Source organism: Ochotona curzoniae, unplaced genomic scaffold (assembly GCF_017591425.1).
Source record: "Ochotona curzoniae isolate NIBS_2020 unplaced genomic scaffold, NIBS_Ocur_1.0 contig_21, whole genome shotgun sequence".
In the NCBI taxonomy this organism is placed as follows: Eukaryota; Metazoa; Chordata; class Mammalia; order Lagomorpha; family Ochotonidae; genus Ochotona; species Ochotona curzoniae.
Window position 1 is genome coordinate 2,187,655 of NW_024465322.1, and position 1,146,254 is coordinate 3,333,908.

The 1,146,254-nt window shown below is 41.8% G+C and overlaps 5 protein-coding genes, 2 long non-coding RNA genes and 1 pseudogene across 12 annotated transcripts; 3 read left to right on the forward strand and 5 right to left on the reverse strand.

The window, feature by feature from the left end:
* Nucleotides 1–77,496: 77,496 nt before the first annotated feature.
* MAGI2 (membrane associated guanylate kinase, WW and PDZ domain containing 2) lies at nucleotides 77,497–861,278 on the forward strand. Its single transcript, XM_040971367.1, has 22 exons — nucleotides 77,497–77,797; nucleotides 269,241–269,357; nucleotides 506,875–506,994; nucleotides 565,187–565,402; nucleotides 574,205–574,415; nucleotides 583,018–583,097; nucleotides 662,482–662,539; nucleotides 678,249–678,370; nucleotides 680,546–680,728; nucleotides 720,895–721,536; nucleotides 744,672–744,703; nucleotides 749,845–750,034; nucleotides 759,508–759,549; nucleotides 765,875–765,966; nucleotides 772,094–772,286; nucleotides 779,303–779,551; nucleotides 793,372–793,557; nucleotides 795,432–795,606; nucleotides 800,873–801,044; nucleotides 802,225–802,368; nucleotides 825,469–825,607; nucleotides 860,629–861,278. The coding sequence occupies exons 1-22, from the start codon at nucleotides 77,497–77,499 to the stop codon at nucleotides 861,276–861,278; spliced, it is 4,314 nt and encodes a 1,437-aa protein (XP_040827301.1).
* LOC121150487 lies at nucleotides 151,549–151,714 on the reverse strand (annotated as a pseudogene).
* A 20,111-nt stretch (nucleotides 861,279–881,389) lies between the features above and the next one.
* Nucleotides 881,390–964,393, reverse strand: PHTF2 (putative homeodomain transcription factor 2). Of its 2 annotated transcripts, XM_040971153.1 has the most exons (19): nucleotides 964,229–964,393; nucleotides 939,612–939,691; nucleotides 917,393–917,449; nucleotides 917,108–917,119; nucleotides 913,542–913,611; nucleotides 912,860–913,018; nucleotides 910,399–910,564; nucleotides 908,599–908,763; nucleotides 906,175–906,361; nucleotides 904,755–904,910; nucleotides 899,628–899,846; nucleotides 892,618–892,746; nucleotides 891,723–891,995; nucleotides 891,369–891,500; nucleotides 890,033–890,119; nucleotides 887,421–887,576; nucleotides 886,691–886,786; nucleotides 884,408–884,533; nucleotides 881,390–883,795 (listed from the first exon to the last, which is right to left on the reverse strand). In XM_040971153.1, the coding sequence occupies exons 2-19, from the start codon at nucleotides 939,654–939,656 to the stop codon at nucleotides 883,775–883,777; spliced, it is 2,256 nt and encodes a 751-aa protein (XP_040827087.1). In that variant the 5' UTR covers nucleotides 939,657–939,691; nucleotides 964,229–964,393; the 3' UTR covers nucleotides 881,390–883,774. The 2 variants fall into 2 exon arrangements, with proteins under 2 accessions (XP_040827087.1, XP_040827095.1); XM_040971161.1 differs by lacking the exons at nucleotides 899,628–899,846; nucleotides 917,108–917,119 and having other exon boundaries at nucleotides 964,229–964,390.
* A 387-nt stretch (nucleotides 964,394–964,780) lies between these two features.
* On the forward strand, nucleotides 964,781–968,071 carry TMEM60 (transmembrane protein 60). Its single transcript, XM_040971170.1, has 2 exons — nucleotides 964,781–964,970; nucleotides 967,372–968,071. The coding sequence occupies exon 2, from the start codon at nucleotides 967,424–967,426 to the stop codon at nucleotides 967,823–967,825; it is 402 nt and encodes a 133-aa protein (XP_040827104.1). The 5' UTR covers nucleotides 964,781–964,970; nucleotides 967,372–967,423; the 3' UTR covers nucleotides 967,826–968,071.
* Nucleotides 968,072–971,207: 3,136 nt separating this feature from the next.
* On the reverse strand, nucleotides 971,208–1,007,482 carry RSBN1L (round spermatid basic protein 1 like). Its single transcript, XM_040971185.1, has 8 exons — nucleotides 1,006,917–1,007,482; nucleotides 993,559–993,663; nucleotides 988,516–989,156; nucleotides 980,713–980,850; nucleotides 978,660–978,802; nucleotides 976,008–976,175; nucleotides 975,017–975,125; nucleotides 971,208–974,932 (listed from the first exon to the last, which is right to left on the reverse strand). Exons 1-8 carry the CDS (start codon nucleotides 1,007,461–1,007,463, stop codon nucleotides 974,288–974,290), a joined length of 2,496 nt encoding a protein of 831 aa, XP_040827119.1. The 5' UTR covers nucleotides 1,007,464–1,007,482; the 3' UTR covers nucleotides 971,208–974,287.
* An 18,114-nt stretch (nucleotides 1,007,483–1,025,596) lies between these two features.
* PTPN12 (protein tyrosine phosphatase non-receptor type 12) lies at nucleotides 1,025,597–1,078,361 on the reverse strand. Of its 5 annotated transcripts, none has more exons than XM_040971211.1 (18): nucleotides 1,078,196–1,078,361; nucleotides 1,058,345–1,058,453; nucleotides 1,052,086–1,052,162; nucleotides 1,050,335–1,050,430; nucleotides 1,048,746–1,048,784; nucleotides 1,047,346–1,047,417; nucleotides 1,046,921–1,046,980; nucleotides 1,044,615–1,044,757; nucleotides 1,042,884–1,042,950; nucleotides 1,042,392–1,042,469; nucleotides 1,042,176–1,042,274; nucleotides 1,039,592–1,039,677; nucleotides 1,034,929–1,035,911; nucleotides 1,030,936–1,031,013; nucleotides 1,029,466–1,029,533; nucleotides 1,028,065–1,028,095; nucleotides 1,026,640–1,026,747; nucleotides 1,025,597–1,026,165 (listed from the first exon to the last, which is right to left on the reverse strand). In XM_040971211.1, exons 1-18 carry the CDS (start codon nucleotides 1,078,292–1,078,294, stop codon nucleotides 1,026,104–1,026,106), a joined length of 2,355 nt encoding a protein of 784 aa, XP_040827145.1. In that variant the 5' UTR covers nucleotides 1,078,295–1,078,361; the 3' UTR covers nucleotides 1,025,597–1,026,103. The 5 variants fall into 5 exon arrangements, with proteins under 5 accessions (XP_040827145.1, XP_040827132.1, XP_040827142.1 ...); XM_040971198.1 differs by having other exon boundaries at nucleotides 1,030,945–1,031,013; nucleotides 1,078,196–1,078,352; XM_040971208.1 differs by lacking the exons at nucleotides 1,058,345–1,058,453; nucleotides 1,078,196–1,078,361 and adding exons at nucleotides 1,056,322–1,056,323; nucleotides 1,057,384–1,057,389.
* Nucleotides 1,074,991–1,076,401, reverse strand: LOC121150368. Its single transcript, XR_005882959.1, has 2 exons — nucleotides 1,076,216–1,076,401; nucleotides 1,074,991–1,075,732 (listed from the first exon to the last, which is right to left on the reverse strand). It is a non-coding gene; the product is annotated as an uncharacterized LOC121150368 (long non-coding RNA).
* Nucleotides 1,078,362–1,079,014: 653 nt separating the features above from the next.
* LOC121150369 lies at nucleotides 1,079,015–1,094,177 on the forward strand. Its single transcript, XR_005882960.1, has 3 exons — nucleotides 1,079,015–1,079,192; nucleotides 1,080,685–1,080,787; nucleotides 1,094,139–1,094,177. It is a non-coding gene; the product is annotated as an uncharacterized LOC121150369 (long non-coding RNA).
* The last annotated feature ends 52,077 nt before the right edge of the window (nucleotides 1,094,178–1,146,254 follow it).

The following is a 1,146,254-nucleotide window of genomic DNA, read 5'->3' on the forward strand; positions in this document are numbered from 1 at the left end:
ATGGGAATCCTTGTATCTTGATTTTACCTCTGCATCTGTCTCTAATTTGTTTCTTAGAATTCTGTTATTAAGATCATGCCTTGATATCAAGTGACATTCGTCATGTCAAAAATTGCCCTTGCAATAGCCATCAGTTGTGGAAAAACACTCCTTAACAATGGCATGATCATCACCTGTTCATCACAAAAGAAATCACGAAGGGTAAGTTGGTGCAAAGCCCTTGATCGTATTATTAAAACAGATTTGAAAGTCAAGCAAATAACTGTAGTCATGATGGAAATCACCTTATTACATGAAATCTGGATTCGTTAGGAATAAAACATCTATTGCCGCACCCAGCGCAGCAAAAGTCCTCACCTTGAACGCACCTGGATGCCATATGACTGCCAGTTCTAATCCCGGCAGCCCTGCTTCCTATCCGGCTCCCGTTTGTGGCCTCGGAAAGCAGTCAAGAATGGCCCAAAGCCTTGGGATCCTGCACCAGTGTGGGAGACCCGGAAGAAGCTGCTGGCTCCTGACTTTGGATCAGCACAGCTGCAGCCGTTGCTGTCACTTGGGGAGTGAGTCATCGGATGGAAGATTTTCCTGTCTCTCCTCCTCTTTATATGTATATTGAATTTGTACTAAAAATAAATAAATCTTTAAAAAAATCTATTGCTGCTCCAAAGCTATGATGCATAACCATATTCACGTACATATCATATACCTATGATGCATAAAACAAGTTACAGGATGTCGTGTACAGGTTTTCCATGGATCCCACTGCACCCCTGTGCTTTCCAAGAGCTGATCATTTGTGGTGATTTGTCTGAAATCCATGGTCACACACCCTTGGGATGCTGCCCAGCTTCTGCAGGGAATGTCAGTTTGACAAAATCAAAAGGAAAATATCTGACAGAAGATTCACACCACAGAGTACCTGATGTGGATCATGTTTAACTAGCAAAAGCTACAGGATTCTGTGCGGGTACCTTGCAAGGAATTCACTGTGTACCCAACGCAGGGAATGGCCATTCACATCCCTTTCTTCAAAGATTAACACAAACCTGAAGTCATCAGCTTGGCTTGAGTTATGAACCTGGATTTAATGCCAGTTGGTTTGCAATATCCGGCATCAATTTGTTTGAATTTTCCTAGAACTGACGGAATTCCAAGACTGTTCTTGACTGGTTGAATTGAGGAAGAGGGAAATATTACCATTAAATGAGACTTTTGTAAGGTTTGAAGTTATCAATTTGCAATAATCGCATCTCGAATAAACCTCATTGGCTACGATACGGCAACTGTGCAAAGCTTGGAGTTTTCAATGAGGAAATATTCTTATATCCTGTAATAGGTAAACATGATTTTTTTTATATTTAGGAATATGTGAGATGTACATTTCAAATGCATGCCGTATATTTGTAATAAATGCATAGTATGGTATAGACAATGACTATAATGTAACAAGAGGTCCTGCATGTGCAAACAGGTTCGTCCACTCTGTTTTACCCCACCCCAGTATGTGGCCCAGTATGCTGGAGTTTGCCATGCACACTCACTCCCAGGTGCTGAATACACCTGCTACACTTAAGCAAAGGCCTCTTACAGGTGCACCCCTGTTAGCATTTGTTAATTATAGGGAAGGGGCAGATTTCACTGAAACGTTTCAGTGTGCTTACGTAAGTGAAGTATGTGAAAGCCCTGACTCCTGCTCCCCAAGAGCTTCTGAGATGAAAGGAAAAGAGAAGTTTATGAACCCTTAATTATACAGCCAGGACTTTGTTCAATATGAGGCTTTTAGAGGGCATTAATCCAATTTGAAAGGAAAGCGCAAACCCTGGATACTTTCCAAAAAACTAAAAATATTCTCTCCCTCACTTATCCACTTTCTCCTTATTATACACTTTATTTTTGTACTGTTAGCATCATATCTTATAGAGGCGTGCTTCAGAAAGTTCGTGGGAAACAGCATTAAGAGATAAGTTTATTTTTGTGCAAAACAAACTTGAAATCCATGCATGCATAATCGCTGATCACACACACGCAGTGTAAAAGTTGTGGTTGGTTATAGAGCGATTGTGGCAGGTGCCCAGCTCCTAATCTCTGTACAACCCACAAACATGACTCTCTCTCTCTCAACAGAAGAGACTGTAAAATTGATGAAATAATAACCTTGAGATGGACAAATTTTCCTAGATTGTTCGGATGAGCCTCTAACACGCACAAGTGTCCTGCTGAAAGATTCGGATGTTTGCAACAGAACTGGGAGATTCGCGTGAGAACAGAAGTGGGTGGAAAATTAAAGCTACCAGGCCTTACCAAAAGCTTTGAAGAAAAGACATATCATCAAAAACTACACTTGAAAAAAAATTGAAAATTTTTCATGCTGAAACAGGCTTCCATTAGAATCATTTTTTTTTTTCCTTGAACTTCCCCAAGTCTTCTCATGGCACATCACTAGCTTCAAAGGTGCAGAAAGGAGCCACAAGCCAAGGAATGCAATGACTATAGCTATAGAAAATAGACATAGCTGGGAAACATATTCTCAATGAAAACCTCCTTCTTCCAATACCAGTATGTCTAGGGTAGAGGGCATCATTTCCTGGCATTTAAAGCTATACTACTGTAAGATGTGTTAAGAACGCCCTCAATTCTAACTGACTCTATGCTATGATGACTACAAGGAAGTGGTAGATACATCTTTCTAATGTCCCAAACCTAACACAAATTATTGGACCAGAAACAGAGCCACGGGACAAGTGCAGCCAATCTTTAATTGGCCAACGACCCAAAGCCTTGGCATGGGAATTGAGAAGAAATAATAGCATATCTCGGGGAACTGAGAAAAGTGATACTGTTATAAGCATAGTAGAGAAAGACAAACTATGTAATGAGATATGCATAGTAGATGTAACCTGTTAAGGCCATGAATTACGGAGGAATGACAGAAGTCCATGAGCAGAGGGAAATACAGCATATGCATGAATATTTAAGTACAAATGTAAAGTGAAACCGTGTTGACCAGGGGAAAGACAGACAGCCTATATAACTCAGACGCTGTCGGTGGTGGGAGGGTGTCTCAGGCAGGTCCCTGAGAATCTCGGCATCTAATGACAAAGATAGCCCTGGCTACAGTAACATAAACAGCGTGAATATTTCTCAAAAGAGCCTTTGAATGCTCTACCTTTCATTCTCTTGCTTTCTTTTATTTATTTTTTTTAAAGGACATAATTAGAGCCTTGCTGTGCTGAACCGACTTTGAAGTAATGGCTGCATTCTTACATTATTATCCTTTAATATCTACACAGATCTCAGGAAGCCTGGACTCTAAAGTCAGACCCACTCAGTTTAATCTCAACTTTGACACCGGGCACGTGGGGGACTTTATATGTCACTGTAAGCCTCCACTCATGACATTTTTTAGAATAATCCTATTGATCCACAGAAAATATATCATGGAGTGCTGGTAATATAGTAAGTGTGCAACGACAATGAGTTATTCATTTTCTCACTCTTACATTAGAAGAGAGGTTGGCTGGCCAGTAACATTTGAAAATGTAGAGGAGAGTGCTGGAAGAGATAAAACATTTTCATGTCATTGAATAGATTCTAATATTCATTTTTCCATCACCATGACAATCCAGACTACACAGCAGCTCATTCAATAGCAGGAAAGGACACACTCACTCACTTTCCCTATTAGAATCCCACTCTGCAGATCCTGCAGAGTATTTCCTGCAGATTGTTTAATCAGGCTTCCATATCTATTGGTTTTGATTGGGATCAGTCAATAGGAATTCCTCAGAGGGACCTGGAGTGTGGGGAGCTGGGGGTAGATGCCAACACCAGGGCTTAAGTGCTACATTCAAGGAGTGGACTCAAGAACTGCTAGGTTGACTATGTTCCCTCTTGACGTATGTGCCCAGTATTTTGCATAAACACACTAAAGTAGAATATAAATTAGAATCATAAAACCACGGAATTCAAATGTGCAATCTCTTCATTTTAATCAGGAGGAGCTTGTTGTAAGTTAATATTGGGATTCTTTATCCACTTATTTTGTCTGTACACTTATGGAGTTCTTTTTTTTTTAAGATGAATTTATTTTTATTGGAAAGTCAGATATACAGAGAGGAGGAGAGACAGAGAGGAAGATCTTCCTCCCATTGGTTCACTCCTCAAGCAGCCACAATGGCCAGAGCTGAGCCGATCTGAAGCCAGGAGCCCGGAGCCTCTTCCAGGTCTCCCATGCGGGCCTAAGATCCCAAGACTTTGGGCTGTCCTCGACTGCTTTCTCAGGCCACAGGCAGGGAACTAGATGGGAAGCAGGGCAGCCTGGATTAGAACCTGTGCCCATATGGGATCCCAGTATGTACAAGTTGAGGACTTTTGCTTCTAGGCAATTGCACCAGGCCCAATTTTATGTTGTTTCAATTTTCTTTAAAAGTTGACCATACTGTATATGATTTGGGGTAATGGCTGAGTCCCAACATTCTAAATCATATTGGGCCTACTTCCATTTATTGAATTCTGTGCAAAGATGTTACAGCTCTTATGGTACACGACATATTTGAATTACTTTTCTAATAAAAACTTGCCCTAACCCTTTCATTTTTATCTTAAGAGAGGAACAGATCACAAACATTCCAACAGTATAAAAAGTAGGAACTGTATTTCTCTTATGAGTAACTGAAATACATTATAAATCTAAAATGAATTAAGTGATAATTAACAGTCAAGTCACAGACTAGAGGCAATATTTACAAACTCTCTCATAAAGGATCATATGCAATATACATAGAGGAAGTATGAAGTCTCAGCGAGAAGAAGACTAGTAACTGATCTAAAAATTAGTCGAATATCTATACAGACATGTCCCCCCCAAAATAAATCAGTGATAAATAATCAAGCGAAAATATGCTTAATGTCATTTGTATGTAGAAAAATACAAATGAAACAGTTATGTAATACCACTTCTTGCCTATTGAAACGGTTTTAATCCAAAAAAATCTCAGAATATAATCTTATTTTAAGGGTACGCATTCATTTAAAAAGCCATTAGTTAAGAAACAGTTCAGAAATAACTCATCAGCTCATGAAACTCATCAGTTGGTAAAGAGAATAGGAAACAATATATCCATATTGGCAGAGAGTAAGACAATTTCTTTCAAAGTTCAATAAGATCTTAATATAAAATCTAGTAATCAATTCTAAGACATTTACTCAACCAGTTTGAACACTTATTGCCACTCATGAATCTGTGTATTATGGCTTATGACAACATTTTTCACAACCATCTAAGCCTGGGGCAGTTCAGACGGCAACCCAATGGAGCTTTTAGGCAAACGGTGGCACATGCGTACAGCAGAATGCTGTTCGGTGATGAAATGGGTGGGTGTTAAAAGCACATTGTGAAACAACAGTGGCAAGCAGTCATTTTTAAAAAGACAACAAACTATGTCATTCCAACTAAAGACAAAGATATCGAAAATACTAGCAGTTAGTGCTGATTCTGGCATACAGGCGAAGCTGCTGCCTGCGGAGCCAGCATCCCATATGGGCACTGATATGAGTTCTGACTGCTGCACTTCCAATCCAACTCCCTGAATTGCAACTGGGAAAACAGCAGAGGCCCTATTGCTTGGGGCTATGCAGCCATATGGGAGATTTGGAAGAAGCTCCTGGCTCCTGGCTTCTGTCTGGCCCTGCTCTGGACATTGAGGCCATTTGATGGTGAACTAGCACCAGATGGACGAGGTGTGTGTGTGTGTGTGTGCGTGTGTGTGTGTATAACTCTGTCTTTCAACTAAATAAATGTGTTTTTTTTTAAATACTAGTGGTTATTAGAGATATGGGTATAGATTTTAAGGGCCATTGGTTGTATTCGGGGAAATATTTAGAATAGTGAAACTGCTCTCTATGATACCTTAATGGGTATAATTTTAGGCAATGATAGCAATAGATGGCATTACACATTTGTCAAAATCCAGATAATTTTGAACACCACAAAAAGTTCATTTTAATGTAAACAATTATAAGTATCATTAAGGGCTTGGTGAGAGAACCCAGGATGGGTGTGAAATATGACCTATAAGTAAATGAAAGATAAGTGAATGATTGATGGTGCTATTTTGCCATCAAGAATTGTAAAACAACTCCCAATCCCTTAAGTTGGGATGCAGAGCATGAATTTTTGCCAAAGAGACTGTATGGAAAAGTGGTAATAATAATAATAATAATAATAATAATAATAATAAAGATTCATTTTACAGTGAAGAAACTCCACAAAGTATATCTAGGCTATTCAGTAGCAAGAATAATTTGCATTGACAACACAATGCCTTATAGGACATGACTTTAGGATCCACTATCCCAACCTCTTCACTCGTCTATGCCCAAGCAAAACACCAGATTCTAGTTGACAGTCTACAACATAACTGATCAATCTCACTCATTTCTAAGGTCATCAACAAGGAAAGTCTGAGAAACTGTATGCCAACATGAGCCCTGGAGACACAATTACCTAGGAAGTTCTAGGGCTGGCGGAAGCCAGGTGCTGGGCACTCGCTCTGGGTTACGCAGGTGGCAGGAGAGGACCCAAGCTGAGCTATCAACTGCACATCCCCAGGAAGCTAGAATTGGGAACAGAGACTTGAACGCCGGTCTGTTATAGTGTCTGAGTTCACAAAGGGCATCTGACCGATGGGCCAGCACTGTACAGGTGCCTCACAGTTCTCATTAGCGCTGTTCTCACTGGTAACGAGTAGATGACCTGTTCTGGCCAGCATTTTATTTATTCAGCACTGCACATTCACAATCACTGTTCACCCATGGTATTTTCTGAACTACTGACTGTTTATTACCGCCTATGATATTTTGTTAACTACTGAGCTTTTGTTACCTTTTTTTGTAATGAAAACTCTATCCTAGATCCTTGTCCTCTGCATGTCCACTGACAATGAAAAATAATTTCTTAGAGTGTGTGGTTTTCCTTTTAACTTGCTTTGTGATACACGCCTACCTCGTATAATCAATCGGCAGGTGGAACATCTCTCTCCATCTCTGTCTTCCTCACAAGTAAAAATACATAAACATTTTTCAAAGAACTACGAAGACCATCAGAAGTCAGATATTTGTAGGTGAGACTACAGAGCAAAGCATTTCATCCACACTGCTGGGGGGATTTAATTAGCCCCACCTCTCCGAAGAGGAAATTGGAAACACCAATTACCCTGAGGATGCCTATACCCTGCTTCTCCGGAATTCAATTTCTGGCTACATATTTTATAAAATACTTTTTAAAAAAACATTGCACACAACACAGCAAAAGTTAGTATTTCAATCTCACAAACTCATTTTTTTTTTTGAGGAAAAAAGTTACATGAAATTGTATCCTTAAAATGCATGATACATTCACTCATTTTTTCCCATTTTCTCTCTTCTTTCATTCTATTTTCCAACCCATTCCCTTCCATTACTGTCATTTTCAATTTTTGAAGATGGAGAACAAATGTGCATGCGAATTGCTGAATGTTTGAAACAATGGGAAAATGTAAAATCTGCCTTTCAGGAGAATAAAGAAGATATAGGAACCTTAACACTGAGAAAAGTCATATTAGCAGAAAAAAATCTCAGTGCGGACATTAAAGTCTAAGTTGATCTTCCTGGCAAATGTGAAAGGATACAGAAAGCAATTATACTGGTTGAGGTATAAACAAGTTTAATAAAAACACAAAATATACATAGAAAATATAAACTCAAAATTTTGATTACTTCTAGAGAAGAAAGAAATGAGGAGAAAACAGTAAAGTAGTAAGACAGAGGCTTTAATTACTTTTATATTTTTATAAAATTATATTTTTAATCAAGAAGATGGGCATAGCAGAGCCCACTAGTAGTATTCTATTTTTAGTCTGATTTTAATACATCTCATTATAACCAAAAAAGAACTCTTTCTCTCTCTCTCTAAATATTCTTCCAACACACACACACACATACATATATAAACATATGTTTTAAGGCTGTGGTAATATGTATATCTATATAAACTAACATAATTAATTCAAACTTTGGCTTCCACAGTGCCAATGAAAGAATTCATCATAGTACTCTCTGGATGTAAATGTTCAATAAGCTACCATAAACTACCCAGCTTTCTCTGTCCCAGGAATTCACCCAAATTCTGTGGCTTTTTCAGACCAAGCCCTCTCCTGCCTGCAGATACCATTCAAAATCAAGCTGCTTAAATATTAAGGTTATCCCGGGCAAAAAAAAAAAAAAAAAAAAAAGTTTCTTCTTTCAGAATTTGAACTAAAACTGAACTGTCTTTGCAATGAATCCCAGGAATTGATAGAGCAGCTTGCAGTGACCCATTAGGAAGAATAGCATTTCCAGACAGCTTTGTAATGTTCCACTTGTATGGAATTTAATGCATTCGTCCCTGCTTCAGTTTTGCAACCTTACAGGCAGATCTGGCTTATTTAAATCAGTGCTTAGCTTCCGAGGCATTTATATAAAATTATAAATCACACCAGTGACAAGCAGTATCACTGCCCTTGCAGTCCATCCGATGTCCACTTGCAGGAGGCTGATGTTAGGAGAGAAGAGGCTGTTTGGTGTAATGAAGACGGATGGTTTCTGCCTTTCAGAGCGAAACGCATTTGCTATCAGTTTAAGTGCCACCGGTTCACTTCAGGCAGAACCAAACAAAAAAAAAAAAGAAAGAAAAAGGAGATAGTACAAGGAAAGGATTTGCACTTGCAAAAACCTCTGACTATATTAAACAGTCAGTGAGTTTTGGTTGTTGTTTAAATATGTGTGAGTGGAGTTGAGCAAAAAGAAAACATGTAAAGAAGTATCGTTTCCATGATATTGCTACTACAGGAGTGCTTTTTAAATTCTAAGGCTTTCTGTTTTTGTGGATAAAGTGTGAAAAACATAGCAAAGTGGGGTGCCCCATCCGGTATCAGAAATGGTGCGTTCGTCCTTGACTGTCATTGTAAGTATTGCTCCTTAGCGCCCCCTATGGTCTACCCTCAAAACTATACTAAAAGCAATTTTACTTTGCGGCCTTTTCTGTACCTGAAAATAATATCACCCTATTTTGTGGCTTCAGACTTTTCCTTTTTGATCCTTTATTAATTGAAAAGAGGCTGTCTTTCCGCTTCTGCTTAGCATATGACTGAACAAGCATGCTGTTCCCTTCCACATCTTGCTGACCAGAAACTAGTACCATGATCACATCCTATAAGGGTGCCCAGGAAAGTAATCTTCAGCTTGGTCTGTTTGTGTGACTTAAAAAAATATCTATCACTGGGGATGGCAGGAAGAATTTATCTATAGAAAATCATAGTGGCTGGTTCCCTGGCCCTTTGAAAAATAAATAAATAAAAAGGTTTCTTTCCATGAAAGACAGACTGAGAGAGCTAGGGCACAAGTGAGAGAGGACAAGAGAGAAATCTTTCTTCTGGTGGTTCACTCAACAAACAGCCAAGGCTGGGTCTTAGCCAGCAGCCCAGAATTCTAGACAGAGTCCCTATATAAAGACAAAGGACCTGAGCACCTGGGCCATGTTGCACAGCCTTCCCGGTCTATTAGCGGGAAGCTGGATTGGAAGCAGAGTAGCTGGAATTTGAGTTTGCACTCCAGTAGCGGATGAGGGAAGCCCCAGGCCGCAAGTTCAATGTGTTGAGTCTCAACAGTGACCCCAGTAACTACTACGGGTAATGCACTCAGCAATGACTCAAATGAAAAGTACTTCCAAAACTTCATTTCCAAATGGCACTGAAAGAGAATGCAAATCACACATAACCTTTGCGAAACTTTCTCGTGAGTTCCCTTGCAATCCTCGATAGCTGCTTAGCTGAAGATGATAGAATAATTTAGAGAGATGTGCATACATGCGCGCACACACACTCATACACAGAGAGAAAGAGAACTCCCATGCACTCCCCAGATGCTCTCAAAGACCCGGTCTGCACTGGAATGGTAGGATTGGGAAACTCTGCCCAAGTCTCCCATGTGGGTGGTACTAACCACTTCCCTGAACCATCACTGTGTAGCTCTTGGAATTGCCTTGGTGGAGAGCCACAGCCACAAGCTGGAGCCAGAAATTACCCCATGCGGGATAGAGGCATCTTAACCGCTAGGCTAAGACTTTCAGAGCACTAAAAATGACATCTCTTAATGCAATAATAAAATTCTTATTAGTTTCAAGTTTCCTACTCCAACAAACAGTTAACCTAAAAACACAGAATAGCAGTGAACTTCCATTATGCAGAATATTTGGCAAAAATAAAAAGTAATACAACATTAACACGGCTGATCAGCTGAGTTTGAACTTGCTGTAAAATCCACTCTTCATCAACTATTCGCCTGTATCAGAAAGCTGAGTATTCAAATTGGAAATGTTTTCTGATTTAAATCCTAGAATGGAATGCTGTAATTATAGTTGAGTTTTGCACAGTTTCACATATTAAACATTAATTAAAGATCATTTTATATAGTATCTAATGAAAGACCCATTTAATGGAATGGGCTATGTGTATGTAAACCACTGTTTCTTGAAAATCTAAATGTAAGTGAAGTTAAATCAGAGCTGTATTGATAGGTTTAACAAATTATAATTTCATGTAAATTCCTAATCATTGAGAGATCTCTATTAATTCAGCTTTTCATGTCTTGGAGCTGTTACACAAAAGCAAAAATCAGATTTGCAGCTTATAATGTAATTTCTTAAGAAGTGGAAGATTAGATGGCTCTTCATGATAATTGGCAAGGTTACTCAATTCTCCATCCTTAGAACAAAAACCTGCATTTGATACTCCTGAGTTCATGATTTATAATGTGGCTGGTATCACGACAAACACAACAAGGTCAGGCTTGACATCGTTATTTATTAAAAGAATGGGCACTTTATTAATAGAGATAGATGGAACATTGAGTTACTTCCTGAAAATGTTCGTTCTGCATAGGTTGTTCATCAGTGATAGGACGTAGGATGAAAACTCTAGAATAGGAATTTTCAAAGGAAATACAAGTTATTTAAAATAAAAGGTCCTCGGGATATTCCTCCAAGTGATATACAGCCATACATATAGTCCACTTGATATTTCACTTGTGAAATAGTTCATTACATCTGCCAATTACATCTTTACTATTACACCATTGAGTTTATCTCCAGCTTAGCTGCCTTCTCTCCTCACCTCCTCACAAACTCAGAGACTTCCCCTTCCACACTAACCATGTCACTCCCCCGCCACTGTTGTCCACTATATTATTAAAATTTCCTAGTCCTTCAACAGCAATCACAAGTCCATCGTCCTGCTATGTAGGTGTATTATGACACTGTAGCTCTCCATGGTTGCAGTGTGCAAGGTGCATTCAAAAATCCCATGACTTCTGTGTCCTAAAGCACAGGCTTGTTAGATATGAAAATGCTCCAGGAAGAAGCACGGACACAGTAAGTGGAGCCAAGAGCTAAATCCAGTGTTTGTACACTCACGGTGCAAGTTGCCTTGGGCTTCAGGGTGTGCCAGGGGTTAGGACGTGTGGCAACATCGCTCCCAAAGTAGCTCAACAACAGTTGTTTCCTGGTAGGGAGAGATGTGTGCAGCCAGTTCTGCAGTCCTGGGCTCCTTGTGTAGAGTGCCTGCTGGCTGCCTTACTGGTGGGGAAGATGTTGGTAGCATCTGGGGAGCAGTCAACTGAGGACGATCGTGGTTCACAAGGAGTGCCTCTTACTAGATGTCTCTGTGTTTCCTTGTGCTGAACCATCTCCTAGCCTATTAAGCAAGCAGGTCTCCCAGGAATCTTTGCTGTGGATTTTCTCCTGATTTTATTTTGCTCCACTGTGATGCTGAAGTTTCTTTATTGTACCCTTGTGCCTTTGGTTAGCTACCTCATATTTGCTTATTTGTGGGATCATTAAGGCTGCTCTGTCATCTCACTCTGCCATTTGGGTAAAATCCCTGCTAAGTCCTTTATATTCTTATTTTTATCTTACAATACTCCAGAGGGGTAAGAACTGAGGTATGGAAACACAGTCGTCATGTGGTCAGTGAGAAAACTGAGGGTCTGCACGTACATAATGCCAACTAGAATTTGAAGTCTTATTCTCTGCTGTTTACTAACCCCCCAAACACTTTTGTACTGATGCTGAAGTGCAATAATGTGTCAGAGTTTGAGTGAAACTATTGACAGAGTCGACTGAGTGAAAATGAACAGTCTCATGAACGTTCTATTTTCATATTCCCATTCTTTGATTCTTGTGGTTATTAATACTGAGCGAAAGAGAAGGGCTTACATCTAGGTGTAATCAGAAGTACAAGACCCAGCCATCGTTGCCACAACCTGCGTATTCAGTAGCTTACAAAGTCGCAACGGAACATTCTTTATTATTGCTTTAATGTCATAATATATCCAAACAGCCATTTTCAGAGAGTAATGTTACCACAGAGTACCACATTCAGTTACAAACGGCACTTAAGGAAATGTATGTCAATCGAAAAGATAATTTAGAGGCCAGACTCTCTCAAAATCCTTTCTGTTCTTTTGCCAAGAAAAAAAAATGATTTTTTTTTGCATAAATACTGTCAACTTTCCAAATTTGTTTGGCTATTCTACCTTCAAACAATTACTTTCATGAACATAACTGAAGACTAAAACGTGTTCTTGAAAACTAATACAAATTAACTGCTGAGCGACGTAGTCCATTTAGAGAACTGGTGGACTTGTCACTAAATCGTGAAGATGGAAGGGCTCTGAATGGCCAAGGTCGTAAGTCTGGGAATGAAACGTAGACTCGAAGGTCCAATGCAGCTGTCAGTGGAGCTAGTCACGCATTCCTTCAAACAACACAAAACTTAGAGGAGAATTTGCAGCAAAAGCTCATTTCACAAGATGACAACTTGTTCTATATTTACCATTGCTATATTTTTATAGAGTAATATGAAGTGAAATCTCACCCACCTGTCAAATGGATGGCAGAACACTGTCTTCATGCCTCATCTTCTCACCTCACTCTCTGAAACTCTACTCTCCCTAAAAGTCTTCTGCGTTTTTGGCTTGGCAACACCAGACATATCACGAAAAGCAACACATTTCACCTTAACACTTAGGCATCAGGCTGAGCCTCCCGGTTACCAGTCCCATTCAAGCGTTACTAAGTAATTCTTATAAAATGATAGTTGGGGCTCAGCTTCTGTGCAGCAACCAAGAAGCAAAGAAATCAGGCAGTGACCACAAATAACGGTTGATGGAGCAATTAACATGGTGAGGCGTTCTGTGTGCCCCTGCCTTAGGAATTTTAGCTTTTTCAAATGTGAAGTGTGCTCTGTAAAAGTCTGAGAGCATGATGTGAATGAAAAAGGGGCAAAGGAAGTCTTTGTTCTGACCTGGAAAAGCTCCCTTGGCCGTGGGGTTGCGAGGATCAGATGGGAAGAGAATCCCTTTAAAGGAGGCCTTGAGTCGCTCTCCTCCCGCTTGAACCATTTCCCTGTGTGTCTTTGCTGACACTCTCCCTTGATGTGATCCTCACACATTCAAACTTCCAAAATCTCTTCTGTTTGCAATCACTGCTAATCCCAACAAACTCATGATATGCCTGAAACAGTCTTATTCTTCAATAGTCCAGAGTGAGTAATCTAACCATTTAGACAGATGGCTGATCCATTGGAATTGGCACATTGGGAAGAAGGTGGCGGAAGATGGAGGGAACAGTGATATGAATGAACACACACAACTTTCCCACACAGAATTTCATTTCAAATTAAAGTCAATTTTCTATCCTTTTGGGATTATTTTATCTCAGGATACTTCATTAGAAGTACTTCAAATTTCTCTTCATTCAGTGTTGGGAAATATATCACCCCACTCATAACCACACAATACTTCCAGGTAATTGTTTTAAGGAGTTACTCATTTTCTGCTTGAACCGAATTTTTACCTTTTTCATACTTAAAGATATTTTTCTTTTATTGCACCACTATCTACAATTTTATGATAGATCCATAAACATTATAATTTAAAAACAGAACATTTATTAGTTTTCAAACAGTGGCTTTTAACAGGTAGAATGTGGAAGTCATTCAGCATTTTCCTTTAAATTCATTCTTAAGAGCCGCATGTGTGCGTTTGCTTCAGGACAACACCATGCCTTAGATTAATCACATTGTAGGGCCTGGTGGCGTGGCCTAGCGGCTAAAGTCCTCGCCTTGAACGCACCAGGATCCCATATGGGCGCCGGTTCTAATCCCGCAGCTCCACTTCCCATCCAGCTCCCTGCTTGTGGCCTGAGAAAGCAGTTGAGGACAGCACAAAGTTTTGGGACCTTGCACCCATGCGGGAGATCCATGCGGGAGACCCAGAAGAGGTTTCTGGTTCCTGCCTTGCGGTCACTTGAGGAGTGAATCATTGGACGGAAGATCTTCCTCTCTGTCTCTCCTCCTCTGTGTATATCTGACTTTGTAATAAAAATAAGTAAATCTTTTAAAAAAGAAAAAGCAAAAGAAAAAATTCACGTTGAAACATGGTTTTTCTAATTCAGGGTCCAGAAATTTGGATATTGAGACATTTGGGGAGAGAGAGACATCATATGTCTATCACATAAACTCCAAGGTAAACTTAAAAATCTACTTACTTAGTATAGAAAGACAGCCTAACAGAGCAAGCTTCCATCTGCTGGTTTGCTCTTTAGATGGCCAGAACAGGGAGAAGGCACAGAAGGCAGGATGCTGGGACTCAATCTGCGACTCCCATGTGTGGTGGTAGGGTCCCAAATACTCCAGTCACCACCTGCTGCCTGGAATGGGAGACAGTAGGACTCCAACTGACACGTGGGATGCTGGTACCCTAACTAGGAGCTCCACCTACTGCACCACAGCAACCCACTCCTCAGGAAACCTTTCATTTTCCAAACACAGGGATGGACGGTTCACCAAACCCATAGGAATATTGATCATGTTCTTCTAAGAGCCATCTGGACCTCAGACTTTCAAGGCAGCATAAAGATCTGGGGAGACCTCTCCATACACGTTTAGCACACGCTGCTCATTCATTACAAACAAAGGGAAGGAGGCTGTTCAGCACTGCCGTGATGGCCAAAAAGTCGGTGGAAGACATTTCCCTTCTAGATGCTTCCTTCACCATTCCATGCCATGTAGCCTGCACTTGAGTTCAAGCCAAAGGTCACACCTCCTGCGTGCAGTCCCCTGGTAAACCTTCTGGGGCTTTAGTCAAGATCCCAGAAAGGAGAAGAGATGTGAGTTCATTTTCCCTATGCATATAAATGAAAATTTAAGTATGTGAAAAACTTTTCTTACAATCTTCAAGAATAAAGTCTTTCTCTTCCCCAGCACAGTATTATTATAATAATTACTCATCAAAGTCAAATTGTATTAAGTTACTTACCACCAAATAATCTTTTTGAAAAATTGACTATTTAATGTTTATTTTTAAATAATTACAGTTAAAATAATTAGTATGATCATCATAATATCTTGTTATATCTATTCAAATATACCAAATTTGGGAGGATATCCAAAATCTGAATATATCAAAATAATATTAAAACTGAATGTTATATTGAATTAAGCATTTTAAAGTTTTGAGTATTTGTGTTGTCACCAACAATAGAATAACTGTGCTTTGGTTGGGACAGGACTAAAAATTATCCACTGTGGAGAGATAACACATTTACTATAACCACTCATTCCTTGATTAGCTCTTAGACCCATCCTGGAATTCAGCCATTTGGAGAGTGAGCCAGCAGGTGTAAGAACTCTCTCTCTTATTCTCTGTAAATACTCTGAAAAATCTATATTAACTATAATTTATTGACCTACAATAAAATGACAATGAACTAGGGTACAAGTTGAGGTTTCCTATTTAGAAGACATGTATTCCAAAATGGTTTAAAACACCAACACAAAGACAAAAATTCCACACTTGATCCCTTGCTCATGGTCAAATACAGACACACTAAAAATATTGTCTCGAATTTTCTTCAGCTGTATGTTTCTGGCACATAGGAAGTATAAATGGATTTTTTTTGTTGTTTAGACTTGGATTCTCTCACCATGATGTCACATTATAGCTATTCGAATATTCCAAATTTTGGAAAAGTACAAAATCTAAAACCATTTCTTAGTCAAACATTTCAAATGAGGGATATTCAACATGTACTGAGAGCAATTTGAAAAGATAATATGGTTTTGTCAGATTTTGCAGATGTCTGTTAAATTCAAGTTGACATCTTTTATAAAACAAAAATATGAGTATCCCACTTTTCTGAAGCTTCAGGACTTTTCAAAACATATGTCTTTGGGTTTCCTCCTTTCTGCCCACCTACCATCTGTGTTGCTGAAACTTTAGCCTGGACTGGCTTTCCTTCCTTGGGCCAAGTTTCTTTGTATTCTCATTGACGGAGCTGTAAGTTGCTGAGTCTCAACTGGGCATGCTTTAAAAGTCTATCAAGAAAAACAACATTAAAGCTTCTTAACAATCCAAAACAAAATGATTGTTTAAGTTACTCTTTTATGTATTTTTTTACAACATTTATCTGTTTCTACTGAGAAGGCAGATTGACACAGAGAAGGAGAGACAGAAAGATCTCTGTTCACCACTGGTTCACTACTTAAATGGCTACAACAGCCAGAGTTGAGCTGATCCAAAGCCAGGAGCTTCTTCCGGGTCTCCCACATGGGTGCAGGGTCCCAAGGCTTTGGGCCATCCTCCACTGCTTTCCCAGGCTACAAGCAGAGAGCTGAATAGAAAATGAGCAGCCGGACACAAACCAGCATCCATATGGGATCCCAGAGCATACCAGGCGAGGTCTCTAGCCACTAGGCACCATGCTGGGCTCCAATATTTTTCTATTTTTCAATGTCGAAATATTTTTATTTGAAAGACAGAGTCACGAAGAGAGAGGGTGAGAAGAGAGAGTGTGTGTTCTATCACTAGCTGGTTCACCCTCCAAGTGCTTGCAACAGTGCGGCTGCACCACATGCTCCTTGCAGCTCATCCATGTGAGTAACAGGAACTCAAGCATACAGCCCATCACCTGTTGCCTTCCTAGGGGCAGTGGCTGCAAGCCAGATCTGAAGCAGAGACTTGGGACTCACACAGGCACTCTCCTGATTTGGAGCGTGGGCAGCACTCAACACTTAACTGTATAACAACACCTGTCCCAATTATTACCTAGAAACGAAATAACCACTTGTATTACTTTCCATAGATCTGAATTGATGTTTGTGTATCAGTTCCTCTTCATGAAAACCAGACGATACATGATGAAAATGCTGAGTGATAAATATGGACAGTCCAACTTGTTCCAGTCTACAGAAGGAAATCGTAATTTAGCCTTCTTTGTTCTTAAAATGTCTGAACGACTGCTACCCTGAGGATCTGGCCCTGAAGCTTTCCTGTCCTGGGCTCGCAGCCAATCCCCACCATGCAGGCACTGTCTAGCCCAGGGCTCTCATCCCCTCTGAAGTCAGTTTCTGCTACTGTACACTCACCACCCCCTTTGCTGGTACTGTCTGACAAATAATATTTTTTTTTATTTCAAAACAATTAATTTGCCATCTGTCATTTTTGTACAGACTTGATCATGTCCCAGAAAGGGTAGTTCCACAAAGAACTCAATCACTAAGTTGTTTTATGAAAAGGTTGTGTTTCCTTAGCTTTGGAAATGATTCCACTTTGAGCCAGTGAGGAAATATTGTGTGTTTGTGTGTACCTGTGTATCTGTCTAAATCACATGTAGTTTACAGAGCTCACTCAAATAATAAAGCTGCATGTAAAATGCTCAGATTCCCAAATGGAACTAAATGGAGTAAGATAGCTTCCATTCCTGGAACCAGTTTCTGGTGATATGATTTTGCATTTTGTCACTCCAAACTTTGGACAAGAATCTTACCCCTTAATTTCTATCTAAAGTGAACAGCAGAATTCTCTGCCTTAGTTTCTATAGGAAATGTGGAAGGCTGGAGTCGCTTCGGGGTGTGAATCCCTTTGTGAGCAACTCCTGTGTCCAGTATGGACTGGATACTCCATTCAGGTCTTGGATAATGAGGCTGATTCTGGCTGGAAAGGAACAAGTAGGCTCATGACGACTAAAATCAGATGGAGTGAATTTCTTGCAGGAAATAGGAGCCTGCCTCCCAAAGGACAGGAAGGATGCTGGGTTGTCCCAGTCAACCTGCTGGAACCATACTACCAGCATTAGAAATGGAAAGAAAGGACTCACTGAAGAACATTCCAGCATATAAAACCAATCTCAGAAATTAAAATCAATCATACTTTCACGGTCCTGGAAAATCATGAAGAGTGAACAGTGCAGGACTCAGCTCAGTAGCCTAGTGGCTAAAGTCCTCCCTCGCCTTGCATGCACTGGGATCCCATATGGGTGCTGGTTCATATCCTGGCTGCGCCACTTCCCATCCAGCTCCCTGTTTGTGGCCTGGGAAAACAGTCAAAGATGGCCCAAAGCTTTGGAATCCTTCTATTCAAACTGACTTCTGTGGAAACCAAGAAAGGTTTACCACCTGTAGGTGATTTCCTGGTTTCCCAGTTTATACCTAGCAGCCCAGGCATCCCCATTCTTTCTACCTTCTATAATTTCTAAAGAAAATTCTGTGACTATTTCACTGAGATGTTTCTCCCTGGGCCAGTTCCCCATGGCTAGAGAGAAGGCACAAATGAAGATTACTGAAGCTGCTTTGTTCAGATTTATGGATGGGAAAAAAGAAAGAGACATAAATAAGAAAAGATTCTGGGACTGTGTGTCCAAAGAGTGTCCATGCTTAGGACTGTTTTCTGAAAAAAAAAAAAACTATATTATTGTAATAAAATAGGGGAAGTCAGTGGGGGGAAGGGGAGAAATGGAAAAGTCCCAGTGACTTTGGAACTGTATCATTAAGTAAAATTTTTAAAAAGAAAAGTGTCCATTATTCTGGAAAGCTAGACTATTACTTCTGCGGTGTATGCTCCAATAGAAAATCAGTATATTTAGAAGACAGAGAAATGGAGGAAAGCTCAGATTTTGTTTAGCAGTAAATGATGACCTGCTGTTTAAGGTACCTCTCCACTAACTTTGCAAGCGGTAAAATCGCATCACCCAGTGTTCTAACTTGTGATCCTCACAGCATCTCTCGTTTCATTCCAGTGAAATTATAAAACTATGCTTGGAGAGAAATTTGAAATTATTTTCTTGAGCTGGGCCTCTCAAGCTTTAATGTGTGTCTGATCAGCTGGGGAAGTCTTGCTAAAAAATGCTGAGTCGGGTTTTGATTGGTTTTTTTTTTCTAGTATAGAAATTCTGCATTTCTGCAGGCTTCAGAGTGTTGCTGCTAATGCTACTGCAGAGACCACACTGGGAATGGCAAGTTTTACAGACAAATATGCTGCTCTATGCCTTAAATCATAAAGAATATTCACCATGCAATGAAGACTGGATGGATAAATCAAGGGAGAAGAGGCTGGAACATAATCAGAATTTTTTAAAGCCTAAATGTCAAGTATCTTAAAGAAACTGAATAATTGTGGACGATGCTACACACATAATACTATATATATATACATATATACATATATATATATATCACAGGGGAGCCACTGTAAATAATTTTTTAGTATCATGAAGTTTTTTAACATCTGATTCATCACTGTTGGAGCCTTGCAATTATCTTTTATGCCCTCTAGTCATCTACTACGGAAAAACACAGGATTATCTGGCATTTATACAAATAATACATGTACAGAATCTCCCTTCCACTGCTTGGCTGGGCATTTAAGGACAATTTGGTAGGATAAATAAATGTGCATACATTTTATATGTGATGTGTTATGTACATATAGTCCATACAGTATTTAGTCCATATGTTGTATTGTATATATATACACATTTGTATATGAAATATGGTTGTACATACAAATTGCATATACTTGTGCATACATAGAGATATCTAGATTCAAATGTCCATGTTAGCAGGTTTGGAAATAAGATCATATCTTCTCTTCATACACTATAAATTTTTCTTTATTAATTTAAATAGGGCTAGCAGTAGACTAATAGTATTACTAAAATTGCGTCAAACTAGTATGTCAAAACTAATTTATAATTTGTAATAGTGTAGCAGATTTGTTCCCCAGGAAATACAATTCTAATTTACAATCAGGACAGAACTTTTTTTTTCCTTGAAGAATACTCCCAGGAAGAAAGAATACTTCCAGAAGAAAACTCACAGGTGAGAAAAGGCAGAGGATTGGACAAAGAAGTTAAACTGCACTGCAGGTGCAAAGCATAGTGGTAGCTCTGCACTGGCTCCCTCAGCAATGTCCTAAATAAAAGCCCAGAGGGCGCTCTGGTTTCCCTGCTCATTGTGTAAGGGAAGGACGTGGCTGTGACCTCCCTACCTCCAGCACCGCCCCCCTCACCTCTCCCGAGGTTGTGCCAATGAGCCCCTGGGTTCTGGAAGATGATCTGAGCCACACACTGCTCATCCTCCACAGATTATTCCTCAGACTCGTCCTCTCTCCTCTTCCTTCCAGGATGTACCTGTCAATGAGCACCTCACAGCCAGGAACTCAGGGAGGAATCCCTGAGAGTTCTAAACCCTTGCACCTCTGTCATCTCAGACTGTGACTGCCGTGTTCACCAATGACCACCTGCATTGGCCAGGCTCATACCAAGGGGCTGTCTGACAGGTCACCTGCTTGCTAGGAAAATTTCTTCTTGTTTCGATTTTAGGATGGGAACCTTACCTGGATTATTTTTACCTAAACAGAATAGGACTCCATTTGCAGCCTGCTGGTTTCTTGATGACCAGGAGCCAATCAGAGTTGAAAAAAACCCACTCTGTGATTTTGGGATGATATTTTGCATCCTGCAGTTGTGGTATGGGAGATGCACCTGTGCTCCTTACGGCTCACCGTGGATCTCTGTACTCCCAGCTGCACCCCTTAAGTCCTGAATACAGACACACAACAGCTATGGGGTAGACCATACACTCAAAGCATATCCATAGTAACATAGGGAGTACCCTGTGATCTGCAAATATCACTACATCCTCAGGTGGTATCATTTGCAAGAATTCTAGCTGAATCGGTTAAGGACATTCCCTCACTGCACCCCCTGTGTTGGAACATACGCCAGGATGACGGAGGTCAACGCCTGCTTGTCCATATTTGCTTTCCCATACAGCCAGTCTCTCACTGGATGTAACGTTAGATAGGATCTCATACTGATGAATGAATCCATCTCAAAGAGTGGTTTGGCTCAGGCCTTATGGGCAGGAAAGATGAGTCCCAAGTGGTAATATGTGTTGAATCAAGCCATGCCAAACCGCTGCCCCTTTGATGCAATTCAATCGATTCGCCACAAAGTGGCTTCTTAGTCTCCTTGTAAGATAGCGCTGAGTTATGGTCTTTGTTGCAGTCAGGTTGGAATTTGGGTAGCAAATGTAATGAAATCAAATGTGGTGAGTGGGAACCCAATAAGCCAGATCATTTCTTTACAATTGCAGCTGCTCTTTTTTACAGACCTTTGTGGCATAATCTGATGACAGAGGCAGGCCGGGGTCTATTAAATAGCCTTTCTGTCTTTGTGACTGCTCAGTTCCTTCTCATACAGAATGTAATCCGGCAGGCTCTCACCTGTGGTGCAAAGAGCTGTGCTCAATGCCGTTTGTCCATTTATCATCCAAGCTTTGCCTATATTCTAACTCTCACTGCTGCCAGGACCACAAACATCCAATCAGGCCATTTTCCAGTTCTCGTGATAGGTTTCAACATAGGCTACTTTTCTGTCCATACAAATTACAACCAGTGCATCTTACAATCACTTCTCATTAGAGTTTTCCCTCGCCACTGTCATTCTGTACCAATGCTGAAAGAGACTATTGAACAATTACAGTCTGTTCATGACTTGAGTTCACAGACCAGACTGACCCATCCACAACCCAGTTTCCCTCTTCCATCAGCTGGTAAGAGCAGATATAAGACCACAGGAATAAAAGATGTAAGGGTACACACGTGAGATTGACCAGGCCACAGGCGGGAGAGATATAATGCCACAAGTACAAAAGTCATTGGGGTAGCAGTGTGGATGACAAAGAAGTAATTTTCTTGTGTCCAACTCCCCAACGAACAATGCATACACTAAAGTAGTTTAACTTGTATATTAAGAAGTATTCCAGTCTACAGTTCACACCGTATACATATCCAAAGATAGCTGATCATGGATGAGTTAACTGCACTGTGTCCTTTTAATGAACAGGGCTTTGTTATTGCGGATGGACTCTAAGTTACAGATACAACGTGTCCAGTCCAGAGGCTGTCTTGCGTCTCCTTTTAAAATGATTTCTAAAAACTATAAAACGGGTGTAACACCAGCAAATGTTTAAAGCATGACTTCCAACGGTATGAATTTTTTGCAAGTTCTTCTCGCTGGAATTTGATTTTAGGGGAAATGGAAGATTTCAAATAGCACCATCTGGTCATCTATTAGAAGGCGGCACGCAATAGAGCAGTTTCAAAATGGGAAAAGAAATGAAGCAATGTGAAGAAAAAAGTAACAGAAAGTGGCTCCAACTTCCCAAGACTTCTAAATGGATAGAAGACTGATTTAGCCTCTCTACAACTGGGGGCAGCACATTCTAAACCAGAACTACATTAACCCCCGAAGATGTGTGTTTCAAGTAGCAGAAACAAAAGGTGTATGATGCAGTCATTTTCAGTGCCTGAGACACTGGTTTCAGTGCCAACAGCCACAGTCGGATGGTCCACAGAACTCCTGTCACACTACTAAAAGTGCTTTTCTCTTTTTACTTGAAGGTATGTTAGAATGAGAATTGATTAATCGCTAAACTATTTGTAAGGATCGAGTTTGGGTGGCGTTTGTGAGGGCAACGATGCTTCTAACGTCTTTTTACGTATCTATCTGTGACGTCACAAGAAAATGAAGCCACGTAACTTGGCTGAATGTCACACCCTCTAAGATCAGTAATAAAATCCCGTGAACCAGGTCAGCTTGCTGCAGCATAAATGGATCGGTAATTGCTCCCGGCTATAGAATGAAGTCTCGTCATAACGATAACTCACACCTTTCCGAGTGGAATCGTTTCACAGATGTGCTTATAGAAAGTGTAACAAGAGATCAGCTCTCTGGCTTGGTCTACACCCAACACTCTTCCCCACACTAATTTCAAAACAAGGACTCTTCTAGTCCCATACCCTTTATTCCTCCATGTGGTTATCACAAGTGTTATCGATATTCATTTTTCAACCATCGTACTTAGACATAAGGGTCCTGTTTATAAGGCACAAGCGTATCCTGGGATGTCCAGCTTACTATCCTAATCACTTTATGTGTTTTGTATGTAAGTGTACAAATATCAAAAAGGCCTCTTAAGTATATATTTAGTAAACTGTACCATCTAACTGTGTGTTAAGTACACTGATGTGCACCTGCTTTATGTCACTGGTAAACCACGGGAACCAGCTGGTATCAACACTCTATACCAATGAAGGAACTGAGATACCCATCCATTCCATGCTGTACGAACACAACATTTATGTCAAGAAAGGCCTTGGTCAAAAACCTAGCCTGCAAAACAGACGTTCCTTCTGTTTCTATCGAAGCGGAATTTCTACTTGAATACTTGGGGAAGCGTAACTTCTCTGGTCAGAGACCACGCATGAAAGAATCTCATCATCCTATGGCACTAGCCAGGTTAAAATAAACAACACTGCATTTTACTGTAAACTGTTGTTTACTAGTGTAACTGCTGTTCATATATATATATGATTATAATTTTCTTTCTCCACTTGCAAGCAAAAGGCAAAACGTGCAGTGACCCTAACTGTAAGAATTGTCTGTAGGCTACCTGCTCAGAGGACAGCTGCAGGTTGACCTTTCCGAGCCCAGGCCACTCTGCTGAAGAATCAGTAGAGTGTGTAAGAAGCTCTAGACTGCAGAGAGCGGGAGACACTAAAACAAACTGCTATATACTATCTATTTTCCTGAAACCAGCTGATAATCAGTGGCTCATTCCAAGGGTAATCACTCCCCAATAAGCCCATTTTTCATAATTTTGGTGGAGTCTTCCGTGAAAGGTCACTAACTGTTGCCTCCAGGAAAGGATTCCCAGAGCCTAACACTTTTCTCCCTGAAGTAAGATTGTTCTCCCCATTAACCTTTGGAATACAATTACATGAGTTTATTAATGAGGAAAAAAATCTATTTGTTAATACGCAAGAGGACTTTTTGATCGATGACTTGTCATTTTTAGACATATTAATCTCACTCTTCCCAGAACACAATCAACCCTAAATCATTTTAAGCATTTCATCTCAGGCACCACAGCAGGTACAAAAATAAAGGTTTATTATTATCACATAATAATTTTAATGATTTTTTTAATGTCAATCAACTCCCATTGAATCAGCTGCTGTTTTTTTTTCTAATTCTGTTTATTTCAATTAGCAAAGGTAATAACATTTTTAATATTGCCCTGACAAATGCAAGGATCATTTAGTTAACTCAAGCTCAATCATTGTTTAATGTTTCCCTGCAGTTGTTTTAATCAGTCGAACACTTTAAAACACCTGAAAATTTATACAAATTAAAGTTTTAGTGGAAGCATTACATTGATAATTGGCTTTCAGTGATACAAGTTCACATGGCTTGTTTTGACATGGAGTAACATAAAATTGCCATTTTGCAAAAATTCAAGTTTTTATCCTTTCAAAGAAATAATGATCAAATTCTCAATTAGATTCAATCTTACATATTCAGTTTCATTTCATATAAGTAATTTGTTTCCAGTTCTCTAAGCCACAATATCAACTTCTCAAAATGATTTTTGCTTTTCCTAATCTCTTTGATACAAGCTGCACTAATGAAACAATTGCTTTGTATTCCTAAAATAGTTCCCTCAGTTAAGCAGCATCTCATCTAGCTGGTAGGATCTTAGATAATCCTCTGAGATACTTTCAATGCGGAAGTCCTATGTCTCCACAGCAAATTACTACAAATAAGGTAAGGATGCTCATATGCATAGACAAAGTGAAGTCATCCCCTTATGTGTAAATGTGTCCACTGGAAAATTTACCAGTGATCTGATTGCTGGACCCCAAATAAAGCTCGTCAGAGGTGACCCTAGACCTGACTCCAGGGTTTGCCAACCAGTGCAGGGTCCAGGTCAGTCACCCACATCGACCTACAGACACATTGGTGGTTGCATTCACCGGATCAACTCTGTCCACAGCCCCATCTCAAATGCAAACCAATGGATGCTGCAGCACTGCCAACCACACACTCAGGCACACCAGCCTGGGTAACACCTTAGTTCCCTGATGAGCTTACTCCCAGCTGCAGATCTTGCACAAACCAGTGGTTGCTCTGACCCAGCCCGGCATAACTCAGGCCACAAGCAGGGAGCTGGATGGAAAGTGGAACAGCCAGGGCATGCACTGATGCCTGTATGGGATCCCTGGTGCATTCAAGTCAAGCATTTAGCCAGTAGGATACTGTGCCAGATCCCTACATTCCAATGGTTTATGCAGCTCAGTTCTGAAAGTAATGGCTTCCTTAAGTCTACTTATTTAAAAAGTATTTGGGTGATCACATTATGTCAGTAATCAAACCTGCTGCATATTGTGTCATGATATTAAGAGATGCTGTTTCAACCAGACATTTTTGTGCATTCTTGGTGTCCTTGACAGGAATTCAATACTCATAGTGTGACGAGTCAGATGGGCTAAGAGGCAGTTAGCGTCTTGGGTCCCCTGGTGAAGTCACCTTTGTAAAATATAGAATCTTGCTTTTCCACATTGCTTAGGATTTCAAGGGTAATCCCTAACTTCATCTCCCGCCGCCTTGAAGAAGAAAAGTCCAGATCAACATATCAGTTCTTATGTCTCAGAGTGCTTGCTGTGATAAAAGCAAGGAGAGGGCCCAGCACAGTGGCCTAGTGGTTAAGGTCCTCGCCTTGACGCACCAGGATCCCATATGGGCATCGGTTCTAATCCCAGCAGCCCTGCTTCCCACCCAGCTCCCTGCTTGTGGCCTGGGAAAGCAGTTGACGATGGCCCTGAGCCTTGGGATCCTGCACCCACGTGGGAGACCCGGAAAAAAGTTCCTGGTTCCTGGCTTCGGATTGGCTCAGCTCCAGCCTTTGCGGCAACTTGGGGAGTGAGTCTTTAGACAGAGGATCTTCCTCTCTGTCTCTCCTCCTCTCTTGTATATCTGCCAATAAAAACGAATAAATCTTAGAAACAAAAATGCAAGGAGACAACCCCATCTCTGAATTACTGTCGGGGAGAAGCTGCTTAAGATTTCAGTGTATCAGGATCGGGGCAGGAAGACACCAGTCACATTCTATGCTAAGCAAAGTGCCAGCCATTGTTGCCCAAGGGGAGTGCGTCCCTGCCACCACCACCCTTCTTCTCTCTCCCGTTTCCTGCCCTCCCTGAGACGGTGCGTTAAAGACCCCACTTTCAGCATCTCCCTTGGGTCTTTCCTTGCTTGGCACCCCCTCCTCTCCCCGTGCCAGGAGACCACTCTCTTTCTCTCTTAAATAAATCTTGGCTTTGCACACTAAGATTGTCCGCATGAAAATTCTTCTTTCCTGTGAGACAAGCAATGAGGTTGCCATCATCTTTTGTGTTGAATTCCCTGCAACAATAGCTCTAAATTCTTTGATTTTTTCCAGTCAGGTCTCTGGAAATGTCAAAAGATTGATTTCTCATTTCATAGAGACATCAACTGATTAGGCAGTTTGGATTTTGAAAGACACTGTCAAGATGTGAAGTTGTATAAAATTCTAAGTTATAATAATAGAAAACACTATTGAGACAAATGTCAAAGTTACTTTAACAAAGAAGGACAAGTGACCTAGGGGGCACAAGTGTCTATAGAATCCTATCTGTACTTTGTGAAATATTGTGTTGACTAAATGAGTTTATCATTCTGGTGGTAGCTTTTGGATTCTCATCATTCACAGCTTTGTATTTCCTAAACGCACTTAGATTTATAAACCATCAGAGGAAAAAATACGATAAGCTCAAGTTGCTAAGAGAAGGAGGTAATTCTAATCAATTGGTTATAAAAGTAAAAGCATTTAAAATTTTCAAGAAATTTGCTGAAGTCGGTTTATTCTTCCGTCCTGTATTATATTTTGTGTAATTTATGTATGTGCTGTCTGCATAAAAATTTATTAATAGTTCTGTTTTAATAGGTTTATGGATAAAAGGATGCTTGCAAGATGGTTAAATTTACACAAAATATCGTTTTAGTTTATGTGACTTTGTGAGGAATCAGATGGGATAATAGTCACTTTGGGTCTCTGGTCCCAGGTGAAGTTATCTTTGTAAAAAGCCTCGCTTTTCCACATTGTTAGTTTTCAGACATGATTAAGCTCTTTTATGCAGCTAATTCCCGCAGCCAAGACCTCTTCTTGCAATTAATTTACCGCAAGCCGAAATACCAGATGCAAGGAGGTTTTTTTTTTTAAAGATTTATTTATTTTTATTGGAAAGGAAGACATACAGCGAACAGACAGAGAGGAAGATTTCCCATCTGTTGATTCACTCCCCAAGTGGCCACAACGGATGGAGCTGTGCTGATTCAAACCAAGGAGCAGGAGATTCTTCCAGGTCTCCCAGGGTGTAGCTGTTTGGGGAATGAATCAGCTAAGAAATATCGCTGTGTTTCTTTCACTCTGTCTTTCAAATAAACAACAACAACAACAAAGGAAACCTTGGGCCTGGCATGGTAGCCTAGCAGCTAAAGTCCTCGCCTTGAATGTGCTGGGATCCCAACTGGGCACCGGCTCATGTTCTGGCTGCCCCACTTCCCATCCAGCTCCCTGCTTGTGGTCTGAGAAAGCAGAGGAGGATGGCCCAAAGCCTTGGGACCCTGCACCCGCGTGGGAGACCTGGAGGAGACTCCGGGCTCCTGGCTTCAGTTTGGCTCAGCTCTGGCCATTGTGGCCGCTTGGGAAGTAAATCGATGGATGAAAGATCTTCCTCTCTCTCTTCCTCTTTGCATATCTGCCTTTGCAATAAAAGTAAATAAATCCTTTTAAAAAAAAAAAAGATATCTTAATCAGGTAAAGTCAACCTGAAAATGAAAAGCAGTCATGACATTTCATTGTAATATGGCATCTACCATTAGAAATCTGAAATCTATCATTGTGGAAAATAATACGAGTTTTCTTACCATTACATTCATTCATAAACACTATATCTTGTCTAAGAAGTCACGACACTAAGCTATGATGCTCAGATATGACAACAAGACTTCAAAAAGCACTGTTAGATCTCTCTATCCCCAATTTTGGAAAAATAATTGCAGTACGCACCTAAGTAAGTTAGTCTAAGTAAGGCTTGTTTTATGAAGGCGCATTCATCATCTAGATATTATAATGATATCCATATTTATTCATGAATAGCTGACATGTAGTTTTCTGTGACAAAAGTGACAGTTTTTCAATAAGATATTTATTAGATATGCAGCATCTCGCAGCAACATGAAATAATTGACGGGAATGGGACTCAATCAATACTATAAGAGCAAAGGGAGCCTGGGTAATTTACGACTAACCTCAAATGATTTCAGCCACATCTGTGGGAAATAACAGGGAGTAACGGCTACTGAGCTAGGGGACCTGCTGTCCCCTCTCAGTAATAGGATTCCAGTTTATGGCTTAGTTCTGCCTCACTATTTCACTCCTTTGCTAGCCATTAAATAAAGTAGCCCCATTCTCATTAGAAGGTTCTAGCATCCGAAAAAACAAAACAAAAGAAAATGAGTGACCATGTGAGACAAATGGAGACTCAAATCCAGTTCCTATTTGTTGAGTGAGACAAGCAATCTAATGAGATTAGTGATGGTGATTAAAAAAGAACCGAAGTGCAGTTAATTTGATTACAATGGTATATGCCTAAGAATCCGCAATATTTAAGAAACAAGACATTTGCAAAATTCATTTACATTTGTTTGTATACCATTTGTTAACATATCCTAAAAATTCAATATGCTCATAAATCAAGAAGAAATTAAACTCAATGAATTACAAATATGACATTTGTGTAAGCAGAATGCTTACTTTGGTTTCTCAAGCCAGAAGGTAAATTCTTTAGGAACTCCCTTGTAGCTGTCATACACGTTGAAACACACCTGTAATTCGGGGCTTGTAAATGTCAGAAAAGTAAACGTATGTTCATACAGGAGGACAGTGAGAGTCGGTGACCTGGATAAGCTACAGGTAGTACAACTGTCCCAGGACACAGATGGGGGTTCTGCTGAATCTCTAACTTGTTAAATATGTTGCATCGTTCAAAGGAGCGGAAATGAGTGGGAGAAGTAACACTATAATTTTATTTCAAGGAAGTGCTCATTTAAAAAACAAAATGGCCTCAGAGAAATTCATTAAACTAAGGGCAGGGAGGATGGATAAAACAGAAATATGAGCAACTTAGAGCCAACACCTCAGGATTCAAGATTAATTAGAGATTGCATCCCTAAAAGGACTTTCCCATGGATATCATCAAAAACAATGTGACTGATTTCAGGGAGCACTGAGCTGAGAAGCAGTGTAGGTTCTTTCCAAGAGCCAAAAAATATTCAAGACCAGCAGAAACTCGGAGCAAGGACGGACACGTTGGGTGCATGAACAGTGGGTCACTATAACAGGAAGGAAGAGGAAGGCAGAGGAAGAGGGCCTGGGTGAAGCAAGAAACCAGAGAGAGAACAGCCTTGCTACCACACGACCTCCAACCAGGACCCATCCCTGCAAGTTTCCAACACGGGAACATTTGAAAACCATATTTAATCCATATGCAAATCAAGGCAGTGATGATGAAATCATAACACGAATGGAGATGGACAAAGATGCCTTGCAGCCTGAACCTGGCTTGTGTTACTCTGTGGAATACATCAAGTCACCTTGAGCCCTATCTGGGCGTGAGACAGGCTTCACGTAACAAAGGCAGTGAATCCAGAGAGTGTTGAATATTTGTGTCCAATAAGGAATCAGATCACAGCTAACGTTATTCAAAAAAAATTTTTTTTGTCAACTGCACACATATGCAAATTTAAGTTACCTCAATGATAACTGGAAGGGTTACGTGAATCCCATATAAAATGAATGGATATGAGTAAACTGAATAGTTGCTAACTTGTTCTATATAGTAATATATCCTTAACACCCCTGTGTCCACGATACAGTTAACAAAGGATGTACTCGTGTGTGTATTTTGCCAGGGGTGGCTCTGTTCCCTGTAGCTTTCTTCATTTTTCTGAGACCAGCAGGACAGCCCCTGCAAATATTTATGGTAATGGCCCTGGTCTATTTTCGATTATTTTAGCAAAATACCCAAGGCTGAGTAATGTAAAAGCAATGAGTACAATACTGCAGAAAAAAAAAAGTCTTATATATTTATTATTATCTTGCAGTTGTATCTCCAATGCAATCAAAATTGCATTCCCACTGGAAGTTGAATGTTTTGTTGGCTACTTTTCCTCTTTATCAAAAGCAAACTAATTTTCAACACTGCAAGTTAACAAATGATGTGGAATACTAACGTGCATGGGATATCCATTTAAAATATAAAAAGAATGGCAAAAATCTCAACCGAGTCATCCTTTTCAACACTCGCTACCTGATATCTGCAAAATTGCAAGTAAAAATTGTACACACGTCATACTAAACACATATTCATCGCATTAGGGAACAGATAATGGCAACAGCAGCCATCCAGAAAATAGGATAGTTGCACATGAACTGTCTGACTGCCAGGCAGTCGTTACCCTGTGGAGTAAATGCAGATCTGAAAATGTGCGCGCAGCTCCCAGAGTCAGAGCAAACCTGGCCTGATCTCTGTGTAACAGTCCTGTAGTCCAAGTTGCATAGGTAAATGAGACCAAGCGTAAGCAGTCCGAAGACAGCGGCTACAAGCAGGCTCAAGTCATTGGCATAAAGGCTTCTGGGTGTTCACAGATTCACTTAGACTGAACTCAGCATTGCCATTTGCATACTTTTTTTAAAAAAAAGCTTTAGATGATATTGACTTAGTTGATCAGGGTTAGAAGGCTCCAGGGTTAGGGAAAAGTGGATGGGATTGTTGTTTCCAAGTTTTCTATCTCTTCTTCCTGTTTGTGCTGTGAGGGAAGATACAGGGAGACGCCACGCCCAACCTCCCAACCATCCCAGCACCTGGGAACTGCCACCCGATGTCCACCCAGGGTCCCTCTGTTTTGTACACTCCGAGGGTTCTGCCCAGGTCCGAAATGTCAATCTCATTGATCCACAGATGAGGAAACCCTTCCAATGTCCACTGGCTGACACAGTCCATCTTAGAGTCTCCATTTGCCCAGATGTTTGCCATCACTGTTGGGCTGGGGCAGTTGTTCAATTTGTCCTGCCCTCCTTCCTCTGCTATGGTACCAGATGTCCTCTGCAGGACCCACTTGTCTGCCATATCCTCCATGTGCATCAGGGCATGCTGTCAACTGCTAGGTGTGTGTATACAGATGTAACAACAGAAGCCCTCTTATAGAGCAATGAAAGTCATACAAATAAAGTTCAAATTTGCTGAATCACGTGGGGAGGTCTTCCACTTGGGATCCTCTGTGGATTAGCACGCAACGACAGGACAGACTCCATTCTCTAGCCTGAAGAATGAACATTTCTCTACAATTCTGCATTGTGAAACAAAAAGCAACTGTGTCCAAAGACCACAGAGTTTCCTGATTTGGGCTGTTGCTATTGAAAAGGGGCTGTTCTAGAGCTCTAAGAAGATTCCATTGGTGGAATTCTCAAGTCAGAAAAGAAAAATTGAATTACTATGCACTTTTTCTTCTCAGCATGAATATAAGCAATCTTTTCATGGTAGAATATCATTTCACAGTGGTAAGTAGAATGGGGGGAATGGTTAAACCAAAAGTTGGTCACTTAGATCCCTGCTAGTAGTTCCATTCCCTTCCCTTAGATGGCGCTCCTTCTAAGACATTCAGGCAAACGCATTACAACTAGACTATTGCTTTTCTGTCTTAGATGTATCTGTAAATGTTAAATTTCAGGGATTTTAGATGAGCGACAGACTATCATGAATAAATATTTCAAGCAATATAGCTTGCAGATTTAAAAGCCTCGGTTTAAACCCAAGATTCAATATTTACTTCATGCGGTATCTGTTGTTGCGTGACGAATCATTCTAAAACATTATCAGCTTAAAGTAACAATCATCATTTGTTATCTCTTCTGGTTTGTGTAAGGCAGGAAACCTCAAATGGGATCTCAGATGGGATTGTAATCAGATGCCTTTCCAGGGCCACACTGGGTTGCATGTTGCGTTTCAAAGGGAATTCCCTCAACAGGCCAGCAGCCTCTTGTGTTTTACTGACCAATATCTCCACTCCTCGCTCGTCTCTCTTCACGGAACTCTACAATGATATCCCAACATGATTCCTCGGAGGGATGATCGGAGAATCGAAGGTTTAACAGCAGTACTTTTCTGGTTACCTCATTCTCTTTGTCACATTCTATTGGTCATAGAACATCTGACTTGATTTTCATAGTGAGTTATCTTTGGTCTGTAATCAAATTACCATCTCATGGGAAGTGGTTCTGCATTTTACATGGGACTTAACTAAGATATCAGTTTGCATATTAGAAATATCGAGTTTTCTGAGATGTTGATCTTTAATGAGTCAGAGCAGATAAATAATAGAATTCTGTAGCTCACTGCCTATCACATACTTCAATCAAACAGGGCCTGAGTTGTCCACCGTAAACAGAGCATCTAAAGCAAGTCTCGCTGACACGACAGGAGCTAATCAATATCCACAAGTGAACTGAGAAATGAATTATTCTACAAGAACGTTCCATGAAATAGGGCTACACGTGCAATTCATTTATTTAGTTTTTTCCTGTTGTGAGAGGAGGGACCTGAATCAGAATCTATGCTTAAAGATTGTATTGAAATTGTATTAGACAATTTATTTGACTTCTAGATTCATACTTTGCTTACCGACTAAATGGGACCGACAATAATGTGCCTGTTTACCTTGTCATTGGTTATAAGGATCAAAGAGAAAGACTCACTACAAAAAGTCTTTGTAGATCAAGTAAAATTCTGCAGCTCCGTCTTTAAGATCAATCCTATTGAAATCTAAAGGCCTTTTTCTTAACAAACTAGGAGTCTTGAACATTTGTCACAGCTCTTCCAATAGCTACATGTAACTGTGTAATCTAATTAATTGCTACTTTCTAGAAAGCATGCTCTATTTATTTCCTTTATACCTAGGCACTATGACAACAAACAAGTTGATGTATATTATACTTAAAATACTATTCAGGAACACCTTTTTTTTTTCAATCACCAAAAATGTTGCTTGCTGGGTAGGCAGTTACCTAATGGTTCAGATGCCAATGAAGATGCCAATGGGTGTCACAGCAGAGTGCCCGGTTTCTTTTCCTGGCTCTGGCTCCAGACCCCAATTTCCTACCAGTGCAGACTATGGAAGGTCGCAGTTGATGATTCAACCATCTAGGAGAAAACAGCTTATGTTCCTGGCTCTGGACTGGACCCAGTGCCAGATATGACAGGCCTCTTGAGAGTAAACCAGCAGATGGAAGCTCTCGCTCTCTCCGTTTCTCTGTCTCTGTCTCTCTCTCCTTCTCAAAGAAATACAAAAGAGTTGCTTCATAACAGTTGCGTAAGACAGAAATTAAAGTAGTCTAAATCAATCAAAATACCATCCATAACTGAAAAACCAAGACAGCACAAGGCCAACTCTTCGAGTTTCTTTAATATTCTAAATTGAATAGAATAGGCTGTGTATAACCACGCAAGCTGGTTTTTCCTCAGAAGTTCCTTAATTTTTTTTTTGTTTTCTCAAGCACTCAGATAGTTCTGGAATCTTTGAGAGATTAGCAACAAGTTGCTTAAGGGCAGGTTGGTCAGGTTAAGATATCTGCATCCGATACCAGAAAATTTTTATTTCAGACCCACTTTCACTCTTAATGCTGGCTTCCTGCTGTTGCACATCTGGGATGAATGGCTGGTCCACATTGTTGCACCTGTCAACCACGTGAGAGATGCAGACTCACTTCTCGGGTTCCAGTTCCAATTGTGATCCAATCCCGGATGCTGTGGGCGTCAGGGAAACGAACCTGAGTGGATGGGGATTCCCTTCTCTCTCTGGACTTCTACCTTTCAAATAAAGAAATAAATACATGTTTTTAAAAGGATCATTTGCTCAAACATAATCAGTTGGGAGGTATGTGAATGAAGTTTGTCACTGAAGTTACTTAATCATTTGTTATAGACACAGAATCTGGTGTTTCAGGCAAGATTTTTTGAGAAACTAAGATACAACCTACTGTTTAATTCTCTACTCTTTCTTCTTAAATCCTCTGAAAATATTGAAGCAATATACTTCATGACAACACGTAATATTCACTAGAATTAGTTCTTTAAATCTAAAACGGTAAAGAATTTTAGTCAAGATTTCTTATGGTGTCCATAGTTGAAAATTAGATTTTAATCACTGGATCAATACCCCTGCTCAAAATAATATACAGCATAAATGTTGTCTAAAACGTGCTTGGAGCACTAAAGACTAATTTTAAAAAATAAGAAACTACTGTTTTAATATTTTGTTTCTTATGTTTTCCTTTATAGCTTTTGCTTTGGAAGTTTAGAAGAGCCAATAAAAACTGAACAATAAAAAAAAAAAAAACCCAAGCTTTTTCATTTCAGAAATTGCCACATTTTAGAATTCAGAGAAGTTACCTCATAAAGAAGATTGATTTTTATATTTTCTATCTTAAGCCATTACATCCTCGGATCTTGTCTAATTTGTCTTTATGGCTTCACAGAAAGTCATAAGAAACTGTACAGTTTTTTTTTCCTGTTGGTTTCTTGATTACATCCTCATATGTATGTGTGTGTGTATATATACATATATATATTATATACTGTGATTTCATTATTTCATTTTAACAATACTGTAGGTGTAGAGGGCTCTTTCCTTTCTCCATGAATGACAACGGTTACTCACGAGAGAAGGAGACAACAGAGACATCTTCTTAGCCAAGTATCCTGTAATAACTGAAGAGACGTAACCACCACTATCTAAAATCCATGAATAATAAGATTGAAGACAATGTAGATGCTGTGATTATATGCTATGTTTTGCACTTCCATAACATCAATTTGGGATAGACTCAAAGTAGTCTACATTTAAAACGTACTTTATCCAAAATGAACTAAGATTCAATATTTCCCTTGTCCATGAACTCTTTGCTTTCAGAGAATAGAAATATACTTTCATTCACACAGATAAGTGGAGAGTTCCAGGTTAATTTTTTTTTTCAAGAGTAGAACAAGAGAGAGTATTTTGGTTTGTTTGCTTGCTTGCTTGCTTGCTTGTTTGTTTGTTGAAAAGCAGATCTACTGAGAGAAGCAGAGACAAAGATCTTTCAACCGTTGGTTCACTCCCCAAGTGATCAGAATGGCCAGAGCTGAGTCCATCTAAAGCCAGAAGCCAGGAGCTTCTTTTGGGTCTCCCAAGCAAATGTAGAATCCCAAGGCATTGGGCCAGCCTCTAATGATTTCCCAGACCATAAGCAGGGAGCTGGCTGGGAAGTGCAGCAGCCGGGACACAAACTGGTGCCCAGATGAATCCGGTGCATGCAAAGGTGAAGATTTAGCCACTAGACTATCATGCTGGCTGCAGTTTCAGGTTAACGTTCGAGAACTCTTGCAGGAGATATGTGTAGGTGTTACATGAACTAGGAATTCGCCAGATAATAGTAGTTATTTGTTTATTCGCATTTTGTTTGAAACACACAGAGGCAGTCAGAGAAAAGACAGGGCGAGATCTTCTGTCCTGTGGTTCACTCCCAAGTGCCTGCAATGGATAGGATTGAGTTCATGGCAAAGCCAGTAGCCTGGAACTCAATCTTGATTTCCCACGTGGTTGCCAGGAACACCTTGAGCTGTCACCTACTTCGGCCCAGCCTGTGCAGTCACAGGAAGCTATAATTAGGTGTGTACTCAGAACTCACACCAGGCACTTTTAGATGGGTTTAAATCACTTCCCCAAGTAACTGTTTGCTCTTTTTCCTTTTAAGATTTTGTCTTAATTTTATTGGAGAGTCAGATGTACAGAGGAGGAAGATCTTCTATCCAATGATTGACTCCCCAAGCGGCAGCAATGACTGGAGCTGAGCCGATCTGAAGCCAGGGGCCAGGTCTCCCACGGGGGTGCAGGATCTCAAGGCTTTGGGCCATCCTTGACTGCTTTCCCAGGACACAAGCAGGAAGTTGGATGGGAAGCGGGGCTGCTGGGTCATGAACCAGAGCCCATATGGGATTTTTGTGCATGTAAGGTGAGGACTTTAACCTCTAGGCCATCATGTTGGGCCAGCTCCATTTTTTTTTTTAAAAAGTATCTTTCTTTTCCCGTTTCTCCTTTTCTTTTTGTAGTACATTAAATTTTTACTCTCAATGCTTTATCATCTCTGTATTACAGCAAGATTTCTTTGTTACATATTTTGTAGCACTTTCTTTTCGTCTGGGCTAATAAATCTTTTTCAAGTCGATAATGTTGAGGTTTGCCATATGTCTTGCTTTAACCAATTAAATATTACAAAACAGTCATGATTTTCAGCTTGAATAACTCATGTCTTTGTTTGACCTCTTGTGTTGCCTTAATTTGCCATGAGATAAAAACGTCTCAGCCACTACTCGATTTGTGTGGACTCCAGATTAAAGGCTCATGGACATATACATGCAATGCATCAGCCATTCTCCAAAAGACAAATAAACATGACAGTTACTGTAAGCCATCAAATGAACTGAGGAGTGCTATGTGTTTATATATCTTTGCTATTCTGTCATTCCCGGAAGACTTGCCATATCTTTTTACATTGCATGTATGTTGGTTATCAACTGATTAAAAACATTTGAAAGACCAAGCCTTACATGGCCTCACTGCTGTGCTCTGCATCTTGGTACTTCCTGACTTTTGAAACATAATCTGATTGTTAGCCAGAAAATAGATGAACTAGAAATAAATCACTTGTCAACTAGAATAATGGCATAATCTTGACTTCCTATTCTGGGCTGTGAGCAGAAAAAGTTATCATGAAATTCTCATTAAAATGGGTGTGAACAGGAGATACATAAAGGATTTTCCTAACATAGCATTTAAAGTAAGAATGTGTATTTTGAGCTCTTGGCATGTAGGTTGATCGTCTACCACTACACGCTCCTCACTCTGTCCATATGTCCATTCCCATCACATAGAAATGCATTTGCAGCGTAAAGAAATACACACGCTCACACACACAAAGTATTAGATCTCACAGCCATCACACAGCCAAACCCTGGGCAACATTTGTACTAATTAAGTGCCACCAGCAAGTTGACTTTAAATCAAAGTCAATATAGTCACCTTAGTAAGATGCCAGAATACTATGCCTCACATGTTATTCTTCCTCAGAGAAAGTCAAGAACAGATTCTTTGAAAAGTTGCTTTATTTCATTTCAATTATATAAACTCTCTCAACTCAGTACATCTCGCAATTGGAAGCATGCCCAAATCTCAGCTTCTCCCTTGCTAGGGAAGAGAGGTAGAAGAACATAGGTTTTACTGTTCCGATTTTTTATGAGTTGACTAATAGACTGATTTCTGTTGTACATGACTAACAACTTTGATGAGACAAGCGTATCTTGGATGCCTGTGGGGTACAGGGAGAAAGGACAGTGCAGTGGCTGTGCTAATGAAGAAGAAGCAAGAGTATTACAGACAGACATCAGAGGAAGTGGCAAATGACAACTTCCTAGGAAATTAGACAAGCTCATAGAAGACACGTCTCCCAGAGTTGAATAAAGCACCAAATGTCTGGTAGAACAGATCGGTATAGGTATTCTCAGTTAACACAGAATATTAAAAAATGTACTCGACTGTTTTCCCAGGCCACAAGCAGGGAGCTGGATGGGAAGCGGGGCTTGCCAGGATTAGAACTGGAGGCCACATGGGATCCTGGCATGTGCAAGGAGAGAACTTTAGCCGCTAGGTGACCGTGCTGGGCCCTCCTTTCTGTGTTAAAATGATCTCCATTGAATATCCAGTCATTGCCTTTATCCATCTGCATCCCACATTGTCCTCTAAGTAACTGGGGAGAGACTGCATGTGTGTAGGCATCAGCTTGGCAGACCATCAGAGCTTACCCTTTCTCCTTATTATTCTCCTTATTATTCTCAAAAGATTTTCTCATTTTTATTCAAGTCACCTCTTTTTTTTTTCCCCAAAGGTGGTCTCTCCCAGGACTGCCACCTTCAATATTCCACATTTTCACACACTGTCCTTCAGATTTCCCAGTAGTCTTGCTGCTGGTTTTCCTGATGGCAGACTGCTTGCTGTACAGGACAATATCTTGTTTTGGGTTTTTTCTTTATTTTTTTTTTTTTTGGAAGGGGGTGAGGGGGAGGTGATGTCTTCTGGATTCTGACTCTGATCAAGCCCAGCTGTTCTGTTCTCCCTTCACACAGTTGCTGTCAGCATGTTCTTGAGAATCTAGAATGCCCTGCCAGTGCTTCTGCACACACGTACGAAGTTTATGTAGACCCTGCTTCCTGACTGTATTTTGATAGCGTCGGCATGGATGGCAGATATTTGGTTTGCTATCCTTACTGACCTGAATGACGTTTGAAAGCTGTGTGTAGAAATGTAGATTGCCATCCAACAGAAAATCACAGGTCTGAATTGTCGGATGTTGAGCCAGGCGCTTATAAACACTGACATTAAAGCTATTCCTATTGATGTCCGTGGTAACGAACATGAAAGGAAGACAAGAGCCTCACGGACACCTTAGTCTGCTGTGATTCCTTCTTGAAAAGCATGGAATTAAGGGGATGGATGGGGAACTCTTCAAATAGTCAGTTATCCACACTTCTGGCAGTAAATTCCAGCATTCCATAACCAGCTGTTAGATTTTGATACTCGCCCATAACCCATCTGTGGTTATCCAGTCACACCGTCCCCCTAGGTCTATTGGAGATGATTCTGCTGTGCAGTGCTTGTCTAAACGACCGCTTTCATCTCTTCGTGCCACTCCATTAGGACTAACGATTCAGCGGACAGCAGATCAGTGTCGTTAGAGTCTGACAGAGCTGACTGTCGACAAACAACGAACAAGCCTTCCTTTCAGAGGAGATGTATAATTTCTGAAGATTCAGGACCCAAATAGAAGGGCAAGAAGTCTAAGGTACCAAACGAAATGCAGCTCTTAAAGAACAACTTAAGAGGAAATTCTTCCTAAGTGAATAAATAGTAAGAATTGATCAAAAGTAGGAAATAATGAAATCCTTGACTACACGGCACCAGGAAGGAAGGAATTGTTCTGTTGAGCATAAAATTGTTCTAGGGAGCACAAAAAAGGCATCTGTAGTTATTGGTTCTGACCGGTAATAAATAGGAGACGGAGGTCTGGGTGCACGTGTCGACGATACATTCAATCCTTCTGGACATCTTCAGGAGCGTGGCTTTTGATGATGTTATGGTGACCTGTGTGAGGAAGCCCCTCTCATACATGAGCGTGGGAGACGGCATTCATCATAGCCTGTTTCTTAGGTAGAGTTCGGGATGCTGCGAGTGTCCCGGATGGAGAAGTGGCGTGAGGCGGCCCAGGAGCATTCCCTGCAGAGCAAGGTGAGACAGTGGTTTAGTGGTGGACTAGTACTTTGCCTCTGCATCGGTACCAAGTTTAAGACTGAAATCCATAAGTGACTGAATACTCATTATACGTTTAGGATTTGTACTACTGGTTTTGGTATTAAATGTTTTCTTAAACTTTTATCTTTTATGGATACGGTTCTTCACACATACCAGAGGTTCGTTAGAATTTGTCCAAGTTCGTGTATGTGCTTTGAGTTTTCTTTTCCAAGAGGGGCTTATAGTTGTATATATCTGATTGTCATGCTTGAATATGTCATCCCATAACTAACACAGACATGGAAGCACAGTAGAAATGAAATGATCGTTTTTGCTATTAAATTCTCCAAAGGATCATTTTTTGCCTAATACATCACAATAATAATGTTGAGGTTTGGTTGGTTGGTTGGTTGGTTTTTACCACTCGGATATTAAACTCTGCATGAAAACACATGTCAAAATGGAAAGTGAAGCTTGTTAAGAACATGCTTCATGGAGCAAGTGTTGTGGTGAAGCAGAACAAGCCGCCTCTTGGCGGCCCGCATCCCAAATCAGAGCAGTGCTCTGAGGCCTGGTGCTTGGTTTCCGATCCAGCTCCCTGCTCATGCATGGGAAGACAGAGACGAATGACTCAAGAACCCGGACCACTGCTACCCACACGGGAGACTTAATTCAGGGCTTCTGGCTTTCCCATTGACTTTTCATGAGCATTCTAGATGTGAGGCGGTATGTGAAAGAAGTTTCTTTTTCTCCGCTTTTCTCTGTCACTCCTTGAAATAAATCAATAAACACTTCTTAAGAAATAATGACACTATTCAATTTTAGTTCGTTGTTTTGCATAATCCAGCCACATTTTAAAAAGATAACTGAAACGTCAGCATTACTAGAGGCAAAGGCTCTTATACTTAAAATTACATTTTCAAGGACATCAGAAGGCACTTTCAAAATATGGCAAAGTTAGACAATGATGAGTATAAGGTAGAAAATATATGATATTATGTTGGGATATTTAAAAATTCGTATATTGATATGTTTCATTTTAACTAACATCAGTGTAAAGAAAGAACAGAGCAAGAAATGAAGTATTAGTTTCATTTTGATTCAAAATGAGTCTGAAATTTAATATCCAAATAATGCTTTAGCTACCCATGACCTCAATTTCAATAGTCAGCAGGTAGAGAGAGAATTCAATTGAACCATGCAGATCTCACTCAATCAAGGGAACAATGAAACAAAAGTACCATTCAGCAAACTTCACATTTCTTATTCACCAGCAGCTCAGACTACAATGCAGTGAATAGCATTTTAGACCTGTGCAGCCATTTTAAAGAAGAAAAAGAAGAATTTTAACAGATGGAAAGTATATTGAGTGGTTAATTCATTGAAAAAAGAAAAACATGCTTTCAGGGAAAATAGGCTTACATATTCTAAATAAACCTGATAGATCAAATGATCTGTTCCATTATTTTGCATTAAAGCAATTATCACTAGGACTAAAACTCAAGATTTTAGGGTCCAGTGTCCTGGCACAGTGGGTTAAGCTACTTTCTGCAATGGTGGCATCCCATTCAAGTGCTGGCTCATGTTTTAACTGCCCCATTTTCAATCCAGTCCACCCACATGAGAGACCCAGAAACTTTTTGTTCCTGACTTTTACCTGAATCAGATCTGATTGTTGCAACTATATCGGATGGAAGTTTCTCTCTCTCTCTTTTTCTCTCTCTAGTGCTACCTTTCAATAAACATATCTTAAACATTAGCATTTTCACATGTATGGGTAAATACATGAGTTTTTTTCTCCAAAATTTAGGATGGCATTAATTTATAACACCTCCAAAAAATAAAATGGAGCATTTGTTTGTTCGTAGAGTCAAGTATATCATTCCCTTTTCACAGATGGCAAAACTGAGTTTCAGAGAAGTAACATAAGCTATCTAACGTCCTCGCTGAGTGAGATAAGTCAAAATGACAGACTAGAGCTTTGTATACAAATGATTCTTTCATTTTTACAGGCTTTGGAAGTTTCTTCACATTCTCTTATATTCAAACTGTCTATATTTATGGGAGGCTGTGTGTTGTTTTGCTATACACACACACTGTGTAATAGACAGTCCAGAGGATGCTTTCCTGTCAGAGTCTAGAAACAAAACCAGCAAAAATTGAGCAGAGTTCCTCACCCGAGTAGAGTCATTTCCTGCCTTGGAAAAGCGTCTGATTATCAAGCTACCCACGAACGTTCTGAATGCTAACACCCTGGTAAAGAACTGGAGTTGAGATGATGCAGGGTATGTTCCCTGGCTTCCACATGGAAACAGAATCATGACACAATGTATGCATTGAGAGGAGCGCAGGAGACAGCATAATCACTCCTTTTTCTTTTATTTTCACATCCGTTTAGTGGCCGTGCCTTTGTTCCTTTGGTTCCCCCCAGAAGTCTTGGTCTTCATTCTCTGCACCTGTTCTTTTTCCTCACCTCCTATGTCCACCCTCTTCTTCTCCCTCTGCTTCTCCTCCCCTCACTTCTCACTTCCATCTCTGCTAACCCTCGGATTCCGTCTCCCTGCTCATCACTCTGTCCACACCCTGTCAAACTTTTTCCCAGGTTTTCTACCCAGAAGTCTTTCTTCGTTCATACCCATACTCTCAGAAGGATTGTCTGCCTAAAGATCAGTTTGGAAAATACCATTTAAATTTTTATCCACTGGAAACCACCATTGAAATAACAAAAGCTTAAAACAGCTACAGTTTACGACTTTGAAAGTCCCAAACCAAACTTTTCAAGTCTGGTGTCTAGCCAGACGTTGCCCACTCTCCCAGCCACCTGAACTGCCTACTCTGTTTCCAGAGTGTGCCTCACAAACCCTTGGCCTGATGTTTGCCAATGTGGGTTCCTGGGAAGGGAAGGGAAGGGAAGGGAAGGGAAGGGAAGGGAAGGGAAGGGAAGGGAAGGGAAGGGAAGGGAAGGGAAGGGAAGGGAAGGGGAAGGGAAGGGAAGGGAAGGGAAGGGAAGGGAAGGGAAGGGAAGGGAAGGGAAGGGAAGGGAAGGGAAGGGAAGGGAAGGGAAGGGAAGGGAAGGGAAGGGAAGGGAAGGGAAGGGAAGGGAAGGGAAGGGAAGGGAAGGGAAGGGAAGGGAAGGGAAGGGAAGGGAAGGGAAGGGAAGGGGAAGGGAAGGGAAGGGAAGGGAAGGGGAAGGGAAGGGAAGGGAAGGGAAGGGAAGGGAAGGGAAGGGAAGGGAAGGGAAGGGAAGGGAAGGGAAGAAGGAAGGGAAGGGAAGGGAAGGGAAGAAGGAAGGGAAGGGAAGGGAAGAAGGAAGGGAAGGGGGAAAGTCCAGGAAGAAAAGTCTAGGCACAGAGTTACATCACTTTAGCCCATGCATGTACCATGTCCCAATCATTGTCTACTGGCAATATAAATATAACGGAGCTTATTAGAGAAAAGAAGTATTTAAACTGCTCTATCAGTTCGGAGAGGGTCTTTCTACAAGAGATGGCACTGTGTAGCTCACACGTGTGTGCGAGTCTGTGAGTGAGAGAAAGCAGGAGCAAGTTTCCAGGCTGAGTTCAGCTCAGGGAGACCTTGTACCAGGGCAGTCCGACCTGGCAACTGAGCCTGCACAGCACACAGGCTCAGCACTTGGAATTTTATATCAGAAACAGTGAGAAGGCAGAGAAGGATTTAAGCATGAGGAATGATTATTTTTCTATTTAAGAAATATTACTCTGACTGCCCTGAGGGAATTTATCTCTTTACCAAATATCTGCAAAAGTTGAGATGCTAAATAACAATGACACATTGCTTAAGCTTTGCATTTATAAATACATCATGTATAATGTGTCCAAAGCCTGAAGAATAGATTTAAAATCGCTTCAAAACTGTTTTACACATATTTACCCAGATATATAAGCTTGAGACAAAAGGATTTATTGGAGAATAGCATAGAGAGGCAATAAAAATGAATGTGTTTTGTCCTACTAATGATCTACACAATTTATTAAATGACGTAGTAACAGAAAGTTAAAGATACTATAAAATTGATAAGAATTACAAACATGTTAGAAATCTTCCCAAAATAGTACCAAAAGCATTATGTGTGCTTTTGAATAGAAAATAATTTGTTACTTGGAATGCTATCCGCAAATGTCACCTTTTGATGCATTTATGTGGAGTGTTTTTAATCGAAAGAGAAAATTAGAGTCAATTGTTATCTAATTGAAGTACGGGATATCCCTGCACTGTGTTCAAGGTGGTCATCAGTCGTGAGCTGTTCTCACACACACAGGCATCTCATTTCCTCAGGATTAATGAGTCCAATTGATCATGGCAGACTGTTGGCATGTTCTAATAATAAAGTTCTCTGTCTCTTCCCATTGCAGTCATGCCAGCAGTTTGAGAAGAACAAAAATAATGGAAGCTTTCTTCATCTGTTCGGTTTTCTTCATAACCTTCTTCACTAAGCTCAAAGGCAGATCCAGGTTGGTAAAACTCTTTAGGAAATAGAACACAAAGTTAGGGACTCAATATTGGGTGTAAAAGCTTACATCTAGAGCTTGGGATAGTAGCCTAGCAGCTAAAGTCCTCACCTTGCACGTGCCAGGATCCCATAGGGGCGCCGGTCCTAATCCCAGCGGCCCCACTTCCCATCCAGCTCCCTGCTTGTGGCCTGGGAAAGCAGTCGAGAACAGCACAAAGCCTTGGGACCCTGCACCCACCTACGTGGTAGACCCAGAGGAAGAGACTCCTGACTTTGGATAGGCTCAGCTCTGGCCCTTGTGGTCACTTGGGGAGTGAATCAACAGATGGAAGATCTTTCCTTCTGTCTCTCCTCCTTTCTGTATATCTGACTTTCCAATAAAAATAAACAAATCTTTAATAAATAAATAAATAAGTAAATCTTTAAAAAAATAGCTCAGATCTACAGCAAGTGAGGAATGTACAGATATACCAAAAATTATCTGAAATATGATGTAAAGTATAAACATTACACATCTAGGACAAAAAATCTTAATTTGATCAGCGCTTCATGATGCATTGATCTATTATTTTTTCATGATAAGAGAAAAATAATTTTTTCTGCTTTTAACTGTCACTAAAAAAAATTATTGATAGTTGGGGTTTGTAAAATACAGGTAATTTACATGAAGATATTTCTGACAGTTTGGGGCTCTGGAAACTCTCTTAAATTATAGCTTGTGACACTTCCAACATAAAAGAAAAATGATGCGATACTTTTTTAACTTTACATTCTGCGCTGTTAAATATTCCTTGAAGGAATTTTCATCTTGAGAAGGCACTGAAGAGATCTATTTCCCTGCTCAAAAAATTTGACATGCCTGAATATTTAAAGAATTTTCCATAGATTGGCATCTGGTTCTGTATTTTTAACTATGTTACTTTTTTTTTTTTATTTATTTAATTTTGAGAATCCTTACAAATTTAATTGGGGTAAAAAAGGTTCAAGGCCTAAAGGGGGATATAGAGGGAGAAGCCCCACCCAGTTTCCCACCCACCCTAAGTCCCGGATGTGGGGCATGCTCTGAGATACTCGATCAAGTGGTTCCAATAGTTCACCATTCATGGGTCGCTGCCAGTCTTGCCACTCCAAGCACGATGTGGTCATTGAAGAGTCCATTGATTGACACAGTCCCTTCTAGAGTCTCCATTTGCCCAGTTTTTTGCTGCCAACAGATAGCTGAGGTTGTTGCTTGACTTGTCCTGTCTTTCCTTAGTTAGGACTCTGAGTCCGGTGTCTCGAATGGGGAGATCCTTGAAGAAATTTTGAGGTATTCCCACTCCAGATTCCTGCATGTTCTAGTAGCATAGGGCCCGGCACAGTCCATTGCCCCGATCAGCTGGTGGTTGCAGTTGCTGGGTCGGTTCTGTCTCCACCCGTGTCCTCTTGCAGTCAACTATGTTACTTTCTTTTCTACTACTCCAATACTTCCACTGCTTGGCAGTATAGGATACGCTGACATAATAGACCTGCAGACTTCAATCTTTGTGTTACGAAGCCAAGACAAGGCATAAAGAAGGTGGTACATTGTTCCTATCAATATACATGAATGAGTGAAATATGATTAGAAACTCTATAGCCCAAATCAACCCAAATATTTCAAATTATCATGAGTGGGTAAAAAGAAAAATGCCACCTGTTACCCAACACACAATAGGGAAATCAGAGTGGCGATCAGAGTTGGTTCAGTTTCCGGATGTCATAACAGCACTGAGTTCTGTTACCAGTATAATATGAAAGCGAAGCAACCCTCCAGTTGGTGCCTTGGACAAAACACAGAAGCAAGTGCCAGAGGATACGCAGAGTCAGCAAAATCAGGCAGAACTTGAGGTCAAGACTTGGAGGGGTGACTGACATGAACATTCATGGCTTCCAGCTCCTCTTTTGCTGCTGGCAGAAACATCAAAGACAGTTTCTTGGGAGGTAGCACCACCTGCTTCATTCAGGAGGAGAGGCAAGACTGGAACAGACTGCGGTCAGGGAGATGCGAACTGAGAAACTGAGGCTGGGCAGCTGTGTTCCTGATGACAAGATGGAGGTGATGGTGAGACACCTGGTGTTCTGGAACACAACAGGTCGGAGTAGGCTGAGAGACCAGGCCTGGGAACAGGGGCCGTCCTCAGGATCATTGCTGCCTAGATGCCAACTCCATTGCTGCAGTGGGGCACAAGCACTCCACGAGCGCCAGAAGCAATGACTTTCAGCTCAAGGAACCTGGTTCTCACCTGCACACACCGCCTCAACTTATCGCATGAATTTATAATAGCGGAGTCAACGCAGACCACGACTTTGAACCACCTCCCTGTTGCAGCCTCCCTGACATTTTGGTTACATTTGTTATTTGTCTGTCTGTCTCTCTCTCTCTCTCTCTCTCTCTCTCTCGTAGCTTTAAAAGGAAAACTCCCATTGTATGACACCCCCTGCTTTTGTTCTGAACTGTGCTTTCCTAACATTTGTCTCTGGAGCTGGATGCCGCACAGTAACGCCTTGGATCCTAGACAAGATTCTGCTCCTGCGTTTTCCTCTTTCTCTGTGATTCGGGAAGAGCCTTGCTTGATGGATGCTTGCACTTACACCAGGCCTGAGGCAAGAGAGCAGAATCTGAGCGCTCATTCCCACTTCCCACCATGCCTTTCACAGTTCTGTTCTCCCCAGGAGCTGTGTCCCTGAATTCTCATATAGTGCCTGCCCCAGGCAGAAATATTTTTATAATTCTAAGCACAAGGACCACCTGCTCTGCTCCCTGGGTGGCACTCCCTAACTCCCTAGCTCCCTGGGTTGCAGGAATTCAACTTTTGGTCTATAGTAACAAAGAAATGAGGAACATGCCCCTGTGCTTTCCGCTAATGAGGATCTGATGCCTTTAAAATCTCCTTTGCTCTGAACTGCTGCATACAAGGGCACAATATTAAAGAAATGCATGAGACCACGAATGACCAATAGGCTAAAACACCACGGAAGAGCCAGAGTCCTGTGCTCAAAACGAATAGACATAAGAAAGTCACAGGAAGTAGTGTTAAAATTCAAAGTGCTGTGTGTTATCTACGTCTGTGTAGGCACTTTAAGAAATAATTATCAAAAGGCACAGACAATATAGAAAATAAATCAGACTTGTATATTTAACAAAGCACCCCGTAAAAGCACTGAAATTGCACAAAATAACTAGAAAACATGGTATACAATAATCGGCACGCTGGCTTGCAGCTATGCACACAAATGCATCTCAGTAAAGGAAATGGTGGCGACCATTCCTATTTTTCAATAACTATCTAAATTTAAAATGAGGATTTAAACTCCCGAAACATCGTTCTTTAAATAAAAGATGCATTTCTTTTTATTTGAAAGGCAGATTTACAGAGCAAAGGAGAGACAGACTGTGACAGTCCAGACAATAGAAAATGGGGCCATTAAGGCTAGGTTTCCTGAAATACTTCTTTTTTTTTTCCTTTTATTATTTTTATAGGAAAGCCAGAAAGAGAGGAAGAGAGACAGAGAGAAAGATCTTCTGTCCTCTGACTCACTCCCCAAGTGGCCACAATAGCTGGAGATGAGCCAATCCGAAGTCAGGAGCCTTCGTTGGGTCTCCCATGTGGGTGTAGGGTCCCAAGGCCCTGGGCATCCTCGACTGCTTTCTCAGGCCAAAAGCCCAGGGACTATTTCAGGTCTCCCCTGTGGGTGCAGAGTCCCAAGCGCTTGGGCCATCTTCCACTGATTTCTCAAGTGCATAATTAGGGAGCCGAATCAGTAGTGACAATAGGGGATGCCGGTGCCAGAGTGGCTGTTCAACTCACTATGCCACAACACCGATCCCTTGCTTAATTCTTCTATTACATTCATAATCTTCTCCTGAGTTCTTTACGTGATCCAATATTCTTTCATTTGCTCACAAATGCTAACTTTTCTTCATAACTGCAATCGAACGACTAGAGATATAGGTGTAAACTTGGTTCGAACAGAATGCATATTTTATTTTGGAAAAGTGTATGAGATAATGAGGGGGAAGTACCAAAAGTTTAAAGAAATAAAATCGAAGAAATCAACAGTGGTTGTGTAGGGTTTTTTTAAAAATTCATTTGGATGGTTTAGGAAGACTTAAGAGAACAGTGGCTTGGGACGATGGAGTCCTGGGGTCCACCACGTTCAAGGGTCAAAGACGACTTGGGGATGGCAAGGAAAGCACAAGGGCAGCTGGAGCAGAACTACATAGTAACTCAAAGGGAGTTTAGCTGAAAAATCTCCAGAGACTATGATATTCTCGAAGTGGTGATTTCAAACACACATGCTATGCCTCCTTCCGATTCTACAAATCCCTCTTCTCTTTTGCTCTCGTATGTCACTTATAAAGACACACAATAGTTGGATAAAGGCTTCACAAGAACTACAACAAATGGAACATTAAATATATATGAATCGTGTTTCTGGCTTATTCTTTTCAAGTTGTGTTTCTGTGTGGGCTTGCTTCCTCCCTTATTCTTATTTCATAGTAACCATTGCAAAATGCAAATACTTTGTTGAAAACTAGAACATTCCTTTTTGGGTGAAAATGTATGTAATTCTCTAAAACTATCCAATAAACCTAAATTTGAGAGGTACTTTTTTTTTTTCAATCTGTCAACCTTCTGTGAATTGAACAATAACCCTGAAGGGACTGCCATATGAAATTTTTAGAGTTGTTAGCACTTCTTTCAAAATCAGACAGATCACTTAACCCCTTAGTGCATGTGTGTGGAACATCTGGCTAATGGGCCATAGACGACTTTGGAAAGAATTTGCTCTGAATTACCAAGGCAACCATGAGCAGGACTCAAAAGTCAGCAAATATATAACAGGTTATTTTGAAGAGGATAATTTTGTGTAGGTGACTAACGAAGTTGTCAATATTCATATGGCCCTTCTTTCACCATCCCTGCTAGTCACTGAGGAGGTGTTGTATTGGCAACTTCTTCCCATTACAGCATTAACCATACAAAAGCTCCTGATACACTTAGGTCAAGTTCTGCTCCCTTCTAAGGATTTACCAATTTATTGGAAAACAATTACACACAGAGATATAGCAAGAGGGAAGAGAGAGTCTTCCACTTGCTGGTTCACTCTTTAAATCATTAGAACAACCAGGTCTGGGCAAGGTTGAAGCCAGATGGCAGGAAATGCATCGGAATCTCCCACGTGAGTGGCACAACCCCATCATCTGCTGCTTCCGCAGGAACATTAGCAGGGAGCTGTCTCAGCAGCTGAGTACCCAGGACTCAAATGAACTTTCCAGCATTAAATGCCAATATCGCAATTTTTGGCCTAATCCTCTCCGCACACAATGCTGGCCCCAGGTCAACTCTCTAACCTTTTCTGTTGCATAATTTATTTGATTTTTCTGTTTGCATTGTAAAATTCCCAGAGGAAAGTCCGAGCATCTTCGGTTAGAGATGGAAATTCTAAAGTCTTGTATTAAATCATTAAATGATGCATATACCACTGAACAAGAAGATAGAATGATGTTCCATTTTATCATCCTCCTACACAGCGAAAGCCCCAACTCCTCTGACTGGATCCTCTTGTTCTTTTATTATTTATTAATACATTTATCTTAGCATACAAAATTAAAACATTCCAACAAATAAAAATGGCGCAGAGAGACAAAGGCCACACAAGCTTTTAAAGATACAGATCAAAAGATACTTTGAAAGCAGGAAAGTGCAATGTTTCACATTTTGTGTACATTTCTGCAAGTTTACGTCGTCTTACTGCACTGTTCAACTGAAGTTAGCTCTCCAGGGGATTTCAAATCAGTCCAAAGTTATATGTTAACGAGAAAGAGAAAAAAGAAATGGGTGAATTCCTTCAGTTCCATTTCACTGTTCAGCATTTCAAAGATATCATCTAGTCTCTGGGTTAAAACTCTGGCCTCATCTGGCTATGGACTTGTCTGGAGCCAGAAATGTGTCCAAACTCACAGCACGTGTTTATGTCTTCAAAGGGAAATCAAGCAACTTAGCTGGGAAATCGCCTTTGAGAATGAGCTCCAACGCCATTCAAATTTAGTCATAATTTATCTACAATTAATCACTGCTTGTCACTTGGATGAAAAGAGTCAACTCCAGGCTGAGATTTGTGGATCTAATAGGTAGTTCTCATTCAAGCCTTTTATTTAATCAGGTATTTGATATTCAATAACCTTTCTCCCCGCCCCCTGCCCTGGGAATCACAGACCTGGCAACTCCCTACGTATTTTCAGAAGAAAAGAAAAAACAGAGTAGGCTAGGTGCCTATGCTGGCACACTCATATGGTTAACATAGATTTGGCATTAACCAGGCCCAGCATGCCCACCCACCAGCTATTAGCTGCTTTTTTCTCCTAGCAGTGTGACACCTGCCTGGATACACACAACTTAGACCACTGCCCAAAGCCAGGGACTTGTGTACTATATTTAAAATCTAATTCTGAAGTCTTTGTGAAGGTTCGGATGAGATGGTAAAAGGCGGTCAAAATGTGTTCTTTTAGGTGATGGATTTAAAAAATGGATGCATTTTCTTTGAATGTGATTGAATAATAACAGAAAATATCCAAGAAATTATATTAAAAATGGACATAATAAAACTGATGATCTCCAAGAAAAAAATCACTCTGTATGATACCTCTTCCAGTAACTAAATGAAGGCAGGACATGCAATGAGGATTGAAATGATGCAATGATTCATGGGTTGAAAGGAAAAGAGAATGACTCATCAATGAAACACATTTTAAGAGCGCAGGGTGAATTGAATTTAGGAGCTATGATTTAATGGTTGTCATTTCGGAAGCTTACAGAAAATTTGATCATAACAATAAGAACTGTAAAAACGGTTGTTGATCTTTAGCAGGTATGAGCTGAAATGTTTTTAATTAAACAGAGATTCAGAGAGAATGTTCGGGGTTACTCACAGTGAGAGGGTGGGAAAGAAAGGCACAGAGACAGACAACAATCTTATGAAAATTAATTTTGGAAAAGAGTTCTCCTTGTACCTTCTTCCAAAGAGATCAAATTTGAAATTCATCTGTAATCCGTGAAATAGGGTGACAACACAATTCTATTTGCTTATGAACTTTGTGCCCAAACTCTGTTTACAGTTGTGCTGTTAAAAAGTGAAAAGGAAGTTGACTACAGCTGTCAAAGAATATGGGACCAGTGGCTATTATCTAAACTGCTTAAACTCTGTTTTCAAAGGCAAGGCATGTCATATTTATAATTAAACTGAAGTCCTTGGTAATAGATGGCTTGCAACTCTAGTAACATTTTTCATATCTTTTCTCCAAGACAAATTTAACATTATCAATCAGTATTTTGCTGAATAAAAGATTTGAAGCTTCAGCATAATTATTTAGCAGCTAAAACACTCAGCGGCTTAATATGTACATTTGCCACAAATGAAATTGCCGGAGCAGAATTAATGCTCTTTCTCCCTTTTATGCATCTGACATAGCTAACCTGCATTTTAAGACGTTGCTTTAAACAAAGACAATTAAAAATGAAAAGAGAGGATGCTTAGCTTCACCATTGAGATGCCCATGGCCCTGTGCTCACTGACTCATTTTGGTTCTTCATTCCGGTGTCTTTTCCATGCGAACCCATGAAGGCAGCAACAATGGCTCAATTATTTGATTTCCTGCTATCCAACAGTTGCTGGCTTCAGCATAACCCACACATGGCCACTGCAAGTATTTGGGGAGTCACCAGTAAGGGGGGAATTCTCTCTGTGTTTCTCCCTCTCTCTCTCTGTCTCTCTCTTACACACACACCACTTAGGAAATTAAAATACACAATATACAGAAAACAGGAGAACGTAAAGCTTAGAGGGTGAGTGATCAATGGATTGCAAATTTTCCATTCCTTGTGCTCTTGCTAACGGCTTGCCTGACGCTCTAATTCTGTTGCAAGGAATTTGACATGAAACACTGCAGCAACCTCATTTCTTTGTCCAACGCGATGGAGAATTTTCACGCCAACAACTCTAGCAACTCTAGCTGCTGTAAGTGTTGCAAAAAGATATCTAAAGCTTTATTTATCTAGAAATAAATTCAGTATAGACATACTGAGAGAGTTTTCTAGAAAGATGAAAAGTGAAACACAGCTGAGTATCCCTAGGCTAAAAGCTTAAAATTCATAAAATCCCTTCAAGGGACAGCAAACAGTACTAAATGAAAAACCTTTAAAATAACACGTCGGAAAAAGAATGGCACGTGAGTGAATTTTACTTGCTTTCAAGTAAATACACTGTTACCCTTTTCTGATGCTTCAATATCAATTTTCAACACAATATCTATCATGTTCTCGATGGGCCTGCAGGCCAAGCAGTTCTTCTTCACTCTTCGTGTTTTGTTTTTATAAGGATGTAAGGGATAGAATTCATCATCACACGATTTTGCAAAGGGGATCTGAGGTAGACATTGCGATGAAGGAAAGATTGCTGCAAACATTCATCTTTTGAAACATAATTTACACCGGTTTGCTGCTTTTAGGAGGTTATTCCTGGTTTCCCTCTTGTTGCTCCATGACAGGATTTCATTTCCCTGCCTCTTGTTAAGGCAGATGTTGTCTTGCGACTTGCTCCAGGTGGTAAAATATGTGTGGAATTATTGTGGGTCGTGCCCAAGGATAGAGATTTTAAATGTCAGCCGTGTGATCTACCATTTTGTTCTTCCCTTTGCCTTAGAACTAGGAACATTCCAGATGGTTGATTTTCCGTCATCGTGAATTCCTGGGAAAGGATAACATGAAGCAGAGCTCGCAGCTGACTCTCCACAGGCATGTATAATGTGACAAGAACAAATCTTTGTATATCAAGCCTTTGATATGTGGAGGTTGTTTGATTGCATAGTCTAACCTATCTTGAGAAATAAAAAAAATACAGTATGCAATTTTAGCTTCACATTTAGCTCTCTGACAGGAAGAACGCTGTTCGGGTGTGGTGCTCGTCAAATCCTTCCCGTTGAACATAGGGGAGTGGAACGCTGCAAAGCGCACGCTTGCCTTACATCTGGGTGATAGGAGCATTCAGGTATGAAGGTTCCAAAGAGGGGGTTTTGTTGTTGGCTTGAGCAAGACAGACAAGAAGACTCAATGGGCTCTTTTTTTCAGGAAGTTGGGGAGAATGGCTTGTGATGCTAGGAACAAGCAAAGCTACTGGGGGCTTAGAGCTTGAAGAATGAGGTTATAAAAGCAATCCAGACTGTTTGTGGTGTATAAAAACAGAGGGAACACAAGACATGACCGATAATTCCAACAAGCCAAAGAGGTAGTTTTGGCAAGGCCGTAAGAAGTAAGTGTTGAGGTGGAGTTGAACTACCAGAGTTTATAGAGTTCTGATGGAGAGATTATGACCCTGAGAGAGGAGTCTTACTCCTGTCTTGCAGGCCTCTGTTCTCCAAACTTCTAGAAATGGTGGCCTTTAAGGGGTGGAATCCACTGTAAGAATATCTGCCCCCTCACTCTTGCTAGGGAAACCATTTTTACCATTGTCTTGTGGACAATCCTTCACCACGCGCGTGGGTCCCTTCTTGGCGACTGCTAATAGTGCCTTTGTGTTATTGACATTTATGAACAAGTTTCATCCTCCTATTGGAAAACAGGATTCTGGTAGGAATATCAAAGTTTGGTTAGCTTTTAAAGTTTTCCTTATACAGTGTCTGACATGTGTTAGAACATTCATTCTTTCATTTCACCAGTATTAAACACCTATTCTGTTTTAGGTTTTGTGGTAAACATGGAGAACGCAAAAATTAACACCCATGACTGATCACAGCATATTGAAGTTAGAGAAGAAAAAAAAAAAAGATGCTAAAGTGTTTTTTCTACCACAATGAGAAAGTGGATGAAGAGGAAACAATGGGAGTACGTTTAGCATATAGATTTCTACCTGGTGTTTCAGGAAAGACTTAGAAGTGATATTAAAGTGTTGGTGAAATGAGAAGCTAACTGCTCAAGTGTGTATGGTGTGTGTGTGTTAGTGATACTAGTAGTATCAACAAAAATAGCATTAGTGGTGACACAAGAGTAGTACTAACAATACTAATGGTGGTAGAGAAAGATTAGACACAATTATTAATTCTTTTAATTCAGAAGAATGGAGTGGTAGCATTATTTGCAAAGGTTCAGAAATAGAAGAAGGCACAGAGTTTTTGAGACCTGCATAAAAATTGAAACTGGAAAAAAACATAAAAGTGCTATTATTATAAACATCATCAAGTATTAACCTAGGAAAGTGGGAACATTTCTAGAGATACACTGCAGAATATTAAGAGAGAGAGGATCACACTGCAGTTAAGGACACCGTTGGATTAGGTCGGTGGACTGAACTGGAAAACCCTCAGGACAACAGAATCTATGGGTGATGTTGATCCAACCGTTATTCAGAGTGGATTCCAGTTTCCAGAGATGTCAGTTTATTGAGATTCCTCCAGGTTATATTTGTCAACTAGAAGGCACATCTCCACCCCCCAGGACTATTTTTTTTTTCTATTTAAAGTTTGTTGAAGTTTGATTTCATGTGTGCCAATACTGTCTATGTCATACTTCACAATAAGCATATAAACACTGAAAGTAGATATGGAACACACCCAGGGAGTGTGGCTTGAACTCTAACATAATCGTGCTTACGTGTTTGGGCCGACGACTCCCTCACTGGACCTCAGCATTCCAGCTCTGAACTTCACGTGCCTTATTCCTCACTCCCTCTTGGTTCATTTCCTCATTGTTTCTGAATGAGTTTCTCTCCCACCGAACTTTAATATGTTTTTGGAGCTGTCTTTATGTTCCCGAGCCACAACTATGAGGGCATTTCCACAAGCTTATGAAAAACTGGAATTTTTTTTTTAAATAATATGCAGCTGGCATGAACTGCTTGAAAAATGTTATATGTGAAAATAGGGGGTCCTAAATAAACGTTGCAGGAACATACTTAAGAAACAAAGCAACACATTGTTAGCTTCTAGAACATTTTCTTAATGGGTCAAACTCAGAGCTATTTTTAATTTATTCAGACTGCTGTAAAAAAAATATCTCCTACTGGATAATTTATAAACAAGAAAAATTTGTTTCTCACTATTGTGGAGGCTGAAAAAAGCCAGTATTGGGGAGTTGGCATATTTTGTGTATGGTCTGCTCTTCTAGAGTTTCATGGCATGCAGCCTTAACTGTTGCATCCTTACACAGTGGCAGGGATCCACAAAGTCTTCTGGCCTTTCTGTATCAGTAACCTCACTAAGTCGCGGGGAGCCCTCCAGCACTACTCAACTTGTACAAGATCCACCTCCCCACACCATGACCTTTACCATTCAAGGTAAGAATCTGGAGATGGAACAGGCAAAAGCCCTTCAGACCTCAGTAAAAGGTGATTAAGAGTCATTCCGAGTACTGCTACACTGCGATCCTTACAAAAGGAAAAGCTCACCAGTTATTACATGGTAGGTTGCTTCAACTAAAAAGAGAACTAGCTGGAAATTGATTTTTAACAGCATTTGGATAGTGGTGCATCCCTGTGTGATAAAGAAAAATCGTTTTGTGATGAATTTCTCTTAAATAAATGCTTACTGAAATCTGTCTGAAAATGGTGTTTATTTAGGTAAATGCCCTCGATAATTGTGCTAATTTGAAGTGGTACCTCCGAATCTGAAATACTACTTTAAGACTTTGATAAACTGAAATTGGCTTATGCAAACTCATTTGTGATTTAAACGAATACCTGTTTTGCATTTGAATAGATATGACTTCTTTAAATGAAAGGTGGGACGTCTGAGTGGTAGTGAATGAAGTCACAACCCCTTCCTTCCAAAACCATAATTTTGAGCTAAGATGCTCTCATTGAATTATAAAGAAAAAATACTGTCACAGAAACTTAACACTATTGAAATGAATAAATTTCAATAACATTTTAATAAAAATTAATAGATACAGTCAAATAAACAAAATAATGATTACACTTCCACAAGCAGAAGTAAAAATAAAATTATGTAGGAATGCTTCAGGGATACAATGCTTGTGATAAAAAGCTCCTAAAATCAACATAATAATTGCTTACGAGCAGAGCTTTCTTGTTAGCCTTCATTCAAGGAAGGTTTTCCTTGTCAAGTCTACCTCTGCAGGTGCCGTTCAGCCTGTTGAAATGCGATGCTGCATGATTCTTGCTCTAAGAAGATGCCAAATTTCACAGCATTCACACAGGAAATGTTCACTTGAGTTCCCAGATCCACACACACAAACACACACATTGGGCTGCATTCATACAAATGGTTCAGATGGGGGAGAAACCAAATCTCGCCAGCCTCATTTCAAACTCAGGATCATTACACTTGGGGGTTCCTGGTGGTGCACATGGTGGGTGAGAGCTGGCGATGGCTCATGTGGTCTCTGAACCCCATGCGTGATCTGAACTGAGTTAACAACTCCTTATTAACTCCGAGTTTCAGGTTAATCCAGTCCTAGTTGTTGCAAGCATTTGAGCATTGAGCTCAGGAAGAGCTCTCCATCTCTCTCTGCTCTTTAAACCAACGAACAAATACACTTAATAGATCCACTTTTATATCTTTAGACCTTCCAGATTTATCCAAGGCACCACGTATCCACCTGAGTATTTGAAATATATATCTTTTGGTAAGCTTTATTTTTGCTTTTGTGACATGTTGATCTATTTTTTTTTGTTTGTTTTACATACTTAACACAGCATGTCATTTCTCGCTCTAAACCATATGATGAGTTCCTAAGTCCATCAACGTAAAAAAACAGAAGCTTCCTAATTGTAGGATCTTTCCTTCACACAGGAAAGAATCCAAAACGTATGCATTTAGAAGAAAATTCTAGAAGTGCTAAAGCTAATGAAAATGTTACACAAAAGGCACAACCGTGGCATACACATCTAGTGTTATTCCGCGGTATGAAACTTTTGAAAATTGGTGTTTTTTGTTTGTTCGTTTCCATGAAAAAATCACCCTTTTGTCAGAACAGTGTGATACCTTTAGAAAATTGGAGAAACATCTTGTGCAGTGCAGAGAGCCCCCAGCAGTAGGGAACGCTCTACTGTGCCACAACAGAGACACTGAACCTCTTTGACAATCTACCAAAGATAACAGGAGAAAGAGGATTTGACAAACACACCGAGTTTCCAGCTATTTTATAGACATTCAAAAAATATGTAAGTCATACAAACTGGCAAAGAAACAATTGAGAAACAAACTGTAATTGCTAGTGGAACTCGGCAATTTTCCAAAGGAACTGCCAACTCAATAGCATTGGCTCATTATATTACACTGCATATTTTCACCCTTATTGACACCTGATTTTTGCTAAAATGGAATGACTTACATTTATTTCACAAGAGTGAACCAATGTCCCAGGGTGTAATACCTAGTAGGGTGAGATTAACCTGACCTGTATTAGATTAAAAAGAATATTAAGTGTTAGGAACAACCTTTGGGTAGGTCATTTTCCTTTACCTGCAACTGGGTGCACCACCAACAGCTGCAGGAAGATTGAAAGAAAAGAATGAATGGAGCAGAGAAACTATCTAGACAGCTGTCTCTTTCTGAAAAGGAGACTGAAACTTTACAGATGTCATCAAATGCAAAGAGAACGTGAATTTCATTTCAGATACAAGAGAGGATTTAAAATATCCACCTGTGGAATTGACAGAGGAAATTCCATTTTTAGATCATTTCTTCCTTGCAACATTGTTTAGAAGACACCAGAGAAGAGAGTGGGAAGAGAAACCAACCCAGAACTGATGTTTTAGGATGAGAGAGAAACAGCCCAAACCTGTATTCACACCAGCAGTTCTGTGCTAGTGGAGAAACAAAGCCAGGGTTAGTTTGAAATCTACACAGCTTAGAAGCTGATTGGCTTTAGAAAGCAAAAGTCATTCAGAGATTAAAGCCTGAGAGAATATTCATTTGCTGACCTCAATTTGTGAATCTAAGAGAGGAAGGTGGAACTAAATATATATTGCATCATTATTATACAGTGGATAGTGAGTTAAAATAGTTTTAAATTTTTAGGCTTACAATGCTTTTTAATTATAACACAACAAAATTGTTTCTCTTATGTTTGCAGCTTGCAATGAAATCAACATCGGTATAAAGTTTAAGGAATCAGATCTGTGATTTTTTTTTCTTTTGGGTGGTAAGAAAAAAATCTGATTAGAGAAAAGTGAAAACGAAATAGTTTCAACACAGCTCATTAAAGCAATGCCATTCTGGATCTCTAGTCACACATAAAGCTAATTATGGACGACGTAATTTTGAAATCTACAAATCACAAATGAATAAAAGTTATATACGGAGGCAGAGAAAAATCAAACTTCTTACAGTTTTAACTGCAATAGCTTGAATTGTGCTCTGTAAATTGATGTTACCCAACTCTTCCAGTTTGCCTGATAAATTCTAATGAAATTCTATGGAGAAACCGAATGAAAGATCTTGCCCATGTTCAAGCAGCATGGTTGCCATAGACATCAGAATTCCTATCAGCCTAGAGTAAAATAACCCATGTCCATTTATCACTGGCATTTCAGGATCATATTTTTGCTACTGTAAATGAGTCCCCCATTATATATTAAAGCTGGCATACATATATTATGAAAGCTAAGAATATAGATTTTAGTACCTAAATTTAAATATGTAAACGTAAGATGCACATATGTAAGTAGAGTCATTATTCAAATCTATTTCTGTGATTTTGAATAAGATTCTTTCTTTTTAAAAACTTACTTTTATTTCTTATCTGCAGTAGCTGGACCTGATTCCCCTTAAAGCCAGGAGCCTCAAACTCATTCTCAATCTCCCATGTGGATGACAAAGGCCCAAACACCTGAAAAATCACAGCTGTTTCTCATGGTGTGGAAGCTCAGGAAATTGACCATGACCATGTCAATACTGGGGGGCTAACCAGGGACTCAAACTCAGGAATTCTGACATACCATATAGGTGCCCCAAGCAACATCTTGGCTACTGCACTGAATGCCAGCCCAAGACTATTTCCTTAAACATTTAAAGCCATCAAAAATAGGAGACTATCACCACAGTAAATGGCCTTCTACTAAAATAAAGAAAACCTTCTCTCTTTCAGAGATTTCTTTATCACATACAGCTCCAAATTCAGTGGGACATGGAAACACATTTCAAAAAGAGAAAGAAGAACATTAAAAGGTGAAGTCAAGTTCATATCAACAGCATAAATGGCAAAAAAAAAGAAAAAAAAAGCTATATGCTAAGGCTTATGAAAGGAATCAAGGACATTGAAATCTTTCAGAAGCATAAGCCCACTGACGTAGTAACTTCTCAGCCTGGTTCTGAAATCAGAACAGCAAGGAAAATATATCCGATTGATTGATTTGCTCCTGTTGGACCACCCTTGCATGCTAGAGATAAATGTTTGATTCTCTTGGCTAGGATATTGCTGCGGGGTTTTGCATCTATGTTCATCAGGACTATTGGTCTGTGGTTCTCTGTCTCTGCTGTGTCTCTTTGGCTGTGATAGCAAGGTGATGCTGGCTTCATAGAAACAGTTCAGAAGGACTGCTTCCCTTACTTTTGAATAGCTTGTCTAAAATTGGTGTAACTTCTTCTTCTTAAAAGTACAACCTCCTTTAAAAGAGCACATAGGAATCTTAAGGTTTGGGACACCATACCTATACGAGAGCTCTAGCAAAAATCTCTTGACTTCTGCTTCCAGATTGGCTCAGCTCCTGCCATTGCAGCCACATGGGGAGTTAACCAGCAGACAGATCTTTCTCCCTGTATCTCCTCTGTAAATCTGCATTTCCAATAAATAAATCTTTGAAAAATACCTTGGAATTAACCTAACCAGAGACATAGAAAACCTCTATTGTCTTGTCTCTGTGAAATATATTATCTATATAACATGATGCATGTACAGGCACATAGATATGTGTTGTGGGTATCATAGGTAGGCACATATATACAAATACATCATATATATATATATATAGTGTGTGTGTGATAAATAAAGATTCCAATAGATTCCAATAAAACTTAAAGTACAGTTTTGTAATTGGCTTTAGGCAAGCTGTAATGGCTCATTGATCGCTATCATAAGCAAGTAATGGAGTTGTCACACTACAAAGAAAGCAGTCTAGTGAGATCTGATTCAACCTCTTCCAAATTTCAATCCAAATATACATAAAATGCTTATACAGAAAGCAACCTAGAATCAATGTGGACCAAAAGTACCAACGGTTCATGCCCCAAATTTATAGTGAATAATAAAAAAGTGAGTAATAAAAACTCAGATAGCCTCTCCCTATACCATCCCATGGCAATGGACATAAAGCAGATTCCTCATTCACTCCATTCCTTCTCTTTGTGAATGTTGACTCCAACCATCTGTAGCTACTCCTTTTGACATTCAAGTGGCCGTGTCCACACCGACGACAGTGGGGACCCAGGTGCAGGACGTGTTGTATTTCGCTGCAAGATGGATTGTGGTGCCAGGAAAGGCACTCACTGAAATACAGGGAAATGGGAAGTGTGTTAGGAGAATTTACAGTTTATCTGGTATTTTTGGAAAGATCTTGTCAAGATAGAACCAAGTACATTTACATACAATAAAGATAGCACTTGGAGAAACCAGTGGGTTGTCAAGACAGATTGTGAAAACACTTAAGTAATTATCAGGGGCGGGGGAAGCAACAAAGGAATGGAGGGAAGGTGGCAAGGACAGGCGAGGCAACTGGGCACAATTTATGTTTTATACTAAATTAAAGCCAAGATGATTTAAATATTATATATAAAACAAAGGAAATTTAAAAATAAAGAATAGGCAGGGAACCAGTATTAATGTATACTATTGCTCGAACTTTAACTAAGTGATATGCTAAATCATTTAAATATATTCTTCATTCGTTACAAGTATTAAAAAATGCATTAATGCAATCATAAATTATGACCTTATGAGAGATTACTTAAGAAATAGAGGACAAGCTTAAAATTAGGAAATATTTTAACATTATACATCCTCTTAGTAAGCCTTAGGGAGAAAATTCACATATTAATTCTTACAGATGCTAAAAGTGTAAAACTTGGCAAAACTGAATATATTCAGTAAAATGTGAATACTGGAGTGTCTCTATTTCAGTGCCAAATCCAGCATTATGCTTAATGGAAAAACATGAGAAGGAACTCCAGTAAATTCCAAAAATGAGACACAAGGGTGACCTTTAGCACCATCAAAATATTTCATTGATTAAACATAAAAAGGCTTTCACACCAACACTGGTTTCCTCCTTTGCTATTTTGGATAGAGGATGAGCCTGTATTAATGGGGCTTAGGATGTGTGGAGGATTCCAATGATGGTTTATAAATACCTTGCCTTCCTCCTTGGGATAGGATTATGCTTCCTGAACCTGCTGATATCAATCTCCATCAACATGCTTGACTTTGGACAATCAATTCTGATTGGAAGCAACTGAGTTGTTGACAGAAGGGTTATGCATCAAGGAATGTTGAATTTAAATGTCGTTTTGGGCCCAGCCCAGTGGCCAAGGGGCTAAAGCCCTCACCTTGTACATGCTGGGATCTCATATATGCACTGGTTCTAAGCCTGGCAACCCTGCTTCCCATCCGGCTCTCTGCTTGTGGCTTGGGAAAGCAGTTGAAGATGGCTCAAATCCTTGGGACCCTGCACCCACATGAGAGACCTGGCAGAAGTTCCTAGCTCCTGGCTTTGGACCAGCACAGCACTGCCCATTGTGGTCACTTGGGGAGTGAATTATTGGACGGAAGAGCCTCCTCTCTATCTCTGCTCCTCTCTGTATATCTAACTTTCCAATAAAAATTTTAAAAGGTCTATGAGCAAAAGCCTTAGGACCCTGCTCCCACGTGGGAGACCTGGAAGAACTCCTGGCTCCTGGCTTTGAATCGGCTCAGCTCTAGCCATTGTGGACACTTAGGGAGTGAATCACCAGTGGAGGATCTTCCTCTTTGTCTCTCCTTCTCTCTGTATCTGACTTTACAATAAAAATAAATAAATCTTTTAAAAAAAACTTTTCAAACATGAGATCAACTCATCGCTGTCATAACGGTTGTTATCCAAAAAGCAAAGAGCAACAATTTTGGCAAAGAAATGTAGAAAGGAAAAATGTTATACCTGTTGGTGGAAAACTGTGGACATTTCTTTAAAAAGTAGAAACAGAGCTGTCATGTGATCCATCCTCCATAATATTAATGTAAGAAATGATTTGGAACAGGCACAGTGGTATATAAGTATCCCTCACCTTTAGTGCTGGCATCCCATACGGTCACTGGTTCTAGTCCCGGCTGCTCCATTTCTGACCCAGCTTCCTGATTCTAACCAGAGACAGCAGCAGCGGAGGACCCACATTCTTGGTCCTCTGCATCCATGTGGGAGATCCAAAAGGAAGTTCCTGGATTTGGATCTGCTGAGAGCCGGCCACTGCGAACATTTGGGCAGTGAAAAATGGTGGATGCAAGTCCTTTCCCTCTGTCTTTCCCTCTTCCTCTGTAACAGATACGTTTCAAATAAAAATAATCTTTTTTTTTTTTGAAACGCATTTCGTCAGAGAGGTATTTTCTACCATGTTGATAGGTACAAGGTTGAAAACAGCCAAGGTAGAAAGTCAATCTGGATGTCTGTTGCTGGACGAATGGATGAAGATAACAGTGGAATACAAATAAGATGCAATTTCATTTCACTGGCAAAAAAAAATAATGAAGTTCCATCATGTGTATCGTATGCATGGAAACAGAGGATATAATGGCAAATCAAAAGTGAAAGACAAATACTGTGTGTTCTCCCTGATTGGTTAGATTTAAAATTAACAACAAAATAATGCCTAAATCTATCAATGCTGTTGCAAACACACTGTTGTGTCAAATGTCATTTTAAATAATTTCCAATAAAGTTATATGAATTACATATTACTGGATAGGATTGGTTGCATAATTCTTTTAAAGCCTTCTCCATACCAGCAAACCTGAACTTTTCTACTTTGAATATTATTTCTTATTCTTTCTTCCTTATTTTCCTGGTAGACCACGTATGGTCTTTTTATTTTCATTTGTTGACTGGCAGAAACACTAAGCAGTTGAGTATAATTTCAAATTAAAACACTTAATCTCAAATAATGAAATACAGAATATAAATATAAATAAGCTTCTTCAAGCAAAAAACTTTTTTTTTCCTTTTCAGTCGAGATGCTTAATAATATTCATTGAATACACACCCTCACTAAGATTTTCCTGAGAAATAAATTTCTTCCTATTATCAAGTAAGCATCCTTCTTATAAATTAAATATGGAAACTTCAGTGTGTGCCTAACGTACTGTGTGTTAGAAAGCAGAAAATCTGCATTCAATTAATTGAAAACTCTCACAGAGCAGGTACGTTATGCAATTAGCCTTTCTCATCTCAAATTTTTCAATTTAAATGAAGTAATTCGCAAATGTTTCCTCTTACAAATAAACCTGCATTATAATGTCTTGTAAATGCATCCTTTTGATTCAAAAAGGAAAATAAGACTTTTGGAAAATGATGGATGTTATCATTTTAAGTTGATGGTTATCAATGATTTATTATATTATTCCTTCGCCCTTAAGGTGACTGAAATTTCATGCTAATTTATTTATAAATGTTCAGGGACATTCTATTAGAATATTGCTATACTGATACCTTCACCTATTTTTTATTTTACTTATTTCTAATTTTTTTTTATCATTTTAATGACTTAGTACAACCTTAACGTATGTTTTGAACAATGGTGGTGATGGTGAAGCCTTTTTGTTTGAAAAAGAATGATGTAAACAGTTTATATGAAATAAATGCTTGCTTTAGAGACATAGTAAACAGCCCTCTCTCCTTTACTTATAAAATAAGTATTTTTCTTTTCCTCATTTTGCTAAAGACTTTTTAGCTAACTGTATGGTACATTGTGTGGCATGCTTTTTCACTATGTGTTGAAAAATCATAATTTTGCGTTGTGGTCTTCTAATGCAGTGATTATCAATTACATTGAACGATTGGCCCTGTGAAATGGATTTGCTAAATTGGTGTGCGTAAAAGTATTTGACAAATTCATTAACAAACAGATTTCCGAGCTTAGTGACTTTTGCATTCCATGAATCAACACTACTTAACTGTAGACATCTTAATGCACTGTTGGATTTAAATAATATACAAGAAAGTTTGTTTTTACACTCGTGAGTGAAACTGACCAATCCTATAGCAATCCGGCACTCTTGTGATCAAGTATGCGTGTCTAGATTATACTGCTTTTGTTAACGAATATTACAAATATTTCCAGCTTTTTTGATGGGAAGTTTCTAAGGGAAACATTGTTCCTTGAAACCTTACAAAACACATATCTAAAAACATCTCGCCTTTGTTTTCTCATTTTGATTGTGCAGAAATGACTATTCAAAAGATGTAATGCTTGTAAGCTTATATAAAGGGAGTAAATTTCACAGACACAGTTTGAAGACTATAATGGCACTGCCCTGCCTTCCTCAGACCCTGCTCCTTTTTTTTTTGAATTTTAAACAATTTTCACCGGGTCCATTTACTTCAGAACCAAATGACTGTTCCTTAAGAGTATAGATAAGAATATAGAAAAAAAAATCGAATTTCCAAATGCCTGGTTCATTCACACACACACATCACATTTTGTACTCTTTAAGTATTAGGTGTTACAGATCAAGGAAAATATATGGTATTTTTCTTTGGAGGACTGACTTATTTCACTAAGCCTACTGGTCAACAGTTGCGTTCATTTTGTCGTGAAAACAGAATCTACTTCGTTTTCATGGCTGAGTATTAGTTCATCACTTATCCAGTCATCGGCTGATGGGCATCTGAGTTGAATCCACATTATAGAGGCTGTGATCTGTTTCTTTCTTTGGATGATGTTCCAGAAGTGAACTGACTGGATCGGAAGGTAAGATCTTCAGATTTCTAAGGGATTTCAAAAAAAGTCTTCCACAATGGATATACTAGACTACTAACTTCCATCCCCCCCTTTTTTAAACCTCACATGCTCCCCAGCATTTGTTATTTTTGGATTTTTGCATGATAGTGACTCTAGCTGGGTGAGGTGGAAGCATGGTGTGGTTTTCATTTGCATTTCAATGATGGTTAGTGGTTCCTGTTTGGGTAAGCATCAACAAATACACCCTATCACTGTGTAGGCCCCACTCTTAAGTTTTTTCTTCGACCTTAGCTGACTATTAGGAACATCAGTGAAGTCAAAGATGTAAGTTATGATAAAAGTGTTGCTAACCAGAAGTAAGGGACGTAAAAGGTTTGGGCCAAATATTTATCTGATCCACTAACATATTCTCTATACGCTCAGCCTAAATCTACATGCCATGTCTGTTTCGGCCCAGGTCATGAAATGATGCAGTTCAGGAAAAGAAAAAACTATGCTTAGGCTATGAGTTTCGGATAGGACTCAATGTCACGGAGAAACGCAGGTTCAATTCTTATGTTTTGTGGCTTATCAGATGATTCAGATGTATGTAGGATCTTGTGTGATAGAAACAGAATGACTAGCACAACCCTAGAATAGATAGTAAATGTGTACCGCTATTCTTATCATGTGAATAAAAACTGAACTTCTCTCTCCTTATTGGAAAGAACTGGTTTCCAAAAAGAAAAAGGAAATAGATCAGCCAGATTAGCAGTCCCCTAACAAGTGCCAAAGCTTGGATTAATCCTCTGTCACCTACCCAAGTGGTAGCCTCAATAGCAGCCACTGAAGCTACTGACAGATGGTGCAAGATAGCAGCTGTGAAGCCAGGATTGGGACTGCAACTTGTATCACTTTCCAGTCAAATGATTGTATCTTCCAACCTCCATTTCATTTTTTTTTTTTTTTTTTGCAGGGAACATGCAGACGAGCTAGAAGGAAATCTGATGTGGCCCATCAGGATGCATTGGCCATCATGGGTGAGGTCAGCCAGATGGCAAGTATTTTCCTTCAGTTAAGCACATGGGAGCCAAGGAAACAAGCATAGGTTAGGTCCAAGTATACTTGGATGTTCTGTGAAAAGGATTTGCACCAAGCTCTGGCTGGTCTGCCTAAGCCCCTGTTAACCACAGGGCCGTGACAATGTGTCAGATGCCAAGACAGGGATGTCTGCTCAGACCTTCCTAAAGAAGCCACCCTTGAAAGGTCTCTTTTCCTGTTCTCCACTGTTTGGTTATCTTAGAAGTTTCTGGAGAATGAGTGAATACACACATGTATTATAAATAATTGAGCTGGCATTTCAGGCCATTTATTTACTTACTTATTTATTTATTTAAAGATTTATTTACTTTTATTGGAAAGGCAGATATACAACACTTCTTAAAATGAGGGCCAGTGCATGTGACAGTGGCATGGCATCCCCTAGGGGTGTCAGTTTGCATCCTGGCTGGTTCACTTCTATCCAGTTTTTTGTTTATGGCCTGGGAAGGCAGGGGAGCATGGTTCAAGTCCTTGAGACCTTGTCCCCATGTGGGAGACCCGGAAGAAGCTCCTGGCTCCTGACTTCAGACTGGCTCTGCTCTGGCCGTAAGGGCCATTTGGGCAGTGAACCAGCAGATGGAAGACCTCTCTCTGTTTCTCTTTTGTAGAATCTTTCATTTCAGATAAACTAAGAAAACTTTTTTTTTTAACATCTTAAAATTTATGCATAGTGTATTCAGTTCATTTCCATGAGATTTCTTAAAAATTTTTAAAGGAAAATCTGTAGATTTTACCATATACAAGTATATGGTAAAAGTATATACAAGTATATGGCTTTACAAGTATTTGCTCATAGCTAAAGCATTTAAGGGGAAAGAATATATACAAATGGAATCAAGAGTTTTATCAAGCAGATTTAAAAAGCAAGAAAATTTTGCAAAAGATAATGTGTTCCATGTGATAAATTCACATATTTCGATATGTGTGATATATGGAAATAGAAATATATATTATCTTGAGGAAGTAGAATTGGAAAACTGAAATCCTTGAGAAAATCTTCTCCCTTCTAATCCCCTTTGAAATCTACTCAGTTAAGTATTTTTTCAGCTTATTCATGAGTAAGTCCTGATGGGACCTCAAAGATATTTTTAAAGATTTGTTTTATTCGTTTGAAAGAGTAAGGGAGGGAAGGAGAGAAGGAGAGATTGATGATCTACTGATCCACCCCCCCAGATGGCCACAACAGCCAAGGAGCCAGAAGCTTCTCCTGCTTCCCCATGCGGCTGCTGGGCCCACCTTCGCGCCTCTCCCTGGAGCATTACCAGGCAGCAGGTTTGGAAGTGAGGTCATGGAACTCTAATTGGTGTCCACAGGGAACACTGGCACAGCAGGCAGTGGCTTAACCCACAATGCCAGCCCTGCAGGTATGTTAAAGAATAAAAATCCTCCTGTATGAGCCTCGTACACTATGTCAGTTTAGAAACGAACAGGTGTGGTCAAAGCAGTAACAGAAACTCTAAGCTTCACTCAGAATTACAGCTTGCACACTCACGCCTGCAGTCACGCTAGGGAAATTAGCCCTAGCTAACAGATGCTCTGTTCTTTTCTCAATTTTCCTTTCTTTCTCTTTAAAGCTGTTCCCTTACCCTGATTCTGATTACAGCAGGGACTGACATGGTAGATTTCAATCTGTTCCCTAGGATAGTAATCTTCAACGTATGAAGTTACAGGAATAAGAAGCCTAATATTAAAACCCAACGTATTTCTTCTTCTGTTTAGTTCATGCAGAAAAAGCATGTCATGAAATGTGCCATAAACCTTGTTCTTGTCTACAGAAAAGCCTAGAACAAACCTCAGCACTGTTCTCCATTTGCTCTCTCTTCCCAGTTCTCCTGCAGTATCTCCTGTCATTTTGCTTCCGAACTCCTAGCCAAGCTCTTCTATTTGTACCACTCTCTTAGGAGTCAGGTCCTCAGGTTTTAAGTAAGAACTTATGCTCCAATAAATACTAGGAGCTTTCAAAAAGATAAAAGGAAGTGCACATTACAATAGAAAAGAAAAAACAAAACTGTGCATGCAGTTCAAGATTTTTTTTGCACCAAAATAATGCTTTAATTTCATTTCCCATAAACTTTTTGAAGTACCCTATTATGGAATGAATGTGTCAAACATAACTTCACTACTGTATTTGAAGAAGGAACATTGGGAAACCACATAAAACAAGCTAGTAAAGCATGATTTCATGAACAGGCTCCAAATACCAACTTACTTCAAGAGTAATTTGAAACTTTATTGTGAAAGTATGCTAACCAGAAGTGTTGAATTGAAAATCGTATGTCAGAAATAACTATTTTTGCAAAATATTTTCATGAGTTTAGACTCTACTAAATATGAATGATCACAATTGTTTCTTCACAGCAAAATGAGAAACATTTTAACGGATGTTGGAGTTTTGTCTTTAGTTATTTATTCATTTTTACTGGAAAGGCAGATTTACAGAGAGAGACAAACAGAAAGATATTCCACTTGCTGGTTCACTCCTTAAATGGGCACAACGGCCACAGCTGAGCAGATCCATAACCAGGAGCCAGGAGCTTCCTCCAGGTCTCCCATGTGGGTGCAGAGTCCCAAGGCTTTGGGCCTTCTTCCACTGCTTTCCCAGACTACAAGCAGGGAGCTGGATGGGAGGTGAGACGCATAGGACACATGGGACATTAAATGGTGCCTGTATGGGAGGCTGGTGTTTGCAAGGCGAGCATTTAGCCACTGAGCCATAACGCAGGGCCTGGATGTTGGCTTTTAACTAGAACAAACATCTCATAGGATGTTTTATGAATATAAATGGTATACCAGTTAAATCACAAAAAGATACTGTATTCATTTAGTTACAGACAGTGATATCTTGAGTAACTGATGTGGTATTAGTGCTGTGTACTGCTTAGCAAATAGTAGGAATATGTTGTACTTCTGTTACTCTAGATCGTGCGAGCACAATGATGAATTAAGTCTCTATCCCACAGAATACCTTTTTCCCCCCAGCATGTGAAGTATTGGCCTTAGATTTCTGCACAGCCGGGAAACTGTTTAACATCCAACTTTTGATGTGAAAATCACCCTGTGGCAGTAGCTTTCCTTTGTGTGAAGAACTGCAGTCATGTCAGCCCAGCACACCCACCTGTCACCCTTCCAATTCCATTTGCTGCCTAAAATTTTCAACGGAGTGCCTGGCACAGTATCCTAGTGGCTAAAGTCCTCACCTTGTATATGCTGGGATCCCTGTACGTGCTGGGTTCCCTGAACGTGCTGGGATCCCATAGAGTGCCAGTTCCAGGCCTCGCCGCCCTGCTTCCCATCTAGCTCCCTGCTTGTGGCCTGGGAAAGCAGTGGAGGGCAGCCCAAAGCCTTGGGATCCTGCACTGGCGTGGGAGACCTGGAGGAGGTTCCTGGCTCCTGGTTTCAGATTGGCTCAGCTCCGGCCATTGCAGTCACTTGGGGAGTGAATCATTGAATGGACGACCTTCCTCTCTGTCTTTCTTCCTCTCTGTATATCTGACCTTCTAATAAAAATAAAATACCTAAAATTTAAAAAAAATCTTTATAACAGGATCTCATAGAAAGAAGCTGGAATATAAAAAGTCCACAAGAGAATAATATTACTTCCAGTTATCCAACGGTCCAATTTTAACATTTTCTCTAATGACATCTTTATGGTCTTATAATTTTCTTCTCTCTGATTAAAAAAAAGAGAGAGACACTCAAAACGGATTCAGCTTCCCGGATGATAATATTGTTGATCTTCTGGATCTTTTAAGATGCTTTTTAACATTTTGAGTCTCTTTTCCTTATGCTAGTTGAATGCATGCTTCATGTAATAGGCACATGTGCTCCTTTAATATTCATGAATATCAACATATATTACTATATATTATATGCACTCTGTAATATGTTCTATATATTCTATGTATAATTACATATTTCACCTATCCAAGCAAATACATGGGACTCAATGGGGCTATAAATTACATTAAAATTACACACAGTAGTTGGTAGATATAATACATATATAATATATACACTTATAGGTAACACTGTGTGTGTGTGTGTGTGTGTGTGATAGATGTGGTAGGAAGAACAGTGAAAGACAGCTAGTCTTGATCACACAATAAAACATATCTGTGCCACTTGGAATTGTTCAAAGAAAACCATCATCCACAGAATAATGTTTGGAGAGTATTTATTTTTAAAAAAAAACAACAACCAATATTACAGAATTATATTTTCATTGCTTCCAATGATAGGCATTATTTTTTTATTCTCAATAATCTGGCGAGGGAAGCAGGGTGAACCTGTCTTTGAATTAGTCAAAATAATGATTTTTCTAAAACTTGGGAAACACATTGGGACACAAACTTCCTTCTGACTCCCCAGCCTTTTCACTGTTGATAAAGATTAAGCTCATGTTTAGATAATTTTGTTTCTTCTTTTACTGTCTTAGAATGGGATTGGCTGTTATTTTAAATCACGAATAATATAAGATAGGAAGGATTAGACGTGGAACATATTAAAACAACTATAGAATGTTTTAAAGTTTTTATTTTATCGCAGGAATTGGGGAGCAGGCAAAAGCATACACTGAAAAAATCTTACCAAAAAAATAGGATAAAGGAAGGCTGACATTTAATGGAACACAGAGGTAATAATGAGAGAAAATATAAAAGCAGTTAGAAACAGCCAAAGAGAAGCTTGAAGCACATGAAGATTCACAACCATTTTCTGAAAGTACGGATGCATGAAAATCAGGCACTAAAGATGATTTTAACCGATGGTTCTAAAAGACTTAGAATTCGCCAAGTAGAAAGTTACAGAACTCGAACTGTTCATTTAAGCAGAAAAAGAAGGGAGAGATGCAGCTACTTGACAGCAAGAAATCAAAGTTTCTGAGTTTTTAAAGAGTTTTTTTTTTTTTTTTGAACCATCTAGGGAGGCTTTCCTAAAAGCAGAAAAGGTGTAAGAATGTCTTTTTGAGTTGAGTGCAATGTGAACTTGATGAGGAAGGGCTGCCAGGCACCGAATAAGCAAAAGAATAAAGAGAAAGACAAATTGAGCTATTGATATTCACGCAGCATGACTGCATAAAACCTCATGCAAAGGAATACATTCACAGGTCCAAAAAAATATCATTCTGTTGTGTTTTAGACATGGTGAATAAAACAGCATAAAATGTCCGTATTAAAGTGCTCATTCTCATTTATATGAAATATCAGAATGACTTTAAAGTCACAGAACAGTACCTACTTATTTTTTTTTTATCCCTATTTGCTTTTCCTGAGATGGGCAGTTTTCTACACTTTGTGGATTCTATAGTTAAGACGCAATCATCATTTAAATTTGTTTCTAATTGCAGTTTTCTTGTTTCACTCTGGATACGTTACATGTGCTTTTTATTTTTCACCAAGCAGTACTTTCCCCAAACCAAAGTCTCCTTGCTTGGGCTTCCTGGCAACCACAAGGATCTAACACTGTCATAAATGTCACATTTCACCTCTTCCTCCCTTCCAGCTCCATATCCTTACACAGTTACCAAGGCTTAATTCCTTCGTAACACTAAGAGAAATACTGACATGCTTCAAAGAAAGACATCATCACAATCAATGAGCATTCATTATGAGCCAGAAGGAAACAGTCTGGCTCTTATGTGAAAATTTAATTGATATAAAACTTAATGTTTCCAACACCAATGCATTTAAGGCAAAGGATGCTAATCAGTTCATTTCATAACTGGGGAGATTATTCTGAATAACCGAATGGGCCTCATGGGAAAACCACGACCCTGACAAGTAAGAGGGTGGGAGAGAGGAGACCACGTGTGTGTGTGTGTGTGTGTGTGTGTGTGTGTGTGTTTCTTGACTAGCTACTTTCAATAGGCTTGAGGCTATGAAGCCACAAGCTGCAGAATACAGGCAGCTCCTAAGAAACAGGAAAAGGATTCTCTTTGCAGAGCTCTCAGAGGAACAAAGACACATTCTGAAATCACTTACCAGAACCTAGAAAACAAATGTGCCGCTTTAAGATGTCATGTTCGTGGTGCTTTGTGATACAACTGATCAGAAACGAGGATCAGTACCCAAAAGAACCCTTGACTGAAAAACACGGTGCGTACTTACACACGCCTGCACACTTCCCATAAAGGATTTTCTAGATACTCCATTCTTTGGTCATACTGTCCATGGTTCTTTACTTTGGATTCTTAAAACACAGATTTCTTGACGTAGGCATTGCTTTTGTTTTAGCAAGAGCAGGTCAGTTGATCAAGTGCTATGTTCTGGGACCTCTATTGTTTGTTAATTTTAAACTACACTTAGCATTAGGCCTTTAAATGTAGCAGTGCCTTAATAGGATGAGCAGGAGTCAATCAGATGCGGATCCCATCAAAACTGTACACTTTAATGGAATGTGAGTTTAGACTATTTAAAATTCTTGGGCCTCAGTTGAGACATCTGAGAAAAAGCAAAAATCAGCAATATTGTCTTAAATCAAACTTCCACTTGGAATTGACAATTTGGTGTGAATGACACTGTGAAAATGGTTCCCCCCAAGATCTCAGAAGTTACTAGAGTAAGACAGATCAGAAGGGAGGTGAAATCACAAACCTCTTAGTAGCAGCCTGCAGGGGAGTCCTGGGAAGTCCACCTTGGCAAGACCCAAAGTCCTGGGGAGAAGTTCCCAAGTGATTCTTCCTGGTTCTCACATTAAGTAAATCCAGCAGCCTCAGGGCAGTTCTCCAAAAGGATTCCCAGAGCCAGTCCGGGAGGAGAAGCAGGCAGAGAAGCAGGAGTGAGGGGAGGGGCCCTCTGATGGAAAGGCTCCAGTCTGGGAAGAGCTGAGTGGTTCCGGCACCTGCACCTACCAGACAGAACCCTTCTAGGCACCCACTGATTTCTCTCTTTGCTGGAATTCTAGAACTGGTTTTCTTTCTAAATGGCATACAATACCTGGTGTTGCAGTCTGTATATAGCGGGCTCAGCAATGAAACACACAAGCATTGAACCCCAAAAAACGGTAAAGAAGAGGAAGGAAAAATAAAGCAAATTTTTGAGGAATATCAAAACAAAAGTAACAGAATCAGTCTGAACCTGGCATTTAAAAATGGTGGGTTGTTTCACGCAGCTGGAAATCTTAACACACTGCAGACCCAGAGGTTTCTTTAAAAAGTTAGCTAACGACAACCAGTAACATGTTTATTTGATGATAATAAGTATAACAGAAAATTCTGCTTTCCCATTTCAGGAAACAACTTAACAGGTCTCTAGAATTCATGGCTTTTTTTTTTTTTCTTAAGAAAACATTCTTACCATTTTTCGATGCTATCTTTAATTTACATACTGACTCCTGACACCTGAATGAGGCATCTCCTACTTGTGGGCCTGCTCCCCAAATGCTGGGGCTGGGCCAGACTGAAGCCAGCAGCTGAAACCTCCTGGAACCCAACGACTTGAGCTGTCACCTGCTGCTTCCCGGGGTCCACAACAGCAGGAAGCAGATTTGGGAATGGAGCCGGGACTCCAACCCAGCCCCTCTGCTGTGAGGTCTAGCCATCCCCAGCGGTGTCTCAATTGCCAGTACATCAAATTCATGTCCTCTCACAGCCTTTTAAAAGATCCCGTGGAACTAGTTCAGAGGCGAGTGATTGAGTCACAGTGTACAGCTAACAGCAAATCTGATTCGTTTCTATTATCGCTGTTTTAAAATTACTTTGAGAGAAGCCAGCTCGTGCTTCCCTCGGCTGGATCATTGCCCAGATGCCTGCAGTGGCCAAGACTGGGCCAGGAAAGCCACCCAGGTCCTGCACGTGGTGACCCTAGTGACCACAGCCATCACCGGGACTTCCCAAGGCCGGTTGGGAACTGCACTGACCAGCTGGAAGCTTAAGTCAGGTCCAGCTACTGGGCTGTGGAGCTAGACACGACCAGTGCAAGCCTTCTGCTCTCTGTGGCAGTCCTAACTTGGGGTTTCCAACAGGTCTCCATAGGGTTCCTCTTCAGGTCTCTAGTCAAAAGTTCATTCAAGAGACCAAAGTCATGACACAACTGCAGGAGAGAAAATTTGTTACTAAGAATGAGTGCTTAAGAGAAGAATCGGCAACTAAGAAAAGCAGCACCCTTGAAAACCATGTTGAAATAGAGGCTAGGAAAAAGAGCGCTTAGCTCTGGGGCAGGTAACTTAGCAGGGTATAACTTAGAATTTCCACCACTTCCTCCCCTATTTGCCCAGGCCGGAATGTCAGACTTGACTGGCAAGGTGACCCACTTAAGGTCCAGAAATTGGTTGAAGTGTCACATTCTGGGTTGCCGAACAAAGCGCCAGTTGCATTGCTGGTAAAATACGCTAGAGAAGCTGCAGAAATTACTCAGGAGGAAACCACACCCTGGGGAGACTGCTCAATTTCTTGGACATTAGGAAACACTGGCCAGAAAGCCACACTGACCAGCCACCACCACAGGACAACCAAGAACACACAAGGACCAGAAGAGGACTTCCTGAGGCCAGTGTGGTGGTATAGCCATCTAAGCTTCAGCCTTCAGTGCCGGCATCCCATAAGGGTGACAATATGAGTTTTGGAGGGTCCACTCTCGATCCAGCTCTGGCTCTAATGGCCTGGGAAGGTAGCAGACGAAGGCCCCAAGCCTTGGGCCTCTGTGTCCACATGGAGACCTGAAGAGCCTGGCTCCTGGCTTCAGCCCAGCCCAGCTCCAGACGTTTCGGCCCTTTGGGGAGTGAACCAACAGATGAAAGATTTCACTGCCTATCCTAGCTTCATAACTGCTTTTCAAATAAAAATAAGTTTTTTTTTTTAAATAGTGCCCATTAAGAAACCTAACACTTGGCTGATGGCAAAGAAATGTTCACAGATATCAGCTCTAATATCACAATTCAGGAAAAAAAGAAAAGAAAGAAAAAGGACTTGGAGCACAGGGGCAGGTGTCAGTATCTTTCCTGGATTCCAGACAGCACACTTTTAGGCCAGATTTCTGCTCCAATATCCCCCCTCTTTTTCACCCAAATGCCACAGAATTCAAAGAGTAGGCCAATCCTTTGGTCCCAGGAGCGCTGAACTGGTAAACTTGATAAAAACGCACAGGGTTCAATGTGGTGGGTCTGAATGAGCATTCATTTTATCATAAACTCACCCAAGTTCCCCTGGGTAAACCTGAACTTTCTTGTCTTTGAAAAGGATCGCAGTACCTATTTGCTTGTTAAATTATTAATACAAATAAATAGGTATAAAACTATGAGAACATATGGCAAGGTTTGAACCTGATAAGTCGGTCATTTCTCACGTATGCAATACCTTGTAACCCTTGCTAAATAAACACATTTTCAAATATGCGCGGCTTGGGACCATGCCTGAGCATGCCAAACTCAACTGCCCTGGTGCCAGCAAGTTTTAAACCCGATTTAAGCAACAAAATAAACACGGTCAGAAATCAATTCGTTCAGTCAAGGGCAAGCACATTCTGTAGGTAAGCAGAGCTGAAATTCAAAACTTTCGTCCTGGCGTTTGGGTCCACAGATTTTTTTTTTTTTAAACTGAATTGTCTGCCTCCCACACGCCTCCTTTTCAGACATCAAGCACCCGCACTGCTTAATGCTTTTCCGTCTCTACTTTAGACGCGAGTGGGTGCGCGACTTCTGTGTGCGTTTGAAACGTACCATTAGAAAGTTAAGCACATGCGATCCACTTACCAGTTACATACATGAAACACAAAAGAAACCACGCTTGGCATCTTGCGCGACGTGAGCGCGCACGGAAACACAAGCACCTTCGTGGCCCTGGCTTCACCTAACTTTCCAGCTGCCTGTTTGGGAGAAGAGGCAGCCAGATGCGTTCCCGCCGCGACAGGACCACCACTGCCCCCTTGGCACCGCTGGCTCTCCCTTCTCTGTAGCAAAAGACCAGGTCATCTTAAGCTTTGTGCCCAAGTCCCAACCCAGATGGCCGGCTTCCCCGGGCAAAGATACATCTTTATCTGCCACGCGTCGTAGTTTCCGGGGTTCAAGTTTTCACTCTTTGCAGCGTAACAGCCCCGCAGCCTCTCCAGAGCCCCCCACCCGCAAGTGGAACACGGAAAAGTCTCAGTGCGCGCAAAGTACCGCGCGGGCTACCCGCACCACTTCACCTCCGGCCCGCAAAGAGTTTGCCCTGCTCGCGTTCGAGCGCCCCAAACAACAACTCCGCGCTGACGACTCCGTGACCCAGGCCCTCCGCGCGCGCGCCCCGACCACGGCACACACCGCCGAGTCCCCGCACTCCCTCTCGGGCCGGGGGAGGCTCTCGGTGCGCGCCACTCCGGGACGTGTCCTCCGCGCCCGCCGCGCGGGGCGACCCCCGCTCTCTTCTCCGCAGCGACCCCAGGGTGAGAGGCCGACCTCTCAGCCAGCCGGACGCCATCTCCATCTCCCGCCGCTCGGCTTTTGCGCTCGGCCTCCTCCCGGGGCTGCCGAGCCGGGCCGAGCCGGCCTCTCGGTTCCCGCCTCTCCCGGTCTCTCGCCTCTCTCCGCCTTCACTACCGGGTCAAGCTGCGGGAGGGAGGGAGGGAAAGAGGGAAGGACGGAGGGCGGAGAAAGTGCGTCTCCTCCCGCGTCCGTCGCCGCCCCCTCCCCATCGCCATCCGCCAGCCTGGTACGGTACAACTCGTCCACACACCCGCACGCACACACACACACACACACACACACACACACACGCACACGCACACATGCGCGCACGCGCGGGCCGCCCCGCCGCCGCTGCGGCTGCCATGGATATCCGCTAAAACAACACAGCCCGGCGGCGCGCGCGCCCCGCGCCACCACGCAGGAGTGGCCCCCGGCGCCCCGACCCTCCTGCCCCACCCCCACGCGCCCGGCTCGCCCGGCTCGCCACCGTCGCCAAACGCCGCCAAACGCCGCCACAAGCTTCCTCCGCTGCGGGGGCCACAGCCTCGAGTGTCATTCCAGGGACAGCACCACCTCAGCCACGCTCTCCTACCTCTCTGTCCAGCCGTGTCGTCCACCCCCCCAACCCCTCGTTCATCCTCTCCCTGCCTCGTCCACGCTCCATCCCGCGGAGAGAGAGAGAGAGTGGGGGGAAAGCGCCGAACAGAGCGCGCAGAGGAAAGGCGAAAGTCTGCTCTCCTCACCCCCTCGCCTTCCTCCTCCTCCTCCTCCTCGTCCTCCTCTCCACTCGGTGTCTCCATCCTCATTGAAGCGCCCCTCTCTCCTCAGCCTCACAGGATTGCCCTCCACCGCCACCCCCGGCCCCGGGAACTGAGGCCACCTCAGTCCACTGCCATGTCCAAAAGCTTGAAAAAGAAAAGCCACTGGACTAGCAAAGTCCATGAGAGTGTCATTGGCAGGAACCCGGAGGGCCAGCTGGGCTTCGAACTGAAGGGGGGCGCCGAGAACGGACAGTTCCCCTACCTGGGCGAGGTGAAGCCGGGCAAGGTGGCCTATGAGAGCGGCAGCAAGCTGGTGTCGGAGGAGCTGCTGCTGGAGGTGAACGAGACCCCCGTGGCGGGACTCACCATCAGGGACGTGCTGGCCGTCATCAAGCATTGCAAGGACCCGCTTCGGCTCAAGTGTGTCAAGCAAGGTGAGCGCCGTGGCCGGCTGGTGCCGCGCCGCTGGCGGGACGCCGGGGGGCGCAGGGCGCAGGGCAGGGTGGGCGCGCCGGTCAAGGTGAGGGGCTGTGTGGCGCGCCGCAGGGGGAGGGGTCCTGTCGGGGTCTCCCGGAGCCAGACCCTCCCCAAGGAGTGGGGTTCAGTGGGGGATTGCCAAGAGGCGGAGGGCGGTGTGCGGTGTGCAAGTGCAACTTTGGGTAACTGAGACCCTCCGCTGTGGAAGGTGTCTGGCCTGGTCTGACCTCCGCCGAGCTCCTCGCGGCCAAATGAATGTGCGTCAGTGGCAGCGCCAGCAGTGGATGGAGAGATTTTGGGCAGGAAGAAAAGGAAGGGTGGGGGGAAGAGGAGGAGGAAGGGGATCGGGAGGGCGCAGGGGCATCCCCAGCCGGACGGTGAGGGGCTCTGGGTGATGCAGATGCCCAGGGTTTCCCCTCCTCCCCACCGTACCCCGGGGGATTCCCGCGCCACTGACAGGCGAGGAAGGGAAGGGACGCCAGGCTTGGGGCGCTTTGACGGATCTTCTGTAACTTTTTCCCTGCCTCCCCCCCCCTCTGGACCCCCTCCCCCGCCCCGGTGGTGTCATGTGGGCATCGCGCGTCACGTGCGCACTGACTAACCCAGCCGCTCGGCCGGGGAGCAGGCTCCGGAAGAGCGGGCGCCACTCGGGGCTGCTTCCCCTGGGTGACCCTGCTGGACACTGCCCTCGTGGGCTCGGGAGTCCTCCGCCACGGGTGGCCCCCTGGCTCGGGATTTGGGGGAGCCACGGGATACAGTTGCCGGCTGACTGCAGCTTAGGCGCTCTCAGCTCCTGGCTCACTCGCGAGTGGGCTTCCGCACAAGGTTGTGTTGTGTGCGGGCTCGGAAGGAAAATTCTGGTCCTGGGATGGAAGTTTGGCTAGAGGGCAACTTTAGCTAACATAAAGCCTATCTGTTTTCCTCACCGCGGAGTGGACACCTTTTGCTAGCCCCAGGAGCCTTTCGCGTGTGGCATGGATATATGTGCGTGGGGGTGGGTGTGTGGGCGCGCGCGCACCACGCTCTCGTGTCAATTGAAGGGTGTTTGTCAACCTGACATTGTCTAAGGTGGAATTTGAGCCTGCTTGTGCCTGCTCCCTCCACGACCAGTAAAGCCCATTGCATGATCAGCTAGCTACCAAGAAATGCTCGCAAGGGAGGTGCTTCTGGTTATAAGTTTTCTCCGAAACACTAGACAAACAGGAGAAAAAGAGAAGCTTGATGCGAAGTTTTTGAAGTATAAATTACCATACAAGACAGTGTCGTTGGGGGTTGTTGAGTACTTGAGAGACGCTGTTGCAAGCACTCATTTGTAAAACAGCTGCGTACTGTATGGCACTAAAGAATGTACAAAAATGATAATCATTGGGTGTTGTGCATATCGTCTGTGAAGGTCAGGAAACAGGAGGTCACGAACGTTATAATTCAATGTGGAAAAGATACCAAATTAAAAAAAAAAAAAAGTCTGGTTAACCTGGGCTGTTTCAGAGGGCAAAACCAAGACAAGCATAGGCAAACTTTTAAACATGGACTACCTTCATCTTTACTTTTATTTTTTTTTAAATGAGTTTTCTAATAGAGCATTCCAGAAATCTTAGTTGCAGCGCCGGTTGAGCCCCCCCCCCATCATTGTGGTTCCTCAGTTTTAGAGGCCAACATGGCCATTTAGGGGGACATGGACTAGGTGGCACCCGAGTCCTGTTGTGATCCCAGCTGAGGTTGGAGTTCTGTACTTTATTCGGAATGCAGTTTCTTTTAGATCTCGGGAAATGCATACACAGAGAGCGAAATGTGTAGGTGCAACTGTGCATTCTCACAGTTCCAGGTACCGCAAGCTCCATTAGTGACTTGTTGAATCACTGTTGACCCTCGCCACCCACCGCTTGTGGCTGCTTTTTCCCTCTGGAGTGGAATATACGATCCTCTCTCTATACATTCTTTTTTAAAAGATTTATTTTATTTTCATTGGAAAGGCAGATATACAGAGAGAAGGAGAGACAGAGAGGAAGATCTTCAGGCCACTGTTTCACTCCCCAAGTGACTGCAGTGGCCGCAGCTGAGCTGATCCAAAGCCAGCAGGCAGGAGCCTCTTTCAGGCCTTCCACGTGGGGTGCAGGGTCCCAAGGCTTTGGGCCGTCCTCTACTGCCTTCCCAGGCCACAAGCAGGGAGCTGGATCGGAAGTGGGGTGGCTGGAATTAGAACCCTGTACCCTTATGGGATCATGTGCAAGGCGAGGACTTTAGCTGCTAGGCTACCACGCTGGGCCCTGTGTATTTTCTTTACATAGGTGCCGTGTATGCATGATTCCTCTAAGCCATTCCTTTGTTGAAATCACTCTTTGTCGAATAATAGTTTTATTTTACTAATCATTGTAAACAAAACGACACTTTAAGAAAGTACCTGAAATCTTGTGCCTCAATGTACCCATTTTACTTGCTGGGAAGTCATTTAGAAATGCTTCGTTCAGTGGCAACATTTGTGGAAAGTCGAAAAGCCAGCATTGTTACAAAATTGAAATATGGCTTGCTTAGCAGTTGTATTTTAAAATATAATGAGATTGATTTTTGAATATTCATTCAGCCTTTGGATATTATACTGAAGCAGGAGCTTAATTAGTTAAACTAAGGCAAATTTCATTATTTAGGTTTTGTTTGCTTGAGTCGTTTTGCAGAAAGGTCTTCGTAATGACACATTATCACACCTTTAAAAGGAGATGAGCTGCTAGGATTTACAAGACGCACCATACAAAATAAACGTGTTGTGGGTTTTCCAAACTTGAATGCTTCTGAAAGAAGGTTTGAGAGCTGTTGAATGAAACAGGGTGTTTCTTTTAGATTTATGCTGTTTTTAACTCACATATATGAAAGCGATATTGTATTGTCATAGCAAATTATTTTAAACAAATGATATAGCTTTTCTTTTATAATAATCAACTTTTCTGATAAAGTTATGTTCCAATATTTTAGCCTTTTTTTTTTTTTTGGCTTTAGCAGTGCTTCTGACACAGCTGAAGGAAGTTTCCTAAATAATGTGGAAATTTAGTGGATGCTGCGTATCATTGTGTTGTGTCTGGAAAAGCTGTAAAGTCAGCAAGGGTCCTAAGAGGTTTTGCTACGAAATGAAGAATGGAACACCTTGAATTATGTTAGCGCTTTATATTTAAAATCGCTTTCCTTTTGTTGTATTAATTCACTGTGGTGTAATATTATGCACACATTTAGCAAGAATCCTGACACCACACAGAATTTGTTATGTGTTTGATAACCCAAACAATACATGAAAGTTACGCGCTGATTTTAGGAAAATGCCTCCTTGTGTTTTCATTCCGAGACTTCCCCTTAAAATTACTTGGCAACATTTCAGTGTGAGGTGTGAAGGGTATCGTGTTTTGCTTTCTCCCTGGGCAGGCTCACCCTTCTGACTAAGGAGATGCTCAGCTGTAGTTGAATAGCAACTCAGGCAGCACGTGGCAAGCCACAGTTATTAAAGAATAACTACAATCCATGCCTTTGCCTCCTACTCACTTCCTCTCTGTCAGAGTGCCAATTTTGCCCAAGCGCCGCATGTTGATAATCTGACAGGTGCTCCATACCAGGTTAGTCCCAGCCTACAGGGATGAACCTGGACCAGTCTAAACCGAATGAGGTAATTCCGCTCCACTAACAATGAATAGTTTGCGAAGCAACTTTAACTGACTTGTAGTAATGGAAAGTGAAATCCTTGGCGGGGGGAACTATTTGAAAAGATCCAAAAAAGAATGTTTCACCTTTCTGTCTGTGCCAGTTGCTGCCCATGGAGGTAAGGCAGGAAGTACCTGCATGTATCTCGTGATCGTGACGAGAACTAACCAAACGCTGGAGCAAGGTAGACTAGAATTACAGAGGTCTACTCCTTGGTCAGTGGCTGAAACCGGAAATCCAAATGCAGTCTTCTGTCTTGACTTGTGATTGAGATGATAAGGCACTGGACATTTTGGTGTTCTGGTTCTGTTCTGGGCTACTTACAGCAAAAGTTATTCTGATTTCTGTATCTGCAGAGTGTGATGAAAACCGATGTTTCATTCCTGTTGTATTGTTTTAGAGAACAGAAATGAGTATCATGGAAAAAGGGAGGTACATTGGGAAAAGTCAAATCAAGACGTGCTGTCATCTCACACAAGTTCTAGATTTCTAGGTACTTCTCTGTTGCGTCATTTCATTTTTCTCTGGTAGGGTTTCTGTTTTAAACGCCACCAAATTTTTTTTTTTTTTTTTTTGGTATAGGAACGAGAAAAGGTTTTTGGATGAGTTCTGAAGTAAAATATGCAGGAACATAAATTTATTTTGGCATTATCCAAGAAATGACATAATCCAAGAAAGCAAATCAGCTATAAAAATATACCAACAATGCATGCCAGAACCAATGTGACGTTTTTAAACACACACACACACATACACACCGTGTGCACTCCATAATCAATGTTCCAACTTCATTTTTCCAGGGCCAAAAATTACTGTTAAGTTACACTTTGGCATTCCCTGAGCTAGGCATTGGTGATGAAAAGACAGTTAATGCATCGTTAAAACGATTAAGGCATCATTGCGTTAAAGATTGAGCCCCTTGCCTTCCTGCATGAATATCCCATGCATTCTTCCAAGGACCCATCATCTCTTTAGCTGTAGGAATATCCTTCAGGGTCATGGGAAAACCTTTCCAATTCTTCTGATTACTCTTTAATACTTCACTTATGGGGATCAGTTTCGGACAACTCATCTTGCTTCAAGAACTGGACAAGTAGGCTCAGTGGTTAAGATGTCACGTGGGATACCCGTATCCCACAGCAGAGCGCCGCCCACATGGGCACCTAGATTGAGGGTTCATCTTTTCATGTTGAGCCTGGTTCAATGCCAGCTGTTGCAGGCATTTGCGGAAGGAACCAGTTTTATAGAAAATCTGTTTCTTACTGTCTCTGTCTTTCAAACAAACAGTAAGCAAAACTTACTAAAAAAAATTAGACAAGCAGATTATGTGCTTGGGAGCGATTGCTTCCTTGTGTTTGACGTGCCACTCCACAGTGACAGAGCGGGAAAAGTGACACTTGGTTTTCTATTGAGACTCCCTGCAGGACATCCTTTTTTATAGAATGCTTTACGTATTTAGCATTCTAATTTGGGATACCGAGGGTGATAATCCTTGGGCTGTTTTTTTATCGTGGATATGATTATTAACGTGCTCATTTTGCGTTATCCTCGGTTTTGAAGGCTTAGCTCCATTCCAGGATTACAGGAAAACTCCCACTTCACATTTGATTACATTCATTGAAGGCTAACATTGACTCTACGGGGAAAGCCTTTTTCAGCATCCCAGTCAAACCAGAAGAAACCCAAGCACCGTTTCCTAACCTTGCCTGGGTTCACACAGATTGCCCAGCATCACTCAACGGCCACCTGGCTCAAAAGTCCACACTCTTCACTTTGCTGAATTATGAAATGGAGTTAGGACAGAGCAAAGAGGAAGAAGAAATGCATGCCCTAGTCAGGTGCTTCACCCTGCAGAGTAGCCGGCGACAGGACTCAAACAACTTGCTTTTTTTGGTTCAGATTCACTTTCTGAAACCTCACAATGACTGATAACATTGGCATTCCTTCCTTCCTTCTGTTATTTTCCAAATCGGCATTATTCAGATGCTTAAAGATCAATTACTAATTAGCGCTGAAATCGTAAGCATTAAAAGGATTATATTTTGTATCCCTCTATCTCAATATTTCGGAGTATTTACTAACTTCAGGCATAAAAAGAGTGCAGTAGCACTGTGTTAAAAGGCAAGAATCAGATACTACAAATCACAAAACAATTTGAAATTCCCCTTAACAGTATTTCCGTGCCTTCTGAATTTTTAAAACAAATGCTATTTTGAGAGTGTAAAAAACCTTATTACATTATCGCTACATATATATATGAGTGTTGTTCACATAAATCAAACGTTTTTTGTTTATTTCCTTTCTTTCCCCTAGGAAACTGTTACTTTTTCTGCTATGGTTGACATAAAATTGGGATTTGTTTACACTCAGTGGCATGCAGATACATTATAAATATTGCGTTTCTAAAGTGTGTCTACTGGTGACATGCAAACCTGAGGCTCTAGCTCCAAAGACCCATAATACCCCAGGTGTTACATTTTAAAATGTGCATCACTTATTATATTTAGCAGCACTTAAGTTACAGACTGATTTATTCTTGCCTAGTAGCACCCGCTCTTGCCTTCTGCTGGTACCAGTTATTACGATTCTTTCCAGCCTGAACAAAGTTTGGCAAAAGCAAATGCAGAGACAGAAATGGGGGGAAAAACATACTATTCCCTCCATCAAATGTTCAGGCTTATCAGTCTTTATTTAATTGCAGAAACCATGTATTGTTATACAGAGTTAGCAATCTGATATTAACATTTTCTTTGGCATTACAGACATTCAAGTATATGCAGGCATGGCTTCACAACATGATGTAGGTTGGCTTTCTGTTGGCTCCAACAGGTTAGGCCATTCGTTGTTCTGTGTTTCAGAGGAGCGGATGGGAAGATGGGCTTGGATTTGATGAGCTGAGTATTTTGCATGTGTGACGTAGGAAATGGCAGCTGGTATCAGTACATATGTGTCATTACTTAGAATGTAAACTATAGTTTTAGTTAGGTACTCATGTCATCATGGAGACTTCTGCATAGCTTTGCTTATCATGTATGCTGGGGAATGTCAGACAGCTGAGTATGTGCAGCTTGTAAAACCAGCGATTGAGTGAGTCAAGAAACCCATACGCATAGGTTATATTTCTTTTACGGTTTTGTTTGTTCGGTGCTTTTACAAAAGAAAGCTTATCTTGTATCAGATACTGAAACAATTTGATGGGATAGCTACAAGTTGGCTTTCCCCTATAATGGTTTCCTTGCTTGACCCATCTCACAAATGATTATCAAAGTATTCTTCCTGCAACGGCATGCAGCATGATTGCTGTTTTCCCCGTTGAATAACTGCTAAAGGCCTGACATTTAGATGGTCTCACAGTACGACCCAGCTTATCTTTGTTTGCATATATTTGATAAGATTTATGTATGCGTGCATTGAATCACAGCCATGCTAGAAAGGTTACATTTTATCCTACCTTTTCTCCTGCCCTTAAGCAGAAATATTGTCTATTGGTTTTTCTTTCTAATTTTCTTTTGCTTAGCTTTAAAGCAACTACCTTCTTTTATCACTCCTTGATTGGTCATTAGAGGTGAAACTTCCATGCTGTTCTTTGCTGAGTTTTATTAGTACCTTATACCAAGCCACAATGAAACATGGCTTACATACATACATAGCAGCTTCCTGTTTCATAAAATCCTCTTCTGGGGCATTCAACCTCATATATGTTCCTAACCTCTTCCCTTGCTGTCCTCTTAAGTAGATAATAAATATTTATTGGTTGATCCGGTTATCTGTTTTATCCTTACACTGACTGTTCAGAGAATGGAATCTATGTAATGCACTTATATCTGACCCAGACCATAATGATGTTTTTAAATATTTGGGTAATAAGACTCTTTTCTTTTTTTTTTCTGGAAGATAGTGAAGTTGGTGAAAGTAAAGAATTCTTTGGAAGTACTAAAGTTAACTGCAGAACTATTCTGGTATGCAGGTTGAAGTGACCTAATTTTCAGAAGTTATTCAAGAATGCACTTATATCATCTGGCTCCAGGAGACAGTGGGAAGGCAGCTCTGATCGAGCTAAAAGAGAACAAATGTCTTGCATTTATACCTTGAGGTAGTATTCGCTTACACTGGCATTTTGCCAGATGTTTGGATCTGTGATTCAGAAGTAGTCTCTGTCGAATGGTAAGCTCCGAAGGGAACTGGCTTCAAAGCTCATGTGCCAGATACTTAGGCATTCCTGGTTAGCTTGCCAGAAATTACAGAGATAACATGTAAATGACCAATTTTCTTAGTCAACTCTACTTATCTATGTAGGCATTTCTATAATACAGTATGCCTAAGCAGCTAGATAACCCACATATTCCATTTAATTCCTCGGGACAGAAGATATTTAGATGCAGTAAGAAAAGGAGAACAATGCTAATTTTTAAATTTTCTATCCAGGAAGTAGATGGACGTGCATTGGCCTAAGGATATACATTGTAATTTTCTTTTATACATTTTTATGCCAGTTTTAGCAGTTGTGCAATGAAGATGACAAGACAGAGAATGAATAGAAGAATAAAAAGCAGTAAAAGAGGATTTAGGAAGGAGAGCTTGATTTATTTCAGCACATGAGTTTTCAATCTAACGGTCCATACATTTGGCTTTGGAAAGTGTTCAATTAACCAAATTGTCTGAGTGCTGATTTTTGTCTATTAATTACCATACTGAAGTGGAGAGATTGTAGCAAAGCTGTTGGCACCAATCCCACCGGCTCCTTTTCCCAAACTCAACCATTGCATCTTAAGAGTGCGTGAGTCCACTCTCAGTTTGGGCGGAAGAAGACAAAGAGACACGACGTGTTTGAAGAACACCCAAGTTGGATTCTGTTGAGCACAGCACATGGAACCATGGTTGTGTTTCTTTGAAAAGATTCTCTCTGTGACATGATACAATGCTTTCATTCAGCTTCAAACAATGGCTCTTCCTGGTACAGCCTTGGTTTTTGCTCAGTGATTCTCACAATGCTTCCTAGTATAAAGAGAGGCAAATGGTTGTCGTAAACTTTGCTCTTCGCGATGATGGTTACCCTCCCACTCTCCCTTTTATCCACTCTCTCCTGATCCCTCTTCTTTGTGGTGACCTCTGTGCCTTATCAATATACTCCCAAGTAGATATCCCAGAAACAAAAAAAGTTATCAGATTGATTTCTGTTCGTATTACCGAGAACAGAAAATCATTCAGAAAATGTTACTTTTGTAGCCAAATGTATGTTTATTTATAAGTAGACTTTGAATTAGTCATGAAAATGGAATTAAAAATGGCCATTTACTTTTTGCTGTAAAATTTGAAACCCATGCAGTTTCTTCCACTATACCTTTTTCTTGAACAATCTATTGTTCTTGTACAGTTCTCGTACTCTCTATAGGCTCAGTGCAGCTAAGCTGACGTGCATGTCAGCTTTGGTATGTTTGTGCTCTTTCTGCATGGGAGGACCAGGAACAGTCCTCCTCTAGCTCTATGGCTTGCTGGAAGTGAAGTCATTATCTAAAAGTCAGGCTATATCCAACGTTGTTCCTTCTTCTCCAAATAGGGACTTTGATCCTAATAACCTAGTCACTGTGTGCACGTTTGAACTTGATGCAAGGCTGAAAAAAAGAGAGAAGACGCTATACTTTTGGTGAAAGGCTCTATACAGTGACCATGGGACTTTTCTGTCTAGCATTATTAACCTCCATGGCACATATGGCCTTATTTGGGGAAGCTTAAATATCTTGAATTTTAAGAGGCATAAATCAAAATAAATATAATATTGTTACTTTAGTTTTACTGTGGTTTTCCTGAAACCAACTCAAATATTGCATATTCTTTCTTCAGTTTCCCTCCCGTTGATTTTTAGACTATGTGAATCTATCATGCTATTTCTGTTTTAGATGAGAATGCTAGTTTCTATTGCACATTGCTACTACCAGCTATGTGGTCTCAGATTTCTCTTAAAAAAATCATTAGAGGACTACTCACAGCCTGTCATATATTTTGTCTTTATTTGTTTTTTATTGGAAAGACAGATATACGGAGATAAGGAGATAGAGAAAGATCTTTGTCTGCTGGTTCACTTCCCAAGTGGTTGAAATGGCCATGGCTGAGCCAATCTGAAGCCAGGAACCAGGAATCTCTTCTGTGTCTCCCACGTGGGTGCAGGGTCCCAAGGCCTTGGGCCGTCCTCTGCTGCTTTCCCAGGCCACAAGCAGGGAGCTGGATGGGCAGTGGAGCAACCGGGATAGGAACCAGTGCCCAAATGGAATCCCAGCACATGCAAGATGAGGATTTAGTCACTAGGACATATGGGATGTTGGTGCTTGGAGGTGGAGTACTAACTAGTTGAGCCAATGTGTCAGCTCCTAGAATGATGGTTTTATTAGAATTCAGAAAAAATGTTTATATATGGATATACCTGGTGAAAATTACCCGAACCAAATAGAAAAATAGATTACTCTCCTTACTCTTTCTAGATTTTGCTGATTACTCTGCCTCTGTATAAAAATATGTGTTAATTACCATATTCCTTGTCTCATTTTACTAAAAATTAAAAGCAACAGCATAAATTATAAGGATATTTGGGATTCCTCATAATAGAACATTTAAAGACAGGCCAGACTCCTGGATTGTTTTATTGAATGTCTAAAAACGTATCTTCTTTCTCTCGTCTCTCTTCATTGGATATCACATATCCTTCAAGTGGATGTGGGAAGAAATGATATAAACCATATACCATGCTTACACACTAGCTAAATCATTACAAATATTTAAAACTCATTTTTGAATTATTTATTAAAAAACTCACTTCCCCAGGAAAACCGTTCCTAGATTCTATCACGCTTGACATATTCCCAACTTTCAGTACACAGCAGTATTCTTCTGAGTATGTAGTATATTGCTTTGTGAAAATATTATTAAAGTGTAATTTTAATTTTTAAAGTTTGTATTATTAAGTGAATACAGAATGTTGACATTTCCCCGACATCTGTACCTCTATGTAAAACACGAATGCCTGCCTCGTGACTGTGTCCGCTGTGTTGTGATGAAATATGGCGATCCGGTCACAAAGGTCGAATGTAGTTTTGCTTTTTGAAATTCATATGTATAAAAGTTTCAAAGCAGTACTAAAGTCAGTTACGAAAAAGTACAAGGAGCCGAGCTTTATCTTCATATTGTGTTCATACGTTGTTTCCGTAATGTACCTTGGTGCTATAATGTTTGCAGACATCACAGTTATTACCAAATGATTTAGTTTGTTAATGATGTAAGCCAGTCTGTGAATCTGTTTGCTTGTATTCAGTTTCCTTCTTTTTTTCCCCCATTTTTATTTCCTGTATTGAAGGTTACGCATTATAGTCATTCAAATTGGAAAGCTTCAGTGATGTACTATACGCTGGCTGTGACATGAGAGAACATCATCTTGGGTGCCAAGAATTCCTCTTTGTTTCAGCATTGCGCAGGCTTCTCCATCTACCTTTTCATTCTATGTTTATTGCCACGGGATAGTTCCAAGCTTTGTTTCTGATGGAGCCTTCCAGAGTCAGGCAATATTTTTGCACACTGGGAACCTGGCTTCGTTCCCTAGAGCAAAATCCGTATTGGGAAAACCTCCCTAAATAAGATCAAGCCAGTGAAAAACAAAACACCCACCACCAGAAATAAAAATGCAAACTGTGGATTCAGCCCTCACTGTCTGACATTGTGCAAAGCTGTGGAACTCTCCGAGCTGTATTTTGTGTCTTTTGTGAGGTGCGTAGAATAGGATAGGCTTAGTTTATGAATAATGTTTATTCTGAATGACATGATACTCATTTTTATCATTTTTTCATGTGTGTTTACTAGCTCTTGTTTGATTTAGTGAAGAATTATGTAAAATACCCAACTTTTTAAAAAAACAAGCACCCCCTTGACTACGGTCTATTTTTTTTAAGGATTTATTTATTTATTTGGAAATCAGAGTTACAGAGAGAGGGGGAGAGAGATCTTTGATTCTAATGGCTCACTCTACAGATAGCCTCTTAGACAAGAGCTGGGCTGATCCAACATTAGGAGCCAAGAGCTTCTTCCAGCTTTTTCATACAGTTACAGAGGTTGAAATACTTGAGCCATCTTCCACCGCTTTCCCAAGTCCATTAACAGCGATCTGAATTATAAGTGGAATAGCCAGGACTTGAACTGGCCATCCATGTGCAATGCCACTGCTACAGGAGATGGTATTACCCACGCCACTGCTCTGCTGGCCCCCAAATGTATGAATTTTTAAAGAAAATGAAATTAACTTTTTGGTCAAATATGTTATCTGCTACATGTGATGTATACCCAAGTATAGCTCATTATTTGGGTTTACATCAAGACCTCCACAATAAAACCAAAAAAATCCTGCCCTGACAAAAGCCATAGAAGAAATCATTTAGGTAAAGTCAATTTGAGTAAGAGTTGAGCTAGAAGCGTCCAATCTGGGTTTAAATAATTTCACTCTATTGACTAAAGGTTCATGTAATATTCATTAGTGTATCACAACCAAATAATATTCCAGTAGTGTTACTTGCATTGCCAAATGTTATTTCCTTTACTATGACTTTCTTCCAGTCTGCATTCTTTGTTTCAGTGGCCTTCTTTTGATGTTGCGCTTGGGCACAGCTGGTTGGCGTATTGTAATGGAAATAAATGGGACAAGCCTTAGAACAATGAAACAGCCCCAATTTGTTTAAATTGTAGTGAAAGCTCCTTGAGTTCAGGTAAAAAGAAATGCAAGAATATGAGGGTACTTGAGTATAGAAACCAGAATTTAGAAACCAGCATGTTGAAAACACATAAATGTCTTAGCCTTACTGACAAGACGTGACAATGTGTTTCTTAATCTTGTGGTACTGAAGTGTAGAACCATTAAAACAATGTAAATGTTAAAACTCAGTCAACCTGTCAGTGTTTTCAAGGACATGCCCTGCAGAATTTTGACTATAATTTCCATTTTATATCAGTATTTCTGAGATGAAGGCCCACCATGTTAGATAGAACAACTAGATAGCCACAGAGTTGAGCCATTTATACAAGTAGATAATATGACTTTGGTGATCTCAATTCCTTACGCTTTTAATTTTCGTCATTGTTAATCAGAAATGTTTAAAAGCAAAATAATTGTCATGCTAGTACTGATTTATCCAATTTATTTTTTTAACTAATTTGTATTTAACCTGTTAAGTGGTAATTCTCTCTATTTTACAATTTTATAGACCTGGAAGGCAAATTTGCCCAATCATAAATATCTGTTACTTGTGATTCATTAAAAATAAAGCTATAGCAAAAATTATCTAATGCAATATTGCTAGATCTAGCTTAAAATGACATATTACTAGAACCCCAAATCCCTCAACAAAAATAAAGTATGTCATTTCAAAATCCAGATTAAACACATTTATCTTTGATTCACAGTGTTATCAGTGCATGATAGAATTGCAGTAGTTATCTGGATAAATAAAAATGTCATACAGGTTTTTGGAATCAATCTATTACAAATAAACTAATTTTAATAACTTATGCTGAAGTGGTTTTTTTTTTTTGCTTTAGTTTTTAGTACACTTCTTAAAAACATAAATATTGTATCAACTGAGTGTGGTAGAAATCTGAACGAAGCCGTTCGTCAATGGTTTGACTTGAGAGCCAGTCGGTCTACACTGTGCAGTGTCCCATTTCAGAAAAGCAACGTGTTGGTGAGCAGTGCACACAGGGAAGCACAAATCCATGGTACACTTTGAAAAAATAGCTCACTGTACTATAGTGCAGTCTCATCCTCACACAAGCCCCTGTGTGTGTGCTGCACTGGTGGGAGTGTGAACAATTTAAAGAATACTTAAGTAGGTAGGTTTATTGGATTATATTTTCCGAAATGGCCTGTGACTTGACACAGTCAGGATTATTGCATAAAGATTTGTTACGCTTAAAACATAAACAGTATTTTTACTTGACGTCATGAAACTTCCGTTACAAGTATAAAAATGCATGTGTTATGATTTATAAAGCTTCATTTGTGTGAAGCAATATCACAGGCAAGAATATGGGTGAGGGATTAATATGCTTGCCGTGATTTAAAAGCAGTCCTTTTCCCCATTATACATGAAGTGTGATTGTATGTGGATATGTGTCTATTTGTGTTTGTGTAGTTTCGTCTCTCACTAAATATACAGTCATTTTAAGAATTTTCGTTGACTAATTTTCTAATGAGCTGCTGTGCTTCTGTTACGGTAACCCAACATTCTGCCTTCTTATTACTGTAATTTCCCATCTTAGCTACCTTAGTTACTTCTAACTTACTCCAATAACTTTTTAGTTGATATCCTTAGCATTGACTTTTCACGCATAGTACACCTGCTATGCCATTGGTCTTCCTAAAAATGCTACTTCTATCAGATTACTTCCCAACTCGAAAGTTTTCCTTGCCTCCCAATTCCCTAGAATACCATATCCCAGCTCCTCCATCAAACATTCATAGCTTTCAACAGTCTGTTTCCCAGCTATTTTCCCCAACACCCATCTATGTGAGCCGATCAGCACATTTGTTGCCAAGTTTTCTTTGGCCTACGATTGCATTTTCTTTGATCTCAGGCAACACTTTCTGCTCATATGCACTTGCAGGCCAAGGTACGACTGAATCAGAAAGCCATTCTTCAGTGTTTTAGTCATGGCTGTGCTGCAACACTTCGTCAGGACTCAAGCAACAACGAAAGCTGTGATTTGAAATATTCGTGGTGCCACAAAAGTGATTATGCCAGCCATGCCACGATTCTGTTTTATACTTATCAACCTTCAGGCAACCGAGGTTGTTGGCTCCAATTCATGCACAACTTTTATTTCTCATACGACTTTAATATTCTTTAATTTATACCTTCTCCACTACTCTGCCATGGTTTATTACCTCTGCATGCCTTTGTTTTGGAAATGTGTTCCTCCTAAATTATTTCTGCTTACTTTAGCTGACCTCCAGGTGCTCTGGCCCGTGTCCTGCCCATATCTTCTGGACATTTGATCCTTACTGGGTCGTAGGGCAGATTAACTTTTCGTTGTCCCAGCACTCTCTCTGTTGACTTCCGTAGTGGTTGTACTAGCCTACAGTCCCACCAACAGTGAAGTAAAGCGTGCCAAAAGGTGCTCTGTAGAGTTCTGAATGTAGGCAAATCGCAATTCCGTTTATGTTTTTGAAGTAACATCCATTTGGTATCAATAGCAGTTTAAACTTAATTACTGCGCAAACCACAGTAACACAGACCCATGTTTGTGTTCGAATGTCCACCTCTGTATTATCTAGAAATGCAGCTGTTTTAGGGTCACTGATGTATATTTTGTTCTGCTTTCGAGGACAATAGGATCAGAGCACGGTTTGACAAAGCTTCTCGCGGAAGGAACCAGGTTATCTAAAATTAGGTTAGACAGTCTGCTACCAAGAAATCAAAGCTGCCTTATATTTAGTTCCGGTGGAATATCCCGCTGTGCTTTGATGTGACCATAATATATCCAGTTGGACCAATATGAGCCACTCAGTAACTCCCTGCCATACATTTTCAAGTATAGGCGGGTTGATGTTTGGTTTGAACATGGAACTCTAAGTTATTTCCCATGTTACCAGAAGCTACCAGGATTCATTTGGATCTTTTGCTTGGCCCTGTCTTGCATTTGCTCTTCCAGCAGTAAGGCAACTATTTAAAAAGTTTAGGAAAATTTTATGTAACAAAGCATGTTAGCCTGACCGGTTTTTAGGGAGGTAAGTGGTTCGTGCAGTCTTTCTGTCTTGTTGATGATTTAATGTTTCCTTATAGAGAGGAATCACCAAAGGATGCTTAGATGGAAGCCCGAGATTAATTCCTGTGCGTGCTAGAGAGATTTCTGTTGTCATTTAAATTAAAATAGCCACTTTAGGGTTTGGAGAAGACTAGAGCTTACAAATTCTGCATTCTATCTCAACTTAGACAGTTTCAAGAAATAAAAGAAAAGCTTAAATTCTGTTTCCCTTTCGTCTTCATTCTTATATTTAGTCATAATAACCTTTCACCTTATGATTAATATGTATTTCTTGACTTTTAAAGTAGTGTGGCTAATGGGCCAGGAGCAGGAGCCTAGCGGCTAAAGTCCTCGCCTTGCACATGCTTGGGATCCCATGTGGGTGCTGGACCGTGTCCCGGCAGCCCCGCTTCCCATCCAGCTCCCTGCTTGTGGCCTGGGAAAGCAGTTAAGGGCAGCCCAAAGCCTTGGGACCCTGCACCTGCGTGGGAGACCCAGAAGAAGCTCCTGGCTCCTGGCTTTGGATCTGCTCAGTACCAGCCATTGAGATTGCTTGGGAGTCAATCATTAGACAGAGGATCTTCCTCTCTGTCTCTCCTCCTCTCTGTATATCTAATTTTCCAACAAAAATAAATAACAAATCTTATAAATTTTTTTTGAAGTAGTGTGGTTGAGCAGATTTATTACAATGGTGAACTTTGTCAAAATCTGATATTCTAGTTTGCTCAGGGCTCACTTTTCCCTGTAAAGGAGAGAAATTCTCCAAAAACACATAAGAAGGAGTGAGAGCTCATTTAGTTAAAAAAAAAAAATGTGAAGATTGTCATTGATTTTATTTTTCATTTACCTTTTAAAGAAAATTCAAAAGACACATAAAATTATATATATATGTATGTATGTATGTATTGTATGTCATGTTTTTTTCCCCTGTTAATTTAAATGACAAGTGAGACCTATGGAGAGAGCTTTCCCTTCACTGACTTTCTCCTCAAATGCCTACAGCAGCCAGAGTTGATTCAGTGTAAGACAGGATACTGGAATTCCGCCGGAATCTCTCACTCAGGTGCCAGGCACCCCTTACTGCACCCCCAAGATGTGCAGCAGTAGAAATCTGAACTGGAAACGGGGTTGCCAGGACAGTCCGTGGGTCATGGGCTGTGGCCATCCCGAATGTTGATTCACTGGTTTTGCATGTGCCCAACCCACATTTGTGATGTTTGATTCATATAAACATTTTGGCAGGTGCAATGAACATGTAAGATATCCTTGAATGTTCAGTATTTAAGGGAGAAAACTTACAAAATCCTACCTGATGGTGTTTTCTTTCCCTTGTAGAGAACAAATATGTAGTGCGTGGTCTATGGCCACTCTACTGTACAGTGGGACACCTGACATTTTCCTGTCATCCTGTAACGTAGTATCTACTGGTCAACCTTCTCCCATTCTCAGCTTCCGAGTGTCACTTCTATATTATGAAGTTTTATGCGATCACCCTTTTCCCCCTGTAGTTCATGTGTGAATGAGATCATAGGATATTTGGCTTTTTGTGCTTGATGCATTGCAGGTAACATAACAGCCTCCAGCCCCATCCATATTGTTGCAAATCGCCAAATTCTATCCCCATTGATGACTGGTACTGTAATTTTGTCCTGCATGTCTACCCTATTTTCTCTATCAGTTCATCAGTCGATGGGCCTGAGGTTGTTTCCCCCTTTTTTTTTGGCTCTTGAAAGTAGTGCTGCAGTACATGGTTTTCTATCTCAAAATAGTAATTTCTGGTTTCATGGCAGTCCCGTTCTTGCTTCTACATTTGTAGTCTTCCTTGTTTGGTGATTTTTTTTTTCTCAAATCATTTTCTTTGATTTCTTCATTGCTGTTTTTGCTGACTCTTTCATAGATTATTTTTCCCTTTTTGAATACCATAAGACAAAAATCTTTTGATTGTGACACACTGTGTGATGTCTGCTGTAAACTTCAGTTTTGTTAGTTTCTTGTTCCTAACTCTTTCTGTGGGCCAAGTGTTAACTTACACATTTATGTAAATTCCTTCATAGGTCTAATGTGTGTATGACCCTGTGACGTATTGTTGTTGTTTTTGTTGAACTCATTTCCCTTTCATTATTCATTTTATCCCCTCCATCATAGGATCAGCCTGCTCAAGTTTTTTCGCTTCTATTTCTGTCATTTCTAACCGTGAAATTATTATCTGTGATCGAGAAGCTTCGAAAGAGATCCAGTCTGGACAGTGTAGTCCTGTTTTGAATGATTTCTGTGCAACATTTTGTTCACTGTGTCTTAGAGATCCAGGTTGATATGCACCACATCACGAAGTATATTTTATTAGGCAGTATATAAAACAGAGTCCGTCATAAAATGACTATCATGTAGAGCTACTGTAAACATAGCTGTATTTTCTTAGGATATGTGCTGTGGAGGAAATAAGGATTAAGCATTGAAATCGTATTATTGCTCTCATTCTAACAGTAGGCAAAAACATTTGGTAGTAATAAAATGGAATTGTATAGTAAAACAAGGTTTCCAGGCTAAATTGTGTCTATTTATAGAACTTAAACCAGGGCATGATATTAGCTATGTCACAGAAGCCATGCCAAGGTGAACAGGCTAGGTGGGGGGAGAAAGCTGAGCTGTGACGGTTTTCAAATGCTACATGCTATAGAAGTATATTTTTATCTATACTCTTTGGGGTGATACACATGAATTTAAAACATTATTATAAAAGCATCAAATCAAATACACGCATTTGTCTTCATTTCATATGCTATGCGGAAAGGGAAACCCACTGTTGTGATTATTTTCTTGTAAATGTCTTCAAAAATAAATCCGAATATATTGTTCTTACAAGTGGAATGTTTTAATTTTAGATGCATTTGAAATTTCTGGTTTTTTTTTTTTAAAAAGAAAAGATTTGTTTTATCTTTATTGGAAAATCAGGTATACAGAGAGGAAGAGAGATAGAGAGAGGAAGATCTTCCATCCACAGATTCACTCCCGAAGTGGTCACAACAGCATGAGCTAAGCCCATACAAAACCAGGAGCCAGGAGCCTCTTCCAGGTCTCCCACATGGGCACAGGGTCCCAATGCCATCCTCAACTGTTTTCTCAGGCCACAAGCAGGGAGCTGGATGGGAAGCAAGGCTGCCGGGATTAGAACCAGCATCCATATGGGATCCAGGCACATGCAAAGTGAGGACTTTAGCCGCTAGGCTACTGTGCTGGGCCCTAGATATGTTTACATTTCTATGTTAGGACATACTTATGGTTACATTTTTTAGTTCTTAACAGAATTTGCTTTTCCTAAAAAGAGATTGTGTTTGATTGGAGAAGACATGATCCTTACAACTGACTATAACTTCATAAATTAGTCCATTGCAGTGATTATCAAACTCTCCTTTGGAACTGTTAAGAAATGTGAAGTCGTTTTCCCGCATTCTCAACAGCACAAAAGTTAGAACAAACAGGCCTAAGTGATCCTGCTCACCTTTACTCAACAGGGAATCTTACGTTTATATCAGATCCTCTGCTGGATTCTGTGAGATCGAAAAATTCTTATTGAGGCCTAGCTACTTCCAGGTAGGAAGCTGAGATTCGGGAGTTTGCAAATCAGGCAGATCTTGTAGAAAGTCTCTCGAATGATTTTATTTCTTCACTAGCCAGATATCCATTCTGCATAGAAATGAGTATTAATATGGGGTCGAGATTTCACAAATGTCAACTTATCATAGTGATCCTAAAGTAATTTTGTCTTCCACTATTATTGCATTTTACAAAACACCCAGGAAAATTCTTTGTCTTTTAAAGAAAATGTATGTTGGCCTTCTTTTTGTTGCTAGTCTATTTTTTTTTTTCTAAACCAGCTATTAAAACTATCTGAAAATCATTGTTATCACTGTGCCCTGAGTGAGGAACGTCTGGTCAGTCGAAGGTCATTTTGGAGGGTATTTTTAAAAGCCCAACATAATCATTTGGTGTCTGTTTTCCTCTGCGTGTGTCATAAATCCTTCCTTGCAAAAGTCCTTCGTTTTAAGAGGCGCTTGGAGCAAACTGTATTAGCTACTGACCTGAACTTTCTTTTCGGCTTTGTTTTCTAGCACTTCCATGGAAAGGGGCAAGGAATACTCAGTTCTCTTTTCTTCCCAATGCTAACCAGATAGCTGGAAAATATATATCCGATGAAGGCAACAGATAAATGAGTCCAGCAAATTTACAAAGTAATTATGTGACTCAAAAGCCGAAAATTCAGGTGCGGGAAAGATAGAGACTTGATGAAATGTCTTGGCAGAGGAATTCATTTGCAAGACATCACATACCTGTTTCTGGACAGAAACTCTTTGAGTCTCTGTTCAGCTTCCCAATCTGTGAATAAATTGTCTTCTAAACTGGTGGGCAGTTTGCAATGCAGCCATGTTTCCATTCTTTCTCTAATGGACAATAACTCATCGGTCAGGAAGCTCTAATACCATTTTACCTCACTTGAATTTTTAACATTTTTTTAAAAGATTTTATTTATTTCTGTTGGAAAGTCAGTATACAGAGAGGAGGAAGACAGGAAGATCTTCCATCAGTTCTCAGTTGATAAATATGCTTAAAGAGGCACACTTTATCCTCTATTCTTTCTTTTTTTTCTTTTTAAGAATTATTTTATTTTTATTGGAAAGGCAGTTGTACAGAGAGGAAGATCTTCCATCTGATGTTTCACTCCCCAAGTGGCCGCAACTGCTGGAGCTGAGCCAATGTGAAGCCAGGAGCTAGGAGCCTCTTCCAGGTCTCCCAGGGAAGTGTGGGGTCCCAGAGCTTTGGGACATCTTCAGCTGCTTTCCCAGGCCAAGGCAGGGAGTTGAATGGGAAGCAGGGCTGCCGGGATGACAGCCAGTACCCATATGGGACCCTGACACGTTCAAGGCGAGGACTTTAACCACTAGGCTGTCACGTTGTGCCCTATCCTCTATTCTAATTGAATATTTTGGTTGGAGTCATTCTGACCTTAACACTTTCCCCACATTATAAACTTTCAAAATAGTTAGAGTCCCTTTGAAGTGTTTTCTTGATCATGTATCATCCTAACAGTAATGTACTGTTATGTTTTAATATGTTACAACTTGTGTTCTTTTGTTTGTATCCTGACTTCATGTAAGCCCATCAATAGCTAGATATGGATTTCTACTGCAAATAAACTCTATTGCCATACTGAAAATGTCCTTAAAATATACTGTTTCATAGATGTGCATAGGAAATATGAATTATTAGGACTTCAGGTTTTTTTTTTTTTTTATTCAAGTGACCTTGAATGATGCACATGTTATAAGCACAGAGCTTGGGGGAAATTTCTTATCCTAAATTAACATGACTTGGTGACTTGCATTATTCTGAACTTGTCATAAACTGCTAAAGTGCTTCATTTTCCCACTGTGGTTACAAGGTTATTCTTGTTTCTGAGTAGAGCCCCCCAGAGGGTAACGTATCTCTTAGAGGCTTGAAGGGTATTTTGGACTCCGAAATACTAGATCAGTCGATCATCAAGGAAGGAAAAGATATTTTCTCTGACCCAGTTTATTTAATGATTAAAACGGAACTTAAAAGTTTAGTGTCTAAAATTACTCTTGATATTGAGTCTTTATTCAGGTCCCACAGAACACATTTAAGTTCAGTACTTCTGTCGACTTGAAGGTCTAGGTAAAATGGCAATCTGCTTAATAAGAATAAACGCCACATCTTGACACACAGAATAAAAAATTCAAGGGGATGTATATTAACTGTGTAATGGAGACTGTCATATCTAGCAGCATGCTATTTAACTTCACGACATTGTAAATTTCTATTATTCTCCCTGTTGTTGATTTTGTGTTGCAGCTTTTCATTAAAGGGGATGTACAGTAACTGTGAAATGGAGACTAACATATCCAGACGAGATCGGGCGCGTTCAGGGTGGTATGGCCATAGACAAGACTAACATATCCAGATGTGAGGATACAATGCAGTATGCATCTCTACTTCCAGACAAAGATGGGCTCCCAATGAAACTGTTTACTGTATCTTGACAATAGGATGCTGGACTCTCTGTCATTGTCCATGCCCGCAATGATGGACATATGACTGTGTATGGGGGCACTGTACTATAGTAATGATATAGGGGAACTCAGTGAAGGGGGAGGGAATTGGGGAGGGGATAAGGGAAATCCCAGGGCCTATGGAACTGTATCATAAAAAGATAATAAAAAAGTAAAAATATTTAAAAAAAAGAATAAAAAAATGTGACATGAATTCTACAACAGCAAAGTTAGGGTTGCATTTGAACTTTTGTTTCCTAATACGATGCCTCTCGCTTCAGCGTTAATGTTTATGGCTATTTTTTTTCCTTTTAATTTGCAAACTGTAGAATTTGGTCTGCGCAGCTCTCTAAACAGTCTGTCGCTGTGTTCTTATTCACCTAAAACATAAGAGAAAAAGTCTAATTTGGACTCTTGGAGAAGGGAGAGCAGGTTTCCACTGGCCTCCTTCCTTCCAGCTAAGTCCTCATGTTTGCATGTTCTGGAGCAAAAGTACAAATGGAAACAGTAGTTTAAATGACTTTAGGATAGAAGTCAAAGTAAAATTATAGAATTGAACAGACACATACCTGTTTTTTGTTTGCTTTACAATGCCTGAAAGGAGCAGATTCAGGTGTACTATTTTGTGATAGTTTACAGGAGTTAGACTGTAATTCCTGGTCATTGGGCTTCTGTTCTCGTCCTGCTTTGGCTCTGTCCAGTATGATAAGATTCATGTGTGTGCTGGCCACCTTGGACTCTATGGCCACACTGTAAAACTCCATGAACCCAGAGCTGTGAGCACCCGTTTCCCTCTCCTGGGCAGCAGTGTTGAGAATGGTACTTAGAAATGTTGTGTCCTGGTCCGATGTCCCTTTCTGGCTGTTGAGTCGTTGCACAAGACTGAGAGAATTAGAGTGTGCAAGTGGCTACCGATGCTTCTTTAGGTCAACCTTAACATTGTCATCCCTAAAAAATTAGGAGAGTCAAGGAGACCCTTCTTCCGTTTTCTTATTGGCCCTTGAAACTTCCTCTGTCTTCTTGTGGCTAGATTGAAGCAGATGTTGAAATGCTACAGTTTTCCACAATGAAAAGTGCGTTTTCATTTGTAGAACATCACGGCATATATTGGTTTGTGTCACTGCAGCTGCTCGGGTTTTGCATAATATAGGGAGAGCTGACAGATTTCGTGTTAGACTCATTTGATTTCCGTTTGACTCAGTTTATATTCTGAAGATACTTTCCTCCGTAGTGTTAGCAGTCACCCTTGAAATGGCCAGCTTGAATATCAGAAGGCTTCTGCGTGTGCTTGGAAGTAAAATATGGATGTAGATTTTGAAATTTTCATTTCTGGCAAGCACAGTGCAGGATGTGGCCTAGTTTCAACATTGTCTGTTTGAAACAGAAATTCGGGCAGAATTGAAACCTGTGCTTTCTGGAAAGGGTTCATAAAATTTTGATTCTGGTTATTTTTGCAGCTAAAACCGGTATTCCTATAACTCTACCTGAATTTTAAAAATATATTTTTATACTATCGACATGTGTACATTTTTGGTCTATAGCTTCCGTGTTGTGCATGAAGATATTCATGTGCTCAGAAAACTGACAGCTGATCTATCACTTTTTTAAATACTAAGATGTGTTCTACATTTCTCCTTTTTGCATCCTGTTGATAAACCTGACAAATAGGCAATCACCAGGAAACAACACTTGTAAGAAGCCGTGAGAGCACACTTTGGGGCTGTTCCTCATCTTTTTAAAAAGTAGAAAAACACTGTTGAAGGATATCCTAATTTGTAATCACACATTGAGTAGGCACAGCAAGCAAAGCAATAACCAGTTGTCTAATGTGTTATAAGTGTATGCAAGTGTGTGTGTTAGTCATTATTCACAGTTCCATAAATTTAATCATACTCTGCCTTGATAGAAACCCAAATAAAGTAGGTGGCCTTTGTTAGATAGAATTTATAGAGAAGACAGTCAAGGCACAGATTGCCTGAATGATTTGGCCACAGTTAATACTCTAGAACGCCTAAGTGGTAGAACTGAAATTTCAATCATTTATTCTAATTTATTCCGTACATAATATTCCCATTGGAATGTTATGCCATACACAAGGAGCAGTAACTCAGTAGATACTGAAAATATGTTTAAAGAAAGAACATAGTGGAAAGAATATCAGTAGTTCATTTTTCTGTGAAATTCTGAATGTGGATAAGCGCACCAACTTAGAGAAAGGGGTTCTGAACTTGGCTTTGCCCCTGAGCCACTCAGCTGCTATGTACCATCCAAATAATGTAGCGTGAGTTTCTTCGTATTCAGAAGATCTAGAGTGGTGCTACCTCTGTAAATTGACATGAGGATTAATCCAGTATTGTCTAATTTTTTTTTTAAGTTTAATAGCTTTTAAAAGAGCTGTATAGGAAGTGATTTCCTGCCTTCTCCCTGTGTTTAACGTCTTGGATGCTGGGTTTTAGTTTCTCAATAAAAAATGGAAAGATTCGACGAGATTACTCTATCAAGTTTTCATGTTGTCGCTGTAATCTTGCGGTTACCCTAAACATGACGGTTTTAGGATAACCCATTAACTCCTTAAAGCTAATTTCGTCTCAGTAATTTCATTAAAGCATAACCTTGGATGTTCAAGACTGTTTATACAGTTAATTGTGCAGAATTATGAAACTTTAAATATGATCTACTTATTCCAAGCGTAAAAGACATTTTAAAGTTAATCATTTTCAGAATTCTGAAAAAAATTGTTTTGCATAACTGATCCTCATGTTCACAGCATTTGAAATGACAAACATTATTTTATTTAAAATAAAGCTAAGACACAGCTTCCCTGAATTTTGCTGACTTTAATTTTGCCTTTTTGGTTCAGTTCTGGTTCTGGCTGCTCTACTTCTGATCTGGCTCCCAGCTGGTGTGCTTGGAGGATGGGCCAGGTGCTTGGGCCTCTATATGCATGAGGGAAACTGGGAAGAGTTTCCTGACTCCTGGCCTCTGAGAACTCAACTCTGGCCATTACATCAACCATTTATAGCATCAGGAGCATCTCTCTCTCTCTCAGACTCTGCTTTTGTAGAAATAAATATCTTAAAATCAAACCTTTGCGTTGTCATACTCAGAAGAAGTATTTCCTGTTCTATTTGAAAAATGTCGTCTTAGGGACTATCTAACCCTGTGTGAAGGCACCCTCTGAACAGTGAACTTACCGCAATAAGCTTGCTGTATTGTTTCTGCATAGGACTCATTTACAAAAGAAAACTAAGCGTGTTTCAACCAGAACTCCAAGAGGATAATAATCCGTGTATTTAGTCATAACTCAGCATTTTAGAAATCCGGGTCGTTATTTGTGCTTTGTCACTGTTTGGAACCTAATCCCTAAAGCTAGCCTGGCATTTAATCGACATCAGAAGATCGGGGGCACGTGTCTTTCTCCCAACCTAATTGAAAGTCAACACATCACAGGCAGGGAATATGGCATAGTTAGGGTACGTTGGCAAATTACAGCTGAGAGCAAGGGCGCACTGTTGGTCTCTCCCTTGTTTCGGCCATCCTTTGCTCTTGCCTGAAAGGCGGTGTTAGCAGAATTGGATTGGATATGTAAGTGTTAAAAATATATTTTATGGGCCCAGCCTGGTAGCCTAGCAGCTTAAGTCCTTGCCTTGAATGCTCCTGAGATCCCATATGGGCGCTGGTTATAATCCTGGCAGCTCTACTTCCCATCCAGTTCCATGCTTGTGGCCTGGGAAAGCAGTCGAGGGTGGCCCAAAACCTTGGGTCCATGAACCCACATGGGAGCCTTGGAAGAGCTCCTGGCTCCTGGCTTTGGATCGTTGCAGCTCTGGTCGTTGTGGCCACTTGGAGAGTGAATCATCAGATGGAATATCTTCCTCTCTGCCTCTCCTTCTCTCTGTATATCTTCCTTTGCAATTAAAGATAAAAACATCTATTAATGTATATATATAAAGGTTAAAGATTTTTATATAATATATTTAAATATACATGATTAAAGACTTATATATAATCTTTAATATATAAATCTTTACATATAATCTTTAATCTTTTTATATATAAATCTTTATGTATAAATCTTTAAAATCTATAAAATTTATAATCTTATATAATTATATATATGCATATATATCACTTACTATACCATAGAACAAGCATAAATTGAAAGTTCAAATATTACGGCACATTAAAGCATTAAGGATTTTTAAAATTAGATCATAATCTACCATTTAGCCAAAGGACACATGGGGAGAGCCCCAGCAGGTGTGTCCAAAATCATGCATCTTCAGCTTCTCTGATGGTTTTGTAGGTTGTCCGTTTCCAAGTGCAGTCTCTCTACCCAGTCCTGACCCAAGACAAGGCCGTTGGCACTGCACTTCTGGATCTGAACCTGTAACCTTTAGGAAATAGGCCAGAAAACTAATCATTCCTAGGTAAGATAATATGACGGATCTAGGTGAGGGAAGGGAAATCCCTGATTCAGTGACCAGAAAAAGCGTAAGAATAACAACTATTTCCTGAGTTCTGGTAAGAAAATGAGTGTCTGAAAACATGGACTATTTTGTCTCATTTGGGATTCTTAGAAAAATTTGATCTGAGTTTTAAGGCAAAAAAAAAAGTGCTATAATTCATAAAGTGTTGTGTCTACTTGTGTGTCTACTAATAGATCAATTCTTTTTAACTTGTAAGTCCCTTGATGACATTTGGTCTTATGACAGGGAAAATAGATAGATCAGGAAAAAAATTTAGACAGCCTCAATCTTTTGCATGAAAAGTTTGTCTAAATGAGCTCACAGAAACCATATGTGTAAATTCGACTACCATTTGAAGGCAGATAATGACCATGAATTTCCCACGGGTAGGATTTCAGTGGTGCTCAAAAGTATTTAACTGGTATGGAAAGAATTGTTTTAACTTTAGGGAAAACAGCTTCCTGTCCACATGAATTAATGACTGATGAAAGGCAGTACCGCAGAGTGGTTACCCAAGCTGAGACTGTTCAATTATACAGGGCTGCTTTTCATCGGGGGAATCAGAGGACGTAGTGACATTGACAGATTGGGGTTTAGTTTCGGGACGTGCCCCTCACAAACATCAGGAGCCCAATGAATGAGAGATTATAGCCTTCTCTCCAGCCTGCAAAATTGGAGAGCAAAATCTGGGCCTTGAGACAAAGAATATAAGAAAGAAACGAAGGGGAGTGCGAGGCAGAGTAAGTCAGCACTGCACGGTGATGCAGTAAATGATAAGGAAAAGGTCTTGGTGTAAAATCTGACCTCTCTTACGGCTGGTAGGATTGGAGTCATTCCAGTTTAACGTGATGAAACAGTGACTTGGAATATATAGGCTTGTTTCTGATGAATATTTTAAAATCAAATGTGCTCGCTTACATCTTCACGCCAGAGGTGTTTTGCTATTTTGTTAGAGAAAATGTGAGAAGGGAGATGGCCCCGGTAGTCTAGTCTCATTGCGTTGAGTCCCACTTGCCACCAGGTCTGATTAGTTTGTTGGTCAGTGGTGCTTAACTCTTAGAAAGCAGAGAGGCTGGAAAAGTACAGTTGATTAGAAACTCCCTTTCCTGAAGAGTTCAGCTCATTTCTTACACCAAAATATACATACTGTATGACACGTGACATGAGATACACACATAATATGTATGTACTATATAACTTACATAGAGCATATATACCATATCACATATTATGCACATAACCGGTAATATGCAACATACATATAATATCTGTATACAATATAATACATATTATACATATGTACACATGTATTCCGCATAATACAGCTTGCATTCTGTAATATGCATATATGTGTAATACATATGCATGTGTACACATGTATACACTTGAGCCAGACACTTGGGCACAGAGCAAGTAGGGCTGTGTTTTCTGGTTATTGCAATGCTCTCCTCGTGCGTGGTCTATGTTGTGTCTTTCTGAAATGATTTGTGAAAAATGGGAATATGATCATTATCGTCATATCTCAACAAGGTAAGTAGAGGTTAAATCTGTTCTCTGCATTAACCACACTCTTTAGTGGCCAGTGGTCCCTTATCTTTGGAGAACTGCTCAGTGTGGTCCTCATCCCTGCCTTGGCCGGTTACTGCATATACTAAGGGTTAAAAAAAAATAGTTATGTTTGAATTTAAATAATTGTAATGGAGCCTTGCTTATGTGTGTTTCAAAATAGAAATTAGTAGAAGCTGAATACATGGAATTACTTTTTTGATTGATTTTATTCCCCACAGACATTTTTTTTTGCCCAAAATTTTACACCAAGGGTAAGTTACCATAAGTAATGTTAGAATCTGAAGTCAAAATAGAAACACTTTATAAATACACACACGTGATTTTTGTTCGAGTTATTGTAAAACTTCTATAAATCATATTGAGCTATTTTCTTATATTACTAAATCTATACATGTGAAATGCATCAATTATTTTATCAAACAGGCATTCCCTTTTTTCTGATGGTACAGGAAAGAGCTTATTTTCCTAGCTATCAATCTGCCAAGGTTGCTATATTTTGGTTCATTTTTTTAAGATTTATTTATTTTTATTGGAAAGGCAAATATACAGAGAAGAGGAGACGTAGACAGAAAGATCTTCCTTCCACTTGTTTACTCCCCAAGGGGCCACAATGGCTGGAGCTGAGCCAATCTGAAGCCAGGAGCCAGGAGCTTCTTCCGAGTTTCCCATGTGAATGCAGGGTTCCAAGGCTTTGGGCCATCCTTGACTGCTTTCCCGGGCCACAAGCAGGGAGCTGGATGGGAACTGGAACAGCCGGGACATACACTGTGATCATAAGAGATCCTGGTGCATGCAAGGTGAGGATTTAGCCACTAGGCAATCGCACTGGGCCTGAGTTCATTCTTTTTCATTAATTTGCTCAGAAATTGATCTTAGACATTCCAGTGGCAGGCTGCCTTGAGTTCTTAGCAAGTTTACCCAGTGGGGATGGGAAGGGGGTGGGTAGGAAATGACAGGGAGGAGCAGAAACCGTGTCAAGACAGGAGTTGTTCGTAGATGGTAATTTTCGTGGTTACAGTTCACGTGCTGAGTAGAATGTCTGGCCGATGTCGGATACAGGGAGTTGGAAGCTTCGTCCTGGACCTCGAGCTTCTGCACAGGGGAGGGCTACAGCTTTGGAAGAGAACAGGTTCCACGCGCAGTGTGGTGCAGCTTAAGCCAATCCAAGCTGGAGCCGTTGGAAGGAGGCAACCCTCCCTTGGAAAGGCATGCTTTCTGTGGAATGTTCCACTTGCCAACCTTCTTTGCGTTTTTAACCAAGACTTCCTTGGCACGAACTGTCACTTGAGTTCCTAAGACTCGTCCTCGACAGTACGCAGAGAGGGAACTGCACTGTTCTCTCCTTGGGACCAGAATATTCACAGATGGTGTTTCTGATGTAGCATAGCTACTCGTCCTCCTCGCAGATCGGCGGTTTCTGCAGTGCATCTCAAAACTGTCACCTCTGCCTTCTCTGGACAGTCTCTTGCCATCATTTCAAAGAAAACAAGATTGTCTTGACACAATTAGTGTAGGCACTTCATTATTGACTTCTGCAGAAAGGGGGTTAATACTATATTTCTATGGTTATTTCATTTGTGGTAATATTTTATTCTGTTAAGTGTTTTTAAACTTGACTGTTTTAGAGCATTTTATCTGCCAAACGCTACATTGCTATTTAAACACCATACTTGGGTTCATTAGATAATGTGGGGTTGTCCTATCTTTATAGGAAAAGAAAAAAAAACCTTTATAAAAATTTTGATTTCTTTTTTTTAGAAGATTTATTTATTTTTATTGCAAAGTCATATATATACAGAGAGGAGGAGAGACAGAGAGGAAGATCTTCCATCTGATGATTCACTCCCCAAGTGACCGCAACAGCTGGAGCTGCGCCAACCCGAAGCCAGGATCCAGGAACTTCTTCTAGGTCTCCCACATGGATGCAGGGTCCCAAGGCTTTGGGCCATCCTTGAGTGCTTTCCTAGGTCACAAGCAGGGAGCTGGACAGGAAGCTGAGCTGCCGGAATTAGAACCAGGGCCCCTATGGAATCCCGGCATGTTCAAGGCGAGGACTTTAGTTGCCATGCTATCGCACCGGGCCTGGAAATGCATCCTTTAAAGATAGACAATTTGCAAATTTCTAAAGATCAAGGATTCCATCTTTTGGTCAGAGTCTAATCCATTCATTAAATATGTGTTGTCTGAACAGAAAGGAATACATTCCAACTTACGATTATCATATATTTAATATTAATTTACTATAATATCCACTAATATTTACACAGCACCGAGTGTGTGCCGAGTACCTGTCCCTTACAGTATGTATATTAACTGGTTTATCCTGTAGATCTGTCCAGGGAAGTGCTTGAATACTGTACCCCTTAGGCAGCTAGGACAACGAGACAGGTGTATGCTACAGCATTTGCTTAGGTGCCTCCTGGCAGTTTGAGCTAGAACTGTTATTCGGAATGTCTGGCTCTTGATCAAGACATTAACCCTGCCTTGGTCCTCTATTCCTGTAGAGGACCAAAAACCATAAACTCTAAACCAGCATGCCACAGTGCAATGAGAATTATATTAATGAGAAGCAAATTATAGGAATTAATTATATTTTCCGCGTAGCAATCACGAGGAATCTTTTTTGACCAGTTCCTCTTGATAATGAATGTGAGAGCTACAATAAAATTTCCACTGGATAATAATTCAGAGATTCCATCTTTTTTAAAAGTAAGCATTTATCATAAAATGAAGACTGCGAAATCCTTGTCTAGATAAGTAACTTTCAGCTGAGCTTATAAAGAAAGTAAGAGGTAGATTTAACTTTTAAAGAGGAATGTGGAATTATTTCTTCCTCAGCTTGACCAAAGTTCCAGGGGTCACAGACAGAAAGCTCATGTGCATTTGTCTCTGTCCCTCCTTCCACGTCTCCACCTTTCAAATAAATGGATCAATAAAATGTTGATAAATTTTCTGTCACAGTTTTAAATTGTGCCTTGTTACAAAAAAAAAAAAGAGATTGCACTTGCATTTACAAAATAGTTATTGTAGTTGCAAGAGAGAGATTTGAACTGAAAATAGAGGCTGTAGTCATGTTGTGCTTTTGTTGTATACCTTGAATGAACCAACTTCCTATTTAGAGTCAACAAGCATGATACAATTACAGTGGGCTTTAAAAGATAAATAAGAAAAATTAAAAATTTGAGTAAAAGTCGAAACAATAACTAAGCAATAACTTACAAGATTTTAAACTAATGTTAAGTATAAATCCAGGATCGTAACAATTGAACACATAGGCTTCAAATCTGGCTCTTGCTTATCATCGCTGGCATGGAAGCAATGCATTTCCTACCCTCAGCTGTCCATGGAACAACCGTGTGGCAATGATATATGCTGCTGAACACTCCAGAACTAATAGACAGGAGCCAAGTGAAGTGTTTCTGGGATGTGGCTGGTCTGTTTTGATGACCAGAAAGAAAGGTCCTTTTCAGCTACAAGTAGTTATAAATAGCAAAAAGCTTAGCACTGTTGCTAGAGAACAGAACAAAAGCATTGGGCATCGGATCACGAGAAGGCAGACATTCTTTGAAAAGGAGAACCAAAAGGAGAAAGGACTCCTGCACCAGCAAGGGAGTGTTCAGTCCTCGGTGGTCAGTCCTGGATGCCCAGCAGGTGTCTCGGAGCCCACTGTGCTGCATCCATGGTCCACTGAGGAGATGGGGCGCAGCCGCCCCGACAGGGCTGCTTAACTCTGTCAAAACACTGCGCATTGCAGACTGGAGTCATCATTCCTCACTCATGTTCACAATGCTGTGTTGATTAAAATAAGAAAATTCTCAACAGGACTTCCAGACTTTGCTCTAATTCATTGAGGCATGCGTGTTTCATGGTTGAAGAAGTTGATTTCCAATTGCAGGCAGCTCTTGTTCTTGGAAGAGAACAAGAGGCTACAAATCACAGCATTTTTCTATGTTATTCCATACTGTTCATATTTTTTCATGTGATAATATAATCGCTTAAGAAATGAGTATTAGATTAATTTGCTAAATACATAAAGAGTAAACATTACGGTCAACTACGTAAAGACTTTGATGCTTCTCTATTTTGATGGAAGCACGAATTTAATGGTGAGAGAATGTGCAGGCAATCTCTGGTCTGTATGTTTCTCCTTGACAGTTATTCCTTGGGAGCCTTATAGATGTTTATTAAGTTATTCTTCCATTAAAAAAAATCCTTACCAGGGAATGAAATCAGATATGATTTAATTTTCTTCCTTTAGGTATACAGGAGCTCTTTATATCTAAAACATAGCCAGATATTAGTTATATGACTTTGGTTAAGTCTGTTGCCCTACCAGTATCTCAGTGCACACATCTGGAAAAACAAACTTTCTTCATCCTCAAAGAAATTTCATGAGGCTTAAGTGAGTTAATATTTGGAAACCCTTGGACAAAGTGACTGCCACATAGTACCGATTACAAAAATGTTTGCTATGATTAAAATGTGATTTGATTTCCAAATGGCTTTTTCCCATTATCTTCCTTAGGCAGTCACATATATTAAAGTTCAGTTTCCTTGGCTCAGCTTTTATAATAACCTGAGCAGTATCCACCAAATAAGATGGCTTTTCATCTAGACACATCCCACCCGATTCAAACAGAAGTCAGGCACCCCCGGAATTTAGGCATGTCGAAAGAACAGCACATGTCTTGTCCATCTGTTTTCCTGGGATTCCTTCATTATCTATGAAAGCATCCATAGCTGGAATCACTCACAACTTCAGCTTAATGAGCCATAGTTTTGTAATATACCTTGGAGCCTGGTATAGCCATTACGGTCACGGCCATCTCCTAATGGCATCTTTCAGGAGGGGGCGATCACCTGTGTCTGAGTTACACTTGTTATCGTTTCAATGAAGATGACCAAAACTATTCTTCCTGTGGCTTTCTGTAGGTGCAACTGTCATGTCCTGGTGTTTTTCCCTTTAAGGCATTTTTCCCCCCAATCAAGTCACTGTCAATAATTGTTCCCGCTGGTGCTCACTGTGGTTGTTCCAAATCAATTGATGTTGATGTAACAGTGGTTCAGATTATAGTTTAGCTTGCCCTTGAAGCGTGTTTTTCGGGGCTGTCCATCTTGGCTTCGATTATAGCACTCACCTCATCAAGGAACAGCTGTTTTGGCATATTTTTCCTTTAATTCTTTCATTTGCTTTAGTCACTGAAATGTAAGAACTGTGTCTTCACTGCCAACATTTTAATCATGTTCTGAGGGATTGTTATTGATTTTGATATTGATGGAGCATGATAATGGCTAGCAATAAAGTTTTCCCTCTAGCTGAAAATGCTTTTGAAAAGTCCCGTGCCACTGGAGTTCCTTGGAAAGCTGTCATTTCACAAGCCTACCGTGTAGTTTGAGACTGGTGGTTTCCTGTGCTACGGCTTTTCAGGTTTCCTAGTGTGGTGCTGAAATTGTCTATGTTTTTTTTTTTTAAGATTTTTTTTTTCCTTTGGAAAGTCAGATCTACAGAGAGAAGAAGAGACAAAGAGAAAGACCTTCCATCCATTGGTTCACTGACCAAGTAGCTGCAGTGCCCAGAGATGAGCTGATCCGAAGCCAGAAGCCTGGAGCCTCCTCCAACTCTCCCACGCAGGTGCAGGTCCCACGGCTTCCAGTAGGTCATCTGGTCTCTCTTTCACCTTATTAAGAACCGTTGCCTCTTGCACGTTCCACACTAGTGAACCCGCTCTAAATGAGCTCCCCAATTAATCAGTCATCTTCTGTTTTTGTTCCTTAAGTTCTAACCGTTGTCATCTTCCCTCTAGAAAATCTCAGAAATGAAAAGGCAGGAGCAGACTCCATTTGAACAGGGCTGTGGATCCTGCTGTGGCCTGTTGTCATCCTTACGCTAAGAAGGAAGCACTATGGGGGGCTAAGTAGAGAGGTGTGAGACTCTGCCCCTGCTTACCTATGAAAAGCCATCCTGCCCTGGAGTTGTTCTGTATGGGGTATTATGTGATGCCATGTCCCTGGAAGATGCAGTTTCAGGTCCAAGGTAATGTTTGGCCTGGAGTCATCCAGATCAGAATGTTCCATGCTTTACTAAAAGAGGTTTTTGACTTCTGCTTGCTCAATCATGCTTTCTTGTACCAGGAACTAAAAAGGCACTCAACAGATTAAATAATTCTTATGGACACTTGAAAACTTCCCAGAAGCACTAAAATCTACTTATTATGCCTTATTTCCCTTTATGCAGTTCTTTGAGAATAATTTAAGATAAGCTAGAATATATCAGTGTGTTAATTCATTTAATATAAAAAATGTTTGTGTACTAACGCGACTTTTATTCATTTACAATTCTAAGATGTGGGCTTGGTGCCGTAGCCTAGCAGCTAAAGTCCTCGCCTTGCACGCACTAGGATTCCATATGGGCACCTATTTGTATCCCGGCAACCCTGCATCCCATCCATCTCCATGCCTGTGGCCTGGGAAAGCAGTCGAGGGCGGCCCAAAGCCTTGGGACCCTGCACCAACATGGGAGAGACCCAGAAGAAACTCCTGGCTCCTGGCTTCAGATCAGCTCAGCTGTGGCCATGGCAGCCGCCTGGTGAGTGATACAGTGGACAGAAGATTTTCCTCTCTATCTCTCCCCCCTTTCTGTATAACTGACTTTCCAATAAAATAAATCTTAAAAGAAAAGGTTCTAAAATGTTAGTCATTTGTTCTTTTATTTTGAAGACTTACTATGGAAATTAATAACAAAGGTATTAAATAGTAAGTATTGGCGAAACACACAAAATAATGTATAATAATAAAATGAAGAAAATTATTCTCTGATGTAACCAAAGAAGGTTTCATGGAATAATTGGAATATTGTAAAATTTGATGAAAAGTTGATAAAAGCATATGCTCATGATTTTTTTTTATTTCTCACTGCATTATTTACTCCTTGGATTGAACACAAAATAGTCACAGTTTCTGGAAGCCATCAAATTTTTGGTAAAATTGCTACAAGAATGAGGAAAGAAGATTGTGATTAAGCAGCATAGCTTTATGCTGACGTTGAAGATAACTCTTTAAAAGAGGAAGATAAGAAAGTCTGAGAGTAGTGCTGTCCTCACGTGATGGAATTTTCCACCGTAAACTTGGGAAGGCGACTTCATACCTTTCGGTGTGATGTGGCATTGGGTTGACAGTCAGTCTTTCCTGTCGTGCGCACGCGTTGAAGAGCTAATTACTCCGCAATGAGTAATTTACTTCTTTTTGAAACTTAGAACGCAAGCCACTGCTTCCAGTCATGCCAGAAGGACTTTTTCTTTCCTGTTTTAATTTGATTCCTTCCTTTTTCATCATGCCACTTACTTGGATTCAAAATGAGTAAGACGAGCATCGTTTCTTCTGTTTAGTGGTACAAGTTTCAATCGCTGAGGAATCAGGATTGTTCCAGAACTCCATCTTTGATATTACAGCTGCCCGGAGTTGACGCGTGCAATGGCCAAGAGTGCTTCGTGACATTTGTGACTAATGGAATTTAAACACCCTTCTTTGCGTGTTTAAAAAAGAAGTTTTTGAAGTTTAGCTCCTGGTTTTTTCATAATATGCATTTTCCAGGAATTTTTGAATTCCCTCGGGTAATGCTTTATTGATCCATACATGTCATCCAAATGTGTAACGTGTGGAGGACTCTGCTGTGTACAGAAACCAGGCCAGGAGATGGGAGATAACTCCAGCCAAAAGATATTTTTCTTACTGTGATTTGTGTGAACATATATTAGCCGCTGGAGGAAAGGGGATAGCTTAAGAATATGAAGACACCATTCTTCTACATGGCTCCAAAATATGTTTGCAGCAAAGTAGATTTGACTCCACTTTCACAAATTTTGTGAAGGACCCTTAAAAATATAACAAAGATGCTAGGGGTTCTCACGAAAGCATAAAAGCTAAAACGTAGAGTGTAAATCCCTGAAATGGACATGCAGGTTACCCAGCTGCCATGGCATCTGTCTAATTCTATCAAAATGACCATTGCAAAAAAAAAATGCTTTGTATCTTTGTATCAAATCACAATATTTAATCAAATGAAAGCCTAACCCAAGCTGCAGGGTTATAGGCATAATGTTTACATATGAAAAATAGTACAAATGTTCCTTGGTGTGACAGAGTCAACTTACTTTAAGACTAGCCTGCTGGAAGAACTTCTTAAGACATGTGCAGAAAAGGTCGCCCTTGTTACCAGAAGGACCCTGGGTTGCACCTTGGGCTAGCACATTGCTACTTTCTAGTACATTCATTTGACCTATGAGTGCCTGCCTCTGTTTTATCACCAGTGATGTGAAACATGTTACCTCCCGGAGGAAGATCCCTCCGCTTGGGTCGCACAGACGATGCTGAGTAGATGAATGGAGAGCATCAACTAGTGTGTGAATTAGGTTCTGATGGTCTGAAAAAAATTGGCATTTTCTAAACCCAGGATCCAGACAACAATTAAGGAAATAGCCAAAAAAGATGGAATAAAAGAGTAAAAAAATAAGTATATGAAAACAGAGGTAATGTAGTATTGAATAAAGTAGAAAATATAGCAGTTAGAATAAAAAAAAAAGGATGTAAATAATCAGGTTAAAATAGGTTTGTTTTTCTTCAAAACCTCTTAATATATGTAACAATTCATTGTCTTGGAGGAAAGCCAGAAAATTTAAATACAAATAACGGTGCACAAATTCAATTAGTAATTAAATTACGTAGACAATAAACTCAATGAGCATTTGAATACCAGAATGTAGAAGAGCAATGAAAAATTTCTTTTTAAAGAAACTACCATTGTTTATAAGAAGGATATAAACTTCACATGTACAGTTGTGAGAGCGTAATGATATGTACCGCCCTACCCTCCATCCCTGTCATTCCCAACCAACCACCTTGTGACATCACAAACTCAACCCTCCACTGAACAATGAATCCAGCAAAGATCTACTTGGGACTTAGTTAACTCATTAAACATAATGATCTCCAGCTGAGTTCCTTTTGCTGCAAAAGGTGGGATTCCGTTCATTTTTGATGTTGACAGAGCAGCATTCCATCGTGTATATATGCCAAACTTTCATTTTCCAGTCTGGGTTGACTTCACATCTTAGCTATTATTGAATTGGCTGCTAAAAACGTTAAGGGTACAAATAACTGTTTTATATGGTGATTTCATTTTGTTGAGTTAAATTCCTAGGAGTGGAATGGTGGGGTCATTCTGTAGATCCAGTTCAGGATATTTGAGGACTTTGCACGCTGTCCTTCTTAATGGTTCCATGACTTTATTTTGCCACCTGCGTACACTCTTGGTAGCAACTGTTATCTATTATTTTGTTATTTTTGGATGATAGCCTTTCTAACTGGTGTGAAGCAAATACTCATTGTGATAATAATTTGCATTTCTCTGATGGATACATCAATGAAATCTTCCCTCCATGGAGCTAAAAAAAGCCAAGAAAAAGAAAAACCATAATAACATAAAAAACTGCAACCTTGACGAAGCATATCTTCAATGGTATATCTCCGTGGACTACCTTCTCTGTTTGCAAACAAATATTTCAAAATCATCACTTTTATTACACAAGTATATGAATAATATTTTTAAATAGTATATATGTAATATATGTATATACCTGTATTTGAGAGACTGAAGAACAGACAGGCAGTGGAAGGTAATAATAGACTCCAAAGAGTTCATGAGTAGGGTGTGTCTGAAGTTTTCACAATTTTCCGTTTATATTTGAGGTTTGCATTTCCTGGGTGGAACTGTAAGAGACTATTTTGTCTTCCTTCTGTGTTCATCTTTATGCACAGCTTTGGAACCTCAACAGTTAAGTGTTATGCAAATGAATTCCAGGCTCCCTTTTCTAAGCTTCTGCCTCCAACACCTGTGCTTGGGTTAGCCTGTGAAGTCCTTGGCCTCCATGCCATCTTGAGTCCTTTCAGGACTGCTTTCCAGGTGCCCGCAAGTTCAAAGGAAACTCTCCTGTGAAGAACAAACTTGGCTCACAGTGCCGTGACCAGTACCCTCGTAGACCTGGGACTCTGCTCAACGCTTGTTGTCAGAAGTGGCTCTAAATTCTGATGAGGATTGCCAGATCCGTGGTATATTCCACAGCTTTAATGAAGACCTTAACAAGGAAAAAAAAAAAGAAAAGAAACATTTTAAATCTATCTAATGTGATTTCAACTTACAGAATTTTTGAAAGGTAATGAGAGTTATTAATTTTAAAAAACCCACTCTAAAATCCTACCTACAAAAATGGTAAGACTCTTCCTAAAATTAGCTGCTCATCTGTATGAGATGGCAGGGGATAGAGACAGGGAAAGAGAGCAGGTGGAGAAAGAGAACTCTCTCGTGACATTTCAGTTTGCGAAGGACAAAGTGGAGTGTAAGGAACTCAGTCCAGATGCCCCACGTGATGGGCAGGAGAGTGATGGTTTGAGCCATGACTGTTGCTTCTTACCGTCTGCATTGGCAGGCAGGTGGAGTGAGGACCTACAGCTGGGTATCAAATTCGGGCATTATGATATGTGGATAGAAGTGTAATATGTGCTATGCAAAGAGCCTAACTGCTCAACAGCTGCTCCCAGAATCTGCTATTGAGTATGATTGTAGTGCCTGGTACTGTGCCAAGCACATACAAGGATCCCATTTATTGTTCACTCTGACCCTGTAAGAGTATTCCTATTAGAATAGCCGTTTTACAGACCAGTAAACAGATTTTGATCAACTGAGTTCACCAGCATCACACTGATCATCACTAGCGATAAATTTCAGCTTTAAGCCTGTGTCTTTCTCTTGCCAAAATTCCTTTGTGCTTTTAATTGTCTGCCACCTTTCATACACGATTCTATGGCTGCCATTCCCCAAGACACTCAGTCTTTTAGGATTGTATGATTGTAAGAGACAATGAAAAGAAGCGTAAGCAACATTACCATTTCATTACCATTCTCTCTAATAAGACTCCCCAGCAAATAATTCCGTTCTAGTAGTATAGTCCTGTAGAAGAAATCTAAGCATCAAATAGTTCAGCGGCGTATAGCGTAACATTTTAATGTATTCATTTCTGCCTGTTCACAGTTCTTCTGTGCTTTGCTGTAGCAGTTTCTGAAATTCTTAATCATTTATCTTTTACAGAGTAGAAGTAGGAAGGATTAGTTACATAACTTTTTTAAAAAAAAAGATTATTTTCATTGCAAAGTCAGATATACAGAAAGGAGGAGAGACAGAGAGGAAGATCTTCTGTCTGATGGTTCACTCCCCAAGTGACCGCAAAGGCTGGAGCTGAGACGATCTGAAGCCAGGAGCCAGGAACTTCCTCCAGGTCTTCCTTGCAGGTGCAGGGTCCCAAGGCTTTGGGCCATTCTCTGCTGCTTTTCTGAGCCACAGGGAGGGAGCTGGATGGGAAGTGAAGTTGTGACAGGAACCAGCTCCCTGTAGGTGCTGGCACTTGCAGGTGGAGGATTAGCTAAATGAGCCATTATACAAACCCCAGAACCTCTACTTCTTTAAGTCAGATATTCAGAGAGGAGGAAAGACATAGAGGAAGATCTTCTGTCTGCTGATTCACTCCCCAACTGGCTGCAGTGGTGAATGCTGAGCCGACCCAAAGCTGAGCCAATCAGAAGCCAGGAGCCCGGAACTTATTCTGGGTTTCCCATGTGGGTGCAGAGTCCCAAGGCTTTGGACCATCCTCCACTGCTTTCCCTGGCCGCAAGCAGGGAACTGCATGGGAAACGGGGCGTCCAGGATTAGAACTGGAGCCCAGATAGGATCCTGGCACGTGCAAGGCGAAGATTTTAACCACTAGGCTACCATGCTGGGCCCCCAGAATTTCTACTTTTTACTCAGTTCCCTTTACTTAATTTTTAGATATTTTTGTGTTTTACAAGGGACATATATGATATTATTTGTTTTTTAATCTACTATGATGTAAGTATCTCACCAGAGAAGAAGCTGTATTGCCACCCCTTCGTCCATTCCTAAATTTCTGTTGTTCCAGGTTCCATTCCTTTATCCATATCCTTTGTTTTTCTGTTGAGAAAACTGTCTGAGGCATACTTTAAGGGGAAGGGTACTAACGACAAATTCTTTTAGTTCTCTTTCCTCTGGGAGTGTTTTATTTCCCTTTTTCCTTTCTGAAAACTAGTTTAATTTCACATAAAGCTGTGGTTTGGATGGTTTCCCTTTTTTTTTTTTTCTTGTAGCGCTTGAAAAATATTGTGTCACTTCATTTTGATTTCCATGGCTACCAACGCGAAATCCACAGTCATTTTAATTGGCTTCTCTTGGGAGAGTGTGTTCGTTCTTTCTCTGGCTGTTGGAGTATTTTTCTCTTTGTCTTTAGTTTTCAAAAGGTTAATGATCATTCCTTGGCATTGAACCCCTTTGGGTTTATTCTACTTGGAGTTTACTCAGTCTGCTTCTTTATCTGTAAGGTTTTTGTCCGTCATCACAATATTTTGGAACATAGAGTGTTTTGAAGAATTTTAAGCTGTATTTCTTTAAGTACTGAATCAGCCTTGACCCCCTCCTTCTCCTCTCCTTGGCATCACCTCTTTGGTGACATTGGATTTCTTCATTTGTTTCAAGGTAATTCACGGTTGACACTGGATACTCTGTATACCTGACTTTGCAATAAAAATAAAGAAAGAAATCTTTAAGATTTCTTTATTTTTATTGCAAAGGCCAATTTACAGAGAAGAAGATACAGAAAGATCCTCCATCCACTGGTTCACTCCCTGGTGGCCAAAACTTCTGTCATCTCAAACCAGGAGCCAGGAGCTTCTTCTGGGTCTCCCACGCGGGTGCAGGGTCCCAAGGCTTTGAGCCATGCTGGACTGCTTTCCCAGGCCACAGGCAGGGAGATGGATGGGGAGTGGAGCTGCTGGGACAAAAACGGGGGCCCATATGGGATCCTGGTGTGTCCAAGGTGAGGATTTAGCCACCGAGCCTATGAGCCTGGCTCTGAATCTTTTTTCTTTATCATCTGATAATTTTATTTTTTAAAGGTAATATGAGATGAATACAAAGAGGTCAGTATGACTCCAAGAATGTGATAGTATTCCCTCCGCATTCGTCTCTCTCCTTTATTTCCTTCGTTAGTTTTTGAGATAACATATTTTGAATTTGTGGTCAAGTCTTAGCAGTTAGACTCTAATTTAGTGAGAACGTAAACGAGGGTATAGACATTAACCAAATGCAGAGATTAACAGCTCATCCTCACACAGTAAATTTTGAAAAAGGTATTGATTTATTTTATTATTCAGTGATACAGGTCCACAGCCCACACAGTACACGTTAAAGTAATTTTAAAGTAAATTGTCTAGTCATTTAAACAGTAGCAGCATAATGTTTTTGCTGTTGGTTTGACAAGGATAAAAACATGGACAGAACCGAAGCAAAAATCAGCATCAAGGTAAAATTGATATTAAAACACTGAGGTTGATTTGGATAAAAATTAGAGTTCAAGAGAGAAAAGCCATTTGCTTGTAATTACATAGCACTAAAGCATGTCGTGTTTAATCACATATATTTGCTTTTTCAAACTTGTGTGTGTGTGTGTGTGTGTGTTAAAAAGAAAGATTAGTGTTATGCAGATAAAAGAGAAAATCTCAAGAATTATAGTAAGAGGGAAACTTTGGCTCTGAAGTTTTACATGCGGTGACCCTGTGATCCATTTTAATGCTGTTTATTTTAAATATTAATATTAATGTGTGTGTTTCAGACCCCACATTATATTTTCCAGCCTGCTTTGTTGTCGTACAAAGCAGGTCTTGAGTGAATCGGCATGAGGAGAATTTGGAATATTGAAATAAGCAACAGAGAGAAAGATCTTGTATCTGCTGATCTACTCCCCAAGTAGCCACCACTGCCGGAGATGAGTTGTTCTCATCTCCAGCCAGGTGCCTGGAGCATCTTGGATCTGCCATGTGGGTGTAGGCTCCCAAGGCTTTGGGCGGGCATCCACTGCTTTCCCTGGCCACGCAGGGAGCTGGATAGGAAGCGGGGTGGCCAGGATTCGAACCAGGGCCCATTTAGGATCCCAGGTGCACGCAAGGTGGGGACTTTAGCCACTAGGCTACTGTGCTGGGTCCCCTGCTGTAGTTCTAAGCCATTGAAACAATGGTAGTGATGCGTATTTACTTTTCATTTTAGGTTTGCTCAAAGTAATAGGATTCCATTTCCTGGATAACCTGTTCCCTTTTTGGATAATCACACAAAAATATGACTTGATGAGTGCTGCCCAGAATCACTTACGTCTTAATAGTTTCTGTTTTTAACTTTTCCCAAATAGCTCTCTGAAATTCTAGGAAAAAAAAAAAAAAGCAGGGGCAGTCCCAGGAGAACATTGAAGTGGTGGTGTTTCTATTCTGTTTGCTCATGAAAAACAGTTTCTTTGATAGGCCGTTCGTTTTCTGAGGGTCAGCGTAATTGCAGTCAGCATTTAAATGCTTTTTTCTGAGCTGGCAGCTCAGTCACGCCTGGAACAGTGAGCAGAGCTCGCATGGTGTCCCTGTGAAGATAAAGCCGGGCCAGCCAGGGCACCTTGTCAACATCAAGCCCCATGAGACATCCTGTTGGTGCCTGGATGCTGCGCCTGTAACTGGCGCTCAAGTCCTTTGCAATAACGTGTAGAAGTCACAGCTTCTGGCTCTTCTGAGCTGTTTGAATGGTTAAACAAGCTTATCTTCAGAGTTGCAACGCTTCAAAAAAAAGAAAGAAAGAAAGAAAGAAACTACAAATGAGTGAGATGATCTTGAGTTGTTTTTAAGGCCACAGTGACCTAAAATGTATAGCTAGGTGTGTACGTTGAAACCTGGGTATGGTTTTGTTGACTTGGTGGTTTTTGTTTTGTTTTTCGCTTTGCCAGTAGGCAAAAATGTAATTGCCTGACTTTGCTCCCCTTAATGTTGGAGTCAGGGCGTGTTGCCTATTCATTGAGAGAACAGTCTGCATAATAGAGTAGGATCTAGGATGAAACCCCTCCATGTAGTGTTTTATATTGGTCCTGCACTCCTTTGGGTTCCAACTTGCAGCATTTTTTATTATTATTATTATTATTATTCAGATTTATTTCATTTTTATTTGAAAGGCACAACTACAGAGAGGAAGAACTCTTCCATCCTCCGGTCACTCCCTCAAATGGCCACAAGCACCAGATCTGAGCTGATGGGAAGCCAGGAGCTGAGAGCTTTTTCCAGGTCTCCTACACGGAGTCAGGCATGCTTGAGGCTGCCCTTCCTAGGCTATTGCTAGGACCTGAAGCAGTTCTTCTATGGGGTGCTGGCACCGTGCATGGAAGCTTAGGCTACTATGCTACAGCACTTGCCACTTGACACTGTTTTCTTCAGCACGATGGCACCCTATTTTCATTTCATTCTTGAAGTAAGAATGTACCTTAATGTTTTTTTTTTTTCCTTGCTCTTCTTTCTAGTTGAATCCAACAGTATAGTTTGAGTTTTCTAGTTTTCATAAATTATTCGAAGTGCTGTCACTTACCCTTAAAAGCTGTTTAATTTCTTTTTTCTTTAAAAAAAAGTTTTTTATTGGAAAGACAGATAAAACAAAAAGAACGAGATAGAGAAAAAAAAATCTTTCCTCTGCTAGTTTACACCCCAAGTGCATGGGATGGCCCAAACTGCACTGATTTGAAGCCAGGGACCATGAGCTTCTTCCAGGTCTGCCACATGGGTGCAAGGCAAGGAGCTTAACCACCAGGCTACCACGCTAGGCCCCCGCATGCTTTTTTGTGACTGAGCAGTGATGGGTGCTGTGGCTATGGGAGAAGGGCCGAGTTTGCCTTAGACCCAGCACAGCATCCACGCCTCAGGCTGGATCCAGAAGGGGCGGTAGAAACCCCGCACATCCTCTGGGCGGCAAAGCCCTGATGGGAATGGGTACACCTGTCGACCGATGCAAGCCTCCCGTAATAAGGACCAGAGCAGGATCCACTGGGGCCTCTGTGTTAGGAGGGGTTTCAGAAGTTCCTGTGTGCCATCTTCGAGCCATTTTCCCCCTGCAGCTCCACTTAGTGTTTCCCCCTTGCGTGCGAGAAAAGCCCGGGCTGGAGCTCCCCAACTAAAGGCATTTTTGCATTCTTGTTCTCCACCGGGCTGCTGTGTTTCTTCACTGGAGGATCATGAACCTAACGAGTAGTATCTCACGGAGTCTCTATCCATTCCTCGCTCAGGGGCATCGAGTCTTTTCCACATCTTTGGTGCTGTGCAACACACTGCTTATGCGTATAGAGCTACAAGGCGCTTTCTCATTTGCAGATTTCACCTCCTCGGGATGCTCTCCCAGAGGTGGGGTAGCTGGGTCCTAGGTAGACCAGCTGTCAGCTTTCTGCACACTCTCTGCTTTGACTTCCACTGTCTTCACTAGCGCCCTAGCCCACCACGCGCGGAGTGAGCAGCGTTATTACTGGAAAGTTCTCAGGATGCCTTTGACAAATGATTCCGTTCGGATCTCTGTTTTCCTATAAGCATAGTTATATGTTGTGTGTTGCATATATTATGTATATATGAACACACATACTGAGAGAGGGACAACTTGGCCATTGCACTTTTTTCCAGAGCGAACTAGAAAATAGAATCTCTCTCTCCCTCGGTGTAACTCTGCCTTTCAGATACATCCATGAAATCTCTCAAAAGAGGTAATTACGTAGATTTTTTTTTGTCATTTTAATCTGGTTTAGGGAACATGAAAATAGTCATGACAGAGAAGGAGCTTTGTGCTGTGAGCTCCCGCCCCAGTTATCCGTGACGGAGTTGTGCAGCTCAGTCACTAGAGCTGTGTGGTCTTTTGGTTCCTGAGCCTGGTCTGCTGCCCGGGCATTCGAGTACAGAATTCTGGTTTCCCAGCTACAGGCTTGCTCTATTCCCTTCCCGGGTTTTGACTGGGAGGTCAACATCAGTATGCTAATTTCTGTAAATATACAAGTGATTTAAAAATGACACCTTCAAAAAAAAAAATAAAAGTAGGAAAAGGCTTTTGACTCTACCTCGTCCCTGTAATTCTGCCTTGCACATAAATAAAATAGACCGTTAACGAATCAAATAAAATGGCATCTTGAACTTCTGTTAAGTTTTTTTTCAACTTAAAAATGAAGGTATTTTTAGAATCTACCTCACCAGGTGGGATGGAGAATGGAATAAACGAAAGTATGTGAAAGTGCCCAGCATGCTAAGTACTAATTCTATCGTGCTGGAACGGCTTAGCGGAATTACTTGGCATTGCTATGCAGTTTGCAAGACTCAGTTCCCAACTCTAGAATTCTCAACATTCTAAAACTAAGCTATTGCAAATGGCTGCTCTTGGAACTTTTTACATGGCAAGCTGAATTCTCTACATTGGATTTTCCTTGAATCTAAAGATTTTAGTTGAATGCTGATACAACCCCCCCCCCCCAAAAAATTATGGAAAATGAAATTAAAGAGTAAGCTTATTTGGTTGCATTTTGAAAAGATTTATTTGTTTTTAAGTCAAATTTATGGAGAGTGCGGAGAAAAAGAGAAAAAAGGCACACTGTTCCATCCATTGGTTCACATCCCAATGGCGGCTGTGGCCGGAGCTGAGCTCATCCGAAGCCAGGAGCCCGGAGCTTCTTCCTAGTCTTCCAGCGTGAGCGCAGGGGCTGAAGGACTTCTATCATCCTCCGACACCTCTGCTACCATAAGCAGAGAGCAGGATAGGAATCAAGCAGCTTCGTCATTGCGAATGAGGTTTCCTGAAACTTGACCATACATTAGCAAGTGTCTAGTTGACCCCTCAAGCCCTGTGGCTTCAGAGGTTCTGGAATGAACAGGATCTGGGCTACTAGGGTTCAACCTCCACTTCCCATCCTCACGCCTCCTCTGTTGGCTTTCGTACAATCTTGGCATGTGCTTATTGGAGAGATTTCTGGGCTCCCCAGACTCCTGGGTTAGATGCCCTCTTAGGGATATCCTAAAATTGTATCTTGTGTTTTCCAGAAATCCAGACTGAGTTTGGGAGTCCACCACCAGTAGAGGGAATGTTTCCAAAATGATTTCTGCTTGACTGCCCACCATTTCCAAAATTACTACTCAATTAAAATTTCCCCAAATGAACCCAAACTGTTTGTGCTTCAAAAATCCCATGCCCAGCCTGGCGTAACTGATTTTCTTGGCTTTGTGAGGAGCTTGTAAAAATCTGAACATTTGTTTTTTTTTGTAGTCTTAAAAAAAGTGAGAGTTTGCTAACTGCGTTTTTCATTAGCAAGATCATGATGCTTCATCAATTCTTTGGCAGCGAGCGCTTTCTTCCAACCTTGAATTTTATATATGGTTTTCTCTGATGGCCTGTGCTGCAGTAGAAGTTGGCAGTCTGCCTGAAAAAGGAAGAGAAAGAGAGAGAGAGAGAGAGAGAGAGAGAGAGGATCTTGCCTTTACTAAAAACAAAATGAAGTGGTTGCTTTGATTTTGCTTGAATAAATGAAAACTTTTGATCAACCCCCATATACTATATGACCATTCAAGTTTGAATCACTGAGATCAGTAAAATAGTGACATTTTTAAGCACTTCCCAGAATGCCCGGCACATTAAAATAGTGAAGCCACACAGGGATGATACACATGTCAGTCCTTAAGTGTGTTGGCTTTGTTGAGTTGTGAATAGTACCTGCTGATCTGCGTTCCTTAGCAGGTGTCCATCCTTCACAGTAAGGGGCTTTTAAAGTTTGGAACTAGGCCATGAATTGTAACCGTTTTTCACTTGCGCTATGCCAGACCAAAATCTGATATTTTAATCACTTTAACTTTTTTCAAAAAGAAATCTATTTGAGTCTAAACTGATACATCTGACTTATTGCTATAATTCATCTCCAACACTTCATGGTGTTATACTTAGTGTAGCCTGTTCCATTTATACTGTTCATCACGCATGAATAAAAGAGCAGGTGAATAAATCCATTTTTTGGTCCAGCGTTGTCTTCGTCGACAAAGCCCCTACTTGTTAGTAGAAGGCAATCTTGAAAACATTGGGTGAAGGCATTTCTGCCACATCATTTGTCATCTCTAACAGTAGTTAGTTCAGCTGTTTGAACAGGTAAGTTTTATTTTTATTGTAACAGATGTGTAACAAAGCAGCCGTTACTTTGGGGCACTCTGCATTCTAATTAGTGTGACTTCTTCAACTCCAAAGTATCTTAAAATATTAAGTACATACAGCATGTTGGATAATTTCTAAGTCTTACAACCACTGAGTTCATCTTTTTTCTTTCTATTGGTATGTATTATTTCTGTCATCTGTATAGCTTTTCTTGGCTTTGGGATCAAACTGACTGTTTAATTTTGATCTGTGACTCTTAACATAGAAAGGACTGATCTGTAGTGAAAGTTACATAACAATGTCATGCTTCATCAAATCAATCATATTCTATAACATTGCCCAATGAATGTTTTACCCTAGTTTGCACGTGTGTTCTGCTCTGACAGCTGTTGTTAAAGGGGTACATATTTTTTTTTTCCTTTCCAAGAATTCATTCTGATAAACTTTTAAAACACTGAAATACAGATTTAGAAAATCAGTAATTTCTTAGGGACAGACCTTGCAAGTTCGAACTCGATAAGAAAACAAAGAACTGCAGTTCTTATCTAAATTCAACATTTAAGAAGGAATAATGACTCTGTTTAATCCCCGCCTTGAATCTTCTGCTCAACTAATCCTAATGTCCATTTGCTTTCCTCTCAGTCCATCTTCTGAAATATTTAAGCCTTTGTCACTCAAAAGTTGAAAGGAAGAGATGTGCCCAGAATTCTTTTTTTTAAAAAATTTTATTCTGTACATCTGTAATTAAAGTAGAGCTGTAATATCGGAGGGGGAATTATGTTGATTAACTGGAATAGTATGCAAGTTGGCAAGGTTTTAAGGCTTGTCTTCTGTCAGTAAGGTTGTTCTTTATGAGAACACATGTTTTCAACTAAACATCCTCCTGTATCGTTTGGAGGGCAGTAGAGAATTCGATGCTTGCTTAAGCATCCTGATAAAAGTTGGATTGCATGAGGGTATGGATGCAAAGCTGAAATTCTAACAGTTTGTCGTTGTCAATCTTACATGTATGTCCCTGGGATTCATGTAGAGACAGAACTAAATAAATTCCCAGGAGCCCCAGCCTTTAAGATTTTTTTTTTAACACCTGCGAGGCAATATGGGAATCTCTAGGTGTTCTTTTAAATATTATTTCATAGCTCCACATACTTCTGTATTAATTGCATGGCGAGTCTCATTTGAGCTAAAGGTACCAAAGCCTGTGCAATTGTACCATAAAATTAAAAATACAGTAGGAGGGACTAGGGAAGCAATGCCATTTGAGTGGCAATTTTAAATTCTATTAACTTGTCTTAAAAAAAAGAAAAAAGTGAATACCAACTATATGAGATTTGATAATTTTCACATAAAAGTTTTTGACTGAATTAAAAAAATGAATAAATCAAGTTCTGACCTCAGTATCAGCTTTGGTAACTCAAATCTAAGAGAAGGAAACAAGCTTGACTTGACTGTCTCTTGTAGAAGAGGGCCTAACCGAATCCAGTTTAAGCCCTGCAATAGCAGTTCTTCGAGACAGCTGTGTAGTCTCATTTCTGAGACTTCGAGCTTGAGTACCTCAGCTGAGGGCTTGTGGCTAAGAAAATCCTGCAGTCAGGACAAAAAAAAAAAAAGGTCAAGATTGGCTCTAAGGCCCAGAGGATTTCCCTGAACACCAAGGCTTTGAATGGGTGCCAGAAGCAGAAACGCATGACATTCTTCGTTCACCAAACGAATTGGCAGGACATCGTAAATATAGGCGCAAAAAGCAGATGATGCCTGGCTTCAGAATGGAGCCACGTCCCTCTTTAAGCAGAATGACCTGGAACGAATGGTTCAACTGCTCTGTGTCCTTCTGTGTAGAATAAGGATGACAGCAGTAGCTAACACATAAGATGTCAATGTGGATTCAGTCATCAGGTCTTGAAACACAGTGATGTCGCACTCTTGACTTGGAGGCGAAAATGGATTTGAGGATGAATAAATTTAATAGAGGAATGGGATTTCATTATTATTATTATTATTATTGAAGATTTATTTATTTTTATTGAAAAGCCACATCAGAGACAGAGAAAAACAAAAAAGTCTTTTACAAAATTTAAGGATGGCTCATATTGGTCACAAAGAAACTATTACATATGAAATTGTGAATGAAAAATGATGGTAAAATAATTTTACTTGTCTGTGAGAGGCTTGTTTAGCTAGAAGTTATATATATATATATAATTTTTTTTTTTTACTAGTTGTCTAAACTCCTTATGTGGAAAAGCGTCCTTGCTGTCTTGTTGTCTCCACTGCAGTACCTTCCCAGGCTCGGTGTGCTTTGTTCTAAAAGAGAAGACTGCACGGTTACAAATGCACACATACTCTATGTTGTTAAAGTTTCAAAACCGATAAAACTTTTTACAACAGATTAGAAGTATTTTGTTGGTTTTGGAAAAAAATGTAATGAGCTAGATATAACATACTACACATTTTTGTCTGATGCCAAGAAAAAAAAGCCAGAAACAAATTTCTCTCTCTGTCTCTCTCTCTAAGCTTTGTTTATTTTCTTGAATGACAGATTTATCAAGAGAAAGGGAGAGAGAGAGAAATCTTTCAGCTACTAGTTCACTCAGACTGTAGTTGGGCTGATCTGCAACCAGGCGCCAGAACTTCCTTTGCGTCTGCAGGATGGGCTCTTGGGGCACAGGCACTGGACCAGGCTCCGCTGCTCTCCCAGGTACTGAGTGAGCAGGGAGCTGGACTGGAATTGCAACTGGGACCTGAGCCAGTGCCCATCTGGAATGCTGGCCTTGTCTTTTGACTTGACATGTGTCAGAAAAAATTGTTTCTGGATTTCTCTTGAAACTAATATTCAACACATAAATTAGAATTTTTTTAAATGCAAGTCTTTCTTTTTTTCCCAAATGCAAGTCTTTACACTTTTGTTAGAGAAACAGATAAAAACATGCTTAGACTATCAAACACCCTGAAACAATTAGTTATATATTGTTCCAGAAACATGTTCTAATATATTACTTAGTTACTAATACATACAGGGTTAGATAATACGGTGAAACACTTTTCCCTGACAGGCACAATACAGTTGAGACAATGTCCCAGCTCTTGTTACATTAAATTACATTGAATAGTATCAGAGGTACACTTGTCTTTCATTTTCAAAGGCGTTGTAATTTCTTTTCCTGGAATAATTAAATTAAAAGAGCTGTGACACATTGCAGCAGCACTGATATAAGATTATTTAAATGACAACATTTTGCTTTGGGGCAAACAAAACATTCTGAGCAAATGTTAGTAGTCTCTTAATTAGGCATCATTCAAGGATTGTGAAAACGCTTACTTATTTCTTTAATAGGAATATGTCATAGTTGACTCCTTATTTTTGTGAAAGATGTCATATTTTCTTTTAAACTGCTATGCACAAGTTGTACATATTTATATGGTATCAAATTATGTTACATTCTGTGATAAACACACCTGTGCTTTCAAACATCATCATTTCTTCATGATGAAAACACGGGAAAATTTCTTTCTCCTAGTTTTAAAAACTAATATACAATATTATTGTTATCATGGCTACCTAATATTCAAAGCACACTGAAACATCTTTATCTAACTCTAACGGAACATCTTAATATTCTTGACATTACGTTTTGATAGTAGTGTAAAACTTATCAACTAGTATCTATTATTATTATTGTTATTATTATTGGAAAGGCAGATATACAGAGAGGGAGAGAGACAGAGAGGAAGATCTTTTGTCCAATGCTTCACTCCCCAAGTGAGTGCAATTGCTGGAGCTGAGCTGTTCTGAAGCCAAGAGCCAGGAACTTCTTCTGGGTCTCCCACGTATGTGCAGGGTCCCAAAGTTTTGAGCTGTCCTCGATTGCTTTCCCAGGCCACAAGCATGGAGCTGGACAGGAAGCGGGCCCTGCCGAGATTAGAACCAGCGCCCATATGGGATCAAGGCACAGTCAAGGCAAGGACTGTCTCACTGGGCCCCAACTAGTATCTTTATTAACCATATTTTACCATATAAGTTTTTTCCCAGTAATTTTGACACTAATTTAATATCCTTTGAAGATAATATAAATATATGTTGGTATTAAATCCTCTAAATGATACAACAATAGTATTTTTACAAAAGGTTTTGTGCAGACTTACTTATTCAGGAGGAAGCCGGAATTACAGAGATGAAGGCATAGGGATCCGCACCGTCATCCCCCTCATGGTGTTAATGGCAAGGACTGGGCCAGACCGAAGTCAGGAACCTGGAGCTCCAGCTGAGTCTCCAGGTTAGGGTGCAGGGGCTCGAACCTTTGGGTGATCCTCTTCCTGTTTTCCCAGGCCCATTTGCAGGGAGATGGATCCGAAATGAAGCAGCTGGGACTTGAAATGTTATTAGCATGGAATGCTGTGTTGCAGGCAGTGGCTTAATGCACTGCACCACAATACGAGCCCCTTAACATTTTTTGAAAATAGACTTCTGATATTGTCTTCATAGTATGCGTCCATACCCACGAAGGCATTTGTGAAATATTTGCCAAGAAAGACATCCAAATTTAATCCATGCTGTTTTATGTTTCACGTTTGTCAGACATGTCAGATGAAATGTAGCAAAGGAATGAACGGGATACATCTCTAAGGAGCCCTGTGAGTTATCAGATGTTACATTGAACAGGAGCAAGTGCAGGAATGAAGCTCAAGGACATGTGGTAGAAGAGCGTGATGGAGTTAACCACGTGCAATGTGGACTTATTGGAGAAGCCGAGGGTGGGGTCGGTGTGGTGGTAGAGCAGGCTTGTACAAGACTGCCTGTGTGCCTGATCCGACGCAGTCCATGTGGGAGGTCAGGGTGAAGTTGGTGGCTCCTGGTTCCTGCATGGCCCAGGATTCCTGCGTGCTGCCTCCATTCCAGGCATGCACTGGTAGACAGAGCTCATCCTATCTCCTTGCTCACTCACTTCCTCTCTCTTCCTTTCTTTCTCCCCTTCTTCACAAATACGTAAATCTGTTTTAAAAAGCAGGCTTAGATCGCCGTTGTTTTGTTGTTTAACCATACAGTTTATTCTTCTGCAAGATGCTTATTTGGTAGGAGGATAGTCAGTGTTTGCTACTAAAACCTGCATTTCATTAGGAAATGAAAGGTTCTTGGTGAAAGGAAGCATGGTCCATGCCTTTACAGGATGAAAGAAAATGTGAAGAACAAAGATGAAGGAGCTTTCCAAGCAACGTAAGAAAGGTGAGGATTGCTGTGGTCCAGGGCGTCAAGGAAATGAGATGGAGGTCACACATAAACAAACCATGCTATTTATAGGGAACGTGAGAATCAGTAGCTCGTGATGCTGAACCGAGAACCCAGGCTTACGGAAGTTCGATTCTCACAGTGTGTGTGTGTGTGTGTGTGTGTGTGTGTGTGTGTGTGTGTGTGTGTGAGACTCCCACAGAGGTGAGGATTCAGCATCCATAGTACAGGAAGCATCCTTACCCTGAAGGAAGAATTGGAAAACTCACTCCTACACAATGTTCTTGCAAGCCGGTGCGTATTGGTACGAATCAATAGCTCTCAGAATACAGAGGCAAGATAATTTCTGCCTAGGGAGACCAAGTCAAGTCTGAAGAAATACTTAAGAGGAGAAACTCGCCTTAGGAACGGGAAGATCTCCAATAGTAATTAACTGGATGAGGAGCAAATGCCCAGGAGTGTAGAGGGCTTAGCAACCCATAAGTTAAATATATCGCCAAAGGCTTTGGCTTTATTTAAAGGATTCATGGATAAGAAAATGGAAGAAATACTCCAGAGCACATTGCACAGGGCCTCGGTGCCTGAAAAAGGGTTGATGTGTTATCAGACAGCTGGTAAGAAAAAAAAAATGAGCAGCAAAAAGCAAAAGCAAAGCCAATTAGCAAAATTTCTGTCAGTTTCTTCTAAAAGAGAGAAAGGAAATGAAACTCTGGGTCAAGTATTATTTTCTTTAATTTCATGCTCTGAAAATAAAATCCCAAAAGCACACTGATTGTTTTCCTGAGAGGTGAAACGGTTATGGACAAATGTGAAGACATAATGCTAATATCTTAATAAATAATATCCTAAGGAGTATAGAAATACATGTTGGAAGTTCATGGACAGAAGGGCTCTTTATCAGCAAAGGAGTGAAAGTTTGTTTTTGCCAACTAGGGAAAAATAGCAACTTAAGAAGAATCACAGTGGTGCATATAACTGTTTCATGAAAGATTTGGAATGTTTTGGTGTATCCCTCCAATTTAGACTCTTCCTTTGAACTAAGTGTAAGAGGAATTATTTTAACAAAGAAATGTAGACATGGGTCTATCTCTGAGTTCTTAAGGATACTGTTAAATTTAGTGGAAATATCCTCAATTTTTCCACCATCCCTTCACATTTGGCAAGTTCCAATGCATTACTGCAAATCCAGGATAAAGGGCAATTTTCTTGATTTGGAACTAGCCAATGCAAAATGAATGAAAATCTTGAGCTCAACCCTGCTTAAGATGTTAGTCGTGGCTACAGATAAATTAAAGCTAAAACTGCCACGTGGCATCCTTAGAACTAAGATGTGTTAGGCCTCAAAGATTCATTTACATTTCTTGACTGCTTTTTTTTTTTTAACTCTTACATTTTGTAGGATATATCTAAGGACTTTACATCATCACAATTTTTGAGGCTGTCATAAACAAGCGCCATACATCATGTCGTTTTAATTTATAAGTGTCTGTGAAGTCCCATGATAGATTTATTAGTGTCCTTTCGTTTCATAACTTTTAAAGTATATCCTAATGGTGCTTACCTCAGCATCATGTAACTAAAATTGGAATGATCCAAAAAAGATTAATATAGCCCCACCCATCCAGGTCTCTCAAATGGGTGCAGCATCCCAAAGTTTAGGGCCATCCTTCGCTGCTTTCCCAGGCCACAAACAATGAGTTGGAATGGAAGTCAAACAGCCGGGACACAAGCCCGCATCCAGATAGGGTACCAGCACTGCGAGGGAGAAGACCAAGCAATTGAACCATTGTGCCAGCCCCAATTTGGGGGGACTTAACGACACAGCCTTATCCCCCGGCCCCTCACTCTCCCTTCCTTCTTCCTATTTTTAGGTTTTGCTGAAGATTCAGGCACTATCCCTTTGACAGTGAGGTAGAGATGGGATTCCTGGGGGCACCTGCTCCTTGCTTTTGTTATGACAACAACTCTAGCAGATGATACGTTTATTTATTGTGTCTCTGTGTTCTCCTTGAAGGGGGGGAATGAGCTCCTGGAAGGGTACGAAATGGGGAGAAGCAGGATTTTACAATATAAAACCAGCTTTACCAAGGATCAGAGAGACCCTAACGGCCTATTATCCCATTTGACTCCTCATAATAGTACTACTTATTACACAATGTGTACATGCAGGTTAGGAAATACTATATGAAATGGCATAAGGCAATAGTTCTCACATACAAAGTGCTCAGAATGTTCGGTTCCTTATTCCGGGAAGGCCAGGTTCCGAAGAAAACTCTGTAGAAATGGTGCTTTTATCAGACAGGAGAGGAACAAGACAACTGCAAGTTCAATTCCAAATTATGAGCCTTTACTAAAACTTTAGGAGGCCAATGATCATACTTCTGTTTCCGTGAATGCGCTGACATCATACTTATCAATGCTTTCATGCAAATAGATCTTCAATACACTAATCTGTTAATGTGTAGGAAGCATTCTATAAAAAGTAACTTAATACACATAGTTCCAGTGAAACTATCTATTCCCAAATGGTTACATTGGTATTTTGGAAAATTTCATATGTATGAGATCTGTTCTTTTTATTTTAGCTCAAATTCATAAATATTACTTGTATCCAAGATTGTCAATTTTCCTGAATACCACATAGAATATGTAACACAGATAAGATAGAGACTATTTGTATCATTGCTGAAATTTTGCAATAATAGCTTTGTAGAGCATAACTGGCTTTAGCTGGATTGCAAAAATATGGATTCCAATTTTCTTCTGAAAGGCTGATAAAAAATGTATAGTTAAGTTTTAAATCTGTGAAATCATCCTTTAATTTGAAGTGCACCCCTTACATGTACACACAAGCACCTTCAGTCTCTGTGAGTGGCAGCTTTAGGCTGTAAAATAGGTATTTTCTGGACTAATAATTGAAAAGGAGGGCCTGGTGCAATAGCCTGGTGGAATGTCCCAGTGACCCCGCTTTCCGTTCAGCTCCCTGCTTGTGGCCTGGGAAAACAGGAGAGGACGGCCCAAAGTCTTGGGACCCTGCACCCACATGGGAGGCTCGGAGGAGGAAGCTCCTGGCTCCTGGCTTCGAATCGGCTCATCTCTGGCCATTGCATCCCCTTGTGGAATGAATCAGTGGGCTGGATATCTTCCCCTCTGTCTCTCCTCCTCTCTGTATAGCTGACTTTTGAATAAAAATAAGTAAATATTTAAAAAAAATAATTTAAAAAGGAATTAAAGAATGAATTAATTTCATAGTTCTGTTTGCTTCAGAGTACAGTGGAACCCAGTGATGCGTAAGAGATCGCTAAATTAAAATGAAGATAATGAAGAAATAAGATGAAGAAATTTTAAAAGGGTCTCTTTATGGTTTATTTGAATTACAAATATACTTGACAGCTGTCATTATTGCTTATTTGTGCAGTAACAGATAATTTGCTAAAGTTCCTATGTTTTGTAATTTATATCATCCTAAATTATCTATACTTTAGCGCAACAATGTTATAATGATAATATATTTCCTATTTCACCTGAGAAAACTGAGATTAGAAGAAATGAAACAATACAGAGAGGCGAGGCACATGGCCAAAGCCCTCACCCCATGCCTGCATCTCCACAGTATTGCCATGTTACAGCTTGGTTTCCTAAAGCCACACAGGTATAATATTAATTAGGGGTACAATTCTCAGTGTAAAATTAGCTCTCATTTTTATTATTTAAAATAATATGTTTAAAAAAATTTTTTAAAAGTTTTACTTACTTGGGAAGACAGGCAGTAAGCTCCCATAGTGTGATTATGGGAGCAAATACTGTTAGTGGCTGCAGCTTTATGTCTTTGCCATTAATTTCATATTTTGAAAAGAGAATCATCTGTCTGTAGCTTGATTGGGTGGGATTTTAGAACTATCAAATACTGAGAAATTGCTAGATGGCTCAGATTAGAACATGATGCGTTGCTATTAACTAAGGTGTAAAATGCCTATCAATGTATGAAAGCTATTCATATTTCACACGGCATGCTTCATTTTAACAGTCTTCGCAATTATTTGCAGAGTGAAAATAATGCTTTGTACTTTATGTGGTACACGTCTCCATGGAGCCCGGAATCTTCCGTTGACAGGATCTAAAAATGGCTTTGTCAGGGAGAACAGGAAACTAATATCCTAATTATTTTGCAGGTGTTGAAACTGACACTGAGTCTATGTGTAGCTACTAACGGGCCACCAAAACTGTATGGTTGGCTTCCTCCAGCCGTCTGCACGATCAGTAAATGGACCATGATAACCAATCATACCATTTAGACCTCAGGTTGCTTTTCTCTGGGAAGACAGACCGAGTGACAAAACAATATTTTGAGGACTCAATGTGATACTCTTTATTGGACTTCCGTCATAATAGTTTGCATTCTTTCTTTGCATATTGGCAATAGGTCCATGACATAAACATACCCTTTCTTTGATTTCGCAGCTCCCATGACAAGCCTGGCGACAGGGTGTTGTAACTCTAACCATGTTCTAAGACAAGAAGACCCGTGATTAGGTTCTGTGCGATACTTTTCTTTGAAATCTACAGAACAGTTGTTTTATAATGTCGAAAAGCAGGTGCTACTGTGCTGTGAACTGATATCTTCTAAATTGTGCTTTTAGGGTTTTAGGCTTCTTCTTGAGAATGCAAACGTAACTTTTGCTATGGTCTCAAGTGGGTATAAATCTCGTGGGCTCTAGGAATTAAGACCCTCCCACCCCCCGCCGACCTCTCAACTTCATCAAACATAACCCAGGACTGGGGACATGAGAGTCCCTGTGCCGATTGGAAACATCTGTCACAGCTGCTGCAATTCCTTAATGTGTTGTGACATCAAGGGAGTTTGTTTTTAAAAGTGGTTCTGCACTTTACACTAATTAAAGGAAACAGGATGTGTAATAAGTGGAAAAGTTAAGCTTTCTGTTGTCAATGCTGTTAGCGGATGACTTGCAAGGCATGTTATCACTGCAACATAATTCATGATTAGGGGAGTACATTTTCCAACATAGCAATTATGAACTGTTAACATAAGGTTCATTTGCTTATTTTCATAAAAGATTTTCAACCTTGGGTGGGGTTAGCTTAGAAAAATATGGTAAAAGTGTAACTTGAGCTAAGTTAAAGTTCTTTTTTAATCATGCATTTTTCACTCTTTTCATAGGAGACTGGTTTCATGATTATAAGAACAATTATCGTGATAATTTGGGTCCTCTTGAGCTTATCATGCATATTCATTAAAAATATAGAAATCTCACTTTATTAATCTAAGATCCATAGTCCTTTGTTCCTTTGGTGTATACTTTGTTCACTGCCTTTGAAGAAAGGGCACAAATTGGTTATATATTGTCAAACATCTCCACTGGTTTGAAAATTCATAACCTCATCCCATTATACTCTGATTGAAGAATTAGACTCTAATAAGGCTGCCAGGTGGCCCAGGTAAATGACCACCTTGGAGCCACCTAAGAGATTGGCAACTCCACCGTCATGTTCAGAGTAGCGTGTTATTCCCAATAACTTGCACAGCAAATGTAGGTCATTGCCTAGTCTGTTGGCTAGTATGTAGTGGTCTTTCAGCAGATATTGACTTTCTGTTTTATTCTTACTGATTTTGCTTTTTTTCTGTGAGTTCTCAGTTGTACCACTTTTCCCCATCTCTAATAACTCATCAAAAAAAAAAAGGAAAGCTAATAAGCACAGCTAATTTGGTACATGTTCCTATTATATAATCACCATGGTACCCAGGCTGTTCACAAAAGCAAACAAATTTATATGAAGAAAAATGTTCCCTCTCATTTAAGGTATGTTGCAATGAAATCACTGCCTTTTTGTCCAATTTTGCTCTCCATCGATAGACTTGTTTTCCAGTGTCTTCACTGGAAATGTGACTGTGGCTTTCTATATGTTGATGGAATGAGTGAATTTTTATTAAATAGTAGATAACCCCATCTTTTACTTTTAAGAAATATCCACACTTAACCGTGTCTAGATTGAATGTTAGATGATATTAAGACATAAAAAGTTAATAAATTCACATGTCACTTTTCTTTCTTGCCATTTTCCTTTTAATGACCAATGCCCTAGTGATCACATACTAAAAATCAGATTGCTGCTATCAAATGAAATATAAGTGAAATTGAAATGTATTCCAATATAAACCCATTTGCATTTGTTAATAGTATTAAGTGTTTAATGTAGAACAGCTCACTCATTGCAACTCAGTGAATGGTTCCAGCAATGCAAATGTAAACGGAACCACAGTACTGCATATCATTAGCCAAAGTATGTTCATTTCATGATAAACTTGGAGGAATGACACTCAGAAAATGCATCCACAGCAGTTGTCTGTCTGCCACCATAACACCATTCTAAAGCGGCGATGTGTGGGGTTTTAGTCCTTCTCCAAGCATGTTTCACAGAAGCCTTTCTTGTTAGAACTTTGAAAGTATGTTTCAGTGTTTCTTCTTCAGTTTTGAAGAGTTGAGTCTGTAGCTACTCATTACCTGCGTCCACTAGTAACTACCACTTTGATGGACACAGCTCCCAATTTTCTCTCTTTGTGAGGAGTCAGCAGTATATTTTGGCTCAATATTTGCCCTGTACAATTTTTTTTTAAATTATATAGATTAAATAAAGCAACTTATCCAAGTCTGTTTTCAAAATGCCTTTGCAAAATAGTGCTACAGTGTTGTGGTTGGCATGACACAGTGGGTTGAGCCATTACCTACATGCTAACACCCCATACTGGAGTTCAACTCCTTGCTAACGTAACATACATGGGAAAGCAACAGGAAATGGCCCAAATGCTTGGTTTCATGTCACCTATGTGGGAGATCTGGATGAAGTTCCCAGCCACTATTTTGCATGCGATGGATGCATTTCTATAAAAGATGTTTCATATGGTGTGTGTGTGTGTGTGTGTGTGTGTGTGTATGTGGGTATTCTTGCAATTTACTTAATTAGAAAAATAGAATGCAGCCCAGTTGGCCAACAACACCTACACTTGCTTTTAAGGGAAAAATTACCCCTTCAACCCGCAGATACTCATCGGTGAGCGGGGTACATGTGATCATCCATAAATGATCCTTTAATGGGTGCCAAAATGAACTTCTGGCAGCTGAATGTAGGAGCTTAATGTCATGATGAAGGCCTGAAAGATGAGTTTTCCATGTCTCCAGCATCTTGTAGCTTTGCAGTCCTCGAACATGGAATGCAGAAGGAAGGCAACTGTACACTGAGATTTTTGTGCCGAGAGGGGAAAACACCCAAGGGGAAACAAAATGATGAGCTCTGGATAGAAACAGAGCAATATAATGTGAATTCACAGAAATCCAGAGACAGGAATAGAGGGGTACTGCAGAGAAATGAGAATGGGTCCAAGATGCTGCAGACTGGTCAAGCAAAGCAAGAACTTAACAGATTGAGAAACTGGTGGATGATGCAGAAACCAGAAATTCTAAGTACACTGGAATGTTGGTGCCCGCCATCAGGTTCATTCTAGCAGTGAACAACTCTCTGACGAGCCTGCCTGTCAAGAAACAGAAGGCCGAGTGAGGCCCACCGAAAAGGCTGTGCAAAATATGTCCGTGTGGCTGTTGAGTATTTGACATGGGAAGCAACTACAGAAAGTTCCTGCATAAAAAAAGTTTCTGTCTCATGCTTCTGTGTACGCCGGATCCTTAACTAAGTTCTGATAGCAGGGAAGCAAAGCGAGTCACTCTACAAATTTTAGCTTTAAATCAAAACTCTAAACACAGTTTGTGTATTTTAATGTGCCATGCCATCATGGAGAATTTAAGGAAGATACAGCTAAAGCAAAGACTAAATAAAGCCCTAGCTTCTTTCTTCCATACAAATCTTAAATGACTTGTCCGCAAGTATTTAATTCTTTTCTCTTACAGTGTTACAGTCTTTAGAATCATGACATTACGTTGCGTATCTTGAGATGGTGAGAGTAGGGAAGACACCCACTGGAATTCCATTAAGCAGGAGCAGAGACAGGGCGATATTGACCAAACTGGTGATTCTGAGAATCAGATGGTGTGACAAGTGTTTTGATATTTATTTGGGGTCATAACTTGCACAATGCAGAAGCATGAAAGAATGAATGTAGGGGGCCAGAATGGAATAGCTCTAACTGAAGCCTTGCTTTGCATTGTCAGTGTAAAATTTTGTCTTCAAACCAGGGTAAAAAAAAAAAAAGTGCTCAAGTTTGAATTCATTCTTAGGTTATTAGTATTCTGAGCAGTTCTCCTAGCTAATTTTGCCATTACTACAATTTTCTAATTTTAATAGAATTTTAATATAACCCTTATTTTCCTAAAAAAAAAAAAGCAGATTATTATTTTTCTGCCAGATTGCTTAGGCTCTTAATGCCATACTCCTTAAAATTAGTGAAGGCCCAGCAGAAATGAAATCAGCTAGAATTGATTCACAATGCCCTTATTTACATTTGTAAAGTCATATTCTTGCTTGTATTATTATTCCTAAAATATATTGCCAAGCTACATTCAACAATTAGTGGTTTCCAGCTCGACTGTCCCAGTTGCTATCTCCCAGCTCTTTTATTTGTTTGTGGACATGAATCCCCTTTTACCGTTGAAGTGGGAGTCGAGATTACAGCACCAGCAGGCAATTTCTTGGACAAATTACTGCTCAGGCCCTAATGCGAAGGAAAGGGTGAGTGTTTATTGCACGGTTGACTGACTCACTCTTTCGTAGCCAAAGATTGCACCTGAGGCCACGATGCTGGGCGACAGTCCAGCAGAAGCCATCTACCTTCTGTTTCGGGCGACTTGTCTGTGTGCTGAGAACACACGTTGATGTTCAGAGACAAAGCTCCCTGTCCGTTTTGTAACAGCAATGGGAGAATTCGGCTACACGTGCTGGCAGCTTGAACATTTCCATGACAATGTCTGTGTCAAATGTAATATTTCTTTTACTTCTTTTAAAACCCTTTCAATTCTATTTGTAATGGTAAGCATTGGTTTCCATATGCAGGTTTAGAATTAGCTCTTATTTCACATGCCATTTAGAATTTTTTTAATGTATTCTTTTTTTAATTTAAAAGAAAAAGCAAAGTATAGATCTTGTACCCCCTGGTTCATTCCCTCAAATGACCAAAATATCCAAGGTGATATTTTAATTACTGCACTAAAGGAATAACTCTGAAGTGCCACTTTTACAGCACACAAGTTATATTTTAATATTTTCCTTCAAAGCCAGTCTCCCATCTTAATTCCGCAAAGGCAATGTGGTCATTTAAAAACTACTTAGAAATAGCCATGTGAGTCAAAAAGAGAAAGATGGAGCTAGCACTCCAACCATTGGCACTGAGTTAGAGTAAGGTCGTGTTAGGTCTTCAGCTTAAACGTAGAGCTATTCCACACTTGCTTCGAGGGGACCATAGTGTAGCAAGTTGCCTTAACCCACAGTGGATGGTGCAACGACAGTATTCCAGTCGGAGTGCTGCTTGCAGTCCTGGCTGCTCTGTCTCCAATCCACCTCTCTCCTGATGTGCCTGGAGTGTTCAAGAACGGCCAAAGTACCTGGGTCAGTTCTCCAGGGTGGAAGACCTGAATGGGACTCTTGTGCCCTTGGCTTCAGCATGACTCAGTTCTGCCCCTAGTGGCCATGTAGGGAATGAACCAGCGATAGGGCCTTACAAACTGTGGTCCTATGACCCTGAGCATCAGCATGCATATCACCTGCTTACAGGTGGATAGGACCAGAAGGACCATAAATAAACCAATCCCGCCCACCTTTGCCTTAGATTAAGGTAATTGCAGAGGAAAAGATTGTGTTTCCGCGGATAGATGGTGCAGGTTGTAATGGAGGAAAATTGGAGCTTGCAGGAAACAAACTCCCTCCCAGCCTTGCAAAATCTGCATTTCCAGAAAGCACTCGATGTGAAGTCCGACGCTGAACCCAGATTCCCCAGGACTTCCCCTTCAGTGGCACGTGCCACAGCGTCAGGGGGCAACTTGCCGAGCTGGTCAGCATTAAGCTACCCAGATGCTCCTCCTGGACTCTTTTTCAGCATGGGCCTTGAAATTGTGTCTGTCTGGGCTCGATGGTTGTAATATGATTTTGCAATGCTGTTTTGAGGGTAGTGTCTGATAAAAACATCTTTAAAAACTGATTTGAGGGGCCTGGTGCGGTAGCCTAGTGGCTAAAGCCCTTACCTTGCACACACTGGATTCCCACATGGATGCTGGTTCTAATCCTGGCACTGCTGCTCAGCTTCCCATCCAGCTCCCTGCTTGTGTCCTGGGAAAACAGGAGAGGATGGCCCAAAGTCTTGGGACCCTGCACCCGCGTGGGAGAGCCGGAAGAAGCTCCTGGCTCCTGGCTTTGGATCGACTCAGCTTCCGGCCATTGCAGTCACTTGGGGAGTGAATCGACAGATAAAAGATCTTCTTCTCTGTCTCTCCACCTCTTTGTAGATCTGTCTTTCCAGTAACAAATAAATAAATCTTCTGCGAGGTATCCTTACAAGGATTTTTCAGAAATGAATCCATCCTGTCGCCTTCAAAATTCTAACATGGGATGGGCAACTCAAAACACGTCCACACAGATCCAAGTGTTCAAATGTGATGAATTGATTGGATCCTCATCCAGATGATCAAACTCCCTAACCTCTCGGAGTAGATATGCAAGAATTCTCAGAAAGTTCCTGGCGCGTTAGCTGTACTGTCACTATTTGTATTCCAACTGAATATTCCAAGTTGAAACTCAATGCCGCTGTAGGAGGTTTATGTGAAAGAGAAAAAAAAAATGTGTCTCTTCAAGGTCAATCTTAAGAAGGAAATTCAGGTTGGGACATTTAAGGTCAAGTGGTCATCTATGCAAATATTCTACGAAGAATTTGGGAATGTAAATACAAATCAGTATTTTCATGTCAGATAAAAAGTCACACGATACCACATAGCGTTTACTGTAATCTCTAAAGCCCTTAATATCAAAGATGGAAGAATTAAAATCTGATCATCTTAGTTGTGAGATCAGCATGAAAGCTGGAAATGCCTTATGAATTCCTCCGAATTCTCCTACTGGAATCCTCATGAGTCAAATGCCAACTCAAGTGACATTGCCTTGTAGTGGTCCCCATCTGATGGGATTAGAGATATGGCTGGATCCAGACAAGAGGAGATTCTGTAAGGGGAGCTGTCGTGAAGAAAACAAGCAGAGCCACACACAGAATGGATATGTCCGAGTTGCTGAGTCCATATTCTGAAAAACCGTAGATTTGCGTATGCATTCTAGAATACTATATTTACATATGCTTACGTATGCTAACTCAATCTCCAGAGTCCGTAAGAACTGGTGGCCCTTAACCAATGGGTCAAGAACGAATAGCGTAAGATGCTGTCACCTGTGCTTCTTCGCGTCTGCGTTTCCCTGTGTTGACGTCATCTCTGCCTCAGTTTCCCCCCCTAGTGATCTGCGTCATCCTGCCGCAGTGGGAAGCCGCTCTCCGCTTACAGGCTGGTCATGCAGAGGACTTCACTCACACAGCAGGACCGTTCCCGGATGACAGAACATGGCACACAGGTGCGGAGGGAGTGTGGTACTCTAAACGTTGATCCTCAGCGTCCTGTGGAATTCGGAGATTGTGGCGGGCCTCACCTCGGCACCTTGGTGTCGACCCTTCGTGTTTTTGCTGTGACTTCTTTCTAGCAGGATGCTCATGACTCAATCACAACACCTTGAGGTATCAATCCAGCGATTAAACCCAGAAAGGAAGCCAGGCTGAGATAAGACCAGGGAGTTTTCATCTCTCTGTACCAACGCTGTCCGTGGTTTAGAACTCCATGACGAAGTAAAAAGAGCAGAATCTGATCTCCTCCTGGAGGCTCTCTGAGGATGCAGCTAGCATCTTTCCTGCCAATTTGAGTTCAGTAGCTTTCAACCTTCCTTCTCCCCACTCCCAACTGCCTGAGGAATAAGGCTCTGTAACGTAACAGTGCTCAGGACCAATTCTCTACGCTTTCAAATCCCCTGTTTACACGTGACTTAGATAGCTTCTCGCACTTTTGGCTAAGGTCAAGTGTATATGCGATTTAGTTATTGAATATCCTGTGTTCAGTGCAAAATCTCGCCGGTAACTGAGTCTACACTCACAGCCCTCCTGGAAACTGAAGTTCAAGAAATTCACCAGCCAGCCAATCACTGACAGATTTTAAACATTTCTATCTTTGTCAGAAATATTGTTGCGTGTGAGTGAAAGTCCTATCCTTCTCCAGCTCTTTGTTTACTAAAAAGGGGGAAGTGCGCGCTTGATTCTGTTGGCTGTCAAATCCATATGACGCAGCTTATACGCAGGCGTGCGGTAGCTACCCTCTCCTTCCCTAAGCCTGAGGGAGACAAGATGCAGTAATACATACAGGCTATCCTTCAGAGCTGTTTAAGGGGAACGCAGGCCAGACTGGCCTTAATTGTCATGTCTAATCCTATTAGCGTATGAACAGCGGAAGGCTCTGTTTTGGAGCGATCAATCCGTATGACTTATTAGTTGCTCTCGGTAAATGTTTACTCGGAAGATCAGTCGACATGCCAGACACTGACCGAGTTCGGTCATGGATCTTATACTTGTTTAAGGAATCGGATCACAGAGCCCTCGAATGGATTAAAATCAGCCCTGCAATCTGAACATCACCACTAAATCTGGGGTAGAAGGCATATCTTTTTTTAAAGATTTACTTATTTATTGGAAAGTCAGATATACAGAGAGGAGGAGAGACAGAGAGGAAGATCTTCCATCCAATGGTTCACTCCCCAAGTGAGCGCAACGGTTGACTGCTTTCCCAGGCCACAAGCTGGGAGCTGGATGGGAAGTGGAGCTGCCGGGATTAGAACCAGCGCCCATATGGGATCCCGGGGCGTGCAAGGTGAGGACTTCAGCCGCTAGGGCACGTCACCGGGCACAGAAGGCATATCTTTTTAATGTGTTTTATCCACATAGGTTTTGTTTAATGAAAGCAGTCTGGAACAAGGTGTTGTTTTCTAAAAAAAACAAACCTCTTACAGTCTAAATTATCTGGCATCATGGTCATCCCTGCTAATTTGTTCCATTTTATTTCCAACGTATCAAACTGTTTAAAGATTGCACTTTAGCATTATCAAATGCATGTTTTTTTTTTTTTTAATAACAAACTCCATTAAAGGAAGCTTTAGGAGGTACTTGATACTTAGGACTGTGAATTTTGAATCATTAGAACAAGTAATTGGGGATTTGTTTGGCCTGGCAGTGAAGTCACTGGTTGGCATGTTCACATCTCATGTTGCAATGTCTCGGGTCTGGGACTGGATCCTGCCTGTCCTTTGGATTGCACCTCCCTCTTATTGAGCACCTGCTGGTTCAAGCCAACTTGCCACTTTTAGCTCGACCCTGATTCAGTCGCTGGAGCCCAAGGCATTTTGGGACATAAATAAGATGGGACCTGTCTGTGTCTCCATAAAAACCGAAACTATTTCATTCAAAATATTTTTATATTTTTATAAATATTTTTATAAATATTTTTATTTTATATTTTTATAAATATATTTTATATTTTTTATTTTATAAAAATATTTCATACGTGAATGTTCTTGACTCTTTCAAGTTTGATGTTGAATGGTTTCTGAAGGAATACTTGAAATACCCTTCTGTTAGCTAATTAATATCTCAATTGGTATCCATGATTAGTTAATATGTTATTTAGTGGCTACCAGTATATGCTACAATGTCTTTATCCAGTAAGGACTATAATAAAGATTACAATATATACATATATAATATAGACACATATACATGAATAAATACATGTATTAGATACACTATAATAGGCTTGTTTTGTCAAGGAAACTGATTGTCATACTTCAGGTGCCATGTGGCTACAGTTTTCTCATAAAGTCATGAGGTTTCCACATCCTGTTGAGAAGGTGTTCAGCCAGCTGTCTTCTGTTGGCTAGGATTCTCTTTGCAAAACTCCTATCTAACAATTATGGTTCTTCAATGGTTCATTAGCAATGGCTGTGCAGAAAAAGTCCTGGAAAGGGATGCATCGACCGCATTTCTCTGTTACCTTCAGAATGCAGCTGAAAAATTATTTATTCATCATATCAATTTCCCCCACATAAAATACACCGCAAAATACACATTTAATGCCAGTGATAACCTTGCTTACCATTATAAAATGATGAGTTCAGAAACGGAACTTTTTCTTACGTCTTCCTCTTTGTGTCAAGGCTCCAGGAAGATTGAAATTAAATTCTGGTGCTGTACACTGGTCCTTTCAGTTCCGTGTTTTATTGCTCCATCCTTTTTCTTCTCCTGTTTAGCCAACCTATTTTAACCTGTTCATACATCTTTGGCTGTGAGCCATCTTAAATCCTTTCAAGAAAGGGATGGTTTGAACAATCTACGTGAGATTGTGTCTTTTAATAATTTTCTTTTTAAAATATTTATTTATTTTTATTGCATAGTCAGATGTATAGAGAGGAGGAGAGACAGGAAGATCTTCTGTCTGATGATTCACCCCATTCTTTGCATGCCATACAAGCAAGTATTGCTTTGTCATGAAAAGGTATAATTTTCACTATCTACAGTGTAATGTTTAGAAACATGTTTTCTCCTAATGTACACAACACTAGTATATATTTTGTGAGTTACCCAAGTGCTGCAACGTTGGTTTTCACCAGCCTGTAGTTATAATACTTAGTTCCCAGGAATTTTCCTGGCAGTTCTGTTACACTGCCACCTAGTGATAGCTCAATGGAACTGACGCCACATGTTTTTGTCCAGGTTGAAGCGTTTGCATGAAGATTTAAGAATGGTGAATACCTCTTTAAAATTCTCACACACACACACACACACACACACACACACACGCATGTTTCTGGCATTAGAGCATTTAAAAATAAAGTGCCGCTACCAAAAGGAAAATCAGCTCAAAGCCTGATGACACGATTGACGGATAATTGCATATTGCAAACATTTTAAAAGTGAGACTGCGTTCATAGCTCTGTGATAAAATGCTGACATGCTAGGAAAAAAAACAGTATTTGCATTTATCCGTAATTTTGACCACACCCCTCTCATGAGTCCATCCTGGGAGATACTTTGTATAGATTTTATTACTTTGTCTAAATGTGCAATCCACTTGCAATTATCTCTCGAAGTTGCATAAGTGTCTGATGTGTTGTTGAGTTGATTTCATGGTCTCAGCCAGAAGAGGTCCATGTTAAGTCCCATGACGTTGCCTCTAATGTGCAAGCAGAATTATAGCACCTGTTCCTCTGAGACTCATTCTTCTACTATAACCACTTTGCGACATCCGCAGGGCATCAGCCGTGCTAAGAAACTCCTGCCCTCCGGTGAATTCGTAGTGGCGGTTTAATTTCATATGTAGTAGTTAGGATGGAATGAGGCTAAGAGTGGAGCAGGCTTAGTAAGAAGTCTGTGGCGTATGGGGTAGGAGTGTCGGGATGCTGACGGGTCCGGATGCTGACGGGTCCGTGTCGAGATCATGTGTAGGATGGTGAGCCGTGCTTCCGAGGCACAGACGGCTGTGAGAGCTCGTGGACCTGGATGCTAAGAATCAGTGCGCCAGATACCGAAAGTGACAAATGTGCTGTGTGTGATCTGCCAGCCGTTTGGGAACTTGCTTGCAGTTTCGTTTGGCTCCAACAGCTACGGCTTTGCAACGTGCTAAAGGGCTCTGTCGCAGAGAGAAGTGCGAGTCGAGCAGCTCACGTGGCGTGAGAACTGTTGACAACTTAAGGGAAACACCAAAGGAGCGTGTCAAAACCTTTCCCTCCATGCTGCTTTTCATGCCCGACTAAAGCCCAAAGTGGAGCCAGCGTTTTAACGTAGCTAACGCTGCTGTCAGCTTTCTGCCTTGTTTTTATGGGTGAACATGTTCCTCCGAGGAGCCTCGAACCCTCAACTTCCCAAGGTGTCTGGGAGATCTAAAATCAAGTCTGTGGTCTTCACAGTGGGCATTATCCACCCTTGGTTTTAGTAAAACAGTAATCAGTAATGTTTACTGTCACATTCGAGTTCTAGGTTTGGATCCTAGGGGAATACTGAAGGATATTTGCAGAAATCCTGGTGTAAAGGGATTATTTATTGTGGCAGACGCAGGCTAAAATTTAGCCTTTTTCTTCCCCCAACAAACTCAAGATGTGCAGTAGCTAGCTACACCTATGGAAACTCTGTAGAATGTGTTGTGACATAGTAATAGATAGCTAATCATCAAAATATATAATTATCTGGAAATGTTTATATGCCAAGTACTATTCTGCTTTATATAGGCTATCTCACCCGTTCCTCTCGCACCCTGAATGGGAAATCTTATTATCATCCCCCCCATTTTTTTTTTGGATGAAAAAGGTGATGCGTCCTGAAGCCAGGAGCTTTAGCAAAGATGGCACAACCTCTTGTCCATTTGGCTCTGATGTTTGTGCTTTCGGCGAAAGACCAAACTGCTTGTTTGCATGAACATAGCAAGTTGGCACACAGTGTATGCGGCATAATACTGCCTTTGCATATATCAGCATGCAGATGCAATTTTAAGTATGGGTGAGCTAAAACTCTAAAATGTGAATGGTTCTTATCTCTCGGAGGTGGGAATAAAAGTGATGCTTGCTGTAATCCTTGTAGTTGTTGCAGTTTTCAAAAACACTCGACACACCGTATTTCTGCGAGACGAAAGGCAATGAAAAACCTGTGGCTTATTTTCTGCTTGCACTGACATCTTAGCCTGTGATTAAGACTAGTAACAAGTTAGTCATAGAGGTGAATTTTTTGATAATGTGTCAGTTACTTTGTATGGTATCCGGGAAGTATATATTTCCTTTTCTATGTACCCTATGCCGGCTAAAATAATTGAGGTTGAAACCACTACTTCTTCTGCGCTCCTTTGCTGTGGTGTCTCGGCGCTCACAGCACTCAAGCAAAGATCTCAACAGCAATTTCTTCTGTGGGGCCAGAGCTGCACAGCTACTCAAAGGGGAAGCTGATCTTCACATTCAAATGGATCCAGACCAAAACCTGGCACCCCAATTCTTCAGCGTCTCCAAAATTAACTCTCAGCGTTAATTGGCTTCATTCCCCATTGCCTCGTGCTGCCAAATGTGTGAGGCTGTTAGGAGCAGAACCTCCAGGGTGAAGTGTATTTGAGCAACATTGCTTTCTGTGCCCTTTGAAAACGTTCAACGCCTGCAAATAGAGTGATTTTGATAGAGGTGTCTAGAATCCCTGGAGAAGAAAAACTCAGTGTGTTAGCATAGAACGGCTTAACTGTCCTAAACCAGTGCTTCCCCAACTTTGAAGATGTTCACAGTACTGCGAGGGTATTGTCGCGTCAGTGGGTCAGCGGATTTGTTGTCTCTGTGGGTCAGCAGTGGGACCTGAGGGGCTGTAGTTTGGTGCACTTCCAGATACGGCTGCAGCTGCACCTGCTGGGATGGGTTCCACAGACTGCCGAGTGCTCTGCCGTTTCCTGGTTGTACTTCTAGGAATGAATCCTGTAAATCCTGGCTAAGGACATGCATTCAAGGGGCCCTACGTCCAACCTTCCTGAGGAACCTCGAGCTCGTTGTCCGTGGCCTTCAGGGGTTGTTGGATTAAAGGAATGGTATAACTAAAAAGCTGATGGAGGGTGGAGGAACCATCAGGAGAGGGTCCCTGCACTGATCTGCATTATTGCTGATGTCCTAGGACGGAAGGTTGTGTGTGTGTGTGTGTGTGTGTGTGTATGTGTTTTGGTCCTCAGACTTGCAGATAAAACAAATAATCAATTAAGGAAAATAAGCAAGCGTGTAAGCCTTTAGAAACAGCCACAATCACATGCTACAACTTGGAAAAAAGCGAGTAATAAATTTCCTTATTTCAACCAGCTAGTTAAAGGTTATGGTCTTAATTTATATCGCCAATGGATTCTCCCCCGCATCTTCCCTTCTCCCCTGCTTGCGTTTCGCATAGCGAGAGCTGAATGTAGGTGATGCAGAGAGGAAAGACCTTGGGGTGTGATTTACTTGAGCTAAGCAGCTGGATCTGCCACGGGACCTCTGATGACGTCAGGCCCATCAGATGACGTCAGACCCTTCGTCAGGTCTCTGAGCCTGGGCCTCCTGTTCCATTAAACGTCGTAACTGTCCAACTCACTGAGGATTGGCTGTGAGCCTTAAGGGAGCCAGTGAAAGTAACTCCAGGCACCTGCTAATTTACATGTTTTGTCTCGCTTTCCTTTTAATCCTCACGCAGAACGCTGCCTCCCTTTGCTTCTTCTGGAAGCCTCAGAGCTCCTGTCTCATCCGACTCAAGCCAGCTGTTCCCAACACGTGCTCCAGATCATTTGCATAGTTTTTTTTTTTGTGTGTGTGTGTGTGTAATTGCACCGGGTCCCGGAAGGTCAGGAGATCCTGTCTTGTTTATGAATTCCCGCTGCCTGGCGGAGCAGGTGTTTGTTGATTGCACGCATGAACGCAGCTCCCTCCCGTGGTTCTCCGTGTAACTGCTGTGGTAGCACAGCCTCAGTTAGGAACGCAAGGAATCCTCCCACGAGGATGTAGCGTTTTTGAGCATCATTGTTCACTCTTTCATTGTGCTGTTATTTTTTTTTTCCCCTATCTCAGAAAAGCCTTCTGCAGGAGCCCATTTGTGAGTGGACCCCTTTATGGTCAGTAGAATTCAGTAATATCAAGGGTTAAGATTTAGTGTGCTACTTGTCTGAAAATAAGAAAAAGAGCAGGTACTGCTTTTGATAGCAAACACTTTTCTCCGGTAGCCCTGTGGCGGCATTGTTAGAAACTTGTTGCCTAAAGCAATACACTGGCAGATTCTGTCAAGGTGTTTGAAGACAGTTTAAAATCAGAGGTAAACATCACACTGTGAACTGAGTATCTTTTTTTCCCAGCACACCAGGGTCTTCATAGAAATAATCCTATGGGCCTGGTGCAGTAGCCTAGTAGCTAAAGTCCTCCTCGCCTTACACGCGCTGGGATCCCATATGGACGCCTGTTTTTTATCCCGGCAGCCCCACTTCCCATCCAGCTCTACCCACCAGGTCTGGAAAAGCAGTCGAGGATGGCCCAAAGCCTTGGGACCCTCCACCTGCATGGGAGACCCAGAAGAGGCTCCGGGCTCCTGGCTTTGGTTCAGCTCAGCTCTGGCCATTGCAACCACTTGGGAAGTGAATCAGCAGACGGAAGATCTTCCTCTGTGTCTCTCCTTCTCTTTGTAAGTCTGACCTTCCAATAAAAATAAATAAATCTTTTTAAAAGGTGGAGCTATTAATAAAAAAAGATGGCCCATGTATTTGGGTCCCTGCCACCCACATTAGTGATAGTGTTAGTCCTTAAATGGGGTGGAATAACAATGGAGAATGGAACAATGACTGTTGCATTGCCTGTAAAAGTGGCAGCATACCAGGCTGCAGCTTACTTGCCACGCTGCCATGTTGGCCCCCCGATGACATATTTTTAATCGTAATAAAGTACAACTTCATACATTTAACCAAAAGGAAGTGACTTTTTATTCGTCTGCTCTTGGTTTGCACATGTTGTTGGATTTAATTACCGGTACGTCTTACAGTGTGCTGGAAAAGCTTTATCATGGAGATGGTAAGGATTCCTGGCAGTATATTATTTCTTTCCCGTTTGCTGCTTTTCCGTTCCAATACCTGACTAGATGCTGTATGATGGTTTTAAATGTATTTGATCTGTAAGTACAGGCTTATACAAAGTCCAGTGACAGATAAATTTGTATGTACATAAAAAACTCCTAAGAGTGTTTAGGTTCTAAGAAAGGTTTTACTGTGGCTAACAAATGGGACTTTTTTTTTTTAAGCAAGGATGACTACGGCACATTTAACACAAGGTGCAAAGCTAGTGGATAATTCAAGCTATCACTTATTACCTGAAAGAATGCCATAGAATACAAGCGAGCACTACTCCAACTATTGATCAAGTCTTACATTAGAGCTACAGCCCAAGTGATGAAATGAAATCTTCTAATCCTTCTAAGAGGAGTGATGCTTCCATAATTACTTAATGCTTTCATTGCGTTTATCATCATTTTTGTATTAAGAAAAAAAGAAGTCATAGGTAGGAGGGTAAGAAGTTGGAAAAGGTCGGAGAATGGAACATTCAGTGAAATCAACCAACTCCGAAAGGACACATGTCACATGTTCTTTCTGGTATAAGACAGCACTCATGCAAAAAAACACCCCAAATAATTATATAGGTAAACATACATGTATATACATTGTCACAGATAAACTGTATAATGGAGACTAGCATACTGGGAAGAGAAGTTACGTGGAAGTATCTTCGCTCCTGATTAAAAGTAGAATTGCCAATGAAATTGTTACATATACCTTGGCAACAAGATATCAGATTTTCTGCATTGCCCGTATCTATAATGTCATGATACACTTAAACAGAAGAACGTTGACCTTGTAACTATTGCTGAGGGACTATGCTACTGTAATGAAATGGGGGGGGGGGTGAAATGGTGGGAAGGAGAGGAGTGGGAGGGAAGGAGGGGAGGAGGATGGGGGAATCTCTATACCTACAATAATGTATCATGGAAAATAATAATAATAATTTAGGAAATGTAGATACAAAGTCAGTGAGCTAGTGTTGCGCCCAGGGCCATGCTGGATTGTTTAGCATCCCACAGAGGATGCTACACAAAGGGGCCAAGGTCGTTTCTGACATCTGCATGCACATGTCCAATCAGGGGTTGCAGAGTGAATGCTGTATTTGGCTCTGAAGGGAAGGCTTGCCATGGAAAAGGCTGGCGGAGACTAAACCGCCTTGTTTTAACTTGCCAAAGCATGTTAAGTTTAGAGACAGTTGACTTCACTGCAGGTAACAGAAAAGACAACTACAAAAAAAAAAAATGACCTAAACAATGAAGACATTTGTTAACACTCAATACAAAATCTGGATTAGATGACCCATCGGTCGGAGGAGGATGCTTTGTACAACGGCTGAGATGCCCCTTGGATAGTCGTATCCGCCATCAGAGCCGGTCTTAAATCCTGATCATTTGTCCTTTCCTGTCTCCTGAAGCTGAAGCACATCTTGGGACATACCAGTGGAGGCGTTAGTGCTCAGGTCCTTGCCTTCCCCTGAGAGGCCCAGGTTAAGTTCCTAGCCCTTGGAATTGATCTGGCCCGTTCCTGGCTATTGCATGCATCTAGGAAGGGATGCAGATGATGATAAATAAATGCATGCATTCATGCAACTCCATGTGTATCTTTCTTTCAAATCAGTGACGAATTAAAAAAATTAGAATAACTGAAATTCTTTATTAATGTATCCTAGTTCCCCTCTAAGAGCAGTTTTGACAGCTGTGGTTTTAGTCGCTTCTCATCAATCCCGATGATAGTAAGTGAAAATTCCAGAAAGTTTCAAACCGCCTGCCACCGTGAATAACGGGATAAACCCTCGTGCAGGCCCACTCCATGCCTCCAGGACGTAAGCCGTTACCTGTATATTCACCATGTGTATGCTGCCCGTCCAGTACCGGTCTTGGTTTCAAGATCACCAGGCTTTTGTTCAAATAATGCCTATTTTACATATTAATGACACCACAAGAGACAACAGATCATAAAACAAAGGTCGCTGCGGAGATAGAAGGGAGAAAGCGTGATTTGTGTAGTGGTCAATAATATATGCATCTTTAGCCACTCACAGGAGGTGTTGTCCAGGTCCAGTCTGTCCAGGGTAGAGAGAACTGCCTTAGGACTTGATTGAATATAAACTTTGGCAGTGCCTAACCAAATTCCTCTCCAGCACGAACCGTTCATGAAGCCTACACTCAGGCACCAGCTAAAACAATGAATGCATCACGAGTGGAATGGACCAGCTGTGACTGATGCTGAGCCTAATACTCTCTCAAGAACAAAACCTATCAAAGGGCAATTAAAAAAAAAAAGAAACCTCAAAGTCTTACATTTCATTAAAAAATACACTTGATCTTAGCCAAAAGGCCGAGAAGCGATGTAACGGAGTCGGTCTTTCCAAAGCCACTGCGATCCTTGCACGTCCGCGTTGTGTTTCTTATGTTTCCCATCCGGAGGCTGTAGATGGCACAGTCCTCTAAATTGCCGAGTCTCACTTCGAAGCTTCCACCACCAGAGGGAGCTGGTGTTACAAGATTGTATGGTACCCAGCAAGTGCTCTAAATTCCTAGTCAAGGGAAGGTTGCCGAATGACGTGATGTCTTAAGCCCAGACATTATGGCATAAAATCTTCTGAGGAGCTAATTGTAATAAAAACAGATATAGCGGTTGCTACTCCAACCCGTGGGTTTTGATATTGTTTTTATTTCCATTTCTTCAAAATAGCTTCTTTTCTCCTATTAAATTCTTCACCGACTCATAGTTCACACAGTAGCATCATTTATGTTTTGTGTTTTGCTTTTCGTTTCTTCATCATCACATTGGTTATTCAGTGGCATCTTACTGAACTCCACGGTGCTGTAAATTTTTGTTTTGTCTAAGTCGATGTTGTTTCCTGGCGTCTCATTTGAGGGAATGCGTAGTAACGGCATAATACAGATTACCATATCCAGATGTGAAGATGCAATGCAATATGCATCTCCACTCCCAAATCAAAGATGGGCTCCCGCTGAAACTGTTGGACATATATCTAGACAGTGGGATGCTGGACTCTGCCATTGTCTGTACCGGCAACGTCAGGACACACTTAAATAACAGAATGATGGACTTAAGACTGCTTGCAAAGGACTGTATTATTGTAATAATATGGGGGAAATCAGTTGAGGGGAAGGAATACAGGGCTGGAGTAGAGGAAATCCCAGAGCCTATAGAATTGTACCATAAAATTAAAACTAAAATAGAAAAAAATGTATTGTGAAGAGTTACTTTTGACGATCCTTGTTTTTCATATAAAAACCCTAAATTCTTCTGGGGCTAAAGATTATGCACCAAAAAGGCTTACAGAGGAAATAATGAAAAGAAGTCATGAAAAAAAATTGAACCTTACAAGAATGATAAAATTATATATAGAGAGACCATTACAGAATAATTAATTTAAATAGGAAGCATTAATTTTTAAATAGTGTTTGGTCTTTAAAAGGACAACTGTGTCGGGCCTGGCGCAGTAGCCTGTTGGCTAAAATCTTCACTTTGCACACGCTGGGATCCCATGTGGGTGCCGGTTCTGATCCCTGCAGCCCCGCTTCCCATCCAGCTCCCTGCTTGTGTCCTGGGAAAGCAGTTGAGGACGGCCCAAATCCTTGGAACCCTGCATCCACCTGGGAGACCCAGAAGAAGCTCCTGGCTACTGGCTTCGGATCAGCGCAGCACTGGCCGTTGCGGCCACCTGGGGAGTGAACCAGTGGATGGAAGATCTTCCTCTCTGTCTCTCTCGCATCCAATAAAAATAGATCTTTAAAAAAAGAGAAAGAGAGAAGCCATTTAAAAAGATATAATCGCGTTTCATATTATAAACAACTACGCAGTATCTAAAATTTGACAAGCCTGTACTAACACAACAGTTCCCTAGATCTAATGAAAATGTCTATATTCGAAGCACATAAAATGTTCTAATTCTGAGCACCGATAAGGGCAAATTTGCTTAATCCAGCATACTTTTGAAAGATCTCTATGGGAAATGGCAGACTTCATCTGAAATGACTCAGGTCTTTCTTTATGTCTCTCCCCAAGCTTCCGTAGTGAGGACTCTCACGGTGTTTTAAAGCATCACACAGCTTTTGTTTTGGCTTGTTCATATGTGAAAGCATCAAGCCCCCTGCGAGGAGGATATGATAACTTCTCAGACAGCTGACCGTCTTGAAAGTTGCACATCACAGCAAGCTGTTTCCTTGTTTCTGCCAGTCTGCCTCCGTGTGTTTCCCGGTGTGATCTCAGAAGCACTCGAAACTTCATCAGGGGTTCAGAATGGAATTTCTTATGTCAATCGTAGGTTGATTGAAGTTGCTTCGTGACCATCAAGTGGTACTCACGCACACCCAAGTTAGACACCCGTATTCCAGAACACACATACTAAACTATTACCCATCCCTAGCTTTTGGCTGTCAGCCTTTTCTTGGTGAGCACTTATTGGTTTGTTTTTATTTGTAGACACATACTCACCTATGGGAAACATCATTTAGTGCTTCTTCTCTTGGAAATTTTTTGTGCCTCCAACCCTCCTTGTTTTTCATTATATTTTCTTGAATTATTTATCTGCTGGCACGAATAATTATGTTTACAGATGAGTCATTGCATTTGCTTCGCAATAATTTCCCCCTTCCTTTGCCTTCTTAAGTTCAATGCATCCCATATGGAAAACCATCTCAGTTAATTCCTTTTTCTGTGTTATTTCCCTTTAAAGGGTCTTTTTAAAGCCTGTTGAAATGAGAGTCCAGTAGAATCTTTCTGTCTTCTAGACTCTTTCATCCATAAACATCCATCCTATGAGCTGGTTTTCAAAGTTTGCTTCCAACCAGTGGACCTCATTTGTCCTGCTACAAACCCTGTTTGGCTCTCTTACTTTGCTTGATCTAGTTGCTCTCTAATCTTACCTTCACAAAGCCTAGGTAGAATCCATAATGCTCTCAGGAAGTCTTTGCCAAGCCAACTCTCCCAGGCGACTGCTTAAATGATTGTTTCTCTGTGTGTGTATCTTCCCAGCTTGGCTCTGGCTGCCAAATGAAGGTTTATCTATTTGAGCGTCTTAGTTATCATAGCCATGCCCCAGTTGCTCATCACTGATATGGATCAGTTTTGATGGTAATTAAAAAAATTCATGACCTCTTCCATCTTTTCTTATTATTCCAAATTATAGATGGGAATATACTTATTCAATGTGGGGGTTTTTTGGTTATGATATCATTAGCATTTATTTGATACTGTTGCTCTCGTCTGGCACTCTTCAGTAAAGCTTAAATCACTTCCTCCTAAGATCGTCTCATTAAAATTCATTGTTGAGACTAATTAAGTCCCAAACATGGTCAATTTTGTGTTATAGAAAATGCCAGTGCCACGTAATTGAAACGGAAGTGCTTGAATCAAGTGCACTCTTTGGCTTCAGTGACTGTTGATTTACTAAGGGAGCAGGTGCCGCAGGGGAGCACGGTAGTGTACCGGAATATTCTGTTTTCGATGTACAATTATGTCCTCTCCAAGGATCAGTAGCTTGGTTTGCATTGATTCATAGCAGCCCCCAAATTCCCTGTGCTCTTCTGCCCAGCGTTTCACCAAGCTCCTTTCGCTCAGTAATGGCAGTCTGATGACTGTTGGTGCCGTGGATAGATGTTAAGAAGGCACAGAATCTGTTCCCTCAGAAGGCAGTGGCTCAGTGGAGGAAATTAACCAGTCCAGACAGTAACACGTGAGCAAGACATTCAAAACACGATGTGGCTGGTTACCAAGAATCTACAAAATAAATGAGGGACAATTCTTGCCAGGAGACAACTGTGTGGATACTCCAGAGAAGCCGAAGAACTAGAAAATGATTCCAAGAGGAATTGGCAGTTGAGGACGGCATTTTCCCTTCAGTGTTAGTGGAAGTGCACCAAAACGAGCAGTGAAGAATTCAGCAAGAAGCATGAAGGGCTGGAGGTCTTTGTTGTTTCCCTGCGGGCTTGGTTCAGCTCCTGTCTGAGAACCTGCTCTCTTATTTTTATTGACTTAAAATATATATTGACTTAAAATATATATTATTTTTTGTCTCAATGCTTAATTTGCACCTACAATTTTTCTGTATTTGTGGGGCAGGATGCAGTGTGCCTCATATCTGTATGCATCATGTAACTGAAATTAAAATGAACTATTTCCTCAAACACTTGTCATTTCATAAGTTTTGTTCTAAGAAAGCCAGAGAATCAGCCAGGAAGCCTGTCTTGGATTTCGTCTTCCATGGAGTCAGTCTGGATCAGAACCTAGTGAAAAACAGTTCGGTATTAGACCGTGAATCACCCAGCCATGTTAAGTCGAACTCTTCCTTTCATCACTGTAACACATAGCTGTTTACATGCACGTTCCTACATTTTATTATTTATTTATTTATTTAAAAGCCAGAGTTGCAGAGAAAGGGAGAGACAGAGAAAGAACTTCTTTCTGCTGGTTCACTCCTTCCTGCACAGCCAGAGCTGGGGCCCAGCTGAAGCCGCAGGATGCATTGGTTGAAGGGGCTCAAACACTTTGGTCCTCCGATGTTGCATTTCCCAGGCCATTAGCAGGGAACCAGATTGGAAGTGCAGCACCCTGGACTTGAACTGCTACCCTGTGCAATGTCACTGTGGTAGGCGGTCGCTTTAATCCTCCTCCATGACGCTGTCTCCTCTTTACACAGTTGAGGTGTTTAACAGATTCATTTGAATACGTACATCACCAACGCTGTCCAGTTTTCCTTTATTATTTTTCTCCTGTGCGTTAATGGATTGCAGGTCAACGAGATGGAAGTAGGGAGAGTGAGCTAAAGTTTATTAAAGGGCATTCCAAGAGAGCCACGGAGCTGCAGGATCCTTTTCTTCCTGGTTTGGCATTTTATCCCCCACGATGCATTTGTGATGCATTATGTGGGGGTTGGGAGTGGGCAAAACCACAAGGCAAATTACAGTGCTCTTACAATGAAACGGGGCCATTCCAACGGCAAACTGTATATCACTGTGAATGTGCCATTAGCTACTAGATTTTTGTGGTTTGGCTCAGTTCCCATTTCATTAGAATGCTTTAACCGCAAGGGAAACCGCAAACTGGGTGGCCTTGGCTGAGCTCTGGTCCCTCCTCTCCAGGAAGCTTTTGTGGCCCCTGCCTTAAGGTGCTCAAAGCTCAATTTCTGCATGACAGATAAACACAGGAAAGAATCTGAAAGTACTCTAGTGTCTTCCTAGTTTCATTGCGTGCCAACAGTTCTTGGTGACGTATATTATCCCTACATTAAATAAGGGACCCCTGCTTGTAACTATGCCAGCTTGCTTTTAGCTGCCCTGTGAAATTGTGTGTGTGTGTATACCTGTGCCGATTCTTCTTGGAAAACCAAGTGTTTAAATTGCTTACTGTGAGAGAGGGATGGTATTCCATGTTAAGATGAACATTCCCCATTTTTTTCATGTAACATAAATTCAGAAAGAAAATATGCTTTATATACCCTATGGAATACTACTCGGCCATAAAAATGATTGAAATCTTAAAAAAAAAAAGTACTGAAATCTTTTGTCTTTTGCAGCAAAGTGGATTTAAGTAGAAACCATGGTCAGTAGCATAAGCCAATCCCCACCAGACAATTATCATGTTTTCCTTGATAGGTAATGGTTCATGTAATATATAGACAATATACGGGAACGAAGCGGACATCTTCTGATGTCCTTTTTAAATATTTCTGTGCAGCTCTGATTCTGCTACATTTTACTGAATGTACATGCTGAAAATTAGGGGTGAAATCAGCTTGTGATTATAGATTGGACTAAAATCATGTCTTTACAAAAATTAAAAGAAGACAGAGTGGCACTGACAAGGAGGGAAGTGGTGGGAGTTATGCATGGTAATCTTTTTAGAATTGTACTTAGAAAAATGAATGACATCTTTTGCCTTTTTGGTATAACTAGAAAAAAAGAATCCACTGCTTTACCACAGGTCTCCGCTCCTAAGTAATATAGTTTGGGAAATCTGTAAGTCAAGACCTCCCACATGGAGAAACTATGACATAATTTCCATTGAGGCTTACACATTTTGTCGAGCATTCATCATCATTATATTATCGTTGATAGAATTGTTTTTGTCTTGCTTCAATGGCGAGATCAATGCTTCTAAGTAGATAACTCCGGTTACGAGGTCTTATGCAGCAAGACCTAGGAATCCAGCTGGTGTCTGTATCCTAAGCTTACGCTTTTAAACATCGCACACTGACACCAACTGACAGCATCACCTGCTAGTCGGCTCACAAGTTCTCTGGCCACACCGAACTGAATGCGAGATGCCAGGCAGCACCTGTGATGTGTCTTAACAAGGCCTTCCAACACGGTTGTCAGGTTAAATAGAGGATGCTAAGTTAAATTTGATTGCTAGACCAATGTCCTTTTAAATAAATGTATGTCTCAAATATTTTTATTTATGGGCCGGGCACAGTAGTCTAGTGGCTGAATTCCTCACCTCGCACACATTGGGATCCCGTTTGGATGTCTGTTTGTGTCCCAGAAGCTTTGCTTCCCATCCAGCTTCCTGCTTGTGGCCCGGGAAAGCAGTAGAGGATGGCCCAGAGCCTTGGGACCCTGCACCCGTGTGTGAGACCTGGAAGTGGCTCCTGGCTCCTGGCTCCTGGCTTCAGCTCAGCTCAACTCTGGCACAGTGGCCACTTGGGGAGTGAATCAGCAGATAGAAGTTCTTCTTCTCTGTCTCTCCTCCTCTCTGTATATCTGACTTTCCACTAAAAAATAATCAAATCTTTAAAAAAAGTTGTTTACATTACATTCAAATCTGGGTATATCCTTTTATTATTATTATTATTTTAGGCTGAATCTGGCAGCCCTTTTCCCATGGGGGTCTCACCTGCCCTCGGGGTGAGAGCCTTATGACTTTTGTTGAACTTTGTTGAACTTACATTTACTTATCTGTTCCATAAGCCTAAGATGGGAGAGTTTTGTTTTGTTCTGTTTTAGATAAACTTTTTTTTTCCTGGTATCAGCTTTAACATCTGACAGTTGTAACAATGAAAAAGCAAAGACAGAACGCATTCTCTAAGAGAATCACGTTTGCCAATGCGCCTGGAACATGGCATAGAACACTGGGGCATGTTTGATTACAGAGCGGCAAAGAGAATGGAAATCTGGGGGCAGGACGTTAAAGTGGATCTTTTTTCCTCCTTAATGTGGTGGGGAAAAGTCCACCATATATATTGCACTTATTCCAAAAGGAGAAACATTTTTAAGAGCAACTTTGACAAGCTAGTTGCTACAGTTTAAGTTAATAAATGAAAATCCACTTTAACTTGATTCTTGTTTTACTGCCACTTCATTTTTAATGCTTATTGAAATAAATTTCACAAGACCTCCCACGGGCAACATAAATATTACACATCTTTGTATTTCTTCTATTTTTTTTTTTTAAGAAGGAAAGACAAACTTGTCTCTGGGTTAAGAACATTATCCGAATTCGGGCAACCTCATGATGAAATGATGAAGCCAGCTTCAAAGTCTGAGTTAAAGATTGAATGATAGTTTTCTGTGACTAATTGCTGAGAGAAGTGTCTCCCGAGTAGGTATTTCAGGAATCAAAACCTTGTTTTACTATGTCATCTGTGGGCCAGTTTTAGAAACGAAATAGCAACAGACAGGCACATCTCTGTATAGGACTGTTACCTTGGCATGGCTGTAATCTCTCCTTGGCAATGAGAAGCCTGAACTGATTCCAGGCAATCAAGAAAACAAACATCTTTGCTGAATTGTCTAGCCAGAGCTAGGTACCACAGGAAAAGCTACTTTACCTGACATGTTGTTAAGCATAAAAAAAAAAAAATCACGGAAGTTTGGGGGGGGGTGTGGGGGAAATTAATGAATGAAAACTATCCTATGGTTTGTAAGATAGAAACAAAACTTGGTAAGAGTTTTTGCTACTTAGTATCCATGTGGAGCGGTCAGGAGACTCCCATGCATGGATCCGTTCTGGGGTCTGTTGTCTTTAGTCTTATCTTCGGAGAAAGTATTTGGCAGAGGGACAAAAGTCTGAATTACCTCTGAGTTAGCCATAGCATTCATCTCAATTAAAATTAATTTTTTTTAGTGATGTGTCATGTGTTTTAGAATAGTATACATCTTTCTTATGGTTTATAGAAATTCTAAACATAATTCGTGGGCGTGGAGTGTATTGTAATTTAACATTAAAATGAGCTCTCAGAAGGGATAACAATTTGTTATTGTTAAAGGGTATTCAGTAGAGTACCTTGTCGCTGCTTGCAAAACAATATTTTCATTAATAAAATCCAGGTCACTGATCCTAAGTGGATACAAGTTTGGTGAACTGATTCGGGTTTAAAGCAGAAAATCTTTACTGTGGCGTTAAATCAATCCATAGTTTCAGAATTCATTATGCTAAACGTTCTGGTAATTAAAGAGCATTTAAATGAAACACATACAGATAAATTAAAACTGAATTTCATCAGTTGCAGCTTTTAATGGTGTCTTAATAGAGATATACATAAAATATATTCCGTTAAAAGATGTATGATTTAGTTGCCACGTAGATTTATTCAAGAATTACTACTGCCACCTGTTGGTGCAAGTGTAGAATTCTAAAAGGAATTTGATGAAAATTGTCGGACACGTCACTAGACTTAATGGATCCCATAAGTGACTGTATGAGAGCTTTCCTTGGAGAGGAAATACTTTTTAGTTTTACATATGTACATATGTTGCTATATATAACTCTATATAACTTAATACATACATTTATATTAAAATATATCAGGTGATTTATAAAATAACCTTGAAGTTATTTAAGTCTGTCATTCGTGGCAGTGAATTGTCAAAAGTATTTATTTATTTACTTATATTGGAAAGACAGATTTACAGACAAAAGGGGAGAGAGAGAGAGAAAGATCTTCTGCCTGCTGATTCACTCCCCAAGTGGCTGCCTTGGGCAGAGCTGAGCTGAGCCGAAACCAGGAGCCAGGAACTTCCTCTGGGTCTCCTGCACGGGTGCAGGGTCCCAAGGCTTTGGGCCATCCTTGACTACTTTCCCGGGCCACAAGCAGGGAGCTCGATGGGAAGCAAAGCTGCTGGAATTAGAACTGGCTGCCATATGGGATGCATATAAAGGTGCATCCACTAGGCTACCACACTGGGCCCATGGCAGTGAATTTTGCATCCACAGTTTAAAAACCCAATTTACTTAGCATTTTTGTGTATATTGCCATATGGCAATGCTAGGTATTTCCATTCAGTATGACTGTCCTCAACAAGTCCTGCAGAGTTCTAAAAAAAAGTTTAATTTATGAATTTTGTGGTAAGGGAATGATTAAAATTGATGAGTGCTGACCATCCGTCTCTCTTGTAGATACCCTAGATAATCCCAATATGCATCCGGGATGGATGGTCATTTTTTGAAACTAATGAAGTCTGGTTATCAACAACTAAAACAGGAAAATAGGGGTAGGAACAGGACAAGGCAACCTTATTTAAAATCACTCTTGACCATGCCTCAAAAAACGTTACTGAAAAATTACTCACAGCATAGTTCCCATCATACAAATGTTTATTTTTCTTTTATGATCTCTGGCGTAAAACATAGCCTCTATTTTACAAAGCTGTTTCAGTGACAAACATATTAAAATTGTTTTCAGAAAGTAATGTGAACTACACTGACACCAATTTTGTCTTTGGAATAATGCCACCAAAAGGCTTTATTGAGATAGAATGTGGGGCAGACTGGTTCCAGTTATTTCCTGTGTGTCACAGGTACCAGATTTACAGCTTTGGAGTCTAAAACCCATTACCCACCCAACGATTTGCCAATGGAGTTCTGTGTCGTTTCATTGGCCAAGCGTTAGACATAAAATGGTGATAGAAACATGGTTTCTATACTCAAGAAACCAACAGTCCAGGAGGGGAGATGATCTTGAGAATATAATATTGCACAGGCTTTCGTGTAGCTGAATTTGCAGCGTGCATAATCAGCCATGTGTGCTGTCTGCAGTGCAAGTGGCAATTGTTGGGGGCTGGCTTAATGAGGGGGCTTCGGTGGAAAGGTAGAAGCCATGAGCGCTGAGGTCAGGGTGAGACTGACAGCTGAATGGTGGGTTCTGTGAAGACATGGAGCGAATGCATGACGGAATCAGGAATTATTAGAAGGATGGGACAGAAGACGATCAATACCAAGTCTGAGTCGTATTACGTAGAGGAAGGGCATTTGGAGAAAGAAGTATGTGCACCACGGGCGTCAATAGAGATCACATATATAGACTGTGTGTGTGTGTTTGTTTCTTACACTACTCGCAGTCATTCCTCCAGTGCCTTTCTCTGTGGAGTTCTACTCCTTTTTCCATCTTTCTTGGTGCACCAAAGAGGAATCTACAATCAATATGTAGTAGCATATTAAATGATGAAGGAAATTCATAATCCTAAGTGGCAGTTGTACATGGCTTCCATCCCTGGTGGTACTACTGTTCTGCAGAATGTCTTCTTCCAGGTGATCGATCGAGCAAATGAAGTATGCATTACGATTGGTATGCCCAAAACCAAATGCTTTTTCATGTGCTATTATTTTGCATCCCAAAATAATTTTTCATTCTGAAAAGAGAAAAAAATATATATTTTGCATTTTTTCCCCCCAAACAAGGAGCACTTACTGTATTTTAGTGTACCTAAGGCTTGGATCACAGACAAGCAGAAGCCAAGAATTTTCCCTGTGGAATTCTTTAGCCTGGCAGCAGAGACAAACCTTTGAATCGTCTACCCTTCAATTCTGAGCAGTTCATATTTCATCAAAATGTTGGAAATAAGCAGCTCTATGAGAATCCAATTCTGTCACCCACTCATAATAATTCTTAGATACTGCTCTTTTATTTTAAAAAGTTAGTTCTGCCAAGAATTGAGTTGCTCCATTAGATTCCTTTACAATGTGATTTGTTAAGTGATCATTTCTATTGTGGTAGGCCTTCAGTCAAGCGATTCTGAAAAAGCCAAGGGAATTGCTAACTGTAGCACACTTTGGTTTATCTATCTTCTGCTTCCTTGTACTGTAAATTCAGCTCCCAGCTGGAATCAGCCTCCCATAAGGTGTTGTTGAAATTTACAATTCCTCCCCTTTCTCATCAGCGTGAACATTTCCCTCGATTACAGGAACGATGTGTGGCAGCCACGAGTGTCTTGAAAACAATGTGAACCGTGTCGAAGTGCTCTTTAAACAAGCCACTGTTTTCATCCGTGGTCGAAATTCCCTGGAAGCGGACAAAATGACGAACTTCTACCCTCCTCTTCCACCTCTGCTCCAGTTCATAGGGTTGGGCTGAGAGCAGAGCAGTGATCCCTATCCGATTAATTGATAGATTGTTTCTTCTCTATATGAAGGTGTTGATAAAAATCTCCTACCAGAACTATTCTTAGGCATACACCATGTAGAAATACAGAGGCCACACAGAGCCTTGTAATACTGAGCTGAACCACTGAGGTTAAAAACAAAAACAACATACATTTCAAGAAGCTAATCTCTCCTTACTCTAATTCTAGGGTTTCAGTTTGATAGTGAAAAAAAAAATCTCCATATTACAAATATTTTGGATGTCATTTTGTTGATAATGATGGGAGCAGTTACGGCAATCTGACTTTGAAGACTGGATTATTTTGAAAGATATCAATAAGTAACATTTCTGGTACTGGGAAAACCTTTTTGTTAAGCATAGCTAAGAAAAGGTGTGAGGATTCCTAGTGCCGGTAATCTTGGTTCTGTAAAAAGTTGTGAACTAATAATGCCCTGTGTTGTGTTTACAATATCGGTCAGTATACGCTTCTGAGCTATGAGTGCCCTTTGCTTTACTGGCCTTCACTTCATTTCCAGATGTAGTGAGTTCTAATGATCTGTGTAGATGAGAATGTATTTCCTGAGCTTGGGTAATAAAAGTGCATTGCACACGCTTAGGAAATGGGCAAGCACTGTTATGAACTTCCATGGCTAACCAGCAGAGTGATGCAGAGCCAGGACCCGGCGACTCCCACTTCCTCTTCCAGCCTTAGCAGGCCAGCCTGCTTGAGCTTTGTGGCTAGGTGTATTTTCTTTGTGTTTTCCTCACAAAGCCATCCCGGGATGGGTCAGAGGCTATGACTAATACATATCAAGAGCCTGTTTCTAATTTGCCTGAAGACCTTCCAGAAGCTCTTAACAACCCTGGTCATAGACCCCTTGATCAAGTATTTATAGAATGTTCCCAACATGGAGTAATTGAATTTTTGAAAAGAGGCCATGAAGATCATAAGGAAAAGTACTTCAGTATCATTTAGAAGGCTTCTGTAATGAAGGAGGGCAGTAAGGACAGAGAGGACAATCTTTGCAGTCATCTCATATTACTCCAGTGTCGCCTGGGCATCCACTATGTTAGCAATTGAAGCTTAACCTTCCCTACCCTCCTTAGAGGAGAAATTAGCTGTAGAGAAAGAAAGTCCTCTCATTTAACTGTTCAGTAATCAGATAATCTCCTGTGCACAATCAGAAGTTGGTTATAAAGTCATCTGGGGACAAATGACACTCTTAGTGATGTGGAGAGTCAAAGTTTCTTTAACGCCTGCCATAATTAAGACTATGGGAGACCAAGGTGAAAAAGTTACAAGAGCGTAGGTATGCATCTGTACACTTCCTATAGGCATGAATAGAGAGATTGAGTTATCAGTTCTGGCGCTGGGATCAGGTGAGAGACCAGGGCGTGAATCCAGACATCGGTTCTTGGACATGAATACCTTTAAACCCTGATTTATCTGTGGTTTGAGTCTCATAGAACTTCAGAGACATCCAGCCTTAGCCATGTAGAGAAATACAATATACCTGATCCAGTTGTTCTGTAGCAGTCATCATAGATCTGTTTAATTTAGAAGAAAGAGTGTAAGTGTGTGACTATAGTATGATGATTAAAACAAGAATTGTCTCTCCTGCTAGACTGTCCTTGTTTAAAAGTGCTCCTTGACTGCAAGAACAGTTGCTTCAGATGTTGCCATTGCAATTTCCTTTTTTGGTCAACTAGGGGTTTAAAAGTAGAATAACATGTTAAAAAGTATTCTTCTTTATACTTTCCTCTGGCACTTAAAAGGTAAAATTAAAATAACAAAATAAAAACAAAATGAGCGCTTTTGAAAGGTATTATGAGATAAGTAGAGACAAGTCTTATTAAAACAATTGTTTTTTCTAGCTTAAAACAATCTTTCAGTAAGTTAGTTGAAAGTGAAGAGGAAAACTCTCCCTTAGGAAGGATAAGCAAGTGAACAAAGTGGAACTAGTGGTGTGGGACATGTTCTGAGTAAAGAAAGATGGTGTATTTGTTTTAAAATTTTGGAAGAAATACTATAAGCTAACTATGAAGTTCAGTTTCTTTGCCCATTTGTGACTGATTATCGCAGAAGTGCTAAGCATTGTATTTTTTTTTCCGAACTCTATTCCTGATTCTTCGAAGGAATTCTCTCACATTCCGTGTGTCTCTAGATCACAATTATCACACCAGTCATAATGATTGACTCTGTGTTAGCTCTAGAGGCAATTCACTTTAAATGACATTTAAAACAAGTTATGGTACTTACGGAGTTTGTTTGTTTTCAAAATGCAATAGGTCTGAATTAACCTGAAATTCTATCATCAGGGAGCATATCATGAACATTGATACTCTCAAGTTTCAGAGAAACATGTTGTCTAGCACAGATTTTTGTACTGGCTGAAAGGCTTGTGCATACAACAAAAAAGGAACACATCGGTAAACCAACACCTCTCAGGCCACCTCTCTGACTGTCCAGGAAACAGCACGCCACTGTCTGGCAAACGGTCATTGAAAAGAAAAGTACTGGAATTGTGTTTATTGCATATCATCGGCATGTCTTACAAAATCATCTCTGATGTACTGTGAAGATATCCACTTCATTCAAGCAGCTATTCCATGAATTTAGTGTGTCTAGATTCAATAGACAATCCGAAATAGAATTTAAAAGAATTCTGTTTATATGTGGTCAACCATTAGACATCACTTTGGACGTTGTCCACCCTTGAATTATTTTTTCAAAGTAGTAATACACATATCTGTAAGGTAATTTGTTTGAACGGAAGTAATTCTTAAGTAAGCTTTATTTTTATTCCCTAATTTCTATTTCAAAGAGAAATCCGCAATATGCACTTAAGAGTAATTTTGTGTTGAATTGCTGCTCTTTCTAATTTGGACTCTGGAAGATTGTATATGTGAATCTATTGAACACACGGATTTTAGTTTAACAGGTCTCACAAAAGAAAACTTTACCTTTTAATGTACATTTTAAAGACATTTTTAAATTCACCACGCTCTGTGTAATCTTTGCACCTAATTTTAAAGCTAGAGGTGGAATTTCAGCTCCTAAAAGCTCGCCACTGGCGAGTTCCTTACCGTTGGAAACATTCATTCACATTGTGAAAGAGCTATACTCTATGGCTTTCCTGTAAATTGCTTATGCAGTTCCTTCGTCAGAGTGGAAATTAGGTTTCTGAAATAAATATTCGTATGAACACTTTCACATACAAGCCATGCTGAAAGGAAGATGAGCTCTATGACATCACTGATCGAATGTACCGATCTGAGAGCCATCTCGGTTTAATTCTGTAAGAGTAATACACACGGCAGATGGAGTTGTCAGTTATCTTTGGGTGCAACTTGTCCATTCAAATCACTCTTTCTAGTTCGTAACCTGCATAACCCTGGTCGATAGTGTGCTGTTGTACACTGTGTTTTCTAGATAAGAAGTGATGTATCTTGAAGGTTTGTTTATTTGTTTCAAAGGCAAAGTTACACACACACAGACAAAGAGAGCGAGAGAAACGCAAGGGGTGGGGAGAGAGAGAGAGAGAGAGAGAGAGAGAGAGATGTGATTCCACCTCCTGGTTCATTCTCTAAATGGCCACAATGACTAGGAATATTCCAGGCTCATCCGGGAGCCTGGAGCTCCATCCTGTGTCTCCTGTGTGTGTGTGTGAGAGGTGCACAAGCACCTGTGCCCTCCTATGCTGTTTTCTCTGGCGCATTAGCAGGGAGTTACACCAGAAGTGGAGCAGCCAGGGCGACAGGTTAGGACTCGTGTGCTCACGTGGAGTATTAGCATCCCAAGGAGCTCTGATCACACATTCCATGTTAAGGGGATGCTTTTAGTATTTCATTCCTTTCTATCATTATTGTTGTGTGAATAATCTTACCCAGTTGGAAATACCAAGATGCTTTATTTCAACACAGTGATTTGGACAACTTAACACAGTTACTGTTCATTAATTAGGGATGTCGTGGTGATAAATGACACAGTTGTCTAGATTTGCAGCTTTCACAATCAGTCTAAGAGTATTAATGGGCTTAGCTAGTTCCATTCTATAAAACAGCCACAGGCAATGACTTGCTGTATTTTAATATCCTTCCATTTTCACACCTGCCTTTGTTTTTCATGCAGAGCCCTTGAGTTACTTCAATTTAATCTAATGTACAGTTTTCTGATTCTTAAGTTGGCCTTCTCTTTCTCATTGTGAGGAAGGCAGCGTTTTTGTCTCTGAAGCATTGTGGGTATTACCCTCATATTTTTCCTATCTTTTTTTTTTTTTAAACTTAACCAGTTTCTGAATTTTCAACTCTAATGCAAATAAGAGCTGTGTCCTGCTTAGACGCCTAGCGTGCTTGCAGTGCCTTATGTTTGGTGCCAGCCATAGATCTCATTAACGTGTTGATGACTGCCTCTGGCAGACAGCTGCCTAGTTAGTCAGCGGAAACTTTACTGTTTACTTGTGCATTGCTTTGGGAAATGTTTTCAGCTCCAGAACAATTTCATTCAGAGTCTAATGAGCGATAGAAGTCGACCATGACAAAGATTGCTGCAAGACAGAATCACCTATTATTCAAGTGATATAGGTATTACTAGACAAGCCTAATAATGAAAATTTCACGAGGTTTTAGATAATCTCATGTAATCTTTTAGATAACAATACAAATTCATATTATAAAAATGACTTTCTGCAGTTTGTGTGTTTCCTGTATCATGCTCAAACTCTAGAAAGACTATATAATATAAAACAAGATTCATAACTTATATTCTTTTGTTCAAAGATTTCTTTTTTTATTTAGTTGAAAAAAAAAAAAACAGAGATGGAGATATATTCTATTTGCTGGTTCACCCCTCCCCCCATAGTTTTTCCCAATCCCAGGTGTGGGCCAGGTCAAAGCCAGGAGCCAAGAACTCCCCCTGGTCTCCCATGCCGATAGTTCCACTGCTTTCCCGAATGTGCTAAGCAGAAATCGAACCATACGTGAAGTACCAAGAATTGACCCGATGCTATGATATGAAATGTTGGGATCAGCAAGCAGTGCCCAAGCCCTTTGAGTCAAAGTTGCGGCGTTAGTATCTCACATTCTATCATGAAGAAATCAGTGCATTTTTAAATGAATTTATGTGCACACAAAGGGTTTTGGTAAGCTGGTTATGTAAACAGCGGCATGCTCAACAGTATCATTTACACAAACCCGGAGCTCGGTAGAAAGTAGGTTTCTGGTTAATATACTCTTTCCAAGCCAGTGGCAGACACTGCTCTAAAATCTGCAACTGTATTTTTGACTTGAATGTTGCTTGGTTTTTAGAAAGGTTCTAATTTATAGGCCTCTTGAAAGCAACCTGCTTTTTGGTATCAAGTATTCAGAGGCTATATGTTATACTGACATTTTTACACAGAGCAAAACATCTTTCTTCCTGAAACTGTTTTTGCTTGTAAAAGTTTTTTTTTTTTTTAAATTTAGGAATGTATATACAGGTGATCACAACAGTTTTAGAAGCTAATGTTCTAAGTTAGGAACCTTGAAGTCATAAATGAACGAATATGACTGCTTTTTCAAAACTAGCGGTAGTAAGTCAAGAATCATTTTCTAAACCTCATCCAGAATAAGCCCAAACTGAATAAATGGCAGTCCGTTCTCTCTAATTTAACATTAATTTTCTAGGATTCTAAAGGTTTAAAGGCTAGTTTGCCTGGAGATTGTGCTTCTGTCCCACTAACTCTTGAGTTAATTCTCTGTAATTTAACCAACTCAAGACCACTTTTTTTTTTTTCAAAACCGCTGGACATGCTTGACTTTTAATACCAACATACCCATATATTTACATTTGATGTGATCCCAGCATACATGACTTTTGAGTACGTACGTAGAGCACCTAACACAGATTAGGAAGTTAAAATTTATTTATTCGTCGTTATTTGAAAGAGATTTTTACAGAGAGTGAATGGGAGAGAGAGAGAGAGAAGAAGGGATATATTTGCTGGTTTGCTCCCCAAATGGCTACAATGGCACAAGAAAATCCCTTTAAGAAATCTATGGAAATTCAGAGTTTTGAATGATGTTTTTAAGGAAAATAGTAAAGTGGCATGTCATTTTGTTGTCCATGTTGAGAGTGTTATCAGTTGATAATTTGCATGTGTTTGTGAGTTGATCATGTAGTTTTTCTCAGAATGTTCTGTTAATTTTGTCTTTGTCTTTTTATATAAAACCTAACAAAGACACAGCTTTTTTATTAGAGCCTTACTGCTAAGGAACATGATGGAGAATGTGTTTCCACTCCAAAAATCCAGTATAATGTAAAATATTATTCTCAAGTCTTAAAATATTATTCTCATGCCATTTTTTTCTGAATGGAATGATTTTAAAAATGGAAATAGTTAGAACTTTAAATAAAGTTTATTTAAATAAAGTAAATGCATCTGACGATGCACTTGTGAAAGCACACCCTCATGAGTCGTGGTTGCTTCGTTCACGCAGCTGATGGGATTAATTCGTTTGTTCGGTTAACATAAGTTAATACAGTGAATGGGAAATGGTAGCCACTATAAAATATACCCAAGGGGATTACTGTTCATGTTCCAGTTTGAACAGTTTATAATCAGAGACCATAACTCACAGTTGAGTATTACAGGAGGCTAACATGGTCTCAGTGTAGTATGTGAAGAATTTGCCAAACTGGAAAGATGATGTAATATTGTCATTACACCGTAGTGCTTGATAGACTGCCTTTCTTCAAACCTCAGCTTATCCACTAATTGACATTTTCCTCAGAAGATTAGTGTATACCTGACAAATACTAAAGACCGTGTAACTGTTAGGTATTTTTTACTTCAGTTGCATGGCAACTTCTTAAAGCTGCTCTTTCTATTTCATTTAATTAATTAAATACATTTTTGAAAAGCAGAAGAAGAGAGAGAAAAGATTCTCCCAATTACAGGTTCACTTTCCAAATGCTCACAAGTTACAAATAGAAGCTGGACACTCAGTTATGGGCTCCCAAGTGGTTGGAAAATACTGATTCACTTAAGGCAGTGGTAACCAGGGCCTGGCACGATGGCCTAGTGGCTAAAGCCCTTGCCTCACAAGTGTCAGGATCCCATATGGTTCTAATCCTGGTGGCCCCACTTCCCATCCAGCTCCCTGCTTGTGGCCTAGGAAAGCAGTTGAGGGCGGCCCGAAGCTTTTCTTCCTCTCTGTCTCTCCTCCTCTCTGAATATCTGACTATGTAGTAAAAAATAAAAAATTCTTAAATAAAAAGACAGTGGTAACCAACGGTGTGCATGTATAGGACACTGAATTGGGATCGCAACCAGAACTTAGACATAACTCAGCACTTCAGTATGGGACAAAGCAGGCGGCATCTTCATTGGCTGCACCAAGTGCCTGCTCCATCTATGACAATTTAAATGAAGTTGGTTTTGTTTTAAGCCAGTAAAATTGGATTAATAGATAACAACTTTATTTATGTCTTGAAGTGTGACCTTACATGGAGAGAGGATAGCAATGAGGAGAGAGATGCTGATGGTGGAGAGCAATGAGCCTGTTTTTGTTCCTAAGGCCTATGGTTGCGTAGGGTTGATGTCATTAGTGGTCTGTTATGATTTGTTGATACACCATTGTTTTATTTAATTGATTTCCAAGGCAGCTAGCTGTTGGTTCCATAGTTGTGGAAACAGACTGTATGTCCTTGGGGGAAATAACCCACACAGTCCTTGGACCTTCATATCCTTGTGCTCTACATTTATATATCAAGCCCACATATGAGATTCAAAATTCATTTATAACATCTCATCGAATTATTTGTATTTATACATTCCCAAACATCTAAAAATTATGTCACATATTGAAACCTTTCCAGGCTTCTATTTCAGCTGCCTCCTAATACATTTTAGCAAATGACTCTTGTATCCACCCAGTCAAGTTCCATGTCAGCATGTCCTCCTTGAAACTGGAAATCTTCTCTATATATTTTATGAGTACGTTTCCTTAGAGAATAGAAGAAGCTAAATAGGAGGTGATATAAGTCCTCTGATGTTTGCTTTCATCTCTGTTTTCTAATTGCAAAATTATACTACCTCTTGTGTGCCCTTCACTTCAAACAAACCCGGCCATCACTTTGCTGTCCACTAGTCCTCTAGTCCTTTGCAAATTCTGCTTCTCTGACTATAAGGCAGTTCCTTGTCACATTTCACCATACCTTACTTTTCCTTCAGCCCTTAACTGTCCCTGGAATCAGGAATACACCTGCCACTGAACAGGATGGCTTTCTTACTCATTGCAATAGGACACTGCTAGCTAGCTCCACCTCTCTGTATAACTCTGCCACTCAAATAGACAAGTGTATCTTTACATTTATGCTATAATCTAGAGAAAGGAAATAGCGTTTTGTCACAGGACCTAGATTATTAGGAGGAGAAAGAACACAGGAAAAGAAGGAAGTGAGGCATCAAGAGGAAAATGAATTTCTGGGCAATAGAGTCCTGAATTGAAAACAAAACACCTTAAAAAAACAGACCTTTAATATTGTTTTTATAAAAAATAAGAGGTAAAGATTGCTCTTGTATTTTTTGTTTTTATCATGAAGCTATTAATTGAGAATTACATTTGATTCATTATATACTGTTCATTATAATAAAAAATAAAAAAAATATATGCAACAGAGGGAAAATGAACACTGTCTAATGTTTATATTTTTTAAATCTGTGGAACAGAAACATTATGTGTAAAAACGAAGACTGTATGGAGATTGGGAAAATAAAGAGTATTCTGGGAAATATTTTTGGCATTGCTAACTGTATAGAAAATTGCCTAGCTTTGCTTAGTGTATGATGTAATTTATTCACATTGAGTATTTGGCAGAAATAATTAAATGTTTGCATTTTTATTACACCATTAACTGTCCCTGTCATTAAGTAGATTGAGACCAGGACAACACACTGCATGGAGAGAAGTCACATTATGGTAGATATATTATGCTTCACCCTCAAATGAGTCATGCAAAACTGACTTCTCTCATGCACTCATTTTTAAGTTTATGAACAATTGGGGTTTTTTTCGGAGGCTTTATCCACAAGTGCTTAGCGATAATAGGCAGTAATTTATGGTTGGATGAAGGAACACTCATACTATTTATTATAAATTTTTTGGTAGCAGCCAGCTTGCATTTGAACCCTGAAATTAGATACTTAACCTACTGATTAAATATTGACTATTTAAGTGCAAAAAATATATAAATAAACGCTTCTGGAAATGTTTACTGAAATAGAATTTTATTTCCTCATAGATACATTAAAAGCTGAAAAAATATTCTCAATATTGGTTCTAAGAGTTTGATAAACAAAATATCCATTCCAGAGGAATTAGCCAACGGTCATTTGTAAGTTAAATATTTACTGCTCAAGTAAATCAGCTTTTAAAAGATTGTTTTTTTTTTTTTTGTATTTGCAAAGCAGAGCATTGGGGAAGCAGATGAAGAGAAAGGGAAAGGGTAGGGGAGGGAGGGAAGTCAAGGGAGAGCCAGAAGAGAGGGAGGCAAAGGATGGAGAGGAAGAACATAGGAGAGAGGGAAGGAAGAAGGACAGAGGACAGGGAAGGTAAGAGAAGGAGGGAGGGAGAGAGAAGGAAGGAAGGGGGAGGGAGGGAAGTTAGGAGAGGGAGGGAGGGAGGAAGGAAGGGGAGAGGGAGGAAGGAAGGAAGGAAGGAAGGAAGGAAGGAAGGAAGGAAGGAAGGAAGAAAGGAAGGAAGGAAGAGGGAGGGAAGATAGGAAGGAAGGAAGGAAAATGGATGGATGCTCTGCCTACTGGTTCATGCCCCACTACAGTAGGTCAGGGTTAGGTCAGGTTTCAGTCAGGATGAAGCCAGGAGCTGGAAAGTGCATCTAGTTCTCCCACATGTGTGGCAATGGCCTAAGCACTTGGAGCCATCTTGAGTGACAATAGGAAAGGCTGTGGATCGGAGTCATAACTCTGCTAGAGGTAAAATAGTGGAAATTTCATAGGTAGCATTCTGTACAAAGGGCAGACTTACGTCTCAGTTCTGTTGAAATATACTAAGGCACCAGGGATGGCAGCAGAGGATGATGCAGATCATTGGGTCCCTATGACCTTTATTGAAAACCTGAATGAAATTCTTGGTTCCTGTCTTTGACCTGGCCTGGTGTTGCCTGCTGTGGATATTTGCATAGTGCAACAGCAAATGGAATATTCTCTCTCCCCCTAATCTCTCTCTCCCACTTTATATCACTCTACATTTCAAATAAGTGAATAGATATTTTATATATTAAAAAGGAGTTGCCTCATAGTAAGCATTTCCCAATCGTACTGCATCATAATCAGCCATAAAAATGCTTTCATAGCTGTGTTAAGAAAGAAGATGGAATAAGCAATTGGGAATATTAACAAGGCAGGCTCAAGTGAATATGCATGAGTTATCTCCATTCTTTAAATGTCCCTTTGACCCAGTGAGAGTTCTTAATTGTCTTAATCCTTAGAGCCTCATCATTTCATAGGTACATATTTGCATAATTCAAGATTAGAAAGTTGTTCAAACTATAACAAAGACTAAAGAACTATTTGAACACAAGTTTCTGCAATTAGCATACTTGAAACCTTGAAAATGTTTTATTCTACTGTATCTAGCAGGTAAATGAGTTCCAGCTAAAGTCCTGATTGTTCCACCTCCTTTATTTCTCTTAAGATTTTATTTGATTATTTGTTTCAAAGAGAAAAATAGACACACACACACACACACACACCCCTTTCATCTGCAAATGGAACCTCCAAATAGCTGTAACACTCAGGGTTGGGCCAGGTCAAAGCAAGAATCTTCGTCCAAGTCGGCCACATGGATACAGGGAACCAAGTGCGTGGTCCATGCTCCGTTTCCGATACAGCAGAATTTCCGTGCACCTGTCCCATAGGGTACTGTATTAAGGGAAATAGCAGGTTTGTCTAGTGACGGCTTCTTCATCAATTTCTGCCTTCAGCCATAGTTGTGATGAATGGAAGAGCTGTGCTCATGGTCCTGCTCTCACCTTCCACCGCGTCGCTGCCATGGAGTTAATGAGACTTGAAAAGACACAAATGGACAACAGGATAGGAAAGCACACGAATGTGGGTCCCAATTGGGTGATGTGAAGATGCTTTTGGGTTTACTATCTAATCAAAAAAGCAACGCCACACTTCCCTTCTTACAGTTAGCTTTGGGAAACCCATGGACAGGATAATTTAGAATATTGTGTATTACTTTTGATAATACAAGCACTGACAGCTGCTTTTTAAATTTCAACCACTTTTAAGAGTTGTCAATATAAAAAGAAAGTAACAGTAATAATAGTAATGACTGTATGTATTTTTTCTTTACTGCGTATCTCCAATAATCTCATAAATCTTGTATAGAAGTAGATACAAATTTTAAAAATATAAATTTAGGGGCCAATTGTTTTTTGAGTCAGTCAAAAATTTTAAGACTTCTACCCTCTGAATAGCATATTCGTGGCTATATTGAAATTTTCAAATATTGAGCATGGAAGAAACAACTAAAATATCTGGGATTAAGATTTGCAAATGTGAAGACACTGAAACACAAAACATTCTAGAAATGAACAGAAACAGCTTTCATTGTCAGTTTTATCTCTGAGCTATCTTAAAAGGTATAGACACATGTCTTTTTAGAAGCAAATTCAAATTTGTAGCAAAGGAGGAATAATGACAAGATACTAGATGCAGTCAACCAAGGGTTGTATACAAGTGACTGTGTAATCAGCCTAGGTATTAAAAGCAATTTTATTATCTATTTCAAATCTCAATTCTTTGAAGTAGAGAAAAAAAATAAAATGGTAAACATAATGTTTTCTGAGGCACCCTGGGTCATTTAAATGAACTCTTGGCAAAGCTGGTAGCTGTTCCATTAAATAATTATATTGTTTTACTTTTTTTTTTCCACTTGCTTCCTATTTGACAAAGCCTGCTGTTATTTGTATTTTTTTTTGTCTATGATTTGTATTACAATGTGAAAAATTGTAATCTGTGAGTAAACAGTATTAGCCACTTATGGTTTTTAGCTGGAATCATTGTTTTTTTTTGGCAGGAATTAGTGATAAATATTACATATAGTACATCTGGCACTGCTCTAGGTGTTATACAAATATTAACCCATTTAATACAACATTTGCTATCTCGTGCTATAGTTAGTGTTTCAAAAAAAAATGTTGGTTGATAATATTCGCTTTTGTCAAAGAAACTGGCAAAACCCCTAGGATTCTTTGGTTGCGGTTCTCCATGAACACAGACATCGTCATCCTTTACCAGTGATGTTTGGAAAACGCCAAGATGGGGAAGATGTTGGCCTAGCACTTAGAGGCCTGTGAGGATACCCTTACAACCTCAGAATGCACGGATTCAATTCCTTGCTCTAACCCTGATTTTAGCTTCCCACTAACGCAAACCCTTGAGTTGGCACACACAGTTAGTTCCCACCACCCACAGAGGACACCCTGGCTGGAATCCTGGCTGCAGCTTTGGCCACTTGGCATTGCAGCCATTTGGGGAATGAATCAGTTGATGGTAGACACTTTCTTGCCTCGCGAGTAAATATATAATAATAGGATATTAAGAAATTCACACACACAAAAACTGTTTTTGTGTTGCTCCTACACATCGTACAGGTCTTAAACGTGATCACATTGGTGGAGGCCTTTGTCCATTGTGAATATTCAGACGCTTGAAATGAAACCTCATCAATTTATACACACTCAGATTTTGTATAAACGATATATTAATACTTCTAGATGAATAAGCATCATTTAAGAAAGGTTAGTCTGTGAACTGGATATTTTGAATCCAAATCTTCTGTAAGCATCTTGCAACAGAGAGGAGATCAAGTACAGACACATTTTTATGTCACATGTGGTTATCATAATTGAGAATGGAGTTAAGGGGTTAAAGGAATGTGGGGAACACTCCCTGTCTGTGGAATGTGCTGCCATTGCATGAAAGTCACAGTTGTTAAATCCCAGGGGGGAAAAAACAAATTCTCTAGAGAGTGTCTTTTTAACGTTAAGAAACAGCCTTCTATTACATAACTGATGCAGGCAACATAGCTGGAGTGTGCAGGAGTTAGGATCCAAATGGACGGTCGTGAAAGCCTGCAGGCCATAGGTCAATCTGGTGTGGCGTACGCGGCCATCCAGGGTCCGGTCAGCGTCATCTCTGTGGCCAAGTCCTCTCTGTCTGGCGCTAGGAATAAGGTCATTAATTAGAGATACCACACAGGGATTTTTATAGCACAGGGTGTCAAACATTGTAAGGTCACATTGTGTAAAATCTCACGGAATCCCAGAGAAATGACTGGCCCCAGGTGTGCATTGGAAGCTGTGCAGGAGCCTCAGGGAAGTTTTCTACAGTAGCTGCCCTCCTGCCCCTGGGGTGTCAGGACAACTTTCTTTTCTCACTTTGGTAAAGAACAATTCGAGACCTTGTCCAAAATAGTGAGCCTTTTCATTGTCATATCGAAACAAAAGGAGCAAACCAAAAGCCTGATTTGAACCACCGTGTTTGTTGTAGAGCTCCTGAAAACCATAATTACGCTGTCATCTTCACAGATTAAAATTTATCATAATTAATAGACAAGATAATCACAGTAATAAATAATGACTACAGTGTATTGACTGTCTCTGATGTTTTAAATACACTCTTTTGCCACTTTACTCTCTCAATTTAATTCTCTGTTTAGCCCGTGAACCGAGCACATCCACTTTAAAAAGGAGATTGATAGAGAAAGGGACAGTTGGTCAAAGTTGGCCTGGTTTGTTAAGATGTAAGCATGATTTAGACGTCTGGAAATGTTTCCATATTCAGTAATTAAGAATTTAGGGTCTGGAACCACGTTGTGCTTTCTTTTCAGGTCTTTGGTTTTTAACTATGGATGCAACATGCTTCTCTGTTCCTCAGTTGCCCCTTTGGTAAAATAAGCTGTGTCGTTCTAATCTAACCCTGGCTTAGCATCCTCAGACCAGAAGCTTAAATGCCCCCCAAGCTGGAAGCATTTCTGTATGCCATCTCACGAAAAGGAACATTTCACACCATCATACTGTCTCTTGATCAAAACTGGAAAGATTTCAGAAAATTACCTCCCAATTATAAGTATGTGTATGTAAAAGAAATTTTGTATTTAGACTTTGATCCTCTACATGCAACAAGCATATCTTATCTCATGTATGTATGTATGTATATATATTTACATATGTATTTAAACATGTATGTTTAGATGCATATCAAACCTGAAATACTTTTATTCTTTTCTCTCCAGGAATTCGGGTAGGGGATATTAAGACTAAGGGCTGTTCATCCTGTAAGACCTTTATGCAGAATTTGTTATATAAAGCAATTTCATAGAAAATTCTTAGAACAACAATTATAGTTGCTACTTTTATTATCACTCCTCTAGAAGAAAAAAAAGAGATGAATACACCAAACTACTAATGCATAATATTTAAAGCATTTTTCTTTTGTTACCATTAGCACATTAGCAGAAGTGGTTACTTCCAGGGAGGCTGGCAAAAATTTTAAGAAAAGCAGTTTATCACAGATTGAAAATTAAATTTAGAGGGTACTTGGCTTTTTTTCCTATCCGTTGTCAGATTTTATCTTTTTTGAAATCAGAGACTCTGGTTTTTACTCTTTTGATCATATCTAGAACATCAGATGCCAAAACAGAGATGTGAACCCCACAGATTTGCTCAAAGGAGCAAATTAGTTCCAGCACCTATCCTAGCTTCCACAGCGTTTGTGCACACGTTGTAGAACTGTCTAGTAAAAGCTGGTGTCACATATTTTAGTTTGTTAATTACAAGTGCTATTTCTAACAGTTTGGCATGAGCTGATACATTCCCATATAATAATTAAAGATTAATGACTAAATGTGTATTTAAGACTGTCCTGTATTCCTGTGGTCGTTTATTTGTTAGTATGTATAGGATGCAAATAATTTGTCTTTCTAATTTTTTTTCTCGCATCTGAGTACAGCAAGTTTCTTCTAGGAAAAAAAAAGTTTATTTCCTTGGAAGCAGGGGGAAATTATTACTGTGAATGAGTATACACACACCTATATGCATGAGAGTCAGAGAGAGGAGTATAAGGCAGAGATGTCATGTCCTGGTTTAAGTGCTACAGCGATGAAATAAAACTTTCAAAAATGACAATGACTGCCCATCAAAGTCTTGTCCATGTCATGCATTAGATGGAGGAAGTATTGAACCAAAAACAAATTGTTAGAAGCAAAAGAAAATGGAGTTTGGGATAACTTCCTGACATGAAATGCTTTGTAGATGTCCACCCCAGAGAAATGTGTTTCAAGTATATGAAAATTCTTCATAAAACATTTAGATACTACTTTGGCATTTAGAACTGTAAGAATAGCTTTAATTGTACTGTTTTACTTGCAAAAACCCAATGTCCTTATAACATTTAGTTTAAATTCCCATGTTTCCTCTTATCATCTTAGTGTACCATGTGACTTTTATTGCCCTTATTAATTTTCTGTGATAGTCCTTGTCAGAGCAAGAAAAATGTTCTTGAAGAAGCTGGATAAAATGCAGAGAAATATTACTGGATATTCTCGAGGGGATGAACTCCAGAGAGAAATTAACATACGTGACACAGACAATAGTCTCCCACGAACATTTGGTTGCTGATAAAACATAAAAGACCCGGGCAGTGACGGTTGAGTGTGATATCAGTTTTATGATCGGAGCCGGCCCTGATTCAGAAAGTCACCAGAGACGTGATGTTTCACGAATAGGATAAATGCATTTTGACACATACAATCATTTTTTTTTTAAAAAGTGGAGAACATTATGCTAAGAAACTTCTAGGGTGATAATTGGAGAAGAGATGTGTAATTAAATTCCTGTCTGCCAAGTAACAAAACTAACCAAAAATTAAATTTTGTTTTAAAATTGCTGAAAGGAAACCCTCAACGAGAAGGCTAAAGGAAGAGAAAAACCTGAAGTCATCATGTTTGAATAATGATGTCCAAGGAGTGCGTGGAGTTTACTGCTGTCCACCATCCACCTGCCTTCCCATCCCCAGCTCCCTCCTCCGTTAAATGTACACTGGGGACATGGCAGATGCAATCCTTGTATAGTGTAGGTGCAGCCACCTCCTACCCGTTCTTTGAAATCTACTTTGAAAGGAAATGAGAAGAGATGGAACATGGTTGAAAATGTTGTCCTATAATCTCACCATTTACCAAAACCTACATCAACCACCTTCCAGGACAAGTCTTGATTTTATTCGTTTGGAATAAAATTTTATTCCTTTTCTGTGTGGTGAAGACGTGAAATAGTTCTTATGGATTGTTTCAGAATTCTTAACTCAAATCTGTACAGTGAAATTCAGTGAAGAGCCGACTTGTTTCATATGTCCAATGAAATGCACTACAGCCGTTAACAATAGTAAGAGAGCTTCAGGATTTGATGTGAAGAGATCTCTAAGCCATATTAATGACCTTAACAAAGTGCAGAATATATTGTGTGTTATGATAAGCAAGATTTTTCAAGGTATTCAAGCGCATGGGTTTTTTTTTTAATTTTTCTGGAATAATTTTCAGGAAAATATAACTACCTTTGGGAAGAAGTCCTGGAGCTTGGAACTAGGGTAGAGGGAGAACTTTTGCTTATCACTCTTTGTATTTTTTCTCCTCAGAATTTTAACACACGTGTATCATTTGTTTCCAAGTGCTCACTGAACTTGGCCAAGTGGATAAAAGGTGGTTGGCTCAAACTCATTGTGCTCAAGAGTACCCATTTATTAAGGGAAACCCAACTATTTTCCTTGCATTAAAATGTGTTAACTCTTCCGCAGATTTCCTGTGGACCTAGTCTTAAAACGTGAATCATTTGTTTCAAAATCAATTACCTGCTCTTCAAACGCAAGAGAAACTTTATAACTTGAGCAATATTAGTAAAAAAAACTAGCATGAAGGAAGTAAGAAAGCTTAAAAGTATCTCAAATCTACTATCTAGAAAATTTAGTTAAAATTTACATACGTCTTAATACAGTAAACTAAGATGGAGAGACTTATCACATGCCTAGATTTGTGTCTTCAAGCTTATTAGTTTTTGAAAGAGTCAATGTTGTTTATATTTATAGTTCTAAGAATGTGCTGCACACTTTCCTTGTCCCTCCTCCTCTCCTTGTCTCTTTTTTTTTTCCTCCCACCTGTCCGCCCTCTCTCTCTCTGTTTTTCTTTTTCTGTCTTCTTTATAATAACACATGTTTAATTAATGTTGCAGTCAGTGGCTTCATTCTCCACTGAATGTTCAACAGGTAAAAAGATCCTAGTTTAGTGGGAAGATAGACAAGGGTGTAGGGTTATAAACAATAGTGAAATGGAAAGATGACCATTAAGAGGCAATAAAGTAATCATAAGTGGTTAAAGCAATGATTAACCATTAGTCTGACAAGGCATAAAGAAAAGTTTGACTCCCCAGAGGTGTGCAGTGGCTGGGGCTGAGCCGATCCTGAACCAGGAGCCAGGAGCCTGCTCTGTGTCCCACGTGGATTTGGGAGACCAAGGGCCTGGGTCATCCGCTGCTGCTGCTTTCCCAGGCCATAAGCAGTGAACTCGATTAAAAGTGAAGTGGCTAGAACTAGGACTGGCACCTGTATTGGAAGCCCATGCCACAAGGTGGAAGGTTAACCTGTTAAACTACCTATTCCAGCCTGAATATTGTTCTGATTCTATAAAAATGTTCCTGGCATTTTGACAGAGGTTGCGTTGAATTTATGGATTGTTTTCGATAATATTTGTATTTTAATGATTTTGATTCTTTCAATCCATAAGAGTGAATGTTTTTCCACTTTTAAAAATATTGAGTGTTCTCATATATTGTAAATTAGTAAGTATCTCATATATAGTATCTAGTAGTTAGAACCTCACGTATGAATCTGTCCTAAAATATTTTATATTGATTGATTAGCTCAGACTTACCTGTTACTTTTTAAAAAGATTTGATTATATTTCCTGGAGAGTCAGATACACAGAGAGGAGGAGAGATAGAGAGGAAGATCTTCCATCTGGATACATTTCCCACATGGCCACCAAGGCCAGAGCCGAGCTGATTCAAAGCCAGTAGCTTCTTCTGGGTCTCCCACGTGGGTGCAGGGTCCCAAGGCTTTGGGCCATCCTCCACCTCTTTCCCAGCCCACAAAGCAGGAAGCTGGATGGGAAGCAAGGCCACTGGGACATAAATCGGTACCTACATGGGATCCCAGTGAATTCAAGGTGAGAACTTTAGTCTAGGCTACCGCACCAGACTTACCTATTGCTTTTGGTAGGCATTTACTTAGTGAGGGCAGACGTTCTGTGCCAATAGGAAAAATCAACATGTTCCTAACAAAGTATGAAATCAAAATAATTTTTTACATAGTAACATATGGTGGAGTTCCTTAGTAAAATTTATAAACGGACTAGGAGTAAGGATGAGGCTAACAAAAAATACCATAAATGGTAGCAATCTTTAAGTTACAGATTGGTCTTAGTAATGTTTTTATTCTGGTTGGTGCTATCATAAAAATAAAAATCATTGGGCCCGGTGCGGTAGCCTAGTGGCTGAAGTCCTCACTTTGCATGCACGAGGATGCAATATAGGTGCTGGTCTGTGTCCTGGCTGCTCTACTTCCCATCCAGCTCCCTGCTTGTGACCTGGGAAAGCAGTTGAGGACAGTCCAAAACCTTGGGGTCCTGCACCTGCTTGGGAGACAAGGAAGAAGCTTCTGGCTCCTAGCTATGGATTGGCTCAGCTCTGGCCATCACAGCTACCTGTGGAGTGAACCAGTGGTTGAAAGATCTTCCTCTCTGTCTCTCCTTCTGTCTCTACATCTGATTTTCTAATAAAAATAAATAAAATTTTTAAAAATCTAAATAAAGAACTCATTAATAGGCTCGTTTTTGAAGAATCACACAAATCTTATGACTGTTTTTTTGATGTAAAATCTAGTTAAGTTTGCATTTTAGAGTTTCAACAATACTATTGCCTACATTAAAATTTCATAACATTTGTTATGGACATTTTCAAGTTATTGTAATGTATTATAATAACGTATTATTCATCATGCTGGAAATCAAAGAGGACAGTTCAAATCAGCTCGGCCAAAAGACCTCCTTCACATGACCCATGTCCCTCTCTCATTGTTACCAATTCCCTTCAAATAGCTGCTTAGAATTTGTCCTCAACACCTACATTTTATTCTAATTACAATAGCTTCCAAATTAGCATTTGTCTTGGGAGAGATTACAGGTTCCTTGAAGCAAATATAGTCTCAACTCGTTTCAATAATGGCAGTAATGTCCCTAAGTGCATTGTATTTCAGAAAATTTAGGAGTGAAGTACGATATAAATTGAATATGTAGATGGTTTCTTAAATCGCATTCGGGTTGACATTTAAGGGATTCTGGCATCACATATTCATATTTTTTTATTCCCGTGGCAATGTTGAGGGTTCGTCCACGTGGTCCCAAATAAACAGCAGTGGCCTCTAACTCTTTTGGGAAATGACTGGCCAAAAAATGATGTAATCTTATAAATATGCCTTTGATGCTCTATTTATAATGCACATACGTAAAGGTGTGCATGTGTCCCAAGCTTCTTAGTTAACGCTGGTTTGTAAGACACACTTAGGTCAGCTGAGACCTGTTGCTTCCATGAAAAGGCATTTATTCAGTTCATTCAAGAGCGTTGTGGTAAGGTTACAGACTTGATGCCTCACCCTGAGTTGTTGCTGTTGAACAAAGTCTGATCATTTTAATTCCCTCACCGGTGAGCTTCCATGAGTATTTCTCATCCCCTAAAAGCTCAGTAAAGCTTCCATCAGCAGGATTCTCTTCCTCATTTACGAAGAATCCATAACATTAGCCTGAATGATCTTTTAAATGCCTGTCCTAGAGCATGTTTCAATGAGATGTTATTCTTGGCGTAATTTGCCTACTATCATGCTCATGGTAATAATATTTATCTTTTGTTAAAGCAAAATTTCTGAGAAATGGAATGAATGAACTTCACTGAGATTGGTTCATTTAGCAAGTATCATTGAATGCCTGCTATGTGATAGGCATGTCATTGGCTACAAAATGATTCTGATTTGCTAACCATCGCCTGCAAGATCGAAACATAAATAAAAATGAAATAGGTTAACAGTCTAGATAGAACAATTTTGCTTGCCTTCTCCACAGATTATTGAATGATGAAAACATTGCCAACCGAAGATGCATTATAATTTCTACAAATTTGAAATTGTCCATAAAAATAGGAATTTTTGTCACTGTTCATTATATCCAATTTGGAATATGTGTACCATATAAATATGAGTCTGAGCATGTAGACTTTGTGTTTCTGCACCTGGTTTATTTTATTTACTGTAGTTTGATCCAGATTCATCCTTGTTGATGCAAATGATAGAATTCTATTCTTTTCAAAGGCCGAATAATAGTATATCAGGCCCACAGACCACATTTCATTGATCCACTCATTCCTTGGTACTCCTAGGTACTCCTCTCTCTCGGTACACCTCTCTCTCACCTTGCAACACACACTTGCTTCCACTTCAGGAACCTGGCACTGTTCATGTCGCCCTGGAACACCCCGGTCCCGGATAGTCACAAGGCACGCTCCCTTGTGAGACATCCCATTGTGAACTACAACATTACACACATGCACACTCTCACTCCTAGTGCCTTTTCCTGATTGACTCTTCTTGCTAGAACATTCTAGCTATTTGCTTGCCTATTTTCTGTTCCACGATGTCATGATAAAATGTCATGGAGTACCACAACAGAGGTAACTTCTATATTGTCTGCAGATGTAACCTCAGTTTCTATAATGAAACTGGAACATAACAACCTTAGATAAAGTTATTTCATTCATTAATGATTTACTAAATAGACAGACAGCTCTTCCAAAACAAACATTGCTTTCGTACTATATAAATACTGTGGATTAGCCACGTAGGAAAAAAGTTGATGCTTAGTCTTGTGACAAATGTAATTTACGCCTAACTTGGGCTATCTTCTTTTGAATATTATCTGCAGAAATAGACAGTTATATCAGTGTGTCTAACTTGCCAAATATTATGAAAATTTTGATGTATTTAGGTGCCCCAAACTGCCTATAAAGTGACTCAGTATTCGCGCAACCCTCTCAATCGATTTTCCACTTTTCTTCTAGACATAATCACTTTTGAATATTCATCATACTGATGGGATATTTCATTTCGTTACTCTTTGCAGGTGCCAATTAATCTGTGCTAGAAAGTGTCTGGTGTTTTTACTAACATAATGATTCTCTTATTATTATGTGCAGTAGTCTGAGTCTAATTTCAGCCCATAATGATTAAGTTGAGAAAGTTTCCTTACTACTAGGCCAAGGTTGAGAAGACCAAGCATGAGAGAAGTTTTAATCAAAAGAGTGATAGCCAAAAAAAAAAAAAGTGTAGGATTTCGGATTTGTTTTCATAAAGATACAACTACCGTTTAATTAAAAAAAAATGATGCAAGACTGGCTGGTATGTAGAGCAGGTAGATTTACAATCAGCAGTTGATTCTCTCTGGGGAAGGATGCTTAAACACCCTGCCTAAAAGACGGGCTGTCACAGATAATCCTAAACTATGAAAGAATGCACATAGGAGTAAAGTCACATCGTCACTGTGGAATAGCAGACATTACCAGATCCAGCTGGCCTCCTTGTGACTTGAGAAAGGCAGCGTGGGGTGAGAGAGAGGTGACGCTGGCACGCGAGCTAATGCTGCTCTGAACGGGGCTGCAGGGACCTTGGCGTGTGCAGAGAGACCAACTGGCACTGCAGTGTCTTGCAGAGTAAGTGGTCAGCAGTTGGCTGTCACTATTGTTATAATTTTGATATCTGCCCCCCCCCCCCCACACACACACGGCACCTAGACTCTTACTAAATTCATAAAAAATACTCAAGAAAGAATTTTAGGTTGAATTCAGATAAACTAAGTTTGAATAGTGAATCTTACATTACGAAAGAAAACACACACACACCAAAAGGGAATTGTGAGCTACGAGGATCATGCCAACAGCAAGACAAATGACTGTGAAAATCAGATGTAGCTTATGTTTTCACCAGTGCAAATGTAGAGCATAATCTGATTATTCATTTTTTAAATTGCTATGGATCTGTACGTGTTGATGTAGCACACGGAGACACTCTGATACATGTATGCATCGTGTGTACTAAGCATGTCAGGATAATTAGCTTGTCAATCACCTTAGGCAATACTCTGTGTTGGGGACCTTAAAAAACCCTTTTTTTTTAGGTATTTGGAAATGCACACTAGGTTGTTGTTAAATGTAGTGACTCTATCATTCTGTAGAACACAAACCCTACCGCCTCGTTGTAGCTGGTTTTTATACCTGACGACCAATTCCTCTTGATCTCGTCCTTCTGAATCCTGCCCAGCCTGTGGTGGTAGCCATGTGCCACTCTGTACCTGAATGAGTTTAGTTAGCTTCTGAAATGAGCGGGAACCTTCTTCATTTTTTCCATGTATTTCTGGCTGATTTTCTGAACGCAGTGTGCATCAGGCTCCTTTAGTTCTATTTGCGTTATGGCTAAATGACATTCCTTTGTAGACAAACGCCATGTTTTCTCTACCTTTTCATGTGTCAGTGGTCACCTAGGCCAGGGCTGTGTCCTGACCTGTAACAGATACTGGTTTTCTCTCTTTGCTTGTGCCATAGGTGGATTTTTTTAATTACCAGGACAGTTGAATCATATGACAACTCTACTTTGAGATGTTTAGTGATGTTTGCAGTAATTTACATTCTCGCCAGCAGTGTTTGAGTCTCTCTGTATCCTTACCAGCATTTTTTTTTTGGGGGGGGGTTGTCTTTTTTGATAATCGCCGTGGTATCTTATTGCGGTTCTGATTTTCATTTCATTGAGACTCAGGTACAGCAAGCATCTTGTCATACACTTGGTGGCCATTTCTGTTTTATCTTTTAGGAAATGCCTATACATTATTTACCTGGTTTTAAATTTCTTTGGCTTTTTTGTTTGTTTGTTTGTATTGGTTTTCAGGTAGGCCTTGATAAACTCTGGACCCGAATCCATTGTGAGTTGAAGAGTTACCAGATGTTTCTTTCTCCTTCTAAAGGTGGCCCCCTTCACTCTTCTGTGTGTAAGACTGATTTTATTCTGTGTAGAAGTTTGATGTAACCCTCTCAATTATTCTTTTCATGTTATTATTGAAAAGTACCCAGATTAGTGTCTTGAAAGTATTTTTAAATATTTTTTAAAGATTCATTGTATTTATCTGAAGAGATTACAGGTTGAGACAGAAAAAAAATGAGAGAGAAAAAGAGACAGAGGGAAGGAGATAGAGAGAGATCTTCCATTCACGGATTCACTTCCCTAGCCATAATGGCTGCAAAGGCAGGCCGCAGTGGTTGGCTTTTAAATGTGGCTGATATCTGTAATAAGAAATAATAATAAAGAAATATCGGTAATTTGTCCTATATGAATATGTGCGCTGTGCATCCCCCTCTCTCTGTGTGGAGTATGTCAGATTTTCTTTCTGTCTTACCATACTGTTTTCAGACATAATTTTAATTACTTGGGGGTACTGGTTATTTCAAAAAAAAAAAAAGGACGAAGAACCTGTTAAGTTTACATAACAAAAAACATAATACCTCCAAATGCTCACTGATTCTCAGCAGGCCTCGGTCACCTCCAGCTGTCCACAGAGGGCAGCAAAGAGCTTCAGTTCCTGAACAAACTTGGGTGTACATGTTTTTTTCTCAGATTCCACATCGCTTGAAGCATGAACGAACGTGCCAAAGACGAGATGGGGTTAGTTAAACTTACATGTGGCTGCTGCTTGGCGCAGGTGGAGACAGCAGGGGGAAGGCAGGGGTCAGACTCAGGTGTCAGAAAGCAATTAAGTGACAGTAGCCAATCAGTCTGTTCTATAGCCCGTTATTTCATTAAACTGCTTAAATGCTTGCTACTAAAAAAAAAAAAAAGTGATTTAAAAATATCTTATGGATTCATTGTAAAATCGCATGTTATTATCACAAGTACAGATTATGGGGTTTTACAAAATTACAAATTGATTGCTTCAATCCTTGTTTAAGAGACCTAGAAACAGGCTAAAATGGAGAGAGAAGGGGGCTCATTCTGATTGGCTGGCTCGCTCTCCAAATGCCCACAGTGATGTGCAAGTCGATCTGAATCTAGAATCTGGAAGCCAAATCCAGACCTCACATGTTGGTGTGGTGAGGTAGGCAGCTGTTCAGGGTCAGGAACTTGGAAGTCACTTGCTCGCCACCTAGTGTTCCCTCCTGCCCTCCTGTGACTCTCAGCTGTCACCTGAGAGGGGCTGTGTTGCATTGTTGTATAACCACTCTCCTATCAAGCCTCTATAAAGGCCCATGACAGGGACATGCTCTCCATCATGATTCTGTGTCTCCATCACTCCAGCACTCTGACTCTTGGCCTCTCCAGTACCTGCTTGTTCTCTGACTTTTTGTGGACAGACTCCAAGGACAGGTGGCCCCTGAGCATGGCCCCTGTGTGTCACTATTGCTCACCCTCTGCTCACTGCTTGGGTGGGACAGTGAAGATAGCAATGCTAAGATGCTTTGCATATCTAATGTGTGTACTATTGGGAGTTCCAGCAGAAGCGAGGCCTAGCAGTAATGGAATGTGGACAGAGAAGCCAGGGAAAGGTGAATGTCTGCAGCTTTGGAAGTGTGTCCAGGTTATTCATTGCATGTCTCTTAGGATGACTTACATTGTTGTGGAAGCTGGGACATAGATTTTCAGTTTGAGGGATGGACTTCAGGAAAATGGCCATTTGTTCCTGTTGGGGTTTCGATGGACTGGCTTGCCGTATGGACTTGTGATTTGCTATATCTAGTGGGTCCCGTTATCAGCAAGCTTGGTTAATAAAGACTCCTTAATAACCTTAGACAAGTCTGGCGTGATCTAGCTCGCTCCCCACAACAGTTCGTATCACTTGAGCCATCCATCTCCTACTTACTGCCAGGATCTATATTAGTAGAAAGCTGAACCTGAAAGATGGAACTGGGAATTGAACCCAGGTACTCTGATGGGGATGCAAATGTCTTAATGTACATCTGACCCCCATTCCAATACTGTCCCTTATAAGTATAACTATTGACTCGTAGTGAACCCATGAGCCCCGGCAATTCACACAATTTGATGTGGAGCTTCAGACAAATGCCTTCCCTTTCACAGCCATGCATCTAATTCTACACTTTTTGTCCATCAATTGTTATAATAAAACCCAAAATATAGCACAGAGGCTACCTAGCCTGCCTATTTCCCAGATAGAAATTCATTGTGCTGGACGGAGTTCTGAGTCCGAGGTAGACTTCTCTTTGTAGGGAGTCTGTTAAGTTTTGCTCCTGGAGCCAACGCTTGTGGAATGACAGAATAAAAGACAGGACACAGAGAATGGTCATGCTGTGGGAGACATCTAGCCCATGGACCCCATAAGGCTCACAAAATCATTTGATCTTGTTCCTGCCAAGGCAATTGCAAGTGGAATTCAAAAGTCAGTAACCTATGGCAGGCGGATTTTTTTTTTCAGCTGATCATTTTGCATGCTCTGAAAATCAAGTTATAAATATCCACATGGCAGAAACCTGGTCTTCCCAGTTACCACTGCAAGTGCAGAACTAACCCCACAAAATGCTCTGGACTGTGGGGAAAAAATCTCCTGCAGAATCTTCCCACGTCAGACAGAGACTCGGTTAAGGTCTTCATCCTCCCACCTGTGTCACTCAGGGACTGCAAGTTGCCCTAGGAAGTGGCATGGCCTTGAGCCAAGTCTTGCAGGTAGTCTCCATTGAGGCAGCAGTTTCTTCCTCAAAGGGCTAGGTTAGGACACCATCATACTCCTGTACAATAGGATCAAAATACCCCCACGCTAACCTGCAAGAGATGATATTTCCATTGATGAGCAGGTGCTGTGAACTGGTTAACAGGTGCTGTTTGTGGTATCATTGACATTTCCTAAGAAGCCGTACTGTTCTATTGACAAGTTGGCGTCAGCTCCTTCCAGTTCTGATTGTTCACAGGTAAGAGACGAAATGCTGAATGCAAAACTACATACCAAGTTTATACTAAGAAACGAAGGCACACACACACACACACACACGCACACACACACACTAAATGAATAAAGAAAACAGTGAAAGTTGACAAAGCGGCTTGGGGATCGTTTAATTGCACTTAAAAGAACAGTTACAACACCTTCAGGCCTCTCTAATTCAAAGAACTAATTTAGATAAGGACAACTGATGTGTTAATTTGAAACCATTCTAATCTCCTTATTTAGGGAAATCCACTGAGACCCAGTGGTAAAGCAGGAGCCAAGGCAGGCAGCACCGGGGGAGGTAGGTTTTCTTTTTAAAATCAGCAGAGTTGATCTTAGCGCTATAGGAAAAATTATCTACTTATTGACAGAATATGGACAGTGCAATACAAAAAGAAAATTAAAATCACCAATCACTTCCATGAGCACTCAAGTGAGAAATTCGGATTCATAATGTTTTACTTTTCCTGTCAATTAGCTTTGCTCTGTAGGGAGGTAGGCAGCTAGTTCAGGGTCACAAACTTGGAAGCCAGTTCCCCCATCACCTAGTGTTCCCTCCTGCCCACCTGTGAGTCCCCTGTCCTCACCTGGAACCTCAGAGGAGGCAGTGTTGTATTGTTTTGTAACCTGTCCCCTCTCACATGATAGGGAGGGGCTCTCCATCATAATTCTGTGTCTCCATCACATCAGCACTTCAGGGTAATGACCATTTGTTCCTGTTGGAATTTCGATGGACTGGATTGCCATATGGACTTGTGATGTGCTTTATCTAGTGGGCCCCGTTATCAGCAAGCTTGGTTAATAAAGACTCCTTAATAAACCTTAGGTAAGTCTGGCATAATCTCGCTTGCACCCCACAACACTTCTACAAAAGTTGTTTTGATTCAGACTTTCTTGTTCATATAACAAGTTCTTTTTATACTCTATTCCGTTAAAAACATTCATAGGAAAAGGCGTGGGTTGGAGGTTACTCCTCGTATGTGGCGTGCACGCTGTTATCTCCCTGAGAAGTCATGATAGGAATTCTGAACTGTGCTGCATAGCTAAGGTTCTTTCTTTGAGAAGAAGTCCACAAAATGGGATTAGTTGACTCAAGAATAATTATATTTTAGGTTCCCAATAAATGACTAAATTCAAGTCCAAAACATTATGCATCAATTTTCTTCGCCTCAGATAATATATACATCATGTTCACCATGATATAAATCAGATAGGATTTATAGATTTATATTCTAAAATATAAGGAAGAGGATATTCTTTCATTGCAATCTAATTTCTTATTCATGATTAAGTAAAATTACATCTCTGTCCCACAAATTATCACGTATGATATAATAAGTGATTTTTTTTTACACATTGATTTCTAAGTCTTCATGCATTAGCATATTTTAATGTATATGTTCAAGGAAGATTTTTTTTTGTCTAAAGGATGTATTTTCTTTTAGTTATTAAGGACATTCAGATATAATTATTTTTCCTAATCTGTCATGTCTTTTCACTTCCGTGATTACATTTTGGAGGATGGTATTTGTGTGAATGAATGAATTTAAGCACGCTGGGGCTTATGTTGTGGTAGGGCAGGGTAAGCTTCCATGTGGAGCACGAGCATCCTCCTGTTCATATCCTGGCTGCTGCACTTCTTATCCGCCTCCCTGCTAATTCTCCTGGAAAAGCAGTGGAAGACGGCCCAAGGACCATGGGCCACTGTCACACTCTGAGAAACTCAGATGGAGTTCCAGGTTCCTGACTCCCTCCATCCCTCCCTCTGTCGTTTTCTGTTACTGTATCTTCCACTTAAAACCTTTGAAGATGAATTCAGACACATAATTCTTGCTCGCACCTGCGGTATAAATACAATTTATAGTGTGTCACACAAAATGAATTTGGCTTGGTGGCATCTTTGCTCAGAAGATATCTATTGAAATTATCTTCACAATATTTCCATTATGGGGATTTTGTTTTGTTATCTAAGGATCTCAATTTTTCTAATTACTCTTTTGAATAATTTTTCAGAAAAGCATTTAAACTTTTTGGACTTTTTGGTCATGATATTTGGTAAAAAAAATAATAATTGAACATGCTTTTCTCACCACAATCCAGCATACACAGGCTTCACTTGTATTGTTATACACGCTCTTCTCACTTAAATGAAAAGGTCAAGACCCAATGTTTCATGTGTGTGATGAATCTCATATTTTCTGGTCTATCTAATTTGGTCCATTCCGAGTCATTTAATTTTGTTCCATTCCATTTCATTCAATAAAATTGATTTAGAAATGGATAATTACAGATGAGGGTGGATTCTTTATTTGCTATTTTTTCTTCCTAAATCAAAGTGTCTCAAAGCAGTGTTAACTGTAGACATACGATATTCTATATGTTTCTAACATTCACTTGTATATTCCATTTAATTTAGGGGACTTCGAAGTGACCACATCGACACTGAGAAAATGACAATAATGCTTTCATAGTGTTTAAACTGAGTCCCATGACATTCAGGTATTGACATGCTAATCTGTAGCATCATACATATAGCGTGTAGTCTTTGGAAATAAGGTCACTGCAGAGGCGCTAATCAGATGAGGTCACCTGGACTGGCTCCTCATTGGACAGGATGGATGTTGTAATAATGGAATGACTTGGGCGCAGACACCTGCTCATGAAGGATGTCCCGTGAAGCCTGGATGTATGATGCTACCAGGCAAGGAATACCCATCATTCCCTAGTGCCTCCTGAGAAACCAAGCACAGCTGTCACTTTGCTTTCAGATCTCTGCCCTCTTGAACTGCAAGACAAATACATACATTCCTGTTTTCCCAAGCCACCCGATGAGGTGGTTTGTTGCTCCAACCCTTGGAATCCAGTAAGTTGATTGGTTTTACTTGAAACGCAGACATGAAATTTACAATGGTTTATGATTTAGAGTGTGTCGCATAAAATGAATTTCAAGTATTTTTGTAATCACAGCACAATATAAATGTTAGGCTACTAGCAACACTGGCTAATGGAATGAGTACACTCTATATTATTTTCATTTTAAGTTATACTCATTTTCTCTCGTGGAGTTTTATAGTAATTAAGGATCCAATTGTTCAAAACATTCCCTGCAAACCCTTTATCCCAGCTGATCTGCTGATGAATTTGAATATTCTAAGTGATACAATTTTTAAAATCTCAATGGTATTTTTTACATTTATGATTATTCTTTTTAGACAAGGGTTATTGAATTAAGTGAGCTATGAAATAGTTAGCTATAATTGTATGCATTTATAACAGTGAACATTAAATCCCCACTTATTCAAAAGTTTAAAAAGCAGTATTTTGTAGATAATCAAATATTTTGGATTACAATGCCTAAAGCATTAGAAAACATTTCATCGCAATACCATACAATATATTTTAATACATTTGATTTTAGAATACACATGGGAGCATATAATATCTGAAAGTCAACATTTGAAGGAGTAATTATTAGATAATTTGGACGGCAGTTAGGGTAGCCAATCTATTTAACCCCTTTCGTCTAAAGGTGGTGCAAGTTCCAGTCCTATCTTGGTTATTACTGTATCTGACAAAACAGACATGCGTAATTTACACAGCGGAGATGACTGACAAGTCTTCAGAGGGTGATTGGAAGGGTTAGAATCAGGAAGGACCCCTTCTCCCTCCCACCCAAAAGGAGCAGTCCCTCTTCCTGGCAGCACTTTCGTTCAACCGCAGCAACTCTTTTTATCTCTTGTGACTGGTTCTTTGACTATGAATTGTGAGAGTCATTAAAACTGAGATCATTAATCTCATAAGCATACTATGATACTTTGATTCACCCAGCTATTGATGTTTTGGTCAGATGGAGATAAGAAAAGATAAAATGTGTGTGAGCAGGGGTCTCTGAGCAGGCATCAGAAGTATGGAAAGGCAGAAAAGGCTTCTCTGGGTGCTGTGGGTGTGAGCCAGAAGAGAGAGGCTACCCGCCACCCAGGCACACTGCGTCTTCTCTGTCTTCCGAACAGAAATTAAATGCTGTCTCTATGCTGTTCTAAACAATGCTTAAACATCTATATGGTTAGGTATTTAGAGCTATAATATCACACATCACTAACACTGTGGTTGGTGATTTGGGGAGACCGGTTGCCCTGGATACCCGAATTAGCTTTAAAGAGACACAAGGAAAACTGCTGCCTCTAATTCCCTTTATTAACATGCACATTTCAAATTTTTCTTTCTTGAGAAATGAGAATCCACACTTACTGGGTGAAAATGGCCCCACTCACAGGAAGAGCCCTGAGAGGTACCAGCTTTAGCCAGGCAGAGACACACAGGCACTCACCAAGGGAAGCCGAGAAGCAGCTCTTGTACCAGGGACACACAAGGAAACAGCCTTTTTCAGGAAGAAGAGCAGAATCTGCAAGGGAGGTGAAATAGCGTGTTAGGCAAGGGCTTAACAATGCATGCTAATACCACTTGACAACATATTATTTCATATTTCAGGGAGGCATTGCCCTCATGTGTCTACTAATTGCAAAGGGGAAGAGGTTTGATATATATCTTTGTTTAGGGGAAAAAAAAAACCAGCAGACTCCATTGTCAGTAAATGATCAAACTTGACATCACTAATAGTTAGGGTCATCCCACATTAGGGATCTCCTGCCAGGATTGTAACACAGAGCAATCAGGAACTGTAACTAACCACAAGGAAATCTCTGCAAACCGTACTTCATTATGCTGATAGCTGTAACCTCTGGGTTAGAGCCCAGGTAGAGAGTTCAAGGATTCCGTAAGAAGACGCAATTGAAACGATCAGATAACACCCAGATTGCGTGCTCTTGCGAAGACGACTGACCCACTTTCTTCGAAAGGTTAATGCCCTGCCAAAAAGTGGGAACATTTGTTCAGCGTTAAAAGTGTTTGAAGAACATGGCTGTCAGATACGCGGCATGATACCCGAAGCAGAGTTTGTGTAAAAAGTAGAGCAGCTGAAAGACTTGTTAAGCACAGTTGTGAAATATGAATGCGTTGTGTCGTGTGACAGGTACCAGCAAATCGTTGTCGACTTCCTTCTTTATGCTTAAGGTACAGCTTATCTTTAAAAAATGGCATTCTTTTTAGAAAGGGAAAACAAGAAGTATTTGAAGGTGCTGGCATGACATGATCTCCACAGCTTACCTAGCACTGTTTAGCAAAGCACACACACACACACTCCCCGACACAGCAAGAGGGCAACGTGTCAGACCACTAGAGAGTGTGAGCAGAGGGCGCAAGTGCAGTGATTATCCACCTTAAACTTTCCCCCATGTTTTCAAAAGATTCCTGAAAAAAAAAAACAAAGTGTAGGAGAATGTGTCAAAGTCTTCTGAAATACACAATGTAAGTGCATATTTAGCAGCTCATAGATTGTTTCTGTTGTGGATGGTTTTTTAGCCATTTGACAATTGATTGAGGTGGTCAACCAGCGGTGAGAAAATGGAAATAGTAGGTTTAGACAAGGCTTCTTCTTTCTAAGAAGGTAATAGCTAACGAAGGATAACGAATGGAGCCAAAAAGTGCATAGACATATGAGAGAGATTTCATTTCCATAGTTTGGTAGTTTGTTTTTCTTTATGTTTCTCTGGTGGCGCTGTTTTGGCTCATTCTGGTTTTTCAGAGGGAGAGTGGATTGGGTCAGCATGCAGGAAGAGGCAGGCTAAAGAGGAAGAGATTGGGCGGGAAGCAGAGAAAGTGGAGAAAGGTCGGGGAAACTCTTTCAAGAATTTTGGGTTTGTTTCTACTCCCGAGGAATAGTAGCACTTATTTTTAATTTTTTTCCTCTTTTACTTTCTACTTGTTACGTGTTGATATCTTAATGCCAGGGTGTTAAATATGTGATTGAAAAGTGAAATGAAAGTATGCCATTATGAAAATAAGGAAGGAAAACAAAAGAAGAACTGGGGGGGAGTAGGAAAGGTGGAGAATATGGAATGAGGGGAGTGTTGGGAAGTATCCCTATATTTCCTAAATCTGTCTTATTCACTATGTGGAATTTGCCCACTATAATAAGTAGATAGATGATAGATAAAATTTAAAATGATGAATGTAAATCAGGAAGAAAATAAGGCTGATGGGAATTTTCTCAGGATCCCTGGGATCTTGCTTCAAGTGCCTCACTGCGTGGTCCTTCTCAAGGTTCTATAACCCACTTGTATTCTTTATTATTGGAAAAGATTCTGGAATTTCAAGGCCAGGGAATCATCAGGAAAGCTGGGCCAAACACAACAGTCCCCACAGGGTTGTACCCACATGCCAAAGATACAGAAACCAAGGGTGAGGTTCATTTGATTCCCAGGAGCACGGGCTGATGGAGTTATGTATGGGTAATGGGGTCATGTATGGGGACATGCTTATCATGTACCATGACTGTGGGGGACATTCCTCTGTGTCCTTCATGTTTTACACATAGTCTTTGTCTCTGTCATTGGTATTATCAGAAACTATTTTTTTTAAAGACTTATTTATCTTTACTGGAAAGGCGGATATACAGAGGAGGAGAGACAGAGAGGAAGATCTTCCGTCTGGTGGTTCACCCCACAAGTGACTACAACGGCCAGAGCTGAGCTGTAGATATTCATGGTGCTGTTCGTTGGAAGACTGAACATCTTATCCCCTGAACTTGGGTCTTATCAGACTTGCCAAGGATCTGATTAAAAAAAAAGAAAGAAGGAAGGAAATCTGTTGTTATTAGAATGCATTTGTTTATAGTCCCAAATGTCTTTTTTTTCTCATCAGTTATGAAGCATTTCTTTGAAACACGGAAATGCAGGTTGACTCAGAATCCTCCCCTTTGCAGTTCAAAACTGCATGGCTTAGCAGATTTTCCTAGATGGTTGTTGGAAAGCTAAGTGGTGTGAGCTAGATTGTTAAAGTTCATCTGGGGCTTTGCACCTGGGACGTAAGCCTTCAGAAGTCAGAGGGTCTCTGTTCGTACAGGATGCATTAAAAACCTGCGCTTTTGTCTTTGGTGATTAAAAGGTGTTAATCTGCTTCAGTACTCAGAGCAGATATGTCCATCAGTTCAGCTTAAATGCACTGAGACTTTCAAAGAGGAAAAAGGAAAACCTTCAGGAAATCACTTCTAATGCTTTGTAAAATCTGTAAGATGCTGTTGAATATATGCATACTCATGGCAACTACGATTAAAAAATGAGTCTATACCTGACTTTTTAAGCCTTTAATTTCTAGAAACAGAAAAGCTCGTTGTTGTTTTTTTCCCATCATGTGGCAAATCTAGTGGTTAATATTTGCAAAACAGAAAAGTTTAATAACATACTTAGGTGGGCGATGTCACACTAATGTCGTGGTCTGGGTTGGAAAGATTTTCGGCAAGAACAGAAACAACGTTCCGTTTCTTATTCTGCATGGATGATGACAAGGTTCGTAGTTCCTCCGGTGTGCATGTTGCAACCAAAGTGATCTTCTCAAACCATCACTTCGCTGCTTCTTCACACATCTTTCCACTTGTGTTCACTTGTGTTTTTTTTTAATGCGTTTTAGGGGAGTAAAAATTCAACTTTCAACAAGACCTCTGGGCCATAGATACTTAGCTCTGTCCCTCACCCAGTGTAGAGATGATCTGACACCATTGTCTCGCTTACTGCTGATGTTTGTAACATTGGCAATGGCTTTCTTTTAGTTCCCTGAAGGAGATGCGTGTATGATCTTTACACAGCCTTGACGTTAATCCAGAATAGAAGCCTTTCTGGTGTTTCCTCATTTATTTATTTTTTTTCCATAAGCTTTCACCGTATTTGTACTCTCCTCTCATTATAGTAAACAGTATCAGAACCCTTGCCTTATGCATTCACCATTTGCTCTCTAGGGGTTAATACAGCGTTCATGTAAAAGGTCCTGAACAAATAGAGGAAGACTTCAAAAACTGTGGAAGACTGGAATCTTAAAGATGCTTAATTTGTTGCAAATATTTTCAAAATGCACACATAGGCTTTTCAAGACACACGTCCCATCACACATACACATACTTGGTAAATGACTACAGAATGAATGAATAAATGAGTGAGTAAGTGAAAGAAATGTAAATTTTGGGACTGCGGTCATGGCTCAATGGTTAAATCCTCCACCTTACAAGACCTGGGATCCCATATTGGCACCGGTTCATGTCCTATCTGCTCCACTTCCCATCCATCTCCCTGCTTATGATCTGGGAAAGCAGTGGAGGACGGAGCAAGACCTGCACCCATGGAAGGGACCAGGATAAGCTCCTGGCTTTATATTGACCATTTGGGGAGTGAACCAGCAGATAGAAGAACTTTCTATCTCTCTTTCTCTCTGTAAACTTGATCTGCCTTTCCAATAAGAATAAATAAATCTTTTTTTTTTTTTTTTGCAAATGTGATGATCTAGCATTTGAAAGAAACACCTGTAAAGAAGCAAAAGTAGAACATTGGGAGCAATCCCTCTGCCTCTTATCAGCAAGTCAGCCTCATGGACCGACGTGTGCAAACCAGCTGTCGTCATCACGGTCGCTGTCATGTCATGGAATGTGCCTTACAGAAATCCCAGTCAACTCGTGGTAACAAAGTCAGGTGACGACAGGCACACTTCACTGAGCAGCAGCACTGTCCCCATCATTTCCACATACATTACAGACATGAGGAAGAGAGGAATGTAGCCTATCCATTCTGCCTGAGAATGTTGTAAAACTGACAGGTCTCAGGGTCTCCTGGATATCATGTTAATTATGTCTGGGGTGGGGCTTGAAGTCTGTGTGAACACCCATTCCTCGTGGCTGGAGCATCTGATACCCAATCATGATTGGTGACCAGCAAAAGAGAGTGCTGCAGTCAGACAGAATTCTATGCTCTGCACTGGCAATGAGTTTATGCAAATAGCACGTCTTTGCCTGACTTGTTTCCTGCAGGCAAGAGTACTTTAATTTGCACCAACTATATCTTAAAATTGAAGTTTGTGCTTTCTAACACCATGTATTCAAACCTTGATTTAGTTTTCCTGTATGAATCTTTCCTACCAACAAGTACAAGGTGCTTTACAAACATTAACCGCAGAAGAAACATGAATCTTGACAAAAAAAAAAAAAACGCTGTCAACTAGATAAATGTTTTTCGTAGATTGAAAAAAAAAAAACACCATAATTCTGACTTTCAAATTGAAATCCAGGTGCGTTTTCTGGTGCTAACGATGTGTAAATCTGCCTGTGGCTTGGCTAGTTCTGAGTATTTCGCATGAATTTAGATACACACACCTGCACTTGAATACTCTCTTCTCTCTCTCGTTGGTTTCTCCTTTTCCCATAAGAATGAAATCACACACTGTATTTCCAGAGCGTAAATGAAAGGAGCTTAAATGAAGCATCATCTCACCATCTTCACCCTCTCTTCCACTATGAGATCTTAAATAAGTTTTCATTTATTATTAAAATTATTGTTTGTTGATTATCTCCAGTCATCATATGGTGGCTTGCTTGGATTTCCAAGGTAGGCAAGGGTTCGGGCCCTTTCATCCATGTAGCAGGGACTCAAGGACTTGGGTCATTTTCTCTTGGTTTCCTAGTTCATTATCAGGGAAACTGGATCACAAGGAGCACATTTCAGATATAAGCTGGTGCCACGTATGACATCCTGGCATTTGCAGGTGTGGCTTTATCCGCTCTGCCACAGTGCTGGATTCAAGTTCACACATTCCTACCTTTGGCATTCCTTGCTCTTGAAACCATTTTTCTGCGCAGGTTCTCTAGGGAAACCACACTTTAGACTTGCGTCTTACTGTGTTTTACTTCTATTTTTCCATCAAGTTCATCTGCCATTTGTTACATTCTATTGCTGTTCATAATTTATGCTTCCTTGTAGAATAATTTTGGGAAATACATTTATTTAAGCATAAGCAGTTTAAAAATTATTCAGCATCCAGAAGGCTTCGCATTTTACACCCACAGCCATGCTCTATGTGATATAAGGATTTAATTTTAATAATAGAAGTTCAAGCTTTCAGTTTTTTCTTTGTGCTCTCAGGGTCTCTGAGAATACTTGGTGTGAATTTGATGAAATTAACAATGAGCATCACTTATAATAAAACTCAGCAGCAAATAAATCATTCTTGTTTTTGTAGTACACGGACCTCAATTAGGTGAGTGGAGCCCTGCCATGAAATGTGCCGAATGTTAGATTGTTCATGTGTAGGTATAATTAGGTCCTAGTCGTTTTTAAAAGCACGTTTGCTATATCACAAAAACAAAGAAATCAAGTCGTCTTCAAAGAAACAGAAAAAACATTGACTGAAGCCCTGGAAATTCAGTGTATCAAAAATTAGCAGTATTTCTGCAATGAGCAACTCGGGGGAAATATCTAAGGAAATGCAGTCTCCTTTGCAACAAAATCCTAATACCTGGCTATTTCCGCAAAGAGAAATGGTTCCAAGGAGGCTAAGGTTTTACAAAACATCTGATCGTTTCAGACAAGAGAAGGCTGTGAACCTAGTTTAAGTGGGTGACATTTGATTCATGGAGAACACTCTTCATTGAACTATCTTGAGTATCCTGAGCTAGATCACTTATTTTAAAACGCTTACTTACTCAACCTTCGAATTTAGAATCCAGCTTTTAATGCAAAAATATGGAGTTCCTCAAATTTCTGGTAGAATTTGGTTGTTATTGGTTCTGTACTCTTCTCCCATAGGATCTGCGCGATCCCACAGGTTTATTCATATTTGGCCTCCTGAAATACTTGAGTTGATGAAAAATAATAAAGGATTGAGTTATGACTCCTTGATATGAAATATCGTGTAAACATTTGTGGAAGTAATATTGCAAAAGATGATTTATTCTACAAAGTTCTGTAAAAATATCAAGAGAAAGAAAAACAATATTTCCAGAATGTTATTTATGTGATTAAGTATTTTGATCAAGTTCTCTTTTATAGAGACAAATGAGTCATTCAACCAATACAAATTTTTTCCAAGGGTTTTTTTTTTTTTGTCTAATTGCATGCTTATATTTTTTGGGGGAAATATCTTGGAAAACATGTTTAATTCATCATCTGACAAAGAATCTACAAAAAGATTTATGGGGAAAAAGTTATTTATTGAAGCTATCACTGTTTTTCCTAAGAAATCTGAAAGAAGCATAAACAGTGTTGAACAGTTTGCAATGGTAGAGTTAGCAGAGATTTAAGTTTATTTACCATTTTCTTATTTCAAAGTTTTTTTTTTTAACTTTCCACATTCTATTTAGGAAAAGAAAATGTGTGCAGGTAGCAGGGTGCTTCCAACAGTCATGGGAAATGGAAATAAAATGTTTATTTTGGTGCAAAACATTTTGAAAGCTTTTGGACCAGGCATACTTTCTATGAACTTTGTTAAGACCTCGTGTGGTTTTCCCGTCTCCTTGGGTCTGTCCTCCCTGTGGCTGACCCGCTCACCCCCAGCCCACCATGCCGTGCACCCCACGCCTCCCCCCTGCCCTGATCAAACTCTTGCTTCTCTCAGGCTTCTCCTTCCTTCCCCTGGGCTGACTTTAAAGCTCCTTCTGTGTCCCAGACACATCATTCCAATGGACTGTTCCCCCCCACCCCCATGAAACATGAACACTCGCACGCTCACTGATTGCTTTAGAATTATCATAATAAAATAAGGCTCAATATTATACGGGGAGAGGTTTTCAAGAAGCAAGGGGTTCTTACGCAGTTCAGAAACACTAGCTTCCAATATTCGTTTTCTGCCTAGCATTCTGTCTGACCTGCTCCTTTGCTGCAGAGGTGGACACCCTGAGCTCTCAGTCACAACACTCCTGTATGGTCGACGTGAGTGAGCTGCAAATGAAGATTAGAAAAAATAATAATGAGGCCCAGGATTTGCAGAGCAGTAAAAAAAACCAAAAAAACAGTTAGAAGCTTCCAAGTCTTGTGAACTTAGAATAATCCCAAAGAAGAATATAGATGAAGGTTGTCGTACAGAACACACTGAAGCAGAAGTGGCGGAAGTGTGTAGCGTGGCTAGATGTTAACAGAGACCACCACCTAGTTTTGCCTTGAGTGGGAATGTTTGGACAGTCCACTGGTGGGGTGCAATGGTGATGGTGGTGGTGGAGTTGGGTGTATATTTTCCAGTCAACCTGGGAGCTGACTATCCAGTGGGCATATTTGATCAATGAACTCAATGTATTTTAATGAGGGTCCGTGATGGGCTAAGAGGTAGGATGTTATCCCACACACTTTCTCTACCACTTCCACCCCTCACTGTCTTCCTTACCCAGAATCTCAAGAATGTGTCCTGACAATTCTTAGGTGCTTAAAGTACGAGTGACCTGGGCTTTCCTGGACCCCTAATGGATAGCCTCCTGGGAAGGGTCTTATTTTTCTGAAACCTGAGGAAGCCAAAACTGTACTGTTTTGTTTTTCCCTGGGTCAACCAAAGCGACAGGCCCCAGCATCCTGCACCTACACCCACCAGAGAGGGACTTGGACTTGTGCTTTGTGTCTTCTGTCATTGCACCTGATGCTCAGTGGCCGACTTTGATGCTTTGAGATCCCAGAAGCTGTGAGCTTGGGTTGGACATGGCCACAGCCACACCCGTATTCCTGCATCTTCTGGCTTTTGATAATATACGTGTTAGTTAAAATAGGAAATTGCAGTGGACATTCATGTGTGTAAGCATGAGCCAATCAGGGGATCCCAATAACAGATGAGCGAGGTGGAGCCTGAGTAAGGAAATGCTTTGAAATTTATGTATGAAAGGTAATTTCTATTTAAATTTTAATCATGTGTGTTGATGCAATTTAAATCCGGGACATGTGAAACCTAGTAAAGTAGAAACTCTAGGAAACAGTTGTGCAAGTGTCTTTCTCTGTTGTGCCTGATCAACAAGCAGGAAACTTAAGACTGTGGATCCTGGCATTCTGGTTATACAAACGAAATGAGTATTAACATCTGGCTGTGCGAAAGTATCCTATTATGCATTGAGAGCCATCAATTATATATTCAGAACACAGGCACCCTAAGAAGCCAGAAAATGCTAGATATTATAACTCCCGACTCACTCGAGAAGATACTGAAATTCATAGAAATTCATAGAAATGTACCATGTGAGCAAAACCCTAGTGGAAGTCGATTTGGAGATTGTGGATAAAGTGATAGCAAGGAGCTAGCAAGGCTGTAGTTGAAGTCTCTTTTAGGTTGTTGTTAAAGCAACTTTATGCGGACATCTGTCTTTATTATTGATGTGCAATATGGTAAATTACAATCCCCAACATCTTGATATGGAAACTTAGACTTTCATAAGATAACTGCATCTTTGATAAAATGTAATGACTATCTTATCTGCCCCATGACACTATTTCTATTGGTTTTGAAAGGGATACATTCACGTTTTGGAAAATAACATATATGATTTGTCTTGTAATTTGCTAGCTTTTATTGTTACTCTGTTTAAAAAATATCGGTCTAATTTCATGATCGCTGTTGACCTATACTTCTCTTCGTTGCAATAGACTTTGTGGGTTTTCGTTTGAAGCTTATCCCTTATATTGAGTTCAATTATGAATCAGGGTGTTTATCCCTCTGTCACTGCTTACCTAAAGAATTTGTATGAGACTATCAATTGCCCCTGTGTATCTCCAGAAATTGTCATTTGTCCATCTATTCCTGGAATTTTCTTAGTGGAATATATTGAGTTTAAGTATTTACTTTTATTAGCAGGTAATCACTCAGATTGTCTCTTCTAAGTATGAAAAAAGTACGTTCCAAGATGTGTTGCCATTTTATGTAGATTTTTAAGACAATCATAATCATGCAAAATGGAAACATGAAATTTGTACCTTAATTATTGTGCTTGAGCAACAGAAACATGAACATACGTTTGGTGGAAAATTAGCATAAAAACTCCATGCATTGTTGTTTTAAAAAGTCAGGGTGGGTGGTGAGAGTCCATGATATAAGACTCGTTAAATGTTTCAGCTAAGAAATATTTAAACCAACTGTAACGTGAACAGCTTACAGATCATGGAAGACAGCCTGGGAGGATTTGGGAATTTTCTGCGTATTTCAAACGAGAAGCTTCCTGAAAGAAGAGCTGGGTATTCTTTCTCCATGTATTTTCTGAGCCAGCAATGTACTAAAGAAATCAGTATAGTTAGAGCTAGTCAATGTAATGCAAGCAAAAGGGGACGAGTTGAAATATGATTTGAAGTTTCCTGAGACCCCCCCCCCCACACTCCCCTCCATATCAAGGGCAGCTGCTGGGATGCTGGGAACACCTGCCTGGCAGAAAGGTGCCCTGAGAGGGATTGTAGACTCAGCCATGGTGCTGAACCATCCAAGTTAGAGTTAAAAATATTGGCAGAGTTAGGAAGCTTGGCAATTGATTTCTGACACACAAATTAAAACCCTGTGAAACAACCTTAATATTGATGCCATAACTAAAGCTAAGGACTTCGTGGTCTTAGTAATATTGCTATTGCCACATACTATAATGAAAACCACTTTTAGGATAATCTCACCCTTTTATCTGTTATTATTAAAACATCATGTCATTTCTTTAATGTTTAGATCAAAGCTATATTAAAACTACTGGGAAAATATATCCAAGAATTTTGAACTGACCTTCAATAGTATTGATTATGGTTCATAGTCGAGGTTTGCATCAGATATTCTGAGAAAAACATCAATACTAATGCTCCTGGGATATCTTAATACGCAAAGCATTAATTATGAGGTCAAAATGACCCTGTCTCGGACCTGGCGTGGTAGCCTAGAGGCTAAAGCCCTTGCCTTGCACGCACCAGGATCCTATATGGGTGCCAGATGTATCTTGGGTTTGAATTGCAGCCCCGTTGCGTTGTGTATATTCTGAATCCAAGCTTAAGCCCTCCGAATCTCAACTGTTGCTGAGCATAGAAAATATTGGAGTTGTTGCAAGAATTATAAGAGAACATGTCCACAAGATACTCAAGAAGCTAGCAGAGTAGCAACCGCTTAACAAGTGGTTAACTGGTAGTAAGTAAAATCCCAACTATGAAGAGTAACCCTTTTACGTATGTAGAGATAGCACAAAGCAGGGTTAGGAATGTGCTTGAGTCTTCTGGAGATGTCATAATAAAACGTGACAGATTAGGTGTGTTTAGACAATTGATGTCTATTTTCCTGTATTTCTGGAAGCTGCAGGAGCCAGCAGGGTTTCTTGTTCTTGGAAGCACCTCTCCTTAGCACACAGACGGCTGTGTGTGCACTTGTTTGGTTTTTGTTCTGTACACGCACATTGCTTTTCTTTTGAGCACATTGACATGGGATCAGGGACTCATCATTATGGCTTCATATAAACAAAGTTTACCATTTTTGAAGATCATATATCCGATCACAGTTGCATTGGAAGTCAGAGCCCAATTCAGTCCATAACAGAGTGGGACTGCTCGTTGGTTTAGCAAGAATGTGGGATGTGGGTTGGAATGGGGAATGGGGGTTCTCCAGAGAAGTGCGTGCTGCCTTCCTGAAACACTCCTGCATTCATATGCCAGGAACTCTTCGAAAAGAACTGTCTCGATTTCCCCTAGAATGGACTTAGGAACTGGGACGAATCGGTAGTTCAATTTCACTGGACAGGAGGGGGAAGTAGAATTCCAAAGAGGTTCTCAAATGCTGCATGTCAACAGTCACTATGCAGCCCATGTTATATATATATATATATGCCAAACATTGCACATGCTGTGACCTGGGGCCTAGCATTGGGGTGCAATGAGTTCAGCTGCTGTGCCTCCAGGCTCACAGTTGGTGCACCCCGGAAGGAAGATAATGACGCTCTAAGTGTTTCAATGATTGCCTTCCATGGGAAGCACCTGGATGGAGCTCTTCCCTTTTGGCTTCCACATGGCTCTGGCGGCCATCTGGGGAGTGAGCCAGAGGGTGGAAGAGATCTTTTTCTGTTGCTTCCTCTCCTCTCTCTCAATCTGTCTTTCAAATAAATAAAATTGACAGATTTATGATTTCACATTTTTTTTTTTGTGGATTAAAAGTCTGAACTCTATCTTGGAGACTAAAATCAAGATGCCACCAGGCTAGAAACCACCTACATCCCTCCACCTGTGGTGGCTTGCTGCTTCCAGTCTGAGCATCTATTGCCACTTCTCCTGTGGCTTATCTCTTGTCAGGACCCTGGTGTTTCCATTGGGCCACGCATATAATTTGTGTTTGCCTTTCTGTTTCAAGAGAGTATAATCATAACTTTAATACCCCCTTGCTGTGTAAGAAAATGTATTCACAGTTTGAAACTAGTGCACAAACCTACCTGGAAAGCAACTCCACTGTTTACCACAGAGGTTCAAAGTTAGGAAACTTAGATAACTTATAGCTTCTTTCCATCTATGTATCATTCCTTATGAATGTCACAAAAATGAAACTCTTAAAAAATTGATTATTTCCATCAAAAATGTAAGAGTAAAATAAGTAACAGCAATGTGTGAGTTTGACATTCGGTGGGACATCATATATTAATGTGACCAGAACTCCTAAAGCTACTCAGTCAAATCATTTTCATAAATCCAAAATAAGAGCTCAGCCTTTTGGAGGGTATCCTAGAAAAAGTAATATTTGCCATCAGTGGGTTTGAACAGGTGGTAGGATTTATTTAGAAGAATTCTTCCCTGGGCTTAAGCAAAACACTGAGCCACATCTGAGAAGAGGCAAATGGGGGGGGGGATTATTTCAGCAAATGCTGAGAGGTGCAAATAGCCTGAGCATATGGGCGAGAGAGTGCCACTTCTTGAATGTTCTCTGCAAGTTTCTGTGCCTCCATTAATGCCTGCACTCCCCTTCACAAGCAAAACAAAATGCTGGCAGGTGAGGCTCACGGACATAAGCTTCTGCTGTGTCAGGAAGAGTTGAGGTTAGAATTGGGTTTCTTCTCAGGTGAGTGGACGCCAGGCTGAAATCATTTTTAGTATGTACGTGGAGCTGAAAAGAAACAGGAAAAAAAAGACATGAGATAACCAGATTCCAGTTGCTATCTCCATATGACTCCAGTAATTATGAATATGAGAAATAAGACCGTGTGTGAAATCTTTTAGATGACAGCAGTTTCCAGATGACAAGCAAATGAAGAGTTAGATGGCAAGTATTGAGCAGTAGGCAGTGTGGAAGCTCAAGAAGGCTCCTGGGTTTGCTTCAGTCTTTTGTCCAACAAAAAATTTCCTGCTTTCCTATAAATCGCGTGATCCTTTGGCATGTATGTGTTATATGGCCTCAGTGCGAGATTTTGTGTGGATCGCTGATGCATCTGTACCTGTACAGTCAGTGTCGGAGTCTCTAAGAGTCTGCTCCAAGAAGCAGGGAGCAAACAAAACAACAAAGCAAACCCTCCATTTCCACTTGTAACACCTTCTGCTGTATTCTAAGCAATCCACACAGGAGTATTTTGCACCAAAGTGATACCGTGTCTTCTCAGTCGCTTGGCCCATTTCCCTGTGTTGTTTTCTTTCTACGGTTTTCCCTGTCAGCATGCTGCTCACACTCAGTCTCAGCCCTGCTCCCTCGAGCCACTTGGACGAACACATCACACTGATAGTCTCAATCACGACCGTGGCCTTAGGGATGCTGGGCTCGGCAATGCTGTGCAAATTCTATCTCCAAACACAGGACTCGGAGTCACGATTTGAGAAAATCAGGCCCCTCTCGGTATAAGGATGTATACAGCCCTACCCACCACACTGCCAGGATCATCCAACTCCAATATTTATGTTGCCTGATTTATTTTCCCTTCAGCATCTCCGCACCCACCTAACCGTCTGTTTAATAGAGGAACAGGGCGTTGTATTTGTTCTCTGAGAACCAAGATCTTCTATTGAAAATGACTGTCATTTTATGCTATTAGCAACATTTTGTATGCAAATATTTCTTCATACTTAGCATCTAATTACACTCAGCTTCAGATAACTTATTACTTTTCACATGTTTGCTTGATTTAAATCTCAACGTGGATGACTTATACGCACTTTGAAAACATGGGGAGATGCAACATGTTGGTTGTTTTCAATTTTATCGCCATAAGTGGATTTTACAATAACTGGAAGGAAAGGAAAGCCTGTTTCCTCTCCCTGAAGTCTGTGTGACATAGAGGTGCTTGAGAAATTCCTTGAATCTTTTGTATACATTTGCACCTAAACTGATGACCTCTGTGGTTTTCATCTGAGACGAGTTTTACCTGAAACACATCTAAGTTAAAATTGAAGACAGCAACAAGCAAAAAACAGCCTATCTCTAGGTTCCCAAATGGAGGTGACCAGAGTAGCAGGGAAATGGATTCATTATTACTGCAGAGGGTTTGATGAGAAATTTATAGGTAAGAATTTAAAAATGTTTATCCTTTTATTTTGATTATTTGATCAACTAACTGATCATTGCACTATACTTTTAGTTCATCTTCTAGATTTAGATTCATGATCGTTTTGCTGCTGGGGAGACTCGTGAAAGTTAGTATTTTGTTTTTAATGTATCTAGGATATCTACCAGTTGGATGAACATTTTGCAGTGCAGAGTGACAGTGTAAAAATGACAGAAGTAATCCATTATTTCCCCAGTATCAACTACTTTCATCTTTTATAACAACACTTTTTTTATTTTCCCAATGATAATTTGGAATTCAAAGACTTCTTCATATACTTAACGGTTCCATTTTTATTGAGTCATCTGAGATTTTGCTTTATCTTATGAATATCCCATGCTAGAGAAGAATCTTTCACTACTTTGTTACAGGCTAGTATAAAAACAGTGAAGACTAGCCGAGCGGGAAGGGAAACCTATTAGACGGTGTCATAAAACAATAACAATAAAAAAAACAGTGAAGGCATGAAATATGTGCCACAGAATTGTTGCGGTGGAAGAGTAGCTGGCATTGTTAGACTCCAAATAAGGTTGTTTTCCGAGTTCATAAGCCAAGTGGCAGACACTTTAGTTATTACAAGGGTTTGTTTTAGGCCTTCTAGCAGAAGAATTGCTTACGTAGAGAGGAAAGCTGTGTCCATTTACCCCGGAGACTGTTGCTCATCCTCCTTAGGTTCACAAGGCAGGTGCGCTGCTCAGCGCAGCCCCAAGGAGTCAGAAGAAGCAACAACATGGGCTGTAGTGATCAGGGAACAAGAGGAAGGATTCGCCACTTTGAGAAGATTCCCCACAAGGAACTTCTCTCTGCATTATCTCCCCTCTGATGTTTTTACCTTCCCCTTGCTGTGGTAGCTGAGTTCTTTCCAGGAGAGCCACGTAGTCATCGTCTCCCCTGAAAACCAGCTTACTAAACGCTCTGTAAGCCTCATCCCTGGCCTTCAGTGAATCTAGGATGTGTCCCTGTCACCTTTTAGCTTCGTTGGCTTCTGTGAACCCGTTTTCCTTACATGAGAATCCACCAATATGAGCTTCCTCTGGTTTCTTTGTCCCCCAGGTGTTCCATAGGAGTTGCTTACCAATGTCCTCGACAGCAGCCTGATTAATAGCATAAACCTAGGTGCCAGAACAACCTACATTCACATCCTGTTCCACCTTATCTGGCACTGTGACTTTGAATAAAATAATTAGCTTTTTTTTTTTAATCCTCTGTTTTCTCATCTATAAATTAAAGGGTAATTTTATCTTGAGGACATGAGAAATGAATTAAAAGTCTAAGTAAAACATAATTCAGGTCCATAATATCTATTCAGTAGTTGGTAGGCATTTTCATTATTAACCTGCATTATTTATTCAAGTCAAGTCCTTCCAAAGCACTAACCAAATATCATGTTTAGAAATAGACTTATGAACAGGCCTCATGGGAAACCTTAGTTCTTCTATATTTTGGCTGAAAGAATATTTACACACTTGTTTTCCTTTCATAAGAGAGATATCTTATCTCAATTTTAGAAATTTCAGTGTTCACGTGCAAATATTTTATCATAGGCAAATACTGTCATGCTAACAAAATACTATTAAACCACAAGATTAAATGCCACATCAGTTGCTTCTGCGTTTTCAAGAATTAGGCGGGGGGAAGAAAACTGATGATTCTGTAAGATAATCAGTGACGAAAAAGAGACTCAGCAAAAGAAGTTTAATGAGTGGACATCAGATATAGGACAGACTAAACATCCAATGAAATCATGATCATTCAATAAAGAGTTCTCACTTTGTGCATGATGAGATAAACACTTCATCTGCATTATCTCTTAATCCCGACAGCAAACTACAAGGATTGGTATTCTCACCCGTATTTTACAGATGAGAAAAGTGAGACACAGAGAAGAAAAGTGATTTTATCAAGGTCGCACTGATATTAAATCACAGAGCCAAGACTCAAACCCAGGTCTACTTACTCATACCTTAAATTTTACTTTACTGTATCTCTCTTTCCCATAAAAAAGGAGACAGAGAAGCTATGTATGAATGTGAAATTTCAAAACTTGTAATTCTACCTGCCAGGATCTATGAAGGACTTTCTGTGTTTGTACAATGAACTTTGTTATTAAAGTGGGGAAGGGTGGATGTTTGAAACCGCTTGGATGCTATATTCCATGTCAAGATGACCTGGGTTCCAGCTCAGACTCAAATCCCAATTCTGGCTTCCAACTTATGTATGCTATGCATGGCAGCAGTGAGGCTGGGCTTGAGTCCTTAGCTCTGGACCTTAGCCTTGCCCAGCCCCTCATTTATGGTGAGCAAACCAGTGAGTGGGAGGTACCCAACTCTTTCTCTCTCTTCACCCTCCAAATAAATTTTGAAAAATCAAAGAGCTTAATTTCTTTAACACTTACTTGCAGTGCTTATTTTTATTATAGCAGAAGATGGCAGTTTGCAGTAGCATTCCAGAAATTCTTTAAGAGCAAATAGGGAATATTTTTGTTGGTTAAGGTTTGTTCCCTTTACTTGGTTTCTGTTCACGAACGTCAAAGCTGAAGATGAAGGCAAACAATGAAAAAGGAATTTGGAACATTCTGTTACAAGCCATGTTGTTCTATTCTCTATAACTCTTTTAGAAGAGTAATCTCCACAAGAAATGAAATACATTAGCATATCTAATAACTAAGTCTCTCGGTTTATTAGGAACCGAAGCTGTGTCCATTCCAAATGGAATAGAAATACTTACAGCAGTTGGTTTATTTGCATGTAAAAGATAATGTGGTGCCCTCTGTGTGCCCATTTAGAGGAGTCTTGAAAAATGACTTGTTCTCCATTTGTAGATAATTATAGTCCTGTACATCTGCATGCTGTGATTTTTAACAAAAGTCTGACAAAGTTCCCATGATGTTTTGCGCTGCACAGCCGCGGCTCTGAGAACCTAGTTGGTTGGAGAAACTTTGAGAGTGTACTGGTGAGTGACACCTGGAAAGAGGTCTGTGGAGGTGTGGCTGAGAGCTTGTTCTTGGCTCTGAGCGATTGCCACTTTAGCCTTTATGAAGACATAGCAGGTGTGTTTGCCACATGCACGAATGATAAGCCAGGGGCACATGAATGATGCCACAGGATTCAGTGCAACCCTGACAGGTTGCAGCAGTGGAACTTCTGACAAGGCATAAAGCAATAGGCTATATTTTGAAATCTTTGTGTATATTTAGTAAGCAGTTACATAGCAATCCAAGTTTCTTAAATTATCCCCAAAATACAAAGTGACCTAAAAATTGAATATTAGCTTTTGACAGAAGATTTTAAAAATTCAGTTTGCATCATGTTATCAGAATTTAAAGATTTGCTGACAGACGTCGATTGGGAAGCATCTGAAATTTCTATAGGATCAATATATAGGATTGATTATGTATAGGATTGATTCGCGTAAAGAGAAACCAGTATAAAAGGGTTTCTAATGAAGACTTGGGAAGTTGTGGTGACTGTGACAGCTAAAGGAAAAGACAGCCATTCATTTTTCTTAAAACAAATGAAATTAGTGAATGTTGAAAAGGTTGTTAGACACTGTTTCAAGATTTTTTAGCAACAACACGAAGTGGCATCAAGAGATTGGAGAATGTTGGAGAAAGTAGGTAATTTTGAGGGCAAAATGGGTTGATGTGTTTTTCTACACAATGACAGATGATCATCACGTTGGGATTTGCCATTGGGGAATTCATAGAGCAGAAACATGATTGTGGAGATTATTCTTAAATACTGCTTGCTTGTGAGTGAAGAAAATGATCAGAATGCATCCTAAGAATAAAGGAAGAAGAAAATGTGAAGAAAGAATGGGAAGAAGGAAGCAAAGAAGGAGAAAGGAAGAGAGGAGAAAAAAAAAGAAGAGCAAGAAGTTAGGGAAGGGATGAAAGGGAAGGCAAGGAGAGGAGAAAGAGGCAGAGGAGGCATATTGAAGATATCACCTCCTATTGGCTGGCAGAAAAGGAGGCAGACAGAAGCCAGTGTCTGCCAAAGCTGGCCAGGGAATTCATCAGCCGGCTGAGGTCTAACACGCTCATGGGATGGGTTCCTTCGGAAGTCATTTTTAAGGTAGCTTCTCCTCATAACTGGAATCTGTATTTCATTTTAATTTCACTGGCAACCTGTCTAGGTCGTATTCTGAAGGTAAATTAGATTACTAACTAATATTTAATGCACAGTTTTCTCAGTCTTTTACTCTTTTCTAGCGTCTATTTCTTATTTCACTAATTGATATGAAAAGCTCATGCTGTAAAGGAATGTGAGGAAATAGCCTAGTGTTTATCCTGATTAATATGTTTCTGATGTTCTTGGCAGAAACACAAAGCGTCAGCTACAACGGACATATTTCAGTGTCCTGACATTTGTCTCGCAGCCTTAAACTCATGTGTTCGTAAGCAATTAATTTAGCAAATGCTAGTAGCATCTTTTACTTAGCTGTGTAAAATCCAAGCAAATATCCTTGTAGTTATATAACAGAAACATTCCAGTACCTTATATAGAATCTTAGTAAAACTTTGTGACATTAGTACCGATTCCAAAAAGAGTAATTCACAGAAACATGAGGTACGATTCAGTGTGGGTCTTCTCATTTTGCGAGATTATTCAGGCATCCGATAAATTAACTATGTGTCTCTAGGTAGATTAGAACCAAGTTTACAAGATGTCAAAGGATTTGTAGGGTCTTATTTAAGATTTAGTATTCCCCAGTCAGACAATATAGTTGTAATACAATGTCTAGGTTATGTGTATATTTGAAAGTATGTTTTTTTAGTTGATTTAGGAATATTCCTATTATGCAAATATATAGTAATAACAGCAAACCGTGACGTAGTATCGTGGAGGTCCTCTTCGCGACTTCAGTATTTCAATCTTGAAAATTATTCCCACTGAACATTATTTTTAAGGTTTCCAGTAAATCCTCTTCAGATGTATATTCTGTGCAACAGATGCAATGCTGTCCCAGGAAGATGGCAATTATTAATTTCCCATACAAGACTTAACTTGAATGCATTACATACATGAGTTTTATACTGAAAGATCATAATTCATTTGGAAATGAAGAGAAAAGGCAATCAGACTTTCTGCAAGGAGTGCAAGTGAAATATCCTATCCGGATGTTACTAAAGTGTGACTTGATTTCATTCCGTTTTCTCTTCTGTGCACCTGTTGGCACAGATTATGTAAGATCGACTCAAAAGGAGTGGGGTCACTATATATAGTGACACACCAACTTGCTCTCCGTTCATGTCTAATTGGAAATCATGTGAATTTAAACACATAAATCAGAAAAGATGACTCAGGGCAGCACTGCCTTATCGCTAATGCTCCTCATTAGAGTCTTTCTTTCGGTGTCTAAGTATAGCAGCTGCAGGTTTTATTTATTTATTTATTTGCGGTGACTCCAGCTTCTAAAGGAAAGCAAAGACTTGCCCTTTGTCCCTTCATTCCCTGAAATATCATAAGTAACACACTGCAGGTAGGGGATCCGGTTTCTGAACCTGAACCCCACACCCCCCCCCCCCCTTTTCTCTTCTTCTAGAATAAAAGCGATGTTTAGGCTTCCAACTAACATTTCATCTTGAGAATGTGTTTTATTCTTTGGTAAAAAGGCAGATGTGTTCAATGCTGTTGGATTCATATTGAGCAGACTCACACTCTCTGCCACACAGATTACCATCAAATGATATTCTTTCTCTTTTCTCAAGAACAGAACTGGTGGTACATAACTGTGTATTCAGTTTGTCTTCTGTGTGCATACTATGTTTGAAAATAATTGACTCATGTTGTTGCTTGCAACATGTCCTAGAGAACAATTACAAGTCCAAATCCTCTATAGATCATGAATTTAGGTCACGTGCTATAACTTGCTTATGAAAAGGAAGAGATCATTAACTACTGGACAGATATGCAGGTTATTACATGAAGTAAACATTATATTGAAAGTACTTTGTTGATCCCTACCCAAATCAGTCTTTTATTCAGTTAAATTTATATACAGTGAACCTTTGGACTTATATATTTTGTTTGTGAAATAAGGCAACTGGAACAGCTTAGAGATGAAAGCCTGTGATCCTTGAAAATGACGCAGCGGCATTAAGAATGCATCATTTCAACTTCCGTTTTACAACTTCTTTCACTGCAGCTACCTGTTGTAACGCATGAGACAGTTCAGAGTGAGTGACAGTCCTTGAGGCAAAATGAGACACTGTCGTCAGGACTGAAGTCCCTGTCTCGATTCGTACATGCTGGGAAACAGCAGGATCTGAGACCAATGTGGAAGCCACTTGCTGGAGGACTAATGAAACAGCAAGGTTGTGGAGGCACGGGAATACACCATCAAATGCACATACTATAAGGAAATGCCTGAGTTTTCTGAAGCAGAACTAATGATGACAATCTTAATTTTAAAAAGCATAATTTACAATATAGGCAAATGCCTGCAATTTTTCACCAGATTTTTTTTTCTTTAAAAAAACTGATTAATAAATCATTTATTCCTGGATCTGGCATGATGTAAGGTTAGTGACTAAATCCTTGCCTTGTACATGCTGGCATCCCGTATGTGTGTTGGTTCTTGTTCCCACTGCTCCACTTCCCATCTGGCTCCCTGCCTGTGCCTGGGAAAGCAGAGAAAGATAATCCCAAATTCTGGAATCCTTGACACCGGTGTGCGAAAAGGCAGCATAAGTGTGTTTCAGAAACTTTGGTTTTATTGAAAGGCAGAAAGAGGGAGAAAGATGTACCAGAGGATCTTCGATTGCTTTGTCCACGCCTCAGATGATGTGCAACAGCTGGGAGGCACGCCCAGGCCAAATCTGGGAGCTGTGAGCGCCATCTAGGTCAGCTGTGTGAATAGCAAGGCCCTACATACTTGGACCACCATCTCTTACCTTCCATGGCGCGTTACCAGAGAGCTGGATCAGAAGCGGTGATGCCAAGGCCCAGGGGGTTTCCAGGTTGCAGAACAGCCTGTTGCGTTGCCAGAATACTTCTCCCAAAGGAACGTTCAGTCAGGTTAGGGTGCAAATAAGGTCTAGGTTTCTACATAGTGCAAAATCTTCCAACTGTGCTGATTCATATTCCTGTGAATATGAAGCAATTCGGCTGTGAAATTAGGCAGAAATACATACTCGATAGAAATGGTAAAGTGTATATACCTTTCTTTATATTTCATATCCCTTCGAGTGGAATGTTCCATTTGCAAGCGTTAGTTTACCTTAAGACGTGCACTGAAGTGAATACCATGATTCAGTTTCAAAGGAGTTCTATTAAAATTACACAAGAGCAAGAGGTCCAGAAAGCGAAACTGCTATGGGGTAGTCTTGGGAGGGGAAGCACAGAGGAATCATTTTAACACAGTAGCGGGTAGTCATGTCTGTGTTGTTTCTTCTGTTTGTCTTTGTGATGAAGTGGACTTGAGGGTAACCAGGTCCCTACTCCTCCCATTCGGCACTAGCAGTTTCAAGTTAAGAGACGATAGCTACCCTGAGGACACAATAACCCATTTCTCCCAGCTGTAGTTGGAGTTGACTATGCCAGGAGCCCTTTCTGACTCTGGAAACAGTGGTTACGGTTCATGTGTAGGGATTTGTTCATTGCTATGTCTTACAGTCAAGGGGCTGCACCCCACTGACCATTCTCTGTACACCGTGGAATAGTTGTGAAATGCTTCAGCCCAGGAGGAAAAGGTATCAGACCTTCTACTGCTCTCTGTTCATGAAAGCTGAACCATTTGTCACTGCTTTTCCAACTGCCTAGCTAACACGGTAGAGGCCATTTGAAAGAAGGAATTAGGGGAGAAGTACCGTGTAGCAACAATAATAAGTTGTATGTGTAAATAAAAGTTGAAGTTTGTTTTCTGGGAAACAGGTTATTGCTAGCAACTAGAAAGAAATATAATGACATTAAAAAGTATGCAACCTCCAGAAGAGTTTGTATCGCTGATGAAATAAATACCAAACTGAGATAAGACACTGGTAAGCTGTTTAGGATTACAGACTGTTTAGAATTGCAGTGGTCTGTAATTAAAAATAGATTCTTGATGTTGATCACACAGCCATACTTTTACCTATGAATTAACACAAATATTATCATTTAATGAAAACTGAATTTTATCCAGGCACTGCTGAGAATTAAATGTTTTATTTAAATGTATTGGCCTTACTCTAATCTTCTTTAACGGCATATTAAAATATGCAGCCAAACAGTTGAGTTTCATGATTTCCTTAATGGCCTTCTACTCTGCAGAATTTAAAAACTGTCTATTAACTGAAGGAACATTTAAATTTCCATTAAGTACTATACAATGGAAACAACGAGGGCATTCCATATGTTTAAATGATTGCGTTTAAACAGCTTTCCTTTATATTCTTAAAGGTGTGCGACCATTTGCTCTTTCATTCAACAAATGCACTTTGCATTGGCTTTTTGCTAAGAGACAGGGACTGCTGTGGGTCACTGGATGGAGAAGTGAGGCAGGCAGGGTCTGGGGGAGGTGACAGGTCATCACAGTCAGCAGTTACAGTCCTCGCAGAGCTGTGGGAGTAAACAAGGCACTAAGGAGAGGAGCAATAGGATACCCAGGAAGATTCTGGAAACGACTGCTGGAAATGTGTGAGCCATAGCAGTGTCAGCTTGGAAGCCAATAGCACCTTCACTGCATTCCCAATGCATGCGTTTCAACGGTGGTGACCTTGAGCAGCGTGGGCAGGAGTCTCAGAAAATGTACCCAGAAGAGTCGGGTCCTGAGGTGGGATGCGATGGGAAGCCTTAGCCATTTTAACTAAAGCAATTCTGCAAGAGAAAAGGGAAGGATGGGGTATGTGCTTCTGTGCAGGGGCAACGAAACGAATGATTACTGGAACATTGGAAACTTAGGAAAAGACTAACATTCCTTAAACAAAATGAATTCTCGCAGTTTGTGTCTTTTTTTTAAATCTACCCCATCCATAGCAGTTGAGTTAGACTGTTTTATATAGACTGTTTTATATCTCCTCCACCTCATTGCTAAGTTACTCTAGGTTCCTTGCTGGTGGACTCTAAAGTAAATTGGAGTAGCAGAATCTAGCCAACAATCTGAAACACGGTGTTTTATGTATGAGAAGCTACTTTCAAAAACCAGTATGATCATTCTTTTTCATACTCAAATCAAATTTATTCCATGTTTGTTAAAAAATTACTCTAAATGACCAGAGTTTAAAATTTTTAAAGATTTAGAATTCATTTCTACGGTACTAGCTAAAGAGCTCAGAACAAATCCTATCTGAGATGGTTATTTCAAAATATTTCATTGTAAGACCATTACCTGCCTGACAATCCCCAGCCTGTGTATGAAGTCAGGCCAAGCTTGCCAAGTTAATGCTCTGAGGAAATGCTGCCAGATACAGGAGCAAATTTGGCTGGATAAAATTCATGACAAGATACTATTGTTTTATAGGTTGAATCTTTCTTACCCCAAATCATTGAGACCCAAACTGTTACTGATTTTTAGTTATTTGAGCTTTTGAATACTTATATATAAGCATAGTGAGATAACTTGGGGATGGGAACCCAATTTAAACAAAAATGGCTTGTTTCATATACAGTTTATAATGTGAAGGTAATTTTATATAACACAACATTTTGTGCTTGAAACAAAATTTCCAGATCACACGTTTCCCATTTCAAACATCATGTCAGTAACTGAAAAAGTTTCCAATTTTGGAGTTTTTTCATGGACTTGGGATTTGTGTGAGAGATGTTTAACCTGTGAAAATAGACGCTTAAATCAATCCTATAACAAAATTTAACTCAATAACTAAATTTGTAGGCTTCTGGCTAACCAGGAGAGGATTTGCTACTCAGATAGTAGTTAAGTCATGTATAAAAATAGTATTAAATTTTAATCTCCTTTAACTTTTTCCTTGGGTCATATGAACATTTAGAATTTGCCTTGCCTGTCACCAACATGAATTCGTCCTGTGAAAGCTTTCATTATTTCTTTCATTATCCCCAACACATTTCTCTCTGAGACACATTTCTAAACTCCCGTCCTAAGATGGGGCATTTACTGCTCCAGGAAATTAGCCATGAGTGTTGTGAGCATGTCAGGAAAAAATACAGGTCTGTCATGGAACCCCAGTTCCTCTTGGAGATTGAGCACTACTCAGAAGATTGGGAAGATTGTAAGCAGACCTGCTTTGCTCTTGGCCTGTTGGTGAATAGGGCAATGGTTTACATTTGAAGTGATTTGATGAAGATCATGTCTGCTAAGTTAATAAAAGCAGAAAGCAGTTGCGATTGCCTTCAGGGAAGGAAGAGGACATATATCAACAGAACAACAAGTTAGACAAAGTGGCTACTGTCAATATCCCTTAGAGCAATACTTACAGTAATGAGAAGCTATTACTGGAAAAGGAGGTAGCGGAACTGAGTTCCCGACTTGGCCTCTGATTGGTAGCGTGATTTTTGAGGAAAGAAAAAAAAAACCCCACTCATTTCAGCTTCAGCGTGAGGGTATTTTATATGGATGCTTCTCCTGACATAAAGATTCAAATGACTTGGACCCGATAATGGAATACACTGCGGCTCGTGTAGCAGCATAAAGCAAAACAAGCCAATTGGGCATGTTGGATAGACTTTCAATAGATAGAGTTGACACTGCAGTATCATTTGAATATGTTGGAAACTGTGGCAAGCACTTGTGCTTGCGTTCTCAAAGAGGAAGTGGTGGGTGTAATCGAAGTCTCATCTCGTTGCCACAGTGCCTGGACCTTTCCAGTCTGACCTCTCTTCCGCCGTGAGCATCTGTACCACTGTCATGATTTTGCCTTTAGTTCAGTCATCTCCCTCATGAGGCATCTTCCAGCATGCAGATAGCTTGTAAACTTTCTCTAACATCCAGCACACTGATGCTACTACATTCATTAAAAAAAAAAGAGAGCGAGAAAGATGATCCTGATGACGGTATTCACCCAGTGAGGTGTGGGAAGGTGTTCTAAGCTGAGACAGTGAGGAAGGCAGGTCCTCCACACGTGGCTCCCTCCAACACAGGGTGGGATGTAAGCGCCGCGGGACTTGACCGTCTCTTACCCTGGGGAAGCTAGAGCAGGTTGGATTTCAGACCCCATGCGCTAAAGCCCGTCAGCTATAATAGCAGTCCCAGTTGGGAGACTCTGCGTACTTGCCATGAACTAGATCTGGCTAACTGTGAACAAAACTGTGTATAAAATCAAGATGAGCAAATAACAAACTAAATTGATATATTAAAAATCAAATTGCTCAAATGACTGAGAAACAAAATACATTGTTCCCTTACCAGGACCTCTAGAAAGGAAAATAACTTGACAGGAATAATGAAGTCCTAAATCAGGGGGAAACTCATTGATGATGTGTTGAGGTTGAAGGAAGTGTGTGTGTGTGTGTGTGTGTGTGTGTGTGTGTGTGTGTGTGTGAGCATGTGCAGGTATGACGTATGTGTTGTGTGGGTGTGTATGTGTGTGCATGTGTGTGTGAGTTTGTTCCATGTGCATGTGTGTGTGTGTGTGAGAGTGTAACAGGAGGAGAATATTTTCAGTGAGGTAAGTTTAACATGCAGGAAAACTGATGATTTCAAGATAAACTAAGATAACTAACCATAACTGAGATAAACTAACCATGCAGCTTGTAGAAATTTAAGAGAAGAAAGAAAACCGATTATTTTACTTCTATTTTGTTTCCAATTTCTCCGCCAAAGGGAGATCAGAACAGATGGCGGTGGGGGAATGGAACTCAGTCTCCTGATAGATGAGAATTAAGTTATATTCTATCCCTCAATCCAGTTTTCCAGGTCTTGATGACTCCACATTAGAAGACTGTATCTTCACTTTGCCAAGTAGCTTGTCATTTGCAAAGCAAGTTCATAGATTTAATTTCTGTGACGGTGTGAATGACCCAATGTGGTTGAGCAAGCATATTACACCACACAACAGAGGAACAAAGCTGCAAGAATGACAGTGTCAGGCTCACACTGTTCTGTAGTGGCTTAGTGCGGCTTAGTATTCAAAGAGAATGGAATTGAGAGATGTCATTCCATTTGGGATTTTCAAGAAGTAAATTTTGTTAAAAAGTACATTTTAAAAATTTTTATTTGGAAGGCATATTTACAGAGACAGAATGACAGATCACATGTAGAGAGATCCTCCATCCACTGGTTCAGTCCCCAAATGGTCATTTTGAACCAGCAGGCCAGGAGTTCTTCTTCCAGGTCTCCCATGTGCGTGCAGGAACCCCACAATCTGATCCATCTTCTGGTGCTTTACCAACGCGTAAGCAGGGAACTGGATCAGAACTGGAGCAGCCAGGATTCGAACCAGTGGCCACGTGAGATATTGGCGCTGCGGGCAGAAAAGTAGCCTAGTGGGTCACCTCACTGGCCCCTCGAGAAATAGACCTTTGAAACTATTGCAATAAGTATACTATTGAGAATTTTTCAAAAATTCAAGAAAAATACATGTGATATGGAGTCATTTTAAAAGGGATTAATCCTGTACCATGATTGGGTTCACGTAGAGAGGAAGGCATTGCCTTTCCTTGTTGATTTCCGTGAGTTGTCTGGGGGGTTCTCATACCTTCTCATTCTTCCTTTGTCAATGAAATGAACAATTTGTAATGACCTTTATTGGGAGAGTATAAACCTTTTTTTCCTGATGCCAGAGAGCCACGCTTTTTCTAACACATTCTGAGTTTTTATCAGTGACTTAGACGGAAATGCAGTGCCCATGGGTAAATAGGACTTTCATGGCGATAATACAAGTCATCTTCATTGGAACAGTTTCAAGGTGTACAGATGTCAGCGTGATTTAACAAACTGTAACTAGTCCATCCAACAGAGCAGTTGATTTTAGCTACCCTGATTGGAGCATGGTAACTACAAGTAGCATTGTAGTGACTCCGTAACTCTTAGTCATTAGTGAATGTACATCATGGTCAGGGACCACAGATCCTCTAGTGACCATACTTTGAAGGTCTGATGGTGCTTGGTCCCTGTGCATCTATTAATCAGGTTAAGCACAGCTAGTAAAGCATGAGACCCTATTTTAAACTGCCCTGTAAGTCAAATTATTGTTTAGTCCAGATGCTTTGAGTCTTTGTTGATTTACCACACCAGAGCGTACACGTTAAGAACCTGTTTAATTTTTAAATATAATCCTTGACTGAAAATCCAATGATAGCATTAATTCCATCTGTATATATGTAGTCCGAAGGACCTTGGCAACATACTGCTTTTCTCTACAAAGTACAAATATCTGTTTTTCTAGCTCAGTTTCTGTGAGCTTGCTAGGATGCATCCTAAGAAATGGAGGGTTCGCAGCACTTGATTTTGCAAAAAAAAAAAAAAGGGGGGGGGCAGCACTTGATCCATGCCAGACTCGCCAAGGTAACACCTGCTTCTGGTTAACTCTGAGTCATCCACATGCCCCCTTGCCATTGTTCAACCATCAGGCTCTTGTTTGATTTCTTTCAAACTTGAGCCACATTAGGCATTTTTAAAAATAAAATTATATAGTTGAGACTAAGTATTTTTAATAGTTTTCAGAAAGAAATAGAAAATAACCCTTAGCTTCAAGGAATTTAAACTATTGAATTAGAACTGGCAGGTAAGTATTAACGGTTTTGAGATATAAAGAGGAGATTTCGAGATAATTTTTAACCCAACAATCTTTTACAGAGAAACAAACATTATGACAGATAGTGCAAGAAAAAATGGAGCGGGTTAGATGCATTTTTTTGTATATGTAATTTTTTTCTCATGTGAAAGTTAATCGTATCATTTTATTAATATTAAAATTATTTTAAATTCTGAATGGCCAACAGATTTCAGTAGTACAGAGGCAGCTGAAAATGACATAGGCATGGAGAAATGAGTTTAACTTTTCTGCTTCTGTAGAATTTCAGCAGAGTGGATAAGCCACAGTCAGATAATTGAGATTTGGGCAGATGTGAATTTGTGCTCATCAGAATTCATGATTCTGAGACCTACACAGTACAAGTAAATAACAACTGAGCAGAAAACTGGAAGCTTAGGCTTTTCTATCTTTTTAATATAAGCGCCTCAGTCACAGCTCCACATACTTAAAAAAGAGACACTTTCGAAAGTCAGTCATGCAGCTAAAAGAATCATTAATCTTTAAATAGGAGATTGTTCATTCTGTACTCTGCTGGGATTATATAGCGCTTTTCATGTACTGTACCTCGGAGTGTTTTACTAAGCAGTGAAGAATCCTGGAGATGCGTGATGAATATGAAACCCACATAACTGCAGCTAAAGCTGTTGCACTAAGAACCATTTGTTAAATCTGAAATCTGTCATCCACACTTGATGCTTGACATGCAGCAGTCAGGGGAGAGCAAAACACGGTGTTTGTTTTGCTCCAACTCTGAATAGAATTTCCCAGAGAGACATGTTTGCGTCAAGAAGTTCATCCATGAATGAAAATCCTCCAGGGACTTCAAAGATGTGGGAGGTAGGAGTGAAGGTTGCGAGATGAAACCTAGGGCATGGCAGTGTGGGCTGGCCAGCCAGTGCAGGAGTCACTGGTGGGCCCTGGTCGTGTGCATGTTGAGTTTAGAAACAGTCCTGTTGGTTGAGGTTACTCTGAACCCATCAAAGAACCAAGAGGAAGGCTTCAGTGCAGCCTGCCTCATTCAGAGTGAAAACTCTTAGTTCCTTTGTGGCCTGTTTCTAATGCTCTCTTTCCTAACACTGTGCTGAATCAAGATTTATCTGTTTCCATTCCTGCCTGCTTCCACTAGTGTGTGTGTGTGTGTGTGTGTCTTCTTTAGAATCAACTCTGTACTTATCTGCATACCCCAGTACCTGGTGTGGGGCCCAGGAGAAGGATTACCCTAATATAGGTTTGTGGCAGGAATCAAAGACCTTGTGAAATGGCTGATTGACAGAACATAATGGAAAGGCATGTTCCATGGTGGACTGGGGTCCCAGCAAATTTGCTTCTTTGACTTTCAATTTTTGATTGGTCTCATTTCCTAACAAATGGGTATTGTCTTTTCTTGAAGAGATAAACCCCACTCTGTATTAGGTTTCCACTTGAAAAACAGAACCAATAGTAGACAGTTAAAGAGGTTCATTTTGGGCTCACTAGGAAACCCCAAATCCACAAGGTAGCCACATGGCGACTCTGAGAGTCTTGGCTTTCCTGCAACACCCACATGAGTATTTGATTGAGTATTGGGCCTGTCCAGGCTGACGCAATATCTCCTTGAATGGAAAAACAATATTTGTAGGAATACATTTTTTTTTCTTAAGGCGTCAATGAATTTCACACAATTTTAATGAAAAGCATCGATTAGGCACTTATTAAAATTGCCAAAAAGATGCCAAATTTCAGGGAGAGAAATAAATGTCTGAAAAATATTATGGATTGCAGCAAGATGAGAGAAGTGAGGTTAGTGAAATAAAACTTAGAATTTGTTTACCTTTTAACCAAGTCAGCAATTAAACATCTTTATTTTTCCTCATAAGGAAGCAGTCGAATACTTGTGTAAAGATTTAGCATGAGTATATTGATTACAGTCTTATAGGTATGAATAAAAATAGTTGACAGGATCTTAATTTTCAAAAACATTAAAATTGATTAAATGCATTTTGATGCGTGTATCTATATATAACATTAGTCATTAGAGTCATGTTGTGGGAAAGATTTCTGGCACATAAATGTGTTTAAAATAGATGATAATGTGAACAAAAAAGAGATATAAAGCAGCTACATATACCATCTTTCCTTTGTCATAACATGCACTTTTATACATATTTGTTGCAGGCATACATAGACATAAACATACACACACTAGGAATGACCCAGAGAAATATCACCTATAAAAATAACATTGGAGGTGGGCTGTTGCAACTGTGTTGCAAGCTAATCCTCCAGCATCCCATATGGGTTCTAGCTTAATCCAGGCAGCTCTACTTTCTGATCCAGCTCCCTGCTAAGGCTTGGGAAAGCAGGAGAGAATGGCCGTCTCTCTGGGGATCCTACAGCCAAGTGGGAGACCAGGAGCAGCTTCTGGTCCCTGTGTGCTGTGGCCACTTGAGGAGATCTCTCTGTCTCTCCCTGCTTCTCTCTCTCTCTTGCTCTGTGTAACTATTTAAATAAATCAATGGTTAAAAAATAGCACTAGAATGAAACATGTTTCTTAAGTTAACATAAAAGCCCAAAAGAAACATAGTAATTGATTTGAGCACACAGAAATGTAGGCTTACAAGTAATATGGTATACAGAATTTAAAGCTAAAACACAATCCGTAGACAAATATTTTAGCATCTAATAAAATGTTTTAAAAAATCATATAATAAAATGCAGATGATTAAAAGAAATTCTGTGTTTGGTTTAGTAAAAAATGTTTTTAAAAATATAGGAATAAAAGCAGGGATATAATTTTATTTATATTACATTGGACCATAGATACACTCATAGTTTTTTGTTTTTGAAGATTTGTTTATTTATTTTGAAAGAGTTACAGAGGGAGTGGGAAGGCGAAGAGGGTCAGAGAGAGAGCTGGCATCTTCTGGTTAATTCCCCAGGTGGCTGGAACTTCATACTTGTTACCACTTTATTGTCCTGGTTATCTCAGGATTTGAAAAGTAAAATAAAACAAGCTCGCCTATCCTGCTGGCTTAACTTTGAAAATTCAGATCCTGAAATTAGCTGGCATACAATATTACTAACAGCATTTTAGTTCCATATACTAAATGCGTACAGATTCACGTCGCTTTTGACCTCAGCATGTCGGGGCTGTGATGGGTTTCTTAGACTTTGGAGCTGCATGTTTGTCTGGTGGAGGATCGCTTTCTCTTTTTGTTGCTGGGGTTTGAGGTCAACATGCTTCAAGAGGAATTATCTTCAGTGCTGACGAACTTGAGGGACAATAGAAGTGAAACTGAGCCATCTTGAGCACTGCAGAGAACCAAGGATGAGAGTCAGCAAACGCAGTCCACTGCGAGTCAGTGCTGAACAAGAGAGACTCTTGGACAAGAATTCCATACGAGGTAATGTCTCTTTAACTTCAGGGCACTAATGCAAAATGAAAAAGTAAGATTTAAGAGTTTTTCAAAGGAAAAAAAGGCTCTTAAATCTTGATACCAAAGCGGAACTGCGGTGAAAAAGACAAACTAGGTGCTGGGCTATGCACTATTGAGTGAACAGTGTGTGATAAATCAAGGAGGTGGCCGTCAGGAGCCTGAGGGGTGGAATTCACCCAATATTGAATACAGTATCAGAATGCACCTTTAAGGCTGTTTTGATGTGGTCTGCTGTTTCATCTTTCTTGGATGAAATTTACCATGCGGGATTGATTCAGTTCTCAAAGAGAGAAGTTTTCGTTTCTGTGACAGATGGCTTAGAACCCAAATATAGCATTGAAATCTACCAGCCATCCTTTTCCATCTAAACACAATTGAATTTAAATTTAGATTGAAGGTACTTAATTTAATTCATTCTTTGGTGGATGCATGTCTCATGAGCTAGGAATTCAGATTTTCTCTTGCTTATGGTTATAATAGCTTTACAAAAATATTCTAAGCAAGTCAGCCAATATTTTGTAAGTTGTGTCATTAACCAATGAATTATTGCATTATAAACTAGTTATATGGCAATCTTCGGGATTTATGTCCCCTCCTAAATGATCTACTTATTATTTCCAATTATAAATTGTGGTGGACTGCATTATAAAAAGATACTTTGTAAAATATTGAGACATTTGTAAATATTAAGCAAGATATAAATAAGATGAAAGCAAATGAATCCAAGTAAATAGTATGCAAGGAGAGAGAAATTAGTTATCTAAAATTAGTCATAGAAAATTACATACAAATATAAATTTTATCTTATCAATCAATTCGTGATTAATAATTATTACATAATTAAGTTGTCATCAATCAGTAAAACTGGAAAAAAATTAACTATAAATTGCAATTGCTGGCCCCGGCATAAAGGCTCAGTGGCTAAATCCTTGTCTTGCACGTGCCAGGATTCCATCTGGGTGCTGGTTTGTGTCTTAGCTGCTCCACTTCCCATCTATCTCCCCACTTGTGGCCTGGAAAAGCAGTAGAGGATGGTCCAAACCTTTGTAATTCTGCACCCATGTAGGAGACACTTGGAAAGGCTCCTGGCTCCTGGCTTTGGATCAGCTCAGCTCTGGCTATTGCAGCTACTTGGGAAGTGAGCCAGTGGATGAAGAATTTCCTCTCTGTAGAAATGATTTTCCAATAAAAATAAGTAAAATCATAAGTAAAAATTTAAAAAAATTGAATTGCTGTGAGCATTATTAAATGAGCATAATCTTAAAGAAGAAACTTTGGTTTATTATAAGAAGTGGAATCCATAATCACTTGAGTACAGTGGAATACATGTGCACATGCATTAAGGGAGTAAGATTCCATACTATTCCATAAAGGAGTGTCATAGCCACAATGAAACACTCCAGTGTGGTATCACCTAAGATTTCTGACTTTATGCTGATTGTAAAGTCTTTGTTTAAACATTAGCTTCCCTCAGTATATTGCTTTAAAGCTGTGTTAATGATAAATGTTTTTTTAGAAATCTTAGTAACTTCTTATCCTTTGATTGTCACAAATCAACTCTCATCTCTGAACACAGAAAAATAATTTTTCTCCATTTTAAAGATGCTCTACAGTCAGACTCTAGAATGAGTCTGGTTAATTTGAGTACAATCAAGTATTTCTAAGATATTCTGTTAAAATTCTTAGATCCCTATTTAACAGTCATCTGTTTGCTGTAAACCACTCTGATATTGTGCATTCCTTAAAAATCAATGGATTTTTGCTTTTTATTTTTACTTGGTTCATGAAAAGGATGATAATGGCAAGCCTGAATATCTTGAATTCATCCTACTTTAAAAAAAGAACAAATAATCTAAATTGTTTGGTATCCATTACCCAGCCCTCCTTACTTCCTTGCCCCAACACTTCAGTAAGTACTTAAATTTATAGTAATGTGCCACATAGGGATATTTCTGTTAGCATACCCTACAGCAGCCATGTAACAGTAAGGTGAAATTTAAGTTTTTTATTACCCAGCAACAGCATAATGTAGTAGCCAAATACAAACTGCTTATTGCATAAACGTATGAGATACCGACTTATACAGTATACAATAATTGATCAGGGTGATAAGCAACTATGTTACTGATATATATTGTTTACTATAATTATTACTGTTGTTTTAAAGTGGATTCCATATGCTTATGAGTGTTTTTTTCTATAATGCAATATAAAGGATTACACACCGCCAGGAATATATCTCACATTTCCTTTTTTTTTTTTTTAAATCAAGAGGTGCTTGTCAAGCGATTATGTTCCCAGTGGTGAGAAAATTTGGTCATGGAGTAGACATTTTTCCTTTTTTTAAGGGTCTCTATACTGCTTTCCATAATGTGTCTATTAATTTGCATTCCCACCAATAATGTGTTAGGATTTCATTTTCTCTACGTTCTCACCTGCATTGGTATCTTTTTTTTCCCCTGAGGTTTGGATAACTATCATTCCAGCTTGAGCGATACTTTGTAGCTTTATTTGCATCTCCTTCACTGCTCGTGCTGATGGGCTTGCTTTCATGTGTTTGTTGGGTGTTTGCAGTTCTTTAAAAAAAAAAAGTCCATTCAGATCCTTTTCTCATTTCTTAGCCAGATTTTCATTTTATGGTTGAATTTCTTTTTTTTTATGATGATTTATTTTTGTTGGAAAGTCAGATATACAGGGAGAAGGAGAGACAGAGAGGAAAGTCTTTCATCAGTTGACTCACTGCCCCTCGCCCCAAAACAGCCACAACGGCCATAGCTGAGCCAATCCGAAGCAAGAAGCTGGAGCCTCTTCCCCATCTCACACACAGGTGCAGGGTCCCAAGGCTTTGGGCTGTCCTCGACTGCTTTCCCAGACCACAAGCAGGGAGCTGGATGGGAAGCAGGGCCACCAGGAATAGAACTGGCACCCATGTGAGATACCTGCATAGGCAGGAAGAGGACTTCAGCCGCTAGGCTACTGCAGCAGGCCCTGATAGTTGAATTTCTTGATCTCCTTATTGCATTTTACATGCAATATTTTAATTCCCAATATTTGAAGTTAGAAAATTTTAAATTTCACATACCAACAGAGTTACCTGCCCTACCACGTCAGACAACAACAAAAATTGTGAGCTGATACAAATAATTCCTTTATGCCCACATTCAGCTTATGAACGTCTTAAAATGTATGATACATTTGTCCGAGTGAATTGCCCTCTTTTTCCCAGCTTTCCAAGCCTTCTAACGGTTACCGTCCTTTGTTCATCCCGAGTTTTTGCTTTAAAGTTTTTTTTAGTTTAAGCACGTCATAGAGAATACATAGAATTTGTTGTTCTATATGACCGAATTATTTCACTTCTCCAATGTTCTTCTCTTCCATCTTTTTTTTTTTTTTTGCAGATTTCAGGATTTTATTCTTTTTTTAGGACTGAGTAGTGTCTCATTGTGCGTGTACACAACATTTTCTTTATCCATCCGTATGAATATGGAGTTTGGTTGATTCCATATGTTGGATATTGTGAGCAATGATACAATACATGTTCATATTATGAGGGTAATGCATGGATTTCAAACATGACCGCATAAAGTGATTTTTAAGAGCATGTACATGAACTTTATGAAATTGTTTCCTAGGTCTATCAAATAGAATTAGAGATCCAGTTAAGACCCTATATGTTTATAGTCATGTGATTTTTAGAGCATCACCAACGCACTATGGGAATAACATCTTTTCAGGAAGTGATTCTAGTAAAACTGGGCTTGCACATATAAAGAAGAATGTTGGAAAAATATTATAGATGTAATAGGCAAGATCTGAGGCTATAAAACTGTTCCATGAAATAGTGAGGATGAATCTTGTTGACCCTGAACTTGGCAACAGTTTCCTAGATATGACAGCAAATCATGAATGATCAAAGAAAAGATAGAAAAACCGAATTTTATTAAAAATTGAACTGTAAGCAGCACCAGTGAAAAGCTGAGCTGCAAAATTGGAGAAAAATTGAAAGTCAATTTGCTAATGAATTTACATCAAGAATATATAAAGAACTCCTACAACTCAGCAGGGGGAAAAATGTAATCCAATCAATAAATGAGCTTTATTTTTGACCATCGCTACTCCAAAGGTGACAGATGACCAATATGCACACGAAAATCCCGTTAATCATTAGAGAAATGCAAATCAGAGCCTCAGTAAGACCACATTTCATGCTAAGATGGTAGTTATGAAAAGAAAAATGATGGACATTAAGAAATACAGGTAAAATGTGGTCAAACGGTGGCTCACGCTTTCCTGCTAAAACTGTGAAAGAGTGGAGCCATTTTGGAAGAGAGCTGAGTGGTGCCTCAGATAGCTAAATGGAGAATTACCCTATGATCCAGTCATTCAATTTCCAGATAAATTCAAAGAAGAAATGAAAATTATGTCCACACAGAGGCATGCATGTGAGGAGCAAGTGTTGTGGGGCAGAGGATTGATCCAAGTATCCTGGCACCCAAATACCACATGGAAGGGCTGGTTCCAGTCCCAGCTCCTCTGCTTCCCATCCAACTTCTTGTTGATGCCAGCAGGAACTCAGTAGATGATGCCCCAAATACCAGGTGAGACTGAGCAGTTGGGTTCACCCCAGCCCACACACAGACATTGGGACATTTTTGTGTTATTCTACAAATAAATCAGCCCCTCCTGTCCCTCTCTCCCCTGCCCTCTTCTCTCCTCCTCCTTCTCTTCTTATTCTTCTCTTACTTCATCCTCTTCTTCTATCTCTTGCTTTCTATTCTGCCTTCCAAAGTAATCAGTTTACTAAAATGAAGCAATGTGTTGTACATGAATACAGTATTTGTAATAACAAAAATGTAGAACCAACTCAAGCGTGTATCAAACTGATGGCTGGATAAACAGAGTATTTCGTTTAGTAGTCATGAAAACCAATGAAGGGCTACTACTTGCTGCCATGTGGATGAGCCTTGGAAACATTCTAGCTCCTGGCTTTGACCCAGCTAGTCCACTCATGCCCCGCTTGTATTAATGAAATGAAACAATGGCTGGGGGATTTCTCTGTTTCACTTTTTCTGCTGTGTCTTTTACTCCTTCTCTCTGCATTTAATTGATGCAATAAAGAAATATAAGAAAAAGAGAAAAACAGGAATATAATTAAAGTTTTGGGACCAGGAATACAATGATTTTGGGACCAGGACCACATGTGGTTTTGAAGTTTGGGGAGGCGTTGTAGACCTCAGATCATGGCAGAGTAAGTGCAAATGTGGGAATATGTGTTAGGCCAACTATGAAACGATGAAGCTTGGACTGTACTGATGTGATGTGAGGAGAGGTCAATGGACATGCTGATTTAGGAGGAAATTAAAAAAAAAAAAACCTTTCTCAAGAGAGAGGCAGCAGTGATTATAAGAGATGATTGCATAATACTTGTATGTATCCGTTATATTTTGCCCTGTATTTGTCAACTCCAGTGCTTTCTATTCCATTAGAATACAAGATCCTTAAAGAGAGCTACACTTGTCGTTTTAATATGCTGAACCGTATTGCAGACTGAAGGTGTTTAATACATATGTAATGATTTTTAGATGGACTTTAAAATAGAAACTTTCCCTTAAAAAAAACCTATTAAAATATTTTTCTTCATCACCCATAAGTTAGGTGCTTTTTGAAGACTTTATTATAGGTCTGGATAGGACCAAGCAATTATTTATTTTACCTGGTTGTTAGGCAGCTGCTGAGACTAGCAATTGGAGGCACAGAATATTCATAATTTATTGACCCCTGTTCAAAGACACAGTGAGCTGCCCAGCCTAGTTTAACTATGTTAAGCTTTATTGTGCCCTGGAGAAACATTTTGTCATTGATTGTACATTTTGGACTGTCGAAAAAATGAATTTCATTAATACTAAGCCTATTTTATGATATCAATATAAATTGGAATGTATAAAACCCATTAATTCAGCACATGCGTCTAAAACAGATGCTTCGTGGAATGAAAATGAACATGAAGGAAGGGTCACCGTGCACATTTGCAGTGATCAAAAAAGTTAAAAATTATGAGAGAAACAAAAGAAGGCTTCCGATTTCAATCTACAGCTAACAAAATTGCCACAAGATAACTGTTGGCAAATCATTAGTGCTGGCAAACTCTGACCCTTTCCTTAATTTTACTAACACCTCACTGGGTTTTTTTTTTTAAAAAAATATTTATGTAGTTTTATTGGGAAGGTGGATATACAGAGAGGGAGAGACAGAGAGGAAGATCTTCCATCCGATGGTTCACTCCCCAAGCGGTTGCAACGGCTGGAGCTGAGCCAATCCGAAGCCGGGAGCCAAGAGCCAGGAGCTCTTTCCTGGTCTCCCACGCGGGTGCAGGGTCCCAAGGCATTGGGCCATCCTCGACTGCATTCCCAGGCCACAGGCAGGGAGCTGGATGGGAAGCAGGGCTGCCGGGATTAGAACCAGCGCCCATGTGAGATCCCGGTGCGTTCAAAGCTAGGACTTTAACTGCTGCACTATTGCGCAGGGCCCAATCCCTCACTGTTTTTAAAGAAAGAAGGCAAAAGGTTTAGGTACCCACAAGACATTTGGAAATTCATTATACCTAAAGAATTGTCTTTTTGCATTTTGTAATATATATATATATATATATATATATATATATTTATGTTTGTATGTTCTCCACAAAGGAAATGTATTAGAAATAAAACAGTTCAGGGTAGCTGTTGTGGGTCAGCCGGTTAAACCACACATGGGAAAACTCACTTCCTGTACTGGAGTTGTAGTTTTGAGTCTTGACTATTCTGCGCTTAAGATCCAGATGCCTGCTGAAGCCCCTCGGAGTCAGGAGATGACGGCCCAAGTACTTGGGTTCCTACTTTACACAGAGGAGATCCTGGGTCATACCTTTGATCCGGTGTAGGCTCAACATCCAGGCTGTCCGGGAACTAAACTAGAGGGTAAAAGATACGCTTGCTCTCTCTCTCTCTCTCTCTCTCTCTCTCTCTCTCTCTCTCTTGCTCTCTCTCCCTCATCTTTAAATCAGCCTTTCAAGTGACATGCAGATACATACATTTTGAAATGTATTTTTAAATAAAAATGATTTTAAGCCATTGCTTTCTTAACATGCTTCTACCCTCGGAAAAGATTCCAACCTGTATAGTAGTTAGACCGGGAAACTTTGAATTTGGTACTTGTGAATTCATTTTGTCCTAAGTTGTAGAAGAAGAGCATGTCAAGGCGAAATTCTCAATATTTATATTTACAATTAGGCCAGTTAGCAGTTGAATCGGCCCGGTATTCTCCTGTTCCCCTCCCCACCCACCTCCCCCATCTATATGTGCTTACCAAACCGGCACTTGGATATGCCTTAGTTATGTATAATCAGATATCATTTTAACTGATTAGAGGTGCTGAGTGATTTTATATTGCAAGCAGGTGAGAGATGAGGTGAGCGGAGAGGAAAAAAAGGCACAGGCTGAATTCGGGATAAGTGGGAACAGAGATTGAAAAAAAATGAATCAGGGAACAGCTGCTGTGTTCAAATCAGGGGTAGGGGAGAACAGTTCTCAAGATACTGCTGGGGACTACGATGCATTTATCTAGAAGAGGTTGATTAAATCACTAAAGTATGTTAATTAATTTTTCTCTGCATGAACTGTGATTCTTTGAATATAACACCTCACTGAACTTGAACCTCTTGGGGTTCTTACATTTATTCTGGCTACACACACAGGGAGAAAGAGAGCGAGAGCGAGAGAGAGAGAGAGAGAGAGAGAGAGAGAGAGAGAGAGAGGCTCTTTTTGATCTCCAATAATTAAAATGAATTTTTTTTGAACATAGATCTGGCTTGATGAGCTTGTGTGTGTGTGTGTGTGTGTGTGTGTGTGTGTGTGTGTGTGTGTGTGTGTATTATTAGTACCCGGTTTTATGTGAGTTAAAATGCTAGCCAGTGGAGTCCCCGTATGATATTTCTACACTGACCTGGAGAAAATATTGCACACCTCGAGCCGACCGTGATTCTCAGAGTCTTTTGAAAAGACTCTCTCCACGTTGCAGTGGACTTTAGCAGTGCTTTTGATACAGATAGGCCTTTGGTAAGAAATCTTTTCATTCTTGAACTCGAAGTGCTTTGGTCATGGCGCTAGATGAGGAGTAATTATCAAGAAAGCAGGCCTGGATTTGATTTTCCCTCTTGCAATGATCCATTCACGAAAGATGCCCATGGAATTGATCTGTTTGGAGCTGCACTGAAAACTGTTGAGATCTCTCAAACAGAATTCTGCATTGAGTGCACTGAGGTTTTTTTTGGTTTTTGTTTTATTAACTCTTGTTCTTCATTCTTTCAGACCAAAGATTGTTTTCTAAGTTGTTGTCATTATTGTTATCTATTCTGGGAGGCAGGTGGACAGATATAGATTTCATTCCCATATGTTGGTTCACTCCTCAGATGTCCACAGTGTCCAGGATTGGGCCAGGCTGACGCCTAACTGGGAACTCCTTTCAGCTCTGCTGTTTCTTACAGGGACCCAATTACTTGAGCCATCGCTGCCTGCCTCCCGGGTCAGGAAGCTGTAACTGGGAGTACAGCTCGATATTGCTTTCAAGCACTCTAGTATAAGAAATGGGCATCTTGACTAGTGTCTAATCACACCAAGGATAAGATCCGGTCAGAATGCATACCTCTATATGCTGCTGGTAGGTAGGTACGCCCTTCCAGCACAAATACTCATATGATCAAAAGTTTCCAAGTAGAGACCTTTGGCAGCAATAATTCCACTTTTAGAAATGTATTTTAAGGCATTAAAACCTCAAAATCATGTATGAGAATGCGTGCAAAAAATTGAGAATTGAAGATTACTAATGATAGTAATAAAAAACATGAGAATACTCGGCACTAATTAAACTATAGCAAACTATAGTATATCCATTCATACAAAGAATAGCTAGGCAGTGACCAGCATGTCTTCTTTATGATCTGAGTTATTATTTGTTGATCATGGAAAATGTGCAGCACATATTCATGAAACAGAAGCTTACAAAATATTACCATAGATATTTCTGCTATCTAATGTTCCGTGTTAACATTTTATGTGCATATTAGATGCCAATTCCGTTTAAGCAAAATGGGGGTTATTAGAAAAATAATGAGATAGATCAGCACTGATCTTGAACCAGCACTTTAAAGGAGAAAAGGATCCTTATACAGAAACTAGGACAAAATTATGTTAATTGGAAATTTTTAAAATTAGGACAGAAAGACCTCTGCTGGCACTGCGGCTGTAGCAGATGAACTCTGTGGTTCCACTCAATAGTTTTATCATCGGACATTCTAAGCCCCAGTCTCTAAGTCCCATGTCTTGCTCCAACTTGTCCCAGGCACTGACCATACAGAAATCTCCAGGATTTGTCACATTCTTTGGGTGCAAGATGTTGTAATAAATTATCCTCTGGCAAGATATTAGGCAATAGAAATCAAGTAAGTTTTCAAGATTAAATTAGAATGGGAGAAATGGATTCCTGATATTTAAGTATGTATAAATATATATATGATATATAAATATATATATATGATGTATCAAAAAGGGGAAAAAGCAACTTACAGGCATCTGCAATGTTAACTGCTAAGCAGGGTAGAGGGGGAGGTTCATAAGGAAGTGTGACTTTTTGCTTATCTTACATAAAGAAAATCAACTTAAAAAACAAAAATTTACCAGAATAGGAAATAGAAATGATTTCCTCTGTACAGAAAAAATAATGCACTTTATCACTGTCTGTCTGATGCTCCCGGGAGATTTACTGCTTCTTCTCCTGCAATTCATCTCTAAGCTTTGAATATAAATCCTCCGAGTGTCATTGTTGATTATAACATCTCAGAAGAGCCCTGCTAGGCTCTTTGACTGTCACTCTTGATTTGGGAAGAAAATCATGTTTATGAAAGTCATGTAAGACAATTGACAGATACGTAGTTTCACTAGCATCATGAAAATAGCCCGGAAATGTTTTTTTACCATCTGCTGTTACAGAGACCAGGAGGTCCCGTTCCAAGTAGATCCTCTAAATTCAACCTTGAGAATCCTGGTCCATCTGCTCTGAATTAAAAGTAAACTAGTTAGTACCTGGTTGCTTGGTTCAGAGCCAGCTCACCTCTAGTGTGCAATTGAAAGGTTGACATGATTTGAGGTGGCTTTTTTTTTTTTTTTGTCATTGGGTTTGATGCAACCTGAATTTAAAATTACAATTGCAGGCAGAGTGGAAGTGAGAGTGTGGGTATCGAATGAAGCTGTGTGCTTTTGTTTGTCTTCTCTTCATTCTCACGTGTGATACGATTATCATGCCATTAAGTAAAACCTTTTGGTAATTAGGATGTATCTCGCCAAGCTTTGATGGAAACTTCTCTGAAAGGTGTTTTTCTGTATCATATTAAACAAGACTCTAAAATCAGATAGTTCTGCGTTTTCAAATATTGAAATTGAGCTTCCAATATTTATACGGCTATATTTTTATTTATTATCTCCTATTCTAGAAATAGTATGTTTTCTCCTAAAGCTTCTTTACATAAGAAAGCATGGAGGCAACAAATTTTAGTGACACAATTAAACTCACTAATATTATTTTGCTTTTTTGATCAGAAGAATCCATTTAATTTCAGCCTTCCAGTTTTCTTTGTCAGATACAGTTACCTCCCTGACTCGAGTTCAGAGCTGATTATTGTCAGGAAAGATGAGATTTCTCTTATTTGGAGAGATAAACTGTGATTGTTAGAGCTGTTCACGGCAGTTCCATTCCCCCCGTGTCAGCGATTGGTCTGGAAGTGGACATGTGACCTACTTCAATGAGACACAATGTGCAATCTCCTGGATGTGCTGCCGGACTTGCCTTACTTTGATGAACACCAAGAGAAGCTGAAGGATCGAATAAGAAAAAAAAAAAAGAAAAAAAGAAAGAAAGAAACTGACCTTGCTATCTCATGCCTTCTAAGCTTGTGATTGTAGCAGGGTTGGGTGTTTCCAGCTGAAGCAGTGTGTTAAAACCATGATGTGACAGCTATGGAAAGAAACTGTGAGTCAAATAATAGAAATCTTGAGCCCCTGATAGCACGCTGGAACCGCCTTCCCCACCGCTGGAACCGCTGGTCTCTAGTGATCTGTTCCATGGCATCACTAAAGCTCATCGATGATTGAGTTCCAGTGAATTGTGTGTCCTACTCTGTACCTGAATTAACTCTAACAGCTATAGATCCTAAATTTAGACTGATTCGTACTGCACATGGCCTTCAGGTTGCATAGTTAATAGGACGGTATGGTTGTCATAAAAATAGAATGGAAGTAAAACCTTTTAGTTAAGAGAACCATAAGATATTTGATTTCTCCAACAAGTCAGCGGTCACAGGGGAGAATGGTGCTCAGTGTGAGTGGAGGGTCGGACAGGGTGCTGGTAGTACAGAACTCACACGCCTGAACACGAAAGGGAACATGGGAGAGTACTATTAGGGAGGGCAGTCCCATAATATAAACAGCAACAAAAACAAAACTGCTTATCGTAGGATGCAAAAACAGACTGTGGAAGAAGGAGCGAGCACTGAACAAGATGACCAGAGATGAGAGTTCGGCGGTGGACTCCGTGGCACACGAAGGAAGGCAACAGATGTGGACAGGTTCCAGAGGCATTTAGGAAGTAGGATTGAGAGATGCGATCTTCAAATAGTGAAGGATTGATCAACCTGGCAGGAAAAAAAAAATCAAGTCCCAGTTTTTATTTATTTTTATTTTTTCTAAGAAAGAGGGAACAGCAGTACTCATGGCCAACTCTTCGGGCAGCAGAGAAAGAACGACCAAGTCCACCCCACATCTTATTTCAGCCTGTGCATTTCTGGTAGTACCTACCGTTGTCTTGACAATTGCGTAGTACTTGAAAGATTTTAGGTGTTAGATTTGCCGACCAGCTATGTAGGAACAAATCAGCCTAGTATAGAAAATATACATATATAGAGAGAGAGAGAAGATGACTTTTATTCAAAGAAACCCCAGTTCATGGGCCTCTCTCCCTTGCAGCGTAAAGACAGACATTGAAACAGGAAACTACAGAGGAAAGAAAAGGGGATGTGCAGGGGAGTTTTAAACTCCTCTTGACACAGAAGCTGAAGTGGGGGGTCACTTCGGCCCTTAGTTGGTGGGGAATATTGGCTTGTGTCTGTCTCTGGGACAGCAGTGATTCCACTGCCTTGGGGTCCTGGCAGAATTCTGTCCTCCCTTCTGGGTTCCACCCTCCTCCGGTAACCGTGGCAACCATCAGATGCCATGAACAAGTCCTCTCCCACCCCACTTTCTAACCATCCCATCTTTTTTCCCCCCCTTTTATCCTGTGTTATAGAAAAGCAGCCTGTGTCAAATGCATTCTTTGTTTTAGGTATGATTGTCAAGTAAGGGTCAAATTGAAGACCGTTCAACTGGAGCAGTGAGAACTAGACAGTTCAAACTTTAGCCAACCTCCTTGCCAGAGATTTACGGGGCAGCAGTGGAGGGTTTCATGTAATTACACAGTTTTACAAAGCACCTCTGCCTCTGAATTCTGCCAAGGATTAAATGTGATCCCATTGTCATGCAAACTCTTTACTTCCGTGTCAAGTATGCTTTACATCATACCTCAGTCTGGTCTATATAGAATCACGCTTTGCTAGTTACACTCAGAAATGCTTTTTTTCTCTCATTTTATCTTCTCTTTCCTGACCATTCATCTATTTTTTGAAACAGCTTTATTTTGGAGTATGGATTTTTTTTTTTTTAGCAAAGAGCATTGTCGATCCATATTCCTAAAAATTAACATATCATTACTGTTTGTGATTTTTTTTTCATATCACAACTATATAATAGCCTTCCCTTCTTCCCAAATTAGAAAAGAAAGCTCATTTTAAAAGACAGTATTGCAAAAAATACATATGAGGGCCAATTATCTGAAAACCATTTGAGGGATATTTGTACTTGAGGAAGAAAAATTAACAATAACCAGTCTGCCAAGGAAGGTGTTAAATGTGATATACTGTAAGACCTGCCGTGAAACAGCAGAGGATTCGGTGAGTTAATTACTTTACATTTTACATGTAAAATCTTGGTCTTCCTGCTATTATATGCGGGGCTACTTTCCATGAACCCAGTGTTATAACAAAATTAATATGAAAGTTTATTGGACTGCAGTATCTAGATGTTTATTCTGATTCTACAAGAAAAAGAATCATTTGGGGTTTTTGTTGTTTTTGTTTTTGTAAAATGCTGTGAATGCTTTCTGAACATCAGGTGCTATGTTAGACTTTGCAGAAGCAAAGGAGGATTCTTCTCACCCCGCAAGAGCTCCCACTCCAGTTTGTTAAAAAAAAAAAATGCAATGATATGTGGTATATATTCTACGAAGATCTCGAAAAATTTCAGAGGACTGGCAACTGTGAACTCTGTATCTGAAAACAACTCTAGAACAGAAGTAATTCCCGGGTTTGGGAATCGTTTTTCACAGAATGAAAATCCCTGAAGTAGTGCCTTGATACTGAGTATTAACTGAGTTAAGCAGCAAAGTGATGCACAAATACAGTGGCTTTAAATGCAGACCGTTTTTGTCTCATGTTAATTACACAGTCCAGAAATAAGATAGCATGCTGTGCGAGGCAACTGTGCTGCATTGTTCTCGCTGGTTTGTGGTTCCATCCACAATGTGGGTTTTACAAGGTATCACAGAATCTGCAGTGCCACATCCCTCAGAGAGGGAGGCAGGACAAAGGTTGTGGGGGGAAGAAAATTAGCTTATTACTTTTTTTTTATCAGAATGTGACATATATGTCGGACACATCACTTATGTTCATATCCAGTTGTCTAGAATTTAGTGCAAAAAAGTCGTGTCCGACTGCCACCAAAATCTAAGAAACCCAGTTCCTAGGTGGATGATAATGTGCCGTGCAGAAACCCAAGAGCTAGAGGAGATGGCTCTGTTTGTAACAGAGAGGGAAAATGGATTGTGGGAGGAAATTTGCCTGGTGTGCCTTGCAAGAACATCTTAGGTAGGGCAAAAAAACAGAAATATAAACATACCTCTACACACATGCCCGCAGTTGTACCAGGGTAATATGTGGACGACTTTAAATGTTGAACATTCTGTAGATTAATTCTGAAAGATTTATAGCTACGTAGACAGAATACCTGGTGTGTTTCTGGGATGTGATTCAGAGAGTTGGCTCAAAGAAGCTCTTACATATATCGCTGAACTTCGCGCCTCTCCTCTCCATAATGGACGTGTACAGCAGGTGCATAATTTCCTTAGTTTTGTTCTGTTCTGAACATCTCATAGCTGAGTAAATGTTGTACTCCACTGGACTGATTTGGGAAACGTATGAACAGAGAATTCCACTGCTAGGACATAAGTAGTGTGTAACTCTACAGTGAGATGGAATTTTTAGAAAGCTTGCAGAACACAGACAATATCCTGTGTTAATACAATTATGCATATTATCAATGCTGGCACTCATACTGTTGCCAATTATGATAAAAAAAAAGATTAATTCTCATACAAAGTGTCAAGGCTGATATTATTAAAACTCCAGACAAAAGATCTCTCAGTACTCTCAAACACACATGTAGGATGTTTGATGTGATCTTTTGGCTAGAATTCAATCTGAAATTTTCATGAGATTTAAAATGTCAGAACGTCTTTTAGCCAAGGGTTACGTGACAAGTAAATGGAATTAATGAGGATTGTAGTCCTTACTATTTCCTTGCCATTTCAACTTTGTTTTTAAAGTCAAACTAGATTATTTACAAACGTGGTTGTTTTCTTGGCAGAGGCTTTATTTGTGTTGACTTTGGTTGGTGAGGCAGATAAATTGATGCACAGAGATTTTTAGCACATTGAAATAGGTAAGGCTGATTTCAATTATAAGCGATAAAAATTCAGACTAGTCTAAATATATTAGTTCATTTCACTGTGAAAAATAAGTAAACATGGGAAGGGAGTAGGTCTTTTGGTTTAGTTGCCAAGATGTAAAGGAAGGCACCTGTTTCTTCCACTGGAGTGTCTGGATTGAATGCCCTCCTCTGCTCCTGACTCTGGCTTCCTCGTAATGTGAATCCTCCAGGCAGCACTGATGGCTTTAGACATTGGGGTCCTGCCACTTATGGGGGACACCTGGATACATACCCAACCTCTAGCTTTGGTCTCACTTGGGGATCAACTGAGTGCATTTTGGAAGTTAGCAAAGAGATAATGCTGTATGCTCTTTTTCTGGGTTTCTCCTCCGCTTCCCTCCCCTCCCCTCCCCTCCCCTCCCCTCCCCTTCCCTTCCCTTCTTTCCTTCTTTTTCTCTCCCCTCCCCTCCCTCCTTCCCTTCCCTTCCCTTCCCTTCCCTTCCCTTCCCTTCCCTTCCCTTCCCTTCCCTTCCCTTCCCTTCCCTTCCCTTCCTTCCCTTCCCTTCCCTTCCCTTCCCTTCCCTTCCCTTCCCTTCCCTCCCCTCCCCTCCCCTCCCCTCCCCTTCCCTTCCCTTCCCTTCCCTTCCCTCCCTCTCTCCTTGTTCCTCTCTATCCCTCCCTGCATCCACCCCTTTGTCTTTCAAATGGATAAAGATCATATCAAATAAATAAATATCTCAACCTTCTTGTAGATACATCTGCAAGCTCGTTTTTATTTATCATCTGTTGATGATGTGATTCAACTAGCATACCACCAAAAATGGGAACGTTTTGCTCGGAGGACTAAAATCTTTGCATTGATTAGAAGCCTCATGATGGATAGCAGAATGTTTACACGTTGTAAAGAAATTCTTTGTGAGATATGACAAAAAAAGCACTCCCAAACTGGGAGATGTGTTGTGGGTTTGGTAAGATAATGTATCTTGTATAAAAGGATTTTCTGTAGCTTCAGTGAACTTTTGCTTTAGCTAATGTGAATATAGGGCAACTGGAATGCAGACGACTCACACACTCAGTCGCAAGTTTGCTGACAATGCAATGCTTGCAAGAGCAGATTTCAATAGCGAAGTAGGTGAGATGGACTGCTACATCAGACCTGCTCTACATAAAACTGAGTAAAATGAAGCCAACACACAATGGGTTTTCTCTGAATGCCCTGTTGCTTATTTATTTATTGCAAATTACTGCTATATTTTAGACCCAGGGTTTGCAAAATGATCCAGCTTGAGCCTTTATCTTGGAATTTATCCAGAAGAATAAGGGGAGCATACTTAAGTGTTAGGCTTTCTAAAGCAAGCAAAGAAAGTCGTTAAGCCCTAACTGACCTTCAACAGAAAACTTTTTTTTTATAGGAGTTCTTTGAACAGTTAAACGATGTATTTCTTTATACCAAGAGAGACTTTAAACTCACCAAGTTTTACAACAAATACCTCTTCATTACACTTGTTGCTGATTTAAACTTTATCAGAATACAGCTGGAGAATAAGAAGAAAAATGGGAAGCAAGAGGGAGAAGGCGAGCTAAAAGGAGATTTCTAACTAGTGTATAGAAGTGCATGGCTCACTTGGATTGTCTTCTGTTTTTAAATCATGATTCCATGAATAGATTTTTTTTTCTTTGTAGCTGATTGATAATTTTTAAGTAATTTCGGGTTTGCTGAAATTCTGAGTCAAAAGTACTAAGAATCTTTTAATCTTTTTTAAAAAAAAATTCATTGATTTTTTTTTTTTTAAATTGGAAAGGCAGAATTACAGAAGGAGAGGCCAAGAGGGAAAAATCTTCCATCCACTGGTTCACTCCTCAAATGACCGCAATAGCTGAAAACTGGCCCTTTCCAGAGGTAGCAAAGAGGAGATGCTTCGACTTTGCTACATGGGTGCAGGATCCCAAGGATTTGGGCCACGCTCTGCTGCTCCCCACAAGCCATAAGCAGACAGATGGGTCACAAGTGGAGCCACGGGGACCTGAACCAGTGTGCATAGGGGATGCTGGTTATTGAAGGTGCAGGATTAAGCTGTTGAGCCATAGCACTGGCCTCCATCTTCTGTATTTCTCAGAATAAAAGTTGGTATAACCACTCGCACTCAAAGAAAATAAACTGCATGATGTATAGTTTTTAGGACTCAACCCCAAATTCCCAGTTTAGTTTAAATCAGTGCTGCACCTGTGCATATTGGTAGAAGAGTTCACTGGGGTCCTTCCTATAAGGCCCATGCATCACCTTGCAAGAGCAGGCGCTGATGAAGAGCATATATGCCTTTACATTTTTTTTTAATCTTTGAGGTTTTTGTTAGAAGTAAAATCCTCTTATGAGTTGAAATATATTTCATTTTCTTTGTTTCACAGAAATACCAACAAAAATATATAGCCATACGTAATAGCTTGCCAAAGTTTCCTTCTGTGTGACTTTCCACAGCAATTGAGTGTTATGATCGTCTCCATGATAAGAATGGAAGAAAACTGAAAAAGCACTCGTAAAGCTGTACAACTATAAATCATTGAATTTTAATTTTAACCTATAATTTCTCATTGTAAATCTCTTTATTCTCCCCAATTTTTTTTTTCCCCCAAAGCACCTATGGTATACTGGAGCCTGTGCCAACTGCTGGGAACGCAGTTAGAGGCAACTTTCATCCAGTCTTATGGAATGATAGTCCAGATGGGAAAATAATAAAGAATTATAAAAATAAAAGATAAATTGCACTAATGAAGAAAGCCACAGGAAACCACGAGCTAAAGTAACTGTGTGAAACAACTAAGCATGTCTCTTTCTATATAATAATGTATGATGGAATATAATCATTTGTTAATCTTTAGGGCTTTATAATATCTTTAACAGCTTTTGCATGTTGATAACTGTTTTGACGGCAAAATGTTAGACCTTAGGAATGATTTAACACAAATTATCCAACAACCCTAAAACATTAATACTACAAGTATCCCATCCACCTTTTAAAAAAGATTTATTTATTTTTATTATAAAGTCAGACATACGGAGAGGAGGAGAGACAGAGAGGAAGACCCTCTGTCTGATGATCCAACCCCCAAGGGACCACTGCGCTGATTTGAAACCAGGAGCCAAGAACCTCCTCCACGTCCCCCAGGCAGGGTTGGTCCCAAGGCTTTGGGCCGTCCTCGACTGCTTTTCCAGGCCACAAGCAGGAAGCTGGATGGGAAGCGGGGCAGCTAGGATCAGAACTGGCACCCATATGGGATCCTGGGCACATCCAAGGCGAGGACCACGGCTGCTAGGCCATGGTGCTGGGCCTCAGATTTTTTTTTTTTTTTAAGGAAAGTACTAAGTGGAGTAACTAACCACAGACATACTGCAGGAACAAGCATTTGAAGTGAGATTTATTCAGTCACAAGAACTTTATGTCCCAGAGCACACTGGGAAGACAAAAATGTAAGGTGCTTGTTTTCTAGCATTGTACAATCAGGAGTTTTATGTTCCCTTTTCTCGTTTCTTTTATTCATCTGCCTGTCTTCTTCTCACTCATTCATCTACCATTTAATGTTCCTTCCTTGTCAGAAAAAGGATGGCCAACCCCTCTTCTAGTGCTGCTACTTTGAATCACTAAACTGTGATGCCTGTTTGTGGTTTTATGTGTGTAATGTAGGCACAAATATAAGTGACAGTTTGTGGGACTGAAAGGTACCTATGGATCAGCCTATGGTGTTCCGCATTTGAGGTTTGCTAGCTACCGGGGGAGCACATGCTTAGCTGTTTTCACCTGTAATTGCACTTCTATACTTTTATTACATTTTCCCGCACTTGAAGCTCGAAGCGTATGCACCTTGTTAGAAGTCATTCATGCTCAAAATAGCTTCACTGCAAGCGTCACTATTAATGCATTCAATGTTTATCCTGTGTAACATACAAAAGCTTGGACTGATGGCAGTTCCTGTAAAATCCATATGTGACAAGCAATTATGATCGAATCCGGTTCCATTTCCCCTGCTATGTTGTTTCCCTGATACACTGTCCATTCTTCCTCCATTCCTTTTTCACAAACCCCTCCACTTCCTCTGCTATTACCTATTTTTATTTTTCTCAGAAGTATCCATTTTATACAGGGAGAACAGCTTCTCTCTCATGTCTGTATGCAATTAAAGTACGAATCTACATCTATAATATTGCTCTTCCCTAAGCAGTCTCAGCCGCCTGCAGACTCAGGCAAGGAGAGATCCTACCCGCTATTTTACTTCTTGTCTCACAGGCCCCCATCTCTGTGACGTTGAATCCCCATGGCATTTCAACATGCCATTCAGAACTCCATCCTGAAATTGTTCAAGCGTTGCCCCAGATAGGCTCATAAATACACATGAAAGCAGATAGAAAGATGCGAATCAGGTCCCAGGGACATAAATTTAGTGGAGGAGATATCACAGTATTAAACCAAATTGGTGCTTTACCCACTTACCAAAATTCTCAAAGACTTTTAAAACAGTAAGTTACAGTTAGGACAGGTGATATTAAAAGGGAAGACCGAAAAGGAGCATGTGGTCTACATCGAGATCAAGACAGCCAGGGCATAGCAACAGACCGCTAAATATTTCGAATGCCTTTTATCATTTGATAACTTGTACACATCTTAAAAAAATTCTAATTTAAATAAATTTCTTGGGTCTGGCATGGTAGTTCAGAGGCTAAAGTCCTTGCCTTTCATGCACTGGGATCCCATATGAGCGCCGATTCTAATCATGGCAGCTCAGCTTCCCATCCAGCTCCCTTGGCCTGGGAAAGCAATCGAGGACAGCCCAAGGCTTTGGGACCCTGCACCTGTATGGGAGACCCAGAAGAGGCTCCTGGATTCGGACCGGCTCAGCTCCGGTTGTTGCAGTCACTGGGGAGTGAATCATTGGAAGGAGAATCTTTCTCTTTGTCTCTCCTCCTCTTGGTATATCTGACTTGGCAATAAAAATAAATAAAGAAATGTCTTAAACTTCCTATTTTCCTCCTTTTGTGTACATTATATCTTTATAAACTTGGTAACACAGCATAGGATAGTGGGTTTCTAAATACAAGTCCAAAGCAAGTCTTGGGAAACTTATTTTGTGTTGAAAAATAACTAAATTTTCCATTACATACGTGTCATGTGACATTGAAAAAAATGTCAGTTTCTTCAGCTATAAAAGGCAAATTTGGGGCATGCCATCCTCAGCAACCCTTTATGCCTTAAAATTCCATGAATCCTAAATTCCAATAATCCCTATTTGAAGTCAGTGTCAAGCACAAAAAATCTGAAACACATTCTATGAGTTAGCAGAGCAATATTTTCAGGTAGGATTTTAAAAGATTAATAGCAAAAGCAAAAACAACTCTGGCATCCCTCCAGGAGAAGCTCCTCAGATATATGAAAGGGTCCCCCTTTTATGGATTTTTCTCACTTTTGCTCGTGAAGTGAAATGTTAAGTAACAAGTGGTCAGGAATATGAGCAGGAGAAAGAATTTATATGCCAGAAATTGTTTATGCATGAAATTTATTCCCAGGGGAAACATGAATTTGAAAGTGGTTGTATACTGTTTTAGTGTATGTGTAATTTTATTTATGAAGTACTTTAAAAAAAATACTCATGAACCATGTGATATGGTTTTCTGTGTAATAATTACATATACCAGGACTCCTTTGAAATGTCTAGATATTAACTTGGCTATTGTCAAGATCACATATAATTAAGATCAAGATGTTAAACTGTCATACTCAGTTAAACGCAGATGAGTTAAATACTCACACTAAACACTGGGAGGAGTGCCTCTCCAAGGAACTTCTTACCTTTCTGGTGGTCTATGCAAGGCTCAGGTTAATATCTGCGTGAACTCAAAGAGACAAAAGTCATTATCACATAAGATACTAAAAAAAATTTTTTTTTAAATCTTAAGGGTACCCTTTTCTAAGCATTGGCTTTTCACCTTTGACCATCTCGAATTTTCTAAATGCAGAGAACTCAGTCCCTTTGGAGATTTGGAGTTAACTGCAGCCTGGGACCTAATTCATGACAATGTGATAACGTATCCATAGATCATGTTCCTGAGAAAGCACTACGCAATGCTTCTGCCATTTAATCAAAACATTTTATTAGCAGTTGTGCTGTTTAAGGCTTACAAGTTTAGCACACCAGAGGCCCTTTATTTCTATTAAGGTCTTAGGTGGTTTTCGTGACTGTAAATCTGCCTCAGCCACCATGCTCTACTCTTTTTTTTTTTTTTTATAATTTCTGAAACAAAAGCAATGCATCTGATTAACTGCAAGTATAATTAGGGTGTCACATGAAACAGCAGCAACTCCAGTACACCTGGACCAAGAGCTTGTGTCCAGAGATAAGAAGCTTTACAAACATCAGAAGACAGAAGACCAGATAATTGGCATGAAATCTTAGGAAAACCAAAGCTCGGGGAAATAAAAGTAAGCGCCAAGTTCACAGTCCCGTAGAATATTCCAGAAAGTGTCCTGAAAGGGTTTTTTTTCCCCCTTTAATTTGAGCCTATGTATCTGTCCATGTCCATCTGCATGAGATTTTATGTATGGATTACATCTAGCAGAAATATTATATACATAAATAAATAAGTGCTGCAGAATTCTTCCTGTGGAAAGTATGTCTCTCTTTTTTACCAATTTACTTCTATTTTCATTTCCTTGCACGTGATTAATCCTTAGGCATACTTAACAGTACCCTGCACATGAACTAGTTAATATAAAACATCTATTGAGATGACTTAAGTGCCTAAGAATCACTGACTGGAATTGCAGAATTTTGAACAAGTAAGGAATAGTCGTCATTCATTCAGCGATTTAATGCCATTTGTCTTAAACATAATCCCCCCTGCCCCAGCTTAAGCAAACACCATCAGACAGAGTAACAAATAATACATACCCTTGCAAAGTTGTTGTCAACATCAGTTCAGCCCATCACGGTTCTTCTGACAGTATATATGGCACCAGCCAGGATATAGATTTGGAGACAGGAGCATCAAACTAAGCAACCTGCAGTCCTGCTATTCAGTGGGAGTTCAAAGACAAAATGGGAGCTAATGCCAGCAAGGGCAGTTTGATTTTCATCCTTGAGAGATTAAATGATATAGATGTCTTTAGGAAGATGCACCTTAGCAGGTTCAGCTAGGTACAAAGATGGACACAGGATAGACATTGCAGATGGAGGGTGTCTAGACTATTGAAATGGCCCGTCTGAGAGGTGTCAAGGCTTAGCTCATCCTGCAAAAACTGGGTGGCTAGAAAGGAAGACCCAAATGGAAGACACGGTTTGCAGCAAAAATGAATCAGTGAAAGACTCAAGTGTGTAATACAGAAAGAAGCAAAGCTTAGAGTAAAGTGAATCTTGGTGTCATTAATAGAAAATAATAAGTAAGGATGTTTTTTTTTCCCTGAGGGGGGGCATGTAAAAAATAGAAATACAGTATAGATGTGGGATAGATACATTTTCGTTTGTTTCACCTAAGATCTATTCAGTTGAGTGACTGCCATCAAGAATGGACAGTGGGAGGACAGCCGTGACACTCAAGAACGATGCTTGGATGGAGGCATTGATGGTGGAGTCAGTATTCCGTGATTATTAAATTCAAACACATGACACTTATGTATACGAGGGTGCTTCAGATAAACTTAATTTTCAGCTCAGCTTCACAGGAATTCTTGAAGTGCCCTTGAATTTGTCCTTGAGCTAGCTAACACTTCACGTATATCGTCTGTCTTGTTAATATAATGTGAATATGAAATACATCGACACGGAGAGTCATAATATGTAAGTAATATTTAGCAGTTCATGAGTGACTCTGGCTGGAACAAAAAGCTTAAGGACTTGTCTGGCATGACAAGCGCATTGTTTTATTTCCATTTACTAAACCTAATGAGAAAAGCACTGAATACTGCTTTTTCCTGAAATTTTCGTGAAATTGCGAGGATGCTAGTGCCCCGGAACTAAGCATTTCACTGACCAAAGAACACTTGTAGTTCATCTAAATTACCTTATTCTATTCACGTTTAGATTCATTCTCATCCTATGCACAGAGTCATAGTTTTCTCAGAGTCCCAAACAAACATGTTGCTTTCAGGTTTGCCTGGGCAAGATGATAGGAGGCAGGCAAGCAGTCCGGGAGTGCAGAGTGACTCAGGTGGAATCACAGAACCATCTGGGAGGATCCTCTTCATGGGTGTGCATCTGGTACACAAGATTCCATGTTCAGAATCGTTCTGTGCTTGGCTCTGGGAATTCTGAGCAGGTTCTGGACCAGCGGGTCTACGTTTTCCATTTTGTGGCTGTCTGGGGAGCATTGATACTTGTAGCCAGCATACCCCTGTCGTACTGCTCATCCTCTAGCTCTTCCAAGGCTTGTTTCTCTTCCTTCAGTGTCTCTGATCTTCCATCTGCAGCACCCTTTACACAGGGCAGGAGTTCTGTTCCCTTTTCCTTTCAATGCCGTCCCTACATTGGGCGTATCTTTCTACCTCCATCTGGAGGATTTGTGCTGTCATGGATGCTGAGCATAACATCTAAGACGGACAGTTCTCTCCATTTGGAATTGAAGGAGTAAATCCTACAGCCTTCTGAGGACCTACTGGAAAACTCTTGGACCTGAAAAGTAAAACTAAGCTGGCTCTAAAACAGAGAGAGAAATGAAGCTATCCAAATGATCAAATTTGTAAATAATCATTTTGTGTACTTAGTGTTTAGTTGAGTGTTCATAACCATTTCCTACTAGTTGAATAGAATTTTGTTTGATTTTTCTCACTGGAAAAAAATCTCAAGGAGTAAATAAATATTTAGATAAATAAATATTTAGAGTAAATACTGTGGCCAATTACAATTAATTGATCTGCTAACAGAAAAAAAAACCTCTTCAATTTTTTATGTGCAGATTTTTAAAAAGATGTATTTATTTATTTTCAAAAGGAAGGTCAATAGGGAGTGAGAGAGACAGAAAAATTTTCCATCTGATGGCTGGTTCACTTCCCAACATGAACCAGATCTGTTTGGTCAAAGTTCTTGCCTTGCACCCACCGGAATCCCATATGGGCGCTGGTTCTAATCCCGGCAGCTTCATTTCCCATCCAGCTCCCTGCTTGTGGCCTGGGAAAGTAGTCAAGGACGGCTCAAAGCCTTGGGACCCTGCACCCTTATTTCTGTGGGAGACCTGGAAGAAGCTCCTGGCTCCTGGCTTCGAATCAGCTCAGCTCCAGCTGTTGCAGTCACTTGGGGAGTGAATCAGGGGATGGAAGATCTTCTTCTCTGTCTCTCCTCTGTATATCTGACTTTCTAATTAAAAAAAAAATCTTAAGAAGTCTGAAGATTGGAGTTTCTTTCTGGCTTTCCATGGTGCATTAGCCTGGAGCTGGATCAGAGCAGAGCAGCACAGACTCCAGCCAACATTCCAACATGGGATGCCAGCATCACAGACAGTGGCTTAATCCACTGTATTACAATGCTGGCCCCAAGTGTGCATATTTTTATGCAGCTTCTGTGATATAGGCATATACAGTGGACTATCCAGATAGGTAACATGTAATGCAAGTGATCCTTGAACAGTGTCTTGTGATGGGACGCTTCCCATGGATAAAACTTAATAATGGCTACATTTGAATTATGCTCCCATCCATGAAACTGTCACTTATGGTTAATATTTCTTTGTAATGCTGCATATTTATCATCATGACATTGAAAACACTTCAGTTAACCCAGTACATTTTTTTTTCCGATTACAAAATAATTTCAAAGTTTTATTTATTGCTTCAAAGAAACAAAGTAAGTCTACTATTATATAAGCATCCGATTTTGACTGCTTTTTATTTCTTCCCTATTTCTAGATCATTTTCAGCGTGATTTATCGGAGATACAGCAAGGCATTTCAGCTACTCTGAACTTTGCACTTGCTCTAAAACAATGGGAAATGATGGGCAAATTACTTTAAACATATTTTCACATGTTACAGTGAACCGTGAGCTGGATAAATTATGCTAGCAATAGAACAGGCGGATATGTGGAGCCAGTAGATGCCCTGCTTAAACACTGCCAGGAACGTATCTAGAATTAAACAAGCTGCGACTTAGTCCTCATTACACCGAAGGAAAACACCCACTGTAAAGTGAGTCAGGTGTCTCATAAATGGGGTGTCAGAAACAACCTGTTGGAGGGTTGGGGACTTGGTCCGAAAATTCAGACAAAAGCCAAGGACGTAGTCTTCATTCTAGATCAAATGAAACAAACAAACAAACAACTACTTTTTCATACTAAAGTGAAAAACAAGGGCAGTCACATAGTTGGGTATCTCAATGCTTTTGATCTAAAAAAGGGTAGACTGCTATGAGAGCAGTTTGTGGAGAAATGCCAGTCATTTGCTGTAGCAAAGGGAGTTCAATGCTGGGGTTCCATGACTGGAACAGGGAAAGTGTTGTCAGCATTTAGGAAAAATTCTCTTTGTTTTGTCTTACTTCATCATGATCTCAGGGCATTCTTACTAGAGGTTGATGTCAAGTCAGATTTCCTCTATCAGGAGCACTCTGCTGTTTACTTCTTAAGACTAAAACTACAATGCACACTCCCCCCCAGGAATTCAGAGGTGTGCACACACAAAGGTTGGCTTTTACTCAGAATAAAAGTAGGTCAGTTGTTCATTGTGATGTTCAAGGGAGACAAAGATGACAGGAAAGAAAGGCCAGGGTTGTCTTAGGGTGTATGCGTGCCACAATTCTTTCCAGGAGGAGATGACCCGGAAGCCTGTCAGTCTTGACCCTGACAAAAGAAAAACAGTCCATGGAGAATTTGTCCACTCAAGGCAGCCACCGTGTGTCATCCGGCTTGTGTTCAGCACCCAAGGGATACCAGAAGCGGCAACAAACTTTAAGGCAAATTTTTAGTGTCGAGTGTGGTTGAGCTTGGCAATGTTTCCAGGGTTCTTCACAGAAGCAAATTTAAAAGCTCCTGAAGGTGTGCAGATTCAACTAAAGATTCCAAACTTCCAAGTTCATAGTGAGAAACAGAATGTACGTGGAGTGAGATTCCACAAGTGAGGGATAGTATGGGCAAATTATAGAACTGAATCTCTGAAATTCTGGCTAGGAATATTTTTAAACATGGCAAACAGAGCAGGTGTTCTTAGTACGTACAAATATGTGAAATATTCACTAAATAAATACAGGCTTTCAAAAATATGAAAGGGTTAAGGAAAAATAGACTTTAATAAATCTTTAGCATTTTAAAAGTATACTTTTTTTTATGCTCATTTATCTTTATTGGAAAAGCAGATCAGATGTAGAGAAAGGAGAGACAAAGAGAAAGAACTGCCAGCCAGTGGTTCACTCGCAAGGTGGCCACAATGAGCAGGGCTGAGCTGATCCGAAGGCAGGAGCTGTGTCTGGGTCACCCATGTGGGAGCAGGGTCCCAAGCATTTGGGCTATGCTCTACAGCCACAAGTAGGGAGCTGAAAGGGAAGTGGAGCATCTGGGACACAAACCAACGCCCAAATGGGATTCTGGCTCTTGCAGGGGGAGGATTTAGCCACGGAGTCATCATGCTGGACTTTCACATCAATTCCTGATCTTATTTTCTCCAGGTGTAGAGAATTTCCAGACTCTTTTTGTGTGTGTGTTTTCTCAGTACTATGTACTTTCTCATCTATGTACTTAAATTATCTTATGTCACATTATTTTGTAAATTTGATGAAATATCGTTCTCCTGGAAGAACTGTTAGCTCTTCCATGACAGAGAAAACCAAATAATTAACCTTTGATAGTGTAGTAGTGAAAATTGCAGTTTGCACTTAATACTTAATGTTTTTTTTTGAAATTACCTGAATTCTCTACTTTTCAGTTAATTTAAGTTTGTAATCATGTCGTCAGCTTTCCCTCCTCCAATCTTCTTTCCTCTTTAGAAGAGTAATATGAGAAATCATGAAAGCAGTAACCTCTTAGAGGCTAAATATGTTGTTTCTATGGACTTTAAAAACATGATCATCTTGAAGATGGCAACATTTGCGTGCATGCAAGCACAGGAATGGAACATTTTATTCTTTGTTAAATTGTTTGTGTTCTGTAAATTGTTCATTTTACTTTGGTAATCTACATTTCTTGATGACAATACTAATTAGGAAAGCAAGATTTTGTAACAGAGTTCCCCGAGACCATTCTTATGTTTAATGACTTCCGTTAGCATAAAATAACCAAAGTCTTTGGTGTGATATTATGGTGTGAAGCTAAAACAGAAGATGTCTGCAGGAGACTGAATCTGAAATGTTTATACATCTGCTTGAAATGTATGTCTGAATATTTAGTGTAATGATATTAAATCTACAACACAATAAACGCACTTTACCAACGAGGCTTCTAGTATAAAGGGAGAGGCTTTCTAAAATTTTTTTTTTTACTTAAAAATGCAGAAATGAAGAATCAAAACCATTCACATAAAAACTTTCAATTGGCAGTAGGACATTGGGGCTTTTCTTTTTCTAAAATAAAGATGTGTGGACACTGTGATTTCAGCTATAATTCTATCAAATGTCCTTATTAAGCGTTAATATTTCAACTTACATATGAAAGCATGCGTATTTATGAGGTGATGTTTGCTCTGTGGGAACTTGGGTACACTTCTGCTCGGGTCAGGCACACTGGGCCATTTTGTCATCAGCCCACCCGTGAATTCAGGCTTGCATAATTTCTTTTTGTTTCTAACACTCAAAAACTTGTCCACAACTCATATTCAGTGGATTGCTTGTAACTATAGTTATTGTCCAGAACACGTTGCCTTCCTCACCCCTCTCTCCCTGAAACCCTGATAACCACTATTTTATGCTCTCGTTGTGTGAAGTCAACTCATGGATTTGCACATATGGAGCATGTCCATGGTTTGTCACATAGAGCCTGACTTACCTCGCTTAGCAAGATGTTTTGGCTCCATCTTTGTTTAGGCATTCTTTCTTGCTCATTTGTTACAAGGTCAAGCTGTTGCTCAGTAGTTTAGTGTATTTTCTAAGACCTGACCTAGCTCATGTATCTTTTGTTTTGAGCTTCCACCATTCTGACCGGTATCTGTGGTAGAATTACTACGGTAAGCTTTGGACCCTTGTTTTTATAAACGATCTACAAGTGATTTATGAAATCAATGAGGAAGTTCTAAGAATGCAACTTTTATTAAGGTTCAATCCAATGACACATATTCTACAGTTTCAAAAAAAAGGGCACACCACACAATGACCCAGGCTCATGCTCTGACAATATTTCACCTACATGGTTGGCTGACTCTGCTAATAGGCCATCAGAGTGGGAGAGTTATGTTTCCCGAGGCCACGGGGCTGTGGAGAAGGAGTTCAATGGCTATTGAGTTTTACGAAGCTGTTTCTTCTACCAGCTGCTTCTATGGCACACGTAGCCATCATCCCTACTCACAGTGAGAGGAGGGTGCTCTAGTGAAGAATAAACAACACTCCCAACAATGCAGGAAGGGGATTAAGGTATTGTTTAGGTAATTAATTCTATTGAAGACCCTTCTAATCAGGGATTAAAAGGGATTTGAATAATGAATAGTAATGCCATATAATGCTGTAATAAAGTATAAAACCTTAGTTCTAACAGCACACATAAGACTTTCATATGCATATATTGTCATTTTATAAAACTATTCTTCTCCAGCATGCTTGTCAGTACAACACAGGACTGTCCCTCATTCCATTGTTTTATGTGATTCATAAACACATGAATATATGCTCACTTGTATTTTGTTTTCATTACTTCCTTTTCTCCTTTTGCTATAACTGGGCTTTTTAATTTATGCCAGGTTAATTTGTATGGAACTATTATTTGGTTTTTGATATACTTTTTAACAGAACCATTATAATTATTACTTTGTAACTTATTTTAATTGTGAAAGTGGATAGATAAAGTGTATGTCGTTGACGGTGGGGGTTTAGGAGCAGAGTGATGCTTCGTTATCTCCCCCTTCCTCCCACCCATGGTGCTCACCACCCTTGTCCTGCCTGCTTCTTTGTGTTTTGTGGTAGTTTTTACAATGGCATACGTCAACAGGCTTAATATTCCATTAATAAAGATTTTAAGATTTATGTATTTACTCAAAAGGATGGATCACACACACATACACACATGATCTTCCATTAGTGGAGTTGAGCAAAACTGAAGCCAGTGGCCTGGAATCCTTCTAGGTCTCCTATGTGGGTACAGGGACCCAAGTGCTTGGACTGCCTTTCCAGGTCATTAGATGGGAGCTGGGTGAGACATGGAGCTGCTGGGACTTGAACTTGCACCCTTATGGGATGACAATGGTGCAAGTGTGGCGCAATGCAGGTCCTGCTATGCTCTTATAAACATTCCTTTTTTTTTTTTCTTGATGCACTGTTTTTCATTTTATATTTCTTCTTTGCTTTCCCTAAACTTACTGCAGAATAATTTAGCATATTTTTCACATTGTGTCTTAACTTACACTGTTTTATAGCTAGCTGAGTGCACATCTTTCACGTTTCAAAGGTTTGATTGATACAACCTTAAATATGTTAAGTAGCTTTATGGCAACTAATAACATGTCTTGTTGAATTATATAGGAACTTCATCATAACAAAACATCATACCCAGTTAGACATTCGTTAGGAAAATAGCTTCATTGTGTTTTTACTTGTGCTATCAAATGGGAAAATGTAAGCATGCCCTCCTTCTTCTTTAAATATTTATTCCACACGATCACTTTATGAAACTAGACGTTCTTGGTTTTATTTAATTTGAAAAGAAAATGAAATGACTTCTTTCTTCTAGAATCCAAAATCATAAAATACATAATTGGATATTGTGAAACATGCCCCTGTAACGAGGTGCTGCATTTCTTCTTCAAAGCATTTAACATTCAGGAAAAATACCTACTTCCAAGTTTAGCTGATGATCAGAGCTAAACAGTACCTTTCTGTTTTCCATCATGCCTTCACATACATTCCCATTTTATACATGTTTCACATCATGTAATAGAAATAGTGAGTTGGGCAGAGCAAAGTTGGTTCTTAACACCACAAACAATTTTTCTTTGAGTCTTGAAACCAGTTTTGTAAGCTGCCCAAGGTTGAGTTTCTTCATTTCCACAATGGGAATCATGATACTTATCCTGAAGATGAGTGATGGGCTTTCTTGGGTGCCATGGGATGGTTGTCACGGTTACCTGACAAGGGTGGAACCTGTATGTCCCTCAGACCTCAGGCTGCAACCCGGAAGGGATGACAGAATGCTGGTGTACCCCTCAGACCGTGGGGTCACTGCTGCAGCAATGGTGGGCATCAACCAATATCCCCCACCAAATAAGGGCTGAAGCAACCCCCGCTTTAGCTTCCATGTCAAGAGGGGTTTAAATCTCCCTTGCATGTCTCTTCCTGATTCTTGTAACCTCTGTAGCTCTGTCCTCCACATCTGTCTTTCTGATACACGGGGAAGGGAAGCCCATGACCATGATTCCCTGAAGTAAAGGCCATCTAAGTTCTTTTCTATACTCGGCTGATGTGTTCCTCCCCTGATGGCCGGCAGATCTACACTATGCATCCTCAACTTTGCAGAGTCCACTTGTAATGCTTGCTAGTGTGGTCACAACAAAGTACCTCATGGAGCAGCTTAAAAAGCAGACATTTATGTTTTTGCAAATTTTTTTTGGTAAAGATTTATTTGATTTTTATCGCACAAAGTTGGGTATACAGAGTGGAGGAGAGACAGAAAGGAAGATCTTCCATCCGATGATTCACTTCCCAAGTGACGACAACAGCTGGTGCTGCGCCGATCTGAAGCCAGGAACCAGGAGCTTCTTCAGAGTCTCCCATGCAGGTGCAGGGTCCCAAGACTTTGGGCCATCCTCAACTGCTTTCCCAGGCCACCAGCAGGGAGTTGATGCGAAGTGGAGCTACCGGGATTAGAACCGGTTCCCATATGGGATGCTGGCACTTTCAAGGCAGAGACTTTAGCTGCTAGGCTATTGCACTGGGCCTGTTCTTGCACTTCTACCAGCTAGAAATCTATGGTCAAGGTTATAGGCAGGTATAATCTCTTGTAAGGCTTCTTTCCTTGGCTTGTTTGGGGTTGGTCTTCTTCTCGTCTTCACATACTTTTCCTTCTGAGAAATCTATCAGATTACAACCTCAGCTATCTCATTCAGCCTGAATTCCCACCTGAAAACCCATCCTTACAGACACAACAGAGACCCATTCAGCAAGAGTGGGAGTTAAGCCTTCCACATACAATACTGGGTTGACTTGGGGGATGGGATGCAAGGAATGTGGGACACAGATCAGCCCACAACACCGTTTCCTATCAATATTTTTGAAAAACGTTAAAGATGAATCTACATTCATAAGAAGTGTCACATGTAATATTGCAAGATTCTGTAAGTATATCCTTCATGTGTTTCCCTCCAGCAGTTGCCTATCACGTAGCTCTATTGTCTGTGCTTTGAAGTCCGTGTTGGTTTTTGTCCTTGTGGCATGGGTGTGCAGTCATGGAGACACACGCAGAGCTGTCCCGTCACTGCCGAGTACAATCTTTGGTGTGCCTTTTGTAGCCGTAGAGATTCTTCTCAACTCCACGCCCAGTACCTGTCACTTGGGGAGTCAATCAGCAGAGGGAAGATCTTCCTCTCTGTCTCTCCCTCTCTCCATATATATGACTTTCCAATAAAAAATAAGTAAATCTTAGAAAAAAAAGAGCAGGCTAGATCACTTGTTTGTCCAAATGTGTTTGTTTTTCTAACACTACAAGGTCATGTATATGGTTAAGATCTAAGAATCACGTGTGAGCCGACCGTCCACCTTCCGCGTGGTGGTTCTTCACATGAGTGCTTCTCAGCCACCTACACATCATAAAACATCCAGTTTTCTCATGGTCTGTTTTTTACTGAAATAGTTAATCATTCCATTCATGATCACCAAATGCCATTTATGGAGGTTTAATATTTGAAAGCCATTGTTTTAAAAAGTGCCCCTTTTCATATAATTTACAGGAATATGAATTGGAGTTCTGTGACATCCATGTTGAAACACATTTGAAATTAGAAGAGTGACCAAATGCCCCATATGATTTTGGCAGAAATTCTACAATATTTGAGGGGGGAAACTATTCTTAATTTTTTTTAAAAAAGCATAAAAATTCTACTAATAAATATCAAGTGAAAAGTTAATTTTTATGAGATATGTATCCTGTTTTACATTATTATATGATCATGTTTGGAAGTCACTGTCTACTTATTATGATAATTTAAACAATTTTCTTCTGAAATTTACATAATTATGCCTTCAGATGCATTTTTAGAAAGACTACATAACACAGTGATTTGTTTTTTTTATGCTTTAATTTACTAATGGGACAGTGTTGTCATGGTAAAGATAGTATGTGGCATAAAGCAACTATTTTACTAAGGTCAAGAAGATAAAGGTTAACTTTTAAATATCTTAAGTAATATCTTCACAATCGCACGGTATGAATCATTATCGACTCTTGTAGATATTCATTGCTTTTTAGTACAAGTGTCTGAAAAAGCAAACTCCATCGATTCTGATGAGGCAAAAGTCATTCAGTCACCTTAAATCTTACAGTAACAGTAGGAAGGGTGCTTCTCGGGAAGGGATGACAGTGTGATCCCCAATTGGCCTTGTTCTTGCGGAATAAATAGTCCAAAATAGATACCTTACAAAAACAATTCAGCTCTCATCATATGAGACTGTCACCTCCAGATGTGAAGATGCAGATGCAGTATGCATTTCTACTTTCAAATCAATGATGGACTCCCGGTGAAATTGGTAACTACATCTTGACAATTGGATTTTGGACTTTCTGCTATTGTCCGTATCTACAATGTCAGGATATACTTTAATAGCAGAATGATGGACTTATGACTGATTGTGTTGGATTATACTAATTAATGACATGGGGGAAATCAGTTGGGGGTTGAGGATTAAAAGGAAGGAAGGAAGGAAGGGAGAGAGGAAGAAAAAGAAAGGAAGGAAGGAAGGAAAGAAGGAAGGAAGGAAGGAAGGAAGGAAAGAAAGAAAAGGAAAGAAGGAAAGGAAGTCAGAAAGAAATTAAGAAAGAAAGAAAGAAAAAATTGAAAGCTTGAGTGTTTGGGGCCATGGTTAACTCCATTTTAGTTGTCTGCATTCCTTATCAAAGTGTCTGAATTCTTGGGGTTGGGTTGGGGTTGGGGTTCTTTTCATCTCAGCTACCTAATATTGTGCTTCCTTTGAGGTAACAAAGCTGATTGGAGTGGTTGAGTCCCTGCCCACACACTCAGGGTGCTCAACTTGAGTTCCAGCTGCCTGAATTTGGCCTGGCCCAGCTTTGCTCATATGGGCGGTAGGGAAGAGAGTCAGTGAATGAGACTGATCTCCTCTCAGGAGGTGCAAATTACACAGGTTTCAAAACAGACGAATAATCACAAAACTCCTTCAGCCTCCTGGCGCTGGGACAGTTAAAGTTCACGCGCTGCCACGTTCAGTAGTGTTTAAATGATGAAACAAACATCCTCTGTTTAGAGAGGTACCGTTATATAAGGTTAACCAGGAATTAGGATATTGTGTCCAATATATCCTTTCTTTCCATGATCATTAGCAGACCAATGTTTTTGTTTCATGCAGTAAAATTTAACAGTACATTAAATTTAAAATACAGGTGTCTGGTGGCTTTTATTGATATGTTTATTTTGTTCATAGGTTTTAAACAGAAAGATTGAAGGTTGCTATTGAAAACGGCTGCACATGCTCATTCTCAATTTCTGAAAACAGCATCATGCCTTTCAGTGGATGGAGCATTGTGTCCCATAGATCCAAGACCCGAAGCCCCATTCTAAGAATAGACAGCAATTGGAACAAATTAATATGCTTTGTTCATGTCATAACAATGGAACCAATGCAGTTTTTCAAACAGAACCCTCTTTTATTTTGTCATTTTAAATTCATTGCAAGTATTTCTAATAGCAATTAATAACACTCCAATGTAAAATTGAAAGTCCCTAAGTAATAACCTCTGGATTGCTGAGTCTTGATTAAGGGATTTTAATGCCAACTAATTTTCAATAATGTACAGCTTAAGGTTTGCTTGCATGTCTTGCAGACACAGGAAGAGAGAAACACGAAAGCAACAATGCTCATTTCATATCATTTTTTTTAATGGAAAATGTTAGTGTACAATATTAGAGGAAAGAAACAGAAATTCAAAGATAAAATAATTGAGTTTCAGAAGGATTTCCTTCCACTCAGATGAACATTTAGGAAACAAGAGGAAACATATTTCTTGAATCAAGCAAAAATCACACTTTAGGGACATCTATGTATGACCCATCTCCTTCTGGCACCAGTTTGAGTCCAGGCTGATTCACTGCTTATCCAACTCCTTGCTAATGTGCTTGGGAAAGTGATGGACGGTGACCCAAGTACTGGGCTCCTGCTGACCACGTGACAGATCCAGGTGGAGCTCCAGGATCCTGACTTCAAAATGGACTAGCCCTGGCTGTTGCTGCTGGTGTACAAATGTGTGGTCCTCTGCTACTCTGTATTTCAAATAAAAGGAATAAGTCTTTTTATTAAAAGAAGTCTCATAGGTAGAAGAACTATAGATGCATCTTAGGATATTTGAAGCCCAGACTTGTGATTCAGACAGGAACTGTTCTAGTGTTCTTACTAAAATCATTTTTTTTTGAGAATTCATGTATTTATCAATGAATTTATCTCTTCAATTGGAACCACTCCTCATCCCTCGGAAGCAATTTGTAGCACCGAACAAAATAATCTACCCAATTAGAGCATGTTTTACCCCAAAAGGTCTTTAGAAATGTGGAAATGCTGTAGTGATTTCAGACTTTAGAAAGGCTAAAATGTTACTTCCTTAGTGAGCTGCATGCTAATAAAAAAAATGCAGTAGCTAATGAAATCCCTACATTGTTACCCCTTGGAGTGATAAATATTTTGTTCAGAAGCTCTTTCCTTTGACTAATGTCCTTTGCCACAGGCTTAATTTTAATAATAGATCCTCTAAAAGCTACAAATGGACTGGCTTCTACTTTAGGATTTTTATATATTTAAAAATTTTAACACTTGAGATTGGTCTGATGGTTAAGAAATAAATTTGAGCCTAGATTTGATGCTCCACTTTCAGAATGGGTAATAAGCTCGGTCATCCTACACTGACTGGAACCAAGACAATGGCAGATAATACTTGTTTTGCAAAAACTGAAATTACGAAAGACTGCATTTAAAAAAATTGCACCTGTCGTTCATTTTTCTTCATGTTGATTGCTAGATCAAAAGCTCCTATTTATATTTAGTGAAACGAAATATATTTTAGCAGACATCCACAGTGATGTGTTAAAATCGAGACCTCCATGTTCTTCCACTGGAGTTTTGTTCACATAGTAACATTTCTATACAGCCATCTCCTTGGTGTGAATGTATATTGCCAGTAATATTCTTAGGCTTTAATTACGAACTGTTTGAAAAAAAGGAAACTAAATGTGCATTGTACATCAGGAAGCTAAATTCAGTAAATACTGTGGTTTCTGAAGATCCCTTAGGGCAAGACATACACTGGTCCTCAAGATGCCGCAAAGTAGCCTTTGTAACAGAGCTATAAAGAATTGACATCGTTTATATTTATTAGTTATCCCTAAGGATCGTGGATATGAATCTTAACCTCTTCGCATAAACATGATCTCATGGCGCTCACTAAACTTTGCTTGGAGAAGATCAGGTGTTTTGAAAAGCAACGCTACTTTGTAGTGATACTGCTGATCTATAATGTAGTGTATATTTATACATGCTTCAAAAATACTTGGTGCCTGCATCCATCTCATGTCTCATCGAGCAGATTCCTCTTGAATTACTAAATAACAGGCTTCACTTTCTCATGAAACTGGCATTCTAGGAGACAATCTGGACAATAAGCCTGTGAATATACAGCATCCTATTAGATAAATGATGACCGCTATCTAAACACGTAGAGTGAGCCTGGTGGATGATGGGCTTGTGGGAGATACGGAGCCACACAGTGAGGATGAATGTGAAGCAGGTAAAACAGGCAAAGGGGAGGTGATGCTAGGCATGAAGGAGGAAGAGTGAGGGGCTCATATGTTGCAGTTCCTCAGTGATTTGTTTCAAGTTCATGAGGAATAGGATTGCCATCTCTAAACTGCAGCATGCTGATAAGATGGTCCTTGTTCAAGGGAATATAAAAGAAAAGAATGGTAGTAATTTATGGAGATTCCTCAGTGGTTTCTGAGAACCACTTTGGAAAGTAATCAGTGAAAATTTCCATATCGACATTCTAGGGTTTTGAAATTTAATCGTGGGTTTGTGCCAACAACATTTGCATAAGATTGCCCCTCGGTGTCGTGTATAATTCATCCAAATCTTGTGGTTTGAACAGCATCATCTTAAAAGAAATTTGGGGAAATTCTGTTCCAGGAAGATTCCTGACATTTCTCTTGCAGTTTCCTCACTGTGGCCTGATTTAAGCGGAAGATAAAGTCAGTCATCTTAGACTGACAGTCAGTGATAATGTGAGGTTTAACAGTTTATTTTCATCTTCTCATCTAATAGTAAGTTATTGCTTGGTCCTCTACCCATAGAATTGAGTACCCGCTATTCTTTCTCATTCATGTAGCATCTTTACGTGTGCTTCTTCTGTCCCCAGAAGAATGAGGGGAAATAAGGGGGAAAAAGATGAAAGTCAGAGGACTAGTTCCATGTGGTCTTTCCATATCCTTTCATCCTTAAAAATAAATAAAAGAAAATATCTACTGTCCTGGCAGTAAGGCGGTGCCATCGGCGCCATCATTGTCTCAAGACCTCTGTTGGAAATCTGGGTAAGATTGTTGATTGTTTCCAGGAAAAACTCAAGTCTATTTCAGTCACCACCTTTGTGTCCACCTAATGTGTTGTTTCCTTCAGAATTGAACTTAGCACTTTGCTGGGGTGTAAGGAATTCTCTGCATCTGAAGTACAGCTACAGGGATTGGGTTCAGGACTCAGTAGAAAAGACTCGTGCCAAGATGTCACACTCAAAGAGCTTTGCATGCTGTGTGCATACTAAGCAGAGCATTCTGATGTACCTGCTCAGGCTGTGTACTTACCAAATCAGGGCAATGAGCGTATCCATTACCTGAAACATGGAGCATTTCTCTGCGTTGCGTCATTTACACCTATACATCCTACCTCGTTTGAAATATCAAAAGACAGTTACTGACCCTAGTCACATGACTGTGAAATCAAACATGACAATTTACGAGTAGGAGTTGGGCGCAGCAGTTAAGATCTGATTGGGTTGTCCACATCTCCTGTTGGAGCTCCCGGATGAGTGAACTGGCTCTGCTCTTCCTTCTCATTTCCTGCTAATACACATCTCAGGTTCAAGTCTGTGTCCCTGCACATAGGAAATTGTGATTGAGCTCTTGGCTGCTGGCTTCGGTCTGGACCAACTCCAGCTTGAGGGTTCAAAGCGTCTGGGAAGTGAACCAGTGGATGAGAGATCTCTGTTTCACTCTCCCTAGCTTTCTGTCTCTCAGATTAAAAAAAAAAGTGAAAAAAATCATTTCTCCTATCCCTGTAACTTACTACCTGGGAACAGACCTCTCCCTGGGTCCCAGTCCTACCAGCCTGGAATTTCAGGATGGAGTTCCTGGCTCCTTGGCTTGGGCTTTAGCCCCTCCCAGCCATGATGTTTGTAGTTATTTGAGGAGTAAACCAGCTGATGAATGATTTCTGTCTCTCTATATATTAATTAGAAAAAAAAAAAAGACTGCTGACTCCAAAATCCTATACATTTTGTAACTAGGAAACAGCAGACAAATGAGTTTCCTAAGTCAAGTGTATATTATTTCTTTTATCTCTGGCACAGTCTTCTCTGTATTTCTAGAGGCAGTATGGCCCCGGATGTCTATTAGCATATTTTGGGGTAATTTAATTGATAGTTTTCAGCCATTCAATTATTTTAATTGAATGCATTAATCTATAGTACTGTGCCTGGCAAGTTCCTAGGGCCCTAAAACACTAGCGCAAGGAAGTAATTTTATAATCCAATGGAAGTCCATTATAATTCAACGCATTTCACAGTCCTTGACAGCCTTTTGATTGGCATACCTCTGTTATGGGCACGCAGGGCTCTCTGCATTCAGCCCTGTGTTCCAGATTCCAAAGCTACAAGTGCCCCTTTCACTTCTGCTTCAAATCAGTCTCTGACATGATGTGAATTCCAACTCTCAGACCCAGTGTCTGCTTCCAGGGGTGACAGTGGTGACAACTTAGAGAAACAGCGATGATGAAGAAATTTTGCTGTGTCCTTCCTTCAGCGTTGTATGGTTCTCTTTCCATAGACAGTACCCCCAAGGTTTCTTCCCCCTCCTCTACCTTTCCCATGGCTACTCCTATCTGATTCTCTCTCTTTCTCATATCTAATTCATTAATTAGATAAACTATAAGATACGATTCTGGACCCGGCATGGTAGCCTAGAGGCTAAATTCCTTGCCATGCATGCACAGGAATCCTGTGTGGGCACTGTTTCTAAGCCTGGTGACCCTGCTTCCCATCTAGCTCCCTGCTTGTGGCTTGGAAAATCAGTAAAGAATGACTCAAAGCCCTTGGACCCTGCACCCATGTGGGAGACTAGGAAGAATCTCCTGGCTCATGGGTTTGAATCAGCTCAGCTTTGGACATGGCAGCTGCTTGGGGAGTGAACCAGCAGATGGAAGATCTTTCTGTATTTCCTTCTTATGGTAAATCTGCTTTCCTATAAAAACAAATTAATCGTTAACTATATGTATGTATATACAATCCTGTTTTTTATTTTCCTGTGTAAAAATCTATCTTGTATTGCACCATAAAGCTTTGGAACACATTCCCAGTTCGTTGAAGTCAGCTTTGGGACAGTTCCAATCCTGTGACTGGAATGATCACAGCTTCGTTAGTCTTGACTTGTACCCAGCCTGGAGAGGATGTGTCAGTCTGTTCTTTGAAGCAGTTTTTGAGAGGAAATGTTTGTGTATTATCTCTGCAAAATAGATTCACAAATAAAGCTTGGTTTCTTTGCAGTTGATTTGGGCACAGTGATCTGTGTCACCATGCTTTACAGCGTAGACACTTGGGATGGATTCTCTAGGATCCTGGGTCATCAGTTTCTAAGCTTCTAGATTGTGGCATGTCAGAATGAACAAAGGACAAACATGTAAAAACAGTGGCAGGGCTGACCTTGCTCTGTTGTTCGCAAAACAACAGATGACATGAAATGCTTCTAAATTAATGCTAACACTCTCTCAATCAGTTTTATTCCTGAGAATCTCCTATTTAAAACCTTTTTTTTTTTGATAAATTTGGGAGTAGGACCTTGCTAATATGAAATGAAGGAAGTTTAAATAGTCATTATTCAAATGCCATTTCCATGCCCCTTTTAGCTTTATGAATAAAGGTGTTTCAGGCATACCAAAGCGCAAGCATTTCGTTTTATGCATTTTTATTAGTAAGGAAGATATTCTTAAATTGTATATTTCAAGAACTACATAGTGATATTCTAATCTCTGCATTTTAAAAAGTGTGCACTTTAACTTTGGAATAACTATAAGAAATAGCAAGACAAGAATCTAAAGAAAAATCATCTTTGCTACTGAATTACCTGGATATTTTATTGAACAATATTTCTCACTTAAGTAATCTTAGTAAATATTTAATGCAGCACTCTGAGAACTTGGAGGTTTATGATCCTTTGATGATTTCAAATCCCTTCTTAACTGCAACTGTCTTACACTTGGCATGTTGCGTCTCTACAGAACAAAATGAGTTGGATTGGGTTTGTTCTTCTGTTCCTTTCTATCTGTGTATCGTTGTGTGTTCATTGTGTTGAGATTACTGTCCTTTAAATAAAGGGCATACAATTTTTTAACAGTTACCTATGGCAAATATATTCACAGGAAGTACCCCACCCTTAGATGCAATTATTAACCTTGAGACATTATGGGAAAATTTAGATACACTTTCAGTTTTTTCCCAAATAGGTGTCTATTTTTTTAAAAATATTTCCAGATTCTGACATTTCGGGTAATTCATGTACCCCACCTATCACACTATCTAGATTAAAGTGAGAACTCATTTATTGTTCTCCATGGGAGCCTATAATCATAGCTATAGGAAGAACTCTAACATTGAAAAATGAAACTCAATAATAATATTCCATCTGTGCAATAGTGGGGCAAGGAAATGATAAAAAAATTTCAATCTAACCGTAGAACATTAAAAACTACTTGCATTTATCTCTGTCATCTCGTCTGAAATAGTTATTATTCCTTCTAATTTCGAATCACCTAATGATATACAACTATTTAATATATCTTCTTGTCTTTTAGATTATTGCATTTCTTACATGAAATGTGAAATACTAATAACTTTTGGAGAGAAAAACAACACACCACAGACATCCAAGTGTGATTAAAAACAAAAGTGACTATATACCTTCTCACATTATGAATAAAATATCGAAGGGATGCAAATTGTCATATAACCAAATGCTACAGCAATGGGAAAAAAAAAATAAGTGACAATGCCATCTGCATTGAGTTTTTGGAACTTCGTAAATGCACTCCAACTTAAAATAGGCAAAGAGGACTTATTCGGAGAACAATTTTTCCGGTTCGTGATTTGTAGGATGCCTGGTATAGATCAAAGGCATCCAGTAATTTGGTGTAATACTCGGGCCACCTGAAAATGAAATGGGCTCCTGGATCATCAGAAACCAAAGACACAATTTTGCACTGAGCAAGGGCAGAGCCTGCTCCAGCCGACTAGATTGGATGTGCCTGTCACCTCTTTGGTAGCTGTAGATCTTAACAGAATCAATCAACTTTCCTGTGATTTATTCCTCTATTTTTGAGCTAAGGCAAGCAAAACTATTTTTGGCGAAGGAACTTAGCGGTACAACCCCATAAGACTCTCCAAAAAATCTATTCCCTCCTTCCCTAAAACCTATTCCCTTTAACTTCCCCTCCATCCAAATAAGTTAACCCTCAGAAACCTTTGCAATTACTCAGGGGAATATAAGACATTGGGATAAATCTTCCTTCTCTTCTAATTCCTTGCAGACTGATTCACTTAGCTATCTTACTAGTTATTTGACAATGAAATTCTTTGGAGTTTGCTTCTACTGATGGTCAGTTCAGACAACAGAAATCAGTCTCTAAGGTAGATTATCCATGGTTTTGTTTTCAATTAACCATACTTTTTTTACAACTAAAAAGGTTTTTCATTTTACAAAAATACAAAACAGAAGCAAACAAAAAAGCCACAAACTGTAAGATCTGCTCAGTAAACACTTTACTGAGATACATAGAATTTGTATTTAGCGAAAACCTACTTGTCCCAAGCTTTCAGTTATGGGTCATTTGTGTCACTCCACAACTCATATGCTGAACTGCTGCTCCACTGCCCTACCGTTTGATTGTATTGGAAGGGGCTGGCGCTTTGCTGTGGGATTGGATGACGAGAGTGGAGCACTTATGAATAGGCTAAGTATGTTTATAAAATGACACCGGTGATCAGCAATTTCTGCATTGGCTGCGTGAGGACATCCTCACAAGAAGACCCTCTTTCTGAAAGCCTGGAAGAACAGCCCTCACCAGTCCTCATACCTGCTGGTATGCTTATTTTACAAGTCTCGTCTTCAGAAATAAAAGAAATAAACGCTTATTGCTTGTGTGCCACCCAGTCTATAGTATTCTATTCTAGCAACTCAACTGATTGAGAAAATTTACCTTTAGATGACAAAAGTGAGACTCAGCAATAATTTGCACAAAATCACTCGATGAAGTGCTGCAGTAGTAACTGACACTGTTTCCTGATACAAAATTTAATATTCTTTTTATTTTTAAGATTTTTTTTTTGTATAAACAAGTAAAAAGAAAGGCAGCTTTACGGAGAGCGGAGAGGAGTAGCAGAAGATGAGACCTTCCGTTCACTAGTACGCTACGCAAATGACTGCAACTGCCTCCCCCTTTCTCCATGTAGCTCTGCCTTTAAGACAAATAAATAAGTAGACCTACGAAAAACAAATCTTGAAAACAACCAAGAAAAAAAAAAGCAATCTTCTGAGACAGGTACTGAGGCAGAGCAGGCAGAATCTCTTACTGTGACATAGAGTCACAGTCTGAGTCCCCAGTGTTTCATCTCCTCTCCTGCTCCCTGCTAATCCACCTGGGAGAACAGTGGAAGGCACACACAAGGGAGACTGCAAGCAAATTCCTGGCTCCTGGCTTCCCATCAGCCCAGCTGCAGCTGTGAAGGTCATTTGGGAATGGAATTAACACATGGAAGATCTCCCTTCCTTGACTGCTTTCCCAGGCCACAGGTAGGAAGCTGGGTGAGATGTGGAGCACTTGGGACACAAACCGGCACCCAAATGGGATACCAGTTCATGTCAGGCAAGGCCGCTACGCTACCATGACAGGTGTATGCCATGAATGTTTAATTATTAGAAGCTTCAGGAAGTCCTTCTAGCCAATCACTGAAACGGCTAGACATATTTCTGGCAGTAATTGTCTCAGTTACATATACTTTCAGGAGGGCTAACGTAGTCTATTTGTGGCAAAAGAAAGGAATATGAGCAGATGATATGCTTTCTAGAACAGGAATCATCCTGTATGCAAAGTTATGTGTATTGCATTAGGTAAATGATTCTAGCTTACATTAATGAACAAACTACATCTGTTGTTCTATAGCTGGCATTTTCTTGGGCTGCCAAAAAGCATCTCATCACTTGGCATGTCCTACGTTACCAGACTGAAAGAGAAAGAGAAGGAAAAGGGGTTTGCAATTGCCAACAGACTCGGAGACTTAGAAGCCGGTAGACCCAACAGCTGAAATCGGTCGTGGGCACGGTGCTGGCTCAGGACAAGTAGCTGCAAGAAATTAGCAAGGGGAAGCTGACAGGACCCGACCCCCTGAACCCTTTAAAAGAAAAAAGAAAAAGGAAGATCAGATTGCCCAACTATTGACTACATTAATGTGACCGGAGGAAGTCCCATACATGGGGAAACATGAGGGTGTAAATAACAGGCCATTCATTAGTGGTATTGTTTGTGATGAGTTTCAAATTCCTTTCATTTCTAGCTACTCTGCTTCTTTGGCTGAGGGAAATGGTTTTGATTTTGGAAAATTATATGTGTGAGCATTCTGAATGTAATGTTATGTACACCCAGCCTACAATAGGCTTTCTTTTGGTGTCATTTGGTTTTGGCTGACATATTATACCGAGCAGAAAAAAAATAGATCCAGAGACTGTTCGAATTGGCAAGAAACATTGTTTGGAGATTAATAATTTTGATGATCTATTCCATTACAAAATACTATTTTTTAAGAGACTTATTTATTTTTCTTGGAAAGGCAGATTTACAGAGAGGAGAGACCAGTTTACTTCCCAAGTAGCCACAAAGGCTGGAGCTGAGCCAATCCAAAGCCAGGAGCCAGGAGCTTCTTCTGAGTCTCCCATGTGAGGTGAATGTCCTGAGGCTGTGGGCTGTCCTCAGCTGCTTTCCCAGGCCACAGGCAGGGAGCTGGATGGGAAGTGGAGCAGCCAGCACACAAATCAGTGCCTGTATGGGATGCCAGCAGTTGCAAGGAGAGGATTTAGCCACTAGGCTATCATGTTGGGAGCCAAAATGTTATTTCTTGTGATATCTTACTGTGACCATACTTTAGTATAGGAGACAACTAAAACGGTAGATTTTGAAAACATCAAAAAGTGTTGGAATGTGCCACTTTTAAGGTATGCACACCCTCGTTGTGTCATTTCTTGAGCTCATAGGGGTGCAAACTGATTTGTGAATTATAATTCGGAGATTCAAAAGGGTTGAAGAGAATATCCTCTTTATGACTAATTACAGATTTTTGACTGCAACTCTTTGTTTTAATTCAATGCCTTTGGTGGAAAAGATTAGTTTCAGAAATTCATATGAGTATTTTTATTATTTGGAATTATGATTCATACTTTCCTTATAGAACTGATGACAATCTTGAGATAAATATTCTTCATTTAACACACGTGTCTTTAAGTAGCAATATCGTATGAAGCTGTGTGCTTATTTTCTTGTCACCAAGTCAGTTTCTTTATTTTATTATTTATTTTATTTATTTGAAAGGTAGAATTAAAGAGAGAGAGAAAGAGCTCTTGCATCTGCAGACTTGGCCATCTGTCATTGCATTCCTAGGTGTGTTAGCAGGGAGTTGTGTGGGAAGCAGAACTGACGCCCATGTGGGCTGTCCGATTTGCAGGTAGCAGCTTTACCTGTTATGCCACAACACCAGCCCCTTTGTTTTGTTAGAAAGGACTCAGATTTTTTTTTTCTGTTGACAAAAGAAAAAGAAACAAATTCTTTCAAACATGCTTTTAGCTTAACAATCTATCTATCTATCATCTATCTAATGTATATATATATATTTGTATTTGAGGGCAGAGAAATTACACTGATTTGTTGTTTAAAGGAAATAAGAGCAGAAAGATGTGTGTTGTTTCACATCAGATTTATTAAGAATATCTAATTACTGAAATCCATGGTAACTTAAAAGCTGTGTCTTTTCATGATGATTAGGTTACATAAGCCCATCAAAATGAGCAAGTATTACAGAATTCTCCTTGTCCTAGAGTAAACCGATTCATTAAGACACAAAATAGAATGGTGGTTTTCCAGTGTTGCTGGAGAGAAATGAGAAAAAAATAAAAATAAATAAGTGGAATAAATCACTTTAGGCACACAGTGAGGTTTTTGTTTTACTCCAGAAGTCATCATCTTTCCCCCTGTTACAAAACGCATTCATTCGGTGTCAGGACGGAGTGAAGCCCTGAGCATAGACCAGGTGGGCACGTGTTCTTTCTGTAAATGTCTGTTTTGGCTGCCACTCTTGCTGAAAGTCACCAGGGTCATGTGAAATGACACATGTGTAAAGAGGTTCATGGGTTGATTTCTGTCAGATTACGTACTCAGCATAGCCCGCCCCACTTTTGACTGAGAAATTGTCTTGTTGCAGGGGGCATCGTGGATAAGGACCTCCGTCACTACCTCAACCTACGATTCCAGAAGGGGTCTGTGGATCACGAATTGCAGCAGATCATTCGTGACAACCTCTACCTCCGCACGGTGCCGTGTGAGTACAACAGGCCGCTTTCTTTTCCTTAGATTACATTGGTTCCTCGTGGTGCCTTTGGGAATAGAAACTCCATGTAAGATATGGAACTAGTAAAAGCCAGCATGTGTCACTGTGGTTGTGTGGGTTGTGGTGAAGGCATCAGCAGAAGGGATCTGTGGTTTGCAAGCAAGGAAATCCAGCTTATGTGTCTCTAGTTCATTCTCAGAAATATTGATTTCTGTGAAGAAATTGGTGATTGGGAATGAGTCATGGATAGAACATCCATGCAGCAGGTGGCAGGAGAAATGCAAACTCAGTGTATTACTTGAAACAGCTATTTTATAAACAGAATGCACATAGAACGTCTCAACGTTGGTTGAACTGTTGCTTGTAACGTTGGTTGTACTGTTGGTGGAACTGTAGGTTGTAACATTAGTTGTACTGTTAGTTGTAATGTTGATAGAACTGTTGGTTGTACTGGGAGAGGCTCACAAGTGAAAAGAAATGTGTATTGGAAAGGGAAAGTTCTACAACTTACAGGAAGTGAGGATATTGAGCGTTGGGGCAAACGTTCAACCTATAGACATTCACACAAGAATATTTTTTATTATCTTTCAATAAAAGGCATTGTTAAAGTGATAGAATTTGTAAAATATTTCCTCATGTCTGGTGTAGCTCATTTTAACAGTCCCCTGTTCATCTCAAGGCAAATCAAGGACTTTGGAACTATGTAAAAGGTATAGAGCATGGATTGTACTTAAAGTATGATGACGAGTTGCTGAAAACACAGAGAAAAGTGAAGAGGGCCCAGTAACCAACTAGCCTTTTGAACATGTGCACTTGTGGGAGCGATGGACTCTTGCCATTGTTAGACTTAGACGTTCATGAAAATGAACCGTCACTACGTCATTAATAAATATTCGTAAGTGAGATGCTCTTTGATTGACATCTTGTCAGTCAAAATGATACCCCTGTCAGTATGTGTTAGGTTCGTGAATAGACTTTTGTATGCTTGCGTTAGAACTGGAAGTTGAGAAAAGTGCATTCTTGGACTTATGACGTTAGAGTGATGGGCCGAAGGAGATGGGTTAAAGTGAGTGATTGAGCTGTGTATAAGGAAGAGGGTGGACACGTTTTCAAAGCTGGGATGTTGTCAGTGTGGCTGCCCCCAAGACTCCAAAAAGACTGAGGTCAATAGTTGATTGATTTTCTTCAACAATAGTCTGTGTCCTCTCATTCTCACCTGGAGATCACCAAAACAGACAAGTCAGGGATATGTACTCACAGGGTTCACGGCATTACAAGAAGAAAAGGGACCGTTTTCTACCGAAGATCAACCACTCTCCCATCCAGGCACAGCTGGTTCTGCAGTCATGCAGCTGTCACGAAAGCCTTGGAGTAATGACAGTTTCTCAGATCTCCAAGATTCCAAATAGCTCTCTCCAGGAAGAGTTCCATGGGGACACAAGTTGGCAAAAGTGCTTTTGATTCCTTCATCAGGCTCACAGAATTTACCTGACCCCTTCAGGCTCACTAGTTCTTGCTGGGTGGATGTGCCAAAGCTGGTTGCAGGGGTTCCGGCCCCTATGTACAGGGATATCTAGTACCCATTGAGCCACACAACTCATGCAGGCAAGAATGCACAGCCCAGCTGAATTGCTGCAGATTCTTAATCTTTCATTGCTTCACAAAGTTTTTTTTTTCCTTACTTTTTATTGCATACAGCAAACCAAAAGAAACAGACTTCAGCCTAGAAAAGAAGACCATACAAGATATTTCCAAGAGAGAGAGAGAGAGAGATTTAGGAAATTGATTCTTGAAAGAATTGAAAGGAAAAAAATGGGGGGGTCTGTACTAGATCTTTGGGAAACCCCCAACAATACAGGACTGCCCTATTAATGCAACCTGCTTCTGTGGTGTGTTGGTAAGATGCATATGACACAAAGCCAGAATTGAGAAAAAGCATTACTGTGGCTGCAACGGCCACAGCTACCTCCTAGCACTGAGAAAGCTGGGCAATGATCCCTGGAACCCCTGTTCAGCAAGCGTTACTTCTCTGAGACCTTTTTCTTATGAAATGAAACATCGCCAATAAACATGCCTCATTCGAGGAGCAGTTTCTATCCTAGTAATTATGGCACCACGTTTCACCCGCCTCAGAGTCCCTAGGTTTAAAATCCAGCTCCAGCTGGATTGCACTCCAGCTTCCTGCCAGTGGAGTCCCTCAGAGGCAGCAGCAATGGCTCAAACAATTGGGTTCCATTTGCCAGCATGGGACACCTGGCTCGCAGGAGAGGCCATTGGGGAGTGAGCTCAGTTGATGGGAAATCACTTTCTCTCTTTTTCCAGTTGTTACTCTCAAATTAAGAAAAAGATGTCAAAAACATGCTTATTTTTAGTAATAACCTTATAGGCATACCATACTGTTACAGTACTCCATTTTTTTAGTTATTAAAAGAATGCTCTAGGTTTGAAATTCTTTATTTTGATTAATCTTCGGATAAAATGTTATCAGAGTATTGAGAACATTGACAATATTTTGCTAATTTAGATTTTTATTATTTTACTTATATTTGGGTTCCTAGTGATTTATGCCACGCAAACAACCGGCTGTAAGCTACTAGAGAAATGTGCTAGCTTTTTAGAAACCCAGGACAGTTATGCATTATCAATGTACTTTGGGATTGTTGTGCTCATAGAGTGAGACATTCTAAATATGTGTAAGAGACAGTGTTCATTTTTTTTTCTTTGCAACTTTATTATTTAAAAATATGAATGTGACACTAACAAAATTTAGTTCATAATTATATTTCTCACATGAAAAAGCAATTGACAAAAATTGGTTGCAGAACATAATTTAAATTTGGAGCGAGAAGAGGAATCTTAATTAAATGTGAGGAGTTGAATATATTATTTGAAGCACTGCCGAAATTAATTACAGTTGGAAAGAAAGCAGACATTTCCAGCCCTGAGCAACGCATCGTCTGGTCAGAGGTCATCACGGATACTTTATACAGGTCCTGACATCATTCCTGCACCTTGGAATTTATGACGGAATCAAAGAAAGGATTGCTCTGCAAAGTATACTTGCAAGTAAAACATGTAGGCTAAAAAGCATGGGTGCCTATGTCAAATGTCAATCTAATTTCTGTTTGCACAACAGACGGCCTTCCTTTAGTACAAACGTAGAAATTTAATTTTGGTTAGGCCACAGACTAAATATTTGCATGTAGGTATATTCATAAAGCTTATCTTTAAAATCCACCATTGACTAAAAAGAGAAAAGGTGGTTAATTCGAAGTGTCAGCAATGGACTCAAGGAACTGTTCATTCAAAGAGATTAGGGGACAGGAACAAAAAAAATTAAAAGAAATTAAAAATGTATATACTTCTGTACATTGTAACTTAATCTAGTGAAACTTACTATATGTGCTTAGAATATATTGTCTAAGGATATATATATCAAAAATTCAAACCTAGTCAATGAATGCATACATTCATGCTCATTTATACCATGACATGTATGTGACATGTGTGTGACGTGTGTATGTATATATGTGGGGTATATATGCATATACAAAAGGTACTTAGAAAGTGAATAGAAACTGGATTTAAAAAATAAGAGCATTTTGGTTTGAAAAGCTTTGAAATCAGTGAATATAAAGGGTCTTCAGAAATTTCATGAAAAATTCATATTTTGAAAACTCATGTATGGCACATAAAAGCATATCTCAAGTAAGGTAATATGGTATACATGATACTTGTGGAGATGAATATTACATACACCTTTTGTATCAAAAAATTAAATCCAAGTTCATGAATAGGTAGTAATTAATAGAATGTAGATTTTAATTCAATTTGAATATACCATCAAATATGTGATTTTATTTTTGTCTGTGTATCTCATCTCCATTTACATTTCTTTATATTATTTACCCCTATATTTTTCATAAAATAGATGCTTAAAGTTCAGGCTTTATTTTAAATACCAATCCTATAAAAGCCAGGTAACTATGGATAACTATGAATTGAAGCACCGGTCAGAGGGCAAGCCTTTTAATTCAGCTTTGGAAAACAAACAGACTTGATTGAAAAGGCTGCGGTAGCTAGAAGGACATGGCAATTGTAACAACCTCTGAAAAAATTCTTTATGCTGGTAATATGCATGGTAATATCTGTGTTTCAAGGATATTGGTAATAAGTCAAGAAAGATATTGGAGAGATTTGAACCTGGCTGTGAAAGCTTTAACGTTGCTGTTTCAACCATGTGCAGCCCATTAGAGCCTGTGTGGACCCCAAATGAGTATTTTGCATGATACAGTAAGCTGCTTAGATGTACAGTGTGACTATCGCATTTTCTAATGAACTTGGACTATCTGTGATAGTCCAACATTTGTAAAATGGAGAAAAGAATAATGCCTATGTCTCAGAAATACCATTTAGTATTAAATGAGTATCCAGTCTTACAGAGGGTAAATGCTTAGAGATATTGGTTTTTATCATGCAATCTCCGTGTACAATGGTGGGAGCATGGACTTGTAGTTTATAAAAATGCATCCAGCAGTAGCTGATATAGTAGTTGTAAATACAGTGACTTATCTCTAAGTAATGGGCAAGAAGAAGAAGAGGATACTATGTTACTGCTGAACTTGACATTTACACAGAATGAGTGAAAACATGACAGGCCAACTCAGTTTTGGGATTCAGATAAACACTTAGGCAAGCGCAACTGCGCTATGAAGTACTGACCTTCATAACTGCGTTTCCGGACCATGGTGTCTCAACCTTGATTCTGTTGGTATTTCAGAGCAGCCCTGCACCTGCACATCTAGCAGAATCCTTGAATCATGCCCACTACCTGCTTCTTACACTAAGTTATGACATCCACAAATGATTCCATCATTTCCAGGCGACCCTTATAAGGAACAGATGCCAGTCTTGTTGCGAACCACTGCCATAGACTGAACAAAAAATATGTTAAAGGGATCTTTGAAAGGCTCAAAATAGTTAAGGGTGGGCTGTACCCTGTTAGCAATTATAGGAGAAAAAAATCTTTAAACACTGGATTTTAATATTTCTGATTACACTGTAGCAAAGAGACTAACAAAAACAGGTTCAATCCCAGTCATTGGTATTCTACAAAAATACCAAAACTCCCGAGAGAAATGCGTCTCCAATCACTTTGACGCTGTTCAATTCTATTTTGTATAATATGCTTCTAACTGCATGTCATCGCAACTCCATCTGTGGTCTGTTTTCCCATGGTGCTCCGCCTGGTTGTCTGCTGAGACGTTAGTCACCGCGGCAGTAATTTTTCAATGTCCATTAGTAGATGAGCGGTCTTTGTGCCTCTTGGTTGTTACGTGTGTGATCGGTGCTTCATCTTCAGTTTGTTGAGCAGAGCTGAGGGTTTTAAAGGTGGTGGTGGTGGGGGGTGCAGATATGAGCATTGAATGGATTATTTGAGAGGTTGTCCACTGTGTACCATCCCAGGTAGTCAGTCATCTTGAATAGCTCACTGCACATGCCTTCATTGAATGAATAAGCAGAAGGAAGGAATGTGTTGGGGCAGGCATTAGACACTGCAGTTACACTGTTGCCTAAGTTATTCACATCTTTTGTGTTAGAATGCCAACTTGAATCCCAACTATGCTTCCAAGTCCAGCTTCCCAATAAAGCAGACATTTTTTTAAGATTTGTTTATTTTAAAGATTTTTTTTTACTGGAAAGTCAAATATACAGAGAAGAGCAGAGACAGAGAGGAAGATGTTCCATCCACTGATTCACTCCCTAAGCAGCCACAACAGCTGAAGCTGGACTGATCTGAAGCCAGGAGCCCAGAGCCTCCTCTGGGTCTCCCACATGGGTGCAGAGTCCCAAGGCTTTGAGCCGTCCTTGACTGCTTTCCCGGGCCAGAAGCAGGAAACTGGTTGGGGAGTGGGGCCCCTGGGACTAGAACCAGTGCTCATATCAGACCCCTGTGCATGCAAGGCTAGGACTTTAGCTGCTAGGCTACCGTGCTGGGCCCAAAGCAGACTTTCAAATGGGCAGTAGGTGATGGCTCAACTTCTTGGGTCCTGCCACTTACTTGGGATCTATGGACTGGGTTGGATTTTTAACTACCAGCCTCCCGTCGCCCCCGCCCCCGACAAAGTCCATCCTGGCCCAGTTCCTCATGCGCCTGGGGAGTGAACCACTGGATGAAAGATAGGAGATCTCTCTCTCATACACATACACACACAGATGCACTGAATTGGTTAAAAACAAAACTTGTTTGTAAATAAGTTTGGAAGCTTATTGAAAGCTTACATAGGATTTGTATTATCTTTTAACACCATTCTTTCATGCACTCTCTTGAAGCTGCTGTCTGGGTGTGTATTTAGTGGGATGTGACCGAAATGCATGTTAGGTCTCATTCCGTTATAGTTTTGCCATGCCACTGAGTGCGTATTTGAAGGCACAAGTGTGTGAAGAACATCTGAGAATAGCATACACATGGAGCAATTCTAGGATACAGATAGGGGAATAGATGCTACTGACAGTTCATGGAAGGGAAAGCAGATGCACTCAGAATCAATTATGTGTTAAAATTCTTATTCCCAATATGACACACTGAGAACAACCTCAGATGCATAGCCTGTAACGCCTTTGAATTGTGTGTCTCTAGACCTTTCCTTTATTCTGGCCCAATTGCATAATTGTGTCTTCCACTGACTCTGCAGAATAAAATATTTCATGAACTTCATTCAGTAGCAGCCAAATAAATCAGAACTCCCCTCCCACACACACTGAGAATCTTGCATTTTTCCAACTAGTGTATGAGACATCACAGATAATTACAATACAAAATACTTCTGTATTGAAAGTATGACAGGTGCTTAACTGTTGACTGGGGTAATGTAATTCTGCCCTCGCCAACCGTTTGATGGTCAAAGTAGTTTGTGTCTGCCGGAGAGCTCAAACTAGAGTGGGGCATCTGCTGTCAACTGTGTAATTAGTGCTGAAGGAATTCAACTGGACATTAAGCCAATGAAATAAAATATCTTAGGCTCATTTTTTCCATTAACCAGTCTCCATTCCGATTTCCACATATACGTTTTCTGCACTTAGTTGCAGACGAACATATGCAAAGAATCTAAGCATCTACCCTACTGTGGACTCAAAGAACTATTCTGTTTCTGTTAAATACTTCAAAACTTGCAGAAAGTTGCTAACTCGTCTCAATCAGTATCCACAACTCTGTCTTCATGTCTCCACTTCGGCTCACGCCTTCCTTTTCCCTTGGACCTAGTTCTTCCTTTGCCACATCTTAATCTCAAACACCTGGAAGAAGAAGATGTGATATATTACCTTCTGTGACTTGCTCAGAGGGGCGGTTGCAAAAATGGTCACTTTTTTTGCAACCGTGACAAGAGTCATGACGAAGGAGGAGTGCTTCTGCAGCCACCTGGGAAAATATTGCCAAATCTTAACGTTTCGTCCATGTCTATTGGCTTTCCTTTTTCGATCACTGTAACTGATCTTAGAGCATTGGAGAAGTGCAAAAACAACACAGAACTTTAATTAGTGGTTTTACTTGTAAGATTGGGAGGGTGAATCATCAAGTTTCCAGAAATTTTTTTTTTGTACAAATGTGCCCTTCATCTTGTCATCGGTATTGGTTTTGCTTTTTTCCCCTTATGTTCTTTTGGGCTTAATAGCTACATATTTCATCTTGAGTTAATGGTTAAAAGTCAGCCTACGTGAAATAGAAGCTATTCAGGTTTCATTAAACTAACTCACTGTTTGATTTCAGTTTAATACTTTCGAAATTACCACATCTCAATTGTAGTGGGATTAGGGGAAGATCCTGTGTTTCTACGTCTTTTTTCAACTTTGCCTGCAGTTGAGCTGGGGTCATTTAGCTACATCTGGTCCATGTGTGTAATAGCCAAGAAGTGAACAGTTGGGGCTGTGTTTTTTTCTGACTGGATTTTCTCTATGAGTTTCACACAGAATTACCAGTCTTTGTTTCCATTCGCTATGTGTGCAAATGGCACTGCAGTGGAACAGAGTGAATATAGGGGATCAATACATGGTACATTTTCAACAGTATGTGACAAGCCACTGCAGCTTGATATGCTGATTTCTTCATTAAAAATAACAATGAGGTGAAGCTCTTTTAACAAAGTTCAGGTTTCTCCCTGTGCAAGAGACCTTTGAACATGATTAATGGGAAAAAAGAGGAGGAAATAGAAATTCCATAGTTTTCTGTGATTTTTTTTTCCTCATTTGCACCATGAACCAGAACACTTCCATCACTTAGATAAGTATGCGACTTGAAATGTTGGTTCATTAGAGATGAAACAGGAGTATTACACTGTGCTTTATTCTACTCTTGGTGATAAACCTTGGAGTAAGACGATGATTTTTCAGTTAGTCACCATGCAGTGGCTGCAAGGCAGCGTTACCAACGTGTTCAGAACATCAGCATCATTTGGTTGTCATTTGGGGCTGCCTTAAAGTTGCTAAATTGACATAATAATCGTTATAAACAAATGCCCTTTCCTGAAATCATGTATTACCTGAAATATTTTAGCAATTAAAACGCTGTGCATGGGCACATGAACCCAGTAACATCATTCTCACTGTTCAGTGCCTGAAGTTACAGGACCATGTACAGTTATCAAATAAAATTTCAGCTTTTTGCTTTGTCAGAAGTGCCACAATGTTCACCTGGCGTACAAACCAGACTGACCTTCCTTACAAAAACTAGACACACAGCTTCAGGGTTCTACTTTGAGAACTTCCTTTTGGGCTTGCTCACACATCCCTTAGGTTTTTGTGTTGCCCGTGCTTGTGTGGGGCCATCAGAATAGAATCAACACTTTTTACCCATTGGACCTTCATTTCTCTCTTCTCTGACTCTACCTGCTCATGCGCAAAAGGTATTCTTGATGGTGTCACAGAAGTTGTATGGTGAAATATTAACTCACAGGAAAGTAGGAGTGAAAACCAGAAGGAATAAAAGTGCTCAAAATACCTTGCTATTGTAATGCCCAATTTGGGGGCAGGAGATGGTGTCACCATGCATATGTACTTGGCCTCAAGTGCTGAGTCTGTGAATCTGACCAAGTGATTTCTACTGCAGAGGCCCTAATTTGCTCACCTCTGCAACCAGATCCTCGGATATCTGTAAGTTCTCATAAGCTTAGCATTTGAGACTGGAAGGAGTAATTGGTTGAAAGGGACAGGAAGCAAACAGAATGGTGGGTTTCCAGGAGAAAAGTTGGATGGAGTTCACATGGATAATCAATCAAATGACTAAACGTGAGTTCAGAAGGTTCTCTCTCTCATCATTTATGAATTTGCTTAAGATGAAACTGATTTTTATATAAATATATGAGTAAAGTGAAAATTCAAAAGTAAAAGCAACTTAGTCTTTCCACCCCATTTTTTTTTATATCCAGAAGAATCATAATTTTATTTTTTACCTTTTTCATGGCAAATTGAAGATTAAGGAATATTCCTGCAACAGTAATTTAAAATGAAAAATATGAATGCCACTTACGTGTTGCTAGTGTAACTTCAGCAGTGCCTAGCGCCTCATCTGTCTTTGTAGGTGTCCTCTGTTGTATGTCATGGAATTTGTGAACACAGTCCAGTAACTGATGGGATGTGACAAAAAGTTTAGATCAAGTGTTTCTGACATTACTGAAGACTAACTGGAAAGCAGTGAAAATCATTGCCTGCAATCTTCCTCTGTTTTTGTTGTTTGTTTTTATTATTGTTATTATTTTTATTTTGTTTTTAACATTGCTGACATAGTTGAGAGGGATGCACACTCAATGTGGGTTCTGATATGAAGGAAGATGGATGGGATGCATGTTTCCATATTTTTTTCACTTCTGTGTCCACAGGGAAGGAAGGAAGACTCATATACTCCATCAGTAGCCAGAAGGGTTGGGGGAAGGGCCTTTGATGATGCCTTAGAGACATTGAGAGGGGAAAAGTATTTCAAAGGTGTCACTTGAGTGGTATTGATAGTTCTGAGACATTGTTAGCTTCATTGCACCAGGGTTGAGAAAGATTTTCTATGCGCTGACCAAGTCCATCTTAGTGCATCCACAGGCGCAGGAATGTGTTGCCAGGTTTTGCCAACAGGGTGGTCCAATCTGATGGGCTTTGCATCCTTTAACGATACACTTGACATCCTCTGCTGGTGCAGAGTAGCTAGCTCTCATGTTCCCTGTGTGTATCCAGGCATGCTGTCCACTGCACAGGCATCAGCAACAGAGGAGGCCCAATCCCAACACATGCATTCCAAGATCAGAGCACTTAATGTTGTGATTTTCCCTGTGGCCGGAGTTTGAGTCCAGCTGTCTAGTTGGAGAGACCCAAGAGATGTTGCCCGTGGTGGCCTCAAACTTGACATTTGTATGTGCTAGTTAGTGCCGGAGCAGCTTCAGCTCATCACCTGTGCCAGCCAAAGCACGTACTGGTGGATACAGCTGCCTGGTCTGTTCAACCCCAGTCACCTCTCTCACATGACCTAATGGGTGCTGCAACCTAGCCCAGCCCAGCAGCACACTGCAGCCCTGGTCTTCATGCATATGAGAGGATGCACAGTCTAGTCACAGTGACCCCCATCAATCCCCACCAGGCCCACCCCCTACCAACATGTGTGACAGCTTAGACCAGTCTGGCTTGTATCCCATCTGGTTCTCATGCACATCCATGGGCACTACAGCTTATCTAAGACAAAGACCCAGACCCAGCCCATGCACATGCTGATGGATGCTGCTGTCTTGCCCAGCCCGATGTGCCTCCAGCTCTAGCTCTTATGCCCACCTATGGGAGCTGCAGACTAGCAGAATAGCGCCCATAGTTTTCCTATCCGGCCTACTCCTAGCCCTGGATCTTGCGCCCAATCCCGGCATTTGCCCATGGGTGCCGGAACCTAGCCCAGCCATCTCACACCCATTCTGGCTGCTATGCTCCAGCAGGTATGGAAGCCTAGTCCAGCAGGGCCTGCCCACAGTCCAAGCTCTCACTTTCACCAGTGGAAGCAGCCTCCAGAATGAAATATCCTGCAGGGATATTTTCACATAGGTATGTGATGGTGTTTACAAAGATGACTATCTTAAGCACAATTGTTAAGTGATCCACAAATCAGATTGACATCAGAAGTAAACATATATGTATTTTTGTATCTATGTATCGACCCTGCTGTCATAACCGCTCCTAAATGTTCTATCATGATTTGAAAGACAAACATTTAATTTTTAAACATTTTAAATGTGTGGCGTGCTATGAGTTCACCTCAGTCACACACACACACACAAAAAGCCCACTCCAGGATCCGACAGACAAATGATTCCATTGTTTAGATTCAGTTTACACAAAGTTAAGTGACTTACTGGTAAGCCAGGGCAAAGAAAAGGATATTAAAAGAATAATGCTTACCAAGTGAAAAGGGACAGTTTTATTGCCTGAATTATAATGGTAGTTTCCCTGACTGGTGAAAGCCTACATACTCACACAGTTGGCTGGTACTTTATTGCTTGATTTAACACTCTTTTTTTTATTGTTCATGGGACGTTAATAAGGCAGCTCGCACACTAGTATTAGATATTATAAATATTTTCCTTTAAGATTACCTGCAGGTAAAGAATACCCTTCCCACAGCGACACTGCTACTGCATAATTGTCATTACTAAATTAAAAGCATTTGATACCGCTCATTGATAAACAAACAACTGAAAGCAGGGAACTATCCTGAAGTCACAATGAAACCAAGAATACAGCACTGTAATTTCAAAAGTAATTGAGAATAATGATGAGGGTAATTGCTACCTTCAAATTCATGTCTGACTTTCAGTGACTTCATGCTTCCAAAGAAGTGTTTGTGAGAGTGGATATGTATTGTTTAGAAATGATCTCATGAAGGGAACAGTCGCGATGTCTCTATAGAAAAAAAAAGGTTTCAGTGTATTTTAAAACTTTAGTAGTGTGTATTTTCTGTTTGAAATGTGAAGCACACACTATTTTACTGTGAAGAAATATCATTTGGTGAGTGACCAAGCTAAATGGAAAAGCAGCTCGTCTAATATGCGTACGTGTGTGTGTCAGGATGTAGCTAAGATTAGAACCCTTGAGGCCAAATGACATAATAAATTTATTTACTTGTTCCTTGGAAAAGCTATCATCTTCTCTGTAAAAGAGGTATTTATTGTGTAAGGCCTAGTTATAGAGTGAGCGAATGAGCTCTTTCAACCGCTGCCTCATTCCCCAGATGGCTGTAGGGGCCAGCACGAAGCCAGGACAAAGCCAAAAGTCAGCAGCTTCTTCGAGGTCTTCCTTGTGAGTTCAGGGTAACCAGTGCTTGAGCCATCTCACGCTGCTTTTCAAACGTACATTTGTAGGGTATTAGATCAGAAGGAGAACAGCTCAGACTCAAATTGGTGCCCATGGGGATGCCAGCTTTGCCAAAGTGAATATTTGGGTTTTTATTTTAAAATGTAATGCATTTATTACTAAGTTCCCCTCTAAGCAATACTTTGACTGTTTTCCACAAGATTAGATATGCTGCGTTTTAATTTTCATTTTGTTCAAAATGTAAATTTCCCCTGAGAATTGCTCACTGGAAACATGTCGTTTATCACTGTGTTGCTTAATTCCCAAATATTTAGAGATTTTTCCAATCGTCATCTTTCATTGCTTTTTACTTTAATTTCACTGAAATATATAAGGGTACTTCATAACGTTCATTAAAGTGGAATTAAATTTTTAAAAAATTGAAACTCATACAAAAATTTATCAAACATGCATGGAAAATATGCATTGTCAAATACTATGCATAAATTTGTTTTTTTTTTTGTAAAAATGACTTTGCCTTTTAGTTTCATTTTTCATGCACTTTTGGACTATTGTACTATTTTGTTTGATTTCTGTAGTTTCACCAAGGTGTGTGTTAGATCCCGTAAGGTGATTCATCTTGCTGAATATTCTTTGTGAACTTGTGAAGAATGCATTCCCTGTGCTTACTGGATGAATATTGCACATTTGTCAATGGGGTCAGGCTGATGGATGGCACTGTTCCTTTACTGATTTTCTGCCTGTTTGATCTCTCAATTACTGGTAAAGGGAATTTGCGATCTCCGGCTCGAAAACTGAGTTGTTTCTTCCTTAAAATGTTTTAGTTTCTGCCTCATATAGTTTGATACTTTTGGTTATGTACATACACATTTAGAATTGTGATGGTTCCTTAAAGAATTGACCCCATTAGTACTGATGATTATTCTTGTTTTGAAGTCAACTTTGATAGGAAGTTCATTTTAGTAAATGATAATTTATTATTAGGTTATGTTCTTGATTATTTTTATTTAGATATTTTTAAATCATGAAGTGTCTGCGACAGTATTAAGCCCTGAAATATTTAGTTCTAAAAACTTTTTCATTGAATAATAGGGGTTGGGTAACTGCAGGCACATTACATACTAAAAAAAATAAGGGGATGAATAGGATGATGGAACATTTTTAAATTCCCAGAAGATGTACTCTTTATTTTCCAATGTGACAGAAATGAGAACTGAATGTTTTATTTAGTCCATTTTAAAAACGACCATTTCTAAGTGTAAAATATGATTTCTTTAACTGATATAGGATTTTTGATTTTTACATAATTATTAAGCTAAATGAAACAGAAGAAGACTTGAAATGTTCCATATTACTAGTTGGGATTGGTTGGATATATTTAAACAGGGGAGAATCTATGAATGTTATTGTGCTTTGTTTCACTGAGTGTCTGGCTGACGTTCACATTGTCAGGTTTGGGAGCTGAAAAGCATCCACAGCATGACAACATGGTCCTTCCTCTCCTTTCTTCATCTGTCTTGATTTCATAACACTCATTGCTTAAGCCCACCCCCCCCCCCCCGTTCAAAGAACAAGTCAGTAGACCTTGTTTCAACAGCATGTGTTGAAGTCCGTTCTCACTTAGGATAAATCTACGGAAGCTAATGAATTAAGAAAACATTTATTCTGTTCATTTGAAAGGCAGTGACCAGGAAAGACAGGGAAAAAGGGATGGTTCACTTTCCAAATGACCACAATGGCCCTGAGTGGTCCAGGTCAAAGCAGCAGCCAGGAGCGTCTGGCAAATCTCCCACGTTGGGTGTAGGAGCTCAAGGAAGTGGGCTGTTTTTGGGTGCGTTAGTGGGAAACGGAGCAGCTGGGATGCCATCTGAAGACCACCTCATGGATGTCCATGCTGCGGTTTAACGTGCTACACCACAATGCTGGTCCCGAAAATTAATAATGAAAAAAAAATGATACAGAATACATATACACATTTTAAGTTTACAGAGGTCAATTTTACCCTGCCTAGAACATGTTGCAGAATTTTGATGTTTTGGAAAGTCAGTGCATATACCAAAGTTGAAAGGAAGATCATGTGTCAGACTAAAGCATTCCTTAACTGCTTTCCCACTGTGATGACGACAAACTGAATGTAGTAACACACTCCAAATGCTCCACTTAGAGGTCCAAGAAGAAAGAAAACGAGCTGTGTAATGGGACCAAACTGAGAAAGGCCTTGTAAGCCGTGATTTCAAGGAAGAGTTGAGAAACCACAAAGGAACATTTTCCATTTTGCAAGAGGCTGAGGATCCCTCATTTCCATGCAATCATTTCTGCTGTTTTTCTACACTGACCCTCATTTGCAGAGGGCAGTGGAATGGGGGGGGGGGGTAGGGAGTGGACAGGACTGAGAAAGAAAAGGGGGAAATTAAATCTAGGTTAATTTAAAAAGTTACTTCTACGGTGGGTTGTATTTTCATGGTGACAACTAATAATGAAAAAACAATCTTTGACAGCGAAGTCTCAAGAATCCATCACAGTAAATTCGTAATTGCTGCTTCAAATCATAACTCTGGCTCCTTGCACAAGAAATAAAAATGTTTCCCGTCAGCCTTCCCTTTAGTTACCAGGTGACATTGTAAAAGGTGGCTCCTCGCTGATATCTGCTCATCATTCAGGATCCACAGAAAATCATAAGCAGATTGTAAATGCAGAAGAAGCAGCACCTAGTACAGACAAAAGAAGATCTTATTAAAGCAATAATTGCACCTAGAAGGACATGAAACTGTGTCCTGCCTCTCCGAAATTAATAAAATCAGGGAAAATCTAATTGGCTCTTTGAAAATGGAGTGGGAAATGGGCTTTGGCGCAGATTACACGTTCATATCACTGCAGACTCAAAAACACTCCAGAATATATTGCGTCCTAGGGAGGCCTTAGGACAATCAGAACAGCTGGCGGCCCCTTGTTTAATTGGAATTATGCAGAGCAACAGCGGCTATGCGGCATTTCAGATTTTGCTCCTGAAACTGCTTGCGGGAAGGGGTGGGGGGAGCGGAAATGTTCAGTACATAGGACAGAGTTCCTTGGAAAGAAAGATTATTCAAAGAGAGGGATGACAGATAGATGAAATATGATGGATAGATAGGGGGAAGACCTCAAAATGGAGCTATAGCTGATGTTCACCTACAAAAGCGTAGAGTCAGAGACACTTGCTCCTTACTTACTTTCACCAAAAATTATATCCCAAAATAAATATATGCCATGGCCCGGCGAGGTAGCCTAGTGGCTAAAAGTTCCCGCCTTGTGTGCGCCGGCATCCCACATGGTCACCAGTTCTAATCCCTGCAGCCCCACTTCTAATCCAGTTCCCTGCTTGTGGCCTGGGAAAGCAGTTAAGGACGACCCAAAGGCTTGGGACCCTGCACCCATGTGGGAGACTCAGATGAAGCTCGTGGCTCCTGGCTTCCTATCAGCGCAGCTCTGGCCCTTGGGGGCGCTTGGGGAATGAATCAGCAGATGGAAGATCTTCTTCTCTGTCTTTCCTGTCTGTATATCTGAATGTGTAATAAAAATCATTAAATCTTAAAAAAAAAAAACAGAAAAAGATGCTGTTTTAAAGTTAGTTTATTGGTGACTAAATGGCACCCACCAGTCCTGACTGCTTTTGAAATGCAATACCGTTCTTTGCCTGAAGCGCTAGAATTTTTAGGTGTTTACTCTTTTGTAACAAGATCTGCAGACCTCTTCAACTTCAATTAGATATATAATTAAAATTACTAACTCAGCCTGCGTGATGTGTTATATAATACGTGCTTCCTCTTTTTGTCAGTCTACTGAAAGAGTAATTGGTGTGTGACTTCTGTCTCTAGAGTCCTTAGAAATTCAGCATGCTATTGCAAATGATAAGAAAGCCAGCCGGTAGGAGGGGATTTATGCTGTAAATAACGAAATTCAGTGTTTCCTTCTAATAATTAGAATATATGGAAGTACTAGCATTTTTTTATAAATATCAAACCATTTATGAGAAAAGAGTAAAGACAATGAAATCATTCTAAAAGCATATTTAAAAGAATGCTCATCATAACTTAATCATGTTTTCATAACCTAGAAGAAGGAAAAATTCCTTAAAATTAAAGTTTGAGTGTTTTTTTTTTTTTGCTTTTTTTGAAAGCTTACAATGAGTATATTTCTTCCTGATAAGCACTCTGTATCTTTGAATAGCCACACAAAAGGAGAAGTTTTCTATTAGTAATTGGAAGCGGCCACTTGAATGTCCTCACACTTTCATTGCAACACTTTCTCCTCGGTGTCCCTCCCCGGGGCGTAATACCCATCTTCAGCGTTCATTCTGCGTTTTCTCGTTTGTTCTGCTAAACCTTGCATTCTACGGTGTGGAATGGAGGCTCAAAAGCTTGTGACTATTGCATGTGTGGCAGGGGCGTGTGGAAGGTTACTGGGAGGGTGGCAGGAGAAATCTCTGAGCCTATGGAACTGTACCTTGAAAAATAAAAGTAAAAAATAGGGTTCAAAGCCATGCTTTTCCTAATAGTCAATATTTGGTTCCGAGAAATTTGCCTTAGGGTTGCACATTGTATGATCCAAAGGTAAGGTGGCCAAATAAAAATAGAGAATTTCTTCTTTGTCTTGGCAGATAAAATGCAGATCTAGGACTGTATGAGAAATGTCTATGCTTAAATATTGATCTGAACTGCAAACTTAACTTTGTACTCTCTATTTTGTTTGGTAACTCTATCTTAAATGGATATTTAAGAGAACATGTGTTTCCTGCTTTGTATCATCAAACATTATGTATTTTAGAACTTGAAATACATCCCCGTTTTTATGACAAAGCGTTAACTGATGCCAGAACTATTGCTTTAGAGGAACATATTTATTTCCAGTAGCTCTATAGATTTGTCTCCAATTGGGGAAGAGATCCGAGGGACCTCTCCGTAAGCAGATTTCTCTCTCTGCTGATGCATTTTATCCTTGACCACACCTCCTTGTCAACATCTGAGGGATTTCACATGGTCTCTACTGTAAGAAATCAGGTTAACAAACTACCATTTGAGGAATTGTTAGACAAATACTCCCAACCGTCCCCTCCCTTACAACATAGAAATCGGTTATATCATTTGAAGGTACAACATGGAACCCCCAAACAAAAGGGTCATGAGTTCTTCCTTGTATGTTTTGTTCCACATTAGTAAATCTCTTTTACTTACAAACCTATCAAATAAGTTAAACCTTTGAGATAGTACAGACATATGAAGTGTTTCCAGCATTAGGAAAAATGAGTTATTTCCTTTAAAAACAAAAAAAGCACTTCCCCAGGTTGTCAAATTAAGCAATGTTGATCAACTTGGATCTCTTTTTTCCTTTCCTATGTAACGATATTATTTACAACATTCAACTAGGGGAAAAATGCAGTTTCCGTAATTACTATACAATTACTTGGCCTGCACCGGTCAACAACCACATAGAAATTTTACTTCCTAGTCTTTTCAGTAGAAAGAATAGATGCATTCAAGTTATTTTGACTTGAAATGAAATGAATGACGATGATTTGGCATGTTGTGATTGCTACAAGCAAGACACGTCTTTCTTTCCAAAGAGATACCGACAAGTCACTGAAATACCCCAAATATCCATTTAGTGGGGTGGAATAATTATTCATAGTGTTATAAAGAACAACTAAAATAATAAGTTACTTTCTTAGCAAAGTATTGACCATGTAGTAAATGCTCATTATGTGACATGTAACCCCCATATTTTCATGTAAATCAGTCTTCTTATTAACCATTCAGTCTCCTTAAATCAGCAGTTAATCATCTGCTGCAATGTGAAGCCATTTTTTAAAAGCTTACTAGGAAAAATAGCATAAAGTAGACATCATGTTAGGACTTTGGAAGACCATGCCCCAGTGATGCAGCCAGGCATTGGAGGAATGCAGTTTGAGCTCTGCATCCTCCAAACTGTGCAGCTGGGAGCAGATTCTAAACCTCTCATTGCCTTAGTTTCCTGGTCTGCAGGCCAGGGATATTAAAGTTGGTTTTGAGGATCCAGTCATGCAAAACAGGCAGTGTGTGGTACACATTGGTTAATGTTGGCCGTTATTAGGGTTGGTACTGTGATGTGCAGCATGTAATCACGTTTTACTTTGTCGTTGTTTTTGAGTCGATGGGTTGTGATGTCAAGTCAGCGTTTTCTCAAAATGAGAATCTTATGGCAGAAAAATAAAGTTTCACTTTTAAGATCATTTACAAGGAACTAAGTTAAAGGTTTCAAGAAAGTTGTTTTTTTGTTTTCTTAATTTTGCTTTACATTGCATACGCAAGAGGTGAGCTAGAGAAATCACCGTATTGAAGACAATCAGAGATGGGGACTAAATATTATGGATTTTACAAAGAAAATTAATGAATACTGTGTACTTGTGTTTCTCGTGGCTTTTCGGGATTCACATAGTATGAATGCCACATGTCTCAATAAATTATATCATGGGTTGCCATTGTGGCATAGTGGATTAAGCTGCAAATTATAATATCAGTATCCCATATTGAAATACTGGTTCATTTCCTGGCTGCTCTGCTTCCAATCCAGATCCTTGTTAATGGATCTTGGAAAGCAGTAGAAGATGCCCCAATTGCTTGGACCCCCCTACTACCAAAGTGGGAGACTGGGATAAATTTCCAAGCTTCTGGCTTCAGCCTGTTCCAGACTAGCTTTTGCAGCCATCTGGGAAGTAGATGAACAAATGGAAATCTTTCTCTCTCAATGAAATACATTTAAAAATAATATAAAATCATAACAAAAGTATAGGAAAGAATATTAATGAGAAAGTGTGAAGTAGGAAGAAATATAAAATGGTTTTACCATTCTTGAGTTCTTTGCACATTGCACAATCAATAGGGAACTAGTATCCCAGATTCAAAAAGAGCTTTCGAAACTCAACAACTGCAAAACAGACAACCCTGTGAGGAAAAGGGCAAAGGAGGGAGCTGGCATGATAGCGGAATGGTTAAAGTCCTCGCCTTGCACACGCTGGGATCCCTTATGGGTGCTGGTTCTAGTCCCAGCAGCCCCGCTTCCCATCCAGCTTCCTGCTTGTGGCCTGGAAAAGCCGTTGAGGATGGCCCAAAGGCCTTGTGACCCTGCACCCACGTGAGAGACCAGGAAGAGTTCCTGGCTCTTCCTGGTTCCTGGCTTTGGATTGGCTCAGCTCCAGCCGTTGCAGCCACTTGGGAAGTGAATCTGTGGATGGAAGATGTTCCTCTCTGTGTCTCCTCTCCACTGCATATCTAACTTTTCAATAAAAAATTAAAAATCAATTTTAAACAAAGGAGTGGATAAACTGCGGTACATCTACTGCATAGAATACTACTCAGCCACTACAAAGAATGAATTCTACCATTTGCACCAAAATGGTTCCAGCTAGAGATCATCAAGCTCAGTGAAACAAGTCAATCCCAAAAGGGCAAATATCACGTTTTCTCTGATGTAAGGCGACCTTCATGCAAAATACAAGACCAATAGGCAAACAGGTCAACATGCATGTATATAGAATCGTCTAGAGGGACAGGAAAATAGAGGCGACCCTATGGAAATGTGACGATGCAAAGTCGTATGCATCTCTACTTCCAAATCAAAGATGGACTCCCAATGAAACTGTTCAATAGATCTTGAGAATAGGCTGCTGGATTCCGTGCCATCCCGTACCTACGATGTCAGGATACACTTAAATAGCAGAAAGATGGACTTACGAATGTAATAACATAGGGGAATTCAGCGTAGGGGAAGGGCATTTGAGAAGGGGGTGAAGGAACGTTCCAAAGGCTGTGGAACTGTATCACTAAATTAATTAATTAATTAACTTTTAAAAAAAGGAACATAAGGCTTATTAACAGTACTGCCTTGTGCACTTAAACATTTCACAGAGTAAATTTTGAGATTTACAAGCACGGAGTTGAGCATCTTGGATTATTGTTTGTATCTCTTGATTGTTTCCTGCTGAGCTGTGATCCTTTCACGTTCTATTTCTTGAACTCTTTACCTAATCAATCATTAAGCCTTGGACTACAAAACAACCTAAAAATGTTATCTCAAAATTTTAAAAGATGAAATATTAAAATTGCAAAAAGCTATCTCTGCTAAGTACAGCGTATACAGATTCAAGTGTGTCTAAGCGAGTGGAATGGACAAATGCTTAAAAAGTGGTCAGACAATCCAGACAGGACTTGGAGAAAGCTGTTGTCTTCATCATGCAGGACACAAAGCTTGGATCTGATAACATCTGATGTGATTTTTAGGCTGTGCTGCCTTCAGCCATGAAACAAGGGTGAGAAATGGAGTTGTCACCCAAAGCTACGCTTTGAATCCACAGAGTCCCAGCAAGGTCAGAAAGGCACGGCCTGGAGGAGGTGAGCTCCATGTACACACACTCGCGAGAGCATTCAGAAGGGACTGCTGTTACAAGCTCACAGCTTCTTGCTGGGCAACAGTCGGCTCCACTCTCTGTGGAAAACCAACGCCCTCCATGGGGAGCAGTCAATGCTTGGGAGTTGATTTCTGTCCATCACAGCAGAAAAGATACCCAGAGCTCCGCTGAAAAGGATCGTTTCTGATCATCTATTGAACTGAGAAAGGCAAAGTGCTGAGTCTTGTAAATAAAATAATATGATTCCTAGAGGAGCAGCCAAGTAGAAATGGGGGAAAAAAAATCCCTCTGGATTAAGTGAAATGTACAGACAGACTGAGGTATTTATAATTATTATAGGCTCACTCAAAAATAGCCCACTTTGCTCCCACGTTCCATCATTCTCTTCCCTGCTCCGGCTAAGACTGGCAAAGAGAACATAATTAACTGCCTCCAAAATGTACTCCAGAAAGCTTCATGAAGTCACTAAATCTCTTTGAAATCCTGCAGAAAAGTCTGTCTTTTAAACTTAATTTTTCAATGAATCAATTATACAATGCAAAACCCTGTTGTTTAGTTACATAAAATCGATTGCTTTGTATTCTCTAATACCTTATTCTGTGCGTTTTTACACTGATGACATTTGAAGGAATAGTAAGCATTTTTTTTATACAGATGATTTAAATTTAAAAATTGACACTCACTTTTAAATATTTTTCATGGAAAAAATTCATGGGTTTCAAAGGACCCTCACAGAAATTAAATTTTATATTATGATAAAATTTAATTAAACTATATATGAATGTATACTATAAAGATACTATAGACATATGTTAAATTAATATATCCCTACCATAGAGGATATGTACATTTTTGTCTGTTGGTTTATTTTGTTGATTATTTTAATCATAAAATATGTGCCACCATATGATTCTTCTCCTTCTTTAACGGAAATAAGCTGTTGTTCCAGAATCAAATAATACATTGAAGCTTTCAGAAAGCAAATGAAATTCTCATGAAGAAAGAGAATGTAAAGGAAGCAAAATCAAGTTAGTAACAACAAATAACTTAGTTATAGAATGGAAAGTCCTCACTCCCAAGACAGTTGGCTTCCTTTCTTGTTCCAGCCATCTAACTGCCTCTTGCAGATCTTCCTGTTCTGTGTTTGACCTTGAGTCCTTTCGCACAGAAAGTGATCAAGAAGATGCTGAAAACCAATACAAGCACCTTTGCCAGAGGCTGTGCCTCTGAGTGCCTTACAGCATCCACAGAATGCGGTTGAGTTGTCGCCCTCTTGGACTCAGTGATCTGGCTTCTGAAACCATCGCAGAGTGAATCATGTTAGGTAGGAAAAGGACTGTTGGCATCACGTTGGTTTTTTTCAACACATAAAGGAATCTACTTGCTGAGTTCAACAGAATATCAAACCACAAGGTAGTGTGTAGATGGATAAGGTAAAAAAAAAAATACCATTAAAACCATGGTTATGAGAGGATGTTATACATACAACTAAAATGGGTTAACTTAAACCTTCTTTAAAGATTTGTCTAATTGAAAGTCTGAGTCACAGAGATGGAGAGACAATGAGAGAAAGATCTTGCTAGATGGCTACAACAGCCAGGGCTGACCAACAGGAAGCTAGGAGCCAAGGGCTTTGTGCAGGTCTTCCATGGGAGACTCAGTGGTCAAAAAAACTGGGACCACCTATTGCTTTCGCAGGCCTTTAGCCAAGATCCGGATGAGAAGTAGAGTCGCTGGGGACTCTTGCAACATGCAGATAGAATGCTGGTATTGTTGGACACAGCTTGACCTGTGATGCCGCTGTGCTATCCCCAATTTAACTGTGTTAAAATTCAATTTAAAAGTCTTTATGCTGAATGATTAAAATTATCTTAAAAGGGTGATGGAAAAATATAAGAGGAAAAAAAAATCTCCAAAATTCAAACTATAATGTTAAAATAATGGGGTTAATATTTAAATCTTTTTCCTATTAACCAAAAATAGGTATAGATGATATATTACCTAATTATAGTGTAGATAAAATTAATTAAAAGAGCAGAAGTAAAATACCATATTTTAGATATATTAAGAAGGCTAGATTAAATGACTTACAACATCAACTGCGAGTTTGTCTAATTTTATAATTGTATTTTAATGATCTATGGGTAGTTTAGAGACATAATTTTACCAGCTCCCTTAAAGCATTGAAACCAACTATAATTTCTTTAAAAAGTCTGAAAATTCTTTTATTGAAAATTATCCTCGCTCTCCAGTAAAATACTTTCTCGAACACTAAATCAGGTTAACATAAAGCTGAAAGTGACAACTGCCAAGGCAGGGCCTTCTTCTGCCTTTCCTCCTTAAAAAAAAAAAAAAAAAAAAAAAAAAAAAAGATTTATTTAGTTTTATTGCAAAGTCAGAAATACAGAGAGGAAGATCTGTCTGATGATTCATTCCGTAAGTGACCACAACAGCCGGTACTGCGCCGATAAGCAGCCAGGAACCAGTAACTTCATTCAGGTCTCCCACACAGATGCAGGGTTGGTCCCAAGGCTTTGGGCTATCCTCAACTGCCTTCCCAGGCCACAGGAAGGGAGCTGGATTGGAAGTGGAGCTGCTGGGATTAGAACCAGCGACCCTATGGCATCCCGCTGTGTTCAAGGCGAGGACTTTAGCTGCTAGGCCACCGCAAGAGGCCCTGCCTTTCCTCTTTCAGTCTTCTGCACACTTGGAATCTAAGTGAGCACACAAGGAGTCCTTTTGAAACTGTGCCATAAACCAACCCCTCAAAAACCCTGACTTCGACGACCACCATATTTTATTTAGAAGGCCCTAGAACATGAGTAATGTAGGGAGAGAACAGCAACAGAGTGGATGTGTCCTGACTTCTAGTCCATTGCTCTTCTGCCTATGCACCTGGCTCCTTACAAACCAGAGCATGCACTGGGGCAACGCACACATGGAGTGTCTTGCAGCAAGCCTGGCTGTCAGGGTTAGCATTAGCTGCTTGCCTGAAACAGCATCTGCTCATGCTTGGGGTTCTGAATCCACATCTCATACCTTACACCCTAGGTTAGGATTCAAGAAGCGAATCGATGGTCAAATAAATGAAAAAGAAAACCAAAAAATAGGACCGACCTACAAAATAAAAAAAAAAAAATCTATGTTTTCTTCAGATCTCTTTCATTTTTATAAAGATATTTGGAAGGCTGTATCACAACACATTATGAGAGTAACATAAATATCCTAAAAACGATACCATTCTCTTCAGACTGAAATATCTGAAAAGTTCATAACAACTGGCTTGAAAAAGCAATCGTTTTCCCTCTGTCGCATGTAGGACGTACAGGGAAAGCAGATCAGAGGTCTACAAACTTCTTAGTTGAGAGATTCATCAGTTATTTTGGCCTTCTTCAGGGCTATTTTGCAAGTACCTGGTTCTGCTAGGTTCAGTGAGAAAAGAAAAAAAAAGCCAAGGACAAAGTGAAGAATGAGCAATGAAAATGTATTTACTTATTTATTTTTATTCGTAAGTCAGGTATACAGAGAGGAGGAGAGACAGAGAGGAAGATCTTCCATCCGCTGTTGCACTCCCCAAGTGACTGCAAAGGCCGGAACTGAGCTGATCTGAAGCCAGCAGCCAAAAGCTTCTTCCAGGTCTCCCACATGGGTGCATGGTCTCAAGGCTTTGGGCCATCCTCGACTGCTTTTCCAGGCCACAAGCGGGGAGCTGGTTGAGAAGCGGGGTGACCAGGACATGAACTGGGACCTATATGAGATGGTGGTGCATGCAAGGCCAGGACTACAGCCAGTAGGCTATAACTCCAAGAGAGAGCAGGTATACAACACGTAAGTCACCAACTCCTAAGAAAATAGTAAACAAGCATCCCAAAGTGCAATACATTTCACATAGAAACGATATTTAAACCTTAAAAATAAACATGACAGATAAACAAAAGATTTCTAAGGAACTGGAGATGGAATATTTTCTTTTTCTCCATAGAAATCCTGTACAATAATGTGGAATTTTTTTTTCTTTTAATCTTTTCACGGGCATTTTTAAAACTTTTTAGATAGATTTACAATTATTATTTGAAGATCATGACAAGACATTTAACTTAAAAGACAGTTTAATTTGATAATTAGAGCAGAGATCATGTACCTATGACTCCCTACATATTTTTCCCCCTCAAGGTTACGATTCTCAAGCCATAGCCATGCGTCTTTGCCACTTTGTTAAATGACTTGAATAATGCCGACTGCTTCCCTCATCAGGTTTTATTAATCAATGCCAGGAAATTACATAGAAACTGTTAGATCAAGGGAACCTTCCTAGTCACAGAGTCCCTTTTACAATTCTAGCAATTTCAGTTGAGCTTCATTATTTAGGAAACCAAGTTGCAATTTCAGGAGCATTATAACAAAAGATAGACCTATTTGAAGAAAAGGGAAAAAATTAGGGCTTGCACAGTTGGCTTATTTTAAATTATTCATGAGTGAGCAGGTTGTAGAGACAATAATTGGTCTCTCTATGGTTATCTGCTCCTTTCAACTATATCTAAGCGAAACAAAACAAAAGTGATGGTAAATGGCTTAATGAGAAGATTTTAGACTTTTCATGTGAGCCAGGATTTTAACTAAGCAAGACAAAATGACCCAAATCCCAAAAAACTAAAAACTGAGGTTGCTGCTAGGTCATACTTGAAATTTGGTTGTTTTGGTATAGCCTTCCACTGTTTAAACATCTTGATACTAGAGCCCATATTGGTAGCCTAGGAGCTAAAATCTTAGCCTTGCATGCACCAAGATTGCATACGGGTGCCGGTTTGTGTCCCGGCTGCTCCACTTCTCATCCAGCTCCCTGCTTGTGGCCTGGGAAAGCAATAGAAGATGGCCCAAAGCCTTGGGACTCTGCACCTGCTTGGGAGACAAGGAAGAAGCTTCTGGCTCCAGGCTTCAGATCTGCTCAACTCTGGCTCTTGCAACCACTTGGGAGTGAACCAGAGGAAAGAAGATCTTTCTCTTGTAAATCTGATTTTCCAATAATAATAAGTTTTACAAAAAGAAAAATCTTGATGCTAGATGCATGTAGGTTTTGATTATTTCAAATATTTGTTTCCAGATACTAAACTGGAAGTGGGATGAAAATGAAGAACACTTTTTAATGTAGTGAATTTAGGAGACAGAACTAAACCCATGAAACAGAAGAATGGGGCCCGACACGATAGCATAATGGTTAAGGGTCTCGCCTTGAACGCACTGGGATCATATATGGGCGCTGGTTCTAGCCCCTGCAGCTCCACTTCCCATCCAGCTCCCTGCTTGTGGCCTGGGAAAGCAGTCGAGGACGGCCCAGAGCCTTGAGACCCTGCACCTGCGTGGAAGACCCGGAAGGAGGTTCCTGGCTCCTGGCTTCAGATGGCTCGGCTCCGGCCATTGTGGTCACTTGGGGAGTGAATAATCGGATGGAAGATCCTCCTCTCTGTCTCTCCTCCTCTCTGTACGTCTGCCTTTCCAATAAAATAAATAAATCTTAAAAAAAAAAAGAAATAGAAGACCCGAGAGTACTGTTCTTGTTGCATGTGCAAATGGGAAAACTTCAGCTGAGACTGTGGGTGGGAGTCAGCTATGCTGAGGATCTGTTAGACTGGCAAGCTGTGTGCAAGTCCATGTTTATGGCTTAGTTGTGAAGTTAGATTTTCATTTCTGTCCCTGGATAATCCAGATCCCAGCAATTATCTGCAAATTAGGGCTTGCGATCCAGTAATACCCTAAGATATTTTCATGAGATAGAAAAACAGTTAATTCATTCTTTTACCTGAAGGCATCATTTTCTGGATGAGAATATGAAGCCTAAGTTAGCAAGAAAAGAAGAAAAGAGGTTTAGTATGGCAACAATGGGGGATGGTTACTATTTGGATCCTGAAAGCCACGTTAAAGCCATATAACAGCGAGAGAGAAACGTGGTCGCCGCAGACTTGTAAAATGCCTAAGCTAGTCTGCTTGAAGTCAGGTCTTTAATTTGCAAAAAAAAAAAAGGTCCCTAAGAAATTACCCAAAAAACAGTGTAGAAAAGTGCTTTCTATTGAAGTGATACTCAAGTAAAGCCAAGGGATAAGGCATGATATGAAAACAGATGCTCAAGATGAGCTGTAACACCTAGGAAGGTGGGACGGAGAATCGGAGCAGTGATTTTATCCCCAGGTGCCCCATGCCTGAGTTCTCATAAGTCAGGAGCGCTTCGGAAAGGGTGCAGGTGAGATCATTCCAGACCCTTCTTATGTTAAATACAAGGAAAGCTTTCGTTTAGAACAGAGCCTAGAGGCTGGGGTTGTGCCCGGGGTTTTCAGCTGCCGCTTTCTGTGCCAACATTCTATATCAGAACGTGAGTTTGCGCCTCAGCTACTCCAGCTTCCAATCCAGTTTCCTGCGAATGTGCCTGGGAGGACAGCAGAAGAAGCCCCAAGTACTTGGGCCCCTGCAGCCAACGTGGGAGACCCCAATGGAATTCCTGGCTCCTGACTTCAGCTGTTGCAGCCATCTGGGGAGTGAATCCACTGATGAAAGATCTCTTCTCTGGATCTTTCCTTTTCTCTCTGTTTCTCTGCCTTTCATTAGATCATTTAATCTTTTAGAATTAATGAAATAGAACAAGATGGAGGCCAATCTGAATTAAATATTCTGAATGTAGTTAGATTTTTATCCAGGCAGAGCTATAAGGAAGAACACCGAATTCAGAATTAAGGAGACCCAGGTTCAAATTCTAGCTCCAACGCTAAACGTGAGACCTGGTGAAAATTCCTTTGCTTCTCTTAGGTTCACCCTTTTGAGGGTCAAAGACTAAGAATCCGTATCTTTTCAGGGACTTGGATAAAATTTAAAAATGTCAGACTTAGATGAAATGTTGAATGCATGCATTAGCACGTGATGCCTCAAAATCCAATCCCCGTAACGGACATTAACACCATTTTATTTCTGCTTTATACTTTTTTTTTCTGATATGCTTCTTTCAGATTTTGTGTCCCCGGGCCTCTAGAGAAAGAACAAGATAGTTTTTCTTCCTGAGTATCATCATCACAGAGCAGATTTGGGGAGAGGCAGAACAGTGCTACTGTCTCATTGCAATTCTCATCCTGAGCCTACACTGATGGGAAATGGTACCCTTGCTTTTTCATGAATGAACCAATTAGCTCCTCCAAGTTACACCCTGTGCATTGAGGAAGCAGAGAGACTAAGCAAATAATCCGTGATTGTTTTGCAACTAAATTTCCATGCAAAACACTGTGTGATGTCATCTCCTTCCCCCTCCTGTAAAAGGATCAAGCCTTTCCTGTCCAACATTTCTCCCCATCCGGCAGATGAGGACCCGCCTCCTAAGTGGCTCACATCACAGTGCTTTAAGGTCTAGTTCATACTTGCTTATACTTCTTATATTTAATTTGCTTAAAAAGCAAAGAGAAAGAAACAGAGAAATATCTTCCGTCACTGGGCCATCCCCCATATGCCTGCAGACGGGGTCAGACGGGGCCAGGCCAAAGACAGGTGTCAGATCTCTCATGTGGGTAGCAGGTACCTAATCATGTGAACCATCACTTGTGGTGTCCCAGGGAACACATCAGCAGGATGCTGGGATCGGGAGCACAGCCGATGCTCTATCCAGCACACTGACAGCAGGACGCATGGTCCCCAATGGCGTCTTCACCGCTGTGCCAAGTGGCTAGCCGTTGCCCATGTTTATCACATTAGTAATATTTATTTCATATGATGACACACATATTTCCTACACAAGCCATGTTTCCTAGTGAAAGTAGACACACTTTTTTTATCACAATTAATTACTTGTACATTTATGTCACGTAGGTTTGGAAATTACCTACCAATTTATGCTGTAACCCCAGAAACCTTGGAATGCCTCACATCATCTATATTTTCGGGATACATGATTAACTCAAAAATCAATTTCATGCAGCGTACTAAAAGAGTTCTGAAAGAGCTGTAACAATTTATAGGGCTCATAATCTAGTCTGGAGAAGTCTGAGTTCAGACATTCAGAAGCCTTCGGCCACACAGCAACATTGCAGGAGAAGCTGCAAACGGAACCACCAGCGATTCCCTGAGTAAACATTTATAATCAGACAGTCAGCATTATGAAAATCCATCAGCATTGTGATGGATTGCTTCCCTGATGCATGCCAGGTGTTAACTAATCCCTAAGCATGCAATGAGAGGTTGTGTCTCATCCCCTTTCCCTGGAATGATAATGGCCCACTAAAACCGTTATCAACTCAGAGAAAACAGCACAAGGATGCCTGCTTATGTTTCTGTGGCGGAGGTTTTGAATGTATTATGATCCTTTTTATATATTCTTTGTCTTCCAAAGAAAAATGCTGGCATGGAATTCGTGGCCTGCTGCAGTCCCTAACTCTTGAAGAATACAAAGAAGCAGAAGTTCCTTCTCTTTGGCCATAGGCAGCAGGCAGCTGGCGCTGGCTCATGTAACATCAGAGGGTGAAATGGAGCTTCTAGGAGATTTTATTTCAATATATTTTCAGCAACCATAGCTACAGTAATGAAAGCAGTTCTATCCATTTAAAAGATTATTAGAACATTGAAAACATGACTCCTGGAAATTCTACATAGAATTTTTTTTTTAAAGCTTTACTTACTCAGGTAAGAGGCAGAGTGACCAGAAGAGAGGCAGCGTCCTTCCATCCCAGATGGCCACCATGGACCAAGCCACACCCAGGAGCCCGGAACTCCATCTGAGTCTCCTTTATCAAACACCCTATCATGTTGGATAAAAAGGTGATGTGTAATAAAAGATTTCCCTGGCTGCCACAGAAGCAAATGTCATCTCCGACTTTCAGAATCACACTCCGTCATGGATGTTTAACTTCAGAGCTCTCTTGACCCTCTGTTGGTGCTCACTGTTAATTCTACGTTGTGCATGATTTAGGCTCCGTAGACTATGTCACCTGTTGTAGCCTGCTCTCCTCAGCTGTCTGATTGCCGGGAGACCAGTTCTGAGACAACAGGGCCTGCAGCAGCAGCTAGTATCACTGTATTCATCAACCAACAAGTAGAAAAATATTTCACCCCTCCTGCACTCAGGCACACGTGGATGGCCAGCCGGTTGCCATGGGAGGACGCATGTGAGCATATATTCTGGTCAGTTAGCTGAAATGACCCCAATCATTAATTTCCTCCTTAAGAGAATTATCAGAGCACATTAAGATCTGACAAAATGTCTGAAAGAAAGTCATTCACGATTCTCATTGCCTTGTGATGTGTAACTAGATGGCTCATGGCCGACTTGACACCTGCAAGCCATGATGCTGTGGGTGCCTGCACCTGTGTTACAGGAAATGTAATACACCCAGAAAGTCTTCCAAAGAAGTTGCACATCCATGTGGCTTAAAATTCTGACCAGACTGGAGGCTTCAATCATCTCACTCAGCTTTGGAAGACCAATCTCACAATTCAAGCACTCCACGCGGATGGAGGGACAGCTGTCTGCTGCTACATATTTCTTTTTTCTTTCTGGCATAGCTAGAGGAGCAGAATGGCTGATAATAAGATCCTTGCACTGCTGAGGGACTTCAAGTAGAAAAGGTAGAGGGAATACACAGGAGAGCAGGGCTTCAAAGAAGGGCACACCACTAGGAAGTCCCCCGGGGTAAAGCAGCAGCAGCTCCACATCTCCTGCTAGGTGCGCATGGCAACGGATTTAATTGGATGGCTTAGCTGGAGAAAAGGTACTACAAAGAGCAGGGGTCATGGACACCTTGCCTTCATCAATGGCACACGTAAAAGCTACAGCGAAAGTGCGAAGTTTTGCATGTAGAGTGGGTAAGAATGTGGGCTAATAGTCTAACTTCTGAGTCACGCACAGGGATAGATGGAAGCAGGCAGGCCAGCAGCAGAGTTGTGTTTGAAAACAAAGAGCAGGACAGCTTGCACCTGCCAGGAAGGAGCTGCACAGTTTGGAGTGTTGGTGGGCTCCATCCGGGCTCCGGATGCGGGAATGTGGCCTCTGTGGTCTTGAGTAAACTACTTATTCTCTGTGCCTAAGTGTTTTCTGTCTCTATTTTTAAAGAATTATTTATTTTCATTGAAAAGGCAGATGTATACAAAGAGGAGGAGAGACAGAGATCTTCCGTCCAGTGATTTACTCCCCAAGTGAGCGAAACAGCCGATGCTATGCTGATCCGAAGCCAGGAGCCTCTTCCGGGTCTCCCACGCGGGTGCAGGGTCCCAAAGCTTTGGGCCATCCTCCACTGCTTTCCCAGGCCACAGGCAGGGAGCTGGATGGGAAGCGGGGCCGCCGGGATTAGAACCGGCGCCCATATGGGATCCCGGGCGTGCAAGGCGAGGACCTTAACCACTGCGCCATCGCGCCAGGCCCTGAAATGGGCACTTTATTCTGAGTGTACAAAATAGTGGCAGGCGCCTTCCCCTGTGTCCTCAGATAGGAGGCTGCTGCTGCTGCTACTGCTGCTGCTGCTTCCTCTGAGGTTCTACCGTTATTAAAAAGTCTTAACTGCACTACAGCCAACACGGTGTGAACAGAAGCTTAGGGGATAAATCAGAAATGGGCACCCTCTTCCCAACTCAGAAAATGAAGTAGGGCTCCTGTGAAAGGGATTCTGCTAACATTCTTGCAAAAATACCATTCTCTGTGCTGGATTTACCCTGTGAGCCCTGTTGTGAAAGTAAACACTTCGGAACAGGTCACGCGAGATCGAATCTAATGCTTTTTGTGCAATCAACGAAACACCTCCCAGGGGAGCCTTGTGTTCCAGAAGGATTTTGCACAAATAAAGCTAGCACATGTCAGCAGCATAGCACAAATGTGACCAAACAAAACTACATGTTGTGTATGTACTGTAGGAAAAGTTGGTGAGCCTCCTGGTTGTGGAAGGTTGGAGGACTTGTGCTAGCCTCCCCAAGATTCTTCTGTTTCACTTTCATTCTTCGAGAGACAGGTGAAAAAGCAAGAAAGGGAGGCACTTGGCAGGGCTGGCTGCGGCTCAGAATGTCTGAAGTTGACCCGAGACTGGCATTTAAGCAAAGATGCACCTTGTTCCAGGTTCACCATCCCAATCATGGGCTGCGTTTTAAAGTGATGAAAAAAAAAACCCTGGGTAGAAATGTAAATTCCATGTAAAGGCTTTTATGTCATCAAGTGAAATGTACATGGCACATCAAATGATTTACTAACTACTGGAAGAGATTATCCACAAAAGATTGCAAAGGGAGGTTTACAATATCCGCCACAGTGCCTCGCAACTTGCATGTCATCTCAGGCATTGAAATCATCATTCCTCTTTCTCACTTACACATTTCTGTGATGGTGTTTAAGGAGGAGGATGAAAGACGTGGCAAGATGGGCGGTCCAATACCATTTGGTTCCTCGCACATCATCTTTGGTAGTGACCATTGATTGTGAAATCAGCTTTAAAGAAAATTAAAATGATCAGTGATCTTAGCCCTGGGAAACTGTCTGTAGAACCGTTATTTTGAAGACAGAATCAATATCTTACACCATTAATGCTGGTAAGCGAAGACAGGGTGAAAATCATTGTTGGTCCCAAGATTGATTTTTTTTTTCCTCTTTATGTACTTTCATATTGATTTAAGAATTCACAACTCGGGCCTGGCGCAATGGCGCAAGTGGTTAAGGTCCTCGCCTTGCACGCCCGGGATCCCATATGGGCGCCGGTTCTAATCCCGGCGGCCCCACTTCCCATCCAGCTCCCTGCTTGTGAACTGAGAAAGCAGTCCAGGAGGGCCAAAAGCTTTGGGACCCTGCACCCGCATGGGAGACCCAGAAGAGGCTCCTGGCTTCGGATTGGCATAGCATCGGCCGTTGCGCTCACTTGGGGAGTGAATCATCGGATGGAAAATCTTCCTCTCTGTATATCCGCCTTTCCAATAAAAACGAAATAAAATCTTAAAAAAAAAAAAAAGAATTCACGACTCAAACTGCTGGACTTATTTAAATATTATTAAACCAAGAATCGGTGGGGAGAATGGTGTAGGTTACTTCCTCTTTTGTTGTCACTTTTATATACTTGTAAGCCATCCAGTTTCATTTCATATAAAACACAAAGCCACACACACAGAGGAACTCTTCCTCTTGGGGCTGGAGCGATGGCATAGCAAGGTAAACCCATCTTGCAGGACTGTCATCCCATATTGGTGCCAGTTCAAGTCCCAGCTGCTCCACGTCGTCTCCATCTCCCTGCTTCTGGCCTGGGAAAGCCGCAGAGGATGGCGCGAGTCCTTGTGCACCTGCACTGCACGCGTGGCGTGGGAGGAGCTCTTGGTTCCCATCTTTGGACTGACCTAGCTCTGGCCATTGTGACTGTTTGGGCAGTGAACTGGATAGAAAATCCCACACTCTCTACTTCTCTCTGTAATTCTGCCATTCAAATAAAACTAAATAAATTTGAACGACATCATGAAACAGAGGGAACTAAAATGAGGATGGCACCTTTGCCAGTTAGTTTATGGCACTCTCATGGTTCATCGATCAGCCTTTGCTTCGTGTATTTCGAAACACAACAGCACCACATGGGAATAGCTGAAGTTTGGGGTAGATGACAATTTGGGTTCAGAGAAGATCAAGGACCATGTGAGGAGAACGGGTATCCAAGACGAGTCAATTCCACATGAGAGCAGTCTACGGCAGATGTTCCTCAAACTAGAGGAGCGACAGAGGCAGAAGTGAGCATCAAGGCTCGCAGATGGCTTCTGTGTGTAGCACCTGCTGAACAATGTTTTGAACAAATATTGTACTTCAGTAGGTCCAATCAGTAAGCGTTCCAAGAACATTTTTGCCAGATTCTCATGTATTAATTGGCTGTTCCCAAACATGCTTAAAGGACCTTGCTGTTCACATCTGTCTATGGGTTTCATTCCTTTGATGACCTCTCGTATTTATGTTTGATAGTAGTAAAACAGAATTTTGAAAATTTCAAGGGATTTCACCAGCCTTGTAAGCAAACTTGAAAGCGACTCTGATTTCCATATGCAAAGAAGGACCTCCTACAACAACCAAACGAATTTTCTAGAAAGCCGAAAGATTTGCCAAAGGCAATGTCTTGAGGGATTCCCTCATGATTGCATGTGAAATAATGACAAACAAAAATGTTTATTTCAACCTTGTGTGAAAATGTTTACCAAAATAAAATAGAAACATTGATTTTAGGGGGAAAAGTTGAAGGGAGCACTTATCCGCTGTAGAATTAGCAGTAGCTTTTATGAAAGAAAGAATGAAAATAGTTTCCTGGGTTTGAGGCCAGCACAGACAAATCAAGAGGGAAGTGGTGATTACCAAAGAAAACCAAATGTTCGGTTTTAACAAAACATTTGCAGTGTCTCTGATGATGTGATATGACATAAAATGCGGGGCACACACTCCACACCTAATCTGGATTCCAGTCTCTGCAGATGTGAGAGCAGAAATGCAAAGTTTTATCTGGATCCTTAGATGCTTTTTAATGCCCCTTAGCTTTTTGGACTAAAGAGATGTATGGTGTATCTAAGAGAGAGATAATTCAGAAAGGCAGTTTGGAAGCAGATTGTAAAAATGTAAAATGCTCGGCTAAGGAGAGTTAAGTTTTAGTCAGTGAGAAATGGGCAACTATTTTAGCAAGATAAACTCACCATTCAAGAAGAATCAGAGAAGGTTCCCTGGGAACCCCTGGGAGGTTTAGAACTGACTCAGTGTAAGATGCTAGACTATTTTATCAGAAGAAACAGTTTGGAAGTTTCGAAGGCTGTGAGGTCCTGAACCCCAGCACAGGCTGCCATGACAAACAAGAAGTGAGAAATGACCATGTGGGATTCATGCATGATTTCCCGAATGTAAGAAATCACCAAAGAAGACTTCAGCAATGACCTTGCCATTTTAAATCTAACTGATTAACGTCACACGTGAAAAGGAAAGAACAAGATGAGAAAGAACACTCACTGGTCGGGTGAGGTGATAACATAAAAGTGTGCTGATGTAGATCTCGAGTTTAAATCAAGTTCATTGCAGCATGCCACAGACACTAGATGTGAATGTGTTTTTATTTGTAGGTATTTTCTAAAATTTTAATGAGAAAAGTTTCCCTGCATCACTTTCCCCCAATTTTTTTTTTGATATTTTTTCTTTCTTTAGATTTAGTACATACTGTTTTGGATTTATTTGCCTTAGCAAAAGACTGCATGTAAGAAGGAATGAAGTGCTTCTCTTTTTTGACAAGTGCATCGGTATGTTGGAATTCCAAGAGGGAAGGCTACTGACCTACTGAAGGTAGAATTGAAAGCCGAAAGTCTAAGACTTCAGAAGAGAGGAGATTGTTCCAGGATGAGACTCTAACCTATGAAAAAGTATGAACATCTGCTTTTGGAATGAACCATGACTGACCAACGTTGTGCCCTGGCAGATAAAGCCATCATTTGTGACTCCACATGTTACATGCAGAAGGCCAGTTCAAGCCCCAGTTGCATTCTCTTCTTAATCCAGCTTCCAGCCAGTGAGCCTGGGTGAGCGGAGGAGGATGGGCCACGCCACACATGTGGACCAAGGATGGAATTTCAGGTTCGTGGCCTCAGCCTGTCCCAGGCCTGGATATGGCAGCTGTCTGGGTAGTGCACTGTACTGTCACTGTACCTTTTAAACAATTTTTTTTTAAAAAAAATAACAAAACAGTAAACGTATGTGGTGTCCATAAAATAATCTATCTTTGGTAAGAATTTTCCACAAATCTCCGTGTCTTAATTTTGTTATTCTTCTTGTTGAGAAGTCACCATCTGGTGCTTTGCCAGGTGTGTAACAGAAGGATGCTAGACACGCAAAGGGAGCTTGGATGCTCAAACTTGAACCTGTGCCTTCTGCTTTGGCGTACCACATCTCGACTGCTGTATCAACCACCCCCTCCAAAACAGAAACAGTAATCGTGACGTATTTTGTTGACAGAAAGTAAAGATCGCATGACATACTTGAGTCCAGGTTAGCGTTCCACTGGTCAGGTATTAGTTGTTGTACCATTGTTCATGTTCGGATCTAGAATTTGAAATACACATTCGAATCATAAGGAGCTAAAAGTAATGTACTCTTGCTCTGGATACCAAGCCACATGTCACCGCCTAATTTTTCTAAGTAATTAAGACAAAGGATTGAAAACAGTGTGTGCATGTTGCAAAAAAAAAAAAAAATCCTCTTTTATCCACATTCTGTAATGACTTCACAATTGAATCTACGTCGAGAGTTGCTTTCACAAAAATAACCAACACTGTATTTTTTCCTGATTTAAGAATGTTTGTGTACATATTCTCTCTAGGGTCACTTTAATGAAAGAGTTATTGACCTCTTTCCCTTAACCTCGCTGCACTTTCTTTGTGATGGATGGCTATTATCAAAATTATTGGCTAACACTTTTTTTTAAATAAATTTAGCATACACTGTTTAGCAACTATTAAAATGTAAAGCTAGAGGATTTAAGGGAAGCACCCATTAAAATATGGAATGCATTGTTTAAATGACACGTGTTCATTGAGCAAATGAACATTCTTAGATTTTCAAAGCTCTGCTTCATCTTCCACTCTGGGAAAACTACACAACCAACTGATGGAACTGACAGAATAAGGAAAATTTTATATATTAGTTCCATATTTAGCAAGAGCCATTTTGAGATTTTGAGGTTTCCTGCTTTTGATTCTGATGTAAAAATACTGACTTATTTGTGTATATATAAAATGGTCCCCCACTTGTGAATGCATCCCTTCACATTTTGTTAACACACATTTTTAAAAACATCTACAAAGCGGAGGCTGTTATTTAAAATCAGACATGCTCAGTTGTTGCTCACAAGTTATAACAATTCTAGTGAAACAAGACAGTGTCAGGAAAGAACATGGTGTTTCAAATCAGAACACAAAATAGCACCCGAAAATCAATTTACTGATAGAATTTTCTGTTCATCAATTCTGCCTTAATTATAAGAAAGTATTGTACGTATTCTGAAAGTGTTGAAACAGCACACATCACATAACCATTGGATCATGCCAACTCAATAAGCTTTCAGTAGGATTTAAAATGTTTGATTTTTGGTGAAACAGTGACTATGTAAATCTCATAAAAATTTAAGCGTCAGAATGTAAGGGATACAGAATATGAATGAGTCTGCCACATGTTTCCTATTTACGAAGCCACTTCTTTCTTGCATATTCAAAAATTTTATCTTTTCAGAAAAATATTGTGGTTTTTTTTTTCATCTTTCCAAATCCCCGTCTCCCGTCTATGATTAAAATACAATTATTTCAACAAGTGACATTTCAAAAATAACCGCAGAACAAGCCGTCTTTGGTCATCCTCTGGCTCCAGTAAAGCAGTCAGCAGTGCTATTGTAGGATTCAGACCAGGAAAAAATTAAAGTGCTTCCATGCAACATCTGGGACTCAAGACAGCCTCTCACAGAGCAGGCTGCAAAGAACAACTGTGTTTGAATTTTCACTGGGGAAAGACAAATACACAAACCGATACATGATTAAAAAAAAAAAAGTGACGGATACTCCAGTTTCTTACACAGAGTGTACCATGTTGAGGCAAAAGCTGAGGTGAGAGATCTGCCAGAACTTGGTCGGGGTGAATCTTAACTTTGTACACTGGAATACATTCATCTTTTATCTTTCATTTTCCGTGAGCTTTTGCAGGACTTTTGTATATAAGCAACATCCTCCTATGCATATTTCTAAAGGTAGCATAAACAAATATTGAGAATGTTCGATACCTCAGTGGTCTGACCTCAGATAAGTCATTTTCATGTCTGCTTTTACATCAGGGAGAATTATACTATCTTCAAGGTCCTACTATATTTAACTTTCGTTCTGTGTTTAAATCAAATGATCAGTCTTAGATCTTTCTGAGAATTTTTCTTTTAGAATAGGCCAAGGAATAATTATCTGAATATCATCACTGGTGACATTGTATAGTTTTGGGAAATGGCCAGAAGTCATTCACGGACAAACAGATCGAATTAAAAAATGAACAAGTGTTCACTTTGAGTTTTAAAATGAGGTATACTCAGGCAGAGGCTCGTCCTGCCATGGGCCTTCAACTGATCTTAAAAATCAGCTATTTAGTTCCTATGATCATGTGTATTAGTCATTTTCATCTCCAAAAGTAGCAGCTCTGATGAACCAACTGCTCTTTAGCAATATAAATTCTACTTTGTTAAAAAAAAAAAAGAATCATATGAGTTTATATCATAGCTAGTATCTGTTTCTAAGGTCAGCCTATGGAAAGAGGCCAGGATTGCAGAGAAGTCATATATGAATGCAGGGTCAGAACTGGCACCCATATGGGATCCCAACGAATGCCAGGCGAGGACTTTAACTGCGAGGCTACCATGCCAGGCTCATCGTTTTCTTTTATTAGCACCATCATCCATTCCATATTATTTTGGCTACTGTGTCTTATCTCCATTATGAAGTATGAATTCCATTTGTGAAAGAAAGAGAAAAAGGAAGGAAGGAAGGAAGAAAGGAAGGAAGGAAGGAATGGCGCAATGGGGGATATGTAATTTTAAAAATATACTACTTTTTAAACTGAAGACCAAGACCAAAAAAGTAACATCCACAGCCAATATTTTGGTTTTGGGTGAAAAAGCATGCTGTGATAAGATGATGGAACCCTGGACTTGGCAAACAAACCTCTTACCAGTTCCATGTTTCAGGGGTTTCGTCCTTGATCAGAACCTGACATTTAAAAGCGCACGCGTCCCTGAGGTGCCGCCGAAGCAATGGTCTGCTCTTTCAGAAGACAAGTTGAGGTTGCCCTGACTGCACGTTCAGTACCCTTAGAACCATGCGCTTTTTCTCTTGTCCAAGTTGGAAGCTTTCCAAATGAGACGCAGTCCAATCATAGCATCGTAATTCGGCTCTCTATTTTTAATGATACACTCTTTTAGCCTCTTAATTATTTATTTTGCTGTAACAAACCAATAATGGATCAACTGTTCACTGTGATAGGTTTAAGTTCCAAATCTTGCTTTCCATTCTATGCTAAAAAAAAGTTCTTACGTTGATTGGTATAACATGAATCATGTTAACTATCGAGGAAGTAAAGATTGTATTTAGATCTGTTACATGGTGATTAAAAGTCTAGACACTGGAGTCTCCATTCTAAAAACCAGAGGCTTATTTAATATTCTGTAGTACTTTTACAGAAAATAATGTGCAACTTGTCCTGATAGCCGGAAAACAATTGGAAAATAATGCAAAGCATTATCTTCAGATTCAATCAAACTGCTGCATCCCATTGATGCGATTAATGGTGTTTTTTTTTTTTCTTGTTGTTGTTGCATTATTTTTAAAGAGACCAGGCCCCAGGAGCAGGGCTAGCTCAGCGTTCTTCTGGGAGAGCTGTGATTGAAAGGTTGAAGGGTTTAAGGAGGCCTAGGAGTAGGCATTGCATTTGGAGGAGATGGGACTTGTAGAGGGGCAGAGGTTTGTAAGACACTCGGCATGTTCTGACAAAATTCCTAAGGTTTGATAAAACCTCGATTACAGCTAAGGATGGGAAATGGCACAGAAGAAGGCCTAAAATCCATCAGGATTCAGATCTGGATGGGCCTTGTCTACCCTGTCCCTTCAGTTATTCTTTTCAGATGTCTTTGTCATCCTGTCCCCGTGGGAGCTGGCAGGCTGGTAGTACAAAGGCAGATAGCAGAGTATAAAGTTATTGATGTGCATGGCAGCTTTCCCTAATGTGTCGATTGCATTTGATGACTGGATGAAAAGGGACATTTCCAAACCCAAACAGGCTTGAGGACAGAAGGGGGAAGCACGTAGCCCCTACTTCTATTTTTGACTAAGATCAGACTTCAATAACATGCCATCATTGAAGGAAACCCACTGAAGCCTATCCTTGAGGATTTGTAGATCTCTTGTTCCAATTATGGACAGCTGAGAAGTGCTGCCAGAAAGGCAGAGAGTTGAATGATTTGAAACCCAGATTGAAAGCATCAGAAGTTTGATAGTCTGGTTTCATGGTGGAGGGGGGGAAACTCGAGACAGGTATATCATTTTTAAACCACTGAAACAGTGTGTGAACAGGTGGGGATGTGAATCAAGGCAGTAGCAAGGGCTACACAGAATAAAAGCAGAATCCACAGAAATATCTTATTCTGAGGCCGTGGTTTCTAGGCCTTGCAATTTATTCTCCATCCATGCATTTACGCAGCACCCAAGTACTCAGGCTGTGACCCAGGGACTGACTGTAAGCTAGATTCTGAAGATGCAACACTCCAGAAGATAGAAAGCTTTCTTTGGGGGACTTTTGGGGTGACTTCCCAAGTTCATGGTGTAAGATTACGTGTATGAATTTAAAATATTAGCAGTGAAAAAAAAAATCATTTCTGGTGCCTTGCACATACAACCAGCAACTATTTGTTAAATGAATGAGAAGTGGTTCTTGATAATGCTATTTTTGAAACGTAGAATTTTTAACATGGGAAAGTGGACTAGAAGTATCTGCCATGTTTGAATTGCAAAAGGAGGTTATCTCCAGTAAGGCGATAAAATGCCGCTAGCAATAAATCATTCTTTTATAGTATGCAAAGGAAAATTGGATAGTTTTTTTTTCTTCCCCGCTAAACATTGCCAGTAGCTGTTCCAAGAAATGCTCACCATCCCTAATCTTCCTAAAATGAATTTTTAAACAAAACACTAAAAAGTACACTTTGCAAATCAGTTACCAGAAAGTACAAGGACACAAAGCTATATAATGAGGCCGTTTCCCTGGTCCTGTTCACTTTGGCAAACCATTCATGAAAGCCAAGAATTTATCAAAAGTAGCAATACATCCTCAGGCTACAACCTCTTAAGTAAATGTTCTACACCTATAAATTTCTACAGCATCTGCTTTGGCAAATTTTGAAGGTATAACTCCAGGTGCAAAGCCTGCGAAGAAAGCTTTGGCAAAAGCCACCTGTTGTGTGTCCTAATTTTTTTTTTCTACTTTACTGTTTTTTTTTTTTCCATCAGGTCAACAACTCAAACATGAATTTTACATTCCTTAGATATTCAGACAATGCCTTCCTGTGTTTGAATTTGCAGAACGCTTTTGCACAGTGCTGTTGTTCAGTCCTCAAAACTTCACTCTGAGGAAAGCGGGGTGTACCTTGTTCTCATCTTAAAAATCAAAAAAGCGCATCCCAGGCCAGCAAAGTAGCATGTCTATGTCTATCTACCTATTTATTAGCAAACAAAGACTGTTTTCTTATACTTTATGTAGGCATGCTCATACTCAGGAAATAATGTACTAATTGATAACAAGACATTTTCACACACTGACTCAGGAATCCAGTAAACCATGTTTTAACTTACTGCGGCCTTGATAGCGCATTATCCATGACAATAGGATGATGTATAAGACTGTCTCAGTTCCTTCTTCCGAGAGTTAACAGTCTAGAAATCCATTGATAATACAAGACATGAATTAGGATGAATACATTTTTAACAACCAAATGCAACACGTTAGTACAGCTCCTTCTTTTTTACCCAACTTTAAATATTCCAGATATAATTAGTGTCACTTTCCAACAAGTGAAAAAGTTTCAAGTGTCTTCCCATCTTTGGTAGAATCACATGCAGCCTATTGCTTATCCTTCATGGTACAATTTTCATTTGAAATATTTCCTAACCCACAAATCTCACCTTCTTCAGCTCATGAATACTCAGTGTTTCTCCACGATACAATACCAGGACTCTACAAGTGGGGTGACCGTAGATACCGATAATGCAGTGTGTATTTCTCTAACTGGAAGAAAGGACTTTAAATATTTTTACCAGAAAGAGTTATATCAAATGTTTAAGGAGATATATATTTACCCAGACTAGACATTACACAGTGGATACTTGTATGGAAACAGCACATGGCACACCATAAATATGTGCAATTTTTATGTGTCAGTTAAAAATAAATTTTTTTGAAAATAATAATATTTCTGAAATGGCTGGATTTTTTTCGAAATGTTAAGTTTGAAGAGAACAGCTGTAGTGTTTGGCACAGACTCCACGAATACTTTCTCATTATGTCTAGGAAGGGAATACAAGAACTGTTGCACAAACAAAATGAAATTTTTTTTCACTTAATCATAGATTGCAGATATTTCCCAAGATACTTTATTAATCTATTTTTTTTCCCTGAAAGTTTACCATCAGTTGAAAGTTGCAGAAATAAGCATCCGATCAAGTTTTTTTCTTTTTTTTAAATAGTGTATCAGGCAGTAGAAGAGTATGAACTTCCTAACCAATAAAAAGAATAACATCAAATATGAGGCAGGCAAGACTGGATTTATTGTCTTGCTCCCTGAACCACAGAATGGGATGCCTTGATCGCTGGGATGGAGTTCTCTCGAAGAACATTCCAGCTAATACACCAGACTTTGAAGCTGAAGCAAATGAAAGATTTCCTTCCCACTAGCATATGGTCTATTGATCTGCACCAAGAAGGTTTCAATTCTATTTGGTTCCACAAGTTTATTACTGCAAACGGGCTATGACATAGCAGCCTGCTGCCTTAGCGGTTGTCTTGCTGCGGGGGGAAGTCTGGTTGCACAAGACCTATAGAATGTGGGAAGGCCAAAGTTCCAGGAGTTTGTTCAGGACCAGTGACCGGCCAGTGGTCAACCACAAGGACTGAAGGAAGCTACCTACTGAAGTGCTGCCAGGGAGCAGTGAGGCGGGCTCCAGCTGTTTTCCAGCTGTTGGAAGACTCCTGATCCCAGTGGGTGTCCATTTGCACAAATGCACCATAGACTGTAGACATGCTGATATTGTATTTTAGAACTCATTCTGAATCCTGATGTTAATCGTAATAAGCTGTGTTACGTTGTGTTTCCCAGTTTTTCTACTGGAAAGGTCTTATTTTTCTCTTTGAACACTTTAGAATTTTTATTGACTCCCCCCACCGTTTTTTCCCTAAAGAATTATTATTTTTATTGGAAAGGAGATATACAGAGAGGTAGACAGAGAAGAAGATCTTCTGTCTGATGGTTCACTCCCCAGGCAGCCGCAACAGCTGGAGCTGAGCCAATCCGAAGCCAGGAACCAGGAGCTTCTTCCTGGTCTCCCACACAGGTGCAGGGTCCCAAAGCTTTTAGCCATCCTAGACTGCTTTCCCAGGCCACAAGCAGGGAGATAGGGGAGAAGTGGGGCTGCCAGCATTAGAACCAGCACCCAAATACGATCCCAGCTCATTCAAGGCGTGGACTTTAGCCACTAGGCTACCATGTCTGGCCTGACTTCCCCCTTTTCTTTTTTGAAAGTTGCACTACATTGATCCGTTGATCCCAGTACACAGCCAACAGTTTGAGAATTACTGAATTTTAATTGTGGTGGTCTTTAAAATGCAAATTGTCCATTTGCATGAATACGCACCCATAGGAGTGGACTATGGTATTTTGCGTGTCAGGATATAATTGAAGCATTTCAGAAACATGAGTTAAAAATAAATTGTATTTCAGTAGTGCTTGTGTGCTATTTTACTTATTTTCCAATTTATCTTTTGTGAATTTTTTGTGTATATTTTTTATATATTACGTGAGGTATTTCTTCAGTTACATTTGACTTTTTATCAAAGCAGATGTAAGAATGCCATTATCCATTCTGACTATTACACTATGAAAATTTCACAAGTGAATTTATTTAAAATGTTTTGAATGGTACCAGTTAATAGTAGTTAACAAAGTAGTTGTTATAAATCATTATTCTATTTTCTACTTATTTAGTCATTATTATAAATCCCTTTCTCCTGTTTTCTTTTGCTCGCGTTTGCTTTTTGTATGCTATTGATCATTTAATTCATTCGATTTATTTGATCATTAATGTTATATAATTCAGAGATTAGGTAATTTGAAAAAAATAGAATTTGATTCAACTGAAAGAATCTGTAAGTGAAGACTTGATATACATTCATTTTGAGAACAAGTGTATAAAATAATTACCTTTAGAAAAGGGAACTTTAAATGTAACAGGAAAGTTCAGCACAGTTGGGGGTCTCTTTGAACTTGGGCACAGTTGTTGCAGTAATGAGCATTTGGGGACCATTATCATGTATCTCGATGACATGCAGGGTCAGACCTGAAAGCATTCAAAAGCGACTCAGAGCTAATGGTGTTCTTGCTAGAATCTAGCACAACTTTAGAGTTCAGGGACAATGATCTTTGGCTGTCAGGCTTATGTTGCAGCTGGAAAATTTACATAAGGAGAGTGAACCTTTAGTCCAGGCTCTCAGAAACCCAGAGATGCCACCTTCATTTGCTGTGCTTCAGTTCCTGAATCCAGCTTCCTCCGCAGGTGGCTCCTGGGAGGAATGGTGATGACTCAAGTAAGTGGGTTACTGTGGCCTATTGACAACGCTGGATTGTCTTTCAAGCTCTCAACTCGTGGCTACTCATAGCATTTGGCTAGAGAGCCATCCAATGAAAGCTTTTTCTCTCTCTTCTAAATAATTTTGTTGCTGTTTCACGCATATGTGTCTCGGTAAAGGGAAAGAAGAGACGATTAACTGCTCCATGACTTTCCTAGTGGTGTTTTTCTCTCCAGAATCTGTAGTGTTCTTCTATATCAAGATTCATCTCATTCCTGCTTTCTTATTTGCAATGAGGTCTTTCAGATATAGAGCCACTTCTTCTCCAAGGGGAAGGACAGAGATAAGGAACCAGTGGCCTTCACTTGGTCGGATTCTTAGTTATTCAAGTTCACAGTCAAGCAGGTTGACTTGCAGTCTCATACATAGAGTATGAGAATCACAAATCTAAATGAACCAGTTCAACTGTGACATCAGTTTGCATGTTAAACATCATTGAATGAAAAAAAAACTTATTCATAATAAAGATAGGACTGTTCATTATACTATAGCTTTTGGAAAGCTGTGATGATAATAGCAAATAAAAATCTTTCTAATTCAGATGAATTTGTGGTGTAATTTGGTATTTAAAAATCCTTTAATATTCATTCTGTGGGAGGTTGAACCCACTCAAATATTCCAACAGAGCAGGTTTAGCAACAGGTAATTATTTACTCATTACCGTGATTTTCATAAGTATCTCTCTTTAAACTGAAGCAAATACCTGGGGAGCTTCAGGCAGCCTGAAAAGGGATTCTTGTCAATTAAAACTATGTACTTTGGCATGAAATGAATTAGTTAAGATCCAACTAATTTATGGAGTGATTAGTGAAGGCTCCACTAATACACCTTGATAAAACAACATTGAATGGATAGCCTATGAATGCCTAGACGGATATGGTTGTAGACCATGTTAGAAACTTCCAGGTGAAAAAATATTGAAAACCCAGAATAGGGTATGAAAAAAAAAAAAAGAAAAGAAAAGACAGACAGGCAGCAAAAAGATCAAGGGCATTGTAGCTTTGGGAGGAAATGATTTCCAACTGAATTCCCTGTAATGCTGCTGTAGTTTTCTTGTTTTTGTTTGTCTGTCACATCTTCTAAAATCTAAGCTACAAGTACACTTGAGATTTTAAATTATTAGGCTGTTCTCTCTCAGTAGGCTAGGCTGGCTATCCAAAGGTTGACAAACAACCCTGGACTCTGACAACAAAAGCAGCGTTCCTTGATTTCTCATTCACTCTCAGTCTTTCTGCCAGAATCGCAATGCCAAAGCTGACTTCCTCCTGGGGCCCAGGTTAGAAAAGTCGGCTAGGCTGGGATGCCACCTGTCATGAAAGAAAAGGATGAGGGTAGGGAGCATTATACACCAGCTCTTAAATACTTTTGCCAAGAAGTGACACCTGTCACTTTCCCTATCATAATGCAAGGGCATTGACATGGCTGCACCTAACTGCAAGCAGGCAAGGAACACAATATTGCTTATTGCAAGAGAGCTAAAAATCAGGTACAATAGTAATGTCTGCAGTGCATCTTTAGCATAGCCCCCTATCTCTTTATTCATTATCAACTCCAGTTACTGAGCAAGTAGGAATGTGTGATCAGTTTGAGTCCCCCCCTTCCGCAGCTGCCTACAGCCGTAGCTGTCACTTCCCTGATGGCCGTTCTTGTCTGAGTCACACGTACCAATTACACATCTGGGAAGTAGGTCATAGCTTGGTTTTCTCACTTTGTTTGCACTCACAGTTGTTCTCTCCTATTATCCAGGCTCTGTTTCTTCATAAACAGCATAAATGCTTCATGATTTTTTTTTTGCCTCTACTATTCTTTGTAAGGAAAATATTTTTTTTTTCTTTCATTTTATTAGGGACTTGGTCACGGTGGCATTTGTACAATGACACGCTTTGATGCCCATCCAAGATGTCTATTTTTTCATACTGACTGCTCAGGGAAGTCCTTCCACCTTACTATTCATTCTTAGGCGAATAAGTGAGCAGATTAAGAAATCAGAGTTGGAATGTATGTCCTGCTTCAGGAAGGAAACATAATTAACAGCATTTCAGTGCACACTGATTAATGAAAGAAAATTGTGCATTGGCAAGGAAGCAGTAGAGGAGATATAATTTATTAGCATAGTCTTCACAACCATAAACAGCTAATGGAAAGATACAAAGTTTTTTTTAAATGTTTTTAAGAAAACTTGAAAGTAGTGTTCACTACGGGTCCACATTTATGAAAATTTCCAGTTCTCCAAATGCCAAATGTCTTTGTGAGACACTGGAAGAGGAAAGCTGGACCCATTAAACCTGTTCATCCTGTGACTCCCAAAAATGAGAAACATTGTTGTATATATACATACAGATGTTCCATGTTTAATATCATTTTGGGACGTACATGACATACAGCTTATATCCTATTAAAAGAATGACATTTCATAATACAATGGTTGAATTTGCTGGTAGGCAAATAGCTGTGAAGAAAAATCACGAATACCTGCCAGGTTTCTCTCACTCTTACCACTCATTGATCACTTTCCTTGGAATTGCATTTAGAATTTTACTCCAGTTAAGTTTCCACTTTTGAAAAAAAAAATCACAAAAGAAAAATTTTTTCTTCTCCTACCTATTTCACATTGCAAATTGTTATCGTTCCTTGGTCTTCATGAGAATATAGATTGTTGATTTCATTTGGTGCCATTTGTCGTTTTATTGACTTGCCTCCTTGCACCCAAACTCGCTGCGCAGAAGTTTCAAATGCTGTCATCTACGGCAATGTTGATGAACCTAGAGGAGGCTGTGTTAAGGGGAGTGAGCTGGATGCAGGGAGAGGACCATCACGTGATCTCACTCAGGTGGCATGTAGACAAGAAAAGTAGATGTGGTGGGGTCGTGTTTATCAGGGACTGTGGTTGTTGGGGATGGGGGTGAGGACAGCATATGCTGATTAGTCAAGTTTGGTCATCTAACATTATAGATATTATCCACATAATTTTATCTGTCAATTGAGTCAAATTGAGGCTCATAAAAAGAGTCCATAAGGTAAAAGAAAAAAAAAACTTATTTAACAACATTCTTTCCCAGGTATTTGCCTGGAAGTGAGCAGCTTAGGTGGGAAGGGCAGCGAGACTCTTGAAAGAGAAAGGGGGGAAGGACAGAAATGGTGAGTGTGGTGGAGGACTGCAGGAAGGCTGGAAGCAACTAGAGAATGCTTTTGCTCTGAGTTGTGCTCAGAGACGAGCCTGAATTCATTGTCGATTGCCCTAACCAGCCCCCTTGAGTTAAATCCTCTGTCAAGTTAGTACGGATACTTTGAAATCAAGAAGATCCATAGAGTATAGGTTTGTACTAGACATGAAACAGAATTCTGAAAACAGTAAAAAGAAATCTACACATAATATGCGAGCATTGCTTTTTAATGTATACGAAAATCTGAAATGTTAATGTACTTGAAAATAAATTATAATTGATAAGCTGAAAAAAAGATTAATAAAACAAAAAACAGTCTCATCTGATATAAGGGAGAGGAAAATTTAGGTAGATTTCACAGGGGATGATTTTTGAAGGTTGCACATATTGGACTAGATCTCTAAAGATTGGTGATGGTTTAATTAAAACAAATGTTGTAAGGGAAATGAGTATTTCAGTCCAAACAAGTCAATATTTTAAGTAGGGCAGTGGGCACTTTGTAACATGACCAAGTCACTGCATTTAGAGCAATGGCTCTGAAATACTTTGGTATCAGAAAACCAAACTGCCAACCCTCAAAAATCTTTGTTTTATATGGATGCTGTTTACCAATGTTTGCTGTATAAAAAAAAATAAAATTGGCATCTTTAAATGTTTATTAAATAACAATAACAGCATGTTTTAGCATAAACAATGTAGTCTTGAAAATGACTATTATAACAAAGTAAAACAACTGTTTTCTTCAACTACCTATCATTTAGAGGAATAAAAGGAAAATTAATGGATTTTCATAATTGCTTCTCCATTGAATCTGTTGAGTTATCACACATCACGTACTACTTCTGGTAAAAATCCATTCTACACTTGTGAGAGTTTAATAGGCAATTAACATCTTAGCATGGAAAGTGTAGTGACTGCCTAGGAGGCTCAGAGATCACACTTTGAAATCTGATGGATTGTAGATTAGTCTGAGATAAAAGGGCAGTTGTGGGAGCAATGACGAGAAGGTTCGAGAAAGATTAAACCACCAATATGTATCTGATGAGCATAGAAATTCTATAACAGGATAAACAGCAAGATATTCCCAAATTTTATCACCTTTGCTTTACAGACTATGCTGATAACTGACAGGAAAAAGTCTGATTTACCCCTTGGATCCAGTATTGTTTCATCTTTTATAAATTGCTTTAAGATTCTATCACAGAGATTTAAAATTATTATGATGAATTCTGAGCAGCCCAATGCCAATTCAAGGTTACTTACCCACTGGAATTCTTTCCAATATATTTTGAAATGTTTAACGAGGAAACACCACTGAATTACTTCAAAAACAAAAACAAATAGTGTGTCCAATGCATTCTTGAAATCTGAACCTTGACCCCTGGCCAAAAAGCTGGGATTCTGTTTCTCTTATAGAGTAAATTTCAGTGGACATGTCAAGCAAGCACCTTTCTCTGTTCAGCATCTGAAGGTTCATCCAACCTGCAGAGTGTAATCACTGGACGTGGCCTTGGTACAGACCTAGAGCTTTGAACCTAACATCTAAAGTTTTCTCGAAAATAGAGGGAGAGAAATTACAGCCAATCTTCCATAAGGGGAACTTTGATTCAAAAAATTAGAAGACTGAGGTGTTCCAGGGCCAGTAGGTACGGAACAAATTGACTGCCCATGACGCAATTTTGTAATGAACCAACTCATGATACTCTTTAATTGTTTCTTCTCGATGGCGTTTTCATCTAGAATGCCATGTTTCCTCATGGCCAAAGGAAGAAGTTAGTGCTCCAGTGTATTTAATGGCAATGCCTCAGGGGGCAGCAGTAACAGAATTTTCACGTATGATGGAAAAATGATTAATTTCATATAATAATTGGATGATTTCCTAACTGCGATACCTGTGCTAATTTCAAATTAACAGAATCCAGAAAGCTCTAGTGAGTGAAGACTTTCTAAAATAAAATTTTTGGAAACATGCACATGGAACATCTCCATCAGAACTTCTTTCAGTAAAATGCAGAGTCTAGCATTAGATTCAATCTATTGAAGAAGAATCTGTGTAGAAGCTGAAGCCAGGAATCTCCACTTTTAATATTTGTTAAATGGTTAAATGGTTGTTACGCATGACTGAGAAAGACTGAGAAAGACTGGCACCATGAGATACAATGAATGAAGCTGCTGCCTACAGTGCCAGCATGTCATGTGGGTGCCAATCTGAGCTCCAGATGCTCCATTTCAGATACAGCTCCCTCATAATGTACCTGGGAAAGACCCAGAAGAAGTTTCAGTATCCTGGCTTTGGCCTGGGCTAGTTCTGGCCATTGCAGCCATTTGGAGAACGGACTGGCCAATGAAGACTCTATCTCTCTCCCCGTGTGTGTATGTGTGCACAACTCTACCTTTCATACAAAAATAAAACCTGTAAAAATGAAAAAAAAATAGGATGAAAATATCTGCTTAGAAGATGAAGAAAAATAAAGACAAGAAAAAAGTGGCCTAGAGCCCATCAAAGATTCTTAAAAACTATTACCAAGTAGGTCAGGCAAGAAGGAAAGCAAACAGACAAACAAACTGGACAACAATGTGGACTGGAGGGGTTGGTGGCTGAACTAAACCAGGTACAATAGAACATAGGGAAGCCAGCTGGTAATGGGAAAAAGTTTTAAAACTGGGATAAGCATGATTGTTTTCTTTGGACAAGGATAAATTTATGTTCTGTTTGTTTTTCAAAGTGTCCTGGGTTGTTCTGTCCCTGTGTTTTGTCTCTGAGTTAAAAGCATCAGTGATAAATGGGCTGAGGCATATTCACTGAGACAAAATCGCAAACTGTCTTTGAAGTGCTTTAAAACATTCTCTACCTGGAGGGTGCTGGGATTAGAGTGAGCAGGAACATTTTTTTCCACATGAAAAGCTCAGCTAACTTAATCAGCTTTGACCTGAAAACAACAAATATGTTTTCTATCTCATTCTATGAGAATTAAAATGGACAATTTTATGCAGGAAAGGTGAGTTTCAGCTGAATAGATGAGTAAGAAAGCTGTGATAGAAAGTACACTGGAAATTAAGACAATATGGGATGGGCACCTGGCGTGATGGTCAAGATATTGCTTGGGGAGTTCATATCCTGTGCTTAAACTGATGGGTTTCAATCCTGTCTCTGCTTCCAGTCCCACTAGCTTCTTGTTAGTGTACATTCTGAAAATCAGCAAGCGATGATTCGACTAGGAGTTGGATCTCTGCCACCCACATAGGAGACCTAGACTGACCTACATTGAGTTCGTAGCCCTTGTTTTCTGGCTGGCCCAGATTCAGACATTGTAGACGATGGAGAAGTGAATCATTGGATGAAGAGCTCTAGATATTTGTCTGCCTGCCTGTTTCTCTGTCTCTGCCTCTCTCTCAAATAGATATATAATTTTAAATTTGAAAAATAAATTATGTGATAATGACATCATTTACTGAGTGCCCACCATATTTATAAGAGAATCCTGAGCAAATGATATGTATTAACTCATTTAGAACCAAGAAGGACTCCATGTTACTTTTAATGCGAGTAAGTGATCTTTTCCAAAATTGCTAGCTTCAAATATATTGAATATTTTTCTGACAATTCTGTTGGAATGCTAGTACACTACTAATTACATTATGTTTAGGGTTTTTTCCCCCCTTGGTAAGTAGTCAAATACATCATTCAATATTCATGGCAAAGAATTTTATACACAGAGCATCATGTGGTGGTGATTCAGTTTCTACTAAATTATATACAACCAGTTCCTTTTAAAACATGAGCTTACGATAAGCAAATCCCTAATGATGCTTTTTGTTTTATAATAATGCCTACTATTCCACATGCTTAAAAGCTTGCTACAGCTTTATAGTGTGAAAGCCTCACTGTTAAATTTTATATGATGAAATCAGGAGTGAAAACAATTGTTATCATTCATGTAAGTGCATTATAAGTAGTCAGTCGAGATGGAGACAATGATTTGGGTAGGGGTGTGTGTGTGTGTGTATTGCATGTGTGTATGTGTGCAATATTGGCAAGTGTTTCTCCAAGTAAATTGTCCAAGTGGGCATTGTATTAACCCAAAGCTTTCTTTTTCTTAATTCATTCATTTAGTTATTTTGACTCCATTGGAGAGAGAAAAAGAGGGAGAGAGTGCCGTCCTACCAACTGGTTCACTTCATCAAAGTCCATGACAGTCAAGGCTGAACTGCGCTATAGCCAGGAAACCAGACTTCCGTCAGGGTGTCCCATGTGGGAAGTAGTGAGTAGTAAGGGCTCCAGTACTTAGTCATCTTTAAATGACTCCCTCCATGAATATTAGCAAGAAGCTGAATCAGACACAGTGCAGCCTAGCTGGGACTCAAATCAGGCACTATGGCATGGGTTGCAAGCATCTGAAGTGGCTAGCAAATGCATGACGCACCTGCACAGACCCAAAGCTACTGTTTCAGGATATGTTGTACATTTTTTTTTAATGTTCTGAGGGATAGCTTTGAAAGTATCGGCCTCCAGAATAATTATTTTTCTTGACTAATTGAAGTATCTCTGTCTTGAAAGCATAAAAGCCTTTGAAGATGCATATTGTAATTTATGTTTCCTTTAAAAAAATGTTTACTTGTAACGCAGGTAACATGAGACACATAGAATACAGGTTGTTTTTGATAAAAACAGCAACAAAGTTCAGACCATTTTGTAAGAGTTTTATTTTTTGGAAAAAAAATGGCATTTAAAATTATTTGCAACTATATGGATTTAATGAACAAGGTTATATGACTTTGAAGAAAATAAATATTCCAGTAGATTAATAACTTATCTCTCTTACACATTCTATAAATCAAATGAAAACACTAACTTAGTTTATAGTAGCTACATTTTTTTCAAGGTAGAAATTTGAAATATATCACGAGATGATGTTTGAGATGAATAAATGGGCTCTGATTTCCTGTCTCATTTAATTCCAAAAAGACAAAGATAGTCATAGCTAGATCCCAATGGATACTGGGTCATCAAACCTTTACAACACACTTTCTATAAGCACAGCAAAGCATGAGGTCTGTTAAATGTAAACTGTGTTGTTTCTACTTACATCATTCCATTGATCATTCTGTGAATGTCAAATATATTGAAATCAGTTAAAGAATAATTGATGGAAGGCAGGACTAAAGGCTTGAATTCACCTAGACTTGGACGTGAGATTGTAGGAACTATTGTAGATAATGTTTAAAGTCAGGGAGCTCAGTCTCCAATGAGAAAAGAAGACATGGGAATACTGTTGTGTCACAGTGAGTTAGCTTGCTGTGTGCTTCTGTTGGCATGCTGTAACACAGGACTGATTCAAGGCCAGGCTGCTCCACTTCCAGTGGAGCTCACCCTTATTGTGCCTGGGTAGATAGTGGTTAAGAGATAAGTATCTGGGCCCTTGCTGCCCACATGAGTGATTCAGGTGGAAATCAGAGCTCCTGGCTTTGGTCTGCCCCAGCTCCAGCATTTGTGATTAATTAGGGAGTTAGCCAGCAGATTGAAAACATTTTTCTCTATGTCTCTGTCTCTCTGTTTGTCACTCTGCATTTCAAATAAAGTAAGTCTTTTTTTAAATGGAAATACACATTTGGTCTTTGTCACCAGTTGCGGAACAGAGCTCATAAAACTCCTGGAATTTCCCAGGAGTGGTAGAATTCTTTGTTGTGTATATAACAAGTCTTTTTGATCACATCTGACCTTCTGCTCATGACCAGTCTAAAGCCCAGAAAAAAAGTGCCAAATGATTAGAAAGTACAGCTTCCAGTGTCTGCTGCAGCTCTTGGGGACTTGTCAGGACTGGAGGTTAAGCTTTGTCTGGGTGGGAACCTGGAGGGAAAATGTTCCCCATTGGAGGAAATGACTGGGCAGTTCCTCAGGCCACCCAGTTGAAGATGTGGCCCAAGATTTTAGGGGGCTTGAACGATCTTATTAGGCATTGCCCAAACATCTTGGATGGTGTTGTAAGATTTATTTCTTTTTATTTGATCTTGCCTCTGCTGGATCATTCTGTAGATGGCCACAATGGCTGCGGCTGGACCTGTCCAAGGCCAGGAGCCTGGAGCATCTTCCAGGTCTGCCATGTAGCTGCAAAGGCCCAACCATTTTCACTGCTTTCCCAGGCCATAAGCAGGGAGCTGGACTGATAGCAGAGCAGCCAGGATTTAAACCAGTGTCCATGTAGAATGCTGGCAGTGTGGACAGATGTTAGTGCACTACACCACGACACTAACCCCACGATCAACGTTTTTTGAAGTAGACCAACAATCATGTTTCCCCTTCGGAACGTCTTAAAGCAGCAGTCAGCTGCTTTAAAAAGATGCACGTGTGTGTGTATTTTCACAAAATCGCAATAGAAAGACAGCTACAGAGCAAATGTTTTCTATTGAAATAATTACACATTTCCTAAAATTTGCAAAAAAAAAATCTATATATATATCATGGGGTGCTGTTCATCTTTCAGTAAATTTTTATTTTGTGAAGGGACCTAGGGTTTACTTTCCATATATAAAAAGAGCCCTTGGGGCACTTAAAACATAATTTTATTTATGTGCCTCTTTTCAAGAAAGCGCTAAAATAGAACTCTTGCAGCAATTGCACTCGATGGAACTCAAAGCCTAATTCAGTAAATGGACTGACTGAATAGCCTCTCCTTAGTATTCATTTGCAGTTATAAAATTGCCAGTATACTTGCAAAAAATAAATTTTACCGTTATTGTATTTGCAGCTGGTGGCTAGCGATGTTCACAATCATGATTCTTTTTTTTAATGACTGTGATTAAATTACCAGAAAGAGACTCACGCCATGGACTCTGTGCCTTCTCCATCAGAAGCAGCGTCCTCTGAAATTTATATTATATATTATATATCATATATTATATCATATATTATAGTATATATTATATATTGAAATTATTATATTATATTATATTATATTATATTATATTATATTATATTATATTATATTATATTATATTATATTATATTATAGTGAGCCCAAGTTGTAGGCTCTAGAAAAAAAGCTCAAATAAGGTACAGACGATGTCGAAATATTTCTCTAAGGTATCATCCCTGCCTCTAGGTCTAGAGTCTACAAAATGACTCTTAAAATATGTTTTGAAAAGGACAAAATTTACTTATTTTACATTTAAGAGATATTTTAGAAATGTTTTCTGTTTCCACCTGCTATTCTAATGGAGTACAAATAAATAAGATCCTCTCATTGACATGATGGTCCACTCTGATTTCTACGGAACTGGTCTGTCTCTTTGACATTGTCAAGTCAACGGAAAATATGAACCAGGCTGCCTTTTGTCCTTTCAATGTCAGTTGTTAGAAAAAAGACCTCTTTGGTGTACAGAGATGCATTCTAAAATATTTATTTCATTGTTTTCACTCTTTTGTCTATTCTCTGTTACAATGTATCTGTGTATAAAAGATTCATGGATTAGGAGTTCCTCGCTGATGGGAAATGCTATTTATTAAGGAAGTCAATTCCCAATGCCTTTAATTTCAGGTGTCAGTTTGATGGATCCTGTGTTCCTTCTGGGAAATGCAATATCTGGGAAATACAAAAATTCTTTCGGTTACTTCAGTTCCAGAGAGCAAATCCAATGACTTCACACGAAGAAGTTCTATGTTATGTTATTTGTTATAGTTGGTATGAGAAAAGCATTTTTTCTACCTTACTAAGAAATCAGGGAGGGTGTTTGGCAGAGTAGTTAATGCGCCCCATCTTGTAGTGAAGAATATTGATTAGAGTGTCCACTCTGCCTCCCAGCTGGCTTCCTTCAGGGCATCAGGTTAAGTCCCATGCAGCTTGGCTCCTGACACCCATTTGGGACATCTGAATGGACCTGTGGGTGCTTTGCTGTGGTCTAGTCCATTCCCATTACTGTAGGCAGTTGAGGAGTGAATCAGTGCCCGAAAAATAAATGTATCTTTCCTGCTTTTCAGATAAGCAAATGAAGCTTTCAAGAGCAGAGAAGTCTAGAATAGAAAATGAACTGTCCATACCAAAGCAAAACCCAACGGAGTGCATTCTTCAGTCTTACCTTGCTTAGGTTGTCTTTGCACCTGCAGTTAAACACATTGAAATGCACAGGTGCAAAGCCATTTTTAAAAAGTACAAATGGTCAGAATGCCACTTACTCCTATTTAATAAGCATTTACTGAGTTCTTGTCTATGTTAGGGGATGTGATGACAAAAGGGAGACATCCTCTGTCCCTGAGAGTTTTGCTAGCCATGACGGGGCATAAAAGTGAAGCATCAATTCACTGTCAATACTGAGACTTCCCCAACAAGTCGAATACATTGATTATCGGAATCTCAGTCTGCAGACAAAATACCTATGTTTCATGGGCTTTCTTTGCAAAATAAAGTCAGAGAAAGTAGCATTTCTCCAACTGACCTAAGCACTCAAGTCACCCTGAACACAACAGATAAGCTGCCCACGAGATTCTGATTGAAATTGGAGTGAAAAATGGAACCTCTAAGTATGGCAAGCTGCCCCCAGATGGTGCTGGAAAGTTTCAAAATGAACTTTGTCACTTTTCCTTCCTACAGTTAAAAAGTCCTTTGTCTGCGTATAAACTGTTTAGATCCACCTGGTTAAGATAGAAACACACTAAACTCATTACTGCTAATTGAGTGCTAACGTCTCAGGCACTACAGAATTTAGGACGTGAAATTGGTTTGCACAAACATTAGACACCAAATGGAAACAATCATCAAGGTTTGGGGCAAACAAAACAGACCAGTACTTGAGCAGTAACTCTCCAGTCCCTTCTGGGTAACGTTCCAAGTGCCAACGCAGCGAGTGAGCTGGCCATTGTCCAGCCCAGCTATGAGGAGTGCTGCAACCCCAGCGGGCTCAGCACATTGTTTCCCAAAACCCACCCTTCCAAACCCTTCTCTGCTTCACACGCTTGCTCTCTTCTGATCCTGTCCTCACCAGGATCCGGCTCATTAACTTTCTTTCTGGAAATCCCTCTGACTTTGCCCCTTCTTGGCATGTTGCTTCCTTCTTGAGGCCGCACTGATCCTGTACACACCACATCTGTCACTCTACAGAATGCAGGCACTCTGTGTTTCCACGTTTGTCTTGTCTCCTAAGCTGTGCAGAGTCTGTGACATCTGGCAATTCTGCTTTCCCTGGGACGAAGTAGAAATGTAGACAAGTGCTAACCTGCCTATTTTAGGATCTCCCTGGGTGTTTTAGACTAAAGAAACGATAGAAAATGCAGGTGCTGTGAGTCATCATGCTAAACCTACAGTTGTGATACAAGCATCCCATATTGGAGTCCTAGCTCTTCTTCTGATCCGTTTCCCTGCTAAGTTACCTAGGAGAGCAGCAGAAGCTGATCTAAGGACTTGGGGCTCTGCCACTAAGTGGGAGACCTGAATGGAAAACCTCCCTGTAGACTTTGACTTGGCAAAGCTCTGGACATTGCCACCATTGCAGAGAAGTAGGGCGGAAATATCATTGGTCTCCCTTTCCTTTTGTTACTCTGCCTTTGATTATCTAAAAGGAAGCCATGCATCAATCCATTATAAAAGCTGTTCTTTATATTCATTTGGTAATTAAAAATAGGTTTTTTTTTTGTTTTTTTTTTGTATTTGAAAACTTACCCACTGCCTTAGTTTGTCTGGGCATCTGTAAAAAACACCGCAGGGTGGCTGATCAACAACAGAAATTGATTTTTTCACAACTCTGAAAGGCCGAGAAGTCCAAGGTCAAGTTGCTAACAGATTCTGTGCTGCTGAGGGCCCATTTCCAGAGGGCTCCCGTGGTGGGAGAGGCAGAGGAACTCCTCCAAGGCGCTCAGTGACCCGTTCTGGAGGACTCTGCTCTCATCTTCTAATCATCTCTCAGTCCTCCGCTTTTAACACCATCCACTCGGGAGTTAGGATTTCAACATATCATTTAAACAAGAAAATGGCAGTACTGTGGCAGACTTGGTTAGTTACTCATTCAATGTATGAAATTTTTTTTTTCTTTTTAAATTCACTATCTCTGGACGTACTAAGTCACCTGTGATTGCACAGAATGTTCTAGAGTATTCCTGATGCTCACTTCGTTGTGTCTCACACACTACGGATACCTCATCTTATGGTATTTGTGCGCGTCTGATTCTGGTGAAATTTGTTCCTTGCATGAACAATAGAAAAAAAAAAGATGTATTATTGTTGTGCAGATTTTAAATGTGTGCATCATTTCATAGAATCAAATTATGTATATATATATATATATTTTATCATTTCTTGGCATCAAACCCTATTTGTTGCCTTTTTGATATCATTGAAGTCATTCTACATTTATATTTACATCTAATGTTTTTACATGATATAATGGATACGAGATGAATGATTCGAGGGAAATTTCTATTTATTGTTTCCAACATTTACATCTGTTTTATAGTCTCTAAAGTCCAAAGTGCATTTGTTAAAATGTATGTATGCATGATCAGGGGTTGGGAGAGGATCTGTGGAGGGGATTCCCAAGGATTGCAGATCAAGTATTTATAACATTAACTTATCTTTAGAAGCTCAACCATGAGCTTGTCAGCTTCCATAAGGATCATCGTTTCAGCTGATAACAAGGAAATGAAGTTTTTTGATGAGATTGCAAGCACTTTCACATTGTATAGTTGGAAGGTTATAGAAGGGGAGTTCAGAGAAATGGTGCTCATATTCAAAGAAAAATTATGAAATGAAACGCACAGACACTGTGAGAGACTTAACAAAGTGAAGATCATGTTTATATTCATAATCGTTTTTACACAGCCACTCCCTCCCCCAGTCAGATTTTCTGCAATTACTTTATTAGTTCACAGGGTTAAAACTCTTGAGAAAACCACTGTGTGTCAAGTTCTGCTTTGTTTTGTTTAAGCTAACAAATCACATCGAATCACCCACAGATAGTAACTTGGATATGTGACAAAGCAGCTCTTGTCTGGGGCTGGAGGTAGACCGTTGCTCTCAAGAAGTTGGCTTGTCTATACGCTGTGACTAGAGTCTTAGGAAAGCAAGTGCCAGGGCAGAGTCACCCTGGCTCTGACTTTCTGGAGCTCTGACCTCAAGATTTGCTTCCAAACACACAGAGGATTCTCTTTGTGGACCTAAATCAGAAAGACATTTTTTTTTTTTTGCATTTTCTCTCTGCACACCTTTCTATCATAGTTACCTGCCTGTGTGTTCTACCAGAATATCAGATGTATAACATGTTTGTGTATATTGATCTAAGAACTATTAATCAGTTGCCACAGCTCACATAGCATTCAATGATGAAATTGCTGCTTGAAAGCTGATCATTCTTCTTAGTGCTGTCAGCGTCATTTATTTCTATCTCCGTTGGTTTGAGTTTAGATCACAAATATGAATTATATTTGATGTGTGAGGAAATTTTTACCTACCTCTGTATAGTAACTACAAGTAATTTTTCATCACATCCATTCTTCTTATTTTAGCATATCAAAACAGTAATAATATGTCAAGATTTTAAAAATCTGAAGCATGAGTTTGTTCATTTAATTTGAGCAAAAGGCAGCGAACTTTCTCGGATGGCCAACAAGGGCCCCAGAGTTCACCTAAAGATATTTTGAAGAATTGGTGTTGGAGGCAGCATTGTGGCACAGCACGTTGAGCTGTGACTTACAGTATTGTCTCATATTGGAGCAACTGTTTGAATGTCTGCTGCTCCACTTCCAATCCAGCTCCCTGCTAGTGCACCTGTGAATCCAGAAGGAAAATGGCCAGAATGTGTGTGCCTAGTCCCCCATGCTGGACACCTGGACAGAGCTCCAGGCTCTTGACTTTGGCTTGCCCCAGCCATAGCTGTTGCAGCCTTCTGGGTAAGCAGCAATTGAACGGTCTCTTTCTCTCTCTCTGTATCTCACTCACTCTCTGTCACTTTTTCAAATTAAAAAAAAAAATGAATCTTTAAAGGATAGTGTTGATTCTGTGACAACAGAGACAATCATATGAACTTGCAGAATAAGAGTGTTATGGTATTATTTTAAAGACCTTGGCATCTTATTTCTAGAAAACAAATCGAGCAGAATTATTTTCCACTGACGTCAATTCTGATGGCTCCTTTCGGTTTACTGACACTGACTCGGGGATGTATGGCATGGCCCCAGAGACCCTGTAACATTTTACACCAGCTTTATTTTCTGCTATTCTAGTAATAGACCAGGCATCCCAACCGGCTCAGTTTCCTAAATCTACCATGTTTTCCCTCATCTTCTTGTCTTTCCAAATACCATTGCCCTTCCTCCCCCCTACTTGCTTAGAGACATTTCATCTAAGACATGTCACCTCTAGCATATTCCTTTCTCTCTTAAGCCTCTAAATCCCTCAGAAATAAAGCTAGTTTGTCTCTCCTTGCCTAACTTGCTATAATTAGTTTGTTCATTTCTGTATTAACAATAACCAACATAGAAATATCTTTTCATATTTCAATACGGGCTTTTGTTTTCCATGCCTTTTCTCCTTCCTTTCTGCTTCCTTCTCTTTTAATTTCCTTCTTTTTTCATTTTTTTCTATAAATATAAAAATAAAAGAGTTTGTCTGCTATGGGATGGGAATTCTCCCATATGTTGAAGACATGACCTAGGGTTGAATTTTCTTTTCTATCCTTTAATGTCCATATATTTTTCAAGATTAATTTGCTTATTTTGAAGACAAAGCAACATAGAGAAAAGGATGAGGAAGAGAGACAGAGACATACAGGCAATCCTTCCACTAGTTTACCCCTCAAATGAATGCCAACACGCCAGGACTGAAGCCAAGCTCTGAAACTCCACCTGGGTCTCCCACTTTGGTGCAGGGGCCCACGTACTTGGGCCATTCACTGCTTTCCCAGGCAGGAAAATAAATCAGAACCAGCACAGCTGGGATTCAAATGGGCACTCCAATAGGAAATGTTGACATCAAAAGTGGCATTTATCCCTCTACACTGCAACTCTAGCCCCATTTTTGTATGACGATAAATTCAGACACGTTATGCAAGACATGGGAAATCACTGGCTGGGGGTCAGACGTTGCTTTTGTTAGGTGACCCGTTGCCCCTGCATCAGACTAAGTGCAGTCACTTCCTTCTTCAATGATTCTCCAAAAGCAACCGCAAACACTCCACACATCACCTGTCCCTTAAATTAGAGGAGATTTATGACTTCATAATTCACAGGACACTTGTTAGAACCAGAAACCCGTACATCAGCAAAGGCGGCATCCCAGATGCTTCTACTCTCTATGATCAACCTTGGATTTAAATTATAATGAAATCCTGGAAAGGGCATTCGAAGCAGAGGAAACAGCACATATGAAGGCCTGGCAGTGAGCGATCATAAATTATTGAGCACTCAGTAAGTGCCAGGCAATGCTCTAAACACTGAGCATACATTATCCAGTTAATCATTTTATCCTTCGAGGACAGGAGGCACAGAGAGGCTAAGTGACCCAGCCAAGGTTATATAACTAGAAAGTTAACCAGCCAGGTTTTGATCCAAGCATTTGACTATGACTTCATGTAGCACCTTACCTGGGGTAGTAAAATGAATAATTCTTAAAAAAAAAAAAGAAAGAAAAAAGACTTTGTGTCATGGATTTGGAGACCTTCTGCTTATTTTGTGGTCCTTGTTCTGGGACCTTCTGTGAGGCATGGTCTTTAAGCCTTGCTTTATTGTTTAGTGTACTGTACAAGCAGGGTTAACCACCAGCTAGGCAGGAGAATATTAACGTCTAAATGTATGGCGTCTCTTAGCAATACATTACTTATTATAAAGGCAGAGTTGATAGATAGAGAGGTGAGAGACAGAGAAAAATCTTCCATCCACTGGTTCACTCCATAGATGGCAGAAACATCCAAAGCTCCACCTGCCCAAACACAGGAGCTTCTTCCAGGTCACCACATGGGTGTAGGAATCCAAGCACTTGGGATATCCTTGGTTGCTTTGAGGGGACATTAGCAGGGAGCTGGACTGGAAATGGAGCAGCAGGAACTCTGATCCTCACCCATATGGGATGCTGGCTGGTACAGAGGACATGCATCTTATATTTGATTACATCTGCATCCCTCCTGATTTCATCTGAAAGAACCCATCTCTGTATGTATTGACCTTCTGTATCTCTGGCTCTTAAAGACACTGGCGGTTGTGTCATTCTCCAAGAACTCAGGAAAGCACAGACTAAGTTCACCTCGGATATATCCTCCCGCACGCTCTGGAGCAGCTGTTCCATTTGCTGCACACCACAAATGAAGTTAGTCCCAGAGACGGCAGCAAAAATAAATCTAGAGTGGCATTGAATAAGACAGAGGATTGATCTGCGTGCAGACCTCCCGTGTTTGGAAATTTCAGTAACTTAGATGGCGATTTGGTGCTACTTAACATGTCTGAAACATGGAACTTGTTCAGTTGTTCATTCAGTTACCTTTTGTCTATCAGATTCCCTCATTCTCTACTCCCAATTATCTTTGCAAATGCCTTATTGACTAAGAGTGGCTAACACAGGAGGAATATTGTCCTCTTCATATATAAAGCTCACTGTGCAGCAAGGAACAACAAAGAGAGTAGTTATAATAGCAGTGTACCCACTTATGTCTAGTAAAAAAATATTCACACCCACTTTCTTTTACCTTTAACGGTAGTGTGGACAGGTAACCAAACTGCATTTTTTTTTTTAAAGTGTGTGTCAGGAATTTAAGTGATATGGACACCCAAATCTTAGAGGCAATGAAAAGATTGAAAGCTCTGGCCTCAGCTTTTCTTTCTTCCTCCTCTGTTTGTGTGATTAATTTATACCATCGCTGTGTTGTCCTGAATGCAGCAGATGTACCACAAGGTTAATAAACACAGCTTAAGATTCGAGGCTTCCATCTGCTTGAGCCCTCAATAAGGGCCATACACATATGTTCCATGTCACTGGCAGTTAAAATCGGTGCTTCTCTGCCTCACCTTTTATCAGAGTTTCCTCTTGCCCAACTTACAGTAGAGTGAAATGAGAATTTGGAAGGTCAAAATTAAGGGCAAGTTAAGCTGGGAAAGCTCTTCTCTAAAGTCCATTTTCTAAACTGCTTAGATGTGCCACCCATTTTCTTCAGTGTTTCCCTGCTGTTCTTGAGCAGTCAACAGAGGGACTGGCACCCCATGCGATGCCAGCATCACAGGTGTCAGCTTTGCCCACTGCGCCACACCGCCAGACCTCATCCTTCTGTACTTCCTCTGTGTCTGTCATTGATTGTATCCGCATTTAATCACCTCGCACTTGACACTATGATACAACCCCTGGGTGAGTTAAATATTTGATGATAGTCAATTTAGATGTTCCAACTGTTGTCCCGATCACCTGTTTAAACTGACATACTTTTAAGTGGTAAGCTGGTTTGTTTTTAAAATTATTATGTTTTAAAATCTGAACGATGTAATCACGCAAGATGAACATAGCCATGCTGTGCATTGGAAAGGATTATTTTACTAGACAACCACCTGAAAATATTCATGGCGTCTTAAAAATATATATCATTAGGCACATCTCCTGGAAATATAATTTATTCAGAGTATGAGAAATTCTCAAGGAAAGCTAAGCATGATTTTGGAGCAAGCAATATACTTTTCATTCATATTTAAGGGAGAACAAGAATAGAAAACAATGCAAATGATAAATATAAACTTGTCTGAAACAAATAAAGAGGTAAATATTATTTTAGTAATCCTTATGATTTCCCTCTTGGTTTTATACTTCCTATGAAGTTTCCAAAACACATATGCATACACACGGTAAAATTTGTTGGATTATTTCGTTGAATTTTCATTTTCCTTATTGCTAGGATGTAAAAGAAGTTATTTTGTTGGATCAGCTTTCTTTCCATCTGGTCCTTATGTGCTGAGAAAAGAGAAACACAACAGAGGGATACACATTCTCTGGCAAGAGCATCTTTTTCTGTCAAAGAATTGCTTCTTTCCTGAAAGCATAAAGTTTGACTAAATGTCAGAATACTTTTTCCTTAAAGCAACTTTTTTTTTTTTTTTGCTTAATAAGAACTGATCATTTTCATTTCTTATATATTTTATTCTTGGATGTAATAAGAACCCTCCGACTTTGACAAAAATCATGTGGCGTTTGAATCCGGCTGTGACTACAAGACACCAAAGCAGTTGGTAAATTCATGCATTGATTCTAAGAATTTCTGGTATCATTGGATATCAAAATAGTTGAGGTTCTGTCTGGAAGGTTTCTGACTGCTTATTTTTCTCTAGCACTTCCCACGAAGAAACATTAACTTCATGATTGCTTCTGACTAAACTTCCCAACAGCTATCACCGGTATTGTGACGGAGAAATGGATTTATTTTTCATTTGGAAGCTTTTTGTCACATACTTGTGTTCATTATTTTGAACATATTGACGACTCCATAATATTGTTTGATTTGCAAACAATAAGCTTATCAAGAAGTAAAAAACTGTCCAATTAGAGTGTGTGGTATGTTGCCCTGCATTTGTCAAAGCACATGGAAAACAGGGAAAGCTTTTTCTTCAATCACTAGAAGAAAAAAGTCAAAATGGAATCATTCCCTCACTCTGGGGTCTATGGTTACCTTATAGCAGTCCCCCTAAGATTTCATGGACAGCAATGGAAGAGGGGGTTTGGGGAGTTTGCTGTAATGTTGCTGAATCCTAGCTAAGCCAGGCACTCTCTTTAATGTATCTGGTGGCAAATACCTGAATTAGCACAAGGACTCTTTGGTTTTAGGTTAGTCTTCTGTTGGAAAGACCGTTGATCTTACTGTTTGAATCAAGGGACCAAAAGTATTCTAGGAGTTTCTGGGATGTACAGGACATTTGGAAGACACATCCTGTCTACATATTTATTTATCCTTACCAGGAGTAGTTATATAAACAATTATATATTAGTCCAAGCTTGTATAATAGAAATACAATGTCAGATGCAAATGGTGACATTTGTTGTCTCATATAGTTCAGGTTCTACAAAGACAAGGTAAAATTAGAGAGAGAGAGAGATATCAAGATCAGTATTTGGTTCAATTACTGAAAGTAAGAGCTGCAGCGGGAGCTGAACTTGGATAAATGGGTGAGAGTGACCATTGCTGAAGGCTGGGGGCATGCTCTTAAGATGGTGGTAAAAGTCTCTTTGAGCAGACGTTCAAAGGGAGGGAAAGAGTAATGCCAGCAGGAGGGGAAGAGTGTTCCAGAAAGAGAGCCAAGCAAGTGTGAAGGATATGAACAAAGGGCTTGCTAGGTGTTGAAGGAAGAAGGACGGCTTCCGAGTGGAAGGAATGGCGAGAGGGATGAGAAGGATACAGATTAGATCTGAGAAGAAGTCAAGGGCCAGCACTGAAGATCTGGCAGGAAAAGGCTTTGAATTTCATCTACAGGAGACAGCAGTCCATGACGTGAAGGTTTTAGGTTGAAGAATGTGTATACATGAGAGAAGAAGAAAAGAGAGAGGATCCTCTATCCATTGGGTCATTCCCCAAAATGCCCGCAACAGCTAAGACTCTGCCAAGCTGAAAACAAGGGAAAGGAGCTCAGTCTTGGTCTCCCGTATTGGTGGCAGGGACTCCAGTATGGGCGCCATCTCTTGGTGGTTCCCAGAGTGTCCATTAGCAGGAAGTGAATGTCAGAAATAGATCTGTAACTCAGGTCCAAGTACCCTTGCATGGGATGCTGGCATCCCAAGCAACGTCTTTATGGCTGTGCCAGACACCCACAATCCAGGAGGCCTTCTCGAATGCAACACACAAGGTTTAATGTTAGCCCCCTCCTGCATTTACTGAAGTATTGGGTGAAGACAATGAAGAAATGTTTAATTTCAGAGATCTTTTGTCAAGACAGCAAATTAATAAACACATCTCCTGTATGTCACAATACCTTTCCCATTGGTTATCATGTATGCAATCCTAAGGGACAATGAAGCGAATCACGGATAATGATGGCCAGCAATAATTCTCAACACAGACTGCACGAGTGGTTCATCCAAGTGGATTATGTCAAATGCTCCTATCCAACCCCTTCATAGTACCACTGAATTTCAGTGTCTGTGATTTGATCCTGAGTGTGACAATGTTTTAAAAACTCCCAGGTGAATCTTACGTTCAGTTGGAATGAAGAACCTCTGCTTAACAAACATCTGATCATGGAAAACAACCAACATATTTTAAGGAAAGGACTGTTACTTTGGCTGTTTAACAGATTGGAAAATGAAGATTAAGAAAGGCTGAATAACCAGCTGGCAGTTAGTCAAGGCAGCATCTTAATAGGAGCAAACTGGCTCAAATTCACATCTCTTAATACCTGTTTTCTTTCAATACTTCAAGGCTGAGATTCTGTCAGTATCTGGGGACCAATTGTTGGCCATCATTCAAAAAGCAGGAGAAAGCAAAACTAATTTTACTAGTTTAAACACGTATAATCAACCCCAAACATCTTTACTCACACTCCTCCTAGATTCCCTGCCTAACAGCCATTAAAATGCAACCCTAGGAATATTTTCCTCCCCATTCAGTGGTCCCTGGTGTTCAGCTTGTCCCAATGTCATTTACTTGAAAAGACTGGAGTGTACTTGTCATGGTGATGTGTCTCCTTTCCTATTATAAATGCAAAAATCTTTACTTGGGGTAAGCATCACTGCTAGTTAACGATACCTTAGAAGTCAGAGATAGGGTGAACAAGCCAGTTTTGGGGAAGAAAAGGCCTTAATTAATAGTGTCAGCCAATTCTCTTGCAGTAAGTAGTTCTATCATGGCCAAATCCCATGGCCTGATATCCCAGGATGGGAAGTGGCAAGACCTGCAGTTCACCATGACGTAGTATTGCTACCATAATGTGCATTGGACATAAATGGCCTCACGAGTGTAAATAATAGCAAACTGAGTAAGAAATGATGAGCAGGAATATTTAGTTTTTTAAAACATAATTTAATTGTACATTTAAATAATTGATAGTGTTCGTGTAGTGTTAGCTCTCAAAGTTTTGTGATGCGCTCTTAATGGTCATTTTAACCTGCCTCTGCTGCCCCAATTCCTCTGACCCTGTTTCAACTTGCAAGTTCCAGACAAGATGTGGCAGGTGCTTGTAGGAACAGTAGCTACTATCGCAAGTGAGAGAAACATCCACTTGGAAAACATTAAGTCTCATATCTTACTTTCAGGAAGGTGAATTTGTGACCCTTGAATCTGAGAAGTAAAATACAGAATTACTTTTGCATTGTACAGAGAGTTAGATAAGTATGTCTGGGGCTAACACTGTAGTGTAGCCAGTCAAGTGCCAGACTGCGATACCACCACCCCATTTGAACACTCGCTTGGAGTCCTGGCAGTGCCACATCTGAATCAGCATCCTGCTGATGCACCTGGGGGTAGCAGTGGAAGATGGCATGAGTGCTCGGGTCACCCCCAGCCACTTGGAAAACCCTGTCTCAACTTCACCCAACCCTGGTAACTGTGACAACCCTGGGATGTGAGCCCACAGATACAAGATTCTCTCTCACTCTTTTTCTCTTGTTCTCACTGTAACTCTGCCTTTCAAATAAATAAGTGGATTTTTTTAAATGTTTAGGTTGAACTTAAATTTCTAGAATGTGCTATTACTGTCCAGATTCACTGACTATATATGATGAGTGTGGGAGCTCAGTGGTCCAATGATGTAAATAGTTTTTGGCCAGTTGATCTAGAAGCTGAAGTGCCATTTAAGAAATGAATCTCTGAACAAATATTGTGGGTTGCTTCTAATTTAGACATGGATATTTTAGAGAAAGCCACTTAGTAAAAGGGCAATTTATGTTAGGTATTATTGATTAACTTTTCTGTTTGTCATCATATCTGGTGGCAGTGATACCAAAAAGATGATAAACATCACGAAAAATGTAGCTTGTTGCACCAAAATGGAAAATCGTTTTGCTCTAATGGATAAAAGCCAAACACTACATTGACTGAATACATGGATATGCGATTCATACGGCTGTGTTTTCCCACTTAAAGAATAGGTTTCCTGAATAATTTCCCATGCTTTAAAATAGAAGGGTTTTTTTTTAATATTATCATTGACTATGGTATGTTGTTTATATTATTATTTTTTTTAGATTTTTTTTTATTACAGTGTCAGATATACAGAGAGAGGGAGAGACATAGAGGAAGGTCTTCTGTGCAGTGATTCACTCCCCAAGTGACCGCAACTGCCGGTGCTGCTGCGCCGATCCGAAGCCAGGAGCCAGGAACTTCCTCCAGGTCTCCCATGCGGGTGCAGGGTCCCAAGGTTTGGGCCATCCTCGACTGCTTTCCCAGGCCACAAGCAGGGAGCTGCCGGGGCTAGAACCAGTGCCCATCTGGGATCCGGGTGCTTTCAAAGTGAGGACTTTAGCCATCGCGCTGGGCCTTGTTTGCTTATATTATTTTATGGTACAGAAGTTTGTTTAACTGATCTGGTTAACTTTCGTTGCTCTCACTATCTTGTGTGAATAATTTGAGTTGTTCTGAAAGTTCCAAGGCCTTCGCAAAGTGCTGTGAATTTAGGTAGAACAACTAAATGAGAGCCTCAAGCTACTCCCTAGCACAACAGGCACTAAAACTGTATTTATATACTAGATGAAATAGGTTTTGAAATATAATAGCCGTGGTTATGGACACAGAAATGCAGGGGAAAAAAAATGATGTTCCACTTTAAGTCTGAGCTTCTAAATTAACTTGGTCTGCCATTGTAAACTGACAACTACTTGCATTCTCAACTTCTTCCTGACAAGTTATTTCTTCCAGAAACCTCATGACCTGAGTTGCCAAAGCTGTTCATTTTATTCTTCAGTTGAAGAAAAACAAGATCAGGGTGTCAGTGTCGTGGTGCAGCTGGTTAAGCCATAGCTTGCAATGCCAGTAGACCTGAGGGCCTGGTACCGTCCTGGCTGTTTCCTGTTAGTGCACCTGCAAGGGCAGTAGAGAACATCCTAGATGCTTAGATCTCTGTTACCCATGTGGGAAACCAGGACGGAGTCCCTGGTCCTTGGTTTCAGCAATTGTAGCCATGTGGGAGAGTGAACCAAAAGATGGGATATGCTCTGTCTCTCTCTCTGTCTTTCTCTCTGTCTCTCTCATTCTCTGTCTCTGTCACTCTGCTCTTCAGATAAATAAATACACCTTCATTAAAAAGAATAATTGATTAAAAAAATTCTCTAATGTCAAATACATGTATAAATTACTTACTTATAATTCAGTATATGTAAGAATTCCAGAAGTTATAAAGTACTGCATACTCTTGGATAAACCAAATATAATAATAAAAATTATTATTAATATAATAACAAAATGATGTTACAGAGACAAATACGGGAACGGGAGAGGATGTTCTGGGCAGACACATGTAGGATCATCTGCAGGCGTCTTTTCTCTACCCAAAGGAGCTAAAGATGTGAGACGGTGATAACAGAGAATCCCTCCACTGGATCTCAGACTTCAACATCATGAGAATTTACCGAAGTTCATTAGTTTGGGTCTCACTCTCAGCTGCTCTGTTTCAGAATGTCAGAACGGCCTTGAACATGACATTTCTAGAAAGTTCTCTAGGGAACGTGAAGCTTTTGGCCAAGAAAAAAAAAAAAAACCATCTTGGAAATAACTGATCCGGATAATGAAAGAGAAGGATGATCTAACAGGTTGGTCATTTATAAAAACAGGACTAGGGTTTCCTGAAAAGAGGATTTATTTCAGGATAGATGGAAGATGGTCATTACCGGTTGGTCATTAAGATAGGCAAGTCACCATGTCATTTACCATTACAAACATGTCATTGGGAGTTCAGAGGAAACGTAAAGCTATCTTCATCATTTCTAAACGAGGACATGGGAGCTACAAGGACACATGTGACAAAGGATTGAAAGAGTGACATGGTGATACAGGTCACAGAGAAAATTCGGATAGAGTTGTGCTAGAATCTTCCAAGAAGTGCTCTTTCTATGCCGGTGTTGTCCCTAGACAATGTCTTGCTGTTGCCAAAGGAAATAGTTCAGTAGCAATATCGTAGTACTGACAACTTCACCCGTACCTGTGTGTGTGTGTAGGGGAGCGAATGCCGTGCATCCTGGGGACTTTCCTAAGTTGTGACTGTCAATCACTCTGACTCCAAGAGATGAAGATGCTCATTACCTCCGTGGAGTTCTCTTTCGAATTATGCAGTTAATAAAACCTCATTAAAGTGATCTTAAAATCAATTAATTTCTCATTAATACAACCCTGGTTAAAGGGAGACAATGAACCCACGTTTATTTATCTTCAGATTAGCCTGAATTCCCACTTAACGGCTTTTAAAATATTTGTCCTCCGACGAGAGCATCGTCACCTGCCTAATTGCTTAGTTTCGCTGGTTCTTCATCAATATGTAAATCGCACCTTCTAATGTAGAATAAAATGCACCTGCTGTGTATAGGCCAAAGTAGGATGCAGAACGGCTTTGGGCGCTTAGTTGATGCAAATACAAAGATTGCTGTTCTTTTACATTCACCTCTCCGGAGAAGCTGCCTTTTGGGATTTCGGTAGTTGTATCTTCGCTGTCCAACAGCAGCAGATTGGTTTGTTACCCTGAAACAGAATCAATCAACAGGAGTCAAGTCACTCGGTGGAGTGTCAGTCGGCATAGGCTGTGCTGGAGCCAGGATGCTAAAGAGCTCAAATGTATTTTTGGAAAGGTTGTACGCGTCGAATTCAAAACTCTCTTTTTGTCCTGGAGCAAATATGATTTATACCCAGCAGATGGTAGAGAATGCTGATTTAATAGTTTTACCCCACAACCAAGAGAAGAAAGGCAATAGAATGAAAAAATGTATCTGACATATGGGCCCGCAGCAGTAGCCTAGCAGCTAAAGTCCTCACCTTGCGCACACCAGCATCCTATATGGGTGCCTGTTCATATCCCGGCAGCCCCACTTCCCATCCAGCTCCCTGCTTGTGGCCTGGGAAAGCACTTCCGATCGGCCCAAAGCCTTGGGACCCTGCACTGCATGGGAGACCCAGAAGAGGCTCCTGGCTCCTGGCTTCGGATCGGCACAACTCCAGTTGTTGCAGCCACTTGGGGAGTGAATCAGCAGACAGAAGACCTTCCTCTCTGTCTCTCCTCCTTTCTGTATATCTGACTTTCCACATTTAAATAAATAAATACATATATATATAATATCTGGCATATTAAAGCATGATCATATGTATGTATTTATAGAAAGAAAAACATATAAATTGTTTTCTAGAAAGCACATGTGTATATCACAGGGAGCTTGATACAAAGTGGAGCAGCTGAGACACGAACCAGCACGCATATAGGTTACCAGTGCAAGCTGGTAGAGGTTTAGCCTGTTGAGCTACAGTGCCGGCCCCCAAATAGAAGTTTAATTATGCTGCAAAAATTTCTGAAATGTGTGTTTAGCTTTTTAAAAGCATTACACATTTTGTACAAACATTTTGATGACCCTGGAATACAGGGATTTCAGTTCTTCTGTGTCATCATAAATATATCTTTTAATTCCATCTTCCATGAATTTTGTGAAGCCGTAACATATATATGTAAATTCTTGCAAAATGCCTATATGCCTTCATAGACATTGGTTCAAGATCTTTGAAAAGTGCCTTTGGTGTTTCACTTCAAGTTCATAGGAGATGTCTGGTTTATGGCCCTGTCATTTGCAGTTTTAAAATGGTGTGAAGCCTCAGGAGAGAACAGGATAAGTCGTGTTGAAGACCATTAGCGCTGTTCTCTTACTAACACAGTTAACCCACTTTATGGAGTAATGCTTCAACAAAATAACAGTAGCATTCATGTTGATGTTGTTGTTTTAATGTATTTTCTTCATGTCCAAGTTTAAACCTGTGGTAAAACTACAAGGAAAAAAATGCATTAGAGACCTAGACTCATGGTATTGAGATATGCACAACTTCACTGTGACTGGAATAAATTATCTTCCTTTAACTTTATAAAAAAGAAGTTACAGAGGCATAAAATCATTTCATGTGGATCCCAGGTAGGTCTTTTCTATCTTGCAACAGAGGTTTCTGTGAATTGTCTTAAGCCAGTCACTCATACCATTCTCGATGAATGTGAAGTGTATCCTTCCGCCTGCAGCCAAGTCAGCTTTAGCAATGAAAAAACTAATTAGTGATGGAAAGTGAGCTAGTGCATCGCAGACTTCAGAGGGTTAATTTGAAAGGGCCAGCACCGAAGAAAATGTAGGAATTCTCATGCAACAGCTACTAAGGAATTGAAGATTGTTGTAGCAGAGCAGGGAACCATTACAGGTCTGCGTATCCGGGACCTGGTGTGACTCCACGAATCACACATCTTTTGAAAACAGCCCCAAATGAAACAAAACCAAGCCTACATTGAGCATTTTTGTATGAGTGGTGGAAGGCACAATTCTCTTTATCTGGAGTCATTTCATCTTTTCAGTAACTTTGTGGGTGATGGTTGTTACCCTCAGTTTATGGGAAAGAAGAGTTAGACTCCGGGAGGGGATCACACACCTGCTGGGATTTGACTGCGGATCAGATTCTACCTGGTGCAACCAGTTTTTTTAGAGGATCTAAGACAGACTCATAAAAATGTAACTCGACCTGAGAGGCGTCAAATCCAAAAGTCTGAGTATGACACGTACTAAGTGTTGTAAAATGTGCGCTCATTCAGAAAAATAGCAGTCACGAAAATTTTCAAGCCCGATTGTCACTACCGTCTTGTTGTAACATAGCAGTGTGAACTCTGATCCAATCTCAAATGACAAGCAGAAGACATTTCTCTGAAGCTTCTTTTGATTTTCAATAGTTCCTCTTGTGATGGGTTTTTAACTTGCTGCAAACACCGTGTCACCTGTCCTGTGTCCCGTTCCCCTTCCTGAACTCGTCTGTTACTTACGATAGCGCTGTCTTGTTGTCTAGACTTCATTACATCCAACTTAAATGTCTGTCAACAGAAAAAAGGTAATAGATGAAATGTTGTTGAGTGATCTTTGCTTTCAAAGCACAGCGTGGATCGGATCGTTTCCCTGGCTTTGCATCTTTCACGCATCACGTGACAACAGCAACTTAGAACGCAGTGCAGGAGGACTCAGCAGTAGTCATGATACAAACAGTTCATGCACTGAATGCAACCGATGCCAACAGGATCCTGTGCGGTGTTGCTTCTGCTGGCAGGGTGGCGGCTGATGCCATCAGACAGAAATATCATGCTTTCCAGTGAGATCGTGTATTGCAAGGTGGACATGTCCTGCAATAAAATTTCTCAGGGATTTTAGAAAGGTTCACTTCCTGGAGTCTTTAAGAGATCTTTGAGCTTAGAAAGAAATTCAGGAATAATTATAACCGTGGGACCCGTTTTAAATATTCTTTTAATGAAACATAGTTGCTGTAAGATGGTGATGTGTGTATGTGTTAATTTTGTGTAAGAGTGTAATTAATGAAAAAGTGGCTTAGTGTTTTGAAACTTGCCTTAAATCATTTATCCTAATACATTTATGCTCTATTAGTTGGGGAGATTGGTATAAGAATATAATATATTTTGCTTGCTTGACACAGAATGGTTTTGGAATGTTAATTTCTATCTCCCGGTATTTTTATGTTATTGTTGCCTCTGGTCTTTCCGTGGTTATAATAATATGTATCTGGAGAAAGTTTCATCTCTGTGGGCCTTAGTCTGTTCTCTGTAATATGAAGAGTAGTAAAGGACTTGTTTTAAAAATCTGTGACTATATGGTTCTCTTGTCCCACCACAGTGTCAGTTCTGTGTCTCCAGGCACTACACCATGGAGGACCTTTCTTAGTATCAAGATGCTGCTTCCTTTTTTTATCCATTGGTGGGTTTTCCACTGAATACACTGTAGCTTCTCTTTGCTACCTTGCCAGTCAGTCTCATCCCTAGAAATCTCAGGGAAACTTTGTGTTAAATGTATCTACTTGTCTTGAAATTTCAAGGCCATTTCTTTAGGATCCAGTCTCTGCCTGTTCCTCTATAAACATTGGCATCTATATCCATCTTCCTAATTGATTCCTTCTAAAATAACAGTATCAACAACTGCTGCCTTCTGTTTTGATCCAACAACAGTTATCAATTCCAACCGTATATTTGTCCCCAGTCCTTCGATTTTCCTTTCAAAGTCCATTGACCGCCAATCTTCACCCAACCTTCTTCTTCTTTGATGCTGGACCTTGCCAGGTCTCCTGAATTTTATTATCATGTTGTGTTCCTCATTTTCTGTTCCATGGGGAATGATTCTTGAAATCTTGTGTCTTTGTATCCTCTCTCCTTTTTTGAAGTGTTTCAACTAACAGAGATTAAGAACGATGCATTGTCCACTAGACTTTGATTAAAAAAAAAATTATGAAACATAAAGTCAAGATTTACATTCAGGTAGAAACATGTGGATTTTCTGACCATATGGGGCAGGGCCCTGCTTGAAGATAGACCACACACTGAGGCTTTGTTTGTTTTAAGTTCAGGGCAGTCTAAGCAAAGTCCCTGGGCAGTCACAGAACTTACTACATCAAGTGTCAGAAGAGTTAACCTTGTTCCTGGCTGTTTCTGCAACTCTAGCCCCACCCCCCTCTTCTCTTCCTTTGTCATTTTCAATGAAATTTAAACTCATTAAAAATCCGAAAAGTACTAAGGGGAAAAAAAAAATGAACTCTAAGCATCTATCTTCAGAGGACAAAAGGCAAATGAAAGTTAAGGAAATAAGATGTGTTTAGTATCTTACTTTATGACAACCAAAGATTATAGGAGAGCAAAATGAAGTCAGGTATTTTTATGAAAATTGGTTAAAATTTTACATGTGAATTCCAACCTGTTATTAAAATTTTCTGAGCCAGACAGACAATTGAATGTGCTCATGGAACAGTGCTCAATGACAGTGACATTACCTGAGAGAGCGATTCTTTGCATATCGGCAGCGCTAATTATATTCAACTGACAGCAGCAGTTTAACCCATTCACTAGAGGAAAGTGCTTCTCACGAGGCCAGTGACCTAAGCATTCATTTGAATGCCAATCTGGTTTGGCAATATGTGTTTAAAATGCACGATTCATTTTCCGTGGCTACTCTACGAATAATCAACATGATTTTTTTTTTCATAAGTGTTCTAGAATGCTGTGTGTTTGTTGAAATGTGCATGTGTGTATTGGTATGTGGTACATAAGTGAATGTTTGCATTTTCCTTGGAACCCACACACAAGGCCACATTTTAAACTACTGATATTTCTTCAGATGCATTAAAATCTTTCTTATAAGTAGGAGAGTGTTTCGCTAAAGATAACATTCGGCTAATGCCGCCACAGCACATGCTCCCCCCAAAATGGTCATTGTCTTAAGATTTTATTTTATTTATTTGAAAGACAGAGAGAGACAGAGAGAGAGAGAGAGAAGGAAAAAGATAGACACATCTTTCATTGTGAGATTCACTCCCCAGATGGCCATTCACAGCAGGTAAAATGGGTTAGGCTGCAATGTATTGTAACACCAAAATCTTGTATTTGTGCACTGGTTTGAACCTAGGTTGCTCCACTTCCAATTCATCTCTCTGCCAGAGTGCCTAAGAAGACAACAAAAGACAGCACAGTGTTTGGGCCCTTCCAACCACCTAGGCAATCAGAGCCTGGTTTCAGGTGCTGGCCTCTGCCGGGGCCAGTTCTAGCTGTTGCAGACACTTGGGGAGTGAGCCAACAGATAGAAAATCTCTCTCACTCGCTGTCTTTCTGTCTTGCTATGACTTTCAAATTATATAAGTAAATCTTATTTTTAAAAAGGGGAAAAAATGAAACAGTAGACACAACTTGGGCGGAGAATGCATAGTGAAACACTCAGCAAAAGGACTTTGCAGTTCTGTTGACTCAAAGAACCATCTCTTGACACAGTGGGTCTCATGGCCGTTGGGGAACAAGCACAAATATGGAGAAGTCAGGGCAACCTTCCTTCTCCAGGTTCTCTTCCTCGCTTGTTCTGCCCCTTTGTACCCATGTCATGGACAGTACAGGACGCAATTGAAAGAGAAAGCAATGCTCTCGTAAGTTCCTTTAAATTCATTACATTCTTTCTTGGCTATTTCTACATGTGTTTATTTAGATCCACATGAAAAATTTTTGTCCAAACTTTTGATTAGGCTATGATTTCAATGATCCTAGATTTATAATCACGAATTATAATCAGTCTCTTCTTTTTTTTTTTAGCATTATTAGTGCTGTCTGAAAAAAGTTGATAGTGTTTTAAAAATAGGTCTCGCTCAAATTTGCCCTTCTGTCTCCTGCTTCAACGTATTTTTTAGAAGCCTGAATTTATTTGTTTTTTAAGTATATTTTTGTCATTTTCCATGAGGCAAGTATAGGTTTGCTTTTAGTACAGTGCCACATTGCATTATAGCTTTTGTGACAGACAGGGAGGAGGGGGGCAAGTGTGATATTTGAGCAAAATAATCCTGTTAGTCCTGAATGGCAATGGACGATAACAAAATTGACACCTTTTTTCTGGAGTAAGTGAGAACGTAAACACCGAGTACAATTAATTTCGCTAATGTTTCTTTTATCAGGGTCAGTTCGGAACATCACGTTAGTTCTCTGCCTAGGAGAGCGTGATTTGTGACCAGTGGGGCCAAAGGCTCATGAGGAAGTGAGGGTGACACAGCTGAGGCCCCTCGCTTGTAGACATCTGTCATCTGACATAATAAGAAACCAGACACTTCCCTGACTCTGAATGTCACAGTCTACTGGGCACAGGAAATGTGCGTCTCTCTGAGGAAATTCATAACCATAAAGATCTTGGATGGGCACCTAGAAAATCTTTGCCAAACTTGGGAAAGGCAGATTTTGCCCATATACTAGTTTTCATTTTCAGGTGCCGATGTCTTTAGCTGGGCTTACAAGGCCATCAGGTTTATGCTGGAGGGTGTGGAAGTCAATATTTAGAATGGCACTGTGTTGGTTTGATGGGGATCTATGGAGAAGTGATTGCCTGAGCACTCCGTTGTCATAGAGGAAAACAAGAGGACATACAAGGAATGACTTTTCTCAAGAAACTTCGAAGGAACTCAGGAACAAAGACTACAAATAAAGACGGATAGAGCTAACTTCCTGGGCAGGCGTTTCATTTACCAGTTAAAATGTTCCTGTCGCACACATGGGAACACCCGGGCTCAGTTCGTTTCCCTAGCTGCTGACTCCATCTTCCTGCCCTGGCACTTCCCTGGAGGCAGCAGAGATGGCTCAGCCAGTTGGGTTCCTACTACTGTGTGGGAGACGGGGACTGAGTTCCCAGCACCCAGCTCCAGCTCCATTCCAGCTCGAGTCACCGTGGGCATGTAGGTGGTGACAGAGCAGATAGGAACTCGCCACCTCTCAAGTGTATGAATAAACAGATCAATTGTATGTATTCACATATCGGCTATTTTAATGTAAGACATAGCGCGTGTGGCACAGATAGGAGTCCTCAAAGACCTCTTAGTCAGATTTCCATCCTGGTCTGTTCAATTCCATGTGATTTTTGCTATTGGTGCATTTTGTTTAATTGATATTGCGTGTTAGTGGATTGATCAGTAAAGAAAGAGCTTACTGCTAAATCAATGCTTCTGTGGATAATGATAAATAATATCCATGCATTCCAAAAATAAACAGAGATCAATTCTGCATTAAAGGGGTAAACGAAGCTTCCAAATAGGCAAGTGGGGTAATTTAAGAACAAGATTACTTTATCATTATCAATAAGCACGTGGTGGTGGCCATAATAATTCTATTCATTATGTGGTACATTTTGTGCTATTCAAAACCCACTTCCCCATATATTGTCTTACTGTTTCCCTTAAGTCAAGTTTGTGCAAATACCATAGTAACTGTTAGTTTAATTCTCTACACAACAACAAATGCAGCTAGGGAGCTTGAGCTGTATAGCTGGTGAGTTGAAGATTAAGAGCCACTGTAGGGACCGGTGCAGTGGCCTAGTGGTTAAATTCCTAACCTTGCATGCACCGGGATCCCATTTGGGCACTGGTTCTAATCCCGGCAGCCCCACTACCAATGCAGCTCCCTGCAGGTAGGGAGGGAGTAGGAGCAGGTGAGCCATAAATATTTGGATTGAGATGTTTGTATTTATGTGGGAAGAGCAGGCAGCACTCTAGTACAAATAAAGATTGGGGAGAGAATCAACAGCCCTGAGGGGCCCTGGAATTCTAAAGTTAACCTTAGCTTTGCAGAATATTGTAAAGGTGACGGTCTGAGGATTAACCGACATTGGCTGTCTTTTCAACACTTAGTATTTAGGTGTTGTGTCCTGTGATGAGTAAGCATCCAATTGTAATCTTGCATCAGGGTTCAGCAATATTGGGGCACACCTAATGCATGCTATCGCCTTTGAAATAAAGATAATTAAATAAGCAGACTAGGATCTGCAGTGTTCAAAATAAATCCAAGTCTTGAGGTTTGAATATGTGTGGTATTTCACCTTTGAGTTACGATTGTGACTGCGTAAACTAATATTTACTTTTTAGGAATCGTGTTAACCAAGAGATGTCAGCTGAATGGAGTGGAGCAAAGAGGTCTGTGATTTCAAATAGGAAAATAAAGTGAATGTCAAAAACTGTAGACAGATTCTGACCTCTGGAGATAGATTGCATTGCCTTGGAGCCCTGAGGAAATAAAACTGGAGTCAAGAATGGTTAGCTGGTGCTCAAAGGGAAAAACTCAAGAAAAAAAAATCGGTCTTTATTGTAGATCTTACCAGAATGGTTCACTTCATCTAAATTCATCTAGATACAGAACACAGTTTCTCACAATAACCTGACATGAATGAATGAAGAATACATGATGCAAGTAGAGATAAGAGGATTTGTATGTGTTCAAACAACCCAATTGTTGAGTTTATCAATAGTGGGCTATTGAACTCCAGGGTTTAATCTGATGTGCATTCGTACTGGCAGCACATAAGGAAAGAAAGACCATCCATAACAAGTTTATGGTTGATTCCAAACTAGGACTAATAATCATTTTATGATTAAAGCCCAACAAGGAACCTGGAATGACAGACTGAATGTGAAAATATGAAACTGAACCCTGAAACAAGGCGAATGAATAGCCCTGACAGATAGAGGCTTAGCTTCAGAGTGAATCTGTGCACACACAACTCAATAACTGTGAGGTGTGGCCACTTTACTTCCTGCAGTTCATTTCCCAGAGAGGGAAAGAGGCAGAAATATCTTTTATCCAGTAGATCCAGTGGTTCACTCCCCAAACGGCCACCATAGCCAGGCCTTGGCAGAGCTGAATCCAGGATCCAGGACCTACATCCAGATCTCCCACATGGGTCTCAGGGGTCCAAGTACTTAGGCCATCTTCTGATGCTTTCCAAGATGCATTAGCAGGGAGTTGGGTGAGAAGTTGAGCACCTGGGCCTGGAACCAATGCCCATATGGGATATCAGTACTGCAGGTGGAAGACCTTAACCCAGTACACCAAAATACTGACCCCAGTTTCCACTCTTGTTGCTGAAGTGGTGATGTTGCAAAGCAATACAGAGTGTCATCCTGGCATTGCATATCTTACAGGATGATGGCTGTGGATGGTTAAGAACAGTTACAAGAACATGTATTTGCTTTGTGCTTACCAAAAAGGTTAAGAAGATGAGGAACTGCCAGGGAATGGATCACAACACAGAAAGAAAACCACAGCCCAATCAGATATATTAACAAAGGGGAAAACGAGTCCACGGAGTGTGGCCAACTGCCGGTATAGATGGAGTGAACACACACAGCAGGGGCCTGTCCTTCAGCAGGCTGACCTTTCCATAGTTTGAGTTATAGAGGGTGTTCCTAAGGATAAAGGAGTTCCAAGAAGATGGAGGACCAGCTGGGGCCCCCGATCAGCTTTTTTGCAGGCGTTTCCATCTCAGTAGATCTTGCTCCCTAGAAGTAAGGAGATTCAGAGACTGGGCTGAAGTCTAATTAGACTGGTCTTTTCAAATGCAATGCCACCGTTTGTGGTGAGGGATTCTTGGTTTACTAGCTGGAAAGCATAAGGCTTGCAAACTTGTGTACCTGCTCCCTTCAGGAAGAACATGCCAAACAGCTAAATGCAAGCAAGAAAGTGGAAAAAATAAATCCTCTTTGTGTCACCCCATGTGTGTTAAAGGACATGGCCATGTTGTGCCTGCTGGGTAGGAGACCCAGGCCGCTTAGGAGAAAATGCCTTTGTGAGAGTTGTACTGGGTGCGGAAGGGTTTTACTTTGGGCCCTGGATTGTGAAGTTGGTAAACTAGAAGGAAAGTTAGACTCTCCGAAAGCTGCCATTGCAGGAACTGCTTTCTGCTGCAGAGTGCTTTATTTCAAGGAGCTGCTTTACTCGAAGCCTTGCGGGCAGCCAGCCGCCTGCCGAGCCGCACTGCACATCTCGAGCCACCAAGACAGATGGGGGACAGGGTTTTGGCTTGGTGGTTTTTGTTGTTTTGAAAAATTTTTGTTCATTTCTTTCTTTTACTAGACTAAGCTTCCACACGCAAATTTATTCACATAAGCCTATATTCGTTTTCTCAAGCCCATTGGAAAAATCAGGTTTGGTTGGCTTCTTCAATTTGAAAGTTGATTATTCAGATAAGTGCATGTTTTTCATAATGAAGGGGAAGAGAATGAATAAAATGCAAACTTGGAAGAGGCAGTTCCTCACCATTTCCTCCTGCCTTGAGTGTTTAATGAAATTTGGAGTTCCCGTAACTCTGTTTTGAGAAGTAAATGGAGTATCCAGAGCCTCTCTCTGGTCCCTGGTGATTTTTCACAGTATAATTTCCCCAACAGATGGGAAAATGACCCATTCTCCCTATGTGTTATGGATATTGATGATTTTCTTTGGAAAAATGGAGGGCTATTGCTTCTGCTGAGTCCACAGAATAGATTCTACTGAGAAATGAAACTCATTTTCAGGAGCTTAGAATTGGAGACAGAATCACTGCCAGGACATTTGTTAGGCCTTCACGAGTGAAGTCAAGGATGAGCTCAGACTGAGCCAGGTGTGTGGCTCTTTTCGGATTAAGTGAGCCCATTAGCGATAATGCTCATGGAATTGCATGAATAGCCATTTCCTATTTTCAATTTTTGAAAAGTTCCTTTTGAAGCATAGAAGTCCTATGGTTGTGAAAGGAAATGGCATTTTGTCTGACAAATTAATATTCCATATCACAAATGTGGGCTCGTTTGTCCTTTTTTTTTTTTGTAGCAATGCATACACTTTATGAACTCCGCGTGCGTGAAGTGGTCTCTCGATGATTTATTGTCGCTTTTCTTGCTTATGTTAACAGTAGTAAGCGTTAGACAGATAATGATATTGCAGGATAAACACTTGAACTTTCAGAAGTAATTTCTCTCGCTTCATTCGACACTCTGTTTTGTTGGGGATAACTTATTGGAGTCATTTGCTTTTCTCCGGAGTAAATGACTCATGCATTGGTAACAAATGGAAGTTGTGGCAGACCATGTGTTCAACTGTCCCTAGGAAAAAAAAAAATGAATTGTTTCCAGCCTCAGATCCAGTGGTAGCTATTACATTCTCCCATCAGCAGCTTTCTTATTGTTCCACTGCCTCCAACACGGAAACAAGAAAGATGCAAGCATTATTCTGTATTCTCTCTCTGTAACTGTGTTGTTTCCCATCGCAAAGAAGTAAAAACAAATAAGAGAACAACACCATATCCTCCGTAGGTTCCCCCACGCATAGACAAATGCAAATCCATGAACTCCGACTTCACGCACCCACCTGGATAAATTTCAGATTTTTGTATTACAAGAAGAAAAACAAATAGCAGAAGACTTCCTACAGAATAATGCAAATTTTATTAGCTCCAGAATGAGTAAAATTAAATAATGCATAAGTGAAAAAGAAAGAACTGAAGACCGACAAGGGGGATGTTGAGCAAACCCTGCAGGGTAAGCACAAGGCCCTGGATCTAAGAGGAGCACACGGGGCTTTGCAGTGATGTCAGCAAGGCTGTCTTCAGCCCAGCTTTTCTGTGAGGTCCTGCATAACACAGCAGCCCTTACAGCACTCAAGAGTTAGAGGGGCATGTAACATCATTGTTACAGTCCTGGTCGTAAATGGCCCCTGCATAGATCTTGGTCTTTATGAAGACATGCGTTGGCCAGGCATTTGGTACAGTCCTGGGACTCCCACATCCTCGAGTGCCCGCATTTGGTCCCAGCTCTGCTCTAATTCCAGCTTCTGCATGATACCTTAAGTCCTTGGTTGTCCGTCATCCATCCACTTTGTAGACTCAGATTGAATCCTGGGCTTCCGGCTTTGGCTTTGGCCTTGTCTTATCCTGGCTGTTGTGGGCATTTGCGAAATAAACCCACAGATGGGGGATCTTTGTCGTTTTTTCTCTGTGTGTATGTCTCTCTTCCATATATATAAAAAAAATAAGTAACTGTGTTTTTTTTTTTTTTTAATGCTGTGCTTGCCAGGTGGACCAGTTATTAAAGAGAGAGCTACAAGAAAATCCCAACTGGCAATCTTTTTTAAACCAAATGAAAATTTAAATATAATGCCTCATTACTATATTTCAGGTTTTGTTCAATTGTTTTCTTGCCTCCTAAAAAGGACAGTAGTACATTATAAAGCTATTTAGGTTGAATGCCTAGCCATAACTATGAAGAGGCAATAAAGTAAACATTACAATTCAATTTTTAAATTTTATGTTAAGTAACATCATTGTTGTGTCCTAAGAGGCAATTAAGAAAGGATTTCTAGCCATGTTCTTGTCATTCTCTGCTTAAAAATAAAATAAAATGTCTCTATTTCTGCTAAAAAAAAAAAAACCCAAACCCCACTTCACTGAAATGAATTAAAATTCAGCATATTCAGTGCATTTGTTCCTAGGCTTACCCCTGTTGCTTTGAAATCTTTACTGTTTGCTGCTGAACAGTGGAAAATGTCAAATGGGTGCTTGGCATCCCATGTTGGGGGCAGGCTGGCTGGAAGCACAGGCTTGTCCTGAACAAGTAGGGCACCAGGACACCTGCTCAGAGACGAAAACCTTGGCACACAGTTGCTGGGGAGAAGGGCGGGTGGATGTCACGTGATGATGCTGGACAGACTGTAGACGTCCAGCAGACAAGGATGGGGACACAGAGGCCACACTCACAGGGTGTTTCTCATTATGAGCCTCCTGCATGGAGAGACTCTTCACAGCCTGGACTTCATTCATTTTTGTATTGTTTTAAATGTATTTATTTTTATGGGAGAGGCAGGTTGACAAAGAGAAGGAGAAAGATCTTCCATCCACTAGTTCATTCTACAAATGATCTCAGTGGCCAGAATTGAGCCAATCTGAAGCCAGGAGCCTGGAGCCCCTTCTTCCTCCCACACAGGTAGAGGGTTCCAAGGCTTTGCGCTATCTGCCGCTGTTTCCCAGGCCACAAATAGGGAGCAGGCTCTGAAGTGGAGCAGCCAGGACTTGAATCAATGCCCGTATGAAATGTTGGCACTGCAAGACAGAGGATTAGCAATTGGGCTATTCTAACAGCCCCCCAAAAGTTCATTACATACCAACTGCTAAACTTAGCAAAATTCTTTGAAAGAGCCAATTTAGACATGTTTGTTCATTCTTAATTTTTTAAAAAGATTTGTTTATTTGAAAGAATTAGAGAGAGAGGGAGAGAGAGATACAGGTTGTCCATCTTGTGGTTTATTCACCACATGACTAAAATGTCAGGGAATAAATAGGGCCAAAGTCAGGACAGGAGCTTCTTCTGGATCTCCCACAAGGGTGCAAGGACCCAGGATCAGACTCTGATGCTTTTCCAGACTCATTAGCCAGGAGCTGGTTCAAAAGTGGAGCAGCAATGGAAATGACTTTACCCATATGACAGCTTAAACCCCTGCACCATAACCTTGGCCTTCATTCTTAATTTAATTTTATGTTTTTCAAAGGATTTATTTATTTTTATTGGAAAGACAGATATACAGAGAGAACTAAACATGGAGAGAATGATCTTCTGTCTGCTGGTTCACTCTCCAAGTGGTCATTGCAACGGCCAGAGTTGAGCTGATCTGAAGCAAGGAGAGCACAGGGTTCCAAGGCATTGGACCCTCCTCGACTGCTTTCCCAGACAACAGGCAGGGAGCTGAATGGGAAGTGGAGGAACCGGGATTAGAACCCAGCGTACATATAAGATCTCGGTGCATGCAAGGCGAGGACTTTAGCCACCAGGCCACCAGGCTGGGCCCCCATTCTGAATTTTAATAATCGTTTTATTACTTCATGTCTTCTAAGTAATGAAATGTACCAGGGTGTTTTACTTTTCAGAGAAACTTTACATCTCAGTTGTGGTTAAAAAACAAGGTGTTTCTTCTGAATCCTTCCCGTGATTTTTTGCTCCATCCATTATTCCCCATGTGATGCTGAAAAAACTATTTAGCATCTGCAACCCTCAACTGTATCCCCTGTAAAATGGTACATAAAAAATGACAAGGTAATTTACAATATTCAGCCTGTCTCGAATTTTAGTGGATCCATTAGCAAATAAACCAACAATGCAGGAACTCTTCCTAGATGGTTTCTTCTACAGTTAGGGAATTCAAGGTGAGGAACAAAATTTTATTCCGGATGATGATTCAACAATTATTTATTGCGTGTTTGCTGCAACTCAGACACTACAGTTCAAGAATAAACTGAGATGCAATTACTCCATTCTGGGCCTTGATGTAGATGTCACTGTAGCTTCATTTAAAAAAAAAAAACATTTACTTGTGGAGAATTTTATGAGAAAAAAAAAAAACACCAAATCTAGAGGGGAAAGTCTGTGGAAAATGAGATTAAAGAAAAGTTTGTTTTAGTTGCCAGAACTTTGAAATCCATGTTTATAAGGGTTCCTCAAAAAGTTCAGGCATATGAAACATGTAGTTGTATCTGTTCGGTGTATGGAGAAACGATTACATAAAGACAAGGGTGGAGACAGAGCAAAATAAATGACATTAAGTGGAAAGATTTAAAGATTTTTCATATCAGTTTGAAATTCAGTTACAGGGAGACAGGAGGGAGACAGAAAAACATCTTCTGACCACTAGTTCAGTTCCTGTACAGCAGGAATGGCTGGGGTTGGGTCAGTGGAAGCCAGGAACCAGAAGCTTCTTGCTTATGTGGCTCCCTAGCTTAACAACAGAAACAGCTGAGCTGGGACAGGATGGGTTTGTGATGCACCTGGGTATATAATGGACAGAGCACATAACACGAAGGAGGGAGACTCAAGGATAGACGTGGGTAACTGACTGTAGCATTAAAAATATGAGAACATGGGACAGGAAAGAATTCCAGAAGTAAAGCAAAACTACTGTTCTTGCCATTAAATTTAGGATACCTGTAGATCCAGCACAGCTCAGGCATTAGAGGTTAAGAGTCTGGATGTTCGATTTGGAGAGTGAACCAGCGGGTGGAAGTTCATTTTCTCTGTCTCTCCTTTCTGGAAGTCCGCCTTTCTAATGGACATGTATAATTTAAAAAGCAATATTTTATTTACCTCTTTGACACAACAACAGAGTCAGGGAGATACCATCTACCCCAATAGGAAAAAAAAAACGAGACTTTCTGGTCTCTGCAGAGAGAATGTTGAGAAACCATACTGCAAATTACATCTCACTGATTCATTTCTGCAGTTAGCGCTGGCTCCAGGTGGCCATTTCATAAACAGCAGTACTATGACAAATAACCCGAATGGATTGCAGGAAATTATCAATGCCAGAGAAGAATGTCCAGGGGTGCAGTAATTGGGCAAGTTCTGTTTTGCACATTCTCCTGGTGCCATCGTCCTAGTCGCACAAGATAAACCGTTGCCAGGGCACTAAACAGAAACGGTTACAATTAAATGCTGATAAATTGGGAGCCGGGAGAGTGCAGCCAACTGCGAGTGTGAAGAAAGCCACGCTATTTGCATTTCACATTTCTCATAAAGACGTGCTGGACTCCCACATATCTGACATGAGTGGAACACACAAACAGTTGTATTAAACATCGCAGTAAATGAATACGAAGAAGCAACATAGAAGCAGATTCTGTCCATTTCGAAAATGTAACAGTGGTTCACAACTTGTCTGCTTTTATTCGGGGTTGTGCACTTCATCAAGTTCTCGTTCTTCCGTGGAAATTTTGTCTTCTCTTTGTCGGAATTGAAGCCCCCTTCCGCACGCCCACTGGGGCACAGCATGACAAACTCAGACCCGTTGAGGTACCTTGTCCAAATGGCAAATGGGATTAAAGACGGTCGTTTCCCAGTACTTCTCAAACACAGAAAGTGCTGAACGTTAAGTAGCATGGATTTACCCTTCAGAGGTATTTCGTTTAGTTCGCTCCATGCACCACGTTTTTGTGGGTTATCCGTCATAGCCTTTTCTATGTCTTGTTCTTCACTTTGTCCTCCCGTGCAGCTTCAGCCAAATCTGCTCTCTCTTACAATCTCAGCTACAATACCCCGACATATTAGTTCTTCCTCTATGGATATCGCATCGTTGCAATATGAGACATTACAGCCAAGCACAAGGTCAGGCTCAGCAATAGGATCTGGAAGAAATGGCCTCGTTCTGTAGCGCTTGTCAGAGATGGTCCCACCGACGCCCCCTGTCACATCAGCATTATCTTTTTCTTCAGATATCCACACTGATTTCCCACGCGAGTAAGAAGTTGACAGCTACAGGTTGTATGTTTGATTTCCCATCCTTCCGAAGTTACACCGTTACCTTTTATTTTTTTTTTCCCTCACAACATGTGAATCGTTTGGGAGATTTTTCAACAATACATTAGGATGATTTAAAAACTGAAATAGCTTTCTGTCATCTCCGAGCCCGAAGCTGAAAGGGGAGCATTAATTGCTCGGTTATGTGTTTAGAACCGACCTTCTTGCCCCCACCATCTATTAAGATGATGGCATTACTGTTGTTCCTTTCAGGAAAATGGAGATAAATCCCACCCAGGCAAAGACGTTCAGATCCTGACCCACAGTAACTAGAATAATAAAGGCAGATGATTCAGTAATTAGATTTGTAACATTAAAGCATTAAGTTCTTTTCCCTTTTTTACCACATTAGAAGGACAGCAATCCTGTGATTTTTTTTTCCCCAGGGACAGTGCTAATAAGGATATGTCTTTGCAAGAAACAGGAAGTAATGCTCCTGATGTAACTGTATGATGGACGTGGCTTGTGGTAACAATGTCGAGTTTCCAGAAGCATTTCACATCCGGAGAGGGGTCTCTTGAATAATCTGCCAGGTTCTTTAAAAACTCACTGAGAGCTAGAACTAGCATTGTGTTAAGCATTTTCATCCTGAGGGATAAATTTTCAGCTTCTTTGGCAACTAGGCTTTTATCCTTTCTTGCAGATGTTATCTGTATGTTGTACCATCTTATTCACATGGATACCTCTCACCTATATTATAAACTGGATTGTGGATGGTTTATTCTTTTTCTGTTATATGTGTTGAGGTACAGTTCCTATAACTTAGAACATATTCTTTAAAAACATGCACTTCAGTAAGTTTGTGTAATCTTGTTTCTTTTTTATTTTAATTTTTTAAATGTATTTATGTTCATTTTATGTGAAGCGCAGAAAGCTAATCAGAGATCTTCCATGTACAATCACCATAGCAACCAGGGCTAGGTTGAGCCAAGGGGTCTAGAACTTAATCCAGGGCTCTAGGGCTGTGGGTGGAAGGAACTCAGATGCTCACACCAAAATGGGCAGTCCACCAGAGCGCTCCTTAGCAGGAACCCGGAGCAGCAACAAAAGATCTGGCTCCCAAACCAGGAACTCTGCTGATGGGATTTGAGGCCATCCAAGCAGCATCTTAACTCCATTCCAGAATATTTTATTCACTTTCCACTCCATCGTCTACCACCTCCTGGAAACATTCATCCGTGTCTGCCCGTGGATATACCTTTTCTGGACATTTTATATAACAAACCATGCAGTACGTGATTTCAAATCCCAGATGGTCAGTCTCCGAGATATTATTTTATTCCTAAGGTGAAGTCAGTTTTCAATAAACTGCCTTGATGCTTGTTGGCATATAACCTCACCTGAACACGGAATGAATGATTGATTAGTGGTAGTTTTCAGACATCATTTGGGATTATTTCAAAGAGTCCCTCTGTTCAGTTTTCCAGGACTATGAACACTACTGCCACATCAGCACTAGAGGGCGCCCTCTGTTGAGGTTTGCTTCTGGTCCTGTGTTGGTATGCTTTCATTGTTTCAGTCCTCCACTCACTCCCGCCCTCAGCACACACACACACACACACACACACACACACACACACACACACACACACACACTTCATCTTTCATTATCATATTACATTAAAATACAGGACATGCATGTTTTCAATAAACATTTTGTGCCATACACAACTGCATGAAATAAATTAAGTAAAAAAAAAAAAAAAAATTAGGGGCCTTGTGGCATGGCCTCGCGGCTAAAGTCCTTGCCTTGAATGCGCCGGGATCCCATATGGGTGCTAGTTCTAATCCCGGCAGCTCCTCTTCCCGTCCAGCTCCCTGCCTGTGGCCTGGGAAAGCGTTCGGCTAAGTCGTGTAACTTCACTGGTCAACGAGGTAGGGTAGTCAAACTATCCCAGAGTTAAGATATTCAGCATAGATAACCCAACGTTCTAAATCGCCAACCGTTTCATCGAGGCAGAAATCTAAAGTGAGCAAAGTCAGTAAATACTAAACATTTTATTAGACTCGGAATTTTGGATACCCTCATAAGCCTTAAGGCAACGCCGGTGTACAGAACAAACCTGTTGATAAATCTTGTACTTCAGTGATGCTGAGATTAGAGCTGGTACCACTTAACGTGACTACAGTTAAAAACCCAACTGGAGATGTTGACACTCGGTATTGTTTAATGGGAAATTTATGCCGAAATAAATTGCTTTGAGGAAATGACATTCCTGTGCCTCAGTTTCTCACTGTTGGTGGATTTTCTCTTCCTTCATTGAGGTGGTGGCATAAATCTAATTTACTACGCAACGAATGGAGATCTTAGATGGAGATTATGTTTCGCAGAGCTATTCTGATGTAGTGTTTAATGAAAAACCTGGTTATATCTTCAGGACTGTCTGTTGCATTAAAAATGACATAAACAAGCTGACTGTTAGCCAAGTGTTTAGAAATGTAGTTTCTCAAAGTTTATGTCAAATTAAGCGCTCTACAGAATTAAGATGTCTGAGAAAAAAAATAGCATGGAGAAAATTTGTTGTGTATCGTAACTAGAACATTAAGACTTGTTGAATAAAATTTCTAGAAATGATTAGTTGTGCTCAACAGCAGGTCTCTGTCAGGAATGGACCCAGCATCTTCAGGTACCCGCATCTCACGCAGCCCCCTGCAGCCCCTGAGCTGCTACGCACAGGGCAAGGATGTCTTTCCTAAAATAAAAGCAATCAGGCTATCCCCACAGTGGGGCTTTTGCTCCTGTTCTTTCTCCTTTGCATGGCCAGGTCCTGTTTCAGAAAACTTCCTTCATGTTATGGTGCAACAGGTGAAGTCACTTCCAGCGATGCCAGCATCCCATACCAAGAAGTCCCAGTTGCTCCTCTTCCAATTCAGCTCCCTGCTAATGCGCCTGGAAAAGGCAGAGGAAATTGGCTCGAAGCTTGGACCCCTGCCACTCCTGTGGGAGACCCAATGCGGTGCCTGGCTCTTGGCTTTGCCATGGTACAGACCTGTCTGTTGCACCTGTTGGGGGAGCTAAATAGCAGATGGAAGATCGGTCTTCCTCTGTCATTCTGCCATTCTAATGAGTTAATTAGAAATAAACAGAAATAAGTAAACCCCAACATTCCCAGCTCTGTGTACCCCTCTATTATAGTCAAGCTCCTCACTGTTGAGGTGATTCAGGAATTGTTTCCAGGACACGGAGACTCACAGAGGGAACATTATTCTACTCAGTGAGGTTCACCCAGGATCCACAGGAAAGGTGACACTCATTGGATGCCTGAATGGTTTTCAAATGAAATCCAAGCTGTGTCGTCTTTTTAAAGCACACAGCGTGTATCAGGTGTTAGTACATGAGACTTACAGTGAAGGAATGGTAAGGAATTCTGCCATGTGTGAGGTGCAGCATCCTAGGAAAATACATAGGAGAAGGCAGGTGCGCACGTGAGGAGTCTTCAAAAAGTTTATGGAAAATATGTATTATAAAAAAAAAACATGGATTTTTTTTTCTTCAAACTAAATGTATCAAAATGCCCTCCTAGGAGCAACCCTGAGAAAAACGTCAAAACTTTGACCTGAAGAGTTAAGTCGGTGCCTATACAGGCAGTGGCTTAATATTCTACACCATGCCATCGCCTGCTTGTCTCCTTTCTTGAAGTTTCTTAAGAAGGGTGACAGGCAGCTGTAGTCTGCAGGAAGGGTTGGGACTTGGGCGATGTATGCGGGGGTACAAAGCATGCAAGACACATGCTGGCAATATCCAGTTCCTCTCTGCTAGCTACCTGCCATCTTGTACCAGGGCTCAGCTCCAAACAGTTATGAGTTATGCATTTACGGATTTCATGTGTTTGTGTGGGCCAATTTGTTAAATGCTTAACAACAATGCTTTTGCTTAAGACGTAGACTCCCTACCATACAAATGCCAAAAAAAAAAAAAAGAGAGAGAGAGAGAGAGAGAGAGAGAGAGAGAGCCTCAGAACATTTTTGTCGTTTGCCCAAGGGCACACAGTTACAAATGTTAAAGCTGAGATGTGAGATGTTGTCGGTTTCCAAGCCACATGTTCTTTCCAGGAAACATTTCCTCCACCTGTTCTCCAGGGCTGCTGGTGCTCCGTGACAAATGAGGGACCACAGCAGACAGCAAGCAGAGTGGCTTGTCTGAGGTTATAGCACTTTGCTAGTTGCTTTAAAACTACGGAACAAACAAGCAGATCTCTGATCAGCAGTTTAAAAAGAAAATCTCTGAGTAGATCAAATAGTACTCTGAACTCTACTCACAATATGTGAGGCAAGCTGATTGGCATTTGTATCACACGTGAGCATCTTACAAATGCATATTCCAGAGTCCGTGTTGTGGCCAGCATGCTATATTGGACACAAGTTCAAGTCCTGCCTACTCCACTTGCAATCCAATTTCCTGCTATTGTGCCTGGAAAGCAGCAGAGGATGGTCCAAGTGTGTGAGCTCTCATCATGCCACGTTGGAGACCAGCATGGAGCTTCTGAAATCTGGCTTTAGTCAGGACTGTCCCAAGCTCTTGGGGGCTGTCTGTGAAGTGAACTAGTGGTTAGATTTCTCTCTCTCTCTCTCTCTCTCTCTCTCTCTCTGATGTTCAATAAATAAACAAATCCTTAAAAATGAAATGCATGTTTATTGTACCACCTCAGACTTAATGAATCAGAATCTCTCACAATGTGATCAAGAAATCCTGTTTCTATGAGCCTTGTGCTAAGACTGTTAGACATCTGAAAAGTTAAAGAGCACCTATATGACTTTGGTGAAACTTCAATTAACACTTAAGTCAAAACTCAAATAAGTGGGATTGTCAGTACTATGACAATATTGCCTGTTGAAAGGTATCCTGAAAGAACCCTGTATAGGATAGTACAGGTAAAAATTAGGGAACCGGATATTGTCGGCTGATAGGTTTTCTCAACCCAGGAGCAGAGAAACTGAGGTCTCAGATTTATCTAAAGTGCTCAATAACGCACTAGGAACATGCTTCCTACAAGGGGGATCTTTAAGGCACCATCAAATGACTATCCCCTTTCCGGGGTGCTGATGTAGTTTGAAAGCAAGGAGTGACACTCTGCTCTCTGCTCTCTACTTTTTGTAGCCATGGGTGGCAAAACAACTTGAGATATTTATCTCACACACTTTCTTCCACACTTCAGCCCACCCTCATCCGGGGTTCCCACATGGGCGTGCATCCCTCTCAACTGTGTAACCAGTATTTAAAAATAAGTAAAATAAAATATATATATAAAAAAATTAGGGAACCAGTGATTGGCTTGATAATATATGTTTAAAGGATTGTAAACTCTTAAAGCTTGATAAAACCATTAAAACGAATGGAATAAAAAGTTTTAACTTAGCATCGCTAATTAAACTTCTGAAAAGGCAGCCACTCGTTCTAGCAATGAAACACAGTCGGTGATATATAAAATTATGACGGCAATAAAAAAGGGCCTTTGTGTTCAGAGGAGTGTCCCTGTATTCAGCCGATGACATCATTGATGAGCATGGCATCTGAGAGACCCCCCAGCTCTCTTCGATTGTTTTTGCCTCTTCCCCTTTCTTTCTGAGTGAGCAGTTCATAGGCCCATGATTCTCTGTTGATTGTACACAGCACTATAACATGCAGGCCTAAACTGTGTGGCCACTTGGATGATACATACCAACAAAGAATGATCGTTACATTTAGCATTACCAGGATTTTAAGGAAACTACAATTTCACGGAAGTCAGACGCACTGAACTGTGGGGCCCTATCAGCATGGTCTCACAAAGTCCGTGGAAGAGTCCAGACTCAATGAGTTTATTTGGTGGTCCATGCATATTTTTTTCATAATGTACATTTCTGTACATTTATTGAACATCATCTGTGTGTGCCTCCTAGTATTCTACATTCATTATTTGGATCTTTTTGATTGAAACTTTTAAGTTTGATGAAACCATGGGTGCCAAGCCATCACGTTATGCCATGCCCCATGCAGCTCGGAACTGTTGTAGCACTTCAGGCTTTGTCTGTTCTACCTACTTCCTCCTCGCAACTCATCCTTCCTAAATCTCCCTTTCATTTTCGATTCCATTTTATTCTTACATTTTTGTCCAGTTTTGCACAAACAGTACATTTCTATATGCAAAAGGTAACAGGTGCTTTTTTTAAAAAGATTTATTTTATTTTTATTGGAAAGGTGGATATACAGAGAGGAGAGACAGAGAGGAAGATCTTCAGTCCAGTGATTCACTCCCCAGGCAGCAGCAATGGCTGGAGCTGAGGCAATCCAAAGCCAGGAGCCTCTTCTGGGTCTCCCGCACGGGTGCAGGGTCCCAAAGCTTTGGGCCGTCCTCAACTGCTTTCCCGGGCCACAAGCAGGGAGCTGGAAGGGAAGCGGGGCTGCCAGGATTAGAACTGGCGCCCATATGGGATCCTGGGCGTGCAAGGCCAGGACCTTAACCACTGCACCATCGCGCCGGGACCAATGGTAACAGGTTCTAATAATGTGATTGTGTCGAATATTAGAAAAACAGATGCGTTTGTATTCATGTTGCCTCACATCTTGGGTTCAGTTTCTCCTGTATAAATTGCTCTTGTGTGCAAATTGCTTTATTTGTTTAGGGATAAAAATGAATCTTTATTTTTGCCATCTCGTGTATCCAATACCTTTGTACTTGAATCCACCTGTATTGTGACTGTGTGGATACGTTGTATCATCATTTTATAACTAGCCTTTCTGACTTTTTTCTCCTAAAAACATTTGCTAGTCAATATATTTTAGGGTGCTTATGAACTATATCAAAATTTTGTTATACTTCCATATTATGGATGGTTGAACATTTGAAAAAATCCTATTAATCCAACAACAAACCTCACAGATGTTTTACTTTCCATAATTTAAAAGTGATAAATATGCATGCTATTTTTTAGATTTATTTATTTTCAGTTAAAAGAGTTACAGAGAGGGAAGAGACAGAAAAAGATTTTTTATTCATTGGTTCATTCCCAAAAGGGTCATAATGGCTGGCATTGAACCAGTCCACTCCGAAGCCAAGAGCAGAAGCTTCTGCTGGGTCTGCCAAGTGGATGCAAGGACTCTCCTGCTTTCCCATACCACAAACAGGGAGCTAGGTTGGAAGTGGAGCAGCCAGGGCTTGAACTGGTGCCCATATGGGATGCTGGCACCACAGACAGAAGCTTAATCAATTACAGCATGGTGCCATCCTCCTATTTATTTAATCCGTTATTGATATACGTTCTTTTAACCATAATGTTGTGGAGAGGGAAAAAAAGATGGAAAATAGGATAGTCAAAACATTGAAAACATTTGGTTGAGTGAAATAACGAGATACAAAAGGCCATATATTAAATGATTTCATTTATGTGAGACTTCCGAAAAAGCGTATCTCTAGAGACAGAAAATGCTTGGCTGTTGAGATTGTTTTGTAATGGGTGGCGTGACACTTTCCTAAATGTGTAAAAATATTAAAAATCAGTGAATATTTTATTTAGCATTAGATGCATTATAATGTATTTGTTACAACTCAGTTTTTAAAAGGCCACGGAGGAAGCAAGGTAAAGTCAGGTTCTTATTGTCTGGCATTTGCTTCAGTAAAGGACAGCGTCATTCCTTTCACAATATCTGAAAGTAAACAAAAATCTTGCACTTTCTGTTCTCACCATCATCCCCTGTGTAATCAAAGACTTCGGAATTGTTCCTAAGACTCTGTTTTCAAAGACTTCCATTGGAGGTTCCTGATAGGCAGCAGGTGGCACACTCAAATTCAAGTATCAATCAGAGGCTAATGCAACAACAAAGGACACTGCAGACCCCTGGACACTCTGGTAGTGCCTCCAGCAGTCACCTGTCATAAACCTGAAAGAGCAACAAACAAACAAAAAAGAGAACCCATTAGCAGGTGACAAACACAGAGAGACCTTCATAGAGAAGAAAGCTGGCGGGGCACTGGCGCTGGACAGCTCAAAGACCCTCACAGGTCTGTTTTGGCATTCTAAGACAGAGCCCAGGAATTATCCATCCCCAAGAACTGCTCTTGTAGCAGCTCTCATGAGACTGTGATGGTCTCCGCTCTGATGAAGCTCAACTGAGAGCAGTGGGTCTGCTCAGAAAGGATTTTGCTACATAGCTCAACAATATACTTTGCCTCCACATCTCTTTAGAATGCTCATATTTTATCACTGCTCACAAAGTAAAATTTCGCTAAAAGGAAGAATCACTTTAGTTATGTGTCCAGTACTACTTTCAAAGCTATATGGCAAGTGTGCCACGTATTCTGCCAACATCATTTGAATACAAAACTTTTGGCAGTCAGAACTTAGCAATACAATTTACTTGTTAGGTACCAACTTCCACTGTTTGCAACAGACTTTTTTTCACTGCTGAAAATACTTCGCGTAACTTAGGGTTGATCCTACTTCTAATCTAAGTATGTTTTATTAAAAAAAAAAAACAAGAGAAGGAAAGCATTACTCTGAAAATCATTTTGAAAGGTCGCAAAGCCCTCGTTCATGTTGAGACACAGGGCCTCTCTTTCAGCAGGTAATGACAGCCTAAAAATGTCACCAATTCAAATGCGGACAAATGGGTCCTTCCTTTTAAAGTTCAGTCGTGAAACTAACCGTCAGCCTGGATCAGTTTTACAGGAAAATCACAGCTCTCTTTCAATGCGTGTGACTCTCCTGACCACATCCAGGCAATTAGAACCATCTGCCTTGCTCTCCAACGAAGTATGAAGGGCCGAGTCTCTATGCAACTTTACATGAGACAAGAAAGACGTGGAGTTCTATTGGTAGAAGGAGGCATAGGGCTTTTGAAACTATGAATTAGAATAATGGTGTACGCGGAGTATTTTAAGGTGTAGAGATGAAATGAGGTTTGACCATAAATGTTAACACTGCTCTATAAAACTGAGTCTAGGCACACTTCCTGTTCACAGTGTCTGACAATAGATGGGAATATAACATTCTCTGGCGATTAGGGTTTTGAAGAGTGAAAAACATTTGGCACTGGATGAAACTTGATGGCGCAACTCTAATGATGAGATTGTAGTTTGACTGATAACTAATGGACCTTATATTATAGTTGTTGTGGGTATTAATAGGATAGATTCCAGTCTTTATTCCTTTGGATTTGGGGGGACACTAACAGAACATAAGGAGAAATGGATTTTTTAAAAAAGATTTATTTGTTGTCAATGGAAAATCAGATACACAGAGAAGAGGAGAGACAGAGAAGAAGATCGTCCATCTGATGATTCACTCCCCAACGGGCCACAACGGCCGGAGCTACGCCAATTTGAAGGCAGGAGCCAGGAGCCTCTTCCAGGTCTCTCACATGGGTGCTGGGTCCCAAGACCTTGGGCCATCCTCAACTGGTTTCTCAAGCCACAAGCCGGGAGCTGGATGGAAAACAGGGCCACTGGAATTAGAACCAGCACCCATGGGATCCTGGCACATGCAAAACAAAGACTTTAGCTGCTAGGCTACCGTGCCAGACCTGAAATGGATGTTTCTACTATAAACCAAATAATCTACTATGAGTTAATATGCCAATATGAGTGTGGGGAAAATGTGTCACTTTGTCCTGTCCTTGTCTACCTTTCCTTAAAGGCTGCCACACACAGCCTTTTCCCAAAGCCTGTATCTGATGTGACCAGGGGCTTTGGGGCCAGCATTGGGCACAGCAGGTTAGCCCACCGCTTGGGACGCTCACATCCCATATTGTAGGATCCAGTGGATCCTGGGATCCAGTCTCACTTCTGCTTCTGATGGTGTTCTGATGAACACCCTGGGAGGCAGTAGATGGTGGTCCAGGCACTTGAGGCTGGGATTGCTGACTCCGGAGTTCGAAGCCTGGTGGGTGTTGACATCTGTGGAGTGAATCACCAGGTGTCAGCTGACTGCCACTCTGCAGCTCTCTCTCTGTCACTTTTTCAGGTAGATAAAAATAAAATTTTAAAATGTGAACTTTTTTTCCCCCCCTCAAAACAAAAACAAACACTCTGCTATGTACCTAGTATTTGAGCCACGAAGAGGCATTGTGAGTCCTGTTGGCAAAGACAGGCTGCTGACCTTGGCAGCTGGCCCCGTCTGCCTTGGGCTCCAGGAGCACCTGACCTCTTTGTGCTCTGGCTTTTTGCGCCTGGGTAGAAGCTCAGCCCTCCCCTCTGTGAGTGCCCGCCAGCCCTTTGCCTCCTGTGAATGCCAATTTGGTGAATTCTGGGATTGAGCTCTTACTTGTCACTGTGCCAGATTTTCGGGAGCCTGATTTAAGTCTTTACATTTCATTTTAGCAACAATAGCTTTTGCTTATTTTTTTTTCCTTTGGGTATCTGACATTTCTCATTCCTTTGCATACACCAGCCTACCTGCTTTGTCACCTAAAAGTCATATTTCTTTTCTTTTTTTTTTTTTAATTTATTTACTTCTATTGGAAAGGCAGATGTACAGAGAGGAAGATCTTCTGTCGCCTGGTTCACTCCCTAGGTGGCCTCAATGGCCAGAGCTGAGCCAATCCGAAGCCAGGAACGAGGAACTTTCTCCAGGGCTCCCACGTGGGTGCCTTGGGCCATCCTGGACTGCTTTCCCAGACCACAAGCAGGGAGTTGGATGGGAAGCAGGGTCGCTAGGATTAGAACCGGCGCCCATATGGGATCCCTTCACATTCAAGGTGAGGGCTTTAGCCACTGAGCTATCGCACTGGGCCCCTAAGAGTTATTTTTCTTTAACTCGCTATGAAAGAGGCTGTGATGTATTTACAAGTGTTTTCTTAAGACGTACAACTCACTGTTTTTGATCTCAACGAGATCATTCTTCTCACTGATTACCGGTTCATGCTCCATTGACAAGCAGTGAGTAAATGCTGTAGATTTACCTGGTTCAAATTGCTCGTTGCGGTAGACAACATTTTTAAATTGCCTTACCATGGAAGTGTTGACATACGCTAGAAAAATCTTTCAATGAGTCACATCTTATGAGATAACCCTGCTCTCCATGAGCCTCCAAAAAGAATATTCGGTGGTTGCCCTGATTTATTTTCACGGCTCTCTGAGTAGTTTGCCAAGCAGTAAATATTTATGCCGGTATTTCATGCTATTTGGATTTAATTCTACTTGGAAAATAATTTGGATAACAAACAGCTTCTCACTTTGTAGGGACTGCATGATATATTTGGGGACATAGTATACTCCCATAGGTGACTTAGGAGTTGTGTTATGTTAATTACTTTTGTTCTTGTTCACGGAATCCTTCAAACATATTCTCCTGCTAAAAAAAAAATAAGTAGTAGAAAGGAAAATACATTTTAGTATTTTGTACCCACCCTTCAACTGCCACTGAACTCTCCTAGCAGAAAGAGAATACGAAATTTAATAATAAATTTGCTACACCCTATTTAATGTTTGAGGGCATCAAAGATAAATTATTCTTTTTAAGATATCATCACAAATCTCGAAATTAAATGTACACCAATAAAAATGTTACTGTCCTATTGCTCGCAGTCATGTTATTAAAATGACTAACACATGCACACTTGCTGAGCCTTTTTATTTCACTGACATTCATCTTTTTCACGATTCGTCGTGAAACAGTTATTCTGGTTATAACTTGATTTGAGTCTGTTTCAATTAGAGCAGGATCATGAGTGTCGGAAATTTTCAGAGCTTTCTTGGAAAATCAAAACAGTAAACCACGTGCTCAGTAAACGGTGAGTAATCGCAGAAAAACACCTACTGATAGTGCATGCTCGTCAAGTGTAAAAATGAATATCAACAGATACAACCTATTTGGTATAATTAGATCATGCAATTATCTTTCATTTTTGAATCTTAGCTGTACACTGCTCCATATTTAAATGAAATTAATAGTGGTTGCCTGCGGAAATACCCTTGCCCTCCTCCTGAAAAATATTTCATCTGAATCTGATATGACAAGATGCACGGTATTAAAATGTATAAGTATTTGAAAATGAGAACAATATAGCTAAAATATACTTGATTATCTTTATTATAATTAATTAAAATGCTAAATTCTCAAACAGGCAGAATTGACCTTATTCTCGGTAGTAAATTCTAACAAACTCACTTTATATTAATCTACTTTAATTATTCTTTGCTTTAAATACTATCTCACATATGTTTTTCAAATATTTAAAAAATGCTAAAACTTGTCAGGTGTTTCAAACTAGCCTTATCTGGGCAGCAAATACACTATACTTGACTCTGTAACACCATGCTAGCTAGCTATTCCATTTATTATCATTTCCTCTGTTTGGAAATAACATCTAATTCCTCTCTCCTCACTGTGTTTTTCTTCTTTCTACTTATCAGTGGCTATTAATTTACATGTTTGCATCATTATTTTGAGGTCTGTTTCTTCCGCTGCAATGTATGAAGCACATGAGAAAAAAATGATTGTTCTGTTCTCTCTTCATTACCTAACGGAGTGGACAAGTATGCCTGCTGGCTGGTGAAGGATCGAATGAATAGTATTCATGGCATATAGCTCATAATTCTAAGGACCCAGAAGTTCAGAGAACTTACTGCCTGTACTGAAATAAGCCCACACAACACGCCCTTTTGTTGTTGTTGTTGTTATGAATCCAATGCTGTTTCAGACACTATCTTTCAACGTGTAATATAACCTTTGTACTCCAATGAATACTGTATTCACATTGGTGGAAACCCTGAATGACAGAATACCGGTGGGACTTGTATTCAGACCAGACCCTTGGGTCCCTTAACGTACCTGGTTCTATATGGTAGGGCACTAATGGTGCAGTGGCTGGGGGGCAGCGCGATGGCTTAAGGTGTTGGAGTCCTTGTGCTGGGATTTGTTTGCTGACATCTGTGGGGACACTCTTGTACATGCTGTATACCAGTTAAAACTTCCAGCCAGTTAGGGACAAGCATTCCATCTGGCCGTTTTGAGAGACTGGGATAACTGCATCTTATAGAGAGAGCCTGCATTAGAGGACCAGCTCTGCTCTTCATTTTAGTTTCTGCTAATACACATCCTGGGAGAGACAAGTGATGGCTCGAATCTTGCTTCCCCCGCTGCCCTCATGGGAACCTGGATTATGTTCCCAGTGTCTGAGCATCTGCTGAGTGAGCAGTGGGATGAGAGCTCTGCCTCTCTCTCTCTCTCTCTCTCTCTCCCTCTCATGCCCTGCTGCTCAAATAAATATTTTTTAATTCAAAATTTATATCCCTTCACTCTTAGCCAAAATTGAAACACCACCACAAATTACTATTATTGAATACAATATATTCCTAATATCATTTCTTTAAGTATCAGCTAGTTTCTCAACTAAGTTACAGATATTTTGTAACACCATCCCCCAAACTCCAAAATCCTTCAAAATCCAAAGTGTTTCTGCACCAACAGGGTGCCCCATTCAGGAAATTCCATTATCTGACTGCATGTGGCAGATCACAGCCAAAAATCAAAGCACCGGGGCCTTAAAAGGATCAGAAAGACTTTCAAGTTGTGTGTAAAAAGCACATGTCAAATATACATGACTGTGTTAATGTTAAGAATTGAAATCTCGCTGTGTTTATGGGAGTTACCAAAGTAAAGAACGTGTGAAATCCACATTACGAGCATGTAGGATAAGAGATGGTCATCCTGGAACTTTACTGCTCGAACAATTCACAAACACTCGTTTCTGCTTGACTGACATATATTCATCGCAGAAAACAGAGGAAATAATTTGATTTTAATGGCTTTTAAAGCACCCACATGGGAGACCTGTGGTGAAGTAATTTATCTTCTTTTTTTTTTTTTCCTTTTATTCCTTGGAGTCAAGCTTAAATTTTACATACCATTTAGCCCTTAACATATTGACATATTGTTTATAAATGTTCTAACAAGGTGTGTTACACGATGCCTCTTCTCAAAATCAGAAAAGGTTAGAAAGATCCAAATGAGTGGTCCACTCGCCTGTGGAACACCGTGACTTTGTTCTTAAACTCTCATCCTGTTTCTCTTCTGCCACGGTGCCTTCCGATTCCTGTGGATTTTCCCTTCCAAAAGCCTTGCCCAGGTCTGTACCGGTTGTTGCAAGGTTCAGCTCTGGCTCTCTTCTCAGATAGTCGAAGAAATGACCATTCTTCTGCTTACAGTAATATATTTCTAGATCTCCCCAAATGTCTATGTTAACTAGACGTTCACTTTCTTAATGAGTCTTCCTTTTAATACTCTGTTCTATACCGATGAAAACGGAGAGCATGATCTTTTTTGTTTTGTTGTTCTGGCAGCTCTAGATCATTCCGTGGGATTACTTTGAATCTTTCTGTAATTTACCATAGATTTAACTGAAACCCAGTTGCAGTGTTATCTCAAGAGAAGGCTCATGAAACAATACCGATTTATTTTTTTTTTGCTTCTAGACTACTAGGTTGAAATGTGAGAATTGCCTTAATCATTCATCCACGAACTATCTGAGAAATTACTGCACAACCTGTTAAAAAAAAAAAAAGCAACAAAGTTTATAGAGGGGCAAGTGTGTTGGTGCTGCAGACTAATCTTCTGTCTGTGATGTTGTGATCCCATATGGATGCTGATTTTAGTCCAAATTGCTGCATTTCTGATCCAGCCCCCTGTTTTCTGGCGTGGGAGATGCAGCAGAGGATGGTCCAAGTTTGTGAACCCGTGCAGCCAAGTGGGACATCTGGAAAAAAATCCCTGGCTCCCAGCTTTAGATCGTCATCTTAGCTCTGGTGGTTGAGGCCATTTGGGTTGCAAACTAGCAGAGGGAAGACTCTCTCTCTCTCTCTCATTTTCTTTCTGTGTAATCTGAGGGACATCTTCACGGTACACATATATGATGGCTTGATGGCTTACGGATGAAAATTAAGCATAGAAATGGCACATATGACTAAAACCAGCTGGCATGTTGCACACACACACACACACACACACACACACACACACACATCTCCTCCATTTGTCCTACTTCTGTCTTTGAGACAGGTTCACCCACACATAATTTTTTAAAATAGCATTTTTATTCTGTCTCAATTTTAGACATGAAATAAAAAGATAAATACACTTGTTACTTTTTTTTAAAAAAAAATCTGTGCTTATAAGGCATCTTTCAAGTGTTTATGAAAATTGTGTATTCTGGAAAGAGAGTGTGCATTAATTGCAGAGTGCTTTGTACCACACAAAACTTTCCACCAAACTCTGTAAGGACTTATTTATTTGAAGGAATGGCAGAGAAAAGAGAGAGAGAGTCCATTAGCCAATTCTCTACCCAAAGAGCTTCAAGAACCAGGACTAGACAAGGTCAAAGTCAGGAGCCAGGAACTTCATGCTGATCTCCCGTGAGACTGATAAGAACCCAAACACTTCATCCAGTCTCCACTACTTTCGCAGAAGCAAATAGAACCCGAAGCACAGCAGCTAAGGACTTCAGCGAGCACCCCACCACAACCCAAGCCACTGTACCACAACTCCAGCCATTACGTTTATCTTTTCATTCTAGTTTTCCAAAAACTTGTAGGTAGAGAGACACAGAGAAAGAGGTAGAAAGAGAAATAGAGAGAGAGAGAGAGAGAGAGAGAGAAAATCCCGTTTGCTTGTTCACTCTCCAGACACGCAGAACAGCTAGACCTAGGATAGAACCCAGGGCTGACGTCTCACTGCACACCTTCAGCTATCGGAGCCCTCCCCTCTGCCTCGTAAGGGTTGGCGCTGGCAGGGAATTGGAGTGTGGAGCCAGGAAGCTCATCCATGGAGTCTCTGGGAGGACAGAAGCACGCGCTAAGCCCAGCACCTGTACTGAGTGTACGCTTCCTGACCACTGAGCGAAACTGCCTGTTCCTGTCCTCATCACGAAACTTTCTAACAAAAGCATGAATACAATTTAAGCATTCACACCTGAGAGAAATAGCAGGATGCAAGTATTTCTAGAAGAATCAAAGAGAGGTTAAGATGAAAAATCCCACGCCCCTAACACACCATCAGGTGCTGGGGGTAGGTTGTAAACCTTGACTCTGCACTTCCTAACTAAAAAAAAAAAAAAAGCAGTGAGGGTGACAAATTCAGTTACAGCAGTCATAATGTCAAGAGAAGAAAAGCAAGGGATATTTCCTGATTCCCCAAACACTGAGAAATTTCTCCCATGGGTCCTTCTGAAAGGCACAATGTGTGATGGAGGAGATTATTGTAGAGCTGCCTACAATAAATGCCTCCATAATTTATGAAACATAAAGTCAGTTCTGAATAAGGCAGAAGCAGTGTGGTCAGACACGTAGGTCTTGGGTGGTGGTATTCTTGATCTGAACAGGCATTTTCACCAAATTTCTTTTTTTTTTAAGATTTATTTATTTTTATTGGAAAGTCAGATTTACAGAGAGGAGAGATAGAAAGATCTTCCATTCGCGGGTTCTCTTCCCAAGTGACCGCAACAGCCGGAACTGAGCTGATCCAAAGCCAGGAGCCAGGAGCTTCTTGCAGGTGTCCCATGCGGGTGCAGGGTCCCAAGGCTTTGGGCCATCCTCGACTGCTTTCCCAGGACACAAACAGGGAGTTAGAAGGGGAAGTGGAGCCGTCAGGATTAGAACAGGCACCCATATGGGATCCCGGCACGTACGAGGCGAGAACTTTATCCACTAGGTTACCGCACCGCCCCCCCCCCCCCAATTTCTATTATGAATATTGCAAACGGGTAGAAAAACTGCTAGTAAGTAGAAATAGAATCTTTGTGTGGCAAACTTTTTGTTAGGGTTTTGTGCAGGTAATGAACCACAACAAGCATGGTGACTTAAAATTCCACACACTTTTTGTACAGCACAGTTTGCATATGGGGGGGTACCGAGTGACTCAGGCCGGTCATCTACGGCCTGCCATTAAGGGGTCAGACATAGCTTCGTTCTCATCTGGGTAGGAATCTATAATGGGAAAAATCTAGTTCCAAGATCCTACCGATTTTTTTTTGTTAATTGTGTTTATCTCCTTATGGCTGTAGAATATACGGGAGCTTGTTTTCCTTAAAATCCTCATAAGCCACAGAGACTCTGAAAACAATCTAAGAAGACAAGAGTGTTAGGGACAGGGAAGTTGCTTTTCACCAAAAGCTTCTATTGAATCCGTGAGTTGATTGACTTTTTCTTATAAATCTTTAAAGGTCTGATGGAATAATTACAAAGACTATGAACTTGGGGTGGGGGGTTGTTCCTAATCTGTGTGGCTTTAATTTATTCACCTTGCTGCGCAGTGTAAATCTTCCAAGATGATATGGAAAAGAAATCATGGGAGCAGAGATTTTTAAAACTTTTAGCAAGAAGCACCAATCTTTTCCTAGGAGGTATGCCACCTGCTGTAGGCACTCGAAGGAGAGCCCTTGTTGGTTGAAGCCGTTACTCTCTCTTTTCAGTTCACTCAGAAGCTTTCTCATGCACTGGCACTCAGCTTAATTAAATGCGTGCTACCTCATTAGTGATAGCACATAGTAAGCTGTCAATATTGTAGTTACACGGATCGATTTTTACATGTTGAACCAGCCTTGCATTCTTTGCCTACGCCTTCCTCGTTCGGTTGTGGTACGCTAATCTTCTATTTGATTCTATTTGATAATATCTTACGAAAGATGTCTGCATTAATGAGGTGAAAGGAGTTTGTGGTTTTATCAGTTTGTCGGGCCTTTCTGTAATATAAATTCTGACCTCATTCAACGAGATGAGACTGGATCCTTCCTCTTTTACTGTCTGGAATAGCTCAAGTACATTGGTGTTATTTCTTCTTGAAATATTTGACATTTGGGAGAGTCTGCCAATGAAACCATCTGGAACTTCACTATTTATATTTCAGAGTTCCCAAAGATTTTTTTTTTCGTGTAATCTGTTTCAATTTTGTAGCTGCAATTAGACAGGTGGATATGCTTGCTATATCTGGCCTAGAATTTGAACCCATAACCTTTTGAGTTTTTTTTTTCTTCCTATGTATTTTATATGTGGAAATTTTATTCTAGAAATCATAAAATCATCAAGTGGGCTACCCATTGCAAACCTTCTCCAATGCGGTTTGTTTTATTGCCACATCTAATACATGGGCTCTTTAGCTCCGTTTCAGCAATGTACTTTTTAAAGATTTATTTGATTCTTATTTCACCAGTATTTTTTAAATGTCTATTTCTTTTCATCCAGTTGAAATTGACAGAGAGAGGGAGTGAAAGAATGAAGTAAGGAGAGTTGAGTCATTGCTCAAATATCTGCAAAAGCCAGGGGAGGGTCAATCTGAAAAGAACCAGGGTTACTCGCGTGGGTGGCAAAAGGTCTAAGCATTTTGGTCATCATTTGTTCCTCAGGCACAAAGAAAAGAAAGGCGGGTAGGAAATAGATTAGCTGGGACTTAAACTGAGCTTCTGACATGGGATGGGATGTAGGCCCAAGCGGTCCAGGACTCCATCGTGCCACAACACTCAGTGCATTTCAACAGTAATAACAGATGGAGTAGTCCCCCGTTCCCATTGCATAATTCAACAGCAGTGGCTGGTGAAATAGAACTTGAGCAATCAATATTTTTGAAAGCATCAGGTGTACTAGTATTATTCTCGTACACCAGCGAATACATAATATACATATACACAAATGTATAGATATAGATGTAGACAGAGATATTCTACAATATTCTGTGTCTGAGAATCCCAACTAAATAGATTCAGTATCTAAGCAGAAATTGCAAGAATCCAGTTAGTAAGCATTTCATGATGTTGCTAGCCACATATAATTCCTCTCACATATTCTCTTACTATTGTAAAGGTTTATTTTTATTAATGACAAAGAGAAAAAGAAACATCCCATCCCCTGTTTCACTCTGGGTATTAGGATATAATACATCACACCAAAATCCTTTAAAGAAAGAGACAATATTTCCAGCTTCCAGCATATTAAAAAAAAACTGAAAAACTGACCACAATCCAGAGATGGCTCTCCCTAAACTGTGAGACCGATTAACCGGGGGAGAAAACTTCTATTCTCCATTTCCTTCTGTGTTTCCGTGTTAATAGGTGAAATCTGATCATGAAAATTCATTATGCAATGAAAATGAAGGCGACAACTTTGCAATGTTAGTCATGGGAGAAAATGACCTTTACAAAGAGTGAGGATGTGTGATATTTCAAAATTCATGTAAAATGTATATTTATACTCATGAAGTTTATTTGAATTACTGGATCATAGTAATTTAAAAATTACTTTTTCATTATGGATTTGAATCATGCATCAACCATATATAATTAAGAATGTGGGCCCAGCGCAATAGCCTAGCAGCTAAAGTCTTGGCCTTGAACGCAACAGGTTCTCATATGGGTGCCGGTTCTAATCCTGGCAGCCCTGCTTCCCTTCCAGCTCCCTGCCTGTGGCCTGGGAAAGCGGTCGAGGACAGCCCAAAGCCTTGGGACCCTGCACCTGCGTGGGAGACCTGGAAGAGCTCCTGGCTCCTGGCTTCGGCTTGGCGCAACACCAGCTGTTGCGGCTGCTTGGGGAGTGAACCATGGGACAGAAGATCTTCCTCTCTGTCTCTCCTCCTCTCTGTACATCTGCCTTTCCAATAAAAATAAATAAATCTTAAAAAAAAGAATGTATTCATTTTATGCTTTAAAATAGTTGTCATTTTCAATCTCTATGAGTATCTGAATTATTTCATAGCTTACAAGTAAAAATTAAAACAGAAATGCTTTTTTTTACTAACAGAAAGCAGTATATTAATTTTTATAAATTCACTACTTTATGTTATGTTCAATTTTCATAGTATAATAATCCAATGTAGCTGTATGTTTTAATGAGGTAAGATCTACTTGGTTTCCTGTAATATTTTAAGATTTCAGCTGATTTCTGAGTTTGTACAAAGTTTTTTCAGATAATCAATATTTATTATGAATTATAAAATAATCTTAAATGCTGAGGAATTACGCATTTCAAGTGCATTAGGCATAGGTTCTTGAAAATGAAATGCAGAAAGTTTTAATCTTTTATTTACATCTATATAAGTACATTTATTATGCATTATAAATATATGCATATATTATAAATATATTATAGAATATAATAATATACTGTATTATTATATTTATATATTATATAATAATATATAATTATATATTATATCATATATATATATATATATATATATATATATATAATATATAATATATCATATAATATATAATATATAATTATATATATTATATAATTATATAATATATAATATATAATTATATATTATTATATAATACAGTATCAATATATTATATTATCATAGTATATAATATAATATATAATAATATGTTAGCATATAATAATATAATATATAATAATATAATATAATTATATTTATATATTACATAATATATAATATATTTATATGTTATATATTTATATTTTATGTGTATTTTATATTTGTATACTTATTTATGTATTTTAAACATATTTATATATTTACATATTTTATTTTGTATATATAAATATATAAAATATGTAATTAACATAATATTACATATGTATATAAAGGACATCGTATAGGTTCAGGTGGCAGGTGGGTGAGTCACCTGGGACTCTATCTTCTCCTGTTAACTTTGCTATCTGAGTTTCTAAGTGGCCACCCTGCGGATGCCCTTGGGTGCGGGTGATGGCCCCAGGCTCCCGCCCTGCTGCAGGGCGAGCAGTGTCCTAAGCTCAGGTCCCCGTGGCCTGAGGCTCTCAGCCTCCGGCGGGACTGGGAGGTAAAGCCGAGTTCAAGAGGACCATGACCTCTGCGGGGACTGGGGGAGCGAGGGCAATGGACGCGTCCCGCAGCCAATGGGCGCGTGCTCGGTGGGCGTGCAGTCTGCAGGAAGGCTCCCCCAGCGCCCTCCCCTTCCTCACCCCTTAAAACCTGTGGCCTGCGCGTTCAACAAGCCGGACCTTTGTCACCACCTCGTCCCCCCCGTGTTTCCTCTGGCCACAGAACTGGCGACCCCGGGGGAACCTGCTGGAGAGCTGCACATCAGGACCGCAGACTGGGTGAGCCCCTCGCTCCGCTGTGCGGACCCCAGACTTTCGCCCAGTTTGGGGGTCCCCCTGCGCCGGTCTGTGGGCTCAGCCCTGGTGGGTGGGCTTTGGGTTCGCCCCGTGGTGGGCACCCCCAGCTTGTGTCCGGTGCTTCCTAGGGCGCAAGGCCTGAGCCTGGGTGACCGCGGGGCCTGGGAGGGCGCAGGACACAACCTAAGGGGGCTCCTGACTCCTGTGCATGGAAGCATTTACCTAGTAAACCGAGAGACGGGATATTCTTTCTCTCTTTTCCTTCAACTATGTCACTGCAGGCCAAACATGTAAAAGGACTTTTTTGTTGTTCGTTTTTGTTATGTTAAAGATTTATTTTATTTTTATTACAAAGTCAGATAAACAGAGAGGAGGAGAAAGAGAGAGGAGGAGAGACAGAGAGGAAGATCTGCCACCCTTTATTCACTCCCCAAGCAGCCGCAACGGCTGCAGCTGAGCCAATCCGAAGCCAGGAGCCCAGAACCTCCTCCAGGTCTCCCACACGAGTGCAGGGTCCCAAGGCTTTGGACCGTCCTCGACTGCTTTCCCAGGCCACCAGCAGGGAGCTGGATGGGAAACAGGGCTGCTGGGATTAGAACTGTTATAACTGAAACCCGTATGGGATCCCGCTGGGAGCGAGGTGAGAACTTTAGCCAGCAGGCTACCGCACCGGGCCCTAGAACCTTTTTTTTTTTTTTTGGTATACTATAAATGTGAGCTTATTTGAGAGTTGCCATATATATTTATTATTTAAGTGATATTTTGATTGTCTGTGTATTTGAGGGGCAGAGATGGAACAGTCAGATAGACGGAACCGCATGCATTGCAGCATTTTCTTGATGTCCACACTGGCTGGGACTGGGACCCACGACCTGGCAGTGCCAATGCAGAGCTGTCACCACCTCCTGGCAGCTTCATTAGTGCGACATTGGAACCAAGGACCTGGTGTGGAAGGCTGGCATTCCAGTACAACATACAGGAATCTTAACCCGGAGGCTATATGCTCACTCCTGAAATACACTTAGGAAAAGCCAATGACTTATTCTCTTTAAAAATCTCTTCATTATTAATTGTTATTATAGACATGTCTGTGATTCATTAAGAGTGTTTTTTTTTTTCTCCCCAATATATCTTGACATAATTTTTAAGTGAGTTGAATGAATGGAAAGAAGCAAGAAGGCAATTTATCCCATTTGGGGAGAGAGCGAATATAGGAAATCACAGGGTTGGGCCCGGCAGCGTGGCCTAGTGGCTAAAGTCCTCCCCTTAAACGCGCTGGGATCCCATACGGGCGCCGGTTCTAATCCCAGCAGCTCCGCCTCCCATCCAGCTCCCTGCCTGTGGCCTGGGAAAGCAGTCGAGGATGGCCTAAAGTCCTGCACCTGTGTGGGAGACCCGGAAGAAGTTCCTGGCTCCTGGCTTCGTATTAGTACAGCACCAGCCGTTGCAGTCACTTGGGGAGTGAATCATCGGACGGAAGATCTTCCTGTCTCTTCTCCTCTCTGTATATCTGACTTTGTAATAAAATTAAATAAATAAATAAATAAATAATCACTGGGTGATTGTTGAGGGAGGCATGCTGGCAATATCCAGGGGGACGAAGAGAACGGAGAAGTTGTACTCCAGTTTTCTCATTCCGCTAGGATTTTGATGTTTTCAAGACTCCCAGTTCAGTGTTCAGCCTTCCTTGGGAAAAAGGGTTCATTAATCTTCATTAATATTGCCACTGCTTCAACTCCCATCGAAAAAGATTCGAGTAACAGAGGGATTTATTTTGCAGTCATAACAAAATACACCTGCTAAGAGCTGAAACAATCTTCTGAACTTTTTAAAGCTTTCAAACTAAGTCTTTGGAATATAATTTTTTAACCTAATAAGGAATGTAGATGCTTATGAGAATTCCAATGTTTTATCCTTAGGGTAGAATAAATATATAGGGTAAATTAAGGAAAAAAATATACAGTTTGCTTTCTTGGATAATTTTTATGGCCCTACTTCAGAAATACTGCCAGCAATTTCAAAGTGTTTCCAACTCTTCCAACATCAGCCGACGTAGCTGTAGAAAAATAAAATGTCCCTGATAGGGATTCGACCTTGTGGCTAAGATAGCTGCTTTCTCCACTGCAGTACTGGGTTCAAGTCCCGCCTCCACTCCCAGCCCAAGGCAGACAGAGCCTGGGTGTGACCCACTGATGGCTCAACTAGCTGAGTGACAGCCATGAAAGTTGGGAGATGAGAGACTCCTGGGCCCTGGCTTCCACCTGGACCAACCCCAGTTCTTGTAGGCACTTGAGGAGGAAAACAATAAATTCTAGACATCCTGTCTCCCTCAAAGCAAATAAAAAATACTCCGCATTTTTCATAATTTCTCAGGAAAACAATATACCACTTCCATTCACCACATTTGCTCCTTAAATATAAAACTTTGCTTTAGCGTCACAGAAAATGTTGTGTTTCTATCAGCAATTCTCAAATTTCTAGGAAAGCTGAGCTGGTAAATGTTCATATATATATATCTATTTTTTTTTTAAGTAATGTGCTTGAGCTGAGCTATTTCAAGTCAAGCTTGACAAGAACTTTAGAGTGCAAAGAAAAAAAAAAAATCCTTAGGAATCAGGATTTGTTTTCCAGTTGTTTTCAGAGTTCCATAAACTCATGCTAGCATGCCCGTTTACATGTTAAGGTTGGATAACCCACGTCTGGCATTATGCCGACTAATCTGTCTGATTAAAGTCAAATATTGTGGAGTCAAACTCACGTAAGGATTTTGGAGACAGCTGTTACTCTATCCTTGTTGTTAGTTCTTTAAAGAAAAAAAATTTTTTAAATGATTTATTTTATTCTATTGGAAACTCAGATATACAGAGAGGAGGAGAGACAGAGAGGAAGATCTTCCGTCCAATGATTCACTCCCCAAGTGAGCACAATGGCAGGTGCTGTGCTGATCCAAAGCCAGGAGCCAGGAACTTCCTCCAGGTCTCCCACGCAGGTGCAGGATCCCAAAGCATTGGGCCGTCCTTGACTGCTTTCCCAAGCCACAAGCAGGGAGCTGGATGGGAAATGGGACCACCGGGATTAGAACAGGCTCCCCAATGGGATTTTTGCGCATTCAAGGCGAGGACTTTAGCTGCTAGGCTACTGCGCCGGGCCCTAAAAATTTTTTTTAAAGTTTTTAGTGGACACAGCATCCGTTTTCTCTTTTTGCAACCTAAAGCAATCTGACAATAAGAAAAGACAGTACGGGAGGCTGAATTGTCATGTACATACTGCTCAGGCCGACACTGGAGGGCACGGCTGACGTCTGTAGGGCAGGGGCTTCCTAATGAAGCGTGGTACGATCAGGCATCCCGAAGCCACGACAGAACCATCTATCCTATGGGTGGGTGGGTGATTCCTTCCTGGAGAACAGAGCCTGTCTCCCAGATCCCCACTTTCCTCCTGAGCCTGTACTGTTAGGCTCATGGGCATTTTTCCTCAGGAAAGCAACTTGAGGAATTAAGCTCGCTATCTAACACGGCATTTCCTAAAGGCATCGGTCACAATATTGTAATAAATGTGCCCAACACCGAGACAGCAGCCCCGCTTCTCATTCGTGCAATGCATTTTATGTAGACCACAAGCAGAGTCAGGCTAGCTAGAATCAGTCATATCCCCAGCATCGGAATTTAAATTGTAAGCGCATCATCTGAAATCCACCTGTTCCACCCTACCTCCCTCGCACACCCACGCATCCATATATATTTCCCCTGAAGATGTTCAATTACGCTTAACCTATTTGAAGTATTCATGATTGAGAAATAGTACCCCTCAGAGCATGGAAGAACGTCGGACCGCATTTAATTAACTCTCGGCCCGGACTGTGCTTCCAACAGAAATAAAGTTCCTGGACTGAGAAAATGATGTCAGCGTGTTGCTGATGAGAAGTGGGGGTCAGGTGGCTTTAGTACACGGGGGCTGCGGCAGCGTGTCGGTGCAGTGTGTGGTCTCGCAGTACCAGGGCCGGGTCTCCTGGCTCAGCAAGCAGCTCCCGCAGCTTCAGCACCCGCAGCGTCCACCCTGCCTGTCCTGGTCCTCCCGCAGGTGCACCACGACGGTGGCAGGTAACTAAGACTCTCTCTTAATGTGCTGTGTGGCAACATCGAACCCTCTCAAAAAAAAAAAAAAACTCATCAGTGCATCATAGCTATTGAGATACAGTGATAGGGTGAAAGAATGAGCTAAGATGCTAATTTTTAAGTGTTTTTAAATATTATGGTGTTCCAGTTTACCCATGGCTTATAGGACTAGAAATAATATTTTCCCTCTGTTCTTTTTTAAAAAATTATTTATTTTTTTTTATTGGAAAGGCAGATATACAGAGAGGAGGAAAGACAGAGAGAAGAAGATTTCCCGTGCCATGGTTCACTCCCCAAGTGGCCGTTGTGGCCTGAGCTGAGCTGAGCCAATCTGGAGCCAGGAGCCAGGAGCTTCTTGCAGGTCTCCCACGCGGGGGCAGGGTCCCAAGGCTTTGGTTGGTTCTCAGCTGCTTTCCCAGGCCACAAGCAGGGAGCTGGATGGGAAGCGGGGCCTCTGGGACTAGAACCGGCATCCAAATGAGAACCTGGTGCGTTCAAGGCCAAGACTTTAGCTGCTAGGCTATCGCGTTGGGCCCTTCCCTTTGCTCTTGAGAGTGAACTTGTCTACCTAATGTTACAAAGCAGTTGTGTTGTAAGATATATACACATGTGTGTGTGTGTGTGTGTGTGTGTGTGTGTTACTTAATCATCTAACTACTCAGTTGAGTCTCTGCTGTTGGGAGACTCAACTAGGAAGCGTTCCGATTGCGATGAGAAGTACAACAAAAATACGAATACCTTCGAGTTCAGCACGTGCGAGCGTAGCTTCTACAATTTTGGTTCCCTCTGTAATGTGAACGTGGTAACAGGACGTGACGTAAGTGCGGCGTGGTGCAGGCGTCACTTCCTTCCCTGTGCAGTTATTCCGAGCTTCGTGAACGTGGTAACAGGACGTGACGTAAGTGCGGCGTGGTGCAGGCGTCACTTCCTTCCCTGCGCAGTTATTCCGAGCTTCGTGCTACACGGCTTGTCATTTTTTATCAAGTAGACTTTCTGTCTTGATGACAAACTTGAGAAGCAGCCTATAGACTCTCGCAGATGTGATGTAAATTCATGGTCGCACATGAATTTCTCTTTCACTTGGGCTAAATTGACTTTTAAGTACGTGAGCCCCACGGGCGCATAGAAGCCATAAATATTATTCAACACGTATTCCAGCATTTCCTTTTTTTTTCCCCCCTCTGCCTGATGTTTCATCAGTGACACTTTTCAAATCAAGTTTAACTAATCCTTGGTCCAAACGGGAAATCGGTTCAGTGAGCGGGATGAGGATGACAAAAGAATTACGCTGTCAGAGGGATGCTTTCAAATACTTTGCTCATAGGGGGGAAAAAAAAAAAAGAAAGAAAGAAATGCAAACCTCTAGAATTTTCTGACCTGAACACTTTGATTTCTCAGTCTGGATTTGACTGTGAATGAAAAAAGTTTGAAAAGCCGTATAATCCGTCGCTAGTCTGTTTCCAGGAGCCTGGGTTCCAAGCAACATCGAAGCAGTTTTACGGTTCTGATGTATCTTTTTCCTTCCTTAATTATGTCAGCTCTAGATATATTGCATTGAATGCGCTTTCCCTGGCATGCTCTTATTAAGCAGTTAGCACTTTATGCAGAACGTATCTAGAATTCCTAACATCTGTTAACACGGCTTATTTTGACCGATCAGGACGGTAGTGTTTAATTTAAGGCAAGAAGGGAGTGTATTTGCAAATTGCACATGTAATGGACAATTCTCTCTTCTGCAAAGCTGTGTATGAGTGTGTGTGGGGAGGAGCTAAATTGCGCCCCGTGATAATCAGGGTCCATAATATTGAATCTTGAAAATCAAAAATATCTCACATGTTGCGTTAGGAAAAAAATCTCAAACTACACTGAGAAAAAAATTCAAAAGCGCCTAAACTCACAGCGGCTAGAAGATAATTTTGTGATATATTTTGTTGAAAGGAGTTTTAGGTTCACAGCAAATTTGGGCAGGAGGTATGGAGAATTGCCACACACTCCCTGTCCCCACACATACACAGCTTCCCTCTGCCATCTGTGCCCCCTAGCAGAGGGGCACCTGACTCTCTCACTTTGCCACGTCATCAGGCCCTAGCACCTGCGGTCCTCATTCCAATTTATGCTTCGTGTTGTATATGGCAGGCTATACACACCAGGCATCACACTTGGCTATTGTAGAAGTTATAGTGGGCATACATTCTACTTAATGCCATCCGCATGGCGACCAGATCAGTTCAGAATTTAATAGCGCATATCAACCTGTGTCGTAACATAGGAACTAGTTTCGTGTGTCATGCCACACGGGCTCCAAGTTTTATCTGACAAATTGAAGGGTTAGAGGTTTGCTGGTGAATTGAGGTCCTGAGAGAAGAATTGGAGACATTTTACCATCCTGCTAAAATACAAATTGATTGCTTCTACTCGCCCACAAGACAAAGCACACACAAAGACAAATACACCACGCTGAAGATTCTAAAGGATGCTTGCGCTCCTAGAGATTATGGTCAACCTGAGACACGGGTACTCATGTGGTAAGACATTTTATTCTGTAGGGCACCGGAGAGTAAAAGCGACCCAGGGGAGGAGATTAAGCAGAGGAGCTTACATGAGACTGGTGGGTAGAGGAACGTCTCCTGGAGGAAGTTTTAAGTAAGGGGCAGTCTGAGCTGTGATGTTTGGAAACCACATGCAGTAAATGTGTGTCATCTTGTCCATTTAAAGAGAATCTAAGCATTAATACGTTTTCAAACTTAACAGAAAAACTCAGTTTATTGGGAAAGACTCAAGACCATTGCCATCATGTTTTTTTTTGTTTGTTTACTTAATTTTTTTTTTCTTATTTGAGAAGCAGAGTGACAGAGAAAAAGGGAGAGAGAGAGAGAGAGAGACGGTCCAGCCACTCAGCACCAAGCATGATGTTGTGATGTAGCAGGGTAACCCCGACCTTTCCCATTTCGAGTCCCAGATGTTATGCTTCCCATACAGCCCCCCAGTGATGCACGTGGATAAGGAACCACGTCACCTTAAGCACTTTGGCCCCCTGTGACCCTGGAAAGGATGAAGTTCCAGGCATCTCTCTCTCTTTTCTGTCTCTCTGCATTTCAAATCAATACATCTTCAAGCATGTTAAACAAAATGTTTTTAAATTGTAAGATTATTCCATTGCCAAAAAACAACTGCACCCATTACGCTAGCACTGCATTTCATAGTTTTTTATTTAAAGTGCTTAATATGAGTGGGCATTGAGGTGCAATGGATTAAGCCACTACTTGAAAAACCTGCATCCCATGTAGGAGAGGCAGTTTGAGTTCTGACAGTGGAATTTGTGTGTGTTATGGCCCAGGCGCTGGATCGCTGCCATCCATTTTGGAGACCTGAATGGAATCCCAGGCTCATGGCTTCATTCTGGTCCTGTTGTGACTATCGAGGGCATTTGCCAAGTGAACCAGCAGATGGAACATTTCCCCGCTCCCTCCCTCTCTCTCTTTCTAGTAGATGAAAATCAATTAAGTATATTAAAATATTTGATTCAATCTGTCTTTATGAAAAGAGTAAGGTCCCTGATTTGCTTTTGAACTCTTCTGAATGACTGCTACATGGAAGTTGGAAAGCAGCAACATCGCACAACAAGGCAAACGCAGCTCTTTGTCTTCCAAGTCTTCCCCTCTGGTTGCTGAATGATTTTCAGAGAAACTTTCCTTTCACACACAGATATACACTATTGGATGATTGGCGAACAGCACATCATCAATAATATTGGAGGATAGGAATTGGCCACAAAGCTTGTGTTTCCTGAGTATCAAAAGGACCATTTTTATCAGCAAAGACCCAGCTATTTCCCTGGTTTTAAATACAGTCTGGACATTCTCTCAACTCATTCATCTTGGCCATGCAACGCGTGATTAAACCTCATTTGTGTCATGATGGGCTTGCATTTTCATGATTGAAGTAATGGCTCTGTACTTCCAGTCCCTAGAAATTCTCCCATTCCACAAACTACAAGGATTGCTATTAACTCTGGAACAAAAACATCTTGAATCCATTATTATCAGAGTTTAAACCACTTGCTGAAGCGTCATCAGTGTGTGGAGTAGGAAACATTTTTCTTAGCCACCAAAGCAAGGCAGAATAAGGTATATTCAGGATCAGCTTCATGGCCCAACAAATGAAGCCACCATTTGCATTAATGGCACCTCATACAGGAGGCCCAGTTCAAGCCCTGGTTCCGTATCTGAGGCAGCTCCCTGCTAATGTCCTAGGAATTTAGCAGAAGATGGTCCAAGGGCTTGGCCCACGTGACAGAAAAGAATGCACCTGCAGGCTCCTGGCTTTCTGGGGGCCCTCTCTCTCTCTCTTTCTCTCTCTCTCTGACTACTTTTGAAAAGAGAAATAAAAGGATATGATCAAGTACTGGCAATCATCTAGGCCACTAAGCAATAAAATATGGGCATTGATCACAAATGCTGAGTAAAGAAATATACAGATGGTTCAGTATGAATTCATTATTCTCGTTAGGAAATGACATAAAGTCCCACTGGGCAAGACACAACAGAAACATTTTTATGTCTTAGCAATGTTATTATGTTATCGTGTTCACATGTAAATATAAGGAGAAAATTAAATGTGAAGAATAAGACACGAAGCAAATGCGTAATAGATTTTTAAAACCCTTCTATTTCTACCCTGAAGAGAGTGACAGTAACTCATTTTATAGCTATGAGACAATGCTAGTTATTGAGAATAGAGAAGCATCAACACAGTTTCCGAGGTTATAGTCACGTATTTCCTCTAAATTCACTATGTGAAAAGTGAATGTATTTGAACGGCAACGCGACAAAGAAAAACAGAGATGGACAGTTCACGTCCCTACGGCCTCCACCATTGGCCACAGCAGATGGACCAAGTCGGGCCGGAGCCCGGAACCAGGAACTCTTTTCAGATCTCTCATCTGGGTGACAGGGAATCAACCACTTGGACCATCGTCCTGTGTCCTTTCAAAAGCTGGATTGGAAGCAGAGTAGCTAAGGGTGAAAGCACTTCAACAAGGAACATGAGCCACCGAAAGAGGGGCTTCAGCACTGAGCGCGATGCGTATTTTGAAAAGTAAAATAGGGATAATTCTCATTTTCTATAACTACATAAATATCTACTTTGAGCATTATGTGTCACAGTAATTTAACATGCCACTTACTATTTTATATATCAAGCTTGTTTCTAAGGTTTAGCTATTAATAATAATGATATATATATATATCATTATATATATTATATATATATATATATCATTATTTATATTATATATATATATATATAAAACGATATGGGTGATTTTGTTTTCTTAAACTTCCAGAAGAGAAAGTATGTAACTTCAGGCTTTTCATGCATAATCCTAAATTGTCTCAGAAAAAAATCCAGTAAGTTATACTGTTAGAGTATATTGTTATGTATGTCCACTTCTCGGTAATTTCTCTAATATAGAGAAAAATAATACGAAAGCAAACCTCATCACTTGGAAGACAGAAGATACTGTGTTTTCCTTTGTGCTTCTTTAATTATTTAGTAAGTTTAAAAATGTTTTGTCGTTGGCTTTTCCTTCCATGTAGATGTTCAAGTTTCGCTCTGTTCTCTGCTTTTTCTCCCGTGGAGGCCTTATCGCCAGAGGCCCCTACTAAAGCAGTCTGCTTGAACCAGTCTTTCTCTCCCAGTGCGTAATTTTGCCTTCCTGGATAGCAGCTCAGATGAATATTCAGAAAATCGCAGCTGTTTCATTAAATCACCTGGTTTTATAGATAGCTCCGCTATAATGTTTAAAGTAAGACACTGTGGGTTTATTTCAATATCTGAAAGGCAGAGAGAGATTGAGAGCTTGCATGCTTTGATTCATTCCCCTAGTGTCTGCGACAGCAGTTTGCAGCCAGGAGTCTGGAATTTACTCCACGGCTGCCTCCCACGTGGCTTGCCAGGGACCCAGGTATTTGATTGGCATCATGCCTCCCGGGACGCACAGTAGCAAGAAGCTGAAGTTGGAAACAAGTCAGAGCTGACACCCAGGCGTTCCAACATGGGGTGTGGGTGCCCCTGTGTCTCACACCTGCCCCAGATATCTGAAGACTTACATCCAAGTTCAAATACTGATGTTAGCTAGTGGGTAAATCACACTCTCCAACAAGGATTCATTTCCTTTAACTACACATAATAATTTCTGCATAATGTCATTTATGCGGATAGCATTGTTTGTACAGTTGTTAATTTTATTGTCATGAGCTGCGTATACACCGAGCTCCACGCAGGCAAAGCGCGGAGATAACTTAATCAAGAATCGTCTTTCACTTCTGTGAGTTCTTCGTGGACTGTTAAAGGAGGGACTCTAATAAAATCAACAACTGTGGAAATGATAATTGCAAAAGAGCATGTTTTCATATCATGTTTCAGCTACTCCCAGTGAGGCAACCACATTTGAGTGTGTGTATAGAGTTGACATGTGGGAATAAACGTCATAGTGGAAGGTATTACTTACCTAAACAGCTTTCACTTTCTAAAGCAGACTAGAAAGCATATATAGAAATGTCATTTTGACAAGTTTAGAGACCCCAAATCAAATAGATATTCAAACCCCAAAACTCAGGATGGAGATTGCCAGAATGGAGAATATGTACTTGATTTATTATACATAGTAACTCATAATATTTTCATGAGAAACATATGATTTTATGCCAAATTATTTAGAATTTATTGATCTGTTATTTCACGAAAATGATTGCCAGGTCCAATTGTATATAGTGCATACATATCCTTAATAAAATTATTTGTTTATCCATTTGAAAGACAGAGTGACAGAGAAAGAGGAGACACAGAGAGAGAAATCCTCCATCCTCTGGTTTACCCATAAATGCTTACAAAAGCTGGAGCAGAGCCAGGCTGAGAAGAGCTGGGAAACCACCAAGTCTGCCACTTTTATCAACGGCCTTCCAGGTGCCTTAGCAAGAAACTGGATTAGAAGTAGATTAGCCCTCAAATGGGGCCTACTAGTAACTGTTTTCCACTTTTTAATAAAACAAATCTGATATATGACTATTAAATTGATTTTGGTTTTTATACCTTGTAGGTTCATGCATACCCTTTATATGATCATTTCAAAAAGCTAGGAAAAAAACCATTTTAATAGAATATGAAAAATGTTTGAAGTGTCATGAGGTCATCATGCCAATCAATATCATAGTTTTTTCATAGATTTCAGATCTTGCTGAGAAAGCACTTAGCAATGAAATGAAACCGTTGGTCATTTAGACCACTGAAGACAAATTTAATGGATTCCACTGTACATTAAATTGAATATTTTCTTAAATTGTTCCTCTAACCAAAGAAATAAATCAAATGCATGTTTGTTTAAGACAAAGATGGCTCAAATCAGCATTCCTCATAAATATTTCATTATATTTATTTTAAAATTTATTTTATATTTAAAATAGTAGAGAGAGCTTCCATCTGTTGGTTTACTCCCCAAATGCCCCCAACAGACAGGCTTGTCTCAGGCCAAAACTAGAAGCCATGAAGCTGTCTGGATCTTGTCCGTTGGTGGTGGGAACCCACTTGCCTGGACCTGCATCCTTTGCTTTCCAAGTGCATTAGGATGAAGCTAGATCTGAAGCAGGGTAGCCAGGACTCCAACCAGGCACTCCAATATGGTGTCTGTCAGTGGGGAAAGAAATCTGTGCCACATATATACTTTATTCTTGATTATTATTTCACACCTAAGCTAAGGGAGGGAAGAAATTAGACTGGTCTTTATTCTACTAAAGCATCGTGATTTGACTCCAGCAGAATCGGTTTTATATTGAGAAACTTTCTAAAGTTGACTGCTCTGGTGTGTATAGAAGCACCTGGCACCTGGATTTGAATCAATTCAGCTTTGGCTGTTGCAGCCACTTGGGGAGTGAACCAGCAGATGAAGATCTTTCTCTCTGTCTCCCATCATTTAAACTTTCAAATGGCCGCAACAGCAGGTGCCAAGCCAGGATGAAGGCAGAAGGCAGGAACTCCATCTGGGTCTCCCATGCTTAAGCCATCACCTTCTGTGAGCCAGAATCCGTAAACAGGCAGTCAGATTGGAAGCATATGTGTTGTAGGCTTCCAAAAGCCATGGCTTAACCCTCTGTGCCACAACTCCCGCCACGTGACCTACAGATTAGCAAGTTGACCAGTGTGACCACAAAGGACAGATGCTAGTAGACCAGTTAGTTTAGCACTGAAATCAGGATTACACGTAGGGATCTCTTGGAGCTGGTAGGGGGCATAGGGAAAGAAGGTTAGATTTTGAGTCCATTTAGGAAATGTGGATGGCATGATTTGCTATAGGGAATGAGAGATGGAGAAGAGGCATGGATAACAGGAAGGGATTTTTCTGAATACCTGGAAACAGAGAGGTAGAGTATGCCGGGGGCACGGAGGCATTGCAGTGGTTGATTCTCTATCTACAAGTGTCAGTGTGCTGCATGTACCCTCTGTTTCTTTCTCCCAGCCTGCCCCACTGTCTCTTTATCTCCTGTTTCCATCATGCCATTTATTTGCAGAGACTAAGAAAGAAAAAAAAAACCCACAAAACTCCTCCCCTATGCCTTTGGGTGTCACCTCGTATTGTGTGACCCTTCAGATTTTCTCCGAAACTGCATAAGGTTTTAAAATTGAAAGAGATCGTAAAGCATATCTTGTCTGGCTTTTCATTTTATAGATGGGGACGCTTAGCTCAGATAAATTAGATGACTCACCTACAGGACAGGAAAGAGGAGAAATACCTAGTGTGGCCTTCTCAGAAGCCAGGAGTAAAGATATGGCCATGAGAGGAGCAATTATGTGAGTAAATGACATAGTTTTAAATCCCCAAAAAAAGAAAACAAATAACAGAGTAGGGGAAAAATGTTAGCTACATACCCCGAAAGTAAGTCATATCGAAGGCAGTGTTTTTGATGTGATGACAAAACAGACAATTCATTTTGCAAAGCTTGAAACGGTTTTTCAATTCAGTGGCTTTCCAAATTTATCAAACTTAAAATAGGACACTCCTGAAACTTATAGCATTGGCCTAGCACAATGAAGATGGATTCTGAAATAAAAGGACGGCTCAGAGTCCGTTTTGTTGGCAAAGTGAAACGTGCATACGCTCGACTTAACTTTTCCCACCAACTGTTTTGGAGCAAAACAAAATAAAAAAAAAAGTGCTCTTCGCATGTAGGAGTTGATCTGATTTCAAGTATTTCATTTCGTTTTGATTTATTTTTCCAAAATAGGATACATTAGAAATTCCAACAGACCTCTAGAATCATAATCTTACTTGCTTGGTTTATTTGAAATATTGTACACATTTTGCTTTAATGGACATAAGGATTTGAGGGTAAATATAGGGTTACAGAAACCATTTTCTTCCTAGTGATTTAATGTATGTACAGGAAGAAAGCCCAGTTTATCTTCTCCTTTTTCCCGTGGTACTCACTGTATCCTTAGAATGATGTTAAAAAAAAAAAAAATAGCTCCTATTGCATTATTTGATGGTAAGAAAAATACAGAAAAAAAATTTAAGTATTTTGCCCAGATTTAACTTGTCTTCACCTTTCTGAGTTTATTGCTGAAAAACTGGAGTGATCATCCCTGCTTTATCTTCCTAATTGGATGGGTGTTAATGATCAAATGAGATAATGCCTTTCAAAGCTCCTTGAGACACCGTGTCGCTTCTCACAATGTGACCACTCAGAAAACACGATCAAATGTTATCACTTATGGGGAAAAACTCTATCCTAGGCCAAATCGGAGACGGAAATGGATGTTTCTGTGTTCTTTAAATAAAATCTGTGTCTCTGTGCTTGACATTTTAAAGAAGTAGGCCACATTCTGCGTGCTAGAAGCAAAATATGGTTCGTTTTTCTTCAATTCCTAAAATTATCTAAGTACAGTAGTTTCTTGTACATGTGCATGGGAGCTGTTCAACGATGCATATTGGTGTACATGGCCACAACTCCGTTCTCTAGAAACTTCAGCCCTGGGTTTTACCGTGGCTTGACAAAGGAGAGAGCTGACAACTGAGGCCTTGTGAGTTCACCCATTGTAAATCAGTTACACTTTATTGAATTCCAATGGTGAAAATCCATAGAGGGCGAAGCTCTCCTGTATAGTAGAACTCCCTTGCCAAAATAAAAAAAAAAAAAAAAAGGAAAGAGAAAGGAAGGAATAAACATAGGGAAACCCAATTTAAAATCTTACTGTTTCCAAAATAAGACTGCAAATGAATAGGCTATCAGATGGTTATAATTATGTTTTTTCTTATCATGTGAACACACACACACACACACACACACACACACACACACATACACTTTCAGGGTGACCCATTTCACCGTCTCTGAGTTAAATCAACATCCTCTAAAAATAAAGCTGACATGGCTTGATGTCAGGAATCATTTAAGAAAACAGTCCCTTCACCAGCACTGGGCATTTGTCAGGACAGCCCTTAGCTCTGATTTGGGGCATTAAAGTTGGTGATACTCTAAACTTCAGCCAAAGCAAGAATCTAAACCTCTGCAGCCATTGTGATACTGTTATCTTAAACAGCAGTAGTAAGATGACCAATGAATCTTCACATTAGTGAGCAACAAACCTTTTTTTTCGTCCCCTGATGCTTTGCTAGTTGCAGTATAGCATATGCAGACATAAGAAGCTGTTCTTCTCTGAGGGCTTGCAGTTGAGTATGACTATTTTTAAAAAGGCACAACAAGTCAGTACAATGGAAGTCATAGTAAGGGCTTGCCCAGTCCAAGGAAATGACATAAGAAATCTTATTCAGCTTATCAGAGTCGCACAAGCATAGAACCCAAGGATGTGTCTTTTTGTTTCTTTGTTTAAGTTGCCACGGGGATGCTATGGACGATTCAGGTATAGAGGCTTCCACATTTTTCTACATCTAATCTCTTACTACTGACACCTGCTTGGTACTCAGATTTTACAAAAATGTTCCTCAGTGCCTTTTCCCTGCCTGGTTCCAAAAACAATCTGTAGTGACAGATTTGATTACAAGACTCTCTCTCCCTCTCTCTCTCTCTCTCTCTCTTTTTCCTGACAACCTTTTCTCATTGCCGTTTAACAGTTCCCAATCCTCTTCTCACCCCTCACATATAGGATGCCCTCCCCTTCTGTTCTTAGCCTGAGTTTGTTTCTGGTTCATATTCCCCATTCTTCTCACATGAGCTGGAGAGTTCAGCCATACCCTGAATTAGTTCTGCATTGGCCTTCTCAAACTGAATCTTCTCAATCAGGCCTCCTGTAGTCTGTCCAATCCCATGTCAAGCCACTCAACGTGGAACTCCTTTCTTCCCACCTGTTCCCGAGATCTGTTCATTTCACTTAACAGGTTTGTGGTGAGTCCTGCCCCTCCTCATCGCCTACGCCAGTTGTATTATTTCAAGTTATCGTCATATTGCTAACACTCTCCTGACTTGAAGGAAGCCCATCTCTGACTCAGTTTTGTCCTTTTTTTAAACCTTGGTAGAGATGAACTCTTTTCCTTAAGTTGACAATATAAAATTTAAAGTTCTTTTTGATTCTTGAAAACTTTGCCAAATTGCTGAACTTTACCTTTCATCATTTTCACGTAGTTGTCTGAAGTTTACAATAATTTAGCATTCTAAAGAATCATGATATAACAAACTCCAGGGGGCTGGCATGGTATCCTAACAGGCTGCTCTTACACCTGCTCCACCTCCAATCCCTGCTTATGGCCGGGGAAAACAGTGGACGATGGATGGCTCAGGGCCTTGGGCCCTGCATCCATGTGGGAGACCAGAGGAAGTTCCTGATTCCTGGCTTTGGATCAGCTCAGCTCAGCCTTTTGGGGAGTGAAACAGCATATAGAAGACCTTTCTCTCCTTTTCCCTGTAAATCTGCCACTCAAAAAACATGGCTAGGTTAACTTGAATTCCTTTATTGGTTGGTAGTATTACTAGCTGTTGAAACTTAAAGAGGTAGGCCAGCAGAAAGAAAATAGCGAAGCTGGTTAGGACATAACTGTAACATTGCATTTGTAGGAACTACTAGTAACTTAAGGGACAATGTTTTAGGCAATAATTGTTCTCTTTTTTATTTTTCAAAAAAAAAAAAATCAAAGTGCACATGAAGGAGCAGGCAGTCCCACACAGAGCACTTTGCTGAAAATGGCCAGCACCGGCCTGACAGGCCTGTGCTATACTTGGCTCTTTCCAACTTCCATCCGGTAACTTGAGGTTGATAGTGTCAAACCGACCGTGATGGACAGTAAGCAAATTCTCCCAATCTCTTTTTCATAGAGCCAGTTGCGAATGATAAAGGCACACACCACCAACCCCAATAGGAAGGACATTTTCCCTCTAGTTTCCATAATTGTTGCAGGAGTTTAGTGCTCACCATTACCTAAAATATCGTTGAATTCATGTTTCATGTAATTAAGATTTTCTTTCTTAATGGCTTTATTTCCAATTTCTGTCCTAGAGGGTGGCAGTGTGGTGCAATTAGAAACACCTGGAGCTTTATGTGGAAAGGTTTTGTCAGTCCTGTTGCTTTGGCCATTTGACCTTGGGAAGGTCACAGGGGCTCGCTAAGGCAACATTTCCACCTTTAGAAAGTGAAGATATTCATACCATCTGAGAGGTTCCATGGGATGATGTGAACAATGGTCTTCTGATGGCTTATAGTGTGGTTTGACTCAAATTTAAATCCTTTGCAAGATCGCTCCTTACTTTAAAGGGAAATTCTTGCGCTGAAAGACGTTAATGCAAGTGACAGGTGAATGAAAAAGATGTGAGCAGATCAGGAAGATGGGAGATGATCCAGTCTGGAAAATAAAAGGTGATGCTTTCATAGGTGAATAATTCTTGAGGAAGGGCAAAAAGAAAAATATTATTTCCTGAGGCTCTAGAGGGACCGGTTCTATGCTACCAACTTCATGATTATGTTTGCTTTTCACAAAACATAGGAGAGGATAAATATTGTATTCTGTGTTTTATGGCTGAGAATATTAGAGTTTCTGCACATTAACCTTAATTTCCTTGCCACAAGTCGCACAATTAGCTGGTTCAGTTCATAACCAAGGTGTCTTTGTACACATTGTCCTGTTTTGCCCAATGCTAGTTGAATCAGGTCAGAATATATGTACATCTTCCACCCTGTGCATTTGTCTTGACTTGGATGGGAAATTGGGCTTTAGGAGAAATTTCATCAAGTCCCTTGCAAAGGCAGATGTATTCCTACTCTAGGTAACACTGACTGTCTCACTCAGTGAATTCGATTGGATTTGGGTTTAACTGGGGATGGTCAAAGGTGGGAAGCACTCTGCAGGGAAGGGAGGACGTGCCCTTGAGTGGCTTAAAGGGCAGATGATAGCAAGGTAGAAAGGGTGGACAATCAACTCACTCACTCTGAGATTTTATCAAACCTCAGCCTTACCAAGATTTGCCTCATAGAGGAGGTGATCCCACTTGGTGCATTTTTGTGCCCTTGTAGTTGGAGTCAGGAGGTAAGATGCATAGCAGACTATGGGTAGGCATGAGCCTCTGGAGAAAATGAAGATCACCATTCTGTTGTCCATGTCAGAAGTGGAAGACTCATTAGGAGACGACAACGCAGATCTGTAGAAAGAGATGCTAACAGTGGGATTTGTTTGTGTTCACACCATGGGGAAAGTGCTCCTACAGTCTTGTGCCTTCTTCCTTCTTGCTGTTATAGGAGGTGTATTTTCATGTTCACTGTTATTACATGATGAATGACTTTTAGGAGACGGAAAAATCATGCAGGGAGGACCTCTCGTTGCAAGGTCTGAGCCTGAGATATAAGCGTGGAGAGGAAAGACCAGTGAAAGAATAAGCCCTTTAAGTTCCATTTATTTTTTTAATCTTATGTACTCTGTATATTTAAATGCAAGCTTTTACTCTGGCTGTGGTTCATCAGAACGTGGGGGCATGTATTAGACCAAAGCAACTGGCACAGAATGTGTGCTGTCATGAGCTGAAAGCCAGTAAAAGATAATACTATCACAATAATGATAGAGGTTAGCACTTAATATGTTCTTATTCAGAACAGTGTCTGGTTTATGAAAAATGCTATGAGGTGGAGGAAGAGGAGGAAGGGGAGGAGAGAGGGGGTGAGGGTGATAATGATGGTCGTGGTTGGTGTTAAGGGTGGTAATGCTGGTTGTAGTTACTAACGTTGTTGGTTGTAGTGGCTGTGGTTGTGATGGTGGTAGCATTATGGTAATAGTGATGCTGATGATGACAGTGTGGTGGAGGTGGTGGTGATGATGGTGGGCAGGCACCGTCCTGAGCACTTTACATGCAATTTCTCATTCAATGCCTGGTAGCTATAAAACAGACATCATCTGCTTGACTGATGAGTAGTTTTTGAGTCTCACATGTGAAAGCCCTGTTTCTCTGACACCGCTCTAGATGAGCAGACTTTTCTCAAAACACTGAGATTGCCTGGGTAGTCTAAAGACGAATCCAAGGCATGAATTTTCTGCATTTTGCTTTTCTTCTCTTAGACTGGGGTAATCAAACTTTGTTCCCTATGATTATGCATTCCTGTATGCATATACATAAAGCTGACTCAAAGTCAAGCAGCATACTTTGAAAGTGAGTTAAAATGTATTAGTTTGACATAAAAAGTCAAAAAGAGATGAATTGTGTCTGATGAAGATGGTTATGTGTTAGGAGACAGACAGAGAAATTGCCCACAGATTCAGGCTCTACGGGCACTAACTATAGCTACTAACCGCCAAGAAATTGGCACATGGGCTCACATATCAACAGTATAAAGCATCAATTATTTAGTCCACACTCACTGAAGCCACTAACAATGGGATTTTTACTTATTATGATCAATAATCTGTTTAATTAAAAAAGGAGATCATTTCATTGAGGTTATGTTTGTTCATGGTTTGCAAAACGGGTTAATCATATTTCTGAGGCAGAGTTGCTTTTTTCCACTCTCGAGCAATAACTGCCATCTATTTGGTTTTGATTTCATGTTAGTATGACATCATAGTTACACAAAATATGTAGTTAGCGGACAACTATGATGCATGCTTAAATGAAATGTGGTTTACTACTAACATATCTTAGAACGTTGGAAATGTTCCATGGAAATGTTTCATTAGGAAAAACACAATCATTCACAGAAGAAGCAAGTATCATCGATTTTTTTTTTTAAAGAAAAGAATGAGTATTTGGCTTTTTCTAAAATGAAAATGCTGGCTTTTTAGAAATTATAGAATTTCTATGTTCTGTTTTCCAAGAAGGCATGACAAATTTCTCCAGACATCATAAACTATGAGTCTAATAGCAAAGCAATATATGTAGTTTATGATTAGTTGAACAATTGTTGCAACTTTCTAATTTAATGAAATCAACAGTAGCTTTGTGAATTAGAGTAACTGAAAGCTCCATAAACTATAGTTAGTAAAAAGTCACCAGCACTTTTTCATCTTTACTAGTCGCTGAAGGGAATGGACATCTTGGAAATTTTGCTTCCTGGGGCCAGCTCTATGACATAGCAGGTCAAAGTGCTACCTGTGACACCTGCATCCCATAAGGGTGCTGGTTCGAGTCTCGGCTACTTCACTTTTGATTCAGTTCCCTTCTAATGTATCTGGGAACAGAGCAGAAGATGGCCCTGGCTTTGGGTCGGCCCAGCTCCAACCATTGCACCTGTTTGAGAAGTGAATTAGCTCATGTCAAAACTCTTCCCCTCTCTGTCTCAGGAACAATGACTTGCAAATATATGAATCATTAATTTCTAAAAAAAGAAATTTCGTTTCTGAATCATTAATAACAACAATAATAATTATACCTTTAATTATCCGTATCTGATAAATACTTAGTTGTGTCATGCATTACACTACTGTAGATGACAAAAGTAGTGTCATGTAAATTAGCTTTTTGGAAAAGTGTTAAGATTTTTATTTAAAAGAAGGATAGAGCGAATGAGAGCGGGAGATATGCAGAGATATTCTATTTACTAGTTTACTTCTTAAATGGCTGGCGTGGGTGGAACTGGGCCAGAACTAAGCCAGGATCCTTGGAATCCAGCTGGGTCTCCTACATAGGTTTCAGGAACCCCTGCTTTTTCCAGGCACTTTATCAGAGCTGGCCTGATTGGTAGCAGAGCAGCCAGGCCTTAACACCAACATGGAATGCTGTATTGCAGCTTCACCCAATGTTCCAAGACACCAGCCCCTAACCACAGGTTTTCATTGCGACCTCAAGTTTCTGGAAATTGAGGCATAGAGATATTACATGACTCATCTTTGGTCACATTGACTCAAAAATGACCAAGAAAGGTTTTAAAACCAGATACAGAAAGTACAGTGCCTAAAATCAAATTTTAACAGCATTCAAAAGAAAAGAAAGCAGAAAGAGAAACATTTTCCTCTGACATGATCAGCCATCACATGATATTACATTAATGATGAAGTGTGGAATGCATTGGGTCTTGAAGCTTTATTTTTTCTATACTTCCTTTTCTCTGCAGTTAGATATTGGTAACTGTATGGGCCGATGCAACATCTCAGTGTCTAAATACTCACCTTGTACACAATGGGATCCCATATGGGCACCAGTTCATGTCCCAGCCAGCTCCCTGCTTCTGATTCCTGCTGCTGCTGTAATCCCGACATATCTTAACTGCAAACCCTACAAGAAAGGTGTGCATTCGTGTGCACAATGCTAGTACAGAGTGTATGAAGCACAGGTGAAGGTGTAAAAAGGGAAATCAAGGAAAGCGTGTGAGAACAGCCGTGTGTGAGCCGTAGTCCACGGTCAATTCAGTTGGACGCAGAAGTCCATGTGGATGAAGCAAGCATGCAACTATATAGAATATTGCATATAATTGTATATTGCATGATGCAAAATGTGTATTTTCGTGCTGTTTGATTCTGAGGATTTTCAGTGCTTTTGTACATTCTTATTGAGTATAAAAAATAATCTTGTTTGGCTTAATAATGACTTTCATATATAATTCTCTGTGTAAATACCCTGCCACACCTATCTTCTAATGCTTGATCTTCCAAGCTTCTAATGTGGAAGCTTCTATACATTTCCTATGTGTAGAGGTCCAAACCAGATACGCATTTTCCTCAGACTAATGGTGGCTGTTTTGCTATTTTTATTCCTCAGCTATGACTCTTTCTTTCTTTTTCGTTCACACCCACTTTGTCTCCAGGTTCTGTTGAGTTTTATGTTAAAAAAAAAAAAATCTGGAACCTTTAGTCCCTTGTATCACTGGCCTACTCAAGTCTTCCAAAGCATCACTTGCCTGAACTGTTGTTTCTGCACTGAAAATGCAGTGTTTCTGTGCTACTTGTGACCTACTCAAACCTCCACCTGGTGTCCCTGCGAATTAAATATGGGCCATGTGGCCACTGTGACTGCAACTTCAAGAATCTGTGGAAAACGAAGAGAATTGGCCCACTTTTGTCTTTGCCCAATGACTCAGATTTGCCCAAGAAGATTAAAGAGATTTCAGCGCCCTGTTTTGGCTCTTGGTCAATTATGCTTGGAGACAACAGGATGTCCTTGTAAAGCATGCACAAGAAGAGGAAGCTGCCTACAAATTGGAGGCAGTTTCAAAGATGAAGGAGGAACCACAACTTCTGCGAGGCAAGAGGAAAGGGGCTGCTTTGTTCAGAATAGTCTATTAGCTGCAGACCCCATGAGGCACGTTATGGTGGTACTGCCTGTCCTGTCTTTGAGACGCAGAGTATTTTGTAGCATGAATGCCTCTTGCCTTGAAAATTGTGTTCTGTTTCATCTGGATATTCTCTATGATCACTTGAAACGATCTTCCAACTATTGCTTCTATCCCCCAAAGCAGTGATTACCAGCCATGGCTGCATTGCAGCCACCTTAGAAGACTAAAGTGTTCTTGGATTCTGTCTAGGTTCTGCTTGTATTTGGTGTGGAGGTATTCTGCATTTGAGTTAATACTCAGCTAGGATTGAAAAACAACCCAAGAACAGTGTTCACAGTTGTCTTGTGACAATAACCGCTTGGAACCGTTGTTAAATATTCCTGAACTTTCTGCAGAATAAGGGTGGAATCTGTGTGTATCACTTGAGGTCATGCGGATCCACAGGAAAGTGTGGAACGCAGTGTTTTGATTTATCTTTCTCACCGATGCACAAATAACCTTTGTGAAACATGCTTTACCAACTAAAGAAGCTTTGATAACTTGACACTGTACCTTGGAGAAGCCAAGTGCACGCACATCTCGGATTGTATTCTTCGTGTCTCTTTGCATAAGATCACCCTGCTTCTGCGGTCTTTCCTAAAAAGCAGACCCACCATTACAGGCTCACTTCAGGCATCACCTTCTCTGTTGAAATGTTCTTCCTCCCAAAAGGAGACTCTGACTTTCCACAATGCCTTGCACAAACATCTATTGCATGTTAGTACTATGCACATTTTGAGTTTTCAGAAGGGTGCAGACTGTGCTTTATTTCTCTTGAACCCCTCGGTGCTTCGTGTAACACCCACCATGGAAGAAGTGTTCAATGCATATTATCTGAATAAATGAATGTATGAGTAAAGATTAATTCTACTTTGCGTCAGTGTTTTGATTTGTTCATTGAGTAATGCAAGACATGTTGGAACATTGGCTGCAGTCAGCTGCAATGGTGTTTTTGCTGATTTATTTTCATCCCCTCTCCTTTTTTCCTTTCTTCCTTTTATTTTTGTCTGCATTGGCCTGTCACTGGTAGTTTTAAGTGCCCTCTTTAAATCAAGGTGCTCTGATCTTAGTAGTACAAGTTGTGCAGTGTAGATGCCATATTTACTATGCTTTTGTACTCGGTTTGCATAGGGCTTGAAAGTTGTTCTATGGGAATGTTTGGGTTACAGATTATATAGTTTTTCATAGTTCTTAAGAGATCTTGCTCATTTCCCTTTGGTTGACAACACTTTGCATATTCTAAGACTGAAACAAATAACAACAATAATAACAACTACTAGAAGATGAGGCAGAAAAGATATAACACTCAAGTATGACTGATACAAAATGAAGACACCCAGTGCTAGTGAGGGAAAAAATACATGGTTGACAGAGCAGACAGTTTAGTTTGAAGAAACTCAAGAGTGGAAGCCTTTGTTTTCATCCTATGAAATTTTTATTCTTCCTAAATTTATCAAACATACCTTGCTTCTTCTGAGAGAACATTTTTTTTTTAACCTGCTTGATGTTTTGGCACTTATTATTGTAAATTTGCAGTGTGTGAACATACCACTTCTTATTAAACCTTAAATAGGATCTTTTCTTTGCAAGGTGAGGATTTTTAAAATATAGAAAGGGAGGGAAGGGAGGTTAGGAGAAAAGCATCATTATATTATTAGAACTGCATCTATGAAATTCATCAAATCTGTTCTCTTTAATAAAAAAAAAAACAACATTGAAATAGAAACCTAAAGTAAGTGAGAGCAGATCCTCATGGACAGTGTCAGTGATGGGCCTGGAGGGGTCAGGGCACATGGCTGTTTGGAGCAGAGCTGCAGCCTACTGATGTGGGAATCTGGAATGTTACCCCTAGAGCAGGGCAGGGGCAAGTGGGCCCTCCTCTTCCCCTTTTCCCTGTTGTGGCACCAACATCTTCAGTGTCTGTGGACAGAAAGAACCGCTGTGGTCCAGGAAGAAGGTCTCCACACTGCTGTGTACATCTTCTTCCCAGGCCCCTCTCCCTTAGCTTCCTGACACATCCCTTGCCTGTGAATGCTCCGCATCATTATTGAAGATCACCCTGCACTTCCCAAGGACTCCCTTTCTGGTCAGAACTGTAGCAGGGGCTGGGGTGGTGGCTGATGGGCTCCGCAGGGTCCAGTGTTGAAGATGCTTGGTGCATGTGCAACATGGGGGAGTCAGGTTAGCCTCACTGCTCTCTGCTTCTTCAGTTCCTAGGGTGTTGCTGCTGTGTGGTCCAGCTCCCTGGACACCAATCTCTATCAGCTTTGTTTGGATATGTGGGGATCCAGGAACGAGATCTGCTCTGCTTCTTGCTTTTATTTTCTACTTTTAGACAGATGCTGGAGCAGAGAAGGAAAAAGTTATTTGCCTGGGAGCCAAAAAGTTGCTGGTTATTGAATCTGGTTCCACTGTAGGAAACTATTGATTATTGATTTCTGCTCATGCTGTGGTCTCTAGCGTTTTGTCACTCATATTTTTCATTTGCATCATTGTTATTATTATTGTCTTTCGTGACAGTCCCTTAACTTTGGGATAGATTGCACTGGAAAGCAAAGAAAAAAGACCAATTCAGAACAAGTGTGTAAATGCAGTAAAATGATTGAGTCTTTGACCCTGGAAAGAAAAAAAAAAATAACAATAATAACAGTCATGCTCCCAAGTTTAAAGGAATTGTTCAGTTGGATGACTCTGAAAGAATGCAGGCTTGTTATTAACCCTGAAAAGTTTAATTACATTTCATTATACTCTACTAGCTGCTCTTAATTGCTAAAACGGGGACTTATGAAAGCAAAAACAAAAATGCTTCATCTCCGGGAGCTAGATTTTCCTCGCTGCTTTGTAATGTAAATGTGCCTATGTGCATATCAAAATTAACGCACTCCATCCCTGGCTTTGAACGGAGGAGGTCAGCTGACTTCACCTGGAGCCGCCCCCCTCCCCTTCCCGAAGGAAAGCCAAAAGTGAGAGGAGTGTGTGTGTGTGTGTGTGTGTGTGTGTGTGTGTGTGTGTGCGCGCGCGCGCGCGCGCGTAACACAAGGTTCTCCTACAGAGAGATGTAAGTGACCCTGGCTGGGAATCCGGAATTGAGTGTGGGTGCTGCTGGGCGGGGGTGGGGAGAAAGACACGGAGGGAGCGTGAGCGAGAGAGAGAGAGGAGAGGAAGAGAGAGAGGAAGTGGGGGAGAGAGAACGAGTGAGAGAGGGAGAGAGAGGAGTGTGCTGCATGCTTCATCTTTGAGAGAAGGGAAAACAAAGACCTCAGCGGCAGTTTTGCGTGGCTGTGTCTGGCTTCAAAGAGGAAAATTCTAAAGATCCATGCGGAAAGCGTCAAAGCCCAGCTGAGAGTCCGTCTATCAAGCAGCGTTATTTGCTCTGAACATGGGTTGGATCAGTACAGGTGGTTTGAGAAGACACTGACTGAGGACCATGGAGAGGTGGGCGAAGGCGTGCGGCTCGGCGGCTTCCCCTGAGCTCAGCTCTAGGTTAGTAAGCGCTTGCTGACCCCGGCACTCGCTTCAGGAGGTGTCGGTGTCCATGTGTGTGTGTATATATATGTGTGTGTGTGTGTGCGTGCGTGTGTGTGTGTGTGTGTGTGCGCGCGCGCGCGTTTTCTATTTATAGCCTTGCAGCCCCTTCTTCTCCCCAAACCCCTGGGCGAGGCAGTGCCATATTCCACCAGATGTGAACCTGAACTTGATTCGCCTCGCACTTGGCTTTCCTGTCGCCTTTGGTGGGCTGGTGGAGCAGCTTTTGTTTCCCGCGGCCGGTGGAGAGCTGTCATGTTGTCTCCCTTTGAGTGGCGATTGTGGGTTCTGAGCCTCAGCTGGCCAGGTTGCTGTTCGGGGACTAGTTGGCATTTTGCTCCGGAAAGCTGCAAGTGCCTGATTAGCCTATTGTTGAAACGTAAACAGCGAGGATTCGCTGACTTGGCGTTTCTAGGCAGGTGGGAATAAATCGGAGGTGGCCAACTTCATTTGCCTTATCTCGATTCCCCACCTAATTGAGTTCCAATATAGTAAGTTTGCAATGCACCCCATCAACAAAGGCATACATTGGGTGTCCTCCTAGCCTCTTTGCTCCTCCTTTTGGAGCTGGGAGAACGAGTTGTTTGGGGGGACCTGGTTTGAGGGGAAAGAATACAATATGTCTTAACTAGGATAAAGCGGAAGCCTTTTAAAATATATAGAGATGGATACTGCCCAAAACATGCATAATTGCTCTTGCTTCTTGCTGTGCTGATAGAGTGTCTTTTGTTCCAGCGGGTGCATTTCTGTGTGTGTGTGTGTATTTCAAAGAAAGCCTTGCCTTGCCGCCCGTGAAAGCAGTGGTGCTTGTGTGTCAATTTGCCATTGTGCTGTGGTCAAAAATCTTGCTCGCTTCAGAAGTAAACTGCCCAGAGGTTTTCGTCAAGAAGCTGGTGGAGGGCAACCAGGGGAAGAGGTGTTTTCTCTCCCATCGTCTTAATCTTTTTTTTCTCCCTTTTTCTTCCTTGGCCTCACGAGTGTCTAATTCACACGATTGCAAGAGGGAAGGGGAGGAAGTGTTGGTTTGGAATGGGATGCTGATTGCCAAAGGTGGTTGTCAGGAAGGCGCTCAGAGTGCGGTCACTGCGATGGGTAATGGACTCCTGGAGAAAATGTCCTGTGAGGGTAACTGCCTTGGGTCCCTTCGGATCCAATGAAGATGTGCCCTGGCAGTACACTGGAAGCCATGAGCTGACATTTTCTTCTGAACCTCGTGAAAAATGGCTCCACAAGCTCTTCTCCTGTCCTGAGAAGGTGGTCTTGGAGGAGCCCGGCCTCTCCCCAGCACTGTGCTTTTCAGAGATGGACAACGGGAGGGAGATTTGCCTCGGCTTGGAGAATCTGGGCTTGAATGGGAAGTGGGTGGTGACGGTTTCCCTTGGAATACAAACTGCCCAGAGCAGAGCTAGCAAATCTCAGGGTTTCCATATTTTTTTTTAAAGGGGAAAGATGCATACGTATTTTTGAGAGGTGATACAAATCACTTTTTATTGTTGCTAGAAGTGAGTCCGTAAAACATGTCTGTTAGAAAAAAAGCCACACATGCAAAGCACTTTCCTTTGGACTTGCATGGGAGGTGACAGGTGGGGACCTTGAGATCCTTGCCTGTCGTCCATCTGTAGAAAGACAGCAGCCCCTTTCTCGCCGTGTTGTTCTCCTTGATTTGAATTGGGACCCGCTGTGCAAGGAGACAGCCAGGTCCCAGCCTGAGAGTGCAGGGCGCGAATGCACAGCCATGCTAACCTCCACATGTGCTTATTAAGGAGTTCCTGTACTGAGAAGAGAGCAGGTGCAGCCACACCACTCCTTTCGGTGGAAGCTCCAGCCAGCACAGGCAGAATTCTGTGGGCTTGAGGGACCGGCTCAGAGCATGTGCTGTTTGGGGGATGGAGGGCGGGATGGGTGGGTGGGTAGGGCGTGAAATCAACTGTTCTCTGTGAAACGGCATTCTGGGCTGATGGTGTGAGTGTGGGGCAGGGCAGCAGCAGGAGGAAGGAGTGGGCTGTTCCTGCGGTAGGCACGAGGTTCCCCATTGAGAGGCTGTCCTCTAGGGAAGGCAACGTGGGGGATGCAGCGGCATACACATGGTGCAGAATTAATTTTTTAAATGGTTTGATAGTGTCCTACTTACATTTGACAGAAGCTCCATGCTTGCTGCAGAGTGGCATAGCGTTGTCTCTGCACGAAGGACAAGGGAAGGTTCAGTGCAGTTGTTTTAACAGCCTTGAACCAACAGCTTTGTCAGTGTTCTGGGGTTGGTTTGTATCTCCACACCCTCTTGCACATGTTTCTGTAGCTTAGAAGTTAGAGTACTGACTTGCTTGGAGTTTTTCTGGAATATCTTTTTTTCTTTTTCTTTTCTCTCTCAATTTTTGAACATTTGTGTATTTGAAAGGCAAGATTGAGAGAGAGAGAGAGAGAGAGAGAGAGAGAGTCCTTGCATCCACCGGTTCACTTGTCACGTACCTGCAATGGCCAGGAGTGGACTAAGCCTAAACCAAGAGCCTAGAACTCATTCCAGGCTCCCATGTGTGAGCAAGGGCCCAGGGACTTAACGCATCTTGTACTGCCTGCTAGGTGGATTCATAGGAAGGTGGCTTAGAAATACAGAGCAGGTAAGACTTGAACTAGGCTAGAATACTCATGTCTCAGTCATCTGTCCCACCTGTGCCACAACGTCTGACCCAAGAGTCATGGTGAGAAAGCTAAAAAAGTTCATAGAGGTCAAACAACTCAAATGGAACATTATAACACAGTCTGTGGGGCTAATTATTTCTTTTGTACATGTTGGCAATTGGACTACGGCATGTGAAGTACTTTGGGACAACTGTGGTGGAATAATGAACAAAAAAATGGACAGTCGAGTTCACTGCAGGTTCACCATTCCCTTCTGCTGATGGCTACCAGTGAGGTGGTTTTACCCAGAGAAATTTTCAGATGCTGAGATGGAGAGGAGTCCAAAGAGCCAAAAGTCTTAGGAACTTCTTGCCAGTATATATATCTGTTTTAAAAGCAGAGAAAGAACTGAATTATGGGAAGAGTTCACAGAGCAGCAGTCATCCAGGGAGAACTGAGCAAATTCAAGAGGAGCAACAAACTGCAGTGAGGGGCAGTGAGCCACCCAGGCAGCTCTCAGAATGCCGATGAGTTCTTGAGAACCAGAAAGACAAATCAGAAAAGAGCCACATGTTGGAAGCACACTCCTGTGTTCCCGGATTCTTACAGCTCTGAGTCTAGACAATGGGCAATTCCCTGAGACTACTAAAATGATTCGAAAGATGCCCATAGCATGGGAAGAAGAAGATAATTTTACTCTGAGCAAATCCTGGAAATACTGTTAAGCATGATGCCACTGACATTCTAAGGAAAAAGTGGTCCAGAGCTGCTTTCTGATATCCGTTTGTTCCGTCGCTTTTAGAACTCTTTGATTATAAAGCTTAATAAGCAAAAGTGTGATTTAAAAAAAAAAAAGAAACTGACCTTAAAATACTTTCATTTCAGTCACATTTCTTTTCTAAGTCATGCCACCTGCAGCAGTCTAACTAAGACGTTAGTTTGCTTGCTCTGAGGACAACAGATTTGTGATACCCTTGCGGGAGGGGTTAGTATGTTTCTCATCTGACTGCATGAGGTAGTACCCTCTTTTGAAAGGGCTAAAAACTTGCTATGATGTGAGTTAGCATCCAAGCAGTGAACAGATAGCTGAGGTTCAAGTGTGCATGGTCTTTCCCACGCCTAGCCAGACTTACGTTAAGTCTATAGAGTAAGGATTTTTTTTTTTTTCCTCTAATTCTCACAAGGGCAGCTCTCTACACAGGAGCATTTTTTCTAGTGCTTTCTTGATCTCCAAAATGCAGTGCCTTGTTCTGGCTTCTCCAGGAGAACCCCAACACCATCCTCTCAAGGTCCATGTTAAGAAAACATCAACCCCAATGACTGTGTACATGTCCTCATCAAGATGTTTCACAATTTAATCTTCACCCTATTGGAGAGCACAGATCAGTTTCCTCCTGCCTTTTCCCCTTCCTTCCTTCCTTTTTTCCTTCTGCCCTACCTTGCTTCCTCCCTCTGTTTTTCCTTAGTAAGACGAGTGAAACTCCAGCGTCTGTAAGGAAACTTAATGATGATGTCTGCTGCAAAATCAGACTTGTTGTCGGACAGTTGGGCAGTGGGGCAGAAGGCACCTGCTCAAGTGTGACCTTGACTGAAGTTTGGCAGGCCAGGCGGTGTCCATGTGGATGAAATCCCAGCTGAGGTTCCCAAGTCGGCTGCCCACTGCTTCAGCTTTTCTTTGAAATAGACAAGTCTTTAAGATCTTCTCTGGGGTGAGATTGTGTACTGCAGTGGCTTAATGTACCACTTGCAACACTGGCATCCCATCCTTAAGTGCCAGGTTTGAGCCCTTGCACCTCCCCATTTCTTACGCATCTTCCTTATGTACCTGGGAGACAGCAAGAGATGGCCCAAGGGCTTGGGTCCTTGCCACCACGGAAGTTGTTGGTGCTTGACTTTAGTCTGGGACAGGTCTGTCTGCTGTAGTAACTTAGAGAAGCGAAGCAGTAAATGGAAAAGATCTCTTTCTCCACCTGCCCTGTAACTCTGCTAGTCAAAGATTGAAGGACTGTCAGTGTGGTTTCATAGAATTCTTCAAGAAGAGGTTTTCTTTAAGTCTTGGAAAGTTTCATGTCTTATTCTACCTCCGGACCTCAGGGCCTTAGCACCTGCTCTTTCCTCTGCCAGCAAGACTCAACCTCTGCCCTCTGCTTGCTCATCCAGTTGCCTCACTTTGTGTAGTGTACTCAGACTGCTTCTCCCTGCTTACCATTACCAAGCAGAGTTTGTTGTTGTCATTTTTAAGGTTTAGTGTCATTATTTGATTAACATTTGTATCTGCCAGGACTCAGGACCTTCTGAAGTTGGGGATCAAGTTAATCTTGCTGACTGATCTCTCTAGGGACTGGATTATGTCAACCCCTATACAAGCATGTTCACTAAGCATTTGTGAAGCGGCTGAGTGAATGAATACTAAGGCACCAATATAGTGGAAAAATCAGGATCTGGACAAAGGGCAGTTGGCTTCATTGCACTGTCTGGTCTTGGGAACCTCTGTGACCTTTGACATCTGGGTATTCCCTGTATCTCTTTTCGTTAGGATTTTTCCATCCGGGAAAGAATACTAGAATGCCTGTTGTTGTGATTATTTAAAAAAATATTATTAGGTATATCAAAGTATTGGCTGCAGCAACCTCAGGCAACATTTTGGTCTGTCCTCTTTGGCTTCCACCCATGGAACCCCTTTTGTCTAAAGCAGTTGTTCTAGCCATCCGGGTTCTTCCAGGTGTCACCTGACAGTGTCTGTGCCCTGTGAAGCAAAGTGCTTGTTAGTTTGTGAGGCCTGGAATTTCATCTTGAGTTGTGAAGTCTCCTAGTAGTGTTTGCATTTTTTAACAAAACTGCCACTTACTGAAGAGGACCAAGCACCAACCAGGCTTGTGTTTCCATGTTTTCTTTCCAGTTGTGGAGCTGAAACTCATAAGAAACAACTCCCAACTGCCTCGAAAATCCGCAATCAAGGATTGTACAAGATTTCATTCAACCTCTGAGAGCACTGAGCGAAGTGTTTAGGCGAGGTGCCGCTTCAAGCACATCGTGACCAATAAGTGACATTGAATTCTTGGAGAGAACAATTTAATTATGTGGGACAAAACATGAATAAAAAGGCCAGTGGGATTTAACACAAGGTGTGTTATCTTTACCTTCATAAAGATGAGAGTCAAGGATGCCTTTCGTCAGTGGGTCTTCCAAGATTTCAAGCATTGAGGCCATAACCTTGAGATCCCAAGAGTTAGGTCAGTAAGCAGTTATATTCCTGGACACTGGAATTTGCTTCCCATTATGTCCTGATGGATTCTATCACTGCATTTAAAACTAATCTTGAAGGAGTTTGCTGTCAGAGGTGTTTTTAAAGATTCTTTTAGCAATATCGATCACTTTAATTGAGGTTTATTGAAAGTGCTCAGTATAGCTCTCTTGTGGTTCATGCTCTATAAATACATCATCATCTTATTGATAGATAGTGGAGTTTTCATTTCATCGCAGTCTGCCTTGCACTTGCACAAACCTTAAATTTACACTAGAGCAGGAAGAGGAGGAGGAAGCATTCTTTGGCTCTGGTTTGCCAGTTGCCCCTTAAACCACAGCAGTCAATAAACAACATTTGAAAATATGTTCTCAGCAGGATCATAGCTCTTAACTCAGCCCTGTGTCCGTTTTAGAGGATCTCTAAAAAAAAAAAAAAATCCTAAAAAGAAGGCCTTGCATGGTGACCTAGTGGGTAAAGCCACTACCTGCAACTTGAGTATCCCGTGTGTATGGTTCTGTATTGGTCCACTGTTCATGTCCAATGCAGCTCCCTGCTAGTGTCTTGGGAAAAGTAGCAGAAGATGGCCCACACTCTATGAACCTCTGCCACCATTGAAAGGAAACCCAGACTCCTGGCTCACCTTGGCTCAATCCCCTTTGGTCATTTGGGAAGTGAATCAAGAAATGAAAACTTTATCCTCTCTCTCTCTCTCTCTCTCTCTCTCTCTCTCTCTCTCTCTCTCTCTCTCTCTCACCCTGCCCCCTGTAACTCTGACCTCCAAAAATAATTTCTAAAATCCTGAGAATGATCATTGCCAGGAAGCTAAAAGTATCAAAATGTAAAGAAATGAAATCCAGTGATTCTGCAAGGAGGACAGATAACCTTTAGCATTCGGGTGAAGTTAACAGAAGAAACAGTTTCCATTTTAGGTAAGGTGAGAAGGTATGAAACCCAATGGAAAGCCATTTGACTTATTTTTTAGACTTCCTTTCTTTAGGTGGAGATAGTGGTCTGGCTGGGATAATTCAGCTGTCCGCAGTTTCAGAGAACGGTGTCTCTCTTAGGACCTCTTGCAAATTATAGCTATGCTTTCTTTATAAACCAGAGTTTGGCCTTGGATCCTTTAGATGTCCTCACCACTGTAAAAGGAAGAGAATCTGCAAGCTCTCCTCTGAGATCTTTCAGATAGAGCCTTCCAGACACCTCATGGGTATTCCTCTTTCATTACACGCTAGGCTGAAGAGGTTCTTGAAAAGCATGAAAACTTAGCACTCCTATATTTCGAATGTGGAAACCTGAAAAGAGGTTGGGATGGGCTAGGAGTGTATGCAATTCCATTTGGTGTGGTTCCCCAAGCGATGGTAATTCACCTGTGCATGAAAAGGCTTCATATGGTAACTTTTATTTCCTAATATATAGTTAACTACTCTGGGAATCCTAAGTCTTTCTGTTATGTTGGATGAGCTCGGGTTTAAGCAAGGCCTTTGATAGTTCCATTTATCTAAGTCAAGCAAAAAGAAATTGGCATTAAATCATTACTATTCCTATGAATAGCTCGGGTATTCCAAACCAGGAAGAAAGCAGTTCATGGTGGCTGGTACTGGCGTGGCTTTGACAAAGGAAATTGTCAGTTGCTCATTTGCTGTGCCCTGTCTCTGTAGTCCATAGGATGCTCCATTTCTGAGAATGCCTGATTTAAGGACTCCAAGAAGACAGGAGTATTCTCAGCCTAGCCAAGTATTCCAAATTATATGCTGCTATTGTAGGCAAATGAGCATGTGCACTTTTTTTTTTTCCTATTTGGAATGTTCTCTACTCAGTGAATGCTAGTTGTAGACACGGGTCGTCTGAGGCCTGCCTTAATTACTGCTCCACTTATTCTAAGAAAAGTTGGTTGTTTCCTATAACTGCCCTGCTCTCCCCTCTCCCAAACACACATGCAGGCCAATTGTGCCATTATGACATTTCAATTTATAGCACAGTTTCTCTCACTGGAATACACTTCCTCCTGAATCATTTACTTAACTCTTTTTCTATGTCCAATGCCCCGTAGAGCACAGAGTACTTAGTTGAGCTACAGACTTGAGCAAAGCGATGCTCATCTTGTCCATATAGCTGAAGGAGTATAACCATAGTGTATAAATCAAAGTCGCCTTGCAGTCAATACAAGTTATTGTACATTAACTACAAAGTTTAGCAGTTAACTGTGAGCACAAGTGGTAGGATGAGAGGAAATGGAGCTGTATCCATGTGGAGGAACATAGACGGAGTTCCAGGTTCCCAGGTTTGATCTGGCTCAGCCCATCACCAAGACAATTTAAGGAATGAACCATTTATCTATCTAAAAAGCAAAGTGATATGAAAAGAGATTATGCATCCACTACTTCACTCCCCACTTACGCATCAAATCCAGGTCTAGGTTAAAGCCAGGATCCATGACCTGCACCTTGGTCTTGCACATGTCCCAACTACTTGCATCATCTTCTGGGTCCCAAGGACTTGCATCATCTTCTGCTGCCTTCGCAGGCATGCTATTAGGAAGCTGGACCAGAAAATCGTTGCAGCAAGAACTCTGATAGGAGCTGCGGGCTCTGCAAGCATCCGCTTCAAACGCCAGTGCCACAGCATCAGCCATCACACTACTGTTTCTGTCTAGTCGTGTGAGGATCTCTCCAAGGAGGGTCCCTTGTAGCTTCACCCGGTATTCTAACGGGGAATTGAAGATGTGATACCTTTCCCTTGGCCCCAGTTTTGCTGTTGTGAACCAGCAGCATGTACCCTGCCTAAGGAGTCCGTAGTCTGTAGAATCCCAGGTTCTGTTCTAATCTATAGCATCACTGCACATTTTGTCAGGACTCCCAAGAGGCTCAGTTCTTCATTAATGTTTGAAAGGCAAATATTATTTTGAGTATGGGAGATACCAGTCAATCTTGCAGCCTATAGCTTGGCTGGCAACTCAGAGACAGATTGTGAAATATGGAACGTTATTTATTTATTTTTATTTTCTCAAGATAGGGAATAGTAGCAATCTTTCCTTCCCATGACCCATCTCTTGCATGTCCTGGTGAAGAGAAGGGAAATGAACCTTATTACAAGCTGATGTTCTTTTTACTACTTCCCAGACCAGCTTGTGTTCTGCACTGAAATGAAACAAGAGAAACAAGAATTGAGGCTAGGGTCTGGTACATATTCAGTGAATTACTTTGGGCTTTTAAATCTCATTGTGCTCAGCTGTAAAATGGAGATTACAAGGAAAAATTATCTCCTGACACTATGCTTGGCCTATCGCGGGTGCCCCATGAATAAACAGTAGCTTAGCTGACACATGTCTTCTCCTGGATCCTATGGAAAACAGACATGCTCCCCCATCTTCCATTATGACCCAACAGGTGTTTATCTCAGAGCTTCTTGGAATTCAGCACTCAAGATTCCAGTTGTTCTGGTTTCCTGCTCAAAAAGACAAGCCAGTGGACACCATGTGTTTCTCCATCACATGCACTTACATAGTGGTGCAAAATATCCATGGAGATACATAAAAGGAAAAAAAAATAGAACAAAGCTAGGTTATTTCTCAATAAGGTGGTGAAAAAACGGTAGCACCAAAATTCATCAGGGAATGAGGTAGGAATACAGAGTACATCTGTTTGTGAAAGAACTTAAATTGAGTGCATAAAGATTAAAATCCAGTTGCTCTGTTGTGAGAGCTAACAAGCTTAATCTCACAGAGAGTGGAAAGCTGGCTCTTCAGTGGTTGCCATTCTGGTCAAGAGGAAAACAGGCAGATGTTATCTCGGGGTTAGATTGAATCAGAGGGATACGTTTCGAGAAAAGTACTGTACAGTGAGGTGGCCGAAGTCAACAACAATAGACTGTACTCATGAAAAATGTAAAGAGAGTCGATGTTATGTACTCTTGCAAGAATATAAGATGTTACATTTGTAAGACAGCGCATGCGTTAATTAGCTAGTTTTAACCATCCCACAACATTCCACTACAAAGACACATACATATATATAAATCAAAATATCATGCCATCAATAACAATAACAGTGTTAGCTTTCAATTAAAATATTTCAAAGAACCCAATTTCAGCTCTCTTATTCTGAGAAATGTCATTATGTAATGGTTCTTTTTTAACCCGGGTAGAAATTTTAGTATTGGAAAATCAACACCATTATTATACTTCCACTAAAAATGTAGTCGGGAAAATATTATATGTTAAAAATAGGGGTTACAGAAATCAAATATCCACAGAAGAACTGTTCAAAGCAATTTCTTCTTCATTCTTAAAGACCTGAGTTGAAAGAAAATAAAATCAAGATATCGTTGAAGATAAGGAATATGTGTGATAAAAATTTCACACATTATGAAACTCAACTGTTCTTAGCCTGCATATTATTTTACCATATCAATATGAAAGGAAATAACTGGGATCATATTTAATTCATACTTTTGGTTCACAAATTTGTATTAATATTCTTTCATAAAACTAATGAGTTTATCACAATGTGAGATTTAAGTTTTCACATTGAGGTGAACATTGTGACATTAAATGCACTTTATTAACATTTACAGGTAGAAAAAAGTAGGCGATTCTAATTAACTTTCTGAAATTCTCCTTTGGTTATACAGAATATGAAGATCTGAGACAAGGCATATCCCAGTTGTGCCCAAAGATGTCTTATCTTTTGGTTATTTCATTATTTTTAGCTAAGACTTATTGATGTTGAATGAGCTTTATGTAATCACCTTAGCGTTATGTGTCTTAACCTAGAAATGAGTTCATAATTAAAAAATAAAGCAGGATATATTTCTATAAGATCGTTTTAAATAGGCTATATTCTCAAATTTGAAGTTGTAATTGAATCATTTGATGCTTATTATTTTTATTTCTGATTCTGGTAGACTTGCAATTACTTAATTAGAAGAACTATGTTGTGCTTTTTCCTGGTTTCTTTTTTTTTAATTTTATTTTATTTGAGACACACAGAGAGAAACAAACAGCCCCTATGCACTGATCCACTTCCCATTGTCTGTCCCAGCCACTGGCAGGGCCTGCAGCTGGGAGCCAGGAACTCAACCGGGTTCTCCCAAATGCAGAGCAGGAACCAATTTCTTGTACCATTGTTACTGTCTGTCACAACACTTGCATTAACAGGATTATCAGGGTGCTGCAGCTGAGTATTTCTTTAACCTGTTTAAGGGCAGAGAAATGACAGGGTGGTGAAAGAGTTCTCTTCCTTCTCCTGGTACACTGCCCGAATGCTCACAGCATCCATGCCTGGACCGGATGAAGCCAGAATGCCTGAATGCGAGCTGGATTTCCCACACAGGTAGCAGGGATGCAGGTGCTTGGACCAACACCTGCCACCTCCCAAGATGCTGATTAGCGGGGAGTTGAAATGAGAAGTCAAACTGAGACCCCAGGCATTCGGATACAGGACGTGGGTATCGTGAAGATGCGTCTTAACCACTAGGCTAAATGCCCAATCTTGTTTTCCCTTCACTAGTCATTTTCAAACTTCTTTCTGACCGTGTTTTCCTTCAAAATACGTTTATGGTGGTAAAATTCTCCTTATATCGCACACATTGGGAAACACCTCAAGCAAAGATGACCTAATCTATGCCAAATTTCTGTTAGATGTTGGAGAAACTGAGATATGCTGTGCCCATGAGAAGCACAGAATAATTTAGTGTAGGAGATAAATGATATGTATGTGGCAGATGGACAGGTTCACAGTAATCTAGAATAAATCATTCCACTTGTGTCTTGAGGCTTCACAGAGAAGTGTTGAAGTCTGAATAAGATGTCGAAAAATTAATCCCACTGTCTCCATGGCAGGAAGAGGCTAGGGTACTCTTGGAAATGAGCTAGTACTGGCTGCGATGGATAAAGAGCTTGCCCAGGAAATGGTAGCCAACACTGCCTGGACATGGAGAACAAAAAGGTCCTTGTGTGAATGGGGAATTTTTAATAGCGAGTTCCATAGTCATTAGCTTACTTATTCCTTTTCACGCAGGTGGGCGTAGAATGACGTAGGTATGTAATTCACAATATAGAATGAACCGTATGCCACGGTTCTCCAGTATATATCTGAGTAGATGCAGACACATTTAGCAAGGAGGATAATCAGAGAGAATTTAATACCCATTAGTCAATCAAGAGACTCATGATCCTCCTCTGTCTGCGTAGAAGCTTTTTTCTTAAAAAAAAAAAAAAAGAAAAAAAAAAGAGGAACCCAAACATTGGATATCTAGCGTGCCCCATTCATTCCTCTTGCAAATATTTGTTGAATGTCTGCTATGGTTCAGGCACTGTTCCAGGTGCTTGTGATGTAGCAATAAACAAAAACAGGGAAATTCCATTCTTCACCAGGGAGAGCAACACTACAGAATGTCACGCAGTGAAATATATGCTACGTGGAGGTCACTGCCAAGAGGAAAATGAGAGAAGAAGGGAAATGGAACATCCCAAATCAGGAGAAAGAGGAAAAGAGATTCAAAAAAAAAAAAAAAACCAGGCTAGAGACAATGCCAAACGGCCTCTAAGTCTTGACAGGAGTGAGAATTGCTCATGGGGGTGGAGAGGAATGCAAAGCTTTGTTTAGCACAAGCTCGGCTTCTGATGCCTGTTAGTCATCCAGGAGGTAGGCAGTGGGTAGGGAGTTCTGGAATCCAGGAGTGAGGTTCCTGGGGAAGTGCGCATTTGAGGTTCTTGTGCTGTTCAGAGTCGCCGCGTGGAGCTGTAGCTCAAAGAGGAATGCTTAGCCCTGCAGAAGCTGCTCGTGTGTGCCATCGGATGGGCCTTACTGATGTCAGCTACTTCTCGTGAAATGGAGATCACCCCTTCCCCCCCCAAAAAGAAAAAATTAGACCAAAAATTCAGACAGAGGGCAATTCATCCTTTGACTGTGTTGTTTTGACTGTTTTGGGTGAGTGTTTGTTGTACAAAGATAGAAATAAGACAGTAGCTGAGAGAAAATGGGCCCAAAAGATGAAATGGTTTTGAACTGAAAAAAAAAAAAACACGTTTTAGCTTGCTTTTCTTTTACAGAGAATGAAGATAGAGAAAATTGTGGAAGGGAGGGATGACTTGTTTTTATGAAGGATTTATAGGAGATGAAATTTACAGCACAAGCGGGGAGCCCATCCTTTGCTGGGGACACGGCACCCCAATTCATATTAGCAGAAGCCCTTTTGGGTAAAGGGGTAGTTGGGTGGGAAGATGTTCTTTCTTGAACGCAATCATTTCTCAGTGAAGCAGCAAGCAAGACCGTGGGGGAAAACGTATGGGGGATTCTGAGCAGCGATTAGCAGTGTTGAGGCCAGTCAGGTGAGAAGGGGCGTGGTCTAGAATAACATAGAACGATTGATAAGTAGCTCCCCTGAGTAAGACATGGACGAGACAGAGGGCCGAATCAACACAGGGTCATTTATGTCATGCGAGGAGCATGGCAGTGAAGGTGAAGGCATTAATGTGCCTATAATGACAAGTGAGGAAACTCAAGCTGGATGTTTAAAGAAACAGATGGTGGGAGTGGAGTGAAGGACAGTGGGAATGGCATGGTATCAGCACACTGAAGATGTCAGAGGATGGGAGGGTTCTGTAGCGGGATTGTAGAGAAGAGAGATCCCCAAAGGTTGTAGTTTTGTTCCAAAGGATCTCATGTCAGATTCTCCTAGATTCCCATTCAACTCAGGAAAGAGAGAGAAAACACCCAAAATAATTGACGTTACACGGAGAGAAGAAGCAGTGGTTTACCGTGTGTGAGTCCATTTCATTGATGCTAGCAGTCTCTTGTTTGCGTTTATCTTTGCCTTGCTGGGAGCACCTTGTACTTTGCAGTAATTATAGTGAGGAATAATTTGTGGTTCCATGAACGGATCCCAGATTTGAGTCCACTTGGCTGGCTCAGTCTCTGTGCTCCTGGGCTGACTCTCGCTAGACCTATCCTTCAGAGCTAGTTGGGCTCTGTTTCTCCCAGGCTCGCTCGTTTGCAGGGCATCCCCACATAATAGGACACGATTGGTGAAACCTATACCAGGTTGGAAGGCGGGGGTCAGTGGTCCCAAGCTGGCTGTGGGGAGATTATAGCTTTCGCTCTAGTTCGCTGGGCACACTCGGTGTGATTCCGTTTTGTAATCCATTTTTTTTTATGACAGTATCCCGTCCTGCCAGCAGGAATACTGGGATGTTGTAGTTTAAAATTTTGATATAAGCTACTTGGTGATTTTGAATTGTAATCCATGTGCATTTGTGATGACGTTGTGGAGTAAGCCACAATCTGTAACAAGCACAATGCAAAATTTTAGCTAGAGGAGGAAGCATCAAAATTTTTAACAGTGTTGAGCCTGTCGTAATAGCCTAATGGCTAAATCTTAAACTTATGTGCATCAGGATCCCATACAGGTGCCAGTTCATGTCCTGGCTGTTCCACTTCCCATCCAGCTCCCTGCTTGTCATTTGGGAAGGCAGTACAAGATGGTCCAAAGCCCTTTTCAAAAGCACATGAACTTCACGACTTTCTTAACTTGCTGTATTAAGTTATCTCTAAGGCCACAAGTAGAATCCTGGACTTACAGTTTTATATTCTGACATCCCTTCTCTCTCCCTTGCACCCCTCCCCCTTCACATTATGATAGAAAGTTTTTCATAAGCTGAGATCTCTTAGTGTCTCCCTGCTCTAATAAATTCTTATAATTTTAGAGAAGTCTATTATGAAACTCCCAGTCTTCAAATGACCTAAATAATAGGATATAGAACATTGCGCAAATACGTTAGCTTGGCCTGCAAAGGTTGACTTTCAGCGCATGGAAAAGCAGATTCTGAGCCTCATACCACATTTTTCATAATAGAGACCATCCATCACGGTGCAGAAAGCCATGTTAGAGCAATGAGGGAAATAAAGCAAGTCACTGGTTAACTTGGATATAAATGGACTCCCTCAATAAAGGAAGCAGATCTGAAATACCAGGGTATTTGTCTTCATTCTCTGCCTTATTTCAAATTGTTTTTAGAAGTGAATGAAGCTGTCACACCCAATGGAAATTAAGTTGTGATCTCTGTTAGTGAATCATTTAGAATTTTATTTAAACATTAAATATAAGTTTCCAATTAGTTTCACAAAAGAGGTGATTTCTATATTGATTACCCACGTGTGCTTCCCTACCTGTTTGTACCAAGAATAAATATCTAATTTGGTCCCTGCTAACAATTCATGCCCTTAAGTGGATACTTGCTACTAACTTGACGCTGGTTTAGCTCTTCGAAGGATATCCATGAGTGCAAGCTACACTGTTCAAAAAAGATTGTAACTCAGTACAGAAATGTCAGCACATCCATGGACTTCCACATGGATGCTTGGCCTGGGAAAGCAGTCAAAAATGGCCCATAGGCCTGGGACCCTGTACCCGCATGGGAGACCCAGAAGAAGCTCCTGGCTCTAGATCAGCTCAACTCGGGCCTTTGTGGCCACTTGGGGAGTGAACCAGTGGATGGAAGTACTTTCTCTGTCTCTTCTTCTTTTCTGTAAATCTGACTAATTAAGAAAAAAAGGATAAGCATGTTTTAATAATAAGAATCATTTGCTTCCTTTGGTTTAATTATCAGTAACTGTCTACTTTCTGTTTGCCTTTATCTTTGTGGAATCATACTTGTATAAGTCTCTGTGTTTCTTCATTTCTTGCCGGAAGTCCAAGTTTCCCTCAAGCGCTGGTTTTCTTTGCCTGCCATTTCGTGTGCTGTGGGCCTGTGTGGTGATTTGCACTTAGTATTCATCTGGAAATGTCTTTATTTCACCTTCAATGCAGAAGAACATTTTTTATTAGATGCAATTCAGTAGGTTTTGATTTTTTTTTTGTTTTGTTTTGGAGGCCTTGAATTATTTAACCTCCTTTCTTCCTGATGACAAATTAGCCTTTATTTGCAACATCCGTTCTGCATCTATAATGCTTCGTTTTCTTACGATTACTTGCAGGATTCTATCTTTTGTTTTCAGTGACGTGACTAAGAGTTTGAAATTTAAAAAATTCCGTGTGCAACGGTAGGCATTGGACCTAGTCACTGGGATACTAATATAAATGTCAGGTTCACTGAGAACACCTATTTTTCTCTCTCTCTTTTTAAGATTGTTATTTTTATTGAGAAGGCAGACGTATGGAGAGAAGAAGAGACAGAGAGATACTCTGTCTGCTGGTTCACTCCCCAGATGGCACCAACAGCTGGAGCTGAGCCAATACAAAACCAGGAGCCAGGAACTTCTTTCAGGTCTCCCATGCGGATGCAGGGTCCCAAAACATTAGGCTGTCCTCTGCTGCTTTACCAGGCCACACTCGCAGGGAGCTGGATGGAAAGTGGAGCACTTGGAAGTCAAGATTAGCCAACTGAGTTATTCATCGGGCCGTGGTTCCATCACTTGATTCCATCTTCTTGCTAATACAAACGCTGGGAGGCAGTGGTGATGTGTCATTTCATTGGGATCCTGAAACCCACTTGGCAGACCTGGTGTGAGTTCGAGGACCCTAGCATCAACCCAACCAAGACCCTTAGTCGGGCAGTTGTGGAAATGAACCAGCTGATAGGAGCTTGCTTTCAATAGCTCTCTCTCAATGATAAAGGAAATCCACTATGTTGCCACGTGTCTTCTTTCCCATTTTTCTCTGTTTTCTTTCGTGAACCCACTGACATGTGATATTCTCTTTCAGATTGCCTGATAAACCAAAGAAACTCTGTTTGCTTCTTTTTAAATTTTTCTTACTTGGAAGTTGACAGCTTGCATTGCTCTTGTTCCAACCATTGTGTTTCATGTTAGAGCTATGAAACCCAGCCAGTAAATTTCTGATTTTTTTTTCAGATGTTGAGTTCTTGACTTGTGGAATTCTCTTTCTCTCTCTTTCTTTTGGTAGTTTGCATTCCTCTGTTGAGATATCTATGTATTGATTATGACTGTTTTTTTTTTATGTCCTGGAATATGATGATAATAGTTACCTTAAAACAAATGGCAGCTAATTCTATTGTATTGGTCATACTGTGGTTATCCTTACTCATTTCTGTCATTGTTTAGTACAGATTATACCTTCTTGTTGTTTCAATCCCATGTTATTCTGTTTTTCAATCATGCCACCTGAGCGATGTTCATTGTTTTAGCATGTGGCTAATCCTGAAGTTTCGAGTTGTCTCATGTGTCTAAAAACAAGGATGTTCAAGTCCTCGCCTTCAACGCTCCAGGATCCCATATGGGTGCCAGTTCTAACCCCAGCAGCCCTACTTCCCATCCAGCTCTCTGCTTGTGGTCTGGAAAAGCAGTCGAGGATGGCCCAAAGCTGCACCCACATGGGAGATCCGGAAGAGGCTCAGGGCTCCTGGCTTCGGATCAGCTCAGCTCCCGCAATTGGGGCAGCTTGAGGAGTGAATCAGTGGACAAAAGATCTTCGCTTCTGTCTCTCCTCCTCTGTATTAATAAACAAGAAAAAAAAAGCTGGCTGAGAGATGAGCAAGTTTATCTCCCATTGGAGTACCTGGGTTCAACTCCCAGCTTTGGATTCTAAATCCAACTTCCTGCCAACGTAAATCCTGGTAAGCAGCAGTGATGCCCATGTCACTGGATTCCTACCTTCTCTGCCAACGTCTTGGCTCGTGTTTCCAGCTCTCAGCTTTGACTCCAGCCTATTCTTGGTCATCACAGACACTTTTGGGATGATGTCACAGATGGGAGTTCCCTGTTTTTATCTGCCTGTGATGTGAATAAATCACACACACACAAAAAGTAAAACCATGAAGTTAGGCAGTCGCCAGGGCTGAGGTATTCTACAGTAGAACACTAAAATCAAATATGAGAATATCATTATCAGGTAGGACCGTTCTGTGACCATAATGAATCAAAGAGAAAAAAAAAGAAACACGTTATAATTATTCCCCAAAGCAGATGAAAACAGGAACATTGTCTAAAACACCAATGACTAAACATCCCATCTGTGGCTAACGTGACTGTTGCTTATTTTGCAATCTTCAGGTAAAGATGTTGAGTCATCCAAACATATTATTGTCTCCATTTTGTAACTTTGAATTCAGTTCAAAATTCTGCTTCCTTAAAATTTTCCGAGGAGCCCAGTGCGGTAGCCTGGTGGCTGAAGTCCTTGCCTTACACGTGGATCCCATATGGGTGCCAGTTCTAGTCCTGGCTGCCCTGCTTCCAACACAGCTCTCTGATTGTGGTCTAAGAAGGCAGTCGAGGACGGCCCAAAGCCTTGGGACCCCACACCTGTGTGGGAGATCCAGAGGAGGCCCCTGGCTCCTGGCTTTGGCTCCAGCCTTTGTGGTCACTTGGGGAATGAATCAGCAAATGGAAAATCTTCCTCTCTGTCTCTCCTTCTCTCTGTATATCTGACTTTCCAATGAAAGAATAAATCTCAAAAAAAAAAAAAGTTTTCCAAAGAACCTTGTTCTGGAACAAACCCAAATTCCAGAATAAATGAAATTTACTGTGGTTCTAGATGCTGTTTCTTCTTCACTTCTGCATCTTCTCTTCAATTGTAAATATTTCCTCCTTTTTTTTTCTTTTAATTTTCAAAAATTTCTATCCAGCTTCAGGCCACTCTACACTGTACACGTGTGTGTGCCCTTTAGCAAAAAGCAGCACAAATACTGAGAAACTCATCAAGTCCCACGTTCTCTTTCTAGTTTTTGCCTGTGTGTGGTTCTTTCCCAGTACCTGTAGGTATTCACTTATTACAAATTATCTAGATTTGTTTTTTTAACTCCATCTATGGGATTATTCTGGAATCAGTTACTCCACCATAGTAAAACCAGATTTGTTGGTGTGTTCTGAAAATGTTACATGGAATTCTGTAATTCCTACACTGGGATCTCCTTCTCGGATATTGTAATTGAATCGTAACCATTCTATGGACCTGCGGTAGATAGGCATCCCATCATAGATGCTGGAAGAACAAAAGGATGGAGACGTGGAGCCTTGCAAGTTGACTGAGTTCCTCTGAAGTTTGCTCAACTTCTGCCATCCATCCTTCTGTGGAGTAGACTTGGAAGTCAGCTACAAGGAAGTGGCCAGGTCTAACCTTGGAAGGATAGAAGAATCATGGGTAGAGGTCCCAATAATATCCATAATGATCTGGATTACCAGTGTTTTCCTGAAAAATAATCCTCAAAATTTTGTAACCCGTGCTTTGAGGAAAACAGCTCGTTACGAAGAACAGCAACGATATCTTGACGTTGATGTAATTGTTGATCTTCTAAAGCATTCTACAAAACAACTTCCTGTTATATGTGGATTGAAGGATGCTAAAGCATGCCTGCCACTTAAAAGTCCAGTGTGTTTCATGGATTAGACTTGTTTATGTGCTGAGTGGAATGACAAATCCACAAGGTTTAAAAAAAGTGCATTTAATTTGAGAGGCAGAGTGATAAGGAAGAGCAGAAAGAGAGAGAGAGATTGAGAGATTTTCCGCTCACTGGTTCACTTCTTAAAAGGATGTGATAGCTAGAGCAGGGCCAAGCTGAATCTTGGATCCTGGCACAGCATCCCACAACCTTACCTGGATTACAGGGCCCCAGCTCTGTGGGCCTCCCTTCACCACCTGCCCCTGCCCCTGAGGCATGTTAGCAGGGAGCTGGGTCAGAAGTAGAGCAGGTGCGACTCGAACCAGTGCTCTGGCTGCCCTGCAGCATTATTTGCTATTGGGATTTCGATCGTGCTTGTGAATAACGTGTACCATTATTCATACAAATAAGACATGAGAGTTAGACACACATCCAGGTTTCTTCTTTACGTTGATTCATTGCAAAAATGTAAGTGGCTTCTCTTGTTTTTGCTATAGCTTTCTTATTCCAGCCTAGACATAACTTTGCTTTAGAAGTGAGAATGTTACCTTTGGTCTGGACCCACATTCAGAACTACACCTGCCCTGCAGCTTCCAGATCAGACCTGTCCAATGCCTTCTCCATGGTTTACAATGCCTTTGCATGTGTTCCTTGCTTATGTTACAATGACTGTAATTATTGTCTCACTAGCTCACTGGAAGACAGGATCCACAAGGATAGGGCTGTTCCTGGCTTTGTTTTCTGAGCTTTTTGTAGACCCTCCGTATGTGTTCATCAAATGGGTGAATAAAATCAGATTTTCCTTGGCCGATCATTCTCACCCTGCCTCTTTTCTTCTGCTAAAGATGACTAGAGAAAGCAAAAGTCCAGGCCTTCCATCTCCCCAGTGTCTATAAAATGAAATGCAGGCTCCCTAGCATGGCATTTAAGGCCCTCTGCCATCTATCGTCACTCTGCCAATGATTTCAGCCACCAACGCTCCCCTTCTGCTGCAGCTCTACTGTGCGGTCTTTGGGTTGCTTTCCAGTTGTCGTGTGCGACTGCCTTTGCACCGGTGGCCCATCCCAACGTCCCTATTACAAATGGAAACCACACTGCTCATCTCTATTACATATCTCTATTTTTTTCTTAGTATCCTCATCACCTTCTCATGTGTGAGACGATTTACCGACGAGTGATTATATTTCCCACTTTCAGCCAAGAAGGCAAAGGTTGGACCTGGCCTGTATAGTGTCAGTGCTTGCTTAGCCCCGTGCCTGACTGCCTTCCTCTTAGATGTCCTTTTGCAGAATTCTCATTTATCTAGATCCAACCTGCTTGCTCAGGCCGGTGGCTCACATGTCCTTCCTCTGCTGGACACTGGTGATGTTTCGTCTGAAATATGCTTTGTATAAGTGACACAATATTAACTGCTTGCATCCTGCCTATGGCTGTGTGTGTCTTCGCCCTCCTTCACCTCTCCCTTAAGAACCTTGCCCTCTGCATTTCAGTTCCAGAACCAGTATTCCTACTTCTGAATCTGTACCAAATTCCTGATAAATATGCGTGCAACAATACAGACATGAATATGCTTATTGTGCTGTTTTCTGCTGACGTATAGGAATAAGATATTGGGTTATTGAACATTTCCATGAAAAGGATTTTTGTATTTGCGTTTAATTATTGGAAGGGTGATGAGGAATACAAATGTTTCTTAAATACAATGGATCAATAAGATCAGCTATCCTATAGGAAACTGTAGAGTCCTGTGAAGCCAGCATCATGTTTGGACAATCTGACGAAGTCCCAGCTGTTCCATTTCAAATCCAGCTTCTTGCCAATCTGCACAGAAAAGGAACAGAGGGTGGCCAAGTTCCTGGGTGCCTTGTACCCACTTGGGAAGCCCTGATGCCGTTCCAGGTTCCTGGCTTCAGCCTGGTCCAGTCCCAGCTAAGCAGCCATTTGAATAGTAGACCATACAACGAACGCTATCTTGTTGTCTTTCTCTGTAACTTGAACTTTCAATTTTTTTAGAAGCAAGTACATATGATTTCATGTTCAGAATACCTAGTAAGTCATTTCAGTGTATGTGTGTGTGTGTGTGTGTGTGTGTGTGTGTGTTTTAGGATTTATTTCTTGTTATTGTTGGAAAGGCAGATTTACAGAGAGAAGGAGAGACAGAGAAAGATCTTCCATCCACTGGTTTACTCCCCAAATGGCCACAACAGCCAGAGCTGAGCCAATCTAAGAAGCCAAGAGACAGGAGCTTCTGCAGGTTTTCCACGTGGGTACAGGCTCCCAAGCCTTAGAGCCATCCTTGACTGCATTCCCAGGATATAAAAGGGAGCTGGATGGGAAGTAGAGCTGCCGGTGCCCACATGGGATCCTAAGAGTTGCCATGTGAGGACTTTAGCCACTAGGATACTGCTCTGGCCTCTTACTGTGTTTTTCATTTCAGAGTAATTTCTTCTTGTAAAGCATTTTCATCCTGCACGTTGTTTGTTCATAAGCCAATGACATATCCATTTACCTATAGCAGTTGAAAGTTAAATAAGGAAAAGATCATAAAGACACCAAGTTCAGAGGATCAGTTTTAAGTAATATTCACAAAATTAACACTTGAGTGTTTTACTTTTTATAGTGAACGTCTTGGCAGTTATCAATCCCTTTGTATTAAATACAATTGGAAGATATGACAGTATTCTATAGCCACAGATTACAAGGCCAAGAGAAAGTTTGGTAAAGGTCATATGCTGATTTTTAAATTCTGAGATATCAAAGAGAAGCCTCTTGACTTAATACTTGATTTTAAGGGCTTTCCCTTTCCTATATTTTTGCCCTTTTAACCAAAAGAAGAAATGTTTTCCCTTATACTTGAATCATATGTGAAAGTTCCATCTTTAGAATCAAAGCATTAACAATGCAAGATTTTGTTCTTGTTTTTAAAGAATTATTTCTTTTTTTTCTTCAAACATCTTAAATAGGGAAGTATTTTCAATGTAATCAAAACTAGGGTTCACTTAGGGGAAAACTTGTAATTAGCATCTCTCTCTCGCTCTCTCTTTTTAAAAAGATTTATTTATTTATTTATTTGAAAGTCAGAATTAGAGAGGGGGGAGAAATCTTCTACCCAAACTGGGTCAGTTGCTGGCTGAAGCAGGGAGCCAGGAGCCAGGAGCTTTAGCCGGCTGTCCCATGTGGATGTCACGTGAGCCATCTTTGGCTGATTTTCCCGGGCCAGTGAGTCTGGAGCAGAAGTAGAGTGGCTGGTACATGAACCGGTGCTCTTGTGTTATGCCAACATTGAAAGTGCGGGTCTTACCTGCTACACCCTCAAGGCTGGTCCTTACAATTTTATTTCTTGAAGCTGGTTAAGATGATGTTAAAAGAGATTTTAAAAGAGGTGAAATTATTCTTGACATGCACAGTGTGTTTCTGAGAAGTCTTTGGTAGTGAGCACAGACAGTACATGGAATGTTGAAATGTGTCGGTGGAGTAGCCATATGGTGGTATGCAAGAAGACGCAATTTGCAAACTCTTCACGGAAAAACTTCTCATCTTGGCTTGCAACAAAAGTCTACTCCATTTGCACCTGTCCTGTGTTGGAAGTCAATGGCAGAAAAACAGGCCCCGTGCTAACTTCCAGTGACACAGGTTCATCTTTGCATGCTTTTACTCTGTGCCCAGCTGGCTCTGCCAGCCCAAATGCAGGTGTGCAAAAAAGCATATCAGACCCTGGAGTGAGATCATGGTTGATACAGTGGAAGGGGCTTTGCCAGGCTGAGCAGCACCTAGGGTTGTACACTGCTCCTTGATTCCAAGAATTACTTAACAAGCAAAAAATTAAAATCTGCTAACTGTTCTTTATTTGAGAGTGTTTTTTTTTTCTGCAGTTGCCAATCCTTTTGTTAATGCCCTCATTCTCTAAGGGTTTTAGATCACTTCATATGATTCCTATAAAGTCTACTGCACAATGAGATCCAATAAATATTTATTGGGTATATGAATAAACATGAGGAAGTGATTCATTTCCGATATGACTCTGCTTTAGATCCAAAGCAAAGATCTTTGGTAGTGAAACGATATACTGTTCTCAGGTTCGGCTCCTGCCTTAGGGTATCACTATATAAAACCTCATTGTTTAATCTTTCTGCAGAGGAATCAATCACACCAGATCAGGATCATAAACACAGCTTATTTGCATCGTTACAGCTTTGCTAAGCATCCAACCCATGAGAATTCTTTTGAATGTTAGGACGACTGCCCAGTTTTTAGCACAGCGGGCATTTTCACCAACCTGGTGATGGCACGACTGGCTGTCGAGCTTCTCCGCACTTGTTATACAAGGATATCCTCAGATTGATCATTTAGACTCCATTTTTTTTTCACAACTAGAGAGAATTAGGACCTGATTAGTGGTCTATAAACTGTAATGATCCACATTGGCAAAATCAGACACAATATATGGTTCTTTTGTGTTTTCTTTTTAGCCAGGAGAAATTGGAAATTGGATTGTTGCGTACCAGATTAGCATTTACCCAGTTATGGGCTCTCTTTTATTGTCTTTTTTTTTTTATTGAGAATGGAGAAAATTGGGACAGGGGACAAAGAATTGGTGTACCTTAAAACAACAGCAACAACAAAAACTAGGAGCCTCTCCAACTCAATCCAAACATAATATCCAGTAGTAACTTTAGAAATCTGTATTTTGGAACATTGTGGTTTGAAAGCAAATTGAGGCACTGGTGTCACCGAAGACCATCCAAATGCAAATGATGAAGAGGCAGCTATAAAAATGTATGTTGCTTGGCTGCTTTTCCGCCCATGAAGCACTAGCTGGCATTCGTGTGAAATTTAAATTCACTTCTGTGCTGGTGATTGCCTCTTTGGAAGTCATTAAATGTTCTTAGGCATCACATTTTAGACTAAGGTAAACCATAGAGCGTGATGGAGGTCGAAATTAACCTCAGAGTTTGCAAGGGCCTGTTACGCAGTAGCTAGGAAGTGGGTGCGGTGTCCTGGAAGAGGATGAACAGTGAGGGTGGAGTCGGGACGAGAGCTTAGAGTTGGCGCCTCACAGCTGGGAATGAAGTCAACAGCAGGTGTCTTCTGCTTCATTAGTATCTTTGGGGTTGTATGCTAATCTTCAGAGCTTCATCATTTCAGTTTCTGCTTGAGAGCTGGCTCTTCAGAAACTTTAAGTGACAATGACAGTCTACGAAATTGTTCTTGGAGAACAATTAAACAAAGTCAGGAGGCATGTCATATTTTTAGCAGTGGGTAAAAAGGATCATTTAACTCTGACAGAGTGAAGCTCTCACAGTCTTTAGAATTGTTTCCACAGATCTGATTGTTGTGTGACGGATTTGGAATGCTGGGCTGGCTTCTGCAGGACACCTGAGCCCAGATGGCATGCGGGGAAAATACCGCTGATGCAGTGGATAGGGGCTAAGGAGCTACAACGAGTTATACCTTGCAAGAAAATATTTTTCTTTTTGTTTAGCAAGTAACTGCTAGCTCTGTCAAATAACAGCACAGTAGGGGCTATGACGTAATAAATGATGTCCTCCACCTGAGGTGCCAGCATCCACATGGTGTCTGTTTGAGTCCCAGCTGCTCTACTTCTCATCCAACTCCCTGTTAATGTGTCTGGGAACTAGACAAAGATGGCTCAAATCCTTGGTATCCTGAACCCACTTGGGAGTCTCGGAGGAAGCTCTTCGCTCCTGGCTTTGGACCGTTCCAGCTCCAACCATTGTGGCAATTTGGCGAGTGAACAGCAGATGGAAAATCTTGCTCTCTCTCTCTCTTTTTCTCTGTCATCTCTTTTTATGTCTGTAAAATTTGCCTTTCAAATAAAAATAATTAATCTTTAAAAAAAATGAAACCCAAATAACAATCCTATATACCAGTCAGATAAGATAGCAGAGCTATGTACCAAGATGGAAAATTAGAATACTAAGTAAAATTTTTCCGAGAAAAATAAAAAAATGCTGCTATTCTTATATTACAATAAGCAAATGAAAAAGTGATTACTAATAGCAAAAAGACCCCACTAAGACAAGAGTTAATGCCACTGGTGCAGTGGGCTACCAGTTCTCATTACAGTTGTTCCACTTAATTATGGTTAAGCAACAGTACTGAATCTTGATTCAGTTACTTAACAGAACAGCACTTAGGAACAGACTCTTAGGAGAGACACAAGTTACCAAGTAACCTGGAAGTGCAGCTCCTTCATATGTGTATCAAAGCAGTTATATTTTAGCATATTGAAAACACATACCCTTTGCATGCCTAATGTGGGAGAGGCTGCACAGAGTTTTGGAGCAGCTGGGATGTGCACAGGGCAGGCGGAGAGCTGGTTGGAACAGAGAGCCTGCCTCTTGTTGCAGGTGACAGAAGAGTTAGTCTCATCGTCTCAGCTCTCATCTATTGGGTCTTTACACTGGTGCTGTCAGCAAATGGGCAACCTCTGCATTCTAGAGTGCAGTAAGTGCCAATCTGCACTCCAGGGCTCAACAGCAATGAGACTTTGGAACAGCTATTACTCTACTTCGGTCTCCTTTGACTGTGTGTAATATTGGGCTGAGAGAACAAACATCTGGTGTTATTACATAGTGTAAAAGAGAGAGAAGCATGGGATTAAAGGACTGGAGTCCAATCTGAGTTTTAGTCTCCACTCAATTGCTTTTGTATTGGCTAGCCTTGTGCCCTGGTTGCCTCCTAGGTAAAATGCAGCCAACATTAGGATCTTGCCCCTGGGTCATGGTAATGAGTACATACGTTAATCTGTCTTCAGCACCAGAATGCCAGAACATCACCAGACATCTTTGCTCTAATCAACAGGACCAAAGTTGCCCATCACGACATTTTTAAAAAGCTCTCAATCAAAGGAAATTGTTATCGTTAGTATGGTGGTTTTTCAGCATTTATTCATATCCAGAAGAATTTATTACTCTGTCACTTAAAATCAGCCAATGTTTTAAAACCAAACCCCGCTTAACTTTAAAAAAAAAATGATTGTGTATTTAAAAGGCAGACTTACATAAAGAGAGGGAGAAAGACCGAATCAGAGAGAGAGAATCTTCCATCCGTTGGTTCACTCTGAAATGGCTAAGACAATCCAGGATAGGTCACAATATAAACCAGGAGCCTGGAAGAACGGGGTCAAGCACTTGGACCATCCTCTGCTGCTTTCCAAGGAACATTAGCAAGGAGTTAAATCAGAACTGCCGGAACCTCAGCCAGTGCCCAACGGGGATGCTGCCAGGCAGATATGTTTGCCCACCACTCCTTACTTTTAAAAGAGAAAACGGTAACATTCTTTTTCTGCTCAGACAATGATATTAATATAATCCACTTAAAATGAGAAATTTTACCCAGTGAGCATAAGTCTCTAAAGGGAAGGAATTTATTCATAATTTCATACAAGTCACAATGAGCAGCAACACTGAGTTAATTGCAACACCGTCTGCGATAGGTAGGACCCATGGATGATGAAGAAACCCATGTTACCTTTCAATATTTAAACTCATTAATTCATCTTCTGTAAGATGATGAATCACCAGGTTAATGAGAAAATTTGCATAGGACGCCAAATATGGAATTGCAGGTAAATACCCATTGAAACAAAATCAGCCCCCGAGAAGAGAATAAAGGAGACATTGAAATTTAAATAGAATTAAAAATAAAGATATTAAGCAATACTGATTGTGCTATTCCAATAAGAGAAAGTTTGATAGTGATGGGTACTATTTTCCCTTCGCAAAATTGGCTTGGGAGCAGTTTGGCTTGTTTGTAAGGACATTTCATGATAGAACAGAATATCTATAAATTCTGTGACCTTTTCAGAGCGCATCTTGCTTGACGTTGCTTCCTATCTAGATAAGACTATATTATAAAAGCAAAAGGATTTAAAAATCATGGCATCGACCTTTATGGACTTTCTTTATGTTAAATGGAATATCTGATTTGTGATATTCCAAATGAAAGAACTGACAGCAAACACTTGCACACAAGAAGTAGATGGGTAAGAAAGGAGTTGTGTGATCACAGAGGGAAATTGGGGGCTTCCGAGCTTCGACAGGTTGCAGGTGGAAGACCACAAAGCAACTTGCCAGAAATGGTTCATTAAATGGGAACTGTTTGGTGTGTAAGTTGAAAAATACAACAGCAGGGCTGGGCATTTGGACTAGAAGCTAAGATGTTGGTTAGGATGCCCAGGGCCCATCGTAAAGTACCTGGACTCATGACATCTCTACTCCACTGCAGCTGCCTTTTCATGCAGACCTGGGAGCAGCAGTGATCCAAGGGATTGGTTCCTGCATAATGTCTGGGAGATCTGAATTACATTTCTGGCTGCTGGCTTCCGATTTGCAAATATTTGAGATGTGTACTACCAGATGGGATCTTTCCCCACCTCACAAACAAACAAACAAATAAACAAACACTCTTACTTTACAACGGGAAGACAAAGTTCCTTCTCATTGTCCTTCAGAGCCTAATTAGTCTTGAACATCCAATTCTACACCTATGCTTAAAAAAGTCTTTTGAAACAAGGCATGCCTTTGGTACCTGCTACAAACATGATAATTCTTTCCATCTATTTAGTCTTTTGTTCCGTAAATGTAGATTAGCACTGTGAGGTCAATATTGTGTTAGAATCTAGACACTCAAGACAACTAGTATGTAGACTTGTCTTGGAGAAGGTTACAGAATAGCGTGTGTCAGGGGTGGGGGAGAAGGTACATAGAAACAAGCAAAGGATTGTATCTTGCAACTGGAGTAGCAGAAGTACAGAATGTACTGTAGACACAAAAGAAGGGGTAATTAATCCTTTCTGGCAGTACCAGTAAAGATATCAAAACAAAGCATGAAGGATGAAGAATGGGCTATTTTATGGTGAGAGGCTGTGCATTATCTTGTAGAATTTAGTCAAGTTGTTTAGTGTTTTTGTGTTGTGTTTTACCAGATGTAGCATCATACATCAAGTATATATTTTTATACAACAATCTTCCTACATGCATATTAATTGCAACCCATTGATTTTGTATTTCTCTCCATGCCCTATCAATTTATTTCTACTGGCTTCTGGTGAAGGGGATAGTCGAGAACCCTAACAAAGCACATAAAAATACAATGAGTTAAAATCATCCATTTGTGGATTCAGGTTTTGAACATTCAGATGCTCATACAGTTTTTTCGTGCTCATGTCGTGCTAGGAAAGAGGGCTGATGTGGCAAGTACTGGCTAAGCATCTCTCCATCCACATGCTCAGGACTCCTTTCTGTATTCCTGCCCCACAGGGAAGCTTGGTCTTCCTTGCATCATCATAGCCTTGGGACAGTCACGTGACTTCCATGCTGGTTCAGAATCCCTTGGTAGCAAGATGGAAACAGAATCACTTTTTTGACCTTATCTTGGAAGTCACCATGCTTCACTTGCCCCACAACCTATTGATGCTAAGCACATTTAATGGGAAGAGAAGTAGAGTTAACCTCCGTCTAGAAGAGGGGCAGAGTTCTGGAAAAGATAAGAGGTGAGAGATTTTATTGTGATCAACTTTGGAACTACATCTGCATGCAAGCTGCAGCTAAGCAGATTACTATCTTTAAGACAGATGATGTCAGATTCTGCCTGAAAATGACCCAGGCCAAAGGAACGGTCTTGAATTTTATCTGTTTTTTAAGAGTTATTGAACATTTTAGCACTTGTCACTTTCTAATGAGACAAACTTCAAAGTACGGCAAATAAGGGTTTAATCTGGCGATAGGAAAGATTTTTCTGATGAAGCAGGTCATTGAACCTAAGAAAAGGTCAGAGGAATCAGTTTCTCTGGAGGTATTACAAATCGATGGTGGAGGAATTCTATGAGTCTCCCCTGCATCAGTATGATATCTGCTGGAAGGAGAGTGACAGATTGGCTAACCTTTTTAGGTCTCTACCTGTAATATGATTCTTGCAATTTCACTGACAAAAAAGGCCGGGAGAGATTGTCTGGATAACCTTGGGAAGGTCTTTTGGTCAATGAAAGCACTTGTTTGATTTATGGATTTTTAAAAAAATCATTCGATCACTTAGTTTGAGCTACCTAGCTCCTACAAAACAGTCTAAGTTCCTACATTCACTGTTTTCAACTGTGCAGTCAAGAAACGTTTCCCTGAATCCAAAGCACTGTCCTTAGATAAATAATTAGAAACAAATGTTTTATGAGAAGATAAAATCCGAAGTGCTTTCCTTGCTATGATGAAAGTCAGGTAGCTTGCATCTTCCATTCCACTGGTTCACAGCATAAATAGCTACAGCAGCCAGAGCTGAACCAGTCCAAAGACAGGAACCTCCTCCGGGTCCCCCACATGGATGCAGGGTCCTAAAGTCCTGGGCCATCCTCCACTGCTTGCCCATGCCACAGGCAGGGAGCTGGATCAGAAGTGGAAAAGCTGAGACTTGAACCAGTGTCCAAATGGGATTCCAGAGCTTGCAGACAGAGGATTAGCTATTTAAGCCTTCATGTCAGGCCCTAGTATCTGTATTTTTCTTCAAGGTTAATATTTACTTACAAAGCAGATGAGAGGGGGGAGGAAGAGAGAGAGAGAGAGATCTTCCATCTGCTGATTGACTCCCCAAATATCTACAGCAACCAGGTTGGGGCAAGACTGAAGTCAGGATGTGGGTAACAGGGATGCCAGTACTTAGAGCCTCATCCATTGCCTCCTCAGCTATATTACCTGTAAATTGTGCTTGACATAAAGCAGCCGGGACTCCTTCAGATATGCGAGTGTCGCAAGTGGCAGTTTAATCCACTGTGCCACAACACCAGCTCAAGCAGCTATAGTTTTCAAACAATATAAATGAGGTTCGTAGGAGTTACATAACTTTTTCAAAGATCAAAAAGTGTGGCTGGTACTTAACACAACTCTACCAATACTAGAGAGTTAATAATTAATGAGACACAGGATTATTTACTATTGAGTGATGGTGAAGTGCATGCGCACTCAATCTTTTGTAAGCGAAGGCTGTCTTCCAATAAGACCACAGTCTGGAATTTAAACTACTGGTTCAATAGGTGTGAAGGTCCGTTGCTTCTAGTGGTCCTGAAGGGTGGCTATATACTTGAACCATGGTTTTTCTTCATTACCATCCTGTTTAGAGTCCACTGGCTGTGTAGCTTCAGCAACTTTCAATTTGGTTCATTATGCCATCCGTAATTGTACAATATCATAAAATTCACCCTTTGCAATTTGACGTTGGACTGCATGCGATTTTATTGAGCGAGACAAGAAAGACTTGATAACAAACTGAGTGGAAGATTCATGGTGAGATAGGCAGGAAGACTATAACGTGATTTATTAATCGAGTCAGATCTGTTACCTAAAAGGCATAAATTATCCCAATTAGAAGTACATGAGCTACTGTTTGACCTAGGTGTCCTACTCCTGGGAATATATCCAAAAGAAGTGAAATCTGCGTATAGAAACAGCCTGCAGCCCTGTGTTTATAATAGCATAATCTGTAGGAGCAAAGACGTAGTATCTACCCGGGCACCCATTGAAAGAGCAGTGGGTAAAGACACTGGTGCATCTACTCCATGAAATACTACTCAGCTACCAGTAAGAATGAAATTCTGTCATTTCCAGCACAATGGCCCCAACTGGAGACCATCATGCTCAATCGACTTAACCAATCCTAAAAGGACAAATGTCATGTTCTCTCCTGTATACGGCAATGTTTATGCAAAATGCAAAACAAATACGTATAGAGGTATACAATTAGATACATACATTTTCACTGATGAGCTGCATAGTGGATACTAACCCACTGAAGATATGTTGACATACTGAAGTGAAGATACGTTGCAAGAGATATTTCTAATCCCAAATAAAAGGAGGACTCTCAACGAATCAGTTCACTATACCCTGACAATAGCATGCTAGATTTTCTTCTTTTGACCAGACCTACCATTGCAGGATGCATTTAATAAAATGTTAACTAGTAACTGTTATTAAAGGACTATAATATAATAATATGGAAGAACGTGGTGGGAGGGAAATAGAGAAAGAGGAGCGGAACAAGGGGAATCCCTATAATTACAAAATTGTGTCATATACAATAATAATGACATTAATTTTTTTTTTTAATCAGAGACTCTAACCAGAATTCTTACGTAGGATGTTGCTACCACAAGCGGCAACTTGACTTACTGTGCCACAACACTGGAACTCTTATTTCTTTATTTACTTGAAATTTTAATATAGCTATTCAGTTTGGTTATTATAAACCTTGAAGCATATCTGAAGTATTTGCATATAAAAACATCCTTTCTAACTGTAAAAGTTATAAACTTGGAAGAATTTAGATATGTAACCCACTTTCGACTGTAAACTTTCGACTGTAAAGTATAAATGGCAATTAAGTATTTCTTCTTTTTTTAAAAAAAAGATTCATTCATTTTATTGGAAACACGGATTACAGAGAGGAGACACAAAATGAAATATGTTCCATCTGCTTGTTCTCTGCTCAAATGACAGTAATGGCTGGAGCTGAGCTTATCTGAAGCCAGGAGCCAAGAGCTTCTTCTGGGTAATCCACAAGGTTACAGGGTGCTAAGACTTTGGGCTGTCCTCTGCTCCTTTCTCAGGCCACAAGCAGGGAGCTGGGTGGGAAATAGGGCAGCTGCAACATGAACTGGTTTTCATATGGGGTGCCAGAGCTAGCAAGACAAGAATTAGCTATGAGCCATCGTGCTGGGCCTGAACATAAATTTTTCTAAAAAGATTTTATTATTTTTGAGACCAGCATGATGGTTCAACTGGCTAATCCTCTACCTACAAACAGACATGAGGTATGTATATATGATGTCATTCACCATGTTTTGAATATTAATGATAATACTAAATTGTAGGGCTGGCTCATGATAATACTAAATTGTTGGGCTGGCTCTGTTGCACTGCAGGTTATTCCACTACCTGCAATACTGTCTGCTTCGCTGCTGATCCAGTTGTCCAGTAATGCACCTGAGTAAACAGCAGAGGAAGGCCCCTCAGTCCCACATGGGAGACACAGAGGAAGCCCCTGGCTTCTGGCTTTAGCCTAACCCAAAGCAAACCATTGCGGTCATGGTGGATGGAAGGTCTCTCTTTTCTCTTTTCTTCCCCATGTTTCTCCACATGTGTGTGGTGTTTGTCCCTTTCTCTCTCTGTAAATCTCCCAAACAAAATAAATCTTAAAAAATATTGCTATGATAGCAAAACTTACTCTTGTAGTGTAATTAAAGATTAACTTGTCAAACCGGCGCAATAGCGTAGTGGTTAAAGTCCTCACCTTGCACCCACCAGGATCCCATATGGGTACTGGTTCTAATCCTGGCGGCCCTGCTTCCCATCCAGTTCCCTGCTTGTGGCCTGGGAAAGTAGTCGAGGATGGCCCAAACCTTGGGACCCTGTACCCGTGTGGGAGATATGGAAGAGCTCCTGGCTCCTGGCTTTGGATCAGCTGAACTTCAGCCATTGCGGCCACTTAAGGAGTGAATCAAAGGATGGAAGATTTTCCTCTCTGTATATCTGACTTTCCAATAAAAATGAAAGAAATTAAAAAAAAAAATAGAGTGTGAGTCATTCTATTTTGCAGAAAAATCACTTGGATAATTCAGAAACATAATTTCTAAAATGGAACAAAGAAAACTAACAAGTTACATAATTATGGAACACAGACTGTTAAAAAAAAAGCAGTAATTGGACTAATACTAAAATATAGAACAGATTAATTGGTTGAATAATTTGCATAAAAAACTAAATTGTATGAAGTAGTGTTTGGCCCAAGACTGTGTCATTGCCTTGCAACACTGTCAAGCTGTCTGGGCAGCGGTTGGTGTCCCGACAGCCCCACTTCTGATTCAGCTCCCGACAGATATGCCTGGAAGAGTGCTGGAAGATGCCCCAAGAGCTTGGGCCTTCCGCCATCCAGGTGAGGGACCCAGAGGATGCTCCAGGCTCTAGGCTTTAGGCTGGACCATTCCCTAGCATTGCAGCCATCTGGGGAATAACTCAGTGGATCCACGATCCTTCCTTCTGTCTCTCCTAGTGTTTCTGTGACTATGCCTTTCAAAGTACATACATTTTGTAAAAATCTCAATTGTGCCTTTGGGTTTGTTTTCTCTTGTGTCTTGGCTCGATTAGTAGTTATTGCTCTTGTTGACCTGAAGGGGGCCTACCTCTCCAGGAGAACACTGAAGTCACACTCTTTACCATTGCCTCTGTGTGATGCCATAAAATGGCACAGGGCTTGCCTTGTTCTAACAAAGGTAAAGCAAAGAGATAGAATTTCTTTCTACTTGTATTGCAATGTAATTTTTCATTACATTCATTTTTATGTGTCACAAATGCAGTTGGCAATCAAAAGATTGTAAAACTGTAAAATCTACACGCCTAACAATCAGAATTTTTTTTGTCAATATTTTGAAATAGGTATTGAAAGTTGGGCTGTTTTTTCCTCTTGTGGATTAGAATAACTTTAGACAGCACGATTAAAAAATTTACTACCTACGTATACAGATAAGGAATCTAGCTTCAGATAAGTTATGTATAAGTTAGATTTCACTATACATAACAATCATTTGAACTCAATGGCATATTGTGAGGATATTTATTTTTTTACAGCTGTTCAGGGTTCAAATACGTAAGGTTAGGCATGGTAGAGTGGTTTTTTATTTGCTAGTTTTGAAGATTTATTTATCTATTTGAAAGGTACATTGACACAAAAAACATTAGTTTGGCTCACTCCTCAAATGACCATGATATTCAGGCCTGGGCCAGGCCAAAACCAGGAGCCTGGGACGCCAACAGTGTCTGCTCTGTTGGTAGCAGACAGTGAAACATTTAGGCTCGCATATGCAGTAGCAGGGAGATGGGTCAGAAGCACAGTGGCTAGGACTTGAACATATCCTCTGATTTGAGATGTAGGCGTCTCAAGCATTGCTTGCCCACTGTAACACAACACAACATGCATCCCGGGCTCAGTGAAGTTTTCGTTTGTTGTTTGTTTGCTTGCTTGTTTTTGAATTTATTGGAATCCTTTGTTTAAGCTGGGCTGACCATGAACTCTGTCTTAGGCTGGCCTACTTTATATGTGGCAGCTGTGCTCCATGTCTCTCGCCCTCATGTTCAGTCCTACAGTCTACATTAGTGCACACACGTCCTTTGGAAAATGGCAACGGACAAGGCCTCTTGGTGACTGACTGCAAGTGTCACACTCTACTTGTCCTATTGACCAAATGACATAGGGTGATCCAACGTACTTGACCCTTAGAGGGAGAAGGCAAAGTTCATTTGACAAAGGGAGGATCATTAACTTGGGGTATAAATGGCATTCGTGTAGCACGCTGTATTGCCTTGGGTCTTGCGATGGGTCAGGAACATAAGATCATGGCTCTTCGTCGAGCTGTTGGCACTGGCCTGTGTTCAGCGGCTTTGTTGGTGTGACACCGAGCCTGCGTGTACAATCCGGGTTCTACCTGCTGCAAGGGAGAACAAACTCAGATGATGGTACCCAATTCCATTTTCCTCTCTGCAGCTGTGCTCATCACACACTGTTGTATTTTATGCTTGTGTTTTGAGAATCAGGGGAAAAAAAAAATCCTGGTCTGTCAGCCATAATTTGTCATCTTTATCTTATTGCTTCTGATTGCTCTGTCCAAGAATCTCATTCATAAGCAATAGATGGCATCATTTATTGTCATTTTTAGATGATATGAGGAGCATAGCCCAACCATTTATGTTGAAATGTTTACCATTTATATGCATCTTACATTCACTGAGACAGTATAGGAATCTAGAATACAAATACCATTTTTTTTTCACTGTTTGCTTGCGTGTCAGTTGCCACTTTTACATCCGTGATTGCTAAAGGTGGAACATATCTGGGTCTCAGAGCCTTCGTGCTGGGGGGACGGGAGTGGGATGCTGAAGTGGGCTGCAGTCTTGAGAGAAACGAACAAAAGAGGCCTCTTTTCTCATTGCCCGTTTCCCTTTAGATGTTGACAACAAAAGCAGCAGCAAGGGCGAGACGATAGAGGCGCTCTTCCTGCCAGATGCGTATAAGGCACACGCTCCTTCCTAACTCCCTTCTTTTCTGTTGATTCGTTTTAATGATTGCTCTTAAGCTTAGTTTTCAACCGAGCCATGTTAAACATTAGCATTTTCTTCACCTTTTTCCTGCAGGTAGGTGTTGTCGGCCAGAAATGTGTGAATTATTTTCAAGCAGGCTGTGAACCAACCCCCTGATATTTTATGCACAATGGGGTGTGAGTACATGGATACAATACAAGGTGCACGAGTTTCATGCGTTCAAAGGGCATCTAATTCCCTGAGCTGCAAAAAAACACTGCATTTAGATATAAAGAGAAGCAAATAAAGTCTGTGGGTGCTTCGAAGACATGTGGAAAAGGGAATGAAAAGATACGTATGTTTCGGTACAGACATTTTGAAAAACAAAGTACAGATAGGGCAGGCGTGGTTGTTCAGGGAGTTAAATCAGCTGCTGTCATGCCAGCAGCCCGTGTCAGACACAGAAATCCTGGCCGAAGTTTCTGGGTTCTTTCAGCATTTGGGAAGTGAACCAGCAGGTGGAATATCTGTCTCTCTGTCTCTCTGCCTCTTTCTCTCTCTCTGTAACTCTACCCTTTGAAAATATTGATAAACAAATCTTGTGGTTTACAGATTTATTTGGTTTTTATTAGAAAGTCAGATATACAGAGAGGAGGAGAGACAGAAAGGAAGATCTTTGTTCTGATGCTTTATTCCCCATGGGACCGCAAAGATCAGAGCTGTGCCAATCCACAGCCAGGAGCCCAGGGCTTTGGGCCCTCCTTGACTGCTTTTCCAGGCCACAAGCAGGGAGCTGGATAACAAGTGGTGCTGCTGGGATTAGAACCAGTGTTCATGGGATACTGGTGCATGCAAGGCAAAAACTTTAGCTGCTAGGCTACCGCTGCAGGTCCAGTTAATAAACCTTTAATAAGAAAGAAGTTAATGAAAACCCGTGCCTCTGAGAGGTGTTTAAGTCGTCCGCTGAAAATGCATATTGTGAAGGAGCTGTGTGTGAATTTCAATTGTTTGTCACAAAATAACTAGTGTTTCATTGCACTTTGTCCAAGCCCTTTGAAGGGCCCTTGTTGATTTTTGTGCAGAGGCATTGAGGGGTCTCCTATTCATCTTATAAGTACCAAAAAATCGAGCACTAGTAAAAGGAGTTGCAGGAAGAATGAAGGGCCTCTGCTTATTTCAGAGATGCATTTAGCCATGTGAAAACTACAAGTGCCTGGCCTTCCGAGCTTGCACTAATATGTTTGAGAAGAAGTCTTTCCTTGGAAATAGTGTTTGAGTGTCACCCTCTTTCTCTTTCAGCCACAAGAATATATTGGGCATTTGGGTGTTACTAGGTTGTCCCATCACAGTTCACGTTGTGGCACTGTTTCATTCCTTCTTCCAAATATTCCCACCGCTTGCTTTCCTATTCAACATTATCCTCAGGCTGCCTTCCAGAGTGGAGAAACCAAATAGAGACAAAGCTTTTGGTGATTAACACCGTAGACACAGATGGTGTAGGATATAGCAAGAGTTTGCAAAAGCGATTTCTACAGTTCTAATTCTTTTACTGTTTCTGGTGTCACGTTTACCTGAGCTGATGCTTCCTCTCATTATTCATTCTCTATAAATACATTCCGTGTTATTTGTAAGTGCTCAAAAAAATATGTCCCATCAAAAAGATTGCAGTGGCACTTCCAACTCATTTAAAAGGAAGTCATTTGTTTGGAATTGTGAAGAGCTTTTTAAAGGAAGAAAGTTTTTCTTTATTTTCACAGAGAAAGTGGCTACTTGGTAAAAATGTAAGGGAAAAAAAAAAGCTTTCTTACTGAGTTAGGATGTGGAGAACATGTGAAACTTAGGCTAAGAAGTTTCAGTTGGATACATGTTTCTAGTATTCAGGCGAGAAACCAAAAAGATAGTGAGCAAACGTTATCTACAAATCGTTTATTCATGACTTCTGCATCTGAGCAGCACATGCAGTCTTTAAAGACTTTATACAAAAGGTGTAATCATGAAAAAGCTCTGCATCCATTTCTGAAAGGTCCGACATCAAATCAACTTAATTATTCATTTCATTTTCCCTCTGAGCCTTCTGAAGTTCTCTCATATTTAGTGTGTTTCCTACTTGTCTGTGTTTCATTGCAGAGACCCCTAGCTATAGCTGAATGTCATTTCATACGTGTGTCCCTGTAGATGTGTTACTTTTAAACATAACTTTTTCAATGGTCACATGTCATTTATTGTGGAAACTAGCGTAGCTTTTTTGGTGTAACTCTTTTTTTGTTTTCCCAGTGATTTGGAAAGTTCTGTGGTATTGACAGACCCTTTCATATATGAAGGTGTCATTCTATAAAGACTTCTGATTGACTATAGTTTCAATTATGCCAGTTTTCTAACTTAGTATGAATGGCTTGGAAGAAAGATATTTAGAGCTCATTGAACATTGCACATGGATGAGATTGGTTCTGGTGAGTATGGACAACCAGGAAAGTATTAAGCTGCTTTGAATAATTAAGAGATGTTTAAAGGAAGACATCTGACCACAAAGCTGGAGCTGAGCTGATCTAAAGCCTCTTCCAGGTCAACTATGCAGATTCAGGGTCCCAAGACTTTGGGTCGTCCTCTCTTGCTTTCCTGCTCCACAGGCAGGGAGCTGGCAGGGAACTGGGATTTGAACCGATCCCCGTATGAAATGCTGGCATTTGCAGGTTCAGTTATGGTGCCAGCCGCCAAGCTCCCATCTGTTTTTTCACATTTATTTATTTTTATTGCAAAGTCAGACATACAGAAAAGAGGAGAGACAGAGAGGTAGATCTTTCGTCTGATGATTCACTCCCCAAGCGGTGCTCTGTCGATCCTAAGCCATGAGCTCGTCCAGGTCTCCCACATGGGTGCAGTGTCCCAAAGCTTTGGGCCATCTTGGACTGCTTTCCCAGGCAACAAGCAGGGAGCTGGTTGGGAAGTGGGGTTGCTGGGTTTAGAACCAGCTCCCATATGCCCATGCCATCCTGTGATGTTCAAAGCGAGGACTTTAGCTGCTAGACCACCGCACTGGGCCCTCCTCATCTGTCCTTAAACGTGGTTGATCCTGCTCACTTTGGCCTCCCTGATTTGTCATTCTTGACCCTAGTCAACTGCCCTCTGACCTAGAGCCATCTACTAGGCTATGCTCTCATATTTTGGGAGTTTGCCAGTGTTGGCTGGTGACTATTTCTTGTGTTTCTAGGCACCTCCTTTATTTTGTGGCTTTGCTCACTCTTTGATGTTTAAAAAATGCCCTTTATCCACATCTTTCCATAATGAAATTTTATTTAGTCTTTCAGAAGTATCTTAGAACCACATCCTCACAATATTGGCATTGTTTCTCGTACCTTGAGATTGTCCCTTATCCACAGGTTGAAGTATGTAAGCAGAACTTCTCTGTGTCAGAATCACTTCGGGTTCTCATTAATTTGCAAATCCCCAAGTCTCATACCAGACCTACAGATGCTCCTTGTGTTTATTAAGTTCTCATTAAATATTGGATGATTTAAAGAAAATAAATGAATATACTTCAATAGTTAACGCTCAATGAACCAAGCAATTTATTCGATACCGCAATACTTAATGTATTTATTTTTAAACAGGGAAGCAGGTTCCTTTTCCAAGATTTCCTTTTTGTTCCTCTTCAGGGTGCTTTTTGCTAAGTCTCTCCACTGTCTTCGGTTTCCCCTTGCTTTAATGTAAAGAACTCAACTAGGAAAGCCAGCCAAAGGTTTTTATAAGAAGATGTTATTCCTGGATTGCACTGGAGAGCTTCAGCAAGGCTATGACTTAAGATTTGAGATTACACCTCATTATTTCTACTTAGCAAAAACCAACTTCGTTTAACTTCTCTCAGAGATTCTCAAAAAAAGGAGGTCAAAACTTAAGATGAATGATTTCAAAAGCATTCATGTAACTGTCATTTAATACAATGCGTGTTAACTCAAGCCATTTAGCAGTGGTGGTTTTATGTGCATGTCAAAAGTCAGTCCATGTCGTGTTGCCTACATCGTTAACTGATAAGTCAACAGCGAGGTGGGCATTGTTATGGCGGTGTCCCACCTGAAAATTTAACTGAAATCCTGTGCGTTTCTCATGTTGACATTTAAGACACGTATTTCTAGGACTGTCATATTAAACAAATTATACTAAGGGGACTGGGAAAATAGTCTGACACGAACCATTTATTGCACACCCTTTGAACATAGAAAAGTGACTGTGGATGTACTTTGAAAAGTAGCGAGACTGTCCTTTTCTTTAGATACTAGGTTCTTAGCACACGATTTCATGCAGAACTAGGACAACAGGTTAACTGTGTTGTGTTATCCCTGCCTGACACTGTTGTGGCTAGGAATATCACCTTTTCACATTTAATTTTTAGTTTCCATGGTGGATAATTAGTTGCAACTGTAAAACTAACGTGTTTTATTTCTGTATCAGTGTGGTATCACACATTTATTAGATTAAAAATACAGTCCAATCACATCTTGATTTAAATATTTTCAGAGCAGACTGAATTGCATTTATTCAGCAAAATTATATCAAATCCTCACTGGTAAATTAACCTTTAGTTTACATGAGTTTATTTTAGTCCCAAACTATTTTGAAATTTCAAAATTCACGCATTGTTTTTAATGTCATATACATTTCCATGCATTTTTTAAAGACTTATTTATTTGAAAAGCACAGTTAAGGAGGAAAGGAGAGAGAGATCTTTCATCCTGTGGTTCTCTCCTCAAACGGTCACAGTGTGGTTGCAGGGCCAGACAGTTGCCCTGTTCTCTATTGCTTTCCTAGGCCATCAGCAGAGAGCTAGATTGGAACTGGAGCAGCTGGGACTTGAACTGGGCTCCCTGTGGGACTAAGGTACTGCAGGTGATGTCTTAACTCGCTAGCCCCTCCACAGACTTTTTGAAATCCCGTGATATACAAGGACCTGAATAATTCTATCCTGTTGAACTAAAGGAGCTAGAATATGAAAAATAGACACAATGTGAGCCAGCATAAATACCAAAAACTGGCAAAGTAACCTCTAACTATTAGATGGTAGAAAGGTTACTTTAGACATACAAAAAAAAATGTAGTAGAATTTTCTTGGGGCACTGGTATGTATTTGACAATATTTAGCTTCCAAATATTTTCTCTGTTTTAGTCCTAAATGTTTGTTTAAAATATCTTAGCCATGTGAAAATTTTTACATTTTTATCTGGTGGAATTTTTTTGAATATTTGAGTTTTAAAATTTTCCACTTTGATCTTTTTTTTTCTTTTTTAAAATTATGCTCATATATTATTAGAAAAGCAGATATTCAGAGAGGAGAAACAGAGAGAAATATCTTCCAATAGCTGTTTCATTGCTCAAATGGCTACAATCGTTGGATCTGAACTGATCCGCAGCCAGGAGCCCAGAGTTTCTTCCAGGTCTTTCACGCAGGTGCAGGATCCCAAGGCTTTTGGGCATCCTCTGCTACTTTGCCAGACCACAAGCAGAGAGTGGGATGGAAAGTGGAACAACCAGCATGTGAACCTGTGCCCATGTGGGATTCCAGCACGTGCCAGGAAAGGATCCAGCCACAGAGCCATCGTGCTGAGCCTCCCTGGCGATTATATTTGAGATCAGTCTTACAGGCAGTGGCTTACCATAATTTGCTACAACAATGGAGATGATACATTTTTAACTCACATGGTAGTCAAAGACTTGATGCCTCACTAAATAGTTTGGTGAATAAAAACACTGTATTTAAGAAGGAAAAGAGACAGGGACAGTGAATAAGAACCAATAACAACCAAAGGAAAGCATATTGAACCCCACTCGTAAATTTTAAATGAGCCACAAAAGCGTTAGAACTATGGTGACACGTAATTCACATTCATTTGTCTGGCAAAGATTCGTAACAAAAAACATTCAACTTACAACAAAATTGATACACAGTAACATTACTTCAAGGTTTTTTTTTTCTTTATAATTTTAGCTCCCACATTTAAGGGAGAGCAAATAGGACTTGTCCACCTATGAATGATTTATTTCACTCAGTGTGATTTCTCCAGTTGGAAGCATTTTGATGCAAAGATGGGACAAATTTATGTTTTATACCTGAACAACCTTCTGTTGTGAAGACTTGTGCTGTAAACTTTGTGATGCAGTTGTCTCTTTGATATGATGTGTTTCTGTCTTTCAAGTAATGGGACTACTGCATCATATTGCAAGTCTATTTATTTTATAGTTTTAAGAGATCTCCATGCCATTTTCCATAGTAGCTGGACTAATTTTTATTCCCACTCTTTTTTCTGCACCCTCACCAGCATTTGTGGCTCCCTCTTTTGACTAACAGGCATTGTGACAGGGTTGAGTTAATATCTCACTGTTGTTTGGGCTTACACTCTAAATAGAATCAATTCAGAGTTCATTACTTAAATATGCATAATTCCTTGGGCCAAAGTTCACTTTGCAAATAAAATTTCCTCTAGGATATTGTGTTATCCTGAAACCGTTAATAGATTCTATAGTACATCTGATTGAAATATAACTAATCCAGTTAGTTGGATTTTTGCTGTGATTGTCTGATTTAAATATCCTGATTCTGATATTAGAATAATAAGTGCTACATTCCTCCCTCTCTGTCACATTTTTCCTCTTGCTTTCAATAAAAAGAACAAGTTGATTATTTTCATCTGTGTTTGTCAAGTTCAAGATTCTAATACTCATTGGACGTTAGCTAAGAAACTTCGTCAAGATGTAGCTAACTGTGTAGTGTGGAAACCATCACTTTACTTTAGTAATCAGCTCCCACCTTCGTGGGTTTCTTAGAGCAACCTCCATATGGACTCTTTGTAGATTATAAATAATTTTATAACCTGGAGCAATCAGAAAAGAATGAAAGACCGGCTGAATTTAATCTCTCGATAAGCACGAACTAAAAGATTTTAAAATGTTCCTTGTAGAATTCTCCCTCCATGTCGAACACGTCTGGGATAGCATTCTCTTTGTCCTCTGACTTATGATAATTGAATTATTAGCTTGCCCAAAGATGTAGTAACTTTGCATTAACAAGATACCCTGAAGGTACGGACACGTTATTGATTCTTAAAACTACCTACAAATATCATGAAAATGATTTGGAATTAATTTTTTATGGTGTCCCAGATGCTCTTTGATAGCTAACTAGTTCCTGAAGGACTTCATTATTTCTCCAGGTGTTATGATTTTACGCATCACTGCTTAGGTGACCCTTAGGAGATTACTCAAAACTCAATTTATTATCAGAGGGGACTCAGCCAGGATCTGGTGTGATGGGAGCAAGAGTGGAAACTTAAACAGAAGGCAGATTTTATGTTCTCTTTCTTAGAGTAATATTGGTTTAAACAATAATGTAACTGCTCCATAGAGTTAGTGCCAACTTTAGCTTATTAAACGTAAAGTCCAGCTTTTATTTCTAAAAGCGTTTTTGTTCCTCTAGCAAGCCTTTTAAAGCCTATATCTTCATTTCACACTTTAACCAGTAATGTCGTGGGCTTTCTCAGAAATTGTGTGTCTTTAAACCGCAGAATTTTCTCCAGAGGGTCTGTCTAATGATCGAAAGGCCACGGTTGCCGTTTGCTATATTCTTTTGAGCCACACGTTAGATCCAATTGTTGTCTATTCAGTCCCTTTTACCGTTCAGCAATGAAAGCCAATCTTGTGCTTTTCTGATGATTTTTCAACATATCCTTCAGACATTTAGCCCATCGGACTTTGGAATAAAGTAGTAGTTTGACCAGCTTTTAGGCAATTCAGAAATATTTTTTTTCCCCCTGACACTTGGTGCTTTAGCAAGCTGCCTTGCCTTTTAGGTGGCATCATGAAGAACAAATGGGACTTTTTTGCAGGACTTTCATTATTTAAATGAAAAAGACAATTCTGACACAGCCCCCAAATGTTTTATGATATAAAGCATGTATCTAATGAATTGTACAATAATGATTCTAGACCGAGAATGGGCAAGTGTAAGCCTGGCTTCAACAGTGGTCGTTTTCATCTACATACAAGTTGATTGACCTGTTTGTGCCTCAGCTTTGCCTTCCATGAAATGGGATCAATGGGAGTTCCAATCTCCTAGGATTGTTGGGAGATTAAATGAGTTAATACACACACAGTGTTGTGAGACTGGTGCATAGAGAGAACCCAATTATCATTAGCTGTTATCTGCTATGGTCAACTAGGACAAGAAACCATATTATATCTGTTGTCACTACTATGTGTTTTCAGATGTTGTGTGCAAATTTAATCCTCTAAGGAAGGTATGATTTTTTTTAATAATTTGTTTGCATGTAAATAGATTTTGATATATTTCCAACAGAAAGAATTGACTTTTCATTCTAGGTAGTCTTATCTAACCAGAATACTATGATGGTATATGATTCCTGAAAAGTTTAAAATTAAGCTATTTGGATGTGTTTTGTAAGGATGATGAATTGTTGGTTAGTGAAAACAACTGAATTAATTTAACTATTTTTTAAAATATTTATTTTATTTTTTATTGTAATGTCAGGTATACAGAGAGGAGGAGAGGCAGAGAGGAAGATCTTCCATACACTGATTCACTCCCCAAGTGGCCACAGTGGCTGTAGCTGTGCCAATCTGAACCCAGGATTCCAGAGCCTCTTCTGAGTCTCCCACGCTGGTGCAGGGTCCCAAGGCTTTGGGCCGTCCTCAACTGCTGTCCCAGGCCACAAGCAGGGAGCTGGAAGGGAAGTGGGGTTGCTGGGATTAGAATCGGCACCCATATGGAATTCTAGTACGTGCAAGGCAAGCACTTTACACACTAGGCTACTGTGCTGGGCCTTGAATTAATTTATATGTTATTTATAATAACTAGTAATATAACTGATTGCATAAAGTGAAAATATAGTGTATACATTGAATTTGGGTTGCCTATCAGTTTTATTTACCTTTTTTTTACTTGTTTCAAAATAACATAAACACCTACCATCCAGAAAAGACAGTTCAAATCAAAGTCTGTCCCAAGAGTGGTGTCTTCAGGGAGTTCCGCTGTGGTGGAACTATCGACAGCATTGTCATGATCCCACCATCTGTCACATACCTGACTCGTGAGAAAAGTTCACCGTGAGGAAGGACAGAAGCCACGCCTTCGGTACTCCCTTATCTTTGAAAGCTCTGAAAGGTGTGTCGTACCTTGTTTATTGTCTCCCTGCAAGGTCCTGTATGGATCCAGTGCACTGCCGTCAATACTGTCTCAATTGCTTTCGCTTTCTAGCATAAGGCTATTATTCATCTCTCCTTTCCCGTTATACATACCAACAGTAAGCTTTTAAAAACTTTCAGAGAACAAGGTCTCAAAAAGCTTGTTTGTAGTAGCAGAAGGTTACAACTGTCTCTTCAATTTTTTCATCCAACGTAAAGCCCATGGAGAAGCTTGAGGTTTTTTATATTGGAAAGAAGGAACTATATTACTGAATTAATTAATTTTAAGTATTTAAGATATTGCAATGTAACCTACATGCAGACAAATAAACCAGACCTTCCACTTCTCACCATGTCCAAAAATCAACCCAAATTGGATTATTGTTTTTTTTTTTTAAATTTATTTCTTTGGATGATAAGTGACTAACACATCTTAACCCTAGCCAATGGAAAAAGGAAGTTCATAAAAGGTTCACTATTACAGAGATGTCTTGGCTTGCCTGTTGTATAATAAGTCAATAGTAGACAATTTAAAGCAAAGACCAACTTTGCACTCCACTTCTTTGTAATGTTACTAATCCCAGACTCTAATGGCTGCACCAGTCTGAAGTGATGTGTTCACAGGAGCTGCTTAACTTCAGTAATTTCCAAGCTGCCCCATATTGTTTACATTTGAAATACATACTTCAATCCTTATTTTACTGGAAAGAGGGTATTGAGGCACACAGTGGTATTATTTTTGTGATTCTGAAACAAGATTACATTTATTGAAAAAATTAAGATTTATTTATTTTATTGGACAGACAGATATACAGAGAGAAGGAGAGACAGACAGAAGGATCTTCTGTCTGTTTGTTCACTTTCCAAGTGACCACAGTTGCCAGAGCTGAGCTGATCCCTCGCCAGGAGCCAGGAGCTTCTTCCTGGTCGCCCATGTGGGTACAGGGTCCCAAGGCTTTGCTCCATCCTTTAATGCTTTCCCAAGCCACAAGCAGGGAGCTGGATGGAAAGTGGAGCAGCCGGGACAGGAACCGGTGCCTGTATGGGATCCTGGCATGTATAAGTGGAACATTTTGCCACTGAGCCATTGCGCTGGGCCCTGAAAATTTTCTGTCATTTATTTGGCAGCTTCTTATCATTTATAAGTGTCAAAATAATTTATGGTGAATTCCCTAGTTTGAACATGCTGATTCTGAAGTTGCTGATATCCTGCTATATGTGTTCATCACACATAATCAAACCATTGATTTATCCATCCATCAAGCCTCTTTGTATTCAGTCCATTTTCAAATGATTTACAGACAAAAAAATGTAAATGTGTGTGTGTGTTATGGTGTAACCTGCTATCGTAAGTCCTCTTATCTTGAATGCTAAGTAGGACTGGCTTCATCTCCTGTTCCATAACTGATTGAGAGCTCAATGCTGGGCAAAGGTTTCTCGAAACTTTCAGTGAATCTTATGGATGTTTCTATCCATTCATCTTTCTCTATAGCGATTTTGCTTTTTTTGCTTGTTTTCTGCTCTGTGCTCTGCTGTCTTACATTTGCCTCTTCTTAAGCATGTTCCACTCTCCATAAAGATCATCATGACGATAGCACACTTGTCATATAGCAAGGTGGCTATAGCACACTTTCCTGAACGATGAGGAAGATAGAATTTAAAACTGAATATTAGACTTCTCCATTTTTTTTCCCATCTGCCCAAATGGCTTCTCCACCTAATCTCTTCTTCTTTGCATTTTATTTCTTTCCAAACACAAAACTCTTTATTTCTGATTTAGCAGCAACTGCCTTGTCCCATGTCAGTTGCCTTCTTACCAGCACATACTCTCATGTGGTGCTACAGGTGCCTTATTGAGATGCTGTCCTAAGCTTAGACAGTCTGCTTTCGAAGGAAGGAAGCATTGGTGTCAGAGAGTGATACACACGTACAGTGCAAAGCCCTCATCTGGGACTATCTGAGGTTTCAGTTTGTTTCCAGGTAAGCGTGTTCTGTCTCCCATTTCCAACTGACACGATGTTCTCTTGCTGAAAGCTTTCTGACTGTATTCAAAACTTCAAACGGGGAAGGTTTATTAGGTCTTTTGTCTTTCGTAGGACTTAAATTTTGTTTGTATTCTTTGAATTTTAGCCATAGTCGTTGGCAACATTTATGCCCTGGAAAAAATTCCAGTTAGTTGAGATTTGAAAGATTATCCTATGTCAGGCAATATGTTCTTATGATCCAAGAATCGACTATACAAACAAAAGACTGCGGTTCTGCCATAGTTATTACATTTTTTTTTTGCTTTGTCCTTTACAGCTTTATTGTTTTATACCTATTTATCAATCATTGTCTTGTGTCATTAGGGCAAACTCCCACTCACTGTTTCCTTAAAGCTTTAACTGGATCTTAGAGGTTAAATATTTAAAACATGCCTTCAGTTTGAATTATTACTTATATATTACATTATATATAAATTTCAATTAAGGATTTCTATGAAAAGGCATGCCCTATTGGTTTTATTGGCAGAAAACTTGAAAGTTCGAAGAGGTTAAATGAATATGTGATCATTTAGCTAAAAAAGTTGTAAGGATCCACTTTTTTCCATTCCCTAGACAGGTAAAAAGGCAAAGTTTTCCAGAACCAATTTGAAAAAATGGTGATCTTGAGACCTGTCCAAGTATTCATTCCACAATCACTATTTTCTGGGAGATGTCCTTGATTACTTTTCTTGCTGTTGCTTCGTCCTTGGTAGAGCTGTTGAAGACAGGAATGCTCTCCCACATTCCCCCAATGCCAAAAGAGCCAGAATCATTTTCTTCTGCAGTCCTTATTTCCCCATGTCTGGTAATCTTCATTTGAATAACCTCTCTGAGTGAATATCAACTTTAGCACCAATGCAAAATAAAGGACTGTCTCCCAAACAAAGGCAAAAAGAAATACTAAATGTGGTTAGGAGGTCTCACCATGAGCTATTATCAGGGATTAAAAAAAAAAATACAACAACCTAAATTCAGAACGCTGGAGTCTTAATCATGGAGGGTCAGTAAGACTGCTTAGAAATAAAGAAGCTGACATTCCAGGCAGTTTAATCAAAGCCCTTGCCATTCCCTCTGGGGTTCCAGACACACTGTGAGGCCGTTTGAAATCACCGTGACTTCTGCCTCAGCATCTTTGGATAATTCAGCGCGGTCTTCGGCACCTGAAGCCCTTTGTATTTCCCCGCGAGCGTCGTGAACATCAATTCCGTGTGTGCTCGGATTTTATCTGGTTTGGGCTATTTGCTGACAGTGCATGCTTCTCAGATAATACAGATTACGTATAACAAAAGTGCCCTGCTCCTTGGTACACAGGAAATGAGGATCCTCACAGTGTCCGCCTCCATGAGTTAGCTCAATCAATTTGAATTGCTCGTTAGCGTTCCAGTGTCTCATTGTTGCCTATATGTGAACAGCTTAAGTGAACAGGAATCAGATGGAAGGTGGAGGAGGACACACAGAGATTTCACATCTGTTGCCAGAGAAACCATTTTCTTGCTGTCTGGGCATGCACTGAGCAGCTTAGATCAACTGGCAGTTCAGCACAGCCCTTGCTGTGACTTCGGTAAAGAAAACAAACAGAAATGAGAAAGTGCTTGCAAAGAAAAAGCAGAATCGGGTTTTAAAATGTTCTCGTAATTAGGGTTTTATAGGCTGGACTTGGAAACACCTTGCCCCAAAGAGTGCCGCTCTTTGGGCAAAGACTGCGCATGTGTGCTCTGCGATGCGTGCTCATTTCGGTTTCTCTTGCCTTGTCTAGAAAATCGTGTCTTTACAGGTGCTTATTGTCCATATTTACACAGGAGGCTTCCCCTCTAATCTGTTTCTCTCACTCCCTTCAACCCCATCTCCAACGCACATCACACACAGCTGTGCCCTGTTGAACACGTGGGAAACTTCTTAGGGGAAGAGAAGGGGGCAGGTGACCACATCCTGGTCTGGTCACCAAAGTCAAAATAAGGTTACAGAAATGACCAGGCACAATGGGAAGCTTGGGCTTCATTCCAGACATGTGTCTTAAGCACGTGGGGTCCTCTGATAAAGGATGGGTTCTACATGTGAAAGTTAGAAACTCAGTGAAGAATAGAGGAGGTGAAGTGTTTTCCTTGCAGAGTTCTCACTGCCCAGATGTATACTGATAAAACCCGTAACTCTGTGATTCATCCTGAAGGAAAGAGAATGTTGGTGGTCATAAAAACTGAGTTTCCGCATGTTGTACGTATCACAACTTTGCAAAGAGTTGTTAGCTATTGTTGATGATTTTTAATTTTGAGAACTACCTCCAAGTAAAGATTGGATCAGGACTTGCTTGTGCTTTTGGAAGAGGGAATTGGCAACACCTTCCATATGTGGAGAATCTTATCAGGCTAATGGTCCATGAATGAATCCCTCATTCCATGTGTTCTATTTTTAAAATGGTTTTTATTTATCTGCAAGACAGAGAGAGTTAGAAACAGGCCTAAATCTCCCACCTGCTGGTTAACTCTCCTAAGGCTGTGCCAGGCTGAATCCGAGAGCTATGTGCAACATCCAGATCTCCCACATGGGTCAAGGGGTCCACTTGGACACTCCACTGCTGTGGTCTCATAGGCATCAGCAGGAAGCTAAATTGGAAGCAGAGCAGGTGGGATTTGAATCAACATTTAATAATGGGATGCTGGCATCCAAGTGTAGGCTTAACACTGTAAAACATTTTGATCAAAGTGTCTTTATACAATGTCACATCTTCGTCTCTGTCCCACTCCATTGTTCCAACAGATACCTCGAAACTATACCCGGCTCCTCTTCATTTTCATGATCCCTATCCCACGCATGGATCTAGCACATAATTATTGTGTGAGAACTGATTTGTATGTGAATGCATGAATGAAACAAGCCTTTTTACCCAGATGAATTAATATTCTGCTTAAGAGAGCATTGAGAGTTAAATAAGAGATGGGAGATTTAAAGTTTCAAATTGCTGTGTCATGGTAATAGCGCATATCCCATTTATGAAATGTGAAAAAAAAAAGTCACAGGTTTTCAAATAAGGTCTCACATTTCAAAATGTGCAGCTTGAGGGGAAATTATTAAGAAAATGTGATTATCTTTCATTTTTCCTTGTGGTAATGGAATGTTTCCTTCTTCAGGATGTGACCATCCTTTTCAGATTGTTGCAATGTTGAAATCTCCCTCTGCGGGCACACCGACTACATGTTAATTTCACCTGCTTTCGGGATGTGACCTAATTTACCCTCCCTTGCTCATAGCCCATTTTCCTCAGGCCAACACTAGTAGAAAACTAACAGACTTTTATAAGCATTCACACTAAAATTGTTTGGACTTTGTTCTACCTTGTCATATATGCATGTTGCTTTCTCATTCTCTTACAAGGGATGGAAGACTTAAATGGTCTTTCTGATATTTGTAGTCCTCTGCTTTTCTTTTGGTTATTCACATCTCTTCCTTTGGTCTTCTGTCCATCAATTAAATCGCAGCAGAATCTATTGAAGAGCCCACTGTAATATTATCATTATTCTTAGGTTCAGAGTATAGACTCCACAAAACTGCTGGGTTTTGGTACCACCCCTTGCCCCAGCCAAAATACATCTCCTTTATTCTTTTCTAAATTTTTTTTCGCTAGGTGTAATTATGATTAAACTCTCAGTTAAGGTGAACTTGAGGGCAGTGAGTTTGCCACGCTTGCACCCACCTCACCAGTTAGCTCGGTTGACAGAAATGGAAAGAACCTGCAGCCTTAGCTCGCACTGGGAAGCAACGCCTCCCTTTGTCAGATCTTCTCATTATAAGTGCAATTGACAGAGGTGTCTATTATGAGCTATTTGTTATACAGTCTTTATAAATAGCTCTCATCACGTATAAGACAAGCCTAAATTTGTTTGGAAATGGCTTTTGAAGACATCCTGCTGTGGCTTCCTTATAATGCCAGGCTGACGTTCAGTCGGGGAGTCAGACACTTCGAACAAACTTGGTGTAGTCAGTTTCCTATCTACTTAACAGCGATGTGCATCACATCCAATTTAAGTGATGCACAGTCTAACTCAGACTGTGGTTCATAGATAACTGTGCTCAAGGAAGTGTTAATTAGCCATCAACACCCTCTGGGATACACCTAATTTTAACTTCTCTTGGGAATACCTCCTTCAGTTTGCCTGGTCACCATTCCTGTTTCTTTTGATTTGACCTGAAGTTCAAAGATGGGAATTCATAAAACTCAAAAAATGAAATTGCCAATTCTTTTGAAAGAAAAGTGTGTATAAGAAAGATAGAAAGCTTAAGGCTGGTCAAGCCCTTGTTTCCTGACTTCTACTCAAATTAAAGTTTAAAAACATTTCAAAGTCAAATAAAAATAGTGTTTGGATAATCCATCCTTTTGGATTATACACACCACTGCTCTCCACGACTGCGTGTAATTAAGAGCTACTTTTTTTTTTTATATGAGCGAGTGTTTGTTTAAATGCTAAACCTCTCTTCCCTCAAACTTTTACAAGAACTTGACTAAGTAAAGCTGACCTATTTTCAACTCCTCCTTCTTTTTCTGCTCAGTGGCTGAGGGAGATAGCCAAATATTGAATAATAATCCACAAAGCACCCAAGAAGGGATGTAAGCAGAGAAGTTAGGAACATAAAAAATGAAGACTCCATAGTTCTGGTTCATAGAGATTATGCATATCCTTGGAAGTTCAAGTGCTTCCCACCTCCTGAGAGAGATGGATTGACTTCCAGCTCCCAAGTCTCACTGGCCTCAGGCCTGGCCATTGGGGGCATTGGAGAAGTGAACCAGCAGGCCTGGCCATTGGGGGCATTGGAGGAGTGAACCAGCAGGTGGAAGCTCTCTGTCTCTCTTTAATCTTTCCTTCTTTGTCAAGTCAGTAGGCAAATAACCTTTTTTTGTGTGTAGCTCTGTTCATTTTTGTTTGTATTACTACTATTACTTTGTATTACTACTGTTTTATCACTCTCAATTTAATTATTTTCTAAAACAAAAGTTAAGAAATGGTACAAAACGTTCTCACAAACTCTATAGCCAGCTTACCTTATTAACATTTTTGTTTTTATTTTTCAGTTATTATATATATATAATATATCTTTTATATAATACATATTTTATATATATGATGAATTTCATGTATTTCACAATACAGATTTAGGAAACTAGTTGTAGTTTTTCGCTTTGCCCTCCCTCCTGCCTGTGTTCTCCATCCACTCTCGTCCTTTCTTCTTTCTTTTCTTTTTCTAAGACTTAAGGGAAAAAAATGACTTTCAAGGAAAAGAGCTAAAATGAAAATAACATGACAGGTATGTAGACATGGTGACATCATGGTGAGAAAGCAGACTCATAGAGACTATGCAATCCAATGTCCCAGCCCCATTTGACAATTAAATAAACTAAACAAGACACAATTAGCCTTCCCAGGTAATAACAACTGCCCTTCTTCTTTGCTCATGTAACTTTCTGATGACTGTTATTTGCACCCTCCTGAAACTGTCCGCCATGTTTACCTGGATGGAGATGGACACGGGATGACTCTCACCATTTTAACAGTACATACTGAGTGATTTGTCCTCTGGACCTGGTTGAATTTGTATTCATTTACTGGCAATGAAATGAAAGCCCAACATGTATGTTTTCTGTCACTGAATGTGCCTGTGAATCTCATTCCTTCTGAGCACTGCAAAGTCTCCTGTTTGATATCATCGTCTCTGTCTGTCAGATTACACAGAGAGAATTTATAAAGACTCAGCTGTACTTCCGTTTGCCAAATGAATTCCGTCCTCAGAGCTTGTCTGTCAAATGTTTATTGATTCTGTTTTGAAGTTGTCATCGAAGCACTTCCTAGACGGTGCTAGCATTACCTGTTGATCGAGCTTCTGGGCTTCGCGTCCTGGGATAGGAGTCCTCCGTTCTATGCAGTATGGTTAAAGTCTCAGAATTGGAAAGTTTGGAAAAACTTCCTATGCAGTGACAAATCATACCACCAATTGAAGTTCTAGTGCCTTGCCGCTTTCCAGAGCCGCCCATTCTGTGTGTGTGTATGTGTGTGTGTGTGTGTGTGTGTGTGTGTGTGTGTGTGTGTGTGTGCGCATCAGGTGGCCCTTAATAATTTCATCAGTAACGATAGTCTGCCATCTGTGAGCATTTTCTTCTGCTGTATTAGTCCCCAACTCCCTTCTCCCACTGATCACCATGGGTCTTAAACATGATGTTATTACCACTCTTGCCATGTTCCCCTGAGGAGTAGGATTCTAATACTGCACCTCACCACACAGATAAAATACCTGATTCATTTGCTTCTTTATAGTTCTTTTACCAAAGGATGGATTGAGAGTCACATTCTGTCTTTTAAAATCTATATTTATGGGCCCGCTGCGATAGTCTAGTGGCTAAATCCTTGCCTTTCATGCAGCCAGGATCCCATGTGGGTGCTAGTTCATACCCCAGCTGCTCTACTTCCCATTCAGCCCCTACTTGTGGCTTGGATGGACAGTGGAAGATGATCTAAAGCCTTGGGACCCTGAACTCACATGGGAGACCTGGAGGAAGCTCCTGGCTCTTAGCTTCAAATGTGCTGAGTTCTGGCCATTGTGGTCACTTGGGAAGTGAACAAGCAGATGAAAGATCTTTCTCTTTGTCTTTCCTTCTCGCTGTAAATCTGATTTTCCAATAAAAATAATAAATACATCTTAAGTTTGTATTCATTTACTTTTGTTGTGTTTACAAAGCAGAGAGAGACACGCAGAGATCATCCTTCTGCTAGTTCACTACCTACATGCCCACACACTGCCAGACCTGGGCCAAGAGTAGAACTGGGAGCCTGAACTCAGTCTGGAGCCGCCTTGTGGGTGGGAGAGTTGCAAGCACTTGCGCTGTCAGCTCTGCCTTCCAGCGTGCAGGTTCACAGGCAGCTGGATGGGGAGTGCTGGAGTCACGGCTTGAAGGAGGTGGCGCTCTGACAGGCAACTTCCCTGCTGTGTGGAGTGCCTGCTGCAATCATCGCTTCCTGCACAGGGAGTCACACAGCTTCCTTTGGTGTCCACCACCTGGCCCCTCTCCCCAAACACAGAGTCTTGTGCACACCTGTGTCTGGAAATCTTCAAGGTACAGGATTGTAGGGTGGAACGGGCAGAGGATTTAAACTCAGCTGGACCTGGACAAATGGCATGCACCTGTGCTCATGCACTCCCACAAATGCTCACATGGTGGGTGCTATGCTGGAATAAAGCAGGGGGCGTAGAACAGCATCCTGGTCTTCCAGTTGGGTGGCATCCACACGGTTTTGGGATACACGCACCTGCCCAGGAGCCTTGATTTTGATGATTATCTGGTTTTGTGAATTTGGACCAGTTACTAAGCTTAACTTTCCAAAAAGGAAAATATTTTTATCAGAAAAAATACCTCTTCTGCAGATTGGATAATGTAACATGCATGTATTTTATGATTAAATGCATTCTTTTCCATAATTCCTTCAAGAACTTCTTTTTAAAAAAATAGTTTTGAGTTTACATATATTTGAAGGAGAGAGAAAGAGAGAGAGAATAAGAGAAAGGGAGAGAGGGAAATCTTCCATCTGCTGTTTTGTTCTCCACATGGCTGTAATGGCCAGAGCTGGACTGGTCCAAAACCAGGAGCCACAAGCTTCATCCAGGTCTTCCAGTAGAGTGTAGTGACCCAAGGACTTGGACCATCTTCTGCTGCTTTCGCACGCACATTAGCAGGTGGTTACATAGAAAGTGGAGCAGCCAGTACTAGAACCAGCACCCATATGGGATGCTGGTGCCAAAGGTAGCAGTTTAATCCAGGTAGCACTGGCCCGTAATAGGTACTCGTTAGCAGAAATAAGCATTCTGATAACCACGATGGCTTAATATTAAACCACTCTTGTGAGTTTTCCCTTCTTGAGGGCCAAATACATCTTCCTCCGCTTGTTAATAACTTAGAAAGTTCCTTTTAAAGGCTTCATGAGGACATCTAAATTTGTGATGCAAAAGATGAGTTAGGAAAGCACTACATTTTCCTAACTAAATGTAGCATTGACTTAGAGAAAACTTGTGATGCAGGGTCAGTACCAGGAAGGCATCAACGGGCACGATGCTTATTCTGTGATCCAGGACTCTAAGACTAGGGACAGAAAGTCAACACCCAACGTTCATGTGCAAATGCTAGGGGCTGAGCACAGAAGGTTCCAGGCGAGACAGCTGAGAACAGCAGTTGAAGAGGAGGAATCAGGGGAAACAGCTAACGTGCGAGCACATATGAATCCTGCTGGTTTACAAATCATTTTGGCAGCTCCTATTTTTTAAATTCAGCACCAGAGTCAGTGGGCCCTAGGATAGTAAATGCAATTTGAACTGTGTGTTCCAGCGTATTTTCCTAGTCAGTATGGTTAAAAAATAAGTGTGAACCAAAGTGCTGACCATAGATGTGGGGTTAATAGGATGAGTGTTCTAATAGGGAGATGAAGGCTAGAAGAATGACGGAAGCCAGCATTGTCTGAGAAGATTTCTCTTGCGGGGGGTGATGTGTGAGTTGGTGTTGAAAGGCATGCTTAGGAAATAAAGGTCTGAAGGGCATTCTTGACAGAAAGAAAACTTGCAGAGACAGAAGGCACCTATTGAGCTAGCTGAAGCGTGTGTGTGTGTGTGTGTGTGTGTGTGTGTGTGTGTGTGTGTGTGTGTGTGTTTTGTAGGTTGTAGGTGGCGCGGAAGGGAGGCCTGCAGCATTATGGGGGTGGTGTGAGGCTGCACAGGTCAGTAGGATCTGGCCCATTGAAGGTTTTGCATGTTAAGGCTATGATGAGAGATTTTGTTCTGGAAGCAGTAGTGCATCTGCCAGTTGCTGTCACCAGGCATTGCCTTGACAGACTTGTGTTTCCTGAGGTTTCAGTTTTTGGCAGTGTGATGGTTGACCAGAGGAGAGTTTTAAGAGTTATTGAGCAGAATGACAAGGAAAATGGAAACAAGTAGAAGTGGCACAAGTCAGAGTGAGGACTTTGAACCAGCGACTTCATGAAAAGGACACTATTGGGGGAACTAAACATTTTTAAGAGTGGATATTGAGAGTCAATGTGCTTATACACCTTTTGGAACCATTGACACCTGGCTTTTGTAATTATGGTTTGAGACTTGGGGTTTACTTATTCCTGAAATGACATTCATAATACTTAAGCTGAAGGGTTGATGTGAGGATGAGTCAAGGTACGTGGAAATGGATCTCCACTTGGGAGACCCTCAATACATGGAGTTACTGTTACTACCAGGAAAGATGCGCTTGGCACAACAGAGAAGGTGAGCATTTAGAGACACTTCATTAAGCTTCTTTCTCTAAACATGTTTTCCCATTAAGCCCTAAATAAGCTATATTGTATCTAGGACAAAATGAATGAACATGTGCAAACTACTTAGAAGGATGTCTGGGGCTCAATAAGCACCATGTGTTCGTTTATACAGATAGCTGAGGCAATAAATATCTACTTCACTCACTGTGCTTGTCAGTTACTCTGTCATGCTGAGACGTCAGGGAAGGCTCTGCATTCTTGAAAGGCGATGACTCCAAAATTAGAGTGAATGTTATCGGCAGCCTAAATGCATACTAACATTTGCTGTTATCGATGAATATCCCTTAAAGTTGGACGTGGATTATAATTTCTTTTCCATTGAGCTCTTTCTGTCTGAGGGATGATTTTCGATCCTTTCAAAGAAAGCCATGGAAGTATGAATGCCTTTGAGTGAGCAAAATTTTAGTTAATAGAACAGATTGAACATAACATTTATGATTGTTAAGTAAGAATCGAATTATCAACTTTTAGGCCTGTCAGTTGCCATTTGCAGAAGATCGGCGTAGCATCGATTTAGTCTCTTCGAGTTTTGCTTTGTCCAAGATGTGTTATTTTCTTCTGGTGAACCCTCAGTGAGACTTCATGTGGGTGAGTGTGCATGAAGCTTGGGAAGGAGAACAGCCTCTGCTATTCTGCTAAGTGATAAAGAACTAACCTTGTCACATTTGACTTTAAATATTTTATCTTTCCATTTTACGATTTCAGAACTATCAGTCACCAAATTACATTAAGCTCCCAGGTTAAGTCTTAGGTATTTATGAAAATAAAATCAGCATAGGAAAGGCTTTTGAAAAATAATAATGAAATCTAGGTATGAAAAAAACCCCAAGATTATCTCATCAAAGCAATAATAAACACCAAAGGACATTAGGGACCAGATGGAAATTAAAATAGGAGACTCTATAATGGGATATAAGAATGCAAATCATACGGAGTAGAGTTTTTGCACATTTAAATGTAGTTTCTTGTGTCATAAAATGCCATACCCATAAAATACAATCTGTTAAACTGTTTGTGTTCTAATCATTAGAATTTCCAAGCAGAGAAACAATGGTGTTTATTTGAGAATTAATGCCTATAGGTATTATTATGGCTAGCATTTAAAATGAGTATTAAATGTAAAGTGTCAAATGATATGTGATATAATTTACAAATGTGTTGGAGTCAAGGGTTGTAATTGCAGTAGTTATCATATTTAGGCACATTTAACACGTATAGCTTCAAAATCTCTTATCTGCCTTATTTTGGTGAGCTGTGCTAGCAACACATCACCCCCAATATATTGCATTTGTGAAAACCTTGATGATTTATATATAAGTAATTTTAAGATGTTTTTAGCATCTTCTGTTATTTTTCCTTGCTTTAGTCTAGTATGGTGAGTACTTTGAGCCAGCAACTTTATGAAAGGGACACCATTGGGGGAACTAAACATTTTTATGAACTGTGTGTTCATGTTAACCCTTAATTTTGATGTCTCAGCACCCCTCCAATCCCTTGCGTTGCTCCTCCCTGAGTTTCCTGGGCAGGCTGTGGGATTCTTTGCAGAAGTAAGCCCAGTTGCAGGCAGATACGGGCAAGGATTTCAACTGCATAGCATGCCGACAATGCAAGTGCTGTTCTCTTTGTTCATTTCCATCCTGAAAGCAAGGATACAGTGTAGAGGAGGCTGAACCTGCTGGAGAAGCAAAGCCATTCCCATTGCTTTCCTGCCTTCCTTTATCTCTCTCTTTCTTTCCTTTCTTCTTTCATATTTATTTGAAATGCAGAGCTAGGGAGAGGAGGAAAGACAGAGAGAGGTCTTTCATACACCATAGTAGTGCCCTTTCCTGGGTACTTTCATACCAGAGTCTGGTCAAGCCTGGCTCATCACTCTGCAACGTGTGAGCCTATTCTGCCAGGTGTGTATTGCTCTGCATGGCTGTTACTTTTTTTCTCACTTGCAATGCCCTTCCAAGACCTTCAAAGTCTTGTTCTAAACAAAAACAAATGATCACCCTGCACATGTTTTCACAGCTGATTCTAATCCAACTATTTTACCATGCCTTCTCCTGTTCAGGGCAATTATTTCTTACACTGTTTAAATATAGGAGTCAACAGTCTAAATATTATTTCCTAATTATTTTGTGTTTAATATTCTTTCCTCTCTGAGTTAACACAACCGATTTAAGAACAAGATTCCTTTATTCAGGGTATATACTAATATATGTATATTTTATACATATAATCTCTTCACACAACTTGAAAGTATTGTTAATCATTGCGTTCTATGAATGACGCCTGATTAGTCTATTAACTTTATGTGAATGTGATGGTCTTTCAGATAACATTGGATCCATTTTAGGCAGATCAGCTTAAAGTAGGATCTTATTTTGCCTTTCACATAGCTACTCAATGGTAGATTTCAATGAGAACTCAGTAAGCCGTACCTGCTGCCCATTTGAGAAAATCAGCGGTTGTTTTTGCTAGGACTGACAATGTCTACAAAAGAGAAGAGTAACAGGTGACTGTTGTTAAAGACTGGGCAAAAACCCTACACATTTACTTTAGAAATGTTTAGAAAACTTGACTTTCAGTCGCTATTAACTGCCTGCACATGATTATTCCATGGTGAGTTATTCACTTATGTGTTCATTGAGAAAAACCTTATCTGGTTCCTTTGCTTATTCTCTGGGAAAATATTGGCCCACATGGCCAAGCACACGGCTTGCGTGCAAGGATTCTAGGGTCCCTAAGGATAAGTTATTAGGAGAAGATCTGTGGTTGTCTGCGCTTAGGTTTATCACTGGCTTAGAAACCATGATGTCTGTTTGTTTGTTGCTTTTTAGGTATGTTTATTTTTATTTCTTTCCGTGGACATTGGTGTTATACAAGCATAGTTCAATATTAATCAACAAGAGATTGGTAGGATTACAAACAAAAAAAAATCTGTGAATTGATGAACTTTTTTTTTTTACCTTACCTTCAAGCCATTTTTTTTTTTTTTTGCAAAAACGAACAAGGAATATACATAAAATCAGTTTCATCAGCAGAGATAATCAGTTTTATTTGCGGAAAAGACCAAATACTCCCATGACACGACGAATAAAAGTGTTTCAACACAAGTTATAAATTGCTGGAAATAACGGTGTCCTACATGCGGAGTTTATGTATTTGTTTCATCATGTGCTTCACATTTTACAAGCTTGACTTGTGATGAATACCTATAGGGAAGTGTGTTTTAGAGTCTGGTTAATGGACAGCCTACTGTTCATCTAGAACAGTCGCATCATTTGCACAGTCAGAGTTACCGAGATGAAAAATGTGTCTGTAACCATTTGGCACAAAACGATGCAGCCCATTTAGGGAGCAGATGAGAAATGTAGAAGCATCGCACTTCCCATCTCAAAAAATGTTTGCAGCAAAACTGTGCCGTTAATATTAATCACTGCCTTCCACCCTCTCACTGTTGTTGCATAGTTTGCTGCTGCAATAAGAAATGATTTGAGGTTGTACCCAGCCAGGGAGTAAAGTGCCCTAAATAGCGGCATATGCGAAATCAACATTCTCTTCTGATGGGTGAATTTAAGAAATATAAGTTTTCCTACAATGGATCAAATGGTATGCGTGCTGTCTGAAAAGTGTCATTTTCTTAGGCAGTGGCAATGTGTGTGTGTGTGTGTGTGTGTGTGCGTGTGTGTGTGTGGCGCTCTGATGCTTTAAACATTGTTGTCTGCTCTAAGCATTTAGACTTCCTTCTGATTTTCTCCCTCTTTTTATTCTGCTTCATTCCTCCTTCATTTGCTTTCCAAGCTCTGGAATTCTTCAGCCTTCTCACACATTTCTTCTGCAAGGTCCCTTTGTAAATTCTTGTTAGGCGACTTATTAAAGCATCATGACTCCAGCAGTAATTTATAAATCAAGAGCTCCACATGCAGCTCCAGCCCCACACTGATTTAGCCAGTTAATGGACATTTTCAGTTGTTGGCCTCCTCGTTACCAACTGTCTTTCCCCAACAACTTCATAATATACCCCACTTGCCAAAATATATTCCTGGAATATGTCATAGAGGCTTCCATCTCTCCGGCAGATCTAATCATCCGGCATAAAGGGAGTGAGGAAGGGCAACCCTGTGTTATTCGGGAAGAAAGGAGAACTGGAATAGGCTTGCATAGCTTAGTGATCAGAAGAAATTTTCACTGTTGTATTCATGGAGTAGGTAATATTTGTTATTGCTCTAATTACTTTACATGTATTAAGTCACTTCATTTTCCTGACAAACCAACGAAGGAAGCCCTCCTTTCATAGTTAAATAACCGGAGACATTATCTGGTAACCATGAGCAAGAGAAAGATGACTTTTAATTAAGCAAATTGAGAAATATGAAGACTCTTGCTGTAATATTTTAATCTTTAGTATTTTAGTATATCATCACTATTTTGAAGAATTGTACTTACTTATTTTTTTTTACATATTTAAAATGAAGTGAGTGAGACGTTTTCCATCATCTGGTTTACTCCGTAAGTGTTCACAGCTCCAAGGGTGGGGCCAGGAAGACACCAGGATCCCGGAACATTGGGCGTCCCATCCGGGTGGTAGGGATTCCACTCACCACCTGCTGCCCCCCACACTGCTCATCAGCAGGAAGCTGGACCGGAGGCAGAGGAGCTGGCATGATTTGCCCCAGCAATACCTACAGCATGTTAATTATCTTGAATGGTGTTACTTGAGTCATAAGAGAATATGGTCACTATTTTTAGAAGAAAGTTGAAATTTTTTTTTTATTTTTACCTTGTCCTGATTACCATTTTCTTCCATACACATAAGCGATGTTTTAGAATATTCTTTCAAGTAGCAATTAAAACTTGGCAAGTGAATATTTTATTTCCCCTTGGACTAGCCATGAATGCTGTCAGTATTTTTGGAATGCCAAGTGAGAAGTGTGGTTCTGATATCCGGCAGAACACTCTAGACTTAATTGTCCTTCAGCACCGCTCAGTCTGTGTGCAGACTGCAATCCAACATTTATTTTGTTCTCAAGGGGAATTCCCTTCCGTGCCCCTTGCCTGGAATTAGGAACATTCATCAGCGTCAAACTCCTGGGACGTCTAAAGTAGGTATGGACACATCCTGTTTTCTATGATTCTAAAACACTAATTCATAATTAATTTTTTTTTAAGAAATAGATCAGTTTGTTGATTTGCAGGTCGGAGCTACAGAGAGGGAGAAACGAAGATTGATTTTACATCTGCTGTTTCACTCCCCAGATGGCTACAACAGCCAGCAGGGCCCAGCCAGGCTGATGCCAGGATCCACACAGGACCTTCATCCAGATCTTGTCTGTTGCCAGCAGGGGGCTCAAGGCCCTGAGCTGTCTGCCACTGCTTTTCCTCCCAGGTGTGTAGCAGTAGGCTGCATCAGAAGTGGAGCAGCTGGGGCTTGAACCAGTGCTCTTACAGAGTGTCAGCCTTGCAAATGCCTGGCTTTGCCTGCTATACCACAACGCCAGCTCTCTCTAGAAGATATTTAAGGGAACCAGTCTTCTCTCTCTCTCTCTCTCTCTCTCTCTCTCTGTTTGCTTGCACTGTGAATCTGGTTTCTCTGATCCGTGATTTGAGAAAAACTTCACATTGTATTCTTAGCTTGAAAGGAGAGGAACTATTTACCTCTGGAATTTTCAGAAGAGATAGAAGGAACCAACAGAGAGTTGAAACAGTAGGATTTTGCTAGGTTTCCTATCAAAAGATTAGAATGTTGCAACATCAATGTTGTAAAAATTCTAACTGTGTACAGTTGTACAAGTGTGTGTGTGTGCCATTTGCCTTAGTGGATTTCATAATTAAGAGTGTGATTCTGGGGTATCTTCAAGTAGGAGAACAAAGAGAAAAGTTATCGTATGCTGATGTGTGCCTGGTGTTTGCGATGGTAGTTATGGCTCATGACAACCCTGAAGATGTTCTACACAACTTGGAAACAAGGACTCGGGGAAATCGTTATTAGTCCCACACTTTCTATGTTGCTGTGCAAAGCATTGACTTTGGCTTTTTTCTGAATACGGCATCCGTTGCACTGGATGCAATCCTTTCATTGCCATCAGCAACTGTCCTTGTGTTAGACGACCGTTTTTGGCCCTAGCTAGCAGAAGTGTGACAACAGGATGTTTTTCTAATGATATCCAAACGAGGAGAAGACCAGTGCCTTCATGGAGTCAGCAGTGAATGAAGCATAGGCACTTCCTTAAGACGATGAAGCTGAGAGATGAAGTAACAGGGCATTGGAGATACGTGCACATTAGCAGAAACCTCTTCAGTGTGATGCTAAGCTAGAAAACAAAGGTTTTTCTTAGTTTATTTCTAGCTTTGGAATGACCAAAATACATAGAAGTATTGATACATTGTTCCTTGTGGCTCCACTTCTAATCCAGCTCCCTACAAATGTGCCTGGAAAATGGCAGAAGACAACATAAGTGGTTGGATCCTTGCACCCATCTTGGAGACATAGAAAAAGTTCTAGATTCATCCTGGCCCAACTGTGCTTGTTGCAATTATTTGGGGGGGCTTAACCACCTGATGGAAGACCTTCCTCTCTCTTTCTCTGTGACTTCACCTTTGAATAAAATACAGACTTTTCCCCCCATTTTCTGGGTCACTCTCCAAATGATCCTAAGCTGGGGATGGGCCAGGATGAAGACAGGACACAGAAATTTCCTTCAGGTCTCACACACGGGTTGCAGAAGCACCCCCACCCCCACCACTTTCCCAGATGTAATAGTGAGATCAAAAGTGGACTTCATCTAGTACTCATACAGCACGGTGACATCACAGGAGGAGGTCTGTTCCCGCACCACAACACCTGCCTTACTCACAGTAATATTAACTGAGCATCTGTCTTGTCACCAACACTGCATTATGTACTTCTTACAGAGCACTTTGTGCTAAGCTTTATTCTCCATCCTAAACAGAGTGAAAGATTAGAGGCCTTGCCTAATTTACACAGCCAGTCAATGGCCAAGAAACTACGTTCCAGCACCCTGGGTGTCTCTGGGTGTGTTTGTATGCTTTAGCATCATGCTTCTCTGATGCGTTTGATTCCCCACACTTTAGAATCTGCACCATGCGTGATTCTCACTAGATCCTGAACTCTGACCTCTGGTGTTCACTGGAACATCATTATTGGATGGAATCCAGACATTCACAACCCAAGTCAATTACTGTAAAAATTGAAAGAAAAACTTTCCTTTTTAAAGCAGCAAAAGAATTTTTTGTTTGATAGGAAAGCTTTTAATTTAAAAGCAGAGGCTTCATTAATCTTACTCTGCTGTGCACTATTAGCATAAACGTTGAGTAGTGCTTAATTATTTAGACAACACAACCACCATTTCATACATGTGCTGTTTAATTCAGTGATTAAAATATGCATTTCTTTGTTCCTGATTTATTTGATCACAACGAATAAATCAGAGCGACACGAGTTGATACTTGAATGCATTAGAGGTTTTTTTTTCAGAGTTTTCAGAAACACTTGATGGTATGGAGAAATCTTATATGTAAATATGAAAATTAATAGCCTGGTTATTGCTTGATCAGGTCTCACACTTCTCCCTTTGCAGCCCTTAATATATCATAGAATGCTAAAGCTTAAGAAAATGAGAAGGGAACAGGCTTATTGAATGAACAGATGTTTTTTTTCCGGACCAGTGGTCTAGGCGGTACTGCTGTCCACTTTGATTGTCAGCATATTGCTGTGAATTGCCTCAATGGCACCCTGAAAATGCTCCCCAAGGCTTCCCATTCCTCTGTCTAGAGGTAAACTCTGAATAGGGCTTGAAAATCGACTGTCTTCTGCAAGTATTAACAATCAGGGAGTGTGGGTGGCCTCAGCAGCATCTTTCACTATGTCAAATATCCAACCCTAAGCCTGGCTCAATAGCACGACCTTGCACACCCGGGACCCCATATGGGCACCGGTTCTAAACCCAGCAGACCTGCTTCCCATCCAGCTCCCTGCAGTTGAGGATAGCGCAAAGCCTTGGGACAATGCACCCTCATGGGATCCTAGCTTCGGACTTTGCAATAAAAATAAATAAATCTTAAGAAAAAAAATAGAGCTGATAAAAAGAAAAAAACTCAGAAAATGGTTTAGGAAATTAAAACAAGTTTACCAGTATTTTTTTTTTCAAATAGAAGAGATTAAAATTGTATTGTCACATATTTCCTATTTAGAAATGTGTTTTGAATTAGGTTACTATTCTTTGTATTGCATTGTTTTATATTATGCATATGTATATAGAAGAGTGACAACCACTCTCCATGGGATCTGCACTTGATTTGAAATTCAGCATTAAATGCATGAAATTTTACATAAAATCACATATCAAATGCTAATACATCTTCTCAATTCTTTATCCCATTGCACTTTGACAACTCTCCTTAATAGTCAAGTCCAAAACATGGATTTGAAAATTTATAATGTTATTAAAGCAGAATGTTAGTTTTAGAAGATATAGATTTTTCAGAGGAGCCATCTGTCACAATAATTATTACAAATATTGTAATCTGATATTATCAGAGAAACACTAAAAGCATGTTTTTTTAAGTGTTTTACATTCAAGACACAATTTTGATACAATAAAATATTTCGAGTTTAATGCTCCGAAGATGTTATTGCCTATTTAACCATCAATCCAAAGGAGATTCAGTCACCTGTAAGCTTCAGGGTAGATTTTTTTTTAAGATTTATTTTATTTTTATTGCAAAGTCAGATATGCAGAGAGGAGGAGAGACAGAGAAGATCTTCTGTCTGATGATTCACTCTCCAAAAGGCTGCAACAGCCGGAGCTGAGCCGATCCCAAGCCAGGAGCCAGGAGCCTCTTTGGCGTCTCCCAAGCAGGTGCAGGGTCCCAAGGCTTTGGGCCATGCTCATTGCTTTCCCAGGCCACAAGCAGGGAGCTGGATGGAAAGCCGGGCTGTGGGGATTAGAACCGATCAACTTTCTTCTTAATATAGAAGAAGGGAGCTGTTACTAACGCTGTTGACATTGTTGGTAATCTCTTTATGCTTAGCCTGTTTGGGAGCCGTTTGTCAGTTATGTTTTAGAGTTCTAAAGTGTGTAATCCACAAGATCTGTAAATCTCATTTCAGCATTTATTTCTACTCACCTCTTGGCTTAGAAGCTCACATGTGGGGAATATGAAGTGTTGGTTCTCCCATCACTTCAAAGGAGCCTTCATGTTCCTCTCAGCTTCTTCGGAATAAAAGGCTTTATGCTTCACACTGTAGGTTCGTAAGCCTCTTATGAACCGCAAGGATTCTGTGAATTTAAATGATCCTCAAAGGAGATAAAAGGTCAGGAATTAAAGAACCTTTTCTAAATGAGTATTTCTTTTTTTAATTTCAAATTCTTGCAGTATTTCAAATGTTTTATCTAGGACCATTCTTGTAATAGTTACAGAGAAAAATAAAAACAATTGTTTAAACTTCCACATCTGGACTATGACAATAAAATATTTAACAAGCAGCTGGATCTACTTCACATGGAAAGAAAATAATTCGTTGGTGTTTTATATTTTTCATAATGAAGCTAGAAAGACAAGCTTAGCAAAGTCTGAAGTCTGTAATGTGATTTTAAATGACGCCCTGACCTTCTGGTGAAAAAGGAGGTGATAGCTCATATTTGCCATTATATTGGATGATTTTTATAGCTTTGTAAGATGAGACTGGGTGCACATCATTCAAAACGTTGAATAAATGACAAGTTTTTCAGCTTCATGCTCATCAATGTGCTATACGGGAAGAATGCATTATTTTTGGTTCACTCGTTGCACAATTATTTTACTATTCTGACTGTATGTTTGTTTTCCATTTTTTAGTGTTCCTGGTTTTTCCTTCCGTTGTTACAGAGAGAGAGTGAATGTTAGAAGAACATTTTAGATGAAGTGTTTTATTAGTATTTCCAGCATGTGTGTGTTGGACACTGTTTCAGTACTGTGCAGTGGGTGGGTGCTGGGAAATTGCAAGGAATGGGCTGGTCCTTCCCGCATCTGTTTCTCCAGGAAGTCCGTGTTACTCATATTTAAAACTGCATCTGATGCTCAGGAATTACCATTTCCCTCAAGAAATTTTAAAAGCTCTCTAGCTGCATGTTCAGCATGTATTTCCATCTCTGAATTATCTCTGTACGACTACACCGCGTGCCTTCGCAGAAGGTCTTGGAATCCAAATAGTTGGCACCGTCAGAATCAAAGCAGGTGGTATGCGTTATTAACCTGCCGATTGCGAAATCAATGAAGGAAAAGCTCGGTGTGAGATGGAGACTTCCTCCTGGAGGCGAGAAAACAACCCGGCTGTGCTCAGGAATCCACCAGGGGAACAAGTGAAATCCCGATTGTCTCTGTTCCACCTGCCAAGATTCTGAGTCAGCCCTTAAGGGTGAAGATTCAGCGTTTTTCAGTAAAACTTGTAAGAAAGCCAGCCTGAGTGCCAACATTTGGGAGCCAGTGATGGATAGCCCTGTCTTCGATATTATGTCTTCAATATAGATAGTTTTACAGTTATAGATAGTGTCACAATCAGGACTTTTAGCCCCTTTTATGTGTGTATTGTAAGAGACTGGGAATTTACTTCCTCAAGGGGAATAATGCACTTGGAGCTACTTCTAGTCACTAGAAAGCGTTTCCCTGTACTGAGTCAATACTTGCTCACTTCCTGTGTCTTCTGTCTTCTGGAACAATGCAGAAGAAAATGGACTTCTCTTCTTTCTGATAGTTCTTCCTGGACTATCTTTTTGGAGATGGCTGTATCTTCTTTTCTTCAGGAACTTGGTTGCGGTCCAGGGCTTTGAACCTGAGAGCTCCATTCATAGCAATGTCAGCACAGCCGCCCTCCATTCCTGAACCCATCCTTAACCTGCTTTAATCTGGCCCACTCTTTGTCTCCTTCAACTGACAGCTCTCCCTGGGGATGGAAGGACGGACAAGTTCTTGTCAATGTGAGCTTTCCCCTCTCAGTCATTGCTCCCGAGACCCGCTGATGCAGGAAGGAACTTTGATTGGGTGGTTTCCATGGTGACAGGTGTGTTAAGAAGGAAAAGGCGCACACACACACACACGTGCAACACACACACACACACAGATGGAAAAGTGTCAGAAGCCTGGTGGGAGTGGATCCTTCTCAGTCAGCCATCGACCAAAGCAAGAAGAAGGACTTGCCAAGGCATCTGGTTAAATCTCCCAAAGAGATAGACTGAGGCAAGAGAGAGTGTGGACTGCCACCTGATTGCTATTTTTTTGCTTGGGAAAAAAAATCATGTTTCCTCTATTCTATGATGGCATTCTTGGTAGATATTCTAAAAAAAAATAAGTAAATTCATTCTTTCCTTGTGACTATGCAAAATAACCCAAAAATGGCATGCTGTGTATCAGTATGCTGTTGACAACCACATCAACGCAGGGAGGGTCCCATGAGCTTTTTTGGCTTTAAGGAACTTTGAATAAAAGCACTAGGTACTAGTGTGGTCACAGCAGAGCCCCCCCCCCCCAGATTCACTGTAGCCTGGGCAATGAGAACAATCATGACATTGTGAGAGGTTTGCTTACAGAGTCTGTCCCTAGCATCCCTCTCTCTGCCTGCCCTCTCTGTCCCTGCTCCATTGTGAATTGCAAATGATATCACTAAAAGCAATTTTGTTGAGTATAAGATATGTGCTAAGCCGTGTGTATCATCCTGTGCCTATTTCAAGTTCTAAAGGAAACCCGTGCATTTCTTTATGGCTTAAATGGAAAAATTGGAAATGAAAAATTTAAAATTATGTTCTTGTTTTTCTCTGGCTGTTGCTTCAATGTCCTCTAGAGGGTTTCACTCATGTGGGGCCACTGAAACAAAGACAGTGACAAACTGAAGGAAATAGGGAGGAACCAAAGTGATAGAATGTTTAGAAAACAGAGCTTTTCAGAAAAGGTGAACCTCACTGTCTGTCCTCAGATGAAAGGGAAATAAAGAAATCTGAGAGACACTTGAGAATGGACCAAAATGTGCTGGGACAGAAAGCAATTATTAACAAAAGGACAGGGCTCAGGGAGACAGCCTTCAAGTGATCCAGAAATAAAATATGAGATTGAACAGTAGGAAAAGCTTTCTTTCTCTCTCTCTCCCCGCTTCTCTCTCTCTCTCCTTCTGTCTCCTTTTCAAAACTGTTTGATAGAAAAGGAGATACGAGGGCTTTATTATAAACGGGCGTCAAGGGACACCATTGTGAAAACTTATGTGACAGAAACATTTAAGGTTCATGTGGGACACCAAACCCGCAGACACAATCTTTGTTATATTAATCTTGCTGTATGTGTTGTCATAAATGTAGTATGTGAAAGCATGCCAGTATAACTAACGGATTTATTAGTTACGAAGGCTCTTCATTGGAAATGCAAATACATGGAAAATACAAATTTTGCAGTAATGGATTTTGTTTGCACTGACAATCTGCCTGTTTATATTTGTATGAATCATCATTATTCTGAAATTTCTTAGTGCACCTTAACATACCTTCTCAAAAACCCTACATATATGGGTGGAGCATTGATACAGAATAATAATTACATAGGGTGTGTTTAAATCAAATGTTTAGAATTGTAGGGAAAAAAATGCAATCTGTGCGTATGTGTGTGTATGTGTGTGTTTTACTGAAAGCTACTAAAGAGCTGATTATTCATTTTCCTGGCTGGAATAATTACCTATTTTCCTACTACAGAAGCAAATATGAACTGGAAACCTTAGGCTCATTTGAATCTTAGTGTTTTACCAAGAGATGCATTTTCTTCATAGGAGCTTCTTTTATAGGCCTGCACATTATAGATGAAGCTATGAAATTCAGAGCTACCAAAAGAGCAGTGAATACTAAACTTCTTCAGTGGGCTGTGCACTAGAGATCAAACACCGATTTCCATCCTAATCCCACAAAGAAACTTGTGCCCAAAACTTTGCTGCTATTATAATTGACGTCGATCCGTTCCAAGTGAGTGTTCATAGTGGGATTGTGTGCTGTGATCCCTACCTTCATGTAGAAAACCCAAAGTCCGTTGATTGTTCTTTTCTTTGATATTTTTCTGGAAGGGTTATAAGAACTAATGCTTTTAAAGGATACACAAGGTCTGATTCATGGGAGAAAATCAATAGTATGTGATAATAAGGACTGAAATGTGTAACCATGTTTGTATTGTATGTTGTTGCCTTTTTTTTTCCTGGCCGTTGAGTATTTCAAGGATGACCTAATGGGTTTTGATTATCTAAACACTGTGCTGGATGCAGCCAGAACACAGAGGGCATCAGACATGAAGAAAAGTCTTGCATGATGAGCCATTTCAGAGCAGTGGACGCTGCCCTTCTATGGTGTCATTTGAAGAAGTCTATTATTCATTTAAAATGATCAGTAAGCTTACATCTTAAATTTCATCTATCCCTAGAATCAGAATCAGGCAATCACTATTATAGTTTTCCTGCTGTGTGACTCACGAGGCAGTGTTTTCCACCGAAGACAATGAAATATTAGTTTTCAGGGACAGCCAAGGAAGGATGCTGTGTCACAGAGCAGTTGGCTCGTGTGTGAAAATGTGATCTCATGGTTAGGGATGGGATATGCAGTTCTGTTAATCCAAGAGCCATGAGTAACTGCAGCGCCTGGGTTATGGGGTGAGAAAGTAGATGGGGAAATGCTTCATTTGTAGCACAGTCCAGGCTTGCAGTTTTCAGTACATACAATCAATGCTAAGTTCATTAAAACAGCATTAGGGAAACAACTTGGCTGGGTACTGATCTAAGGCTCTCTCTCTCCCTTTACTAACTCTATCTCCCAAAAGCCCTTATAACATTCTCAAAGATTGGCCACTGACTTCTCAATCCATACAATCCGTGAGTTTCCTTCTCTCACTTTCCCCTTATTGCTTCTCTACCCTTGACACCCCTTTTCTTTCATTGATTTTTTATGAGATTTATTTATTTTTATTACAAAGTCAGATATACAGAGGAGGAGAGACAGAGCGGAAAATCTTCCATCCGATGATTCACTCCCCAAATGACCGCAATGGCCAGTGCTGTGCCGATCCGAAGCCAGGAACCAGGAACCTTCTTCCAGGTCTCCCACATGGGTGCAAGGACCCAAGTCTTTGGGTCATCCTCCAATGCTTTCCCAGGCCACAAGCTGGATGGGGAGTGCAGCAGCAGAATGAGAACTGGCTCACATATGGGATTCTGGTGCATGCAAGGTGAGTATTCAGCCACTTAGCCATTGTGCCCAGCCCAGGATCATTGTTAATATTAATTGGTCATTATAATTTTATGTTTGCATTCTATATGATCCCTCTAGGTGTGGAGGGTGTCCAAGCCACATTCTCCTCATTAAACCATTTTTTCCTAATCATGCCAAGACAACCACAAGAGGGACTTGAAATTGAACAAATGTATAGCAGACTAGTTCTTTAAAAAATTTTTTTTGACTTATGTACAGTTAACAGATTTCACATATTTCAGATCTACAGATTCAGTAGCTTAATGGTTGTCCCCTTCTGCCCATCCCTCTTACCATGTCCCCAACTCCCTCTTTCATCTTTTCTTATTTTTCTTTTATTTTACAATGATACACTTGCAGTTTATTTTATAATCACAAGTGTAACCCTCCATTAACTATTCAACACATAATAAGGATAAACAAATCCTTTATTCCTTAAGAATACAGACAAGGGGTTATAAACATCAATCAAATCAGATATCAGTCTGCAAATGATTATCTAACTATTCAAATGGCCCTTAACAGCAATCAATGCTCCTGCCTCTGAAACATTTTTACCATTCCAGTGAGATGTTAGTGTTGTGACGTGTACATGTCTTATTAACATTGTGCTTGTGGACCTTCTTAACCAATGCCTCTGGTTAATTCATGTCTCTGATGTTTATAAGAAATATATTTAATAAAGATGTTTGGGCGGTGGTTAAGATGTCCTTTAGGCCTTCCAATTCCCATAAAGAAATGCCAGGGTTCTAGTCGTATCACTGCTTCCAATTCTAGCTTTTGCTCATCTACACCCTGGGAGACAGCAAGTATTAGCTAAAGCAGCTGAGTCCATACCCCTTAGAGGGGGTGCTAAGATTGACTTCTGACCTCCTCACATCGGCCTAGCCTAGGCCCAGCTATTGCAGGCATGCGGTACATGAATCAGGGAATATACAATTCTCTCTCATGCACGCTCTGTCTTTCACTTAAATTACTATGTTTATGGGGACAGGAGCTGTGTCATCGTAGACTAAGCTTCTGCCTGTGCCAGTTAGTATGTTAGTAGCCCATATGGGTGCCAGTTCGAGTCCTACTGCTTCATTTCCAATCTACATCCTTGTTCATGTCATGGGAAGAACAGAAGATTGTCCAAGTGCTTGGGCCGTTATTCCCACTGGGGAGAATGGGATGAATGAAGCTTCTGACTCCTACTTTTGTCCTTGCCCAGCCTCAGTCATTGTGGCCATTTGGGGAAGTGAAAGAGCAGATGAAATCTCTTCCCTTGTCTCTGTGTCTTCTCTCTGTAAATCTGCCTTTCAAATAAAAAAAAAAAAACTTCAGGAAAAATATGGTTATGAAAATTCCACATCTCCTTTGCTTGACTCCAATTTCTTCACTGTATCAGTAGGACTGATTCTTGGTATGTCTTTCCTTATCTTGACAAGTGCTGCTTTCATTGTCACATTTTTGCTAGTATCTTTTGCCCTGACATCCTTCGTGTGCTGAGAACCCGCACATATAAGCATCTGTAAGTGTTTGGCAGGTGGAGGTTGTAAAAATGTCTAAGGTTTTAAAGGCAGGGAGACGTTTGCTTCTCACAATCCCCAGCTGGGCAATTTTTTAACAATTTAGTTGATCTCATTGATCCTTAGCTACATGTGGATATTAACTGTTAGCCAATAATGATTGGGTAATATCACATATGAAAAATGCCAGTGAGAATTTGGTGGCCATGGACAATTAGTGAATAACAGCATTTTTTTCATCACAACTGTATTCTTTAACAGATCCAGAGTACGGGGTAGAAAGTATAGTCTATTTGAAATGTACCGAAGACAGTAAGTACACTTTCCCATCATCTACAAGCCGTTCAATCCCACACTGTGCGATCAGTACACATCAAGAGGTTATTGCCCGCTAGGTCTCCAATGGGGCAGTTTACGTTATGACACTTGGAAATAGAGACCTGGAGAATGTCTTTGTGATTGTTAGGAGAACTGGCAAGTGTGTGCACCCAGCCCACAGAGGGTGTGGGAGCAGGCATTGTAAATGTCTTTCAGTGAGTAGGATTGCCTCGTCAACAATGGACTTTCTTGCTGGAATGTCAGTAGCACTTTCAGTGGGATGAGGCTGCAAAGTTCTGCTTCCCCTCCCAACGTCCCTTACTCTTAGAGTCCCTGCTGGTACCACCTGCATCAAGGCCCAGTGAACTCAGTGCCTACCTCAGCCTTCTTAAGGTTCTCAGTAGGTCCAAGACGTACTGCCTATATGGAAGTGATGATAAACCAGGAAATGGATTCCTACTGTATTCAGAAGCATTTAGGTCAATGCTACGAGGAGCGATTTGACTGTGAATGTTGTCAAAACTCAGACATGGGTTACAAACAACATGTCCAGATCTCCTCAGAAGGATATTTAGAACAGGATTACCCCTGGTGTTGTAAATGTTGTGGAGCTAATCCTGTTTAGAAGCAGAAGGGGGATAAGAAGTTGATCCCAAATGGCTCCTTCCGCTTCTGAAATATGGCCTTTAAAGGGGTGGATTAGCCGTTCTGAAAAGATATCACCAGCCTCTTGATTCTGTCCCTTTATCACTCCCTACCTCCAGCCTCTCAGGCTGCAGACCAAGAGGCCCACTTTGCACTTGAGGGTGACCCCACTTCACATGCGCTTGCCCGAGGTAGCCTAGGATTCAAGTCATGGGAAAGAATATAATGATGGCTCCCTTCTCCATTTCAGTTCATGCTGTGCATGTGTAATTACTATCGCAGAAGGTTAGGTCTACATAACAGATTATGTACATAAAAACATGAATCCCTGTTCATGGCTGCTGGGCTATTTCTTTCAATTGAAAGACCCTGGGGAATTGTAAGCACCATGTTATTTTTTTTTCAGATGAGTTAGAATAATTGTTTTTAGCCCAAACAAATACAAACTTGAAATGCGTAACATTGACATACACCCCAGAACTGCCTTTTCCTAAAGATACTAGGTAGAGTTACTCATCCACCATGTACCATCCCAAGCTTTATAAGAGGCTAAACTACTCTTTTTTAAAAAAAAAAAAATTGTTCCAAATTCCGACTGTATGTTAAAACTCAATTGTGACATTGCATTAATTTGAAATACTCTCTGGTTATTCCCCTTCAAAGCTTACTTCGTTAGCATTTAGCAACAATGGCCACACAAGATACATTTTAATAAAACAAAACAAGGTCTTAGAGGATGATGAATTTCAGAAGATGGACTTTCCAATATTTTTCTTCTTCAGGATGGAAAAAAAAATAATTGCTGCAGAGTATAGACTTACAAACACTCAGGAATATGAACTGGCTTATTAAATTAGAAAATGCTGGAATCACCAAAAAATGTGAGGGTCTAAGCCTTCTTGTTTCTTCTGAGCATTTTTTAAAATTTCTTGTACCATCTTGCCATAATATAACTGGCATATTATGAGTTCATTTAGTTTTATGTTTGTTTAAATGTGTTTCTATAATGGCATAATGTCTTTTGGGATCATAGGCTCATTTGGAGGAGAAATTACCTCACTCTTTATAGTGTGTTTTTGTGAGAATAATACTTTTCTAATTTTTCATTCCGGCGCATACACTTATTAAATATGTGGTGTTGATGTTGATATTGCCACTACCCATATCTAGTAGTGGTGACGTAGAATCAGGGAAATATTCTTATAGCTTCTAACTGGTGCTCTAAAATACACCACATTCTTGATTCACAAGGGACAAATGCAGTCCTTAAAATAATCTCTTGTTTGAAGAGCGATATAGGCTGATTTTCATATAATGCCCCAGTACACTAGTCACATGTTCTGTACCTATAGTTAAATTTCCTTTTTAAGGCTTAAATATTTCTTTTGTTATTATTATTTTCCATGATGCAGTTTTGCAGGTATAGAGATTCTGTCTTTCCCTTCTCTTTTTCCCTCATTCTTTTCCTCTATCAACATTTCTCCCCCAGTATAGTCTTTTAGTAACAGTTGCCAAGTTCAACATTCTGCTATTGAAGTGCATTCTGGAAGTTTACGTATGGGCAGGACTACAAAATCTGGTCAGGTTGTCCAGACATAGCTAACAGTTTCATTGGGATGCCTCCTTTTATTCAGGAGTAGAATGCACACTGCAACTTGACTTCGTTTCCCTGTGTGCTAGTCTCCATTAAACAGCTGGGAAGGGAACCTACGTGCTCGGACCTGTGCCACCCACATCGGAGACCCAAATGGAATTCCTGGCTCCTGGATTCAGCCTGGCCTAATCATGATCACTGTGGTTACTTGGGTAGTAAACCAAATGCATGCAAGATCGCTCTCATTCTGCCTTTCAAATGAATCCATCCCATCTGTTGAAAACAAAACCGAGTCTTGCCCTCAGAGATTATGATTCAGTTGCCCCCAGAACAGGGCTCAACATTTCCAAGTACAAAAAGTTTTTGATGGCTTATGATAACCACACCATTCCAGGTGAGGTGTTTCCTGAAATTCCTGATGGACTTCTGTGGATTCCGTCCTTGGTTCAATAAGTATGAACAGAAAGAAAATCATGATTTCTTCTCTTTGTGCCTTCCTTAAAGGTCCTTCACCCATTCAAAGGTCCGGAGAGATAATGGTCATGTTTTCATTTGGTGATTGCAAGCTTAAACTTATGTCTTTACTCGCTTTACTCTTAAAAGCCATGAAGGTTCTGAATGACTTTTGGAAGTACCAAAAAAAAAAAAAACCTGCTTTTTCTACACATCTCCAATTTTGCTTCCCAGTTAATATCATTAGGAAGACACGAAGAGGGTAAACATGATATCTTTATTCTTTAAGTTCCCTAGAGGTATTTCTACATGCGTAGCTTCATTGTTGGGTTTTAAATAATGCCAGGCTTGATTGCAAAAAAAAAAAAAAAAAGTCATGATTCTCCCTTCATGATGCCTTTAAGGAGGGCATTTAGAATTTGAAAACAATAACATCAGATGGTTTTAGCTGTGTTTACATTTCCTGCAGAGTTCTTTCTCTAGGCTGTGCCAAATGATGACAGTTCACTCCCATTTCCTTGGGAATTGATGATCAACTTTGAGGGTACTTTTCGTTTGTGTGTTCTGTGCTTCACCTTCTGGCTGGATTCAGAAAACAAGCAAAGCTCTCATCAGGCAATTTGGCTACAAATAATGGGTTTGTTTAAATGAGAAGTGAAATTGCTTTTTGAAATGAAATTTAGGCATGTCCGTGGATTTCCGTCGCACTTGCTCTCCCTGGTTTCGTAGAAAATTAAGAATTGACCTAACTATTTTGCACAGTCTACACTTAAGAAGTTTTCAGTGTTGCTCATAGTATTTCTTTAGGGAGAAGGGAAAAAAGTCAAATTATTTGTTATTTGTCAAAGAAAAGAGACATAAACGATGTCGCTTGCGGGAGAAGCCAGGCCCAGGTAGGGATGTGCTATGCTGCATTACTAACATGGAAATCTCAGAACCGATCCAATATGAAACCTTTGAACTGTTGTAACAGAAAGCAAGACTAGCTAATTGTGTGAGGATGATTTAATTGTTAGATTTGTTCGTCTTTCTCTAAAAAAGAGGCGTGATTTGGTTGCTTTTTGTAACATCTGGTAAATGAAATTAGCATCATTTGGTCGACATTAAAAATATTAGAACATGCCGCTACGATAGAGTTCAGAAACGAAGACATTCCAGGCTGTCCTTGGACTCATCCATGTTTTGCTGTTTGAAACAGTTGGGCACAAATTTGGAAATGGGTTGTTTTCAGTAAGTCTTTGTTAAAGTTTTAAAATAAGGGTGAAACATTACCTTCATTGATGTTTGGGAAGGCTTTAATTGAATGTTAAGCAGCAGATACAACACAACTTGGTTTCTTTTGAAGCATATATTAATGATCTAGCTTTACCTTTTAACTACTCCTATGTTGTTGATCAAAAAACAATGTCTGCTGTCTTTCACATTTCTCTCATTATGAATGGATCTTTCTGATTACTCTTATTGCACAAAAATGGCAACTAGTAGTAGTACTAGTAGATACTAGTAGAGCAGTGTTAACAATATGGAAGGGCGGGCATTGTGGCCCAGCTGGTTCATTGTGGCCCAGCTGGTTCATTGTGGCCCAGCTGGTTCATTGTGGCCCAGCAGGTTCATTGTGGCCCAGCTGGTTCATTGTGGCCCAGCAGGTTCATTGTGGCCCAGCTGGTTCATTGAGGTCCAGCAGGTTCATTGTGGCCCAGCAGGTTCATTGTGGCCCAGCTGGTTCATTGAGGCCCAGCAGGTTCATTGTGGCCCAGCTGGTTCATTGAGGTCCAGCAGGTTCATTGTGGCCCAGCTGGTTCTATCACTTCTTGTGACACCAGCATTCGAATTTGAAGGCTTGAAGTGCTGGTATGAGTCTCAGCTACTTCATTTCTGAAGGTAGTGAATCATGGCCAAAGAATTTGGGCCCTTGCCCCCCATGGGGAGAACTTCGATAGGGTTCCTGGCTGCTGGCTTTGGCTTTGCCCAGCCCTAGCTCTTGGAAACATTTAGAGTAAACCAGTAGATGGAGGAACCTCGCTTCCTCTTCTTCCTCTCCCTCTTCCTCCTCGCCCTTCTCTCCCCGCTCCTCTCTCTTCCTTCTGTCTTTTCTTTTGCCCTCCTCTCGGTTACTTGACCTTTCAGACAAATATATAAGTAAATCTTTTTTTTTTCTTTCAAATCAGTATCTGAAGACCTTACCTCTTCACAACCCCCAGACAAATGATATTAAGGAAGCATTCACTACTTCTGGATTTGTTTCTTTCTTTGAAAAATAGAGATAATGATACGTTCCTTGGACACACACAGCATTTCAGTACGAATCAAATCAGGTATTACTCATGAATGTCTTGAATAGCCCACTCATGTTTGCATGGTCCTTGAATACTCCGCAGCATGCCCGGTGTTTCTGCACAGATGCCAGCTGAACTGTCCTGCCCACACCCCATTAATGTGTGAACCCAGTCAGTTTGTTCCTTCATGGACCCTACGATAAAACCTAGAATGTGTTTTTCAGTTGTTTCCACTCAGCTGAAATTTATTCTGTGCAATTCTTAAAGGAGTGCTTTGTCAGACCTCAAGAGGAAACAGCAATAAAATGATAGACACTAACACAAATCTAAGAGAAACAAATATAGGTTCAGGTACAAAATGAGCAGGCGTTCTTGCAGCTGAACAAAACACTCATGGCAGCAGTTCTAGTCTTCTTCCTTTTTATATGTTTACGAACTTATTTATTTGAAAGCCAAAGTGAGAGAGTAGCAGAGACAGAGGATAGTTTGGTTTTCCCATTTGCTGGTTCAATCCCCAACTGCCTGCAACAGCCAGGATTGACCAGAAATGACACTAGGACCCCTGGATCTCAGTGTGGTTCCCTATGTGGGTGGCAGGGATTTAACGATGTTTTGGAAAATTTTCCCTTACTTTTACTTGTTTATTTGAAAGGGATACACATACACACACACGAGACACAGATAGGAAGGAAAGAGAGAGAGAAAGACAAGAGAGAGATTTTTTTTCTAGTGCACTCTGCAGATGTCTTGGGCTTGCCCTGTCCAAAGCCATAAACCAGGACTCCATGCATGTCTCCCAAGTGAACATGAACTATTGTCTGTTGTCTCCACAACATATCGGCAGGAGACTGGATCAGGAGCTGATGAGGCAAGACTCAAGCCAGCCCTACTATATGAGACGTCAGGGTCCAAAACAGTAGCTCAGCCCACTGTACAGCATATGCTGGTCTCAGTAATTAAAAACAAACAAACCTGCTAGTTTCCACCAAAGCAAACCTGAAAACAATGAAATTCCAAATAGACGTAAATCGTTATTATTTCTTTTTCTTTTATGTGTTCTTTTGCATTTTGTTTTTCTGAAGGTTAACCATTCTCAGTTCCTTGCTCTGGTCTTGCGTGGAGGTTATGGGGTGGAACTGGCAGATATAAAGCCAGGTGGTGGTGGTGTTTGGTCCTTGGATGCTTCAAGGTGCACTTCAGACTAACTTGCTTTGAATTGCACAAGTCATTTAGCACTATCCACTCACTCACAGCATGGGAACCGCCTGAGTGTAGAAAATACTTGTTTCAGAAATAACACTGAGAGCAGTCTATTTTGTGTTTCCGGTCTAATTGGCCTTGTTCTTGGGTAAATACATTGAGGGATGTTCATGCAAATGATTTAAGCATATGTGAATGGAGCCCTTTTGGGCACAGCTGGTGTGTCATCTTGGAAACAACAATGTGTAGTTTTCTGTGTGCTTGGGATAGACAGCAACAATTTCATAGTTGGTATTCAGTTCTGATCCCACTCTGTGGTCTCGAGTGCTTTCCGTAACTACCGTGGCAGACTTGGTTGTCCTTGTTAACTTTTTTTCACCAACTCTGAGCTTGTCATCAACTTAAATTGTAACGGTCTTGTTCTTTGTCAGTATTTGTCCTTTCAATTGTAAGATCTCTTCATCCTTGTTGCATCGTGATTCTTTAGGGAGGTGTTCGGCATAAAATAATTGCTTCCTACATGCCAGGTGAATGAATGGATGGATGTGATATAGTAGAATCCTTCCCTTGTACTCTTTCACTATTCCACAAAGGCTAGATGGCTGGTTGTTTTTCTTTTCTATTGATCTGATGGTAGAATTGTTCTAAGGCTGTTGGAGTTCTCAAAATTATTTCACCTTTTGTTTCAAGAGCCACTAGGATCCCCATTCAAGCCGGATAGCGAGGTTTTCAAGTAATACTTAAACTCCAGTCTGATGAGCCATTAGATGTGGCAGAAAGATTACAAAGGATTTCAAAGACATGAAGCACTTTTGGCTCAACTGTACATGCAGGACACGCGTGATGTATGTTAACAAAGCTTCACCTCTTCTCTTCCTCTGCCCTGCCTACCGTAGTTCCATGCTTTGTAGCATTTGGCATGTTTCCATTTTCTCAACTTCAGCATCTACTATTAAGAAAGCAATTCTGTGTAATAGCTGAAAGGTTATTTGTGACACAGTCCAAAACATGTTGATAGAGACAACGTTACAAAAGAAATAGAGAAGTTTTAAGACTTCATTAATTAAAACTACATGTTAGGAACATATTTTAGCTATTGGTAACTGTTGTTCAGGATTTCGTGTCATGTACTGTACAACTGGCAATTGGATGACACACACTACATTGCAAAGTGAAACACATATGTCCAGAAATGGTAAACAGATCAATGTGTGTTGTCATAGTGATAATATCAGGCAAGTGTGTATTAGGTGGTATTCATCTGGATCTTAAAGCATTGCTAATATTTTGGTGGATGATAATTTTATGTCAGAAAGAAGCGACGTAGGTGCAAGGACTACCCATTCGTTTCTAACTCAGCCAGCTAGGCAACGGTTTGGCTGCAAGAGGTGAAGGTGATGAGAATTCAAAGGTTGTCTTTCTCTCGATGACAAATTAGAAATTCTAGCACTGCTGGTGTCTTGCCCTGCTACCTCATGTCTCTGCACACCATGCGTAAGGTTCACATAAAAGTACTTTTTATCTTGAACTAGACAAAATCACACTTTTGTGATTGTTTAGTTCTAGGCCCCAGATAAAGCAAGCATTGGGTCTTTACCTTTAAGCTGCCACATTTTGAAAAGAAAAAAAAAAAACAACTTTGTCTTGGACTTGTATATGATATGATACAGATGTTTTCCAATTGTGATGATCCTTGCAGATTCAGTAATCCTATGAGTTCTCCCCAAACAGCCTGACTCTAACCTCTTGACAGTATATTGTTGTTTCCTTGGACCCTTTCTCTATTCTCTAAGCCTCGTCCTCATCAGGTGTGTAGGTTCCCTCTAAGTCTTTGCCTGCAAACCGACTCTCAGAATGTTTTTGATTCATCTTGAATCTTCCTCCACTCCTGCCAGCAAGTGCTTCCTGGGTTGGCAGAAGATGCTGACCAGACGAGCAGGCATCTGGGGACACTGCTTTTAAGCAGACAGCTACAGATGAGGAAAAGTACCCTAACAGCAGTGTAAGAACAGATTGCTATTAGGAAGAGCTTAGAAGGCAGTGAGTGGACCAGCTAAACAGTGTTTCATTGGTCTGGGGGAAGGAGGAGGTGGTGGTACCTTAGACAGCTGAGAGCAGGGAAGAAACAAAATTGGAAGACAGGGAATGTTACGACTTGTTAGTAGACTAGATGTGAAGGAAGGAATACTGAAGGTCTTCCTCCACATGACTGGAGAAATGATGAGCTGTTAAGAGCAGGGAAGTGGAGAAGAACTGTCCGTCTCTGTGGGCAGTGCTGTGAGTTCAGTTTCTGGTGACCCTTCTGGAAGTGTGGAAGTTGGCAGATATCTGTGTATCATCCCTACGGTGTAAAGAAGTATCCTTAAAAGTGACACCATCAGCAATAACAGTCAAAGAGATTAATGAAGGATGAAGAATAGCAGCAAAGGAGGCAAGGAACAAGCGTTAACTTGACTTTGAGAAACCTAGAAGGGCCTTGTTCTCTACTGGAGAAAAAGAGAGAAAAATATTTCACGAATAAAATCATACATGGAAAAGCAGTTGGTGAGACATCATATATTTCACACATGGCACTGTGGTTGGAGTAGAGCCGATCGCAACGGAATGTGAGTGGGGCAGAAAAGTGGGCACTGCCATGGAGGCAAAAGGGAAAGGAAATTTCAAGTGACAGCAGTCCCAGCCGCCTTGCATGTTAAGCTTCACACATGACACGGCCCCTATGACAGAGTTGTTCAGATGTACCAGGAGTGAAAATGGAGCTTAAGAGGAAAAGAATGAGAAGATACTTTGAAAGTGGAGGAAAGAGAATTACAGGAGTAGGTGGAAATTCATATAGGAGTGTGTTCGAAGTCATACTAACATGGACAAATTTCCTAAAGAAAAACTCAGACACTCAAGCTCATCCAATGTTTGGAAATGGAAGACACCTGCTGCACTTAGGCTTAAAATCTGCTGCCAATTAGTTTCTCATTTGAAAGTATGACCTTTGCATTAGTCTTTGCAAATCTTCATTTTCATTTTTTTTTCTGTTTGAGATAATTGTCGTTTTTTTTGTATCTAAAACCCTCTGAGTATTATTTAATATTTCATTTTAACTGAGCTTTCACCACTTCATTTCCTCCAACGCTTGTCATTTTCCTTTAACAAATTTTCCTGTGGATTGAGTTGATATTTTCATGAGAAGCAGCACTATAATCAGTTCCAATGAGTTCAGGGCTAATGCCTCTATCCTTAAAATAATAATGTTCTAAGATCTGTCATCATTAGCATACGAAAGGGGTGTCCTTGCCACTAATGAAACCAAGAGTGCAGTGTGGATCATATCGTTTCGTTGACATTTTTTTTTTTTCCAATTTGGCTTTTTTGAGAGCATCATAGATACACTTGCATTTGTACAGAAAAATGTAGGGACATCCTGCCCAATGCCATCCTCTTCCCCGCAAACATAACCCCTTGTAACATGACTTTTAAAATATCATAACAGAAGTGCTGACATTTAGAGCCCTTGTTCCTTCCCCCAAATCCTCTTCTATAATCACCCCATTCCCTCCCACCACATCCTCTTCTTCATTCTTGGCAGCAATCCACTCCCCACGTCTAGAGTGTGTGTGTGTGTGTGTGTGTGTGTGTGTGTGTGTGAGAGGTCAAGAATGTTTTTGGAGGTGAGTATATGGTCTGGCAGTGAAGGTATTGGTTGGAGTGCCTGTATCCCCTGTGGGAGTAAGTGAATTCAATTCCTGGCTGCAACTCATGACTCTAACTTCCTGCTAATGTGTACCCTGACAAGTGCAAGTGGTCACGGTTCGAGTCGTTGGGACACCTGGATTGGATTCTCAACTCCCTTCTCCAACCTCGGGCCCATGGTGGTCATTTGCAAGGTTTGCTCTCTAGTTATTTCTCTCTTCCTATTACTGCTTCTCAGATTAAAAGGAAATCGTATAAATGAGATGATACAGAATATAAGCTTTGAGGATTGAAGGGTTTTTTTTTTTACTTTTTTCCATTTAACCTAGTCATCTGGCAATTTGGGTTTCAGATATTTTAACAGCTTTATCTTTTTCCCTGTTACTTAGCATTTCATGGTGTGGCTGGCCATATTTTGCAGAACTATTCACTGTTGAAGGAGAGTATTACAAATGAAAGTTCCATATACATTGAGGTTCAGGGTTTGTGTAAACAGAAAAACAATAAGTGGGTTCTTTGGTGGTTGTGTATCAGGTATTATGATAAGTGTTGTAGTAATGTCTCATGTGGATTAATTGGAACGAGCTGAAGTCAGAAGCAGGAGATTCAATTAGCTGTCCCTCTTGAGTGCAGGAGCCCAAGCCCTTGAGCATCTTCTGCCACTCTCTCATGCATATTAGCTGGGAACTGCATGGGAAGTGGAACAGCTGGAACTCAAACCTGCACCTAAATGGGATTGCAGCATCACAGGCAGTGGCTTGACCCATCATACCACAGAACCAAGCCCCTAGTTGTTGATTTTCAATGTGTAGGATTATTTGCTGTCCCTGTGTCTTTCTTGGCAATATAGCTGCATTATTTACCGTTTTCTCCACTGTATTGTGGTTTTCTACTCTGTTTTCTATCACTCTGGTTACTAATCCTTTGTCACTCACATGCCTTACTAACAATGTCTCTGTGTGTTTGCTTTGTCTCCTCACGCTTTCAGCAGCATCTTCCATGCAGCAGGTGATTTTAATTGTAGGAAGCACAACTTAGCAATTTTTCTTCCCTTGCCTTTTGGTGCCAGATATTAAACCTCTGCCTCGCCCTAGATTGCAAAGATTTTGTCTTCTAAGACAGTCTTAGTTTTACATTTATACCTGTAACCCATCTTGAGTTCATTTTTGTACAATGTGCACAGTTTAGGTTAGAGTTCTTTTAGATGTGAGAGTGCCTCGACACTATTTGTTGGAAAAGCTCTATTTCTCCCATTTAATTGCATTTGCACTTACGCCAAGAATCAATTAGGTGTATTTATGTAGGTCTATTTCTGGGTTCCTAATTCTACGCAATTCAATTTGTAGTTTTGACTTGAAGAAAGTATCGCCAAGTGCCAAGAAAACTCCATTGAGAATTCTACTGAATATTTAAAATATTAACACTGACTCTACGCAATCTCTTCCACAAAAGAAAAAAAAAAAAACAGAATGAGTGAGCCTCTGCTAAGTCACTGATTCCTCTTAATAAACATTGTTTTGTTTAAGAATGGTTTTTAGCTCACAGCATAAATGAAAGGAAAGTACAATGACAGCTAATACGTAGGGTACAAAAAAGCATAATCATTGCGTGAGATCAGGATGCTGGAAGTAATTGCTATATTCAGCAAGAATTTCTACTCAGGAGTAATAGCATAATTTCCATTTTTATTTTACCTTACATTTATTGCATGAAATCTTAGGGCTTTTTTTCCCCCCTTTTTTCTCTACTTACTTATTATGTCAGGAAGCCTTTGAGTATTGGAAAGTCGAGCTGGTTACTGTGAGGTAAATGAATATGCTATCCCAACAATTTGGGCAAAATAAAAGGGACGAGAGATAGAGAGGAAGGAGAGGGTAGAATGCCTTTTCTTTTCAGTATGTATCATGGAAAGTATGAAATGTGAAATTTCATGTAAATTAAAATGATCATTTTAAAAAGAAAGCACAAACATTTTTCCTTATGACGCTGCTCTCTCACACATATGTCCTCCTCCACATCTGTATTTGTTGTAATTGATTGGCACATCATGATGACCCCAAGTCCATATTTTACTGTAGCAATCACTGTTGGTGTTGTACATTGTTTGGGTTTGGACAGGCATGGCATGCACCTGCTGTTATAGTACCCTTTACAATGGCGTCACTTCCCTAAATGCCTCCAGGTTCTCTCTTCACAGGGTCATCCCCACAGCCTCTGGAAACCACTGGACTTTCAGTGTCCACAGTTATAAGATTTCCAGGACATCATACTGTTTGAATCATGCTATATGTAGGCTTTTTAGATGAGCTTCCTTAACATAGTGATGTGTATTTATATTTCTTCCACGTCTTCTCATTGTTTAATAGCTTGCTTCTTTTTTACATTGAATAGTATTCCATTGTCTGAATGTACCAGCTCGTTAATATATTCACCTCAAGAAGGATATCTCCTACAAATCTTTTTTAATGTGTATTTTTTTTAGATGATGTTTTAAATGTATATTGTAGTCAAAGACTTCTTGGTTCCACTAGGAGTTCAACAAGGAAAAAATGAAAAAGCAAGTTTCTGTAGTCCATTTCGAACTATGAAAATATGCTGGGCTACAGACAACAGTCAAAGGAGAACAAGTCCAATCTCACTCACATAAAACAAATTTTTAAATACTCACAAAATCTTTAAAACTATAAAGTGCGTAATTCGTATCAATTAGTTCTACAAATATATAGAACTACATTTTGTAAATTACTTGCTGCCAAACTGATGCACTTTGGTATTTTTTTTCCCCTTCTTTCTTTTTAAAATTTTAGCCCTTGTTGCAGGGAGAACATCCGGTCTTTATCTTTCTGTGTCTGGCTTGTGCTGTTCAACCTGAAGACTTGCAGTTCCAACCCTTCTACTTACCGTGGGATATAACTGATATTTGATGGTTAGCCGCGCAGCATCTCGGTTGCTTCCGAGTTTTGTCAGTTCTGTATCAAGCTTCTATTGACAATCATAAGAAGTTTTCTTGAGGGAGCCTAGATTTTCGTCTCCTTTGGGTAGATGTCAGGGAGTGTGATTTCTAGGTTGGTAAAAGAGTGTGTGATTTTTATCACAAGCCATGAGATCCTTCCATAGATTCCCTACAATTTTGTATTCCCACCAGTGATGACTACCGGCTGCCACACAGTCTCGCCAGTCTGGTGTTGGCAGTGTTGTACATTCTTGTCATTCTAACAGGTGCTTAGTCACCCCTCCTTGTTAGGTTTTACACAGCTCCGATAACCTGGGTTGTGAAGCGCCTTCTCATAGGATCATTTGTCATGTGCAAACCTTCTTTGGTGAGTTGTCTCTTTGTGTTGTCTTCCTTTTAAAGTTTCTAAAGTTCTGTATTTTTGACTGCAGTCCTTCATGGTTTTTTTTTTTTTGCAAATATTTTCTCATCAGTTATTTATCTTATCATCCCCTTGAAAAAGCAGAATTTTTAGAAGTTTTTTTTTACAACATTGTTGAATTATATACACAAACAAAACTATACACATTTATGTTGTACGATGATGGTTTTATTGCAAGTATTTAAGATGTACAATATGACATTTTGGTGCTAGAAAGTGAACTGAGAGAAATAATTGCAGTGAAATACATGAACAGTCCATTGCCTCACTGAGTTATCCTTCCACGGTAGCCACACCTGCTATGCATGCTCTTAACAAGGTACATGTGTAAGATGGAGTGTGGTTAGCAATGGTCAGCATGCTTCACATTACGTCTGAAGACTCTTATCATTTGCCTTGGCTACAGCCTTATCTGCCTCCCCTGACACGTCTCCAGTTCTTATAGCACCTACTTCAGCTCTGCTTAGTAGATCTGTTAGCTCTCACATGTAAGTGAAATCAATCAGTATTCGTGTTTTGGAATCGGTCTTATCTCATTTAGCATATGATGTTCTCCAGCCTGATACAATGTGATGCAAAGGATGGGATCTCCTTTGTTAAAAAATTGCATGGCGTTACGTCATATATACAGTATAAATACATATGATTTATGATGTACACACACATACAACGCACTTCAAGGAATTTGTGGCAAATCAAAGTAAAGGGCAAGATTATTTTGATATGAAAACACTTTGAAATATATGGTGTAAGAGTGCAATTTCCAATAATGTTTTGTAGTGAACTCACACATGTGGTTTCTATAACTCATGCATTCACATAGTGAACATGAGAACACTTCATGGTATTGATAAAATTTCCTTTGGATATTTAAACAGAAGAGTCTTGCTAAATTCTATATGCTCATTTATTTGTAAGTGTAAAAAAATAATGTCTACACTGTTTTGTGTAATGGCTGGCCTAATTTTATATTCCCAGCAGCCAAGACTGCCCTTGTCTGTACATGCTTGCCAACATTTCACTCTTTTTCGTCATAGCTTTACCAGCAGATGGAAGGTGATTCGTGCAATGATCTTGATTTGCATTTCCCTGATAATTAGTGATTTTGAACATTTGTTCCTATATCTGTTGGCCATTTGGATGTCTTCTTTGGGAAAATACCTATTCAGTTCTTTGCATGCTTTTTAATTGGGTTATTTGCATTTTAGATTTTTTTTTTCTGGGGGTGGAGAGGAATGGGGGAAGTTGTTTTTACAACTCAGTTGCATCCATTCTTTATGTCTTAAATTCTAATTCCTTTTTTGGTCTGTGCTTTGCAAAACTTGCTACCTGTTTTGGAAATTATGTCTTATTTTTTTTAATTGTTTCCTCCATTTTACAGTAATATTTCAGTCTGATAGAGTTCTGTTTCATTTTTGCCTTTGTTGCCTGGTGTCACATTCAAAAATTAGTTTGAGACCAATGTAATGTTGATCTTTCTCTTTTTTCCACTAAGAGTGTTGTAGTTTCAGATCTTACTTATTAGCTCTTTTTGTTTTAGCTGTTTATTGTGTTTATGGTGCAAGATAAAAAATCTGCTTTTTTCCCTAACAGCATGACTCTGTCAAGTGATACAGCAAAAGCATTTGACATAAAAGTTCTATGAAAAATAAGAATAGCAGGAAACTTCCTAAATTTGTTAAAATGTATCTGCAAAAGACTGGAGTTATCATTATGCCTAATGTTTTGTTGTTGTTGTTTTAAAGAAAACCGGAATGCTTTCCTTCTAAGGCCAGGTCGTGTTGTTTCCATTATTTTCATGTTGAAAATACATATTTTACTTATTTGAAAGGCAGAGTGACTGAGGTGGAGGGGGAGAGAATGAAAGGATGAAAGATTGAAAGAACAAAAGGAAGACAGAAAAATCTTCCAACTGCTGGCTTACACTCCAGATGCAAACAGCAGCAGCCAGGATGGGCAGGGCCAAAGTCAGGAAATCCATCCAATTTCCCTCCTAGATCCCTCATAGGATCTCAAAGCATCAGGACCATCATCCACTGATCTCCCAGGTCCGTTTACAGAAAGCTGGATACAAGGTGAAACAGCCTGGACTGCAGGAACATAAGATAATTTGGGGGTACTTGAACTTGGTGGTTAACCAGTTCTCATGTTGGCCTTTGTTAGTTGAACAGAATCAGTTCACTTGTCATCTGAACAGCTTCTTTAAAAAAAAAAAAAAAGGCTGTTGGGCCCAGCGCAATAGCTTAGTGGTTAAAGTCCTCACCTTAAATGTGACGGGATCCCATATGGGTGCTGATTCTAATCTCGGCAGCCCCACTTCCCATCCAGTTCCCTGCTTGTAGCCTGGGAAAGCAATCGAGGATGGCCCAAAGCCTTGGGACCCTGCACCCGCGTGGGAGACCTGGAGGAAGTTCCTGGCTCCTGGCTTTGAATCTGCACAGCACAGGCTGTTGTGGTCACTTAGGGAGTGAATAAGCAGATGGAAGATCTTCCTCTCTGCCTCTCCTCCTTTATGCATATCTGACTTTTCAATGAAAACATAAATAAATCTTTAAAAAGGAAAACAGCTTTTAAAAGAATTGTTTGTTTTTATTGAAATGGTAGATTTATGGAGAGAAGGAGAAACATAGATCAGTATCTTTCATTCATTGGTTCACTCCGCAAATGGCCGCAATGGCTGTTGCTTAGCCAGGAGCTGGGAATCTTCTCCAGGTCTCCCACATGAATTCAGAGTCCCGAGACTTTGAGGCATCCTCTACTGCTTTTCCAGGTCACAGTTGGAGAGTTGGAGCAGAAAGTAGAGCAGCCAGAACATGAACAGGTGGCTAGATGGGATCCTAGCTCTTACAAGGAGAGGATTAACCAATTGAGCCGTCATACCATGCCCCATTGAACAGACTTTTATATTAGCAAAAAAAAAAAAAAAATCAATGCATCTGCATATTATTTTGATTGTTGTTTCAAGTGAGTGTGGAGATTTATAGGGAAATGCAAATGAGAAGGGTAGTGAATGTCCACCAGTATTCTGTTTGGTTGCCTATTTGCCCTGCAATTTAAGGGCATGAGTCTCCCCCATTACTTAGAATAATGGTTGGCTGCTGAAATGGATGGGCAGTTTGTTGCATATAAAGATTTGGTTAAAAACAATCTCATGTTTGAATTAGAATCTGCAATCATTAAAAACCAGTTTTTTTTATGTGTACACACACACACACACACACAATGCATACATACATCATTGTACTTCTGGCATATGAAAACATCTTTACATGGCGAAATCTCTGCGGCTCAGTATTACTATTATTTTCATTGTTTAGATCCCAAGCTGTTTTTTATCTTTTTAATGTTACACTTCAGTGTGATCTGTTTCCAGAGTTGAGCTACGTTCCACATACAGATGATTCCTTCCGGTAGGATCTTTATCTCTAAAACACCCTTGAGCTTTAGCGTATACTGAGAAATTACCACCTTACCATTTTGAGGCATCTCAAAATCTTTTAGTTGTGGACATTGTCATTTTCCTATTAACTCAGTACAAAAAATACACATGTGTTATAAACACAGCCCGGTATATTTTTCACATAAAACTCCTTTGATATCTACAGCAATTAAAAATCATATTAATGGCAGTTACTTTTTTATGGTTGAGTATCTGGAATCACCTTAACATAGTGTCACATACCTTCTTCACAAAACATAGACTTGGAAACACCATATCATCCTAGCCTGTATTATTTTCATTAAATGGATTTTAAAACAAAACACATAGAGTTGAACCAGGAAACAAATCAGGATTTCCAATGAATCAGGAAGCAGCAGGCTTGAGGGATACATCAAAAAGCAAGCTCCATTTTTTCTTTTATTATCTACATAAGCCAAATACGCAGGCAAACATGTGATGTGGTGCGTGCGTTTCTTTTTTTGTTTGTTTGTTTGGTGAGATGTTGCTTGCATCACTTAAAAGCGATTTAATATTTGATGACACAAATCTGAAGGGCCTGACTTATATTGGTGGAAATACTACCACTGGTCCAAATCCATTTGAAATGCTCACAGAGAAGCTGTTTGCAGGTAATGATTGATTTGAAATAACATCATGTGAGAGATCCTACGAAGAAGCATCCTAAAGAATGACAGAGTACTCTCCAAGCTTCCTGAAATATGATGAAGTTATCTTGTCAAGGTTGGCCAAGTAGCCTACTCCCAAGAGCTCCCTAAATCACCCCCCTGAAAATGAATCCAGTTTTGGATTGTTTTTGAGTAGCTGTTTGGCAGAGTGAACTGACACTATCTGGATACAAAAAAAAAAAAAAAAAAACCACGAAAAAACCAGAAAGCAAGCTCTTTGCATGTACTGTACTTGTTAACCACAAATCATTGTGTCACGTTGGACAGAATACTGTTTAGAGTTAAGTGCGATTTAATTTTATTTCAGTACACCTAGATTGGATGTATCTTTTCATTGTGTTGGAAATGATTAATAGCCAGCAGCAAGGTTACTGAAGGTAGGACAAAGACTACTGCTGAATATCATTATTGACCTGAAATCATAAAGATATATTTTCATTATAACTGCCCAGAGAAACATTTCCCCAGAAAAATAAAAAAAAATAATCTCCCTTCCGTTTACACATCCTGTGGAAAGGCAATTGTCGCCCTTGGGTTTTGGAGAACACTCCCATGTGAAACTTCCCAGCCCAGCTCCCCATTCGACCCAACCAAGAGCCCTCAGACATCTAGCCAGAATGGGAGATGAGACAGTAGGAATCAAGCACACTTTTGTTCTTGAGTGGAAATACCAAGTCCGTCAAGTTGAATGCCCATCTTGTAGCTACCAGTTTGTGGGCCATAAGGCACGTTCTTTGCAATGATCTGTGCACTGGATGGCCAGACATCCAACCCTTAATGCAACCAAGGCCCAGATGTGATCTACACAGAAGCATACTCAACCTGTTTTAGGTTGTTGTGTCACTACAGGTCAGGCTGTAGTACTTAACGTAATGGCTCATGTATCCATAGAATAACTGTGTCTGACAACTTGCTACAAGTACACCATCTCAGGCCACAGCCATACCTGTTTATCAGAAACTTAGCAATGGTCTTAACAGGTTTCTGGTGGGAAATTTCTGTGCACATCAAAAGATGTCTCAGTTAACCTTTATGTGATTGGCACTATTTTTCCCACTTTGCAAATCAGTTTGCGTAAATTCAACCCAGAAGTTTCCTCTTTTCCTGTGCACTTTTCCTGTGTCTCCTTCTGGCTGTCAGTAATAGCAATAGTAGTCAGTCTAAAATGGAGGATTTTGAGAATCTGCGGGTAATTTGACAGCTGGGTCACTACCAACTTCTGTGAAGGGAAAATCATAGCAACAAGGCCCTTTCTTAATTATCCCCCCAACCAGGTGTACTCACAAAGAAAATCATTTCTTTAGTTTTTATTAAATTTCTGTTTTGGACCAAATAGTTCTTGCTTCTTTCAGTGCAGCCTAAAATGTTCTTGAGATTTGGATCTGAATCGCTTTTTGCTGCGACTTTCACCAGCCAAACTCAGCCTCGGATGTTGAAATTTTGCCACAATAGCGGACGTTTTAGAAAAGTGCCACTGATTCCCAGCGCAATTGCAAGAGTGGAATTGTCTGGAAAAAAAAATAACATTGGTAGAACATTGGAAAGAGGGCAGGATGAAAATATTCATTTTCATGTCTGAACTCTGACAATTTGGTTGAAAGAAAACTTATAAAAATACAAATTTCTGATTAGTGTCATTATTTTCTTTTCTTGCAACTCATATACCTATCCAAAAAAAAAAAAAGAATGGTCATGAAACAGTAGAGAGAAATGTTTGTTCCCACAAATCATTATGGGAAATAACCCAGAGCTGTTATCCACCAGACACAAAGTTTAACGAGGCACTCAAGATCAACAAATGGCAACCAATCAGAATGTTCCAGCTGAAGGAAATTCTTCACCAGGCTGGGGCTGACCTGACAGCGTATGTTAAAATGACTGAGAGTGTGAGCTTACAGACGCCTGAACGCGTAACACTGCTCACCCAGTGTGAAAATTGCTGTAGACGTGCCCCGAGTCAGATTCCCTTCAGCAAAATATTCTTAGATTGACATCAGCAGATTTAAAAAAAACAAAATTAAGCAGATTGCAAACACGAAGATAGGTTTAACCAAAATAAATGTCACCGTCTTTCCTTTCTTATAAAATAGCAAGGAATTAATGGGAATTCAATAAAAAGAGTTCTTCATCCTACTGATAAACTATAATCGCTTGTGATATTCTGAGATCAGTGGGATTTCAATGTGGGAGCATTTAACTCAACCAGGAAGATGGACTTTCAGCAACATCTGCATTTTAACCCCTGCATCTGAGATGGACCTTCTGATTTCAACATTTGCCTGGGTGATTCTAATCCATGTCACCGTGAGCTCCTATATGGTACCACATCAAAGAGAAAAGACGAATGAGTAGAGCACTTTATGATATGATAGTGAACAGCAGCCATGTACCTCTGCAATGATTTTATCCTTGGAAGAAAGACTCATAGAAGGACAGGCGTATGGAAGTCTCTTTCCTACGAATCTGGCGTTTGTGCAGTGAGCATCCAAATGTGTGTATGTGTGTCTCCACCGAGAATGTTTGCATAAGTCCCTAGATTATTCGATCCAAAGATTCAGACATGTGGCTTTTTATTGCCTGCCAGCTGCCCATCACAAAGGTTATAGCAAGTTATATTCAAGTAGCCTGTACCTATACCTGTGTCTTGTTAGGAGCGTAGGTTAAATTTTCTGAAACTTGCTTTGGGTATTTGTATCTTTCCAGGAACTTCTGCATTTCATCGAAAGTGTCAAACTTCCTGAAGTACATTTATACGTAATATCGCCTTAGTAACTTTTTTGTAATATTTCCCAGATATGTAAGAAAGACTTAAACCAGTGCCCACATCGTATTCTGGCATTGCCAACAGAAGCTTTGCTCACTATGCCACCATGCAGGACCTCCACCTTGCTTCTTGAAAGCCAAACATCTGTGTATCTTTTCCAATGACCCTTCCACCCTTGCTTTTGTGTCTCTATGTTATCACACCACTGGTTAGTTCTGAAGGGAGCACGGACAGCGGGGTGAAACATTGCCGAAAATTGCCCACCCCTTCTCCACCAGCCATGGTTGTCTCTATGCTGTAGTATATTCCATACTGTCATTTAATTTGCATTGCCTTGGGTCACAAGTACCACTCAGGCTGGCATAGCAGCAAGCCAGGCATGGCACACGGAAAACCACACACAGGCTTGCACAGACCAGAGCTTATGAGTCAAATTCGCCTTCCGCTTTGCAACTAAGTTGGTTTGGAAATAGCCACACTCACAGTCGTGTGTTATCCAAGCACTTTGACAATGCTTTCATAGCAGAGTTGACAATTTTTGCAGGTATAATATTGTGGCAAAGCCTGCAGTGTCTTACTACCTGGCTGCTGTAGAAGACGTTTGCTCACCCCTCGCCCAAACACATCTCGGTCCTAACTGATGAAAAACACATAACTTTATTCTAGAACATTAAAGATACGTGTTGATTTTCATGTGGATTTTTGGATACCCCGCAGCCTGCCAATCTCTATCTTTCTAATTTTGTTTATTTTTTTAATGCTTAAATGCAGTTTTATTTACAAGGCAGATTTACAGAGAGAAGAAGAGACAGACAGAAAGACCTTGCTTCTGTTGGTTCACTCCCTAAGTAGCAACAATGGCCAGAGTGAGTCCATCAGAAGTCAGGAGCTTCTTCCGTGTCCCAAGGCTTTTGCTTTCTTAGGCCACAATCAGGGAGCTGGATAAGATGTGGACCAATCAGGACGTGTACAGGTACATTTTTGGGATGCCAGGCTTGCAGGTGGAGGGTTAACCAATGAAGCCATCACACCGGCCGTCCAGTTTTCTTAAGTACCACCCTTTCTAGATGTTCCTTGAGTGGCCACTACTTAATTAATATGTGCAAGGAGGAGGAGGACTCTCGGTGAGCTCTCCAGCCCCTTGCCCGGACTCTTGGTGTTCTCATCTCTGTTCTGTCCTATGTCTCAACCTCTGTCATCTCAATGATTGTAAAGCAGAAAAGGATGCATCTTGACATGGTAAACATTTCCTCCAAAAAAAAACATAATATTTATTTAGGTAATTCATTGCTATTAACCCAGTGTCTCTTGTGCCAGATGTGCCTTAATTAGCTGTCTTTTGAAGTTCTCTCAAAATTTTCTTTTGTCTTCTAATTCATGAGACTTCCCTCATCTCTTACGGTAATTGTGTCTCTTAGGAACACTCATTTGAGACTCTACAGAGGGCAAAATGTTTATGCTCTGCGAGATGTCATTCTGATATGTTTGTATAAAAGTTTCCAACAAAGGTTGCAAATGAGTGTTTGGCAGCTTGCAATATGCATCCCTTGACCTTTTATCACTTTTAATCAGCTCTCCAATCAGGAAAGGATTATGGCAACCTGGGAGTAAGGTCATAGGAGCCTGGTGGTTAATAATTGGATGGAAACAGAGCCGTGGCCTTTTATACCAAAAGAGGCACCTGACTCTGCGATGCTGTTGAAGTGTCAAAAAGGCAGGCACAGCATTCACATCTCTTTCCTACTCCTTCTCCTTCGCAAATCTTAAGTCATGTACATATACTGAAAAATCAGGATACCTGCGCTTTGTCTTTACTCAAATGCTCACGCTGCCCACATCCCACCCAGCTCCCTGCTTGTGGCCTGGGAAAGCAGCCCAGGACAGCCCAAAGCTTTGGGACCCTACACACACGTGGGAAATCCAGAAAAGGCTTCTGGCTCCTGGCTTCAGATTGCTTCAGCACCGACCATTGCAGCTACTTGGAGAATGAACCAGTGGATGGAAGGTCTCTCTGTCTCTGCTTTACTCTGTGGGTCTGACTTTCCAATAAAAATAAAGAAACCTTAAAAAACAAAAAAGTTAGTGTCTGGCCACAGTAACTTAGTAGGGAGAGCTGCCTTTCACCCAAAGCGTGAACTGATGCTTGCTGCCCACAGGTGTTCACTGATGTAGAGTTTGAAATGAAGCACCTGCTGCTATGTGTTTCTGGTCTAATTTTCTGTAATTCTATAAATTGGTTTTTTTTTTTTAACAGAGGAGTCAAGCTATGAATTTCTGTCCTGTTTTCCATTAAACTATGATAAGTAGTTCAGTAAGCCATTCGCTAAAATAATAATATTGTGCACATAAGATTTGCCAGATGAACTGAGAATTCTCCAGTTCAAGATTTTGAAGGTTTATTTATTTATTTGAAAGGCAACAGCAAGGAGGTAGGAAGACAGAATTCCCATGGAGTGATTTACTCCCCAGATACACTCAGTGGATGCAGCTGGGCCCAGACTGAAACCAGCGTTCCAGTTCTCCTACTTGGGTGGCAATGACCCAACCACTTGAACCACTGCCTGTTGCACTAATCAGTATCTGGACTCAGGAGCCAGAAACAAGTGTCAAACTGCAGCCATCCAACATGGGATGCAGCATCTAAGCCAGTAGACAAAATGCCTAATCCTAACTCGAGATTTTCAATGAGAAAATAAAAATACCTCTCCCTTGGTACCTAGAGGATATGCATTAATCTTTTCTCCCATCTCTCCTTTCCTCCTTCTTGTGTTTGTTGGAAATCTCTTGTGTCTACTTGAACATCTCAATGTGAAGAAACACAGTAGTGGATCATGCACATGTGCAGTTCATACGAAATAGCATTGGATGAGCAATTCAGTGTCTTGAAAGTCTACTATTGATGCTTGGCTCCTTGCCTCCATTCGGATTTTCTGACACTCTGTAGCCTCACCTTCTTGAATGGGGAAGGCATAGAAACATAATGATGACTTTACAAGTTAACATCATTACGAAATTTTATACTGATAACATGACAAAGTTATGACACACTGCGCCTTCTGTACAATGAAGGAGACAGAATCATGTTTCCGTATTTTTCAGAGAGCTAATGTGTCCATAAAATCCAGTTCTGGCCCAGATTAATTTTACATGAGGGGAGTATAAAAGCTTCAAAATTAATATATATTGTTTCTATTTTAAAAAGTCCTGATCTTTCATTTCCTTAAGCTCAATACATAATCTTGAAATACTATCTATTAAATAATAAATTAGAGAACCAAAAACCTCTTTATTATTCCTATAGAATGCCAAATATAGAACATGCCCAAATTAAACATCGGAGAATTAAGATCAATTGTTCATAAATAAAGTAATTGGTAACAAAAGGGGCCATTTATTTTCTTCCAATATCTTTAAAAATTCAGGAAATTAATATATAAGCCAAGAATTTTTTGCTGGCATCTTGTCCAATTTTATTGCCATGTTCAATCTATTCTGTCACAACTTATATATCTACACATTAGGAGAATGGATCGGAAGATGGGAGTAGCACTGACTAGGAACTTGATTTTGCTTGGATGAGTCTTTAAACCTATTCGTCTCTGTATCCATGAGCAGTGGATTGCATTAGGAATGCAAGTGAAGTAATCCAATGGTTTTGTGGGGAAAATAATGTATGAATGTCAAATTTCCTCAGAAATCTGGCCGGTGGAAAAGATGGACTTTGGTGTGAAGGAATGAACAGGTATTATGTTACCGATTCTTTGTCACTGAAGTAGTGATAATTAAATGAAGTCATTCCCTTAGCACTATCTTGTCCTCAATTGCATATACGTCAGTTGCCTCTGATGTCTTGCTACTGTCGGTAGTTAAGTGTGGTTACTGTGTAGGATCATTAGAAACTGAAAGCATGTATAGGTAGATGAACCTCACAAAATGATCGCTGTAGATATTGCCCCCTTTTCTCTTACTCATGGTCCTGAATTTGAGTTCACAAAATGAAACTCACATAACTTTCAGTCGTAACAGGAATGTAAAGCTCGCCTCCACTCCTCACTGACTCAGCGTTCACACCATGGGAATAATTGTGTAAGGGAAATTGTGGAATTAATGAATGTTGTTTTTTTCTTCCTCCAAACTAATTTCCAGCAGAGAGCTTTGCAGCTGATAATCCCGAGAGGCAAAGCTTAACTCTTAACCTGCTTTTCTCTCTGTCGTTGCAACTGTCCATGTGGCAAATCAGACTCCTTTATAGGGAAATGTTGGGTTGCTAGATTTCTCATTTGTATCATGTATCTTTTCACAGTCACCAGAGCAGGAGAGATCTTTTAAAATATACGTTTTATCTATTCTCCGCACATGTTTAATACTCCAGTAGGCATCAATAACAGCAAATGGGAAGTAACAACAACAACAACACAAACAAAAAACAGAAGAATTGGAGATATTCACAAGCTACTTGTTTTTCTTATCATATTATTGTTGATCCCTCCTTGTGAGCTGTAGTTCTCTCCTTCTGTCTTCCACAACTTAATAATATTTGTATATATGATATAATATGTGTCCCATATGACGTGTTATGAGATCATAGTGAAAGTTACTTACAAACTCATATAAATGGAGAGGGGTTGTTTCTTCCCCAATCCATGTGACCTCTGAGAGAATCTTCCATCTACCAACCTCAGGAATGTAGTCTAAGTTTGTGAGGTACACTCCTCAAAACTGAAGATCCATATACCCCAAGTGGAAAAGAGGGAAATCGTGGCTCTTTGCCATTTGGGGCCGTTGCCAAAGTCATGACTCACTTGCTCTGTGGGCTGTTGTCTTTACGTGGGATGACAGGGACTCACATTGCCTTAATTTCAGATTCCCTGAGATATGAAGGAGAGAGACTACAGAGGAGCTCTCAGAGTACCATTGCCAGACTATCAGCATCAACTGAGATCCTGTAAGAAATGCAGGTCCTCAGGCCCATAAACAGCTGCTGGACTCAGAAGCTAGGGAGAACCAGTGAGCTATGTTTTTACAGTTCTTCCAAGTGATGGAGGCTTTCTGTCATCACGATTGAAAAGCTCGTGAATGGGACTAGTATTGTGGATTTTCAGGTTAGGAAGCTGCTTCTGTGCCTGGCATTCCCTCAGGGATGCAGGTTCGAGACCCAACTTGAGCATGTCTGGTGTAGCTCCCTGCTCATGTACCTGAAAGGGGCAGATGATAACCCAAATAAAAAGGCTCTGCTCTAATGTGGGGAAGAACTAGAACAAGCACCCAGCTATTGGCTTTTGTCTGGCAACCCCCAGGCATTGTGGATACCTGAGGATTGAACCAGTATTGGAAGATCTGTTTCTCTCTCCTACCCTGTACCTGCCTTTAAAATAAACAAAAACAAATCTCTTTTAAAAATAAAAGTGGAATTTAAAAATGAGTTGAAACTTTTTTCAATTCATGTATACAAGTTAGGAAGTATACATTGAGTTTAGGTTTGATACGCTCATGACCTAAACATTTGCAATTTTAAACTATAATTTAGGCCACATGAGACATAAATATGAACTTTCATATGTGACATATTTAGAGAGAGATACTTTAAACCATAATTAATAGCATGTTGTTTTAGGGCATAGAGACTTTTTAAATAAGTACTGAAGTTTAAAGCAAAGTAGCTGCCAGTGTTTCACAAATATTCAAATATTTCATCTTTTATAAACCATGCATGTTTATTGAGGTGGTCAATACATTTTATGCCTAATACATCATTAACTTGATTAAATCTCAGGACCAATTTTTTTTTAACATTCATCCAATCCACCCCATTAGTTGACATGAAATCTATGAGAACCACATTATTTATAATCTATCACATATGATTCAATGACCAAACTATTTGATTTGCTTTCATTACTGCAGCTCTGTATAAACCATACAGTTGCATTTGGAAAATGAGAATAATAAAATCCCAAACTTCAGTTGGCTATGGAAAACAGGCCAAAGGAAACTGAGTTTATTAATGATCAAATGGAGAGGAAGTCAGGCTGGCTGTCAAGATTACAGTTGAGAAAAACCAGGAAGAAAGTACAAATACCTTCAGAAATATGCCTAAGAACAGAATCCTGTTTCCCAGCTTCTCTCCCAGTGACCCATCTGCTTAGAAGCACATTGACTATGAATGATCAATTCCAAGTCTGTTTCTTTAGCATATATATTAGATGCTGGCCGTGCAAGAGGCACTGTGGAACTTGGAGCACATCAAAACAGATCACATGGATAACTACCCTGAATCCTCAGTAACAACACTTTCATTTAGGCCAGGGATTTTCTTTTTCAGTGTTTTCCTGCAATCAGAAAATCACATAGAGCTAAGGAGAAATGTGCTTTAGAACTGCATTGACCAAAAACATTATGTTCCTTTCTTCCTAAGCTAAAAGGTGCATTTTCTTAAAAAGCTGAATATTTTTTTTTTTAATTCTCATGGCACCCCCATGTTGCCATGGTAACAAAATGACAAATGGCCTTCATACACTTTCACTGTTTATCAATAAATAAGCTCAGCATTTTGGAGGAAAAGTCATGCTCTTCGGCTCAGTCTTTTGAGAAGCAGCGTTTTGTGCTTGCGTCGAGTCATGATGGAGGTACCAGTCATACAACTTTTCACTAAGCGACTACGGAATAACCTGAGAAGCACCACGAGCATTTCTCCCCTTTTGGTTCTATTTTCTTTGAAAATAGAAATCATAGGAATGAAATATGAGTATAGCTTGTATAATGAAAGCTATTTTGGACCTTCCTCCATTCAGTCAAACTCTAACCCAAAATAGAAGAGTAATAACAGAAGGTAATCATCCGTTTTAGCTATAGGATGACTCATCTAAATTTTTCTTTTTATCTTTGCTGTCTCCCACCCTATTCTTCATGCTGAGATTGGCTGTTATTTACCGTGGAGTCTTGCCTCCCTGTCAGCCTGTTCTATTCATGATCTTTTTGAGTTGGGAAAGCAACTCTAATTACTTCAGCATAAAAGTAAGGTAAGTGAGCAGTCAGGAAAACCAGCTTAACTATTTCTCCAGTCTAGATCTTAATCACCGTTAGCTGCAAATGGTCATTTCACAACTCTTCATTCCTTCTCCCATGCATTCGTCTTATTTGTAGAGTCACGTTGCCTTCCAGAAAGGTGTTCACGGATCTTCAATTGCATTTTCCTTCTTCAGTTACTGCCTTAACAACTGATTAAACACCAAGTAGTAACCATTCTTGCTGGATACAGAGATGGAAAAGCATACTTTCTGATTCCTGTTGCTGAAGGTTTGATGACTGTATAATAAACCAAGTGACCCAAGCGATATATGTAAAATCCTTATGATTTTCCTTTATGGACCTTCTGAGCAATCCTAGCTAACTGGTAAAGGTCACAACAGGCGTTGTAGGTGTTGTGGGTTCCTACTTCTCCTGGGGTTCTATTCTGATGGTTTCCCTCTTTTATTTAGCCATCCTCTATATGGTCTAGATTAGCAGAACTTTCAGTAACTAACTCACTGAATGGAGCATAGGCATACTGACTTCATTTCTCATCCATTAATATAATTTAATCTTTTATAGCATACTATGTACTTAAGTTCTTATTTATATTTTGTGTTTCTTCTATGCAATTTCTTGTTAAGACACAAGTTCTGTGAGGAAATGGACCCCAATCTGTGTTATTCAAAGTCTATCTCAAGAATTTCAATTCATTTTTAATGCACACACACAATGCTCAATGAATATTTTGACCAATTCGTGGTCAAAATAAATCTATTATCTCATCTCTCATCTTTCAGTCCACAGTGTTAACTAATATATCATCTTTGTCGAATGCCTAATGTTTGCCAGACATTGCCCCGAGTGTCCAATTCTATCATCTGTTCTTTTTGTCAACCTTCTGATAAAATCAAAACTCTAGAATCCGTAGAGGTGGAGTCCATTGCTTGAGAAAAATTCATTCTCTAGTCACAACATTCCACCAGAGCGGACTGATTCCCCAGCTTGCATTCTTAACTTCCACAGCTGCATGTCTGTCATGTGCATAGCACACATGTACATTGTATGCAATTATTCTTTGTCCTCAGTGAAGGAGCCATTCTCACCATGGAGATTTTAGGTAGAAGAGAAAGGATTGTGCTACATGTCATTCTAGAGGCTATTCCTGAATCAGAACTTTCTGAATTATGCTCTCTCCCATATTCCAGCAGTGAAAGTCATGGAAAGAAAATCTGCATTTTGCCATACCAGTGGTTTGCCTTTTCCTGTAAGTGACATAGACTGAGCTTTCTTGGCCTCCTCTTCACTCTTAGCTTTCTTTGCCATTTGCAATCATCTCTCCATCAAGGAGATTGGACAGGTGCTCCTTTAAAGAGTTGCTGTGACCAGCCTTGGGATACACCAGGGCTGGTCCAGATGTGAGGTGATCAAGTAAGAGAGGAGGGTGGACACAGCATTATTAGAACCGTTGCTTGATCTAACATAACAAGGCTTGTCTCAGAGATCATGTAGATGGGATAAAGACATATGGGTTACAGACTTAGAATGTGTCAAATTGTTGGAAATGGAAATAAATGATTGGGAACAGGTCCAAAGATGACTCTGTGAGAAAAGTTAGAAGCTGCTTTGACCAGCCTGCTTTGCAAATAAATACCTAACAAATAAATTGAAAATACTAAGCTTTGTAACTTTTTTGAAAATTTAAAGTACCTACGTATGTAATATTGGTGAAGAGACCAGACATTTTCTCTGGATTATTTCCAGTTTTCTTGTCAAAGTTTAGTTAGCTGTAGATGTATGGGTTTCCTGTTGGGGTTTCTGTTCTGTTATGTTGACCTTTTTATCTGTTTCTGCACCAGTACCAGACTGCTTTGATGACCACCACCCTGTAGTATGTCTTGAGGTCTAGAATTGTCATTCCTCCAGCTTGATTTTTATTCTTCAGGGCAGGGACAATTTGAATTCCTTTAGTCTAATTTGAATTCCCTTGATTTATGTTTCTTGTCTGATAGCTTTGGCAAGGACTTCCAATGCTATATTGATTAGCAGTGATAAATGTCATATGTGTGTCTAGTTTCAGCATTTCTCCTACTCCCAATTTGAGCATTGCCCAGGATTAAGGCGATTCCATCTCTCCTGTATCACTTGGTGCTGGTCTTGCCGAACACTACAGGCTGTTAGTTCTGAGGGCTACATGGATTTGTTTTAGTTGGTACCCATACAATGCCATGGTGGTACTGTTTTTTCTTGGTGACCCATGCAATGCACTGAACCAGAAGTGAGTTTGCTGTTGGCTTAGCACATGTACAACTTGCTGTTTTCTCGTTGTCTCACAGCCTTTTGCCTCAGTACATAAAATGGCTCCTGACACAGCTCTGGTGAGGTTCTGCTGGCTGTTAGGTCTGGGGCCCACCAGACCTTATTTTGGTTGGTACCCATAGGATGGCAAGTTGGTACTGCTTTCCCTATGGGACCAGTCCAATATGCTGAGGTGGAAATGGGTTTGCCCCTGGCACAGCACAAGCATAGCTCACTGTTGTCCCTCCAGTCCCACTACCTTTGCTGCAGTGCACAAATTGACACCTTCTGTGTCACCGATGAGAGTCTGGGCCATGAAATCCACCCTGTTCATGCACCAGCTGCTTGCGGTCTGCCACTCTGTCTCTGCTCATGGCCAGATCAAACAAATCAGCAGGACTGGCAGTTCTTTGCCTGAGTTAACCTCCTGAGCTCCTATCTGGTCACCAGTGGACCTGAGATCACCAATCACTGACTCACACTAGGGGTATCTGGTCATTGCTACACTGCTCTATTGTCCCTACTGCAGGTCTCCAAATGCCCCTCTGCCGTCTGCCTGTCCTCTCTTGTTTCTTAAAATCTTTCCTCTTCACTTTACCCTAGCTAATGATTCTCTATCAGTTTCAATCTCCCCTCATCCTATACTGCCATCTTGCTCACCCCTACAAAAAGTAGTATTTTGGAAGTAGTGGGAATATAACAGAGTGGCAAGAAAACACAAATAAAATGTTCTAAGCATCAATTGATCCAAATTGATATAGGTAGCTTGAGTTGGTAGACTGCCTTGTCAGTGAAAGATTATGGTTTTCTGTAGCAATTGCAGTCTATGAACAAAATAACTCATAGTGCACCTCAGACTTAATTTCAGTGAGGAACTGGTGAAGAGTAACTGAAAGTAGGGATAGAATCTGTATGATTCCAACAAGGGGGCCAAGAAATCCAGACACAGTGATGATGAAAGCAATAGCAGAGATGAGGAAACTGGAGATCATAATGAGAAGGAAGACGATGAGGGCAAAATTTGGGAGATGCATGACAAAGGTGAGGGAATCAGTAGAGGTTGTAGTGGTGAAGGCGCGCTTGCAGTCCGAGGGAGAAGCCAGGCATCAAGAAGGCTCACGGTAACAGCTGATATTGATGCAGCCAAGTCAGTCCCACCAGATGTATAACGCAGCGCAGCCTCTGAATACCAGTCAGTGAATTCCAAGTGCCCATGGTCTTCTCAAGAAGAGTGTGTTTATTAGAGGGTGGTAGAGCTTCGGATAGGCCAGCAAGCCCTAGGACTGCCTTGTGCCATTTGATCCTGCACCCACATTTTAGTAGGAATGTATGTTAGTACCACAAGCCATTAATTAAGCAAGTCATAGAGCTTCTGAAATATGTAGATGAATGAGTAAGGAAAATTGAATCTTTGTTACATGATTTCTCTTAATGATTAGAGTGTGCACTAGGTAAGCGGAAAAATTGATTGTCAAAGTGTACTAATGCCTTTCTAATTCACAAGGGTTAAGCACATAAAAGTCAGGATATTGAAAGCTAAGTTTCTCATAGAATTATTCATTTGTCAACATTATGCAAAGTAGATGTGGGTGGTGTGTATTTTATGTTATAAATGCAGTAGGAAATCTTGGAAAATGTGGCTCAGGTCAACAAAATAAAACAACAAATTCGGGAAAGTGTCATTAAATATAATTATAGAAATTATTTTGCACACTACAAGGAAGGGTTATAAAACCTACATTTTGACAATAATGCCTTCAGATCTTTAAAAGCACTTTCAATAGGATTTCTTCATGTTTACCCAAAGTCAATTCCCAAGCATATTGTATGTTCTGAAATTACATTACACCTCTGATTTGTAGTTCATACCGGATCCTATTAGACAAAAAGAGAACTGACAGTTATTTCAAAGATCTAGTTAATAAAGAGTTCAGACGCAGTGAGTAAAAATATGTAGTCAACAAGGGTGGAATTTTTAAATATGAAGATGGCCACAATGTTCTACTTTTTTTTTAACGTTTTTAAATGAAATTACTGACTTTCAAGAATGGGAATAAATTTCATGTATTTCACAGTACAGATTTAGGAGCATAGTGCTAATTTCTTCCCCACCCACTCTCCTGCCTGTGTTCCTCATCTTTCCTCTTGACTTCGCCCCTCTTTTTTTATTTATTTATTTTTTTGGAATTACATGATTTCACCAGGCTTCACCATCATAAGTTAAACACTCCATGAGGTGAGGAATTCAACAAGTGAGGAAAAGCCCCACTGCTCTTTAAGAATATAGTCCAAGGTTAGCAATCATAATCAGATCTCACACTGTCAGTTTTGTTCATGTAGATGGCATTTTTATAGCCATGTTTTAGGTACTGTAGATCGGGGTGGGGGGAATACAATCTTTGTTTTGGGGGATTGTGTTATTTCACTATGCTTGATGGTTTTCAGATGCATTCAGTTACAAAGACACGGTTTTATTTATTTTTAAGCCTATTTTTTTGTTGTGTAAGTACGATATTTTCCTCATATAGTCATCAGCCGTTGGATATCTGGGTTGATTTCCTCTCTGAGCCATCGTGAATTCAACTGCTTATAAACATGGGAGTATAGAAAACCTTCCCATGTGCTTATTCCATTTTCTTTGGATAAATTCTCAGGAGTAATATGGCTGGGCCATGGTTTCTACACTTCCTCCATGACTATTTCTGTGTACTTATTTCTAATCAGATCATTCAGAGTATCCCAGTGAGGGATAAGAAGAAGAAGAAGAAGCATGGGACATAGTCGGGAAGGGAAATATACCAGGAAAAAAAAACAAACCTTGGAGCCCTGAATAATATTTCTCTATGCTTTGACCTCATGTACAGGACATGGACAATGAGCCTTGATGGCTGTGTCCTGTGCCACAGTTGAGCTGAAGTGCAGGTTGTACACTTGATGTCCTACGCATTGTTCTAGTTCTCCTGTGGGAGACACGAGACGTAGGAGCTGTGTCCCCAGCAAATAACCCTGGTAGTGTGTTCCCGTCCAATTCAGTCATAACTAGAGGAAAGGAGGGAGGAAGGAGAGGAGGCAGATCAGGCAAGGGATGGACTTTATGATAGCGTGAGGGAGTTCCCTGCCGTTAAATGAGATATTACTGCCATTTGGATTGCTGACGCAATTTCAATTGTGAAAGCATCGCAAGCGCTGTTTAATTTGAACAAATCGTGAGGGCTTTTGATTTATGAGATCAGATACAAAGCATCTGGATTGTGTTCAGTTTTGGTGCAATGTTCACAAATGAAATGAACAAATAGCCGTCCCTCTCCCACTCTAATTAAATCAAAAAAAGAAAACAAAATGGCTTGTGCTACCATTCCTACTTAGCATTGTATTTTATGTCACAGCACAGCAGTCTGCAGAACAATAGAAGTCCATTCATGGGCATGAAATATGTAAATTCCTGAGCTAGCAGACTCTGGACCCACTTCTTCACAAAGGGCACAAGAGTCTGCATTTTTCCCTGACAAATCTATGTGGCCACATTCCATGACCATGAACCCTGCTTTGTCTGTCTAATCCTTTCACCCTCCACTACTTTCTGCTGCCCAACCCATAGAAGGGCACATCTGAACTACCGGTTCTTAGGATGGCCAAGCAAGTATTACAGAAGGGTTGACAGTGTGGTGATATCTGCAAAGGTCCATGACAAGCCACTAAGAGCTTTTCTTTGGTTTTTAACTTTTCTTCCTCAGGCACCACAAGGCCACATAAGGAGGGTGAGGTCCCTGGAGTGGACTATATCTTCATCACCGTGGAAGATTTTATGGAATTGGAGAAAAGTGGCGCTCTCCTTGAAAGTGGCACTTATGAAGGTAGGGATGACTTCCTTGGCATTTCTGTTCCTTGTGGCATCAAAGGTTTCTCAGGGGCATAAAATGGACTGAGATCCCAGGTGATCTGTGTGCTGCTGTTTGATGCTTTAGAGCTTGAATAAGATAATCGTCATCATTTGTGGGAAAAAACTTAAAAATGAAGTCATTCTAACCTTGAGAAATGAAGAGAAATATGTATGTATATTCTCTCAAAACTATTCCTGTGATTTTCTCTTAAAGTATGTTCTTTAGAAGTTTCTAGGTAACTTCTAAACTATGCAGGGATGGGTAGGGTGACCATCCTGGTTGCTGTCTGTGTGTAACTTCCTCAAGTGGCTCCACCTCTACAGCCACCACTTACCTCCAAGTGAAAGGATGGGAAAATGTGAGCTGTGGATGCCTGAGAGTCTTCTTGGGGCCTTGAAATCAAACATGAACGCCAAATGAGGCCAGAACTTAGGAAAAGAACACGAAACAGCCACCTGAAAAGTAGTTCGGGGAAAATGTATTTTTAAAGCATTTCTTCTATGTGTGTGTTTCTGTTTAATTGTCAGTGGTTTTAATTTATTGTTGGTGGATGAATATAGCGAAAATGCTGTTTGTTTACTGATTGAGTAGAGATTACAGACTTACAGTTCTGCCTCTTAAGAAATGACTTAAATGCTTGCACCAAATCAGCTGTCCTGTTAACTTATTGGAACAGGTGAGGAGAAGCACAGTGTGTCTCAGTTTCCATGGAACTGTGCCACATGGCTTTAGGCAGAACTTTCATGGAGTCTTAAAGCTTTTCTTCGGAATGCTTCCATTCATTTTGCTATAGAATAGTTGCTGACTGGCCTTGTGTGTGGATGGCCAAGATAACTTAGCAGCGGTGGAAACTATCAGATGCTGGCGAAGGGATGCTTTCCCAAGACTTCAGTGGCCTCACGTTTACCTTTCCGTATTGAACCTTAAAATTACGTGGATGAAGTACATCAGTAAAGCATGTCATTAATAAAGCTAATAATATTGAAGTAGTCATTAATAGAAAAACATACAGTTACAAGCCTAATATAATCGTGAAAAAGCTAAGAGTGTTCATACTAAGACTGCATCTGGGAGGATATGTCTAAAAGTTAATGCAAAGCAAATTCATAAGTTTTTGAAAGTTTTTTTTTAAAGTGCTCAACTTCATGCGAAGTATTTCATAATGCACATTTCTAGGAATGTTTTGAAAATTTTTCCATATGTAACTTCAAAAATGTCTGTGTCAAATTCAGCTTATCTTTTAGTTAGATTTTCGGTTGGCTTTCTCAAGTGCTGCCGTATTAAGGTGGACTACAAATGACCTTACTCTAGGAGTGAACGTATTCCTTTCTGTCCAAATAAACTGCAGGATGGTGGAGACACCACATGGGGGAATTAAGTGAGTAGACCTGGTGTGCTAGAACTGGTATCACAGGATACATAGAACTACTATCAATAACTATATGACAATAAATTGGGAAATAAAGTGCCTGGAAGGCAAGTTTTCTTTAGGAACTGTCCGACGTGCTGATTTATGCAGGGTTCTAAATCAGTGGATCCTACCTGACCTATTTCCAGTTGTCTGGAATGTTAAAGTCATGGTTTTCCTCACCGCTCATGCCAGTTGTCTTCCTCAGTTCATGTTCTTCCTGCCAACATGAGCTAATCTTGGATTCCCTGAGCTGCTCCTGGACTGATTTCAAAGAATGCGTCTGCTGAGGTCATCCGTTGTTACCTTCCTTGAATAGCACGTTCATTTCAAAATCCACTAACATCTTTTGCTGTTGTGATTTTCAAATGAAGCAAAAACTATTCTCCTGCCTATGAAAGAGACCACTGATCTTAAACATGAATGCACAGGACCAATTATAACCTTGCCTTGATTTTTCAGGAGAAGAAATCAAGACAGGAGCATATTTGAGTGTCAGATATCAAATACTGTGTGCATGTGGCTGGCACTCACTTCACATTCATGAAGGGGTGTCTCCCATTGTAGATTATTATACTAAAGTGGACTCAAATTTACTACAAGCAGTATGCCTAGCTTCTTAATTTATTGCAAATAATGTGTCTAGTTTCTTAAACAATTTTTAAGGGCTGTGAAATATAAATTTTTCTCCCATCTGTAGATGATAGATTGCTGAACATTGTGAATCCTATAATAATATTGCTATGAATTAAAGTAGTTTTTGTGGGTAAATATGCCAACCATTTGTGTGATGAGACAAGAGATTGGATTATTACAAAACTCTATCATTTTGCTAAACTAGAATCAATGTCAGATTTTCTGGAATTATGATCCTAATATATATATTTGATGTTTTTAATGTTACCAACAAGAAAGCATTGAGGGATAAAGATATGCAATCCAAAAAAAAAAAAATCATTGTTGGCACCATAAGTAGTTTTGAGAAAAGTGGTTCTTCTGTTGGTCCAAATCTTTACTCCAAGAAATGGAAATGAAAAATTTTTATAATTCCAAGAGACCGAAATGAGATAAAATTTCATTCCCACCTTCATTTACACCTTGTCACAAGAGACAGTTTTTACTATATAGGTAATAGACTCTGTAGTGGCAGTACACCTGCCCCCGTGTGGGAGACTAGAGGAGGCTCCTGGCTCCTAGCTTCGGATCAACTCAGCTCCCGCCATTGTGACCCTATGGGGAGTGAATCAGTGGAAAGAAGGTTTGTGAAAATGAGCGTGGTGACACCTTGATAGTAATGGAGAATGGGGTGGGAGAAAGAAGAAATTTGATAACTGAGTGTTCTGTGGCCATTTGTTCGAGTGGGAACACTCCGCAGTCTGCCAGAGGACGGTAGGGTATTGCCATATTGCCTAGTGGCTGATTTTCCCAATAATGACCTGGAGTGAGCCAGAAGGTTATATCATAGCCATAAAGGTAATGGTTGAAAAACCAGTTCTTGAAAAGTGATTAAAATGCAAAGGTTTGAACTTCTAAAATATAAAGGCTAGAATATTTGCCAAAATGGAATACTGTGTACCCTGAAAATGCCAGGCAAATAGGGTACATTGCTTGGTAGGAAGTATTTTAGCTAGCTGCCATAGAGAAGAACTTGTAATATATGTTCAGATTTATATTCAGGATGATATTTAAGTAAATTGTTTCAGTGATTAATTTACTAATACGTGCTACATATGCAAAAAATCCTAATGTTCCTGTATACTTATAACATTTTTAAGTAAATAAAATATAAAAGTAAATAAAAATTACCATTTTCTAATTCTAATGTATCTGGAAATTGAACATGCATATTCTCTTTTTATGTATATGATAAAATTGCACAGCAACTAATGAATATATGCTGGGTCTAAAACAGACCTATAAAATTTTTGGTGCCTTGTCGACTTGTTAAAATCAATATATTAATGAAATGTAAGTGTAGAGTTTCCTTCTTTATTTTTTAATCCAAACGTAACAGGAAGTTGTCCATTTTTTTTTCCTCCCACTCTTCAGGACACTCACCCATCCTTTAGAATTCTTAGAAGAGATGTAGCTGCAGGTCGTTAATTCCAAGTTCATGTTTATTGAGGGAGAAGAAATGTTTATCAATGGAGAGAAAATAATCCATCACAGCCTGGATTTATGTCTCGTAAAAGACTACAGTCATATTGTGTCGTGTGCGTTCATTCTATTAACAGAGAGTTATTAATCAAAACCTAAAGATATTTTTTTCTTGTTACAGTATCACAATTTTCATTCATGTTCACAGTCTTTGCAATAACCTTCATCCTGTTTTGCTTCTTTGTTTCCCTTGTTGTTGTGTATTCATTTTCTGACAAATCAGGTTTCCCTGTTACTGTCCCTACACTTTCTTTATTGCTTTATCCTTTCCTTTCTTCTCAGAACTGAGATTCTCTACTCTTTATTTCTACTCCATACCCTCAGAAGAATTCCCCTGTGTCTGGGATGCTGTGCGTTACTATACTTTATGTTTTAATTGATCTCATTTCTTGGCCTGGGACCTACGTTTCAACAGTTTTCTTCTTGTGGAACGGCAGGGAACAGTACTTGTAATCATAGAAGTAATATTTACAATGCGCTCGCGAGGTAAAAGACTCTTGTGGAACTCAAAGGAAACTTCGCTAAAATGATTTCTTTATCTTGAATAAGCATCAACACTGTTTTAACATGGATGCATTCAAAACTATTTTGTTCCAACAAAAGTTGTATGATTGGGCATGTCATAAGCTCAAAAACAGGTATTATGTTTGTCCACGTTTTCCAAGTTATTCAATAAGCCAAATTAAGTTGTTAGACTCTTCTGCATAATGCTTGTCTAAAATTTGTGTGCACGGAGCTGATCGTTTCAACTATTATTTTATCACATTTTCTTCATCATGTAGTAAGTTATGTTACATCCATTCTGGCTCAGAAAATATTCCATTCTCTTTTATTTTATTATTTTATTCCAGGTCTTCACTTCCTCTCTGGGAAAGCCTTTTTAGTAGCACTTGGGAGAGTAAAGGAGATGACAGAAATTTTTGTCTCTGAGATTATTGGTCTAAGAGATGAGATGATTATTATTATTTGTCTCAGTTTTTCTTTAAATTATTTATTAAACATTCCATGTTGATTTCATTTCAATATCAACCGGTGGCATTCTGTCTATCATTTTACTACTACTTATTCTAAATTCCTGCAAAAATCTCACATTTCAGACTATACTTGCTTCTTGATACTAAAGCTTTGCATTAGAAATCAGATTGAAAATTCTTCCTTTTTCTTTAATGTTTGCTTTTATTTATTTATTTCCCTGTGCTGTAAAGCTTTTTTGCTTGTTTGTTTGAAGTTTTACATGTTTCACCGGGCAGGTGTAGGTATGCTGTATTTTTAAAGGCAGAGTGACAGAGAGAGGGATAGACAGGAGGAAAGAAACAGAAACACTTTGCTCACTCATCAAATGACCACCGTAGCACAAGGCTGGACCAGACCAGCCATGCACTAAGAACTCCATCCATGACCTTCCCATTCATGAAAACAGTATGCATCTTAATGGCATTGGTTTTTCAGAAACAATACTGGAAGCAGAATCCTATAGAATGTTAGGGGTGCATTTTTGAGTGAATGGGAAGAGATCATGAAGGTCTCAAAATAACCAAATACACACCTATTTTGATTTTTAAAACAACTTTCTTCAGGTTTCGTTGCATAATTTAAAACATCTGACATCTCTTGAAATGACCAAAATATTATTTTTGTATACATCATGTAGGCATATTAGGGATTAAGGAATGTTCAATTGAATATTCAAGGCAATAACAGAATGTGTCTGCTTATATGTGACTCCTCTAGACAAGTGTCAGTGTGTTGCCTGTGAGGTCAACAGGTCATAGGTCGCCCTCTGACGTTAACTGAAGAAAGGAAGCTATTTTACCTTCTCAGCCGATCGGCCGCACGCTTTGCGTGTCCCGCGGTGCATTGTTGTCACTGTGGGGTTGTTTAATGTCCTCCTCAGAGGTTACTGCACATAAGCAGAAAGTGTCCAGATGGTGGGGTGTGGTGGTCAAGAGTCTCAAGATAAAACAGAGGAATAAGCAAAGTAGGCCAACCTGCGCAACACCAGAGGTGGGAGGCTGCCGGTACCAGTTGGGGTCCAGCGTACTCAGGGAACAGAGCATCACAGGTGGAACTGAACCATCAGCTAGGAGGCACACAAAGAGCTCCTACAAAACTCGAGTTATCTAAACAGGAACGAATGTTGTGGGCCAGTGTTTTACACATGGCAGAGACAAGAATGCTGATCAGCTAAACCATCAGCGAGGTTACAGCGGTGGACTGAAATCTTTTCCCTTTGCAGCATTTTTAGCACACATCCCTTGCTATGTGTTGCAGTGCTTGTCATCAGACCTCTCTCTTTTTTTCACTTCAACTTCTTTTTTATTATTATTATTCTTATTTTCAGTTACACAGTTATACAGGTTCATATAGAGCTCCCCCCTTCTCTCCACTCTTCCCAATCTCTCCCATGTTTTACAATGATGTCTTCCTTCAGCTGTAGTTGTGACTCCAACATTCTGCTCTTTACATGTCCCATGAATTGTAGGTATGGGTAATGGTGGAGAGTCTGGTATCTTGTCATCAAGATGTATTTAGGAGTTTTATTGGAGCTCTTCTTTTATTCAGGAATAGTGCAGTTCTTTGTACTCAGGGCTCCAAGGCACTATTCATTTATGAGGTGGTAAGAGCATTTTGACTTACTATCTCCAGTTTCTCTCCATGAAGGTCTAAGATGATGTGTGGGATCATTACAATGGCTTTGAAAACTTGCTGAGGCTTTTTTTCCCCCATTCCCTATAATGTGATCAATCCTGGAGTAGGTTCCTTACGCTGATGGAAATTAAAAGTATACTCAGTGTCTGTACGATGAAGTTCCCGTAGATATCAAGCCTGTCCAATTGCTCTATCATCTGGAAGAGTTACAGAGCTTTCCTGAGTTTCTTTCTTGGCGATCTGTCCATTGAGGTAGTGGGGTGTTAAGTTCCTCTTCAGAATTTATGATGCGCTTTTCAGAGAAAGCACTTGGCTGAGTAGCTTGAACTTGTGACAGCTATTATTACTTCCAGCCCTGAAAACTGGGTCCTCCACTAGACACTAGGAAACATTGCCATCATTTTCTGCCTTTGTCCATCCTCCCTCCCAGGGTCTTCAGTAATAGTATAATATGGGCTAGTTGGGGGGGGTCACATGACTGCACCCAAACTCCCGGTAGAGGATGATATTTCTTTTCCAGTGTGAAATGGGATCCCTCCTCTCAGCATCTTCACCCAGTAATAGATTCCTCCCCCTGGAAGGAACGTTTGAAGGAGCTTGCCAAATGCCGATGTGAGCCCACTCCAAGTTATTCTCTGTGGAGGCACCCGAGAGAGCATCAGGGTGCTTGCAGAGACAGTATTCATGTAGCAACAATATCTCAGTTATGATTGTTAATTATGCCAATCATATATTTTTTTTAAAAAAAAAGGCTTGCCAGATTTTTCACGTTTTATCCAACATTTACAAAATGTGTGCAAAGAATGGAGACAGTCAAGTCTAAGATGAGAAATGATGAAATACGGATGAAAGAAATACCCCAAGTGTGTGAAAAACAAAGAAACTGCAAAATGTAAAGCAAACTCTAGCAGGGCTATGTTAAGCAGAATACAAGGACACATAAACTGCAGGACAAGGGGAAATTTTATAGAACAATAACTTTAAATATATTTTAAAACTTTATGAATGCCATAAAATTCAAGCAGTGTAAAGCTGGATTTATTTTTGTCAAAGACAGGCCACCATAAGCAGAGATCAACTGAATTTAGATGCAAAAGAAAGTCAAAGTAGAGTCATGTAGTATGTCACAAATAATAATTTAGAGAACATTTTTTTTTAAAAAAAAATGTAGCACTGGGCCAGGCACGATAGCCTAGTGGCTAAAGTCCTTGCCTTGCTTGCACCTGGGATCCCATATGGGCACGTGTTCGTATCCCGGCTACTTGATTTCCCATCCAGCTTCCTGCCTGTGGCCTGGAAAAGCAGTTGAGGACGGCCCAAAGTCTTGGAACCCTGCACCCGTGTGTGGGAGACCCGGAAGTAGCTCCTGGATGGGAAGTGGAGCTGCCGGGATTAGAACCAGCGCCCATGTGGGATGCCAGGCCCAATATTTCTTTCTTCTTACTAGTGCAAACTCTTTTGTGCCCAACTATAATGTTGCTTCTCTACTTCAGTAGCTCCCATCAGCTTCTCTGTCAAATCTTTCCTGTGCCACATAATCTTTTTCATGGCCACCTCACAGATACCTCCCCAGCAAATCATAGATCCTTGAATTTTCCCAAAATGCGACATGCCTTCATGTCTTCATGTCTCTGTGCTTGGATTTCCTTCTGGTCTCCTTCCAGATTCTTAGCGAAATTCTTTTCATTGCCAAACAGACATTGAGGGCAGTTTGGGTTTTGTGCTCCTCCTAATCCCTGACATAGCCATGTTGAAATTATTTCTTGATAATCTTTTACCTCTACTGTACTTCTAACCTCCTGGTTCAGTTAATATCATTTAGTAAGTATTGAGTAAGTCTTCATTACCTAGAAGGGTTCAATTCAAGAACATTTTGCCATGGAATTTTACATTGTAGTGCTCAATTCCTATCATCTATTTCTTCAAAATGTCACACTTCTGTGTTCATTGTCACGGTGAATAACTCCCTATCCAGCTGGTTGTCTACATTAGAATGCCAAGTAAGAACCTTCCACGTGTATCTCTTCCTAACCCTCACGTCCGATATACCACCGCCATCAACCAACTTGGCTCTTATCTATGTCTGACCGATCATTTCTCCAAATGCTCTCTCTACTCAGCAATATATTTTCCAACATCTGCTCCTAGTTCTCTTAAAACCTCTCCAATAGTTCCTCGCCTGCTTGAATTCTACTAATCTTTAGACATCAGATGAAGACCCATTTCTTCCTTTCTTGGCTTCTTTGCTATGGAGTCCAAGTTTCCTATTTCTTCCACGTATCTAAAACTGTTACTTTGCTGTTATGTGTTTGATTTTATTGTGTTTTGTTAGTGTCAGCCTTTGTTGCCCATCCACAAGGTCAGGGATTATTTCTTGCTCCAACCCTAATTGTATATTTGCTGCCCAACAGCGTACCTAACACATAATAAGTGGTAACCATGAGAATGTACTGTCTCTACTTTCCTAACATATCTATAAAATGGTAAAAAGTAAGTGTTTCAGCCAGAACACCAGAGAAACCCTGAAGGCTTTCCCCCTTGGAATCTTCAGTCCACTGCAAGATCACTTTCCTTTCCAAATGGTTTTCAGATAGGTGTCATTGTTACAACATAAATGATGTTAAGGTCACCAGCGTAGATTAGATTTCCCCCAGATCATCGTCTGATGGGGACGGAAAGCAACAAAAGACGGATCGTAAGCCACAGCCAGATACAGGCAAGAGGCTGGTGTTTTGTCATACAGAATGGTGATGATAATATCAATCCACTGTGTATTCCTCTATTTAATAAAATTGGACAGTGGGTTTTTAGATATATTCACTATAAAGTGATACGAAATACTTGGACAGATAAACGCTTGGAATTCATACAACGTATACACATGAGAAAACTCTATAAAAGTACCCCATAAATATGTACAATTTTCATATGATTATTAGATATTTTTTTTAAATAAAACAATTTAAGGACTATTAAGTTAAAACTGTATTAATTAGGATTCCTCCTGGCATTGATCGTCCTTTCAAAGAAAATCAGTGAAGTAAATTATGTATAGGAAAATCAGTATTTCTTTTGCCTTGAAGCCCGTTTCTAAGCCTGGTTGAACTCAAGACTTCGTGAAACAGTACTTTTTATTATCTGTTTCCTTGGCATTTCTTAGCGTTTCTGTCATTGTAATTGGAAAAAAAAATACAGAAGGTCTTTGAAAGCTGGAAGAGTGCTTGCGTACACCAAGCAACCCGTGTCTGAAATTGTTCCATGTATAACAGGCTACCTGTTCAAAGCGGAGGAGCCAAAGCTTTGATCACTTTGCTATTCAAATCACCATTAGCTCTCTCCAGTTATCAATTCTTGTCTAATCAGTTGTTTGCCATGCCATTTGCAGAGAAAGCAGAGGATGAATAGACTCTCCTATCACATTGCTTGTGACAGTAGGTCAGCTTTCCTTCTTGAAGTGTTTGCTGTATATGTAGGCTTATGTTTTCTAACAGTGCATTTGGTTATAAAGACTTTTCTGTTTAAATGACCATAATAAGGAAAAATTCTGTAGGGAGCCTTTTTTGTCCGTTTCCTGTATAGGTGGCTGCTGCTTCTTTTTTTTTTTTTTTTTTTTTGCGAATACATATCGATCTGCCTGTGTCACTTTGCTTACATTTCCCATCCTTTACTTTACTTTCATTTTTGTCAGAACGCTGTAAAATGTCTTTTGAAATGTCCTTAGATAAACAGAACATGGCTTTTACACCTGGGATTGGAGTGTGAATAATAAATCAATTGCTCACGGACTTGACTTTGAAGTATGTCAGACAAGACATCTTCCACAGAAGGGGAGCGTAAGCAAACAAATATAATTATTTGAAACACAGGGAGAAAAGTGTGAGTATATGTGGGGTAGGAGGAAATGATGTAGGCATGCCGACTTAGACAGTTGTAAGAAGTTCCAGCGTTCTGTTGGAGGTTGACTATGGGCAGTGACGTTGTAGGCAAGGAGAGTACACTAGCTATTTCTCTTAACACACACACACACACACACACACACACACACACACACACACACACACACAACCAGAAGAGGGGCATACGTGATAGCTCAGTTGGCTAATTCTCTGCCTGCAGAGTACCAGCACCGCGTATGGGTGGTAGTTGATGTCATCTGCTCCTCTTGTAATCCAGCTCTTTGCTTGTGGACCTGGAAAGCAGCAGAGGTTGGTCCAAGTCCTTGGAACCTTGCACCCACATCGGATACCCAGAAAAGACTCCTGGCTCCTGGCTTTGGATTGGTTCAACTCTGGCCATTGTGGCCATTTGGAGATTGAACCTGCAAGAGGAAGATCTTTCTGTCTGTGTTTGTTTCCTTCTTTCTGTAAATCTTCCTTTCCAATAAAGATAAGTTAAAAAAAAAAAAACTGTAGGAAAGGCTATTAAATGCTTCCAACAGAAAAAAAAATGTAAAATGCCTAATGAGATTAGTATGTTTACCCTGATTAGAAATTATATTGTGTAAAAACATGTGTCTCTCATAAGAAGGTATCCTTTTACTCCTCTATGAAAAATAAATTTAAAATAGAAGTAGAGGGTATTTAATCTTCTGGCAACTATACCATATGGAGGAAAGGACTATGAGAAGGAAGAAGGTTGTCGTGTTCCTGACCTCGTGTTAGACATACTGAAATAATACAGTTAACGTCTGTGATTCTTATGAGACTTAGGCAGAAGCATTGTGTATGAAGAGCTTTGAATTCTGGGGCAGATTCCATGGGTGACCCCTTGTGTTCCAATCTAGCACACTGAGCTAAGTCAGAATCTGTGTTGTCAGCCCCAACCTTAATAGGAAGGAAAGGCATCTCTGCAATGTGCCCTTCAAGGGCATGCTGGGGCAAACGAAGCCAGCCCCAGTTATACAGAAATCACTCAAACCCAATGACTTCCGGGAATATTCATTCTCTTGATTGTCTTAATTGAACACCTGCTGTTCTGTCAGTGTGGCTCGCAAAGAGCCCGTGGCACAGAATTAAGATCTGGAATCCTTGTGACCTGCACTGTGGTGCTGTGGGTTAAACCCCCACTGGCAGTGCCAGCATCCCGGAATATCAGAGCACCAGTTTCACTCTTAAGGGGCTCCATTTCCAATCTAGTTTCCAACTAATGCAGCTGGGGAAAACAGCAGGTGAATGCCCCAAAACGTGTGTCCAGGACAGCTACTAGGAAGACCCAGGAATTCCAGGCTTCCAGTTATCTTTCTGTTCTTCTGTCTTCCTCTTCCCTTCCCTTCCTAGCTCCTCATTCTTCTTCTTTTCTTCCCTCCCCCTCAGTCACTGTGAATTTGAAATAAGTAAACAAATCTTGGAGCGTAGACTTCTTGACTTTGGGAAAAAAAAATGTGATTTATTTTTAACCTCAATTGAAACATTGAGCCATTGAAATACTATGAAATTCACAAATTACTGTAGCCTGTAAAAGAGGTGCAGAATTTGAATACCTTGGAAAGATGTTTCCAAATACTGAAAACAAACATAATTTTGGCAGCGTCTCAATATAAAGAGCCAAACGTTTCCTGAGACCTTTTGTAAAAAGCCTATAGCCTGATGATTCTCAGAAGCTAAATTTCAGAATGGATGCTAAGGATATTTCTAGAAAATGCATATGTATATATAAAAAAATACAACTGGGATTTTAAACCTTTGGAGCCACAAAAAGGAAGCATCGAGTTTATCCAAGTACACGTGTGCTTTGCTTAAATACGAAAGGCTGAACTACAGCTAAGAATTAGGCTCTCATCTTTCTTGACGGCAATACCAGAGAAAGATGTTTCATTTTTTTTATTTTGACAAAGTAATTTATGAACATATTTTCAAAAGCCAATGTGGCACAAAAAGGCTTATATTTAATAACAAGAATGTCATGACACACCTGTCAGCAACCCACGATCTCTTCTTTCAAAACAGTCATTTTCAGTTCCCCTGGTTGTTTATCCTGCCGGTGACTAACATATTGAAAAATAATATATTTGTACTACTATGCGGTCTTTCAATTACAAATATTATAGTTTGTTTCCCCATCCAGTTGCTAAGCGAATGAAGGACTGCTTGATTCTCTTTACCTTACAAACACCCATACAAATTCTTCTCCTCACGTGTAAGCACAACTTTTGGCTAAACTCATCCCTAATTATTGAACCGTGATTATATATACAGATTATTCAGTTCTCCAACATGAAGAATATTATGAGTTTATAAATCCTCATGAATCAACAACTGCCTTGTGCCCCTATTTGTTGCAGTTATGAATATGAAATTGAAGTGTCTCAGGGGTACTAATAATATTACCAAATGCTGGTAGATCCTGTTTTCTACACAAGCACATACTTTACTCATTTCTCATTTCGATCATTCATTTCTCTGGCACCATGTTTGTACTTCATGGGTATTACATCTATATTTCAAGCACCTTTTGCTGACTGTGTAGCAACTAGGGTTTTAAATCCAAATTTTGGTATATTTGGTAAGCTGTGTTCCATACGAATTCTTTCTTCTAAAACTTTAACACTGTATTAGATCTTCTTTCTTATTTTGTTTCTGATTGTTTATTTCTTTACATAAAATTTCCCGAATTAGCAGTTTGGTAGGGCTTTTTGGTCAGTAGAAGGGATCAGAGTTAGCTCAATTCTCCCTGAACATATGACACAGACAATAAGATTTTGAGAGTTTGGTGAGATATTTGTAAGAAGATATCTTGTTTAATTGTTCCTCAGGAATGAAATACGAGGAGCAAGTAATTAATTTTTTTAAAGATTTATTTATTCGAAAGATAGTTCTCGAGAGTGAGGCTGAGACACAGCGACCTTGAACTTCAACCTGCTGCTTCTCACCCCCGATGTCCCCAGTGACCAGGGCAGGGCTGTCCATCACATTCTTGCTAATCTCCCCTGCGATGCTCACCAGCTTCTCCTGTTCTCCTTCCTCTCTTATTTCTCAGATGTGACCCGTCTTTTTAGTCCCATCTTCTCATAGTTTACCTAATCTGGAAATGGAGACTCTTGATTAAAATCAAATGCAACGCCCACCTCCCAACCCCCAGCTGCTTCCTTCCACCCCTACCTCCCCATACCTGACAACTCATTCTCTAGCCTGCAACTTCAATGATCTTCTGGCAACATTAATCCCGTCATGTTTGCAGATCCTCCAGCGCTTCTCCTATCTTTATGAGTTCAGATCAAGACCCTTCACTAAGTGTATCTGATTGCCTGACATTGCAATGTGGCTTCCCCTCCAACTCTGTTTTCTTTCCGATCCCGGATGTAACATATCATGTTTTAACAAACAAGTCATGTACAGTGCTGTCCTTCTTCAAAGAATCTTCTCTTCTGCTCCTCCATTTCTCACATTAATTCCATTCCATTGCTGTCTCCATGCCCCCCAGAAGCTAGTGTGTTATGAGTTTCTTTCATTCTTTTTCTTTCTTTTTTAAGATTTACATATTTTGTTTGGAAGGCAGATTTAGAGAGAGAGAGAGAGAGAGAGAGAGAAGTCTTCCACCCACTGGTTCACTCCCTAAAAGGCTGAAAAGCCCTGAGCTGGGCTTAACCAAAGCCAGGGTTCTGCAGCTTCCTCCATGTCTCCTGAGCGGGTGCAGGGTCCCAAGGTTTTGGGTCATCTTACACTGCTTTCCCAAGCCATAAGCAGGGAACTGGATCACAAGTGGAGCTGCTGGGACAGGAAGCAGTGCCCATGTGGCAATGCCAGCATTGCGGGCAGAGTATTAGCTTGCTACACCACTGCACCGACCTCTTGAGTTTCTTTCTTAATAAACATAATTTTTTTGTTTTAAATTGGGGCCCTGATTCATGCACATCTCCTTTGTACTGTATTGGAATCCAACAAAGGCTTGCTGAATTATAAAGCTGCAGGTATGCTTTACTTCCTCTGTGTTGGATGAGTTTTAGGGGATGTGAGCTCTCTGTGGCTTCACTGTGGTCTAGAGTATCTTAGTGTTGCTTACATCTGAGTGGTGTGTCACAAGCTCGGGTCACCTATGTCCTCTGTGTCCCCAAATTCTGCTTCTCCCAACCCATCAAGTCAGCACTGACCAGCTCATCACAGATCCTTCTATTGCATCTCATTTTCTACCAGGGGAATTTTGGTGCTACACAATGAATATAAATGAAATTAATTATCACTGTTTCTATTGGCTGTCATGCTAAAATACATGCAGAGTTGATGCATCGCTTTCCTATGAGGAACACAGCATAAAAGTGGAGGGAATCTTGTACCTCTCGGGGAAGCTTCCATTCGCAATCATCCTTCTGAAACCTTGTTCCTCAGGAGCTTAGGTGCGGGGTACAAAACACGAAGCACTTTATTTTTTAAAAGCAGTAATTAAACTTGTTAGAGGAGAGAGTAAACAGAAATCTCAGCCTGGATGGCTTAAGAAGAAAGTTAATTTCAGAAAACAGTACAATTTCTTGAACGCAATTTTATATTGAAATCAAATCAGACACAATTAAATATTTGCCTTTCCTCGGGTTATATATAGTTTCACATTAAGATAATTTGTTTTTGCTCTGACTGCGAGTAGCACAGCACCGCGTTTGTAGAGGAAATTTACAGAAAATATTGTCCAAATGCTGTAACCAAATCAAATAACACAGGATAGCAAGGAATATGAATTAAAATGTGGAAGCTGGAGATGTTTCTAAAAACGACAAGCTTTCGCTTAAGCCACATAGTTCATCCTGCACACATCTCAGGGTCAGAAATGCTGATCAGGAGCTGGTCTAGTGTGCAGTGGGCTGTTGTTCTCCGTTAATGCCAGCCTCACGCAGTAGAGTGTGGGTTGAAGTCCCAGCTGCTCCACTTCTGATCCAGGTGCCTGCCAACATACCCAGGAAGGTAGGAGAAGGTGGGCCAACGACTTGTGCCCCTGAAACCCACATAGCAGACTCTGATGGCATTCCTTGGCTCCTTTCTTCTGCCTGGCCTGGCTCCAGCGTTTGTGACCGTTTTGGGAGTGACAGATCTACCATGCTCTCTACCTCTGCCTCTCCCTGCATCCCTCCATCCCTCAACCACTCTCTGCCTATAACTCCTTCAAAAATAAAAGTAAACGTGGTGGGTTTTTTTTTTTAATTCTTATGTGTATCAAAGATGAGAAGACATATTTGATAGAGATAGATTAAAAGTATTACCAGTGGGTCAAACCCAACCCATCCATTGCTCAGTTGGAATACAAGAGTACCTGTTCTTACACACACCACCCATAGCTGTGTGGAACAGCAGGAGAGCAGAGAAACTGTAACAGAGAACTCAGTGCATAATGGGCTCAAAATACTCTATAGTCCTTTGCACGCACACACACACACACACACACACACACACACACACACACACACACACGCTGACCTGTAGTCATGGTGCTGTCGCGTTTCTCAATAGATATGCTTATATGACCAGTAACAAATGTTTATATTCCAGACCTGCTTCATACTCCTTTCCCCTTTGGAAATATGTGATTTAGCTTTGGAAAATGCCCTTTGTAGTATTTCTCTGCAAATGTCTTTATTCTCTTCTTTTGTTCCTCCCAATAGGAAGAATATTCTGGTTCTGACCACGTAACCCCTTGGTTAAATAACTTTCAATTTCATCCACCGTATTTTTTAACTTTTAAGTGTCTTTTTTTTAGCATCTCTGTTCTTTATTATTTGTGACACATTGATGTTTGCTACATTGTCCTAATTCTTATGTCCTTATCTGGAGCTTTCCCCGTTTTTGTTTGAGGCTTCTTTGTAGCAAGAAGGTTCATTCTTCGTATCTTGTTTATCTTTAGGAAGTTAACACTCGAGAAATTGAATATCACCTCTGTACACTCATGTTTCACTTCATCTTAGAGAAGAGTTCTTGAGAAGGGTGCCAGTCTTCATTATCTAGGTCTCCAGTACTTTAATGAAGAGATCTGCCAGGACAGGTGCTTGGCTTAGCATGAAGGTGCTGGGTATGAACCCCTGTCTTCTGCAATAGCTCCAGCCCCTCCCTCCAGGCTCCCACCAGTGCATACCCTGGACTGCAGTAACGATGGCTCCAGTGACTGGGTTCCTGCCATGCACATGGGAGATCTGGATTGAGTTCCTGATTCCACTCTTAGCCTCGCCCAATCCTGGCTGTCGTGGGCATTTGAGGAATAACCAGCAGGTGGGTACTCTCTGTCTCTCCCTTGCAAGTAAATTAAAAACAACAACAAAAGTTTTTTAATGGAAATTTAAATTAAAAGAGGATTGCTCATGCTCGCACTCCTTTATTGCCGCCCCACGTCTTGTCAGGGTTCCCTGTTTGCATGGCTAGATACAGCCAGGTGTTTCTGATGTCTGGTTCAGTTTTGTTGTTTCTCCTATCCTTGTTTCTGCTGTGTCCCATGAGTCTAAAGCTGGTTGGAGTGTGTGGGGAGCCTCTGAAGTGGAGGCTGCCCTACCACCACCAGCAACAACAACAACCAACTCTCTGTTTAGATGCAGCTCTCTGGTCTGTATCTGCCAGTTAATATCCACATCTGACTAAATCAGCCATCGCCTCATCCACGTCACCTTTCAAAATGTAATATCTCAGACCCATTCTTACCCGCTCTGTTGCTGTAAATTGAACATTCTTTAAAAAAAGAAAAGTCGAACTCAGCCTTTATCATGTGAAGTGCTTCAGGAGATTAAACCCAGCTGCTTAATGTATCTCCTTAAAATAGAACAGCTGGGTCCCTCTTGATATCATATAAAGATCTCCCAAAGCACTTTCTGTTGGCTGCACTCAAGGTATTTCTATGTTTCTTCCTCGTGTTCTTCTTACTTACAGACACCTTTTGTTCCTTCTCTAGCCCGTAATCTCTTTGGAGATTAGATGAATCTAGCTTTATGTACTGCTGCCTTTAGCAATATTTGGTGAAGGAATGAGAAGTGAACATAAACAAGTCAGATGAAGGAAACGGTGGGATCCGCTGTGGGTCAGTCTGTTGCCTTGTCAGTTCCCTTCATCCAGGCCTTTACCCCAGGAGTGCAGGTGGTTCCCAGATCCTAGCATTATCCCCACCTTGGGAATCACCCCAGGGGTCACGACAGTACATTGTGCCTGAACTAAAAAGCATCTGTAAGTGTTTTCCCCACTTGGGCTTCATAACCAGGGCAATCGATACAAGATGAATTTCCTAGTGATGAAAAGTAGAAAGCTTGAATGGTTTTCCTGAAGTTTCAAGCATGACAACCACGCTGCTGGCTGGCAAGGAGCATGCACTCTGGTTTTAATTATAAGGAACACCATCTCTGGTAAATCAAAGGAGCTTAGATGCTTAGGAGAAAATTTAGCGTGAAACACGCACCTTCTGTTCCATGGTTGCCAAAGGAGGAAGCTGTGGGATTGGTGAAGGAAATCAGGTTCCGAGAGTTCAGTCATTCACCTCTGGTGAGACCTGAGACCAGCACCAGGGCCATGCTGTCCCCTGCTGCAGCTGTGGACAGTGGACAACTGGAATAGAAAATCAGGAGCATTGTGCGCCTCAGGACTTGTACCTTAGGTGGCTGGAGCTGCAAGTGGCTATGCCAAACAGAGCCAGTAAATTCCAAGATTCATAAATGGACAGACACAGCAGTCTTCCCCAGGAAATTGCTCTCTCTTCTGCCTCTCCCTAAAACAGAAAAATCTCACCATCATCTCAGTTTTCGTTACACTGGCGCTGCTCTTTCCATATTGAGGACCTGTATTTGATGCAGTCACACCAGGCTATATTTCTGGAAGGGCAATACAACTGCAGAGACTCTCTACTGAGCATCCTTTCCAGCACAACCTCCCAGGCGAGCACTGAATAGTGTGGTCTGAATCGCACCAGGTGATTTCTATGTTGTGATTCCCGCCCCCCGCTATACCTCCCATCATAGAGCCAACAGACTTTTTTAACGTGTCCAGATAAGGAATCTTGTCCTGATCAGGCAGAGTGGTGGCGCAGTGCAGTAATCTATTGGGAGGAAAGATGTTATAGCAGTGTCAGGCAAAGACTTAGGGACAGCAGGGCGACTTGGTCCAAATTCCAAATCTGACCCTGTCTACATTCACATTCAAGATAAACTCTGTAATTTTTCTGTGCTCAGTTTTTTTCATCCATAAACTATGTATGATAATGCTTCCTACCTAAGACTTTTTTTTGAGCTAACGGATGTGAAATATTTGGATTACTGCAGATCATATGTACTAACAACTGTGAAATGTGATGACAAATAGATTTGGTTGGTGATTTTTTTAAGAAAAAAAAATCTGTATTTAACTTTATTAAAAAAGCAGATTTTATGCAGAGAAGGAGCGACAGAAAGATCTTCCATCCACTGTTTCACTCCCCAAATGGCTGCAATGGCTAGAGCTGAGCCCATCTGAAACCAGCAGTCAAAAGCTTCCTCCGGGTCTCGCACATGGGTGCAGGGTCCCAAGGCTTTGTGCTGTCCACCGCTGTTTTCCCAGGCCATTCGTAGAAGCTGGGTGGGAAGTATAACAGCAGGGACATGAACTGGCATCCATATGGTATTCTGAAACTTGCAGCCAGAGGATTAGTCAGTTAAGCTATTGCACCATACCTTGGTTTATGAACTTTTAAATAAACAATTTATCTATTTATCTGAGATAGAGAAGAGAGGGAAAAAATGTCTTTTGCTGCTGTTTCCCCAAATGCCTGCAGTAGTCCACGGGGTCTCCCAAGTGGTTGGTATGCACCCCAGTACTTGAACCCTCACTGATACAACTCTAATGGCCATGAGCAGAAAGATGGGGCCAGGAGCCACATCCCAGGATCAAAGAAAGCGGCTCTCATCTGGAACAGTGGCATCTTAATGACTTGTTAACCACTAAGTTAAGTAACTACCTTTGCTTGGTGAATTCCTGCAGATCTACTTCAAGGCAATTTGGGCCACATTATAAGACTATTGAGGAATTCTTTGGAATCCTTTGGTAAGCTAGGTGTTTGGAGAACCATAACAGTTTATTTTTGAGATAAACTAGAGTGGAAATCTGCTCCAAGAATTCGGGAGGTAATGTTGTGGCAATGTGAGCTAAGCTGCTGGTTGCAACATGGGCATCCCATGTAAGGAACAATTCTGTGAGTCCTGGCTACTCCACGTCTGATCCAGTTTGGTGTTAATGTGCTGGGGGAAGGCAGCAAGAATACCTGAGTGCCTAAGCACCTGCATCCATGTGGAATACCTTGATGAAGCTTCAGTTTCCTGGCTTTAGTGTGGCCCAACCCGGTGGTTCTGGCTATTTGGGGAATGGGCTGTTGTATGAAAAACATCTCTCTCTGTCTATCCCCTTCTCTCTGCAACTGTGCCTTTCAAATAAATACATCTGTAAAAAGAGCCAAGAACCCAGTGGTGTGGCTCCATGGGGAAAGCTGTCTCTTGCTTACCCAGGAAGCTTGAACACTCCTATTTGGCTTCCTGCACCATGCAAGTTAGCTGCCTTCTTTATTTGTAAAATCAAGACTTTGCTAGGTGAATTCCAAGATGTTTTTAAGCTCAAAAAAAAAATCATGCGTTTTCAATCAGCTGTGTGTAAATCAAGTCACATTTTGGGTGCACTGGGCGAAACTTACTCAGAAAAGAAGGCTGTGACAAGAAATCCTTCCTGAAGACAGAGCTCTCCTGCTGATGCTGGCTTCTATGAGTGATTATTCAAAATCAGGTTGACTTATTTTGCTCTTCCGTAAGTGACTGAAACAGGAAGCAGGGGGGTTTCTTACAAGGGAACAGTCCTACAAGGCTCATAGCTTTCTCTGGGCTAGGCTCGAATCCACCTGGGAGATGCCTTTCCTAGGAGATCTGGTAGCACCCCTCCCTCTCTTGGTTAACTACCCAGATTCTGAGTCGGATGGCACATATGTTACATGCTTCTACCTCCTACCAGGCTGCACTCTCCTCTCCCCTGACACAGATTGCTTGTAATAACTCTGCATATTTCTCATCACCCTAGGGATTGTGCGTTATTCATCAAATTAAATTTGCCCCTTAGGGGAAAACCCATACACACACACACACACACACAGCAATTTATACTCTGAAGGTAAACAATCAATTTTTCCATTCCAGAGACATGAAAAAGGAATAAACACGATCATTGAGATGAAATGTTTCTCCGGATAAGTATCACATAACGGAGGTCCTAACGAGAGGGTATGGTGGGGAGGGAAGAGAACTGACACTAACGAATCCCTGCCTGGGCACGTGTCTCGGAATTGCCGCATTCCTTCATTACAAGATAAGCATCATCTTATTCCTCTGGTGCACGTTTGCTTTCAGTGTTCCACCAAGATTACATAATCAGAATTCAAGCCTCACCCAGGTGATAAATATTGGAACACAGGCAGGTGTCATTGTCACAGACCGTTCTGTGTTTCCTGGTGGTCTTCATGACTTTGTTCTTGCACTTAAAAAAAAAAAGATTTATTTAACGAGAGAAAGAGAGAGAGATCTTCCATCTGCAAGTTCTCTCCTCAGGTGGCTGCAACAGCCAGAGCTGAACTGATTCAAAACCTAGAAGCAGGAAATTCTTCCAGGTCTCCCATGCAGGTGCAGGGTCCCTATTCTCCACTGCTTTCCCAGGCTGCAAGTGGAGAGCTGGATGGGAAGCCAGGACACAATCAACACCCAGTTGGGATCCCAGTGGATGCAAGTCAAGTATTTAGCGACTGAGGTATCACAGTGGGCCCTGTTCTTGCACTTTTAGAGTATATATTTTCTTTATTTGTCATCAGTATTGCAAATATCCATTTGAAACGTCAGTAATCCTTTTATCTACCAATAAGTTTGTAAATTCTGAACCTTTCACTCTGTAAGGAAGGGTATCATAGTTGTATAGAAAACCGCTTTGAATTTATCATAGCCTTGTACTACTGGGGTTGGGGGGAAATGATTCCATGCTACTGCCAAACATTTGAGCTTACACTTACGAGAGACACAACAGTGAGAAGGGTACATGATCCCTGTGAATGGCTAGAGCGTACTTCCACCCCAAGAAAACAAGTAAATTGCATCAAGTGGCTAAATTTTGTTTATAAATGCAACCCAAGGAGTACATCCATTTGAGACGCTTCAAAAAATCATGAGAATTGATACTGGTAACTGGAAATTCACAGAGAATTAGAACCTACACCAGAAGAAATGAACCACATTTTGTACATGAGTCAGTTTACTTAGCTATAGCCAGCAATTTTCAAATAATAAACAAGGATTGGCACCCCATGACTGTAACTCAAACAAAACAAAACACAGGAAACAACAATGTTGGTTGAGGATGTAGATAAATCGAAACATATATGTGCACTTGTGATTAAGAATGCAAAAGAGTGTAGCTGTTTTGGAAAGTAGGACAGTGGTTCCCCCAGAAAATTAACAACCATATGCCCAACAGTTCAACTTCTTGATATCTACCCAAAACATTCGAAAGCAGGGATTTGAACAGAGCTTTGTATGCCCTTGTCAAGGTTCACATAACAGCTTCACACAAGCTTCCCAACATAAGACTCTGCTGAGGGGCCTCTTCTTCTAGATAGAGGCATTTGTGAAGGCACGTGAGTTCAATATGAAAGATGACGTTGTCTCCATTTGGATTCCCCTGAATTCTTCATTAGCGTAGAACTAACTGGCCTTTAGGTTGTCGTCACATCCTGTCCTGCCTCCTGGATTGTCCAGAACATGACTGATTCTCATTGTGAGTGCACCAGGTGATGGGTCTTCATCGGCAGGCGCCAAGAGGATCTTCTCAGTACTTTGAAATGTGTGCACTGTTCCTTGCTTATTTTGCAGTGCTCAGCTGGAATCTAGCCTTGTCCTTCATCACTCTGCCCCCTAGCTCATATTGGCAATTTGTGTTTTCAGGTCATTGATGTACTTCAGGAACTCTTTCTTTGTATTATTTTATACAAGGGACTATATTTCCATAATAATTTGAGGGGAGGGGCAAAGGAAGCTGACCGCTGTTTTGTCTGTGTTTTGTAAGGAAGATCTTTAGCTAGTCATTCCAAGTGTGGTATAAATATATAATCCATACTCTTTCTCTGTACTCAGGCTCCTGTTTTCAGTATTTACTTTTTTATTTCATCTAATTAAAAGGCAGAGAAAAAGAAGCCTCCGCCCACTAGTTCATTTCCCAAATTCCTACAACACCATGGTCGGATCAGGCTAATGCCAGGAGCCTGGAACTTTTATGAGTGTTCCCAAGGGCTCAGGTACTTGATCCATCTCAGTACACACTTTCTCTCAGGCACAATAACATCAAGTTGAATGGGAAGCAGAGTAGTCAGGACTTCAACAAGCACTTCCATATGAGATGCGAGCATCTTAAGCACTGGCTTAACTTGCTACACAACACCCACCCTTTGCACTTCGTAATGATGGATTTAGCAGTACCTGACACTGACATTGAATTTTCACTTAGGATAATGGAAGTGTAGAACTATGAACTTGGGAAAAGGCAAATACTAATTCGTTTAGAATCAGCATATTACCAAGCTTTTATAAATAAGGTGAAACAGCTAGATTTTAAGTAACTTTAAAACTTAACAATATACACAGCCTGGTGCAATGGCTTAATGGTTAAAACTTCAACTTACAAGCCCTGGGATCCCATATGGCGACCAGTTCACATTCCAGCTGCTCCTCTTTCGATTCTGTTCCTATGGACCAGGAAATCGGCAGCTGGAGATGGGGAAGATTGCGAGGTGTCCATGCATCTACTCAATCGATCCAAATGGGCTAATCCAGATGTTTCTTTTGTTGTTATTGTTTCAGATTAGAAATGATTTCAAATCGATAATAAGCATCATGCTTACATTTCTTCCTCGTCAACTATTTGATAGAAATAGATAAAAACCTGCCCATTTTTTTTTGTTTGTTTGTTTTAGTCTTTCTGATCTGAATGGACCATTTGTAGGCATCAGAACACACTTAAAATTCCTGCAGAGTCCTTGGGGAGGCTGAATGAGCTCATGTTGTTTCTAACCAGGTTTGACTGCTGGTAATAAATTACTTGCTAACACTACATCTGTGGATTGCACTAACATCTGATGATCTAAACCCTGACGGTCTCCTCTCCAAGTTGCGTTATACTCATCAATGGGAAATAACTAACCAATATTGTTTGTAACTCGTCTAGTTTTAGTATACAAGTGATTAAATATCCAAGTCCAATGCCTTCTAGAGAAGAATCTATTGTCTTTTCAAGCATTGTAACAGAAAGAGCTAGTAAGCATTTTCACCCTTGATTTTTCTGTTTACTATAGCTCCACCCTTTTCCTAAAAGCGCACATGCTAACAATTGCTCTAGACTATAAGAGAATCTGCGAGGTGCCATGTATGTTTCTGATCTTATGTTTCGTTTGTAGATTTCCAAGGACAAATAATACTCCCTATTTCAAAGCTTTTGAGGAGCGTCTCATTGTAAAATATAGTCCTACATGATGAAATACACACGCACATAATATGTGTTCACAATATTAGCAACAAGAAATATGTCAGTTGAAAGAATTCCACCCTAAGCCTATACTTTGTAAATGATTTTGGTGAGAATATCAGTGTCAATTTTATTGGCTCTTTCATTTATCACTGTGTTTAAATACCAAGGTTTCAATTTGGAAGATTGGAGATTGACCAGTGATTTGTAGGAGTCAGATATCGTACCATGAAGTTAGAAACAAACTTGTGGATGGTTTGGGAAAGAAATTGCGGCCCTAAGTCGGAATGGAACCCCGTAACAAAGTTATAAGTATAAACATACATTTATTTATATGTACATTCATGTATACATGGGAGAAACCCTGGGAATGAGTGGGTGTCTTTCAGGTGGCTATGAATTGCAGTTTATATAATGTCATAACACAGAGAAATGCAATTTTAAAGAAATGATATCAGAAAGGAAATGGCATGAATTCATGAAGAGAGCATTTCTAAAGGGGCAAATAAACAGCGCAGAAGGGCTAGTTAGTCAACCCTGCTCATGTAGATTCTTCTGAAATCATCTCCAGGCCAATCAGGTTCTATCTTTTGTCCTCCTTGATAGAAGGGGGTAAGGGAAGGTGGCTGTTTGTTGTCACTGTCAATCTATACCCTGTTTTGTAGGCAAACGGAGGGAGGGCAGAGGGCATCCCTCCCTACAGCGCTTTCTTCCTAATTATCTCCAATTCAATAATGCTGTACACTTTGGAGACACGTATTCCTGACCCCACACTATCAATCCATCCAATCCATTTTGTCATTCACTCATGCATTTAGCCTACGTTGAATGATTTCTCTGAGTCAGTCATTTTGTCCACGACTGGAATGTGGCAGAGGATAAGATCAGCTTTGTTGCTGCCTTCATCGAGCAGAGAGTCTACGAGGGAGGTTGGCTATCTGCTCGAATGGGCTTGCAGGAGCATCACAAAGCAATTAGTCACAGAGATGATAGCTGATGCAGCAGCAGAAGGCCGACTGTGCAACTGTTCATGACGCTGCTCCAAGCAGGAGAACCTGTGGTAGGGACCATGCCAAATGCCAATCCCAGAACTATGCTTAATGTATTGATGAGTTTATATTGATTTCCACTCACTGCATGTAGTATACATGCAATAAATATACATATAATACAAGCATCTTTACAACTGTGTCTATCTTTGCCCTCTCCCTTCCCTGTCACCATTCTCCCTCCCACCCGCACCACAATAGCTTCCAAAATTTAGGTTTTCATACTTCCCTTTCTGGACCTTGGATTTTAGTTTCTTGTTTTTAATGTAATTGGAAAAATTGATTACTGTTAACCATGTTTTATGCTCATTCAATGAAACATACTTCCACTCTTCCAAATTTCCTCTACACGAAATGGAAACTTATAAAGCATGCAAATACAGAGAATGTAATTGAATGTTCTTTTCTTTGGCCATTTACGCAATAACAACTGCTTAGCGTCATATTAATGAGACCTGAAACACGAGTAAGACTCTCTTTTCTCAATAACCTTAATTAAAATTTTTTCATGACAAAATCTATTTTGTTTTTAATTACATTCTCCTAATTAAAGTACCATTACATAATCAATACAATGTATAAAACGTAATGGGGAAATTTAGTATGCTCACAAAAGCAGTAATTTTTCCTTCTCAAAATTTTAACTCAACTTTTATATCACCTTTTCTATTCCACGACAATAGAATTCTGATTCACACTATTTCATGAAGACCTTATACCTTCTTTGTGGTTTCAATTTTTAACTGGAAGTATGACTACAGATTTGTAGCTTTTCCATATTTTATCACACCAATCATCTGGAATTTTAATTATTTCTCATATAAATAGTAATAGCAGCAGCTTAAGATGTATTCTGTGTTCCATTTATTTTCTAGCATAAAGGGGTAAAATCATGCCAAGGAAAATATTGTTTCTTCCGTATCTACCATATGGAAAGCAAAGTGATAAGTGATGGGAAGAAAAGTAAAGTTTCTTCTTCAAATATCGTAAGGTCTGCAGTTAACACTACTGTGATGAAAAACTAATAAGGTAAAGACTGAATGTGATGAAAGATTACCAAGATAAAAAATTCAGTTAATGTAACAAAGTTTTATGTGACATGGAGCTTTCGAAATGGACATCCAATGCCCCAGGGAAAGCTCTATTCACATAGCAAGTCTAACAGGAGAAATGGATAGCTGTAGAAAAATGCGATTGAACAAGCAGGTTATGATGTAGTAGTTGTTAAGTTGGGGAGAGAGAAGCCAAGCAGGGCCTTTCATTGTAGCATCCTTTCCCTCACATCTTGTCATACAGGTGCAACCCTCTGGAATAAGGGTCTATGTCCTGCTTGGAGGGGGAGAAGGTCAGAGAGAGTCTCTCTAAGTTTCAAGGCTTTCTTTAAGGGGATAATTCCTAGTCTCCTTAACTTGCCTTGGAGAAGAGGAGTTCAGGGTTCAGTGACATGCCTTGGAGCAGAGACCAGGAAAAGAGGGGACCAGAAAAAAAGATGGGAGAATGTCACAGAGACCTCGCCTCCGAGATCCTCTGCTTGAGTTCAAAGAACTCAAGATTCCAGTGTACCATGCTGTGAATACCATTTTTTGAGCCCTGACAGAAAGATTACACATATTAAAGCATAATATGGCTGGTGGTGTGACCCAGCAGATTAAATGACAGCATGTCATCGAAGAGTGCTTGTTCAGGCACTGGCTGCTCTGCTTCCAGTCTAACCTCTGGATCATGTTCCTGGGAAAGCAGCCAGTGATGACTCAGCTCTTGGGCCCCGGCATCCACATGGAAGATCCTGATGGAGTTCCTGGCTTGTGACTCCAGCCTGAGGTCTACTTGGCTGTTTTAGCCATTTGGGGACTGAATCAGTGACTCCATATAGATCCTTTGTGAATGTAATCCTCTTATGGCAGGGAGTGAATTGTGTCTGTTACAAAACTATCACAAATGAGTGACTTGGAATAATGTAAAATAATATGATCCAGAAAATTCAGCTAGCTAGTCTAGATTCAGTATGGGAGGTGGGGGGATGAGTATGTGACTGGCACAAAACATGAATTATATTGAGTGTGTTGTTTTATGTTTGTTTGTTGTTTTTTTTTTTTTTTTCGTAGAGGTCCTCCTTCTGCATGTAAGGGAATGTCCTCATTTTGCTTTTTAGTAGCTTCTATAAGAGCATTTGTTCTGGCCTAATGTTAGGTTTACTTACAGAAATGGTACACACAGCTCACATATACTGAATTCAATTTTCCCTTATGTAAATGTCGCATCAGTGTTGTGTTTGTCCCATCTAATGAGCCTGTGCTGATGAGCTAACTCAAGTGCGTATTTCATTTAGATTTCTTTAGTTTTTGTCCAGTACCTTTTTTTTTTTTTCTGTCTCGGAAGCCCACCCAGGATGCCACATTCCATCCGATTAGTACGTCTTTACACGGTGACAGCCCCTCAGATGTCCCTTATTTCTGATGGTGGACAGTTTGGAATGACTCTCCCTCGGAGGTGATTTATTAATTTGTTAATTTATTTTATTGCCCCTCATAGTTAGTCTAGGTTATGGGTTTGGGGGAGGAAATCCACAGGCATTGAATAAAAAAGTAAATGTTACATAGTTGGAGAACATTACTTTCTTTTTCTTTTTTCATATATTTTTTTAAAAAATTTTGAATTTTATGGTACAATTCCAAGGGTCTAGGATCCCCTCAAAGTCCACCCACAGCTGATTATTATTTCAATAGTATAATCCTTCATAAACAGTCATGAGTCCATCAGTCAGCTAAGCGTGCCCCAACATTGCTGGTACAAACAATGTCAGACAGTCCCACAACCCATTGTCTAGATCGGAGGGCAATATTATCCTGAGCAGAATGCTCAGAGTATGTAAACATGGACTACAGACTTAGTAAAATGTTTGAAAGAGTTCAGAGAAATTGAACAAGAGAGTTGGGGTTTTCTGTTATTAATGAGAGGTCAATGATAATATCCACAGTGAATGTATCAAGAGAAGTAGAAAAGATGGGAACAAATATCAAAACGGAAGCTAAAAACAAAGGTGAAACCAAAGTAGTTAAGGTTCCATCCACGGCTAGGAAACACAGGATATGTAAGTGCTACCTTTTTGTAAGCCTTGCTCATCTAATATGGGAATACATGTTCTCTGGGAAGAAATTAAAATTGTATAGAGGGATAAATTAATGGTATGATTCCCCCCAAAAGTATTTATTACATCTGTTGCTATATATATTGAATCAGTCCAAAAAGTAGTGACTTAAAGTGGTATTGACTTTTTAAAATTACTATTATTTTGTCACAATTCGGCCAGAGTGTGTGTCTGCTTGGTGGTGGGTTAGCTGGAAGTACTTCCTTTTGTGGTCACACTCAGCAGTCTATTGGCTAGGATCCCAAGCTCGCCTGCAGGTGGCTTCTCAGGGTGTGTGGCACCTTTCTTCCATCTGGTTCTTCATATAGCTCTTGAATCCAGCAAGATGCCTTAGGTTTCCTTCGGAAGGATCCCTGGCTTGTGAGCAGGACACTCTGAACCATGTCGTGAGAGGTAGGAATGGTCAAGCTTCTGGCTACAGCATGATTCCCCAAACTAGTCAGGTGGAGCTGTAGCCAAGGATTGAAATACTCCAAGCTGTGGCTCCTTGGGAGCCTCCTGGTAACAGCCGAGCACACCCACAGACTTGATCTAGGATTGAAGCTGGAGTTGATTGAAAGGAGTTTTAAAGCCCTTACCATCTTTGATTGGTTTGAATATTTTGGAAGTTGGCACAATTTAAAGGATCCTCTCCCCTGTTTTCCCTCACAATCAGTTATATAGCATTAGGCAAGTCACAAGCTCTGGAAAGATCAACCTGCAAGAACACAGATACCTCCAAAAATGTTTGTGGCACGTAAGCAATAAAATAAAACAATTTATTTTCTCATTTGTATGTTACTTGTTAGGAGCATATCTTTCGTGTTCCCTTTTTATGATCAGATACTATTTGTTGTAACACTTTTGTCCTTCAAATCTGAAACATAATGCTTTCAAATATTTTGATGAATAATGACAATAATTAATATGTATTGAAAAATCACTGTATGCTGTCGTCATAAAAGAAATTGAATATTAAAATTCTCTAGGAGTATCAAATGCCTACAAAATAAAATTTTACACGCCTATAAAAACTATTTCCTTTAATTATAAAAACTCCCAAGTTACTAGCTGTTTGAGAATAAGCATTAACTCATTAAGCAAAACACAGGTTAAAAATTCAAAATCAAGAATTATCATCTTTAGTTTAGGAGATATATCCCTTTTCTTCAATTCCCTATTATTCTCCCTTCATTGTTATTGCTTTCATAAACTAGTAAAACACTTGAAAATGACTTAATTTTCCACAAAAATCTCTTTAATTTTATTTGTCGTGTTAAGTTGTCCCTGTCAGTTTAAATTATAACCATCTACCTAACATTGCTATTAGAGATGACTAAAAGTACTTTGTAAATAGATGATGTTCAATAAACACCTCTTCCCAGTCACCTAACACCCATTTAAATGATATTTGATCTGGCATAAATTGCTATTTCAAGCATCTTTGAACTATCATAAATTTGGAGGCTGTCCTTGCCTTCTTGGCTTCAAATTCCTCGAATGTTCTTTATTGAAATCCAATACTTGTTCCAAAATAGATTGCATTGAATTCAACTTGACTGAGAACAGGATCCAGAGAGTCTCCATTCCCTATGCCACTGCTTGCAATAGCAGCAGCCCACAGATCCAGCTGATCACATTTGGTCACATTATTTGGGAACTCATCTGTGCTGCCTTTTCCGTGGGATATTTGGGAGCCTTATGAATCTATGATTTACACATGGTAACACATTGCTTAAACTGAATCAACATAATAGAGAGTCTCTTACTTTAAAAAAAAAATGCCACTGATTACAAATGCATGCACAATATAAAAGCTTCAGCAATTTTATTCACTCAGGCTCAAGGATCTGCAATTTCACTTAATTATGTGTTGGCCTCAGAGCACTCCGTGGAAAGCAGTCATCCAATATTGCATTGTTACAACTGGACACCTCATGTCAAGAACTAAGGACCATTGTAGACACTGAATTTGTGAGCAATGGAGAAGCAGCTCTGACGGACAGAACAAAAAGAGAAGCGCACAGACACATAAATAATCAGGGACAAAGCACTCAATTACATTCAACTGTGGATAGTGCTTGATTCAGAATGGTCTCTGGTTATGGACTCTTAACTCCATAGTCTTTGCCCAGCATTTCTGTGCGATGTGCAGACCTGTAAGCACACACCACTGAAAACTCCAGTGGAAAAATCTTGTTCCACTGGAGCCCTGGCTAGTCCCATGCCTGTACTTAATGCATAGAACAGATCAGGGAACTCTGGGTGTCCTTTTGTACTTGCGTTCCTATCTGATTCGGACATGCAATTTTTCTTTTTCCTCTTCTTTCCCTATATTTTATTTATGACCTTTGGAATTAATGCTGCAAAAGGTATAGTATAGGAATTCTGTTCTCTACTGATCATTTTTAATGAAAACTCCATGAATGGTTTTTAATGATCCATTCGTTATCCACTTACTTAAAGGGAATTGAATGAGAATTAATAACAGAAAAAATACTACGCAAAAGTTTGACAAAATATCCTAAAGGTAAACATATATTTACCCTGCGTGCCATCTTTCTACTCTACCCTTTGAAATATGCACCTGTTTGTTCACTAAAGGTTACGGACAGAACCTAATCCTAGAAGATTTTAGTTGGGAAAGATCCTATTTATTGAGAAAAGATTTAAAAGTTAAGTTGTGGTGTACGTATCTAGTAAAATTCTACATAGCACTTGGGACAAAGGAAGTAACACTGCCAACAAAAGCACAGGAGAAACTAAAAAATGAACTCCTGATTTATAAAAGTAGTATAAACCACACACACACACACACACACACACACACACACACACACACAAAGAGAGAGAATATGAAAGAATAAAGGAAACAAATATCTCTCTTTCTCTCTCTCTCTCTCTCTCTCTCACACACACACACACACACACACACACAGAGTTCTGCCTATCAAATAAATAAAATCTTTTAAAAATTAATCAAAGCAAAGAGAGAGTGTAGTGACTGTGTGTGTGTAGGGGGGTGATAGACGTGGAGTCTTGAGGGAAGTCAAGGAATGAGCAGTTAGATACTCTAATGAACAAGAAGTTAGATAGTTTCAGGAAGAAGCAGGTAGAGAGCTCTGAGGGAGAGGAACCTGTCAGATGTTCAAGGAATGATGAGACAACTCCAGTGCCTGGAGCAGGAATTGCTATGGATAACAAGGGTCAAGGACTCAGGTCCTGGAAGACTGGAGAATTTCAGGCAGCTTGACATGATCTGACCTATGGGTTTTAGCTGTTGCTCTTGTTTTTTTTTTTTTTTTTAATGGAGAAGTCCTCATTTACAAGTGCTATGTATTTGTGGTATACACCAAGGCTCACTTGTTTGTTTTTTGGGTTTTTTTTTTTGTTTTTTTGTTTTGTTTTGTTTTGTTTTGTTTTGTTTTTGAAGGCAAGGTTGAAACACTGAGATTGGTAAGAAGACAGTTGTTTGGTGTCTTGGGTCAAAGTGGTCATGGAAAATTGCCAAGTGATGTATTTCCAATGTAAATGTACCAAAGAAATGCTAGTAAATTGCCCGTGAGATTTAAGAAAAAAAGCAATCAAGAATAAATCCAGTGTATCTGACTTGATCAGCTCATAGGTCCAAGCTACCATTTAAGAAGGGAAAAAGTAATAGGATGTGAAGGTTGGGAAGATGGGATATAGAATTCAGCGTTCTGAATGAGATATGCAAAGCCTGGCATTTCCATGTAACATTCACATTTACAAGTAGAACTGATAGGCAGACATCTGAATTAAAAGTTCAGAGGAAAAGTCCGGGGCTAGACCCAGATATACATATGAACTTCAAGAGATTCTAAATATGTCTTAAGGTCTAAAGATTGAATTCCTTCATATAAGAAATGAGCATAGAGATGTGAATTATTCTGATGGAAGATCCTTCGGAAATCTAGACAGAGTTTGTGGCAAGAAAAAGACATTTGAAGACCTGGCACAATGGCTCAATGGCTAAATCCTTACCTTATAAGCACAGGGACCCCCTATGGGTATTGGTTTGTGTCCTGGCAGTTCCTACTCTTTGCCAGCTCCCTACCACCTTCCCAGTGGCCTGGGAAGGTGGTGGAGGAAGATCCAAATCTTTGGGACACTGCACCCATGTGGGGAACCAGGAAGAAGCTCCTGGCTCCTGGCTTTGGATCTGTTTAGCTCTGGCCATTGCCGACACTTGGGGAGAGAACCAGCGGGTGGAAGCTCTTTCCATCTCTCCTCCTCTCCATAAATCCAATCAGCCTTTCCAATAAAATAAATGTATCTTTTTAAAAAGAGGAAGCAGCAGACATTAGAAAAATAGATGAAAAGTAAGCAGTGAGAGATACAGGAAGAAAGCAGCGTCTGTGTTTTTGCAAAAATTAACTGAATAAAATGTTGTTGAGATGAGAGACTGTTCCCCTGGATGCTCAGAGTTGAAATGATTAGGTCACTGGGAAAGATCTCTGGATTGGAAATGCAGGTATTTTGGTAAACTGGTCAACAAGCACTTTTCTACAATGGCATTGAAAAAAATATATATCTGATCAGAGCGAGTATCAGAAATAATTTGAAGAGAATTCCAGTAGGGTGGATGTAGGCTACTCTTCGGGAGTTGCAGCCCAAAGGAAACAAGACATGGTTTACAAGGAGATATGGGTGAAAATGGTTTATTTTTCGAATAACTGTGGATATTCTAGCATATACATTGTCAGATATATAATAACATATGCATATATATGGTTGAAGCAATCCAGATGATGTAGGACAAATACAGGCAAGCTAACAAGTGATGTCATTAGTGGGTAGAGAAAAGGAAGCTTGATGTCAGGAACAGCTGGAAGATGTTTGTTCTTATAAATGTAGGACCAACTTAATTAAAGGATTGATTTTCCCTAATTTCTTTTCCTTTACACCTTTATAGCTTACTGGATAATTGCTACATAAGCTACCAATTAAACCATAAATTTTAATGAGGGATAGAAAAAAATATAAATTCCTCCTTTGTCATGCATTGTAGGTGATTGTAGATTTTAAGAGATGGGCTCTTGTTAATGTGGATCTCAGAGTATCCAGGAGACATGGCTACATCTCGTTTTGTGTAGGATTCACAATTCTACACGATGTGTTTCAAATTGAATTCTGACTTTCAAGAGCCTGTTGCATAGTTACTCTCTTGGAATGGTAATAAAAGAGGAAATAGAAAAAAAAAATTGAGGCAAAGTAAAACTTGCGCACGAGCTAGGAATTTAACCCCCAAGGAATTAGAGAATAAAAGGAGGTGTCATGGGGAAAACTCTTTGCTTTTATATATGAAGCATTTCTCGTATTGTGTATCAATTTCATCTCAGTAAGATTGCAAATTGCATGTCTTATAGTAAATTAAAATCTTTAGACCTCATAATATCATAAGAAATGAGGCTAGAAACACTTTATATCTGAAATAGAAAATCAATGCAAAAACCAAATAAATTTCTGCCTATAATTTAGTCCTCAGGCTTTATTCTTAAAATCTTGGGATGATTATATGATTTTTTTTTCTGGGCATTGATGCTGTAAATAACCATTAGATTTGTTATCAATGTGCACAACTACTTAAAAAAAAAACTAACCTTTACAATCAGTTTTGACACTACAGTTTTTGTTAAAAGTGCTAAGAATTTGCTTCTTAAATGTATCTTCATTTCTTATTTGAAAGGCAGCGAACTAGATAGAGAAAAATGTCCCGTCCACTGCTTCACTCCCCACATGCTGTAGCATCCTTATGTCCCAACTAGGGTTTGAAAGAGTGTGTCAAACTGATGGAACTTCTCAGTGTGTAATAGACATTGTGTTGTAGATTGCAAGGGTTCTACCAAATTCGCATGTACCTTTCTCGTTCAGCCTTCTTCTTCTCTTCCCCATAGTGCACCTGAAGGACAAGTCTACAAGAACTTTCATGGTCCTTCTCTGTTTTTCAGCCATGGCTGCGGATGACAGTACTAGCCTGTCAGTCACCCTCTCTAGCCAGGAAAGGGAGTTACTAATTGTGCATGGTTCTATCTTCTTGCAGTATTTTGATCATGTCGTGTCACTGCTGTTCTCTCCTGCCTTCCCTTTCCACACCCTCCTTAAAATAGAATTCTACGATTTTCAGAACTCTAGGGATCTGTTCTCGTCCTTTCCTCTCCCCTCTTGGTCTGTGAAAATCGGTCTTTTATTCCTGACCGTTCCCAAGGGGGCTCTAAGCCATGCCAGCTCTATGAATTGGCTGGCACGATTCTTTGAGATGAAAGACAGTAGCCTACCTGGGGAGCTATCCTACATCCCTGCTTCTCTCAACTCCCCTAGTCCTTGGAGGACGGCCCAAATGTCAGCTCATTGATAGCCCCTGTCCTTGCTGGAAGAGTGGTCCCTGCACATTGTTTGTGGTGCTCAGTCCAAGCAGGGGCCTCATTTCACACACGACTTAACCGAAGCTCAGGGACATTGGGTGATCTGCCTGCACCATGAGCTAATATGTTGCAGCCAGGGATGCCCAGAGCACTCTTGTTTTAGGACACTCGACTGCTTTCTAAACGTTCCCTGATTGAAGGAAGAAGTAAATGAGTTTGTCATTTTCAATTTTGCCTAATTTAAAACAGGAAAGTACTAAATGGTGCTTCTCTGTCACTATCAGTCTTGCAAGACCAGGACAAACTGGATGAGTAGTGACACGTGCTGCATAAAATGGAGAAGATATGAAAAGTTTCTGTGGGAAGCTCAGTAGTAAGCTGGGCAGGAAGGTGCAATGAAAAGCAGATGTTTTCGTCTTTCCTGACATATTAATGCTTAAAGAACTGAAATATATAGAAATAGCCTAAATAAACATTTACTAAACACTTCCTATGAGACAGGCATTTTTTTTTGGCATTTGACGTATTTTAATGTCTAATTTAGCCATCATACCAATTCTGAGTTAACTGCTATCATATTGTTTTAAACTTGAAGAGAATAAGGTCAAAACCATGGACTTGGTCTGAATGAGGCATTTGTGTGACGTTTAGAATTCAGGTTCAATGACCAAAGGACCCAGGAGCTTTCAGTAACTCAACTGTGCAATCTAGGTAGTATAAACAGAGGGTTGCATATTTTCAGTCTTTTTGTTGTTGTTGTCTTCATTTTTATTCGTGTTATTTGAAAGTTTGAGAGACATATACACTGAGTACAGATGGCTCCAATGGTTTTTGTTGATGATAAGGCCCACAGCACTCAATTCTTCATATTCAAATTCATAGTCTAAAAAGCAACAATGAGTTTATTTGCACAGGACTTCAAAAATTACCCAGCTTCCTCTGCTAAACTGAAACTACAGCAGCATGAAAAGGAACAAATGACTCATTGGCAAGAATTAAGTTTCCTAACATCACTGCAAAAATTAACAAGTATTTAGTTCCTGTGGCAGTTTATTCAAAACAGCATGCATTCTTATATTTTGATGCAGTTGGCATCCTGGGTTGAGCTAAGATTGCAGACTAAATTGGATTAACGGTTGTAATACAGAACAACTGGGCAGCATTAAAGCCAGGTCAGTCTATGAGTGTGGTCTCCCATTCTAGCAGGGTAACCAGTTTGACATGAACCGAGCGTACAGTGTTCACACAGTTCACCAGCTTTACTGCACAGTCTGTCTGGCTGTGGCCGTTTGTAGTTACTGCGTACCTCACGTATGCAATGTTTGGTTTTTCTTTTATTGTATAAGTTTAAAAATGTCCCAAGTAACACAAAAGCAATTTTAAAAATATTCATTCAAAAAGTCTATAATAGCTCAGCCTGTACTTACTGGTCAGGCTCCCTATTTGCTTCTCCTGGACTTTACCAAGTAGGGTGTAGAGTTAAATTCTTTCTCACTCAATGGATTGTTGGAAATTTCCCTGTTCACCTGCCTAAAACTTTTCTGTTCTTCAACTGATAAAATGCAAAGTTCTGTAAAACCATGCTTGACCACTATATACTGAGAGTTTAAGTTGTGGCTTAATTTTCTCCCCAGAATACTTTATCAATTTGTGACTGTTAATGCTAAACAAGATGTAACTGCATAGAAACTTTGATGTTAAGTTTGTACTCAGCTGTTATATATATCATGGATGTTACAAGACCAGTGCTCTAACCCCTGAGCTATGGAGCCTATATCATGGATGTTAATGTTGATCTTTCCACTGCTCCTGTGCCACTCTGATTTAGGTTAAACTCAAAAACATTTTAGCTTGGGAGGAAAAAAAGTTTATATACTAAAATTGAGATGCCAAGGAAGTAGTTACAGGATGTGGTTAAGAACTTGCATTTCCTAACATATTAGTCACTCAATACCATGTTAATTGACTTCATGATGTTGTTAATTTCAATCTTTCTTCCTATTGTTGAAGTTGTGTAGTGACATCTGATTGGAGGAGATGATATTCTACCAGCTCTTCCTTCAGACCGAGGATGGTCTCCCAATGAAACTGTTGAATTTATCTGGACAACAAGATGCTGGACTCACTACATGGGCCATGCAATTAAGCCATGGTAATTAATTAATTAGTTAATTAATTAATTAAAGCACGTTGGCCTCATCACAGTTACTTTAGGTCCAATGTTTGAGGACACAAAACTTCAGAGTGACTTATAGATGTCTTAGAATTGTCTGCTGCCTGAAGCACTTGAGATAAGGTGCAAAGATTTCTTTTGATATTACTTCATATTTTGATTATCATCTTGATCATTGTCCTAAGCTATTCTAATAATTCTGTGCCCATAGGTCAGACTTGACAGGGCATTGAGTATTTTGATTTGAAAGGTGTGATATGGAAAAAAGGCATGTGGGTATTTTGTCTTTGCAGGGGCACACACTTCGTCTAGCAAGAGAATTCATTATAGCTCTTATAATTGCCTCTAAGAAAAGTCAGCCGCTGGGAATTTAAGACACAGCTGTGTTGCCATGGGGTCATATTGGCATGGAGTTAATTTTTATTTGCTACTTCAGCTCTGGCTCATTTCCCAACTCTCCTGAGTGAGTCTAATCTATCGTCTTTCATGCTCCTAGTTGCCCAAAACTAATAATCCTAGAATCAATGTTGCTTTGCATCATAAACCTAACAGCCAAATCCTTGAGGAGCTCCTCCTGTCCTCCCAGTGGTCAAGGGGTGCACGATGCCCCACGAGGCTGCTGTGCCTTGAACCAAGCCCTCATTTTCTCTGCACAGTGTTCTTCCCAGTAGCCCAAGTGAAACTTCACATTTGTTAGCAATTGTCTTTGCACATTTGACGATCAGATTTGAGTTTCTGTTCTGTCACATTATGAAACCTGTTCATTTGCTCTTCATCATCTTGCTATCTGTCTCAGGAAGGTATTGAAAGTTGCTAAATACCTCCAAAACATTGTTACCAACCTGTCACAAGTGTATATCTGTGACAATTCATGGTTCTTGCCAGTATCGTTACTACCCACTACTACACTATTGCCCTCAGGTGAAGTTTCCTGAAAGTCAGACATTCATTCACGATAGATAGATAGATAGATAGATAGATAGATAGATAGATAGATAGATAGATCGATCCCTCAGGGAAATAAATTGAGTCCCAAATCCTTTGATGACTTCAACTTTCACTTTAGAATTTTTTGAAACAAAGCAGTAAAGCAAGAATTTGGTTATAGAAGTCAGATGAGATAGAACCCCCTTCTGGGAGCCATGGTTATGAATGGTAAATTCCTGGAGATGCCATGAACAGCACCAAAATCTCTCTCCAGAAGCTCTCTCCCTTTTCTAATGCCTCTGTGAGTATTTGTTTATGAATATCTGCTGTCAATAACACTGAGCGGGTCCTGAAAATATCTCTCACTTCACTTAAGTCGACGTAGTGCATTTGCTTCAGTGGGAAAAGGAAAGAATCATGATGCTGAGGTGGTTTGGGTCATTTATAATCAGCCCATCAACTCTTTATACATCACAGATGCCTCTTTGCATTCATGCCGCATGTCTGTTCCAATCAGATGCTTATTATTCCTCCTTACTGTTTGAATTCCTTAAACTGCTCTAACATCACATGAGCAGCAAAGAAAATTCTCTATGCTTTTGTGTGGTTATTGTTGCTAAGGAGACTGCTTCCTTTTTCACTACCGTGTGTAGGACATCTGTGTCACACTGAGCATCTAACATAAAAACACAAGAAGAACCTCAGGAACATGATGAAGAAGGGAGCATTGGTGAGCAAAGTAGCAAAGTTAATACAAACAAAACTCCCTTGAAACAATGCTCCGATGGTGACCATTTCTTTTTGATATTAAAGGAAATGCAAGGTGTATATGTGCTGTTATCAATTTCATGGTGCCTCCATGCCTTTGCAAAAATTTTCCTAAATATTTATGTATTTACATATACCTCAAAGACAAAGCAAATGTGTGCAGGAAAGAGGAAGGGAATAGATCTTACATCTCATGGTTCCCTCCCAAATGCTTGATGTATTTATGATCACAACCTCCAGGACTGAGCCAAGCAAAGTCAAGAGCCAGGGACTCCATCTGGGTCTCCCATGTGGCTGGCAGGGACCCATGCACTCAAGCCACCACGTGCTGCTTTCCACGATGCATTAACGGGAAATTTCATCAGAGTGGGGGCCTTGGAACCTAATCTGAATGTGGGTAAACTGATCCACGATACCAAACCCTCCTCATCCCTTTTTATTTAGTGGATGGAGGGGCAGATGGACAGGCAAATGAGGAGTTCCTGTATTCTTTTTCTAAAAAAAAAAAAAATGGAATTGGCCTAAGTGTTCCCGTCTCTCAGAGAAGCTCTGCAGGTCCTGATCTTAGCATCTGTCTAGTTTCTCTGCATCTTTTCATTTCCACTGATCTCAATGCCATGATATCCATGCATCCAAAGGACATCACTTCTGTCAGTGTTGCCCCAGATGTGCATCATCTGTTACTCTCCTAGGAAACTCTGTTTCAACCTTGCTTCTTTATTTTCTGTAGCAGCTAACTCAGATCTCCAAATCTAGGTTGATTTGATGCTGCAGCCTGCCACTTCTCTATCTTTTCCTTGGACGGTTGAGGGCAAAATGCTGAGAAAAACTTTGGACGGGTGCAACGTAACACATTCCTATGTCCGAGATCTAAACCCCCGAGTCACGCCTCACTTTGACTTACAACAAAGCCCACCCCTCAGCCGTGGTTCTCATTCTCCATTGCTATCTGAGACAGCAACTCCTGATGCTCACAGACCATGATCAGCTTTGCAAAGGGCAGTGGAACTGTGGAACCTAAGAGTGTGTCACCGTGAGGCAGATGAAATCTGACTGATGAATAAGAATTCAATCCCAGCTCTGTGCCTGTGTGAAAACAGGAAGAATTTCTGATTGTGGATTCTTGTTGATGCTTCGCTTTCTGCAATAACTCGGTTTGGAAATCACGTATTATTGTGGCATAAGTTTCTTTTTTTTTCAGTCTCTTGCATTTTCTTGTGCTTGTTATTTTCTCTAGATTAGCACTTATATCACACATCAGTTTGAAATAAGACTCTGAATTCTTCCCATGATCACATTTTACCACATAAAATGGACATGATTTTTCCATGTCATTTTCTTCATCGTCCTTCGAAAGTCCTCTTCACTCTCATAACCTCCATGATCACTTCCTGAATACACCCCCCCCCCCAAACTAACCTGAATCCCTCAGCTTTATTTGGAGCAATCTTGCATGTTCAACTGTCAGTTGGACATTTGCTACGACATCAAATCACCGCACATCAACTCACATGTCTAGACCCAAACAAATTTGTTTGCTGACTTTCGCGTGTTTCTGTGTGATGAGCTCTGTCCCAGTTACTATTCATCCTCACTTCACTTTCCCTTATTCTTCTGCCAACGATAGGCTTGTTTGTTTGTTTATTTATTGCTGTTGTTTTCCCTCTTCGGTGCCTCCCCTGAGAGTTCTCTTAGCTTATCCCTGCTTTCTGTAGACAGTGACACATGATTTTTCCCTGTGTTTTTACCTGCCTTGGTCAATATTTCCTCTCTGCTCCTATGTGCTTGTACAGCGAGCTTTACCTGTTCTTGATGATTTGCTTATGTACTGTAACAGATACTTCCCACGCTCTATATTTTAGGCACTGTAGGGTTGTTCTTCACAACTGCTGGAACTGCACAAGGGTGACCATGAGTATCAAGTTAACTTTATAATATGGAAATATCCGAAAATCGAACTTCCATTTGACTCAGCCAGCACACTTCTGGAAATTTATGCAAAATAAATGAAATTTGCATGGATCCCCCATATTTCACATGACAGTGTTGTCTGCCTTGGCTCTTGCACTGGGGTCCTGAGATTACTGGATTTACATATTTAATGTTTAATAAATATATATATTTAATATATGTGAAATTTGTTTAGAAAAAATATCTAAAGTGCTAAGTAATGGAAAACATTAGCATGATTGAAGGACTTTACAGATGTGTAAACATAAATTGGATTTAGGACATAAAACATTTACTGGGTTTTCCTTTTAAAGCACGGTAATAGCATTGCTGATTTTATTGCAATGTTGTTCCTAGGACCTTTTGCATTATAATGTTCTCTTAGGATATTGCCACCTTCTGCCCAGTCACTACTGTTTAGGGCTAATACTATTGCGAAGACTAGAAATAGAGGCTATAAAAAGTATATAACATTTCTAGATAAGTACTTAGAAAAACATTTTGGGAGCTGGCTACTACAAAATGCTACATCTACAAGTAGGCAGTTTCCATGTGTGGAAAATTCTTATTGAACTTCTCAAATGATGGCCTTTTTTTTCCTTTCTTTGACATCATGTAAATAATATACTGTGCGCTCGTCAGCACAAACACCATAAACATACATTATAAATTCAAACACTGACTCCAGAAATTTATCATCATGAGCATCATTTTTAGTTGTCTTGGGTTACCTTAATATCATAATATCATTTTTCCTTGCGGCTTCCCAGACCCCAACATCTTGCGAGCGTGGAATATTCTCGTCTCGATGCTCCCCTCTCTAGTGAGGGTTTGTGGTCTGTTCCAGGATAGGCCAGAACACACTGGCTCTGTTTTATGCCCAGATTTCAGGGGTAAAGAGAGCAGCAAGGTGGATGTATCCTTCCTGTCCCTACTGCTTTAGAGACCCCACTGTGGGGAAGAACGTTGCAAGGGTGTTAGTTGAACAGGACACAATTTCTTAGCTCGGGGCTCTACATCATTGGATCCAGGTCTTAACAGTTACCCGTTGGTCTGGCGTCTTCCAGGAGTAGATTTTTTTTGGAGTATCTGAAAGAATATATGAACCATGTACCTTTCCTTTAATCTTTACAAATATTGTTTTCTTGGCTAAGCTTTTAAAATGTATTGAGCCTTCCTAAATCCCAGATTATCCTGTCCGACAGGTACCTGATGTACCCGGTGCCCTATTGCCAGTCAAGTGGAGCATTAAATAGTGTATCTGCTGTGTGGAAACTAAGATTGATTCTCTTACATACACTCGTGTGTGAAAAAGAAAGGTGCCAGAGCGAAAGATCATCTGACTTTTGCACTGAAGGGAGCTGCTTTTGTCCATTTAAGAGGTTATAACAAAATGTCATAGACATTGGGTTGACTGAGAAACAACAAAATTGTTTTCCTCCTGGTCCTGGAGGCTGAGACATCTAAATATCAGGGCAAATTCCACATCCAGTAAAGATAAGCTTTCTGGATCATGGATGATACCATCTTCCATTGATGAGGGAGGGTTCCCTTCAACACAACACCTACAACTTTGGCTTTGAACTTGGGACCTGGGACACAACTATTCAGCCCAGAACCAAGTCAGAGACACATCTCCAGCCAAGAGGAAGGAATGCTTCACTTCAGAACATAATTTTTCATTTCATAATAACCAACACGTAAATGGGTCTTTAAGGATTTAATGTCCTCATGGACATCGTTTTATGATTTCTTCTATCAGCGTCTTCTAGGCAATAAGAAATTGTACAGTGTGGTTTACACTTGGTAAACCAGCTGTCTGTTCTTCATTTGTGTGTCATTGTATACGATTAAGATGCTGGTACCCTTCAGTCAAGACCATGAGAAACACTGCTAGGGTTGAGCAAAAGTGAATTGATTCATAGCAATGAAGGAAAAAGCACTCCACAAGGCACGATGGGACAATGCCAGTAGGACAATTTAGAGTGGAGCCTTTTGAAGAGGACTCCAACAAGCAGGGTGTACTCTTTTGATTGGGTGATTTTGTTGTTATATACCTTAATAATTATTATCTAGAAGCTAGAAGGAAGAAAGTCGAATGCTGGGAAGGATAATTCAGAAGAGGATCTTGATTTTTAACTCTGATTCAGCGGGCTCACAGAGTAGCCTTGGCTGAAATTGCTATTCTATGGAAGTGTTGCTATCCCATGGAAACCTTGGTGCTCCACAGGAGGCCCACCAGGCCTTGATGTGACTGTCAGGCCTGCTCATCTCCTAACCCATAGCTTCGCAGGCAGCTTTCACCTGTCAGTTTTCCTCTTTGTGAAAGTGCTTGAATTTTTGCTTACTGATAGTTCTCAACAAAATGAGCCAATTAAATGGGAACCCTAATTTGTACTCAAAGGACATGATAGTAATCAAAGTAGTTTAAAATGATTAACTATCCATTTACAGAGAGCACAACCTTTACCTTGAATGAATTAAAGTTGAAAATATCTGTGGACAAGGACAGGCGCGGTGTCATAGCACCATAACCCTCCACCTGCAAGCACTGGGATCCGCTTTGGGCACCAGTTCATGTTGCAGCTGCTCCATTTCCCGTTGAGCTTCCTCCTAATGGCCTGGAAGAGCAGCAGAGGGTGGTCCAAATCCTTGGGCTCTTGCACCCACTTGGCAGACCCAAAAGAAGTTTCTCCAGCACCACATTCAGTTGTGTTCAACAACTGTGTTTGAGTTAAAGGATAGGAGAGAAATGTCGAAATAAGCTCCAACTGACTTCCTTTTACTCTTAAAGTAGAATCCAGCACAATCAGGTTTGTGTAAGAGGAAACAAACGTGTCTCTTCGGCAGAAGGAATACGTCACTCCTGATTAAAAGCTTCCAGAAATGGGATGCCTTGCTTACTTATACAGTGTTTTTTTTTTTCTTTCCGGTTTGGGAAGTGTTACAAGCAGAGGTGAACGAACACTGGAAAAGCAGACACAACTCTAATGCAAGTGGGAGTTTGGACTAGATGATTGGTTAGAGCCTTTTCTGACTTCAGTTATAACGGACAGTTTTGTGCAAGGGTTTAGGAAGTCAGTAGGTTTCTATGAACTAGGGTAAGTTGAAGTTACTGTATTAACCAGAATTACCCAGAGAACCCAATTCGAGAAACGAAGAGGAAAGAAATGAAGGAGGCTAGTAGTTCCTAAAATCAGGCATTGAAAAATATCCCGTGTTGAATATAATCAAGTGAGCCTGGTCCACAGGCAGAGGCTCTGCCCTTTGCGCTTAGCACTTGAGGTCTAGGGAGTTATAAATCATTGCTAAGTTACTTAACCCACATCCAGTGAATGGAGTGAGTGCCTTGCAAAAGTGCACAGCATCTTGCTGCACATCACCATGGCACTGTGGAAGGAGGACCGTTCTTTTGCCTGTTTTATACGTATCAGAGCTTGCTCAGAAACATACAGCTTCTGTGTGGCACAGCCCAGATTTGAGTGTAGAGTGTTTTTTTTTTTTAAATCCCTACATTATGTTTTTCATTATTAGTAAGAGAGAGAGAGAGCAGACTTTTATAGAAGTGAGAAAAATATAATTCTTTTTTGCCAGCGGAAATTGTAACAGTGGGCAGCAGCCGTAGGCAGTATCCTAATCAGCATCATCAGATACTTCATTTTATAAGCTGTAAAGGCCAATATTAGGTTAAGCTATAGTTTAGAAATTTTAGAATTGACAAAGAAAGTTAATTACACCTGAAGACTTGCCTATATTTCTTTAAGTTTTTTCTTACTTCTAAGTATTCTTTATTAATATTACCTCACGAACTACGTAGGAGTGAATTTTACATGTTTAATTACTATGAATTGTTCTGTGTAATCTAACCTCCATGTGAATCTACAGCAGATGGAATAGTCATGAGTTATACTAATATCAGCAGTAGTACAGACAGTAGAATATGAATGATAGCAATAGCCATGACGTAGCTATAAACCCAAACTCTAGTTCATCTCATTAAATGCTCAACAGAGTTTTTGTAAAGTTGGTTCTACTGTGTAATGCTAAAATAAAGCCAAACACTGAAGAAGAGTTGAGAAACATAAACACCTTTATTTTGCACCATTTGACTGTGGCGATGGATGCATTGGTGGGAGATGTTCAAGACACAATGAAGCTTGTTGCTGTTGTTTATCTTTAGAATGGAAGCCTCAGATTGTAGGAGAAGCCAGAATTCAGACAGTAAGACCTACCAGTGCCATCAAGTTAATGTGTTACAGATTTTTCCTGTAGGAGGTAGTGTCTATAAACATTCAAGCAAATAAAATAATCATCTAAAATTTAAAATTCTTCCAGTTAATCTCATGTGGAGTCCACTTAATGTAAAAAAAAAAAATAAAATTAAGCTTCAATATGTTCTACACAAACCCATTTTGAAAATTGGCCCGGGTGTTTAATTTGTGGCTGTTACAAGCTTAGCAGAGTGGACAAAGCACCCTTATCGTGTACTTGACCATCAGTGTCATGCAACAGTGGTTCAGTAATTTACTTCTGGCTAATGATCCAGGGTATCGTGGTAGCTCTCCGGGTCTCTCGGGTAAACACAGTCTTTTTAAATTAGTGTTGCATCGGAATAATATTATTTGGCATGAGCTAATTTAGAATAAAGAGATGAAGCCATAACTTGAAATTCTCTCATCCAATTCATAAAACCTAAATTGGACTCCAAAGGACTCCCGACTGGATTCCTGCCCTCTCAAAGTCTCAGATCTAACAGGGATGCTGAGATAGTGTGTAGGCAGGCAATTTCATAAGTGGCAGCATAAGTAATAAATTAAACAGCTTGGGATACTAGCTTATGAAACTAAGATACAAGAAGTCAACATTCAGCTCCTTGTTTTGTTTTTTTTTTAATCAACATGAGTTTACTGGATTCGCTTTATATTCAGCGAGCTGCTGCACAGTATGTCAAGACACATTACACTCCTCCAACTTTCTTGTGCATCTGAATTGTCCAGAGATCTGTTGAAACACAGATTCTGCTGCGATGGGCTTGAGCGTTTGCAAAAGTAATAAGCCACCAGGTGCTCTGGGTGCTGCTGCCTCTCAGAATACACTTTGAACAGCAAAAGTCTAAATTGTTTTGTTAAAATAGCGTCTGAGCATTTCCCATTAGGATTTCTAATATCTTATCTGGGCATGAATTTTTGATCTATGGAGAGATTATAGATAGATCTGAATGTATTCCCTCCTGCTTTATAAATCACAAATACCCTTGCCAGTTGTCCAAAAATATTGGACTGCCCCCATCTGGAAATACCACTTGTAAAGGCTTGGAGGCAGTGGAACAAGCTCCTTTTAGTCAATATCTTGGCTCCTATCTAAAACGATCCACCACAGGGCTTGAGGTCATCAGAAGTCCCTGACACAGACACCTGTCTTTTGGAAGTCACACTGAAAGCACCCATTCATTTTGTAGCAGTGGCTGAACAGCTGTCTATTGATAATAACTTTTAGTGACTACCACTTTAGGCAAGATTGAAGCCAATGACCTTTGGTCCAAAGCTTCAGATTCCATTTCCAGTCCCCGGAGCCATCAACAGCTCTTGTTGAAAGATTAGTAATTCAGGAATTTCAGCACATTGCCTCTACCCCCAAAGACAGAAATTGTTTCCTGGAACTCATAATCACATTTAGGTTGTTGGATGTTCATGACATGAATGGAAAATAATGGAATGCGATTTACTTTAGGTTTGTTTTATTGTTTTCAGGACAGTATTTCCTTTGATTAATAAAAAAAGTTGTATTTATAATTGTCTACCTTGGTTAGCAGTCATCACGTACTAGAATTCCTAATTTAAGAAATCAGCTAAAAAGCTTAGAGTTGAATTTTGTAAGCAACAACTATGTTTTTTAAAAAGCCAAATTTCCAAAAGATGATGTTTATTTTCTGAGTGTTAGACAATCACTCGGGAAGATTGGTGAAAACATGTGAGTCAGTGTAGAACATTTTATTTTATTACTTTAAGAATGTGCTTAATGGGCCCGACGCAATAGTGTAGTGGTTAAATTCCTCGCCTTGCACGCACTGGGATCCCATATGGGCACTGGTTCTAATCCCGGCGGCCCCGCATCCCATCCAGCTCCCTGCTTATGGCCTGGGAAAGCAGTCAAGGACAGCCCAAAGCCTTGGGACCCTGCACCCACCCACGGGGGACACCTGGAGGAAGTTCCTGGCTCCTGGCTTCGGATCGGCTCAGCTCTGGCCATTGCGGTCACTTGGGGAGTGAATCATTGGATGGAAGATCTTCCTCTCTGTCTCTCCTCTCTGTATATATGACTTTGCAATAAAAATAAATAAATCTTAAAAAAAAAGAATGTGTTTAATAAAACAAAAAGACAAAGTTACAGAAAGAGAGAAGGAGAGACAGAGAAAGATCTCCCATCTGTTGGTTCACTGCACAAATGGTGGCAACAGATGGAGTTGGATTGGTCTGAAGTCAAGAGCCAGGAGACGGTGTTCAGTCTCCCACACAGGTGTCGGGGCCCATGCACTTATGCCATATTCCAGGTTTTTCCCAGGCCATGATCAGAGAACTGGATTAGAAGTGGAACAGCCAGGTCTCAAGCCAGCACCCATTTGGGACACTAACGGCAGTTTTGTCTGCTGCACCATCGCGCCGGCCCCAGCGCTTCAATCGTTCTTCTCTTGATGTCTCTGTAATGGCGATATGAATTCATGGGAAGAAAATGGTAGGCCAGACCTGTGGTGCTGTTTCATTGACTGTTCATTCCTGCGAGGCAATCATCTAAATCAAGATGGATTTCCTCTTCTATACGCAGGAGAAAGGCTGATCCAAATGGCCTCATAGAAAGGAAATTGCTGGATGAAATCATGACTCTAATTACCATTTATGTCCTCAGTGTTAATAGTATACCTTTTTTTAAAAAAAAAAGAGGATGTTCAATACATTCCAGCCTAACACACTGCGTAGTGGCTGCGGCCCGAGTGCCGATTGCCTTTTCATTATCCATCTAGACAGATCTGCACATAGGGCTGTGTTATTAGATAAATGTTCTGGTGTTGTCATTGCTGAACACCATTCACCATGTTGAAGAGCCATTCACTGTAGTTAAGCAGACTGTCAGCGTCTTCATTCATTTACTCTCCTTACTCAAAGTCCCTTATCCCCTCTATATCTCTTTAAGGGATAGTGATGTTTAGTTACCAGTGGAAGCTTTCTGTCCTCTTCCGGGAAGTTGTTGCTGTCTCTAGAGCGAATTCCGTTGTTTAAACCTCCAAGAAACCTCTCCCCACCACCCGCACCCCCCCCCCGTGTTTTAATCAATTCTGTAATTATGAGATTATCAGTTGGTGGTTTGGTCATTTTACTAACGTTTGTTCTGATTCACTTTTTGTAGACTTATTTACATATGTTGATAGTTATAGAAAGAGAGGGAGAGAGAGAAGGGGAAGGAGAGGAGAGGAGAAGAAGAGAGGAGAGGAGAGGAGAGGAGAGGAGAGGAGAGGAGAGGAGAGGAGAGGAGAGGAGAGGAGAGGAGAGGAGAGGAGAGGAGAGGAGAGGAGAATTTCTTCTGCTTCTCCCCTCCCCTAGTTGGCTCTAAATGGCCAGCCCCAATCCAGGAGTCAGGAGACACATCCCACTTAGGAGAGTGCCCTTAAGTGGGTTGTGTCCCTGTGCCCACATGGGAAGACCCCAGCGAAGTTCTTCGCTCCTGACTTCAGACCAGAAAAACTCTGGCCTTGCAGCCTCTTGGTCAGCGACTCGGCAGATGGAACATCTTTCTCTGTGTCTCACCTTCAGCGGGGCCTGAGAATCTGCATTTCTAACCGGCCCCTAAGTGGTCCTGCTGCTCTCAGAGCAGCACTCTGAGCACACCAGCTCCATCACGTCTTTTGTCCCAGCTCTCCTTGTAATCGCAAAAGTGTGACGATCACCCGGAACAAGTGACGAACATGTTCACACGCAAAAGAAAGAAAATGATGGCAATGTGCTACCCACAGACTGAAACTGTACCAGCTCTGTGTCGCAGGCAGTGGCTCAACCCACCAGCTGACCGCAGGCCCTGTACACTCCACTTCGATAGGTGAGGAGGGACAGAGTCAGATATGACGATTTGGAAGATTTGCAAATGGTTTGTGGGAGAGAACTCGATGGTTTTGAAGAACATATGCAGTGTCCCGGGTCAAAACCTGGCCTGAACAATGTGGACAGGTATGCAGAAGGATCTGCCCAGGTGTGGAGACAGTTTGTCATGGGAGTTCAGTTGACAAAAGCTCAGGGAAAAAGGATAAATGCACTCATGTCCTCTTTGCCAATTCCTGATGGGGAGCAGGTTAGGAAATGCTGCCAAAAGGCTCTCCTGGCACTGAGAGAGGGAGAACTAAGGACGGGGGTCAGAAAACCTTGATCAGAACTTTTCCTTTAAGACCTTTTCATTTCTTTTAGACCAGCCAGCTCAGCAAACCTAAAAACACCGTGTTTGAAGGCCAGGCATTCTTTGAGCCAGGCAAAACCTAGTTGAGCATCCCGACTGTCCCCATAAGCCCCTCAGGGTCATCTCTCACTGGGCCGAGTCAGTCACCATCACTGTACCCTCTGCTCTGGATGCCTCCTTGAGCTCAGGAGGTCCACTCCTGTGCCTTTAATCCTTTCTGCAGCCATCTGTTTAAATGACAAATATGAATGCCTCTGAAATCCTCTAATGGCTTTCTTACTCTGGTAAGCTGCTGACCCAAATACTTAATAAAGAGTATTTGGTTCGCTCTGATGTCCAGCCTCAGGGCTCCTCCCCCTGTTCTGTCTGCAATCACAAAGTTCTTTTTGTTCTTCAGGAAGCCATTCCTCCACTTGCAAGGTCTTTGTGAATCTACCCGTGCCCCCTCCACTCACACACATTCCTTACTCCCAAGCCTCTCCTACTGTTCTGGACTCCTTCATTCTGTACTGCATTCTTTTCTTTGCTGTTGTTTTTTTTTTTTTAAACTCATTTTCTAATCCTACTTTCCTCCATGAGGAGACAGTTCCTTCTGCCTCCACTCCTTCCTTCACTCTCAGGGCAGCAATGACTTCAACACAACTGGCAAATAGTCGGCACGTGGAGGTCTGACTTACAGCATGCTCAGTGCAGCTGCTGCAGCATCAGGATAAATCTGACAGCTGCTGTTCCTTCAGTTAGCTGTTGGCCATGGAAGGAAGGAAGGAAGGAAGGAAGGAAGGAAAGAAGGAAGGAAGGAAGGAAGGAAGGAAGGAAGGAAGGAAGGAAGGAAGGAAGGAAGGAAGGAAGGAAGGAAGGAAGGGAGGAAAGAAGGGAAGAAAAAACATTTAGATTCCAAGCTGCATAGCTCTTAGTGGATCAGTAGAAGTGCTCTCAAGATGCGCTATTTTAAGTTAAATTGAGAAGAGGTGGAGTTATGTTAGCAGAAGTTTTACTACTAGCTTTTTTTTTTTTATGAAAGATTTCTTTATGTGAAAGGCAAACCCAGAGAGACAAGGGGTGACTGAAAAAGGTATATTTTATCCCTGCCCAGTTGCTCTCACCAAATGGCCATGATGGCCAGGGTGGGGTCATTGAAACCTGATGCCAGGATTGGTAGTGGATCAGTACTAGAGTATATGGACACAAACAGGTGTCCATTTAGGATGTCTGTGCTTATAGGCAGAAGGTTATCCTATTATGCCACCACACTGGTCCACCTAATCTTAACTTTGATAAATAACTTGGTTTGTGTTGGGGAATACAAACACCTGTACCTATACTATCATTTCCACATCAAAAAGCCGTTCGGTGTGTGGAGACGTGCATGGGACAAGTTCAACATACAATGGAAGAATTTTATTTCATATTGAGCAAGAAGATCCCAAAAATCCATACTGATCTTAAAATATCTTGGCCCAACAGAATGCAGAGTGATAGGCGTTCAATCCCATTTCTTTCTTTTTCTGAAAGTTTAATTCAAACACAGATTTCTCAAAAGATACCTCTTGACCTTATCAGAGTTCACAGTTTTGTGATTTGCAAGGTTGGGTGATGACTGGATCCCCCATGCCCTCATCCCCCAGTAGAAGGCCAGCTTCAGAGAGCGCTTGCCTGCTTGGCTGTTTACCATGTGCCTTTGGTTCATCTCACAGGACTAGAAAACATCAGCTGGATCCACAAAAGAGCGGTAGGAAGCACAGGGCTTTGCTCACTACCCTCCTAGTTAGGTTTCCTTGCTGTGGTAAGCTGAAGAAAGTCTTAACCCTCCCTGTGACCCTTGCACCCTGTTCATTATTAGTGTTTTATAAAGATTTATTTTATTTTTATTGGAAAGGCAGAAATACGGAGGAGGAGAGACAGAGAGGAAGATCTTCCATCCAGTGGTTCATTCACCAAGCAGACACAATGGCTGGAGCTAAGCTGATCTGAAGCAAGGAGCCCGGAGCCTCTTCTAGGTCTCCCACACAGGTGCAGGGTCTCACGGCTCTGGACTGTCCTTGACTGCTTTCCCAGGCCACAAGCAGAGAGCTGAATGAGAAGCAGAGCCGCCAGGAATAGAACTGGCATCCATATGGGATGCCAGCACCTACAACGTGAGGACTTTACCTGCTAGGCTACAGCGCCAGGCCCAATCCTCTTCCTTATTCAGCCTCTTCTGCATCAAACGTCAATTTTTTTTTGGCCTAGAATGACAGGTTGAATCTCCCCTTGTCTCATTTGGACTAGCTGTGAATAGCATTCCTTGTTCCTGGTAACTGACTGGTTAGTGAGCGTGGCAGGTGGATTCTATGTTGGGTAATGTCGCCCTAGTACTTCTTTGGCTTACTTTTGGGGTCACCTGCAGCCACGTATGTATGGCTTTTGAAAAACTGCTGCGTCAACAACACCAAAACCCTGCAACTTCCTGAAAGCACACACACCATCCTCTCCCCGTGGGTCCTTTCCTCATCACTCTATTTTTCTTACTTTCCATGATCTTTGACATTTTGTTGACCCACACATTTCTTCCTCCACTTTTCACTTTCCTTGTTAATGCACCATTTTTTTCTTTAATAAATTCTTATTTCTTGCACTCTCAAATTTAGTATAGAATAATTAGGATGATGTAAAGTGTTGAATGGGGAATGTGTAGCTCAATGAAACATACATCTAGAAAAAACTGACACTTTGTAGAGTTTTAAATATAAAATATCACTAGCTCATACATAATTTTCTTTGTCATGAAGTTGCTTTCCATAGTAGTAAGTATGTTATATAAAAAGGAAAAAAATCAGTTACATAGTGTTTACTACCATTTTACCTTATGATTGGATATCAAAAATGCAACTTTTTCGCTTTTCGGGTTACTCACTTTTTTCTCTGGCTTATTATTTTCAAAACTGCTGCCAATTTTAGCCATAGTGTAGGATTCATATTTCCAAGTGTCTTTGAGGTAATCACGGTGAAAAGATTGGCTCTCAGTGGTTAAATCCTTGCCTTGCGTGTGCAGGATCCCATATGGATGCCAGTTCGGATCCCGGCTGCTCCATTTCCCATCCAGCTTCCTAGTTGTGACCTGGGAAAGCAGTAAAGAATGGCTCAACCTTGGGAACCTGTACCAGCCTAGGAGACCTGGGTCTCAGCTTTGACTGTTGCAGGTATTTGGGGAGTGAGCCAGAGGATGGAAGATCTTTCTGAATCTTCTCTCTGTAAATCTGCCTTTTCAATAAAGGTTAAATGCATCTTTGAAAAAGAAACACAGACAGTTGTAAAATGTTATATGAGTAAGGATCAAGTATTTCTTGTATTGCCATCTTCCACTAAATATTACTATTTCACATCCTATGGGAGCCGCCCGAGGAACTGCCCCATTTACCCTGCTTGTGCTGAGTGCAAAGAGAAGACTTGAAATAAACTTAAGAGTCACATGACAGTTTTTCAGGCTTAAGTCAAGCAAATCAATTATAGTTTATTTTCAGTTCAAATCTTTCTAATATTCAAAAACCATACAAGCTGTTATTATTACATTGCTTCAAATTTTTCCTTACACTGTGTGGGTGTTTCACATAGTGGTTTAATTGCCATTTGAGACACCAGATTCCAGCTATGCAACCTGGGAGACTGAAGACAAATGCTCAAGCTCTGGTGTCCCCACCACTCATGCGGGAGACACAGTGTGAGTGGCTGGCTCCTGGCTGCAACCCAGCAGAATCCTGGCTGTTGGGAGCATTTGAAAAGTGAACCAGTGATGGAAAGATCTCCCTGTCTCCCCTCTGATTCTCAGCCCTTCAAATTGAATCAAAATGCATAAATAAACATTTCAAAAACTGTTCATTACAGAATTTTTGGAGGTGAGCAATACTTTAGAAAGGTGACCCACTTGCATCGTTTCCGAAGTATGGAAGCCGATTGTTCGGAGGATATTACTGTTGCATGTGAGGTCATTCAGGTCAGTGACATTCTCTGAGTAGCACTGAGGTTTTTAAAATTGTTTTTCTGACTTTATTAGCAACTAAGGGCTAGGGGCTTTATATTTGGCAATTTTGTTTTAATCATTCACTAGCAATCAAAACCAAATAAATCAGAAATTTCCCTTGGTACAATTGCCCTGGTGAGGTTGTGACAGGTCTCCTGATGTCTTAGTCATTTTATAGGGTCACAGTTCATGGTAACAGTGGGAGAAGAAAATTATATGGCCAGTTATAAGCGCTGTGTATAAGAAAACAATATTGTCTGGAAAAGGTTCTATTGCTTTTATTAATTTCTGAAGAAGTAAATTTAATGGAGCTCACTATCACTGGACTTTGCACATATATCTGTTTATGAATTCAATAAAAATTTCACTTCTGTTTGTTCAGCTTAGCTATGTGTAGAGTGTTTCTCAAGCACAGAGCTCAGTGGACACTTTAAAAATCTGTAAATCTTAATATTTACATGAGTAGCACAATTGCAGTGGGCTTCCACTAAAGAACATAGACAAAGGTTTGTTGATTATGGATTACAAAATAAATTACTTTCTGTTAAACACCATTTCCTGAATATCTTTGTATTGATGTTTCTGCTTAAGCTCAACATGTCTACCCTCCATTGTGATTTGAGGAGCTCCGAGGATTCTTCAAAATCTATGTTCTTCCTATGGTTAACTAGCTATTGATTTCCAAAATGCTACAGTTAACCTGTTGGACTACTATTTTAAACCCCATTAAATACAAGGGTTATAAAGGATTAAAGGAAATTGGAAATGGGACCCACATACTATGTAGAAAAACAAGGAAATTGCAGTTGTTAACAAGTGTGGTATGAAAGTACAAGCTCTCACTCACCTAGTAAGCCTGGTGAAAGAAGTTTGAGTCATTGGGTCCTAACCATGATGCACACTCACACAGGACTGTCTTAGCAGGTGACAGGGAGGGAAAAACTTGCTACACTGTGGCTGCAAGTCAACAATTTTCTCCATATGTTGTTTGGGAGGACAGTTTTATCTTCCTGGGGAGACGGCCAGAGTCCTCACGCAAGCCCATCCCCACATTTCTTACTGAATACATTTATTCTTGCTTTTCATCACCTTCTGCCCTACATCTTCAAAAACATGTATTTTGTTTATTTGGAAGTTTGCGTTACAGAGAGGGAAAGACAGAAGAAAAACAGAATCTTCTATTCACTGGTTCATTCCTCCAGTTGCCCATAGTGGTCATGGCTGAGCCAGGTCAAAGCCAGTATCTATTCAGGTTTCCCTAATGGATGTTTGGGCCGGACTCAATTACAGAATGAGTAATTACAGAATGGATGGTTGGGCCAGGAAAATTAGCAGGCAGCTGGACTGGAAGCTGAGCACATGGGACTTGTAGCATGACTCCTATGGAATGCTGATGCCACAGATACCAGCTTTACCTACTATGTCACAGTGCAGGCTCCCCATTCAACATCTTGACAACAAAGTAAAAGTGAATTTTTCAGGTTTGAGCAAGGGAAGCAGGATGAAAGGATGTTATATATATATATATAAAAAAAAACTGTATGTAGCAAATATAATTTTTACAAAAGATTTGTTTATTTGGAAGTTTCAGAGAGAGAAATTTATTTCCTGATTCACTCCCCAGATGGCCACGTGGTCAGGTGTGGGCCAGACCAAAGCCAGGACCCAAAGCTTCATCCGGGTTGCCCATGTTGCTGGCAGGAGCCCAAGCACTTGAGTCCCCTTCTGCTGTTTTTCCCAGACCATTAGCAGGGAGCAGTATTTGTAGTGGAGCAGTGGAGACACAAGCTGACATCCAAAGGGAATGATAGCTTTGCAGATGGGTGGCTTTACCTGGTATACCACAATGCTGACCCCAATAAATATAGTGTTTATCTCCATACAAATCAAAATCAAATCACGCAATCAGAGCAGTATTATTGGCACAATGATACCTAAAGTGCTTCATGTGTTTTTGTGTTTATCCAATTTTCTCAGGTATTTAAAGGAAATTTTTTTCTTTCAATTCTGTTATGAAAAAGGCAATTGCTACAGTGATAATCCAGTAATCTACAATTTGAGTTAATGAAAGGATTAATCTAATGCAGGATAGCTGCCATTCCTCACATATGGCTGTTGAGCATATGAAACTGGGTTTGTCCAAAATAAAATATGCAGAGGTATGAACTATGAATGTATGAAATAATCTAATACCACCTTTTTATATTGTCTGTGTGTGTTGAAATGATAACATTCTAGGTAAACTGTGTCAAGCAAAATATTTCAATTATTCTTACATTGTTGCTTGTTCGAGCGATTACCTGGAAGGCTTAACATAACCTATGTGGATTGAGTTTGCAGCTCATTTTAAATTTTACTAGACAGTTACATTCTGAAGAATTTAACATGATTTATACATGAATTACATGAGTTTTGATTTTTTGTGTTATTTCATTTATGAATGTTTCAGTCAACTTTATTTTGGAAGTCGATATGATTTTGATATTGAAAAATCACATGGCTTTTTCTGTCCTCTTGCGTATCACCTTGAATATTTTATCTATGCTGTGTAACACAGTTAAAGAAATATTCTGAACTATTTTGATATTCCTGAAGGGGATGATTTCTGAAGTGAAAGATAAGGAACCACCTGAAACACTCAGTCTCTGGACGATTACTATTTAGTTTAGATGTGTCTTATATCTGTCCAAATTGGCTACCAAAACATAATCATTCACCTAGAATGACCGCTGAGCACATGTGAACATGTTTCAGGCAATGCTAGGCAAAAATTGGACACCGACATGACTTTTCAGAGTCTTGGGTAGTTGGGAATGGGTGGCATGGGGCATCATATTTGAACCCAGCAGTAATTTATTAAGTAAATTTAAAATACTTAAGTAGGACCGGGTAAACAACCATGCCATGCAACATGAAATATGCATGCACTATGAAAAACAAGCAAACACATTTATATTGTGTACACTATTGTACACATTTTGAAGGTCATACACAACACTGAATCTCAAAACTCTACCTACTGTTGAGTGTAACAAAATGCTATGCGGAATGCTTTCTTATGTCTGGCACATGAAATTAACACATCTAACACAAGGTTGAAAGACACTCTGTTTGGGGTTCAGGGAGTTTTTCAGTTTGGGTTGGTTTCTATCACCAGTTACATATGGCACAGTAATGAAGTCCTATATATATTGTTTTTTCAGAGTGGCTTCAAGAATTGCAAAAAAGTAAGTTGACAAAAGCTTTCTGAAGTGAGATTCTGTGACTTATTTTCAGGTAGAAAGTAAAAAATAGAGTATTTCGAAGGCTAGATACATTCACTTTGCTCTGTTTTTGCAGACATTCTATTTTTGTAACTGCAGCCATGGAACTGATCCTTCCATCATGTATGATGTCTTTTGAGATTAATTTTATCTCATCCTTATTATTACCAATGCTTTCGCTTCAAATTTGGATTTATTGATCTTTCATTTCTACTACTGCAAAGACAAACAATGCAATGCATTAAAGCGATTGTTGGCGTATGATCTGTGTTTTCTGGCCTAATGACTTCTGTCTGAACAACTGAATCACTTCTCTGCTTTATGTCAGAGTAAAATTAGCAGAAGCCATAAAGGATTAAGCATTTAGTATTAAGCATTTTGAGTCTCACCCCTTTACATCCTACCAGGCATTAGTTCCACCACAAGGATATATAATCTTAAGCTCTCTTTGGACCATGGGGATAAACTGTGCTGTATGTTTGAATCAAGAGGCACTATAGGAAATCAATTCTGCTTTACTAAACTATTATCAAAAAAAAATAGTTTTTATGCATTTATTTATTTGGGGGTGGTGGGGTGAGGTAACAGTGAGAACCATGACCTTAATTTCTGTGATATCTTGGAGGTGTCTTGCGAACTTTCTAAAGGTCTTGCTCCTTCACTGGGGCTCCACAGAGAACACGGCTGCGCCAGGCCTTGAGAACGCTGAACTGTCGTTGTTCACGGAATTCTAGGGTCTTCTAGTTGTGTCTGTTTACTCAGGATCTCGCCAGTGCTCAGAAAGGTCTGCTTCCTTTGAAACGCCTTCGATCGGATTAGAAAGTGACCTTTAGCAAGATGTGCTGCTCCTACACTTTGCAGTTCGGTAAAAACCAAATGTCTCCTACTACATGTGTAGGAAACATTTGGAAATAGTTTTTACAACAGGAAAATGCGAAAAACAGCCACAGCCTGCATGGCAAGCCGTGACCCAGGAAGTTGACTACTTTCTTTCTTTTCTTTTTCTTTCTTTTTTTTTTTTTGAAGATTTATTTATTTTAATTGGAAAGGCAGTTTTTCAGAGAAGAGACAGAAAGATCTTCTATTCCTTGATTCACTCCCCAAGTGGTCTCAATGGAGTTCTTTGCACTCCCAAAGTGCAAAGAATGTCAACTCTTCGATGGAGCTGAGCTGATCCTAAGCCAGAAGCCTGGAGCCTCCTCTGGGTTTCCCACACAGGTGCCAGGCCCCAGAGCTTTTGGCCACCCTTAACTGCCTTCCCAGGCCACAAGCAGGGAGCTTGATGGGAAGTGCATTGAAAACTCAATTACTTGTCAGAATACTACAGGTTTAATGTTACTAAGATTTGTAAGACCTATTTAAAAAAAGAAAGACGGGGCCCGGCGCGATGGCGTAGTGGTTAGTGTCCTCGCCTTGCACGCCCGGGATCCCATATGGGCGCCGGTTCTAATCCCGGCAGCCCTGCTTCCCTTCCAGCTCCCTGCCTGTGGCCTGGGAAGGCAGTCAAGGACGGCCCAAAGCTTTGGGACCCTGCACCCGCGTGGGAGACCCGGAAGAGGCTCCTGGCTTCGGATCTGCATAGCATCGGCCGTTGCGCTCACTTGGGGAGTGAATCATTGGACGGAAGATCTTCCTCTCTGTCTCTCCTCTCTGTATATCTGCCTTTCCAATAAAAAAAAAAATAATAATAATAATAATAATAAATCTTTAAAAAAAAGAAAGACGTATTTTACCAATTAAAATTTTTGAAATTGTCAGGCAAGCGCTTTGTTCACTTTGGAAGCATTCATTCCTTGCTTTATTACAGAGATAGCAAAGCATGATTCTCTTTTTAAAAGATGTCTCAGGGACCAGTTGGGAATGGAGGATTCCATTGCTCAGATTAATGGAGCCACATGGTGTGAAGAGTGATTGGAGCAGAGCGCCCCTGCTGGCAGCCCTGGGAATCACTGCCTGGGCAGGTGTGTAGACACAGCCCTGGGCAGTGTGCAACAACACAGCCCCTCCAAGCTGGAGAGTTTTCAAAGGCACGACGCGTGGTGTCTTTTCAGAACTATGTGCGCTTGTCTAAAATAGAAAAGCTGTAGATACTCATCATGTCCTTTTTAAAGATTATACTCAATCATTTTTATCCCAACAAGAGTAAAGAATGTCAAGACTCGGTAGGTGCTATTTCAGAATGAAAGGTAAGATTACCTTCTGGTTTGCCACAAAGATGACACGTCACACAAATTTGTGTCTCTAAGCATTAAAGCCCAGCACTATCAGTAAGATGTAGGCGCACCAAACTGCATTCATACATATCTCTAGGTACGCATAAAATGGGATAAAAATGTAAATAGAGTTTCGTTTTACGTATTATGCCAGAGTAGGAGAAAGATTTAACTCTAGAATGTCTTGCTGTCCTTTACAGACAACTACTACGGAACTCCGAAGCCTCCAGCAGAACCAGCACCGTTGCTGTTAAATGTAACAGACCAGATACTTCCAGGAGCTACTCCAAGTGCAGAAGGAAAACGGAAGAGGAATAAATCCGTGAACAACATGGAGAAAGCGAGTATGGAGCCTCCCGAGGAGGAAGAGGAAGAAAGGCCCGTGGTCAACGGAAATGGGGTCGTGGGAACGCCAGGTGAGGCATCCCCGTTTGCTCCAGACTCACTGGTTGGCTTTTGATGGAAGGAGTGTTTATCTGCTTGTGAGAGAGAGAAAGCAAGAGCCGAAAAAAGAAAGTCATGTTCCATCAGCGGTCACGTCCCAAACGGGCACAATGGCCATAGTTGGGCTAGGCTGAAGGTAGGAGATTGGTACTTTATCCTGGTTCCCTGTACGGCTGACAGGGACCCAAGTGTTTAAATACATATATTAAATATATATTTAGGGCCCGGCGCAGTGGCACGTGGTTAAGGTCCTCGCCTTGCACGCCCGGGATCCCATATGGGCGCCGGTTCTAATCCCGGCAGCCCCGCTTCCCATCCAGCTCCTGCTTGTGGCCCGGGAAAGCAGTTGAGGACAGCCCAAAGCTTTGGGAGACCCGGAAGAGGCTTCTGGCTTCAGATCGGCATAGCATCGGCCTTTGCATTCACTTGGGGAGTGAATCATCGGACGGAAGATCTTCCTCTCTGTCTCTCCTCTCTGTATATCCGCCTTTCCAATGAAAAAATAATAAAAAAATAAATCTTTATATTGTCTCAAAATAAAATTTTGCTCTGCATTTATACAGATTATAGAGGACTGCTCACTTCACCTCTGTTAACCTTTTTTTCAATTTTCCTTCCTTGAGTTCTAACATCCACTTGAAGCTATATTTTTCTCTTTCAATTGTCATGATGTTTCTATGCAAAGCCAATGATAGCTTTTAAATGTGTAAGCTCTTTATGAATGAAAATTCCTGGAAGACTTCTGTGTAAACTGTTCTAGAAAGTTCCCTCCCCCTGCTTATAATTACACCATACACATGAGTTGGGATCATAGCCAGTAGGCTCCTATAAGGAATTTTCAGTCTCAAACCAGTGAGGACCATTTGACTGTCTACCATAATATCCCTGGTGATGAACGTCAATACCCTTAAAAATATAATTCTGTTCTTGTCAATAATAAACATTTTTAGAAATAAAAATAGGACTAAAAAGAATAGCAAGGCTCCTGTAACGAATGCAGGTGGAGATCCATGTGCTTAACTCCTGTTTTATTTCTGATTTCACAATACAAATGGATGTGTTTTGTGAATGGGCCGTTGAAGCTGCGTGTGTTACTTGTAACTGAGGCTAGAGCTCATTTAACAGTGAGCACAGATGTGGACCCAGTACTCTCTCATCTCATCTGCCACCAGCATCTTTCTCTAAAATGAGGAGATTGAATTCCTCTCTTCTCAAGCTCAGTCATGCTGCTGCAGCTTGGGGTATTGGATCTGCATTGGATGCTGTTCCATTTGGGCCCCTCACTGTGTCCATGGCAGTCGTACCAAGTCTCATGCCTGTGAGAACGATACATCCTCGCCTTGTCTCATCATTTCCATCTTTATGATTGTTAAGTAAAATCCAGACTAGGCATCTTTACTTAGCATTTCTCTGATCAGAGCTGGTACCTGCAACGCTCTCTGCCCACCTGTGTTTTAGAGCTGTATTTCTAACCACCGCCCACCTCAATGTTTCTTGTGCAAATTAATTGCCACTCAGTTCACTTAAACCCTTTTTTTCCCACAAACAAGCAGAGCCACAAAAATCTTATACCTCTTTGATTATTTCATCTTTTCACTACAGTGCCCTAGAACTCATCAGGTGGCACCTGGATCACAGACCCCCAACCGATCTTTATGGTTATGATCCATCACCTAGGGAAAGACTCTGGAGACAGACCTTGGTCCTACAGCCATTTTTCTCAAAACATGAATGAACTTCCGTTTCCACTACTTAAAGATCCTTGAGAAAATCTGGAGGAGCACCTTCCTGGACCGAACACCTGTTTGCATCCTAACCCTCTGTATCTTTAAATATCTCAAGTAATTAGAAAATTCTTTTGTTTTTTATCTGCCCTTTTAAGAGAGAAAAATAGGAACTCTTTCTGGCTTGATACGTTTAGATTGTTTGTGCTTATTTTCTGCTATTTTCATCTTACATACAATTTCCTAAATTTGAACATTATGAGATGCCGGATAGCATCAAAGTTCCCTACCTCTGATAATGGTAAAAATCGTTTGATAATAATGATAATAAATGTGCAGATACAATTTATTATTTTTAAACCGGGTCTGCTTTTCTTGAGAAAGCAAATTCTTGGATTAAGTATTCCTGGATCTCCTCGATGTCATGAGTTATCTGCTGAACTTTTCCGGCAGTCATTCACTATTATCTTGTGGCTTCCTCTCACTAGCCATTAATAAGCCTAGTGCAAAGAATGAGAGATGCACATGCAGTTTAGAAGCAGTTAAATCTCTCCGTTCCCGCAGCCACACACAATGCCAGGAGGAACGGAGCCCGTGAGAGCTACCTTCGCCAACAAAGGGAATACAGTATGTGAACACAAAGCTGCCTTCTCCAACACCCCAGGCCGACAATTAGTGCAAATGAACGGCGGCTCCCAGCGAGCAAACAGAGTGTCCCTTATGCGGTCACCGAATGTCCTGGGCAATGATCTCAGTTCACCATGAGGGACCCGCATCCAGGTCCTGCGCTGCTGCTTGGCACGCTGACTGCGCATGCACCATCATTCCTGCGCCTGTGAATAGAACCCTGTCACTGCCCCGAGAATTATGCCCTCCATCGTGAATCTCGCTGTTTTCAGGCAAATAATGCCCCCACTCTAAATCTACCGCAACGCCTAAGCCCTGCCTGCTTCTAGTAGTTCACAGAGTCTACGAATTCTACATCTCCCACATCTCCGCCTTCCCCCCATCCCCCTTCTTAGGAAGCTTAATTGTATGACCTTGTTCCCAAACGCAATACTGAGTTTTATGGCAAGATATCTGGGATTACACTTTTAAAGAAACCCGTTGAAAATTAGAGGTTCCATTTTCAAGGGAGGATATCTCCTTTTACTCTGAAAGAAAAAAGGGGCCTAATAAGAAGTACTCGCAGTACCTAGGTAGAAATATCAAGGAGCAAGGCGAACACCTTAGACATTGTGGCTGGAAAGTAGTCACTGGGAGTAAGCGTGGGAGTGATGGCAAAGTGGTGTCATTCTAACCTCATCCTAGACTCATCTTTGCGTTGCACAGGAAGCGCTGCTTTTCCGTGAACTTCTCTCGCCCTCCAGCTGATTGAGCGTTTCTGGGAGCCTGTGCACACGCCCTGTGATTTCCCGGTTCTCTGGGCATTTCTCAAACTGTTGGTGTGAGAGAGCGTCATAGTTATTGGGAACATGCAGGGTCACACTTCGTGTTTCCACAGGCTTACAGAAAGCCTGCGGACTCATTAGGATGCTTAGGAGTGGGACTGGGCATTTGAGCCCGGGTTGAAGATGCCCGTGAGGGTGCCTGCATCCCATACCGGTGTATATGGGCTCAACCCTTGAGTCTCTCCCTGTACTGCAAGCTTCATCTTAATGCAGACAGGGCAGTGTGCAGCAGGCGCTGACCTGCGTGATTCTGGTCCTGGCCTCAACCTGACCCAACCCTGGCTGCCGTGGGCCCTCTCAGATACACACAAATTCTCCCCCCTAGACTGATTATCCCCTTACTATTAAAATAGTATAGTCGTTCATAAGCAGTCGTAAGTTCATCATTCTGCTATTTAAGTGTGTCCTGACATCACTGGTACAGACAATGACAGATAGCCCAGCATCCGATTATCAAGACACATCCAATAGTTTTATTGGGAGTCCATCTTTCATCTGGACATAAAAATGCATATTGCAGTGAATTTTCACAACTGGATATGATAGCCTCTATTAAAATCTATACTGTTTACTGCAACCCATGGGTTTTGATAATTTTTCCTAAATTTTCATTTCCTCCAAATAGTTTCTTTTCTCTAAATTCTTCACTGACTCATAGTTCACATGGTCAATAATTTTTTAATGCTTACGTTTCCTGAGGTCCTCTAGGCATTTTTAATCCGAGCTTTGTTCTGATCATAATCGTGTTTTCTGTAGGTGTGAGTTGATCCTCTGAGTCTGTGTTTTCTGCCTCCTAATTCTTCTCAGAGAAAGCATCATAGTTTCCCTTGAAATCCCAGCTAGTTTGCTGGAAAGGATGGTTGTAGTTATTTCTGGCAGGAGCTGGCCATTCTGTCTGAAGAGGGAGGGTCCCTGGGCAAAGCCCCTCTCTGTCCCGTGGCCTTTCTGTGGCTCCATTGCTGGAGCCGACACTCTGACATCCTAATGGCTTCTTACTCCCATCCAACAATACCTTGACCCCAATGTGGCACCGAAGAGCTGAAGTTGAATTAGATCAAAATAAAAATTAAACAAGTCTTCTCTTTTTTTCTTTGTATTACTTTGTAATACTCTTAGAACTCAGTGTATTATGGAAATCACTCAGCATATACAACTTTAGGAGGGTAGGATTCATTTTTTTTAAAAAGATTTATTTATATGGACACTGGTTCATGTCCTGGCTGCCCTACTTCCCATCCAGTTCCCTGCTTGTGGCCTGAGAAGGCATTCGAGGACGGCCCAAAGCGTTGGGACCCTGCACCCGCGTGGGAGACCTGGAAGAAGCTCCTGGCTTCTGGTTTTAGATCAGCTCAGCTCTGGTCATTGCAACTACTTGTGGAGTGAACCAGTGAAAGCATGATCTTTCTCTTTCTCTCTCTCCTTCTCCATAAAAAAAAATCTGTCTATCCAATTAGAAAAAAAAAAAAAGACAAGAGACTCCAACTGGGTTGTCCTTGTAGTTGACAGGAACCCAAGGGATTGGCCTTCATTGACTGCTTCCTGCATGCATTAACAGAAAACTAGAAAGAAGCAGAGGGAGGGATCAGGCACTTTCAGATTTTGTACCACGTGCATGTTTTACTACAATAAAAAAGGAACTTTTAAGAGGATGCGCTTGTGAAAATGTTTTAACATCCGTGTTCTAATTCCTCTTCTCATTTTAAAAGGTTAAAGGGAAGTAAAAATATACAAAGGGAGATGGAAGGATTAGAGTGTTTTCTAAGTTCTTTTCCTGAACCGCGTGTCTAACTACTTTCTTTAAGAACACAGCATGTTTTCCACATTTTGCTGTAGAAGATAATCCATCACATGGCCATGATCGGAAAGAATCGTTTGATCTTATGAATAAATCATATTAGGCATAGAATGATAAATACCCGAGAATCATAATCTTTCATTTAAAAATCAATTACAAGGATACAAGTCTAAGAATTTTGGCTTTTATCAATGAAGCAATCACAGCCCTCATACTTTAATGCACTAAGAACACATATAATGAGTGCCTGTTTATGTGGATTTTTGAGTTGATGAGAAAGCAAGGAAAATTCTCAGGACTGTCCCCATACGCCACCATAGCCACTGCCACAAAGGGCTAGGACCCAGAGGGAGTGGAAATCAACTGTCCACACGTTATAGGCAGACTTGGAAGTCAAGACTGGTACGGAGGCTGTGCCATGCATAGTACTTTAAATCCATACCCTCGGGGATGCCAGTGTGGTGCCATGCTCAGTAGCAGTGCTGGAGGTTCAGGAAAGGAAACATAAAAGATAAAGCTTAAGAAAAAATGGCTTCTGAGGGTTACTTTTGCCCTTTAAGCTGATTTACCTCCCTGCACATCTCCATCGAGGAAGAAACCATCCCCACCCACTTACTGCACACGCCGTTTCAAAAGATGCCCTTACCCTTCTGTGGTTTTTGAACACACCTAATATCCTTCACAAGACAGAGTGAAATGGCTGCCCTTCTTGCTTCTGCAGGCAGAAATAATCGCAAGTGCTTCACTCGTGTAGCTCCCCAGCTTGCTGGATGTTCTGAGTAGAACTCAATAATCATAACGATAATTCAGTGAACATCTACTCTGTTCACTTAGTTTAGTGCTCTAAGCCCATTACGTGCTCGTTACATCTAATTCCTGTAAGTAGGTAATATTGTTTTCCCCACTGGACAATTAAGGAAATCGAGGCATACACAGGGGGATTAAATAACTTGCTCAATTTCACACTGCGTAAGACAGATTCAGACCCAAGCCCTCTGACACCGCCTTGGCAAATGCGTTCCGCTACTCTTTCCTGTGGGGAGTGTTTGTTGCTAAGACTTGCTAACAGAAAAGTAAAATCGTGTTATATCCCTAATTATTCCTATTTCCCTTCCTTGATAATTCCGTTTTACACTCAGAGTAAATGTTCTTCCATGTTTATTTCCAGAGCCACAACATGGAGAGGAAAAAAAAGTGACTGAATTTATTAAAAATCTATTAAAATAGCCATTGGAAATATAAATTGGCAAAACTCTCACAGTGTAAGTTTTGCAAATGCGAGTTTTATGGCAGTTCATAGAAATAAAATAAGCAATTTCCTGTGTAACTTTCCAGAGAAATTGGCTTTAACTACATACATGGGCTGTGTCAAGCAAAAATATGACAAGGTGTAAAACAGGAATTCTTGAAATCATTTTTTTTTCTTGATTTCTGGTTATTCTTTAATAAAATAGAGAAAGGGCATTCCGAGCTTTCCGAGCTATGGCATTCTGATTTAGGCTTGGCTCTGCTTCTGAAAGGCAATGGATTAGCCTCTGGAAGTACAATAAACATGGTAGCCAATGAAATTGCCACTCTGCATATTTTTGTAATAACAGAACTTCTGAACAGATCAGAGCTCTGAAATTTATTAGGACTGATCTGAATACAAAACCGCTTACATTTTTACTCTCTCCCAATTAAATGACCTTTGGTGCTTGTAGTACTTTCTTAAGCCATTTCTGAGACTTCTTATGGGGAGAAAGAAGCCATGTTTCCTGATTCCAACTGTAATCCTTAGGACAGAAAAGCTGAAACAAAACACATTTCCTAAGTTTTTTGCAACAGTAGAAGTATAGTTAAAAATATTTTTTTCTGGGCCATTATTTACAGTATCATACTCATGTGTTATAAATGTCTGTTTTATGCCCCATTCCATAGCATTTCTAGGAAACTTAATGGGCCTATTTTCAGGAAAGATTTTTGTTATTTTCATTCTAATTTAATGATTTATTGGAAAAGAAACGTGCCTCGTCTCTGACTATGAGATTATATGAACTCATCCTCATCTTCAGATAGCACTCACTATACTTGAGATTGTAAAAAGACTACACATCTGGAACATGCTAGAATAGAAAAAAAAAAAAACCCTGAATAGTTCAAAGAAAATACACAATTGAGGAGAGCTTAAAAATATCTCCACTTTACAATTAAGGACACACCTTAAGCAAAATATCTGCCCAATCATTCCATCTCATGAAAAGGTAGCCTTGAAAATGTTCCCATGGAATCAGTCTCTGTTCAGGCTTCGTTAGGTGTTACACACACACACACAAACACACACACACACACACACACACACACACACACACACAATTAGCTTTCTTTTGCTAAGTGGGCGTGATCTTGACCGAGTTAAATTCAAGCCTCTTGAGTTATTGCCTTAGTATCTTTGAGTTTAGCTTACTAGCAATGAAAGGCGTGATGATCTTCTGTTTCTATATTCTTTCTAAGAAATCATTTATCTTCGCTGGACAATCTGGCAATGCTGCTCTTTTAATGTCATGTCTTGGAAACCAAGGCCATATGTATCTAGGGATCTGTGTGTGTGTTTCATTCATCTCACCTCAGATTGGTGAACTACATCAATATGAAAGCAGGTGTTTCCACCTTAAGTAAATGTTCATGCATATTCTTCATTTCTTGCCATTCTGTTTCTTCTTTTCATTCCAGAACTATACTATTTGTGTATTGGGGTTCCTGGGTCTGTGCACCAAACCTGTTCTCATTTCTCTTATGTTCTGTATCTGTTAGGTTTTATTCTGTTGTATTCGTTTTCTGTTGCTGTTGTAACAAATCGCCCCAAATTCAGTGGCTCAGAACAAGGCAGATGTGTTAATCCTATAGTTTTGTCGCTTATGCCTGATATGGACAAAATGCAAGATGTTAACACAGCATCGCTTTTTAGAGTCTAGGAAATCATTTGTGTCCTTGCCTTCTCACTTTCTAGTTGTCTTATACTTCAACTTTTCTTGTCTTGTAATTGCATTTTTTTTTCTTTCCTCAGAACAAACAACATTACATCTGCTTGGTCATTCTTTAGAAAGCACGTTTCGTATTGTTCTTCTTTTCTACTTTTCTGTCTTCAAGGAAGATTATAACTACACTGAACCCAACTGGATAATCACAGAACTCCCCACAGCCATCTCAAGGTCCTTCTTAATACATTTGCAAATCTTTTGCTGTGCAACACGACATTCCCATGTTTCCAGTATTTGATCATGAACATCATTAGAGGCTTTTCTTCTGCCTACACACCTGTGTGACAGAGTGGCCCTTATTCTTAAACCTCTGGATCTGGGGGCAGCTTTGTGGCACAGTGAGTTAAGCCATTGCCTGTAATGGTGGCATCTCATATGGGTGGTGATTAGAGTCTCAGCTGTTCTACTTCCAATCCAGCCATGGATAACGTAACTAAAAGGTATCAGAAGATGCTCCAAGTGCTTGAGCTCCTAGCACTCATGTGGGAGACCCTGATGGAATATCTTGGCAGAGCCCAGCAGGCTTTGGCCTGGCTGAGTCCTGGGTATTGTGGCCGATTGGAGAGTGAATCAGACTCTCCCTGTAACTTTGACTTTCAAATCAATAAATCAGTTTAAACATTTAAAAATGAGAACTCAAATGAGCCTAGTGACCATTTTTCGAGCCACTTGCAATCATTCTTGTCTCAAATCTTTCCTGTTTTCCCTGGTGTGGTGTACCTCACACTCATTGCCCAGTAGCTTCGGTTGGAATGACTAACCATGTGCTTCTGTTCTCTTGCAGAATCCAATGACCAAGAAGACAAGAGTGCAGGTGCCTCAGGGGAGACCCCCTCCCAGCCTTACCCTGCACCCGGGTACAGTCAGCCCGAGGAGCTGAGGGAACAAATGGAGGATGCCAAGCCAGCCAAGCCTGAAGAAAGCGAAGACTTAGACCCATTGCCTGATAACTGGGAAATGGCATACACCGAGAAGGGTGAAGTTTACTTCATTGAGTAAGTCTCATCTATTTTTTTTTTTAACCATGCCGTGAAGATCAGTACAGGATAGAAGCGATACAGCAAGAGAAGACATGGCCAAAAGCAAACATGGGATTTTATTCTCTCAGATAATAGCCTCCTTTCTGGTAAGAGAGGAATGGGAGAGTGTCTCAACCTAGTATCGGATCCTGGATTACAACTGTAAATCAAAAAGGAATTCCATGGTTTCTCTGCTGCGTCTATTATGATTGTGATTGAATCAGAAATGATCTAGATCTCTTGAAAAGGTGCTTATTCAGCTCTCTCAAGGATCAAATGAGGTTTCCCCTGGTGTTCCATTGCCGGAAATGCCTTCTATTGCGTTCAGTTTTATGGGATGGAATAATCTAAAGCCAAATAGTTACTGGCCACAAAAGAGAACATTGTAAGTGTTTGACAGTGAGTTCAGGTATTAGTGAGATCCGCCTGTTTTCTGTCATTGTTTCTATTTTTTACCTGTTGCATTGCACTGTATTTGCAGATGGGCTTTTTAAATGATTTTTCAAGGGAACTGAAAAACTAATCCTGATCTCTCTCATGATACACAATCCAGTATTTTTTTTTTCTTGTTTGGACTTTGTTAAACACACAGATTTTTCATTCGTTTTGTCAACAGCAAAGCTTTCATTTTCTTTACTTGTAGAAGTAGATCAGTGTTTCTCAAATGGGCTCTCAAATTAAAGATCATTAATGAAATCATTAATGTGCAAAAGACAAACAAAATATCATTGGAGAGAATAAATATTCGGAATGTGGTACGTGGACAGCTCTTATTCTCTCAGAGTGGTATAAAACCAAAAATACAGAAACTGACATTCGTAGTGTTGACAGCAGTTAAAAATACATAAACTGTGATTAGTCAAGACCAAATATTAAAACAGGGTTCTTTTTCCAAACCTAAAGTGAGTTATGAGCTAGCTCTCCATAGGCAGAAGTCACTTGTGAAATTGAAATGTTACCACATGCCAATATTTAATTCTCACATGAGGTTGGAAATTCAGATATGTGTGGCATAGGGAATATATAATCAGGTAATTATTTGGTGCTCTGCTTGACTCCAACTTGGATGAGAAAAAACACAATGCTTTCCACACAATGAATCACTGGCATTCACTTTTAAGCAGGTGCTCTAATTTTGAAAAAGAATTCCTTGCCTTATTTTGATTGCTAAAATCAACGACATGGAGAACTTTCTCTTGGTAGGTAACGAGTCACTCATTTTAGAGTTTTGAAAATGTGACCAACAGAAAATTCTTTGTTGTATTTATGTCTAATTAATTTTGATTTTGATAAGCGCAACATGACATCATTGCAGACCAGAAATCCAAAGTATAAATCTCAGATCTGAGCTCATGCATTAACTGATACTCAGAACAAAGACATGGATGCTGTCAACATTTGTATTACGTGCTGGAGGAGGAGTGAGACTGCGGAAGTAATAGATGGGAATGTATACTTGGTTAAAGCACTACGTCCTTAATAAGCACGCCCCGACTAATACAGTTACATACGCCTCTTTCTCTGTGATCGCGACATTAACTTTGTTTCTTGACCTGTGTCCCATTTGGCGGTGTGCAGAAAAGTGACTTTGCAGGACAAAAGTCGGACTCTGGGTTGGCAGTAAAGAATGAGGCCATGGCTGAATTTTAGAGAATGTAGCAGAGACCTTATGGCCGTTGTCAGGCAGTATAGGCTCCAAAAATGTAAAAGATTCTGTGCCAGCCTTGACATGTATTATCCTGTTGGGGAAGAGAATACTAATTATGAGCGGTGAGTTGGATATTTGTGAATTCTCTGAAGCTATTCCATCAAGGCCAGCATGGCGTGGATCTAAGGAAATGTGGATAAACAGAGCATTTGAGATACAGGACCTGGCATTATTCAGACCCAGTCCCTGAGTGGTTTGGAGGATGCCCAGGCACTCCCCGTCTGCATCAGAGTAGTAAATGTTTGTTGGAAAAGCCTAGGAAATAATGGCTGAGGTTTGGATTTGTGAACATATCAGTGCTTTTGAAAAGTGAGCAGATGATTGGCTTTTTCTGTTTGTTGTTTTTAATCTTCTCCCTGACGCTTGAGAGACTGGCCAATGTAAAGTTTTCAGTATTTAAATCAACGCACAGTTTGAGAATTAGGAGCAGCGATCGGATAAAGTGGGAGGTTCAGCAACAGCAGAGGAGACACACCGTGTCGTGTGTGGAGAGAAAGCTGATACAGAGGCAGACACCCACCCAGGGTCAAGGGGATGGAAACATCTGGCCCAGGACTGAAGTGACTAGGATCAGTGTGCGAGGCCCCGGAGAAGCCGCTTCAGGCTAGCTGCCCTGGAAGGTACCCCCAAGGCCTTGGCATGCCAACCCACCATGCATCCTGGACCGGGGCTCTCTTCACTGTGCCCAGCACAGGTGTCTCCAAGGGTAGGTGACCCAGCCCTTCATTTCTGCAGCATCCCGCCAGCACTGCGTTCCCCTAAAAGCTGACCTGGTTGGTATTTTCAGGGGATGTAGTCTGTCTTCAGATGTCTGTTCATCAAGTTGGTTGCTGTGCTGCCTGCTTTGCCTCCATGACATCCTAACTAGCCAAATGCAGTACTTGATTTATCCCCATTTTGTCCATGAGGTTCTGTGGAACCTTCAACAAGTGAACACTGCCACGGTCGCGCAGCTCTCCCAAGCCGTCGAGGAAAGCCATCTTTTATGTTACAGAGAGCACTTGTTTTGTACGTTTCCTGCCAGGGAAATTCACAGTTCCAGAGGCTAAGTGTCACATGAAGAAGAGCTGCCACCAGGTTAATCTGGGTTGACTTGGTTTGGGATGCCACTAAAAGTACCTCTGTGTTTTGAGAGTTAGTTTAGTTAGTGATGCAGTAACCACACACACACACACACACACATTTGTTTACTACCATCTTCCCAAATGAGTGAACACCATGTCATCTTACTAGGTTTTTTTTTTTTTAAATACCAGTTTTTGAAACTAAAAATCACATTTATGAAAAATGCCACGACTTATTCCATAGTTTCCAAATCTTGGCCAGGACTGAATTTGTACGTTCTAAGCAAACACTTAGTCCCTATTTCTTCTTCTGTTCTTGTGTCTGTATTCCCTTAAGTTTTAACTAAGTCACGGGTTACCATTTCCAACAAATTGAAACTTGTTGTTTATCAAATAGATGATAAAATATACCGGAATTTATTGGATGGAAATGTAGAAGCAACAGTTCAATAAAAGGCAGCCATTCTCAACCTGGCACATCTTTCTTAAGGACAAAATCTGATCTAGCCTGACTTTCTCTAATTTGGTCTGCAAAAGTAATCGCTATATTGAGTATGTTTGCAGTTTATTTTCTTGTGCCTGCACGAAATTCTGATATTATTCTCACAGAGAATAAATGTTATAGACAGAATAAATGTTACAGACAGAATGTGTATAGTTCAGAGTGTGACACCTAAAACTTCCAACACAGCATTTGACATAAAAACCTCTTTTTTTAAAAAAAAAAAAAAAGATCTATTTTTTTACTTTTATTGTAAAGTCAGATATACAGAGAGGAGATCTTCCCCCCATCTGCTAATTCACTCCCCCAAGTGGCTGCAATGGCAGGAGATGCACTGATCTGAAGTCAGGAGCCCAGAGCCTCTTCCAGGTCTCCCATGCCGGTGTAGGGTCCCAAGGCTTTGGGCAGTCCTTGACTGTCTTTCCAGGCCACAAACAGGGAGTTGGATGAGAAGTGGGGCTGCCGGGATTAGAACCGGTGTCCATGTAGGATCCCCTGCGCTTGTAATTCAAGGACTTTTAGCCGCTAGGCTACCTTGCCAGGCCCTAAAACCCTCTTTTAATAGTTCAGTTTGTGAATGATGATACAGAAGTAAGAGAAAGGATTTTGGGAAATCATATGTTCATCTTTAAAAATTAATATTTGTCTTTCAGAAATACAGAAAATACAACCAACCATCTCTATTGTTCTGTCTATGTTTACAAAGCTACTAGTATTCAACCGTTAGCATTAACGCGCATTGGATTACTGCTGGATCCCAATACTTAGCTGAGCCGTGTTTTCCTCGTTCAAGGGGTTATGTTTCATGAACTCAAATGCCATTGATTTCAGTCTTATTCTTCTGGCATTGTATTTCCCTAGATGAAAATAACCATTGGTTAGGGATGAACATATAGAATTGGCTTTTTATGAGCACTTATCTCTCGATTATGATTTTTAGATGCCATAGAACAAATAGCGTAAATATGTTTGGTAATGCATGCTTCTTATTCCACTCATAAAATTTCAGTTGATTGAAAGGATCATTTCTAATATTGCTACAGAGGTGGAAACGTTATTTTGACCTGGGTGACAATGTAAAGGAAGGAAGAGAAATGAAAAGAAATCAGATCTTAACATTAAGTTTGGTGTGAGTTACCTTGGAGTGTCTAGTTGTACATTGCTAAAAAAATGGAAATAGGATTTATAACCTTGTCAGAGAAACATTAAGTGAGTTTAAAAACTGCAAAGGAAGATATAGAGTATACATGGTCTGTAAGAAAATTTTAAGGTTTGGTCCAAATAAATATTCCATCCTCTGAAAGCATTTTTTAACACTGGTGTTTTGGTATTGCTTCTAAAATGGAATATTTATATGTAGATAATATAAAACTGTATTTTTAATAAAAAGGACTTAATTCTGGAAAATGCATTTGGATGAATGAAATCTGATTTGGAAGTTATTTGAACAGAGAATGTAAATTTATAAGGAGAAAAACTTGTAGCTCTAGATGTTTCCTCAGTGGCAGTAATGCAATGATATTTAATTTAATACCTCGATATAACTCTGATGAAGGAATTTCTAGAGATTACGGCCCTGACATTGGACGTAAAGATTTGTTAATAAGCTTATTATTTGGACCTATGAAACAAACCCTTGACCACCATCCAAAGGCATGAAATAAAACATTTCAGAGAAAAAGCAAAATGTTGGGTTCACTATGGTTTCAGACCATAAAAGACTTAGGGGTTGGGAATCAGACGTACTGGGCTCAATGCTAGCACCGCCATTTCCAACCAATAAGCCCTGTATCCCTTGGACACACAATTCCTCACAACCCTAATTTCTCCATCTGTGTAATGGAGTTCAGAACACTTAGCCACGAAAGGCTCATTGCCAGTAAATGGTGCGATGTATGTGAAAGTTCTGCTTCGGCCCCTGATAAGTAAACAACCAAGAAATATTAGGAGACAGCGAGAATGACCGTGCAGTGGCACGCCATAATGTCAGCAGGTTTTCCTGTTGATACATAATATTTTCTGTGTGAGAAAAAAATGTTTTTTCAGAAGATGTTATTATTTAACATGCTGCTTTTGTCAGCTTGGCAAAGGTTAAGCTTACCAAATGTACAGAAATGTCTGATTCATGATCGGGCAGCCTCTTGCACGTCTCCAAGGCCAGGGTTGATAGGAATTGAAACTAGACTTTTGGAGTGGAATGAAATTTCACTCTTGTTTTATTTCAGTCCCTGCAGATGCACTTGGTATATGGTTTAATATCAAAAGAGGTTTTTGAATACACCCATGAGGTAGATTATTGTTTAAGGTTTTTTCATCTGCATTTTGAAACATGGCATTGATTGAGTGTGAATAGCTATTGACTTTTCTCTGCTTGATAACTCAGTTTTCATTAGCATCACATTACATAAGGCAATACATTATCAGGACTCAAATCTCCTAAACAATGTGTATCCAGTTCTCAACTGGAGTGAGAGAGGATTCTGTGTACTCCTAGCCCAGCCAGGTGTGTGCGTCTGTGCAGGAAACTTGAAATGTAAGACTGCACACCGTTCACATATTCTTTCCCTGACATCTTGGAGAAAAACAACTTGAATAGATATGGAAAATTGATTATCTAAATCCGAATATACCCTAGAAGGAACAGGAACCAACGTCTCCAACTTCAGCAAAGTGAAGATGGTGACAAGCCCTCAGTGGTCCCATTTTGATACAATTTCCTGTTCGACACCAAAACCTATTTTTGAATGGAATTATTAAGGCTTAAAATACATGATTTAAGGCAAGTGGAAAACCTATTTGGTCTGTCGTCTCCCAAATGCTAAAAAAAAAAATACTTTCTCTGTCAGGCATCTTGGAGTAGCATACAAATTGCAAGGATGGAAAGAGTCTCTGTTAAAACGCCCTGTGCTATGCCTTTCTATGATGTTTAAGACAATTACTGCAGGTAACTACTGCTCACGTGTCTTTCAGAATCGTTTCTGAAGACCCGCTAAAAATGCTGTTAACTCTAAGAGACTTAATCTGTCAGGATGCATTAAGGTGACAGACTGTTCATGCTAGTTCAAACTAAAAAAAAAAAAATACCGTGTAATAAAATGCTTTCTATAAACTCAGGAAAGCAAAGAAACACAGTTCTCTACTAATTTCCCCAGTATTTGGGAACCATGGTGGTAGGGTACAGGAATGGTAATTTCACTCCCTGGAGAGCCTTAGTAATGATTTCTTAATGCTTTTCCAGAGGATTTTTTTTTGCTCTTGTGAATATGTTTAAAGGACCTAGAAATAACTTTTCTGAAAAAGTACAGTAGCTGCTTAAAAGAAGAAGGAGTTGGTTCATCTCTCAGCATTATTCCTGCCTCGTAGAGTGTGAAACATATAGACACAAACACAGACACACACACACACACACACACACACACCTGCTGTTTTGTGAAATGAAATCCATACTTGAACCCAAACCCCTTATTCTCAGTCAGCACAGTCCACGTCTCCATCTTTGGGCTTCAGATCTAAGTTGAGAGGAAAAGACAAGATGGGGGGTGACACCTTGCAAATCCAGAGAGAAGTGTCTGCAGCCTGCGACATCTTTGTGAAATTAGAAAATGAAGCCCCGTCAGATTTTGCAAACGGGGGATGTACACGTTGGCGCTTTCTTCTGATGACTGATTTTTGCCCAAATGCGAAGTTTGGTCTGATAAAATCATTGAAGCCCTCTCTGTTCAGACGCATCTGAAATTGAAGAGCTCGGGAAGAAAGTGATGGAGGGAGAACGTTCTCTTCATCACAGCTGCCAAGTCAGAAATGAGGCGTTCGTATTTGGGAGTCGAGATTCCAGACTCAAGTCTTGGTGTCTCGTTCTCACATTAGAGATGACTGTGCATGTAGGCAGACAAGGGGGGGATGTGCAGGAAATGCTGCTTGACACCTTGGAATGGCTTTGGGTGGGGGGGCATCTGGTCCCCACCCCTGTTCCTTCCTGGCTGGAGAACTTCTTCCAATAGGAAAAAGCTGTTCCTGCCTACTTAACCGTAAATCTGCCAGCTGGGAATATTTTCTGACTGAAGCACAAATGGGTTCATGAGATGGTACAGCCGGCATTGTGGTTCTGATAGGACCAAATATAGTTGTGCTTTCTTGACGAGAGAGAATACACGTGGAAATTTGATCAGCAGCAGCATTTAAGGCCACCTTGTGAAAGCTTACTCAAGTATTCTATTTATTGGCTGATCCTGCTGCAGTCCAGTCCCCAGCTTTCTCACTGCTGCTCCATGCAGGAATCTAATGCTTTGTCACACCTGGCTCGCTGCTCCTTCATTCCTGAAACCCTGAGGACATTTGTCCTCTGGTTGATGGGATCCCTTGAGACAGCTGTGCATGCACGGTGACGCCTCTGCTCCGTGGGCAGCTAGGAACCCTTGAGAGAGTCTTGAATTATCCTTTGCCCAAGAATCACCCGAGTGACACTGGTTTTAAAGCTCCTCATTGAGAGTAGCAAATCATCATTAGGATCCAGAACGTGCATTTGACCTAAGCTCACCAGGTGATTCTTCCAACTTCTCTACCAACTCCTTTCCTTTGTTTTTTATTTTTTTTTTTACATCCTTGACACAAAATTTGCAAGAAAACATTTTTTTTTTTACCCAAACAAAAAGACCGTTTTACCACTAGTTTCTAGAGATTCCATTCCAGAAGCATTCAAAGGCAGACTTACTTTATTTTATTCAGTGCCTTAGATTTCTCAGCAGAAGATGAAGGTATTTAGATCCCTAAATGTGAGTAAAATTGCTACTGATCATTTTTAAGAAAATATAGGGATCCCGACAGCATGCTGTAATTTGCATCCCTTTTGTACTGTCTCTTGCCAGCTCTAGAGTTAGCAAGGAACAACACAACTGCCTCTGAAAAGGACAGGTTTAAGATGAAAATAATGCTTTTTGCAAAACTCACAGCGTCGGAGGCTGCGGACCGTGCTCTTCCAACTGGAGAATCCTGTATTTGTAATAAATTCCTTTTGCTCTGGATGAGTTCTGCATTTGCAATGAGGTTAACTTGGCAACATCCTAGTTGATTTTAATAAAAATAGCTGCTTTGAGGACAGGGAGCTGAGGTTGCCAAATTTACAGCTGCCTTGCACAATTACTCTTACACCCCCTTCAGGGCTCCCTGGAACCAGTAAGCAAATTAAGTGTATCGATTGCAATTTTGTTGGACTAACCCCGCTTTCTTTTTTATTTTTTTTTCTTAAGGAATAAACTTGATTCTTTTTAGTATGTGTCTGTTCAGAGTAATCTCTTTTCTTTTCAGCCATAACACAAAGACAACATCATGGCTGGATCCACGACTTGCGAAAAAGGCTAAACCCCCAGAAGAGTGCAAAGGAAATGGTAGGTTATTAAGTTTTTATGGGGATTTCAGCCGCCGTGCACTTAGAGGATGTTTATGTTTCTGAAAAGAGGGTTTTACCTAAAAGTGGTCGTAATCTGGTGGAGAGACCATTTCAGAGATGTAATATTTGAATGCTCAGCTACACGACAGAATTAGCCCGGCATTTCATCAGGGCCATGCGCTTTTGCTTTTCCTCTCCACGGAGATCTGGGCTGAATACCACATGTCTGTCATCCCCGGGTTGTTTCTGTTTGACCCTTCAACTGACCTTCCGCCACCTACTAAGGACTTGGCGATTGCAGTATGTCCCTCTGGAGACCGTGATCTTTTAGTTGGAATCAGGTAATATGCATAGGGAAACAGCGTTGTGGCACTAGAAATAGGATTTTCTTTTGTCTTGAAAGGCATTGCCCTCTGGCAGTTACTAAGGAGTCATCAGTGTAATAATACATGCACTTTTTATTTTGTTCAGACGTTGAAATAATGTAACTCGTTGTAGCAATGCTTTGGATGATCCTTTGTATTTTCCTGCTATACTTGTCTAAGAGTGGGCTGTGTTCATGCCTGTAAGGAATTTTGCAAACGAATTCAGGGAACTGTATGAATGTAAAACTTACTTCTAGATTAACCAATTAGATAGCTGATGCCTGTGGTGCTTGAATTTTTAAAAGATATATATCGAATTGAAGGTTAAAAGAGCATCTAAAACTCAGCCAAAAGAATAAGTAGCATATCCTTGTGATGATTTGCGATGTGACCAAGTTCAGAACCCTTCTCTGATTCAATTACCAGAACCTTTCTTAGAAGTTTCTGTTATTTGAGGAGCTTGTAGAGATGAAGAAAGTGAAACAATATCTGGACTTTAAAAAGTTTTTTTTTTTAAAGTTAACTTTTACAATGTCTCTAATGCTAAAAGTGATTTCATTTTAACCATAATTCCAATGTTCTCAACTGAGGCTCTGATACCTCAGTGTATCCCTGTGATGAAAGACAGCTCTTCACGGGCCAGGAGGTATCTTACTGAGTTATATTTTAAAAATTGGAAAATGTAACTTATACGGCCATAGGTATCCAGTTTGCACCCGGTATCCACAGTGAATTTTATATCTGGAACTTGAACTGTATCTTTTCTGAGTAACAGTCCAACAGTATGTGATTTAATCCCATGAAATTATTCTAAAACTTGAACTTTAAGCATCATCGGGGCCCCTTTCGTTGACACCAATCAGACTTGTGTTGCCAACGGTGATAGGTTATGCATTAAAGTGGCCCGACGTGTGATAGCTGAATGTTGTAATTTACTTAAGTCACAGATGTAAAGCCTTAGTATGTCCTAATTAAAAGGAATTTAATAATGTTACAGTTCTGTGACACATTGAACTTCTCAGCTGTCTTGCTCCTCAGAGTTGTTCTTTTCATTATAAAATGCTATGAAAGCCAAATTGTAAAATCCTGAGAGAGGTAGGCATAGCATAGTGCATAATTATCATATTTCTGTGATAGGAATTTTCCCCCACGTCTGTCTTCAGTCTCCTAAGGGTGGTTGCTGATACGGTGCTAGCAGGCCTGTGAACCACAAGTCCAGGAAATGAGTCCTGGAATGTAGGAATTGCCTTAGCATTATTTACGGCTGGACAATTACTGTATGTTTTTAGCTTCCAAAAATAAATCATTCGGAGACTTTGTTCCATATGCTACCGGAATATTTTACAATGGATACAAGCATATTCTTCATTAGGTAATACTGTTACTTGTGTTTTGTTTTTGTGTTGGTCGTGTAAATGAAAATGACTTACTGACAATACTGAATGTTAATGGGTTGCTGTTGAGCCTGCCAGCTAAGTCAGTTATGAATCACACATCAGCACAGACAACAGAACGTTATTGTGGTAGTTTTTAGAATATCGTAATGTGTGTGATAACAAATTTGCACAAGTTCCAGACAGTATCTTTAGCTGGCCAACACTGACCCATCTTTGCTCCCCGAGGCAGGGAAGGCCAAATTACCAACCAGTGTAGAACTGAGTGAACATGAAGTTCAGCTGAATTTGTGAAGACCCAATGCTGGGTTCCCTCTCTTTCACCTCTGCTTCTAGGCATTTGCCTGCCAAGGTTTTCAACTAACAGCCTACTACAGTTCAGTACATTTTTTTTTTTCGAAGAACCAGGCAGTAAATATTTTAGGCTTTGCAGATCCCCCAGTCTCTGCAATTACTCACTGTGCAGAAAGAGCCAAAGTCAATATGTAAAGGTCATGGGTTTATTCTAATACAGCTTTATTTATGGGCATACAAATTGGAATTTTGCGTACCTTCATCTAAAAAAATATATTCTTTAGATTTTTCTTAGACTGATAAAAATGTACAAATGGTTCTTAGCCCATGGGCCCTATGAAAGTTAGGGTGAGCTGGATGCAATGCATAGAATGAACACATGTGGCTCTTTTCATAGGGTGGATCTCAAAAGTCTATGCTTTGCAGTATTTTTCTTCTCAGAAAGTTAAGACTGTTGAAAAACTGGGGTGTTTCTCAGGGGTTATAGCTTGACTTTTTGCCTCTAGACTTTGCAGTTAAGTGTTGAACACTTCTCAGGGCATTAACTGAGAATCTGAATTCTCTGGAAGTTTCTATTGTGTCATTCCAGCCCCGTGAAAGTTCCTCCATCTCTAGGCTGGTTTCTCTAAATCCTAGCAGTAACTGTCTCTCCAGGCCAACTCAACATCAAGTGCAGATTCTTCCCTCAGGTCTCTAGGGCTCTCTTTTCTTCAGAATCCCACATCTTCTAGACTCTGTGGCTTCAGCAGTTCTGTGGACCCTCTTGTATACTCCTCTTTGGATTTTGCTGTTTCCTCATGGACTATAAACTACTTATTCCATTCTGCCTGGAAATAGAAATTGTAGTTCAGTGGTTTTGCAATTATGCATTTTAGACCTTGTTTGGGCTGCCTGTTATAAATTGCTAGTTCAATAATCCCTTGTTCAATCCTTTCACATTGTGGCCTGCATACGCACTACAAATGAATATGGGAATGTGCGTGTGAGCTTGTGTAAGCATGCATACAGGTGTATCTGTGAATGTCTGTTTTTGCAGAAATGTTTACATAGATACCTAAAGTTGATGTTTTTGTCTGCTGCAATAAAGGAAAGTAAAATAAAAGAGGGTTGGGAGCAGACACCAACTGCTTAGAGTTTTCCTCAGATCAGGAACAACAGCAAAGGTTTTTGAATTGGTATCAAGGAGGAAAATTGAATCCACACACTCACTTCACTGATACAAGGGCAGTCATTCTGCATAGTTTCAAAGGATGCTGTTGGTCCATTCTCCCACCATGTGGTTAAAAACACCAAAGGCATCGTTTTCCTTGTGTATACTGTAGCTCTGAGTTCACTTCGGACTTTGAACATCAGTCTACAGGCAGAGAAAGCCTCCACCTACAACTGACTGGGTTCTATTATTAGGATTTGCAAGAATCGCTGTTTGGCAAGCCAAGACAGCCTCTTTCTTACATTGCTGCAGAAATAGCAATTAAATATTCAACGATGTGCGTACCAGATTGGTTAAACTACACAGGAAGCACCGTCATGTTTGTTTCCTGAGAGTCAGCATTGGGAATTCTTCTGAGACATTTCCAATCTCAGTTATGTGATGAAATATCAGTACAATAAAAAAAAAATACTAAATGTGAGGGAGGTCTAGGGAGGGAATGATTTTTTTTTTCAAAAGTTGAAATGTGATTGAATTCAGTTGGAACGCTTGATTTTGTTCACAAGAACTGTGTAGGGCTTGGAGCCCAGGAAAACTCCATCCCAAATGCACGACCTCTGACCTTCCACTTGAACCCCGAGAGGCTTGGCGTTCATCCAAATCCAATGAGAATTCTGCGTATTCTCCACAGATTGAGGTTCACATACTGAAACCACAGTGCTTATTGTACCATAAATTCTAAATAACTACACAGTTTGCATTCCTTCAGGAATTCAGCTTCACAGAAGGAAAAAGGAGGAGTCAGAATAAAGGGCTTTAGATGACGCCAGAGCATCCTGGAGAGATGAAATGAACATATCCTTGTGGTCTTGGAACTATCCTTCTAGCCAATTCCGGCTTGATCATTGACAGAATACGATTTCCCCCCTTCTTTCTGTTAAACTCACCCTAAGTTCTCACCAAATTTTCATTACATCTATACACATTATTTCCGTTATCGAAAGTGTATGGATTCTGAGTGTATTTTGACATGTTGCCCTAAGGAAATACAGAATCTTAACCCATTTTTAGGCATCAAAGCAGCATTTCAATGACTGGATGGTCCTTTAAATTATTTTCTTTTTCAAAATGCACATAAAGACAGTGTAAGGTATACCCTCAAATATGTTCATTAGGATCAAGTACTTATTCTCTAAGAGAAGAAAAATAGTAGAAAGGGGCAGGCTTTGTGCCTAGCCATGAGGACACCTGCTCTCCTTGTCCAAGCTTGGGTTCCCACCTGCACTACGTTCCCAGTTTCAGCATCCTGCAGAGAAACACTGTGGGAGGCAGTGATGACGGCTCATGTGATTCTAAGATTGCCTTCCTGGTTCCTTGCTTCAACCCCAGCCCAGACCTGGCTATTCCGGATAGTGGGGGGGGGAGGGCAAAAGCAGATGGGAAATCATTCTTGTCTCTATGTTCATGTCTTTCTCCCGCTATTTCTCTGTCTGTCAAATAAATAAGGACCAATACTGTGGCATGGTAAACTGAGCTTCTCCCTTGGACACCCGTCATCACATAGGAGCAGCAGTTCAAGTCCTGCCTGTTTTACTTCTGATCGGCTCCCTGCTCATGATTTCATGGGATGGTGTTGGATGGTTCAAGTCCTAGGGGCCCTGCACCCATGTGGGAGCCCCAGAGGAGGCTCCTGGCTCCAAGCTTCGACACAGCGTAGCTTTAGCAACTGTTTAGGGAATGAGCCAGCAGGTGGAAGATCTCTCTCTCTCTCTGAACCCATCCTCATCTCTCCTTCTGTCGGTAATTACCTTTCGAATAAAACTGCAGTAAATCTTAACAAAAATAAATGATGTACATAAATAATTAATTTTAGGGATAAAACAGTAGGAAGTACTCTTTAGTTCTGAATCATTTCTTAAGTGACTTTTAGAAAAGCAGGTGCACATATTAGATTTTCAGATTTCAAGTTCTTTTTCTAGACTTTTGCAGAGTTTATGTCCTTTCCAACAGAGGCTTCGGACTGTTTCTTATTAAGTTTACATTGATAATGAATGATTCGAATTTCTTAACAAGATTAAATACAACCAAATCGATTTTCCCTTCAAGTGTTGTTTTTCCTAACCTGATAACCCTGATGAGGCTGCTGAGGTTATATTTGTAAACAGCCTTGGGGTTTTTCTACCAGGAAGATGTTATAAAAGCAGACTCTATTCATTTTAATTCTTCAAACACCAAAGCTTTACAATTATGAAAATTAATTTTTATGCAAATATTGAGCACCTACCTTTATGGAATGGGTCGATTTGGTACTTTGTTTCTATCCTTGTGTGAAAATAAGGAAGTAGCAAACAGCTTAATGGAAGTAGTTACTTTCTACCTAGTTGATTGGTAATTATTCATATATGCTATGATTTTTCTATTGAAACACTTTGAGGTATGTGTCCCCCCCACTGTTTCCAGTATCCTTGTCTCAGAAGTACTCAGAAAAAAAGGTGTGGGAATAATAGTCTTTGCAGAGAAAAGAGCAAAATTTATACAAATTAAATCAAAGAGAATTGATATCCCCCTAGTATGCTGTGGTATCAAAGTTTGGTTTGTTTATGGCTAGCATGTCTTCTAATTGGTCCCAGTGGCTATTCTGAATTGGTTGATGTCAAGACCATAAGAGTTGCTAAGTATTTTGAATATTATTCTCATATTAATTATTTATGGAGTTCACCCCGTAGCCGTTCATATTTATTGCAGCTGTAATGCAGTATCCGTGTAGGGATTATGCACCTCTACCTCTTGCTATTTCTTGATTGCTAAGGTGTATTTTTTGTTTGAGAGCGAATTATGCCTTTCAAAGCTCCTCAATGCATGTGCCGTTAAAGATAATATCACCACCATCAGGTCTGCTCTGCACTGCTGTGCCGAGTGACTTTAGCATTTTTCAAATACGAGATTTTTAAAGCCTTTGTATCTTGAAATGGTTAGAAATTCGCAGCAAGTTTCAAAGTAATATACAGTGAAGCCTAAATTCTCCTCAGGAGTCTCCTCCGAAGTTAATAACTTACATGAAGAGACTATGGTATCAACGGCAGGCAATGCGCTTCCGAGCAGCCAGGTATGCTTCCAGTACACATCAGAGAGAGAGAGAGAGAGTGTGTGTGTGTGTGTGTGTGTGAGTGTGTGTGTAAGCATTATGGCTATACAACAGAGTTAGAAGATTGACATTTATTGCATTGAATATTTCTGTCCATGTACATCAGTCTTCCCAATTATTTATGTCTTCTTAAGACTTTTCCATTATCATTCTGTAAAAAAATATGTATTTTTAGGGTATACCTAAGCAGCTTATTTCCTTGAAACAATTTAAATGGTTGTGCATTTTAATTTATCTTATTGCGTCTCTACCGTTATGAAGAAATATGATAGACTTGAGTATTTAATCTCTGACCTTACATAAATTATCCATTAAGCACACATCTTTTTCATGCATTTTTTATTATTTCTGTGTAGATAATTTGCTATTGAAATGATCTTAAGATTATTGATATGGTAGATTACATATACTGATTTTTAAAACTGAACCAATCTATCATTTTGGGTGAAGAGTCCCATGTGCTATATAAGCCTTTTTATATATCGCTTTGTTCAACTTGCACATTTTCAAGCTTTATTAAGGAGGAACAGAATTTTCATTGTTGCCATTGTTTTCATCTGGTTTGAATGTCAGAGCATTCCTGGCTACCTTAAATGATTTGGGAGGCACTCTCTCCTCTCGTGTTTTTTTGGAAGAGTTTGTGTAAAGTTGGTGTCAGTTCTTTTCTACATGTTTCATTTTCCACTGAAATCATGTGAGCTAAACAATATTTTCAAGAGAATTTTACTTAGGTATTTGATTGTTTTAACGGTCAGGGGGACCGTTCAGGATGTGTCCTTCACTGTGTTTCAGGGTTGACAGTTGTGCCAGTTCAGTAATTGATCTGCTTCTTCCAAGTTGAATTTTTTCAGGAAATTTCTGTGGCCCTGTCTTCCATTCCACTGTAGTTCTACCTGTCGCATGAACCCTGCCACTAGATCCACTGTGCAAGATTTTAATTTTATTATTTTGTTTTTCCATTAGTGGATTTGGTGCTTTTTAAACTTCTGTCTGTTTTCTGTTTATTATCGCTTGATTCAAATTCACAATTGCTTCTCAAACAGCTTTATGATCACTGCTTTTTTAGACCTTTGCCTGAATTTTACCATTTGATTTTGCTTGATAATGGGGTCCTCCAATGATCTCTTTTCATTCCATCTCTGGTTTTCTTGGTTCTTGCTATAATGAGTTATATTTGAATTTAGACTGGACATTTTTATATATAACTTGTCTAAGTAGACATTTTTTAAAAAGCATTCATTTTGGCAGACAGTATCCCTGTCTCGGTTTGATGTGTTGTTTCTGACCAATTTAGTAGGCTGCCGTTCCAAACTGAATTATTTAGCTTTCAAAGCCTTTGCAGTTGTTTTTCTTTCTTTTTTTTTTTTCTCTGATTGTTTCTTCTTGGGAGGTTTTTGTTGTTGCTGTCCTTGTCGGTCAGAATGTATTGCTTGCAGGTGCTACCTGTAAGATGTAGAAGGCACGTTCCTGAGTCACCATTTTTGCCTGGAAGGCTCTGAAACGCCAGTTCCATGGGCATGGGAAATGTTGACTCTAACCCGTGTTCTCATCCCATCTAGCTGGTCTGAGTCAGGGGAAAGGCCACCTGTATAGGACCCAGCATCATCACCATGGCACACGCGTTAGAAAATCTCTGTTTGTGGAGGTAGGTTGGCCATTCTGGACCCTACAAGCACTAACCCAGCAAGTAAAATGGACTCACCACTGCCACTGGTTATAGGCAAGGGAAGAGGTTCTCCTGGGTCCCTGCTAACAGGTCTCATTTTGTGGACTCCCCGCCAGAAAAAGTAGGCATTCGCCATTTGTTTGCTTGCTTCTTTGTATGTAGTGCAGGTCAAGAATTTTAACTCTCATTTTTCAGGCAATTATGCTGTGGCAAGGGCTTAAGGGCCTTGCTCACTATGTGTCCTAAAAAATGAGGCTTGAATCCAACTCACCTGAGCTTAAGATGGGGTGTCCTTCATCCAGCACCACACAATATAGGGCATAACGAATTTGTTAGAGGTAATTGGTTACAAGTAGTCTTACTGTAACATTTTGCACATAAATAAAATGAACTTTTCTCACATTTCCCCTAAGCCATCTTAGTGGTAAATAGGCTGATTGGTGGAACTGTATGATGAAATAAGTATGAAAGTGCCATATAACTTTTGTTCTTAAGTGAATAGGGTGCAGTTAGCTCTCAGAAAGATCTTTTAAGATAAGTATTGAAGTAGATTTTGTGTTATTATGAAACATATTGTGTTCAAGAACAAGCTCCTATTGTTTCCTGTGTTTTCAGAACGTATTAACATGCTCAGTGCAGTCCACATAATGTGGAAACAGTCTTGCTAGGAGCAGAACGTGGGTTCATGTCAGTCATGCTGTCCAGGTTTGAGTGTCCCTGGGTGGTGAAGTTTGCTCAGCAATGCAGAATGCCAAACAGAAAGGTGAAGCTCTGATCTGAGTATTACAGGCACGTTCTTCCAGAAATGGGAGTATCGGATGCAGATTGTCAACTCAAAGTCAAGGAATTGAGCATCCGCTGTGGCTCCTGGCTGGGAAAACAAGTCAAAGGTTTAACTCCATTTCTTGAGTTGAGATGATCTAGCAGCTCTCTGTCCACATCTAATTTTAAGTTTTCTTAACTGCTGTGCATCAAAAAAAAAAAAATAGTACTTTCCAAGCTGTTGCTGGTTAACAAAAACAAAAGACAAAGCAAACTTCAAGTTCTTTTAATCTACACAGGGAACCTTAAAGAATCCTGTACTTCTTGCTTCAGCATCACCCATGCCCAACTCTTGCAGGCATTTAGAGAGAAAACCAGCAGATGGAAGGTTTCTTTCTCCATCTCTCTTTCTGTACAACGAATAAATTAATAAACCCTTCCACAAGAGTTTCTGGAAACTCACAATTACATGTGAGCTTTATGGAGACTCCTTGTTGCACACAGACAAAAACGGAACAAACTTTTCTTTAGTGTTTTGATACCAAAACTATTTAAGGGGTCTTCAAGAAGCTTGTGGAAAATACCTGTTATGATAAAACTGTGCATGAGTTTCAAACGTTTCTGCACCCAAAATTAAGCTATTTTTAATCCCATATTTCTATGAACATTTTAAAGGAACTTAATCAATGTAGAATTTCTTATTTAAAAAAAATATTTATTAATTCCTAATGGAAATGCAGCATTACAGAGGGTGGGAGAAACAGAAAGAGGTTTTCCCTCCACTGGTTCATTCCCCCAAATGACCACCACAGCCAGAGCTGAACCAGTCCGAAGCCAGATACCAGGAGCCTCTTCTAGATTTCCCATGTGGGTTCAGTGTCCCAAGGCTTTGGGCCATTCTCCATTCTTTCCCAGGGTAAGTTGGATGGGAACTGTAGCAGCCAGCATATGAATCAGCACTCCTATGGGATGCGGGAACTGGCTAGTGGAGGAGTAGCTTGAGGAGCCACCATGCCAGGCAACCAATTTCCTTATTTCTCAGGTACCACTTCAAGTCAGCAATACAAAAATCAATGTGAAATTGTATTGTGTTCATAAACTCCTTACTACTAAGAGATAAGTCTGAAACATGATACCATTTTCTGGTTTTGACCCGTAAAATTACGTTGTGATGTTTTCATATTGATTTCCTAGCATTTTTTTTTATATTAGAAAATGCCCCCCACATTATCTTTTCTTTATGCTAAATTACCCCTACTCAAGAACTTTAAGCCTACAGGGAAGAGTAGTTTTTTTTCTCTGCTGTAGTTCTAAGTTCTTCCATGATATCCTGTCATTTTTTTTCCTTTTAATATACTTTATCAATCTACAAGACCAAGGACTGCAAAAAGGAGAGTTCAGATTTTGCTCGGTGAAAAGAGACTGGAATTGGAGCAGAGTCTTAAAGATGGATTGGATTCTGGGTCATTGTCACATGTGCAGGTTCCCATGGTGACTTTGTGTCTTCCACTGCTTCGTAGGGTATTCCATTCTAGTGGCTTTGTCACATTGCGATGGATCCATCCATGCTATATTCCTACTCCAGTCAGGTCTCTGTATTTGTTATATTGTCTTTCTTGCCTGATCTTTCTGACTTGTGAAATCCATCTTTCCCATCACCACCAGACTGTTGTCCTTACGTGGGATCGTTCAATCTCTATTTTTCTCTCTGGAATTCTTCTCACACTTAATATGAAATCCCCTTCCACATGAATCTCTCCTCACAGCTCATCGTAATATATTATCCAGCTATCGTTTCACATTTGCCTTCAGCATTCAAGATAAATCCAGACTTTGTGTGTGTATGTCAGAGAATGTGAATGATTCCTGCACTGTTCCATTATATTTCTTTTTCTTGAGATCAATGCCAGCTGTAGCTATTGCTTTCTTTATTCTACTCTTATTACTAATGGCTGAGTTGCCATTAAACACACACACACACACACACACACACACACACACACACACACGATTCAGAGAGTAAAGTATGTGGCTAAAATTAAAAACGAAATCCAAATAGCACTGAGTACATTGGGAAAACATGGATTTGACCCCTAACCATCAAAGGAGCTCCTATTAAAATTATGCCTGAAGATTGGGATAGATAAACATATTAATTAAAGTGCAAAGACTGGACTTCACAGTACTGTTTCTTTTACCAAAAAGAAAAAAGTATCATTCCTTAGCTTGACATTCTTGAGCAAACACATCAGGATTTTCTCTTTTGAATCAAGTTTCATATGTCAATGTGAGCATGTTTCGTGTTTAATGAACTTATATAACAAGTGTTGTTCTTTAAGACAACAAATATAGTCTATGGGTCACTTACTCTTGCATGGGGAAATTACTATGACTCTTTCTAGACAGAAACTACTCTTTTCATAATGGTCTGTAAGAACTATTCCCTGTTTTTATTTGTCCGCTCGCCCTCCCAACTCCACTGAGAACATATTTTGTCCAAGAATTCAGGACACACGAAAATGGGGAGTTTGGTTAGGCTTATTTAAAAATTTTCATCTCATACTGCGTTTTGAGCCATTTCTGCCTTCTGCTCAGCCCAACAACGGAGGCTTGGTCATCTTCAATAGCTGTTGTATTTGATTTAAAATTATAACCTTATCGCCAGGAGCTATATCATATTAGCATCTTATTGTTGTTATTTGTAGTACAATTGAAGAATGACTGCTTCTTTTCAACCTAGATCCAGCCTGTGTGTTTTTATGTGGGCCTATTTGACTGGAAATTTTATTTCCTAAACTAGCACAGTATCTGATAGTAATGGAATTAATTTTGCAACATCTTCACACAAAACTCACCAGATACCTAATGCCATACAGTCACCAGTTGCTTTTAGACCATGGATAGAGAAAAAAAAACTAACATGTATATCAATATTTCATAATTTTGCATTTTTCTCAATCGGTTAGGGTTCCAGTTGGTTTATTCTCACAGCAATATCAACGTGTTAGGTGGTATGTGAGACAGCCTTTAAAAACTATAAGATGCTGAAACCCCCAAGGGATCTGGGACTACAATTGCGATGTGGGGTGTAACTTGACATGTACCACAGTGTGTTCCCTGGTGATGACAGCGTGTCCCCTGGTGATGCAGAGCTGCAGCACTGAGTCAGAGGAGACTGTAACGGTTTTTACAAGTTCATTTTTTACTGCTTCTGATCAAAGAACACAGGCTTCTGTCCTTACTCTCTGTCTCCACTCTCTCTTCTGGACTCTCTTATTTGATGTGCTTCTGACTTAGAGATTTCTGTTAGAGAGTTTGTGCGCATTAAGGAAGACTAGAGAGGTAGGTATGTCGCTCTAAGAAAACCAGCACAAACATCCATGTATCATGGCTAAAGAGAGTAAATCCAACGAGTGCCTGACTTATGCCTAAATGGGAATAGTGGAAAAGCACAGCATGATAAACACATCTGGGTTAATGAGAGGAGATTTCTATCGGAAAATGGATTTTTGGTGGTCAGTTGTAAGGGACCAAACAAATAAGTTGTAACTGAAGAAGAGAGAAAAGAAATGTGTTAGGTGTGGATGGACTTGAGGAATCTAGTGACGGGACATGGTTGCCTGAGTCAGGAGTGATTTATAGTCTTCTGTAGGATAAAATAGGTAAGGAGCCGCTTCTGACCCCCATTCCTAGAGCCATTCCTACAGATTCGATTTCAATCAATTCCTGTCCTTCCCACAACTAATTTTGTGATTGTTTCAAAATGAACATCCCGAGTAATGAATGCATGTCTTTCGTGTTGCTTTTAGTGTGTTTTATTTAATCCCCACGCTGTCCAGGTGAGCACAGGATATCCTGATTCCCGTTTTACAGAAAATGAATGCTGGAATCACGTGACTCTTCTCAGAAGGAAGACGCTGTGAAAAATACTGTGACTCTTGATACACTCTAACGGTCCTGTGTCTTACTCTGGGTCCGAGATGGTTTTTAAAACGATATAAATCTTTCTTCCTTAGGCAAGAACAGAATGTGTGGCCTTTAGAAGCAATTGCGGTCAGCCACTAAAATTTACAACTGCTACTAAAGGCTTGCCTTAAGGACATGTTAACATGTATTTCATACTAATTTTACGTATTGGAAACTTGGTAGAAAAAATGACTCTATCACAAAACATTTTGTCTCATACACATGATAGCTTCAATCACACCAATCATTTGTACCACACTTGTTTTGTTCACCCAATCAACTGAGAGTCTTCTTCCCCCTTTCCATACTTGCTCCCATGCACATGAACAAATTAATCTCTGTGTCACTCTGTGTCTCATGAAAACGGTCATTTTGGGGACTGACCCAAACAGCTGCACAACCCTATGTATTCTTTGTGACTCTCTAAAAGCAGAATTCTGCATTGCTGTTTAAATTTCTGTTTGTTATTCCACATCTAAAGTCCTTGCCTTGCATCTGCCAGAATCCCATGTGGACTCCAGTTCGGGTACCAGCTTTTCCACTTCCCATCCAGCTCCCTACTTGTGGCCTGGGAAAGCAGTGGAGGACGTCCCAAAGCCTTGGGATCCTGCACTGGCGTGGGAGACTCAGAAAATGTTTCTGGCTCCTGGCTTCGGATTGGCTTAGCTGTGACTGTTGAGGGCACTTGAGGAGTGAGCCAGCAGATGGAAGATCTTTCTATCTTTCCTTCTGTCTCTCTTGTGTATCTGCCTTTCCAATAAAAATAAATGAAACTTTTTGTTTTTCACAAAGCTGAATCATGCCTATAAAATTGTATGAAGAAAAATAGTATTAATAAAAAGAATTTTTTAAAAAGCTGGTTCAACATTGGATAAACTGGTGATTCCAAAAAAAAAAGATAGAAAAAAGATAAACTTTTTAAAAAGTGAATTGTTACAAAAAAGAAAGATGGATTATTTTGAACAGCTGCTGTATTTCAGTAAGGGGAAAAATACAGCCTATTTGTTATATCTTTGTATGGCCATCACTTATAATCCCCACAATCAAATAAATGAGAAACAGTGCATTGGCACATATTAGGATGTTCCAACTAGATTCGTCATTGTGAATTCTGATCCAATTACTTGCTGTTTTCATTTTTAAGTTGAACAGTGCTGGTTAGACCCAATTTCCATTGTTTAATGAACAGTGTAGACATCAGTGGCAAATTCCACAGAGATCAGAACAAAACAATGGCATCGTGTAGAATAATCTCTCCAAGCTCAGTGCCTTTGGGATCAATAATTTCTCTCCACCCTGTTAGACCATTCTTAGTGTTAGAGGCTTAAGTTAAAAACAGGGAGAAAAAAAAGTATTTCTCAAGTTGCTTTTACAATTTGATAATGAGACAAGTACATATTTTGGGGCTGTTTTGCACAGTGGTTTAAGGAAAAGATGGGAGAAAGACTGAACTTTCTGTGTGTTAGTTTATTGAACAGAGGTTAGCAAGGTATCTGCATAGAACAGAAGAAACTTATGTTATGCAATGCTTCATCTTCCAGTTGGTCCATCTCTTGGGGGTTCTAACTCTAGGCTGTTTCACAGATGTTAATCAGTTATCTTAGTGATGTGAGTTTCAATTTGGTTTTATGCAGGAATTCGTAAGTGATGATGTGCCTGGTTTCAGACAGTGCGCCGATTTGTGTAGGATAGCAATTGGACCGAATAAGAGCTTGTCCCCTAAGAATCTGAACTTGTCCCCTGAGAATCTGACATCCCCCACATCATGAAAAGTAAGCGCTAGTTTTATTTTGTGTTGTGATTTACAAGTTTGGAATTCATTGAACTTCCTTAAAACAGGGTTGTTTCCGATTCCATTATCCCCTAAATGTGAACAGGGTGCCGGAAACCCTTCTCTTACAATGGCTGGAGACCTTCCTGCCTACCCTATGAACCTTCTGGATTGGCTCCACTTGGGTCCTCTCTGTCTCACTACCACCTCAATCAGGTTTATTAGCTGCAAGCAGCAGCTCACTATTTTATCTGTCAACTCTGTCACTAAGAGCTATGGCTGGGATGCCAGAGGTGTTCTTTGCTCTTAACATCCCAATTGTGGTCTGGCAACCAGTAGCTGTATATTTCCATGGACATTATTTTTTTTTCCTACCCAAAAATTAAAGCCAGTAGTATCTGATAACTCAGCACAGAGACAATGATGATTGAGGAGTCACCCGTGTAACATTCTGTGAGGAAGGGATTAGAATCACCAACCTAAAGATAAGGAGACAGCTCTGCACATTTAAACTTGCTTTTGGAAAATGTATTTATTTGAGAGGCAGAAGATGGAGACAGTCCCACCTGTTGGTTCACTTCCTAAAGACGCTAATGTCTGGGGCTCCGTCGAGGCTAAACTCAAGCATCTAGAACTCAAGCCAGGTCACTCCGATGGGTGTCAGGACTCCAGCTAGTCAGCTGTCAGCGCTGCATCCCAGAGTTTGCACTAGCAAGGAGCTGCAGCCGGGACCTGAAGAAGGAGCTTAAACCTAGACACTCTAATGGGGCATGAAGCTATCTTAACAGCTAGCAAAGCTGCGCTAAGCAGTAGCACTGGCAACCAAGCCAAGATCCTCCTTGTTTCAATGTGTGATTTTAGATTGAATGGGTAACACATCACATCCTCTAGAATGCAGAAGCCATGAAGTTTTCCCTCACTTTTCCTCTGCTACCAAGTTCCCTACATGAGAAATAAGCAAGTGTATTAGTTTCTTATGTATTCTTCCTGAAAGAAGCAAAAGGAAGATATCCTGTGACAAAATATAGAGCAATATACAGAATTCTTATTTTTATTTTATTTTTAAATAGTGACATTTAAATAGTTTCCAGTACTATGTTATTAAGAACTTTATTGTAATTAGTAATCTATTCTCTAATTTCATCTGCATCTGAGAATTCAGTTTCTTAGAACATATAAACCCACATCTTTCAATACAATTTACTGAGAAATGTTTTCCTTCTCCTCTCATCTGCACTATTGTTTTCATCGTATATTAAGTGGAATTTTGTATTGCAAATACAACTTTTTCTTTTTGTCAAAGATTTATTCATTCACTTGAAAGGTGGAGTTACAGAGAAGGAGGAAGAGAGAGAGATCTTCTATCTGTTGGTTCACTGCCCTGAATGGCCACAACAGCTAGAGCTGCACTGGTCTGAATTCAGGAGCCAGGAGTTTCTTTCGGATTTCCCGCATGGGTAAAGGGACCCAAATCCTTGGAATATCTTCCGTTGCTTTCCTGGACAAATAGCTAGATTGAACCTGGAGCAGCCAGAATTCGAACCTATATCTCTGTGGGGTGCCAGTGCCCCAGGCTGCAACTTTATCCACAATGCCACAGTCCCAGCCCCTCTACTTTTTCTTACCATGCATTATCCACTATATCGCCTTGCTGATACCAACGTATTGTCAAAGCTATCTAGACACCTGTTCACTTCAGTTCTGACTTTACATGTCTCAGCCCCACTGTCGTTCAACTCCCACTGCTACTGACAATATTTTGTTTTAATTGAATTCTCTTTTGCTTGGCAAGCTGTCTGTAGCATATCAGTTAGCCAATTAGTTGTGATCAGTGAAGTATCTCTTCGGCACGGCTGCCATCAGGGCACAGCTGTGCTCACGAAGGGCATCGCTCAGTATCGCAGAGAATGAAGCCCCACAGTGCGTTCCAAGTGCTGAGAACCTTGAGGTTCCTATAAGGATTAAATGAATTAGGAGATGTATAATTGTATGACCATACACCGAGAGGAAGTGCTCTCAGCAGACAACGGTGATTACATACACCTGCTCTGGAACCAGGGCCCTTGGCCTTGCATCTCATCATTCTCAAGTGCAAGCTGTGAAAAGTGGGCAAGTGTCTCAGCTTCATTGGGCTTCGATGTTCCGACCTGTAAAATGGGAGTAATAATAGAGCCTTACTTCTACGGAGGATACCATTGGCTTTTTCTTGCACTGTTGTGAGGATTTAAGAGAAGTCCATCGTTCAGAGACATGCCCGTTCATCTTTCTACCTACAGGTATCTTTAGCGAACAAAGCAAGATACACAGGGCACAGGTGGGATTTTTCCCCCTGGGAACACATTCAGCCAAGAGCTTTCATTCTGCCAACCCAGGAGCACAGCTCTGCTCTGTGACCTTGTCTATGCGATGCAATCATCATGCGTGCTAAACTACTCAATGTCTACAGAAGACTCTGAACCACACCGCCACATAATGCGCCCTTAGCAATACTACTGTTTTCCCATGTGTTTCCCAGCCAAGTTCTCCCACAAACCACTGGTTACAGTTTAGGAATCAAAAAAAAAAAAAAGTCAAATAGAAAATTTTCTGTAGCACTGTGTGTGATCAACACCTGTCTCAGTGACTTTTTGATTTATTTATATCTAAAACAATGCAGAGGAAGCATGTACATCTAAACACATGCAAACACACACAGAGAGACTCTCAAAATGTTCTCCTTTAGGGGATTTGTAATCGAACAGTAACTCATTCTGTAAATATTTGCTTATTTGTTTGAATGACAGAGTGACAGAGAGAGAGAGAGAATCTTCGTTCTGCTAGTTCATTCCCCAAATGGCTGCAATGGTCAGTGCTAGACCAGGCTGAAAGCAGTAGCCAGAAACTCCATCAGGGCCTCCCACAGGAATGAAGGGAATTCAAGCACTTAAGACATCATCCACCACTTTTTACCGGCACATTAGTAGGGAGCTGGATTGCAAGCACAGTAGCCAAAATTTCAACTGGCACTCTGCTGTGTGATGCCAGCTTCCCAAGTAGCAACTAAAGCCATTGTACCATGACTTTAAATTGAACGGGGGTACGGCCAGTGCAAAACTGTGTGGGAGACAAAAATCTGTCTCCTTTCTTTGGAAAACCAGTGACTGTCATGCTAGATGGGACACTTGGTTTAAGGCGCAAACAGATGACTGAACAATAGTGATCAGGAGAGATCTCATAAGCCAGGATGTTGGAATTGTTCGATAGAATTTAATCCCTAAAGTAAGAGGGAGCCATTCAAATAATTGGTGCTGCGAGTTCACCTATCCAGCACTCTGTGTTAGGTTTTAAGTTGTGTGGCTGAAGTACATAGGTCGAATTGGAGCAAGTAACCATGGCAATTGGCCACCACTAAGCTGGAAGCATGAATCAGGAGCTGTGTTGGAAGAGGAAGTGGTTTGGCAAGAGAATTTGGGTTATTATGCAGCTGGTTGACATTTTTTTTTTAGATTTTTTTTTTATTGTCAGATATACAGAGAGGAGGAGAGACAGAGAGGAAGATCTTCCATCCGTTGATTCACTCCCCAAGCAGCCGCAACTGCTGGAGCTGAGCCAATTCGAAGCCAGAAGCCTAGAGCTCCTTCTGGGTCTCCCATATGGCTGCAAGGTCTCAAGACGTTGGGCCATCCTTGACTGGATTCCCAGGTCCACAAGCAGGGAGCTGGATGGGAAGTGAGGCTGGCGGGATTAAAACTGATGTTCATATGGGATCCTGGTGTGTTTAAGGCAAGGACTTAAGCCACTAAGCTATTGCACCAGGCCCAGTTGTTTGACATTTTAACTCTGAGGGTTTAGCAGGGAGAAAATAAGCAAGGAGCACATATATTTTCTTTTATCTTCCTGCCTTGCATTTAGGGTCCTTTTCATAAAGTTATTCAATCTTTTTTTTTCAGAAAACAAGTGGTTTCTTTCAAGGTCTAGTGGTCTAGAAGAAACCTCAGCTTATGAGCAAAGTGTTTTATTCTACATCTTTCCATAATGATTCCCCTGTCCGTGGCATACGGAATATCTATAAATGTTGGAAACAGCAACTTTTCCCACAGATCAGGCCAAGCGTTTCTCATGATGAAATACATCTATTAATGGCACACGGCTTGTCAAAGCATATCATGCAAGGTGCAGCTCATGTTCTCTAATCGGGAACAAGGCACAAGTCTCCCATGTCTGTGTGCCCATTGGTATCTTGCAATTCCGCTCTCAACAAGTATGGTCCATTATGCTTTGACCTTTCCCCTGGTCTAGGATGACTTTCACTGACCTACCTACACACACCTGCTCGTGTCGGTACAAATTGGGTTAGCTTCCTAGCGCCATATGTGTATGCATATGAAGCCTAGATTCACTGACTTTCACTGGATTTACACTGACAACTCTGAAAACATTTCGTTCTTAATGTCGTACTTTCCCCCAAATTAACTCTGTTTTGGACATTTTGTGTTAAGTAATGCTTTTGCCTACCACGTTGAAATTATGGAGGAAAAAAATAATTGTAAGAAAACCACATAATATGTATTGTCAATCTTATAATTCATAAAGTTATTCCTGAAGACTGATTGTAATGGGATGAAAATTGTTATGCTATGATGCACAAATTTGCCTCTAGATTGCATCAACTGTTCTATACATTATCAGATAATATGTTTATTGAGTAATTCAAATATCATCCCAAACCAGGGCTCTGGTTGTTTAAGAAAATACTTTAAAAGAAATGCATTACTTTGAAGAACATAGATTCTTACCACTTCATCTTGTGAAAAATGTGTTTAATCTATACTTTTCCAAAAACCTTATCTGTGAACTAATACCGCTTATTGTTACTTTCTGTGTCCTTGAAAATGAATCACATTTTAAGAACACATCTTCATTTTATTTGCTCATGAGTCCATCGAGAAGTTCTGGACTGGATTTGTGGAAAAAGGGGTGAGATGCTTCAGTCGGAGCGGTAGGGGACGCTGGCGTGCCATAGTCGGTCAGCCACTGCCTGTGATCCTGCTCACCCAGAACAGTAGATGCCCCAAGTACTTGGGCCCCCTGCATGCCTGTGTGGGAAACCTGGAAAAGCCCCTGGCTACTGGATGTGACCTTGCTCATCGTGATCATTTTGGGGAGTGAGCCAGCAACTGGAAGATCCTATCTGTGTCTCTCTGTAATTCAAGCTTTCCAATTAAAAAAGTGAACGAAGGAAGGAGAGAGAGAGAGTGAAGGAAAGAAGGAAGAAAGAAAGGAAGGAAAGAGAGAGATAAAGAGAAAGAAAGAAAGAAGGTAAGAAAGAAAGAAAGAAGAAAGAGAGAAGAAAAGAAAAGAAAGAAAGAAGAAAGAAAAAGGAAGGAAGGAAGAAGGAAGGAAGGAAGAAGGGAGGGAGGGAGGGAGGGAGGGAGGGAGGGAGGGAGGGAGAGAGGGAGAAAGGAAGGGAGAAAGAAATGGCTTTGTTAATGATACATGCTGCAGTTAATCCAGTTAACACATGAACCAAAAACACATAAAGAAGCAAAGATAAAAACCTATCCACTCGATTTTACAACCAAAAGTTTTATCAGAAAAGTTGACAGGCAAGATTTCTTGGGGTATCAGGTAGAAGCTAGATTGAAGGGGGCTAAATTATGATTGGGAGGATTAGACAGAAGCGTGTTTGGCCTCTACTTCTGGAGACATATTCCATAATGGTGGTGGTGGTGGTGGCGCTGCGCCTTTGTAGAATCTCTGGCTCACCTCCAGCATCTCCTTGACTGCACTAAGCTTCCCCACATTTCTATCCCTCGTATCCGTGATGCTTTGATTGCCTCAGTCTTGTTTTTGTCTCTCCTCCTGTTTCTTTCTTTCTGTTTCCCTCCTCTTGTTTCCCTCTTTCTCTTCCTCTGCTTTGATCTAGTTATATATAGATGTGTATCTATCTATCTATCTATGGGAAATAGATAATGATAGATAGATGGATAGATAGATAGATAGATAGATAGATAGATAGATAGATAGATAGATAGATAGACAGACATAGATGCTAAGTCTTTTGCTATACTCAAGAACCATAGCATTACCTAATAGCTTGCTGTAATAAAGAAAGTAGGTATGGACTAAAAAAGTCATCTTGGGTCTTCTTTGAAATCCTGAACCAAAAGCCCGGGCTGGTTCTAACAGCTGCACCTCCAGGAGTTTCAGACACTTCAATGGGTATTTCCATTTTAGTTGGTGAAATTGGGTCTTCCTTCCTTCTATGTGCTTCTTCCCTCAAGTGTCTTTTCTATTGCTGGCAAACCTCAGGCAGACCTTCCGTGGCTGCCAAAGCCTGGGAGCCATCTCTCCTGTCTTCAGAATGCTGTGTAACAAGTGCGTGTCTTTGGACACAGCCCTTCCCGCTCTGAGCAAACTGCAGATACAAATTCCTAAGCCATTTTGAGGGGAAAGTTTTTGCTAATGCCACACCTGTTGATTTGTTTCACTAAACCTGGTGCTGAAATCAGAGACATTTTAACAGAACAATTGAATAGATAGTAGGGTAATCTTAGCATGCTTCAAACGATTATTCTATACAAAGAAACAGATTTCTTAATACTAATGATGTTTTTCCTCCTCATTATTTTTTATTTTATATTGCAATGTCTTGTTCCCTCAAATCAGGAAAACTTGAACTTTATTGCAACTAATAATATATTTTCTATTGTCTCTGTTTTTATGCCTTAATCCTGCTATTTAATATTTTTTTAAAACATTTTTATGGTACAATTTTATGGGTCCGAGTTTCTCCCCCCCAAAAAAATTCCCACCCCCAGACTGATTTTCCCCAAATTGTTACAATAGTATAGTCCTTCATGAGGAATTATAATTCTATTAGTCTGTTATTTAAGTGTGCCCCGACATTGCTGTCACAGACAATGTCAGACAGTCCAGCATCCCATTGTCTAGACACGTCCAACAGTTTCACTGGGGGTCCATCTTTGACTTGGAACTAGGGATGCATATTGCTTCGTATCTTCACATCTGGATATGGTCATCTCTCTTACTCCATCACTGTACGTTAATCCTGCTATTTAATCTTAATGCTTCATCCATCTTTTGCCACCTTCACAATTGGTTTCCATAACTTCACTCTTTCAACACTGCCTTTTGCCTGACAAACTTAGCATTGTTCCTGAATTTACAGCAAAAGATGTTGAGCCGTAGGCTGCAGAAGGAATTTGTGTGGGAAGATGACAGATTAGTCTGTGTAAATGATGCAGACAGGGGACAGTCATAAATGACGCATTCAACTCAAGTTTTCCAAGTGCGACTTTTGAACAAAGTGACTCTGTAGCTGCTTTACTTCCAACGTTGTGGTACCAAGTTGGTTACATATTTGCTTACAACCGACTATTTTCACAAAGTCTCCTGAGCAAAGCAGTTTAACTTTCCTGTGAAGTTTGTACTGAAAGGATTTTTTTCTTCAAAAAGTTAAACCACAAAGTTCTTGAAAATCAGATGCAGACCGCCTCTTCTGTTATAATCATTCCACTTCTACACTGTACACAGTCGTCCAACGTGGTCTCTGTTTCCTTTTTAGAACACTTCACTGAGATATTGAAAAGCTCTAAATGAAAGTCTGGGGGAAAAAAAATCGTTGGTTTAAAGTGGAAAATGTTTATACTTTGCACTGGTTAATTCGATAATTGAAAAGGTAGCGGAAATCATGAAAATTCTGGAAATTCGATGATATTGGATTCTTCCAAGTAACAATAGTATGTTCTTCAACACACACACACGTGAATACTCTAAACTCCGTTGTTCCCTTTTTTACTTCTTAACATCTCGTTCCTACTTCCATGCTCACCTAGTCATCAACCGAAGTGAAACAAATCTCTTATTGTGACTTACTTAAAAACCACTGGAAAGTTGAAACTATTTCCTTACTGTTCTAGCTCAGGTAATATAGCCACTCCTGAGCACAAAGTAGCAAATATGATTTGATTAAATCAATTATAAATAGTTACATGAACACACACATAGAGTGACGTATGAGGGCATTTCAGACGTTAGTGGAAAATAGATTCAAAATAGAAGTTCATTTTGGTGCAAAAATTCTTCTTATTCGGATATAGGAGGGCTCCTTCTGAAGTTCATAGAAATGTATTTTATGGAAAAAAAATGCATGAATGTCAAACATTTTTGCGGAAAAAAAAGATAGCTTCTACTTTTTCATTTTTCTATGAGCTTTTTGAAAAATGATGTGTCTGGGAAGAAACACGTGAGAAAAGATTATTTTGAAAACAGAGATGGGGACAAGGCATTGTAGCACAATGTTTTACACTGCCACTTGAGAAGTCTGCAGGCCATCTCAGAGGGCTTACGATCCAGTCCTGCCTCAGTTTTGGGTTCGTCTTCCTGCCAGTTTGTACCCTGGGAGGTAGCAGGTGTAACAGGAAGCAGCCAAGGATGCAAGCACTTGGGTCCCTGGTATCCACATGAGGGGCCCACAGTGTGGCTGCTGCCTGGCATCTGCCTGGACCATCCTGTGTTGCTGCCAGCCTTTAGAGAATGAGTTAGATCATTAACTCTCTCCCCCCCCCGCCATGCAGTAAAGACAGTGCGAAGGTAGAACTGTGTGTGTGTGTGTGTGTGTGTGTGTGTGTGTGTGTGTGTGTGTGTGTGTGATCTTTCCGTGCTGTGCTGACAACTTTCAATGATGATAATCAGTGTATCGGTGTATGATCACCAACATAAAGTTTATCATTTTTTAAAATGTTAATATCAAATAACAATTTGAAGCAGCAGACTTGGTGGATGAGTACCTTGTTTTTACTTGGATGATGAAAATGCAGTTAAATGTAGGGTTCCTTTTTGATTGGTGTGATTGAAGAACGAAGCTTACAAGGCAGCTACACAATGATTATATGTGACTCAATGAGTCTACCCTTGCTCTGTAGATCCCCATACTCCATTTCCTTACCATAGACGTCTCTCTGATCTGCGTCTGGGAGTTTCTGTATAATTTACTGGGAAAAGGAAGCGTCATCACATGGTATCGTATCAAAGCGCGGTGAGAGCAAGGTGTGAACAGGGTTTGGACATCAAATCATTACTTTGTGATACCTCTTGGGAAAATATTAGAGAGTTTAGGCAAATTCAAGGGGCAGCGAGCTGTCTAGCCAATATCCATCGTGAGAAGTTGCCCAGTGTTTGTAAAATCTGATCTGGAGTTGGTTTAGATGCAGTTCTGTGCATGTCTTGTCATTTAGAAGAAAAGAAAAAGTAAGACATTCAGCTTTTCACAATCCAAAAGGTCATTCCCAAATGGCATCAGGAATTTGAAAGCACTGAATTGTCTTAAAAATCACTGCTTATTCTCTTAAAAGATCAGCTTTAAAATAATTGTACACAGCATGGCTGGCAAACATTTGAGTAAGAGAAAATATATACATGAAAATAAACTATTCAATTAAATTTTATGGGATTCACTGCACACTTAATTAAAGCAATTCTTATCTCTACAGCTCACGGTGCTCACTTAACAAGAAAATAGAGGAAAATTAACTTTGTACGATATGTCCCATATCAGTATATTTTCTAAAATGTGTAAGTGTGAAGTTATTGAAAATACCTTTACTCTTAAGAGGTCTTAAAGAGTTGGCCTCTACATTCATAATTAATTTAAAGGTTCCAATTTTAGAGCCCTCATGGGAAATGAGTTGTCATGGTGTTAATGCCAGCCTGCCCTCAGCACTGTGTGCTCAACCAAAGCTAGTGCCAAGCATGTCTTAAAAAAATAATGAGTAGCCCAGGGCTCTGCCTCTTCATAGGTTGGCCCTCTGCAGATTTTCCTAGTACGACTTTATTATCTATGATGTCATTTTTAGTGGTGGTCAAATTTTAGAATTGCTTTTTGAGAGGAAAGAGAGAGAAGGGAAGGAGAGAGGAAGGAAGGAAAGGAAAAGACAGCATTACGTGCAGGTGTTTGCCTAGTGCTTTAAGCTTGTGAGTCCTGCATTGGAATGCGTGAGTTCAATGCTTAACCCTGGCTCCTGATTAGTGCCTCCAGCCTCCTGCCAGTCCACATCCTGGAAGGCAGCGATGAAGGCACATGGGATTCTTGTGGCACACGAGGGAGACTGGCATTGTTCTCCTGGCTTCCACTTTTGGCTCCCGTACGAAGTCCTGTGGGTCTTGGAAAGAGAAGTGAGCCAGCAGCTAGGGGAGTCACTCTGTCTCTCTTCCTCCCTCCCTCCCTCTTTTTGTCTCTTTCTCCCTTTCTCTCTCATCTGTCTTGCTGTCTCCGGAGTTTATATATATATCAAGCATTTTCATATCGATCTGTATTTTTAAAACACAGGATATTGGTGACAAATATAAGAATACTTTTAATGATAATTTTAGTGCTTTAAAAAAAACAAAAGCAATCACTTTTTTTAATTGGACGGGGCATCTGTTACCAGTTAGTAACCAATAAGATAAAAAAATTTTTTTCAGTTTCAGCTGCTCTTACTTCTTTCCTTCTGAATACAAATCAGAAAGGAAGAAAGAATGAATCGTTGGCTAGCACTTCTCAAAAAAAAATTCACCAAATCATATTTGGTATCATCTTTTTATTATCTAATTATTACTCGTAAGGTAGAAATAGGAGGCAAATTTATGCATATATGTGTGTGTAGAGATAAGTGTCTGAAACCACATAATCTTAGCACATACACATCACACGTTTCCAAGTAAGAAGGATATTCATGAAGTAAAGCTCTTCTTGCGGGTGGTGGCAATTAATGCTTTGACCTTGAATTACCCCCTCAATCCTGTCGGGCTGAAAACACTGCCACAGTGTGACTTCCACACGAACACAGATGCTGAATTTCATTTCACTCTATGATGATCTTAACACCACCTGCAGACTATAAATTCAGCATCGTTGGATGTGAAGGTAAATCTCTAAATTAAATTTGGTTCTATTATGTAGAGCTTTGGGATATACTTGTACAAAACGTGTTATTGTCCGAAGTGCGATGGATCGGCCGAGCGTAGAGGCGTTCAGAGATACACAGGTGGATTGAAGCAGTCCTTAGACAGATCAATCTGTGACCCAGGGCAGTTTCTGACATTCTCATGGTTCTTGCTGTAAAAATAGATTATTCTCCCCTTCAATGGTGATCAGAAGGATTTAATGAGATCATATGTGCACGTCAGACAAACGGGAGGGTCTACACAGCTTGTTTAGTCTCTTTAATTCCTTCCATTATTATTATTACTAAAAGAACACAGGGTGTCATATTTTTGACGAGGATATCATGGGTCTGCAGTTCTACAGTGTTTTAAATACAAGTCCTGATCTTCTAATTTTGTTATTCCAGTTTTGACAACCTTCAGACAATGTTACTAACATGTCTTGGTCAAGGACCAATGAGCTAATAAATGCTAAAATCTACTTTCAAGCCTGAATATGAATGTATGTTAGGAGAATCTCAGTTCTGGGTCCAATTCTCAAAACTACATAGATCCAAAAGTACCACGAAGCATCCTTCTTTGCTCTGTAACAATGAATAAATGGGGCCCGGTGCAATAGCCTAATGGTTAAAGTCTTCGCCTTGCACACATTGGGATCCCATGTGGGCTCTGGTTCTAATCCCGGTGGCCCCGCTTCCCATCCAGCTCCCTGCTTCTGGCCTGGGAAATCAGTCGAGGATGGACCAAAGCGTTGGGATCTTGCACCCACATGGGAGACCCAGAAGAGCGCCTGGCTCCTGGCGTCGGATTGGCTCAGCTCCAGCTGTTGTGGCCGCTTGGGGAGTGAACCATCGGACAGAAGATCTTCCTCTCTGTCTCTGTTCCTCTCTGCATATTCACCTTTCCAGTAAGAATAAATAAATCTTAAAAAATAACAATGAATAAATGACATATGAAACTCTTCATCGTGCTGACCACCTAAGAGGGTTTGGGAGCAAAGCTTAGGTTAGATATCATGAAAGCTATCCAGATAGCTGCAGCTAAATGGAGCAACTTCCCTAAAAAATCATTCAAATGAGAAAATATATTCATAGCAGATATTGCGAATCATGGCTGCAATATTTCAAGAGTCTCATGCAGATGCTACAGATAAATCGGAACCAACCCAATGGCAACTCTGTATACCACTGAGGTATAATCAACGGATGGAAGATCTTCCCCTCTGTCTCTCCTCCTTTCTGTATTTCTGCCTTTCCAATAAAAAATAAAAATAAATCTTTAAAAGCAAAACTCACTGAGATGTGAAAGGATTATATTTTTGTATATATTTAGCCAGATTGCTAAAGAGAGCCAGCCTAGCCTCAGATGTACAGTGGGCAACGTTTTACTAGCTTTCTGAGATGTTTGTAGACGTCTGTCTGGGACAATGTCTATAAAGAGCTCAGCATATTGCCTGACACATGGCAGCCATGCAACATTGGATTGGATACCCAAGGGGAATCTGGAGGTGAGGAAGGGAGCCTTGGCTAGGATAAGTGACATTTGCAGTGAAATGACATTTGGGCAAGTCAACTGGATCACCTGAGGGATGCTTCTAGAGCAAAAGAGACAACACCCAAGACAGCATCTGAAAGGACCTGGAGGACGAAGGGCCGGCCAAGGACATTACTGCAAGAAAAGGAAAGAACAAGAAAGTAAAAAGCTTTTGGAGTTCCAACACCTAAAGCCAAGAGCCTGGGGTAACAGCCATTTCTTAACACTGCCTTCCTTCCGTTGCAATGTTTCCTTTTATGCCTGGAAAAAAGAGCCCTCCCTCTCTTTAAAGAATTGATCTTTGCTGACAATGTACGACAGTAATGAGCTCGCCCCTTTCCTCCATCTGTGGATTTGTACTGCATCTGTCTGCAGTACCTGAGTATCTAAACTGCTGTACAAGGGGTGGCAAATGATGCACATGTGTCCCTAGGCAAAGGGGATCTGACAGATTTAGGTCTAGACGTGGCAGAGTCAGGAGAGCTGTAACATGCTGAGATTATCCATTCACAACTAAAAATAAAACCTCAGAGAATTCAAAGACAGAGGAAAGAGGCTATTAACATTCAGCTTCAGGTGAACACGATATTTATAGGTTACAAGGAAAAAGGTTAATTTGCAAAATTATTTCTGTAGCATCAATATAGGAGAAGCAAATGTAATTTTGTGGGAGAAACATAGCTATTAACAGATAATATACAGAATTGACTCTATTAATTTTAAAAATGGCTAACACATGATGTATTTGAATATCCATATATAATTTACATTGTGTGTTCATCTTCAGGAACTTTGACACGGATTTAAAATCTGTTTTCATGTTGCTTGGCATGTTACAGACTGTTGCGCTGGTACCTAGTGCTCAACTAGCCAGTATATACATCTAATTAAACGTTTAACTGAATTGTTCTCTGTGAACCATGAAGATAATTCTGGAAATGACCTGAGGTCAACCCTTCACTACTGCCACCCATCAGTGAAGTACTTGTGTCTTTGCTTACTCGTCATACTCTCATTGTGTGAAAGTCGTGTCGTCATGGAAACTCCTGCCATGTTTCAGCAGTCAAAGCGTGTTCCACAAATCCCTGCTGGAATCCCCGTGCCAGACCAAGTACTGGAGGACAGCTGAAGGAAGGAATGTCTGTGGCAGAAAACAAGCTAAATAGAAAGTTGAGGTGACTTTAGTTCAAATCCCAGCTGCTGCACAAGCATTTGTTTCTTCTTGTGCAAATTGCTTCCCCTCCGCTTCTAAGACTTGTCTTCTGTGTCCCACAAAAAGTGACAAAAGTGCAAGAAAAAAAGTGAACAGAAAAAAGTGAGAAATGTTCTTGTCAACCTCAAGTTAATAAAGATATGTTTGGGGCCCCGGTGTGATGTCTCATTGGCTAAATCCTCACCTTACAAGTGCCAGGATCCCTTGTCGGCATCAGTTCATGTCCTGGCTGCTCAACCCCTCCCAGCCAGTTCCCTGTTTTTGGCCTGAGTAAGCAGTAGAGGATGACTCAAAAGCCTCAGGACCCTGCACCTGCATGGGAGACCCAAAAGAAGCTCCTGGCTTCTAGCCTGGACTTGGCTCAGCCCTGACCATTGCAGCCATTTGGGAAATGAACCAGTGGATAGGAAGATCTTTGATTCACCTTCTCTCTATAAATATGATCTGTCTTTCCAATAAAAATAAATAAGTCTTTTAAAAAATTGTAACAATGAAGGTGTGCTTTAATTACACAAGCAGACTCCTGAAAATGCTTCCTTTTACACTCGTGGAGGCCTTGGACTCTTTTCTGAGGAGCGGTTTCATCATAATGGGGCATGGAACTTTTTTTGTGCAACATCCAACGTAATCATCTCTTTCATAAAGACATATTTTATTGGAGTCAATCAAAGAATTCCCATCTGGGATAATTTCAAGATACGAGTAACTTTCCATCTTTCACATTTCTCACATTCTTCTTTTTCTTTATTTTTCCCTGAAGGTATGTAAAGTTTATAAATAATGGAAAAGACTGTTTCCTCTAATGTCTTGCATTGTCATAAATTCCCAACTGGGGATTATCCAAAGGAGTTTGTGTTGCTTAAATTGTGGCAATGTTGTGCATCGGTGTTGGTGTGAGGTGTCACAACATGGCACTCGTGGTAGTACACAGATTTACGTGGGAAGCGGAGGGCCTGGCTTTGCCACTGCAGTTGATAGCAACATCCCATATCATAGCACAACTTCCAAACCCAGCTGCTTTGAATCTCATCAAGCTTTCTGTCGACGTAACCTGGTAAATCAGCACAAGATGGCCCCTAACACCCACACTAGGAGAACAGGGGAAAGTGCCTGACTGCCGGCTTCTGCCTGGACCTGGCCTGGCTATTGTGGCCATTTGGCAAATTTGAGAAGTGAACTGGGAGCACTCTGTCTGTCTTTCTCTTTCTCTGCCTATGTCTCTGATTTTGACTTCCAAATAAATAAAACAAGGCTTTAAAAAATATATATATGGGAAGAGGAAATGATCATGTGATTTCAAGGTATTATGATATCATTATGGAGAAAGTCAGGGAAAATGTTCACATGTAAAGAATGGTTTCCCATCTCCCCAACGTAAAATTTTCCATTATCTTCTACCAAGGATATGTTCCTGAATAAATCATAATTACTCAAGAAAAGTATGAAGATTCATTGGAATGGCATCTGCTGCAGACAGAATCCCCTAACTCAGTGTTCAATGTGGAAAATGTGCTAGAAGAGATCATTTCAAGTGCAGAGCGGATGAGGCTTCAGGTTAAATAAAATCGTGGGCAAGAACATGATGTCCCGTTTTTAAACTACCTGGTTCTACCCGGTCTCAAGTCGAAAAGTCAGTTTGCTATGGATTTTCCATACCGCCTCTGAAGCACTTGGCAATTGTAATATTTGCTGTGTGAACCTCCTCATTCTAATTCATTATTAGGAGTGTGTATTACTTAGGAAAACAAGTTGCTCAAAGAATTTGTGAGAATATTTAGAGTAGGAACTCCACAAAAATCAGCACTTATTCCATCAGGCCAAGAGCACGTCACACAGAGTGGCAATGAAAAGGCTCTGACGCTGGATAGGACAGAAACCTCAAGCTGATCGGGTTGTCCGTGCCAATGTCAAGGCTAAAAGGCCCAGGGGGGAAAGCCCTTCTGAACCTAAAAACGTTGTCGTGTGCATAGATGGAGCAGGTGTTCCCAATCTGCACAAACAAGAAGACCTACTCAACCACCCATTCCAGCACTGAAGATCAGTGTTGTGCAACCATGGCAAAAGCAGCAGACAATAAGAACGGTGGTGGTAACTCGGTGGATACACTCCACGCGGTGCCCAAATCCCATGCCACTCATGGGCCAACATCTCTTCCAGGACCATTCAGACCTTCCTCGCCCAGCCATGTGGAGGCTCGCTGGTCCATCCATGATTTTCAGTTTTCTCTTTTGCTTTTAGGATCTGTACAGATAGCCAAGTGTGTGAGTTTTATTAAGGACGACTCAATTTGAAAACTGCCATTTGCGCAGCAACCCAAGTTTTGCGATGATTTTCGTTCTGTTCCAAGCTGCAATTCCACCGCAGGACAGAGGTTTGAGATTTGAAGTGCGATACTCAGTAGCCTGTGTTTTTCCACTTCACCAAAATGCCCCTTAGTAAAAAGCATCTGAGATGCTCCACTGTAATCGGGGCTCTGCTAATAACGTCCCCAGTCTCTTCTCTCCACCATCCGTTCTGTGTGCATCATCTCCTGAGGAAAGGATGGGGTGGGGAGCGGCAGGTCGTGTTTTCGTTGTCATTGAGCTGACAGAAAGGAATCTGATGTTGAGACATGCTTGATATCTCTATTTTCAAAGTCACTTCAGATTAACTCAAGTTTTGATTGCAAACGCCTGTTGTACGGGTTAGTCAAAAACATAGACAAGAACAAAATAACAGAATATTTAAAACGTCCCCGTGAGGTTATTACCAGAGAGGAGCAAAGATCAGACACTATCAGAGCCGATTTCCATCTAGAAAAGAGGAAGAAGTGTCTTAGTGGTTTTGATATCCAGGATTCATTACATAGCGTAACAGAGGACTCATCAAGGAAATATGGTGGAATACATCAATTGCATTGCATTCACTTAGAGAAAATTTGCAGGGAGCTTTATCATCCAGGCAACTTTTGAGGGACAGAAGATGTGATCAAGAAGTGAAATGAGAAAGCTGTGCTCTTGGTTTGCTCCCAGGGAAACATAAAAGGAAGCAGGTGTGCCTAACCTGGGAGCAGGGTCTCCTGTCTGCAAACACTGCTGGAGGTTGAGCAGGACACACTGCATTCCTCCCAGCACCACAAGCTTCTCAACCCATTACTGTTGAGTACAAAGCATTGCCTTCTAAATGTCATCCGTCGCAACAATCCCCTAGGGATTTCTTAAACATTCACAAGGTCCTTCCAACTCTCACTTTACGGAATGCATGTGATTAATCCAGAAGATGCATTTGCATTGAACTGGCTGTGTTTGACAGTTTGTGGAAGTTGAATAGGAAGAGCATTTATCACCCAGAAAGGAGATGCAAGGCCGTACACCCAGTATGCAATAACTGGAAAAAGCATGAAGACATGCGTTGTTCTTCAATGTCAAGTCCGGCTAGCAATCAGGGTCCATGATATCTATATGGCTTTTTTTTAAAGTATGCTTTTTAAATAAAGGAAACAGACAAATTGCGTGTCAACTATCTTATTTTATTTTTCCTAAATGAGGAAGATTTTTTTTCTCTTCAATCTCCTGCTGCAGACAGGGACAAACAGGTTTGCATCAATAAATGTTCTGACGTGCACATTCAAAGACTCTGAGTATCAGATCAAATAATTTTAATGCTCAATTATGTGAAATAGCTCCCATTTGAATTCTTTCCAAAATCGGTCTGAGTAAATATTGACAAACAGCACAAAGCATATTCATAATGTGTTGTCTGAGCTTGTTATTTAGGGGATTAAATCACAGTTGAAAGAGCAAATAAATATTACAAGTTACACTGCATCCTATTTGCCAAACTTTCTAAATTATTACCAAATCTACTGGGCAAATATAGCAGCCAAGCCCCAATCTGTTTCCCATGCAAATCTGAATTCTACTTCTAAGAGACAACAGGGTGTGGTTAGGATTACAGAGATATAACTACAGCAGAATTATTGGTTCGCCGCTTTCATTTTCAGAGAAGGTCATTCTTGGGGTCATCATGTAGGTTTGTGCAAAATGAAACAAGAGATGGGTATTTTAGTAGCTTTTTAAAAAATATAAAGTGTACAGATTTGAAGGTCAGTTTAAACAATTTGTACCAGGAGCATTGGTGCAAGCTACAACCCACCTCTCCTCGAATGATTTCAAATCAAGTGGAATTCTATGAAACAAGTTTACAATAATTATCTCACGAGACGAATGGGGATGGTGAGAGCAAGGTAGGAGCTAAAAGGGAAGGAGAGAATGTTCTAGAGGAGTCAGGGGAAGTTCAGCCCTGCTTCCACAAACTGACCTGATGAGGAAAGTGATCAGAAGCAGAGTGGAAGCAAGGGGTTTTGAAGAAGAATTTGTGCTGAGAACCACAGTCACACTTAACCTTCCAAGGCAGAAAAACTATCTTTGTTTTCCGCAAGAATCCTGCCAAGTAGAGAAAGGCAGAGAGATGCAGGTTCCTCTGCTTCGGAACATGGGAGCTTTGGAATTTACTGAGGAGGGAAGAAAAAAGAGAAGGAGAAAGGGAAACGATGAGAAAGGCTTGAGTCTGAAGCTAAAGCGGAGAGGCTCTCTGCCACTGGCATGTCTGACACAAATGTTGGTCATTGCCTTCCTACCAGGAGAGTCCTTCAGTCTTCCTAGACTTCCACATGAAATGCATTTCCTTTAGTGTATGTCTTGTACGGGTTAGGTCTTGTATCTAGAGTGTGTTTTGTTTGGGGGGTTTGGTTTGATTTTTTTTTGTTTTTGTCATTATTTCCTTAAAATGAAGAAAGTAGGCTGACTCCCAGGTTTGGGTTAACTAACTAGCAGGGAATTCACAGGAGCAGGAAGGTAAGTGGAGCTGTAAACGAATCAAGATGCAGCCCCGACAGCTTAGGTAACCAAAATCTTTAATTGTGCATAAATGCGGAGTGACTCTGCACAACTAATTACTATTGCCATCTGTTAATGGCTGGCAGAGTCTTATCGGTTTTTTCATGTGGAAATGGAAAGTTTGCAATAATTGAAGTACTTTTCTGAGACAGCCGTCTTTTCTCCACATCATCCCGCACATCTCTGTAAGGCTTGGAGAAAGTGATAAGTTCCACATGTGTGGCATGCTCGTGCGGTTCCTTTTTATTTCTGCCTTGGATTATGTAAGGACTCTACCTGTCATCCAAGGTTGTGTATGCAGTCTGATGTGGTTGAAGCAGGCTGTGGATTAAGCCAAGAGCTAAAGGATTTAGAAGGCAGCTTGGAAGGAAATCAGGCAGGACCTTGAATGCTCTAGTCAGGAATCCATTCCACCAAGATTTGTGGTTCGAAAATCAAGAAGGAACAGGGCTAATGGGTATGGATTAATATGTTCAACCTAAATATCTTTCTCAGATCTCATATGCGTGTCTTTAGCTGCCTCTAGATGTTTCCACTTGAATTTCTCATAGGAACTCTAAGCTTCATTCTCAGATGTATCATTTGCCACCTAAATGAACCTCTTCTGTGCATTTCCTGTGTTGTTTGTGGATAGCCATGATCCTAGCCAAGAACCTAGAAGTCGGCTACGTCTCATCTTTCCAAACTCCATGTAAAAAGCTCCTCACAGGTGTATGTTGGTTGTGTCTCTGTGATGTCATTTCAGTTCATCTTCTCATGTTCAGTCCAGCAACTTTTATGCAGTCCAAATCTTGATTTCTCATCAGAAATAGTGTGGTAGGTGAGTCAGATTGCTTGAGTTCAAACCCTCTGCCATGGAAAATAAAAATATCTGCCTTAAGTGAATGAATGGATGGATATGGGAATTGTAGACAGAACAAGCAAAGACAGGTGTAGCTTTCTCTACACCTGGATCCAGACTTAGAACCCACAGCAAGGCTGTCAGAGACAAATCTAGTGGGAACCTTAATGATTTAAATTTTCCTAGTGAAAAAGGATACAAATAAACAGGTTGGGTGGTTTAGTGGTAATCTTTATGTAATAAAAGCAGTCTTTTAAAATATGTATCCTGATCATAGCAAGCCTGTGCGAGTGCGAGATACTGTTGGAAATATATTCACAGGCAGTGAGAAACATAGTTGTAAAATAGGCAAGAAGATCTGCTTTAACGTGAGTTTTGTCAATGAGTATCTACTAAGCACTTTGGATTTGTTGGTGCTGTGTTGCCTACAGAATCCGTTTCTCCTCCACCCCTCTCCGAACCCTGCTCTTAGAGGGTCCTGCCCCGCTTCCTTCATGAAAGTTTTTCTGAACATTTGGTCACCTAGATCTCTCCCCGTATATCCCACTGCCCGTACCATATGATAATCATTACGCAGTGAAACATTTAGCTCTAATTATCCTGCACACCATCTTTGTCCTTCTACTTGACTGTGAGCTCCTTGAAGACAGAGGGCAACGCTGCTTCCGCTGTCCTTGGCATTGACAACTCTTATCAATCACAGGTCTTTGAAACGATGACTGACTCAGGCAGCATCCAACCCACAGGTCTTGACATTTTCAGGCACACCCATGCTGGGAACAAAAGCATAAGGAGCACTGTTCTTTTCTTAGCATGCCTGCTCAGAGCTTTCTAGTTGCACCCAGCATCAGGAATAGCAGAATCTAAAATCCTTCTGACGTCAATTGATTAACCAGCATTGCACAGCTTCTGCCTCCAGCCACTCACTCTCAGGTTCACTAGAAAGAGAATTCAAGGTGGCTGCATTAGAAACGTTCTATTTCTCGGCGTATCGTTCATTGAATTCATCTCCAAAAGAACATGCTTTCATCACTCAGTGGAGAACAGGAAGAGATTAATTTTAAAGGCAAGCAAAATAGAAGATCCTAAACCACTTGCTAATGAGGCTGTTTTCCCATTTCCTTCTCTTGATGTATTATGTGTCCATGAATGATGGGGCAAGCTCCAGCCTCAAGAAATTCATGTTTTGTGGAAGAAATCAATTTCTACGCCTTGCAAAGCAGAACTACAGGTGCAGCAAGAAAATAAACAGTACCAGCTGCTCCTTGGCTGTGGTTCCTTCAAGAGAAATTAAAGACCAAGCACAGGTTTGGAAGGAATACAAGACTACTGAGAGGATAGCAATGGACTTTTGATACCTTTGGCCCCAATTCCAGCATCTTCCCCATCAAACAATACTCACCAGGGGCCCGCAGCACACAAAAGTGGAGTGTCACAGCTCATTTACGCCTATTTCCTACTGCAGGTTTTCCGTGATCTTGCCCTAGCAGACTTTGTGAGTGAGCCAGGAAACTCATGCCAGATTCATCTATTAAAGCTTCTGTTGCTGATTTGGGACATGAAGTTAGAATGTCTAAAAATGTGTCAGGTAGTTACAAAGCAAACAGAATTCATTCACATTATACAGCCTTTGTTTTTTAGGTCATATCCAATTAGGGAACCTAATTGGTTCAACACTAAATGATCAAATAATTTTTAATAACACGCATTCTTTTTTTGGTGACTAGTTTATTCAGAAAAGGACCATTTTTGCCGAGCTTAACAGGATCAAGAACGTATTGCATTTGTCAGGATCTCAAAAGTGTTCAGCAGTTATCTAGTAGCCTTAGTGTTACCAGTTGATACTTACTTTGAAACAAAAGTGACATCAACAGGGAAAGGAAACACAGGTGATATAAACAGCAGCTAACACAACTAAGAACAAAGTTGTAGCTTCTGATATTGTTCCTGAACCATTTCAGACCTTTTCTGCCTTCGTTCAACATTCTGGAAACTTCTCTGGTCTAATGAGAAGGAATCGTTGTACAATATTAATGGGAGATGAAGTTCTCACTTCTAAAGCCTGTATATGAAACATGTTGTTGTTGTTGCTGTTGTAATTTTCCTATCCAAATCAAATTAGAAACCTTTTGGCTGACGTGTTGTCACACTGAGCTAATCCACCATCTGTGGTGTTCGCATCCCAGGCGTGCTGGTTAGAGTCCTAACTGTTCCACTTCCAATCCAGCTCCTTGCTGGTGTGCAGGAAAAGATGGCTTGAATGCTGGTGACTCTGCCACAAAAATGAAAGACTTGGATGAGTTCCAGGATCCTGGCTTTGGTTTGACCAGCCAAGGAGTTGTTGCCATTTGGAAAGTGAGCCAGCAGATGAAAGATTCCTCTCTCTCTCTCTCTCTCTTTCCCTCTCTCTCTCTGATGTGTGTGTGTGTGCACGCGCACACGTGCGCATCTGTCTTTCTCCTGTCCCATGCCCCTCTCTATTTCTAACTCTGCCTCTCACATTAATAAATGTCTTTTAAAAAAATTTATGAACCATCCCAACTGAATTGCCATCTTTTTTCTTAACTCCTCAGTAAATGTTGTGAGCCATGATGTGTCACTTGGGAATGCAAAACAAATACTAAGAGAACATTTAGTGGGCATGTCATGCCATTATCTCTTTATGATGTGTTATTAGTACTCAAATCAACTCTCAGAATACGATTGACTCCAATTCAGTTGGCTCGATGTCATTGCTCTTGTGCTGGTATTGTCTCTTCACATGCTTCCAACTCCCATCTGCTGTCAAGATTCGGGCACAGGGACCCGATGAAAAGGTGAATTAAATACCAGTGCGCATTTCTTTCATGTGACAGAAGCAAAACTTTATTTTCAAGCTGTGTGTGTGTGTTTTTTTTTTTAAAGTAAATAGGCTTGCCCTGCTCTGTCTGTTGCCTTTGTTAGAATCCATTATGCCTTTCAGAGAAATGCTACAAAGTTCATGTTCCTTTTGCATGATTTCTTCCCCAAATTGCAGAAAGCTTTTTTGGGTCATTGTGTAGGAAGTTGAAAGGGCAAGAACTTTTGGACTAAAAGGAGTGTGTTGTGCATCGAAAGGGCCCATTGTTACATTTGTACTTGACTGAAGGGTGCAGAAAACAGACAACCGAGAAGCTCCTGCCAGCGTCAATGATGCTTTCTAGATTACTGAGCATCTGAATGCCGTTCCCGGCACAGAGGAAGAGCAGTCCGGTCCCCACCCTACTGCAGGAAATATGATTTCCCTTAAGACAGGGGACTTTTCTATGTTCTCCTGGCTTCCTAGCAGGCCAGCATTTCTTATTAAGCCTGTTGTGTCACTCTGACTTCACGGGGCATTTGGTGCAGACCAGCCCTAGAGTGAAGTGCCAACACCTCTGAGTGCTGATGTCACCTGTTACTGATTGTCATTCCCACCCCTCAGCTGCCAACCCATCCTGACTCTCCAGATCTCATCCACATCCCAAGACAGAACCTTTGGATCTGGGTGGACATTGGATGACTTCTGCAGACAGGCTAGAAAGGGGTTGTGGCTGGCAGATATGAGGCATGGGGCATGGGAGGACATAGTTTCTTTACAGAGAATGGCTGTGGCTTGCTTATGTGGAAGGTATGTGAATGCAAAATTCTTATAGGTCAAGTGCCCGGAGCAACCTCTGCTGCCAGATGCAATTAACCAGGAGAGCTCAAAGCAGAGAGCACTGATGATGAAATCATTGAAAGTAGGGCAGGCAGGAAGCTTTTGTGTTTGGCTTGCGTATCTAGGAGTTTTGGATGGTTTGTTCTTAGCTGTAAACAGGAAAGCTTGGTTTATGTTCCCTTCTGGAAGCCTCAGTCTCTGCAGATCCTATAAGCCTTTTCAGATCCTTTGCCTAGTGACAACTGCACATAAAAATGGGGCCAGAGGGTTCTTGAAGCACTTTCTCCTCATTCACCACCCCCCACACACCTACCCCTGCCGCTCTTCTGGGTCTCTGCGACTGATTTGGCAGTAGAGGACCAGGGATGATCCAAGTGGCTTTCTCCTCATTGGTTTTCCATTTCACGGCTCTTAGCTTTCTTGAGAATTGTCTAATTGGGTTACTGTTTTCTCCCTGCCAGTGATCTAGAAAACAGGGATGCGTTTCTGAAGCAGGGGTCTTCCCTCCATCTCCTAGTGGGCTCATGAAACCAGGAGAGTCCCTCAGTCAGTGTATCAACAGAAACACGCTGGTGAGCAACAAACAGAAAACCCTCCCAGGATGGTTAAGACTAATGAATGCACCTCAGGATCTCTCTCTGAAAAACCCCCCAGAGACCCACTCATAAGAAGGACCTTTGCATCTCTACTTTTCTGCCCCTGCTACCCCGTGCACCACACGATGGCCTCTACTCGGGCAATGCACACAGCCCTTGAGGAACACACATTTTGCTCTCTTGATGGGACTTTCCAACCCAGCATGTGGTTTAGGGCAGTGAAGAAGTGACAGTAGAGAGAGATTCAGGAGAGGTTCCCCCTCCAGTAGACATCTGCAGTTTTTGTCTTTAGCAGTGAGCTGTCTGTTTCCTTGTCTCCAGGCTTTCAATCTGAGGGTTTTGGTGATGCCTAGAATATTCCTGAAGCAAAGGTTGGGCGCTTTACAGCTGAAGGCAGAAGGATTTCTTGGGGTTCTTTGTGGCCGCAGACACAGCTTTACTAACCGACCTTTATTGTCCCTTTAATTGCAAGCCAGAAACTCTGAACACCATATCTCATTTTCGTTGTCTAACAGCCCCAAAGGTTTTGATGATCTCATGTAGAACAGGACACCAAATAAGAGACAGGTTAAATGAATTAGCAATGATGACACAAGTGGCAAAGTGGGAGAGTTGGGATGAAAAGCCAGGACCGCCTCTAAAGCTGTTGAGACATTTCGCTCAGGCATTCAAGTCTGTGCTAGGGGACAGGCAGCAAGGGGTCAGCAGGCAGCCCCTGACCATCAGAACCATGAGCTAGCCACTCCTCTATATGCTACAGTGGACACTCAGGCAGCTTTTCTTTGCTTGGGTGAAATACTTTTCTATTCTTTTCTTATGTTGGTTTCATTCCTTCCTCACAACCGGACGTATCTGACCTCTCATTCATTTCCTGATTTTCTCTCGAGCCCCAATATTTTGCCTCTTGCCATCTCACTGTGTTGGTTGGTAAATCATGTCTTCTCTGAGAGCTGCCAGTGGATGTTGAATCTCTGATGTCCTTTGAAGGCATCTGTACAATTGCTGGATTGGAGCATCAGTTAGGTTTTCCCCTGAAGATCAAACAAGAGGGAACCGTCTCGCCGACTTCTCCTCCTTTTATAAGTTGCTTGTTTCAATGAGACCATCTATGCTATGGTTCTTTATCCACCAATGTGCAGAATGTCTTGCTGGATTCAGTACAGTTTGCTGATGTTCTAGAGAGCTGTTTACCTTGCCTTGGATTGGCCAGTTGCACGGATGACTCTCGAATAAGCTTCTGATGAAACACCTCTGTAGAAAACTGTCCATATGGTTTGCAAGCCCAGTGAAATTGCTGCTAGTCAGAAACGCTTTCATTTCGCCTTTGAGAGAGAAGGTGCATATTTTCTCAGCATCATAATCATACAGAACTTTCAGAGTGAGTTTCCAACCACTGCCTACCTCTCTCTCTCTAATTAGTGGTCATTAGCACCTGCGAAAATCAACAGCTAACGGGCCAAGGGAACTCTACCTTCACACCTTCTGTCTGCCTTTCAAAATCCTCCAATCCTTAGGTGTCTCAAATAATTACAGAACCACTCACACACATATGCCCTTAAATGAAGTTAGTAATCACGGAAGCTAATCAAGCGCTCACCGAATTAGCAGGGACTGCAATATAGGTATTCATACCCCAACGAGATGTTTTTCTTTTATCTTAAAGAGCAGCAACAACCAGAGAGCTTACAAGTCAGGAACTTGAGCTTATAGAGAAATTACTCCCCTGATTTCCTGACTCGGAACTCAATCCAGTCAGACCTTGTGCACAGGCAGACCTGGAGGAAATGATGAGGCTGGTGCATGGAACATAAAGGACATATCTCCAGGATTCCAGGGTTTCTCCTTTGCTGTATCTTAGAAGGCTGCCCTGCTGACCTTCAGAGAGCTTACTCAACCAGAGATTCTTGTTGGAAAGCCACTGAGATAATCAAGTCCAGCTTTTTATTTTTTTCCTCTTGCTGTCTTTGCAGGAAACTCCTAGGCCTACAGGACTTTAACTTTCTTTAAAAAAAAAATGTTAGAGAGAGAGAGGAGAGAAATGAGAGAACGAGCAAGCATCCCTTCACTGGTGCACTCACCAAATGCCTGCATCAGCTGGGCTCCACCCAGGTCTCCCATGTTGATGGTGACAGCCAAGTACTTGAGCTGACTCCCAGGCACACTAGTAGGGAGCTGGAACAGAAATAAAATGGCAGGGACAGGACCTGCACTCCCATACGGTTCAAGCAGTGGCTTTCATCCCCCGTGCTACAGAGCTGAAAGAGTGGTGATCTGTTGTGTGGGAGGCAGAGTCTCATGAAGTAGTCAAATTGTGACACTTGGAGGGTCACATCTCAGTCTACACTTAGACCTCCCCCTTAAATCACAGAAAACTGGACCAATTCCAGCTTTATCTGTATATTTTCTATGATTGTTATTTAAGCAATGTTGAAAGGCACCGTTACTTTCATCATGGTATGAGGGAAAAAGGAATGTATGGTTTCGTTAGAGGAAATGGTTTACAATCAAATTCTGAAAAGCAAATCTACATGGAATAGAAGAGTGCTTTTTTTTTCTCTAAGTTCAGCATATTTCCTGGAAAGTTATTTAACTTTTTTATATGAGCACAGCACTCAGAAATCTAAAGCAGTTTGATTATCTTAACATGAAATGCATCTTTGGTACAATCTTTTTTTTAAAAAAAAAAAAAGGGAGGTTTTTTTTTTTTTGTTTGCTTGCTTGATTGGTTGGTTGCTGATGTAGTTTATTAATTTGAAGGGCAGAGCAAAAAAGAGAGAGAAAGATTCTCTTGGCCACTTGATTTCCATACCGCCAGGATGGTCAGGGCTGGGTCAAGCCAAAGCCAGAAGTTTGAAACTCTACCTAGACTTTCTGCATGAACCGCCTGGACACAAACACTGGGGTCATATTTCGTGCCTTATTCAGGAGTATCAACAGCGAGCCAGATTGGAAGAGGAGCAGCAGAGACTCAAACCATTGATCAGAGGGGAGAGAGGAAAGATCCGTGAACCACTGATTCCCTCCCCAGTGGCTACAACGGCCAGAACTGAGCTAATCTAAAGCCAGGACACAGGAACCTCTTCCTGGTCTCCCATGCGGGTGCAGGGTCCCAACGCCTTGGGCCATCCTCTGCTGCCACAAGTAGGGAGCTGCATGGGAAGCAGGACCACTGGGACTTGAATTGGCATCCACATGGAATCCTGGCGCTGATACCTATACGGTGTATATGAACATTTACACACATGTTTTATTTGTTTACTTGTTTGTTTGGAAGGCAGAGAGAGACAGATTTTTCAACCACTAGTTTACTCCCAAAAGCTCACGACAGCTGGCCCTCAACCAGTCCAGGGCTGAGAGTCTGAACCCAATCCAGGTCTCCTTCCCGGATTGTAGGAATCTGATTTCGTGATCCATCACCGCTGCCTCTGAGGAGATGCGTTAGCGGGAAGGTGGGATTTAAACCCATGCATTCAAATGTGGAATGTGGAGTCTTACAACATCTTAACCCACAATGCCACTTACCCTTCATGTGTGCGTTAATTCCTACCTGCTCCTTCTAATTCTAGTCCATCTTCAAGGGCAAAGAGGTTTTTTTTTTTCTGGCCCACGTAGTCACACAACTTGGTTATTATGTTTTGCTTCCAGCGTGGGTCTAAGACTTGAATCAGCTGAAAACTTGCTAAAAGCTCAGTTTCTCAGACCTCATTCAAGATCTGCTGAATCAGAAACTGCATTTGCTTTTCCCAAACTCATCAGGTGCCATGTATGCACTTGGAAGTTTGGTAAGTGCCACTGTTGGGAGTGGCAGTACAGCACAATGGTTGAAAAAATAGATCCTGGATTCAAATACCTGATTGAAACTCCAACTCCATTGTTACTCTCCTGAGCTGTGTTGAGCAAGTTGCTTACTCTCTTAATGCTTCTATATCCTAATCAATAACAATGGGAATACTTTGACCGACATAATTGGATTCCCATTAAAAAGTAAAAATTAAATTACAAGGGCTGGGGTGAGCGTGGCTCAACAGGTCCATCCTCCACCTGCAAGCGCCATCATCCTATATGGGCACCAGTTTGTGTCCACTTCTCATCAGGTTCCCAGCACATGGTCTGGGAAAGCAGCAGAGGATGCCTCAAGTCCTTGAGATCCTTTGCCCAAAGACATTGAGGCAGAACAAGTGCTGTGTAAGCTTTAGTTACTTATTATTACTCAATATGATTATTATATTTCCTCCTAATACGTATCATTCTTTTAGTCACTTCTTAAAGCAGGGAAATGATTCGTTTTCATGCTTTTTTGAAAAATATAAATGACGTCTGTATCACTGAGAACATGATGGTCGTTGAGCAAAAGGCGCTTGTTTATTTTAATCGTATGATGCTAATAAGGCCGAGCCTGAGTTTAATCCTGTCCATTAGCTTCTCAAGGAAAACAGCAGTAGCTAAACAAGGAACAAATCTTACTTTTCCACTGGACTTTTTTATGGAGGCACTCTCCTCGCCTCTCTCCTGCTGTTGAGACCCCTACCGCTACCCCCTCCCTCTTATCATTAACCCTAGGGAGCCATGCCACAAATGCCAGTCATTACCTAAAAGTGCACATGAGCCAAGGGGGAGAAGAAAAAGAACAAGAAGGGAATTGGAGGGCAGAGAAAGGGTGGAACATTCTGAGTCAGTGAGTTGTAAATACGCTGTTGCAATTACCTGCATTGAAAGTCCTTTTCTTATTTGGTATTTTGGAACACATTGAGCTCCTACCTAGCTCTCAGTCTTTACAGAAATCAAATTATAAATCAGATTTTACGGTGACGTTAAAACACGATCAACTCCAGGTCTTTCTAGATCGTTGGATATTTTTAATTGATCGTTGGATAGTTTTAATTGTGCTTTGAAATGCTGTGCCCGCGGCTCTGCATGCTGTCTTTGCCAGCATCATTGCACTTTGTGGCACACAGCATAACACCTGCCTTTTGATCATGCGGTGATTCTATGTAGAGGTGTGCCTTCCCCTGTCTCAGGGACCGCTGAGTCTAGGATGGGACTGGGCTGTCAAAACGTTTAGAGTCATTCTCTTTTTGGGCACAGTGAACTACTAAAGGTACAGGCTTTTATGGGTTTGTAAATGTTCTGATAGAAGGGGCAGGGCTTGTGGAAGCTGACCTATAGCATCACCTTAGAGACCTTTTACCAAAGTGTGAAAAGTTTAATTTCTTTTTTTTTTAAAGATTTATTTTTATTATTATTATTATTTTTATTGGAAAGGCAGATATAGAGAGAGGAGAGACAGAGAGGAAGATCTTCCATCCGATGATTCACTCCCCAAGTGAGCTCAACGGCCAATGCTATGCAGGATCCGAAGGCAGGAGCCTCTTCCGGGTCTCCCACACAGGTGCAGGGTCCCAAAGCTTTGGGCTGTCCTCGACTGCCTTCCCGGGCCACAGGCAGGGAGCTGGATGGGAAGCGGGGCTGCTGGGATAGAACCGGCGCCCATATGGGATCCCGGGCGTGCAAGGCGAGGACCTTAAACCACTGCGCCACCGCGCCGGGCCCGAAAAGTTTAATTTCTAAAGCAAGTTGCAGATTTGTATTATAAAAATTTAAGTATGTAGTATTCGCTTTCTGCCTCCCAGAGACTGGCATTACCCTAAAAAACAGCTAATAAGAAATTCCACTCAGTCAAGACTCTGATTTGCAAGATAAGCAGCTCCACTTTCCATCTACCTCCCTGCTTGTGGCCTGGAAAAGCAGTCAAGGATGGCCCAAAGCCTTGGGACCCTGCACCCGCGTGGGAGACCTGGAAGAAGCTCCTGGCTCCTGGCTCCTGGCTCCTGGCTTCGCATCGGTTTAGCTCTGGCTGTTGCTTAGGGAGTGAATCATTGGACAAAAGATCTTCCTCTTTGTCTCTCCTCCTCTCTGTTTATCTGACTTTGCAATAAAAATAAATAAATCCTTAAAAGAGAGAGAGAGAGAGAATTAGGTTGGATAGCTACCCTACTTGCCTCATTATGTTTCTGTTCCTCAGATCTTTTTTTTATTTCCAAAAATAGTGTTTTGTTGGCTTTTATTTATTTATTTGAAAGTCTGAGAAACAGTCTTTCGGTTCACTGCCAAAATGTCTTGCAACAGCCAGGGCTGGGACAGGGCAATCTCTGCAATCCAAAACTCCATTCAGGTCTCCGCCATGAGTGGCCCGGACCCAAGGTGTTGAGTCATCTTCTACTTCCTTTCAAAGTGCGTAGTAACAAAAAACTGGACCAAAAGCTGAGGTCACAAACAGAGCCAGCAACTCTGCTATGGGATACGGCTACACTGAGTGGCATCTTAACCCTCTGTGCCACAACGCCCCATCCTAATCCTTCCTGCCCAGGTTCTATTTCTCTGACGAATGTTCAGCTATACCTTTGGACATCGGTTTTTAGTGGTTCCACTAACGACTACGTTACCACGAATGTCTATACCTAACTCATCACAATCTGTAGTTTATATCCCATGCGAAGTATTAAAGCCTTGAAACAGTAGAACTCCACGTCCTGCCGTGTTTCAGCTTTTGCAATTGTTATCCTACGTAACGTACCCACATACTTATGAGACCTTCTTTGTACATCATATATTGCTTTCCTCTGATGGCGTTCAAAATTTCTCTTGACTGGCTCTCAACATTTCTCCTTACATACTTGACTCTCGTGAGTTATGCTGTGATAGGACCACGTGAGATTTTCTTTCTATTTATTCTGCTAGGGGCCCAGTGTGCTCTGGGATTTGTAAATGGTTTTCACTTACATTTCAGAGTATTTTCTGCCTGCCCACCTTGGACTTCAATTGTGTGTGCATGCTAGGTTGCGTGCTATTTTCCCGTATACCATTAAAGCTGTCTAATTCTTCCTTAAAAATTACTTTCTCTTGTAGTTGATATGATAGTGCCAACTGATTTCTATTCCACTTCATTTGGCCAGTTTTATGCTATCTTTAATCTACTATTGATTCCGTTTAGTGAGTTTTCCATTTCAGATAGATTTAAAGGTTTTTTTTTTCTTTGAAAGAACAGAGAGAGAGAGAGACAGAGAATTCTCTGTGCCTCCTGGTTCACTCCCAAATGACCATAACGGCCAGAGCTGAGCCAGTTCCAACCCAAGAGCTAAGAACTTCTTCCCAGTCTCCTACGTGTATGCAGGGGCCCTAGAACTTCCACCATCCTTCGCAGCTCTCACAGGCCAGTAGCCGTGAACTAGATCAGAAATACTCAACCCAGAAACCATGTGAGATGCCAGCACCACAGGCAGAGGCTCAGACTGCTCTGCCATAGTGCTGGCCCCTCATTCCAGATACTTGTAGTTTTAAAGTTATATTTCGTCCTTTTTGTAATTTCTATTGCTCCTCCAACATTCTTCACTTGTTCATCCATTATGAATTGTTCAAGCTACTTTAAATTCTTTGCCTGCTAATTCTAACAAATGGTTGTCTTGGGGTCAATTTCATATTAATTCTGAGTTCTGTATTTCTGTTTCCACACACACACCTCATATCCATTATCATGATAAAGGCATTGATGTCATTTATCTTTAAAAGGTAGCGAGCGTTATTTGTAAACTACTTGGAGGTCCTTGGCCCTGTCACTCAGTACTCTTTATTTGCTAAAGCAGCCTGTTTGGATTTTTAACTAATCCCAGACTACGCTACTTACTTGCAGACTTTCTGTCATTTGGAAGCTGTGTCTGGTCAGAGGAGGTAGACACCCGGAGTATCCAAAGTACCCTGCCAGCTCTGACTCTGCTAGAGCTACAAAGTATTCTAGCATCACTCACTGTTAGCTTCAGATTTCAACTCTGTATTCTGTAGCACACGCGTCTCCATAGATGAACAAACCAGTGCCACCTTCTCCTGGCTTTCCTACCTCCACAGTGTGGCAACTCTGTAACTTCAACTAACCACAATTTCTTTTTTTTTTTCTTCTTTTTGTCTTCATTTCTACATCTTTCAACTCAGACTGAAACCTTTGTAAAATGCCATCCTGATTGAGAGAGAACGAAATGTATCTAACCTCATTTAATAAGTAATAGCAGCAGACAAAAAAAAAAAAAACCCGCAATGGTTCATACCTTTGTGGAGCTATTTATATTTGCAGTAACAGGCGTTCTTTGCATGAAAGGGAAATAAAAATCTAAGAAACTGGAATAGTGATAGCTGAAGTCATTCTGCTAGAAGCCAGAGTCTGTTTGGTGCATAATTGCATTTGCTTCTTTTTCATCAGAGTAAATGTAAAGGTAGTGATTATATATTAATAACCACCTTCCTCCCAGGAACAGAGAATTCAGTGTGAAACTGACATGATTTCATCGCGGTCGTACTCACTTTAGTTGTCTTTTATATGCATGTCACTTACATAAATGAATGTTAAATGTCTTTACATAGTACATTCTCCTTCCAGAAAGAGGAGCTAGGAGGTTAGACTTAGCACGGCAAAAAAAAAAAAAAAAAAAAAAAAAAAATTAGCTGTGAATTAATGTTATCTGTTTCTCTCTCTCTCTCTCTCTCTCTCTCTCTCTCTCTCTCTCTCTCTCACACACACACACACACACACACACCCCAGAGAAACAGATGAACAAACAACAGAAAACAACCATTCAACAATAACAACAGCAAAAACAAAAAAAAACAAAAACAAAAACCTCGCACATAATGAGGCTGTTTGTGGTGCAAATTTGTTTTCTAAATGTACCAAAAACATTGCTATTATCTTTTTTTTCCCTTTGTATTGTGGTCAGAACATCATATCTACTCTCTTGGCAGGTTTTTTGTTTGTTTGTTTTTTGTTTTTTGTTTCAGCTGAGTATTGCTCACTGTAGGCTTCAAATTTTCAATATTGAGGCAAAATTCAAGAGTACATGTGGGCTAATCGCCTACACCGTGCTTTGTGCAAGAGCCAGGCTTGGTGCCTGCTACACTGATGTGCTTGGGGCATTGTCTGGTATAGCCTCTATTCTGTCTGTTTTAAACAGCTTGACCTTCAACTTCTATGTACATTTTAAGTCCATGTTGAAACATACCCAACATGCTTCTTCCTGCTCAAACATCCTTTGGAAATATCCTAAATTTTGGTATCTCAACTTGCTACTTTCTAGCTGCCTAGAAATTAGGCACATATATAAATCTAAAATCCGTACTCTATAAATTTCCATTTGAATCCGTGTGTGGACAAGAAGACTGTTTTTCACAGTCCCTATAGGATGCAGCAATGACAATATGCCCATTGAGACTTGTAATTTATTTTATGTTTATGTAGTTTATTTTATGTCGCAAGAAGATTTCTTCCATCTCCATGTTCAAACATATTTTGGAAACAGCTACTATAAGCAAAGCTTGACAAAGACTTTGAAACTAAGAATGAATAATATTCTACAATTATTCACATAATCATCATTTAATGCTTCATAGTCCATGAGCCCATGGTAATACAATGTATTCTTTCCGAATGATGTGGTTCTTATGGCAAGAAGCTCATCCCTTAAACATGCTCAGTGATGTTGCGCCCCTGTTTTATTATTCTCACTGTCTGTGATGCTTGGAAAGCCAATCTGACTGCCTTGTATCTTGCTTCTAGGATCTTCTCAAATGTCTTCCTTTTACATAGAGATCTGGAAAAGGGCAGTCTCCCCCTGCACTAACAAGGTGACCGTTTGTACACCAGTGTACACCTTTGGCTAACAGTTCCACAATTTCATCCTTGAATTCTTTCAAAACTGTTGGATGAATGCCATCTGGTCCCAGTGATTTATTTATGTCCAGTTTGTCGACTAGACTCAGAACACCTTCAACACTCCTTGCATTTGGATGTATTCTCTTGGACCGGAATGGATCCAGCTTGCTTCCTTTGCATGTCTTTTTCTTGTCTGACCTTTATAATTGCACAGCAAGACATCATGCTAAAACAGGTCTCATTTCATGAACTTTGCTTAGCACTGTGTAAAATTCTTGCTTCATTCCTGTCCCTCAGATAACGTTGCCACATTATGAATAGCTCATCTAACATGCTAGGTACAATTTCGACCGTGGAGCCACCTGATTGTAGACAAGCAAATACCTCCCATCAAATCTAACTTTTTATAACCAGCCATTGCCAATGAATAGGAAGGCATTGATTCCATGGGTTAGAAAAGACAGGAAATTTCATTTCCATCTTTGTAGGTGAAAAGGAATTATGCAAAGATTCCATTTAGCATCTCCTCATGTGTTTTAGATTTATTTTGAATAGAGTGTTCCAGAAAGAGGTCGGATAAATTCTTAAATTTGGTTTTTCTTTCTCAATAGAATAGCTGCTTTTGTCCTAATGGCCTTTTCATTTTGTGAATTTATATATTTTCTATTTTAAGCAATCCTCAAATCTTTCGCTTCATGGAGTTGTAATTCTTTATTTCTTGTTCCTCACTTCCTGCCAAGAACCCTTGGTGTGGACTGTTTGGTAATTGCCACTGTTAAGCTTTCTGAAGGGCCTTTATTCAAGGATTAAATTTATTGATTCTAGTTACCGTTGTTCTGGTAGCAGTAAAAAGGCAAATGATGAGCAAAGCTTTCAACAAACAGCCCTTTATGGATGCCAGGACTACCCTGGTCTAACCCCACCCTGAACCAGTGTGGCATACAACAGAATCCCAGAAAGGGTTGAATAATAGCAGGAACTCAGCAATAACAAAACAGCCAGTTTATCACCGTGTCCTCTGGCATCACCATCCTGGAAAGGCAAATTGGGTCACTTCAGTGTGTGCTAATTCGAGACCCCGTGAGATTAGTAGGGATTCACTCCTCTTCGAAGCCGTCACCCTTTTCTTTGAGCACTTTCCCTTTCTGGAATGCTCCATGCAGTGGAGTTTAGCATCATTGCTTTCCATGCAAAGCTCAGCTGACATTTTCCTAGGTAACTGAGTATCTCACTGCCGATGTCCTCTGCTAATGAAGTTGCTCTCGGCTGCCCCACCACAGCCTTTTTCAACAGAGTACCTCCAGATGTTGCCTTATATGTGCAAAGTGCTTCCTGCCACTCTTACCAAAGCTTCACATGGACCAGGATTCTCTGTAACAGAAGACAGAGCAGTTAGCTCTCCTGGAGTTTCTCTCCTTAAAGAGTGTAACACTGCCCAGTTCTAAAATCAAGCTCAGAGAATGACTTTTTTGTTAACATCAGACTTTTTGGCTTCTCCTTTTAAGCCATCCCTCTGTGGTGGCTTTATTTCATTCATTCAAAAAAAAAAGTTTTGTTATTAATTTCCTCACTGACTCGTGGGCCACACAGTAGCATCATTTTCTTCAGGAAGGTCTTTGATTGTCTTTCCATTTCTTTAGCGACTCATTGGTCATTCACTAGCATGTTATTTAACTTTCTTCTTGTTGTTAATTTTGTTTTACACATTTTTATTTAAGCAGATGTATAGTAACTATGCAGTAGAGACCATCACATCCAGATGTAAAAATACAATGCCGTATGCATCTCTACTTCCAAGTCTAAGATGGACTCTTGATGAAACTGTGGAATGTATCTTGACATTAAGATGCTGGATTCTCTGCCCTATCAATGCCTACAGTGTCAGGATACACATAAATAGCAGGATGATGGACTTATGACTGATTATGAAGGACTACATTATTGTAACAACCCGGGTGAAATTAGTGAAGGGCAAGGACAAGATTTTAGGGAGAGGGTAAGGAAATTTCCAGAGCCTATGGAACTGCATCATGGAGTAATAAAATAAATACATTCTTTATTATTTTATTTTTATTGGAAAGGGAAGAGGAGAGACAGAAAGATCTTCCATCCGTTGATTCACTCCCCAAGTGGCCACAGTGGCCGAAGCTGAGCTGATTTGGAGTCAGGAGCCAGGAGCTTCTTTTAAGTCTCCATCATGGGTACAGTCATCAACTGCTTTCCCAGGCCACAAGCAGGGAGCTCGCTGAAAAGTTGGGCTGCCGGCATTAGAACCAGTGCCCATATGGGATCCCAGGCGCTTTCAAGGCGGGGACCTTAACCACTACACTATCGCGCCAGACCCCAGAAAAATTCTGTTAAAGTCTCTCTACTTAATTGATTCTGTCTTCAAAATTAGCATGATCAAGTGCTGATTGCAACATTGAACATTTTATAAACATCTTGAAATACAGTCTGCCTATTTTTCCATGATTGCAGTCTATTTCAGTGCCTTTCTCCAACCTCAACATGCTGTACGGAAGCATAGTTTAGTTCATTTAGATATAATCAGCATCAGTGATAATTTGTACAAATCCAGCAATCTTGAGATTCTTAATACAAACTAAATTGTGAGGTTGTAATGAAGAATGTAGATGAGAATATAAATTCATCGTGTTCCAATGTATTACTACCTAAAAATAGAGGAAAATGAGGCAGAAACCTCAACTGATGCCTTAGGAAGCTTCTAAGATAAAGGCATATAAAGGCAGTAAGCAGTGCTTGAAGGAATAGTGGGTAGTTTTGTCATTTGACCTTTTTTGTGAAATCTGTGGTTACCTAAGTGCCTTCCACGTCTCATTTAGGTTAAATTGGGACATTTGTTTTTCAGATAATAGAATCAGTGTAACCTCTTATTTAAATATCTCAAAGTATTATCAGTTGGCATTTTTTATATTTATTTTTTATTGGAAAGTCAGATATACAGAGGAGGAGAAACAAAGAGGAAGATTTTCCATCTGATGATTCACTCCCCAAGTGGCCATAGCCGCTGGAGCTGAGCTGATTCGAAGCCATGAAGCCAAGAGCTTCTTCCAGGTCTCCCACGTGGTGTGGGCTCCCAAGGCTTTGGGCTGTCCTTGGCTGGTTTCCCAGGCCACAGGCAGGGAGCTGGATGGGAAATGGGGCTGCCACGATAAGAACCAGCACCTTTATGGGATGCCAGCTCATGCAAGGTGAGGACTTTAGCCACTAGGCCACTGTGCCAGGCCCCTATCGGTTGACATTTCTAAAGAGATGGCTTACCAGCTCCTGATATTTACCTATCTTGTGTATTCTGCACTCAAGTACTATTAAAATGATGCTTAAGCAATATTAGTTTCAAACATTTTCCAAATCTATTTAACTGTGTGTCCTCAATTCACTTTCTCGTCAGACCCACACTGTGTAGGGCTGGAGATGCTTGGTTTCTATCTCCATCACATAGCATCTCTATTTATACCTCTTCTGAGCTAAAGGGAGTTGTATTATGTGTCTTTTCAGAAAAGGAAACATGTTTTACTTCTGTCGAACTCTTTTGGTCTGTGAAAATTAGAAATTGATTTTGTTCTGCCAAATAAGGTATGACATAGTTTACATAAAATGCAAGAATAAGTCGCACAGAGATCAAACATTTGGATAGATTTGATTTTTTTCTATTAAACCCAACTACAAAATGGTCATTCAGAGAAAATGACCCTTATATTTTAGTGTAAACCCTCCCATTTGGTCTTTCATGGGTATAGTTACTGGAGTTTGCAGTAAAGAGAATGAGATAGTTGCTGTTGTATTATTTGGTGCTTTGGCTATACTGTGCAATATTATGTTTTTATAAATGAATACACATTTGCCTGTTGTGTCTTATTCTTTATCCTCATGCCACCAAGTATTTTGTGCAGTTTTCACTCATATTCATTTTAACTATTCTCTTATTTATGGGATTTTAGATGGTTTCCAACGCACTATAATAATGCTTCAATTGCTCCTCTTGAATGTAAATCTTCCCATAATATCATCTGCCTTCTGCAGGTGAAAAATCAAAGAGAAATCTGTTCAAATTTGCACCACTGATAAATACCTTGGTGTTACACACTTAGCTGCTTACTCAGTCTATTATGGCTGGAAAATGTACTCATTAACTTACGAGTTTTCTAGGAAGTTACTTTTTATTTATACCGGCCAGATATTCCTTGGTTATAAAGTTTTCTCTGGTCCCTGAGTATAAACAGTAAACAAGGCTGATCCTGTGATTCCTGGAGCTCTCACCCACATGTTTCTGCTGGCTCTCCCTTTGCCCTGTCGATAGTTCAGTTTCTCTTGCTCAGTCTTTCAAGGCTTCACATCATACCCAAGCTCTCCCAGCCATCCTCATTGCCATAGCAACCCCCCTCTGCAAGACTCCCAAATTTTTATTTCCATAGAAAAATTATTTTTGAACTTCAGACACACATTTCCAATTGCATGCCATGTCTTCTCACTTTTGGCATCCCAATGTCAGCACGTACAATGCTGAAATCACTATTGTGTATCCCACGCTACTTCACAGAAAACTCTAGTTTTTGTTCAAATTACAAATGAATGCATTTCTCATAATATCCTGGATGAAAATCTGTATATTTGTGGAATATAAATGATTATTGGTCATTGTTGTCACCATTTTCTTCCACTTAATGGATTGAGTATTTAGTCAAAGTAAGTCAACCAGAATTCAGGGTCATTTGGACATAGAAACAGATCTTGAATCAGGTCAAGTCCTAATATGCTTAAGTGCTGGACATAGGAGAAGAACGTTAAAAAAATGTACCAGTTGAGCTTTTTTTGTTATGCACAAGGCAACTGAGATGCAAACAGGAAAGCTGAATTTATAGAAGTCATGGCATCTTCCGTGTGTCAGTCTGGCACACGATGGGCTCTGATCTGATCCAGAGAACAAGGTCTTTTTCTTGAAACCCCACCTGCCTGTGTGCAGAATAAGATCATTGAAACACTTGAGACCTTTCCTGCAGTTGAGAAGTTCAGTCTTGGAAAGAAGACAAAACGTGGAGAAGCTCAGCAGCAAACTTTTAGAAGCATTACGGTTTTGTGTTTTAGTATCTAACATTGGATATTTGTGAATAGTCAAGGGACACACTGGGCTAACTTCACATGCATGGAATTTCTGAAAATAGGAGGGCTTTTGAAGCATTGGGTCTTCTAACTATCCATTCATCATGAATCGCGAAGAATTTGTTGCAACAAAATAGTGTTCAGTTTGTAAAGCCTTATGATCAATGTTTGTACTGTCATGCCTTTGTCATGCTTAAAGTATCATGTAGGGTGAGTATTTGGCACACTGATCAAGACACTTCTTGGGACACTTGTATCTCATATCAGAGTAGCAGCTTCATTTCCCAGCTACTCCACTTCCAATTCTAGCTTCCTGCTAACGCACACCATGGGAACCAGTCAATTCTAGGTCAAAATATTCTGATCCTTGCTGTGAACTTGAAAGACCTGCACTGAGTTCTGCTTTGCTGGCTTTGTCTTTACCCAGCTCTGGCTTGTTGTGGAAATTTGATGAGTGGACCAGAGGTCTCCCCACCTTCCAATTAACAATGGCATAAAAGAGGGTAAAAAAAAAGCCAAACGATAATACTAAGGGGAGCACGGTCGGCTTAATAATTAAGATCCAATTTTAAGTTGCCAGTGCCCTGGAGTGGATTACCCAGGTTTGATTGTATAGCTGCTGATTCTAGATTTCTCCTAGTGAAAACACCGACAAATAGCAGATGATGGCTCACGTATTTTGAATCTCTACACCACATGGGAATTCTGGAATGAGTTCCTGGATCTTGGCTCCTGTCCCACACTGTCCCAGGCCTTTTGGCATGTATCAAGTGGGCCAACCAGTGGATGAGAATCATCCATGTTCTTTGGCTATTTATATCTCTCTCCTCTCCACCATCCGTCCCTCTGAAATAAATATCTGAATTCAAAAGTACAAAGATACACTATTGCAATTTTCAACCCAGTGTAGCCATTGGAGTGTCTCATCTGAAATCTCTGTAGGATACCAGCTGCTTCGCACTGGCACATTTCAATAGAACTAAGAATCAGGGCTTAATATGAATAGTTATATACAAAATAAAGTCACGTACAACACTTTAGGCCAAAGTACATTTAAACTTAACCATTTTCTAGTTTATATTTCAGCTAAGATTCCACAACTAAAGTCAAGACTATTAGTAATTTTATACAAACCCGACTAAAGAGATCTCCCTCAGAGGTGAAACATTGGCACTTCAGTCAGAAATATATTTAGTTACAAAAATATCTACATTTTGATTGTTTTTTTTTTCTCCTTGAGCTTGTGGCTCCCATTGAATTCTAACTGGCCCATCAGTCATTATTTTTATCAGGCTCCTGCTAAACATGAGTTGTAACTTGAATATAGTCTAAACATCAAGGAAAAGGTACTTGCATTTGGTCTGGCTGTGCTTTTGGCCATTGAAAATTCAATAACAAACTAAAGAAATCTCAGCTCAATGGCCCTCATGCAGTAGGTTGTATCTTCTGAAAGCAAATTCAATTTTCACAATATCGGATCGCATCATGTGAAATGAAAAGCAGTGGATGCCATCATCACTCAAGCCTCCTTCGATTGGCTTTGGAAATAGACTGTTCCACAGGGCGTGTGTGAGTCGGTTTTCTATGACTGTAACTAAATACCTGTAGCTGAGTGCTCTATAAAGGACAGAAGTTGGCTTAGCGCACGGTTCTGGAGGGACATGCTGCTGGTGTCTGCTCGGCATCGGTGAGCTCCTCCTGGCGTACGGCTTTATGATGTTGAGCACACAAGTGAGTGCCATCACATGGCAAGGCTAGAAATTCAGAGGCCAGGTTTGCTGTTCCAACAGCTTGCTCTTGTGAGAACTGAATCAGTGTGCCACACCAGAAGCAATGTCTTCTGAGGACAGAGTCCCCAGTTATCTAACTAACCCTGTGCTAAGTGCAACCTCTTAAAGGTTCATTCCATCACAGGGAGGACCACCCTTCCAATACACAAACCTTCCAATGCATCAGATTCTATCCAAACCGTAGCAGGGCTCCTTTTGCAAATGTGAAAAGGGAATTTGTTCTCATAGTGGGAAACTGATGAAATCCTCTGAACTGAAATGCTTTTCAAGAAGCATACTATTTTGTATCAACGATGCATATTTCTCCAGAGCTGTCCTTTACTGCATTATTTGTATTTTGCTGCATTAAGCAACTATCTATGGTATATAAATGGCCGCCAATGTTGATAAGCTTCATTTGTAATATGCCACTAATATAATTTATACCTGTGCTTTGTTCCATAGAAGTTAATGAAGTTTAAATATTTCATATTGCCTATTCTCTGAGTGTTACTTAAATCCAGGGAGATCTGGACTGAGTTTCTGGCCTGCAGCTTCAGCACTCACTAGCCCAGTCCCCGGCATTGCAAATATTTGGAGACATCAGTCAGTGGATGAATATTTTTGAAGGATTAATTTGATTTCACTCTCAAATTAATGAAAAAAATTTTTTTAATTGATCTACAGTAGAACTCCTAATTTTATCCTTTCCGTAATTAAAACAAATGTATCTAAGTATGAGGTGTTTGGCATATGGAAAAGCAGGTTCACCCGAAGGAAAAAAAAAAAAAACATAAAATAACATGAACCAAGGCCAGATTGTGGTATGGTGGGTAAAGCTGACATTTGTAATGGAAGCATCCCATATATGTATCAGTTCGAGTCCCAGCTGTTCCACTGCTGATCCAGTTCATTGCTAACATACCTAGGAAAACAGTTGAATTTGGACCACATGCTTGGGCCCCTATACCCAACTGGGAAACCAGAAAGAAGCTCCTGGTAGTCATTTGGGGAGTGAACCTGTGGTTAGAGGATCTCTCTCCTTTCTCTCTCTCTTGCTGTATGGGTATGGGTGTGTCTGTCTGTCCCTCACTTTCTGTAACTGCCTTACTAATAAATAAAATAAATCTTGAAAAGAAAAAGAAACATGAACTTATTATGTTAGCATCCCACAATATCTAGCATATACAATGTGAGAAATATTACAGTCCGATCTATGAGAGTGATTGGAACCATATGCCCCATGGAAACTGGTCCCCTTGTCTTTATCAGAAGCTCATCAATCAATGGACACTTAAAATTATATCATTTTCCACCACAAGCTGTTTTGCTGTACTATATTTTCCGAGTTAAAAGGGGAAACCCACGGAATTAGTTTTATGCCCATGTTTTAAAAGAAAAATGCTATGTGTGTGGGTTTTAAGTTTATAAGCATTTAAAATCAAACACATGTAAACTGTGAATGAAGATGGGAAATACCTTACCACTCATTACGAAGTTTGAATTTCAATAGGAACTACTTAGAGCAAGTTCCTACCATCTGTGTTAGAACAGAGCTCAGAAAACGAAGATCAGCCACAGGATGGGCCATGGACTGTTATAAATAAGAATTAGAATGACTATCTTAAAAGCCACAATTATTTTTTTTCTCTATTAGTATACCAATAGCTTGCCAATTTTTTTTTTTCTTGAAAGAGTGGAGGAGAGACAGTGATGTTCCATCTGCAGAACCGTGCCATGCTGAAGCCATGAACTGGGAACCCCATCCTGGTTTCCTGTTGGGGCAGGAAGGACTCAGTCGTTTAGGCCATCATCTGCTGCCTTCCTGGGCACACCAGTAAGAAGCTGGATTGGAATGGTGTAGCCAGGACTCAAACCTGGACCGTAATATAGGATGCTGGGTATCCCAAGTTGCGATGTCTTAACCCAGTGTACCACAAGGCCAGCCCCTGACTTGCTGTTTTTTAGTATGTTGAAATCTCTGTCTTTAGCTGGAAGAATCCGGTCATTTTCAACAAAAATAATTTAGATTTATACAATTACTTTTCAGACTTTTACATATGGCTAGGTAATAACTTGACATGTATTTTGTTCGTGGTTCTCTGATTGAAGGCAATTCTAAATTGTATTCTGATGATTTGTGAAATTATTCATGATTTTCCAATTTCTATGCAAATTGCAGTATATTCCTTGTCAAAAACATGACAGCATCCTCTAAGTGCATGGTACAAATATTAACTTAAAAGTGTACTCTGTTTTGTAGGCAATTATCTTTTTAAAACAAAAAGAATTATTTATTCACCTTAAATGACAAAGAGAGGAGAAAATAAGCTTCCATCTGCTGGTTCACTCCTCAAATGGTCAGGGTGTTCCAGGCTGGAGCTAAGAGCCCAAAACAACACGCAGGTCTCCCAGGTGGGCATCAGGGGCCCACAGACTGGAGCCTTTTCTGCTGTCTTTCCAGGAGCATAGCAGGGGGCTGGATGGGAAGTGGAACCAGGACTTGACCTGGTACTAGTGGCAGTTTAACTCACCGTGCCACCATTTGGGTCCCTTTTCAGGTTTCTAAATAGACTTTTGGAAGTCAAACATGCAAAGCAAGATAGATAGATAGATAGATAGATAGATAGATAGATAGATAGATAGATAGAAGGAACATCTGTAAAGTTTATTCACATTTGTTGAGATATTTAAGAGTATCAAATATATAAGTTTCTGAAAGAAGGCATATTTGAGAATAGATCAGGACAATTAGGTTTTCACTCTAAACAAGAACATTTTGATTCAAAAGGCGAAAGAGTTTTGTGTTTGAGACTAGAATCTAATAGATGCTGTTGTCATATTTTCAATAATGACTTTGGTATCTTCAATATTTTTTGAAAGATTCTTGCTATGTTTAGTGTCAGCTGACATTCTGTATTTGTGTGTTAGAATTACCCTGTGTCTTTTTCACTACTCCTGGATGGATTCTGAGGGGAAAGCATATCTAAAATAAAACAGAGCTTTCTTAGATAAATGAGTCAAAAGATAGGACACTACAATTCAATCTTTGGCTTATAAATTGTATTCAGTTTTTAATAGCATAAGATTTATACTTAATTGGCTGATTTTATCCCCACTAAAATGACTACTGGAGCAAAAACAGTTTTCTTTCAGAATAAAATTATTTCTCCTATTGCCTCAGAAAGATTCTGATATAAATTATGACACTGGAAATAGTACAGTAAGTAATACTTTTTGGCATAAAGTGAAACTAATTATGCCCAAGTTAAAACTCGAAGCCGTATTTTACCCTAGGAAACTGATGTGGATTTGTAATCTAATTTTTTAGGTAAAAAGTGCTAATTGGAGAACAAGTATCCTCAGTGATAAACAATATGTAATGTTTTGTAGATCCAAAGTGAAAAAGGAAATCATTAAAAGTTTCCATTTGATCGTATAATGCAAAAAGTCAAAAATGATAAAGTCTAATCAAATCTAATAATATATTAGACTATACCAGGAGTTTAAATCATCTGGCTCTTAATTTTATCTTCCCATGCATGTATGTTTCCATGTTTTTATATACACTGTATATTATCCATCATTTTTTAAAGATTTACTTATTTTGTGCTTGAAAGGCAGATGTTACAGACAAAGAAAAAAAAAATATTCCATCCAATGGTTGCCTCCCGCAAATGGCTGCAACGGCCAGAGCTGAGCTGATCTAAAGATGGGAGCCGGGAGCTTCCTCTAGGCTTCTCCCATGGATGCAGGGACCCAAGGACTTGGAGCATCCTCCTCTGCTTTCCCAGGGCCTAAGCATGGAGCTGGATGCAAGTGGAGTAGCCCGAACATGAACCAGTGCCCATAGAGGCTGCTGGTGCTGCAGGCAGAGGCTTCGTTTGTTAAGCCACTTCCCTGGCGCCTCATTATCCTTGTTTTCCTAATATGTGAGCACCGTACATAGGGAAGTGTGAGTGAGGATCCGTGAAGCAGGTGCTGCACCTCCCCCAAAACCCTGAGACAAAAATCCAGCGCTGAAAATGGGACAAACAATTTTCCTATAAGGAAAAAAAAAAGAGAGAGAGAGAGATTTGTTAGATCAACTTCACTGCAAGATTCCAGACTAGAAGTCAGGAGCTATAGCGGAAACACACACAGACCAAGTGTCGGGGCAAGATTATATAGAGGCTTGTGTCATGCATGATTAGGGAGTTAGCTCACAGGCTTTTTGCTGGTCTCCCAGACTTTTATCACAAAGACTTCTGATAGCACTTGAGCTTTGTGGTGGCACCTCGCTGGCGCCTAACAGGTGGGCAGTGTCCTTCTGAGGATGGGAGAGGTCAGATAGAGGAGTGAGACACAAGATGCTATGATTACAGGTAGTCACACAATACAAAGAATAGATTTAGGGCCATCACGGTGGAACAACAGGGGAAAATGTTGCCTGAGATGCTGCAGCCTACGTGTGGTACAGGTTCAAGTTCCAGCTGCTCTGTTTCTGATCCAGCTCCCTGTCAGTGTAGCCATGAAAGAAATTAAAGAGGCGAGGATGGAACTCCTGCTTTCTGGGCTCATTCTGGTTCAACTGCAACCATCACAGCCATTTGGGTCAAAAACTAGCATATCTCTTCTCTCTCTCTCTCTCTCTCTCTCTCTCTCTCTCTCTCTCTGCTCTCTGTAACTCTAGATTTGAAATAAATAAATAAATACATGTTTTTAAAAATGACTAAGAAAAATCGGTAAAGGACACAACAAAATGCGGTGGCAGCATAGAGTTTAAATGCTTAATAAACAAATGAAAAATGTTTAACCAAGCTGCTGTCAAAGAAGCACATCGTAAAATATCAAACGATTTCATCTTACAACTGCAAGGCGCTGAAGCATCATATTCTCACTAGCTATGGCAGGTTGAGATTGCATACACTTATTCATGATCCCCTGCTGGTTAGAGATCCTTTGGTCCTATGTTCACAGTAATACACACACATCCATTCAAAAATGGACTGGTTTGTTTATTTTCCAGTCTCTGGGGGCATTTTGTGAGTATTCCACAAGTAGACTGAAATCACCCTGCAGTTTGACAAAACTGCATCTCCTGGGAGTTAGAAAAGATGTTGTGCTTTAAGTGAATAGAAATGAGAAACCGCTCTAGGTTGACTTCAGAATGATCGGGCAAACATAAATGGAGAGGAAAAACAGAAGCTTGCTTTTTTTCGTAGTTTCATGCTCTGGCTAACATTTGACCTTGACGGTAATAAAGATAATGCCCTCAACCCACAGAATGTCAAGGGCAGAGATGTACACAAGCTTAAATCTTGCTTTCCAAGGCCAGAAAGATGCCCAAAAGAATTAGTACATCTGGCAACTTAGATTTATACCAAAATGAATTTCTCCCTAATCATGCATGAATAATGACATCATGTGTCATTTCCAACCCAGGAATAGTGACAGACATAGAGTCCATTAGTGCTCTAAATATCTCAAACCAAAGCTGCTCATATTCCCCATAGAATTTTAGTATAATCTGGGAGATTTAATTAAACCACCTCCGTGAACTTAATTGTTTCTCCACACTGTTTTTCCCCTTTAGGAATCATGTGCATAAAAACACCAGATCTGATTATGCGATCGATATAGTTTTAAAATTTCACAATGCCCTTTCACAGCCTTGATAACAACTGATTAGAAAAATCAGGCCTACACACCCAGTAGCTAAATTTATGAACTGATAAAATATTATCATCTGCTTTGGAAAAAAATGATTTGGGCTGATTCAGTTAAAATGATGGAAGTGAGTGGATAATGGGGCGTTTCTCACTGTTGGGAGAGCCATCCAATCTGGTGCTGCCTAGAGCAGTTTCAATTAGCAAGCCCCCAGTCACAAGGGACCATTATGCCTCTAATTGTCCTTATTAACTGAAGAAAAAGAAGCAAGGCTTCCTCAGGAGAATCTTGGACAACCTGTTGCTTCTAAGCAAACTAGGTGGTGTTTGCTGCTGCCTTTTGTATGTTCAAGTTGGGTTTTGTCGTCATAACAACAGTGATCGGTCTGAAAAATGAACAAAGCCCAATCACTCAGGCGTTTCTTCAAGAACAGATGGTGGGTGCTCCCAGCGTTTCAACTTAGGAGACCACGAAACTCAGTATATCCCTCTGTTTTTGCTCTCTTGAGAGTTCTGAACCTTAAAAGGCAAGCTTAGGAGCGAATGTAAGCAGTTAAGACTGATTAAATGTTATCATCCTGTATCATCAGGCCTGGGTCCCTGTCCCAGCTCTGATTCCAATTCCAGGTTCCAGCCAGTGCAGACCCTAAGAGGCAGTGAGGATAGCTTGAGGAGTTATGTCCCTGCCAGCCTTGTAGGAGACTTGAATTGTTTCCCCAGTCCCTCTTGCAGCCTTGTTCTTCCCAGGTTATTGTAGGCATTGGAGGAATAGACCGATAGATGGGAGTTCTCTCTGACCCCGCCTCCCTCCCTGCTTCTCAAATAGATAAAAAGAAGATAGTTTAAACCTATTTAGCTGAAAAATGGTGGCTAAAATATGCTCATGTGTTTGAATCTCTGTCCTTCATAAGTACTGACATTCTTTTGGTAAACCACTGAATCCTCTTACTATTTCTGTTGTTGCATGCAGAGCATTTTATCCAAAGATCAATGCTTAGAGTTCTTTCTTTATTTTCATTGAAAGATTTACCGAGAGAAGGAGAGACAGGGAGTGAGATCTTTCATCGTGCGGTTCACTCCTCGACTGGCTGCAACAGCCAGGAGCCAGGAGCTTCTTCTAGGTCTCCCACATGAGTGCAGGGTCCCAAAGATTTGGGCCATCTTCCTCTACTTTCCAAGACCATAAGCCGGGAGCTGGGTGGGAATTGCAGCAGCCAGAATACAAACCAGTGCTCACATGGGATAGCAGCACTGCAAGATGGAGGGTTAGTTTGTTGAGCAGTTGCACCTGCCCCAGTGCTTAGAGTTATATAGTTGATATCAGCCGGGATCTAAAACATGTTCATAGTTCTCACAGCCTGTGTACGAAAGATATCCACACTTAGCTGAAGGATTTCCGAAGCCTTCCGCATTTCATCATTTGTGCTGTTCGGGTGGGAGAGGAGAATGCTGCCTTTATTGGCTTCTTCCTTGTTATCAGCCAGTTTCCACAAGTTTCATTTCCGCTCCTCGATATCCTTACTCTTTATTGCTGCTATCTTTTACAAGCTCTGTCATGAATCTCTATTTTCACTCACATGTATGCTAAGTCTCCTATTCGAATGCAACGTATTTGCTTGATATAAAAGTAGCAGAAAACCATTGCTTCATGTCAAGAGAGAAAAAGATTTAGGAAGATGGGACAGAAAATGGATACATTGTGAAAGAAAAGTTACCACAGATGAAGAGGCAAGAGAAGCGTATTCAAGACTGTGGCAGTGGGAAAGGGACTGAATTCAACCCACCCTGAAATAAATTAGCAGTTTAACCAGCAGGGTGAGCAAGTGAGAAAGTGCCGGAGGACTGACTTGTTACAGACAGAGGGTATTAACCCATGTGACTAGGCTTGATGGGTTTGCTTATCAGTGCTTACCAAAGCTAGCATCCCATACTCGCCCTTTTCAAAGACACAGCGCCGGATCCCTGAGATGTCTAGGTATTACTGGTCTCTGCAAAATTTACATTGCATGGGGAGAGAGACATAGATTGTTATCTGAAAGTTTTCTGAAGAAAAAGGCTGTAAGAAGCGCAGTTGTTTAGCCTAGCGGCTAAGACAAGGAATTATCCAAGTTCCTTGAGACCAGTGCTGTAGCATGGCAAATTAAGCCGCCACCTGAAGGATTGGCACTCCATATGGATGCTGCTTTGAATCAAAGCAGCTCTGTTTCTGATGCTGCTCCCTGCTAATTTAGCTGGGAAAGAGATGAAAGATGACCCGAGTTCTTGGGTCTTTGCATCCATTTGGGAGACCTGGTAAAAACTCAGACCCCTGGTTGCAGTGAACCAGTGCATAGAAGATGTCTCCCTCTGTCCTTCTCTGTAACTTTCCCTTTTAAGCAAATAAATCTTATAAGAGAAGAAGGAAGGAAAGGATCGGAGGAGGGAGGGAGAAGGAAAGAAGGGAAAAAGAAAGACCCAAGTCCTGAATTACAAGAAGTGCCTGGGTTCTGCATCTAACTCTAGCTTCTGCCTGGCTTCCTGATACTACTGCCCTTGGCAGGTGCAGGCAATGGCTCAAATCCCTGCAGGCCCAGCCCAGTTCAAGCTTTTAAGGGCATTTGCAGAGTACACCAGTGATTGAGAACCCTGTCTGTTCCTCTCTCTGCCACCCTAGTCAATAAACACAGAGCTGGAAAAATCTGTGCTAAGAAAAGGGGAGGCTGGGTGCCTATGATTCACAAGAAACTTGTCTCAAGGTCGGTCAAGTTGAAGGGACCCTTCAGGCCATCCTGTTTACCAAGATGAGTAAACAACCAGTCCACAGGCAGGGTTTGGGGACAGCCAATATAATGAGCCACAGACAATATTGAGAATAAGATCAAAATGAGCTGTGTAATCTTGTAAGAGGGAGTTTGTTTGAACTGCACAGCTCCAATTCCATCTACCATGTGATTTCATTTCCACATGAGCTTTGGCAAAGGTCACACTTCTGCCACCACGATGTCTGTTGGCAGGGGAGGGGGGGGCGGGAGCAGTCTACTTCTGGATGTTATGAACCCTTAAGATATCAGAGGCCAAAATGTTGTATTTTTTCCTGTCTTGTAATTTATAGAGGACTACAGTTATTACTAAAATGTAAACTAGTAGTTTAAACTAAAATTTAATCATTTTCTGTAGGAGCTAGCATTGTGCTGCAATGCCAGCATCCCATATGGGCACTGGTTTGAGTTCCAGCTACTCAACATCTGATATAGCTCCCTGTTAATGTGCTAGTGCATTCTCTCTATCTGATCATGTAGATTAATCTATTCGGTCCCTGATTGTTGTTGTTTTTATATTGTAAAGATTTGTTTTATTTATTTGAAAATCAAAATTAGAGAGATAGGGAGAGACAGAGAGAGAATCTTGCATCTGCTTGTCCACTCTCCAAATGGCCAGAACAGCCAGGGCTAGGCCAGACCTAAGCAGGAAGTGGGAACTCAATCCAGGTCCCCAAAGTGGTGTCACAGGCCAAAGCGCTTGGGCTGTCCATGGATGCCTTCCCAGGCGTCTCAGCATGGAGCTGGATCACGGGTGGATAGGGTGACACGCAAGCCAGCCTTTACGTGGAATCCCAGGATCACAGGCAGCAGTTTAACCCTCTGTGTTACAATGCCACTTGCTGTTTCTAGAATGCCAACTACCTAGTTCTTGGAAGTGGGAGCGTCTAAATAACCAGCAATTACCAGCATATGGTCTCCATCTCCAGGAATACAGAGGCTCAGGGAAAACCATGCTGTTCTCTTGTCCATACTGAATTTAATCTACATTGAATTCTTGCAAGAATCAACATAACTTTCTGTGACCTTTTCTCTGGGTTTTGGATGGTATTTAATCTTATTGCTCTACACACAACATACAAAAGGAATGTTTAGAATGCATCCGTACTTTCATCAAAGTGTTGACATTCTCTTCAATTTCATAAAAAATCTTCCAGGCACTTTCTAGTAAGAAAGCCCAGTTTGTAACACAGTGTAAGGCACTTTTCAAGTGATCAAGTTTATAAAGGTTGGAATTACATTAAATAAACTGGGGAAGTGCTTGGTTGGAATTAGGTTAAACAAACTGGGGGAGATGTCTACAGTCCTCTTATATCAGCATGGAATCCATGCATGGGGCTTTACAAAAACATTTAATTATTTTACATGAATTTCAGAGATAAAAAGATAGAGGGAGATGGATGTGTATTGCATAAGGGAACTTCAAAAAGTTCAAGGAGATGCTTATGGTGATAAGGTTACATGGATCCCAGCTGGAGTCAAGAAGATCCACTCCAGGGTCCCAGCCCAGGAGGGACCCATAAGGAACAAACAGGCAGATGAGTGAACTTGTATCAGGACATCTTCTTGTATCAGGATATCCTTGTGACATTGGATCCCAAAGCTGGTGGTACTCAGGCCCAGTACCCTAGGATGGGGGGTTGGGTCATTAGTTCCCCATATTCTCAGATCTTAGAAGCCAGACAGAATTCCATGCAGGCTTTCCCAGTTCTCCTGTATTATTTGTCCAATTTATACAAAAACACACATACACCATATACTTTTTTTAGTTAAAAAAAATCATTTGTGTTTACCCCTTCTCCCCCCATTTTGTTTATCCTCTGAAGAAATGTCACGCATACAGACATTATAGTCATATGTTCCACAAACACATTACTGCGAATCTGTTAGGGGTTGCGCTTGAAAATATTTTGTTTCACTCTGCTTGATCCCTCAGGCAGTGTCGCGCACACATTATTGCAAATAGGATAGAGACCTAGGAATGGAATGGCAGTGTCTTGCTACTTACCAAATCTCCTATTCTTTCTTCCTTCGCAGCGTCTGTCATTTTTATCCTTTCTTCACTCTGCCTATTGTTGTTACTGTCTCCAGATGGGATCTTTATTCTTTCCTGCTGGGATACGTCATCCTTGTCTTTGGTGCAAATAGGAATCCACTGCAGTGTATTGAAGGACTCCTGGGGACAGACATAGAATCGCACAGAAGGTGGAAAAACGAGGCTTGGACAAAACAAGAAAGAGGAAGGGAAGTTCTATTGCTGGGTTTTAGCCAGTGTCACCCCTCAGGGACAGTCCAGGTAGGGGCTGCTGTCTGTTACAACTGTCCATAGGCTTTGGCTGTCTGGCGTGAGCCTGGGTTCAGTGGTTGACACTTCTGCATCTCATATGAGAGTCGTGTGGGTTTGATTTGGATCTGTAGCTCAGACTACGAATTTTTAGTAATAATTGTTACCAGTAATAATCAATTAGTTTAAATTGTTACCAGTAATAATCAATTAGTTTAAATTGTTACCAGTAATAATCAATTAGTTTAAAAAGAATAAAGAAACTTGTTGCGGCTATTATCTTCTTCCACTACAATCTGTACTGTTGCTGCTACTCAGCCTCACTAAATTGAAATTCAAAACCCCGCTTGGTGGTGTCTGACTGCCTAGACCTAGACTTGAGGCTGTGTCCTGATTCCCATGTTTTCAGGCAAGAAAAGTCTGGAATTTTTAACTTCTGCAGTGGGAGGCACCACCTCCCACTAACACTTGTACTGTAGAAATTCTCCAAATAAAAGTGTCAGAATCTGTTGAAGTACAGGGAAAAAAAAAGGAGAGAGAGAGAGATTTCCCCCTGAATAATCAACTGTCCAACTGTCTTCCTGGCTCTTATTACTTATTTTATATTGTATTCCAAGAATGTCCTGGACATATGCCATGTATTGATAATGTAACTAGTAAGAAGATAAATGACTGGAAGTCTTTCTCAAAAGGTAGATACTGCTTTTTAAATTATTTTTTAATTTATTTGAAAGTCAGAGGAAATATATATAAATATATATAAATATATATATATATATATGAGAGAGAGAAGGAAAGACAGAAAGATCTCATCCCCTGGCTCACTCCCTAAATGTCTACGATACCCAGAACCGAACCAGGCCATACAGAGACCAGGAAGTCAATTCAGACCTCCCCTATGGGTGACAGGAAACCCAACTACTTGAACCATCAACTGCTGCCACTCAGGATGGCATGAGTAGGAAGCTGGAATTGGGGACAAGGCCAGGACTCAAATTCAGGTACCTGTTGTTGAGATGCAGGCATCCCAAATGATGTGTTAACTCAAAACATGGCTATTGTGTCATTACTCTCTTGACTCCTGCAAAGGTTTTTCTAAGAAGACTGTGAATTGTTTAAAGATAAAGAGCATGTCTCCATCGTGTGTCTGGGCAACTGCCGAGCAGATGTCTGGCTGGCTGGTTTTAGCCATCACTACATAATACCATAATTTACGGCCAATTGATCTGATGCAAAGTTTGTTTCATTTTATTCCATAATCATGAACTCCAGGAAGATGGCAGTTATCCTTTCTCAAATAATACGAACATGATGTCACAGCAGGAAGACCCAGCAAACTCCCTTACACCTGAAGCGAGTGCCAGGTGAAGGCTATGCCAGTGAATGCCAACGACGTCATCCGCGTCCATGAGGATGACAGGATTATAAATCGGAAGTGTCCGTTCCTATAGTCCTACAGATAATCTTTTCATGCTCTCCAAAGTTAAAACCGCAACGAAATGAGACTCATTTAAGAAACTGCTGATTTTTGCCACTGTCACAGAATGACATATTAATTGGACAGTAAATTTGCAAAATGCGCGTGTGAACACAAACAATAATGTGTCTTTTGCTGATTAACTGGAAAACAGATGCAGCCTCCCCAAAGTTCCTTTCAGATGCTGGCAGAAGCAGTACTTTTTGAGGCCGTGGGTTTTGGCAGATGGTATTACAGTTCAAATAAAATGGAACATGCTTCCCAGCACATCCATATTTCTCTGCCATATGAATGTCAGAGGAATTTTAAAACTTTTTTTTTTTTTTAGGAATTCTGAGTGTCCCTGAAGTAGAACATGTGTTATTGTATAAATGCTGAATAGTATTAAATGGGGTCTCCAGTGTGAACGGAGGTACCACATTTAACAGTTTCTTTCTTGCCTGACCCTCTTAATTTATTTTAGTAAGAGAAAGCTTTCTTTAGGAAGAGGTGCAAATATTCTGTGGAGTTAGAAAGTCAAGGTCCCCACCTGGCTTTTTGTTCATCAGGTCAGTCCTGCCTTCCATCCAACACGGTGCCGGAGCAGTTAGAGGAAGGATTGTCCCTGTAGCGATGAGTTTGCTTTTGTGCCTGCCTGCAGTCCACTGTCCTTGGTGGTTTGTGTTGCAGTGTGGCTGACACCTGCTGAAGTCACAGCCCTTGCCTCTTGCTTAGAGTTTCAACGATTCCACAGCTTGGGTCATCCTTCCCAAGGCATTGCACAAACTCCGTAGAAATCACAGCTTGATTCTTCATCTTCAGTCTTTAAGTTCCCACATGAATAGACCAAAATCTCCTAAAATAAATGATTCCACCAAGAGCAGAAAACCATACAGTCACATATGTGCACGCATGCACACGCAGGTGCACCTTTGAAAATGAAATGTGTATAATATGTTTGAAACACCATTGACGGTATACATCACGGTTGATGTGGAAAATGCAAACTTAGCAGATCAGAGGGCCAAATTCCAAACATTGCCTAAGAACTTGACCTGATGATGCTCTGCATGGCAATCAACATTTTCAATTGTTTTGGTTTTAAAACCACTACCTGTGTGCAAACCATGAGACTCCTCAATTTAGATCATGAAGCTTCCTACCATTCTCTACCGGCTGACATGGTGTCTCTCATTTTGAGTGTTCTGGCTTCCCCACGCAAAGTTGCTGAGTCCTCCATCGTATCACCCTGTCAATGTGGCCTACACACTGTCCAGTTGTTACCGCAGCGATAAGCCACAGCTACACTCAGGCCTTTAACATTTGCTGAGAGACTGGCATGGAAATCACACCAGCCTACAGGGCAGCCTCACTCGTGGGACTTACTGGCTGTTTACAAGCTGGGAGAGCCGAGTCTGGGACTGACTCTGACAGCTCTACAATGACATTATTTTCCAGTGAGGTGCAATGCTTTCCCCAAATGTTCCTGGTGTTTCAGGCACTGGAACACCTTGCAGGCACAGCAGGCATCGCCTTGATAATTTGCAGATTTTCTTACTGTGGAGAACATTAGGAAAGCTCACCTGTGTTTTTTCCTGTTTTTCTTGGTTTCTTCCTGTTGTGCAGTGAAGCAGGAAGGTGGGGCATGCTGTTATTCCACATTCTCTAATTTGGGGTTGTTTTTTGGTTTGGTTGTTTTGTTTATTTGTGGCATTATCTTGTCATACCTCACTGCTCTGTCTTATCAGTTCATCAGCTCAGGTTTTGTGTCACGTTAGGGAGAAACTGCATCTCCCTACGTCTTTTACTGTGGTCATTCCGAAAGAGCTATAGAGGTGTGACAGAGCCACAAAGGCACCAACTCAACGGTTCTGCCCTCCGTGTGCACTACATGCTTATAATTGGGAACTATCGCACTCTATGCATGGAACAGGAAAGGAAGGATTGGATTAAGTTTGTACATGTCGCTCTTCGTGCAAAATACCATGTTTGAAGATGGAATACAGATACCAGTATCCATGAGTGGTAATGTTTTGATAGGGCTACAATTGAGGGAGTCGAGTTCACCTGTAACACTCATTTCACTCCTATTGCTCTTACTTAAGGATGTGAGTGTTGTTTGAAGTCAACATTCTCTGTGCGGTATTGTCATGAGACTTGTGATTCGAACATCTCCACTATAATGATGTGAATGGGAAAATCATTTCTGTAAAGAACATTTGAGCAACCTCTCTGCCCTCTGCCACACAGACTTGCACATCACATCTGTGTGTATAAATACAATTTAATCATTGCATGTGGTTATTACTGGCATTAAATTTCAATAGGCAACAAAAGTGCCTTAGACTAAAACCAAGTGAGGAATGAGAAATCTCATTAGTACAGCTATGCACACTCAATAGCCAGGCAGCCTCCTCCTTTCAAGCCACAGCAAAAACATTTCCCTGCCTTACAAAATAACTCTCATTACCTTGTGTGATGTGTCTGTGGTAGCTACTGCTGCAAACCGTACATGATGTCGGCCTTATGTGCATAAGCACAAGATAGCTCTGTGAGTTTGTTGAGTTTTTTATTGTGCCAATTTTTATAAGCATCCTACAATACAGACCTAAAGAGACAAAAGGCTTCCTCTTATCCTCTCTCTATTTAATTGGCACAAATAGTATTTTTATCAATTTTTTTTTTCCTCAAACATACCCTTTCAAAAAATGTGCACAGACCACTTCGTTCTCGGGGAAAAATACAGAGCTCAATAGGCGAGATAAAGTAGGGAGTTTATGACAAGCCCACATCACTCCAGTAGGATAAGTGTATATGTACTCTGTGTACAAAACATGCATGCCTGTTAGGACTGAGAAGTTTCAAAAGCAAAATCGTCATTGCTATGGATTGCTATGAAAAATGTATCAAGCCCTGTTCAGACCCAATGTTGTGGTGGGTTCTTCAGCCATCACCCTCATTGATTTTGCTGATCCTCTCTGTAGTTAGCAGCCGCAGGTTTGTGCCTGTTCTGTTCCATGTCGCTAACTGAAGTGGCATTCTAATTTAGCAGTGCTCTGAGGCGGCCTATTTACAAGAGAATGAAATTTGGGCATCTTCTTAAGTAGGATGCAGCTCATCTAAAATAACAAACAAAAGTAAATTTTGCACTTCATTTTTCTAAAGCCTTGCTGTACTGATATTAGATATTTGGTTGCCCCTTGGAGGTTTTCCACAGTAGAATTTTTTTTTGTATCTATTCCAATTTATTAAAAAGAACTGCTCTGCTAAAAAAAATAAAAATGTCTGCATGTGAATTCACCACAGAATATCCAATTGACAAATACACCGGTGACTGAATGCATTAGGATTATTTAAATCAATTGTATACCTGAGGGCTTAGGCCAAGAAAAATACAAATATGCTTCTCCTGGCAGCTTATGTCACACATTGGAATGAATAAATCACCAGTGAACACTTATTTGTTGAATAGTTGGCTCTCCCTGTAGCCGTGAAGCTCATGTCTGTTTAGCTTGGTCTTGAACCCTCACAGTCCAGCCCATATAAAAAGAGTCAGGTACGAAGGTCACCTGTTACCGTGCCTTTGCTCCCATGACTCTTCTGATCAAGCCAGCGCCCAGTCTATCGCAGCCCTGAAGTCCTAGTGAGCGTACTAAAATGACAGGCTCTTTGAATGAATGACTTGCATTCTGAAGTCTCCCTTAAGTCATGGAGGTTTATTTTGTTGTTGTAGTTTGTTTGTTTGTTTTACACAGAGGCTTCCAAGACTCCAAGGTGGCTTCCAGTTCAAACCAAGGGTCCAACCTTCACCAATCCTGTACTCTCACCTCCTAAGCTGGGCGCAGTCTAAATCACTGAAACTTAGTGTCAGCTGACCCAATAGGGAGTTTTATGATTGCCACTTTGGGGGGAGGGGCAAGCATTTGGGGAGTGATTCAGCAGATGGAAGCTAGTATACTCTTTCATTCTCTATCTCTCTCTGCGTCACTCCCACTCCCTCTTTCTCTGCTTCCTTTGAAAAAAAGTAAAACAAATGATTATATAGCAAACATGAACATTAATGTATAAGAAAGTACACTCCAAGAAGTGTCATCCCGTTTCCCGTTCTGTCACTCTGCGAGTCACACCGCCTTACATTTTTTAAGCTTCATCAAAACTGAGTAATCTGTCATTCTTTGGTTCGATTCCCAGATGCCCACAGTTGCCTGGTTTATTCCAGGCCAAAGCCAGGAGCCCAGCCCACAAGAATGGCAGTGCCAAGTACTTGCATCATCCTCTGCTGCTTTTGCTGGCACATTAATGGTGAACTTGATCAAAACTGGAGCATCCAGGATCACTCAAATAGGGAATGCCAGCATGACAAGTGGAAGATTAGCCCACTGTACCACAACACTGGTCTATACATCACCTCTGTTACACTGTTTTGAAACTTTCAGATTTTCTCTCTTGCGTTGTTTTTTCAAACATAAACACCTGAATATTCTTGTTTAGTAGATGTGTTCCCTGAGGTAGTAGATGTGAGATTGTTAGACTTGCATTTCAGAAGGGGTCCTGCCCCGTTCCTGGCAAAAAACACTGCACAGAGAGGCCAAGAATAATCACGGCACACAGGCTTGTTTTTCCAGGGTATTAGAGTCTCCATGCATTAGATGAGACCCTTTGTGTCCAACCACGTTTCAACATGATTGCCCATGGTGCAGACAGGCCCATGTGATGAAGTCTCTGTCAAACCCGAAAGGACAGGGAGCTTCTCGGGAGCCGAACACTTGAAGTTCCTTGAGGATAGCACACCTTGGAAGAGTGTGGGGGAGCCGCACCCCCTTTGTAATGTCCTTTTACAGAGAGATTGGGGAAGAGTAATAGAAAGGTCTTCCATTTGTTAGCTCACTCTCCAGACAGCCTCTAAGAGGCCAGGGTTGGGCCAAGTGGAAGCCAGGAGCCGGAACCTAATCCAGGTGACCCGTGTGATTAACAGGAGCTCACGCACTTGGGCCGTTGTCCCCTGCCTTCCCAGATGGAATATCAGCAAGCTGAATGGGAATGTAAAAACAGCAAGAACTCAGACTGGCACTGTGGTAGGGAATGCCGACAGCACCAGCAGCAACTTCCCAGGCTGCACCACAGCAAGGCTCCCTGTCATACCCTTGGTCATCAGCTTGGAGTCAGTTGCTGTCCTCAGGTAGTATCTGAATTAGAGGACACCCAGCTGGTGCCCACTGTTGCAGAACTGGATGTGACATCCAATATCAAGGCATCCGTGTGTTCAGGGTATGGAAAGGTAAAATCGAGTCAGTCTTTGTTTTATAAAATTGAAAGCACTTTGTTAAGGAAAGTAGTATTCTGATAAATACCTATAAATATTTGACATATTTTTCAGATATATATATATATTGCATTCGTTATACAAGCTCTACCAGACTATGTATGTAGTCACATTTATGTAGTTTGAGCAGAAATAGCAAAATCAGTCCTCAGGGCCAACGTTGGGGCACAGCATGTTAAATCGTTGCTTGTAAAAACAGCATGCTGTGTCACGTACCTTTTCTCTGCAAATGCAGCTGGAAAACCTGCAACGACAGAAGCTGGCCCAAGATGGGCCTGTGCCCCCCACAGGAGAGACCCAGATAGGGCTCCTGGCTCCTGCCTTCAGCCTGGCCCAGCTCCAGCCCTTGTGGCCAATCGAGGCAACGAAACAGAACCAGAATATGAAAGGTTCTCTCTCTCTTTATCTCCCTTTCTCCTTCTCTTTCTGTCGTGTGTGTGTGTGTGTGTGTGTGTGTGTGTGTGTGTGTCGCTCTCTCTGTAGCTCTTTCAAATAAATAAACTTAAAAAAAATTATTTCCTGACATCTCAGTTATGAAGTAACTCCAAGCATTGATCCTATTTCATCTGATGTTTTTTTTTTTACCTGAAGTTTACAATAGGAATGAGGGTTTGCTCTATCAACTAACATGCCGATTAAGATAAGTACAACTTATATCAGAGTATCTGGGTTCAAGTCCTGCTCTGGATCCAGTTCCATCCTCCTGCTGTTGAAGACCCAAGGGGGGGAGTCATGACGACCCGAGCGAATGAGTCCCTGCTACTCCAGTAAGAAACTGGATGGAGTTTGCAAATGCTTCCCCCAGCCTGACCCAGTCCCACCTGTTGGAGACACTTTTGAAAAGAATCAGCAAATGGGCACTTTCTGTCTCTCTGAGTTTTTTTTTTTTTTAAGTAAGTAAGCAGCTTTTAAAAATAGTAAAATTTAGTGTGTTAAAGTAATTTAAAATCTGTGTGAGCTTTCTGTCTCAACTAGCAATTTTTAATAAATTTCTCTATGAAGCTTTAAACATAGCATTTTATTAGTGGTTTTTGTTTTTTTTTGGTGTGTTTTCTGCCATGGTAATTCTTGCTTTTATCGTTTTTATTCCTATGTGTAGAGCTGTGACTTCTGGAAGGGTTCCTCGAAATAGTAAGAAAAATAATAATGTCTTATCATCATATAACAGAAGCTACCTAGTATCTCCAAAGAAGAAACAAAAGCTGAAGTCACAGCTTTTTTAGAATACTGCCAGTGAAAGTGCTGAATATGGAAGAGGTGGTTAGAAGCAATGATCAGTGGGAATGTTACACGTGTAATACAATACACATGGAATATGCACCTGTAAAATAGAAGTTTATATTTCTTTTTTTTTGTGTGGCCCAACTATTGGTCATTTAGAGATGTTAATTTCCAGGTTTAAGTTCCTTTGACCATGATTTTAATGTTAATGAGTAGGTGTTATTACAGGATGAGTAGCTTTCTGTTACTATACCGTTACGTCTCAAGTGTGATCTAGCAAGAACCTAAAGTTTACGAACAATAAATAAAGCCAAGCCAATTAAGATAATATACAGGATTGGAAGAAACGGTCCTCACTCTAACTCCTATCCTGCCTCTCTCCACATCCCGCTATTGCAGCATCATATCTCTTTGCATGGTTTCTAACTTGACCAGCCTTCCTGAATTTTAAAGCAAATTTTAAACTGCCCAGGAGAACAGATCTCTGTATTTATAATCCTTCCACAAAGGGACATGCTCGGCGCTGGCTGTTGCCGGGTGTGAGACACAGCTTCTAAGGCAAAGAAGCAAGCCTGACTCCCGAGGTTGAACTCCTTCTGTAAATCCGTGTCATCCGAGAGGTAAGATGCAGAGACACTTGGACATGAATGCCCTGCTTCCTCGTTTTCTCCAGTGAACAGAAAGACGGAGCGACAGGGGGAAAAAAAAAAGGAAATGATAAAATAGCAAACGTCAAAATCACTAATCTCAAAAGCACCTCTGAGAAAATTTCCCACGACCCAAGAGGAGAGAATCACACGCAAACATCTTATTCTATTTTTTTGTTCCAATATTCAGTGCTACCCAAATCAATCAAATGCAACATGCAGCTGATCATACATGATCATGTGTGTATAGGAGTCATCTAATTGAAAGTGAAATTGCTTTTCTCAGTGTTTTCCGCGCAGCTACTTTAGATTTCAAAAAAGAAAAATCACAGAAATAGTGTAAAGTTTCTGCATACATTTTACGTCGCTTCTCTTGATGTTAATATCATTTATAAGTGCAATGATTGACACCAGGAAATTTAAATTTGCATAGATTTTGGATGATTAAATAATCTGGAAACTCAGTTTTCGTTCAGCCAGTTGTCCCATTAATGTCATTTTTCTGGGTCAGGATCCATTCAGTTTTCATCGTGTCTCGGTGGTCGCTCTCCCACTCTGTTCCGTGTGACCCGGACGCCTTTGAAGAGCACTGACCAGTTGGTTCACAGCACGTCCCCCTGCTTGAGTTTCTTAGCATTTGTCTCCAGATAGAACGAAAATAACTCATATTGGGCAACAACACTACAGAGGCCAAGTTGTGTCCTTCCCGGTGCATGATGTCACAATGTCATTAGAGCTATTATCATAAATATTATTTATAAACCATTAGATAATTAGAAAGGGTAAGGACCATGACTTTCATGCTTTCATACAATCTCATTAACAGTTGGATTTATTTACTTAAATATGTTTGTCTTATAATCATAGCAATCATGTTCGTGGTGCCACCTGTCCATAGCACTTTAACTGGATACATTGCCTGTCTACCAGAGGGGAATAGTCCCAAAGCCATAACTGATGGCCCTACAGGTGATGTCTTGACCTAATGAGAGCCATCATGTTGACCACTGGCCAGCCAGAACCAAGACAATGAAGGGGGCAATATAAGGATGGAAAACTGAAAGACCGAAACAGTGTTTAATATTAAAAAGGACTGGCAGTCAAGAATGAGATGGCTATTGCAAGATGACTGCGAGCTGAGCAAGTGGAGATACGTCTGCAGACACACAGCGTGGAAAGGAATGGGAGCAGAGACAAGCATAAAGGAGCAGAGATAAGGGCCACAGATACGGAGAGATGGACAAGGAAGATTCTTCTGAGATGTACTGCAGTGTCGGTTCCTCCTAGCACTCCAGTACTGGGGTCCATGTCCATGAGAAACAGTTCCTTCCATTCCTACCAATTTTCCATTTGTAGCCTGAAAATTGCTTTCTGTGATACGGAATCAGGAAATTTCTCTTTTCTGTATGGAAAATTGACTGAACTCTATATATTAAAAACGTAGCAGTAATGTTTTGGAAGGATAATTAAGTAATGTATGTTATTAATAAATTCATTATATACTAATTTATAGAAATAAGCTAATATTTAAGGTAATTAACATGTATTAAGTAGCATACATACATACAGAGAGAAAGAGAGAGAGACGGAGGGAAAGCGTGGTGACTGATCTGGGCGGAACTGCATTCCCGTTTAATCGTTATGATCTCTTTCAGATTTTTGCAAGGTTGAGGTGACTGACTACAAATTAATCCAGGCATTTAAATAGACTTTGCAGGGTAGGAATATCTCTTCATTGATTTTTCTCTGTGGTTCCATGGCCTGCAGGAAATCTCAATTAAAACCGTTCTTCATGCAGCCTTAACCTTGCTGGTCTCAAGCGTTTGTGTTTCGCTGCTACACAGCATATGTTATTCTTTCATCACTGTGACCTGCATCATGCACGGATTTGTCAGGTATTGCTGAGTGCTGTGTTCTAAGCAAGCAAGAACCCGAGAGCTTCCAGGTACATGCTTGCCTGATTGGACAAATAGAATAATATTGAAAATTCTCCTTGTTTGTTAGCCTACTTTAGAAACGAAGCAGTTGCCTTTTGTAAAAGTTAATTCAGGTCCAAATGCTTGATTTTTCACAGGGAGAGGGAATTTTAAGCTCTCTTAGTTTTCCTTCACTTAGAAGATGTATATTCCTAAATATATCATCTGAAGTTTACTTTATGACACGTCTCTTTTTAAATGGAAAAAGAATGTGAAAATTATGATTTTACATGAGGATTCTAGCCTAGATCTTTTTGTTTTTGAGAAAGATCTTATTACTGGAAATATGCATACATCCATCAACGTTTGTGTATTTGTAGATACACACAAAACTTTTTAAACATAGGTTGTAGATTTTTAGGACTGGCACGATGGCTCAGTGGCTATATTTTTGCCTTGCATGCACTGGAATCCCATATGGGCACCAGTTTGTGTCTCGGATACTACTGTTCCCATCCAGCTCCCTGCTTGTGGCCCAGGAAAGCAGTAGAGGAAGGCCCAAAGCCTTGGGACCCTGTACCCACATGGGAGACCTGGAAGAGACTCCAGGCTCTTGGCTTTGGATTGGCTCAGCTCCAGCTGTTGAAGCCGCTTGGGGAGTGAATCAGCAGACAGAAGATCTTCCTCTCTGTCTCTTCTCCTTTCTGTATATCTGACTTTGGAATAAAAATAAATAAATCTTTTTAAAAATTAATATGAGAAGTGCATGTTTTAAAGAACAGTACGGAGAGACTGTATGGTTGCTCAACAAGTTAATTTTACAAATACAAGTGTCAGCATCCCAAATGGGTACCAATTCCTGTCCCACCTGCTCCACTTCTGGTCCAACACCCTGCCTATGGCCTGGGAAAGCAGAAGAGGGTGGCCCAAAGCCTGGAGACGAGGAGAAGTTCCTGGCTCCTGGCTTCAAATCAGCTCAGCTCTGGTCATTGCAGCCATTTGGGGAGTGAACCAGCAGATGAAAGACTTATTCTCTCTGTCTCTCCTTCTCTCTAAATCTGCCTTTCCAACAAAGATAAAGAAATCTTAAAAAGAGAGAGAGAGAGAGAGAAAAGTATGGATACTTGTGACATTCAAGAAAAACTTTACTATGGAAATATGTAACAAATAAGCAAAATGTATCTTATGAAAAGCAAAAAAATTCTAATGAGGACTTCATGATTGCAAGGAAGAAATGACAAAATAAATTGGTCCCAGGATATCTCTCATTGCAAAGCTGCCAAAGACAGAAAACCAGTGACCTTTGCTTTCTGACACATATTGCTTAGAGCAAGTGGTTTGCTCAAACAGACAACAAACAAAAAAGTAAAGAATATGTGGGGAAAAACTTCATAAAATAAATATTTGACCAGGAAATGCCTCCATATTGCTTAAGCGTTAAGAAGTAGGACTCTGTCATGTTAACCCTACGTATTTAAACATGTTTATTTCATGCGTTACTTGATTTATGGGATGGTATAAAACTAGTTATAAGTTTGTGTCTGAACCGTATTAATTATAACATCAATGAAATCATTTGCTATCTTCTGAACACTCCCTTTGTCTTCTTGTAAAAAGTGCTCAACAAGTTGGTCAATTGAAGTTTTTCTTAATAGCCAAGTTCTCCCGTAGCTTGACGCATTCAGTGAAAAACAAAGGACGGTCCTTCTCTTGAATCTAAACTTAGTAGGATTTATGCCGTGTTAAACATAATTCATCAATGGACATCTAATTTGGTTAAATTTCTGGGACCAGAGAGGTTTGGAAGTCTGTGTTACTGCAATGCTGTAATGAATTCATGCATGGAAATTCCATCAGTGCTAGAACTGCTGTCAGCACCCAGTGGATATTTGATCATTATTCTGAGAGAAAGATTTCTCAACATCTTCAAAAATTCGGTGTCATTAATTTATTGTGAGTTACATGTATTTAGCTGCAGAAATGCCCATATACTCAGATTTCTTTCAAAAAAAATTTTTTAGAGTGTTATGGAGTGATATGCTATGAAGTAGAGATATTTACCTTGTGCTAGCTTTTTGAAATTGGAAGAATTCTAAATTCCAAAATGCATACAGCCTAATTTTTTTTTGATAAGGCATTATGAATCTGTCTTTAATTTGATGTGTCAGGGGAACGAAGTCATGCATCCCTTGTCTGTGAGAATATAGAATGGATTCTAAAACACTGTGAATGGTGAAAATCTGACTATATATATTAAAAGCCACAAATGGCTTTAGGACTAGCGAAAATCCCATGCTATAAATGTATCATTGCTAAATCAACAGGAAAATAAAGAAAAAGGTTTAAGTTTTGGTAAGTCTGGTACAGATGACATATACGCATCAAAACTGGAAAATTCCAAATATTCAAATAATAAAGGCTGACAGAATTAGACTGGCTCGCATACCACCAATTCCTGGTGAGCCAGTTAGCATTTATTCACAAGGAGAGGTGGCCATGACATACGGTGAAAATAGCAGCTCAGGAAAATAATACCCACCTCATTATGTAGTTTTTTTAAAAAAAATAAAAGCAATTTGCCTATTTATACTTAGGAAACTATTTGAAAGATACCCTTCAAAATATCAACAGTGTTTACGTCTGGATAGAAGAAATCGCAGCCAGTTCCAAATGGTTTGATTTAACTGTGGGTCAGATTGATATCGTAATAATAAAATTTCCAAATGTTTCAAGTCAATAGTAGCATTTCAAATATCTGCAGATATTTGAAATGTATGTGTATTAAGATTAACCATGGAGAACCGGAACTATAAGCCACGACATCAAGGAGAGGAAAGTATGTTTAGCATATTAATATGCCTCGAGAGTAAATTGGCGGCATTCAAATTCTGACCCATGCGGTGTGAACAGCAAACCGAGTATCTTAAATACTGGGATACCAATTGAGAATTTAGAACGTCTTTGCTTCAGTCATTGGAAACAACTGCGAGTTTGATCATTATCCTGAACCGCTCTGCTAACGATCCAAGCAGATAGGAGAGTCGTACGCTCTTTCAGGAAAACGATGTGCCGTCTGCATTGCATGGGGTCATGAAGATGTCATGATGTGTCTGCAGAGAAGGGAGCTCGTGTCTTAACTGCCAAGTCTCACCTCCCTGCTCCTTGTGGTTTCCACTAGATGATCTGAAATTTGGTGTTGACTCCAAAAGCTTTTTTTCACTTTGGTTGACCATGTCTTCAATCCATGAGCAATTAAATTATATTACTTTTTTTTTTTAAATTAGAGATTGTGATATCTGCCCTTTATTGACTGAAAGCAATAACTTTTTTTTTGTATTTTTTCAGAGCTTCCATATGGCTGGGAAAAAATCGATGATCCCATATATGGCACTTACTACGTTGAGTAAGTCTCTAACTTGATGTTCACTTGTCGTTAATGGTGTGAGATGGTGTTAATTTTTCAGTTCTTGAGCATGTGTGGCTAACAGCCCCTTCACTGCCCTTTCATCTTGCTTTGAAGTGCCCACAAAGATTCCAGCAGCTCTGGCTAGCGACGTCTTGCCTCTCCAGCTGACTAATTTGTCATCCTTTTCCCTTGACTGATGGCTCTACAACATCAGTTGGAAATGCGCTGCACACAGTCCTCTAAATGAGTGATAATTAACGATATCAAAGTAAATGCCTTTCATTTTGCAATCAAAAATGCTGGGAACTGACTGGTTGTGCAGAAGAAGTGTTCCATTAAGCCAGACTGTTAGGGCAGCTAACAGTTTTCTTCCAGTTGGAAGAAAATAAATTTTATAATTGGTATTTTTCTTCTTTTTAGGATCCTATTTCATTCTTATAGTATTCTTTGGGTAGATGTCAATTTCGTGTTACCTCTTGTAAATTGTTTTACATTAGTATATCTTAGCACAGTATCAGTTATTCCTTCTACATATACTTTAATTCAGAATAAATAGTCTATGAGAGATTAAATACTACATACTTTTCTTAGGAAAAATCAAGAAATATAATTTGTAAAAATTATGCGTGTGATTTATTTTTCTGATTTCTGGCTCCTGGTAGGGAGTTTTAAAGTTTTTTTTTTTTTAATCTATGTTGCTTACTCTTTCTGGAGTTATTTAGATTAATAAAAACCTGCGTCTCCCTTATGGAAAACTCATAACCCAAGAAATAAAGTGGACATAAAACGAGTCTTTGACATTATAAGACAAGATCTACCTCTGCTTCCTGTGACCATATTCTGTTTAACAATGACAAGGGGGTGAACAGTTCAAGATTGGTGGCTCTGTTGCCAAATCATTTTTTCTAATATTATCCCAATTACTGCTGTTTTTTCTTTTTAAGAAACATTTATTTTATTTATTTGAAAGGCAGTGAGACAAGAGAAGGAATCAAAGTTTCCTTCTGCTGGTTCACTCCTCCACGTGATGGCAACAACCAGATGTGTACCAGACCTTAAATTGTTGCTGTCATGTGTGAGGTTGGCATTCCTGGCAGTAAGTAATGGCAGAACTTTCTGTTCTCCGGCCCCTGAGGTTTTTCTAGGGGTCAAGTCCTCCTTTACATCGGAGCTGTGCAGATAAGTGAGACCTATGTGTTCCCTGCCTTTCAGCATCTCTTTTACAACACAACTCTGCAATTCATTGACCCCCAGTTTTCACCTGCACCACAAGGAGTCATAACCAACTTCACCATCAAGTGAAGTCAGCTCATTTGCCTCTTTTGCCGGCGTGCTATCTTCTAGCATCATATCACTGTCGCATGTCACAGGGATACAAGATATTACAGAGAAAGCTAAGTATACATAATGGAGGTGTCTGCAAATACAGACATAAAGGGAAATCATTAGTAATAGTTACAAAGCATCAGAGTCCCTCTAACGTGTGAATCAGTGAGAATAGCCATCCACTGCACCAACAGTCCATCTGCAGTTCCTGAATGTGGTGGTGCTAGCGTCTCTGAATTCACAATGTCCAGCTGTACCGTGCCCAAGCCTGTGACCCCTAACATCCACGATAGTCCACATAAGGAGAAAGAACTGAGACGTGAGAACGTCAGACGTCTGTTTGAATGCATTTCCTTATGGAATCACTGCATAGGAACCCTTTCCCGTGACCAGATGTCGACAAATCTCATCAAAATCTGGACAGCAAATATTTTGGGGCAGGGGGCCACATGGCTGCTCTCACAGCTGCCCAACTCTGCCTTCGTAGCTGGAAAGCACTCCCAGGCCACACTCACCTTGTTGGGAGGAGCTGCATCCCGAGAAATCCTGACGCACAGATGCCAGCTGTCAAAGTGTGGTCTGCCAGGGTCACATTCCTCCGATTGCTGTTTCAAGCAGTCAGTTCCTTGCAAGCTGATATGAATTTGCAGGAAACACTATTTAACTCCACCCTTCCCTTTCTGCTCTAAGTTTCTGTCAGCGAGATGAGACATACACACACACACACACATCAGAAACCAAAGGGCTGCTACTGGTGGACCCCAGACAGTGAATTGCAGAAGTAGACGGATTTTAGCTGGACCCTTAGAACAATCCTTATGGTCTCTGTAGCTTAAGAAGTTATCTCTTTGGTTTTTTTTTGCTTAAATTGTATACTTCTCTACTTCGTTTTCCATTCAGTAGAGCCTAGTCAGAAAATCATCCAGAACGTAGACAGTCTCGTGTAATGCTATCATTTAGATTGAAAGTGATTGTAAGGTCCTGTTTCAGGTCACAGCAGGTCACAATAGCTGAATTCCCTCCATTTACAGCCAGATTGCAATTTAGCACGACCTTACCCCCATTCCAGATTTCCGTAAAGTATAACAGAATCAGTGATTACACGGGGGGAGCATATCAAATCAAATCACTACAAATAACTGATAATATGAACTCCAAGATAATGACTATTAACCCAGTATTTCTTAGAAACATTCTTTTTTTTGCAGCCTGTACAAGGCAGAACCGGAACCCAGCCAAGGTAGCCTGAGCCGAGTCTAACACTGACACTCCTGCAGGCGCCTGCACCCCAACACTGGAATCCACCATTGGCCAAATAAAGTTGAAAAAAAAATTCTTTTTGGGAAATTCACTGACATAATTAAAAACAATTCGGTTTACCCCATGTGACAGAATGATCACATGAAATGAATTGTATCTTCCATCAAAACAAAATCAACTTATCAAGATTTTCATTGTGATTGTCTCATATTTAATTCCCATTGTGTAACTCCTCTCATCTCCTTCACAGTGTTATGCTCACACTGTTCCGGAGTGAAGTCTTGTTGATGTAGTTTCTGTAAGAGTGTATATAAACATAGATGTTTTTCATCACTCTCAGCATCTTTGTTGGGAAATAAACTCACTTAATTCCATGCAGTTAGTGATACTAGCAAATAAAATAGACTAGTGTTAAATATAAGAATGACCTACATTAAGAAGCTTCTCTGGGCTCAAGCGCAGTAGCCTAGCAACCTAAGTCCTAGCCTTATATGCACTGGGATCCAATATGGGTGCTGGTTCTAATCCTGGCAGCCCTGCTTCCCATCCAGCTCCTTGCTTGTGGCCTGGGAAGGCAGTTGAGAACAGCCCAAAGCCTTGGGATTCTGCACTGGCGTGGGAGACCTGGAAGAGGCACCAGGCTCCTGGCTTCGGATCGGTGTGTAGTTCTAGCCATTGCAGCCACTTGGGGAGTGATTCATCAGACAGAAGATCTTTCTGTCTGTGTCTCCTCTGTCTATCTGACTTTGCAATAAAAGTAAAATTTTTAAAAAAGATCTCAAAATTATAGTAAAACACAGATATCAAAATCTTACAGTCACCCATCTTAAATGTATGTTATTCAGGCTTAGTTACCGTAACAAAATGATGTCATCTTTTATCACAAATGTAATTTATTCATTCCGTTAATGACAATGATCAATGGATTCTATCTCTTTGGTGTCCGCACATACGGTTATGCAGTTGGGCATGCTAGTTACAGGAAGTCAGAAACACCCCCACTTTCGTTAGGGGATAGCCAGAAGCCCATACGCATGGACATGTAAGATGCAACTTGGCTGCCTCCACCTTCAGTCCACCTGCCACGTGGGAGACTGAAGCTACAGAGCTGCCTGTCTCCTCTGCAGGCCCAGCTAGAAAGAAATCAGGGCTGTCCTGCCAATACAGTTGCAGTCACGTACATTCCTGCCATTCCCAGACAGGCAGGCAGGAATTCCAGCACTGGGCAGCAGCAGAGGACATATACAGCTAGGAAGCAGAAACCTTGAACTTACTGGCTTTATCCTGCCATACCGTAGTTGGACCTCCTGCAAGTTTCATTTGTATAATGTATTCAATAGTCAGAAAAAAAAACCCATCACGTTCATTTCTGCACAAGAGTTAACATCTACTGAGCAGCTAATACAGGCCATGAATTGAACTAAGTTCCCAACAGTCGTGCCACATCTTAGAGACAACAGTTAGCAAGTTTACAGAGGAAGGAATTCTGACAGAAAGCTGATTTGTTCAACCAGTATCACACATTTATTTTTTTTTTAATTTCTTCCATGTTTTAAGAGAGAGATCACTCCCCAGATGCCTACAGTGAATGGGCTAGACGAAACCAAAACCAAGAGCTGGTGACTCAATCTGTAGTATTTCTAACCCACACTCGTGGACATGCTGAGCCCAGCTCCGCACCCCTGACTTCAGAAGGGCCCTGGGTAACCTGGCCTTAAGGTGTATGCGGTGGACTTTCACATGGAGATGCTGGAGTGTGTTTGCAGTAGTGGATGCAGCTACACAGCTCCAAATTTTAAAGAACAATGGTTCCTAGTCAGTGTGTGTGTACTTCACCTGCAGGGAGGGATCTGGGACTAAGTTTTGACCCCGGTGAGAAGTAACATGAGGAAGAAATGAGTCCAGTGTCTCCTGACCAGCAATCCACAATGATGGGACATTGCTCAGACTGCATTAAGAAATCCTCAGGTTGTTAGCTAGGAATGTGTCACTGTTCCTAAGGAGAGAGGAACACATTTGATTGCAAAGTGCAAAAATATCGAGTTGAACAGCTGGAACTTGCATCCAAAGATGGTTTTCTCTCCTCTTTTGTGAAACTCTGTCTGCTGGGGACATGCCCATTTCAATGGCAGTTGCACCGTTTGTTTAGCTAGCTATTCCAGAAGACATGATTTCCTGGGGTGGCTTTCATGCCAGGTCACCTCCCACGGCATGGGATGGGAAGGAAATTGTTGGACTGTCGTTAAACTGGTGGTGGGCACTGGCAGATGGCACTTCCACGTCAAGGTTGTTACACAGTTTTCATGTGATGTCACACATCTGCTACCATAAAACCTTTCCTGTGTGTGATTTAACAAAGTATGCAAAATGCTGCATAATACTCACCATGTAAATGAACTGTGAAAGGAAAATCATATTCATTTTATGGTTAATGGTGAGTGTTTGTCATAATACAGCAAGGTGGAAAGCAGCAATACAAGATTTTAACCCAATATTCTAACCAAAGAATGTTTCTCTCTTTCTGCCTCTGCCTCATTTGGTAAATTTAAAAAAAAAAAGATTTATTTATTTTTTATTGGAAAGGCAGATATACAGAAAGGAGGAGAGACAGAGAGGAAGATCTTCCGTCTGATGATTCACTCCCCAACGGCTGGAGCTGAGCCAATCTGAAGCCAGGAGCCCAAATCCTCTTCCAAGTCTCCCACACAGGTGCAGCGTCCCAAGGCTTTGGGCTGTCCTCGACTGCTTTCCCAGGCCACAGGCAGGAAGCTGGATGGGAAGCAGGGCCACCAAGATTAGAACCAGCGCCCATATGGGATCCCAGCATGTTCAAGGCGAGGACTTTAACCACTATGCTATCACACCAGGCCCTCTAAATTTTTAAGGGAAAAAAAAACTTTCTGGTTTTATAATTTGTTTTGAAATGTCAGCATAACACATGTAAAAGCTTTCCCAATGAGAATCAGCCTAGAAGAACAATACTCTTTTTAAGAGAATTTTTTCCCCCTATGCTGGAAGATAGCTTTTCGAACAGTTTCGATTTTTTTTTTCTTGGAACTTTAAAACTTAGAAAACTCTGTGTGCTTCTCAAATAGCTATGTGTCAAAAAAAATGCCTTCCCCAATCTGAAAATGTTTGTATCAAAAGACTGAGCTGGGGCACTACTGGTGAGATTACTGAGGGGAGCTGTCAGTCTCGTTGACAGTGTTTGGAAATAACCAGCACTTCTTCCTTCATGGCCTCGGTGTGGGGTAGGGATGTTCCGTGTACTAGTCCTGCAACTTCCCAGCTCTGAGAGGTCTTGGGTAAGCCATTTACGGAGTGGAAGGAAGCAGATGAGAAAGAACGCAGGAACGGAGGGAGGGGAAGTCTCATTCTACGCCAAGTATCACCTAAATGCTCTCTGAATACCAGCTGACTCAATCTTCCCCAAACCCTATGATGTCAGTATTAGTCGCCCACTTCTATAGGAGAGGAAATGGAGGGGCAGATATTTCTTACAAATAGTAAATCATGCAACCAGAATTTGAACTGAGGCCACCTCATTCTAAAGTTAGCAGATGAAGGGAAAGTTGTCAACATGTCCCCCAAAATTCCTCAGGGTCAAATTCTTTTGGTGATTGTCCTCTGAAACTAACAGCATCCTCTGTTTCCCCTTTGGTTTTGGGACAGAGTTCATTTTGAAACTGAAAAGTGTTGGTTGGCATTTGAATCTGCAGGTCTCTAATAGGCATATGTACACACAGGTATTGCAGGGAGCTTGGAGAAAGACCAGCAGTGCCAAAAGTGTGATGGGAGGTAGCCGAGCTGAGGAAGCAGTAGAATGATGTCTTTCTTTGGGCACCTGTAGCTGAGTAAAACTGATGAGAATAGTCACTCCTACTGGGTAAAATGTCACCCTTGCGTGACACCTGTAATGTGTGCTTTTGTTAAGATGCAGCTGTTTTTCCCAAATCCCTGTTGTATGTCATGAACTGTGATGTTAGTAATAGCTGGTCCTTTTATACAGCTCCTGATTTTAAATTGACTGAACTAGTCCAAAGTTACAGTTAACCCCGTGGCTTTTATGTGTTAAATGAGTGGTTTGTGTTAAGGGAGAGTGAAGGTGTCTTCTGATTCAAGGAGCAGCCAATGCACCCTATATTAACAAGAGTGATTCTGGCCATTTTCCTATATTAACCTTCACTGTTTCCTTATTATGGCTGCTGATCCAAGACTACTTCAAAATTGTTAAGTATTGCTACTCTTTGTTTGGCTAGACAAAGTGACATATTACCTTTCTCTTGTTATATGTTTAATAATTTTCACAAAGACGCCTTCTTGTTTCTCTTGTTATATGTTTAATAATTTTCTCTTGTTATATGTTTAATAATTTTCACAAAGACGCCTTCTGAAAAAGGATGGATTAAACCAAACTATGGCGAAAAATAGAAATGTACTTCAAATGCAAACATAAGACACTGATATTAAAATTATCATGAAAATTGCAAAAGATAAAAGATAACTTTATAAACAAAAAGGGCAAGAACTGTAACTTCAGCCACTACATAAGCTTGAAGGGAAAATTGGCTTCCATTGCTTTAGAAATAAAGAGTGACATCACTAAGTATTACTTATTACAAGTATTATACAGATGACTTCATCTTTAAGTAGACAAAATTATATTACAGAAGACTTAGCTAATTATATAACAAAAATGGATGAAACTCCAAAATTTTTATCATTAATTTCATATTTAAATTTGATGTGGCTAAGTAAGATAAATTGTAGAATTGTTAAGAGAAAGAAAAATTTGCTTCTGTTTGCTAAGAAGGTTAACTGGAGCTATGAAAAGCAAAAGAAATTCTATTTGCTACCATAAACCAATAAAGTTAGTTTCACACACATTAGTCTTGAAGAAATTCATCATTAGGTGTCTGACTTTGGTAAATGTATTAAGTACCACTTGTGAAGTCTGTCATAATGCCAAGATTTTAGTTCAAATTTCCAGTAAGCACAAAAAACTCAGAGGTTGATAAAATATGCTTTCTCTCTTGTCCACTTCCTCCACGTTTAGTAGGCACCAAAAATTTGAATGCATTTTCAGAAGGACAAGATAACCCCAAAAGTTGACTTTCCTTTGTCTGCAACATTGCTCAGTAATTTCATTTGGAGCCTTGGCCCCATATGTAAAATCTGCGTGTCACGATTAGTCCATTTGGAGGAAAAAACAGTAATAGCTCCATTCTTAAGTACTTGGTGTGTTAGGTTTCTGCACAAGTCATTTAGTCATATCACGATGCTTGAGACATTATTCCTTCTATTTTACAAAGCTGAGACTCCAGTAAGCCAGGTCATTTAGCTAGCTTGTAGGGGATGGAAGCTGGGTTGCAACCCTGAATATGGGTCGAGAGAACTTACAGTGTCCATATTTAAATACATTTGACTCTCAAGCTATGCATATTCTAAAAACATGCACATCAACTTAATTTTATGTAATGTGTCATCCTTAAACATTGTCACATATTTTATCTTGCATGCTTCCCAAAAACAGTTTTAGGAAGTGAGTGGGATATTTACAAATGAGACAGCTGCAGTTCCAAAAGACCGGAGGGGAATTCAAAGAACTAATCTTTAATTGCAGCTTAAATAACAATACTTGCTTACTCTCCAAAATGGTAAAAGAATGACATTTCAGATACATTGTAAGTGTATTTTAAAACAATAATTTATTTTTCACTTTATTTGAAAGATAGGAACAGTGGATGGCTTCTCAAATGCCCACATGAGGCACTTCTAAGATAGGCAAAAGACAGGAGTCTGGAACCCTGGCCATTTCTCTCCTGTAGGTGGCAGCAACCCAAAGCTGTTGTGTAATGCCTACCAGGGTGCACTTTAGCAGGAAGCTGGGTTGGAAGCCTGGGAGCCAGATTCCAACTCCAATATGCGGTCCAGGGATCCCAACCCGGCTCGTTCCCTACTGCATCAACACCCACCCCTGTAAGCAGTTTGAAATTCACTTTCGTTTTGGTGAAACCCAGGAGGGACACATGAGATGGAGGTTAGCAGATGGTGCATGTGGCTGTCCCTTGCCTCTGTGATTCCTGGAGTTTGGTAGTAAATGCAGCTTTCGTGGGCTGAGAAGTCCTCCACTCAGAGGTGACTTTCATGGGGGTGTGTCACAAGTGTTTTCACTAGCATTCAACGTTCCATCCTCTTAGGTCTGGATTCCTTGCTGAGTAAATGGCATGTTTCCTGTTATTATGTGTTGCCTAACCTCAGTAGTAATGAGTTCTGTCAAAGTTTTAAGCAAGATGTGTGTGTGTGTTATAATTGTGACTTCTACCATTCTCCTTCACACAAAACTATAATCTTATTCATAAATAATAGCACAGAATCACCTTATGATCATTACTGTAAATGCCAGATACATGGCTCCCACTCAGCTTTCAGAGCTCAGAGAGCGATGCTCTCATTCATGCTATGATTCTCTTTTCATTTCTCATTTTAATGACTTCTTTGAAGGGCTGAGCAATACAGAGGGTAGGAGGGAGAAAAGAGAGAGAATACTTCTTTCACTGATTCGTTCCCCCAAATGACCGCAATGACGAAGTCTGAATCAGGCCGAAACCGAGAATCAGAAACCACCCAGGCCTCCGACGTGTTTTGCAGTGACCCAAGTTCTTGGCCATCTCGCTCTGCTTTCCCAAGTGCACTGGCAGGGGAGTGGATCCAGGGGAGAACAGCTAGGACTCAAAATCGGACTCTGACATAGAGCCACCTGACTAGCCTTTCATTTCTCCTTTTGGTCAACATATAAAATATGTACAAACAAACAAACAAACACACACACACACACACACACCCTTTCTAGTGAAAACAGTTTCCATCATTATTTCTGTGGAAACAATCTCTGTCTTAAGATAATAAAATTAGGAGCCATATTACAATTCTGTCTTATCCAGTGGCATTAAACCTTTCAGGTTCATAATAAAGCTAATCAAAGAAATGAAGTATGCTGTGAATTACCCTACATAACCCATGCTTGCACATGCATTAGAATTTCACCTTTCAGTGTCAGGACTACGTAAATCATTGTTCTTGAATTTGGGCACTACACTGAGTTGTGCTTGATTCATGCAGTTGCTCCGACTGTGAGATCTTCAGATAATTGTTTGCCCTCTCTGACGAGCAAGGGAATTAAAAATATGAAACCTGTGAAGATGAGCGCTTGGTGCATAGTCTTGCTAAATGAACACCACATTCCATCGCTTGTAACATTCACCATTCTTCCTTTATTCTCTCCTTTATTTACACAGCCAGCGTGCATTCTTCAAACAGCCATTTCTTTCAGTACGCTGTGGCGTCAGAATTTAAATCTGAACAGGAACTAAGGAATTTAAAAAGCGTGCACACCTTGGGATGCTCTGAAATATCTAACACTGAAGCTTTCATCTTTGAGTAACAAAAACACAGCTCAGTGTGAGAGTATAACTTCGGAAAGGAATAAACAAGTTAGTTGGAAGTATAATTCCTATTAGAGATATATAAAACTTGTCCAGCTTGTATGAAACTTCAATCTCCCAGTAATAACATAATTTTAAACATAGGGTATTAATTCTACAAAACTCTGCGGCAGCACTTGCCTATGACAAAGCAATCTATTACATACAGTAGTGAAGCAACTGATCAACAACTTTTTGGCCCATGGTGATACTGAGCCTTTATCTTCAATTCCAATGCTTTTTTTTTTTTTTTTTTTGCTCCCTACCTTTCTAGGTATAAGGGTTTTTATCTTCCAGAATTACATAGCTTTCTGCGCACACCAAGGCTACCTCGGCGGCAAGGTATTGAAAGACCCCGAGATTCTGTATAGATTCTAGGTACCCTTTTGCCTCTAAGACATATCAAAGGTATATCTATTAAAGTCTTGTGTTGTGTTCTAATCCCTTCTGCATCACATTCCGGTGTATAAAAGAAACAGCTCTGTATTTGATTTTCCCTGATCTGTGTGGTATAAAGACCCAGCAGTCAAGAATAATACTTTTTGTTAAATCTCTTTCTCTTCTGCGCAGAGAAACTTTCTGGACTTAGAAACCTAGGGGCTTTTGATATTGTGTGAAATTGGAATTACCTTTACATCCTGTTGACTTTCAGAATCTGCCACAGTCTTGTGTCCTGTCTTATCTGTCTCCATTCACTAGCCTTCTATCTCTGATTCCCTCCTTGCTGGATAATTCCAGACACCAGTGATGTCACCTTGATGATTTTGCACTATTCAATGTGTCTTTGGTAGCTTTCTGGCTCTTCTTGGATTCAAGCCCCTAAAGTATCCCCATGTCCACAGCTGTGTGTCCAGCATGATCAATGATCGTACGCTTTCGGGAACTTGTTGATCGTAAGCTATATTGCAGCTGCACATTTTAACAACTCATAAATAATTTCTTAAGAAAGAGCCATCCAGTTCAGCTTAGAGTGTATTACAGGTCACGCCACACTCACCTCTTTCTGTCCACTGAAGTGTTAATTTCCCTAGGCGACGTGATTCGTCACGGTCATGGAGCATCTCTCACACCCTCACACCCCCAGGCGAGACCCATACCTTGTGCATTAGAGGTGGCTGGGCAATGACGCTGAAATAATTGAAAATCCTGGGGACCACTACAAACTGCCGGTTGCTATGGTCAAGTTCATTTTACAATCCTCCCAAGTTCAGGAATAAGGCAAAATAAGGAATAAGAACAGACACTTTCCAAGCTACAGCACTCAGTTAATCCAAAGTCACGGTGCACGTAGGGAGGACTTCAAACAGTACTAAGTTTCACACCTTGGAATGACTCTCCCAGCCCCCCAACACCTCTTACTCTCACACTACCCCAAACATAGTCATCCGTGTGTGTGTGCGCGCGTGGATTCACTACTGCAACCCTTTATGTCTACTGCTCTCCTCCCCAAATGTCTCCTGCAATAGGACAGAATACATTCATCCTTCTAGAACCGTGTTGCGACACACTCCAAACCACACACCACCCTGCCTTTTCTTTCTCTGAGTGGTCCTGTGCTGCACACCTCAGCACAGTTTTTGCCCTATATATATATATATTTTTTTTTTGCCCTATATTTTCTGCCCTCAATTTTTTTTTGCTACTTTTAGAGTGACTAGCCCATCTTATCTTCCCCTCCAGGACTCTCCGTGCTTTAAAAATAACCTAGGGAACCCCTCAGTTCCAGCTGAAAGACTTGCTCACCCAACTTCCAACTTCCTTCTCCTCTCCTTTCTTTCTTTTTTTTTTTTAAGAATTACTTATTTTTATTGCAAACTCAGGTATACAGAAAGAAGAGACAGAGAGGAAGACCTTCCACCCAATAATTCACTCCCCAAGTGGCCAAAACGGCCGGTGCTGCACCAACCCAAAGCCAGGAGCCAGGAACCTCCTTCAGGTCTCCCACGCGGGTGCAGGGTCCCAAGGCTTTGGGCTGTCCTCCACTGCTTTCCCAGGCCACAAGCAGAGAGCTGGATGGGAAGTTTGGCTGCCAGGGTTAGAACTGGTGCCCAATATGGGATCCCAGTGCATTCAAGGCAAGGACGTTAACCACTAGGCCATCGCACTGGCCCTCTGCTCCCCTTTCTTGTAGAAAGGGTTATTATCGCATTCACCGTTGGGTCAGACTGATGAGTTCATGAGTTTCTAAATGAGACTCAGGCGCCTTCAGCTGTTCACTTAGGAGTGGTAGACACCAGTGGAAGATGACCTTCTAGTCTTCTCTCTGGTACAGAATAATCTTGAAATAATGCAGTCTTCTGATTATCCATTAAACTGTATCCTTTAAGTTGACAACTCAAGTAGACGCAATCAGTATAGAAGCAGGGTGGAAATAACCTTGGTGACATTATTCCTCCTTCACTCAGCCGTAACAGGTAAGAAAGACGTTTTGTAAGCCCGAGATGGCATCTCCGATGCATCCATCATGTCTTTAGAGCCTGCATGCCCTGGAGTTCCTGAAGACATCATCACATGATTGGTGCTACACACCTCTGTGCCTGCTGGAAGAGAAACATAAACTTTCCCATGTCATTTTACATTGTGATGACTTAGTGCTGAATCCCTCTTATTTATAATATATGTATTATCAATGTTGTGTGTGTAACGTAAGAGTATTGCTGCAGGAGGCTAGGGAGCTGGTCTGTGTACAGAGAGCTACAAGTTTTTTTTAAGGCTTATATATGTTCATTGGAAAAGCAGATATCCAGAGAGAAGGAGGGACAGAGAGAAAGCTTCTCCAACAGCTGATTCACTCCCCAAGTGGCCACAATAGCCAAAGCTGAGCCATCCTAAACCAGGACCCAGGAGCTTCTTTCCCACCTCCCAGGCTACATTTTGAGACTCTCAGATTTAACAGGGGCTGAATCCAGCTGTGAATTTCAGTGCCAATGTGTGACTATGTTTCTAGTTGGTCTCCATTCCACTTCTGCTTGATACCATAATCCCCAAGGACACACCCTCTCAGCCAAGACAGCCGGACAAATTAAGGTGTGACTGGCTCTGCGTCCTCCCTCATATTCATGGAGCAAGCTCACATCTCCCCAAGGTACAGTAGGACATAATGAATGGGCTTTTATAGAAAGAAAATTATCGCTTAAGTGTTAGAAGAGGGAACAAATCTTTCACGAGGTAAGATTCAATTATTCTGTTTTTAAAAAATGTTCCGAGTAAAATAGATTTAATTTTTCCATTTATCCAAAGCTCATGTTTTAAAGTGACTTATATTTTAAACATTAAGCTTTAATCCAGTACTTTTAAACTTTCCCATTTTAAAGCACTATATTGTTAGGTTGGGCAGAGCAGGATGCTGGACTGGGGCAGAGTGAGAGAGAGTCCCTGATGGATCATCCCAGCCTTAGCTCTGCAGGAATCACTCAACCCTTGATTCAGCCCACCAGGAGGAAAACCCCACACCACAGGTCACTGGTCTGGTCTCCCGTGCAGACCTAAGAGCTGCTGTCTTCTCCCATCACTGGTGCCTAAGATGTATAGAAATACAGTGTTGACCCTGGGCAGCCATTTCCCTCACGGGATCACCATACCACATGGAGGTGATCCCAGGCCGTCTCCCACCAGAGAGGGGTCTGTCAGCCTCTTTCTGCAGCTCTGTGGTGGGAGACAGCCTGGGATCACTTCCTGCACTCATGTGGGAGACCCAGAAGCAGCTCCTGGCTTCAGATCAGCTCAGCTCCGGCCATTGCAACCACTTGGGGAGTGAATCAGCAGGTGGAAGATCTTTCTCTCTGTCTTTCTTCCTCTCTGTATATCTGACTTTCCAATAAAAGTAAATAAATAAAACCCTCTGCCTGAACTGAAAGTGCCTCTCTCAATCACCTCTGAACCTAATATATACAGCATACATTGTATCACATAAGCCCCATTTTGTAATTCCTTTTTGTTCCTCTTCTCTCACCCTTGGTAGACCACAGGCCAGACTGATCTTGGTTCTCTCGTCCACAACCTGCACTGCTGTGCCTAACAAAGAGAATATGGAAAGTAGATATTGCATGCTTTCTGTACTTTTATGTTCCCCCAACTCCGCAACATTGAAAAATGATGCTGATGATGCGGATACAGACAGTGGTGATTCAGATTATGGTCACAGTGTCTACTATTGAGCTTGTCTAGGCTAATATCCATCATTGCACATACACCTTATAACCATTCCAGGAAGAAGGCACTGTGCTGCTTCTATGGCGGACCAAGCCACTTAAGACTGGAATCTAATAACCTGCCCACAGTCGCAGAGACAATCAGAAGAGCGAGCTGTGAAACCAGCCCCAGCTGACTGTGAAGGCTTGTGTGATTGGTAGTCTCCTCTATTGTGGAAGATCAAGATGTGGCAGTGACCTAATCCTGTTAGAACATGAGCAGAAATTTCTGTGTCACAGGGAATAACCCGATTCACAATCAAAGAAAAGTGGTTGTCAAGATGTTTCTACTTTTATCCCCTTTCTTTTCTGATGTGTCCTTTTTAGAAGACATAACGAGTCGCTGGTAGGGATGTATGCATGTGGGTGTGTGCATGCCAGCATGAAGTCGTATACTGCAAAGACATCATGCACAGCTAGGAGATCCGTTCTAGACAGAGATGTCAACTCCCGGGATTTCTGTTTATTTGCTATGCGATTCAGAGCCTGTGATAATTACAATACTAAGATCACATGGGTATAAGGCATGTGCTCAGTAATTGATAGAATGACTTCCTCCTTCTGAGCCCTCTCTCCTCTTCATTCTTTCAGACCATCATCCTATTTGTGTTTGCACAGAGAATCCAAATCAATGCATTAGGCACTCTTCTCTGGGGCATTATATCCTTAACAAAAAAAAGAAAGAAAAAGAGGTACAAGGCCACCACGGTTGGATGGTTTCCACTATCCCCATGGATAAGAAGCTTTGAATTGCCAACAGTCTGTTGTTTAAGAACTCATAGTCTTCTGATCGTGCTGAGCCTTCAGTTTAGCTGGACTGAGGTTGCTTTAAGCCAATCTGTCTCTCAATCTAGGAGTTTGCCTTCCTACCATGTCAATTGTGACAGCTCTACTTTCCATTGCTTTCACCAGCAACTACCCTACCTACATATTCCAAGACTTCCGTGAATATCTTTGGAAATCTTGAGGATTCCAACCCGCAAGAGTGATTGTAGAAAGCAGGAACTCTGTTCGATCTACTGTTATGAGAGACTGTCTCACGTTTGTCCTAGTGGATATGGGGACTTAGATGACGATCATCTATTCAACATACTAGTGCATAAATTTCAGTTTTCACCGCTTATTTTAATGCATCAGACTCATCTCAGACTGACACCATAGACCAGAAGTCAGGTGTACTTCTTGTGTTGTTTCGATGGAATCCTGAATAATGCAAATGCAGTAGCATATGATGGAGCCTTGGATAATTCTGTGTGTGTCACAGAAGTGTGCGCAGTATACCTGGCAGCTCATCCAAAGCCCAAAATGTGTGCTGGGAAAAGCACCTCATTGTACTCAGAAAAGGTGTCCCTTAGCCACCTGTTTTCTGTTGAACTATATGTATATGCTCTCTTAAATGACTTTGTCTCTCCCCACCCCATCCTAATGCACACTTTTTATTTATAGCCACATAAACAGAAGAACACAGTTTGAAAACCCTGTCGTGGAAGCAAAAAGGAAGTTACAGCAGCATAACATGCCCCACACAGAGCTGGGACCAAAGCCTCTGCAGGCCCCAGGTTTCCGAGGTAAGGTACTATGTTGGCATGCACTGTCTGTCTAGCGGTCTGCTGGCCCAAATATGCCCATAGCTTGAACCGTTTTGAAATACCGATTTGCATTTTCCCTAGTCCGTTTATCACCTTGAACTGGGTGTTGGTTTCGTGGGTAAGCGAATGCATTTAGTAGCCGTGGCTTGAGTTAAATCCCCCTGGTGCCCTGTAAGAATTTACAACACATTGGCTGGCAGAGATGAATGGGTTCTGACAGTGGGACTGGAAGCTGCAGAGACGGGTCAAGTTTGCCCTTGAGATACCAAGCCCAAGAATGAGGACATGTTCTTCTCTGTGACAGCAGGCACCTCCTCATCAACATTGCCCAGATTCAAATCCTTCCGCCCCCACGCTGCCCGGGAGAGATCGCGCAGCGTGAATGACTTGTCCAACTATCGCCGCTACCCCGCGGGGAGATCCTGGCCCCTCGGTATGTCCCAGGGCTGCTTGCTGCACCTGCCCACAGCTCAGACTCACGGAGTGGGAGGAGTCGGTGCACAGATGTTCACATCTAGAGAATGAAAACACATGAGAGGCTTTGCTTGCTGACGGTGTTCACGCCTGCCCACTATAGCACACGGCTCAGTGAATGTAAAGGGTTCCAATTGGAAACATCACTGTCATAATCGATGCCTATGGGATTAGATTCTGATTTTTCCCTCTTTAAAAAAAATTTAAAAGTCAAATTAACAGAGAGAGAGTGGGAAAGCTCTTCTATCCACTGATTCACTCCAACCACAATGGCCGGAGCTGAGCTGACCCAAAGTGCCAGGAGCCAGTAGCATTTTCTGGGTCTCTCATGCAGGTGCAGGATCCCAAGGCTTTGAGCTGTTCTCGACTGCTTTCCCAGGCCCACAAGCAGGGAGCTGGATGGGAAGTGAGGCAGCCAGGACACAAACCAGCAACCATATGGGATCCTGGTGCATGCAAGGCGAGGACTTCAGCACTAGGCTATTGCGCCAGGCCCTTCCCTCTTTTTCAAAAAGCTATATGTGAACATGTAATGAGCCAGATACATGGAAAACTCCATTATAATGACTCATTTCTTTATTGTGTGCTTCTTACATGTGACCCAAAATGTAACAGCAGAAGTGTCTTATGGAACACTTAACTCAGTTATCAAGTTTGGCTGTGACAAGTATCAAATTGGATCAGCCAAGAAGTAGCAACTTTAAAAAAAAGTCCATCTTTTCCAGATGGAATCTGAAGCAGATATTAATTCTGTTTGAAGGTACAACCAGTACCTTTAAAACATTTGATATGTTTGAAAATAGGTTGACCATAGATCATTGGTAGAAAAGCATATGATTTAAGAAAGTAGCGTGCAGACTGAATGGGTGGGGGCAAAGTTTTCTTTGAGTGATTTAGGCATTTGACTAGTACATGTCAACTGCTGTGGCAATCTGTGTTACCTTTACATTCATAGCTATCTAAAAACAGTGACTTGCCTTTTGCTCACACTTTAGAGTGCACTGGACAGTGGGGTTATTAAAAATCTGCGTGTCTGGTTATTTTATGACGCCTCACAATAGAGGAGGGTAAACAAAAAAGTTAACTCAGTCCCACATCCTGGTTCTCTTTTCCAACAACTAACTGGGCCTATGATTATGTCGTCACATGCTCCCCAGCCCCTTTTTTGTGATATCCATACATGTTAAAATGTTGCGTTCCTACACACTTTTAAAACAGCAGCAAGTCCAGGTCCGTGTTCTTCCCCCTGTCCCTGGAGCAGGACAGGCATGCCCACCTGGCCCCAAGCAAGTGTTTCACAACAGAAGTGTCCATGCAGCTGCATCTGGGTGACCTTGACCCCCCCATCCTCTGCCTTCTACCTGGAGGCTCTGGCTTGCTGTGGATTGAGCCCCATTTAAGTGTAAGAAGGTTCATGGTTGCATGGAAACATGGACTTGGCAAAAAGTCTGTCTCTGAACCAACAAGCTCTTTTTTTTTTTTCTTTGCCTGGATGCCTTGGACTTCTCCCTATACATGTAGGACTTTCTAATTGCCTCTGCTGCGATCACCACCTGCTGGGCTAACCATGCAGGACCTCACCCCTAAGCCTGCGATTGCTACTCTCTCTGAAGCTCTTCTTTAGTCTGAGACTCACCTTAAATGTGCTTTTTCTTTTCTAACTTATACGGGTCAACCTAGAAAAGCCACTGTTCACCCGGGATGCCTCCCAGTTGAAAGGAACGTTCCTCAGTACCACCCTCAAGAAGAGCAACATGGGGTTCGGGTTCACCATCATCGGCGGAGACGAGCCCGATGAGTTTCTGCAGGTGAAAAGTGTGATTCCTGACGGGCCTGCCGCACAGGATGGGAAAATGGAAACAGGTGAGTCTCCGGGATTATTTCACAGCATCTCTTCTCTCACTGCAAATTCAAGGGGGCTTCAGAAATATTCATGGAACAATGGGCATTGTGGGGCAACACATAAAACTGCCACTTGGGATGCCAGCATGCCACATGGCAGTGCCAAGTTCATCTTCCAGCTACACTGCTTTAGACCTAACTCCCTGCTGTTGCACACGCTGGAAGGGAGTTGCAAGTGATGGCTAAGTACTTGAGTTTTTGCCTCACACACGGGAGGCTGGAGCGGAATTCTGAACTCCTGGTCCACGTTGACCTAGTCCAGCCCTGACTATTGTGACTGTTTTGGGAGTGAGCTAATAGATGGAAAATTCTCTCTCCTCTCTTCTCTCTTTCCCTCTCCCTTTGTTGCTCTGTCATTACAATAAATTAGTAAATATTTGTTACGTGCTTAGAAAGTTCACATCACCTTTTAACCTCATTTTCCATGAACATTTTTGAAGTCCCCTTGTATAAGGAGTGTCTTTTTCCCTTTACTTAAATATAAGAGGTTACTGTACTTGGAGAGAATCGTACGTTCTTCTCCCTACCAACTTTAGGATTATCAGGTTGAAGTTACTTGGAAACGACTTTGACAATCATTTTGGCTCATTTTCAACACATCCCTCTTTGCCAAGCTCAATGGACTCTTGAAGTTGACACTTTTTCAATTTATCACCAGACCTTCTTCTTCGGCTTGTGATGAACATTTCACACTTCTAACTTATATGCTGTCAGTGACTTTTTTTAAACTCTATATTAATCTTGTAATATTCTCATGCTAGACTGCCCAGGTTGGACATTTAAATATTCATGCCCCTGCATTTAAATATGCAGGCTCGTCTTTAAATTTTCATGGGGAAAATTTTAAAATGGCATGAGTTTTTCCATGTCCCTATGCAGGGCTTCAATATGTGGGGGCATTTTTTTTAGTCCTTACAAATTAATTTTCATATACAATTACTTGGATGTCTGTTCAAATTATAATTGAAATTAATTTCACATAGAAATACAGAAGCCAATTGTTGAAGGGCAGGAAAATATGAAATATGAAAAGTTCCCAGAGAAGAAGAAAAAGTAATGAGCTCTGATTTCACAGTCTTATATTAAATTCTTCTACCTGGCCCATGACCTTGGATGAATCCTATAACTTATTAATTTCCTTGACTGAAAAAAAAACGAAGAAATTAAATGCTGATTCAAGAATGTAGCAATTTTACCCAAGTTAGAAAGAATGTTGAAAGTAGTAACTCTTTCTCCAGAGAAGTGTAATCTATCATCACTTTCACATTTTTCTAACAGTGTTTTAATTTGCAGTATTCACTTTCTCAAGTCAGTAGGTCCCAGTACTTACTTATACAGATTAGAGAATTTGCTGGGAAAAGTCCTGCCGTATTTATGACCGATGTATTCATGAAGCACTCATCCATGACTTTTCAAGTGGTTTGCATAAGGAGAGACAACATAACATTGAGGTCTTCCAACATTTTTCATTTTCAGTATTGTCAATGCTGTGTAGTTTCTGTATGAATAACTTTTTTTTCCCAGGTGCTCTTACGTGTCTGTTTGTCCCTGCCACTCACTGGTTTGTAATTATGCCGACAATAAATGTCCCATTTCCTTCAAAGTTGAGATCATTTCAAAACCAACTCATCGCTTTTGCCAGTACTGCTGTTATAAAATAACATGAAATGTGCATAATTTTCTAGGGGAGCGAAAGAGTGTCCTAAGGTACTGTTTCTTTGGTAAAAGCTACTAGTCATCCACAATTTCATATTGCCTCAAAACATCACAAATAGCAAATGACTGCATTAGAAACATGTCCTTGCCTATAATTAGCATAAAGGGAAATGATAGGATTCATTCTATTGAGAGTAGAAACATTCCGCCAAACTTTCGTACTCCAGTGAAATATTTGCAAGTCCAATTCCTTTTGTCATCTCTGACCCAACAACACATCCTTTCGTGTTTGAAAACTGGAAAAGACGTCCTTTGGCGTCAACTTTTAAAAACGAAGTGAAAGTGTGTATATGACAAACCATTTTCCTTTCTTACTCATTTCACTAATCTGATTCAAGAACGAAGTCACGTAGAATTTAGGAGGTCTTCCTCATTGAGGATCGTCATACAACAGGTCCTAACAGAAAGAAATGAACCAGGGATTTCATTCTGTTGACCAGTTGCTATTTAGTCCTCTATCTACACATGGAACAAGTGCTTGTTCAACACCAGGGCCAATGTTGGAAGCTGCCTGATCTGACTCTCAAATAATTTACCCATAATTGGGGCCTCAGCCACATAATCAAGTAAAAATAATGCCATATGACAAGTGTGAAACAACCAAAAAATTGACTCCAAGGTAAGCAACAGAAATTTTGGAAAAGAAACGTACATTGCCAATTGTGTAATAATATTGGGACTTGTCATTGTGATAACATGTTAAGCTACATGCAAATATATTTCCGTGACAATGCCACAGGCTCTGCCAGTGAGAATGACTCTTCAGTTCAGCTGAGCAAATATTTAATGATTTTCTCGTGTGCCAGGCTTCTGCTGGTTCCTAGAAAGACAAAGAGATGGATGTTGGTGTTCTCAATACAGTTACAATATAGGAATGAGTGGCATGCTAACAAATTTGTATATCGGTGAATTTTTTTTAAAAAATGCATACAGAAATGATAAGTACAAAAATAGCAGACAGAAAAGGAAAGATGGCATCTGTCGGAAGGTACTGAAGGAAGGTCTGCTGGGGAAAATGATGGTTTGAGAGAGTTTGAGATGATGAATGAACATTCCAGGGTGGAGAGGAGAGGAAGGCAGAATTGCAAAGACATGGCCATGGAACTACCTGGAGGAAGTCTTCTGTGCCATCACAGTTGTCACTAGCACGTCACCTTCAGTGGGTGTGTATGCTCAAGTACTGAAAAAAACATTTTTTTGATGTTTGCTAGTAGCAATGCTTATTAACAAGGTGGCTCCCCATTGAAACAAGAGTAAATTAGCTTTCTCGTTTTGGGTTGATATTTTTAGAACAAGCACATGTTGGGCTGGAAATTATTTTCCTCTTTTGTAGTGACTTCCTATGTAAAATAAGCCCCAATGAACAAAAACAATAAACAACCGTAAAAGGCGAATCCTGAATGCTTAAAAGATACACAAATCTCTTTTGACGTCAAATTAAGCGTGAACATGTTTTCATCAACTTTGCTAGTTCCAGACAGTCTCTCAAGTTGAGCAAAGAAATATCCATGGCTTGTGGGGGCACAAACTAAAATCTGTACCCGAAAACTGACCCGCAGAGAATCCAGTGTGTGTGTTATCTTTCTCATACAAATAAACGAACACATTAGAATGACTCAATTTAAAGTGTTTTGATCTAGCAAGACACGTAGATTCAGATTCACTGTAGGTGCTTTTCTAAGCAGCCGGCTCATAGAGCATCACTTTTGCCTCTGAAAACATTTCTGTACTTTTGGTGCCTCCAGAACACTTTCATCTACTTAAAAAGGTAGAAAATACAACTTCCTAGCAGCTGACCAATATTAGCATCCCTAATAGGGAAGAAATAAATACCGTGGTTTCTTGTCAGTAAAACACACCTAGTGAGTTGCTAATGTTTGTCGTTGCTGGCGATGCGTGACTTAAGGACATGACTCGGTGAGCACATACGGTCCACTCTTCTCCAAGGAGGATGTAGAATAAGTGATGTACATCTCACCATGGACAAAGGACTTGATTTCAGCCACAAACCAAACCACTTGGGAGGATGCAGACCATTTGTTGTACCAATTCTGAAAAATCAGTAACTCATCTGGTTCTCATCTTTGTAACCCAGATGCCATCATGGTGCTTTGCTTTTTCTCATCTCCTTCTCTTCTGCCTTTGCTTTACATGCTCTTCTGATGTTCTTAGGCACCCTTCATTTAAATGCATATTCTTGACAAAAAGCTCACTTCAGAAGGGGTGACTCTAAACATCTTATTCTGATTCTATTGTGATCCAGAAGAAAAAAAATATTATAGTTGTACTTTGGCACAAATATAGAAAGTTTGTCCATTTTACATAGTTACCTAGTTTTCATACTGGTATCCATTTACCTGAGTTACACTGTAATTGAAGGAATCATATTTGTTACTGTTTTAAAGGTTAAAAAAATGTACCTTAAGCCTGTGGAAATCAGAGCAGATCTATGTACTTTTATCTACAATATTTTTAAATTATTCTACACAAAATGTTTCTATTAATTCACAATACGGGGTCACTGGCCCACTTAGGCGCTAACAGAGAAAGTAGGTAGGGTCCCAACTCAGTCTGACAGCAGTGCTCAGAATGGTGCTAGATAGTATGACAACAGAGAAATTGTAGCACAGTGCCCTTGCGGCACAAAATTGGCATTTAAGACTCAGAAGGTTATTATTTAAACTTGATGGAAATTGATTGGAAAGTATAAGGTTAACATTTTTGATTTTATACTTATTCTTTAGAGTGGAGGTTGGTCATCAGTATATTAGTGAACAGTGTTCAGATTAAGGTAGACAAATAAGACATGAGCTCGTGCTCTGAATGCACTGAAATTTTAATCATTTTAAAATTTGGGTCCAGAATCAACAATGTTCTTGCTTACAGATGAACCACAAAATTACAAATTTCTGCAAAGATTTGTCTGACCTCTCTGGTTTGCTACGGGGTCAAATTCTGACATTCTACCACACTCATCCCTTGACTAATGGAATGGAGCCTTTGGTTCATTAGGGAACAGTCTAATTTTTATAAAAGACATTTCTTTTTACTCCCCCCTCTCTTAGATGAATTGTAAACTCGTGCTGCTATCCTTCCTATTCTCTCTCTCTCTCTCTCTCTCTCTCTCTCTCTCTCTCTCTCTTACACACACACACACACACACACACACACACTCTTTCTCTCTCTCTCTCTCCTGACTCTAAGCTCCTTGACACCTGCCTGGACCTGCCTCTGACTTGGTTACTAATAAATCCCCAAGCCTTGGATCACGACCAGGGATATGGTGACACTCCTTGGCTGACTGAGCAAGGAAATAAATCTTTCTATGCAGCACCGAGTTCCTGACATGGATTCCCATGGAGGCACACGATTGGCTTTGCAATCACGAATTCTTCTTTAATTATTTATGTTCCTCAGAGACGATTATTGATGACTTTTCTGGGACTTAACAAAACTTCTCATCAAGATAGTTATTTAAGACATAAAACATGAAATCACTGCTTTTTTTTAAAAAAAAGTCCTTATTCTGCAATCCAGTAAATAAATGAAAGAAATCATTTTCGATGTAAAAGAAGTAGTGAAAACTCTCACAAATGTGGTGCCGCCTTGAAGACTGGTAGTTGAATTGTGGACATTCCAACGTGTGTGTGTGTGTGTCGATGAAAACTTGGTTGGGTTCCATTTAGATCTGCCATTGGATTCTTTTTTTTTTTTTAATTTTTATTTTAAATTTTGAATCTGCGCCATCAGATTCTAATCCCTGTTTGCTAAACACATTTCAAGACAGTAAGATTTCCTTTTTTTTTTTAATGACACTTTGACGTAGAGACCCACTCCAAAATCTTGAGTCACAATAAACAAAAAGAAAAATAGGAAGAGGACAGATTGTCCAGGAAATGCATGAAGTGAGGTAAAGGTTTAAGAAAAACTTCCTGAATTAAATATTTCTATAGGATGTTAGTACACATCTGTACAAACTGCCCTAAGAGACCCATGACTGGTTGAATTGTAGATCGCAAAACAGACACTTCTGTATCCTCATCCACTGGCGTGTGCAAATGAAACACATCTTTCATTTCTTCAGCTCACGCTTAGATCTTAGCTCATGATTATTCATCTCTTACCCTTCTACATGAAGAAATTTAACTGAAGTCATCAGGAGACACATTACCAAGCAAACCTTTGCGGATACGTGTAATTCTGCTGGATTTTTTTTTTTTTTTTTGCAAGCTGTCAGAGAAATTAGAGATGGAGTGCACTGGAGTCTGCAAAGCTCAGAACTGCTGCAGCTGCAGAAGCATCCTCCTTGCATCCAATGTAATTGATGTGCCTCTCACATGCCCCAGCATGCGCAGACAAAGCACACACAGTCAGTCTCAAGTGCCATCATCAAATTCCCTCCTTCGCTGGCAAAACCAACTCTGTAAGGTGGATTTCCCATGTCTTCATGAGGACAGCTATTGTAAGACAGGGGAAAAAGAAATTTCCACTCTTTATGAGGTATTGATCAAAAGAGTGGAAACGTAGTTTTGGGAACCACAGTTAATCACCTAGAACGGCCCTTCTCTATACCATCGTCTTTGTAGCCCTTCTCTTCCTCTTTCAAACGATAGTCCTTCCATTTATCACTCTTGCTTCTCACTGTATGTCTTTCCTGTTTTCTCATCTGAACACAGAGCAGGGAGGGGAAGGGTGCAGGAGATATATATATTTTTTTTTCCTATGAGAGAATGAAAATTTTGTGTGGGGGGGGAAAAAAAGGACTACTAAAACTTAAAACTCCTATATCCCTAAATGTAATAGGAAGCATTTATTGTATTTTTAATCACAGTGATTAAACATACTATGTAGCAACACTGGCATTTTCTAAGACCAGTCTCTCAAGAATTTATAGAAAATTATAATTCCAAAGGAGTTAATGTGTATGTGTGTGTGTTGGAGCTACGGGAGAAAGAGCTGGAGTTAGAAGCATCCTTCTTGTGTGCAGGGAACATTCCTGGAAAACAAGATGCCAGACCTCTCCGCTCATTGACACTTGCCTATAGGCTCCTTGAGTGGCGACAGGTGCAATCTCAGAGTTTACAAAGTAGAACCTCAAGTACAAAGTAAAAGATATAAAATGAATCTCAGTGTTTATCATCAAGGCCTGAGTCCTCGAGAGAGGTTTTTTTTTTTTTTTTTAACAAAACAAAAAGGTCATTTTTCCCTTGGAAACAAAAAATAACCACCTGTCATTTCCTATGGAAAAGGTGACATTTTTCTCTGAAAAGGAGACATTTGGCCCAGAGGCAAATGGAGGTAGTTCCTAGGATTGCCTGACAATGAGTTTATGTAAGAGCAAGACAAGATGCTATGTCTGTGGCAGAAATGACATTTTCTTCCCTACTCAGAGTTGCAAATTCTAAAATGTAGAAAACTTGGGATTTCGGCAGTTGTTCTGCCCTCTTCATGTCGTGTGCGGTGGCATTCTTAATGAATGCTAAAAGTACCTGCCGTGGCTGACACAAGGAGAAGTTGTACACAGACAGCAGGCTGGAGTTGTGAGCCTGAACTAAAGGTCCGAGAAATCTGATTTCTTTCACTGCCTGATACTGCTCTACTTTGCAGCGCACCTAGCTTGCACCTTGCTGCATGGCATCAGAATTCCCATCTGTTAGTAACTATTCAAAATAGTTACATCTATTCATTCCTTCATTTATTCAGCATCTTGTAAGGGGATTCTGGGTAGTACTTTTCATAGACTTAGCTCTTAAGCCCCCACACCTCTCAGAGTCCTACTGCTGGACTGCCCTACCACAATCGAGCCCTCCACTCCTGCCCTCGTTCACGTGAGCAGAGGCTGCAGAGGAAAGGGAAGAGCATCTTCAGGGCAGTTCTCTTTCTGTGAGATGCTGTGTTTGGGTCCAAGAGGTGATGCTATTATCTCTCTAGGAAAGCAAGGAACGTTTACCAACCCCTTTTCAGCGCAAGTGGGTGGGAATGCTACCAAGGAATTACTCACTGACGTTGCCTTCATGAAGGGGAGATGGTAGCTGGCTTGCACACTGGACACTGGACATCAGCACAGGTCAATCAGAATAGGAAAGAAGGGAATTGGAGAAAAATTCCAGCACTGACAGAAGACCCAGCAATGAAGGCAGTGTGAAACTCAGAATTTGGCATGGCAAGGCTATGCAAGGTTTTTGGTTGGTTGGTTGGTTTTATGATTGAAATGACTGCAGACCCGACCCTGGCTTGCACCACCCATGTTCTCTAATCTCTCAAGTTGGCTGCCTACAAGTCAAGGAACATTTAGCTTTCACTCAGACTGGGCAGTGCTCCAACAAGGCAAGAACGTTTGGAAAATGAAAGGTTACTGGTCTAAAGAAAAAGGCGCACAGATGCATCCAGTCCCTGGATCCCTGCCATTTCAGTGGACAGGGACTATCCTTCAGCATTGGAAACAGAACACAACATGGAAAAGAATGCAACTCAATCAGCTAACATAAAGACACGCCTTACTTTCTGTCCCTGACATGGCTGGAATAACTACACTTGAATGAACAGAGTTCCCAGCTCAAGACTCACAGTTCTAGCCCATGCTAGGAGGACAAAGGACAAGAGATTTACATCAAGTTTGCATGTAATATTTTAATGAAGGTATCTATATTAGAGCCAGAAGTGACTTAAGAGTCTTCCCATTATTGCAACTGTGTGGGAAATGAAATGAGGGTAGTAACTGGAGGAAAGAGAACTGCTCTCACTTTTCGTATGCCTTCCCCATTCCTGTGCATGCTCACCTAGTGTCCTCCACACACCAGGTGTCAGACCTTGGGGATCCACAGAAAATCAGGTGTGCGCCTGTAAAGGGACATTTGAAGAAGCGAAGCAGTAGAGGACTGTGTGCAAGTTGCAATGACACCTGGAGACTCATGTTAAGAGAGATGTGTGCAGCCAGCTGAGAGAACATAGAGCAGCAGGTCTCTGCCAAGAAAATGGATGGTTGGAAAGCCCAGGAAAGATTTTACAGAAAAAGTGTGATTCACACAGTACCCCAGAGAAAGATTAAGAGGTTTTTAAGCATTCTTAACTTTGTGTATAAACGTGCAGGCATCCACATATTCGGCAGGCACTTGCTAAGAGCCAGGAGCTAAACCATCATGTAGGTCTCACCTTAAAAGATGAAGACAGTCTGCTTGCAAGCCTCCGAATCCAAGGCACAATGAGAACCGTGAAGCTGTCTGTTACACCAGGAGCCTGAAGCAGCCAAAAGAGAAAAGAGAAATAGGAGTTGAGCTGTAAGGTCGCTGGAAACTTAATGGAGCATGGGAGTAACATGAGCCAATGTGCAGTGGCCAAAATGATTTTGATCAAAAAGTAATTCTGGGATCATTGAAGAAAGAAAGCATGGGGAAAGGGAGAAACAGAAATCAGAAGAGAAGATGAGAAATGCAAAGGATCACTTATTTCCAGTTTCCTGTCCAGACCCACCCCTTCTGAGACCCTCTATGAACCACATCACTGAGGCTTCTTTGCCCTGTACCTTCCTGTTGGGCCCATCGGTAAGAGGCGCCATGGAACCCGTGGGTAGATGGGCCCATCAGTAAGAGGCGCCATGGAACCCATGGGTAGATGGGCCCATCAGTAAGAGGCGCCATGGAACCCATGGGTAGATAAGAGGTGCGAGTACTTAGTGATTTTGTTCCTCTGCTGCCAGGTACTAAGTGCTGGCCATTCACCTATTGGAAGCCTTGGCTCCAACTGTGGGAGAAGAAAGAGGGAAAGAAATGACAGATATCTTGGCAGTGGGGTCAGAGTTCCTTCTCATCTAAGTAGATGAAACAAGTAAAGAAGTAGTCAAGTTTGCTTGCCTGTTTGTGTTTCAAGCTGAACAAGCGTGTGGATGTTGATGTCCTTGACGTAGAAGAAGGAAGGGTATCGTGGAGCTTTGATGCCATTAGAAGCTTTAAATATATTTTTTAAAGATTTATTTGTTTATCAAAAGGTTGCTTTAAAAAGAGAGCCAGAATTGCTGGTTCACTTCTCAAATGGTCACAGTTTCCATATTGGTGCAGGGGCCTAAGGAATTCCATAGAACGAATTCTGGAACATAGAAAATTGACTGAACTACTTGGTCTACGGTGTCATTAAGTGGGATTTAGGATAGGTCTCTGAGGATCCTCATTGCCAACTACACATCCCAGAAAAGTACTTCATTTACTTTGAAGCATGGAACACGTGAAGGAGTTTAAGGGGCTGGTGCTGTAGTAAAATGGATCAAGCCGTACCACTTGTAATAACAGAGTCTGTTAATAGTGCCAGTTGAGATCCCGGCAGCTCACAGCTGATGTGCCTGGGAAACAGTGGAAGATGGCCCTAGTGCTTGGGCCTCTGCACTTGGAAGGAGACCCACACCAGACCAGCTCCCTCTGGGCACTGGGGCCATTTGAGGAGTGAACCAGTAGATGGAAGATCTTTCTCTGTTTCTGCCTCTCTTTCTACATATAACTCTGCATTTCAAATAAATAAATCTAGAAGAAAAAAAGTGACCCTAAGAGTAAAAGTGACCTAAGGCCACCGTTTGTCTCAGGACAACATAGAACACAGGAACATCTTTGACGTTTTTAAGCCAATCCATACATATCGGGTGTTTTTCAATTTGAAAAAAAAAAAAAGAATGGGTGAATGTCTTTAACTTACATACAGAGATAAGAAATGAGGTCCTCATATTTTATTAGAGAAGTTAATTATACAGAGAGAGCCACTGAAGGTCAGTCCTGAGAATTGGCTTTGTAACTCATGTGTTAGACTCAGGTGTGGTCGACCTTTTTTGCCAATGAACTTCCGGGCTTAAAGTTAGGGAAAAGAGTGACTGTGATCTTACATTCTAAAATATCTCAATATGCCAATTTTCCCATTTTAACCTACTGTGCTGAGGTATATCCTTACTTTTAAGGAATCATGACGTAGAGGCTGATGGATAATCGTTGCTCAGAACTGACAGCAAGACGCTGTTGGCATTTTGCCATGCATACTCTCCTTGGTGCATAGAGTAGCACTTCTTAAGAAACTCACTGGGGGGAACCTTCACCTGCAGCAGGCAACAATAAAGCAACAATACATGAAATATGATTCAACATTAAGGAGAGCTTCTTTTTGTGAGATACGAAAGAGTGGGAATACGGGGATCAATATTCACTAGCCATTTTATGCAGCATTGTTCCATTCCAAAAGGGTTGAATGTTCCTAGAAAACAAAACAAGATGTGTTTGGTCATTTGGGAAAACGGAAAGCCAATAATTCAGATATGAATCTTTATGAGTAGCTCCGAACGCTTTCAGGAAAGCAACTTCATTGTTCCTCAGGAAGTTATAGGTGAAGCAAGAGTGGGGAATCTATTCATTCATTACACTGTTTGTAAGCAAAAGAGAAACACATTTGGCAAAGCTCCAGAAACGTGGGATTTAGCAGTCCTGGGGCCTGGATACTTGATTGCCCATCTGCTTGCCTTATAGACTTTATAAAACCTGCAGATTTAGCACTAGAGACTCATTCTGGGATGGCAGTTCAAGTTCTGCTCAAATCCTTAGCAACGACTTTTCTTCTTTGTCTAGTCAAATTCCTCCTTGGCTTGCGACAGCGTTAATCATGACATCTTACAGAACTTTGTTTAGCTTAATTGAGAGAACCTGCTGAAACAAAGACAAAGAGACACAATTTCCCACTTCCCAGTGGTAAGGTAGAATCCGCAAAAGTTCATTATTGAGAAGCTAATAGATGAAGATTCTTTGAGCAGCTCTGTGTTGTGATATGTAAGCAAGGGCTTACCAAAGTTCTGTTTCTTGCCAGCTAGAAGCAAGGCGTCTTCTCTGAACAGAACATTTACACCACTTGGAATTCATTTCCAAGTCAAAGAACTCAGACTGTTTAAATAGTTCTCCTTTAATGCTTTCGATGTCAAGGAGAACAGACCCAGGACCTAGGTGCCTCTGTATCAACACCAAAACTCAGTGCAACTTATGGCATATGAGTATCTACCAAGTTTCAATAATGGACTGAAACTTAATGAAAGTAAAAAGAATATACAAGCTTTTACCTATTGCTTGAGATGCACCTTGGAAAAGGTGAAGAGTGAGAGCTTTACATCTGACAGCGTTTCTACCTCAAGTAATAGCTATAGAGGACTAAACACACACACACTCACACACACACACACTTTGTAAAATGTAACAGATATGGTCATCACTCTTTGTCACTCATAACATCGATGGGCAGCTAAGACACTTCTCTGTGGACGTCCTGGGACATATGTGTGGCAGTGCTGAAACCTCAAGACTTCCGATGTGACAAAAGGTCTTCTCTGATGGCTGGGGCAGTAAGGAATCTTCCATCATGGGAAGGGTTAAAAGAAGAATATTTTTGGATTGCGCCAATAGAAGTATCAGAAATTGTTGAAGCAAAGCAAAATTGATATTGAAACATAAGAAGTAGGGCCTTGGCACTGTGCATAGCAGAGCCACCATCTGCAATGCCTGCCTTCCATATGGGAACCAGTTCGAATCCTTGTTACTCCACTTGTACCATAGCTCCCTGCTCATGGCCTAAGAAAGGCACCAAAAAATTGGCCCAGTTACTTGGGCCCCTGCCGCTCACATGGGAGATCCAGATGAAGTTCCTGGCTCCTGGCCCCAGTCTGGCCAGTTCTATTATTGTTGTCATCTAGAGGATAAACCAGCAATGGAAGATCTCTCTCACTTACTTGCGCGCTCTCTCTCTCTCTCTCTTCTTCTTCTTCTTCTCTCTGTAACTCTTTGAAAAGATATAGATCTTTTAAAAAGAAACAGATAGCCACAACTTCTTCCAGCAAATGAACACTTTGCGCTTATACCTAAAAATTAACACTAAAGATAGAAACTTATAAAATAAAAGCAAATAAAGGCCTAAATGATATTGAAACAGAGAAGTAAGGAAAAAAAAAAAACTCCCTGATTTTTGAAGGCTTAATTTCTTAGCCTCTTAGTATGCATTTAGTTCTTATTTGAACAGTTTCCAGTTCTGAGTAAAATAGAATCTGAATTTATTGCCTGAGAATGGTAATATCCTTTAAAACCAGTTTCTGGCATAATGTGTAGCCCATAATTACTGATGTGTGTCTGTGAGCTTTGTAATTTATCTGGACTCAATGAACTAGCAGTAACGTCCTGATCCATGCTTGGAGCTCCAAGGAGGAACCTGGTACGGATAGCATGACTAAAATCTTTTAAAGGATAGTAGCGATTGCAACAAATAAAAGGAATAACAGGATCTATGAATTCTATCATCAACTTTTATTTCTACTGAGAAATGACAATGCTGTCATACAGTGTGATTCATGCTGGTCGAGTTAGCCCTGTCATCCTCGGTAAGCAATGTCTTTCATTGAATACTTACTCCATGAACTTGCATGAAAGCAAGATTCAACACCGTGAATTCCAAGCGGAAAAACAATACAACATGGTCATCTGAGCACCTGCAAGCTCATCTCCTTGCACACATAAATGAGAGATGACATTATGTCTCGGTGCTTTCCATCTCTGACATCATAGTAAAAGCCAGTTTTGAATCACCAACGTCGGTTTAACCCGTCTTCCTGGGGGGTATTCTATCTCATGCCCAAATAAGCAAGCTGGATGAAGTCCATCTGTGATAGATGGGTATGCACAACAATTAGCTCTGGAGATCCATGCCCTATTCTCGAATAAACAGCCACCATCAATCAAGTACCATCTAACAGAATTCAAATACAAGTGCCAACCAAGGCACGGTCAGCTAATTTTATGATTTCTAATGAATATGTATACCAGAGAGTACATAGTCAAAAGGATAATAAGTAGCAACATAAAATGCTTAATTATCCTGGAGCTCGACTTGGGCATACTACACAATTACTATAATTGGTTGAAAATTTTAAAAAGAACCCTCGTTAAAGTAACCGAGCAAGAAAACAATAAACTGAAAAACAGTACTCAGACTGAGGCTCAGAGGGCATGTGTGGGCCAGCTGCTTGTTCACACCGCTATTCTTACTGCCAGAGCTCCTTCCAAAGTTCCAAAGCACTGTATGACTGTTCCCCGTGTTAACTCACGGGCAGTTCATGTTGTGGCTGAAGTCCATCACCCTTCTCAGCTATCTCTCCCTTACCCTCTTCCTGTCCTGAGAGCATGATAAACTCCAGCAAATTCTGTGCTCTACAATCTTTCCTCCTTCTGTGTAAGACCCAAGCACCACCACGGTGACGCACATGACAAGGGCTGCCATTTCCAAGGTGCTTCTTGTACTGATAGCTACTCCCTGTGGTCCATGACAAGACCTGAGCTATTTTTATATAGAAAATGAATTTGCCACATTAGTCCTTTTTAGTCCTATACTTAGTAATTTCCTAACTTTTCCCCTATAATGTAACTTCCTAGCCTTACTGGACAGGTTTAAACCATCATGATTATATCCACGATCATGACAAAGGAGACATCAGTAAACACTTAACACTGCATTCAATTAATATGTTATTACAAAGTGCATGACTTCAAGAATATCCATAACACAGAATGTCCATAGCAGCATTGTTCATTTTGAGAATGTGGTTCCTAAGTTAACCCAGTTTTTTTCTACTGGGCTAATGTCATTTAATGCTGTGTGCTATTATTTGAAGTATTGTCTGAGGACTAGGTACTTATAAAATCACTCCTTCATTACAGACAAAGCACCAGATATTTGTAAGGTGATTAATAGTGTAAAAACATTAAGTTGTACTAATCATTTTATTACAAATGGCGCGCGAGATGTCTCAGAGTGAATAACTTAATATGGGCAAATTTAATTTAGGATAGCTCAAGTCTATTTTACTCAAGTCTCAAGAGTATCAATAGCTTATGTCTTATAGCACATCACTTTCTTCATTACTTTATTTTAGATTGTAAATGTCAACAGAAGAACTTCAATCTCTATAAAAGCAAAACAAGCATGTGAAATTTTTTCCTATCTCTGAAAAATATTGCTTGGTAAATTAAGATATATCCTGAACTATGGAAGACAAAATATTGTACCGCCATCGTGCACAAAACTACACCAGCATTAGTATTTCCTGTCCCACTGAACTTCTGAGATATGTTTTTGCACCCATAGATGAGTGCAGGGAGGAGGGCGAGTTTAGTGCCTCATCTAGGATGTCTGCATTGCACACTGGAGTGCCTAGGTTTGATTCCCAGCTCTGCCTCTCGACTCGTTTCTTCTTGTTGCAGGCACTGAAAAACAATTGCAATGATTCAGGTAACTGGGTTCCTGATGCCTAAATGGGAAACCGGGATTGCATCTCTGGCTCCCAGCTCTAATTCCAGTCCAGCTGTGACTTTCCCACATATCTGAGAAGTGACTCGGAAGTGAATCAGAGCTTGCTCCTTAGCTCTTGTATGAATTTTTATCTCTCTCTCTCTTTCTGCCTACCAGGATTTTTTTAAGGAACACCTATTCTATACTAATATATCAAAAACAAACATATGTTTATTTTTGTGTGTTATACACATACTTAGATTTTAATATTTTGTACTAACATCTGTGTTAACATCTATCTTAAGTTGTGAGTCAATGTTTGAAGTTTTGACAATCACGTTGAGGAGTTTAATTTTTTATGGCATTAAGTCTCAGTTTTCTATTTTTTAAATAATCACTTATCAGAATGTATCCACTGGCAGCTGTCCTCCATGATGGAACGATTGTATATGATAATTTTTCATAGGTCAACTCACTCATACCCACTACAGGAACTGAATGTTTCTGCTAACATAGGAAGTTTAGGTTCAATGTTGCTCCGGTTTGAAGGAGACATGGCTTCTGATTTTGTTTGCTTAAACCCTAAAGTCAAAACTTAATGGGACTAGGAGGATGGAGACTTCATCGAACTGTAGTGTTCGGAGATGGACTCAGTTGAGAGATACTTGGGATCCTGAGGGCATGGATGTAAAAGGTAGCTTTGTCTAGAAGAAACTTATTTTTAATCGATTAGAATGTGAGTGATAGAAACAAATATATTTTTAATAGAAGGCTAAAGATCTAAGTTAGAAGAATCATAAGTTCCTAGAAGCACTAAGATGCATGTCCCATAAAAGGACCACATGTTATCATTTCTAGGTAATAGGAAGATGTTATACCTGCTTTGGCCAAATTCAACAGCTTCCCCTCATCAAGACTCCTTTGTCTTTGTTTATCCTAGCCAGTCATCATGGGATCTTCAACCATTTGTGGTTATGGAAAAATTTAATCCTATACACAAGTAGGAAAAAATATTACGTTCAGTTTCCATATACCCATTACCCAAGTTATCAACTGTTTGCCAGTTTAGGATGCTTCCTTCTTCCTCAGTTTAAATTCATTAAGTTTATCTCAAATCCTATGCTTACTGAGGAAATCCCCCTTCTTTCCTGCACCGCCACTGCCCAGTTATTTTTAGTTCGAATTTGACCCAGGACCTTTCTGGCATCCACTAAAATAATACCACTGCTTCACAGTTATCTGATGATGTGCTTCGTGTTACTACAGTCGAGATTAAGGTCCCTAGGTAGTCATGGAGCTTCCTTATGTAGAACCACTTCTACCGCCACAGTAGGTGACAATGCAATAGGTGACACATGAATACAAGTGAACTCCATGAACTACATTTATACTGCTTAACAAAACCACTGTAGCTTTGAGATTGTAGTAAATGGTGGCACTTCACGGTCACACGTTCCTTTTCAAAGTCATTGGCCAAAGAATCAGTAACAATTCTTCATTTTTCTATTATTTCTTTTCCTAATTAACAATTTACAGAATAGTAATACAGGCTACAATTTGTAAAATAGTCTTACGCATGCAAATAAAATTAGCATTGGATATAAAATAATCTGAAAGTATAGAATTGACAGACCCATGTAAGTGCCCTTTCTTTTTCTTGATTCAATGTACTCTGCCTAATGACAGAAATTATGAAAATCAAATCACATTTGATTTTTCCTGAATTTATTTTATTGCCCTGAAAATAGTACTAATGGTAGCTTAAAACTTTTGAATCTGAATTGGACATGTGTCTCTATTCATGTGACTATTTTATGTAGGATTTAAAACTCTTTGGTGAAAATATTCAGAAACATCTTACATGCATACAACTTGGTTCTTGGTCTTAATTTGCAAGTATTATACAAATATTCTTAAAACATTCTTAAAATAACATTCTTAACATAAATATTCTTAAAATATTATTTAAAAAATATTCTTAAAAAATAGTACGGTGATTTGGTGCGAAAAATGAGTGTATAAAACCATAATTTTATATCCCAGGAAATCATGTGCCTCATAGTAGCATTTTACCAATAAACTCCATTAATATTTGGCAGTCAAGTCCATCTTTGCTTTAAATGACTTGATGACGGTTTCCCAAAAAAGAATGCTCTAGATAGCACATTATTTGATGCCCATAGTTGGAATATGGACAAGAAACCATTGTCGACTGGTGAGGCAGTAGCCAAGTGAAAATGGCTTTAAACTGAAGAAACAAAAAGCATATTGGAAGTACTGTTATTTCAGATGCCACCCTCTAAGAAAAGTATACCATGCAAGCCATTTGCTGCCATGTGACGTGCTTTTACTTGAATGCATCATTCACAGGAATTATGATTAAAGGGGGTTGGATGAGGAAATAAGGGAAAATCCAGCCGAGGCTTGTGGCACTTACAAGGACCTGCAAATTAGCCTTTCCCTTCACTCAAGAGAGTAGGCTTTCAAACCTTTCCCAGTGGTGAGGTGGGACTACATTAGCACATCCACTTCCACTCACTTCAACAAACATGCGTGGTCTTCTCTTTGTTGCCACACCAGGATACTTGCGATGGCTGTTTTCACACTTTCAGATTCAATATGTCAAAAGTGAGATTTTTTTTTTCTCCCCAATCTGAGCAAATGTGAGTTCTCTGAAAGGTCAGGTAATTCAACGTGAAGGGAGGTTGGCAAATAGTTACATCGCATCGTTTCTGTTTCTTCCTTTACATTTCATTGATTTATAAGTGATTTAAAAATGTATTCCAGATTTAAAACAGTGTTTTGATCTCAGATCCACAATTTCTGAATATTGAAATGACTACATCTAGCAAACTGCAATGCTTAAAAATTGGGGGGAAAGTTACAGGGTGAATGGGAATTAAAGAGAATGTTTCTTTCTCATGTAGACACTTCCAGGGAAAATACCAAAGGCAGGGGGCATTCCATTCCCTTCTGATATCCTTGGTTTTTTGTTTGTTTGTTTGGGTTTTTTGTTGTTGTTGTTCAAAGGGAGTTGGAGCTCCTGGAAAAGGGACTGCAGATTCTGAGATGGTGACCAATCCCTAAGGATATATTTTGTTGTTATTGCCAGGTTAAATGCAAAAAAATTAAAAGGGAGAGGGAGGAAGAAGAAAGAGAGAGAGAATATGAATTGTCCATCCACTGGTTCACAGCCCAAATGGTCAGGATGGGACCACACCAAAGCCAGGAGCCTGGGACTTCATCTGGGTCACCCACAAGAGGGGCAGGGACTCGAGCACTTTGGTCATCTTCTGTTACTTTACCAAGCATATTAACATGGAGCCGGATCAGAAGCAGAGTAGCTGGGACTCTAAATTGGCACTCAGTGGGATCTGATTGGGTAAGAGAGTAAGCCATGAAGCCATCAGCTCCTTCCATGGATACTCTTCATGACTGACTGATGACTCAGTACAGTGCAAGTGAGACCAGGCACTTACCTTTGGCCTCAGTCCTGGAGAGTCGGACACATTCTCCGCTCAGCCCCTCGGAGTTTCCTGTTCATCAGCACCGACAGTACCCAGAGTTATCTCTGTGCAGATAGGGTGAGAAATAACATTCAGCTGATGATCAATGACCAGGCAATGACCAGCTCATGATAGCAGCAGCACTAGAGTTGTTTCTCAAAGGACAAGCTTTGGGAAGACAGAGGTACATTCCAAAAGGAGAAAAGAAGCCAGGATGGCTAAAAGCAAAGAAATGTTTAGAGGTTTTAACTTGTCTGGTTCCTCTACAGTGCTTGACAGTTCCAGGGTAAAACAGCTTAAGGACCTTGTGCAAAGGGTGCCAAGCTTCTGATGGCAAGAGGTCATCAGTAGGGAAGCAGCGCTGTGACAAGGGAGTTAGGTTGCTTCCAGGAATGCAAGCATCCCATATTGATGCCAGTTTGAATTCCAGCTGTTCCATTCATCTAAACATTCCTCTATATCTCCTTGCTAATGGACCTAGGAAAGCAACAGAGGATGGACAGGGTCTTTGGGCCCTCCCACTGACATGGGAGACTTGAAAGAAACTTTTGGCCACTAGCTTCTGCCTGAACCAGACTTAACTGTGGCAACCATTTAGGGACTGAATCGGTGCAGGGAAAACCTCTCTCTCTCTCTCTCTCTCTCTCTCTCTCTCTCTCTCTCTCTCTCTCCAACTCTCCAATTATGTATTATTTTAAATAGACCCATAAAATGACATAACAGCAGGTGCTAAGGAGTAGAGCTGCAGACCAGCTGCAATGGTCTTGACTGCTCTTGGACTCATCAAACCTGATTCTGAGTCTACACTTTCTATTCCCTGTTCCCTGGGCTGGGGAGCTGAGTTTTCAGCAAGCTCACACATTTCAGTTCCCTCACTTGCTGATGACCTCCACTGATGGTGTCCCTCATGGAGGCTTCCTGTAGTACCTTACCGCTTGATTGATTCGGTGGTTTCATCACACTCTGATCAACAGACAAGCTATTTACTCAGGTTGTTATGAAGGACAGGGCATTTTGCCTGTCTTGCTAAGTGCAGCACTGTCAGGATGCAGAAAGTATATTCAAGATATACTTAAGCTCTAAAGAAACAAAATGAAAACTTAAAGTAAGCTTCAAAATAATATATGGAAAATAGAAGTCAAATATAAATGCATTTGGGTGCCCAAAATATGCAATTCATGCATACACTTTTACATCACGCAGATTTTTTATGAATTTTTGAAGATCCTTAATGAAGTAGGCTCAAAAAGGCTGTTTTCTGGGAGACCGGGAAAGGCCTTTGTAGAAAGGCAATGCCTGAACAAAAGCCTGCATAAAAGGCAGGAGTGAGTCACTCAATTGCCAGAAAAGTTTCTCTGGCAGACAAACCTCCAGCAGAGGAGCCAAGAGAGGTCGGTCCTTGGGTGGATCAGCTAGAAGAGCGAGGGAAGACGATGCCCTAACATGAGCTTTGAGACATTGCATGGGAGTTGTTTTGATTTTTAGCAGAGCAGTGACATGAGGTGACTTCCTTTGTAAAGCATCACCAGGCAATCGAGTGGAAAATAAACTGCAGGGAAGCAGCAACAGATAGGCAGGGAGGGAGGACACGATGCAAGCCACTCAGTCCAAGTGCACCAGATGGCTAAGATTCAATAGAGCTTTTGAAGGTGAAGTTGACAGAGTTGTGCTAATGGAATGGAAGGATGTAGTTAAGAGAGAGATGGCAAGGAAAAAAAAAAAATCCAAGGATTGTTTTTTTTTTTCTTTGAGAAGAAAAGTGTTGGAAAGAGATTTGTCATACTCTGGTTGGTCTATCTATTGTTACTGAATAATGCTTTGGGGTATGCAAAAGAAAAATCACAGAATTACATAGAAAAATGATGATATTGATAGGTACCTAACAAATGGTTTTTGAAACACAAGTTTGTGCTAGCATAACGTTTGTGCCTATTAAATTATTGAAATTACAGCCCTACCAACATGTCTAATACTTCTTATAACTATAATACATAATTAATGCTAAAGTTACTCTGAGGTACTTGCAACAAATACCATATGAAAATTTTGTTTTCTGCGAAGGACAAAGTTACAGACTCTGCTCATGCTACTGTTGGCTTGAGGCAAAATGTGTAATGGAAGCCAAAATGCTGTTTTTCTGTTGGAAGTAACTGAAAATAGAGACGTAATTGCCAGAACCCCAAATAAAGATCCCATGATGAAAAGGAGAAATTTTCGTCATTTGCTGAAGAATATGCTAATAGACAGTTTCCACACTTTTTCAAATTATTTACTGTGATTTTTTTTTCTGTGTACATGTGGATTGTATTAAATAGTTTCTTGCATTAAAAATAGTATGTTCATGTAATAGGAAAAGTAAACAGAGGTAATTTTGAGGCCTCAAGGCTCAAGGTACCAGTGAACACACACATGTCCCGTATCACAGTGCCCAGGTTTCGGCATCTGCTCCACTTCCAATGCCAGCCACCTGCTGGCAAGCGCCTTTGTAGTACACAGCGTAAGGAAATAGGCTGCTTTCACCAACAAGAAAGACCTAGATTGAGTACCAGAACAGCCCAGCCCAGCTCTGGCCACCATGATCATTTGGGAGGGTTAACCTGCAGAGTTGCTCAGTATCTGTCTTCTTTCTGTATCTCTATCTCCTGCAAAAGAAATCGAAGAAAAAGTGAAATAAGTAAATGATTTGCAATGGTTCATTAAGGCAAAAATTCTAAAAACTCCCAGAAGGATCACCTATAATACGGCAAATTAACATATTCCCTGCAAGCATGTCTGTGGACTTCTTCTAATTATGTGGTAATTGCCATAATCATGCTGTGATTTTGTTGTTATTTAACGGTCAACATTGCCTCATAAGTATTTTCCATGTTGTCCTGTTTACATCCATTAGCTTTAATGATTATTAAAAAAAAAAAAAAAAAAAGGTTTTTCTGTCTCACTTAGCCATACTGTTCTTATAGCCTGGCGGCATTCTTCCTATTAGGAGAAACCTATTTCTTATAATGAGCATCATGTCAGCCAACTGCAATAAGTCTTAAATATAACTGATATTTTAAATAATTGGTAAAGCTTGTGATAAGATAGAATAAGGGCTCATAACTTAGCATACATGGTTTCACTTTCAAAACCTTCTTTAAAAGATTTTTATTGTTCTTCTTTTAAAAGTTTCAACGTATTGAGTTGTGAAACACCTATATAGCCCCATTTGGTTTCCCTTATTACTGAATTTATGTTTTTCTAACAACTTATTTTCTTTTTATTGGAAAGGTAGATTTACAGAGAGAAAAAGAGATAGAAACATCTTCCATCCTCTGGTTCACTCCTTATGTGGCCGCAATGGCCTCAGTTGAGCTGATCCAAAGCGAAGAGCCAGGGGCTTCTTCCAGGTTTCTCACATGGGTGCAGGGTCCCAAGGATTTGGGCTGTCTTCTACTGCTTTCCCAGCGCACAAACATGGAGCTGGAGGAGAATTGGAGCAGCCAGGACACAAACCAACATCCATATGGGATCCTGGTACATGCAAGGCAAGGATTTAGCCGTTGAGCCAAGCCCACATTCATTAGTGTTAATAAGCCACTATTGATGTTACATTATGAACTCATCTGATTGATGTCATGATTTTCTAGTTTTTTGTTTAATGGCCTTGCTTTCTGTCCCAGGATCTTATGTGGAGTGTCATCAGAACTTCACTCATCACATCTCGCTTTAGACTGCTTCCGGCCTTGACAGTTCTTTAGACTAATCTTTGATATCCTTGACAAAGTTCATGAGCACTGCTCAGCAATTTTATATAGATTTGTCTGATGTTTTTCTCGTGATTACATTGAGATTGTGGGTTCTTGGTGAGAAAGCTCTCAGATGTAAATGCAATCCTCATCACATCTAAAGTGTGTACTATCCTCATGACATAATTTGTTAGTGTTTGTCTTTTACCACCTGGCCAGTGCAGGGCTTGTCAGGAGCATCTGCTCCGAAGTTACTCTTTGTCTACTGTACTTGTCAAAAGGAAGTCACTTTTGCAGCCCATGGTTTCTAAATGGAGCAATGCTCCATCGCCTTGCCTGTCTACATCAAGTATTTGTAATCCTTCCATATCACCCACATGTCACAAGCTTCCTTTGATGGATGAAAAAGCAGAGGCTGAGAGGGATTAGGAAACCAGCACAGTGGTTCTGTACTTTGAACTCTTGAACTCATTGCTTCTCTACCACTGCTTTCTGCAGAGAAAGGAATGTTCCCCTACATAGACCTAGCTTTGCTTTGCCGGGTGAGACCACCCAAGGCTGCCTGGGCGGCTTGGGACTGCTCAGCAACAACTCCTATTCTAGGCCAGTTCAGGACATCAGTGTCCATTCATTCTGCAAATCTCCATTGTTTGTTTGTAAATTACTGTTTTCTCTGAAGTCCAGGCAAGCATTTCCAAAATCACTAGCAGTTACTCAGTTTTGAAGAAGGATGCACTGGGGTGGGACAGGGTGGTGGGGGACAGAAGACTAGTTGTTTCTTTGTTTGTTTTTCGTAAATGGATCTTTCTGGATTCTGAGTATCTCCATTTACCCACTGAATATTCTACTTATTATTTATTTTGAAATATTATTTACTAGCTGCTTACAAGTGAACATTATTTTAAGTAGGGAGAGAGCGACAGAGAGAGAGATTGGAGAGAAAGAGAGAGAGTGTGTTAGTAAACAAATGCAGCCTTGGTGCTCTGACAGTTCAGGAATGCTGTGACAAAAACGAAACAGAAGAGGAACAATGCTCCAGGAAATCCTGCAAGAGGATATTTCAACAGAAGCCTCTATGATCTGAGGCCAGGCCACTCTAGGCCAAGGGAAGAGAAATACCAAAAACTCCAAAGATGCCCTCAATTGCACCTGATGGAGTGACAGCAACAAGCTGGTGACCCTGGCAAGATCAGTCACCTCTATGACACGGCCAAGTCTGATTCTAGGGGACCTTGCAGAACGCAGTAAAACGTTTTGTGTTCTCTTGTAAATCCGACGGTTAACACTTTAGTGAGGAATAAAATGATAGACTCTACTTTTCTAAATGTTATTCGGGTCCCTGTACAAGGGCAGGCCAGTGCAAAAGCCCCAAAATATCACAGTAGTTGGAGCAAGGGTTACAGTGGTGGCAATGGTCAGAGGCAGAAGAGTATATTTTGAAGGTAGCCATGACAAAGATGAGCTGATATCTTTTGAACACTGGGAAGAAGAAGGAAGGAGAAATCATGTTTTCCTCATGAGAGGTGACTCTGATTACTGGAGACAGAGAACCAGAGAGAAACTGCATACACATTATGGAAGATGAATACGGTGATAAGCAATTAAACTTGAAGTTTACCAGAGAGATTGTGCCTTTGATTGGGAGGCAAGTTCCTCATGGATGATGCTAAAATTCATGGCATTAGATAAGATCGCCTATGGAGTTAGTACAACAAAAACAAACAAAAAAAATAGACAACTCAAAAAAAGTTTACCAGAAACGGAGCCTAAAACAACACTTGGTGTTGGTGAAGATAGTTTGAATTGCACGCGTAACATTTTTCGTAATCCGTACTTCCAGGGAACACTTAGAAACCTCCTCTAAACAGGATGGGAAATGAGCACGAGCAGTCAGTGTGATAGACAAACCAGGAAAACGTGTTGTTCTGGAAATGTGGCGAGAAATTGTCTGAGGGAGACAGTGACCGTTCGTGTGAAACGACACTGAGGCAGTTCAGATCCCGCGTGAACACTGGCCACGTGGAAGGCTCTCCAGTCGCACAGAAGCTCCTTTGCCTTGGTGATTGAGCTCACCCATGAGCAAATTTGCAACCCACCCCACCAACCCAAGCCACATCAGTCTTAAAGACAGAGGCACAGAGAGGAAGGGACTCGGAATCATATCAACCTTCATGTTACAAACAGATCGGAAGTGGAAGCAGTGAAATGTTAAAGGGTGCCAGCCAAGCAACCTGAAGGCTGCTGTCCTTTTATCGACAAATTAAAGTTACCCAACGTACTTTAAATGAGGGACTGCATGTCTGTAAAGATAATACATTCTATTCTTAGGGATTTGCACAATTTAAAAAATGTGGAAAATTTCATCAGAAAATTTACCAGAAGACTTTGCTTAGGATACAGCAATCATTTAACAATCCAATTCATTCCAGTAAATACCGAAATCTTCATTAAATGAGCTGCATGGATTTCTAAAAAAAAAAAAAGAAAGTTTGCACAAAAATGAATCTTTGAATTCCGTTTTCCATCATCCTTCTGTTCTCATATAACCTTGGTGAGATAACATGTTTTACAATCCTCATAGTACTTAACCTAGAGCCACACACGGAGCAAAGGCCCCACGGATACTTATGCTTAGTATTTCCTTGGACGGTTGGTTAATCGGCTACGTAATTAGTAGGTTAGCTCATTATTGACAAGATCTTCCTGCCAAAAAGTTAACAAGAGAGAGACCATATTTATTGCTTCCATGGTTGTCCTTAAAAGTTATTTTTAGGAAGAAAATCATAGCCATTGATAAGTTCAACCACCCAGAATACTTACAGGAACATTGTAGTACTGTACTTTCACACACACACACGAGAGAGAGAGAGAGAGAGAGATGAGAAACACAGGACCAATTTAAAACCTTCGCAGTTCAGAATCTATGAAAAGATAATGGCCAAATTATGGAAATCAAAAAGGAAGCCAAACTCACGAAAATAGGACGGATGTGTCTAAGAAAATTAGGGGGAAAAAGACTACTTTCTCTTTGATGACTATTATGAGACATCCTGTTTTTGGAATATAGTAAAATTTGGACGCTTTCTCCTAACCTTTTCTGTCCTCGCTTAATTCAGCAATGATGTTTCTGACTTTTGCTCTGTGAAAGTTCACAGACTCACTGGGTAAAAACACAAGTGTATGGAAAAGCAAAGTACAAAGTGTCAAGAACTATATGTGAAGTGTTTGCAAGGTGCTAATACAATGTAAAGGAAATGACAAATATTTCCTGAAGACTTAGAGCGAGTCATCTGGGAAAAGAGAACACATTGAGGAATGTGAGAGATGTGCTTCCGTGAAGGTGAACATAAATAGGACATAATTAACTTGGAATTAGCATTACTTATCTGTTTACATTGCAACTTAATGGAAACACGTGAATAATGGGTGAAATTTAAAATGAGGCGTGATTTTATTAGTTGAACATTATTTTTCATGTAGCCTATTATTGCACTGTCATGTTAAATTTATGTGCTAGATTTGCCTGTCTCACAGTAGACGGATTTCCATCGGAATTACCCATCTTGTGACATGAGCAAGAGCTCTGCTGGATTTACAGGCCTGGCAATGGTTCCTCTTCTGTTTATTTAGAGATTTCATGCATTTGATATAATGGAGCCACATTGAAAATTCAAGCACTTGGATTTATCTTGCACATCTATTTCAGGAAAAGAAAAATGATAGCATTTATATTTTTTTTCTCGTCTAAATGATAATTTGAGTATCTTTGTTAAATCTAGAGCACATTCTGCTAGGAAGATGTTTTAGACAACTAGTCTCAAATTCCAAAATTGAGAAAATAGAAGTGATGATATTTATTTTGTAAAATGTTGCATCAAAGTTATCAATTAGTAGTCAGAGCCAATCCCACTAAAACAGATAAGCTGCTTATAAAACAGTATTCTTGTAGAGGGTAAAATACTTTTAAATAATTGCAGTGAAACCAAAATTATCATTCTAAGAGGAAAAAATATAAATATAGTTATAGTCTGTAGTGCACTTCTGCCTTACATCCTCAACAAATTCAACAGTAAGGATTACTCAAGTGACTCTTGGCAAGGACTTTCATTCATTAACGGTCACTTACATAGATTCCGCTTTGTGAAAGCCAGTGCTTCTTACTGTTGTCTGAACAATGCCCGTTCGATGATGCCTGTCCAACAGGAGAGACCTGACTTACAGTCACAGACATCATTCCTGGTCGCCTCCTGCTCCATCAGTCCCGGTGTCCCTGGCTTCCCTGCTTCACCTGACACCTATCCTGGTCCTCTGCCTCCTGACTTCTCTATCCAAGCAGATAGCATGGTTCTCTTCCCCACTGACTAATCTGGAACCAACAGACTGTCTCTCAAAACTTCTCTCTTAATTATACCTATTCAGTAAAAGTGATGATTTCTGGGTACCTGCCATTGGTTCAGTTCAGATCCTCAATGTCTGACAACCCCAAATCCTGCCGTAGTCATTCTGCAGACCTACTGAACTCTAGCTTTATTCCCAGAATTAACTTTTAAAAAATGATGAAGGAACTTCACTCGTATAAACCTCAAAGGACTATAGAGGATTCTCAGAAAATAGAAATAATTCCTTAGCTTAAAAACAGTGTCTTTCACTGTACAACCCCAGGCTACCGTTTAAGCTTTGCTTTGTACTATTCCATTCAGGTGGAGCAATCTCTATTAGCTTTCCGTTCATAGAACTTACCTACTTAGGGATAAACCCAAGCTCCACCAGCAGCAAAGATGTTGATGCAGCCTGCAGACTGTGCATCCTAAACCATTTACATGCACCAGTTTTATACTTCTCACCACCAGTTCCCTCGGTCCTCAAGGCTCAGCTAGGCCAAAACTCAAGCCAGGAGTTTCACCAGGGTCTCCCAAACCTGTGGAAACCTGCACATTGCTTTCACGCATCTCAAATCACCTACAAAGCAGTTTGACTTGAAAATACCCCTTCCTCTCCTTGCCAATGCTTAAAAATCCATTTAGCAAATGTCTTGGGGCTAAATCTAATTTCAGTTATTCAGACATGGGCTGTACAATATCTCCGTGTTTAACAAAGAGTTCAGCTGCCACAATGGAGTCAATAAGAAATAAAACCCTGAAATAAAAAACATATGATGAATCCAAAAATGTTGATCCCATGGGTGATATATGCTTGACCAAATGCAAGACATGAAAATAAACTTGCAGTAAAACAATAGTCTGTGGCCAATGAAATAAGGGCAAAACTGCTCTCCTATTACCAGTTCCCTGCCTCACATAGCCCACGCTCCAGTCACCACACTTGTTACTTCCTTTCAGTAAGTTCAAACTATAAGTTGTGTAGTTTCAGAAATGGGAGAGCTGAACTCCTCAGCCTTGGTACTTTGAACTGTGGTCTCAGTGTCAACATCAGCTCTTACTGCTTCTGTTCTCCCTTCCTGCATTGGGAGGAAGTGGGGAGAGAAATCTCCTTACTCTGAGGCTAAAATTCTAATGAATCCACTCTCTGAGGACCATTCACTTCTTGCCCAGTATCTTAAGTTTCTCTTCCATCCCTTCCTTGTCTTCTCTCTGATGTCTGCATCTTACTTTTGGGACATTGCTATTTTGATTAGTTTCCTGCCCGTCCCTACCAGACTTCCCAAATTTAGTTGGCAGGCCACATCTATTATTTTCTTACTGCTCATTGGCCCCAGTGATCCTGGCATACACCCACCTGGCAAAATCAATGGCCTTTCTCTAGTCTAATGTTCTGTGCTTGCCACACAAGCGACAGGTGAGCTCCTCCTTCAAGATCATCCTTTTGGGCACCCCACAATGACACTTCTTTATCCTCTCACTTTTCCTGTCCCCTTCCTCGCAAACACAATTTCCAAAATTTGTCACACCTTTGAACAGTTCCTCTAAGGATAGTGAAAGTGTTGCCTGACTACCAGTTTTTGTTTGTTTGTTTTTTGCATTCAGCATCCACGTGTGAACCCATCATCTAGGTACTATGCAATACACACTGGATGACTAAAGAACAATACTAATTGTTGTCCACATTACTCCAAGAAGAAGAGATAAGAAGCTTCTGTCTTTTGTTGTGCTTTGTTTGGTACTTTTATGAGCACCGACTCTTTGAAATAACTCACTGGAATACTGGACAGGAATCATGCCTTAAATCCATGACAAATATATGCTGATTTTCTTTGCTATATCCCAGTTCATGGTATTTTAAGGTCAAAGACTGTGTCATTCATCTCCATGTCTGCTGGGTTCTTTCCACAGTGCATAGTAGGGAATCTTACATAATTGTAAAATAGATTCTAAAACATTAAAATAATTTTATTATAACAAAAATACATCAATCTGAGTTACACTGATTGATCTTTGTTACTTATAGTTGGTGAATCAGTAAAAACTAGTAAAGTTGAGATAAAAAGTCTTTTTTCTTTGAAAAAGATTTATTCATTTTTATTTGAAAGGCAGCTTGACAGAGAGGAGAGAAAGTTAGAGAATCTTGCATCCTAAAAGGCCACAACAGTGGGAGCTGAGCCAATCCGAACCAAAGCCAAGAGCTTTTTCCAGGTCTCCCACATGGGTGCAGGGGTTTAAGGACTTGAGCTATCTTCTGCTGCTTTCTCAGTCCATAAGCAGGGAGTTGAATTGGAAGTGGAGCGGCCGGGACTAGAACCAGCACCATTATGGGATTCCAGCCTGTAGTCTTATCCCTCTTCCACCAGAAGATGCTGTCCACCAAGCACATGCTGTCATTTATCCTATTCTCTACTGTGGATTTTCATGCAATCCAATGACATGATTATTCTCACAGCTTAACCATGTTAATAACTCAGTTATTTTTTGAGGTTGTGAAACTTGAAAATAAAACGATTTGCATACTTTACATACCTAAGACACAGAAGATTTGTAATAGCTACAGCTCTCCCACATGTTGATTCTGGATTTAGAAAGCAAATCGGCAATCTATTAGAAAAGACTGATGTAACAATGAAAGATATCTCAATAAAATAGGTACTTATGTTTGTTCTACTGTTTCTGCCTTCGCTTGAAGCAACATTCTGTGTCTCCATTGCTTAGGGCATCCATGTTCATTGTCAGATGTTAAATAGGAAATCCAAGTTTAGTAGGTGAGTAAATGTAAGACCCTCCAGCAAATATATAGGGAAAAAAATGAAACTAAGAAATTGAAGAAATTTGACCACATAAAATATTTGATATAGTTGCTACTTCCTATGCTTCTAGAGCCAAGTCTGAATCTTAATTAGTATTTTCACAATATCCTGACTAAAGTGTTCCATGCTGAAGGGATCACTGGAAGATTGACTCGCAGACTTTTGATGCAGCCATACATATTTATGATCTGCTGACTGTATTTTTATATTATTCATTGGATAAGTCCTTAGATCTCTTGCTTCCTGAGACCAGTAATTAGGCATATGAAATGGAAATTTACTCAGTCTCTGTCAATTTCGTGAGTAGAATTGAAAGTAGAGAACAATCAACAATCATTGATTGCTGTTTGTGTAGAGAATGTTATCTTATTTCTGTAACTGAAATTTAAAATGTGCCCACAGAGGATACTACACACCTGTCGCTTGTGTTCTAAACCCAAGGAAACCAATCCCTTTGCAGTAAGTTAATGGGCTGAGTGCCCCTTTTGTATTTGGATCTCCAAAAAGCATGAAGATTACATTACCCTCCCTGATATTGGCTCATTGGTGGTTAGATGTTCAGGACTCAGAACTGTATCTGTATTGGTCCTCTGGTAGGCATGGTGTGTGTGTATCATACAGGCTGACTAGACCATTCAAACATAGGTGTTTTTGCCTGCAGGTGAGTTCTTCACATGATAAAATATCACATATGTCAACACTATGCCAAAATATTTATTCATCTCAGGCAGTCAGACATGTGAAATTAGGTAAATAAAATTCAAAGTGATTGCGTCTTCAGCGGTGTCAAATAAATAGAATAAATGAATTTGAAACACAAATTTGCGTAATCCGCTACTCTATGGTTATTATTTTTGCATATTACTATGATTTGCAAAGTCTTGATGTAACAAAGTGCTAATATGATAAAATTATTATGATTTCGATTTTAAAAGTTAAAAATTTTTACTGCTTCTCACTCCATTAACTTCATTTTACTGAAACGTAAAATATAGCTTAGAAATGAGCAGATGAACCTGTTAGTATGAATATTCACATAGATACATTTTCCATAGTGGCAGCTAGATACAGAAAGCATTTAAAACCATATGTGGCAATTCTCTGCTAACTTATTAAGAAAGGTAGAATAATTGTGACATTGGAAAGAGCAGGGAATCGGATTGCTTTCTCTGTACTATTTGTTGTATCTGAAATGTTCTCCAATTGTCTGCAATAAGATAGCTTTATATTCTCCCGAGACTTTAGATCAACGGCATTATTGAATCCTTGCAGAACATGTGTGCTGTGCTAACCTGGAGCAGGAAGTGGGGAAGAATCTGTCCCTTGGGAAAAGGACTAAGTCTGCAGTATGACAAGGTGCCATATGAGTTTCGCATCCTCGCCACATAAACCAGAGATAATAACTATCTCTCTCTGGATTCTAAAGTTTCAGTGCAGCCAAGATTTTTTTTTTTTTTTTTGGCTTTCGCCATGTGTTCGAGAGATTTTTAATTGGTGATCCTTGGCATCTATGGCCCAATGAGCAGGCTGATTCCTTGATACTTGTAAACAATATGCCTTCTTCAGAAGCTGAAATCGGAAATCAAAGGGTCCACGTGTGAACAGTCGAAGCCTGTTGAGAAAGACTCGCGTCTGCCACACCTGCTTCCCTGTCAGTAAGTCGCAGGGGCTGTCTCATGGGTGTGCTGTACCGCCTCATTTTTCATGGCCTGCACTTGCTTTTTGCTCCAGCCACTTTGGAAGCTCAGCACCATGATGCCGCACCTGCTCTCCAATCCATATGGGAGTGGTAGTCAGACCGGCCTCGTTTCACAAACTGCAGGTGCCTTGTCGTTTCTCACCAGAGAAGGGAATGAGAGAGATCAACCATGAGTTAAGGATCGTGGGTGGGTTTGCCACCAAACTCACTGATCAAAGCATCTTCCAGAACTAACCCATAGCAAGGCATAGATCTAAGGGAGAGAGCTCTCCTGGCCTAGCAGCTCCAGCTAAAGACAATGCCTACCCCCACCCAGCCCAGGACTCGGGACCTGCACCCAGCTCACACTGCAGCAGAGAACACTTGGCTTCTAAAGCAGTTCCAAGGGTTGGCTCTGTGGTATAGCACATTATACTACCTCCATTGATGCTGCCATCTCTGCACTAATTCAGGTCAAGGCTGCTCCACTGCCAATCCAGCTTCCTGCAAAAGCAGTGGACGATGGCCCGAGCGCTTGGTGTCTTGCCACACTGGGGAGACCCAGGTGAAACTTTGGCCTGGTCCATTCCTGGACATTGCAATCTTCTGGAGAACGAACTGGAGGATGAAAAGATCTCTCTCTTTCTCCCTTTACATCTCTCTCTCTCTCTCTCTCTCTGATTTTTAAAATACATAAATCTTTGAGAACAAAATAATAATCCAGAAAACAACTTCACAGATTCTAAAGTCTTGTCATAGGACAACCCCCATCTGTCCAGCAATAATCATAGTATCAAAACCTAAATTATACCTTTCCTTGGAAACTCTGTTTCAACTCTCTTAAACATCTGTAGGTGCATAGGTCAGATAGCACACACAGTGACAAAAACGTTAGCTGGTGACAGGAAGAAGAGTTTGAAATGCAATGGGCCTGTCCATCCTTTTCATCTTCCTCTAACCCTGCCCTTGGTTTTCGTCCTTGCTCAGTCAAAACTGCACATGGTCATTTCAAGACAGGCCTTCTAGCCACTCTGCTGGAGGCAGGTCAGAAGATGGCTGTGGGTCATGCTAGTGCTGGTCCTTGGGAGTCATGGATGTATAAGGAATCCTGCTTGTACAGGAACCTGGTGACTGCTCTTTGGAAGTAAGCATTGCACTTTGCTTCATGTTCATGCAGACTGACGCGTCTTTCTTAGGAGCTACTCCATTGGGTTCGATTTGGGAGTAAGTGGTGATGTGCAGTTGAGCCCAGAGTGTGTCTGTAATCCAAAGCACAGGAGAGAGAAGCTGTACCATACATGCTGAGCTTGCTTTTGGAAACTTTTCAGCCTTTTAGGGTAATTCTTTCTAAACTTTTTGTTTTTATTTTTCTTACTAGTAATCTGTTTTCATGATATATAATACCATCTTTTCTACTGTGCTTAAAACCCGTTCCATTGTTTTAGAGGAATGACAGGTCCGCTGACTGCTTTATGCCGCTAAGTTCCTACATTGAGCAAGCTCTTGGAGATGTGAAAGCCAAGGGCCTTTTGTGCTCACTTTTCTGTGGCTTTACTTATAGTTTTTATCTAAAGCAGTGTTTCAGCTTTGCCAGATCAGCAAATAATTAGTGCTTTTTTGATTCCCAGAGAATGTATTTTCTTTCTCCCTTTCAACAAAGTAAAATGCAAGCATTTCAATATAGCTTACTACTCAGTGCCAAACACAAAGGAAATGTAAATATATTGTGAAGCTAATTCACATCTGCCAGCCAGTAATTGTTGGATATGTGCTGATTAAACACATTAAAAAAAAAGCGCCAGGCTTTTAATTAGGCATCTGCACCAGGTCACACAGATGAAATTGTCAGATGTGATGAAGAAGTCTTTCTTTTGAGAAATGAATGTCAACCCCACCATCTTGCTGTCCCTTCTGCCTGTGGAAATGTTGCAGTCATTGGCTGCTTTTATACACTAGCAGAGAACCCCAGGGTGAGCCCCAGATGCTGTCACTGCTCTGTTCACTGTGAGTACAGTCGGCAAACCTGCTGCCTTTTCCCCAGATAAAGAACCTGTTACAGCCCCACCCAAGAAATGGCCGTTTCTGGCTGAGACCATAGGAAGCCAGACCAACAAAAGCTAAATCCCTTGCTCAAGATCACATGGCTGTTGAAATCCTCTGTAGTGGAACTGGTGTCTCCTTGTGGTTGTAGAGTTTTCTGAGACACCTCGACCCCTCACCTTGGCCTGTTCCAGCTCCTGTGAGTGGTAGTACATTTTGGAAGATTGCAGAAAGTGGACTTTGCTTCTGCAACAGATTCCCCTGTTTGCAATAATTTGCCCCGCTACCTCCCTCTATTAACAGGTAATCCCAAGAACACCACAGTATACTTCTCATTTTCACATCAAAGAATGAAAGATATCTTTCTCAGCATTCCGACTGCTTATAATTTGAGGGCTACAGAAAGGGTCAAGTCCAATTTGTGCTAGACTATTAGAAACTCTTCAGATGGCACTGAAGTCCCGTATTCTACTCTTGACCTAGTACTAATTCTTGGCACAACTTGACAGAAGTTACATGGCCTCGCCTAGATCCAGTTTTCTCCCAGACAACAGCAGTCATCTCATAGAGTTTTCCATAAGGTTTGGGGAACACAGAGTGTGTAAATGCCAGTTCAGTTTGAAGTACATTAAAATGGCAGTCATTGTGCATAGAAACATTCCAGGAGCTGATCATGCGTTTGCATGGGCTGAGGAATTCAGCTCTGCAGAAGAGTAATACACAGAAGGAACAGGATGTGGCCGGACAGGGGGACTGAAAAGGTTGACCAAAATTTTATTATTGGAGTAAAAAAAAAAAAAAAAAGGAAAAGGAAAAACAGAGGCAGAAGCAGAGACACCAAGAAGGAAACAGCATGGGAGTGGGGTCCCTGCCCAGAGCTAAGGCCAACTGAAGTACTGAGTAATTAGAGAAGAGGTTGTGAGATTATGAATTGAGAGCTTCAGAAGCTGTGCTGGAGTGTGGGCTCAATTCTCCCCGTATTAGCAGGCCCTGCAGGGTGTGAAGTGGACAGGACAGCACGAGGCATGATATGGAAAATGAGTTGACAGAAAGGTATGGAAAAGGCACAATCGGGCGCTCTGAAGCCACGGAGAATGCTCCCTGTGCAGAATGCTCACCTCCTCCTGGCTAGAAGAGGATATTTCCTAGCAATGCCCCAGCTACTCCCAGAGGTCAACATGAATGAGCTGGGGTAAGCTCAGCTGAGGGGCCATGGTGAAGGTCCATGTCACAGTTCTAACCTCGGATGGCGCTCTTAGAAAAAGCATGGAGGGCAGCAATGGGAAAAACGTGGAAGGTTCCAGAAACTCAAGACAGAATCTCGATGTCCTCCTTTGGTAACTTTTACTCTCCTCATACCATTTAGTGATTTTTAGAAGCTGCCTCATATTGCTCTAAAGGAGCAATGCTTCTGTCTTGATAAAGGCAGAGTAAATCGGCTTAAATTTTTAGCAAAATAAATTAGATTTAAGTGGATGGGAAAAATGGATGGCAACAAGAGGTGTGCATCCTTGTAACAGATGCGTCAGGGAATGTCCCCATTCATTTCTGTGAGTGGTTATCTGCTGATCTTTCCTGTTTGTGCTGGAGTGGAGACGATGCCAGAACCCATGCACGTGAATGATAGCTGTACTCAGCACCCAGCTCAGAAGTGCTCTTACCCCTGGGAGCTTCCTCACCCTCACCATGCTGCATAGTTAATCCCGGAGCAAAGGAGGAATCTAGAGCAGTTCCAGGAGGCTCTGGTCCTCCTTGCTGGGACACAGTGCAATCAGTGGAAAGGGCCGAAGTACTCCCATCTCTGGTATTTATGGGAAACACTCCACTGGAGGTAATAGGTTTGGCTATGAGATCTTTTTTATTTATCCAGTGAGAAATTATTATAGATATCTAGAGAATTCTCAATGTTGAGAATCTGTTTATATTGTGGGGGAAGCTTGGAACAGGTGAAACTTGCACAGAGAAATGTCTTAAATGAACTTGCAGGCCACAAAGAGAGGAACAATTTGAGTAAGAATAATGGAAACTATCTTTGAAAAGATGGAGCAATAAATGATTTACTTGGGATGAAATTATAACAGAGACCACAGAAAGTTCATGAAAAATGGAATTAAAAAAAAAGTTTGTCTTGGTGCAAAACAGTTTGAATCCATGGGTAGTTTTGTATATGTATGTATGTATAAAAACACATGTGTGTGTTTATATAAATGCATTTTCCAGGAACTTTTTAAGGACCCCCTCATTCATTGAAAGGACCTGCATCAATGTTAGAGGAATAACAGAATTCAACTAAAAGGCAGACATCAGGATATATATTGTGAGAAGTACAGATAGCAGCCAGTTCACAAGATAACTTACTGAAGACTAAAGCAAAAATGAGTGGAAAGACTATCAGTAAAGAAGGTTAGATAGCAGGTCTGGAGATTGGGCGTTTTAACCCAACAGAGTATAAAATAGGAATTGAGTAGGGAGTAAATTATTCTAGTCTGGTACAAGGTGGTGGTTAAGGAGGGCAGACAGCGAGTGGTAGGTAGGAGATGCCGAATAGAATGATTCTGCAGGCCGCAGTGACTCAAAGAATGTAGGAGCAAAGAGGTGTAAAAATAACTCCAATTTAAACAATGCTTTTGTAGAGTACCCTGTTTTTTTACCAAAAATGAGTTATCCATGAGCTTACCCAACGCTGTATTTTTATTGCCACATCCAAGAAAGGAACAGATCACCTGAGAACATTTTCACGTAAGAACAATTTTAAACCTCCTGCTGTATCAACCTCACTCTCCTGCACTTGCACTTTCATAAGTAGCATAATTACAAATCAAGTTGCCATGAGATCAGAGCCACAGGGACTCCAAGTTCATTATTCACTCCCAATGTGACCAATAGTCCCAAGGTCATTATCCCTAAATATGATCTAAAATGAAAGACTTTACACATAGGGAGCAGTATAACATTTGGAGGCAACCTGGTATTGAAAAGATACGTGTGTTTTTCAAAGGAAATGTATCACACCTTATTTCCACAGACTATCTTTCCTTGGTATAATAAAGGTGTTTTCACGAACACAATGTGATGTTCACAGTATTTCTGCAATAGAGGAAATGGGAAACCTTGGATTCCCATTTCATACAAGAAGAAATAGAGGGATGCAGAGATCAAGTGACTTATTATCTATTCTCCTCTTGAACAGGCCAGTGAGTTGGAGCTGGATGTTTTCCTAGCATCTCTTTCTGTGCTCTTACACCTCGTCTGTCCTAGGACTTGACAGGAGCTGAGCCAATCCAAAAACAGAAGTCAGGAGGCAGGAGTTTCTTCTGGGTCTCCCACGCAGGTGCAGGGTGCCAAGGATTTGGGCTGTCCTCAACTGCTTTCCCAGGCCACAAGCAGGGAGCTGGATGGGAAGCGGGACTGCCAGGATTTGAACCGGCTTCCATATGGGATCCCGGCACGTTCAAGGCAGGCGAGGGCTTCAGGCACTAGGCTACCACGCCAGGACTGGGCAGTAGATATTGTCACATTGTTAGATAGTTACATTCTCTGATAACTGACCACTCACCTTTTCTTGCATTCAGGAGTCTGTAATTCCATAACGATTGCAAGTTTCTTTATCACTCACCTGCTTGATAACTTAAATAATTGCTCTGAGAGAAAAAAAAAATGTCCATAAATTCTAAAAGGCAGTTTCATTAAGAGCCACATGTGGGTTCTCATTCCATTGCCAAATAGGGAAATCACATTAAAACTCAAAAGTAGATAACATTCATCACAGTAATTCAAGGAACTACTCCTTAGACCTGACAGGGAACCCTGAGAGCTTTATGCATTACTCTTAATTCTTTTATTTTCATGATGAGCCTTTGGTGCAGCAGAGAGAAAGGTGAAACATGCTTGGGGATGAGGGGCTAGGGGGCCAAGTTGTGAACAGTGGTTAAAATGAAGGAGAAGCTCAAGAGAAAATTTGTGACCATCCTGCCTTCTGTTTGCCTGCCCAGAAACCCGTCATTTCTATAATCATACTCAAGCCAGTTTTGATTATGACAGTGGTGGGAATAAGCATCTGAATGCAGCAGTCTTGACTTTAAGGAGAAATAGAAGCAAGGATCCGTAATAACTGGAACACCATTTATCCTGTAAATCCTGTTACACGCGTGAACTCAATGGCGATTTTCCAATCAGTGGCTACTATTGTTGTCCTGCATGACTTATATTGGTGGGTCTGCATCCCAGGAGACTTAAACTAGTTCTGGATCATCACACAGCTTTTTAGTGATGGAACTGAAACTCAGACCAAAGTCTTTTGTTTCTGAATCTCCAGTGATTTCTATGATACTATGCAGTCTCCCAAACCCACAGAGAATACTGGGTCAAGAATGATCCAATGGACATAAAGATGGTCAAAGCGTGAGAAAGGAAAAGAACCACTAGACAGAAAAAATGGAGATAGGAGATGTATCTAGAGGAAAAGTACATGGGCAATATGCCTATGAAAAGATGCTCACCTTCACTAGTAATCTGGGGATTAAAACCATAATCCTATCACCTTAGATGTGCAAAATTTAAGTCTGGAAATGGTAAGTATTGTGTCAGATTGGAAGAAATGAAAATTCTGGGGACCAGAAGGATGGCTCAACTGGCTAATCATCCATCTGCAAATGCTGGTATTCCATATGATCGCTAATTCATGTCCTGGCTGCTCCACTTCCCTGCTTATGGCCTGGGAAAACAGCACAGAAAAACCCAAAGCCTTGGGCCCCTGCACCAAGTTTAGGAGACTCCGAGAAAGTTCCTGGCTTCTTGTTTCAGATCAGCTCAGCTCCAGCTGTTGCAGCCACTTGAGGAGTGAACCAACAGATGAAAGTTTTTTCTTTCTGTCTCTCCTCTCTGTAAATCTGCCTTTCCAATAAAAATAAATAAATTTAGAGAAAGAAAATTCTGGCATACCACCAATAGAGGTATAGATGATCTGATCTGTTTTGTTGTCTGTGTGTCATCATCTAAAAGGTATGCATTACCTGTGCCCAGCAATTCCATGCTGAGATACATAACTCAGAAAAAATTTCTCCCCTAGCCATTAATATTAATATTCTGAAATGTTTGGAATAAATAATATTCTGATTATCTGAAACCTAGCTATGACATGAAAGATACAGAAAGCACTGCTACGTAGAAACCTCACATGCAGGACATTGTAAAAGAGTGATACAGGAATGCAAGCAAGGAAGGACTCAGAGGTACTGGCCCAGCAGGTTTCAAAAGAGAAGCAGTGTTCTAGGCATTAAATCCAGTGGATTACAGAGGCATTGATTATTATTATAACCTTTGAAGCATGTGGAATCCATCATAAGTTAAAGTACAAGCCGCAGAGAGGAGAGACACCTTATCTATGTGAATTATAAAATAGACTCAATTGAAAATAAGGCCAAAACATCCCCACAGCTGCCCCAGGCTGGCAGAGAATCACAGTAGTAGCATGGGAGATGCCCATTCTAACCCTGTTCTGAGTCCCAGCACCCTCTGACATCCTTCACCCTCTTCACTCTTCAAGCTTGATATTTTCTGAAGGCAGACACCCGGATCCCTGGAAATGTCTGATCGTCTTGCCTGTCTCCCATTGCCACCTACAAACAGTTCTCTTGCATTTGAGAAAAGTGACTGTTAATCAAGGCAGTAGTGTTAAAGTCGCTCCAGTTAGGATTGCTTTATTCGTAGATTGCTTTAAGTGTATTTAATGGAGAAATTCTTTTATAGCCCACACCTACCAAAAAAAGAAAAAGCCAGGAATATATTTAACTCTGAGTTTGCGTGTTATTTGCATGTCTGTTTTCTGTTTGTTTGCTTGTTTGCATTCTTGGTGTTTGCAGTCTTGCTTGACCAGCAGTTGTGATAATAAAATCAGCCATTTACACCATCCGTTGGCGAATCACCCTTGATCAATTAATGTCTGTTGAGTCACTGCTTTGACAATCTGTGAAAACACAGTTTTTTTTTCATCCCTCGTAAACCTCTCCCCTCAGCAAAGGCAGGCACAATCTCAATTTGCAAGTTGAGTTTTTTAAGTATTACGGTCTGTGAGGATAAAAATATCAGTCCATGATAAAGTAAAAATAAAGCTGTTATTCAAACATAATGGAATCTTTTAAAAAACAATCATCTCGGGCAGCCATTCCTCTCTCTCTTTTGTTTTCATTTTTAAGGAAAGAAATGTGTTATTCAGAATGTATTGTGTAATGCCATATTTGCATTCAGGAATCTCTAATGGTGTAAAGCCAGTGTCTACCCTGCATAACCCTGCACATAATTCCCTGGGCAATGACAGGGGCCTTCTTGGAAAATAATCCAGAGAAATATCAGATTTCTTAAAATCAGAGGCTGAATGTGATGGTAGTCTCCTCTTTGAAAGCCAGTCTCAGATCTCTTCCATCGTATTTTAACAACAATATTAATAATTGTGCACCTTTTCTTTGAGCAGTCACCAGACGGTTAGGCACTTTGCCAAACACTTTTCCTGCTTTATCCCATTTATTCTTCATTGACCACTTCACAAGTAAAGAACGTGTCATATAGACACACCATATACCAGAGCTTGCGTTTTCCTCCCAAGCCTGTAGCCGCCATGTCTCGGTATTCCCTGGATTCTACTGCGTTACACCGGAAATGGAAATGAAGAGGCAGCAGGAGATGGGTACAGATTTCTCTCATTGTTTCCTTCTCAAGATGAAGTTATTTTCTGAGTTTCCAGAATAAACAGATACCATGGTTTTTTTTTTTTTCAGGATTTGATCATTATATTTCCTGGCAGACCTTTTGTAACTTTGAGTCTCCTATGGTGAATTTAAGTCTTACTCTAATTGATTTTCTCACTGCTTACTGAGAAATACAGCTCCTTTTCCACTGTTCTCATAAATAATTCCATTTGTCGATGCCAGTGATGGTTGGACTCACCTCACATTGTCTACCTGTGTTTTTTTTTTTTTCCCTTGCAGGTGATGTCATTGTCTATATTAATGAAGTTTGTGTTCTTGGGCACACTCACGCGGATGTTGTCAAACTTTTCCAGTCTGTTCCTATTGGTCAGAGTGTCAATCTGGTGTTGTGTCGTGGCTACCCTCTGCCTTTTGACCCGGAAGATCCTGCTAACAGCTTGGTGCCACCACTTGCAATATTGGAGCGGCCACCTCCGGGCACGGTCAATGGAAGACATAACTATGAAACATATTTGGAATATATTTCTCGGACCTCACAGTCAGTTCCGGATATAACAGATCGGCCACCTCATTCTTTGCACTCAGTGCCAGCAGACGGTCAGCTCGATGGCACATACCCACCACCACCCGTCCACGATGACAATGTGTCTATGGCTTCGTCAGGGGCCACCCAAGCTGAACTCATGACCTTAACCATTGTGAAAGGTGCCCAGGGCTTCGGCTTCACGATCGCTGACAGTCCCACAGGACAGCGGGTGAAACAAATACTTGACATTCAGGGATGCCCTGGACTGTGTGAAGGCGACCTCATTGTCGAGATCAACCAGCAGAACGTGCAGAACCTGAGCCATACCGAGGTAGTGGATATTCTAAAGGACTGCGCCGTCGGAAGTGAGACTTCTTTGATCATCCACCGAGGAGGTAAGACCACTGTCCTAACGATACAGTACGTGGGTAAAATAGATCCTTTACCATGATACCCATTCAAATGGAGATCTCTCCAGAGGGGAATGAAATCTTGCTTTTGAAAAAGCAGGTAAAGGAATAAGAAACATATGAGTATAAGAAGTTGTTTTTGAGTCTTGATATTATGTCTTGTCCTATTTTCCATTAAGCACAATTCATAACAGTAGTGTTTTCAGTCTTAACAAATATGCTGGTATGAATCTGAAAGCTAACGATTAATTCCCCAAGTGAGAATAGGTGCTATTATGTAAGTTCCCATGGGGTGGGCTTTGAGCCGAGGAGTTAAGATACCAGGTCCCTGCCCGCACCTCAAGCCTTCTCACTTGTTGCAATGTGGCAGTGTTTCCTAGTGTTCAGTGGCCCACAGTAGAGCTCACCAAGTGTCTGTGGGATCAAAACAAGCCCGGAATCTACACCAGGGGTGGGTCAGAAGGAGCAGTACTGGAAGGAACTCATGCATGTGGAGCAAAGGTGGGAAAACGTATGCCTTTTCAGAGCACTCAAGGCAGCATGGAAGTCCTCTCGGTTTGAAATCAAAGCTGAAAGAAGCTCTACTCATGTATATGTTGGTTTTTAGTGGTTTTTTTTTCCCCTCTTAAGGAAATATTACATTATTGGTTCCTGGCTTGAAAAGCAAGCATTTGTGAGCAACACTGCACAAAGTATTATGTTGCTATATTGAACAGGAAAATTAATATGATGGAAAAAGCAATCTTAAATTCAATCTTCTCAAGTCATTGTTACAGAAGAGCACTTGGATTTCAGTAATTAAAGCTTGACAGAGCTCTTTGATTTTTCCCATCAGTTGCTTAAGATTAAAACAAATATTTCTGATTAAAAGCCATAGGTTCATAGTGCCCAACTGAAAATCAAATATTTGGAACAGGTTCTTGATATTCAAAAATATCACACCGTGCAGTAATATCCACTCTGTGGTTTGCAGACACAAATTTGGACACGTTTTTATGTGTAATGGCTTCTTTTAAAAGCATACCGTAACACAATAAAGCATTTTAAAATCCTTCATGTATATTATTACAATTTGTGCCGTTTTGAAAACGTTGAATATGCACCTGTTCCCAGCTAGACAAACCCTGTTGTCATTTACTTACTGTACCACTCTCCCTCATGCTCTCTCATTGAAACCTCAAGTAATCAAAGTTTTATTTGCATTTTTTGTCTAAGTTTCAAAGAGACTGACTTTGATTTTTTTAACTAGTGCAAAATTGGAGAGCGTATTGCCCTATGATACTTAAAGTACATCTAGTCAAAAAAAAAACCTCTTGAGTTTCCCCAAATTCCTACCTGTTACACTGAATAGAACTATGTTTGGGAGATGAAATTCACTCTATCTTTGGGAAACTCAGTAGTGCTAATGACTTCATTAAGATCAGCAAATGGAATGAAAAAACAGAACTGAGACTCTAAATCAGGTACTCTTTTAAATTTCATTTTGTGACACATAGGCTCTGGGATTCCTCCAACTCCAACCCCTTCCCTCCCCGCATGGTGGATTCCTCCATCTTGTTGTAGTGTAACAGTACAAATCAAATCATGATTCTTTCATTGTAAGCATGCATAGAGTCCAGGCTCTTATTGTCCAGATAGATTCAACAGATTCTTGGGGGGACCATCTCTGGTCTGAAAGCAGAGCTGGCAGAGTATTATCCCGTTCAATGAAAAGCCACAACATAACATTAACAACGTTTTACATCATTACGGGGTTGATTGACATGGTTTTGAGTGACCAGTATGTTAGAAAATGCAAATTCTTAACAACACCCTGTGACTACTTCATTGACTTTCAAGTTTCGTTTATACACATCCGGCTGCTATACTCCTTAAAATGGTTCTAGGATACTGTTTCAGCTGTCTCGGGTCTATTTTCATTTTTATATTTAACAGCTGTTAAAGTGTTGAAGAACGATTTAACTGAACTTGGCGAGTTTTAGGATAATCGAAACAGGTTTATAACTCTAACAAGGCATTTGTTAACAATTGGGGTGCAGAATGGTTTTAGGTGGGGTGTGCAGAGAAATCAATACCTTAGTGAGGAGTAACTCATCTTTGTGACCTGCCTAGTAAGGTATATGTGAGTCCAAGCTGACCCTATTCTTGTCTGCTCTAAGCTTTCTTTATTGGTCTTTGTCTATCTAATCTGATTTTTTTTTTGCTGGGGGAGGGGGGAGGGAGCCTTCAAAGCAACCCTGATGGTCATTGCCAGAGAGGGTGGGGATCCAAAGTTGGAACTAAGTAAGGACCAGAGAAAGCTCCCCTCCTGGGATCCGAAGGAGGTTTATTCTGTTTCTGAGGACTGCTCAGGACTCCCAGCTGTTATTCTGATGTCATGAGATCCTGTGAGGAAGGATCTGGGCTTCTTCCATCCCGTGTGGGAAATCTGATAGGGAATGGATGACCTCAGAGTTCCCAGCCTGCAAGGGCACTCCCATTCCCTGTGGTCTCCTTGGCTGTTGGGATATAGTTGTTGGTGTCTGTACTGATAGTCTTTGGTGAGGATCTGGGAGTCTCCAGGGTTGGGGTACAAGCCTCTTCCAGTCTTCCTGCTCCACCCTGCCCCCTCCCCCGCTCTGTACATATGACCTCCTTTTAAGAGGTTGTCAGGATCACTCTTGATTCCCCCTGTATGTCTTTATAGTTTTGCAAATGTCTAGTGCAGATTCGAGTGTGTTATCTATAAGTTTCCTGTTAAAAAAAGGAATTGTGAAACCTAATATACTTTTAATGCCCTATGTTATTCCATAATGGGGCGGGAGAGCAGAGAAATCTTCCACCTCCTTAGAAGGTGAGAGGAAGATGTTAAGTGTAACCTACCAAGAATATAACAGGTAAATCAGGTACTCTGAGAAGGGCTGCAGTTGTCCCAAACAGCGCCTTAACTGCTGTCTGCCAAGTAGCTGGCCTGGGACTATTTTCAAGAGGAAGAAAAATGCTGGATACTTGCAAAGACGATGTGCAAAAATATTAAGAGAAAACAGAGGTGAATATTCTATTCAGCATGAAGCACTGCGCCTTTCCACTTGATGTCAACAGGTGAAAATAATGTACAACAGAACATATCTAGTACCAAACCCACAGCATGGTATACAACATGCTGGCTTTCCTGTGAAACGAAGTCTTAGCCACTGAACCCACTGAAAACCTGTTGCTTGAAATACAATTTTGAGTACAGGTTCTTCCTCTTGCTGTGGGATTTCTATGCCCTGGGACCCCACTTGGACATTCACAGGCAGGCCACAGTAAAAAGGAGAGCGGAAGCACCGAGCATCCAGCAGGAGGTTTTCGGGGCCAGCTTTGGAACTGATATATATCTTCCGTTGTTCCCCTCTTCCACTAGCATAACCTAGACCTAACCTATTCTAATTAATCATGAGAGTCTGGGAAGTGTGGTATTCCTGCGTGTCCAGGAATAAAAGAATGCATTGGGGTCAAACATACAGCAGACACTCTGCCCTTGCTATGATTTATATGCTCTCTGTACCTTGACCTAAACATTAGGGATGTGTAACTTCTGTCAACCCGTAAAGTGAAATCTTTTTCTGGAATGTGATATTGTGATGTGATTTATTTTAGGCTTTCAAGACATATTCAATCTATGTGTATAGGTATTAAAATTCACAAGGTATCCTCACAGTACCTTTCTCGACTTTCATGTATAAAGAAATTTAGGCTCAGGGTTAAGTAATTGACCCAAGTTCAATGAATGCGTGTCTAAGCAAGGGATGGGCAATTTATGATCTCCCAATTATAAAATGTCTGAGCTAATACTAACAGCAAGAGCTATAGTCCAAGAATGGAAAATGCCATGGATCACACATCATCTATGGGAAATGATGTACAAGAGATGATAAGAGTGAGCAAGGTGCGTTGATGATATGTACAAGTGATGCTTGGGGTATGACAGGTGCATTAGTGGGATGCACAGGCAATGCCAAGGGTGTGCAAGAGATGCAATATTTGGAGCTTCCATTACATCATTTAGAAGACAGATACATAACCAACCCTGAGTCTTCTAAGATTAGTACATTTTCACATTGTGCCAGTTTCCCCAAATTTTACAGAGAAAGAACTTGATGACATCTGCCTTGGTTCTGCAAGATTCATTCATCCATTTAATGGGTACTTGTTGAAGAATTCCTGTGTGCCCAGCCCCCGGTCTCAGCACTGGGAATGTGATTGTCATCAAAACAAAGCTCTTACCACAAACAGTGTACGCACTGTCAAGAAATCAGACAGCAAATCCAGAAATCAAGCAGCTTCGGGAAATGACACTAAAGAAGAACTGAGAATTGAGGTCAGAGAATCAGGGATGAGGGACACAGTTTTCTTTCAGAAGGATCAACCAGTGAGAGACACCTGTGCAGACAGAAGGAAGGAAGGAAGGAAGGAAGGAAGGAAGGAAGGAAGGAAGGGAGGGAGGGAGGGAGGGAGGGAGGGAGGGAGGAAGGAAGGAAGGAAGGAAGGAAGGAAGGAAGGAAGGAAGGAAGGAAGGAAGGAAGGAAGGAAGGAAGGAAGGAAGGAAGGGAGGGAGGGAGGGAGGAAGGGAGGAAGGGAGGAAGGGAGGAAACAAGGAAGGAAAGAAGGAAGGGCTGGATAGAGAGCTATCCCGGGAGCACCCAGGGCAGGCAGAAGGCACTCAGAATAGTGCGACTTGGCTAAGCAGGGAAGAGGCGGGGTGGTAGATGAGGTTAGAGGGCTCACTCTCACAGATGTACGCAGGTAATGTGGAGTCTTGTGTAGCCACACAGCACAGAGAAGACTTCCAAGTTTTACTTTTCAATGAAACAGGTGAGAGCAGAGGCTTGATAGGATCTAATGTCTCAAAAGGATCGCACTGACTGCTCCATTGAGACGAGATGGTTTGTGAGCAAGAAACGGGCTGACGAGCAGTCATCTTTCATAGCATTCCAGTGAGAAAAAAAGAAAACTCGGAAAAGGGCAAAGTGAAGGATGTAAGGACTGGATGGCAAATTCATTTCTAAAGGAGAGCCAAAGGCTTTGTCAATAGACTGTACAAGGGATAGACACAAAAGAAGGCATCAAAGGCGGCACGGCATTTGACCTAAGAACTAGAAAAAGTTTCCATTGATGAATATGAAGGGTGGAAATGGTCATATCAGGAAGAATGGGTGAGGCTGAAGGGAAAGTCAAGAGTCCAGTTGGGGACGTGATCAACCTGTCAGTGCCTTTCAACGGCTAGAATGTGGAGTGGACTTAACACTGGAAATGGAGTGTAAATGAGGGTGAGAAAAAATTCTGAGAGGCAAAGACTGAGACCCTGCAGTTTCAAAGGCCCAGGTGGGGGAAGAGTGGCCAGCAAACGCATGTCCTGGGATGAACAAGAAGAAAGGAGAACAAGGAGTCTGGAAGGGAAGGGTTGTATTTGGATCTGTCAAGTGCACTTATTTGCCTGTATACAAGGGCAAGGATAAGTACACAGGTTCCCTTCATCCCTGCTGCCATCTGTTCGACTCAGGTGACATCAGCCTCCTGACAGCAGAACTAATATGCTCCTAAATGTGCCAGTGTCATCAAGTTAGCGAAATATGATTCTGTGGTAGTTTCTTACAGTTGGGGGCTGGGGATAGGCTGGTGTACGCATTAGTATCTTATATCTCATTGCATTTAGGTCTTATGAAGGTGGGATGACATCATATAGAGGAGGTGCTTAGACACAAGTTACTTTAGTACTATTGGAAAGTTCAATTATCATCAAAATAATTTTAGCTAGCCTCTCTTTAATCCAAAAAGCACTCCATTCCCTCAGTACCTTCCAAAGACTTAAGGGCTGGGGTCTATATATTCATCCGTTCTATTTCAAAATTTATCTGTTGGCTATTGTTGGTATCACTGTAAAGATGAATAGGAGATGTGTTTTTAGAAATGGGAAATTCAATATATGTGTAACAGGATTTAATCATCAGTTATTGAATTAAATGTAACCTTTTACTTACCGCTTTTGATAAGGAGTAAGTAAGAAGGCTAAGAAAAGAAGAGGCTAAGATTTCTAGTCATCACAGCCACCTGTTTAAGTGATCCTTCTATTCCAGACATGCAGAAATGCCAATTTCAAGAAGCTATTGGTTTTGAAAATACCTCATTTAAAATAAGCGGTTTTCCTCAGCAGCATTTTCCCCTTCAATGCTCAGCCTGCCTGTTTGTTCAACTGTTCTACTTGGTTATGACGTTAGGCAGAGAAAAACAATCACCAAATAAATTCAGGAAAACGCAGGTGTGAGTTCAGTAATGGAGCTGAGTGTACAAAATGACCAGAGCTGTCTGTTTACTGATTTTCTGGGTTTGTACAGAAACCTAACATCATTCTGGTCTTTTTGGTGATATCCTCCAATATCTGCCTCATTTTTCTTTCTTCTCCTTTTTTGTTCATTCTACAAACATGCCAGGTGCTGCTCTAAATATGGGAGCATCCTGGCAACAAAGTTCTTATAGAGTTTGCTTGACCACTAATGGGTAATAGCATTAACCCACCAACTGCACTAGTCACGTGGCAATAAAGCCTGCCCTTCAACAAATTGTCATTCAAGGGGACCAAAAAAAAAAAAATAGCAACTACACAGGTGTACTGAGTCTCCCATCTTCCATCTCCTGTCTCCCAATGGCTGATGAGAAACTCTTCTATCTGGAATGGGACTGCAGGTTTCTAACGCAAGCTGGGATACTAATTCCCAAGGGTAATAGGAGCACATCACGAAAGTTCTCTGGCCACTAGTGGCCCATTTTTAAGTTGAAGATATTCTGTAATGTCTTTGTCATCTCAGAGACTCCAGGAGCTCAGTGCTCCTGAGTGACCAGTGTGCTTAGTTACAAGGGTTGTGTTCATGATGTTGGGGCCTCAGGAGGAAAGAGTTGTTAAGATCTGGGTTTTTTTTTTTCTCTCTCTCTCTCTCTGTTATCTGTAACCCTAACTCCAAATCTACAGTTGTTATTTCTTTGATCTTATAGCCCAAGTTTCCTAACCTCGCACAACACATGGCCACAGCAGAAATTAGATTTTGAGCAACATCAAAGAGAGAAACAGAAAAAGGGTAATAATGGTGATAGCCAGCAATTCTGAAATTAAAGGAAGAGGATCAAAGTTACAGTGATGTAATATTGGTTCAATCAGTCTGTAAAGGGAGGAAATATTTCCTTAAGATTTAAAAACTGTGATCTCAAATCTAAACATAACCAGCATGCAATAAATTTCCCAAGTAAGTGTCCAATTACCTGATTCTGTAAATCTTAATACTTAAATTACAAGAGAGAGATAATGAAAAAGGAAGGAGGAAGTGAGGGAGAGAGGGGGGGAGAATAAAAGGGAAGCATTTCTTACCATATGAGGCCATGACACTAAAACAACTTGGGAAATTAAGCTGGTCACATAAAACATGTGTTTTGGCCTCTGCGGGACTACATGGCTTTTATGTGAGAGCAGAAATTTAAAGGACACTGTGCAATTAAAGTTGTGTGCACAGGGACTTCAGATGATAAAAACCAAACATTTTTCCCTGAAGACTGCTGAATCACAGTGCCTGTGTTGGACAGGTTCTTTATTAAATGCATGAAATCACCTATAGCATTTTATCTTGCTATAAAATAGTATGAAGACACATCCATTTTTTTTTTTCATATTGCAAAATACAGAGCCATAGACTTTTGATGAATATAAATTCTACCAATAAATGCAAATTAAAATAATTGCAGTTGTTAGAGCATATTGATGAAAGGTATGCTAATTGTCTCAAAATTTAAAGAAAATGTATGATGTTTTACCTCTCCTAATTAACATTATTTCACAATGTGAATGTGTGGGACATTTATGGAGAATTTGGCAATGCATTAGATAAATCAGTTTTACATTTCCTGAAGAGTGCATTTTAATGAGCGTTATAACATATTTTAGTTTGAAAACAGTTTTATGTTACAAAGCATCTTCAACTGGTAGATTGGAAAGAATGTACAAAGTGATTCCACTTGAAATCTAGAATATAATTCAGTGAGAAACATAAGCGAATCCATTTCCATTAAATGACTATAAATTGGGGATGAATATTACATGTAACTGTGTATTTTTTTTTTCTTCATCTGTTGGAGGAATGTCCAAAAATCACATACATATGCCAGCCATTTTACATGATTTGGGGATTCCTAAAGAAATCTATTGCCACTTGGTATGTAAATCCCCACTCTTAGATAAAGAATATCACAAATATTCATGAACATTAAAACACATTCACTGCACCAGGATTTAGCTAGAACTCATCTATCAGTGACATCATGTCAAGTGCTGTAAATACTTCCTTCTCATGAGTCAGAAACTATTCTATGTCCAAGACCACCCTTTCTTTTCCCCTCTCTGATTTCAGAAGGAATCTTGGAGGTCTTACAGTCATCAACTTGAGCAATCCAGAAGGAGGCCACTCCTGCCTACACAGGGATCTAGTTCACCAACATCCCCTCTATCCCAGACACTGTGACAACTTCATTTTTCTTTGACAATACACCTTCACTGATACTCCTTGCTAAGTATGTCCCATTTTTTCAGGAGTTCTTTTGTTGTTGTTTTACACCTGCCCATCTCCTACCTCCTACCCCAATCAGGATTCTTTCCCTTTTCTTCCATTCTCAGCCAACTTGCTTGAAAGATCACCCATGTCTTTTCCAGCTAAAACTCACCGGATTCCATAAATCATTCAAGATAGTGATTCATGTAAGAACAGACTTTTTTTAAAAAATCTGTATCTCCTTTTTATGCCTTGTACCTCTGAATCCACTGCAGTGTGGTTTCTATCTCCTGTTGTGAAACTGAAAATGCTGTCTGATATTGACAATGGTTTCCTATATGTCAAATTCATGTTGCTGATTTCTTTCTCCCTTGACTTTCAAGACACGAGTCTTTCCATGAGATTTTCCCCTAATTCGTATTCTTCTCAGACTCCTTTCACAAATCCTGTTTCTTTGCCCACTTCTTTTGGTTATTGGTAACTCTTATGAGGCAATAACCTTTCCACAAGCACAATCGTCATGACCACTCAAGTGATCTTCTATTTCTGTCGTGTTATTTCCGCATTAGTGCATTAGTCATATTTTGTGGCTGTCCGTGGTCTCTGCTCTTACACGTGGGTGGCAGGGATCCGAGGCCTGAGTTGCCACCCAAGTTACACATGAACATGAAGCTGGAATCAGAAGCGAGAGCTAGTATTCAGACCCAGGCACTACAGGATGGAATGCTAATATCCCAAGCAGTGTCTTTTAGTCACTGAGCCAAACACAGCCCTGTTAGTGAAACTTCACGAACGCATGACTTGGGGCTGACACAGTGACATACAACTCCTGTAGCATTAGCATCCCATGTGGGTACCATTTTGAATCCACTTCTAATCCAGCTCCCTTCTTATGACCTGGGAAGGCAGCAGAGAGTGTCCCTTGGGTGGTCCTTGGGTCCCTGAATCCTCATGGGAGACCCATAAAGAAGCTCCTGGCTTCAGATCAGCTCATCTCCAGTCAGTATAGCCATTTATGGAGTGAACCAGCAGATGGATAGACTCTTTGTCTATCCTCCTCTCTCTGAAAATCTACCTTTCCAATAAAATAAATAATGTGTTTAAGTAAGATTAAAATGAATATACATGGCCTACATTTCTGCTTGGGGCTACTTTTCTTCATCAGCAGCCCAAATGACTACTGGAATGGGTTTCTTACTAGTGTCTGGTGCCCAGGAGCCAGGTCTGCTAAATACTCTTTATAGGCACACAGCGGATGCCCCGTTCAAATTGCAAGAGGAATGTTCCTTCTATTGAAGAATATTATGTTTGCCACCGCCAAGCTGCTGCCCTTCTCTGTTGTGTTAGATCTTTTATTTCTGCTGACAGGAAGCCCCACCGAGTCCTCTCACTTAGCTTCCCAGCAGCACTTACTCCTCAAACACCTTCCCTGTCCCCTGGGAGACCAGCTGATCCTCCATCCCACCATGGCTTCCCAACAGCTCCCAGGTGATTCTTATTCCAATTAAGGTTTGCATACTCCAGGACAGAGGTCGGCCTTGGTTAGTTGCTTCTGGCCTAGGGACAGAATCTCATTTAATAGAAGAGATTTACACCAAATTAATGAAGTCCTTCCCTGCGGCTCCGAAGAAAGCTGACTTCAGCAGACGTCTCTAAACTGCAGGAGTTGGTGAAAATTAATTAATGATGGTTGGAGGCATGTGTCTTAATCTACTAAAACTGCCCCCTTGGGAAGGCACAGGAAGAAGCCCTGGGTAAGGAAACCTCTGGAACAGCCAGGCATGTGAAAGTCAGACTTCTGAAGTTGTCACTGAAATTAAAAAAAAAAAAAGAATTCCAGCACGTGGCCCCCCCAAAATCTCAAAAGTGAGTAAGCAGCTCCTCTGTGATATGCCTGCTTGGAAAGCTCAGAATCTGAAGTATTACCAAGAAATGAAGCCATGTTCCTCAATGGTCAGGGTCTCATGACAGCAGACCGAAGGTGAAGTGGGCTCGTGTATAACATTCATTGATTCCTTTAAAAAAAGCACCTGAAAGTCTGATTGGGTTTTTGGTTTTTCTGTTATGGGAAAGACCAATGGTGGCTGGGAGATCTGTCATCTACACCACCAGGCTACCGTGAACAACATGAACCAGTACGGGGTAAAGAATTCCAATTGATTCACACTCAAAACACCTGGCCTTCTTCCTGATGTCTGACAAGCCACAGCTGTGTTGGGCTGACAGCGGGCCTTGCCACCAGGTTCCACTGAAGTTGTTAACCCTAGCGTATAGGGAGGATGCTCTTTCTCATCGAGATGAGCAGAAATCAGGCTTGTAACTCTTGCCTTTTGAAAATACTATTGCATGCTATAAAAATAGCTCATGTACCACTGAAAGTTTGACTTTAAATTATTGATGATAGATGGTGAAAGAAGCAACATACTGTAACCTCAGCGTGTCTGAAAGTACCCTTCATGTATTTCAGGCAGTACTCTCCAGTGCTAAAAAAACTTATCTACCTCATCAAGCTTGATGAGAGGAGCACGATGTTGGGTCTAATTAGTTCCAGTGATGTTCCCTGAGGGATCCTTGAAGGCATTCTCTAACTTGAGAAATTAAGAACAGCCAGAAAAGAGAAGAAACTGGATATTCTACATGCAGTGTACTCACAGGTCATTTAGGCCATGTTCCAAAAAATAGCACTTTTGTGGCTGATCCCATACATGTTCATCAGGTGGTGGTGGCCACCAAGGCTGTGAATGGTTGAGTGTAGTCTCAATCTGATTTTTCATCTTTGATCTGATGTCCTTTTCTGCTCCTGCCAGAGGCAGGAACTCTCTCTGCTTGGGTTGGAAGTGGCTTCTGCTGATGTCTTTGCAAACAGGTTTGTTTCCTAAGAACATTTTGTCCCTTCTTATTGTCATGTCCTTTCTCATTAGGAAACTGCTGACTGGTTCCCAAATGCACATGACTATAAAAGTCAAACACAACCCATCCTTCTTAGTGGAGTGATCCAGGCCAGCACAGGGCTGCCTTAACATCCCTGCAGAACCAAGTCTGTCTTTTCTTGACTCAGGATAATGCCACCGTGGAGTGCCAGCCTTTGTCACATGCCTTATGCCTCAACTATCCTGAGCTCAGTCACTCGGTTTCTTGCTCAGAGTGGGAAGAAACACCATCAAAGCCTGCTTTCCTTCTAATATGGAGGTGATGGAAAGTAACTCAACACACCTGAAGTTAGGAGCACAGACCCCCCCCCAACCGGACTTTATCTGTGAGAACTTTGATAGGTGCCTGCGGATCTCCACATCCCGATCTGCTCACCTGCAAAATGGAGCCACCTTGGTGCTTGCTGAAAAGATGAAACAAGAAAATCCACCTAGAGCACTTAGCACAGCCACTGGCATGTTACATCCGTGCTGGTGTTGGAAATTAGAGTGGAGTTCCCACTTCAAGGATTTTTCAGGCTATTCCCATTTGCTCCCTTGCTGCACTCCTTTCCTTGAGAGTTTGGGAATAACTCACAAATTGTGAGACGTAATGTTCTGCCAGTCAGAATCTCTGTCCAGTCTGTTCTACTGAAGTGTACGCATATCCCAACCTGAATTAATTCTCATTGGCCGAAAGGACCCCCAGCACAGCTTTCCAGACGGCCCTTCTCCCTCCTGGAAATTGCTTTTATAAAACCAGTGTATTCTATCAATGAGATTATGTAAGGAATATGTTATACCTTCCCTTCAGAACTGTGCTCATGATGAAATTGTCTCTCCTGCATTTGCTGTAGAAGACCAAGGGCCTCATTTCCAGAGGGTTGTATTTGGGGCAGAAGCATAAAGAGCTCATCTCCTTATTTGCATTTTAGTCACATACACATCCTCTTTAAAAGGTGTGCAAGTTTCTTGCCTTCTCCAGGCGAATGTCTCTCTTGTTACCGAGTGTAGGTTAAATGAAGATTTGTCAGATCTGCTGATATTCTGGGAATATTTATTTTAAAAGCAATGGTCAGACATCCTGGATTGTGTGTTTTCAGCATCCAAAATGATTGTAACATGCTGTTTTAAAGGATGGAGGTCAAGATCAGAGGTGAATTAATCACCACCAGATTCACCATCTGTGTAACTCTTGAGCTAAGAGTAGATTTTACATTTTTTTTTTGATATTTTAGAACATCAAGAATATTATTTGTGGCATTTAGCAAATACAAATTTCAGTGTCCATAAAGTTGTATGTGGGTTGAGTGTTTAGTGGTTAAGACACCAGTTAAGATGCTCTTATTCCACATAGGATTGTGTGGATTTTGGTACTGAGCTCCAGGATTTTAATGAAGCAAACACTGGGATTCAGAGGTGATAGCTCCAGTGACAGGGGCCAATGCCACCTACGTGGGAGACCTGGGATGAATGCCGAGCTTCCAGCTTGAGTCCTGAGCCAGTGCTGGCCATCGTAGGCATTTGCAATGATGTTGCACCCAGCAGACAATGCATGCCCTCTTTACTGTCACATTCACACTCTTCCCATCCTCCCTCCCTCTCAAGCTTTCTTTTACAGGTCTTGTAGGAACACATTCACACTCATCAGCTTGTGTATTCTCTGTGCAGCTTTTGCATCACCACAGGCGAGCTGAATAGGTACAAAAGATATCACAGAGCCTGCAAAACCTAAATCATTCACTCTATGGCCCTTTGCAGAACGATCCTGCCACTCTCTGATCCAGGTACCCACTGTGACCCATGATGCTTGCATCATTTAATTTCATTATGAGCACATAGTTCATGATGCTTACTACACATCGACAAGTTTTTCAATGCTTCAGTAAGATTGTTCATGGCTCTTTCTTGGACACACCTTCCCCAGGTGTGGAGTGCCAAATGGCAGATGAAAGGAAGGCACACTAATGCATTGCATGTGACATGAGGTGGAAAATGACCTCTTTTCATTTATGCCAGGGAAGGACGAGTACATTATTGCATTAAGAAGGTAGAGTGCATGCATATGAAATAAATAAGAAACATTTTTAAAAGGGATTATGCTTAATACAAACATTACAAATAAAATTGAAAGAAATCTAGGAAGAAGAATTCCCTAAAGTTGAGATGACTGATGGGCAAGAATTTAAGGCAATGGGGCCAACATGGTGACATAGCATACTAATCCTCCCCCTGTGATGCCGGCATCCCCTACGGGTGCCAGTTTGAGTCCCGGTTTCTTTGCTTCAAACCCAGCTCCTTGATAATGGCCTGGGAAAACAACAGAGCATGTCCCAGGACCTTGGGACCCATGCCCATATGGCAGACACACAAGTAGCTCCTGGCTCTTAGCTTCAGACCAACCCACCTCTGGCCATTGTGGCCAGCTAGGAAGTCAAACAGTGAATGAAAGACCTCTCTCTCCTCACCCTACTGCCATGCACACTGCCCCCCCGTAACTGTCACTTTCAAGTAAAATTTAAAAATCCTTTAAGATTGAAGTTAAAGAGAGATAGGGAAAGCAGTGTTGTGACACAGTGAACTAAGCTGCTGCCTGTGGTGTCTGTGTGCCATTTGAGCACAGATTTGAGACCTGGCTGCTTCAGTTGCAATCCTCTAAACCCTGCTAATGCTCCTGAGAAGGTAGCAAAGAATAGTCCACCTGCTTGGAGCCCTGCCACACAAGTAGGAGACCCAGATGAAGCTACTGGTTCCTGACTTCTCCCTGACCCAGGCCTGGCTACTGAGGCCATTGTTTTAAAAGATGAGGCAGCTAGAGAAAGGAGAAAGGACTTTCCACACTGAGCTGTTTTTGTTGTTGTTGTTTTGTTTTAACAATGAGAGCTTAGAGGTGAGAAGGCCCTGGACCAATTAGAGGCTAACAGGGATCTACTGAAGGTTCCTATTGGGAAGTGGTCAGGGGTAGTTGGGGAAACCCAGCAGTGACCGGTTCTGAATGACACAGGTGGTCTTCTGAATATTCATCATGTCATTTGCAAACAATAAATTAGCAACTTAAAAAAGCTATTCCACTATACATGTAATGAATTTTGAATTCATCTGTGGTTTTCTTCTCAGGGCCCGACCAAATAGTGAGTCTTACCTAGCCCACTATGCAGGCAGTTCCGTACCCCTACTAGGATCTTGAAGACAGGTAGACTTACTCTGAAGAGGTAATAAATAAAGTATATATTTCCACAATATATGATGAGCTTGTGTTCAGGAAAGGGCCCTGGCAACCGTGTGGAATCAGATTCAGGAAAAGAAAAGACATCTCCAAGAAGTCTATTTTTATTTTCAAATGAATATTCAGAGAGTTATAACTTTTATACCAAGTGTCCAAGAAAAGAATAGAAACATCGAAATTGTGCACTAGGGCAGAATCCTTAAATAGATTTTGGTCCTAAACTTCTCTTTTTTTGTATTTTATTTGTAATGTTGTTTACATAGTGAACAAGAATGCCAAGAGGACAAGAGAACCACTAAACAGGGTGGGGAGGGTTTAGGCATAGTGGAAGGTAGGTGGGACAAATGCTTCCAATTTTTCTTCTTTTTTCTCCTGTGTCTCAGCAGGGGTGAGGAGCGAGGGAAGAGGAGGGGGCTGCTCCCAGCTGCCAAACTACATCAGCACCTGGTCACTTGATGCCATCTTAGCAATATTGGAGAATAATACCCTTAGAGAATAGTCCAAGGGTATTGCTTGAGTGGTGGTTTTGATAGTTTTGAGACACTATTGGTTTCACTGCTCCAAAGTTGAGGGGAAAAAAAAATCCCTGCAAGGTCCATTGGCTGACAAAATCAACCCAAGTGCATCCACTCACGCAGATACTTGCTGCCAAACTTGGCCAAGAGAGTCGTCCAATCTGTTCTGCTCTCCACCATTTGACATGGCACTCAGTGTCCTCTGGAGGCCCAAATGAGCTGGCCATAGTGTCTCCCTTATGCACCTGGGCATGCTGTCCACTGCACAGGCATCAGTAATCAAGGGGGCCCAGTCCCAACACACGCATTCCAAGGTCAGACTACAAATCCTGATTCTCCCCGTGGCTGGAGCCTTGAGTCCAGTGGTCCAGCTGGGGAGTCTCCCAAGAAACCTCAACTGGGGTGATCCCAGTTCTAACTCCTATATGAACCAGCCTATACAGGATCCAGTTCAGTCTGTCACCCATTTCAGACTATGCATACACTGGTGATTATAGTTGCCTGACCAGTCTCATCCCAAGCCCCACATCCCATACAAGCTGACAGGTGCTGCAGGTCAGTCCAACCCAGCATGCTAAAAACTGACCCTTGCCTACTAGCAGGAACTGCTGCCTGGTTGGGATAACTCCTCCTCGCCCAGTAGCTGCCACCAGCTCTTCCCCAAGCCCCAGTTCCTGTGTGTGCTACCCTGTGCAGCAGACTAGTCCAGTCCATGCCGTGTCCCATTCGAGCTCTTGCATATATCTATAGGTATTGCAGCTCAGCTCATCCCACCACACCCCATGACCCACTGGGCTGAGGAGTGCAGAGAGCAGAGGTTGAGAATAGAAAGACAACGCTACAGACCATTCTCCTGGACACAGGCAGGGAAGCTGTGCTAAAGAAGGAGATCCCAAGGGACCAAGTGTCAAATGGGAACAAAGGGCCTTTGGGCACGAACTCTGATCCCATTATAAAGACAGTCGCAATCTGTTTTCTAAGCTCCTGCGGATTTGTCCATAGAGCATTAGTCATCATTAGCCAGCACAGCCCAGTCAGCAAGAGAGAAGTTAGAGATGCAGTCTGACCTTCTTTCAGCAACCGAAGTTCACGGTGCTGCTGCACTTCCCAAGGGGATCAGATCAGGATGGAGGAGGTGACAGAATGGTTGTAGCGATGCTGGGCCAGGCTGAGGATGCACCAATGGGAAAGGATGGTTCTTAATGTCATTTTAAAAACAAACAAGCAGAGTAGTCTAGATGCAGCCCTTGTTGTCACTTGGAGTAGAATCTGCAGTGACAGCAAGTCCCACACCTCTAATACAGCTTCAGAAAGCAGACCAGCCTCCCCCAAGTTCCCAGGTGGTCCAGGTAACAGCCAGCCACTTTCATCATCTTCTGCAGGTTACTGGCACTTGGGGGAGCTGGCACTTTTGTTTTCAAACCCTGTTTTTGTCTCTGAAGCATCAGTCAGTTTACTGGAAATGTAAAAGCATCTGTTGTTTGTCATTTTCATTTTTAAGTGACTTGAAGATGAGAAAAAATTACTTAGAAATAAGCTGACAACTTAATTAAATACAACTCCACCAAAGAGCATGTGTTGTTGAGGCCACAGGTATGTTGCTAACCACGGAAGTGACTCTGATCGTGTCAAATGTGGCCTCCCACTTTCTCCAGTTTTCTTGAGATTAGAACCCCCCAAAAAACACAGCATTATTCAGCTTGGATGTCATTTCTGATACCTGAGCAGCCCCAAGGTTAAGTTGTCAGCTGTGCACTGATGCTTCCATCTGCATCTGTGAATGAGAGACGGACTGGCTGGGAGGCCCTCCAGTCCTTTGAACTTGAAATATGTGTCAGGCCAAGTCAACCGCAAGGACCCAGAAACCCCCGTTCTGGTTTCCCCATGGGTTACAGGGACTCAGGCGCTGCAGTCGTAATCCACTGCCTTCTGGATGCAGTGACTGTGAAGATGGATTGCAAGTGAAATAGCTGAGACTTGAACCAGCACTCCAGTGAGACCTACAGCCATCCCAACAGGCCATTTAACCTGCCACACAGAAATGCAGCAAACATTGAGACTTAAGATGAAGGGAAAATGTCATTATCATTATGCCTTTGTTTTGATCTTAACAGGTGCAAAAACTTTGGCTCAAACGCATTAACATAGGGGACTGTTATGGATTGAACAGTGTTCCCTACCTCAACCCCACATGCATGCATTAACATCCCAGCCCTCAGAATCTCTAAATGTAAACTTATTTGGAAAACAGGGTTATTACAGAGGTAACTGGCATCAAGTGAACTCCTGATCCTGCAGCATGGGTGTCTTTATAAAACAAGGGGATATTTGGAGATGGACAGGGGTGTACCGAAAGACCCCAATGGGAAGGTAAAAGCAAAGACTTGGGGGAATCAGCTGAAGGCAACAGATGCTGAAAATTACAGAAGACACCAGCCTCTGTCCCATTCCAATTCATTCCTTCATCTCAGATTTGTAATCTCAAGGACTGTACTATAAAATGGTTTAAACCTTGTTTGTTGTTGTTGAAAGAGCCAAAATACTTTACCAACTGGTGATTTCAGCTCATGAAAACGGAAGGAAAAGGAGTGCTGAAGTTCACAGACCTCTGAGGTTTTCCACCCATGGGGTCTAGCATGGAGAAGTCTACCTGCCTTCCCAGGAGAAGCAAACCCAAAACTAAGCTCTGAACAAGACACAGGAGTTAGCTAGTAACTAACGCAGGGACACGAGCCTACACGCCTCAAGCTAAGAGGGAGGCAGAAGAATGTGAGAGCCTGATATGGAAGAGAGAGAGAGAGCAAAGCAAATGGAAGCAAGGTGTGAGGGTCAGGTGAGGCCACACAGAGGGATGGGGACCACATTGAGGTTCTTGTCAGACTCTTCCTTTGTTCTGACAAGCTTGGAAAAGCTTGATTACAGAAGTCTAAGTAGGTGAGTAACGTGATCGGACTTTTGCTCTGAAAAGACGACTCGACCCAGTGTAAAAAACAGATGGAGAACAGAAGCAGGTGGCAGGTGGACTGGATCAGACAGTACCTCAGTGATGATTACTCAGATGCAGCCTTGAATGTGAGAACTAAAATAATATTTGGAAAGTAACAACCACTTGAATCATAATGGTAGCAGTTATAAGTAAAACATATATACTGCCCTTGGACTTCAGAAAATATTCGGGAGATATTTTCCTCATGAAAGCCAGAGCAGGCATTTGTCTTAGTAACTACAGTGCCTGATGGGATGCTCATATTTCATGTCATTTTCTGGATTTGAGTCCTCCCTCCAGCCCTGAATTCCCAACTCTAGTCCCTTGCCAAGATATGCTCACGGAAGCGGCATGAAATGTGTCAAGTATTGGATTGCTGATGCCCATGTGGGAGACACAGACTGTTTCACCTCCTGATCTGGGTCTGATCCTTCCTTCGCCATCGTTGGCATTGGGAAGTGAACCAGCTCACTCTCTCTCTCTCTCTCTCTCTCTCTCTCTCTCTCTCTCTCTCTCTCTTTCTCTCTCCCTCTGTCTCTCTCTCAAATCAGTATTTTAAAAACACTATGCTAAAACCTAGCATTGACTTGTTACATCTCATCTCTAACTTGGGTGTCTTTATTCCTTCTGTCAATGCTGGGGTTTATTGTACTTTATATGTATCAGTAAGAAAAAGAAAAGGAAGCCAGAATGACTAATGCCTATTATGGCTGTTGGGCCTCTAAAGCCCCATTACAGTCTTATTCATAGCATTAATACTTAGAGAATCTTCCACTTCCCAAAGACACCCACCTGCTGTGCATTTGTAAAGGTCAAATCCACGGAAGGATTTATTATATTTTATTAAAGATATATCCACACAGCTCTTATAGTAATAAAATAATAATCCCAGGGTTCACTGGCATCCCTCTCCCTCTTCCCCATGGCTGGGTTGCTAACTAACATCAGGTGTCTTTCTTGCTGAGCCAGTCTCAAATCCTTATACAGTACTCCAGGCAGCTGGTTCATTAGCACTGGCCTAAGAACTGAAAGCCGTTCCCCACTCCCATTTTAACATTACGTCAGTCATTCTCCTCCCCCTCCCCAAAACGATCATTGCATATTTATTTATGTCCTTCCCCTAGCAGAGGCACAATTTGGCTACTTTCTTCTAACAGCATCCGTAACGGATGTTACATCCCATTCCTGTCGCTCAGGCCTCTAGCGTTCAGAGATGGCTGTGGACATTTCTGGAAGCTGACACGTTCCTACCTCAAGCACAAGTTGCCTGTTTCTATTGCAGAACCTTCTCTGGACCACAGGTGCTTCCATAGCCTTAAACAGGTCGAGGTACCTACATCACATTGCAGAGTGTCTGGTTCCAACACCTGGCTGTAACTCCTGACCCCAGCCTCCTGCTTCTGCAGAGTTTAGGACGCAGAGTCCCTGCCTCAAGAGACTACATTCCTGCCACCTTACGGGAGACCTGAATTGTGTTTCTGATCTGGACCCAAGCTCTGACCCTGGCCCCAGTCCAACCCTAACCATTGTACCATTGCACTAATATGAGAAGTGAACCAGCACGTGGAAGTCTCTCTCTCTCTCTCTCTCTTTCTCTCTCTCTCTCCATCTCACTTCCCTCTTTAACTCTAAAATAAATAGCTTTGCAAAAAAAACAATATTAAATTTACTCTGAACAGAGGAAAAGAACAAAAAATCAGAAAATATAAATGCATGCTTATGCATAATCTTGGAATGCAGAAAGCATTATGAAGGTTCTTTTTCAATCATAAATCAGTTATTCATGGAGAAAAGAGTTACAAAACAAAAACAAAGACCGAACGTCACCGAATTGGTCCTCTATACTACCAGCGGTTACAGGACAAAACAGAACTCTCATAACTTGAAAGAAAACTGTATCGTGTGGAGAATGCACTCCTGTTTCCCTGAGCCTGGAGGCCTCACACGTTAGCACTGCTGGGGCGCCCTTCCTCTACATCAAAGCCACCTGTAGCAAGCCAAGCTTCCTCCAGTCTCTCTCCTGCACCAGGAAAGTCTCCCCGTTTCCAAGGACTCAGGTGCTTAGAATGGGACCACCTCGATGAACCAAGATGTTCTTTCCACAGGAAAGAATATTTGCAGGTTGAAAGCTTATGTTTTGCCATCTAAGCAGCATAGACATATGACATAAGTATCTTTGAGAGGCCCCCAATCTTCCTGTCACAACACTCACTGTTTTGGAAAATAGTATTTGAGGACACTGCACTGAAAGGAAACTCGAAAAACAATAGAGAAATGGAGATGGAATAGGACAGAAGGAATTGAGGTGACCACTGGGACCATCTTAATTAGGTAAATCCCACGTGATCTTTGTCTGATAGTTGCAGGCAAACACCTTTAGCAACACCTAATGAAAGAACAGTGATAATGTAATGATCATACTAGAAATCAAACCTCTCTCGCCTTATCATGATTACGAGGAACTTAACGGAAAACTGTAACAGGATAAAAGCAAAGTTGGAAAAGATAAGCAAAACAGATAAAAACAAATCATAGTCCTTGCAGCAAATAGCAGCTTAAAAAAAATAATAAAAAAACAGTAAGCCCGAAATGACTAAAAGAAAAAAAAATAGAGATACATGGCTTATGGAAATAAATAGAATACCTTACTGAGGGGCAGACCTCCATTTTTATGCCAAAAGAATTCTAAATGCATGAAAAACAGAGAATGGAACCGCAAACCATTTTATATTGGCGGACTATAAGCACAGCCATAGTGTTTAGCCCTCGCATAAGGAATCTGAGATTTTGCAAGGTTAATGAACTTGCTCAAAGTCACCCAGACATGAACCACAGAGCATACCCAGAATCTCTCAGGGCCCTTGAGCCAATCCCAAGAACTTACAGTAGGGCTTCGAAAAGTTCCAGGGAAATCCACATGACCCTTTAATTCCATTTCCCCAGGGGCTCATGGACACCCCCCTCATGCTACGTCCCTATGTAACATGGCACTACACAGTCAACAAGCCATAGAGCTGGAGCTGGGATCTGAATCCATTTGATCACATGTTCTAGGTGTGTAACTCCTGCACTCTACTGCTTCAGAAATCATGTGACCACAACTACAAGCTCCCACTGAACCCCCTACCCAGTAGTCCCATTCCCACCCCATGGGGCATTTTCCCCAGCTTCGTGATGAGGGACTCAGGGTGGACCTCCCCAGCTCTCTCATTTGGAGCAGATTCCTCCATATCCATGCCTCACCCGAGGCATATGAAGAAGCAAGTGCTCAGAATCTTCTAGAAAGAAGGTGGTAGCACAAAGAAAGCAGCATAGAGAAATGACATCTTGTGTCAAAACAACTGCTTACTGACAATTCCATGAGCCAGTCAATAACTTTTCATCCTTTATGGAAATAATTGTTAGAGGACCGTTAGATTATTATTTCACTCGTTAGCTCCTGCTCAAGCTATTTTCATTGACAGGTTGCAGAATGCATCATGGGGATAAATGTATGTATTTGTCATTTTTACTTTTGACTCCAAGAAAGATGTGATAAAAACCCTCATAGTTAAATCAAAACCAAGTCAGATTTTTTTTTTTTAAACAGAGACATTTTCAAAGAGAGTGAACAAGTATAGTGTGAGAAATGGAAAAAGTGCTAACTGTACCGAGCTCCTTAGGTAAATGGTTATTATACTTGAGCTGATATAACTCTGGTTCTACGGAAAACTCAGGAACGTGATGATTTATACATTTCCTCTCATTTCATAGAACACACTGTCAGCTCTTCACAGTGGTGCACTGCAAGTACTGTTTTTACTGTATCTTTTAGGTATCTACATAGTTGTATATCCAGACATCGATAGATTCTATTTTCCTATAAATTGGTTACGGTCATCAGCTATAGCTGAATAAGCTCCAGTTTAAAGGGCCATATGTAATACATAGCAGATCATCACCATTTCATTGATATTTAACAACTTGCTGGACATCAGCCGACATTAATGTGAGAGCAAATTGATGAAAGATGGAAGATTCAATCTGAAAAGAAGGTAATTTTTTTCAATATGTTAGATTAATTTTAGAATAGTACAACTGGTATACGGCACCAGTAACCCCGTTCGGCCATAACCCCACTATTTCTAAGTTAGATTTTACACCTTGTTAAAAAAATCTCATTCCATATGACAGCATAACCAAAGGACCATCAAGAGAGAATTGGTGTATCCTTTCCTTGGAATTATTTGCATAATCATTCAAATCAAAATAGGGTCAAGTCTAATCGTCATACTACCCTTGATTTAAAAAAAAAAAACCTCAGTAATGCATGATTTATTCAGTTAACAAACAATTGAAACTTCTTGTAAAGCATATTGCTAGCACAGAGAAGGATAATAAAATAGAAATCTGCTCTAGAGGAAAGTCTCAGTTTGTAATCAGTCACATAAAAAATTTACGGTGGAGTCATTTTCATAATATAGGTATACACATGTTTTTAAATTTCAGCATGGTGATGGGTTGTGATTTTTTAACTACACGAAGAAGGCGCATAAAGCAAAAATCATTTCTTATACCGAGTAAGGGGACTTAGGCCATCAAAAATCAACACTTTTCTGTGTGTGTACTCTCCCGTTCCCACCCCCCATTAAGGCTGTGTGGTGGAAATCCCTCAGGATCGTCCGACTTGAACCTCGTCAAGCAACTGACAGCTGTCAAGTGGTCACTCACCCTCTCTGCCTCGGAATCCTCAGTAGCCAGAAAGGATGTGTTCTTAGACTCAGTGTTATGAATGCAATCCCAGAGAAAATACTTGAGAAAATGATACAGCCAGGCAGAATTTTGTTGTTATGAATGAATTTTATGTGAAGTACAGTGACCCTAATATCATGCCATCCATAAATAAGAGTGGGGTACATCTTCAAACTTCAAATATTGTTTTCTTTATTACAGGTTTCTTTTCTCCATGGAAAACTCCAAAGCCTGTAAGTTGGAATTGTTATGCTTCTTTCTTTGTTTCTAGCTACTATTGCAATCCTGTTAGACAAGACTTGAATTGGGTGGCTTCGGGATTCCCTCTCCCTCTGAGATTAGAAGACGCCCAAAGCACAAGTGCTTCGTGTCCCTTCGTTGTGTTTTGGTCTGACATATAACATCATCTTCCATTTCTACGCAGACAATCCCACCCTTTGTAAAAAAATGTGTACTTTGTAAAAAATGCGTGCAAACACTAGCCCATCTGGTGTAACGAAAATGGTGTAGAAACACTGGTTTTCCTCTTTGGAAATACTACATGGTCCTTCTGATATGGAATTTTTATAAACAATGTAAGTTATAGCCTTGGAGATCTTGACCAGTAAATTAAATCTGATTCACAAGAAATCTAACCCTATATATTTATGTGTATAATATCTACATATCTAATTATGTGTGAGAGTTATATAGGTCTCTGTGTTTGCTCTGTGTATATAAGCCTGGAATGTGAAAATACATATTCTACCAAACCTAGCAATCACTCAGAGTGCTACATGCTGCACCTTCTTCAGCTGTTCCCCTGGATGAAACATCCTAGAGTTTTGATGCCTACATGGCAGACCGGTGGATTTTAGCAATGTTTTTCTAAGGCTAGGTTAGCCAAGTTGGCTTGGTAGTTAGAAGCATTTTATTGGCTACAGGTTGAGACTATTCATTGTCCAAATTGCAGAAGGTGAGACTGATGTTCTGGGATCCCATTTTTTGGTGTTTTACAAAGGTCTAGCCTGCATAGAATGTCCAAAATCTACAGCTGGATTGGCTGTGGTGGCCAAGCAAACACTCTCACCCAGCATGTCCTCAATCAAGAGGGTGTGCACCAACGTGAAACTTAGTTTACCTTGTCCAACTTCTAAATCGTTCCTTCTTTTCGCCACCCAACTTTAATGTGTGTTCTGGGGCTGTGTACGTCTTGATCTAATTTAGCAAGAAACCTTTGCAACCTCATCACAGTGCTACAATTATGCCATCCAGTGATTTCCTTCTGTGTACCACATTTACACAAATTATGTCATTTGGTGTAATTACAGCATTTGCTGTCATTACAGTAATTGCATCCATAGTCAATAATTCCAAAAACAGTTTTATAGAACTCGGTGGACAATTAAACCCATGCATCTTCACCAAAGCTAAGGCTAGGACGAGTAGATCCTAGACCGAGTGAAGACAGAGAACTGCTGATGTAATAATAGCCTCCATGAACCCGCCCAAAATCCTTCAGACCAATGGCGAAACATAAGGCGGTATCATATAAATACTTGAGGTGCAGAACCTGTAAGCCCATTTTCTGGGGTCATATTTTGTTTCCTCTTGCTAACTCTCTGATTTTGAACTAACTGGAAGCCTACATGTAAAACAGAGGTAACACACCCCATCAGATGGTCATTGTGAAGGTTCTAGCTTAAACTGTATTAGGTGCCAAAATAGTGCCTCCATATGCTGAACTTCAAAATGCAAGCTACCATCTCTGTAGAAAACTGCCTTTGGTGCATGAACCCTTAGTTAAGAAGCTAGCATTATGAAATTAGCATTAGAAAACAATTGAAACAAACTCAGCAACCCACGGACTCTCTGCAGAGATGCGCGCGCTCTCCTCTGAAGAGCACTGATGATTTCTCTAGCCAGTAACAAAGTGTTCCTCTGATAAGAACTGGCCTCCTCCTGGTCCTGGGTCACTCCTGGATGCTGTGTGCCCTACTCACTCACATCTTAAGCTGATCCATGGCAAAACAGTCACTTCTGTCTAACGAGCAGTGAGTTCTCAGTCTCTCCAGCTGGAGAGATTCAAGTTCAAGTCTTCAAATATTTAATCCACTCTGATGCGTCTATCTTCCAGCCCTGCCAATCATAGTGATGAGTTTAGCATACCCCAGCTTTTCTACGAATAAAATCGATTCTAGACACGGTGTTTTATGGGTAGAAAAAAACTACCTTATTTATAAGCACTCTGTTCCCTCTGTGCGACCTAGAATCAGAAACTAGGGTTAAATATTATAACCCACGATTATGGATAGATTTTTCTATGTTTTACTTTTCGATGCCTGAATATGGGTGGAGAGGAAGGGTGTATTTTCAGTCTTAGCACTGATATTTCAGTGGTTTTCCTTCATATTGTCCATCATTCCTTCATTCACCAAGACCAGCACAGCTACAAATCTCTCCTAGAAATAGAAAACACTGCAAATCTATTTTTCCTACTCTAGTGAGATATTTACAAATCTCAAGCTAGGTTTGCACATCACTGGGCCAAGAGAAGCCAAATAAGACACCTTGATGACAGATAAACATCTGGCAGGTGATATGCAGTCTGGACAGGCCAGGGATACACTAGATAGAATAAGAGAATCCTTTGGACCTGGGCAAGAGGGCAAGATGAGCTCCAGCAGGTTCCTGAAGATGGAGACAAACACAGAGTGTCCCAGGAAGAAAGCCAGAACTCCAGCAGCCAAGGTGTCTGAGGAATGAGGGAGGAGCTAACAGGACCACCCTTCAGGACTTAGAGTCGGGTTAGCGCTACAATGACCTTCAACCCCAGGACAAGTGGTCTGCTCCATGTCTTCTGGCTCAAAGTCACAAGATAATTCACTTTGGAGGGAACAGGGTCGCAGCTGGCAAGAGCAGGACTGTAACTGTGCCTTCTCTGAGTACAGGGGTTTTCTGCACCCTCCCCACCAGCTTTTGAGAAGCCCTGACGGAGTGATTCCAATGTCGATGAATGTCACAAGGAGAGGTTGTGATTGCTGGGCTCTCAACCAATGCCCCTGAAAGGGTAGCATTTGTCACTCTGCCACAGAGAACTTCCCACACAGAGCCCAAAGCATTATTTGTTCTGCGGTTTCAAGACTGTTTTTCAGAAATGCCAATATTTCACTGGAAGCATATTTGCTCCAGTGCGCATATGTGAACAGTATGTGCACCACAACGGCACGTGTGGGTATCAGACCATCCTCCTCAGGGTGAGGTGTAGGCAAAGAGGGGATGCTACAGCTGCTCAGAGCACAATGCTAATATAGTTACTTTTGGCATTTGGTATCTTGTGTTTAGAAATGCAAGGGAGAAAGTCAAAACTGAAATGCCTGTGTATGTGGTGGCTGAAGTCTGTTAGCAGCCATTTTACCCAGAGGAGACAACCAAAGAAACCCAGAGTGGCTTCTCATGTGAATTTTACTATCAGGTGAATTAAAACTTTTAACTAAGCAGGGGCAAAAGACCCACTGAGCAAATAATGTGCAGAAGCTCTAACCATATTTACCAGCTGTTCCCCTGCAATGTCTTCTAATGCAAACAAGCCCCCTGTTACAATAATAGGCTGTGTCTGATCATCGTGTCTCCCAGAAACTGCCAGACTTCAAACAAGATACTGACCCCTCCCTGCACTTGCAGAAATTATGCTTGACAGGAAGGATTTGGTGTAGATTAGAGATTTTCTGTCCTCATTAAGCTATATAAAGTGTTCCAGTGAAATCTCGGGCAGCAGTCCACACAAACAACAATGTGAAGTCAATTTTATCGAAAGAAGAGTCAGTGACCCGTTTCTTTCCCAATTCACTGGCTCGATCCACACCCTGGACACAGTTCCAGGTGGACAGGGTGAGCCAGAGGGATCTCTGGTCTTCCATCCATAATCACTGGGATGCCTGGTCCCTCACATCCCTGCCAGCTGTAGAATAGTGGCACATGACAGGCAAGTATCTGAGACAAAGCCCTAAGCAGCACCTGTTTGCAGGCAAAGGCAGCACAATGGCTAAGGAACAGACAGTTATGACTCAGTCAAGGTCAGTGTGTTGTGGATATCAGAACTTTCTAGTTAAAAAAAAAAAAATCCCTGTTCTATTCATGATTTCATTCATTCATTCGCTGAACATTTTCCAAGTACAATCTGTGTGTCACTACTGCAGCAATGGGGAAAATGCAGCCCCTGGCTCCCACCGTGACATATCCGACACATGGACAGAACAACTTATTGTTGGTGTGGAGTGTGGGGAGTGGTGCAACAGAAGCGTAGGCGGTGCAGAGGTTGCCATCCAGCGTACCCAGGAGGGGTCAGCTGGATCACAAAAACCTTTCAGGAAAGGAAGTGATTCGTCTGAATCTAGTACCACGTGTACTGAGGAAAGGGATGCAGAGTGGAAAATGGTGACCATGGGAGATAGAAAAAGAGATGAGGAATGTGAGTAATGTATGACAAATCCTAGAGAAGAGGAGAAAACCCGACTACCTTCGTGTAGGAGCAGGATGAGCTTTAGGAAACCCACCGTGCGCCTAGGGAGTGTAGCTTTGATCCTGAGAGCTGGGCTGGGTTAACCTGAGCTGACTACACACACACACCTCAGGCTCCTTCTAAGCAGAGGTCAAGTTGAGTGTGACTGAGGATGGTTGACTCTAGGTGAAGGTGGCACTGTTCATAGATAGTCTCAGGGAAGCCACAAAAAGAATAATATTAGTCACTGCCTCACCTCTTTCACAGTGCTCCAAGTAGAGGGTCAGGTTCAGCTGGGAAGTACCCTTCAGCTCCTTTGTAACTTGGGGTAGCAGTGACAACAGCAGCAGCACTTGAGCGGGGAGATCACTAGACTGGCGCTCTCTGAGCAGCCGTCCTGAATGCCAGGTGGCTGTATCACTGTTTATGTAGACCCTGTAACGCACATGATCAAAGCTACAAACATAGCAGACCGATGGGATATTCAGATGGGTATGTGCAGACTAACGCCTGCTCTAGTAGATTTCATGAAATAAACTGAGACCATCTTGGCAACGGGACAAATGATGCCAGGCATTTCTGGGTACTTCAGACAGATGTTATCTTTATTTTATTTTAAAAAGAGCAGACCCAAGGAAATCACCGGTAAACAGGTAATAGGGTTATTTAAGTTTGTGCTTCTAAATCTGGCATCTTTTTTTTTTTTTTTTTTTTTTTTTGGTAATGATCTGGAGTGCTTTATTGCACGGGTATGGAATCTTTTTGTCTCCCAAAGCATTTATACTGATGTTTCAAACTCTGCAAAGCAAGAAAGACAACTCAAAGGTGACAAGGGGAAATGGCCAGGAAGAACTGACCCCCCCAGTCATTTCCTCTGTTCTCTTTCCCTTTCAGATAACAGAGCGCTGGGAGAATCAAGGCAGTCCCCAGACCAGTCTGTCTGCTCCCGCCATCCCACAGAACCTGCCCTTCCCACCCGCCCTCCACAGGAGCTCCTTCCCCGACTCAACAGAGGCCTTTGACCCACGGAAGCCTGACCCCTATGAGCTGTACGAGAAATCGAGAGCCATTTATGAAAGTAGGCGTAAGTGCAAGCCGCGTTAACACAAGGGTATATGGTGTGGGTTGCTCGTGTCCTGCCAGGCCACAGACTGAGGCTGGGTGATCTGGCATGCTTTTATATCTTGAGATCCAGAGGTATCTCAACAGATGCTCCATCCGATCTCAGCCAAAAGGCCGAGAAGCGATCCTCAACAGGAAGAGCTGACATTGGAATGGCCTGGTTTTCTCCCAGTCCCCCTTCTCAGAGTGTTGATTTTGTTTAAATGACAAACAATGCTTGACTATGTTTATGAGGTAGAATATGTTTTGATACCTACACACGTTGTAAAATAATCAGGTGAGGCTAAGTAAGCATTCTACACAATGATCAGATTAATTTGCACATGTCAAACATTTACTGTTTGTGATAAGGGCATTTTTTAAAATCTCATTTAAACATTTTTTTCAACTATTATGAAATACGTTGCTATTAGGTACTTCAGCTTGTTCTCCTAAGTGGAATTGTAACAACTATTGATAGAGTAAGCTTGATCCATCTTTCCATTGTAAATGTATTTCCTAGTTTTTTGCCCCTAAGCCCTAGAAAAAAAAAATCCAAAACATTAATTTTTTTTTGCCTCTTTTTTTGGTTTGCAACTTCCGCCAAAGTTACCAAAGAAGAGGAAATGTTGGCAGGTTTTAATCTGTTTCATCTTATTTTGAGATTGCAGCTTGTAAGGTCTCTTAGCCCTCTCCCCCCCGCACCCCGCCCATCCCCCAAATGCATTCTTGGAAAGGTTATGGCCCAGAATGAAATGTCCCAACCTAGTCATGGCCGTGACCTCCCCTGGTCTCAAGAACAGTTCAGAGCCAGGTGCCCAGGATTTCATCCTCCAAGTGTCACTGGATACGGTGGTACCCATTGTGTGCTGTTCCTGGAATATCGCCTGTGCGTGCACTTGTCGAGCCTGTCTCAATACTTCCCTAATGACTTTCCATCGCAGGTTATAAATATTAGAAGCCAAAGGCGTTTGATACGACACAGGCGTTTCTGGTGCTCTTATGGGGCATCTTGACATGTGAGAGGACAGGAATCTATCTGGCGAAAGGGTATGCTAGGAACCAGTGAGAAAGGTTTGGTCCCTGGCGTTCCCATTGATGGTGCGCCAGCATTCTGCCAACGTCTCCTTGCCAGCCTTATCATCGGAAACAGGAATGGCAGGCTTTCAATGGTGTGTCGCCTCAGAGGATCTTAATTCTGCTTGCTCCTTTGATGAGCTCAGGGCTTAAGAATCAGCACCCAGCTGGCAAAGAGGGAAGCCAGCATTATACCTTTTCCCATCCACCAAGTCTCTTTTGTGGAAGTAATTTCGGTTGATAAAATAGTTAGGACAGTAGACCATTGAGATATCATTTTTATCCCATTGAATCCCCCATACACACTTTCTGAAAAACTAATGAGCTGTACCAGGGCTATTCTATCTCATCCCTCCCTTTCTGGGTGAACAATGGAAGCATCTTCAGGGGACTGTATCTTCAGACTGCTTTTGTCATGGTAGAATGAGAACAAAGTTGGTAATCTTAGCTTGTGATATGTCAGGGGGTGGAGAGAAACACAGGATATTAGTGTTCATTCAACTGAAAAAAAAAATTGAAGAGACGTCAGCTCAGACTTTAACACCTTTCCTGCTTTCAATTACCAACTATTTATTGTTGTTTCTTTTTTTAAAGATTTCTTTTATTTATTAGAAAGTCCGATATAAAGAGAGGAGGAGAAACAGAGAGGAAGATCTTCCACCCATTGATTCACTCCCCAAGCGGCTACAATGGCCAGTGCTGCACCAATCCAAAGCTAGGAGCCCAGAGCCTCTTCTAGGTCTCCCACATAGGTGCAGGGTCCCAAGGCTTTGGGCTATCCTCAACTGCTCTCCCAGGCTACAAGCAGGGAGCTGGATGGGAATTGGGGCCGCCTGGATTAGAACCAGCTGCTAGGCTACCGTGCCGGGCCCACCAACTGTTTATTGAATACTTGCTTTGTTCTCAGTGTGGTGGAGACACGTACAAAACAATAAGAGAGATTCTGAAGAAAATAAGAAGGATGAGTATAAACCAGCACAGAGGGACTTGTGGAGGTTCCAGCTTAGGAAGTGGAAACACACACTGCCTAATTAAAACAGCATGCTCGACTTTGAGGTTACATTGAGGGAGCAGTAAGAAGGCTGCTTCCTATCTCTTCTCATTTCACCAGTCACTGGCTGCCAGCCGTTTGCAGTTACCCTAACCAATGCAAAGCTTTTGTTCTTTCAGGATAAGGACATGCTGGTATTTAGTGCCAGGTTTCTGTTGACAGTTTTCTGATAGCCGCTGTGTCCTCCTCACTTTCTGAGGCAGGAATTGGCTGTGACCCTCTTTCAACCCTAAAGGTATTTTGATTCTCTTTACCCTGCCCCTACAACCCCTGGTTGGATTCAGGGTCTTGTCATGCTTAACAGACAGAGCCAAACCCATCAACCTTACCTTCCTACAACTCTCACTTCCACTCTTCCTCCCCGTCCGCCTCTGCAGCCTGATGCCCCACCCCACAGTGTCTGTGCCCCGCGGCTGCCGCTGCCATGGTACTCCAAGCTGCCTGCTTCTTGTTCTCACCAGCTCTCTCTGATGGCTCCAAGGTCATGGTCATGCTCTCAGGGTCACAGCTCTCATGATGCACAAGGAGGACAAGCTCCCTTGCCTTCCCATCCTTCTGTTTTCTTTCGCATCATTTCGTGATGCTGGACGGAATACGAAAGAAATACAGAGCTCAGACACAGCATCTCCACCCCTGCAGGTTAAGCAAATCAGAGAGCATGGACTAATGGCTCTAGGTTCTCATCACAGAACATAAGCGTGCCTGCTACAAGCTTTCTGTTTCCAAGTATTAAAAAGTTTCATTCTGTCCCTTGATCTTTCTGAGCAATCCTAAAAGAGAAGGGTTTTTTTTTTTTCTTAATTAATGATCGGAGTTCAGCCTGTTCTTCATCATCTTCCAGCAGGTTTTATTTTTAATGCAATCATAAAATGTGTTCAAACTTTTGTTTAACTTTTGTTTTAATGCAATCGTAAAATGTTCAAACTCGCAGCCATTTTCTTCTTAGTCCTTTGACAAACACATACCGTTTAGGTCTGGTTCTGTGTATTCTGTGCCTCTCCACTCTGATACAGTGGAAAGGAAACCACTGGGTATTTATGGCAGAGAATGCTAACCCAAACTACTTAAATTCAATTCTTGATTTAGTCCTCTGGCATGTGGTGATCTCAAGCTAACCTCTATTAGAGCCACACTTAAGGCTAAAGTGATTCTTTATTTATGCACTTACATTCCTGGGTAGGTTGCAATCACCAAATAAAAAGATGGCCCATGAGCCAGAGTTACAGAATGCCTGTTCCTCCAAGGCTGTCAAGAATGATTTGGAGGGAGGGGTGGGGGGAATCCCAGTGCCTATAAAACTGTATCGCATAATACAATGTTAGTAACAATAAAAAAAAAAAAGAATGATTTGGATTCAAAGCACCAGTCCTGTACAAATGATAGAAATTTATCAAAGGATGTAAATACTGCAGAGACTCCTTTGAGTAGATTATGCTGACATGTTAATGTGCCCGCACAGGACATCTTAATAAAGGCGCATTTATGAGCAAAATGCTCTAATTTTAGATGAACGAAGACAGCCATAGAAGACTAGGCCAGCAGGAAGCAGAATACGACAGGTTCATGCTTCGGAGAGGAAAGTTAGAAACACCCCCTGTCTTGGGAAGATCTCCAGATGAGTTAGGACTGGCTGGAAAAAAGGTCAGGAGTGTCTCCCTGCTCTCCAGGCAGGCAGTGCCTCCTACGTCAGAGCACTGGGCAGAGCTCTCAGAGGCATCCCCTGCAGGGTCCACACCCATCAACGTGGAAAATGCTAAACAGTGTCTGGGGCTCTGCTCAGCTCTTCCCAAGAGAAAAAAAATCAAACCTAGTCGGGGTTCATCAAGCTCACTGGAACCTTCTGTGACACTGGGAGCATAAAAAGACACACATAGCAATACAATACTGAACAGTATAGCCACGACTCTGGGTGACATTGTGCAGCAAAAATGCCTAGGCAATTCTGATAGGGTCTCAACTTCACTCAGCAAAACCAGCATTGAGTCAATGACACTACTAGGTGTCAATGTCTCATTGATTTATCAGTGTTCCCCCGAATTCTCAGTGTTCTCTTTCTGGAGAACTCTGTGCAAAAATATTTTCCCCTCCAACTTAACTCAATATCAGCTTGAACTTACAAGCAGAGAAAAACCATGTGAATAAGTGAAACTTGTATATTTCCATGTCATGACTCAATACTTGACCCTCTGTCATCACCACCAGTTCTGCCACAATCGAGGGAATTCTCCCCAAACTAATCTCTACCAATGACTTTTTAGACAAATGTCACTTTTCTCTTGGTGCATATTCCCTGTGTGGATAATTAACTTCTTGCCATCCGCCTTGTTTAGGATCTCTAAAATTGAAAGCGGATGACCATTTTTTGCAGAATAGGATGGTCCAGGCTAATTTGTCACTTCTCTCTTTTCTGTCATTTTCCTGTAACTCTCATAAAGACTTGAATTTTCTTTGCAGCTGTAAGAAAACTAGCTTAAACGTTTCTCAGTGTGTGTGCTTGCCTTCCTAATGTTGGACCATACATACCATTTCTAACCTTGGGGGGCAGAGGGGTGGGGAGATATTTCTAAGAATTATGACTGTTTTGTCCTTTCTCATCTCCCCAGTCTTTCTCTAGATGTGATGGTACCCCTCCTTCGTTCATGGATGTCTCATACAACAGGAAACTTTTCTTAGTGGCCTGCTTGCCTGGGAGTTTGTGAACAGTAGTCTCACATGCAGGGTCCACTAAGACTGTCATGGTGCGTGGTCTCCTGCAGAACTAGTAATGAATTCCCTCTACTTCCCAAACGTGGCTAAATTGTATGGCTTCCCTTTATTACATGATCTATTCAAGAATCTGAGAGACCTTCAAATGGTTCATAGGAAAGGAGATTAGAAGTTCGTTTTGGTGCATAAAAATCTGTATATGCACAATTCTTTCCATAAAACATATCTTTCACTGACTTTTCAAAGATCTTTCATATATCCAAACATACAGAGAGTGAATAAAAATGTCAGTAATTACTCAAATAACTGTATTTTCTTTCAGTTAATTTATTTGGCTTGTCAAATTATTTGCACAAGTTTTGTCGTTGATTTGAGAATGGTAGCTTGCCTTGACAGCCAAAGTTCCAGCGAAATTTCTCCTACCCAGGACATTGTTCAGTTAGCTTGAAAACAGGCAGTAAAGTTTCATGCAGTTGAGTGCTACGCTGTGGAGTTCTCATCCTCACTACCCAGCAGAAGTGGGTTCAACTGGCAGCAATCACAGAGGTGAAGGGAGTGAACTGCATCTTCCTTCTAACCCTAGGGAAGAATATGCTCAGAAAGTACAGGTGGATGCCTACCTAGCACAATCCTTCATTTTATCACCAGACAAAGAAAATGAGTGTAGTTCATTTGGAATCTTCCAGAATAAAGTTTCAACCATTTGAATAATTTGATTTTAAGGTTGATTTAGGAAGGAGGGCAAGCCTTGATGCTTCTTTGGTCTTTAAGCCAGACTTAACTCTATAGGCTTGACCTGCCCCTTTGGCTCATGTGGGTATTTCCTGGGTTTGCCACACCGCATAACCCTGGATGCTGATACAGAGGGGGTAGATTCAAAACTGAATAAAGAAGAAAAGGCCTTGCTCCCTGAAACTCTTCCCTCTCTGTCTTGTCCCTTAGCTTTAACCCTCGTTGAATTATGACTGACTGAAGCAACTCAAGTGTGCTTTTTTTCCTCTCCACATTGAACCTTGGTTATTATAAATAAACAATTTATGAGGTACAACATGTCCACATTCCTTTGCAGCGGGATATCACTCAAAGGTAGGATCATAAAAGTGTCAGAGATCCGTATGGTGTAACCTGCCTTATGCTGTCACCTCTTTAGAACAGAAATTCCTCTAGGTTGACTTCAGAAAAAAAGTCAGACCATCCATTTTTTTCCTTCTGCAAGTTGGAAGGTGTTAACAACCCATAATACGCAGCGAGTATCACAGTGAGGGTGGCGATCCAAAGAAACCACAGGTCAGTTAAAGATCATAAGGAGAGCCAGGGAGACTTTCAGTAACCCCACCTGAAATGGAATTGCTGGCTGCAGCCGACCAAAAACAGGCGGTTAAATCTCACATCCATGGCTTTTATTCCACTCCCTTGCTGTTCAGTGCCCATTACCAAACTTTGTTTATTCTAGTAATGCAGATGCAATGCACATGCAATGCTGTTTACAAATAGATGGTTGCATGTCGAAATGCTTGGATTTTTTTTTATAATTATCTTTCCTTGTTACTAGTAAATAAAGATTATACTTTGTGCCATGCTAGAGTGGAGACATTTGGAGAGATGGGCTGGCATAGGAATAGTATCCTTGGCAGCAAGACTCTGGAGAGCTGCTCCCAAAAGGTCATACCCATCCGCAGTGCTCTCAGAACCAGAGCTCAGAAGCCCTATGCAGATCTTGATGGAATCTTCTTGGACTCCGGACGTGCCTTTGTGTGTCATTGCACACCTGATAGAATCCCATTGAAAATAGCAGAAAGTTTAAGGAAGAATTTTTTTTGATAAAGGCATACTCGCTGGGATGGGTGTTTGACCTTGCAGTTAAAAGTGCACCATGCCATGTCTGAGTCCCTGAGTCTGAGTCCTAGCTTCCGCTCCCAGGGTCAGCTTCCTGCCAGTGCAGACCCTAAAGCCAGCAGTTGATGGTTTCAGTGGTAGGGGTCTTAAGGATTGTGTTCTCCATTCCTGATTCAAGCCTGGCTCAGCCTCAGTTGAAGTAGATACTTGAAGAGTAAGCTAATAGATGAAAGCTCTCTGACTCTCTTGTCCACCTGCTCACTCACTCCTTCTCCCTCTCAATTTATAAAAATAAAATTATCAATTTAAAAAAGAAAAAATCTCATGACTGCAATAGATGCAGTAAACAACTAAATGATGGTGAAAAACCACCATGCCTTTCCCATGAAAATCCTCACCTTGGTCCAATTCTCTTAGACACAGCTGCTACCCAATGGCCTTGATGAAAGTCCCTCAACCCCGAGGATGTGTTCCCAAGAGCACCATTGTGTCTTAATGAGATACTAAAATAATATGATATGGAAATGTTAAGACATTTTTCACCAATATTAGACTCAAAATAAGAAAAAGTTTTATATTTTTTAAATGGCTTTGACTTTAAAACGAAGGCTCATTTTCTGTACCCTTTTCCCAAGAGGGGAAAAAAAGCATTATCTGTATCTCAGTGAGATTTATCTGATGTATATATTTCTATTACTTATATTATGATTTATGTATAAAAAGATTGCCTTTCTGCTCATTTCTCATGCATTATGTCAGGCCTCACCTATGATATATTGATGAAGGCAATCAATAAATCCAGTTGTGCTTTGTTTATCATCTTCAAAAATGTACATTTTAACTAATGATGCAGTAAGCCAAGTTTGAATTGTTAGTTGGCAAGTACCTCCAAATGAGACGATGGTAATCTAAAATGCCATTTTATACCCAATGAAAAGATATTTGTCCATCTAAGGCAGTTGCACTACTCATCTAATTCTTCTTTTTAGTAACAGTTCTATTAGAAAATCAAGTTTTCCTTACTGTAAAACACAGCTTACTAGCTAGGAATGGGCATTATGCCTTTTTGATGCGTGAAGAACAAGCAAGCTCAATGCCAAAGTGATCCAGTTTTGATCTTATTTTAAGTTTTAAAATTCAGTAATTAGATACTCATTTTTCTCATAGCTGTTTGCATGGCTGCATTGTATTATTAAAATTACATCTTCCTAATCAAAATCAGGGACTCACATGATCATTTATTCTAGCTTTCTGCTTTTTTTTTTTTTGGCTTTACTTTTTATTTCAAAATAGTTTTAAATGTACAAAAGACAAATTGTTGAGCTCCTCTCTGCTTTGTTAAATCTTTTAAGTTGCCTCCTCTTGGAATTTCTTGCATGATTCAAAAGATAAGCACCAAGATAGCTTTTATTCTATTAAGTTCAGAAGAATAAAAATATTCTGGTAGAAATCCTTCAGCTTACCTCTGATCTTTCTCTTTTTTATTTCTTGACTGGAGTTTTTTTGTGCCTGGATCTTCTGCCCATCTTCTATTAAACCCAACTGTGTGCTTCAGGGAGCATATGGACAGAACTGTGGAGACACAGGAGGGACTTCTGAAAATGCTCAGCAAAAATAAGACATAGAAGTCAGTCTGGCATTTATCCATGGCAAGACTAACATGCAGCAAAGACAAGTTTTACTCAATTACATCATAACTCTAAAGTTGACAACAAAACGGATCCAAAGATACACTATTCTAAGTGGCTTATTTATTTACTTTTTTTTTTTCTAAAAGTGACACTGAGGAGTTTTCTGAGGAGAGAGATACCCCATGAGGAGAGAGATTGCCCATGTAGGGCCCTAATCTTGCCATCTGTGAAACAGAGGGCTCTTCAAGGTGTCTCGCAACTCTGTCACTCTGTCCCCCCGCTGTGATGTGGGAGTAAGACAGTGGACGCGGAAGGCAGAATGAAGAAGAGGGGAAATGTATGCCGTTTTCTCTATGTTCAGCTGTTTCAGACACAGACATGGTAAAAAAAAAAATCTGTGTGTCTCGAACATGTCCAGTCAGAATCAATGGGAAGTTTGTCAGTTGAACTTAGATGTTCATCCGGTACACTCCCATGTACATCAATACTTTCAGTATACAGGATGTAATTAGATACTTCCAGGTCCTGGAGCTCTAAGCTTTGGAGAATCCTACCATTTTAATGTGTCTTATACTCATGTTTCATTAATTGTCATGTGGTTTCCCGTAGCCAGTTGCATCACGATTCTCATGAAGGATCTCCCTTGTGAAAACAAACAAGCTGTATTACTTACACACATCGTCAGCAACCTTAATAATGGGAAATGTCAAAAAGAATTGGACAGGTATACATACATCAGCACGAGATCAATTAAATATTCCACTTTTCATCTTCGTGTCTTATGATGCAATGTGAGAACAGGACTTCAAAGGTCTCTATTTACTGCGTACTTATCTTTGATTGACTTAATCTCAAGCATGCATTTTTAAAATGGGAATCAAAGTTGAGAAATATTTGGAAATAGTGATCTGTTGTCCACGCTGACCGAAAAGAGTATAGATCTTTCTGTTTTGAGTACATGTGAAAGAGACATATTTATATGCACACTCACACAGAAAACAGAGCAAATATGTCCTCTGATTTCCAAGACTCTTGGGGGAAGAACATCACTAAACATGAAGCACAGGATTGGGGTGGGGGAGTTATAATCGCAACCAAAAAAAAAAAAAATGCCGTAAATGAATTTCAACTTTAATTCCCCATTTTCCCATCCAGAACAAGTGCCACCCAGGACCAGTTTTCGAATGGATTCCTCTGGCAAGTATCCCTCAGCACCCGCAGTTCTGTGAACTAAACATCTTCCATCTGTGTAACGAGTCATTCTTCCAAGTTCTCTCGGTGTTTTAGTATGTAGTCACTGTGTGAATCTTAATCACCTACATGAGCATGCGTTCAAGGTGGAGAGCAAGTCTGTTCAGGAAAGACCCCAGTGCCTCCCAGTTTAAGATAAGGAGTCTTACCCCTGCATGTCTTCAATATAATGACTTCATGAATAGCTAGATCAAAAACCAAGTGTTAAGGAAAGCAACCAACCTGGCAAGTTTTGCACTGTCCCATAGAATCACCACAAACTACATATAGCTCCTGGGCACTTGAAATGTCACCACTCGAGGTGTAGATTTGCTTTAAGACATGTGCTAAGACCACAGTGGATGTCAACAACTTAGTATAAAAAAGAAGAAAGTATATCTCATTAATTATTTCAGGGTAATTTGTGTCAAAATAATATTTTGAACATATTTTTACAATATACTATAGAAATTTGTTTGACTTTGTTTACTTGGCCTTACAGTATTTTAAGTTTTTTTTTTTATGTAGCTTACCTTTTCTTTATTTTGGACAATAACAGGCGAGATGAATAGAAATGAGAAGCTAAAGCACCTCCAGGGACTTGCAATTTAGATGCTTGCGAAAGAACTTATTAGAATATTTGCCAATGCAGAGTGAAATTATTTTTCAAACTAAGTAAATACCTTTATTAACTTACTTTTTCTTAAAAGCGGGCATATTGTAAATGCTGTATTTCAACTCGCATAAACTATCATAATTTCAAATCTAAGAGCTTTCAGTAATAGCCAATTGGTTTACATAAAGGGACAAAGAATTTCACATTAACCATTAGGTAATTCGTATTGGGCAGTTTGGGGTTAAACTGAAATGTTTAACAAGATGGTAGAAGGAAATGAACAGGAAATGAAGAAAGAAAGAGAAGATTCAGATTTTTCACCGAAAGAGTTAGTAATGGAAGTGCTTTGAACAGCTGGTTAAACCACTGAATGGAAAACCAGAGCAATGAAACAACGGCTGAAAAAGCGTGTTTCATGACAGTATGACTTCAGTTCTGTGGGCTCCCAGCACACAGCTCCAGAGTGTTTCCCTGGTGACCGCCCGTTATCCATCCCAGCATGTCCTGACACCCCTTGCAGAATATACGTGCCTGAGATCATTTCATTCTGTAAGTTTCTTTTTATGGATATGTAGAAAATGTGAAAATATTGCTTAGCATTCTGTCCTCCAATCATGTCTGAGGTTTTCGTTTAGCTTGGTCTGAATGGTTTAAAGCATGATTATGATTATATACTGACTGTAAAATCCTTGTAATGTTAAAAATATCTTATACCCAGGGAGAAAATTGGACCCGGTAATTACAATTGCAAAATGAAATCAAGATTTAATTTGGAACTCTGAATCTCAGCCTAGTGGCCACAAGGAGCACATTCCATGAAAACCTCCGCTCCTGACTGTACTTAATATAAGAAGAAAAGAGGAAAGAAAAAAGCCACCTAACAGTTTATCTTGATATATAATGTTTCTTAAAGGTTCTTTGTCAAATTCTGTGACATAAATCTTTTACTCAGATGTATGGTCATCATTACAAGATGTATTACTACAATTCTTTGCGTAATTTTAGGTAGAGACGCAAAACTAATGGTCCGGAGATCCTAAGTTGCATACTTTGAAAAGTGCTAACTCCGTAGTCGGATAATGTTGTAGTTTGTTGGTTCTGATCCGTGCTTGAGTGTCTTAAGGCAGCTACATCCAAGAAACACGAGCTTAGCAGTTCTGATGGGCTGTCCATTATGTGACAAAACCAACTGGAAAAGAGAATTTCTACCATCACCCAGGATGAAGTCACTGAAAAACAATAGAATCTCTGGCCAGGAACCAGGTTGGCAATTCAATCCGAAGAGCCAAGGCATGAAATACAACAGAAACCCATTCAAAAGGAGGTTGTTCCTTGTTTAGGATCCAAAACAAAAAGGGAACATCTGCTGCAGCATGTGAAACACAAAAGTCAATCAAAATGAGGAAGGAGACCAAGGCCTTTCAGCTCAGTCGTTAGGAGTTCATGAGCAGCCTTAAGGCGTACACTAATGCCAAGAAGGCGGAAGTGAGAGGAACAGGAGTGACTTGGAGAAGGAATGAAGGCTCTGCTGAAAGCCGCTCTTCCTAGGGCGAGATCCGAGTGAGTAACCAAGGCAAACTTCAGGATGAGCTTATTTACAGGCCCAGAGCGAACAGACTTCTGCAGCGAGACAGGCCTGCCTCGCCAAAAAAGATAAAGAGAATGGGTTCTTTTCGAGGAAATACGTTTGAGCCGATTTCTCTGGTAGCATTAGCTCTGAGCAATAGATGCAGTTTAATTCCTGTCTTACTCATTCTGTGCAAACCCAAACTGCAGATGTGTTTAACAGTCTCCTTTGAAACCTGATACCATGCCCATACTTCCTGCCCAGATCTCTTCACAAGGAAAAGCTAGAAATAGTAGTGATAATAATAATAGTAGAAATAAATGCTCTTTCTGGCAGAAGAAATTGAATAAATGCATTTTCTCTGCCAAGCTGTGATAATAAGTCAGAGTGCTTATGTTTTAATGAAAATATGAAAGGGGATTCAGGTTACCAAAATTTATTTGACATGTTTATGGCAGCACCCCATGCGGCAAAATAATTCTTAAAATGTCAATCTTTACATTTCTAAAGATTGAACCCATTTGTAAAACTTAACAGTTGGTGTTCTGTCAAGGAGCTTTGCCCTTACTACTGAGTGCAAAGCTCTGTCTTTCAAAACCAAATCTGAGGGTGCTATGACACATGAAACACCCTGGAATCCTAGCACACATTAAGAAGCAGCTTTTGCAATGCCTCTTCTCCTTATTAGAGAGTTTGTCCTGATGTCTGGGTGTGGTCACCATTTGCTACTTTTTAAAATATTGGCTGTGGCAGTATTGATGTGAATTTGAGATAAGTTAAACTTATCAATGCCATCGCAGTAACTTTTCCAGTGTGCATGCCAAACTTTTATCTGGAGAGTGTCATGGAATGACTTCTTTCCCAATGCCTGAGCATCCTGGGACTCATCTTTTAAAGAAGAAGCAAGTTTGGCCGTGGCTGCCCATTTGGCATCAACATCCAGAGAAATGTTCTGTCTCCCCTTGGCTCATTTCTTCATCACTACCACCACTTCTTCTCAAGCTGCACCAAGCAGCCCCTAGGAGTGCCCTAACAACTCTGCAAATAAATAAAGGAATAAAATAACAAAGGCGAGAGAAGACCAAGAAACAGCATAGAATTCACACCCAAGTAGAAAATCAGAGGGGTTGGGTGATGTCCAGAAGGCAGCCACCAAGCCCTCTTCATCCAACAACCTTGCAGACTCTGCAAATTAATTATAAACAGGAGAGCAGAGTGCTGATTGTTAACTTCTGCCCCAAAGCCTGAAGCTCTCAGCCCTGGAATCTCTCCACTTCAAGTTCTTGCGTTAATAAGGGAAGAAACAAGCTTGGAGCAAAGATTGACACCTGTCCAAGGGCCAGAAGAACAATTCCGGGGCGAGGTCAGAAACATCATACTCCTTCAAGAGAGCTAACAAGGCAAAGAGAAAGAATAATGCCTCCTCAGCTTTGTGCGTATAATTTTAGTTATTGTGTAAATCCAGTCTCAAAGGAAAAGGAGAAACAAGAAACCAAAGGAAAAAATTATCTTTCCGTAAGCTCTTATTTTATTTCTTGAAAAAAAGAATTGCAACCTCAAGGCACAATTTATCACCTAAATTTTCTTCCAGTTGACTATTTCTCTGAAGCCCCCATGCCCTGCAGCCCCCTCTGCATCTGTGTTCAAAATTAACAAAGAAATAAAAACTCACGTCTTGTGGTCACACTTCTCTAAAGGGGCTGTCTGTGTGCTCATGGGCCGGGAAGTTGGGCATCTCCGCCTGGAGGAAGGAAAGGACCAAGACCAAGCAGTGGCCGCATCTTACCCTGTGTCCAGAGCAACAATCAGGGGGTCACAAATGTCATCAAAGTGCACAGAAAGTATAGGAGTAGAAGGGTGTGTGTCTTGCTCGCAGCTCCATTCTTCGCAGTAACATAACCTTCACTAGCTGAACTCCAGAATTTTCTCCTAAAAGAAAAAAAAAATCTGACTCAACAATTAAAAAAAAAAAAAAGCTAATTTCCAAGTCCCTGGAACTATTGCCATATGTTAGCATTTCCCTCAGATAAAAGCTTCACTTTGCAGATAAAATGGGAAAAATCACAAAGTAAGCTCCTGTTAGATTTCCTTGTGTGATAAATGTGAACACGGAAGTCCAAGGGGAGATAACCAGAATATGAGTGGATGGCTCAGAGTATCATTTTAGGCGTCAGAACTAAATCATCTTTTCTGTTCATTGCTCTTTTTTGCATAGAATTCAGTCTAGGGTCCTCCAAACTTGACTTAGAAAACCACCATGATCAATTCCATCATCATCAACTTTCAGAAGTTTGAACAGTGATATTATCTGTTGTTGCCCGTCTCCCCTTGCCCTTCTTCCTTCCTTGGAAGGAGCACAGGTGCCTGCCATGGTCATGTGGAGCTGCCCCCCACGTGCCTCCTGACTCCCAAAAGTTTGGCACACACCCTAATGTGGGATTTCACAGTAGAAGACAGAGTTCAAAAGCCAGATGTGTCTTGTGGAGTACAGGATGAAGTTTTCCCTTCCCTTTATCACCTAACTCTAATGAACTATTTAACAGGAACTGAATTCTTCTAGTTCTGTCATCTTTCTAACAAGAATGATGGTACAGTTTCTAATGCAATGACTGAGGGATATGGAAGTGTCATTGGTTACTGAGAGAGTTGCATTATTCGTTGAATGGAAAAGGCCTTGGTTGCACATACATTTGGTTATGAAAGAGTGGGAATGAGCACTGAGTCTTGCACTATTTATCCATACATGTGTACTTAGGTGCCTGACTCAGCTTTGTTAAAGAGAGCACCCACTACCCGTCCCTGGCTCATACTGCAGGAGTGAATGGTGAGTAGCCAGAGGCACTGAGCACCAAGGCAGTCAAGGCTTGCTACCCACTGGATCATTCAGAGTCCCACTTCCTGCAGAGCCTGGTCAGGTCCACCTGACCACCACTCAAGGAGTGTCTCTCTACTTAGTCACTGTATGCCCAAATGGCTCATTGTTTTGAAGATTTTTGTTTGTTTGTTTTTTGAGAACTCTCCTCCTCTAAAACCCTGTCCTAGCTCCCAAAACTTGCCCTGTTTAAGCAAGAGAAATTTTACTCAGTACTTAAACTTCTATCAGTTCTAACATCTCCTTTAAGCTATGAAGGCCTGGAAATCATAAACACCTGTTCAATGAAGAATGGCATCAAAGACACTCTCCCAACCATATTGACTTCCTCAGGGGACCTAAAAGTTCACACGATTGTCATCATTGAGGTGCTTCCCTCTGAGGAGATGCTTGGGACCAGAAGCAAGAGAGAAATATAAATCACACTCTCCTTTAAAACTCAAATGCTTTCTTACCGCTTTAATTTATTCTATGGCTGAAAAAAAATGTCACCCAGGAGAGTTTCCTAACCGACTTTCAAAGCACATTTTTGTTCTCTTGACTTCAGAGTCCTCAGATCCTTGGACACACTAATGAAGTCAATAGTAGTTGGTTAATGTCTTCCACTTGCTTAAATGCCGAGAGGTCAGAGTTCTTAGGGAAGAATGGATGTCTACCATAGATTATGAAGCATCTATAGTGACTTGCCCAATAATGAACACTGCACTTAAATCCCAACAAGGAAGCCCTGGAATCTCAATTTTCTAATTTTTATGCTTCTAAAAGAGACAATGACACAAGTACACAAACTCCCAAGCCACATGCACCGAGTCATAAACAGAGACTAGGTAATATAAACTAAGTGGTTGTGGCATTTTTACCGTCCAGTCTTCCTCACTTCGGAAATGAAGCTTCTAGGCAAGGAGATTACCCCTGGACCAACAGCCAAGCTTCTCGAGGACCATCTGAAGGCTATCAGAAAAGTAGAGAATTAGAGAAGGAGCCATTTTTTCACTTAGGGAATGCGTGTGTTCTTTCTACCCATGGTAAGATGCAGGTCATGCCTTTGGCTGCTGTGATTCCAGGGACAATCTTGTGTTTTCCTCCCACACTTTTTGTACCCTCTATGCTGCCATTGACTCTAACGGCTCTGTCATGAATCCCATCCACAAAACTGACACATCATCGGTGTATTCAGCTCCTTAGGGGGTGGGGTACAGGCAGGGGCCATCACTTACTGGGCTCTCCTTTGTGCCAGGTCCAGATTATAAGGAACTGGATGTTCACCTTCGGAGGATGGAGTCTGGATTTGGCTTCAGAATCCTTGGAGGAGATGAGCCCGGTCAGCCCGTAAGTACAACTCTCTTTATTTCCCTTTTTGGGGTTATCTATATGGGACACAATAGGAAAATGTTTGAGGTCTCATTCATAAAAGTCTGAAGTTTCTTTTTGCTTCTTGATCTCTTTAAAGAGAAATTCACAGCATGCAAGTGTCCCCACGGTTAATATTCCGTCATCAGTCATGCTCATGGAGGAACATTTGCTCTTTCTCTGAATGGGTTGGGTTCCTCGTGAGTCTCTGCATCGTTTAACTGTATTGGACCCGTGGTCTCTCTGGGTGACAGCCTAAGTTTTCTCATTTGCTAGGTGGATATTGCAAACCTGTTCTCTCATACACTAATCCTTTTCCAATATTTGTTTGTTTTTATTGGAAAGGCAGATGAAATTTACAGAGAAGGAGAGACAGAGAGAAAGATCTTTCATCTGCTGTTTCAGTATCCAAATAGCTGCAACGGGTGCAACTGAGCCCATCTGAAGCCAGGGGCCACTTTTCCAGGTTTCCCACATGGATGTAGGACCCCAAAGACTTGGACTATCCTCCACTGTTTTCCCAGCCCGCAAGCAGGGAGCTGGATGGAAAGTAGAGCAGCCAGGACACAAACTGGTGCCCATATGGGATGCCAGCACTTGCAGGGAGAGGATTAGCTAACTGAGCCATTGCACCAGGCTTTATAGAGTAGCCTAAGAACCAAAGCAGAGAACACAAAGTCCTTGATCTTGAGCCTGGATCATATTACATGCTGAACAAATGTTTATCTCCAACATTGTCTTTCTGGTAAGTTAGACATTCCAGAAAATAAAGCAAATCAAAGTCAAATCAGTAGGCAGAAATCTCCGAAAGGAAAAAGTTTAACAAATGAAAAGAACTCTAACAATGAACACCGTCTCCAAGGAGAGTAGATCGCCATGGTGGAAAGTGAGGTAGTGTGCAGAACTGGAATTCAAGCAGAGCTGAACAGCCTTGCAGGAAGGGCTGGAGCAGATGAAGGGTGAGGTCCCTTACCCCATCCAGGAGGTTAAGCCTAGACTGGAGGGAGGAGGGGGAGGGAAGCCTTATATCTGATTCCTTGACAATGGCTATCCTCAGGGATATGTTGCCACCTGTGCTTACAAATTTAGATATCCAGTGTTTTCATTGACTCATGCTGATTGACTCATGGCCCATGCTGGCAGAGCTCAGTCTCCAGGCCTCACTCTTCAGGGCTTGGGCCACTACCACATGACCCAAAGACCCAGTGTTCTAGATTCATGGTTGGTCTTTCTGGTAAGGTCAGTCCCTCAAGGCCAAAGGTGTGGCTAGCCCCATGCTGAGTCAAGGCCTTGGCATAAACCATCATGTAGAATCTGAGGGCTCATTCGGGACAATGGCCAGATCTCTTTTTGAGAGGAGGTTACATTATTTGATACAAAACAATATGCTTTAAAAAAAAAAAAAAAGGAAACCATGCTCAAAGTGAAATACTGCTTTAATATTGTTACAGCACTTTGAGATGTTAGGCAATAGTAGAACTAATTGCGAGGCATTTCAATAGCCACATAGAACCCATTGCCCTTATACGCACATAATACTTCAAACTTACCAACCTAGGGGACTTCCCCTGGGAAGGTGAATTCTGTCTCTGTTCCAGAATACACTGAATGGTTTGGATCTTTTTTCTCTCTCTCTTCTATACCAATTTGTGAGCTCCTTGAAGGCAAGGACTATGATTTAAGGGTGTTTGTATGACAAATAATTGTTACATGAAATAAAAAGATGACTATTGTCCAATTCAAGAAAGTCATTTGAAATTCTGAGAACAAACAGTGATCCAAAGTTTACATTTTCTGAGGCCTCTGAATCCTGCATGCCCTGAAGCATAAAAATGGCCCATTCCTAGGAGCAAAGAAAGGCTCCTAAAACCCTCCAATATGCTTCCTCTATTCTCTCTCTCTCTCTCTCTCTCTCTCTCTCTGATACACACACACAGAGTAAAAGAGAGAAGTTATTGCAGTTCTTAGCGCTGAGCAATTTCTTGTTTTGGAGAATTCTACATTTCTGTCTTCCCATGCAAAACCATACCAGAACACTGACAAGTGGCTGGAGCTGGTCTGTGGTCCCTTCTAGACTATGCATGGCCATGGCCACCCAAACCCCCATCTACCTGCATTACCTATTTAGGCTGCTATCTTTAAGACTCTTGTCCCAGAACACCTGCTTAGAAGAAGTTGGAGAGATGGATACTGTATAACAGAAGGAACCTTCAGTCAGGATCTTTGTAGACCCTAATCATTAGGACTAGCATCAAGTTCCTTTGCTCATACACTATAGATACCAAGTAAAGATGAAACTATAAAGTAAACTTACATCAAAGCCAAAAAAAAAAAATTCCATTCCTTCCCAAATGCTTGCTTTGCAATTGTTGAAATAAGGAAGTCTTACTATGCTGGATTTGAAAATTCGTGCTTAGTTTGCATTGGAGATAAGCCAGCAGCCCATTCAGTAAACATTATCTTCAACTGTCTTATGAACTACAGAAGTTGACCACAGTCCTTCGGGGATACATAGCCATGGCTGCCATGCAGCTCAGGATGTCCTGTGCCTGCCCTGCCCCGACCCCCAGATCCCCACCTGTCTGAAGGTGGGCTTTACCTCCCCTGAGTCCTTTCTTCTCTCCACTGGGCTGGCACCAAGGTTAGATGACACGGGTTGCTGACTCTCTTGGCTGTATTTGTTTAAATTAATGTCTGTGTATTCCTTCACTGGAATGTAAGACACACTCATGCTGCTGCAAGTTCACTGTTAAGCCAAAAAGTACACACTTCACTCCTCCTGAAGCTGAACAAAGCCAGGAAATAAGCCTTGAAGACCAGACTACTGCACCCCAGAAGGACCAAGTGGGGAAGGCTGAGCCTACTTTAAAGATGTGCCATCCATCTTCCCGTCCCATTTACCTGCTTTCCAACCCTAGAGGTAACACACAGACAAGATGCACAGCCTCGTTTAATTGACTGTGCTACCAAGGGAGAGGCACGTAAGGTGACTCGGTCCCCAGCCACAGGAGAGTTTGTGAGATACATCAAACAGGTTCTTGCCCTCCATCCATATGAAATGGTAGTGACATCCCAGGGTGCACATTAAACATGACAACATGGCTTTTGGCAAACAATGAACAGCAGGGCTCTGGTTCAGACAAAGCATGGAGGCATTTTTTTTTTTATTTTCCCCAGCAAGAGGAAATACTTTTCACAGTTAAACAGCAATAGAAATGGAAAGAAATGAAAACTTGCCAGAAAGGAACTAAAAAAAAAAAAGATTTCCAGCTGTGAGCTGAGAAGAGATGGAGAGATATCATGGTGGAAACATGGGGATATGCTGCTACAGGGAAAGGCCAGTGTGTGGGGGAAAGCCACTCAAAGGAAACCAACATGACACACCTACCTTTGGACACACGCAGGAGTTAGATACAAACTTAGCAGGAAATTTCAGAAAGGAAAGTGCTAAAGCTTGACCCAAGGGCATGTTATTGCGAGGCTCAAAAGATAGTATAGCAGACCCAGGGCTGAGCTAATGCTGAACAATGCAGGGAATATTTAAAGAATTAAAAGACCTGCAAAGGTGGCTTTAGTCTTGTGGTTTTTTTTTTTTCTTATTCATTTTTAATTTTTTTAAACCATTGCTGCATGAGTTTCTTCCCCCTGAACTTACAGGGGCATTAATCACGTGAACATGAATCGTCGCTATTTCGCTTCAAATGCTGAATCCCTTTGGCTTGTTTGATTTTGTTTCTGGTGCCCTCACAACCTAAAATAAAGTGCTTTTGCATTTGTTTTGTTTCTTAAGCAAGGCGATTGGAAAACTAGGGCGCTGGATCAGTTGTGTTCCTGGGAACAGATGGTCCTTCCTTTTCTTACTTTTAAGATCGACTGATTGATTGGGCCGAGTTACAAAGAGAGAGAGAGAGATCTTCTACCTTGCTGGTTGACTCCATGTGGGCTTCATGTGGGCACTTTCGCATAGGTTTCAAGAGCCCAGTTATTTGGGGCCATCTGCCACTGCTCTCCCTGGTACATTCCAGCGAAGAATGAGGCTTCTGGAACATTTATGTGTCTTTACTGCGTTTCTTCTACAAAAGAGCTAGAATTTTGCTATATGAAATTTTGCATTTTTGGTAGAGGATCCAGTTGCAACCAGGGCTCTTGGCAGTTGTGACTTCTGTTTAGTTGTTGTTGTTGTTGTTGTTTTGTTTCACTTTCTTTAGTTTGATTCCAAACTCTACTATAAAACTGCCAAGTAACCAGCCAAGAAGTTGCACACACTTACACACATAATTTAGCTGTCTGTAATCTCTCCCACTGAAATATACCATGAAATCTAAAAGTAGAAGAATCTCCTTTGTGTTCATACAACTAAATACAATTTTTTCACGGGGCAGTGGAGAAACATAAGCAATCATGTTAACTTGGTTTTTGCACGAAGCATTTGCCAAATCTTTGAAATATTCCATCGTGGGTTGAGCCTTTTGAAGAACACATTGGAACATCCTTAGAAAGAAACCCATAAATTTAGCTTGGCACAACACAAAGGGAAGATAAAGCGTGTCAGAAGCACACACAGCTGTTGCACTGCAGCATGTGGGCGCAATGGGAAGAGAGCCACCATGTGCAGGTAGCCCAAAGTAGGAGAGAAAGGCCCTTCCCATCGTGGCAACAGGGAATCACCCATCGCAACATCAAGACTCCGCATGGGAGCCCCTAGAAGCAGGGGTCGTGTGAGAGACTGTCTAGTAATGAATAGAACAAAGCTGTTGCTGACTGACAAGGTTCCCTGGGTTCAGCAAGAGCAGAAACTGCGTTCTGATGATTGAGAAAGAGAATGTTCCGATGAATAGGACTCCTTCAGACTGTTACTGTGCCTCTGCCTGAGAAGTCCCAGGCTGCTGTATTGGTGGCTGTGTTGGCGGGGGTTGAGGGGGCTGGGGGGGTGACACTGAGCAAGGCCCCTGAGAAGAAATCCTGAAGTCATGGAAGCCTGCAGGTCACGATGAGACAACCCCACAAGTTAGCTGGGTTCCATGAAACTTGGATGTGAACAAAATTGTCGTATCTCGAAGAAACCAATCTGTGAGCAAGGATTTGTTTTTTAATAGGTTTATTTGTTTACTTATTTATTTGAAAGGCAGAGTTGGGGGAGAGAGAGAGAGAGAGAGAACAAAAAAACCTTCCGCCAGCTGACTCACTGGCCACAATAGCTGAGTCTGGGCCAGGCTGAAGTCAGGACCTTGAAATTCAATCCGGGTCTCACACATGGATGGCAGGGACCTCAGCATTTGGACAACCTTCCACTGCTTTCCCAAACTCATTTGAGAAGAGCTGAATTTCAAGTAGGGACATGAACCAGTGTCCATACGGGATGCTGATATGACAGGCGGTGCCCTAACCCACTGCACCTGCTGACCTTTGTAAGAATTTAAAATGAAACCTAGAAGAAGGCCCTTGTAGCCATTCCAGGCCTTCAGAGACTGTGTGGCCATGACACCTTGCAACAAAGAACCTGTTATCCCAGAGCTGGATAAACTTTTTTAACTTTGGGGAAGTTAAAGCTTTCCTGGAGGGTGATTATTTGTAAGTATCCCTCCTAACCCCCAGACTTCATGACCATCAGCAGCAGGTGCAAGGCATTTATCTTTCCAGAAGGAGTTAGCAACCTGAATGAATTGCAAAGGCATCCCTCCAACCTCCCAGATTTCCTTTTTCAAGTACTTGCTCAGGCTCAGGGCAAGCAATAGAATTGAGAATAAAGTCTTACATGCGTTAGAGTGAGACAAAGGTCTTTTTACAAAGTTGATTGGAAAAAGGATTTGAAAGACCAGTTTCTTAGGGTAGAAAAAAATGTTGAAATCCACACATATATATTTTTTTTCCATGAACGCTTTCGAAAACTTCTTGCATTCGTGGATTTCAAAATTTTTTCCATCAAATTAAATAGAAACTTTTTGTCATACCCGTGTGTGTGTGTAAATACATAAATATATTTATATACTACATTTATACATGTCACATATTAAACCTTATGTAATATAAATATATTTCTATTTACACACAGAGATATGGGTGGGGGAAGAGGCTGTCTGACACAGGAACTTTTTTGCTTCTCCAGATCTTGATTGGCGCTGTCATTGCAATGGGCTCAGCAGACAGAGATGGCCGCCTGCACCCCGGGGATGAGCTTGTGTATGTGGATGGGATTCCAGTGGCCGGCAAGACCCACCGCTATGTCATCGACCTCATGCACCACGCAGCCCGCAACGGGCAGGTTAACCTCACTGTGAGAAGAAAGGTGCTATGCGGAGGTAGGTTCCTGGGACAGCGCCAAGACTCGGGAGTTGGAGGGTGCGATGCTTGCGTGCATTTGTATGTGTTCTAAATTATCTGAGGAACTATCTATTCCCAAAGTGTGATGATAAAAGGACAGGTTCTCCCATACACATACTGGTATAAAACATGCCATTGAGAGCTATATATTTTTTTAATGTGATCATTAAAATGTCTAACCAAGTCCCCTGGCTGATTTGAGACCTGGTCGCAGTGTGTTGGATGTTAGTTACCAAAAAAAAAAAAAACCCCACCAAAAATAGTTATCCTTGTTCAAAATGTGCCTTCTGGCAATACTCTTCATTATGTTGACAAAGAAGCATACAGCATTTGAACACTTTAATAGGGTGACTTGAATAGAAAAAAAAAAAAAGCAACTTTACCTCACCCAGTGCAAACACAATTGACATAGTTTGGAATAGATAAATTATGATTAATTAGCCCCCTTTCTTGCATTTTCTCAGCTTCCTCAAAGAAGTCAACCAAAAGCTAGCCTTTTATTCCTAACACAATCTAATCACTCTCTTTGCCATCTTAAATCCCATCCCTGCCCTCCTCCCTGAAAAAAAAAAATTGTGAGGAATAGGTGTGTGCAAGCTCCCACCCAGTGTTTTATCATCTGAGCGCTGACGAATGTTGCCACTACAGATCTTCCCCCAGAATGGCCAGCGCTGCCTCCCATCAGTCAAGGAGAAACAGTTTCCTGGATGTTGTTGAGCTGTCACCCAGTGTCCCAGGCACCAGCCTCTTGACCAGCCTTCGCACAGAATCACCAGTGCTAAAATTAGGAGGGACCTTGGCAAGAACTGGCTTGCCTGGAAACATAGAGTAACTGACAAGTCAGAAATGTGCTCTTCTCTCTCCAAACAATGATGCTTCTTTCTCTCTTTTTAAAAGATTGGTTGATTGATACGAAAAGAAGAATGAGGGAGAGAGAAAGAGAGAGAGAGATCTTTCATTCTGTGGTTCACTCCTGAAATGGCCAGAACAGCCAAGGTTGGATAAGGCTGATGCCGGGAGCCTAGAGGTTTTTCCGGGTCTCCCACATGGGTCCAGGGACCCAAGCACTTGAACCATCTTCTGCTGATTTCCCAGACAGATTAGCAAGGAGTTGTATCAAAAGTGAAGGAGCTAGGACTCAAACTGGCACCTGTAGAGGATGCTGGCATGACATGGGGAGGCATAACATGACATGCCGCAATGCCTGTTTCTCTATGCCACTTCCAGGTCCTGTTCTCACCCTAAGACATCGTCTGCACATAGTCTAGCGAATTCAAAGACTTTGGACCAACCATTAGCGAGCATTGACTATAACATAAGGAGTCTTTCATAGGTGCTGTTATAACATTTGAACCCGAACAAGGATTGTGAACTAATCACAGGCTGTGAATGATGAGAGAAGAGCACATTTATTGCTTGGACTAAATATAAATAACCTTTTCCTGTCAAGTTTCCTAGAAACCGGCCTTGGACATGACAATCATTGAAAAGGGCGAGTCAGAAGACTCGTCAGCCCTCGCCAGCAGAGATGGCCATATATCTTGTACCATTTGGAGGTTTTGCTAAGAGGTGCCATTTGTCTTCAGAAATTCATAGCATGCCACTTGACCCAAAGAAGTAAAACACCTTGAGTTACGCCTTATGCTTGGGTGAAATGCCAAGAGAAAGACAGTGCTTGCTTGGTTAACATTTAACCATCTCCCTGCGGAGTGATTTTTTAATAATAATAATTTGCAGCGCTGTTGCGCGTTCTAAAGATAAATTAAAAAGATATCTGATTTCCTAGGACATGTAACACAACGTGCAAAAGCCATGCGCCGGCATCGTTTCATGCTCCCCTTGCCATCAGCTGATTAGGACAAATTAAATTCTGTTCTAATCAACCCTAGCTGATGGAGTGTATGCCAAACGCTGAACAAACTTGCTCTTGAAGCTTGTGACTGCGATTTTCTTGAAAGACATTTCTCGCTGCAGTTCTCACCAAGTTCACACAGCGAGTGCGTTTCAAATGCATATCATTTTTTTTTTGAAATTTCACAAAAGGAAAGTTTCTGAGTTCATGCAGCCTGCTGTTCCTCGAGAGCCTCAGGCAGGAAACGCCTGCAAACAGGATGGAGAAGAGGCACAAGGAAAAAAGCCTTTGTGCAAAGTGGGAAGGGACAGCTACAAACACATGTGACAGTAGAGAGGAGTGTCGTTGCAATTACACTTTTCTTAGCAAAGGCAATGGGAATCATGACCTGGTTTACCTGGGGTTCGAAGAGAGCAGTTTGCAGCTTGGGACGAGACGGTGGAGCAGAGAGAGAGGCACAACTTCCACCATCCAGCCGAAGGAGCAGCTTGATGGAGAGATGCTTTGGCTTGTGTAAATGCCCTGCCCCATTTCAGACCATAGGGGGAGCTGGCTTCTCAACTAATGCTCAAGACAAAGAATTCCTTATGGGAAATTCGAGCAAATCTATTGCATGGGGCAAAAAAGTTAGAATAACCCCCAAATCCTGCTCCACAAATCAAATTATAAAATCAGTGCTCACATTGAAGACAGAAAAAGCAGGATTTTCAATTAAAGGAGCTACATCCTCAAAGTCAGAAATTGTTGGGTCCAAAGAAGCTAGCCAGTGACTCCCCCGGTTTTATTTGCTGGAGAGTTGTAACACAGATCTTGCACTGTGAGCTAGTTTTGACAGCAGATGTCTTATCCACACACCAACAGATCTTATATGTAGTAGTTTTTACCCAAAGATCTTCAAAGAATATTCTAATTAGAAAAGAAAGTTTTCTTGATATTTGAGTGAAAAGTTTAGCCAGTATTTAGGATACAAGTGCATTCGAGGATCCAGGTCGCTACATTTTTGCTCAGTCCTCAATGCTATGCCTCGTTCTTTGTCTCCAGGCATACACCCATCTCAGCCAGGGGTGTCTACACAGATAAATGCAAGCAGCTGTTATCAAGACTCCACATTGTGCTACACTCTTGAGCTATGAAAGACCATGAAGGACCTTGTGTATGCTCAAGCCCCTGTATCCGTATTCTGTACACACACACACACACACACGCCATTGCCTCTGTCATGCTTCAAAGGCAAGATAACAAAGTTATCCAAACCTTGAAAACAGGCTAGGTCTAGACGGTTCAGACTCTCAGAGACCCAGGGCCCTGTTGGTAGTGTAGAGGGGAAATAGTTTGCTATTGCACCAGGGCCTCTGCCTTGCACATTCTTGCTCAGGTACTGCAAGAGGCACTGGAGAATGGTCAAGATAATGGGCACCTGCAAACCACATGCCCAGGCAATCAAGCAGTCATTACCCCACTCCAGCTGGTATATACAGTCAAGAACTACTCTGTCCAGCTTCAGCCAAATATTTCGAGAGAAACTAAAGCCCATGTTTCTGCAAAATCTCCCAAATTCTAAGCAATAGCAATTAATCTAGGCAATGATGAAGCAAAGTGCAGATCAGCACTTTTTCCATCAGGAACAGCAGCACCTGGTCAGCAGTGTCCACTCCATGCCGTGGCTTCTGGACGCTGATGTGCCTAGCTCCACCTTTCCCTCAAGGACCCTCTCTCGTCAGCATGAGAAGTCTTCCCGTATGATTACTGGGGGTACAATGGAAGCTTTCCCTAAAATTGGCTGCTTGACCCGAGTGAATGTCAACTGAATTCCGCACAATCATGTATGAATGAATTGAAAGAATGAATCAGGGATCCAGGAAATGAATGCAATTTTCTTTAACGAACATGATATTTAGTCCCTTTATGATATTGTAACATAATATTCTCAAACAACGCTATTGATGTCTACCCCAAGGAAAGGGTGCTGGAAAGAATATAGTCACGTCGGATTCAACAGCAGTTGAGTCAAAACATGGTCTGGGATGAATCCCCAAGGACAGCAACACTATCAATTTGGGTAAGAACCCAAAACAAGTCTAAGAAGAAGTGCAGGCTTCTTGCCTCTGACTCTAACTACACCCATGTTGTTTGGAGCTTGGAAGAGAATCCAACGGCCATAGGAATGTATTCTGCTAACGTGCATGACTATCTGGAGACCGCTATTGACTTTAGTCAGCAATTGTTCTTTCTCCCTTATAGAACTGTTGGCATGGCCACTCCCAGCCATTTACTGCAGAGACAGATAATTTTTCTTTGCTGCCTGTTTACTGACAATCACAGATCTCAGCCCTCTAAAATGTGACAGCCAGAAAATGAGCTCTCCCTTGTCACCGACTATGACATTTACTTACTGATTGGGTCCAATATAACTCCGGGAGATTTTCAGTTGAACGGAGCAGCGTAATAATTGTTTGTTTGTCTTCTTCTGACTATCTCTAATCACTTTCTTTCCAACTTGCACAAGGACTGATAAAGGACGCGTGCTTCACCTGAACAATAACAGCTCGTGTTCGGATGACGTTTTCCAACACGGAGGGTACATTTACCGGCTGAAGTTTTCAATTCTCATTGGAAAAAAAAAGGCTTTGATGTTGACTTTGTGTCTTTTATGACCTCAAAACTTTTCTCACAAATAATAAGCATCCTATCTTTTGCTTTCATTGGAATCAGACTAACTCGAGTATGTTAAAGATTTCTTTATTTGCAAGGTAGAGTGGCTGAGGAGGAAGGGACAGAGAGAGAGAGAGCTGGGTTGAGAAAAATATCTTCCGTCAGCAGCTGCTTCACTTCCCAAATGGCTACAGTGACCAACCAGGCCAACATTAAAGAGCCTGCAGTGCTGTCCAGCTCTTCCACTCCCACATGAAGGACTCTGCTACTTTTCCCCCTAAGGACAATGTCAAGAAGCTAGACTGAAAGTAGACCAGCCAGAACTTGAACTAGCACTCAAACGTGGAATGCTGGAATTACTTAACCCACTGTCCCACAACGCCAGCCCTGATTAATTAGGTATTAAAGAAAAAAGATTTATCAACTAATAAAAAAGAACCATTTAGGTCTCATTGATTTTAATTACAGACAAGAGGCATATTTTTTAAAAATCTTTTTAATTTACATTTTGCTGACTTTTAAAAACATTGATGTAAGATTCTTTTCTATATCTGGGTATAGAAATAAATGCAACTCCTTTTTAAGTTAACCATGCAGTGAAACATTCTCATATAACCTCTGTTCTTTCTCCCTGACTTTTCCATTTCAGAGTGGAATTGCTGCTTATAAAGTTAAGTTATAAATTATACTGTTTTGTTGATTGCTTTGAGCTTGCCGTTGGAGACAACTTCAAGAGCTCTAAGCCATTGACAATATCTAGAGACCCAGAAGGAAATCATTAACTGCGATTATTTTCCATCTTACTATTCTGTCTTCTGAGTACACTAAACAGCTTGTAGGTGGGGAAATGAGTTGGCCATTCCAGTTCTTTTAATCAGATTGCTAATGCCTAGGCATTAAATCAGATAACAACATTTTTTCTAGATGACAAATCAACTTTCATTTCAAAAGTGAACTTCTCTTGGCTGCCAACTTTCTGTCATTTCATCAGGCAAACATGCTTGCTTTCTTATGGCAAGATATCTTGGCTTGCTCGGTTGATGAGAGAATGTGTTGGATGATACAGAATGTCGATGAGAGTATTCTCCAGCATCTCTCTAGAGCCTTGAAGGTCCAAAATCATCGTTTCTGAAAATCGTAATTCCTTAGCCTGGTATCATTTTCAGATTCGATCCTAGAGTGAGCCAACTAGTTTTGTAAGTGGAAAAATAATCTCAAAATGTTTTTCTTATTCTTCTAAATCACTTTCTTGATATATGCCTGACGTATAAAAAAAAGAAACTGAGCAAACTACTTTCAAGAAGTGTTACTTACCTTGAGGAAGTGGGCTGGTGTACCATAGAATAGGGAAGTGGTACCAGCTACTTGACATGGACATGTGCCTGATGTCAGCCATACTTCCAATCCGTTTTACAGCAGCAGCAGCCCTTGAACTGCAGTCTTGGAGCTAGATTCGGATTCCCGGGTCCAGCATTCCCCTAACCTACTGAAAAAGATTTTCCATGTGGGGACACTGAAGGAGTCTGCTTTTCATAAGCTCTTCTCATGCGCAGGGCAGTTTAGGATTCTGTCTACTCACTTTGTGAGTGTGCACAGTCTATAATCCTTCAGATGCACCACACATCTTAGAGGAAGAGAAGTTAGTACCAGGCATGTCACAATGTCAGTGTCTAGCAGGCATTCGTTAAATGCTTGCTGAGTATGCTGGAGCCAGCCTCTGCTTGGGGTACCCCCATCCTATAAAAGAGTGCCAGTTCAAGTCCTGGCTGTGTAGCTTGATTCTTAACATTTTTATTTATTCATTTTATTTTTATTTATTCATTCATTTATTTGAAAAAAACAGAGTTACATAGAAAGACAAAGAGACCTTCCATCTGCTGATTCACTTTCCTAAATGGCCACAGCAATTAGGGTTGGGACACACCAAACCTAAAAGCTTCATCCGGGTCTCCCACAAGGGTGCAGGGGACCACACCCTTGGATCATCTTCTGCCACTTTCCCAGGAACATTAGCAGGGAGTGCATTGGCAGTGGGGCAGCCACAACTTGAACTAGCCTCCACGTGAGATGCCAAGACTGCAGGCAGCGTCTTAACCCACTGTGAAACAATGCCAGCTCTCTAGCTGCTCCACACTCAATGGCGCTTCCCGTTAGTGCCGCTTTGGATAGGGTGGCACAGGATGTCTCCCACCTCTGAGGGAGACCCAGATGGAGTTCCGAGCTCCTGGCTCCAACTTGGCCAAAACCTGGCTGCTGCAGGCTTTGGGGGAGTGAACATTGCAATAGATGGAATAACTCTCTTGACGATGAAAACTGGATTAGATTAGATGGATAGATAGATAGATAGATAGATAGATAGATAGATAGATAGATAAACCACAGATAGGTGATAGATTACATTGCAAAATCTCTCCTTGTTGCTCTGCCTTTCAAGTAGACAAAAATAAACGTGTTTTTTTTTAAACTGTCTGTGTGCTGTGTGTATTGCAGGTGAGCCCTGCCCAGAGAATGGAAGGAGCCCAGGTTCTGTGTCCACCCACCACAGCTCTCCACGCAGTGACTACACAACCTATGCCAACAACAAGCATGCCACTCCCAGCACCAGTGCCTCTCCGCCGGAAGGCTTTGCCACGCACAGCCTGCAAAGCAGTGACGTGGTCATCCACCGCAAGGAGAATGAGGGCTTCGGCTTCGTCATCATCAGCTCCCTGAACAGGCCCGAGTCTGGGTCCACTAGCAGTAAGTGACTCGTGCTTCTGCACTGGAATGAGAGGTCTCGTTGTCATGTGCTCAGGTGGCAGGGAAACTGGAGCAGCGGATCCCAGAGCTGTTTTCAGCACGCTGTGACGCCCACAAGTCGCAGGCTGTAGGCGCAGATAACACATCCTTTGGCCCAAAGAGAATGTGAGATGACAGCCAGTTCCCAGAATCCTCAAGCTCCCTCCCTCCCCACCAAAAAAAAGCTTTTCTTTGTAAATCAGGGTGACACTAAGAGTTGGTGTGGTGGGGTCACTGTGAAACAAAGACTGCTGCCTGGACAGCTGCTCAAAGCAGGCTTCCCGTTGGATGCAGAAGCCTTCAGTGGAATGCAACCAGACAAGCAGAGAGGCTGGGGAGCAGCAGTGCAGGCAGAAACACTGAGATGGAAAGGAATTCTGTGTTCAGCAGGTCTAAAGAAACCCAGGGTGCCGGTGGTTCAGTGATCGAGGGGCAGTGACCTAGAATCAGGCCCAAGTCTACCGTGCAGGGAACCACTGGCCTGGTGCTTGGGAGCCGATGGAGCATTTTAAGCAGAGGACTGAAATCTGACTGAGGGTTTGCAAAGATGGTGAGAACAGGAGTAGAAGCACACACACAGCCAGGACGCCATGGAAGCAGTGAGTTAAGGCGCCAGAGATGCTGGTCCGGGTGGAAGCAGCAGATCTGTGAGTCCAGATGGCAGGTGCAGGGGCTGTGGTCTCTCCTAGGCAGTAGGCTTGGTAGATTCCCAGACCTCCCTTGTTGGTTTCCTCTCAACAACAGCATTCTGGAACTCACCGGCAGCCAGCAAGCAGTGGGACGGAAAAGATCAGTTAGCTTCACTGGCTTGCTCCCTTTTCAGGTTGAAATGATTGAGACCAAAATACCATGCACAGGAGAACAGTAAGAGAAAAATAATAACAGTGATTTCTTCCGTGTTGTCACTGCACAATTCTTAGAAACTGTGGTAGCTGCCCAGGCATGTGGGGTTTGGAGAGTTATTGTCAAATAATATTTCAGAGAACAAATAGTTAAGAAGAAGAACTTTGTAGGATAAGGCTAATGTTTATAATAATAATAGTAATGATAATAATAATAATAACAAACAGAGCTACGTGGAGAGAACTGCCCTGTTTAGCATTCTTCTTGCCAAATTCAAAAGTGAAAAATATATATGGATGGGATGCTAGCAAATAAACACAAGCTGCGTCCATCTGAAAGTACACCCCCATCCCTCTTTTCCTCCAGGATAAGCTGCAGGAATAAATCCAATATTGAAGCACAGGCTAAAAAACAGTATCCCGTCAGTAGGATGGATTCACTAAGATTAAAAGGACACAAGACTTAAGATTTTCATGAATTATAGAAACAGCCTCCCAATAATTTACACTTGGGGAAAATGTTCAGAGAGCGAGCTTGTGTGGCTATTCTGGTCATTCCGATTGTTTATTGGGGCAGAATACCTAGGGGACTGGAATAAAAACACAAAGTGTACTGCCACAGTGACAAATGTGATGCATATATTGAAGGTCTCAACTTTTTGGAAGCGCGACAGCTTTTCAAGTTATAGGGAGTAAAGCTCTCACACACACACATCCCCCACACACGCACGCATGCATTTACTTTGCACCGAAAACCTCAGGGGTGGGCATTTGGGATGCCGACTTCTCATCTCAAAGTGCCTTGGGTTGAACTGCGATTCCAGAAGTGGCAGAAGATGACTCGAGTGAGTGAGTCTCTGCCGGCCACATGAGAGACCCAGGTGGGGTTCTCGGCTCCTGCCCTGAGCCCAGCCCAGTCTGCTATCAAAATGAACCCATGAGATTAAGGATCTTTCTCTCTGTCTGTATCTCTCTTTTCCTTTCCTCTCCTTTCAAGTGAAATGAAAATGCATTTTTAAAACCTTCTAAGTTTAAAGGAAAGAAAAAAACTATAAATACCATGCATGCATAGATGTAGGAATAACAGCTGACAATAACAATATGGCACTTTATCTTCCTTACCAAGTGACATCACACTGGCATGAAAGGAATAGATTCTAACCACCTTCAAAATGGTATTTACATCCACCTTGGAGAGTGGAAAGTTGTTCTGGAACTCATGATGTTTCATGGTTTCTGAAAAGAAGCACGTACTTACTCCTTTACAATGCAAGGATGGCGAAAGGCAGCTTCCCCCACACTGCAGGGCCACAGCAGTGGTGACTCAGGGCACCTGGCCCCTGCTGTGTGTCATTTTCAGCATGTACCTTCAGAGGTTCCTGGGGTTGCTGCTGAGGCCTGCTTCGCTTCTGTTATAACTTGGGTCTCTGATTTCAAAGAGCAATACTAAGCATCTCATGCATGGTGCTGAGCTGCCCTTGGGCCACCTGTACATGGTCAGGACATCCGGAATGTTAAACTTGTGAGCCTGAAACAGGTGTTCAGGAATCAGACTGATTCCCATGCTGTACAAGCCCAAGATTGGTAACACGTTCACTCTTTCCTTTTCATGACTGCTCAGGCCTTTTTGTTAATGGGCGAAATGTTCTCATGCCTTTCATGGGAGGAGCACTGTGGCGTTTAGGCCAGGGGAGGGTCATGGTTGGCATGACAGGGTAGAAGCTTCATGCTGCCTATGTCTGAAACCTGGCTTCCTAGCCATGGGACCTTAAGGAAGTTCCACGAGCTCTTTGGTCTGTGTTTCTTTTGCTTGGAAAGGAAAGCTCATTCCATCCCTGTGTCATAGGATTACTGTGAAGGGGGAATGAATGAATTCAGGGCCGGCACAGGGACACAGCTGTGGCACTGGATAGTCTCCAAATCGTCGAAGAGGGATTTAATCATTGATCACCTGAAAAATATAGGTATTTGACGTGATGGGTGCTGAGCCTGGTGCCTTGCCCATCTCCAAGTCATTTAAACTTGGGCCTCTCAATGTTGCAACCCCAGAAGTCATCGCTGGGAAGATAACTCACTCAAACTGTTGAACGTGGGAATCAAAAAGTGTGTCCCTTTCTTTTCTGTCTTCCTCACTGGTTCGAAAAGTCAGATTTCCTTTCTAAATCTTTAGCCAGCTTTAAACATACAGTGTCTCTTTATTCTTTGCATCAGTCTTTCCTTCATCAGTGCTTTTGCTCTGGCTTTTGGTTTGACTGAGAGCAGCTGGTGCAGAAGGCAGGAGACTAAATAGTGTCTGCATCATTGAGGAGTGATTCTTTCAAGAAACATGGCCATCAGAGATGCTCATGTGAGCCACCAGCTTCCCTCCAAATATCTGGCTCCTGAAGATAAGTCATTGAAGCACTAGGATAAGCCTGTATCTTTTAGATCCCTGGGAAAGCCAAGCTACCCAGGAGAGCAGTTTACACATATTTTAAATGCAATATATCTTTTCTCAAGGACTAGTGGCAGTTAGTGCCCATTTCAGGAAGTAGTCCGTAGTGGAGTGTGATGGACAAGGATGCCAAGTGCATCACCAGAGAGAACGCTTTCTTTGAGTCTCAGTCTTCCAGCCACAAGCCTTGAACACAGCACCTCAATGAAGATGTCTACAACGTGAAGTTCAAATTTGCCTCCTAGCTCCAAGACACCCGGTACTATAATCGTAGCTGCTTTTTGCTGGCGATCCCTCCATGATTCCATTCTGCCAAAGCTTATTAGGTACCTGCCCTTATCCCAGAGCCTGTATGTGTTGCTGCCTGCCTCTTGGAATGCTAGCCCTCTATCCTGTAACAGTTTTAATCAAGATTGCTCCCAGCCATTGCACTAGGAATCTTACATTCTGTTGACTCATCCCAGCAGCCCTAAAGAGTCTGTTGCTTAAACAGCAAGCATCACACACAGTCAACTCAGAAATCTAATCTCTCATCCAATCTAATATGACTCCTATCTATTGCCCACAAGTGCTTTCTCCAATTCTTATACGTAACGGAAATTCTTGTCAGGAAACTCAATAACTGCTTCGTGTTTATGCTATTATTGTGTCTGAGCTCTATTGTTGTCATTTTACTTTTCCTGTCTTGAAGTGCTTTGTTTATGCATCTCTCCCTCACCAAAAAAAAAAAAAGAAAGACTAGTTCTTTCCAGGTAAAAAACAATGACATAACCTGGGAGTTGCTTTTCAATTTATCAGATGGGACTGGACCGGATTCTGAGAGAGCGAGCAAATCCTGTTCATCCTAGAAATGAACCTTGGGCTACTCCATCCCTGAAAGTCAGGACCGACGGATGTTCAGGAGGAGGGGGAGAATGGCAGAGAACCACTGAGTTAGGATGGAGCATCGTCCCAGAAGACAGTTCTCCCATCTGTTGTTTCCAGCCTGGGTGGACGATTCAGCAGCAAGTGTCCAGCCTGATGAATCGCAGTAAGAAGGGAACTCTAAGAAAGGTGGCTGTGCTCACACCTCTGCAGGCTGAAAAGCTCGTCTGCCTGGAAGGACCAGGCAGCTGCCTCAGTGCTCTCTGACTCACTTCTTCCGGGTCCCCAAACATTCCAGAAATCCTCTGCCATCTGCGTCAGTACCAACTCCACCCAGTCAGTACCTAGTCCTATAGGTAGGAAGGGTTGGATGGCATCTCAAGCTGCCTTGGGGGAAAAAAAATGTATTCTTTCAAATTATTTGTTCATTTTACAGTCCTCAATAACAAAGCAAACCATTTCAGTTCCAAGTGAGCAACTCTCCAATTGTATTACTTTTTTATAATATCAGACCTAGCTAAGACCAGAATGAATAGGACCTGCGGATTAAATTCCCTTTGATTCCAGCTTGAATATCACTAGCTTCATTCCCGTATCAAAACCTGGTTTCCTATTTTGGTATCTACACATTGATGCACTTATTAACGAAAAGGAAACACATATGAACACTTCACTGTCTTTGCACTAACAAATGTCAAGACCCTTAAGTTGTGAAGCTCGGTCTGCTAAGAGTCACTGGCCTTCTTTTTTTTCCTTAAACACAAGGAGTAGTGCAACCCATCAAGAAAAATCTAAGGGCTCATGGAGCTTGTCTGAAAATTCTTACCGTTTGAACGGAACTCGTAAATCATAAATTTCTCCCACCAGGGCATCATTTTTCAGGAGGGTTTTTATTGTTGTATTCAAAGACTCTCCAGGTGGCTGCAGACGGTGAATGTCTTCTTACCTTCAGCTACTTGGTGGTCTTGAAAGCTCGTAAATGAGTGATTGGTGACTATTTCCCCTGGGCTTATGTTTTGCAACTCTGTTATTCACTCGATAATGCAGGGAGGTTGTGACTGAGAACAGCACCCCGGACCCCACGTACAGGAGCACTCTGCCACTAGAAGTGCATATTACTCTCCTATAGCATTCCAGTGCATTCAGAGCTGTGGGTCACTTTTGGGAAAAAAAAAAAACAAAAAACTTTTTCCCTTTTTCTTTACATTCTATTCTATTCGTATTCTATTCCGGGGCCTTATGTTGGATGAAAACTCTCTTCAATATTATTTTCCTTTGTTTTACTGACAGTCCACCACACTGAGGGTATTGAGGAAGCCTCCTAAGAAAGCTACTTCCCCCTGTGGGCCCATCTTTTTTTTTTTTAAAGATTTATTTTTATTATTTTTTTTATTGGAAAGGCAGATATACAGAGAGGAGAGACAGAGAGGAAGATCTTCCCTGCATTCTATACCAACACTTTCTGATGGAAGCTGGGCCTCTAAAGAAAAGGTATTTATCCTGGTGGAAGTGGGGAAAACATCCTCTTACAACACTCTTTCAACCAGGCTGGACAGTGATGCTAATAACAGTCGGCTGTTCACTTCATAACATGCTATTAAGACGGGCCCACAGGGCCCGGCGTGGTGGCGCAAGTGGTTAAGGTCCTCACCTTGCACGCCCGGGATCCCATATGGGCGCCGGTTCTATCCCGGCAACCCCACTTCCTTTCCAGCAGATGGAGAATCAGTGTCTCTCTCTCTCCTCTTTCGTCCTGTCTCTCCTTGTCTCTGTAACCCTGCCTTTCAAATACAAACAAAACTAAATTTTATTTAAACAAAAGTCAGAGTTACAGAGAGAGAGGACAGAGATCCTCCTACCACTGGTTCACTCCCCAGATGGCCACACGTAGACATGGCTGGGCCAGGATGCAGGATCAATGTATAACCCAGTCTTCCATGCAAGTGACAGGGGCCCAAGCAATTGGATCATCTCCCCTGCTTTTCCAGGCACATGTTAGCCATTCCTAGAGGTTGCGTGCCGGCATCTTGTTTGGGTGTTACTTTGCAGTTTTTCCCTAGAAACTGATGGATGTTGGAGATCATTTCATGAGCTTTTCCCCATCCATGTGTATGTCTTCTTCAGTAAGGCTACTTCCTCCAGGGTGTAATTTGGCATTTTCCTGCAAACAACAAAACACACCTCTAGGTTCTTCTGTTCTTTCCTGCTTCTCATTCATTTCTCACCCGAGAGCATTAAAAGTCCTTGCATGAGGATAGTCTTAGGTAAAAATAGAATGAGTAACAGTGCATCCAGTGACCGAGATTGAAAACGTAAGTGATCAGAGGAAATGCATTCAGGTGGAAATCCAAGTTAAAACGCATCCTACTCAGGGGAAAGAAGACAAAGGCAGGAAAGCAGCAGCCTGTGTGTTGATGGTTTGCTTTCCAAATAAGAAGACTGAAATCATTTATTTGACCATTCCTAGGTCACATTACAAGTCGTTTTCAAAGTTAATATATGATCAAGATCTCCAAGGTCCTGAACACTTTGCTTATGGACCTTGTCACATTTAGCTTTCTCTGCTCACACACACACATGAGCACACACAAAATGCATTATTTCAAGCTTAAACATGCTATATACCGCTGTCAGTGGAACTTTGGCTTCTGTGAGGAACCGAAGAACCAATAAATATTCATGTAATCTTGTGGGTAACATATTGGAAAGGACAGCTGGCTCAGGAGGGATCATTTGCCTGGGTTACTATCTGTTTCCATTTACATTAAGAAAATATTGCGAGAAGTTCTTATCTGCCAGAGGGCTTTGGGGAATCCAGTGGAAGGCTGCTATTGCACCTGATTGCTTTTGACATTTACCTATTGTAACAGAGAAACTGTGTGAAGATAGCCAAGTGACTTTGCACAAAACACAATCTCAGACGCTATGAAAGGCAAAAGGAGATGGCAGGGATAGAATCCGTTGCGTCTGTAACAAGGAGAAACACAACTTGTCAGCAACAGCTGCTTGTAGCTGTCAACCATGTCTCCTGTGCTTGCTGAGAAATTACTCAGAACAGGTGCCTTGAAGGAAGTCCACTGTGCTCAAAAGGAATGAGAGAGATGCACAGGCATAAAGGAAACTGTTTTATTGAATATTTTTAACCTCAAACTTGGGGTGGATGGAATGTAATTTGATGACATTTTTTGAACACTCGAACAGAAGTCTGTTGTCCTTTAAACATTTATCTTTCAAAACTACAGGAGCTAAACAGGACTTTTAAAATTCGAGTCATAAAAGATTTGACAACTTTTCCCAAGCAGGTTCACATCTCCCCCCCACCCCCCGAGACCCCAAAATATTGATTACAACAGCCAGCTTGAGTTTATAAAAGAATTTCCAGTTTCTAATTGATGACGGTGAAATGGCATGCATAACTCTTCCTATATCCTCAGAAAAGTGATAATAATATATTATATATACGTATATATGTTGGTGAAAGTACTTCAAATACAAGAAATTCATGTCACTTAAAGGCAGTACTCTTTTTCTGTGCTCTTTTTCCATCATGTGAATTTTGAAATGCTTATATAATAGTCTCATCTTGCAAAATAATCCAGTATATTCTTGTAATTACGGGACATGGTTGTGGTAAGAGGCTGCACAATAAAGGAACCCCTTACTTAGAAACTAATTCAATTATCGTAAGTGAGGCACCAGGAAATGCAGATCTCCAGAAGGAGGGCGAGAGTGCGATTGTATGTCTCAACGCTATTCACTGAAAACAAAATCTTTTAATATCGATAAATCAAAACAAAATTTCCCCATTGTCATTGAACCAGCTTGCTGTCCGGGTCATTGTAAGCAAACCTTACTAAAACTGCACAGTTTTACTAAAGTTACTCAGGCTGAACAACATAGAATCTCCCCTCCTTCCTTGGATAGCAAGTCTGGGGTCACTAGCTTTATTGTATAATGGAAATATAGACCTTTTGTTTTTCAGATACTTTCAGTGGAATTGCAGAAAAATACCAGGTAGAGTTGATGTCTGACTTAGTGAGATCTGGTCTCACTACTTTTGGACCAAAATCATTCATAAAAGATGCCCCCAGCTTCCTGAAAATCGGCAAGGTGACTTCCATGAGTAAACAGAAAAATGAGAAGTGAGAAGTACCTCTGGAAAGGTACTGGATCCAGTTCCCTCTGTGCCAGACTCAACAGCTTTGAGAGTCATGACAATGTTATTTTTTTTTTCATTCCTGTCACTCTAAAGACCTTTTTTTCAGATTTTGTGAAAAAAAAATCATATCAAATATATGCAAACTCTTTGCAATACGTATTGTTTACATGCAGAATATCACATCGACTTAAACCAGAGTTAACGGGTGATTCAGTAATGAGGGACTTATCATCTAATTTTCACCATGGAACATTCAAGGTAAATTTTTAAGCCACGAGAAGTATGTGAAACATTGAAAGGTATTTAAGTACATGTTGAAAAAGACATTATTCAGACTACCTTTTGGACTGATGCACATAGAAATAAGACATAAGAGAAAGTAATTCTTTTGGCTCCTTTCCACCAGCCACCTTTCTGGTGATTTGTCTTGGCAGCAGAGCTAGTATACATTCTCATTCACATTTTCTGCTGTGGACACTGACAGCAGTACAGTGACGCAGGAAAACCTGGGAATGGCTACTTAGGATCAACTACATGATTGGCCAGTACGAAACGAAAAAGTGGGCTTGCTGTTCATAATGTCTTGTGAGGATGTGGACAACAGATCGTTGAACTAAAAATGCCAGGCTGAGTATGGACCTGATGCAGGTCACACAGCCATGACTCCAGCCAGGTTCATGAATTCCTTCCACACAACAGGTTCATTTGAACCTAGCCTTGTGTTGTTCTGGATCAGAATAGTAAACCCACAGCTACTTACAATCCCTGATACAATTAGCTATCGTTCAATTACAAATCCATTCTCAGTACTTAGCTGAAAGATCTTTTTTAATTGATACAAAAACACCAATGGTATGCCTGGTGTTTCTTTCCCCCAGTGATGTATTTCATAGTTTCTACATGATGCTTTCCACCCTTAGAAGCACAAGTTCAGTTGTGTTCCCAAGTTGCCACCCTCAGCTCCCTTGTCCCAGTCTGCTGTCTGACCATCTGCTGGTTACCAATGGCAGAGTAGCTTTTTGAAATCGTTCAACCACAAGAGAGTGACTCATGGGTGCTGGGGTGTGGGGGGCGGCAGGGGACAGGGCTGGGAGAAGTGCATTTTTCGGATATACAAGGCCTTAAAATACCAGCTGTTCCATTTTAGAGTCTGCAAAATCAGTTGGCTATGAGTTTCAGGGAAGACGTTTTCATTTTTGGAAAGCTAAATTTCACCAACTTCTAGAGGAAAACCATGTCATGTAGTTTGCTTTGCTTTTCCTGAATTTTACCACTTTTTAAAATATATTTGTATGTTATATAGATATAGGCATATATATATATAGATATTCCTTCCAACCTCTTCACCCCTGGGTGACTGAGACAAACTGTTTCGAAGGACCGTGTGTCACACTCCACCAAGGGACTTCTGACTGATTGGATCTGTCACTCACTTAGAACATTCCAAGGCAGAACCAGCAACATCAATCTGAGGTTCAGTTTTCTAAAACAGATGAGGAGTCCTCTCCACATCTTCCTCGAAGAAGTATAGGGATGCAAGAGGACACCTACTCTTCCATTGCTCCTAGGCAAGGAGTATTCAAAAAGTTCGAGGAAACAGACACAAATTTCAAGTCATTTTTGCAATAAAGCAAGCTTTCCTTGCGATCTCATCTTCCCACACTGTTTGCGTTCAGTCTATGGTTGTTGGAGCTGGGCTGCCTGCATCCTTGAATTCTGGCAGCACACAGCACACCAGCCTACAAGCCATCTCTTTGCTTCCTTCTCCCTGAATTTGACCAACAGACCTTCTGGTCACTGTAGGTTTTTTTCCCCCAAAAGGAACTATCTCTTATCTGTGGATATGTATGTCTCTAGATTCCCATAATAACCTCCTCCTTCTTCCTTGCCACTCTTTGAGTCCACAGTCTGACTCAGCAGCTTATTTCTACTCTCCGTTCTTGTTCTAGATTCAGGTCATAGATTTTAAATCCAAACTTGCCTTGCCTCTTTAAGCTAATGGCATGTTGTCTAACCTGTGCAAATTCATGGGATTGTGAGCTAATGAGAGCGTGTGCTATGGATTGCCTTTGAAGCATTTATTTTTTGTCATGCTCATTTCAGAAACATCTCTCTTCTAAGTCTGACGTGATTGAGACAAAATCCACTTTCGTTGCCTAAGGCTTTCCTTCATCTGTGACACCACTCTGTGGGATCGTTTAACAAGGAGATAATTTAATATAAGCATGAATTACAGGCTTTTCTTTTTTCTGAAATGAAATAGACATGCATACCTAGAGAATAAAGGGTGCAGGGAATAAGAGGGGAGAGGGTTCAAATGCTGCTTTCCCTCAGGATGGGAGAAATGCATCTTTTAAAAAAAAAAACGTCTCAAGAAGAATCTATCAGCAAAGCAAGTAATAAAAAAAAAAAAACCCTCTGGTAACCCTCCTGGCTGTGTTACTCAAGAGTTCATTGGCTGGATCAGCCTATTTCAGCAGTGGCTGGGGGACCTTGACTGGACCAGTCAGAAGGCTAAACACCCAGGGGTCCCAGGCCTTTAGGCTGAGAACATGCCCAGTCTCTAGTTGGTTGTCTCTGATTACCCCTAGTAAAACAACTATGGGGTAGCTTGCTGAGTGGTGCCGAAACACACTCCAACCATAGGCAAGGTTTTTTTTTTTTTTTTTGAGTCAGCAATATAAGTGTGCACTGCTATTTTATCCAGAAAGGAATAAAGAACTAGAAGAGATGGGTTTCTTTTTCTCTAATTTATGTGACTTTCAATTAAAAGGGGCATTTCTAAGCTAGTCCTCCTCTCAAATGTCAGCATGTCCAAAGCCAAATGACGTATGGCAACCTCTCCCAGAAATCTGTGTCTCCTTACCCACACGGTGTCAAGAAGACTGATCCGAAGACTCAATTTATGCTGCTGCCTGACAGATGATGTGTAGCAGGCCTGCTGTCAAAACGGACTGTGCTCCGGCAGTTACCTTTCTCATCAATTCTCCGGGAATTAATGAGTCCCATTCATTCCAATAATAGAAACCAAGGTTGAGACCTCTTCCTTGCTGTGTCATTCCATTACCATTGCACAGAAAGCACTTGGATCACCAGCTCTCTAGGGTCTGGACCCCGAACAAATGGAACTGCGTCTTGTTTTTTAAGAGATTCCTCTCCGAGCACAGCCCTTGTCAAAGATGAGCTGTACATCAATGTTCAACGGACTTACAGATGTAGGGCGAAATGCTGGTAAGGAGAAGCCTTCAGCTGCCAAGAGTTTGTAGTGCTGCTTTTCATTACAGTAAGAACACCGATGGAGAATGTCTGCAACGAATCCCTATCAGGCACTTTCAATTACCGGACACACGATTTCACATTGTGCCTTCACTCCTAGGGGATGTGATGCATGGTAGCTGAAAATGGCTTGGGCGCTGAACTTGTCTCTGGATGTGAAGTTGTTAATCACCTAACGTATGATAATTCATTGAGTTCTTAAAGTCATTCACAGCAATGCCCTATGGCTCCTTAAAGATCACTGGGAAGATAACACTGCATATACGATGGCCATGAGAGACAAGTCATGTGTGGACTCCTCCAAGACACAGCTAGATACTAAAGGGGAGAAAATATGAGCAGAAGTTCGTCCTAATTATGGTTGAAGACCAAACACCTCGCAATACCAACATCGTTCTTTAAAGTCAGCAAATGAATGAGTTATTATGTTTATGCTTGAAAACACATCGCCCTAACTTAATCAGCAATATTTTCTAGGTAAATTGTTCTTTATTAAAAGCACCAGTATTTGCAGGAAATCTAAATGTGTTTGAGTTTCTAAACATGGTAAGTTTTACTTCAGGGGGCACAGGCTCAGCCATTCTTGTCATATGTTACCATATAACCTTTCACAACAGAAGATTGAACAGGTAGTGCATCATTAGCTCACTAATTGTCCTTCCTCATCATGATTATTAGGTGATGTTCTGCCTCGCGCTGTAATGCATGCACAAATGGAAAGTTCAAGGCTAGACATCCTTGGAGCATGATAAATGGTGAATTGTGTCTGCCTCTTTCTGTAGATTAAATTAGTCATCGATCCAGCGAGAGAACAACAGGCAGACGTCTTCCTAGCCTAGGCTGGCGATGTTGAAGGCAGAAAGGAACAGGTTTCTAGATTGAGGCTCATTGAGTTTGCAGCAGCACTGAGTTCTACTGGTGTCTGACCCCAGATAAGGTGTTCTTGGTGCTCAACCACTTACATAGCATAAAAGTTAATCTACTGGGAAGAGCTATAGTCCCAAAATGTAAATAAACAATAAAAAAAAAAGAGGAGCAGCTGTGGTGTCACAGGGGATTGAACCACCTTCCCTGTGGTTCTTCCTGCTTCCATTTCCCATCAGACTCCTTGCTGTTACACCCCCCTGGAAAGCAGAAGTTGATGGCTCAAGTGCTTGGGTCTTCACATCCGCTATGAGAAACCTGGACAGAGTTCCAAGTTCCTGACTGCACCCTAGTCTGACCGCAGCTATTGCAGGCATACATTGAAGAGTGAACCAACAAATAGAAGATCTGCCTGTGTCTTAATGTTTCATATAAATAGATGGACATTTTGAAAGGCTTCTCCGCCTTGTATGAGGAAAAAAAAATGTTCGTTGTTTTCAAGACATAGTTCATCCATTTTTGAAGTAGTTATATTTCAAGTTCTCAGATAACTTATAGTTCATGGAATATCATTGCTTAATGAGCAGAGGTTTTATCTGTTCTTCTTTTAGTGGCCCATAAAGCGGTGTTTTACCATCGAGCGTATCTTGGAATTGATAGAATTCGTTAAGTAACAGGCAGCAGCAAGATCTCAACATGAGAAATAGAGCAAATGACAAAAAGTACAGGTGAACTTTGAAAATGGGACAACCTTTCAACCAAAGCTGAGTAGCTTACGGGAAATTGGTCATAACTCCCTCATTCACATAGTTACCGCTCATATTAACACTGCTTCCCTATTAATTGCTACAAGGGTAGCAGTTAAGCTCTGGGCATTGTCATGTCTCTCTGCAACAATGAACTGTCTCTTCCCCCCGGGAAGGGCAGTTTGGGCACAAAAGTCTAGGTGTGGTACTCAAACACATGTAGATCTGGAATCTCCCTGAAGCTTCTCCAAAACCCACCAGCCTCACATCCTACCTGCGCTTCTTGATTCAAGTGGCCTGGCAGGAGAGCAACATCACTCTATTTTTAATCTTAGGGTGATTACGTTGTATCCCAACGTATGAGAGTTTCTTGCCTACGTGTTCAGTGTTAGCTTATCACTGCAAAGGACTTTTCCATTAGAAACTCTAGCAGTCTGTGCAGCAGCGTTTTTAGCAAAATGAGTGTGGTTTCATAAAGCAAACCAGTGGACTTGAAGGGAGAAATTCTGACTTTTCTGTGTTTCCTTGGGGGCTGGGACTGAAAGAACATGTATTAGTGATGTCCCTGATCCCTATTTCTGTTGGGGTTTTTTTAGCTGTGCCCCATAAAATAGGCCGCATCATTGATGGGAGTCCTGCAGATCGCTGTGCCAAACTCAAAGTGGGAGACCGGATCTTAGCCGTGAACGGCCAGTCTATCATCAGCATGCCTCACGCTGACATCGTGAAGCTCATCAAGGACGCAGGTCTTAGTGTCACCCTTCGCATCATTCCTCAGGAGGGTGAGTGCCTGAGGGGCTAGCTCGCTGGGTCGTGGGGTCCGCCTGGCCTCCGTCAGGGTGGTGGCCAAAGCGCACGCGCAGTTGCAACCCGCATCCTGCTCACTCACGTTCAGTTTCATTCGGAAATCACATCGCGTGGCACCTGCAGCCTGTCCCGCGCCAGCCCCCAGACACTGAAATCTCCTGGGGACTGTTTTTTTTTGGGGGGGGGTCTCAGTAAGCCACAACTCATTCAACAGAGAAGATGAAGTTACAGATCTGAGATAGGAAGGGCAAAGAGAGAGAGATAAAAACTGATTTGTGGTAATAATCTCTGGCGAAGCCTTCAAAATCAGATTGAGTTTGCAAAGCTCGAGGTTTCGTAGTATAAAGCCAAGTTCATTTAGAACCTGCTGCACCTGCTAAGAACTCCCAGATCCCACCTTGATGGTTGAGTTTCTCTATGCAAGGACAGCCTGCTGAGGCTTGATGAGTACTGAGTTTCACAACTCAGCAGCAGACCCTCAGGGCACCGTGAGGTTCTGAGTTTCAACTTTACCACACCATACGGTCACTAGAGCCAGAACACAGGGGGTCCTTTACTGACTTGCACCTGCTGGTAATAATCCTGGACCAATTCAATCCTGAAACTCGCTGGTGAGAGGATCGCGGTGGTCCACAGAGGGATGGGTGGGTTCATGCCACTGGTAACCAGCCCCGACTCCCCCTGAGGACTGTCTGACATGCAGACCCCACAGAACTCCCACGATCTGGCTTGCGATGGAAAACTCTGGTTACCACCTGGGATAGTGGTGTCCTCTCAGGGCGACATCTGGCGGTGTCTTGGAAATATCTTTGCTTGACACGATTTGTGGACATGCTGCCGGCCCAAGGATTCTGCTAAAAGCATCCTTTACTACACAAGACCATTCCCCTGGCCCACGAAGTCAATGGTGCCAAGGTTAAGAGTCACTGACATAAAGAAAAATATTTGTGTATGTGTCTTTGGTCTATGAGAAAAGAACGGGGCAAGAGTGGCCTCTAAGGGAATGCGAATCAGTCATAAAGTCTCCCCACAATGAGAGTGACCATGGGCTTTTGAACCTGTTATCTGTGGACAACAATGCCTATAAAATATTCCGTGAAAATTAAGCGTAGGCAAAATCTCTCACTAGAAATCAGACCGGAAGTGCTCCTCAGCCTTCCCAGTCTGACATGGGTTTGTTCGGCCCTTATTCCAACACCGAGATCCTTTCTGTGGAAAAGTTAATGTTGTCAGGGATGGGGTTGGGGAAACCAAGAAGTGATTTTCCTAAGGAAAACCTTTATGAATGTTCCTGAATGAAGCGTTCGTGTCTAGGTTTTTCTGGATGGCTGTGCGGTACGTAGGGTTGGCTATTTGACATTGAGACTGACGAGGGACTTGAGAGACATCTCCTCTTGTTAAGATTACTTCACGCTTCGAAAGACTGAAGAATTCTCATTTCAGTCACAAAGGAACGGCAAAACATGTTCACCATGCAAACAGTGTGAGAGGAGTAGAACACACACATGCATTTCAGACCTTCTCTAATACTTACCTGGCAGGGGAGACACCATGATCAGGCAGACCTTCTCTCCTAGATGGTTTTTTATTTCTTTTGTTTTATTTTCTGCTTTATTTCTCACGTGTTCTTGGGTGATCTTTTCTTCTACCCCAACGACAGGAGACTCCTTCACAACCTTGTTCAACAAGTTACAATGAATGAAAGAATGCTCGTACTAAAACTTGATACGTTTCACCTGCTACCTAAACAAAACTAACTATAGCCTCGATCGTGCTAAGGGTGGGCAAGTCACCTCTTGCCAAATGTCAGCCTAGTGATTGCATATGCCACTTTGGTTCCCTGTCACAGAGCTCAACAGCCCAGCCTCAGCACCCAGCTCCGAGAAACAGAGCCCCTCGGCCCAGCAGCACAGTCCCGTGGCCCAGCAGAGCCCTCTGGCCCAGCCAAGCCCGGCCATTCCCAACAGCCCCGTCGCCCAACCAGCTCCCCCTCAGCCACTACAGCTACAAGGACACGAAAACAGGTAAAGTTTCCTGTGGCTTTTCTCATTCATTCTAGGAGGGCAGGGAGGTGGGTTGAGGGAACGTAGGAGGACAGAACAGGACACCAGCGGGGAAGGGTCGGACTTAGTGAAGTATAATGGTCCTAGGCACTGTTGCCTGAGCTTGAGGTATCTGCCCTTCATGGTTAGAGAGTCTTCCCTGGACAAATGACAAGCCATGACACATGAGCAAGGGTTTGCGAGCTCAGTAGCACACTAGAGAGAGTCCAGGGAAAAAAAGAAGAGGAGGAGATGGGGGGAGACCAAGCTCGCAATGAAGCCAGTGATGCTGGCAGGACCAACTGCTAAAGGGCTGTGTTGAAGATGGTGGTCTTTGTCCCAAGTGCAATAACAGTTTCTGCGGGGTTATTGTTTTCTAACGATTTTATTTCTTTGGAAGTCAAAGTTACAGAGAAGAAGAGAGAGATACAAGCGAGATCTTACCTCTCACTCATTTACTCCCCAAATGGCTGTGGTGAACCACAAGCTTTTTCTGTCTCTCATGTCGGTTAGCAGGAGGCCAGGGTCCTAGGTCTTCTTCCACTGCTTTCCCCAGGTGCATTAGCAGGAAGATGGATGGGAAGTAAAGCAGCCGGTGGTTGAATCAACACCTATATGGAATGCCAGTTCTGCGAGCTATGGCTTAACCCGCTATGTGACAGCACCAGCTCTCTCTGTAGGGTTTTAAGCTGAGGTCTGACATCACTTAATTTGCTGCTCAAGAAAATCTTCCAGTCCACCCTGTAGGGAGCAGGCAAGAGGTGGCCAGAATGATGGACAGTGAGCAGTGAGGAGGGGGCTGCAGAGGAGTGAGTGGAGCAGGGGGGGAATAGGAGTTGTGAGTGGATGTGTAGGCATTCATAAATGTCTCCATTTAGGTTGTCAGGTGAGGCAATGACCTTGAGTCTTTCTAGCCATAATCTAGCCAAGTTCGTTGTTGCACGGGTGGAGTTATGGGTAGGCATCATGGGCTAATACTCGTAGGAGATGCCCTGACCGCGGCAGGTAAGGGAGTGTCACGTGAAAACAGCGCCCCCTGGTTTCTTGTGATTAGTGGATGGATGGATGATGGGTATCCTCAGCTGGGTTGAACCATTAAATACAAAAGATGAAAACAATTCCCATGTTGCCATGCCCCTCTCAGCAAGAGAAAAGCAGAACTCATGAGAACAAATCATCGAATACAAAACCCTCACCCTTCCTGCGATTCTAACATTTTCTGCCTCCCAAGGTGGCGAAGAAGCAGTCGGCCTCTGTGTGAAATCTCAGGACTTTCTGGGTTCGTTGCTCTCACTACTGCAAAGCAAATATTTTTCCCTGTGCCACGTGTGGTCTTTCTGTAAATCCCCACTCACCTCTGATTTCCCTGTGTGCTCTCATTGAAAAGTAAATGTCTGGCTGTCTTCAGCTGTTTGTGTGTTTTAATCCATACCAGGGAAGAGAAATATCCCACAAAGCACAGGTTGCAGAGGTGAAAACTGGACCATCTTGAAGCAAAGAAAGTCTTGGGTGCCTCAGTGATAACCCTAGATGTGCTGGCTTTTTCAGTGTTATTTCAAGTTGGAACTGGCTAGCCCCTTGATGCACTTTAACCACTTGTGTGCTCAAGTGGTTGCAGAGCCAGCTTCAGACTCTGGACACTGGCATTGTACGTTAATCTTGCAACAGCCACAGTCCCCTCGCATGGCACATGCTTCTAGCCTCGGGTGGATAATTTCATCGCTGGAGTGTGCTAGTCCCTAGAAGGGAGACAACTGTCGGATCCCATCTGCTGCTCGCTCACTATAGGGACTCTTTATCCTTACCACGTAAGCAATTGGTCATTTGGGCTGTTGTTGTTTTGCTGGCTAGAGGATAAGGTATTTCCTAACTCTGATATTGATAAACTGACTTGATCCAATTTTTTAAACTATATTTGCGACGTATTTACCCAGAGTTCTTAGCTGTTTTAGCTTCCGTGCTATTAACAGCCTGGGAAGTGCCCACTCCAAGCGTCCTTAATTAGCACTCAGGTTTTGTAGCTTAACATTTTGATTATTAGTGGTGACTCATTTGCAAATGAATGCAGAAATTCGATTATTGTACAAATAGCAGAACCTTTTTCCTAGCTGTATTTAAAGACAGTCAAGGCATCCAGGGAAAACTTTTTGCCTTTTGAAATGGAACTAGAGATGTTTGCAAGACAGCTGCCACTCCAAGTGCATGGTATGAAGTTCCTATCACTTCATTTGTGCAAGGAATGCCCACCTACGTGTCATACTGAGTTAGTTCCCTTGTTGGAGCAGGATGAAGTACAGGACAATTTGCTTACAAATTTCTTTTGAGTTAGTTAAAATAAGCAGCACATTGTCCTGTCTTACTTATGTTTTGATTGGCTTCCATAAAACCCTGCACACTTCTCTCCATTTGCTCTCTCCCTCAACATCCTTGTGATGTGTGCTCCAAAAGTCTAAAGGCGTTTTCATCTGAGCACAAGTTAGGTGCTATCTGTATTATTAGTCCTTTTTCTGTTGCTGCAAGACAATACTTGAGGTTTATTTAGCTCACGGTTTTGGAGGCTGGAAAATCCTAGCTTGAGCAGCCCCATTGGTTCTCGGTAGGGTTTCACAATGCATTGTACCACAATGGAGACAACGCAGGTGGAAGAGACCACAGAGAGAAACATGTGGGAGAGCTGTCGGCACGAGGCTTGCCCTTCTCGTAACCTCTCATTCCCCAAAGGAACCCATGGGAGCTGCATTAATGACTACCAAGGTTCACATTCCCAGTAACCTAAACACCTTTACACTAGCCTCACCTAGTAAAGATTCCACCATCTCTTAACTCCATCATACTGGGAATCCAGCCTCCAGCACAGGAACCCCTGGGGACCAACCACAGCCAATCTTTTCCACTATCCAAGGAAAAGCATTCGTCGAAAACAAACAAGAACCACTGCAGGAAGTTTCCTCAAGCTAGGCCTAAGTAGCAAAAGTTTACCTTCCCCAGAAAGGACAAGTGATATCTGACTGCTACCTAAAATAACAAGTCAGTGGAAGAATATTGGAAAGTGATTTCTTTCACTTTGTACATTGTACACACTCAAGATCAGCAGTAAAAAGTGTGCGTTCACATCCTGAGCGGTTTTTCTTCGCTCTGGAACTTTATCATACCATCTAAACCTTCTAGAATATACAACCATCAGGATTCCTTCTGTAAGCCTGTTTAATAATGGAAGTAAGAGCTATGGAGTTACAGGGATGACCTCCTTCGTAAGCCCAGGGTCTTTCAAAAACCTCATTTTTTAACTGAGTCTCTTAAGAAAGCGTCTCACACTTTCATTTAAGCCATGTACATTTTACCTGGTCAGTGTTAACACTTACTGAGAAGTGAGCAACACTCATAAAATATTAAACACACTTTCTTTATTGGAGAATTCTTCAGCGTGCAGCTCAATTTAAGATGCTAACACAGGACACTGGTACGGAGTGATGTTGGCATGCCAATGTCCTGGTTGATGGCAGTCCCGACTCAACCGTTCCTGTTACCAGTGACTTGTGTAACCTTCAGGAGAGTTTACATGTCTCCCTCTTTCTCGCAATCCCTCCTGACACCTCTGATTGGATATGGAGCATACAGCCACACAGCTCATAAACATAAAGTGACTATCCTTAAACTGGCATAACATCTTTACAATCTAGCAGATTTCTAGAGAAGAATCAACACACTCCAATAAATGTCACAGAGTTGGGTTTCTTCTGGTTAATGCATATATTTGCATAGCTAAGCACCGTAGTCAAAACATATTTTAAATAACTCTCAGCATGCTCGCTTGCAGTAGGTGTGGACACCTGGATTATGCAAGTCACAAAAGGCACATTGGCTGTTGCTGGGTCAGTTCATAAACGGGACCTAATCAAATGTTGATTAAAATAACCTCATTACCAACCCTCTTTCAAGAAACCCCAGACAAACTCATCTGTCACCACATACTTTCAGTGGGTCTTCATCAAATATTAGATTACACTAATGGCAATTGTTCAGGTGAGTGGGTTTCTTAAAAAACAATATTGCATACTCATCAACATACAGAAAAGAAACCTTCTGGTCGAAGCAGTAAAAATCCTACTGCTTTAACCTGTTTTCCTACCAATTGTGAGCTAAATACTTTCTCAATTCCTTGTATCTCTATATTTATTGAAATGAATGGATATGACAAAAATATATGTTTACTTACTTGTATTCCTGGTCATCCCATTTTCTTTTATCATGACCCTAGGCAAAGAACTCTAGAATTCAGGGCCTTCTAAAGAAATGTGATAATTTTTTTTTCAGTTTTCCTTCTTGGTAGCCTGTCATAGTGGAGATGGATATTTTAATTTCCCTTTTGAACTAAGAACTCAGTCAACTTTGAGAAATTTGCTTCACAAAAGAACATTGCATTCATATTTTTGATCTCTATGTTTTATTCACCAACAAATCTCTAGAAATTAGAGACTAACACGGGGCAGAACATCTTTGTCTTCCCTTCCACCATACGACCATCGTGTTATCTCACACTAATGCTGAGCTGTACAATGCGACGTTGAAAACGCTGTGATACGGTCCTGATCATAATCAGTGAGCCAACGGCTTTTTCCTTAATTTGTAGTTGGTGCTTACAATCTCCTGGCACTCCTCCTACCTCTGAAAAAATATTTTTAAAGAGTCAGCTTAGCAGGTTAAAATAACTTCTAATTATATGTGTTTCAAGTAGTTAGAGGTCACAGAATCATGTTTGCATGAATATGTGAATGGTCTGCCAAGGGGAGAGGAAGGGAGAAGTGGTGTTTGTGTGTGCAGGGAGGTGTGAGAGAGAGAGAGGTTGAAAGATCTGGATTATGCTAAGATAAACTAATATCTGGGAATTTGCAGTTTACACTTAGGTTTTTAACTCCCGGGTTTGCTGTGACTGTGCAGTTTTTAATTGCCTAAGTCGAAAAGGAATATCTGTAAGTCTTTTTTCCCCACAAAGTTCTAGCTGAACCTTCATTTCTATCTTGATTTTCTAAGGAAAGCAGTGAAAAATATTCAGTCTGGCTTCTGTGGGAAATTTAGAAATAATGCTGATCGTTTGTTGAACCTTCTCCCAGTCTGGCTGAAATGGGACCACCCAGAGGAGCAGGCTTGTACAGCTGCTGTAGCTGGAGCACGCCTGGAGGCCATGCGATGGTTCTGATCCCCTTGGAATGCTGTGATACCACAGCTAATCCACTCTTCCTTTGTGTAGTTACAGGTCAGAAGTCAAAGCAAGGCAAGATGTGAAACCAGACATCCGACAGCCTCCGTTCACAGACTACAGACAGCCTCCCCTGGACTACAGGCAACCCCCACTACTGGATTACAGGCAGCATTCCCCAGACACGAGGCAATACCCACTGTCCGACTACAGGCAGCCCCAGGTACCTCCCCTGGCCATCACAGCCAGACCCAAGGGATGAAACACAAGAGGAGGGTAGAAGAGGCATGAGGAAAAAGAAATCTTTCTGGGACAAAGGTCGGAGCTTTATCCCTAGTTGAGCTATTGTCAGGGTAACAGCCACATGCTGAGAAGATGTGGGATAATTCAATGGATTTCTGAGCGAAATGGTACCAGCACTGCATCAATGGTGGGTTGAAATAATCCTTAGCTACTTCCCAGTACACTCCTTGTCAAAGCTCAGAAGTTTGTGTCTGGAACCTCAGGGAGTGCTACTAATGGAAAAAAAAAACTTCACAGGTGCCAACAGTGGAGGTATTTTAGGTCCGTGATTACTTATGAACCAACCCCCCAGATGGTGGTAAAGGTCCAAGGCCCTATGCAAAAGAGAAGACTGTGTGAGGTGTCACCATCCAGCCTGGACAACTGCAACAGCCACCAAGTTCCTAGCTGCTCCATGAATGGTGGGGTTCTAAATATTTCTTGATGTTCGATGCATGTTACAATGGCTTTCTTAACTTCCTTAAGCTTCAGTTTTCCAAATCAAGGGACTTCTTGCAGGCCTGGATGGGGAGCCAACATTTGTTCAAAAGCTCTCCAGACCAGAGCTGAGTGTCCTGTGAGTTTCGGCTCTGTTACCTAGTTGCCAAGCTATAAATTGTCATTTCAACTTGCTGAGATGACAGCATGTGGCTTTATCACCTGATCACCTTTATCCCTACAGATTTACAAACAACGAAGGTCAATTAATCTTGCACAGATTTGCACTTTAGATAATAGAGAAATGGATTTAGTGCACTCTAACTGGCTAGTCAGTGGTCTGTGCAACTAGGAGATCCAGTCATTTATAATAAATAAACCCTTTAATTTACACAGATACGTACATAGCACGCAGAGACACAAGTGACACACTATTAACGTGAATACCAAATGAACCAAGTGACATAATAGTTTGGTGACCGAGTAAACTGTGTTATGATCTGTTCAAACCTTTGGATTTTTGACTTGGCTCTCGATCGGGTGTAAAATCAGATTATGTCACAATGTCATGTCATTTGGATCACATGAACTATGAGAGAGAACACGGGGATGGACCACAACGGCATCTCCAACACTCAACCATTGCTTCTTTCATTTTCTCCCACCTCCCTTACCCCTAAAAGGATTTTGACTACTTCACTGTGGACATGGAGAAAGGAGCCAAAGGGTTTGGATTCAGTATCCGCGGAGGAAGGGAGTACAAGATGGATTTGTATGTGCTAAGATTGGCAGAAGATGGGCCAGCAATAAGGAATGGAAGGATGAGGGTAAGAACAGCCTCTTTATAGAATTGCTGAATAAAACCCCTATTTTGAGGTTAGAAGAGTACTGAACCGGGGCGCACAACCTGATACAGGCTGGCCTTCTTTCCATTTCCTAACCCAACAGTCCAAAGGTTTGGCCAAACACCATTTAATAATAACCTTTTTCTGGTTGTAGATATCTAATTGATAAACTTCGCTATGATGTTATTTTTCTAAAAAGCAACTGAACACAAAGAAATAACTTTTAAAAATAGAGAGATGGCTTAATGATATTTCTACGGCTTGACTTCCATTTTCATTGACAAGGAAGCTTTTCAATGTTTTTTCACTTAATGCATTCGATCCTATATTTGTTCATCAAGAGCCTCTGTGTTTCTTTGAGAATATTTGCTTGTACTTTGGACCTCAACATTTCACAGATACGAATCAGGTGAAAAGACTCCTCCAATGCAGGTTGTCCTTAAAAACTATAGGCGTTAAGATTTATTTTAAGAAGCAGAAAGAAGAGCCAATAGACAGATCATGTATCTGTTGGTTTACTCCTCAAAATGCCCACAACAGCTGGGGCTGAGTCATCCCAAAACCGGGAACCAAGAATTCAATTCAGGTCTCCCAGTTACTTAAGCCACTACCAGTGCCTCCCATGGTCTGTTAGTAGAAAGCTGGAGTCAGGAGTCGGAGCCCAGCACTGAATTGAGCATCCTCAACTACGAGCCCCTGAACTACGAGCTAAAATGCCCACCCAGGGCTTTTCTAACTGGAGTGTTGGTTGACGTTGGTATGGTCAATATCATCATTACATTGAGGTACATGATTACTGGGTAACTGATTCTTCTAAAGGAACAAAACAAAGCTTGACAATGATGTAGTGTGTCTAACTCTCTCTGCCTTGCTTTTTAAAGCTGCAACTAGTAAGAACACAGTAAAGACTAGTTGCTATCATAAATAAAATCTAGAGTGTCTGCTTGCACTCCCCTCTTGCTCTTGAAGTTATTACAACAACAACAACAACAACAAAAAGTACTCAGGGCTCTAGAACCTCCAATTCCTCTGCTGACCTCCGGTAACCACAAGTTCCTGGGTGGTTGACTCATTTCTGCTGCCAAGCCTGCCACTTCTGTGCAACTCACTCCCAAATCAAGGAATCATCCACCACACAAACACAGAAAGAATGAAACTTGTGTCTTAAGTTTTCCCTCCTCCACCCACGACTTTCTGACAAGGGAAAGGTATTCAAGTTGCAGTGTGTTCCCCAACCAGGGAAGGCTGACTCCCAAGACCAGTTGAGCCTGCTGTGGACCAACAGCAGCCTCTGCCTACACTACCGGGATATGGTTTTAGGATAAGCCTGCAAGTGGTTTCTTGGCTCCCTAACTTCCTGGTAAACTGGATAAACATGATGCAAAGCCAGAGTCCACAAGGGCTTAAATAAAACAAAATTAATCTTTGCAGTGCCGATGTAATCAGCACAGTACAATGACCCTTAATGAAATGACCAGGACCCTAGGAGACAATAAGGGACCCCTCCTTGCCAAGCGGATGGCTCCTGTGGGTTTCAAACAAGGATCACATTATTTTACCAAGTGGTTTGAATGAGTCAGGAGAGCGCAGGTATGCAACACTTCCAAGCTAAGAAGTCTGGAGAAACATCTTTCTGTGAGATCTCACAGGATTCAAGCCATAGCAGATTCTTAGTATGGTCGCTGGCATCGGCATCATCTAGGAATCTGCTAGGAATGCAGATTATCAGGTTCTACACAAACCAACTGAATGAAAACCCAAGGAGTGAGGTCTTGGAGGGTTTTAAGAAGTGAAGTGGATGACCGGCACTGAAGTTAAGACTCCACTTGATTGGCCTGCAATCTGCATCAGAGTACGTTGGTTCAAGTCCCGGGTCTGCTTCCAACCCCAGCTTCCTACTAATGATTACACTGGAGGTAGCAGGTGATTCCACAGGCAGCTGGGTCCCTAAGACACCAAAATTGAGTTTCCACCTCCTGATTTCAATCTGCCCCATTCACAGCTGCTGCAGGTTTTTGAATGGACTGTAGATGGATCATCTCTGTTCACTTCTCTGTCTGTCTCTCCTCCTTTGGCTCTCAGCCTTGAAAATAAATGAAATTAGGCTTTAAATCTGAAGAAAAAAAAAGACCTCCAAAAAGAAGGCAGTGCAAACTGAAATTGGAGAACAGGGAGGTGGAGGAAGCTGTTATGACGCAGGTATAACCCACTTCGGACATGTGTGGTTCAGGCTTTGTCTGGTTCCTCATGTGAGATGTCTGTCCTCCTTCAATACTTTATCTGAGGTCCTTAAATTCCGGTAAACAGATTTAGGGTTCTGAGGCAGAGCCTCAGTCTCTTGAAAGATGATTTTTTTTTCTCTGGCAGGTGATAAAATAAGTCCTCTACCTGCGCTTCACAAAGCAGTATTTTCACTTCTGGCCAAAGATTATGAAAACAAGTAATATCTCATCAGTTTTCACGCTGCTTTGTAAAGCAGTGTATTCTTTATGCGTATAAACTAGCCAAGAGGAATTATCACAGCCCGTCTTAGAGAACATGGGTTAATTTACTAGTTTCCCTTTAACCATACACATATGTGTGTGTATATTCATAGCACAAAATTCTCGAAGATAATAACTGACTTGGGAAACACAGAAATTCCATGAATCAGACTGGTTGATTCTATCGCTGATCCATAAAGTAAGGCTAGGAATTTGGCAGGGAGAGACGGAAGAGTTTCTTTCTTCTTGGGAGGAGATGGATTCTGCTTGCAAGTCAGATGCTCACAGTTTCCTCACACCTCGATTCTTATGGTACCAGTGGAGAACTTGTCTCAAGGCCGGAAGGGACTGCTTCATGATGTCGATAGGAAGGTGTTCACACGATCGTCTCTCAGAACTAGGTAATATTTTTCTACCTGCAAAATCAAAAATCAGCAGTTGTTCTAATCCTAGCCCACAGTCAATTCAGATCCTATCTTCCCATTTATTATCAAATTCAGTCATTTAAAACTAATCCTTTTTCCATTAGAGCTTTTCAACAGTGGACAATAATTTTTAATACACAGATGTGTTTACCTCATCAACGGATAAGTATTGATGATTTGTTGTGTGGTTTAACAGTTTGATCATTTAATAAAATGGATAGGATCTAGATTTCCAACTTGAAAAGTTCACACTTTGTTTCGTTAGGAGCCATTTCAAGTTTTATTGTAAGTTCTACCCAACATTACAGGTGTGTATGCATGCGCACAGCAATTTTTATATATCTAATAAGGTGGCTGTGGAACTTCTTGTTAAGACTCCAGAGGAAAATAAGTGAACTAGACATTCATGGCTATCACCAGAAATGAGCTGGGGTGGGCATTTGGACTAACAGTTCAGACAACTGTGTCCCCCGTTGGAGGGCCTGGGTTTGAGTCCCTGTCCACCCAATTGGAAGACCTGGGTTGAATTCTCTCACGTGCTCATGCTCTCATTATCTCTCTCTCACTGTCTTTCTCTACTTTTCAAATAATAATAAATGAGTAAGATCGAAACCAAAAAACTAGCACCAAGTTTTTCACATCCATTGAGACAAGCAGTCACATTTCTCTTAGTTAATTGATTCTACCACTGGCATTTAAGAGTGTTCCCAAAAAAAGCATTTTTGAACACCCCATGTATGGATTTATGAACAAACTATGGATTTCAAAATTTTAAAAATATAGGTCTCTCACAACTGTATCATTTAGCTTTGGAAACTTTATGAACTTTACACGTATGAATCATACTGTTCCTCTTGAGGTTTGCTTTTTTTAAACTTTGTGCTCATGAACCTCATCCAAGTTTGTGCATAAAACTGCAGATTCTTTCCTTTTCACTGTATTTCCCTTCAAAATCTCATTCTAGTGGGTAAAGAAATGACGTCTCATTTAGGTTTAACTTTGCATTGCTTGATTACAGAAGATATTCATGTTGTCTTAAGTTTTTTGGATGTTCATCTTCCATTCTAAATTCTAAAAATTCTATTTATTATCTTTTCCCCATTTTCTGGTAAATGTTTCTTCATTCTATATTGGTTTCAGGAGTTCTTGTATGTTCCTTTTTATTGGTTTTTGTCAATCAAGGTGATCGCACATGTGGCCCCAGTTTATGTGTTGTGGTTGTGCCTCATTTATGCTATTGCTTGGTATAAAGGTCTTCATTTTACTATAATTGACTTCTTCTCCTGTAATTTCTACTTTCTGAACGTGATCTTAAAAAAAAAAAACTCTCCGTACAATTTTAAACATCTTCTCCTCTTTATCAATTTTCTACGTTTACTTTTTATAAGCCTTTAGTGACCCAGAATTGATTTCTTTGTATGTTACAAGGTTTAAATCCAATTTCAGTTTTCCATATGGATAACCACATGTCATGCATCCTGTGATGAATATTATTTCATTTCCTCCCAATATGCAGTGACAACTCTGTGATAAATACAGTCCCTAAAAGTGCAATGGTCTCCTCCTGGATCTTTTTACATAGCTATTGGTCTACCTGCCCACCCCTGCCTCAGGGCCATACTCACTGGCTCTCTACTGAGTATTGAAATCTGATGGGAAAACAGCTCCATCCTCCCCAGGATACATCTCATTTCTGAAAGTTTTGCATGCTCTTAGGCCTAGGCCCTGAAATAGAAATTTTGGAATCTTCCTGTCAAGTTTCTCAAAAATTTTCTCAGAGTTTTTATTGGAATTGCTTGGAATCTATATATAAATATGGGAAAGATTTCAGCTTTACGATATTGAGTCTGTCTATAAAACATGATGTCATCCACTCTCTCATTTTTTCCATATAAGTGTTTAAATAACATTTTTACAGGTTTCTTTTAGGAGGGGCGGGTGAAGAGGAGTAACAGACCTGGCAATATTTTGTAAGATTAACTCTCAGAAACTTTGAATGTTTTGTTTTGCATGGGATGTTTTTGAAAGCTTTACACACGTGCGAGCATTGCGTACATACATGCCCGTTTGTTCTTTATTGCAGTCTTTTTGCCTCCAGTTTTCAAGAGCAGTTTTAGATTCACAGCAAACGAAGAGGGTGTAGACTCTGTCTTTGTACTCCCGGTCCCATCCGGGCACAGCCTCTGCTGGCACCAGCACTGCACAGAATGGTCTATTGTGTACACAGTTGATGAACCTCCCTGTCATTGTCTCCTAATGCCGTCAGTTCACTCTTGCTGTTGTACTGCAGTGAGTTGGCACACTGTACAATAGCGTGAATCTTTTGTTATAGTGCCATGCTATAGCACCTAAAACCCTCTGTGGTCCACCTTGCACGCCTCTCTCCCCTCAAACCCTGGAAGCCACTCGTCTTTCTATTGTCTATGCAGTTTTATCTTACAGTGGTTGGAATCATCCAGTACATTACCACTACAGATGAGCTTCTCTCATTTAGCAACGTACATTTAGCATTCCTCTGTGTCTTTTTTTGTAGCCTGAAAACTCGTTTCTTCTTAAATAGTCGATTATAGATTTTTAACAGGTAGCTTAATATTCCATTGTAAATTAAAAAAAAAGAAATAGCATTTGCTTTTTGGTGAATATCTTTGCATTATTTACATACACTACAGAGTATTTATCCATTCACCCACCAAAGGACATCTTGATTATACGTCCAAGTTTCGGGAATTCTAAACAAAACTGCTGCAAGTGTCTACGTGAAACGCAATTACTGGGTGCAATAGTCTGAGATTCTTTAGTTTTGCAAGTTTATCTTTCCAGGTGCCTGTGGCATTTTTGTATTCCCAGCAACAATCAATGTTGATGGAAGTTCCCGCGGTAACGCATCTCCAGTACCACCTGGTGTCCTCAGCACCGTGGGTTTTGCCCGTTTCCGTGGGTGTTTGGTGGTATCATCTCGTTGTTTCAGTTTGCATTTCCATGATGTGATATTTGGATGTCCATCTTTATCAGGTATATTTTTTTTTCCAGTGAGATTCTGTGAAAATGGCTGACTTCCTTAGGGTCAAGTTTTAAGCGTTTTTTGAAGGAATCGTTCCTTGAAGGATATGCACATTGCAAAAATTTTTCCTCCCAGTGTGCAGTTTGTTTTTATTTTCTAGGCTGTGTATTTTGCAGGACAGATTTTTGATATTGATGGAATCCAATTTATCAGGTGTTTTTTGTTTGTTTGTTTGTTTGTTTATTTTTGTATGAACTCTGCCCTTGGACGTCATAGTAACGAGTCATGGCTAGCGACAAAATTATCACCTATTTTGTCTTTTAGGAGTTTCACAGCTTTGTATTTTACATTTTGGTCTGTATTTTTGAGTGGATTTTTGAGGAAAGTGTAAGTTTGCCTCTTTTTTGTGTTTTCTGCATGTAGATGCTCAGTTGTTTCGCCACCATCTGTGGGAAGAATTGTATGTTTCTTCGCTGTATTTGTTCAGATATTAGATGACAGTATTTATGTTGATCTGTTTCTGAGCTCTGAATTCTGTTCCATTGACCTGGTTGTCAATCATTTCAACAGTACCTGTCTGTCTTTATTATTATGACTTCATCGTTAGCTTGGAAGTCCTCCAGCTTTGTTCTTTTGGATATATAATACTTTAACCCAATTTCAAATTAACTGAAAATAAATGTATACTTGATTTTTATATTGGTCAGGCAGAGCATGTAAAGTTAGGTAAGTTGCATAATGTATCTGTAGTTCTCTCTGAATTGTCAGCCTAATAGTCATGTTTTCTCTAACTAATGAGATTCTGTTGTCTACTTTGAAGGTCTTTGTTTTTGTTTTATTTGCTTGATCGTTGTATGCAACGGAATACGTGTGGTTAACACAGCACTTTTGTTTTATTTCTAATGTTTTAAGATTCATTTATTTGAGAAGCATTGAGGGGTGGGGAAGAGAGAGTTGCCCTCTGAGCACTTGAAGCTGTGTCCTGCTCAGTCAGTGCGTTGCTCTCTAGGGCAAACAACCATAACACTTAGCCACGTTATACAGGATGCCAAAGTAAGATGCCAGGGGGCGCCAAGTCCACCAGCGTTAAAATTTTACATACAGCAGAGTCAAAAGTCTAGCGAGGGTTTTCTCAGCATGCACATCGGTGAGATGTCTTAGTGGAATCCTACCTCGACTTGCACTGGGTTCAGGTTGCTTTCTGGACCACGTATGTGCAGGCCTGTCCGACTGGAGGGAGAACCTGAACATGGGGAGATACCTAAAGGAACACTTGGAAAAGAGAACATTATTCTCTTTTGAAATGCGTGTTGATGGTTCTTACTCACTTTCCCATTGTTGCCATGATCTTCTCATTGATTTTGTGCGTGCTGTATACAAACACGATGTGAATGAAATCTGTTGTTCTCCGAACTTGTGGCAGTTGTTGCTACTCTTTCTCTCTGTGATCTCTTTTGGGGAAATCAAGTTCCTAAAGTTTTGTGTGATCGAATAGAACAAAATAGTCTTTGCTGCTCATCCTGTTCTGTTTGGTTTAAGAAGTTTTTTCTTATAGTTTTATCTTTTCTACAAGTTTTGAAGTTGGACCTTTCACATTTGAATGCGTAACTGATTTTGACTATGGTATGAGGTAGAGATCTGTGGCAAAAATGTCCAATCACAGCTGCTGGTTTATTCCAGCATTTAGTAAACTTAAAGTGAAAGTGTGAGTAGACTGGTGTGCAATATTATGTCATAATCATCCCTGTATCCTCCACTCTCTTAGCACACTTGTCTCCTACTGGCTACTTGGGAAGGTTTGTGAATTGGCACAAATGCCAGAACATCATGGTCTTCAGACACCTCACAAGGCCCCTTTCCTGACACTGAACTTCTGATCACCCTTGAAAAATAACATTAGGAGGGCCCAGCGCAGTAGCCTAGTGGCTAAAGTCCTCGCCTTGCACATGTCGTGATCCCATACAGGCTCCTGTTCTAATCTTGGCAACACCATTTCCTATCCAGCTCCCTGCTGTGGCCTGGGAAAGCAGTCAAGGACTGTCCAAAGCCTTGGGACCCTGCACCATCATGGGAGACCCAGAAGAGGATTTGGGCTCCTGGCTTCAGATCTGTGCAACTCCAGCCATTGTGGCCGCTAGGATGCAAGATGTTCCTCTCTGACTCTCCTCTCCTCTGTATGTCTGACTTTCCAATAAAAACAAAAATTAGTCTTAAAAAAGAAAAATGACATTGGGATCACAGTAGCTTCTTTCTCTATCTGGCTGGGCAGTGTCCCCTGCTCACCCATCATCCTGTTCTCCTAAGAGATTTCTCAGAACCTATCCCATGTTCCATCTCCAGCAAACATGCACAGAGAGCAGGAGCTCTGAAGACAGTAAAAACCATTAATAATGACCAACAGTAGCTTATCACTGTGCCTTCCCCAGAGGAAGCTAGATCTGTGCCTTTGGAGGGTACAACTAACCACAGTCCGTGTCCCAGTGACCCAATGTGTCTCAGACATCACAAATCAGGGAAAAGTGTCTGTTGTGGTTTTGTTTCCAATTTCCTTACTCACCCAGTTGCTGGTAAAATTAAGATCCCAGAAGAATCACTTTGCTTTTCAAATATCAGAGTTAAGATAGCACCCAATATGGGGGTAAAGTTCTCTTCTGAATCATATTAGCATGAGAGGGAAATATTTCCACTCACAGCCTGTATGCCTGCCCTGTGTATTTATCTGCATGCTTTCAATTCTAAGCAATGGAGCATGTATTTATTCGTTCTTTACTGGAATAGGCACTTCTAGGACAAGCAGAGAAGCATTTCCTGATGCACTGCGGGTGACAGAGTAGCAGAAAGGGAAGAAAAAAAAAAAAAACCTGTGTTTGGGCTGGTCCTAGCTTCATCACTTCCTAGCTGACAACCTACCGTGAAAACAGTACATGTCCACCATGTGGAATACTGGTAAGAATTAGCTACAGTAACGAAAGAAGGTACACGGTGTTGTCTCCTGCGTTCTAGGCCATCGAGAGATTATTAGCAGATGATGGTGATGAAAAACAAGATGAAGGGGGAAAGACGATGGGGTAGAATGAAATGAGCCAACCGTTCCATCTGCTCTATAAATAGACACCTTACAGATCAGAAACCACTTACACTGACATAAGACCTGTATCGTATTTTGAACCAAAAATACGAAATATGATCTAACAAGTAAATGAATCCAAGAGCATAAGGAATCTAATATTAGAAATGGGAATCATTCTAGAACGTGTGAGACATGCAGTCCCTGGTAACTAAAAGACGAGCCTTAAGATAGGAAAGATCACTTCTGTCCTGGCAAGGTTCATGGCGGGGGTGAGGTCTGCTTGGGATCTCGAAGGATCTTTATCGGGCAGATAGTGGGGAAGAAAGGAGAAATTGCAGGTGGCAAAAGTGCCATACAACAAGACCAGATGAGAAAAACCTCATCTTCCAGGAGCCTCTTTGTCATGAGGAAACCGTTACAGATAATCTGCCGGACTTCTGAAAATCCCTGGGATGGAGAAGGAAGCAGGGAAATGAGGTGAGAATGAAATTACCAGGAGCCAGCCTGCAGCTTCTCACACACACACACACACACACACACACGTTTCTGATAAAGCACTCAGCTTGCATGGATTATCCATTGCCTTTTTTCCAGTAAAAGTTTATTTGAAAAAAAAAGACTTCCCACTGCTGATGAATGCTTGGGGAAAAAAAAAAAAAACTTATCATTGGCCGTTGTGTTTTATAAGTAATCTAAGTGGTCCTTTGGGCGACCCCCATAATGATTTGCTTTGGCTATTCATCATGCAAAATTATTTGAAACCTATCTAGCATAGCAATGAATGATGTTATAGGATGTTACTTCGGTCTAGGACCAAACTGTACATAATTTTCTGTATTTTTTTTTGGAGGCTTAACACATATTTTCTTACTTTTCTCAGTGTTATTTATTGAGGTGTATTGATGAAAAGTTGTATGTCTTAAAAGTGCACATTGTAGGTTTTTGATGTAAATGTACCTTGTGAAATGATTCTTACAATCAAACTGACACGTCCATGATCTGGAATAGTGACCATTCTGTTTGTGCAAATGTTCGGTTGAGTTCAGAAATGAATGCATCCATTCCTGGGCTTTTTATTACTGATTCATCCTCTTTTATTACTGCTCAGTGTAAAGACCCTGTTACAGCAGGACTCAATCTTGCTGAAGTACTCAGGAACTTTAAAAAGGATATTCGCATGTAAGTTCATAATAACCTGTAACATTCTGCATCATTATGTGCTACTAGTTGTAATGTCTCTCTCTGCATCTCCAGTCTTATTTGAAGTCTTCTCTCTCTTTTTTTTTTTTTTTTTTTTTTGCTAAGACTAGTTAAGGCTTTGTCAATTTTGCTTATTTTTTTTTTAAGAAACAGCTTGTCTTTTCACTGACTTTGTACTCTTTTCTACTCCTTATTTCATTTATTTCTACCTTCAGTGTTATTCTTTCTTCCCTTTTACTAATTTTGGACTTGATTTATTCTTGTTTTTCTAGTCCCTTGAGGTACAGCAGTAATTGAGATATTTCTGCTCTAAGTGTTTTTGTTTTGTTTTGTTTCGGTAGGAGTAAATTGCTAGAAATTCCTTCTTAGTTCTGCTTTAGCTATATTCTGTAGGTGTTGCTGTGTTTTGTTTCCATTTTCATGTGTTTGAGGAATATTTAATATTTCTTCCCTAAACTATTCTTTGGACAATCCTTGACTGCTTTCCCAGGCCACAAAGCAGGGAGCTGAATGAGAAGTGAGGCTGCCAGGATTAGAGTCCATTTTCAATTTCCCGCAAACTTTGTAAAGCCCTCTCATATATGAATTAGAATTATGTTTTCCTGAGGGTTTTATTTTTCTTTGGTGTTACTAACCTCTCAAGGATTTGTTTTTGTTTGAAAACCAAATGTGATAATATTGCTAACATGCCTCAAAATTGGCTGACATAAAACTGTGTTCAGTAGATGCTAATTATCATGAAGGGTCAATTTTTTTTTTCAACTGAGTGGTTCACAACTGTGTAATAAGCTCTTGGGTAATTAATTGAGGACTTAGGATAGAGATAGAAACTCATGCTTCCAGGAGCATGAGTATAAATATTCACACAGAGAACTGGAAATCATTTGAGGTTAGTTGGGATGCATATGACATAGTGATATCACTTTAGCTCCCTTTTTCAAAACACTTAATTATGAAACTGGAAAGAAGCAGCAAGTGGTACTCTGGGTTCTGAAAGAGGAGGGCACTTCTTTATATCCCATACTCAACTGCAGTCAGCTCTGCTAACCTCACAGCAAATTGTAATTTTTTTTTATCTACCCATCATGCATTTCATTGGATGCAGGCTTTATATTCCCAGAATTTGATGATGCAGTAAACAATTAACAATATTAATTGTGACTGACGATATGCATGGGAAAGTCTTCCTTCGTGGAATCCATGTGGAATTCTAAGAGCAGCCATGGTCACATTAATCAGACTGTTATTAACCTAAACTGCCGAGTGGGAGAGTTCAAAAAGTGCAGTGTGCAAAAGCTCCAATAAACCAGAGAGGCCTTTTAGGCTGGTGATTTAAGAAAGCTTTACATTTTTATTTCCAATTAACCTATCAATAGTGATGTCACTTAAATACTCCTAAGGAATATTATCTCTTCATTATTGCTGGAAAACATGCTGCCCAATTTCATAGCTCAGCTGTTCTCATGCATGGATGGACAATTTGAATTAACTCCAACCAAAGCAAGATCCTAGTCGTAAAATTTAAGTAATTAATATGAGACTTCAAATAGTCAAAGAAAATAAAGTGGATAATGTTTATTTGGGGGCATCAAAATTATAGTGCTGCAAAACCGCTCTAACTTTCTGCTTACCCAACTTAGCATATCAATGGAAAAATTATTGTAATCCTGGCGCTCATTGCCAATACCACTGAATGCAGTGGCAGTGAATAAAGACTCGGGAAGCTGTGTTAAAATCAAACTCTTGAGGAATGATTGTGTCATTATATTACGTCCAAAGAAGTGTAGACAGCAGAGAAGTGACTCTTTTCCCTTTTGCATGCTCTTGGTGCCTTGTTGAAGTTGGCTGAAACAGAGCATCCATAATCCTGTCGATCTGAAATTTTGGCACTTGCAGCTTTGACACGAGGAAACCAGCATTCATCACAGGAGGAAGGAGTTAAAGTGGCCAGGAAGAGCCCTTGTGGTTTCTGGAGGTCAAAAGTCCATCTTCTGGTTTCTCTGGGTGGCAACCAAGGTACTGCATTGACAGGAATGGATCCTTCGGGAGGCTCTGCGGGACAGCCGCTTGCTTGCATTTTCCGGGATCCAGAGGCTCATCCGCCCCTTGGCATGCAGCCCCTTTTGCCATCTTCAAACCCAGCAACTTAGCATTTTCTTCCCTCTAATCTCTGACCTCTGTTTCAGTCCTTTTGTGTCTCAGACCTTGTGACACTCGTTGATTATTTGGGGCTCATCCGGGATAGTCTTCCCACCTGGAGCTCCTGAACATAAGCACTTATGCACAGTCCCTTTTGCCACAGAAGGCCACATGTTCCTATACTCCCGGGACTAGGAGGTAGCCCTTTTTGGAGAGCTTGGACTTTATCTGCCTGGCACAAGGAGGCAGACGTATTGTGTGTGGTTCCCTCACTTTGTGCTCTGGGCCTGGTAATAGCACTTCCATCCACAGCTTAGCTCTCCTCGGGCAGCCCCTCATTCATGATTCCAGCTCTCATTTTGCCCCAGGAATCTTGCTCAATGTGTTGAGATCTTTGAGAATGCAGGAGAGGAGAGGGTCACAGCATCTGCCACATGGACCCTTCCTTGTCTCAATAGCTCTCCTTGGGCTGTCTTAATGCTACCCATGCTTCTAGAATAATCCTGTCGTCTAATTATCTTCAGGATCCAAGCCAACTTGTATGCCTATAACCTTTCTTAGTGTATCTTTCCCTAGTTGAAATCATGCCTCGAAGGAGTAAATAGGAATTGGCTTATTCAGAGTCACCGGGAAAGAAAAAGAAGACAAAGGGATCATATATGAAAAAGCACCAAGACAGAAACACTCTGAATAACTTAGAACAGTAGGAAGAAAGTATCATAGCCCCATGTTGTGATGCCAGGCTTAAACGTACAAGGCCAACACCCTGAAAACATATGTATGCACTCTTTTACCTTGTAGTTAAGTTGTGTTCCATTTTGCATGAAGGTTGTCTTTGAGAGAACGTATGATACTTGCTTTGGGGAACTTCTTTATTTCATTGAGCATAATGATCTCCACTGGGGACCATTTTGTTGCAAATGGTAAAATTTCATTTTTTTTCAAGGTCGTGTAGTAATCCATGGAGTATATTTACCATGGCTTCTTTATCTGTTCCTCTTTTGATGAGCGTCTGGGTTGTTTCCACATATTACTATTGTGGATTGTGCTGCTATAAATATAGGCTTACAGGTCGATTTCTCATATGCAGAGTTCACTTCATTTGGATATATTCCCAGTAGTGGGTTAGCTGAATCGAATGGTAAATCCAGTTTCAGTTATCTGAACACTCTCCATACTGACTTCCAAAGTGGCTGTACTGGTCTACACTCTCACTAAACCTGGAGTTCGGTTCCTTTTTCCCCACATCAACACCAGCAAGTGTTGTTAGCAGACCTCTGAATGTAGCTCATTTTCACTATTATTCCCCAAGTGATGATAATAATATAGTCTGGTAGAGGCAAAATCTGCTTTTGTTTGTTTTGGAAGTTTTCATTTCATTTTCAAATACAAATGAAAGCTTTGCTGGTTATGTAATTCTAGGTTGACAGGGGTTTTTTCTTCTTCTTCTTCTTTAGAGTGGCTAGTATGTCATCGCCTTTTCTTCTGTATGTAAGGTTTTCTCTGAGAAGTCAGCTGTGAGTCTGAGTGGTGTTCTTCTGTGGGTTAGCTGATGTTTCTCACATTCATATTAAAGTATCTTTTCTTATTCAACTGAAGAGAGTTTGATTATGAAATATTGTGATGGGGATAACTTCTGGTCAAGTCTATTCAGGGTTCTCTGGCCTTCCTATATTTGGATTCCCCTTTCTGCCTCCTTGCCAGGGAAATTGTCATTTATTATTTCACTGAATACATCTTTCAATCCAACTTCTCCTTCCATACCTTCAGGGACTCTTACAACACTTATGTTTGGCCTTTTGATGGTGTCTCTGAATTCTAGATTTTTTTTTTCACTCAGTTCCTCTTACATATTTCTAAATGAGCATCTTCCCATGTGATGTCTTCTAAGCTCTGAAACCTGCCTCAGTTATTCCATTATTAAAACTTTCCATTGTATTTTTACTTTGCTCTACTGAATTCTTCATTTTTAACATTTCAGTTTGATTCTGGTCCAGGGCTGCTAACACCTGTGTAACTTACTCCTTGGACTCCTCATCTATTTCTTGTTGTTTTTAAAGAGCTTTTTTCAGCTCTTTATCTGGCAGTTCCTCGATGTCCTTCTCAACCAATTCTGACATTGAAATCATCTTTTGATCCTTTGCAGTGGAGGCATTAGCGTCCTCATTCGTGGTGCCTGTGCCTTTGGTCATTGCAACTCAAATGAGCAGACTCTTGTGCTCAGACCCATGCTGACTTTAAGCTGGGATGTCCACCAGGTCTGCATATCGATGTTAGTCCTGTTGGGTGCCTGGTTCTCTGTTTGTGGCTCTGATACCATTCCCTCCAATGAGTTTTATCCAAGGAACCTGTTGCTGAGCTCCTGCCACAGGCTTGGTGTCCAGCTCCACTCAAATCTCCTCTCTCCACCCGTTGTGATCCTGTGTCGTGGCCATGTGGTTGTCTGCTCAGCCTTTCTCCCTCTCACAGTTCAAGCAGCACCCAGGATTGATTAAGCACCAGCTGTGTCATTCGCTATTGGTGCTCCTTGCAATACATAGGTTGCAATCCAGACCTGTTTAGAACAGACCTACTAGATGCCCGGTTGCTAGTATCTTCCTGGTGGGACCAGCAGAATGTATTTGTGGTATCAGATTGTGTGGAAGACCCTTGGAAAGTCAGATGTGGGTTCTCCCCATGTTTGGTGCACGTGAAGTTCACTGTTCCCCGCCCTCCACCTCCTGCCCCAGATGCTTTCGCTACAGTACTCAGAATGTTGCACGGTGTGCCACCTGTAAGAGGAGGAAGCTCGGGGCTGTGTGCCCTACCCTACTCCCGCACCCATCCTTGGGGACTCTGCTGCCCAAAAGCAGCTTGTGATCAGATAAAAATCGGCAGGGCCCACAATTCTATGGCTTGATTCATCTCCAGGATTCCCAGTGATCTTCCCTTCCCACCTGGCAGAGCTTTGATCCCCAGTGGGGTTTCTGTTGACGCTTCTGCTTCCTTGTGTGCACATATCTCCAGCGAGCTCTCTTTCAACGTCCTGCCCACGCCTACGACCCAGAATCATGCCCTCTCCGATTCTTCTGTGCTAATCTCCCATCGATTTGAACATTTCCTCACCTTATCCTGCCATCTTTTCTCCTCCTTCTTCAGACTTGCTGTTCAATTTACACTTGTGTTAAAAGTTTCCTCTCTGGGACAATCTGCTTAATGTGATTCGCTCGCTTTTCTTGCTGGGGTAACTGTGCACAATAGTTAATAATAAAACCAAAGCTTTCTAATAGGCCCGCAGATTCCACCTAATTCAATTGCAAATATAATGAAAGAAATGGAAAGGTTACCCAAACACACTGCATAGCTGCTTGGAAAGTAGTATACTGCAATGCTATTAACCATGAGAATTGTCATTACATAGTAAAGGTCATTGTCAAGTTGAGACTCACCCTGTCCTTTGTTCTAGCAGGGCACTGGGGGCCAACTATTCCATTATCAGAGCATCCTATGATGATTTCCTTAGCAGCAAATTCTGGTTATGCTTCCTGGGACTTTGTGGTTTCATCCACATTCCTTTAGATATGCTTCTCATATCTTCACCCTACTCTAAGAATCTATGGAGGTCACCATTGCTGAAACCTCATTTAATCTCTGGTTTAAGGGAAAAAACAAGAATCATTGTGACTTGGCAGGAAGTAGTTAGGTATTTCAAGAAAGGCTGAAAAACTCTAAGTGCACTAAAGCTTAACTTCCTGTGTCGTGAGAATGGAGATGTTTCCTAGCACTGAAAAGTAACATTCATTGAGTCAGCTGTGATTAACAAAGAACTTAAATGTCAGGAATGGTGGCAGGTCAGATGACACAAAGACAATGGGTATATTCTTGTCCATGTGACAGCCTGTGGGTGAGGAATTATTTTGACATTACCCTGTGACAGATTATTAGCTATACAAATGGTCCGCAAGTAAGTCCCTCAAGAAAAACACACACACACACACACACACACACACACAAATGATCCATTACTTATTGGTGTGATGTTCTAAAGAAATTCAGTTTCCCATACATAATCTAAAATTGTTTCAGTCACGCAGAATCATGAAAAATAGGTTCTTGTGGAGCAATGGTAACATGAAGACCATTCAGTGGTGACAATTGCAAGGCTTCTTTGGGGTCATGCCTGGGCAACCCTTTAAAGCCAGGAGTACCCTGGCTTAAGTCTGAAAAACTTCAAGACCTAATCAAATTCTTATGAAGACTTCAGGGAGCCAAACCGCATACTTTGCGTTTCACATGCCACAAACATTGCATATACTACAGTGTATAGCTCTTTCTTACAACCTAAACTACTAGCTACTTAAGAAATACTAAGGGGCAAGCATTTAGCTCAGTCAGTGATGAGAACATCGCACACTAGGGTATGTGGGTCCAATCCCCAGCTCTGAATCCTCATGCCAGCTTCCTGCTAAGGTAGATCCTTGGAGGCAACAGTGATGACTCAGGCGACTGGGTTCCTGCCACCTCCATAGGAGACCTGGATTGAGTGACTGCCTCTTGGCTCCAACTCTGCCCATTGCAGACATTTGGAGAATGAACCAGCTTAGGGAGAAGAGAGTTCTCGTATCCCAAACACCCACAATATCTATGATTGGCCCAAAACCACAATGAGGAGCAGGGAACTCAATCCATGACTCCCATATGAGTCCCACTTGAGTCAACACTACTTCTCCGAATGCACCGAGGCACTCACATCTGGGAGGTGGGCATCATGACTGCTCGACCAAATGCCCACCGCTCTCTTTGTTCTCTCTCTCTCTCGCCTTCCATCCTTTATTCCTCTTTTTACCAGCCTCTTTCTCTCTCCCTGACTGAAACTTGATATTTTCACATACCTCTAAGAATGAGGAAAGATCATCAAGTTTCATCTTAGGGATGTAGATCCATTAAAGAAAGTTGATGCCATGTGTGGTTGGTCCCTGAGAGGACTGTGTGCTAGAAGCTTGGGCCCAGTATAAGATATCGAGACATCTTGGGGCCTGGCGGCGTGGCCTAGAAGCTAAAGTCCTCGCCTTGAACGTGCCAGGATCCCATATGGTCACCGGTTCTAATCCCGGCAGCTCCATTTCCCATCCAGCTCCCTGCTTGTGGCCTGGGAAAGCAGACAAGGACAGCCCAAAGCCTTGGGACCCTGTACCCAAGTGGGAGACCTAGAAGAAGTTCCTGGTTCCCGGCTTCAGATCAGTTGTAGCTCACTGGGGGAGTGAATCATCAGACGGAAGATCTTCCTCTCTGTCTCTCCTCCTCTCTGTATATCTGACTTTGAGAGAGTTGGAACCTGATTTGATGTCATGAGCTCACAAGGCACTCCCCACCCTCAGAAGGGACTGATGCCCATCTCACAGGTATAGGAGTGAAGGTCTGGTGTCTCAAAGAACTAGATTAGTGAGTGTAAAGAACGGGTTGTTACAAAGCAAGACCACCCTACATGTTTTGTGAATTTTCCACTGTTTTTTTTTTTTATTAGATCAATTCCCATGATAATGATGTTGTAAGTGCTATTCTGGGTCACATTTTGGCAGCTCCAGTAAAATCAGCTGAGGTTAGAAAGCAATGAAAGAACCTGTTTTTCCTGAAACAAATGAGTCTGCTACATCCAGACACCAAGAAGATGAAAGTAAAATAAATCACTTTCCCAAATGTATTTGAGGAGTTACAGCTAAACCTATTACACATAAGACTGATATTGGAATGAAAAAGAAAATTAAACCTTTTTATAATTAATGTTGTCACAAGGAGAGATAGGAGACTTGTAGCCAGGCCTTGATGGAACTGTAACCACTAAAGCTAGTGACAGTGTGTCCAGACATCTCACGCCAGAGTCTAGGTCAGCCGGAGCATTTCAGCCTGTTGCCTTATCACCCCCAGGACATTTTATTTTTCTAAATTTTTATAGGATCTTGAGCTGTGCTCAAACTTCTACTGCTCCCAAGGAGGCAGGAAATCAGCCCTGTATTGGGGCTGAGTTACCACGGTGAGGTTGAAAGCGCTCAGATCAAGAGCCAAGCCTACGTGGAAAGCTGAAATTGTGTAAATCTGTCCAAGCAACGAGGGAGCCCAGGCTCCTGAGTGCCTCAACCCTGAAATGCACACCGAGGGGATATTAGCCCAGCCACTGGCCCCCTCTCCTTCCTCCTTCAGCTTTCTTTTAAAAAAGATTTATTTTATTTTGATTGGAAAGTCAGATATACAGAAAGGAGGAGAGACAGAGAGGAAGATCTTCCATCCGATGATTCACTCCCAAAGTGGCCGTGACAGCCAGAGCTGAGCCGATCCGAAGCCAGGAGCCAAGAGCTTCTTCCAGGATCTCCTATGTGGGTACAGGGTCCCAAGGGTTTACGCTGTCCTTGTCTGCTTTCCCAGGCCACAAGCAGGGAGCTGGATGGGAAGTGTGGCTGCCAGGACACAAACTGGAGCCCATATGGGATCCTAGCACACTCAAGGCGAGAACTTTTGCCACTAGGCTACCACGTCAGCCTCCTTCCTTCAGTTTTCAAGACCACCCCTCATCTCCCTTGCTACTTCCCTGCCCCCCCCCAACACACATAATTTAGTTCTCACAAGTTCTTTGTAAGGAAAATAAACACACACAAAAGAATGAAAGCAGGAGAATGTTTAAGTCCTTGTAGGCTCTGGTGTGGGACCGGTGTGTAAGAGCTGTGTCTACTTATTTCACAATACGATATCCCTACACTCTCTGTCACCCTCTTCATCTTGAAACATTACACAATGTCCCATCACACAATGAAGCCCTATTCACTCACAAATCCACAGAGTGCATGTCCTAGCAGTTACACAGAGGAGACCCAGTCCCTGCCCACAGTGGCCCAGCATCTCTTGTCCAAGGCTTCCCAATGTCCCACATAGCTAAACACTGTGACAACCCCCAGGCCAGCTCCCTTCTTCAGTCTCAACATTTTCTCCAGCCCCATGCTCCATACCGATGTCTCATGGAGGCTCTGAGTGCCATCCCTGCCTCCGTGGTCAGGTGGAACTCTTGTACAACTCCTAGTACCTTGTTCGTTTTGTCTTCGAAACAAAGACGAAGCTCTTGAGTAGCGCAGTCAGGTACCGACATTTCCTCAAGCACGGCATGCACTCACATCTCCAGGCCTTGTGTCATGTTGCTCCAGGTACCCAGGGTGCTTTCCCTTCTCCTTTATTTGGAGAACGCTACTAAAAGTGTACAGATTCAGCTTATATCACCCCCAGGAAGCTGACCCTGACCACCACCACCACCCCATCCTCGACTTGATGTCTTTTTCATTCCTTGAGTGCTTTGTGACTGCCTCTGTCATAACTGAAGTATATTTAATAGTAGTTGTCTTATTGATTCACTTTTCCCCCAACCAGATTAAAATCAATAAACAAAAAAAATAATACATTTATCTGTGTATGACCAGTGGACTTTGTAGTGTTTAGTTATTGTTGACTGAGTGTGGTCACTGTAAATCTAGCAAGGAAGATTGAGAATGCTAAATCCGTAATTATGTTATATAAGGGATGCACTGGCTAGTGGATCCTTGTGCTTGGGAAGACAATAGGGTCGAGAAAGACCTCCAAGAAGAGAAGATGCAGGTTCTGACCTTGAGAAAGTTCCAGATCACAGGCCTACGGAGGAAAGAAGGCAACAAGAGCAGTGGCGTGTGGAAGGGCCTGGACACGCCAGTCTTTGTGTCACCATTGAGGTTGTGTTTCCTGGAAGGTCGCCGGCGTGTTCTAGTTATCCTTTGTCACCCAGGGTTGTGGTCTCATCTGCTGAAAGTGTAAAAATACGGACACTGGGTGGGTGAAGAACATATAAGGTTTAATTTAAAATGAAGGTGGGAGGGAAATACAGAGAGGGGAGAAGAAGACGGGAGGGAGGGAAGGAGGAAGAGAGAAAGAGAAAGAGGGAGAGAAAGAGAGAGAGAGAACTCCAGGGAAATCACTGGGAGGAGGGCCTCGCACATCCCATTCTGTGGAAAGATTTTCCCAAAAATCTTTTTAAGAACACTTTAACAGTCATCTTGCTGTGCACCTGTATTGCTTACTCCATCAGTTTGGCTAGAATTCTGCCCAGGCGCCCTCCCTGCACTAAACTCCTTTGAGTTACACACATATGATTGGGGGGTTCTCTCCCAAATGCTGCTAGTTATAGTCCTGGTCTGGTTAGGCTGTAATTCCCAGCTGCACCACTCATCTGTTCCATTTTACAACCGCAGGTGTGTGTGTGTGTGTTGTTTTCTAACTCAGTCTTTAACTCTTACCTCCTTATCTTATCAGGTCACAAACTTTCTGGGGTTTCAATTGCCTGCCTCTTCACAGCCAGCCTTATTTTGCCTAAGGCTTACTTCCTGCACTAACCCTCCATGTGCCTTTAAGCAAAGTTCACTTTTTAGAGCTTGGCTCGAGTATTTGTTAGAGACCATTCTCCCACTCCATAATATAGCCTCCTGCCTTCACTTCCTACCTAAATTCAGCCTAACTTAACAAGCTTTGCCCTATCCACATCATTAGAAGAGTGACTATAAAAATGAAAATCAGGTTAACAGTCTCCCATGTAGGCATGTAGTTTGTGCCCCAGGGCTCCACTTCCCATCCAGCTCCCTGCTTATATCTTGAGAAAGCCGCAGGGGATGGCCCCAAGCCTTGGAACCCTGCATCCAAGTGGGAGACCTCGAGGAAGCTCCTGGCTCCTGGCTTCAGATTGGCTCAGCTCTGGCTGTGGCAGCCACTTGGGGAGTGAACCAACAGACAAAAGTTCTTTCTGTCTCTCCTTCTCTCTGCAGATCTGTCTTTCCAATAAAAATAAATACATATTTTTAAAAAAAAGAAAAGAAAGAAAGAAAATGAGTTTCAGATATAGGAGAGAAAGAGAGAAGAAAGAGGAGAAATGGAAGAAGAAGAAAAGAATCATCTAAGGCCTGAATTGGGCCAGTGGACTGTGGGACATGTTTAAGGATGCAGACAGGTGCCGGGAAGTTAAAAAAAAAAAATCCAACGAGACACCCCACCACCACCACCACCCCAGGTTTCTGACTTAACTGAATGGCGTTGCCCTCAACCAAGCTTAGAAACAAAAAGGGAAAACTGCTTTAGGAGGAAGGTAGTAAACTTGGATGCTACTGTTGAATTGCAGCAGATTGAGCATCAGCGATGGGTTTAGGAATCAGCCGGATATGTGATCTGAAGTTCAGAAGAGTCTAGACAGGAATGCAGATCCTCCTTGCACCGTTCCTGGAGTCTTGTTCTGCGTCGACATGTTAACGTTGTCTCATGAGTTTTCAGCCATCAGTGAGAACTTCTCAGGGAGGGATCGTTGGTCCCTCCTCTGCCATTGGCCTTAGAGCAAGGTGCTCAACTTCAGGTTACGCCTCTTGCCACAGAGGACACTGCTACCAGAAAAGCTGAGTGGGTTCTCGCCTCTGCTTTGTGTAGAATGAAAGAGCTAGGAATCAATTCCAGACAGAGTAGTTTCATTTGCAAAGTGACCAGCTCAACGTAGGAAGCAGAAAAGGAAAAGCACTTCCTGAGAGAGAGCCGGGAGGTGGGCTACCTCCTGAAAACAGAGGGGATGAGACACTGAGGACTTTACAAGGATCTTAGGATTTTAAGCGTTCCCTAATCCCTCCTTGTCTGGGCGGGAACATGCGAGAAAGAGGTTCCCCGTTGGTGGGTTCTCAACCAATTAGGAAATGGCTGGGAATTTCTTGGACCACCCACTTGAAGGTGTGGCAGGACTGGGTCCGTTTGACAAGCTGGGAATTACAATGATGGAGAAGCTGAACTGGGCGGGGCTTATGTCCTGTTCCATCAATTCCTGCAGCATTCTCTTGGACAGTGGCTGAGCTGCAATTTATTCTGCCATTCTTCCTGCTTTAAAGAGTTTATGGGGTCCAAGCAAAGTGACATTTTTGCAAAGCAACAAATTGTGCTCTACCTGGCTAATTTGTCTTACGTAACTTGCATCGAATGAAATATATTCTAATTCAAAATTCCCTGACAGTGATAACACTGTGAGAGTTACAGGACGTGCTCAAACTGCTTGTAATTAAACCTCTTGTATTATGCATCTCTCTTCAAAAAAAAGGCTCCGTGGAAATCGCTTATGGATCCAAGTTCTTTCTGATAATTCTGGAGGGTTTAGTGTTTAAACAGTTTGTGGCACCCAGATGCAAACATTACCAAGACCGTTGGTTGGTTATGTATTCTTAATGGAGGAACTCATTTTTTTAAATCAAAAGATTGAATAGAAAAATTCACCATTAAACTTGAATATCAACCAACCGCTTTTACTTACACGGCAGGGACGATTGCAATAGCACCCAGAAAAATTTAAATGGTGCATAACAAAAGTTCTCAGAGAAGCAGAAAAACCAATCATTCCAGGCAGCATGGTTCATCAGACACCTCACTCTGTTGCAGACTGGCAATCCAGTCAATGAAAAAGGCTTGACCTATTTGTTTATTCAAAGCAAAGGTATCAGATGTAATCCCTAATTCTTTTCAAAATGCTAAGTAGTTTAGCCTCTGCCACACCAGCTAAATAGATTTGATGTATCCCCGCAGCCCTGTGATCTGGAATTTTCTATGAAGATGGAGAAAACCTGGTGGTCAGAGTCAGGCTGCAGTAAGTCACTCCGATGCTCTCAGCAAACAGGCCAGTGTGGGTGCCTGATTCGCCTGTTGGAAATGCGACTGGAATGGAACCATCTTCAACCAATTTAATTTTCCTTCCTTTAACAGGTAGGAGATCAGATCATTGAGATCAATGGGGAGAGCACAAGGGACATGACACATGCCCGGGCCATAGAACTCATCAAGTCTGGAGGAAGACGAGCAAGGCTACTGCTGAAGCGAGGCACGGGTCAGGTCCCAGAATATGGTACGTTTCACATGTTGATTCACCTTCTTTTCCATTTCGCTTGGATTTCCTATTTGTCCAAGCTTATTTTTGTTCTCGGTAGTTCAGTTCTCTGTTTCTACCTAAAGATGCCTTTTGTTATCAGTGGATATGTAAGCACATATGTCCATTTAAGCCCACAGTGTTTATGCGTGTGAACTTTTTGCTTTTGCTCACTTAGTTAGGGAATGCTTCAGATAGCAACAGTACAATCTCTCAGGGCATCTCTGAGCGTGCAGGGATGTCCAGCACCGCTTACATAGATGACAACTTCTGCAATTCGGCTGATGGAACTCTGTTCATTTGAGTCCACAGTAATTTATCAATCCATTGCTTCAACTGCTTGTGTATCAGTTGGTCCCAGAGGATTTGTAACTGGGCCAGAGGACAATTGCAAGCAAATCTTTAATATAGGAAACTGAAAATGCCTACTTCATTTAGGGAAATAATTGCATTTCCTTGGCATTTGGGCCAGTGAAGAGCAGTAGAGATACAGGGTTGACATTGTGGCATATTGGACAGAGCAGCTGCCTGCAGGAAAGACATCTGTAGACAACAGTTCATGCCCCAGCTGTTCCATTTGCTCCAGCTCCCTGCTAATGTACCAGGGAAAGCAGCAGAAGACGCTTTGGATGCTCAAGTGCTTTGGATCCCTGCCACCCGTGGGAGGAATCCAGATGTTGCTCCTGGTCCCTGCCTGATCCAGCCCCAACTCTTATGGCCATCTAGGGAAATGAACCAGTGGGTGAAGATCTGCCCCTATCATCTATCTCTCCCTCACTCTTCTCTCTATAACTCTTTCAAATAAATAAATCTGAGAGGAGAGAGGGAGAGAAAAAGAGAGAGAGAGAGCGCGCGCTATAAAAGCCTTGCCTTGAGCTGGAAAAATATTCAGAAGTTTCTGTAAGGTGGCATCTGTGTGCAAGGAGATATTTCATTCCAATTCCTGCCCTTAACACTTGGAGCTAATGGACTATTTTAAATATTTATATTAGCAGTAAGGGCAGGCTCAATCCTGCTAAATGGCATGCATATTAATCCCTTTGTAAAGAATCTGAACTCTTGGGGGTAGAATAATTCTTGTACCCCAGAGCATTAGCTGCTTTAGTCAAAAATCAAGAGAATTGGAAAATTCTATCATTTCTAAAATATTTAAAGGTATGGTTTACTCCACAATAAGATTTGACTATTATTTATAACAAGGAATTTTCACAGGGCTAATATTATTCTTGCAAGTTCTTCTTGAAAAAGTTCATCTGACCAACATGACCACCCTAGGTTTTCCTTTCCTTCATGGATCCAGTATTGATTCCATATTCTTTCATCATCCACCACTGTGGCTAGTTTAACTATGAGCAGTTGGCAGCCTTTACTACAGCTCACACTGTAATGCAAAAAACCGTGAGAACACCTCAAATCATCTTGAAGAAAACAAACAAAAAGGGGCCACTGCAGTGGCTTAACAGGCTAATTCTCCACTGGCATCACACATGGGCACTGGTTCATATCCCAGGTGCTCCACTTCTGATCCAGCTCCTTGCTAACAGCCTTGGAAAACAGTGGAGGATGACCCAAGTTCTTGGGAACCTGCACCCATGTTGGAGACCTGGAAGAAGCTTCTGGCTTCTGACTAGATGAGCTCAGCTTCAGCCTTTGTGGCCATTTGGGAAGTGAATCAGTTCATGGAAGGGGTGTGTGTGTGTGTGTGTGTGTGTGTGTGTGTGTGTGTTCTCTCTGTAAATCTGTCTTTCAAACAAAAACTAAATCTTTTTAAAAAAGAAACAGAACCGGGTCTGGCATGATAGCATAGTGGTTAGGTCTTTGCCTTGCATGCCCGGGATCCCATATGGGTGCTGGTTCTAGTCCCAGCAGCCCAGCTCCCTGCTTGTGGCCTGGGAAAGCAATCAAGAATATGGCCCAAAGCCTTGGGACCTGCACTTGCGTGGGAGACCAAGAAGAAGCTCCTGGCTCCTGGCTTCAGATTGGTTCAGCTCCAGCCATTGCAACCGCTTGGGGAGTGAATCATCGGACTGAAGGTCTTCCTCTCTGTCTCTCCTCCTTTCTGTGTATCTGACTTTGCAAAAAAAATAAATAAATAAATAAATCTTAAAAAAAACAGAAAGGAAGAAAAACAAATTTTGGACAGTAATTCAAGAGCATATCAAGATTTTTGGCATCACTTAAACATGTCTTGTTAAATATATGATCTTTTTTATGTAATAATGTTTATTTATTTATTTGAAAGGCAGAGTTACAGAGGGGGAGAGAGAAGCAAAGAGAGGGGAGAGAGAGATCTTCCATCCACTGGTTCACAGCCCTAGATAGCCCCTTGACCAAGGCTGGGCCCGGCCAAAGCCTGGAAGCGGGAGCTTCATGTGGGTCTCTCCCACAGGAGCCCAGCGGGCCCAAGCACTGGTGCACCTTGCACTGCTCTTCGTGTCCCTCTGACAGAAACCTGGATCAGAAGTAGAGTAGCTAGAACTCACACCAACACTGAAGCCACCCTTTAAGGGCTATGGCTTTAATCCCCACCACCTGATCCCTACCCCATGCCACAAAGCAGTCCTAAGGTTAAATTCTTTCTTTTTTATTTTTAAGATTTATTCTATTTGATTGGAAAGACAGATATACAGAGAGAAGGAGGGACAGGGAGATCTGTCAGCTGATTTACTCCCCAAGTGGCTGCAACAGCCAGAGCCAGGAGCTTCTTCCAAGATCTCCCATGCGGGTGCAGGGTCCCAAGGCTTTGGGCTGTCCCCGACAATTGCTTTCCCAGGCCACAAGCAGGGAGCTGGATGGGAAGCAGGGCAGCCGGGACACAAACTGGACGCCCATATGGGATCCTGGCACATGCAAGGCAAAGATACTACGCTACCGTGCCAGGCCCATAAGGTTAAATTCTTACATTAACAGAGAGTTAATGATAATAATATTCATATTTGCAGAACATGGTGAAATTCTCAAGTACCTTTGACCTTAGACTGTTGAGGATAAACTAACTTTAAAGTTGATGTCCCAAGACAAAGGACCTGGTAGAGCAGATCAACCTTCCCTAGGGTGTTAGAATAGTCTGAAAGAAAACAAATGTTGGCAGGAAGACGTAGGGATCAGATCCACATCTCTGAGGGTAACTTTGTCAAATACTATTTATGGGGCCCGTCCGGTCCCCAAGACTCCTGGAAGGGATTCAGGGACACAGAAGACCATGGTACAAACAGCTGAGATTCAGGAAACAACGTAGCAAGGTCCAGGTGAGCTCACGTGGAGAGAGACTCCAACAGGTGCCATCAGAGTCAGCAAGGAGATTCGCTGAGGCTCGCTGCCCCTGCAAGGCACACTTTACCTCCCTCAGTAAACGTGCGGTGACACAGCGGGTCTGCATGTGTGATGGTGAGTCAGCAATTACATCAGAAGCTCCACCAAGTCTCGCAGGCACCCTCCTCCAAAACGTTGAACTCCAAGAAGGAAAACAGCTCCACTCACAGTGTTTGCATAAACAGTTCAGGCGTAATGAGGCATGCTTAGCATTTAGTGAGTGTTTTATTTGGCTGTAGGGGACAAGTTGCCAGTTGTGTTGCCAAACGCATCTGCCAAGAGTCCACACTGCAAGTAGTCTCTGGCTTGCTCATTACCCCGAGTACCCCATAAGCAAGTCATAGGAATAACCACATTCAAGGACTCTGCAAATGGCCCCAGTCTACAAGGGTACTTAAAAAAAATTCACAAAAAATGGAATTAAAACGTGAGTTTATTTGATATGTATATTTGAAATCCACCGTTTTTCGTAAACTTCTTACAATATTTTAATTCATTTTCATTTTATTTGAAATGTAGAGAGAGAGATTTTTCATCAACTGGCTCACCCCCCACATGCCCACAACACTCAGGGTAGGGTCAGGGAGAAGCCAAGAACTCTGTCTTGGATGGCACTGGATGGTAGAGACTCATCATTGGCTATCTCCCGGGATATATGTTAGACCATAGCTGGGACTAAAACTAAAGTACTGTGACACAGGATACACACATCTCAAGGGGTGACTTCACTGCTAAATCAAATGTCTGCCGACCCCCCCCACACACACACACACAAACATGCGTTTTCCACAGTATTTTTGAATACAAGGAGTCCCCATAGCTAAGAAAACATCCTAGTTCTCCCAATATCCATTAAGTAAACTGTATCATGAAATTAAATATTTTTGCCCAAGAAGAGACAGAGTGTATCTTAGTTACATTTTCAAGAAGAGATGAGGGGAGACAAGCAAACATAACAGCTTCAAGGACCACAAATGAAAACACCCACATTTAGCAGTAGATTGAACCAGGAATAGAATTCACTTGGTCGTAATGGACCCTAATCCCAAAGAAAACTTAGTTTACCATCAAATAGAAATCTCAACTTGTTGGTTTCCCTTGTTGACCTTTTAAGAGCTTACGTTTGACATAAAATCCATCCTTAAAGGATTGTAAAAAAGGGTCTTCAGATTCTGCAAGAGACCTGGCTCCCTCTTAGGTTCAGGCTTAGCCCAGCCAGGAGAAGAGGGAGCATTGATGAAAATAGAGAAATATGGTCTGTAGAGGGTCTTCCCTGATATGCACCAGCACTGCCCCCACCCTCCACCCACACACACATACACACACACACACACACACACACACACACACACACACACACACACACTTCCTATCTACAGCATTCAGAGTTGAGAACTGCATGGGAGCAAAACCCTTATCTGGACATTCCCACGTGTCAAAGAAAAGCTGATCACACTCAGGAGAGAGTCAGAACTCTTGCCGTGAGCCCTCGGGAAGATCTGTGACACAGAGATAAGCACAGGTACAACGGACGAAGAGAAAAATTACCATGAGCAATCTGTCAGATCATTGGCTGAACACAATCAGTGTGGATGGCACTGAGCCAGAGGCAGGAATCAATACACCGGCCATTGATAATGACCGTGAGCTGAATTGTCGAGTGGGACACCTCAGCCGATCCACAGGCACAAGTCCACGAACAGCCAGGAAAGTAGGTAGAGTCCTTGAAAAACAAGCTCAAGAGATGAGCACTTCAACTCCGCTCTAGTGTACGGGATAAGAATGTGTTGATTACAATCTCAGTATTAAGTGTCAGTTTCCCCTCTCAGCCATGCATTGCAGCAACAGCCAGGAGTAAGGAAATGTGACTCCACCATACTGAAAATAGAATCAACAGACAATACATCAAAAACAACCCCCCTCCTTAACTCCAGGGGACCCAAATGAAATCAAGAAAGGTTAAAAGGGAGGGAAGTAGATGTCATGCTTGTAAAACTGTACAGGAATAAATTGCACAAATTACTCCCTGCCTTGAAAGAAGTGTGTCCTTCATTAGCATTCAAGGAAGACTACAGGAGCAAGCACTTCATTTGTAAACTGAACCACAAAGCCAGAGCCAAGGTCAGTTAAGTGGGATCGTTGGATGAAAAAACAAATTCCCAACCCAAACCATTACAGACCAAACTGGGACCTGTGCCTTGCTCATGTTAACTATTCAAAATCCGATCAAAATGTAACAAAAATAGGACATTTTTTTCATTCTCGGTCGATGCTCTGGCCTTCGATTCTGTTAGGAATGAACAGGGCAGGTCTTAATCAGAACAGCATTATGGGGAATACAATGGTGAGTGACCCCAGGAAGCCAGGCAGGTTGGAAAAGTGAAGCAGAATTCTCACATATAAACAACCCGGAGACAACCAACACAGAATGCCAGCAATGGAGAACAAAGGGCTGGTCAAGGACTTGCCCTAATGCCTACACTTCCACTGTCAAGGTTAATTGTATCTTAAATAGGTTTTGACTAGGTGACTGGTCCTCGGTTATTTTGTAAGTATAATAAGAAGCACACCATGTCAGTATCGGACATATCTGTCTGAGCCAGGGATTATAGCTATAGGAATGAAAATGAAACAGAGCTGTTTAGCCAGTAGGTTCAACAGACCTGCCGCTATCCTGTTAAGCAGAACATATCTCCACTTAGATGGCAACAACCAGTCTTATTTGTTTATCCTTAAGAATAGACATTAGAGGACCCGATGTCATGGTACAGCAAGCTCAGCTTCCACCTTTGGCCCTGGCATCCCATGTGGGTGCCTCTTCAAGTCCTAGCTCTTCCACTTCCAATCCAGTTCCCTGCTTATGTCCTGGGAAAGCAGTTAGGATGGCTAAGGCCCTTGGGCGTCTGTGCCCACTTGGGAGATTGGGAGGAAGCTCAGCTCCAGCCACTGCAGCTATTTGGGGAATGAATCAACTGTTGGAAGCTCTCTCTGTGTCTCTCCTTCTCTCTATAAATCTGCCTTTCAAATAGAAATAAAATAAATATTTTTTTAAAAAAAAAGACACTAGAAGGTAAACATACGCATACCTTCATGATCTTGTTTCTGATTAGATTCTCAGGAATTCTTTTTCCCGGTGATCATATCCAGAATTCCCAATGATATACCCCACTAAGTATGTCACCGTCTGGTAACATTACAATTATTTCCTACACTTCTGTGCCAGACATCTCGCAGGTCCCGAAGGCGGCACTCAGTCCTTCAGTGAGCTGCCAGTCACACACTAAGGATGCCACCCTCGTGGTCGCTAACAGAGGAGTGGCTGATGAAGAGGTTGCCGAGAACCTGCTCTCATAAAAAAAGAAAGTAAGATAGGTTTTTATTCATTATTCGTGAGATGTCTCAAGGGCTTCGAGAAGGGATTAAACCTCTTTGAAGAGCTCTTGGCTTCTGCAGTTTGCGAAGTAAGGGCTCTGGCATGTTCACGCCGATGAGGTGTCCTTTTCCAGAAGCAAGGACTTGCTCAGGATAGTTTCAACGCTGGATGTGCTGAACTCCAAGTTAGTGAGCCAGGAACTTCCTCGGATGCCTTTCGCCTCCAGTGGCACTCGGCTGATCTGGGAACCTGGCATGAGCCCCTTGTATCCTGGGCGGTCAGAGGCATGCTGGTGTGTGCCAAGCATGGAAGAAAGGTCAAAACCAGTCACTGCCTTAACCTCTTCCTCCAAGGCCGTGTTTATGGGAGCGTGTGGTAGCTCTGTAGCCTTTGCACGAATTTACTTGCATTTTTCATAGGGCGGCAAGCGGCTTCCTTCGACAATAAATTCTCCAAATTAATTTCAGCTTCTGGCATTCATGGTTGAGCGTATCTTCCTCTTCCATGAGTTGTTGCAGCAAACACCTTCCTCTGAGGAGGAGGCATTGATAGAGCACTCAGGCAAGGGACTGGCTCTCTGGAAGAACCCAAGACCCTGGCCTGCATCACACACATGGAGAGGAGCATCCTTTCCAGCTACAGGGATTCAGGCAAGCCTGGGAAATTCTCCAACCATGAAACATGCAATAAATTGTGATTTCCAGGACCCAGAGGCTTCCTTCAAGAACACACGAGTTTGAAATCATTAGTGTGACACTCAGCCAAAGCCTCATTTATTCTCTTGTAATGTTTCTAGGATGAGGATGAAATCTCATTTCTTTCTTTTTATTGAGAATCAGATTTTTACATAGTCTTTGGTGATTTCCATTACGCTCTTTTCTCTCTTTGTTCACACACACACACACACACACACACACACACACACCCCTGCAATGCTGACTTGCTAGGTATTTAGGACTCTGATAAAGTACATTAAATCCCAGGTGACCAAGAAATCCAACAAGAATCCAACAAGAACAAGGAAAAGGTTTTTTTTCGCCTTCCATAATGACTACAGCAGACAGGGCTGGAGCAGCCCAAAGCTAAGGATCCTAGAACACCATCTGAGTTTCCCACATGAGTGGCCAGGACCCTCAAACACGTGGACCACCTTCCACTGCCTCCCACGAGCATTAACAGGGAGCTGGGTCTGAAGCAGAGTCACCCTACCAGTACCGCAAGTGACCGTTTAACCTGCCAGCCCCTCATTTAGTTCCTGAGGCCCAGAATCCCTCAGTTCCCCAACACTTAAGCTGTGTGAGGAGGTGAGCAAATGAGAAGCTGTCTTTCCCCAGGCTCCTTGAGAAAGCTGCCCATATGCATTCAAAAGAAAACCTCAAATGTCCAGTTGCTCCAGTAAGCCATTCCACAAAGTGCTGTTTATGGGTCTAGGAGGGACATCGTCGTCCTTGCCCTAACATGAAGCTCTGAGTCCCCCTTGAGAAGGCTTCTTACCAGATAACTCCAAGAGGAAAACAGCATTCTTAGCAGAAACACTCCTGACGACTGCCAGAATATTCAAACGGAGCTCAAAGCGGTCACAAATCCAGTAGGCTTGCTATTTGGTGGAGGTGTAGACACAGCTTATGAAAATCAAAGATCAACAGACAGAATCAAACAGAGAAACCTGGAAAAATCTTGTTATGTGGAAAATGATAAAAGCTTAATACTCCTGTAAAATGATTCCCATTTCTCTCTCTCTCTCTCTCTCTCTCTCTCTCTCTCTCTCTCTCAATCTCTCATACACACACTCACACACACACACGTAACAATTTTAGGGGAACGATTCAGCCTTTTAAATACACTGATGGCTGTGTTCCCTGCCCCCAACTCTTTGCATATGCTTTCGAGAGTCAGAGTTGATTTGGCCAAGTACTTTGTGTGTGTTTGTTTTTTTTAAGTGACTTCACAAGCAGTCCACAGAATTCCGTGCCCTGGTGATGGCAGCATTTTGCCTCCTTCAGCTGTGCTGTAAAAGTTAGACCCGTGGGAATTTTTATTTCGTGTTGGCGTCTTCACGCCTTGACAGGCACCTGCTGCTCCAGTGCGTCCTAACCCTTCAACCTGGCTCCTCCTCCGCCCATCTGAACCACTCTCCACTCTGAGATGTTCAACCCTTGAACTTTGGAGAAAGAGAAGATACTAGACGTTCCTCTTGTTGTCAACCACATGTCTTTCTGACCATCTGAGCAGTTTTCACTCCCCTCGTTACAGAGTCTGACCCTGTGGCTTCTTCATAAGAGTCCTGACTCGAGATGAGCATTCTATTTGGGAGGGGGGAAAAAAAGATTTATTTTTTTAAATTAATTTGTTTGAAAATCACAGTTATAGGATGGGGAGGCCAGGCCAGACTAAAACCAAGAACTTGATCAAGATGGGTGTCAGACAGACATCCAAGGACGTGGCTCATCTGCCACTGCTTTTGCCAGTTGCATCAGCAGGGAGCTGGATCAGAACTGGAGCAGCTCAGACATGAACCGATGCCCAAATGGGACACTGGCACTGCAGGCAACAGCTTTACCAGCTACCACAAAGCTGGTCCCAAGATGAGCCTTCTCACCTTTTACCTGGGCCCATTGTGTACTTGGTACTCACATGTCCCAGCTGTTTTCTGTATTGTCAAAGAAAAAAACAAAAATGAGAAGGATTTGATTCCTTTGAGGAATTTACCAACACAACCTTGCCATCTGACATTCTCTAAACAAAAGGCCATTATCTTAAGACAAGGGGCCAGAGTTGTGGCATAGTGAGTTAAGCCGCCACCTGCTACCCTGGCGTCTTGTATGCGTGCCCATTTGGATCCCAACTGCTTCCCCCACTAACGTATCTCAGAAGACAGCAGAAGAGGGCCCAAGCGTGGAAGACTCAGATGGAGTTTCTAGGCTCCAGAATTCACCTGGTCAGTCTGGAGAATACACCCGCAGACAGAAGACTGATCTTCCCACACATCCACCTTTGCTCTTTCTAAAAAGTAATTAAGTTTTTTTTTAAATGCATATGCTCATCTGTAAATAGATTTTCAAAGACAGATACTTGGGTAGGTCCATCCAGCTGCCATCAACAGTAAGATTTATTCATTTATTGGAAAGTCAGGTATACAGAGAGGAGGAGAGACAGGGAGGAGGATCTTCCATCCGATGATTCACTCCCCAAGTGAGCGCAACGGCCGATGCTATGTCGATCCAAAGCCAGGATCCAGGAACTTCTTCTGGGTATCCCACACAGGGTCCCAAAGCTTTGGGCGGTGCTTGACTGCTTTCCCAGGCCACAAGCAGGGAGCTGGATGGGAAGTGGAGCTGCCGGGATTAGAACCGGTGCCCATATGGGATCCCAGGGCGTTCAAGGCGAGGACTTTAGCTTCTAGGCCACAGTGCCGGGCCCCAGCTATACGTTTTAAACCCAAGTACTCTAAACCCCTCAATTCGAGTACAATAGATGAGCTGTTTAAAAAAAAACTGCCTAAAAATCACTTACCTTTTATCTATCTCTCTGTCTTTGCTTCTCTCTGTAAATCTTACCTGTTTTTCCAATAAACATAAGTAAATCTTTTTAAAAAATAAATTAAATAATTCATTATTTTTCTTATAAAACAGAATAATGAGGACTGCCTCCGTGTTCTAAACCTCTCAGTGTTTCTTTTTTTAACTAGGTTTCTGTAGTCAAGACCAAATTTAAAATCAGAATGTCTAGCTACAGGCTTCAATTATAAGAAGAGTCTTCAAAAATTTCATGAAAAAATACGAGTTGTGGAAAAGACCTATGTAGGGACCTCAAAATGTTCTTGCACCAAATAAATGTTTCCATTTTAGTTTTTAAAAGACTTATTTATTTGGAAATCAGAGTGAGAGAAGGAGAGAGAGAAAGAGAGACCAAGAGCCAGAAGCTCCATTCTGATCTCCCGTGCAGGTGGCAGAGACGCAAGTACTTAGCCCATCCTCTGCTGCCTTCCCAGGTGCATTAGCAAAAACAAACAAAAAAAAAAAAAAACAGGGTCAGAAGCAGAGCAGCCAGGACTTGAACCGATGCTCTGATACGGGATATTGAGGTTGCGGGCAGCAGCTTAGCCCACTGCACCACAACTCTGGCCACTTTTACGAACTCTCTGAGGTGCTCTCGTATGTTCTCGCTAAAGCAAAACCCACAAACTTGGAGAATCGTGCACTCTTCAGTATGTCCCTCGTGTTCAAGATTCTTTCATGGCTAAGACAAGTGCTGACAGAATAACCTATTTTGACGCCTCTATGCAAATGTAGGCGATTTTTCCAATGATCTAAGCAACTAACGACTATGTCATCTCATCGGGACCCTGGGTTTTAGACTGGACACCCTACACTAATAATGTGTACACAGTTGCTATCACAGTCAGCAACTGTCATTGCTTCACATTTTATAATCATTTCTACTCAAGCCTTCATGGCTGTTTATTGTCTACTGGGCCCTTGCACTTGACCTTCTAAGCCTGGGGTTTCCCAGCACGTATTTCTTTCAAGCCTGGTAAAGGCCATGTTCGAAAGCCACATGAGAGCCTGCTCTGCGTGATGCTAAGACAGCTTAATCATCTTTGCATAAAAATACTTGCATCTTGGCAGGGCTAAGTGGGGTAAGCTCAATTATTAAGTCCCGGGCTGTAATTCCCACTTGTGGCGTTCCCTGGTAAGCATCGGCTTTCTTACCACAGACAAGGTCTCCTTTCCAATGAACCCCCTAGGTGTTAGACCTGCCGGGCAACACTCCCTTCGGGTGGTGGCCCATGCCTGTGGAGCTGAGTGGACACAACAGCGAGGCTTCACAGGCACTGACCAGGGCCTCTCATTGACCTTAACAGCCCAGAATGTCCAGTGTAGGCAACGGACCCTGACCCTTGGTCTGAGCTAGACACAGGCTAGACCCACTTCAAAGCCCAGATCACAGCAGGTGCAGATCAGGCAAAACAGGACTGTGTTTCTTTTTTTTCAGCTTTATTTTTTTTTTTTCTTTCCAGAAATCAATTACATCCAGCTAGTCCACTGTGAACTTTGAATATAAATAAGCAGAGTGTTAGAGGGGAGGCAACTCTAAGAAATGCATGAGATTATTAGCAAAAAAAAAAAACAAAACATAGATAGAAGTGTGGTGGGGACACGTGTCTGTATATTTTAAATGCTTTCAAAACCCAAAAGGATTACTGTGACGGCTTCTCAAATGACAGCTGGTGTCGCTGACACTTCCCATTATTGTGAGAAAATTCTACAAGAATTCAGATGTCGCCATGTAATATTTGGCTAACAGGTGCAGCTCCTTGAAAGCACCTCAGGATGCCCTCAATATTTTATGGGGAAAAAAAATATATATATATAAACTTTATGATATAGATAAAGCGCAGTCTTTCACTAATTTCACTGGCAGCATGTGTGATGGGGGTAGCTTTCCTTAAAGTCTTTATCTGACTCTCTAGATGATTTTTATTTGCTCTAAACACACTAAGCAAACTCGATGCTAACAGTAATATGTCTTTGTCACTGGTTCTGTTAATTCTAATGATTGGTCCTAGGCTGTTCCTCCCCTTCCTTTAGGAATGGTACCTTCCAGCCTCTCCATGTGCATGAAAAGTGACAAGCATGGGTCCCCATATTTCTACTTATTGGGCCACCCTAAAGACACGGTTTGTAAACTCTGCATGAATATTATCTTTCTCTAATGAGCTTTGATGTTGCATATATATATATTTTTTTTAACTGGTGTGTGATGCTCTCTTTCGTAGTAGCTTGTCTAATGACTGCTAGAGTTCTGGAACACAGCTGTGCATGACAAGATGGGATTTATGGGTTCATGAACCTTCCAGATGCACCACGCTGTGGGAGGGGGTGGGTGCAGCCAACAAGGGTCCCGGCAGGAAGGCAGGTTGTTAGAGGAACAATGGAGGCAGCACTAGCGGAATTCAACCCACACACTCCTCCAAAGCCTCCTTGGGCTTCAGTGCAAGTGCTTCTATGGACTTCCTCACTGTCCCAGTGTGGAGAGCTGCAGCCTCCGTCACCCTTTCTGAACCCAGCAGAGATACACCTGCATTCGAGCCCTAGGACTCTGACCTCTGCCTGGCCTGGCAGGTGCATCCGGCCGGCTCTGTGCACGTTATCCCATCAGGACTGGGTCTGCATACCTTCCTTCCTCCATATTCAGTAATGAACCAGATTGAAAGGGGAAAGGATTTCTGAAGAACTTGATTTGTAACCAGTTATTTTGAAAGCAATCGAACTCCATTCCAGTGATCACCAGTATTTCCAGATGGTCATTCGCAGGTGTTAGCTATGTTTTGACCTAACGCTTGATCCAAGTTCTTAAGGGAAAATACAAGGTCCACAGAATAAAGGCGGAGGCAGGGGATGTGACAGCTTTGCGGCTGTGGCTCAAGCGGCCGCGTCACCACTAGAGGGCGCCCTTCACGCAGCCCTAGCCCCAGGTCACATCCCACGGTGATGTGCGGACAGCGGTTGTAAAATGTCAGTTTGTTTTCCTTCCCCAAGCCAAGACTTGTGTTCTGTCTCCACAGTCAAGCGTGTGAGCGTGAATCAAACTGACACAGTTCCCAATTCTTGTCTGAGTCTCCTGAACCCACGCTGTCACAGCCACACATAGTCGCACTCACTCCGTTCAAGCCAGCCCTCTGCATCTTTTTTTTTTTTTCTGAAACTGTTAATGACCTCGCTAACATTACTCTTCAGGGCTGACCCACATTTAACATGCAAGACGGTGCTATTCACCAAATAGATTCTTGAATCAGCCACAAAGCATCTCCTGACCAAATAGTGTTTCCTTAGGATTCACTTTGCAAGATGAAACCCCTGGGCGAAAGAATTGTGCATTCACACAGGCCAGTGGAGGCAGTCGAGACACTCACCCAGCCTTAATAGCCACTCGCGGGTAATGATATTTTAGTCAGAGTGTCTTTTCCAATAACCAGACATGTATGAGCTCTGGCAAAGCCAAGGTATTTTAGAAAACATGTCTGGAGCCAACAGGGAGCCCTGGGCCAGGCTGCTAGCCTGCTCCACATGTCTGGCCAAATGCCTGGGACGTTTCCCTCTCCGCCTGCAAGCCCCCACTGCCTGACAGGTACCACAGCAACATGGATTCATGTCAGGTTCTCCGAACTTGTCTTTTGAAACTCAACCAGAGAATAGAAGGGGCGTGGGGCAGCAATGGCATCTCAATTTGGAACACACCCAGTTTGTTCTTCGCTCTTTATTATCCCTTTACTTCTGTTTGTTGTTGTTGTTTGGTTGGTTTGGTTTTTATGTCGTTTACTTGAAAGTCAGAACTGGGGTGGGAGGGTAGAGAGAGAGAGAGAGAGAGAGAGGTCTTCCAGCCACTGCTTCACATCCCAAACAGATGCAATGGCCAGAGCTTGGCCAGTCCGAAGCCAAGAGTTTCTTCCAGGCATCCCATGTGGATGTAGCAGCAAGGCCTTGGGCCATCTTCCACTGCTCTCCCAGGCCATTATCAGTGTGCTGTTTCAGAAGTAGAGCAGTTGGGACTCCAACCGGTGCCCATATGGTCTTCTGGCACTGCAGACAAAGGATTAGTTGCTATATCACTGTGCTGGTCCTTTTCATTTGTTTTTAAATGGGATATTTCTCAGACAGAGGGCTATGGACAGTTTCATAACACATTTACTTCTCAATTATTTTTTTTAAATCCATAAATGGCCTTCTTCAGGCACCAAGAATGGGCCTGCACCTGCGGATGGCACTGCTTTGAAAAAGAGCGGTTAGTCTAGGGGAGACCTAAGCTCATAGCACCTGTGCTTCCTGCAGAGTTCTTGGCCATACACACGTTACAGATACACAGGGTATGCGGGACAGTACTCAAGACAGGACACCACAGCCACCCACTAGGCAGGGATTCTCTCCACAGAACCGCTATGGCAGGGTGTGCCAGAGATCGGAGACAGCCACGGGCAAAGGAGTTAACATAAGAATCAAGTGCCAAATTAGAGCTAGGGCAAGGGACCAGCGTGGTGCCATGTCTGCTAGATACCATTGGGTCACAAGGCCCCGCCCACCCCCCAGCCAGTAGACCACATCTATTCAAGCTTGTGAGCTGATGTTTTCAGACTGAGTGAAAGCTATCGTCCTCCTTGTAGCTCAGGAAACAGAGAGAATTTCTTCCCAGTCCCATTTACAAACCCATGCTCCCATGTCATTGGCTTACCGTGCTATCCAAAGCTGGCATTGCAGTGTGTCTCGTGTGACTCTCTTGACCAAGATGACAATATTCAGCCTTCTATTTAAACAGCCATCTCTTCCTCTTCTCATCCTCCTCCGCCTCCTCCCCGCTCCTCCGTCTTGTTCCTTTTGTAATACTGCCTTAAAGAACCTGTGGTGTGGGAAGCAGAGGCCATACTGAATGAATCCAAATACTGTTGAATCACATTGGTCTAAACCCATCAGGCGATTTAAACATGAGATCCCTGAGGTTCACAGTGGTTTATAGCCAGGGGTAAAAACGATTCAAGGGCAAAATTGAGTTTGAAAATGTGTTTTACAAACACAGCTGCAGCGCTTAATAGCTACGTAATAGCAAAATGAGTGGAGGACACTTACTTTCAATAGAAAGAGTCGGAAAATGAGAATACGTTCCACCCAGTGAGTTTTCTCCATTGCCAAAGATTTATTGACCTTTTCTATAAGTATCATACAGCTTTCATTATCCATCTCAATGTTTAAAAAAAAAAAGTGGTGTTTGGAAAGAGAAATTGTGACATATTTCATATGTCAGAGGACCATCAGCTCTTAGCATGAGCATCTCATTGCCGAGAGCACAACGTGTGGAAAATTACAGGTATAAATTCTGAAGAACATCAGTGTGCCGGGAGACCCTGGGTACTTGGGACTCTCATCTTCCCCTTCTAAAATAAGAAAACGATGAGACATCCCTATCATGGCTTTTTCCTTTTTTCCCAGTATTGAGCTGATAGTGTTGCTATGCCAGGTTCCTACTTAGAGCGTCGTTGTCGTCTGATACGCTCTGGCCAACAGAATCCTGGAAACTGATGAACTTTACCAAGCTCAAATAGATCCCCCTCCACCCGTATGCACCCAAAAGGTGTCAAAGGTTAGCAGGTGCTTTATCGCAAGCCACTGAAACTTCATGGGATTGCAGTTCTGTCTGCAGTCATTTGTCACAGCCGAGAGCAGACGACAGGAGTTAAGCCCAGAGCTCTCAGCCCTGATTTATGGTCGAAGGACAGCCTCAAAGGAAGACAGCAGGTGACAACGCCTGGCGTGAGCCAACGTGTAAGCACCATGGGCCTTAACACTACAGGTTCCGAGCCCAGGATACCATACACATGTCATTCCTCACCTTTGCACTCATGCTCAGTTTGCAGTGCCTATTGCCACGGGAAGCGCTGTATTGATCAGACAGATCTTTCATGAATCAGTGGGACTGTTTAAGTTTCAGGTTAGTCAGCTGGAGAGTGAAAGCCCTGGGACCAGCTGCTCTCCTTACCTAAAACAGTGGGAAGTTGCATTAGCCTGTTTTCTGTTGCTGACACGAAATCCAAGATCTGGTGTGTTTTTATGAATAGAGGTGTGTCTTGGTTCATAGTTCTGGAGGCCAAGGTCAAGCAGCTTGATGTCGTAAAAGTGTGTCTTCCAATTGATTTCTTTTTTAAAGATTTATTTATTTTACTTTAAAGTTACAAAGAGAGAGCGAGAGAAGGAAAGGCAGAGAGAAAGAGAGGTTCTATCTGCTGGTTCACTTTCCAAGTGGCTGCAACAGCCAGAATTGAGCCAATCCAAAGCCAGGAGGTCCTTCTGGGTCTCCCACGTGAGTGTAGGATCCCAAGGCCTTGGACCTTCCTCCACTGATTTCTCAGGCCACAAGCAGGGAGCTGGATGGGAAGTGGAGCAGCTGGGATACAGACATGGGATGATTACGCAGTAGGCCGGAGGATTAGCCTTCACATGCATTTCTTTATTTGAGAGACAGATGGTGTCTATCAACCACCTATCAGTTGGTCCAGAGCTGGGCCAGGCCAAAGCCAGAAACTCATGCCAGGTCTACCATGCAGGTGCCAGGAATCCAGTGACTTGAGCCATCACTGCTGCCTCTAAGAATCTATAGTTGCAGGAAGCTGGAGTCAGAAGCCAGCACCAGGCACCAAGCCCCCATACTCCAATGTGAGAAGCAGACACTGGTGTCTTAACTACTTGGCTGAAGTCCGCCCCTCTGCATCTCCTTATGAACCCCCAGTCTGTATGCCCCCATACTCTATCCTGATGACCTTTAATCCCAGTCATCCACAAAGACCCCACCTCTAAAGACCTCAGTTGCTGAGTACCCCACAAGGGATGGACAGTCCATAGCAGAAATGAAAAACAAAAACCCAGTTGCCATTAAAAAAAAAAAAAAAGAAGCATGGAGAAGAGAAATATTCCAGAAATTTAAAAAAACGAACCCTGGAGGGAGATTGAAATTCTTTTTTATAATTGCCCACATCATCTCTAACATACTATTGTAGGCACTCGGAAAGGATGCTTTTTGATGAGTCTGGGGAGAGGAAGAAAGTGAGAGGTGATTGCAGCTGATGCCTGTGACAATCCATTGTGCGCATGTGTAAGGAAAAGGCGAGGGACCTGCAAAACGTGCATGAAATGTGCACTGTGAAAACACTCCTCCTGGTTTCCTAAGTTTCTTTTCATTGTAATTAATTTGCTTGTTTGACAGGCAGAGACGTAGACAAATACAGAGAGAATCTTCCATCCAGGGTACGCTGTGGCCACAACAGTCACAGCTGGACCAGCCTAGAATCAGGAGCCAGGAACTGCATCCAAGTTTGCCACACAAAGGTGGCATGAACCCAAGCACATGGCCCATCGTCAGCTCTCAGAGGGATGCTGAGCCAGTAAGGGAGCCAGAACTTGAACTTGGGCATTCCAATACGGGATTCGTGTGTCCCAAGCAACATCCCAGCAACATCTCCCAAGCACTGCTGAGCCAAGTCCCACTCCTCAACAAATGTTGTACACCAGAATAAGCTGATTTTTTTTAAATGCCGCTACTCCTAGAGCAGCTAGGAGCTTCTTCTGGGTCTCCCACATGGGTACGGTACTTGGGCCATCCTCCACCATTTTCCCAGGCCACGAGCAGAGAGCTGGATTGGAAGGGAAGCAGCCATGACTAGAACCGGTGCTCAACTGGGATACTAGCACTGCAGTTAGAAGGTTAGCTTGCTATGCCAGCAAGCCAGCCCCCCATCAGCAGCCTTCTAAAGGAAACTAGGACTGCACAAAATCCAAGCTGGGGCCGTGGTGAGCTCTTCAGCGGATAATACTGTTCTCTTCCTCTTCCCTAGGCAGTTCCACACCACGCTTCCCCAGACAGCTACAGGGTAGATAGACACCTAGGGAAGAACACAATCTCGCAACCCTTCCTTATCACCTTCCCAGGAGTAGGTGCTATTTGTGGGTGAGCTAAGTCATCTGATCCCAGGCTCTGTTCCCTTCCTAACCATGTTCGCCCAGTGGGACATGGCTAGAAGCACCTGCTGCGGGATCTGTCAGTATCATGGCTTTCACACCTGCTCTACTTGTGATCAACAAGCAGTTACCTGGTTACTCAGCCAGTGGTGCAAAATGGCCCTAAGCCCCTTTACATTGCCCAGAAATATATGTAATGTTGTCAACCAGTATGCAATGTGTAACTTTTCAGTTATTTGGTCCAAAGTATGTTTTCATTAGGGAAGAGTGTTTTATTAACACATTTATGAGATTGTCTCAAGACAGAATTTGACTAATGTCTCTTGACCAAAACTAATTTAAAACTCGTAATTTTTTTTTTTCAAGACAGCTATGGCTCTAGTTCTTTCCTACTCTGCAAGGAAGGGTGGCTGTAGCCACCAACCATATTGTTGGCCCATGGCTAACTTTGTTCTTAGGATTGTCGTATGTTGTATGGCAAAGGAAATTGACTAGAAACAACATCCACCGAGCTCCCTGTGATTTGGCCAGTCTCTGTTTGTCGGATCTCTGGCCAGATATTGACCTTCCAATGAAGCTGCTGGCTGATTCTGTCCCATAGTGACAATCTTTAGCTGAAGACCGTCTAATAGGGTCACCGCAGCCCTCACTGTTGATGAGCCAAGTCATCTAAGCAAAATTTTCATTGGGTCTGAAACAGGTGACACAGGTTTCTGTTGACCCCCTTGGATGCCCAGAGAATAGGAGACACCCACTCTTAGCACTCAGGTCCTCAAGTTCCTCATTTGGGCTCTGTGGGCTCAAGGCTGCCAGGTCCAGGGCATCAGAGACCATCTGCTTCTCTTTCCTTGGCAGAGATGAAATGGCACTGATCCATCTTGAATGTCAGATAGAGTAACTCTCACAAGGCTTGTATATTAGAACTTAGCAGAGAGGGCTACTGGGCAGCAGGGAGCGAAAGATGAGAGGATGGGGATGAGAAGTCACATCGCCCAGCAGGTTGTTGATGACACAAGATAAAGTTGCAGGAGCACCCTGAATATTCCAGAAGAGCTTTGCTGCCTCCTAAAAGCAAAGCACAATGAAAACAGCAGGAGGCCTGTCCACTCACTCGCCAGCAAGCCAGCTCTCACAGGCCTGAGTAGCTAAGCAAACAGGTTGCCATAGTCACCAAGCATTTTCAATTACAGGAGAAGCCAGCTTGTTTCAGGAGTTAAGCCAGAATATGTCAATTACAGAAGGGGAAAAAAATACTGTATTTTGTCTAGCTCTAATTCCAGCCATATGTCCCTGCCCCCAAAGAAGGCACTAGCCAGGAGAGCGATTGAGTTTGTCCCCTCAGTGTTGCACATATTAAGACTAGTAGAAGACGGAAAATGGATTGAAGGTAGAACACTGCTATGGGTCTTTTTACATTTTTTGTTTAAGTTAACCTCTTTCTTTGAAAGGCAGACAAAAAGGGACAAACCAATGGGTAGGGAAAGAGAGATTCCATCATCTGAGTCATTCTCCAATGCCTGTGATGTTCAGGGTTGAGCCAAGACCAAATCGGGAAGCCAGGAACTCCCTCCCAATCTCCTGTACGTGTGGCAGGATCTAACCGCTTGAGCCGGGCCTGCTGACTCACAGGGTGTGTATTGTCAGAGGCAGAGCCAGAGCTGGACGTCCAATCCAGCCATCCCAGCGTCAGACACTGGCTTTTGCACCAGCGTCGTCAGCACTGGATCAAACGCTTGCATTTATGTTTTCTTTGCAGAAATCTCAAGCCAACTGGTGTCTTCGTAGAAGTTAGTTTAAGAAGAGGTGATCTTGGAAAGTTAAATCATTTCTGATTCATCTAGTGCTTATTCATTTCAAAAATGAAGACACTTTTTCTTGCACTTGGGTTCTTTAGTATTAACAGAGCTGCAAACAGCTGTAAACAAAATTAGAGTTGGGCTCTGATGAAATGAACCCTCAAAATTCAGATGAACATGGGGGCGGGCGTAGAACTCCACGTGTGTGCCTAGCCATACATTGCTGACTGGGACTGCAAAAGTCCATGAAAACTTGTAGTTCGGAAGCATGCTGCTAAGCAACTTTAATAGATCCTTACAGCACTCAGTGCGTTATTTGCATCTTGTGTATTTTGTGAAACATCCTTCTGTCTTCCCACCACGAGGTCACAAAGAGGGATTTCTAAGTCCGTTTTCATGCAGCTGGTGGCTAGGGCATTGTTCGGCTTTAAGGCTGTGGCCCTTCAACATTGGATTGAATGGCTCAATGAATGAGACAAGTAAGGTAAAAAACATGAGACTCCAACTGAGGATTACTGCAGAGCTGCTGCTGCTGGTCTGTACAAGTATGTCTCTGCAGTTTAAATTTTTAAGCTCCTAAGAAAGGCTCTCATGGAAAATTCCTTGAGTCCTAGATTCCCATTCACATTTGGCCTGGATTCCCACTTAGAGTAGAAGAATTCTCTGAGGATCTTTCAATAGTCAACTTGACTTGGCCTTAGAATCGTTGATTCCACCTCTCAGAGGGAACCTCTCACTACACACACACACACACACACACACACACACACACACACACACGAGTGTATGTGTATAAATTCCACAAGGCCATTGGTTTGTCTTGTTGACCACTGTAGCTTATACACCTGCGATTTAATAGTCAACCAAAACATAATTATCAATTGAGAAAAGGAATTAAACACTTCTCAGTGTGCTGCCATAGCAACCAGTCTTCCATCCTGCTATGGAGGGGAAAAAAAGCAAAGCAGGAATAAAAAAAATTAGACTACAACTGCTTGAAGATGAAGAATAGCTTGCTGGTGCTCTGCATCTACATTACTGCTACTACAGGCAATGGTCGTACCTCCATCATCTTGTCCCCAAAGTAGCAGCAGAATGAGCCACTTTGTCTTGCACATGAACACATTGGCAAGAGGTGGGTAGGGTCTCTTCCCTAATCCTACACACATGTACACATGTGCATACCAACACAGACACACATGTACACACACATACACACACGTCCTGGCACTTAAAACAGCAACATTCCCACCCAGAAAGAATTGATGACAAAACTGACTAAGAGGAAAGAATGCCCTTGAAACCCTGGCTTCTGAACAGAAAACACTAGTAGGACTTTAAATCTAGGGAAACAAATCACATTGCTTTAATTAATGCTTCTCATAAAATAATGGAATAAAGATGTCTTCCTCATAATAGAAGCACAAGTTATGACACGTTATGCTTTATTTTTTCCTATTTCCCTTTAATCAGGCCACCCTGGGAATGAGCTAAAACTTGAAAGAAAGCAGATTTACACCTGAGGAGTGGACTGATCTAGTCACAGTTGCCGTGCTTTTTGGCATTTGCCTTCGGTTAGAGTTCGGCAAAACTCAAACTTATTAAAACCAATCATCTTTATGCCCTAAATGCAGAAGTTGTAAATTTTAACTTTTCAAAGCTGAAACTTCCACCTGTCAAGGTTTATGATTGTTTCCTCTGCTTGAATTCTGAGTTCCTGTATCCCGGTAGAAGGCATCTCCCAAAATAGAGTGCAAAGCTAATGATTCCTGCCTGTGTCCTGAGCAAACAGCAATGGGGAAAAGTTGACCATGAAAACACCAACCACACATCTGCTAAACTTCTTTGGCTCACAAAGTTCATTCAATTTAAATGCTAAAAAAAATATATCAGGGTATCAGCAGGCCATCCTCTGGGACACGATAAGTTCAACACTCCAATTGTAATCAGAAGCCTAAGTTCTCTAACTTGCTCATGACCTTTAACATTGATAGGAAGCTCCAGAGTACGCACGCACCATGCCTGCATTCCACCTGCCACACACACAGAAGCAGCAGGACCATTAGGCTGCCCTGGGATAAAACCCACAGCCTTTTGAGTCCAATCAGAGACCCCTACCTCTACCTCCACCCCAAAAGTATTCTTCTTCTGAGTAAGCCTTCTCTTATCAAGGGATATAAATAAGAAAATAATATATTACTCTGTTCGGTGCCTTTCCGTGATTACTGCATTGGGAAGGAGTGAGAGCTAAGAAGGCAGCCAGGGAGGCACAGGTGGCAGTGAAGTTTCTGCAGAAGCTGCTCCTTGTCCTCCGTGGGTTCAGCAATGGTGGTGGCAGGCACATCCCAAGGCTCTCAGGGATGGCGAGGGCACGGGCACGCGTGACTTGCTGAAAGACCTCTTAGGGTCAGCTGGCGTAACAGAGCAGGCCACCAGTCACTCCTAGTCTGACCTCAGTGAGAGGATGGTGTTAAAACGGGCAACCCTGTGAGTGTTTAGATTCCTCGGGTGACAGGTGTAAAGTGACCCCTGTTCTTGTTTCAGTCATTGCTCTTGCTAAGGCAGCAGGGCTTCACGCTGACTGTGCAATTCATTAATTCAGACATTGAAAGCCAGAGGGGGGGGTCTTCCATCTGCTGGTTCACTCCCCCACATGCTTACTCACGGCACCCAGGGCTGATGATTCAAGCCATAGTTAGGTGCCTGGTGCCCAGCACAGTAGCCTAGTGGTCAAAGATCTTGCCTTGAATGCACTGGGATTCCCTAAGGATGCCAGAATGTGTATCTCAGGTACTCCACTTCCCATCCAGCTCCCTGCTTGTGGCCTGGGAAAGCAATAGAGGACGGCCCAAGGCCTTGGGACCAGGTACTCATGTGGGAGACCCAGAAGACGTTCCTGGCTCTTGGCTTCAGATTGTCCCAGCTCTAGCTGTTGCAGCCACTAACCATCAGATATTGCAGTTCACTAACCATCAGATGAATGATCTTTCTGTCTCTCCTCTCCATAAATCTGACTTTCCAATAAAAATAAATAAATCTTTAAGAAAAAAAAAAAAAAAAAAAAAACTAGGTGCCTGGAACTCCATCTTGGTCCTCAGGAAGTGGCAGGGACCCAAGCTCTCGAGCCATCTTCTGCTGCTTTTCCAAGTGCATTAGCAGCAGGGCACTGGATCGGAAGCAGAGCAAGGCAGGACTGGAACTGGCGTTCACACGCAAGATGCCAGCTTTGCAGGCGATGACTTAACCCAGGCATTGCAGGGCAGGCCCCGGTAGCTCTGTAAATGATGGGTGTCTGACCTCAGTTAGAGCCTCAGTGGACTTCCCCGTGCACCCTGGGCTGAGACCCACTGCCTTAAGCCTTCTTGCAATGCAGATGAAATGGGAGCCAGCCAGCCCAGGAGCTATTGAGAAAAGGATGGCATTGGGCATCCCTCTGGAGGAAGCATGTTAAGGCTGTGACCCAGCTGGGTGTCGCCAGGGAACACTCACACTGGCCTGTTCTTCCCCTCAGCCTCCTTTCTGGCTTACAAAGAAGGCGGGAAACACTAGAATTAAACTCTACATCCTTCCTGCCTATAGATGACCCTCTCCCACCCCCATCCCATCCCACCCCCCCAAAAAAAATCCAGATCACATCCACAAGTGCCGCCAAGCAGTGTTAACAAGACAAGGGAACCTGTTGGTTTAGGTCAGCCCCAAACCGGAGTCACTAGGAATAAGGCTTTATTGACATATGACAAGTAAGGGAGACAAGGAAAGGTTTTATTCCTCTCTGAGAGGCAGTTGGCCAGGGATTTTTCTAGGAAAAAAAAAAGAACATGGCTAGGAACAATCTGTAGCACCAGCATCCAAGGCCCATCTTCCAAGGCCCTGCCCTACTGCAATCTTTTGGCCTAAATCCTGCACTTCTGTCGGCAATGTCTTGGAAACACCATGGCCGAAGCAGCTCATTTGCACAAATCATTATTGTCAATAATGATTTTCCCCCATTGAACCTACTGTGTGCACCAAGGCAGCTCCTGTAGGGGCTGGGCACTGCTTCTTAAATGACTGTGCCCACGCATGACAGCGAGGATTAATCCTACCACCATCAGAATAGGATTAGCGGGACACCTCAGATTCAGCCTACAGCCTGCAGACTTAAAAGGCTCAGCTGCAGGGCCCCTTCTGCTGGGGGCGGGGTGGGGGGAGGCAGAAGGGTTACCAGCATCTTCCTGCCTCGGCTGGCATCCGTCGATGTCAAGACCCAGCTGGAAATAAAGGAAATCTGTGGCCCTAGAATAACACTCTCTGTATGCATGCGCGCACGCGCACACACACGCTCACACACACACAGAGATTTTTCAAGCAGTTTTTCCAGTTCATTTGTTTCCAACACCTTTATGTTCCTCTGGCATAATCACCCTAGTCTTTTTGTCAACACCAAGCGATTGTTTAAACGACTCAATCAGATCATGCCATGGGCGACGATTTCCATTTATTATGATTTATTGCCTGTTGAGTGCCCAAGTGCCAGGTACGTTCAACAGAAGTGAAGCGTGGAAGGTGTTTTGTTTTCTCCCGCCCCCTTCGTGAGATAGACACAGCCTTCTCAGAGGGAGGAGAAATTATCCACGCTATTGGCAGGAATAGCCTCAGAACGGAGGCTGGATTTTCCAGATGACAAGCAGCGAGAATTGCTCAAAATGATCGGCCCTCTGGCTGACGCCCGGGCACAGAGGAAATTGACGGAAGAGAAAGAATTCCCAGGTCTTCACAGAGCCAGGAAAGAATAGGACATGGGTCAGCTGAAATTGTGTGTTCCTCTTGAAGGCAGAGAATCTGACACAGCCCAACCCAACCGTTTTGGGCACTGAGCTTATTGTCCCCATCACTAACAACATCTCCCCTGAGCCAAGCTAAAGCCAGGAACTAGAAGTCCATCTGGCCCTCCCATGTGAGTGGCTGGGTCCCAAGCACTTGGACCATCTTCTTCTGCCTTCCCAGGCACATTAGCAAGGAGCTGCATCAGAAATGGAGCAGCCAGGACTCACCCAGTGCTCAGATGGAGTGCTGATATCACAGGTGGCTAAACACAATGTTGGGCTCCTAAGTTATTCTTTATGACTAATCTACCGACTTAAAAAATCCTATAAATGGATGTTGAGCACCAGTTAGATTTGTAAAAGTTAATAAGCACAGTTTGCTAATAGGTCATTTCAATATGTTTTCCAGTAGCAGTTGAGACAGTCAAGAGGTAGCTACTTAAGCATCCTGAATGAGATTCTGAATGGCTGAACTGTCTTAGCCATGCCGGTAACATGACCGGAGTTGTGCTTGGTTAAAATGTCCATTTTATTGGATAAACCGCCAGGATCATTTTAGGATGGAGGGGAAAAATGTAGATTATGGGCTGGGAATTGAGGTGAACGGGGTTTAAGCTGCCGTTTGCAATGATGACATCTCACATTGAACCTTCAGTTCAAGTCCTCGTTGCTCTGTTTCTGATCCAGCTTCCCATCAATGAGCCTGGGGAACAGCAGAGGATGGCTCGTGTGCATGGGCCCCTGCCAGCCATGTGAGAGATCCTGGTGGAGTTCCTGGCTCCTGGCTTTGGCCTGGGTCAAATCAGCAGATAGAAAGATCTCATTGTCATTCTCTCTGTATGCCTCTCCCTCTCTCACTTGTCACTCTGCCTGTCATAGAAATAAATAATGCTTTGCTAAGACTGCAGATTCTGATACTGTGTATCTGGTGCTGCTGGCGCCTGAGGGTCTCCATGTCTAGTGTGACCCCAGGAGATGCATTCAGGAAGATGATCTCAGAAATCCATGCAGATTCTTTCCTACAAATTGTATAGTGTGTCAAATTCCTAAGTATTCCATACTCAGCAATGCCATGCTACAACAAAAGTTTAAATAAGAGCTTTCTAACTTCAAATAAGGTCTCAAATGAATATAGGTTCATAGCCTGATAAGTGTGTATATATTTTTCAAGTATTCTAGATCTTTCCACATGACTAAATTATTACAGTTGGCCATGGTTTTACTGACAAGAAAGGGAAATGAACCATCTCTGATGTGTTCATTCATTCTCCATTTGCTTAAGGTTTATTGAACACTTAGGGTGCATGCAAAACTGTATTAGCATTTACAACCATAAGGAAAACAAAGCATGCACCCTTGTTAAAAAAAAAATTTTGGATTTTTATTTGGAGGGCAGATTTTACCGGAAGAGAACAAGAGACAGAGATGGTCTTCCGTCTGCTGGTTCATTCCCTAAATGGCTGTAACAACCAGAACTAAACTGATCCAAAACTGGGAGCCAGGAGCTTTTTCTGGGTCTCTCACAAAGGTTCAAAGTCACATGAACTTGGGCCATCCTCTACTGTTTTCCCAGGCCACAAGCAGGGAGCTGGATGGGACATGGAGCAGCCCCTGTGGGAGTTGGCGCCATATGATGGAAGATTAGCTTAATTCGCTGCCGTAACGCCCCACCACCACCGTAGACCATTTTGATTGAACTTATGTTTCAATAAAAGGAGACACAAAGAGTTAGTATACAAATAAATTGTAGTCAATTCTGTGAAAAAGACTCAAGAAGGGGCCATCGTAGGAAATGGCCACTTTGAGCAAGGTGGACGAAGAGCCTCTCTGAAGAGTGATCCTGCAGCTAAAGGACTTCATCATGAAGGGTCTACTCGAGCAAAGAGGAGGCAGAGTGGTCAGGCTGCAGATGTGCACACAGCTGGGAACAGAACAGTAGGAACTTGTTCCGCCAGTGCAGTGAGCAGCAAGTGAAGAACCACAACTCAGCCACTCTTCCTGTGCTCCCATTGGCAGATCCCTTAGCCAGGGACTTCACTGCCTCTGTCCTCAGGAGCTGCTGACACAGTAGTGTTTTTCTACCCGTACCCAGACAAAACACATCTAATCCCAGGTCCTGATAAAATGTCATCCACAAAGACAAGCAAATAAGCAACGCCTGCTGTTTCTTTCAGGTTCATTTTAACCTCTGGGGAAAAGAAAGCAGGAGACTCTACTGAAAACCCTTTTTCTTTTGTACATACAAAATTAAGCCTACTTGAAATCAGGTACTACATATGAGCCCTAAATGCTATGGAAACTGATACCCACCAGTCTGCTTCTAAGAGGTCCTGAAGCTTTGCAGATATATGAATCCATAGACATCATAAGAACCCAGACAGCACTTTCTCTTGAAGGTCAAATTCACTGTCTGCCTCAGCTCCTCCCCTTTCTTCCACCCCCTTCCCAGCTTCTTTCTGGCTTCAGCCAGTCTGAATAATATAGTCTGGCACAGGTTCTATTCAGGCCCTCCTTTCCCCAAACACCCCCCAACACACACACACACACACACACACACACACACACACACACACACACATCCCTTGGGAACTGTGATGCAATGAAGCCTCATCAGAACTATTATACTCCAGGTTGTCACCATTTGCCTTTTATCATCAAAGTGGGGAAGATACAGAGGGCTTCACAACCTCATGGGTAGGAGTAGTTTTTTTGTTTTTTTTTTTCTAATAGGGAAAGTTGCAACTGGAGCTAAAGACACAGTAGCCCCCAGGGACCCTGAGTTCACAGCTGGATCTGCTGTGTGACTTCACCAGGCCCTGCACAGGATTATCCAGTTGGTGGATAGACCAGAATCTCTAATTGTTCATTTTTCTCTATGGTTGTTGCTCTGCTCACAGCATTTTCTGCGAAAGAGATGGGAAAGAAGCGACAAACACGCACCTGTCCCTTGGCTCTGTCTAAGGCTGAAGAGGGTGAAAGGGGATGCTCCCTGGGTGAGCCTCAGCTGCCTCCTCTGTAAGATAAAGACAATAGCAATACCAATGGCAGCAGCCAACTGTGACGCTTAAGTAACGGGCCTTTCTGCTGGTCCACTGGCCAAGCCACCAGCTACAATGCGCATCCCGCAAGTCCTGGCTCCTCCACTTCCGACCCCGCTTCCTGTGAATATGTCTGGAAAAGCGACAGAAGGTGACCCCAGTGTTGGGGCCCCTGCCACTCTCATGGAAGACCCAGATGGAATTCTGGGCTTCAGGTTTTGATCTGGCCCAGCACTGGTGGTTATAGTCATCTGGGGAGTGAGCCAACAGGTCATTCTGTCTTTCCATCTGTCACTCTGTATTTCAAATAAATAAGCATCAGTCTTTCAAGAAAAGGTTTTAATAAAGAATGGCAGAGCACGTGCACAGATTTTGACGTAAGATGTTAAGAGGTGGAGATGTTAAGTGGTTTTTACCAGTCATTGTTATTTATAAGTACTTTCTATCGGTTAAAAGAGAACACTGCGTGCCCACTGAACTTTTTATTTTTTGCAAGTTGAATAGCTGATTATATACCAAGGTCAAGGAAAAGGAAGGTATTAAAGGAATTTTCAAAATGCCCACCATGGGTAGGGAAAGCCCAGCCTGCTTATCCTCCAGGATGGACTTCTTGCATCATCAGCACCCCTCATAACACAACCTGTAATCCTGAGGCCAACTTGGGCCCACTTGCCCAACCATCCCTACATGCCACACACACACCACGACCACCGCCACCACCACCATCTCCTGTGTGAAGGACTCCATAGTCCTTGCTTCTCCTACAAATGAAGGAGCTGATTCTAACTTCAGCACCTGTCACTCTACCCATCCAATCCTGTGTTTCAATCACGGCCATCTACCTCGGGTAGCCTTCCCTACAATGCTCGGAGCATAGAACTTGAAGAAATGAAATTGTGAAAGAATGGGTCACTACAGGGAAGTCGGATTTGCATGACCCTTCTGGCATACAGTGGAAAGTTCAATTGAGCTGTAGAAAAGTGGAAGTTTGGGATATCTCCTATTTTCAACATAGACACAGCGGCACTCACTTTGAAGTACAACAGATAGAATAACTTGGCAAAATGAAAGGCTAGCTATTGGAGAAACAGGATATGATGTGACTGTGGGTCGGAAAACAATAATTAACCCCATCTTTAAGCCTCCTTGACAGTCTGTGAGGTTAGCGCCTCATGAACTATGATGCCCTTTCTTTATCATTTCTTTTTTTTTTATGTCTTGTCATGTTTAAATCATTTGCTCTCTGTCTTCCTCCTATAATAAGCTCCGTAAGGGTCAGAATGCTATTTCCTTCCTACCTAATCCATCCATCCCCTCACATCTTCCCCAGTACAGCCGATGCCCAGTGAGGCTTGACACAAAAATGAATAGTACTTCCCAACCCAAGCACCAACACCAATAAGATAAAAAGCAACCTCGTTTGTTGATGAGAGAATCTCAGCCAACATACTGCTCTACTTGAAGCAATGCACATTTAGTAAGATTTAATTCAAGTGTAACTTGTTTGTCAATATCAGTGAATTGACTCACCCGCTAAGGTGGAGGGATTTCCTTTATTGTTTTTCTGCTTCAAAAGCTTGTTGGCTCCTCTCTCACTCGTTCTCACTCTGTATGTGTGTGTCACCTTGCCTGTCAAATAAATTAATCTTTTTTAAAGATACAGTCTAGAAATAATTTACAATGAGTTCCCTGATGGCACTAAATGCCTCTTATGCATCTATACCTCTTCAGTGCTTTGTGCAACATGTGTAAAAGCTGGTACATTCCTAAAGAATAAATCTGAAGCAAAGTGTTAGGTTCTCCTTGACAGCCTTCTGTCCTCCGAGCCCATACCCAGTCCATCAGCAGATCTACCCTGGTCTGTCTGCACCCAACCCTGCTCACCACCACCCTCCCTACCCCCAAGTCTGAGCCCCTCATCTGTTCCTGCTGGAGCTGCCACATGGACTGGCTTTCTTGATTGGACCTGTAATCCACTCTGCAAATAGCAGCCGTGTTGGCCTTCTAACGCCTCGTGTTTGTGCTACACACTAGCCCGCAGCTCCCATCACACTCAGAATAAAATCCAGACAGCTTACACTTGTGTAAATTGTGACCTCGCTCCTTCCCTCTCCTACCTGCAAGCCTCTCTGGTCATTCCATCAGGACCTTCTCACATTTTCCACATTTCCTACTTCTCTCAACCACATGGCCCTGCCTCTACACACCAGTCCCCTTCGAGTCACTTTTCCTCATCTCCTGGCTCAGCCTGTACCTCACACCCTTTTCCATCTCCTTGCCTTGCCTTGTTTTCCTTCATCACACTGGTGTGTATCAGGCTTGGCCTTACTGCATTTTTGCAGGTTAAGTTTCCATCTCTCCCACTAATGATAACCCGTGAATATAAGAATGTTCTCTGGGGGGGATCTTTTCAGCACGTAGGCCTGAATAAGACAAAATGTTGTTGCTCAGTAAGCACTTTTGAACTCAAAAAAAGCAAAGATTCATATAGCAACTGGATGTCCAGTCTCAATGCACATAGAGCTTTGGCTTACTCGTGGGACTGTGGCTGCACACCAGTTGCGGGTTCAGAGCCTAGGGGTGAATGATCCTTGAGCCCAAATTTTGCCCGTGGAGTGGCTTACCAGAGAAATGAGGAAGATCCTACTGGGTACCCAGAAAGCACACGGTATCCTCGGGGCTACTTGCATCGACTTCTTCCACCTCTGGCACACTGTGACGAGTCCCCAGCATCACTCCGTGAGATAGAGGGCCCTTGTAATGGACTGTTCTCATCCCTTGGTTGAGCTCTCTGCCACTTTAGACAGGGCTGTATCTCTGTGATGAAGAATACAATTCGAGGAGAGCTGGGAGATGAAAGGTGCCTTCCAAAGATTAAAGTAAAACCTCTTTAATTCAGATTCTTCTGGCTGCGGGAGCTCTGAATTCATTATCAGTGTCATTGGGCCGAAGCTTCACTGTGGTCCAGTGGTGAGAGACACGAGGGAGGTTGCTAAGCAAATGAATGGTGCCAACATTACTTGCCAAAGGTGTGACCAATTTAAAAAGATTTCTTCACCCAGGCGTAAAAACATTTTATCAGCTCTATTAATTTGTTCCCAGCTCTTTAAAATGGAAGTGTAATTTACGCACAGTGAAATTCACCTTTTTTAATGTATCATCCCATGAGCTTAAAAAAAAAAAAAGACAGGACAGTCATCAAATCACCACTACTGTCAGGATACAGAATGGTTCCTCAGTCTTCTAGTCTTCTCATTCTCCATTGCGGTTCAAGCCTCCTCCCCATCCAGATGCCAACACCACAAATCTATTCTCTGTTCCTTTCATTTTGCATTTTTGAGGATGTTATGTCAGTGGATATATACAGTGTATAACCTTTGACCTTTGCCCCCGAGCACGGTGCACCTAAGACCCGTGTCATTGGATGTATACGTGGTCATTTATTCCCTGTTTAGCTGAGAATGCCATTGATCTACAGTGTTTATTTACCAAATGGGCACTAGAGTAGCTTCCAATTTGGGGTGATTGTGAATACAAATCATTGCAAAAAAAAAAAAAATCGTCTCCAGGTTCTTGTGTTTTGTGTTCCACTCAGGTAGCTATCTCAGAGCAGAACTGCACGGTTTGATGATAAGCCAGTGTTGGCTTTCAGAAACTGCTTCCAACTCGTTTTAAGAGATCAACATGACCCTTATTTGAAAACCTAATGGGTACAAGAAAAAAGAATCACAGATTACCACTCTAATTCAAGTAGGTCAAGAAAAAAAAGATCCTTGGAGCCAGCATGGTGATGTAATCCTCTACCTACAGTGCCAGGATCCCATATGGGCACAGGTTCTAATCCCGGATGCTCCACTTCCCATCTAGCTCCCTGCTGATGGCCTAGGAAGGCAGCAGAGAATGGCCCAAAGCCTTGGGTCTCTACATCTTCATGGGAGACCTGGAAAAAGACCATGAATCCTGGCTTTGGATCAGTTCAGCTCTGGCCATTGCTACCAGCTGGGGAGTACACTGGTGGAAGATCTCTATCTTCTCTCTGTAAATCTGCTTTTCAAAGTAAGCAAATAAAAAAATTAGTTATATAGCAAATCCAGTCCAAAGAAAAATAAGTATGTATTATTAGGTTTTTTTTCTTCACTTTCTCATTTAACTATCTGTTGTGTATATATTTTCGCATGTTTTCATGGCATCCCCCAAGGTTCTGCAAGATCTCCACCCAATGGCTTTTTTTTTCCCCCGATGATTATACTAAGTCACCCACACTGGTTGCCACATTCCGGGGACCACCCTGCATCCTGAACCATAGTGGTGTAACAGGGGTATAAGTTGACATAATCCACCTGTAGTTGAAGAGAAAACAAGGCAGTCTTTCGAGGAAGGAAGGAAGGTAGGTAGAATTAAGCCATGTTTATAGGCATCCATCTTTTAAATCATTTTACTTTATGATCTCAGTTAGTTTGAAGATCTGATTAATATTCTTAATCAGCACAGGCTTAGCACATTTTAGCTTTTAGCTTCTCCCGCTGTTAAGTGTGTAATGATCTATAAACAAACTCTGGAGAGATCTTTTTGTCATAACAGGAATCCCATCATATTTGCAACTGATTGACCTTGGTGTTTATTGCATGGGCAGGGGTAGGAGAGCAGGGCAATTCTCTGTGTCTCGGGGGGTGTTTATCTGTGTGGTTGAAAGCCAGTCACTTTTCTCATAAGAGCATTTCAGTGCAAGACTAGACATGTGGGGAGTGAGGTGTTTGGAAATCAAGTGGTGGGATCCAGTTTCTGCGCGTCAGCAATGGTCACTGAACATGGTGCTTTGAGCCCTCTCTTTATTTAAGATTTCATTGTTGGAAAAGCGGAATGACAGAGGGAGAGCCGGAGGGAATGAGATTGTCCATCCATTGGTTTCCTCCCTACATGGCTGCAGGGACCAGGAACTCCATCCACGCCTCTTGGCGGAGACCCAAGCAGTTGGACCCATCCCCAGCTGCCTTCCCAGGCATGGCAAAGTGGTAGATCGGAAACAGAACAGCCAGGAACGGAACTAGCACTCTAATGAGAAGCTGGTGTGCCGGTGTTGTAGCTAAGTGACACAATACATCGGAGTGAAAACTTGAAAGTCCTTTATTGCCAGCAGCGAACAGGGAGCTCATACCCCCCTCAAGACCTCTCCAGCTCAAACTACACAATGGCAGGCTTTATAAAGGCAAAATCCACAAAGCAGGAGAGGCTCAGGGGCCTGAGCTAATGCATGAGTACCTTAGGGATGAAAATTCACTGATCGCTAACTTTGCAAACCTTGGTTGCTGTAGCCTTTGTTGTTGAACCAACTGAAACTCATTTTTCTCCTAATCATGTTTGAACACCCAGCCAGAGGTTCGGGCATGCTTGCCAAGCAGGATGCATTGTTCGCGACCTGGTTACAATCTCACAGGTGCAGGAGTAACTCACTTAAAATAGAGCCTGGCTCAACATGGAGTCCCTTAGGTGAATCCTGTTGTTTCCCGTGGTGTTGCGTGTGGTGCGATGGCCTAACCCACCACTCCAAAATACCAGGCCCCTGCTTCAGGCCATCTGGCAAGGCGATACCTTGGAACATAAGCTAAAAAAAAAAAAAAAAGCAAATAATAGGAACAAAACTCAAAATGTTACTCCTGGCTGGCCCATTTTGTCATCTTGGTCAAATTATTTAACCTCTCTCTGCTTCAATTCTTCCTTCAGGAAATGATGTGAATAATATCAACCTTCTCCTCATGTCTCAGAAGTAATTGGAGGGCAGCTAATTGACTCCACCATATGAGATGTAATGGTGGGGAAAAGAGCTATTAAAATGTGGGACATCATTACCATGCTCCATGTCCGAGATTACCATTGCACAAGCCAGCCTCCAGTTGGACCTTTTGCAAACCACTTCTAACACTCTAGGCAGAATCATCCCTATCTTGACGGAGTTGCGGCTGCCTATCCTGTGTTGAATTTGATCTTAAGCTCTCACCCAATCACAGGCTAGGACATACTTTCCTTCTCACTGAAGATGTCTCAAGGTCATCTGTGCCATGTGCTTGTGCACCGGGTGACAGCTAGTGTCACGCAGGCTGCAACTCGAATCAAATGCATGGATGCTGATGTGTGGGGCTGAATCCCAGCTGACAACAGGAGCTCACCTTCCTTGTTCCTCACTCATGGCTCTATACCAAGTCGCAGGACTGAGGGAACGGTGTTCTAGAATAGTCTTAGAAAAAATCTGGGGGTTTTGCCCAAGGCCAGGAGACATATGTTTCTCAAGGGCTTGTGGCACGGGAGTTCTCAGCAAGTTAAGGGTCATCCTATCGCTTCTAGGAGTAACTAACTCATCTCAGACTTCTAACCCAGCTGTGCGCCTTCTATTGCCTCCCGAGCAGTGATTGCTTTAAAAAAAAAAAAAAAAAATCTTCGCTCATTGGTACCATGCTGTTTTCTGTGTGATTTGATGTCAAGTGTCTTAAATTCTTTTGGAGGAAGTAGAGCAGAGTATTAAAATCCCCACAAACGTTGAGCCTAGGCCTGCCAGAAAGAAACCATTTCTCTTTCAATCCTGAGGCCTCCCCTAATGCTAACACGACCAAAAAGAGCCAATGACGACATTCTGAAAAAGACCTGATGGTTTTCAGACGCATTCATCCAAATCCCCCGGCGCATCTTGGCAAAGAGCTAAGACTTAAGCTTTCAGTGACACCTGCTGGCGGAGAAAGGCACTCCCCCAGCCAAGCTATCAGGTGCTTGGAGAAAGAGGGGATGGGAGAGACAGGCAGACAGACAGACAGACATATTCCAGGGCCCTGTGTGCTGCTGGCATCTCCCAGCCCTTTGGTCGGGGAATCTGCATTTTTCCCAACCACCCCGGGTAGATGCCCACAGGTATTGGAGTTTGTGAACTGTTGGTTCGTGTGCTGCCAATTCAGACCTGCTGGCACCCACAGCAGTTAGCCAGACAAGGCCAAGGCCAAGGGGATGAAGGCCGGTTTGGCACTGGCCTACCACTGGGGCGCCGCCGGGGTGGGGAGCTGCCTCGTGGTAGCTGGGCGGGGTAGGGAGGTAGGGTGGCCTGCACGGTTCCCCCGGGGATGGAGGGGAGGTCGGGGATGCATGGGAGCCGCTCGGCTGGAGGTCCTAACGCCTGTGCTTGATGTCCACAGACGACCCCAGCCCCTGGAGTGCTCCCGCTGCCACCGCCCCAGGTCTGCCGCAAGTAGGCGTCTCCCTAGACGACAATCTCTCTCCATTCTCTCCATCGCATCCAGCCCTACCCTGCGACCCTTTCCTCCAGAGAGGCCCAGACCCCCCTTGGGATATCAAAAGGGAACACGACGTTAGGAAACCAAAGGAGCTTTCCGCTGGCGGCCAGAAGAAGCAGCGCCTCGGGGAGCAGAGGGAGCGCTCGGCGAGCCCGCAGCAGGCCGCGCGGCCCAGGCTCGAAGAGGAGGAGGAGGAGGAAGAGGAAGAGGAGGAGGAGGAGGAGGCCGGTGGCGCTCAGGGGCGGCCCGAGGCCGGCAGGCCCGCCTCGGAGGCCAGGCCGCTCGGGGCCGCGGCGGACGCCCCAAGGCCGGGAGGAGGCCAGGAGGATGCCCGTGCCGCCGTGGCCGCCCAGGAGTGCGGTCGGCTGGAAGGGCCCCGAGCTGAGGCCCAGGCCCAGGCCCAGGCCCAGGCCGAAGCCAGGGCGGGTGGGCGGGCGACGCGGCCCAACCCATGGCCGCCAGGGGCCGCCCCGGCGCGCAAGGCCTCGGTAGCTCCGGGACCCTGGAGGGTACCAGCTGCCGACAAGCTACCGGGCGTCCTGAGGAGATGAGCGGCTCGGCAGGCCTTCCTCGGGTCCGTCTCCCGGCGTCTTAATTTATTGTCACTGTCACACGAAGAGATCCGCAGAGGGGCCTCTTTGGTAGGCCCCATGCCCCAGCCGCCCAGGAGCCCCCTCACCTGCGCACCCACCCAGCCACGTGTCCGCTTGTGCGGCCGCAGACTAAAAACTGACCTTAAAGCCTTCACCCCCGGGTCCAAACGGTTGGAGGCTTTGGCAGCTAAGGAAGAACCAAAATCACGCTAAAGAACGTCACAGAGAAAGGCAAGTGCAAGTGGTAGCTTTAAAAGCTCAACAGAGAAAGAAAAAAAAAAAAAACAAAATCAAAATTCCGCCCTCCCTTCTCACCCCACCTCACCCCCAACTGCATGAAGGCTTGGGATGTCATTCCAAACTGTAGATCAAGAAACTGGACACACACCCGTTAAGAGCAATCACAAACTGGAATATCGCCTTAAAACAACCACAAAACTGCACGGAGCAAGCGCAAACTGAGACGAGATGATATCTTTTCATGGATCTGAAGCGTTGTAAATAAAACATTCTTGACATATCTAGACAGGGGTCCAAGGGTTTCTTTGAGACATCTGGAACTGTTCGCCCATAACGTGTTTCCATGGCCCCGCCCTTGACATTGCCACTGGCGTTAGCCACAGGAGGAGGTAGCCACTGGTGGAGTCATCGGTGTGATGCCTTTTTTTTTTTTACTGCTGTTTCTGTGACCGAGTCATATTTCTGTACATTTTCAGTGATAGAAAAACAAAAATTTTTTAAAGAAAAACACACACACACACACAAAATTGTATCTTAGGAATCGATGCGCCAGCATTCAGAGGTTTTGCACGTTAGCAGCCCCTGCTTCATCCTGCGTGTCCCTCAAACATACGAATTTTGTCATGGAAGGGCCACGATTTAGTTCAATGAGATTGGCCATGCTGAAGCTCTTTTAGGAAAAGGAGGTGTTCCCGTACCAGGCTAGCCGAGAGCAAAGACGGAAGAGAAAGAAAAAGGCGCGCCCAGCTTCTGATTTGGCGATGTCATATTTCACTGATTTTTATGGTCGTATTTTATTTTTTTTTTTTTTTAAAATCTTCTTTCCATTCCTTCCTTTGCACTTTAGCAGATCAGAGGCAAGTTATTTTTCCTATGTTTTTCGGATTATAATGAATCGCAGATGTTAAAGAGGTCACAATTATAGCCGATTTATTTTCATTAAAGAACGTTGGATCCTTTAGCATTCCTCCCTGCCTCTCTTTCCTTAGTTCTGCTTTGGGTTCCATTTGGTTCACTTTGTCTTGTGTTCTTGGCCAGTCTGGTATTGCATTCGCTACTTCCGGAGATTTCTGTTTACTTTTGGGGATCTGACACTGACCCCTCCTCCCACCCCACCCCACCCAGGAGAATTCTAAAGCTTTCCCGTCCTCTCCTTGACTTTAGTGTTTCTTCCATGGATCATTTCCTTGGCACTGACGGTAGTAACGCATATTAAAAGACAAAATGGTACTGAAGGCGCTTTTTTTTTTTACCCACCCTGAAGAAATGTGACCTCATTCTTCCCTTTTTCAGCGCCCCGCCCCACCCCACCCCGCCCCACCCTGCCCCGTGGCACCTGCCACCAAGAAAGTGACAGGGTGACCAAGCTCTTTGGGCCAGGTCACACACCACAGCCTCCCCCTCTCCACTCTTCCTTTGCTTGGTAATTGCGGCAACCTGGGCACGCGCAGTTTAATTTCCATCAGGATTCGAGTCGTTTCAATGTTTGACAAGAGGCTCTTTCAACTTGCAAGAGCAATTTCCAAAATGAAACCCATCCATCTTAAACAAAAGCACAAAACCCATGTAGCAGTTTAAAATACTTTCGGTTTCATCTCAGATTCGTCTTTCTCCCCCCTCCCTTGGGCTAGAAATCCAGTCTAGTTTGCCATTAATTTATGAAATCTGATTTTGGACAATGCTTCTGTAGTGTAAGCTGCACGTCCCAGTACTGTATCCTCGAACCTTGATTTCTCATGTGTTACGAAAGGAAAAAGAAAAAATCAACAAGATGACACTTGCATAAACTCTATAATTTGCACAGTTCACGGCTACTTCTCAATTGCTTTATGCGGCTATAATCCGTCATCTGTGAACACAGCACACCATGTCAATCCCATCCCACATAATACTTCTGTGTAGTGTTAGCTGTGAATTTACCTTGTACAGCTGTATCTCTATAAATATAATTCCATGTATTAATAGTCACAGAAAGACTGTAAGTGAGCAACTATTTTTATGAAACGCACCACTATGGATAAATTAACTTTTACAGAAATCTTGTTTACTGTATGATATTCTAAAACACTGTCAAATAAAATATATATCCAAAAAGCTTTTCTTTTTCCAACTATATAGACTGTGTGTTAATTTTAAATAGGTCATTACTAGAGATGGGAGTGTTCGTTTCATCTTTTTTTAATTACAGTTCTCAGAGGTTGTTTTTTTTTCTTTTTAAGATTTACTTATTTTTATTTGAAAACCAGATTTTACAGAGAGAGAAGGAGAGACAAAGGTCTTCCATCTACTGGTTCACACCACAAATGACTGCAATGTCCAGAGCTGAACTGATCTGAAGATGGGAGGGGCTTCCCCTGGGTCTCCCATGTGGGCACAGGATCCAAAGGACTTGGGACATCCTCCACTGCTTTCCTGGGTTATAAGCAGGGAGCTGGTTTGGAAGTAGTACAGCCAGGACACAAACCGGCGCCCATATGGAATGCCAGCACAAATAGCAGAGGACTGGCGTGCAGCCCCACCATGCCAACCTCTTTCATAGGTGCACCAAGCAGAACTTTAAAACTTCAATCCAAATGCAGTGGCATTACATGGCAGAGAAGGTTGACTTTAGATGGTGCTGTAGCCCAGTCTGATCTTCCCTTCGCCTAACCCCAGCTCTCATGCTCACCAGCAGGAGTTGTAGCCTAGCAGGAGAATTCCCCAAATTCCCTTACTAGGCACACTCAACAATGGATCTTGCATATAGTGGTGGGTGCTGCTACCCTGACTGTTACAGCCGACCCCCAGTCCTGGCACACACCAGCAGGTGCTACAACCTATCCCAGCCTGGGCCACTCCCAGACCCAGTTTTCATGTGACCTGACAGGTGCTGCATCCTAGCCTGGCCTGGTCCACACTCATTCTCTCACAAGCACTAGTGGGTACTGGAGCCTTATCTGGTTTGGCCTGCCCCAGACCCAGCCCACAAACATGCCTATGGGTACCACAGCCTTGCCCAGTCTGGTCTGCCCACATCTCTGTCCTTTGCCAGTGAGAGCTGCATCCCAACAGGGGAGTCCCCTGGCTATTGCCTTTTTTCAGATCAAACTCATGACACAAATCAAAAGACCTCATGGATGGCAGAATTTGGATTTCACACAGAGTTTTTGTTTGTTTTGTCTGACACCTGCAATGCCAACACAGGACACACGGGAAATCACTCAGAGTGCTTTCTGAGGTTTTTAAAACAGTAAGAGTACTACAGCTAATGATAGGGAAGAGATTATCATTATGATTATTAGCTGTGGTTGTGAACGTGTGCGGAAGCAATGGAACAACTCGTCAGAATTAAAACAAAATCTGCTGGGTACTTGGTAGAAGGTCACCAGTCGGCTCAGCCATCAGTTAACCCACACAAGCGACAGAAAGTCCCCACTGCCTCCGGGGGAAGCTGCCAGGCAACACCAGATGACAGCCTGACCAATTTAGAAGGACACGAAGGTTTGAGCGGATCTTTTGGTGAAATTGCTTCTTTTCAGAGGAATGGCACCAGCAAGAACCGAGCACTTGGAGATGTCATAGACTGATCTTGACTTTTATTCAACAGGGCAGGTGATCGGAGAACCCCAATGACCCCTGTAAGGGGTAACCATGGGAAACACATGGAAATCCTTCTGGGACTTCATCCCAGGTCAGCTGACTTTTACACCTCTGGGGCATACACAGGCCAACCTGGATGATACAGATTTACATCTAGAGTTTCACTTCCCATTCTTCTGCAGTTGAACCCTGTGCTCTGCCAGTCCCCCATTTTTACCTGCCTTGTACAGAAGCTCCTCATATTACAAAGTAAGGCCAGACCTGTAGGTGGCTGCATTTAACCTCTTGAGGGAGTCGAACAAATGGGACAAGTGGAGAAGGCAGTCCTTGAAGGAGATGCAACAGAACTAAACAGAGAGTCTCAGTCAGAAGATAAAAATGCACATGGACAGCATTCATCATGCATTCAGCATTCACATGGACATGGACAGCTTCATCCCATGGTCCTGGCAGGAGTTCTAAGTACCCAGGAATTAGCATACACATTCATTTGAATTTTAAAATAAAGCTAGAATATCTATCAATTATGTAATTTTGCTATTAGTCTGGTTTGCTAGTTAGACACTACCCATAAATTAAAGGCATCATGTATGCAATTATGCCAAAGGAAATGCATCCTTTTCCACATTCATATTTTGTTATTTTACGACTAGAGATGTCTACTTAAAAAGGAAATTGAGTGTAACATTGTGTAAAATTATTCTAGGGCTTATGTGAGCTGAAGAGAGCACCCATAAAGGCACACTTCATGCTAGCACAAAAAAATTTCTACATAGCTTTTGATAAATAAGGCATCACAAGTAAATAAGCTCACATCCCTATTCTCACAGCGGCTCACAAACTGGTGGGAATACCATGGCAGGTGATCCATGCAACAATGGCAATAGGGTTCTGTAGGATGCAGCAGGATTAGAAGTCCTCCTGCATACAGGGCATCCTGCTTGGGTTTTGAAGGATGGTGTTAAATTGCATCCATCAAGATGCCTCAAAAGGAGCTTGTTTGAGAAAGAAAAGGGTGATTTCAATTTACAGTTTGGAAGTTACTGTTCAGAATGGGATAGCTCTATAGACTAGTGTCTGTAGAGGCTGTTCACAGCAGGTGCAGAGGCCAGATCACACGGCAAGCCAGGCAGGAGAGAGGAACTCTAGATAAGAAAGTAATCAACCTCTCATGATACCCACTCTTCAAGGGCTTGCCCCCCAAAGTCCTCCCACCAGTCCCACCTCCTAGCAGGCACAAGTGGACCAATGCTTTACTCTTAATCCATCAACATTGGGACATCAGGTCTTAAATAGCTTCATAAGTTTTGGGAAACACACATTCCGCTACACCTGTAACGGGGGGGGTAAGATTTCAAGAAGCAAACGAGGTGCAAGGTGAGGACCCAATAAGTATGTATTCTTTAAGAAAAAAAAGAGTTAAGGTATTTTTCATAGCGCTGGCAAAAGAGTCATGAAAAGCACGGTTTTCTCATTCGCATTTTCCATGAACTTTTTGCAGATCACTTGTGTACCCATTCCATTGTGTTCCATTTTCAAAAATGAGGTGAGTGCCAGCAGGGGTCCTGGAGGAGCCTCCCGGCCTCCAAGCTTCCCACGGTAGACGATGCTTGCTCCCACTGAGCATCTCCAGGCTCTGGGTTCCACGTGGCTCTGGCTGGTGAACGCCGTGAGGCCACCTGCGTCTGCTTTGCATGGGAGGCAGAGCTACCCAGCAGCAGCGCTGGCATTCTCCTAGGAAACCGCCCCGCTCACAGACAGTGAGCCACAGGGCCAGATGCTCTTTGTCCCAGTATCGGCCACAGCTGGTCTCTGATCTTAACCTTACCTCAGTGGCCAGCACGTGGCTCTTGAGTCCCTGATGGTTTAAAAAAAAAAAAATGCCTTTAAGAAATCACTACCGGGCCCGGTGCAGTAGCCTAGTGGCTAAAATCTTTGCCTTGCATGTGCCAGGATCCCATATGGGTGCCAGTTCTAATCCTACTGGCCCTGCTTCCCACCCAGCTCCCTGCTTGTGGCCTGGGAAAACAGTCGAGGAAGCCCCAAAGCCTTGGGACCCTGCACCCACATGGGAGACCTGGAGGAAGCTCCTGGCTCCTGGCTTCAGATCAGTGCTGTTGCGCTCACTTGGGGAGTGAATCAGAGGACGGGAGATCTTCTTCTCTGTCTCTCCTCCTCTCTGTATGTCTGATTTTCCAATAAAATCTTAAAAGAAAAGAAATCACTACAAATTAGCCACCTCACATGGTCCAAAGGGCATAAGGTCTGTGTACTTTCCATGATACCCCCAGGAATTCGGGAGCCCAGAGATGCTGGTGTTGTTGAGGCATGGTAAAAGTGTGGCAAGAAATGCCACCTGCGGGTACATTGGCATCTCATTTGTTTTTGCAAGTGGTTTTCTATTTATTTGGAAGCAAAACGAATCCTGCGGATGAAAGACAGTAAAGATGCTGCCCCCTCAGAACGGGGGATTCCATTTCAATTGTATTTGTCCTTTCAAGGAGCACAAAGTTCAAGACGATTTCTTTTTGTTGTAATCCTCTTCTTATGTTTCACCTGAGTGCTGCAGCCAGAAGGAAAGAGAAGCCTTGCGCTTTTCCCTGCTGCTGCCCTGGCCCCCATCATACAGCCAGGGAAGCAGGGTGAGGGGCTGGAAGCAGAGGACCCGTCACTGGCAATCAGTCATCTGTTTCCTTCCTGCTCTGACTTTCCATTTATTTAATTTTAAAAGAAGAGTACAGATACACACACACAGATCAATTTTCCATCTCCTGGTTCACTCCCCCAGTGTGCTAAAATGGCCAGGCCTGACTCTGGAACTCCATCTGGGTCTCCCACACGGGTGACAGGGCACTTGGACCATTCTCCACTGCTCTCCAGGCACATGAGCGGGGAGCCAGAGGTGGAGCAGTGGGCATGCTGAGCCACGACACTAGTCTCTCTTGTTGCTCCTTGTGGCTCTTCGCTCCCCATTGCAGTCTGCCTTCCCTTCCCTTCCCTTCCCTTCCCTTCCCTTCCCTTCCCTTCCCTTCCCTTCCCTTCCCTTCCCTTCCCTTCCCTTCCCTTCCCTTCCCTTCCCTTCCCTGTTGCCCTGCTTCCTGCCATGCAATGTTTCTTTTTGTTTTCTGCTCATGTCACAGTCCTGGAGGGTGTCACTGAAGCAAGCGGAAGGGATTCCTATGCTCAGATTCCCATCTCTTGCCACTATATGGAAGCAACAGTCAACTCCACAAGCTGGGAAATCCTCCAGGACACGAACAACTGGACTGTTGTAAAATAAGAGAGTATGGAAACAGTCGGATTCTGATTTTTCTCAAAGTTGATAGGAAAGTATAACACATCCCCAGTCACTCACTACCCAGCAGCAACATTTAATTACATTGTATTCTTGCTTCAACAATGTGTGTGTGTGTGTGTGCCCTGATTCAAATGAGTTCCCACAAATTCATATGTTGGAAACTTGCTCCCAGCACAGCAGGAGTGGGTGGTATTATATCACAAAGTCTCTGTCCCGAGTGGGTGAACACAGCTACAAAAAAGGCTGGTGAGAAGGTTTGTTCTTGCCTCTCCCGTCTCCGGGCTGTGCAAACACAGCCTTTCCCCTCTCTTACAAGACAGCCTGCACTCAACCCAGCATTCCAATACGGGATGCCGGCACCACTGTCAGTGCTTTACCCCACTGTGCCGCAAGGCTGGCCCAAAAGATCTGCTCTTGGTCTCCTACTGTCTTTCACCCACCACCCTGCCTAGGTCTCCCCGCTCTCCCATTTGGTGGAAAAGTGGCAGGTCTAAGACCTAAAGACTCTTAGGCAGCCCTCCTTTAGGTAAGATGAAGTATTGGCCACAAAATCTGCAGGGAACTGGCCCCAAGGGAGACAGACTGTGTCAGAGCTCATAGGGTTTCTAATCAGGGCTGTGCCACTTACCTGCAAGTGACCTTGGGCCCACAAGCAGACCTGCTTACTGGTCCCAGCCTCGAGGGTAAAGTGGGCTGATTTTACAGAGGTCTTGGGGTGATTGAGATAACACCTGCCAATGAGTTAGCCGGCCACACACAGCCACAGTTGGCAGGAACCACTGTTATTAGTGTCATCTGCATGGGATTATGAATTTGACAGTTTCAAAGGGCAGCGAAAACCTCTGACTGCTTGAGCACCTGCACTCGGGGATAAAGGGCCAGGATTTGCGGTTGTAACAGCAGTCTGCAGTTGATGCACTTGACCTTACCTGATCTACAGAAGGCCTATAGAGCCCTTCAAATGTCACTCCCAGCCTGCGTTTCCCTTGAAATCCTTACGCTTTTCATCACAACCTAATGGGAGAATTGATGATCAAAACCATGAGCAAGGCTCGGGAACAGAAATTGTGGGAGAATTACGACTTTCTAAGACGACTCGAGACTTTAAACTTTACTATTCAAAAAAGAAGAAAAAAAAGGCTCAAAGCTTGTGAAGTTCAACTAATCCAAAGGATCAAGGAATGTGATTTTTGAGCATCGGCAAAAAATCTCCGGGAAACCGCAGCCTGTTGGCCCCTAAGCCCATGCCGTAGGAAGAGGGGGGAATCAGTAGGTCTGACCCGTTTCCAGGGGCACCTTCAGATCCAGGCCCACAAGGCCTTCTGCCCCAAAGCAGCTCTTTCATGGAGACCAGAATTTAGGAGCAGCCCTAGCTGACTTCAAGGATCCTTAAGAGCAGAATCCTCCAGCACCGGACTCCGCAGCAGGGAAACAGAGGAGGAAGATCCCGCAGCCAGCTGTCCAGCTTCTCTCCACATCTGTCCATCAGCCCAGAAACACGGCAGCCTTGAGCTGAGCAATGCGACAGACGCGTTCAGCCCTTGACTCACGAGTCGGCTCAACCGCTGTGGTGTCACTCCTCTGGCCTCGGCCCTTGGGGGAGCGTGGGCCCAAGACCGAGCACTCGTAGGCATGCCCAGTCTCCCTCAGCAGAGCACACCTTCAACCTCCAGCTCCTGATTCATCATGGACGATGGAATATGGGCAGCCCGAGGCTTTCTTCTATGGCTTGCTATTGTGTTTTTCTCATTTGTATGTGTTGAGAGAGAGAAATCTCCCAAAGGATGGTTGGTTCCCCACTTGCCTACTCTCCAATGAAGCCAAGAGCTTCTGGGTCTTCCGCATGGATGGCAGGGACCGCACTGCACTGGAGTGGGCAGCAGAGCCAGGGCGCAAATCCGGGCCCTCCGGACTTCACTTCCCATCCAGCTTGATGTTACACCCTGGGAAAGCAGCAGTGATGGCCCAAAGCCTTGAGACTCTGCACCTGTGTGGAAAACCCAGAAGAAGCTCCTGGCTCTGTCTTCACATCAACTCAGCTCTGGCCACTTCAGCTATATGGGGAATGAACCAGTGGATGGAAAATCTTTCTGTGTCTCCTTCTCTCTGTAAAATCTGTCCTTCTTGGCCCAGCACGATGGCTCAGTGGCTAAATCCTCACCTCATACACGCTGGAATCCCATATGGATGCCAGTTAGTGTCCAGGCTGCTCCACTTTCTATTCAGATCCCTGCTTGGAGCCTGGGAATTCAGTGGAAGGCCCAAAGCCTTGGGATCCTCCACTCATGTGGGAGACCCAGAAGAAGCTCCTGGCTCCTGGCTTCAGATTGACTCAGCTTTGGCTACTGCAGCCACCTGGGGAGTGAACAGTAGAGCCTGTGGGTCCCAGTGCTGCCCTGTGCTCTGGGCTCACCTCAAGGCCAAGGCCTCCTAGGAAGTTACACCTCTCTGTGTCTCTGGCAGTGGTTCTGTGCCCATGTCCTCATGTCAGGGAGGATGTAATATGTGGCAAGGCTGCGTCTCCACCTCTTGAATGATTGTCTCACAACAGAAAGCAGAATTGGCTCCGAGGCGGCCCACAAAGCCACCTCGGGGAACGTTGTGTAAGGCCTTGTACTTGTCCACCTGAGGCATTGTGCCAGTCTGAAGGCAGGGGCCAGTGGCACTACAACCCATGTGCTCAGGCAGACCTGTCCCTGGGGAACTGGTACCCAGTTACTTCTGACTGGACCACAGCATCACAAGATGTCAAGCAGCTTGGAGGCCAGCTAGTCCAGCAGCCTGGGTGGGGAAACACAGACCTGCAGAGACCCAGCGACCCCCTCCAGGCCCAGAGCTCCTGGGAAGAGAGAGTCAGGACTCAGTGGCCTCCAGTTTGTACCAGCATGGTCCACAGCTGTGAATCAACTTTCAAACACCATGGTATTCAGAGCCTCAAAACAGAAACCCAGTTTCTCACCTGACGTTTTCCACCCTCCATTCTCGTTGTGCTGAGTTCTTAGTTTCTGCTTAGGAAAGGTACAGGCTGCAGAATCACAGCTTTGCCTGAATAAGTCATTCCTGCCTGGGGTGAACTCATTCATCGGGAGCCCTTCTGAGACTGATTCTAAAACAAGGAAAAAATAAATAAAAGATTGCAAATGAAAGGAATGGTATTATCCCAAGGAGGTATTAGGGACAAGCACTTGAGAACCAGTAAGATTAAATGGCATTCCCATTTCTACATGGTTTGAACACTTTAGCCTTGCTGCCCCGATGGCTGTCTTGAGTGCCCAGTAATTGAGCCCTTGTTTTATTTAATCACATTCAAAACCTTAAACCAGCTTCCTTCCATTAGTGTTTAAAATACCATTGAAACGAGGACATTCAGGTCTGGCATTCTGTGCTAAGGTTGAGATGCTGCTGGGAAGGGGGGTGGGGGTGGGGGCTGCTACCGTGGTGTAGCATGCTAACCCTCCACCTGCAGCGCTGGCATGACACATGAGTACTGGTTCAACTCCCTGGCCACCTGCTGCCAGGCACTCCCCAACCCCCCGCAAAGGATCACTCCTTGGCAATCCCTGATGAAGGATGGTCTCCCTAGGAAAAGCCGAGGTGCCAGTCCTGGCCAATGCTGCTGACTGTGGACTGGGTAAACTCTGAGGAGGGGGCTTGGGAGTGCAGGGTCACTCAGCAGAAGGGCTCCTGTCCCCACTCTGACCCTCACGCCCAGAGATTGGAGTTTCACAGTCCTAAGAGACTTTGGGGCATTGATGTGGATGGAACCTGCTGTGGGTCTAATGGCTCAACAAAGCATCTAAGGTGGGCACGCAAGTCAGACCCCCATGGGACCCTTCCTGCAGGATTAGGACACAATCAGAATGTCCATGGAGGAGTATGAGCCTGTTAGCAGGCCCCGCTCAGCAGGTGCATCTTGCACAAGCGTGTGTTATCAAGGGCATATCAAAAACTTTTCCAACAGCCTGGAGGTAATTTTTTAAACATTTATTTATTTTTTTATTGGAAAGGCGCATATCCAGAGAGAGGAGAGTGACAGAAAAAAAAAAAGACCCTCCCTCTGCTAGTTCACTCCCCAAATGGCCACAATTGCCAGAGCTGGGCCCATCCGAAGCCAGGAGCCAGGAGCCTCTTTTGTATCTTCCTGTGGATACAGGAGCCCAAGGACTTGGGAATTCTCTGCTGCTTTCCCAGACCACAAGCAGGGAGCTGGATGGTAATTGAAGCAGCCGGGACACGAACTGGTGCCCGCATGAGATGCCAGTGCCATTGGCAGAGGTTTAATCTACAATCCCATGGCACCAGTCCCATTGTTTAGAATTGTTTTTATTGTGAAAGTCATGTGTGCCCACTGAAGAACATTGAACTTGAATATTGCAGCAGGGTAGAAGAAATGCAACTTACAACAGTAAAACTTTCTAACTCCTGAGACCCTTTGCTGGACAGACGCAAGGCCAGGGGTCTTACAGCTTATTCTAAATGCTTACTCCTCCATATGAACTTTCTATCATTTACCAGGGACTCAACATGTTGCCTTTTTTGTTTTGATAGTAGCAATTTCAATAGAACACAGGCAGGTGGTAAACTACATCCCGAAACTTGCTCCAATGCATCTTCTCAATGCGTCTTCTTTTTCCAAGTCAGTTGATCCAAATGATACATTTTTGTTCATCCTTCTGGGGGCAAAAAAAAAAAAAGTGGGGGCAGGGGGAGGCAAACCACCACTGCATGAGATTTCAGTACGCTAGTGCGGTGAGCTTTGCCAGAACGTTGTCACTTTAAGGACAGCGTGTGCCTGGCCTGCCAAGTGTTTTCTGGCGTGGTGAGTCAAACCCTTCACCTGTATGTTGCTGCCGCTGCGTGCTCCCAGGGGGCTGGCTGCCATCACTCCGCTACAAACAAAACTGACGAGGGCTTCTCTTAGGGATCATCCGCTTGGCTTTTTTTTATTATTGTTGTTGTTATTATTGATTTCTAGTCTTCCTGTGTCAACTCTGACTTGACATCTCTGTTCTACAGCAGTGTTAAAGAGATCGCTAAGATAGAAGAGACTTCGATCTGAGAGGAGGCAGGACTGGCATCTGAGTCACAAGGATTCCTGGGTTCAAAGACAATAAATAGAAAACTCTGGTACATGAATTAGGGCACAAACGTGTAAGCTGTCAACAGACAAGCCATCTGCCATAGTGCCCTTGGTCATCTGCCCACTGACGCATCCTCACCACTGTCCAACAAGTGCTCTCTGCTATGGAGACCAAGGTCTTCACAACGCCCATCTGGCTTGCTGAGCGTCACTTGGGCGTAGAAAACATATTTTAGCAAACACTCTGACTCCCTGGGGTTGGAGCAAAGTTTCCATGTTGACAGACTAACCCCGGTCTAAGGCCGCCTCGTGAGCTCCCTCTGCTGCCTTCCTGTGGCACTACACTCCATCATCGGCTGCAGCCTTAGCTTCCACTCCCGGGGTCTGGGGTTTTGGTTTTTTTGTTCTTTATAGTACTTTCTACTTGCTATGTGTTGGTATCTTTACCTGTTTGACTCTCGCACTTCTGATTGTGAGATGAAAGCATGTTATTGTGAAAACCAAGAAAATAAAAAGGAAGAAAAAAAAGAAGGAAGGACAGAGGCAGGTGGGGAGTCTGGGGAAGAGGGAAGGTCAGACGGGCCGGTATCACTAAGTTGCTAAATTGGCATTGCAATCTGCGTGAGAACTGTCCACTGTACAAAAACGCTTAAAGTTTAAGAAGTTCAAGGCAAGAGTTTAATGTAAAGTAACAGCGAGGTGGGACCAGTGGCCTTTCCTAGGAACAAGCACACAGCCATGAATCTCAGTTAGGTATTTGACTTGGTAAGTTTATATTCCATAGCCTTATAAAACAGAAACCAGAACACTATGCATGCAGATTTTATAAGAGTTCCCACAATTCTGAAAAAAAAAAAAGAATCCAAATAACTTAAAAATAACAAGTTGCAGGTCCTAAAGAATACCTTGGGGCCAGCATCCGTGGATGAAAACGCTCTTTATCTCCCTACTTTTCAAACAAAATTAGAATCAATCAACTCTAAAAATAAAAGCCCCTGGGTGATTGGCTCAGCTGGTAAGCTACTTGGGATATCTGCAGACTGGGTTGGAGTCCCAGCTCTGCTTCTCACCCAGCTTCCTTCCAAAGCATCCTAGAAATATCGAGTGATGGGTTCCTCAAACTTCCGGGAGAGCCCCACCTTGCCTTCCCGGCTCACAGCTTTAGCTTGACGCAGACCCAGCTGCTGCAGACACCTGGGGAGTGAAGCAGCGAGAGACGAGCTCTCTGTCTCTGTCTCATCCTCTCTGTGTCTCTTGCAAGTAAAATGAGTAATGACTGAATTTAAACATTAAATGAAGTTCTCCTAAAATGGTCCACATTGGGCTTCAATACACACACACACACACACACACACACACACTCAAGGATCGGTACAGAGCAGCCGGGCGGGTTCTGTCACATACATGAAGCCAAATGAAGGTGTTCCAGTTTTTCTTTTTTTTTTTTAAATTTTCACACTGGATAATTTTTGTTTTTTTTTCCCCAAATCCTGATTTTTCATCCCTTTCACAATATACATTGTTTTACAAGCTTTTGTTTTTCCAATTCATTTTCTAGTTGGTTTTCACTCATTAAAGTATATTTCTTGGAAATAAAAGGTTTACGTATCTGTTTCAAGGACACGCTTACAGGAATGGAGATAGGGAGAAAAAAGAGAGAGAGAGAGAAATGGCAAAATGAGAGAGAATCTTCCATCCCTGGCGACCCCCCACCCCAATGGCCACAGAAATAAGGTGTGGACCAGGCTGAGGCCAGGAGCTAGGAGTTCAGTCTCAACCTCCCACATGGGTAGCAGGGTTGCACATCAGCAGGATGCTGAGTTGGAAGCAAAGTAGCTAGGACCCTAACTGGCACTGTGATATTAGGATACTGGTGTCCCAAGCAGTGGCTTAAGCCACTACACCACAAGGTCTGACTCTACTAAGACCACTCTGAATCGACGTCCACCGTCCAAAGGGGATGTGAATGAGAACCAATAACACTGATAGTGGTTGCTATGGGTGACAACACTCCAAACCCTAAGCTGTTTGCTCTGAATAGGGATGGAACCATAGGATGTTCTCTACCGGACAAGACTCTGAAGAAGGAGAAATGTCTGGCCTGCCCCTATTTCAAGACTCAGCTGGAACCCAAGAATCTGCGTGCAGGGGATTATTGCCTTGGACCGGCTCCAGGTTCTAAGTCGGGCTGGGCAATGGTGCATGGAGAGGCAGGAACTGAAGCTGCGGGGAGTGGCGCTCGTCTGCCAGGTGGTGGCAGCAGTGAGCCATGCAGCCGGGCTGTGAGCGGCTGAGAGAGCAGGCCTTGCAACAACACGGTTCCATGGGCTTAACCTAGGTGTCCACAGGCAACACTGCTGAGCTGGCCGCAGCATCAGTCCCCAGCGCCCACCCCGCACCCCCCACGCACACAGGACAGCAGAGAGTACCCGGATAGAGGCGCGGAAGGGTCAGAACCGGGCTGCTAACAATTCTCCAAGCGTTGGCTAAACCCCCTGGATTTTGTATCTGTAACAGGAGGAGAGGACTTTTCACATAAAGCCTGTTTACTTCACTCCCCCACATGGCCACACAGGACAGGACCGAGCCAGACCGAAGCCAGGAGACAGGAACTTCAGGAGTCTCTCACACAGGTGCTGGGGACCCATGAACTCGGCCGTCCTCGCTGGGTTACCACAGGTGACGAGGGTTTGCTGTGAGGACGGCTGCAGACATCTGGTGTCCCGACTCGGGGCACAGGATAGCATCTGGGAGCTGGGGCTAGCTGTCATGATCTAACAGCCAAGCGTTCTTTGCCTCTGCCGCTGCAGGGAAATCACCCCATCACCACCTCTCCCTGCCCACTATGGATCTTCCGAATCCATAAGCTCTCTCTCCCAGTCTGCCAATCCTGTGTCTCCCACTCCAAATTGGAGTCACAGAAGGATCTGGCTGGGTCCACAAGTCACCATGAGGAGGGCTGTGGTGCCAGCTGGTCCCATAAAGTACTGGCAGGCCCATACGACAGCAGGCTGCCTTGGGGCCGGGCATCCATCACAGGAGAAAAGTGACATCACCCAGCCAAGGTTGGTGAACACACAGAATGTGTTTCCTGTTTTGTCCAAAAGGGCCCTGGGTGTGTATGAGGCCAGCCCCGCAGAACCATCTGGCAATGCCAGGATGCCAGGCCAGCTCTACGCCTTGCCAAGTTGTCTCCTAATTAGACGGTGTGGTGAGTGTGGACGTTCACAAACAAATAAGACAGAGCTTTAGCAAGGAAGACAAATGACGACGGCAGGTGTCTGAGGATGTTCAACCCTCTCTCAAGGTCATTCCTAATTGGATAAGATACACAGACGTACAAAGACAAGAAAGCTCCCCTCTCGCTTTTCTTAGGAAGGAAAGAATGAAGCATTGAATCCATTGTCGAAGACATCTTCCTTCGTGGCTGTTTGCGAGGTCTGACTCTTCACCGCGTGTCATATTTGGTGGGGATACCCATAACATCTTAGGCCATAGGAATGCTCTGCTTTCTTTCCAATGGAAGCACACTTGCTGAATTAAAAGGGCGCTGCCTGAATTTGGCAACCCTTTGTTAGTTTGCATAGGACCTCACCACAAATACTACAAATACAAATACTTATCAATGACCCTTGTTCCCCCTGGAATATTTTCCTTTAGTGATCTGATCAGTCAGGATGCCTATACAAAGAAATATGATCACAGGGCTGCCGCTGTGGCACAGAGGGTAGAGGCCCAGCCTGTAATCATGGCATCCCGTGTCTGAGGAAGTTGGAGTCCTGGCTGCTCCACTTGCGATTCAGCTTCCTGCGGATGGGCCTGGGGAGCCAGTGGGTCATGGCTCACGTGCTTGGGCCCTGCCCTAGGCAGAGAGCACGCACACAAGCTCCCCCCCACCTGCTACTCACCCCCTGAAAAGCCTGCCACATCTGCGGGGGGCCAGGCCAAAGCCAGATCTCCCACCTGGGCAGCAGGAACCCCACTATCTGAATCGTCTCTGTCACTTCCTTGGGTCTGCGTTAGCAGGAAGCTGGAGTCACAACCAGAAATTGAACGCAAGCATTCCAATATGGGAGGAGGGTGTCTCAAAAGCCACGTTCTAGTGGCTTCTAACTTCCTATCCAACTTGTCATTATTTTTTTTTTAAGGTAGATTTACATAGAGAAGGAGGTGGAGACAGAGAGAGAGAGAGAATATGACTGACTCTTTATCTACTGGTTCACTCTCCAAATGGCCCCCAGAGCTGAACCCATCTGAAGCCAAGAGCCAGGACGCAGGTGCGAGGGACCGAGGGCTTGGGGATATCCTCTGGTGTTTTCCCAGGCCATAAGCAGGGAGCTGAATGGAAAATGGAGCAGCCGGGACTTGAACTGGCACCTGTATAGGATGTTGCTGCTTGCACTAGCCTATTGAGCCACCACACTTGTTAAGTCGATTCTTCTAAGCCTGCACAGTTGAAGGCGCTGGGAATGTGGCAGTTAACACAATCAAGATTGCATGAGCTTTACGTTCTATAAAGTCGCTGATAGTAAGATAGTATGAGTCTCATGGTGGCAGGTGAGGGGTGGCAGGTGGCACGAGCTTTCCCAATCACGGGAGGATCTTGGACTGTACATCCCTTCCTGGCAGAACTCCTAAAATCCTTGTGATTGAGTGCCAGGTGTGTTAGGAGAGTCTTATTACAGGCCCTGTGGCTTTTGAGCCTCGTGCCTAACAGAGAGCCTAAGGCCTGTAGAATTTCCTGAGCCACGGCAGCATTTGTTGTGCTTGTCCCAATGAAGTGATTTCTCACGGGCTTCTGCAGCGTGGGGCCGCATCATCAGGACGTTCCAGGAGAAGGGGCACACCCCGAGGACGGTATAAAAGTTTTGTATCCCTCCCCCACATCTTGCCTTCTGCATCTTAATTTACAGCTGGTTGGTCAGAAGCACCCGGGTTTATCATTGACCTCGAAAGGGAGCGTAGGCTTGGATCCGGCGCCATCTGCTGGTTAGTGTCAGAATTATCGGACATTCTAAGACTCCCCGCTGGGGTCCGCTGGAAAATCTTGGGTCGGAAGTGTCCAGCAAGAAATAAGACAGTAGGAAAAAGCACGTTGGCGTTAGCCTTCTAGATGGGCAGCCCACTCTGCCAGGGAAGTAAGCCCTGTGGCAAGCCAGCATTTGTGGTATCCTTTATACAGGCTTAGCGAGATGGAAAGGATGGGGCAGCCATCATAATCTGTTTTCAAGTCCAAAGGGAAGTCGTTTAAGAAGCCAATGATGAGTTTAAAGTAAGTTTGAAAGTATATCTGATACTTAAGTCACATGATATTTAAGTCTTCTCAACACTTGCAACAATCAGGTAACAGAAATATTAGAATACCTAACGATCCTACAGTCAGGCAGCTATGATCTCGAACACTGAATCCATGTGACAAAATTGTCTGTTTAAAAACACCACTATGGGTCTTCGCTTTGCATGTGACAGGATCCCATATGGGTGCCAGTTTCTGTCCCAGCGGCCCTGCTTCCATCCAGCTCCCTGCCTGTGGCCCGGGAAAGCAGTCGAGGACAGTCCAAAGCTTTGGGACCCTGCACCTGCGAGGGAGACCCAGAAGAGGCTCCAGGCTCCTGGAGCAGATTCGAAGATCAGCTCAGCTTTGGCCATTGCAGCCGCTTGGGGAGTGAATCAGCGGAGGAAGATCTTTCTCTTTCTCTGCTCCTCTCTGTATATCTGATTTTCCAATAACAATTTTTTTAAAATAAAATCTAACAATCACCACTGTGTGTGTGTGGGGGGGTGTCTGTGCATGGAATGATGGTTGAAGTCTGTCTGCAGCAGCACCATCCCATATGAACTCCAGTTCAAGCCCTGGCTGCTCCACTTCCCATCCAGCTTTCTGTTGTGGCCTGGGAAAAGCAACAGAGGATGGCTCAGGTGCCTGGGTCCCTGCACTCACACAGGGCGTGCAGAAGTTGCTGGAGCCTGACTTCTGGTCTGCTCAGCTCCAGCCATGGCAGCCGTCTGGGGAATGAATCAGCAGATGGAAGATCTTTCTGCCTCTCCTTCTCTTTAGCTCTGGTTTTCAGATATTAATCAATCAATACAAAAAAAAAAAAACCACCACACCACTATGTGGGGTTGGCACTGTGGAGTAGTGGGTTAAGCTGCAACCCAACAATGCCAGCATCCCAAATGGGTGTACTGCTTTGAATCCTGGATGCTCCACTTTCAATCCAGCTCTCTGCTAATGACATGGGAAGATGGTACAAGTGTTTGGGCCCCCACCACCTCTATGGGAGACTGGCATAAAGTTCCTGGCTTCAGCTCCTGGCACAGCTCTGGCCATGACAGCCACCTGGCAAGAGAACCAGTAGATGGAAGACATATTTCCCTCTGTCCTTTTCAAACAAACAAAAAAAACCCAAAATGTATCTTAAAATCGATCACGGGACCCACGGAATGGTCAGGGCACAGAGCAGCCACCCTGGGGCTGCCTGCGCCAACAGCTGCTCCCAAGCCAGAACTTGGACCTAAAAAGGACTTTGCACCAAAAGGGAAAATGGAGGAAGATGATGCTGGCAGGGCTGGGAGCGAGCCTGCAGAGCATGGAGATGCCAAGCCAGCCCACAGCCCAGGGGAGCCCAGCCCGAGGAGCCGAGGCTGCTGGAGACGCCAGGTGGAGTGCAAGCAGCTTAGCTAACTGTATTTCTGGTGATTTTCCAAAGTACTATTTTTTCGTAAAAATGCAGACTTTTGTTTTACCTTTAAGGTGCGTTTTCAGCACACGAAATCCAACACGCCTTCCTGGCTTCCAAAGGAGGGACGGTCTCCCTGTCTGCCTCCAGCACAGGTTTGACTCACTCAGACCCAGACACCTGTTTGGACGCGACCCACCCCCTGCGATGTGTCACCAGCCGGACACACACGACACTGCCAACACTGAGATGGTTTTCCTCAGGAGAGCAAAGTCCCTTTGCGAGATGGATCTTTCTGCCATTTCCATCTCCCGTTCTGAAAAGTCGGAGTTGGCTTGTGAGAAGCGGTTCAACGTCATGCTGAAATGGAAACCTCAACATTCGCTCTAATTGTTCCCTTTCCTGAGCGTCAGAGGGAGACTTCGCCGAGTTGTATAGAGGCTTCTGATGTTGGTCATCCACTGAAGGAGGTTGAAACCTGTCGCATACTGCTCCCGACTGCCCAAGATCTCCTGACTGCTCATGAAAACAATGAGGTTAGATGCAGTTCTGCTGGGAGCGGGGAGCTGCTATCCTTCCAGACCACCACCTGATTTCTGTTGGCAAACACAGACGTGAGTGATGTAAAGTCTGTGTATGTGTGTGGTACTAATCTTTCATGTTGTGAGAATCTTAACAAAATCAGAAATGTTGCTATGTTTTAAAACATTTATTGCCACTTCCCCTAAACCGAACATTTAAAATGAAAATGCAGGGTCCGAGGCGATGGCTCAGTGGCTAAATCATCGCCTTGCACGCACCAGAGTCCCATATGGATGCCAGTTTGTATCCTGGCTGTTCCACTTCCCTTCCAGCTCCCTGCTTGTGGCCTGGGAAAGCAGTCGAGGACGGCCAAAAGCCTTGGGATCCTGCACCCACATGGGAGACCTGGAAGAAGCTCCTGGCTCCTGGCCCCTGGCTTCAGATCAGCTCAGCTCAGCTTCAGCTGTTGTGGCTGTAGGGGAATGAAGCAGTGGACGAAAACTTCTGTCTCTCCTTCTCTCTGTAAAAATGTGTCTTTCCAATCAAAAGAAATCTTTCAAAAAAATAACTGAAACAAAACGAAAGCTCAGGTTACAGTCATCTCAAAGCCACCACAGACACGTAACTCAAAATCTTTTCTCTTTTTCTTTGAAGAAACAAGCCAACACTGTCAGTCACAGAATGCTTTATTTTTCAACTTGCTGTCCAAACTTTCAAATGTAACACGCGTGGCAAAGAAGCAACAGTTAATATACAACACCCGCCACAGCTCTGTTCTTTGCCTCTTAACTTTCCCGAGATAGCTTCTCATCTCTCACATTCCGGATATTTTTAAGGCAGCAAAGCTGATTTTTCTGCTTTGGGAAACAGAACAGTGCTGCTGCTGCTCTGAGACTGTGGAAGGTGCCGGCTCCCACCACTCCCGGTCTGCTGCCATCCTCGTCAGCGACACGACTGGACATGGTCCATGCTTGCCAAGAGGGGGCGCTGCACTTCGCCCGTCACTTCCCAACTCTGTGTTCAACTGAAGTTCAATCTCGAAGCAGCGTTTCCCTCAGCCAGCCTACTCCGCTACTTTTCTCAAAAATATCTCCATTCTGAAATATGCACGAGATACAATAGTTTCATCTTTCATTCCTAACAGAACTCATGCTGTACTTTTTTTTCTCAAAATATATTTGATATATTCTGTGCAAAATGTTAAGTTCTGTATAGGCATGTACCTTAGTTTGAAAAAAAAAAAACCAAAAGTTTATAAAATATAATTCCTAAAAACCACCTCAACATCAGACGATAGAAGGAGGGAAATACACAGCCAAGACACAGCCTAAAACTCTCGCGGGAGAAAGTAGGTGGGTTCTTAAAGCTCCAGGGATACATTCTTTGAAAAGACTCAGAATGCACTTTGGTTGTTATTAAACATACGAGCACAGAGGCAAAGGAGATGAAAGGCTTGCAGCCGTCCCGAACTGCTGCAACGCCCGCGCACGGTGAGGCAGAGCCCAGATCCCCCGCAGGAATGGCAAGACCGCGCGCGTGCAGCCTGGCTCGGTCCTGCTGGCATTCCCGGTTCTGATGGTGATCTGGGGGTGATCTGATGGTGATCTGCACCAATCAGAGGTTATTTACAGCTGATTCTTTTAAATGTGTACAAACGTTGAGGCTGATCCAACATGAGATGCACTTTGCACCGAGAACATTCTAGTTTGTTCAAATATATTCTTTTAGGAAACGAGACGCCCAGTTTAAAAAAAAAAAAATCACAAAAAACATCTCACATTTCAAGTTAAGTCCTAAAACACTCTTGATTGTACAGACATAAGAACTTAAAACCCAGGCCCAATGAAAATACTGCTGTCTTTGCCCTATTCACCTTAACATGCCAACAGGATAACTTCTGACGGGACACTTGGCAACGATGGAAGGGGGCGGTGGTGGGAGCTACTTCCCCAAGTTCAAAGCATCTAAGATAGCCCTTACATAACAGATGGGGTCAGGGGAGGGGGCACGGAAACGCACTAGCTCGAGGGTGGAGGGTAGGACTTGCAAGCTGAAGCTGTCTTGGATGGAAATTTAGATATCATTTCATAACTAGTGGTCTGAGGAATATTGGATTTGCTCTCAGCCTTACTCTTCAATTGCTCATTTGAGGGTGGTGTGAACAGCAGACGCTACAGTGTTCCGTGGGGAGAGAATTACCTTACTAGAGTAAACATGATGTACTCTAGTTATATCAATAGGCACTTCACTTGTGAGATGGGCAGAGTCCTCACGCCAAAGGATACCATATCATACCCCATACACTATGACATATCCCCTAGAAAGATGCACATGAAAAGTAACAATTTTTAAAAAGTGCACATTTTTGAGCATGCACAGTCGGAGCTGTGCCAACAGCCCAGTGTTTCAAATAAATACAATTATTACTAGTTCGTTTTTTATCAAAATATCTTACAGTATGGTAACCATTTACAATTATTGCTCTATTAAGAGTTTTGTCATCAAAGAGCACTTGTTGACCTGTTATGTAACACTATATATGTATATGCACACAGACACATATACATATATATAATATATATATATAATTTAATACTGAAGGGTGCTTCAACTGCAGCTTAATCAATTTAGATCCTGGCACTGTCTCAAATAACCCAAGGAAAACCCTGACTGCTCTTGAGTTACTCAAGAAAATGCTTATTCTGTGTTTTGCTGAGTCCAACACAATACTGGAAAGCTAAAGGCAAGTTTTCGGCATCGAGGGAGGCACAGGGCTCAGCCCCAGTCCCGGCTTTCCCGGTCATGATGCGTTACTTAGCTAATTACCAGGATCTCAAGTATCACTTCTCAGTTTTATCACCCTTTCAACGACTAAGGACATCGATGCTTAAAAATAAAAAATATAAAGACTAAAGTAAATGTTTTTAAAAAAATGAACAAGTAAAATAAATATAAGAATTGCACAAGAGAGTCTGATGTAAACGCTTGGGCCTCCCGAGCTGCACAGTCAGCGACACCTTCGGGAAAGAGGCCGCGGCTGCTTCTCTGGGACTCCTCAGGATTTAATCTTCCACAGCTGGAGGGGGCAGAAACACAGGCATCATTAGAGCTGGACGGGACAGGGAAATGTGAATCCGGTCATACGTGTGGTATTTTAGTCTGAATTTTGTTCACAAGCAAGTATAGGTTTTGATATTCTAGTTCCTTCACCCTCAGGAAGAGTTTGGCCTTACACACAAACAAAAAAAAGTGCAATGGAGATTTCCTTTGCTGAAAAGTGGCAAAATACATGTAACCACCCGCTTAACGCGATGATCCCACACCTTACTAACGTACTGGAAGATGCACACTTACAGTACTATGCTATGGCAGTAACAAGGCAATAGAACTTTGGCCAAAACAGAAATACTGCTCTTCTAGCTCCTTTTTTTTTTTTATCACCTAAATTAGATTCATATCACATGAGCAAAAGTAAATACTTCTACTTATCCTACAAGACTTCTATTCATAACAAATGCTCTTCAAAACAGCAACCCCACCAGTATTACAATACCATTTTTTGTTTGTTTCAAATCAAATGGGAAGCTGTCTTCATTCACTGATGAGATCGCAGCCGAGCACAGGCCCAAAGAAGTGTCCCAGAAGGGGGTGGGCCACTAGGAAGTGACAACTGCTGGCAAACTCTTACCTTCAAATTAAAGCCCAGCAGGTCACTGATGACCCCGGACACGGCGGACAGGATAACGACCTGGGTGATGTTATATAGCAGTGGGTTCATGGTGAGTCCATACAATCGGAAGGGGCTGTCCAGCTCCTAGAAGGGGGGACAGGAAGGAAAGGAAAAAACTACAATAGCTCCAGATTCAAGAATAATGATCACCCTCATTAATTCATGACAATGACAATGGGAATTCTTAAAAGCATTATTTCCAGACCCGGCACGGTACTCACCTTGATTGCGTCCCCTGAATCCTATATGGGCGCCGGTTCTAATCCCGGCAGCTCCACTTCCCTTCCAGCTCCCTGCCTGTGGCCTGAGAAAGCAGTTGAGGATGGCCCAAAGCCTTGGGACCCTGCATCTACGTGGGAGACTCAGGAGAAAGCTCCTGTCTCCGGATCGGCTCAGCTTTGGCTGTTATGGCCACTTGGGGAGCAAATCATTGGATGGAAGACCTTTCTGTCTCTCCATCTCTCTTTAAATCTCACTTTTGAATAAAAATCAATCTTTTTTTTTTTAAAAGCATTATTTCCAAAAAGACGCAAGCGAAGGATGCTTTCAGGAAAGACAGACCTGGATCAAATTTTAAATAAGTAAAATTTCATAGTAGCTTTATTTCTTTTTAGAAAATCATTTTCTTTAAAACAATGACTGGGGAAGTACTGACCTAGTAGCTATGTGGAAGGTAGACAGCATTTCTTTAATATATGAGAACAAGAAACTGAAAGAGAACAGATTTATATAGAAGAAGCGAAAACTGAAATAGCCAACTTTTCTGACAATATTAGTTCATGTTAAAATTCTCCCTTGAGGCAATTCATTTTTCAAATACATGTTTTAGATATTTAAAGCTCCTTTGACAAGCCAAGGCCTGTTCTAGGCTCTGGGAAGTCAATCCCTGAGCTGAAGAATCTGACAGTCGGGGGAGAGCAGGTGAACCCACACCACAGCACATGGCAGGCCACGGAGCAGCAGCAGGCCCAAGGACCGGGGGGCGGGGGGGTGACAGTGCTCCGAACCCACAAAACCGGTTGCTTCAGTCAGGTCATTCTGTGGGCAGACTGGGGATAGAAGATACTAAGGGAATTGAAGCAGGTGTGCATATGAAAGGTCCCCAGATGAGCAATGTGGAAGAGAGATGAAGGCAGTAAGACCAGAGTCCAGAAATTTAAAAATTAAATCAATTTATAATTGGTTTTTTTTTTAAGATTTATTTATTTTTATTGGAAAGTGAGATATAAAGAGATGAGGAGAGACAGAGAGGAAGATCTTCCACCCAATGATTCACTCTCCAAGTAGCTACAACAGCCGGTGCTGAGCCAATCCAAAGCCTGGAGCCTCTTCCGGGTCTCCCACACAGGTTACAGGCTCTTAAGGCTTTGGGCCGTCCTTGACTGCTTTTCCAGGCCACAAGCAGGGAGCTGGATGGGAAGTGGGGCTGCTGGGATACGAACCGGCGCCCATATGTGATCCCAGCACATTCAAGGTGAGAACTTTAGCGGCTAGGCCATTGCGCAGGGCCCCATTTGTAACTGTTTTACTATCACCTCCATTCCCACCCCCATTTTCCTTGGGGACTCTTTCCATGTCTTATAGAGTGAGGTCCACTGTCTGTACCAAATTAACACAGTTCTTTTCATGACATTCTTTGGGAACTTCTAAACAATTCCAAGAATTTTAATCAACTGGTTCGAGCAATTCAGATTTCAATTCTTTCCCTGGCGTGACTGCCCTGGTACCCTGAGGAAGCAGCCCCTGGGGATTAGCCACAAGCCACACCAGGGGCCGTGGTTCGCCCTACAGCTCTGTTTTCGATCCAGCGTCCAGTTTTTTTCGAAGAAGTACAAATAAAAACTTTCCTCTTCAGGAAAGCATTGTGAGCACTCTAAAACAACAATAAAACCTTTTATCAAATTATCCCTAGCTATTGTGACTAAATATTTCCAAGACTACACTTTTACCAGAATGACTTATAAATGAAACATTTACTGATATTCTGAAATTTAGTTAAGTTCCAGGAGGTGGAAGTTTCCAATTCTAACTTCCACAGTTCTCTAAGCATCATCAACAGTCCGTACAAATGACCTGGATTAGCCTGATTACTTTTTGCAATGAGAATTACAATGTGAATTGCATGGATATAATTTGGAAACCATTTTGGGAATCACACAGCAGGCTCTGCAGGAGCGAGGGGTGCAGCTCAGACGTCAACACGGAGCACCCCAAAAACTCCCAATTTCCAACCCCACTCACCTTCAGCAGTTTAGTAGCCAGCTTCAAGACATTGTTCACCAGTGTCAGCTCCTCCTTTTTATTAGGTTTCTTCTCCATTTTCAAGTACAGGTTTATCTTTTATTGACAAAAAAGAAAAAAGGAACAAACTGTTACCACACAGACATTCTTAGAGGACTGCGTGCCACCTGCGCAGATCCCCTCGTGGACAGATGGACCCGCGTGAACCTTTCGGGCAGCTGAGCCCACATGAGAATTACTGATTTTTTAAAAAGCAAATTATCCTTAACTTTCATGCTCAACCATGTTTCCTTATACAATTCCTATGACATGGTGAAGGAAGGTATTTAACAAATTCCTACGAGAGAAATTAAGCACCAGGGTTATTATTCTACCCTTTTGATTTAAATATTTTATCCTATCGAATAAAACTTTAGGCTCATTTAAATGCAGACTGGCCGCACTGCAAAGCAAACATATTCCACTAATGGTTTCAAACGTGTCGTTTCTGTGGAAGTTATTTCTCTCTTGTCAAATTAAAATGGGACATAGAGACAGATTAGACTTGGAATCTGAAATAAAGGAGAAACATCAAAGAAAGCTCGTGTCTTATCAGATGTTAAGTTTTGGTTTCTACAGCATGAGTGATTTCACTCGGATTCTGTTCTCAGAAAACACGCAGTAAATGATAACATTTTAACCTGGCACGCAGACTCCATTCATTTCTAACTCAATCACTACGCATGCTCACCTGCTCCGTAAGTAAGATTGAGGTATTGCTGTATTTTTTACTTGTTTCCGATCCGAGAGTAACAAACCGCAGGAGGAAAAGTGTCAGGGAGACGCACCAGATGACAAGTTCCCAGTTGTAGTGACAGTCGAGGAAGATCTCATGGACGTGGAGCAGCTGCAAGGATTCAGACAGACCCCATCAAGCAGGAAAGGGATCCAAACAATTCCACTTCCAAAGGGAAAAGCATTCCCCGTGTAAACATCACATTGCATTTTAATTCTAGACTGAATGTAGGGTGCTTCCTATGCGTGTAACAAAAGAGTTGGTGTGTGTCGAAAGTATGACATGCTCAGTGGATCTCACGGGACCTAGAACCAGTTTTGTCAAATCCTCCTATTTCGTAATATTTCTTTCAGATTTTTGAAGTTTAGATCACAGAGTCTGTCAAAATTCCTTTCGGCTTTCCCTCAGCCTTGGTTTCTCTTCCCCTGCCCTGCCTCGTGCTGGGGCTAAGTGATTTTGCATTTGTCCTTGTGGTGGCAGGACAAGATGTTCAGGCTGTCAGGAACGGCGGTGATGTGGGCGGCAGCTTCACCTGCTAAGCCAGGCAATGCCGACCCCTCACTACTTTTTTCACTTAAAAATGTTTGGATCTTATAAGATTTCCGAAGACAAGCAGGCATTTTGGCATAGCAAGTGCAGCTGTTGTCTGAGGTGGCTGCCTCCCACATCAGGGTACGAGTTTTCATCCTGATGAGAAATCCTGATGGAGTTCCTGGCTTTGAGCTCAACCTGGTCCAACTCAACTCTTTTGGACGTTTGGAGAATGAACGAGTACACAAATGGTCTGTCTCTCTTCCCTCTGTCACTCCTTCAAATAGTAATAACACAAAGCAGTATCAACAAATTTTCCCCCAAAAGCCTGTTCGTTTTTGTTGTCATTTTTTTTTTTTTTTACTTTACATCACAGCTATGCCTGTAGGATGCATGACACATCATTAGGTACTAGCAGAAATTTACTTTGTGGTCAAGACTGTGGGAGTTTTATCAACTACATTTTTGCCTTTAAAGAATTCCATCACGTCAGGAAAATTCTTGCTATTGCTTCTCCAAAGATTGCGCTTCTGTATTCTTTCTTCCTGGAGTTTTTATGATCAACCATAGTAGGGTACTCCACAAAGTTTATGGAAAATGGAAGCAAAAATTTATTTTTGTTGCAAAAAAAAGGTTGGCTGGCAGTCCACACAGAGCCTTTCATTTTATTCTCTTATCATGAACCTTTTCAAGACGTGCTATGCACAGAGTGGCAGGGTTGGTCCTGTGGCATGGAGGGCTAGGCTGCAGCTTGCGACACATGTTGGAGTGCTGGTTGGAGTTCCAACGTCCGCTCCTGATCCAGAGTCCAGATGACACATCTGGGAAGGGGGCCGATGACGACTCAAGAACTTGGGCCCCTGCCACCCATGTGGGACCTAAATGGAGTTTCCTGTTACCGGCTTAGGTCCAGTGAAGCCAGGCCTCTCACCTGCATGGTAACCCTTTTCGCATTCCCTTCCTATCTCAGTTCTGCTTCTGGGGGTCACTTCTCCCTCCCAGCTCTCAGAATGTAACCTCAGCTGGGTTTATTTGGGTCATGGTGCTTTTCAAGATCGATTTTTTAAGTGTTTGGTGCATCTGAAGTACCCCTTGGTTATTTCCCAAGTCTATTGGTCCCCAGTGTGTTATCTAAGTCTTCAGTCACTTTAAAGGAGCTTGACAGTTCACATAGACCAGTCTCGCCTAACGCAGCAGCTGGCTGCCTGGCTGATTGAACCACAAACGCCGATTTGCTCCAGTGCTTGGAGAGGGTTCATCTGTGGAAATCCTGCGAGTTCTAGACCACAGCCACAACCCCCCGGAACGGTCTCGGTTTTGCTTCTGTTGGGCCTCCGTGGGGCTAGAACCACTTTTTATGCTGATTTGTTGACATAGGGTCAGGACAAGATGTTCAGACCGCTGGAGCCTTAGGATAATGGCTCCGGTTTGGGGTTTTATGGTCATTCACGTTTGGCCTTTCCTGTCTTGTGAAGTGACAAAGGTATATATATGTCTAGTAAAAAAGCTAATGTAGGTATACTTAAACAGCTCAGATTATTCTTTCCTCCCAACACCGTTCAGTGCACGAAAGCAGAACAATCTTCAGGAAACCTACCGTGTCCTAGTGCTTGAACTCAAAGCTCGCGGTATTTTTATAGCCCAGAATACTTCCTGAGCTACTTCTAGTAATTCCTGACTAGTCTCGGTCACTCAGAATTCATTTTCACAGCATGCAAATCAGAGATTAAAAGTAAATAAATAAAAGAATGCTAACTGAATAAATCAGAGATTCATGGAACAATTTTATAATTCTTCTGACTTATGTTTGTTTCTGGGAAACAAAACTAATCCGATGGATCCTAGAAAAAAAAAAATTCCTGTGTGTTCGCAGACATTTCCAGCTCTGTCCACTGTTGGTGACACGGGACATACAGATGCATCGCAGCCACTCTGCCCCCATAAAATCTGCCACAAGTCAATTTCAAAACTCCCCTGCTCACGAGGCTTGCCTGCGCTGGCACTCTGATTATTGATCGTCGAGTTTCCACACTCACCTGTGCACAACAGATGAACACAACTGAAATTGTCAACAAGAAGGCAGACGAAACGATGACGTCAACGGATCTCTGGGGGCCTCGCCGCTGAGGATGGAGCAGAGGGAAAACGGCCGTCAGCAGGTGACCACTCGGCAGCGGGTCCACCTGCTCCGGTGAAGGTGCCGACCCAGCCCCGGGGGCAGACCCTAGCTCACAATGCTGAAACACCCCGAGTGTGTCAGAGGAAGTGGAACGAGCAAGTGCTCGCTAGTTCCTGAGGATCTGCAGCACAGTGAAGGCGTCATCTAAAAACAGAACTTACAGCCTAAGTTTCAAATCTCTCATTTTGTCAGACATTAATAATTTCTTGAATGAATGTTTCTTGAGCACTGGCTCAGAACTAAGCACTGGGCTAGTTTCTAGAAATACAGCAAAGAACTAAATGGACATGATTCCCTACAGGAAGTGGCAGGGGAATGAGCCATCAGCTCACAATGACAGTTACATGCGGCAAGTTCCTACAGCGGGGGCAATGAGATGATAAAAGCAGGATGCTTCAAGACAACTGGCAGGGAGGCTTCATTCGGCTTCGAGATACACAGTGTTGGCACAGTGGTGCAGTGGGTTGGTAGCCACTTGCAATGCTGGCATCTCAGCATTCTCTGTTCTGATCCAGCTCCCTGAGAAAGCACTTGGCAGGGATTGTCGCTGAGCCAAGCAAATGATGTCCCAAAAGAGACCAAAGTGATTTAAAGGAAAGAAGAGGGCCAGCCATTTGTCCTGAGCTGTAAGGGTGAGTGTGGGGGTTTGAAATCCAGCTCCTGACCTGAGCTTCCCATTGCCACAGACCTTGGGAAGCAGCAGATGATGCCTGGGTGGCTGGATCCCTACCACCCATCTGGGGCAGCCCGTACTGAACTCCAGGCTTCCAGACATGCTGGGCCACTGAGCATATGAGAAGAGAGAACCGGTGATGAGATCTCTCTCTTACTCAAATACGGTAAACGGATAACTTTGAATTTTAAAAAGACTCTGCTCATCGAATTAAAGATCTAGGTGCAGCAGAGAATATTCAGTCCGTGAGTCGGCCTTGATTAAGACAGGTATTTCGAATCAACATCTGAACTAGCACTAGCATGATTAGCCTTATAATAAAATGAGGTTTTTCCCCATTATTATTCTTTTCTAAGTAATGGGCTCCCTCTGCTGGCCTGTGACAACGGTTCACGGATAGAAACAAAATCGGCCTAGATTCTGAGTAAGCTGGCGACTGGAGACGCTGCACGCTAACAAAGACAGTGGGGCCATCAGAGGGAGTTAACACGGTAGCAGCACGTTATGACTGCCATTCTACCTTAAGATAGGAACGCAGAGACAGCCACATTTTTATATTCTGGACTTTCTTCAGCCGGAAATGAGGAACCTCAGATTTTCGAGCCCTCCTTGCAGATGTCAAATGTCCAAAGAGTTTTGCAAAAAGTAATCGCTAAAAAAAAAAAAAATACATATTAAGATATGGATTGCTTTATACGTATAGGACCACCGAAAAATCCAACAACACTGTACTGTGACGGCTTCATTTGATTAAGGGCTAGGAAAGCAAAACGCACACACAATTAAGTCAGATGATTCAATGAAATCCTAAAATGCCTCGGGGACATTTCTAATGAACATTTCCATTACAAGATAGATGTTTTTCAGCACCCACCTGTTTATAAGTTCTTTCTGCCACACATAGCAAAAAGAAGAAAATCCACACCAGGCAAACGCGCACCACGAAGCTGATGAGCACCATGGACAGAACCAGCAGGTCCTCGCTGGAGCCGAAGGCGATCTCGCAGAGCTCCGAGGCCGAGCGCGCCGGGAGCTGCTCCAGGTCTGTGGCTTGAGAGAGTCGGAAAACGAATGGCGTGAAACCCAGGACGAGGGAGATGACATTCCCAAAAATCTGGTATCCTATTCCTGGGATGTGATTGTTCACCTTGAGGGAGCCGGGGAGGGAAAAAGGAAGACAGGGAAGATAAAACACACAGAAATATTATCTAGAACTAAATTTCTATAGTGAAATCAACAGAAATTAAGTATGATTTATACCAGAGGGGATCATTTCGATAAACATTCATTTTAACAATAAAATTAAACCTCACTCCAGTCTCAGGACCTACACCATACACATAAAATATAATTTCTTCGATTTTTAAAATAATTCACTATTAAATCACTAATGTAAAAGGACCCCTATTACATATATGCGTACATATTACATACATACATATTACGTAGTTTGATTATTTTGTTTTTGAATACTAATAAGCAGGTAAGTATAAACACACACACAAAAAAACATTTAAAACATTTATATGTGTATATGTCTATATACACACACACACAAGAGGAAAGATTTTATCATCTATTCTTGGTCAGAAGGATAAAATGTGTAGCTTGGTGACACATCAGTGTTTAAATGACAGAGGAAGACAACCACACCCAGATAACGTTCAGGATAAACGAGTAGGTTGTTCGTGCAGCATTTCAGCAAGTGTTCTATCAGCGGAGGAGCGAACTGGAGCTCGGGGCGTGCCGAGCGGGCATCCCACACATACCCTGTTCATGATCACCCCGCTGATCTCCAGCGCGGACATGTCTGCCTTCTTACAGTCGTTGCCTTCCCAGACGATAGCACTTATTTTTTCTAGTCCTGGGTGGGAATTATGGAGCCAGGGCAAATGACTCTACAAGAATTACACAGAAATGGGTAAATACATTTATCATATTTATAGAACAAAACACGTACATACATTTGTATATACGCAGACCATTGTAACAGCATTTGAGAAGCACTCAATATATCGAGCATATTTTGTAATTGGCACGTAGACGTCTGGCGTACCTACATACACACGCGTAATTGTAATGACGGCCTTATAAGTCATTTAGGACATGCGCTGAACAGGTGGCAAAAGAAGTTTGTTACAAGAATGTGTTCTTCCTTCACACTTATCTTTAATTCAGTCACCTTTCTGACATTTTAACTCAGCGTTTCTCCAAAGGATTAACTTATATCAGATTGAGCAAATACCACAAACCGACGCACAAAGAACTAGAAATGTGCCCCCAGGTAGAATAAAGTCTTTTGATGTTCCAAGGGGCCAAAAAAACACAGAATTTTAATATCCGTTTACTTTCATGGCACACATTTCACTGTTTGAGGGCCTTAGCAGCCATGAGACACTAGTTATCATTATCAAGTGATACATCAGAATTTATCCCCAAACAAAACGTCATGTTAGCTTTGCACAGGGGTAATCTCCACCAAAATATGTGTAATATAAAGGCTTAAAAACTGGAAAATAGGGCCCAGCATGGTAGCCTAGCCGCTAAAGTCCTCGCCTTGCATGCATCAGGATCCCATATGGGCGCTGGTTCGTATCCCGGCAGCCCCGCTTCCCATCCAGCTCCCTGCTTGTGGCCTGGGAAACCAGGACAGCCCAAGGACTTGGGACCCTGCACCCCCATGGGAGACCCAGAAGACACTCTAGATTCCTGACTTCGGATCAGTGCAGCTCTGGCCACGGCGGCCATTTGGGGAGTGAATCATCAGATGGAAGATCTTTCTCTCTGTCTCTCCTTCTCTCTGTATATCTCACTTTCCAATAAAAAATGTGAGGATTAGTTCATTTGAATGCCTTAAAATTTAAAACTTTTGATGAGAGGCCTTTGGCACAGCAGGCTAAGATGCTGCTTGGGACACCTGTGCCAGGTTGGGTCCTGGCTGCCCTGCTTCTGATCCAGCTGTCTGCCAGCGTACACCCTGAGGAGCAGCCTGCAAATAAGGGATGTATGTAAAATTTAGTCTTTAATCCAAAAAGAAAACCAATATATTCCTGGCATATCATAATTAGACGTGTACAGTGAAACATTTTAAAATTTCATCTTATGGCTCCCCCCCCCCAAAAAAAAGAGTACCTTGATAGACTAAAGGCCAATTTATGATATATGAACATATAAAACACTAAAAACATGGTTTAGGAATTGGTGTAGTGGTGTAGTGGGTTATGCCCCCATCTACGGCACCAGCAATCCATATAACAGAGCTAGTTTGTGTCCTGGCTTCTCCACTTCCAATCCAGCTGCCCACTAGTGCCCTGGTGATGCAGTACAAGCAGCCTGAGTGCCTTAGCCTCTGCCATCCATGTGGTGGGCCCAGATGCAGCTCCAGGATCCTGGCTTGAGCCTGGCCCAGCTCTCGTCTTTGTGGCCTTTTGAGGAGTGAACCAGCAGATGGTTCACAACATTCTCTTTGTGTTGCTCTTTCTCTGACTTTTCAATAAAAATAAATCTCAAATCTGTTCCATACATTCACTTAACTAGTCTCTGTTAGACACATACAATATATTAGTAACTGTGGCACAACGATAAGCAAAAACTCAAGTGGTCCTGGTCCCGTGCTGCTGGCGGTCTCTCTGAGAAAACAACTCACTGGCACTTCCCTCCACTTCAGCGAGAGCTGTTGCGTCTCAAGGACTTGAATGAACACGGAGTGACTCATCCGACATCCTACAGCCTCACAGATTACTCACTGTGCACTCACTCTACAAACCCAAGGAACGTCCTCGGCTACACCCATGGCCACACCTCAGACCTCGTCATCACACAGAATCATTCCATTTCCAAAAGGAGTCATTCACCACAACCTCTCATCTACCAGTCCTCTCGAGCCTTCAGTGCTAAAACGTGTGCACTCCCTTGGACATACCTAATCGTCAACTCATCGGTCCCTGCCTGGTTTCTTTCCTTCTCGATCTAACATGTCTAGACTCCTACCAGATGCGTGATCTCAATCAACCCCCGCTCTGGGCCCTTAGATGGCAACATCTTACAAAGTACCTACTTGGTGTGATCTGGGCACATCGCTAACTCCCAATTTTTATTTTCTCATCTATAGGGTAAAAAAATAAATAAACTATATTGTCAGAGGCTGTGAGGATGACACGAATTAATGTACCTACGATACTTTGCATAATAGTTAGGATACAGCAAACATTTCTTAAGTGTTAGCTATTATTATTATAATTACATTTCAACAGAATAACCCATAACTAGGTGGAATGGATTACTAACTGCACATTGGTGACTTCAGACTCATTCCAGCTGGACTCTCCACAACACGTCAGTGATACTCTTACTGTGTTCATTGGCCTGAACGTGTCCTATTCACACTACACAATCCTGTTCCCTCAGCTCCATTACCCACAAGTGGTAACGTCAAGCCTGCTCCACTCTCCATCCATAAGCTACTGTGTTGCCTCCATCCTCCTCCCTCGGTCCCTTGCACCTCACAGGACAGAGATCATGGGCCAGCACCCCACCCCCCATCATCTGGCAGCTGCATACACTCTTCCTTCCATCTCAGCAGCAGTTGTGATCCCTTCTGGTTAAGGTCATTCTTCCTAACTATGTTCCCCCTCCCTAATTCTAAGAAACCAAACTCCACCGATCAACTTCTCCTTCTGGATCGTACAATGGTTCTCTGCAAGTCTCCTCCTATGCGCGGTAAATGTATCCAGAAGTCTGACACCTTGGGGGTGGAGGACAAAGCACTTCTTCAACTCCAATGCTCCATCTAACTACTGTCTTATCTACAGTCTTACCTAGCCATGCTTCTCACACTGCCTTCCCCAGTTTCAGTCCTTAACCTCCTGCATTGGGGCTTCCTCTCTCAGGCCTCTTCTCCTGAGCCAAAGCCACAAACTGAAACACCCCAGAGAATGACAATAATAATGTTATGCTTTATCATATTCAATCCTTTCCTTTTACTTCACCCTTTCATTTTACTTAACAGACAATATGTCACAGGTAGACCTGAGAATTATTTTGCATACTTCCTGGTCCCATTCTCTTAATTTATTACCCTGAGCTGGATGTTTATCTTGCATGCTTTTACAATCATACTCCATATGTTTTTATCCACTGATACAGTTTGGCATGTTTTAAAACTTTCTATATATGATCACGTGCACAGCTCTGTAAATTGTCTTTTTCATGCCAAAAATGATTTATATTCAATATTTTTAAAGGTAAGAGCTCTTCTTTTTGTGCTTAATTCCATCATGAATTTTATGATGCAATTCCATAGGGTCTGGGGTTTCCCTACGCTCTCCCCAAATTTCCAACCCCCGACTGGTTTTCCCCATATTATTACTATAGTGTAGTTCTTCATAAGCATTCGTAAGTCCTTCAGTCTGCTATTTGCGCGGGCCCCGACATTGCTGGTACAAACAATGGCACACAAGGACTCTTGTTTTTTTTTTAACGAAACATCTATTTTACTCATTTGAAAGGCAGAGTTGAGAGAGTGGTAGAGACAGAGAATTCCACCGCACCACTGGTTCACTCCCAAATGGCATCAACACTAGGGGGACTCCAGGTGAGCTTCGTTTGGGCCTCCCACTTGGGTCATAAGCGTCCAGATATTTGAGGCATCTTCAGTTGATTCCTCAGGTCATGCTATCAAGGAGCTAGACTGGAAGTGAAGCAGCTAGGATTTGAAACCAGCACTCTAACGGGATATCAGCATTGCAGGCAGCAGCATAACTTACTGTACCACAACTCCAGTCCCTATACTTCCATGTCTAATGAAAAATTATACTGAGTTCAATTTTATTGTTGGGTACTGGTTTATCATCTGTCATCACTTGTTCATTTTTCTGCTGTGGCTAGTATGCTTTTTCCATTTCTATCACATACAACACAATGGTTGCTTTTCATATGCTGTCAGTTTTCTCTTTGGAATGGAGCAGAAGGGTCTTCAAGTTGCAGAACTTAAAATTTATTATGTAACGATGAACTGCTCTCCAAGGTAGCTGTACAAATTTATACTAACATAGTACTGACGGTTCTTTCTTCACTCTTGCTGACATGAAAACTAAACATTTAAAATCTCCTTACGATCTCATCAATATAAAATAGTACCCGTTGCTCTAATATATACTTTCCTGACTGTATGTCCAGGTAATTATCTCCAAGGCCTTCAGAAAGTTCATGAAAAATGTACATTTACTTTTAGTTCCATCTTTCAGGAACCTTTTGATATTCCTTTTGTTTATCAGTCAGTTAAGCAAATTGCCTGTGTACATTTTTCTGTTGACTTCTCCACTGAGTCACTTGTCTTTTCCTTACTCATCTGTAGGAATTCTTTATGGGCACAGTATAGTAAAACTTTGGCAATGAATGTGTTATAAACATCTCCTCCCAGGTGTGGCATAACTTTTAATAGTATTTGAGTTTCATTTGCAGCTCACAATTTTACACTTTAAGAATTATTTATTTTTATTGTATCTGTAAAGCAGATAAGCAAAGCTCTTCCATGCAACAGCTCACACCCCAAACACCCCCCACAGCCAGGGCTGGGCCAAGCTCAAGGTGGATCCAGGAACTCAATCTGGTCTCCCATGTCCTTGAGCTGCTACCTGCTGCCCCTCAGGGTGTACGCTGGCAGACAGCTGGATCAGAAGCAGGGCAGCCAGGACCCAACCTGGCACAGGTGTCCCAAATGGCATCTTAGCCTGCTGTGCCAAAGGCCTATCATCAAAAGTTTTAAATTTTAAGGCATTCAAATTAACTAATCCTCACATTTTTTGTTGTCTGTGCTTTTTACATCTGACTTACAAAAACTGTCTTTTACGATAAAATAACAAATATTTTCTCAAGTTTTTTTTTTCTAAATGTTTAAAGTTCTGCTTCTTTATATTCAGGAAGTATCTGGAATATACATCATATACAGGCAAGTAATTAACCTGTTCTCACATGAGCCCTCCTTCCTTACTGATTTGCCATGGATCAGGGGTCTAGATCAGCAGGATCTGTTTAGTTGTATCTGTCTATTTGGTTACACATCCACAGCATACTATCTTAAAGTGGTAAATGCAACATAGATTTTTAATATTTTTAATATCTGTTATTTTAACAGAGAATGTTTCCCCTTCTTCAAAACTGCTTTGCTCCTCAGTGTGTGCTCTCAGTCAGCCTAAAGCCAAGCAAAAGGAGTTAGCATTATGAAACAAAAGGCCATGCTGAAAGACATGTCCTGCCTTTCACAGAAATTTCATCATTAAAAAGCTAGACCTGGGGTCAGAGTTATGGTTAGCACATAAAGCTATAACCTGGAACACCAGCAGCCCCGGTTGTTCCATTTCCAACCCCGGTCCCTAATCGTAGCCTAAGAAAAGCAGTGACTATTTCCCAAGTGCTGGGGAGACCGTGACGAAGCTCCTGGCTCGTGCTTTATTCCTAGCAGAGCACTGGCCGCTGGGGCCATCTGCACATCTGCCTGTCTTTATCCTCTCTTTCTGCAACTCTTTCAAATAAAGAAAGCTACAGGCTGAAAGTTTATGCTCTGTGTCCCCAAAATCTGTATGATGAGCGCCAAATACCTAGGGTGATGGGGTCCTGAGAGTGAAGCCCTCATAATGAGACTAATGTCCTACAAGGTGAAGAAAAAAGGAGAGAGCAGAGCTCATTCTCCTTGCTGAGTGTGCAAGGGAAGGAAAACAGCAAATAGGGAGAAGGTCTTGCCAAGAACCCAACCACGCCGGAAGCCCGACCTTAGACCTGAATGGTGAAAAATAAACGTTTTGTCGTTTAAATCAATGAGCTCATAGTAAGTACTCTATGATAACACAAGGTTTTTCGATAACTACCATGCATCAGATTGAGGAAGTTATCTTGCATGTCTAATTTCATAGGCTCTTACTGCTTTTACTGATGGGATTTGGTGATGGCTTGGATAGAACAGGGAGATGATACAGGAAGGATCTTTCTAAGTGACTCTCAGGTCTCTGGACTGGAGAATGAATGGATGGATGTGCCATTTGCCAAGATTTGAGTACAGTAAAGCACGAAAAGATTGTAAGGGAAGCTGGGGAATTTGGTCAAGGCTGAGGTACTGCTTCGTACTCCAATGAATGCCATCCCAGAGAACTTTGCGATTTCTTCACTGCAACATCCTACTCAGATCAGAAATGCGGCTAGTCCAAAAACAGACTACTTCAGAGCTTAGAGTTTTAAGACTTAGTGTAAGAAACTGAAAAAATATTTCATTAATATTTTTCGTATTTGCTGTATCAAGGTGACAACATTTTGATTTACTGGATTAAACAAAACACTGAAATTAAGTTTACCTTTTCAAGAGTTTTTAACAAGGCTATCAGAAAGTTGCACACTAAATTACATTCCTATTGGGTGTCTGGAAATGTAAGTTTGACATTCCTGAGCTGCAGCTTTGGGAATCATTGATCTTATAGCTGGAGTTCAGGCTAATGTGCACTTGAACCTAACTACAAAGTTTGTAAGTAGAAAACAAAGGCCAAACACATCTAGCATGAATCCAACTTAACAAAAGTCCACGTACTGACAACTTCTTGGGAACTTCTGTTTGCACAATAAGGGAAACAACCAAGACAAATACTGGGATTCTGTGTTCTGAGGAAGCCACATTATCGCTCACACGAAAAGGAAGAAAATAAACACAAGCTTTTCCATCTCTGTAAAATCGGTGCAGACATTGAGAGGAGCTTGACTGAGAACCCCACATATTCCGGTGCTGGAAACCAACCTGATGGAAGGGGTCGTCTCTATATTCTTTTTTCACACATGGATTAATCTGAGGGTTTTCCACATCTGTCTCACTGGTACAGGACGAACGGCACTCTGCACAGTGTAACAAGTCTTCCCACGACACATCTTCCGTTTCAGATTCTGGCCTTGCACTCTCAGAATCCTGTCTGGAACTTGAACAGCGAGAGCTGCAACTAGTACCCGATTTAGGGGCATCCTGAAATCAAGATATTCTTTGACATTAATACAATTTATGCACCCTTTCCGACTCTAAGGAGTCTATCAGCACCATACAGTTAGACTTTGTCTAGAACGTTAATTACACCGTCAAAGGACGGTGAAAGAGACAGCAAAACATTCAAGATACGTATTGACCGTAAGAACTGGAAAATGCCCTCACATCAAAATTCATTTCACTTCATATTTCAGTCCAGGAGTTATTCTGCATGCAAAGGTTGTGCCTATTTTTCCTTAAATCTTAACTGAAGGTCAGAATTCAAGCAAGCAGACACTAGGTCAAGTTCATACGATCAGCACAGTGGCTCTTAACCTATATGAACTGTTGTTTTTAATAAAGCTATGTTCTTATTTTCTTGGCCACAGATTTTTATCTATCTGTTATTCTGTCTCTCAAACAGGAGTTCAATAATTGACAGACAACCTAAAACAAAAACACAACTGACAACTCATGCTCCTGAGTTAGTTTATGGTATGGAGTGGAAAGTACAAGTAATTTCTAGTTTCTGAATCATGTACTTTAGGAAGAATTCCTAGGAATTCTTGATGTATAATATAGAGTATCATTTTGAATTTAAACAATCCTTATTGAAAAATGAATGGCTAATTGTTATAACCGACAGTGCCCAAAATTTAAGATCTGTTTTTAGCTCGGCAGAGTTTTCTATTTCTGCCTTTAATATTTGATATTGACCTGCTATGCGTGTCCCAGGCTATCACAGAGTTGAGTTTATCAATTATACCTATTAAATGTCACTCCTAATTGATCTCTACCTGATAGGCCTTCCCCCTCTGTCCAGAATCACTTTCATTCTGCTCACAAAATACGCCCAGAGCTTCTTGCTGCTCTCCTGGATACAGTTCAAATTCCTTCACCCAGCGTGCCTTCACTCGCACCACCTCTCAAGCTGCGTTCTCCTGTCCTCTGGTGACACCGGCTCTGCCCAGCCCCAAGCACAGCGCGCCCTTTGCCGGGTACTGTAACGTGTGCTCCTTTCTTCACCACTTATCCTGCTCTTTTGAAAGCCACCTAGCCAATCGCTTAGTATTGACGTTATCACGTTTCTATTCATTTAAACTATATATTTTACAGTGTTTTCAAGTATCCATGATGTATATTTTAATGAAATCTTCACAGTGCCAGCAACTGTCACTTAATCTACGAAAGACAGAAGCCAACACCATTTCCTTACCTTACCCTGAATGAGTAAGGGACACCAGCGCTAATTAATCTATTGGTTAGAATGAGGCAACATCACTCATTTAGTGTGGTGATAGTGTTTACGGGAGCAGGACTGTCTAGGAGAGGTAAAACAAAAAGGCAAAAACCATTCTGCTTTGTTTTATAAAAAGCACTCAATATATTTTAGACTCAGTAATGTTACTGAGAATACTTGATGCATTTTCTGTGTAACAATTTTTATTAGATGGCAAAATACAAAAAAAAAATATCACTGAGAGTCTTAGAAATGTTCATTCAAAACTTTAAATTAGTTTACTTATTGCGAAAGGCAGGGAGACAAAGAGGGTGCCAACAGCACACTCCATGTGCTAGTTCACTTCCCAATGATCCACAACAGTCAGACTCCAAAACCAGGGGCCCAGAATGCAGCGCGGGTATACACATGAGCAGCGGTGACTACTACCTGAGCCCTGTCGACTGTGCCCAGGAAACTGCTGTCTGGAGTTGGGGACAGAGCCAGGACAAGAATGCAGGCACTCCAGCACAGGAGGTAAGTGTGTCAGGCACCCCAACACAGGAGGTAAGTGTGTCAGGCACCCCAACACAGGAGGTAAGTGTGTCAGGCACCCCAACACAGGAGGTAAGTGTGTCAGGCACCCCAACACAGGAGGTAAGTGTGTCAGGCACCCCAACACAGGAGGTAAGTGTGCCAAGCAGCTTCGACTGCTGTGCCAAATGCCTGCCACTAATCTAAATTTTCTGATAAAGCTAGTTCGTTAACAAAACTTGCTAATCATATACAGAAACTAGTGTTAGGGTTCAGTGATTATTTAACTGAAATTAATAGGAGATTGCAGTGAAAAGAAAATATCTGTAATTTTCTATTTTGTCAAGTACTAGAATGTAGATCACATGTAAAATCTAAAAATCATTAAGGCTGATTATACTTCAAGCAGAATTTTACCTACAATTTTTAATAACAGCCATTTTGAATTCCACATAGAAATTGCTGAATAGGCCTCAAAATGGAAGATGTTAGAATTGCAGAAAATAGTTCGGATTAAGCCACATTTAATTCTGTTTGCTCGGCTTGTTTCAAATCGTTAGGGAGACAGCTAAAACTGAAAACATAATCGGATTTAAGAGACAGATTATTTATTCAAAGGCAACAAGCATTTATAATACAGATGCTTTATGCCAGGTACTTTGGCTCATCTTATTTAACCCTAACAATCTGATGTGGCTGATATTATCCCACCATACAGAAACAGAAACTTGGATTCACAGAATTTAGATAGCTTCCCCGCTAAAGTCACCTAAATAATCTGAGTTCAAGTCCATTGTTCGTCCCTTCATTATGTTTCCCGTAAGGTACTACCTTCATTAGAGCAAAATTTGAAAAATTCTTCAGGGATAAAGCAGGCCAAGAAAGAAACAAGTCTAACTCTTAAAAGAACCTGCCAGTTTCCCAGGGAACCTCCTGCATTCCAGATAACCAAGTAATTCCGCCACCATCTTCCCAACAGGAGACTGGAAGAAGTCAATCAGATATAGGAAGTAACAGAGAAAGAGGAGGGGGCAGTTGAGTTATGTGACAATATAAACTCCGAGTGACCTGAGCCCCTTTAAACAAAGCCAGTGCCAAACACTATGGCACGCTGGTGTGTGAGTGACTACCCCCCCATCGGAACATCGCAAGATTCCTCTGGAAAACGAGGCATCCCCAGAAATACTTGGCTTTGGATAGCATCTCTTGAGAGACTCAAAGCAAGGGCGGGATTCCTGACTTGTCACCCTACAGTAACTGCTACCTTCCTAAGCTACGCCTAAAGTGCAAGTCTCTCTATCACATCCAGAGGTTGGAAGATCATCTTGTGTGTTTCTTGAAACAGACAGGGGTCCAGAATTAGACAATTCTTCAGGAAGTCCTGATTTTTGGGGTGTGTGTGTGTGTGTGTTTCAAGTAATAAATGGCACAGCTGGGTACCAGGGTTGTCCCAAATGATTTTGTGTGTGACACATGTACCTTACTCTGAAAGAAAACAAAATCACCAGTGGTTTGAACACAGTACAATAATTTGTGTTATATGATAAAAAATGTAAAACAGCATTACAAATCTTCCATTTTAACTTCTTTTTAAGGGAAAGTTTTATTTTGCTTTTTAAAAACAATTTCCTTTAAAGCCTGACACACAAGTATCACTTTTTTTTTTTTTTGGAATGCCACGTAGCTTTTTAAATAACTTCTAGACTAATATCTTCATAGTTTAAAGAACCTGAGGACCTGAGGCCAGTGAATGGTACAGTAGCCTAGGCCATTGTTTATGAACCACATCAGAGTATTGGTACGAATCAGTTTCATTTCAGAATTAGCTTTCAGCCAGGGAAGACAACAGATGATGGCTCAAGGCCTTGGGGTCCCCGCAAGCCATGCACATGGAGTTCTTGGCTCCTGCCATCAGCCTGGCCCAGCCCTAGCTGCTGCAGCCATTGTGGGGAGTGAACCAGCAGATAGAAGATTCCTCCCTTCCTAACTCTCAAATCAATCAATAAATCTTAAAAAAAAAAAAAAAAGAACCCCCAAGACCACATTTTGATGTAGTCTTTTATATCATTAAATAGGACTTAAAACAACCATTGTCCAACACACACTACCAACCTCACTTAGGAGGGAACCTCAAAGATGTTTATTCAAAAGCTAAGACTAATAAAATGATGTTTTGCTCTTCAAGAATCTCAATAACTCGAAATCCAACTACAAACCAAGAAGAGCAAAGCTCCCAAGGAGAAGAGAGTGCCTCTGGGCCCAGTGGTTCGTCCTGCAGGACAGGGGCCACGCGGGCCTCCAGCCGCCTCGGCAGTTTCACAAGCTTGCTGGCTTGAGGAATGGGGGACGGCACATCAGACGCTGTGGGTGAAGGCACAACGAGGAGCCTCTCTGGTGCCAGCGTCTGTCTCATGGCAGATGCTGAGAACAGAAACAACCACAACCACCAGAAAGCTTAACCAGCACTTGAACCACAGAGAAGTGGTCTGAAGAACAAGCAACTCTTCTACTATTTTAGCACAGCGTTCCCTGGATTTTTTTTTCACAAGTTTACCCTAAAACCATCAAGCAAAAAGAACACAGTTCAAAAAAGAAAAGGCAACGTTTACCAGGAAGTGTTATAGGTAGCCATTCACTTCCTTGGAATCAGATAGAAAATTCTGTGTTCTTAGTACACAACCTGAAAATACAATGCAAATTCTTCCCCTATTTAAATAGTGTGTCAAGCTCAAGAGATTTAACAAAGCTGGAAAAGGGTTTTAAGGGAAAAAATTAATCATGAATTGTAGAATCAGATACTAAAAAGGGGAGTTTTACAGTACAGAGAACGTAAGAACTGGTGAACTTAAGAACCACTAGGGATGCCATCTAAGAGAGTAACTCTGCCTTCATGAAGAAGTGAAAAAGCCTTTCCACTTGCAGAGAAGGAGTTGGCAGATGGTCCATGTAGGATGGTATTCTTCAAAAGGAAACAACACGCTGTGTGGTTTGGGAATGCAGAGAACGAGTGCACATGTGTGGCTAGGCATCGATACGCACTTTGTACACAACTACTACCGTGCAACAGTCAATCACAAACACTGCTCACGTGGCTGCAGCTACGCTGTACAATGCTAACACAGGGGACGAACACACAGGTCTGCAAGGGCAGCGTGTACCTCGTGGGGGTGGTGCTTCTTATAGTGCTGGGACTTCCTGTTCCGAAGAATGCTCTCCGGAGCCCTGTCTGCCGGACGGCGAGAGGCGTAGCCTGTCTCAGGTCCTTCCTCACTGGATTCTTCGTCCCACACATTGGTTACCATTCTTTGGGTATCCTACGTTAGAACACAAAGAGAAGTGTACAGAGTATTTCTGACTGGGTTTTTAGCTTTAAAAACTGGGAGAAAATCGAGTTACACAGACATGCACTTTCAAAATATCTTCAAAGATTTCCAGTTACTTCATTGGCGCTGCTCGATCTTTGTGCAAATGACTTAAGTTAGTGACCATACTTCCAAAAGTCATTCAATAACATTTGTCAGATATTACCATAAAATTTCTATGCATGAAGGCATCTACAAAGAGCCTACACAATCAAGAAATATAAAACAGTATAAAAGCAGAATATAGGCCATTTAAAATACGTTGAAAGAACTAAAAGTTGTTTCTGCTTTTTTTTTTAAAAGATTTATCTTTTATTTATTGGAAAGTCTTTAACTTGATCATGTTTTCTTTTGCCATAACAGCTTTTTAAAAACTAACCACAAAAAAGCAGCAAAAAAAAAAAAAAGAAAAAAAAAACAAAATATACTACATTAGGGTTTGTTACAATAAACCTGGAGTGTCTGTAATTATCACTTGGAAAATAAACAAGTAACTGCTATCATTTGATCTGATTTTTTCAGATTAAATGTGCTGACAGTAATGGTAATACATATAGGACCAACCAGCCATTTCCTTAGAACACTGGGTGGGAGACAGGTTCAAGTTCACCTTAATTCAAATTCTCAAATAGTCACGGTAACAAGGAAAGAAAAATCAAGGGTTCACAGGTACCATCAACTTTAAGGCGCTTGAGACAGCAGAGAAAATGAGGCCATCAACGAATTCAGAAACTTGTCAAATTACACTGGCAATCAAGTTTCATTGTAAAAATTATCTAAATTTCCACTTCATCACTGGTGTTTGTACAGGCTCAGAGAATTCAAGAAAAGAATTCAAAGATAACTACAATTCCCTTTTCCTTAAATATTTTATTTACTGTAAAGAATAAAGAGGGATAGGCAGAAACAGATCTTCCATGGCCTGGTTCACAGACGACCGTCATGTGGGGCTAGGTTAAAGCCCGGGGCCGGGAGCTTCTTCCAGGTCACCCAGTTGGGCAGCAGGGACCCACACACTTGAGTCCTCTGCTGCTGCTTTCCCCGGCCACATTCAGGGAGCTGGACTGGAAGTGGAGTAGCTGGGACTTGAACCAGCACCCACATGGGATGTCAGTGCTAACAGGCAGAGGCTTTACCTGCTACCCACAATGCTGGCTTGACTTCACCTTAGCGGACGTAAAATCACAGAAGCAAACTGCTTATAAATCACACCTACTTTGCTGGCAACAGTCCTCAGGGTGGCTGTGGGCCAGGCTGTCTCATCTGGTCCAACTGTTTCACATGGAAGTCCATGGTTTTGCGCTCCGTCTTCACTGTTCTTAGCAGTTTTCTTCCCATCAAGAGAGACATAGCCATTGTCCGTCTCAGTTGATTTATCAATTGAATTCTTGGCTTTCTTTGACCTAAGTATAAAAAGCGGAAGCCTGTTATGTTAGTTCCTTCTTACGGAGTCACTGATAGAAATTATGATCCGTTAATAATTCCCTGAAGTAAAATTTTAATGGTTGCTTTTATTTTTACAACAAATAATTTACCAAAGCCCCAAAGAGAAGGACACCAACGAAATTACAGAACTGAGTCTGGGACTCCTAATACTAACTGTGCATCCATATGCTGCAAAGTACAGCCAAAATGAGACAGTTAAAAATGGTGTGTTTAACTAAAAACATGTGAGTGTACAGCAGTCACAAAGGGAGCCAGCCACTATCATCCCAGTGACTGGTGCCCACGGTGACAGCCATGCCACAGCCCAAGAGAACAAAAGGGAAGTCTACATCTTCTTTTAATAGAAAAACACACCAAACTTCCAAAGGCATCAACCTACTAGTTCTAGGAGACATTCTTAACTTTGTGAACGACCAAAACAACTAAATGATTCATCTCCAAGCAAAAGGTATTCACTACGATAATTGCTACTGCTTTGAGAAATGTTCAAGAGATTGACTCTGGGGCTTGGCACAATGGCTCAATGGCTAAATCCTCACTCTGCAAATGCTGGGATCTCATATGGGTGCCGCTTCGTGTCCCAGCTGCTTCATTGCCCATCCAGTTTCTGGCTTGTGGCCTGGGAAAGCAGTAGAGAATGGCCTGAGTACTTTGAACCTTGCATCCACATGGGAGACCCGAAAGAAGCTCCTGTTTCCTGGTTTCGGATCAGTACAGCTCTAGCTATTACAGTCACATAGGGAGTGATCCAGAAGATGCAAGATCTTTCCGTAAATTTGATCTGCCTTTCCAATAAAAACAAATAAATCTTTAAAAATCAAAAGAAGAGAGAAATGGACTGTGAGGGTAGCTGTTTGGTATAATGGCTGAGCTGTTGCTTGGTATCACTGTCTCACCACAGAGCCTGTGTCTGAATCCAGCTCTATTCCAAGTCTAGCTCCCTGCTAATACACATGGCAGGGATGGCAGTGGTTAATGGCTTGCTAGCTGGATCCCTGACACCCACAGAGGAAACAGATCGAGTTCCTGGCTCCCAGCGTCCACCTGGTCTACCTCCGGCCATTGTGGATATCTGGTGTCTCTGTGAATCTCCTACTCCCTGTAAAACTGCCTTTCAAGTAAAAATAAATAAATCTTTTTTTTTTTTAAAGAAAGTAAGACTTCAGAAAACAAAGATCTAACTCAAGTTAAAAACTAGTACGTGATCTGAACAGTCAGGGTTTCAACGTAATCTATGCCATATTACTGCAAACTATTCCAATTGTTGAAAATTTTTCCCAAAATTACAATGAGAATATGTCCAGGATATAACTGCTTAGTTGTATAATGTGTGATAAACTTTATCATGAGAGCACAATCATATAAGAATCAAATACTGATATTAAGGAGTTCATAGGAATTAACTGACTGAAAATAGTTATTTGTAGTATCCCTTTTCTTATTACTCGAGCATCTTTCATTAGCTGCATTGAAAATTCTAATCATAGCCTTTTCAAGCTAAAATTTTATTACGTGTATATATACATGAATGAATAACAATCCTCAAATGTTCTGAGTTAAATATATTTCATCAAATGTCATAAATCTGGTTTAAGTTATTTTTGAAGTCTAATATTATATTTCAATAATATTAGATAATATTATTGAATATTATAGAATAATATTATATTTCAAGTCTAATATTATATATTCTGGAAATCTTCACTAATGCTAAAATCTATATAAAAAAAGTTTCTCATGCAAAAGAATTTTGTGATACATTATACATTCTATTCATTTGAAAAACAATCCTAGTACTCCTTATTTCGGGTAATTTTGGATATCTGAGTAAGGCATTAGAAGAAAACTTTTATACAATTTACATAAAATATTCATTAAGACAGCTTTGACCTATAAAACTGAGAAAAACTAATTACCAGAAAATAGCTCTAGATAAATATAAAATGAGAATCAAGAAATCGTAAGGAAATATACCTTGCTGGTGTATATTCATTCTATCGATACATTTACATATAATACAAAGTAAACATTATGATCTCTGTGTTTTCATTCCCTAGCCTTACAGTTTATCAAAACAAAATTCCCAGGGAGGCTTATCATATGCAAACTCCTTAGCACTCAATACCTGACACGGAAGAGCCAGAAAAGCGATAGCGCGTCCTAATGTCATAGAAAGCCTTGAATCAATACAAACCCTGATAAGAAGAAGGCAGCGTGCCAGAGGTCCCTGAAGACGGTGCCCACACTGGGAGGGGCACCTGGGCCGTGGTTCTGCACCGCTCCCTCCTGGGTGTTATCCGTAGTACTGGACCCATCTCCTTCCCGGTGCACTTCCAAATGGGCTGCTTTCCTTAACTTCCTTTGTAAGAAGACATTAAGAGTAGAAGGGCAGCTTTAGAATGACGACCACCACTTTCTCGGTATTTCAGTCCAAAGTTTGGAAGATTTAAACCCAGAAATGTCATTGCACAAATTTAGATTTACTGAGTAAAACGTATCCAAATATCACGGAGTTTATTCAAGAGCGGTTTCTCTAAGTGCTAAGGTGTTGTTCCCTGCTCATTTCGACAGGTCAGTGGACATAAGCCAGCAGGGCTCACTCACACGGGACACATGTACACCGCTTCATTTGCAGATGAAGAACAAAGAAATTTTAGACTGGAAAGGATCATAAACTAACGAATCAGCAATGCCACTGCTGTGGACACTGATATCAGAAATCAGGCAGGCTTACATTTTAATCCCTTAAAACTACAAGTCTCCTAATCTTGCAATAACATTCTGAAGTGGAACTGCTCCAACAGACTTAAAAAACAAAAACCTCCATTACACGCCATTACAATGAGTGGCAAGCGAAACCTGCTTATGTGTTCTTAAACAAAAGGAAATATTAATCAAGTTCAAACAGCATTTAACAGAGTTGAGCTGAATTTTTTTCTTGGTTCTTAGTTTTGCTAACGCATCTTAAAAACGTAAGATTTCCGAAGTAGCAGGCATTATTAGCAATTCCAACTAACATAAGCAGATTCATTAAAAAGTTCATGGAAAATACCTACTCTGAAAAATTACATGTGTAGGCCTAATACAATGGTGCAACACATTAACTCATCGCCTTCAACACCGGCATCCCATAAGGGCGCCGGTTCAAGACCCAGCTGCTGCAATTCCAATGGAGCTTCCTGATAATGACCCCTGAGAAAACAGCAGAAGATGGCTCAAGTGTGTGGGTCCCTGCTCCCATGTGGGAAACCTGGAAGAAGCTCCTGGCTCCCACGTAGCCCAGGCCTAGCTACCGTGGGCACTAGGACAGTGAACCAGAAGCTTGGATGAGAAGATGGAATTCTCTTTCTGTAACTCCACCTTTTATAAACAAATCTTTAAAAAAAAAAACAAAACAAACAAACAAAAAAACTGGTAAAGCAATAGCTCCACTGGCTAAATCCTTTACCTCCAAGTGCTGAAATTCCACGTGGGTGCTGGTTTATGCACTGGAAGACCCACTTCCCATCCAGCTCCCTGATTATGGCCTAGGAAAGCACTAGAGGATACCCCAAATCCTTGGGTGCCTGCACCCACATGGGAGACCTGGAAGATGCTGCTGGCTTCAGATCAGCTCAGTTCTGGCCATTTTGGCCACTTGGAGAGTGAACCAGGGGATGGAAGTTCTTGTAAATCCATCTTTTCAGTAAGTATAGATATTTTTTAAAAACAGAAGAAAAAAAACACAGAATGCGTAGATTTCAAATTATTTTTGCACCATTTTCCATGGACTTTTTGAAGTCCCTGTATTAACATTGGGCGACTATAAACAAGTACGTGGTCTCAAAATAGCCTTGAAGTGAAGCAGCTGTAATGGTTTCCAAAGCCTTAAGTGCTTTATTTGAAAGAAAATTTGCACGACAACACCCGATGACACTAAGGGTTTGATTGCTATCAAATCAACCCTGGATTCCAATTACAGGGATCTGCCCCAGATGCCTGTTCAGCACAATACCTCCTCCTCTTCCCGCCCGTGCCGAGTGGAGGCTTGGGGGTCCTTGTGGAAACAATCTGGCAGTGCACCGTTCCCAGGAGCAGCATCAGCCATACCGGCCCAATGACTTCGGTCAGAGGGATGCTATGTGGGCTAGAAGCGGAACAGAATAATACTATTGCAGCAACTACAAAAAGGGAAAGAAAACACATTTAATTACAGAGGTCCAATAGTCACTTCTTCAAAACTTTTATTCTTAACGTTACACTTTGCCAGCTTATTAATTTTTTTTTTCTAAATTTAAGTGAATTTAAAATGTTACTCCACCCAAGCTCCTTTGGGCTATTTGCCCGGATTAGCTATGGTAATTAGTAATGCCGTCTTGGAATAGGATCACAGTGAAGATACTCTCTAAAATACACACCCCAACATTGCTAGGACAAGTAGATGTGCATGGATCTAAAGCGTGCTTCTGGGTAAGACACACACAAGCCAAGGAACCACAATAACCTGAAGTACGTTCTTTCCCAGGATTGAGTATCAATGCCTGAAAAAGAACATTCTCCCAGACTGTCCAACTGAAGACTGTGGAAATAGGACATTGCCAGGGGTCACCTATGAAAACGACAGGCAAGGCACGCAGAGTCACCAGCACTGACAGTGGAGACATCATCGGAGCCCCTCAATGCATGAGTTCAGGGTAAACAGGACTTAATTTTCTTTTGGAACAAGTATAAAATTTGATTAGGAAACTTCTGGCCATTTTGTGAAGTATAGATCACCTTGATGTAATTCAATGTGAACAGATACAACCTGATGTATTCAAAGTTAAGATGACATATAATGCACATAATTTAACAAAATAGATTCAATGTTTAACAAAATATTTTAACTCAAAACGCTTAATTGTAGGCACAAAATACTACATAAAATAAACTCAAGTGTGTATGGAAACTACTGGAAGTACTATTATACTGAATTTCATGCATTTTCAGAATCACAAGAAAAAAGTCGAAATAAAAGAAAGCCTAAAAACATATACGTTCATCTCAGCATTAATGATAATAGAAAAAAAGGCCAACAGCTAAATACCCAATGTTGATACTGAATGAAATACTTCTTAGTAACTTAAAGTTATAAAGACTTGATACCTGTTACATTAAACAAAAAGTATACAACTACATACATAATAATCTTAACTAGATATGTTATCAAAGCAAAGAGTATGGGTAGTTATTTTTCTTTAGCTTTTTCTACAACTTTCATCCACAAACATGCATACCTTTAATAAGAAAAACAATAGTTATAAAATTAACACACTCCACTCCTAGTGTCTTTATAAGAAGATGTACCTTGGCTTGGCAGAAAGAACCTTGTCTAAATAAGACTGCCATTTTTATTATACTCTCCTATACTTAAAAGATAGTTTTAAGAGTCTGCTGACAAATACAATTAAATAACTACTTAGGATCATATTCATGTTTTTTTTAAAGTATCATTAGAAAGAACAGAAGGGCAACAACTAAACTAAACTAATTTCTTTGCTAGTGTCATAGAATTATTTCTTCCTTAGTCTTCAGATATTCTAAAGTAATATATATGGGGGCGATTTAAACCTTCACAGAAAAATGTATATTTACGAGGAAAAAAAAAAGCATGTATTTTAGAAGTTTTTGGTATCAAAATAACTTTATCTTTAAAAAAAAAAAAAGTTATTTGGGATAGAAACTTGCTAGTTCATCCTTCCACACCGGGGGATGGGCTGCTGGCAGCTGGGAACTCAGCAGACAGAGAGGGCTGCCTGGGTGGGGGGCCATCCCCGCTGCCTGCCAAGGTCAGCTTCACCCGTGGGCGCCCTTGTCCAGGAGCTTTCTGCAGTCCTCTTGTGGTCAGGCTGTGAGCTGCTGCTGTGACTGTACCCTCAAAAGCCGCTGTGTTGGGAGGCAGGGTGTGGCTCAATCCTGGGCCCCTGCAGCACCTGCAGTGAGGAGTGGCTCTGTGCCTGCAGGACTTTAGCGTCCCAGGCCTTACAAGTATCACAATAGCCCCTTAACAATCCCCTGGAGGGGAAAGCACTTAAAGGGCGAATAGGATAGAGACCTTTAACACAGCACCATTTGGCTCACACTAAGTGAAAAACACATTCAAAAAAAAAAAAAAAAAGCTGAAGCAGGAAAAATAAATTTGAATAGGATATACAAAAAAGTGTGAGGGTGTGTACTTCGGAGACATTTTCTAATTTTTAAAAAAGCCTCCTGATTTTTTTTATTTCTAAGCCACTCACAGATTCCAATCTTTATAAAATTACACTGGGAAGCAACTGCTCTGTTTTCTCAAACATGTCTAAGAATCAAACCAGCCTGATGCCTGCCTGTACTCACACTCGGCTGCAGCTAGTACGCGCGTAATGCCTCAATCACCCTACACACACGACATCTTGACAGTTAAAAAAGCAAGCTTCATTTTCACTGCTTCATTATACCTTGCAGGAGATAAAGGACAAGAAGCCAGAAAAAGATGACCTTTGATGTCACTTGTAACCACCACCGGAAGAAAAAGGGGAAAAATACGACTCGAACAATTCCCTTTCTTGTGAGGGAGGTCCAGGGACTTTCCGGCTTCGCTTTAGCAAATGCAGATCCTGAAACGGTAAAACAAAGCGAGAGAGCACATCCATTATCTTTTCATTCCCTCGGAGAGGAAACAAAACTCAGTGTTAGAAAAACACTGAGTGTATTCTCTACTACGCGCTGAGTGCGAAAAAGCCAAGCTAGGATAGCAAACATTTAAAATATATATATATTCTTCAGGCCATAGGGAAAAGAGTAGCAATTAAAATAGAATTTCTCCCAGACGTTTTACAAATATATGCCAACACACAAGTAGCTGCAGCTAGAAACTACAAATGATCATTTTAACTTTTAGGACCAACCGAAGTTTACGAAGCCAATGTGAGCGGATTCTCTGTGTGTGTATTTCCTGGAATGCTTTTGGCGGAGAGAAAGGCCACTCAATGGTATTGAAAAGCGTCCATTCTTTTTCATCTTATTCTTGCCTTCAGTTGAGCTCTCACTGCATTTATTTATTTCTAATGTAGCCTACTTTTGATTGTTTTTTAAGGTCAACATCTCCTAATATAAAATATCTACTTTCCCAAGACTTACCTCTTACAAGATCGACATCTATGAGGTCTGGCTTCACGTGGGCTGTTTTCTTTGGTTTATTCCTTAATCCCTATAATACATGAAAAGTAGTGTTAGGACAGAAATCCAGGATCTCAAAAACGATCAATTTCTAAACACTCCAAGCGAAATCTATTCTACTGATAAAAGTGTAATCTATTATACGATTGCTACAAATGGAACATAATTCTAGTATTGAAATACATTTCATTGCTTTCTAAAAGGATACACAGGGCTGTATTTAACAGGTGTGGCTTGTTTACCACTAACAGCAAAATCTAACAAGAATATTATGACCCCGTTCTTCTGGGTGTGTGGCCTGAGAAGATCTAGGAGGTTTGCATGGAACCCAGATTGGCCTTAAGACTGTTCTGAGGCTGGGGTGGGGGCAGAGTGGTCCCGAAAGCCTTCAAGTGGGGACCAGCATTTTGTTGTATCAGGTTGAGCTGCCAGCTCTGAGACCAGCAACCTGTATGAGAGCTGCTGGTTTGGGTCCTGGCTGCTACACTTGTGATCCATCTCCCTGCTAAGGTTACCTGGGAAAGCAGTAGAAGGCGGCTCAAGGACTTGGGCACCTGCACCTAGAAGGGGGACCTAGCTGGAGTTCTTTATCCCTAGCTTCCACCTGGTCCAGCTCCAGCCATTGTAGTTATTTTTGGGGTGAACCAGTGATTGAAATTTCTTTCTTTCTCTCTATAACTCTCCCTTTTAAACACAAAGCAACACATCATAGAGTGGAGAAGCAGACAAGGAGGCAGGCTTCCTGCAGCTGCCAACGGGTGGGAATGGTACCACTGAGCCAGAGGAAGATTAGATTCAAGGCGACCACTCTGCCCTCCGCCCGCTGCTAACCACCAACCCGACCACATCTCAGAACCTGGATGCCACAGCAGGGGAAAGGAGCAGCTCACACGAACTGAGTTCATTTAAACTTGAAATTATTGAACGTAAACTGAGATTAAGTTGTACTGAGTGAGGGTTGGAACGGAGGTCAAAATTAGTGAAGACAGCAGAAAACTAAGTAACTTTTTGTTACTTAAGAGCAACATGTTAACAATGAAGAGGTGAAGCTAAACGCTTCAGAAACCAAGTGCTGAGAAATGATACATATTCCGGTCATTTCCATCACGCAAGCAGCTATGCCCTAAAACATCCTTTCTTTAATGCTGATCCAAGTTGATCATGATTTCCAACCCTGAAGCAAAAATCATATCAGAAAATGCTCGGAAATAAATCCAAGAGGACAATATCTGAGAGATCAGAATTAACAGAGATATTTAAATTTTCAAAAAATGTACCCTAAAACCATGATGGTCTTCAACCATGGAGTTCTTCAAAAAAATATAGCCATCTGAATTTGCAAACTACCCCCATAGAGAAAAGCAGAATAAAAGAAAAAGAAAGGGTCAGGGCTAACAGTAAGGCAACCACACTTCAGTTGGTTCTCACAGCCTGATATTATACTTGCAAATTTACTAACTCACTAAAATGTCCTTGTAGCCCAAAGTCAGCCCATCTCTCAATGCTTGTTCTTAATTGCAGACTTGTGCAGCATGGGAAAAAAAAAAAAAAGCCCCCAAACAAGTTCCCAAGCAAAGTGCTGAGCCGAAGGAGGCACTCTGCCTTCTCTTCTCAGCTCTCGTTACCGGAAACAAGTGTCCTTGCCATGCTCTGTTTAGTGCCACGTTTTTTCATCTCCTGCTGGCAACTTTTTTGTTTAACATGGCCCCCAAGCAAAGTGTCACCTACTTTCCTAATTGCAACAAGGCTGTTATGAGCCTTATGGAGAAAATGTATGGTAGTAGGCAATCCCCATTGAGACACCAGTTCCAGTGCTTGTTAGCCAGAAGTTCAGTACGAATGAGTCAACACACGTATTAAACAAAGCATCTTTCCACAGAAGCATACGTAAAACTAGGGTACGTGCTGATTGGCTGATCAAAGGGTTGTAACCAAAAGGTTACAGGAATCCAACTGTATTTCTAACAGCAATGGTTCAGTATTTGCTAACTGCGTGTTTATACTTTATATGACCTAGCTATGGCAAATATGAAGAATTAATTGTTATACGCACTGTACTTCTCAGCTCAATGCTATTGTGGTGTGTCAGACTGACTACAAATTATTTACATTACTTTGCAAATTACAAAGGTGATTGCAACAAAACTTTAAATAAAACTTATTAAGCCAGTGTTTTGATTTTGTATGAAGTTCATTACAACAGTTAACTTTTGTTATTGTTAATAAATGAAAATAGAACATACTTCAGTTTATTTGCGTTATACTTATTGAAAAATCTGAAATAACCTTATTGCCAATGTTCTCTCATTTGAAGCTTAATTTCCCTAAAACTGTTAACAGCTGAGTCTTGCAGTTATGTTGTCTTGATTTATAACTGATCTTTAGCCAAAAGGCTGAGAAGTAACTGTTACCTTGATTGATGTAACTATGTTGTTTCCAAGATGCTCTTTCTACTTGAACTTCTTTATACTTATTTTATTTTCTATCTAAAACATTTATTTCAACATACTTATTTCACGGGGCTTGTGCTCTGGCATAACAGAGTCCTTGTTCATGCATCTGGAAATGCAAATGAGAATGGTGCAAGTCATTGGGAGCCAGTGACCCACCTAGGGGACACAGAAGAAGCTCCTGGCTCGGACAAGCCCAGCCATGGCAGTTGAGGCCATTCGAGCAGAAGAAAGATCTTTCTGTGTGATTCAGTCAGGGTCCTTCCTTCCTTTACTCATGTCTTTCCTAGGCTTATCACCTGTCTTCTACAGAGCCAGTTCATGAGCCACTTGCTGTGGGAACTCTTTTCCCAGCTTTACAGGGCATGCCCCTGCATTCACACACACACACACACACCTTTCCATTAAATTTATCTCATTTGTAACTAGGCATCCCACCTACAAAAAGAAGACTAATCTATGGCACCTTTCTGTCTCCATCCTACAGTTAACACATAGTACAACCTTGCTAAGTTGTATTAACCCATCAGAAACACTTTAAAGAATAAAAGAGAAAAATAGTGAAGAATTTAGCTCTTTATTATGGATAAGCTGTCTCCATATTGAGAGTTTTTTTTTAGACAGTGCAAGTCACTTGCTTTTTGATCTACTGTAAACTTTCTGTATGAAATTGAAAATGTCAAATAACTAAAATAGCATTCTCGGGGCACAGATGAAATTTAGCTCGTGCAGGAACACACTGATTAGTATCTATGCAAATGAGAAACATATCTTATTACCATCCAAGTGTGTGGAGAGCAAGATATTTAGTTTAAAAATAGTCTTCATGCTAGGAAGGTAGCCTATGAAACTCTTTTACCAGCTAAAATTTTGGCAACAAAATGCCTACTACAAAAAAAAATTTCCTTTCATGAATTGCTTTCTGCTCCTAAATGCTTTCTAAAAAATAATCAACTTTGCAGCGACTCTTCGTGTGTCCCGGTCATTCTGTTAGTAGCACCAACAAAGCAGATCTCAAGTCAGTAGAGCAGCGTGTGCACAGAGCCACTCAGGTGGGCACAGTCCTGGAACACTTACCAGCTTAATAAACTGTACAGATCAAGGAGAGCATCAAAAGGGAGGGAAGGCAACTAGAAGTACAAGGTGACAAGTGAAAGGGGAAAGAAGCTGACAAGAAACAATCATTAGAAATTCAACTTTTAAATAGATGCTAACACACACACACACAAATCTTAACACATGTCACTGTCATCAGGACAGTCCTTCTTAAAAATACAGGCAGAATTAAAGATGGAAAGATACTAAGGATATTGACAAAATGTGATTAACAATCCGTAAGCAAAAATGAAACAGACATATTACCTTGATCTCTCGCTGTTCAACAGATTTTTCCCATATTTGTTGATCATATGCTCCAATCTATGGGAAATAAAAGGACAGTACTATATTAAATAAGCATTGCTGGCAACCACCACTGCTTGTAAGTCAAGCAGCTAGGTGCTTGTTCAGCAAGACCAAACAGACGTCCGTCCCAGGCTTCCGGGATCTGCGTATACTGTATCATGCTGGCTCCCAGGTCAGTTTCAGGACAGCAGTATCATCGCCATGTTGAAGGCTGTTAAAAATGCAGATTCTCAGGGCCCGTAGTGTTACCGAATCAGAAATACAAGAGTGAGCCCAAAACCTGCTTTAAAATCCTTTTACACGATTTTCACCTTTGAAAGCCATTACCCTGTGGAATGCAACGCTGACATAGTCTAAATCCTGTAAGTAATTATAGAGACGGAATACTAAATATTCTCTCGAATGAAAAATTCATAACTGTAAAGAATAACTGGCACTTCAATTACGATTTAGATGGGAAAATAAAGCTGTGCAACAACTGAAGACGCAGAAAAGTAATTACGAAGCAGAATTCCTCACAGCCTCTTTGCCTATTACTGTTTGTGTGCTGGGAAGTTTTCTAAATTACACCTTTATCCAGGCAGGATGAACATTCCACTCATTAAATTCTGTGTCCTAGTTCTTTGCTTATGTAGTTCCCTCTGTGTCTAGTTCCCACTTAATTGTCTATATCTAATTAAAATACACAGTGCATCAATGATCTAAGATTATGATTGAAAATTTTTACTACTTGCATTTAGTGAAAATTACAATCATATGAAAATATTTTTAAATGCTTCAGATAATTATATTAAGCAAATAAAGTCAAGGACCATATTGTAAGAAACTCTGTAATTCTGATATACATTGTGTAGTTAATGGTGTTATGCATGCTAGGAGTGTTAAGTTCATTCTTGGGTGCCTGTGATAAGCAACTTAAAAATTAAAGGCTGATTTACAGAGGGAAGGGAAATGGAGAGAGAGAGAGAGAGAAAGAAAAAAAAAGAGAGAGAGAGAAGCCTTCCATTGTCTGGGTTAGTTCCCAAACGCACACAACATTTGGAGCTGAGCTGAGCCGATCCGAAGCCAGGAGCCCAGAGCCTCCTCAGGTCTCCCCTGTGGGTGCAGGGGTTCAAGGACTCACCCTCTGTAGCTTTCCCAGGACACAGCAGGGAGCTGGACTGGAATTGGAGCAGCCAGGACAAGAACCTGTACCCACACAGGATGCCAAGGCTGGCAGGCAGCATCTCAACAGTTGAACTATTGTGCCAGCCCCAATTCTATTTTCAAATTTACTTTCATTTGGGAAAATACAGTCACAGCTCTAGTTCCAATTCCACATTGCTGCTAGTGGAGGAGCTAGAGGCTCACTTCCGGGATACCAGCAACACCCTGGCCCAGGGCTGGCTGTTGTGACCACCAGCAACACCCTGGCCCAGGGCTGGCTGTTGTGGCCACTTGAGGTCCCTGAGGGCACTTTCTCTCTCCCTGTGTATTTCTGCCTCCCAATTAAATAAAATGCATACAGATAGATAGATATAGATACAGATATAGATATAATGCATAAGTATCACTTTAGATTTTTAGAAGATACTTGGAAGGCAACACAAAAACCATTGTTAGTGATTAACCCTGAGAAGTTGGATGCCAACAACACTTTTCCCTGTTTTACACTCAGTGCTCTGCTAACACTCTTCACCCCCACCACGGATACGTATTACTTTCACCATCCGGGATCCTAATCCAGAGGAATCCAAGTGTTTCACAGCATGGTCCTATTGTGGCCATCTATGTCCTCCTGCCGTCATTGTGACTTTGTATGTTCTACAGGTTGAAATAAACACTACGGGGGAGGGAAAGAAGAGACCAGGAGAGGGACGGCAGGAGGAAAGACCGCAGGACTGACAGGTAAAGATGACCTTTATGGGGGGTGGAGGGGAATGGGAGGACAGCGCAGAGGTATAGTGCGCTAAAGCCCCTCCTGCAGTACCAGCAGCCCATACAGACAGTTTCGTGTCCCAGTTACTCCATTGCGGATCGAGCTCCCTGCTTGCGACCTGGGAAAGCAGCAGAGAAGGGCCCAACACCCTGGCCCCTGAACCCACACGGGAGACCAGGAAAAAGTTCCCGGCTTTGGATCGATCCATCTGCATCTGTTGCTGCCATTTGGGAAATGAACTAGTGAACTAGTGGATGGAGAATCTCTCTCTCTCCCCTCTCTTGGTAAAGTCTGCCTCTTCAATAAAAATAAATCTTTTTTTAAAAAAGAGCATACCTTCATGTAGGTATCTGGTAACATATTTGCACCAAGAGGAAAAAAAGATAATAAGGAATATGATCGTATCAGAATTCCAGACAGACGAAGCAAAGGGAGACGATTGTGACACAGGAACTGAGGAGAGCTATCTTGGAAAAAGCCATTTGCAAAGCTGCTCACAGGCGATCCAATTACCCCTTTGGTCGCCACGTTCAGAGTGGCAGAAGCTCAGGTGTCAAGAAGCAAAGGAGAAGCTTTCTGGCTTCAGACAGGAGGTTATCAATAGTCTAATTAGATTAAATGCCTAGATGAGTTCACAGACACACAGGGGCAAGCTAGAAAGAAAGGCACATTTGCAAGTGTATTTTAAGTACCTAGTCATACTCCAACTGATGAATCTCATCTACAAGATTCTAAAACAAGCTGTTAATTCTCATAGACTGCCGGGGGGGGGGAGGAAAACACAGAACCCAAACCCTTTACACGCTGGCCCACCTCAGTAAATACCAGGCTACTCGTGCTCCAAAAGAAATTTGTTCTAATTTGTCTACTAGAAGCATTTAGGGGTGGGCTGGTCCAGAGCCAGGAGCTTCGTTTCACATCTCTCACGGGGGTGTAGCGGGCCAAGAGGTTGGGCCATACTCAGTTGCTTTCCCAGGCATATTAGCAGGGAGCTGGCTCAGAAATGGAACGGCTCGTATTTGAATCAGTGCCCATATTAGATGCTGGCACCACAAATGGCAGTTTTATCCACTATTGCACAGCATCAGGCCCTATTGGAATTTTACAGTGAATCATGTAGATACCAAAAAATAGGGTCACCCGTAAGATAGTATCTATTTCATGGCAATTAAGAAAAGAAAATACTCAACTGGGTTTCAATCAGCTAATCCTCACCTCCAAAGCTCACATCCCATATGGGCGCCAGTTCTAATCCCAGCAGCCCCACTTCCCATCCAGCTCCCTGCTTGTGGCCTGAAAAGGCAGCCGAGAATGGCCCAAAGCCTTGGGACCCTGCACTCACGTAAGAGACACAGAGGAGTTTCCTGGCCTCGGATTGGCGCAGCACTGGCCGTTGCGGTCACTTGGGGAGTGAATCACTGGACAGGAGATCTTCCTCTCTGTCTCTCCTCCTCTCTGTATATCTGACTTTCCAATAAAAATAGATAAATCTTTTTAAAAAAATGTTAAATAAAATCATTAGGTTGACTGACAAGCTACTTACAAATTTCCATCTGAAACTGGTGGAAACTAACCGTTTCTATGGCTTTGACCCATCAACTAAGTCTCTAATGTCTGTCTATTAAACATCTAGAAATATCTGACTCTTCATAACTGCTCCTAAGCAGCTTCGTTTGTAACACCTACCAAACTGAATACCAATCCCCATTACTACTCCACTCAAACGTAACTCTATTCCACTGTTTTTGCTTTTCTCTCAATATCCTATTTGAGTCAACACATGCACGCCTACACGCACATCACCAGACTCAGAGTTTATAGAAGTCAGCCACTCAGCTGACTCCGGTGATGAGACCAAAAGAGGAAGCTGAAGCGTTTAATTATACAGTGTAAACAGTGAATGCTGATGAGGTCAGACAGAGAGCTACAGCCGGAGAAGTCCAAAGCCAGCAACTCTAGAATGCGTGACTACCAAGTTGTTACACCAAACTTCCAAACCTTTTGCGTGTTTCCTTAAAATCCTAGAGGACATATGAGAGGCCAGAACACAAAAGCCTTTTAAAAGCACACACACATTCCCCTACAATTCCAGTGTTCTTTGCGCAGTCCTTTAAGTGGCTAGGTATTTAAATTGCAGACATCATGGATTAAGTATTATAAAGAAAGAGTCTGTCTGCATGACCTCTTACAGACCTCCCTGCTTTAACCATCATGGATTGGGCTTCAATTGGCAATCATCACCATCAAGATCTTTAACAGAACCAAAGTGTTCCCGTGGGAAAGCAAAATAAAAACAAATACATAAAACTTTAAAAAAATACTTAAAGTACGTAAAATCATGCTTAAAAGGGTAGTTACATTTAATATACACACACACGTATATATGTGTAGATATATATAATATTGTTGGGGACAAGTCACAATGGCAACAGCAGAGCAATTGTGTGACTTACTTTTTATCGTGCATAGCCACATTTTTCACGCTTCCTACGTCAGACACATACCACTTCTACAATCATGATGGAAACTTTCAAAACAAACAGGAGAAAATGGAATTTAAAGTTCTCAAAAGTGGAGGGAGTTGAGAGAGACAAGTCACTCTCAAAATTAATTCAGTGAAGTCTCACTGCAAAAATAATCGAGGCTTTTACTTTAACGTATTTCACAGAAATGTTTAGCTAGGAAGTTGTACTTCAGTAACAAAACAGCCCAACATTCTAGTAGTATAAAGGGCAGAAAGAGCCATACTTTATTATCTATTTATTTTAAATGCAAACATCTTAGGATAGAGGGAAAAAAATGAGTTAAAGAAACAAAATGCTAAAATATACCTGTTGGTCAAGAAACAACAACATTCCCTACGGGACTTTTGCGGCAAAGCAGGTGACAGAATTAAGCTGGTTCACATAGGAAGGGGAGAAACTGGGAAGAAGGGAACCTGGCACCCAGCTTTGTGCTGGAACTGGGAGAACTCCAAGTTCTAGAAAAGGCCAAATGGAGAAGGTGCCATCAGCTCTGGCAACTTCTGCAGCCAGCAGCAGAGTGGTTGGTCACGGGGAGAAGCAGCAGAGAAATGGAAAGGATTAAGGCCCAGCCCCAACTTAAGACACTCCATGGAAGGCCAAGTTACTGTCTTTAAATATGTAAGGAGCTAGGCACAGGGGCCTTCAATCCTGTTGTCCTGGGATGGACTCTCTCAAGCCACCACGCTGTGTTCTTGCCGGCACATTCCCTGCCCACCACAAGGATCCAAAGCCAGATGTCTGACTCAGCTGACCCAATGACATTCTCTCTCCATTTCAAATGTCAGAAGAACAGGAAAAACATAGGGAACACAGCTAATACAGAGGAACAAGTCAACACGAACCACAGAGCCCCAGAGAGAAGTTTCTAGAAATTCCGCTGCTGAATGGCTTGCCTTTCCTTCTTAAGTCTTGGCGGCCTGCTGTTGGCGCACTTTCACAACGTGTGGTGAAAAGCAGAAGCAGAACCCAGTGGTGTTTTTTCCTGGCCCAAACTTAAAGACAGAACATCGCTGCTAATGCAAACCAACACCACTCTGCATAATTTACGAACACTGTTCGTTTTCCAGCTTGCTTGGACACGGGAATGTGTGCTCAGTGGATTTATTAATCAAGACATTGTCTGAATAACAGCCCTTCCCAAGAAGTCATCTTAGTAAAACATAATTTAACTTCTGTTTTTCTACTTTAGCTAACTCTGAATCATGACTTGTGGTAGACCCTTAGTTATAGCACACATAGGAAAATAATTCAAATATAGCCCTTTCATCAACTAGTCATGGGATCTTCATCCAGGGTAAATATTAGAGTTCTACTAACAACTGCATAGCACCAAGTACCAAATGAAAAAAGATCATACAGCAGAGCCTGGCGCAGTTGCCTAGGAGCTAAAGTCCTCACCTTGCACATACTGGGATCCTATATGGACACCGGTTCTTATCCCAGATGCCCTACTTCCCACCCAGCTCCCTGCTTGTGGCCTGGGAAAGCAGCTGAGGACGGCCCAAAGCCTTGGGACCCTGCACCGGCGTGGGAGACCCAAAAGAGCTCCTGGGTTTGGATCAGCTCAGCACTGGCCATTGTGGTCACTTGGGGAGTGAATTATCAATAGAAGATCTTCCTCTGTCTGTGTCCTCCTCTCTGTATATCTGCCTTTCCAATAAAAATAAATATATCTTTTTTTAAAAAAAAAAAAAAGCTCATACAGCCAAATTCACATAATGACACTACCTAATAATTACTTTCCATGTTATTTCAATTACTATAGAATAGAATTTATTCAAAATTCCTTATAATAAATAATTTTAAATAGCTTTTGAAAAGTTAAAAGTAATACTTAAACAGCATGGTTTAAAAAGCGGGAGTAGAACTTCTTCGACTTCCAAGTTAGAGAAAGAGTTTCTGAAAAAAAACAAATGAATTTCACTGTATCCTAAGATTATTGTTCATACTAAAGTATCATAGTTTAGGGGGGAAAAAATCCCCAAAAGACACGGATTTTATTTTTTCACCTAAACCAAGAAAGGACATCGTTCAACATCTGTCATATTTTTCTTGATGTATAAAAATGAGACTAACTCAGTTAACTAACACTAGCCAATGAGGGCCCTCCCCAGGGCCACCGAGAGCTCACAGCAGGAGAAACGAGAAATGGGTATAAAGCAGGGAGTAGAATCAACATAAAGCCCTTATGTTAAGGAAACTTGTCATACCTCACTGAATCTTAATCTCTTTAACTATAAAAGCAGAATAATGGCACTGGTATCTATTTCATAGGGTTGTTGTGAAGATTAAATATATATGTAATACATAAGACAAAGTGTACCACAAAGTAAATGCTTAAGCACATCAGCTGCTATTATTATTCAACAGGTACAGTAATACAGGAAGCTCTGGGCCAACAACTCTAATTACTCAATGTCATTTAAATCAAATAATCCTTGATATATTAACACAGTGTTATCCCAGTTTTCTAGAAAATGGAACACAAATAGGAAAGTTCAATAACTTGGCCTAAGTCATAGAACAGCAAACAACAGAATCAGATTTAACATGGAATGTCCAACTCCAAGGACTTCATTCTTTCGCTTTGCTCTTGTTCCTGCTTAAGTTATTAAGATCAGAGTAAAAGCAGGACCTTTATCTACATGTGATACAAATTCAAATTCTTCATGTCAAAATGGGGGGAAAAAAGTATTTAAATAGCTCTCAGGAGGGCTGTCATTATGGCAGTGCTGCTTGCAATGTCAGCTTCCCAGATGAGGCACCAGTTCTTGTGTCAGCTGCTCCACTTCCAGTCCAGCTCACTGCTAATGGACCTGGGAAAGCAGCCGAAGACGGTCTACCAGCCACACAGGTAGAGATCCTGGCTCCCATTCCACACCCGGGTGTTGGGTTTGACTTGGGACTCCATTCTGAGTAAGCTTCCTGTTCATGAGTAGCCTGGGTGGGAGGGAAGAGCGATGGCTCACCTGGGATGCACGGAATGAGTTCTGAGCTCCTGGCTTCAGCCTCGCCTAGGCCTGGCTGCACGCATCTGCAGAGTGACTCAGGGGATGGATAATCCTGCCTTTAAAATATCTTTCATATGGGCCAAACTCTGTGGCTTGGTAAGTTAAGCCACTACCTCCAGTGCTGGCATTCCATGTGGGTGACACCTCTAGGCTGTTCTACTCCCATCCAGATCCCTGCTAATATGCCTGAGAAAAACAACAGAGGATGGCCCAAGAGCTTGGGCCCCTGAACCCATGTGGGAGACCTGGAAGAAGCTCCTGGCTCCTGGCTTCAGATCAGCTCAGCTCCGGCCGTTGTGGCCACTTGGGAAGTGAACCAGCGGACAGATCTTCCTTTCTGTCTCTCCTCCTCTCTGTATATCTGACTTTCCAATAAAAAATAAAAACCTTAAAAAAAAAACATGAACCTGCTCATAAAATCCAACTTACTCAGACCTTAAATTATGCAAAGTAGTCACAGGGTATTATAAGGATTAAATGCGTCGACTCATATGAAGACAACAATAGCAACACACTCACAACAGCTCAATGAAGGCTAGCTATTTTACATATCATCTCAATGAATTTCCTAATGCTTTCTTCTCTTTCATACTATAGCATAAAATAAGGAAAGAATGCATATGCCTCTCAGCATACTTTTAGGAATCATCACAGGACAAACTCTGGTTCAATATTCCAAAACACAGTCCTGATGAAACCATGTATACGTAATAGGAGTTGAAACCAAAACACTGCCTAGTTTACATATTTCTATCGGTTTGCTATAAATAGCATTAATAGCTGTAGTATAATTTACAGCAATGTAAAGCACCAAGAATACGAACATATCTTAATCATTTATGTATCTCTGTATTTCAAAAAATACCTAACATTTTAACATCTTAGTGCTTAAAATAAAAAATGAGAACATGAAATACATTTAAATTCCTCAAAACCTGTTTGGCTTCCTTCCAACTGCTTACATAGGGTAAAATTAAAATGGAGAAAATTTTAAGATAACTTGTTCTTAGGCACTTAGTCTAGAACTTGCAGAATTAGAGTATAAGGACCCGGGCCCACTGTCCTACTGTCATTACTGCCTTACTGTAATCAAAGTACCCTGGGTGACCTGAGAACTACAATCAAAGATGACTACACGTAGACCAATAGAAGTTACACCTTACATACTTTGGAATGAAACTAACCAAAGACATGAAAGTCCTCTGCAATGAAAACTGCAAAACATGAAAGACATCAAAGATGGGAGAAATTTTCATGTTCTTGGGGAACCAACATCATCAAAATGTCCATGTTACAAGCAGTAACCTACAGATTCAGCGTGATCCCAATCAAAATCTCAACAACACTCTTCCGAGAGCTAGGAAAGATGATGCAAAAATTCCTATGGAAGCACAAGAGACCACAAACAGCCGAAGCTCTCTGGAAGGATAAAAATAGATCTGGATAAATCATGACACCAGATTTCAAGATGTTCTACAGGACAGGCGATCTAGTACTGGTACAGAAATCAAGAACATCAATGGAACAAAATGGAAACTATTTCCCAACAAACGCTGTTGGGAAAACTGTATATCCCCTTGCAGATAAAAGAAACAAGACCTTCACCTTTCATCTAACACAAAAATCAGCTCTAAATGGATCAAGGATCCTATGCCCAGACACGATCAAATTACTAAAGGGAAACATAGCCAACACACTACAGGGCATGGGCACAGGCAACGCCTTTTTCAGAAAAACACCCAAAGCACAGGCAGTTAAAACCAAAACAAACAACAAAACAAATGGGACTACGGTAAACTAAGAAGCAAGGGACGCAGTCAATAAAGTGAGGGGGCCATCAACAGAATTAAAACTGTATCATGGAAAACAATAACTTTTTTAAATGCAGAAATTAAAAAGAAAGCTGATACCTACAGGGAATCAGGAGATCTTAAAAAGAGCACAAAAAAAAAGAAAATTTACACCTTCAATTTTCTCCATCTAGAATGAGTGAAAACTCTATGGAGAGAGAAATCAACTAGCTGTTGCATTTCCTATCAGCTAGAAGCACAACAGCATCTTCCTGGGGTACAACACAAGGACTGACAATCATAAGCTATAAAGAGCAGTATTTCTTTCACTGATGAGACAACCAAGCCTTCAGGAGAGCTCAGAGGTTTTACAAATAGTATGTGGGTCCAGAAACCCAAGTTCTGAGTTCAAATTCCAGGCTCTTTTTACAACACGCCTTGTTGCCCACAGACCAGCATCTTTTCCAGTATGGTCTGTGGATATTTGGGGTTTGGGGAGGAAGTTAATTCAAATAAACTTCAGAATTTATGTGCCCCTGACACAAGCACTTAAAGCCGGCCACACCATGTGCACTTATTCACGATGTGAAACCCTATAATCACAAAACCTTGACCTTGTGGGAACGTGACCTGCTTACGGTTTCAAGGACCAATGCTGAGTTCGTTTTAAAAAGTGGGCAGTCCAAGTACTAAGATGAAAAACAACATGAAGATACTTCAGTTTCTGGAAGGATAACAACAAAATTAAGACAAAGTGAAGGCTATAAGGGATAAGCAATGAGACTATAAAGCTAAGCGAGATTAGGTCAGAAAACTCCTTAAAATTTTGTGAAAAAACTTGTTAATCACATCAAAAAGAAGCCTCTGATGACTCTCGCATTTTATATGGGATAGTGACAAAGTCAAATTTTTCAGATAAGTCATTCTGGACAGTGTAGGAAGGAAATGACTGGAACAAGCATGAAGGAACAGGAGTTGCTCCAGGACACAGCACACTAAGCTTCAGTCTGTGGTGCTGGCATCCCATTTGGTCAATAACTCATGTCCTGGCTGTTCCACTTTCTGGGAAAGCAGCAGAGGACAGCTCAAGTCCATGGGCCCCTGTCCCCACATGGGAGGTCCAAGGAGGCTCTTGGCTCCTGGCTTCCAGTCAGCTCAGCTCCAGCTGTTGTGATCATTTGGGGAGTGCCCCAAGAGATGAACAATCTCCCTTTGTCTCTCCTCTCTAAAATATGCCTTTTACATTAAAAAATTACACAAAATCTTCTTTAAAAATGAAGGAACAATGAGGCTGTAAATCTGAGAAACACTCAAGAGACGGAAGCAGTGACATAACAGTGAGTGACTGGAGGAACCAGCTCAGAGAAATTTAAATCTGAGTTTTCCATAGCTCTTTAAGGATTATCCTGCAGTAACACGCTGTTGTTTCTCAGAGTTAAAAAAAAAAAAAAATTCAGTGCCGGCACATAGTAGGCCCATGATGTTAAGTGCAGATGAATGCAAATCCTACCAGGACATTATTTTTTTATAGAGAGGGAAAACCTTGATAATAAAAGTCTGTGGCTTTAAAAGCCAAATTGCACTGGTAAAACTAAATGCATTGCCTTTTCCCAATATAAAGTTATTGTAATGTGGCTCCATAGGCACCTTTTCTTCCTTGTTTTCTACCAATAAACAAAGAACACATCAAAGTATCACAGTGGATTGACAAAAGTAGAACTACCTACAAATCTGAGGCTGAAATACAAGATCTCCTCCTCTGACTCCTCAAAGCATTAACATAATTACATTTTATAATGCCACTCCGCTATCTTGATCTTTACCGACTGTCGTTTATCTGATAGAAACTAAACTAACCTCCGCAAACCAGGTAAACCAGAATTCTTTAGCTTATCCCTAATTCCATGATAAAGGTTGTACATGTGTGTGCTGAGGGATAGATGGGCAGAAGGGAACATGCCAAAAGCAGAAAACAAACTAATGGAAGGTATCATTTCAAAAATTCACACACACACACACACACACACACACACACACACACAAAGATTCCCCAACAGGGATAATAATTCTTGGCAAAAGTTCAAATGGGAAACTTTTAGGCTGTGTACCTTCTCTGGCATTTTATTTCCTGTGACTCAAGCTTTGGTACTGAATCAACATCTTTTATTTGGATAAATTCCACGGGCCATTTGGCAAAGACCAATTTAGGTTCCAAGCTGCCCTATTAAACAGCATTTATAAAATGTCTTTCTTCCCAGAACTATAAACACAGAAAATGAACAACAGTGTGCCAGCTATTCCCAGGTCTCTCCTGGCTGGCTGGTACATCTAATTTTATCCTGGCAATGGTAATCCACCAATTTGTTTTACTACTACGTCTGTTACCATGGCTAAAGATAAACTGACTGCACGCTATTTGGAATGTAACTGGCAACCACTATATCCTTAACTAACATCTCTAAATTTATTCATCAGAGAATGAATAAGGACAACGCCGACTTTTCCAGTACATCATTAAAGATGCTCCTTTCCAACACCCAGGAGGTTTGAGAATTTCAACTCCATTCAAATAACATTTTTGTTTAAATTTCCTCATACTTCCCACCAAAAGTAACGCATAAACAGCTGCTTTATTTTTTTAGGCGCTGTAACTAGCAACTATCATAGGTAAATGACTGCTTTCCTTTTACCGGAGTAAACATTCCATTTATCATCTTGAGAAGTCACAAGCAACTGACTAGAAGCCTTCCAGGGACGTTCTGTACAAATAGGAATTTCCAGCTGATACGTAACAAGGACAAAATCTGTCTACTGCCAAGTACTCTATTTTTAAGCACAACAAACATGAAATGAATACAATGTGTCTAGCTGTTACAGTGCCTGAACATAGCAAAATTATGCCCCCAACATCTTAAAAAAATAGGTAATTTTCTACTGATAATGCTTTTGAACGCAGTACCTTTACACTCAGGGAGTGCTGCATATCGAGGTTTTTCTGGTCTATAAATATTACTGTGTAGCAGCCAGAAGGCTTTTGCTAGGGAACAGTGCAAGGCTGGTTTGCTCCCCCACACCCCATTTTTTTTTTTCCTTCTGAGAGTTGCACAGCTGCTATCTTGAGTAAGTACAGCTACCACTGTTCAAACATTAAAAATAGCAACACGGGACCTTGAGCTCCCTGTTCCATCAGGGTTTCAGTTTTCTCATCTGTAAAATAAAGACACTCAAGGGGCCAGCAGTCTTACACCACTGGAACCCCACATGGGCACCAGTTCATGTCCCGGGTGCTCCTGTGCCATTCCAGTTCCCTGCTTGTGGCCTGGGAAATCATCAGAGGATGGCCCAAATGCCTGGCACTTGTCACCCATGTGGGAGATCTGTAAGAGACTCCTGGCTCAAACAGCTCAGCTTTGGCCACCGCAGTTGCTTGGAGAGTGAAAGATGGATGAAAGATCCTGTCTCTGTGTCTCTCCTTCTCTTGTAAATCTGCCTCCCAAACAAACATAAATAAATCTTTAAGAAAAATAAACAAACAAAGATGCTGGAGAGGTTAATTTCTAAAACATCTTTCTCTTCTATATTTTTTATTTAAAAAAAAAAAAACAAATACTTATTTGTTCCAAAGGCAGAGTGAGAGAGAGGGAGAAATGGGGAGAGAGAGACTGTGATGGATAACACTGGGCAAGGCTGACACTAGAATCCAGGAATGTTACCCAGGAATCCCAAGCGGGACCCAAACACTCGGGCCATATTCCATGGTTTTCCTGGGTACTCCAGTAGCGGGGACCTAGATCAGAAGCAGTGCAGCATGGATTCCAACCTGTGCTCCAATACAAGATGCTGGCACTGAAGGCAGTGGCTTAACCCACTGTGCTGCATTTCTAATTCTTCCGGAAGAAGTGACATTCTAGCACAAAGTAACCTCAAACAATAATGACGGGGAGGGCCGGGAGGGGCAGATAAGACAGAACTGAGCGTTTCTGAATTATCCAAAGCGCTATTAGCAAAATCAGTTCAGTGGAGCACTTGGATTTTCACCCAAGGGGAAGTTCTCTTCCAAGTTTTGCACTGAAGTAGCATAATTTATTTACCTAAACTTCTGCTGATCAAACTACGAATCAGGACAAAGCTGTAGAAATGAAAACAAAAGGGCAATAAATCTCAATGACTTGTAGATCACAGCCATAGTAACAGACAGTAGCAAGCATTCATCAAAAAACACTGGAAAACGTCCTTCCTATTCTACTTGCAATGCTGAAAAGCTTGGGGGAAAAAATCCAAAAACTATTTTTGTGCTACAAACTAAAGCAAAGGGGACTCCAAGTACAGCATTTTCAATATCAAAGGAACTCGGTCAGTTCTAATGGTTATCTGTTCAACTGAAAAGAACAATTAACCAAGACCTCGAAACACCTGTGTCACTAACAATAACAGCGCATTTTTAGCAAAATTAAAAAGGGCAGCAGAGGAATTGCTAGAGCAGTATTTTCGAGTGTCCACAGCACATCATGCCTGGCGTTCACTTGCTACCTCTGTTGTTCTTCATAGCACTTTCAATATTATCAAGAACCCTAGGAGAAGCCGAGAAATGGATTTCCATCCATTTAGTGGAAATCTCGGGCTCATTTTTCCTTCAGAGTCTCCCTCAAGAAGGAAGCAGCCTTGCTGACCTCTTGATTTTGGGGTTCTGACTTCCTGCACTGAGAAAAAAAAAAACAAAGTTGTGCTGTTTTAATTCATCTAGTTTACATTCATTTATTATGAAACCTCTAGGGGAAATGAATGCTCCTTCTTGCAACATCTTGATAGGATCATTAGTTTAATGTGTTTCACCTTCCCAGTAAAGTAACCACAAGAATCAATATGGAAGACTTCTAGAACAAAATGCTGCTGAAATGTGTGATGGTAATCTAACATCCTCAGGATTTCTTTATTGTTGTCAAATCAAACCATATGTGTTTATGTACTTGTGTAATATTAACAGTACCTTTATAAAAAAGCAACAAATACCTCTCCAGAGTCATTCACGTCAAAAGGCACCTAAAAAAAAAAAGAAATCTTCCCAAATTAAACAAAGAATTATAAAAGTCTCCTCAATCTATTTTTTCAAGATTTATTTATTATTGTATTTTCTTTACTGGAAAGTCAGATTTACACAGAGAAAGAGAGACAAAGATCTTTCATCTGCTGGTTCACTCTCCAAGTGGCCCCAATGCTAAAGCTGCACCAATCTGAAGCCAGGAGCCTGGAGCCTCCTCTGGGTCTCCCACACAGGTGCAGGTACAGAAGGATTCGGGCCATCCTCAAATGCTTTCCCAGGCCACAAGCAGGGAGCTGAAAGGGAAGTAGAGCAGCCAGGATACGAATCAGCGCCCACATAGGATCCTGGCACATGCAAGACAAGGACTTTAGCTACCAGGCTACTGCACTAAGCCCCCTCAATCTGTTTTCAAAGATAGCACACTACGAGAGGAACAGTGGCCTGTCAGCAGAATTTGGTTTTGATTCTATCACTACCTCGTGACTGCAAGTGAGTTATAGATTACCCTCTGTGGGCCTGAAGTTTCTTATGCATAAAGCAAAGGGTTTGGCAAGAACTAGGTGATCTCTAAAATCAAATTCTTGACCATAGTTTCTGATAAACAAATCAAACTAACACCCAGATTATTCTGATGAGAGCTGCCCAAACTGGAAAGAGTACATTGATGGGAGGGTGGAAAATCAACTTCATGACAAAAACAGGGAAGAAAAATCTTAGGTGAAAAGGCAAATGGTACTGCAACTAAACAACATATTTGTGCTAAGACAAGTATTATTTTTGGCGAGGAAGTGTTGTTAAAAAGGAAGAGTTTTGTTTTTCTTTTTTTAAAAAAGACCAATGACTGAAGCAGGCAAGGCTGAGGTCTATAAATGTCACTTAGTCATGACTTAGCTGTTAGACAACAAACACGAGTTAAATATCTGCTGTTCTAAAACTGGAAATTAAAAGTCTGATGTTTTGGTAATAGCATGCAATAATAAGACATACTTCCATTTAGTGGAGGCTTACCCTGTGTTTAGAAGCAATATGTTAACACTTTATGTGTATAGATCATGAACTCAACCTCAAATAAATGGAAAAGATGACATTCTATTCCATTTGTAAACATGTATTAAAGTGAAATTCAGATAAGGTAAGCAACTTTTATCCAAAGTTTACAGACTTTCAAAAACAAAGATTCAAATGTTTGCTACCCAAACCCCACATCAGTATTCTCGCTGCCCATTAAGATACAGTGCCATGAGGCCAGGTGCAGTAGCCTGGCAGCTAAATTCTCGTCTTGCATCTGCCAGGATCCCATACGGGTGCTGGTTTGTGTCCTGGCTGCTCCATTTCCCTTCCAGCTCCCTGCTTGTGGCCTGGGAAAGCAGTCCAGGATGGCTTAAAGCCTTGGGCCGCTGCACCTATGTGGGAGACTCAAAGCTTCTGGCTTCAGATCAGCTCAGCTCTGCCCACTGAAGCCACTTGGGAAGTGACCCAGTGGACAAAAGATCTTTCTCTCTGTCTCTCCTCTCTGTAAATATGACTTTCTATCAAAAAATAAATAATCTTAAAACAAAAAAATACGGTGCCTCAGCAATGGCCCGTGGAGGGTTGTGCCTTAAGAGGGCACGGAAGTTTTGGACCTGAGCTCTAATTTATACAGGTGTCAGTTTCTAAAGCAGATTCATACTTTCTGCGTACTTTTCGTTTAAAAAGAAATGTTGATGTTTAAACATATAAACATTGATACACACACAATCTCCTAGCATTAGTCAGCTGATTTACTGGCTGATAGGGCTAACCTCCTTAGAGGCAGAAGGGAAGCTCTCCTCGGGGTGCAGAGAACCAGGACGCAGCGCCAGCTGGTCTGTGACAGTCCCCTGTGGCCCCTTCTGCGTCTCTGCTGTGTCTCACACTCCTTCTGTCCACAAATGGAAGGCCTTCCATTTATCCTTTGGACCCCTTGGTGACAGAGGCTGAACAGTCTTTTCCTTTCTTTTTAAGCTATAAAAGGACAGCTCAAGTTCTTGCACACACTTGGACTGATAACAGCAGGCAAGAGGGTGAGGCAGCATGTATGGCCTGACCCTCACACCCACATTCTCTGGTCAGGAGGAAGGAGGAATATGTACAGCACAGATGGTCGCTACAAAAACTCCCAAGCACTGCAAGACAGTCTAATTATCACCTATTCATATTTTAGCAATAGAATAATTATTAGTGTTACTTTAAGCTCGTATCTCATATTTAGTTTTTAAAAGTCATAAACCATTTAAAATATTTTTAAAAGAAAAACCTTGACGAGGTAGGGCCAGTGTTATAGCCAAGCAGGATAAATTGCCACTAGTGATGCCAGCCTCCCGCCACGGTGCCAGTTCAAATCCCAGCTGCTCCACTTCTATTCCAGTTCCCTGTTAATGTACCTGGGAAAGCAGCGAATGATGGCCCAAGATCCTGGGTCCCAATGCTTTCCAAGAGACCCTGATGGGGTTTCATTCTCCTGGCTATGGACTGACCAATTACCACACATTGCAGCCCTTTGGGGGGTGAACCAGTGGATGGAAGAACTCTTTCTATAACAGTACATGGCAAATAATTAAATAAATCTTTTTCTTAAAAAATTTTAAAGACATTTTTTTAATTGGAAAGGTAGATCAGATTTACAGAGAGAAGGAGAGACAGAAAGATCTTCCATCAACTGGTTCACTCCCCAAAAGTCCACAATGGCTGGAGTTGAGCCAATCCAAAACCAGGGGCCAGGAGCTTCTTCCAGGTCTCCCACACAGGTGCAGAGTCCCAAGGCTTTGGGCCATCCTCCACTGATATCCCAGGCCACAAGCAGGGAGCTGCATGGGAAGTATAGCAGCTGGGAATGAACCGGCACCCATATGAAAACCCAGCATTTGTAAGGTAAGGGTTTAGCCTAAATCTTTAAAAAAAAAAATCTATAAGACATTCCTGGCAAAAGAACTGCACCATACAAAGGAACTAAGGTTCGGAGAGATTCAATAACACACTCAATATTAGCTGCTAAATGTCACAAAGCCAAAGCATGGTGCTCTTCCAATCAGCTTTAAGAGTAAACCTAAGGTGCTCCACGCTGTAGCCCAGTAGCTAAAGTCCTCACCTTGAACACTCTGGGATCCCATATGGGAGCGGGTTCTAATCCCGGCAGCCACACTTCCCATCCAGCTCCCTTCTTGTGGCCTGGGAAAGCAGTCAAGGACGGCCCAAAGCCTTGGAACCCTGCACCCACGTGGGAGACCTGGCTTTGACTCAGTGCAGCTCTGGCCATTGCGGTGACTTGGGGAGTAAATCAGCAGCCAGAAGATCTTCCTCTCTGTCTCTCCTCCTCTCTGTATATCTGACTTTCCAATTAAAAAAAAAAAAAATCTTTAAAAAAAAAAAGTAAACCTAGGGAAAATAACAAAATAACACTTTTTAATGTTACAAGCCTGTTTATTTATGAGATATTACTTCTCTTTTTCAATTTCTCTTCATTGTCTAGTATGGACTTACTAGCATGTCCACCAGGAGGCAAAAGATGAGTATATGGGTAGCAGATCCCATTGGAAAGCATTCCTGTCTCTCACTGACACCCTCAGCAGCAAACACCTGTTCCCTTGTCCACCCAAAAAAACCCTACCTCATCAACCACCTCATCTACGAATGACTGTCTAGGAGATTATTTCACACAGTAGGAAGTCTCAAGGGCAGATCATTTCCTGAGCTAATTCTGTGGCTCAAAAGGAACTGAAAAGCTGACTCAATTCTGCCATCATCAGCTGGCTGGCAGTTGCTCTCACACCGGCAGCTTTACTACAAAAGCCTTAGCAATGGAGTCTCAGCCCATCAATGGGCACAGACACAGGATGAAAATCCTCTCTTCCATCTCACTCGCTTGATCACATTATATTAGTTAACAGATCCGAAGCACTTTAACAATGCTTGGCACATAATAAGCATTACACAAGTTTTGTTCTATTACAGGCTCTTCATTCTTTTTTTTTTTTAAAGGAAGTGAGTCTCATACTATTGTCATAATAGGGGAAAATTAGTGAGGGAAGGGGGGGCGTAAATCCCAGTGCCTATGGAACCATATCATAAAATATTAAAAAAAAAATAATAATAAACCGGGACCAGTGCAGTAGCCTAGTGGCCAAAGTCCTTGCCTTGCATTTCCCAGAATCTCATATGGGTGCCAGTTCGTACCCTGGCTGCTCCATTTCCCTTCCTGTTCCCTGCTTGTGGCCTAGGAAAGCAGCTGAGGACGGCTCAAAGTCTTGGGACCCTGCACCTGCATGGGAGACCCAGCAGAAGCTTTTGGCTCCTGATTCTGGATTGGCTCACCTCTGGCTATTGTAGCCACTTGGAGAGTGAGCCAGCAGATTAAAGTTCTCTCTCTCTCTATCTCTTTATCTCTGTAAATCTGACCTTCCAGTAAAAATAAATGAATCTTTAATAAATAAATAAATACATTCTTAAAAAAAGAAGTGACAGAGCCTCCTTCCAGAAGACTGCATAACACTAGCTAGGATTGGAATGCGTGTCCCATTCAGAGCCAGTCACTGGCAAGAGAAACAGCACGCCACTAGTGGCTTAGCTAATCAGAACTCGTTCCGTGTGACACTGCGGACTCTGTCATTCCCTGGCTCTAAAGCTTCTGTAGGAGAAAGAATTCTCAAAGTAGAAACTCCTTGAGGTATCAGGAATAGCGCGCAAGGCAGGAAATGCAGGCTACCTAGCCCCAGCCACAACTTTTCTTCCCCGGGGAGCTGAAGAAGAGGCGTGGAAACACACGTGGAGTCTGTTCCCATAGTGCAGAGAGAGCCATCTGCGGCAGGAAGGACTAAGTCAGCTCCAGAAATCCAGGGAAGGTGAGCAGGAGACGCAGGGAGTGCTCTGCCCTCACAAACTTGTCGCTCAGGAGATCAACTCCCCCACCTTGCATGGCACAGCTTTCAAAGGTCAGATTGGCTCTCGTGAGATATTATGGCTTGGATCTGTCCTACTTGCAAAGCTGATTCAACAAAAGTCATCTTCTCTCTGCCATTGTCCTTGCCCGCGATGACGGACATATGACTGTTTCTGAAGAACTATAGTAATAATATAGGGGAACTCAGTGGGAGGCGGGGCATTGGAGGTGGGGGTAAGGGGAATCCCAGAGCCTACGGAACTGCATCATAAACTGATAATGATAATAATAATAAGAAGAAATACTAATTAAAAAGGTCATCTTAAATGGTGTTATGACAGCACAAATTTTTGGAATTAGAAGCTGGGACTCCATACTTCCTAACTGTCTGCAAACCCCGGGCAAATTACCACTCCGAAATGTCCTAAGTACATACTTACATTCAAACACATACACACACACACACAAGCATACATGGCTGGATTCAGTTTAGAAAGGTAGAGGATTTGAAGCTTCCAGCTACTGAAGGCAGTTACCGGTTAAGGTCATATTTTTATTACGTTTACATTACTAAACAAAGCCTATTTTTGTCTCTCATCCACACAGCACTAAACATATTCAAGTTTTCTTGCTAGCCACTGATTCTCTAAAGGGAATGACCAAGAGAGATCTTCAGAAAGTTTACTCATAAATGTATATTATGAAAAATGTATATGCCTGGATTTTCAAACATTTTTACACCAAAATAAACTTGTCAATCCACTTTTTATAAACTTTTTGAAGTCCCCCTGTTTATCATAGTTCTTCCTCAGTTTGATAAGTTCATAATTTTATCAGCACCAGAGAATACTACCAGTACCTTTTTTCGTCTTTTAACTGTGGGAAGTATTTTCATGCAACTTTTAAATACTCTTCTAAAAACAGAATCTCATCATTTCAAAATCTGATCTCCAAAGAAGAATCGGATCAATCATTATATGTTTTGAAAGAATGACGTCATTGAATTTATGCAACTTCAAGATCCTATTCAGCAGGGCTTCCAGAAGATAAAGAATTCTCCCTCTGAAAATAAGAAGCCAGAAGGAGCAAGGAGGGCACATGATCCCAGCCACTGCAGCCACCTACAGAGAAAGCTCACAACACCCTCTCCAAAGCTCCTCCAAGTAAGTACATCTTTGAAGGGAAAAAAAAAAAAGACTTAAAAAAAATCAAAGTAAAGCATGCAGTTTTGATAAAACATAAAAATAAGAAATACTTAATAAGAACTTTTATATATTTATAATTTTAAATAATTTAGACATGCCACCTCTGATATTAAAACAGTTCTGAGGCCCTTTGGAGTCTAGTGACCAAACACTCCAAATGAAGATTTGAAAAGCACCATTTCTCAGTGGGGAAAGCTGACCTTGAAATGAGTTACAGCCAAGCCAGCAAACAAAAAATTCAAACAAACGAGGGTGAATAATATTTGGTTTTTATTTATAGTACTTTGATACCACTGCAGAACAGTCACAATATCAAAGACAGCGAAATGCCTAAAGTCATCTAACACTGAGCATCTTAGCACAGTGTCAACTCAGATGTGACGTGTGTGTGTGTATGTGTGTGTGTGTGTGTGTGTGTGCACGCATGCCTTATACGTTTTTGTTGAAATAAGATCCTTGGCTTGCATTACAATTTCAGAAGTTTCCATAGGACCGGACAGGCTGAGAAGCATCACCAGTCACAACCAGCTGGTACGTAAAAAAAACTACCACATAAGAAATACGGGACCATATTAACTGAAAGTAAGTCAATATTTCAAGCCCACCAATCTCCCGGAAAGACTAAGCAAGTATATTAGGGATTCTCTTTAGGAAAAGCCAAATAGAGAACATATTTTTTAAACATCACCTTTCAAACAGACATAAAGAAAGATGCATGCAAAAAATCTTTATAAACAATTCTTTTCAGTTTCCTTTCACTCAATTTTCTTTTGCTTCACTCTTCAAGCAGACTAGACTTCAAATTAATTGGAGGTTTAAGCAGAGGTGATATTAACATACAAGCAGAACTATCAACGGCTGAATCAATAGTATATCAGCAGTAAGTCTTCTAATGAAGCACCCTATATAAAAAAATGTGGTATTACACAGGTACAGCATGTTCTACTCAGAACACAAATAGGCTACAAATATCCACAGAAAGGCTTCGTCCAAGTATTTTAGCTACCACTTACTGTTTTTCTTCCCATACAGGAAAAGCTTTAAATACACGCTTTATTAACAGAAGCCTGAATAACGCATCACAAACGCTTTAAAATGCCAAAACACAAATAATTCATTACATATTCTAAAGATATTACATAAAATGGCATGCATTCTGTACAGTATAAGTAACATTCTTCAAGGAGTAAACAGCTTACACAATTTTAAAAAGCAACATTTCTTCTTTGATTTTACAAAGGCAAACATTTTGAAACAAAGAATTACAGGGTCAATAGTTATGACGACTGGTTCTAAAGCATCAAAAGGAACATTTTAATATTTCACTTTGAGAAATAAAGTCCCAAAGGTTTTTTTTGTTGTTTGTTTTACTAAAGACTTAGCTAATTAATTGTATCTTACAACACATTAAAAACAGTCATTCTGCTTGATATACAATAGTTTTAGAATCACAACAGCTCTATCCAGTTTGCTTCTAAAGAAGTGAAAATAAGAATTTTAGTTCTTTTTCGTAATACTGATCAGATGCATAATCGTGAAGATCTGACTTACAGCGCATCAGACGAGGCACTCTCGTAATGTGGCGCAAAAAAGTAGAGAAAACCTTTCTAGTTCCTTCAGAATTAAATCTGGCACAAGGAAAACCAAAATACTCATTCCCTTCCATCCCAAATCCTAAAAATCATTTTGTCATTTTTAGGCAACATTCTATGCAAATCTCTGGCACACAATAAACGTGCATTTTTATTATTCGAACATGACAAAGTTCAAAGCTGTGACTATCCACTTACCTTTTTTTGATACCAGACTATAGCATCTGTGACTCTGGACGCCATTTATCCCACTACCATCACGCCGTCGTCATCTTAGGCTGTGTAAGAGAGAAGCACACAGAGACGGCTTAGCTTCCACCTTCCGAGAGGAGACTGCACGGCTCGCAAACACAGTGCTCCGGTGACTTGCAGAGCAAGGGGCGTATGACTGTATGTGCTTATATTACACCCTTCCTCATTACTATTTTAGCAACAGGTTCTCTCGAGTAAACAAAATTCAGTTGCCATAATAAAAGGAGGCTCTTCAGGCACGAATCTAACACTTGCATTTTCTTACCAAAAAAAAACAGGTTACATTGGTTTTTTTTTTTTTTTCTTAATTTAAGCTTCGAAAAAAAAATTTTTTTTCAGAATTTTCCAGGTTCTCCTGGGAATCTTCACTTACAGATCCATAGACAATAAAACACAATTCATTCACCCAGTGACAGGTCATTTAGTTTTGCTGCAGCATCTATAGGGGACTAGTGTCAGTTACTGTTGATAAAGGATGGTTTATCAGATACACCAAATTTATAATCCTACTTAATTCTCTCCCTGCTCGGTCAATTAAAAAAAAATTGATTGGAAATGAAACCAGAGAAGCCTAAATTTTGAAATAAATACTAAGCCAACCTTAGAGCCAAACACCAATGAATAATTACTACTAAAACCTTCCAGGTATCAGAGTTGGCAGTAGCTAGAAATTTACCACACATGATCTCATTAAAAGCATCTTTCTTGTGATTGACTAAAACAGTACCGGGTACTTGAAGATAACAGCTCCTTAACCTTAGAGGGGTTTTACACTGATTCCAGTCAACAACAGAATACCTTTCTAGACATTAGATGTCACTGCAGTATACCTCTACCACAGTGGCAAGGATAAGCTACAACATGTTTACAAGCAAATCCTGGCTCTAGAATGCCTAACCAACCAGGATCATCTCAGGGGAATCTGACGCGCAGGGTGAGGCAACCCTCGCACCTGCAGGGTTGTAACTGCAGACATGCTAAGGCGATGGTCGGCCATGGTGACCAAAACCCAGGGGTTTTATAAACTCATCCTGCAAGCACAGATGCCTCTAGGAGAGTGTTATCTGTACGTAAACATACTGGGAATTAGTGCCAGGAGATTCAAACATTCAGATCATCAGTTTCTACATATTTAAAGCAGGTTTGCATAAAGCCGCACTTGCGTGAGTGCTACAGACCGAGTTACTTTATCTTTCCTACATGATTGCAACCTTTAACTGATTGAATTGGAGCAAGTGATGTTTTGAAATTCCTGCCAAATACCCTGACATAGCAGAAAGAGAGGATCGAAAGACCTGGCTTCCAATATCGGCTCCACTACCTATTATGTAATATTGAAGAAGTCACTTAATCTCTCCAAACCTCAGTTTGTTTGACTTGTAGGAATAACCACACCTATTCACTCCACAGACTTCTGTGACCCTACATGACATAAGCATGTAAAATGCCTACCGCAGCCCATGACATGCACAAGATCTTCCATTTTTTACTACGTATTTAGTCACTAATTTTCATATTTAAATTTTTTCCAATCTAGAAACTGACAAGTATTCTTTATTCAACGACAAGCAATGTGGAGGAGGATACACGCAATCATTTTCTGTTGCCACTGAAAACAAAAACAGCCACCTCATCATCCTAAAACTGTAATTTTCATTCTCAGCTACACACTTGAGCTCTTGGCAGATTTTAAAGTTCATCTCCACTGTAGCTTCTCGGTCAAGTGGAGTTACTTTCATTTCTCTGACCTGTTTTGTGTGTGTGGGGGGGGGGGGAGCTTTCTAGGCAGACTTAAAATCTCTCATTTGGTTTTGTCCTAGACACCTCTGCAGGTATCTGTTTAACCATTCTGAGTCCTAAAGGTTTTCGCTATTAGCTCTGCCAGAGGGCCGTCCACGATAACACTACATCTTCATTATATCTGCCAGGACAGACACCAGAAAAGGTATAAAAACAGGACAACTTTTTACCTAACCTTCTTCTACTTCACCCACATCAGCTGCCAAAACTTCACATACAAAATGTGAAATATTTTTTTATCACCCACACCACTAAATGTGTGGAATTCTTGAGTTTTTTTTTTTTTAACAAACTTTGGTGAACCGATCCTATATTCAGAAATAAATTTCAAAACAACCTAACAGTGTGCTTACCATGCAAAGTGCCCTCAATATGATATATTTTATTTGGTTTTACAGAAATAGAAATCCAATCAATTGGGTTTTTGGTTAATCACTGTTCTTCAGTAATGACGGGGTTTGCTCTGCAAACTCATTTACTAGTTTTTCCATTGTGTCAACAAATTTTCAACACCACAGAGTAGCTCATATCTATTTTTAACACAGGTCTTAGGGCAAAGCAAGATAGGTTTCCACACCAGGCATCTGACGGTGCACGCACAAAATACCTAAATTTCATATAAGTATAAACAACATAAACTACATCATGACATGGAGGCTAATTTACGGGGGAGGGAGATGGAGCATAAAAAGTTTACTGGGAACTTTAAATAAAGGATCCTAACCTTTTTGATAAATTGATCTGACACAAGATTGAATATAATGACATGAAGATAATAATATACTCCTAAAGCCAGAGATATCAATATTTAAATCTCACTTCAGTTACTCCGAAACAATTCTCGTGTTCATACAGATTGAATCATCATGACTTATCAAAACATTCAAAATACTGCTTACTGCATCAAATCCAAAAACCAGGTGGAAGCAAAAAAGAACTATGAAAGAGATGATGTATTAAGTCTGATTTTATATGATAAAAACCAAAGAGAACAATGTCTGCAAGTATTTCTGGTGAGGTTTAGTCAAAGAGATTGCCATATTTTAACCATTCCTTGCAACAAAATCTTAGTGCATCCAATGCTCTACAATGTTACAAAGGCCCACCCTCATCCTGAAACAAATTTTACATTCCAAATTGATTCTTACCATGCTCAGAAAACAGCTAACATTCACCCCTTTTACTTTATCCGTGCTGTTATTCCAACTCCTTCCTCTTCTCCACTCACGCATCCTTCTAAAGCAGTTCAAACCCTACCTCCTCCGAGACTGAAGCTTCCCCTGCAAGTATTCGCTCGTGCTAAATCACGTTGAAGCTGAGCGTCTCGCCAGCAATGAGTTGTACCAGTGAGTTTATTATGTAACTAAGAAAGCAAAACAACACAGCCACAGAGGTCACTTGACCATATGTAAATACTCTTGAGGAAAATGAGGGGTAGCATTCTTCCTTTGTGTCTCACTGGACAGCTAGTACACTATTCACTAGAGGAAGTAGAGCAGAGAAATAGCAATGACTAAACATCATAAGAACCATTCTGTCTCAGGAGCTGGCACTGGGGCCTAATGGATAAGCCACCAGGCATCCCATCTGAGTCCCCTGCTGCTCTACTTCCAATCCAGCTCCTTACTGATGTGCCTGGGAGAGCAGTGCAAGTTGGCCCAAGCACTTGAACCCCTGCACCCATGTCAAAAAGCTGGATGAAGTTCTCCTTTTCTCTCCTTTCCCTCTCTATAACTCTGCCTTTCAAATAATTAAGTTTTTAAGTAATAAGAGCGAGCCATTACCCTGGAATGGAATAAGTCTGAGTTCTCTGGGACTTAAATTTTTCACCAATGACTCTAGCCAAATATCCCACTAATCCAACAAAGGTTAAACAAGCAACAATTCCAATAAATAGGTCCTGCTGAATGTTTTATTAACATGCTCTAAAATTTAATCAAACCAGTGTTACATATATGTAATTTAACTAAGTAGAAACTCTTAGGCAAAATAGAAAAGAACTTATTTTTTAAAAGTAGTTCATGCGAATTTCCTTGGGCCCTGAATGTCAGCATTTTCCTTATATCATGGCCTTTTATTGACTGCCTTCTCCTTCCAGGATAAAATTCTTAACTGCAGTAATACTGAGGCTCTTCACAATCTGATACGGATCTACTTACCTGATGGCTCCCGATCTTCTCAAACAACCTGCTTCCCCTAAACCAACTGCACTTCTGCACCAATTGTGAATAGAACGCTCCAAAGCATGGTGGATTTTGACAAGGCCTCTGAAAGTCCGTTTTCTTTACAAAGTTTCCCCAAACTCCTCCATTCAAAATTGTTCTCTTGTTCTGTTCTCACTCGCAAGCCTTAGCAGACTGTCTTGTCTGGGCTTTGGTGAACTCATCTGTATCGGAACTCATAGTGATCCATCTCTGTTATTTCTGCATGCTCTTCTACCTTTTTGTGGGCACTGAACATTGAATACAAATCAAACGAAAAAGCTGCCAACCAAAGTTTCATCCCAGATGAATGAATCTAAAGGCTAAACTGTAAAGCCACCTGCTCAACACTTTCCTAATACTATAAGATTCAATAAGATATTCTGAAACATAATGAATTATAGCTGGTTGACTTACCGGCATGTCATTAAATCAACCAATACATAATAAACCAGCAGAGAAAAAGGCTCCAATGAAAATAAGTTCCACTCAAACCTACCCGCCCCAACTGCTTTGCCAAATGCTCCAAGTTTAACATAAAACTCAAGGCTCCTCCACAGCTCAAGATAAGCATTTCTTAGACTTCCCAAGCTGGAAACCAAACTTGAAAGGGTACCAAATGCTGAAGCACAGAGCAGGATTTTTTTTTTATACTAATTCTGAAACTGGGAAATAAAAGTAACACTCCACCACAGGAAACTCGGCAGGGGCAGAACGAGAGCGCTTAGTCTTACATCTATTGTGCAATCACGTGACCTACACACCACCACACTTTCTTGGAAAGCTTCGGTTCTTCCTCTGGAATCATGACCTGTCACAAAGAAGGGCTGTTTCAAACAGAGAGATGAAATAAACACAGCTATCCGTTTTCTAGTATGCCAGTTCATAAAAGGAGTATTTGTTGTTCTCTCCCTGAATGAAACCAATGTGTAGGCTGTGTGTTTCAGGCTAGAGGATGACCTAATCATAGTAATATTTTATAAATGGCAAATAACATCTCTATAAGCCTCTTAAAGCATTTTGCTGTGAGACTCAAGAGAATCTCCTGAGTTCCAAACTTATTACTGTCCACGATGTCCCTCTACGGAGCCACGTGGTATGTCCTTTAAAGCAACCTTTTAAGTTTCAGGATTTCAAACTACACCCACAAAACCTCTGCTACTCCAGAAGCATTCTTCAGGGATTTAGAAAAAAAGAGCCACTTAAATGCTTCTTTATATCAGCGTATCGAGTAAGTGTGTTTATTAGAGTGTACTAAGTGCTTCTGGTGTTGCCTAACTGCTGTGCTGCCTGGAAATAACAATAATGAAGTGTGATCCATCTAAATGATTTAATATTCTTATTTACTTTCTCAAAACAAAACCATCAATCAATCGGGTTCAACCAAATATGGATATGTTAATTATTGGCTGATAATGGAATCATTAATAAAGTGTGTATGAAGGGCTGACGTTATGGTATAACAGGCAAAGCTTCCACCACTAGTGCCAGTACCCCATATGGGCACCGGTTCGAGTCCTGGCAGCTTCACTTCAGATCTAGCTCCCAGCAAGTGGCATGGGAAGGTGATGAAAGAGGGCTCAAGTCCTGGGACCTTTGCACCTACAAGGCAGACCCAGAAGAAGCTCCAGGCTCCTGGCTTTGGAGAGGCCCAGCTCCAGCCATTGTAGCATTTGGTCAGTGAACCAGCAGATGAAAGATCAGAATACCAAATTCAAGTCTCCATGGCTCCACTCCTGAGACAGAGTCCTGCCAGCGCCCCTGAACAGACAGCAGGAAATGGCTCGAGTACTTGGGCCAATGATACTATGTGGTTTCCAGGCTGAAGCTCCTGGCTCCTGGCTTCCCTCGGGCACTCTCTTGGGTGTTAGAACCACTTGGAGAATGATCTAACAGATGACGATCTCGTGTGTCTCTCTCTACCTCTCTCGCTCCCCTTTCACTCTAACTTTCAAGTAGATAAGTGACCCTTTTTAAAAGTGTCTAACCTCTACTGTGTTAAATTCAGGGATGTCTTGGCCACCTTCCCAATCCTTGGTGAAACACTGTTCTTGGATTCCATGACAGCACATTCACCTGCTTTCCTTCCATTTTGGGAGACTTTTTATTCCAGCGTTCTGGGCCTTTTTTCTTCTTGAATTCTGTTTTTCACAGGTTAGATGATTCAGTCTAATGGCTTTATGAAGTTATCTGTGAAATGCACAGATTTAAGTATTTAATTAATCCACTTGGAAGTACACATATATGTGTGTGTGTGTGTGTGTGTGTGACCCACCTGTGATTTTAAAATATTGTTAATGAGTTCCTAGCTCCCCAAATCAAATTTCTACCCTTTATTTCTATACTGAGCTTCAGACTTATGTGTATTTAATCACTTCTTCCAACTTTTTCACTTTTATGTCTTGTAGGTCTGCCAGCCTAATAGGTCTCAAATTAAACTTTGGGGGCCTGTGTGATGGTTCAATGGCTAAATCCTTGCCTTGCAACCGTGGGGATCCCATATGGGTGCCAGTTCATGTCCCGACTACACTACTTTACTTCCCTTCCAGCACCCTGCTTGTGGCCTAGGAAACAACAAAGGATGGCCCAAAGCCTTGGGACCCTACACCCACGTGGGAGAACCAAAAGACGCTTTTGGGTCTTGGATTCAGATCAGCTCAGCTCTAGCCATCGTGCCCATTTGGGGAGTGAATCAGTGGTTGGAAGATCTTTCTCTCTCTCCTTTTCTCTGAAAAACTGATCTGCCCTTCCAATTTAAACTTTTGCATTTACTCATGACCAGATTTTAACACATATTAATGTATATTTTTATTTATTAGTAATAATAATCGTGGGTAGTATTTTTGAGGCAGTAATTATTTTGTGCCAAACACTGCATATACCAGCATAGTTTCTTTAAAACCAAGCAATTTGCTTTTTTTAAAAAAGCAAATTTAACTGTCCAAATTTAAAATGTTAGTATCTTTCATCCTTTACTCTCTGTCTCTCTTGGTAGATACGGACACGCTGCTTTTTACAGAACTGTAAAAGGGAGAGGAAGGGAAATAAACAGAGGGGTGTGGAATTTTTTAAGGGTGGAAAGAAAAAGAATGTGATGTCATCTCATAAAGCAAATAGACAAACCTGTGCTGGCTTGAGTGGGCAGAGAACAGGAGTAAAAGCATACACTTAGCATCCCTTTGAAGAGGTGAAGGATGAAGGGGAGTCCTACTGGAACAGGGAAGGGAAACCATAGGCTTCATGCCTTGGAATATCTCGAGTATATTTAAATTTAAGTGTGTATTCCTTTTAATTTAATTTTCTACAAACTCTACTGGAAAGAAAGGAAGAAATGGAAGAACTCTGGGGAAGGCATCTGTTTGGCAGCCTGCCTCCCACATCCCAGTGCCTGAGCTGGAGTTTAGCTCCGCTCCCGGTCCATATATATAATCTTGCTAATGTGCACAGCCCAGCAAGCAACAGGTGATGGCTTGGTCCCTGACTGTAGGTCCTGGATCCAGCTTCAGCCTGGCCCACCCCAGGCACTCCAGACATTCCAGGAGTGACAGCAACAATAGACAGGAGGGAGGAACCTCGTCACCCCCACCCCACTGGCACACTCTCTGGGCCTTTTTGCTCAGTCTCTCAAAATATGAAAAAAACTCATGATTCTCAGGTATTCAACAAGAGTTACTTTGTTCTCCAAGGATCCTTCTGGCAGTAGGGGAAAAGTGAAAAAAAAAATAATCATTCTTTAAAAAAGCCACAGTGATTTGAACACCTTGTCTGTGTTTCAGCTTTCTTTTACATCCAAGGACTTCCTGCTATGAAGGATGGCAAAATTAACAAGCTTAAACATCCTCCAAAAACCTAGCTAGTGCTTAGAAATCTTCACCAAACAGCCACAGATTTCATTCCATAATCACCATTTTCAAAATTGTTTCTACTCTTTTCTGTATTTAAATGGATTCAACGCTTATCACTGATTCTCTTATAATATCTTCAGACCTGGGGACATTTTCTGGAGGCTGGCTTGATCCAATCAAATCATCTTACTGTTTTCAAGAAATGCAACATTCCCTCTGGTCACACATGCTAGAGAATACCAGCTTGCCTTCTTTGGTATCTGATTAACCTGCTGGCTGACTCCGATTGTTTCACTGTTCTGTTTTCTTCCAAAATGTTGGTGGCACATGGCTGCCCAAAAAAAAAAAGATTTTTTTTCCCCTAATCTTTCTTGCAGCTAGGTGTCACCACAATATGTTCTGATCTAGACAAAGCAAAAAAGTGTTGACAGAACTGGCAGTTGGAAAATGCTCTCCTATTCCCACGTAACAGCTCCAGCAGCCACCAGGGACACAAACAGGAAGGAATCTGGATGACTCGAGTAGTGACACTACACCATTCTTGGGCTAATTCCACACTTCTTGTCCCCAAGATCCTAACCCTTCAATAGGTTTTAGTCACTGTTTACAGCAGCCAAACTCGATCTGATACCATTGCATGTTAAGTTTGCAAATATTGTCTTCTGGAATTGACCATACCTGAGAAGTGCTTAGTCAGCTTAAATTTTTTTTTCCCTTTAAAAAAGTGTATGTTCTCAGAAGATGGAGGACAGAACAAATTGATCAAGTACCCCAAGCCAAGGCTGGCAGTGAAAATCTAGGCAAATGGAGACTCTGAGATGGACTGTGTCAGCTAGCGGATTCTGGAGAAATTTCATTGTGCCTGGAGTGGCGAGATCAGAATTGTTGAACTATAAACCACTTGAGTGGAGCCCTCAGAGTAGGTCCTACTACATCACGGACCCTGGGATGGTTGGGAGGCTGGATATGGCTTTTCTCCTTATCTCTCCCCTTCCCTCAGACATAACAAGGAGAAAAAAAAAGTGATAACAATGGCCTTGGCCACTTTCCTATAGCCCTTGACCCTTTGCACCCTAATCAACTATGTAAATATTATCAACAAAATAAAAATATATAGAAAAAAAAGGGTACGTTCTCTTCTGTTGGCAGATGTCAAAGTAATTCTCCATTTTTAAAATCAGTAGCTACTAGGGTCTAACCAATTTCAATCAGTTCAAAATTTTTTTCTGATAGTATGTTCACCATCTAATTCAATGATTTCTGTTCAATGATTTCTGCTCAGATTATATTTCTAAATATATTTGCTATTCCATTTTTGCTGCCATCTCTACTTCAAGAATACCCCCTTATTCCTACATGGGATGGGACAGTCATGTCATGGTTACTATTCTTCTTTGCTTTCTCTTCTCTTTCTTCTCCTTTTCTTTCTTTTTTTTCTTTTCTTTCCTGTAGCACTACTTTTAAAGGTATCATATCATTGTTTAAAACCATGTTCAACATGGAAATTGCTATCCCGAGCGCCTATTCATTCTATACCCATTGGGTTCCCCCTTGACAGCTCTCAACGCGTTTCTCACCTTAGCTGGCAACATGCTTATATCTGTGAACACGTATAAACATCTACGCACAAGCTTGATCTGAGAAGTGGGTACTGAATTCTGATCTACTTTTCTGCAATCTGAATAGATAGGAAAATGAAAGCTCAGACAGCACCGAACACGGACAGCCAAAGCTGAAGGACCTATCCCCACGGCAGGCAGTGAGCCAATCCCTTCTTGGGCTTTGGCTCTTGTCCTAAGCTTTTGAAACAGCAATGCCCCCTGCCTCCATTGACACTCAGCGCTGTGATGGAGGATCTTCTCAATGTTTCCTTGACTTTCTGGCTCCTTACCTCCTTTTTATACTTCCGGGATAAGGAGCTACAATGACAGAAGCCTTGTCATATCCAATCAGAGCTCGTTTTCCCTGCCCTCTGCTTTGGGAAATATTTGAAATAAAGTTACAGCTTTTTCATGGTTCTCATTTCCATGTTTCCTGCCATTCTTCCACATGACTTTTTCCCTTCCTTCATTTGGTGAAAGAAAATTCCGTGATCCTACTTTATTTTCAGTCAGAAAATCGCTACATTTACTTCTTTTAAAATCTGTTTCTTTACATACTAGACTCAATCTTCTACGTTGCTGGCTCAACTAAAGTAAAAATTTAAGTATCCAAAAATAGGGTTCTAAACTGACAACAGTTGTACTTTTACTTCTGCTATTTCTAACAGAAGGAAGTACAAAGACTACACCCAGCTTCAGCTGTTGCTATAAAATCAAGATACTTCGCAGCAAACACAGGGTTTTAAACCATTCTGTGAAATGAACTGGTACATCTAACTCCAAGAAAACAAAAAAAAACAGAATGTATTTTCCTTCCTCAAATCTCTTCCCTTTTCCATCTTCTGCCACAATCACCAACATGCCATCCCTGACACACAGAAACTTCATTCCCAAACCCTCTTTCATTGGACCCTTCCCCAGCCTACTAATGACAGACCTGGTATAAATAACGGTCTATATCAGCTACAACCAAGACTACTTCAACAGTCCCTTCGCATGGGTCACTCCATAAAACACTGACCTCATCACTTTAAAATCCCTGTGATTTCTCACTGTGTAAGAAAAAAAAATGTTTAAATCAGAGCACCCATTGGCATGCTTGGGAGCCAGGACAGGGAGTGAGCTCACTGGGCTAGACTGCTGTACCCACTGGTTTACATGAGAGCCGGGGATGGGTCCAAGCCATGCTAGGCTAAACTGTAGCACACACCGGCAAGAGATGGGACTGGGGGTAGGGCAGGGAAGGCCAGGCTGGGTCCAAGCAACCACAGGCATGCGCCACTATCCAAGATCCAGGACTGGTAGCAGAGCTATTAGGGGAGCTACAAGAACTCCCCTGCTATGCTGCAGCTCCCACTGGTGAGCACAATAAGCAGAACTGGGGGTGAATTGGGCAGAACAAGGCTGCAGCACCCCTCAGCAGGCATGCGGGCTGGGTCCACAGGGATGGGCAGGGATGGGCTAGCCCCCAGCACCTGCTGGCACTTGTGAGAGTCAAGAGTGGATGCAGAATGGACTGCTGTTTTCTTTTTATCCTCTGTCTGCAGAAGGTTAGAGAGGGGAGGTAGCCACTCTTTCCTGCCAAGCTACGTCAGCTCCAGGGATGGGGACTGTTGCTTGATGCCATCTTGGAGATTCTGATGTGGGGAGGAATGTTCTGAGGTGTTATTTCCGTGGTTCTGGTAGTTCTGAGACATTGTCAGTTTCATTGCTCCAGTGTTGAAAACATCTGTTCAAAGTCTGTTAGTTGACAAAGTCCACCTTAGTGCATCCACAGACTCAGATACTTGCTGGAAAGCTTGATCAGTTGAGTCCCCTGTTGGCCTAGATGAGCTGGCTGTCATGTATGGTTTCCATTGCTTGGCCAGTTGAACAACTGTGCAGTCACTCCAACAGGGCATCTGAGTGCCCCAAGCAGTGTCTGAACGGCCAGTCCTCATATCTGCTCCTATGCTTTCGTTTTTAGACACGGTTCCTGACTCACAATTCTCTTCCCAAGGGAGGTCCCAGAATCTCCAATTTTCTCTGTCTTTTTGGGCTCTATTATGACTGATAGCTCTCTCACCCTCTCCCACGCCCCTCCCTATCTCTGTTTCAGAAGCCCTGCCCCATACGCTGCGGGGAAATGAATGGTTCATTCATTCAGAAATAGAACATTCATTGAGAGAGTTTTAGGTACTTGCCTCTGAGAAAGAGACATGACAGAGACGGGGCTCTCCACTGTTTCTATTTTTTTTAACTAAACTTTGTATAACTGTCTTTGAAAACAAGCATCCATAGAACTTTAGTAAAAATTACAAACTGAAACCAGTTTTAAATTTCAATTTGCAAATAACTATAGCTTCAGTAAACTGGAACTCAGAAGAATGCAGTCAGGCACATAGATTTCAAAATACTCATTTAACATAATGGATGGCCATCTCCCCAGACTCTGTATTTGCAAATGTACCTGCTTGCTATATAATTTGTGATCCCCCAAAATCAATATCCACAATGCTACTGCGGTCCTCTGCAGATACATACCATAAATATTAAATAAGGTGCTTTTAAAAAGCTCAAATAAAATAAGGTTATGCACTGGTGAGTTGACAAAAAACCTTAGCTCTGGCTGCTAAGTCCAGCTTGTGGTGAATGCAGATGATGGGGACGGCAGGGGAGGGCTCAGGCAGCTGCACTCCTGCATCGCAGGCCTGTATCAAGTTGTCAGTTCCTAGCTCTGGCACAGCCCAGTCCCACCAACCTCAGGGCACACTGGACAGGGATGGGATGAGTTCGCTCTTCCTCTTTCTCTCAAGTAAATATATATAAAACAAACAAAAAGACACCTGTGATTTCTGGTTGCCTAATCCAGTGGTCAGGTCTCTGTTGCTCATCTTCGTCTACCTGTCAGCAGTATAGGACAGGTGTTCTTTCTTTCTGGAACATGGAGCTGCTAGGAAACCTTTCTAATGGTTTGCTCTTCTCTGGCCATTTCTCAATTTCTTTGCTATTGCTCCTCTTCTCCTGAGCTCAGTCTTGGGACATGATCTCAAAGTTACTCAGTCCCTTGATGATCACATCACATAACTTCAGTTAAATGCCATGTTTAAGTCGATGATTTTTGTATGTGTAATTAGGTAAATCTGTAGCCCAACTCTTCTCTACCAACTAACTCAAAAAAGTCAAACAGGTTTCCTTCCTGCAGGCCTTCTGAGAGCCTTTAACAGATCATGATGCCTTATAAATATCCAAAAGGAGGTTGTGCACACATTTGTAACTTCTTTTGAACACAACCCCTTCCTCATCATGAGCCTTGTGAGACGGAATAAGAACTCGGGCTCTAAATATAGCACACTTGTTTCCAGTAGTTCCAGCTTCTCATACCACAAATCACATTTAAAAAGTATAAACAAACTTGTCCTCTGATTTGAAATAATAGCTGAACTTTAAGTGGTTTTTGGTTTTGTTTTTGTTTTAGAAAGAGAGAGGGAGATGGAGAGACCTCCACCTGCAGTTGCACCCCCCAAATGGCCCACCCAGATACAGTGGCCAGGCCAATGTCAGGAGGCAGGAGCTGTTTGGGGGTCTCCCACGTGGGTGCAGGAGCACAAGAATTTGAGCCAACTTCAGCTGCTTTCCCAAGACCATTAGCAGGGAGCTGAATGAGAGTGGGCCCAAATGGGATGCCAATGTCTCAAGCAGCTTTATGTGCAATGCCACGACGCCCACTCCTGAATTTGATGTTTTCAAGGCAGCTCACTGCATTTTAAAAAAAAAAAAGTTTGTCTCAAATGTCCCTTATACGGACACAGATTCACGTCTCCCTTCCAGTCATCTGTACTAGTGACATACTCTCGGCAAACACACTATAAAGCACACTTCCACTCACATACGACTTCACAGAACACACACATGCTCTTACCAGTCTTCTTCCAATCTAAATGGTCTCCACTCCGTCAGCTTCCCTTCACACACCATGATTTCCAGACCTATCACCAGCCAGGTTTTCTTCTTTACCAGACAAGCTACAACTAACCCCTTAGAATCCAGGACTCAACAAAAATGATCTACTTGTCTGAAGAATACAAAACACAGGGGAGCCATAACTTGTTTAAAAAAGGACACAGCCATCTGCTCATACAACCGAAGACTGTACTCACTTTTTTATTTTTAGCGATCCAAGACACTCATGAATTCCACAGTCCTTTCTGAACAGCCAGGTACATATGTACTCACATATCCTTAGCCAGGTAGCTGAGAGGGGCTAGAAGCAATGGTGCCTCAACAGTAACAAACACACCTAGAGCCAGATGCCTAAGCACCATTCCACTGGAAAAGAAACCAACATTCTTGGGTGCCAGTGTGATAGCTCAACTGGCCAATCCTCTACTTGCGATCGCCAGCATCCTGTGTGAGTACTGGTCCTGTTCCAGCTGCTCCACTTCCTTTCCAGCTCAGTCCCTATGGCCTGGGAATGCCGTGGCGGGGGTGGGGGGTGGCCCAAAGCCTTGGGACCCTGCACTCGTGTGGGAGACCAAAAGAGGCCCCTGGTTCCTGGCTTTGGATCAGTTTAGCCCCAGCCATTGCAGCCATTTGGGGAGTGAACCTGTAGATGGGAGATCCTTTCTTTGTGTCTCTCCTACTCTGTGTAGATCTGCCTTTCCAATAATAATAATAATTTATTTTTATTGGAAAGGTAGATCTAAATTGGAAAGGCAGATCTACAGAATGAGAAACAGAGAAAGATCTTCCATCTGCAGGAGCAGTGCCTGGGAGAAGATGTACCACTCTCCGCCGTCAGACTACATCAGTGTGAGGGGACAGAGATGTCTTGGTGTGTTACCTTAGGTACCTTGATGGAGGGAAGAATGTCCTGAGGGTATTACTTGAATGCTCTTGTTCTGAGAAGCTATAGATTTAGCTATACCAGAGGTGAGAAACTTCTTCTGATTCTCGGTGTGCCCAGAGATTTAGGTGCTTGCTGTAGAGCCTGGCCTGAAGTTCTACTAACTCACTTTTCTATACACCCTTTGATGAGGTACTTAAGTCTTCTGTTGGATTAGAAAAGCCAGTTATCTTGTTTCTCTTGTGCAGCTGGTTATGTTTTTATTCGTGCATGGGACTCAACAATGGAGGTGGCCCAGACTTGTAAAATGTGCTCTGCAGGCAGACCACATGTCTAAGTGATGCTCCTGAGGTCAGGGTTAATGTGCAATGGTCTAGTTGGGGACGATGAGCCTACCAGGCTCGTCCTCACACCTGCCTCTTGCATGTGTAGCCAGATGCAGCTGCCTAGCTCAGCTTACCCCTAACCCTGTCCCCAATATTGGTGGGTGTAGTGGCTTAGACAGGGAGACCCCTAACAACCCCAATCAGACTTGTGCCCAGACCTGGCTCTCAGGTGCACTAGTGGGTGCAGTGGCCCAGCACAGCCCACATGCACACTAGGAGGTGTAGCATCCTAGTAGGGGGAACATCTAAGAACCCCAACCCCCAAAGTCAGTCCTCAGCCAGATTGCTGCCACCAGCCCCAACCCCAAAACCTGCAAGTACCAAGCAGATGCAGTGAACCATTAGTGGAGACCTCACCCATGTGGACCCCGGTCCCCGGCTCTCATGTGCATCGTTGGGCACTGTGGTCTGGCCCTGGCTTTCTAATGCCACGGGTACTATGGTCTAGTCATGGAGACCCTTAAGGACCCCACAAGACCACCCCCAGACCCAGTTCTCACACGCTGCAGGTACTGCAGCTTGCACCAGCCCAGCCCCAGATCCGGCTCCCATGCTCATTGTGGGTGTAGTAGCTGGGTCAGGGAAACCCTGTGACTCCATACCAAACAACTCCCTGATCTAGCTCTCACAAGTGCCACCAGAAGTGGCAGCCTGGCCTTCGGAGAACCTCTGGTCCCCATCAACCCACCCCATCATAGATCTCCTGCAGGTAGAATAGCCTAGTTAATGGAACTCCTTAGTAATCGCTTTATATATCTCAAATAAACCCTCAGTATCTCCCATTCTGTTCTGACACTAGTCTGGGGCACTGAGGCACTCTCCACCTCGAGGCAGCCCAACAGAGGCAGTGGGCACCCCACATGACACAGCCAGTTCCACCTCCCACACACACCACCATGGGACACATGGACCAATGGCTCATGTGGCATAGTTCTAATTAATTTTTAAAATGCAAACAACTGACTTAATAAACTTAAAGCTTATCTCTTATAACTGTTTATTTCCTCATTTAAGCCAGCTGCTGTGAAAGAGAAGTACAAGGTAAGCACAAGTTTACTACACAATCTATCTTCTTTGGAAGAAAGGTTAAAGGTTATTCCGGCTGCCTAAAATCAATGAGTCAATGTTGAGCCGATATTAATCCTGCTTTTGCCTACAGGGGTTTTTAAGAATCCTAAAGATGACTTTCAAGCTAAAGTGCAAACTGATCATCAACGCTATGAAAGCATTTTCAAATCAGTGTGCACTCTTAGCTGTGCCAATATTTGTCAGTTATGATAAAATCTGAATTAATTATACCCTTAGAAAAATAAACACTTCTTGAGCCCAGCGCGATAGCATGGTGGTTAAAGTCCTCACCTTGCACGCGCCAGGATTCCATATGGTTGCTGGTTCTGGTCCCGGAGGCCCTGCTTCCCATCCAGTTCCCTGCTTATGGCCTGGGAAGGCAGTGGAGGACGACCCAAGGCCTTGGGATCCTGCACTTGCGTGGGAGACCCAGAGGAGCTCCTAGCTCCTGGCTTCAGATTGGCTTGGCTCCGGCTGTTGTGGTCGCTGGGGAATGAACCATCAGATGGAAGATCTTCCTCTCTGTCTCTCCACCTCTCTGCACATCCGCCTTTCCAATAAAAATAAATAAATCTTTTTTTAAAAAAAAAAAGTAAAAATAAACACTGCTCTTGAGTCTGTCTGCCTTGGAAATTGAGTAGACATACTTTATATACACACATGGAGTTTTGTTATCAATCAGGATGATTTACAACGAAAATGTCATTAGCTGCTTACTACTAAATTCAGCACTTAAATGTCTCCTGTATTTCAAATGAAACAGGGAAGCTGAGCAGGAACATAAAGACATGCAGCCACTCACACACACTGTGCACTCTGATTCTGGCCAAGCCACGCTCAGGCACTTTAAACCAGCAGGTTTAACTAGGACCACACTAAAAATGGTACATGTGGATAAATCCACAGATAAATCCTCACCTTGCAAGCACCAGGATCCCATCTGGGCACCAATTTATGACTCAGCCGCTCTACTTCCCATCCAGCTCCCTGCTTGTGGCCTGGGAAAGCAGTGGAGGACAGCCCAGAGTCTTGGGACCCTGCTCCTGTGCGGGGAGACCTGGAAGAGGCTCCAGAATCCTGGCTCCTGGCTTCGGATCAACTCAATAAGAGCTGTTGCAGCCATTTGGGAAGTGAACCAGTTGATGCAAGAACATTCTCTCTTTCCTTCTCCTAAATCTGATCTGTCTTTCCAATAAAGACAAATAAATCTTAGGCTCAGTGGGTTAAGCTGCCTTATCGGGCACCAGCTCCCTGCTAATGGCCTAAGGAAGCACAAGATGGCCCAAATACCTGGAGCCCTGCCCCTCTAACGAGAGCCTTGAATGGAACCCAGGTTTCCGGCTCACCACTGTCTGGCCCAGCCCAGCCCTAGCCTTTGTTATCCTGAATGTGAACCAGAGGATGGAAACACATCTTCTCTCTCTCCCCTTTCTGTGTCTCTCAATGTAACATAAATCTTAGAAAAAAAAAATCTTCTTGGACAATGGTATTAAAAGGATAAGTTTATTTTGATTTAAAAAAAAAACACCTGCTGAAATGCATAAGCAGCTTTTCACCACACACATTCTTCAGGAACTTTCTGAAAGCCCTTCATATGTGTGGATTCCAAACAGTATCCTACAGCAAAAATGTTTCTCTTTTCATTCCATTTTCCATGAACTAATGCAATTACCTCCGTATGTGTGCATCTGGTAACGGAATTTCAGAATCCAAAGACGCTTCAAAAAGTTCCTGAGCAACACATATCTTTTTCCCCACAAACTGTCTGAAGTTTCGTCATATGAAAGCTGACAGAAGTGTATGAGAAGACAGCAAGTTCACGGCAATGCACATTTCAATACTCTTCTCTCAAAAAAAGTAATGTAAATAGGCAGAAAATCAATCAAAACATAGAATGCCTAACAATTCCTATCTGCCAGGTGTGACTTAATTGGCATTTATATAGAATATTCTACCCAACATTAGTTTCAAGGATACATGAATCATTTACCAAGACAGATTATATTCTGGGCCATAAAACAAAGCCCAATAAAATTTAAATGGTTCAAATCCTACAAAGTATGTTGCTTAACTACAACGAAGTTAAATTAGCAATGAGTAACTAAAAAATCTCCAAATATTTGGAAGGTCACGCACATACTCCCGTATATAACCAACGTGGGTCAGTGAAATCATAAAGGAAATCAGCTCAGGATTTTGAAACTAAATGAAAAATGAAAACATCACAGAAAAACTCCCAGGTGTCTGACTTGAAGAAACCTATATCCGGGCCTGGCGTGGTGGCCTAGTGGCTAAAGTCCTCGCCTTGAACCTGCCAGGATCCCATATGAGCACCTGCTCTAATCCCAGCAGCCCTGCTTCCCATCCAGCTCCCTGCTTGTGGCCTGGGAAGGCAGTCGAGGACGACCCTAGGCCTTGAGACCCTGCACCTGCGTGGGAAACCCGGAAGAAGCTCCTGGTTCCTGGCTTCGGATTGGTTTGGTTCCAGCCATTGCCATCACTTGGGGAGTGAATTATCAGATGGAAGATCCTCCTCTCAGTCTCTCCTCCTCTCTGTATATCTGAGTTTCCAATAAAGATAAATAAATCTTTTTTTTTTTTTAAGGCACCTATATCCATCCCATCTCAGTCAGCATGAGCTCCCAACTGCAGCTTCAACTAACACAAACCCAGGGGAAAAGCAGGGAGGGGGAGAGATGAGTTCCCTGCCACCCACGCAAGGGTCCTGGGTGGAGCTCCTGAGCCAGGCCTGGCCAGCCCTGCCATCTCAGGCATTTAAGGAATGAACTAGTACAAACACACATGCGCAAATTCTCTCTTAATTTCACTTAAAAAAAAAAAAAAAAAAAAACGCCCAGGACTCTAGCCTGAGAGGAATTCTATAGCATTAAACACTGATTTTTAGTGGAGAATTAAGGTTCACATTCAGAAGTTAAATTCTTACTTTCACATTATCCTAGCCAATCTTGTCAAATAAACTGTCAGGTAAACAGTAAGAAAGGATGTAACAGGAGCAGAGAAATAAAAACCAATGAATTTGAGAACACAAAATCAGTATCAGTAAGCCAAAAGATCATTTTTTTTTCCAGAAGACGAATAAAACAGAAACTTCTAGACAAAATGAACACTGTGAACAGAAGAGGGAAAAATACAAATACACGTTATCAGTTAGGAATGGGAACGCGCCACTATAGATTTCATACACATGAAAAGGTAAGCAGTCATCATGAGCAATTTTATTCCAATAGCAGCTGAAATTAACACCTTCTTTGAATGACATGAACTATCAAAGTCCACTCAAGAAGAAATAAACTGAGTAACCCTTTCTCTGTTAAAGCAATTTACTACGCAGTTAAAAGCTTGCCCTTAAAGAAAAGTTCAGGCTTTGATATGCAAATCATTTAGTGCTGTCTGTGTTTTAAGCTCCAGGGAGTTAGGCAGGCGGTGCGGCTTGGTACATTAAACCACCACTTAGGTTGCCCGCATCCCCAGCACTAACAACTCCACTTCCAATCCAGCTTCCTGATAATGTGCTGTGGAACGCAGCAGACGATAACTTAAGAAGTTCAGTCCCTGGGGCAGGCGCTGCGCTACTGTGGGTAGAGCCGCACACTGTGATGGGTGTAGGTTCCTAACCTGGCTTCTCCACTTGTGGTCCAGCCCCCAGCTGAGAGAGGCGTGGGTAAAGCAGTGGAGCATGGCCTAAGGGCTTGTTCCTGCCTCAGGTAGGAAACTTCTAGGAAGCAACAGGGGCGCCTGAGGAGCAAACCAAGCAAGAGAGGCGCGCTTCTCTCTCTCTCTCTCTCTCTCTCTCTCATCCTGCCTTTCAAATAAATAAACACAACTTTTACATAAAAGGGTACTTGAAAGGATGAAACATTTATTAGCTACCATATGTATGCACTAAGCATACATTGTTAGTATTTCAGCAGAAACACGCTGAGAGCTTGGGCCCAGCGCAGTAGCCTAGAGGCTAATGTCCTCACCTTACACACACCAGGATCCCATATGGGCACCAGTTCATATCCCGGTGGCACCGCTTCCCATCCAGCTCCCTGTTCGTGGCCTGGAAAAGCAGTCGAGGACAGCCCAAAGTCTTGAGACCCTGCACCCATGTGGGAGACCCAGAAGAAGCTCCTGGCTCCTGGCTCCTGGCTTTGGATCCACTCAGCTACAGATGCTGGGGTCACTCGGGGGAGTGAACCAGCGGATGGAAGATCCTTCTCTCTATCTCTCCTTCTCTCTGGAAATCTGACCTTCCAAATAAATAAATCTTTAAAGAAAAAAAAAGGAAAGAAAAACTAGAGAAAACACTCAACAGGACAGGGAATATTGCATATAATAAGAAATAAGAAAAAAGGCCTGTTTAACACAGTCCAATATATAAGCCAATCCGTTTTTAAGCAACCATTTTTAAGCAGGTCTCATAAGCAAATAATTCTGTCAAGTGTTTTTATGTAAATGCTCGTTTAATTCTTAAGATCTTGTAAAGCAACACTTAATTTCAACAGATTACATGAGTCCAAAGTCACACTAATAGTAGGCAGATGGCAGAATTGAGACTTGAATCTAGATTTGTACAGAAGTACTTGTGTCGTATGAATTTTAGAAAGTTTCTGTTGTCTGTAAGAAACCTCACACTAATTAACTATGTAAAGATTGTCAAAAATATAATAAAAATGGGAAGGAAAAGAAACTTCACAGTGAACACTCACTAAGGTACTAGCATCCAGACAGCAAAAATGAAGGTTGACAAGTCTTCAAAAATTCTCAAGATGAAAAGGTTTAGTAGCCTGTTTCCCCTACTGAAACCAAAAAGCTGCTCGGTATGCATTCTTAACTTCCTCTCATTAAATGTTAAATTGAATCATGTTACGATTATTATCATAGTGGTTCAGCCACAGCTATTTCCTGCCGCAGTTCCTGTTCACCACTCAGAAAGAAGTCCAGCATCTTTTCTTTCCAAACTACCTGCTGTGTGAAGCAGCTGGCTGTTCTCATCTTTCCTGGGTGCCACAGACTAAGCTGGGAAAGCGCAGCTTTCCTAAATGTCACTTAATATTTTCAACTGAGTCACATGCTTCCCAATGTTGTTTAGAAATTCAATGTGAGCATTTGTGGTCGTGCTTTAGGCTGAGAGGAAGACATGGAATTTATTTCCCTCAGATTCGTCGGGGTGGTCCCAAATGGAAACACATGTCCCCCTGCCACTTCCTGAGCTGTCATGGACTGTCACCGAGCACTGTGACACAGCAGTGAAGATGCTGTTTGGGACACCTCTACCCACATTGGGCCCTGCTCCACTCTCCATCCAGGTTCTTGCTCCTGTCAATCCTGGCAGGCAACAGGTGATGGTCCCTGGCATGCAAGTCCCATATGGGCTTCCAAGCTCCTGGCTTCAGCCTGGCCCAAGAATCCAGTGCAACAGAAGACAAAAGTGCTCTCTTACAGCCTAGCTGTGTCTCCCTTTAATTTAAATAAATAAATAAGTAAGTGCATTTTTTAAAAAAAAGGCAGCAGTAATATAAGGAAAGGAGAATGTCTGATATTGACTCTGTAGAAACAAACTAGGTAAAGACAGAACCACAGTCCCTTGGAGATCCTTCCTTTTGGGCCTCGTGCAATGCCTCAGTGGTTCGATCCTCACCTTGCATGTGCTGGGATCCCACGTGGGGGCCTGTTTGGCTGTTCCACTGCATCCACCCATGTGGGAGATCCAAGCTCACTGCTCCTGGCTTCGGATGAGCTCAGCTCCAGCCACTGCCATCACTTGGGCTGTGAGCAAGCAGGCAGAAGATCTTTCTCTCTGTCTCTCCTTCTCTCTGTAGATCTGCCTTTCCAATAAAAATAAACACATCTTAAAAAAAGAAAAATTCTTCTTTTACAAGTAATTCCCAAACAGCTTCCAAAAATAAGCACCAATGCCTCCAGCAATGTCAGTTTTACAGCTTAGAATGAAACCTCAATAAAATAATTGCTTGGCTAGACACATTTAGAAATAGTTTCCAATGGCTCTGGGAAAAGAAATCAGAAGGTACATTTTTAAAAGATTTACTTATTTGAGCAAGTTATAGAAAGAAAAAGAGTGATACACAGATCTTCCATCAGCTGGTTCACTCCCCAAACCAATGCAATGGCTAGAGCTGGACTAGTCGGAACCAGGAGCTTCTTCAGGGTCTCCCACGTGGGTTCATGGTCCCAGACACTCAAGCCATCCTCTTCTGCTTTCACAGAGAGCTTGAGGGGAAGTGGAGCAGCCAGCCTGGTCACCAGGGCTGCACATATTGGCCCCACAAAGTCAATTGCTTTAAATATAACAATGAAAAAACTGTTGAGGTTTTCCCAAAATCTTAGTATTTAAATCTAACCATCAAAATTGAATAATATCCACATTTACACATAATTACCATTTATAAGGTTGGCGCTCACACACACTTTTTCATATAAAGCCCTCAGGAACCCCTCAGCAATTGGCATTCCTGGGGGAGACGGCCTTCGTCCCATTTCCCCAGCAATGAAAACTACTTCTGCGCCTTCAGGTTTCAAGCGGTAGCTCCACCCATAACCCAACCCATTCTCATTTGAGATGATTCATTCCTTTTCATTTATTGAGCAGTTACCATGCCAAAGTACCTCATTTAACGCGTGCTATCCCCCTTGGAGCATTAAGCAAGTCGGAAACTGATGATGAAAGAGATTTGCTATCAAAGTCATGAAAACCCAAGGGGAATTCTAGCTCTAGTCCTCGGTCCTTTAGTTGAATTCTCTTCCCATCAATCTATAGTTCCTATATTCACCAGTATGTACTTTATTATCGTCATTTGTTCCAACGATGCTCCCCAAACAGAGAAGGCAATTCTATCTTCCAATCTCCAAATGAGTTAACGCAAGACTTGATTAATTCCTCCACAACAGAGGGTGGGCGACAATCACAGTCCTTACCCCACATTCGATTACAGGGATTAAATGAGATCATTCATAAGCAGTCCAGCTATTTTCGGATTCCCACATTTTTCCCCCATGCGACCCTAACTTCTTCTCTGTCCAGTCTAACAAAGCCTTTTTTCATTACGTTATTTCTTGCCACTTCGCACTACACAGGGAAGGCAAAAAGCCTCACGGTCTTGAAACTGTTCACACTACTTCCTTTTATTCCTTTTATTTTTAGAACCAACTACCCAGTACCAATTTGGGCTTAAAAAAAAAAAAGCTTGCTCTTGGAGGTTCAACTGTAAGGCTTCACCCACTGTACGCTCCAGTGTGCCTGCACTGTCGCATCTTCACGCACTACCACAAAGTAGCCAAAACGGGATCGCCAACACTGCCTACCTCACTCACACCGAAACATCACATCTGACGCCTACAGACAACTGGAAGCTGTACGGGAGGCGGGCGATTTCCAGAGCGCAAAATATTCCTGGGATCAACCCGTTTCCGGTCTCAGATAAAGTTCACCGTCCCCTAGACATTCACATTTCTTCCCTCTGGAATCTGGGAGATGAGTTCCTACAACCGACATGGCTCATGTCTTCCTCACCCGCCTTAGCCATGTAAAGTCCAAATCCAAGTGGAAGATTTAAAATCTGCATGCTGATTTCTGGCTCCTTAGACAAGACTGCACAGTTGCCACATTCTCAGAATTCCTAATACAACTGTTTAGAGAGTCCAGTCTTGCCAACGAATTGTACAAAGTATCTACAGGACTAAAATCCAACATGAAATCCATCGGTAAAGTCTCAAGAAAAGGGAGGGGAAAAAAAAAAAAACGCTTGAAAATGTTTGGCAAAAGCCAATCAAGAATGAGGAAAGGACAGTGTCCCACGTAAAGTACGCAGAAAACCTCATGAACAAAGACTGCAACTTGCAAGTTACAACAGCATATTTAACGCATTCCCCACGAATTGAAAAGTACGTGGGCGTCTCAATTACATCATTGCAATCAATAACAATTGTCCAGGTTATGTCTGACTAGTCTACGTTGCAATAAGGCAGTTTCGTCCACCACCAACCTCCACCCCTCCGCCCCGGGGCTTCGAATGATCAAGGGTGACAAATAGGGTGGCCAGAATGATGCCTCAAGCCACACAAGAAGGATCTGCTGAGTTGGAAAGCCTTGACTGGAAGGAACAATAACAGAACAACGCAAGCCGTCCGACAGCGGGAGGCCAAAAAAAAATAAATAAAATAAGCAAAGGTGAAATGAGCGCGTGCTGGATGGACCAGGGTATTGTTAGCGGACGGGAAATCCTCCCAGGGGCCCCAGGCGCCCAGCTGTCAGCACCCCTTCGGCAGGGCAGGCCGGGCACGGCCAGGGGGGGAAACTCCAGAGCAGCGGCGGGCACAGCGGGTGCAGGGCAGCCTCCCTCCCTGGCACCCCAGCACGCAGGGGTACCCCCTGCACCCCGATCTCACCCCGTGCACCGCCCTCTAGGGTGCCAGGATCCCCCATCCCAACCCTGCAGCAAAGGGAAGGGAAAGGAAGCAGAGGGGCCTGCGGAGGGGCGGGCGCGGCGGCACCAGCGCGGGCTCGGGAGCAGGGAGGCTCAGTCTCTCCCTCTCCCTCTCTCTCTCTCTCTGTCCCTGCCAGTCGACAAATTGATGCCAGGCCGGGGGCCCGCCAGGTGCCGGAGGCTTGCCAAGGGAAGTCAGCAGCGGCGGCGGAGGGCGACGCGTGGCCCGTCCCCTTCACCCATCCAAGCCACCCGGTTAGCCACCCCGCCGCCAACCTCCCAGAACCGTCCGTCCCGGGCCATTCTGTCAGAAGCCCTGGGAGAATCTCGGCCCCGGGCCCGGGAGGGGCGTCGGAGGGGAAGGTGGGGGATGCAAGCGGCTCTTACCGTGGATGCGGGCGCCGCACCGCTAGCAGGCGGCTGGGGTGTGCGCGGCGGGAGACACCGAGGCGCGAGCGCCGCCCCCGCCGCCGCCGCCACAAGCCGGGAGGTGCTACCCCGAAGGCTGCGAGCGGCCGCGCGGCTTCCACAGCCTGCCCCACCCCCGGCGGCCGCTCCCGCAGGCTTTCACGCCCGAGCCTGCAGTCTCCGCGCTCGGGCGGCGGAGGGCGCGAGGAGAAACGGAGGAGACTCCCGGGGGGGCGGGGCCGAGCGCGAGCTCTTGCTCTGATTGGCACGCCTGCGGCCCAATGGGACCACGGGAACGCCGAGGCTGAGCTGGGACTGACGTTCCGTGTAACCTATGACAGTAAAGGAGGCGGGCCCGGGGCCTTCTCTGACGGCCGCCTCTCGGGCCAAGCTGAAGGAGAGGAGAGGTCGGTTGGTTTTGACTGACGGCTCTCTGGCCCAATGAGAGCCGGGAAAGGAGCCTCTGGAGCCAGATTGGCGTTCTCTCTACCTCTACGGGGAGGCCCGGGGCGGGCGATGAGAACCAGCCCCGGATATGGGCGCGGCCTTGAGGTGGAATTGAAGGATCCTCTACTGTGGTGTTTCGGAGAGGCGGAACAGGATCTTTTTTTTTTTTTAATTATCATGTGACGGGGTTCTGGATTTCATGGAGGGGGGGAAAAGTGTGGAAAAGGACAAGGATCCAAACTGGCGACGTTCCGGATCTTGGCGGCGCTGCCAGGTGAGTCGGGAGCCCCCCGGGCCCTCGCCCCGCATGGCGCCACAGCGCTGTCCATCCACGTCCTCGGCTGGGCGGCCGGCCGGAGGCTGGTCCACCAAGGGCTCTCAGGTGCCTCGTGCAGGAGGGAGTCCCCCGTGGACTGCTCGGGTTTGGGGCAGCGTTTCCCAGGACAGGGAACGCCAGGTGAGCCGCGTCGGTCAGCTTGGCAGAAGGAGCTGCGTTTTGGCCCAGGCGGTTGCAGCGCGGGGGGCCTTCGGAAAGCGACTTTGTGTGGGTTGTGCAGGTGGACTCCGGGACTTGGGGCCGGGGCGAGGTTCCCCCTGGGGCAGTGATGGGAGATGACAAACTGGCCGGGATCGGATCCCCGAATACCTCACTCGGCTAGTAGGAGACGAGGGAGAAGGGGTGTCGGGCAGACAGCCAGCTCGGAAGAAGGCATCTGTCTGAGCAAAAACGGAACTGTCCTCTGGGTATCCGAAGTAATCGCCTTCAGAGGGATGTGTTTTTCTAGTAACCTTTGGATGGGAGAATTCCCCAACTCCGACCCAGGGAGAAAGGGGAGGAGTCGCCTTAGGAAGCCGCAATGACTGGCGATCCGGGTCGTAGGTCCTTGCCTGCGGCTCTGCATCCCGCACTGCCCATCTTGCAGGCACAGCAAGCTTATGTCCTTTGCATTTGGTTTCAGTTCACCTTCAGTCCTAAGTGCCCTAGGCTGATGGCAGCCACTCTCTTCTGTGCTCCCTGTGGGGGAGAAGGGAGGGAGTGAAGCTTGTCTTCCTCCGACCACAGCTGAAAATGTTTTTCAAGTATGGGTGTTTCTGGTAAATCTTTTCTTGGAAAGTTTTCCCAGAAACGATCAGATAGCGTGGAGATGCGGCTTACATACATTGAAGTGACAGGATGAGAGCCAACCACAACTCCTTTGCAAAATTCAGACCCGCTTCCCAACAGACCTCAGCCTCTGGCCAGTTGTGGAGTGTTGCAAAAGTTGCCAAGCCTCTGCCAGCTAAATGAACAAATTACATACAAGAAGGGAATTGGGAGATGCGTACCCAGCTCCTGCAATAAAATGGGTGTGTACGCTGACCCTCTGATAGCCTCCCCACTATTCAAGGAGTAGATGTATGGAATGCAATAAAATTAGCAATGAAATAGAATTAACGGAGCGCACTAGCCAGACTGTTTGGTTCTTCCGACCAATTCCTTCACCTTTTGTCTTAACTTCTTGGATCCACCACCCACTTGGTCCTACCTCGGCCACCGTCAGGATGCTCTTACGTCTGTCACCCCTCAGACGCTGGTTTCCTCAGTCCAATTACACAGGGTGCTGCTTTCCCGGGAGCTTCTGCTCGTCCCCTTCTATCTCATATCTCATCTTTGGTTTTCTCCAGACGGCTTAAAAGAATGAAATGTCCTCAGCTGTTTCCATTGTCTTATCTTCTCTGAACTCCTGCCAGTGCCTGCAGTCTGCCTTCTGTTTTCCCACACACTTGAATAAGTAGCGAGACCTACTGTACGCTTCTTATATGGAAAAACAAATATACATGTATGCACCTAAGTTATGCAGTCGTGTGTCCTCAAACTGTGAGTTTTTAAGAACTCGCTCAAGTTATTTTAGAATTGAAGAAAAGTTGGTAAAAGAGCAAAACAGAAAATACTCTGGAAAAGTGTGTGCGCTAGCGCTTGCACAGATTCTGACAAATAGCAGAGCCACACACCGTTATGGGGTGTTAGCACAAAGCCAATGGAAATGAGTGAGACGGAATAGCTATGAGAAATAATGCCGATTAGAGAGCAGTTTAGCTTCCAATGAGTACAAATATCTAAAAGGTTTTGAGTGATGTGTTTTAATGAAAAGCTACCTGAGGGTTAAAGAGGAAAGCATGTACAGATTATGTTAAAATCTAGTGTCACCAGGATTTAGCTCCGTGGCCTCTGGACTATGCTAATTCTACTCAATGTTCCCGCCATTGCCACCCATCATTTCCTCCTTATGAAATTCCCCTCTGGTGACTTGGATCAGCCTCCTCCTTTTTCACTCTTGGACATGGAACGTTCGTTGTTAGCTGCCCCTTGAACACATTCAGGGAGGGTGAGAACACCCCCAAGGGGACAGAAGTGAAGTGACAAGTGCATGGACTTAAGTAATGGCATCCAAAAGGAACAGAATGGTCCCTGAACTCTTTCGAATTCCCAGTGGACACACTAATGCGCTATAGGAATGAGGAATTTCATATTGTCAGTGGTTGGTATGTTTTTAAAGGTAGCGAACAGTTGAATGCTTTCAGACTCAGGAAGTCAGTGGATGGAAAAGGGCCAACTTGGCTCACTAGGAATAGAATAGGACATTTTTTTTTTTTTCTGTTATCAAAACCACCTTGACTCTCTCTCCTTCTCTTAGGGTGTGTGTCCCTTTTCTCCTGGCCCTGCAACAGCCTCTCTGCACTGTGTAAATGAGAATGTCCTTGGCTCAGAGAGTGCTACTCACCTGGCTTTTTACATTGCTCTTCCTGATCATGCTGGTGCTGAAACTGGATGAGAAAGCACCATGGAACTGGTTCCTCATCTTTATTCCCGTCTGGATATTCGACACAATCCTACTTGTCATGCTGATCGTGAAAATGGCCGGGCGGTGTAAATCGGGCTTTGACCCTCGCCACGGATCCCACAACATCAAAAAAAAAGCCTGGTACCTCATTGCCATGTTGCTGAAATTGGCCTTCTGCCTCGCGCTGTGTGCTAAACTGGAACAGTTTACGACCATGAACCTGTCCTTTGTCTTCATTCCTCTGTGGGCCTTGCTGGCTGGGGCTTTAGCAGAACTGGGCTACAACGTCTTCTTTGTGAGAGACTAACTTCCGAGTACATCGCCTCCTCTCTGTTGCTGTCCAACAAGCTCTCGTTAAAGTGTTCGGAATCTTTGCAAGCTTCAAGAATGCCAGAGAAACCAACGGGAGAGAATCAGATGTAGTTTTATACTGCAGCCAGGAAATGAGATTGTCAACCATGGACTTCCGGTTGATCCGAAGCGTAATTATTCAGTGTTGGAACTGTTGATATCATTACTATCCCTATGTAAATAAAGTTTGGTTTGGAACTCATTTTCCTACATGACTCTTGAATAAGTAATCTGTTCTTGTACGTATTACAAAAGCCTTTAATCCACATATTTGGAGAGGAATTTTTAGGTGACCAAAGAACTATAAATGATAGTTATTGTAACTATGTCAATCAGAAGGTTACAGTCACAGAGAGTCTGAGTCTGACAGACACTTCCATGGCAGAAGTTGAAACTGTGAGTGAATTGCTGTAATGTCACGATCAGAGACAAACCGATCAGAGACAAACCGCTCTTGAACTGCTTATGGGTGAGCAAAGAAACAGATGTCCGCAGATGAAACACACTCCTGCAGAGATGCTGGGAACAGTGTGCAGACAGCCACAAAGGACGTAGATGATGTCAGCTCAGGCAACTGCAGCAGTAAGCTTGAGAAGAAATGCAGCTCAGAAAGATATCCTGTGGGCACGTGCCGGTAGCACAGCGTGCCCCTGAGGCATCTTTCATGAAAGGAAGAATCAATCCTTGTGGCAAAGTTAACTGATGCCACATTTTAGGAAACCCCCACAACCAACCCACCTACCCTTCAGCACGGTGCTGACCAGTCAGCACTGGTCAATGTCAAGGTGAGATCTTCCACCACTAAGACAGTTACACCCTGCTGAAGGCGGATGATTGTTAGCATGTCTTAGCAGTATGTTATGATTAAGCACATGTTTAGAAACAATGCTGTTGAACACTTGACAGACTATGGGATATATAAACATAATTTGTACATGCACTGAGAAATTACCAAAAAAAGCATAATTTGCTCTATTGTGACGTTCACTCTACTGCAGAGCTCTGGAATAAAACCCGCAAAGTCTCTAAAGGTAGAAGCAGTGCTATTCTGAAGTCGGGAACGGACTTTTTGTCTTTTTTAAAGATTATTTTTATTGGAAAGTCAGATTTATAGAGGAAAGACAGAAACATCTTCCATCCACTGGTTCACTCCCCAGGTAGCTGTAACGATCATTGCTGAGCCAATCCAAAGCTAGGATCCAGGAGTATCTTTTGGGTCTCCAACGTGGGTGCAGGGTCCCAAGGCTTTGGGTCATCCTCAACTGTTTTCCTAGGCCACAAGCAGGGAGCTGGATAGGAAGTGGAACAGCTGGGATTAGAACCAGCACCCATGTGGGATTCCAGGCATGCAGGGCAAGGACTTTAGCCACTAGGCTACCACATCGAACACCAGAGACTGACTTTTTAAATCATAGAAATAGCTATAACTTGGTTTCCCAACCTATAAGATACAACTTTTGTTCCTTATCTTATGGAATGAGTATATTACATATTAGGTGATACAGTATATTATATTTGAGGAGATACAAGGTGGTATTTCCTAACTCCTCCCCTGTGGCTTGGCTGAAGTCCAACACGTACATAACCAGTATGGGGTGAGCAAATGGACAACGAGCAGCAAAGAACCGGTCATACCCCAGCTACATGATAATGGGACAATTGGAGAGGAGATACGCAAAGGCAAGAAAGGGGATGCACTATCTAAGTGCATTTGAAAGGAGAAATAAGTTTTCATACTGCTGTGTTCCAAATTACTTTGTCCAGCCAAGGCAGAGTATTTTAAAAGTACGTGAAAGAATTAGTAAGGAAAGTGAGTCCTCCTTATCCTCCATGCGTTCAACATCCATGGATATAAACAACTACAGATAAAAAAAAATACTCAAGAGAAAAAAATTGTGTTTTTCTGGTCTGTATTCCCCATGCAACCCATACCCCACCACATGGCTCTCACATGGTACTAGGTACCGGAACAAGTCTTGTTATGTTTTAAAGGGAAGATGTGAATGGATTCTATGGAAAAGCCATGCTGTTCTCTGTAACAACTCAAGTATCTGCATACTTTGCTAACAGAGGGGGAGGTCTAGAACCAGTCACCATGGACACCGAGGGGGGGATTGTTACTGTACTGCCACAGAGTAAAGCTGAAAACTGGGCCCATCGAATGGAAGAGTTTGTGGTATGTAACGCCAGAGAAGAAAAGATTGCGACGGTTCTCTGGAGTAATACTAAGCACTCGACCTTTATTCTCTAGGGAAGAAGTCATGGATTTCTAGGCAATCATTCTAGACAATGATCTTAAAACTGAAAACAAAAGCAGAGAACTGTAGAAAGCTTAGTCATCTGATGTCTAGTCACTTTCTCGGTTACTTTATAGGTATAGCCGTAACAATCATCCTCTGAGGATAAAGTACGCATATTTTGCAGAAACAGGTGTTTCACAGGATAGTCAATATGCTACGTGGGACATCCACATTTCCTTATCAGAATGCCCTGGTTCAATTCCTGGACTCTGATTTCAGCTTCCTGCTCACGCATCATGCATATGCTGGAAGGCAGCTGCTCAAACAGCTGGATCCCTGACATACGTGGGAGAACTGAACTGCATCTGGGGCTAGCCCAGCCCCATTCTTTGCAAGGATCTGGGGGCGTGAATCAGCATATGAAGATCGTGGTGTGTGTTCCATGCATGTGCGTGTGCACATCCGGCTCTGTCTTTGAGATAAAATTTCTGAGGAGTCGGGGGAGGGTCACTCAAAATCCCATTGTAAATTGGAAGTTCTAAAAAGCATTCACTTCCACCTGCAGATCACAGGGGGTTACACAAAGAGCTGAGCAAAGAAGCCGGGACAGAAGGTCAAAGGACTTGGCAGTTCTTCAGAAGTGTCCTCTGAACTGTATCTTACGCAAAGCTTCCGCTTCTGTTAGGAAGCAAGCAATGCATGCTACAGCCAATAAAACTACACTTACTCATCATAGCAGGTCGAGTTAAAAGATATTCTACCACTCTATAGAGACTGAAGGCCAATCACGTCCTGTTTTAGCAGCCTTCGAGAATGGCACCTTGTTCTTGCTTCCTGAAGCAGACATGGCTGTGCCCAGGAAGGCACTCACCAAGTCCTTCCCAAAGCTCATGCCTAAGTTTAGTGACTTATCCAAGATAAGCTCAATATTCCCTTCTGCTGGTCTAAGTCGGCTCTGGTTACTGGTTTTTTAGAGGAAAAAAAAAAAAAAAAAACAACAACAGTTTCAATCAAAACTCGCTTCTAAGATTTTGTTTTTAAAGATGAGAATATTAAAATGTCAAAGTCAAGAATGATGACAAAAGTTTGTAAGATGACGGTTATCAAGCTCAGCATTTATTGAAAGGTGGAAGACAAGAAAAATACCTCTTAAACTGCTCTAACAAATATCACACGTTTGCCAAGTGTTAATATTGAGAGCTGTTTTCTACATGACAATAAAACTTCAAAAAAGTAACTGAATGCCATTTTACCAAACAGTGCTGGTTTATTATGTACAAAAAAAAAAAAAATCTTCTTACCTTCCGTAGGTATTTGGGAAGAAAGTGCCTCACACGCAAAAACTTAATCTAAGAAAGCCTCCACACACCCAACCCTCCACAAAGTTACAGGGCGGATTAAAAATGAATAGAGAATGGTTCCAGCAAATGTACACACAGAAAAACATATACATGCACGCACACCTACATACAATATTATGCTGAATCAAGCTGATCTTTAAGGCCCACAGCCTTGGTGCCAAGGAAGAGGATGAATATGGCTTTATTAAAGTGTGCAACAAAGTACTACAGATATTTCAAATCTTCTGCTAGCTAACCAGCTATCCTGAGTAGGAAACATCCATTTCCTTAGATACCTCTAAGGGGATAAACAAAATGGGGGAGGGAGAGGTGCTGCAGTGGACCCCACAGAGGTTACCTTAGGTTTTTATGTAAAGGTCTGTATATCCATTTCATAACTTGCACAACAATTCTAGATCGTTAACGATCATACAGAAATGATATCTCCAGTGCTTTGTTGCTCTGGTCCAGGAAATTAAAAAATCAAACCAAAACCCTTATATTCAGATAAAGAGCTGGCATGTACTAACTAGGAAGCCATAAATAGAATGCAATATTAAAATAGAGTTTGTCTGTAACAAAGGCAGCTCGCAAGCTCTCAGATTCCATCTGCAGAGGATTTTAAAATTTATAAGCCGTAAGACAAGGAACATAAGCATTACTCAGGGTTGTATCCTGAAATCTGAGGCCCACACTGTGTATTTCACCTCCACGGAGATGAACACATTTCACAAAACTAAATTTTCAAATTGTGGATCTGTTTTTACGATAGCCTACATTGGCAGCTAGACCCGTTTGTTTTAGTTATGCCTTCCTTGAAGTAAAAAAAAAAAGTTTAAGGCTCATATATCTTAGAGGGAGACCCTAAAATTTTTTTATTGCAGTATGACATCAGTGTATCCATGTATATGCTACTGGAAAACTGGAACATACATACACACACACACACACACCTGGAAAATATATCACCCTTCAACTAAAAAACAAACAGAAAAACATTTTAGCTTCCCTTCCCATTTTTTCAAAACTGGTGTATGGAGAACTTTCACCCCCCAACAACTTAGGTGCAAATCCAAAAAGTTAACAGAAGCTAAAATTCATAGGAAAACATGATAAGACAAGTAACACGTGAAACAAGACCCCCTATTTACATCACTAGATCATCATTTGTGCCCTCCTTATCCCATGACATTTCCTATGTTGCAAAACTGTTAATTTCCTAGAAACCATCAAGATTTCCTAAGACATCTGCCTTCCTTCTTAGCAAACTGGGAGCCAGGAATGCAGCTAATTTTTGCTCTGGCAAACTGGAGCTAATGACCAGTTTTGACGGGCGCACGAGAGGCCAGGACAAACACTACACAGCAACAGTGGCCTAAGAAGAAACACAGAGTCCCCCCACTGGAAGTCATCTACCAAAGCATGGGCCCAGAACAGATCCAAAAAAAGAAAAAAAGCAAAACATGTTTGCAATGATCAGAGCTCCTTTTATCGATGCACATATCAGAGACTCTTGGTCTGGGTTGAGTCACAGTTCGCGGTAGTGCAGAAGTCCGTCATTACAGAGATCTGTTCTAGACAGGGACCACCTTAACTTCCCATCACGGTGTATGTCAGAGCTGCTTTTCAAAGGCAAGTGTTACAAGTCGTTGCCTTGCTAAGGCGGGCAAGGGATCCTGAGAACAATGAGGTAACACAGCACGCTGTTAGTTGCATGTGTGTAGAGAGCAGTTGTTGAGTCTTAGTCAGTGCCCGCCCTTTATGATTCTGTGGCTGCCATTTTTTCCCCTCCCCCGGACCCCATATTCAGGAAGAAAAAACGTAAAAGAAGATTGCAACTGATTATAATTAAACATTCAGTAGCTAAAGATTATCTTAGCTACTATGAAGTATAGCACAGATGCCCATTAGTAAGAAAATTTTCTAAACCCATCATTCCATACACAATAAAGAAAATGCACATACAACAGAGAAAATCTGCCCACATTATTAGAAGGTTTGGGTTTCATTAACACTCCTTATTTCTCCCATATTTCTAAAACCGTTTCTATTATCGCAACACCTTTCTTTACGGCGCATATAAATATTTTAAAATGTATTCCAGGGGATAGGGCTAAGGAGTGTCACATACTCATTTCATCGGCAACATAAGAAATTAATGATATACATATATACATTGCCATACATACACACATAAATGAACCTTGGTTCTTTAAAAATGTTTGCACAGTGTGAAAATTTAAATATTTACTAGATTCGGATACGCACATTTATACTCCACTGCCTCTCTAAATGGATATATTAGCAGAAAGAAATGCAATATATCAAATAAATGATTTAATTGAACTGTCAATTTGTCTTTGCAGACCCAACAGAAAACATATTTACTATGAACCTTTATTAAATGGCTCATGTATCAATATAAATCACGCTAAAAAAAGTTTTTAAAGCTATTTATACTACAGTGCTAACACATTTAAAATGAAAAAAAAAATTGGTATAAATAAGCTCTATGGAAAGCCTGAAGTTGTCAAAAAAAAAAAAAAGGAATTCTGGCTCATATTACAAAATATGTATGTTAATCTAAAACTTGGAACTCCAACTCAAATAATTTGTTTTTTAATTTCTTTATGTTTCAACCTGCAATGTTTACAGTGCAACTGGCCTTAAGTGCTTCTTACTTCACAGTTGTGGGCAGGCACTGAGGAATGTGTCAAAGCTACATAAACTCTATTTTGTAACCACATGTGGGAGCAAGTGGTTGGCTTGCTTTCAGAATTCATCAATCTTTATTACATTAATTAAAAAAAAAACAACAGAATATTTGTATGCACACATTTAGTACAAAATGTCCCCATCTTTTCCATCCTGATTTGAATGTGCTGAGTGAGGTGGCTTTGGGTCAGTTCCACCGAGGAGCCTACCAGGGCACAACTCTCCTTTTAATTCCTTGTTGCTGCTTGCGAATTTCGAATCCACACCAAGTTGAAATTCTGTAAATTGGACATGATCTAACTTTCCTTTCACGCTCTTGCCGTCCATAGCATTCGGTGCTCTGGTCTTTTCAGAAACATTAACATTCACAGGTTCTTCCTTGGTTCTTACAGATCCAACAGGTTCATGTTTAATCTGTTGTAATTCATATTTAGAATGAGATCTGTGTGAAAACACAGAATCCAAGGAGGTTTTGTTTCCAGCACAAGTCGTGTTGGCACCGGCAGACCCAAGAGCTGATGGCGCAGGATCTGGGGCCGTGCCTGGGTCCTGCGTAGCTGTGTCCTCAGAGGAGTGCTCCTCCTCTGAGTGGTATAGCTTCAGCCGAACGTGCCAGGCTAAACTGCAGACAGCTGAGACGGTCTTGAACTGGTGCACAACATTCCTTGGGATGAAATAAATGTCATTATCAAACAGCTGAATCCTAGCATATCGAATGCCTTCCCTCCTCAGTTGATTCAGCTTTGCGTCATCCACCCACTGGACACACTAAACAAAAAGAAAGAAGAAATCCAAATAAGTCTTTATTCCACAAATAAACCAAACGAAAGACAGCGATGCTTTCAAAGGTACCTGAGACAGGGGAGGTTCGTGCAAATCCAACTGCATCCGCTGAACCACTTCTAAGAAGTCCTCAGCATGGAAGCAGATCACATCTTTGGTTATTCGGGGTTGATCAGGCCTAAAAAAAATAAAACAGAATCATGAAGAATCAGCCCTGAATGTTTTACTATTATTAGTCCTTATTAAATTCCAAGCAAAACCAGTTGAAGGTGAAGACCAAAAAGAATTTCTTAAAAATAAAGTATAACTGGAGAACCACTTTCAATTCAAACCAAAAGCCAGGACTTCGAGTCTAAACACTGACTGGGAACAACCCACTTCACTTTATCACAGCTACTTTGTAAAGGGACTTTGAAGAAATTCAAAGTGATTTGAGTTTCAGTAAATAAGGCAAGCGCAAAAAAGGTGGGTGTTTTGCTCTAAACTTAAGGTCAGTCCTTCATAGAATTAAACTCAACATGCTGCAGAAAAATTTAAGAACATGATATTATGGAGGCAAAGTCAGGTACAGAAACACCAATCTCTCGTGACTTCACACAGGCACAGACTAGACAAGTGGTTACTAAAGGCTGAGGGTTTGGGGCTAAGAGAATCGACAGGTGGGGGGGCACAACTGGGTAGAAGGAAGCCCTTCTAAATGCCCTCTGTAATGTGCTAACACTTGGAAATATTTAATCAAAAGCAGCTGGTGAGGACGACTTTGAATGTTCTGAACACTGCTTTTTTTGGGTTTTTTGTTTTGTTTTGGTTTGGTTTTTTTGCCCTTCAGGACCTAGAGAAAATGAAATCACCATCTCCCTCAATGCAAATAAATGACTTCAACAATTCTAAGCCATTCAAACTGTTTAATACAATTTTAGAATTAGGACACCCAAAATACAGGGAAAGAATGAATCTTCCCTCCCCCCCCTCATCCCCCATAAGAAGTTACTAAGAAACTTTCCAAGGAAATGTTTAGAGGCCCAGGAGGCTTTTCATTAGAACAGCATAGCTTATGTACCACTCTCCACAGTGCACGGCCTTCAGTACCCCGACGGCAGCTGTCGTCTGTCGTTCGAAGCCTTGCCCGATGTGGTCCGCGTGCGCTCTCGTCCTGTCTTCAAAGAGCATCTCGCGAGGCTCACTGGTTCGAGGTAGGTACTGAAGGTTTTTGATCTCATTGGTAGTTCTGTTTAGAAACAGTAAGGGACACTCGTATACGGACGTTCCCATCAAACACCAGCTATTCAATCATCGACCACTCGGACCAAAGGAATGTGAAAAAATGACCCGCGTGGCCAGCAGGTTTCCATGAGGGCGTATGATGAGATATTTTAAGATATTCCCAGTTCTGTTTACATTTTACAAAAACATCCTATATGGACTGTACAGCAGGTACTATCCAAATAGTGACACGTGAGACCCCCCGCTAGAGAAGCCACTCTGCTCACACAGCCCTGGACATTGCAGAAACCACTCCCATTGTGCTGCAGAAAGGAGATGAGAGCTTTTCCAGCTGAGGGTCTAAGGTTTCTCTGTGGCTTCTAGAGACAGTTCTGAAGTGCCCTCATCATTTTCTCCTCCCCCTCTTCCCTAGCCTTCCAGGAGTCACTCTTGACTGCTCTTCGTCCACCCCTCCGTGACAGCCTTACTCCACATATAAAGAAAAATAATACTGCTCTTCATGCGTGATGTGCGTCAGAAAACCAGTAAGAGTGTCACTTCCTGTGAAAGACCACAAAGCCTTCCAGAGCCCACAAATCTGTCTCAGAAACACATGGTCATGAGTTCACCAAACCCCGGTGAGAAGGGCTATCACCTAAAGTCAAAATAAACAACAGATGCTGGTGAGCATGGGGAAGGTGCTAAGGTGCCCGAATCCACGGCTGGTGGGAATGCTAAGTTAGCACAACCGTTAGGGGGCACAGCTCGGAGATGCGAAAACAGCTCTACCATTCCACCCAGCCCTCCCGCTCCTGGGAATTCACCAGAACAAAATGAAATCAGTACATGAGTTATTTGGATGCCCATATTTAGAGCAACACAACTCACAACAGTTAAAGATACGGAACCAACTCCACCTAGTAAATGCCAGGATCCCATATGGATGCCAGTCCATGTCCCGTCTGCTCCACTTTCCCTCCAGCTCCCTGCTCGTGCCCTGGGAAAGCAGTGGAGGACGGCCCAAAGCCTTGGGACCCTGCACCCATGTGGGAGACCTGGAAGAATCTCCTGGCTTTGGATTGTCTTGGCTCCAGGTGTTGTGGCCATGAGGGGAGTGAATCAGCAGAAGGAAGATCTTTGTCTCTCCTTCTCTCTGTAAATCTGCTTTTCCGATAGAAATAAATAAATCTTAAGAAGAGGACAAATAGTGCAACCTGTGCTCAATCATTAAAAACAAAAGGCTAGTATCTCCCCCAGCATCACTCCCTCCCCCTCCACTTCCACCAACGTCCCCCTAGTGGACATTATTCCAAACCTTACTCTGTTGACATAAACAGACATTTATTTACACATCGGATTTTTCTTTCATAAAAACACAATGACCCTAGACATGTTATTCTAGGTTTGTGCCCCTTTTCAAATATCATGGATGTTCTTCCATATCAAAAGACATTAAAAACCAACCATCTCTTCTTAGTCTTGAAAGCACTTCATCCCCTATCCCAGGGTGGGTTCAGTGTCCGGCTGCACTGAGGCCTCCGGCTTCCTGCCAACAAGCACCGCACGCAACAGGTGATGGCGCCTGCCACCCACATGGAACACCTAACCTGAATTCCAGACCTCGGCATCAGCCTGCCCTAACTCTGTGGCAACTATCTGGGGAGTCAGCCAGTAGTCGGGACATCTCCATGTGTCTCCTTCAAACAAACTGTCACGTTTTTTGAAGTATATTAAATACATTCAACCATACCCCTGCTGGCTGGGCTTTCACACAATGTTAATGTTCTCTCTTACTATAGACATGCTATATAGACATGCTAAATACCCATTGACATTTTTACATATTTGCCTAAAGTGTTTTTATGGCTTGGGATAAAATTCCTCAAACTTGGGGTGCTGGATAAAGAGTCACAGTACGTTGCAAGTTTTATGGCTAATTGCTGAAAATGACTACAGCAATTCCCCTTTCTGTCAACAATACATAAAAGCTTACAAGCCTGGAATGTTTTCTGACTGAAATATTCTCGTCCTCCACTGCTTTCCCAGCCATAAACAGGGAGCTGGATGGGAAGTGGAGCAGCTGGACTTGAACCCACGCCCGGATGCCGGTGCTGCAGGTGGAGGATTAGCCTGGCACGCCACTATGCCACACCATCTTCTTCTGTCTCCCATAGCTTTCTTCCTTACAAACTGGGAACTCATTTTAGCTGGTGCTAGAAGCGTCAATTTAACTGTCTTAGTCTTCTGTTGTATCTTTTATAAAACGTTTTCGTTTTCTTAAGGTTTTAGGTACTTGTTAAATTCATCTCACAATAACTGATCTCTGATCTCGCTTCCCACTTCTAATGGTAACATGTTATTTGCGTACGTTTCATACCAAATTATATCAGCCTGTGTAGTTCTTTTTGAATGTATACTCTAATAAGGAGGCTCTCCAACTTCCCTTCCTCCAATTTCCAAGGTATAAACACACACACACACACACACACACACACCCCCTAAGACATACCTTTTCCTTTTGAAAGGTGACTTTGGCATGTCGGCCACGGGAATCATCTGCTCTCCGGGGCGCACCCACATGATGGGCCCATCATCGCTATCTGTCCGACTCTCTACTTTCAGACTGGACAGCGTCCCCCACGGCAGTGTACACTAGAGACAAACAATGATTTAGAAATCGATGATTCTTAAAACATACCTTCAAACAGCTCTTCCCTCACATACTTTCACACACAACTTTATCCTTAAGCATGGGTAATCCATGCCAGGAAAGAGTCATACAGCATAGCTTCAGGAACACAAACGCATTAAGGAAATAATGCTGTTTGCATCCGTATCTCCTCCCCCCAACCCCATGCTTCTCTTCCTTCTGGATCACATGAGGTTAATAAGCTGACAGAATAATCAAATGTTCTCCACATCAGTCTAGAGCAACGGGCAATCGTGTTTTATTTAAAAAAAATAAAAAGATAGCAATCACAAATTAACAAAATCAAAAAGGAAAACTAAAGTTTGTTCGATACCTTCTGAAAGAGACTGCTGGCCTAAACAACAGATGAAACTATTTGAAAAGAAAAGAGATAGCAGTAGTAGGAATCAGCAGCAGGCAAAGGGAACAGGGGTGAGGAGGGCTAACTGAGTGACACTGTCCATAGAAAGGTGACCCAGCACTAAGGGCCTGGCACAACGGTTCCGTCGGCTAATCCTCCTCCTGCAAATGCCAGCATCCCATATGGATGCCGGTCCGTGTCCTGGTCACCTCACATCCCATCCAGCTCATTGCTTGAGGCCTCAGAAAGCAATGGACGATGACCCAAAGCCTTGGGACCCTACACCCACGTGGGAGACCCAGAACAAGCAACTGACTCATGGCTTCGTATTGGCTCAGTTCCAGCTGTACCAGGCATTTGGGGAGCAAACCAGCAGATAAAACATCTTTCTGCTTCTCTTCTCTTTAAATCTGGCTTTCCAATAAAAGTTAATATATCTTCTTTATTTAAATGGCATTTAAAAAAAAACACACGTTAACCTGGAAAAAGGGAGGACTGTCAAATTCAACTTTTCTAGAAACTATAGAATATTAGCTCATTTGCAATTAAAAAATGAGAAATATTTAAATAATATTTTTTCAAAAATTTTAGTAGTAAGTACAATTAAATTCTATAAATAGCTGGAAGAAACAGAAAAGCAACAAAGTTTAAACAGAGTTTTAAAAAAGGGGGACATGCAGCCCAGTGAAACAAAAATGTAAGGAATGTAAACATGAGGTGGAAAAATTGAGCTTGCAGAAAGTAAAAAGAAGAGACGTTCAACAGATTAAGTGAGATTTGAGATCATTATAATCTGCTGTCCACTTATACCCTAAATTGCAATGTGGCTTTCCCACGACCTTTGAATTACCAATTCAATAACAAACATAAGTACGCCAACCGAAGTGTTCTCCTGGTGGGACAGCCCCAGCAGCCCACAGTCAAAATATTCCCTGAAATGCAGAGGCTTCTTTAAAAAGAGAGAGAGAAAGAAAGAGAAAGAGAGAAAAGAAGAGGAAGAGGAAGAAGAAGAAAAAGAATCGAGGTAGCTCAAATTTAGAGAAGTAAAATGGGTATTAAGCTACACGGTCAAGGTCAAAACACCTTCTATTTGGAGGCCCAGAAAGGGCCTGCCCAACCAGCTCCGAGAAGTCACGGCTGACCATGCGGATGTACAAACTCCCAGGCCAGTTTTCCACAATGCCAATCTACCACTCCTTTGCCCTAAACACTGTGATTCAGCAGAGATCCTTCCTAGACCTTCATGCGTTCAGAAAGAGCCGAGAAGCACGTGGAATCCAACAGGGCGTAATGAGAACAGGTAAATCTGGCCCATCGCTAGGCCTTGTCAATATGGTCAGAACTGGCGGTGTGCGTCCACTGCACAAGAATTACCCTGAAGTGCTTCTCTCCTTTCCTCCGATCCAAATAAAACCAAACTCTAAATCCGAAAGAGCTGCTCATTTAGATCGGCCGCCGCCATCAAAGTAATAGTAGCCAGACTTGGTGCTTGCTGGCCTTCTTCCCTCTTACTTTTAAAAATGGTGACTCTTCCAGCATGTCAAGGAATTCTGGGAAGTAGTCCCCCACTTCTTCATCAACTGCTCCCACCAAACTTATCTGTCGCATCGGGCCAGCTCTGTAAGTACCATGAGAGTAGGTCCTTTTCACCTGAAGAACAGAAATTCAATTGACCGTTAACTATACACCAATTAAATATTTAAAAGAAAAAAAAAAAACACTAGCTAAAGATACATGATATCGCTGTGTAATCAATAACACGATCTCGGAATACTAGAACGTAATACAATGCAAGCAAAACAAGAAAGCTAGGTGAGCTACAGAAAGGAATTCTTCAGCATCCACTTCCTTCACTAGAATGCTGCACCCCAAAATGCTGATCCTGCGAAGTCACCTACCATCCTGGCATTCACATAGCAACAGTGAGGCGACCTGTACCCCCAGAATCCACACTGCCTAAATTTTCACAACAGAAACCTGTGTGTGCCCAGGTGCTCACGCTGCTAAACAAGCTGTCTTGTTTTAAGTCAGTAGGTGGTGGGTGGGAACCAAACTTCTTTTAGAAACTTTAGAAGAAATTCTACTTTCTCTGGATTAGCCTTTATGGTCAATAAGTTTAGGAGACCAATTTGTCCTAGTGTGTCCAGGATCATCCCCGTTTTAAAACAGAACAGTAGGCAAACCCAGGTAGTCAACCTGCGACCACATCACAGAAGTTTATAATCCAACGCATATGTCTTCAGAAACACGACAATAAAAATTCAACTGAAATGGAATTCTTTAAGACATGAAATATTCCTATTTTTACATCTTAATCAGCAAAGGCAATATAGCAATGACATGTTAATTCATTCATAAGTTTATTTACCAGAATTCCAAGCCCTGGGTTTTCATTCGTTGTCAAACATTCAGCTTTCAGCACCCCCAGCCATTCTGCAAGCCCCAACTTGGAAACTCAGATATCAGCTCCTGCTCTCATGATCTTCCTGTCTCCCGCCAAGTTCCTACCGCTTGATTCACCGAGACCTGAACTTGAAACCTGACTGTCCACTAGTCTCCCAGATTTTTAGTTCTCTTATTTAGGTGCACGAACAGGACCACGATAAGAAAATCAGGTACTGCCGTACATGTTTGTAACGCAGTCTGATAAAGCCAAACCTTTCGGTGTGAACTCCAGCATACTGACAATACAACGCGTCAGACTGAGTTTGTGGACTGTCTTATGTCCGCAAATGACGACATCTGAGAGCTCAAGGGGACGTTACGAAAGTGAACCAAATAACACGTAAAAAAACACTAATTTTCCAAATGTTTTGAAACGTCATTTGGCTCTCAAAAAGTCAAACCAGGAAGGTGCCGGTTCCACTTCAGACAGTAAATTTCGCATGTATGAATTTCCTCGTCTGGCTTATGTAAGATATTTCATCGAAATCAGTAGTTGAACAAAGCCAAAAATCATAAAATCCTAGCCATCAAGTTGTTGCCTCTCTCTTATCACAGCACTAAAAAAAAGACAGCTTATCATGATGCAGAGGGAGTGACCGTTAGAAGAGGAAGTCATAAAATGAAATACACATCTAAGCAAAAAATGTTCAAAGAATTATTTATTTTTATTGGAAAGGCAGATTTACAGAGATGGAAAGACAGAGAAAAATCTCGCATCTGCTGGTTCACTGCCCATGTGGCCACATGGCTGGAGTTGAGCTGATCTGAATCCAGGAGCCAGGAGGTTTTCTTCTGGGTCTCCCACCTCAGTGCAGGAGCCCAAGAACTTGGGCCTTCCTCCCCTGGGAGGGGAGTAGAGCAGCTGGGATACAAATAGGTCCTCGTGTGGGATCCTGTGGCTTGTAAGTGGGAAAGGGGGGCGTGGTTAGCCAGTTGAGGCATCAGGCTGGCCCCAAAGATTTTGCTTTTTGCTTTAAAGGGTGACAACAGGAGAGAGGAATCTCCTGCCTTTAAAAGCAACACCTGCTTCTGAGGCACTCGAAGATCTCCACCAATGAGCATGCCACAAGAGGGAGACATTGTCCATCCCATCCAACATGCACTTTCCAATCAAGATGGGTACTGACATTTCGTTAGCAATTTATTACCAAAACACACATGTAAACTTCAGACAAGACAAGAAACTAGCAGTGCGTTATTGAAATTAACACACCAAAGGGTAATAAAGCTCTTTTCTTGATATGGTGCTCTGCTTGAAGAATGACACAACGAACAGTCTTCATTAACCTGACATCCAACACAGTGAATGACCCTAGAAGGAATTCAGCAAACTTATCAGGTCTCTCCTCTCGATCTTCCAAAAAAATGGGCAAACACATGATATTATCCTTCTTAATATTTTCACTCTCAGAAGAGCAGACATTCAATCAAGGAACACGCTGATGTAAATTTCTTAACAACTCAGAGCCAGGATAAAATGAAAATAAGATGGAGGGTTCAGAATTAGAGGAACCATAAGACAGCTGCTCAGTACTCCTAGTCTGCGTGGTTTTTAATACAGAGTTCAGTGCGCACACTGGTTCCATACAAAGTGACACGAAATCTCTTTCACTTCTGACAGATTAAACTCCTGTTTTGCTTGTCTTTCTGTATCCCTACCATCTAGTACAGTTATGCTAAGACAGTAAATATTATCACTGTGAAGATTATAGAACCAGTTAAATGAGGTGTCATCTTCTAGCATCCACAGAACTTAAGGCAAATTATTTGGCTGCCCTGAAAGAAAAGGAAACGGATGGGGGGGGGGGGCGGTAAGGAGGAGGGCAGCAAAGTAGAATGGACAAGAGGGAGTGGATGGGGAGAGGGAGGGAAGGAAGAACCAAGAGTGATGGAGATGGCTGGGGTTCCACAAGCCACTGGTCGCCTGGACCATGGCTGTCCACCCTGGGATGCTGCTCACGCCACCATCGTCCAGGACCACAGCACAAGGCGCACGCACGGCAGCCCTGCTGGTGGCCATGGTTCCCTTTGGGTCTGACTGAACTTCTGAAATTCAAATGAATGCATTACATACAGTGTTACAATCTTCTGTATATGAACACAGATGAAAGCAATACAGACATTTTAACAGCATCCTATATCACTGTACCCATCAGAGCACAACCGCAAATATTTATATGCAAGAGTCTCCATTTGCCTTTAGTAATTAAATGTATCTTCCTAAGATTATATAAAACAATAAACAGTAGATTCTTACTCTTTTCTATCAACTCCATTCTATTTTTCTCTTCTCATAGGTTTTCGGAGCTTTTGAATACAGCTTTGTGGACTGATTTTTTTTAAAAAAAAATTGTATCAAAGTGTTTTTTTTTTTTAGCATATGAAAGGTAGAAGACTTTAATAAGAGCAATTACAGATAGTTTTTGCATCACAACATTTTACAAAAGTTTCTTTACTGCTGTGCTTCACTCTGCCTCACAGAAGCATCATCGTCTCAGGACTAAAGGAGTTGTGCTGGACCCGGCCTACCGGTGGGGTAGCGGTAGTTACCGTGTAAATATTAGGACAGCAAGCTTCCCTGCTGAGCGGCCCCCGGAGCCCCCTGACTTCATCGCCTGCAGCTTGTTTTTGTGATGGTTGACACTGACTGAAATGACATTCTGATACTGGTCTCCCATCCTTTCCCTCCCATCCCTTCCCTCTTCTAGAACACTGAGACTAACTCACCAGGCAGTGTGCCCACCGAGCTACATGACAGAACTAAACTATGCCGTCTCACTATACGAATCCAGGAAATGGAAATCACTCTTTTCTAAATTTCAGATAGTCTAAATGCTACACATTGCAAATGTCAAGCAGACGCATGATACCATAGGTAGAGAAAAACCAGGGTGGGGGAAGAGAACTGAGGCACGAAACGCATTTTCAATTTCTCAAGGTGAGTGTGAATGTCATGGTCTAACAAGTGCTGAGAGCTTCCAAGGTCTCAAGGTTGATAAACAAAATGGAATACCTAGGAACTAATCTAACACAAGATATGCAAAAGTTCTACGCTGAAGGTCAGAAAACACTAGGAGAAAATGGAGAGAGAAATACAGACGACTCCCCGACCATGGGATGGCTCAAGACGATGGTCACCAATTCTAACTTAGCCTCAAAATCAGCATCACACCGATCATTATTCCAGAAGATTTGTATGTGGAATTTGAAAATATGATTCTAAAGTTTATATGGGAAGGTGAAGGGTCAAGGAAACCTTAAAGAACAAAACTGGTAATGCTATATATTCTAAAGCCATGGGATTAAGACAAGTAGGGCAATGGAGTTAGCGGGCTTCGATCTGAACTTCCATGTACACAGCCAAATGATTCGTGACTAAGGTGATATTGAAATGCGAAAGACAGGACACTAAGTTTCCAAAGGGGGAAAAAAAAATTACAGATAACATAATAATGACCTTCAAGTAGGCAAAGATTTTTAAATGAAGCCACTAAAGGTACTAAGCACAAATGATTACAGACTACATCAATTGTAAGAATTCTAAAGGTATTCTTAAGAGTGAAAGAGAGATGGCTGCTGCGGCCCAGTGGGTTAAGCTGCCATTTGGGATGTCCATATAATGGAACGAAGTGCTTGCTATCAAGTCCCACCTCCACTTCCAATCCAGCATCCGTTCATACAATGGGAGGCAGCAACTGAAGGCTCAACCACTTGGGTCCTGCCATCCAACGCACGAGACCTGGGCAGAGTTCCGACTCCGTCTTCGGTTTGGTCCAGTGCTTGCTGTGGTGGCCCTCTGGGGAGTGAACCAGCAGATGAAGAGCCCTCAGTGTCTCTCTCCTCCCCTCCTGCCTTCTCTGCCTTTGTCACGCTTGTCTCTCTCATGCCCCTCTGCCATTCTCGCTAGGTAACAGATAAATGAGTCTTTCAAATCAACAAATCAGCCCCTAAAAGTGCAAGACACCAAGTTAGAGGAAATACTTGCAATACATTCAGCTGACAAAAAAGACTCTGACCTAAACATGCAAATAAGAAAATGGGCAAAAGGTTAGGTAATTTACAAAAGAGGATATTTGACTGAAAATAATCATATATAAAACCACTTGGCCTCCTTAACCAGCAGGGTTAATAGAAATTAAATCACACTGAGCTATTACTAGCTAATCACCAAAATGCCTAACATGAAAAATACAGATTCTACTAAACTTGCCCAGGATGTGAAATAATGCCAGTGGAAATGTCAACTGGTTACGGTAACTTTAGAAAACAGACAAGATTTAGCAAAGCTGAGTATCTGCATCACTTTTGATCCAGAAATTCCGATCTTGGGTACTCAAGATCCACACCGGTCACCCACACACAATTATAACAGTATTCCCAGTTCCTCTGTTGCAACAGCTCCAAAGTCAACACTGCAGTTAACTGGGGTCAACTGTGCTAAAGTCACACCGTGAAAAAAATCATAAAGCCATTAAGAAATGAACACTGCTACGCGGAAGATGCATGAATGTCACACACAGGACCCTGAGGAAAGGACAGCAGATACGATACACACACCACTGGGATCCTCACAAACAAAGGTCAGAGAGCGTGCGAATTTACCACTGACGTTCAAAGTGAAGGTGGACCTTACCCGGGATCAGGAAGTCAGCAAAGTGAGAATTGAAAAAAAAGGTTCGGAAAAAGTCTCCTGACTAATATTCTATTTTCACAATCCCAATATGTTCACTTTATGAAGATTCATCAAATGCTTACGTAACGTGTGGTTTTCTCTGTGCAAGTACATCAAAGGAAAATTTAGTGGGGGAAAAAAAAAAGACAAAAACAATCAATTCCTGCAGGGACACAGGACATTACTTAAGATACAGAGCTTGTTCGAGGAAAACTCAGGGAGCAGAAAGAGAAATAAGCTGGCTTAAATACGCATGCCCGCTTTTCTCCCACTCATCTCTCCTGGGATCATGAAGCTGACGTAAAAGAGCACACCTAGGGTTCCTCCACAGCGCAAAGAGAACAATCTGTTCCAAGTCTTAAGCTTTCAAACAAAATCAGAGGAGAAGCTCAAGGCAGGTTCTCGGTGGATATCCTTCCCCAACCTCGGAAGTGATGAGAGCATGATCAAAGCGTACACCCTGCACACAGCCTCCTGCACTCATTCTAAAGCTAAAGAAGCAAACCCTGACCTTTGGATAAGATGCGTTTATTCGAAAGGCAGAGTTTAGGGAAGGAGAGAAGAAGGCAGGGAGAGAGTTCCTACATCTGCTGGCTCACTCCTCAAATGGCCACACTGGCAAGTGCAAAGTCAGGAGCCGAGAGCCAGGAACTCCATTCTGGTCTCTTACGTAGGTGGGGGCCATCCTCTGCTGGATTCCCAGGCCATTAGCAGGGAGATGGGTCAGCTACACTTCCAGGATGATGCTGAGATACAAGGCTTTACCCACTACATCACAACACAGACCCCAGGCTGATGTACTTGAATCACTAAGCTGGCAGATCACACAGCCATGAGGCCAGGGCCACAGCTGGTGACACAAAGGAGGCACCTGTCGAAGAGCTTCGTCTGTGCAACACACGGTTCACAAGAAGCACAAGGAGGTGGTAACAAGCAAGAGGTGTGGTTCATTCAGGACTCATTCACACTGCAATCTAGGCCCACAACGACACAATTAAAGAATCCAGCATCTCCAATATGTTCTATGTCATACAGAAAGTAGGAAATGGAAATTAACCAAATACATACACTCAATGCTGATTTTCTTACGTAGATGTTCTTATGTACATTCTTACACAATAAGTGGTAATTCCTTGTATTATAATAGATACTCAATACTTATTCAACAACTTCTGTGTGAGGGACCCAGTACTAAGCATTTATTTTTATTTACTTGAAAGGCAAAATCACAGAGAGAGCTATCTCCCACCCCCGGCTCACTTCTCAAATGGCCGCAATGGTTAAGAATAGACCAGGCTGCAGCCAGGAGCCTGCAACTCCGTCCAGGCCTTCCACATGAATGGCAGGGGTTCAGGCACTTGGGCCACCTTCCAATGCTTTCTCAGGCACATGAGCAGGGAGCTGGATGGGAAGTGAAGCAGCCAGGACTCACACCAGTAGTCACACAGAATGTCAGCTTCGCAGAACCACAACTCAACTTGCTACACATCACCAGCCCTAGTACTAAACACTGCTAAGGCAATATAAAGCAAGAAGTTCATTTTCAGGGATTGAAACTGTTGAAGGAGGGCCTGGCATGCTACCCTAGCAGCTCAAATCCTCACCTTGCATGCACCGAGATCCCATAGGGATGACAGTTCATGTTCTGGTTGCTCCACTTTCCATCTAGCTCCCGGCTTGTGGCTTGGAAAAGCAGTTGAGGAATGCCTTGAGTCCCTGCACCCACCCGCGCCAGAGACCAGAAAGAGGCTCCTGGCTCCTGGCTTCAGATTGGCGCAGCTCTAGCCGCTTGGGGGGGAGGTGAATCAATGGACGGAAGATCTTCTTCTCTGTCTCTCCTCCTCTCTGTATATCTGACTTTGCAATCAAAATAAATAATAAATCTTTAAAAAAAAAAACTGTTGAAGAACTTGGAAAAAAATACAGGGTCAATTTCATTAGGTCCTACCTAAATCCTTGCAAAGAAAGACAACAGAATCTAATTGTTTTAGGAAATAAAAAAAAAGATGAAGTAGAAACTCAAGTTTAGGTTTTGATGTTCACATCAAGAAGCGATTTGCTCTTAATACATCCCAATGGTTTCATCATATCCTTACCTTTTTTTATGAAAAAGAGCCACTTTAGGAACAAAGGAGAGAAACGTGTCTAAGACACACAATTAAAACTCACTGCAGAAAAGCAAACTCGAAACCTCTTACCTGAGCACGAAAATTGGACATAGTCGTCGTCTCGATATCTTTCTTTCCCAATATCTCCATTTTCACCGGCGAATTGGGAAAATGAAACGAGAAGTAGTCTAAAAAGTCGGGCAAATAAGCAGCCGCCCCATGAACAATACCCATTACATAGAAAGCAGAAGCGTTTTCATTCTCACTGAACACCAGACCCACGAATTCCTCGGCGAACCTCTCCATCTCCACGGGAGACAGGTGGGAGAGTTCGTTACTGTAGGCGTGGACCACCGAGGCACCGCCATTCGGCTGCTGCTCGATGTGGATGAGTCGCTTGAACTCCAGAGTGTCCAGTCTTTTGAGGTTATTCTGCACTCGTGGCTCCTTTAACGCCACAAATGGACACTCGCTGTTCTCTGGCCTCCTGGGCTCAGCGTCCTTGGTATCCCAGTGCTTGCCAGCGTCGTGGTGCACGTTTTCACTTAGGATGCCTTTGGTTTCCTGGTCTTCCACGTCGGCCAGCAATCCTGAGCACACGGTCTGGATGGACTTGCTGTACATCTTCGGCCGTTTCCGTTTTTCGTTCTCTTTGTGTTTCTTTTTCTTTTTCTTCTTCACCTTTTTCATTTGTAAGTCTTCCACGCTTGCTTTGGTTTTCTCCTTCCCACCTGTTGGGCAAAAAAAAAAAAAAAAAAAAATTTTTTTTTTCAAACTCCACATTTGGATGACTTGAAAGACCATGCTTTAGGAAGCTTTTCGTAAAAAGTTCCCCTTCCAAAAAAATTTATTCACGTTTGCATCTGGGGCTCATTTCACGCAGTATTTATGATTAAAATTTAGCCAATCGCTCTTTCTCTATACATACTCGTGTTGATCTAAGACAGGCATATTACAAAATTACACTTTTAGCGCAAGCCACCATTTCTAAATTTTTAGTATGCTATAGCAGAATGACAAAGGGCTGCCTTGGCATAATCTTCAAACTTGAAAAGCAAATATTCAGAAATGGAAGGGTTTAAGAAGGTAAATACGAAAATACTTTCCAGATGTTTCCTAGTGACAGACTTGTACACATTGTCAATTTTCCCTGGGTATCAAGGAGATTTCTGAATCATAAAAGGAAAAAAAACAGACGCGCTGATACCTCTTTCTTACCAAGTTACTTTTCACTTTAAAATGGGCTATTTCAAGGTCCACCACAGGTTACAGTTCCAACTGAAGATCTCAGGAGGTATGATAAACGAGATGACGAAATTACCTCCTTCTCTCATGTTCTAAACTCAATTTGCTGCCAAGGGAAGCTCATTTTACTTTATATCCTGAGGACAACCACATCCTGAGGCCCCAAGAACCCGAACAAACCACAGAATCTGGAGGCGGTATTGGGAATTCCCAATACACACAGGTAAAATGCATTCTTTCTTCACATTATCCCAAACCAGGGTGTCAGCATCCATTTGGATTTCAAGATCTTTGAGTAACCTCTCACTCATCCTCTATATCTGCATATGACATGCATTATCTATATTTCTAGACAATTCTAAATTATTAGAAGGCAACAGGGCTACTTCAACATCAATATTCTTTTATACAAGAATATTTTGAATTAAAAGATTAATTTATCTCGATGCACAAACAGATTTATGCATAGTAATTGCAGAAAACATTTTGCCATTAACTTTCTGCAGATTCCTCACGTGCATGAATTTCAAAAATATTTGCCCCAAATATGCTTTTTTTGTTTTAAAGCCTGAATTCATTTTTTAAATTAATTAATTAATTTTAAAAGCAGAGAGGGGAGATGAGGCGAGGATAAAGCGGGGCAGAGACAGAGAAATCCCCACACACACAGGTTCACTCTCTTAATCCCGGTGAGAGTCAAGGCCACGCCCGGCCACGCCAGGCCACGTCAGGCCACGCCAGGACACACCAGGAGCCTCGAGCCAATCAGAGTCTCCCACATGGGCTGCAGAACAGAGCTACTTAAGTCACCATCGGCTGCTGCCTCCCAGGGTGCCCACTGACAGAAAGCTGGACTGGAGATGGCAGAGCTGGTTCTCAAACCACGTCCTCTGCCAGGGCATGTCCATGTCCCAAGCGGCATTGAACTTCTGTAGCTGACCCCATCCCCCGAGCAAGGGCGCTGTGACACATCCACATGGGAAAAGTGTCTAAAGGGCACACTGCTGCAGATCCTTCCAACAGAGTCCCTAAATCAGACCCATTAAAGAACTGTGAGTACTGCAACCAAGAACGGAAGTGCCAAGTCATCTGGACACTCAAGAAGTACACGATTAAAACACCTGCAGACTTGTGTCAAGGACAGTGCTAGCCTTCAGAGCCAGGGAATCAGGAACAGAAATCCAGACAAACAGAAAGCCAGAGTGAGAAAGAATCACACATTAAAAAAAAAAAAAAAAAAAGATATGAACAGTATGTTTTCCCAATGGTCAGTAAGGAAAACCACCCTTCAAAAATGACAAATTCAGTGGGTACACATTGTGGGTTAGCCAGATAAGCCACTGTTTGGGGTGCCTGCATTCCATATGCCTGGGCCTGGAGGTCTAATTCTGCTTCTTGATAACACCCTCCACATACCTTAGAAGGCAGGAGATGATGGTTCAAGTGTTTGAGAACCTACCACCTAAGTGGCAGGCACGAATGGAGATCCTGGTTCCCAACTTCACCTGGCCTAGCACCAGTTGTTGGGGGTACCCAGGGAGCAAACCACTGGATAGAAGATCTCTGTCACTCTTCCTTTAAATACATACATAAATAAATAAATTTTAAAGCTCCAGATGTGACAGTAAAACATAGGTGCGTGATTTTAAAATACCATGGTTACTAGAACCAGTGGGGTGGCATAGCCAGCTAATCCTTCACCTGTGGCATGGGTTTTCCCATATGGATGCCAATTTATGTCTCGGCTGCTCCACTTCTGATCCAACTCCCTGCTAATCTCCTGGGGAAGCAGTAGAAGATGGTTCAAGTCCCTGGACCCCTGCACCTGCGTGGGAGACCTGAAGAAGCTCCCGGCTCCCAATTTCAGTCTGTCCCAGCCCTGGCCATGGTGGCCATTTGGGGAATGAAGCAGCAGATGGAAGATGTCAGCTTTTACGTTGCAAGAAATAAGATGGGTCTAGAATAGAGTTAATACCTACTTCCGATTTTTCAAGCTATCATTCAACAAGTAGTGGGTGTATGTGGCGCAGCTTACAATGCTGGTACGATTAGAAGAAAGACATGGGGAGAGGACGAAAGTTGGGGTCCATAAAGGAAAACAGGACATACAATAGGAGCTAACAGCATACTGCTCCCCTCCAATCAACTCTACTGTCATCCTAGGAACCAGTGACCAGAGCAGCCTCTCGCTAACTCACAGGCTCACTCCGGATCTGGCCATGCCAGCCACATAAATTACTTTCTCTGGATGACAACAGGCGACACCGACTTGGTACTTACAATGGGACAGGCGTTAAGCTCCAAATGAGTTGTACTTTTAGTTGTTTCTCTATGAAAACATTACATACGGAGAATGGGACACAGTTATGGCTTTGTTTTCTTTTTCATCACAAAAGTAAGCTTTCCGTAAGTGTTTACAAGAAGTTATATCCACTTTGTGTGTATCTGTGGCATGCATCCAACACATCCCCTCACTGGACCGTTACAACACTATAAAGCAATAACTGAATTATTACTTATCTTCATTGTACAGTAGAGGCACTGTTCCTATATGTCCCCTCTCCCCCAAGAGGGCAAAATTTCACTTCCAAATCTGATTCTTAGTACAGCTCGACTCAAAATATCTCTGAACTTTTTGGTCTGCTTCAATGTTCAGGTTAACATTGCATATTTCTAGAAAAATCTGTATTTTACATTATGTTTGCCTATGTAATCTCTAGATTTCAACCAAAACAGTTTTATGTATCTCTAAGATTCTTTCTCAAGTGACAGAAATGCACAGCACTGTACAATCAAATGGATAACACAACCAGTTTCTTACCAAACCAGTAAAAACAAAATCACTATTTGACTAAGCCAACAGGGTGAAGATTTCAACTGTTAATTATCTGCTGCACAGCACGCTAGTAATGGTTAGGTTTAATTTCTGCCTCCAAGGCGTGCAATCTAATTAGACAACACAGACAAAATACAACCACAAAGAAACAGAACTAAGGATTGTTTACATGAACTAAGTTGTCATCAACTGAAGCTTAGACATGGTTCTTCAAGGTCAAAAAGATATTACAGAAGGTAAAGTTTGGCGTATAAGAAACAGAGCTTATACTAGGTGTCACCTGCAAACATGGCAGAGTGGGAGATGAGACGTGGCGTTTAAGACTTGTCCTAAATAACATTTAACTCGCTATTTCGTTGGGCAAGCTGTACTGTGGCACTTTCTCCCTCAGTGGAAATAAAGGCTTACCAACACAAATTCACTTCAAAATTAATCGAGATCAACTGTCAACAGGACAGCTAACGAATTTACTAATTATCAAGCAAAGGAATGCCTCTGATTCTTCAATCCACTCAGGGAAAAAACAGATAGCATCTGTATTCTATCACCCAGCTACCACCATACGCTCCAAGTTCTTCTTCCTGTCCCACCCCCAGCTATGGACCTACACTATATACGATCGTCAACAATGGAAAAAAAACAGGAAATGGAAAAGGAAAGGGGATATACTTGGGCATGCAGGAAACTGCTTCTGATCTAGTTCAAGGGTAAAAATATCCCTCTGAATTCTAGACAATGATGTGGTGACCAAATACTCTTTAAGAAGGCTTTCTTCTTCATCCTTACTATACTAAACAAGATTGGTAAGGATGAGTAATCTAATGGGTTAGTGATGCTTAATCCGTAATTTCTACATTGATTCATAAATCAACATACTGAAAACAAGTTACCTTGTGGATAAGAACTCCCTTTGGGATTCTTCCTTATGTCCTTACCGTTAATATTTCTTTCTCAGCCGAAATCAGCACCGAGTACCAGCTCGGATTTTAATCACTTCAGTAAGCACACTGAGGAGTACAGTGCAGAACTAAAATCCCTGCATGTAAACTTACTTTTTAGCAACATCTTGACTTCTCCATTCTCCTTCTTGATTTCACTCATTACTTTGTGCCTCTTTTTCTCTCTCTCTTTGTCTCGTTCTTTAACTTTGATTTTATCTGAAAGACAAAATATTGAAAACTATTACCTATTACTTTTCCCTTCATGAGGTATATTACATTTCTGGAATGGAAATACACAAAGAAAATCAAGCTAAGAAACAAACATCCCATCGCTATTTTTTTTCTATTCAGGTTTTTGGGAATATTTATAAAATTCCTCTCTTGGTAAACATAAAACACATAATGTCAAAATGTATCACTATAGTTATTCTATAGTGCTAGTTATTCTTTATTTCCTGTCAAAATAGTACAATCACTTCAGATGACTGAATAATTTTAATTGAACAGAGTACTGAAATAACAAATGCTAGTTTTAAAACTGGGTACATCTGAATTGAGAACACCGACACTGGAAAAATTCCCCAGTCTTTTTCCTGGACTGCAAAGTGGTAACTGACATTGGCTCCTAGGATGACTGTAAGCATTTAACGAGGGTGGGGATCCGGATGCGACTGTGCAGAAGGGCCTGATGGTCAGCAGGGAGGGAACAAGGGAGAGCAGCTGAGGCTTTCCAGCTGTGTGGCCCACAGTGTGACAGCAGCTCCACCTGTGCCAACAGGGCATAGCCTCAGCCAACACCCAAGGATGGCTCCAGCCAGGTACTGCTGCCCCTTGTTGGACAGCCTCGCCCAACCCAATCTGTATCATCCAAGCACCAATCCAAACTCCCATCACATTGTGTGCATCGCTTAGAACCACCACCCTGCACTCTGCCTAAACCTACCTCTGCAGCACCCTCTAAACTAACAAAAATCATAAATCCCACAAGGGAACCAGTGCCAGCCGGAAAGATCCAACACGGCAGCAGGATGTGTCTCGGAGAGTCTGTAGGTCATTATAGGGTTATTATCATCAAATTACTGTAGAGGCTCTCCCCTCCCATCATTCACATGATACCGTGACACTTCCAGTGTTTCAAGACAGGGGCACAGAAATGTAGGGTATGCAAGCCCCATCCCAAACTCTGTTGCTTTTGAATATTCAATTAAGGCCCACCCAAGACACCACCTCCTACGCCTCCAGATGCCACAAATGGCCCGATCTTTGCTCAGGGTATATTTTTTTTTCCACAGGTGCTTTCTGTTCTCTCTTGGTGTCTCTGTCTTCCTCTCTCAAGTTGGCCCGTGCTTATCTCCTGAATGTGTGAAATCCTACTTTCCTGCACGCCTCTATGTCTCCACCTGGATTGTTCCATGCATAGAAAAAGAGCCTAGAGCCAATCCGAAGCCAGGAGGCAGGAGCTTCTTCCGAGTCTTCCACGCAGGTGCAGGGTCCCAAGGCTTTGGGACATTCTCTACTGCTTTCCCAGGCCACAAGCAGGGAGCTGGACAGAAAGTGGAGCAGCGGGGACACGAACTGTCCACCCACGTGGGATGCCAGTGCTTGGAGGTGGAAGATTAGCCAATCGAGTCGTGAGTTGTTGTGCTAGGCGCTGAAGAAGCTGAAGAAATGTCGGCAGCATTTCATGCCAAACATTTCAACCACAAATTCTTGCAGCACACACCTCTAGGAGGCCTCATGCCTGCAGTTTTGCCTACCCTGAATATGGCCCATAATTCACACCATCATACTGCAACCCGTGAAATCAATTCCTTTGAGCAACAACACTGTTACCCCCCCCTTCACCTCCCACACCCGGCCAGGAATAACATTTGGTTAGAAACGGATTAGAGAGTAAGCAGGAAGTAGAAGCAGCCTTACCCAAGGGATAAACACATACACAGAAAATTAAAGCTGAAGGAGATGAAGGGTTGAGCCAAAAGGAAATGATTTCATGAATAGTGAATGAGGAAAGAAGGGACTTCTCACAGCCCCTCCTAGGAGAGAGCCGGCTGGGACCACAGAATCCAATGGCTTCTCGGTCATTCCCCTGCACGCCGGCACAGCAAGACAAAACTTTCCCCTGACTTTCAGTGAAGCTGCAGCATCCTAACTGATGGCTTCCTCGTTCCGACAATGCAACAGCCTGATGTGCACGTTCCCCTGGGGGCTGCATCAGCCACGCACCCCTGCCCCTGCAGCTGGGACGTCTGGGCAAACCAGCCTGCAGGCTAACACCCCAACCCGGGCGCTCTGCCAACGCCAGGCCTTCACCTCAAGAAGACACGGTTAGCTCCGTCAGCTTCCTAACACAGTTGAATTTCAAACTCTCCTTCTGCTTCCGTACGTTTAACAGCACGACACGCGCCAACATCCGAATACAAAAGTATCTCCGTCATTCTGATAACTTCTTCAGTTTTCCCCTACCGTTATGAAAATACTGTACAAGTTCAGTCGATTTTTGCCATTAAAATATTTCCATCCTTATTTTCCGGTTCACAGTCATCACAGTAGTTGATTCCTGTTAGCATTTCAAAGCGTTTTTCTCCTCTCCACCAATCCACTAGGCATAATTGCACCAAAAGCATTGCATAATAGTACAGCTTAACCATGTCCTTTCTGCTTACAACACATGAAGAAACTCAAGTTACCCACCTAGAAAAACCTCCCATAGCGTGTCACTTAAGACTTGGCTCCTGTTTTAGCCTTTGCTTGTACGCCTCACCTTGTATGTAAGTGTACACACACACACACACACACACACACACACACACACACACGTACACGCATGCGCTCCCAGGCTGTCTGGTTCACCGTGACTCAAATGCCTTACTCCAGCATTTCTGCTGATACAATTGAGCCCGAGTGCCTCTGCCTGCCAAAACGCCTCACATCCTCTAAGACCGAGCTGGAATTAGAGCTGTGCCACCGAGCACTCACTGCCCCATACATACACCTCGAAATCACCTCCTCCTCCTCTCTCTTTGACAGTCTTGAACTCTGATTTTTTTTTTCTGTGTAGCTCTCTTGTCCACGCTACAGATCTGCAAGCTCCCTTGAAGCTGTTGTATGATAACCATCGGTGTTTCTTGCTAGAGCATCTAAAATTGGGCTTTACACGCAACTGAGGTTTAGTAGAAATTAAGTTTCAGGGGGTTTTAAAAGTTTCTAGAAGGGCTTGTTAAGGTAAAAAGAAACACAAGTAAAGTGGCCAACATTTGAAGGATCAGCAATCGTAGAAAACAGGAAAGGAAATGCTGCTATCAGACGGACACACGAGAGTCAGGATAGCACAGTGCAGGGATGACAAGCAAAGGGCAGGCAGCGCAGTGCGGAGGCGTGGCACCTGCTAGGCCGACTTCTACAAACGTAGTCCCTTTCTCAGCAGCAACACACAGCTCTCACCCGGTCCTCTCGTTACAGGGGAACAAGCTGAGGCCCAAAGAATTTCAGTGATTTCCCAGAAACAGAAACTGACCGAGTGGCAAAACTCAAGACAACTCTTAACCAGGTATCCGGTTTCCAGGTGAGAGGTTTTCTGCCACAATTCACAAATGAAAACCCACGAGAACCCTGTGGGCTGCAGGTGTCTTACAGCACCTAACAATAAAACAGCGTGGGAGCCGGAATGCGTAGATACTGTTTGTAGATCGTTGGGGAAGTGAAAACATAGACAGGGGGTCCATTCATCCCACCTGCCTTCCCCCACCCAGAGCTTCTCCTTCTTAACTGGAACTGGAGGCCCACGTGGGTCTGTAACCCCCTCACCTCTGTAATAAATATCAGAATTTAAAAACAATAATAATAATAATAGTAAATAAAAGACCAATTCCTAGTCCCCTGGTGTTGTCTGCCTGTGGTTTGAGGCAGCAACCGTTTTTTTTTTTTTATTTTTTAAAGGTTTATTTATTCTTTTTATTGGAAACAGCAACTGTTTCAAAGAAGTGTCCCTCTAAACCATAAAGACTCTATTTTACGTTTACAACGCAGGTTCAAAGACTCAAGCAAATCCAACCAAGTCAGAACACAAGAACCCGTGACCTGCTGAGTGAGACGGGGGAGAGAAGTGTGGATTCCCCATACTGATGCATTCAGGGCTTACACTAACCGGTCATTCTCGGTCCCTTTTCTAAGCTTCCTTGATTCACCAATTCTTGCTCTTCACCCAAGGGAAAACTTGGCAATGACGACTCACGCACGAACAACAGCCTATGTACAACACTGACCCAAAAAGAGCAAAAACCTGTCTCTCCCCGCAGATGGCATGAGGAAAATGCAAACTGTATGAGGTTTTCTGTTACTATTCAAGAACAGGTTGTGTGGCTAATATATGTCAAACCGAAACAAACAGAAGACAAAGTTTTGAGAAAGGGAAAATTCCAAGCCAACAACTAATTACCTGGCAGTTACTGCGTAATGTTCTGCCCTAGTGTTCCCATCTGTGAAAGAAAATAGAACTTACCTTTTAAAATTTCATGAGAATTAGAGAATCATTTCTAATGCGATGTCCAAGCCCTAATTTATAAGCACTTGTCAGATAGGTCTATTATTATGAAACACAAACAATGAAATTTTATTAGGAAAGCACCCAGCACCAAATACAGAAAATACAGGGAAAGCAGCGGAAGACAACCTAAGTGTTTGGGCCCTGAAACGTATGAGGGAGACCCAGAAAAAAACGCCTGGCCCAATGCTAGCCTTAGTGGCCGTCTGGGGAATAAACCAGTGGATGGAAGATTTCTTTCTCTCCCTCTCTAATTCTGACTTTCAAAATAAACCAAGTTTATGTTGGTACAGTGCACTAATCCTCCGCCTGTGGCACCGGCTATTCCATATGTGAGCCAGTTCATGTTCCGGCTGCCCCACTTTTGATCCAGCTCCGTGCTAATGACTTGGGTGAGCAGCTGAGGATGGCCCAAGTCCTTGGACCCCTGCATCCACAGAGGAGATCTAGAAGAAGCATATGGCTTCCAGCTTAGAACTGGCCCTGTCATTTGGGGAGCAAGCCCAAAAAGGAAGCAGACAAAAGATCTATTTCTCCTTCTCTCTATAATTCTAACTTTCAAGGAAAGAAATCTTTTTTGAAAAGTTATTAGACAACTGAATAAATGCAAAACTATGAAGTTTTATTTAATTTCACCCTCCCAACAGAACAGCACAGTTAACCCTCTGATGCACAGCTATTTTGAGTCGGACCTTATGACAAAATTTCAACGTAAGGTACTTGCTTACATCTCAAATTCAGGTCTCTAGCCAGCCTACTCATAATTTTTGTGCTTTTTTCCTTTCTTTCTTTCTAAGAATGTCTTTTAAAACAGAGAGAGATGGGCCTGGAGCGGTGGCGCAAGTGGTTAAGGTCCTCGCCTTGCACGCCCAGGATCCCATATGGGCGCCGGTTCTAATCCCAGCAGCCCTGCTTCCCTTCCAGCTCCCTGCCTGTGGCCCGGGAAAGCAGTCGAGGACGGCCCAAAGCTTTAGGACCCTGCACCCGTGTGGGAGACCCGGAAGAGGTTCCTGGCTTCGGATCGGCATAGTACCGGCCGTTGTGCTCACTTGGGGAGTGAATCATCGGACGGAAGATCTTCCTCTCTGTCTCTCCTCTCTGTATATCTGCCTTTCCAATAAAAAAATAATAAAAATAAATCTTTAAAAAAAAAAAAACAGAGAGAGATTCTTTTCATCTACTGGTTCACTTCTCCAATGGCTGAAAGCATCAGGGCTGGGCCAGGCTGATGCCGTATGCTGGGAACTCCGCCCAGGCCCCCCAAAAGACTGGCTGAAGGTCATAGCAGGAACTGGGGCCATCTTATCCTGACTTCCCAAGCACATTGTTTAGGGAGCTGGAACAAAAACGAAGCAGCTGGGACTCTTAACTGGAGCTCCGCTAAGGAAAGCCAGCACCCTAGGCTGCGGTTCCCCCCCGCCCCCGCTGTCCCATTACACCTGCACCCCACAAGTGTTCAGTGTCCGCTCCCTCTACATGAAGTCAGGACACAATCTACGAATGTTCTGATCATCACATTGCTTCGTATCTTCCTGAAGTCTTTCCCTGCTCGTGACCAGAAGCATCAGACAGCGCTGAAAGGACTTGACTTTACTAATATACTTGTTGAGAGAGAGAGAGAGAAAGATGGACATCTTCCATCCTTTGGTTCACAGCCCAAATGGCCACAACGGCCAGGCCTCAGCCAGGAGTCATGGTGAGGCAGGGGTGGGGAGCCCAATGTTGGGTCATCAGCTGCTTTCCTTCCATCCAGCCCACCATTACAGTGCCTGGACAAGCAGACTTGGGCCGCAGGACCCCCCCCATGGGAGACCAGGAAGAGGCGCCAGAGCTTGGATTCCGGCTTTGGTCTGGCCCAGCTCTGGCCACCTAGGGAGTAAATCAACATATGGATGCTCTCTATTTCTCTCCCTCTCCCACAACTCTGCCTTTCAAGCAAATAAGATGTTTTCAATGAAATATCATGATGTCTGCAATTGACTTCCGATAAAACATTAACAGTTGTGGAATGTGAGAAGGGAACCTACGTGAGATCATTACGCTATTCTTCCAACTTCTCTGTATGCTTAAATTTGTTTTATAATGAAAAGTTAGGGGGAAAAAAGTAAGTTAATTGTAGCATTGTGTAGTTAGGCTCTGATCCTGGCAGAAGTGAGGCTGATCCAAATTCTTTATGCATGAGCTATGCAACTCCCCGCAAACTAGGAAAAACTCAGAATTATAATCTAAAAATACTGAGGGAATACCATGGCACATGGCAAGCACTCTTTTTCATTCTTCCATTCATACTTTTAATTCCTATGCTGCGGTGGCTGAAGCTACGCTAACCTCACAGCGTCTGCTTCATCGCGTGACAGCATTTTTAGGAAGTGTGCTTACTTAGATTCCCAGGATGAACCAAGGACTCCCCGCTGCTCAGGACGTGGGCTGGGACAACACCAGCAGCAGCTTTCCAGCTTTCAGTTGACAGGTGGTGGAACACCCAAGCTCTGTGTGAGCCAGTCCCTCCAACCCAGCTCATACATCCCTCTTTCCACATGTCTAAATACAAGCGAGTGCCAAAAAAAATTCATGGAAAAACAGAATTAGGGGCGGATCCTTAAGCCCAGCGTTCATGACGTTGGTCAGGACGCCTGCCTCCCACACTCAAGTGCCTAAATTCAACTCCCAGTGCCAGCTTCAGATGGCAGCTGCCTGCTGACTCTGCCCGTGGGAGCTGGCACAGTTCAAGCAGCTGGGTTTCTGTCACTCAGGTGGGACAGCTGGATGAGATTTCTTTCCTGGGATTGAGCAACTGCAATATCTCTCTCTCTCTGTCCCTTCCTCCAAGATTTAAAAATTTTAAGAACTATCCAAAACCAAACTATGATTAATGAAATACTCTTTAAGAATAAAAAAAAAATCAAAAGATAGGTTTATTTGACGTTAAAAAAAAAAGTTTAGAAGTGCATGCTATTTCTTCACAGCGTATGTTTTCCATGAAGCTTTTTCTAAAAGGTTTTTCTTTTTAAATGTGAAAGGCACAGTTACGAGAGGAGGAAAGAGCTAGAGAAATCTTGCATCCACTGCTTCCCTCCTCAAATGACTGCCAACAGCTGGGATTGGCCCACGCTAAAGCCAGGAGCCAGGAGCTTCTTCTAGGTCTCCCACACGGATGCAGGGTCCCACGGCTTTGAGCTGTCCTCTTCTGCTTTCCCAGGCCACAAGCAGGGAGCTGGATGGGAAGCGGGGTTGCTGGGATACGAACCAGCCCATATGGGATCCTGGCGCATGCAAGGTGAGGACTTTAGACACTAGGCTATAGCACCGGGCCCCTAAGGTAATATCTTTTTTAAACTTACATTATTTTCAAAGGCTTAATACTCCACTAAATAAAGAATTCATCCAGTAAAAAATAAAAAGACCACAGTTCAGGAAGGCAAGGTCTGCAAACAATAACCAAATGCAAACATCCCATTTTACTCACAGATGGTTCACTTTCAAAATTACTGTAGCATATCATTCTTAACCTTGACAAAACTCCATGTGCTCATGCGTTTGGAGTAAATACCCACCACAGAGCCTCCTGGTACCATCTGAACAAACCTCCATCCTGTCTTCCACAGCGGTTGCACTCAAACTCTCAGCAACAGGGATCAGGAGCGGTTTCCCCCTTTCTCCACACCCTCCTATGCACCTGTGAAGGTCTTGAAATAAAACTTTAGAAAGTTCCAAACCAAATGGCAAGACTCTAGCTTTCTTTCCCCTAAGAGAAAAAAAAAAATACTAGAACTCGGCCATCTAAACCTCTCACCTCTGCTTTTCTGCCCTGCTGTGCACTGAGCCATGAAGAAGAGAATGAGGTTCTCTCTCTCTCTCTCCCTCTCTCTCTCTCTCTCTCTCTCTCTCGCAGCAAGCATTCAGGAAAGGCCAGGTGAGTGCGCGGAGAGAAGGCAGATGCTTGCATGCCAGGAAAAAAGCCCTTAGCAGCACCTGACCACACGGGCACACTGACCTTCAGCTTTCAGAACTGTGAGAAAGTTCATGTCAGTTGTTGGAGCCACCCAGTCTCCCGCGTGCTGTTATTGTCGCAGCCTGAGTGACTAAGGCGCCCTGCTCTTGCCATCACTGCACCCACAAAGAGACAGAAAAACGCAGGGACTTTATCTGGAGAGCTGGAAAGCCTTGTTCCCCTCCACCCAGAGAAACGCAGGTAAAAACACAGGCGTGCATTAATCACTCAGCCTGCTCCTGCATGCCCCGTGAGCTTTCAATCAGCTTTAACAACACGAAGGGACTGCCAAGGGTCACACAGACATGAAGAAGGCCTCCAAGTAAAAAAATCAAAATAAAAAATAAAAAAAGACCAAAACACACAGGGAGGGGGAAAAAAAAAAACATTGCGGAAAAAAAAAATTTGTAATGAGCCTTGAAGAGACCACCACGAAATCCGTGAGAAAAAGGAAGCGAATGATGTCAGGCAAGGGACAAAAGAACAACCAACAGCTCATAAAACTGTTTGGGAAGTGGAAGCTTTTCAACGAGGTAAAAGGACTGTCATCTCCCAGGCAGCGGGATGACACGTAAGACTTTTCCCAGTGTTCACACTGCAGTGATGGGACAAACGCTTCCAGAGTCTGTAGGAAAAATCATTTCCAATGTAAAAAAAAAAAACAAAAAACTCAAGGGCTGAACCGTCAAACATGAGGGTAAAAAATAAAATTATATATATATAAAAAAATGTGCTTCTCTCCCACACTGCTTCCCAGTCCCTTACAGAGGAAACCAACACGAGGGAAAGAAACGACACGACGAGGGTAGGGGAATCCAGGAAAAAAACGAGAGAGATTCAACAGAAGTTTCCAGAATTTGTCAACTTGGGCAAGTCCCAAGGTGATGGCTCCACAGAGGCCAAGGAGGAAAGTACTGAGCCTGGCGTGGGGAGGAGGGCCAGGGAAGGGATGGACAACCATAGCACCAAACGGAACCCGCGAGTTTATCGGACAGATCTGCCCATCTCTAAAACTCTACTCGGAAGTTTGTTATGATGCTGACGGAGGGCAGAGAGAGACCTTACCAGAGAAAACTAGAGGAAAAAGGGGGGAAAAAAAAGAAAGAAAACCACAAAAAATCCACACAGGAGAAAATTGCAACCACACTGTCCATATTTGTTCATGGGATAACTCTAATGATAAACTTAGAAAACGGCAGAAAAGATGGATGAGAACGTAGCTTGAGAAAGCGTCCCACAGCCACACCTTGGAAATCACTTTTACACAATTTCTTATTATTCAATTAGAATAAAAGCCTTCCGTTTCATTAAATTCTTGTAAGCGTATTTGCAAAAGTTCAGTGACATTCTCCATGTTCTCTCTCAGTCACCTAAGCATGTGTGTGCTTCCTTTGGTTTGCCACGATGTTATCCTAAACTTCAGGACATGTCCCCAGGAAGATGGCTTTACTCATGAGTAGACAGCTTCTCTAACCACCAGACCTGATTAGCATTTAGTTTCAGAAGTCTAAAACATGGACCCAGCTCAATGACTCAGTGGCTAAATCCTCATTTTGCAAGCGCTAGGATCCCATATGGGTGCCAGTTTGTATACTGGCTCCTCCACTTCCCATCCAGCTCCCTGCTTGTGGCCTGGGAAAGCAATCAAGGATGGCCCAAAGCCTTGGGACCCTGCACCTGTATGGGAAACTTGGAAGAAGTTCCTGGCTTCCGATTGGCTCAGCTCTGGCCGTTGCAGCCACCTGGGGAGTGAACCATCAGATGGAAGATCTTCCTCTCAGTAAATCTGCTTTTCCAAGCAAAATAAATCTTTAAGGAAAAAAAAAAAAGAAAGAAATCTAAAACAGGACACAGATATTTAGGCTAGTAGTGAGGCAGGCAGACTCCCGGCTCTGGCCCCTGGCCTGTCTGCTCCCAGCTAACAGAGAGCCTGCGGAGAGCAGCAGAGGGGATCCGTGTACAGGCTGGTTCCTACGGCCCACTCAGGAACACGGGCTGGGATTCCTGGTCCCAGTTTCCCTCCCCAATCCTGGCCTTTGGGACTCGCCAGCTGATGCAGAGCTCTCTGTCTTGCCAGTGAAAAAAATTTTTAAAAATTTAATCCAAAATGTTTTTGCACTTTTAGTAAGCCATCAATTTGCCTTGCTGGCACTTGACGATCTACCCAGGAGAACACACGTCTGGTGGGTCAAGGGGCGCCTTCATCCCTCAGCAGAAGCAAAAACCAGCTGATTCCAGCAGCGGCGGCGGCTGCAAGGGCCCCATTTCCCAGCATTATGGGCACGAAGTGCGCGGGATACGGTGCGGGCTTGGGCCACGTCCGATGGTCGTGCCCCACGGGCCTCTGCCAGTCCACAGGAGGACATTATAGAATGGTGTGTGGGTCGTTGTACACACTGCATGGGCCTAGACCAGCTATGCTTTCATAATTCTCATGTCCTTCTCTCTTTTTTTTTTCCTCCAACAGGTTTAACCCATTTTTTTTTTATTTTCGTCACAAGGCTAAAAAATAAAAAAAAAAGAATAATTACGCTTCAGACTCAAGTGACATTCACCGATGCCCTTCCATATCCATACATCCATTTAATGCAATTATTTGCTGCTAGCACGGTCACCAAGGCAAAAAGAATTTTTGCAGCTCTACCTAAGGGGCATTAAAAAAAAAAGATCTATTATAAATGCAGGAGCTTAATGGTTTAATGGACGTGGGGGAGCTAGATTTTCTGGCGGGGTGCGTGTGTCAGCTTGGGTTTTGTCGAAAGAGGATCTAGTTTGCTTGTTGAGATCTTTCTAACTAACTGAGTGGACGGGTCACTGACCTGCAAACAGCCAGCTGAGAGCACCATCAAACAGCACACACCCGCAACAACACACACTGCAGACTTCCGGTCACCGACACTTATAGAAAAAGCTCCCAGACACCAGTACAGTGTTACAAAATCAGGACTTTGCTATCTGCACTTCTGTCTCTTAAAACAAAAAAAAAGGGCACAAACCCAATCTTGTCACTTTAACACCACTAGTTGTTAAGCATTTCAAATCCAAACTTTTTTTTTTGGTAAAGGATATGATCACTTCCCAAAAGGAAGCATTTCTACCACAAAAACTGCCACCAAGGAGCAGGCTTGTGGCCTAGCAGCTAAGAGACAAGGCGACAGTGGGACTTTGTTCTTGAACCTGAGCCCTGTAGGTGACCAGGGGTCCTGCCTCTGGCTTCCGGCTCACGCGCCCCCCGGGAGGTCACGATGGATGCATGGACTAATTCACATGAGTGTTAATATCTTGTTACTATTCAAAAACCCTACATGAGCCACAGGAAAATACCTTCCCACATCTAATGTGAAAAAAAAATTACCAATGCTTCTATTTAAGCTTAAAAAAATGTAGGCAGTGACCCCCACACAGTGAGAATTCTAAAACCAATTCAAAAATCCTGCAAAAAATTATATTAACAGCCATTTCACCCTAAGCTCCATTTGTGCGTTCACATTTTCAGAAAGAGTCGTTCAGGAAATCTTCTTTCTTTCTTTTCCGTTATCCCAGTATTCCGTATTCTTCAGAATGTGAGAAAGGGCCAGGGAAGTTTTCGCTCACCACAGACTAAACTGAGAACCAAGCCGCATCGGAATAAACCTCCAGACATTTTGCATTTAAACTTTAGCCACCACCATTGAAACAAAAACAGCTGTAAAATTCTAACCACCTAAGAGAGTCTGAGCAAAAGTTAAGACAAATTCGATTTTCAAGACCCCCCCCCCTCCAAGGTAAGATCTTGAGGTTACTGCACCAGAGCACCTGCCTGCTGGTTCCGGTGAGATGTCAACGCTTGGCCGCGGGCACAATCAGCTAAGGGAGAAGTAACACTGTTACTCCACACGCCTGCCAGAGTTGTGAAAATTAAAACATCGCAACTCAAACATCTAGAGACTTTTTCAACACCTAAGCTCAAACGGCCTGCTTGGTTCCTTAAAAAGGGGGGGAAGGGGAGGAGGGGGGACAATGTAAATCTATCATGACGATCATGGGGGAACTTCAAGCACGCGCTCACACGAACATGTGGTTTTCAACAAGTCTACATAGTTTCCTAGTCTCAGAGCCCAGTGCCTCCATAGCTAAATCCGCAGCACCATTCATTGTCAAGAAACGCGCCTTCGAATAGCCCAGATTCATAAAAGGAAGCGGACTGTGTTTGAAAAGGATGCTGAAGGCGTTGCTTCTCAATCCAGTATTTTGCATCTGACCCCAAAATGTCACAGCTCCCGATTTTATCATTTGCTTGGGGCGGGGGGGAGGCGGAGAGAGAGAAAAAAAATGGCTGAAAAATCTTGCAGAGGGTGGGATTGGCAACAAGACCACTCCACACACACGTACTTGGGGGCCACAGAGACTCAGAAGCGAGTAGCCAACAGCACCCTTGGGGTGCTAGAGAGGGGGACCCACACGGCACCTCATTTCCCTGCACAGGCCTCGGAGTAGCTGCCGGCGGACTCTCTCTCTCTCTCTCTCTCTCCTCTCTTCTGTGTCACTAACACGAATTCCCCAGGTCTACACGCGCGGGACACGCATCCATCAAGTACTCCTCGGACCCAACTCTTCTCTCCCATCTGGCACCCTTGACAGGGACCAAACCTTTCCTCCCCCCGCAGCGCACACACACCCGCAGAAAGGCGCGCGCGCGCACACACACACACACACACACACACACACACACACACACCCAGAGCTTTCCCTACCATTCACTCTCCGTCTCCGCCACCGAAATGACAGGCAGTTATCGGCTGCGATCTGCAAAATCGCCGGCGGAGAACAACCCCTCGCCTCCTGCCCCCTTTCCAGGCTGTGGCGCGCGCGCACGCAAGCCACACACACACACACAGACCTCGGGGTGCACGGCGGGGACCCCAGAGGCGTCGGGCCCGGCCCGTCCGCACCCACCTCGCGGCGGAAGAGGCTGCGGAGCCTGCAGAGGCTTCACCTCGCCGTTCTCCTCCCGGGCGGCCGCCCCGCCGAGGCCGTGCCTCCGCTTCTCCTTCTCCCGCCTGTCCTTGGGTGTGCGCGGCTTGGCCGGCTGCAGGAGCTGCGGAGGCTGAGCGCGCGGCGGCAGCGCAGGAGGGACCAGCACTTTACGCGGAGGTACCGGAGGAGACAGGGAAGCCGAGGCTGCGCCGGAGGAGGAGGAGAAAGAGCTTCGAGAAGAGGATGACGGGGACGCGGCCGACAGAGACGAGAAGCTCCAGGACGCCGGGCTGCCATAGCTCCGAGGAGAAGGTGCCGCCGCCACCGCCGGCTGAGGCTGCCTGCTGTGGACGCCGCCGCTGCCCCCTTCTCCGTTCACTCTCCGCGGCAGCTTCTTCTCTTCCGTCCGGACCTTCTTGGCCGACAGAGCCCCCGGTAGGTCCCGGGAGAAGGGCTGCAGCTTGCCCGATACTTCTTTCTCTGGGACGGTGGCGGCGCCGTGCACGGGACTCGGCGCTTCCGCCATTTTGCGCTCCTCTTGTATTTACTCTCCTCGGTTCCCTTAGCGCGGGGCGCGGGGGCGGAGTGCCCGGGGAAGGGGGGGAGAGAGAGAGAGAGAGAGAGAGAGAGAGAGAGAGAGAGAGAGAGGGGAGACACGCCGGCCGGGCCGCCCCATTGGGCGAAGCACGCTGAGGGAGCCGTGGGGCAGCCAGTGAAACAGGCCAACGCAAGCCGAAAGGGCGGGCGCGCAGAGCGGTGCGCCTTCGGAGGTCAGAGCGCGGCGGGGCGCGGCCGGCGGCGGAGCGAATTGCGGAGGCCGAGGCTCCTCACATCCCGCCGAGGCCAGCCCGGAGCCGGGGGTGGTGTCCTGTGACTCGGGGTATCCTCGGGGAGCTGTCAGGAGGCACCCCGCCGCATTGCCGCTTTGCGCCCTGGGAGAAGCGAATTGCGCTTTGGGAAAAGCCAATTTCAGGGATGCATGCGCAACTGGGAAAAGTTTTCGCCGGACTTGAAGTCCTCTTTTTCCGGTGGTGGTTAGTCGGTGGGGTGGGAGGGATTCAAGAGTGACTTGGCGCGGTGAGAGTGTGCGTGATTCTGACATTCCGAACGCCAAGGCTGGAGGGAAATGTTAGCTTTTCTGCAGACATGGCGCATTCTTTCTGACCCTGAAGGTAAGAACCCCGTCTGGACCCGGAAACTTTTTTTTTTTCAGCTCTTACGATGGGACCCCTAAAGATTTTGCTGGTCTAATGATTTGTGTACCTTAGATTCGCCAAGAATAAAAACCCTGAAACTCTCATGGAACGTTCCATGTTTTGTAGGCGTGCGTTTTGATTTTTATCTTCGAAGATAAGGAGTTTGTGAAAGACGGATTTTTTTTTTTTGGATTTACAAGATAAGAACTTGACGAGGCAGTTGAGAATACGGTTGTCACCATAGCAAAGACTGCGGGTTTGATTTAATGGTTAGATCTTGCAAGAGCTCAGAAAGTCCACGGAATGGATGAAAATAATAATAATAATGATGATAATAATAATAAATGAAAGTAGTTAAGACGGCCAGATGAAAGGAGTCGGAAGCGAAACCTAACTTGCCTGTAGCTCTGTGGAAGGAATGGAGGCAGTTTAAGGATTAGCCGTTCTTGTGACTTTAGGAAGTTGGAATTCTGAGTTTCGTGTTGTTTCTCTAAAATGCCTAGGATTTGACCGGCGGCAGACTGGGGAGACAGGATGGGGCTGGAAGTTACCACCTGTTCCTGCCCCCAACCCCCGGTCTTGGGTCTTAGGTGCTTTATTTTCAGGTCCTCTTTTTGGGTAAGGAAATCCGTGTCATGAGTTCTCTTCCACATTCCAAACTTCTACCAAGTTCAAGAAGCTTTAGGAAAAATCAAACTGAACGGACTGGCGTCTTGGTGTTGGGAGCTAAGCTTCTGCCTGTGGTGTGAGCATCCCATATGGATGTCAGTTCGAGTCCCAGCTGCTCCACTTCCCATCCAGCTCCCTGCTGGTGGCCTGAGCAAGCGGCAGAGGATGCCCCCATGTCCTTGGGACCCTGTACCCAAGTGGGAGAACCAGAAGCAGCTCCCGGCTCGTGGCTTTGTGGCCATTTGGGGGAGTGAAGAGGGAGATGGGAAGCTTTTCTGTGCCTCTCCTTACCTCTGTAACCCATGAAACTGCTTCCCAGAATCTTTGAGACTAAGCAAGATTTCTCATTCTCTCTCTGGCTTTCAAGTGAGTGGAAAAACAAAAACAAAAAAAACCCAGCTTATATGCCATACTAAAAAGTGTGACTTTTTAAAGGGATGGTTGAAGGGACTGAAATATAATGAGATTTATAGTTTACAAATAAAAGAGTTTTTGCAGCAGCAGAATGGTTGATGTGAATAAAGACCAAGGAGGCTTCACTGGAATTTGTGGCTATAACCAACCAGTAAATCATTTCCAACAAGGAGCCAGAACTGACTCAAGTATTTAGAACGGACCCTGAATTCAGCTTAAAGGACAGCTGGGATGTAAGGGGGAGATCATGGGCTCAAAGTCTCGGGGGGAAAAGGCCAGTGCAATTCCATCGGTGAGAAGGGGTGGTGTTTAGAATAGGAAGCCAAAGGCAAATATAAGAGAGAAGTGGATGACTTTGGTGCTGGGAAAGTGACACAAGGAATTGGTTACCACAGTAGACACTCACTCTCAGTTATTCCTTAGGAACAATCTGGTGAGAAAAGCAGAAAAGCTAATTCAACAAATAACTGCTGCTTCACAATGATGAGACTGGGGTACGGGATCCTTTGACTGAGCCCTCCTGCAGAGGCTAGAGTCCGTGCTGTGATGGGTGCTGCTGGGACCTGCACCCCTCCCTGGGAACAGCTGCACGTGGTGGCGGGGCGGGGGGCTGAGGTGCAGGGTCTGGGTGCTGTGCACGCAGAAGCATGCCTGGGCCCCTTTTAGTGGAGTGTGGCTGAGAAATAAACGGATGTGGGGCTGGAGACTGAACCGACCAGGCAACTATATTCCCAGTGTGTCTGTAGTCTGATGCAGGTGACCCTGTACTGGCTGGCACTTGCAAAACCCGGGCCTTGAGTCATTCCAGGTGAGGTTTCTTGGAGGGACTCCCAGACTAGACCACTGGACTCAAAACTCCAACCACAGTGGGGACCACAGAATTTGTGGTCCACCCTTGGAATGCATGTGTTAGGACTGGGCCTCCTTGATTGCTGAAGCCTGTGCAATGGACAGCAAGCCCAGGTGATGGGAGACAAGATGGCCAGCTCATTTGCGACTGCAGAGGACCCCAAATGCCGTGTCAGAAGATGGAGAACAGAACAGGTTGGACAACTCTCCTGGCTGCGCTTTGTCAGCAGGTGTCTGGCTGAATGGACGCGCTGGGGTGGACTCTGTCAGCCAGTGGACCTTGGAGGGATTTTTTTTTTCAACCTTGAAGTGTCTCAGAATTATCAAAACTACTTAAGTAATACCCTCAGAACGTTCTTCTCCACATCGGGGTTTCTAAGATGGCATCTTATCCCCAGGTAGTGATGCAGTTTGGCAGATGGGAGTGCCTCCTGTGCCCTCCTTGCCCATACATACAGGAGAAATGTGAAGAAAATGAAAATCGGAAGCATTTGGCCCACACACCTTGACCCACACCTTGACCCTCTCCACCCTAGTCAGTGGTCCTCAGGGGTGTGCGTCCTTATCCACTACGTAAACAGCATCCAAAATAAAATTTTTAAAAAATTAAAATGCATTTAATACCCTTAACCAACCAACCATTCCAGCTGAGCAACGCCAAGTGTATGATAGAGTATTGGTTGTTTATCCTCATAACCAGCTAACCAGCTCCACAAGAAAATACACCACATGTCACAAGCCTAGGACAAGACCAGAATGTAAAAATTATGTCAATCCCTTTTGCATCATTATGAAGAGAGAAGGCTGTGAGTGGAACTCTTGCCATCTGGAGACCATCCACGTGTGCCCTCACTGCAAGATACTCTAGTTGATATGTTCCCATATGGAAATGAAGTGATCTTACTTGATAAATACATAGTGGGTTTTTTTTTTAACGTGAGGTTTCCAATGCAAGCCAGACAAAACATCTGTGAATCAGATTATAAAGCAGGGTCTGCCAGACTTACTTGTGATGTAGACAAGCTGGATTTAGTTTCCTTAGGGTCCCGTTTGAAGGGTTTTCTTCACAGTCCCGCCTTGGAGAATGGCTGGAGTGGATGCTAAGCGGAACTTCAGCCATCACAGTTAATGCATGAGCAAAGCTTGCAGCTATCTCCCCACGCCATCTACCATCTGGCTTTCCTGTGCAGTTTCCTCCTGCGTTCCTGAACTCGACTGCATTTTCACTGTGCAAGCGTGTTTAGCCTCTGGCCTTGTTCGGGTGCATGAGCACCTTGGATGAAGCTAACAGTATTTGGCCCCTGTGCCTCATGGAACCAGGTGCTGACTTGGAAAGACTTTCCTTCTGCCTGGAGACAAGGCTTCTCACAGCTCTGCACCCAGCGTGCTGAGCTGCTCACCTGTGATGCGACTTTCTCATCTGGATGAGTCACCGGCACAGACTAGTTCCGCATTTCAGGAAGGCCTGACCTTTTCAACTTCCATGCTGTCAGTTCTAATTTAGTCTGCACCCTAGTACAGAGGCCAGCGGATTTCTCAGTGAACAACCCAGCGCTAACGACTTCGTGTGGACCCACTGTCGCTCATCACCCCAAAGCAGCCAGAGACGATGTGCAGCCATATGGACCAGGCTGTGTTCCAGTCCAAACCTTCTGACAATAAGAGGCAGGATGGACTGGGCCTGCAGGACTCGGTTTTCTGACTCCTGAGCCGGGATTTTGATTTCCACTTTTGCACAAATATGTTCTGCCACTCTCATTGTTCTTATTGCAATGGCCACATTAGGTTTCCCTCTGAAACTGGAACATATTCCTGAGTGCCTCCCTGCACTGACTCCCATGCAGGGCATGTCTCCTCTCTCCTACCCCAAACCTTCCTCTTCTTTTAGCTGTCACCAACAAAAAACCTCGTTTGATCATTCATTTTAAAGTGGCTCTCTATTTTTTAAAATCTCATTTATTTTTATTGGAAAGGCAAATACACAGAGGGGAGGAGGGACAGAAGGGAAGATCCTCTGTCCACTGATTCACTCCCCAAGTAATTACAATGGCCAGAGCTGAGCCGATCCAAAGCCAGGAGCCAGGAGCCTCCTCTGGGTCTCTCACACAGGTGCAGGGTCCCAAGGCCTTGGGCCGTCCTCGACTGCTTTCCCAGGCCACAAGCAGGGAGCTGGATGGGAAGCGGGGCTGCCGGAAGACAAACCAGCACCCATATGGGATCCAGGCACATGCAAGTTGAGTCCTTTAGCTGCTAGGCTACGGTGCTGGGTCCTATGGCTTTCTTTTTTGTATTATTCTCTTTCACAGCATTGTCTTGGCTTCAGAGCACGTATCATGGTTCATAATTATTTTACAATTACTTCTTTGCTTTTTATCATCTGAATTCCTTAGTAAACACCTATCTTTGCTATTCGTGCTGATTCATGGATGGGTCTGGAAAGCCCAGCTCGGTGCCTTTTATATATTAAGCATTCAGCAACCATGCGTGAAGCAGATGGACCACTCACGCAACCTGAATTCTGATTAGTCCCTTTGTTTTGTTCCAGGAACTGCGGGAGTCCAAGGGCGAATTGACAGAAAAGTCAAAGCTAACATTCTCACATGTCAAGTTAGAGCCACACACAGATTTCTGTCAGTGTCACGGTTTCCCAGTGTGTTAGCCTGTACCCTGACGTGTTGAAAGTTGATGCAATTCAAAATTCCTTAACGTGACCCCCTTTTGAAGAAAAAAATTAGCTGCAAAAAGAACCCGAGACCAACACCACAAAAACTTCCACTCACACGTAACACGCTAGAAACACTATTTAGAACAGACAACCAGATGAAAATATCACCCCTTCTGTTGCTACTCTGGCATCCATGCTAACACGTTTGACCAGAGAAGTCACCAGACATCGATTCAGCGTGAATTTTTCTTGTTTTCATCAACACTGGGCTCTGCACTAATTATATAAGTCCTTTCCCTTGTCTTTATGAAACGTAGTCATTATCCAATTTTGGAAGTAGAAAACAATGTATTTGTGGTCCCAGGATTAAGGCAAACAAATACAGTGCAAAGAAAGATGTAATATATAGACATAATGAAAGCAACTGCTTCAAACAAAGAGATTAATGATTGAATAGTGTGTTCCAAGGAAAAAAAAAAGTACCTCCATCGCCTTTGTTTAGCCATGTCCTATTCTAAAATCGTTGTTTAAATAAGGGTGGGATGGCCTGGGGACGTTAAAGGGACACTTTTCTGTTAAGTCAGTTCCATTGTGGGTTCACTTTGAGTGTGTTACAGGATTGTATAGCTTCTTCCTTCTCAGACCTTGCATAAGAGAGACCCTCAAATATATCTGACTTTCCAATAAAAACAAATAAATCTTGAAAAAAAAAAAAAAGAAAGAAAAACACCACGCCTCCCAGAACATTGAACTGGTTAGAAAGTCATAGCCAGATAAATACTAGTCATATTTGGATACATTTTTATGAACAACCAACAGTCCTACAGTCTAGTGAGTCATTTTAAGCTTTGTGCATAACCTACAGCAGAGTGGGAGAGACGACAGAGGGACTGAGCTATTGATGACCCTTGCCCATCTGGGATGACACTGTGCGGTTTTTAGCACGAGGCTGGAGCGGGCCTGTTCCTTCACCACCTCACAGAGTCAGCCTGCGCTCTGCCTCCTAACTGGCTCAGCGGTGGGTAGGCACTGCCAGGGCGCTGAGAGAGCCACGCGTGCCAACGTGGAGATCCTGGGAGGAAAAACCTTACCCTCGACTAAACTTCAATTCCAGATGAGTCAGCCTGCACAGCCGATCACACAGGTGTGTGCCTGAGGTCCCAGACAGGGACAACTCGGTTCTGCCTGCATTCCACGGAATCCGAAAGACTGTTCCATGTGCCCCGTGCCAGCACCAGCCATGTCGCCCTAGGTGAAGAGTGAGGGCCTGGGCCACTTGGTCTCTCCTTGTGTCCATACGAGCTTGGCATTCGTTTGAGGTGCGGTATCCATTCTCTTTGGGTTCAGAGTTTGTGTTTTAGGGTAGCCAGAGCAGACTCCCAGACTCTTTACGAATCGGGGAGTCGAGCAGCCAGCATCAATGGTTAACGTTGGAGCATTTCTCGTCACCCTGGAAAGGGACCAGATGCCCATGAGCAGCTCCTGCTCGTGTGCGACCTGGTCGCTTACCAGTCGCCTGTGTGCGTGGTCACCCGTCCACTCTCAACTCTCCGTAGTCCCTGCTCTTTGAGGAGAGGAGGGCTGCCCTGGGGTCCCTCTCCCCAGATGAGGAAGTTAAGTCAAGCTGACTTCCATGAGGACTCATTTTCTCCCAAAGATGCCCTTCCTTTATCTCCAAGATCATATAGCATCTCTAAACACAGGTGTATCTCTACTTGCTCATTTCCTAACTTTAATCCTCCTGTGAGCGAGTCACCCTAGCTCGTATACACCCCCACACCGTACATACACACACATCTCACACGCACACGCGTGTACACACAGATGCACATACGTCATACACAAACACACACACACCACACAGCCTGCAGCTGTCTCAAGCATCTAACTTCACAAACCTTTCATCCATTGCTGTTCTCTGAGCATTCTCCAAGTTGGTATTTTTTTTTAATATGGTACAGCATGTAAAATGAAATACAGCCTGTGCCAACCGAAGTCTGCCTGCCAAAGAAAGCGAAAATAATTACTCCCCCACCCCCACCCCGCTTTCCACACAGCCAGGTGCTTTAATACAATCCTATTAAGTATGTGTCTCTCATTTTAACCCGCATAAAGCTTGCATTGTGTGTAATTGTTGGCTCTCGCTTGACTTTGATGTCTAGCTGTCTTAGCAGGAATTTCTGTTTTGCTGCAATCCAGTAGCACAGTAAAAGTTCAGCGCATACAAGAGTTTCTTCAGCACATTATTTTTTTCTTTAAAGATTGTTCCATGAATAATTGGTATCAATGCGAATTTAGTGCCTGAGGTTTTGACAGTTGAGGCTTGAACCGTTGAAAATGCATTTGCGTTCTGCAAACAAGGATTTATTTGGGGACGTTAACAGGAGAAGCTCCTGGAAGCAGGGCACCTTCCTTGTTCTGAGTTCTTGGATTGAATGAATGGAAATCAGTTTCAGTTAAGGCGGGGGGATTTGATGGAGAAAAAATATATATACGATTTTCATTGACTGGAGAACGATACTTAGAAAATAGTAAGGATAATGGTGTGAGCACAAGAATCTCCACCACGGTCCAGGGGAAAGCAAGTGTTGTGGCCAGCTGCTGGGCAGGCTTTCCTGCTCTTGCCAATTAAGGGATTTTAAGAAGTGTGACACACGACAGCCAGTGAACCACCAAACACAATCATGAGGTGTGCACCCTGTTGTACCCTGTATTACATCCTGTCGGAAGAGGGGGAAAAAATGTGTTAAAGCTAACTTTCCAGTGGTCTACTGGGTCCAGAGAAAGCCGACATTCTCAGATAACTCTCGCTCCCAGCTATGGTTGCTGCTAGAGTGCCATTAGCGCAACACCAGCAACCCCTCCTTGACTTGCCTTCTCCATTCAGATCTCAGCAAACATCCGGTCTGGAGCGTGGCAGATGGGAAATCAGTCATCTTGGAGATATGGTGCATGGCTTTCCAACACCCTAGACCAGGAGTGCGGAATCCTTCACCCTTCTGCTGAGGACCATTTCGAAATTTAGAATGCTGTTTGCAGGCCTTGCAAAACTATTGACTTAAAAGCTAACCAGCTGGGCCAGGCACGATGGCTCAATTGGCTAGTCCTCCACTTCCAAGCACCATCGAGTGCCTGTTCCTGTCTCAGCTGCTCCACTTGCCATCCAACTCCCTGCTCATGTTCTGGGAAAGTAGTAGAGAATGGCCCAGAGCCTTGGGACCCTGCACTTGTGTGGAGGACCCAGAAGAAGCATTCAGCCTTTCACATAAATAAATGGATAAATAGATAAATCGTAGGGCAGTGCTATAACATTGTGGATAAAACCACCACCTACAACTGCCAGTATCCCATATGTGTGTCTGTTGGTGGCCCAGCTGCCCCACTTCGGATCCAGCTCCCTGCTTGTGGCTTGAGAGAACCGCGGGGGATGCTTGGGCGCCTGCATGTGCGTGGGAGACCCAGAGGAAGCTCCTGGCTCCTGGCTTCGGATGGGCTCTGCTCTGGTCGTTGTGGCCCTCTAGGGAATAAACCAGCAGATGAAGATTTCTCTCCCTCTCTCTGTAACTCTGCCTTTCCAACAAATAAATCTTTAAGTAAATATTCATTATTCTGTCACTGGGGAAGTGTTAGTGGTGACAATATTATCAATCTGTGGGTACAAAAGTGTAGTCACGGGCCCAGTGCAGTAGCCTAGAGGCTAAAGTCTTCACCTTACATGCCCCTGGATCCCACATGGACACCGGTTCTAATCCCATCAGCCCTGCTTCTCATCTAGCTCCCTCCCTGTGGCCTGGGAAGGCAGTCAAGGATGGCCCAAAGCCTTGGGACCCTGCACCCACGTGGGAGACCCATAAGAGGCTCCAGGCTCCTGGCTTCGGATTAGCCCGGCTCTAATCGTAAGTGGTCACTTGGGGAGTGAATCAGCAGAGGAAGATCTTTCTGTCTCTGCTCCTCTGTATATCTGATTTCTCAATAAAATAATAATAATAATAAAAAGGTGCCGTCACATTCAAGGTAACAATTTGCATTCCATTCACTTCAATGAGTAAACCCATCATAATGTTGACATTAAATATGCGACCGTTTTACTGGGCAGCAAACACTTAGCTTTCCCTATGCCTTTAGTAGTGATCCACCATGTGCCACCTGGTGCCTTATTTACATTCTGGGAGGAGGCAATAAAGTTCCTGTGAAAGTCAATACTATGGGGCCCGGCGCCGTGGCCTAGCGGCTAAAGTCCTCGCCTTGAACGAGCCGGGATCCCATATGGTCGCTGGTTCTAATCCTGGTGGCCCCGCTTTCCTTCCAGCTCCCTGCTTGTGGCCTGGGAAAGCAGTCGAGGACGGCCCAAAGCCTTGGGACCCTGCACCTGCGTGAGAGACCCGGAAGAAGTTCCTGGCTCCTGGCTTCGGATTGACACAGCACTGGCTGTTGCCATCACTTGGGGGAGTGAATCTTCCTCTCTGTCTCTCCTCCTCTCTGTATATCTGGCTTTCCAATAAAAATAGGGGAGTCCGAGAGAGGTGGGTAAGGTGTGGTTCTGGCAGCCCCGTTCCTGGGTGACTCCCTCCCTGCGGGATGACCACGCTGGTACAGGAACGCGTGCTCTCCCTCGCGCACCTGTTACAACAGACGCCTCTGCTTTGGGTTCTCGTCTGGGTGAAGGAAGGCAAGGACCCGGCTGGCACCGCAGCTAAGTGATTCTGCTCAGGATGTCGGCATCCCGCGGGCATGCCTGCCTCTGGTCCCGGTTGCTTGCTTTCCATTCCAGTTTCCTGCTAGTGTAGACCTTGCAAGGCAACAGGAATCGGCTCAAGCATTGCTTCCTGCCACCCGTGTGTGTGGCTGATCCAGCTCGGCTGAACCCTCGGCTCCCGGCTTCCTCCCTGGTCCAACCATGGCTGGAGCACTTGGAGGTGAGCCGGCAGGTGTAAGACCTCTCTCTCTCTCTCTGAAATAAGAAAGATAATAATGAAATGATGATAAAGATAGAAAATCCATCTTCCCGCTGGATTTCAGGTTGGGTCTCACTCACACTGACTCCATTGACACTGTACGCACTCCTTCCCAAAACTTTCCAGGATTCCGCTTTCTCAGGTGTTTGGTGGCGTTTCGACGCCCTCCGGTGGCCACACGCTGTACCTGGGGAACACCCTGGGGCTGAATGCTCAAGTTTTCAGCTGTATGTGGACGGAATAAAATGTAAATAAAATCATTTAGCTGCACTCTATGAATTTATGATTTCTGCTTTGCACGTTTATAGATTTTGGTCAAGTTAATATTTGCACTGTTTTCCAAACAAAATTGTCCTCAACAGTAAGCACACATTGTTTTAAAAAATGTTTTTAGCTTTTTTTTAATATAAGTTAAGCAGTAGGAATGTGAAATGAGTATATAATTGGTTTAAAAATGCTTGCAGGGTCCAGCGTGACAGCCTGGTGGCTGAAGTCTTGTTTTGCATGTGCCAAGATCCCGGGCAGATGTCACTTCTTATCCCGGCAGCTCCACTTTTCTTCCAGCTCCCTGCCTGTGGCCTGGGAAAGCAGTCGAGGACGGCCCAAAGTCTTGGGACCCTGCACCCGTGTGAGAGACCTGGGAGATGCTCCTGGCTTCGGATCGGCTCAATTGCAGCCATTGCGGCTGCTTGCAGGGTGCACCAGTGGACTGTACCTCCTTCTCTCTGTATACTGCCCTTCCAATCAAAAATGAAATAAATCTTAAAAAAAAAGTCCTGGTACTCTCTGATTCAGGGATTTTGCTATCCTGGAGACGGCTCGCGCTGTATCAAACACTTGAGTCCCTGTTGCCCGTGAGCCTGTGGATCCCAAACGCCTTGTGAAGGCCGTCTGCTCCCACGGCTACTTTCTCGGGGAAAATTACTTACACGGAGCTGCTGCTTCTCGCTCTGAGTCCCACCCCTCGTTTCATATCCTTTCACCGAATCCAGTGCCCTGCACCGGGGCACAGCTGGTGCCTGGGATGCTCATGGAGCTCGGATGGGCGGTGGAAGATGGTCCAGGTTCCTGAATCCCCATCACTGGTCCAGCCTCAGCTGTCGTGACCATTTGGGGAATAAACCAGCAGGTGGCGTAGTTCTCCTTGCTTTCTGGCAGTCAAGTAAATAAATGCAGACATTTTTTTTTTTTTTTCCGTAAGTTCCTGCATTGTAACCTTGGATAAGTTACTTAACCTCTCTCTGTAGCTTCGTTTCTTCATCCGTCAGTGGGGAGTGAAGATGGTGCTGTCACAGCGTGGTTTTGGGGTGCAGGGGAGGAAAAGAGGAATTACGTTACATCTGCTTTGATCGGTGCTGCTTCCCAACCGCGGTATAAGACTTTCCACAATAGAAGCTGTTATGTGTTGCATCCTGGCCTTAAAATAATAATGGCAATAAAGGACTACAGGAATGTTCTTCTGTCTGAGAAGTTAGGCCACGTAACTGCTGATTCGCTTGTTTGGTTTTTTCTTTTGTTAGAAAAGTGTAAAAGGGTTCGTGTGATGGCTTAACCGACTAATCCTCCACCGTCAAGTGCTGGCATCCCATATGGGTGCTGGTTAGTTTCCTGACTGCTTCATTTCTCATCCAGCTCCCAGCTTATGGCCTGGGAAAGCGATGGAGGATGGCTTAAGTGCTTGGACCGTGCATGCACCCACGTGGGAGACCAGGAGGCAGCTCCTGGCTCCTGGCTCCTGGCGTGGCTCCTGGCTCCTACTTCATCTGTTGGGGCCACTGGGGAATTGAGCCAGTTGATGGAAAATCTCTCTCATTGTGTTAATCCACTTTTCTACTAAAAAAAAAAAAATTACGTCTTTTTTTTTTAAAAAAGGAAAATGCACAGACCAGTTTTCTTTTTTAAAAAAAATTATTTTAAAGACAGCATTTTAGAAACAGAGGAGAGAATTTTCTATCTGCCGAGTTACTCTCCAATAGCCCCCACCAGGCCTGTCCCCAGCCCTGGTTCTCGCAGATGGGAGCTGCAGCCCATCAGAGGTGCCCACAGCTTCCCTACGGGGCCCACTCCCAGCCCTGGATTCTGTACTTTCCAGGTGGTTCCGCAGTCCAACCTGCGGGATCCCCCGCCCCACTCCCAGCACTTGCCGGATGATTCTGCAACAGTCACAGATTTAAACATTGCAGTGCTTTCTCTGCCCCAGCCGGGCGGGCACAGACCATCTCCTGTCTTGGCCTTTGCCATCAGATGCTGCAACCTGACCTGGCATGGCCCGCCACAATCCCAATTCTTGCTGATGGAGGCTGCTGCCTAGCCCTGCCCAGCCTGCTCCCATCCCTGGCTTTCATCCTAACCAGTATGTGTGACAGCCTGGCGTGGCCCACACCCCATCCTGACTCCTGAACATGCCAATGTTTGGCTAGCTCTGCTCAGCCCGCCCCCGCCCCTCAGAACCAACCCATGCACCTGCTGACAAGTGAAGCCGCCCCGGTCGGCCTGCCCAGACCAAGACTCAGTCATCTCACACGCTCACCAGCGGGAGTGTCGGCCCGCCAGGATAGTTCCCCAAGTTCACCCACCAGGCTCATTCCCAGACCCAGACCTCGGGCATGCCAGCCGATGCCAGGCCCTTGCCCAGCAGTCTGCTCCCTCATCTCGGCCTTTGTGTATACTGGTGAATGTTATAGTTTGGCTAGAGGTACGTATAATTCTTAGGTGCACCTGTGGGTGGTGTAACTTGGTCAAGCCTGGCCTGTTCTGAATCCCAGTGTTGGCGAGTTCCGTGGTCACGCCTGGCACAGTCCATCACCACTATTATGTGAAAGAGAGGGATCTTGCATCTGCTCCTTCGTGACTTGCCTGGGCTGAGGCCAGGAGTCTAGAACCAGGAGTCTAAAACCTCTCACCTGAGAGCCTAGAGCCAGGGTGCTGCCTGCCGCCTCCTGTGGCCTGCCTTGGTGGGGAGCTTCACAGGAAAGCAGAGCTACCAAAAGTGCCAGAAGCTACCAAAAATGCCAGAAGCATACCTTACTCCCACACACACACAAAAAAAGTAGAATTTTTTTTTTTTTGGACCAAGCATTCAGAGTTGTTAGGATTTAAAATGTTAGCTATTTTCATATTCTACCACAAGGGGGCAGCAAAACATACAAGAACGTTTGTGGGTCCAAAAAAAAAGAGGAATGAACCAGCAGATGGAACCTCTGTCCTTCTTTCTGTAAATCTGACTTTACAATAAAAAAAAAATAATAATAAATCCTGACGCATGAAAATGTCTTCCTACCCAGCCACTGCTTAGACTGCATTGTATCCAGGCAACTGTTACAGTGCTGGGACAAAAGCAGCTAATAGCTGGGCATTTGGGGCCTGGTTAATGCCATATGTGTGTTATGTCTATCAGTATGCCAGAATAAATGTCTTTTTTTGTTGTTGTTGTTGAGATATGTGGAATGGCAGATGGCAGCACACTGGCACACGGGGGCTGGGGACCCGTGCCTGCGCACGTGTTGGCCCTGAGTAGGCAGACAGGGTCCCAGACTGGCACACCACACTTCCAGAAGACTGGTCTTGAGGACCTGCATGAAAGCGTATATAGGTCTCAGGCAGGCAGGCAGGTAGGCAGGGCCGCAGGCTGGCACAGCTTATCATAGGATATGGGCTGGGATCTGCACGCTCGCAGGCGTGGGGGCTGTGGATTGCACAGGGAAGGGGGGTCTAAGGATGTGAGGGAGGGTAACGCTGAGGGACAATGTGGCAGGTGAGGAATGACTTCTGGGGGGACTTACACCAACCAGGCTACTGCACTTGAGGGTAAATGAGGGGGCTGAGGTCAGTGGAGGAGGGGAACTGAAGGGCCGTTCAGGGCCCAACCAGTGTGCCTGCCCCTATGGGAGACCCGAGCAATGCTTGTTGGTATCAACTACTGCCTACTGGTGTACACAAAAGCCATGGCTGGGGGCCTGCCTGGCAGGGCTCCACCACAGTACCTGCCAGTGAGCGTTGGGGCAAGATGCAGACCGCATCAGGCTGGGCCATGACACTAACCAGCGTGCCCGAGAAGAGGGCCTGGGAGCAGACCCAATGGAGGATTTGTGGGTTCACCCCTGTGGGACTGCCATACCGACAGGTTGGCTCAAGGGGTCCATGCGGGTCTCCCCCTCATGGCTTCAACATTTTAAACGTTTATTTGAAGGTACGGTCCCTCTCTTGCTCACACACAGAGGATCTTGCACTTGTTGCTTCGGCTCCCGAATGCCCCCAACAGCTGGGGTTGGAGCAGGGATTCTAGAAGGCTAGCATCAACCCAGGGCTCCCACACACGTGGCAGGGACCCAAGTACTTGGTCACCTGCTGCCACGCAGGGCGGACGTCAGCCAAGCTGGACTGGAAGTATCAGATGAGCTCGAGGCAGAGGAGAAGACCTGATCCAAGATACTTTTACGTATTTGCAAATCAGAGTGAAACCGGTGGGAGATCTCTCTGCTTTCCGAATAAATTGGGGGGGAAAAAAAAAGCCAGAGTTCCCACATTACTGAGAATAATTCACACTGAAAATCTAATCGTTCATTGATTCTTCCAGGAGTTTTTTTTTACACACTCAAGGTTCTCTAGTTTATGTGTTTGAAAAGCAGAGAGAGAGAGAGAGAGAGAGAGAGAGGAAGAGATTTGTTGGTTTACTTCCCAGTGGCCACAACAGCCAGTGCTGGGACAAGCTGAAACCAAGACCTGCATCCGGGTCCCCCAGGTGGGTGGCCGGGGACAAGACCTTGGACCATCTTCTGCTGCCTTCCCTGAAACCTTAGCAAGGACCCGGATGGATGCGAACATGAACCTGTGCTCATATGGGATGCTAACACATGGCCTGACACTGGGCCCTCGTGTTGAGCTCCAACCCGGACAGTCATCTGGGATGCTAACACACGGCCTGACACTGGGCCCTCGTGTTGAGTTCCAGCCCGGACAGCTCTTCTGATGCTCAAAGCTCTATTTCCTTCAGATTATTTTATCTGAAAGGCAGAGTTAAAGACAGCCATCCTTTGCTGCTCTCCCAGGCACATTAGCAGGGAGCTGGATGGGAAGTGGAGCAGCCGGGATTAGAACCGGGACCCATATGGGATCCTGGCGTATGCAAGGTGAGGACTTCAGCAACAAGGCCACCACGCCGGGCCCAGTTTTATTTATTTATTTTTTTCTAAATTGGAAAGGCAGATAGACAAAGATCTTCCATCTGCTGGTTCCCGCCCCAAGGGGCTGTAATAGCTAGAGCTGGGCTGATCCAAAGCCAGGAGCCAGGAGCTTTCTCCAGGTCTCCCTTGTAGGCGCAGACATCCAAAGCTCAAAGCTCTATTTTTTTAAATTTATGTAGTCAAGATGGATGCTGGATGGATGCCTGGTTACCTGAAACTCGACACATTAAAAATCTTCCCTTCCTCTCCTATTTATTATTTTAGCTGAATTTGACAAACTCCAACAAACTGGAGTTCAGCATTGACAGTTTCAATTATTTTAAGTGATCTCAAGGGCTTACAACACGTAGTCCAATCTGCCCAGGCCAACATCCTTTCTTAAATAAGTATTTTTATTTGCTAGGCAAACTGCTAGAGAGAGAGAGAGAAAGAGAGAGAGAGAGAGAGAGAGAGAGAGAGAGCTAATACCTCTCATCTGCTCTTTCAATCATTACCCAAATATCCAAAACCAGCCCGGGCAGGGCCAGAAGCCTGGAAGCGCGCATGTCCAACGTGGGCGCAGGGGTCCGACAGTGTGGGCATCGTGTACCATTTCCCAGAGCATCAGCAGGGAGCTGGGTCAGAAGCGGAACAGCCACAAGTCAAACAGGCCTGCTGCTCTGGATGCAAGGAGGCTCGGTGCTCAGACACATAACTAAGGCTTTACTGCTTTATTCTCACCCACGGAACACATCCCGAGTAAAACACGTCAGACCCGGCTTGCACCCGACACCCGTGGACATTTACAACAGGAAAGCAGACATTGAAGCTGTCACAGGCTTAGCTGCGTGGCAATGGCGACGTGGAGTGTGACAGGTGCCTACCCGACACACCCGTCTTCCTATGTGCTCTCCATTGAGTAATCAAAGTGCACGGTTGGTTGGTTTTTTTTATCAAGTTCCAGGCCAGATAAACAGTTATCAGTGGGAGAGAAGCTAAGGGTGGGAGAGATTTAAAAATATCACCCTAATACGTTGCATGAATTTAAGTAATGTTTCTGACAGCAGGGACCCGCACGGTGGGGAAAGCCAGTCTGTAGCATCGGCCGGCGTTTGGGTGCTGGTTCACATTCCAGTCACTCTACTTCTGATCCAGCTCTCTGCTAAAACGCCTGGGAGAGCAGCGGAAGCCAGCCTGTGTGCTTTGCCCCCTTGCCACCCACACGGCAGACCCAGCGGAAGATACTGGCTCTGGTCTGGCCTGTTCCTTGCCTGTTGCGGCTGTTTGGGGGAATGATGGCAGACTTCTCTCAGGGTCTTCCTCTGATCTATATACACACACAAAAGACAAATGACTCTCCATAATGTGAATTCTCTATGCAATCATTTTTCTGAAGACCTCTAAATGCATGGGATTATTAATTTGGGGCAGGGCCCAGCACGGTAGCCTAGTGGCTAGTCTTTGCCATGAATGTCGGGATCCCACATGGGTGCCAGTTTGTACCCTGGCTGCTCCACTTCCCATCCAGCTCCCTGCTTGTGGCCTGGGAAAGCAGTTGAGGACGGCCCAAAGTCTTGGGACCCTGCACCTGCTTGGGAGATCTAGAAGAGGTTCCTGGCTTCGAACTGGCTCAGCTGTGGCTGTTGTGGCTACTTGGGGAGTGAACCAGTGGATGGAAGATCTTCTTCTGTGTCTCCTTCACTCTGTAAAGCTGCCTTCCCAATAATAAATAATTCTTAAAAAACAAGCAGTGCGTGGTACAGTAGGTAAAACTGCTGGTGCCAAATGGGTGCCCCACATCCGAGTGTTAAGTTGTGGTCCTGGCTGCTCTGCCTCCAACCCAGCTCCCTAGTAATATACTTGGCAAAATGGCTGAAGATGGCCCAGGGGCTTGGGCCCTGCCAGCCTCGTGGGCGACATGGGTGGAGTTCCAGAGGCGCTGGCCATCTGGGCGTGTGAACTGCCTCTTCCGCTGATGCTCTGGCCTTCAAACAGGAATGTAAAAATCTTTTATTACTTTTAAGTACTGGAATAAATTCACATTTTATTAAAGATTTCTCTTACTTATCTGGAAGGGAGAGCCACAGAAGGGGGGTGCTGCAGGAAGACAGCCAGACACATTTCTACCCATTGGGTATGTCTTCAAATGGCAACGTCCAGGACTGAGCCAGGAACTTGATCCGGGTTTTCCGGGTGGCTGACGGGAGCCTGGACACTTGCCATAGCCTCTGTTGCTTTGCCCAGGCCGTTGGCAGGGAGCTGGCACCGCAGGAGGCAGCTTTACTGCAAAGCCACAACACTGGTCCCAAGGATTTAGCTTTATGAATATGTTAACACAAAGTTATAGAAGTTAAATTTCCACTCACGCTCACACAGACTGAGCGGTCTCAGTTCCAGGGAATAAGGAGTGAGAGACCAAGTCAACACACACGGGCTCTGGAAATTTTTTTTTTTAATGTCAGGTCAAATATTCTGAAACATACATATATTTTGATAGTCTTCTAATCCCAGTTGAATTCAAATATTAAAGTAACACACACAAGCTAAGAGAATTCATAATTATCCCCAAGGCACTTACTGAGTCTCTGTGACTAGGTGAAAACAAGACAAAATTAAGATAAACAATTAAGACAGTATATAATATAAAAATAACTTTTTGCTTACAATTTACAAAATGTATTATTACAATCTCTGATTTCTGATAACCTGCAATGCTGGCTGCATGAATCCAGCAGTTTTAAAATTCAGAAACTATTTTCTAAAACGTCAGGGCAAATAATTTACAAACAAAGGACACAAAGATTTTTTAGCATCATGCAGAAATTTCTTACATCTTCTGTTAATAATATCTTATGTCTGCGACTTTATCAAATTATATACCGACTTGCCCTGGACATATACAAAATAATGCTTACATGATAAAACAGCCGGAGTAGTCCTTCAACTCAATTTATCGTCCAAGTATTACTATATTAACATGTCTATACGCAGCGTTGTAACAGGGTTAAAAGACATTAAGGCAATAATACTTGAGTTACAAAATAAAACCGTATGTAATACTTTTTTCCTAAGTGTAGTAAGGCAGGTAGATGGTCCCAGCAAAAAAAAAAAAAAAAAAAAAAAGTCATTACGTAACGACCTGCACTGCTGTTACTGCCACACTGTTGATGACGCAATCCTAGACATGGGGCTGTTGGCGGCACCTGAATTTTCCAGTCTAATTTAAAGTGTCTCTTAGCTCCCCGAATCATGTCCCCTATGTCCATTCTGAAGGTGGCTCTCTCGGTCCCTTAGGTCTTCCACAGCGATTGCCAAAGCCTACAGACAAAAGACACCGCAGTCAGAACCAGGCCACAGCTGTGGACAAACATTCTCGACGTGACGATTTACAACTTCAACCAAATCATATTTGGTCGACGCCAAAGCTTATTCACAATCGTAAATTTATTCTGAAAACAATGACTGCTTCTAACTAACAGCAGCTGATCTTTAAAAACAATGCAAGTAAGATGTTAGGGAGATTCGATCCAAAAAGACTCGCTTATATGCTGTCGCTTGTGCAGTTTTTAATTGTGGTATGCAACAGAATTAAGTGTTTCCATTCTTTCATGATCTATTTCTCACTAAATTTGGCCAGACACGTTTTATTTTTAGCAAATGTCATATTTGAATCCGAGTAGGGCAAAGTTTGAAAGCTTTAAGAAAATCCTGGAGTAATGGCAAGTAGCCGTTTCTCATTCCTATTTGCATTCATTACACTTAGGTATTAAAACGTTCCGTGAGACAAATTACCAATCTCTGTGGCTTCTGTTGGACTTTCTGCCAGCTGATCTTTCTGGTCGCTGGTAACAGGTGGACATTCTGTACACGACTCGGAGTGAACGCTTCCTGCTAGGCGATCTAGATTGCAGAAACATAGCCTGGTCAGTTGCCATCCTTGGCAGCAGTGCACTCGGAGCCCTCAGAACCCTCCCACGTCACGGGGCACTCGGAGCCCTCAGAACCCTCCCACGTCACGGTGCACTCGGAGCCCTCCCACATCACAAAGACCCATTTTCCCTCTCCGACATTCCAGTTTTACATGCCCAGATAGATACACACACAGAGAGACTGTGACCACAGGAAATGACATCAGCTGTTCACTCTGCGGTGTGAAAAGTCTCAGGACTGCACCCATTGGGCCAAGACCCAGGTCAACAACAGGAGCAAGATGGGGGGGAGCAGAGAGCACAGAAGCGAAGGAACCGGACAAGCCATCTATTGAGTTGCACTCAGGCTTACTGAGTTACAGAGATAATCTGATTTATTTTAGCACGGCAAAGTCAGAAAACATTCCTGGGGCAGCAGGTAAAGCCATCCCCTGTAATGCTGGCGTCCCATGAAGCCGCTGTTTTATGTCCAGGCTTTCTCCTCTGTTCATGATCCAATTCCCTGCCAAGGGCCTGGGAGATGTGGCAGAGAGTGGCCCAGGTACCTGGGCTCCAGCCTGGCCTTTCTCTGGCTGCTGAAACCATCTGGGGAGTGAACCGAGGATGAGCTTTCACTGTCTCTCTACAACTGATTCTCAGGTAAACAAATCTTCAATTTTTTTTTCCTTTAAAAAAAAATTAAAGATTTGTTAAAAAAAAATAATCTAGCATTGTAACACTATAAAAGCTATAAAATTTCACTGATCTGGATAAACAGATGCAACAGGACTAAAAGGAAGATTTCAAAAACAAGTCTTAAATATTTAATTAACTCATGTAACTTGATACCGAGAGGGAGCTGGTCTAGGCTGGTACAAGGAGCCTGGCATTCAAGGCTGCCCCTGTGGGAGGCTGGTGCCTGCTGCCTAATGGGTGCACACTCAGCAGTGAGGCAGTAGGCCAACCCAGGGGCTCCTGGGGGAGCAGGAGGCCTACGTGCACGGTGGGCTGTTGGATCTCACTTTATAACCTACATAAACCCAAGGGACTTATCCAAGTTAGGGGCGAGCTTGAAACACAATTTCTCTACCATTAATCTGCACCCACTGATGAGAAATTCTCCTGTGATTTTTCCAGATTAGTATCTGGTAGGAATAATTAACCTGAAAGAATTGTGCTACATAAATTAAGCTACTGGAAAACTTGTCCCAGATAGTCTAACATCCAGAAATAACCAGATGGCACAACCTCGAAGTCATTCTATTTTAGAGATTAATTTATAAAATCTACAGCGAAAAAGAAAACTTACCACATTTTTCGTTTCCAGGAGTCACCAAGACCTAGAAAGACATTTAAAAGCTATTAGGATACATTTATTTTATTTTATAAATAGCCTCTTACAGGTACAAGGGGGATTCAAAAGGTGTGTGCAAAAATGCAACTGCCAGAGCACTGCAAATTCTCTATTTGGTTGTGGTTGCCCCCTCTATTCTAAGAAATCCAGATCTATCAAGAACTCAACATAAGGAAACCTACTTTCAATTAAGTTTTTCATTTTTAAAAACATGCTATCTACACTGGCAGTAAAAGCTTCTGGATGTAAACTGAAAAAGAATGTTACAGAGGAATACAGCTCCACCAGGTAAGCCGTCCAATTCCCATCTCATCAAATGACATCATAACACGTCACCATTATTTTATTTGCTACTCAATATATATCATGTCTTAAATTTTAAGACGTATTTCAAACATTAAAATATGGAGGAAAATATTAACAATAGTCTCTGATAGACCATAGAAGGTCTCCCCAGGAGGCCACTGAACTTATCTGGACAATAAGACGCTGAACTTTATGCTAGGCATGTGTTTGCAAGCAATGAATCTCAACTGAACTTGAACTATGGTTATGCAGCAAGGTGGAGGAATCCACCATGGGGGGAGGGGTATGGGGAGGGGTGGGGGGAATCCCCAGCGCCTATAAAACTGTACTACATAATACAGTGTAAGCAACAATAAAAAAAAAAAAAATTCTTAAAAAAAAAAAAAATAAAAAGCACTGGCAACACAAAAAAAAAAAAAAAAACAAAACAATAGTCTCTGATTTAAGGTGAACATCATGCAAAATACAAGATTAATAGATATTAATAAATGTCAACAGATAAATATGTTAACAGTGTCAGGATGCACTGGATTAGAAGAATGATGGACTTAATATAGGGAAAGAGAGAGAAGGAATCCCTGAGCCTATGAAACTGTATCATAAAATAACCCCCCCCCCCAAAAAAGAAAGAAAAATGGCATTTCTCATGGCTGAAATACCTATTGAAGCACCATTTTCTGAAAGTAAAGGAAATCTGGGGTTACTAAAGCCGAGGAAGGGACCTCTTGCCCATCTTACAATGGGGAAACTACTTCCGGGAAGGCGCCAGAGCCCCGGGAACAGTTCTGCCCCCCCAGTGCTCTGGGACACGGCTTCAGTCTGAAGATGAAAAAAGTCATGGTCATGTGTAGGTCAGGGTGTCCTTCTTATGCATTTCAGATTTCACATTTTATATCGAGGGTCACCTGAAATCTTAGTTAGCGAGAGTTTCTGATGAAGAAACTAGACCAGAGGAGATGGTTTTGAGCTGTAGCAAACAGGTGCAATAAGCTAGCCTGAGTTACGGAAGTTACGGGAAGTTGTGGCTGTCCTCATCCTAGAAGAGCTCACCTCAGGCTGGCTTTGTTCACACTGCTCCCGATGCTCAGTCTCACTCCATTCCGTTCTTGTGGGTGTATCTGAGGAAAATGAGATCTTAATAAATAATGACCTTAATTTCTTGAAATTTCTTGGCACTTAAGTAATATACAAGAGCATCTTCTGTAGACTTTATTTTTATAAATGAGAACAGGCAGGAGACTGCTGAAAAGCATCCAATATTAGTTGCTTAAATATTCTGAAAGGGCAGAAATCTTCATTTGTTTTCCTCACGTTTCTGCGACAGACGGCACTGGCCAGCCAGAGGCTGGGAGTCCAGTACCCAGTGCAGGCCTCTCTCCCTGGGGTGCTGGGTCCCCATCACTTACTGCCGCCTCAGCAGGAAGCCAGTGTAGGCAGAGACCTGAACTCTGACTGGGAAGTGGGGGGTGCCGGGTGGTGCCTTAACCGCTGTGTCCAACCCCTCCCACATGCATCCTGAAGATTTCTAGAAACTATTAGTGCCATAAAAATTTTATACTTTCTGTTAATCCAGAAAGTTCCTTCAGATTTCCTTCCTTAGACTTTAACTAAATGATCATTCATCCCGTTTTACTGTAACATCTACCAATAACGTAACAAATTTAGACAACTGAGGCTTACTATCTCTAACACTCCTAAAAAGTTAGTAAGTAAGGGCAGGGCCAGTGGTGCACCGGACTAACCCTGTGGCTCTGGCATCCCCCGTGGGCACCAGTTCATGTCCCAGCTGCTCCACTTCCAACTGAGCTTCCTGCTCAAGCCTTTGGGACCCTAGGCCTACTGTGGGAAACAGGGAAGAAGCTCCTGGCTCCTGGCTCCAGACTGATTTGGCCATTGTGGTCTTATGGAGACTGTGGATAAGCAAGAGGATGCAAGATGCTGTCCTTCTCTCTGTAAAGTCTGCCTTTCAAATAAAGTAGATTTAAACAACCAATACTACGTTGGTATTAAGAGTATGAGACCCTGTGAATACATTCAAACCGTTCAATTCTCTTGTTAAAGGAGGTGACAGAAGAATTTCATCACGCTTTGAAATCCCTTCTCAGAGCTCTCGGCGACACCCTAACAGTCACGATCAACACTGATGAGTCGATCAACAATGATCAGTCGGTGCCAAGTCAGTGACAATCGAATGGAAACGCTAACTTATCTGAAGGGGCACTAAGGGAAGCAATTAAATGTCTTCACAAATAAGTGTCACTTGCCGTGAGTAAAAAGACACTCAGTGGTAAACACATGTATACTTACACTAAATTAAATTCTAATGGCTAACGCAAAATCATCCGCCTCAAACAGCCTCCTTTGCCAAGTAAAAATTGACTTCTACTGTGCAGTCTTTTTTTCCGACAGAGGTAAGTGCAAGCTAGCACGAATTCAAGCTTGGTTCTGAACGTGATGCTGCCCAGCGGTTCTAACACAGCCATCTTTCGCTGAGGGTTCCCGTTAGTCAGAGATACTCACTGTGTCCACTTGCTAACACGAAAGACTCAGGAGTTCTTTCAGGCAGGGGCGGGGGCGAGTCTTCACTACCATCAAGATCTAAACAAAACACACAGGACGCAGAGAGAGTTACCAAGAAAAAAGCAACAGGATGTCATTGCAACAGAACGAAGAGGACTTTCCTGACCTTCTTAAAATCGCTATAGGAATCCAGTAAGACTAGTTTTCAGAAATGCAAAACCTCACAACTGAATTCTCCCTCGGGAAGAATGAGGAAGCTTACTGAACAGAGAATGGACACCACGGCTCTGGCACAGCCATGCCGGCTCTGGCACAGCGATGCTGGCTATGGCACAGCCATGCCGCCACCGCCGAGCCGCCGGACAGCGGTCCTCGAGAGGGAAGTTGGCAAGCAAACCACTTCTCCATCGGGCTTACTGCTGCTGCTTGGAATCCAAAACCAAAGTTTCTGTCATCTAACACAAGTGTTCCCCAAGCTCGGTTTAACTGTTTAGCGCCTCTTGGGCTTCCATTCTGCCATGCTACTTACTGCTGCTGCTATTGACTTAAAAATGTTTTGAGAGGTACTCCCATCCACTGGCTCATGCCCCTGATGCCCACACTGGCGAGAACTGGGTTGCAAAAGAGTCAGAAGTTGGGAACTTGACCCTTGTCCCCTAACGGGCAACAGGAACAACTACCTGAGCCATCGCCGCTACTACTGAGGGTTTACACTGACGGCAATCAGGAGCCAGAGCAGGTGCTCCAGGAGGGATGCGGGCATCTTAACTGCTGGGCAGTATGCCTACCCCCTGCTTATTTTCGAAATCTTCCCAAGTACTTTAGTCATACAAGGTCAATAGATATTAATATCAATAGATAAATCAATAGGAAAACATGCACGTGGTAACATTTAACGTGCTATGAGTGCGATGGACCTTCTGCGTTTTTATTTCATGTAGTGTAGGACGACATATGAGGACCCAATTCTGTACGCAGACTCTCACATAAGGGAGGATGGGTTTACATAAACAATTCTGAGGGCCTTGGCACGGTGGCCTAAGTGGCTGAGGTCCTCGCCTTGCGTGCACTGGGATCCCACATGGCTGCCTGTTCGTGTCCCACTGCTCCACTTCCCATCAAGCTCCCTGCTTGTGGCCTTGAGAGGGCAGTGGTGGATGGCCCGAGGCCTCGGGACCCTGCACCCACGTGGAAGACCTGGAGGAAGCTCCTGGTTCCTGGCTTCAGATTAGCTCGGCTCTGGGCACTGCAGCCACTTGGGGAGTAAAACAGTGTATGGAAGATATTTCTCTCTGTCTCTCCATCTAAATCTGCCTTTCCAATAAAAAAAAAAAAAGGAAAATAGATCTTAAAAGAAAAAAAAAAGAATTATTAGAATCCTATATTGTGATTTAGGGCTTTAGCTCTTAAAAAAATTACTTTGCCATCAATACAGTATTTGACCACAACTCATCTCAGAGACTGAAAATCGAGTAACGTTTTCTCTATTTTCAACAAGGATGAGGTAGATACGTTTGCTCTTGCCCCTGCAGACACAAGTCAACACAGCCTCTGGGTCCTGCGAGACGGACCCCAGTCCAACACCTGATCCACCTGCAGGGCAGCTACAGCTCTGGGCCTCCTGGAGTGCCGGGGGTCTGAGTCATCATCACTATGTGCCGTGGCCCTTTTGATGCTTACAGGCCCCGGTGCAGAGGCGGCTGTTGGCAGGAGGGACACAAGAATCTTGGGCCTCGTAGTGGCTCTTCACAAATCAGGAAGAGTGGGGCCTGTGTATTAAGCATTTACCAAGCACCTTCCAGAAATTCTGTGCCTTTTTGTTTCATGTGTTTTCAGTCTTCAAGACTTTTGTTTCTAGTTGTGATCCTTGGCTATACAACTGCACGTCGGGCTCACCTGTCCTAGGTTAGATATTTTTTGTTCTATCAAGAGATGGCACATTTTACAGAGGGGGTTACAAATCTTACACTGCATGGGATGCCCTCGTAGCCATCTCTGAGAAATCCTTCATCAGGCCTGAGTGAAGCCTGAAATGCGAATTCACAGGAATTTCTGTCAGGTACTAAGGGATTTGGACAATAGGCTACTTCAGGCTTCATTACAAAATCCTTCCGTTAATTAGCTAACAACTTCTAGGACAAACAAAAAACTTTAATCCTTATGCCAAAAGCATAATGAGGTAAATAATCTATAGACAACAACATTCTGTAATGTGAATGGTAATCTGTAAATACTCTACACGGTAGACAATACGCAGCAATAATTATTGTAATAGCCAGAAGTACAGAAAGGAGCTGTTTAAGACAATGGCTAAGGTGCTGACCGGAAGTGCCTGCCGTAGGAGCAGCTTCCGGCGAAGGCAGTGTGCTGGCTCGGGGCGCTGAGCGGATCCTGAACACCCAGATGAGCTTCCCTGCCATGGTCAGCCTCGGCCCAACCCTGTCTGCAAAGACTGATCATGTGTGGTGGCAACTTTGAACAAGCACATCACGCCGCGTAGCCTTCTTGCTAAGTCTGATTTCCATTAAAAGTTAAAAACCAAACCAAAACAAAAAATACCTCAGAAAATTCCCAGAGCATAAAAGTCAGATAGTTGACACACTATTTCTCATCTATATGTTTTCCTGTATAGTTAAATACAGCATGGCAATTCTATTTCTAGACTCCGAAGCTAAGAAGAAACACTACACAGTTGTAACCTACAGCAAACGGGTGAAGTAATATTTATTATACTAAATATGATCTTCTGAAGATCCTTCACATGAACACAGAAGAACGAGACCTTTTTAAAAATGAAAATAGCTTAGCTGCTCATCTACTTTCTCCAGACGGAAAACACAATGGAAGGGAGTGTGGTGGTGGCATGCCAACATCTTACTGTGCATGCCAGGCTGCATCTCACTACCAACGGCCACTGATCAAGTACTCTACACAGCTTTTTCTCTTGATATTCCTGCTCTTTCATGGTCTCTTTAAGAAGCTCACTAATTATTTCTAGCAGACTGAAGATGAGTTTCAAAAACCAACAATACCTCTAGAAAACACACTGCACGGATTGTCTTGAATTCTAAGACTGCTTAATCACCCATATTCTGCCAACTTAACAATATGACTCTTGTAGTAAACTCAGGGTTGAAGACGGCCTTATTTGTGAAGACAGTAAAAATGCAACAGGTTATTCTATAGTTAAAGCAGCAGCAGCAGAAAAAAAAAAAAGACTAGATAACAATTGGTGTGAAAAAATTAAACAGAGATCTATGTCATTCTGTTGTACCATGTCACTGCTAACTTAAGTCAGGGGAGTGAATCTTTATTCCATTCAGGGCAATTCGGATATTTTAATACAACATTCATTGGCCACACAAATTTAAAAATTAGCCAGCTGAATTTCAAGCTCAACTGTGGTTGCCTTAGCGGGGTCAGACCAAAAATTTGTAGGACCTTATGTTCTATCTTTTCCAAATTACTCAGAATTGTTCAGTAAGGTAAATAAATTTTCTTTTTCATAGGGCAGCCAGAGACACAGCAAGAGAGTCCTACCATGCACTGGTCCGCTCTCCAGATGCCCACAACGGCCGGGACGGGTCTGGTCTGAAGCCAGAAGCCAAAACCTCAATCCCGATACACTGTGCGGATGGCCAGCAGCCCAGCCCGAGCATCGGTGCTGCCTCCCTAGAGTCAGGGACCGGGAGCAGATGCAAAACTGATGTTGTTGGAAATGGGATGTGGCTGTTGAAAAGACAGGACCAATGCCTGCCCCAACCAGATACAGTTCTGACCTCTATCAAACACTGAGAGCCATAACAGAGTGACAAGACATTATCCAGTTAAAATAACTGACGTGTCTTGAAAACACAAAACCCAATGGTACAAACGATCAAGCGATGCTAACAGTAAGTAAAAGCTTGTTTTAAAGTACAGTGCGTTACACGTGCTTGGGACAGGACGCCTGGCAGAGTAGAGCTATTTAGGTGTCGGACACTGAAGGGTTACCTTTTGCAGCACCTGAATGCACCGTTCCTGCTACATCATGCCTAGCAATGGACATTGGCAACACTTTCCGAGTAGAAATGCTTTCAGTACTGGTGGCAGCAGAAACGGTGGCACTCGCTGTTGAAATACTGGTTGTGTTTTTGGTCACGGCACCACCGTCAGAGGTCCTCTCGTCCTCCAAGTCTGAGTCATCCGAGTGCAGCGGGTTGGTAAAGCTGAGGGGCGTTCTGAGGAGAGGTGAGCTGTTGTGATGGTCCACAAGGTCCTGAGCTTCCGCTTGGGCCGTGGGGGTGGCTGCTAAACTCACAGTTTTCCTAGGCTGACAGTGGACATCCAAGGGTTTGTCTTCAGCGACAGCAGGGACAGGCAGGGCATTCTCAGGCCCAGGAAGTGACCACAGGGCGTGTCCTTTGTCTTCCAGGGGTAAGTGGGCCGGCCTTGGGGGCGTGTCTGAATTCTTCAGTGATTCTTCGGGTGGAGTAACAGGTGCTCGGTTGGACTGTGCTGCCCTGCAGTCCGCACAGGCATTCTGAGCAACGTCATGACGTTTTAGATCGCCTGAACTTAATTCTGGCGGTTTGGGAACTTTGTCAGCGATACAAGTGGAAGCAGATTTCACTTTAATTGCATGTGCCCTGTTCAAGAGTGTGTTCCCATCGAAACTTTTGGGTCCCTCTTGGAGAGGGACCTTTTTAATCTCAAAACTCAAGTTTCGCTCCAACTTCTTGTCCATCTGTTCAAGCACGGCTTCGTTTCTCCCTGGAAGGTCTGCCGGCTTGCTGTAGTTTCTGTTGAGGTCTGCCGGCTGCTGCTCGGACGGCACCACGTGCAGCACGGGTTTGGGATGGTATCTGTCTGTATCCTGCCATACGGTGGTGACTGTCGGGAAAGCCGAGGGAGGAGAAGGTGTCAAGATGGGGGGCACCGGGTGAGGCTCTGGGGGCTGCAGGATTTCTTCTTTAGCATCCCCTTCCACAAGGCAACTGAAAAGTCAAGAGTGAAAAGGTGGGTTTCACATTGTGCGTCTCATCCTTCTGAAATAAGCTGCCGGATGACAACGGCTAAGTCTGCTATCTTCAAAGCCCCTGCATCTACTGTTACGAATAAAAATTCCAATTCTTAAACTAAGAAAATTAAACGCTTACCACTGTAATGTACATCTATTATGAGTAGTTAAAGCAACATGAAACTTCTAACGAAAAACAGCATTCCCATGTCTTAGTCTTTCAGCTGCCATGGGTATCTCTTCCTCCAGGTTCTTTTAAGATTTACTGCAGCAGCGGGCCCGGCGCGGTGGCGCAAGTGGTTAAGTCCTCGCCTTGCACGCCCGGGATCCCATATGGGCGCCGGTTCTAATCCCGGCAGCCCCGCTTCCCTTCCAGCTCCCTGCCTGTGGCCCGGGAAAGCAGTCGAGGACGGCCCAAGGCCTTGGGACCCTGCACCCGCGTGGGAGACCCGGAAGAGACTCCTGGCTTCGGATCGGCATAGTATCGGCCCGTTGCGCTCACTTGGGGAGTGAATCATCGGACGGAAGTTCTTCCTCTCTGTCTCTCCTCTCTGTATATCCACCTTTCCAATGAAAAAATAATAAAAATAAATCTTTAAAAAAAAAAAAAAAAAAAAAAAAAAGATTTACTGCAGCATTGCAAAACATGACGATGTTATTTCTCATTCTTTCTGTCTTATAATTCTCCCCTGGCTTCATGTCATGGAAATGTCGCCTCCATCTTTCCAAACGGGTATAGTTTCCAGCTAGTTTTCAGTTTGGGAACTAGATACCTACACGTGTGGCTCCAGCACGTATGTCCTTCCTTCCGTGACCTCTCCTTCTTCCCTGTGACAGCCCTGAGTTTCTGACGCCTTGATTCTGACTTGCCACCTGTAAGCTAACTATTCCTGCAGATCCGTGCGTCTCCTCTCAAGGAGGCCAAGCATAGCAGCTAGGTTAATCAACACCACAGACCTGGTGGGCCTCTTGCTGGGGCACACCCCACAGCGCACATCTCTGACTGTGGATTCTCCTGCCGTCCTTCTCCCCACGGAGGTTCCCGTGTTCTGGTGTACTTCAACCCGTACTACTTCTCAGCAGCTACACGTGGAAGGCAAAGCATCTGCAGGGTTATGTATTTGAGTGCTGTAACTCTGAAGTTACTGCTTTTAAAATAAGGAATGGAATTTTTGATTGAAAAAAATTTTGCTCTGGAATTTTGTAATTCGAACTCTATCTATCTAAAGATTCATTTTATTTACTGAAAAGGCAGTATTTACTCCCCAAATGGCTGGCTACAATGGTGGGGCTGGGATAGACCAGAGCCAGGAGCCAGGAGCCTCTTCAGGTCTCCCACGTGGGGGTGTAGGGTCCCAGGGCTTTGGGCCGTGCTCTGCTGCTTTCCCAGGCCACAAGCAGGGGGCTGGATGAGAAGTGCAGCAGCCAGGACAGGAACCGGCACCTACATGGGATGCTGTCACATGCAAGGCAAGAACTTTAGCCACTAGACCACTGCGCTGGGCCCATCGTTTTGAAAAGGTATAGGAAAAAGGCCTACAAGTCCGATATTCTACTAATTTAAAAGAAAGTATTTGTTACAGGTAGAAGAATACATAATTATGAATATCAGTGTTCACTGTGTGAACTGCTACACTGGGCCGATTTCAAAAGTTTAATGAGGCTCTGGCACGATGGCCTAGTGGCTAAATCTTCACCTTGCAACTGCCAGGATCCCATATGGGCACTGGTTTGTGTCCCAGCTGCTCTACTTCCCTTCTTCCAGCTCCCTACTTGTGGCCTAGGAAAGCAAAGTCTTGGGATCCTGCCATCATGTTGGAGACCTGAAAGAAGCTCCTGGTTCCTGGCTTCAGATTGGCTCAACTCCAGGCGTTGTTGCTACTTGGAAAGAACCAATGGATGGAAGATCTTTCTGTCCCTACTCTCTATAAATCTGGTTTTCCAATAAAAATAAATCTTTTAAAAAAGTAAATTCAAATGAAAAGGTAGGAAGGTAGCAAAAATATTCCTTAACTTCTGAAAAGGCTAGCAGTTTAACATCCTAGAACTGCTACATGGAATGAAAAAGTTAGAGAACTACCTGTTAATAGATTTCAACTGGCTAACCTTCCATGGAGGTCAACATGCCAACTCTGGTGACACCAAAGTGGAAATCAAACAGGGAAGAATTATGATAAGGCTGGATAGTGTTCCATTAATATGCTGAGACCTAACCGAAATACAGGCTTCCTGATCGTCCCTTGAAAGCCACCGAAACACCCAAATGTAGTCCAGAGCCTGTAATAACTATATCTTCTTGTAACATTTACTACGCTATTACAGGCTATATATGTAATCACTAAGTGTTAACAATGCTGAAAAGTAGAACTGAATCCAGTTCATGACCTGGCAAATACTGAAGTTAAAATTTGAAATCCAACAAAATAAGCATGAAAAAGCATCTTGATTCCAGGATACACAGGAGCTCTTGTCACACGCAGGATATCCCTTTATAGACAATCTCTACCTTTACTTCTGTAGGAAGGGTGAAGAGTGGCGAGCTCATCAGTGAGACATTGGCATCAGCAACTAAATGCCAAGACCCAGTCCTAGCCACTTCACCCAACTCTAGTCAACTTCTACTACTTTAAACAGGGCAAGAGCTGGCTAGCCTTGAGTAAAACAATACAGCTTTGAAGGGCTACTGTGGTGGCGTAGTGTGGTAATCCTCCACCTGTGGCACTGGTTCATGTCCCAGCTGCTCCACATCTGATCCAGCTCCCAGGTAACGGTCCTGGGAGGTCAGCAGAGTGTGGCCCAAGTCCTTGGTCCCTTAACCCTCACGAGAGGCTTAGAGGCAGCTCCTGGTTCCCAGTGCTGGACAGGCTCTGCCACAGAGGCCTTTTGAGGAGTGAACCAGCTGATGGACAATCTCTTTCTCTTTTCTTTGTAATTCTGACTTTTAAGTAAAACATATAAACCTTAAAAAAAAAAACTGTTTTGGTCAGTTTTAAGAAAAGATACTATAAATATTTTAATAATTTCACTTAATGTTTAGGATAATACCTACACAAACAAGAAACACTCAAGGATTAAAGTGACTCACTGAAAACTCCAAGCTAAAATAACAGATTTCCAAGGGCATCCTTCCGCCTATGCCTTCTTCTCCTACCACCATTTAAGTGGCCTGGCAGCTATCCTGAAAGAGACGAAGCAGGGAAGGGCCCAGGACTACATGTGACTGAGAAGACGAAATCATCTTGGAATGAAGGCGAGGAATAACTAACGAGAAACACAGTTTTCTTTGCTAGATTGCAACGCTACTAACAGCTCCACAGAACTTCAAAGCACATGCAATTTTTGGCAAGATATCACCTGTTCAAGTCATCATGAGAAAGAAGGAAATCTTTAGAGCAACTGAAGTTTTTTTCTGTAATTTATACTAAGAACATGAGCTATAGTTCAGTCTTGGCTGCGTCTCCGTTCTGGCACAGTGTCATATGGAGAGATTTTCCAAAGCGCAACAAAATTTTTAGAGTATCAGTGACAGATCAGACTCCGTACATACGCCACATCCGGAACAGTTAATGAGGGGAACTTGGAAATAACCAAAATACGTCATTTTAATTAACACTGCGCAGAACAAAAGCATTATTTCAAGGAAGAGGCATGCGATACCTGCGCGTCCTGGGTGGCTTTGGGGGAGGGGAGTCTTGTTTCTCAGGATCTACAGAGCTGACTGTATTCTCAGTGTTCAATTCATTCTGGCAGGGGAAAAAGAAGAGCTTCAGTTAAGTTAGAGGAAAACCAATTTGTCTTTCTCATGTTCCAAGTAAACTAAAGGAAAGGTGCGCACTCCAGCAGATACTTAAAGACAGGGCAGAGGAAGGCCTGGTCCAGGGGCCAGCAAGGACTGAGAAACCATCCAGTCTGACCCTGCCACGGCAACACTAAAGAAACACAATACATTCATAGCTGGCTAATTTTTAAGCTGACAATTCTGAATTGCCTGTGCATGATGTCATAAATATTCAAATGGCCCTTGGCAGAAAAAAATAGTTCCCTATCCCTGGGTTAAAACATAATAATAAAGCAATAAAGTGGTTTAATCAGTACTACAAAACTGTTACAAACTCAAGGAAAGGGGCTGTTATTACAGGTGAAAATGTTAAAAATGTAAGAAATATTACTAAGTTTAGAATATTAAGTTGGGATGTGGAAGGGCACTGATGGATGGCCAACATTTTGAAAAGAACAAAATCAGAAAGAATTCAGGAAGAGGAGGAAGACACAGCAGTGGAAAGAGCAGAAATGGTGAGGGCATTTGCAGTCCAATGCGCACAAGGGCCAACGGGGAAAGGCTCCATGGCTGAGGGGATGCGAGGGGATGCAGTCATTAGCAGAAAGCGCCAGAGGCAGGACAACGAACTTCTGAAGAGTTAAAACTTTGTGAGCACGTTCATCTGATAAAGGGAACGAAATGTGGCAATGAAAAATGAAGAATGAGTAGGCATTCGTTGCCCAAGAAGCTCTAAGAAGCCTCCTGGTCCAAGAACCCACACTGTGCTTTTTGGATAACCTAGTATCAACCTCAGTAATGGCTACACTCTTATGTTTTCTGATCCATTCTTATTATGTGCACTGTTCAGAGCCACGTTGTTGCAATCCATACAGCCTTCCAGCTACTTGCATAATCAGCTGAAGCAAGCACCAGGTTTTAAAAGTGGAAAGAATTTTAGAATTTAAATGACCCAGTCAGGATTCAGTTCCAATGTATTGCTATTTTAAGCAGTTTGTTTATTTTGTATGATAGTATTTTTCTTTTTATAAAGATTCATTTATTGTTACTAAGGCAGATTTACAGAGGAGACAGAGAGAAAGACCTTCCATCCACTGGCTCACTCCCCAAATGGCTTTAATGGCTGGAGCTGAGCTGAGCTAAAGCCAGGAGCCAAGAGCTTCTTCTGGATCTCCCATGCAGGTGCAAATCACAAGGCTTTAGACCATCCTCTGCCGCCTTCCCAAACCATGAGCAGGGAGACGGATGGGAAGTGGAACAGCCAGTACATGTATTGGCACCCACATGGGATCCCGGCGTTTGTAAGGTGGAGGATTAGCCATTTGAGCCAACGTGCCAGGCCCTGATACTAGCATTGACAATAACAGCTATATGAAAGGCCACAAAGAAAAAACGACCTGAATATAATTATCAAATATTTAAGGCTATATCATCAGCTGTAGTTTAGAACAAAATGGCCAGTGCTGGGCCAACAGAAGCCAGGAGCCTCATTTGGGTCTCCCATGTGGGGTTCAGGGACCAGGCATTTGAGCCAACCTCTGCTGCTGTCCCAGGCACATTAGCAGAAAGCCGGATCAGAAGCATCAACGTAAAGGGTAGCAAGAATACCCATTCCTAGTCTCACGAACCAGTGTTGGATGGTTTAATGATAAAGCTTTGCACCTTGACAGGGAATGAGAGGGCAGCGTGGTAGTACAGCACGTTAGACTCCATCCTGGAGAGCTGCTCTGGTGTGCAAGGGAAGGCCACAGAAGGCGGCCCAAGTGTCTGGGATCCCGGCCTCCCAGCTTGGCTGCTTTGACCATGTGGGGGAATGGATCAGCATATCAAGGATCTGTTTCTCACCTCCTCTCTGTGAACTCTTTCAAATAAGCAACAACATCTTATTAAAAACAAAAACAAAAGCCAAACAGGGAACAACAGACTGGAGAAAACAGAAGCAGAAACTTGAGAATATGGTATTTTTGAATATTCAATTTAAATCTTTAAAAATAACTCTGGGTGAATTACAAGCCAAAAAGGTACTTAATTTCAGTTCCATATTTCCAAATTAAAAAAATTAATATACAAATAACGACAAAATGAATGCTATCATGACCAAGAACAAAACCAACTCAGCTAGACTCTCAGTTCAGTCTAGTTTTCACTCACCTCTGGGCTGGAAAAGACAGAATACAGTACATTTTTAAAAAAAGGTAATTTGGACACAATAATGAATGCTATGACTTTATAATATAAGATGCTTTTTCCTAGCTACATTTTATTTAGAATATCATTTAATTTGTACTTGAGCTATTAAACATGCATCATTATAGAAGCAAATAAGCTAATGACACCTATTTTAAATAAGAATACCCATCATGGACAGTTTCATGTTAGATAGAAAGATGACAGGTAAAAGCTAGATCGTACATCTTGGTAAAACATCAAGGTGTCTTAAAGCTACAGGCCAGGGATACCTACCAGCCCATCAGCAGTTCCCTGGGCTTCAGGAATTTCATAGAGTTGTAGCTGTTTTTCAAACAGCTGAGCGATGGCTCTATGAACAAGCTCATATTGCTCCTGTCAGGGAGAGGAAAAATAAAGTGAAAAGAAATTAAAAAAAAAAAGGAAAACTCCCAAATCAAAAAAATCATTGATAAAAATATAGTTTAACAATTTGAAACTCAAAAGAGCTACCTTCGTTTGTACTGCCGAATGCCTCTGCGTCCGCATTTCTTGGATTAAATTAAATACATTAAACTCCTCCGGTATTTTCTAAAACAAAGAATATAGAAACTTGCAACAACCATACAGCAAACAGTGAAATACTCTTTCATTTTGTCTAGCTGCCTTACAGGCATGCTGGGTAAATGGCAAGGACACGAGCACGCCAGCGTATCCGATAGGCACTGTGCTTGGCATCATGGGCAGAGCCAGAGCTCGATTCCCAGTCCTAAGAGGAGACAGATGTTCACCTAAAAAGGCACTATGATCCTGTTTACCCTGATGTTATCCTGTTTACCCTGATGCAGTATTTATTCATTTTCTCTACCTTTATTTCTGACACAGAAAACTGCTTCTGAAAAAAATAACTTACATAAAAAGTTACAATTTCTGGCAAGTGATCTTTCACTTTTGAAAGTTGTAATAGATCAGTTGGATGTGATGTTGAATAAAAATTATTCTTACCCCAGCTTTGAGTAGATTCCACGTATAATCTATGGCACAAATCGCACCTGTCCTTCCGCAGCCTGCACTAAGGACAGAAAGTTTGAAAAGAATAATTTGACTTCCGTATAAAAGAATTACGAGTCAATATGTTCACGTTTAGAAACAAAACAAAGATTTTGGCAACATTCTACTTTCTGATTAATAATACCATGCAGAGATAAATTTATTCCAATCTCAACATGGCTCCTGTGTTTTAGAGTAGAGGAGAAAACACTGCAAGATTTCAGGATGCTAAAGGGTCAGGAGTTCGGAGATGAAGCTCGCATACCAGCAGTGATTTCATTAGAAGAATAAAAAATGCTGACCTCCTGGAGTAACAGGACTTGAAGAACATAAAGTAAAATTCTCTCTATATATATATGATTTATTTTTCATTTAGTGAAAGGCAGAGTTACAGAGAGAGGAGAAATGGAAATGGAAAGTTAATCAAGACCTTCACATTCAAGGTAAAAGCTCTACCACAATTTTTGAATACAGTGCTGTGCTAGGGGAAAGACCGTCGAAGCACACCTCAACAATGAATTATGAAACTATCAGATTTACACAGGATTAAAAATTTCAAATGTATTTACATCAAAACACAGGCAGACTTAAGATATGGAAAACCCATCACTGTGTGTACTAAGCATTGGGTTAGTCATCGTTTGGGGCTGATGCTGTGGCACGATGAGTAAGCCGCCTGCAATGCCAGCTTCCTAGCTGCCCCGCTTCAGTTCCAGCTTCCTGCTGATCTCCTGGGGAAAGCAGCAGAAGACGGCCAGGTCCTGGGCCCTGAACCCACGTCGGAGAGACGGGGGAAGGCTGGCAAGCCACTGACCCTGCAGTCGCTGCGGGAATGCTGCAGGGGACGCAAGGTTCTCTGTACCTCTGCCCTTCAAATAAAAATAAATCTTCAAAAAAGAAAAAAAAATCATTAAGCCCAGGCAACATTTGTAGCAATAAAATGCAATTTAATAAGAATGCCTAATAATGTCTAGGCATACATAACTCCATGCCATGCCAGTGGTATAAATGTGGGCATTTGAGGTTCTTCACCGAGTTTGCATCAGTTCCACAATATACTTTTACATTTATATCTTAAGAGCTCTAAAATTAGCGTTCATCTTTTTTATCAATGGCTTTTTAACAGCAATCTCCTCTTTCAGCTGCGACACACTTTTAAAATTCTTAATGTCTATTAGATATTGACACGTCACAGAACTGACGGTTTCTTGAGCAACAGGACCTTATAAATGTACACCTGTTGTATTAAAAACATCTCATTCCGGCACTCATGAGACGGGAAAGCTACCTGGACACCGTTTGAAGGGAAGTGACTTTAAAATCAGTAATTTATCTTCATACCCTAAAACAACCTTTAGTCTCCAAAGAAAAACATATTTACCAATCATAAAATAATGTTTGAGTTTCAATATTTCTACCCATAAAATGGCTTCTGTGAGACTTTTTTTCAGTTAACATAAATACAATATTTGACTTCAAAAGCAAGGTGTAATGGATACTGATTAAACTACATGCACGGAATAGTAAAGCTTAATTTTATAGCATTCTACCATTCAAGCAGATGAATTTATATTTTAGTGCAATAGTCCAATAGCGATTACATCAATTTTTACAAGGCGTCAATTTATTCAGGACTGTCACAAAAGGAGGAATAAAATCAGCATCAAACTTAAAACCCTTTTATACCTGCAGTGAATACAAATGGGCACATCTTCATGTTCTTGATATTTCCTCATTAAGCTTATCATGTCTAGAATAGAATCAAATGACGAAGGGACATCATGGTCTGGCCAGTTTACATAATGAAACTGATACAGCCTCCGAGATTCCTTTAAGAAAAGCACATCCAACAGTTATGAAAATATATTTGCAAATTTTAACGTCACTTAACTGACATATCTAAGATATTTGGTCAGGTATTACATTTTTTTACAAGGTAATAGCCTACTGTTAGTGAAAGCTTATTTAACAAGTTTCTATACAACCATTTGTTTCATCCTCACGAGGAAGGCATTGCTACTTCTCATTTTATGGTTAAGGAAACTGAGATGAAAACTTGAAGCAACATTCCTAAAGTCTCACAGAAGTGTCAAAGATGACTGTTTTCCCAGATGGCCTTACTTCTAGAATGTTCTCATTAATGATTAATACGTTATTTAACTAAATTCATACAATTAAATGTGGTGAGTAATACACTGAGTACCACGCAAGAAACCTATTGTTGGCGCCGGTGCCATGCACCCCACACGGACACCTGCCTGAATCCCAGTTATTGCACTTCAGATCCAGCTCCCCACTCACGCTCCTGGGAAAGCAGTAGAGGACGGCCCACGTGCCTGGGCTTCTGCACCCACTCGGAGCTCCTGGCTAAGGACTCGTTCACCTCCCTTGGCCACTGTGGCCATTTAGGGAGTGAACCCACAGACTGGAAAAGCTCTGTTTCTCCCTCAGCAATTACAGTCATTTGGGGTGGGAATTGTGGTGTCTTCTCTCTCCATAACACTGCCTTTCAAACAAAGCAATCAGCCTTTTGGCTAAGATCAAATGTAGTATCAAATAAATTAACCTTCAAAAAAATCTATTGGGCCCAGCGTGGTAGTCTAGCGTCTACAGTCCTAGCCTTGCACATGCTGGGATCCCATATGGGCACTGGTTCATATCCCAGTGGCCCCGCTTCCCATCCAGCTCTCTGCTTGCGGCCAGGGAAAGCAGTTGAGAACGGCCTAAAGACTCAGGATCCTGTACCCATGTGGGAGATCTGGAAGAAGTTCCTGGCTCCTGGCTTCGGATCTGCTCAGCTCTGGCCGTTGTGTCCTTTTGGGGAGTGAATCAACGGATGGAAGATCTTCCTCACTGTCTCTCCTCCTTTCTGTATATCTGACTTTGCAATAAAAATAAATAAATCTTCATAAAAACCTGTTGTAATTAAAAGACTATTCAATGATCAAATGGGAAAAAAGGCACATCTGTGCAACTCCAATCCCATTTGTCTTATTACAGCCAGTGGTTCTTGAAATACACACATGGAACCATTTTTGACAAGTGGCCGGGAGTACCACACTACTTTGAGAAAAATGTTAATATACTATCTGGCTTTTTTCTTCAACAGATAATGGAATGTATGCTTATGTCTTTAAAAATTATCTGCCTTATTCATAGTAAATATTCAAAGGCACAATCCACATAAACAAAATCTTTTTGGGATACAAATAAGAGAGTTATTCTTGCAGTTATTTCAAGCAAAACTGTTTGTGTCCTGCAGTTTCCTTGGTAGCTTTAGGTAACTTTTCAAGGCTTCTGTCTGGTCATCTACTTGCAATGTAGATGGTAACAGGTGCTTTCATAAAGGCAAGAGGATTAAGGTGCCTGACACACGACAGCAATTCCGTCCGCTCCTTATCACTATGCCTACAGATCTAGAGGGATGTGAGCTGTGAGGGCAGGCGGAGTAAGTACTGGAACTCTGGCTGCCAAGGGGCAGGGCAGTGCGCTGCACAGCCACACGCCAGTACTCACGTGGGTTCAAACTTAAGTGATAAACACAGAGCCACGAGGACAAGCATTTTTTAATATCCATACGATTTCTGATTTTTTAAAGAGCACTATCATTTTATATAACCCTTAATAATGAAATCAAGAGGCTTCAAGTTAAAAACATTATCTAAAGGAAGGCTGAGTGTTCATGGTAATCTTTTAAAAAATCTACTAATTAATGAGTTACAATTATATAACAACACTGCAATATGCTCACTGGAAAACTGTGGCAAAGAAAGCGTAATTATTCCAATGCAGCTATTTAATAAGAATATCGTTCTTAGTTACAATTTAAATTACTTCACTACATATTTTGATGAGCGTGAGGCTCAACATATTAAGTAAAACATAATGTGCTTTTCTTCATTATTTATACAAGTTTAAAAACGGTCACATTTTCTTAACTATGTAAGCCGTACGCTATTCATACGTAATCTACTATTTGAGAAGTGACTTACATTCTGAAATTCAAGTAAAAGCGTCCTGATGAAATAGTCTGTTCTTGCTTGTTCATCTTCCTGGAGACAGAGACACATCTGAACATCAGTGAAAACATTTAATAATAGAAAAACTTCCAAAGCCATCCATTTGCTTATCTAAGTTGTACTTAGATGTTTTTAAATTTTTTAAACCACGTGATTTTATTTCAATTTGCCAGATGATAATGAGCGAGCGTGAAGTTCTCACGTTTATCAAAAAGGATGTGAAGACAGCTAAGACAATTGGGGGGGCGGGGACTAGTAAATAGTGCATATTATCTGGCATAAAGTCTCCATCATCTCAATCTCATAGTTATTAGGGCAGGCATGTTACAATTCAATTATCCACTAGTCTACCATGCCAGTTTTCTATTCAAATCCTTTATGCAGAAACAAATACTTACACAAGAAATTTTAAACGGTGCGAAGGTTATAGGGTCGTCTCCATACAAGGGCCAGTAGCGTTCACATTTTTTCTGTAGTCAAAGGAAAGGTTAGTTAGCAACCCGGACTGACTTTCTCACCCATCCACAAACAGCTGGAGTCCTGCCGATCACCTTGACACTCCTTCCCAACAGCACAACCACATCCGCTATCCTGCTCAGACGATTCTCTCTGCTGTAATTCTCAATGTTAATACTGCACTACTGTAATGGCACATGCTCAGTAAGAGTGTGTTTCAAATGTTCTGCCAGTGGCAAAAAAATCTTCGACAAGCGCAAACTAGTATCTTAACTACCCAATTTTACTTGAGAACTTCAGAAAGGGTGGCCAGTTTCTCCCTGTAGCTTTCCACTTTAAACAGGTAAAGAGAACACTCAATTTTTGCTTAGCTTCCTCATTTTACGAAGCTGGGGAAGCGAGTGAAAAATCTCACTTCATATATAAACAGTGACTCAACTGTTAAGAAATGATTCAAGTTTAACAAGAACCAGTAAAATGGAAGCTGCTAAGTGACACTTCAGTTAAATGCACCAGTTCACAAATTTCTAATTAAATGTCCATGGGTCCAAATATATAACTACTTGTAAGGAGTTGCAAACATTGCTTACAAGGAAAAACATATAATAGAGGTTTAAAATCACAGGACTCTCTTTTTAAATTTAGAGACAGGAGAGTCAGAAAGATCAGATCAACTCCGGCCATTGCAACCACTTGGGGAGTGAACCAGCCAATGGAAGATGGTTCAGTCTGCCCTTATGTTCTTGCAACATCCTTTATTGAAAAGGATTTAATAAAAACAAAATTTATTTTGTTTACTAACAAATTCATATAATATTGTAAATAAAATCACTATGTAATTTATTTACCATGAAAAAACATAACTGAGGAGTCATTGTGACAGAACAGCAAGCTAATCTTGGGCCTGTCACTGCTAGCATCCCATGCCAAGTGCCAGGGCATGCCCCGGCAGCCATGCTTTCCACCCACCCCTGCCTGTGGCTTGCAGAGGCAGTGGAGGACGGTTCAAGCCTTGGGACCCTGCATCTGTGCGGGAGACCCAGAAGTTGTTCCTGGATCTCAGCTCAACTATGGCTGTTGTGGCCATTTGAAGAGTGAACCAGTGGATGGAAGATCTCTCTCTTTGTGTAAAATCTGCCTTTTAGTAAAAGTAAATAAATCTTCAAAAAAAAACCTAAGAAATTTTATTGAAGCCAGGAAAACAGTATATAAATGAATGTATCTAACTTGAGTTCAGACTATAAGAATGACAACATAGTAAAGACATCAGGATTAATTAACCTACAGATGAAATAAACTATGAAATAATAAAATCATTTTAAGCACTGGGCAGGATACTTACCCTTCCCATCTCAAATTCTCGACAGGCCATTACAATGATCTATAAAAGAGGATATCAGTTAAACACAAATTTACTTTTTCAAATCAAAGACAAGCTTCAGGAATTACTTTTTCCTTTGAGCATAATGTATACTCGGTTTGTACAAAAAAGTAGTTTTGATATTGAAAGCATGAGTTTAGAAATGATTAAAACTACAAGTTCCAAATATCACAAAATAAAATGGGCTCAACTGGGGCTGGCGTTGTGGCTTACCAGGTAAAACCAACCGTCTTAGCACCAGATCCCATATGGGTGCCAGTTCAATCCAGGCAGCTCTCTGCTACTGGCCTGGGAAAAGCAGGGGCAGACGAACCAGGGCCTGGGCCCCTGCCACCCCCGTGGGAGGCCCAGAAAAAGCTCCTGGCTTCCAACTTTGGCCTCGCTCATTCCTGGCCATCCCGGCTATCTGGTAAGAAAATCAGGAAATGGAAAACCAATCCCTCTGTCTCTTTCTAACTCTTAAATGGATAATCTTTAAATTGTTTTCATCCCTAACATCTTACAATGCAAACTTTCAAACTTATAGCAAAACTCCAAGAATTTTACAGATTATCTATATTCTACCTTTAACATTTCACTATATATATTTTATCACATAGCTGTCTCACTCAATCCATCTTTTAAAAATTGCATTTCAAAGCCAACTGCTCTCCTAAAAACTTCAGCATACATATAATTATTTGAGATTCAGTAATTTTGATACTGGATATCTTCCTTTCCCTTAGGGTAAATTTTATGTAGGATAAAAAAGCAGAGATCCTAGGTGAACATTTTCCACACTCTGACAAATATATATATATACACACATATACAAACACAGCACAAACTCTGTCACATAAAGGATGTTCCTATCACCCAAAGTCTTTATGCTCCTTTCCCAATATTCAATTTCAGTCAATAATAATAGCAAGCCATAGAAGTTGAATTTCTTCCCTGTTTCATTAATCTTTCAAAGCTTAGAAGAATTGCTCTGACATCACAGAACAAGCCCATCACAACGCTCGTGGCGGCTACGTGAGCTCCATAGGACCCACGTCCCATATCTACCACGCAGAGTCATCACCATGGCACCATCTGGATGCCAGCAGTGATGTGCTGTAGTGCAGGGCAACTCTGCGTAGAATCCTATCTCACTTAACTCCTGGCTTCCAAACCTAAAACCTAAAGATGCACTACTTCTCTTTATCTAACCACCTGTCTAATTGGAATGTCAATGGCCTGACATGTTTCTAACTGAATGAGCTTCAGCAGGCTGGGTGTGTCTACCTGCCAATCCTTGTATACTTCATGAAACAATGCACAGTTAAGTGCTTAAATTCGTATTTTCTGGGCAGAAGGACTCAAAGGGGCTTAACGAGGCATTTCTGCCCGTTATAAGTTATTTGGCATTTGTCTGGCTAGTTACTAACTTATGACAAGACTTACGAAACTCTTATTAGTGATGGTTTAACATACCGTTATGGCTAAAAAGTTCTCTCATTCACACAAGATGCCTTAGGTCATTACACATAATACTTCTCAAGAAACATTACAGAAAATAAATTACTTACTACAACATTGTACTCCCATATCATCCTCCAAAAGTCTATTACTGTATTTGCTAAAGGTCCTTGGGTTGCCACATACGCTTTTGGCCCATAGACGCCCTAAAAAGATTAAAAAGCAAAATACGTTTGTCACGTTACCAAAAATACTTCATTACTTCAATTTGAAGATGTCAAATTTTATTAGTACTCTGATCGTTTTCATCTGAAGCATTCCTGGGGCTGGCATCATGGGAGGTAATGTCCCGCCATGATGCTGGCTTCTGTCTGAGTGCCGGTTCATATCCCAGCAGCTCCACTTCTGAGCCAACTCCCTGACAAAGTCCTGCAAAACGTAGCAGAGGTGGTTCAAGTGTGTGGGCCTCTACACAACTGGATGAAGCTCCTGGCTCCTGACCTTGCCCTGCCCAGCCCTGGCTGTCGCAGCCATCTGGAGAGTGACACACACAGCTGATGAAGATCTACCTCTGTTTGTTTGAGTAGACCAAAGCATGACAAAATCTATTCAAATCATTTAACGTTTGGTGATCATTATTGATTTTGCGTGTTTATGAGGTATGAAAACCAGGCTTACCTAGGAACTGAAAACAAAAGCCAGTATCTAATCAACAGCACTAACTGTGGCAGAAATGTAACTACATAATCGGACGTTAAAAATAATACTCAAGCCGCTCAGCCATTCTTCGCTAGCGTTTTTCCCCATCGCTGCCTTCAGTCACTCACTCGGCTCAGCAGAGCTTACTTGGGAGGGACATGCGTTTGGCTGAGCGGTTAAGATGCCCAGACCCACAGGAGGCCCTGCGTTACACGTCATGCTCCAGCTCCCAATCCTAGCTGCTGGCGGGAATCACAAAGGCAGCACTGATGGCTGGAATGCTTGGATCCCTGCCCTTCCTACCTAGGAAATCTACACTGATCCAGTCCCCGGGCCTTGGCTCCCACCCTGGCAGCTCTGGACACGTGGAGGGAGTCGGCGGACATGAATGCCTTTTCTCCGACTTTTATGAGTTAGTTTAAAAACAAAACGTACACACTCTCATTGAAGGATATGAACAGTGACAACATCTGACACGATAATCCTGTTAGTTTTTCCCAATAAATCTTGGGTTTTTCCTCAATCTTTAAAAAAGTGAATCTTGTTGGAAAAGAAAGCTTTGTTTGCAATCATGACAGTTCAGTGTTGAGGGAGGAAATATTAACTTTAATAACTCTTACACTTAGAGAATCAATAGATAACATGCTGAAATATGTACTGAGGAAGCAGCGAATATTAAACTGTTATGCGGAGAAATACACGAAAACAGAAAAACTTATATAGCATCTGTATCCATCTTTACTGGAGACGACGCAAAAAAATGTGGCTGCTTTGGAATAAAGTGTAGCTAGCGTTGGGTTTGGGTGACCACACGAAACAGCGCTACGTGCCACGTAACTTTAGTGTACTTCAGAAAACGTCAAATCAGTATTACTAGCAATTCCTCATTTCGGCCCTTATCATCTATCCTAAGAAATTCATCAAAACAACAAGCACGTTTAGTGGAATATTATCAAGAAACCCTGGAAACAACGTGTGTGGTGCAGCGGCCGGGCCTAGGCTCGTTCAGTTAAGCAAGTCAGGAGGCCAAGAGGAAGCGATGAATGCTTCACGTTTTGGGGATGGTGGAACCATGTTTGATCAGCTTGAAAAGTTTTAATGAAATTGATCCTGAGCAGACGTTTGGTTTAGCAGAGGAACACTATCTAGAGTTAATACCTACCTTAATGAAATTGGCATTGATGTAGTCTGAGTCTTGAGAAGGAGTTTTTAATGTCAGCTTAACTCGGCTATGATCAACTAAAAAAAAAAAATTATGAAATATATTCAGTTAAACAGATTTTTGCTAATGTAGCATGAGTAAATAAAATATAACGTTTTCTTAAAAAAAAATTCATGAATACAGGGCGGAAGGGTAGGTGTCTGGCTTATTGGCTAAGATGCTGCTTGCGACATGTGCAACCCACAGGGAGTAGCGCCCAGGTTCCGGTCTTGTTTCTATTTCCGGTCCTAGTTTCTCACTAACGTGTATTGTGGAGAGCAGCAGATGACCAACCAACGGTATGCAGGGTCATCCTTCCGACTCTTTTCAGATATAAATACTCTGTGCATCAGCTCAGATTTGTGCAGCAAAGTCCAGGGGAAAAGTCTCTTTAGCTTTAAGATAACATTTTAAATTTTAAAATAGCTTAAACTTGTTTATTTCAAAGTCAGAGTTACAGAGAGGAGGAGGGATGGCCCATCTGCTGGCTCACTGCCCGAGTGGCAGCTGCCGCCGGGGCTGGTCAGGAGCCAGGAGCTTCTTCCTGGACTCCTGTGTAGGTGCAGAGGCCCAAGCCCTGCGCCACTGCACACAGCTTTCTCAGCTGACTTAGCAGGGAGTGGGACTGGAAATGCAGCAGACAGGAACTGACCCAGCACCCAGATGGGACGCCAGCACTGCACGCTAGCTTAATGTGTGAGGCGACACTGCCAGCCCCACAAAGTATTACTGATAAGATGTTAAGAATGACGAGGCATTTGTAAATTATGAGGGCATGATAATCTAAAACATGAGAATACTTTGACTTGTAATTCTTGTATTATATGATTTACATATTGTACATATTCGCTCAATATTTTCCATAAATTGCTTTATATTGTTTCTCATTCTTCCAAGTCAACTGTTTCTTACTGATTTCTATGAAATCTATATAAAAAAAGAGAAATCAGCCTGCCTGCTGATACTCCAAAGACTTTTCATTTAGGACTTATGGTCTCCTTCAGTGTAGAAAAGTTCTGAAGACTAACTTCCTATGACTTTTTCAGAACACCACGGGATGAATTCTTGTTACAACACACGAAGAGGCTCATGCTTGCCCATATGGTGTACCTCTTATAATGCCAACCTTGCTCACTTGATTAAAATGGCATCAGCTAGGGGCTCCACTACAAACAACATCTTTCCCTTAGTAGTTGGCACATATTTGGTGGGAGCCCATGAAATCCTAAAGCAGCAAGTGTATAAAATGTAAAATAGTGTGGCGTTATGATCCCTTTGGGTACATGGATAATGAATGCTAAAGGCAACTGGAATTAGAACAAAAAATACACAGAAATGAGAAACAGACATAAACTTCTTAGTCAATTCCTGAAACACAGCTAACACCTGTCTTCCAATGGTTTAAATTTTACACACAGTATTAGGAACCAGGTTGGCTGGTTTAGATAAGTCATTTTATGGCCAAGTCTTTGACATTTATGGGCAGAGTCATGCAAGAAAAGTATGAAAATTATTTATTTCCTCATGCATTCAGGAAAGAGAATGTTTACATGCTTATCATTGTTCTGTTTCGTTTTATGGATCCTCTACATATCACTCCATATACCTTCAAAACAGAGCTGAGCTTCTGGTAACAAGAAGAGATTCTTCAGCAGTCAGATGATGCTTAAATAACCACACCAAGCTTTCTCCTAACGTGTTTGGCAACGGTAAATCGGCACATTCCACATCCTAACTCATACGGTACATTAGTCTACTCAAAGTGCCTGGCGCAGAACACAACAGCCATTTACTATTGAGCCTCAGTAACTGTTTCTGCTGATTAAGAATCAAAACCAAAGGGACCAGTGCCATGGCTCAACAGGCTAATTCTTCAGCCTGTGGCACCAGCATCCCATATGGGTTCAAAGTTTGTGTCCCAGATGCTCCACTTCTCATCCAGCTCCCCGTTTATGGTTGGGGAAAGCAGTGGAGTATGGCCCTTGTCTTTGGGACCCTGCACTGACGTGGGAGACCTGGGAAAGGCTCCTTACTTCCAATCAGCTTAGCTCTGGCCATTGTGGCCATTTGGGGAGTTATACAGTGGACAGAAGATCTGTCTCCACCCTCCAAATAAAAATTTAAAAAACCTTTAAAATGATCACCATGATTAACACTACATGAGAAAAGGTACCCTGCATCACATCTAAAGACTGGCTTAGTTTTTGCCTTGTCCACAAATCACAGGAGCATCAAAGCGCATCCGGAAATCTTGACCTAACAGCATCGAGAAATCTCAATTCTGGGATGTAATAAAAGCTCTTAGAATTCAAAAGATTTTTTTTCTTTTTAAAGAAACCACTAAAAAATATATATGATTTGAAAAGACTTCACCAATGAAAACATACAAATGGCAAATGAAAACATATTCAGAGGAATGCAAATTAGACTAAAAGAAATAAAATGTCCACACAACAAAGATGTACACAAAAATATTCACAGCAATTAACTTGTGAACAATTAAACAAAATCCAATATCTCCATCACAAAGGAATGTTAATAAACCCATTCCCACTGATACGTGCTATACAAATGAATCTCAAAAATGGACTCAATGAACGGAGCCAGAAACAGAAGACCGTGCAGTTTTGTATGATTATATTTACACTGAATTTCCATCACAGAAAATCTGTAGCAATACTGAGCAAACTACAGTTACCTAGAACTAAAGGTATGTCTTAGGTGTAATATATACGACCCAAAACGAGGGTGGGCATTTCATGTAGTGGTTAAAATGATACTTGAGGTGCCCAGACCCCATTTTTACATTGCCTGGATTTGAGCTGTGGCTCCACTTCCAATCTAGCTTCTTGCTAGGGCACAATTGGGCAGGCAGCCGATGCCATCTGAAGTACTGGGGGGTTCCTGCCATTCACATGGGAGACTAGAATTGAGGCCTGGGCTCCTGCCTTGGGTGGCACTGGAACAAACTAATGGATACAAAATTACTTCCTATAGCAATCTGCCTTTCAAATAAAGTTTTTTTTTTTTTTAAATGTATTTATTTCTATTGGAAAGACAGATTTATAGAGAGAGGGAGAGACAGAGAGAAAGATCTTCCATCTGCTGCTTCACTCCCAAGTGGCTACAATGGCTGGAGCTGAGCTGATCTGAAGCCAGGAGCCAGGAGCTTCTTCTGAGTCCCCCAGAGGGGTACAAGGTCCCAAGGGTTTGGGCTGTCCTTGATTGCTGTTTCAGGCCACGAGCAGGGAGCTGGATGGGAAGTAGAACGGTCGAGATACAAACTAGCACCCATAATATGGGACCCTTTGCCTGCAAAGTGAGGAGTTTAGCCATTAGGCTACCACACCAGGCCCAAATAGTCTTTAAAAAAACAGAAATGTGCTAAAACTGAATTATGCTGACCACTGTACAACTCATACTATTTCGGGGTGCTGGCGGGCTGTGCAGCAAGTTAATCCCCCGCTTATTAGTGCCAACATCAAATATGGGGGCTGCTTTACATCAGGGTTGTTCTTCTAATCCAGCTCCTGGGCTTGATGTCTGGGAAAGCAATGGAGATGGCTTAAGCCCTTGGGCCTCTGCATTCACCTGGCAGACCGGGAAGAAGCTCCAGGCTCCTAAATTTGGATTAGCCCAGCTCTGGCAGTTGCAGCCAGTGGGGGAGTGAACCACAGATGGAAGATCTCTCTCTGTGTACCCTCCTGCCCTGTAATTCTGACTTTCCAAGCAAAATAAATAAACCTTAAGGAAAAAAAAAAAACCCGCAAAATTATTCTCGAACAGTTGTAAGCATACATCTCTAAGTACAATTAATTTCAATATCACTTTACAAATCAAATAAGTAGAAAAGTATTGGAAACCTATCCATCAAACCTTAAATAACTAAAAGGAAAAAGTACATTGTCATTCTGATTACATTAGAGCAACTAGAGACAGCTCTACCACAAGGTCTCACAATTTCAGCTCCAGGACATTTTGGGCCTATAGAATTCTTAGCTGTGGAGACCATACCTTAGGCATTGTAAGATTTATAATAGTATTACTGGTCTCTACCCATTACATACCAGGGACAGCCTGCCCACCTCCAAATCCCACAACCAAAATGTGCCTACACACTGTCCAACGTCTCCTAGGAGCAAAATCACCCCAGCTGGGAACCAATGTCACGATGCAAACCTCCTGGGTTTATGTGACCACTCTACCCTGTTAGCTTCACAACCAGTTATTTAACTTTTCTATGTCGCAGTTTGCTGTATGCAAAATGTCAGCTAATGACAGCTATCTTACAATTCTGTTATAATTATGCAATGTCGTTACCACAGAACATAGCACCATGTCAGAGTTCTCATTTTGCAGAAGGCTACTTGAGCAACACGCCCCTAACCCTCCCCTCTCCCCACTCACTGTCTACTGGCTTGACCAAAATAAAAATCCTAGGGCAGGAATTCTAGTCAGCTTGTCATCTGCTGTTTGCCAACGAATTGCATAGGTTCCACATTTGGTAAAAACGCAATGAAACAACACATAAAAACAAAAATTCCAGAGCTGTTGAACATGTATCTCCCTAGGATCACCTGTGTACTGCATGGTGGGTCTTCACCAGATACTAAAGTTACTGGCATCCTGTTCTGGACTTTCCAGCCTCTAGAGCAGCAATAAAGAATTTTCTGTTCATTGTAAGCCAGCTTGTGATGTCTGTTTAAACAGTGTGATTGGACTGAGACAATTGGTGAGAAACATGGGGCATATTTTGTGAAAACATACTGAATGGCTAAGTACGCGCTGGATATAATCCTAACCATTTTATGTTAACCTTTGTAATGCTCAAAACAATCCTAAAAATTCTGCTATAACTTCTATTTTTAGCTACTATCACCAAATACTTGAGGCTGATTATTTATAAGGAAGAGTAGCCTATTTAGCTCACAAGCTGGGGGACTCGGAGTCTAAACAACAGGGACCCTCGAGGGTCCCTCTGAATGCCTCAAATCGTGCTGGAGAGCGCCAAGAAGAAAGCACATGGTGTGACAGAAGGGCTCAGGCTCACATTTAACAAGAGCCACCTCAACCTCTTCTGAGGGCAGAACCCCAATGCCTAAGTCCTCCCTACCTGGACCCACCTCTTACAGATCCCGCCTCCCTGGTGCTCAAGCCTGGGGGGTGGGGACAGTCAAGCCATGTCAATCACACACCACACAGAAACAAAGGCAGGGGGGACCATTCCAAATCACAGCCAGCAAGTGGTAGGGGCAGAACTGAAGTTCCGGGACCAGAACCCTTTACCATCCTGCTATGCCGACACTTGCTAATTCTGCTAAGTGGAAATCTACACATCCTCGAGCAGCGAATAATGTAGAACAGTAACAACAGAAAGATGAAATTTAGGTGAAGAAGTCAGCTAAGAAGATAAAAGTGAGGAGCTGAGAGATAAAGGGATGATTCTTAAAGAGTCATGGAAGATGAAATTTTAGAAACACTGATAAAAGATAACAAAAATTGATAACGAACTGATAACACAGTGATAAAAGGCCGCTGAGTCGGGCAATGAGTAAGTTACTGGGAACTTCATTGAGAAAACAAACTTTAAGAATGAATGAATGAGAACAGAGGATGTATGCTAAAGAGAGACTAAAAGAGCAGGTATGAAGATAGGTTTTATTTTATAGGACGGGGACATGGCCAAACATATTTTCTGAATTAAAATCAATTTGCCAGGAAACTGCGCTACCTAAACATGAATATTATCATTATTGGATTATAATGCTGTCCGTCTAAAACATGCCATGGATACACGGTCCAAATGTACTGGAGACATTTTAATATCTCATTCCTTTCATGCATGTTTCAAGTTTGTAATGAGATCAGATAACTAATTTGACGACACTTGACAAAATATATTCAATTGTTTATATCATTTTACCTAAAAGAGTAAAACAACTTTTTTTTTTGCACATAGTCTACAAAAGTAAATATCACTGAATTTCTGGTATTGTTAATTCATTCAGCATTAGAGAGACTCCCCAGTAGCTGGATAACCAGAAGCAGCAACTGCCGGACATAGAAGCAAGCAGCAGAGTTTCAGATGATTACCTACTAAGTGCCTTCCAGAAGGTAATTAAAACTTCCTGTAATGAGAAAACTCAGGAATACAGCTAATCGGGTTACAGCACGCTCATTAGCAGTTCCATTTGCTCTATCAAGGGCATTGCAAACTTACATGGCAGTATGTCCTTATATCTGTTCTTTTTAACATTTTCTTCTTTTTCTCCAGTGGCTGTGGGGTAAATCTTTTCTGTTCTATATTTGGTAGATAATCTTCTTAATCGCTTAAAATAAAAAAAAAAAAAAGTTCAAGTTTAGAGAAACACTGATCATTTAAAAAAAAAATTTTAATGATTTACAAATAACTTTTCATTGACTTTTGCTGACCCCAGTTCTTCATAAGTAATTTTTGTTTCTCTAAACTCATCATTTTCTCATCCCATAATAATAAATCCAGGAATAATATCCTTTTGAGCTTGAGTACAAATATAAATTGATGTTTGTTCCAAATGCACAGCTTGGGGGTGCAGATACCAAGAGGGAAAGCAGCTTTAAAGAACAACTCGAACAAACCGAGCCAGGCTCTTTAACTCACTCCTTGAGACACGCAGTCTACTTCTGGTATGTTAACGAAGGGCTCGGATCACCAGCCAAGTTTGAAATCCAGGCGTGAAGCAGTTAGGTTTCTTTCTGCCTCTTCTGCATAAACCGTGGGCCCCCGCGATGTGTAAGGTTCTCTCTAAGGCGCTGGGGATTACTCGTCAGACACTGCAGGACAGAGCTCCTCCACAGAGCGGGGTCGTGCCTAACAAAGACGGGTTCTCTTCTTCACTGCATTACAGAAGTGGCTTGTGGCCTACTGACAAATTCTTACCACATATGGCAGTAGGGATGTGCTTTGGGCTGGAATATTTCTGTGTGTCAGTAATACACTTCCTGCTTTCAGAAGCACTGAGAGTCAGCATTGTGAATTGTTTAAATTCTACTCAATTACATGGCTGAAATTTAATTTCAAAGGAGGCTCCTTTCTCCCAGACTTAAAGACATGTTGAAAGCACTCTGATTTTATTACTTAACAATCAAACAGAAATAAAATGAAAAAGATGTCTGACAACGTTTAACTTTATTATTTAAAAAAAATTTTTTTCGCTATTTGTGATGTTGATATTTAAGTAACTAAGAATTCTATGTCTGTATTTTTTTTAAAGTACAGATGTTAATAGTAAAATATACTGAGGAGTGAATAAGTTGCTGTTGCTAAGCATATGGAGAAATTAAAAGTACAAAGATACAATGTTGGGAGAAAAAGAAAAAACATTACTCATACAACCCCCAAGAAGGGTAATTCAGCAAATACTAACGCACATTCCTAATTCAGGAATTTATTACAAACCATCCTCCTGATAAAAATGGCATGCATGTGAAATGATCTATGCACAAAGTTATTTGCTGCATTGTTCACATGCAGACAGTAAAATAAAAGACTATTAATAGGAGACTGGCTACATTTGTTTCATGCATTTAAAGACAGCTGGGAAATAAACGAAGGAATTATATAACATCCTATGGCCACTTTCAAAAGTATATATTAAATGTATAAAGCAGGACACGCAATAATGCATATAATATTGATGTTAGAGACATCTTCCCATCCAGCTCCCTGCTTGTGGCCTGGGAAAGCAGTCGAGGAAGGCCCAAAGCCTTGGGTCCCTGCACCTGGTGTGGGAGACCCAGAAGAGGCTCCTGGATCCTGGCTCCTGATCAGATTACAGCTCTGGCCTTGGTGGCCATTTGCGGGTCATATCAGTGGACTGTAGATCTTTCCTTTGTCCCTCCTTCCCTCTATACATTTGCCTTTCCAATAAAAATAAATATTTTACAAATAGATTTTAAAAGGAACAAGTAAACTAAAAATGACTGTCATGATTTTCATTACTCTGTTATCAAAGATCTTTATTTACATACTTAAGTCATATATATTAGACCTATATGCCTGGGCCCCACGCGCTAGCCTAGTGACTAAAAGTTCTTGCTTGCATGCACTGAGATCCCACATGGGCACCGGTTCTAATCCCAGCAGGCTCTCTTCCCAGCCAGCTCCCTGCTTGAGGACTGCCCGGGGGCCTAGGGACCTTGCACCCATGTTGGAGACCCACAAGAAGCTCCTGACTCCTGGCTTCGGATCAGCTCAGCTCTGGCCATTGTGGCCACTTAAGTGAATCAGTGGATGGAAGATCTTCCTCTCTGTAGTTCTGCCCTTCCAATAAAATAAATAAATCTTTAAACATATAGTCATTACCCAGCTTCAACAATTATCTACATTTTTGCCAAGCATTATCTCCTCTAACCCAAACATTCAACAGGAGGCTCCAGCCGTTGCGACCACTTGGGGAGTGAACCATTGGACGAAAGATCTTCCTCTCTGTCGTTCCTCTCTCTGTATATCTGACTTTCTGATAAAAATAAATCCTTTTTTTAAAGATTTATATGTCTTATATACATATTCAGAATTTTTGTATTTCTTCTGATCAAAGATCAGATACTTGAAAAATTATATTTAAAGATTTAATGTCTCGCTTTGGAACTCTGCACCCGTGCAGGAGACCTGGGAGAAGCTTCTGGCTCCTGGCTTCGGATTGGCTCAGTTCCTGCCGTTGTGGCTGCTTGGGGAGTGAATCGATGGGTGGAAGATCTTCCTCTCTGTCTCTCCTCCTCTCTATCTGCCTTTGCAATAAAAATAAATAAATCTTTTTAACAAAGATTTAGTGAATCACAAAATGCAGTAAATCTGAATTAGAGAAAAAACGTTAACTTTACTAGCTGCAGCAAGCCAACTGGAGAAGGAGTGTGTCCCACAGTCACGATCAGCTGAAAAATCGAATGGAACTGCCAACACGAGGCAAGGAGGGTGAATTTCATTCTAGTGTGTGGATGTTTCCGGAATAATTTCTTCTTCTACATGACTAATTAAGTTTCTGAGAAATGTGCCATGCAAAGTTTTTAAGTTTAGTGCCTGTAAGTTTCACTGACATGAGATACTTTTGTATCACAAATTTTTTTATTCACAGTTGTTGAAGGTTTGGTAGACTATGGAATGCCTTCTTTGAACTTAAAAACAAAGAATGTTCTATTAAAAGTCTTCTGGGGCCCGGCGTGGTGGCGCAAGTGGTTAAAGGTACTTGCCTTGCACGCCCGGGATCCCATATGGGCGCCGGTTCTAATCCCGGCAGCCCCGCTTCCCTTCCAGCTCCCTGCCTGTGGCCTGGGAAAGCAGTCGAGGACGGTCCAAAGCTTTGGGACCCTGCACCCGCGTGGGAGACCCGGAAGAGGCTCCTGGCTTCGGATCGGCATAGTATCGACCCGTTGCGCTCACTTGGGGAGTGAATCATCGGACGGAAGATCTTCCTCTCTGTCTCTCCTCTCTGTATATCCGCCTTTCCAATAAAAAAAATAATAAAAATAAACCTTTAAAAGTCTTCTGCATAAGTGGTGTACTTGGGAATTTTCATATCCACAGAGGTTAAAAGGTGGTCCATAAAGTATTATGATTTGCACTTAAAATCAAGCAAACTGTACTTAACTGTATTAATTTAGAAACTCTAGAAATTTATTTACTACTCAAAAAAGTCAGTTTATAGTCAGCTGCCTGAACAAATGTGCTGGGTGTGCCATCCTACCTTGTGTGGCAATGAGTCTATTTAACCTCTCCAAGTCTTACCTTCTGTAAGGCAGAGAATACCTCCCATTCAGCAAGGAGCCAGGCACATTAAATGGCTCAGTGTTAACTGCTACTATTGAAACAATTACTGAACCTCAATGTTACCTACTTAAAATGCTCATTAGAACGAAGAGTTACAGAGCCCCAGCCAATCTGTCTAAAGCCATAAAGGAGTTTGTATGTTAAGGCTGAGGTTCTCTCACAATCACCTTGGAGGCCAGACTGTGGCACCTATCTGGGTTTCTGATGCAGTGGGCATCTTGAGTGGAGCCCGGGAACCTACATTTTAGTAAGTTTCTGGGAATTGATACTGCTAACTGTTGGCCATTTATTAACATTTCCTGGTCTGACATCTTTGCGCTCTGAAGGCGCAATCACTGTTGATTGATTAGCTGCTAATGGGAGCTGATTTTCCACAATTCTTTGGTGCCTCTACATTTGATGCACTGGCTGGCAGTATAAAATGATTTTTGTAAAAGTGATTAGGGATTTTCCATGGGAAATCGGGAAACAGGGAATGATAAAAAGGAAGAGAGTCGTGATTAAGGAACAACTGAAGAAAGGCTGTGGGCAAGGAGCTCACGGCTCGGCCCCAGGCACAGCTGGACAGCAGGCTGCGACACACAGGGGACTTGGAAGAAAGCATTCAGAGGTCTGAGTGGCGAACAGGAAAAGCAAAACTTCCAGAATAATCCGACTCATCAACAGAGTCTAAGTGGAAACAGCCTGCCCGAAAACACCCGCCTTGATGATCAATCACCTTTCTTCGCCCCCTGGTGGTTACACCACTTGCACACTGTATCTACCTTTCAATCCCTGGGGCCTGATGTTCCGCATCCAAAAATCATCTCTACTTTTTGCATTCGTTTTATCTTTATGTACTCCAAACGTTCACGTAGTAAAAAAAAAAATGCTATCAGACCAGCAATCTCCTACTTATTAGATGCTTTTCTGTTGAGGAAATTAAACATGGGAAAAGTTTTATTTTAAAGATGAGACTACATGGACCCTGCCGCCTCCCAGCTTGGGCCAGCAGGCAGTGAGGACTGGGGGGAGCAGGGCTCACCGCCAGGACTCGGTTCCACACACTGCTGCTGAGCGTGTGGCCAGTTCAGGCAGGGACGCCTCAGCAAATGAAATCGGATTCAGCCCCACACAGGTACTGTATACCACATACAGTAATGCAAACAGCGCTCACGTAGCCACCATCTACAAATAGAACCTTTGTTTTCCCTTCCTGGGGGCCAGGCCAGTACCGCATCGTCTCCAGGAAAGCTGCTAACAAAGACCAAAGTCCAGTCACATGTTCTTGACAAAAAAATGTCACAGCACACGGTGACACTTTATTCATCAACGTGACACACTGCAAGAAACAGCACTGAATCAAAAACTTACTGCATATGAATTATTTCATAATCCTATAGCGCAAAACGGTTTTGAAAAAATCATCTGCTGCCTTAAATAGCAAAAATACAGCTAAATGATTTATTTACAAAAACTTATGAATATCCTCCAAACCCTTGATCAGGTGTGGCTTTTTAAAAAACTAAGCAAGAACAACAACAAAAAAGAAAACACTAAACTGTAAGGAAAAAAATTCAACCGAGTCTATCTTTGTTTCAAGAGCTGATTTAAATAACTATTCCTGTATCAGACACTAACGTACCGGCCAAGTCCCACATTTAGAAAGACCCCAACGGTCAGGCACCTCAAAGGTAATTACAAATTTCGTAGCTGAATTGCATTTTTAATTTTGTCCATTTCCTAGTCTCTTTCCAGAAACGCATTTTTCACCAGCAGCCCTCCACTCTGACATCACGTTTTCATCATTTCTGCTCTTGCTAGCGGTGGTACACTTCTGTACCCCGGTTAAAGTGCTATTTCCTTTGTGAACAGGAGGCCTTTTGAAACTTTCCCACTTAACGACAGCCTCAGCGAGCTTCGTCTCGATGTTGAGCCCACAGTGCTGTTTCATGTATTTCCATACTTACGTATCTTGCAAGACTATAAAAGCAAAAATGGGTAATTCAAGAATTATTTCTTGAGCCATCTGAGGTGGTGAGTCATAGAAGTGTTCTCTAAACTGCTTCTCAAAGCCCTCCAAAAAATCTTTAAGCACCAAGATCTGAGCTCTTAAAAGGGCAGAACAGCTGCGTTGTTTTAAGCACTGAAGTGACACAGCACGTATATGAAGGTACATGAAGTATGCTCAATTTCTTGAGTCTACCAACTCATTGTCAACTGGCTTGTCCACTGGGCATCGCAGGCACGCACAGCAGTGCCATCTGACAGTGTGCTGCTCAAGCCAAAGGCCTAGGACTCATCCTCGATTCCCGTCTTCACACTCCACTCCACCCAGTACAGCAGCAACTCCTCTTAGCTACCCCCGTTAAAAACTCTTCCGTCTCTTCACAGACTTTGAGAGCATCCACACATACTAGATGTCAGCTGAACTTTAAATAAGTACTACTGAGAAAACAATAAATCCATCCAAAAATATAGTTAAAACGGGAACCAAACTAGCTCAAAATCTTTGGGACTATGATGAGATACAAATTAGATTTCAAAGCTTCATAAGCCCTCCCCCACCCTGCTACTAGACCGTACATCACTGGCCTTATTTCCTCAGCACTGTAATACTTGAAAAAAAAAAAAAATGAGTTCCACTAAGACACCACTTTCAGGAAACATGCTACTAACAGCACACAAAACTTGTAAGGCCAGAGTTAAGCAACGGGCTAACCCGCTGTCTGCAACACTGGCATGGACAGTGCCCTGTGGATGCAGCCCCTGGCTCCTGCTTTTAGCCTGGCCTTGTCTTCATGGTGATCTGGGGAATGAGCAGGCCAGACAGAGTATCTTTCTCTCTATGACGGCCCAAACTGGGCTCACCTGTAGCGGGGGGTCAGGAGCTTTTCAGATTTTCCACACGGGTTTAAGGATCCAAACACTTGGGCCCCCTTCTGTTGCTTTTCTGGGCCACATGTAGGGAGCTGGATGGAAAGTGGAGCAGCTGGGATGCAAACTACTGCCTATATGGGATGCTGGAGCCACAGGTGGAGGACTAGCCTACTTTGCTATGCAACTACATCAGTCCAAATAAATCTTTTCTTAAAAAATGCATCACACACAGTGAAATAAAAATGGAACTTCCATAAGCTTAGGAGTTATGCTTAGCCAGTAATAATATCTAATGTATGGTGATATTACTCTTGCCACTGATTTTTTAAAAGTAGGGTATGGGCCCGGCACAATAGCATAGTGATTAAAGTTCTTGCCTTGAACACGCAGGGATCCCATATGGGCGCCGGTTCTAATCCCAGTGGCCCTGCTTCCCTTCCAGCTCCCTGCCTGTGGCTTGGGAAAGCAGTCGAAGACGGCCCAAAGCCTTGGGACCCTGCACCCGCGTGGGAGACCTGGAGGAGGCTCCTGGCTCCTGGCTTCACAGCTCCAGCTGATGCTGGGCGCTTGGGAAGTGAATCATCGGATGGAAGATCTTCCTCTCTGTCTCTCCTCCTCTGTATATCTGCCTTTCCAATAAAAATAAATAAATCTTAAAAAAAAAAAAAGTAGGGTATTCAGTTCCATCCATAGGATTATATTATTTTTCTACAGGCTATTCCTAAATCTTTACAAACTTAAACAATACTCACACCATTAATAGTAATTGTTACAAGCATCTAAAACAACCAAAGGAACAAACTACATCATTGCAAAGTCTATGCTAATTGCAAAACAGGCAATTCTGCTTTTCAAAAATGTATCTTTTTATCTTTGTTTACTTTTTACCTAATGCTGCATGACCAGTTCAGAAATGCATGCCATACCTTCTCAACTAAGGACAACAGACTCTGTAACCTGGAAGGAACTAAGAGTCAACCTCACAGCTCTTCTCTGCTGCTTGCTTTCCTTTCTGTAAAATGGGCAGCTTCTTCCTCAGTCGGGTAAAGTGAGAAGTGCATGGTATTTTCCAAAGCACATGGAAAATGGAATTAAAAGATGCTGATTTTGACGCAAAAAAAATAAAGAGATCCTTGCATACATATGAGAGTTCACTAAGCACAAGCTGGCACCAGTTTGATCCTCAGAATGTTTTAAATCATCTGGATTTGATAATCTCTGGACTTTCACTTTAGGATAGTCATAGGCTTTGGGATCTCCCCTCCCCCATTGGTTTCCCCTACATTATTACAACAGTGTAGTCCTAAAACAGTCTCAAGTCCATCACTCTGCTACTTAAATTTAAATGTATCCTGACATCATGGATAGTACAGACAATGGCAGAAAGCCCAGCATCCTTGACTGGAATCCCAACCCCTAGGCAGAGAGCTAGATGGGAAGTGGAACAGCGGGGATTAGAACCACGGCCACATGGTATTCCAGCACACGCAAGGCAAGAATTTAGCCATTGAACCATTGTGCTGGACCCACCCAGTTCTTCTGATTTAAGGGGTAGCATCTATTTCCCCACTGACCTTCACTTGTTAAAACAGGTTCATTATAGCAAACATGGAAGTTCAACAGAGAGTATTCATCAAAACCAAGGGAGAAGCAGCCCTGAAGGGGCAACCCCTGCTGAGATGCACCTGGGATCCCATCCTACCAACACTTGAAACACTGAATCCTGAGCTTGACCTCATTGAGTACTAGCACCTTAAGAGCCATTTAAGGTCAGAATGCATAGTAAGCCAATGTTGTAGATACCAAAGTGACCAGAAGGTACCCAAATGCGGTGGATTCACTGCCGTTTCAATCACATCAGCCAAAGATTTCTCAAGCATTAATGAGACACTTCCAATACCACCTCTCTTTTAATAAGTGTCATGGAAGCTTTTGCCCTTGTAACATGGCAAGTTAAGGCAACATGTTCGAACTGTGCTATTCATGAACAGGTAAATAAATTTAGCATGCTGCAATAAACATTCTTCCTAATAAAAAAGGACAAATACGAACCTACTGCAAGATTGTTAGTGTAAGGCTTGTTAGGTAAAGCTTCTGTTTTATGTATATTTAAAATCAGCATGGACCACGTATCACTTTTTCTTAAAAAGATTTATTTATTTATAGTGGAAAGACAAACATGCAGAGAGAAGAAATACAGAGAAAGATCTTCCCTTTACTCACTCATTCACTTCCCACGTGGCCACAACAGCCTGGAGCTGAGTCAAGCCAAATCCTGGAGCTTCAACCAGGTCTCCCATGCGGGTGCAGGGTCCCAAGGCTTTGGGTCGTCCTCCACTGCTTTCCCAGGCCACAAGCAGGGAGCTGGATGGGAAGCAGGGTGGCCAGGATTAGAACCGGCACCTATATGGGATCCTGGCGCATGCAAGGTTGAGTCTTTAGCCACGAGGCTATCACACCGGGTCCAGATCACATTTTTCTTAAGCAGGGCTGAGGTCCAGAAACCTTGAAGCAATAGGAGGTGGGCCCGGCACAGTAGGCTAGCAGCTAAAGTCCTCACCTTGCACGCACTGAGATCCCATATGGGCACTGGTTCTAATTCCGGTAGCCCCGCCTCCAATCCAGCTCCCTGCCCATGGCCTGGGAAAGCAGTGGAGGATGCCCAAAGCCTTGGGACCCTGCACCCCTGTGGGAGACCTGGAGGAAGTTCCTGGCTCCTGGCTTCGGATGGGTTCAGCTCTGGCCGTTATGGTCACTTGAGGAGTGAATCACTGGACAGAAGATCTTCTTCTCTGTCTCTACTCCTCTCTGTATATCTGAGTTTCCAATAAAAACAAATAAATCTTACAGAAAAAAAAAAAAAAAACCCAGAAACAAGAATCGGCTCACTTGCCTGGGTATATTAAGGTAACTTAGATGGCACTCATTGTTCTTGTATTACCAGAAAAGGCAGCAAGGGGCTCTTTTCTCCTTCCTCTCGAATTTATTTTACTTCTCATTTAAACGCCCCTACTCACCCTTCTTGCTCATCATTCAGAGTAATATCTGAACTATACTGTGTCCTTTATTCACATTACAAGACTTGACAAGACTTACTAACAAGCTCCTTAATGTCTAAGCACTCTTTAAACATTCGCATAGGCATTAAAGAATTTCTGATTTCAGGAGTAAAGCCATCATAAACACTGGGGAGAAGACATCCAAAAAAAAGCCATGACCCATGCTTTTGTATGTGGGATTTAGAACTCCACGCTTTCTTCACCTTTGCTCTGATCACCGGTGCACAGTTCAAAATTTAGCATCACTTGTCATCTAAGAATTGTGTAACTAGAGAACTATTGTACCTATTTGAGGTAAAGTGGAATTCAGACTTGACAACACTGATCATTTCAGCTGGAACTCAGTTGTAAAGAGGTCCTATAGTAAGGTCAAACAACTGGGGCTGGCACTATGCTGTAACACTCTAAGCCCCAGCCTGCGGCAACCGCAAGTACCAGATGCGGGTCCAGCTTGCAATCCTGCTCCTGGCTTCTGGGATGGGAAAGATCTCTGTTGCTGCTGGTCCTTCTTTCAGATAAATGAACTTAACAAAGCATGGGGGAGAAAAATCACCAGGAATGGATGGGTGGTAGAGACTGTGGCTAGATACCAGGGACAAACCTCTGCGTTCCTTCACGGCTTACCACTATCATTACCCAAAAGCTGCCAAGAAACTTCTTAAATGCTAACTGCACTGAAAAACAAATGATTACAGGAAATGTGGACAGCTTGCATCCCGAAGCCTCAGATTTAATATGTCCCACATTCTCCAGGAAAAACTTTAGGGAGCAACCACTTCTTTTTTTTTATATATATACACCATAAGGCAGCCACAGAATCTAGAATACTGTACAAAAGGAAGATTTTTCTATGACTTCAGAGGAATGGGAAAAATCGTCAAAGCTCTGTTGCATAATTAAAAAGATTAAACACTATAGAAAATATGAAATGTGGGAGGAGTCACTTATTTGAAAGAGAAGTGGTTTAGAACAACTACATTACCACGTAACAAAATATCTTTACCAGTTTTGAACTCAAATCTAATGACAGACTTTTCAAAACACATATTACGAAAAATCAATTTTTATAATAGAAAGAAGAAGTACTCTAAAATAGACAGGATTAAAATATTCAATCCAGAAGGTAAGAACTGCTTCCGAGTTGTAAACTGGGTTAACATTATTCTGAATTTTTAGTTTTCTGATCTACGATAAAAACAAAGCTTTCCCGGAAAGGTGAAGAGTCACGCACAACCACAAGATTTCTCTCATTTAGTGAGTATGCTTAAGGACGAGCCATAGCTTATTTGAGAGTGAAGACGGCACACTGCACAACTCAGGAGTTTCACTGGAAAGGTGATGTGAGAGCATGCCAGCCAGGCTTTGGAACGTCAGGTTAAGTTGTACGCACTTTAGCCAAATGTCTTGTAACTTCCAAAAGAGGAATAAGCAACAGGCCAACATGACAAGCCCAACTCATGACAAAGTCCCCGATCTTCCTGCAGCCCAGGCTGGCGTGCAGCAGGTGCCTGCATGGCCAGCAGCAGGCTGGTGCTGGTCCAGATTCAGACGGACGTTCCAGGCTCAAGAGGACAAGTGAGCGCAGGCTTGGGGCCAGGCAGCACCTGCCCCGGCACTCAGGCCTCACCCAGGTCCCCTGGTCAGGCAGCACCTCAAGCCAACAGAGGAAACAAAGTCAAGCTGGACAAGCGGAGGAGGGATCCCCTGCCTCCGACACCCTGAGCGCCAGCGGAGGTGGTCCAGCACCCTGCTTCCTGTCATCCATCCGGGGAGACTCGAAATCTTCGCTTTGGCTTGGTCCATAGTTACAGGTATCTGGGGAAGAAACCAGCAGATGGAAGATCTTTCTCTTTCCCTTTCACATAAATAAAATGGTAATTAGAAAAACAGACTATGGGGACAACAAACTACAACCTCTAAGAGTTCCTGCACAGTCAACAATGAAGAGACAACACACAGAATAGGAGAAAGTATTTCCAGGTTATCTACCTGATGGAGGTTAGTAACCAGAGAATGTAAGAAGTTCAATAGTAAAATGACAAAGAATTCAATTTACAAAGGGAAGGTAGATCTAAACAGTATTTCTCAAATGAATACATAGAAACGGCCAAAAGACACCTAAAAAATGATGAAATCACTAATCATCATGTAAATACGAAACCGCAATGAGATATCAACATACTCCAATTAAGCTAGGAGCAATTAGATGAAAGATAACAAACGCTGGTGGGGTGGGAAGGAAGAAGGGCACCCCTGGATGCTGTTAGCAGGCACAGAAGTCAGTGAGGACAGTCACCATGGCAAACATACAATAGGACCCAACCATCTCCATACTGGGCGCATGCCCAAAGCAAATGGAGCCATTCTCTGCAGAAGATGCTCAGGGCAGCACCGCGCACAGGAGCCAAGGAGCCAAGGAACCACCTGTGTCCACAGCCGACAAGGGGACACCTAAACATGGCACATACACAAAGTGGAAACCATTCAGCCACAGAAAACCATGGAAGCTTCCCCTCTGCATCAACATGGATGGAACCGGAGGTCGCTGCGTTAAGGCAGCCAAGTAGAGAGACAAACACTACGTCACTCACCCTCCAGTGGACATGTCAAAGTTGATCTCAGACAAGCCGAGAACATACAGTGGTTACCAGAGGCTGGCAGTGGTATGAGCAAGAAAGGGATGAGAACAGGTTGATCAATCAAGGTAGACAAGCCCAAGAAATTCTGCGGTCCTACTGCGCAGCAGGTGACAAACTAACAATCCGTATTGTATATTTATCTCAAAAACAAAACAAAACCAAAGAAGTTTAATGTTTGCAGGGGTAGATATGTGTAACCTGACCAGACATTACACAATGTAGACATGTATTCAAATGTCATCTGATATTCTAGAAACATGTAAAATATGTATGCATCAGCTAAAAGGTTTTCAATTTTATGAAAGAGGGATAGAATCACAAAATTGGAAGAAGGGAATCAGTTTCCAAACTGGAAAGGGATTATCTATCTATCCATCCATCCATAGATTATGTAGACACAGATCTATCTATACCTACACAGATATAGCCATATTTGGGGGGTAAAGTAGAGCTAAAAGTCAGTTCTCTGAATTGACTAAGACATTTAAAAATTTCAAGTAATTCTATCCTTGAGTGTTTTCCAACTTTTTTTCTATCACAAAAATAAAGCCATGTTCCTGATACGGTATTTACATGTATGTTAAAGAAAGCATGTAATTAGCAAGCACGACCAGGGTTCAATTAACATCTCCTGATTTTGCAAGCAGTATAGTTTCCATTACCATACAGACGCCATCACTTGAAACAGGTACTTTAAAAGTGACTGCAGTGTGTGGAACGGACTGGATAGCACAAGAAACCAGAAGCAAGAAGCTATTATAATCACTGCTCAAACACCACAGGTTCACTATTTTTGACGAGTTGTCAGGGACAAAATATCTGCATTTTTATTACTTAAGTCCAAAATCAAAAGTTTAAACTTCAACGTCTTATTACACAGTCTAAGGCAGTGTCCCCAGTGTCTCATTCATGCGGTGTGCATATACAAGTCAAAGAAGTTACCTTAGGCATCCCCAGATTCCTAAGCACAGTGACCCGTGTCAAGCGCTATATATGCACATGTCTAGCATTTTTTAAAAATTATGTGGTTGTTACTAACACCATATTTATTTATTTTGAATTCAGTTCAGTCAGTTCTTCAACGCATTTTCTTCTGTACAAGCCTCACACTGGTCCAAAAGTTAACTGGATCGTTTTAATAAAACACCCAAAGTTGAGAGCTCTGTGTTAAGCATTATGCTTGCCTTGTCCTCCACTGCTTTCCCAGGCCGTAAGCAGGGAACTGGATGGGAAGTGGAGCATTCAGGACTAGAACCAAAGCCCTTATGGGATCCCAGTGCTTGCAGGTGGAAGATCAATCAATTGAGATATCATGCTGCCCCACCTATAATTTCTACCCATGTAATGGACACTGGCGACCATCAACACTATGTGAAGGGTGATAGCAGATAATTAAGTCCATTCTCTACCCTTAGAGGCTGAATTTCAACCTACAGAACTCTGAAACGCAAATGCTTACAAATCTGAGAAACACAGAAATTTGGGACAGCGCGATAATCCTTCCCTTGCAAGTATCAGCATTCCACTTGCCTACAGGAAATAGGTGCTTTCTTGCCCTCACTCCCTGGTCCTTCCAGCACTTTCTCTGAACTCTGCTGAAGCCCTCCCATGCTTTCATGGTCTCCAGTGCCTCAACCTCTTCGATGACCACAGCTCAGGAACAATCCTGACCGATTCTGCTCCACGTTTACACTGACCTATTCAACCTACAGCTAGTCCCTCTGGAAGGAGGGATAAGCCGATTCAGCTTCCCTGGCTGCCAACCGCCTCTCACAGACTTACCATACCCACCTAAACCTTTACCTCTATCCGTCAGCAACCCTGATTTCCACATTTCTGTTGTATCTTAGAGCAACCCCTGTTTTAACTAAGTTTATCCTCCTCTCCTTTGCAATGTCTTCCTATGATTTTTTATTTTTCTTAATTTTAAAAAAAGATTTATTTTATTTGAAAAGAAGAATTACACAAGGAGAGAAGGTGAGAGAGAGAGAGAGAGAGAGAGAGGTCTCACGCACTGGTTCAGCCCCAAGCAGCGACCACAGCCAGGGCAGGCCGGGCAACTTCTTCCGGCTCCCCCATTTGGGTGCAGGGACCCAAGAATTTGGGCCATCCTCTGGTGACTTCCAAGGTGCGTGAGCAGGGAGTTGGATCAGAAGTGGAACAGCCAGGGTCAGATCTGGGGCAAACACTGGGTGTTGGTACTGCAGGCTGCAGCTTTACCTGCAATGCCAGAGGCGGCCCCCTCTTCTTTTTTCTTAAAAATAACAGAGAGAGAATAAGGTCACTCCCTGAACGCCCTCACTAGGCTGGGGTGGTGTGTTGTTGAGCTGGGACCAACGCCCTGAGACAGGAACTCATTCAGGTCTCCCACTTCACGTCAACAACTCCATGAACTGAGCCATCCATGCTGCTGCCCAAGATCCACGTTCGCAGGAAGCTGGAGCTACTTATGAACCACACAAGATGGACATTTGGTTAACTGCTGGGTTAGGTGCCTTCCCCGGCACCTCCCACAATCTTGCTTGACCCCCTCGACTCATTTCTCCTCACTGATCCCTTATCCTACCAAATGGCACCTTTCAGTTTAGGTGTCAGTGATGGACCACACGGTATTCATAACACAAAACTGTATTTTTTTTCCCTCTTTATAACTAAGTTGTGAACCTGGCATAGCAGCCTAGTGGCTAAAGTTGTTGCCTTGCATGCGCCAGCATCCCCTATGGGCCCCAATTCATATCCTTTCTGCCCCACTTCCCTTCCAGCTCCCTGCTTGTGGCCTGGGAAAGCAGTCGGGCCTGGGACCCTGCACCCATGTGGGAGACCTGGAGGAGGTTTGTGGCACCTGGCTTTGGATTGGCTCAGCTCCAGATATTGCAGCCATTTGAGGAGTGAACCAGTGGTGGGATGATCTTTCTCTCGGTAAATATTTCTAATAAAAATAAAGAAATCTTAAAAACAAACAAAAAAAACTGTAGTGAAGCATTGAGCGATCTTTCATAATCCTTGTAAGAGCCTCTGTAATGCTCTCTGTCCCTTGTCTTAGCTCATTTCACGGTCTGACAGCTTACTGTTAAATGCAATCCTTCATACAGTCATCAGAATCGACTTTTTTTTTTTCCAGAACCTACTTTCTGAAACCAATGTCCCTCCAAAGATCCAAAGTAGCTACTTTAAGCTTTTTTTTTTTTTTACTAAAAACAACAACAACAAGAACAACAACCACAGAAACCTGAATGCTGACAGTAAATCTCCAGGGTCAGGCTGGGGGGCGGTGGGAGTCCAGACACAGACACTTTTCTTCTTAACACCTCGTCACTTGTCCTGTGACTAAAGAGTGGCAGTGTAGAACTGTCCCCAATCACTGTCATTGGTCTGTGTATCAAGTCTGAACATAGCATCACCTTTCGCTTGTGCCGTGTGCACCTGCTGCTTCACTGGTCCTCAAAGTGGGAACTGGGGACTCTGCCGCCATTCCAGGGGATCTGCGAGGAGCACAGCGTCAATCTGCCCATCCATGATGTGTCATGCCCATCCATGCGTGTCATCCCACCTTGCAAACTTACTTGTTGTTACAGTCTGCCATCTTGTAAAGAACATTCAGCCAACCTGACCCAAATTAGCTGTTCGCTTGCTAATTTGTGTATTAGCCAAATAAGCATGTCTTCACAGGGAAGTAACAACGTGAGAGCCGTACACAACCTCAGCACCTTGATTTTTCCCTCTTCAATAGGAGGGCCTAACAAGGCCGAAGCTAGCGGACAACTTACAGGATGACAGGTGGAAAAATATTCATTTTTAATGGCAATCAAGAAATTCAAATGAAGATCAAGTTCATTATAAATACTCGTGCTTTACTGTCCACTGCAGTAACTGACAACTTCCACAAGACACGCATATTGTCAGGGGCCAGCACTATAGCACAGTGGGTGAAGCGCTTGCCCGGGAAGCTACTATTCCATTCGAGTGCCAGCTCCTGCACCACCTGCCACACCACTGATCCAGCCCCCTGCCAGTGTGAGCAAGGAAAGAAGTCCGAGAAGGCCCAAGTCCTCCCCAGGAGACCCAGCAGAGCCAGCCCAGCCATCAGCAGATGAAGATCTATCTCTCTCTCTGAGACTCCACCTTTCAAATAAATGAGATACATATTCCTAAAAAGTTGCTTATGAACTTTTATTAAATGTTATATCCTCTTATTTTCTATTTCTACTCCTAGAAGGACCTATAATAAAAATAGAGGCTTTATGAATATTAACCCAAGTATATGTAATAGCAGACAATCGAATGGTGTAAACATTCAACTCTGGGGAAATGGTTAGGTTATAAATCATCAAGTAAAATATCATATAGCCACCTAAAATTGTTTTTACAAAGCAATAGTGGAAGAAATAGAGAGATTATTAAAATTGAAAGTTAAAAACAAATCAGTAAGGTTGACGTTTGGTCTACATACACTGTAGGACCCCACACCTTCCTATTAGACAGCCTCGGTTCAAAGTCTGCCTCCATTCCTAATCTCATTTCCTGCTAATACGCATTCTGGGGCACAGCAGGCAGGGCTCAGGTAGGTGGTCCCTGGTACCCATGGGGGAGACAGCCCTGGGCTGCTGGTATTCAGGCTGTGAACCAGAATGGACGCTCTGCTTCTCAACAGAAACAAATATCTAAAAAACAAAACAAAACAAAACAACCCTAAAAAGAAATACAAAATTTTGTAATAGGAGGCCAGACAGAATAATACAAAATGTACTGTGCCTGCAATCAAGGCCGCTATGAATTCCCATTTCACTTTCCTAAGTGTAAGGGATTACATTAACTTTTATAACTCACATTTCTGAAACCAGCAGAATTATTTTAAAATGGAACTGAGTTATAACGGCTAGCTTATCTCTAAGGCTCAGATTTTGAAATGTATTTTTAAGCCATATCAGAATTCAAGAATAGAAAATCAGCTGATCTATTCTCCAACCTCCCATCAAGGGAAAAGGCAGCCCTCTACCTATACACTACCGGCAGTCTTAATTATAACCATAGCTTATCAAGCCAGGAAATTAAAAAAAAATACCAAAAAACAGCCTTAGTCATCAAGTCTCCGATATAAAATCACTTAACTGTATGCAGACGGTACTACTGGAAGTAAAGGGAAATTCATTTAGTTCTGCACCAAGATCCACACTGGGAATCCCCAACTCGCCCCCAAAGCATGAGTACTAAGGCTACTTGTTCTGTTTGGGAGTCCTGCCAGGCACCTGCTCCCAGGGTCTCCATCAGCACCCTTTCCCCTTCCTGAGGAGGTGCCCAGGGGTCCCGCTGGGGCACCTGCTCCCAGGGTCTCCATCAGCACCCCTTCCCCTTCCTGAGGAGGTGCCCAGGGGTCCTGCCAGGCACCTGCTCCCAGGGTCTCATCACCACCCCTTCCCCTTCCTGAGGAGGTGCCCAGGGGTCCTGCCAGGCACCTGCTCCCAGGGTCTCCATCACCACCCCTTCCCCTTCCTGAGGAGGTGCCCAGGGGTCCTGCCAGGCACCTGCTCCCAGGGTCTCCATCACCACCCCTTCCCCTTCCTGAGGAGGTGCCCAGGGGTCCTGCCAGGCACCTGCTCCCAGGGTCTCCATCAGCACCCCTTCCCCTTCCTGAGGAGGTGCCCAGGGGTCCTGCCAGGCACCTGCTCCCAGGGTCTCCATCAGCACCCCTTCCCCTTCCTGAGGAGGTGCCCAGGGGTCCTGCCAGGCACCTGCTCCCAGGGTCTCCATCAGCACCCCTTCCCCTTCCTGAGGAGGTGCCCACGGGTCCTGCCAGGCATCTACTCCCAGGGTCTCCATCAACACCCCCTTCCCCTTCCTAAGGAAGTGCCCACGGGTCCTGCCAGGCACCTGCTCCCAGGGTCTCCATCACCACCCCTTCCCCTTCCTGAGGAGGTGCCCAGGGGTCCTGCCAGGCACCTGCTCCCAGGGTCTCCATCACCACCCCTTCCCCTTCCTGAGGAGGTACCCAGGGAAAAGGAGAGACCAGCAGGCAAGCTTCAAGTCTTCAAAAGAAAAAACATATATTAACAAAACCTGAACACCTACCCTCTATTACTGGTGTGGGGAGTGTCTCAAAGCCGACTAACAAGATAATATTACTTCAGGCCAAGGACCTGTATATTAAGTAGTTAACCATTGCAACGCCAAAGCTTTACCAGTACCCAGTCTCTTTAAAATGTGGGAAGATATTTCAATACTAAAAGGCAATGGCACCTGCACCTTAAAACCAACACACTCGGAAACCAAACCCAGTCGTTTTTCTAGACATTTAACTTAGTATCCATTTCATAATCGAATGCTGGCAGTTAGGTCACTCTCCTCAGAGGTCTAACCTCCCCTCCCCTCGAGCAGAAATTTCCCTCTCTTCATTTCCCATTACCGACCCCCCCCCACCGCCGCCAGAGCGAAGAAGCAACCACTTCCCAAAGCCCCACTTCCTTTTCCATGCCTGAGACCTCCAGGGTTTCCAACGCCCTAGTCTTGCGCAACATCCGTAGGAGCAGCGGCCGCAACCACCACCGCCTCCCAAGCCGGGAAACAACCCCTAGAGGGAACATTGTCCAGCAGAAAAATAAAAGGGGCGGGGAAGGGGTGGGGGTTAATGTAAGGAAGTCGACTTCTGGTCCCACGCCTTCCAATCGGACCCCCTCACCGTGGTATCTAGGGCAATTTCACCGAGGCGACTTTTAACCCTCGCCTCCTCGGGTGCCCGTCTGCCCTAGCGGAGGGCGGAAAGGGGGGGAGGGCGCAGTGGGAAAGGGAGGCGGGAAAGGTTATCTCCCAGTTCAGGGCTCCGGCCGTCAGTCGCCTCCGCCCCATCAGGACTATTGTTCCCAAGTTCCCCACCCCCACCCCGGATAGGAAGTGCTGGTCACATCCCCTCGGCCTGCGCCAATATCCCCCTGGGGACTCCGAAGCCGGGGGCTTCCTTCGGCCGGACCCCCCAACCTACACTTTACCCCCACGTCCCCCTCCGATCTCAGCTCGCTCTGACCCCAAGACCACCTTAAAACCTGGGTCAGCTGGGGGAGCAGACGGGACCGACGTGGGTAAACGGGAAGAGGTGAAGCGACCGCCAAGATTTCCTTAAGGACAAGCTTTGAACCAACGCTGGAGGTAATCGCGAACCCCGAAACGGCACGATTACTACCAGGCTCCTTTGCAGGCAGTGGGATTGCCCCCTCGCCCCATGAGTAAATGCCAACCTCTGCACCCCTCCACCTCGGGCCCCGCTTTACGTGCCCGCCCGCAGCCAGACACGCTGCCCCGACCCTCTCCGGGTGGACTGCCAGAATAGGACTGCAAAGAAGAGCCCACCCCTCTCCAATCCTCCGCATCACCCCCGGCCTGCACCTCACCCGCCTCGGGCTCCCGGGCCTGAGAAAACAATAGGTGGTCGCGGCGGGGGCCCGGTGCAAGAGTCTGGGTTCTCCGGGGCCGCGCCCTGATCAACCCGGGGCGCCCGCAGGAGGACAGAGACGAGGCCGAGGGGAGAGGGTGGGTGAAGGAGCCCATCTCTCTCTCTCTCTCTCTCTCCTCCCACAGGGCCGGCGAGACCACCCGGCCCTCGGGGAGCTGCTGCTGCTGCTGCTGCTGCTGCACGCCCCGCACCTCATCGCTGCACACAAAGCACCCGGCGACCCGCGAAGAGGCGACACACACACACACACACAGCACACGCCACTCACCATGAAGTCCCGGGCGAAGTTATCTTCTCCATTGTGATCGGGACTCTTCATGGCCTGGACCCTCTGGATGAATTTCCTCAGGATCTCCACTTGCTCCATCCTCCCGCGTCCCCGGGGCTGCGGTCGCTGACCCCCACTACTCCTCCTCCTCCTCCTCCGTCGCCGCCCGCCCGCCCGGCGCACCGCCCGCTCGGTCTTCCCCAGTTCGCCTCCCCCCCACCCCGACTGCCAGTCTTCCTCTCCCGCCCGACCCCCGCCCAGCCCCGCCGCTCCCTCCTTCCTCCTCCTCCTCTTCCCCACCGCCCGAGGCGGCGGCTGCGTCGGTCCACCCCCCCACCGGCCCCGGATCCCGACACCACACAACTCCCTGGCTCTCCCCCCCACCGGACCGGGCGAGCCGCTGCGGGCTAGCGCCAACCCCCAACCCCGGCTTGATCCATCCTCCTTCCCCGCCCTCCCCTCCTCCTTCTGTCCGCCGCCGCCTCAGGAACACGGATCCCCCGCTCGCCCTGCCCTCCCTCTTCCCGGTTCTTCCTCCCTCCCACCCCCCACTCGCAGCCGCCGCCGCCGCCGCCGCCGCTCCCCACGGGCGCGCCCCCGTCGCCACCCAGACGCGCGCCCCCGCCGCCACCCAGACGCGCGGCCCCGCGCAGCCGGCTCCGCCCCGAGCGCGACGAGCGAGTTGGGGCGCCCGGGCCACGCCCCCGGGTCCTTCCCACCGTGTCGCTGACCTCACATCCGGGGCGTGGCCCACCCCGAGAGCCTCCTGGTGGGATGAAAGGCGCGAGTCTCAGGGCGTAGAGGGGTGAGGCCTGTGGGAAGAAAGGCATGCTGGGCAATGTAGTTCCCAGCCCGGTAGGTGGCAGGCGTCGGCGAGAAGGCGGGTGCCCGGTTCTCTCAGGCTTTGGCACCGGAAGGGCATAGCTACGGCTGAGAGGAGAGCCAAAGGTTTCTTGGGTGACAAGGCTGTTCCCTCTGCAGATCTGTTTAGATTCAGGTGAGTGCGCGCCTGGAATGCGAAGTGTGTCCTTCAGAGACCGAGTACTTGGTAAGCGCTACACTGTTTTCCAGAACGTCCGGGAATTCGTCCTCCTACGTTTGAATTCCCAGCACTTCAGAAAAAGCCAAAGGCTCTGAGGAATGGACTTTGTGGATAACGTCTCAGTAAATCGGGTTATCCGTCCTGGTCTGACGCCTCCTCTAATAAAGTGATTGGCCCAGGGTCCACCAGACATGACATTACCATATCCTGGCAGCTGTTTTCATTGGATATCAGAAAAAAAAAAAAAAAGCAGGATCCGGAGCTAAAACACCTCCCGGGATAACTCACTGTAGACACCCATTTCACCCTCGGAAAGGAGAGAAAAGTTAGACTACAAAGAAAGGGGTACACAATTAGGAGTTCCTCCACTTTTCGTTTGTGTGTTTTGTTTTGGTTTTTTTTTTTTTCACGTTAAGTCACACAGAGCTGTCACTTCATGCCCTGATTCTTCCAGCAGCTGCCAGCTGGGTCTGCCCTGGGTCCCCTCTCTCCCGCACACGAGTGAGGGGAAGACAATTGCTCGAACCTTCTTTCGGCCTCCCAGGAGGTACCTGAGCAGGAGCCAGAGCTGGGACTCGAACCCAGGCATTCTGTGGTGTCACTCAGGCACTAACCACCAGACCAAGGGCGCTTGTCCCTGTCTTCCATTTTGCAATATAATGCAATGATTTTTTTTTTTTTAAAAAAGATTATCTTGTATTTCAAAGGCAGATTTAAAGAGAGACAAAAACCTTCCAATCTGCTGGTTCGCTCCCCAAACGGCTGTGGTGACCTGGGCTGTGATGAAGCCAGAAGCCCCGAGCATCCTCTGGGTCTTGGGTGGCGGGGGACCTGGGGACTTGGGCCATTTTCTGGTGTTTTCCCAAGCCTGTTCGGCATCTCTGTTTTGTTTGACTTTCATTGGCAAGCCTCTTTCCTTCAACACTTGAGGGCTGCTCAAGCTCTCAGCACCTACCTCTGGCATCTACAACAAGTTAGGAAAAATTAAAGTGACCTCCGCAGTTTTCAACGCTTAGAGAGGCTTAGCCGTATTATCCTTGGTGCCGACCTTGTGTTTTCTTCTCAAAGTACATTTGGGTCTCGTTTCAATTTCCAGATTTTGTTTTTGAGCACCTCAAGATTTGAGAGGGGTTCTGTGTGCTTGCGAGGGATACACAAATTAGGGGTGGCTCCTTCTGAGCCAAATACAGCGTCGTTGAGGAGACAGGAAAACCAATAAACTCTGGGTCCTTTCAAGTTAATAGAGGCCAGATGAATGAGTGATTTAACAATTCTGGGAAGAGAGAATTGTGGATCAAGCCATCAGAACACAAGGGGGTCGTAAGAGTGGACCTTGAAGCATGAGTGGTGAACAGGAGGGAGAAAACCCACGAAAAGAAAGGCTGGGGGAGGGGAGGGCCTGCGAACAACAGTGCAGAAGTTGGAATAGAACTTTTTTTTTTAATAGGTGGGAAGGCTCTCAAATAGGCTGGACTCGAGTGTTTGCCCTGTCAAGGCTATGAAGGTGACACCACAGCAAGGGAAGCCACCAGAGGTTTCTGAAGGTAGAGGTAAAAATAGCGGGGGGGGGGGGGGAAATAACCATTTTTGGATAAATAATGACTTAATAGGAGGAGAGAGTGAGCTGAGGCAATTTCACAAGCCAAATACAAAAGCTAAGACGACTGGAAGTGCAAATACAAGGATATAGATGGAGTAAGGTATTTCAGAGGAACTGTGCAGGAGCTGGTGTTGGGGTGCAGCATGTTTAACTTGAAGTCGCTGCCTGCCCTGCTTCCCATTCAGCCACCTGCTAATGTGCCTGGGAGGCAATGGATGTGGTCCCAGGACCCAAATGGAAAATGCTGCTAGCTCACATCTGGTCCAGCCTGTGTTTATGGCATCATCTGGGAAGTAACCCAGCGAATGGAACGTATCTCCTCTCTCTCCCTCTCTGTCTGTTGCTCTGCTTTTCAAATAAATAATTATTTTAAATATTCTTGGGTTACAGAACAAGGTGGGGTGGCAGGGAAGGGACAGAGAGAGCACTTTCTTGTGCTGGTTCATTCCTTCATGGCTGGACCAGGTCGAATCCGGGAGCCCAGAGCTGCGTCCAGGCACTGGGTCATTTTCCACTGCTTTCCCAGACAGCTGGATACCAAGTGGAGCAACCAGAAATCAAACTGGCATCCATACGAGATCCAGGCAGCAATTTTGTCCTCTATACCATACCATTGGCCTCAGTAAATATAAATGTTTTAAAGAAGCTTAATCATTAGAAAGAGATTTTAGACTTGATTGCTTGTTTCATGTTCAACATCCCTTTTCCCTTTAGCTCAGGTACAAAATACTGTCAGGTCTGCAGAACTTTTCATTTGGGGCGTATTTTTACCTTTGTTCTCATAGAAGCTCCCTTTGTGTCGTTCACAACATTATAGCTTTGTGAGGGTTTTTCTTTTTTAAACCCTGGAAATGAATTTGGTAACTGCTGTCTTCATTAATACCCAAAAAACACAGGAAGTGAGCAAGATGAGCTCACTGGTAGGAAACAAATGTTAGACTCAGGGACAGAACCCACAGGCCTGAGTTTCCGGCTTGTTGCCTAAACCATCGAGTCGCAGCACTTTTATCCCTGGGGTAATTTGGTGAAGCTTCAGGTAAGATTGCAAATCACTGCTGAGATTCTGATGTAACCTGCTTCACTCTGTACCCTTCGGTCCTCTCGCCCCTCTGAACTGTGTCTTAGATGAACCCTCTCTGGGAGGTGGCGGGCACTGAAGAAGGGAGGGAAATTCTTCTTTAGTTATTATTGGTACTCTTTACTCCCTCATTCCTACCCTTAGTCACAGCGAAAAAACAAACAGACAACCTGCTGACCATTTCTTTACTCAGGTTTTTTTTACTTTTTTTTTTTTTTCCCTTAATCAAATACAATCCATCCAATTGGAACCTCGGGATAAGGCCTTAGGACAAAATCTTCTTCATAGAAACTTCCAGACCTTAGTATCTCCGTGTTCTTTTATATGCCATTCTCTTTTTCTTCTTAGAATTTCATTCCAGAAAAGGTTACTAGATATTAATCTTTCTATGCAACTCAAAATGTAAAGATCACAGGACCTCAACTTGGAGAAGTTATTTACCCAAGGTCACCCAAGTGGCAGACCTGGAGCCAAAAGTTCGATGCTACCACACTCCAGTGAGAACTTCAGAGTGTTACACAACAAAGGCTACCTGTATAAAACCAGTCACTACAGAAGAACACAGAGGGGACGTCCACCTTCCGCCTCTAACTTTCCTGTCTCATGTTTATTATGCTGTTTCATTTAACATTCAAAGAGAGATTAAAATTTTATAAATAGCTTCAAAGTCAAATTCTACCTGAACATCTAATTAGGGATCACTTAACACAAGGCTGGTCATCAGCAAGGGCTACGAAATATGTTACAGGGTTGAGATACCTTTGTAGTCCTGCCCGGCCCACCCTCCCCAGATACAGTAAAAATTCCTTTACTTGGAATTTTTATTGCTCCAACGCATGGGTAGCCTTACACTAAGGAGTGTCTTATACTTCTTATGTGTGTGTTTGGTTAAAAAAAAATAATAATATATGTATATATATAGTTGGAGCAGCAAGGATTTGAACTGGTACACACAGTTGGCAGCTTAAACTATGGCACCCTGATGCTGGGCATCGTTCATACCTTTTCTTTTTTTTAAGATGGGTTTGTTTTTATTTGAAAGGCGGAGTTCACAGCGCAGAAAGAAAAAGAGAGAGACCTTCCATCCACTGACTTACTCCCCAAATGGCTGCAACAGCCAGAGTTGGGTCAGTTTGAAGCCAACAGCCGGCAGCCAAGATCTTTTTCACAGTCTCCCTCATGGATGTAGCGGCCCAAGTACTTGGGCCATGCTTCCCTGCTTTCCAAGGCCATAGCAGGGAGCTGGAGCAGCTAGGAATTGAACCCACACCCATATGAGATACTGGCACTGCAAGCAGAGGCTTAACATGCTATGTCATGGTACAAACCCTGCTCCTGAGTGATTTGAACATTACGTATAGAACTGTAGTTTGTCCAAGCAGAACCCTCCATTAACTGTTCTCCAATATTAAAAGAGCAAGAAAGACTATACGAAATTAGATATAATATCAGAGTTTGAAAAACTCAATCTAGCACAATTTCCTGGAATTTTTTAACTTAAAAAAATGATGTGACAAATTGATTACACCATGCCTAAGATATTATATAATTTATATTATCACATAAATAGCAAAGATAAAATCCATGATAATTTTTTATCAAATCAAATCATTTTTCCAGAAAAATGTTTCATTATATTTAAGATATAAAATGGTACAGCCAGAATCCCAAAGTTTTAAAGGTGCATTGGATGATGAAATAACTCTATAGGATTATTGAGAATATTGAAAATTACTGTTGACTGATCCGAACTAATAACACTTTTGAATTTTGTTTTCTCTGCGTTCTTTGGGGAACTCTGTGTAAAACTTGCAAAGTTCTATTCTGCTGCTTCATGATTACCGCTTTGCTCTGGCTTGGTCCAAGCTACTGTCATCTCTCACATGCCTTTGATAATGGCCTCCTAACTGGCCTCCGCGTCCCACCCTACTTGCTTCTGCCACGGAAGGTCAGGAAGTTTGCTTTCAGAATGTGTTGCTGATCTCACTCCTCTGCTCAGAGCTTGGCAGTGACTTCCTGTGTCACAAGGGGATGGCCTGCAGTGTGCTCTGGGCTCCCTACATTATGGGATGGAATTGTGGGGAGAGCGTTTTTTGTTGGTTTCTTTTTTATGCTGCCATGATTGAGTAGCGTTGAATGTAGCTAGGGCCAGGAGGCTCCACCATCCTACACGTTCTGTCCTTGTGAAGAATTGTCTCTCGTCTTGCGTGGCTGGCTTTTTTAAGATCAACTTTTGAAGTGTAATTTGTAACAATAAAATTCATTCAAGTGTGCAGTCTGATGAGTGATGACTAAGGTATTCACCCATAAAATCACCATTAACCGTCAAAATCTGAATCATTTTCATCACCGCAAAAAAAAAAAAAGTTCTCTTGTGTGCCTTTGGTGTGATTTCTGAACAAGTCTTGGGATCTTCCCAGAGGTGTTTGTGATGACCTGCTTTTTAATCATCTGAGCCTAACTCCATTTTCTATGTAAACTGTTTTAGCAGGGTTTTAATATACGCTTGATTTTCCAGAAAGGCAACCAGAATATACATTAAGGAAAGATTTTTGTTGTTGCTGTTCAGAATTTTACCAGAGGTTTCACGGTTTGGAAAAATGACGGCAGAGATGACATCAGCCTCACGCTTTGTGGCATTTGAGACTAAGAAGTCGGTGCTGTAGTAGCTTGTGCTTTGTAGCCGTCGTGGTGATGGTGATTTTGCATAGAGGTGCAGACACATATTTCATCTTGTCTTTTGGGGTGTTCGTGTGTGTGCATTTACAGATGGAAATAGATAAAGTCATTTCATTTAGGTATCTGCTTAGATTAGATTACCTGATAGTAAGGGAAGAGTCTGAAACATGTGTTGAAAAGGGGACACTAGACTCTAGAAGCTCAGCCCTACGCATTCTGACCCAGCCCCTGGCTGCCAATAAGCCTGGAGCTCAGTAGACAGTTTGCTCTTGCTCTGGCCACTCGAGCTGCTGGCTTTCCTGCTGTGTCGTGTGTTTGTCTGTGAATGTCCACCTCTGGCCCTCTGTGTGTGCTGTGTGTCCCTCTTTGAGCATGCGCTCTCCCCAGGCATCCGCATGCCTCACTTTTGCCCCCTTTTCAGGTCTTTGCTTCAATGCTATCTTCCCGAGGAGGGTTGCCTGCTTTCTCAGATAGAACTCACTGCTTGAGGCCCAGCATGATGCCCTAGTGGCTAAAGTCCTTGCCTTGCATATGCCAGGATCCCATAAGGGTACCAGTTCATATGCTGGCTACTCCACTTTTGATCCAGCTCCCTGTTTGTGGCCTAGGAAAGCAGTAGAGCATGGGTCAAAGCCTTGGGACCCTTTACCCCGGTGGGAGTCTTGGAAGAAGCTCCTGGCTTTGAATCAGCTCAGTTCCAGCTGTTGTGGATATTTAGACAAGGACCAGCAGGTGAAGGATCTATCTCAAGTCCTTGCCTTTCATGCGCCGGGATCCCAAATGGGCACTGGTTCTAATCCCAGCTGCTCCACTTTCCCAGCTCCCTTCTTGGGACCCTGCACCCACATAGGAGACATGGAGAAGTTCCTGGTTCCTGACTTCAGATCAGCTCAGCTCTAGCCACTTGGGGAGTGAACAGCAGACATAAGATCTTTTTTGTTTCTCCTGTTCTCTGTATATCTGCCTTTGGGATAAAAAAAAAAATAAATAAATCTTATAAAGGAGGGCTACGTCTTATTAGTTGTTGTATTTCCAGTTCTATGCTTGATGCCTACAGCTACGTAATAACTATCAGCTGAATAAAGGATTATCTGCCTGCCAAGCAGGATGTTCTGTTAAATAAGTGAATCATTTTTCTATAATCCTGCTTATGCCACTGATCTGGTTTTGTTCAGGGATTGCTCAGGTAGAGTTTAGTTTGGTTTGAGCAATTTAAGTCAATTTTTAAAGTAGTAGGGGCCCAAATAAATGACATGTATTTGTATTAACAATGTTTCACTGCTTTATTCTTAAGACAGACATCATATATCGCCTCCAGCATCTGGGGCAAGTGATTAGTAATTTATAAATTCAGACTAATTATACCACATAGAGGACACACATCGGTGTGCCCCATGGGTATGGCTTATAAATAACTCTCAGTTATAGCTGCCAATCCTCTTAGGAAAAGAATACAACAAAAACCTTTATATAACTAGACATGAAATCAATCAACTTTTATTTCATAACGGAGAATAAATGGCACTTCTGTAGGTAGTTGATTTTGTATTATTCTTCTCTAGAAAAGCAAATTATGCAAAAGTTAAATTTTAAATTTTTACTTAATTTTTTTTTTTTTTGTAGGGTTGATCCAGAGGAGGATAGAAGGGGCGGGGGGAGAAAGAGAAGAGAAAGAAGAAAAAATAGAGAAAGGGAGGAGAGAGAGACACACACACACAGAGAAAAAAACAGCTTCTATCCACTGGCCCACCTCCCCAGCCTTTGGGCCATCCTCTGCTGCTTTCCCAGGTCACAGCCGGGATGTGGATGGGAAGTGGAGCAGCTGAGATGCGAACCAGCGCCCAAATGGGATGCCAGGTGTGCAAAGTGAGGTTTTAGCTAATAGACTATTGCCCCGGACCCCAAATCTCATTTTTAAGGCATTTACAATCTAGTTAGCAGGAATGCAATTAAATAATAAAAGATCGTAATCAAAATTGTAACAAAAGATTTGAGGTGGCATTGCAATGATTCTATCCGCAGGGAAAATTGAGAATGGAGTGGGGAATTTTCCAGAGAAGCTAATACTTGAGCTGAATCTCTGAAGAATGTGGTTTTATGGGCCATGAGGCTGGTGGGATAAGCAGCAGTGTGATCCAGAAGTTTGAAATTACTACGTGGTTAGTGGAACCATTGGACAGTGTTGAAGCATAGTCTGTGCCATGGGAAAGCATTGGGATAAGGCTGGAGTGGGCATAGGTCCGAACACAATGGTCTGGAACCGTTAAGGAATTTGCTCAAGCTGAAACCTACAGAAATATCCTGTAGGTTTCTGAGGGCCAGCAAAGGCCTTTCGGCAATGTAATAACGTGAGCTTACCTCACTGATGTGTCAGGGATGAAGTAGACATCTGGAACCAGAGATAAACTGATTTCATAGTCCCCACGAGTCACGTTGAGACCCCAAGCAAAGAATGTAGCAGTGGAGGAGTGGACATTTGGGAGACTCGCATCCCATCCTGCAGTGACTGGGTGAAGTCTGCATTTCTCTGCTTCCCATTCTGTTGCTTCCCTGCCACCCTCCTGGGAATCTTTGACTTCTAAGCTCCTGGCTTTGGCCTGGCTCAGCCCTGGCTGTTGTGGTGAACCAGGGAGTGAAACAGAAGATGGGAGAGATTTTTCTACCTTTAAAATCAGCAAAAAAAAAAAAAAAAAAAAAAAAATAGGGTCTGGCACGGTAGTCTAGTGGCTAAGGTCCTCAACTAGCATGCACTGGGATCCCATATGGGCACCAGTTCTAATCCTGGCAGCTCCACTTCCCATCCTGCTCCCTGCTTGTGGCCTGGGAAAGCAGTTGAGGAACGGCCCAAAGCCTTGGGACCCTGCACCCACATGGGAGACCCGGAAGAAGCTCCTGGCTTCAGATCGGCTCAGGTCCAACTATTGCGACCACTTGGGGAGTGAATCAGTGGACAGAAGATCTTCCTCTCTGTCTCTCCTCCTCTCTGTATGTCTGACTTGCCAATAAAAAATAAATAAAATATTTTTTTAAAAAATCAGCATAAAATAAATGACTACTTGTAAAAAGCCAATATGGCAAATAAAGAGTACAGATTAGCGAACCTCTAGAATCTATAGGACTTTCTGATTAAGATGGAGATTAAGGGAAGAGGAAGGAGTTGGGATGGAAATCACAATCTCGGATGCCTTCAAGAGTCAGGTGAAGTTGTAATGTAACTGAATCAATGGGAACTCACCATCTCTTGTGGGCAGTGTGAGAACCGCATGAACAAGGAGCTGATCCGAATCTCAGTATGACACCCGCTGTTCATCTCCAGGCGGGCAGGTGTGGCCTGCTGCTGCCTCATGCTCCAATCTTTTTACGATGATTTCCTTGGAAGATAGAGACAGAGCTCCCATCTTCTGATTCATTCTGCACATGACTGGGACTGGGACACACACACACACACACACATACACACACACACACACCAGGAGCTGGGGATTTGATCCAGGTTTGTCATGTAGGTGACGGGAATTCAACGACTTGAACCTTACTGGCTGCCTCCCAGGATCTGCTTTAGTGGAAGGCTGGAACTGACATAGCTGGGATTTGAACCTAGTTGCTCAGAGGGTCTGATGTGGATATCCCAACCAGGACCTTCATCACTAGACCAAGCACCTGCCCCTCATCTTCTGATTTTTTTAAAAAAGACTTATTTGTTTTAAAGAGTTACAGATGGTGAGAGACAGGAACTTTGCCCTGGTTCGCTCCTCAGATGGCTCAACTGGCAAGGGCTGGACCAGGCCAACCCAAAGCCAGAAGACTGGGGCTCTATGCAGGTCTCCCATGTGGGTACAGAGACCCAAGCACTTGGGCCATCTTGTGCTGCTTTCCCAGGAGCGTTAGCACAAAGCTGGATTGAAAGTAGAGCCCCCAGCACCCATATACAAAGCCAGTGTTGCAAGTGGTTACAGATGCACTCAACCTGTGGCACCAGAGTACAGCCCTCATCTTCTGATTTTATAAAGAAGTACATCTCTGTTCTTTGACATACAATCCCCTGAATGTCTAGACCGAATAAAAACAACTTCAGTCAACAAGCAGTCAGGTTGCAGCATTTGTTCTAGAGTGATTGTTGCTGCTTTTGCTGTTGTTGTAATTCTTGCACTCTTTTAAGGTCAATACCTAGAAGTATGAGCACCAACTGGCACATGCCAGGAGTGAGTGTGAATCATGTCAGGTTGGACTGCAGTACTCCCCTGGCAGGTACAAGATCTGGGGCTGGGAACATTCCTGCAGGGAAACTGTGGGCAATACCCTGCTAGGCTGTACCTGTCGCTGGTGAGCACAAGAACCATGGCTGGGGGTGGGCCAGGAAGGACAAGACGGCAGCACCTGTCGGTGTATGTGAGAGCCAAGTGTGGGGGCAGGGTGGGCGGGCTGAGCTAAGCCTCAGTACCCATGGGTGTGCACGAGAACCTGATGTGGGGCTGTGGCAGAGCTGACTAGGCAGCTGCCTCCCTGGGTGTATGCGTTGGCTGGTGCAGTTGACAGTCCAAACCTAACCCTGCACTGGCAGACACATACAAAAATGAAGTCTGAGGTTACCCCAGAAGAGGTTTCTTGGGGGACTTCCCAGCTAGATGGCTAAATTCAAACTCTGACCACAAGGAAAATCACAAGATACGTGGTCTGACCTTAAGGAGTGTGTGTCAAGACTGGGCCTTCTCATTTGCCGATGCCTGTGCCATGGACATTTTGTCCAGATGCACACGGAGGACATAGAAGTTGCCAGCAGGGAATGGCGACCGCCTTGTCAGAGGATGGAAGGCAGGACAGTTTGAACGACTCTCCTGGCTAAGCTTTGCAGCATGTGTCTGGGTCTGGATGTACTTTTTTAGAAAAGAAAACATGCGGAGACAGTTAAAGATTGCTGAAGAAAAGGGAAATCCAGAACCCAGAGAGGTTAGTGGACACAGAAGCCCTGTCCTAAATGGTGCTGGTTACCAACACAGTCCAACCTTCACTTGGATAGCCTTGTGGGAGCAGAAATCAAAATTTCTGGCCAGTACAGTCAGGAGTTTTAGAGGGGCCTTGGATTCATACCGGATGATACCTTTGTGTAAGAATAAACCAGAGATAAACCTGTACTCACTGTGCCAGTTTTAGTTTGCACTCACAAACCAGGATTTCAGGGGATCTCCTGGCTTAGAACTTGGATTAAGGTGGTCTCCAGTTGGTAGTACCACCAGGTAGGTGTTAGAGATAAGCAGAAATTTCCCTGAAGGAAGTTTTTTTTTTTTAAGATTTATTTTTATTGGAAAGGCGGGTCAGATTTATAGAGAAGGAGAGACAAAGGGAAAGATCTTCCATCTGCTGGTTCACTCCCTAAAAGGGTCGCAACAGTCAGAGCTAAGCTGACCCAAAGCCAGAAGCCACAAGCTTCCTCTGGGTCTCCCTCCTGGGTACAGCATCCCAAGGCTTTGGGCCATTCTCTACTGCTTTTCCATGCCATAAGCAGGGAGCTGGAAGGGAAGTGGAGCAGCCAGGACATGATATGAACCGGTGCGCATATAGAATCCCTGAGCTGGCAAGGTAAGGATTTAACCATTAAGCCATTGTGCTGGGCCCTAGTGTTTTTTGTTTTGTTTTGTTTTGTTTTGTTTTAAGGTTTACTTCATTTATCTAAAAGGCAGAGTCATGCATACTGAGAGAAAGAAACAGAGAGGAGAGATCTTTCATCCACTGGTTCACTCTCCAACTGGCCACTGGTCCATCCTCTGTTACTCTCCCAGATGCATAAGCAGGAAGCTGGATCAGAAGTGGAGCAGCCAGTACTTGAACCTGCACCCATTAAAAGATTCAGACACTACAGACTATGGCTTTACCCAGTACACCACAACACAAGCCCCAAGAAAGAAATGTTTGACCTCAAATTGTTACTTTCAGAAATTTTTCCAAGTGCAAGAGCAGTGCACAAAAATAACAGCAGATAAGGAAATCTGGCTCTGTTCTCAGTTCGAAGGAGACAGCAGATAATAGAAAGGGACCCACAAGGATTTCTGTGTGAGTGGCATTAAAAAAACAAAAACAAAAGCAAAACTGTACTGTCTGCGATTAAAGGAATACAAATACAACTTTGGAAATTGCCTCAGAAAGTTATTAAGATATATATAGCAGTTTTGAAGTGAACATTTTCACAAAAGGAAGTTAACCAGTTTGTTTTTCCTTTTATTTAGACTTGCTGGCTTTTTTGAATTCCTGTTTAGCCTCATGTTTGAAGACTAAATCAATTTCCTATGGACAAAAATAGTAATATTAGTAGCCCTCAGACATAGATATTATTATGATCATGACCAATATTATACATTAGACAATCACGGTCCCACCATGAGTAGTCATTCTTCGAGTCAAAAGTATTTATAGCAGTACAGATTTCATGATAGTCTTTCCTTTGTCCAAAAGTAATTAGTTCTTGCCGTTAAATCAGTTCTCTGAAAATGTCAGTCTTTCCAGTTTAAGAAAACTAATCTTACACATGCTAAAAAAGGAATGTGTTAATAGATTCCCGTAGCAGGATCAGTTTCGGTAGGGAGCAGAAAATTCAAATAACAACAGCTCCAACAAGATAGAACTTTGTCCATCTCATGTGTAAGTCTGGAATCCAGGTGGTCTATGTCTCCCCAGGGTCACCTCATGTGTCCTCTGGACCAGTCCAGCTATCCCAACTGTATTTTACTCTGCCTGAACAGAAGACACAAGGAGTCAGGACAAAAGACACAGCCACGGCAGCCCGTCTTTGAAAGTAGGGTTTACCTGCCCTCCCAGGAAAGAGAAAAGAAGCAGCTCCTGGGATTCTGGAGCCACCAACACGCTCAGAGGGAGGCTCAGGTGTGCTGCCAGACACGGGTGAGCGCCAAGGACTAGCAACATCTGACAAGGCCGTTCTGTCACCCTGACCCAGGATAAAAAAAGGTTACTCCATCATCACCCCTGAATACACTGATCCAAGAGAGGTGACCAAACTTCCCTCATGTCCCTGATAGGACTTGATACCAATTATGGTCTAGCCATATTGCATTCCTTCCGATAATATTTTAAAATACTTAGTTATGCTTGTATAATTGCAGCTGCCTTCCAACAGTGTCCCTCAGTCCTCCCTAAAAAAGAAGCCTACCATAAGGTAAAGCCTATATGAACTATTTCTAATACCCCCTACTGATCTCTGTAGAGTGTTGTTGTTCTCCATAGAGTGTTCTCCTGGTTAACAGTAAGCCGTAAATCCAGCTTGTCTTGTTGTCTTTTGGTAGAGGCCATTAATGTGTACCATTGGCAGTATGTTAATTACAGGACTAAACTTAGTTGCTGAGAAAAGTCATCTTTTTCTTGGGTCTTCATGGGTTGCATGAATATTAGTTTCTATGCTTGTAAAAGAGAGGGAGTTAGAATCAGTAAGCCATCTCTTCTAGATTCTCCCAACTATAGAAAGCCAAGGTGCATGTGTTTAGAAAATAAGTAAGCCATGAAATTGACTGGCAAAGTCAAAGATGCCAACTTGCATGCTCAATCTCTCTCAAAAAAGGAAGATCTTCTCAAGTGAGAAAAGCATGGAGTCTACCAAGAACGGGAGACCAGACACAAAGTAGAAAGTGTTTAGACACACACTAAATTTAAAGAACATGTTGCAGAATAAGATGTCCCTATGAATGTCTTTTCCTATAGGACAGCACAAAATGACTGTTGGCGGTAAGTGCTGGTAAGTGGAAGGCACTGTGCCTGCTCGAACGGAAGGGGGGTCAGATGGGAATGAACGCCAGCCTCAGCCTCACACAGGCTGTTTCTCACATTTTTTCAAGAAGGCAAGAATCTTAGTGGTGATTTGAAAAGCAGGTATTGTTTTGCATTTCATAAAGGTTATATATGTATTTTAAAACATTAATATGATGTTTTAAGAATAAGCACAGGGTGGACATTTAGCAGAGTGGTTAGATTGCTAGTGAAAATCTCCACTTCAGGCACCAACATTGTGGCACAACAGGTGAAGCCACCTGTGGGATGCTGACCTCCCACGTCAGAGTGCTGGTTTGAGTGCAGGATGTTCTACTTCCAACCCAGCTTCCTGTTAACGCAGATGGGAAGGCAACGGAAGGCAACCTCAGTGTTAGAGCCGAGACCACCCAATTGGGACACCCAGATGGAGTTTCTGACTTCTGCATTCAGACCTCTTTGTCCAGAGGTCACAGCCATCTGGGGAATGAACTTGTGGGTGGGAGAGTCTCAGTTTCTCTGACTCTCAACTGAACTCATCTATACACCTGAACTAAATCTGCGTCATTATTTGGGATGCTTGGATCTCGCTTCCCAGCTCTGACTCCTGACCCAGAATCTTGTGAATGTGCATGCTGGGAGGCAATAATGAGAGCTGAAGTAACTGCGGTCCCTGCCATGGATGTGGGGGACCTGCCTTGTGTGTCTGCTTCTTGTCTGTTGGGATGTGAAGCAGTGGATGGGCACAGAATGCCTCTCCTCTCTCTCACACACACCATGTTTTATGCATGCATATGTGTGTGTTACTCTGGCTCTCTGCCACTGAAATTAATAAATCATTTTTTAAAAGAGATCAACTCTAATCAACTGTCTCAAGCAAATATCGTAGGCCAAACACTGTTCTGTATGCTTTACAATGCATTATCTCATTTACTCTTGCAAGTAGGTACTAATTTTTAGTCCCGTGTTATATATATGGCAACTGAGATTCAGAGAGCTTAGGTAACTTTAAAAAGGCAACCTCAGGTCTATCTGACAGTAATCCATGCCCTTAATTGCTGTGAAGTGTTGCTTATATATTAATGACATGTTTTCGATGCTGAGCAATATATTTGCTGTTTTTTGGTAAGCAAGTTGTACAAGCCAGTGTTGTGGTGTGGGTGGCAAAGCATCCCATATGGGCACTGGTTTGAGTCCCCGCTGTTCCACTCTGATCCAGCTCCTGCTAATGTTCCTGGGAAAGAAATGGAAGGCAGTCCAAGTGTTTGGGTTCCTGCCACTCAACGTGGGAGTCCTGGAAGAAGCTCCTGGCTCCTGGCTTCAGCCTTGGACATGGTGGCCTTTTGGTGAACGAACTGGTAGATTCTCTATAGAAACCCTGTGAGAAAAATACTGTTATTACCATGTCTATTTCAGAGATGCCAAGACTAAAGCACATGACTAAAGAAGTCATGATTATACAGACTGTATGTGCACAATTGGGAATTCATAAGCAGTCTAGACCAATAGGCACTGCTCTTAAACACAACATGGTAAAAATGCTTCCTTCAATGTAACATCCGTGTCTTTCCGGAAAAACTTCTTAGAACATGCCAATGCTTATCTGCCTTCTATATGTAATTTTTCAGTTAACAGAGCAAAAAAAAAAATACACTCGTTATTCAACAAAATGAAGCCACGTAAAACATATGAAGAGTGCTGACATGTTGATTCAACTAGCTAATCCTCCACCTCCAAGCTCAGGTATCTCATATGGACACTGGTTCATGTTCTGGCTGTTACACTTCCTACCCAGCTCCCAGCTTGTGGCCTGGAAAAGCAGCAGAGGATGGCCCAAGGTTTTGGAACCCTGCACCTGTGTAGAATCCCAGAGGAAGCTCCTGGCTCCTGACTTCAGATTGGCTCAGCTCCAGCCATTGTGGCCACTTGGGGAGTGAACCAGCAGATGGAAGTTCTTTGTTTCTTTTTTGCTCTGTAAATTTGCCTTTCTAATAAACATAAATAAATTATATATATATACATATATGTATGTATGTATTAAAGATATCTCTCTCTTCCTCTCTAATTCTGTTTGGTTCTAGTTTGCTCTTTCTAGCTATTTTTCAAGATTCATGATAAACTTTATATATCCACATCTATACACTCGTATGTGCTTGTGTATATGAATAACACAAGTAAGTAAATACATAAATACGTATGTATACGAACGTACGAAAAATAAAAGGCTTAAATTTTTCGGCATGTTTAAGTTTAGGTCTTTTCTAAAACTAAAAAAAAAATTGATAAGATTTCTGCATACAGGTTTTTAAAAATTCAATAATGACCAAAAACTTAGGGTGAAAAAAATAGCTGTCTCTCTCCCACTTAGTTTAGCATCTGCCCTCAACAGACAAGGTTCCTGAGGCTTCCTCTAAAATCACTTCCTATACGTATGGTGCTCTTTCTTAGTTCATCAGTTTAATCCTTTGTGTAACCTACTATTCTGTGACAACTTACCTACAAGCATAGAGACTTAACGCTCATTTGGTATCTACAATTTCTGTGGCGGGAGGCTGCTGTATTCCAAAGGTTGGATTCAGAAGACCCACTGTTGTTGGCAGGACTCCCCACTTCCCGGCTCTCTCCTGGCTGGGGAGCCTCAGTGCCTCACTGCACATGGGTCTCTCCCCTGGGGCTGACGACACAGCAGCCTGCTTCCTCCCCAACAAGCGATTCTGCAGCGTGTAAGGGAGGAAGAAATGGCACTGCTTTTCATGACCTAGTCTCCAAGGTCTCATCCCGCCATTTCCGCTTGATTCTGTTCGTCAGTCAGTAGAGCTCACACTCGAAGGAACGGAAATTACACTCCAATGCTTGAAGGAAGGGAGTCTCAAAGTGTGTGCGTGTTTTCAAACCATCACAGACTTAGTACGCTCTCGATACCATAGACACAGATTTAGCATTCTTGTACTGCCATCCCTTTTGGCTCTGCCCCATCCACTCAGTAAGCCTGCGTCACTTCCTCTGGTTGGATGCAAAGGCATTGTTTGCATTCGCAAGATTGTACAAGTGTAAGTGATGTTCCTTATAAAGCCAGCCAGGATCCGCACGGTTTTGTTACTTAGTAGGTTTCCTCCGACCAAGTTTTAAGTTCTCTTTTCCTTCCTTCCTTTCTTATATCCCAGTGATTTCCACCTCCATCCCTTGCCCCACTCACATAATAGTTAAGCTATTGAGTCATCATATTTTTCCTGGAAACTTTCCTCCCACATATCTATGTCAGAACTGGTTGTTTCAAGGTTGCTGCACAGTTGGCATTCTGGAATTTCCCGTCGCTGTACTCCTGGGTCCAGGGTCTTCTCTCTTTCTTGGTTTATGTATTTATTTATTTATTTATTTTCGTTTCATTTAACGGCCTGTCTTCAGATGGCTTCCTTAGAAAGAGTGGATGGAAAGTTTTGACTTCTTCTCTTCCTTTTGTACTGTAACAGAAATATCTGAGACTGACTAATTTATAATGACCGGAAATTTATTGGCTCAAAGTTCTAGAGGTGAGGAAGTCCAAAGCCAATGCGCTGCTATCTGGCAATGACCTTCTTGCTGTGTCATCACATGGTGGAAAGCAGTGAGCAATAGTGAGTGTGAGAGGCCAAATTCACCCTCTTAAAGATGATTAGAGGGCCTGGCGCAAGAGCCTAGTGGGTAAATCCTCACCTAGTATGCGCTGGGATTGTATATGGGCACCAGTTTGTATCCTGCCTGCTCTGCTTATCATGCAACTCTCTGCTTGTGGTCTGGGAAAGCAGCAGAAGATGGCCCAAAGCCTTGGGACCCTGCACCCATGTGGGAGACCTGGAGGAAGAAGCTCCTGGAGAGAGAAAGCACTCCCATTGGATAATTCAGTCTCCAGATGCTTGCAGTGGCTGGGACGGGCCAAAGCTAGAGAGCCAGGAACTCAATCCACATCTCCCGTGTGGGGTGCAGACATCAAGTCATTTGAGCCATTGCTGCCTCCTGGGTTCTGCATCAGCAGGAAGCTGGAGTCCAAAGCCAGAGCTAGGAGCAGAATCCAGACACCGATACGGGGCACGATCCTACTATTCAAACCCTCTCTCTCAAACTTGCCTTTTTGCATCCATCCCACCCATGAGATTGGAACCCCAATGCTCTAATCAACTCCCAGTGATCCCACTTGGTTTTTCTTTTTGTTTTCAAAAGGCAGATGGACAGAGAGGAGAGCTAGAGAGAGAGAGAAAGAGCGAGAGAGAGAGATCTTCCATTCACTACTTTATTCCCCAAATGGCTGCACTGGCCAGAGCTGAGCTGGTCCAAAGCCAGGAGCCATTGGAGACCTTCCTCCAGGTCTCCATTGTGGCCCAAGGACTTGAACTATCCTCCATTGCTTTCCCGGGCCATAAGCATGAAATGATGGGAAGTGGAGCAGCTGGGACAGGAACCCGAGCCCATATGGGATACCAGTGTTAACAGGTGAAGGATTAGTCTGTTGGAACTATTGCATCAATCTCTGCCCCTCCTCTTGATAGTGTTGCAAGGGCAATTAATTTTTTTTTGAAAAAAAGGATTTATTTATTTTTATTGGAAACACAGATTTACAGAGATAAAGAGAGACAGAGAAAAAGATCTTCCATTTACTGGTTCCCTCCCCAAGTAATCGCAAACTGAGCTAACCTGAAGCCAGAAGCCAGGAACTTCTGGGTCTCCCATGTCGGTGCAGGGTCCCAAGACTTTGGGCCATTCTCTACTGCTTTCCCAGGCCACAAGCAGGGAGCTGGATGGGAAGCAGAGCAGCCAGGGTACAAACCAGTGTCCATATGGAATCGCAGCACATACTAGGTGAGGATTTAGCCACTAGGCTTTTGCGCCGGGCCTATGGTCATTTGATTATTTTATTTATTTGAAAAGCAGAGTCACAGAGAAGTGGGAGCGCATACAGAGAGAGAGAGAGAGAGAGAGAGAGAGAGAGAGATCTTCCAGTCTCTACCACAGCTGGGGCTGAGCCAGGCTCAAGCCAGCAGACTGGAACTCCAACCTGGTCTCCCACATGGGTGGCAATGGCTCAAATCCTTGAGTCATCTCTGTAGTTTCCCCGGGTGTGTTAACAGAAAGCTGGATTGGAAGTGAAATACATAGACCTTTTAAAAAGGCAATTTTTAAAAAAATGTTCCTTATTTGTAAGGTAAACACACACACAGAGGAAATCTTCTATTCGGTTGTCATTTCCCAAATGCCTGTAGCGGCCAGAACCAGGGAGCCTGGAGCTCTGGGACTCCCCCAGCGTGCCAGGAACTCAAGTCATGGAGCCCTTATTGCCTCAGGGTGTGTATCCACAGGAAGAGGAGCTGGGACAAGAACCCACGAGCTCCACTAGCTCCACATCACATCTTAATTTCTCCACCAAATGTCTTGTCCCAGCACAGCCATTTCACACAAATAATATTCATGTGTTTTTAAATGAGGCTATCACACCAGGCCCAGTAAACTGAATTTTTTAAAGTGTGTTTTTATGGGCCTGATTATATATACTTTTAAATATTTTGATTGCTTTTCCCTGGAATCTCATTAATCTGTGGTATATTTATAAATATTTAATTTTCCAATATTTCGAGAGTAGCCAAAGTAGAAACATTGTTTCAACTAAGACTTAAACAAGCCTGAGAACAAAGGAGCATCCTCACTATAATTTTTATATTGTTCATAGACTTATTTTTAGATGTGCTACCTTCTTGACTTATATTTAGAATGGGCCCCAGTTTAATCCTCTGTTCTTTATTCTTTTCAATGCTTTCAATGCATTACATTTGTACGAAGAACATCTTGTACCACCTTGTGCTTAATACATACTTTTTCTTTGCTAAATTACAAGGCTGGCATCCCAAAAAGTGTCTTCAGTTCTTACCCATTCATTTTCCATCTTGCCAGGAATTTTAATTTTAATGTAATTTTCCTAGGTGATAGCCACCCCGTCCGTTTTGGGGTCACTTTTATTGTCATCATTCAAATGTTAATGGAAATGCTGAATGACAGAACTGATCCTTTAAGACTAGCCTTAGTGTGCAAGTGTCAGTTAGCTATGATAATGTCACAGGGAGAATGGAACAGGGCAGTGGTGGAGAAATCATTAGAAAAGCAGAGTCAAGAATGAGAAAGAGAGAGCAGCAGAGAACCATTTGCGGGAGCCACTGCCTCCCAGGGTCTCCCACTGCCTCCTCCAGGTCTCCCATGTGGGTGCAGAGGCCCAAGAACTTGGGTTTACCCACTCCGCCCTGCTGCTTTCCCAGCCTCAACACCTGTAGCAGAAGGCTGGAGTCCTGCAGGAGTGACAGCCGGCCTTGACCGAAAGCACTTGGATATGAGCTGTGGGTTTCTTAACTACTGCGTTCACCTGCTCACCCCCTTCCTTCATCAGTGTTTCATACTTTCTATTATGGAGAACTTTTACCTTCTTGATTGTATTTAGTGATGTACACTTTTTTTTTTTTGGTAGCTGTTATAAGTGGGATTGTTCTTAATTTCTCGCATCCAAGTACTAACCAGACCCGATCCTGCTTAGCTTGTAAGATCAGGTAAGATCAGGTGCACTCCGGTGGGTATGGCCGTTCTCATGATTTCTTTGTCAGATAACTCACAATTGGCATATAAAAAGGCTGCTGATTTTTGAATCCCTTAACTTAATGTCATTTTCTTAAAGAAGTCTAGAATGTTTTATACTTGAGATCATAGCATTGCAAACGGGGACTGACTTCCTCCTTTCCAACAGGTTTGTCTTTCGTTAAAATATGTTATATAAACAAACAAATGGTGCTATTGTTTGTATGCGCATCATTTCTCTAGCCACAACTTTGTGTACATAACATTTAAAAAAATTTTTTTTAATTTATTTAATTTTATTAGAAATGCTGACCTACAAAGAGAAGGGGAGATAGAAAGATTTTCCATCTGCTGGCTTGCTCCCCAAGTGGCTGCAGTGGCTGGAGCTGAGCCAATCCAAAGCCAGACTCCTCCTCCAGGTCTCCCACGTGGGTGCAGGGGCCCAAGAACTTGGGCTTACCCCCGCACCCCTGCTGCTTTCCCAGACCTCAAGCAGGGAACTGGGTAGGAAGTGGAGCAGGTGGGGACATGAGCTGGTGCCCATATGGAAAGCCGGGACTTGCAGTTGGAGGATTAGCCTGTAAGCCATGGTACTGGGCCTGCATGTATTTATTTTCAGTGAAATTTTTGGGTTCTGTTTTTCTTTTGAGTCAATGCGTTGCCTATAGAAATTAAGCAGGAGCAAGTGCTTATTTATCTCAATAAATCTTTGAGCAGTGGTGAGCAGGACCTTATGGTGTGAGGTCAGAGAAATCCTTTGTGTGCTGTGATGCAGAAGGGCTTTTGTGAGTCCTTGGGTGGTCTGGCTAGATTTCCAGGTTGAATTATAACAATCCTTTATGTCACGGGATCCCTTGTCTGGGTTGCACAACGTTAACCATTGAAACCAAGCAAACCTGTTGCTCAACTATTTTAGTCCTTTTTTTTTCTATATCCAAATCAGTTTATTTCCATACAAACAAGGTTTAATAGAATATTTACCACCTGATTGTAAGAAGGATTGGAAACACTCTTGTGGCTTGTTGATTTGTAATAGTAATGATGATGATAATAATAATGATAATGATAAAAGCTAGTTTGAAAATATTCTGTAAGCAAGCTGGGAAGTCAGAGGCCTCATGCAGGTTGACCCAAGAGCAGATGACATCAGCTGTAGTGGTTCCTCCTTTCTCCACACCTCGGCTGCCCACAAATGCTTATTTCTCATCCTGAGACTCCGCCCATGCTACTGCTCATTTAGGTAGGAGTGAGTGGGGGTATATTCTTGCTGTGGGGCAGAAAGGAGGAGCGAAAGAGGAGTCAATGAATTTGTTCCAACCAGAGAGCCTGTTGCATTCCAGTGTGATTTGGAGTTATTCTAAATTTCTATGGTTTTCACACAGTGACCTTAACAGTCAGTCATCTATTTATTTTGCACTTGATGATTCATTTTTATGCCATGCATGGTGTCCTTCAAATTTGTTTAAAGGAAAATATGGGTCAAACTAAGTTTTAATCCAATTTCATTTTGTGCTCACTGTATTAACTCGTCCAGTCTAATCCCTCAAGAAAAAAAAAAAGAAAAGAAAAGAAATAAACAAAAAAACAAAAAACCTACGATTTTAAAAAAAAATAGATTTGGAAAATTTAGTTTTAAAAAGAGAGGAAAAAATATTCCAACATTTCTTTGGGTCGTTCTGTGCTGTAACTTTCCACTGCAGAGAACTGAAAGTTCCACAGATTCTGTTGCAAAAACTGCTCTTGCATAAGGTTTCTCTTCCTTGCCTCTATTACGAGGACATGTCAGGGTCTAAACCATTCAAAGGTACACAGATCATTAATCATAGCCATGTAATAAGGAAATGGTGACTGGCAGCCCACTCTATGCCAATCCATGACTGTATGCCAGATACAAAAAAGGAAGTTCCCAGATGAATGGAGGGACTATTTTCATATAGGAATAATAGAAAATGTTATTGAGATGTTAAAAGAGGTGTCCACTACAATGGACAACAAAGACAGTAAAACCATTGAGTTGGGCCATTCATCTACAGGGAATGTTGTTCATAAAAACGAGAAGGCCTGACACGCCAGCTAGCCTGGAATCATTAGCATTGAGGGTACAAAGATGAGCAATACCTTGCTTTCACCAGTTGACTGAATGCCTTAATCCCCTTTTAATTCTGCTTCCGCTTCCGGACCAGATGCAATGGAGTCCCTTCTCGTTGATGACCCCTATACCAAAATAATGCAGGCATTTGGGGATGAACCAAGGGATGGGTCCTCTGTCTCATAAATAAGTAAACAAAATTTAAAGTCATGTTTTGGAGCTATATTGTAAAATAAGAAGGAGGAAGGAAAGTGGAATTTGGCTTAAAATAATCCAGTCACAGTAGAGAGGGCAACGTCGAGGGTATAGGGGATATAATGGCAGTCATGTGTTGGTAGACATATCAGATTCATCGTACTGGGATGTTTTACTGTGTTTGAAACTTTCAGTCAAAAGTCACATGCTAGTCACATTTCATCTTCTACTGTGGGAGGGCGAGGAATAGTTGCTTTCGCAAATGCAATGACACATGGTCCACTTTAGCATCCTCAGTCTATTGCCCGTGCCATAGGTTGTGGGAATCTGAGTTCTTTGCATGAATTTCTAATAGCTTTAGTGCTAAAGAATTTCAAAATCTATTCATGAGTAGGTAAATAAGCTCTTAATAATTCTAAAGGTTACAAAGCAGATCACACATATTTACTTGCGAGTCTAACAAGTTAATGTATCCTAAATGTTTTGTCTTTTAGACACAAAAGTGTTCATTTTGTGAACTTAAAAAAAAAATTTAGGGCCCAGCATGGTAACCTAGCAGTTAAAGTCCTCGCCTTGCACCCATTGGGATCCCAGGTGGGCTCTGGTTCTAATCTTGGAAGCCCTGCTCCCATCCAGCTCCCTCCCTGCCTGTAACCTGGGTGGGTCCCAAAGCCTTGGGACTCTGCACCTGCATGGGAAACCCAGAAGAAGCTCTTGGCTCATGGCTTCGGATCGGCTCAGTTCCGGCGGTTGTAGCCCCTTGGAAAATGAATTATCAGACGGAAGATCTTGCTCTCTGTCTCTCCTCATCTCTGTATATGTGCCTTTCCAATAAAAATAAATAAATCTTTTTAAAAAAACAACTTAACTGTCTTACCTGGTAGTCTGTCCCCCAATCTTGGCTTTTATGTGTGCTGGTGAACATTACAGCCTAGCCACCTTCTTGGGTGCACCTGCGGATGCTGTAACTTGGTCAAGCCTGGCCTATTCCCAATCCCAGTGTTGGTGAGTTCCATGGTCATGCCTGGCACGGCCCATCACCACTCCTAGCTCTTCAGCAAACCATTCGGTATGGCAGTCCCACAGGGGTGAACCCACAAATCCTCCATTGGGTCTGCTCCCAGGCCCTCTTCTCGGGCACGCTGGTTAGTGTCATGGCCCAGCCTGATGCGGTCTGCATCTTGCCCCAACACTCACTGGCAGGTACTGTGGTGGAGCCCTGCCAGGCAGGACCCCAGCCGTGGCTTTTGTGTACACCAGTAGGCAGTAGTTGATACCAACAAGCATTGCTCGGGTCTCCCATAGGGGCAGGCACACTGGTTTGGCCCTGAACGATCCTTCAATTCCCCTCCTCCACTGACCTCAGCCCCCTCATTTACCCTCAAGTGCAGTAGCCTGGTTGGTGGCAGTTCCCCAGATGTCATTCCTCACCTGTGACATTCTCCCTCAGCATTACCCTCCCTCACATCCTTAGACCCCCATTCCCTGCGCAATCCACAGCCCCCATGCCTGCGAGCGTGCAGATCCAAGTCAAGTCATTCCACAATGTGTTGTGCCAGCCTGGGGTCCTGCCCACCTACTCAGGATCCCCGACTCGGTGTGCTGGTGTCTGCCTGCCATAGAATAGGCGACTGTGATGGCACACTGGTATGGTTTAACCAGGCCCAGGATCCCTGCTAACTGTTAGCTGCGCTTCTCTCATCACGTTTACCTAGGTACAACGCAACTTAGACAGTTGCCAACAGCTGGGATGTTGTGTTGTTTTAATGAGCGTCTCTTACACAAAAGAAATCCCACATTTTGGGAGCAACATTTTGAAAATATCAAATCTAAAAAGATTCATCAGTTGTAGAATCGAGGAAATTAACATTCTGCTGTGGTTTCACAGTTGTCAAGTCACTTATATTAATTTCTTTTAAAAGACAAATCACCTGAGACTGAAATGGTTACTCATGCTCATCCTGTGACATTTCCTTTTTCACGCTGTGGGTGTTTTATACCAAAGGGGAAGTACCACTGGGGCAAGTGGTGCTGTATGAGGGCAACAGTCTTTTAACTACTGCGATTGGTGAAGACTTTCTGAGGTGGGAAATTGCTATGTGGTGCATCAGGTCAGACTGCTCCCTGTTACGCCGGCTTGTTCAAGCATCCGGGGCTGCTCCACTTCTGATCCAACTGCCTGCCAGTAACTTGTGGAAAAAAGTAGCCAAAGATGACCTAAGTACTTGGGTCCTTGTCACCCAAGCGGGAGACTCAGATCAGAAGCTCCTGGCTGCTGGCTTCAGCTTGGCCCAGCCCTGGCTCTTGCAAGCCATTGAGGGGAGTGAACCAACAGATGGAAGACCACTCCTTTTCTCTATATATCTCTTTGTAACTCTGCCTTTCAAATAAATAAGTAAAAGAGGGAAAAAAAAGTGTTAGGAAGGCCAAGAGAAGCTTTAAGGGAGTCAGATTCCAATTTCAAATATTCGGGTTTTTTATGCACTCCTTAAAGCTGCTCTACCTAAGATTATGTATTCTCTATTTCTTCTGTCACCCCCTCTGACCCCAGTATCACATAGCTGAAAGATAAAAGGCCCTCTCTTCAGTGTGCAAAGGAGTCACGCTGATGAATACCAAATCCCTTTACACTGAGGTGTTTTCCTCGTTTTCTTCCAATGACATATCCACAATCAAGTTGTCAATGGATAGAAAATTTGAAAAGGAGAACAGGAATTTTGATGCTAGATTGCCCCAATTTTTGCCACCGTGCTCACAGAGTGCAGGGAAGTTAGGGTGTTGCTTTTATCCGTCTCCTGGTTGAAGTGAGCATTTTTTACCCCTGTATTTCACATTAACAGTAAAACAGAAAAGGGGGAGGGAATTAAACAGGATGAACTATGTCTCCGTTTGACAGTAAGTAATTTTCAGGTACAGATATATAGTTTTAGCAAAACTAGGTAGCCTTCCTCGAGCTCATTAAGCGAGAAATTTCTGAGGTAGGCATCTGGTGCGGTAGTTATGACACGTCTTGGGGACTGGCGTTGTGGGTGTTAAGCTGTCTCTTGCAATGCCAGCCTCCAAGATCTGGCTGCTCCACTTCCAGTCCAGTTCCCTGGGAAATCTGTGGAAGATGCCTCAGGTACTTGGGCCCCCACTGCCTATGTAGGTATGTAGGAGATCCAAATAGAGTCCCAGGGTCCTGACTTTGGGCTGCCCCAGCCCTGGCCATTAAGGCAATTGGGGAATGAACTAGTAAATGAAAGATCTCTCTCTAACTCTGCCTTCCAAATACATAAGACATTTTTTTTTTTAAATGAAAAGACGCCCTTTAGATTGCCTACATCTCTATAGACTGAGTTGCAGCTCTGTTCTCTATTCCACATTCCTGTTAATATACACAATTTCTAATGGAGCAATTATTGGCTCAAGTTATTGAGTCCCTAGCTTTCAAATGGGAGACCTGAATTGAAGAGTGAACCATATATATGACGTGCTCTCTCTTTTTCAAATAAATAAATATTTAAAATGCCAATTCTATTCACAATAAAATTTAAAAGATATTTCTCCAGGTGAAAGTCAGAGAGAGAGAGAGAGGAACCTTTTTCTGGGCTGGTTCACTTCCCCAGTAAATGGCTGCTGCAGACAGTATTAAGCCAGGCTGAACCTGGGATGCTCCATCCTGGTATTCCACGTGGGTTGCAGGATCACAAGTACTTGAACTATCTTCTACTCTTTTCCCAGGTGCATTAGCTGGAAGTTGGATGGGAAATGGAGCAGCTGAGACCCAGACCAGCACTCAGATATGTGATTTAACTAGACACCCATATGGGATCCCAGAACACGTAAGGTGAGGATTTTAGCCACTAGGCCCCTCATGATATAGATTTTTATTATAATAACTAAGGTAGTTGATATGAAAGGACTAAAATGCAATAGAATTTTACTCTTAAAAATAGGATGAAAAGAATGACATTCCTTGGTGGAGACAGAGTACAAATGTGTGTTCAAGGAGAAAATGTCAAGATTCAAAACTATCAAATTATTAACACCCTTTTTAAATGTATTTTAAAGCTAGAGGAGTTGGCATTTAGATTCTATCAGATGTTATTTTTGGAAACACTATGATATTTTATGTTAAATTGACAATATTTACAATACATTTGCAATCATTTTTACTTGGGCTAAAATTTTAAAGCTGTCTGTTTAACAATTTGCAAGGATATACTCAGTGTTCCAAAGTTCTTTTTGGAAGTATTTGCAGATAATAAGTTTGAAGACTTGCTGTTTTGGGAAACCTCGTCCCAGGGATCAGTGTGTGGAATGAGCTAGAGCAGCGAAGAATGAGGAGAAATTGGGCAGAGTCCAAGTTAGGAAACGGTTGATTTTTTCCAGACCTGAGGGATTTGAGCCATATGAAGTTCTTAGCCATGGAAATGAAGACTGCTGGGAAATGAGGCCCGAGTGTCTGTTCCTGCTTCATCTCATCTTAGATTATTAACACCATCAAAACTTAAGTTTCCTAACGTTTCCCACCCCCCCCCCGACTCTGATCTAGTCCTCAGCCTCCTTCTTCTTTTCTTCCTTCCTTCCTCTGCTCTCCTTGGACAAGCAGCTAAGGGCTAGGGCCTCTGAAACATACAGCACTGGCCCTGGCCCCAGATGGCCTCCAGGCTAGTAGAGAAGGTGACAGCTGAGTAGGATGCTGGGAAAGATGCTCTTTATGGTCCACACAACCCTGCCCGTCTCCCCTCCCTTTGTAGCATGCAACACAGAAGTGAAGTCCCCACGTCCCATACCCCTTCCCTCTCCAGATGTGACTTAGCATCTGCCAAAAATATGTCTGAATGTGATACCTGGGTGACAGAAGCAAGATAGCAGTGGTCTGTGTGCTGTTTCCGCTGGCAGGCAGGGCCATGGAGACTCATTTTTTCTGGCAATGAAGTGGAAACCTCAGGGCTCTGCTACCTACTTCAGTGGTTGCCAGAGATGTTGGGTTTGGCTGGTGTCAGTCGGGGCTGATACAGTATGCCTGCAGCCAGCAGTAGGGCAGCTGTTTCCTTATCCCCCAACTTTCGGACAAGTCTACAGTTTTCTGACCATAGTACAGACAATAGGCACCTTGGTTGATTGCCACTTCTGGCTCTCCTTCCTAGTTTCCTCCGATCTTTCAAAAAAAAAAAAATGTTGTGAGCCTTTAATTCATTGTACAGATGCACCTCAATCTATGGTAGGGCTTACAACCTGCTAAACCCATCATGAGTTGAAAATATCATTCAGCAGATATGCATTTAATACCCCTAGCCTTGTTGTGGTGCAGCTTGCTACACCAGCATTCCAGACGAGTACTAGTTCGAATCCTGGCTGTTCCACTTCTGGTCCAGCTTTCTGCTAATGCACCTGGGGGAAACACTGGAAGATGACTGGAGTACTTAGATCCCTATCACCTATGTGATAGGAGACCCGGATGGAGTTGCGGGCTCCTAGCTTTGACATGGCTGTTTGGAGAGTGAACCAGTGCATAGAAGATCCCGCCCTTCCTTCCATCTCTCCCTAATGCACAGTCTACTGTTCACCTGAGTGATCTCAGGGCCTGTGTAGCGGTGACTGTGCTGCCAAGCATCACAAGAAAGGATCATTCTGCATGTTGCTGGCCAGAGAAAGGGTCAGAATTCAAAATTCTACTGAATGCAGCTTACTTCTGTAGCGTCGTGTAGTTGCAAAATCATTAGGTTGAGCCATCCTAACGCGATGATGCAACACCTTTGAGTTTAAAGTAGCTAGAGTGGCTTCTTCTACTGGCTCTCAAATCCTATCTAAGATACCTGACACCTTGAATACATCCTCAGAGCTCCCCACTGACCTGCTGTGTTGTCCCCTAGCTTAAATTTTCAGAACTACGTCTGGCATAGCCTTATTCTGGCTGATCCTCCTTTGGGGCGAATAGAGTCTAAATCTTTCTAAGGACAAGCTATTCATAAACAACCGCACATGGTGGCTCCAGAAGTATTGATCCCTTACAGACTACTTGGCCTCATTTTCTGTGTTTCCCCTACCATTGCTTCCTTCTGCATTTCTGTTATGTCTTTGGACAGGTGCCTCATTCAGCTTGCTCAGTCATTTCCTTTAGAGCATTGATTCTTTCCTGTGGGGCCTTAAACGTCTTCTGGGAATCTGATTTAAAAGGCAGATACCTTGACCCACCGGGACTCAGTAGGTCTAAGGTGTGGCTGGAAGTCTGCCTTGTTAACAAGCCCATAACACACTCAAACCCATGACAGCTCTCTGATGTCGGTGCTTAACCCACTTCAGTAGGTATGACAGAGCATAGGCCCTCTTCCTTGCACTGGAAGGGTGGGAAAAAGAGGGAAGTTAAAGATAGCCCCTGGGTTGCAAGCTTGAATGACTGGGATGGTGAGTGTAACATGGGTTCAAACAGGGGGCTGAAGAAGAAAAACCAGTTTGTGGAGGAAGATAATGCGTCCATTTGAGACCTGTTGCATTTGACATCCAAGTGAAGATGACGCATCGTTGGCTGCTAGTAAGAGATTGGATGACTCAGGTCTGGAGGTTGATTAGTGGGGTTGGATTCTATATTGAGAATTCAGAGAATCACCGCTGTAGTTAAATTCTTTCTTTAATGTGGTTCAACCATGGTTGTCCTCAGGATGGTATAATTCTATCATTTGTAATAGGACATGGATTCAAAAATATTTTTTTTGTATATTTAACTAGCTTGAACAAAAGGAAAAGTGAAGATTCAACATAGGAAAATCCATGTTATCATTTGCCTAGGGGATGATAACAAGTCAGCAAGACTAGAAGTGTTATGCTAAGTGTGTTAGCCACAAACCAGGTTGGGTTAAATAATGCAGATGCGTCAAGTCTTTCTGTTAAGGAGAACTATAGATTCTTCTTATAACCATTTTGTAAGAGTTTTGTTTCTCCTCCAAGAGTTTAAATCATTGTTAATACAATGACTTCTAAACTCTTTTTTTTAAATGAAAGCTTCCATAAAATAGTGTCTCATTACTGGAACTTTATTTAAATCTGTGGGCATATCATTTACTCGTTCTTAGGTTTTTGCCTAAGTTTTATGAGAACAAGGCACTCTTGATAGAGATTAGAGCTTTACATGACGGTATATGGATGGTGGTTGTGTGTAGCTAAGCAAATGTATATCCAAATGTGTATTGGTTATGTGGGTTTTGAGAAAATCATGACCCATTCAGAGAAGTAGTTGCAAATGCAATACCGTTTTTTTATTTTTAATTTTTGAGAAAGCTGTATTTATTTGACACAGAAGCCAGGAACTCCATCCAAGAACTCACGCACATCCTCTGATGCCTCTCTTGGCCATGTGAGCGGGAAGTTGGATTAGAAGTGGAGTAGCATAGACTTGAACTGGCACTGAGATATGGATGCCAGCATGTGAACCGGTGGCTTAACTTGCTGCACTGTAACAATGCCTGCCCAGGGATTCTATGGATTTAGGTCCCATTCTTACAGTTTCATTTAACCTCTTAAAGACCCCAGGTACAGTCACATTGGGGATTAGGGCTCCAATATATGTGCTTTGAGAAAAAAAAAAAACAGATTGATTCAAAGAAATATATGTTTAGTAACTAGCACTTGATGGGACTGGTCATGAGGTGGAGTAGGATGCTGAGGTTGCTGACATGATTTTTTTTTCTTGTGGTGTGTGTGTGAAGGGATATCTTAATGTTTTAACACATTTAGTTTGAAATATCTATGACATATATCAAAATGGAAATAACAAGTGGCTGGTTGGTTATATGTACTTAGAATTTAAAAAAAGACATCTGGGTGCCTAGAGATGGTTAGCTTAGTCCACCAGGCTGCTATAACAGGATCCTGTGCATTGCCAGCTTCTAATTAACGGAAGTTCATTTCTCACAGTTCTGAATGCTGGGAAGTCCTAGGTCAGAGCACGGATACAGTGTTTGGTGGAGGGCCGACTTTCTAGTTCATCGGTGACACCTGCTCATCTATGAGCAGGTGGGGTGTGGGTTTCTTTTACGAGAGAACTGCCATGAGTGTTCTGCTCCCACAACCCAACTGCAAAGTAAGAAGACAGAGGGAGCGTATCCCTGGAGCCGTCGTCACTGTTGCCCAAGTTCTGCACTAGTGGGATGCTAAAATTAGGAACTGGAAATAGAAATGGGACCAAGCGCTCTAGTATACGATGTGGACAACTTAATTGGTGACTTACAAGCTAGACCAAAGATTCTGCATACTCGAAAGGCAGAGAGGGAGAGAGAGAGAGAGAGAGAGAGAGAGAGAGAGAGAGAGAGCGAAAGCATTTATCGCTATCAGCTGTTTCACTCCTCAAATGCTTGCAACAGCCAGAGATGTGCCAGGCTGAAGCCAGGAGTCACCAACTTCTAGGTGACAGGAGCTCAAGCGCGTGGACCAGAGCCTGCTGCCTCCCAGGTGTATTAGCAAGAAGTTGGGTTGAAAACTACGTAGCTGGGACTCAACCAGCATTCTGACTTGAGATGCAATTTTTTTTTTTTTGTCTCAATGTGACGGTTTAATTATCTACCTCACAATACCCAGTATAAACATTTTAAGGGGAATTTGAAGTAGACTAGTGAATTATCCTCCAGCAAGCTAAAAACAACTGAAATTTTTACTGATGGATTAGAAGAAATCCCTTTTTATCATATTCATTCCTGCACTGAACACTGTACTTTTTAAACTATGAGGAACAGAATAGCAATCAGCTTCAATTATCACTGTGGTGGTGAGCATTTTTTTTCTTCACACTGTAAAGGGATATTTGCATGTCCTTTTGTGTTGGGTAAAAGCCATTGTGGCTTTTGCACACTTGTGTCTTAACACATTTATTCTTAGCACCCATTAATACTCCGTTGCATTGCCTGATAAGTCAATTGGAAAGATAATTGACACCGACGACTGTACTTTAAAGTGTTAGAGGTCTTCAGTTAGGTAGGTCTCTAATATTCACTGTTGTGAATATGGTAAGAATACTGTGCTAGTAATAACCTTCAAATTGAGGAGTACGGATAAGTATGGGCTAAAGGGAGGGGGGGTGTCTCTGTGTATTTGGAGGGTAAGTAAAAACTAGACCTTGTCATTTCGATTGACCTTCAATGCAGTGCTTGATGGGGAGGGGCAGGAACCCAGAAATTCCTTTTCTAAATGTAGAACATACTGGCCTGGCTCTGGCAAACTGGACATGACCTAATGTTCCGTCGTACATGATCCTGCTGTGTGTGAAAGCCAACCCAAATGCTCAGCCAGACTGCGGTGAAGCTCCTGATGACAAAACCAGATCCTGCTGGGGCTTCAGCTGCCTTGTCTCTGTGGCTCCTTCAGGTCAAAACCGGGTTACTTTTTTTCAACAACTCCTTTCAGTCCATTGACAGTGGCCCACTTGAAACTATGCTACCTCAAACACTTGGTGACGCCTTCATGGCCCATAGCCTCCCTTCCTTGTTAACTTGTCATCACATCCTCCGTGGCTCCCTGTCATCACTCCCTTTGGCACCTGCCAATCTCAGTGCAGTGAAGCTGGAAGGAAGTCTGCTTTGATGGCCGTGAAGCAGATGTTCTCCAATATAAGTTGCACTTTTTAAGCACTCACTCTCGAGTTCATTCATCAAAGCCAGACATGTATTCTGGCTTTTTTGGAGAAAAACAGAGCTTGCAGATTTTGCGGATTATACGCAAGAGGTATAGAGAAACATCACAGCAAGGCCAACTGTTTTCATATCCAAATGATACTGCATTTGCACAGATATTTTCATTCTGAATGGAGATTTTGTACCTTCCCTAACTTCTTGTTTTGGTGGAAAGAGCGGAGCCTGGGGGAATGGGTTTGAGTTCTGAGTTCAGACTTTCAACCTGTAGAACTACAGACTGAACAGTGCAGGCTGTGTGACCTGGAGCAATTGTCTTCATTTCTCAGAACTTGTTCCTTCATTTGTGAAGTGAGGCAATGCATACCTCACGGAGCTCTTGTGAGAATGAGGAAGCACACGTGGGAGATGTTGCAGGTGCTTCTGTATGGGTTCCCTTCCCTTACTTAAGCCGAGACAGCCCTGACTCTACAAGAGAGGGATTTTTCTCACAGGGCTGGTATCCAGACAGCAAGTTCATCTTTAATGAATAGCCTAATCCAAGAGGATTAGAATGGTTCAGACACAAGAGCTTAAGTAATTGTTTTATGGCGTTGAGCTTTCCTTGGCATGGAAAGCCAAGGGGCCCCACCCAGCCTCAAAGAAGATGACTACCACTGAGCATTTTACTGTTCTTCAGTTGTAAGCATTTACAGACATGTTTGTGTTCAAAGGAATTCAGTGGCCAACAGGGAAGGATGTTCGAATGTTCCACGTAAAATACCAAGCGTTCCCCCAAAGTCCATGTGTGTATGTCATGTGTGTTTGTCTCATGTATGCCATGTCTTTTTATAAAGCTTGAAGGGAGGAAGAGACAAGGAGGTAGAAAGACAAATGTTCCAGTTTGGGATTTCATGGAAGGTGGCAGGTTCAGTTTCTTTCCATGCCTCCACTTTTCGCTTTGCTGGATATATATATTTTTTTGCAATTAAAATAACACTGTAATTAGGAATTTTTAAAACCACGTATCGAACAGAAGCTGGTGGGGGCTTCAGACCCCATTGATGCAGATGGGTAAGGATCAATATGTCTTAGATATCTGATTGTCCATCATCCGTCATTATCGTCATCCATGTCTACAAATTTACTCTCACTGCTATATTTATTCCAAAAAAGACATTCTTCTAAATCATATTGACTTCATTCTTTTCGTCAATTCAGACTGACATGTTCCCAAGCAACCCCCAAAATTCTTTTAGTTCAAACTGATTAAATGGAACTGTTTGAAAATATACTTTTGTAAGTGTTCTGAGTAGAGATATGATGATCAGAATTCCTAAAATATAGTGTAAATTAGAATCTAATGAGCAAGTTTTTTGACAAATAATTCCTCTCTTCTTGAAACTTCTCTGATTCAACTAGGTTAGTGATAAGGTCATGGAAAAGTTGTGTGGGCAGAGTTCTGGCCCAGATTCTAGGTTCCTTACCAACCATTTTTGTCACATTAGTTACATCAGATAATTCTCTAGCATTCAATTCCCTAATATTATGGAGTTCAGCAAAATTATCTCCAATATTTTTTTTTTAAAGATTTATTTTTTATTATTTTTTCATTGGAAAGGCGGATATACAGAGAGGAGAGACAGAGAGGAAGATCTTCCGTCCGATGATTCACTCCCCAAGTGAGCGCAACGGGCCGATGCTATGCCGATCCGAAGCCAGGAGCCTCTTCCGGGTCTCCCACGCGGGTGCAGGTTCCCAAAGCCTTGGGCCGTCCTCGACTGCTTTCCCAGGCCACAAGCAGGGAGCTGGATGGGAAGCGGGGCTGCCGGGATTAGAACCGGCGCCCATATGGGATCCCGGGCGTGCAAGGTGAGGACCTTTAACCACTTGCGCCACTGCGCCGGGCCCTATCTCCAATATTTTTTTTGTAAATCTGAATTACAGAAAAACTCACCTAAAATTGAGAACTTGTATAAAAACAAAGCCCATGCTTTTTGTTGTTATTGTTTTAATTTTATTTATTTATTTATTTATTTTGAAGAATGAGATTGCTTATTTGTTGATTCCAAATGCTGGCAACAGCCGGGGCTGGACCAGGCTGAAACTGTGAGACAGGAACTCAAGCCAGGTCTCCCATGTGAGTGGCACGGATCCAAGTACTGCTTCCTTTTGGGGTCTGAATGATCAAGAAGCTGGAGTCAGGAGCAGAAGTGGGATTTCAAAGTCAGGCTCTCTGATGTCTGAGTTGGAATCCTAACTCTAGGCTCAAGTTTCTATCTTTGAAAATCCTGAATCTCTTCTCATGAAATTGGTTAGTGGAATCAGGATATCCAAACTCAATTTCCCATTTTATCTTAGTTCTACTATTACGTGCCAGTTAATTTGTAGATTTTTAATTATTTTATGTTAACAACAGTAATTTAACATGCAAAGAATAAAAGCAAAGTTCAAGATTTAAACAAGGTTAATACATCTTATAATGGTAGTTATTTTTTCAACAGGATGGTAAGTTTCCAGATAATGAGTATATTCGATCATTGATTTCCTTAAAGTTTGCTGTGCAATGCCTTTTCCATTTTTTCAAATTTATGCCTGTTGATATTAGTGAATATACTCTATTTCAAATCACATCTTAAGTCCTAAACTTACTCTACTTGCCTCTTAAATTCAAGTTAATAATGCATTACTACCCTCTTGCTTTCTTCTGATTCATTTAATAAGGTGGGTAATATTACTCAATGACATTTTTGGACATTTAGGATAAAGTTATTACCTTTACAATATTGAGAACTGAAACTCTGTGAACCATAAGGACTAACTAGAAATGTGACACCTAATTTGGTGGTCAGTCTATTTTCTTTAAACATTATGTTTGAATGGAAAATTGAGAACGTGTAGAAACTATTAATAATGAGAGGAGGTGGGTGTATAAGCAGGTGTAGTAGATTGTGGCGAAAGATATGTGAAATTGCTTCAATTTTAAAGAACCACATCCCCATTTTTTGGTCGCTTCCTCTGTGAAAGGTGGTTTTGTGATTCGGAAAAAAAAAAAAAGATGTACTGAAATATCTAGCTAAGACCAACAGAAGCTTTTCATTGAAGAGGATGGAAAGATGTAAACTTGCAATTCTTTTATTGAAAAATAAATTTGTTGTCTTTCTTATCTGAATTTTGCACGCACCAAGGAGATTAAACACTTGTCCAAGCATGTACAATGGCCGTGGCCAGAAAGTCCATCATTCCTCACAGGCAGGATGCTGTTAAGTGTTACTGGTACTAGATCCTGAATCTCTTCAGTTGCTTCCTCTTTCTCTGTCTCCATTGTCCTCTCCCTGACGCATGCCATTATCATTTCTTACTTGGATGCCTGCCCCAGTCACCTAACTCATCTCTCTTTCCGTATTGGTTCTCCATCTGACACCAAATTGACCTAAAACACAACTCTCATCATAGCCCTCCATGTTGTCCTGTTGCCATCAGAATCAAATTCAGACCCTTAGCAAGATGAAGATTCTTTACCCTCCAATATCTGCTCTCTCTTCAGTCTAAACTGCCAGCACTCTTTTGCTCTAACTTTGTTATTGTCGTTGTTTTTTAAAGATCTATTTATTTTTATGAAAGGCAGAGTTACAGCAAGAGAGAGGGAGGGAGGAAGACAAAGAGAGATTTTTCATCCCCCTGGCTTACTCCCCAAATGGCTTCAACAGCTGGAACTGGGTTGGTCTGAAGCCGTCAGCCAGGAACTGCCTCTGAGTTTCCCGTGTAGGTACACAGGGCCAATTATGCTTACGTGCTGTCCCGCCCGACTCCAACCCTTTAACTTCTTGATCTTGCTAAGCCAACTTCACTTTCCTAAACCCATCCTAGTTTTGATACTTTCATAACTCTGCCCTCTTCTTAAATGGCTTTCCTAGCTTTTTTCTATGCTTGCAGGAAAAATACAGGTCCACAACAAGTTTGCTTTTTGAAACAATAATCAAAGAAAAAATAAAGCTTCACAAACTTGGGCATCCAGAAAATATCCTCTTATTTTTTTTTTTGCATGCCTGTCGTTCAGGGACCTGAATTGTTACATAAGCACCAGCAGGGAGGTTAGAATGAGACAGGAAAGGTTAGATTGAGACAACCTTATTCTTGGCCAAGTCATACTTCTCTGTCTTGGGTCAGAGCTGGGGAGGGGAGCAAAGAACTGTTTGGTCCTTTTGCTTATCGTGTAGCCGGCTACCTCTTGACTATGTTTGCAGTATGAATAGAAAAATGGGGAAATGACATGGTACAACTCTAACCAGATCCAGCTGATCATCTTCTTAATCTGAAATTCTAAAAACCAAAAGTGATATCATATTGCTCCACACAGCAATCTAATGATTAAAGCTTATTATTATCCAAGCTTCAAAGCATTTACTCATATCAATTGCAAAGAAGTGAAAAGGTGAAAAAGTGATGTAAAGTTAATGTATATAACAGCTTCTAAGCGAATTAAGATGTTATAGATTGCTCAATATATGTAATACTGTATGGAATAATAAAGTTAGAAGGATATGGTTTTTATTTCTAGGAAGTAATGATTGTTCACAATTAAAATTTTAAAATATATATATTTATTTATTGAAAGAAGGAGTTACAGAGAGAGAAGGAGAAAAGATGGCGAGGTTTTCTGTCTGCTGGTTCATGCCCCAAGGGACTGACTGCAATAGCCAGAGCGGGGTTGATCTGAGACTGCGAGCCAAGAGCTTCTTTTGCAATCCCCACATAGACACAGGGTCCAAGCACTTTGGCCATTCTCTGCTGTTTGCAAGGAGACACATTAAGATGAGCTGGGTTGGAAGTGGAGCAGCCAGGACTTGAACTGGTGCCCATAGGAGTGCTGGGGCTGCAGGCAGAAGATTAGCATGCAATGCCATGGCACCAGCCCTGATTGCTCATAAATTTAAGCCCAAAGGAAATAATAATGATTTTAAAGTATTCAGAAATCCACCAAAAACTACACATGTGTAGCTTTGAATATAATGGTAGAGAAAAGACAGAAACATGTATTCTGAGGTATGCACAGATTTCCTGGGTTGTAAGATCACAGTGATTTAATATTTTTCTTTCATTTTTAAGTTTTCCCTAAGGCATGCATAGTGTTTTCTGAATAAAAATAGATTGGATTTCAGGGAATAGGCATTTGACCTCATAGTTAGCATGCCAGTTAGTGTAATCCTGCTCCACATCCAAGTGCCCGTGTTTGACTTCCGAGCTCCAGCTTCCTGCTGCTGCGGATCCTGGGAGGCAGTGGTGATGACTCAAGGGATTGGATTCTGCCAGTGTTCTGGAAGACGTGGCTTGAAATTTCGACTCCCAGATTCACACAGGCAGTCAGAGTGCGGTGCTCTGGGGGTTTGGGCTGTGAACCAACTGTGGGAATATGTGTTCCCTTTCTTTTTCTCCCTGTCTCTGACGTTGAAGTATATTTCTTCTAAATAAATACATGGCATCTGTAATTTCCTGCTTTTGAGGGCATTGCTACTGAGACAGCACGTTGTGTGTGTGTGTGTGTGTGTGTGTGTGTGTGAGAGAGAGAGAGAGAGAGAGAGAGAGAAAGAAAGAGAAGCTATTTTAAATAGTTAATACATGAGGCCTACATTGTGGCATAATACCTTAAGCTACCACTTATAATGCTGGCATCTCATATATATGCTATCCATGTCCCAGCTACTCCACTTCTGATCCTGTTTCCTGCTTATGGTTGGGAAAAAAGCAGCAGAAGATAGCCAGAATGTTTGGGCACTGGCCACCCACAGGGAAGACCCGGATGAAGTACCTGGCTTCTGGCTTTGGCTTGGTCCATTACTGGCTATTGTGGCCAGTTGGGGAGTGAACCAGCAGAACTAAGACCTCTGTTTCCGTTTCTCCCTCTCTTTTTATGCCTCTGATTTTACAACAAACAAAAATAATTTTAAAATGTTCATAGGAAAGATCGAATTAAAAGATTAGTGTTTTGGTGTAGGCATCATTTGAAATCCATATATAATCTTTCATAATTTGCGTTTTCCATGGTCTTTTTGAAATCTGGTCACTCTTTGCGTGTTGTGTGCACATACACTCATGTTAGTATGTTAAGTGTCATGCTCAGTGGCTGGCATTCTGGTGTAACAGGTAAAGACTCCACCTGCAATGCTAGCATCCCACATGGACACTGGTTCTAGTCCCGACCGCTCCACTTCTGATCCATCTGCTTGCTAAATATGCTGAGGAAAACAGCTCAAGGTGGTCCAAGCGTTTGGATCCCCGAGCCCATGTGGGTCACTAGGATGAACTCACTCTGTCTGGGCAGGGCCGTGACTGTCCGATCCCTTGAGTTCTGTGTTTTCAGTAGAGCCAGGAGTAGCACCCCACAGGTCACTGACATGGGTTCACCTTCTGACATGGGTTGAAGGCAGGGCCTGGCATCCGGTGAGGTGAGAATGAGAACCCTTATTTTCTGTCCTGGGAGAGAAATCCTTATCTTTCCACCCACTGAGTCGGGGGAGGGCAGGCGATGGCATAAAGCTTGCATTTTGTTCTGTCGTATGTCATGGAGCCTGCCTTCTCCGTGTCACGGCATGTAAGATTAGAGAAAAAGGAACTAGATTTTGGTTCCTGCTTGAGAGGCAGGAAACTAATCTTTTTCTTCTGTCGGGATTTGTCTCCTCTCTCTCCTCTCTCTCCTCTCTCTCTCTCCTCTCTCTCTCTCCTCTCTCTCTCTCCCTCTAGGGTTAGCTTTCTGCTCCAGAAAGATGGTACCAATTTGCATTTCTGCTAAAAATATATGAAAACGTCTGTCTCCCCACACCCTTACCAGTCATTCTCATTTCTAATATTCATTGTGTTGACAGACAAAAAATGGTGATTTCTTGCTTAAACTATGTGCTACTTTGATTGCTGGTGAACTGAAATGCTTTTCTATGTTTCCTGCCAGTGTTATATTCTCTCTTTTGTGAAGGATCTGTCCTTCTTCGTTACCCTTCTAGCTCTCTGATGTCTGTATCGTTTGGAGAAATTAGTTGGGAAGATATTTAGAAGTAAAACTCTTTTCTAGCCCTGAAATCATTTTTGCTGTGCTGTTTGTTTGAGGTGTGCCTCGGAGAGTGGCAATTCAGGTCACATTAACAACTATAATTGAGAAAGAATCTACAGCTTAACTTCAGATGCTGATCTGACATTTTCTCCTTTCAACTTTTTGGATCAAACCAGTACCATGTTCTCCTTCCTGTCCTGGCTGCCCTCTGGTAGAGTGCTGTAGAGTGTCCCAAGAGATCCAATGGGAAATAGGGGGGATAAGGAAGAACTCCAAGGGAACTTTAAGGGCAGAGACCCCTCAGTAATTTAAAAAAAAAATGGTTTGGCATGGGTGTTCGCCTAGTGGTTGAGGTGAGGGTTAGGACACCTACATCTCATATCAAAGTACCTGACTTTGATCCTGGCTTGTGATTCCAACCCCTGGCTAATGCACACCTTGGAAGGCAGCAGGTAGTGACTCCAGTGATGGGGTTCCTGTCACCCCCATGGGAGACCTGCGTGGGTTCCTGACCCCTGGCTTCATTTTGGTCCAGCTCTGGCACTGGGAGGCACCTGAGGCATAACCAGTTTATGAGTTTTCTCTCTCTCTCTCTCTCTCTAGCCATTTCTGTCTATCTTCATCTTTCTCAACTTCCCCCCTCAAAAAAAAAAGAAAGAAAAAAAATCCAAACAATTAAAAATCAGTCTTTGACTTAGAACAACCTCTGTTTCCAACATTAGATAGAAATATTACTGTATTTACCAGAAAACTATCACTCCTAAGCTGGCACCGTCCCATGGGAACTACTCCCCACCTTTGTTCTTACCGGCTTGGATAATCCCTACACAGGATAAAACCATGTATTCCTTCAATTCTGAATCTGGGAAAGAATCCCAGGAAGTGAGGATTCGGTGTCAGCTGTGACACTTGCTAGTTTGTTAGATGCCCTGGAGTTAAGTCTTTTAAGTTCCTCCAATCTGGATTTTTTCATCTGTCACCTAGGAAATAATATTAGTGGATCTATTATACGGTTCAAGTGAGCTGATGGCAGTAAAAGTGCTCTGTAAACAATGGAACACTCTACAGAGCTGGAGTAATGTTAAAACAGGGTTGGCAACTCATCTCTGAATTAATGTTTAACTTGACTCAGCTGTCTTTATGTTTTAAAATTTTAAAAAAGGCACATCCCTTGAATCTTCGGTAAATAAATGAAACCTTTGGTCCTGGATCCATAGATGAAAAAAAAAAAAAATTTATGTCCTGATGTGACCCAGGTCTGTGTGTGTACGCTCTAGATCTCACTTTCGTTTTTGTCTTAATTATAGCATTGAAAGAGTTAGAAGGCTTAAAATTACACCTCTCAGAACTAGTTATTACCTAGTGACGCTACATTTCAAAAATATTGCTCATGTCTTCAAAATAAATTAGGAGGTTCTTTTATGGTTATCTTTGTTTAAATATAAATTTATTGACCCAGTGATGATAATGGCTCTTCAGTTTTTTTTTTTTAACATCTCCTTGGGCCGGTAATAATTTTTAAACATTTAAGTATGTAAGCGTATTAAATGTTAAACGGCCTATACTTTTGTTTCTATATGGCTGCAGAGAAATGTGAAAGCATCTAGAATGGTATGGCTGAAAGTTGAGCTCTGCAATGCTTTCTTAACTACATATGCAGCCTCCTCCTTTACAAAAGTAGGGGATATACTAGAAAAAAAATTTTTTTTAAGTAACATACTGGGAAGATACAAAACTGTCAAAGATACTGGGTCTAAACGATGAGTATTCTTGTCTGGGTATTTACAATAGGCATTCCTCTCTAATTTTCTTCAGTTTGCTTGCTTATTTTATTTATTTTTAGATAGCAGCCAGAATGTTAAAATTCACTTGAGACCATGTTCCTTTCCTTTCTTTTTTGCTCTTAGAACTGTACTTAAAAACTTATTTAAAGGAGCCAGCTTTGTGGCACAGAAGCTTAAGCTGCAGCCTGCACAGCGGTATCCCATGTGAGCGATCTGTCCACCTTGGAAAGCAGAGGAGGATGAGCCAGGTAGTTAGGACTCTGCACTCATGTGGGAAACCCAGATAGAGTTTCAGGCTCCTGATTTTGACCTGGCCCAGTGTTTGTTGTTGGCAGACTTTTTGGGTATGGACCAGTGAATGGAAGATTCTCTATCTGTGTCTATTTCTCTCTCTTTCATTGCTTTTTTTCCCCCCCTCAAGATTTGTTTATTTTTATTGGAAAGGCAGATATAGAGAAAGCAGGAGATACAAAGAGGAAGATCTTTCATCCCATGATTCACTCCCTAAGTGATCTCAATGGCTGGAGCTGAGCCGATCTGAAGCCAGGAGCCAGGAACTTCTTCTGGGTCTCCCACATGGGTACAGGGTCCCAAGGCTTCTAACAGAGAATCTTATATCTACTGGTTCATTCCCCATATGCCTACAACAACCAGGACCGGAAGCCAAGAGCCTGGAGCTCTCTTTGGGTCTCCCACACGGATGACAGAAACCTGAGTTCTTGGGCTGTGATATGTTGCCTCCTGGGGTGTGCTTTCCTAGGGAAGCCAGAATTGGAAGTTGGATGCTGGGTTGTCTGACATTATCTGTACAAGCAATGTCAGGGCACACTTAGATAACAGACTGATGGACTTATGGCTACTTATGAAGGACTATTGTAATATTATGGGGAAAATCACTCAGGGATTGGAAATTAGGGGGTGGGTTGGGGAAATCCCAGATGCTATGGAATTGTACCATAAAATTCAAGATAAATTTTGAAAAATGTAAAAAAAAAATACATGAAAAGTGCACACAAAACTTAATATATATATAGTTGTACCTTTTTTTTTTTTAAGCCTAAAGGGATCATGCATTTCTTTTTCTTATTGTTGCCCAGTGTGTTAATTTGCCAGCACCCCTGTCTTTCCTCATCTATATGACCTTTTTTCTGATCTTCCCTTCCAGCTGGGAACTGGAGGGCAACTGAGCACCTGTTCCCTCCTTAGACTGTTATCAAGGAGCCGGTGACTAGAGCAACAGCGGTGACTCAGACTCCCCTCTGGCCAGGGCACAGTGGCAGCTGCATCCGGTTTCTAGGGGCAGCAGAAAACAGCTGTTGTGTGGCAGTGTGTGATGTCCAGCATCCTCAGGACTTGTCCGCGCAAGCCATCGGCTCAGCTGGGGTGGTGACTTCATGGGGTCAGCTCTGCGGAAGACCTTGGGTGTGGCTCTTGTCCAGATGGCTCTGCTTCCTGTCTTGGCTTCTGAAATTAGCTGAAAACTTGGCTATCTGGCAAGACATACTAATGATATTAGCAATCATGGCCTCTTTCATAGTGTTTACTGTGTGCCAGGCAAATTTGTAAGGACTTTATGTATAGTCCCTGGCTTTGTGCAGCAGTACTTTGACTGGCGCTGTCTCCATCTTCAGGATGATAAAACTGAGTTTCCGGAAGATCAGGTTACTTGCCCAAGGTCACATAACTGCCATGGTGGTTGTGAAACTCAAATTTTGTCAGTCTAGCCTAGTTCCTAAGTACTCTTACTGATACATACACTATGTTGTAATTTCCTTGTGTGTGTGTTAACTAAAACTGCGCTAGTATTTCCATACTGTTAAATACTCATTGAAGTACTTAGAGTAGCTAGAGTATCCAATTGTTTGGATAATTCATGATGTACTTAAGCAAATAAGGATATTCTTGTGGCTAAACTTTTTTTTAAATGACTGCTGCCATGAGGTAAACTATCAGGAACTGAATGCTTGGCTAACGAGCATTCATTCTTCTAGAAATCTTATTCCAGTTTGTGCACCGTGCAGTTTGCAGCACTTATTTCCCTTAGCTTTTATTAACTTTGAAAGTTATCATTAAGTTTTTTTCCCTGTAACATTGAAAATGACATGGTGTTTACTAGAAGAAAAATAGCGTTTTTAAAGATTTATTTATTCTTATTGTAAGTCAGAGAATACAGAGAGGAGGAGAAGAGACAGAGACGAAGATCTTCCTTCCATTGATTCACTGCCCAAGTGAGCTCAAGAGCCAGAGCTGAGCTGATCCAAAGTCAGGAACCAGGAGCTTGTTCCGGGTCTCCCATGCAGGTGCAGGGTCCCAAGGCTTTGGGCCTTCCTTGGCTGCTTTCTCAGGCCACAAGCAGGGAGCTGGATGAGAAGCGGGGCTGCCAGGATTAGAACCAGTGCCCATATGGGATCCAGGGGCATGTTCAAGATGAGGATTTTAGCCACTATGCCACTGCATTGGGCAAGAAAAATCTGTTGTTAAATTCTTCAAGCATTTAAAAATAGTTTTATTGATCACTGTCCCAAAGTTATTTTGTTAATGGTCTTCTCCATTATCTATAAGATAAAATTGAAACTCACTGAAATATAAGCTACTTCCACTTCTACTCCAGCTGCTTTTCTAATCCTCCTACATTGACCCTTCACATTCAAGGGATTTTTATTTTATTTTATTTTATTTTATTTATTTGGTGTTAGATCAAGTCATATGATAATGCTGTTCTTATAAGCCAAATCATGGCTGACTATTGATAATTTCATTTGGTAAAACTTTATCAGTCTTCAAAACCTTTGCTTTCACACTCTGATGTGTTCATAAATGCCCTTTGCCTCTCTCTGCGACGTGAAATCCCACTAGATCTTTTTTCTTTAAAAAAAAAAATTTCTGCATGTGTTTGAGAGGCAGTGAGATGGGAAGCAAGAGAGACACTGAGAGAGAGGGCCAGAGAGAGAAAGGGGAGAATGACATAGCTGCGATCGTCTGGTTGACGCCCCCCTTTGCCCCCCAGGAGTAGAATGGGGATGAAGCTGATAATCAGAGAGTCAATCACAGCCTAAGTGCGTTGCAGGAACCCCATCACTTGACCATCACGGCTGCTTCTTGGGGTCGGCATTGACATTAGCAGAAAGCCGGAATCAGGAGCATCAGGACCCAGAACTGAGAATCCAGCCCAGGTACACCAGGGAGAATGCAGCGTCCTCGCTGGTTCTGTTTGTTTTCAAGTTTTCTAAAAGGCGAGGAGAACATAGGTACACGTGAGGCATGTTCAGGGATGGAGTAGGCCGGGAAGGGAAGAGTGGGAGAGGAGATGTTTCTGCTTCCCATTGTGTCCATGGGAAGAGAGAGATTGCCTCTCCAGCTTGCCAGTCTTCCAATAATCTTAGAACAGGAATGATTGCATGATACTTTTCCAGATCTCCAGTGAGGGGAAGTGCAACCTAGGGGAGTGCTCATTGATTGATAGGTGGGTGGGCTTTACAAAGAACAGGGGGTCGAGCTTATGACCCTACAGATTCATCACATCTTCTGTAGTTACTTCTTGCTGATTAGGGATGTCTGGCTTACCTTTCCTGAATTCAGAACTCTCTCTTCCCCCTTTAACAAATGGATAGCTTATAAGCACTCACCTGTGCAAAGAAGAGAGGGAGAGAGAAGTAACAGGGGCCCCTCCCCACTATCTGGAGATTAGTCCATGGAAAAAGCAAATCAGCTTACTTCTGGGAAGGCTTATGTTGTACACGCAGATGTACCAAGGAGAGGAGAGAGAAATAACAGTGGGCCCCTCCCCAGTATCTGGTTCGCGCCTCCGATAGCTGCAATGGTTGAGTCAATCCCGAGTCAGGAGCCAGGAGCTTCCTCTGCATCTCCCACGTAAGTGTAGAGGCCCAAGGACTTGGGCTATCTTCTGCCACTTTCCCAGGCCACAAGCAGGTAACTGCATCACAAATAGGACAGCTCCCATATGGGAATGTGGGCACCGCAGGAGGAAACCTAGCCTACTACACCATGGTGCCAGTCCCCAGCACTCTATCTCATCAAATGGATCCCTTTAAAGAGCTGCAGATCTTCCAGTGTTTTGTTCCCCCCCCCCCCCTGCATCTTCATCATTACCCTGAGATGTTGTTAGCTTCTTTGCACAGGAGTCAGCAATGTAGGTAGTCTAGTCATGCAGCCAGTGCACTGAGACCAGACCACACGCCCACGGGTTCTGGTCCTTGAGGTCGGAGATCCTAACATGTCTGAGGCCCTTATGAGATAAAAGAAAGAGCTGTTTGCTGACACCAAAAGCCATTGGTGAGCCTCCCCGAGCAGCGGATGCTGCGGCCTGGCCAGGGAGCCATAATAGCATGCTGGCTCTTTAGACCCTTGGCCTGGCTTTGCATGAGCTGCTAGGTGCAGCAGCCTGGCCCAGGAAGGCCTGTGACTGCAGCTCTGCCCCCGTGGAAAGTCCTTGGTGGCCCCTCCGCCCCAACCCATGGACCCTGGTAAGCAGATGGTGATGGTCCCTTTGCTCCCACCACCTTGCAAATCCAACATTTAAGCAATAGGGAACTATGCTAGCACACTGTTGGGGTTAACACAAAGTTAGCATGAACCAGGCCCAGAATGCCAGGCAGCTGTTGGCTGCTGGTCTCCCATCCGTGTAACACTTGTCTAGATACAAGGCAATGTAGGCAATTGCCTACAGCTCAGGCTAACTGGTGTTTTCACCTCTATGCTAAATGCTTGCCCCTCTGCTGTTTTTTAGTGAGGCTGAGTTCATGGGTCAGGATTCCTCTCTCCGGTTCCTTTGCCACACTCTCCAGATCCTCCATACACTCCCCACCTAAATGTAATTCAACTCTCAGTCTTTCCTATCAGAGCTGTAGACAGGTCCCACGGTGTTGCAGCTGGGTAGTAACTTTGCATTTGCTGGACAGAGGGCAAGCCCTGTGTCACTGCTTGTTCACAGAGACTCTGTCTTGTTTGTTTTGGCAGCCACACGACTAGCAAAGTTTCTGGGCTCACAGCAGATGCACAACAAATACCTGTTAAAAGGAAGAACCAGCAATGATGTGGACCCAGGAAATGCCTTGTTAGCCAAATAATACTTGTCATTTCCTTCCGTGTTACATAAGGAAGAGTGTGTGTCGCATGCTGTAATGTCTTTAAAATTTGCTTTGTGGGTTTTTGTTTGGAACTGGTCCTGGCTATTGCTGTCCTCCATATTTCCCCTGTGTTTTCTGATGTTATCATGATACTGTAATTCTGTGGAATCATTTTATTTCATGACATAATTCTCCAAGCAGCTAAACGAGTGTTCAGCACACTTTTCAAGGAATAACTGCTATTTTCTTCTGTTTTTAGTCATCTGCACCTTACCACTTAAGTGAACTTTCAGGGTCTTCTAGTGACTTTCAGGAATGCCCTGAGTAGTTACAAGATCACAACAAGCCTCTGAAAATATACAAAGTAAAACAAGATTTAGAAAATATTTATGCTGAATCTTCTTTGTTTTCACGCCTATAAAAGACTACACAGATGCACTCACAGCAAGAAAATTATGGCATTAAAGAACTTGAAGCTAGAAGAGATTCCCAAAGTCTCAATATCTGCTTTTTTTGGTGAAAAATGCCCAGTGGGAGTTGGGGAAAGAAAGGAATAGTGAGGCTCCCTGTGCCCTGTGTGGTTCATTGGAGCGCTGTCATTGCTCATGGACATGTCTTGCCTTAGCCGATCCTGGAATGGATTCAGCTAGTAGCAGTCACAGCACCAGGCTCCCTTTGTGCTTATATTCAGAAGAGATGGGTGTTGCTTTATTTACTCTCTTCATCCTAGACAATTCTGATCTTTTGTGCTTGCTTGCCTATTAGGGTGTGTGTGTATGTGTGGGTGGGTTGTGTGTACATATACGCTCAGTATTTTGTCTATTGTTAGGGCCTCTGTAATCAGGGAACTGGTTCAGTGACTGGACCCAAACAGCCAAGATACGTGTTTGAGATTTTAAGAAAAGGGAATGGTTGTTGTTTTAAACTGGGATATTATAAAAAGAGTATTGGTGAAGATATAGAGAAATTGGAACCTTTAGAGATTGCTGATAGAATCTCTAAAGCAATCTTAGAGCCACTTATAAAAAGAGTCTGGCTGCTTGATATTCATAAGGTTGCCGTATGATTCTGCATGTCCACTCTAATGCATATGCAAAGGAAATGAAAACGTGTTGGTACAAGAATCTACATGCACATATTCATAGCAACAATATTCATAACTGGTGAAGAGTAGAAGTAACCTGAATTGAAGAGAAAATTAAAAAAAAAAATTTTTTTTCTTCAGTTTGTAACCAGCCTTGTTTCCCTCCTGAAGTCGCCAGTGGGTAGAAGGAAAATGGTGTATTTCATGTCCAGCAGAAGTGGTGGCTGAGACTGATTTCTTTGTAGTTCACACACTATTGTTACTACAAATCTACCCATTCAAATACTTAATGGACATCTAACAGGCATGATTATCAATGCAGTTCGCATTGGCTGACATTGTGGCATAGTAGATTACACCATGGCCTATGATGCAGGCATCCCATGTCACAAGGCTGGTTCGAGTGCCAGCTGCCCCACTTCCAATCCAACTCCTTGCTTATGTGCCTGAGAAAGCAGTGGAGGATGACTCAAACTCTTGGGCCCCCAAAACTCATGTAAGAGACCTAGATGAGTTCCTGACTCTTGGCTTCAGCCTGGTTCAGCCTAGCTGTTGCAACAGCTGTTGCAGCTGGGGAGTGAACCAAAAAGGATCTTTCTCTGTCCCTCTCTCTCTCTGCACCATGACTTGCAGGTTAATGCAAAACACAGCAACTTAAAAAAAAAAAAAAAAGGCTTGCCTTGAGTCCTTGAATATGTTTGCTCCAGCCCCCTTGAAGTCTCCCTGAATTCTGAGCACTGGTGCTGTCCTAAGCACTGGTTTCAGGTAATGTCTATGTCAGTTTGCCTGGCTCTTGTAAGTGTTCACAAAGGGTCATTGTTTTGGTCTCCACGATGGCTTGTCTTATCAGCATGAACACTGACTGGCAGCAGTGATAAAGTGATTTTATAATCTGTAGAATTAGTGCCTGAGAGAGTCGGTTCATGCATTTTCTTCTTTTGAAACTTATTTAGAAGCACTCTAACGCTTTAAATAAAATATACTATGTCTTTATAATCTGTTATTGATGTTGGCATAACTCCTTATTTTGTTTTTTATTTTCTAAAAAAAATAATATTCCAATATGGAGAGGACAAAGAGAGAGAGACAGGAGAGAGGAAGAAGATCTTCCATTGGCTAACTTACTCCCTACGTGGGCAGTAGCACCACACTCAGGTACTTGGCCTATTGTCCACACTGCCTTTCCGGCACATTAGTAGGAAGCCGAACAAGAATTAGAGAAGCCAGGACTCAACCCAGGGACTCCTATATGGGATAAAAGTGTTCCACACTGCAGCTTAACCACCGAACCATGTAATGTTCCACTTATTTTTATTTTAAGGTTGTATTTGTTTGTTTTGAGGACACAGGCAACATTAGTGAACTTAACTAAGGGATAGATAAAATAGTAGTACATTGATTGGGCCTGAGGTGGGAGATGAACTGATGAATATTGGCTTCTCAAATGGTTTTATCTTGACCAAACCGAATCAATGATTTCACAATACTGAAATGAAGCCAGACTATTTCCTGCTACTTTGAAAGTTATTTATACTGTGAAGGACTTGGCTTGTAGAAGCAATCAAAAGTGTCCATTTATGTTCAAGATTGAACATCAACATTGATGTGGTGGCTTATATTCTGAGTACCAAAGTCTGAAAGTTTGCTTTTATTACAATAATTCATTATTTCGGAAAACAGAAATTATAAGATATTTAGCATACTAGGACTGCATATTGAATATATAAAGAAATCCAGCTGACTAAAAGTCTAAATGCTAAATGAATAAGGATTTGACAATGTATCTATTATATAGGGTTATTTATTCAATGGAATTATCTATGTCTCCATTATATACATGTGTACATATGTGTTTGTTGATTTATTATTAGGCATGTTGCATGTTGCTCCAGCATTTAGCTGGATATAATTTTCATATCTTTCCTTAGTAAAATCATACCTGTTAATTCCTAATACTAACCCAAGCAGGTAAAAATGAACAATGACAATTTAAAAGAATGTGCACTTCTGATCACTTATTTATTCAGATATTCAAAAATATTAAGGAGGCACAAAAAAAATGCTGAGGCTCTTGGTAATAACTCTGCAGCAGCTATAGAAATGATGTGAATAAAGCATGAGTGGGTGTCACACCGAGGACTAGGCCTGAATTCATGCAATGATAGAGAACAGTCCAGAAAAAGAAAAGGCGGAAGACTGCAAGTGAGAAAAATTTTGAGGGGTAGAACTACCTGAAACCTTGCATAGATCAGAGACAATCAGTGTGGAAGAGTCATGGAAAGAATATGTCACAGCTGTAAACTCTGAGATGAACATCTGTTCTCACCCCACGCAGGCCTCTTGTTGAACTGGTATTGGCTGACATACAGAAACGGTTTCTGGGTTGAACGGGCCCACCACAGGATGACACACACAGGTCCAGGGGCTGCTAGATGGACTGATGATGGCGTCTGGAGCCCAGGCTCCTTCCACTTTGTGGCTGTTACCATTCTTACATCTTTACATCATTCACCCCGCTGGCCATGGCTCACCGCTGTGTCAGCTGGGCTCACATTCCAGGCTGTGAGAAAGGATGAGAGGAAGCAGAAGGCCTTGTGGTGCCTCCTCGTTTCTGTTTGAAAGGGAAAGAGGGGAAGGTAAAGCTGGCCGGGTCTTCAGAGTAGCTGGATTTGGGGATGTAAACAGTCTCCTAGGTCATGTGATTTCTTTTTTTTTCAATAGGAAAAAAAAGGTCGGTCTGAGTTGCCCAGTCATCCTGCTCCTATGCTTAAGGAGATGCTCAGGAGGCAGGGGCAGGCAGGTGTAGCATGGGTTGCTGCTGATGTGAGTTGAGCTGGGAGAGACCTAACTGCTCACCAGGCTTTAGCAAGGGTCAGTTGTACAGCTGGGGGAGGATCTATGGTGGGCACTCTGTGAGGTCAACGGCAAGAGACCCCCTTTGCCCTCGGTATTACTCTGATTAGCCAACATAGTGATTATCGATGGTTCCCATAAACTGGTGTTCCCAGAAATCCATGTCTTAGCCTAAATTTAATGTACTGGAGATTACCATAGGGCAGGCCTAGCAATTGTTTTAGCAAGCACTCCAGGTGAGACAAGTTAGAGAACCACGGATTGAATGCAGGTCACTATAGGGGAAAGCAGAATGTAGGTTTGACTCATTTTCCTGTTCTCTTACCTTCTTGCTGCTTCTCCTTCCCACCATTTCCTGGGACCAAAACAACGGAAGCTTTTCTTTTACTACCCCTGATGTACGATCCTACTTCATGAGGCATGGGCCCTCGTAGCAGCATTATGTACAGTAAAATAGATGGTGAGGATGGGCCCTGAGGATCTGGTGAAGGAAAAGGGAGGGAAGAAATCATTTGGAAAAGAACCAGAACTGCTGCATGATCTTGTTTGCAGTGCCAGATCTTGAGTCTGACTTTAATCTTTGTTTTCCTTCTTTAAGGTGTTCTAACTTTCGGGCCCCTCCCCCTGAAACAGACACCGTGAACTGGTCATGCATTACCCACCTCACACACACCCATCTTTAGCTCTAGGCTTCAGGGGAAGGGAGAGTCAGCTATCGCGCTAAGAAAAAGAACTGATGGCTTTCAAAAAGTGAAACTAGGACACGGATCTCCCTTCCCTATAACACTTGGCTAGCTGACCCAACTTAGCTACAGGCTGTTTGGAATTGCAGGTATTCAAATGTATCTCCCCCATCAATGGCTAGAGATAAGGTTAGGAACTCACGCTGGTTTAATGACTCACAGGTAGCTGTGGAGTAGGGACATACATAAATAATGCCAGAGGCAACAGTTTGGGGGTGAGGAGTAAGGTGTGGGAATTGGAGTCACACCAGGACTTCCCTGCATTTTCTGAGGACTGGGCACCCTGAAAATAGTGAGTCTAGCGTACTCAGAGGCAGCAGAAGTGATGAGGTTAGAGGTGGTTCCTTGCCAGAGGGCTTTGAAGCTGCCTCTGATGATACACTTTGATAATGAAGAGAACTGGGCCAGCTTGGCAGCTAGATAGACCAGGAAGAGCTGGAAAGGGACTGGGGATCATGAACAGCCAGCTGGAGCCCTGCTTTTCACACCATTTCCTGCGAGTTCATTGTAACTCCAGACAGGCGCTTGCGGCACTGCATAGTGCCTTGTGCATCGTATCATTTTTAAAAGTTGCTTAACATGTTGAGAGCGAATGAGAGATCAAGTGTGTGTATGAGAGAGATCCTACCTGCAGGTTTACCTCTCAGTCTCCCAAAATGTTCGGGGCTGGGCCATGATCTCAATCCAAAAGAAAACTTGAGCAATTCTCTGCTGTCTCCCAGGATGTGTGTTAGCAGGAAGCTTAAAGTCAGGGGTCAAACCCAGGCATCTAAACGGGCATTCCCAATCCCTTGATCAAATGCCTCCCGCCCCCATTGTGCCAGCTTTAAAAGATTAGAAATGTTACCTTGCAAATGCCTGTCTTCCCTTTAGGCTTGAATATGGTGCTTGGCCTTAAGTTTGTTAAATCTTGGAACTTAAAAGAACCGTGCCTGCTTAAGCACTGTTCCAGCACTGCAACCTGTAAAAGGGTGTTTCTACCCCTCAGCCATGCTTCTATTGGAAAAGATTTTTTCGGTATGTCTGATAAATTCTATAGGAAAAAAAAATCTTGCATAAAATAGTTCAGCCACTCAGAGCGACTCAGAAACAGTTTTATGGTGTGCCAATGTTAAATGATAAGATTTGAACTTTAGGAATAAAGATTTCGATTTTCATTCATTTAGGAATAGTAGGTCTCCCTGGGTGAGAGTTGTCCAGTAAGTGTATCTGTGTGTCCGTCTGTGAACTTTTATATAAATATGCTACATTAAAAATACTACATTGCTATGGTTAGCATGATTAGAAGTTGGAACTTTATGAAAGAGGAAACTAGAAGGAGATGATTCCTGCCTCCATTATCCCTTCTCTACCCCTGTGAATGCTGGAATAATCATTTTAAGATGGGAAGGACATCCCTCCCTCTTTCTGGACTTCCCATTGCGCTTGAAGTCTACCCGCAATTCTTCAGCCTTCTCTCCACATCTTCCCAGGGGGTTGTCCCTGCATCTCCCTTCCCCATGCTCCTCATCTTGGACTTCTTTCTAGTCCTGGAATAAACCAGATTTCCCCCTCCCCCAAATCTATAGCTTTGGGATATGCTCTCTGTCAGGAATATCTTTTTCTTAACTCATCATGAGCTTGATTCTCACTTCTTAATTTCTCAGCCAAATGTGTCTTCTTCAAAAAAGCCCACACTAAGAACGCTTTGTTACGAACTGTCTCTTCATTTCTATTGTCACAATGTTCCGTTGCTAGCAAATCCAAGTTTTCAACCTCCACATATACATTTTTTAAAGATTTGTTTATTTTTATTAGAAAGGCAGTTTTACAGAGAGGTGATACAGAGAGAAAGATCTTTCATCTGTTGGTCATACCCCAAATGGCCACAATGGGTGAAGTTGAGTCAATCTGAAGAGAAGAGCCAGGAGTTTCTTCCTGGTCTCCCAAGTGTGGGTGCAGGGTCCCAAGGCTTTGGGCCGTCCTCGACTGCTTTCCCAGGCCACAAGCAGGGAGCTGGATGGGGAGTGGAACAGGCAGGACATGAACCAGTGCCTTTATGGGATCCCAATGCATGCAAGGGGAGGATTTAGCGACTGAGCCATTGCCATAGGCCCTCCACGTGTATTTCTTTATTTGAAAGGTAGAAAGAGAAAAAGAGAGAGCTTCCCCCCCTCCCCACCTGCTGGTTCACTCCCTAAATATTTGCAATAGCTAGGACTGGGGCAGGCCAAAACTTGGAGCACTGGCCTCTGTCCCAGTCTCATGTGTGCATAAGGGCTTCAGGACTCGGGTCCATGATTCCCTGCCTTCCCAGGTGCATTAGTAAGGAGCTGGATCCGAAGCAGAGCATCCAGGACTCACCCTGCTGCTCCTAAACAGGATGTCAATGTTTCTAGCGCCTGTTTAGCCCACTAAGCCACGATAAAATTTTTTTAAGCTTTCATCTTCTGTCCATTTAAAGCGCCAGTTATTTTAACGGATGATTTTTTAAAGTTTTTTCTGGATGTCTTTTTTTTTTTTTTTTTTTTGACCTGGATTTTTGTAGGACGAAGAAAAAGCAGGGTTGTGAAATTGCGTTCTGTGGTGGAAGAACAGCCTGAAATAGCTTGGGAAAGGGGACAGCTTCCAACAGTAGTTTGGAATGAGTACTCTCAGCATAGAACAATGGTTTGCTCTGTGTGTGTGCGTGCGTGCGTGTGTGTGTGTGTGTGTGTGTGTGTGTACGTGTGTTTGTAGTGATAGTGCAGGGCAGAGACAAGATGCTGCTTAGAGGAGGGGAATGACCCTGGGATTATCCCCTGGTGGGCACAAGGAGGATTTAGTCACAGTGGCAGCTGCACAGTACTAGCTACCACTTGGAATGCTCTTGTTCTCAAAGATCTCATCAACAACCCCCCGGAGGGCCACCCACAAATCCAGGAGTGTTTCTTAAAGGACCCAAAGTTAGTTAGGCATGATAAAAACAAACAAACCAACAGTTACTTATTGTGGCTCTTCTGCGTGTGAGGTCAGTTCAACTCAAATTCCATTCTGCTTTCAAAGTCCCTTCCCAGACCCAGAGAAGCCTGTTACCCTTGGCCTTAGCAGCTAAACATTTCCTGGCCAGGATAGGAATTTCCTTTACACAGCTAACAGGTGTTTCTCCAGTCTTTGTTTGCTGACCTCCTGTATAGACAGCCCACTCTTATTTGGAGAGGTCTGTATTGTGACATAGCACACTTCCCTGCATGGCCATGAAATCTGCCTCCCTGAACTTTCACCCCGTTTGTTTTGCTGTCTGGAGCCACATAGGGTCTGTCTAACCATTTTCACTGCGACAGTTCTTCAAATATTTGAAGATGGTTGTCCATGGACTTGACCTGAAACTTTCTCTTTTTCCAGGTGAAGCGGCCTCAGATTTTTTTTTTTTAAAGATTTATTTTTATTATTTTTTCATTGGAAAGGTGGATATACAGAGAGGAGAGACAAAGAGGAAGATCTTCCGTCCGATGATTCACTCCCCAAGTGAGCGCAACGGGCCGATACTATGCCAATCCGAAGCCAGGAGCCTCTTCCGGGTCTCCCACGCGGGTGCAGGTTCCCAAAGCTTTGGGCTGTCCTCGACTGCCTTCCCAGGCCACAGGCAGGGAGCTGGAAGGGAAGCGGGGCTGCCGGGATTAGAACCGGCGCCCATATGGGATCCCGGCGTGCAAGGCGAGGACCTTTAACCACTGCTCCACCGCGCCGGGCCCGGCCTCAGATTTTTTAATCATACCTTTTGAAAACAGTTTCTTCATGTGGGTAATATACACAAATAACAGCCCCCAGGCAGTCCTGGATCCTGCTAATGTGTTAACTGGATTATTGGGTTCTTAGTGTGTTTATTCCCACTGTTGAGTAGACTATTACAATCACAACAAATGTTAGGAAGGAGAAGTGCTGGGGAGAGACTGGACTCAGACTTGGGGATGGCGAGTCGGCTGTGACTCTTAGCAGATTGCAGTGGAATTGAGACCTGATGGTTGGACAGTAGTTAACAAAGTCAAGAGGGAAGATTTCCCAGACAGAACAAGCCTTGTGATGGAGAACACAGATGATGGAACTACCCCTTGCCCTCAAGAATTATTATTATTTTGTAAGAGTTTTATCTATTTATTTGAAAAGCAAAGTTAGTTGGGGAGGGAGAGTCTTTCATCATCTGGTTCTCTTCCCAGTGGTCTCAACAGCCAGGCTGGACCAGGCTGAAACCAGGAGCCAAGCACTCCATCCAGGTCCCTTATATGAGTGGCAGGGACTCAAGTCCTGGACCACCTTCCATTACTTTCTCTGGTGGCTTAGCAGGGAGCTGGATTGGAAATGAAGCAGCAGAACTCCAACCAGCCTGTAGAGGAGATGTCAATGTCACAGATGGTGGTTTAACTCACTATACCTCAATGCCAACCCACTCCCCTCCCCATTTTAGAAAATTTATTTATTTGGAGTCTTGGATCTTTAATTTCTGCACGTGCAAAAAAAAAAAGGCTTATACCATCTCTCTTCTGGAAAAAAATTGTTCAGAGGACCCATGAGATGGACACAAACATGCTTGTGTTCTATGTGTCTGAAGCCCTGTGGTTTTCATAGTAGGGCATTTTCAGTTATCCAGGCAGGCCTGTGCCCTTACAGCGCCACCAAGAGGCCTTTCTACATCTGTCCTTTTACTTCCCCTGTTTCTGCATTTATCCGCTCCTCACCACTTGACTGCACATCGGAAAGCCTAGCTGCTCCGATCAGCTGCTTCTGGTCCTTTGCTGTAGTGTGCCACACACAGGGCTTTGCTGTCTTGAGTTGTGAGTCCAGGTTCTACTGCAGACTGTACAGAAGTGGGATGGGGGAAGGACTACTTTCTAACTTACTTCCGTGATGCTCAACTCCTTGATCTGTGCAAAAAGGGTAGTAGCAGTATTTTATAGTATTTTATGTTAGAGGAATGCATACAACCGTTCCTAGTAGTTGTTAAAGAATTCTTAACATTCCTGATAGTTCTAAATTTGTTGGTTCTGAGTTCTAAATCTGTGGCTTGGGACATCTGGTCTCCCATTTTTTTTTTTTTCCGGCCACTCTCCCATTTACTCTTAAAAAAATAAATCATTCTGTTTTCAACTTTCCCCACAGCGAGAGTGACCAGACAAAGCCAAACCAGCACCATTGTTGGAGAAAACGTGTTTATATGGCACATTGGCAAATGCCTTTCTCCCAACTAACCCTTCTTCTCTAGTCATTGTTTCCAGTTCATTTGCCAGTGCAGGGAATACAAAGGAATCCATAGGCTCTCCTTGCTCAGCATTTAGTTTTTAACACCCAATATCTACTTCACTCTCCCAGGATAATCCTGTGCATGTATGCACACAGAGCTCTGCAGGCTTCCAGAGGCAGGCCTCTTTACCTTGTCTGTCCAGGCTGATTCCAGCTGTGTGGTCCAGCCATAGAAGTGAGGCAGGCAAGTTCTGGTTTGGGGCTGAGGAACCTCCACCCATCGTTTGGTCTAACCTTTTCTAGGCAACTGTAGGCCAAGCTTGAAATGTAAAAACTCTATACTATAGCAGGCCTATTTTTTAATATTTATTTTATTTTTATTGGAAAGTTAGATAGACACAGAGGAAGATCTTCCGTCCATTGATTCACTCCCCAAGTGGCTGCAATGGCTGGAGCTTAGTCAATCCAAAGCCAGGAGCCTCTTCCAGGTCCCTTTATCTGAGATAATGAAAAGGCATGCTTTGTTCTAATTGTGCTCTTTCTCTGTTCTCTTTACATCCACTTATTTACTCGTGGGTATTTGTAGTGCTCACCACTCCTTAGTTAAATTTCCTGTCTTGTTTTGTTTTTGAGAGGCAGTGCACAATAAGCATGTGCAAGCACACACACACACAGACATCTTCCATCCCAAATGTCTACCATAAAGTCAGGATCCAGGACTTCCATCTGATTCTTGTACATGGATGGCCAGGACACAAGTACTTGAGGCATCTTGTAACCTTCCCAGGAAGGAACTGGAAAGGTAATGAATCAGCAGGAGCGGAGTAGGAAGTAGAGTAGCTCGAACTGGAGCTGACACTCATATGGGATGTTGGCTCTACCACCAGTGGTTTAAGTTGCTGCCCTCCTAGGCTGGCCCATGGTTTTTCATGTGGGAAATTCCCTGAATGATGGTTCCTTGACTTCAGAGTACAGTTTTAATGACTGAATTCATGAAAGTAGGGATACCCTTGATAAATGTTACCTGGTCTCATGTCATAGCCAAGTTCCCTTTTTCCCATTGTTCTTTTATCCATTGTTATTATGTTTTGATTAAGCATCACGATGAGAAATATAATTGAAGTCTCATTGTTTCCTTTTCCTGCCCATCATTTTGATAAATTGGAAACAGTATAGAAATAATTACACAGTAACTATCCCTATATCCACCCATAAGTACTCTTATAATGTTTCATTATATTTGTTTTAGTACTGAACTCTGCGTTTATCCATTCCTCCACCCATTGAGCCATCTTAATTTTTAAAAAAAGATTTATTTATTTATTTATTATTTGAAAGGCAGAGTTACAGAGAAAGAAAGAAGGAGAGAGAGAGAGAGACTTTTTTGTCAGCTGGTTGACTCCCCCAAAGGCTGCAGTGGGGGAAGTGCAGTGAGCTGATTTGAAGCCAGGAGTCAGGAACTTCTCCCAGGTCTCTCATGTGGATGCAGGGGGCCCAAGAACTTGAGCCATTCTGTGCTGCTTTCCCAGGCCATTCACAGGGAGACAGATTGGAAGTGGAGTAGCCAGGACACCAGCCAGCGCTCATGTGGGATGTGGGAGCCACAGGAGAAGCTTAGCTCAACCATGGCACCAGCCCCATCCTGGTTTTGTGATGCACTTAAACTACACATCATCACATACTTCAGAGGCTTCAGCATGTATGTATTAAGGAGATTTTTCTATTAATTTACAGTTATTTAACTAGTATGTATATATTAGTTAATGATCTGTGGCAATATTAAGCTTACCATTCACTGTTAACAGATGTATATAGAACACCCATGTAACCTCAACCTGTTGCAAGACATAGAACGTTATTATGAGCCCAGAATGTTTCCTTATGCCCCTTTCTAATCAATTCACCCCCAACCTGCCCCATTCCCAGGTAAACGTTGTCCTATTTGTTTCTCAGCATTGGTTAGTTCTTCCTGTTTTAGAATTTCCTATGAGTCATCAAGTATACGCCCTTATGAATTTGAGATTCATCCACTTCACGCACAACCTCTGCAGTTCTTTTCAGCTGTTGAATGGTATTTTGTTATATGACTTTGGTCTTTAGATTTGGGTTATGATGGATACAGCTATTATGGGCACATTTGTACTATAGACATATTGTTGTTGGTGTATATTTTTATGTCTCTTGGATAAATATTTAGAAGTGAGATTGCCAGGTCACAGAACATGTATATGCTTAATATTACCAAACAGCTAGGTCCATTCCACATCTTGCCATTTTATGCCTCACTGGCAGTGTATGAGAGTTCAGGTTGTTCCACATTCTTACCAACACTTGGCGCTGTCAGTCTTCTGAATTTGTGCTGCTTGGGCGAATGCTTCTGCTATCTCATTGTGGTGGTCATGGGCATTTCCCCTGTGACTCATTGCCTCTTAGTTTGTTCACCGGCCATATGTGTGTGTGTGTGTGTGTGCATGTGTGTGTGAGAGTGAGATGTCTGTTAGAACTCATTGTCCACTTTTTAGGGCATGGTTTATGCTTTTTTTCCCCCATTGAGTTGTAGGACTTCTTTATCTGAGATACTTCAAGAAGTCTGTAGAAGAATGGAATTCAAAGTAAATTGAATGTGGTGCAGAAAAATCTGGAAGTCTTTGCATAGTTTTTCTTATTATGCATTTTCCATGAACTTTTTGAATACCCCCTCATCTATCCTGGATGTCAATCTCTTGTCATGGTTGTGAACCTGTTTTTCATTTTATTTCATTCCTTTTGGGTCCTCATTATGTACACAACTGAATCTGTATCAAACATTGTCTACATAGGTTATCTTAGTAGCCTTATAAGATTGTGAAATAAATATCTGTTGAGTGGTATTTCTCTATGCCGTGGAAAACCAATAGTGGAAGACCAGGAAACTATTAGGTTTCAGGTTCGGGCTTGCTGTTTGCCTTTAGCAGTGGTCATTTTTCGTGATAGAAAGTGGTGTTTACTTTCTTAGCTTACTTTAAGACTGCTGCCATGGTATAATAGGCTAATCCTCAGCCTGTGGTGGCAGCATGTCATATGGGCACCGCTTTATGTCCCGGTTGCTCCACTTCTGATCCAGCTGCCTGCTGGCACTGGGAAGCGGCAGAGGATGGCCCAAGTCCCACATTGAGACTCAGACAGAGTTCCTGGCTCCTGGCTTTGGATTGGTTCAGCTCTGGCTATTGTTGTAATTTGGGGAGTGTACCAGTGAGTGGAAGAGCTCTCTGACTCTCCTTACTGCAGCTCTGCCTTACAAATAAAATATGAAGTCTTAACATATTTTGAAAATAGCTTCACCCAGGACTCTTTCTGTTAGTAATATAGTGCAAAATGAAACATATTTAAGCATACTTGTGAAAAAGAGCAAAAAAAAAAAGTTAATGTTACTCTATACATAGACAAAATGTAGTTCCTTGGGAGGAAAAAGAAGAGGTTCCGGGTTGATACGTGGTGGGGAAGTAAAAAGAAACTGGCGAATGTTTGCACTGTGTGCAGTAACGGACGAAATATGACCAAGGGGATTACACTGAGATCCCATTGTAAAATAAAGTCTGTGTGTGTTCACTTCCGCGACTATGAGGTGACTCCGGAGAAGTGTTTTTTGTTGAAATCTGAAATTTCATGGGTGAAATGTATATCCAAAGGGTCTGGTTGTGGCCAGAAGTTTCCTTTTGAATTATCTCAGTCCTGGAAAGATGAATTAGTCCATGAAGGAAATGACATTGAACTTCTTGCACATTCAGCTACGTTTTTTTTTTTTTAAGATCTATTTTTATTGGAAAGGGAGATTTACAGAGAGAAGTAGAGAAAGAAAGATCTTCCATTTACCTGCTCACCCTCCAAATGGCCACAATGGACAGAGCTGAGCTGATCCAAAACCAGGAGCGAGGAGCCCCCTTGGGGTCTCCCACGCAAGTGCAGGGTCCCAAGAAGGGAGCTAGGTGGGAAGTGGAGCAGCCAGGACACAAACCAGTGCCATATGGGATGCAAACATTTGCAAGTAGAAAACAAGCCAATTGAGCCACTGCTCTGGCTCCAACGTTTAGCTGCTTGGATTCATTAGGGAATTACAGTTAAGAAAGAAGGATATCAGAGAACTTTTGAATGGTATCTGTGACTCTGAGAAAGGCACAGTTCAGCAGGTCGATGAGTAAGATCTAAAAGTTTCAGCAATTGAAATGAGAACCTGCATTATGCCTGGGGGTATTTTCATAATGCAGTAAGCTTTCTATTGATTTGGAGAAACTGATAATGATAAAATTGATGGTTTCACCATGTATTTGTAACACCATCATCCCCCTTGCAATACTTTTAAGATTTTAGTCTTTATAGTCAGGAAATAAATTTTAGAGTTAAGAGAATTAATACAAAAGAGAAATAATACTGCAATAGCATAAGTGCTGTGTTGAGTTATCCCAGTCAAAGTTTAGTTCTTCCAGCTATGTGGACCATTTAAGAGGGTTGAGATATTTATGCATCATCTAATGTGGCATTGTTTGCAATACAGAAGACTGGTCACAGCTCCAACAGCCATCTTTAGGGCACCCTTTCAGATAAGTTAGACTTCAGTTATACATTGGGATACTTTGCTTGCTTCTTGCCGTTGAGTGCTTCCCTTCAGTGGCTCTACTGCTTTCCTTCATGACTTCACAATCACAAGCTTGTATAGAAGAAGGAACTCATTTGCTTCTGTCCTCCCATCTCACAGAAGAAGCTGCAAACTCACCACGACTCAATACTGTGCCCCAGAGCCATGGAACACACAGTGTGAGGAGGGAGGATTAGACAGAAATCTCCTAACTGAGGAAATGTTCGAGTTTTGGGTGTGTGTGTGTGTGTGTGTGTGTGTGTGTGTGTTTCTCTGTTGTCAAGCCTGCTTGATCTGTGTGTGAAGACGACACTTGGCGTTTATGGGTCTCTAAATATGTCAGCTCTGGATTACCACAGCATCCTCTTGGCTCGTCATCCAGCGTAATCTTTTCCTGTCAGGTCCATCCTGCACTCTTTCGTGTTACTGATTGTCCTAATATAGACCTCCTATCAGGCGTTCTTTCACTCCAGAACGTTCAGCGGCTGCCCTTTTGTCGATTCTAAATTCTCAAGGATCTCCGTACACTGATCCCATCCTGTCCCTTCACCCTTGTTTCCTACACTTCCATCCTGCACCTGCCTTCAGGAAGGTCTTCCTATCCTCAGATCTCATGTGAATTCCTCCTGTGGTTCCTATGTTCTTATCCATCTCTGTGCAGATCTAATAGTGCATAGGTCAAAATCCAGCCCAAGCTCCACCTTTTCAATGAAGCATTTTGTGATTTTTTTTCAACTCCTTACACATTCATATCCACTGCAACATCTCCTTACACATACCCTAACCCGCCTATACTTGAGAAAATTTCAAATCTTGGTGGCTCAACACCATGTGAATTACACTTGCTGTTTGATGATGACGACAGTGTTGGTGTCCTGGTGGTACGGGATGATGGAGAGATACTGTTTTTTTTTTCTTCTGGCCATTGAGGGCCCCACAGTGAGGGAACCTCTGCTCTCTTTAACACAGGACTCTCAGAATCATGCAGGATGTGGGCATCCAGCTGGAAGTTGGAGAAAGAGTGGAGAAGGCACGTCTGCCTGTTAGCCACCTCTGTTCAGAAGTGATGTGCTTTAGTACCTTGGCTGGCCAGAACTAGGCACAGGGCTCCACCTGGTGCTAGGAACATCCTCCTGGCAGGAAGTGTGCATCCTTGGAACCGCTGCTCTCCTCCCTGGAAGGGAGGAGCAGATCTAGAGAGGCGCTGTCTTTGTGATGGGATTCTCCTAATTATTCTGATTTCTACTTGCCTTGTGCATACAGGCTGCCTTGTTGTGCCCAACTGTTTCTTTTCCCACTGCCACTAACATTCCACAAACATAGCAAGACAGAAAACCTGACCTTTAGCATGTGCTTTGCTGGCTTCTGTTAAGTAGCAATAATTCAACGATCGTGTCTAAAGCTCTGGATGCCTGAGGCAGACGGAGAATTTTTCTTGCACAAAGGATTGAAGTGTTCTCTGATATTGTTGGTACAGTCAGGGTCGGACAGTCAGTCATCCCATTGTCTATTTATGTCCAACACTTTCAACTGAAGTCCATCTTTGATTTGGAAGTAGGGATGCATGTTGCATTATGTCTTCACATCTGTATATGGTAGTTTGAAGTCAGTTTCATCTCAGATAAAATCTAAGACCATGGCTTTCCAGGTTGAATAACTTAGGAATTGAAATGATTGTCTCTGGGATTCCATAGCCAGCCTCAGCATGGGAAATGCTGCAAGAGCACCGAGTGCCTAGACCAGCGTGCCACGACGTGAAATCTCTGCTTCAGTTATACTGTCTAAATACCCGCTTCTTGAAGAGCAAGAATGCCGTGTTCTTCACTGTGAACTTCCTGATCCTCCCAACAAGTTTGTGCAAGGGGTGTTTTACCATCTCTAGTTTACAATACAAGTAGAAACAGAGTTGAAAAACTGGTCTCAAGTTCCTCATATTTTTGCTTTCAAAAAAGAAGAGCAATGAGAAAAAAGAAGGAATAAAAGGGAAAGGAAAATCTTGTCTGCTTCTATAAGAATAGTTTCTAATTGGTGCATTTTGTTTTCCGTTCTTTTATGGTATTATTTATTGTTATTATTGCTACATAAAAAAAAAACTAACACATTAGAGCCAGCATTGTGGTATAGTAAGTTTAGGCCTCTGCCTCTTGTGTCAGGGTCCCAAATGGATGCCAGTTTGAATCCCAGATGCTCCACTTCCCATCTAATCTGCCTGGGAAAACAGTAGAGGATGGCCCAAAGCCTTGGGACCCTGCTCCTTTCTCTGCACCCCCATGGGATACCCCAGAGAGACTCCTGGCTACAGGCTTTGGATCTGCCCAGCTCTGACTATTGCAGCCTTCTTGTGAGTAAGCCAACTGATACAAGCCCTCCTCTCCTTCTCCTGTAACTCTGTCTTTTAAATAAAAATAAATAAATTTTTTTTTTAAATTAACACATGTACTGCACATATCACCTGGTGTTGGCCATGATTGACTTGCGGGCTTTTATTTATACCATTGGCTTCCCACACTGAAGATTTTGCAGCTAAACTTGAGCTCATGTGATTTTATACATAGATGTTTCTGCATGCCTAATACATAAGATCAAACACCACTCCCTATAACATTGTATCTTACTTAAAAAAAAAATAGTTCCTTCACATCACTGTTTGTCCTGTTAGAGTTCTAGTTTCCTCCCCGTTAAACAGTTGGTTTGTTTCGGTTGAGATCCAGAAAGGATGAAGTGTTCTTATCACACACAGGCACAAAACAAAGAGTGGGAGAACCTTCTGCAGGTTTTAGAAATGTGAAAGTTAGATTGCAGTGACGGTCTCAGGGATATAGTGACTCCCAAGTTCATCAAAGTGTAGACATTCGATTTGGCATGCCAATCTTACTTCAATAAGGTAGTTTTAAAAAACCCTAAAATTCAAATATTACAAACTTAAAAAGATCGAAATAAGGTCTACGTGACACATTTTAGATATGTTTCTTCAATATTTAAAAAATATATTTATTCCTTTTTGTTGGATAGATCAGATTTATAGAGAGAAGCAAAGACAGAGAGAAAGATCTCCCATCACTGGTTTACTCTCCAAATGCCATGATGGCCAGAGCTGAGCTAATCTGACCCCAGGAACTGAGGGCTTCATCTGGGTCTTCCGCGCAGGTGCAGGGTCCCAAGGGCTTGGGCATCCTCTGCTGCTTTTCCAGGCTCCAAGCAAGGAGCTGAATGGGAGGTGGAACAGCTAAGACATAGACTGGAACCCATAGGGGAAGCTGATGCTTGCAAAGTAAGGATGTTTTTTAAAAATTTATTTTTTTATTGGAAAGGCAGATTTACAGAGAGTAGGAGATATAGAAAGATCTTCTGTCCTCTGGTTCCCTCCCCCAGATGGCCACCATTGCCAGAGCTGAGCTAATTTGAAATCAGGAGCCAGGAGCTTCCTCTGGGTCTCCTATGTGAGTGCAGGGTCCCAAGGACTTTGGCCATCCCCTGCTACTTTCTTAGGTCACAAGCAGGGAGCTGGTTTGGAAGTAGAGCACCCTGGCCTTCCGATAGTTGCTAAACAAGTCAATAAATCCCTGCCCTTAGCTTTTACTACAAACTGGAATCAAGTGGATGAGATTCAGGTGTTACACACACACACACACACACGTATATGTATGTATTTTTTTTTCCACCAAAGACCAGGCTGTCTACCTTCATCAGAAGAAATGGAATGTCATTTCTCTAATGTTATTATTTGTCACCTGTTGGGGAGTGGGTGATGGCGGGCACTGACCTGTTAAGACATCCGTATTCCCTGGGGGAGTGCCTGCATTCAGTCCTTGCCTTTGGCTCGAACACCTCCATCCAGCTTCATGGGCGTTTCCAGCTCCTGCTTTGCCTGTGTCAGTCCTAGCTGCGGCAGCAGAGAGGAGATCTGTCTCTGTCTGTTACGTAATGTGCGAATAGATGAGTCTTTTACAAAGAGCTGTCATTCTGATCCATTTCTCATGAAGTTTCCCCTCTATTTCAGCTGCTGCTCGTGGCTGCCACTGATGAGCATATTCCAGCTGATAACTTCCTTAGTCACGTTTTGTCTTCTCTCTCTCTCTCTTTTTAATATTTTTGTATTTATTCACTTTACAGCTTGTTGCAACAGCCAGGGCTGACACAAACAAAAGCCAGGAGCCAGGAGCTTCAGCCAGGTCTCCCATGTAGCTGCAGGGACCAGAGGACTTGAGTCTTTTTTTCTGCTACTTTCCCAGGTGCATTAGCAGGGAGCTGGATTACTTGGAAGTGGAGCAACTGAGACTTGAACTAGCACCCGTACAGGGTGGAGACATCCTAACCCTGACCCTAGCCAGCCGTTGGAATATCTTGTACTCTTTCTCTACGTCACTCTCCATTTCAAATGCATTTATTTAAGTGAGAGATGTGAATGGCATGCTGAAGGACACACAGACATGCGTGGTGGCAGCAAAGCAGAAAAAAGTTATCTTTTTTAGCACCAGAATAAACATATCTTTGATTATTCGTTTAAAAGATTTATTTATTTGAAAGTTACACAGAGAGAGTCTTCCATCCAAATGAGTGCAGTGGGTTTGGCTCAGCCAAGCTGAAGTCCGCAGCCCAGCAGCTGGCAGGAGCCCCGTCACTTGGGGCATCCTCCCCTGCTCTCCCAGGCCACAAACAGGGAGTTGGATTGGATATGGAACACGTAACACTATTATCATTCAGAAAAATTTCCAGTTGCTAGTACTTCCTGAAGGTTGAGCACTTTGAGAGGCTTGGAGACATGCAATAACATCTATTGGTGTACTGTCCTCCCCCACGCCACCACCCCTCCCCTGCCAGCCCGATTTTATGTCAGTAACAGTGTGTGGCAGAACAAATGCTGATGGAATTCACCCTGGAAGGGCCCAGATCATGAAATCAAATCTGGTTTCCATAGATTGCAAGAGCTGCTGCTGCTGCTCCATTTACCAGTCTTATCATTTTCTCTTTAGAGGACCCCCTGGAGTTATGTTTCTCACAACATTGTAAGAATGAAAACACAAAGCTTTCAGAGTTTCCCCCCAAACACACATCCTCCTGAGTGCAAGGACACGGCAGATTGCATCAGCATGATCTGGCCCCTTTAGTTACATCTCATTCCTGATGGACTCAGTCCGTGCCTTTGTGTTTGCTCACCCATCTGTAAGGAGGAGATAATTACACCTGTTCCTCCTCTATCTCAGAGGGCCGTTACAGACATGCATTTCAAGAAGTGTATAAAGCTGCCTGAGAAGTGAGATTACAAGAATATGCATTGTCATTATGGTGGGCCCTGCAAAGCGTTAAGTGTTTCTGGAAAGTGAAAGGATACAAAAGCATGATGGTGTTCAGTTTCCTTCAATGGAAATTGACTCTGCTCTGTGAGGTCCCCCAACTCCCCTCGGTGTGTGTACAAAAAAAGGATAGAGTCTGGAGGATAAAAATGAGCCACCACAATAGGGATCTCAACACTTCATTTCCTTTTAGCTCCCTCGGGTTTAGGTTTGAAGCTAAGGACAGCTCAAGGAGGGACCTGGGGCAAGCCGCTACCCTGGAACCCCACTGGGCAGCCTCTGGAATTTTTCTGGCTCACAACTCTTCTAGGTCAGAAATGTTTGTTTCTGGGGCAGCTGTTGTGGTACGCTGAGTTCAGTTGCATCTTGGGAGACCCTCATCCCAAATGGTTTCATTGCAAATGTGAGCGCCTGTCAAGTCCCAGCTATTCCACTTCCGATCTGGCACCTAGGAAGGCAACAGATGGGGATCCGAGAGCGTGGGCTCCTGCACCCACAGGAGAGAACTGAATGGATTTCCTGATTCCTGGCTTTGGCCTGGCTCAGCCCCTGCTCTTGTGACCACTTAGGAGAGTAAACCAGATCTCTCTCTCTCTCTCTCTCTCTCTCTCTCTCTCTCTCTGGATCACTCTGTCATTCAATACGTACATTTTTGAAAAAAGAATAGAAATGTTTGTGTCTATTTTAAAAACATCTCAGCATAATTTTTGGCTAGTCATTTAGGCCTTTTATGTAGTACATATATATTTTTTAATTTGAAACAGAGGGAGTGCTTCCGTTTGCTGGTTTAGTTCTCAAATGCTGGCCAAAACTGGAGCAGATCTTGGGACATGAGGCAGGAGTCTCGGTGCCATTTTCTCCTCCCTTCCCAGGTGCGTTAGCACTGGTTAGATTGAAAGTGGAGTAGCCGGGACTCTGACATTGAATGGCAACGTTGCAGGTGGCTGCTTAACTTACTGGACCACAACAGGGGTCCCCTTCAGTGTCTTAGGAAAAGGAAAGGCTAAAATTGGTGACACTGAATCAACAGTGTGGGTAAAAGAGGGAGAAAAAAACTTAGCAAATACTTGTGCATATAAAAACTCAGAAATCCTAGGTACTTTGGAAATGTTTAGAAAGGCTCATTAAAGCCTCGGTTTTTGGTGCCACAACATTTTGAAATGCGTGCATATAATGAGTCTTTAGAAGATTCATGAAAAGAGGTATTATTCTAAAAATGGAAAGATTTAAAAAAAAAAAACTCTTTTGCATCAAAAATAAGCTTTTCCATGACCTTTCTAAACCCCCCTTGCCCCCAGGTTCCAGTTTCACCTGTTACTGACCTCATCCCCAATGGGCACCATCAGTGCCCAGGTCCTTGGAGAATTCCTGAGCAGTGCAGCCAACTTCCTGAGCCCCATGGCGTTGGTACCCACACGGTATTTCTGTACTCTGCACACAGTCTCAGCATTCAGATGTGGGGACCTATCCCACTTGGAAGCCACCTTATCTGCCAGGAGCCTTCCTGTAGGAAGATTTGTAACATCTCTTTGCAATATCAGAGATCCATGGAAGAAGATAGGCTTTAACTTTCACCCCCGGCCTAGAATGAACATGCAAATATCTGTGGGGGAAAGAGGAAATCAGTGGACTTGGCCTCTTGAGACATCTGGGTCTTTATATAACTCCATTTGAATCTGCTGGTGAGATTATTATTCACTGCCTCTGTGGAAGAGACATAGCGAAGGCAGAGTACAGAAGGGTTCATTTATCTGGTT

Coding starts and splice junctions, on each gene's coding strand:
- MAGI2 (XM_040971367.1), top strand. CDS start 77,497: ATGTCCAAAAGCTTGAAAAAGAAAAGCCACTGGACTAGCAAAGTCCAT. Junction 269,358..506,874: donor CTACCTCCGCACGGTGCCGT/GTGAGTACAACA, acceptor TTTCTTCCTCAG/GCACCACAAGGCCACATAAG. Junction 825,608..860,628: donor GGGTCAGGTCCCAGAATATG/GTACGTTTCACA, acceptor TGATGTCCACAG/ACGACCCCAGCCCCTGGAGT.
- PHTF2 (XM_040971153.1), bottom strand. CDS start 939,656: ATGGCGTCCAGAGTCACAGATGCTATAGTCTGGTATCAAAAAAAG. Junction 917,450..939,611: donor TAGTCTGGTATCAAAAAAAG/GTAAGTGGATAG, acceptor TATTTCCCATAG/ATTGGAGCATATGATCAACA. Junction 906,362..908,598: donor GCTGCCTTCTTCTTATCAGG/GTTTGTATTGAT, acceptor TTTTATACTTAG/GTCAAAGAAAGCCAAGAATT.
- TMEM60 (XM_040971170.1), top strand. CDS start 967,424: ATGAGAATGTCCTTGGCTCAGAGAGTGCTACTCACCTGGCTTTTTACA.
- RSBN1L (XM_040971185.1), bottom strand. CDS start 1,007,463: ATGGCGGAAGCGCCGAGTCCCGTGCACGGCGCCGCCACCGTCCCAGAG. Junction 980,851..988,515: donor TGTCCAATTTTCGTGCTCAG/GTAAGAGGTTTC, acceptor TCTGTTCTTCAG/GTGAAAAGGACCTACTCTCA. Junction 974,933..975,016: donor ACGAACCTCCCCTGTCTCAG/GTACCTTTGAAA, acceptor CTTTTTGTTTAG/TGTGTCCAGTGGGTGGATGA.
- PTPN12 (XM_040971211.1), bottom strand. CDS start 1,078,294: ATGGAGCAAGTGGAGATCCTGAGGAAATTCATCCAGAGGGTCCAGGCC. Junction 1,046,981..1,047,345: donor CACCGTTTAAAATTTCTTGT/GTAAGTATTTGT, acceptor CTCTGTCTCCAG/GAAGATGAACAAGCAAGAAC. Junction 1,026,748..1,028,064: donor TCCTGGAAACGAAAAATGTG/GTAAGTTTTCTT, acceptor TCTGCAATCTAG/ATCGCCTAGCAGGAAGCGTT.